Raw genomic sequence first — 1,059,556 nt, 5'->3', positions numbered from 1 at the left:
GGAATGAAGAAAGCAAAGAAAGAAAGAAAGAAGAAAGAAAGCATTAATAAGAAACTAGAAAGAGGAAAGAACGACGGGAGGAAGGAAGGGAGGAGGCAGGGAGGGAAGAAGGAAGGAGGAAGGAAGGAAGGAAGGAAGGAAGGAAGGAAGGAAGGAAGGAAGGAAGGAAGGAAGGAAGGAAGGAAGGAAGGAAGGAAGGAAGGAAACCATAATAATATGCTTAGCTAAACAAAACAAATTCCCATATTGGCCATGACCCAAAAATGTGTGTCTCATTCTTCATCTTGAGTCCATCACCTCTCTGTCATAAGGTTAGTAGCAGTTTTTATCATCAGTCCTCTGGAATCATGGTTGGATTCTTAAGATTTTTAAAATTAAAAAAGGGAGATGGTGCCAAGATGGTGGAGTAGAGACAGGAATTCATCTGAACTCTCCCAACATTCCCTTCCAAACAACTTTAAAATGATGCCTCAAATCAAATTGTGGAGTAGCAAAACCAACAAAAGATCAGGGTGAGACATTTTCCAGCCCAAGACATGAAAAATTTTACCTGTTGGATCTATGAATACGGGAAGAATTTATGACCAAACAAGAAATAGAGAGCATTAGATGTAAAATGGATAATTTTATTTATATTAAATTTAAAAGATTTTGCACAAACAAAACAAATGTAGCCAAGATTAGAAGAAAAAATTTACAGCAAATTTCTCTGATAAAGGCCTCAATTCTCAAACATATAGAGAACTGAGTCAAATTTCTAAGAATATGAGTCATTCCCCAATTGATAAATGGTCAAAGGATGTGAACAGGCACTTTTCAAAAGAAGATGTCAAAGCCAGCTATAGTCATATGGAAAAAATCCTCTAAATTACTTTTGATTAGAGAGATGCAAATTAAAACAACTCTAATGTACCACCTCACACCTATCAGATTAGATAATATGACAGAAAAGGGAAATGACAAATGTTGGAAGGGATGTGGAAAAATTGGTACACAAATGCTCTGCTGGTAGTGTTGTGAACTGGTCCAACCATTCTGAAAAAGGAACTATGCCCTAGGGAGTATAAAACCATGCATACCCTTTGATCCAAAAATACCACTACTATCTCAAAGAAACCAGAGAAAAGGGAACAGGACTCATTTATACAAAAAATACTTATAGCAGCAATTTTTGTGGTGGCAAAGAGTTGGAAATTGAGGAGATGCCAATTAATTGAAGAATGGCTAAACAAGTCGTGGTATATAATTGTGATAGAACACTATTGTATTATAAGAAATGATGAGCAGGATGCTTTTAGAAAAACCTAGAAAGACTTAAATGAACTGATATAAAATGAAGTGAATAGAACCAGGAGAATATTGTACACAGTAACAGCAATATTGTATGATGATCCACTGTGAATGGCTTAGCTATTCTGATCAATACAGTGATCCAAGATAATTTCAAAAGATTTATGGTGAAAATGTTATCCACCTCCAGAGAAAGAACTAATGGAGTCTGAATGCATATCAAGGCATACATTTTTAACTTTCTTTTTCTTTTTTTTTCCTTGGTCTTTGTGTTCTTTTGCAACATGGTTAATATGGAAATGTTTTGCATGACTTCACATGTATAATCTGTATCAAATTGCTTGCCTTCTCAAAAAAGAAGGAAGAAGAAAAAAGAAGGGAGAGAATTTGAAACTCAATTTTTTTAGAAAAATTTTTTTAAAAAGTCATATATATAATATAATGTAAATGCAAATATATTGGAAAAATAAAACTTAAAGGAGGGAAATTTCCTATATGAACAAAATATTAATAAAAACTTCTTTATGTGATTTTACATATGTATTGTATATGAGAATACACACAAATATAGATATGGAGATAGATAGATCGATAGATAGATAGATAGATAGATAGATAGATAGATAGATAGATAGATAGCTCAGTCTTCACTCTGAGTCCATTTGGAAGAAGGTAGCATGTTTTATAATGAGTCCTCTGGGACACTGATTTTCACTGTACTGATCAGAGTAAGGAGTTTACTTTCTATCAAAGGAGAAAATGGGTACATATCTATAAATATATACAAAAATTTGAAAAAAAATTGGAGAATGGACAGAAGAATCAAGGAAGGCTTCATTTAGAGAGAAACACTTGCGCTGACTTTTGCCCAAAATAAGGAATTTTAAGAAGCAGAGATGAGAAGGAAACACATTTCAAGCATGCCAAGGGCTTGTGCAAAGACACAGACAGGAGAGAGGTTGTATCATGTATGAGGAGCAGCATGAAGGCCAGTCTAGCTGGACCATGGAGTGCAAAAAAAGGATTAATATATAACTAGGTTGAAAAAGTCGGATGGGACTAGGTTGTAAAGGAAAGTTAAATAAAGAATTTTCTATTTATATTTATATTTATTTATTTATTAAATATTAAATTATTTAATAAAAATTTATTTATATTTTCGTTTATTTTTAAGTATTAAATTATTTAATAAAAATTTAATTGAATAATAAAATATTATTATTTAGATATTAAATATTCTTATTTATATTTTATATTTGATTCTAAAGGAAATAGAAAGACCCCTGGAGTTTATTGAGTATAGAAGTGAGATGGTCAGATCTTTATTCTGGGAAATCACATTAGCAGTGGTATGAAGGATGGATTATTGGAGTGGGAGTAGACTTGAGGCAGGGAGACCAGTTAGGATGTTATTGCAATAGTCCAGGTAAGAGGTAATTAGTGCCTGAACTGGGGTGGTGACCATGTGAATAGAGAGAAGAAAACAGAGTCAAGATCATATGGGAATGACAAGATGTGCAGAAATGACGAGATTTAGCAACTGATCGGATATGTAGGTAAGGGAGAGCAAGGGTAAGAATAAATAAGAATAATAAATAATATAGCTAACATAATAAATAGTAATATAAATAATAAATACCAAAATAAAGCTGAGACTGACAACCTGGACCACTTGGAAAGATAACGTAATGACAAGGAAATGACATTTATGGGACAAGTGGTAAGAATGATGGGCCTACAAAAGATACTGAGAAGTAATAGTCAAAAGTCATCTGGCAGGAGGAGAGCCAAAAAAGGGTAATGCCATGGAAACCCGGAGAAGGGAGAATAAGTGGCTAGGAGGTGGTCATCAGCTTCAAAGGCTGCAGAGAAACAAGAAGGATGTGGCCTGAGGAAAGGCCACCAGATTTGGCAGTTAAGAGACCATTCATAACTTTGGAAAGACCAGTTTTAGTTGAGTGATGAGATCAGAAGCCACATTGCAAACAGTTGAAAGGAGAGTAAAAATGTGATAGTATTTCAAGGGTCATTTGTTTGGGGATAGGATTAGACAACAGTCTAATGTTCACTGACACACTCCCCATGTTCCCCACCTCAGCATCATTTGACTGTTTGCTCTCCTTCAGCCCCGCCTTATCCAACCAGTTCCCAAGTCTTGATGGTTGCACATCCTCATCTCTCATATCTCTGCCCTTCTTTCTACCTCCACGGCCACCCCCTTCATTCAATCCCTCGTCACCTCTCACCTGTGTAACTGAAATTGTCTTTGTTTCAATTCAAAGCTGCAAAATTCATACCACTCAGAGCACGGGTCTCACCATGTAGTTCCCCTAGTCAAGAAGCTCCACTGGCCACCTATTGCTTCAAAGACAAAATACAAATTCCTCCATTTAAAGTCCTTCACCATCTTGCTTCAGCCCAACTACATTTCCAGGCTTACTCCCCTTCACCTGATCTCCATTCTCACCAAATCAACTTACTTGCTATTCCTTGTGCGTGACTCGTTATTGCTTTTGTTCAGTCATTTCCATCATGTACAACTATCCGTGGCCCCATTTTGAGGTTTTCTTGGCAAAGATGCTGGAGTGGTTTGCCTTGGGCTTCTCCAGCTCATTTTATGGATGAGGAAACTGAAACAAACAGGGTTAAGTGACTTGCCCAGAGTCACAAGCTAGTAAGTGTCTGAGGCTGGATTTGAACTCTGTGAAGATGAGTCTTCCAGATTCCAAGTCCAGTGCTCTGTGCACTATGGTGCCACCTAGCTGTAGTGACACATCATTTCCTATATCCATGCCTTTGCCCAGGCTGTTCACTTCAGGAACTTCCTCTTCACCTCTGTATCTTAGAATCCTTGGCTTCCTACAAGGTTCAGCTCACATGCCATCTCTTACACAAGGCCCTGGTTGCAATGCCAGTTGTTAGTTCCACCCCCCCCCCCGCCCCCATCTCCTGAAAATTACTTTGTATTGATTTTGTTTTTTAAACTTCCATGCTATTTCTTGCTATTTCTTCCAGTAGAATGTAGGCTCCATGAATGAAAGAATGAATGAATGAATGAATGAACGAATGAATGAATGAGTGAATGAATGAATGATAAAGCATTTATTAAGTGCATACCATTTGCTAATCACTAGGGATACAATAGGAAAAAAAACCAGTCCCTACTCTCAAGGAGTTCATTCTCTTATTGGGAGAGACAGCACAACTAGGAAGGTTGCTACAAAGCAAACGGAAAAGCCTAAAAGTCCTTAAGATGCAGCAGTGAGTCAGATGGCAAGGACCAAGGTTCATTAGGGTGTATTGGCAAATAAGATGGCAGTATCTAGTTGGGGAGCGGGGAGGGTGTCTGGAGAACACAGTGAAAGAGCAGAGGTTAAGGCTTAGTGATCTGCCATATTACCAGAAGGATTACAGTTGTTGACTGAATGCCCATTCTGCAGGACAGGAGGTGAGAAAGGCCTACCCACAATTACTGGGAAATAGGGAGTAGGCCTGAGGAACAAGTGGAGCAGGGGTTCCATCAAGAGACGTGGGGATAGGGCAGGAACCACTCTGATTTTTGTGTTCATAGACACTCCCAGTGTCTAGCATAATACCTCTCACAAAGTAGCTGCTTAATTAATGCTTGTTGAATGAATAAATGGCCTCAGAGAGGGCAGAACTAAAAGCAATGGGTAGGAGTTGCAAAGGGCCAGGTTTTGGCTCAATGTAAGAACCATCCCCTTGATAAGTTTAACAGTCCCCAAGTGGAAAGCCCTGCCTCAGGAAGTAACAAATTTCCTATCCCTGGGGTTCTTCAAGGATGACCACTTGTCAGGGAGGCTCCGGATGGTGTTCCTATTTGGATGCGGTTGGACCAGATCATCTCTGAGATTCCTACCAATTGTGCAATTCTGTGACTAGGCAATTTTCTGTCACTGGTGGGGAAGGGGGAGAGGCTGGAGGGCCAAGAGAAATCAAGTACAATCTACAATTGGGAATTGATGAACTTCATGACTTCCAACATTCTATGAAATACCATTTAAAATGGTGGTCCCCTAGTGCTTCAAGAGTTATTGAATCTTCAATATGTGATGAATTAGCTTCTAGGAAAGAACTCCTTCCACCCTAGGAGAATGTGGCTGAACAAATATGAAAAAAAAATGTCTTTCAGCTATAGTTCCTGAATATTTGATAATTTTTACCATCTAGGAATCTGGAGGCTGTTCCTCCAGGGATTGAGATTCACCAGTCTCCAACACCAGTGTCCTTGGAACAGCAGGCAGTCATTCTAGAACCAAATCAACTCATTTGATCCTTTTAGATGGATAGCCAGCCAGACGATCCGCCCAAGTCAGAAACAGGGCCTGCTGTTTGGGTAGCTTAAGGATCTGAGAAGTCCTTCGATGGCGAACAAATCGGCTTTCATCCTCCATCAAGGTCACAGGATTGATTTGTTTATTTATTTATTTATCTATGAATGTTAAGTTGTTGCACCACAAACATTTCCTGATAAATAATACACACATAACGCACACAGACCGTCCTTTGTAAGAAAGACAAACAGTTATGCAAAACATGGCACTTGTCTGCAAGCATATATAGTACTACATACCAAATCTAAGGTCTTCTCAAATGTCTGCTCGCTGGGACACTTCCAATTAATCAGAGTCCTATAGTCTTCCCGGTGTTGCTTCCCTCTATACGGTTGTAGTCATTACGTATATTGCTCTGCTTCCGCTTACTTTACTCCGTATCAGTTCATACAAATCTTCCCATGTTTCTCTGAATTCTTCACATGCATTATTCCTCACAATGCAATAGCGGTCCTTTGTATTCACATACCATAATTTGTTCAGCAATTTCCCAGCCGACAGGCACGGCACCCACTTTGTTTCTAGCAGAAACAGGGCAGGTATTGTTCTGCATTCATATTTTTATCATCAACCTAAAGTATGGATTTAATGAATGTTTACTGAGTTGAATTTTCCTCAGGAGAGAGGAAGTCTTTTACTCAAGGCCATACAGGCAGGAGGTATCTTGGAATTCGAACTCAGATCTTCAGATTCTGAAGGCCACCACCATCCATCCGGCCCAAACAGAGCCATCTAGTTGAAGGAGCATAAGACTTGACATCAGAGAATTTGGGTTCAAATTCAGTCTCCGCTACTACCTGTGAGACATTGGATAAGTTCCTTCTTTTCTCTGGGCCGCAGTTTTTTTCCTCTGTCTAATGAAGAAAAATTAGACAAGTGTTAAATCCTAGGCTTCTCTAAGCCCCAAATGCACAGTAAAGGAGAAGGGCACTCCTGACCCTCTTTATTCTTCCAAAGTCAATTGGCCCTTCTACCATGGATAGGCCTTAAAGACAGACAACTTCCTCCACTCCACTCCCACCAGAAACACAAACTTTCGCAGTAGTAATGCTGCTGAGAAAAATTATGCAAATGGAGCTTATCGCTGATCGGAATAACAAGTGAACTTGATCTCGAATGGGCAGCTTTCCTGGGTAATGAGGATTATTTACACACTATTTCCCTTGCAAATCAGGAACAGGTTCCCAGAGTCATGGGGGCAGAATGGCTGCACCCTAGGTGCAGTTAGTAGGGGGCCCAGCCCAGAGGGATTTTCACTAAGCATTTGCATGAAAGCAAAGTCCATCTAACTGGGAGGCTGACCTGCCAAATCTTCCTCTGGAAGGAAAGGGCTATTCTTTGGCCCATTTAGGAGATGATTTTTTATCTCTTCAATTCTAACAGCTCCAGCCTATCTTCAGTATATCAGATCCAGCCTATCCAGCCCTCTTCAGCATAACTAACAAGGGATCAGAAAGCCACAAATCTAACTCTTAAAAAAGGGATATTTTTAGTCATTCACAAGCTTGGCCAACAGATGGCTTTCATTATGACCTACCAAGCTTAACCTGAAATATAGATATTTCCTGTCAGTTCCACTTGAAGTCACCGATGGAAATGCCCAAACCAAAGCTGGTCAGTTGTCTTGTTACTATTCCTACCAGTGCCACAACTAAGACAAGACACCTCATTGGGTAGGTAAAGACATCAGAGTGTCACATTCTCTCCAGGAGAAAGCAGCTCCTCCCTAGGAGCATAGGCTTCCTCCCCAGGGTGACTACATCCCCATGCCTTGGTACTCAGTCCTCTGCTACCCTCACAGTCCTCACCCAGCTGCACCACTCCTCTGGGCTCTTCTTTCCACCAACTTCTATGGAGGCAACGATCTGACTGCCTCTCTCTCTGATCAAGTGAACAATCTAACTTCTTTCAGAAATGTTCCAGTGAGGAGGAATGTTTTACCTCCTAGGGCACACCAATCTGCCTTGGGACAGCTCTAATTATTAGAAACTTTTTCCTCATAGATAACTGAAATCCTCTTTTTTTTCCCACTTTCTTTTCCTCTTTTTTTTTTTCCTAACTTGTACCTACTAGTTTCTGCCTTCTCAGGAAAAATATATCATATATATAATATCATTACCACCACCATGGTCATCGCCACCATACACACACACACACACAAACACATACACACACACATACACACACATCATCCCCCACCTGAGTCTTGCTAAATGTTCCCAGTTCCTTCAACAGATTCTGGTATGGCCTCATCTTCAGTCCCCACCATCCTTGGGTTGGTCTTTTGGACATAGTCCAGCTTGTCAATGTCCTTGCTATCAATCAATCATCAAAGGATCTATTAAATACCTACTCTGTGAGAGGCATTAGTGATACAAAGATAAAATATGAAACACCTTAAGGAACTTACGTTCAGTTAGGGGAAACAACATATCTATGTGTAACAAGAACCCATTTCTGGGTCCAGAGGAGTTGTGGCTCTCTCTATTAAGTGACCCCCTTCAGCCCTGAAGCTAAGCTGGGTGTGAAAAAGAGAGGTGAAATTATTGCTAAAATTCTCTGATTCTTTATGCCCCCACCCCAGAGCCCTAAGGAAAGATCACCTAAAACTTGTGTCTGATTCATGCCTAGGGTCTCCCCAAGAGGGGAGAGTAAATAGATATTTGATGTATAAGGTAAATCAGGTATAGGTTGATTATTTCCTACACATGAAAAAAATGCTTAATTCACAAAAAAATCATAAGTGCCTGTTAACAAAGACTTTAAAAAGCAACAGTAGGAACATAAGAGCAGCTAGGTGGTACAGTGGATAGAAGGTTGCGCCTGGAGTCAGGAAGACTCATCTTCCTGAGTTCAAATCTGGCCTTAGACACTTACTAGCTGTGTGACCCTGGGCAAGTCACTTAACCTTGTTTGTCTGTTTCCTCATCTGTTAAAACGAGCTGGAGAAGGAAATGGCAAACCACTCCAGTAAACTCCAAAAAGAGACAGACACAACTGAACAACAATAAATAATATAATTACTTAAATATATACTTAAAATATCAAAACATGAGGTCATATGAGAGTATTAAATCAACATTTCACTCTCACCTCGAGTCTGTACTATCTAGGTTCCTGTCTTTTGGCAAGCCAGGCCAGAGGTTGGGCCTGGACCTCAAGGATGAATGTAGACTCCAAGGCTGGATATGTCCATCTCAGGATCACTTTTAGGCCAGATCACTATGCTCTGGAAGGAAATAAATGTGGAAGAGACCACTAAGACTTTGAGATTATCACCTCAAGCTCATCTAATGAAACCCCAGGGCCCTACCTGCTAGATGCTCACAGCCATCGTGATCCAGGTTAAAACTCAAAGAGCCAAGCCAAGTTCTGTAGATTGGAAGAGAGATGGAGAAGGGAAGGGGAGAGGGGAAGAAGAAGTTATTCCCTCTAAGGGGCATCTAGTGGCCTACCCCTTCTGGTCCAGTGACTATAGATATTCATATATAAGTAAATACAAAATATATACTAAGTGAATTCAAAGTAATTGGAAGGGAGTACTAGCAGTTGGAAGGGGGAATCACATTAGCAGTAGCATTTGAATAGAGCTTCTAAGGGGAGTTAGGAACTAGAAAGAGGCAGTTGGGTGGCTCAGTGGATAGTGCCCAGCCTGGAGTCAAAAAGACTTCAGTTCAAATCCGGCCTCAGACATTCAGTAGCTATGTGACCCTGAGTAGGTCACTTAACTTCTGTCTGACTCAGTGTCCTCTTCTATAAAATGAGCTGGAGAAGGATATGGCAAACCACTTCAGTATCTTTGCCAAGAAAACCCCAAATGGGGTTACGAAGAGCCAGACACAACTAAGTAACAACGAGGAACTCTAAAAGGCAGACCTGGTGAGGGAGTACATTCCAAGCATGGGAAACAAGCAGTCCAAAGTCAGAGAGATGGGAGACAGGATGTTGTATATGCAGAAGAACAAATAGGGTTTGGTTTGGTTTTGCTAGAATGTAGAATAAGAGAGTAAGATTCAATAAACCTGGAAATCTAGGTTATAACGAGACTGTGAAAGGATTTAAATTTCAAACACAAGAGTGTCTATTTTATCCTAGAGCCAATAAGAAGCAATGGGAGCTTTTTTTTTAAAGCAGGATAATGACAAAGCTGAGCCTGAGAATTAGGAATATCATTTGGGCAGATGTGTGTGGGACATCTTGGAAAACATTTGAGAAACTGGAAGGAGGCAGATCATTTCAGAGGTTTTGCAATACCTCACGAGAGGTGACGAGGGCCTGGACCAGAACAATGGCTGTGTGAATAGAGAAATGGGGTCGGATGCAAGAGATATTATAGAAGAAGGGACAACAATATTGGGCGCCTAATTGAGTATCTGGGATAAAGGAGCCTGAAGAGTTGAGAATTATGTTAAGGCTTCAAACCTGGATAACTAGAAAGATATCCAGTCACTGGAATTTAGGGATGATTTGATTGGATCAGGGAAGATCTGAGGCTCATCCTAGGACTTTAGACCCATAAGAAGAAGTAGATAGACCTAGCAGAGTTCAGAGATCTATAGAGATCTGAACCCAGGCATATTAGAGATCAGGATGATCAGGATCCTGATTAAGGTGGAGGAGGGCTGGGGTGGAGGGGAAAATAGAAGTCATTTTAAATGCAGCCACAGGAAGGCCTTCAGTATAAAACAGTTGGGGGGGGGGGGGCAGGGAGATACTTCTTACTAGTAATAACTTACCCCAGCTGAGGTTCTTTACTAGGTTTCAACATGCTAGTTTTTTGGGGGCGGGGTGGGGTGGGGCAGGGTGGAACAGGCTGTTTAACTTAACAGAACATAGCTGGCTAGATCTGACCTCTGTTCAGCCTGTTATAAAATTGCTTTCTTTTGTGAAAAGCCAGACCTGGCCTTGAAGATAAGCCCTTACCTAAATAGTACAATATAAGGGGGACCAAAAACAAACCTTGGATTTGTAGGTGGAAGGGAGCTTAGATATCAAGTCTAATGCCTTCATTTTTCAGATGGGAAAACTAAGGCCCAGAGAGAAGTTCCTTAAAATGGTCACAAATTTAGAGCTGGAAAGAACCTTAGAGGTCATCTCACCCAACCCCCTAATTTTATACATAAGGAAATTGAAAAAGTTAAGTGACCTGTCCAAGGTCACAAAGATAACAAGTAAGAAAAGGTAGGATTTGAACCTGGGTCCTCCAAACTCCAAACCCATTATTCTTTCTACTGCACTCAGTGTGCACTGATTCATAATATCTTGTAATTAGCAGAGCTGAGATTTGAATCTAAAACCCCTCCCCATCTCCCTTTCCCAGATATTTCTCCCCCTCTCCATCACCCAGAACGGTAATGGCTCCATCTTGGATCCTGGATAGCCTTTCAGACTTCAAAGGCTATTACACTGTAAATAGCCTTAGAAAAGGGAAATGTAGAAGGATCTAACCAGTAGTGAATACTAGCTATGTGATCTTAGGGAAACTCCCTTCCCTACTTTGAGGTTTCTCTTCCCCTCTGTACAATGAAGGCTTTTAGAAGAGATGATGTCTAAGGTTCCTTCCAGTTCTGACCTTTTTCAGTCATATAGTCTTATGATTAGTTTAATAGATGTTGGAGGGCCTCAGGACACAGGAAAGGAGCTTGGAAGAATGGGATCCCAAAGTACAAGGGGGCCAAACAGAAAGAAAACTGGAAGCAGGAAAAGTAGGCATGTTGAATCCCCGGCCCTAAAGGAAAAGACCTACCTATCCTGATGATTCGGGGGCAATTTAATTTAGGTGATTCAGTAGATAGAGTATCAGACCCGGAATCAGGAAGACTCATCTTCATGAGTTCAAATCCTGTCTCAGACACTTACTAGCTACGTGACCCTGGGCAAGTCACTTAACCCTGTTGGCCTCAGTTTCTTCATCTGTACAATGGAGAAGGAAATGGCAAACCACTCCGGTATCTTTGTCAAGAAAATGGCAGATGGGATTGCAAAGAGGCAGGCACAACTGACACAACTGAACAACAACAGCAACTGAGATTGGGGAAAGAAACTCCTTGAAGGAAAAAAAGGGAGGGTGAGCGGGGTCTAAGGTGTGTTTGAGGAACTAAATTTAACAAACATTTATTAAGGACCTGCCATGGCAAGGCACTAGACAGTGAAGAGGTGAAGACTGGAGACAGCCTAGGCTGGTAGAGTGGAATCAAGACAACCTGAGTTCAAATCCTGCCTCGGTGAGACCCTTGGCAAGTCACTTAATAGCTCTTAGCCTCAGTTTCCTTATCTAAAAAAGGGGATAGTAACAGTACCTACCTGTTGTGAGGCTTAAGGTCCTAGAAATATATAAATATATAAAATATGGAAAACGTGAAAAGCCCCCCCATATGATAACAATCATAATAAGGGCTAACATTTACAGAGCACTTACTGTGTGCCAGACACTGTGCTAACTAACTGCTTTGCAACTTTTATCTCATTGAACTCTCAAAAGAGCCCTGGGAGGTGAGGGCTGTGATTATCTCCATTTTACAGTGGAGGAAACTGAGGCAAACAGAGTTAAAGTGACTTGTCCAGGGTCACATGGCTAGTAAGTGTCTGAAGCTAGACTTGAACTCAGGTTTTCCCAATTATGAAAAGACAAAATAAAAAACAGTCCCTGCCTTCCAATAGCTTGCACTCTACGGGGGGGGGGGGGGGGGGGGGGGGGGGGGGGGGGGGACAACCTCTGCACAGATAAATACAAGGTAATTTTCAGAAGGAGCAAAGTCATTGGATAGGATTCGCAGGACAAACAAATTCCAGCCCATCACAATTCATTTCACCACTCTGACTGCTTCTTATGCTTTGCTTTAGCCAGTACTCTTCCATTCCCCAAAATTCAGGCAGAGGACAGGGGTGGGAGAGGCTGCAGAGAAAGCCCTGGTCTTCTTCGAACTCAATTCATAAACTTCCATCTGGGGCAGTTTGCAAATCGAAGGAGTGGGAGATAGCACTGCTTAGTGGGAAGAGCCCTGGATTCGGAGTCAGAGGGCCTGGATTCAAATCCTGCCTCTTTCCCTTCGCCACCTTGAACAAGTTCTTTAACTTTCCAGGCCTTGTTCTCTTCATCAATCAAATGAAGAGTTTAGACTAGAGGACACCCAAGATCCCTTCCAACTCTAGTGACCCTATGATCTTAAATCATTCCATTTCTCTGGGCTTCAGTTTTCTCTTCTGAAAAATAGAACAACTGGCCTAGAGTGAATTCCAAGCTAGCACTGGATTTTAAGAGTCCTAAGGGATCATAGAACCTGAAAGTTGGAAGGAACCTCAGACATCATTCAGTCTCCTCTGGGTTCAGGTCCCAGATTCCATTTCTTGCTATCTGTGTGACCTCTGAGGAAAGTCATTCAGCCTCTTTGGCCTCCTTTTCCTCCATTAGAAGCCCAGGTAATCTCTTGGATCCCTTCCAGTTCTAAAGTTAGATTGTAAGCTCCTTGAGGACAGGGACTGCCTTTTGCATCTTTTTGTCAAAATCCATGACACTTAACACCCAATCTGGCACATAGTAGGTGCTTAACAAATGTTTCTGGATTGATTGATTAACGTTGTAAAGAGTCTGGGCAGATAGAAGGGCATTTCCCTCCCACCCACTTGGCTCTCATTCAGCTATGGCAGAATTGCTGGAGCAAAAGGATGAATATTGCATGAACCTCCTGAAGTAGTCAGGATCCCTTGGTGCCCAAAACATGCCCATTGTTGTTCAGCTCTTTAAATATGTTATAAACTTGAACTTCATTGATTCACTTTCAAAATAAAAGTAGGCTTTGGTTACTTGACTTTCTCAGGGGATTTTATGCAAATGCTCCCTCTGTTCTGTGTTTTTCTGTTAAAAAGCCAACTGGAATGGTAATGAGAACACCAGAGAACTTCGCCTAGATTCCAGTTAAGGAAAGACAGACAGACAAACAGACACAGCTAGAGACCTGAACAGAAAGAGAGACAGACAAGAGACAGAAGAGAGACAAAGATGAGAGACAGACAAACAGGGGGGAATGAGAGGAGGGGAATGGAGGAGGTGGGGGAGAGGGGGAAAGAGAGGTGGGGAGAAGCGGGGAGAGAGGAAGAGAAGAGAGAGAGACGGAGAGAGACAGAGAGAGAGAGAGAGAGAGAGAGAGAGCAAAGGAGGAGAACAGGTGGTGAGAGAGTATGAGCGGGTGCAGAGACAAGGAAACAGCTAATCCCTCACTCCTCACTTAAATATCAAACTGCAAGTGTGAGGGGAGCTGAGTGGGGGGTAGAGCAGGAGGAGGAAGGCAACGGAGGGGGGAGGGAATGAGGTGCAGCTCCTGAAATAGACTTTTGGGGGAGGAAAGGCTCTGAACAGGCCCCTGTGCTTGTTGGGCAAGTATCTGCATTGGATGCCAGGCGGCAAAAGAACACCCATCCCACCCCTGCCCCCCTCCCTTTTGTCCCAGCTCTGGACTTTTCTTTTCCTCCCCACGCCCCCGGGAGAGAGGGGCGGGTCAGCGCCGACCCTAGCCCACCCCCACCTCCCTCTAGGGCACATTCCTGAGAAAGGAGAAAGCTCCTCTCTGCTAGCTCAATAGGGTTCACAGGCGCTCACCCAGAGCCGCGACAGCCCTCCGCCAAGGGCGACTCGGGACCCGGGCGGCTGGGATTTTAATGAAAGGAAATATTTCAGCCAGCCGCCGGCAGCTCGGATTACACTGACCGAGCCGATGAGGAAATGTCTTCGTATCTCTGAGACCTATTGCTTTTCAGCGCGATGTTTGGAATCACTTCCCAATCCAAAATCCGCCCTCGCCGAGAGGCTCAGGCTTCCAGCTCTGCCCTTGACCCCATCCTTGGAAATAGACGCATGCCCTGGGAGGGTGAGAAGGTGCCCACCCGAGGCTTCAGAAAACTTGTTGCTTCCCACTTCCCCACCACCACCACCACACACACAGTCCTGCTGTCATCCCTCACACACACAACACATCATACACATTAGTAGTGTAACCCTGGACAGATCATTTAAGCTTACACCCTCAATTCCCTCTTATCTAAAATGGAAATAATTGTACCGTTTGTGGGGTTATTGTGAGGCTCAGTGTAAAGTAATTTGCAAACCTAGAAGTACCATATTAATGCTGGACACAATACACACTATACAAACACATACACAAGCTCCAAGCACACCACACACAGGACACATCATAAACAAGCCCACATGTACAATACACCATACCCATATCACACATCACACACACATATAACATACACAAACCCCCTGCACCATTTTGGTAGATGATATCAACAGGTACAACACACACAGCATCCACACCACACACAAACCACACTCACAACATCCACATATGATCCATACTACACATACACGAATCCCAAACACACCACACACACAACACACACATACTACGTGTAACACACCCTGTGCACAAACACTATACAATTTACACACAGTTGGAGCACCTAGTGGGCAATCAATGGTTAAGTAGGAAGCAAACAATCTTTAGCTATCTTTGGGTGCTGTAATTGTAAGATGCTGAGCCCATCCATGAGATAGAAAAGCAGAGCCTGTCGCTCTAATCTGTTTTCCTCTTAATCAGGACCGACCTTCATAGACTTCCTTTTTGGAAGTGGGGTGCTCCAGGGGGAAACAGAAAGGGACTCCAGCTCTGAGCAGAGTAGTAATTTCCCCAACCCCATCCCAATAAAGTGCTGAAGAGATAGATTAGTAATTGAGGGAGGAACAAAAGGGAGGGAGAAAAAAAAGGAGAAACTGGAGGAGGACTTTTTAACAGATTTTAAGGTGGGTTGGGAAGAGGAATAGCTGGGAGAAGGGAGGGAGGAAGGAATCAGGGACAAAGAATAAGGGAGGGCCTGAGGGAGGAAGAAGTAGGAGAAGGAAGGGAGAAAGAGGGGCATAGGTGAGAGGAAGAAAGGACTGGTAAGAGAAGGGGTAAAGTAGAGAGGGATGATCAGGAGGAGGGAAGTAGCCCTGAAAAAAGGAAGAAAAGAAGGAAGAAATGTGTGAAAAGAAGAAGAGAGGGACTGGAAAAAGGGAGAAAGGAAGAGTTGAAGGGAAAGTACAAAGAAAGAGGAAAGAGAAAGTACCTCAGAATAACTGGAGAGAGAGAGAGAGAGAGAGAGAGAGAGAGAGAGAGAGAGAGAGAGAGCTGTGAAAAGGAAGAAAGGAAGAGAGAAATGGATGCATAACCAAATCTTGGCTTGGCCATGGTGCCAGAGCCAGAAATAGCAGATTTACAGATGGAAGGGATGAAGGAGGGACAGATGGAGGGGGAGGGGAGGTGGGTCAGACAGAGGGGATAGATGCTACATTTATGTAATGGAGAACAAAAGCAAGAGGTGACTTTACACATTGCCTTCCCTTTTTAACAGCTGATATGGAAAATGTCATTTTTAAGCTTCTACTTTCTTATTTCTCAGAGGAGATGTGAAAGCACAACTTTAAAATGCTAAGAGTCTTCCCCCCTCCTCCCACAACCATTTAAAGAGGTTGAAAGGATCAGCTAAATCTCAAATGGCAGAGACTTATGGGACTTAGAGTAGGCTGCTTCAAAGATTATATGAAGATGGGAAATCTGTTGTTAGAGCAAAATCTGCCTCTAGTGAATGGATTGAAACTGCCTAGATTCCCACAGCGCCTCTGTTCCATGCCTTTTAGGGGCAGACTTAAGGGGTCTTTAACATCAAGTTCCCTCCTGTCTTCAAAGCTGATGGGTTTGCTAGTTACAGACAATAGCATGAGCAGGGCCTGGGGGAGTAGCCTGAGCTTGCCAACTCCCCGCTCAAGCCTCTCCTGGAGGAGGGTGGAGTCAAGGGTAGCTCATGATTAAGTGCAGAAAGGAGACTTGTCTCCTGACGCCTGAAATGTCCTACCCGCCCCCCTCCCCTTTTAGCTTGTTGAATCCACCCTTTGAAATTCAATTCAAATGCCACTTCCTTCAGGAAGCCTTCCCAGATCCACCCACATCTCCAAGTCTAATCCTTGGGAATAACTTTCCCCGTTAGACCTCAAACATCATTTTGGCTTGTACTTCTTCTGCATTATCATTATCTATGTTTGTTTTATTTGCTTACCAGACAGTGAGCTTCTTGAAGGCAGGTGCCCTGTCATCTAAACTTTGCTTTTCACACAAGCAGCACAAGTGTTGAGGTTTTTTTTTTTTTTTTTTGGATCAGACTTATCATATCATAGGTATATGCAACCCTCCCTTCAACTTCAGGCCTCTCATCTCCTGCTTCACCTGTCCTTTGAAGGTAGAGGAGTGTCACTCTCTAATTAACAATGAACATTCTCACACCTGGTCATGCTCTTCACAACCCAGTGACTCCAAACTCCCATAGATCCTCATCCACACCCCATTTCTCACCACCCAATTTTTCATTCCCATCTTTCTCAACCTTCCCACCCCAAAATTTCATCCTAACTCCAGCAAGCCTTTTCACTGTGCCCTCTTGAATGCTTGTTCCGTAGGCAACAAACTTGCCTCCATCTTAAATCTATTCCTCTCCTATTCCTTCCATCTTCTAGCTCTGACTGAAACCTGGCTTTCCTCTAATAACAGAGCCTTCCTGTTTACCCTTCCCAGTACTGGCTGCACATTAACTAATTCCTTTTGTCTCACTGGTCAAGATGTGGGAGCTTGAATATTCCTTGCTCCCTGGTGCCACTTCCAGGTTTTCTTCCTTCCTCCATCACTCAGGAACCTCTCTTCCTTTGAGGTTCATGATATTCATATCTATCATACAATAAAAATCCAAGTAGCTTTTGTCTACTTATCCCCAAGTCATTCCTCTTTATTCTTCAATGAGTCTGATACCTGGCTTATAATTTTTCTCTCCTCTCCAATTCCTGCCCTCCAACTAAGGGACTTCAAATATTGATTCTCCTTCAAATGCCCTGTCTACTCAGTTCTTCAACCTGCTTTCCTTCCATGAGCTGCTCCTCCACTCTACCCCAGCCACAAAAATGGTCATACCATTGATCTTGCCGTCACCCACAAGCGTTCCAACAACCTCCAAGGTCAAGAACCCTGAAATCTCCTTTTCCAACCATAATCTATTGGTTTTTCATTTCTCCTTTTGCCTTCCCTCATGTAAGCCTACTCTTCATCTGCACTATGACCTACAATTTCTTAACCCCTCAATTCTCTCCCAGATCATCTTCCCTGCACTAGCCACTCTCTCATCTTCTCCTTATCTTGACTCATTGAAGAACCAATTCAACTCTACATTGCCTTCTTCTCTTGAATCTCTCGCCTCCTTATCATATCACCAAGTACTCCCAGCCAAGTCTCAGCTTTGGATCACTCCCACTTGTTACCTTTACACCTACACACATGCTGCTGAATGAAGGTGGAGAAATTTACTGGGTCCACTTCAAATTTTTGTTACATAATCACAACTGGGCCCTCAATGTTGCTAGGCAATTCTGCAATACTTTCTTTTTCAACTCACCATCCCCCTCTCTACAGAGGTTCTTCTGAACCTTTTCATGCCTCCTCAAACCTCCCATGGCTTACACACACACACACACACACACACACACACACACACACACACACAATCTTTCAGCAGAGAACCTTGCTTCATATTTTACAGAGGGAAAAAAGGTCATTTGCCATGAACTCCCCTTCTCTCCTCTTCTTCATCTCCTATAACTCAGTTGCCTCTACCATTCTCTCCTCCTTTACCCCTGTTTCACATGATGAAATGATCTTATTTCTTACCAAGGCTAACCGCTCTACATACTCAGGTGACCCCATTCCATCCCATCTCCTTTAATACATTGCCCCCTCCATCATCCCCATTATTTTACTTATTTTCAATCTGTCCCTCTCTACTAGCTCATTTCCTACTGCCACTCATTGCCAGAGCTCTCTCAGTGTTTGGGAGGCTCTGAAGGAAAGTGTGGGAGAGAAGAGGTATTGGACTAATTACCAAACTGAAGGTCTACAGAGCTATGGTGCTGATCCCATTGTTGTATGCCTGTAAAACCTGGATAGTCCACCAGTACCATGCCAGGAAACTGAATCACTACCATTTGAATTGTCTTAGGAAGATTCTGAAGATTGCCTGGCAGAATACAGTACCAGACACTGAGGTCCTTACTTGAACTAAACTGCCAAGCATTCAAACTCTGCTTCAGAGAGCACAACTCTGGTGGACTGGCCACATTGTTCGAATGCAATATGGATACTTGCCCAAAAGACTATTTGATGGAGAACTCACATAAGGCAAGCTTTCACATGGTGGTCAGAAGAAGCGATACAAGGACACTCTCAAGGTCTCTCTCAAGAACTTTGGAATTGATTGTGTGACCTGGGAGACATTGGCACAGGACCACTCAGCATGATGTGCCCACATCAGAGAAGGTGCTGTGCTCTATGAGCAAAGCAGAATAGAAACAGCTCAAAGGAAACGCAGGATGCACAAGTTTGGAGTATCCACCCCAAATGTTCACAGGGATTATTTGTGCCCGACCTTTGGTAGAGGATTCCAAGCTCATATTGGCCTGATCAGCCACAGTCGGACACATTGAATCTTGACTCAAGCATAGTGATGTCATTTTGGTCCTCTTCGAGAATGAAGGACAACAACCAATCAACCAATAAATATTCCCGTATCACTCCTGTCCTGAAAAAAAAACCTTCACTTGATCCTTCCATCCCTGCTAACTATTGTCCTATATTTCTTCTGCCTATGGTAGCTAAACTCCTCAAAAGGCCATCTACAATCCCCTTTCTCTCCTCTCCCTTGCTTCTTAACCCCTTAATGACCTTATCACTCCATCAAAACTGCTCTCCCCAAAGTTACTGATTACCTCTTAGTTGCCAAATCCACTGGCCATTTCTCAATCCTCATTCTCCTCTACTACCCTGCAGCTTTTGACACTGTGGATCACTCTCTTCAACTTGATATGCTCTAGGTTTTCAGGATACTGCTCTCTCCTGGTTGGCCTCCTACCTATGTGACCACTCCTTCTCTGTCTCCTTTGCTAGATCCTTCTCTAGATCACATCCTCTAACCATTGTTCCTCTGGTTCTGTCCTGGGTTCTCTTCTCTTTTCCCTCTATACCATTCACCTGATGATCTCATCAGCTCCCATAGATTAAATAACCATCTTTATGCTGATGATTCTAAAATCTACCTTTCCTGCCCCAAACTCTCTGTGGACCTCCAATCTTACATCCCCAACTGTGTTTCAGTCATTTTGAACTAGATGTCCAGCAGACATCTTAAACTCAATATGCAAAAACAGAAATCATTATCTTTCCCTCAAACCCTCCTCCATTCCTACCTTCCCTGTTACTGTAGAGGGCAACACCATCCTCTCCGTCCTTCAGGCTCTCAATCTAGAGGTCATCCTGGATTCCTCACTCTTTCTCATTTCCCAGATCCAAGCTGTTGCCTGGCATACACTGACTCCTCCACTCCAATTACTGACCTCCCTGCTTCCTTTGAGTGCCAACTAAAATCCCACCTTCCACAGGAGGCTTCCCCAACCCACGTTAACTCCAATGCCTTCCTACTGTTAATTATTTACTATTTATCCTATACATTGCTTGCTTTGTCTGTATTTTGCATGGTGTCTCCCCATGTAAGATCCTTGAGGACAGGGACTATTTTTTTTTTGCCTCTTTTTGTATCCCTAGCACTTACCACAGTGCATGGCACATAGTAGGCATTTAATAAATGTTTGTTGATTGATTGAATTCCCAGTGAAAAAAGTCCTTCTATCAATGTACATCTAGATCAGGGGTGGAGAACCCACCTACTCTGCTACTTAAAAGCTTAGTCAAGTCTTGAGACTTTGAGAGATTGGCTGATTTGCCTAAGGCCATGTAAGTGCCAAGTGCTACAAGGTCCTAGGGAAGAAAGGTTATTACTGATTTGGGGAGGGGGGGCGGCGGGTTGAGTTGGTAAAGGATCCCAGAAGACTTTCTGAAGGAAATGGGATTTCAGTTAGTCTTTTAAGGATTAGTGGAAATTCAACAAGAGAAGGACTAAAGGGAGCATTTTGAGCCTGGGGAAAGAATAAGCAAAGGCCCAGAGAAAGGAGAACACAAAGCATGTGGAAAGGTGACTAAGGGAGTTTGGTTGGATTAGAGTGGGTGTGGTGGCGGTGTCATGGGGCAGGGGGACAGTAGGAGATAGAGACTGAAGTGATAGAATAGCTCAAGAGTATTTGGAGCCTTGAAACTTGAGGATTTTCAGGGTAGGAGAAAGGGGAGGGAGAAATAAGGAGGAGATTTTTTCTTTATGACTCAGTCTTTAAGTCAGAGGACCTAGGTGTGAATCCTGCTTCTACCACATACTTATTACCTGTGTGACCTTCAGCAAATTGTTTAACCTCTCTGGGCCTGTGTCCTCCCCCTCATCTATAAAATGAGGGGGGTTGGGCTACATGACTTCAGAAGTCAATTCCAGCTATAAAGCTGTGCTCCTATAATAAATAGCTAACATATGGATATGTATGTATACAAGGTGTCCCAGACTTTTCATGCACATATGCATATATAAACACATATGTATATGTGTCTATATGTATGTGTACACATGTATATATACATAAGCACTCGTATACATTCATATGTGTGTATGTGTATATATTTTTCTATATATGTGTGTATGTGTATACATATTTTTCTATATGTATGTATATATGTATGTATATGTGTGTGTCTGTATATACATATATATGTGTGTGTGTATAGATATAGAAATATGTATAGAAGGAAAGAGGGAGTTAAGGAGAAACAGAGACACGAACACAGAGAGAGAGAAACTACTTTTAAGGTTTAGCAAACATAATATATGTATTATCTCTTTTGATCCTTATAACAAAGCCTGAGAATTTGTTGTAATTATATGATAGGGGTGATAATATAAATGATATGCAATATATATATAGCATAAAGTAATGTAATGTAACATAATAATGTAACATAACAGTATCATAATATTATCATCACCCTCATTTTATGGACGAGCAGCTAAGATTGATAGAAGTTCAGTGAATTGCCCAGAATCATACAGCCAGGAAGTATCTGAGGCAGGATTTTAACTAAGGTTTTCCTGTGTCCCACCCTAGCATTCCATCCACCTACCTGCTTCCACTTCCTTCTCAGGAGCCAGAATCTGAGAGAACATGGCTAGACATTTCTAAGATGCTTCCTACAAGTTCCAAACTACTGAGCTGAGTACATCCTCATGATATAGGCTATCTCGAAGAATGATCTTGTTAACCCTCCTTAATCATTTAGCAGATTATAAGTACACACACACACACACACACACACACACACACACACACGGACGCACATTCACTCACTCTTGTAAGATCACATGCACTTATGATACTGGAGACTTCTACTTGATACCCATGCTGAGTACATACATCTCTGTATCTCTTCATTAATAGTTTTTTGAAGGAGAAAAATTGCCTAGACCTTCACAAGGCCTTTTGAATATGACTTTATAAAGTTTCTTTCAGCTCTTGAAAGTAGGAGCACAGCTAATATTATTTTCCCCTGGTTTGAACTGTCAAAGCAGCTGAAGTCTTCTGGGAGAGAAATGGGGTTGCTAGGGTACCTCCCTACCTGCCTTCTTCTTCTCCTCCAGAAACGAAACCTGCTCCACCTAAATGCCTCTAAAATTAACATTCCCACCAAGGATTCAGGAGGCTGTCAGCTGTTGACACTTACCTATTCTGTGATCATACTTGACTTTCCATCGACTAAATGATTCATCTTGTGACACTTGGACTGCTGGGAAAAAATTGCAACATCAAGCCACAGATAAAAGGGGTACCCTGTTCTCCCTGTTCTCTCCTTCCCAAATCCAGCTTGAGAGGCAGTGTGGTTGGGGACAAGAATAGGGGATTAGAAGTCAGAGGGCCTGTGTTTGAATGCTGGCTCTTCTTCTTAAGTAGCTTCCCCTCTCTGAACTCCAGTTTCCTCATCTTTAAAATGAGGGAATTGAATGCTGCCTTGTAAATTGAGAAGAACTCTCAGTTTGGAGTGATAGTAACAAGAATAACAGCTAGCATTTACATAGTGCTTTAAGGTTGCAAGTCACTTCACAAAGATCTTGCTTGATCCTCACGATAACTCTGGGACACAGGTGTTATAATTATCCTTATTTTACAGATGACAAAACTAAGGCAGGCAGAGGTCAATTGACTTACCCAGGATCACACAACTAGTAAGCGTCTAAGGCCAGATTTGAACTCATCTTCTTGCCTGCAGGCCCAGTGTTCAATCCAGTGTACCCACCTGGGTGCCTGGGTTAGAATCCTGTCTCTGTCAAGTGCCACTTGTATGACTCTGGATAAGTCCCCTAACCTCAATAGGCTTCTATATTTGTAAAATAAGGGAATTGGACTAAACCACTATGTATGATCATTTCTGATTCTAAACTCTATGACCTGATTGATGATATTTGATCATCAGTACGATATGGTTACCTCTGGCTTTAATTCTTCCTAAACTACTTACAAAAGGAAAATGTTAGTCAAAAAGGAAAAGCACTGAAGAAATGTGAGTTGTTAATAATCCTGACTAATATTTATAAACATGGGAACCTCAGTTTCCTCACCCAATTCAAATTAGTAAATATTTATTAAATGTTTATTACTATTTGTAATAGTGTCTACTATTTATGAGGGCAGCTAGGTGGGGCAGTAGATAGAGTATCAGGTCTGGAGTCAGGAAGACTCATCTTCCTAAATTTCAAATCCAGCCTCAAATACTTACTAGCTGTGTGACCCTGGGCAAGTCATTTAACCCTGTTTGCCTCAGTTTCCTCATCTGTAAAATGAGCTGGGGAAGGAAATGACAAACTACTCCAGTATCTCTACTAAGAAAACCTCAAATGGAGTCACAAGGAATTGGATACAACTGAAACTACTCAACTACTACTATTTATTGGGCAGTCAGGATACAGACAAAAAAGAAACAACCCCTGCATTCATGTAGCTTATATTCTACTGGAGGGGAATACAGTACACAGTTAATTACATGTCAGATATATACCAAATAATTGTAAAATAACTTTGGGGGCAAGAAAATAGTAGCATTTAGGGACATTACAGAAGGCCTCCTATAAGAAGTGACACCTGTAACAAAGCTCGGAATTCTACAAGATGAAGTGAAGAGAAAAAACTTTCAAACATGAGGAATAGCCTATGCAAAGGTATGGAGGTGGGAAATTGAATGTTATTCATAGAGAACAGTCATTAGGTTAGTTGGACTAGAGCATTCAGTGGCAGTGGAGAATCATGCGCAATCAGTCTGGAAAGATAAATAGGAGTCAGAGTGTGAAAGGCTTTTAAATGTCGAGCAAAGAAATTTATACTTTAGCCCAGAGGCAATCTGGAACCAGTCAAACTTCTTGAGCAGGGAGGTTACATGGTTAGACTATGTCATCTATAAGATGGGGATAAGGCATGGGGGTATTGTGAGGAAAACACTTTGTAAACCTTAAATCACTATACAAATATAAGCTACTATTATTTATAATTTAGATCTCTTTAGTAGCTAAAGAAACTCTTCCAAGGTACCATTCTACAGTGCATACCATATTTCACCGTATAATCATCGCACTCTGATTTTGGGGGCAGGGTTTAGTCCAAAAATTGGTTTATAACCTATCATCGCATGGTGTAATTCTGTTCCTAACATCACTTAAAAGGTAAGCATGCAACAATGTATTCACCAGTGGCATATGGATACGCATTTATCTCTCTCACGTTGAGAGCCACTAGCATAGAATTCTCAGGGCATTGTTAGTGTATTTCCAAAAGCCCACATGCATGGTTTGTTCAGAGAATACTAACAGTATTTTCACACAACCCAACGAAGAGCCATAGGCACAAGGGGAGTGGGTGGGCAGGCAAAGCTGCGGTAAGTCACATGAAATGGTAAGACTTGCATCTCTCCATACTAGCTAAACTATACAGTTCATCTGCCAGTGATACAGTTTAGTAATAAATTATTTTTAAGTAATACTGGCACAATTTTTAAAACTTCACATAATGGTCATACCCCATTTTTGTGAAAATTTGGCATAAACTCTGCAATGATTATATGGTGCAATACAGTAGTCAACCCATTTCTGGATCCATAGTAGACTCACTTAAATTGGCTCTAGGTTAATGATAACAATATTGGTACAGACAGCATGGTCTAGAGGAGAGAACATTGGATTGGGAATCAAGAGAGGTTAGGTCTGAGAGAGTTGGCTCAGTGTCTTTTATACTTACTTTATTGAACTAATGCTCTTTGTATAGAATAATGATCCCTATATCTATTAATGTATTTTTGTTCACCCCCACTCTGCCTCTGAAACTTTTATGAGTGCATAAAAACAGGATTAGGTGGTCAAATGAAATATGGATGAGTATAAAGCTAGGGTTCTGTGTAAATGTTCAGACAGACGGTAACTGGCCTAATGGTCTTGATCACCCAAAGAAGATGAAGATAAAGTCAAGCTACATCCATTCAAGGGTCTCCAAAATCAGACTTGGAATCCCTTTATGATCTTATCTTCTGCTTTTCTTTCTCACACATTCTATATTGCTGTCAAACTGGCACTCACCATCCCCTGATTTCGCCCTGCTCTCATGTTTTTCTTATGCTTAGAATGGATCCTCCTTCCTCCATACCCTCCTGTTGAAATTCATTCCTCCTTTCTGGTGCCACCTCTTCTTTCCCTGACTCTTCATCCATCCCTCCCAGATGGAAATGATCTTTCCACCTTCCCAGTCCTTGTAGCCCCTTGCAGCTGGGCCTCCTTTGCACTCATCACCTTCTGTCTGGTATTAGAGTCATTTGTGAATGCATCATCTCCTCTGTTACACTGCAAGCCTGGCAAGGGCAGAACTGGTACCTTGTTCAACTTTGTATCTCCAGTACACAGGAAATACCTAAAAGACATTTAATGAACTGAATTGAATCCAATACCAATGGTTGTGGCTAGCACCTGACTGAGCCATTCCCAGGTGAGCCATTTCCTTACCACACATACGGAGAAATGCACTATTTTATAGAATTATAAATTTTGTCTCTATAGTTTTAAGGGAATGGTCATCAATTTCCTCCTCCTCTGTCCAATGAGTTTATTAGACTAGAGCAAGAATTCTTTTTTTATTTAATTTTATTTTTAATAATATCTTATTTTTTCCAATTACAAGTAAAGACAATTTTTAGCATTCTTTTTTTTAATTTTGAGTTCCAAATTTTCTCCCTCCCACTCTCACCAATCCTTAAGACAATAAGCAATTTTATATAATTTATGCATATGCAATCATGTAAAACATATTTCTGTTAGTCATGTTGTGAAAGAAGGCCAAAAGAAAAGAACCATAAAAAATAAAGAAAGTAAAAATAGCATGCTTCAATCTACATTCAGACTCCTTCAGTTCTTTCTCTGGATGTGGATAACATTTTCCATCATGAGTACTTTGGGCTCATGCTGAGAAGAGCTAAGTCAATCATAGCTGATCATCAAACAATGTTGCTGATACTGTGTACAATATTCTCCTGCTTTTCCTCACTTTACTTTGCATCCATTCATGTAAGTCTTTCCAGGTTTTTCTGAAATCTGCCTGTTCATCATTTCTTATAGCACAACAGTTTTCCATTACATTTATATACCACAACCTGTTCAGCCATTCCCCAGTTGATAGACATCCCTTCAATTTCCAATTCTTTGCCACCACAAAAAGAGCTGCTATAAATATTTTTGTATGTGTAGGTCCTTTTCCCTTTTCTGTGATCTTTTTGGGACACAGACCTAGTAGTGGTATTGATGAATCAAAAGGTATGCACAGTTTTATTGTCCTTTGGGCATAGTTCCAAATTGTAGAGCAGAAATTCTTAAAGGGCTCTTTCTATGTCATGAAGTCCTTTGGCAGTCTGATAATGCCTATGAATCCCCTCTCAAAATAATGTTTTTAAATACATAAGATTGGTTGATTGGTTGGTTGGTTGGTTGTCCTTCATTCTCAAAGAGGACCAAAATGACATCACTACGCTAGAATCAAGTTTCAAGGCATCCAACTGTGGCTGATCAGACCAATACGAGCTTGGAATGCTCTACCACAGGTCAGGCACAAATAGTCCATGTGAACTACATAAGACTGCAAAAAAACCCAAACATATTGAAATACAACTACTAAGATATTTTGTCAAAACCAGTTAATGGACCCTAGTTAAGTTAAGAACCCATGGACTGAGGTCTAGATTTAAGATTCTGTGTTATGGTTCTATGATCCTAAGCACATGGAGTTTATCCATAGCTAATGTGGATAATTCCAGGCTAGCTTTTTCTCACCTGGACTCCTCTCTCAAATGATCAGATCTAATATGAACAAGAAAACCAAATGTATGAGGGTTGGGTTTTGTGGGGGGAGTTTTCTAGTCAAAATGGTTGAGTTAGAGTTTTGAAGGAGGCCAGGATCATTACATGACCCCCAAAAAAACAATGAATAGGAACACCAAAGAGAATAAAAATGACTTTTGAAAACAACAAAATCAATCAAAATAGAAAATGAGCAAAACAAGTCAACATAATGACAAGATTCACATACACATACACACACACACACACACACACACACACACACACACGAATAATTGGGGAAAAAAGTTAAAATACCAAAAGCAACACAGACAGAAAAAGAAACCATATAAGAAATTCCAAGAGAGATTCTCAAAAGGATAAATGACACATCAAAACGAATCAAGTAAGCCTTGGAGACAATGTGGTAGAGTGGACAGCGAGCCTGCCTCAGAGTTATGTCCTGTTTCATACATAAACTGTTAGTGTGACTATGGTCTAGTCATTTAATCCCTAAAGCCCCCAGGCAACTCTCTAGGGCTATTAATGACAAAGTTTGTTGTTGGGTTTTGTTTTTTTTTTTAAAGGAGGAATTAACACTGAGAAAAATATCACAAGACAAACTAAGAGCTAAAAGAAATTTTTTTCTTGTCTTAAGAGGAACCAAAACTAGAATTAAAAGATGCTTAAAATGATAAGGAGGAAAGAATGAAGAATATGATTGAAGTGGAAAATAATTGAAAATATCAAAAAAATCCAAAAAATAATCAGTGGCACACTTGCTTTAAAAAAAAAACTCAGAAACCATCTAATTTAAACCAAATAAGAATCCTCAAGTGGTCATTGACTTCTTTGCTAGACCTCTAATGATGTAGAACTCACTACCTGTCAAGGTAGTACATTCAAATTTTTGCTAGCTCTAAACATTAGAAAGTTTTGCCTTACACCTGCCAATTTGCAACTTTTTACCCTTATTGTAAGTGAAAACAAAATTGCCCACAACATAGAGCTACTATATTTATAGGCTGAAAAAAGTAAAAGAATTACCCAAAGAATTGGAAAACTTGCAGATTCAAGCAACAGACTTGGAAGATAGATCACACCACAAAATAGCAATCACAGCATGACTGCTATTCCAGAGAAATTTAGAGGGGAAAAAAGAATTCAAGTACTCTATACCAGGAAATCTCTAAAGAAAATCTTCCAAAATTAAGGAAGAAAGTAACCAGGAGTATGCTGGTAAATGTTTAACAACTGACTCTTCAGGGAAAAAAAAAAACCTCAATGTACTCACAACAAATTTTTAAGTTTAATCTGCATTATTAACATCTTCTCCATCACTTTCTTGAATTTAGAGAACTAACAATACAATATATTCAGCCCAAATCTGTAACATTTGCCGATTTCTGAGATACACTCACACTGAAAATTTATCAATCTGCTCTTAAGAACTGGTATGAGCTGGCACCAACAGACATAACACAAATAGCAGGGATCCAAAGGAGCCCAACCAGGAAGAACTCAAGAATCAGTGCACCAAAGCACATTACAGTTAAACTCCAACATTACCACAATAAGCAAAAAATGCTTCAAGCTACTGAAAAAAACAGAGGAATCACTTACTAAGGAAGAATAATCAGGATTAAGCAGATTTTTCAAAGAACACTGCTATAGATACTAGAATACAACATAGACAAGATTGTGCCTGTGACCCCTACAAGCTGTGAAGAACCATTGGATTGTCTGAGCCTCATGCAATTTTCTAACTTTTAATTATGAATTCGTAATCTCCCTTGATGAAGGGAGTACCCCATAGTGTGCCATTGTCACATGGATCAGGAACCCTGCATTATCTGTCCTTGAAGTGCCCCTATATTTTTTTTAAAAATTAACACTTTTATTTTCTTTTAGAGCCCTCAGGACCTAAAGGACATACTCTCCTACAGTGCCCACAGTTTAATGTCCATATTACTCGTCGCATTAAACCACCATCAAACTTATACTCCTCAATGAACTCCAAATTGTACTGAGATAATCACTGAATAGTCTCAATACAATAACTTCAAACAGCAATTTCATTTTAAATGCTCAATACCAGGAAAAAAACCATCTACTGCGTTTAATCCTGTTAGGTCTCATCATGGCTTCCAGCAGGTGGTAAAAGATCCTGTATCTCAAAATATCAGTGTTGGATCAATAATTAACCATTTCATTTCATTTCCAGGTCACCCAGACCTGCACTTCCTTCTTTAGTGGGTTAGGAAACAAGAATGGATGAATAAATGAAGCATTTATTGAGTACTTACTATTTCTTTTAATTTAATAAGCATTTCTATATAGCAGCTACCACATGCCTGGCACTGGGCTAAATACTTTACAAATATTATCTCATATGATCTTCACAACAACTCTGAGAGATGGGTGCTATTGCTACTCTCTGTTACAGTCTACATTAGTGCAGTAACTGCCATTTAATAAATGTTTGTTGATTAACTCATCTCTAAGGAGTTTTCCAATCCTAAATCATCTAAGGATAAACAGCTAGCATTTATATAGTACTTTAAGAAAGGCAATGTGCAGCGGATTTCCAGTGCACTAAATTTTCAGTGTGAGCTAAATCTTAGAAATTAGCAAGTGTTACAAATCAGGACTTGATTTATTGTTTTGTTGATTGAAGACTAATGGATGGTGGATAGAGAGCCAGGAGCCGAACAAGGTAGATTTGGGTTCAAGTCCCACTTCTGACGCATACCTGTGACACTGGCCAAGTCCTTAAGCCTGAGTGCTTAGGCAACTTCGTTAAGAAGAAAAATTTCAGGGAAGTTGCTAACCTGTAACGGTAGAGGGAGTTTCCTTCTCCAGGAGTTCCTTATACTACTTAAATCAGAGGTCCTGTCCTATTCTTTTAAGGTTTCCAAAACACTTTACATTTGAATTTCACCCAAAAAAAAAAAACTTGGTGGGGGGGAAGTTAAGTGCTACAGATATCATTATCTCATTTCAAAGATTGAAAAAAAAGTGAGCCTTAAAGAGGTTAAGTAATTTGCCTATGGTCACATAGCTAATAAATATTGGAGGTCACATCTGAGTAGATTCAAAGTCCAGCACTCTGTCTAATACATTGCTGTGTGAACTGGTACAAGTCTTTTTCCTTCTATGGGCCCCAGTTTCTTTCTTCTTAAAATTAGAGACCTGGACTAAACGGTCTTTCATATCCCTTCCAACCCTAACAGTCTGAGATTCTGAGAAAATGCACAAAACTATCCATTTAGACCCAGAAGACAAATCAACCAAATCAACTTAAGAGTGGTGCATTACCCAAACTCATTTTTGTTCAAATAAATAATAATTAGGGGGATAATATCTGTTGCCAAAATAAATCAAATGATACATTCTAAGCCAAACAGAAATTATTTCTGGACTATCTGTTGTGTTGAATTATCTGTAACAAGAGAGGTCTTTCTTCCTTGCTCCTCCACTAAAACAGAAAATTAAGAATTGACTGCAGAAAGAAACCTTCTTTATAATATGCTTTCAAATCCTTTACAATCAGAGGTGTGCTGGTAAATGTTTAACACAGGTTCTCCAAATATGACAGGCTTTTAAATTAATCTGTATTAGTCTCCAATCAATAAAACAATAAACCAAACCCTGATTTGTAGCACTTGCTAATTTCTAAGATATGGCTCACACTGAAAATTTAACAATCGACTCCCCAGCCGTCAGACCTTGCTCCAGCATACTTCCATTTACAATCTCCATTCCTTCCCATTTCTTCTCCAGCATCCAAAGTAGATGCCTGACTGAAAACTGCAGCTAATGACAATGAATTTTTTCGTGGTCAAAGAATATGAAAAATGGCATTTTCCCCATTTCTGTATGGATCAGTGTCCCCTACAAGGGACCTAAAACCATTGTTTATAATATAACATTACACTATTGGAAGCAGTGTTGTTAAGTAGAAAAATATTTATTGGATTTGGGTTATAAAATCTGGGTTTCAATCCCAGCATTAGTCAGGAGAATCACTTAATCTGTCTAAGCCTCAGTTTCACTATCTGCAAAAGGGAGGAGGGGGGGACAATTGTAAAGATGATGGCAGATTTGTTGTTCAAAGGAATGCAGAACAAAAGAGAAGACAAAGGCTCCAAATGGAAGCTATGTAGTATTCTTCATCCAGCCTCTATAATTTGCATGGGCCATGATTAGAATTATGTGAATGAAAAGGAGTCAAAAGAAATTGTCTCATTATAAGTGAAATAAACATTTAGTTTGAGGAAACCTAAGCAAGACCGACTTAAAATGCCTAAGGGCTTTCTCTGGCTAGCTGGCTGGGGTCTGTACCACTAGAAGAGCTAGAATAGCCCCTGAGGCTATAAGCTAAGGCGTGCAGACAGACCCTTCCCCTTATTGGGGAAGAAGCTACATAGCTGAAGACTGGCAGAAATCAACAGAGCGCACAGGATAACATCAACAAAGAACGTCAGTGGCTTTGGAGCGTTGAAGACTCAAGCTTCCCCAGCAAGAGTGGTTGTGGTTCTTAGCCACACATATTACTTGTGCCTGTATAAATGCCCTCATCCACCCATTGTACAGTAACCTGAGAGGTAATATACCCCTGTGTATTGAAAGAGCTTTTTTTGCCACTTATTTTAATGTACAAGTTAATGAAATATCTTTTGCTTTGAACTAATTTGTACTGCAGTTGGCCTTGTCAAAATAAACAAATCAGTAGGGACTCATAGAAATTGTTTTAAGTGGATACTGACCCACAAAATACCTCAAACCTGGGGTAGTTTTTGAAGACCCACACATGAAAGAGTCTCTCATTGTTACATATCATTTGTATGACCTATACCACAGGGCTATAGTGAGAATATGATAGGATGATCATATAGACATAGATAAAGAAAGTGCTTTATAATACTTAGAATATTATCTAAATGTCAGCTATTATTATATTATTCTTTGACCTACTTAGAAACAGCTTCTTACAGACATTGCATTGCACAGGGCAGAGGTTTAAATAAAGAGTTGGTTTATTAAGAGAAACTGCATCAATGTATAGTTATGTATCGAGGAAAATTTAAAGACCTAAAGCCATATAGCCTACCAGGGTCAGTCCAAGGCAGAGAAATCCAACAACTTTGTGCCTATGTTAAGTATAACACACACACAAAAGGCCCAATTGAGCTCTCCTCGTGTACACTGTTTCTCAAAACAGAGACAAGATTGGCATGGTCTCTAAGAGCAGGAAGAAAGCTGTCAGAAATTAAGTTATCAGGGATAGCTTTAGAAGAGAGCTCAGAAAAGTGATCTTTATCCCCCGCAAGTCTTTGGGGTTCTAGAAAGGTGACGGCTGCATTTTAACACAGAGGAATGAATCTGCAGCAGAGCTGAATAATACACATCTTAATTAACATTGGTTTTTTTTCTTTTGCTTTTTTTCTACGACGCTTCCCCAGCAGAGAACAGATTGCTCTCTGATTCTCCTGCACATCGGATACTCAAATTGAATTCAATATTCCGGGCTCTTCCGTTCTCCGGGCCTCAGTTTCCTCATCTGTAAGATGGCAGAGGCAGTTGGCTGGATCGCATCTACGCTCCTTCCTCGAATTGTTTGTTGCGCTGCTGTTGCTAGTTGGTACCTCAGATCTGGATTTCATATATCTGATATCTGCGGGTGAATGGGTCCCCAGGCCATAATTCTTCTGAGCAGGCAATTTCTAAATAATAATGGCGTGAGCACCACAACACACAACTCTGGCAGAAGCCCAGCCCTAGAGTCTCATGTGTGCTGTGGGGAGCCCTATGAGCTCCCGCCTGCCAGCAAATCCGTTTGACTGGCTACTCTGCACCGTGCCACACCCGCCACACCCGCCCGGCCCCGGTGCAGGGTAGGGAAGCAGTCAGCCCCCAGAACTGAAAGCAGCCAGCTTCCATCTCTGTTTTCTTTCTTTGGGGGGAATGAGGGATAGGGGGTGGGGATGGAGAGGGGACGAGGACGAGGAAATAAAAGTTGTCTTGGAATTTGGTGAAAAACGCGCGCGCGCGCGCACGCACACACACACACACACACACACACACACAAACACACACACGCACACACAAAAGTTTCCCCATCTGCGCCTAAATATTTACTAACCATTCTCAACCCCCCACACACAAAAAAATTAATAAAACTATTTGTCAGACCGCTTCCAGTCCCAATTCTTTTGCCTTTGGAAAGTGAAAAATCCCACTTCGTGCATTCTTGTAGCAACCACAATGACTGCAATAGCTAAATCGACAACATAATAAATAGCGTCACAATGCCCGCATAAAGGACTTTCTGGTAGTGCATACAAAATATAAACTGTGCCCTTCCATTATTATTCTGCAGGCCTCGAGGAAACAGTGCAGTTGAAATTCCACCCCCAATGTGCATCTAATCAGCCATTCAGAGCCCCTTAATGACTTGTCAGTTCTTTGCCCTGCCATTTTCTGTCCAATTAATTCTTTTATTGTGCACCGGATAAAGGGAGACAAAGGCCTTTCCAGGCAATAATGAATCATTAAAATTCAGCAGCTCCTCTCTGGTGCACTTGGCTCCGCACCAGCGGCTCACCCTGTTTTGCATTCGTTATGTGTGCGGTGGTTAAAATTCACTCTACCTCAAACAAGACCTTTCAAAATATTTAACCCCTTCCCTGGTACAGAATTTCACCACTGTCAGGGCCAGAAACAACACACAGACACAAACAAGCACCCTCTCTTCCCTCTCTCCACCCCTTACCCCATATAAGCAAGAGAAGCCACAAAAGTTACCTCTCCAGATAACAGAAATATGAAAGATTAGAGATTCCTAGGATTCAGAGTTAGAAGGGACATCAAAGACCATCTTGTCCAATCCCTTCAATTTACAGATGAGGAAACTGAGGCCCAAAGGGAGAAAATGATTTGCCCAAAGTGATAAAGTTAGTAAGTGGTAGAGCTGAGATAAAAACCCAGGTCCTCAGACTCCAAATCCAAGAGCTCTTGTCCCAGGAAAGAATATATATATGAGAAATCCTGTGTATGAGATTTAGTCAAACCAGTCTCATTATGAATATTCACAGTGTGCACTTGCTTTTCTTTAAGACACAAACAAACAAAAATCTTCCTGGATATAGTTCAATTAGGAAGAATCTTGATGAAAGCAAACTTTTTTGAAACCATTACAAAAAAATCTCACAAATTGCTGTCTTCCTTAGGAAATCAACAGTGGTACTTCATACTGACTATGGCACAGGGCCCTGGGGCATAACTAGGGCAGGGCTAATGGGGAAAGTGGCCTGGAAGTAAGCCAGAAGGATGCACAGAGCAATGTCATTCAATTCTAAAGTTTTTCTCTCCTACTCCAACCCCACTGGAAAAATAGGTCCAGGAGGAAATGATGGCAAGCTGGGAAAGTCCACTGGTGGTATTGGGCAAATAGGAAGATGATATAGAAAACTAAATAGTGTTGCACAGAGATAAAGGTCAGGGTGGAGGAAGGGAAGTACAGCTCTTCGAAATTTTCTTGGACATGGAAATTCCAAATGATGCCTTTTCTGGAGACCAGCAGAGAAAGCCTATAGGACTGTGTCTAAATCACATGCCATACCTGGCCCATTCCCTATCTCTGCCAGATTAGAAGGAAGTCATCAGGGCCATGATAAAGAGAAATGAGGCAGAGTGGAGTAAGAATATACTATGATTCTTCCTTCTGCCCACCTCAATTTACTTCCCACCTATCCTACAATTAGTCAAGGTAGTATCTTTCAGCATGGGTGAATGCTTTCCAAATTCATGATGGCTGCCATGCCAGCAAAATGGATAAGATTATTCTACTAAAGCAGAATTTCTCAAAATATTGGTCATGGAAGAGTTCTGAAGGAATATCAGATTGGAGTCACACAGCCCCAAATATTCGTATTATGTTCTTATATGCATAGTAGGTGCCCTTTCAGGAGGAGGGGAAAGGGTTCAGCCAGCACAGTCAGATATGCAGCTCAACACCGAAAAGAGGATGCTGGGGCATCATTCACTACTTGGAAGGTCTGTGTCTGGACTTTAAAGCAACACATTAACACAGTGACAGATTCACATAGACCACCCAAGTGACACAGAAATCACTTGTGTTCCTTGGTGCTTCTCCCAGAGGAGCGAAAACCAGTCACACACATCACATCACATCACACACACACACACACACTTACAGGAGGGGAAAAAAGTTCAGAACACCAGACCACGGCAACTATGCTGCTCCTGTGAATACTCTGGAAATCCTTGAACATTTCTTACAAAGTTCTCTCTGCCATTATAATGACATAGAATCCTGTTTGGGTTCACCCTCAATAAAAGCCTAAATTCTTCCAGCTTAACTGGGCTAGTGATAGGCAGACACTGTCATCATGGAAGAAAAACTAGTAATGATCCTTATCTTTCCACCCCTGCAGTTCAGCTGCCTTGACTTCTCCACTCTGCTATCAACTTGATGCAAACAGCAACAACACACTGGTAGGTACAAGAATAGTGTGTATGGTCCACCTATGTACTTACCCAAAGACACAAAGCAATATGGTGGTGAAACCAAAGCAGAAACTGGAATCTTCTGACTCCTAATAGAGATCAAGTATTAACTGTGAATATTAAGGGGATATCTCTGAATTTTAGGGTCTGAATATACAATGTATTCAAATAAAATAAAATAATAATAATAGCTTGTATTTATAGAGGACTAAGAATCAATCTCATTTTATTTTTCTTAGACTTTCCTTTTGTTTTCCATAGGTATAAGTAAAACTGAGCTTCAAAATATACTTGTCAGGGCCAACCAGTGACAGGGGTTGGTAATATTCATATCACACTGCTGAACATCCACCAGGCAATCAGATTGTGCTGTTTTTCCCAGGGTATTTCATGTCATGAAATGCAAAATGAAAATGCCAAGTAGATTTCACCAAAGGAAAATCACTAGACTTTTCCTGTTTCTCTCTTCTTAGTTTTATGTGCCTTTGGAAATCAAGAAGCCTTTCTCAAATACAGGTTTCTTCCACTCCTTGTCCTGAGCAAAGGACACTATGCTCCAGCTGTTTAAAGAGTCTTTTTTAAGACTCGATAAAAAATGTAGATCTGTGAAGAGAGACCCAGATGCCCCAATGAAACAAAGTTATACCACTTCCAATTATAGAACCACTGGATTTTCTTGCTCTGTAAAGTTGAACCCATTCAATAAGGTCAAGTTTACCCTCTGAGTTGTTGTAAGAATAACCACCACTTAAGTAAACTAAGTGTAAAAAATGGAAAAAAATATAATTGTTAAAGTGATGAAACAGGCACTCTAAGTGCCCACTAAGAAAAAGTGAGTCCCTTTGGAAAGCTGTAGTAAGCCTCTTGTGGGCAGGGACTGCGGTGGGAGCAACATATACTACGGTCTCTGCCATGTGGGATGGGCTAGCTTTTCCTTAAAAGAAAGGAAAGCCATATCCAATATTTGATTGGTCCAAAGGACTGGTGAATGAGCCCTTGACAGCTCTTGATCACCTAAGGCAGGGCTGTCCAACCTTATGTTTTTTTTGAAACAATAGACAATGTATTTTGACTTGCCATTTTAGTGAGAGCTCTGCCATAACTGGGCTTCACTTGCTAAAGCATTTATGTAAATTTCTATGCTTGTAGGAGAGCTGAATAAATCACATTGCGGGCCTGCTGGCCACATTTTGGACAGCCCTGACCTAAGGTAAAGAAAGTCTAACTCACAGGGAGTCAGGATCTCTCAGACTTGATGGACGTCCCATTGCCCTATAAGTCCACAATCCCTTCTGACAAGATGCATTCATATAGAGAGAAAAGGGAAGTTTCATCTACCTGAAATAGTGTTGTAGACTAGCTAAATATTCTTTCTGTAGGACTGTTAAGAAAACTTCCTTTTAGAAAAAAGTTCAGTGGTCTACACGTTTCTCTTTTCGTTTCAATCCTAAGCCTGAGCAACTAGACCAGTCTGGACCAGTTCAGGAACCATGAATTATTCTTTATGTCCTACTTCTTCCCTCCTTACCCTCCCACAGCAGAGCCAAGAAAAAATCTTTGCACATAGGATGTGCTCAATAAATGTGTTGAATGAATGAACTCTTAAAGAGTTATTGCACTAAAGATATAACTATTAATAAAAATATTAAAGATATGAATGAATATTTAAAAAGAAATAATTATCCTGATGCCAGAGAAGAGGGATAGCTATTTCCAAAGGAATTTCATTTAGAATGAGTTTGTCATGGCCGCGTGCCTAATGATTGCCAAGGTCCCGTGACCTCTGACATGGAAAGAAGGAAACAAGGGAAAGAAACAATCCTTTATTAAGGGTCTATTACATGCCAAGCACAATGCTAAGCACTTCACAAATTTTATCTCATCTTATGCTCACAACAACCGTAGGAGGTAGGTGCTATTATCATCCCTATTTTACAGTTGAAGAAACTGAGGCAAAGAGGTTAAGTGACTTGCCCAGAGTCATACAGCTAATAAGTATCTGAAGCTGAATTTGAATTCCCATCTTCCTAACTTCAAGCCTCGAACTTTCTCCACTGCACTATCCAGTTGCCTCTAAGGCATCTCTAAGAGCTATGTATCTGAGGGTCAAGGCAGAGTTCAGAAGGTATTCAGTCCACAGTCTAACAGGGTAGGGCTGAGCTCTCTCTCTGCCATAACCCATTATCTCTAGATAGCCTCCTAGTAGAAGAGAGGCTGATGTTTTCATTAATGATAGCTAACATTTATATAGGACTCTAAGGTTTGCAAAGTATTTTATATATGTTAATTTGATCCTCACGACAAACCTGTGACATAGGCACAATTGTTATCATCTCCATTTAGTAGATGAGGAAACTGAGACCAAAAGAGGTTAAGTGACTTGCCCAGAGTCACCCAGCTATAGAGTATCCCAGGCAGGATTTGAACTCAGGTCTTCCTGATTCCAAGTCCAGCACTCTATCCACCATGACACCTAGCTGCCTCATTAGAAATGTTGGTAACAGTTGCTGTCTTACTGATCCCACTACTCTACTATCCTGCTTCCTTTATGTTGACAACCCAGAGCAGCTGTCCAGCTCAAATGCCACCTATTCTTAGAAATCTTCCCTTAATTTTCACCACCATCCCCCCAGTCTAAGTAATAATCTTACCCCAGTAGGACTTCAGTTCTTGGTTGGGACCTCTCTAATTCACTCACCACATGTCATTTTATATAATATCTATACATGTGTCACACTAGAAGTTAAGTTCCCAAAAGGCAGCAACCATGACCTATTTAATCTTTTCATCTCCCCAGGTGCCTAAGACAGTGCTCTGGGGAAAAAAAAAGTTTATTGACTGACTGAATGATCTTCATCAGTAATAATGGATTGAATTCAATATGATTTCCATTATTTTCCTCCAAGTTGTAAGTAGTTACAAGTAGTCGTACAATGCCATATAATAAGAAAGGACAGGACAGCTAAGGGGTGCAGTGAGTACAGCACCGGCCCTGGAGTCAGGAGGACCTGAGTTCAAATCCAGCCTCAGACACTTGACACACTTACTAGCTGTGTGACCTCGGGCAAGTCACTTAACTCCAATTGCCCTGCCTTCCCCCCTCCAAAAAATAAAGAGAAAATAAAGGACTCACAGGCTCAAGAATCTCAAGAAAGTACTTCAAGAAAAGGGGTTGTTTTATGTTCTATAAAGTAGTTATTATATTATTAAGGATAAAATAAATGTCTACCAGTAGAACAATGTAATGTAACAAATTTTGATCATTTGGGGGGGCATTGCACGATAAAAGTTTGGGAGGTTTTTAAGTCTACTATCCTTTCAAATACCTTACAGCTTTGGAAATATGTAAGTCAGATTCTCTTCTTTTTCATTCACATCTCAGAGGAGAAAATACTTAAATACCTACCAACTCCTGAGCTAGCCCATTCCTATAAGCAACCAGGCCCCCAACAAATTTAGAGAAAATGCAAAATCAATCCCAGAATAGGGATGAAAAAAATAACGCACTTACAAATTACGATGGTTTCAACCCAACCTATTTAAATAAACTTTTTTTTTGGAGGGGGGAAGGCAGGGCAATTGGGGTTAAGTGACTTGCCCAAGGTCACACAGCTACTAAATGTGTCAAGTGTCTGAGGCTGGATTTGAACTCAGATTCTCCTGACTCCAGGGCTGGTGCTGTACTCACTGGGTCACCTAGCTGCCCCTTTAAATGAATTTTTGACTCTTAAAAAATGGAAAAGAGACAAAGGTAAGGACATTGACTCTGATTCTCACCATTTCTTAAAGAAATTTAACAGGTGTAAAGCAGACAGATTAAATAATGAGAAATAATGAAGAGATAATTTCCAGCTGGGGGAATCAAGAAAGGTTTCACAGAGGAGAGGGAATTTGAGCGGGATCAATGGGAGGGTCAATAGTATATTAAGACACAGAAATGGGGTTGAAGGAATAGTATTCCTTTTTAGCTGCCCTGTTGAATTCAGGAATGAGAGGTCTTCAGCTCCAGAGACAGCCTGTCCAGAATTATTAGTATCACTTGTTTCCCTCTTAGGACTCAGTTTCCCCTCCATAAAATTATGAGGAAAGATAGATGGTTTTTAAGGTACCTTTCAAATTTGACATTCTACAATTCTGAGGTCAAACTATAGCTGAGGATTTCAGAGACTTCAGAGAATTTTCACAATTTTTGGGTAGGGAAGGAAGAGTTAGGGTTATAAATGGGAAGGATTACCCTTCCCAGAGTAGTTGCTTTGAATGAAATGTTCTCTTTTTCTTTTCCCTTCCTCGCCTCATGGATGGCAGACATTTTGGATCTGAAACTCCCCTTTCCTGGCCATAAACTTAATTCCAAACAGTAAAATCTACTCATGAAAGTTGATAACATTCCAGGAAAAATTATCATGTATTAGGAGTAGAAGGGACTTTTTCACATCTATCAGAAATTTGGGGATGGACCATAAAAGCCATTTCCTCTTTCTTTTTTAATAGGCATTCTATTCAGCTGAGATAAGTAGCAAACATATTGTCCTGGTAGAAAACAGAAATGAGGAACTTTTTCCACTGGATGGAGGAAGTCTCCCTTGTCAGCCACAAGTAGTTAAAAGTGCACTGAGTACCTGAATCACTTGTGACTTTGGACAAATGGGCACAAACTACAGCAGGAGAGATCTAGGTTAGATAAGTACTTCCTGGCACTGCAAAACATTTGAATGAATTACTAGGGGGGCCGAGGAAACTGATTCTCTAGATTGCTTTAGAAGATGGATTGATTTTCTTCCATAGGGGATAGCTTGAGGTTTGGCCTGGCTGAAGGGATCACTTTCCCTCCCCAGCCCTCAGTTTCCCCATTTGTAAAATGAGGGTATTAGGCTGAGGATGTTGGTTCTTAACCTAGTGGAATCCATGAATTTTTTAAAAAAATATTTTAGTTAATATTTCAATATGCTTAGTGTCTTTTATAATCCTGTGTATTTTATTTTATGCATTTAACAACATTAACCTAAGAAGAGTCCTATAAACTTCACTAGACTGCTCAAGGAGTCCAGAAGACAAAAAAGGTTAATAATTACTATACTATATAATTCCTAATGTCCCTTCTAGCTCTTTACACAAGGTGTCCCAGAAGTCTAAGAGCAGTTCTAAGCTTTTAATAACAGAAAATGGCAAACTTTTGGGACACCCTATATACTATGATCCTACGTTCCGATATCAAACTTATGGCCCTAAGCAGAAATTTGCTATTGTTTATGCTGAAGAAAGGGTTTACAAAAAAAATTAATGTTTTATTTCCTTAAGAGAACAATTGTGGGGTTTCTTTTTCAGACTTTAGCCCATTAACTATTGCTATAAAAATGAAAGTTGTAATTACAAATGAGTATTTTTTATTCAATAAAGCAGGCCCTGAAGAACCTTCACATCAAAGTACTTTACAAGCTGTTAATTTCAATTATTGTATGTGAAGCTATTAAAATGGCATTAGAAATCATTGAGAATCATCATTAATTTGGTCTAGCCTCCCCCAAAGTGACCCAGGATTCACAAATTATTTTTAAACTGAAGGCTGGGCAGAAAGGCCAGAGAAAAAGAGAAGTTCTCTGGTCTCTCTTCTTAGTCTCCCCAAAAGTGTCATGTCTGGACATACCCTTTGTGTAAATGAAATATCATGGGATCTGGAGAGGTTATGGTAAAGATTATTTCTTACCTATCCATAAAAGTGTAACTTAAATGCTTCCTTCTCCACAGACTCCCATGATTCCTCCCAGTTGGTAATGACCCTCTTCCTCCTTTCAGACTTTGATAAACCATTTTGTTTCTGCTTCTCTTCCATACTTTTATGTATTCCTTTACACAATGGTTATTTGTATATGTTTTATATCTTCATATGTTTTACATCATCTTTATGTATTTGTATATTTCCTATCTTTATCTTTATGCTGTAGTTATTAGTATATGTTTTATATCTTCCTTCTAGACTGCAAGCTTCAGAAGAGCAGGAATATTCTCTGATTTATCTCTGTGTATCTCCCCCACCCCATGCCACCCCGCCCTGCCCTTTCCCCACCAGTGTACAGAAGAGTGCTCTGCACGCAGCAAGTATTTCATAAATGCTTGCTGAAGTTACTGTTCCCGTCTCCCTGTCTCCAGGCTGGACAACAAAACTTCACCTTGGAGAGGGTAGCATTACTATTTTTTTTTAAATTCTCCTTATACATACAAAGTTTTCCATTCCTTAGGAAGAAGACAATCCAAGTGGGGCTGGGTAATTTCCCCCAGAAAGCAAAGTTATCATGATCCACGAGAGTTAAAAGTTAACCAGTTGGAACATGATGAAAATAGAAAGCCAGTGTTCATACATGTGCTGTGGAAAGAGCCTAGACTTTGGAGTCAAAGGACCTGGGTTCAAATCCAGCCTCTGAAATCACCATGAAACTTTGGTCAAATCACTTAACCTCCCTGGGTCTCAGTTTTCTCATCTATAAAATGATGTGGTTGGACTAGATTATCTCTCAGGTCCCTTCTAGTTCTAGAGCTATGATTTTGTCATCAATGAAGAGGGGAGATATCAGTAGTTGGAATTCTTAACACAACCCAATGGTATAGCATCATAGGGACATATTGTCCCAAGGAGGTCATTCAATCCAGAACTGCTAAGTTTAGAGGCAATTGTTTCCATTCAGTCCCTCCTCAGATGCTAGTAGGTCCCCTTATGACAAATAATCTGAATTTACCACCATGATAAAACATGAGAAGTTTGTCAAAAAAAGGTAGAAGCAGGCTACAAGACCCACACCTGAGTCTTCTGGGAAAGTTTAACAAGGATGTCTGTTGACTTAGCCTTGGGGGATGTTTAGAAGCAGAGAAAGGGAAGTCAACAGGAACCTCACCCAGTGGGAAGAATTCTTGAATCCAAATGTGACAAAGGCCTTGGGAGAGCTGGAGACAAAAGTCACCGCTGAAGTAGAGTGAATGTAGGTGAGTGGGGAAGACTTTGTTGTGTCCTGCTCTATCTGCTTTCTCCCCAGCACACACAAAATAATGTGATCATTGTCTAATGACATTGTCAGCTCATAGTAATTGAACGCTCAATAAATACTTGGAATGGAAAGATTCTCTTCCTTTCATTTCACAATTTACCCAGCTTATAACTTGGAAAAACTGCTCGAATGACAGTAGCCTGAGTTGTTGGGTTTGGGAGAGAATGGAAAAAGTGGAGGAGGTAGAGGGAGAGGAGGAAGGAGAGGGAGGAGGAGAAGGAGAGGGAGAAAAAAAGGAAGAGGAAAAGGAGGAGGAGAGAAAAAGAAGGTAGAGGAAATGGAGGAGGAAGAAGAGGTAGAGGAGGGAGAAGGGGGAGGATAAGAATGAGGAGGAGGAAAAAAAGAAGATGGAAGAAAAGGAGGAATAGGAAAAGATAGAGGAGGAGGAGGAAGGGGGAACCTGTGTGGCAGAGCTATGAAGAAAAGATTCCAAGGGGCCTCAGGCCCAATGAGTCAGGCGGACCCTGTGACTCTATCAGGAGGGCTCAGGCAGCCCCTGTGAGTTAACATTCAGGAGGACTAGCCAACTTCAAACAAAACTGGCAAGTTTTGTCCAAGTCCTTGGGAAACTGGCAAGTCCCATAACCAAATCCCAGTGCTGAAAAGGAGGAGGATTAGCAAAAGGAGGATTGGCTTTGTCAGCAAGCCCAATGCCTGGGGTTTGCCTGGTTTCGAGGTTACAATATACAAGCTTTGTGAATCGGGTTGGCTGGCCCAGGCTTTTGCTGGACTTGGGACTGGCCCAGCCCAGGCTGGGGCTGATCCGGATTCCATGTGGTGGGGGAAAGGAAAAGAGAAGGGGTTTCCAATGGACGTTGTGTCTAGCTTTTACCAACCCCATCCCAAGACACTCATACAAACCCACTTGGGAGATTTGGCATACCCCAAACCTCACGGACCATCTTAAATCAGGCATAGCTCTTCCCAAACACTGTTCTTGGCAGGAATAGGACTCCTGGGCCATCGTAATGTGCTTGTTATACAAAGTGGAGGAGAGAAGGATTCATCCTGAATAGCAGAAATGCCGGACACTGCATGCACTATTCCAGGAGATCTTTACAGGGAGGGCCAGAGAACTGAATGCCAACAACACAAAGGTACTTGATTATACTTGCAGATTTGATATTGTCCCTCACTTTTGTTCTGCTGGGAGGTGGGGGGGGTGCGTTTTTTGTTTTTTAACCATACACAGCCAATTCCATGCCCTCCTTCCCTGGTGGGTGAGTGAAATACAGGTTGTATTGCCCAAAAGGAAGATGCTTTTAAAGGCCATCTCCACACACTTCCTGAATGTAACGTGAGACATGTAGGCTTAATGGGGTGAAAGACCAAGTCTCCTCCCAACGAGAGGAACTTTGGCTTAGAACATAATAATGTCGTATTGCCAGAACTTTTTATAAATGTGAACTGGAGGAGGAGGCCTAGGGGTAGCCACTTTCCATGAGGCCCAGGCAACAAGCCAGTGCACCAAACAGCAAATTTCATTTGGGATGGGGGTCATCTGCAGTCTGGTTGGTTAGCCATATTCAGCTTCTTTGCTTTTATTGTTATCATGAACATATATTCCACCAAGCTACACAGCAACACTATGCACAAGCTCTCATACTTGGGCCAGAGCAAACTTTATTTAAAACAGCAATGGTAGCCACACACTCACAAAGACTCCTCCAAAAGGTCTTAGGAGTCTTTCCATTTAAGCCTCAGCCTAAGAAATGGCACAGCTGCCTGGAGCCTAGTCGAGATTTTTTCACACCATGCAAAGGTTGCATTTGGCATTTAGAGGGGAAAACAATGTGGCTTCTGAGTGTCGGTCACTTTTTGAGTCTGGGCAGTCCCATTTACCCAAAAGATCCCAAAGGAAAGATCCCTGGAAGGGGCCTCCAGCATTCCTCATTAGCTTCAGAAAACAGAACTGCCCTAAGACAAATTCATACCTAATTCCAGAAAAGGTCCCAATTTGGAGAGAATGTAATTTGGCATTAAGAGTTGTTGGAACCAGGAAAAAAAAAATATCTCATGATTCCTAGCCCTGGCTGGGCCCCTGGCTTGCTGTTGGGAGTTTGGGCAAGTCCCTTAGTCTCTCTAATATTCAACTTCCTCTTCGGAAAGATGAAGATAAGGTCTGTCAGTCTGTCTCCCACCTGCTTCTATGTGGTATCGTAAGGGTTAAAGAATACAAGCTTGTAGAGCCCTTTGGCAAAGGGCATATGCTGAATAATTCTTTTCTGAGGGCATTTATGAGGGCAAAAGTCCCTTTTAAAACAGGATTTCTTATCCTAAATCCCAATCCTCATTTCCAGTGCGCAGGACTTTAAAAACTACCACCAACAAAAAGACAGCACATGATAGATAAAAAGCATTTTTTTTAATTTTATCAAATTGATCTGTACAAAAGTTAGCATTGCTTGGTCAGAAACTAGTGAAACAGAGCAGGTAAGTAACAGCTAATGTCTTTCCAAACTTTACACAGAAAAATAGATTGCATAAAAATGAGTTTGCGATCATTTTCCCCCCAGAAGGAAATAGGCAAAAAAATAATCTTAGAAAAGGTAGGAAAAGTAGAAAAAGTAAAAAGAAGATAACCTCTCAAATGTATTTAGATTTACAAAGTTTTAAAGGCACACATTACCATAAAGTAGGTGGTTATTATATGCTCAGCATACAATGGAAGAAATAGAAGCATATCAATGAAATATTAGTCTAAAACTAAGTACCTACAAAAATTTAGTGGAGAAGGTTTTAGTTTCACAGTTCGACAGGTGACATCTGGTCCCTAAAAGCCCAAATTAAAGTGTATCTCCAGCCCTCGTGGGAGAACTGCTCATTAAATTCCTCATTTCTAGCCACATGCTACTGGACTTGCATCTACAAAATTCAGAGATGCCTTTGCCTTCCAATCTCGTTAAACACTTTGAAAAGTGAGTGGCATCATGACCAAATTAAAACAAAGGGCCCTCCCCAAAAGCAATACCCTTTTCTTGACCTGTCCCCTCACCATATTACTAAATTGAATTAGCCATTTTTGCAGCTGTCTGAGTGAACTTCCTTCCCATACCACTCCTGCCCCCTTGCTGACTCCCATCCAGATGTCAATTTTACACAAGCTAGACTTCACTCCACTCCTTTTGACACTACTGCTGCAGTGGTTAAAATAGACTCATAACACCGTTTTTATTGTCCCATCGCCACTATTTAAGTCTCCAGTCTTTAATTTTTTTTAATTCTACTTTTTTTGCACAAATTACTTCATTAATTAAAGACAAAATAATACAGAACATAAATACATATTTAACAGATTTCAAAAAATCAAACACTTTTAAGCCCCACCCCCCAAAATGTTAATTACAGCCAAACCTTGTTTAGAAGAACTCTGACTAAAGCAAATACCCCTGACACTGAGATGGTTGGTCCCCAGAGCTGCTCCTAGGGATTTCCACAAGACTGTTTTAAAAAAAATGGAATCGCTGGAAATTTATTCATTGGTCCCAGTAAGTTCTTGTCCTCAAGGTTGGTCCGTACCTCCAATTGCAGTAGACCCTTAAAGTCTTGTACCACTTCCTTCTGATTTGTTTGTATTTTGCACTCAATGCAACCCAAAATTAACATGTTCCTGTCAGTCCTCACAGAGGAGTCAAATGGTTGGCCTTCATTTATTTAAAAGGAATTATCAGTCATCTAAAAAAAAAACAAGAAAATAGAACTCTGTCCATTTAAAGATGCTTGGAGATTTAGAAGCAAAGGGGCATGCAGTTGGAAAAAAAAAATAGTGTTCCCCGCAGACTTCAGCAGGCACTTCAAAAACCGGCATGGAATTCCTCTACCTCAGTCCTTCAATAGTGCATGTAGTTTAGAAGACCTCAAAGATTTCTTTTTCCTTTTTTGTTTGGGATTTCTTTGTTTTTGTTTTTAACTTTTCCTCTGTAAAGTTCCCTCTTTCCATCCTGATGGCATTTCCTCTAAGGCCTTGTCAGAGTTGTATAGACAGGCTGGTCCCAGTTACTGGTGGGGCTATGAGCTGGGGGAATGGATAAGCCATTGAGGATGGGGGTGGCGTAGGGCCGGCGGGAGGAATGGAAGTACGGGTACTGGTAAATGCTAGAGGGGTAGCCAGAGTAGGGATTGTAGTAGTTGGAGCTCTGAAGATCAGTGTAATCACACTGGGAGCTTGAGAAGGAGCTGGCAGCAGTGGCTGTAGAGGCCGTGGTCACGCAGGCCTGGGCACTGTAGGACCCGTAGTCAGAGTGGGTTGGGGAGCCGTGGGACTGGTCGCTGTAGTGACTGGGGCTCAGCTGCTCGGTTTTAATGTGTGGCCTCTGCTGGCCCGGCTCATTGGGGGATGAGGAGGAAGCTGAGGAAGGGCTCTTGTGAGTCCATACTTGGGGTCCACCACTCCCAGGTGCTGAATGGGAATATGAAGCACCATATGAGCCTGCTGTTGAGTTCTGCCCAGGGTCAGCAGGGATGGCAGAGTGGCCATTGAGGGGCAGGTACTGGTCAAACTCATGGACGTCGAAGGTTTCCATATTATTGATAACCTCGCTGCTCAGCTCTGAGATGTCCACGTTGCTAAAGTCGATGTTCTGGCGGCCACTGTCCACTAGGCGGCGCCCTTCATGTTTCAGCTCTTGCTTATTGCCATGATGTAGGTCAGTTTTAGGTGTGGTAGGTGGAGTAGGTGGTCCATGTGTCTGCCCTAAAAAAAAGAAATATTTCCCATAAAAAAAATGTTTTAACAAATATGTAAAAAAAATGCAGTGGAAAGAATGCTGTATATGGAGTGAGAGGAAACAGGTTTAAATCTGCAATTTATTAATTATATTATGCTATTTGCTTATAAATCTCTTAACTTCTCTGGGTCCCATTCTCCTTATATGTAAAATAAGGACTTAGATGGTCCCTCTGGTCTCTTCTGGTTCTAAATTTATAATTGATTCTTGTAAAATTCACATTAGCAAATATTAAGTTGAAATTCTTTTCTTTAGAGTTCACAGAAATCCTAGGGATAAACTATCAACTTAATTCCTAATTGGGGTAAATCCTATTCTTTTTAATCAAGAGAAATGGTCTAGATTTTTTATTTAAACAAAAACAATTACCACTTTTCTCATGTGCTTTTTGTACATAGTATGGGCTCAGTAAATATTTGCTGCATGTGTTCATTTGGAAATTTCTGAGAGAGAGAGAGAGAGAGAGAGAGAGAGAGAGAGAGAATGTATTTTCTCCATATCCCAACAATACAAATATAAAGAGAAGAATAAAATCCTTCAGACAGGATTTAAACTAGAAAGAACAAACACGTCTGAAGTTACAGGATGTTAGCAATTCTATTGGAATCTGTCAACACTTAAAGGTTGCCAATTCTGAGCTCTACTTTAGCATCAGGAATGGTTGTGATTGGACCCATTATGAAGGCCATTCGGACTAACTTTCAGTCCACCTTAAAAGGTACAATTTAAGAATTAACCTCAATCAGGAGCCTTGATTAGTCCTATTCTGTTTCCCATCCTAGATTCTTTATGCTGGTAGTAAATTACTGAGGCTTAGCATCGCTATTTATTATATTAGATTGTATTGGAATTTCCCTTCCCTCCCTTTCCAGTTTACAAAGGGCCTCTGCCGGAGGATATACATCCTGGCTCAAATTTCTTCAGGGCTGAGCAACTCTGGGTGAGTTTCCTGGTCTCCTACCTGTATGATCATTATGATGGTGGGAATCTCCCAGGCCTCCCAGGCCAGAGTCAGCCTTATACATGGGATTCCCTGGATGGTGGCCGAGCTCAGCTCCTGAATCTGAGTCACTCTGGCCAGTTTTTACGCTTTTCCTTCTCCGAGGTTGGTACTTGTAATCCGGGTGATCCTTCTTATGCTGGACCCTTAGCCTTTCAGCTTCCTCTACAAAAGGGCGTTTCTCATTTTCACTCAATAAGCTGTAAAAATAAAAACAAAAATTCAAGTTAAATGAGAAAGATAATAAGGGTTTGGCAATACAGACAGAGAAGTATATGCATGTGTTTCCCAAATAATAGTATTTGCATACTTTTCCTTTTAACTTCATGAACTTTTAACTTTATGAAAATCATTGTCAGAATGGGTCTGCTAAAATAAATAAATCTAAATAAATGTCTTCCCTGTGTGTACTGTCTTACAAAGGTCCTCTAAATCTTGGGATTTTCAAGTATCGATGTCTTTATACAGCACTCTTCTCCACTGGCTGTAAGTTCAAACATTTACTACATGGTAAAAATGAGAACTGGGAGAGCCTACTGAAGTTTCACATTTCAGTCTAATTTGTGTTTTTGTTGATTTACTTTCCAAGAAATAAGCACTGAAATAATCACCCAAACGTTCCATTTTACTTTTCCTGCTTATATGTTTTATAAACAGCCCCACTAAAACCAATGGTGATCAGAGGAGAATGTCTTTACTTTGGGGATCTGGGGTCAAGGCATTCAGCTGTGAGACAAAAAGTATTACTTCCTGGGAACTGATGCACTAGAACTGATGGAACTGGCAGGGCTGGCTGTTCTTTGATTATAAATTAGGATTAAAAATATGAAGGTGAACATGATCAGCCATCAATTAGAAATATCACAAGAGTAAATCAGGCAACTCAATACTTTCTAGAAACTTATCCTCAACTTACAAATGTGAAGCCTGTTGAAGTGTATAGAAACTTTGGAGCTGGGAAAGAATATTAGGAGTAATAGACCAACTGCCTCTTTTGAAGGCTGGGGATGCTGGGGCCCAGAGGGTGGCTGTCAAAGGAATAAAATGGGGTATATCCTGAATACCAACATACATTGTGCATACAACACATTCAAAGCTGTCCAGACCCTACAGAAAGATGGATCGTAATCATTAACAACTTTCCCCAAACACATTGCATGATGCCCTTTACAACTGCTCTGTTTTTAAAAACCCTTCTCCTGCGACATGGAAATGCTTCCAGAATATTTCTGCAAACCCAAACTCTTGACTATTATTTTTAAAATCTAAATATATAGGCCAAGTATAAAGGCTCAAAGACAAGAGGAAAGAATAATCAGAAGTGGCAATGATCTTTAAGCTTGTATTCAGAGAGGAGAAAGAAAGCAATTCAGCCTCATTCTTATGAATTAAATGGAAGGCCAGTAATTCTATATAACAAGGCCTCCTTCCCAAAATATCCACTCCTCTTCCACCTTGGTTCATTCATTTCTACTGGTGTGAGGAAATGTTGTGAGAGATGGGGAAAAAAGACTTGAGACATTGGTGAGAACTAATTCGTAAAATACAAATCAAGCTAGAAAGACTAGGTCCACAATCTGGACTGGGCTGATAAAAGACAGATTTCGGTTGGTCACACAGAAACTCCAGAAAACTTCCCAAAAGAGAGCAAAAACTTTCTTTTTAAGACCAAACTGCTCCAGCAGTTCCAAATCTGTCTTGGAGAACTGGAGATGGACACTACTCAATCAGGCTGTGGGATAGTCAAGAAGTGATATTTACTTGGGGTGTCTGAGTATATCCCCAATGCCTCACCTCTGTCTTTGTTTCTCTAGCACCTAGCCCAGTGATTTGTACATAAGCACACCATTAATAAATGTTGAGTTTAATTTAATATAATTTAATTGGTACTGTGCTGAGTACCCTGGAGATCAGATGAAACAAAGCCAGTCTGTTTGGTGGCTTGGTGGGAAATGTAATAAATCAGTCCCCCAAATTTAGCTTCAAATTCTCTGAAGAGGTTTTTGTGCTGTATCAGCCCTGAATATGTATTCAGAGAGTTACCAGATTTAGCCCTTGAGGCTTCTCTAGGGAGCAGGGTGTTTGGATACCTGGAGATGTTGTCAAAATATACTCAGACCCCCAAAGAACATAGAACTACTTCAGGTCTTGCCAGAGGGTATTTTTCCACTCAGACCAACCCTATAAATTGTCCAGGGGAGCAGGGAACTCTGGTTCTTGGAATGGTTCCCTCACCCCCCCCCACCCCCACCCTCCTCCTCCTCTTTGGATTTCAACCACAGTATCCCTTCTGTTCAAACTCTAGGTTAATAGAGCCACTAGAGCCAAATCCTCACCCAGGCAGAGTTCACTAGGGTGGGGTGGTCCTATCCAAACAGCTTATACCTATCAAGAGGTGACTCTATGGCACTATCTGCATCCCTTTGCTCTTCTGGATCTTTTGAATTGTACTTGCTTAACCCAGGCTTGAGGAGGGCCCTTTAAAATCACCCTTCTCACTGTCCCCTCTTTCCCCATGAAGTTTTGGTTCTGAAGACTCAGCTCCTCAGAACCAGAGGATAGACATAAAGGGTTTTGTTTCTGTCCCTTCTGGACCACTTAAAAGAAAGATGCTTTCACTTACGCAGAGAGAGCACACACCCTAATATCCCCTCCCCAAAGCCCCCTTAATTATGCAAGCCCAACAACTACTCATTCTAGCACTGGTTGGGGCGGTGAGGGCCAATGTGTGTATGTAGAAGGGTCACTGTCCTTTCAGCCTCTCTTAGCTCTGGGGCACCCTGAAAGCTTTGCGGACAAGAGCGCCACAAAGTCAAGTTGGTTTGCCTTTGGGCTCCCAGATCTATCATCTACTTATCTTTCTTGGGTTCTAGTAACATTTTGGATAAGCTGGAGGAGAAAAAGAACGAACTTTTCAGATCACTCCGAGGGAGGGGGTATTCACATTGCCCTTTTTAAGCCTTGTCAGTAACTACATAAAACTGGCAAGGAGAAAGGGTTTCGAGACTTCTACCATCAAAATGTCCCCAAGGCTGTTATACTAGATGTGTGACCTTGGGCAGGTCACTTCTTTGGGCCGAATTCTCTCCATTTGTAAAACGGAGGAGTCGGTCTAGGGAAGATCTCTAAGATCCATTCTAGCTCTAAAGTTGATCACAAAAGGCGCTCCGTGATTCTAATCTCTGGACGAGTAAGAATCAGTTACTACTTATCTTTTCATCTCCCTCAGTCCAGTACCGAGGACTTTGCAGAACAATTAACTCCACCAAGTATTTGTTAAATTGAATTTCTAATTACGTTTCTACTCTGGGCGGCCTGTTTTGTCAGGAGTGTCCCTCTGTCTCCTCAAGCTTGCCTCTCCTCCCTTCTCTGGGTTGAGGAGGGTTCGAGTCTGTGGCCCTCCGATTCCCTCCCCAGTTTCCTCGAGGTCACTCACCGCCACAGTTTTCCCAGGGTCTTGCTGAGCTCGGCGTTGTGCAGATGCGGGTACTGGTCAGCCAGCTTCCTGCGAGCAGCCTGTGCCCACACCATGAAGGCGTTCATGGGCCGCTTTACGTGAGGCTTAGCCTTGAGTGAGCCGTTACCTCGCACGGGCATGGGCACCAGACTCCAGTCGTAGCCCTTGAGCACCTGTGAGACGGCATCGCGGATGCACGCGGGGAAACGATCGTCCACTTCGCCCGGGTCCACCTTGGAGCCCAGAGCTGCGCCCCCGCCAGCCTGCCGGGGACCAGTCCCAGATGAGCAGCCCAGGCCCTCAGAGCCGGCCGGAGACAGCGGTGTGTCCGAGTCCGAGTCCTCCACGTGCGACATGGAGCTGGTAGTACCCGAAGGGCTGCACGGCGGCTCCAGGGTCTTCTCGTGTTCTTCGGTCATGTTGAGCATTTGGGACGCGGTAAGAAGAGAACGGCGCGGGCAGATGAGCGAAAAGAAAAGGCAAAGTAAAACAAACAAATCCTGCAACTTAAGCGTAGAACTTTTAAGACTAAAGGGGTAAAAAAAAATCACTTCGGCGGGCGCATTTGAGCTGACTCTGAGCGGCAGGAGCAGAGTCTGGGTCTGCAAAGACCTTGTGTCCGGGAGGGTCGGGCTATGTCTCGCTGCTCGTTCTCTTTTCTCCTCCTAGCTCAATGAGGCAGGAGCCGCGGACCCCACTGGGGCGCGCCGGGCAGAGCTCTCTTCCCCAGCTCTGGGATCTGGGATCTGCTCCCTGCGCTTCTGGAGCCAGAAGAACTCGCGCCACCCGCAGCTCCTTAGCCTACGGGTCCGCCCCCCCAGATGGGTGGCAGATGTGCCCTGCAGCTGTGGCTGCCTCGACTGTCTCCACTGGCTGCGCGGAGGACCACCACCGCCCCACCCCCTTGTCCTCTCGTGTTGCGGAGCTAGGGCTGCTACCTCCGCCGCCGCCGCCGCCGCCGCCGCCGCCGCCGCTGCTGCTGCCTCGGTCACCAGTACCCCCGAGCTTCCCAGCAGCAGGCACAGCCGACACCGATACTGTTTCAAAGCGCAATCCCCACTTTGCGGACCCTGCAACAAGTTTCTTTAAGCAGCGGGCGGGGAACCACGCCCCCTGTCCGTCTCCCAATTGGCCCTCAGGGCGATGGGATCATTTGCATAAGCAGCCTGGCTTTACCCACCTACCCAACTCTTAAAGAAAGAGCGGTCCCTTTCCCAGTTCACTCACAGACACCCCCGCCCCTGCTTTCTTGTTTTAACCACGTGAGATGTGTGTGTGTGTGTGTGTGTGTGTGTGTGTGTGTGTATACGTGTGTACGCATCCGCACGTTCCAAAGTAATTTTTTTTAACAGAAACTACTTAAGCCTAGAAGGTACCAAGTTTTTACTTTTTTTTTTAAAATGCATACCGGATGCAATGTTCTTTTTCTTGAGGTGGGGGGAAATAAGGGAGACGTCAGTGGGAAGATTTGGAGGAGTCAAAATGAGTAGAGTTTTTATAGGATCACCTGCACAGCTCTCTTACCGCTCTTACAATCTCTTACAAAGACCATGGGATCGTAGACTTAGAGCTGGAATGGACTTTAGAGGCCATCTGAGGAAACTGAGGCCCAGAGAGAGGTTCAAAGCCATTTAGGATGCGGATTGTCCTGTGTTTAGTTAAAAGCCGCCAAACCAGAACTGGTAGAGCTTCCACGAGATCCTGACTGCGGTTAAGACTAGTGAATCTGAAGTTTCAGACCTTTTGCGGGGCTAACACGGTGAATTTTTTTTGCAGCCCGGGTTGTTAGCAGCGAAAAGAAGAGTGAGTGTTAGCTATCCGCCCAGGATAAAGACGTGGTCAGTTTTCTTAAAATTCACGACACCCTTGTCCTTAAAGCCAGATTTCCAGGACCAACAGGAGACAGGGGCGGGGGCTGGAGAGAAGGTTTAGTTTTCGGGGGTTTCTGCGTACTTGCAGACCGAGCGGGAGATACTGGCTCTATTTTGCTTGCTCCAAGTTACATAGAACATAAGTTACATAGAATATGCTGGCGCGTGCGAGAAGAGGAAAAAGACCAAGTAGAATTAAAAACCAATAACCCCCTCCCCACCTTAATCCCACCCACCCAGGCTGGGGGCTCCATCCAGGGCTTCTGGTTCAGGGGTTCCAGGGTTAGGGAGCAAGATTTCAGGGAAAAAGCTACCTACTGCTGAGGCGTCTAAGGAAAGAAAAGGGAGGGCGCCGGGAAAGAAGATGGAGAGATGTGTAAGTTCTGGGGGTCTAAGGGATGGCGGGTACAGAGAGGAATCTCGGAGGAAGGAAAAACCTCAGTGGGGGTGCTAGAAAAGAGCGGAGCCTAGGTGGCTGGTCCGGATTTATTTGGTTTGGCTTTTAAATCCCCCTTGTGGGAAGATGTGGGGAAGAGAAAAAGCAACTTCCAAGCTTGTCTCGCCCCCAGACGACTTAAGAGAGCTTGTGCATGCAGGGCAAGGATGGGGGCTGAGATGCGAATTAATGAATTTAGAATCCCAAATCTGGAGGCTACTAGAATCGTGTAGGTCGAAGACACCGGCACCCTGAATCAGGCTAGATGAGCCCCAACTCCCCAATAACTGAGTCCCTCTAGAGTGCAGGGCAGTGGGAGAGAAGAGGGGCGAGACTTGACTGACTTGTTGCTGTTCTTACTGTTGATGGTTTTCTTGTTTGGTTTTTGCTGGTGGCGGCGAAGGGGGCCTTGAAGGGTTGCTGAAGCGCCATTTGGCCAGGCTTTGACAGGTCCTCCCAGATTGAGTCTTACTTATTTTACTAATTTACCAGCGAACTTGAAGGTCTAATGCAGGTTGCAGGAGAGAGCCGAGGAAAATCTCCCCAGCTAAGCTTTCAAGGTGGTGAGCCTGTTACTCCCTTCACTCCCCCTGGGGTCTTTTCTGTTCACATACAGAGAAAGTCATTTCGAGAGAAATTCGTGAGGGTTGCATTTGCGATGCGTGGTGTGTGTGTGTGTGTGTGTGCGCGTGTGTGTGTGTGTCTGTGAGAGAGAGAGAGAGAGAGAGAGAGAGAGAGAGAGAGAGCTGAAGGGGGGAGGTTGTAGTTCAGGGGCAAGGATATTTTACAACGTCAGTGGTAGGGGGACAGGGAGGCAAGAGGCGGAAAAGGAAAATCTACTTAGAGAAAAAAATGCTATCTTCGTCTAAGGAAAGATACATTCCTTTTGGCGAGCAGGGACAAACACTTTCTAAACGGTAAAGTGCTATGTATTAAATGAATGGAGGAGGAAGAAGAAGACCAGAATGATGATGGTGGTGGTCAAAATCAATGACAGAAATTGATAGTAAGAGAAGAATCTTCGAACAAGAGCAAAGCTTGACTTTTAAAATCCAAGATTTGCTAAAAGCAGCAGCCCCTTCCCCATTTTCCCTCCCCGCCTCTCGGCTTAAAAATAAATGAATAAACAGCGTGGGCATGAACCTCACTATAAACCCAGCAAAAAAAAAAAAATGCTGCCCTGGGAGAAACTGAGGAATTTCTTCCAGATTCCGTTGAAAGAACTCAACTGTTTCTAAAATAGTAATAATAATAAATAATATATTAAAAATATTTTTAAAAAGCAATCCCGATAGGATTGTAAGCCTTGCCAATCCTAACCACACTATTTCCCAACTTAGTCTTAGGGACTTCTCTCTGTTCCTGAGTCGGGAAGAGGGGAGGAGTTGGGGTGACCGGGGCTGCATTTTGGAATTCTCTCCTTTCGACCCGCTTACATTTCGGAACTTAGGGAGCAATACCTTTCCCTGGTCAAGAATGGGTACCTTTAAAACTTAAAAGGTATCGAGGTGAGAGAAGTGAGACTTAGAGTGAGAAGCTTATACAATCTCCCCTTTTATCTCCTACCACGAAACACATACACACATACACACACGCGCACACACACCTGTCGCTGGTTCGCTTTGCGGATTTCCCGCGCCTTCAGAGTGTAAATATAGATGGGGGTGGGTGGGCGATGGAGAAGTATAGGATTAGGAGACCCTGCCCAGGCCTCTTCGCCGGAGGCATTCGAGTGGTTGCAAAATTTTCCAAGTAAAGAGTACTGCCTTTATACCCTCCCAAGGCAGCCTTCAAACACACTTCTGTGCTGCCATCGCCTCTGTAAGTCGCAGCGCCAGGGTTTTTGACGCCTAGTACACACTCCCTTCCCCGTAAAATAGCAGGAGTCGATTGAAGGCTGTGGGGGTAGACAGAGCGGTGCCTTGGGGCTCACCCGGTGTATGACTGGCCCTCGATTCCCCCCGGGCTGGTGGGCTCTGGGGTAAGGGGAGTTAATCCGTTGGAAAGCAAGCCGGGTAGCTTCTTTCTCTTGCTGCGTGGGTCCCAGACTTTTTGCTGTGGGAAACGGTTCACACCTTACAGGTTGATCAGAGGCCATCTAGGAACCTCTCAGATGGGCCTTTTCTCTGCCACCAATGTTAGTACTGACAGTTGCATCCATTGCCCCAAGCCGGGAGAGAGCTGGCTACGCAACTATTTGCTTTGGTTTGGATGCGAAGACGTAGGTGAAGGAGGTTTGGGGTTTTTGTTTTGTTTTGTTTTTAAACTCCGAGACAGTCTGGGTTTGGAGAGAGACCTCAAACATTAAAGGTGGGGAAGGGGAGGCAGGGGAGGCCCACCGCACAAGAAAGTGATATTTTCAGAAAACGAACTGCTATAAACTGACAGGATTAGGGATGAAAGGTTGTGGATTCCTTCTTTTGTATTTGAATATCCAGCTCCTGGCACAGTTATCTAGCAACTAGTAGGTGCTTTAATAAATGCTTGCTGATTGCATCCTACAACTTACTAACCCCCTGAGTTTTAAAATTGTATCTCACACTTCTCACCTTGCAGGGGTTTTTTGTTGTTATTATTTTTGGGTTTTTGTTTGTTTGTTTTCATGGAAGTTCAGACGCAGCAGCGGGAAACAGCAGTGTAGGGCAAACGCCGGCAATGGCGGGACTCTCCCGCGGTTCTGACAGCCCCAACCACCTGTTACTTTGGCCTCGGCTGCTTTCGAGGGCCCTGAGCCCCGTGTTCTATCCCTCTGTCGTCTCCTTTCTCCAAATCACTCCTGGTGCTGAAACCCCGCTTCGGGGAAATGCTGCACAGGACATAGGGACTGAACATCGGGACCTGCGCCTCTTGGTCATTCGAGGCACAGGCGTTTTGGGCTGTGCAGGACTGGCTGCTTAGGCTCTCAAGCACAGTCACTTCCACTCCCAGAATATGAACGCTTTTTAGGGGGAAGCCTAGACTTTATCATCAAACCACAGCTGACAAAAATCTGACCTCGGAAAATCTCTTTGGAAACCACGGAGGTTCGAGTCTTCTAGGCTTCCCTTCTGTCCGCCAACCTAAACCACATTAGGAAACTCCAGAAGGGTCAGTAAATTGATGGGGCGGGAGAGGTGGGGATCAAGGACGTCTCCAGGATCGTAGTATTCTGGGGTTATAGGCTGCAAAGATGGCCAGTAGTCTCAGTACTTAAAGTGTTTGGGAAGATGCTAATTTGTGTGCCACTGATAAAAATAAAACAATATCCTGTGAGGGAAGACGTTCGCTCCTCTTTGGAATTTTTAAGGCCACCGACAAAGCGAACCCATCAAAATACCCTTCTGTCTTACCTTATTATTTATCCAGAAAATGCAAGGGAAGCTACCCAAAAGAATCAATCAGTCTCCTTTCTCTCGCTACCCCATTCCCCAGCAATTGGCCTCCTCAGGAGACTGAAAGGCTTCCATGGAAATGGCTTTTCTAGCTGTTTCCCCCTTTCTAACGTGCTATTTCTCCATCCCCCTTTTTTCCTTATTTTTTTCTTTCTGCGGTTTGCCCTCTTTACTTCTTTCTGTTCCTTCCTTCCCCTTTTCAGGCCAGCAAGCCATCCCCGCTTCCCGTTCATTACAAGTGAGAGGACTCCTGGGGTTGCTTCTGGATGTGAGAGAGAACCCAGTCTGCCTGGGAGACAAGATAGAGATGCTCGGCTTCCCGAGGACTTCTAGGCCTTTTCAGAGGCCCTGAGGGAGAAATGTGGAATGCTGATTCATTTAACTGCCAGAGATGATGAACGAGCCAAAGGCACCCAAGGGGAACTAGATAGGCAGATCTGAACTGGAGAGTCAGACAGGCCTGCAGACCTCAGGTTTATGGGCACGTTCCCCCCATAATGGGGTCTAGAGAAGACGAGAGAGAGAGCTGAGTGAACTCTCGGAGCCTACAGGCAGGCAAAGAAACTCTCCATTCCTCTTTCCCAAAATAACTTCATGCAGTCCTTCCAATTTGTAGTACTACCCCTTATGGCTGGGAGTTAATTGGGAGTCAAAAGATCGTTCCCTACTAATGGATCCTACTTTTTGTGTTGGGTCATTTAGAGTGTTGATTTGGCTCCCAGCACCTTCAGGGTCCACATAGCAATAAGGGCAAAATCACGTGATTTCAGATGGCAGCTTTTGCTGGTCTTTGCCCGCTTCCCCTCCCTAACATACACGCACACTCGCGTGCGCGGGCACACACACACACACACACACACACACACACACACACCCCTTAGCCTACCCCAGGATTGAAGTTGAGGTTGGGCTTTCTCCTGTGCCTCCTTGCCTCTCTTTAAGCTTTCTCCCTTGCCTCCTTGCCTCTCTCTAGGTACAGGATAGGTGCACCCCCCTCCAAGACACTTTCTCCCCATCTGGCCCAATGTTGTCTCCAAGTCTTAGGCGGTATTCTAGTTCTCCCACTGTGTTTCTGTAGCAGTTTCAGTATCTCCAGCTGGCGCTGGCTGCTTGGTGCATGTGGTTCCCTGCAGGGGCTGAGCCTGCGGGTGTTCAGGCCTCTCCAAGTCCTCATGCTGCTTGAGCTGCTCAGTGTCTCTGTCTGATTCCTTGCAGAACCCAGTGTTCCTGCTTACATCTGGAAGCCTCCCCAGGAGCTCCCTGTGGACTGGAGGGGAGAGGGGAGGTTGGGGGATCAGGATGTGATCGGGAGGGGCTTACCTGCATACCCTCTACACTTTCCTCCTTTCCAGAGAGGGGCCAGAGGATAATTATTTATTTCAGGGGAAGGACCAAAGTTGTATCTGATTTCAGCATCAAAGAGCAGATCCCAACTTTACTCTGATTTGGGCTGTGCCAAGATATGCCCTGGAAGAAGTTGTACTTTTCCCAGCTATGGGTGACTGAAGGGACACTACTTTCAATGTCTTCAGAAAGCCCTAAATTGGTTTCTACCAAGGTGAAATTCTATGTAGTTTCAAACTGAAATTACAGACAGCTTTTGAAACAATTTCCTACCACCTTTTCTTTCCCTCTCCATTTTATAGGCTATGATTTCCTTGGAAATAAATCCGTTTTCACTTTCTCCTTTCTCAGTTCCTCTACTGGGCACTTTCCTTCAGCCTGGGAGTTTCAGCTGCAAACACACATTATAGGGCTTCCTTTTTTTCCAAGCACTGCATTAGCAAGAAGTAGTATGAGCACATTTTTGGAAAGTTCAGTCTCTGAGGTTCAGTTCTGAGGCTCAGAGTTTTCTGGGAACTATAAAACAGGGCAGGATAGATGGCAGTGCCAAGAAGTTCCAGCTCCCCTGTTAAGGTGATGTGGTGTTATATATCTGAATCACTTCCCAGCTTCCACAGTGGGCTATATAGCATTCATGGAAATACATGCTTGTCATCAGCTGATAGGGAAGCAGAGAATGATGAGCCAAAGGAAATTGCAGCTTTTGGAAAGTAACAATATTAGACATTATTGTTATTTTCTTTCTCTAAAGACTGTGTCAAGTAATGTGAAATTATTGGATTAAACTGGAACCAGGTAGAGACTACAGGAGAAAGATAGACTCTAGAGGCAAGACTGGGGGAGATTTCTTGAATGTGAAGTGAGGCATTAAAAGATATCTTAGATCCAAACTCTTACATAGATTGTAAGTGCTTACACACTCCCAAGAATCCAAAAGGAAAGGAAGGAATGGAACAGGGAGGTCTGCAAGGAAAATGAATAGAGACTTTGCTATGGGCAAGCTGCCCTGAGGAGTAGAAGGGGAGAGCTATTCAGACTGATGGGGTGGGTAGCTTGAGTTGGAAATTCTGAAACACTGTCCTGGAAAGAAAGAGTGAAAAATATCTGGTGCTCTTACCCTTGTCTGTTTGGACACACCACAAAATACAGGCCTAAACTGGCACTGGTCTTGATTGGCTCTGGGGTATAACTAGATCATTGAACTAAAGGTATATACTGATATAGTAAGGTAAACACCAAAGGCGGAAAGCAACCTTGAAAAGGGCAGCCTTCTTACCAGAGGTTCTAGTCCTCCTTGAACACTTCATATACCTGTCTATCTTTGTAAAAAAAAAAAAGAATGGGAAAGAGAAGAATGGATAGCATCAGATACTTTTCTCATCTGCTTATCACATTATGCCTTAAATTGTAGTTATGTGTATAAGATAAACTGTGTGTGAGCTGCTTGAAGACAGAGACTCTCAGAAGATAGTTGGATCCAAAGCTGGAAGAAACCATATAGATCATCTAATATCCAATAGTCTCATTTTACAGTTGAAAAAAAAATTCAACCTGAAGAGATTAAAGCTAAATGATTTGTTCATAGTCACTCAGTTAGTGGCAGAGTGAAGGTTAGAATCCAGGTCCTAGGGATTCCAAATCTTTCTATTACACCATAGATCTTGTCCTCATATTCCTTATAATAATAATAATAACTAACATTTACATATCACTATGTGCCAAATGCTTAACAAATATTATCTCATTTGATCCTCGCAACAACTCTGGAAGATAGGTGCTACTATTATTTCCATTTTACAGATGAGGAAACTGAGGCCAGCAGAGGTTAATGACTTGCCCAGGGCCACGTGTCTAGTAAATGCTTGAGGTAGGATTTGAGTTCAGGTCTTCCTGACTCCGGAGTCTTCATTTTATCCACCTTGCCACCTAGCGGCCAGCACCCAGCACAGAGCTCTGATTATAATCTTGGCTTGATGTCTTTGTTGAATCCATGAATGAAGAAAGCATGCTTATTCTCACTTCAGGAAGACTACAAGCATAAAAAGCTGTGGGATAAGTGGATCGAGACCATAAATGAGGCACTGCCATCTGGTGTCCAGGTGTCCTGATTACAGGCAAAACACAGGATACAAATAGAAAATTAAGAGTCCCTGCCCTCAAGAAGTTTACATTCTAATAAGAGGAGCAACAGACAAGGGAGAATCAGCTTCCGGACAGATGGCAGGGCCCTTCACATACATCTGCAAACCGATCAAAGTGACAATAGTAACATTTTAAGGGACTCTGTGCTGGAGGTTGAGGATTAAAATGCAGGAAAGGTTGGGGCTGTCAGAGAGAGTTCTGAAACAAAGTATAGTTCCATTACAGAAAACTTAGGTAAGGCCCTGTCTAGATTGGTAACTATCAATATTTTATATTTCATACCCATAGGGATAGGAAAATGCCATTTTCCATGGTTCCTAAGCCACTCTTTTTTCAGGAAGTTCAGGACAGAGCTGGAAATTAGTTTATACTCTTACTTTCCCAGAAGGAGATTGAAGAGTTCTCGCTTCTGGAGTTCTAGGGGAATCTCTGTAGGTGAAAATAAGCATATGGTGAGATTTGAGAGTTTCATCAGTCAAGCCTTTAAAAATGCAAATATGTTATCTGAAAGGGTGTCACATTGAGACATCACTCATTTACACCTTAAATTATAACAGACTTTGTTATTTGTCCCTTATTCTCAAAGAGGACCATGACATCAGGAAGGTGATGTCATGACTTGCAAGTGAATTAGATGTGAGGCAGGGCTGTGCAAAGTCACCAGCCTGCCTCTGGAGCCATCTAGTTCCAATGGCAAGACATAGATCAGGATGACTGGAGATGGTACAGGATGCAGTTAGGGACCTTGGCCTTTTTAAGCTAAGGTCTTTCCCAGGTCTCAGTTTAATAATAGACATGTCTAATAATAGACATTATTAGTATCCTGAATAGGCACAACACGGGTAATTTTGATTGGGGAAGAAGGTATAGAGAAAGCCCCAAACCTGTAGGTATACATGACCAGATAATAGTATTCAATTAAATTTCAATTAAATTTAATTAAATTTCATTTCATTCATTCATTACTACAATTCAGTTCAACAGATCAAGAGATTATAGATTGCAGCCTGGTGAGCAATAACCTGGGCCCCCTCCTTAAGTGAAGGTTTAGGAAGGAACCATCTAATCAGAATAGAATTATAGAATCTAGAATTGGAAGTTACCTTAGGGATCACCTCATCTATTTTCCTTATTTTACAGATGAGGAAACTGAGACCTAAGAAGTTAAGTGACTTGATCGAGGTAGTGTAGATAATAAATGGCAGAGGCATGATTTGAACCTAAGTTCTTTGACTTCAAATATGGTTCTCTTTTCAATATATACTCAATAAATATAACGATTACGTAGGAAATCGTAGTAGTATGGTCCTAGGATTCCAAGGGCAACAAGAAGATGCAGAGCTATTGAGATAGTCAAAGAAAAAAGGAATGAGAAATGAAACAACTCTATCTCTCCTATTCCCCAACTTTACTGAAGATTACACACACAAGAACATCCTGCTTCTGGGGAATAAGAGGCAGGAAAGACTCAGAGGTTCTGTCAGAATCTGGGTTAGAGAGTTTGCAAAGAAATGGAAATAACGGGAGCTCAGCAAAAGTCAAAGGGAAAGGGATGCATGGGAGTAGTCCGTTAAGAAGGAGGGGTGCAGGGGATGAACGAAAGGGAGAAAGAATGAGATGTCCAGAGAAGGATAGTTCTTTCTCCAAGGTTTCCTGTCTCGCATGGGAACAGCCACATACCTGGGCTCCAAATAGTACTATTAGTCATTTGTTTTTTCTGAGCTCTACACTCATCCATTGATCTTTTTTTTCCACATGGATTTCTGCCTCATCATCTTCCCCTTGACAGTCAGGCTAAGAGCTTAAAGATGACTACATCAGAGAAAAAAAAGATGGAGGAAAATAATGGGCTGATCTCTCTCACTCTCTCTCTCTCTCTCTCTCTCTCTCTCTCTCTCTCTCTCTCTCTCTCTGATACCTACAAGGAAGAGAACATTGATGGAATATGCAAAGGCAGAGTGAAGATCTGGGCTCAGAAAGCTACCATTTCAAAAGGATCTGGATGCCATTTTTGCCTCAACACCAACTCTCAGTAAATGCATATAAAAGTTTAGGAGAGTAAGCAATAAAAGAATGGATGTGAAAAATTCCTGTATGCCAGAGCTCCAGGATAGCCTGAATTTTGGCTCACTCTTGTTACCTCTGTTCTTCATTTTTGTTTTCTTTGTATATTTTCATGACTGTTACATCAATCTCAAAGGCCTGGAAAATTTGGATCTCTTGAAGACAGATGAAATTTCCCCTGATGTCCATGGGAATTCTACATATAGGAAGCAGAACCCTAATCACTAAAGTTACATGACAATGGCATAAAGTACTCCAACTATCTGATCCAAGCTATAGGATACTTGGCACCAAGTGGATGCCAGTAGTATGCAAATGGCTAAGTGTTCAAGTAGTAGTGTCTGCTCTCCTGGGAAAGTTCAGGTCATTCATCAAGAACCCCTAATGACTTGTTGCCATTCCAAATTCCACTGGCATTAACTGTTGGACAATCAGAACCACTTCTGAGATTAATTGGGGCGGTTTAATTACTGACCAATTTGGAGGAAATGAAATGTACAAAGGTAGGATGAGTAAGTATTGCTTAGAAAGAAATCATCTTTAAAAAATCAACTCCCATTCTGATCATTTCTTACTTTGTGGAGAAATTTGTTCTGTGATCTATGGCTCCCTCATGCTCAGGAATCATCCCCTTCCCCCTCCCTATCCTGTTTGATGTTTCGACAGGAATATTTTTTGATAAAGTCATTTCTGGATCCTGGCCTATTTGTGAACTGCCCTATGGAACTTACAAGGCTGAGCTGAAACTTTACGGTAACCACAGGCATACCTTGCTATCTCATTTAATGATGCTTTAAAGACAACTGCAAAAAGTCTGTGTGAGTAAGTGTGGGCTGCTCTTTCTAGAAGGTGAAAGAGAGAAGAGAGTTAAGACAATAATTTGAGTGGTCAGGGAAAGGAAATTGTTATTGTTGTTGTTTTAAGGATAGGGGAGACCTGAATGTTGGCAAGCAGAGAAGAAGGAGCAGAGGAGAGAGAGAGAGAGAGAGAGAGAGAGAGAGAGAGAGAGAGAGAGAGAGAGAGAATGGTATCAGTAAACAGCCCACATTTATAACAGTATTTCCATTGCAACAACCTTGCAAGATAAGTGGTACAAATATTATTTCCATTTTACAGATAAGGAAACTGAGGAATAGAGAAGCTAAGCTGCTTGCTCAAGCTCACACAATTAGTGACAGAATCAGAATTTGAACTCAGGTCTTCTGACTTCACATCTGGTTCTCTTTTTAATTGAAACATGCTATAAGGCATGAGAGAAGATGGGAGATGGAGTAAGATTGTGGAAGAACTAATACAAAAGGGGATGACAGATGAAAGGACTTGCCTTGGGAGGTAGGAGGTAGGGTATCATCTCCCCTGAAACAGAAGGCAAATAAGAGAGGCTACATGAGGATACCCAGAGTTTTAGAGGATAAAAGGAAGGGGATAGAACTGTAATTTAATACTTATTAGCTATTGCCATTGAACTCTTTGCTATCTCTTATCTTGTCCTTCCCCAGCTTGACTCCATATCTTCGTTCTTCTTTTTCTGTCCAAAATAGAGTAGCAAGGAGAGATAGAAGGAGAATGTTAGGTTCTGTGGTCCCAGGACTATTGTGATCTCACCTTGGAGGAACTCAAGGAGTACAGCTCCTCTCTTTGACTCTTCAGGCCTTCTGCCTGACCCCAACTGGTTTAAGCTGCTCTTATGGACATCTCCTTTCTAGACTATAAACTCCATTAAGTCAGGGAACATGTCTTATTTAGTATTTATTTGTCTCCCAATGCTAAGAACAGTGTTCTATGTGTAGTGAGAGCTCAATAAATGTTTGTTGAAAAACATCAAAAAAGGAGGAGAAAGGACCTATTTGTACAAAAAATATTTCTAGCAGCCGTTTTTGTGGTAGCAAAGAACTGGGAATCAAAGGGATACCCATCAATTGGGGAAGGGCTGAACAAGCTATGTCATATGATTGAAATGGAATATTATTGTGCTATCAGAAATGATAATCAGGATGACGTCAGAAAAAACTGGAAAGGCTTACATGAACTGATGCGAGGTGAAGTGACGAGAACCAGGAAGAAAAATGAAGAACTGTGAATGACTTGGCTATTCTCAGCAATACAATGATCCAAAAAAATCCCAAAGGACTAATGATGAAACATACTGTCCACTTCCAGAGAAAGAACTGAGATTGTCTGAATACAGACTGAAGCATGCTATTTTTCACTTTCTTCCATTCTTTTTCTTTTGAGTCTTCTTGTACAAAATTACTAATATGCAAATGTTTTACATGATTGCACATATATAACGTATATCCAATTACCTACCCATCTCAGGGAGGGGAGAGGAGATAGAGGGAGGGAAGTATAGAATTTGGAACTCAAAACTTAAAAAAAACCCAAATGTTAAAAAAAATTGTTTTAACATGTAATGAGGGAAATAAAATTTATTTTAAAATGTTTGTTGAAGTAACCATTTCTTTCTCACCCTACCCCACCCCCATTCTTTGCTTAGACTTACTAGTGAGGGGCAGCCAGGTGGGCCCAAGTCAAGAAGACCTGAGTTTAAATCTAACCTCGGATACTAGCTGTGTGACCTTGGGCAAGACACTTAACCCTGTTTCAGTTTCCTTATTTGTAAAATGAGCTGGAGAAGTAAATGACAAACCACTGCAATAGCTTTGCCAAGAAAACCCCATATGGGGTCACAGACATGACTGAATAACAACTATTGGTGAGAGCCTATAAAGGGAAACTGGAGCAGATTTTTGAGGGGTAGCCTAGTGTAATCTATGGGCAATAAACAGAAAGTTTGGGCAGGTATATTTTATGTCATCCTTGGTTACACATCCTATAACTTGAAGGTTTATACTCATTAACTTATCACAGAACCTGGGCCACCAGGCCCCAAAAGTTAAACATTTGCCAAGATCCCAGGATTTAAAGGAAAGTAGAAGCATCTGTGTGAGTGGGTTCAGAGACCATGAAGCAACAGAGGTTAGAAAGGACCTTACAAGCATCTAGATAACAAAGTGGATAGAACATTGAACTTTCAAGTCCTATCTCTGCTACTTTCTAGGTGTGTGCCACTGGGCAAGTCTTTTAACTTCTATCTGTCTCAGTTTCATCATCTGTAAAATGGGAGATGATAATAGCACCTGCCTCCCAGGGTTATTTTGGAGATCAAATGAAATAATATTTGTAAAGTACTTTGTAAACCTTAAAGTGTTATAAAGATGCTAGTTATTATTACTACCACAAGTCATCCAGCTCAACCTTCTTACTTAAAAAGAAGTATGTATAAAATAATTTTACATATGTACCTATTTGTGTTTAAAGGTAGCTATCTCTAGGGCAGGGTAGAGGGTGGAGGGAAGAGAAAAAGGTTAAAAAAAAGAAATTTATGTGATGACTTTACTATATACTTAAAAGGAATAGCGAGTTATATATAACAGATTTGCAGTTTCATATACAATCATCTTTTTAATATACTATGTTATGGAAATGCTTGTTTTATTCCATAAGTTAAAAAGAAAATAATTTTTAAAAGTTAATAATAAATTTATTTTAAAATAACTGACCAATAAGCAAACACATAAACTCCAAACAAAGAATTCTCCCTGAGAGACTTTAAGATTAGTTAAATGAAAAGTAGGCTGAATGCTTTAACTTTAAGGGAATTTTCTAATTCAACCCCCACACAGCTGCCATATCGATATTCCTAAAACAGAAATCCGACTATGTTACTTCCCTGTTCAAAAAACTTCATTGGCTTCCAGAATTACATAAAAGCTGCTTAGTTTAGTACTGAAAACTCTTCGCAATCTAGCTCCAACCTATCTTTCCAGACTGATTTCACATTTGTCCCCCTCATGCTCTATTTTCTTTTTTAAAAATTAATTTTTAAATTAAAATGTTTTATTGTGAACTTAACAATTACCAACAAAAACAAACATTTCGATATAGAAAGATCAAGAGAGAACTATACAAGAAACTGAGCTTCCGTTAAATACAGTTGTTTTTAAAGAAGCTTTAACAGCTGAAACCTACACAAAGATTTTTGGAACATGTTCTATACCAACTCTGGCAAAGTAGGAATGAAACTGATCTATTTGTGCCCCTTTCTACACTTTTTCTTTTGTTTTTCTCTCCACTTAAAGAATGTTTTATTAATGATTTTTTTCTGAATCAATCACTACTCATTATCACTACCATTTCTCCACCTTCTCTCTCTCACCCCCCTACTCCTTTCCTGGTAACAAATATGTATAGTCCATCAAAACAAATCAGCACATTGGTCTTGTCTAGGAATGAATTATCTGATTCTGCATCTCAGTTCCATTATCTCTCTTGCCTAGAAGTGTAAGCTATGTTTTATCATCAGCCTTTTGAAGTCACCTTTATTCACTGTTCTGATCTGGCTCTGAGATCTTTCAGAGTTATTTTCTGTCATTTTGTGTACATTGTTCTCTTGGTTCTGCTCATTTTACTCTCTAACACTTGGCACCAATTTTCCTAGATTCTCTGAATCTATCATATTGGTCATTTCTACTCACACAATATTCCATTACATTCCTATATCATGTTGTATTCAGAATCTCTGGTTCCCTTCAAGCATCAGTTCAGATGCCATCGCCTGTAAAGGCCCTTCATTTTTCTTGTTCTTCTAAAAATGTACTTTGCATGTATTTTGAATTTACTCATCCATGTGCATATGGTTTCTGTTAGGGTGAGGAAATTGATTCATTCAAACCCATCCCACTTACAGTAAGTGATAGGATGCCCTATCAGTCAATTCAATCATAGGCCTTAGACTAAGAAGGGGGACAGAAATAAAACTGGAATGATCAAATCAAAACAACCATGAGGTTGCATCTTACAACCTGAAAATTGGCAAAAATGACAAAAAATGGGATGAGTCAATGTTGGAGGGGTTGTGGGAAAATAAGTAGAACACCAGTACATGGTTGGTGGAGCTGTGAATTAGTACAACCATCTTGGAAAGCAATTTGGAATTATAAAGTGACTAAAATATGTATATCCTTTGACTCAAAAATTTCATTACTAGGCTTATACCCCAAGGAGGCCATTGATATACCCCACAGTATTTATAGCAGCAAATTTTGTGATGGCAAAGAAAGTCAAAGCTCATTGATTGGGGAATGAATAAACAAATTGTGGTACATTAATGTGCATGAATATTACCATAAGAAATGATGAATGTGATAAAAACAGAAAAGCATCAACATGAATTGATGTGGAATGAAGTAAAGAGAGCCAAGAAAACAGTATAGACAATGACTTTCGTAATGTTAATGAAAAACAAAAAAAAAAGTGAATGTTTCAAAATTATAAACAAGCATGGCTTGAAAGAATGTAACAAGATACTTCTACCCCACCCCTTTGGGGTGGCAGTTCTACAAGTGTGGTATACTCATATTTTCAGATTTTTTTGTATTAATCAGTTATGCTTATTTTTCCTCTTCTTTTTTTCTCTTAAAAATACTAATTGTTACATGGAGTGACTGTTTGTGGAGAGGAAGGCATGCTGGGCAAAACTACAGTGATATTTAAAAAAATATATCAATAAAAATTTATTTAACAAAACCTGGAATTGTATTGCTCAAGAAGTGTGTAGAACTGTGTTCAGATAAGCTGAAGAAATCTAAAGAGCCCCTGGGGTCATTTATAAATTATCAAATGAATTGAAAAGGGATTCATTTGAGAAGTTGGAGCAAGAGTGGCTTTCTAGCATACCTATAAGGAGAAATAGCCTGGTGGGAGGGGTTGGAGTGGGGTGGGGATTGTAAGGGAAGGAGAGGCATTTGCTTGAAGACCTTTCAGGAGTTAAAAAGTCCAGAGGATTTTGGACTTCTGGTCTTCCTATCAATGTCCAATTGGAAACCCTGGTTGAGTTGATGACTGTGTCTACATTGAGAGCCAAAGCTAGAAATTTGCAGATTCACCAAGCTTTAGGGAAACTACAGGAGCCTCTCATGAATGGAAGAAAAAGATTTCCAGTAAGTGAGCTCTGAGTTATACCTCTGTCACATCTGAACTCTCTAAGCTTGAGACCACTTTTCCCTGGATTCTGTATTTACTTGTGGGAGTGTTTGTCCCAATTAGTCTTATTATACCCTCTAAGTAAATATCTCTTTCAAAAAGCTACTTCAGGTTGGTTGACTTAATTGGTCCTCAACTGATAATCTTGTGGGGAGGGAAAAGCATACCAGTGGGAGTTCAATTTGATGGCATTAGAAAATTACTCCTGACCCCTAAGGGAACCCTGGGAGGGGGGCGCCAGAGATTTAGCCAAACTCTGGGGTCCTGACTTGTCACTGAGCGTGAGAGTTGGGATAAGCATCCTCAGAGCTTCCACTGCTTTGTCAAGATATTTGGAGACACCTTATTTCCCAGAGCTAAGGCCCAGCAAGCAGGCTGTGCCCTAAGCTTGGCATAACAATCCTTTGTGCTCTGGATGATCTTACCGTCTGGTAAAGTGTATAGATTTGATCAACACCAGGTATTCACTGCCCCTATTTCCAAGGGACCTGAAAGCCATCCATCACACCTCTTGACGTGCTCACAGTCTCTGTTTCTTGTAACAGTTAAGTGAACCAAACCAGGCACTGCACTCTTGTTTCTGCCATGCTAACTCTGGTTCTGTACCCTACTGTGAGACAATCAACTTGGACGCTGCTCCCACATGACCTAGGAATGCCTGCATTGTCCACACATGAGCCTGCTGTGCAACAGCTACTCAAGACCTAAGAATGATTATGTCATGGTCCAACCCACTTGTGGTTTTTTATATATACAAAGCACTGTCTTGCCACAGCATGTTAAGCCCTCCTACTCAAGAGAAGTAGTCTTGTAGGCATTTCCCCATAGGTTGAAGGCCTGTTCCTGTCCAGATGATACCTTGAAGGCAGAGACTGTTTCATTTATGTCTTTGTATCTTGAGAACTTAGCACAGCCCCTGACACAAAATAGACACTTAAATGACTATTGAATTGTGTTGAATTGTACTTAAACCTGATTTTTATGTTATTTAATATTATCGTCATTTATGTAGATGCAGTCGGTTTGCATATCAATCTTTTGGATATGCTTTCTACACGCTACTATATCACTTCATAAAAGTTTTTCCTAACTTTGAATTCTTCATATTTGTCGTCCCTTATGGCTCAACCTCCTATTTTTACATGTGAGGCAAACAGAGCCATAGAGGGACAGTGACTCATCCATGGTCATGCAGAGAGATATAGTGGTTGAACTTGGGACTAGGACCCAGATTTTCTGACTCCCGGGACAGAATTCTTCCCCAGGCTTTCCACTGACTCACTTATTCCCTTCTCTCTCTGGGACTTCACTTCTCCATCTACTCTATGGCATGAGGTTGTAGCAAGGACACTGATTTTTAGAGTCAGATCATTGGGTCCAGGTGCTGGCTCTGTCACTTAGTAATGGTGTGACCTTGGCAAATCTCATTTCACTCACCTGGAAAATAGCACTAATACCTGAACTACCTATCTCTCAGGGCTATTGTGAGAAAAACCTTCACTTATAAAACTTTAAAATGCCCTATATAAATGTGAGCTATTACTACTATAGTAATTTTTGTTTTATCTTTGCAACCCTAGTGCCTAGCATACTTCCTTGCATGTGGCAGGTACTTTTGATAAATTCTTGAATTGTATTGAATTAGACCCTTTATGTGGTTTATTCTTTTAAAAAAACTAGTCAAAAAAGATAGAGAAACTTTCTGTACAGCAAATCAGTTTATCTGTATCCAGTTAGGCTACTGAAAACTAAGTTCATCTCTTTAAAACTCATTTTCCCCCTCCAGGGACTCACCAAAGTCAGATGGAGCTAATAAAGGACATTGCCTGTAACATTCCCCCTTCCTTTGTCCCCAGGCACCAGAATGATGGCTCCAGAGATTCTGAGTCTTCTGAACTCTAAATACAACTTCTTCCTTTAATTATAAGAGACGGAACAATCACATTGGCTTTTTGGTTTATTTTAACTGGTTGCCAGAGATTTCCAACTTTTTGTCCTCCCAAACTGGGGATCTCAATTATTGTTTTAATTGTAACAAGGAGAAAGAAAAACAGTTGATTAATGTAAACATGTTCAAATAAGAAAATTGCTTCCCTTCCTTGTGAGTAAAGCTATTACTGCCTACAGAGCTATTTGCTCACTGAAAAGCTACTGAATTAGGAGATCCCTGTGACCAGCCCACAAAGATCATCACATATTACTGCCAGAGGTAAATTTTTAAAAAGATTACATAAGGTGATATCAGTTGCCTCTGAAATATTAATGTTTTTTCTGAATATGGCTTAAAAAGCATTTAATTAATACCATTTTCTGAAAGAAAAGGAAATGTGGCATTCCTTCTAGAAGATAATCCTATAAATAATGCCTGTGAAGTTCACTTTGTTGGGGAGCCTTGTATAGAGGGCTTACAGAGGTGAGGCAGCATTTATATGGTGTATATCTTTGGGGGCTGGGGGAAGTATTACATTTGGACATCTGTGTTTAAATCCTGTCTCTGTGACTTACTTCTTGGATTAGCTTGAGACACTGTTCTCTGGGTTTTAGTATCTTTCTCTGTAAAATGATGAGGTTGGAAAGTAGGATGGTGCCATTGGGAAAATGCTGGATTTGGTTTCCATGCTCTGGGTTCAAATGCTGTCTTTGATAATTATTACCTTTGGACAGTCACTCTGGACCTCAGCTTTCTCAAATGTAAAAGGGAAGGAGATTGGACTAGAAGACCTCTAATAGGCACTTAAGCTTTAAATTTTTCAGTCTTTAAATCCTAGGCCCCTATATCTGTTCAAATGAGCAAACCAGAAGATGGAGCTAGCCTGGCTGATCAGTTGGGCTGGGACTTGCAAAGATCTCGGACTTGTGGGCAAGGATTCCCAGCTGATCAGGGAATGGGATATTTTAGCCCTAGGGATTGGGTTGAATGAGTATTTTCCCCCATAGCTTTTGGAAATAATTTTGAAAGCAAAAGAAAGAAAACAACCCGAATTCCCTGAGGATCACTCTACTATGTAGGGATAAATGGGAAACCAAACCCAACAAAGGAGAAATGAAGCAGACAGCATAAGAAACCCAAACTAATTCCACAAGTCACATACATTGAAGTCAAGGGCACTTATATAAATTTTAAAGGAGGAGTACGCACAAAATGATAGGATACACTTTTTAAGTTAACATGATATTCTGATTTTAAGTGATTCCATCATGTTTTCCTCTCACCCAACATAAGAACGTCTTTTTCTTAGCAAAGCATCAAATGGATACAGTCATCCAACAAGGTGATTTTAACCTATACAGCCCTTAACTTGGCTGTCAATAGCACTGGCTTCTAGTTCTAATTATTCCACAGACAAGTCCCTTAACTGATTTGGTTCCTCTGCTTTTGAATAGATAGCAATTTTGTCCTCTACCACCAGATCATAGGAACATAGGATTTTGACCTCAGAAGTCATCCAGTCCAACCTCATTTTATAGCTAGAGAAACCAAAGTCTAGAGAGGTTGTATGGGATTGTATGGGAGGCATGATCTGAAACTAAGACCTCTGACTCCAAATCCAGCATTTTTTTCTGTAGCAGAATTATCTCTGGGCTTTATTTCTTCTCCTGCCCCATATCACCTAAGGCACTATGGGAAACAGAAGGACTCATCCTAGTCACATTGGATCATGAAAAATTTCCCAACAATTCAATTCCATTCAGCAAGCAATTTTAAAGTGCGTGTCAGTTTTCAGAAGAAATCAAAACTATAGTTGATTTTTCTATAGTCATGTGAAAAAATATTCTAAATCACTATTGATTGGAGAAATGCAAGTTAAAACAACTCTGAGGTACCACTTCACAACTATCAGATTGACTAACATGCCAGAAAAGGAAAATGACAGATGCTAGAGGGGATGCGAAAAAAATAGTGAATGTGAAAAAATGAAAAAAAGAAAAAAGAAAGAAAATATGAAAAAAACTAATGCACTGTTGGTGGAATTGTGAAGTGGTCCAACCATTCTAAAGAGCAATTTGGAACTCTGGCCAAAGGACTATAAAACTACGCATACCTTTTGACCCAGCAATACCATTGCTAGGTCTGTATCTCAGACAGATAAAAAAAAACCATAAAGAGAACTTACATGAACAAAAATATTTATAGCAGCTCTTTTTGTGGTGGCAGAGAATTGAGGAATGGCTGAACAAGTCGGGGTATATGACTGTGATGGAATACTATTGTGCTATAAGAAATGACAAGCAGGATGGCTTCAGAAGAACCTGAGAAGACCTATATGAACTGTTTCAGAGTGAAGTGAGCAAAACAGGAGATCATTGTACCCCGTAAAAGCAATATTCTAGTGGTGGGCAACTGTGAAAAACTTTATGTACTCTAATCAGTACAATGATCCAAGACTTTTCTAAAAGACTTATCATGAAAACTGCTATCCACTTGAAGAGACAGAGCTGATGAACTCAATGCAAATTGAAGTATAACTTTTTTCACTTTTTTTCAACGTGGAAATATGTTTTGTATGATTTCGCATATATAACTGATATCCTATTATTTGCCTTCTCAATGACTGGGGGAGGAACTACAGGGAGGAAAAGAATTTGGAACTCAAAATGATAAAATAAAGAATGTTAAAAATAAGTAAATAGTAAATAAAAATGGGAAAAAATAAAGTGACACCTTGTTAAGGTTTTGGGGATGTAAAAATGAAACAGTCACTCCTCATTCAGGGAGAACAACATGTAAACATGGAGGAACACAGATACACATGTTAATTAAGTTACAACAGGAAAATACAAAAGACATACAATGTAATTTGGGGAGGACGGGGAAAGCATCAATTCCTGGAGAGATCAGGAACAGCCTCTTTAGAAGGTGGCATGTGAAGTAATCCTTGAAGACAGCTAGATATTCCAATAAGCAGAGAAAGGGGAGGGGAGAAAGTGCATGAAATTCTTCCCCAGAACCTCAGCTTTGCTGCCAGTCTAGAAATAAATCTCCTTGAATTCTCCCTGATCTTTTGTGACCCAGAAAAACAATGTTTCCATGGTTACAACTACCAATGTACATCTCTTGGCATACTATAAAAAAGAGTAATCTTTCAGACTTCCAAGGCTTCATCTGGTTAGAGCACTGGACATATTTTAGGGGCTCAGAGAATATTTGTTAATGGATTGATTTTCTGATTGCTATTTCAATTTCTGAAGTGAATTGCCTTTTCTTACTCTAGCAACCCCCAGAAAGGCAATGAAACAATGGGTTAGCTCAGTTGGTTGGAACAAGGGGGTGAAAGAGGCCAGTTTGCAAAAATGAAACATATTTGGACAAGGAAGAAAAAAAATGATTCCTAGTCCCAGATTGTACTATTCACTTATGGTTGATGCTATTGAGGGGCAAAAGAGTGTAAGTATCTTACTACAACTCATCATCATGAGAAAGAAAAATGAACAAGTCCTACTACTGGGGGGTCATTAGCACTATGTCCGTATGCCAAAGAAAAACTCAAAGATCCCATAATTCGGTCCAAACTCTCGTTTTACAGGTGAGGAAACTGTGGGGCATCAGTATTAAATGACTTTAGTAGCTCATTGATTTAGAACTAAAAGTGCATTAGATGCAGCTGAAGAAACTGGGGCCCATGAGGTTAAGTGACCTTTTAGGAGCCATAGCTAGTCAGGGTGCCAGGCAGAATTCAAACTTCGGTCTACCTCATTCCAAATTCAGCACTCTTATCTACTCTGCTCTGTGATCAAGCAGCTGACCTTTAGTGCAGAGCTAGAATTCAGACCCAGGGCTGATGATTTTCCTAACTGCTCTTTTTAAGCACAGATTGTGTGGTATAGTAGGAGGAGGGCTGGACCTGGAGTTATGAGAGCTCTGGGTTCTAATTCTACTTCTGATATTTATGCAATGCATGACCTTGGGCAAACTACTGCTTTTTGAATTTCAGTTTCTTCATTCTTAAAATAAGGATAATAAGACATGTAGTATCTAATTCAGAGTGTTTTTGTGATAATTTTAAAAAAGAAACTTTAAAGTGCTTAGTGCAGTGCCTGGCACATAGGAAGTACTTAATAAATACGTATCAATTGATTGACTGCTACTATTACTACATATTCTAAAGAAGGAGATATCTGCTTTTCTTTAGCAAGTCAGTTTTAGGAAGAAGGTCTACAAACTTACCACACATTTAGAGAAAGAAATGAAACTGGTATTCCTTATTCTTTTTTTAGAGGCCATTTGCTTTGTTTTTATTAGAAAAAATAGTTAGGCAAGGGCTACGATCATCTGTCAATTATGAATGATAGTATTCCTTATTCTTTACACTGCCTAGAAATCATTATGTTTATTGAGTAGTTATTCCTTCCCTCTTCTCTGTATTTATCTTACATGAGTTCTTACTCCAATAGATTATAAGCTACTTGAGGCCAGGAGTTGTTTTTGCTTTTGCTTTTTCTCTCCAGCATAGTGCCTAGCACATAGTAAGCTCTTCCGGAAGGCTTGTTGATTAATTTATTGATTGATTTGCAAAGCAGTACTAGGTTTAAGGCCAGAAGGAGAGCAAAGCAAATGGAACTCTGGCCCATGGCATGAAATTGGGCTAGGGAGTGCATTCGCCCCATCTAAGGTGTTTGGTTTTCAATCCTATACCTTGGTCCTTGTTACCCATTCTGCACCATGGCTACTTGCATCTGCTATTTTTATTTGTTTAATTATTTATTTTGCCTGCCTCTGGGGTACTTGGCAGTTAAGTGGTGCAGTGGATAAAGTGCCAGGCTTGGAGTCAGGAAGATTCATCTTCTTGAGTTAAAATCCAGCTTCAAACACTTACTAGCTGTGTGATCTTGGGCAACTGTTTGCCTCAGTTGCCTTATCTGCAAAATGAACTGGAGAAGGAAGTGGCAAACTACTCCTATATCTTTTCTAAGAAAACCCTAGATGGGGTCATGAAAATTTAGATATGTCTGAAATGATTTAACAACAACTGGGGTACTACCTTTGAGGGTCCAATTATACCTACCTTTTCCCATGACTGAGCCTCTAGATTACTGTCTCTTACTACCTTAGACTGATGGAGACAGCCCAGGACCCTGAATTTTAGAGACTTAGGAATAGCAGTGTCCTTCAGTTCATTATACTTGCTTCTTGCCCAGATCTCATAGCCATAAGTGAAGGAAGAAATCAGAGTGGAGAAGGGGCTCACCTTCCTTGTTAACAACAGTAACAGCCATTAGCCAACTGGACAGATAAGTGCAAGAGCTCTAGGGGGTGGCAGAACCCCTTAGACCAGCAATTCTTCTGGTTCATCCCTCACAGTCATTGTCTAGGGAGGCAGCTGCTATGGAGGAGGGTACAGCCATCTCCACCAACTGCTGCCCAGAGGAAAAGGCAAGGCAGTCTAGTTGAAGCAACATGGTACCCTAAGGGAAAGCAGAAAGGTCAGGCTACTACCACTAATACCCAGTTACCTCTCCTCTCAGACACTGATGGAGATAGCCCAGGACCCTAAAGCCTTTGGAAAAGCAGTGCTTCCAGCCCAGTGTCAAATTGTTCAGTATCAGAAACTGATATGATTTTATCAGTGGAAAAGTAATTAAAGAATTGGCATTAGCATCTGCTTTGCTTTCCTAAGGACCTTGGGACCTTTCCATCTGACTTGCAGCTCAGACAATCCATATATTTTGTTCCTCTCATTAGAATGTGAGTTCCTTGAGAGCAGGGCCTATCTTACTTTTAAATTTATATCCCCAGCACTTAGCACAGTGCTTTACACATTGCAAGCACTTAATAAATGCTTCATTCATTCATTCATTAATTCTTCTAGCTTACTTATGCATCCTAGAGGATAGGAAGAATTTTCAATTGGGCCTTGAAAGCATGATTTCTAGACTCTAGCTGGGGCAACTGCACCCTCTTGAGATAGATGGTCTATTGTTCTCTTCCTTAAACCTATCCAAACTTCAGTTGGTTTTTGCCCCAGGTGCCAGATTTCATAGCATGGTTCTGCCTGGGCTACTTTCTTTGTAGAGTCTCACACAGGTTGTGTGGTTAGAGAAAGACAGTATAAGGATCCTATTAGAGAGCTCAGGCTAAATTTCTCTGTTGTGCCAGAAATTTCTGTGTTACTGCCAGGCAGTAACAAGAGTTGGTTACAAGGCCCAGAACAAATGGCATGTGGCTGTTGGGAGTCTGACTGTATTAAAAGGAAAAGGCCCCACCTGCCTTATCACCCCATACTAGGTCATTTGGCGGTTGGGCAGTTTTTTAAGACATTTGCCCTCAACAAAACAAATCAAGCAAACAAAAAAAATAACCACTTTTTAAGAAGGAGGGGGAAGATTTTAGCATAGATTTTTAATTATTATTTTTTCCTAGTATACATTATCCTCAAGAAATGAAAAACTGGGGGAAATGAAGGGTGTAATATTAGATTCAGGCACAAGCTGTGTCCTTTTGGGTGCCAGAGACAGCTGCAGTAGCATGCCAGGGACAATTGGTCTGGGGTGCCAAGGAGAGCTAGGTTAGGATGCCAAGGGCAGCTGGATTAGGAACTCAAGGACAGCTGGATTGGGCGCTGACAGTAAAGGTTCATTCCTCTGTGATGCCCTTTTGCAGCTGCTGGGATGGCAGCCAAAGCATGTGTGTGTGTGTGTGTGTGTGTGTGTGTGTGTGTGTGTGTGTGTATGTCCCTGTCCAGAGCTCTGGAAGAAGAGGGTCTACAAATTCTTTCTCTCTTAGAATTCAAGACCCAGTGCAAACCCCACATGTGAGTAGATTTCTTTCTGTTTCTCTCTCTTACTCCCCTAAAACAAAATAAACCAGATACCTTTTTTTTTTCCAAGCACCTCAACAAGACCAACTGACAAATTAGGTCAACAAATACAATGTCTAAAAACCTAACTTTCCTCCACAGCTAAAGCCACTGTCTTATAGTGTGATCTAATGTCTCAGCTGGAAGGCACTTTTAACAATCACTCAGAGGTGCGGAACTTTCAGCCTCAAGGCCACACATAGTCCTCTAGGTCCTCAAGTGCAGCCTTTTGATGGAATCCAAACCCCTGATAATTCTACCCCTCATTTTATAGATGTGGAAACAGGGATCCCAAAGCACTCATCAGGCTTCAAACCTTGAGTCCTTGTCTTTCTTAGAAGTCTTACAGAAGAGAAATTCTAAACCTTACATTTTATAATCATATCCATAATCTCATTTGATATTCAGAGGCACTGCTTTTTCTAGCAAATCATTTTTCTCCTGTCACTGTCACCAAATGACTCCCTAATCTTTTATTCCTCTTTCCCTGGTCCACCCTTGAAATGGAATTTCATTAACTGCAAATTTGTCCTGTTCAGAAGACTCAGGGTTAAGTCTTTTGCACTGCTGAAACAATTACAACAACAAACAACACCTCACATTTTATAGCACTTTAAGGTTTGCAAGACTCAGCTAGATGGCACAGTAGCTAGAGTGCTGTGCCTGGAGTCAGGAAGACCCATCTTTGAGAGTTCAAATCTGGCCTCAGCTGTGTGACCCTGGGCAAGTCACTTAACCCTGTTTGCCTACATCTGTAAAATGAACTGGAGAAGGAAATAGCAAACCATTCCAGTATCTTTGCCAAGAAAACCCCAAAATGGGGTCACAAAGAGTAGGAAACAACTAAAATGATCTAACAACAATGGTTTGCAAAACACATATTACCTCATTTGATTTGTTTCCTTGGCACAAGGGACTTCTGGCTTTTTGGACCAGAGAGGAAAGAGGGAGAGCTAGCCTGCTAATCAACAGTTGTATCCCATATTCTCTCTGCCAACTGAGCGATCCTGGGCTAGTCACTTAACTTTTTAGGCAGCTCTTAAAAACTAATAAGATATTGATTGTATTGGTATGGATGAGTTCCTCATCAGGAGCTCCCATTACTAAAGAATCCTATGCTGGTTTTTTTTTAATGTTTCTTTAGAGAGACTCAACCAAAGTACATATTTTTAAAGGCTCAAAGGCATACTCTGCCTTGTTGAATCCTTTACCTAAATCCCTGCTTTTTCCTTAGTAATTTTCCTAATTAACCATTTACTTTTATAGATATTGAGACTTAATGTGGAATTTGTTATATTTCATAAATATTTCACAAAGGACACGATTAGCTTGCACCCAGTGAAGTTTATCTATTAAACCCAGTGGCTAATCCAAAGGGAAGGATGGGAATATAAGGGAGCCAGGACAAATGGGCTATTTTTCTTTTTCTATACAATGCACCATTATGCACTTTTCTAAAGAGAACAATACAACCAGTGGTGATGGGAAAACCAAAGACAAAAGAGGCTTTTATTAGGATCCCAGCTACATCCTGAAAAGCATTGAATAATGTTACACCTGACCTGATAACAGAGACTTACTCACAGGTCTCCTTTTAACCCAGGGCCCCAGTCCGTTTTATTTTATACTGGGGTTAAATATGTTTTGAAAGTGCTACATTTGTAAAATGCAGTTTTCGGAGTTGCTTCTGAAGCAACTTTGCGGATCCTGTCTTGAAATGTGGATAAAGAGAGGTAGAGGTTCTGCAGTTTTTCTGTTGTTTTTATCTTTTTTTTCCTGCTTAATTAAGGTGCAGATAAAGAAGTAACCTTTAATGCCACACCCACACCCCCAAACAGGAAAGGACGAATCTATGTCAGTATTTCTGTTGGTTGACAAGTGATTATTTCTACTTGTTAACTTTTTGCAGGTTTGGTTCTTGAACTGAAATTGAGGTCACAAAATGTGGGAAAGCCTCATAGGACAAAGGCATGAAGGTCAAGTTCAACACTGAATTTGAAAATGTTTCTTTGAGTCTCTAGCTCAGCCATCAACTTGGGTAGCTGGCACCATGGCATGGAGAAACTGTTCCCTCTGAATTTGAAGTCAGAAAACTTAGGTTGAAACCCTGCCTTCACTTTCAGCATCTCTGTGCCTTGGCTCCTCTAATCTGTAAAATGTATTTAGAATAAATGTTCTTTATGGTCTTGTCCAGCTTTAAAATCCTGTAATTCTTTCCTTCCCTGGGCTTGAGGGAACTCCTCTGTGTGATGAGGGGGTTAAGCTAGATGACCTTTAAGGTCCTTTCCCAGCTGTATAATTCTGTTGTATTTTTATTCTAGTTTTCATTTAAGTTATTTCAAATTAATTCTTCACTTTCCTTGGCTCCTATTGTTCAGCTCAGGTCCTCCTTTCCTTTCTCATATGTCATAATCATTCCTAGGCCTCAAATGCTTTCCTTGCCTCATTTCTTCTTCCTTCAAGTCATTCCCCAAATCCCAAAGACCTCTGTGGTCTTTCCTGGATTCAAGTTCCTTTGGAGTGCAAAAGTCAGATTTTATAATTCTATGTACTACCCTATAGCATTTTTTAAAAAGAGAGAGATTTATTTAATACTTTTTATTCATTTATTGAACTTGAAGTTAGGAGGCCAAGCTCCAAGACTTGCTAACTGTGTGACTGTGGGAAAGCAATAGTCAATCAGTCAATAAACATTTATTAAGCATATTATTATTAATTAAACATTTATTATGTATCAAGCAGCTAAGTGGCACAATGGAGAGTGTCAGGCCTGATTCCTGGAAGACTCATCTTTGTGAGTTCAAATCCAGCTTCAGATGCTTACTAGTTGTGTGACCCTGGGCATGTCACTTTACCTTGTTTGCCTCAGTTTCCTCATCTATAAAGTGAGCTGGAGAAGGAAATGGCAAACTACTCCAGTGTCTTTGCCAAGAAAACCCTAAATGGGGTCAGGAAGTCAGATGTTACCTAAGGACTAAACAACAACTGCAACAAATATGTCAGGTACAAATGCAAAAAAGAAAGACAGTCCCTGCCCCCAAGGACATTAAGGAAAGTTATTCTTGGTTGTATTTTTTGTCTTTTGGAATATACTCTTCCAAGGTCTTCTCTTGTTTTAAGTAGAAGCTGCCAGGTCTTTTGTGATTCCGACTGTGGTTCTTAGGTACTTGAATTTCTTCTTTCTGGATGCTTGTGGTATTTTTTTTTTTGATGGGGCAATTCTGGATTTTGTTTACTACAATTCTTAGGACTTTTCCTTTTGGGGTTTCTTTCATGAGTTTATCTGTGGATTCTTTCTATCTTTACTTTGTCCTTTCAGTCTAATAAGTTTGGGCAATATCTATTTATGATTTTTTGCAATAAAGGGCCTGGGCTTTTTTTGCTATGATTTATTTTTAGTCATGGTACTCAAGGAGTACAGTGATTTTTAAATGATTTCTTCTTCAGCCATTTTTAGGTCAGTTTTTAAAAATTGTATCAGGTATCTTCTATTTTCTTTTTTTCAATCTTTTAATTTTGTCCTAATGTTTCTTGCCTCATGGAGTTACTGACTTATTTCTGGTCTTTTTTAGTTTTCAGGGAATCTTTATTGATCAAGACTAATAACTATCTCTGTTAAGTTCTTTACCCTTGAAATTCTTTCCTTGAGTTTTTATTTCATTTAAATAATCTCTTCCTTCATTTCTTCAAGTTATTTATGTAGTTCTTATGGAAATCTGTTTGTTCCTTTGAGTCTCTGCAGTTATTATGCAATTATTCTTTGCAATGCTCTTTGACACTGGTCAACATCTTCACTTTACTCATCTTTCAAGCTTTAGTTACTGAATTAGGACTTTGTGTTAAAGCCAGGCTTTACTCCCCAGAGTGTCCCCACCTCTAATCCTTTTCTAATGGCACTTTGAGGCTTCAGGGTTGTTTGCCTCTGCTGGTACTAATTTTGCTGGTGGTCTCCTTTCGTACTGTTTGACAGATAATGGGGCTGACGTTTTTTCTTTTTGCAGTTCTAGGTAGAAAAAGTCTCTTTCTATAGCTTTTCATTGGATTTCTTGATCATTATTTGGTCTAGGGTGAATTTCAGGTCTTTGTAGTTGTTGGGACCCAGGCCTCCGTTTAGGCAGCCATTTTGGTCGGAAGTCCTCTTAGCATTTTTAAAAATAATTTTTTATTGGTGCCTTTTGATTTTAAATCACAGTTATTTCCTAGGGCAGCTGGGTGGTGAAGTGCTGACCCAGGTGTCTGAAAGATCTGAATTCAAATTTGACTTCAGACACTTACTGTGTAATCCTTGGCAAGTCACTTAACTAACGCTGTTTGCCTCAGTTCCTCATCTGTAGAGAAGGAAATGGCAAACTACTTCAGTATCTTTGCCAAGAAAACCCCAAAATGAGGTCATGAAGAGTTTGGACACAACTGAAACTACTCAACAACATTTCCAAATGTCCTCAACCTAATTCTCTCCTCACCCCCATTATTGATCCATTCCTAATAACAAAAAAAAAGTTCACAAAAACTAAAGTGACCAAGTCTGATGTAGTATGAAATGTTTTGTGCTTGTCATCTCTCACTTTGTTACCAAAAGAGGAAATGCCATTCATCATCTGCTCCCTGAGCCCAAGATTGTTTCTTACTATTACTCAGAATTCATTTTCCTTTTAGTATTCTTTTCCTCTACATTATTGTAATCGTGTATATTGTTCTCTTGGTTCTGCTTATTTTCCTATGCATTACTTCATACAGGTCTTCCTTTGTTTCTCGGAATTAATCATTTTCTTCATTTTTTATAGTGTAATAGTCCATTACATTCATATACCACAGTTCAGTTATTCCTAATCAATGGGCATCTACTTTGTTTCCAACTTTTTTGCTGCATTAAAACAGTGCTCCTGTGAATATTGTGGTCTACATGGGACTTTTCTTTCTGTTATTGATCTTCTAGGAATATATGCTCAGTAGTGGGATTGCTGGGTCAAAAGGTATGAACAATTTAGTGACTTTTCTCGAATTGTTTCAAATTGGTTCCCAAAAAAGTTTGCAGCAATTTGCAGCTCTACCAAGAGTATATTAGCTCCTGCATCATTGACTACTTTAGCCTCTCAGCATCTTTCCCAATTTACTAGGTTTGAACTGAAACCTCAGAATTATTTTAATTTGCATTTTTCATAATAATGATTTGGTTGTTGATAATTTTTCAACTCTTACTTCGAAAACTATTTCTTTCCTATCCTTTGGCCAGTCATTTATTTGTGGAATCTCTAAGGATTTGAACACACTTTCCTATTTAGAGAAGCCATCTGGCAAAGTTTTGTTTGTTAAGTAGAATAACAAATTACAGGTATGTTCCGCAGACCTCGGTGGGAATTGCTGAAGGGATGATCGAAGGTTCATTAAGGCATGGCGAATACAATCACCTCACTGAGAGCCGATGCTGGCTAGTTCTCTAAGCCCCTTCATTCAGGATCAGCAATCCCATGATGGCCGTCTGTCCTCCATGCCGTCGGTCTGGGAAAGGAATGCTCAGCCCTAGTGACCTGAAAATAGAATGTATGAAAACCTCCCCATAATAGAGATAATTAGGGATATCCTCAGCTGGTTCCAGCAAAGCTCTGAAATGCTTCTCTCCTCAGAGGTGAAGGTGAGGGCGGAGGAAGGAGACAACGGAGCACAGTTTAATCTTGTAATAGGAAACAAATGTTTTCAACCAATTCTTTCACCCTCGGAGTCCCCTGAGTCTTGGCAGGTGACTTTCTGCGAGAGCAGGGGAGGGTGCAGGGGGAGTTACCCACTACAGCTAGGAAAGGAGAGTCTGGAGTCAGCCAACTAGGGTTTGGACCAGAGGAAGCCTGCAGCGGTGGACTCTGCTTGGGACTGACTGATCCCTCTTCGGCAGCTCTGAGAGGAGAGGGGATGGATGGCACGGGCTGATACAGACAGCCTCCACTCTCCACCACTCCAGGGCCTTGTTTTCTCCACTTAGGGAGTGAGCAGGTGCAAGAGGCGGGGAATGTATCTCCCCCTCCTCTACAGAACTACTGCCTTGTAGGGTGATCTTTTATTTTTATTACAAGTAATAGTTAATAAACGGAGTCATTGATTACGGAATGGGGTGGTATGTGTTGGGAGGGAAGCCCCAGAGAGGACTTTATACCTAAAAAGCAGGAAATCTTTGCTGCCCATTCCTAGGCAGTAATTGGGCTCATCTCAGAAGTATGTAGGTAATTGCGGGTGGGGAGGGGACTGTGGGACAAAGGTGCGGAGGAGGGGTGCAGGGAGAAGAGAACAGATTTAGAAAACTCTTCCAGCCCCCCTCACTTAACAGATGCTGTAACTTAGAGGTAAATTACGACTTACCCAAAAGGAATATGAGTGACAGACCTGAGAAACTGAACTTTGGTCCTCTTGACTGACTCCAAACCCAGGGCTCTGACTACTTACTGCCCCACATTTCCGTCTGGGGACTTGATGTTTCTAATCCCTAACCCTCTGTGTACTCCCCCAAGCGTTTGGACCCTGATCAAAAATGGCCTTGAATGCTAGTTATGCTTGCAATAAATCTATAGGATAATGCCGAGTTTTTTGAAATCAAAGCCCGCCTTGGAGGTGAGAGACACACAAAGATAGGACAGGGAGCAAGAAGGACTTTCGGAGGACTCTCTCGGTTTCTCTCTTTCGCCTCACGTTCCAGTATTGAGCTTTTGTACCCGGCAAGAATGCAGAGTGGGCGGAGCATCGAAGGGGCGTGTCCCCAGGGGGCGTATCCCCTGCTTCCACGGCCTCCAGAGTCGTCTTCTCGCTTCCCCGTGGGGGCCAAGCTGGCGGGCGTCCGTGCGTGCGCATGCGCCTCGAGGGTTTCCTCTTTCACTCTCCCCGCCAGTTATGGCTGCGCCCATGGAATCTCTGAGGAAGAGGAGAGGAGGGGGCGATGCTCCCCAGCCTGAGCCCTTGAAGGCCCTAGGGCGGGAGTCTCCGACCTGTCCACTCAGTCTTCTGCCGGGCACCTTTTGGCTGACCAGGATAGTGCTCCTGAGGGCCCTGGCTTTCATTTACTGTGAGTCCTAAGCCGTGCTGAGGGGGACCCGGAGCCGCCCCCCGCGTGGTCCCCGCGTCGTCCCCGCCCACTGAGGCCGCGATCCCCGCAGCCCGCCCCGCCGTTGGCTCCTCCCCCTTCCATCCCCGACCTTGCTGCTCACCCTTGCAGTGGGAAGGGGGAAGAAAACGCGCCCCACCCCCAAGTGCCCCGTGTGAGCCAGTCGACCCCCATCTTCTCCTTCCGCTGTCAAGGGTCCGAGGGCCTGGACCTTTCGCTGCCTGCCCTCGTGTCGGGGCGGCTCCCTGCCCCTCTGGGCAAGAGGCCTCACTGTTCCTACCTGTCAAATGGGAGTGTGGGAGATGGGCTTAGGTGGTGTTTTCGAAGACCCCTCCCAGCGCTAGCATTCCATCTGGGTGGAATTCAAGGTTCTAGAGCAGGGGATTCTTCACCTTTTTGGATATCCCGACCAAAGCCTTTGGCAGAAGCCTGTGGACCCCTTCCCAGAGCAGTTTTTTAAATGCGTAAAATAAAAGTGATAGGATTACAAAGGAAACCAATTATATTGAAATACTTAGTAATAACAGCCACATTAAGGTAAAGGACCGTCGTTTCGAATACTTGCCCTAATTCCAGAACAGTCTTAGAGAACATTTATTCCAATTTCTTTGCCCTGCCCCTCCTCCCTCTTGAAATTGAAGCTGATAAAGTTCCTCAGACTTCAGATATTTTGGTCTTCCTTTCCTCCCCTCCTCCTTTTATAGATGAAGCATTTGATGGTAAAGGCTTTTAAAGTGCTTAAGACTCCTAGGAGAGAAGGACATTGGAGGATATGAGAAAAATACAAATTGTAAAGGTGAGAACTTGAATGTGGTGTTGTGCTAGGAAGGGAATGAATCTCTGGAGATAAACTGGCCACATTTTTATTCCTCAACTCATTATTTCAAGCTGGAAGGGCCTAAATACCCCACTAGAGGGGATCTGTTCTCAGTTCTCAGTGCCAGTTCCTGGGCACCGCCACCCCATTACCTTCAAAAGATGGGTCTCCAAATTCGATAGGTTGGCAAATGGAAAGGGGTCTCTTACACCTGGTAATATTCTGCCCCTAACACATCTGCCTCACACCTACATCTCTTTTGCTAGCTGTTGCCACAGAAACTTAGAATGTCTGCTAGCACTTTTACCGATGTCCACATTTTCTGTTTGTAGGAGTTGGGCTGTTCGGTTTTTTTTTTTTTCAGAGATGGAAAATCTGGGAGGTTCAGGGGGTTGAAATGACTGACTCAGGACATCCAGGATGGATAGTAGTGAATCAAAGCTTCATTCTACTGGTTCCTTTCTGTTTTGTCTTACCAAAACCTGTGTATTTCATAGATAGTGTTTCTAAAGAGTTGTCTACATATGAGAGGCTTCAGGATTATGTGGGTCTGTGATGCTCTGAGGAATTGCTGCAAGTATTTAAGTTCTAATTAAAACAGTGTTAAAAACTACCTTTCAGTCCACCACAGTGATCTTTCTAGTTAAACATATTTATGTCTGGACTAAATTTTGTGGTTGTGTAACCTGGGCTTTTACGCAGGTGATTCTGAAGTCTGTGATATGTATTTAAAAACTACATAGTTATAATTTATTAAATAGAACCTATTTCACCAAAGATAATTACAAAGTCATTGTCATTACTACTAAAATCAGTTATTTGTCCTGTGGTTAAGTTGATGTGTGCCACCTGATTAGTGGCCAGAAGGTGATCTGAGGTTTTAGAATGTTTTTGATACAGCATAGTCTGAAAGGGAAAGGCAAATTGTATATAATTGTATCCAAGTTGTATTCATGATACAACATGATGAGTTAAGGAAAAAAACTAGACACTTGGAGTATGGGTGTCTTTTATGAATCAAATGATGTTGAAGTACTTCTTTTTGACTTTGTTGAGTTGTTGAAACTAGGATACAAAGTTGAAAACAGAAAGTCAGTTTGATTTTTGTCTTTCTATCTCTAGTGCCTCGCTCCATGACTGCCATATAGGTATTCAATAAATACTTGTTGATTGAATAAGTAAAAAAAAGCTTCACAAAGTAAGCTGTCTGGAACTAACCAATATACTTTGTGGAGCTATGAGCAGTGAGTAGAATCATAGAAAAGAGAATTGGAGGGGCCTTAGTCCAACTCCTTTATTATAACCAAGAGGAAATTAAGGCAGAGGGGTTAAGTAACTTGCGCAAGATCGTATAGGTTATAAGTATCAGAGTCAGGATTTGAATCCTAGTTGCCTGATGCAACCCAACATTCTTTCTATTACCCCTGTGCTGTCTCTTAAATGAGATGATGGATTGGAACTGAAGGAATCTTAGTGATCCTTCCAATTATAAATCTTTGATCTTTTTACAGTTTCAAATAGGCCTGAGTGGAAGGTCACTATTAAATAGTAGACTAGTAAGTCAGCTAGTGAATGGCAGAACCGGGACTCAAACCCAGGTTTTCTTACTTCTTCCACATTACCTAATTGTACTTGCAAAAATTGAAAATATAAAACAATCTCAATAATATTGTCTATTCCTCACGAACTCCTTTCTTTTCTATTTCCTAATCATACTATCATAGATTTATAGCTGGAAGGGACCTCAGAGATCATTTAATCCAATCCCTTCATTTTACAAATGAAGAAACTGAGATCCAGAAAGGTAGTGATCTGCCCAAAGCAGTGAAGGTTAGTAAGTTGCAAAACAGATTTCACCTGCATTCTTCTCACTTCAAATTCAATTGGTTTCTTTCTGCTTGTCCTTTTCTATACATTGTGAAGTCTTTTCTCCTTCTTTTCTTGATTGTATTCCCATTTTGCTATTTGGCTCTTATCTTTTTCATCCTTTCATTATAAGCATTTCTTTTTGTGTCTATGTATTTATATTTATATATGTGAATGGGTAATATGGGATATAGATAGTCAAGATTATCACTGAGTCTTGATTTGACTCTGCAATAATTTCTTAATTGGTCTCTGTAGTTAAGCTTTTATTCCCTATCATTATCCTCCATGGTAAACTTCAGTGGCTCCCTACTATATAATAAACTACTCTGTTTGGCATTTAAAGCCTGTCACAGCCTGGCTCCAACCTCGTTTTCCAGTCTTCTTATACGTGAGGTTTAGCCATTGAGACCTTAATGCTCCTTCCCGAGGACATACAGCTTTTTCACCTTTACATGGGTTGTTCCCCATGCCTGGAAGGCTCTTCCTTCTTCCTCATCTCTCAAGCAACGTATGAGGCTGTTCCTGGTGCTTAATTCACCCAAATGCATAGAAGTGGTGAAACTATAAAGCACCATGTAAGTGCCCATCCTTGCTATTACTCTTCTATTTTATCATCACTAGAAGTGGCCATTCTTTAGTCACACAGCAACTTCAAGAAGTACCATCCAATTCTGGAAGACTTCCTTCTGAGTCAGCCGGACCTTTTTAATTCACAAAACATTTGTTTCTCCTCTTCATTAAATTCTTCTTGGGGAATGTTAATTATGCCTTTTTCAAATTTTGCTGATGATTTTCTTGAATACTAAGCTAAGGGTAATTGATTCTGAGAGTCATTTACTACAACTTCTCCTTTAAAGTGATTTTCAAGTAACAGAAGTACCACGTATACCCTGTAATTCAGTGGTTGGACTTAATGAGTGTTCTCATTCTGTTGTGGTAGGAATTGGGAGGGGGAGAAGGAGCAGCTTCATTATTTCATCAGCTGATGAAGCCTTGACATTTCACTTTAGGGATTTGGTTGGAATCTAGATTTGATGGATTGACTAAACAACTAATAGTGCCAGTGTCGGTGCTGGGTCTAGCACAGTGACAAGCTTCTGGTAGCAGAGTGTTAGGAAAAGTCCATTACCGTCACAGAACTCCTGAAATTCTTGACTGTTTTGGTGCCATCGACCTCCTATTCTTTGCTACTCCTCCCTATTACTCGCAAATTTGTCCCAAAACTGATTTGGAAAAAAAAACTGATTTGGAAGAGGACATCTACTTACATTGAAAAAAACATTAGTAATGTTCACAGAAATTTTATATTTAATTTGTACTCGGTAAGTAACTAAAGACAGACTTGTTGACATTTTCATTTCCCCTCCCCTCAAAGAAGAAAAGAAGACAAGATATTATGCTATTGTAGTCCTAGCATATTCTCAATAATACCACCCCCAGACTGAGTTTATCTCAGATCTAGTACTGGTTTAAGTTCTGACAATAGATATTTTTTCATTCTTTCAGTTTTCTTGTACAGATTAAGTGGATCACTTATAATATATATAAAATGCTCATTCTAGGGCATGTGGGATTAGCACAGCATCATTACCAAAGCTGAGCCTCTGGAGGACCTCATCATTTATAGACAATTTTTCTTCCATGGGGAATTATAGAAAGAATATCCTTTTTTTTTTGTCTTCATGAAAGAGAGATTTTGAAGGACAGGACTGAACTGGCCAGTCTTTTCTCTTCCTTCTTCCACAAGCACCTGCAGGGATTTTTCTACTTTTCTAAAACCCTTTGAATTATGATTCTAATTTTTAAAAAGACTTATGCATACAGTGTATTGTGAATTATCTGTACTCATGAGGGAAGTGAGTGGCAGGAAAATCCAAAACAGATTACTGTGGGCAATTAAAAAACAAAACAAACCAAAAACAACTTTCTTTTCTGTCACATCTATAAAAGAAAGTTGAACATTAGTAGTCTTTTGTGCTGATTTCAAATATGGCTTTGGATTCTTACTTGCTGTTTTAGAATTTTTTTAATTAAACGAAATTTTGCTTCTTTAACTTACCTAAAATGTATTTACTGATAATTTCTGTTGTATTTCACCTATGAAAATTCCTTCCTCAAAGTCTAACAGTAGTCAGCCAGCATGTTTGCATTCCCCTTGTCCTGGTATTACTTTTCTATTGTAGAGATTTCATAATGGAAGTATTCCACAACCTCATTAGTGATAGTGCCCAAGTTTTCCATTTAGAAGTCTAAATGTGAATAAAAGAAACAAATCTTGCATGATATGTTATGTCACATAAATTTGTAGTTTTTTGAAAAGACATTGCTATTTCTTGGTAATTTTTTTTGCTCGAGTTTCTTGGTTACTTTAAAAAGTGATTTCTTTGTAGCTTCTTGAATATCAGTTAACTATTCTTCAAAATGTTTTTCCTTTATCACTCTCCATATTTGAGAACCTTCAAATATTTCATTTTTATTTTTGCCACAGTGATTCTTGCATATTTTTTTTTTTGGTAAATCTGCCCTCATTTTGATTTGTCACCTTGAAAAGTCTTTTGTTAAAACAAGTTTATTGTGTAATGATACTAAATTTTATTCTGGACCAGCTTACCACATTTTTCTTTTATGAAATCAGTTCTTTCCCTTAAAGTCAGTGGTTTTTTTTTTAATATGGTAGGGTTATTATCTGATTCTGTTGTACCATTAACAAATAAATATATTTGGTAATCCTGGTAAAAGAGCAATCACTTTCAGATCCCCATAGATAAGACAAGAACACCTCTTCTATTTAATGCTTTTCAAGAGAAGTTATGTGTTTTGAACATATTTTGGTGCCTACTTACAGGAGATTCTAGGATTTTAGGACAAAAATTGAAAGTTCAGTTTGATTTTTGGATAAGATGATAAAAACACCAGTTAGGTCCATTTGAGTTATTAAGTATCTGAAAATAGAAAAATACCTTCAAATGGGGGATTACAACCTCTTTGAACTCTTACATTGTCATGCTAACTCTATCATTACAGTGTGGTTCAGAAAGTTCAAGTTATCTAAATTTCAAGTTTCGGGTGGTTTCATTATGGACGTAAAACTTTTCATTGTATAAAGTAGATCTTATAGTTGATGGCAGATTTTGTTATTGCATAGTATATTTAAACTTTAAGATTATCTCTGATATGTTTGTTAAGGCAAAATAGCAATTCATCAAATGGTCTTTTTGTTCTCTCCAGATTATAGCAATTACAAACTACATATGATGAGGTCATATGTCCAAACAGTCATTAGTCTAAGACAAGTGATATAGTGCAAGTGAAGGGTTCAATCCTTATTCTGATCACCTATTTTGTAACCAAAATAAAGTTATAAAGTTCATTAATTAGAGGAACAAAATTTTGTCTCTGAAATTTAAGTTAGCTCACTGCATGTATTACAAAAACCATTAAGATGGTTGACATACTTACAAACCGTACTGAGAACTTAAGTAACAAATACCAATATCAACAAAGTACAAAATACTTGAGAAAACAAGATTAGAAATGATAATGATATTTACCGAGTGAAACCTGGCACACAACAGACAGAACAATCTGCTACATGCTGAGAGTTTTATTGTATAACGGAACATATGTGAACATATTATATCCTGCCCTATTATTCAGCACATAAGCTGGGAATTCACTCAGCATGTAAAAACAAGCCAAATAGTGACTTCTCACTACCTCCATCCAATCTCATCCAAACCACCTTTTTGACTACCTCATATTGTGTGATTTGTATCAAAACTCATGTACTATTCAAGGGTAGATGATTTAAAAAAAAATGCCATTTGTATTTTTGAATTCATCCAAAAAACATACTGATAAAATACCAATAAATTTCCATATAATACGTCTATGTAATTCTTTTAATTCAAGGCCCCATTTAAAGTCATACAATAATATTATTCATACATAAGTATGTAATGTATTTTTTTTCAAGAAACTAAATGTTACACAGATTATATAATTGCATACTTTCTTAGAAGTGACCATGAGAAGTATCTCCATTTTATAGAAGAGGAAATAGAAGAGCACCAGAAAATTGTGACTCAAGGCCATTCAGAGTTTAGATGGAAAACATATCAGGTTCTTATTTCTAATGCAGTGCGCTGTCACCTCTCACATAGCGCTCTATAACTTCACTAATATCGGGAACTCAGAGGCTATCTAGGCTTCTAAGCCATACCTGAGTAATAACTTCCTCTGTAACATAACCAACAAGTGGCCATCCATTCTTGGCTAATATTCTTCTGGTGGGGGGAGGAGGTGAACATACTGCATCCCCAGGCAATAACTCAACATTAGTGTAAGCATTTAAACTGGGCTGCAGGGACTTAGGACAGCTTGTATTGCAGGGATTTGCTTAAATAAGAATGTCATGAAATGCCCCATTTCGTGATTCCAAGGGATACTTTGATTTCTACCTTTCTGGAGGGTAGAAGATGGCAGTGACTGGGCCATTGCTCTTTTACATGCATGGTGCACGAGAGCGCGTGCTCACACACACACATTCTCTTTCTCTTTTTCCCTTCCCCTCTCCCTCTGCCTGTCCCTTCCCCCCTGCCTTTCTCTCCTTCTCTCTTCTCCCCTCTGCCTCTCCCTCCCTCCCTTCTTTCGGAGTTGGTATTACATCTATTGCAATCAGATATTTGCATTTTAGGAATGTGATGCTCTTTTAGGGGTTCAGGATAAAGGTTACTTTTTCCTGGCAATTGAGGCTGGAAAGTAGTCCCATCCCAGAGTGGGAAGGTAATGGTTAGCTTACTTTAACTGGCATCTTAGTTTCTGTCGCACCAGGCACTTTACACAGAAGATACTCATGGGTAGCAAACAGACACTTATCAAAGCAAGAAATACAATTGTAAAGTGGGGTTGGGAGAGGGGGAGGGAAACTTATACAGAAAAGGCAGTATGAGAGAGGGGAAGTTCTTTGACTTATTGAATGAAATGAAAGCTCAACCAAGGCAAGAACAGTATTACCTGGGAAGTTTTTTCTTAATCTTTGGGGTTGCAGGCACCGGAATCAAGGGATGTGGTGGTGGTGTGAGATTTTTCCATGTGCCTAGAGCTCTGGAAAAGTCACGTATATATCATTCAAAATCCGAGCTTTGCCTCTCCTTACCATCTCTTAGATTCTCTCAGTTCGAAATGTTTTTCTACATATACACATCATAAAGTGTGTATATGTATATGTTTGCATATGTTTACCACTTCCCCCACTTCCCCCTCTACCATAAAAGCTCTTCCTTGCTCACATCTGTTATGTGAGAAATTTTTCCCATTTTACCTTTCCTTCCCCCTTTTCCCAGTGTTTCATCTTTCTCACCTATTCATTTTCTTTGAGATCATCCCAACATAATGGACTCATACCTATCACCTTCGTCTATGTAGACTGCTTCTAAGTGCTCCAAATAATGATGAAGTTCCCAGGAATTACATGTATCATCTTTCCACATAGGAATGTAAGCAGTTTAACTTTTTTGAGTCTCTTAAGTTTTCTCTTTCACGTTTACCTTTTTTAGTGCTTCTCTTGAATCTTGTGTTTGAATGTCAGATTTTTTATTCAGCTCTGGTCTTTTAATCAGGAATGCGTGAAAGTCTTCTGTTTCATTAAATATCCATTTTTTCCCCTGAACGATTATACTCAGTTTTGCTGGGTAGGTTATTCTTGATTGTTATCCTAGCTCCTTTGCCTTCTGGAATGCCATATTCCAAGCTCTCCATTTCTTTAATGTGGAAGCTGAAAGCTGCTAAATTCTGTGTGATCCTGACAGTGGCTCCACAATATTTAAATAATTTCTTTCTGACTGCTTACAATATTTTCTCCTTCACATGGGAGCTCTGGAATCTGGCTATAATATTTCTAGGAGTTTTCATTTTGGGATCTGTTTCAGGGGGTGATCAGTAGATTCTTTTGATTTTGTTTTATCCTCTGGATCTAAGATACTGGAGCTGTTTTCCTATATAGTATCTTGAAATATTATGTCTAGGCTCCTTTTTTGATCATGGCTTTCAGGTAGTCCAATAATTCTTAATTATCTCAATCTGTTTTCCAGGTCAGTTCTTTTTCCCCTGAGATATTTCACATTTTCTGCTTCTTTTTCCCCCATTCTTTTGACTTTGTTTTATTGTTTCTTGTTTTTTCATGGAGTCATTAGCTTCTACTTGCCCAGTTCTAATTTTTAAGGAATTATTACTGGGGGTGGAGCCAAAATGGTGGCTGGAAAGCAGGGACTTGTTTAAGCTCTCCCCCAAATACCTGTAAAAATGCCTCTGAACAAATTCTAGAGCTGTGGAACCCACGAAATAGCAGAGGGAAACAGGTCTCCAGCCCTGGATAGTTGCAGCACCAGGACAGACCAGAGTGGGAGTCAGCCAGCAGAACAGGCCCTAGGGCCATGAATCATTGAGCTGTGGCAGTTACCAGACTTCTCAACCCACAAATGCCAAAGAGCAGGTTAGTGGGAAACTGCGGGATCCAGTTGAGACCTGTCCAGTGGTGCAGCAGTAGTGGTGGCAGCAGCAGGAAGTTCCTGAAGCTGCTTCCAGAGCTCCAGCATCAGTTGCTTTCCGAGTCCCTGGCTCACATGGTGAGAGGAATCTAGCAGTGGATCAGAGCGGGAGTGCAAGGAGCGCTTTGTAGCACAAAGGAAGGTTTTCTTGCTTTGCCCTGCTTGGATCTGGACTGCGATCCTGGCTGGCAGTTCTTGGGAGAGGAGAAGCACTGCTGTGACAGAGCCTGGGGTGACAGTGGAGTCCAAGTAGCTCTGCAAACAGCAGTACTTGGACCCTAAAGCTTGGGACAAAGTACTCTCTACTCTATAAGCAGTCATACACTGACAAAAAGCTCAAGGGTCATGTAGTTGGCTGGGAACATGAACAGGCAGTGAAAACAAACTCGGACTCAAACTCTAGATTCCTTTTTTGGTGACAAAGATCAAAACATACAGCCAGAAGAAGGCAACAAAGTCAAAGAGCCTACATCAAAAGCCTCCAAGAAAAACACGAATTGGACTCAGGCCATGGAAGAGCTCAAAAAAGATTTGGAAAAGCAAGTAAGAGAAGTAGAGGAAAAATTGGGAAGAGAAATGAGAGAGATGCAAGGAATCATTACTTTTTTTAGAGTGCTTTTTCTTTTTGACCAATTCTATTTTTTAAGAAGTTTTTTTCTTCAGTGAATTTTTGCACCTCTTTTACTATTTGGCCAATTCTGTTTTTTAAGGTATAATTTTCTTTAGTGTTTTTTTTTGTCCCTCTCTTACCAAGCTGTTAATTCTCTTTTTATAATTTTCTTGTATCACTCATTTCTTTTCCCAATTTTTACTCTACCATTCTTATCTCTTTCTTTAACTCTTCCAGGAATTCTTGTTGGGCTTGGGTCCAATTAGCATTTTTTTTTTTGAGACTTTGTAGGGCTTTTCACACTGTCGGTCTTCTTCTGAGTTAGTGTCTTAGTCTTTCCTGCCACCATAGTAGTTTTTTTGGTCATGTTCTTTTTTTGTTATTTGCTCATTTTACTAGCCTATTTCTTGATTTGAACTTTATGTTAAAGATGGGTTCTGCTCACCTAGGCATGGGGAGGCACTGTCTTAAGTTTGAGGCTTTTTCATATTGCTGTTTTCAGAGCTAGTTCTGTGGGTCTGCAAACGTTTAGTGCTTCCAGGGTGATGTGATCTGTGGAGAGGTGTGGTCAGTGTTTTCCATTTTTGCTCTGGTTTTTACCCAGGAAGGGCCCTAGCTCCTCTGCAGCCTTTGTTTTCTAAAGCCCTTGCTTTTGATCACCAGCAGCAATGAAAATGTCACTTGTGACCCAGAGTCTTTAGTTTCTGCCTTAGATTTGCTAATCTTTAGCAATGCCTTCTAGAGGCTGCTAGGTTGTGCAGGGAAGGAGCGCTGGACCTGTAGTCAGGAAGACTTGAGTTTAAATATGGCCTTAGACATCCATGTGATCCTGGGCAACTCAGTGAATTTCTGCCTGCCTCAGTTTCTTTATCTTTAAAATTCCAATAATAATAGCACCTACTTCCAAAGGTCATGAGGATTGTACTTTGCAGACCTTAAAGCATGGTATAAATACTAGGTGCTATTAATGTTACTATTACAGTGCAGTATCATTGATGCCAGCATGAGTCACCAGAGGTGTTACAGTAGTCCAGTTTTTGACCAATCTGAGGAGTTTATCATGTGCTAAAATATGCCTTCAGTTGACATTAAACTTTTTTAGTCAACGTGTTCTCCAGAAAAGTTGGCCACTGGGGCTACTGGCATTAATGACAAAGGAGTGAGGAGCTTGCTTCCAGAGAGTATGAAGAACAGGGGATTGTCTGTATTATTATTGTCAGAAGAAGAAATGGCTCCTTCTGTAATCCTTATCAGGGCATCACCATGAGCCTTCTCTTTTCTTCCACAGACTCTTACTGGATGGTGTTTTACCTTGTGGCACAAATGAATCTACCTTGTCACTCTTTGGAGGACAAGTAGCTGCTATTTCTTCTTCAGAAAGAGAATGTGACATTCTTCCATCCTCTCCTGACACAGGTTATAATTCTACTTAGCTTCTTGAGATCATTTTTCTTTTTTCGTCTATTACAGGGAATCCTTTCTATTTTTTAAAAAAGAACACCTCATTCTCCCTGATAACCTAGAATGCAGAGGTTGTCTTTGAGCTCCTCTAACTTCCTTTCTGAGAGAGAAGCCAGTCTTTGAGTATTAAGAACAATTGGTTAAAGAAGACAAAGGTGCTTTCTGTGCCAGCCACTGAAAAATTCTCCCCTGTTCTACTTACCCTTGGGAAGCAAACTCCTCACTCCTTTGTCATTCTTGCCAGTAGCCCTTGTGGCCAACTTTTCTGGAGAACACGTTGACTAAAACAGTTTAGTATGTTGGACAAAAATGCGTTGTTTTGTCTGTTACTGGATTTCTTTTGGTTTTTAAGGGAAAGAACTGTTCCTTTCTGTAATCTTCTACAGTACGTATTTAGAGCCTGTACACAGTAGGATTTTTTTCCTTACTAACTAGCCTAGTACCATTTGATTGAATATTATTAAAGTAGGTTATTTAGCTTTTCATAATCATTTTGATCGTTCCCTCCTTACTTTATTCCCCCTGTGCCATGCTTAACACCTTATCTCAGATGATTTCAAATTATACTCATTATGGAAAATTAGTCATTCCTTGACAATTGGGCAAATACAACTGCTCAGCTATTGAATGTGGTGGATGCTTTGGCTCTCTAGAAAGTTGAGAAAATATACCTCTTTTGGCTGATGGTTTTATTTTTCCCTTTTAGTCTATAATGAACATTGTTAAAAGAGAAGGAAGTAGAGAGAACACAGGGATATTGAAAAGTAATTTGCCTTTGTTTGCTAAGAGTAAGTACTTCACAGTCACCTGCAACTCTTCCCTGGGAACTAAAGGACTTGTCCTAGGGTATCCCTGTTTCTGTTTCCCTAAATGTTCACCTTTGCTGGTCATTGATTTTTATGCAAATGGATATTAGAAACAAAGTGCCTAAAATGGCTGGGCTCACATTGATTATTTGGACTTCAACGGGCAGAAATAGCAACACTTTAGCTAAAAATGGTAGCTGATAGTGTGCACTGTCTTTGGTATATGTTTTGAAGAATCCCCAAAAAAGGTAGAATCTGTTCTAGAGTTTAATTTTTAGCTCGAAATCCTTGCTACGTTCCTTCAAATAAAAGTTATATTGTGATGGTGGCAGAGATGACTAATAAATTACCTATTGCTACACTCCATTTTGCAAGTGGCATGTTCTTCTTTAATAGTGGTACCACGCCCTTATTTTTCCTTTTAATATCTCTCAAGGTCAGTTTGCTAGGACTGAAACAGAAAGAAAAGTAATCTCCATTATTGGAAATTTCATTTAAATTTTCATTTGAATTCTAGTGGGAGCAGAACAAAGAAAACAGACCATCAGGAATGTTTCCTCTTTACTGTTCTTCGTAAGCCATTCCTCCCTCTTTTGCTCTAGTCTGAGACAGTGGAGGCCCTTCTTTTTGCCAAGGCTTACCTTCTGTACCTGTGCCTTAGATGTTATCTCTGCTTGTCTTTACTGGGAGTTTGCCCCTATGATATGTTTAATCTCTAATCATCCACTAGTTCCTTACTCACTGGCTATTAACCTGACAAGGTCTTCCCTATTTTTTAAGTATCCTTCAATTTGTTCCTCTGTTCCCTTAAGGTATCTTATTTATATCTTTCCTCCGTTTCATAGCCAGACTCCTAGCAAAAAGTTGTATTTGCTCTTGCATCTTCTTCATCTTCCACTCCACTTCTTCACCTCTCACAGACCTCTTTCCAGCCTCACCACTGGATTAAAACAGCTGTTTCCAAGGCTAACTTCCCCTTAATTGACAAATCTAGTGGCATTTTCTCAGCCTTCTTCTTTATTGATCTCTCTGAGGCTTTTGACACTGGTGCCCATCCCGCTTCTCCTGAACATCTTCTCTTTCATTGACATCTGTAACTGTTCTGTCCTGTTTCTCCTTCCTTTCTGACTATTCTTTCTTAGTTTCCTTTGCTGTATCCATCTCTCACCTCTTAAGTGTGGGTGTTACTCAAGGGCTTGGTCATAGTCCCTCTCTTTGCTCTCTGCCCCAAAGAGCTCTTCTATATATAATCTCTGTGAAGATGACTTTCCTATCTATACACTTAGTGCTAATCTCTCTTTTAAACTCCAGGCCTGTGTGATCAGCTTCTTGTTAGGCCTCTCCACCTTGGATGATGCTCCAAGGACATCTCAAACTCAACATGTCTAAAATGGAACTCATTTTCACTTAAACCTGCTTCCCCCCACCCCCATAAATATGTCATTTGAATGAAGAGATCTTGCAAAATAGAGATAATACAAGAGTTGTTTCTCTTTAGAAATGTGAAAGTCACAATTTAGTGGTCCCAGAGGAAGAAGTTTTAAACTAAAGAAGTTTTTCTTATGCCAAACAATGTGCTTTATATTTTATAAAATAGTCTGTTAGTTATAGTCCACAAGTGGGGAACCTGCAGCCTGAAGGTCCCATGTGGCCCTCTAGGTCTTCAAATGCAGCCCTTTGACTGTATCTAAACTTTGCAGAACAAATCCTCTCAATAAATGGATTTGTTCTGTAAAACTTGGACTCAGTCAAAAAGCCACATCCAAGGATCTAGAAGGCCACATGTGGCCTTGAAGCTGCAGGTTCCTCACCCCTATCGTAGGCACTGATTGCCATAGAGGGGTGATAATGCTGGTAAGAGAGAATATTGAGTTTAGAAGTTAAAGCTAGGTTTGGATTGTTGTTGTTATGTTGTTTTCAGCCATGTCTGACTCTCTATGACCCCATTTGGGGTCTTCTTTGCAAAGATATTTGAGTGATTTGCCATTTCCTTCTTGAGCTCATTTTACAGATAAGGAACTGAGGCAAACAGGGTTAAATGACTGAAGTGTCTGAGACCAGATTTGAATCAAGAAAGAAGAGTCTTCCTGATTCCAAGCACAGCACTCTATCCACTGTGCTACCTAGCTGCCTCAGATTTAGACAGTTTAGTTATATTTAATAATATTTTAGAGTACTCCCTGTGTTTGGTACATTTATCTTACTAAGAATTAGAATTTCTTTTCATCTAGAATAATTTTTCTTCTGTTAGAACGGTGCCTATGCTTTTAAGTCAAAGCTTACTAATTATTTTAAAATAATTTGTTTCCAAGGAATAGTTAAATTGTATTAAAATAGCCATTAAATCCTATATTGTATATCATTGTCTCATTTTGGAAGTAGTTTTGATAGCATAGAGCCTTGGATTTGAAGTGAAATATCTGGTTTTGAGTACGAGCTCTGATGCTTAACTAGTTATATGATTTCCCCCATCAAGTTTCTCTATTTATAAAATGGAGACAATAATACTGTATTTCACCATGTATAAGATGCACCTTGATTTTGGGGCCTGAAATTTGAAAAGAAAATGTATCACATAAAGTTATTGAACTCAAGTTTTATTCATCTGCTCATAGCTTTCTGGCGTCTTTTGGGCAAGTCTGGTGTGTTTCATGAACCTGAAGCACTAATTGTGTCCTCCTTTGAAATCAGTAACTTCTTTTTCATCAGCAATTCTCCTTGCCTCATGCTGAACCATCTCTGTGGACACAGGAATTCTAATTGCCCTTTCCTCTTCAATCCATATCTTCAATTTCCTCTCTAAATCAGTCCATTTTGCTGACTTGCCATGGCGTTTTCAGTAGGGTTTCTTCTTCCCGTAGCCAGTTTTGGATTGTTTTCCCAGTTGGAGGAGGACCAAACTTACGTTCAGCAGCACAATTTCCATTCACTTTTGCAAACTGGGTCACTTTTAAATTGAATTCAACACTGTATGAAAATCTTTTCTGAGCCGTTTCTGGGCAGAACATGGCAAAGCATAATCTAATATACTGGTAACAAATGCGAAACAATGAGCGCAAAGACAAGCGCGAAAAAGCAGGAAATGCAAGTTAAAAAAATCTACAAGAGTGCAAAAACAAGCACTAATAAGCAGGAAATGCAAATAAAAAAATCTACAACCACTGCATACGACACACCCAGTTTTTAGACCCCAAAATTTTCAAAAAGGGGTGCTTCTTATACATGGGGAAATACGGTACTGAGACACTGGCTACCTAACAGGGTTGTTGTAGGAATCAGATGAGAAAATGTATGTAAAGCGCTGTGTAAACTGCAAAGTTCTTTATAATTATATGCTGTTATTATTTTGTGGTGTAAAAAAACTTTTTTTCTTATTTGTCTTGCCAAAATGAAATTGGAATTACTTAAAAGAAAAATTATATGATAAAACTCTGTAGTCAGAAGAGTAGTAGTAGGTTTTGAATTGATAAACCTGAAGGAATTTTTTTTTTTAACCAATCACTAATGATGGAGTTATGCTTAGATTTTATTTATTTTTTACTTCCTCAAAGTGGGCATAGATCTCTTTTGGCTCATGTGTCTCCAATGTTTTGCCCAGTCTCTTTCTGTGTCTAAAAGCATGAGGTTGCCAGTGGAGTGGTTGGGATTAAGGATGCATTTTATGCCCATGGAATGGACTGAAGCTAACTGGCCCATAGGAATTTTATTCCAGTTAGATAATGAAATTAACAGCTGTTTAAATGTAATCTTTTTCACTTTGTAGTTGCATATTGCTGCTAAGTTTGTTTTTTTTTCTTTTTGTTAGAAATATTCAAAGTTCATTGGATAATTTATCATGATGTTTCTACTCTTATAAATACTTTTCTTTCCCCTTCACAAAATCGTATTTTATTTTTAAATAGACTATCCTTTTGACATAGAAAGATTTGGAAAATACTTTTCCAGGGCATAAGGATAGTTGATGTATGACTTTGTGCCATAAAAATACACATACATCCTCAAAGCTAGTTTGGTTTTCTTGTGAATGCTTTATACCTGTACTTAATTTCTTTCTGTGGTTTGGCCTAATGTTTAAGTTGAGACATAATAGGGAAAAAATGTGACCAGAAAGTTTTATATTTCACATCTTTGAGTCTTTACAGAGCATGAAGAATGGGATTCTCTCTCCTCAATACCATGACAGGCTGTGGCTGGATTGGAAAATGGGAATAAGGTGACAGGGCAAAAAATATAGACCAAATAACTGCTGCTTTGTGATTTTGGATGGTAATGTTTCTACTACTAGGGGTTATTAGTAACATATGGAGTAAGAGATTGCATGTTCTGTTTGTTTCTATGTGATTAGAAAAAAGATGATGAGGCAATTTCACAGGTGAGAATAAATCCTGTTAATAATTTACATGACCTGCATTTAAAAGATTAGCTTCCCTGAGGTCAGGAAAGAAACTGAATCTTGATGACTTGCAAGCAGCATTGACTTTTAAAGAAGTTTATGATTTATGAGTTGCTGGGTGTTTTTGTATGTGTGCTATATAAATGTTGTTAAATCCAGTTTATAGATAGGGTAGCCAAAGACTGAGAATAGTTCAGTTTATCAGATTTTCCATTAGAAATATCTCCTCATTTTCTCATTCATTCTTTTTTTTTTTAATTTTTGGAGGGGGGAAGGCAGGGCAATTGGGGTTAAGTGACTTGCCCAAGGTCACACAGCTAGTGAATGTGTCAAGTGTCTGAGGCCAGATTTGAAATCAGGTCCTCCTGACTTCAGGGCCAGTGCTGTACTGACTGCACTGCCTAGCTGCCCCTCTCATTCATTCTTTAGGACTCAAATGGCTGGTTCTGGTTTTGCTTGACTAAAATATGAAAAGTTTCAAGACAAATTTACATGAAGTCATGATTAGCAAGTATACTTTAAGCTACTACTGTAAATATCATATGTATATAAATATATATGCCTTTGCAGCGTACATATATACTGCCTTGTACTCAAAATACTCAAATGGATCTTCAATCTCATTGATTTGGGAGTTCTTGCCAGTGATAAAGATTTAACCCATTCATGCAGGCCTATCCCATGTGTGATTCTTGTCCATGTCCTTGAATAGCTTCACAGCAGTTGTTCCCTCCAACATGGTGGAAGCCTTCCTTAATTTTTCTTGACATTGGAAGAGTACCATAGAAACACAAAATCATACATTTAGAGGTGAAAGGGATCTTAGAGGTCATTGAATCCAGTCTTATTTTACAGATGTCACACAGCTTGTTGGAAGCAGGGTTGGAGTCCAGGACTTCCTGATTCCCAGTCTAGTATTCTACAACATCATGCTACCATACTTAACCAGGGGATCACTCTTTCTGACCTTTTGACATCCCTTTTATGCCTCCCCTGTCAATCTATCTTTTTTTCCTGTCAAACAGTTTTTTGATGTATTTTACTCCTGTTTCTCAGAGTTCATCATTGGTTATATGTTGCAGCTTGCCTATATTCACTGTGTATATTTCCATCACTTGCTGGAACACTAATTTTTAATTTTTTGGAAGGAGTTGTATCTCATGTCTTGTTCATACTATAAAGATAAGCCTTTAATTTATGAGAAGCTTGGAGTGAGTAAAGGAGTTTTGCAATTTCATGAAGCAAATCTAGTCTGCTCTCCTTCATTTCAGTGGGATTCATTATATTTCATTATTTGTTCTAGATATACATACTGTTGGATAGCTTTATGGGGTGCCCCTTTAAATGTATGTTAAAGTTTTGGCAATAGACATGCTTCATCCACTTGGTGTTTCCTATATGGATGGACAGACCAGTCTCCTTTGAGTGATTAAAGATTTCTGTCAGGAGTGATTAAAAATCTCTTCCAGGAGGCTTCGCAACATCCTGGGGCTTAATGCCATATCATCCACAAACAGGAATATCTGGAAGACCTCATCATCCACTGGGAATTGTTCCTGGATTCTGTGCTAGGTCTCTTTTATCATACATCTGTCTCCTTATTTCATGGCTTGCCGGATGTTTATGATCAGGGTTATTTCTGTTGTTATATCTCCCAAAGAGATATCAAATGATTTTGAGGTATGAATGGGATATACTTTGTTGTAAAAGAGACTGTAAGTCAGGTAGTGAATCAAAGGCTTTTTTTGGTAATCAATAAGCAAAAAGTACAAAGAGATTGTATTTTCTTTATATCTTTCAGTTAATTGTAAAACAGTTAAAGTGTGGTTCATTGCTGAGTATTACTTGCAAAAGTCTACTTGTTCCCTACTAATAGCTTCATTGAGAATGTCTTCAAAACATAATTCTCATAAAGAATTTGTATAAATGGGAATGTAGGCAATTAGGTCAGAAATTGTTGATGTTCTCTTGGTTAATCTTTTTTTTTTCTTTTATTGATAAGGTCTAGGTTTTGGTTTTTGTTGTTTTTTTTTTTTATCATTCCTTTGGGAATCTTTCCTCTCTTTCAGATACCTTGTATCTTGATCCCTCAATTCCTTCATAATTTTGTCACCTCTAGCACTGATTTACTCGCTATATGTAATTGGTCCAATAGGACTGATTTTACCATCTTTATTTTCTTTAGTGTCATTTCTTCTTCCTCTATAAGTACTTGTGGGACTATAATATTTGCATACAATTGTGATGGTTCCATTGTTCTTGATGGAGAAAACAGTTTGGCATCATCTTTGCAATTCTTTTCCATTTTTCTTTTATTTGTAGCCCTCATCCCATCTTCATCCTTGAATGCCCTTGAGATGATTTTGCTTTTGCTACAAGATTTTCTTTTAATTGGTTATACTATCCTCTTTGTTTTATAAAGGAATGCCACAAGATTCCTTTATAAAGGAATGCTACAAGATTTTGCTTTTGCTACAAGATTTTCTTTTAATTGGTTATACTATCCTCTTTGTTTTATAAAGGAATGCCATTCATTGGTCCTCTTTCAGAATGAAGGACAAACAACAATCCATGAGTAGTAGTAGCTGACCCACTAGGGACCTAACTGGCCAGTTCCATTTGTGCAATGCTGCCCTCTCTCCCTCCCTCCCTCCTTCCCTTCTCCCTTCCTTCCTCTGTCCATGTGGGGAATCATGCACTTACATGTGGGTGCTCTGCCCAAAGGAAAGTGGATTTCTTCAAATAGAGCTCTGGAAAAAACAGGCTATGGTAAGGCCCATTGGGATTAAATGGAGCTTCATGAGTATGCCTTAAGCCCAAATCACTGGCTCTCAGTAATAGTCATTGATAAGTCCCAGCCCAAGCTTCTGTTGGTCATTGTTTGGGTTTTGATGGTTCAGAGTGAGGGTTAATAGCAACTGTTTCTGTTCTGGCCAGAAGCCCTGAGGGTCTTCCCCCCACAATGATTCTTTTTTTTTTTGAGTAGGTAAAAGAGGATGTCTTTTGTCTCATTTCTTACTTAGCCTAATCACTGAATGGGTGTTGCCTCAGACAAACAGATCTGGAAAAGATATGTTTAAAAAGGCCAAGGTCTCCCAGTGTATCTGGGTCCATCTCCAGTCATTCTGTCTTGCCACTGGACCCGGATGGCTCTGGAGGAGACAGTGAGGTGGGTGACTTTGTACAATTGCCTCACTTAAATCCAGTTCACTTGCAAGTCAAGACACCACCTTCCTGTTGTCATTGGTCTTCAAGAATGAAGGACAAACAACAGCAAACAATGCCATTCATAATCTCCCATCATACTTCATAAGATTTTTAGAGACAGATTTATATTCTTATCTGGTGCTACCTTTTGCAGCCATCTCTGCTTATCAAGTAATTCAGATGATTGCTGATGAAGGCAGTTTTTGGGCTTGGTCTCCTTTTTGGGCAATACATTTTCATTGGTTAACTTTTAGAGTCATGGATAATCGTTTCATTCATTGACCATAATTCTTATAGTTTTTGAGGTTGTTTGTCTTTACAGTATTTTTATTGTATAAATTATTCTCCTGGTTTTGCACCTTTCATTCTTCAACAGTTTATGAAATTCTTCAAAATTGTTTGGTTTTTAATATTGATGTTATAAATTGCTCTTCTGGTTCTGCTTACTTCATTCTGTATCAGTTTATGCAAATCTTTCTCTGTCTCTTTGAAATAATTTTTTTCCCTTCATTTCTAACAATATGATAGTATCCCATCACATTCATATACTACAATTTGTTCAGCTATATATAGAATGTTTTCTTCTTTTGCAGTGTTTTTTACTGTACATACAAAGTTTTCTGTTCTTACAGAAATATAATGGTTTAATTGTGGAAAATAAAGACTTTTAATATTTTCCTACCATCATTCCTTACCATGTAGGCATCAAATTAGGAAATCTTTGGATTGTATTGTGTTAGGATGTTTGATTTTAAAAATTGCTATTATTTCCTTCTTTTACAGAAAAATAAGTGTTTAATTGCAGCAAGTAAAGACAAAAGCTCTTTAATAATATTTCTCCACCATCACCAGTGTATGTGTATGTAAGTGTGAACATCAATTTTAAAAATTATGCACAAACAAATGTAATTTCATAAACTAAAGCTAGTATTTATTTGAGAAATTATTAGCAATATTTATATTTTGGGACAAAAATATCTTTTGGTTATGGATAAGTGGCTAAATTTAGACAGAAGAGGTCAAAATACTGATGACAATGTGGCAGAGTCTTCGCTATCAGGTTGTAGTAACCTGAATTGACAAGGAAAAGAAAATATGTTGAATCATTTTTGCAATATGGATTTACTTCTAATAATGATGATGGTATGGAAAAAACCTCCTTGCTTAATTTGTAATGAAGTTTTGGTTTCAGAGAGCATGAAACCAGCCAAACTAAAAAGACATCTTAATACCAAGCATGTAGTATGCTGCAGCATACTACAATAACTACAATAAACCAAAGGAATATTTTGAATAACTTTTAACATCTTCAAATAAAAAACAATGTTTTGAGAAATTTGTTACTTTTAGTGGGAAGTATTTACTTGTATCTTATGAAACTTATTTAATTGCAAAAACTAAAAAGCCCTGTGTAGTAGGAGAAGATTTTGTGTTACCTGTTGCTATTAAAATGTCAGAAATAGTTCATGGGAAAAAAGGATGGGGGTGAAATTAATAAAATTCCTTTATTGAATGATTTACATACCTATTTTGTATACCTATATGCCTGGGGTCATGTAAAAATTTATTGGGTGAAAAGAGCTCACGAGCTGAAAAAGTTTAAGAAACCCTGGTATAGGGAACTCTTGATAAGTAACCTCTGTCAGTGTAGGTGAGCACTTTTTCTGCAACTTATAGTTTCAGAGTTGCCTAGACTACTGAAAGGTTGTCCAGGGTTACACAATCAGCATGTGTTAAAGGTGGGAGTTAATTTTAGGTCTTTATGGCTGAGATGCCAGCTTTCTCTTTGCCATGCCATGCTACCTTTCTTAAGAGTAAAAATAGACATGGTTACATATAAGTGTACTTACACTTAAGGGTACCATAGTTAAGATCAATATGTAATATATATGTAGCAGTATAGAATCTAAATATTTAAAGAACAACTGAGTTTCTTGAAATAGAGCTCAGGATCTGCAGTTAAATATAACCTCACATACTTGAAAGCTTGTATATTCTTGGGCAAATCACTTAACCTTTTTTGGATGGGTACAGGTTTTAGATATAAATGATAGTATCAAAAAACTTGAAGATCAGGGATGGATATCCTTTCTCAACTATGAATAGGAGAAGAATTGTTGACCAAACAAGGGATAGAAGGTATCATAAAAGATAACACAGACAATTTGGATTACATAAAATTGAAAATTTTTTGTGCACACAAACCAGTGCTGTCTAAAATAGAAGGGAAATAGTTAATTGGGAAAAATCTTTGTGGCAAGTTTCTCTGACAAAGGTTTGATACCCAAGATAAATAAAGGACTGATTCAAATATATAAGAACATGAGATATTCCTTAGTAGAGGAATGGTCAAAGGATGTGATCAGGCAGTTCTCAAAAAGAAGAAAGTCTGGTTATCAACAGCCCTATAAAGAAATGCTCTAAATCACTTAGAAGAGAAATGCAAATTAAAATGACTCCAAGGTTCTGCTTCATACCCATCAGATTGACAAAAATGATAAAAATAGGAAAATGATAATTGTTGGAGAGGTTGTGTGAGAACGGGAGCATGGTGCTCTGGTGGAACTGTGAACCAGTCTCACCATTTTGGAAAACAATTTGGATGTTTTGCTCCCTACTCCCACTTCCATCGTTAAATGTGTATATCCTTTTAATCAGCAATACCACTATTAGACTTTGTATATTCTGTAGAAATTGGGAAAGAAAGGGAAATATCAATATGTATACAATTGTTTATAACAGCATTTTTTGGTTCCAGGAACAAAATGGGTACCCCTCTATTGAGAAATGGCTGAATGAGAGTGGGTAGGTGGCACAGTGAGTAGAGCACTGGCCCTGGAGTCAGGAGGACCTGAGTTCAAATCCGGCCTCAGACACTTGGCACACTTACTAGCTGTGTGACCTTGGGCAAGTCACTTAACCTCAATTGCCCTGCCTTCCCCCCTCAGGAAAAAAAAGAAAGATAAATGATGAATATAATGGAGTATTGTTATACTGTAAGAGATGATGAGACAGAGGTAATTCTGAGAAACCTGAGAGGACTTGTGTGAACTGATACCGAGTGAAGTAAGCAGAACCAGGAGAATAATTTGTACAATGACAGTACCATTGTAAAGGAAAACAACTGTGAAATACTTAAGAAATCAGATTGATGCAAAGACCAACCACTATGAGAAACTAATGAAGATACATGATACCTACCTCTTAGCAAATAAATGATGGCCAAAATGTGAAAAATTAGATGTGTGTTTTCAGATATGTCCAGTGTATGGAGTTGCTTTGCCTGACTTATTTGTTACAAGGCAGGGTTATTTTTTGTGGGGGGAGGAAGGGTGTGATGGAAATTTATAAGATGGCAGTAATGGCAATAAAAAATAAAAATATTAATACAATTTAAAATAATACAAAAAAGAGAGCAGAAAGAAGTTCAGAATGAACCACATACAAGCAGAAAAATATTGGAAATGCTATGTTGAATTTAACATGTACTATTAAAAATATTTTATGTTATAAATATTTATGATAATCATATTCAGTCCTTTTTATATGTAGAAATGTTCATCTTTGTTGCGGTTTATAAAATTCATGATAAAAATGGAGAGCTTAAAAAACTTTTATACTTTTTTGGTATGCAATGGAGAAATGAAATTTTTTTTTTAAGTAGAGGAGAGCCATATCTATAGTGGTGTAGTGGTAAGATTCCTTGGTCAGCAATGTGAAGGAAAGATTGAAACACAGAAACTGGAGGTAGAAGATGGAGGCAACTGATGGAGGCAAAAATCAAAGGGAATCAGAGGCTCTCTTGTTGCAAAGAACTTGGCATTGTGTTGGAGAGAGGCTGGACTTGGCAGAATCCCAGGTTGCATTCCTAGACCAAACACCTGGAGATGTTCAGTGTGCTATAGTATTTGAAAATACTTTACTAAAATCAGGTTTTAAGTGTGCCATTTATTTTTGTAATGCAACCAAATATAATAGCAATTCTAGCATCACTTACATTTTTGCCTTTAAGTATTAGATCTAAAATATTTGCAGTGTTCTGAAACTATGAGAAAATTGGCAGAGATTTTAGAAGTAATTTTGTAAAGGCTGCGTAGAAATAAAAATATCTTAAATGTTTTTATAAGATCATGGGACTTGGGCTTGAGGACACTGAATCAGAGAGGGTGATTAGCCAAAGGTCACAACAAAGGTAGCAGAGCTGGTACTCACATCAGGTTCTCTCTGACTCCAAATCCAGGGCTCTTGGTACTATACTATGGCCATCTCTACTAGACCAGAGATTAAAAAAAAAATCATAGACCAAAATTTCTCCTTTTTCCATTTTAAGAAATAGGAGAGGAAAAGAAATTCTTCCATCTTTCAGTCTTCTCCATAGCATGAAATGGCCTGATGGTAACAACTGAGTTAGAGAAACTTTCAAACAGATGTGTTAGGTAGGCAAAGAAGTGGGATTTAAGTGGACAGGAAAAACTTACTTGTTACAAGGCAGCAGTTGAACAAACCTATGAAGACTTTTGCCTATCATCTAAGACATGAGCCAGCACAAAAAAGGTAAATTCTGGTGTCCCTCAGACCCAAATTCTTCTAAGTAGCGACTAAACCAAAGGTACCTACCTAAACTTCAAGTCAGACTTCCAGTCCAGTTCAGTCTGGTTCTTGTCCATCCAGATAGTAGCTGCTTGTCCTAGAAGGGATCTTCCTCAGTTCCAACTGAGTGCTTTCTGCCCCTGCAGGTGCCCCCATCCCCAACCCCCCAGAAGTCTAGCTTTGACCATCTCCTCCTTACCAGAGTAAATTTAGAACTTATGGGTGGGGGGGTTTGGGACCTTGCAATTAATGTACAGAGATTTACATTAATTTACCAATATTAAGAACCTATTTATATGTATAGTGTATGAAGCTACTGGGAGAAAGTAAGGAAGGCCTTCAGCATATTGTATGGTTGCCCTTCAATGAACTTTTGGGGAGACTGTGGACGAGAGTAGACACACAGCATACACATTAATATGATTTGCATTGTTGAAGGAAACCACTGGGACAATGAGGTCACAGATCATTTTGAATATTAAGATTACAAAACACTTTATGTACATGATTTCATATGATCCTTCCAACTGCCCTGTGTGGTAGGTAGTGTTAAGTATTTTATTTACGTTTAATAAAAGCTAAAGATCAGACAAATGGTGATTTGCCCAAGGTGATATTCCTGGTGTGTTTCAAAACCTTATGATTCCATGTTGCCTTTTTACAATGGATGTAGAGTATTTGAAAAAAATATTTAAGATGCAGTCCCTGACATCAAGAATTTTACACTCCTAGGCAGTTTTGAGTGACAGAATCTGACCTGCTTTCTCTCAACTCACGTAAATGTGCCCATTTTACATTCACTATTTATTCCAATTCCTCTCCTTCATCAGTTATGTAAATAATAATAGTAGCTAACATTTATATAGTGCCTACTATGTGCCAGGCATTGTGCCAAGCATTTTATAAATAACTCATTTGATCCTTACAACAACCCTGCAAGGTAAATGGTATTATTATCCCCACTTTACAAATGGGGAAAGCAGAGGTAAAGTGACTTGTCCAGGGTCACACAGCTAGTGAGTGTCTTAGGCTAGAATTAAACTCTGGTTTTCCTGACACCAGTCCTGGTGCCATCCAGCTGTCTCAGCAATACTGTATTTATTTGTAAAAGATCTTAATTGGAATTGTGTTTGCTCATAGAATTAATGGATCTGGAAATAGAAAGTACCTGATTTGTTGGTTCAGCTTTAAATTGAAAGGTCTGTCTTGAATAACATTTTTATACCATTCCTTCCTTCTTCTGATGTTTTGGGTCATTGGCCATTGTTGTTTCTACTTTTCCATAAATTTAACAGTGTAGCAAAAAGTGTGCTGCTGTAATGCATCTTTTTTGTTAATTGAATTAATATTATAGATTTATATGTATTATTATGCTTTCTTCTGTTTTAAGGCTTTACCTGCTTTTCATATACTTGAAAGTAAGGTTTTTAAAACCATATAGCTCCATGGATGACAGAATTAAAATATGATAGATGTTTTATAGATAGATTAATAAATTAAAATGTCTAAAAGTAAATTTGTAATTATTGTTTAGATAAGCTGTTCTCTGAAATTTGTGTCAGACAAAATTAATTTATGAACAAACCATTGTTTGAATACCATCTGACAGTACATTGCTATCCATATACTAAGTACTTAATATTTACAGAATGAATGAACCAAGATCTATGTAGAATTAAAAACAATAACAACAAAGTCTTAGGCCTGGTACAGTAGCTGATGCAACAAAATTCTCATATGACCAAAGTTGTGAAAATTTGAAGCCATAGGAGGGGAGAACATAAGGTTTACCCCCATGAGGGGTGGGGGCGGAGGGTATTTAGGAGAAAATAAAAATTAAGGAAGACTTTTTAAAAATTAAATTTTAATTTTTAATTTTCATTTTTTTTCTTCTACCTTTTTTTCTTACAGAGTTGGGGAGAGGGAGAAAAACAAAACATTAAGCAATAGTGAAGCAAAATAAATTCCCATATATGTCATGTCCAAAAAATTTGTTTCTCATTCAGCATATTAGTCTATCACCTCTCTGTCTAGAGGTGAATTACATTCTTCATCATTGATCCTCTGGAATCATAACTGATCATTGTTCTTAAGTTTTTCAGAATTGTTCATTTTTGCAATATTGATGTTATAGCATAAATTATTCTGGTTCTGTTCAGTTCACTCTATATAAGTTCATACAAGTCTTCCCTTGTTTCTCTGAAAATCAGTTCTCCATTTCTTACAGCATAGTAGTATAGCCAGGTCTCTAATAGTGTGAATGGTAGATAACCCCTGCGTGAATTTGCAGCATTTGAATTTAGGATTATGTACAATATGGTAACTGGTTCCAGCCCAAATGGAAATATGTGAATTTGTATGCTACCTTTTCAGAGGATTCATTATCCACACTGATTGGAATCTAGTTGTATTCAATTATGTTCTTATACAACTTTTTAAAAAATTTCCTTTAGAGATCTAAAGTCACCTTTTCTTTTAGGAACACAAACCATATATGGGAGCACAGATGTATATGTGCATGTGCGCTCACTCCTAATCTTGGTCTCTATGAATCCTTTAGCTTTCTTCAAAGGTCATGGCAGACACCATCTCCTGTATAAGGTCTCTCCTGGTTCTGATTTGGCAATCCCTTCCCACTTTCTGATTACTGTTTTATATTTACTTGTGTCTATACGTAAGTACATGAATGAATGAAAAAATGAAAAAGTTACTTTTGAGCGTTTCAGGGAAATTTGCAAAAAGTCTTGCATAATTTTGATTTTCTCTCCAATTTATTTTAATATTCTCAAATAGGGATGAGACCTATGTCCTTCCAAGGCTTCAAAATTTCAACATTTTAGTTGTACTAGAATTTTAGTGTATTAGATATTGCACTATTCCTAGGACGCATAGTTTTTGTATTGTACAGGAATTTTGGCTGAGTCATTTAACAAATATTTAGCTCTTAGTATGTGCATATCCATATTCAGATATGCGAGCTACACAATAAATATGTAGATATTTAAAATATAGTCCTTGCTGTTAAGAAATTTACAATTTAACTGCTATATAGGCATATATATGTTTGCCTATATGTATATATGTACTTCATATTTACAGACTTCATATTTACATACACAGGTGTTTAAATAGTAATTGAAGGTAGTATCTGGTTAAATACAAGAAGAAAAATATGCACAGTAAAGGGTTTGAGAGCAAGGAGAGAACATTGTGGACTGGGATGGTCAAGGCAGGAGTACCGATGGAAGTAGGAGGATTCATATCAGGAAATAAATAGTGAGAGATAGTTTTTGATAGATTTAAGGCAGATTTTGGAGGATCTTGAATGGCCGTTTGCCATTCTTTAGATAGCCCCTTTGTATTGAAGAATTATGCTAATAGTATTTTCTCAGCCTGAGTGCAGAAAGAAAAGTATGATAGGAATGGGGCTATCTTTATGGTTCTCAGCTGAAATTATCTTGGCCAGCCATAGCTGCATTCATATTCTAACTGAATGGAAATACATTGAATAAGTGGAATGAGTTCCTGTGCTGGTGCAAATAATAATAATAAAATCTAGCACTTATATAGCTCTTTAACATTTGCGAAGTGATATATATGCATATATATGCATACACACACACATGCACACATATATACGTGAACTCATTTGATCCTCATGACAGCCCTAGGAGGTAGGCACTATTATTATCCCTGTTTTACAGGTGAAGAAACTAAGAGACTAAATTTCTTGCCTTAGCTTACACAGCTAGCAAGCTCTGAGGCAAGCTTTTAACCTGTGCTACCTACCTGCCTCATCATATAATATAATGCGGAATTATGTATATTAATAATAATATGAATAATAATAGCTAGCATTTATAGCACTTTTGTAACTATTACTAGTTAAATTTTTAAGCTTTGCAAAGTGTTTTATATATGGCAGTCAGTCAACAAATATTTATTAAGCGCTTACTAGGTACTGGGCACCGAGGATACAAAGAAAAGCAAAAACATTGTTCTTGTCCTCAAGCACCTTGGAGAGGTGCTCACGAAGAGACAACATACAGAAAAATTGTCCATGCAAAATATATACATTGTAAATAGAAGATGCTTTATCTCACCGTACTCCTGTGAGATAGGTGCTATTATTATAGCCATTTTACAGTTGGAGAAACAGATTGAGACGGGTTAAATGACTTGCCTGTGGTCATAGAGCCCTCAGTGTCTGAGGCATGATTTTAACCTCAAGGCTCACAGACACGAAGTCAAACACTTTATGTACTGTGACATCTAGCTACCTGGAAACCATGTAAGTGGTATCAAAAGTGATCATCAAATAAAGGGGCTTAAGTATAGACTCTTATGATCTTGGATCAATGAATTATCTAAACTTTCTTCCCAGTGTCCAAAAACTTTCTACTCAAATCATTTGGCAAGATACTGTCAGGAGAACCCATTACTTTTTCTTATTCTGTAAACATTTATTGAACACCTATGTCTGTGGCACTTATAGGTCCTGATATTTACTTTTTCACTGCAAAATTATTCCTTTAACCTAACTTCAAAATTATTTTTCTATTTTCCACATTACCCTCCATTCCATTTGTGTAAACAGATTGCTTTTGTTTTCCTTAATAAAACGTAAAGGCTTTTAAAAAAACTGGAATCATTACCAGTTTTTTCTTAGCAAAATTTATAAAACTGGCAGATGGATTGATTATACAATTGTTCTTTTTTTGGGGCCCTGATGTTTTTCCCATCTCTTGCTGGTTGCAGCAGTTAATACTAGATTACCCACCTGGACTTTGCATTTTCTGTCGTTCACTGACAGTTTTATCATCCAGGATTCAAGAGAAAAATACTGTTTTAATTAAACCCAAACTTGTAAATAGCAGATCTTTGAACACAGGGGAAGTTGTTGTCCTACAAAGGACACAGCTGGTAACTGAAGCTATGAGCACCTCTTTGAATAAGGCCATGTGCCCCAAAGACTGATTGAAAATCTATTAAAACAACCTGGGTAAGTGACTAAACCAAGGACAGATGTGGATAAATCATTAACCAGCACTAGCATTGAGGCAGAATATTTATTAAATAAGTTTTGTGACTCTCCTGGTAGGAACTGGATTTACTTAATCTAGGATCATAGAGTTAGGTGGGGAGGTCATCTAAGAGTATAACACCCTCATTTCACAGATGAAGAAACTGAGTCCAAGAATGGTTAAGTGACTTGACCAAGGGTACATATATAGTAGTAAATAACAGAGCCAAAATTTGAGCCAAATTTTAAAAAAAGTGGGGTGAGGGGCTTCCTGATAATACTCATCTTCACTTAGGTAATAAAGTTCTCAGGGCACTGAAAAAAGCAAACCATGTTTAAATATGATCTGTCCCTAAACACTTCGGTTATCTTGCTTACTGACAACTTGAAATAGGTAGAATCTTTACATTTCTCTAATTACTAGTGATTTGGAACATTTTTTCATGGCTTTTTCTTTCTTTTTTTCCCCCCAATGTAGTAAGGGGGTAATAGTAAAAAATTGATTTCTGTTAATTAAGAACATAGAAGGGAGTATACAATTGTGGAATGTTGCATGCACTTTCAGAGGAGGTCATTATATTAGCTTTACTTGTTATAGTTTGCTGGAGATCTCACCTTATCTGAGATTAAGAATACCACTTGATTAGATCTAGCTAAGTATTGCTCTAGAATCTAACCACATCTCTGTACCTCAAAAAATATGTTGCTTTGGCTATCTCATATAGAGGGTGCCTCTAATAAGAGTAATTGAAAAGGCTATGAACAGTGATACTAACCATTTTTGAAGAATTTTGAAGAGGTTTATATATATATGTGTGTGTGTGTGTATGCATATATATGTGCATATATATATATATGTATACACACACACACACACACACACACACGTCCCCTACTAGCATGCAACTAGACCAAAAAACAGGATTTGGTCTTAGGAAAAAAAAGACTCAGAAAAATGAACTAAATCTTGCTGATTGTGGTCTTCAGATACAGTAGAATGAGGACATTCCTAAGCTCTTGAAATTACAAGATAAGACATCACAGAAATTGTTGAATATTAATGGTACTTATAGGTGACATCTAAAAAATTTACCCATACCTCTTTTTTTTTTTTAAATGCAATTTATTTATTTAACATATTTGGTTTTCAGCATTGATTATCACAACATTTTGAATTACAAATTTTCTCCCCATTTCTACCCTCCCCCCCACTCCAAGATGGCTTATATTCTGGTTGCCCTGTTCCCCAGTCAGCCCTCCCCTCTATCACCCCCCTCCCCTCTCATCCCCTTTTCCCTTCCTTTCTTGTAGGGCAAGATAAATTTCTACGCCTCATTGCCTGTGTATCTTATTTTTTAGTTGCATACAAAAACGTTTTTTGTTTTTGAACATCTGATTTTAAAACTTTGAGTTCCAAATTCTCTTCCCTCTTCCCTTCCCACCCACCCTCCCTAAGAAGTTGAGCAATTCAACCTATGCCACACATGTATTATTATGTATAACCCTTCCACAATACTCATGTTGTGAAAGGCTAACTACATTTTGCTCCTTCCCAACCCATCCCGCTTTATTGAATTTTCTCCCTTGACCCTGTCCCCTTTCCAAAGTGTTTGTTTTGGTTACCTCCACCCCCATCTGCCCTCCCCTCCATCATCCCCCACCTTTTATTTTTTTTTTATCTTCCTCCCTCTTCTTTCCTGTGGGGTAAGATACCCAACTGAATATGTATGGTATTCCCCCTCAGGCCAAATCTGATGAGAGCAAGGTTCACTCATTCCCCCCTCACCTGCCCTCTCCCCTCCTCCCATAGAACTGCTTCCTCTTGCCACCTTTATGCGAGATAATCCTCCCCATTCTATCTCTCCCTATCTCCCTCTCTCAGTATGTTACTCTCTCATCCCTTAATTTCATTTTATTTCTTTTAGATATCTTCCCTTCATCTTCAACTCACCCTGTGTCTGCTCTCTCTCTTTTACATATATATATATATACATATACATACATACATATATAAACACATATATATATACACATACATACATATACACATAGATATATACATACATACACATTCACTTGTATATATACATAAACATATATACATATACATACATATATACATACATATGCATATTCCCTTCAACTACCCTAATACTGAGGTCTCATGAATCATACTCATCATCTTTCCATGTAGGAATGTAAACAAAACAGTTCAACTTTAGTAAGTCCCTTGCAATTTCTGTTTCTTGATTACCTTTTCATGCTTCTCTTGATTCTTGTGTTTGGAAGTCAAATTTTCTACTCAGTTCTGGTCTTTTCACTGAGAAAGCTTGAAAGTCCTCTATTTTATTGAAACTCCATATTTTGCCTTGGAACATGATACTCAGTTTTGCTGGGTAGGTGATTCTAGGTTTTAATCCTAGCTCCATTGACCTCCGGAATATCGCATTCCAAGCCCTTCGATCTCTTAATGTAGAAGCTGCCAGATCTTGGGTTATTCTGATTGGGTTTCCACAATACTCAAATTGTTTCTTTCTGGCTGCTTGCAGTATTTTCTCCTTGATCTGGGAGCTCTGGAATTTGGCAACAATATTCCTAGGAGATTTCTTTTTGGGATCTATTTGAGGAGGTGATCGATGGATTCTTTCAATTTCTATTTTGCCCTGTGGCTCTAGAATATCAGGGCAGTTCTCCTTGATAATTTCTTGAAAGATGGTATCTAGGCTCTTTTTTTGATCATGGCTTTCAGGTAGTCCAATAATTTTTAAATTCTCTCTCCTGGATCTATTTTCCAGGTCAGTGGTTTTTCCAAGGAGATATTTCACATTGTCTTCCATTTTTTCATTCCTCTGGTTCTGTTTTATAATATCCTGATTTCTCATAAAGTCACTAGCTTCCACTTGCTCCAATCTAATTTTTAAAGTAGTATTTTCTTCACAGTGGTCTTTTGGACCTCCTTTTCCATTTGGCTAATTCTGCCTTTCAAGGCATTCTTCTCCTCATTGGCTTTTTGGAGCTCTTTTGCCATTTGAGTTAGTCTGTTTTTTAAGGTGTTGTTTTCTTCAGTGTATTTTTCAGTATTTTTTTGGGTCTCCTTTAGCCAGTCATTGACTTGTTTTTCATGGTTTTCTCGCATCCTTCTCATTTCTATTCCCAATTTTTCCTCTACTTCTCTAACTTGCTTTTCCAAATCCTTTTTGAGTTCTTCTATGGCCTGGGGCCAGTTCATGTTTTTCTTGGAGGCTTTGGTTGTAGGCTCTATGACTTTGTTGTCTTCTTTAGGCTGTATGTTTTGGTCTTCTTTGTCACCAAAGAAAGAATCCAAAGTCTGAGACTGAATCTGGGCGCGTTTTCGCTGCCTGGCCATATTCCCAACCAACTAACTTGACCCTTGAGTTTTTCAGTGGGGTATGACTGCTTGTAGACTAACGAGTTCTATGTTCTACATTTGGGGGGGAGGTGCCAGCTCTGTCAGAGCCATACTCCTCCTTCCCCAAGGACCCCCAGTCCAGACTGGACTTAGATCTTCAGCAGGCTGTTGCACTCCTGCTCTGATCCGCCACTTAATTCCTCCCACCAGGTGGGCCTGGAGCCGGAAGTAACAACAGCTGTAGCTGCCCCACCTCCGCTGCCCCCGGGGCTGGAAGCCAAACCGCGAACTCCTTCCACTCCTGCAGCTTTTCCCACTAACCTTCTCCGCAGTCTTTGGTGTTTGTGGGTCGAGGGGGTCTGGTAACTGCTGCAGCTCACATATTCAGGGCGCTAGGGCCCCCTCCGCCCGGCTTCTGGTCTGGATCGTCCACTCCGCTCAGGCTGGGCTCTGCGACACTCCGTTCCCAGCTCCCAGCTCCGTGTGGAATAGACCTCACCCAGAGACGATCCAGGCTGTCCTGGGCTGGAGCCCTGCTTCCCTCTGCTGTTCTGTGGGTTCTGCCGTTCTAGAATTGGTTCAGAGCCATTTTTTATAGGTTTTTGGAGGGACTCGGGTACGGAGCTCACTCTAGTCCGTGCTTACCAGCCGCCATCTTGGCTCCGCCCCCTACCCATACCTCTTAAGAGTCTAAAGTAGAATTCTAAAACTTAAGAGACCTGTTCATATATATGAAAAAACTTTCAGAATTTCATGAGAAAACAATTTTTTTATTTTTAAGAAAATGCTTTTTAGAATTTGAAAATAAAAGTATGTGACCTATTTCTCAGGACAGAAAGGCATATTTTTAATTGCTGAATTTTGATGGCAATAACAGATGATAGCCTACTTTGTCTGAACCATTCAGGGATGTGACAAAAAGTAGTGTTTCTATCAATGCTCATCACCATCAACTCTGAAAATGCATTCCTTTGGGTTTCTTTTTTTGTGTTATTTTTTCTTTTTAAAATTTTCTTCTCTCTCCTTTCCCTCATTTTCTAATTCCTTCTATTCCTTTACTTCATATGGAAATTAAAAATGCTTCTTTTTTATATTAACTGCATGTTTAATCTTTTGTTTTTTTACTTGGTGAGTGGGAGATTATGGTGTTGTGAAAAAAGAACTTTAGACTAGGAATCAGAAAACCTGGGTTATAAATCCAGTTCTAGTTCTTATTGGCTATATAACCTTGGACAAATCAACTCACTCTTCTTTTTTTTAATTCCATACTTTATTATTTAATATTTTTTAGTTTTCAGCATTGATTTCCACAAGATTTTGAGTTACAAATTTTCTCCCCATTTCTACCCTCCCCCCACTCCAAGATGGCATATATTCTGATTGCCCCATTTCCCAGTTAGCCCATCCCTTTCCCCCTTACTTTCTTGTAGGGCAAGATAGATTTCTATGCTCCATTGCCTGTATATTCTATTTCCCAGTCGCATACAAAAACAACTTTTTTTTGAGCATCTACTTTTAAAACTTTGAGTTCCAAATTCTCTCCCCTCTTCCCTCCCCACCCACCCTCCCTAAAAAGGCAAGCAATTCAACATAGGCCACACATGTATCGTTATGCAAAACACTCCCATAAATAGTCATGTTGTGAAAGGCTAACTATATTTCCCTCCATCCTATCCTGTCCCCCTTTATTCAATTTTCTCCCTTGACCCTGTCCCTTTTCAAAAGTGTTTGCTTTTGATTACTTCTTCCCCCCATCTGCCCTCCCTTCTATCATCCCCCCTTTTTTATCCCCTTCCCCCTACTTTCATGTGGGGTAAGATACCCAATTGAGTGTGTATGTTATTCCCTCCTCAAGTCAAATCCAATGAGAACAAGATTAACTCATTCCCCCTCACCTGCCCCCTCTTCCCTTCCAATGAACTGCTTTTTCTTGCCACTTTTATGTGAGAGAATTTACCCCATTCTATCTCTCCCTTTATCCCTCTCTCAATATATTCCTCTCTCATCCCTTAATTTTATTTTCTTTTTTAGATATCATCCCTTCATATTCAACTCACCCTGTGCCCTCTGTCTATATATATGTATATTCCCTTCAACTACCCTAATACTGAGAAAGGTCTCATGAGTTACACACATCATCTTTGCATGTAGAAATGTAAACAAAACAGTTCCACTTTACTAAGTCCCTTATGATTTCTCTTTCTTGTTTACCTTTTCCTGCTTCTCTTGATCCTTGTGTTTCCAAGTCAAATTTTCTACTCAGCTCTGGTTTTTTCACTGAGAAAGCTTGAAAGTCCTCTATTTTATTGAAAATCCATATTTTGCCTTGGAGCATTATACTTAGTTTTGCTGGATAGGTGATTCTTGGTTTTAATCCTAACTCCTTTGACTTCTGGAATATCATATTCCAAGCCCTTCAATCCGTTAATGTAGAAGCTGCTAGATCTTGTGTTATCCTGATTGTGTTTCCACAACTCAAATTGTTTCTTTCTGGCTGCTTGCAATATTTTCTCCTTGAGCTGGAAACTCTGGAATTTGGTGACAATATTCCTAGGAGTTTTCTTTTTGGGATCTTTTTCAGGAGGCGATTGGTGGATTCTTTAAATTTCTATTTTACCCTCTGACTCTAGAATATCAGGGCAGTTTTCCTTGATAACTTCTTGAAAGATGATGTCTAGGCTCTTTTTCTGATCATGGCTTTCAGGTAGTCCAGGGATTTTTAAATTATCTCTCCTGGATCTGTTCTCCAGGTCACTGGTTTTTCCAATGAGATAGTTCACACTGTCTTCCATTTTTTTCATTCCTTTTTATAATATCTTGATTTCTCATCAAGTCACTAGCTTCCACTTGCTCCAATCTACTTTTTAAGGTAGTATTTTCTTCAGTGGTCTTTTGGACCTCCTTTTCCATTTTAAGGCCTTTTAAGGCCTTCTCCTCATTGGCTTTTTGGAGCTCTTTTGCCATTTGGGTTAGTCTATTTTTTAAGGTGTTATTTTCTTCAGTATTTTTTTGGGTCTCCTTTAGCAAGTCATTGACTTGTTTTTCATGATTTTCTTGCATTGTACTCATTTCTTTTCCCAATTTTTCCTCTACTTCTCTTACTTGCTTTTCCAAATCCTTTTTGAGCTCTTCCATGGCCTGAGACCAATTCATGTTTTTCTTGGAGGCTTTTGATGTAGGCTCTTTGACTTTGTTGACTTTTTCTGGTTGTATATTTTGATCTTCTTTGTCACCAAAAAAAAAAGATCCTAAAGTCTGAATCTGCCTCCTTTTTCGCTGCTTGGCCATGTTTCCAGCCTACTACTTGACCCTTGAGCTTTTTGTCAGGGTATGACTGCTTGTAGAATAGAGAGTACTTTGTCCCATGCTTTAGGGGCCTTGGGCTGCTGTTTTCAGAGCTACTTCTACACAACAAGCTCTACCACATCAGTGCTCCTCTTCCCCCCAAGAACCACCAACCAGGACCACGACCTAGATGCACTCCTGCTCTGATCCACTGCTTAATTCCTCCCACCTGGTGGGCCTGGGACCAGAAGCAACCGAGGCTGGAGCTCTGGAAGAGCCCCAGAGCTGCAGCCGCTTTGTCACCCCTGGGGCTGACTGTGTACTCCTTTCACTCTAATCCAGCAGTTTTTCCACTAACCTGCTCTGTTGTCTTTGCCCTTTGTGGTTTGAGAAGTCTGGTAACTGCCACAGCTCAACGATTCAGGGCCCTATGTCCTGTTCCACCAGGCTCTTGGTTTGGTTGGTCTTGGCACAGCCCACGCTGGGCTATGCTCTGCTCCATTCCCAGCTCCCTGTGATAGACCCTTCCCAGAGAACATCCAGGCAGGCTTTCCTGGGCTGGAACCCTGCTTCCCTAAACTGTTTTGTGGGTTCTGCAGCTCTAGAGTTTGTTCAGAGCCATTTTTCACAGGTGTTTGGAGGGACCTGGGAGACAGCTTAAGCAAGTTCCTGCTTTCCAGCTGCCATCTTGGCTTGCCCCCCCCTCCCCCACTCACTCTTCTTGACTTCATTTTTCTCCTTTGTATAATGAGTTAGACCAGATCATCTTTTAGACCCCTGGTTCAAATATTCTGATTCTCTGAGATATACATTGTTTCTTTCAGTTCAGTTTGTTTTAAAAGTAACTTTCTCCTTCTGTGTGCACCTCTTAATAGAAAAAAAAAAGTTTCCTACTTGCTAGAAAAGTCAGTTCACTAAATGGATTCTAATGGTCCAAACAAAATTTTGAACAACAACGTCATGCTTACTGAGATTTTAATTCTCTCTTCTGGCCTCAAATAAAGGGTATTAGGAGTATTTTCACTATTATGTAGGAAAGCAATGTAATGGTAATATTGTCTTGAGTTTCCACGGATCATCCTATTTGTTCCCTAATTCCTCCCTTTTCCTTTTTTTCTTGCTTTCCTTTTCTGCAGAAGGGCCCTGAAGCATCTAGATAAGACAATACAATTCACACAAACAAACAAATGTTGTTTAGACTTGTTGCCATGTCTCAGGTAATGACTTACCTGAGAACACAGGGTGAAATCCTACTCAAGAAAGAGCTGACTTGTGTGGATAATTAAGCAAACTCCTACTTAAAGGAAGAGCATTACCTGCCTGGGTCTGCAGAAGTACACACAAATCAGGAAATCAACATAACTTGGTACATAACTTGCAGATTGCTAAAATTCGGGGGACCTAAATGAGCAGGAAAATCCATTGCCAGAACAGAAATCTAGGTTGAGCAATCCAAAGGAGAAAAGGAAAAAAAAAATCAGAGAATTGTGGGTAGTTGACTGTTGGCTCATTTTCTCTATCCTTCATAGCCACTGACAAGATGGTGAGTATGGAATGGAGTCTGAATTTTTTAGGGAGTGCCTATATTGAATAGGAGTGTTTAGAGATCTAAAGTCACTTTGTTATTTTGGGAACATACATGCTCATAAAATATCTTGTATGGCAAACTACAATTAAAAGAGTAACTTATTCAAGTAGTAATTACAAATTTAATAATGAATTTTTTCTTGTGAACATTTTCTGTGTTTGTTTCAAGTGGAAGTATGAGGTGTTGAGCTTTAAGCAATTAAGCATCTCTATATGAATTTGCTGAAAAATGAAGTTAATCTAATTTCTGGATTAATTGCCTCTAGCATTGTCAGGCATATACAGAAAATGCTAATTTTCAGAAAAGCAGTAGAGAACTTCCTTCTCCCCTTCCCCTCTCACTGTCCCCTCTGTCTCTGTCTCTGTCTCTCTCTCTCTCTCTCTCTCTCTCTCTCTCTCTCACACACACACACACACACACACACACACACACACACTCCAAGATTAATGTCATAGTTTTTGCCATATGAAACTTTGTCTAATCAGGCTTATATTCTAATCTGTCACTATTAGTAGTTTCTTTTTTCTTCTTTTTATCCTATTTGTAGACTTCTGAAAATTGAAGGTTTTTCTTGGTTGAGGCTTAACATTTTTACCCATTCACAAATTATCATTTTTATTTCATTTAGTATATTTCTAAGCAAAACTATTGCTTTAACATGCTGCAGAAAACAGACAAAATTGAAGCAGGGAAGAAATAAGGAAAGTCAGAGGCTGTCTTGTTGCAAAGGCCTTGGCAGCATGTTGAGGAAGGTTACATTTGGCAGAATCCCAGACATGTGAATATAGTTTGTGTTTTGTAACACTTGAAAGTATTTTTTCCAGCATTAGTGTAGTTTTAAAAAAATAATCTGGTCAATTGCGATAGTAGTGTATTGTTTATGTAAATTTCACCTTTCCAATATTGCCTCTTGGCTGCAAGAATCGGCTGGCAACTCTTTCAGGTTTTTTTTTCCTTAAAATACATTTTAATTGATTCTTTTGTTTTTATGTCATCTATATTTCCCACTATGATTCCTCTCCCCACCCCCACCCCCCCAGTCATTGATGATAAGAAAGAAGAAAAAAGGAGGGGGAAAAAGAATTCATCAAAACTAATCAACATATTGAAAAAGTCTGGTATCACATGAAGTGTTCAAGACCTGTATTACCCCGCCTCCTCAAAGAAGAAAGGGTGGGAAGTGGGGCCAAACTTAGCCATTAGAATTTCTCAGGTATCTTACCCTGTAGGAAAGTAGGGGGGAAGGGGATAAGAGGGGGGAGATGATATAAGGGAGGGCAGATGGGGGAGGAGGTAGTAAAAAGCAAACACTTTTGAAAAGGGACAGGGTCAAGGGAGAAAATTGAATAAAGGGGGACAGGATAGGATGGAGGGAAATATAGTTAGCCTTTCACAACATGACTATTGTGGAGGGGTTTTGCATAATGATACATGTGTGGCTTATGTTGAATTGCTTGCCTTCTTAGGGAGGGTGGGTGGGAAGGGAAGAGGGGAGAGAATTTGGAACTCAAAGTTTTAAAAACAGATGTTCAAAAAAAAGTTTTTGCATGCAACTAGGAAATAAGATATACAGGCAATGAGGTATAGAAATCTATCTTGCCCTACAAGAAAGTAAGGGGAAAGGGGATGAGATGGGGGGTGGTGACAGAAGGGAGGAAAGACTGGGGAAAGGGGCAATAAGAATATATGCCATCTTGGAGTGGGGGGGAGGGTAGAAATGGGGAGAAAATTCGTAGCTCAAAGCATTGTGGAAATCAATGTTGAAAACTAAATATATTAAATAGTAAAAAATAAAAAGAATTTCTCAAAATTCATTTCACTTGTTTTGTTGTTTTTTATTGCACTCATTGTTTTTCTGGTTCTACTTACTTCACTTTACATCAGTTCATATAAATGTTTCCATGCTCTTTTGCATTTATCATATCCATTGTTACTTACTGCACAGTAATTATTCACATGCCACAATTTGTTTAGAAGTTTCTCTATTAATGAGCAACTTTGCTTCCAGTTCTTTGCTACCACAGAAAATTGCTGCTATAAATATTATGGTATATATGAGACCTTTTTGTATAGACCTTCTTGGAGTATATATTGCTGGCTGTGGAATCTCTGGGTCAGTGGATATAGGCATTTTATTCATTATGCATAATTCCAAAATACTTTCCAAAATGGCTGGCAACTCACAGGTCCAGTATACATTTAGTGTATACATTTTTTCACAGCCTCTCCAACTTTGACTACCCTCGTCTTTGCTAACTTTATAGGTGTGAGGTGAAACCTCAAGGTTGTTTTGATTTGTATTACTCTTAGTAGTAATTTGGAGGATCCTTTCATTTGTTTTGCCATTCTTTTGAGAATTTTTTTCCATATCATTTGATAACTTTCCCACAATTGACTTTTGGTTTTATGTATTACTATTAGTTGGCTGTATATGTTGGATATCCATATTTGAGGTGCATTAATTTTGTTCATGCAAAAGCTTTTCAAATTCATGTAATCAAAATTCTCCATTTTATTTTTTTGCAATTGTCTCTATTCTTTATTTGGTTAAAAACTTACCTCCTAGCATGATGGTCAAAGGTATATGAAATACTTCTCTTCTAGTTTTTTTCTGATACTTAATATTCACATTACATACTAATTTTGAATTTATTTTGGAATATGGCACAATATATTAGTCCAAAATTAATTTCTGCCGGATTATTTTTCAGTTTTCCCAGCAATTCTTGTTAAATAGGAAATTCTTTCCTATGTAATTTGTATTTTAGGATTTGAATATTGTGTTAATGAATTTGATTATTTCTTATTCTTCCTTGTTTGGTATATTCCATTTCACTACTTTTCCATTTTTTTTAACCAGCAGCAAATAGTTTTGATGATTGTTACTCTGTAATATAGCTTGATATCAGAAAGTGGTATTCCCTCTTCATTTCTATCTCTTCTCATTATTCCCCTTGACATTCTAGATCTTTTGTTCCTCCCAGTTAACTTTGCTGTTATTTTTGTCTAGCTTTGTAAAGCATTCCTTTGGTAATTTGACATAGCATTTAACCTATAAATTAATGGTCTAAGTAGTATTATTTTTATCATGTTGGCATGGCTCCACCATGAGCACTGAATATCCTTTCAGTCATTTAAATTGTTCTTGATTTTTAAAAGTTGGATAGAATTCTTCTGTAAACCCATCTGGCTCAAATTTTTTTCTTTTGGTAATTTTTTTATATCTAGTTTACTTTCCTTTTTGAAAATGTTAGTTTAATGTCTCTATTTAGATTTCTATTAGCTTATTTTATATTTTTCTGAATGATTCTTAATTTTGGATTCTCAGGGTTTTTTGCTTATTGGATTGCTTAACACATTCTTACTCGAAGTTATGAGGGTCAGGTTTGTATTTTCATCTGTTTGTGCCTTTATTATTTTTCAAAAAGATTATTTAATTCCCTTCCTCTTCCTTATAATTTGATTTGTTTAAATTACTTTGATGCAACCTTATTCTCATAGATTTTCTTCCCCTGTCCTCACTCTCCATTTTCATTTGTCAACCCTTTCTCTACCTTTGGGATTTTATTTATATTATTAAATCCTTTATCTGTTTAAATATTTATTTAGGTATTTCTTCTCCTACTTGCCCCATATTCTACTTCTTAGTAAGTGGTTGGTTCATAATCACCCCTCCTTTCTTCCTCTTCAACATTTTATTTTTTTCTGTGCCTTTTTCTAAGAAGTTTTTCTTTGCTTTGTTATCTTCATCAATTCTTTTCCTTTCGGGTATATTCTGAAATTTTATTCTTGTGGTCTATATCCTTATTGTTTCTTTAATCACTTTGTGTTCCTCATGGGGTTAAAACATTTAAAGTATTGGGTTTGAGTTTCCTTTTTGAACCAATTTCCATTATATTGCTTTTATCCCCCCCCTTTTTTTCTGTTGTGCTTTAGAACTTTTAGGAGTATCAAGTCATGAGAGAAGTAATATGTGCAGAAGCAGTGCCCCATAACAGAAATTACCCTGGGTCCTGACTAGTGTGTGAATTTGTTTTGCTTGACTATGCATATTTGCTATTAGGGTTTTTACTTTTGTTTTCTTGTTTTTTTTTCCCATTGCAGGGTGGTGTGGTAACTTGGAGGGAGAGAGTGGCTGACAAGAGGTTTGCTAAAAAGGAAAAAAAAATGAAAAGCAGGATTATTGAAGCATTTAAAAATATATGGAAGAGAATGTAATTTAAGAAATGTAATTTCTACTGATTAACATAGAGGAGAACAGAAGGAAGGCCAGAAGAAAACATAGGCAAGCAGGACAACTTTAGAGATTATATATTGAATTTATTTTATACCTAAATGGAAAAAACAAGCTCTACATAATAGAGATTCATGGTTTTATGTGTAATCCTTCCTCTTTTTCTATTTGTATAAGGAAATTTTCATTTTATTTGTTGCTTAAATTTAGAATTAAAAATAAAAATAAACAAAAAAAGGAGTTACCCTATATCTGAAATCTTGTGGTCCAGATTTTATCCCCTGCCCTCCCCTCGATTGTTTCCCATTGGCCATACCATCTCATCTCTGTATCCATGTCCCATTTACATTTCTCAGTTGTAGCTGGGTCTAGTAGATTGCATATCCCTTCTTTTAGGCCAAGATAGTGTGGTGCCCCAGTGCATCAACCTCCTCCCCAACCCCAGTAAATTCATTATGAAGTACCCATTTCATTTTGATGATATATACTTCTTCCCTTGAGGAAATGTTCTTCATTGTGACCCCTTGACCTGAATTAGGGCTCTCTTCCCTTATTTTTCCTCCAGCTGCAATCCTTCTCTTTTGCCACATCTGTCATTCACAAGCTGATTTCTTGCTGAGTGAAATCAGTTCTTCAGACTTCTTTCACTGTTCACTGACCAACTTGTAAAAGTACATCACCTATTTCCCTCTGTCTAAACCTCTCCTATGCCCATTTATGAACCTTCCAACTCTGGAATTTCCCCTCAAAAAATACATTATTTTACCTGTACGATAATTGTGCATTTTAGACCATGTCACTTTTCTTGTCTAGCATCTCTACCCCTTTTGTGCTTTCTAGTCGCTAGATGATCCCTCTTGTCTTTTTCTTTTAAAAAAAACCCAAACCTCTCTAAAAATGGGATAATTTATTATTAATTTATTATGTATTTTCCTTGGTAATTGTACTTATTTACCTTTCTTGTGTTTACATTTTGTAATTTTGCTTTTTTCCTGCAGAAATGTATCAAATGCTTTTCTTGTTGAATATTTAGCATGTTATTTCTGCTTTTCTTTTTAGAATATGTTATTCCATTCCCAGCTGTGATTAATGGAATTTATTCTGTGAATTCTTTCTATTAGTACTTTGCTAAGTTCTGGGTAGTTTTTTTCACTTACTGATTTCATCATGGCATTCAAGTTTTGTGGGTTTTTTAGTTATTATTTTCCTCTGGGAAGCTGCACTCCTTAAATTGTCTTTATGCATCACCACATCTTCAAGTTCAGTGGGCTTGGTTTATAAAGTTCCTTTGTTTACTTTTACCAGTACTGTTTTTTACTTTTCTTCTACCAAATTTTCCCCCATATCAGTATTTTTATATTATAGGATTGTTATTCTCTCTTTTAGTTCTTTGCAGAAACTCCTAACTGTGAATAAAAGTTTTTAATCTACTAATTAAAAAAAATTTCCATCAAGAGCTATAAATTATGACAAATTCATTCTTAATTTCTTATCTTGTACATTTCATTTATCCTGTAAATCTTTGTGGAATTTCTTGTTTCATGCTTTTGGGTTCTGTGTTTAATCAGTAATTGGTTCATTTTCCTTTTTCTGTAATATTTTTAAAACAAATTTTTAATGCTGTGCTTCATTTTTACATCACTTAATTCTCTCCCTGTATCCTTCTGTCTTCCCCCTCTCAGAGAACCATCCTATATAACAAAGAATATTTTAAAAGATAATAAAAAGATGAAAAAGAAAACAATCATCAAAGACCAATCAATTATTTTTTTAAAATCTGAAAATATATGTAACATTTAACATCGCCTTAATTCTGCAGAGGAGTGAAGGAATATGTCTTTTCATATCTTTTCTTTGAATCATACTTGTATTTTGTAATTTTGCAAATTCACTCTTAATTGTTTTGTACAGTTCTTTCCTATTTATATTGTGGTGGTAGTCATTGTATATGTTGTTTTCTTGTCTCTGCTTATTTCACTCTGCATCAATTCATACAAGTGTTTCCATGCTTCTTTATATTAATTATATTCATTGCTCATTATAGAATAATAATGTTCCATTATATTTATATACTGCATTTTATTTAGTTATTCCTTTACTGATGAGCATGTATTTTGTTTCTAGTTATTTGCTATCACAAAAAAGTGCTTCCACAAATATTACCCTTTCATCTCATCAGTGACCTTCTTGGGGTGTATACCTATTAGAATCTTTGGGCCAAAAGGTCATTGTTGTTTAGTCATTCAGTCGTATATGACTCTTCATGACCTCATGGATCCTTTTATCCTCCAGTGTCTCTCAAAGTTTGTCCAAGTTCATGTTCATTGTTTTCATGATACTATGTATCTCATCTTCTACTGTACTCTTTTCCTTTTGCCTTCAATTTTTCCTAGTTTTAGAGTCTTTTCCAGTGAGTCCCATCTTCTCATAATGTGGCCAAAGAATTTAATCTTCAGTGTCATTTTCGACCTTCCAGTGAATAGCCTGAATTAATTTCTGTAAGTATTGACTGATTTGATTTCCTTAATGTCCAAGGGACTCTCAAAAACCTTCTCCAGCACCACAGTTCAAAAGCCTTGATTCTGCAGTGTTTAGCCTTCCTTATAGTACAACTCTTGCAGCCACACATTGCTACTGGAAAAACCATAGCTTTGACTATGTGGACGTTTGTCAGCAAGGTGATGTCTCCGCTTTTTAGTATGTTGTCTAGATTTGCCATAGCTTTCCTTCCAAGGAGCAAACATCTTTTAATTTCCTGGCTGCAGTCACCATCTACAATGAGCCCAAAAATGTAAAATCCGATATGGCTTCCATTTCTTCTCTCCCTTATTTTCCAAGAAGTGATGTGACCAGTTGCCAAAATAATTTTTTCTTTTTGATGTTAAACTTCAAGCCAGCTTTTCCATTCTCCTCTTTTGCACTCATCAAGAGGCTTCTTAATTCCTCTTCGTTTTCTGCCATCAGAGTGGTATCACCTGCACAAAGATATTTCTCCCAGCAACGTTAATAATAACTTTTGGTTCATCCAGCTTGGCATTTTGCATGATGTACTCTGCATATAAGTTAAATAAGTGAGGTGACAATATACAGCCTTGTCATAGTCCTTTTCTAATCTTAAGTTGCTCCACGTTCAGTTCTAACTGTTGCTTCTTGGCCTAAATATAGGTTCTTCAGGACACGAGTAAGATGATCTGGTACTCCCATCTCTTTGAGGACTTGCCATATTTTGTTGTGATCCATACAGTCAAAGGATTTAGTGCAGTCAATGAAACAGAAGTAGACTTTTTCTGGAACTCCCTTGCTTTCTCCATAATCCAGAAAATGTTGAAAATTTGGTCTCTAGCTCCTCTGCTTCAAAATCTACCCTGCTCTTCTGACAATTCTTGGTTCACATGTTGCTGAAGCCTAGCTTGCAGAATATTAAGTATAACCTTGCTGGCATGTGAAATGAGTGCAGTTGTTTGGCAATTTGAACATTCCTTGCCATTGCCCTTCCATTGGACTGGGACATAAACTGATCTTTTCCAATCTAGTGGTCCCTGTTGAATTTGCCAAATTTGCTGTTGAATTGAGTGCAGTGCTTTAAGAGCATCATCTCTTAGGATTTGAAATGGCTCAGCTGGAATTCCATCAACTCCACTAGCCTTATGGTTAGCAATGCTTCCTAAGGACCACTTGACTTTGTTCTCGAGGATATCTAGCTCTAGATCAGTAACCACATCATTGTGGTTATCAGCAATATTAAGAGCTTTCTTGTATAGTTCTTCTGTGTATTCTTGCCACTTCTTAATCTGTTCTGTTCTGCTTCTGTTTAGTCCCCACCATTTTTTGTCTTTCCTCGCACCCATTTTTGCATGAAATGTTTCCTTGATGTCTCTAATCTTCTTGAAGAGATCTCTTCTTTTCCATTCTGTTGTTTTCTCCTTTCTTTGCATTGCTCATGTAAGAAAACCCTATCTCTCCTTGCTATTCTCTGGAATTCTGCATTCAGTTGAGTATAGCTTTCCCTTTCTCCTTTCCCTTTTGGTTTCCTTCTTTCCTCAGCTATTTGCAAAGCCTCATCAGGCATCCATTTTGCTTTCTTGCTCTTTGGAATATTTTTTTTGTTGCTGCCTCTTATACAATATTGTGAACCTTTGTCCACAGTTCTTCAGACATTCTGTCTACCAGATCTAATCGCTTAAATCTATCACCTCCACTTCATACTTATAAGGGAGGTTATTTAGATCATATATGATCTGATGTATTGTCTGATGATTTTCCCTGCTTTCTTCAATTTAAGTCTGAATTTCATGATCTGAGTCAGCTCCAAGTCCTGTTTTAACTGACTGTATAGAGCTTCCCCACCTTTGGCTGCAAAATATATTATTAACCTGATTTTGATATTTACCATGTGTAGTTACCTTTTGGGTTGTAGAAAAAGAGTGTTTGCTATGACCAGTGAGTTATCTTGACAAAATTCCTTTAGTCTCTGCCCTGTTTCATTTTGTACTCTAAGGCCAAACTTGCCTATTATTCTGATTATCTTTTGATTTCCTACTTTAGCATTCCAATCTCCTATTAAAAATGTGATATCTTTTTGTGTGTGTGTTATTTCTAGAAGAGTTTGTAGGTCTTTTTAGAACTGATCAACTTTGGCCTCTTTGGCATCAGTGGTTGAAGCATAGACTTGTATTACTGTGATATTGAACTGTTTGCCTTAGATTCGAATAGATATAATTCTGTTATTTTTGAGATTTTACCCCAGTACTGCTTTTCTCGTATTTATATTGACTATGAGGGCTACTTCATTTCATCTAAGGGATTCTTGCCCACACTAGTATATGTAGTGATCACCTGAATTAAATTCACCCATTCTTGTCCCTTTAAGTTCACAGACACCCAAGATGTCTATGTTAAATCTTTCCATCTCCTATTTGGCCACATCTAGCTTACCTTGGTTCATAGGTCTCACATTTCAGGTTCGTATGCAATATTGATTTTTATAGCATCAGACTTTCCTTTTGTCACCAGAGGCATCTGCAGCCAAGCTTCCTTTTGGCTTTAACCCAGGTGCTTCATTAGTACTGGAATAGTACATGGAATTGTCCTTTGCTCTTACGCAGTAGTGTATTGGACACCTTCTGACCTGAGGGACTTGTCTTCCAATATCATCTCTTTTATCATTTTAGTATTGTCTATGGAGTTTTCTTGGCAAAGATACTGGAATGGTTTGCCATTTCTTTCTCCAGTGGTCAAAGGGTATGGACATCTTACTCACTTTATTCGTATTATTCTAAATTGCTTTCCGAAATGGTTGTATTGATTCATAGTTCTATACCCTAATGTACCTATCTTCCCACAACCCCTCCAGCATTGATTATTTCCATATTTTGTCATCTTTGTCAATTTGCAGAATAGGAGGTAAAACCTTTGGTTTATTTTGATTTATTTTTCTCTGATTATTGGTAATTTGGAGCATTCTTTCATATTTTTGTTAATAGTTTGCAGTCCTTTTGAGAACTGTTAGAATCTTTTGGCCACTTATCTATTGGGGAATGGCTTTTGGTCATATATGCATGCTCATATGCATACATAATACATGCATATACACGAGTTAGTTGCCTATATATCTTGCATACTAAACACTTAGTTGAGAAATTTGATCTTTTTTCCTATTTGACTATTGCCATTCTTATCTTAGATGCACTAATTTTGTTTTTGCAGAAGCTTTTCAATTTATATAACCAGAATTATTTGTTTATTGTTTGTAACTGGCTCTATTCTTTTTTGGTTTAGGTATATGATCTGCTTCTTTTCTAATTTTTATGGTGTTATCTTTAATATTAAGTCACATTTCCATTTTTAATTCATTGTGGAATATGGTATAAGCCATTCAAGGGTGGGGAACCTGTGACCTCAAGGCCACATGTAGCTCCCTAGGTCCTCAACTGCAGCCGTTTGACTGAATCCAAACTTCACAGAACAAATCCCTTTAATAAAAGGATTTGTTCTGTAAAACTTGAACTGAGTTAAAAGGCTGCACCCAAAGACCTAGAAGGCCATATGTAGCCTCGAGGCCACAGATTCCCCACCCCTGTAAGGTGTTGGTTTAAATCTGATTTCTGCCAGATTTTTATTCGGTTTTCCCAGTAGTTGTTTTTGTTTTTTTAATCAAGTTGGGATTCCCACCCCCTCCCCCCAATTGATGAGACTGGGCAGTGAGGTATGTTGGCCAATTCTTAGGATGGGGGGAGGGGTCCTAATATGGACTCCAGGCATATGCCTTCACAGTAAGTTTGTGGACCCTTTCCTGGATTATGGTGGCTCTTGGGAAGAGGAGGTTCTGAGTGAGCACTCTAAGGACTAGCATTCTCTGCTGTTAATTCATAATTTTTTAAAACCTTAAGTCATATTTTTGGGGACTTAGTGGATTCATCTATACTTGTTCCACATCTGGTGCAAAATTACAATTTTTGTGAGTTTTTGAGAGCTAATAGGCTCTAGCTAAGGTGTCTGTGCTGTTGTCTTGTTGGTCAGATGAGCCAGAAGCTCTTCTTTCAATTTTTAAGAAAATTTTTGCTTTACCTTCCTTCATCTGTCCTTGTAAGGAGAGATACTTTTATCAGTATTTATATGGATATGTGATATCTACATGGATACTCCTTCTAACAACATAGATTGCAAGCCATTCATACCTCATCCTTTTATGATTTTTGTATACACACACACACACATATACACACCTTGTGTAAGTGAGTTAACTACTCGGGGCCTACTTTACTCATTTGTAAAATGAGGTTCTTGAACTAGATGGTCTCTGAGATCCCTTCCAGCTTTAGAGTTAGGATCCTATGTAAAGCTTCCAAACCTACGCTGGTCCATCCCTTGTATCTCATAACTTTAGACGGGCACCAATGCAGTACTTTGTGTGTCAGTTTGTTATCTTTAGGTTATGTTAACATGATCAGCCTGTGTTCTTTTCTCATCATACTTCTCTTTGATGGTATTTTGTGGGTGCCCATTTCATTCTATGTAGCTGCAGCCTATTTATGCTTCTCTTCTTATATTTCTATTACCCATTGAATGATGTACCTAAGTTCTCAGAGACTATACACACACATACACATGTACACATATATTTGGGTGTATGTGTGTGTGTGTGTGTGTATGTATTTTAAATCCAAAATGTACTGTAAAATACTTTATGTAGTAATACAGTAAGTATTAAAGAAATTCCTCTTAGAATCTTCATGTGGTTCTGTAGTCATTTCTATACTTGTGATTGTATTAAAATCCTTAGTTCTTATTGTGCTCTTTAGAGCTTTTAAAAATAAATCATTACCACTCTAGCTCATCAGATTTTACTATATCAGTGTCACTGTCCTGTTAAATGCATTTTTGGCTGTTTCTTGAAGACAGCATCTACTATATTAATATTTTTTCTATGCCTTATAATTTTGTTTGCTTTTCTCCAGGTTTGGGAGTATGTAGCTTAATGATCTCATTAAAAAGAAGGTTTTGGTCATGGGATGAATAGTCTCTCGCAGCAGTATGTTGATACTAATCATTCATTCAGTGCATTTGAGTAAATACTGTTCCAAATATTTTCATTACATTCTTCCATATTGCTTTCCTTTTGTTTGCATTGTCAGTGTGCACTGCTAATATTTAATATACTTTCAGTCTTCTTTAGAACTTTACATGTTTTACATTCAACATGCTCTTGTCATGTAGTTCTTCTTGCCTATTTGATTACTTAAGTAAAACATTGAAGTGTCACTGAGTTTGATTTTACTTTCTTCCATGTTTAACTTCTTTTTAGCATGGATCATTTGATTCTTTAAAAAAAGAAAGGAAAAGGAAAAGAGGCCTATAGAATGAAAGACTGCTGGGCATGGGATTGGATGGAATGATCTTAGTAATGGAGCTGTTTTTCACATAATGCATATTGTTCTTGTTTTCTGGGAAAGCCAATATTGCTCAAGCAAGACACTGATCAATTCTTTCTTGATCTTTTAGTGTCATCTTGTTTATAAGTAAGATTGAGAACATTAAGTCTAAAGCCACTTACAGTATTTGGCTACTTGGGAATATTGATTGGAACACACTTTTTGGTGCTCATAGAGCAATAGGATGATAAGAGATGGGATAAGAGTGTAATATACACACACATATATAGCATAGTTATATCACAAGTCTATACATAAATATTCATGTCTACACAATTATAATGTATATTATATTATAAATGAGTTAATTTGAAGATACTACCAAATGGCGTGTATAATTTAAAATGCGACTAGGATATTTTCTGTATATGAAAATGTTTCCTGCAAAATATTATATATATGCATATACATAAACATGTATATACCTTCATATATTACAAATTCATTATGTATTAAATTATATTATGAATATATATTTCATGCACATGTATATACAATATACGTGTAGCTATTTTATATACGCATACATGTATATATAATTATTTAAATTATATGTAATGCATGTGATTACATATCCTATATGAACATATAGAATATATATGTATATATGTGTATGTATATGTATATTCATGTGTATATGTACATTATCAGAGAGGAGAGACTTCTTAATTTGAATAAACCTGGCCCACTGCCCTTCTCGTTAAAAGTTCTGTCTTTGAATATTTGCCTGAAGAAACAGCTTGATATAATGGTAGGAATTCTGGACTTGGAGTCAGAACTCCTGGGTTCTGGTCCCAACTTTGTTACTTATAAGTTATGAGAGTGAACTATGTACTTTGCATTCATTTTGTGAAGAAAGTACTTTATAAATCTCAAAGAACTCTACAAATGTGTACTATTATTTTTATGCAAGATGTTTTATAACTACGGAATCTTAGAGTTGCAATTCCAAAACCATCTCAATGTCCATTTAGTTAAGCCCTTACTTGAGTAAGAATCTTCTCTACAATATTGCCAATAAATGGCCATCCTGACTGCTGGCATACTTGAAGTGAGACAGCCTGTTCTACTTCTGGCCACTTTTAATTGTTAGGAAGTTACTTTTTCTTTTTCTATTTTTAACATCAAGCCTAAATCTGTTTCTCTGCAGCTTCCACCTGCTGTTTCTCATTCTTCCTTCAGGGCATCTCAGAACAAGTCTACTCTCTCTTTCTTCTGTATGACTGCCCTCCGTATCCTTGAAGAAAGCTATTATCCCCGCCCTCCACCCCCAACTCCCACCCTGGTTCTTCTGTACTCTATGCCAACCATTAGCTTAGTTCCTTCCAACTATTCTCTAATGACATTCTCTAGTCCTCTTAGATAAGTAGAGAGAGCACTGGGCCTGGACTCAGGAAGACTTGAATTAAAATCTAGTTTTAGACATTCGCAAACTTCGTGACCTCCCAGGGCTGTCGTGAGATAATGAGTTATTTGTGAAGTGCTCAGTTTGCACCTGACACATACTATACCTTTAATAACCACTTGTTTCTCTTCTCTCCTTCCTTTCTTTTCCTTTCTCCTTCTTTCCTTCCTTCACTTCCTTCTATACAAACCATAAAGTAGTATACAAATGTAAATTAATAATTTTAATAAATAAGAAGTTTTTGTATGTAGTTCTAGAAATGTATAGAAGAGTGTCTATTATGCTTCCTTTTTAGTTGTACTGGTGATAGTGTATTTTGATGTCTACACAAAGAAGAGGATGGAAAATATGCTGACTTGGCATAGTTTAGAGATCTTCCTTCTACCATTAGAAATCAAGGATGTGATTCAATATTTGTGACCACTTTTTGAGGACTGCACAGAAAATTTGAGAAGGAACTTGGAGTACTTATCAGGGTAAAAGGCAGTTTTTAACATGTAAGAAAAATGACTTTTCTTATTGGTTCCAGAATTGTTACCTTAGTGTTCCAGCGATACAATTGCTTTTTAAAATTGTGCTTTGAAAGTATTGCTGTTTTTCTGTTTTGTTTTTTGGCCCAAATGCTGCGATTCATGGCTTTACTCTATAAGCCAGTTTATAATAATGTCTTTTCTACTTCTAAATTGCTATGCCCTGTACAATATTGTATGTCTAATGTATACTTTATGCAATTTCCATAGTGTATATTTTTTTCCAATTCACTCTTCCCTTGTTTACATTGTATATGGCACAAGGGCTGATTTAGCTTTTTCTAAACTGGTTAGCAGTTATAGATTATGTAGCATTTTGGGGGAAATTTGATTAGCACTTTTTGAAAATTGTATAGCTTATTGCCCCGTTAATTAAGGTAAATTAATGCTTACCAGTGCTTTTTTAGGTCAGGCTTCGTTTTAAAACAAAACCAAAGTACAAGATGATTGAAGCTGCAAAGCCTGTTTATCTCAGTTTACATGCATATTTGCTAACCTCTTAGTTGCTTTTTGGAGAGTTGGAGGAGAAAAATGGTACCAAAGGATACATAAAATGTTGCTTCATTTTATGTTGTTTTTGAGTGTCCATTGGTTCTTAAACTTTATGGGAAATTTGTTCTTTTCCTCTCTTCCAGTCCACCCTTGTTCTAATGAAATGGTCTGCTTGGTTTTACAAGCTTTTCTGTAAAATGCTTTTAGTTTATAAAAAAAAGAAAGGGAGAGAGAGTAGCTGTACCACTTGAGTACTGCTACAATATATACCTTTATTTTATTTTTTTACTATTTGTAAGGTTTCTTTGCCATAGTGTAGAATTTTAACTGGGTTAGACAAAAGCCACTAGAGAGAGAACAGCAATTCTCAGTACGTCCTCTTTTGGTATTATAGCATTTATCTGAAAGGAGGAAAAATTAAATCTGATTCAATTACATTTTCCATGTTGAATTAGAAAAAGGAAATACTTATAGAATATCTTGATTTATTTCTAACTGAAGTTGAAATCCCTTTACACATCTTTAGAGTAAACGCAGTATCACTTCTTTTTGGATTAGATTCAATAGAAAGGTAGAGATATTCAATAGTTACTCACAGGGTAATTTATCTGTATTCTTAGTGATTATCATTGTTTGAAATGTCCATTTATTCTGTCCATTTACAGCCATTTTTATAACATTACTATAGTGAAGGGAGGAACAACCTTTTCATTACCTGAATTGAAATTTTATCATTTTTCATATTCCCAGATTTTACTTTGAGGTGTCAAATTTCTCATTTTACTTCTTACACTTACACTTACTTTTCTCACCCAGGTACATTTAGAAATGTAAAGAATATTTTGTGCATTTCCATGAATTACATTATTAGCTTCTGAGTAAAAAAATTCCTAGAGTTAATATAGCTCTTTAAAATAATAGGGATATTTTGGGCCTTTTTAATAAAACGTTTTGTGGTCAAATATTTTTTTTTCCTTCAAATGAAGAGCAGTGTTATTTGGAAACAGTTTACAGAGATCAGTGTATCAAGGTTTGTATACAACTCCAAATATAGTTTGCACAATTCACAAATTTACTTTTGCAATACAGTTGTTGCTTTTGAAAATCTTACATTAGGTATTGTGTTATGTAGAACAATGTAAGATAGAGTTGGATCTTAAAAGTGGTAAATTCAGCTGTGTAGCTGTTACTAATTAGAGCTAGGGTTGCTAAGGTTGATGACCTTTGCAGCCTCCTGAAGACCTATGGCAGGAATCACAAATGATTTGGAATAGGGATTCAGTGTCTTACTCTCAAACTTCTTAGTATTCCCGGAACATGCCCTATCATTTCTTGCCTCTTTGCCTTTACATGTGTCATTCTTTCTCCTTATAATGTCTTCCTCACCCAGTTTTTCCCACACAGTTCCTATTAGTCTTTTGGAGTTCAGTTAATATACAATTTCTTCCAAGAAGGTTTTCCTGTTTCCTCCAGCTGATTTTAACCTCTCCCTCCTTGGCAAAAAAATTAAAACAAACCATTTTACCCTCCCAACATAGCAACTTCATATTAGATCTTATATCCTAGCTGTTTGCATCTTATCACTCCTGGACCATTAGCTCGAACAGGGGAGGATCTGAGTTGTACTTTTTTTATCCTCTATGCTGTTAAGAACAATACTGTGTCTTTAGTTGTGGCTTGATAAATGTTTGCTGAATGATTGGCAGAGAATATAATAACAAAAATAGTTGGATTTGGCAGTAGAGATTTAGGTTTAGAGATGTCATTTTATGTCTTCATTAACTGGTGTGAACTACCCTTAATTTGATGATATAGTCTGTTACATAATCATTGGTTTGTTATTTATGATAACACTCTTGTTTATAGATTAGGCAATTAATGCAAATGTTGCTACTGGAGAGATATTGAAACTTAATGTAAGCCGAAAATCTGATGACTTTGGACAGGTCATTTCCTAGTTTGGTCCTTAGTTTTCTATCTACACAATATAGGATTGGACTAGATGATCGTCAAAGTCCTTCAGAGCTTTAACACATAAGTGACTCTGACCCTGAAAAAATGGGAAAGAACCTAGGAGAGAACCAGTTTTTTCTCTGTGGCACATCAGATTCTAGCTTTGTGATGGATAATTAATTGAAGGTTGTAATGTCTTTAAGAAATTTTGGTGCTTATTTTTAGCTTATTCAGTACTTTGCTAAAGTAGAAAACTGCAGTGACTTGTTAAAATCACAATTTTGAAGACCAAATGCATTTTACGTTCTTCTGTCTCAAATATGCTTTTATATAGGTGGATGACCCTGAAGACCTTGGTGGGCTGGAGCCAGAAACAGAATGCCTTGCTTTTACTACAGAAATCTTTTCAACAACACTGGCAAAACAAATAAACAACCCCTGCCTCTCCCCCACTAAACCCCAAAATACAAAAAACCTTGCTGTATTGAACCAAGTCACCAATTTTAATATGAACTCTCCACAGCTCCTAAAAGTTGACTCACAATACAAATCTGTACTTTTTTGGGGGATTGGTTCTTTTGGGATATAATCCTCCTTAAAATTGGAAGTTTCTCTTATATTCCTGTTTGCAATGAGAATTGTTATTACATATTGTGAATTTGTGCACATAAACATGGGTTTTGATAAGTACAATAAATTAGCCTATTATTTGGCCAAAGGAAAAATTAGAAGTGTTTTTATGTGGGAGGTTTGGTCTTCTAATTGGTGTGCCTTCTGTAGGTTGTATTATCTGAATCAGGGATGAAATAAATAGTGATGAAAATTAGAATCTAAGAAAGGACTCTGGAAGCTGTTTTGTTTTTCTCTGTTCTATGAAGCTAATTAAAGACTAGATTTTGGACTCCAGAGGTCTTAGTATCACCTTCAGAAATGTAATTCTAAGTTGTCATGGTTACTGTCACACAAAGTACTATTAGGTAAGGATGGTAGTGAAAACTTGGAAAGAATGTACTCTATATGATAGTTTACATTTATGTTTTATAGTTTATAAAGTCCAAGTGTTTTTATCATTTTATGGATAAAAAACTGAAGATTAACGAAGTGAAGTAGTTTACATACAATCACACATCTAGCAGGTGTCAGAGTCAACTGCAAAATTCTTCAACAACAGCCTTTTCTGATGCCCTTTAATTTTAGTGCCTTCCTTCCTTCTGTGATTATCTCCAATTTATACTTTATACATCTTATTTGTACATAATAGTTTTTGTGTCATTTCCCCCATTAGATTGTGAGCTCCTTGAGTGAAGTGACCTTTTTTTGGTCCTTTCTTTGTATCCCCAGTAGTACTTGGCACATAGTAAGAAAAAGGGAACAAACATTTTCTAAGTACCTACTATGTGGCAGGTACTGTGCTAAGTGCTTTGCAAATATCTTATTCAATCCTCAAAACAACTCTATGAGGTAGGTGCTGTTATTATCCCCTTTTAGTTTAATAAATACTTGTTGACTGACGGAATTAGGACCAACTGGTTGCAAGAAAGCAGATTTTGTTTCCTATGCATGCTTTTTTCTTTTGTTTCCTTTTTTTTTCTTTTGGTCAGAGGTTTTGGCATCCTTACAGTAATAATAGCATATTGTGGAGATACCTTACTCCAATACACTTTACTTCAAGGTAGAGAAGTTTAGGCTAGATTACAGAATAATTAGATTCAGAACCAGCTGGGTGTCTGAACCTCCAAAGTATTGACTTGATTGATATCTAGGCATAGGCTAACTAACATGGATCCTTTTATTGATAGAGGGGCCTGTGGAGATGGTTAATTCACGTGGAAGGTCTAATGGAGATAACAGACAATCAGGACAGCTATCAGATCAGCAGGGATTGGTTGGTTACTCAATTTATTGTGCAACAGGGGTGTTCCATATGGATAACTGTAGCAACTTCATCAGTAACTCCAGGTAGAGCAGCACCACTGTTGCCTGAGACTACCTTTATTTCTTTGCCCATATTCTAGAAGTGGGAGTAGGCACTGGTCTCTCGAAGGCCAGTGGGATCTACTCTTTAAAAGACCCAGTCACAAACCTAATAAATCAATAAACATTTTTAATGTACCCACTATGAGCCAGGCACTGAACTAAGTGCTTTACAACAGATGTAGAAAGGGTGCCCCATAAGTTGGGCAGGTCTTTAGATGGAAGAGAGCCCCCTTATGGGTTTTTATTGTGGGATTACTGGTTCCTTGATTATCCCAGCCGGGCTGCTTACTATTTGTGTGTGCCTGGGAAAGTGACAGCTTCTCTGGGCTTCAGTTTCCACCTTTGTAACATGAGGGGATTGGACTAAATAATCTTTAAGATCTCTATTAGCTTTGAATCTTATGGTACTATAATTCAAACCCATGTCTTTTGATTACAAGTTCAGTGATCCTTCCTTTACATTGAGCTGCTAATGATAGTGTTTTAGGTAGAAAATGGTGCCTGTTGGCTATCTTAAACTCGTCGACTTCCTTAACCTAACATATTTAAAATGGAATTCATTATTTTTCTTCTCAAACTCTCTCTTCTTCCTAAATTCCCTATTATAGTTGAGGGTACCACCATCCTGCTAGTTACCCAGACTCATCAATCTAGGTGTCCTCCTTGATTCCTCTTACTCCCTATATTCAGTTAGTTTCCAAGTCCTTTCATTTCTACCTTCATAACATCTCTCTCATGATCACCCTTCTCTTTTCTAACACTTTGACCACGCTGGTGCAGGCCCTTTTCACCTCGTGCCTGAACTATTGCAATAGCCTGCTGGTTGGTCTGTCCCTACTGTAATTCATCTTCCACTCAACTGTCAAAATGATCTTCCTAAAATGCAAGTCTGACAACATCACTTCTCTATCTGTAGTGGCTTCCTATGTGAACAGGATCAAATATAAAATACTTTGATTTTTAATGTCCTTCATAACCTGGCACTTTCCTACTTTTCCAGTCTCTTTGCATTTCCTACAACACACTCTGTGATCCAGTGACACCGGCCTCCTTGCTGTTCCTCACACATGACATCCCATCTCCCAACTCTGGGTAGTTTCACTGGCTTTTTCATCCATGGCTGGAACTCTGTTCCTCTTCATCTCTACCTTGTGGCTTCCTTCAAGTCTTAGAAAAAGCCCCATCTTCTGCAAGATTTTCCTGTCCTCTTTAGTGCTTTCCTTCTGAGCATATCTCCAATTTATTCTGTATTTATCTTGTTTTTACAGTTATTTGCATGTTGTCTCCCCCATTAGACTGGAGCTCCTTGAAAGCAGGGACTATTTCTCACCCTCTCTCCTCCTTTTTGAATCTCCAGTGCTTAGTACAGTGCCTGCCACAGAGTAATTGCTTTATAAACTATTCTAGTGTGTATACTACAATACCTTGGGAAGATGTCATGAAATCTCAGGGTATGAAAGTGATTTCTGCTATGGATTTGCCACTTTTGTTTGGGAATTATTAGATATGGATTTAATAAAGTCAGAGTATAGTTAATTGATTTGTAAAATCTGATTTATTACCAATTTTATCTTCACAAATAAAGTCAAACGTAAAGATGTAAATAATATTGTAAGTTGTACGATCTTATAGAGCAAATTAACCTTTTTTGTGTCATAGACACCTGGAGAACTCTATGTTTTTTTTTCAGAATAATGTTTTTAATTGTATGAAATGCAAAAAATAGAATTACAAAGGAAACCAGTTATATTGACATAGTTATCAAAATATTAAAAAAAATCAATTTAATGGGCCTCAGGTTAAGAATCTCTGGTATAGAGTAACTCTATTGAATTTCAATAGTAAGGTCTTCAAAATGTCTTATGATGATGAATGAAGGGGTAAATGATGGAGACAAAGTTCTGGATTCAGGTTTTTCTGGATCACTTCACTCTTTTGAAAGAAAGGTGACAGATCTTTTGATTGGGTTGTTTTAATTGTAGTGAGAAATTTTAGGAGCTCTTTCATATCCCTCAACATACTATTTTCTGAATGGTAGATGAGTGAAAATATGGTAAGCCAAAAACTGTTGTTTATCTTCTTTGGAAAGAAGAGCTTATTCACTTTGCATTCCTTCCTGCCTTATCTCTCTTTTAAGATTTTACAACAACTTCAGAATTCCTTAAACCTATAGGCTAAACCTTTCTGTTTTCTACTCATACAAGATGGTTTCATCTATATACCTAAACAATTCTCATTGGATTCAAGTAGTTTTTTTTCTCATTTTACAGATATTTAATTGATCTTCATTGCTTTTTAGGGTAAATAATATTATATATATTACATATGTAAATTATATTAAATTACCTACACATGAAATATATTACAATATATAATAATATATACACATGTATAATATGATGTACATATCTATATGTTATAGAATAATTGTGTTATAAACGTGTGTTGCACATGTGTATATATACATATTATATGCAATACTTGTCTTCTAGTTATATATATATGTATCTTGTAATTTTATGACACTGTGTAAATATAGGATTGTAAAAGATTAGAAGTGGTAGGGAACATCTAATCATCTCACTTAACAGATGAAGAAAAAAGACTGAGAGGCAAAAATAACCCTTCTGATGTCATATAGCTAATAGTGACAGAGCCCAGAAGAAAGCTCTGATCTAAACATTGGATGTACATGTGGCCATACCTAAATCAAGTAGCTGGTTTTAATTCATTTTTTTCATATTCCTTTTTTAATTGTGCTTCCTTCGCAGTTGTGGCATTCTTGGTGGCTTATAATCAAAACAAACAGTTGATTGGAGAAAAGGGACTCCTGCCAAGCAAACTGTACCTAAAGCAAATTCAGCAGTACTTCAGAGGTAAATCTGCCTGGGATTCCTTCAGTTACTCTCCAACAATCATCTGGTTCCTGGATTGGTCGTATATGGACTTCATCTTGGATTCAATATCTCTTCTTGGTCTAGGAGTTTCAGCTTTCATATTAATAACTGGTTGTGCAAATATGATTCTCATGGCTATACTCTGGATTCTCTACTTTTCGCTGGCCCATGTAGGACAGATCTGGTAAGTGAAATAAATAGCACCCTTTCCCCACTTTTATCCCCAAATTTGTGATCTTTGAAATTGCCGTATTTCAATATTAATATGGTCTGCCACCTTTAAGCTGAACTGTATTTTCTCTCTGTAGTGAGAACCTTTCTTTCATTGTTATGAATATTAAACTATTTAATAACCAGAGTTAAATAAGAATTACCATTTTATTAAGATGAGGCATTTTCAACTTAGTGTTGAAAATGTTTTTCAATCCAGTTCCTGATGCCTTTTATTGTGGCATGAAGAATGATCCTGTAATCTTACAATCTATATTAGCAGAATGTACAAAGTTGAAAAGCCTGACCACAAACTGTATACCTGTCGTCCAAGGAGCAGTAGTCTATCCAAGTTTAGATTTAGCCACCAAGTATTGATTTTTTTCTTCATAGGAAATCATGAAGACTCTATATACCAAGATAAGGAAATTATATTCTTCATTGTTGGATTTCATAAGTACAGGATGGAGGAGGTATAGTTAGATAGTCATTTACTTAAAAATAATCTGGGAGTTTTAATGGACTACAAACCCTGTTCGAATTAGCAGGATGATGTGGCAACCAAAAAAACCCAAACCAAACTAATGTACACTTAGACTACATTAATAGGGACATAGTGTCTCTGATGAGAGAAATCAAGAATCCCCTGGATTCTCTTCTACTTGGACCACACCTGAACTACAGTGTTCTGTTCTGGGCACCTCGTTTTAGAAGAGACAAGTGATGAACTAGATAGTTTCCAAAAGAGGGTAGCCAGGATAGTGCTGTATGACGATCAGCTAAAAAAAAATCTGATGTTAGCTTGAAGAAAAGAAGACATGAGAGGGAGTGGGACATCCTAGGGGTCTAAGAACAGATGTTATGGCAAATTGTTCCACTTGACTTCAGAGGGTAGAAGTAGGAGAAATGAGTAGAAGTTGCAAAGACTTAACATTTAGGTTTTATATAAAAAAATTACTAACAATTACAGCTAGCCAGAAGTGGAATGGACTACTTAGAGGTAGAAGACCTTCTTACTTGAAGTCCTCCAGCAGTCAAAATGACCACTTGCTAATAATCAGCTTTGCAGCTGAAACCTCTTATTAGAAAGTGAAGTCCTTGAGTTCAGGAACTGCCTTATTTTTGCATTTGCAATCCCAGTGCTTAGCACAGTGTTTTACACATTTCTTTTTCTTTGTCATTCATTCATGTTAAAGTGGGACTCTTTATTCATGTAAGCATTAGATATGGTGACTCTGAGGTTCCTTTCAGTTCTAAGATTCTGTGATTACCTGACACTCTGTAAGAATCACATGGATGGAATCAAAGGTCCTTTCAAATACTGAAGAAATTGGAGAGCATAAATTCCCTCACTGGCCAAATAAGTTAATTCTTTTCAGAGTTATAAATATAGAAAACATTTCAGAGGTGTAAATATAGAAACTGATTTTTCATAAGCACTTGATGTCATGGGTACCTTTGCCAAGAAAACTCCAAATGGGGTTGTAAAGGATTGGACACAGCTGAAACGACTAAACAACCATAGCATGGTGCAGTGGTTAGAGTGCTGAATTGAGAAGACCTGAGTTTAAATCCAGCCTCAGAGACTAGCTGTGTAATCTTGGGCAAGTTACTTAGCCTGTTTGCTTTAATTTCCTCATCTGTAAAATGGGGATAATAATAGCACATACCTCCCAGAGTTGTTTTGAGGTTCAAATGAGATAATTGTAAAGCGCTTAGCACAGTATCTGGCACATAGTAAGCACTATGTAAATGTAAGCTATTGTTGTTGTTATCATTTCTTCATGATCCTTTTTCATAATTCTATTCTGTTTTCATAAATAAAATCAGCCTTTTAGTTAGATATGGTAATTAATTAAATTGTTAAAGTTCTTATCAGGTGTTTATATTTTTATAGGCCACGGGGAAGGGCAGAAAACCTTCTTAGATCTAGAACCATTTTGGTTTTTACTGTTGCCTTGTTTGAGATCATGGTTGCCAAGCCATCATGGCTGGCTTTTTTGAATTTGCCAGAGACATAATAAATTTTGCTCCAGCCCCTCATTTCCTTGTATTTTTAATACAGAGTTAGCATGAGGACCTTCCCCTCCCCCCACCTTCCTCAAATCCCCAAGTTAATTGTGTGTGGTGAGGAAGTCTGTTCTCTCTCAGTTATTGCCTTCATTTCTCATTCTTCATACCCTTCATCCGATTTCACTAATATACCACACTCTTCTCCCCCTCTACCCTCCCCTTCAACTTTCAGTAATAGGCATATTACAGCAAAGGTGTGACCTTTTATCCACAGGGGGTAGAGGTGTAACATTCTTCCAGAGTTACTGAGTTGCTGCCAAGAGGAAGAAAAAGTAGCATTTTGCAATATGTGCCAATTTAAAGGCTGTTGAATGGCTACTGTTGCTTTGGGGAGGGGGAGCAGAGAGAGAGAGAGGAGGAAGGTTGAAAGAGAGAGAGAATACAAACTTTTAATCTTTTTTTCCTTACTCAAGGTGGTTTCCATTGCTATAAGGAATTATGATGACAATTGGTGACATAATTTATGGGACTGACATTTAAGTCAAAATAGGATAAAGTTTTGACAGCTTAGAATCATAAAACTTTTACAGTCATTAAGTCAAAGAAATTTGGAACTAGAAGGAAACTTAAAGCTCATTTAGTTTAATCCCTCATTTTACATATAGGGAAACTGAGGGCCAGAGGAGGAGTGATCTGCCCAATATTACAGTGCTTATTAATTCCAGAGTCAGGGATAGAATGCAGGTCTTCTGTCTCTAAGTTCAGTGCTTTTTCTACTATGTCACACAAACTCTTTATAGTTGGGTATTGTTTACTAATTTTCAAGGTATGTGCAAATTTCCTTTTAGTCTTTATTTTTCTTGATTTCCCTGCTACCTGATATGGTGGATCCCCTCCTTCCCAACACCTTTTCCTCCTTATGTTGTCATGACACTGTTCTCTTCTCCTTTTCCTACCTGTTTGTATGCTTCTTTTCAGTTCCTTTGCAGGAACACCTTCCTTGTTCCCCCTCTTAGGTGTAGATTATCTCAGGGCTTTGTCCTGGACACTTTTCTCTTTCTTTTCTGCATTCTATTTCTTGGTGATTTCAGTAGCTCTCATGGGATCATGATGATGACCCCCATATGTATAGATCCAGCCCCATTTTCTCTTCTGACCTCCAGTCCTAAATTACCAATTGCCTATTGGATATATCCAAATGGATACTTTATAGCCACCTCAAATTCAACATGCCCAAAACAGACCTAATGTCTTTTCCCCTCAACTCTTTCCATTTTCTAACTTTCCTGTCATAGGTACCACCATACTTTGAGTCACCAGGTTCACAATCTGAGTTACTCATAATTCTTTCCTCTTCCAATTAGTTGCTAAGTCTGGTTGATTCTACCTCCATGATATGTCTCACATGCTTCTGCTTTTTTTTCCTCACTCACATGACTATCATACTGACTTAGGTACTCATCACTACTCTCTTGATGTCTTAGGTCAGGTCCATGCTGATGCTGAATGCAAATTTTGGATCCAGGGAGAATGAATCAGTGAACTGTTTAATGAAAAATATTTTTTTTAATAAATAATAATACTCAGCAAGAGTATACACTGACAGATGCACCTCTCTAGGTCCCATGATTGATAAAAGTAATAGCCCACATAGGAATAAATAGTCTGTCAGGTCTAAAGAGCTAAACCTCATCCTTGATACTGGTTTATATAGGCTTCACCAGAAAAGCAAGCTTTAGTGCATATAGTCTATCTCTGCTCTGGGTTTTAGTGACTAAGTGCTGTCTATGGATATTGAATTATTAAAGTTATATGGCCTAACTACTCCACTCCTTGGCCCCAGTCCTGTTCTGACTGCAGTGGGACCAATTAAGACCATATTTGAAGCCTGTCAGTGACTTAGACCTCAGTTCTAGGCACTAATGAATAGTACTCCCAAAAGAAACAATGATACTAAACAAAAAAGTAATCATAGCTAAAACTGCGACCATTCTAAGTCAGAATAATTCTATGCCAAGATAGTAAACCAGTCTGAATAGTACAGAAGAGCTGGAGACTAAGTGAAGAAGATAAAGCCTGGAGGACAACAATTGGGAGTATACAGCTTACTTCCAGAACTGAAAGGATTAAAAGGATGTCTCTGCTCCAAAATCATATCGAATGTATAAGCTGAGGGTTTATAGTTTCCTAGTTTGCAATTTGTCCCTAGGCCTGACTTATCTTTTCTCCTTTGGCTTTACAGTTTGTTCTGTGTAGTCTGATCCCTGAGCTACCACTTTTCCTTCATGGCAACATCTACCTATATGCAAATGAAACTGAATTTTCTGGCCTAGGGTATAATGATTCCAAGTTTTTCTGGTGGCCCCATTGCCTATCACTTGACTTTTACCCACATTCGAGGCAGAAGGATTCATTGGATGACATTTTCCCCTTCCTTTATTCCCCCTCTCCAACATGGTCAGGATCTCCTATCCATCACCTCTACTGCCAAATCCTCTTTAGTTTTTAGGCACGATTTTCCCAAACCATCCAGGGAGGAAAGTAAACATAAGGTTCAGAGGGAAATCCTACCTTTCTCCTTTTTCTACAGTTCTCAACAAAACTGGACTAGGGATAAAATTTTTTTTCCCCAGTGGCCATATTGGTGTTATATTGAGCAATACCCGTGCTGTTACCACTTACCCCTTTTACCCTATAACTGGCATTATAGAAGTTCTGAGCTGAGAAACCGCTCCTCCCACCTGCATCCCTCCACTTCCTTCTCCCCACCCCAAATTGGCAATGTTTGAGGGTAGTTACCTCCTCCACAAAGTAATCAGCCATTTGTCAAAATTGGGGGCCAAAAAATCTAGTCTGTAAGAAATCCATTCCAATTTTCAGTGAATCCTGCTGCCTCAAGGAGATAGGCCAAATGAAAGTGACAAGGGACATTAGGGGATTTATCACAAACCTGCCAAGTTCTATAGATGAATTAGGTCCCTTGATCAAAGAAAAGGATGCAGGAATGGTCATAAGGAACAAATACGTCCATGGCATTATTCCATTAGACTGAGGGAAAATATAGTCTTTGCTAAGTGCTGACATGGCCACCTAAGTATGCAAATGGTCAGTTTAGTTTTATCCTCTGTTTATTTTTAATAATGTTTAGTTATCCTCTGTTTATCCTCAGTTTATTTTTAGTCCTATCGCTGGTCCTGCCCCCACCAGAAACCAGGCTCCCAACCATAGATCCACAGAAGCAGAATAAGATTGTAGAAGAGATGATTTGATTCCTTTTCTCAGGACAGCCTTACAGTCCATCCAAGTGCCCTGAAGCTCAGACTACTGGTAACACAGCTCAATTTCTGCCCCTGAGAACAAGTGCAGGTTAACAGCAACAACCCATAGTGAAAAAGTAGCCCATCCATTCTAAAGAGCTACACATCCTCCTTGCCCCTCGTGTATAGAATTCACCCAAAAGTAGGCCATTCTTTAGTCCACTTAGCTCATTCCTGCTTCAGTCCATATGACTAAGGAGCATGCATATACTTTGAGTCCCTAATGCCAGGCAGAAGAGCTGGCTGCTTAGGGCTCCAAGGCCTGGGCATAAAGAATAAGCATAAAACACTTGGATTATCACAACAGCCTCTTAATTGGTCTCCTGCCTCTGGTTCTTTCCCTCTTCAGTACATTTTCCACACTCACCACACTGACATAGCTGAAGTTTGACCATTGTTCGGTGATTCTTGCTCCTCGAAAGAAATACAGACTCTTCTGTTTGGCTTTTAAAGCCATTTTCTGGGCTTATTGTTAATTGTTCTCCATACATTTTGTGGTCTAGTTACACTAGCCTTCCATCTCTGTGCTTTTTGCACAGGCTCTCCCTGATTCTTAGAATACACTCCATCATTGCCTTGAAAAATCCTCAACTTTCAGAGCAGCTAGGTGGTGCAGTGAGTAGAGCACCGGCCTTGGAGTCAGGAGGACCTGAGTTCAAATCCAGCCTCAGATACTTGACACACTTACTAACTGTGTGACCTCGGGCAAGTCACTTAACCCCAATTGTCCTGCCTTCTCCCCTTCAAAAAAAAAAGAAAAATCCTTAACTTTCTTCAAATTTCACTTAATATATGAAGCTTATTCTGATTCTCCTAGTTGACGGTGCCTCCTCCTGAAATTGCTAGTGTTTTCCTCCCTACAATGACACTTTTTTATATATGTTACACCCTTTCATAAATCCTTTGATCTAGCCAAAATGGCATTCTTCTTGTTCTTCATATGGGGTGATCCTTCTTATGTTTCTGTGCCTTTGCCTCATTCCTGGCCTGCATTCCTTCCTTACTGTGGCCTCTTACAATTCCTGATTTTCTAAAAAAAAAACTCAGCCTTTCAAGCCTTTCCCAATACCTCTTAACTATTAGTGTCTCCTCCATGAAATTACATAGTATGTATTTTGTATATTCTTGTATGTGCATGTAAAATTATACGTACTCCAAATAAATTGTAAGCTCTTTGAGAGCAGAGATTTTTATCTTTGTTTTTTTATCCCTACCACCTAGCACAGTGCCTGGTGTGTGTCGTTGGGTCTTTATAAATGCTTTTTTTGGCTGATTGGAACATAGTAGGTGCTTAATAATTGCTTGATGAATTGAATTGAAATTTATTTGGGGGTCAGATTAGTAAAAAAATAGTCCTGAACTCAGAGTCAAAAAGTCCTGTGCTCAGGATCTTGGAAAATACTTGGAAAATCAGCCATCATATTATGTATGGAGTTGCGTTTGCTCTCTTACCCTCCTGGTGGCATCCTGGGTCTACTGTTTATTGACATAAACATTCTAAGGGTGTACTAAAAGATATAGTATAATTAGCATTTTTAGGAAATGATCAAGGACTGCTCTAAGCCCTCACGTGAGCTGCTGAAGGAGAGCATAGCAAACCCAAATTGTTGGCCTAATGTCAATTTAGAACCTAGTAGACTAGCCCTCCAGAGTCACTTTATTGCCTTTGTTATATTAGTTATAAAGAGATCTTAGGAGAGCTTATATATTGGAAATGTTTTTTGAAGTAATTTAAGATCTTTGGAAGAGTGATGCTTTTAAAAATGCTATTATTAGTATTTTAGTGATATTCAAATACTCAGATGAATTTGCAGCTCATTTATTCATTCTGCAATGATGAAGATCAGAATCTATCCATACCTTTCAGTCTTATAAGACTTTCTCCATGTTCTCTCAAAAGTTTGCTACGGGGGCCCACTCAGCATTAACAGAGGCTTTCCTTGCTTTCTCCTAATATCAGCATTGTGGAACACTTGGTTATTTACTGTCTTCTTTTGCTCTTGCCACATGATAGCCCATCTTTTCTTCCTATGATGAAATATCATTTGCTCCGTTTTTTTCCTTAGAGTTTCTCCATAGTTATGTGTCGTTACCTGCTCCCACCCACCATGTTCCTCTCCATTGCTTTCTATGTGATATTCATCTTTAGTTCTTCAGAGAGAGGAGTGTTCTGTATTTTGCTGCCACATAGCAACATAAAGTATTAGCATTGAAAAGATGCATCTTTGCTTCCCTGGGAAGTTGCTGTCAGTAAAAGAACCTTGTGACTTCAGAAAGCAAGCCAGCTCTGGCTCCTCCTCCCGTTTAACTCATGGCCCAATCGTTGTCTATCTGTATTTTCTTCCCCAGGGATGCATACTCTTGGACATGCTGTTTGGCATGTTGAAATCTCTGCAATAGATATTTTTCATCCTTTTGATTCTTCCTGTGTGGATGGACAGGTCACTCATTGATTGCTAATGTCTTTAATGAAGTTCTGCAGTGTTCTGGGTCTTGATGTAGTCAGCATAATGTTGTATGCAAACCAAAGCATCTGAAGGGCTTCTCTATCCGCAAGAGATCTCTCTATGTCCTGGACTCTTTGATGAATACACATCTCCCTCTTTTGTGCCTTGTCTAATCAGAGGGCCATTGGACAGGATTATTTCTTTTGTTACATCTTCCAAGGAATTCTGAATGACCTTGATGTATTTCATGAGGGATCTTACTGTAAAAGGGCATACGAGGTGCCAAATCAAATGTTTTTTAAAATAATCTACAGACAGTAAGCCCAGTGAGAGCTTATATTATCAAGTTTTTCAGTTAATTGTGAGATGCTAAAGATGTGGTCTTTTGTTGAATATTGCTTATGAAAGTCTAGTCCACTTCTTCCATACTATTACCTCACCAAGGATACCTAACCTTGCTTCATGTAAAGTTTTTTGTAGAGGTAGAAGAATAGTTATATAGATTAGTAGTTATTGATGTTTTCTTGGTCACTTTTTTCTGTACTAATAAAATCAGAGATTTTTCTTCTTATGCTGAGATTTGCTATCCTTAGTGTAGCACTAAGGATATTATATACTGTAAAGATACAAACTGAATTCATCCTATTTGCAGCAGTCTACCTAAGGTAAGGAAAGTACTTCTTACATTTAGTAATCTTTACTACTAAATATGGTACTGAAAGAGTACCCTCATATCCCTATGTAGTAATAAAATTACTAAAGAGTATTTAGGCCTCTTTACTACTAAATAGTGTAACTACTGCCTTTCCCTGGATATAAACTACTGCAAATAGATATGAATTCACTTTGTATTTCTATAGTCCATAATGACTTATTCCCAATCTTCCTCCCTTAAAAAAGAAATTACCTAAGTATTCTCTAATTCAATGAAACAGCTAATAAGTACCTATTACATACAAGGTAATGCACTAAATATGAGGATGTAAATATTGATGGATACATACACAATTCACATGGAGCTTTCAATTTATTTGGGGAGGACATATCTCTATAATTATGATAAAAAGCAGAAAGATAAATATGAAGGGAGAGATCCAAGCAAAGTATTATGATTAACTTGAGGAGGGAGAGATCATTTTCCCCTAGAGTGGCCCTTGGATTGGGCCTTGAAGTAAGAGAAGTAATTCTACAAATGGAGATGGAGAGCTAGGTGGAATGAATGTGAGGAGTAGTATAATCAGAGGTATAGGGACAGAAGGGATAATGGAGTAGTTCAGTTTAGTTGGAATGTAGAATACTTTAAGGAAAGTAATGTGAGCTGGACTAGTTGATTGGAACCAGATCATGGGGGGTCTTGAATGCCAAGATGAGTATTTCATGCTTTATTTGATAGGCAATGGAGAATCAATGGAAATTATGGTGTATACATCACTAGAACAGTGCTTTCAACTATTAAACTGTGCATACACCTTCACTATACCCCAAAGGGATCAAAGAAAGAGGAACAGGGCGCATATGTACAAAAATATTTATATCAGCTCTTTTTGTAGTGGCAAAGAATTGGAAACTGAGGGTGTGCCCAACAATTGGGGAATGGCTAAACAAATTATTGTATTTGAATTTGATATAATACTGTTGTGCTATAAGAAATGATAAAGGAAAGGAGTTCAGAAAAACCTGGGAAGACTAGTATGAACTGATGCAAAGGGAGCAGAACCAGGAGAAAAATGTACACAATAACAAGAATATTGTAAATTGAAAGGCTTAGGAACTCTGATCAGCACGATGACCAGCCACAATTTCAAAGGTCTCATGATGAAACGTCTGTTCCCTTCCAGATATAAAACTGATGAAGTCAGAGTTCAGATTGAATCTTCTTCCCTTCTCTTTCCTTTTGCTTGTATTTCCTTTTCTTCTTTCCTTTTCTATCCTTTCCTTTTTTCTTCTTTGCTTTCTTTTCCTCTCTCCCTTCCTCCCTTTCTTTCCCTCTCTCCTTCCTCCATCATTTTCTTCCCTCCCTCCCTCCTCATTCCCTCCTTCCTTTCTTCATTCCTTCCTTCCTCCTTTCCTTTTTTCCTTCCTTCCTTTCCCCCCTTCCTTCCTTCCTTCCTTCCTTCCTTCCTTCCTTCTTTCCTACCTTCGTAACTCCCTTCCTTCCTACCTTACTTCCTTCCTTTATTCTTTCCATCTTTTTCTCCTTCCTGGCTAATGTGGGAATTTGTTTTGTATAACTATAGTCATATACATACTTTGTAATAAGTTTTGTTTTTCTTTCCTTCTTGATGGGGTGGGGTAGTGGGAGGAGGTAGGTAGAGAATTTGGAATTGAAAATAAATTAAGTTTTAAAAAAGGAAGGAAAAAAAGGAAGGAAAAAAAAGGAAGATGACTTGAACATCAGTGTGAAGACTGAACTGAGGAAAGAATAGAATGGAAGTGGAAAGGATAGCTAGGAGGCTAATTCAATAATCTAAGCCAGTATTTCTCAAAGTTTTCCTCAAGACCTTTTCAAAGTGTCTTTGAGGTAAAAACTATTTTCATAATAATACAAAGATTTTAAAATATCTAATATAGTAAATATTGATAGATATAACCTCTATAAACAAAGGTTCTTGAGGCCTTCAGTGATTTTTAAGAGTGTAAAGGGGTCCACAGACCAAAAACTTTGAGAAATGCCTTTTCAGACTACAAGAGCTAAATTCCTGAACCACAATGGTTGAAGTGGATATAAAAAGAGGGGGTGAGTTTGAGAGATATTGGGGAGGTAGAGTTCCCAGGGGCTTAATGAAAACATGTACCTCACCAGCTTTAATTTTGTCACTCACAAACTTTTGGGCCCTCCATAACATTATTACGACTTTGATTAATCTGATTGTGATATATTATAGCTGCGTGTCTCTATGATATATAGCCTTCATCTCTCCCCCTTGTTGTATGTATACTGTACCTCTAGGCTGTAGTGTATTTCTTGTCATTGCAGTTACGTTGCATAAGTGATCTTCTTTCATATGGCAAGGAGGAGATAGAATAATTACAGGATATATGAGTTTAGTTGTGGCAGACGTGAATGAGATAGATGATTAGAAATAGAGATTAGAAATAATAATTAAGAAAACAAGAAAGTAGAAACTGGAGGATTTCAGTGAATGGGGAGGAAATTAGAGAGAGCCCCATAGAGTGTTTGCTATAGACTGCATACTTAGGGAAAGAGAATCATTGAAGGGATTTCAGGTTGTAAGAAAAATATAGCAAACAGCTTGTTTTAGGAAACTGACCAGAATAACAGATGTGGGCTTAATCTGAGTGTTACATCTGAATGAACTGCCAGAAATAACTTTATTTGATAGATTATTAGATCTCAAAGAAATCTATGACATTATCAAGTTCAATCCTTTCATTTTAGAAGAGTGGAAACTAGGGCACAGAGAAGTTACGTGACTGGCGTGGGGTCGCACAGCTAAATAGTGGTAGAGCTGAGACTAAAACTAGGTCAGCCTTGGGTCCTGTCTCATGATTGGGGGGGTTTTGCTCTAATTTTGTGGAAGGGATATGGCAGCAAAACCTTGTAACACTCCAGAGATATCTTTTTCTTGCCTGAGAAACTACATGGATTGTAACTGGGAGACTATAAGGAATGGCAGAAAGTTGGAGAGAGGAAAACTATTCTGTCCCTCATTAAAGTAAGGCATCAGGTGGCCTGTGTTGTAACAGCCATCATATTTGGAAATACTATTCTAGAGATTTACAATTGTCTTTGGGACAACTGTCATTTAAGGGTCTCATGTTTTATTTTCGTTTTTCTTTTAATAAAACTTTCTTTTGTAATATCGTAAACTTCCTCTTCACAAATAATTGCCTTTGCATTATGGTTTCAACCTGATTTTATATTAGAAAAAAAGTAGTTTTATTTTTTCCTTTTTGTTGCTTAGTCATTTTTCAGTTATGTCTGACTGTGATCCCATTTGGGGTTTCTTTGGCAAAGATACTGGAGTGGTTTGCCATTTTTTCTCTAGCTCCTTTTACAGATGAGGAACTGAGGCCAACAGGGTCAAGCTACTTCCTGGGGGTCACACAGCTAGTTAAGTATCTGAAGTTGCATTTGAACTCAGAACTTCAGGCCCAGCACTCTACACTATGGTACCATCTAGCTTCCCATTCCCACTCACCAACATTTCTGCTTTTTGCCTTCCATGTTGTAACCAACACTGCATATCCCATGTTCATTTATTCAATAAACACTTAATAAGTGCCTACTATGTGCCACCTAGTGGGACATAAATATGAAAGTCAAGCAGCCACCATATTCCTTTTGTAAAGTTTTAACTCCATTTGAGGCCCCAGATTAACAAAAAATGATGTTCATGTAAGTAAACGCATATGATATTGAAAGTAAGCCTTATACTACTTTCTGTTGTGACATCAGTTGTTATTTTCATACAGTCAGACTAGAGACCATATGATCTAGTGGAAAAAAGGCAATTGGACTGAGAATTATCAGGGTATTTGTGTTCTAGTTCAGACTTTGCCACTAAAAGTGAATAAGGGCTAATCTGTTTTCCTTTCTGGGACACAGTAAAATGAGGTCATTGCAGTAGAAAGAGTATTGTAATCCTAGGACTTAGGTTTGACTCCTACTGCTTATGTTCTGTGTGACCCTGGGCAAATAACTTTACTTTTCAGAGCTTCAGCCTTCTCATCCATAAAATGAGAGGATTGGACTAGATAGATTATTGCTAAGATGTCTTCTGGCTCTAAATCTGTGATTCTATGATTTCTAAAGTTCTGAGATACCATGACTATGAAAAACGTTGAGAAATAAAGACATGAAAAGAAAACCATTTTGGTCCCCTAAAATCTTACCGTATCTTTGTGAGTTTATGTTGTGTTTTACAATATATATAAAGCAATTAACATCATGCTATATGGAGAATAATTTTGTAGTAATTCAATCAGACAAAAAAATGTTATGTTAATCTCAATTCATCTCATTTTGGTTTAGTTTTACATGACATATTAAACAGGAAATTAGGTTCATATTCTGTGTGCATGTGTGTGAGTGTGAGTCAGAATGACCCATTGCAACAGTTCATTCAACCATGGATGCATTTTTCATTAAATACTCTTCAATGGGTCACTGGTTGGTCAAAAACACTATTATTGTGCATGAACTATAACATTGAGTTGTATAGAAAAATGGCTATTGCCTAGTAAGAAAGAAAATTTGGGGGGGGCCTGGGGGAGGTGAAGTATGATGATGTAAATAACAGATGTTGAAAAGCAGGTTTGTATTTATAGCTTCTTTTTTTAATCAGTTCTCTTATATTTAAATGGTACTTGTGAAAGTAGCTAAAGTAGTAAGGAGAACCGTGCTCCTTTGGTACCCATTTAATCTTAATAAATGTTTTGGCATATAAGTGTTACAGAAAGGAACTTATCCTCAGGTGACGAGATTCTGTTCATTTCCATTGGGGCAGTTAATGTTCATTCTAAGTTTCCTTAGGACTTCCAGTAACTATATTGAAGTAAATAAGGGTCCCGAATATAGTTTTCTATGTGTCATGGTAGTTGATTAAGGATGCTCATTTTCTGGAACTTTGAGATGTTAATATTTCTTAATCTATAAAAGAGAGTTTAAATAACAAAAATAAACTATTTGTAACAATATGGAGTTATTTTCTGCAACTGTTGGTTTTAGAGATCAGTATTCTGTCTACACAAGCACAGAGGACTCATTTAGTTTTTCATTTAAAATAAAACTCTAGGATTATGTTATATGTAACTAGCAAAGTTTTGGACCCTGTTTGGAAAAAATAATTTTTTATTTTAAAGCTATTTCCCAACCACACCTAGATCCTACTCATCAAAAAAGTGTAGTTTAAAATAGTAAGAGCCAGTCTGTAAATTTGTGTGGCCAAAAATATTACTTTTATTTTTCATTGGAAAAATATATCATTCCCATTTGTATATATCAAAAAGTAGCCAACTCAGATTAGCTTAAACTTTCCAAAAATCTAATATTTTTCTCAGAAATGATGCTTTGGGAGTTTTGGATGAAAAGAAAAAAAGAGAAATATTGGCAACTAAAAACAGTGGATTATCATAATAGCATTTTAAAGTCTGAAAACTAATTTTATACTTGAATATATAACATTATGTATATAATACAGCAATAGTTATTGTGAATTTGGGTAAATTTTCATAGTAAAGTGTAATGAGTATTTTAATTATCTTCATCTAGCACAAAAAGATGAACTGTGTATGGTGAAATTAAATGGATTTTTCTTCATTATGTTTAATACTTAACACCCCCCCCCATTTTGATGGTTGTCTTCATATTAATAAAAATGAGAAAGAGAGAGAGAGCGAGAGAGAGGGAGAGAGAGAGAAGGTGGGAGGTAAGGAGGGAGGGAAAGAGAGAGAGAGACAGACAGAGACAGATAGAGAGAGAGAGACAGAGAGAAAGAGAGAGAGGATAACAAAGACATTTCCAGGGAGTGGTGACTGAGGAGAAAACAGATTTTTTCTTTTTCATGATACCATATAATGAAAATGAGACACATTTTATTCTTTTTATGTCCTCATTATTTTAATTTGAAGGGGGAAAATGTATTTGTTTTGGGCGTAAGGATACAGATACCAGAAACCACTGATTGAATGGTTCTTTCCACTCCTGCCCAGCTGGCTTCAACTCAGTGTAAAGAGGAAGCTTCAGTGGAATAACTCTAACCTTTGAAAGACAGGAAGGTATTTATTGCAGGCGATAGGTAGGTTTGATTTCCACATCTTTGAATCTCAGTAGCTTGGAAGTAGGGTTGGGTTTCATGAGCTATTCAGGATTCTGCTATGGCATTATGGTGGAGATAATTAAGATTCTCCTATTTGACTTACTTGATAATATTTATGGATGGGGCCCTGGTCATCAAGGTTTTAATTTTGGGTCTTCTGATGATTTGGCTGATTGAAATTAGTTTGCACTTGTATCATTCTGTACCATAGGTCATGTGACTATTAAATGATTGCCATTGGAATTTCTCCCTAACTAGCCTACGAAAGTAGATTTTTTCCCCTCATCTATGGGGGTGCTCCATCTTGCAATATAAATTGAACTTATCCATGTCTTCTTATCTTCTAGTCTCTTCTTGACTCAGTTTTCCAGGAGATTCTCCCTGGGGAGTCCACACATGTTCTGGGCCTTTCTCTAAGTTTTTTAAGGGATATTGAAGATTAGTGAGGGAGTTTGAGCTGTGTGGAAGAAATAATCTTTATAAATACAAGGCACCATTCTTATTTTGAATTTATTTTTACTTTAGTTCAATCAATGTATTTAGTGATCAGTAATGCTATTTCTATTTTAGCTTTCAGTAAGATTGGATGGAGGTAGGACTAATAAGTTAGCTTCAGATTGTATCCTGAGTTTTATTAAATGCTTCTAGGATAGTATTCAAAATGAAGTTTCAAAGTTTCCTCTTGATTAGGTATACTCTGGTCCCAGCCCCTACCAGAAATATTTCTCATGATTTGTCAACACAGGTGAAAGCTTCATAAGGTTACTTCAGTAATTATTGTGACCACAGATACCATCTCCTCTAGTAAAGTCTTCTTTGATTTTACTTCCCAAATTCTGAATAATCTTTTGCTCTCGGACTTTTCATATCATTCTTACTGTTTCTCTTGTGTTCATGATATATTTTATATTTTGGTTATTTATGCATATATTCCCACTCCCACTCCATAGTAGATTTTAGGCTCCATTAGAACAGGCATCCTTTTCCTATCTTTTTACCTCCCCAAGTACGACACAGAGGATTTTGCAAATGGTAAGCATGCTTACTGAGTTGAGTAGAGTTTAATCACAAGTGCCATGTTGTTTTAATGGTTTTCTTAGGTAGCCATGGCTTAAAACATCTATAAGGAAGCTTTATTAGCGAATGGCATGAGCTTAGAGTACATGAAGATGAGACTTGGGATCTTTAAAAGGCTCCTAAAGGTATCTGTGTAGTTCTGTTAAATTATTTACATTGATGTGGCAGGAGATACCATAGAGATTATGGACCAGACCAGGCCAAACATTTTTATACAGAGGTGAGGTTCAGGCATGTGTAAAGGATTTTTTTAGCCCTATGGCTTTGATCTAAGTATAACTTGTAAAATTAGTAATGTTCCGAGGTACATAAATAGCAGCAGAAATTTTTGTCTTTAGGTCTTCAACTTGAATTTCCTTCAAATTAGCACTGCCTTTATTGAATGACTCACTACTAACATCTCTTTTTGTGCATATTATCATTTATAGTCAATATACATATTAAAAATCTGTAGTAGGAAAAACAATGAACTGAAAATCAGGAGATCTAAGTTTTTACTCCCAATTCTGCTACCAGAATGGAATGGAAATTGTTCTGAAACCAGAACTAGCTGTGTAGCATTGGCCAAATCACTGTACGGCCCTAGTTTCTTTCTTTGAAGGTTCAACTAGATGCTTTATAAGTTTTCTCCAGGTTGAAAAGTATTTGAAAATATTAATTAGCTTAACTGCTTCCTTTGATGAATAAAAAAGCCTATGGCTGAATTTTCTATGAACAGTGAGTTATGCTTCTAAGTATAAAGAATGCCTTTTCATATTAGACTTAAAAAATGTATGATGAGAATATGGTTAATTTTCCCTTTGGCTGCACAGCGAACTGAGGATTTATTTCTGGCAATTATCTCAGTCAAGACTGAAAATTAAAACTGTATTTCCGGGTAGACAGAATATAGAAAGCATTGTATTGGCATTTAGAATGTAGACAGTGGCATAGTTTAAAACAGCATTAGTTGGTTAAATTGTTGAAGTTGTACTCTGGGATCTCTTGCCACTGCTTTGTAGGAGGAAGGGAATAGTATAGATCCTGCTGTGTTTCCCATAATTTTTTTTGAGAATAAGGATAAACTTAGTAAAATACGAATATTTCTAATTTCTGGTTGGTATCTGATGGAATTTGTATGCCTCAGAAATTGGGGACGATTTGAGAAAACACGTGCAGAATAAAATTATTTTAACTAGTCAGGTCATCCTGAGTTGGCCAATGAAAAAGGAAAATAGATTCTAAGTTTTAAACATGGCCTAGATTCTCTTCCTATTCTGTTGGGTTCTTCCTGTTTTTAGTGCTAGATATATGTGACTATTTGAATTAGAAAAAGCCAGAAACTAGATTAAACAACATAAAGATAATTGGTGGGGTGGGGGACATTTTAAATTCTGTTATGTTCCTTTTAAGATACTTTATAAAGGTTACTGAAACTCAAGGGACTGTATTATACAAGCCAATAAATATTAAAATGTTATAGTACTAAGTGGTTACAACATTTTTTCAGTGCTTCTCCCCTGTGGAAAGATTTTGAAGGAGCTACTGTTAACAGAATGTTAGAATAATATAAGACCAAACAATTCTCTTTCTTAGTGAAATGTTAAATCGAAGCTCATTTCATTCAAGAATTCCACTCTTGGATTGTTAGTCAAGTAAATACAGTTTACTTCATGCTGGAATACCCTTTCAGAGATATTATGCTCAGATGGTTTTCAAGTAGGTATAGATGCTTTAATATAGAACTAAGGTTTAGGGGAAGAAAAGGTGATCATTTGTAACCATGGCTTGGGTCTTCCCATAGCTCAGCATTTTGACATCATGAGCTGATTGAATATAATTTTAATGGTTTTTGATTTAACATTGTTACAAGGACAGAAATAATATAAGTTGCAAAAAGTATGTCTCTGGGGGTGTATGATTGGGGCAGCTAAATTATCATTCTTGATTTTTTTAAAGAATAAAGATAGATTTATTTTGACAGTTTTGTGATTTTTAAGTCTTGTTAAAATCCACTTGACCCTCTCTCGGTCTTTACTCATAGTCTGGTGCCTTCTAGCAAATAGAGTGTGGAATAGTTTCTGGAAAAACAGCAGTGAGTGACTAGATGCCAACAAGATGTGCAATGATTATTTTGCAACTAAAGGTTGGCACTGGTTTTTTCCTTTCTCATGATTGTTTTTGGAGAAACCAGAAAAACTCTCCTTTTCTTTTTCTTTCTTTTCCTCATCCCAAATTGTGTTTGTTATCTTCCTGTCTTCCAGAGGCAAGGACATGGTTGCCTGGAGGAATGGCAGAGGGTGATCTGAAATTAGTGGGAAAAGGGCTGCTTGGCAGCAGTAAGACAAACCCAAAAACTTGTTTGGAAGAAGTGAATTTGTTTCCTTATGATCATGTGCACCCCCTAGACAAAAGGAAGCTGCCAGATAAAATTTCCATGGAAAAGATACTCAGTTGTAAAGGTGGAGAGTTTGCATTGGCCCTCAAGCATGCTTCTACTTTTCAGTAGTTGAGCTATTTATTGTCTCAGTGGATCCGAGTGCTGGGATTGGTGCAGAGCAACCCTTTGCTTTCCTCTCCCTAACTGAACCCTGTTCTTTTGCTTGGAAGGCCAGTCTGGCTGTTTTTCCAAGACCTTAGGGGGCATAAATATTGTGCCTGCCAGGAGGGTAGGGAGGAGGGAAGAAGGAGAGACTGCCTAGAGAAGGAAGGAGAGTTAGATCAGGGGGTAGTCAGAGACATGTTGTAATTATGGCATTAGACTTCTAGTATTGAACTAATATTTTCTTTTCATGCTTGACTGTAGTGGGGCCAAGATCTGAAGTGATTTTTTTTTCAGAACAAGTATAAGAATCCATGAAACGTCTACCTAGTATAACCTAGTAGATTTGTCTTGAACTTTTTTCTTGATCAGGAAGGTAAATACAGCAGCAAAACAGCAAAGTAGTATTGATTCTGCTGGGTTAAAAGAGATTGTGACATTGCTTTAGTTAGACATTGCACAATTATCTTGACTTAGCAAGATGAGGTCTGATTTTAAGTGAGGGAAAAGAAAAAAGAAAAGTAGGAGACTATATAAGCATGGGAAAATATAGTATTAATAGCTGATTTTGGTGTTTCTTTCTTAAAAAAATTCTTCCCCTCTCACCCCCCCAAAAACAACAACAGAATTGCATTGGGGATTGATTTTGAGCTAAAAAGCTATAATGTATCCTTGGTATAAAGACCTTGAAAAGTACTTTAAAAAAACCCGTGTGTTGGCAAAAAATAAGGTAGTAATGACAGATCTAATTCACCCATCAAAATCGTTTTAGAAGGTAGTAAGATAATATAATGTCCTTTCTGTTTTGTAGATAGAAAAACTTTGATAATTCAAGATTTTCCTCAGATTGAAGTCCAAGTTCTGACCTATGGTTAGTGAATAAGAACATGGAGTCAACAGTGGGTTACCTTCCTCTTCCTTCCCCTGACTTTATAGGAGATTGGGGTAAATGTCTTGTTGACTTACTCTCATGCTGCAAATATTACCCTTGGTATTGTGTCATATTTGGAGGGGACAGGTAAATGTGGGGTGAAGGCTCACAGTGTACAAAGAATCACAGAATGATAGTGGTAGAATGGACTTTAGAGATGATTTAGTCCAACTTCCTTATTCCATAGATTTGTAATGAGAGGTTTTTGTGGCTTTTAAATTTTAAAATTTATTTGACCTATCTAGGCATTTTGCCATAGTCTGGTGCCTTCTAGCAAATAGACTGTAGAACAGTTTTAGGTACAGCTGGAGGAATAGAGAGATAAACATGACAGTTTTTGACTTTAATGAAATTCTGTCTTATAAGAGGAATAGAAGATATGAACATAATTAACTATAAGACCACAAATATGTTTATGAATACTACAGATATTATAGTATAAAAGTTTGTAGGAGAGGGGATGGGTCAACTCATGAGTAGATTGATCTGGGAAGACATAAGAGGAAGATTGGTATGATTTCTACAGGCAGAGATAGCCTATAGTTAAATGTTTTTGGCATCTTTTGGGTTAGTAGGCTTTTGTGGCCTGGTTTAGCAATTCATCCACTGTGTGGAGCATTGTTTCTATGAGAAATGCATTCTGCATTCCAGACAATTTGATTTAGAAACAAAAATTTGAAATGTTACCTATTCATAATTTTGGAACTTAACTATGTGGTAAAAATCCCTGCAGTTTGATAGAATCATTTACATCCTATCCCAGAAAATAAAATCATAAGAGACTGTAGGTATCATGAATTCCTAAAATGTTAGAGCTGGATAAGACTTTGAACCTACTCATTTTACAATTGAAGAAACTGAGGTGGAAAGCAGTGAAAGCATTTGCCTCTTTCAATTTAATGTTTTCCATTATATCATACTGCCATTTAGTTTATAACATGTATTACAATATTATCCCTAAATTTGTCAGGACATACAGCTGACCAAGCTATATGCATATGTATATAGGTTATTGTTTTGTTTACTCCTTCTGACAAAATTATTCTATCTTCTAACATCCTCATTTCTTTTGATGATATCACCATTCTCCCAGTCTTTCCAGTTTGAAAATTTGGAGTCATTCTTTTTTATTTAAAATATTTTTCAAAATTTATCTTATTTTTATTGATGCCTTTTATTTAGAAATTATATTAATTTAAAATATATTCTCCATCTTCTTATTCCCTACAGGCCAGTTTTTGTAAAAAAGATTAAAAAATAAAAATAGCTATTCAGCTAAACATGTTTATGCTTAGTAAGTGCCATTTGCTCCCAATTTTTTCCAAGATTTGATATGAACTCCTCTTTTATCCTTTAAAAGTTTTTTCTAACCTGGCTCCTTCCTGCCTTTCCAGTTTTCTCATACTTTGCTCTCTTCCATTTTGCTCTATAATATAGCCCCATTGGCCTGCTTAAAATTTACTGAATACAACCCTTCATCTCCTGCCTTTGTACTTGCTGACTCCCTAGGATGCTCTGCTGCCAACATTTTAGTTATCATGGATGACCAATATTTATATAGTGGCTACTCTGCTAAGTACTTTAAAAATATTTCATTTGATCCTCACAACAATCCTGGGAGGTCTGTACAATTATTATCCCAGTTTTTTACAGATGAAGAAATAGGTTAAGTGACTTGCCTAGGTTCACACAGATAATAAATGTCTGAGCCTGGATGTGAACTTAGGTCTTCCTGACTCTAGGTCCAGCACTGTATCCTCCATACTACCTAGCTGCACTGCTTTTTTGCCTTTCTTTATTTAATGCTTAGCACAGTACCTGCACATAATAGTTGTTTGTTGATTGACTTATGTCATCTTTGTTTGACAGTGTATGCAGTATTCCACACCACGGTCTTCCATCTTTCCAGTGAAGGAAAATAGGTGCAATTTTGCTGTGAACAAGTTTGTTCATTGTAATTGTACAGTCTTCAATTTCCTTTTTTACTTTTGTTCTTTCCATTTACATTATTGTAGTTGTATATATTGTTTTCTTTATTTTTGGATATGTTTCTTGATTGTAATAAATTATTGGCTTGTATTTTCTTATGTATTCTGCCACTCATTTTACTGGATTGCTTATTCCATTCACATTTAAGGTTAGGATTGTTAGGCTTGTGTTTCTTAGAGCCATTCTTGATTCTTCTTTCTTCTTCATTCCCCACATTCAGTCAGTTGCCAGGTCCTGTCTGTTCTACCTCCAAATTATTTGTAACATTTGTTTTCTTTTTCTCTTGCTTTTCTCACTTCCATCATCCTAATTTTGGTCCTTAAAAAAACCATTTTCTTGCACTATAGTCTTTATCATCACTATTTTTTTAAACATTGTTTTTTCAATTATTAAGCATCTTTTTCTTCCTCTCACTTTCCCCTACCTACTTAAAAAATAAAATACAGAACTCCTGTATCACATATGCACAGTCAAGCAAAACAAATTCACATGCTGGTCATGTCTAAAAACATATGTATTATTATGCATATTAGTCCATGATCTCTCTGTCCAGTGAGCATTTTTTTTGTCAGTCCTCTAATGGTATATGACAGACTTTTACATGATACTCTGCCTTCAGTCTCTCCCCTCAACAATTTATCCTTGACACTACTTCAAAAATAATTTTTTATTAGAAATGCTCCAAGTTATTGACCTGCTTAAAACCTTTTAGTTGATTCTCATTTTCTATCAAATTGAGTATTAACACTTTATCCATGGATTCAATGGCTTTCACAATCTGCCTTCACTACCTTACAATCCTAGCCTTATTTTGCAGTATTCCTCTTCACATGCGCTCTTCTTTAAGTAAATTGGTTTCTAGATCTTATCCTCCCTATCCCATGTCTTTGTGTATAACTTGTCCTTCCATTTCTAGAATATCTGCCTTCAAATTCCATTCTCTGCCTATTGACATTCTTAACTTTTCCTCAGGGTTCAGCTCGGATGCCGTTTTCTCTATGATGCTGACAAGAAGCAACGCACCCCCCCTTTTTTTTAAACTCTCAGGCCAATCTTTTTTTAAATTTTCCTGTATTTTATACTTAAACATATTCTAAGCAGTTATTTGTATACATGACTTATCCTTCTGAATTGGCTCACTTTTTGTCTTTGTGTCTCTATCATCTGGGATGTAGTAGATCATTCCTAAATGTTTGAATTAATGATTACAGATGTGGCCTTTAAGTCACAAAACTCAAAGTACTATAGTCTTAGCTTAGTTAGACTTCTCAGAGCCTGCTGTTCCTGGTTGTGGGGATTTCTGTGATGAATCTTGGAGGAAGTTCCAGGGGGAAACTTGAGAGTTAATTTGGGGACAACTATTGTAGACTCATTGAGTGATGATGATGCCAGTAATTGTGGTGACTGCGACGTTTGCACTCCAGAGCAGAAGTCGTGAACTTTACCTGATCTAGTTCAGTATTTAATGGTGTTCTGGTTCCCAGCAGACATATTGCCATCCTTCTCTGCGTGTAGTATCAAGGTTAACTACTTGATTTGTATAATACTGCATTGTGCTTATTACACTTACTCATTACTACACATAAATTTGGCACTTGATGGATAGTCTCCATTAGCCAATATTTATCAGTTTAGTAATTCATACTTTGTTGATTTATAAAAGGTTTGTTCAACATTCATTTAATTTTCATCTTTCTGATGAAATATTCTAAGATCCCTAGCCTGTAATATAATTGCTACCATAGTTTTAGTCCTTTAAATTATCTTAAAGTACAACCTATTTAGCCCTGGCTTATTTTAATTTAAAAAACAAACTTCAGTTTCTCAGCAGTACTACCCCCTTCACTCCCAGTTATCTTTGTTAAGGAGCAGCTTCACCAGAAGGCTGACTATTTTATTCTATTATCTGTGCTTTACTTTGGCAAGGATCCTAAGGAAATTTGTTGCTGTTTAAGATTACCATGCAACCTTCCCTTTCTCTTCTTTACTTCTCTGATTCCGCCCCCCCTCCCCAAAAAAAAGAAAAAAGAAGAAAAAAGATTATCTCTAGAAACTTAAACCCAAAGTAGAGGGATCTCAGGGGGTCATCCTTCCTGTAGAGGAAGCTGCTTTTGGCACTTCCTAGTCAGAAAGAACAGAGTATCAGTTTCAAAGAATGCTATGAGCAAAAGTGAGTTGTTGATATGACATATTAATGAAGCAAAGATTAATACCATGTGACATTGTGCTTTGCAATACAATTGTTGACTAATGATGGAAATGAAAAACACATTTAAGTTATGGAAATTAAGTTCAGTGATGACTTATGTCATAAATACACTGTTTAATGCTTTGCTTCTATGTTGATATTTTAGACATACTTGAACTGATGATTGTTAAACTTTAAAGGGGATATTTGTGTTGCTTAGTTTTCATTTAAGAATTTCTGTGAGAATATTTTTTTCCCTTAAAAAATCCTGGGCAGCATTGACCATCTTTTTTAATATAGCCTACTGCAATTTCTAGATAGTTCTCTATCTTGCAAATATGTTTTGCCTTTATTTTTTAAAAGCAAATAATAGTAATAAAATACTCTATAGAGATAAAATATTTACTAGTACAAGATTTCAAGAAAGAGTCATGTTGATACTTTCATTTTCTAGCTGGAGAGTGTTTTAAATTATTCATAATAATAATCCTTCTGTAAGTAAGCAGTAAATACTATTGCAAAGTAAATCTAAATTCTGACAGAATCATGAGAAATTAATATCAGCAGTAAATATTTAGCAGCTTGATCAAATTCTTTCAGGTACCTAGAGTCCATGGATGTTGTAATTTTGTTCAGTTTATGTTATTACCTCCTAAAATGGATTAACATAGAGAATAATTGTTACATAGAAAATGAATAATGTGATTTTCCTATAATCTAATTCATTTTAGGAATCACTTTTTACCTTTCGTATTTTCATTGGTGTTTAGTGTTGTTTCATAACTCTGTTAGTGAACTCTCTCAAGCTGTGAATTTCAGTGGTCCAGTTGCCTTTTTAACAAAGTTCATATCACTGTCATTTCCCAGTTTCTCCATCCCTAATCTTCTCTTATAAGAAAAGAACATTTAAGCAAGACAAACCAACACATTTGATCTCTTAATAGCATGTGCTTCATTGTGTACCTGTAGTTTGCAACAAGTCTACCAAAATAAAGAAGGTATACATCTCTTCAATAGTCCTTTGGAGGTAAGATGATTAATGCGCTGATCTGAATTCTCATATCTTTTGGTCTTCTTTTCCTTTACACTATCATGACCATTGTATATACTGTTCTCTTAGCTTTACTTTCTTTGCTGTGTTGGATCACATAAGTCTTCTCAAGTTTCTTTGAGTTCTTATATTCTTAAGTTTCATCGTACTTAACATTCTGTCACATTCATATACCACAATTTGTTTCACCAGTCCTCAGTGGGCACTCACCTTGTTTCCAGTTTCTTGCTCCCACAAAAAGTATTGATATAAATATGTATGTATACATGGGGACATTTTTTCTTTATCTTTGGCTTTCTTGGATGAAAAAATACACAGCAATAGCATCATTGGCTTGTAGAATATGAATAAGTGAACTCCTTTTTTCTGTTAGTAGTTGTTTTTTAAGACGCACTGACAGGGAGTCTCGAAAAAAGTATAAGAAACCCTCTTCTAGCATTACCTCTGCAATTATTTTTCTTTACTTATATACTCTGAGAGGCAGAGGTAAGATGGTATAATAAGTAGAGTGGTAGACTGAGAGTCTGACAGTCCTTAATTCAAATTCTCCCTCTGACCCCTGAGATCCTTCTACTTTGGGTTTCACTTTCTATAGATAATCTTTTCTTTCCTTATTGTTTTTGGGGGGAGAGATGGGGGAGAATCAGGGAAGTAAAGAAGAGAAAGAGAATATGTAGCAATCTTAAACAGCAACAAAGAAATTCCTTAGGATGTATGCATAATAGAACAAAATAGTCAGCTTTCTGATGAGGCTGCTACTTAACAAAGATGACTGGGGCTGCAGGGGGGTTGCTGGGAAATGGGAGTTTGTTTTTAAAATTAATATAATAGAGTATATTACCATAATTGCCCTATCTTGTTTAACTCCCTAGGACTTATGTAGTAAGTTATAAACTGGTTGCACACCAAATTATTGAAGATATTTCCACATATGGAGTTCCCTAAATTGAAGAAATCACATATCCTTTGAACATTCATACATATTTTGAAAAGGCTTAATTTACTGATCTCTACACACAAGGCAGGATGATAGGCTTTAGAAGTCAGGTCTCATAAAACTTTTATTTGTGTAATTTTTCATGGATCCATAAGTTAGCTATAGATAAAAATGTGTTAATTTTTAAATTATTAAAAATAAATGAACAATTCATTACCTGAAAGGAATCATAAGAATATGACATGTCGTCAAAGTTTATCTCTGGAGAAAATTTTTAAAACTATAGATAGGTAGTTAACTCAATTTTTATCTGTGTATAGAATTCTCTGCATGAATCTCAGATGTTTCAAAAAATGTACCTTCTCAAGCACCACTTTCAACCACTTCCCTTATTAAAAAAAAGAATGATTTATTATATAAAGGAATGATTAGAATTTGATCTGTGGTCAGACTTGTTTTATCTTACAGGTTCATAAAGTGTTCTTTATTTTTCTTTCTCCTCTGAACTCCATAGCACTTTCTTTTTATTTTCCTTACGGTCTTTATAGTATTCTCTCTTGAAGTTGAGTTATTTCTACTATGTTAATTATGCTCATTTTATTGACAATAATAGATAAACATTTAGACTCTATCAGAATCTGTTATACTATGTGTGGAAGTGGCATTTATTCTATACCATCTGGAAAAAGTTTGTGCCTGATGTGACAGTTTTGTCTACTAAAAGTTTGTGCCTGATGTGACAGTTTTGTCTACCAAAGTCCTTCTCTGCTTCAGTCTTGTGTTGGAGCACCTCTGGATTCTTGAAGGCTGTGCCAGCAGTTGGAGTGCAAGCTCTGGTAGGTCTTACCAAGCTGGTGAGGAATAGTGATGGACTTAGTTGCCTCTCATATGAATGTCAGACAAGCCAAATTCAGAGAGGTTCATCATGAGATTGGTCACACTGTGATGAAATTTTTGCCTACAACAGTTCTCAAAGATTAACTACTAAACTGTATGGATTGCAGTTGGTATTAGCAAAGGGGGAATACCCACATCAGTCAAATCACATATCCTTAAAATGTGGAGTGTACCTATCCAAAGTATAACTAAAAACCAGTTTTGTTTGTCCAAGTTCTGCCTATAGAGATTGATGCCCCACTTGTGAAAACACTATGAGTTCTTTCAATTGAGTAGAGTTAAAGCAGCCTGTAGTCACTATAAACCTAGCCCTTTAGTGCTGGAGATGGACTCAGCAGGATTTTGATGAATGGTTCTCAGGGGAGTCTTTCAATTTTTTGGAGGATTTGATTATAGCTACATGAACACATGCTTTAATTGAGGGGAGGAGAGTCCGACTAATGCCTAGATCAAAGCTGCTGGGGTACTCGCTGATTCAGAGACATATTGTGGAACAGAGTAATTTGAAAGTAGGATTCTGTGAGTTACCACATAAATTCTGGTTTTGGCACTGCAATGATTGAACCAAAGCAAATTTAATTTGAAACTGGCTACTTTTGCATCTCATAAGCCAGGTTCCATAATGACTTTTAGCTTTGGAAATGAACATAGACAGAAGACTTGGCTTAAGTTAGTCCTCAATTGCATAATTCAATTTTCAGATGATTTTTAACTAATTCCTGGTCTGTACTCTTAGGGCAAAAAATTTTAAAAAGTACAATCTAGGTGTTGACACTACAAAATAGTTCTTGTTATCCCATACCCATAACACTATAAAAATATAATATAAAAGCTTCAAGCCAGTAGTTTCATAGAATCCGCATGCAGGAAAATATTAAAAGAGCACTATTGCATTGAGGTTTATTTCTCAGCTTGCCAGAATGCTTTTGCTTTTATTTTTTCCTCCAACTTCTTCTGCCTCTCCTGCCCCTTCTCACTAAGTATTCATCAGGAGAAAAAAACTTCCTTCGAGCCCATATTTTTGTTATTCTCTTTCCCTCCTTTTAAATGTGGACGTTGTAATTACAGAGCTCAGGATCCCAGTTTTTAGAGATCTGTGACCACAAGAAAGTGAATCCAGAAAGCAGACAAGTGGTTTCGTTTACTACAATTCTAGCTTATTTCCTTCCCTTGTGACCGCTGTGGAATACTGAGGCTTGGCAACAACTAAAACCAGCTGTCAGAGATGTTACCTACCCCCATACTTTGGTCTAAAGATGCTTTGCAAATTCATTTTTCTTAAAGGAAAATGGTTCTGCTGAATCATTGGTTAAACTGCTAACCCTGCAGGTAACCATACTTAAATTTGTCAATGTAGCAATTATTTTCTTTTAAATATTATTTTTCTTTATCAGTTTACTACTAAGAAAATGCCTGACATATTACCAAAAAAGAACCATATAATTGTACAACAAGGGGAAAGTTTCAGTTAATCAAGCATTCAGATATTCTTACATGATCCTCTTACATGTGATACTGAAGTTCTTATTGGTCTACTTTGAATCTCTTCAAACCAACTATACAATTAACACTTATCAAGTAATACAAAGCAGATAATAGGCCATATGCAAGTTGCTTCTTTTATTTTTAGTAGAATAAACTCTTCTGGGCCATGTAGCATAGGGATTTTTAAGGATTTTAGGGGAGCATTAATTTTTAACACAATATCCTCTTTTGTTCCAATAGCCAATACTTTGCTACCATCTTAATACTAGTAATAACTCACATTTATTTACTGCTCTAAGGTTTATGAAATGCTTTTCTAACAACCCTATGAGCTAAGCAGTTCAAATTTTATCATCCCCATTTTGCAGGTGAAAATGACTTGCCTTAAGTCACATTGCTAATAAATGTCAGAGCTGAGATTGAGCCTCAGTTTTTTGACACCCAAAGCATACTGGCCTCTTTTACCTTCCAGTAATAGGAATGAGCTTCAGAGATTGTAATTAATCCCTTATCTCCAAAGAGTATTGTCTCACAGTTGTCTAAGAATAATGAGAAAGAGTTTTGGTCACCACTTAGATGTATGGGGCAAAATAGTAGCAAGAGATAAGGATGGATCTGAAGTTCTGAATCTTGGTGATGGGGAGAACTAAAAACATTTACCCAAATATGAAAGTCAGGTATAGTTGCTTCTGTTAAGAAGATGATGAGTTTGATATAGATAAGTTGAACTTGAGGCATTGTTAGACCTATAAATGGAAATGTCCAGCAGATGTTTGGCGGTTTGGTATTAGAGCTTGGGGTAAAGATAGAGGATGGGGACATAGATTTGGAGGTCACCGGCATAGTAGTGAACAATGAATCCTTGAAAGTATATCAGTTCTTCATGGGGTAGAAAAATAGAGAGGAGAATAGATAGTCAAGAGCAGAGTTTTGAGGATAGCTATATTTAGTAGATTGGAAGAATAAGAGAAACTAGCACATGAGACTGGAATTGTCATTGGGGTAGAAGGGAGAACCAGAATAGTGTAGTTTCAGGTAAATAAAGGGCAGAAGAGAGTTTCCAAAAGAATTGGGTTATCCATGGTTTCCAGGTCTTACAGAGAAATGAAGGGCAATGAAAGGACTGAAATGAGGACTGAAAAAAGTCTTTTGATTTTATTAGGTTATTTATGACTGCTTTTCCTTTATATTTTTCTGTCTTAAATTCTTATAAGTTGCTGTTAATTTAGCTAAGTTTCAAGTAGATGAAACATAGAGCTAAATGACTTAGTTACTATGCTATCACCAAGTTTCTTCCCTCCCTGCCCTCTGCCATTATTCTGTTCTCTTTCTTTTCACTTCTGCTTCTCTGTGTTTCTGTTAGAGATGTTGCCCTTTCCTTTCTATTATAATGAACCATTTTTTCAGAGGGGTGTGTGTGTGTGTGTGTGTGTGTGTGTGTGTGTGAAAAAGCTAGTCCTTTATGGGCATTTCTCAGGGCTTCTTTTTCTTTATTTTTTTGTTTTTGTTTTAATTTAATTTATTTAATATTTTTAGTTTTCAACACTGATTTTCACAAGAGTTTGAATTAAAAATTTTCTCCCCATTTCTACCCTCCCCCCACTCCAAGATGGCATATATTCTGGTTGCCCCATTCCCCAGTCAGCCCTCCCTTCTGTCACTCCACTACCCTCCATCCCCTTTTCCCTTACTTTCTTGTAGGGCAAGATAAATTTCTATGCCCCATTGCCTGTATATCTTATTTGCTAGTTGCATGGAAAAACTTTTTTTTTCAACATCTTCTTTTAAAACTTTGAGTTCCAAATTCTCTCCCCTCTTCCCTCCCCACTCACCCTGCCTAAGAAGGCAAGCAATTCAACATAGGCCACATGTGTATCATTATGCAAAACCCTTCCACAATACTCGTGTTGTGAAAGACTGACTATATTTTGCTCCTTCCTATCCAATCCCCCTTTATCCAATTTTCTGCCTTGACCCTGTCCCTTTTCAAAAGTGTTTGCTTTTGATTACCTCCTCCCCTATCTGCCCTCCCTTCTATCATCCCCCCTTTTTATCTCCTTCCTCCTTCTTTCCTGTGGGGTAAGATACCCAATTGAGTGTGTATGTTATTCCCTCCTTAGGTCAAATCCAATGAGAGCAAGATTCACTCATTCCCCCTTACCTGCCCCCTTTTCCCTCCCAACAGAACTGCTATTTCTTGCCACTTTTATGTAAGATAATTTACCCCATTCTATCTTTCCCTTTCTTCCTCTCTCAATATATTCCTCTCTCATCCCTTAATTTGATTTTATTTTTTTTAGATATCATCCCTTCATATGCAACTCACCCTGTGCCCCTCCCCCCCTCTATATATACACACACACACATACATATGTGTGTGTGTATGTGTATATATATATATATGTATATATATATACATATATATATATATACATGTACGTATGTATCCTTCAGCTACACTAATACTGAGGTCTTATGAATTATACACATCATCTTTCCATGTAGGAATGTAAACAAAACAGTTCAACTTTAGTAAGTCCCTTGTGATTTCTCTTTCTTGTTTACCTTTTCATGCTTCTCTTGATTCTTGTGTTTGAAAGTCAAATTTCCTATTCAGCTCTGGTCTTTTCACTGAGAAAGCTTGAAAGTCCTCTATTTTATTGAAAGTCAATATTTTGCCTTGGAGCATGATACTCAGTTTTGCTGGGTAGGTGATTCTAGGTTTTAATCTTAGCTCCTTTTACCCCCAGAATATCATATTCCAAGCTCTTCAATCCTTTAATGCAGAAGCTGCTAGATCTTGTGTTATTCTGATTGTGTTTCCACAATACGCAAATTGTTTCTTTCTGGCTACTTGCAATATTTTCTCCTTGATCTGGGAGCTCTGGAATTTGGCAACAATATTCCTAGGAGTTTTCTTTTTGGGATCTTTTTTCAGGAGGTGATCTGTGGATTCTTTCAATTTCTATTTTACCCTCTGGGTCTAGAATATCAGGGAAGTTCTCCCTGATAATTTCTTGAAAGATGATATCTAGGCTCTTTTTTTGATTATGGCTTTCAGGTAGTCCAGTAATTTTTAAATTATCTCTCCTGGATCTATTCTCGAGGTCACTGGTTTTTCTAATGAGATATTTCACATTGTCTTCCATTTTTTCATTCCTTTGATTCTGTTTTATAATATCTTGATTTCTCATAAAGTCACTAGCTTCCACTTGCTCCAATTTAATTTTTAAGGTAGTATTTTCTTCAGTGGTGTTTTGGGCCTCCTTTTCCATTTGGCTAATTCTGCCTTTCAAGGCATTCTTCTCCTCATTGGCTTTTTGGAGCTCTTTCACCATTTGAGTTAGTCTATTTTTTAAGGTGTTGTTTTCTTCAGTATATTTTTCAGTATTTTTTTGGGTCTCCTTTAAGCAAGTCATTGACTTGTTTTTCATGGTTTTCTCACATCCTTCTGATTTCTCTTCCCAATTTTTCCTCTACTTCTCTAACTTGCTTTTCCAAATCCTTTTTGAGCTCTTCCATGGCCTGAGACCAGTTCATGTTTTTCTTGGAGGTTTTTGATATAGGCTCTTTGACTTTGTTGACTTTTTCTGGCTGTACATTTTGGTCTTCTTTGTCACCAAAGAAAGATTCCAAAGTCTGAGACTGAATCTGAGTGCGTTTTCGCTGCCTGGCCATATTCCCAACCAACTAACTTGGCCCTCGAGTTTTTCATTGGGGTATGACTGCTTGTAGAGTAGAGAGTACTTTGTTCCAAGCTTGAGGGGATGCCCTGTTGTTTTCAGAGCTATTTCTCACAGCAACCTCTGCCACACCAGCGCTCTTTCTCCCTGAAGAACCACCAACAGGGACCTGACCGAGATCTTAAGCAGGCTCTGCACTCCAGCTCCGATCAGCCTCTTCATTCCTCCCACCAGGTGGGCCTGGAAGCAACTGCAGCTGAAGTTCAGTAGGTGCCTCACCTCCGCTGCCCCCTGGGTGGTGGCTGAACTGAGAACTCCTTTTACTGTGTCCCCTGAAGCTTTTCCCACTAACCTTCTCTGTTGTCTTTGTTGTTTGTGTGTTGAGAAGTCTGGTAACTGCCACAGCTCTCTGATTCAGGGCACTAGGGCCTGTTCCACCCGGCTCCCGGTCTGGTTGGTCCGAGTGCAGCCCACGCTGAGCTGTGCTCTGCTCCCAGCTTCGTGCATGATAGACCTTACCCAGAGACCATCCAGGCTGTCCTGGGCTGGAGCCCTGCTTCCCTCTGCTATTTCGAGGTTCTGTAGTTCTAGAATTTGTTCAGAGCCATTTTTATAGCTTTTTGGAGGGACCTGGGGTGGGTAGCTCATGCAAGTCCTTGCTTTCCAGCTGCCATCTTGGCTCTGCCCTCTCAGGGCTTCTTTATTTCTGTTCAGTGAGTTAGGCATTTACGTTGAATTGGGCATGATTTTCTGGTCTAGTTCTCTACTTTTTTCATCCCTGCTTACTGTTTGTTTTAATGTTCATGAAGAACCAATGTTTTTATTTTCCACTAGTCTGTAATGTGTATTCTCTGTGCTAGTTGTCATTGTAGAAATTTTAGACCAATAGTAATAGTAATAATAATAATTAGCCCAACTTATCATTCATAGAAGCTAAGGGAGGAAACAAATAGGTTATGAAATGTCCACCAAGGTTGGCACTCTATGTCCTGAGACTATATGGAGTTTTGAAGAGCTATGGAGAATGCTGAAATACTGGCCACTTGAGCCCTGGTGATACAACCGATATGATTAACACCAGGGGTGTGCTGGAGCTAGATGAAATAGACTCAAGAGCCGATTGTTAAATTTTCAGGGTAAGCATTTAAAAAAAATTTAGTTTGATTTTTTAAAAATTATTTGTTCATTTTTATTTTTCAGCATTCACTTCCATAAGATTTTGAGTTCCAGATTTTCTCTCCCTCCCCCACCCCGCACCCCAAGATGGCAGGCAATCTAATATAGACTTTACATGCACATTAATATTAAACATATTTTCACATAAGTCATGTTGTACAGAAGAATTAGAACCAACGAGAGGAACCATGAGAAAGAAGAGACAACAACAGCAAAAGAGAGAGAGCAAATAGTATGCCTCGATCTGCATTCAGACTCCATAATTCTTTCTCTAGATGTGGATAGCATTTTCTACCATGAATCTTTTGGAGTTGTCTTAGATCCTTGCATTGCTAAGAAGAGGTATGTCTATCAAAGTTAGTCATCACACAGTGTTACTGTTATTGTGTACAGTGTTCTCCTGGTTCTACTCACTTCACTCAGCATCAGTTCATGTGAGTCTTTCCAGGTTTTTCTGAAGCCCACCTGCTCATCATTTCTTATTGAAAAATAGTATTCTATCACATTCATATGCCACAACTTTTTCAGCAATTTCCCAATTGGTGGGCATCCTCTCAGTTTTCAATTTTTGGCCACCACAAAAAGAGGTGCTATAAATATTTTTCTACATCTGGGTCCTTTTCCCCTTTTTATAATCTCTTTGGGATACAGCCCTAGAAGTGGTATTGCTGAGTCAAAGGATATAGACAGTTTTGTAACCCTTTGGGCATAGTTCCAAATTGCTCTCCAGAATGGTTGGATAAATTCACAACTCCACCAGCAATGCATTAGTGTTCCAATTTTCCCACATCTTCTCCAACATTTATCATTTTCCTGTTTTGTCATGTTAGCCGATCTGATAGGTATGATGTGATACCTCAGAGTTGCTTTGATTTGTACTTCTCCAATCAGTAGTGATTTAAAGCATTTTTTCATATAACTTTATAGCTTTAATTTCTTCCTTTGAAAACTTCCTGTTCATATCCTTTGACCATTTATCAATTGGGGAATGACTTGTATTCTTATAAATTTACCTCAGTTCTCTATATATTTTAGAAATGAGGCTTTTATCAGAGACACTGATCCCAGCTTTCTGCTTCCCTTCTAATCTTGGTTGCATTGGCTTTGTTTGTATAAGAAACTTTTTAATTTAATATAATCAAAATTATCCGTTTTGCATTTCACAATGTTATCTATCTTTTGTTTGTTCATAAATTCTTCCATTCTCCATAAATCTGACAGGTAAACTATTCCTTGCTGTCCTAGTTTGCTTATAGTATCAGCCTCTATATCTAAATCATGTACAAGGGGAGCATTTTTGCCCCCAAGATTGACAAATGTTACAAATCAGGACTTGATTTATTCTTTTCTTGGTTGTCTAGATTTTAGAAAGTAGTGGAGAAAATGTTAATAATGCAAATTAAGCTAAAACTTATGTGTGAATTTTTTCTCAGAGAGCTACTTGTTAAACATTTATCACTATACTGGTTGCTAAATATTTACCAGGTTAGCATGCTGTACAGTGTGATGAAATTGGTCTTGTTGAATCTAAAAAAATAGATAAGCTGGTATAGGCATGCAAGTGGTTCTCTTAAAAACTATCATAATGATCAGCTTAACAGAGGATAGTAGCATAAGTGTGTTTTTGTTTTCTGGTACCCCTAGAATCAAGGGACATCAAAAATATGTCTCTTGATGGAATTGCTTCATTTAGAGATACACTGACCTAAGTGGATGAACCATAAGTGGATATGAAATGGAATGAAATTATGAATATTTTGCTTATATACTATAACAAAATTGGAAACAGGTCTCACTAATTGCAGGCAAGAGCTTCATAATTCTCTTAGTCTTTGGTTCCCTCATCTCCAAGCCACACAACAGTATATTGCCAACCGGTGCCAGGCAGTCATAAGCCTAAATTACATGAAATAAGAGATGAAATTGAAAAGCTGCTAAAATCAGAAAAGGGAAAAGTTGAAAACCTCAAGTTCATTGAGAAATCTTCACTTAATAAAACTCCAGAAATAATTAAATGGGTGGCAGAAATAGCACAAAGTTCTCAAATTATTTTAAAAGGGGATAAGCATACTTAGACTGCAATCATCAGAAATCCTCTTTTGAATTTGATGACATTAAACCAACTAGCAGGTGAATTATATGAAAATAGAGTAATTTTTTAAAAAGCTCTCATCTTTAATAGTTCTGAATGAATATATCCTCTAATATTATTTGACAGAAACCATACACATTTCAGGAACTTCATTCAACAAATATATGCAATATCCATTGCCACAGTAAGTTACGAAGAAAGAAAGGTGGATCTCTCAAGGAATAACGCTAAGAATAGGTATCAAACTACCACTGAAGAAGTAACTTGAGTGAATAAAAAAATTTGAAAAGTAGTGAAAATTATATCAATATCTTGCTGGTAGAAAATTGGTATACTATGTTGCACAACTGAAGGCAACAAAAAGAAATCCGGGGAAAGGAATCTGGAAAACAAAAGCACATTGGAAATTCCATATTCTCTTCATCAACACTTGATAATCTAGGTTGAAAGGTTAAAGTGGTATAAGAGGTCAAAACAACAAAGAACAAAATAAAAATTGATATCAACTAATAACTTGATCATAGAGCCTTGAGAAGTAAAGAGACTGAATAACCCCTGAGTAAGAAAAATTTCTAGTCACCTCCATGTTGTGAGAAGTTCAATGCAATGAAAATGAAATTTGAATTATGAGAAACAGAAAGCTTATATACTATTATTGTAGTTAATGACTGTACAGTTATTTCAAGGGAGGCGACTGAAATTCTAGATGCTTTGGAAGGTAGTAAACTGAATAAGATCAATAATTCTTGGCTCAAATACTTTCTAGTGGTACATAGATTACTGGCAGTATTTTATCAATTTTCCCCTTAGACCCAGTTTTGAGGTTATATTAATTAGCAGAAGGCATCACATATCTCTTATCTAAAAAGTAATGCCTTCACATATAGGTTAATTTCATGTTGATGTACAGTATACAAAGTAGTCACAGCTTGTATATCATGAAAAAAATATTTTAACACAAGAAATCAGTTTACTGAAGAGTAAAAAGGGTGTGCCAAAGGTCTAAGGGGTATAAAGAGCTACTTATCTTCTACTCATGAATTATCGAACAAACCACCTAAAAGTTCTATAACATTTATACAGTTCCTTTGTTGCTTACGACAAAGTCTTTGGCTCAGTTCTGAACTTATTGGCTTATTCATGTACTTACAAGTTTGTAAAATAGACTGAAACATAATGAGAACACTAGAGTATTTGATGTCTACATGGAAAGCCATTGTATATTTAAAACATACTCCAAACACCATAATGTTAAGGACAAGTGATATAAAATGTGGCTTTTTTTTTAGGGAGACAGTTTAAACCTATCATGGTTCTGTCTAGCTATCAACTTCAGTCTTTCTTAAGTATAATTAAACATGGCTTCCAAATTAAAGGGGTAATCAAACAAAAATGTCTTGTTAATTATTTGATGAACAAGGATGACATCAAGATTGTGAGCTCATCATAAAAAAGAGAGAAGGACCTACATGTGCAAAAATATTTATAGCAGCCCTTTTCGTGGTGGCAAAATATTGGAAATTGAGGGGATGCCTATCAATTGGGGAATGGCTGAACAAGCCATAGTATATAAATATAATGGAGTACTATTTTCCAATAAAAAATAATGACCAGGCAGATTTCAGAAAAACCTGGAAAGACTTGTATGAACCAATGCAAAGTGAAATGAGCCGAACTAGGAAAACATTGTACACAGTATCAACAGCATTGTATGATGGTCAGCTATGAATGACTTAGCTCTTCTCAGCAACACAGTGATCCAAGACAAGTACAAAAAACTCATGAAGGAAAATGCTATCCACATCCAGTTAAAGAACTGATGGACTCTGAATGCAGATTGAAGCATACTTTTTTCACTTGACTTTATTCTTTTTCATGTTTTTTTTCTTTTTGCTCTGTTTTTTTCTTTCACAACTGTGACTAATATGGAAATATGCTTTGCATGATAGTACATGTATAACCTATATCAAATTGCCCACTATTTTCAGAAGAGGGGAGGGAAGCAAGGGAGGGGGAAAAATTTGGAACTCAAAATCTTGTAAAAAATGGATGCTAAAAATTGTCTTGACATGTAATTGTGGAAAAAATACTATTAAAAAGAAAAAATGAAACTCAGTTTGGTCAGTAAGCAATAAAATAAAATAAAATAAAATTGTGAGCTCTTTGAAGTCAAGGACTGTCTTTTGCTTCTTTTTTGTATCCTCAGCAATCAACAGTGCCTGGTTTATTGACTGAGTGACAGAGATGGCCTTACTGAAAAAGATATCAAACATCTCTATTTCTTCTTATGAAATTGTTATCAATTAAATTAAAAATGTCATGTGAATTCAATAAATGTTAAATATTTACATTTTTCTAAGAAAAGAGAAACTCAGATCTTTAAGCTTGAATCTGAAAATTATATTGGAATTATTGAATGAAGGTAATGTTTACAGATATCTTGATATCCTTTAGTCAAGATTTTTCAAGCATGAAGATAATATTTAGAGACTTAACTGGAAAGACAAGTAACCAAAAGTGGTTTACCTCTAAATAGAGCCTTTGTAGTGGCTAAGATCCCAGAATGGAATCAAAAAGCCCTCCATAGGTGACAACTTCATGAACTCAGTCAATGATATGTCGACAAGTGTTAAACAAATGGCTGATTCATACAGTTGTGTTTCTGAAAATGGATGTATTAATGATAGCAATTCAATACCAGATGATTTCACCGGAAGTTACAGAAGGGTTACCCTCAAGAATTCTGGACTAAGTGATCAATATAAATTATGTCAATAAAATGATAAAAATTATGCATATTATTAATGCAGGGTGTTAAAATTTAGCACCTATGAAAATCTAGCAAGGCGTTACCTGGTGACTAGTGTTATCCACGGGCAGTTTGCTATTTTTTGTGGATTGACAAATTATACTGCAAATACAGACCTCAAAATGTGTAGGACTTGACCAATAAAACTGATTTGGAATTGGGTCATTATCACAGACTGAGTTATTGCCCATAATTGTTAAGCCACAATTAAGAAAAATTTAAGAATGATATATAAAATACATATCTGAATTGCATTTAAAAATATGAGAAAATGATAATAACAACATGTACTACAAATATATAAAATAGATGTAAGTATAAGTATAATAAGCATGGAAAACTGTTCTCTATTTAAAATATACTGTTTACACAGTAATGTCAAGAAAAATTGTGTATCTTCTAGAGAGACAGTTTAAGCATGATTCTGCCTCATGCTAAATCAATTATCCTCACTCCTGAATAGACTGGACATGATTTTCAAGGCTTAAAGAGTCATATTAAAATGTATTAATTACTTGATGGACATAAATGACTTCAATTTATATGACTTCACTGAAAGGCACATTGACTGTTACATCGCCTCATAGAAACTTTCTCCATTAACATGAAAATGTAAAATGTAAGCTGTACTAAGGAAGGATAGAGACTAAAATCTTTGACCTTGATTCTGGAAGTCAAATTGAATATTTGGATGAGGGCAAAATGTCTTCTCTAAGCAAGACACCTTGAGCATAAAGCTATCCATGAAAAAGCTGAGTATCTTATAGTAAGAGAGTAGCTTTCCAAAATGATAATTTATAAAACAAATTTTAAATAAAAATATCTTTTTTTTTGCATTTTGATTCTTTTAAAAGTTTGCTGCTCGCCTTCCATTCTAATAATTACATTCACGTACTATAATTTGTTTGGCCATTACCCAGTTGGTGGGCATCTACTTTGTTCCTGTGCTTTGCTACCACTAAAAGTGCTTGAATATTCATGAACTGAAAACAAATAAATTATTTTTAAGAAAGGAAAATGAAGACAAAAAACAAAAAAATTAACTGTTTATACAAACTTTGCTGCAAGTTTCAATAACATAGTATCTACCAGATTCTTTGAAAGACATGGTCATTTGGCTAGAATTATATATCAGAATGTCTCTCCACTTTATAAACCAACAGATGACAAATCATACTACCACAACTATAAACCCCAAGATATCTTTGAGAATTCAACTGACTGTACTGGAGCTAGTCTCTTTGGAGACTGAAATTGTTGCTCACAAGTGCTCAGACCTAACAATGATCCTTGAAGACTTAAGAACAACTTTTTTACACAGATATATGTTACTCAAGCCTTATTATTTACAAACTACATAGAATGAAAAGATTTCAAAATATAAAGACCTAGCAGAAGAAATGAAAACCATTGCAGAACAGAATTAGCACATGTATCTTATCTCCTTCTGGAGTTGTCTGAAGATCACAGTAATTTCAGTGAGTCTATAGAAGCAAGCTTATATCCCAGTACTCTTTCTAAATTACAAAAAAAAATGCAGTCATTTTATTCACTTGTGCAATACTCTGCAAAAAATTAAATAGAAAAGAATAATAGCAGTATGGTGACTTCTTCTGGGATTGTTTCTGTCTGAACACCATAAAAAAACATGAAGAATGGAAAAAGAGATAATTCACAATATAAAACTTTATGATTTGCATAACACTTCATTATTAGAACTCTGTGAGGTAGGTAATATTATCCTTCCCATCTTTTGTATGAAGAAACCCAATCTCAATAAGGTTAAGTGACTTACCCAGGATGACCTAGTTAGTAAAGATCAGAGACAGCTCTGATCCTGTAACTCATTATACTACTTACTCTGCCTCTCATGAAATGTCTCTCATACCAATTCTGTTTACCACTTTTGTTCATGTAGTTCCTCTTGCTTAAAATGAATCCTGTCTTTCCTTTATAATTGCCCAAGTCACTAACTTCTCTAGCCCATGATTATTTGAACAGTTAATGTTTAATAATAGCTAGAATTTATAGAGTGCTTTAAGGTTTGCAAAACCCTTTGCATATATTATCTCATTTGATTCTCACAGCAAGCCTGTGAGGTAGGTGCTATTATAATCTTCAATTTACAGACGAGAAAGTTGAGGATAGGAGAAGTTGTGACTTACCCAGGGTTGTATAGGCAGTAGGTAGATTTGAGGCACAATTTGAACTCAGGTCTTCTTGACTCCAGTTATGGCACTATGATATCCACCATATCACCTAATTGCCATTTTTTCTCTGAACTCTGCAGCATTTATAGTCTGTACAATAAAACCCAACATTTAATTTATTTTGCCTTATATTGCCCCCCTAACTATTTAATATGTTAGTCTTGTCTCCACATTAGATTAGAAATTAAATTTTACGTAGTCATGGAATGTTGTTAGAACTGGAAGGGACTTTAGACAAGACCTTTAAAAAGCCAGAATGAAAATACAATACAATAGTTATACTGTACTACTTCACTGTTAAGTTGTTATTAGTTTACTGGGTCTGGTATTTTGAAGTTGCTCATTGTCTGTCTTTTGCTGTTTGCTTGAATGACTGTTTCCAAGATTAAAGCTGTCTATGTAAAGCCCTCATGGACCTATGAAATTTTGAATATTAGTACAAGAACACTACTTAATTAACTCCTAACACTAGCTCTTTCACCTCACGCGTCTGTTAATATGATCCTTCTCTATCCATATTCAGAATATGACTTGAAGAAATATTGCAAAATGGAAAACTGTTTTCTCCTAGGAAAAGACATGGGATACAAAGAAGGATTTACTCTCTCCTTCATCCCAACATGCTTACAACGTTTCTTAATGAAATGTTTCTACTCAGTTCAGTTTGTGTGTGGGGAGAAAGGCAAAGGAGGTTTGAAAAAATGTTCCCCTCCCACCTTTCTTGCTGCCCCAGTTAATCCAGTAGTCTCTAGGTAAGAAACCCTACTGATTTTATTTAGTCGCTGAAAGAGCCATTTGCTTTTGTTTCTTTGGCATTTTTCATCATGAGCTTCTTCAGAGAAATAAATTCACAAGTGTTTGGCTGTCATCACATGACAAGTTCTTCAGTCTTGATTGATGTAATCAGCAACAGACACACGTCAGAAAACAATTTATTATTAATTCCTTGCTGCATGCTTCTTAAATAGGCCTCGGGGGGTTCCTTATGTCTGCCAAGAAAATAGAATAATTCTTATGAGTTTACATTTAGACTGTACCATAACTGGAAGAAGAAGTAATGACTTTGAAAATGAGAGGGAACAATTTCACATTACCCATTTCTATGTTATGCCATTTTAATGAAAATTATTTTAAACTTAATGTCCCATTCCAATCAAAGGTTTTCTATAGAACCAGTAGCCTTACATAAAAAGCTCAATCTGTAAAATAAAATACTTGAAACAGCAGAAAACCGCTTAGGTGTTTAAAAAGTGGGCTATTTTCCAGCAGGATTTCTGCCAGCCTTCAGCACATTCTCCCCCTTTCATGATTATTTTTGCCCCCTTCAGAATGGCAGAGCTTAATGAATTGCCAATCAGGTAGAGTTAAGCCAATGATATATGGAGCAAAAACATGCCTTTAAAAATAATTTGATGTAATTTATTAAAATGGACCATTTTGGTAGAAAATTTAGGCTCTTAGGAACAGAGATGGACTTAAGGAATTTAAAAAAAATCTCCATGAAAGACAATATCTTGTAAAACAAGTTCCAGCTGTTGGAAAAAATAATATAACAAAAGCTCTAAAAGTAATGAAGACCCTTTAGTTCTCCCCTCCCCCATATAATTGGAGCCACCAGACTTATTTTAAAAATCTTATATCAAGCAGTCTTGTCACTTAAAACTCAAAGCAGGTGAAGCTATAAAATAACATACAGGTAGAAAAATTACAAGCAAATCCGAAGAAAATAATATAATGTTTTGTGTCACTTAATTACTTTTCTAAGATGTTTACATTTGAGTGGAATTTGGTTAAAAAATGGTAGGGTTAGTTTCGTCACCTGAAGTGGTATCTTATAAATTTGAGTACTCTGGCAGTTTGCCCTCGTTTTTATGAGATTAAAGTTTGATGAAATACTTTTGAAACTATCTTATCTCTTTCACCATTCAATCAGCTTCCTTATTAGAAGTGGAAGTTGTTTTATGTTTTAGAAGCCACTGCATGTAGCATTATTTCATGGTCATTCAAATTATTATTATATTTTAAATCAAAAGAGTATGTTCTTTGTTAAATCCTTGAGAGGGATGACAGATACAATCCTTTGTAACAGGTGTGGTAGTCTTCTGTTCTTGGGTCACATGTAGTGTTGCTTTACTTTGTAAATTTAAAGACTTGGAGGCATTTATCTTTTTTTGGCATTTCAATTAAAAGTTTGCTGCTCACCTTTCATTCTAACAATATAAAAGTAAATTAACACAACCTTAGTTTAATCTGAGGAACCCTAGTTTTCTAATTAGATTTGACAAGATTAGGGCACAGATCTTTCTAATATCATTAGAATTGAGATGACATCAACATATCCTTTTCACTTAGATCCCTTTCTTTATCATAGTCTGAGCTAGAATAGAGGTAAAGACAAATCAGTGATGCACTCTGGAAAGTTTTTCAAATCTAATCAATATGTAATATCCTACCCCAGAGTTTTAAGTGATTTTGTAGTATAGCAGGATTCAGTTACAATATTCATTCACTTAATGATGGTGCTTCCTGCCCTCAAAGGTCCTGTAGCCTAATAGTAGATAACCTGTCTCATCATTACCCAAATTTAGATATACCACAGATCAGTAATATAGTTTGGTGTTTCAAACCAACATCTAAGTAAGTAAACAAGCCAAAGCCAGAAGAAGATTGGAGAGAGCGGAAAATCTTTTAAAAACAAAGGGGGGGGGGTGGAGAAAGGAGTTGAGTCCATGTCATTTAGAGGGAAGACCTAGGTTTGAATTTGGGCTCTGCTATTTACTAATTTTATGTTTTAGAAAAAGCAAGTTTACCTCCCTGGGCCTGACTTCTCTCATCTAATTAGATGGATTAACTAGTTGGCCTGAAGGATCTGTAAGGTCCTTTTCATTTCTAATATTTGGGATTCTTTTGTAGGAACTAAGGCTATTCGCAACTCACTCTGAGGGGTAGGAAACACAAAACACAGGCAACTGAGTTTGTTTCACGTAGAGGATAAACCGAAGCTGATATCTTTTTGTGTCATCAGTGTGTTAGCTTCACACACTGTTCCATAAGTTTTTGCCCTTATAGCTGTGGGCCTGGACAGTCATTTCCATGTGTAGTAAAAATCTAATAAAGCTTGCTCAGTTCATACAGGAATGTCACTTTATTTGCATCTTACTTAGGCATGGCAAATTTATATATCAATTTAACATGCAAAATAAAAATGATTTAAAAGTGAAGTTAAACCATATTTTAATGTATTTTTTTCTATTTCTTTTTCAGGTATGCTTTTGGTAAGTGATTATAATTCAGAAAAATGATCTCCAGGAATTTACCTGGCAATCTATTTTGGGGGTATGTACCTTGAGAGGATTTTTATATATTTTGTTTTAGTCTGTTGCCTTTCAAAGACTTTAGTGAACAACTCTTTAATATACTCTTTACTTCTAAAAGATTCAGCTATTCTAATGCCTTAATATAATATTAGGTGCTTAGTCTTGGAATAATTTAGGCAGGCACCGTGAGCCCCCTTCTCCTCCATCAGAGAATGACCAGCTAATGCAGATGTGTGAAATCATGAATTTTTCAGATCCATTATAACCCTAGAAATTCTATCTCCACCTTGCTGGAATAGAATAAGGTTTTTGTAGGCATAGTGGTGACAGTTCAATTACATTATAATGAATACATCCACAGATATTATTATTCAACTTGATTCTCTAGGGTACATGAAAAGGAGATATGCACATTTATGCATGTAAAAAGGATCACAAAGGCACATCTCATCTTTACACACCTTGGTGAGTTTTCTACAGCATACTTAAGCCTCATACAATTCTCAACATAAAGCTAAAATGTGCATGGGGCATTCAAGTCCCAAGTAGATTGGGCCAAGGGTAGCTTGATACTGTATTCAACATAGTTGAGTAAAATCTGTGTTTTCTTAACCTACTTTTTAATTTACTTTGTTTAATAAGAGACATTTATGTGCTCTGAATAAACATAGAACAGGAAGGACTGGTTCAGAGAGCATGTAGGTATATCCAGGTAGATAGACCCTGGGAAGACAAGCTGGAAGAAAGGAGAACTGTGCATAACTGTTACAAAGGGTGTTTGTGCCCTCTGTTAATGATACAAATTCAGATGGAAGACTATTTGGTCTTGGTCTTGGAAGACCAAGGAACATTTGTGTTCTTGTGAATGTTTGAAAATTATTAGGCCTCTAAAAGATACTGGAGGAAGGAAACATTCCATAGAAATGCCCGCTTCAGTGAAGAACTCCACTTTCTTTTTGGGAGTCATAGGGAGAGAAAGGGAAAGCTTGGTGTTTTATTTGGATCAATTATATTTTTTACTATGGGACTTCTATTCTGCATAGTCTTGTTAGTCTTCCTAGTATACATAGCTGTCTGCCTTGGGAGGGGGCGAAATATTGAAGAGACAGATGGACGAGCAGGTTCCTAGTAATATTGGTGGATTTTATTGCACAATCCCTGCTATACACTTCTCCTTTCTGAAAGGAGTATTAGACTTAATAATATTATGGTAGTGGTTGTTTAATATTTATGAGTCTAATTCTTCTAGTGCCTGAGGCACTTTGGATATACTGTTAACTCTTTCACGCCACTAGCATAGAGACATAGAATCTACAGTAGTTCAGTGAATTCTTAAATTGCAGTGGTCATTTCAGATAATTAGAAAAAGGCACTCCCCATGGTCCTATTTTTTCCCATTTCTTATTTAAGAAAAAAATTCCAATGCAAAATTTCTATTAAAAATATTTATAGGCTAAGATGTAGATGTACATCTAGTAGTAGAATCCCTCTCACTAGTAGTCTTCAAGAAAAGGCTAGAATACAAATCATGCATTTGTTAGGGGATTCTTATTCGGGAATGGGTTAGCTTAAATGACCTCTAGGGTTCCTTTCAACTCTGAACTTACTTGATTCTATGATTTGGTTTAGTTTAGTTTTGGAATGAGTTTAATAGTCACATGATCTCCTACTCCTTAAGCATTTATTATCTGCAACTAAATGTCTCCCTGAGGTGAAATTTTCTTTTCTATCTTTGAAAACATGATTAGAATCAGGGTTATTTTGGAGTTATTGTCAAAGTTACTCTGGAACATTTTAAACTTTGGCGGTTGGAGAGGGACTTCCTCTCCCACCACCCCAACTATCTTTCTTCACCCATTTAATATTTTAATAGCTGCTGCTATTCCAATCCCTTATTTAGGAAGAGGAACATTTATGCAGGACTCTTAACATTTACAAAACACTTTTATCCCAACATGAACACTGCAAAGGAAACAAGACCAAGTGTCTCATTAAATGATTATTTTTGTCTTTGGGTACAAGATAAAATCAACTCTGCCAGCTCTTTTGTTTGTTCTCCAAGAAAAACCTGTGATTCATCCTTCTATTTAGTTGAAACTTCATCGACAGGGAGAATGTCAATATTAATTTTAGTATGTCATTGAGCCAATATCTCACATTTAGAGCATGCAAATACAAGAAAGATCTGTGATTTCATCCGCATGGGGAGGCTCCTATGTGGGAATTCCCTCTACTAAACCCTCTGTCTTATTAGATAAATCCAGGGGAATTAATGTAGGCACATAAATTGTGATTTTTCCAGAGTCACATAGACAGGATGTTAACCTAAGTCTTTCTGAATCCAAGTCTAGTACTTTTTTCTATGATTTGTATTTAGAGTACCAGTTACTGGTATAGTAGATAGAGAGCTAGGTCCTCAAAAGCAAGAAGTCCTGGGTTCAAGTTCTGCCTGTCATTCATACTGACTTTGCGACCCTGGACAAATCATTTAACTTCTCTGTGCGCCAAGTATAAGTTTGTAGAGGGAATTTCACCATCCATGGAGTACCTTGCAGATGTCTCTCACTTGTGGCCTTCCTGGCACAAGCAGCCCACAAAACTCCTGAGGGAGGCCAGAACCAGATTAAAATGTAATTAGAAATATTTAACAAAATAAATAAGAATACATTAAAACAATGGTAACATGTAGTTTTCTAAGTCAATATTTGACCCACAAGGATTCTTTTGTATAGCTTAGTGGAACCTATTTCTATTTGAATTTGGCATCACTATCTTATTCCATAGGTAGGTCCTGTTGCTTGGAGATAGCCCATAAACCATATGCTTTTTAGTGGTCACTGCTTTTTCTCCTGCCTCTCTAATATGGACACTATATAAGCAAAATGAGATCATACAGATCTGAGGACTGTTTTTTGCCTTTCTTGATTTCATGGATTGTCATATCAAAATGATTGATTACCTACTAGCCCACTTAGTGGTTGCTAAACCCTGCTATACTTATCTACACTGGTCCTCGGACAGTTACTATAGTCAGTCACCAAAGGCTGTTAATACTTAAAATCTTTCCATCATAGTGGAATCTATCAGAAATAGTTATTTGTTGGTGTAGCATTTGAGGGGGTCACCTCCATGTCACTCTGAGAAATTGAGGTAGAAGCTTTGTGAAGGATTTTATATTCCTTTAAGCTGAATAATTAAAACATTCAGTGATTATTTATGAAACCAGAAGGAAACCCACTACCTCTCATGTACTTTGAAACATGATTCATGAGACTCTACAGAGTTCTGGAGATTTGATACAACTAGCTCAGTATTTATATATAAAAGCAACTAGTGGTATAATGGATAGAGAGCCAGACCTGGAGTCAAGAAGACCTGAGTTCAAATTTGACCTCAGACACTTACTAGCTGTGTGACCCTGGGGAAACCATTTTATTTCTGTTTACCTCAGTTTCCTTATCTGTAAAATGAGGATAATAATAGCCCCCACCTTCCAGGGTTGTTGTGAGGATCAAATGAGATGATAGCTATTAAGCACTTAACAGTGCCTGGCACATAGTAAGAGCTACATAAATGTCAGCTAATGTTATTATTATTGTTGCTATCCATGAGACAAAGCAGTGGCATGAATGTTTTAGATGGAGTTGCTCTTTGATTTCAGCAAAGTGTTAGGCAATTGCTTTCTATTCTGCATAGTCTTGTTAGTCTTCCTAGTATACATAGCTGTCTTCCTTGGGAGGGGGAAAACATTCGGTGATTATTTATGAAACCTTCTTGTGGACTCAAGGGAGGGATAAAGGCTAGATGATAGTAGGTGATAGGTAGATGTGGAACATATAAAGAATATATTTGTCTGTTGTAAATAAGTTAGCTCTGTGTTGTGGTTTTCCAAAATGCCTCTCTGTGGAATTTATGCTCTCTTGTGGCATATTGCCTCTTCTACCTCGTATACCCATGCTGCATTGTTTTCAGGAATCTCCTGGAAATGTCTACACCTCATACCTCTGCATGAACTTGCTTTCCAATTTCTAGTTTCTTTTTCCTGCGATGTCTGAGACAGGAAATAAATTAGTTTTTTGGTTTTCACCTACTTTGGTACTGCCCCAACTTGTGGAGTACCTAAGACTGTTCTGGTGCGATGTTGGCCCATTTCCTTAGTCTGGATGCATTGGCTTGCTGTGTGTGTGTGTGGTGTGAGCTGTTCTAGTTTGGAAGTTCTGTCTCAATATATTAGTGTTGGAATGGAGTTGTAAGTTGCCTTGGAATAAAGGAGTTGTGGGGCCTCAGATTGTTGTTGTTGTACAATAATATTTCTGATGAAACGGGGGTGTCAGAGAGGCAAAGTGTGTTTTTCCTTAAGGCTGTTGTTGAAATGCATACTTCTCCCTTTTGTGGCTCAAAGAACATAGTACCTGAGCTTCATAGGCTACCCTGCTTATAGGCTTCTTTTGTTGTCTCTGCTTCCCACTCCCTTGCTCCCACACACCTCTAAAGGCTTCTCTTACCTGAGTTTAAAATTGATCAAATAAAAACCCATTACTTTTAGCATTGACTGGTCAGTTTGATGGTTGTGGAATCTCCTTTAAGAGCCAAAGCTGATTCTATGAATTGAGATGTGATAAGGAATAACACATAAATGTTTCCAAGAATATGGAATCAATGTGGCTAGACAATATGAGGTCTTATCTTTTTCTATAATTCTATAGCCATGCTTTTCTTGATTTGTTAGGTGCTGAATGGAGTTAGTGTGGTGTAGTACTGGGTACTGAGTCTGAAGACCTAGTTTCAAGTCCCAGCTCTTCGAGCTTAGGGAAGTCACTTCTCTGGTTTGAAGTCTTCTTTTCCTCAATAGGAAAATGGTGAAATCAGCTCTACCTTCCTCACAGGATGGTTTAGAGGAGAATGTGTTTGCAAAAATACAGTCCCATAAAAAGTTGAGCTGCTGTTTCATTGCTTACTTATTTTTCAAGGTTAACTATAAAACTCAGTTTTCAGAATGACTGAATAAAGCATTTATTAAGTAAGTGCTTACTATGTACAAAATGCCATGCTAAACTCTGAGGATACAGGTAGAAAAGTAAGACAGTTCGGGCTCTCAGGGAGCTTACCTTTTAATTGGGGAGACAACACCTATGTAAGGTTTCAGCCTCAAGTCAAATGGAAAAGTCCTATGTTTCTTAGGATGCTGCAGCAAAACAGTTGGTCATGTCTCTTCTGGAATATCATTATGGTATTACAATGCAGCATATTTCCCTAGCTTCCCTATTGCAAACAATTTTGTTCTTACCACATTTTTTTTCATAACATTATATTCAGCGATTCACATCTTCACCATGCAGGCTTTGAGGAAAATAAATCAGTGTGCTAAGTGAGACATTCTAGTTAATGCTTTAATCTTTAAATGTAGAAGGAAGGGCTGTCGTTGTGGAAAAAAGTTTCCCTGGGATAGACTGTTAAAAAAGTTGGAGTGGGCAGAATTCTCAGAGAACTTTCATTTTTAACAGGTCTGAAGATATGGTTATGGCAGTATCTAATTTCTTTTTAACAAGTTCATAACACAATAGTTAAGAGCTTTTATTTGTATGACATCTTTCTCCTAAGAAAGTCAACATATTTAATTTTTTTATTCTCATTTGACTGTCCAGAATTATCATGAACAAACAAGAGATAGTTGTGCCTTTCATTTTAAAGATGTAGAAACAGAGTAGGGATATCAGGGGAGTTTTCCCCAAGTTCCTATAAGTGAATCAGTGGTAAAGTATAAACTATGGCCCAAGATTTCAGGTGCCATGGGAAGTACCAGCTTAATATGGATAAAATTTTTATTTAGACACTGGAGGTTATAGTATAATTATTCCATTTGTCTTAAATGACCACTATTCTTCTCAGACTGAGTAGGTTGTGATGTATCTTTTTTATCTCCTGAATCAATAAGTAACCTGCCACTGTTCTTCAAATTCTTTGTTCACAGTAGGACTCCTTTAGTCCTGTTTTTAGATAAAATGCTGTTGCTGAATAAGATGAATGAAATGTAAATTTAAAGTGACTTTGTCAGAACACAGGAAAACCACAATATTTTTGTTATAATATAGCTGAAACAACAATGCACCATCCTTTTCTGTTTTTGAAGAAGTTGCATTGAATATTGCTGGGCTTTGAAAACAGTTACAGTTTGGTAACATTTACTTCAAAGAACAATCTTAAAAAATAATTCATCGAGTAAGCTTTGTAAATGCTGACTGTTTCCTGTACCTCTGCAGGAAGTGTGCTTGTGGATATTTGTGAGGATGGCATTTGGTAGCCTTCTGAGAACTGCATGCTGTCTGGGTGAATTTTAAAAGAAGGTGAAAGGCTAGCAAGAGTAGAAATAACAGCGAGCTATTAGGCCAAATGGGATCAACTGGTAATGCCTTTGATTGCTTTTCGTTCTTTACCTTTAGGTGAAAGCTACTCAAAATTTCACGTAAGACAGTGAGTTATGAAATATAAGTGTAACAGTTTGCATGCCACAGAGCTTTGGGAATTATTTTTACTGGTTTCTCCAAAGAAACAGAGGAATATTTTATAAAGTAAATCATGTGCTTGCTTATTTTATGCTCATCCTTTAGCAAGTGCTGAGTCATATTAAATGCTACATTTAACACTCTTCAAATGTTTCTTAAAAAGTATGGATTCTTGAGGATCCGTATCAATCAATCGGCATTTATCAAGCGTGCTAAGTGCTAAGCATACAAAAAGAGGCCAAAGATGGGTTTTGCCCTCAAGGAGTTTACAGTCTAATGGGGGAGACAGCATGCAAACAAATATATACAAAGCAAGCTACATACAGGATAAATAGGAAATAATTGACAAAGGGAAGGCACTGGAATTAACAGGGAGGGGAAAGGGAAGATACTGGAATTAAGAAGAGTTGGGGAAGGCCTCCTATAGAAGGTGGGATTTTAGTTGGGACTTAAGGAAGATAAGAAAGTCATTAGGCAGAGTTGAGGAGGGAGAGCATTCCAGGCATGGGGGAACAGCCAAAGAGAATGCCTGGATCTGAAAGATGGAGTGTCTTGTTTATGGAGCAGCCAGAAGACCAGTGCCACTGGTTCGGAGGGTATGTGTCAGGGAGTAAGGTGTAAGAAGACTGGAAAGGTGGGAGGGGGCTAGGTTACAAAGGTCTCGGGGCAGTAACAATGATCTGATGTCTGACATAAGAGGACTAAGATAGGTTTAGCATTAATATCATTTCAGCCTATTTGTGCATCTTGCCAAAGTTGACTGATTTCTTTTAGTCATAGACTCTCAGAGTTGAAAGGGACACGAGGTCATTTGGTCCAATATGCACTTGAGCAAGATTCCCATCCACACCATTCCTGAAATTTGGTCACCAAGCCTCTAACTTGAAGACCTGCATTGATGGGGAGCCTCTACTACTGCCTTCGTTACTTCATTACTTTGGAAGCTATGATTATTAGGAAGTCTTGCCTTTTACTGAGTCAACATTTGTCTCCGTTTCGTATACCCACTATTCCTAGTTCTACCATCTGGAGGCAAGCAGAATAAATCTAATTCCTCTTCTATAAGCCAACCCTTTAAATACTTGAAGGCACTTGATAATATCTCTTCTCTCAGCTACAGCTCTGTTTAATTGATCTTTGTATAATATGGTTTCAAGTTTCTTACCATATTAGTTGCTTTTCTTTGAAATGCTCTAGTTCGTTTCTACCCTTCATAAAATATGTTGCCTAAAGCCAAAACTAGCATTCCAGATTTGGTCAGAATATATAAAATAGGACAAGACTATGTAGTTACTTGATTGTGAATATTATGCTTCTTCTAATTCTGTCTAAGATTGCATTAGTTTTTTGGTCACTGTGTAACACTGTAGATATATTGAGCATGCAATTCACTAAAAATCTCAAGTCTCTTTTATCTGGAAACATTTCATTTGAACTATCCATGTCTCCATCACTTGTGCATTTAGTTCTTTGAATCCAGTTACATTTCATGTCATTAAATTTGGCCCATTGTCCTAGCCTATTGAGATCCTTTTTCTTTAGATACCTCCCATTTTTCCTCCTTATTGAAGTCATTTTTTCCCATTGGAATTTTATTCTTGAGTGCCTTCCCATCCTTCTTGAATTGACTCTCCTGTAGAATGAATGCCATGGGATCCTAGCTCTTCATATCAAATGTTTCACTACTGAGTCCAGGCCATGTAGCAGAAAATGGATGTTGTGATTCCTTCTTCAGGATAGAAATATCTTTTTTGGGGGGAGGTGTTAGACAAGTATTTTATGGTAGAGGGGAATTAAAAATGCATGGGTATTGACAGCATAAGGGAAAATTTAGGACTGAAAAAGATAAACATGCATAATCCTATATAAGTATGAAGAGTCCTACTTAAGACCTATTACAAATTGTCTGCAAAGGGATTTCTTTTTTGAGGGACATCTGTGTCCCACTTTTGTGTCTGCCGTTACTTATCCTGACACATGTGCAGAAACTGAACTCCTTAATCTCTTACTTGCTGTTTCTTTCTTGCCTAAGTGGATAAGATTTTGCTTTTTACCACCATTCCAACAAATCCGTCTGATTGAATGTTTATGATTGCCTAGGAATCAAATAATTTATCACATAGGATTTTGGGTATCTTGAAATTTTCATTTGTAAAAAGAAGGATGTAGTCTGTTGCTGGACCTTACTCAAAGACTTCCCTGTTGGCTTCCCTGTATTCCCTTTAGAGCCCAAGGTTGATTCTATAACATGATGAAGTATTGGAATAGAACTTCAGTGAAAGTCTGTCTGCCTCTCCTGTGAAGACCAGTACAACCACAACACAACACACATTATACATTTATTAAGCACCTACTATTTGCCAGGCACTATGTTAAGCCCTCTGGATACAAATGAGAAAACGACAAACAGTCCCTGCCCTCAAGGAACTTGTAGTCTAATGGGGGAAGACAACACACAAAAGGAAGCCGAAAAGTGGGAAGGAGGTGGAGAGAGATGATATCTGGTACTGGGGTCATGATGATTGTAGAGACCAAGAATCCAAGGAGTAATTGTTGTTTGGTTGTTTCAGTCATGTCTGATTCTTTGTGACCCCATTTAAGGTTTTCTTGGCAAAGACCCATTTCTTTCGCCAGCTCATTTTACAGATGAGGAAACTGAAGCAAACAGGGTTAAGTGACTTGCCCAGGGTCACATAGGTAAGAGGTGTCTGAGGCCAGGTTTGATCTCAGGTCTTCCTGACCATGTAGTCCCAAATCCAAGGAGTAAAGCTGGTGGGAAATGAAGAGTTTTTTTTTTCCTTTGGGAGGAGTTTTTGTTACTCTCTCCATTCAGAAGGGCTGAAGCTACTGAGGGTAAAGATTAGATATAAATATAAAAGCTGATAAACTGGTGGAATCTCTGTGATGATGAGTTTCTTGGTGATGAGCTTTTCCTGGGAAGGAGAAAGGAGGCAGCGAAATCCAAGGAGTACATAGCGTTTTACTAGAATGTTGGCCACTAGATAATGAATATTTTTAGTTTCAGCCACAGTTGATTAGGAAGGCTGTTTGCTGAAATATAGAGAAATGGTCATCTGTGTCTGAATAGGGACTATTCACACTGATAAAACTATGGATCCTTGAGGAAAAGCAAAACAAAAGAATTAATTTCAATTTGGCTGTCAAAAATCACTCTCAAAGAAGTGAAATCTCTATTTTCTAATTTTTTCTCCTCTGTAACCTTACAAATGATGACTTTCAACTGGATGATTTAACTCTGCTATTTGTTCCATTATACGTTTTTATCAGGTTTTGAATACTGAAATTATGCTGGAGGGAAAGTACCCTACCAGTAGTATATAGGGGTGGTTTACAGTTGGAGAGAGGCTGGAAGCAGGAAGACCTGGTAGGGTATAATCAAAATAATTGAAGATACAGTAATTGAAGTCTTGAGATTATGTGAACCTATACTAGGAAAGTAGTTGAGACATTTCAGAGCAGTATTCTAACAGCATTGATACTAAAAATGATGACATTCCCTTGAATAGAAAAAGAACATTTAATCTTTTGATATACTCCTAACTAGGATGAAAATAGTATATAGTTCTTAAGAACTGAGACACACACCTCACGCTATTAGAAAAGAATATTATGATTATAGTTAGAGGTGAATGGGACCTCAGAGTTTTTCACATTCTATCCCCTAATTAAACAGATGAAGGAACTGAGAACTGGAAAAGTCTAGAGACTTATGTAAGGTCACAGGGGTTGTAAGTTGTAGAGTTGAGATTTGAACCCAGGTCCTCTCACACCAAATCCAGCACTCTTTAAAGAAATAATGAATCATTTCTGTGGCAACATTGAATTGTATAGTGGAGAAACTAATATTAATATGATAGGCCCATAATTTTAAAGTGCTGATGGTAGAAGCCAGGCGCCTCCTCTATTTTGGGGCTGAGCCTGTTAGCAACAAGTGTTGCCATACAGATCTCTAAAATAAGGACAAATTTCAGGAAAAGAGTAAAGGTAGCAGGAAAACAAGAGTGCTATTTCAGGGTCTAAATTGAGTTATGGTACGCCTGAAGTGTGTTTTCATTTAAAAAAAAAGCATTTGGGACACACTGCTTAGAAATGTCTCTAATAGTAATAAGGAGAATATAATAGACCTTGGTATGTTTAAGAAAAGTGATACACGGTGGTAGTTACTGCCCAAGATTGATTACAAAACTCTTACCAATAATAATTAGAGAGAGGGTTTTCAAATAGAAAAAAAGAATAAAATGAAAAAAACCAAGATAATATGTAATTTAGGATGCAGTTGTAATTTGCATTGATTTAATAAACTAGAAATTATATGTCCATGACATTTATGGTTTAAGAGTTGTAGGCTATCTTTGAAAACCATTTTAGGCAAGATATTGACAGTTAAGGGAATTCTGTTTAAGTGGATACCGACCATTTTTGTTTTTTAACTAGTGTTACAATCTTGTGTTTCTATTTCTCATGTAGAGTGGGAAACTTTTCCTTATGCCTTATTAAATCTATTTTTCAAACTGTCACTTAACTAGGTCTAGTGACAGAATCGGATGTTTATATGGCCCTGGACACTTGAACTCTGGTGTTTTCAATCACAACAGCACCTCTTGCCAGCCGTTGTGAATTAAATACTCCTTGCGACCTTTTACCCTTGCTGCTCTTAAATTCATGCTTTAAAAACAGCTTAATGAGGGGTTTACTGGCCCAATTGGAAGTTTTTATTAAAACCTATTAGTGCGCTAGAGTAGCTTGCCTGAAGGAAGCGATTAGCCCAGAGCAACTAAGCTTGGAGCTGGCCTCTAGCCACACCAGGTTTTCACTAAACTGTTTCCAGATTCACGTTAACCCTAACACTAGAGTTTGCATGGTATTCATATCCTCTGTTTTAATTTATAGTTCACCTAATTCTCTTCCCAGCCCCCCATGTTCTAGAAAGCAGTTTGTTTTAATTCAATTATTCTTACAGTCAGACACAGCCTCACTCATCCAGGTTTGATTTGCTCATGAACCTCAATTATGCAGACTAGTCTAAATGTTGAATATTGCTATCCCCAAAGAAGCTAAAAATAAGTCTGGGGCCTGGTTGGAATCTTCAATTTGTACTTCATGTAATCTTTCTTCTATATGAGATGCTTCATATCATTAACTGAACAGCAATAGGGAATATTCCTTTAAAATCCTGTATTGGTTTTTGAGAAACTTCATGTATACACAGAAAAACCCTTCATGCCATTGTAACTCTATGAAATAGAAAAATTGGGTTGTCAACATGTCTTGTTCTGACTTTTGTTTATGGTCAAGATGAGAATTTAGGTGAACTGCTCAGATCTTTTTTAGGGAGAGAAGGGTAAAGAAATTGTATACCCGTTGATAATCTACTTACTGCAGGGTGTTTTTCAGTTTTCCTTTTGAATGCCTGGGCCAAACTACCATATGTCTTTAAATTGAATATCATGGAAATTCTGTCACTAAAGCTACTGCTCTATAAAGTAATATCTATAGTGACTGCCCAAGTTATTCTAAGGGAAGAACAATCTTAAGCAAGCAGAGATGATTTTAGAAGACCCGGAAATTCCACAATTGAGAAAAAATGTGCCTTGAATCCTTTTCTCTGACACATTTTCTTCATTTTTATTTTTAGTTGTTTGCCATATTAGCAGGGCATTTAGGTATGGTATTTAGACTTTTGGGCTGGGGATAATGATACCTGTTTTTTTTTTTAATTAAATTATTATAGCAGCTCTTTTTGTAGTAACAAAGAATTGGAAATCAAGGGGATGCCCATCAATTGGGGAATGGCTGAAGAAATTGTGGTATATGAATGTAATGGAATACTATTGTGCTGTAAGAAATGGGGAAGATACAGACTTCATAATAACATAGAAAAGCCTACATGATATAATGCTGAGTGAGCAGAGCAGAACCAGGAGAACATTATACACAACCACAGATATAGGGATTCTGTGATGACTAACCTTGATAGACTTGACTTTTCTCAGCAATACAAGGTTCAAAGACAACTCCAAAGGACTCATGATGGAGAGAGCTATCTACATCTAGAGAAAGAACTATGGAGTCTGAATGCAGACTGAGGCAAACTGTTTGCTCTCCTTTTTTTTTTTTGTTTTTTTCTCTTTTGTTTTTGTTTTATTTTTAGTTTTGTTTCTTCTTTCTCATGATTCATTCCGTTGGTTATAATTTTTCTTTACGACTTGACTTGTGTAAATAAGCTTAATATGAAGTTATATGTAGAGGATATATCAGATTCCATGGCATCTTGGGGAGGAAGGGGGGGCGGGGGGAGGGAGAAAATCTGGAACTCAAAATCATGCGGAACTGAGTGTTGTAAACTAAAAATAAAAAATCTTAATTAAAAATGTTTTTATTTTATTTTTTTGTGTTTACAGTTATTATTTGATTTGTCTTTATATCAGCTTAATTTATGATGTTCCTTCCCTGCCCAGTGAGTTTTCCTTTGTAAAAACTTTTTTTAAAAAAGTGAAAAAGAAAATCAGTTATTAAAACTAATCAACATGTCAGCTGACCACATACTTATTTGCCTTTATTAACAATTTCTAAATCCTATTTACTCAACTAAAGTCCACTTCTGATGTCTCCTTATAGCTTAGAGTGTGACCCATTGGCCTTAAAGGCTGTGCATAAGCTCTGCTAGGGCCTACTAAGATAGAAAGGCTTCAGGTATATCTATCTTCTGAAGCACAACCTTAGCTAAATGGGGAGAGGCTTGTTATCAGGTATTTTGATTCCACTCTTGTATCTTAGCTATTTCATAGGCTTCATCCAGAGACAAACCATTTTCATGTATATTCAACAAATTTCATAATATATACCTGTTATTAGTATAGCAATATAAGAAGGATGACCCCTCTCATAAATAGGGTTACTCAGTTTATCAAAGCCACTTACTGGTTATCCTTTAGCCTGTTATTTTATTGTTCCCATGCTTTATCTTATCACCCCAAATTCTATGTTGATCTAGGGTTTTATTTATATATTCTCTTATTAATTAATAAAATGTAAACATCTCTCAATCAAGTAAGCTCAGAACTCCCACTCCAGTTAATTAAATAGTATTTATTCAATAAAATGAAGATATATTTGTTACTTATGTCTCTCTACACATATTAAATGGGAAGGAGACAGCAGTTCACTAAGGCATAGATGTGGGGGTGGAGAATCTAAGGCCTTGAGGCCACATGTGGCTCTTTGGGCCTCAAGTGTGGCCCTTTGACTGAATCTAAACTTCACAGAATGAATCACCTTAATAGAAGGTTTTGTTCTGTTAAACTTGGACTCAGTCAAAAGACCTCACCCAAGGACCTAGAAAGCCACATGTGGCCTCAAGGATGCAGGTTCCCCACCCTTGGCATAGAGAATTTTGATCTGCATAACTGCAAGAAGTACACACAGATTAAATCCTGAGTCTTAAAATTGAAGTTACAACATTTTAACCTCTTTTAAGTACAGATCGTTACTGCTAGTACTACTACTACTGCTAATGATATTACTACTATTCCTCTTGCAGTGAGGGCTTAAAGTGATTGGCTGTTTATTTTCCTCAACTCCACTGTTAAAATGATCCATTTCCCCTATGTTATAGAATTTGTTAATGAATTATATTTTCAGTAATTTATTTAATTCCAGGAGATTAAGAAATTTAGCATACATAGATATGAGTAACATATACCTCTATTTTTATTTAATAAGTACTTTTTGTTTAACTTGGGTTAGGCTTCTCAATCAATTAATCAATTAATTGAGAGATGTTTAAATTTTTTTAATGAATGTTTATAGTTTATTAATGAATAAAAGAATATATAAATACACCCTGGGTCAACATAGAATTTGGGATGATAAGATATAGTATAGGAACAAAGAAAGTAACATGCTGAGAGGTGGCCAACAAGTGTAGTTGATAACCTAAGTAGCCCTTTTATATGTGAGAGGTCAACCTTCTAATATTGCTACACTAACAACAGGTACAGGTTATTAAATTTATTGAATGTACATGAAAATTGTTTGTCTCTCGATGGAGCCTATGAACTAGTTAGAATACAAGAATGGAATCAAAGGCCCTCCATGGACAACATATCTATGAATCTAGCCAACAATATATTGATAACCAAGTGTTAAACAACAGAGAGTTGTAGAAATAGAGGGACTTATGTTGTCAATTCAGGAAAAGATATTATCCCTTAAGGTGCCTAGATTGCTAGATCAATGAAGATTATGCAAAGAAATGGTAGTAACTGTGCAAATCATTACTTCAAGGTGTTAAAACTTAGCACCTAATACCTAGCAGACTGTGATCTGGTGGCTAGAATTATACCACAGGAGATCACTATCCTTAATGAGCTAAAAGATGACTAATCCCTAAGAATCCTATACAGACTTCAAAATATCCTGTTAAACTCAATCAATTAATGGTACTAGAACTAGACCATTATCACAGAATAAACTCACAATTGCCCACTGATCCCCTAAAACTGTAAGAACAAAAATTTTAGATATATCTCTGTCCCAAATACTCACGGTTTTCAAGCTTCATGGAATGAAAAGCTTTCAATATATGAGGACCCCATCCAGGAGATTAAAATCACATGAAAACAGAATGAGGTACATTTCATCCCTGTTCTGTCTGCCAGTAGAGCTGCACTGAGAAGTTTCAGTGAACCTACCAACAGTGACGTGCATCATAATATTTTTATTCAACTACAAAATAAGTTATTTTATTCATGTGTTCAACAATCCATAGAACATTAGCTATGAAAGACTATGATCAGAATAGGGACTTGTCTGAGAGCCATTTCTATCTGAATCCTATTGGAAAAGATGATAAGAAAGAGAAAGATGATGGTAATAACATTACTGTAACAATAAAAGGAAGACAATAGGGTAGTGACTTGTTTCTATCTAAACCCCATGGAAAGAAGATGAGAATAAGATAACTGTGATAATAGTAATGATAATAATAGCTCACATTTCTGAAGGTGATTAAGCTGCTCTTTATCATGCTTTCAGATCCATAATGATTTTGGACAACTTTTCTCCAGATTTCTAAAATAATTATTGACATTTTTAATAGCTTCCCAAACATCATCAATTTAGATATTTGATTAAATTGTGCTCTCTAATTCACAGCATTGTGTAACTTTGGAGGAAATGCATAGTTTTGTACATCCAATATGTAGTTGCTCATACTTATTGCTTTCTAAAGGAGAATTGTAAATGATTACATCAGCTTGGGTTTATAGAATGCTTTTTGTACTGAAGGATTGCATAAATGCTGTGCAGATTCTATAGAAAGAAATTATTTTATTCAGTACCAAAATGTAGCTCCCTCTAATATGAAATATGGTTAAATACTTAAAATCTACACACTAACATCACAAATATTTTTGTGTATCAGGAAGTGTATCATCCCATTAAAATTATGGAGAATTGGATTAGAGGAGTGTTTATACCAGTATGCCAGAGAGAGAGAGAAAGAGAGCGGACACAGGGTAAGTTGAAGATGAAGGGAAGATATCTAAAAGAAATAAAATCCAATTAAGCGATGAGAGAGGAACATATTGAGAGAGGGAGATAGGGAGAGATAGAATGGGGTGGATTATCTCACATAAAGGTGGCAAGAGGAAGCAGTTCTGTGCGAGGAGGGGAGAGGGCAGGTGAGGTAGGAATGAGTGAATGTTGCTCACATCAGATTTGGCCTGAGGAGGGAATACCATACATACCCAATTTGATATCTTACCCCACAGGAAAGAAGAGGGAAGAAGATAAAAAGAGGGGGAGATGATGGAGGGGAGGGCAGATGGGGGTGGAGGTAATCAAAAACAAACACTTTCAAAAGGGGACAGGGTCAAGGGAGAAAACTCAATAAAGGGGGAGGGGTTGGGAAGGAGCAAAATATAGTTAGTCTTTCACAACATGAGTATTGTGGAAGGGTTATACACATGTGGCCTATGTTGAATTGCTTGACTTCTTGGGGAGGGTGGGTGGGAAGGGAGGAGGGGGGAGAATTTAGAACTCAAAGCTTTTAAAAACAGATGTTCAAAAACAAAAAAAAAAGTTTTTTGCATGCAACTAGAAAATAAGATACACAGGCAATGGGGCGTAGAAATTTAGCTTGCCCTACAAAAAAGGAAGGGAAAAGGGGATGGAAGGGGAGTGGGGTGACAGAAGGGAGGGCTGACTGAGGAACAGGGCAACCAGAATATACGCCATCTTGGAGTGGGGGGGCAGGGTAGAAATGGGGAGAAAATTTGTAATTCAAACTCTTGTGAAAACCAATGCTGAAAACTAAATATGTTAAATAAATTAAAAAAAAATCTCTGCCTCTGGATATGAACATAGTATGTCATACATGTAATGAATGAGATAAGCTTTGGTATATTTCTCTCTTATAGGTTGTAAAGCTTGTGCAACATATTGTTGACACATGGTGGGACTATTTTTCATCCCTTGTGGTAGGACTTTCAATTGTAATCTCCTGTGAGGTTCCTTGAGATTAAACAGAATCTGTGGGATGTAATGGAATAGTATAGAAATAATCTTTTAAATCTATAATCCATAAAAGCCAGTGCCTAGGTATCATGTTAGGTTGGTCCTGGTTGAAGATTTCCCATAGTTTCCATTCTATCATTAATTTTTCTCAAGTCAGTAAGCATTCTCCATTTTCCAGATTTCTTTCTTATAGTGAAAATAGGAGAATTCCAAGGACTGTTGGAGCTTTCGATGTGCTCTGCCTTTAACTGTTCATTAACAAGGGCCTGTAGTTTTTCTGATGTTAAAAGCCATTGTTCGAACCATACTGGGAGCCCATCCTTCCAGGTTGTCTTAGGCGTCCTCTTCTTAGAATTTTTGACAGTGGCCCTTCCTAAAAATCCTGGGGGCGGAGGTGAGATCGTATAGTGACCTTCATATATCCCAAGGTCTCTCCCCCATAGATTTATAGGTAGATGTGATAAAACATATGGTCTGAGTTTTCCTTTCTGTTTCTCTACCTCCCAGCTTAACCATCCTGCACTTTGTTTTGGGATGGTGACCGTCCCTACTCCTTGCAGTGACATATCACTTGTTACTAGTGGCCAGGCTTTTGGCCAGAGTTGGTCTGTGATGATTGATTTGTCTCCTCCAGTATCTATCAATCCTTCAAATTCTATGCCTTCTATTTTTTTATTTTCAAAGTTCGTCTTTTTCTGTAATATCTTGTACCCAGAAAGCCTCTCTTCCTGTGGTTCCAAATCCTTGTGAGCCCTGAACCTTCTGAAAATAATTCCCGGGGGTTTCATATTTATCTATTCTCTCCCCCTATACTATATGTAATAAGATTTTGATTTTTCCCATGTAATCTGATTCTACTAACCCAGGGACTATAATGAGCCCTCTGAGGTTGGAGCTACCACATCCTATAAGGAGTCCTGCTGGTAAGGTAAGAAGTGGGCCATATAAACTCCTCCAGATGGAGATAGTGTAGTCATTTGCGCACTGCCTGGGGTAGCATGAAGGAAGTCTTTTATGATGAGGGGTAAAGTATGTTGGAACCCTCTGAGGGGGAACCAGGGAAAGGGTGGCCCCTATTGTTTGCCGGGACAGGGCTACCCCAAGGGCAGTTTCCCGAATTCAGACAGCATTCTGAATACCCAACGGTTCCCTTTTCCACACCTAAGGCACAGTGTGGTTGGTCTGGAGGCAGAACTTTTCTGTATCCCTTTATGTGGTGCTCTACATTCCTTTTTCATGTGTCCAGGCTTTCCAACATTATAGCATTTTATCTTTTTTTTTCTTTTTTAAATTTAATTTATTTAATATATTTAGTTTTCAGCATTGTTTTTCACAGGAGTTTGAATTACAAATTTTCTCCCCATTTCTATCCTCCCCGCCACTCCAAGATGGCATATATTCTGGTTGCCCTGTTCCCCAGTCAGCCCTCCCTTCTGTCACCCCACTCCCCTTCCATCCCCTTTTCCCTTCCTTTCTTGTAGGGCAAGATAAATTTCTACGCCCCATTGCCTGTGTATCTTAATTTCTAGTTGCATGCAAAAACTTTTTTTTGTTGTTTTTGAACATCTGTTTTTAAAACTTTGAGTTCCAAATTCTCTCTCCCCTTCCCTAAGAAGTCAAGCAGTTCAACACAGGCCACATGCGTATCATTATGTATAACCCTTCCACAATACTCATGTTGTGAAAGACTAACTGTATTTTGCTCCTTCCTAATCTATCCCCCTTTATCCAGTTTTCTCCCTTGACCCTGTCCCTTTTTGGAAGTATTTGTTTTTGATTACCTCCTCACCCATCTGCCCTCCCTTCTGTCATCCCCCCCCCCCTTTTTATCTTCTTCCTCCTTCTTTCTTGTGGGGTAAGATACCCAATTGAGTGTGTATGGTATTCCCTCCTCAGGTCAAATCTGATGAGAACAAGATTCACTCATTCCACCTCACCTGCCTTCTCTTCTCTTCCTACAGAACTGCTTTTTCTTGCTACTTTTATGCGAGATAATTTACCCCATTCTATCTCTCCCTTTCTCCCTCTCTCAATATATTCCTCTCTCATCCCTTAATTTGATTTTATTTCTTTTAGATATCATCCCTTCATATTCAACTCACCCTGTACGTGCTCTCTCTCTCTCTCTATTTATATGTATATATATATACACACATACATATATACACATATAAACCCACATATATACATATACATACATACATACATATATATACATACATATATACATATATCTCTATATATTTATATACATCTTCCCTTCAGCAACCCTAATACTAAGGTCTCATGAATCATACACATAATCTTTCCATGTAGGAATGTAAACAAAACAGTTCAAATTTAGTAAGTCCCTTGCGATTTCTCTTTCTTGTTTACCTTTTCATGCTTCTCTTGATTCTTGTGTTTGAAAGTCAAATTTTCTATTCAGCTCTGGTCTTTTCACTGAGAAAGCTTGAAAGTCCTCTATTTTATTGAAAGCCCATATTTTGCCTTGGAGCATGATACTCAGTTTTGCTGGGTAGGTGATTCTTGGTTTTAATCCTAGCTCCATTGAACTGCGGAATATCATACTCCAAGCCCTTCGATCTCTTAATGTAGAAGCTGCTAGATCTTGTGTTATTCTGATTGTGTTTCCACAATACGCAAATTGTTTCTTTCTGGCTGCTTGCAGTATTTTCTCCTTGATCTGGGAGCTCTGAAATTTGGTGACAATATTCCTAGGAGATTTTTTATTGGGATTTATTTGAGGAGGTGATCTGTGGATTCTTTCAATTTCTATTTTGCCCTGTGGCTGTAGAATATCACCTCTGCTGCCCCTGGGGTGGTGGCCAAACTGCAAACTCCTTCTTTCACTCTGTCCCCAGCAGCTTTTCCCACTAACCTTCTCTGTTGTCTTTGGTGTTTGTGGGTTGAGAAGTCTGGTAACTGCTGCAGCTCACTGATTCAGGGTGCTAGGGCACGCTCCGCCCAGCTCCTCGTCTGATTGCTCCGCACTGCCCACGCTGGGCTCTGCTCTCCTCCGCTCCCAGCTCCATCCAGGATAGACCTTACCCAGAGACCATCCAGGCTGTCCTGGGCTAGAACCCTGCTTCCCTCCGCTATTTTGTGGGTTCTGCAGTTCTTCTCTGTTGTCTTTGATGTTTGTGGGTTGAGAAGTCTGGCAACTGCCACAGCTCACTGATTCAGGGCGCTAGGGCCCACTCCGCCCAGCTCCTGGTCTGGTTGGTCCACGTGGCCCACGCTGGGCTCTGCTCTGCTCCGCTCCCAGCTCTGTGTGCGAAAGACCTCATCCAGCAACCGTCCAGGCTGTCCTGTGCTGGAGCCCTGCTTCCCTCTGCTATTTTGTGGGTTCTGCAGTTCCAGATTTGGTTCAGAGCCTTTTTAATAGGTTTTTGGAGGGACTTGGCGGGGAGCTCACGCTAGTCCCTGCTTTCCAGCTGCCATCTTGGCTCCACCCCCTCCCATTATAGCATTTTAAAATGGTTTTTGGCTCCTGTTGTTTAAAAGCATGGTATACCAGTGTGCCCACTTTTTGGCATCTTTGAATCATCTCAGAGATGGTCATACAAGATCCCCCACCTAGCAGGGCTCCCTTACAATCTGCATTACAGTTTTCAACTGCCAACTTTTGTAACAATTTATTGGCAGCTTCAGCGTCCCCTATACTCCTTTGGATGGCTTGTGTGAGTCTATTAAGAAAATCTGGGAATGTTTCTGTTGTCCCCTTTCTTTTGTTATTTATATGGGAATTTTAATATTCTAAATTTTTACTCAGGTAAATTTTACTTTTGTGTTCACTCCTTAAAAGCTTTGAGAATGAGAACTTTGAATTTGCCAGTCAAAGTGAGTGGGCCCTTCTTCTTGTACTGGGAGACTCAAAGTGTCTCTTTTTGAGATCCATGCATTTTCCCAATTTGCCTTAGTGCCAAATAGTATACCAAATTCTGAACACATTTCGCTTAAATTCGAGGGAACAGTTTCCTGCTTTCTTTCTTATCTCTCTTCACATTCCAAATTGGCCAGATTTGGAATGGAAGGAGAAAGAAAGGGCATTTTTTCCAACTACTTCCTAAAAGTTTTCAAACCTTATTTCTTTTTAATTTTGACCTGATGTTTTCAAACCTTATTTCTTTCTAATTTTGACCTGATGCTTCTCCAGTTTGCCTTTTCCATAACAAAAACTAAACAAGACATTACAGGGTGTTAGATTACACACTCCACATGGAAACACAGATACAGAACACAGACACAGAGACAGGAAACAGAGGATTTTTTTGAATCTTATACACAAATGGCTTGGCCCTCAGGAATGTGACAGAGGCCAGGTGCCATGCTTTATGGGGGTCTTGAAGACCCTGCTTTTTAAGATGACCTGGGGCAGATCCCTGATTGCAGTAAAAATGTGCCTGTCTCTGAAAATTCTTGTAATTTGGGTAGTTATTAAAAGACCTCTTTCCCTTACTAGCTTCTTTAGACCTTTTATATAGTATTCTCGGTCTCTTTTTCCCAATTGCATTTGCCCCATCTCTGCAATCCTTGCATAAGCCTGGTGATTACCCCAGAATAGGAAAGTGAAAGCAAAGGAGAGGAAAGACCATCACCCTTCCATCTCCTTAATCCCCGTATAAGACTGGTGAAAAAAAAGAGAAAGTGAAAAGTGAAAATTTTTAGTACCCAAGAAAAGTTTTACTGCCTGTATACCTTGATCGATTATGTATGTCCACCGGAGTCTCCTTTTCTTTTTTTTTTTTTTTCCGTCAGGGTGTTTCTACGATGGGAGACTCAACTCTTTCAGTCTCTGTTCCTCCAAAACTCTCTGCTTCAGGTCTCTCTGCTTTGAATCCATGTTCACCTCAGGTCTTTTGGGTTTGTTTGCTCCAAGTGTCCCCCTTGGGTCCATTTTTTTAAAAATTTATTTATTTAACATATTTGGTTTTCAGCATTGATTTTCACAACAGTTTGAATTACAAATTTTCTCCCCATTTCTACCCTCCCCCCCACTCCAAGATGGCATATATTCTGGTTGCCCTGTTCCCCAGTCAGCCCTCCCCTCTATCACCCCCCTCCCCTCTCATCCCCTTTTCCCTTCCTTTCTTGTAGGGCAAGATAAATTTCTACGCCCCATTGCCTGTGTATCTTATTTTTTAGTTGCATGCAAACACTTTTTTTTTTGTTTTTGAACATCTGTTTTTAAAACTTTGAGTTTCAAATTCTCTCCCCTCTTCCCTTCCCACCCACCCTCCCTAAGAAGTTGAGCACTTCAACCTAGGCCACGCATGTATCATTATGTATAACCCTTCCACAATACTCATGTTGTGAAAGGCTAACTACATTTTGCTCCTTCTCAACCCATCCCGCTTTATTGAATTTTCTCCCTTGACCGTGTCCCCTTTCCAAAGTGTTTGTTTTGATTACCTCCACCCCCATCTGCCCTCCCCTCCATCATCCCCCCCCTTTTATTTTTTTTTATCTTCCTCCCTCTTCTTTCCTGTGGGGTAAGATACCCAACTGAGTATGTATGGCATTCCCTCCTCAGGCCGAATCTGATGAGAGCAAGGTTCACTCATTCCCCCCTCACCTGCCCTCTCCCCTCCTCCCACAGAACTGCTTCCTCTTGCCACCTTTATGCGAGATAATCCACCCCATTCTATCTCTCCCTATCTCCCTCTCTCAGTATGTTGCTCTCTCATCCCTTAATTTCATTTTATTTCTTTTACATATCTTCCCTTCATCTTCAACTCACCCTGTGTCTGTTCTCTCTCTTTTACATATATATATATATATACACATATATATATATGCATATACATACATAAAAGCACACACATATATATATACCTACATACACATGCATACATATACACATAGATACATACATACATACACATTCACCTATATATATACATAAACATACATATATGCCTATTCCATTCAACTACCCTAATACTGAGGTCTCATGAATCATACACATCATCTTTCCATGTAGGAATGTAAACAAAACAGTTCAAATTTAGTAAGTCCCTTGCAATTTCCGTTTCTTGATTACCTTTTCATGCTTCTCTTGATTCTTGTGTTTGAAAGTCAAATTTTCTATTCAGTTCTGGTCTTTTCACTGAGAAAGCTTGAAAGTCCTCTATTGTATTGAAAATCCATATTTTGCCTTGGAACATGATACTCAGTTTTGCTGGGTAGGTGATTCTAGGTTTTAATCCTAGCTCCATTGACCTCCGGAATATCGCATTCCAAGCCCTTCGATCTCTTAATGTAAAAGCTGCCAGATCTTGGGTTATTCTGATTGAGTTTCCACAATACTCAAATTGTTTCTTTTTGGCTGTTTGCAGTATTTTCTCCTTGATCTGGGAGCTCTGGAATTTGGCGACAATATTCCTAGGAGATTTCTTTTTGGGATCTATTTGAAGAGGTGATCGATGGATTCTTTCAATTTCTATTTTTCCCTGTGGCTCTAGAATATCAGGGCAGTTCTCCTTGATAATTTCTTGAAAGATGGTATCTAGGCTCTTTTTTTGATCATGGCTTTCAGATAGTCCAATAATTTTTAAATTATCTCTCCTGGATCTATTTTCCAGGTCAGTGGTTTTTCCAAGGAGATATTTGACATTGTCTTCCATTTTTTCATTCCTTTGGTTCTGTTTTATAATATCCTGATTTCTCATAAAGTCACTAGCTTCCACTTGTTCCAATCTAATTTTTAAAGTAATATTTTCTTCAGTGGTCTTTTGGACCTCCTTTTCCATTTGGCTAATTCTGCCTTTCAAGGCATTCTTCTCCTCATTGGCTTTTCGGAGCTCTTTTGCCATTTGAGTTAGTCTGTTTTTTAAGGTGTTGTTTTCTTCAGTGTATTTTTCAGTATTTTTTGTGGTCTCCTTTAGCAAGTCATTGACTTGTTTTTCATGGTTTTCTCGCATCCTTCTCATTTCTCTTCCCAATTTTTCCTCTACTTCTCTAACTTGCTTTTCCAACTCCTTTTTGAGCTCTTCCATGGCCTGGGACCAGTTCCTGTTTTTCTTGGAGGTTTCTGTTGTAGGCTCTTTGACTTTATTAATGTCTTCTGTCTGTATGTTTTGGTCTTCTTTGTCAGCAAAGAAAGAATGCAAAGTCTGAGACTGAATCTCGGTGCGTTTTCGCTGCCTGGCCATATTCCCAGCCAACTAACTTGACCCTTGAGTTTTTCAGTGGGGTATGACTGCTTGTAGATTACAGAGTTCTATGTTCCACGTTTGGGGGGGAGGTGCCAGCTCTGCCACACCAGCACTGCTCCTTCCCCAACCCCCAACCCGAACTGGGCTTAGGTCTTCGGCAGGCCGTGCACCCCTGCTCTGATCCGCCACCCAACTCCTCCCACCAGGTGGGCCCGGAGCTGGAAACAACAACAGCTGCAGCTGCCCCAACTCTGCCCCCCCCCCCCCGGGGCTGGAAGCCGAACTGCGAACTCCCTCCACTCCCGCAGCCCCTCCCACCAACCCTCTCCGCAGTCCTTGGTGTCTGTGGGTCGAGAAGTCCCGCAACTGCCACAGCTCACCGAATCAGGGCGCCAGGGCCCCCTCCGCCCGGCCTCCGGTCTGGATGGTCCACGCTGCCCAGGCCGGGCTCGCTCCACTGCGTTCCCAGCTCCCAGCTCCGAGCTCCGTGTAGGATAGACCCCACCCAGAGACCATCCAGGCTGCCCTGGGCTGGAGCCCTACCCCACTCCACTGCCCCGTGGGTTCAGCCGCTCCACAATTGGTTCAGAGCCATTCCCCATAAGTCTCTGGAGGGTCTCCGCATGGAGCTCACACTATTGCCCGCTCACCAGCTGCCATCTTGGCTCCGCCCCCCCTTGGGTCCATTTACTTTGTCTGTTTCGGGTGTCCTTGCCTCAGGGTTCCTTGCTGGCGTGCCAATTGCTGGGCCAGTTGCCTCAGGGTCCCTCCTTCGGGCGCCAGTTCCTGCTAGTGGCTGTGGCGTTGAAATGGCTGCAGATGGCCAAATGCTTCGGAGAGTGAAAAGAAAAACATCTAACATTGGCCAGGCGGGAGAGTGAAGAACAGCTCCACTTATTATGCAGAGGAACAGGGTTTATATACCGTTTAGGCAAGTAGAATCAACAAATCCATGTGTGAGGCATTTGCACAATGCATGACTTCCTTGTGCTTAGTTCCCCTCTTGCCTTAAACAATATTGTATTAATAGCCTACAGGTGGTATTTAGCACGTGTGTGCCATGGGGGTTTTAGAGAGAGCATGTGCCTACCGAGGAGGCTTGAAGAGCCTTCATCCTAAGCAGCGTGTGTATGCCGAGGGAGGGATGGAGAGCACATGTGCCGAGTTATCAGCTCAAGGGCAAGAACAGGACTCTGGCCTGTATCTTATCCCAGAATGGACTTTCTCAGAGCTGGCCCTCTACATACTTCTTTCTCTCCTACTGGACTACAAGCTCATCAAGACCTTGGACTATCTTATACATTGTGTATACCTGTGTGTTGTACTCAAATATTTGTTGAATGCATGCATGAATGAATAACTAAACTGAATACTTGTAGCTGATAGCCAAAAGAAACTGTGAGAAATTTTGATGCTAAATTGGCCTGATGTCATGCAATCAAGTTTTACTCCAATATAGGCTTTTGGGTGCATTAACAAGGAATAGTCTGATAAAAAATTGGGAATAATTTTAAGTTTTAGATTAAATCAGAATTGCCAGAAATAGTTGTTGTTGGTGGTGATGGTGTTGTATGAGAGAGAGAGAGACAGACAGGCCAACTAACCTCATCGTTGTAGAAATTGCTTTACTTTAAAAGCTTCTCCTATAAGAATTCTCTACCTAATAAGATAATGTCCAGTTTCATCCATTTTAATAAATACTTATATTTTTGCTAAAGAAAGAGTGAAAAATTCACATATCACAAAGTAAATTCCAGATGAAGCCCATGACTTCTATTTTGGACCATATAAACAGAGCAATAAATGGCAGGAAAACTACCAAAACCCAGAAAGTCTCTAAAAGGCTGAAGTTGCAAACCAAAAGTTATTAAGCGATGACAATATCAAAATTTTGCCTTACTTACATAAGCATAGTATAATGAACATAATTTAACTTTTTCCTTGTAACTGAAGAGTAGTAATTATAATTACTTCTTGTGATGTAGAATGTAGGATATTGAACTGTCTGTCCTGGTTGACATATCCTGAACTACTTTCTTTTCATGACTTATAGGTCAAATAGTCCAATCTCCTAATTTTTTTTTAAAAAAATTTCCCAGTTACATGTCAAGACAGTTTTTAAGCATTCATTTTTACAAGACTTTGAGTTCCAATTTTTTCCTCTCCTCCCTCCAACCCCACCCCTCTTCTTAAAATGGTGGGCAATTTGATATAAGTTATACATGTGCTGTCATGTAAATCATATTTCCATGTTAGTCGTAGCTGTGAAAGAAGAAAGAGGTCAAAATGAAAAAAATGAAGAAAAAATACAGTAAATGAAAAAATATGCTTCAATCTTCATTTAGAATCCATTAGTTCTTTATCTGGATGTGGATAGCATTTTCCTTCATGAATTATTTGTACTTGTCTTGGATCATTGTGTTGCTGAGAAGAGCTGAGTCATTCATAGTTGATCATCATACAGTGTTGTTGATACTGTGCACAATGTTTTTCTGGTTCTGTTCATTTTACTTTGTGTCAGTTTGTGCAAGTCTTTCTAGGTTTTTCTGAAATCTGCCTATTCATCTTTTCTTATTGCATAATAGTATTCCACTACATTCATGTGCCATAGCTTCTTCATCTATTTCCCAGTTGATGGGCATCCCCTCAATTACCAATATTTTGCCACCATGAAAAGGGTTGCTGTAAATATTTTTGCACATGTGAGTCCTTTTCCCTTTTGTTGTGATCTCTTTGGGATACAGACTGAAGTACATGGAGGTCTGGCTGCTATAGGTTGCCTGTTTGCTCAGGGTTATGCTAAAGCAGATGGTGGTTCTTGGAGCTGGACTCTGTCCATTCTTCTGGCTATTCTGAGGCACATGGGGTTCTTGGTGTTAACTTTTGCCTGCTCCACTGCACTGGGACTCAGTTTGCTGATGTAGGGCTTGCTGCCTGCTTGCTGGGACACTTTCTGTCCTGGACTGCCCTCTCTCTTTACCTGAGTGAGACAGATTTTTTTTGCTGATTATCCAAGTTTCTTGGGTTAAAAGGTTGTTTCACCCTGTTTTTTTTTGCTGGTTCTGCTGTTCCAGGATTTGTTTTGGGATGCTGTTTTATGGTTGTTGAATGATGAGGTGAATACAGGAAAATTATGGCAATTTACTGCTTATTCTGTCATCTTGGCTCCCAGAGGTGTAACAACAATTTGGCTAGCAGCTGCTATAGGGGTGTAAGACCCAACAAGACTAGCAACAAGAGCTGCCAGCACAGGTTCTTTGATCTGCTTTACTAAAGAAAGCAACTTTAAGGGGTTAACAATCCCACTTTAATCAAATGTACATATATAACTCACTTAGTTCAAGAGGAAAAGCCAGCACCCTGAACTTCAGAGCAAATACAAATAGAAATTACAAACATCCATGGACAGACCTTGTCTAATTCAAATCACTATTCATAGTTACCAGGGAAGCATCAACATCGGGGTTTACAAGCCAGAGAACTCTTAACAAAGGCTACCCAAAGTCTCTTGAAGTCACACAACAGTCTTCCAGTGAGTTAGAGCCACAAAAGAAAAACGCCAACCTCCCAGTTTATATACCCTGTTCAGGGTCAAAGGGCATCACATATGACTCAAGCTCACATGACCTAAAAGTATCACAAACATGCAACTCAAACCCATGTAAACTAGGCTTTCCCTTGAGGTAAGGAAGTCATCAAAGACTCCTAATTTAATCAAAGAAACAAAGGCTGGACTCATCAAGGGCACTTGATTAAATAAGTGCTCCAAAACAGAAAACAGTGAAAAAGTCCCACCTTAATTACTGATATAAGAAGTCAGGGCTGAAATATTATAGATAAAGAAACTGAGGTATAGGGAGGTTAAGTGGCTTACCATCATCACTTAGGAAGTAAGTATGATGAATATAGTCTTGATCTGCTTTGTATCTCAGCTGTTCTAAAGATCTGGAGTAATTTTCAAGGACATTTTGATTCTTATAAAACAACTTTGTATTCTAAGTATCTATAAAATCCCTGTGAGTGGGGCAGGACTGGTGGAAGTAAAGATAATTGATATCCCTTTCAAGGTTCCTTTGGACTGGGAGCCATAATATTCCTAGGGGCTGCTCTGGGCTTCTTGGCCCTGCCCCACACAAAGATTTGCTAGTTCCTAGAGGTGCCAAAGTTAGTCACCTTTGTCAGAATCCAATAAGGATCTTGTGAACAAATTCATCTTTTGAAAATACAGTTACCCTTGAAAGGGCCATCTTATCAGTCATCTACCCCTCAGTTGAAATAAAACAATTAGATTATTGGAGAGAAGTAATTTTCAAGATATTAAATCTGTTTTGTTTTGTTTTGGTATTTTTTTTTGATCTGGCTAGTGGAGAAGTAGGAAAAGAAGGGGAATTTAGAAGGTAGGTCACCTGGTGATGGGCAGGCCTGGATGGACTAAGGGAGTTTGGACAATTAAAAGGCAACATTAGGGTATTGGACACCTAGCAGACAATAAAAATGGTAGTAGAGGGGTTCAGAAAGGGAGATAGGAGAGTACCAATAAAACTGTGACTGTATTCCAGTTTTTTTTTGGCATAGGATGTTGGATGACTTCCTCATAGTATTTCCTGAATGAGTTATGAGGATTATTTCAGAGAACTGTAATCCTCAAACTTCCCTAGCCCATCTTTCCAGGCCAGGTTAGTCTGATTTACCTCAATATTCTTCAAAAAATTTTAGTTCAGACCTGTGCTGTTGCAACAATTCAGCTTGCACTGTTGTAAGGGTGAAAGACCAACACAAGCCCAACAACAAGGACGCTGCCAGCACAGGTTCTTTGACCTGCTTTACTAAGGAAAGTAGCTTTAGGGGGTTAACAATCTTATTTCAATCCAACATACAAATATCATTCACTTAGTTCACGAGAAAAAGCTAGCACCCTGAACTTCAGAGCAAATACAAACAAATCACAAACATACATTATAAACAGACAAAATACAATTCATAGTTACCAAGAAACAATCAACGTGTGAGTTCAGGAGCTGGGGAGCTCATAACAATGGCTGCCCCAGAGTCATGCGCTCTTCTCCTGTGGCTCAGAGTCCCCAGCAAATAGCTCTGTTCTCTCTTTTTGTACACTCTTTGGACATCATCAAACATCATCTGAGCCACCAGAACTTAGGTTCCTATTATTGGCTCTGGTCTTAGCAATTCCCCTTAGGACCCTGAGGGCTTCACACCCACATAGGCTTAGCACCTAGTAGATAGGGGTTTGGGCCTGGGGCTTTGAACCTAGTAAGGCTCAATCAAAGACAATTAATTAATCATTCTAAAACAGTAAAAAAAGTCTGAACTTAATTGATATCACATGTGCCCACCTCATTTAATGACAATAATAATAATTAACCTTTATATTTGTAATGCCTGTTTTATATAAATATATATATATATATATACATATATATATGCATATATGCATATATAGTGTTAACTTGACAATAGATACTGTAGACTGAGACTACAGATAGTGTTATTATACCTTTAAAAGTGAAATGTGATATTGTAGAAAAGGCACTTTGGGTTGGCCATTTGGAATTATAGTTGTAGCTTCTCCCTAGGGACTCAGGGACAATATTTCTGACTCTTCTTTGATAACTTTCTATTTATATCCTTTGACCATTCATCAAAATTCATGTCCCTTGGTTTTTTAAAAAAATTTAAAATATTTCATTTGTTTTAATTGGTCAAAATCTCCTTTTTTACCCACCAACTCCAGCTCCTCTCCAAATTGAGAACACAAAAATAAAACATATTACAAACATATATGGTTAATCAAATCACATTTCCATATTGACTATGTCCAAGAGTATGTCTCATCCTTCATTCTGAGTCCTTCACCTCTCTATTGGGGGGATAGCATGTTTCATCATTAGTCTCTGGAATCCTTGTTGGTTGTGACACTATAAAATTTCAGTACAATAGTATTCCATCACCTTTATGTACCATAACTTGCTCATTGATTTCCAACTTATGGATTTTCCCTCAGATTCCCATCCTTTTCCACCTCAAAAAGAGCTTGGAATATGATGTCTAGGTACTTTTTTGATCATGCCATTCGGATAGTCCAGTAATTCTTAAATATTTTCTCCTTGATCTGTTAAAAACAACAGAGGTACCACACGTTTTCTTCTATTTTTCCCACCTTTTGCCCGTGTTTAAATTTTTCTTATTATTTTATTAAACCATTGGCTCCTATTTGGTTCCTTTTAATTTTCAGGGAGTTTGTTGCTTGGGTAAGATTTTATACCTCTTGTGTCAAGCTGTTAATTCCCTTTCCAATTCTTCATTCTATATCTCTCATTTCTTTTCCATTTTTTCCTCTCCCTGGGCACTGGAGTACTCCATGCACTGAGCTCTTGCCCTACTCTGTCTCCAGTGTGCACAGACCTCCCTGTCTGTCTCCCTATGCTGAACTGGGCTGGACAAATCACATACTTCATGGGTGCACAGGGTTTCTGTAGATTTCAGACCCAACTCCATAAGAAATAAACTACTGGTCTTAAATCTGAATATTCTTTCAATGTCTTCAGGACTTTATCAGCTGACCTGCCATCGCATGATCATTTTCAGCAGTTATAATCCATTGTCATAGCAATACTTACATAGCAAATTCCAGCTTCCTTGGCAAGAACTACCTCCCACGCTGGGGTCATGCCGATAATATCTATTTCCCCAAATGTGGAAAATCAAACTTTCTGCCTGATAATTAAAATGAGGTCTCATAATTAAAGTGGTTATCATTACTCCCTTTAAGCAGCCTTTAAACAAGGTCTTTTGAAGTTTCTATGAGAATGTTTCTAATTTTAGAACTAGATGGCTCAGCTATTAGAATAAGATACAGTCCTACAGAGCAGGCATGATTGGTATCATAGAAAATCCATGGCTTTTTGGTGGTCCTATTAACTCCAGACTACTTGATTCCTGTTCTATTAGCATGCATGGTACAGTGAGAAGAGTGTTAGGTTTAGATTCAGATGACCTGGGTTCAGTTCCAGGCTCTTCCGCTTACTAGCTGGTTAATGGACTTATCATTTTGTCTCTGACTATTCAGTTACCTAATCTGTAAAGTAAGGAACTTGGATCAGATGACCTTTTAGGTCCCTTCTAGTTATAAAACTATGGCCCAATCTTCTTTCTGTTAGATCATGTATCTTGCTAAGTTAATTTTCAGATGAGGATCCAATGAGATGATGTATGTAAAGTGTTTTTATTTACTATTACATTTATTATGATTTATAATTTTAAAAGTAGCATTTATCATTTTTTCCTGATTTTTATAGATCATATAGAAATGCTAATGATTTCCATGGGTTTATCTTCTATTTTATTTTGTAGAATGTTGCTTTTATTGTTCCTCTTGGGCTTTCCTAATAAATTATTATAATCTGAAAATAGAGATATATTAACTTCCTCTCTGCACAAATTTTTCCTTTACTTTTTTTCTTGTTCTCTGCCTATAGCTAGCATTTCTAGGATCATATCAAAGAATAATAATCTATGTAGGAAGGTTTGTTTAACTACCGTTATTCAACGAGAAGGAGGGGGAAGTTTGTAAGTTTTCCCTATTACATGTAGTGCTGACTCAGATAAGAATAACTGGAAGACCTTAACATTTATAAGTAACCCCTCTTCCATTTGGACCTTGTACAGGAAAACGTCTATGCAAACGAAGCATTTTTTTCCAAGCATACATTTTTCTATTTTCTGTTTTGTATAGCTTGTCAGTATGTATAGTGGATAGAAAGTTGGCCTTGAAACCAAGAAGACCTAAGTTCAAGACCCATCTCTGAAAAATACTGACTGAGTAACCCCAGGCAACTCATTTAGTTTCTCAGTGTTCTTGGCGGCTCTCTTAAGTTGCTGACCAGCGTTGAGAGATCCATTTCCTCACCTTACAGTTCCTTATATCAACAAAGTGACATGTCTAGTCCCTGTCCATGTTTTGCATGACATTGATAATTGAAGTGGCATTGGACACAATTATTTTTGTGTTTGCATTTATCAAGAAGTGTATGGTGAAAAGAGATGATTTTTGAATTTTTACTTTTTTTCATTTGTCTTTTTGCTGTTTTTCTCACAGTTTCATCTATAAATATTCTAGGGATGATATGGCTTAATTAGGTCTCACTTGAAGCTTTCCGTAAATGTTTTTTGGTGGCAGTTCTACTGTTTTTCACCCCTTTGTGAGTTGGTATGGCTTATAATCTTTCATTGTGCTCTACAAATGAATTTGTATTCTGCATATCTATGTTGCCTTTCATTACCATCTTTCTTAGCTCTTCAGGGAGATTGTGTTTGTTGCCTAAGGTAGTTTCTGAGCATATATGATGTCTTCGCCATTGTGACTTTTATTTGAGTTAATCTTTTGTAGGAAATGATAATCTTGATCAATGTCTTTTCCTTTTTCTATTTCCATTTTTAAAAGCTCTGGCAGTTTATTTTATTTTTTAATTTTTTAAAAAATTCTTATTTTATTATTTAATACTTTTAGTTTTCAACATTGATTTCCACAAGATTTTGAGTTACAGATTTTCTCCCCATGTCTAGCCTCCCCCCCACTCCAAGATGGCATATATTCTGACTGCTCCATTCCCCATTTAAGCCCTCCCTTCTGTCACCCCACTCCCCTCCCCCATCCCCTTTCCTCTTTCTTTCTTGTAGGGCAAGATTCTGGCAGTTTATTTTAATAAGTCTGGTTGGTGCTTTTGCATTCTTCTTTTCCTTATTTCTTCTATAGAAGTTCATATTGGTTTGTAAGCTCAACATAAATAAACAGTGTGTTATGACTGCCAGAAAAAAGTAATGTACTCTTAGGCTATTTTGTGATATGGTGCCTAGGACTAGGGAGATGTTGTACTCTCCCTTTGTCAGACCACCTCTGGAGTTTTGTGTTCAGTCCTGGGTACCACATTTTAGGAGAATATAAATAAACTGGAAAAAGCATCCAGTGGAGAGCAGCCCAGATGGTGAAGAGATTTGATTTTGTGCCATGAAAGGATTGGATGTAGGAATTATGATATTTACTGTTTAATTTAGAAGAGAAAATTTAGTTGGGGTGTGATAGCTGACTTCAAGTATTTGAAGGGATTTCCTGTGGAAGAGGGATGAGGTTTGTGTTGGTTGGCTCTAGAGGGCAGAATGAGGAGCCATGAGTGGAAGCTGAGAAAAGGGAAATTTAGACTTAATTTCATGACAAACTTCCTAACAATTACGGGGTGTTCCTAAAGTCTGGACACATAGGCAAAAATGCGTATTTTGAAGAAATGAAACATTTTATTTAATTGGAATATTAACAAGTAACATGTTCAATATGATTTCCACCATTTGTAACGCAAAGGTTGATGTGCCTTGCAAGATTCACGTGACCTCAATGTAGTAACTCCACGTTGCTGTCAGTTTTAGCACATTCACTCTTTATGCATTCAATCAAGTGTGTTGCATCTGTGATTTTCATTGAGTACACCTTCTCCTTTAGCATATGCCAGAAAAGGAAGTTAAGGGGGATAAGGTCTGTTAATATTCCAATTAAATTAATAAAATGTTGTTGAAAATTTTTGCCTGTGTCCAGATTTTAGGGACACCCTGTATAACTGTCCAAATATGGAAAGGACTGCTCCAGGAAGTGATGGGTTTCCTGTCACTAGATGTCTTGAAGCAAAGGCTGGATGTCCACTTGTTAGGTGTGAGGTAGACAGAATGTGGGACAGAAGGAAGAAATAGATGAGGAGTTTCAGAAACTTAAGACAAGCCTGTCACAGATGCATGCCAAAGTGGACATCTGCTGATGCTTTCTCTTTGCCAAAAGCAGAGTAACTAATAATCCTTGGCTTTTCTTAATGATAATTTCATCTTTCAGAAGGTGGAGGAAGTAATGAGGTACAAATTGCTATTTTAGACCTGATTCTAAACAAGGAAGAACTGGTTGCTGGGGTGGAAATAATGGGTAACTTGGACAAAAGTGTCTGCATCATTTTGGACTTTGTGACAGAAAGACAGAAGTGAGCTAGGCATAATATGAACTCTAGATTTAGTGAGATCAAATTTCAAAGGGTTCATAGAAAAGATAGGTAGGATTCAATTGCCTACAGCTTTACAGTAATCACTTGAAGGATAGAGAGTATGGAATTGTGAAAACGCAAAGAGAAACATTTCCATTGAGGAGTTTGCTTAAGATATAAATGTGGATGCCTAAGGACCTTCTCAATTTTTATCTAGAAAAAATAAGTATATACAGAATGACAGAATGATGGTAGATAGTGAAGAATGAAGATAAAACTATGGCGCAGGTCTCTAATAATACTGGCAGGAGTGCAAAAGCTCAGAGAGGGCATGAGACTAGTGATGAATGCTAAAAACAACAACAATAAAATATTTTTAAAGTACTGTTGGGGAAAATGATGGAAACAAGGAAGGGATAAGAGTGATGCTTAGAGTAGATGAGACCATGATAATGAATAATAGTGTGCAGGTAGAAGCTAAACTTTTATATTGCCTCTATATTTTCTTAGTCAAGGGTCAGAACAAAAATCATTGCTGTTAACATGCTATAGAGTATTGAAACAAAAGATGGATGAGATAATGGCAATGCCTTTTTGCACCTGATAAGTTTAAGTCCTTAGGCCCAGGAGAACTGCATCTCATGTTACTGAAGGAACTAGTATATGTGATTACTGAGCTACTGGCAATGAGCTTTAAAAGATTATAGAGAATGGGAGAAGTGCTACAGGCCCAGAGAAGAGTATTTGTCCTGATTTTTCCAAAAGGGATGGGACTGGAATCTTCAAAATTCTCCAAAATGTAATATCAAAGTTTTGGTTAGTAACATCCAGAAAACTAAGTGGTGATCACAAAGAGTTACATGAGTTTAGCAAGGACAAGTCATGCCAAATATACCTCATTTATATATGTTGTTATTGTTGTTTTTAATAAGTTAACTAGATTGGTAGATCAGGTGAATGCTATTGATATATTTTACCTAGATCTCAGAAAAATCATTTGACAGAGCCTCTCATTCTATCCTTATGTATGAGATGGTTAGATCTATGTAAGATAAATTATGTAGTAAGATGAATTTGGAACTGGGAGATTTCTAATGGCATGTTCCATATCATTTATTAGTAATCTTTGCTTAGCTCTGTGTTGTTTTACTTTTTTTTAGTGACATGTAGGAAAACATAGGTGACTTGCTAATCAAATTTGCAGAAAACACAAAGCTGGGAGGAGTAGTTAACACATGGATGTTAGAATCCCAAAAGATGTCAACAGGCTTAAACATTGGATTGAATTAGTAAAATTATATTTGATACATATAAATGTAAAGTCTTTTCAAACTGTCAGCTTAAAAAGTATATGATAGGAAAGACATGCCTAGATAATAATTAAAAAGTATAAGGGTGTTAGTGTGTTACAAATTAAAAATAAAGCCACCATAAAATATGAAAATTAACAAACCTAATTCAGACAGTCAAAGCACAAGCATTTATTGAGTATCTATGTGCCAAGTACCATGCGAGGTAATATAGATATGGAGACAAAAAATGAAAGTCCTTGCCCTCAAGGAACTTTCTTTCTCTTGGAGAGACCATGTATAACAAGTAAAACTGCTCTAAGACCTTTGGAACAGCTTCTAGAAGGGCATACAAAATGTATAAAAATAAATAAGATAATTTGGAGAGTTGTCAGCAGCTAAGGGCAAAGCTTCATGTAGAAAGTGGAGGCTGAGCTAAATTTTGAAAGACACAAGGTGTTGAGAGACAGCTTGAGGAGGGCATGCATTTTAGGCATGATAGGGACAGCAGATAATGAAAGCATAGAGATGTCAGTGTAATTTGTGAAGAGCAAGAAGAACATTTTTGCTAGACTGTAGATGATGAAGTGGAGTTATTTCAGCAGAGCTGGAATGTAAAGTTGAAATGAAGTTCTGAATGGCTTTAGAAGCCAAATAGAAGAGTTTATATTAATACTAGAGGTAAAAAGGAGCCACTGGAATTTATTGAGTAGAGAAATGACATGGCTAGACCTACATTTAGGAAAATCACTTTAACAGCTAGTGAGAGGATGAAATAGATTGGGGAAATCCTCAAGATAAGGAGACCAGAGAGGAAGCTTTTTCAGTAATCCAGATGAGAGAGATTGAAATGAGGTGACGACTGTGTGAGTAGAGAGGAAACATGTAAAAGATATTGTGGAGACAGAAACAAGATTTAGCAACTAATTGGATATGTGGAGTACAGGAGAGTAAGGATAGCTCTGAGAGTGTGAACCTGGAAAACTAGAAGGATGGTAGTGGTCTTGATAGAAATATGGATGTTTGGAAGAGGGGTAGGCATTGGAGAAAATATTGGCTTCTGTTTTGGACATGTTGAGTTTGAGATGCCTCTTTGTGATCCAGTTTCAAATATTTAGTAGGCAGTTGGAAATACATGCCTAAGGCTCATGAGAAAAGACTAGGGCTAAATGTATAGGTGTGAGAATCATCTGCATAGAGATGATAAGTAAGCCCAAGGGAGCAGAAGAGGTTACTAAATGACAGATGTAGAGAGAAAAAAGAAGATGATCCAGACCAGAGTCTTGGGGTAAATCCACAGTTTGGGACATGAAGCAGCAAAGGTGACTGAAAAAGAATGGTCAGATTATGTAGGAGGAGAACAAAGAGCAGTATTATGAAAACTCAGAGAGTTGTCAGTATCTAGGAAGAGGAGGTGGTCAAGTCGTGCAATTGAGAAGGATGAGGATTACAAAAAGGCTGTTAGATGTTGGGGGAAATGTGGGAAAAGTGGGACAATGAATTGTTGGTAGAGTTGTGAACTGATCCAACCATTCTAGAAAGCAATTTGGAGTGCCCAAAGGGCTATAAAACTGTGCACACCCTTTGATTCAGCAGTACCACTGCAGAGACATAAAAAAGGGAAAAGGGCCTATTTCTATAAAATGTATATAGTAGCTCTTTCTCTGGTGGCTAAGAATTGGAAATCAAAGGGTTGCCAATCACTTGGGGGAATGGATAAATTAGCTGTGATATATGATTGTAATGGAACATTTTTATGTTATAAGAAATGACAAGTAGGATGATTTCAGAAAAACCTGGAGAAACTTACATGAACTGATGAATTGTGAAGTGAACAGAACCAGGAGAATATTGTACAGAATAACGGCAATATTGTTTGAGGAAGAACTGTGAAAGGCTTAGCTTTTCTCAGCAATACAATGATCTAAGATAATCCCAAAGGAAGATGAAGCATACTATTGGCCTTTAGAGAAAGAACTGATATTATTTGAATACAAACTGAAGCATGCTCTTTTTTCACTTTGATTTTCTTTTATTCGAGTCTTCTTGTACAAAATGACTAATATGGAAATGTTTTACATAATTGCACATATGTTACCTATATCTCATTGCTTACCATCTCAGAGAGGGTAGAAGGGAAGAAAGGAGTGATAGAATTTGGAACTCAAAACTTTAAATTAAAATGTTAAAAAGTGTATATTCTATTGTATTAAAAATATTTTCCCCCAATCACATGTAAAACCATTTTTTCCCTTAGTTTTTCAAAATTTTGAATCCCAAATTCCAACCCTTTCTCCTTCCCCTCCCCTCCTTGAGAAGGCAAACAATTTAATATACATTATACATGTATAGCCATGTAAAACATATTTCCGTATTAGTTATGTTGTAAAAGAAAATACAGACCAAGAAAAATCCCGAGGAAAATGAAGTTTAAAAAAATACGCTTTGGTCAGACTTTATCAGTTCTTTCTCTAGAGATGGATATTACTTTCCATCATAAGTCTGTCAGAATTACCTTGGATCATTGTGCTGTTGAGAATAGCTAAGTCATTCATAGTTAATCATCATATAATATTGCTGTTATTGTGTACAACGTTCTCCTGGTTCTGCTCATTTCACTTTGCATTGGTTCATTTAAGTACTTCCAGATTTTTCTGAGAGCATCTTGCTTGCCATTTTTTGTAGCACAATAGTATTCCATCACAAGCATATACCACAAGTTGTTCAGCCATTCTCCGGTTGATGGGCATCTCTTCAATTTCCAAATCTTTGCCACCACAAAAAGAGCTGCTATAAATATTTTTGTACATGTATGTCCTTTTCCTTTTTGTTTTTTAAAAATCTCTTTGGGATACAGACCTAGTAGTGATATTGCTTGGTGAAAGGGTATGCATAGTTTAAAAACCTTTGGGCATAGTTCCAAATTGTTTTCCAAAATGGTTGATAGCTCCACCAACAGTGCATTAGTTTCCCAATTTTCCCACATCCCCTTCAACATCTATCGTTTTCCTTTTTTGTCATTAGACAATCTGATGGGTGTGGGGTGGTACCTCAGAGCTGTTTTAATTTGCATTTCTCTAAGCAGTAGTGATATAGAGCATTTTTTCATTTGCCTACAGGTAGCTTTGATTTCTTCATCTGAAAACTGCCTGTTCATATCCTTTGACCATTTATCAATTGGGGAATAGCTCTCATTTTTATAAATTTGACTCAGTTCTCTATGTATTTGAGAAATAAGGCCTTTATTACAGAAATTTGCTTCAGAATTTTTTTTCAGTTCTGATTACTGTGTATTTCCCTTGGGCCTATTTTTCCCTGTTAATTACTCTATCCTTTTACCATGTCTCTCCTCAAAAGTGTTTTGCTTCTATCCACCACCTCCTCTGTTCCGCCCTCCCTTCTGTCAGCACTCCCCTTCTCTTGTTCCCTTTCATTGCTACTTTCTTGTAGGGTAAGATAGATTTCTTTACCCAACTGAGTGTGTGTTATTTCCTCTTTGAGCCAATTCTGATGAGTAAGGTTCAAGTGCTCCCTTTAATTCCCCCATCTTCCTCTCCACTGTAAAAGCTCTTTTATGCCTCTTTTATGTGAGATAATTCTACCCTTCCCTTTCTCCTTCTCCCAGTGCATTGCTCTTTCTAACCCCTTATTTTTATTTTTTTAGATATACACTTAGCGTACTGAACTCACTCCCTTGCGCTCTGTCTATATAACTCCTTCTAACTGCCCTAATAATGAGAAACTTCTTAGAAGTTACAAGTATCATCTTCCTATGTAGGAATGTAAACAGTTTAATGTTATTGAGTTCCTTATGATTTCCCTCTCCTGTTTACATTTTTAGGCTTCTCTTGAGTTTTGTATTTGAAAGTCAGATATTCTGTTCAGCTCTGGTCTTTTCATCACAAATGATTGGAAGTCTTCTATGTCCATTTTTCCCTCTGGAGGATTATACAGTTTTTCTGGGTTGTAACCCTAGCTTCTTTGCCTTCCAAAATATCATATTCCAAGCCCTCTGATTCTTTAATGTAAAAGCTGCTAAACCTGGCATTATCTTGACTGTGGCTCCATGATATTTGAATTGTTTCTTTCTAACTGCTTGCAATATTTTCTTCTTCACCTGGGAGCTCTGAAATTTGGCTGTAATATTCCTAGGAGTTTTCATTTTGAGATTTCTTTTAGGAGGTTATTGGTGGATTCTTTCAATTTCTATTTGTATGGCCAAGGCAATATTCACAATGGTTGCTATTATCATTAGTATGTTGATGTGGTTCTGAATCACAAAATATAACAGACTCGCCATATAGAAGACAGAAGCAAAACATCTATTCAGACACCAGAAAGCCCAATCCTAAAACCAGTAAGTCCAATCCATCCAAGAAGCAAAGGGTAATACACATTATCACAACAGGGAGCCACTCCATCTCAAAGCCATTCCCCTTGCTGGGGCCTTCCCACAAACACATTCACATATCCTAGCTGATTCTTCTCCTTCTACTGTTCTAACTGACTTCCTTCCTGCTCCACCCTTTCCTGTTCCACTCGTTCAGCAAGCTCCTCCAACCACATTTGACTTAGGCTTCCTGTGAATGTAAGCAGGTCACATGGGTCTATTAATGGATAAGGAACATCTTCAAATTAAGCAAAAATACATTATCAATACTTTTGGCCCCAATATCTTTCTTATCCATTACATAGGTCAATGGGGCAACAGGTGTCAACAGAACTTTATTTCAATATAACAGGGATAACAGAAAATAAGCACATAAAACAACACCATCATTCCCCCCCTCAAATGAATGGGACTCAAATATCTTGGGGTAAGGGGCAAAAATCTCATCCTCCATAGCTGCTTCTTGCTGAAATTGGACATAGAGCTTTTTCTGCTCCAAGAGGTCGAGTCTCATTTGAGAGGTCAGTTCTCTAGCTGGTATCCAGAGGTTGGTCTATGCCAGGCCCAGGGGTGACACATCACAGTTGTGGACAGAAGGTAACATCTGGCTTAAGCAATCAGGCATCTGTAGGTGGAGGATACTAGGCCTGCAGGAAACAAATTTGACAGACAAAAAGTCAAAAAGAAACAAAGAAGCAATAACCAAAAGCAGGATAGATATAGGGTCAGCTGTGCTTCCGGAGTCCTTGAATCTCTTTATCATAGTCTCATTCATGGTAGAATATATAAGTTAAGGGTACAATTTGATAATCATCTTTTCCCGAATAAACAACAGTTATGTTATTATCTTTCCTGTGTGCTATAATTTCTACAGCCTTTGGAACATCATCTGGCTTCCATTTTACCCATACTTGACGCCAATCATGGCAGCACATTTGAGGACTGTTGCTGTGAATAATTTCAAGGGTCTAATTGCATAGTATAATGAACTCTCTATTCAGATACTAAACATTGTTCAATAAACCAAAGCATAACATTCATAGCAACATCCTTAAGCAAAACATATCATCTAACATATATGTGTACATACATTTATATCTCATAGCCCTCAATATGTCATATGACACATAGCATATATCACTGCATTCAGTAGCATTCCCCAAAATACGTATTTATACAGCAGGGAGTCCTGGGCCAGGGTGTTTCCTAGCACAAAACATCCTTACAGGGTAGCAGAAAAATACCACACTGTCCACTCCTAGGTCACAGTTAGGTCACAGTAATCTCCTTAATAATTCAAAGTGTCCAAGTAAAGTTCTCTTTCATCTTGACTCCAGGTTGACTTCCAAGTCCTGTGGGTCTTCCTCTGTGGGCTGACCACTCCTGACTCTTGCCTGGATTCACAGGTAGGCAGCTGTATGCTCCTGATCCAGGTCTCAGCTCATGGAGACTGCTCCACTCTAAGCTCCTGCCCAACAGCAGGCTCCAGGGGTTCCTGCCCACAGCTTCTGTTTCTGGGAAAATGAAGCTTAACAGGGCAGCAACACACACCACCAAAACCACCATCTCAATTCACCTCCAAAGGCCAGAGGCTCTGTGTTAACAGCTCAATTCACTTTAACAGCTCTCAAAAGGGGTTTAAGCTAAGCCTTCTTTCTGGGGGCAGGTCTCTGCCCTACAACTGCACTCACCTTCAAGGTTTGGAGGCTCCTTCAGCAAGTCTCTGCCATCAGAGGTTTTCTCCCAGCTCTCAGAGGTCTCCTCTCTGCTCTCAAGAGATCTCCTCCCAGCTCTCAGAGGTCTCTTCTCAGCTCAATGCTCACACTTATTCTTCTTTGTCTCTTCTCTTCATTCTTCTTCTTCTCAATGCTGGCTCACCCTCTTGATGCTGTCTCTCTTAATGTCTGCTTTCTCTCATACTGTACTCTCATATAAATAGTACTAGTAGGTATCTGACTGACTAGAGCCCATAAGTAAGTCTCTGATTGGCTATAGCCCACATACATGTCTGATTGGCTCAGCGCAGAAGCATGTGAGACTGAGTCTGGGAAACTGAACAACACAAACAGAAAAACAGCAAAAAATCCCACTTTACTTTCCCTTATACTATTTTACTTTCTGATTCTAGGATATCATGGCAATTTTCCTTGAGAATTTCTTGAAAGATGATGTCTATACTCTTTTTTTTTTATCATGGCTTTCAGGTAGGCCAATAATTCTTAAATGATTTTTCCTCAATCTGCTTTCCAGGTCAGTTGTTTCTCCAGTGAGATATTTTGCATTTTTTCTTTTTTTTTCATTCTTTTGATTTTGTTTTATTTTTTTCTTGATGTCTTGTGGGGTCATTAGTTTCCATTTGTCCAATTCTAATATTTAAGAGACTATTTTCTTCAGTGAGCTTTTGTATTTTTGGCAAATTCAACTTCTTAAGTAGTTCTTTTCTTCAGTGATTGAGATCTTTTTCCATTTAATGAGTTCTGCTTTTAAAAACATTTTTCTTTTCATTGAATTTTAGTGCCTTATTTCACCATTTGACCTATTTTGTCTTTTTTTTTAAGTGTTATTTTCTGTAGTATTTTTGGTGCCACTTTTGCCAAGCCATTGACTCTTTTTTCATGATTTTCTTGCATCATTCTCATTTCTTTTTTTTTTTCCAATTTTTCCTCTATCTTTCTTATTTGCTTTTAAAAATCCATTTTGATCTCTTTCAGGAATTCTTGTTGGGCCTGAGACCAATTGACATTTTTACTCTTGGGCTTTGGATGTAGCAATTTTGACTTTGTTATCTTCTGTGTTTGTGTTTCGATTTTCCCTGTCATTATAGTAACTTTCTATGGTCAGGTTCTTTTTTGTTGTTTGCTCATTTTTCCAGTCGGTTTCTTGACTCTTAACTTCCTAAGGTGGAGAAGCACTGTCACGAAATTTAGGGTTTTTGTGCAGCTGTTTTCAGAGCTAGTTTTGGAGGCCTGTAGGTTTTCAGGTCTTCCATGGTATTATGATCTAAGGAGATGTATGTTTACTACTCTCTTGGCCTGTGCTCTGGTCTATGAATGATTATAAGCAGTCTTTTCCACCTTGGAACTGTGACCAGGTTCCCTGTCCCCCCTACAGCTATAAGCTCTGGTGTGTTAGTGCTCCTTTTCACCCTGGAACTGCAGCCCAGATTCTCAAGTGGTCAATGCAACAGAGTCCTGCAAACAGTTCCCACAAAGGGACCCCTGTAATCCACTTCTTTCTTTAATTTTATCATTTTTATTTAATATTTTAGTTTTCAACATTGATTTCCACCAGATTTTGAGTTACAAATTTTCTCCCCGTTTCTACCCTCCCTCCCATTCCAAGATGGCATATATTCTGATTGCCTCATTCCCCAGTCAGCCCTACCTTCTTTCACCTCACTCTGCCCCCCATCCACTTTCCCCTTACTTTCTTGTAGGGCAGAATAGATTTCTATGCCCCATTCCCTATATATCTTGTTTCCCAGCTGTATGCAAAAAACAACTTTTTAAGCATCTGCTTTTAAAACTTTGAGTTCCAAATTCTCCCCCCTCTTCTCTTCCCACTCACCCTCTCTAGGAAGGCAAGCAATTCAACAGAGATCACACATGTATCATTATGTAAAACACTTCCACAATGCTCATGTTGTGAAAGGCTAACTATATTTCCTTCCATCCTATCCTGTCCCCCTTTATTCAATTTTCTCCCTTGACCCTGTCCCTTTTCAAAAGTGTTTGCTTTTGATTACCTCCTCCCCATATCTGCCCTCCCTGCTATTATCCCCCCCCCCTTTTTAATCCCCTTCCCCTTACTTTCCTACGGAGTAAGATACCCTGTTGAGTATGTATGTTATTCCCTCCTCATGTTGAATCCAATGAGAGTAAGACTCACTCATTCCTCCTCATCTGCCCCCTCTTCCCTTCCAACAGAACTGCTTTTTCTTGCCACTTTTATGTGAGATAATTTACCCCATTCTATCTCTCCTTTTCTCTCTCTCTCAATATATTCCTCTCTCACCCCTTGAATTTATTTCATTTTTTTAGATATCATCCCTTCATATTCAACTCAAACTGTGCCCTCTGTCTATATTCCCTTCAACTCCCCTAATACTGAGAAAGGTCTCCTGAATTACACACATCATCTTTCCATGTAGGAATGTAAACAAAATAGTTCAACTTTAGTAAGTCCCTTATGAATTCTATTTCTTGTTTACCTTTTCATGCTTCTCTTGATTCTTGTATTTGAAAGTCAAAATTTTCTATTCAGCTCTGGTCTTTTCATTGAGAAAACTTTCAAGTCCTCTATTTTATTGAAAGTCTATATTTTGCATTGGACCATTTTTTGCTGGGTAGGTGATTCTTGGTTTTAATCCTAGCTCCTTTGACCTCCGGAATATCATATTCCAAGCCCTTTGATCCCTTAATGTAGAAGCTGCTAGATCTTGGATTATCCTGATTGTGTTTCTACAATATCAAATTATTTCTTTCTGGCTACTTGCAGTATTTTCTCCTTGACCTGGAAACTCTGAAATTTGGCAACAATATTCCTAGGAGTTTTCTTTTTGGGATCTATTTGAGGAAGCGATCTGTGGATTCTTTCAATTTCTATTTTACCCTCTGGCTCTAGAATATCAGGGCAGTTTTCCTTGATAATTTCTTGAAAGATGATATCCAGGCTCTTTTTTTGATTATGGCTTTCAAGTAGTCCAATAATTTTTAAATTATCTCTCCTGGATCTATTCTCCAGGTCAGTGGATTTTCCAATGAGATATTTCACAGTGTATTCCACTTTTTTCATTCCTTTGGTTCTGTTTTATCATATATTGATTTCTCATCAAGTCACTAGCTTCCACTTGGTCAAGTGTAATTTTCAAGGTGGTATTTTCTTCAGTGGTGTTTTTGGACCTCTTTTTCCATTTGGCTAATTCTTCCTTTCAGGGCATTCTTCTCCTCATTGGCTTTTTGGAGCTCTTTTGACATTTGGGTTAGTCTGTTCTTTAAGGTGTTATTTTCTCCATTTTTTGGGGGGTATCCTTTAGCAAGTTGTTGACTTGTTTTTCATGGTTTTCTTGCATCATTCCCATTTCTCTTCCCAATTTTTCCTCTACTTCTCTAACTTGCTCTTCCAAATCCTTTTGAGTTCTTCCATGGCCTGAGACCAATTCATATTTTTCTTGGAGGCTTTTGATGTGGGCCTTTTGACTTTGTTGACTTCTTTTTGTTTAATGAATTAATTTAATTTATTTAATATATTTAGTTTTCAGCACTGATTTTCATAAGAGTTTGAATTACGAATTTTCTCCCCATTTCTACGCTCCCCCCCACTCCAAGATAGCGTATATTCTGGTTGCCCCGTTCCCCAGTCAGCCCTCCCTTCTGACACCCGACTCCCCTCCCATCCCATTTTCCCTTCCTTTCTTGTAGGGCAAGATAAATTTCTACGCCCCATTGCCTGTGTATCTTATTTTGTAGTTGAATGCAAAAACTTTTTTTTTGTTTTTGAACATCTGTTTTTAAAACTTTGAGTTTCAAATTCTCTCCCCTCTTCCCTTCCCACCCACCCTCCCTAAGAAGTCAAGCAATTCAACATAGGCTACATGTGTATCATTATGTAAAACCCTTCCACAATACTCATGTCGTAAAAGACTAACTATATTTTGCTCTTTCCTAACCTATCCCCCTGTATTGAATTTTCTCGCTTGACCCTGTCCCTTTTAGAAAGTGTTTGTTTTTGATTACCTCCTCCCCCATCTCCCCATCTGCCCTCCCTTCTATCATCCCCCCCACCTTTTTCATCTTCTTCCTCCTTCTTTCTTGTGGGGTAAGATAGCCAATTGAGTGTGTATGGTACTCCCTCCTCAGGTCAAATCTGATGAGAACAAGATTCACTCATTCCTCCTCATCTGCCTCCTCTTCCCTTCCTACAGAACTGCTTTTTCTTGCTACTTTTATGCGAGATAATTTACCCCATTCTATCTCTCCCTTTCTCCCTCTCTCAATATATTCCTCTCTCATCCCTTAATTTGATTTTATTTTTTTTTAGATATCATCCCTTCATATTCAACTCACCTTGTGCCCTCTGTCTATATATATATATATATATATATATATATATATATATATACACACACACCTATATACCTATATATGCATATTCCCTTCAGCTACCCTAACACTGAGGTCTCATGAATCATACACATCATCTTTCCATGTAGGAATGTAAACAAAACAGTTCAACCTTGGTAAGTCCCTTGCGATTTCTTTTTCTTGTTCTTTTTCTTGATTACCTTTTCATGCTTCTCTTGATTCTTGTGTTTGAAAGTTAGATTTTCTATTCAGCTCTGGTCTTTTCACTGAGAAAGCTTGAAAGCCCTCTATTTTATTGAAAATCCATATTTTGCCTTGGAGCATGATACTCAGTTTTGCTGGGTAGGTGATTCTTGGTTTTAATCCTAGCTGCACTGACCTCTGGAATATTGTATTCCAAGCCCTTACATCTCTTAATGTAGAAGCTGCTAGATCTTGTGTTATTCTGATTATGTTTCCACAATACTCAAATTGTTTCTTCTTGGCTGCTTGCAGTATTTTCTCTTTGATCTGGGAGCTCTGGAATTTGGCAACAATATTCCTGGGAGTTTTCTTTTTGGGATCTATTTGAGGAAGCAATCTGTGGATTCTTTCAATTTCTGTTTTACCCTCTGGCTCTAGAATATCAGGGCAGTTCTCCTTGATAATTTCTTGAAAGATGATATCTACGTTCTTTTTTTGATCATGGCTTTCAAGTAGTCCAATAATTTTTAAATTGTCTCTCCTGGATCTATTCTCCAGGTCAGTGGTTTTTCTAATGAGATATTTCACATTGTCTTCCACTTTTTCATTCCTTTGGTTCTGTTTTATAATATCTTGATTTGCCATCAGGTCACTAGCTTCTACTTGCTCCAATCTAACTTTTGGGGTAGTATTTTCTTCAGTGGCCTTTTGAACCTCCCTTTCTATTTGGCTAATTCTGTCTTTCAAGGTATTCTTCTCCTCATTGACTTTTTGGAGCTCTTTTGCCATTTGAGTTAGTCTGTTTTTTAAGGTGTTGTTTTCTTCAGTATTTTTTTCTGTATTTTTTGGGTCTCCTTTACCAAGTCATTGACTTGTTTTTCATGGTTTTCTCGCATCCTTCTCATTTCTCTTCCCAATTTTTCCTCTACTTCTCTAACTTGCTTTTCCAAATCCTTTTTGAGCTTTTCCATGGCCTGAGAGCAGTTCATGTTTTTCTTGGAGGCTTTTGATGTAGCCTCTTTGACTTTGTTGACTTTTTCTGGCTGTATGTTTAGATCTTCTTTGTCACCAAAAAAGGAATCCAAAGTTTGAGTTTGAGTCTGCATTTGAGTCTGAGTTCATTTTCGCTGCCTGTTCATGTTCCCAGCCAACTACTTATCTCTTGAGCTTTTTGTCAGGATATAATTGCTTGTAAAGTAGAGAGTACTTTGTCCCAAGCTTTACGATCCGATCATTGCTGTTTTCGGAGGTACTTGTACTTCACCGTCACCCCAGGCTCTGTCACTGCAGTGCTCCTCCTCCCCCAAGAGCTACCAACGAGGACCGCAATACAGATCCAAGCAGGGCACAGCAAGAGAATCTGCCTTTGTGCCCATAGTGCTCCTTGCACTTCCGCTCTGATCCACTGCTAGATTCCCCCCACCTTGTGAGCCAGGGACTCAGGAAGCAGCTGATGCTGTAACTCTGGAAGCAGCCTCAGGAGTTTCCTCCTGCTGTTTCTGCAGTTTCCCTCTAATCTGCCCTTTCGTGATTGTGGGTTAAGTCTGGTAACTGCCACAGCTCACTGATTCATGGCCCCAAGGCCTGTTCCGACTGGCTGACTCTGGGTCTGGTCTGTCCTGGCGTGGCCCATGCTGGGCTGTGCTTCGCTCCCAGTACCATGTGATAGACCCTTCCCAGTGACCATCCAGGCTCTCCTGGGCTGGACACTTGTTTCCCTCTGCTACTTCATGGGTTCTGAAGCTCTAGAATTTGTTCAGAGCCATTTTTACAGGTGTTTGGAGGGACCTGGGAGAGAGTTTAAGTAAATCCCTGCTTTCCAGCTGCCATTTGGCCTGTAATCCACTTCTGATCAGTTGTCCAAACCCCTTACCATCTGTGGGCTGAGATCTCTGAAAGCTGCCCCTGCCATGGTTGATTCAGTCGCCTCCGAGGTGTGTCTGCTGCTGGTTTGCCTAGATTGTTGCAATCTTCGCTGGATTGTACTCCATTCTCATTGTGGTAGGACCTTTTCTGCTGACCTTCTTCATTGTCTTGGGCTGGAAAATTGTTTCCCCTCATCCTTGTGTGGGTTCCACCATTCCAGAATTTATTTTGAGGCATTATTTCAAATTGTTTGGAGGGGAATTTGGGAGAGCTCAGGCAAGTGTCTGTCTTTTCTCCACTGTCTTCGCTCCTCTTATTGTTCTTTTGTGTAATTAATTTCACATTGCTTTCCATAGAGATGAAACCAATTCACAGCCTCACCAGTATTAGAGTGTTAGTTTTTCCATAGCACTGACAACATTCAATTTTAGCTTTTTTCCCCATCTTATCCACTTAGAAGTATATAAGTTGAAAGCTCAAACTTATTTTAATTTACATATCTCTGATCATTATTGATTATGAATACACTTTCAGGTGGTTGTTGTTAATTTTATGCTTCCTTTAAAGAACTTTTTCATATCTCTTAATTATAGGTAGCATTTATATAGGTATTTGTAGGTAGCTATTTATAGGTAGCACTTTAAGATTTGAAAAGTACTTTACCAATTTTACCTCATTTTATTTTCATAGCAACTTTGGGAAATAGATGCTATTATTATTCCTATTTTAGTAATGAGGAAACTAAGGCAGATAAGGACTAAGTTATTTGCCCATGGTCACAAAGCTAGTAAGTATCTGAGGCCAGATTTGAAGTCAGGTCTTCCTGAGTCCAGATTCAGCACTCTTTGCATTGCATCATGTCTTTGGAGTATCTGTTGTAGTTTGGCTTTTCTTCTTATAATTTGTCATTTCTTATATAAATTGTCACTAGAATATGAACTCATTGAGGTTGTGGACTGTATCATTTTGATCTTTCTATCCCAGGAGACAGTCTAGTGCTATGCACATGGAAAGTTCATATTAAATGCTTGTCGAATTTAATGCCTTATAGATTTTTGGATGCAAGGCTCTTATTTGGGAATGTTTAACACAAAGATTTTTTTCTCCAGTCCATAACTTTTCTCTTTATTCAAGATATATCTCTTTTAGTTGTGCAAAAGCCTTTTCTTTTTCTGTTATGAAATTAGTGTATTTTTTTTTTCATTATCCAGGGCAGCCAGGAGGCCTGAGTGCCAGGGTAGGAGTCAAGATGACTCATCTTCCTGAGTTCAAATCTGGCCTCAGACATTTACTAGCTATGTGATCCTGGGCATGTCATTTAACCCAGTTTGCCTCAGTTTCCTCATCAGTAAGTTGAGCTGAAGAAGGAAATGGCAAACCACGGCAGTATCTTTGCCCAAAAAAACTGCAAAGGGGGTCATGAAGAGTTGCACATGACTGAAACAATTGAACGAAAACAATGAAATTTTTTTATTATAATTTTGTTTTATGAATTATTTTACTGGACATAGTCCTGAAAGATCTAACCCTCCATTCTAATTTTTATAATTGTATCATTTTTCTATTTGGAATGGATTATATTAGGTTATTATATTATATTTTTATAAGATTTGGTCTGTATATTCATTTTCATCTGTTTTGGGAGCTCTGAAGTAATATAACTCCTTCTACCAACTCTTCAGTCACTAAGATTTAGTGGGAAGCACCAAAAGGTGAGGTGTGTTGTCCATGGGTACACAGCCATTATGTGTCAGTGGCAAGATTTAAACTATAAGGCTAGATCTCTCTCCATTACACCCTACTGCTTCTCAGGAGCCCAATCAATTGAAAGAACAAGGGTTTAGCCTGGTGGAGATGCATAATAGCTTTCTTCAAATAGCTGGTGGTTTGTCATGTAAAAGAGACATAGATGTGCTTTACTTGGGTTCAAGGTTAGAACACTGGATTGCAGAGATGCGGATTTTGGCTTGGTCTAGGTTTAAAAAGGCTTGCTAATGCTTAGAATTCTTCAGAAATGGAATAGCCTGCCTTAGGAGGTCTTATGTTCTCCATTATTCAAATTGTTCAAGCAAAGGCAGTATTGTAGAGATGGTCTTCTATTTGGTACTATTTTTTTGATCTAACTTTCCAACTTTGAGATTCAACAAAGTGAAATTCTTCTATTACACCAATAGCCGCAGATAGCAAAATTTTGGGAGAAGTTGGTTTCTGGTGTTAGGAATTTGGTGCTGTTATCTAATTTCTTTCTCTACAACTCTGATTATCATTTAGGAATCTGTTAATCACACTTGAGGTAATGTATGGCTAGCATGCTGTGCCCTTTCATCTCACTGTCAAAGTGAATTGGTTAGAAGCGAAGAGTTATAGGCAAAGGATTTGACAATTTGCTTTTTGCAGTTCTGTATGAGCCAAGACAAAAGGAATAATTATTTGGCAGTTGAGATCTCTTTTGCTAAGAGTTGTAAAGGAAGTAATCATTCCTGTGTGGCCTCTGAAGCTACTTTAATGGAGCCAGTGCCTCATACACCCAAGAGTGACAGCCATACCAAGCCAGTAAAAGTATCCAGGAGCTCAAGGTCTCTGTGGATATTTTAGTACTGTCCATTCCTTAGCTCAGAGATTGGGTTTCTTTCAAAGTTGTATGGAGAAAGAGGTCTTGACAAAATATTGTTCCCAAGAAATTGTTGTACCATGTTTGAGGCCCATTCTTCTTTGTATCTTGAGTAAGATTGTGTACTGCTCCTGGACACTGGTTTGAAAGAGGTGTATTTTGTGTTCCCTATTGCCAGGAGATTTTCCTTTGTGGCTTATGCTTATTTATGTGTCTTAGTATGGAGCTCAAAGATTTGGGATTCAGGGGCAGTGACTTTTGATGAAAATTGACCTTTCTCTAAGCTCATGCTAGAGACTTGAGATTAACAAGTCTTGAGATTCCCATATTCAACACTGAAGGGAATAATTGGGGGAAGATCAATCTTAGTCATAAAATGAGTTCTTATTATATATTTATTCTGTTTCTCTGATTAAGACAAAATATAATTACCTATGTATTTATAATCATATTTTTAAACCCTTTCTCTTCTATCACTACATTTTTAAAAACATTTTTAGAGCAGCCTGGGAAATATCTATCTATTCAGTATGTGTAACAATCCAACCAAAGCAAGTAGAAATGAATACTGATTCATTAATTTTGCTACCAATGCCCCTTCATGGGAAAACAAATTTGCTATATTCTCTGAACTGTGACTAGTCATTTAAAGGACAGAGCAGAGCGTTCATGGTTTCATCAGAGGCCAAATTCAGCTCCTTGGCAGAGCTGGAATATCCAGTTTGGTATGCAAGTCCGGCAGCTATCAAGCATTTTGGCCCCAAATACCCCATTGTTGAATTGCAAGAAGGATAGAGTGCTGGTGAGCTTAACCTTTGCCAGTGAAAGTAACAGGAAGAGACATTGTTGGGTTAGCTCTGTAATAGCACATGTGTGCCAGTTTCTTTTATAAATGCTTTGATATTTTAAATCACAACTTTCAAGCTCAGGAACAAAACCGTATTTTTGTTGTTGGTACAGTTTGCCCTTACAATAGAGTCTCTTGTTTGTGTGGGTGCACAGAATAGATACACAAATACTGATGAATTTTTATTACAGTAAATGTTTTATAACTGTGTATAATAAATCTCTCCTCAAAAGTTTTTATCCCTTTTATCAAGGTTACTCAGGTTCTTTTAAAAGCAGAATTCTCTGTATTTATTGCAGAGATATTAACTGGTCCCTAGATTTATATTCCTTTGACAAGTCAAAGTGTCCCTGTTTTTCCATTTAGTTTTTCACCTTCATGAATTAGAATAGCTTTTCAGTATTAGGAAGATTTTGAGTAGGCAGGATATGTTATAAATATATTTTTGATAGTTTCTTTGTGAAATATTCAGTTATACTTAGGTGTTGGCTGATCAGTTTTCTTGTCTTTTTCTTGAGCTGGGACTTCTCTTTCCTTCTTCACCTGTCCTCTTTCATACCTGTTTCATACCTGATCTTGGGACTTATTTGTACATTGGAGCTAGGCCAGAGTTAGACTGTCTTGTTGAGTGTCAGAGATGGTAGTCTAATATATTGTATTCCAGTCATTTTCATTTATTCATTCACTTATTCAAGTGTGACTAAGTACCTTTTGTGTTTGAGCCCAACCTGAGACCTTTGGAAAATATGGACATGACTATGTGGTCCTTGACCTCAAGGGACTCATAATCATCTCATCTTATAATAGTATATTAAAATACTATTATACCTACCTCTGGTTAAATAAACAGTGAGGGAAAGAAACTATAGGTGATGAAAAGATCTAGGCCTTTTGACGGCAGTTTGATAGCGCCCCTGTGTACCATCTTTTTTAGTTGTTTAAGGAAAAGAAAAGCATTAAGGCAGACTTTTATCTTGAGGATTCCCCTCCTTTCCTTATTTAGAGGCACACTTAGCAGAAAATGCCAGTCGTATGGATTATTTCTTTATATTGTGTTCTGTTGGACTGGGAAAGAATGACTTATTGAAGACTTTTATTTGCTTTCCTTAAGCAGTTGTTTTGGCATAAAATTATTATTGTCACTAATAACAAAAGGATTTTGTCATAACAAACAGTTTTAAACTATATAAGGAAAGACCTGTATAAGGCTATTTAGAGCCAACTTTTAGAAAGCTTCAAACAACTGTTGATTGTAGATTTTTTTCCAGTTATCCCTAATTATTCCTAAACTACCTGGGGACCATCTTATTGGTGTCTTTCTGTTATCTTTAAAGAAACAAGTATTAATAGTATGTATTTTATTTTCACCTTTCCCTAACATTTATATTTGCTCAAACTTCTTTTAAGTATGGTCAGTTTTTTCTTTGATGGAGGTATTTCTGATGATAATTATATTCAACAAACATTTATTAAATATCTACTATGTGAAACACTTGGTTCTGGGTAAAAATTCTTTGCAGACATAATTATTTCTTCTAAACAGGACAAGAGTTATATTTTAAAACACTGAGGGCAGATTTTATTTTTGGTAGTTCTTAGTGGAAGGATTGTACCCCAGTAGACTATTATTGTATTCATGATGAAAAGTCCCACTTTTCTTTTTATTTTGTTTTGAGTATCAGTACAGTGAGGTTGACTAACTTGTAAGTAGAGTCATATTCGAGTATTGATTTGGTTCTAAAATATGAGACATCATACTTTTCATGGAAGACTAAAGAAACTTAGTTTTATTCTTTTTTAAATTGCTTTGGAAGGGGGAAGGAAGGACAATTGGGGTTAAGTGACTTGTCCAAGGTCACACAGCTAGTATGTCACGTGTCTGAGGCCAAATTTGAACTCAGGTCCTCCTGACTCCAGGGCCAGTGCTCTACTCACTGCGCCACCTGGCTGCCCCTATTTATGTTTTAAAGTTTGGTTGGTTGCTCTGTTTTAAGATTTTCTGTCCCTTTTAAGGAGAGGACTTGCTTAAGGATTTAATTGAAATTTTTTACAAAACCAGTTGCAGTAGACATATACTTTTATTCCCCATTTTGTTTCATTTTAGATAAGAGTATCATCATAATTCATGTATATCAATCTTTGAGTAGTGTACAGGATATATGTTAAATATATGAAAGATTTATAAGCAGTATTGTTGGAGCAGGATATCTGAGGGGGTGTGTAAAACTGTTCTTTATTTTTTAAAGAAGCGATATACAATTGGATCTGTAGCTTTCCTAACATGGATGAAAATGATCATTTGAACTGAATCCAAAAACCATGATTGCTATATCCTTGACTGTATCAGCATTGAGTGATTGATGCTGTCTTTGAGAGCATAGATGCTCCAAAGGAACAATAAATTTTCCACCTTTGTTTATGATGGGACTTTATCCTTTAACATCTGTATCTAGAATCTCTCTAAGCTCTCTAATAAATGTGTCATGAACAATAAACCAGGTGAGCCAGCTAGAGTTGGGTCTAATTGCATGAAAATTCAAGACAATAAGTGAAAACTAATATGTGCATGGATGGTTAGCACTTGGAAAGAACAGAAATCAAAGAATGTCATTGAATTTTGAAAACAGAGAGGAACTGGGTGAACAAGGAAGTCATCTTTTTAGAGGATGTCTTAAGATATTTTTCTAGATATAAAACATTTCTAAATTTAAGTAAAAGTAATCTCTGATGCAGAATAAAAGTGTGAGAAGGCATCATGATAAGTTGAAGTTTCTGTTCTGCTGTTAATTATGATGGTATTTGTTTATGTTGATCACATAACATGCCTTTGATTTATGAATGTCTAATGAATTATTTCACTGCTCTAATTCTGGTCTGATATGATATTATTTAAAAGCTTGTGACAGTAATTTATAGACATGTTGGATTGTGATTTTTAGAAGATTTGATCATGTACCTCCAAATGATATGGAAAACATAAGCTTTCTGAAAACTTGAGGCAGTGATTGCAGATGTCATAACTTTTGGTTTATAAAAACACCAATAAATATCGGGTAAATTTTTAAGTATTATTTTAATCAGTTTTTAAATTACATTTTATATTTAGTTCTAAACAAGCTAAATCTGAAAACTTGCTCATTATATTGCTTACAAGGAAAGGAAAAAATGTATAAAAAGAGTATTAGAATATCTCTCTACTACAAATCTGGCAAAGCCTTATTTATTCACATGGGTAAAGGTGAGAATTTCAGAAAGACTTGAGTTAAAAGGGCTGTTAACACCTTTTCACTGGGACAGAGGGGAGCTTGTTTTTAATCAGTTCTAGTTGGTGGATTGCCCTTGCCTCTTAGGTGGAGGTTTCTTGCCTGTACTAGGGTACTGTGATGTATAAAATAGTGAAATGTGGTGTACAGATGCACTTGACTTAATAAAGAGGTGCAGCTGGAAGAGAGTCAGGGCCCCAATAAGCAACTGCTCCATCATGGACAAAACTTCCTTCCCCTTTAGAAATTTGTGGGAAATATTGTACCCCTTTAGCTCCTACACCTGCGTCCCTTGGGTTTCTCTGTTCCAGATTAGTCATGGCCTATCTGGTGGTAGGTTGGGCAACACACAGGTCTCCCTGAACCAAAGATTTGCCTTTTGCTGGAGAAATGATATCTAACCACACCCATTATTCCTAGATGAAAGTTACTCATGTAAACCTAACTAAAGGATAATGAGATTTCTGTGCTTATGCAATACTTCCTGTGCTGTGTGCTGGAAATTCAAGCTTAATCTTTTTTAAAGAAAAGCAGACTTCTTCAGTGCCAGGAGGAGGAAAAATCACTACTTGATACTGGGAAAAAAGGAAATAAAGGGCTGCATGGCTCCAAGTGAACCTTCCCTTGCTAGTCTTAGTTATAGGGTTTTAGAAAAGAGTTCTAGCCATGGAAGCTTGCTCTTGATCTTCTTTATCTTCTCAACTTCCACTAAAAAGGCAAAGTTGTCTACTGCCTTCCTGATACCTGTAATCTTTTTTTATCCCTCTTACTACCTAAGCCAAGTTGGCCTCATTTACCTTGACCATATAAATATTGTTAGAAATACCATTCCACATACTGCTATAATTTTTCTTTTTTTCCTCAAGAAAAGCATTGAACTATATTGAGTAAAAGCAGAATCAAAATGGGTAGATGGTGTCTTTTCCAATTCCTGGGGGAATAAAACAGTAAATCAGGAGAGAGGGAATTATTGTGACATGACCCTCTTCACCCCATGACTCAAAAGGGAAAGGAGATTTTTGTGCAGCAAGTATGGCATACTTAGTCTTGCTATTATAGCCTCTAATTATCTTAGTACCATAAGGGAGAAAATATAGCCTCTGATTTAATGATGAGAAATTTAGAATACTTTTTCTAGAACAGATTCTATATATAAAGTGTATTTTAGCTTCCACATTCTCTCCATCACCACCTACATTTTTGTCTTATTCTAAAAAGGGTAATTATACCATAATTCATGGATATGTATTTCATTGTTTGGTAAATCATATCATCTGCTATTTTTCCCATTTCCCCCCTCCTTAACAAAAACACTTGAGCTATCATTATGTCATAGCTTGTTTCCCAATATCATGAAGCAAATAGTATATTTTCTTATAGCTGCTGTCTATTTGAGTACTGTTGAATAGCATAATAGTTATCAAAGAACAGTACTATGTATGTACTATAAAGTATTACAAAAGACTTTGTAAACCTTGAAGTGCTACAAAATGTTGGTTAATATTTTAAAAATTAGTGTAGAAGCCACAGTTCAATAAAAAATATATTGTATAATAGTCAGTCTTTATTGAGTACGTACTATATGCAGAGTTAGGTTTTTTTTGCATACAGTATAAAGGAAAGAGGTTACAATGGAAAAAAAAAAGTTAATCCTTGTAACTCTGCTATTTCCTACCTTTGTGACCTTGGTCAGTTCACTTTTCTCTGGGTCTTGGTTTCTTTCTCTATGAAGGATTATCCTTGAGGAACTTTTTAAGTTTAAATCATTGTTATCCTAGGATCCTAAGAAGTTATTGATGGACAGGCTCATTGGAAAGGACAAGCTTTGAGCCTTTTTGGGGGGCGTGAGTTAGTCAAAAGTAAATCTCTAGAGCATAGAGTCTGAATAAGGAAGTATCAAAAAATGATTAGTGAGGGAGAATGATTAAGTTTTAGACAGAGAAATTTGGAATTTATGTGATAGGGAGCTTATCTGGATTCAGTAGAATAAAGTGCTCCTGAGGCTGAAGTCGGTCAGTCAGGTTTGATTGCCTTGAGTAGGTTCTAGTAACTGTTGTCTTTCATGGATCTAAGGTGTACCCCACTATTTAGTTAATTTTGCAGGTAAATGTCATTCATTAGTCTTGGAAGTGCATTGTATGCTCTTTAATTTAGGAGCAGTAGTAGGTAGTAGGTAGGTAGTAGAAAGATCTGAATTCCTAGAATTGGAAGAAAAGCAGTTAAATTGGGAAAAAAAATCTTTGCAGCAAGTATTTCTGATCTAAAGGTCTGATATATAAAGTATGTAGAGAATTGAGAAAAACTATATAAGAATAAAAAGCATTCCCCTTTAGATAACTGGTCAAAGGATGTAAACAGAAACTTTTCAAAAAAAGAAATGTAGTTTATTAATAACTATATGAAAGAATATTCCTAATCACTAATAATTAAAGAAATAAAAATTAAAATGACTCTGAGATTTTAACTCACACCTCTAAGATTAGCAAAGATGACAGAAGATGAAAAATTAAATCTCAGAGTCACTGTGGGAGGACAGGCACATTAACGCATTGTTGGTGGAGCAAAACAGTCTGGAAATTATGCCTTAAAAGTCACTTAATTTTAACCAGGTTTTATCAGTAGGTATATGCTCCAAAGATGTCAAAGAGAATGAAAGAGGCATTTTTTATCCATATGTTTACAAAAATTTATAGTAGCATTTTTGTGATAACCAGAAACTAGAAACAAAATAAGTGCCTATCACCTGGGGTATGATTAAACAAATTATTGTATGTGAACATAATGGAATATTATTTTGCTGTAAGAGTATTGAGAAGAGGAAGAATTCAGAGAAACTGGAGAAGACTTGTATGAACTTCTTCAGAGAATAGAAAACAAAACAAGGAAGACGATTTACATGAGGACCACAAGGAAATGTCAAGGAAAACATCAATGGAATACTTCAGAATTCTTTTCAATGCTTTGACCAAATATGAGCCAACAGTCCCTACTAGCCTTCAGAAAACTGATGATGACCCACACCTCTCAAGAGGTGATAGACAGTATATCTGAGATAAATGAAACCAATGTGTTGATTCATTTTGCTTGACTTTACTTATTAATTTTAAACAACACTCCATTGGCAGTGGGAAGAGGTGGTGGTGGTGTGGGGAAAATGAAAGCAATTATAAAAAGGAACACCAATAAAATATAAAAAATGTATTTGCTTAAATGGCATCTCTGACACCTATTAGTTTTGTGACTGCAAGGGAGTCACTTAATTTCTCTGAACTTTAGTTTTCAAACATGTAAAATAGGGGATAACCAGGGTTGTTTTAAGGATCAAATGGAGAAATGTATATAAAGTATTTTGCAGTGTGCTACATAAAATGCCACATAAAGGCCAATGATTATTACTATTATTGAAGGTTTTGGGGAAAATATTGTGGCTTCTGCTGATGGTTAATTGACTCATTAAAGTAGGAGTCTCCCATTAAAGGAGGGGCTGTTGTGACTTTTGATTACGACGGTGACATCAAACGCTTGATAACTGTTTATGGAATACCTGCCAGGTGCTCAATACAGTGGTAGTGTTATCTTGATGGCAGAATCAAGAGTCAAGAATATCTCAGTTTAAATTCTTTCTCAGACACCTTCCTGAAGAAGTGGATTGGAGGTGTCCTCTTTATACCTCTTTATTTGAGTCCTACTTGACCCTTACACTTTTGTTACATTCATTTTTCAATTTTTGTGTGTGGTTGTTCTTTCCATTTCCATCATTATAATGTATATATTACATTCTTGACTCTGCTTCACTGTGCATCAATTCATATAGATCTTTCCATGCTTCTCTGTATTCATTAACATACATCATTTCTTACAACACGGTAATATTCCATTTACTTTCATGTGCCACAACTTATTTAGCAATTCTCCAATCAATTGGCATCTACTTTGTATCTAATTCTTACCTATAACAGAAAGTCTTGCTATAAGTATTTTTGTGTGTATGGGGGCTTTTTTTCTTATTGATGCCACCCTTGGAGTATAAGCTCAGTAATGGAGTCTCTAGTTCACAGGGTGGGGACATTTTAGTCTTTATTATATTATTGTTTTCCAAAATGGTTGTATTTATCACAGCTCCACCAACAATGTATTAGTGCACCCATAATTCTACAACTCCTCTAGCATTGAATATTATCATTTTTGTCATTTTTAAATCAATTTGCAGGGTGTGAGGGGAAATCTTAGGGTTGATTGATTTGCATTTCTCTATTATTAGTCATTTGGAACATTCTTTCATGTGGTTGTGAATACTTTGCAATTCTTTTGAGAACCATTCATATCCTTTGACCATTTATCTATTGCGGAATTGCTATTATTCATACATACATAAATACAATATATGTTATATATATACACGCAAATGTGTATATATATATATACATACATATATATCATATATATATATACACACACAAATATATGTGTGTGTGTGTGTGTGTGTGTGTGTGTGTGTGTGTCTTGGATAACAAATCTTTATCAGAGAAATTTGCTACTAAGATTTTTCCCCATTCGACTACTTCCCTTCTTATTCTGAGTGCATTAATGTTGTCTGTGCAGAAGCTTTTGTTTCATGTACTCAGAGTTACCTATTTTATGTTTTATAATTGCCTCTGTCTCTTCTATGGTTAAAAATATATCTCCCATCCAAAGCAATTAGAGGCACATGATCTATTTCTTTTCTAATTTTTAAAATTCTAATTTAAGGTGTGATCTTTAATATTAAAGTTGCATATCCATTTATAATGTATTGTAGAATATGATATAAGGTGTTAATCTAAGACTAATTTCTGCCAGACTGCTTTCTAGTTTTCCCAACAGTTTTTATTAGATAAGTTTTTCCTAGTTAATTTATGTTTTCTACTTTATCAAACACTGGGTTATTGAGTTCTATTGTTTCTGCTTCTCCCTTGTCTAGTCTGTTCCATTGATCCATCTCTCTCTCTTTAAACCAGTACCAGGTGGTTTTGATGACTGCAGCTTTATAATATAGTTTAAGGTCTGGAAATACTATTCCTACTTCATCTTTACTTTTTTCATAATTTCCCTTGATATTGTGGATCTTTTGTTTTTCCAAATGAATTTTGTGATTATTTTACGAAATTCTATAGTTTCCCCTTGGTAATTTGATTGGTATAGTACTAAAAGTATTAATTAATTTTGGCAGTATTATAATTCTCATTATATTAGCATGGCATAGCCATGAGCCCTGAATATTCCTCCAGCTGTTTAAGTTCTTAAATTTGTTAAAAGAATGCTTTGTAACTGAATCTGCACAACTCTTTTGTGTCCCTTGGTAGGTCAATCTCCAAATATTTTATGCATTTTAGAATTATTCAGAAAGGGACTTCCCTTTCTATTATTGCTTCTTGTGTTTTGTTATTATTATATAGAAATGCTCTTGATTTTTGAGGATTTATTTTGTAGCCTGCAACTTTGCTGAAGGCTTAATTAGTATCTTTGCTGATTCCCTAGAATTTTCCAAGTAAACCATCATATCACCAGCAAACAGGGATAATTTTATCCCCCCTTTACCTATCCTGATGCCTTTGATTTCTTTCTCTTGTCTTATTTATGTTTCTTACATTTCCAGAACTATATCAAACAATCATGGGAAGGTTCTAGTGTGTCTCTATTATATATGATGCTTGCTTTTGGTTTTAGATAGGTGCTTCTCATGATATTAAAAAGATCCCTCTGTGCCTATACTTTTCAGAGTTTTTAGCGTAAAAATGTTTTACTTTGTCAAAGGCTTTTTCTGTATCTATTGAGATGATCATGTGGTTTTGGGTGTTTTTTTTTATTATAAACATGGTTAATTATGTTGATTGTTTTCCTTGTAAGCTCATTGTTTTCTTTTCTGACATTCTATGTAACTGGGAACTCTGTAGCTATTTGGCATAGCTTGTCTGTGTCTTATGAGTTTTGCGTATCTTAACTATTTTATTTCTTCACTGATAAGGTCTGTATTTTGTGAGGAACCAGGAATACCTCTTTTCTTCTGAATTCAAACTGCTCTCTATGTCTTGAAAGAAACATTAAGAATGCTAAACCAAAACAATAATCTTCTTTTGCTTTTTTTTTTAACTCTTTGAGTCAAGCCAAAACTCAGAAACCTAAATTGTCGTCTTGCTTCTGCTACTAATTTACTGTACTATCAGGCAAGTTATTTTTTCTCTTTGAATATCAGGTTTTTTTAATGTGAAGTCAGGGAATAGTAGCTTTCTCTAAGGCCCCTTTGAGCTGTAACACTCTAGGATTCCAGAGTTGTTTCCATTATATTTCCTCCAAGGAACTTGCTGTAGAATCTTATATCAATAAATACTAAAGTTTTAATGTGGCCTCCACTCAACTGCTACCTACTGCCACTACATAGGAAGTAAGTATAGCCAAGGTACTTATTTTATATAAGACAATGAGATAAGTGTCAGATTTTCAAAATAAACATGGTTATGTAATTTGAAGTGATGAAATCTTCTCCCCATCTTACTTGCTTAGTTTTAGTGCCTTGATTCAGAAAAGTTGGCACTTTAAAAAAAAGTCTATTTTGGCAAATTTTCAAGGACTGGACAATTCTTTTGTTCCTTTTTTTTCTCTTTGGATTGAGCCAACATCAGCAGCTACAGTCATAATCTGCAATGAAAATAGCCAATGGAAAATGTCAGGGGAAATGAAGGTAGCCAACAAGCATGTGTCTGTAAACATGAGTGGAAAGACTCACGTATTTATGGTAGGATGAAGTGTAAGGTTATGAAAGGAAATGAACGTTGAAAGATACTTTGCAAATAAATATTTAGACTTTTTTTTGATATTTTTAGAAATGGATGAAAATAGTTTGCTATGTATACTTAAAGGCAGTGCTGAAAATCTAGATATAGAAAAATTCCTATTGTTTTTCCCATATTAACTTGTTTTGTGTTGTATCTCCTTTGTCAATTAATTTATTAATAAATGTCTTATTCATATTGCATTTCCTATATCAATTTATTGTTATCAAAAATGCTAGCCCTCCACTTTTCCTTTCAGGATCTTATGATTCTGCAACCATTTCAGTAGCTTAAGAGTGTCTATAATTGCCTTGTCGAGTCTATTTATTTCGTTTGTAATTTTGATCAGAGGATGTTATTGGGAACTGACGAGATATACTCCTTTATCTTCTGTTAACTTTAGGACACACGGAATCAAGTATTTCATGCATTTTATGTGGGAGTAGTAGCTAGGTAACTAAATCAATACAGTATGCCTGCCATTGCCATTTTACAAAATAGATCTGTGATTCCTAATTTAATATTCATTTTTCCCTAATTCTTAGAAGGCTGTCAACTACAAAATATACTTCTCAGGCCAAGTTTTGTTTTGTTTTATCAGTTTACAAAAATTATATTAAATAGCATAATTATTCTGAAAGACATTACATCGAATATACTGGAATTTATACTTAATGCTTCCATCTCGTTCATGGTTCTATACTTAATGTTTCCATCTTGTCTTTTTCTGATATGCAATTGGCTGTGCCCACAGCTCACTGAACCTTGGCATTCTAATTGGTTGTTTTATTCCCTAAGATTCTAATTTATTAGGTAGGATATGAGGAGTTCTGAAATTTAGAATATGTTAACATAAGATCCAGTCGGTTGCTGGGCATGTACTCCAAGCCTTTCAGTTCAATCCAGTTCTGCCAAATAAGTGTTTATCAAGTAGCATATGTGAGCTGGGGCCTTGGGGATAAAAAGACCAAAATCAAAAATTAGAAACAGTATGTGCCCTTAAGAAATTTGTAATCTTTTTGAAGATAGAAAAAATACATTTAGAAATAAATGGGATGGAGAGAACACTAACAACTAATGGAATCATGAAAGCCTTCATGGAAGTAAGATAATATAGTTAAATCAGTCAGTCAATAAGCTTGTATTAAATATCTGCTAGGTGCCAAGCATTGTGCTGAATGCTGGGGATACAAAGAAAAATGAGACAGTTCTTGCTCTCAAGGAGTTCACAGTCTAATGAGAGAGACAAAATGCAATCAACGGTGTACAAAAAAAGCTGTATATGGTATAGAATGGAAGTAATCAACAGAGGGAAAGCACTAGAATTAAGCATTAGCAAGAAAGTCTTCCTGTAGATTTACAGGGCTGCCCAAAATGCAGCCGAAGGCTGGATGTGGCTGACCCGCAGTGCAATTTATGAGGCCTGCCTACGAGCATAGAAATTTACATAAATGCATTAGTAAATGAAGCCCAGCTACCACAGAGCTCTCACTAAAATGGCAAATCAAAATATATTGTCTATTGTTTCAATAAAAACCTGAGATTGGACAGCCCTGCTATAGAAGGTGAGTTTTGGCTGGCACTTGAAGGAAGCCAGGAGGCATAGATGAGGAGGGAGAGCATTCTAGGCGTGGGGACAGCCAGTGAAAATGTTGGGAGTTGAGAGGAGTACTCTTGTTTGAGCAAGAGCAATGTAATAAAATTAGCATGTTACTTTCAGAACTGTCCTGCTTGTCTGTGACTTCTTCTGGCCCTCTGTTCTTTTCTGTTCATTTCAAAAATGTGTTTCAGTTACAAATTCAGGGGCAATTCAGTTCAAGAAGCATGGATCAAGAGTCTACCCTGAAACCTAATCTAAGCACTGGGATTACAAAAATGAGATTATAAGGGTAAACCCTTGCCTTCGAGGAACTTTACCTTCTACTGTGGTTGGTGTGGGACATGATGTTTAGTCAACTAAATACAGTGTAACTTGAGGAAGGAGAGGACACTGACAATCGGGGGATCCCCCATTTAAAGAGGGCACCCAGAAAATTTATGTCATCGTTTTCTACTCAGCTCCTTTCCTAGACTTCCTGCTATCTGGAAACTCATCATTCCACATGATGGAATCAACTAGGAAACTCTCACCTCTTCAGATCATTTCCCATCCCAGCTGTAGGCTTAATGCTCCTGCATGGGATAATTTCTTTCTTCCCTGCCATTTCAGATTCTTTTTATATGTTGTTTCCCTTATTAAACTGTGAGCTCCTTGAGGGCAGAGACTGTCTTATGTCTTTCTTTGTATCCTCAGCACTTGGCATAGTCCTTGGTTTATAGTCGACATTTGATAAATGTTTATTAAAATGTTTATTGATCAAGAAAGGATTCTTATAGAAGGAAGCAGTTGAACTGAGCCTGGAATGAAGCCTGAGATTTTAAGAGAGAGAAGTGAGGAGAGAGTGCAATGTAGACATACCTTGTTTATAGACACAGAGGTGCTGAGTTTGAAGAAAAACAGAGAGCAAGTTCAGCTAGAATGGGGCCAGCCATTCTCACCAACTTCAGTCAACTGCCACCCATTCGGTAGGTCAGCCAACCAAAATGAGGTAGCAAGGCATCTTGCAGGAGAGACAGGAGGCATCATGAGCTAGTCAAGTCAACCCAACATTACTGCCTTGACCACTACCTTCCCTCAGTCCCCAGGGGAGGGAGACCAGGACCTTGAATCCAAGAGCCTTAGGAATGGTTTTGCTTCCACTATACTGCTTGTCATCACAATCCTGGGATTAATCTCTATGGAGAAATGCAGTCTTGAAACTGCTTTGTCAGGTGTCATAACCAGAAAGTTCTTGCTATGAAAGTAAAAGGCACTGACTCCCTCCTGTTCCCTTCACTTTTCTTCTTACTTTTGTGTGTTATTTTTACCTATTAGATTGTAAGCTTCTTCACGTTATCTCTAGCACCTATTACAGTGCCTGGCCCACGGTATGCACTTAATAAATGTTTATTGTATTGTGAATAGTTCAGCATCACAAGCTGACATGATTTTTTATCGATGGAAATGACAGTAAAAAAGAGGCATTCCTTTCTACTTTGCTGCTGTACCCTAAGGACCGTGGGAAAGTTGATTCGCACCTGAAACTTTTTGTATATGTTGTCTCCTCCATTAGACCATGAGCTCTTTGAGAGAAGGAAATGCTTTACTTTTCTATTTGTATCCCTGGTGCTTAGCTAAGTGCTTTGCAGATAGTAATTATTTAATAAATTCTTTTTTTAATCCGTTCATTTAATTCATGAAGGAAAGTAATTGTTTACTCCATTCTTCCTCATACCCTGCTTCTCTTTCTCCAGACTTATTTCTCCATCCTTTGTAGTCTTCTGTGGGGACCCCAAAAGTCATCTTTGCCACCATAAACCTGCTCCTTCTCACCTGGATCTCCTTCTCCCTGCTGCCTTCTCAAACTGGAAGATCCCTCAATCCCTATGACCCCTTTCTCTGACAGATTGGTTCCTCCTGGAACTTCTGTTTTAAGAAAAGATGCTGTTTCATACACTGAACCCTCTTCCCCTGTCCCTGACCCAGCTAGCCATGTTCATGTCTTCATTCCTCTCAGTCCCTGCTCTTGACTCTCTGAACTTTTTCTGCTTCATGCCCCATGTGGGTGACTCCCTCCCCCTTTTCTGCATTGTCTCCCCACCCTCCTAGTTAGAATGTAAGCTTCTTGAAGGCAGGGAATGGCTTTATTTTTGCTTCTGTTTGTATCCTCACGATGCCTAGCAAATAATAAGTACTTAACAAATGCTTGTTGACTGTTATGGACTGAGTAATGTGAAATTGGTCCATAAATATAGACTGGAACCAGATAATAAAGAGCTTTATAGTCTAAGCTGAGAAATTCATTGTTGTTGTCCATCCTTTGTTTTTGAAGAGAACCAATGACATATCATAGATGATGTCTCTACTTGCTTATGAATTGGATTTAAGTGAAACAGAGTTGTACAAAGTTGTCAGAGAAATTTATATTTTATTTTAGAAGTAATAGACAACCATTTAAACTTTTGATTAGGGAGATGACACGGATAAACCTACATATTGAGAAGATTATTTTGTCAGTTGTGTGAAGAACAAATTGGAGAGGGGGAAATTAAAGCAAAGAGCCCAATTAGGAGGCTATTGGAGGAATCCAATGAAGAGGTAATAAGGACCTGAATTGGTGTGGTGACTATGGGACTGGAGAGAAGGAAATACACATGAGAGATGCTGTGGAGTGAGAATCGTTGAATTTCATTTTTGATAGTTTGACTTTGGGATGCCTAGAAGTGTTCAAGAGGAGAAGTTGATACAGTTGATGCAGGATTTGAGCTCAATTAGGGGTATCTAGATTTGAGAGATGTCTGCATAGAGATGGAAGCTGAAATCACCAAGAAAGGATCTTTAGAGAGAAAAGAGAATCTAGAACATAGCCTTGGCAGGATTCTTATGGTTAAAAAGGGTTAGATGTAGGTAATAATACAGGGATGGAGAATGAGAATAAGAAGTCTCTGTCCCAAAAACTGTGCAGTTTTGTTTTAATGATGGGGAAAACTGGGAGGATCAGTGGAGTTTGTGCTTTAGAGGCGTAATCTTTGGGAATGCGTGATTATCTTCACACTATGATTGGACTTTAGTGCAGTAGAAATTTCTATCATATGGTCTACCTACGTTAATAGAGCCTCATCATCAAAATGTTGGCCATCAGGTGATGAATTTTTTGGCCTTAGTAATTCATGAAAAATGTTTACTGAGGTATAGAGGATCTGGAGGGAGTACTTGGTATGGTAAAATTTATTTATGAACTAAAGTTAAGCTGTCAAATGTCACTCTCAGTAGATTTTAGGAATAGATCATCTAATTCAACCTTTTTATTTTACAAATAAGAAAATTGGGAGAAAATCAGGAAACAAACTTTTATCTAAGTCCTAAGATCACCTGAATTTTTATTTTTTATAATATTTTACTACCCTCAGTCAAATTTCTTAAAGGGTTAGTTAAAACTAGATCATAAGTATAATGTTGGGAAGACTTATTTTTAATGCTTATGTTCATATATTTTCCAAGCCAGAGTGTTTAAAATCCTTGGAGGAAACTATAGCAGCTGACTTTCTGATTATATTGTTTCTCCCCCCCAAAAAAACTGAAGCTCCTTGAAGGCAGATTTTGTCTTTGTATCTCCTGTGCCAAGCATACTGCCTGGTTCTTAGTAGGTACTGTACAAATGCTGGTTGATTGTTGTTTGTTTGAAAGTTAAATTATATTAAAGGTTTTTTCACATCAGACATGTAGAAATATTTGGAAATTTTAGGAACTTAATTGTTTTGATTGCTTGAGATTGTTTCAAAGTATAGAATTTTTTAAAAAGTCATTTTAATTAAAGGTCCTACAGAATGAAAAGAGATGTTAAGTGTTGTTGACAATTGCTCCTGAAAGTTTGATTTTCCTTAGGTTGATTTTCTATATGAAAATACTTTAATAATGAATTGAAGAATGTGGAGCCATTCAAGTAGAAGTAAAGAATGGAGAAATGTAAACAATCACTTGAATTTTATCTCCTTCCCATTAATTTGTAAACATTTCTTTTTATTTTAAATAAAGTGGTGTTCACCTAAAGTTCTTAGATAGACTTGACCTTAGGAATTAGTAAGTCATAATAATTATATGAGTAGCATCTATCAATAATATTTGGAAATGAAAAAGAACAGCGGATCTTCATATTTAGTAATTCTATGAAGGGCTATTTCAATGTGAGACATATTTGGTGAAATTGCATCCTTTTGTTTTTAGTTATCACTCAACACTTTGTAGAATGCATAAGCTTCATAATTACATTTTGTAAGACTGTGTAGTAGAGTAATTTGTTCCTTTGAAAGACAATTATTTTAGACCTTTGACAAATTTTGGAGAGTTTTGAGGGGGCAGATATAGTCTTCGGTTGATTAAAAGAATGAATCTGAGATAGTCATTGATAAAATAAAAGCTAGGGGAAAAGAACATTTAATAAAACTTGCTGAAAGCAGCACATTAATATGGAATAGTACAGTGTTGTATACACTTCAACTGGGAAGTCATGAATGTACTTGCATATAAATGAAAGAAAACTCTTTTCTTTTATATAATCTTTGTAATCTGTGTCAATCTTCTGTGGGGTAGAGGAAGAAAGTAATTCTGGACCATTAATGGAGAATTAGATAAAACAGAAGTTTTGCTTTATCAAGGTTGAAAGGAAATACTGTATTTCCACCTCCTTTACAGGATGTGGAAGTAGCAGAGCCAATAACTAGTTTAATAATGTAATGCTTGATAGGGAGGGGGAAATTGCTAGGGGAGTTTGAGGTAGAAAGAATTTCAGGGAGATTAAAACAACAAGAAAGATGAAAGGTAGAGATCAAAGGTTAAAAGATAAAAATGGTGTTTACTTATTAAATCCTTCTGATTACTAAACTAGTTTCGTTTAAATTTCTATATATTTAACATATGGCTGAAATGATTTCTTTGGAATAAAGCTTCTCAATTGTTGCACAGTGGTGGAACAGTGGAAGAAAAAATGTAATAAAGGGGTTACAATCGGTCAAGTGGAGCTTAGCAGGGAAGATGAAGAGACAGAAATAAATGCCCAGGTCACCTGGCACTTTTGGTGGACAGGATAAGAGAGAGTTAGGAATTTTGTTTGACATGGAAGACAAAAGGATACAGGGTCAATTCTACCTTCACAGCATCTCATACATCTGTTTCTGCTCCATTCACAGAGCTCTTGTCTGGCTCTGGCACTTGTCACTTCTCAGCTGGACTATTTTATTAAGTTTCTAATTTGGTATCCCTATCTCCCTTATGCATCTGCTCCCCTTCCATCCTTCATACACTTGCCAGAATGATCTTCCTAAAACACATGTCCTGTATGTCCCACCTTGTTACTACTTTGCTCAAAATCTTCAGTGGCTCCCTGTTGCCTCTGAGATAAAGCAAGCTCTTACTTTGGCACTGAAGCTCCTCTACAATATGACTCCTATCTTTCTAGCCTCATTTTGCATTACTCTCCTTTACGTGCTCAATGTTCTGTTCATATTGGACAGAGTATTCAGTGATCCTAAAGAAAGTTATATAACTAAAGACTTACTGGAATAGAGACATGACACCAACTAGAGATAAATGGAGATTCCTAGTAGGAAGCAACCATCATCTATCCAATGTCCACTAGGATATTTAGTTTTAGCTCTGCAGGGACGGTTATAGCTCTGTTAATCAGGTCTTGTAGCCACCTGTACATCCACTTGAGAGTGCTATAATTATTAATTCTGTCTTCTAAAGGGCAGGCTGTAGCTTTCTCATTTCAACCCGCTCTTTCAGCCTCCTATGGTGCTTTATAGCCCCTAACTGAAGCTCTGTGTTCAGGACTACCTACCTCTGTCCTCTATCTGCCTAAGATGCTGTGAGTAATAAGCCTATCTCATGCAGAGTATGGTTAGAAGTTCTCACTCAGTTTTCTTAGCCAATGGTTATAAAAGCTATGAAGCTTAGTATTTAATTTATATGAGACAATGACTGTGAAGCCTTGTCTCATCCAGGATGTTCCAAAAGGTAGCAGATTCCTAGAATCAGATCTTCTCTTCGAACTCTCTATTTGATTCTTCTCTAACGTACTTTAATTATTCTTTTCCTTTACTGTTTCCTGTGAGTCACTCATTTCAGTTGTCTTTTAGTGTATGGCCAAAAACTCATTTTAGTCCTTTGGTATAGTCAGGAGGTATAGTATCCCTAGGTTTTTACTCCTCAAATGGAAAAGGAACTCAGTTATCTAGCAATGAGGATACTGACTTCTTTCCCCCAGTCCTTCCTCTTATATTCTTCTGTTCTATACAAATAGAACTCTGCTGGCTAGAAAAGGTTGAAAGGGCTGTTGAACATTGTCCAATTTCATGAAACTAGCACATCACAGTTTCTTCACTTCCTGGTCTTTCTGCATAATTGTTGCAGCAGGCAAGAAAGATAACTTAGTAAGAGATTAAATGCATCAAATTACCTTTGAGGGCAGCAGGACTGATACTGTTTGAGTTTATTTCAGATTCTGATGAGAACCGTAAGGTTAAAAAAACAATTATGGAATTTTAGCTGATTTTTTAAAAAGTCTATACACCATCGTTTGGGTCATTATGGAAAAGCATGTGGAAAAAAGTCAGTATGTAATCGTATAGTTGGAAGTCACCAAAACATTCATTAGTTTAAGTATGAACTTTCTCTGTAGTATCCCTGGTATGGGGTCATCCAGACTCCACTTGAAAAGACATCCAGGGTAATTTACCATCTTCTTAGGTGCAACATTTCATTTCTAGGCAGCTCTAATTTTTCAAAAGGTCTTTACAACTTTAATGGTTGCCCTCTGAGTGCACAAAAAATAAATTTGAGTGTTTTTCCAAGTTATTGGATGGTGTCTTATGTCCATTTAAATGTTTTCCATGGTAAATATCTATAGTAAAACAATATAAACAACTGGGTTTCTTTTCTTTGAGTCCTGTCTTGCCTCAAAGTGAAGTAGAAAGAAGAAACATCTTTCTCAACACCATTAAGAAATAACAGAATCATTTCTAGGCCTTGTCTATTTGCCCTTCTATGCCCTTCTAGGCCTTCTGTGAACCCTGATGATAATAGGGCCCAGAGGGGACACATGTATCCTCTCCCCTTATTTGAATATAAGCAGTTTATCCTTGTTTAGTCCCTTATCATTGTTCATTCATGTTTACCTTTTTGTGTTTCTCTTCATTCCTGTATTTGTACTTCAAAGTTTTTTCCCCCCACAATTCTAATCTTTCAATCAGGAATTCTTGGAAGTCTTCTATTTCATTAAAAACCCATTTTTTCCCCCTATAGTTTTATACTTAGTTTTGCTGGGTAAGTTATTCTTGGCTGTAAGCCCTTATCCTTTAACTTCTGGAATATCATATTCCACGTTCTTTGCTTCTTTTCTAGTGGTGGCAGCTAAAGTGTCTGATTTTGACTGTGACTCCACAATACTTGAATTCTTTCTTTCTTGTTGCTTACAGTATTTTTTCTTTGACTTTGATGTTCTGGATTCTGGTGATGATGTTCCCAATAGTTTTCATTTTGGGTTTTTTTTTTCAGGAAGTGACTGGTAGATTCTTTGTATTACCAATTACTCTAAAAGATCTGGGCAGTTTTCTTTCTTTTTTTCAAAAGTTATTTCTGCATTTATTGATATAATCATATGATTTTTGTTGTTTTTGTTATTGATATGGTCAGTTATACTTATAGTTTCCCCAATATTGAACCTGCATTCCTGGTACAAATTTCACCTGATCATGGTAATATGATCTTTGTGATATGTTTGCTGTTAGATGTTCAGTTGTTTTCCAGTCATGTCTGACCAAAGATACTGAAGTGGTTTGTCATTTCCTTCTCTGACTCATTTTACAGATGAGAAACTAAGGCAAACAGGGTTAAATGACTTCCCCAGGGTCACACGGCTAGGAAATTCTGAGGCCAGTTTTGAACTCAGAAAGATGAGTCTTTCTGACCCAGACTTGGCACTCTATCCCTAGCTGCCTTAATCTCCTTTGCTAGTGTTTTCTTGAAAATTTTTGTTCTATATTCATTAGGGAAATTGGTGTATAGTTTTCTTTCCCTGTTTTTGCTGTTCCTGGTTTAGATATCAAGACCATATTTGTTTAATAGAAGGAATTTGGTAGGACTCCTTTACCAAATTTTTCAAATAGTATATAGTATTGTAATAATTGGGTTTTTTTATGTTTGATAGAATTCACTTATACATCCATCTGATCTTGGGGCTTTTTTTGTTTGGGAGCTTATTGATGGCTTGTTCAATTTCTTTTTCCGAGACAGGGTTATTTCCTTTTCTTTTATTCTGGGAAGTTTATATTTTTGTGAATATTTATCCATATCACTTAGATTTTTAGTTTTATTGGCATATAACTGGGCAAAATCAGCTAATAATTGCTTTGATTTCATCTTCATTGATGGTGCATTCATCTTTTTCATTTTTGATACTGATGATTTGGTTTTCTTTTTTAAAATCTAATTAAATAATGTTTGATCTATTTTATTTTTTCATAAAAACTTCTAGTTTTTCTTAGTTAAATGAGTTTTTTAAAATTTTCAGTTTTATTAATCTCTCCTTTGATTTTCAGGATTTCTATTTTGGTATTTACCTGGAGATTTTAAATGTATTCTTTTTCTAGTTTTTTTAATTGCGTGCCCAATTCATTGGTCTGTTCTTTCTCTTTTTTTTTTAATTGATGTAAGCCATTTAGAACTGTAAAGTTTCCCCTAAGTACTTGGGCAGTTTCCTTTTAAGACTTTTTTGAAATATGATGTTTAGGCTGGTTTTTTTTGTCATGGTATTCATATAGTCCAGTGATTCTTTGATTTTTTTTCCTGAATCTATTTTCCATGTCAGTTGTTTTTGCTTTGAGATGCCTTACATTTTCTTCTATTTTTTCAGTTTTTTCGAATATTTTTTAATATTTCTTGCTGTCTCATTGACTTCTATTTGGTCTGTTCTAATTTTCAGAGAGTTTATTGCATGGAAAAGATTTTGTACATCTTGGACCAAGATGTAATTCTCTTTCCATTCTTTCTTCCATACCTCTCATTTCTTTTCCATTTTTTCCCCTCAAGTGTTCTCATGCCATATATAGAAAACATTTTAAAAATTCTTTTTAAAATTATTGCTTCATTTCTTCGTATTAGTACCCCATTGTGGGTCTAGGAGTTGTCTGGTATGGATTTGAGACCTCATCTTGCAGTGGTGCATAGCTCTTCCCTGGGCCCTGGAGTGCTCAGTGCTCAGTGGGCAGTGTACCCTTCTCCAGTATATAATCCTCCCTGTCTTTTTCTCTATGCTCAAGTCGGCTGGACGAAGGGCTTTCTCTGACTTTTTCTGGATTTCCTCCTCAAGATTTGTTCTGGTGTTTTTTCTAGATTGGTTAGGAGGGGTTTATTGAGAGGAGCTCCCCACCTTGCTTCCTATCACTCTACCTCTTCTCCTATACATTTTAAAAGAGGTTTTGTGTTGATGTCTTTCATTTTTACACCATTAAAATTTCTCTGTATCCTTCTCCCCATTCCCTCTCAGAGTGCCTTCCTAATAACAAAGAATTAGAAGAGGGGGGCGAGGAAGGGAGGAAAAGAAGGAAAAATAAGCAAGATCAATAGCTACATTGAAAAAATTTGACATTATATGCTAATTTCCACACCTGCGAAACTTTCATTTCTGTGAAAGAGTGCAAGGAAGATGTTTGTATCTCTTCTTTGGATCCAGGCTTCTTTGTAATTTTGCCATATTCATTTTTGATTTTTTTGTTTTTTTCTTTCCATTGACATTGTTACAGTCATTGTGAATACTGTTTTATTGGCTCTGCTTTCTTTACTTTGAATCAATTCATATTCATTTTTCCATGCTTGTTTGTATTCGTCATATTTGTTTCTTAGTACACAATGATATTCCATCACATTCATGTGCCGCAGTTTGTTTAGCCATTCCTAAATCGGTTGGCATCTACTTTGTTTCCATTTTTTTTGCTACTACAGAAAGTGCTGCTATATATATTTTGTTGTATAGGGAGCATTATTATTATTATTGTTATAATCAATCATTGATCTCTCTAGGGTATATGGTGAGTGTCAAAGGATAGAGACATTTTAGCTACTTATTTATAGAATTTCAGAATGGTTATAGGAATTCACAGTTCCACCAACAATGTATTAATGTGCCTGCCTTTTCACAACCCTACATATCCAGTCTTTTGTCGAGACAATTTTGGCCGTTTGCTGCATATAATATGTAACCTCAGGTTTGTTTTGATTTGAACTTCTTTCATCATTAGTGATTTGTACCATTCTTTTATATGGTCTTTATAGTTTGTAGTTCTTTTGTGAACATTTGACCATTTCTCTATTGGGAAATGGATTTTGGTCCTACATATTTTTGTTAGTTGTCTATATATGTGTATATCTTATATATCTAAGAAATTCGATACCAGGATTTTATTCCTATTTGACCATTGCTTTTCTTATCCTAGACGCAATAATTGTGCAAAAGTTTTTCAATTTCATATAATCAAAATAATGTATTTTATCTTTTATAGTTTCCTCTATCTTTTATAATTTTTTAAAATTTGTAATTGTAGCTCTTCTTTCCAAGTGAGTTTTATCTTTTCCAGCTTTTGCTTAGATGCCCTTTAATCCTTCTGTGTTTTGGTTTGTGTTTTGGAGTTCTATCATATCACTAGGTAATATTTCCACTTATTTTGATAATTTCCTTTTTCAAGGATTTTTAATAGTTTTTGTTTTGTATTTGCAAACATTTTACCCAAAATGTTTATTTTTATATTTGATGGTAACACTATGGAAATAAGGATGGACCTAAACAACTGGAGAAATATTCATTATTTATGACTAGGTTGAGACAACATAATAAAAATGACTATACTACCTAAATTAATTTTCTTATTTAATGTTACCCCAGTCAGATACCAAAGGATTGCTTTATAGAGCAGGAATAAATAATAACAGAATTCATTTAGAAGAATAAAAGGTCAAGAATCTCAAGGAAAATAATAAAAAAAGGTGGGAATAAAGGGGCCAGTAGTACTAGATCTCAAACTATACTAGAAAGCAGTCATCTTTAAAATATTTGATACTGGTTAAAAAACAGATTAGTAAAACAGATCAATTGCACAATATATAGAAGGAAATGAATGTAGCCTATGTAGCATTTGATGAGTCCAGTGACCCCATAAGGATTCATTATTTGACAAAAACTGCTCAGAAAACTAGAAAAAAACTAGAAAGCTGTCTGGAAGATTGGGTTGTCATACTATGTACTAGGATAAGCTCTTCCTTCTTGCTTTTTACATATGCCAGGCCTGAAGTCAGGAAGACTCATCTTCCTGAGTTCAAATCCAGTTTCACATGCCTACTAGCTGTATGACTGTGGAGGAGTCACTTAATCCTATTTGCCTCAGTTCCTCATCTGTAAAATGGCAAACCACTCCAGTATCTTTGCCAAGAAAACCCCAAATAGTGTCATTAATAGTTGGACATGACTGAAATTCCTGAATATGTATGTGTATGTATGCACACACACATGTTTGTGTGTGTGTGTGTGTATGTAAAATATCCACCATAACTGGGGGCTGTGTTGATAATGATTGGTGACTGAAAATCCAGTAGGTTTTAAAAGGAGAAATAACTTCTACCATCATTCTCTCTCTTCCTCTCTTTGGAATATGTTGCTTGAGATTCAGGTAGCCTCTTACTTAGTCTTCCTGGGTGGGGAGAGAGTAGCACCAGCAATGGTGACTTTGAGTCCTTAAGTGAGAACATGTATTGCTTGCCCTGGGAGTGGATATTTAAGTCCCTGGCTGCCTCTTCCTTTTGTTTCTTTGTCTGAGCATACTAAATATTAATACTGAGATGTGTGATTCTGGTTTTACTGGTGACCTCCTGAGTTCAAGAGGTCAGAAATACATTGGTCTAGTTGCTGATTGCTTAGAAATAGATGATTTCTGCAACAACTTCAGTCATTACCAAGAAAACACTACAAATGAAACTACTAAGAAAGCTCAGTCCAGGAAATAATTTGCCAGGAGACTTGGACCTGCGAGTTGCCCCGGCTACTCAGGTAGAAGTGAAAAGGAAATTCAGCTGTCTCACAAGTCTCCTTGGAGACCTGGAAGAGTATAGTAGGATTGATAGGTCACTGCATCATGTCTTAAGTATTTGTTACTTCAAGCTTATGACTTTTTATGTTTTGAGCACTTTTTGTGTGTGTTGTTAAAGGAAATAAATACATGCCCTGTTCTTGTTATCTATTACTTTGTATGTTTTTTTTTCTCCTTTATTTATTTTTAGTTTACCACACATGGTTCTACATAGTTTTGAGTTCCAGTTTTTCTCCCCTCTCTCCCCCCTCCCTCCCCAAGACGGCATGAAGTCTCATATAACTGTCATGTATAACTTCGCATTGAATTAATTTATGCTCTAGTCAAGTCGTGGAGAAGAATTTTGACCAATGGAATGAATCATGAGAAAGAAGAAACAGAACCAAAAAAAAAAACCAAAAAAAAAAAACCCCAAAACCAAAAACAAAAGAGAAGCAGAAAAGGCGAGCATGTAGTGTGCCTCAGTCTGTATTCAAACTTCGCAGTTCTTTCTCTGAATGAGGATAGCATTCTCCATCGTGAGTCCCCTGGAGTTGTCCTTGCCCCTTTAGGTTGCTGAGAGAAGCACAGTATGTCAGGGTTGGTCCTCACGGAATCCACATATCTGTGGCTGTGCACAACGTTCTCCTGGCTCTGCTCCGCTCACTCAGCATTATGTCGTGTAGGTTTTTCCAGGTTGTTATGAAGTCTGCATCATCCCCATTTCTTATGGCACAATAGTATTCCATCACCTTCATATACCACAGCTTGTTCAGCCATTCCCCAATTGATGGGCATCCCTTTGCTTTCCAATTCTTGGCTACCACAAAGAGAGCTGCTATACTTTGCTATGCTATTACTTTGTATGTTAATGAATTGTCTAGAAGGAACCTTGTTATTTCCCTTTTTGGGGAGACATTAGAGATGAGCCACATCTAGTTTTATTTGAGATTTTCCCTGGACTTCTACTCTGAGGTGGGAGTATAATGAATGTGAGAAAATCCTGATCCTGTCTTTTAGAAGTCAGGCTCCCTGCCAAGATTAAATCTGGGCCTTTTAAGGGCAGAGATGGGGGCCCTTGATGATAAAAAGATGCACTCCTGGGCAGAGGGTCTCAAGTATACATAATACATGTATAATACATATATGCCTTTATATATAATATTTGTACCAAAGTAGATTGAATACACACACATACACAGATGGAGGGGAAGGAAATAAGCATTTATGTAGCACTACTATATGCCAGGCACTATCACAAATATTGTCTGATTTGGTTCTCATGGTGACCCTGTGAGGTAGGTGCTGTGAGTATCCCCATTGTATAGTTGGGTGAAACTGAAGCAAATGGGAGGAGGGAGTTGGGAGGTGGGTGTCAGAGTACTTGTCCAGGGGTGAGGAACTAGTGTTTGAGGCTGGATTTGAATTTAGGTCTTCCTGGCCCATTCTGATGATCTCTCCACAGTACCAACAGCTTGCTTATACACTTGCCTATATAAATAGATACATATAGTTTGTATTTTAGTAGTTTATTTTGGTAACAACATTGAATCACAAGATTTAGAGAACCGTTCACTATTTTACTGGAATCCATACTAGCCTAGGTGGATAGCTTCATAAAAGAATGAGATATTAAGGAAATAAATGAGTACATTTTCAGAACCTTTTTGTGGAGAAGTGCCTAGACTCAAATAAATGTGCTTGTGTGCAAAGCAGCAGATATCCAAAAGAGAAGCTATGGGCTTGTTTTCTTATGAATGAGCCGAAATAATAATATTATATTAAGAAATACTATGTTTTATGATAGATACTTGATTATTTCTCTATTTTGTGGGACAAGTTGTTAGTTCTTTTACAGTTATTTCCTTTTACTGTCACTACCAAGTAGTAGCTCCAGTGGAAATGGGAAGAGGAAATACTAATTTTTGGATTTATATTTATGATGGTGGTGCTTATGATGATGATGACGACGATGATTAAAATAAAAATGTTCTTAAAAGCACTCAGCTTCTCCTCTTGGTTAGCAAGCATTTACAGAGTTTATTAAATCCCTCTTAACACACACACACACACACACACAATAAAGTGACTCATGTTGGCACATCTTTTCTTTCTATCCTCTTTTACAGTAAGATAGAGAGGACGTCTTCTCCCCCTGCCCCCCAGCACGGCTCATCTGCTGATTTGCAAACAGATACTCCAAACAGTTAATATTCCTTTTCACACCTGGAAGTGATCTCTCTGGCTTTAGTCCTCCAATCACACTTTGCATCTGATAGCTCGTCTTGTGCTCTTCTTGTTCACTTAATGATCATAATAATGGTAGTGGTAGTGGTAGTGGTAGTAGTGTAGTAGTAGTAGTGGTGGTGGTGGTGGTGGTAGTAGTAGTAGTTGTAGCAGTAGTAGTAGTAGCAGTGGTAGCGGTAGTGGTAGTAGTGTAGTAGTAGTGGTGGTGGTGGTGGTGGTAGTAGTAGTAGTTGTAGCAGCAGCAGCAGCAGCAGCAGCAGCAGCAGTAGTAGTAGTAGTAGTAGTAGTAGTAGCAGTAGTAGTAGTAGTAGTAGTAGTAGTAGTAGTAGTAGTAGTAGTTGTAGCAGTAGTAGTAGAACTCCCTTTAAGTTTTACAAAGCATTTTCCATGTTATCTCACTTCTTCACGACACTGTGAAATAGATGCTGTTATTGTTCACATTTTACAGGTGATGAAATAGAATCTTGGGGAGGTTAAAGGAGTTGCCTAAAATGATCCAACTAATTAGAGTCTAAAGTAGAGTCTAAAGTCTTCCTGACTCCAAGTGCGGCTCTGGCCACTGTGCCAAACTTTCTTACTTATCACATTTGAATTTGTATTTATTAATTAATATGGGTATATCTGAAGAGAGAGGATGGCATAGTAGATAGAGTTGGCCTCAGAGTGAGGAAGCGCCAAGTTCAAATCCCTGCTTCTGACACATATTGACATGTGTCTGTTGGCAAATAATTTTAAACATCAATCTCCTAGGCAACTCTCTAAGGCAGTAATTTGCAAAATAGTTGTTGATCTACATAAGTAAAGGTGATTTCTCAGTAGAAGTTTCCTATGCCAATGAAATTATAGGCTAGGATAAAAAATGCCCTCCCTCCCTTTTCTTACCATATGCTAAGCTCCTTGGGGACCTGTCTTTTTTTACCCTTGTAGCTTCTCTGATGCCTAGCAAACTGATCTGAACATTGTGTTTTATGTCTGTTCAGTGGATATAATGAGAAGCAGCATGGGGTAATGGAAAATGAACACTGTTTTGAGTGAGATGAGTTGCATTTAAATCCAGGCTTTACACCTTCCTATTTGAGTGATCTAGAGTGCTTAATTATCTTCTCTCTTGACTCAGTTTCCTCATTTGTAAAATGAGGGGGTTGGAATAGGTGACCTCTCAGTTCCCTTCCTATTCTTAATCTATAATTCTTTGATAATAACCTCTACAATAACACTTAATCATGTTCTGTTTTTAATATAGTTTAATTTTATTTAATATAGTTTATTTTATTTAGGTTTATTTATTTTTAATATAGTTTGAAGGTTTGCAGAGTCTTACTGGACTCTCAGCTCCATGCTCATCTTTGTGTCCTCCATGGTACCCAGCATAGGGGTGTTGCACATATAATATGTCCTTAGTAGTTGGTTTCTGAATTAATGAAATTCAACATATTACATCTCTTTGTGTTGTAGGGAATATTATAGGTACTATGTCTTTGTCTTCAGTCAAATTGAAGCTTGTTCATTGTTCCATTTTATTCTTTAGGTATTGGTGAATCTTCTAAAGTGTCCATAAAGAAAATGGTTTCTAGATAGTTAAATAAGAAGAGTTTCTTTTGGTTTCTTGGCCCTCAGCTTAAACATTTGTTATAATTTATGGTAGTATTTTACCATCTGTTTGTTATTATTAAATATGAAGCACTTAAGTTGCACAATCTTACCTCTTTGATTTATGTCCAAAGGAAAATGGTATACATTTTTATTGGATAGCCTTTAAGTATAACCTATGGTTATAACTAACATTCTGAACTTGCCTTGATCAGTGAAAAATCTTGACACATACTGCTCATTAAGGGTCAATGATTTTTCCTCAGTTTTAAAAAACAAACACTTCCCTTGGTTCACATATCAAGGTCATTTGAATGTTTTACTTCGCCTTTAACTTAAGACTTGCAGTTAGCTTCTCCACATGTAGATAGGATTGAAAAGTTTTAAAACTTTGGTCTATATTCTCTTAATGGAAGATTTCACAGGATAAGATTCTGACCTTGGGTACATGCACATGGATTTGCCTGTACCACTTGGCTACTTTCTGAAAAATCTTATTTAGTACTGCTATAAAATAATAGTAGGCTGGAAGATATTTAGGTTGGGTTATGTTTTGCCCTCTTAATTTTAAGTTGTCTCTTTTATTACATAAAGGCTTATAAGAAAATCTTTTCCAAAAGATATTGTAGGTACTTAAATCTTCTAATTTCTTATGTGGTGGGTTGTCATGAATTGGAGATAGTTTTGTCACCAAGCTAGAGGCAGCAGAGTTTAGTGAAAAATTTTCTACTAGGAGTGAAAAGGTATGAGCTCTAGTCCTTGTATTGCCAAAAAAGTGAGGATGTTGAACTAGGTGATATCTGTTGCTGCTGCTGCTATTGTTGTTCTGTCCTTCATTTTCAGAGAGGACCAGTGACATCAGAGGGTGATGGCTTGCTTGCACATCATTTGGATTTAAGTGAGGCAGAGTTGCACAGAGTCATCAGCCTCACCCTCTTTTCCAGTGTCATGGAAATCCAGTGGCAAGACAAAAGTCCAGATAACTGTTGATGGCCCAGGATGCAGTGCTCTAAGTACCCCACAGTGTCTGTTTCAGCTGTCTTCATGGCCATTGGAACAAATTGTTCCATTCCATGCCATCGAGGTGAAGTCTTCATATGTTTGGGGAAGTCTTCACATGCTTTGGGTGGATATCCCCCTAATTTACCGACAGGTTTGAGGCCTTTTGGTTACCCTCAACCTGGTTTAGCTCATCTGCCGAGATGGGGCTGGGTGTGACTGCTATGCATGCTACAGCGTCTTGGAGCCACAGGTGAGAGCTGGGTGACTGGTTGGACATCCAAGGTGGACGAGCAGCCCTAAAAAGGGCTCAGCAAGCCCTCACACCAGAAGTGTTGGTCCTCCTGCACACCCTATGTACCTTACTAGGTGATGTCAATTCGTAAGGGCAGGAAGACTCCAGTGGAATACTCCCAGGGATCTCTAGTTGATCGTATGCTATGTAAAAGTTTGTATCAATAACTTAGATAAAAGCATCAATCTGATGTGTATCCAATTTTTAGTTACTGCAAAGCTGGGAGCAATAGTTAACATATTGGACCCTTGGCCAGACCACATTTGAAACATGTTTGGTCTTGGTTACCTACAACATTTTAGGAAGGACGATAATCTCAAGACCATCCAGAGGAGGGCAGTGAGTAAAGAGAGTCAACTTCTTGCTCTGTGAGAACTGTCTGAAATAACTGTGGTTGTTTATCTTGAAGAAGAAAAGACATAGAGGAGAACAAGTATTTGAAAGGCTGTTTAATAGGGGGATTAGATAAATATATTCTACTTTATCCAAGAGGGGAGAACTAAAAGGAACAGGGTGAAAATTGCAAAGGAGCAGCTTTAGGTAGATGGTGGAGCTAGAAAGTGCTTTAGAGATGATCTAGTTCAGCCCCTCATTTTATAAATGACAGAACTGAGCCCTAGGAAGCTCAAGTGGCTGAAGCTGGGATTTGAATCCAGTTCCCTCTGGTTCTAGACCCAATATTCTTTTCATTGTACCATGTAAGGAAAGGTTCCCTAACAATTAGAGTTATCTCATAGTTGAATTAGCTGGCTCGTAAGGTAGTGGATTCTCTTTTACTTGAGATCTTCAGGCAAAGATTAAATGACTAGACAGATATGTTGTAGAGTAGAGGTTTCAAACTCATGGCTCGCCTGGTCTCCACAAAACCTGAGTGGGAGGAACCTGATTAAAATGCAATTGGAAAATGTTTAACAAAATAAATAAAAATACAACATAGATAATGTTGTTTTATTATTTTCAGTCTACCGCCATCAGGATCTATTTCTATTTGAGGCTGACACCACTGTTGTAGAGAAGTTTCTGTTTTTGTTTCTGTTTTTAATTTAGGTATTCGTTGAACCTTGGGTAGCTTCAGAGATCCCTTCTATCTCTGACATTCTTTGAGACATAGATCCTTTTACTTCTTTTGTCCTATGCCTTTGAATAACCACTAGCCCAAAGTAAAAATATAGCCACTATGAATACCGGACTAATAGTAAAGCATATTAGTTTATTAGTTACTCTTTGTGTCCTTTTTGAGGGGACATTATACTTCTTTGTTATTTTGTTGAGCTGGTAAATGTTTGGTTATCCTTACGCATATAGCTAGTAGATGATTGGAAGTAGTTTCCCAGGAGTCTTATGAAAGACAAATGTCATGTCTCTGCACATGTATTTGTCTGATTTTTTTTCCCTCCCTGTTTCAGAGCACCTGGCAGAAATGATTATTCTAAGCATGTTCATATCTTCAGGCTGTTAAATCAATGAAGAGATTGTCTGATATCTTTCAAACAATGTGTTTTGTTTTACCTTCATCTGCTTTGTTCTGCCATTATCAATCATGATTTTGAGGACCAGTGAGTTCTCTGTATCCATAGTACTTAGTGCCTGGTGCTTAATAAGTGTTTGTTGAATGAATTGAATTAGAGAGTAAGCAGTTTTTAAAACTGAGAAGGATTCTACATATTATTTAGTCCAGTACTTTCATTCCGTGGTTGAAGAAATCCAGGAAGCTCAGAATGCTTTAGAATGTAAATTTCTTGAGGGAAGGAACTGACTCATTTTTATCTTTGTATCTCTAGTGTTTGGTATATTCACTGATGTATAATTAGCACTTAGTAAATGTTGATTCACTGCTCAATCACACAGAGGTTTAGTGACTGAAATGAGATTAGAACCCAGATCTCTTAATTTTTACATTATTCTTTCCCTGGCACTGTTTCCAGGAAAAGGATACATTTTTGTAGTTAGGGGCAGCCAACCAGACACCCCCCAAAATAACAACAATAACAAAAACACTTCTGGAATAAAAGTGAAGGGCATATAAAAAAAGCAGTAGCATTTTCTATTCTGCTTGCATCTACGTCCATGCAAATAAGTTTCTCTTCTTTCTGTCCAGTGATACCTGTTGCTTTTCTCTCACATATTAGGCAAATATATAAGTAGATTTGTGTGCCTATTTAAAGGCTTTTGAAAGCATAACCAAATTGCAGTGTTTCATGTAAACCCTATTAAAATGGAAGCCTATTGTTCCTGTTTAGAAAAAAAAATTGAATTGTGACAAAAACAAAAGCCTGATTGGCTGCAATGATGAAATATAATATTATGTTTAACAGATATTTAATAGATAATAGAAATTTGATAGAAATGTTGTACATTCAGATTCAGAAAATAAGCTTCACAAGGACAGGAGAGGGGAAACATGGTTATATAAGCAGTTAATGAGAAAAAAAGACTTCGGAGTTTCAGTGGGCTGCCTGTACAGTTTATGCGTCCAGAGCATGAGGCGACTGCTAAATAGTCATTGTAATCTTGGGCTACGTTGGTAGAAAGTATTGTATTCTCTGCCTGATTAGATCCTCTCAGAAATGTCATATTTCATTTCAATGGTCCCATTTTAGTAGACACCCTGAAAAACTGGAGCCATGTCAAAAGGAAGGTGAAGGTAGTGAAGAGACTTATGACCTTGTCATGGGAGGGTACATCAAAGGAGCTAGGAATGTTTACCCTGGAGAAGAGAAGTCTCAGGGAAATGGTTATCAAATATTAGAAAAGCTGTCATATGGAAAAGAGATTAGACTTTTTCTGGGTGTCTCTAGATCACAGGCTTTTCATTTGTTTATTTTCTCTTTTTTTTTTGGAGGGGGGAAGGCAGGGCAATTGGGGTTAAGTGACTTGCCCAAGGTCACACAGCCAGTAAATGTATCCAGTGTCTGAGGTCATATTTGAACTCAGGTCCTTCTGACTCCAGGGCTGGTGCTCTATTCACTGTGCCACCTAGCTGCCCCTCATTTATTTGTTTTCAACACACACACACACACACACACACACACACACACACACACACACAGACACACCATTTATTTATCTATTTATTTATTTGTAAGTATGCACTTAAAAAAAATTTGAGTCCCGAATTCTTTCTCTCCCTCCCACTGCCCCCTACCCATTGAGAAGGCAAGCAATGTGAAAGCATGCAAAACATTTTCATATTAGCCATCTTGCAAAAAGAAAAATAGAGAAACTGAAAAAATTATGCTTCAATCTGTACTCAGTACATCAGTTCTCTCTCGGGAGGTACATAGCCTTTTTCATCATGAGTCCTTTTGAATTGTCTTGGATCATTGTATTGGTCAGAGTCGCTAAATCTTTCACAGCTGGTCATTGTTACAATATTGCTGTTCCTGTGTACAGTGTTCTCCTGGTTCTGCTCACTTCACTTTGTATCAGTTCTGAAAGCATCACTCTCATCAGCATAACAGTATTCTATCACAATCATATATGACAGCTCGTTCAGCCATTCCCCAATTAATGAGGATCCTCTCAATTTCCGATTCTTTATTACCACAAAAAGAATTGTTGAATATATTTGTACATATAGATCCTTTTCCTTTTCCTTTGATCTCCTTGGGATACGGTCCTGAAAAGTGGTATTGCTGGGTCAAAGGGTATACGTAGTTTTACAGCCCCTTGGGCATAGTTCCAAACTGTTCTTCAGAATGGTTGGTCCACAGCTCTAACAACAGTACATTAGGATCTCAATTTTTCTACATCCTCTCCAGCATTTGTTGTTTTTCTTTTCTATCATATTAGCCAAGCTGTTAGGTGATAGGTGATACCTCAGACCTGTTTTAATTTGCATTTCTCTAATCAATAGTAAATCCCAGGCTTTTAAACTTTGTGTCTTGGACCGCTTTGATGATCTGGTAAGGCCTATGGGCCCACTTGGAATTTTAGAGATTAGCGAAAATAAAGATATTTTTCCCCATCTAAATTCATGGACCTCAGGTTATAAATCCTTGTTTTCCTTGATAAAAGGAATACCAATGGTTAGAAACTACAGAAAGGCAGAATTTAAATTATCATTAGGATAATTTTCCTAAAATTTAGAGCTGGCCATAATGGAAATAAGCTGCTCTGTAAAGTGGTGAGCTCCTCATCACTGGAAGTGTAGATTACTGGATTTCTTTTGGGGATATCATAAAAAGGATTCATTTAGAATAGGGGACCTCTGAGATTAGATAGGCAGCAAGAATTTATTTTACTACGTGCCAAGATCTCTGATAAGTGCTAGGGATGTAAAAAAAACAAAAAGCACTGTTTTTGCCCTTAGGAAGCTCAATTTTAATGGGGGAGATAAAAATGTAAAAGATTAGGTAATCTCTGAAGCAAGGCATTAATAGCAGGAGGCACCAAGAAAGGAGCTGAGTCTTGAAGTAAGTTAGGGAAGCTAAGAGGTGGAGGCGAGCTAGGGGATCATTTCCAGTACGGAGGATGGTCAGTACAAGGGCACTGACTCAGAAGATAGAGTTATGTGGCAGGAAATTGGCCACTGTAGCTGGATTGTGGAGTATGTAAGAAGACTTGAAATGTAGCAAGTTGCAAGGGCTTGAAATGATACATGGAGCATTTTGTATTTGTTTCTGAAGATAATAGGAAGCCATTTGGAGTTTATTGAGTTAGGAAAGTGACATGGTCAGTGATTCACTTTGTCAGCAGAGTAAAGGACAGTTTAGAGTGGGGAGAGACTGGAAGAAGCAGGATCAATCATATGGCTGCTGCATTTGTCAAGGCAAGAGGTGATAAAGGCCTGTGTGAAGGTGGCAGCTCTGTGAATTGAGAGGAGATATGTACTTTTATTAATATATATGTATATACATATATACGTATATGTGTATATATGTATATATGTATGTGTACACATACACACACACACACACACACACACACACACACAAACTCAAATCTTGACTCCAGGCCCAGTGCTATATCCACTTAGCTATGTAACTGCCCCCATGCTTCCACATTAGTGGCAGGCAGAATGCTCCAGGCTCGATTGGAAGTCTTGTTACCCAAACATGTAATCATACTGAGGAGCTGGGAAGTAAATAAATTTGCCATCATAGTGGGTTATCAAGGAAGGCTCCTTGAAGAAGGTTAAATTTGTCAAAGATAATTTCAGGCAGGGGATTAACAAATTCTGTACAAAGTATTTGAGAAAGGGGCAGCTAGGTGGCACAGTGAGTAGAGCACTGGCCCTGGAATCAGGAGTACCTGAGTTCAAATCCAGCCTCAGACACTTGACACGCTATCTGTGTGATCTTGGGCAAGTCACTTAAGCCCAACTGCCCTGCCTTCTCCCCTCAAAAAAAAGCCCCAAAAAGCAAAGGATTCGAGAAGATTGGCGTGTTGGAAATTAAGGGATTCTGTTGAGAAAAAAGAGGTGATTTGGGCTGGAAAGAGGGCAGGGTATTGGTCCTTTCCTCATCTTTATTTTTTCTCCCCCTCTCTCCCCTTATCTATGGATTCAGCTCCATGCACATAGTTCACAAATTGCTCTTCTAGCTCTCACTACTATCCTGGGCTCTAATCCTCTGTCTCTATATGCACTTTTAACGTTTTCATCTAAACTTAACCCTCTTCTTAACTTCCCTATTCTCTCAAGGGCACCACCATTCGTCCACTCGTCTAGAACTGCAACATGAGTCATTCTTGATTCTTCACTGTCATTTATGCCCCATATCTAATCAGTTGCCCAGTCTTGTTGATTTTACGTCCTCATAATCTCTCACATCTGTATCCTTCTCTCTATACCCCAGCCACCTTAATCCAGGTCCTTAATGCTTCTTGCCTGGACTGTTGCAATAACCTCCTAATTGGATTCCCTGCTTCCAGTTTCTTTTTTGGGGGGGTGGGGGTGGGGAAGAAAGCTTCTTAAACCACCTTTCACTTGCCTGCCAAATTGATATTCCTAAAGTGCAGGTCTGACCATGCTATTCATTTGCCCAAGAAGATTCAGGAACTCGTTGTTGTCTTTAGGTTAAAATACAAGTTCCCTCATATAATATTTAAAGCCTTTCACATTATGTCTCCAGCCTCTTTCTAAGTTGACTACACATTCCTCATCCTCATTTATTTTGTATTCCAACCAAACTTTCTTGCTGGCTGTTCCCCATACAAAATTTTCTATTTGTTTCCTCCTGGCCTTTGCACAGACCATGCCCCATTCCTTGAACACTGTCTCTCCTTATCATTGTGACTTGGAATCTCTAAGGGCGGTTCAAGGCTAGCTTAAGTACCAGTTCTTTTCATAGGTCTTTCCTGATTCCTCTAGTTGTTAGTGTTCCACTGACCATGTATTCTTGTTTGTATATTTCCTGTATTTACTGAACATGTACACTCCTTGAGGCAAAGGAGTGATTCACTTTTGAATTTTGTATCCCTACTGCCTAGCACATAGAAGGAACTTGATAAATGCTTGTTGGTTAGATGGTTGATTGAGGGGCTTATGTGATGTTGAATTATAACATATCATACAAAGTGAGATGATGAAAATAGTATTTGAGGAAGGAGTAGTGTAGCAGCTCTGTTAAGATTGATGAGAGTAGAATCACAGAAACTAATTTCAGATCTGGAAGGGACCTTAAGGTTCATCGAGTCTATCTACCTACATGAATGGAAATTACCTCTAGAACACCTCAATATTCTTCTTGGCTCTGGAAACCGGAGAAATGCCCTTTTTTCCTTTTCAGTGTAATTTCGAACTCTAACAATGACATATCTGGGAGAGTTAAAATTTAACTTTCTCTTTGTTGGGTTGCTATGGCTTCTTTTAGGCAGGGAGATCTACTAGATTTTCATAGTAAACAGGTAGCATAAATTCTCCAACATTGTGTTTCTCAGGGCCTGGATAAAATAATTCTTTTGCTTCTTTCAGTTTTCTTATTCTGTAGTCAATTTGCTTTGCAGACTCTGCAGAATAGAGAGAGCATATAATACAGATCACAAGGATGTGGGTATATGCTCTTTTAAAAACCCCAAAACAAGATGACAGCAAAAAAATCTCAACACCTGTACTTCTCTTTTGTCTTGTGGATAAGGACTAGTTTCATTCTTAAGGAAAACCACATTATTTTATCATTTCCTTTTAACAACTTATGTTATATTGGATGTGAAGGCCTTTAGGATCTTGGACTACAAGAGACATTAAAAAATTACATCCATCCTCATTTTATAGATGAGGAAACTGAGGCCCAAAGAGGGGAAATCACTTACCCGAGGTCACACAGATAGCAAATGACAGAGTCGTTATTCAAACCCTGATCCTCAAATTCCAAATCCAGTGTCCATTCCATTATACTAGCCCCTTCTTTGTTCAAGCCTATGTTTGCTAAATGTTTCTGTGATGAACTTGAAGAATTTCTGTGGGAAATTAAGATTTTGAAATGTAATATAATAGTTTTCATCCTGGTATATATATTGAATGTACATTTTCTTATGTGTTCACACTCATGTTCACTAGTGTTCCATATATGTAGCAAAATAAGATCGAGGATGCATGGATTTTAAACACTCTATGTGTACAAATACATGTATATCTGAACATTACATTATTGTTCTTTTCTCTAGTAAAACTTCAATAAATGTAGACATGAACAGTATCTGCCATGCCAAAAGTCTGGATTGACCCCGTAGAGGCATACATTGCATAATGTTGCTACTTCAATGTCATCTAACACAAAGTGGCATAATGATGTCATTTTAATGTCATCTAATAATGGTGTTAATACATTATAATGAAACTGCCCTATAAATGTCTGTAAACTGCCTTGTGATGTCATTTGGCTAATTGCCGAAAGTGAAAATCAAAGCGTTGGTGACTGTCCAAGCAAGCATGTGAGATCCAGTGTCTTTGACTCCCCTGAGTGACAGCCTGTTTGCTGTCACCATAGTGCATAGAGCCAATACATAAATATTGTTCCTATGGAACTGTCTTCACCACACCAAGGCTGTTTTACCCAGTGTTGCAACTGAGAGAAGCCTGAACTCTTTCTCTCATGGAAATGTGCACTTAGACTTAACTGAGACTAGTGGTGAAAAAAATTGTGTTGTCTTCTATTTTGCAGGCATAAAATATGAAAGATTTGTCTATTGCAATAAAAAATTCTTTGTGAATAGCTATTTTCTTCTAGAATATTCCATTTTGCAGATGTTTTGATATTGAAGTTATATAATCAGTTGTATTTTCAGTTAGTAAAGTGTGTAACCTATTCCATTAAAATATATGAATAAAACTTTTAAGTCAGTTTTCAGACAACTAAAAAATGGGATGAGTAACATTTTCAAGTTGGTGAGGAGCAATTTCTTATATCAGATGCTCTGTGTATGGAATACATTTTAAAATATTAGATGCTTTATAGAGCAATTATTTTGACAAATAACACAGATGCCCCAGAATTGCTTTCAGTTCCATGACTCTATTTGAAATAATTTTAAAATAAAGGTTTTTTACCTTCAGGGACTATTAGTGTAAACGTACTGAAACCTCAGCTGAATGATAAATCACCGGAGTAAGTTTTGCTCTTGTTCAAACTGCCTCACACATGTTTCTAGTTATCGGTGTTGCAGCCCCTCCTTAGCTTTGCTGACAACTCTTCTATTCAACACGCCTGCAGTTTTGAAAGTTCAAAACAGAATTGGGGTGCCTTTAACATAGAGTTACTTTCTTTCCCAGAATGATCAGCATGAGTAGTATATTTCTTTTCTTAGCTCTGAGAGTTTATTTCAGTAGGGAAAAAAAGGTGTTTCAATGCTTTTTGATCTGTGGTGTTTTTATACTGAACTCCCATAGTGCAGGTGTGAATGATTGATTCATGTAAAAAATATGAAGGACCCAGGTTCTGAAGAACCTTCCTAATCTCATCTCTTTCAAGAAGCCTTCCAGGCTTCTTATCCACAATGGTGGACAGGTGACACAAGAATGCACATTCATCCTTTGTTCACCTACCAGATAATCATGGAAAAAATGATGTGTATGTGTGATGATGTGTATTTATTTGTATCTATTCCTGTTACTTAGCTGTGAGCTTCATGAGGAAAAATAACCTAAACTTCTTATTTGCCACAATACTGAGCATAGTGCTCTGTACGTAGTAATATAATATTGGCCAAACCAATATTTATTAAATGGAATTTGTCATTTATGTATCTTATATGTCACTTTATTTCTTTTATGTACTATGTACATTTATATTGCTCTAGAAATCAAAATATTTAACATTAGGATGGATAGAACGAAGATGTTGACAAATAAAAATGGGAGCCTGCTCACTTAATCTGTTTTACCAACAAAATGGTGCTATTTCCCTTTTCATTAAATGATATAAATATTTGTTTATTGTTAAATTGAATGAACTGTTCAAATTGTGAAATTAGGGCTAAATTATTAGCACCTGTTCTGCTCACTGCATTACTTTTCCTCAGTTATTTAGCTTGAATCTTTATCCTACTTGCACATTCCCCCTCTAGATTGAGAAGTTGGAAATCTTTTCCTTAGTTGTGAACTTAACTCTTTCACACAAGTTTATTTGTTCAAACCTTCCAGGGCAGAATTATCACCTTCTTTCTGTCTCCTGAGACCAGGGCACATACTTTCCCTCTTCCCAAGTGCTTCAATTAGCTTATGAAAATCCCCCACTTTTTGCATCATGATTTTGCTATACAGAAGTGCTAATCACATTGGAAGCCTACTGAATATGTGACTAAAAAAAAGTGGGAGAGAAAGGGGGGTAGAGGAGAGAGAGGGCAGGGACTGTTATTTTTGTTTTCATATCCTCATATCCTGGAATATAGGGTTTAATGATTATTTGTTGAGTCAATGAATGAAGGCATGCACATTTCACCACCATGTTTCCTTGTCAATTATCATCATATAGAATATGGAAGTTGCTAGAAGGCTCTTTCCATCTCCTAGTGTTATGATAGTTGATTGTTATGAATTATTCCCTCCAATCCTGCCCCCACTCCAACCTATATTCATATTTATCTGTTAGACTGATGGTTTCATTGTCATTTCAGCATGTTGATAGATACTAGAATTCAAGTTATAACTGATGGAAAGTTGCAGTTATTACAGTAATTTCTGCAAATTATTTTTGCTTTGAATTCTGAAGCAAAAAAAAATCTTCAAAAAATGGTCAAGTAAATTCTACTATACCAGTAATTAGTAAATTAGTAAAAATCCTGCATTTTGCAATTTTTTTGGGCAGTCTTGATATTTATAAAGTCCTGGAGGGGACTTCAGTTTTCTCATCTGTAAAATGGGCATAATAATGTAATATCTGCCTCAAAAGAGAGTATTGTTGATCAATAAAACCATGTATGTTATATGTAGTATATAAGGAGATAATATATATATAATATAAAATTCTGAGTAGTTATAAAATTTTATATAAATTTAAGATGATAATGATTAAGAAAGGCTAGTATAGCTTTTAAAAATTTACAGAACTGATAAAGCAAGGATCTAATTATTATTGCATAACCTCAGGCCTTTCTAACTTTAGGAATTTTCTGGGTAGAGCACACCTATGTACTCTATGCATGTTCCTTCTGATGAAATATGATGCCACACCGTTGAATAAATAACTTTCCTTCAAGTTTCAGTTTCTTGATCTGTAGAGAGCAAATTGTACTAGATAATGCTTGTGGATTCTTTTGTCTAAATGGACCATTAAATATTATAAATATTAAATTCAAACAAGGGGGTAAAGAACAGAGTTCTGGGAGCTGCAGTTACAGAGTTAGTGTTTAGCAGAAATATTTATCATGTGATAGACCCTGTGCTAGGTGAAGGAAATGTATTCTTTGGTATCTCTCTCTCTCTCTCTCTCTCTGTATGTTGGGAGTGGAGGCAATAAAGAGAAGTATGGTTGAAGCTGGATGATAGATCTGAGATTGTAGAAAGAAAAGTGATTTTTTTGGTACGAAATGATACCCGAGGCATATTGGCTGTGTTGCAAGGTAGAATTTTTCCCTTGTGGCAGCATATGTCCAGATCTCTGCTTTAATGATTAAAGTCAGTAGGGAAAATAGGAATAACTAACTTTGCCAAAATTTACAGGAGTCTTGGTTGCAATTGATTTCATAAAATAAAGGTAACCGTATTACCATATTACACAAAATGCCATTAGCTCCCATTGTGTATATACATAATTTATCTCCATCCATACATAATGAGCTAGTAGTTGCCAACGTTCCCTCAGTTTATTTAAAACACACACACACACCATCCATAGTCCTTTTCATTCTTTTGATAGTATGTTGAGAGATCTTAAAAGTCAGTGCCTCACTGCATATAGAAACATGTTGCCCCAACACAAAGTTCTATTCATGTCTGTTAGGTCTAAAGACTATTACAAAACTTTGCTTTTTTAACTTTTGGTTAACATTAGCTTTTAGTCTTCTAAATGTGTGATTTTGTCTAATGACCAACAAGCCGACATCCTACTAAACTAGAGGGAATGTACAACATCCCTATTCAGTATAAGTGAAATCAGAAGATGCAAAATATGTTACCACCAAATGGAAAGATGACTTGCAGGTTCTTCAAAAGACAAAAGAACTGTCAGAGTTGGTTTATTGTGCTTCTGACGGCACTAAGAAACAGAATTTCTGTGGACATTTTAACATCATGACTTGTATTATATATATTGAGAGTAATGAAACAGACTTCCATTAAGATAATTACAGATAGTATGCCAACATCAATTTCACATAATGAAAAAGTAGATATCTGTGAAGGGCTTGACAAGACCTCCCAAAGTAAGTCAATATTTGACTTAGTTTTTGGTTATTTTCTTGCCAAAATAGGTAGAAGGGAGGTTGGAAAATGTGATACTGGAAAATAGGGTTTGAGATTGATCAATCATAAAGGAACTCCAAAAGTTATAGACAACCCCAAAATTCCATATCTATATATCAATAATACATTTTCCAAAAAACAAAACTGGAATATGCTAAGTATCAAACAACATCACCCAAAGGAAAACTGACTGCATCCTTACAAGTCAGTCAGTCAAGATGCATTTTTGAAGCACTTACCATATCAGGCACTGTGCTAAGTGTTGGGAATACAAAGAGAGGCAAAGATTATAGTGTCACTAACACACTGTTGTTGGAGCTATGAACTGGTCCGACCACTCTGGAGAACAACTTGGAACTATGCACAAAGGGCTATAAAACTGTGTACATCCTTTTATACAGCAATACCATTACTAGGTCTGTAGCCTTAAGGGATCAAAGAAAAAAGAAAAGAACCCATATATGCAAAAATATTTATAGCAGATCTTTTAGTGGTGGTAAAGAATTGGAAGCTGAGGGGATATCCATCAGGTGGGCTGAACATGTTGGGGTATATAATTGTGATGCAAAACTATTGTGTTATAAGAAATGATGAGCAGGGTGGTTTCAGAAAAACCTGGGAAGACTTATATTAACTGATGCAAAGTGAAGTGAACTGAACCAGGAGTACATTGTACACAGCAGCAGTAATGTTATAATGATGATCAATTGTGAAAGACTTAGCTACTCTGATCAATACAATGATCTATAAGAGTGGAGAACCTGTGGCCTTGAGGTCACATGTGGCCCTCCAGGTCCTGGGGGTTGGCCTTTTGACTAAGTCCAAGTTTTACAGAACAAATCCTTTTATTAAGGGGATTTGTTCTGTGAAGTTTGGATTCAGTCAAAGGGCTGCACTTGAGGATCTAGAGGACTACATGTAGTCCCAAGGCTGTGGGTTCCCCACCCCTAAAAGACAATTCCAAAGGACTCATGATGAAAAATACTGTCCATCTCCAGAAACAGAATTGATGAACTCTGAGTGCAAATTGAAGCATACTTTTAATTTTTCTTAATCTTAATTTTTCTTGTTGGTTTTGTGTTGTGTATGTATGTTTACATGGTTGATATGCAATATGTTTTGTATGACTTCATATGTATAATTGATATTATTTTACTTGCTTTCTCAAGGGTTTGGGGGGGTGAGAGATAGGTAGGGAATTTGGAACTCAAATTTTAAAAAATGACTTACAAATTCTTTGAACTGTAATTGAGAAATATTTAATAAAATAAAAATATATTTAAAAACAACTGTGTACAAATAAAACTGTAATTGAAAGGCAGGCAGCTAGGTGGTCTAGTGGATAGAGTGCTAGGCTTGGAGTCAGGAAGACCTGAGTTCAAATCCAGCCTCAGATACTAGATGTGTGACCCTAAGTAAGTCACTTAACCCTGTTTGCTTAAGTTTCCTCATCTGTAAAATGAGCTGGGGAATGAAATGGCAGACTATTCCTGTATCCTTGCCCAGAAAAGTCCAAATTGGGTCATGAAGAGTTGCATATGACTGAAATGACTGAACGAAGAGTGGGGGAGAAGGACTAAGAAAGGCCTCCTGCATAAGGTGGGATTTGAGCTATGTCTTATAGGAATACAAGGAAGCTAGGGTATGGAGGTGAGGTAGGATAAAATTTTAGGCTTGGGAGACAGCCCAGGCGAAGGTATGGAGTTGAGAGATCAAGTGTTGTGTCTGAGGAACTGTAAGTAGGCCATTGCAGCTGGATCATAGAGTGTGTGGAGCAGAATAAAACATAAAAAGATGAAAAAGGTAGGAAGGGGCCAGGTTATGAAGAACTCAAAATGCCAAATAGAAACTTCAGATTTCATCTTGAAGATGTGGTGATGTGGTATTTTAGGAAAATAATTTTGGCATCTGAGTAGAGCACAGATTGGAGTAGGAAAAAGCATTAGTTAGAGAGGCTAATTGAAAAGATAATGAGGGCTTGTGCAAGAGATGCACACATAATACATATATGTATGTATACATATATACACATGTATGCATATATGTGTACATATACATATACATACATACACAAGATTTGACAACAAAGTGGATTTGTAGGGTATTAGTATGGGTGGTTAGAGGATGTCACTGAGATTGCCAGCCTGGATTACTGGGAGGATGATGGTGCATGTGAGAGTACCAGGGAAGTTTGGAGGAAGAAAAGATAATGAGGCTTGTTTTAGATATGTTGAATTTGAGATACCTAGGGGGACATCTAATTTTAAATGTCCAAGAGGCAGTTAGTTGGTAATGTGGGAGTAGAGCTCAGGAGAGAGGTTAAAGCTGGGTATGTAGATTTGGAATCGTCTGATTGGAGAAGATAGTGGAATCCATTGGAGCTAATTAGATCACCAAGTGAGATGGTATAGAGGGCCCAGGACAGAGCCCTGGAGGACAGTGGTGATTAGTGGGTCTGACCTAAATGAAAATCTAGCAAAGGAGATTGATAAGTAATGGTCAAATAGATTGGAGGAGAACCAGGAGACAGCAGTGTCATGAAAACCTGGAGAGGAAAGAATATCCAAGAGGAGAGGGTGATTTATGTTATCAAAGGATGCAGAAAGGTCAAGAAAAATGAGGATTGGAAAAAGGCCACTAGATGTGGCAATGAGATCACTGCATTGGAAAATGCAGTTTTAGTTGAATTATGAGGACAGAAGACAGATTGCAGAGGGTTTAGAAGCTAGTGAAAAGAAATGCTTGGTTACAGATGCAGCAGTTACAGGGATCTGTGTGCAATCAGATAATTGGCTGGTTGGAGTAAGGGTCAAGGTAAACATCAGATTTTTAAAATGAAAAGGATTATATTTAAAGAAGCTTTCATCTCCACCTTCCCAGAAAGGGAAATGAAAATAAAGTTAGTGACTGTTGTTGCCATTTGCTAGAGAATTAACATTAATCTTCAGAGGAAGAGAGATACAGTAGCTAAGTTTATCATCAATGAAGAAATAAATGAAATCTTCCCTACCACTGCATGCTAATTAACACCGGGCTTTTCCATCCACACTGCAGCTGCATTCTCCTTTTATGCAGAGTCTTTTTTAATTAAAAGTTGTCTCTCTAAGAGAATTGTTTTGCTTTTCAGTATATATTTCCAGTAATATACTTGACACATAATAAGCATTTAATCAATGCTTTTTCTTCATTCGGTTTATAACATGAGCTCACTTGTAAAACGTGGAGAAGGATGAGTGCTTGGGTAGTGCGATAGAGAGGAAGGAGGTTGGCCGGACTTCAGTTCAGGTTCTGCGTTGTACACATGCTAGTCATGTGACTTTGGGGCTGGTCACTTAACATCTCATTGCCTCAGGTAGCTCTCTAAGAATATAAGCTATAAATGAGTTGTGGATCTGTTTTGGCAGGAGTATCCCCACTAAGAAATTACAAAACTGATGAAATTCCCTTACCCCCCAAAAGAAGGATGATTTAAGTATACAAAGCATTATAAAGCACCAAAAAGTAGCTAGAGGAGAAAATAGAAAGTTAAGCCTGAGATCCAGCCAAGTTAGATTATTCCAAAAGCTTTTATAGGTAAAGCCAGGAGGAGGATAATGGACAGAAATAACATGTAACAAGTCTACCATAAAAAAGAGTTATCATCAAACTAATAAAAGTACTTCATTAGTACTATATCACCTCTGTACTCAGTATACCTTGTAAAGAAGTAACAAAAGTTAAAAAAGCAAAGTTTTGTAATAGTCTTTAGACCTGACAAATATGAATAGAAATCTGTGTTGGGGCAACATGCTTCTATATGCAGTGAGGCATTGATTTTAAAGATCTCTCGACATATAACCAAAACAATGAAAAGGACTATGGATGGTATGTGTGTGTGTGTGTGTGTGTGTGTGTGTGTGTGTGTGTGTGTGTGTGTGTTTTAAATAAACTTAGGGAACATTGATTGGCTAGCTCACTTGCTTGGTCTCTCATCTCCATAAAATCTTTGAGAATGGTTAGCGTGAGCACTTTACCAAAAACATGAGAGAGGAGTAGGTGCAATGATTTTTTATAGCATATTATGTCTGTATGAGATGTTAATCTTACTTATGGTATATTACCTACAGAAATGAGATTGTAAAAGAAAAAAAGAAAGCTTTTCAGCTTATTACCTAGAAGGTAATGGAGGTAATCGGAGGATTTATGGGGGAACATGAAAAAGAATTACACTATATGAGAATACAAATATATACCTGAGGGAGTTAACATTCATTCACATTTAACATGAACAATTTCAAGCACAGTACTTTCCTCCTTAAAAACCTAATTGAGGCTCCTGAACTGAGGAAGTAGGATTTTTTGTTGATGTGGGAAATTCAAGCAGTATAAGAACGTGGAGCATTTTGAAGGGGAGGGCAAGATGGGTATGAAAATATTACAGTTCAGAAGCTTAGGGCAGCATGAGGGTAGAGGAGCACTTGGAAGCCATGGAGGGTTTCAGAATGGGAAGTGGGCAAATATAAATATGGTAGAACTCAAAATTTTGACACCAGTTGACCTTGCATTGAGGGGAGAAAAGGAAGGAAACATTTTTCTTTCTCTTCTTCCTTGCTCTCAGGACCAAGAGAGCTCAAACTTAGTATTATTAGTACTTGAGTTTAACTAAATTATAGGCTTTTGTGGGTTGGCCTGGGAATTTGACCACCATGTGTAACATTGTTTCTATGGGAAAATGCCTTTTGAGTTCCAAACAGCTGACTTTAAACTAAGTTTTGGAGCCTTGTGCTTTCCAAATTCTGCCTGTAGTTTAAAAATGCTTATTTTAAATTACATAATTGGATTATATAATTATTAACCATGGATATTTTTCCTGTTTATTTTTTGGAATACTATAGAGCCCTGGGGGAATTCAATATATTTCTTGATTTCGTAGGTGTGTATTTCATAGGTATGTAGCTCATAATAGGTGTTTAATAAATACTTGTTGATTGATTTATCACAACCCCTATATTTCTAGTAGTCTTTCTTTGTTTTTGTGGGTGAAAAAAAATTATTCCCTGGTGGCTGAGCTTCTGATCATGTGATTCCTTTATCTTAGCTAAGCTTGCCATTAGTTGACAGATACAGTCTATTTATGGGCCTTTGGAATTTGGATAGGACCTGTCAGGGCTTACTGTCCTTCCTATCATTTCTTATACTACCATAATGTTCTATTGTATTCATATACTGTAATTTTTTCAGTCATTCCCTAACTAATGGGCACCCATTTTGTTTCTAGTTTGGTGCTTAGAAAAACAAAACAAAAATGTTGCTATTAACATTTTTGTAAAAAAAGATTCTTTCTCTTCTATGATTTCTTTGGGGGCATAAGCCTACTAGTGAGTCACTGTACAAAGAATATTCTGTTTAGTGACTTTTGGCGAATAGTTCCAAATTGCTTTCCAGAATGATTGGACCAATAGAAAGCTCTACCAACAGTAGAACGGTGTGCCTATTCTCCGACATCCCTCCTCCCAACCAACAGTTGTCATTTTCTTTTTGTTGTCATATTTGCTAATCTATTGGTAGTAAAGTGGCACCTCAGAGTTGTTTTAAGTTTATACTTCTCTAATTATTAGTATAAAAGCATTTTAGAAGGTTTGTGATGGAATGACTTTCTTCTTCTGCAAATCCCCCATTCTTATCCTTTATCATTGATCTGTTGTGGAAGGACTCATTCCTTATATTTATACCAATTCCCTATATATCTTGGATATCAAATCTTTATCACAGAGATTTGTAGCAAAGAGGACTTGTATGAATTGATTCAGAGTAAAGTGAGCAGAATCAGGAGAATAATTTATACCATCACTATATTTGTACAATGTTTCACAACATTATAAAGGAAACTCACTGTAAGACTTAAGAACTCTGATCAATGCAATGATCAGTTACAAGTCTTAGAATACTGAGAATGGATCATGCTTCCCACTTCTTGGCAGATCTATGAAGTCTTTGGCACCAGGACTTAACCTCTGGAGTAGGTTCATTGGAGATTGTGCTGGCTTGAGGCTTGCCACCTAAAGCACCCCTGGCTTCCATTGTGCTGACCTTGGCCTAGTTTTTTTTTTTTGTGCTATCTCCTATGAGGAGGCCTTGAGTCCTAAAGCTGCCCTTACTTCAAGTCCCATCTCTTCATGCCATCTTTTTATGTGATATAGGAGTTCAGTGGAGTTTTTCTTTGATTTTGTTGTTTACCTTTCCAGTCTCTTCTTCATTTTTCATGGCTGTTACTTAGATCTATTCCTGTAAATACACAGTTATCTGTAATGCAGATCTTCATAAATGATATTCAGAAAAAATGACAATAAATTTAAGTGGCTCCATGTTATCTCCAGGATAGAATATACAACCCTCTGTTTGGTGTTCAAAGCCCCTCATAACCAGTCTCCTTTTTATTTTTCCAGATTTCTTACACCTTATTCATCTACATGTACCCTGCAGTCCAGAGTCACTGTCCTTGCTCTTCCTTGAATAAGGCACTTCTGTCTCCTGACTTCGGATATTTAACTGGCTGTACCCTAGGCCTGGGATTCTCTCTCTCCTCTGCTCTATCTCTTAGCTTCACTAGCTTCTTTCTGTTTTTTTTTAAATTTTTTTAATTTTCAACAATCATTTCCACAAGATTTTGAGTTACAAATTTTCTCTCCATCTCTACCCTCCCCCGCCACCCCAAGATGGCATGTATTCTGATTGTTCATTTCCCCAGTCTGCCCTCCCTTCTATCACCCCACCCCCTTATCCTTTTTCTCCTTACTTTCTTGTAGGGCAAGATAGATTTCTATACCCCATTGCCTGCATATCTTATTTCCCAGTTCCATGTAAAAACAATTTTTTTAACATTTGTTTTCTGAACTTTGAGTTCCAAATTCTCTCCCTTCTTCCCTCCCCACCCCACCTCCTTGAGAAGGCAAGCAATTCAATATAGGTTATACGTGTATCGTTATGCAAAACACTTCGATAATAGTTGTGTTGTAAAAGATTAACTATATTTCTCTCTATCCTGTCTCCCTTTGTTCAGTTTTCTCCTTTGACCCTGTCCCTTTTCAAAAGTGTTTCCTTTTGACTACCCCCTCCCTGAATCTGTCCTCCCTTCTTTCATTGCCCCCTCTTATCCCCTTCCCCCCTACTTTCCTGTAGGGTAATATACCCAATTGAGTGTGTATGTTATTCCCTCCTTAAGCCAAATAGGATGAGAGCAAGGCTCATTCATTGGATTCCCTTTCATTCCCTTTCACCTATGCCCTCTTTACTTCCATTATAACAGCTTTTTCTTGCCTCTTTTATGTGAGATAATTTACCCCATTCTATCTCTCCCTTTCTCCCTCTCCCAATATATTCCTCTTCCACTCATTAGTTTTCTTTTTTTAGATATCATCCCTTCATATTCAACTCACCCTGTGCCCTCTCTCTCTCTGTTTCTCTCTCTCTCTGTCTCTCTGTATGTGTGTGTATATATATATATGTGTGTGTGTGTGTGTGTGTGTGTGTGTGTGTGTGTATATACACACATACATTTCCTTCAACTTCCCTAATACTGAGAAAGGTCTCATGAATTATACACATCATCTTTCCATGTGGGAATGTAAACACTTCAACTTTAGTAAGTCCCTTATGATTTCTCTTTCCTGTTTACCTTTTCATTCTTCTCTTGATTCTTGTATTTGAAAGTCAGATTTTCTGTTCAGCTCTGATCTTTTCATCAAGAATACTTGAAAGTCCTCTATTTTGTTGAAAGTCTATGTTTTGCCCTGAAGTATTATACTCAGTTTGCTGGGTAAGTGATTCTTGTTTTTAATCCTAGTTCCTTTGACCTCCGGAATATCATATTCCAAGCCCTTTGATCCTTTAATGTAGCAGCTGCTTGATCCTGTGTTATCCTAATTGTGTTTCCACAATACTTGAATTGTTTCTTTCTGGCTGCTTGCAATATTTTCTCCTTGATCTGGGAACTATGAAATTTGGCTACAATATTCCTAGGAGCTTTCCTTTTGGGGATCTTTTTCAAGAGGTGATCAATGCATTCTTTCAATTTCTGTTTTACCCTCTGGTTCTAGAATATCAGGACAATTTTCCTTGATAATTTCTTGAAAGATGATGTCTAGGCTCTTTTTTTTTGATCATGGCTTTCAGGCAGTCCAATTATTTCTAAATTATCTCTCCTGGATATATTCTCTAGGTCAGTGGTTTTTCCAGTGAGATATTTCACACTGTCTTTCATTTTTTCATTCTCTAGCTTCTGTTTTATAATTTCTTGATTTCTCATAAAGTCATTAGCTTCCACTTGCTCCATTCTAATTTTTAAGGCATCATTTTCTTCAGTGATCTTTTGGGCCTCCTTTTCCATTTGGCTAATTCTTCCTTTTAGGACATTCTTCTCCTCATTGGTTTTTGGAGCTCTTTTGCCATTGGGGTTAGTTTGTTTTTTAAGGTGTCATTTTCTTCAGCATTTTGGGGGTCTCTTTTAGTAAGCTGTTGACTCATTTTTCATGATTTTCTTGTATTATTCTCATTTCTTTTCCCACTTTTTCCTCTACTTCTCTTACTTGCTTTTCCAAATCCTTTTTGAGCTCTTCCATGGCCTGAGACCAATTCATATTTTTCTTGGAGGCTTTTGATGTAGGCTTTTTGACTTTATTGACTTCTTCTGGCTGTATGTTTTGATCTTCTTTGTCACCAAAGATTCTACAGTCTGAGTTCTTTTATTCTGTCTGCTCATTTTCCCAGCCAATTACTTGCCTTTTGAGCTCTTTGACAGGATGTGACTGCTTTCAGAGTGGAGAGTGCTCTGCCCCAAGCTTCAGGGGTTTTACACTGCTTTTTTCAGAGCTACTTCTATTCTGAGGTGTTATGACACCCCTCTTCTGGCCTGTGCTCTGATCTCTGAGTTAAGCACTCCTTTCTGCCGTGTAACCACCAGGAGGACTCCCTCTCCACAGTCACCTGAAGCTCTGCCACAGCAGTGCTTCTCCTTCCCCAAGGACTGCCAACCAGGACTGTGACCCAAATCCAAGCAGGGCAATGCAAGAGAATCCTGCCTCAGTGCCTGCAAAGAGATCTTTACACTCCATCAGCCACTTGATGTCCCCCACCATCTGTGGGCCTGGAGCTCTGCAAGCAGACACTCCTGCTGCCACCACTGCAGCCACCTCCACCACCTCAGGGCTGGGATGGACCATGCCCTTTTTTCATCCAAGTCCAGTAGTTTTCCTACTGACCTGCTACTTTGTCTGCTGCATTTGTGGGTTGGGAAGTCTGGAAACTGCCACAGCTCAGTGATCCAGGCCCCTGAGGCCTGCTCCTCCAGATTTGCTCCAGCCTGGTCTGTCCGGGAGCAGGCCAGGCTGGGCTGCGATCTGCTCCCAGCACAGTGCAATAGACCCTTCCCAGCGACCATCCAGGCCATCTTGGGCTGGAGACTTGTTTCACTCTGTCATTTCATGGGTTCTGTAGCTCTAGAATTTGTTTAGAGTCATTTTTTACAGGTGTTTGAAGGGATTTGGTGGACAGCTGAAATGAGTCCCTGTTTTCATAATGCCATCTTGGCTCTTCTCCCCCTCCTCCCCCCACCAAGCTTCTTCCATGTCTTATCTAAAATCTTACCTTCTGCAAGAGCCTTTCTAGATCCCCCTTAATGCTACTACCATCCCTTTGTTGGTTATCACCATAGAATCCGTATCTTATTTGTACATAGTTGTTTTCATGTTGCCCCCTACCCCTTTATTTTAGACTGTGACTTCCTTGAGATTGGAGGCTTATCTTTCACCTGTCTTTCTTTGCATCCCTAATACTTAGTATAGTGCCTGGTGGTGCTTAAGTAGGCATAATGCCACACATGCCTGAGCAAGCACTTAATACATGCTTGTTGTCTTCAGAGGTGGGAGAGATTGCATCTGGTTATATGGAATCATGGAAACTTTTGTGGAGGAGGTGGCATTTTGTGGGGCTTTGAAAAATCGTTAGGATATTAATAGCTGAGAAGGAAAGACAACTCTCCCTTCTAAGGGAGCAGCATGGGTAAAAGAGGAAAAGTACATGACTTGCTCATAGAACATTATGTAGCCTATCATGGCCACAGAAGGCTGGCAGATAAGGCGGTGGAAAAATAGGTTGGATCTGCCACAGCAATGCTTCTCCTCCCCCAAGGACTGCCAACCAGGACTGTGACCCAAATCCAAGCAGGGCAAAACAAAAGAATAATACCTACGATCATGGAAAATCTAGAACAATACCAGAATTGGAAGTTTGGACATTACCAGTAGAGAGTGAGGATGCATTGAATGTTTCTGAGCAGAACAGGAGTGTGATCACATGTGGGTATTAATACAGGTTGTCCCAAAAGTCTTAGTACAGTTTTAAAGCTGATGGTTAGGCTCATAAAGCTTAAATTGGCACCAAGACTTTTGGAACACCCTTTATTATTCTGGTATCACTGTAAAAGATGGATTGGAGAGGGGAGATACTGGAGGAAAGCAAACCAGTAAAAAAAAAACTATTCCTATATTCCATGTAAAAAAGGGATACGTATGAGAAATATTTGAGGAGATGGAAATGACAGGCAACTGATTAGATGTGGGAGGTAACAAAGAGTTTTTATATTTAAGGGACTAGGGAAGTTAATAGGAGAGACAGTGGAGATGAATGTGAGATCTGTTTTGGACATGTTGAGTTAGAGGTGTTGATATTAACCTCTACAGCAGGAGATACTCACTAGGAGGTTGTGATGCATTTTGGGGACTGGTCCTGAGTTTTGGCCCTGGGAATCCCAAAATATAAAGGTACAGGGCACTGTCTGTATTCTCACACTCAAGTCTTCTTTCAGTCAAAGTAGCAAGGTTTATTGTAATGTCAATAGTGCAGAGATTTCTAGTGAATCTGTACCTTACTGGGGGTAAGAATGATACTTATATACAAAAAAAAGGACAGTGAAAAGATCTGGATGGGATTAAAGAGTGGTAAATAGCCTGGGGTGGGCCAGGTGTGACAGTGAAAGGAGTTAAGTGGTCTTGGGTGGGTCAAGAGCCACTGTGAAAAGACTTTCAAGTATCTAGGTGGGCTGGGATAGGCCAGATGCCTTGGGTGAGACATCAATGTTCTAGGCTGCAGAAATATGTCAGGGAAATTCAAGAACTGGGTTGTTTTCAAAAACATGGTCTTTTCCTTTTAGGGGTCCAGGTCCCATCACCCCATCAGCTGGAAGTATAGGACTGGTTCTTAGGAGAGAGGTCAAGGCTGAAGATATTCATCGGTACCTTTTCTGTTGTCACCTGTTCTTCACTTAGGGTATCTCCCTTTTTCTTCCTAAAACTACAGCCTTTAAGATCTACTAGATTAAATGAAAACACTACTTATATCCCCATGCCCTTTAATTGCCTACCTGTGACTTAATCAAAATGCATTCTACTAGGTTTCTTTACCAAAACAATCAACACAAGTACCCAATTGTGGGGAGTGACCAAGAGGCTAACCTTACTTCCCAGTCTCTTTGTTAGTTCTTGATTATATATGTCAGGAATATCACACCTCCCAGTTAGCCATTTCAGGTCTATATGAGACTACTACTATATTCCTAGTTAGAGACACACCAGGAATTGCTGTATATCCATTTCCCTTGATGATTCCTCATTCACCCTTACCCCACATATCCAATCTGTTGCCAAGCCTCATCATTTCTACCCTCCTTACATTTCTCCTGTACTTCTCTCTACTCATACAGCTGCCATTCTTCATGTAGGCCTTAGCACCTCATGCCTGGACTATTACAATAGCTTGCAGTTTGACCTTGTTGCTTTAAATCTCTCCCACTCTGATCCATTTTCCATTCAGCTGCCAAAGGAATTTTCCTAAATTACAGATCTGACCATCTCACCTGTCCTATTCCATAAACCCTGTTACTTCAGGTCTGTTAGACTTTCAAAGCCCTTGATAACCTGTCCCCTTCCTACCTTTCCAATCTATTTACACTTTATTCCTTTTTGTATATTCTGAGATCCAGTGACACTAGCCTTCTTATCACACAAGACATTTCATTTCTGACTCCATGCCTTTGTCCTGGCTTTCCTCCAAGAATGTTCTCCCTTCTTTACTTCTGCTTCGTTGTCTTTCCTGGCTTTCTTCAAGGTTTGTCTTAAATCCCACCTTCTGTAAGAAGCCTTTCCAGGTAACGCTTTACCTCATCCCAGACAGGGCCATCCGTCTGAGATTACTTTCCATGTACACTGTATATATCTTACATGTAATAGTTGTCTGGATGTTTTCTCCCTCATTAGGATGTAAATTGCTTGAAGGCAGGGATGGGATTTTCACTCTTTGTATCCCCAGTGCTTAGCACAGTATTAAGCATGTAGCGAAGTACTTAATAAATGCTTGTTAGTTTGCTGACTTGCCATGCTACTACTTCAAGAGTTCTACATTCATCCTTTATGGGAAGACTACACATCTTTTGTGCATCTCTAGGAATTCACTGTCTTCATGTAGTATTCTCCTGCTCTCCAACACTTCTTTGTATTCTTTTTTTTTTGTTATTCCTTTTCTTTCTGGCTCCCTTTCCTCTTTTCTCACATAGCTTTGTACTATGTAAAAAACTAGTATATAGGACCTCAAGTCCTTTCGTGACTTTAAGCAAGGAGGCTGGTTTGCATTCAGAACACATGATTAGTTAATGGCTTAGACAGGAAAGCAAATCCAGCACACACCCTGCAGAAGGTTGGAAGGATTTCCTTCATTTCTGTGCCTTTGGGGTCTCCAGTCCATCTATGATTTTTTGTGGCTTTCTATGTTGGAAATTGTTCCAACATGATGCTTGTTTGTTGTGCCTATATTTGCAACTGTGAATGTGTCCTGTCTTTTGGCAAGCTCTTACTTGGATCATGTCTAGGTTCAGGTTTATCCCTGGATCTTTGTTTTGTTTTGTTTTTGCTTCCCTCTAAGAATTTTTATTGGTGACTTTTGTCTTTATATAATAATCATTTCCCACCCTACTCTGGATTAAACCTCCTGTAGTGACAGAAAACAATTAAGAAAAACATCAGGTAAAGACATTGTATCTAACAGTGTATATAATGATCTGTCCCAGGAATCACCCACAGCTCTCCACCATGAAAGAGGTAATATGCTTCATTCTCTCCCCTCTAGGATCTTCGATAGTTAATCTATCATTCAGAGTTAAACTTCTTTTTAATGTTCTTTTAGTCATTGTGTGTTATCCTCTTGGTTCTATTTATCTTACTTTTCATTGTTTTATGTGAATTTCCCATGTTTTTCTGAATTCCTTGTATTCATCATCTTACTACATAAAAACATTCCATCAGATTTTTCTTTTAGCCATTCCCCAATCAATAGGTACATACTTAGTTTTTAGTGCTTTGCCACCAACAGCACTACTATTAATATTTTGATGTGTTATATCTATCTGCCCACCTACCTACCTAGCAGATTTTCTGTCCTTGACTTCTTTGTGATTTATGTCTATTAATTGCTGGGAATTGCTGAGTAAAGGGTTTGAACAGCTTAGTGACTTTTCTTCACATAATTGTAAATTGAAATCCAAAATAGCTGGACTAGTTCACAACTCCCTAATAGGTTTCATGGCTTTGCACATCTCCTCCCAACATTACTTCCATATTGTTCATCTTTGCTTCAGTGCCCAATTATAGATCTAAAGTGATAATGAGTTAGTTACCAAGAATTTATTAAGAGTTTATTTACTGCCAGCCATTGTGCTAAGTGCTAGAGACATTAAAAAGCAAAAATCACGGTCCCTTCCCTCAAGGAGATCACATTCTAATGGTACAGTGGGGGGGAAACAATATGCAAATAACTGTGTACATACACAATATATGTAATATAAATGGAAAGTAATTTCAGAAGGAAAGCACTAGCTTTGTGGGCCTGGGAAGGCTGGAAAGAGAATCCTGAGGAAGGGATATGAGCTGAGTCTTGAAGGAAGCCAGGGGAGACAGAAGTTGAAAGTGAAGAGGGAGGATATTCCAGGCATGGGACACAGCCAGTGAAAATGCACAGGGTAAGGAGATGCAGTAGCCCAGTATTGCTAGACTGTACAGTCTGTATGGGGGAGTAAATATAAGAAGACTGGAAAGGTGAGAAGATGCCAGGTTGTAAAGAACATTTAAATACCAAACAGTATTTATATTTGGCCATGAAAGTAACAGGGAGCCACTGGAGTTTGTTTATTAGGAGAGGTGATATAGTCAACCTGTACTTTAGGAAAATCACTTTGGCTGCTGAGTGGAGGATAGATTAGAATGGGGAGAGATTAGAAAAATGGGTACCAACTGGTAAGCTATTGCAATCTTCTGGGTGTGAGGTGATGTAGGCTTGTACCAGGGTGCATCAGGAGTATGGATGCTGCAGATGTAGAAACAAGAATAACAACAGATTGGATATATGGGGCGAGTGAGAGTAATGAGTGGAGAGTAGCAGTCCCTTCCCTCAAAGAGCTTCCATTCTAAAGTGATTACAGGCCCATAAAACTTATTCGGTTTGTTATTTCTTGAGTGTCCTTCTCTTCTCATTTTTTGGGTGATGGGTCACCAGGAAAACTGTTGCTGGTCTATTATCTAGCATGTAGGAGGTCTTAAAATATGATAGGAGAGGTCTTGCTGGCTTTTTCCTTTTTTTTCAAACTCATAAATTTATTGTGATGATTTCACTGTAGCTACAGTTGTACATTAATTAAAAAAGCTTCCAGATAACAAAGAATCATAATTGAACATACTGAACCAAATCAGGTTAGGGCATATGTCTCACAACCTCTCTGGCATGATGTATTTTTTTAATAGGCAAATCAGTTATTCTGGTGTGATAGCTGCTATTAGGTGACTTATCCAAAATATTACACAGTTTTTAATACTTTGTTTATGTTTAACCACGATGCTTAAGTAAGAGGCAAATAAGTGTTGTTCTCCAAAGCAAAATCATTCTTGTTAAAGAATAAATAGAAAAGACTTAGCATCTAAAGATTTATTCTTGTCTATCACCTTGAGACATATGGTACTTCTTTTCCCTTCAGGGTTTTTGCCAGCAGACTGATGTATCTTCAGAGAAAGAGAAAAAACTGCCTTTGATTTTACTGAGATAAATGGGATTATAATAGTCAGGTCAATTGCTGCCATTCCTATGAGAAGTAATTTTATAGAAGTTGGTAACAGTTTGTGGAAGTTGCACTTTGTAGAACCTGCTGGTTTCTAAGTGGAGGCCCCTTCTTGACTACTGTATAGACATACTGACAATTGGACTAGGATTCATGCTCGGATGGTGCTTCTGTACCAAAGACCTCAACTTTATAATCTTTTATGTGCTGTTCTTGGATAAAAACTATCAAACAAATAATGTTCAGGTGGATAAAGAGAACCACCATTTTTTGAGTTATTGATAATTTTATGCTAATTAAGGTAAACTCCCAAGATCTTTTTAGTTCTCTTGATGTAGAGCAGGGGTGACAAACTTAGATAGAAATGGGGCCATTAAATCTTACAGAAAGAACCCCAAAAGCTGCATGTTGACATAGAAGACAACATATTAACATTATCTATGTCCTCTTTCATTTTTCCTTATTTTGTTAAATATTTACCAATTACATTTTAATCTGGTTTAGCTGTAGCAGCTGTGGAGGACTGGTGTTCATTCACCACATATTGCCTCTACTATTTTATTGGCAGTCTTCTCAACTTCCTGCAGTCTAGTTTCCAGCCTTATCTTTCCAAAGTTAGCATTGATCTCTTAAATTACTAAATCTAATGACCCCTTCTTATTCCTCATTCTTAATCTCTCTTCAGTATTTGACATTTGACCTCTTCTCCTGGATGCTCTATGTCTTTGGGGTTTTGGGACACTACTCTCATTGATTCTTTTTCTTCCTGTTTTACTGATATTTCTCAGACTCCTTTATTGGATTATCATCCACGTCATGCCCTCTAACTGTAAGTACACTCCAAGACTCGTAATTTAGCTCTCTTCTCTTCCTTCCCTTTACTCTTCCATTTGATGACCTCATCAGCTCCTATGGGTTTAATTATCATCCCTTTTCTGACACCTCCAAGATCTATATATCTATCTCTAAGTTCCCTTTCAAGCTCTAGTCTCATATCACCAACTTGCTGTTGGACATTTTGAACTTGAACTCAGCATATCCAAAATAGAACTCACAAACTCCTTCCCCTTCTTCTTCCTCCCCCCAAACCTAGTCCAAACTTCCCCATTTCTTTCAAGGATATTGTTGTCCTTGCTACCTAGGTTCTCAGCCTTGGTGTCATCTTTAAGCCCTCACCTTCCCTCACCCCACATATCCAGTCAGTTGTCAAATCTTATCTTTACTCCCTTCAACTGAATCTCTTACATATATCCCTATCTCAATCAAACAATCACCACCCTTGTTCATAACTTCATTACCCCTTGCTTGGATTACTTTGATGGACTCCTCATTGGTCTCCTTGTGTCAAGTATTTCCTGTCAATCCATTTTCCATACACAAAGAAATGATTTTACTAAGGCACAAATTTGATCTTGTCAATCTTTCTTCTCCCTTGCGCTTTCCTTTGTCCCCCTCAAAAAGAAAAAAAAAAACCACAACATTGGTAGCTCCATATTACCTCTAGGAACAATTATAAATCCTACTATTTGATATTGAAAATTCTTCTTGATCTGAGCCTATCTTACCTTTCCAGCTTATACATATTATTCCCCTCCATGCATCCAATGGTCCAGCCAAACTGGCCTTCATGGTATTCCTCACACATAATATTCTGTTTCCTGTTTCTTTGCTTTCATTTCCTGTCCCCCATGTCTGGAACACACACCTTCCACCTCTACCTCCTGGAATCCCTGGTTTCTTTCAGGCTCATCTCATGTCACTTTCTGCATGAAGTCGTTTTTGTTTCCTTCCTCCTCACCCCAGTCTGCAAGGGCCTCCCTTTCTCCCACCAGGTTCAGTTCAGTTCACTTCAATTCAATTCAATAAAGACTTATTAAGTGCCTACTGTGTGTCAAACACTGAACTCTAAGTAAGGGAAAGAAAGATGATCCCTGACTTCGAGGAGCTTATCAGCTAGTAGGGGAAGACAACACACAAAAGAAAGCTGGAAGGGGGGAATGGAGGACATACACCAAGGGCTTCCTCTTTTGTGGAGTTCAAACCAAGCAGATAGAAAAGGGAGATGATACCAGGTCACCTTGTATCTCTTTTGCACATGTTTGCATATACCTGTATATATACTTTTAAGCTCTTCAGTGGCAGGGACTGTTTTACTTCTCTCCTTGGATCTTCAGGCTTAGCACAATGCCTGGCGTGTTGTAGTTGCTGAATTTAATGCACTTCCGTCTTCCAATTTAGATTTCAGACTCTCTGTGATATAGTACAAAGGTGTCCAGTTTGCAGCCTCCCTTACCAATGCAGTCTGAAACAGACTGAAATATAATTGAGAAATGTTTAACAAAATAAATAAAAATACAATGCAACATAGTTAATGTTAATTTGTTGTTTCTAAGTCACTATGCCTTCTACAGGGATCCCTTTCTATTTCAGTTTGACACCACTGTTATGGTAGATTTATTTTAGAGAGTGATCTAAGGCACGGAGAGGTTAAGTGAGTTGCTCTGGGTCCCACAGCTAATAAGTATACTAGGCAGTGCTGGAATCCTGGTCTTTCTGGGGCATCCTGAAGGAGATAGAGGAGACATCACGTGCCATGCAAGTGAACCCACTGCGACCACCTGGACCACAACCTCCAAGTAGACCCTGATAGGAATGGCAGTATCTCCCATACTACTGGCCCTGCTTCCAGGCTGGTCCCGATAGCCATCACTGAAGGAATCAATGCCTTTTGAGAAGGGGCTCATTTTAAGGTCCTCAACATCACCAATACTAACCACAGACCAGCTGCCATAGATAGTCAAGTAAGCCCGAGAGCCTGGTAATGCTAATACCCCTGGATTTCCTGTCCTGCTTCCATTGCAGTCCCCCAAGCCATTATCCAGGGAAGCAACACCAGTGAAAAGGTGGCCTAGCAACAGCTTCTGCAGGGGCTGCAGGCCCTGCTTACTCAGCAGCTTTGGCCACTGAATTCTGGGAAAAGAAAATTCTTACCACCATAGTCCTTGGCAATCCAATAGCTCAGCATCAGAAATGGATATGGATATGACCAGAAACAATCCCTGGCAGAAGGTGGGATTTGAGCCGAATCTTGAAGGAAGATAGGAATGGGAGGTAAGGAAAGAAAATTTCTGGCATGCTGGGTAGCTGGTTAAAAGGCACAGTCAAAAAATGGTATGTTCTGTGTGAAGAACAGTAAGTAGGCCAGAGTTACTACATTATAGAATAAGGGGGGAAGGGCAGGGCAGTAGTGTATTGAAGCCAGGAAAGGTTGGAAGGGATCAGGTGAAAAGCATTAAATGCCAGTGGACTTTATATTTCTTCTTGAAGATAATAGGGAGCCCCTGGAGTTTAACGAGTGGAGCTAATATGGTCAGACATGCACATTACAAAATGCACTTTGACAGCTGAGTGGAGGATGGACTGGAGTGGAGAGAGACTCAAGGCTGACAGACTCACCAGCAGGCTATTGTTGTTCAGTTCGTTCAGTCCTATCAGCCTCTTTGTGATCTCATTTAAGGTTTTGTTGGCAAAGATGCTGGAGTGGGGAGAGGATTCTGGGAAGATGGCAGAGTAGGTCAGAAAATTCCAAGCTCTCTAGATTTTCCCCCACAAAAGAGATAAAATAGTGCCTCATGGCAAACACAGAGCAGTAATAGTAAATAAAAGTGGGGGTGTAAGGTCAATGAGGAATAAGATCTTCCCCATGCATCAATAGCCCTCATGTGGAGCTCATTAAGGGAAGCTTGCTTGCTTACAAGAAGGCTTACACACTTTTTTGTTAATTTCTAATTAGGTACTGAATCAGGGGGGTTCTGGCTCAGAGCCTATTAGCCAAAAGATATATATTCTGAAAGGTAAGCTTTTGCTTTGGGGGTTCGCTTACAAGAAGGATCTTGTGATTCCCTGGTCGAGACTCTGAGTGGGTGTATGTTCAGAGCTCCCCAACTGCTCAGAGGTGAAGGTTCTCTCGAGTCAGTGGTGGATGTAAAGTATATAGCAATATTGTTTTGATTCAGGCAGTAGAGCCCTGTCTGTTGGTCTTTATTTCTCTACTCTGTATTTTCTCTGTTTATATTTTATGTAATTAGATTGTTGATCCCTGAAACAGTTATCTTTCCTAGTAAAGCAGATCTAAGAACCTGCACTAGCAGCCATCCTGGGTATGCCAGTGTGATTTCCACTACAAGGAGTGGTCCTCCTGGGACAATAGAAGAAGATCTGAAGAAAAATCTGAGGATGAGGCTTTATCCCTGTGAAGAGTAAACTCCTCCAGGATAGGTCCACTTAAAAAAACAGAGGCAAGTCCTAGAGTTAGTTGGGTTGAAAGGCTGCCTTTGTCCTAGCCACAGGAACTTTTACCCCTGAAACAGTGAGGGGAGTTAGGCATCTGAGCCAGGGAAGATGGAGGGAACCTCTGCTGACAAGAAATGCCAGATCCAGCTGTGCTGAGATGAGTGGCTGGGGCAAGAAGGAACCAGTATATGCCCAGTGAGTGAAGAAGCAATAGGGTGGGGATGCTGCTAGGTGTAGGCACTTACAGGAGCCTGGAGGTCTTGCTTTAGGTTCCAGGCCAGAGGGGAGAAATAAAGAAGGATCTGAGGCCAGGGCTAGAGGTGATTACAAAAACTAAGCTACAACAAATAAAAAAAAATGCACAGGGCAAAGGAGAAAGAATCCAACCTTACATAGTTATTATGGGAATAGAAAAGACTGGGGTTTATCTTCAGGGGAAGATAGTGAAGCAAAGAAACCCTCTTCTACCCTAGAGAGTAACATCAAATGGTCACCTGCCCAAAACAGAATTCATAGAAGAATTTTAAAAAGACTTTAAAAATAAGAACAATCCAAGAAAAACAATAAGATTGTGAAAACAAAGTCAACCAATTAGAAAAGGAGATCCAGAATCTTAAGGAAGAAAACAATTCCTTGAAAATCAGAATTGGTCAAGAGGAAGCCAACCAAGTTTATCAGAGATCAAGAAATAATAAAATGAAATATAAAGAATGAAAAAATAGAAGAAAATATGATAGAAAAACAATTGATCTGGAGAACGGATCAAGAAGAGAAAATCTTAAGATAATTGGACCACCTGGAAGCTATGGTCAAAAACAAATGATCTTGGTATAAAAACACAAGAAATATTTAAAGAAAATTGTCCTGAAGCATCAGAACAAGAGGGGAGGGCAGCTAGGTGGAGCAGTGAGTAGAGCACTGACCCTGGAATCAGGAGGACCTGAGTTCAAAACTGGCCTCAGACACTTGACACTAGCTGTGTGACCTTGGGCAAGTCACTTAACCCCAATTGCCTGGCAAAAAAGGAAAAAAAAAGAACAAGAGGGGAAAGTAGAAATAGAAAAAAATCCATTGATCACCACTTGAAAGAGATCTTATTATTATAGTCAAATTACAAAAAAATCAGCTCAAGGATAAAATATTACGAGTAACAAGAAAAAGAAATTAAATATAGTGGTGCCACAATTAGAATCACACAAGACCTAGCAGCACCAACACTAAAAGACTGTGGGTCTTGGAACATTATATATCAAAGAGCAAAAGAACTGGGGTTCTGGCTGAAAATATCATACCCAGCAAGGCTAATTAGGCATAATCCTGAATGAAAAAAAAATGGATTTTTAATGAAATGTCAGACTTTCAGGATTTTGTTAAAAAAAAAACCCACAAAACAAAGACCTAAACTTAATAGAATACTTGACATACAAGACCCAAGAGAGATATAAGGTACATACCAAAGACTTACAAGGGACTCCATAAGGACAGACTGTTTACCTTTTATGTATATAAAATATAAAACATATGTCTAAGATTGTAATTAGTAATTGGTAATTCAAAAGATTGGGGTAGACCTGTGTATGATATGACTTTAAAAATGAAAACAGCTAAAGAGAGTTATTATCTTATACAAATGGAAGTGGGCGAGGAAAAACCAACAGAGAGGAATTAGATGGGAGAGGAGAACTTTTAGTTCTGGAAACCTACTTTCATTGGAAATGGATTAAAGAGGGAACAGCACATATATATATATATATATATATATATATATACACACACACACATACATATATATATACATATATATATATGTACGAGTATAAAAATTTTCTAAATTCAGAAAGAGTAAAATGCTAAGGGGATAGGAAGAGGGGAAAGGATAAGGGAGGAATCTGTAGAGGGGAGGGTGAAAGAATAGGTCAAAGCAGGGTATAGAAAGGTGTTTAGATTTATGGGAAGGGGAGGATAAGGGAGGGATCGGGGGTGGGGTAAGTTAAATAAGAGATGGTAAGATAGTGGGTAGAGGTAAAGTAGAGGAGTCAGGAGGGATAGAAAATAGGAGATACACACAAACATAAAAACAAAGATCAGGAGTAGAATGTGTTAGGAAAGTATGCCTCTATATATGTATGTGTATATATGTATATGTGCATGTATATGTCTACATATACATATATACACACAATTGTTGCCTTTGGGGGGTGAGGGGAGGAAGAGGGAAAAAAGAACAAAATAAAATTGCACAGCAGAGAACAAAAGAAAACTTACAAGGAAGCAAAGATAGATAGCTCTCAATATAACACATAATATTTACTATATAGGCTTTCTTGAAATGGAAATTTATTGCTATATATTTTGAATTCTCTCTTATATTCTGCTATGCACATAACATGGTTTTTTCTTTTCTTATTTTATATTTAAATTTCAATATTTAAGTTTTTATTTCTTTTTCTTTTCTCTATTGTGTATTTAAGTTTAGCATTTAAGTCTAAAACTTAAAAAAAAGGTACTTGAGTGGTTTGCCATTTCTTTCTTCAGTTCATTTTATAGATGAAGAAACTAATTGACTTGCCCAGGGTCACACAGCTAGTAAGTGTCTGAGGCTAGATTTGAACTTAGGTTTTCCTGACTCCAGGCTGGATGCTGTATTCAGTGTGCTACCTAGCTACTCAAGCAGGCTATTGCAATAGTTTAAATGTGAGGTGATGAGAGCAAGGTAGTAGAATTTGTGGGATAGAGTTAAAATATTCCTCAGAGGAAACTTTATTTTTCTGAAAACATGTATTAGCAAAATAGAAGGAGAGTAATGAATTGATCATACAGTCTTTAAAAGAAAATTAATATACTAACCCAAGAATGAGAATAAAAACATTTTTAAAATCAGAGGAAAAAATAAAATTTAAAAAAAGGACTAGTGAACTGATTGAGCAAGAAGCTGGATTTTTGTTTGAAAGTAACAAAATTAATAAGCCACTAACTAATTTGACCAAAGAAAAAGAAATAAAATTTTCAAAATAAAAAATTAGCAAGATGAATTCACAAGGAATAGAAAAAGTGAAATTATTTGAAATTACATAATTATGTTCCAGAACATTGGGCAGTTTAAAGGTATCGGATGATTAAGTACAAAAGTATAAAATACCCATATTAATTAAATGAGAAATAGATGTTATTCCAATCTTGGAATGAGAAATTCATCAGGCAACAAATGAATTACTGAAGGAAGAAAATCCCTGGTCCAGGTATACTTACCAGGAAATTCTGCTAAACATTTGAAGAGCAATTACCAGTTATACAATAAAGAAATAAGATATTCTTCCAAACTCCTTTTATGAGACTGATATGGTTTTGATACCCAAATCAAGGAGGAAAAAGGAAGAGAAAGAGAACTGTAGGCTAGTATTGTTAATGAATAATAATTCTAATACTTTATTTTTTAATTTAATATTTTGTTTTCTCCAAGTATATGTAAAAACAATTTAAACATTCTTTTTTTAGATTTTGATTTCCAAATTCTTTCCCTCCCTCCCTTCCCCCACCTCATTGAGAAGGCAAGCAATTTTACATTGGTTATATTACATGTATTTAATATTTTAAATAACATTTTACAAGGCATTTTAGCTAGCTATATGTGTGTGTTGGATTTATATAAGGGATGCCAGGATAGTTTAGGTTTAGAACAATTAGCACAGTAAGTCGTATAAGAAACAAAAAATATTTTTTAAAAAACCCATATGACTATATCAATAGATACAGAAAAAAAGCCTTTGAGAAAAGACAGCATTCATTTATGTAAAAATCTCTAAAAAGTACAGATACGGAAAAACATCTTCACATCATTCCTTCTATGCCACTGGATGAGGAGGAGGAAGCCTCAGCTGCCAAAGTGATAACTAGCTGAAGTTGCGACTGAGGCCAGGTACGGTTTCCCTGGCCATTTTCTTTTTGTGACAACAGTTAAGATATGTTGCTTCTCAGTGCAGACTTTTTTTTTCTTTTTTCCTATTTATTTCTCTTTAAATAAATTTTAATGATATATTGTATTTTTACACCACATATCCTTCAAGAGAATCATCCTTCATAACCAAGCATGGAAAAAGGTCAAAAGGAAAAAAAAGTTATGCAAACTTAAACAACATATAAAAAAAATCTGACATTATATGCAATGCCCCACAATCATGGTTTCCCACTTCAGGGGTGTAGGTACACCAGCTTATATTGGCTCTTAAGAAGCAACTATTAAATATTCAGTGTGAACAGCTACATTTCAGAAATCAGAAAATGCTGTAAATCAAGGCTTGATCTATTGTTTTGTTGATTGGCTAGACTTAAGAAAGTAATGGAGAAAATGCTAATAATTCAGATTAAACATATGTCATGAATTTTTGAAGAGCTGGTTGTTAAACATTTATCAGAATGCTCCTGCTTTTCTGATGCAAAGAAGCAAATGTGGAGGAAATCTTTTCATATCTGTTCTTTGGGATCATGTTTGGTCATTATAATTTTGCAGCCTCCGGTTTTGTTTATTTTTGTTATTCTTTCCATGTCCATTGTTGTAATCAATATCTATTCTGTTTTCCTAGTTCTGTTTGCTTCACTTTTCATCAATTCATGTATCTTTATATACTGCTTTGTACTTATATTTATTTTTTCTCACACCACAGAAATATATTCCATTACATTCATATCATGATTTTTTTTAATCTTTCTCCATTTGATGAGTACTTACTTAATTTCAAGATGGCTTTCCAAAAGGTAATGCAAATTTCTAGCTCCACCAGCAACACATTAATGAGTGGATCTTTCCATAACTCCTTCAGAATGAACAGTTCTCATTTTTCATCATCTTTGCCAGTTTGTTGGGAATGAGATAGAGCTTCAAGGTTGTTTGATTTGCATTCTTATAACTATTAGTGATTTGGAGTATTTTTTCTTGGCTGTTTACAGTTTGAATTTTTTTTTTTGAGAAATATCTGTTTAGATGCTTTGACCACTTATCTATGGGGGAATGGCTTTTGGTCTTATATGCAGGATGTCTCAGAAGTCTTAGTGCAGTTTTAGAAAACTAAGACTTCTATGATACCCTGTATATCTTGCATTATCAAACTCTTAGAGATATTTGATAGAAATTTTTCATAATTGGTTACTTCCTTTCTTATCCTAGATGTATTATTTTTGTTTGTTCAAAAGCTTTTTAATAAAAATTAAATAAAAATTAACCATTTATCTTGTTTGGTTAAGAATTAACCTCCTACCATGAGCTGTGAAATATATAGGACATGCTTCTATTCTAATCATATTTATGTTATGATCTTTAATATTCAGGTTACCCCCATTTAGAATCTGTGGAATATGGTTCAAGATTTTGGCCTATGTATGCCTCATTTCTGTCAGACTGCTTTCCAGCTTACTCAATAGTTGTGGTTTTTTTTTATCACATAGCTCTTTCCTATGTAATTTGTGCTTTTGCGTTTATTGAACACTGAACTATTGAGTTCAGTTATTGTGATTTTTTTCCTAGTCTGGTTTGTTCTCTTGATATATATTTTTTTTAACAAATGGTTTTGATGATCATTGCTTAATAATATATTTTGAGGCCTGGATCCCTCTTCATTTTTTTTCTCTTTTTACTATTACATTTGATGTTCTACACCTTTTATTCTTCCAGATAGAAATTTGTAATTATTTTATCTTGCTCTGTAAAAGTATATCTTTAATGGTTTAATTGTGATAGCATTGAATCTATAAATTAACTTTGGTGGTACTGCCATTTTTATTATACTAGCCCTTTTTGGCTATGACCACCAAGTAGTCCCTCAGTTATTTATGTTTTTTTTAATTTTTTAAGGACACTTTTGTATCTATATAGGTATTGAATATGCATTGATAGATTGATTTCCAGATATTTTACAAATTTGTAGTTATTATGAATGACACTTCCTTTTTATTATTTTCTCCTTAATTTTATTATTATTATATAGAAATAATGTTGATTTTTGTGAGTTAATTTTGTAGTAGTCAGCAACTTTTCAGAAACTGTTGTCTCAATTAGATTCTATTCTGATTCTCTAGGAGTTTTTAAGTAAACTATCATCATCCGTAAATAGGTATAGTTTAATCTCTTTGCTTATCTTTATGGCTTTAATTTCTCTTTATTATTTCTTTATAATTTTTAATTTGCAATATAACAATCTTTCTGAAAAAAGGCCAACTTGCATGGGAACTGTAACAATTCATTGTTTATTTAATTAGGGTCCAATGCCCTCTGGCTGAATAAATATTTCAGTTAATACATATTTTGGTTCTAGGCCATTATCAATTGCACATGTGAAACATATGACTTGAAAGGATTCCTTTCTTTATTTTCCAAATTATTTTTCTCCTTCTCTGTATTGCCAATATGATATTCACAGCACCAACGGTGGCTATGAATATGCTGGTGCAGTTCTGAATCGCAAAATATAAGAGACTCTATATGGAAAACAGAACCAAAACATTTATTCAAACACTAGAAAGCCAAATCCATCACAGCAACAAAGAAATTTATACACATTATCACTACAGGGAGTACCACCATCCCAAAGCCTTGCCCCTGCTTGGGCCTTCCCACAAACAAACACAGCTAGCTACCTGCTTGCCTGCTTCCTCTCTCTCTCTCTCTCTCTCAGCTGTAACTGCTCTGACCAACTTCTTCTCAGCTCTGCTCCACCCTTCTTGTTCCACCCTTCCTGCTCTACCCTTTCCTGTTCCACCATTTAGCAAGCTCCTCCCACCACAGGCTTTATGTGACTTAGGCTTTCATGTGGCTTAAACAGGTCACATGGGCCTATTAATGGATGGAAAGATCTTCAGATTTACAGTACCATTATATTCTCCTGCTTTTATTTATGTACATTTTGATCTTATGTGCATCCAACACTGTTATGATATGGCTGATGAGGATATTCCATTTTAAATTTGAATATCTTACTGTTTTTGCCTGCTTTGAGAGAACACAGGCATATGCTGATTCTTACATACTCATTTTCAAGATCTAATTATAGAGTTTTGAGTTGATTTTACATAAATATATACTATGCTAAGATGAAACTAGGAATTCTTCATAACTTGAGAACTTGTAATTTCCAGGAATTTGTTTTTATATTGTGCCTGTTAATTTTGGCTCTATTAGATTCTTATTTTAATTCATATAACAGTATTTTTTACACTGAAAATTAATGCCAAATTTCTTTCCTCTTTTTTTGAAATAGAGTTTGAAGATATACATTTTTTTAGAACATACAACAAAGTTCCATTCAGTAGATCCAAGTTGAAGCCTGTAAAATCAGTGATCATACAAGTGTTTTACAAATTTAGAATATTATTTGGTAGTTAAGAATTTTCAAAAACCACATATACATAGTTAAAGTAAAGAGATGAGTGATAAAATTAAATAATTTTTAAGCCAAAGTTAAAAATAGTCATGGCATAGTGAACAGAAAGCTTGTCTCTGTCAGGAAGACTTAGATTCAAGTTCCGCATTCAAGGAATATTACTTTGAGACCTTGAACAAATCATTTTATTTCTTTGTGATTCTGGACAATTTTCTTAGATTATAAATTGTAAATCTTGTACTAATCTATATTTGTGGAAGATGTTTGTTTCCTTATGAGGATTTCCCTGCTGGATAAAATCATAGATCAGCGCCTCTCCTTCCCTGCTCCATCCTCCAGTGTCAAGTACAGTACTTTGTACAAAGTTGGTACTTTATAAATATGCCTGTTGAATTGGCACAGTGGGTAGAAGACCGAACTTGGAGTCAAATTCCAACCTCCACACTTGAGTTCAAATCCAGCTTCAGATACTTCTCAGTTGTGTGACCCTGTGCAAGTCACTTACCTGCTTTCTTCCTCAGTTTTCTTATCTGTAAAATAGAGATAATAATGATAGCACCTCCCTTCCAAGGTAACTGTTGGCGAGAGATCAGATAATATTTGTACAGCACTTTGCAAACCAAAAGTGCTTTATAAATGCTAGCTATTATCAATGTTGTGGTAGTTGTTAGCTTGGGATTTAAAGTTACAAAACTTGGTGTCTTCCCATTTGATCTTTGTTTCCACTCTGGAAGGCAGTCAGGGCAGATGTTATTAGCTTCATTTTATACTTTGAAAAAGTACAGCTAGGAGAGATTGAGTGACTTGTTCAAAGTAATAAGGGAGTAGGAAGTTGATGGGCCCAGGACTGGAACAACGTCTTTTAACCTTCAAATCTAGTGTTCTTTCCCTCATACCATAATTCATCAAATCATTAGGAAAACTTTATTTGGCTTGTACAGACTTAACATAAAATTTCCATCTGATTTGGGGGATAGAGTTTGAACCTTTGAATCTACCCTTTTTCATCACACAAAATATTTCAATATTCATGGAACAGTTTAAATCATAACTTGGATGAGTGCTACCTGTGTAACACTGGACAACCTTACGCTCTTGGGACTCAGTTTTCTCATCTGTAAAATGAAGCCATTGGACTATGCTTTCTGAGGTCCCTAGTTCTTAGTCTATGATCTTAGTCTAGTTCTGAGGTTCTGAGGTCCTTAGTCTATGATCCGTGACACCTCTGGCCTTGTTGAATACTTGCCTTTTACTCCAGAGGAGGATGATTCTGGGTCAGCAAGGAATAACTTTGTAACTCTGGAAACATTTGGAAATTTCTTGAAGTTAAAATGTTATGTGAGTGTGAAATGTTCATTTCACACTTTTAATAGTAAAATTTGCATTTGTCCTCCTGTTTCAACAATCCGGCTAGCAGCTTCTGTGGGGGTGTAAGATCCACCAATAACCAGCACCCAGAAAGCTGCCAACATGCTGCAAAAGCACAGGTTCTTTTGATCTGCTTTAGTAAGGAAAGCAATGTTAAGGGGTTGACAAGCTTACTTTAATTCAGCATACAAATGTCATTCACTTAGTTCGGGGGAAAAACCACCACCCTGATCTTCAGAGCAAAATACCAACAAAGTATAAACATGGACAGACAGACCTTGTCTGATTCAAATCCCAACACATAGTTACCAGAGTTTAACAAAGTCCCAGCATCCGGGTTACAAGCTGGAGGGCCCTTAGCTACAGCTGTCCGGCATCTCCGCATCAGCACACCAGCACGAGTGAGAGCCCTAAACACATTACAAACTTCAGCAGACAGACCAAATACAGATTCATAGTTACCAAAATCTAGATGCAGCCCAGGAGCTCATAACGAGGGCTGGCCCAGAGTCACTTGCGCCACCACTGCTGTGGGTAAGAGCTCCAAAGAAGAGAAAGCCAACCCCTGCTTTTATATCTTTTTCAGGGTCCAGGGTGAGTCACACATGCGACTCACCCACATGACCTAGAATCATCACAAAGAGGTGATTTAAACCCACGTGGTCTAAAAGCCTCTGATGTCCCAAACATGTCACTCAAATTCATGTGTAAACTAGGCCTTCCCCTTAGTTAGCCCCACCTTGGCACCCACCTTAGTTACCAATCCACACCCATATAGGTTTTACACCTAATAGGGGTTTGGGCCTGGGGCTTAGCACCTAGTATGGCTCAGTGAAATACACTGAATTACTCAAAGGAAACAAAAGCCAAACTCTTCAAGGGCACTTGGTTGAACTAAGTGCTAAGAGCCCATTTTGCTTACCAACACACCTCCATGCTTGCTATCCTCATAGTCTATTAAGTAGTAGGTTTATAGCTTTAAAGCAGGAATGGTACCCAACTCATGTGCAGGTGACCATCCTTTGAGCTTAGAATCTATAGGCCAAAGAACACTTTGGGTTCAGCAATGCCTGTATGATTATCCAGTTCCAGAAACAGAAATATATGACCTGAGTGGTGCATTACAACCTGAATCCTGAGTGGAAAGATGATTGCATCCTTCAGTTGCCTGGTAAACTGGATATTTGGGAGGATCCTAACCTTGTCTTAACAGTCAAGCATCCTTCACAGTGGTTTGCAGACCAGTTCCTAGGCTGAATATCTATTTCTCTGAAGCAGCTTTTCCAAGAGAAAAGGAAGAGGAACAATGGATGGTTCATCTTGCAATCCAAAAACAGGAAGATCAACAAGTAAATGCCTTGGGTGTCTATAACTCAGCCTTCGGTTCATGAAAATTTCAGACCAGAACAAGGGAGTTGGTTTTATCAATAGACAATCAGTCATGGTTATCTTTTGGTAAACTCCAAGCCAGATTAATGATCAAGAGAAGCATGATTTATAAAACTCCCTCGTTTCCTGTGCCTAGTATTGGTGACCACAGCCATGTTAATCAGAGAAGGCATCAATTATTGCTCCTAGTTCTTCAGAATATACATTTCCAGCTAGAGCATCACCTGTTATGAGACACCTGGAAACAGATGTTGACACACAAGATAGTACTGAAGGCTTGGGGTTCAGACTTCATTCCTACCAAGAGGCAGTCTAGGATTTAAATCAATTTAGGGATGGTATCAGGTCAATACTAAAGTGTTCAAGTAGCTTTCCAACCATGTCACCTTCCTTACTCTGACTGCCACACCAAGAGCCTCTGGACCCAGTCAGCAATGCACTTAATCCATTCAGCAAAAAGAAATCAAGCTTCCTGAAGGAAAGGGACTCTGAAGACTTGGGAGATCTTTTCAGAGAACTTAGACTGTACATCCCAGAAGAGTCTACATAGTAGTACTCTCTCTAGCAGGACGTACTGTTCCTCTGCCCCTTCTCCCCAGAGCAGTAGGTTCCAATAGAGCCTGGTTGGGAGAAGCAGCAGAGTGTGGCAAAGGGCTTCCGTAGTTGCCGTGGTTCATGTCTTAGGTTTACCCCATGTTGCATGACTATTCCTGCTGTAACAGCCTTTTTAATTACTGCCTTATGTTTAAAAGAAGGCTTGACCCATGTGTACATGCTAAACATGTCTTTAAAATGCACCATATTTCATGTAAAAATGTAATTGGGAAATATTTAGCAAAGTAATTTTTTAAAAAATCAAACAAAAATAATAATTGCATTTTAAAAACTAAGCAGTAACGTATGAATTAATGATGCCTTTTTCTGTTTGAGTTTGACACCACTGATCTAGTATAATCCCTTCATTTTACAGATGAGGAAACTGAGAAGTAGGCAGAGTTTAAGTGATTTGCCCAAGGTCATTCACAGTGGCAGAGACAAGATTCAAACTTTGGGTCTAATTACAAATTCAAACATTTTGTTATCAGTACCAATTTTTCCCTGTGTCAGAAAAGTAGATTGTAAATTAATGTTTTGTTTTTCCGTATAGTCTGAGGTTCTGCCACTTAATTTTCTGCTACTTTGAATTTTGCCCTACATTATATTTATAAACATTGGTCAGTGCTTTCTTTCTTAATAGTAGTCTCACCTAATCCCTACCCTCCTTGGCCTTCAATTTATTCCCTAGACCTAAATAATAGCTCTGATACTTTGCATTCCAAATCAAGAAACTCGTGCATTTTTTGTGAATGTAGCATTGTTGTTCATCCTGAGTGGAGGCATGCTTTTCTTATTTACCAAAGTAGCACTGAGCGCATAATGGTTGATGATGCTAGCTGAGAATGTGACTAAGATCTTAGTTTCCTGTTATGGGAATTCAGGGTCCAAAAAAAAAGGTAATTGTCAGGAAGTTGAGTCTTTTTAAAAAGATGGAGTGACAATGATAGTATTTTTAATGATACTAAAGTATACTGTAACCTCACAATAGTTTTGGTATACACACATATGTGCATATATATAAATAATCAGTTTGGATGTTATTTTGAGAATTTATTCCACTATGCAGTGAGCATTGGAACTAAACAGAACAGCTGCAGAACCATGTGATTGATAAATACCCCTCAAGATACAGGAGACTTTTGAGGATAAAATGTAGGCTTCCCAAGTTTAATGTAACTGTGTATGGTGTATGTTTTCTTATGGTGTCAAGGAGAAAAATCTCCTTGGTTGTTTTCTGTTCAACTTGAAGTTTCTGAATAATCCAGAAATTAGATTTTTTTTTTAAAAAAAAGTGTTGTGTTGAATTCAGTGGCATTGAAGCTATCTAGAAGCACTGTGTGTGTGATTGCATGAAATTTAAATTCTGACTATTGTTAGGTTTATTAGAATTTTGGCAAGTAATTTTGAGGTCCGGCAAGCTGTAACCTATTTTCAGGCACAGGAAATAAAAGACCAAGAAATGGTAATTTATCATGCCCTTCAGCCATATATATGTTAAATATTTGGAATATATTCATCCTAAATAGTCTGTGTTGCTAGGTCTAATTTCCGTTGAAGGGAAGCATTTTCATATTTATTTAAAACCAATAAAGCTAACCAAGGTCATTACTTTGGATTTTTTTTTTCAGGCCTGGCTAGTGACACCTGTATGAATTTAAGCAACAGAAGACATCTGTGAGTAGGAAGTGTGGTTGTCATGGTAACTAAGTATTAACAAGTACCATGACTAAAGTTGAGTGGACTTCGGGGTCATTGGAGTGGGTGTGTAGGTCACATAGGTCATTTCCTGTTTCCCTCAAATTCTCAATGAGACCTTTTTAAAAAATTAACAATTTGCTAAATACTTCATAACTTGAAATATGCAATTTTAAATAAATTCGCTTTAAGCGTGAATCCTTCAAATGTTTCTTTCAAAATATCTACTGTTGGGACCCTTAATCCATTCTGATCAGGTCACCTGTTCAGACTTCTTGATGTCAGATGAATTTGAGATTGTGTATCATAATGGTTTGCTTATGAATTCTTTGCTGGACAACCAGAGTTTACACAGCATTCATCTGTCCTCTATTGGCCACAAAGAAAAACAGCAGAGAATGACGAATAAAACATTTCTGAGAGAGTAAGAATTGACCAAGGCCAGGTGAGGTTGGGAATAGTTAATTAGTTTAGTATGTTGTTAGTTTTAGAACCAGGAGACATGAATTAACCAACTTCAATCAGCCCTACAAGATTTAAGGTACAAGATCACAGTCACAACCAGGAACAATGAATAGTAACCTAAATCAAAATCCATATTTTGTTTTATGAGATAGGAGAAGGCTTGAGCTGAGCAAACATGGTTAGTAAGAGTCAGCTGGCCAGGCAACACAGAAAGTCTATTGTTGAATCAAATGGGGGCGTCTTCCTCTTTGAAAGCAGAATCCTGACTAAGTATTTCTTTTATAAGGAGGATAGACTAAGAATTTACTTCTGGCTGTTGTATCTTAGCTGTAAGCAGAATTAGCCAATAAATACCAGATACCCATTCAAAGAGTTAGGAGGTAGCTTTGGACAGGTAATAGAGTAACCATAGGTTCATTAGTCCATGAGAAGATTTAAAGGATTTGGTTAAAGGCACAATGGGTGGTGAAATGTAGTTTAAAGGAACTTAGATCTCCTAAGTACTAGGTAGTTATTCTTTCCAGAGGACTATGCATGCCTCTTCTTTATGAATGATATTTTCAGCTGCTAATTTGGCTAGTTAGGCAGCTATTTGGTACTGTTGACTAAACCTGGGATTAGGAAGAGCTAATTTCAAATTTAACCTCAGACACTAGCTATATGACCCTGAGCAAGTCATTTAACCTCTCTACACCTCAGAGATCATAATAGCACCTACCTCCCAAGGTTGTTGTGAGGAGCAAGTGAAATAATATTTGTAAAAGGTTTAGAATAGTGCCTGGCATATAAAAGGAAGTTAACAAATGCTTGTTTCCTTCTTTCCTAATTTATGGTTTTCTCGCATCATTCTCCTTTCTCGTCCCAATTTTTCCTCTACTTCTCTAACTTGCTTTTCCAAGTCCTTTCTGAGCTCTTCCATGGCCTGAGACCAGTTCATGTTTTTCTTGGAGGCTTTTGATGTAGGCTCTTTGACTTTGTTGACTTCTTCTGGCTGTATGTTTTGGTCTTCTTTGTCACCAAAGAAAGAATCCAAAGTCTGAGACTGAATCTGGGTGCATTTTCGCTGCCTGGTCAGGTTCTCAGCCAACTTACCTGACCCTTGAGTTTTTTGTCGGGGTATGACTGCTTGTAGAGTAAAGAGTACTTTGTTCCAAGCTTGAAGGGATGCGCTATTGATTTCAGAGCTATTTCTGTATAGCCAGCTCTGCCACAGCAGCACTCCTCCTTCCTCAAGAACCACCAGCCTGGACCTGACTCAGATCTTAAGCCGGCTCTGCCCTCCTGCTCTGATCCACCACTTAATTCCTCCCACCAGGTGGGCCTGGGGCCAGAAGCAACTGCAGCTGTAGTTCTATAGCTGTACCACCTCCGCTGCACCTGGGGTGGTGGCTGAACTGTGAACTCTTTTTGCTCCCTGCAGCTTTTCCCACTAACCTTCTCTGTTGTCTTTGGTGTTTGTGGGTTGAGAAGTCTGGTAACTGCCACAGCTCACTGATTCAGGGCACTAGGGCCTGTTCCACCTGGCTCCTGGTCTGGTTGGTCCTGCTGCTGCCCACACTGGGCTCTGCTCCGCTCCGCTCCGTGCGCGATAGACCTCATCCAGCGACCATCCAGGCTGTCCTGGGCTGGATACCTGCTTCCCTCTGCTATTTTGTGGGTTCTGCAGTTCTAGAATTTGTTCAGAGCCATTTTTATAGGTTTTTGGAGGGACCTGGGTGGGAGCTCACGCAAGTTCCTGCTTTCCAGCTACCATTTTGGCTCCCCCTTCTTTCCTAATTTAAACAACTTTGTTGTAGTGATTCAGAAATAGCTTACAATTATAACATCACTTTGACCAATAAATGTGATTCAAATAGGACATATCTGAGAAGCAATATGATATGGTGGAAAAAATACTCTCAGAAATGGGGCTTGAGTCCTGGCACTGATACTGAATATCGAGGCAAATCATGTGTTATTTCTAACATCAGTTTCCTCATATGGAGAAAAGCATATTTGCACTATGAAACTTATGGGATTGTAAACTGTAAAGTACAATATGAAAGTGAGCTATTTTTAATAATAGTAATTTCATGTCTGTGTTTTCACTTCTCTAGTGTCATTGGGATTTGGTAGTGATATTTTGTGCATGTGGGGTAGTTATTAAAATTGTCATTTAGGTTGCCATTTCTTCATTAAATTGCTGTGTCCAGACATATCTAGATAGGTAATCAGTTCACAATGGATTGTAATTTTCTACAAAAACCCCATTTGAATAAGTTACTAATGTTGTTGCTCACTTGGTCATTTAACACAGGTTGAAAAACATGAAAAAATTGAGGGATGTTTTGTCATGATTTTTAATGAGTACAGATACTAGAGGAAGAATCAGGAGTTTTAATCCGAGTCTTGTTTTATATCTGTCATTTTTTCTGTTCTTTTAAATTACATCGTCTTTTGACTTATACTACAGAGAAAGAAACAGGTGTTTTAGTAATTAATTTGGTCAGTATATTAACTGTGTAATGACAAATGCTTCAAGCAGCAACTACTTATCTAAGGCTTTCTTAATAATAAAAATGGTGTTTGCTTTTGTTTGGTAACTTCGAATAGACAAAAGAGGGAGAACAAACTCATGGTGTATTTCCTGGGTTGGCCTTCTTCCAGCAACTGCCTTCTGGGTATTGCTCCCACCTACGTAGTCATCAAATCAGTTGGGTTTTAAGAGTAACTTTGTGATTTCCTGACTTTCATTCTGAATCCTCTTTTTGCTATTACTTGCTTTCTTCTTTGTTCCATGTGGTTAAGGCAATGGGTGGTGAGGCTCCATTAGTAGTCTTGACCATTAAGCTCTTTCTCTTAAGGGGGTAAAAACATCCAATATCCAGCAAAGCAGAAGAATGGCCTAAAATGAAGGGAGAACACCCATTTCCTTATTTTTGACCTAAATATTTTAAAAAAATCATTTGGGAATTTAGGACATTGCCAGTACCTTTCTAAAACCAGCACTGATTCCCATAGTGTGTGCCTAATTAGGTTCAGTAATTGTTTCAGTATGCCAAACTACACAAATAGAGCATCTTGTGTGCTTAGGTGTTTTTTCTTTTAGGTTTTTTTAGAGTTCCAAAACTGTGGCAAAATAATGCTTCACACACAGATCTCTGATGGAGCAACATCATATCTAATTGGGTTAAATGACCTCTGATGTCCTTTCCAACTCTGGAATACTATGTTTTCATGCTTGCTGACATTCTAAAAAATTTTTAAGGAACATCAACAATAGAAATCAATAAAATAGCAATAATAACATAGGTCAGAAATTCCAGAGAATAAATAAAGCAGCATATACAAACTCCCTTTCTCTTTAAGACTGCTTTATTTTAATATATAGGCTTATGCTGAACTTTACCTGGGTAATCTCTTGGGTACTTGTCAGTGAAGCAGACTGAATTCTCCTCCTTGATGGCTGAAGAATACATTTTACAAGAAGTTGCAAGCTGATCACAATTTTGTCAAAATAAACGATATGCACATGATTTTATGCAACATTTTGAATTTATAACCAGCCTAAAACAAATGAGAACTCAGGATGGATTTCATAGAACTGGTATATAGCAGTAAGTATTTAAACTACTGTTTTTACATAAATTTACTTTTCTAGGTAATTATCAAAGATGGCCCTACATAGAGTGTTTTACAATAAACCAAGGGTGGAATTACAGTAGCATTGGCCATGGTGCAAGGACGTATTTGCCCTCTGCAAAAAGAGTTTGCAATCCTGGGGGTGAAGACATAAAATAAGCTAGTCTTTGTTATCTCTCTCTGCCAAGGCATCAGGAACAGTGGTGGATTTAGGAAAAGGTCAGAATTTGCCTTTTCTTTTTCTTATCAACAAAGGGGAACCAGGAAAAAAGTGGAGGGGAAACTTCATTCATTTATTTAGTAATTTCTCTTTAATTTCTTAGTTGAATTGAATGTTTGTTTTTGGTGGAAGTATAATGTGGTATAATAGATAGAGGTCTGCACTTGCAGTCAGGAAGGCCTGGGTTCAAGTCCCACCAGTGAGGATAATAATAGCACCTATAGCATAGAGTTTTTTTGAAGGTCTAATGAGATAATATGGATAGTATGCATTGCAAACATTAAAGTGTACAAAATGATGTTCATTATTAATCTCGTTTTGATCTTACACAATTCTCATGTTTATTTTTCTCAGCTGTAATTTATGGAGTTCAGAGAGAAATGGTTTTGGGGCAAATGTCTAATTTAGGAATATTATGCTCTTTATAGCAATGGTCACTGCACATACTGTTGTGTGAAAGTTCTGAAATATTTTTACACTTTTGGTTAAATACTGTAGGACAATAAGTTGGTTCATGTATAGACAATGTGTATAGACAATATTAGCTTTTTTGAATTGTTCTATTTTGGTACCATGGCCTTGTAGTTAAATTCATGATGACAAATTTTAAAATGACTTTTTGAAATTCCAGTCTAAGCATGCCCATCTCCTCTTCAAACATCCTGAGACCTAGGTTGTTTTTTCCCCCTGTTTTTTGTTTGTTTGTTTCATCATGTTTTTTGTTATTAGGTAGAATTTCTTGAGTTTGCATGAAATATAGATTTCCAGTGACCTCAAGTATTTCAATTTTTCCCTCTTGAATCAATCAACAAACATTTTTTGGGTGGTATTCCAGTATTGGGAGATAATCAATAACAAAGACACAGAGCGGGTGGAGCCAAGATGGTCATGTGAAGGCAGTGCCTTACTGGAGCTCCCTCACAATTTCTGTCAGATACCTCTAAAAAAGTGAATCTGAGCAGATTTGAGAGAGTTAGAAGCTGCTAGCAGTCTGAGTGGGGCGAATTTCCAAGCTAGGAGAGTTTGAAAGGTCGACGGGATGGATCTGTAGGCTAGGGGAGCACTCGGCATGCGGAGCTGCACCAGACAGCACCAAAGCAGAAGCAACTGCAGAAACCAACCAGTGATCCAGGCACGGAGAAAGCTGGACACCTGAAACCAGCAGAGATCCCCAGGCCTCTCAACACAAGACAGGAGTCTATCAAAGCCACAAGAGGCAGCAGCACAACGCCTCTGGCCATAAGATATCTACTCCTGAGGCTTGCAGCCCAAAGGTTTGAAATGCGCCTTCTTGAACTTCCTGGAGATGTAATGGCCAGGTAAAGGGCTCTAATCCCTCCCTCCCTGACCCAGACAATTCCTTGGGAAAAACACTGAAATAGAGGGGACAGAAAAGGGGCTTCAGTGGCCGAGCAGTAGGAGTTCCTGAGTCCCAGAGGGGCAGAGCCAGCAGGGGTCAACACCAGGACTCCAGACATACCTTTGCACAGCCAGGGGAAGTGGCAGACACCAGCACAGACAACAAACAGTTGAGACCATTGCTGAAGAGCAACGGTGCTGGAGAGCAGCCCCAGGGGAAAAGGAGACTTCAGGCAGCCAGGCCCCTCTCCCACATCTCAGGAAACTGAAGGCTATAATACACAAAGCCAGTAACTAGACTCACAATCCCCAGAACAAGAAACCCGGGACAGAGAGCTCTGAGCCCCAAAATCAGAAATCCATTGTAAAGCCAGAAAAAAAGCTAACCAACATGAAGGAGAACATGAAAAAAACAAGAACCATTGATTCTTTTTATGGAGACAGGGATGATCAAAATACCAATTTGGAAGAGGATGCATTGACACTATACCCACATCTGATACCTCAAAAGGGAATGTGAACTGGTCTCAAGCCCAAAAAGCATTACTGGAAGAGCTAAAGGAGGATTTTAAAAACCAAATTAGGCAGGTAAAATAAAATATGGAAAAAATGGAAAAAAAATCAAACCACTGACGAAATCAAGTCTTTAAAAAATAAGATCAGCCAAATGGCTACAGAGATTCAGAATCTAAATAGAGAAAATGACACCCTGAAATGTAAACTCAATCAATTGGAAAAGGAGACTCAAAAGCAAAATGAAGACAGCAACTCATTAAAATTAGAATTGAGCAAGTGGAAGCTAAGGAATCTATGAGGCATCAAGAAGTAGTCAAACAAAATCTAAAGAATTAAAAAATAGAAGAAAATGTGAAATATCTGATTGGAAAAACATCTGACCTGGAAAATAGATCCAGGAGAGACAATTTAAGAATTATTGGTCTACTGGAAACCCACAATGAAAAAAAGAGCCTTGACAGTATCTTCGAAGAAATTATCAAAGATAATTCCCCCAAGTTCCTAGAACCAGAGGGCAAAAGAGTCATTGAAAGAATCCACCGATCACCCCTTGAAAGAGATCCCAAATTGAAAACTCCAAGAAATATTATAGCAAAATTTCAGAATTACAAAGTCAAGCAGAAAATACTGCAAGCAGCCGAAAAGAAACAATTCAAATATTATGGAACTACAGTCAGGATCACACAGGATCTCTCAGCTTCTACATTAAATGACAGGAGAAATTGGAGATAGTAGAGGGAAAGAAGGAAGGGAAAAAAGCAGTATTTGAGGTTTACTCTTATTGGATTTGTTTCAAGAAGGGAATAACATGCCCTGATAAGTATAGAAATCCAACTTGTCCTACAGGTAGTAGGAGGGGAAAGAGGGAAAAAGGGAGGAGGTGGTCAGAAGGGAGGGAAGAAGTAGCAAGTGGAAAATGGTAAGATAAGGGAGGGGAATCAACAGGGAGGGTAAACTGAGGAAGGCGACTGTCAAAAGCAAAACTTTGTTGAGGAGTGGAAGGGGAAAGGGAGAAATAAAAGCATTAACTGGGGAAATAGGATGGAGAAAAAGACACAGATAATAATTATAACTGTGAATGTGAATGGAATGAACTCATGAAACAGAGGTGGATAGCAGAATGGATTAAAAACCATAATCTTACAATATGCTGTTTACAAGAAACACATTTGAAACAGGGGGATACACACAGGGTAAAGGTAAAAGGCTGGAGTAAAATATATTGTTCTTTAGCTAAAGTAAAAAAAAAGCAGAGGTAGCAATCCTAATCTCAGACAAAGCAAAAGTAAAGATAGATCTAATTAAAAGAGATAAGGAAGGACAAGACATCCTGCTAAAAGGCACCATAAACAATGAAGCAATATCATTGTGTAACATATATGCACCAAATGATATGGCATGCAGATTCTTAGAGGAGAAGTTAAAGGAATTGCAGGAAGAAATAGACAGCAAAATTATAATAATGGGAGACCTCAACCTCCCCCTCTCTGAACTTGATAAATCTAACCTCAACATAAACAAGAAAGAAGTTAAGGATGTGAACAGAATTTTAGAAAAGGCAGATGTGACAGACCTCTGGAGAAAACTGAATGGGGATAAAAAGGAATATACTTTCTTCTCAGTGATACATGACCCATACTCAAAAATTGACCATGTACTAGGGCATAAAAACCTCACAATCCAGTACAGAAAGGCAGAAATAGTCAAAGCACACTTTTCAGATCACAATGCAATAAAAATTATTTGTAATAAAGAGCCATGGAGAAAGAAGCTAAAAATTAATTGGAAACTAAATAATTCTAAAGAATGAGTGGGCCAAAGGATAAATCAGAGAAACAATTAATAACTTTATTCAAGAGAATGACAATAATGAGGCAACATACCAAAACTTATGGGATGCAGCAAAAGCAGTTCTTAGGGGAAGTTTTATATCTCTAAATGCTTACATGAATAAAATAGATCAAAAGAAGATCAATGAATTGGGCATACAAGTGAAAAAGCTAGAAAAAGAACAAATTGAAAATCCCCAATTAAATACCAAATTAGAAATACTGAAAAATCAAAAGAGAGATTAATAAAATTGAAGTCAAGAAAACTATTGAATTAATAAATCAAACAAAGAGCTGGTTTTATGAAAAAACCAATAAAATTGACAAACCTTTGGTCAATTTGATTAAAAAATAAAGAAAAGAGAAAATCAAATTACTAGTATCAAAAATGAAAAGGGTGAATTCACCTCCAGTGAAGAGGAAATCAAAACAATAATTAGGCATTATTTTGCCCAATTGTATGCCCACAAATTTGACAACCTTATGGATATGGATGAATATCTACAGAAATATAAATTGCCCAGGTTAACAGAAGATGAAGTAAAATTCCTAAATAACCCCATCTCAGAAAATGAAATTGAGCAAGCCATCAATGAACTCCCTAGGAAAAAATCTCCAGGGCCAGATTGTTTTACATGTGAATTCTATCAACATTTAAAGAACAATTAATTCCTATACTTTATAGACTGTTTGGGAAAATAGGTGAAGAAGGAGTCCTACCAAATTCTTTTTATGACACAAATATGGTACTAATACCTAAACCAGGAAGAGTCAAAACAGAGAAAGAAAATTATAAACCAATTTCCCTAATGAATATTGATGCAAAAATTTTAAATTAAATTTAACAAAAAGATTGCAGCAACTTATCATGAGAATAATACACTGTGACCAGGTAGGATTTATTCCAGGGATGCAAGGGTGGTTCAATATTAGGAAAACTATCAGCATAATTGATCATATCAACAACCAAACTAGCAGAAACCATATGATTATCTCAATATATGCAGAAAAAGCCTTTGACAAAATACAACTCCCATGCCTATTAAAAACACTAGAAAACATAGGAATAAATGGAGGCTTCTTTAAAATTATAAATAGCATCTACCTAAAACCATCAACAAGCATTATTTGTAATAGGTATAAGCCAGATGCATTCCCAATAAGATCAGGGGTGAAACAAGGATGTCCATTATCACCCCCACTATTCAATTTGGTACTAGAAACGTTAGCCATAGCAATAAGAGTAGAAAAAGAAATTGAAAGAATTAAAATAGGCAAAGAAGAAACTAAATTATCACATTTTGCAGATGATATGATGATTTACTTAGTGAATCCTAGAGAATCAAGTAAAAAACTAATTGAAATAATAAACAACTTTAGCAAATTTGCAGGATATAAAATAAACCCACATAGATCCTCAGCATTCCTATACATTACTAACAAAGCCCAACAGCAAGACACAGAGAAATTCCATTCAAAGTTACTGTAGACACTATAAAATATCTGGGAGTCTATTTGCCAAGACAAATCCAGGGCCTATATGAGCATAATTATGAAACACTTTTCATGTGAATAAGTCAGATCTAAATAAATGGAGAAATATCAGTTGCTCATGGTTATGCCGAGCTAATATAATAAACAGGACAATTTTACCTAAATTAATGTATCTATTCAGTGCCATACCAATTGAACTACCAAACAATTATTTTACAGAGCTGCATAAAATAATAATAAAATTCATCTAGAAGAACAAGAGGTCTAGAATATCTAGGCAATTAATTAGAAGAAATGCTAGGGAAGGTGGCCTAGCCATACCAGATATCCAACTGTACTATAAAGCAGCAGTCATCAAAGTTGGCTAAGAAACAGAGTGGTAGATCAGCGGAATAGGATAGGTTCACAAGAGGTAGTAGTGAACGACTATAGCAATCTACTCTTTGATAAATGCAATGAATCCAGCTTCTGGGCTAAGAATTCACTATTTCAGAAAAACTGGCGGGAAAATTGGAAAATGGTAGGGCAGAAACTGGGCATAGACCAATATCTTACACCATATACCAAAATAAAGTCAAAATGGGTTCATGATTTAGGAATAAAGGCTGATACTATAAGCATTTTGGGAGAGCAAGGAATAGTTTACGTATCAGATTTATGGAAAAGTAAAGAATTCATGACACAACAAGAGCTAGAGAGCATTACAAAATGCAAAATAGATAATTTTGATTGTGTTAAATTGAAATGTTTTTGTGTAAACAAATCCAAGGCAACAAAGATTAGGATGGAAGCAGAAAATTGGGAGAAAATGTTTACAACCAATGTCTCTGATAAAGGCCTCCTATCTAAAATATACGGGGTACTGGGCCAAATTTATAGGAATACAAGTCTTTCCCCAATTAAGAATGGTCAAAGGATATGAACAGGCAGTTTTCAGATCAAGAAATTAGATATCTACAGGCATATGAAAAATGCTCGAAATCACTACTGATTAGAGAAATGCAAATCAAAACAACTCTTAGGTACCACATCTCTTCTGTCAGATTGGCTAAAATGACAAAACAGGAAAATGATAAATGCTGGAGAGGATGTGGGAAAATTGGAACATTGTTACATTGCTGGCGGAGTTGTGAACAGATCCAGCCATTCTGGAGAGCAATTTGGAACTATGCCCAAAAGGCTATAAAAATGTTCGTGCCCTTTGACCTAGCAATACCACTTCTAGGGTTGTATCCCAAAGAGATCACACAAGTGGGAAAAGGACCCATATGTACAAAAATCTTTATAGTGGCTCTTTTTGTAGTAGCAAAGATTTGGAAATCAAGGGGATGCCCATCAATTGGGGAATTGCTGAACAAGTTGTGGTATATGAATGTAATGGAATACTATTGTGCAATAAGAAATGGGGATGATACGGACTTCTAATAACCTGGAAAAACCTACATGATATTATGCTGAGCTAGCAGAGCAGAACCAGGAAAACATTATGCACAACCAAAGATATAAGGATTCTGTGATGACTAACCCTGATAAACATTACTCTTCTTAGCAGGTTCAGAGACAACTCCAAAGGACTCATGATGGAGAGAGCTATCTACATCCAAAGAAAGAACTATGCAGTCTGAATGCAGGTTGAGGCACACTATATGCTCTCCATTTTTTTTCTCCTTTTTTTTTCCTTTTTTTTTTTCTGTTGTGTTTCTTCTTTCTCATGATTCATTCCATTGGTCATAATTCTTCTTTACCACTTGACTGTTGTTTGAATAAGTTCAATGCAAAGTTATATATAGAAGATATATTGGATTCCATGCCATCTTGGGAAGGGAGAGGAGTGTAAGGGGGGAAGAAAATCTGAAACTCAAAATTATGTGGAACTGAGTGTTGTAAACTAAAAATAAAAAATCTCAAAAGAAAGACACAGAGGTGGGATGTAGAAGGTTTACTTCAGCTCCTATTTCATCTAATTTGGGCTTAGGGATGAAGTTATTTCTTACAATTACCCTGCAGCGGTTTGCCTTTCTAAATTAAGGTCAAGTAGCACCTTTTCATTTCTTTGTTAATAATGCAATGATTCCCCCCCCAGGTTTCTCTTTATTTGGATGTTTGTCTACTACCCCCAAAGACCACAGAATCTATCCGAATTGGCAATTTTTTCCTTGTAAGGGGCCCTGGGACAATAATAGTTGGAAATAACCTTGAATTGAGTTGGAATGGTAGAGCTACATCTGGGGGAAGCTTACACAAAGACTGCCAGCACTATGCCTGGCTCCAGCCACTGTTTTTCTTCACATTCATTAGCATCAAATGCACAAATGGCTAACTTGTGCCAGCAAGTCCTTACTTGTCCTTCAAAGACTACTTTCCTAGGAGGCCTGTGCATCTAGTCTGGTTTTCTGTCAACTTATCTTGCTCAACTTATCTTGATTAATGCCAAAACAACTATTCTAGCTAGATGGAGTTTGGAAAGGTAGAAAAGAAGAAAGACTATTTAAGGGAAAATTCTAACTCCCTTGGACTGTCTCTTTTGTTTGCCAGCAACAAGATTTGCTTTCCTGAGCCTGGACTTGGTTGAAAAATTCAAATGTTCATCTTTGCTAGGCCTCTCAAAAATTAGAAAACTTCAAAACTATTAGTAGCAGAAGTAGCAATTTACATTATTCCTACATGAAACAGGTTAGAAATCCATAACTTATTATGTCACCAACTTTAAAAAATGCAAATTCCGTGTGAATGACTGTAGTCATTTTTACTATGATTTGGAAAACCTAACTGTGATGGCTATGCCCCTATTTTTAATTTGGACATTTCCTAAGTAACTGAAATTTAAAAAAAACCCATCTATATTGTGTTTTGACAATATTAGCACTCTTTTGAATATCAATAATGAAGAGGTAGATGATGTTCGGAGTTGGGTTGTTTGAGAAGAATTCAGGGGGCAGAGGTTCTCCTAGACAAGAGAGCTTTATTGTCACAAAAGTGGTGTGCTAGTCCTTAGGACCACTAGCAATCTGAGATAAGACAGAAGCTTACTTTTGTACCCATGTTTTGGGCACTTGGCTAGAGATGGGGGGTATGCTCCTACGTGGGCAGTTAACTAAAGGTAAGGATGTCAAGAAAGGGGAAGCAGGTGTGCAACCGGAGGCAGGAAAGGAGACACAGGTGTATTGGTGTATTAGGAGGGCAGAGTTTATAATCTCAAAGAGGATCATAAACATGCCTGAAACGTTCGGAACCGCCGGATATAAGAAACTCTCAAAGTAGAAGGCAGAAGAATCAAAACATTTATTTAGGCTCCACAGTAACCAACCCATGAACCAGCAACCCCATTTTGATATATTGATCAAAAGCTTCCAGGCCCAATAAGTACGCCTTGAAAGAGTAACCAGGAGGCTACAGAGAAGCATGATTGCGTAAAGCAAAATCATGTTTCCCCCTCTATGGTAATAAGATTACCCACTGGCCTGAAGTCTTTGTTCAGCTTTCTCCCGTAGGTCAGCTCTGCTACTGGCAGCTCCTGCTTCAGCTGTGGCTGTGGCTGTAACTGTAGCTGTAACTGTCGCTGTAACTGTCGCTGTAACTGTCGCTGTAACTGTCTCTGGCTCCAACCGGAAAAGGAAAAGAGGATCTTCAAGCTGTCCTCTCCCCTCTTATAGAGTTTTTGACATCATCAAGCACCGCCTGAACGACCAGGGCCGATTGGTTCTTGACTTGGCCCCTCCCCCTAGCATAGCCGTTAACACCTCCCCTCAGCCAGCCCCATGACTCATCACACAGGAAGTTGTCTGCTTCCTGGAATGCTCCTTGGGCCTCCTGCCCCGGAAGAGCAAGCCACAGTGTCCAGAGGCTCAATGAGGTAAGCTGAGTCATTCAAAGAAAACAAAGGCCATTCTGGCTACACTCCACCCCTTGTTATAGGATACATAATCTAATCAGCCATGTATCCTAGAACATACATTGTGATCCAATTACAAAGGAAACTAAAACATATCATTCATTATAAAGCAAAACATATCATTTGGTGACATTCCTAAATATTGGTTTACGATTCAAATGTGATCCACCCCTAGGTCCCAGCAAGATAATCTCTTCAATCAATCATCCCCAAAATAATTATTAATAATTCAAATGTCCACCCCTAAATCCTTGTATCCATTACATAGGATCAATAATATCATAACAATAAAACAACACAGCAAGGATAACACAAAATAAGTAAACAGAACACTATCATCATTTCCACCCCCCTTGAACGATTGGGGCTCAAAATCTTGGGGTGAGGGGTGAAGGTCTCATTTTCCATAGCTTCTTCATGCTGAAATTGGATGTAGAGATGGCCCTGCCCCCAAAAAGTCCCATTCCAGAGGTCATTTCTTTAACAAGCTGGCAGGAATTCCAAGAATGCTACATGCTGAGGCAGTCACCGGAAAGTGCAAGGTGCTTAAGCCTGAAGGAAACAAAACTAGCAACAAGGTTAGCCAAAACAAAGGACAAAAAGAATAGACAAGTATGGACTATAATTCTTCAAATAAAATCATCTCAAGTTTGGTTGAGATTTCAGTTATGCAAAGATCCAACATCAGAGCCAAACTCAGGTGGGAAATGTTTCTTTTCAAAAGGAACATAATGAGGAAGCCAAGAGGATCCCACCCTAGATAGAGACTAAGATTGTCCTCCCAGCCTTTTCATCCGTTAATCACACAAGGTCACCTTCAGTCTGAGTGGCTTGTGGGCTTGCAGGAGCAGTTCTTATTTCCCTATTTCTCGTGTTATCAAGTCCTCTATACATTCTGTATAATTCATTGGTTGGAATTCCATCTATCATTTCAAAACCTACCCCTGCTCTCAATAAAGCAGTAAACATTTCTTTCCTTGTTACTCTCCTTTGGCACCAAGTTTGCTGGTTATTCACCCTTCTCTCTCGAGGAGATCTATCCCTTCCCCAGTCACCTAAGTCATGTAACTGTAAAATCTTATTTATCACTGTTGTAAGACGGCTCCCTACTTCTCCAAGTAATAAATTCAAAATTAGTTGTTTATAAGCAGGGGGAGCTGTCCTAATTATTAAATTCCTATGAGGCAGTCCCATTGGATCATTGTAATATTTGTCTGTAGTTCCTATCATAATGGCAGTCTTCATTACCTCCTCCTTTAGTCTCATGATACAATCTCTAAGTGAATACCAGGGTCTGTGCTCAGTGGGCCACATAGAATCAGTAGCATATCTCTTATTGCATCCCACAGCGGCTAATGCCAACAGAGTAGTCCTGCTATCACCATCTCCTTGCTGATGATGTTCCCTAAAAGCTTGTTGAACTAGAGGATCATGGCTGATACCTATGAATCTCATGCAGTCTGTCCTATCTACTGATATTCCACTGGCCCCTTGATCACTGAGTCTTACCATCCAAGATATCAATGGTTCTCCTATTCTTTGGCTGAATCTACTCAAAATATCTGTGACCTCTTGCGGTGAGAAATCTTCCTGAATTTCCCTTGTAACTGAATCTTCACCTCGGGTTTCTGTCTTCCTCCTTTGTATGGGTCGAGCCCTTGTCTGATCATTTAACCATCTCCTATTCTCTGTGTGAGGCACATCCTGAACCCCAGTAGTGTTTTGTGCCTCAGCCCCTAACATTGTCTCATTCTCTCCCCACTCACTTCCTCTGCCACCATGGCTAGGACGAAGCAGGCAGTCAGGCTCTTTCTGGGCTGGGTTGAAATGCACTCTGGGCTTTTTTGGTCTCCTGTTGCTCTTAGCCACATTAATAGAAAAGTTCTCATTTGAGTCAGTTTGGTCTCCTGCTATCTGAGATTCCCCTTCTTCCTGTGGGGTAGGAGTGCCCCCATGTCTTTCACTTAATCTCAATCTTTCGTATACTAGCCGGTAGGCTGATAACACTATCCAGCTTTGCCTAGATAGTGATGCCCCTGACTGAATCCCAACTTCTCGTAAACACTTTTCCAAATCCCTAGGATCTCCTCTCCGTAGCCTTGGTTCCCAGTTTTCACAGGGTCCAGCTTTTTTAGCCAATTCTTTTGCTAGGGAGGAATAAAATGGATCCTCCCATCCTGGGATATTCATCTCTTCCTCTGGAATTGTTCTGCTTCTAAATAGAGATCTTATACCTAGCGATCCCATCCTCGTCACCAAATGTATTAGGAGGGCAGAGTTTATAATCTCAAAGAGGATCATAAACATGTCTGAAACGTTCGGAACCGCCGGATATAAGAAACTCTCAAAGTAGAAGGCAGAAGAATCAAAACATTTATTTAGGCTCCACAGTAACCAACCCATGAACCAGCAACCCCATTTTGATATATTGATCAAAAGCTTCCAGGCCCAATAAGTACGCCTTGAAAGAGTAACCAGGAGGCTACAGAGAAGCATGATTGCGTAAAGCAAAATCATGTTTCCCCCTCTATGGTAATAAGATTACCCACTGGCCTGAAGTCTTTGTTCAGCTTTCTCCCGTAGGTCAGCTCTGCTACTGGCAGCTCCTGCTTCAGCTGTGGCTGTGGCTGTAACTGTAGCTGTAACTGTCGCTGTAACTGTCTCTGGCTCCAACCGGAAAAGGAAAAGAGGATCTTCAAGCTGTCCTCTCCCCTCTTATAGAGTTTTTGACATCATCAAGCACCGCCTGAACGACCAGGGCCGATTGGTTCTTGACTTGGCCCCTCCCCCTAGCATAGCCGTTAACACCTCCCCTCAGCCAGCCCCATGACTCATCACACAGGAAGTTGTCTGCTTCCTGGAATGCTCCTTGGGCCTCCTGCCCCGGAAGAGCAAGCCACAGTGTCCAGAGGCTCAATGAGGTAAGCTGAGTCATTCAAAGAAAACAAAGGCCATTCTGGCTACACTTGGGTACTTTACGAAACATTTCAGGGATATGGTTAGAAAGTAGGGAACTTTTGATTCGAGGATATGGGACTAAACCATAGGGGTTAGTCACATACACAGAAAATAACAACGTTTTCTTGTCAACAGATAGAGCCCCCTGTTACTAGGCAGATTTAGATTTAGGCAAGGTTCTCATTGTTGCTGGGCAGAAGTCAGCCACATCAATAAGACAAGTGAAAACATGATAAGTTGTATTGTGTGAGCACCAGTTGCAAGAAGGGGGGAGAAAAACAGAAATAAAAAACTGTATTTGCAGCTGACATTTAAGCAACATAAATGGATTTTAAAGTGCTATTAGAAAATAGTAAATGTTAGGGATGCTAAGATATTAGAAAAATGAATAGAAAAACTCCCAACCCAAGTAAACAATTCCAGGTGAAGAGCTGAGTTTGAGTCAAATCAATGGGCTTACTCATTTCCTTGGAATATGGGTTAAGAGAAGTGTGAGTGTGAAAATGTTTCTTAGTTTACTTCTCTGAAATGTACATAATTCAGTGGTGAACATTTCTAATGTTTGGTTTCATAACTGCTATACTATCATCTTCTAACATCATTATTTTTGTTATAAATGTTATATGTTATGTGTGGATTTTATTTTCAAAGAGTCCCTTTAAGAAGAAAATTGAAATGGAAAATCAGCACAGCTATATACATGAGATAGCAAGCTGGTCATTGTAGGGGTGAAAGTTAAAACAACACAAATTTGTTTTACTTTTATATCTAATTTTGTTAATTGGGTGACAAATTTTTATGCATTTTATTTCAGAGAGAGTTTTGTTCAGGGGCAATGTGTAGAACTGCAGAATAGTATGAATTATTGTCAGCTTTGATCTGTGCAAACATTTGTTCATGTATTTGGCTATCTAATACAATACATATATTTAATATAATCATATATAAAAGGTCAGGGATGGCAGATGTCCTTGAGATAGTTTTTCAAATGGAGAGATGCTGGGTGGGCATCTCTTACAGAGTGGATCCCATACAGATGACCAGCTAAGAACATTAACCAGACTTATTAATCTGTCCATTTTTCATTTCCCCCTCAAATCTGGGTGAACAATAGAAACAGGTTCTATAGCTTGTGCATATTGACTATCCCTCTCCTAGACTTAATCTTATTATATAGATTGAATTACACTGAAATCAGTATTACCTGGTAAAAAACCAAATGTTAAATAATAAAAAAAAACAAACATGCAGTAAAACTTCATTATTTTGGACTCTACTAATGCACACTTTGGAATAATTCACACAGTTGCAAGTCTAAAATTTATCTTTTCTTAGCAAATACCTTTTTGGAATTTATAGCATAGGTAGTTTTATAGGAAGACTATTTAAAAAAAATTAGAACAAATTATTTCTGAACAGCCACTGGAATGTTTCAAAGAGAATGAATTCCAATGACTTGCTTTCTTGTTTGGAGTGAGCTCATGTGCCTTTGGGTAAGTGGTTTTGTTGATCTGGGCCTTAATATCCCCATCTGAAAAATGAAGAACTTGACTTGAATGATCCTTAGGGTCCTTTCAGGCTCTAACTTGATATTATTTTAATACTACTAATAAAATTCACATTTATGTAGCATCTTAAGGCTTACAGAGTATCTTCTTCAAAATACCCTAGCATTAGAATTATTAGATAGGCAGGGCAGGCAAGTATTTATTTATTAAGCTGTGTTGGCAATCAAAATGGGCTCTTAGCATTTAGTTCAACCAAGTGCCCTTGAAGAGTTTGGCCTTTATTTCCTTGATTAAATTAGGAGTCCTTGATGACCTCCTTGCCTTATATGGGTTTGAGTGACATGTTTGTGACATCAGAGGCTTTTAGACTACGTGGGTTTAAGTCACCTCTTTTGTGACGATTTTAGGTCACGTGGCTGAGTAGCATGTGTGACTCACCCTTGAACCTGAGAAAGATATAAAACCAGGGGTTGGCTTTCTCTTTTTTGGAGCTCTGACCCACAGCAGTGGTGGCGTGTGACTCTGGGCCAGCTGTTGTTATGAGCTCCCGGGCTGGACTCAGATGTTGGTAACTATGAATTGTATTAGGTCTGTCTGACGATGTTTGTAACTTGTTTGTATTTGCGCTGAAGTTCAGGGTGCTGGCTTTTTCCCCTGAACTAAGTGAATGGTATTTGTATGCTGAATTAAAGTAAGATTGTTAATGCCTTAATGTTGCTTTCCTTAGTAAAGCAGATCAAAAGAACCTGGGCTTTTGCAGCATTCTGTGAGCTGGTTGTTGTTGATTTTACACCTCCACAGCGGCTGCTAGCCGGATTGTTGAAACATAAGTACTTACTATGTTCCAGGCAGCATGCTAAATGTGAGGGATAAAAATGCAAGCAAAAAAAGTCCCTGCCCTTAAGGAGTTTCTGTTTTAATGGGGAAAGATAACACACTGATGGCAGTAGAAAAATGGGGCTGTGGGGGTGGAGTATAGAAATGAGGGTATGTTGTTGAAGTATAGAAAGTCAGAAGCAAAGCTGGGAGGAGAATTAAATGGGCTGCTCTGGGCTACTCCACAAAATGGAGTCCCCAAGAGAAACTTACTAATAGGAGGAGTAGGCAGGAAGGGCAGGTGTAGGGTGGGAAGGCCACAGGTTTAGATAGATGTTCCAGGTGAGGAGACCCTACACACTGAGGGAGGTTCCAAGTGTGAGACTGCAGCTGAGGAATGGTGTTTATATTGGAAGCATAGCCATAGGGGAATATTATCCTAATTTTCTATAAGAAGAGACTAAGGCTCAAAGAATTGCTTGTGGCTCCATAGCTGCTGGTGTGGGAGTCAGGTTGTGAACCCCCAACTCTTTATTATTTCAACTATAACATTCTAGTCATCTAGAATATCTATTACCTAATCAAATAGAAATAATATAAGTGAATTATGACATTAAAATATTACTAAATACTAATTAAAAATTAAAAAAACCTTGTGAATCAAGAAAGGCCTTGTTTGATTTGAATTTCTCTATTAGTGATTTGGAATATTCTTTCTTGGCTGTTAAGTTTATACTCTCTGTCTCTTGCTCTGTCTCTCTCTGTATATATATTATATGTATGCATATATATAATAATTTTTTTTCTTTTTGAAAAATCTGTTCAGATGCTTTGACCACTTATCTGTGGGGGAATGGCTTTTGGTCATATACACAAGGTGTCTCAGAAGTCTTAGTGCAGTTTTAGAAACATTTTGCTGAGACTGCAGCTGTTAGAGCAGTTCAGATTGCTAGAAAACAGTGTACATTTCTGCTTACGACTGAAAAAAATGACAAGAGCTACCAACATCAGGTAAATTAATTCAATATATGGGGTGGCTCCTGTGCTATCATTGACCCTTGTAGGGTTGACTTTAGGGACAGGATGTCTGCTGCCTTTTGTGGAAGAGAAAGCCAGACAGTTCTTATATAACTGAGAAAAAGGAGTCCACTGATTTTGATTTGAGCATATACCAAAGGAAAATAGATTCTCTCTTTGTTAAGGAAAATGTCCCAAATTTAAGTATTTCTGTCAAAATGTAGATTTTATCTATAGCCATTAGAGAAAACTATAAAGAAGACCCTTGTTAGTAGTCAGCACAACTGTTTTGATTGGATAACCTTTAGAACATTATATGAATCATCAGATTGGGCTTCTTGTGTTTTAACCCCTGAGAGTTGAACTGGAAGCAAGGAAGTTGTAGATAAGATTTTATTTCAGTGTAAGGCAAAACCTACCAATAACTAGAGCTGTCTAAAAATCAGTAAGTAAATAAAACGGAGTGGAATGTTCTAGAGATCTTAAAGCAAAGGTAGAATATTGTAGGAGCAATTCTTTAGGTCAGGGGCTGGATTAGATGGCCTTTGAGGGCCTTTCTAGCTTTGTTATTCTGAGGTCTGTTTAGAGGACACAGTTCCTATATTTCACAGCAAAGCTGATAGCCAAACGTTAAAACTTGGGTATAGTATAAATTACCTTGATGGATACAGTAAAAACAGTGAATACCAATGATATTATGCAAACATAGATGAAATTATTTTAGTTACTTAGAGAGTAATTAAATACAATATATACTGCTCCTTCAAAATGACAGTTGCCTGCTAAGGTGGAAACAGGAAATCCATTAACTTCATAATTTTTTTTTAAAATTTAAATTCTCTCCTGATTCTTCTGTCACTTTAAGTTCTGAACACAGAAGAACTAATTTACTGCTGCATTAACTCAGTGATATCACCCTCTTGTTACCAAAGTGGTTTCTAATGACTACCCTTGAGAGCACTTGGAAGCTTTTAAAAGTTTTTATGTTAATTTTTTTCATGGCTCATACTTTAGGAAGAAAAATTAAAAATAGCATCCAAAATCTTTTAGTAATATCTTCAATGTGAAAAAGAGTAACTGTTGGTCATAGAAACTCAAATGATACCATTCTGTATCACCTTTTAGTATAAATAAGAAGCTCCTGAAATATGTATTATCTACCACATCATTGAAATTTGCAGAGTAAGCAATTCTTCATCTTCATGTAAAACATATCAACTCATTTGCCTGGTCTTGGCATTTCTATCTTTACCATTTATTGTTCATACCTGTCCCTTTCTTTTTACTCACAAAGCTTATAACCTTAGTTCAGGTCTTCATCACCTCTCACTTGCACTTTTGCAATAATCTCCTCGTTGGACTCCTTGCTTTAAGCTTTTCCTTTCCCTCCTCTTGAATTCATTCTTCACATATCTGCCAATTGTTTTTGTAGGGTATAAATCTGACTATGTCCTTTTTCTACTCAGTAAATTCCAGTGGTTCCCTATTACCTCTAGGATCAAGTAGAAATTTATCTGTGTGGCACTTAAAGCCCTTCATTACCTGGCCCCATGCTACCTTTTCAGCCTTATTATTCATGACTCCTTTTCATACCATTTACAGTTGAGCCAGACGGGCCTTCTTGCTGCTGCTCCTCACACTCTGCACTCACCTTTGCATTGGTTGTCCCTTTATGCTTGGGATGCACTTTCTTTTCCCCTTTGTCTCTCAAAATGCCTACTTTTCTATCATTCAGCTCAAGCTTTACCTTCTGTGCGAAACTTTTTCTAGTTCTATCCTTCCGTATCACCTTATATATATATATCTGTATGTACCTGTATGTGTACATGTTATCTCCCTTGGCTAGACTGGAAGGGCAGGAGCCAGCTGGCACTGTGCCCTTCATACCCTAAGTCCTTAATAAATGCTTGTTTGCTTGATAAGTGTAGGAATGGGACTTCAATGTGGATGTCATTGGGGGAGCATTTGGATCTCCTTTTACCACGTTGTAAGGAAGTATGTTGGTTTTAAAACGTGTTTCTCAGTATACAGGGTGGGTATAATTTGAATATTTCCCAATGTAGTAGGCATGCTAGAAATATATACAAAGCACCCTAGAAATAATAGCAACTGAGAAAGTCTAGAGTGTCTGTTTTCAAATTTAGAAACTGGTATTTAGATAAAAAAGAGATTATTTTAAGTGACATGCCTTTGGAGTGAAAGCTCTTTGTCTAAACAAAATGCTGACCTGAGGGTCAGCATGGAAAGGAGGAAGAGTCCTGGGTTTGGTTCAGATCCTGTCTCTTGTGTTTATTACCTTGTATGACTTTGGGTAAGTCAATTCTTCTGTTAGGGCCTGTGTTTGCTTCTTTATAACATTAGGATGTTGGACTAAAGTCTCTAAGATTCCATCCAGCTGTAAAGCCAAGTAGCAACTTTCAAATTGTCATGAGTGTTACAACAGTATATAAACTGAGAGGGCAGTATGACCCGGATTTGAAGCCCAGAAGATGCAAATTCAAGTCCCACCTTTGAACCATACCAGCTTTGTGGACCTGGAAATCACTTAACCTCTCAGTTCTCTAGGCTAGAGTTGTCAAATACACTGCAGCATTCCCAGTAGGAACCAGATTAAAATGTTATTGGGAAATATTTAACAAATTAATAAAACTACAATAGAACATAGATAATGTTGATGTCAGTCAATCAGTCAATAAACATTTAAGCATCTGCTACTTGCCAGGCACTGTACTGAGCAAGTCTGTGGTTTTCCAAATCAATATGCTGCCAGCAGGGATCCCTATGTGCAGTTTAGTGGCTCCATTTGTATTTGTTTGATGCCACTGCCCTAGGCAATTCTCTAAGGCTATAAATTATAGATCAACTGGTGACCTGCATTGGCAGAGAAAATTTCCTTACTTGGGAGTGCCCTAGACTAATGAAATCACAGGTCCAGGCCCTATGCTAGTTCCTCAATAGTTGAGAGCTAAAATGTATAGCGTCATAGAGTATCAGTTAGAAGAAACCTCAGAGGTCCCATGCCTGAACATCAAATATGTCTGCAATATTTCTGACAAGTGGTCAGCAAGCCTTTAATTGAAGACTTCCAGTTATGGAAAAACCATCACCTTCCAAGATAGCCCATTCCCCTTGGGACAGTTCTAATTATTAGGAAATTCTTATATGCAGCCAAATTCTGTCTTTTGGACCCAAACAAAACAAGTTTCATCTCCTTTCAAAACAACAGCCTTTTAAATACTTAAAGATAACCATTATGATCCCCTTATGTCTCCTTGTCTCCCTAGTTCCTTCAACTAATCCTCATGTGGCATGTTGTGAGTTCCTTGGTCATCCTGGGTACCTTCCACTGGCTGATCTCTTGCTTATCAACATTATTTCTAAAATAGAGTGTTCAGAATGGAATACAGTATTCCATGTACAACCCAACCAGAACAGAGTTTACTAGGACTAAAATCTCCCTAGTTTTGGATGCTGCCTCTATTGAATGTAAGCTAAGATTTTATTAGCTATCACTTGTTCATTTTTACCTGGAAATCTTAAGTCTTTTTAATTTTGACATGCTTTCCATCTTCACTATATTCCTCCAAAACCAGCACGTCTTTCTACAGTATTTCTGTAAATTGCCAGATGATTCTCTCAATCACCCATCCTTAAGCCTTGGGGAGCAGGGGAGATGTAATCTTATAATAATTTATATAATATTTATGTTGCTACCCTTAGTAATATTTCATCAGTTTTGTTCTCCTCCAACCATTGTAGATTTTAATTCCTTCTTATCTGCCTTTCTTGTCCATGTTTTGCCTTAAAAGAGGCTTCTGCTTTTTTTTAGATTCACTGTAGTGCCTTTCCTTTTCACTAGACAATCAACTTGCCTCCTTTTCTGACCATACATGTTCTCATAGAACCAATTCTTACATAGAACCAATTCTTATTTATCTTATGTGACAAAATTAAATAAGAAGTATGGTTAAGTATCTCCAGTATTGTGTTGGCTTATTGGTCACTGGACAGAGATCATACAGTGAGAGTAACAATATTTATATTGATATTAGTAGGATTTCCTGAAACTTTGTGTTTCTAATATTTTCTGGCCTCTTTTCTTTAATAATGAAGATATTTTATTAAGTTGCATAGCAGAAAAAGACAGGAATTTTAGATTAAGAATCCCATGTCATTTAAAAGCCAATATAAAAAAGAAATAAAGTCAAATTATGGCACTGGTAGACTTCCTGTCTTTTCTCATATTCTTCTGCTAACTCTTGAATTACCCTTGTCCTCTCTCCTTGACTACCTTTTGTTATAAACAGATTGAAAGTACAGCTCATCAGCATATTTTTTCTGTGTTGCAAGATAGTAAATCAGAAGAAAGGCTACTCTCCTTTGTGGTTTCATAATAAAACATTCTTGGTAGTCTTTAATGATTTTTAAAAGTCAAGACCCCATGTCTTTCATGAGGCGAAAGGGAATGATGGTAAAGCTTCCCACTTTTTGAACATGGAACGAATTCTGTCAAAGGACTGAAAGAATACCTTGTTTCTCTTGTCAAGGGAAAAAAAGAAGTACAGTAGCTCATAGAGATGTGAAGGGAATTGGCTTTTAAATACTTTTTCAGTGAAAACTGTGTGTGTGGCGGTCTCTGTAACCTTCTAGTAATAATTAGCAAGTTGGATGTACTTGGGACCCAGATCAACTTCAAAGGAATGTGACACTAGAGAGTACTAGATTGAAAATAAGGCTGCTTATCACTGTTACATGCTACATGTGACTATGGAAGAGTAATAGAATAAAGGTAAAGGGTAATATACCATTTGTCTATATGTCTGGTGCAAACCACTAACTTCTCAAAATGTGTATAGTACCATGGCAATACCTGGCCCTTCCTCTGATACATATCATGAATAGCATCATATTCATTAAATGAAGGGAACAAGTCAGTTTTAATTTATATTTTTGGAGGGGGGAAGGGAAGGAAATTGGGGTTAAGTGACTTGCCCAAAGTCACACAGCTAGTAAGTGTGTCAAGTGTCTGAGGCCAGATTTGAACTCAGGTTCTCCTGACTCCAGGGCCAGTGCTCTACTCACTGCGCCACTAGCTGCCCCACAAGTCAGTTTTAAAGTCCTTTCCTCCCTGAATATTTTCTAAACAGTATTTACATGGAACTTAGGAAAAATTTACATCTAAACAGTTGATGAACTTGCTTGAATATAAACGTTTATTCCTTTTCTCTTCATAGCAGCTCAAGGAAAGGCATATTGAATAATGTAATGAGCAAGGCTGCTGTGGGTAGTGTCATGATGATCTGAGTCAGAGAATATGAGAATTAGAAAGAACCTTAGCTACCATTAACTACCATCTATATATGACATATAACATACAAGTGGTGGTCTAGATTCTGCTTTAAGACCTCCAGAGAACCCACTACCTCTCAAGGAAGCCCATTCTTCTTTTGCATAGCTCAAATTATTAGGAAGTTTTTCCTGACATCAAGCCTAAATGTGACTCTTCTGCAACTTCTACCCATTGCTCCCAGTTCTGGCCCCTGAGGCTAAGAGAAAAAGTCTAATCTTTCTTTCACATGAAAATTCCTCAAATGCTAGAATATAGCTATCATGACCTCCACTGTCCCCCTATACCACCCCCATCCCCCACCTTCTCCTGGCTAAACTTCCTTATTTCCATTAATTGATCTTCGTATGACATGGACTCAAAGCCCCTTCACTGCCCTCTTACCCTCTTTCCTCCAGGTGTCCATTCTCCAATTTATTGATGCCCCTGGTGCTCAAAGTTAAAAACAACAGTCCAGATGGCATCTGACAAGGATAGAGCATAGTGAAACTTATCACTTCCACCCTGTTCCTTGAGGCTCTTTGTGTATCCTAAGATCACATTATGTTTTTTGACTGCCACATCATACAACTATTTCATATTGAGCTTGCAATCTACTAAAACCCGAAGATCTTTTTCAGAACAATTGCATCTAATCATACTCCTTAATCTTGTACTTGTGAAGTTGATTGTTTGTACCCAAATCTAAGACCTGACATTTATCGCTATTGGATTTCATTTTATTAGAAACTAGACTGTCACAATCCCTTTGGATCTTAGCTCTGTCATTTCATGTTTTTAATATTCTTATTAACTCTGTCATCTGCATGCCAGCTATCCTCTCATCTAAGTTATTGATAAATATGTTAAAAAGCACAGGACCAAACAGAAATTCCTAGGGCTACTTCACCAGAGACCCGTTGCCCCTTGGACATCGACCATTTGGCCATCCAACCAGTCTTGAATCCATATGATCATATTACTGATTAATCTGTATCTTTCTTTCTTCCCCACAAGAATGCCAAGATATGCCATGATCAAAAGCTTTGCCAAATATCTGGATAAAACTATAGTAATAGCATTCCTCTCATTTCCCTTCTCTGGTAACTTGTCAGAAAAGGAAATGTGATTAATCTGGCAAAATGGCTATTGATTAAGCTGTGCTGGCTCTTTGTAATCACTGCCTCCCATTTTAGGTGTTCAGCAACCATCTCTTTAATAAACTTTTCAAGAATTTTCTCAGTTTTAAAAAGCATTTTGTATTAATCTGCCATTCTATAGTAATCAGACTTTATTTTCTTCCCTTTTTTGAAAGTCAGGACCTCTGCTCTTTTCTCAACTTGTGACACCTCTCTCATTTGTGACGATCTTTCAATTATCACTGACAGTGAGTGGCTCAGCAGCCATATCTGCCAGACGTTTTTCCCCGTAGCAACAGCATGTGTAGTTCGTCTGAGCCAGGTGACTTGAATCATCGAGGGAGACTAGGTGCTCTCTCACTATCTTTGTTTACCTTGGATACCAACTCTGTCATTTTTGTTCTGTCCTTTTCGCTGTAAAGGTCATTTCTCCTTTGATGGTCTGTTGTTGGTGCTTAGGAGAAGCAAAAAAAATGGCACAAATTTGGAATCTTTGGTTAGAATATTGGAGAAAGGCTGAAGGCTATACGTTTGTACACATGCAGCTGCAGACATCATTTGGGAAGTTCTGTTCTATTCTCTATGATTAAAAAAAAAACACCATAAAATTTGTTAACAAAAGTTCTGTTGAGCTTTCAGCAAAACAACTTTTTTGAAAGCTGCCAACTCCAGAGATTTTATCTGGTTGCTGTGTTTAGTTTGTGCCATTAAGATTCTAAAAATGTCCTTTTTCAAAAAAAGTTAGTTATATAATAGCTGAGTGATCATGTGCTGCCTGATGTCATATTCGGCTTTGGAACATCTTGTGAGGAAAAGCTCTTTGTTAACACACAACAAACTTTTTGCTCAGGGGCCTGGTATATTCATTAGGTTTAGACAGAGATATTTAACATAGATGAAACAGACGCATCAGTGGTAAAGATGGAGGTTCAGTTGAAGTAGGAATTTTCAGTTTTACAAATAATCTGATAATGATACTTCTATACTTTTAATTCTAGGTTTCTAAAGCTCTTTACATTCAAGTCGGCCTCATTTTACTGAGGTAATGAATTAGGAATTAGGGAAAATTTCTTGTTTTAGAAGTGTGCAAATGAAGTCAGTAGCTCAGACATTCTTTTTTCTAGTCTGCTAATTTAATGATAAAAATAAAAAATTGTTATCCTGCCCTGCATGTAAGGAAATTTGATAGTGGTTTTTATTCCCTGAATTTCTTCCTCCATGTTTTGGACTATTTATGGTATGATAAAATACAATAGGGTTTGTAAAGTTCTCACACCTTTAAATTTTTATTTATAATTTAATTAAAGCAAATGTAGTTCTTTCTTCACCTTACCAGCACACGTGTCTGTTACACACTGTTACATGCTGAGCTGTTACTCAGCTCTTCAGGAAATTTGGGTTAAAAGAAGGGTGGCAAGGATAGCAGTTCTAATTGTATGTAATGTCTAAGTCTGTTTTATATCACTTCCTCCCTTTTCTGCCAGTGGCTGTGATATCAAGGATACAGAAAGAGAGAGTGAATAAGCATGAGAGCAGCAACATTTCCTTTAAAAGTTCTCTATAGTACACTTTGTAAAGGTACACATACTTCTTTAAGGCTTCCCAGGCTAACTTCTCCTCCATAGTATTAGGTTTATTTTTCAATGAACAATTAGGCCCCTGTTGTTGCTTTTCTCTTGATCAAAATCCAAAGGGGCTTGGGAGTACCCCTAGAAAGCTGTAAGGCTTGAGAACCTCTTTCTTCAATTTTGTAAGTGCTGCTTCTCCACTACAGACTACCTTTTGCAGCTGGCTATGTTGTCCCTAGTACCGGATAAGAGCCAGAGATCGGCAAAAGCTGCAGGTGCAGTAACTTAGAATTGCTCAGGATTTTCTCCCTTTTCTGCACGGCAAACATTATAAACAAATGGACACTGATACTTCCCCTGGTTTTCTCATTAGGGATTAGGGATTGTGAAACCTTGGGTTGGAATCCTTAGTGATATAATAACACCAAATAATATATGTCCTATTAGAAATAATATCCTCTACGGGGAATGTTAATATGAATAAGCCAGACCTTTCAAGAGCTCATTAATACATAACTGACTTGAACATTTTTAGCCTAACAATACTTTCTTTAGTGCATCAGAAAAGAAATATAAAATGTATATGTCCTTTCACAAAAGAACCAAATTTGTGGTCTGTAGTAGCATAGCCAAAAAGTTTAATATTTAGGAACAACCATTTAAAATTGCTGAAAATCAATAAGTTGGACAAAAGAAATTCTTTATAGCTGAGTACATTTAGGAAGTGGAACTCTTTCAAACATTTCCCTTCCTCTCCTTTCTTTTCTAAGTCTATGGTATTTTGCAAGGTACTATAGTGATTTATTGGGTTGCAGAGATTTTTGAAGATGCAACTACCATTTCAGTATGTGACAAGTGCAGCCACTGAAAGTTGTGTCATTGGCAGCTTATTTATTTATTTATTTTAAAATTTGGACCCTTCCACCACCACACTGAGAGAGATAACAATGGCGCTCATTGTGTGAGCAATGCAGCTGCTGAAATTTGACTAGATCCAACCAAAGAAAACAGAAGCAGGTGGGTCAACAACATGACCCTTTCATTCCCAGACGTATCAATGTGCAGCGAGGGCCTAAGGGATCGCCATGCTGAGATGATGTGGCAGCTTCAGCCCCAACTTGAAAAACAAGCCTACAGCAAGCCTATGTCAGCTTCACAGAGTTGAGGATTTGGATTTCATTTATAAGAGACCCTGAATGTTTCAGACTTAATAGCATTTGCTGTCACTTGTTAAACCTGAATAGGCCTAAAGAAGTCCAGATTACATTCATAAAAAGGCAGAAGTGCATAGGTATCCCTTTACCTTGTACATTTGCATTTCTCCTGGTGAAATTTTTATTTTTCTTTCTCTCCTGTATCCTCTTTTTCTGTCATTTAGATCAGTCTCCTGGTTTTTCCACTTAGTTTTTCTTTGGTGTCATTCAAATTTTGTCTTAAAAATTCTGTTCTTTGCATTTGTGAAAAGTTAGGTGGCAACTTGAAAGAGAGATGAGCTGTTGGGTAATTTATTCCTCCTTAAAGCCAAGGTGGAAACTTTGCTAAGTTTTAAGAAATGTCCCTTTGCCTATGTAATTCTATCATTGGTGATATTTACGTCCTTTTTTGAGCCTATAACATATTTTAGTTCAGAGTTTGATAGAGGCTATTAGGTTGGAAATGTGAACAACTGTTCCTAACAGTTTGCAATTATGGGAAATGGGAGCCATTTGCAAGAATTTGGTTGATGAATCATAATCTTGCTTTCTACTCTCAGTTTACAATGTCATCTTGAGATATAATACAATCCATTCCTCACCTTCAACCTTTGATCTGTACTTGGAATTTAGATATTTTACTAAAACATGATAAATTTTATTTGTCTATATGTGTCACTTTGGACAAGTCAATTCACTTCTGGGACTCAGTTTCTTCATCTATAAATGTGGAGGTTTAATAAGATAATCTTTGAGGGCCCTTTTTGTCCAAGATTTTATGATTCTGTGATTCTTTTAGCTTGAAGGCAAAGGCAAGGGACTATGCCATGATTATATTTGTCTGCACCCTCTTCTGTGCCTCACACAGTGCTCTGTATAATACATACTTAATGGTTGTTGAATGGATGAATGGCTCCAATAATTAAAGTTACTTAAGAGTCACTATCATACAAAATATTTATTTTACATTTTATATGATAACTTTTGGTCATGAAATTAAAATTTTTTTTTGCAGAGAAAATGATTGTAGGGGGCAGGTAGGTGGCACAGTGAATAGAGCACTGGACCTGGAGTCAGGAGGACCTGAGTTCAAATTTGGCCTCAGACACTTGGCACACTTACTAGCTGTGTGACCTTGGGCAAGTCACTTAACCCCAATTGCCCTGCCTTCTCCCCTCCCCCAAAAAAAGATTGTAAAGTGTTTTCAAATTTGTTAGAGGAAGAAAGTAAATATTGACCTACTTACAAATCAACAATATAGGAATTTTAATAAAGTTGTCATCCCCCCCCAGGCGATTCAGGTTAAGTGACTTGCCTAGGGTCACACAGCTAGTAAGTGTTAAGTGTCCGAGGCTGGAGTTGAACTGAGGTCCTCCTGACTCCATGGCCAGTGCTTTATCCACTGTGCCATGTAGCTGCCCCATAAATTTGTTTTTTTAAAAAAAGGCTTTGAATCTCTACATAAAAAGGTGATTAAAAGTCTCTTTGTTGAATAAGTGGTTAAAATAAACTTTCCTAAAATCTTAAGCAAAGGTGTATAGTTTCTCCTTCCCATACATTTTCCTCCCTATATGGTTGTCAGAGGGCCATGAGGAAATATGTCAGTATGCTAAGTGGGTGCTCTCTGGGCGTTTTGGAGCTGTGCATTGTTGGAGATGCATGGGATGAGAAAGTATGTATAGACAGGTTGTGATCTTTATATTTGGAGGCAGTGTCCTCATTGATGAGATCACAGACCTGTTGGAGTTTAGGGAAAAATTGGAAGAAAGGAAAGACAGTATTAAGTCATCTGTAAGTAAATATTAGGAGTAAAAATCTGACCCTCTTCAAAAGGCAGTTTTTAAGGAATGGAATTGTTTGATCAATGGGTAAAATAAGTATCCCTGAACATATTTTGAATTGATCACCTTCTTTCAGATGCAGTCATATTTGCACAAGATTGTTGTGGGAAAAGCATTTTATAACTTATCTAGCTCCATAGGAATATGAGCTATTATTCTGTGCAAAAATAGACATCTTAATAGTGTATCTAGCTAATGAATTCTCTAAGAATCTATAGTCCTTTCATTCACTAAATGCCATTTGTTTCTGCACTAGAAGGCAGTGTCTAAGATATTTCCTCTCCCACTTGTTCTGGCTTTTTCTTTTCAAGTTATAGCTTGCCATCTTTGTTTTTAATTCTTCCTTCTCCTTTTCCTTCTTTTGCAGCTTACTGTGATTGCCATCTGTTTAAAACAGCTATGAGAGCTCTCTCCCAGCAGCACTTTACCATTGTTGACTGTCTTTTTGCTTGTCAGTCAGACATTCTTCCTCCTTTGCACTTGCATCATCGAGACATCTCCTTTTCAGGCACCCTTCAGACTTGATTATACTTCTGGAATCATACCCAAGTGGTAGTGCCAGGGTTTGAACGTGTAGCTTCAGAACGAGTAGCACAGGTGCAGATCCTACTGACATTCCTTTTGAAGCAAGCTAAGCACCCAGAAGACTCAAAGACTTTAGGTTTCTTTATATTATGATCTTTAATGCTGATTGGAATATGTAAGGAAGAAACAAAACATGATTTTGTTTGGGTCACTGTGTTCTTAGGTAGTTTTTTGTTAATGACCAGATAAAGAGAAACACTAATTATTTGTGTTGCCTGTTATCACAAGTGATATTACTGACCATGGAAGGCACATTAGAAAATGTAAAGTCTTGGAGTCTCTTCACAGATCAAGCACGTATAGGATCTGTCTGAGAGGGAAGACAGTAATTTCCATATGAAAACATCCATAACAGTGGGATTCTTGTGGAGGCTGAGGCTAACAAGATATACTACCACTTTGCTGCCAGTTAGACCAATAACTACTATTTGTTGCTCCCTTTAGTAACAATTAACCTTTCACATTCGGCATTAGGCGTTGCTTTTCTGATGCAGCTGCTTTTATAACAATATTATTCACTTCTCACCAAAGCAGGACTAATTTTGAAACCAAGGCTTTCAGAAAACCAAAAGATACATGCATGGACGTAGAATGGAGATTCTTTTAGAAGTTCCTTGAGTTTAATCTGTAAAGTATAGGTCAGTTTTGTAGCTCTAATTTAAATAACTTAATTAAAAATAAATTCTACTCAAACGCAAATTTTCTAATGTGATAGTTATACACAGAAATGTTTCACCACTAGCTCCTAAAGTCTCTGTCTTTTCCAAAGTCAGAGTGAAATTATAGTAAAAATTAAATAGAAACAGATGAAAACTGCATTAAAAGAAATAAACATAGTATGCTAAGCTATTACTGAAATGGTTGTACATCCTTATTTATATCCTAAAGGAGCCTCATGTTGCTCTAAGGAAACAAGTATTACCAAGATGAAGAATATATAGTTATTGTGACCTTAAGTGGTAAATAGATCAATAATGTAGCTCTGTATTTTGTATGTAGTAATATTAAAGATGGAATATTACTTTTACCATTATCACCCACATTCTCTAGGAGCAAACACAAATATTTGCTTCTAGGAAGAAACTTCTAGGATTTACACACAAACACAAGTCTTTAATAATTAGAAAAATGTTCAGTTTCAAATTCTCTCCCTCTCTTTACCCCTCCAGCCCTCCTTACCCGTTGAAAAGGCAAGAAATAACACAAACACCAATCTTTATGAATATTTGGCCCCAAGGAAAAGATACAAAAAGGAGGGGGGAGAAGAGACAAATTTATTTAGCTTATTTAAGGTTTAGTACAGTTTATATTTTAGATCTTCTTCCTCATTTTTCTTTAGGTAATGCTGCTACAACTACATGAGGATTTTGTTCTTTTAAGGCCTTTGAACTTGATCAGGGACCAATCAATCAATTAGCAAGCATTTATGTTTATTGTGAGGCATTCTGCTAGGTGCTGAAGATACATCCCTAGAGTAACTTTCCTTCTTTTAGTTTTAGAGGGACACATTTATTTACTTACTTACTTTAGAAAACTTCCTTTCACCATTCTCCTACTTACTCAATTCATATAGTCCTTGCTCTCAAGTAGACAAAAGGCACAATTATATAATTGAATTAATTCCTTATAAGTCTGTGTTAAAGACACTTTTACCAGAATTGTCATTTGTCCTTCGTTCTCTATGGACATGGACCATGACATCATGGCGATAATGCCATGACATCAAGTAAATTGGACTACATGAGGATTTTGTTCTTTTAAGGCCTTTGAACTTGATCAGGGACCAATCAATCAATTAGCAAGCATTTATGTTTATTGTGAGGCATTCTGCTAGGTGCTGAAGATACATCCCTAGAGTAACTTTCCTTCTTTTAGTTTTAGAGGGACACATTTATTTACTTACTTACTTTAGAAAACTTCCTTTCACCATTCTCCTACTTACTCAATTCATATAGTCCTTGCTCTCAAGTAGACAAAAGGCACAATTATATAATTGAATTAATTCCTTATAAGTCTGTGTTAAAGACACTTTTACCAGAATTGTCATTTGTCCTTCGTTCTCTATGGACATGGACCATGACATCATGGCGATAATGCCATGACATCAAGTAAATTGGATTTAAATGAGGAGGGGCTGTGCAAAGTTGCCAGCCTCACTGTCTTCTTCTGAGCCATCTGGATCCAGTGGTAGGATATAGATCAGGATGACTGGAGATACCCCAGGATGCAGTGGGAGACCTGGGCCTTTTTAAGCTAAGGTCTTTAACCATCTCAGTTTGGCTGAGGCAACATCCATCCAGTGATTAAGGCCAGGTAAGAAATGAAGCAGAGAATGGCCTCTTTTACCTAGTCAAAAAAAAATCAATCTGGGAGGAGAAGACCCTCAGGGTTTCTGGCCAAAACAGAAACAATTGCTATTTACATTCACTCTGAGCCAATCATAGCCCAAATAATGACCAAGTAGGGCTTGGCCTACGACCTGTTGTTGGTCAATCAATGAAACTCAGAGTGCTTTGGATTTAAGACTGGTCCTTAAAAAAATATTCAGATATCAAAATTTATGTTCCTTTGGTCTGAGCACTGGTAGGTAAGGGTATGATACTCTATATGAATAGAGAAAAAAACAAAACGAAAACTTAAGTTGATTAATGAATGAAGTGAGGGACTCTGAGGTGGAACTGAGGAGGATACAGTTCAGGCCCATCTAGTTAAAGGGCATTGAGATGGAGTGCCTTGTATGATGACATCTTGAGGAAGGTAATGATTGAGCTACGTGTTGAAGGAATCTAGGTATTCTAAGAGATGGAAATGAAGGGGAGTGCATTATAGGCATTGGGGATAGCCCGTGCAAAGACATGGAGGTGGAAGAGGGTATAATGTGTGAGAAACAACAACAAGGCCAATTTGACTAGATTATAGAGACTGTTGTGGTCTAGGGGTGCTAGGAACCCTGAAATACAAGGGTACAGGGCAGGGGGTGGGGCTGCCTTGAAAGAATCTGACCACTCAAGCCTTCTCTCAGTCCAAGAAGCAAGTTTATTGTAATACCAGTAGAAGTGGGCCAGACTCATAGCGAGTCTCTGGTATTTGTGACGCCAATATAGGTAGGCCAGATTTTAAGAATCTGAGCATTTGATGAGTATAAGATGGATATTTTTACACAGAAAAACTGGATGGGATCTAAGAGTGTCAAGTAGCTGTCAGTAGGTAACTGAGAAAGGGGCCTGGATGGGATTAAAAGTATCACATAAGCAAATTAAGTAATCTTGATGGGCTGGGGTGGGCCAGATGCCTCAGGTGAATGCCAGAGATCTAGGCTGCTGAAAGTTCAGGGTTTTTCCTTTTAGGGATTCAGATCTCAAAGACATGGTCTTTTCCTTTTAGGGGTTCAGGTCCCATGACCCCATCAGTGTGAACAAGAATAATGTGTGATAAGGCAGGAAAGGTTGGATGGAGGTTGTGAAGGATGTGAAATGCCAAACAGGAGTTAGTATTTTCTCATGGGGTCAATGAACTTAAAAAACATTTTTATAACTATGCTCTAAATATAAAGCAGGACAGCATAAACTAATATACATTAAAGCTATGACAACTTGCTTGCTCCCAAACTGTTACTGTATGCACAGTATCTGAGGGGAATTTTTCCCTTCTTTTATTTTGAGAGACACATTTATTAACCTAATTGCTTAAGGAATGCCCTCTTCCCCTCCCACCTCCATCCACCCACTCATTCATTTCATAGTTATAGGGAACTCTTGGTGTGGAGCAATTAATTTATAATTTATAATTTTATTGGGTGTCCTGGTCCATTGAGACATTAAATGACTTAGGGTCCACTTGTCCAGCAAAGGCTGGACTTGAACGTTCTTCCTAACCCTAAGCCTGGCTCTCTGTTCCTCTCTCAGGAATCTTCATATTAATTAGCCTGGTTTGACAGAATTACAGATTACCGTCATTAGCACCTTAATTTTCTTTGAAATGCACTTTGGCTTTTAAAAAAACAAAACTTTTCCTTTATTTCTCTTTTTGTGATCATTTTAGGATGGGAATTTCAGCTCCTGGAAACAGGATTTTTGGGGATATTCTTGTGCCCTCTCTGGACTTTTTCTCGACTACCCAAACATACCCCAACATCCAGCATTGTTATATGGGGATTTCGATGGCTTATCTTCCGAATTATGATTGGCGCAGTAAGTAGAACATTTATACACTTCATTTTGGAAAACCTTTCAGTGCTACCTTCAAACAAACAATCCTCTGAACCATGAAAATTAGAATTAGCAATTTTATTCAATCCTTTGTGAAAGAGAAACTCGATTTTTCATGATCCTTTTTGGTGGTAGGGGGATCCATCATTATCCCTGTGTAGAATTTGTAGCCTGGTAATACAGAATCTTATTGACTCTATCTTCTTACTAAATTTGTATGGAAGTCTTTATTACCAAGTATTACAGTCAATCATCCTTCTTATTTTAGAGGCCACCAGCTTCACCATTAGATCGCTTATGTATTTTCATTTTGTCTTGTTTTCTTTGGGAGGGCATTTCCTGTACTTGTCAATTATGCCATTAGATGGTTGTTATTTGGTTATTATTCCATTTTTGTTCAAGCTAGGATTTGAATCTCCTCTGCCTTCCTCCCTACCCCAAATAAACCCTGTCCATTGGAATCTTGTGAGTTTCTTTCACTGTTAGGCTTTCCTTCAGTTTTTATTTCACATGGGCCCCTGCTACTTTTGAAATCCTTTAAACCAAAGTATTTATTTTTTCTTTGGAAATCTATCCATATGTGTACTCTCTGTGTAATATAAAGAGATCTTTAAGGACACATTTAAGAATATCATTTTTGTTTGTCATTCAAAACTCAGCTGAAATGCCACCAGGAGACTTTTCCTTAGTGCTCTCCATCCCCAAATGATCCAAGACAATTCATTGAATTCCTTATGTTTTCTTTTCCTTTTTTAGGCTTCTCTTCCTGATATTGGAGATCAAATTTTTCATTCAATTCTGGTCTTCTTAGGAAAACTTGAAATCCTTCTATTTCATTGAATGACCATTTCTTCTGTTGGAGTATTATGCTTAATTTTGTTAGATAGGTGATTCTTGGGTGTAGTCCTAGCTCCTTTGCTTCCTGTAATGTCATGTTCCATGAGCTCTGATCCTTTAATATTGCAGCTACTAAATCCTGTGCAATCCTCATTGTGGTTCCCTGATATTTGAATTGTTTCTTTCTGGCCACTTGGCAGTATTTTTTCCTTGGCCTGATAGTTCTATAATTTGGCTATTATGTTCCTTGGAGTTTTAATTTTGGGATCTCTTTCCTGAGGTGATCGGTGGATTCTTTCAATGCCTATTTTGCCCTCTGGTTCCAGGATATCAGCACAGTTTTCTTTGATAATTTCTTGAAAGATGCTGTCGAGGTACTTCTTTTGATTATAGCTTTCCCAATGATTGTCTCTCCTGGATCTGTTTTCCAGGTCAGTTGTTTTTCCAGTGAGGTATTTTACATTTTTTTACATTCAATTTTTTCATTCTTTTGAATTTGTTTGGTTGATTCTTGATGTCTCGTAGAGTCATTAGCTTTCCCAGATACCTTTTGTACTTCCTTTCCCGTCTGATCAGTCGTACTTTTTAAGGAGTTGTTTTCTTCAGTGAATTTTTGTATCTTCTTTTCCATTTGGCCAATTCTATTTTTTAAGCAGTTGTATTCATTTTCCAAGCTGTTGACTCTTATTTCATAATTCTCTTGCATCACTCTCATTTCTTTTTCCAATTTTTCTTCTACCTCTTTTACATGATTTTTTAAGCTCTTCTATGAGTTCTTTCTGGGTTTGAGACCACTTCTCATTTTTCTTTGGGGTTTTGCCCATTGATGTTTTGACATTTGTTGTCCTCCTTCTGAGTTTGTGTCTTGATCTTCCCTGTCACTGTAATAATTTTCTGTGGTCAGATTCTTTTTTTGTTGTTTTTTGCTCATCTATTTTTGGACTTTTTCCTTTCTTTTAAATTTAAGCTCTGTTCCTGGTATGGAAGAGGCACCATCTCAGGCTTCTTGTGCTAGAGGCTATAGGTCCTGGGTGTTTACCAGGTGCTGCACTGATGTTGCCCTGAGGCCCATGGAGGACCCTAGTGTTTGGTGCTACGCTGAGGTGGTGGGGCGGGGGTTGCTACTGGAGGCTTTAGGCATCTGGCAGCTTACATAGTGCTGAGCTGGTGACATAGGGGTGATGTCTGACATGTGCTGAGGCAAGTGAGGTATTTCTGCATTTCCCTGGGGCTACGCTGAAGCTCTGGGCGGTCTGGCCCTGGAGCCTGCCTGTTTGCCCAGGGCTGTGCTGAAACATGTGACAATGCTGAAGCATGTGGGGGATCTTCCATGTTTATTGGGCTAAAGATTATTTCACCCCATCTTTTTGCTCTGTTTGGGGGTGCTATTTTATAATTGTTTGGAGGTGAACATGGGAGAGTTAGGGCAGTTTACTATTCATTCTGTCATTGTGCCTCCTCAGCTGATGGACTTTTATTAATCCTTGTGTTTTTAAACAAGGATACTTTTTGAGCTAATTTGATCTCTTATTCATACAATTTCAGGCAGTATAATAGTGAAGTATAAGACATTTACTAAATATTTGGGAGGCTGATTGACTTTGTCAGAGGTATTCTAGGGGCATTCTTTAGGTGTGGGTTGGACACAAGATCCCTCCCAGCTCTTAAATTATAGAATTTCTTTGAAGATACTTTTGGTTAAAGGTATACCAAGGAGACTCAGTATAACAGTCTTTGGAAAATTTGTCTCCGGTGTCAGTTCTCACAATTTGTTCCTGGGTTTTTTTTTAGTTTCTTCTCTTCTATTTATGAACCCGCACATTTTCTAAAAGTTGCGTTTCCCCCCCTACAATGGCCGTGATGGTAGTGAGAGTTTCTTTGAGAGTCAGGTGTGGGAATGGTGAGCGAGCAGGTTCTATTTACATCTATGGGTTGTTAGTATACTGGGGTTCTTCTTAAATCACACATACATGCAGAAGCTGACAGTTTGAAGGAAACTCGGAAGCCATTTAGCCTAATCTGTATACCTGAACAACAATCCCTTCTGCAGCAGCCCCACCAAGGGATAGTCATCCAGTCTGTGCTCATCACTGCTGTACCTACCATTCCCATACATAACTTCCATGGGAACTCTCATTGCTTTTGTTTAAAAAAAAAATCAGCAACTTTTAAAGAATGTGTGGGTTTGGAAGCAGTAGAAAAAATTGGGGCCTGGGGGTTGGAAGGAACTAACTTCTTCCTGAGATAGCCCATTACACTTTTGGATAACTCTAACAATTAAAGTATATTTCCTTATAAGCCTAAATTTTTTCTCTCTATCTGCCCTCTATTTCTATTTCCTTAAGAGAACAAACATAGCAAGTGTAATCCTTTTCCATGTAAAAGCCCTTCAGTTACATGGATAGCTTTCATGTCCCCTCTCTCCTCTGCAAGCTAAATATCCCTAATTCCTACAATTGATTTTCATATAGCATGAGCTTAAGTCCTTTCACTATCCTGGTCACCCTCTTTCAGACATTTTCCATCTTAGTAGTGTCCTTCCTAAAATGTGGCTTCTAGAACAAGCACAATTATCTAAATGCCATCATCAGTGTGATAGTTTTACCACTTTTCCTTATTCTGGATACTCTACCTTTCCTGATATGCCCTACACTTGCATTAGTGTTTTTGGCTGCCATTAACATTCACATTCATCTTAGAGTCCAGTAAAACCCACAGTGTTGTTCAGATATACTGCTCTTTGGTCTCTTCTCCCTCATCTTGTGAAGTTAATTTTTTTGAACCCAAGTATTAAGATGTATTGTTTTTGAATTTCATCCTGTTTCGTTTGACCTACATGGGCTCATTCTTCTTGAATATTTGATTCTTCTCAAAGAATCACTCATAACACTGAATACAAGGCCTTATAGATAGTAAATATTTACTATGCCCTTTTTGAAAGAGACACAGATTTTGACCTAGTTCTTGCCCTCTTTGAGCTCTCAAATAAAGAGATCTCTCTCTCTCTCTCTCTCTCTCTCTCTCTCTTCTCTCTCTCTCTCTCTCTCTCTCACACACACACACACACACACACACACTCACACACACACACACACACTCACACACGCACACACTCAAGCATCCTTGCTTAACAAGGCAGGGTAGCATTTTAGTAGCACCCCTTCTTGAATTTTAAGTATTGACTGATTTTTTTTTGAGGTTAGAACTAATACCATTTACTGAGTATATAGTCACTAAATTTTTGTCTTTTTCCCCCACTTAATAGTATTTTATTTTTTTCCAGTTATATGTAAAGATCATTTTCAACGTGCACTTTTATAATATTTTAAGTTCCAAATTTTTCTCCCTCAGTCCCCTCCCCCTTCCCCAAGACAGCAAGCAATATGATAGAAGTTAAACATGTACAATCATATTAATCAGATTAATTTTTGAAGATAAAAATAATTAACTAGACAGACAAAATATAAATTCTCACAAGTTAGAAACAAGACTATAAAGTGAAAATCATATGTAGGCTTTAGAATTCTTCACCAAAGGAAGATTTCCATTAAAAGTGTGGCTGTGAAGGGGAGGATTCTGGGTTATACTATCCAGAACAGAATAAACAGAAATAACCACTGCAAATATTTATCTAACCTGAGATGTAAGGAAAAGTCTATATGATATATGGAAATTATAGATGGGTTGTATGTTTTAAAGTGTGAAAACAAATAATATATAGGAAGCTCATCTCAGAAGATAGGGACTAAGTTGTTGGTTATTCGTGGTCCATTTTAGAATTAAGTAATTCCATTATAGGAGAGGTTTTTTTTTAAAAGTCTTCATTCTTAAGTGACTTAAAAGTATAGCATTCTTTAAGAGGACAACATGGGAAAATGATTCTGTTTTGTCAATAAATTGCATCTTTAAAATGTTTAACTGATATTCCTTGGCATTTAAAGCCCTTCCAAACTTTCCTCTTCCTATCTTTCCAGCTAACCTATGATCCAAGAAGACTTGAGTTCAGATCTTGCCTTTGACATATAACAATGGCTTTGTAATCCTGGGTAAATCACCTTTTGGTGTTTCATGCAATTTTCAGATGGTACACTGCAGAAGAGTTGTGGAACCTGCTTTGGTAGAGGAATTTTTAGTAGAGGTCCAGTTCCTTTCCCTGTCCTATGTTCTAACTGCAACCTTCTGTTCTTTGATTTCTCCAGCTGTGTCACTCACAGCAAATCTACTCTGCCCTTATGGGGACTCCCAGTCACTTGAGCCATCTCTGTTTTTCCATTTTACAACATATACTCTAATGTAACTTGCTTCTGTTCTCAACCTAGACAACATGACCTTCCATTTGAATGTCATACTAGTTGCAGTCCTTGAATCCCTTGCCCTAGTGACTTCTCCTCAGCCTACCTCCAAACCCTCATCCTGGGTAACCCGTACCATCTGCTTTCTGTCTTCCTGTAACATGTTGATGGAAAAAATTAGGAAACTTTGTCCACTATTAGGTTTATAAGTGCCAGAGAATGTGCCAGTCTGAATTGAAAGAGAAAGTTGCTCACTGGAAGCTCTGTTCACCAGTGAAATCACAGGTCTGGCAAATAAAAATAAAAACCCAAAGACTGTGTTCTTTGTGCTATTCAATAATCTTTTTAACTACAATCATATCGACTCGATATCATTCTTCTGAACACATGTTCCCTAACTTTTTCCCTCTCTCTCCCAATGCTACCTCCACTCTGACACCAGTAGGAGGTAGATGACCTATCCTCTTCATTGAGAGGATTGAGACCATCTGACTTTGGCAATCTTAGCTCTTTTCCTCTGTTCCTTAAAACTCCTCCTTTTTCTACTTTCCCTTTAGTCACAGAAGATGGAAGGTTAACTAATCATAATCATGATTCCTCTACTTGTATCCTTGATCTCATTCCCTCCTGTTTCCCCTAGGATCTTACCCCAGGAGTAATTGCTCTTTCTCTCTTCCTGGCCTCTGGACCCTTCTCATCTGCCTAGATATACTGGGACTTCTTCAACCCCAAAAAAGCCATGCCTCGACTCTACTATCTATTTAGCCACCATCTCATTTCTCATTTTCTTCTCACTCTTAAATTTATTGAAAAAGTTGTTTATATTTGATGCTTCTGTTTTCTCTACTCCTTAGAAACTGATTTCTATCCTTATTCTGCCAATGACCTGATTTCCAAACTAGGTGTCAAGACTGTTTATTCTAATTTGGTTAGAACACAGTACTGATCATGCCAAAGTACTAGGATCATAGATTTAGAAGCGGGAGGGACCTTAGAGGCCAATTAGTCTAATTAGCTCCCTCATTTTACAGATAAGAAATCAAGGCCCAGAGAGGTTATAACTTTCCCAAAGTCCCATGGATAGTAAGTAACAGAGCCAGGTATTCAAACCCAGGTATTTAAGCTCTGACTCTAAGTCCATCATGCTTTCCACTGTACCATGCTGCCTTTCCAGTTATTTTTCTTCTTCCCAGTTCTTGCCTCCCTTAACTTTATTGCTTTGATGCAAGTTGACCCCCGTTTCAGACCAGAATCTCTTTCCCTTGATTTCGAAGAAGCCAGTCTTTTGATTCTCTTTCTGCCTTTATAACACTTCATCCCCGCCCCCCCCCTCCCGCTTTGGGTCATACAGACAGCCAGAGTCTTAGAGGCCATTTAGTTCAGCCCCCTCATTTGACAGAGTAAGCAGCTCAGTCTCAAAGAGGTTAAGTGTCACTTAGCAAGTCTCCATCAGAGGCCTAGGTCTTACTGGTTTTAAATCCAGGACTCTAAACCAAGCTGCGTCTCAGCTGTCCTTTGATGAGTCTTTGTTTTCTTCCTGATGTCTTAATATGGGGATTGCCTGAGGGTCTCTCTTTGGCTCTCCCCTCTTTTAATATTTTGTTCCTTGGAAATCTTTTCATTGCCACAGTTTCTACTCCAGCCTCTGTGCAGATGCCTTCCAGATCTATATACTCAGCCCTGTCTCCTTTTGGAGCACCAGGCTTCCCCTGAGTACCTCATTTAACGTCTGAACCCAAGTTCATCCTTCCCTCTAAACATACTCCTTTCAACTTGGTTGTTGCTGTTCATGGCCCCATTTGGAGCTCTGGAAATGGCCTCTTCTGTAACTGTTCTTATCCTTTTGGTTACTAAAGCCCTTTTGATTCTGCCTCTACAACATTTCTTGCATGCTTTCCGTTGTTATTACCACCATTAGCAATACCTTTATTACCACTGACCTGAACTACTGTAATAGCCTCCAAACATTCTTTTGTGCATCACTAATGACTGCCTTCAACTTATGCCTCCAGTTCCTGCAAGAAAAATTTTTCTTAGGCATAGTTTTGATACATCATTATGCTATTATTAAAAGATCTTCACTAGGTCCTCTTTCAAAGTCCAAACTCTTTTGCCAACCTGTCAAGGCCCTCCAAAATCTGATGCTACCCTAGCTTTCTAGCTATCTCTTATCATTGCTCACCTACATATACTCTGTGCTTCTGCCAAATTGCTGTATCCTGTGGAATGTCCTCCCCTCTCTTTGTCTTTGCTCATGTTGCTTCCTATGTCTGGAATGTCCTTCTATCCCCCTTCCTTTATGAAATTTAAAACTCAGACATTAACTTCTCTGTCCAGTTGTCTGTCAGCCTCTATCGGTAGTGGCACTCCCTCTCCAGTCTCACAGAACACTATGTTTTGTACCCCGCTAAGGCATTTATCATGTAGTTTATCTATGATATATTTCTGCATTGCTGTATTCTGCTGTAAGGACAGTTCATGAGGGCAGTGACTCTGTCATGTCTTAACTTTCTATCTCATCTAGTACCTTGCAGAGTCCTCTGGGCCAACTAGGCTTTTAAACATTTTTTAATTTATTTGTTGGTTTAAAGCTGGTCATCCTTTTCACCCCCAAATTCTCCAAGTTTATTACCTATTATGTATACTAATACTTGATTTAATTTGTCCTAAAATGACCCTTCCTCAAGCTTGTGAGAGCATAGCTCAGAGTACATCATTTTATAAGTATTACTAGTGCTGTTTTCCTCTTAGCACACTGTATCAGCCAGGCAAATAGTCACAACATCGATGATAATTATGAATATACCTGTGGTAGTTCTCTATAGTCCTGTGTAGTTCTGAAGTAAAACAAAGAGCCAAATCCCCAAACCGGTAAGTCTAACCCATCCAAGCAGCAACCAAATCCCAAAACCAGTAAACCCACTTCATCACAGCAGCAAGGAACTTAATATCACAGCATGGAGACTCACCATTCCATTGTTGGGACCTTCCCACAAACACTCACAAATCCTAGCTCACTTCTTGCCTGTGCCCTTCTCCTCCCACAGTTCTAACTTGCTTTGAGCATTTACTGCTCCACCCTTCCAGGTCCACTCATTCAGCATGCTCCTCCCACCACATGTGACTTAGGCTTCCTTAGGCAGGTCACATGGGCCTATTAATGGGTGGGAAAGATTTTCAAATTTACATTACTATTACACACATTGATTTCTACTAGGCTATAGAGGTTGATTTGCTACTTGGCTACCCACTTTTAAAGCTTTATGAGATCTTTCTAAAGTTTTGTCCTTATCAGCTGACTATTTTGCTTCTTAGAAAGGCTTCAGGATGCTGGAAGACTTGAAAATTTCCCTGTGCCTTTTTGTCTCTTAGACCTAGATCATTTGTTGAAATGTTAAATAAGCATGGGTCTAGCAGTCTTCTCAGAAAGGTCTCACTCTTTATATTTCTCCATTCAGACATCTTGGTCTTTGTACTTTCCTTAGTTTGTCTTTGGTACTATCTTCAAGGTTCCTGATGGCTCTTATCCTCTAAGGCAGGGGTGGAGAACCTACAATCTCAAGGCCACATTTGGCCTTCTAGGTCTTAGGGTGCAGCCTTTTGGCTGAGTCCAAGTTTTACAGAACAAATCCTTTTATTAAGGGGATGTGTTCTGTGATGTTTGGATTCAGTCAAAGGGCTACTTGAGCACCTAGAGGGACACATGCGGCCTAGAGGCTACGGGTTCCCCACTCCTGCTCTAAGGCATCCAGTTCCCTTATGCTATTCTCTGACTCTCCAGCAATCCTCTATTCCCCCAGCCCTGTCCAAAGCCCATAAAAATGAAAGCATTTTTCCTCATTACACTACCTTTCTACCTGCTATACCATGCTGACTCTGTCTGATCTGATCTTATCCCCTCCTTCTTGCCACCTTTGCTTCATTTAAATTGTTTTAATTTAGTTTATGTTTTTAAAAAAATTAAGCATTTATATTCACTCTTTTCTACCTCCCTCCATTAGAGAAAAAAGAAAAAGAAAAAAGAAAGATAGAATTCACTTAACAAATACATTTAAACCGAAGTGATTGAGTACTTGTCCAAGGTCCCAAAGGTACTTTTTTCCCCTCTTTTTTTCTCTTTCCTAATGATCGTCTATGCTGCTACCCAGCCACCCCTTATCATTCAGAGCCCTTTCAGAGTTCTGAAACCTTTTTTTTTAAAGATTTTTTTATTGCTAGTTTAGGATTTTACATCTCCTGCATTTCCCAATGTGTTCCTTTCCCCACTCCCTCCTAGAAAGCCATGACTCACAATAAAATATGAAAAAAAAGAAGGAAGAAAAATAAAAGATCTTCAAAACATCTGAAAAATGTGATATTGTAGGTAAAGGAATAAGGCCAATGCTAGGTAGAGGGGGTGGGAGTGAGAAGGTGTTTTCTGAAGTCTTTCAGTACTGGTTTCTGCTGAGTCTGAATTTGAACTCAAGTCTCCTGGTTTTCAGTCTAATGTTTCTTATACTGTTGTTGCATTGCCTCTTAATATAAGTGATGCTGGGTATACTCTTAACAGGGAAGGAGACTGAGCTGCAGAAGTCCACTTTTTGTTTATTTATTTTTTTAATTAGATTTTTTTTTTATTTTTAGTTTACAACACTTAGTTCTACATGTTCTTGAGTTTCAAATTTTCTTCCCTTCCTTCCCCTCCCCCCCCAAAACAGCATGCAGTCAGTCTGATATAGATTCTACATGAACCTTTGCATTAAACTTATTTACACAATAGTCAAGTTGCAAAGAAGAATTATGACCGAAGGAATTAATCATGAGAAATAAGAAACAAAACCAAAAAGAGAGGAAAAAAAAGAGAGCAAATAGTTTGCCTCAGTCTACATTCAGACTCTACAGTTCTTTCTCTGGATGTAGCCAGCTCTCTCCATCATAAGTCCTTTGGAGCTGTCTTTGAGCCTTGTATTACTGAGGAGAGCCAAGTCTATCAAAGTTAGTCATCACAGAATCAATATGTCTGTGGTTGTGTACAATGTACTCCTGGTTATGCTTCTCTCACTCAGCATCATATCATGTAGGGCTTTCCAGGTTACTATAAAGTCCATATCTTCCCCATTTCTTATAGCACAATAATATTCCATTACATTCATATACCACAACTTGTTCAGCCATTCCCCAATTGATGGGCATCCCCTTGATTTCAAATTCTTTGCCGTCACAGAAAGAGCTGCTATTAATATTTTTGTACATACAGGTCCATTTCCCACTTGTGTTACCTCTTTGGGATATAGCCGTAGGAGTGGTATTGCTGGTTCAAAGGGTATGCACGTTTTTATAGCCCTTTGGGCATAGTTCCAAATTGCTCTCCAGAATGGCTGGATCTGTTCACAACTCCACCAGCAATGTATTAATGTTCCAATTTTCCTACATCCTCTCATTTTCCTGTTTTGTCATTTTAGCCAATCTGACAGGAGAGATGTGATACCTAAGAGCTGTTTTGATTTGCATTTCTCTAATCAGTAGCGATTTAGAGCATTTTTTCATATGCCTATAGGTATCTTTAGTTTCTTGCTCTGAAAACTGCCTGTTCATATCCTTTGACCATTTCTCAATTGGGGAATGGCTTTTATTCCTATAAATTTGGCTCAGTTCCATGTATATTTTAGATAGGAGGCCTTTATCACAGACATTGGTTGTAAATATTTTCTCCCAATTTTCTCCTCCCTCCTAATCTTTGTTGCATTGGCTTTTCTTCATACAAAAACTTTTCAGTTTAACATAATCAAAATTATCCATTTTGCATTTTATAATGCTCTCTATCTCTTGTTGGGTCATGAATTCTTCCCTTTCCCATAGATCTGATAGGTAAACTATTCCATGCTCTCCCAAATTGCATATAGCATCAGCCTTTATTTCTAAATCATGAATCCATTTTGACTTTATTTTGGTATACAGTATAAGATATTGGTCTATGCCCAATTTCTCCCGTACTGTTTCCTAATTTTCCCAGCAGTTTTTGTGGAATAGTGAATTTTTAGCCCAGAAGCTGGATTCTTTGGGTTTATCAAAGAGTAGATTGCTATAGTCATTGACTTCTATGTCTTGTGTACCTAACCTATTCCACTGATCTACCACTCTGTTTCTTAGCCACTACCAGGTAGTTTTGATGACTGCTGCTTTATAGTACAGTTTGATATCTGGTAGGGCTAGGCTACCTTCCCTAGCATTCCTTTTCATGAATTCCCTTGATATTCTGCACATTCTGTTCTTTCAGATGAATTTTGTTATTATTTTATCCAGCTCTGTAAAATAATATTTTGGTAGTTCAATTGGTATGGCACTGAATAGATACATTAATTTAGGTAAAATTGTCATTTTTATTATATTCGCTTGGCATAACCAGGAGCAACTGATGTTATTCCATTTATTTAGATCTGACTTTGTGTGAGAAGTGTTTCGTAATTGTGTTCATATAGGCCCTGGGTTTGTCTTGGCAGGTAGACTCCCAAATATTTTATAGTGTCTACAGTAACTTTAAATGGCATTTATCTTTCTACCTCTTGCTGTTGGGCTTTGTTAGTAATGTATAGGAATGCTGAGGATTTATGTGGGTTTATTTTATATCCTGCAACTTTGCTAAAGTTTTTTGTTATTTCAAGTGGTTTTTTTACTTGAGTCACTAGGATTCTCTAAGCAAATCATCATATCATCTGCAAAGTGATAATTTAGTTTCTTCTTTACCTATTTTAATTCCTTCAATTTCTTTTTCTTCTCTTAATGTTAAAGCTAACGTTTCTAGTACCAAATTGAATAATAGGGGTGATAATGGACATCCTCGCTTCACTCCTGATCTTATTGGGAATATGTCTAGCTTATCCCCATTACAAATAATGCTTGTTGATGGTTTTAGGTAGATGCTATTTATAATTTTAAGGAAGGCTCCATTTATTCCTGTGCTTTCTAGTGTTTTTAATAGGAATGGGTATTGTATTTTGTCAAAGGCTTTTTCTGCATCTATTGAGATGATCATATGGTTTCTGTTAGTTTTGTTGTTGATATGATCAATTATGCTAATAGTTTTCCTAATATTGAACCACCCTTGCATCCCTGGAATAAATCCTACCTGGTCATAGTGTATTATTCTCGTGATAAGTTGCTGAAGTCTTATTGTTAATATTTCATTTAAAATTTTTTTAAGATGTTTTAATTTGAATTTATTTATTTAACATATTTAGTTTTCAGCATTGATTTTCACAATAGTTTGAATTACAAATTTTCTCCCCATTTCTACCCTCCCCCCCACTCCAAGATGGCATATATTCTGGTTGCCCTGTTCCCCAGTCAGCTCTCCCCTCTATCACCCCTCACCCCTCTCATCCCCTTTTCCCTTCCTTTCTTGTAAGGCAAGATAAATTTCTACACCCCATTGCCTGTGTATCTTATTTTCTAGTTGCATGCAAAAACTTTTTTTTTGTTGTTTTTGAACATCTGTTTTTAAAACTTTGAGTTCCAAATTCTCTCCCCTGTTCCCTTCCCACCCACCCTCCCTAAGAAGTCAAGCAATTCAACCTAGGCCATATGTGTATCATTATGTATAACCCTTCCACAATACTCATGTTGTGAAGGACTAACTATATTTTGCTCCTTCCCAACCCATCCCGCTTTATTGAATTTTCTCCCTTGACCCTGTCCCCTTTCCAAAGTGTTTGTTTTGATTACCTCCACCCTCATCTGCCCTCCCCTCCATCATCCCCCCCCCCCCTTTTAGTTTTTTTTATCTTCCTCCCTCTTCTTTCCTGTGGGGTAAGATACCCAATTGAGTATGCATGGTATTGCCTCCTCAGGCCAACTCTGATGGGAGCAAGGTTCACTCATTCCCCCCTCACCTGCCCTTTCCCCTCCTCCCACAGAACTGTTTCCTCTTGCCACCTCTATGTGAGATAATCCACCCCATTCTATGTGTCCCTATCTCTCTCAATATGTTGCTCTCTCATCCCTTAATTTGATTTTATTTCTTTTAGATATCTTCCCTTCATCTTCAACTCACCCTGTCTGCTCTCTCTCTTTTATATATATATATATATATATACACACATATATATACATATATATATACATACACACATATATATATGTATATATATACACACATATATACATATATATATATATACACACACAGAGATACATACATACATACACATTCACCTATATATACATAAACATATATATATATGCATATTCCCTTCAGCTGCCCTAATACTGACGTCTCATGTATCATACACATCATCTTTCCATGTAGGAATGTAAACAAAACAGTTCAACTTTAGTAAGTCCCTTGCAATTTCCGTTTCTTGATTACCTTTTCATGCTTCTCTTGATTCTTGTGTTTGAAAGTCAAATTTTCTATTCAGTTCTGGTCTTTTCACTGAGAAAGCTTGAAAGTCCTCTATTTTATTGAAAGTCCATATTTTGCCTTGGAGCATGATACTCAGTTTTGCTGGGTAGGTGATTCTAGGTTTTAATCCTAGCTCCATTGACCTCTGGAATATCATATTCCAAGCCCTTCGATCTCTTAATGTAGAAGCTGCCAGATCTTGGGTTATTCTAATTGGGTTTCCACAATACTCAAATTGTTTCTTTCTGGCTGCTTGCAGTATTTTCTCCTTGATCTGGGAGCTCTGGAATTTGGCGACAATATTCCTGGGAGATTTCTTTTTGGGATCTATTTGAGGAGGCGATCGATGGATTCTTTCAGTTTGTATTTTGCCCTGTGGCTCTAGAATATCAGGGCAGTTCTCCTTGATAATTTCTTGAAAGATGATACGTAGGCTCTTTTTTTGATCATGGCTTTCAGGTAGTCCAATAATTTTTAAATTATCTCTCCTGGATCTATTTTCCAGGTCAGTGGTTTTTCCAATGAGATATTTCACATTGTCTTCCATTTTTTCATTCCTTTGGTTCTGTTTTATAATATCTTGATTTCTCATAAAGTCACTAGCTTCCACTTGCTCCAATCTAATTTTTAAAGTCATGTTTTCTTCAGTGGTCTTTTGGATCTCCTTTTCCATTTGGCTAATTCTGCCTTTCAAGGCATTCTTCTCCTCATTGGCTTTTTGGAGCTCTTTTGCCATTTGAGTTAATCTATTTTTTAAGGTGTTGTTTTCTTCAGTGTATTTTTCAGTATTTTTTGGGGTCTCCTTTAGCAAGTCATTGACTTGTTTTTCATGGTTTTCTCGCATCCTTCTGATTTCTCTTCCCAATTTTTCCTCTACTTCTCTAACTTGCTTTTCCAAATCCTTTTTGAGCTCTTCCATGGCCTGGGACCAGTTCATGTTTTTCTTGGAGGCTTTGGTTGTAGGCTCTATGACTTTGTTGTTTTCTTTAGGCTGTATGTTTTGGTCTTCTTTGTCACCAAAGAAAGAATCCAAAGTCTGAGACTGAATCTGGGTGTGCTTTCGCTGCCTGGCCATATTCCCAACCAACTAACTTGACCTTTGAGTTTTTCAGTGGGGTATGACTGCTTGTAGACTAACGAGTTCTGTGTTCCATGTTTGGGGGTGAGGTGCCAGCTCTGACACACCTGCACTACTCCTTCCCCAAGAACCCCCAGTCTGGACTGGGCTTAGATCTTCAGCAGGCTGTTGCACTCCTGCTCTGATCCGCCACTTAATTCCTCCCACCAGGTGGGCCTGGGGCCAGAAGCAGCAGCAACCGTAGCTGCCCCACCTCCGCTGCCCCCGGGGCTGGAAGCCGAACCGCGAACTCCTTCCACTTCCGGAGCTTTTCCCACTAACCTTCTCCGCAGTCTTTGGTGTTTGTTGGTTGAGAAGACCGGCAACTGCCGCAGCTCACCAACACAGGGCACCAGGGCCCGCTCCGCCCAGCTCCTGGTCTGGTTGGTCCACGCCGCTCAGGCTGGGCTTTGGTCCACTCCATTCCCAGCTCCCAGCTCCCAGGTCTGTGTGGGATAGACCTCACCCAGAGACCATCCAGGCTGTCCTGGGCTGGAGCCCTGCTTCCCTCTGCTGTTTTGTGTGTTCTGCCATTCTAGAATTGGTTCAGAGCCATTTTTTATAGGTTTTTGGAGGGACTGGGCAGGGAGCTCAAGCTGGTCCCTGCTTTCCAGCCGCCATCTTGGCTCCGCCCCCTCATTTAAAATTTTTGCATCAATATTCATTAGGGAAATTGGTCTATAATTTTCTTTCTCTGTTTTGACTCTTCCTGTTTTAGGTATTAGTACCATATTTGTGTCATAAAAAGAATTTGGTAGGACTCCTTCTTCACCTATTTTCCCAAATAGTCTATAAAGTACAGGAATTAATTATTATTTAAATGTTTGATAGAATTCACATGTAAAACCATCTGGCCCTGGAGATTTTTTCCTAGGGCGTTCATTGATGGCTTGCTCAATTTCTTTTTCTGAGATGGGGTTATTTAGGTATTTTATTTCCTCTTCTGTTTACCTGGTCAATTTGTATTTCTGTAGATATTCATCCATATACCTAAGGTTATCAAATTTATGGGCATACAATTGGGCAAAATAATTCCTAATTATTGTTTTAATTTCCTCTTTATTGCAGGTGAATTCACCCTTTTCATTTCTGATACCAGTAATTTGGTTTTCTTCTTTCTGTTTATTAATCAAATTGACCAAGTATTTATCAATTTTGTTTTCATAAAACCAGCTCTTTGTTTTATTTATTAGTTCAATAGTTTTCTTGACTTCAATTTTATTAATCTCTCCTTTGATTGTCAGTATTTCTAATTTGGCATCTAATGGGGCATTTTCAATTTGTTCTTTTTCTATATTTTTTAGTTGCATGCCCATTTCATTGATCTCCTTTTTATATATTTTATCCATGTAAGCATTTAGAGATAAAAAACTTCCCCTAAGAACTGCTTTTGCTGCATCCCATAAATTTTGGTGTGTTGCCTCTTTATTGTCATTCTCTTGAATGAAGTTATTAATTGTTTCTCTGATTTGTTCTTTGGCCCACTCATTCTTTAGGATTAGATTATTTAGTTTCCAATTAATTCATAGTTTATCTTTCCATGGTGCATTATTACAAATAATTTTTATTGCATCATTATCTGAGAAGGATGCATTAACTAGCACTGGTGGCCTCAGCCATTGTCTATGCTGGTGTCTGCCACTTCCCCTGGCTGTGCAAAGGCACATCTTTATTCCTGGTGTTGACCTTCGCTCACTCCACCCTTCTGTGACTCAGGAATTCCCACTGCTTGGCTACTGAAGCCCCACTTCTGGCTCCTCTATTTCAGGGTTTTTCCCAAGGTAATTCTGTCTGGGTTGGGGAGGGAGGGATGAGAGCCATTTACCTGGACATTATGACTCCTGGATTTTCCAGAAAGCAAGTTTCAGATTTTTGGGCTGCAAGCCTCAGGAGTAGAAGTCTCACGGCCACAGGCGCTGAGGCCTCCTGTCACTTCAGTAGACTCCCATCCTGTGTTGCGAGGCCTGTGGATATGCGCTGGTTTCAGGCACCCAGTTTTCTCCCAGCCTGAATCTCTGGCTGGTTTTCCACAGCTGTTTATGCTTTGGTGTGGTCTGGTGCAGCTCTGTGCGCCTGGTGCTCTCCCACCCTACAGATCTGTCCTGTTGACCTTGTGTACTGTCCTGGCTTGGAAATTTGCCCCACTCAGTCTACTAGTGGCTTCTAATGCTCTCAAATCTGCTCAGATTCACTTTTTTAGGGGTATCTGACAGAACTTGTGAGAGAGCTCCCATAAGGTGCTGTTTTCACACGGCCATCTTGGCTCCCATCACATACTCCAGAAGTCCACTTTAATTAGGATTTACTCTGGGACTGTGATAGTGAGCTACTCATACAGAATAGTTGTCAGCTGGTATTACATAGTCATCTGCTCATAACTCAAAAACATTTTCTTTGAACATTGCTGATTACACAGCATCTTTCTCTCTCTTTTTCTCTCCTTCCTTCCTTCCTTCCTTCCTTCCTTCCTTCCTTCCTTCCTTCCTTCCTTCCTTCCATATAGAAACTTGCCACAGACTTTGCATAAATCTAAATGAACAATGTTAAATTATTTTTCCATGCCCACATACTTATTTTTGGATTTATAAAATTCTAGTTTATTACTCAGTTGTGAAATTTATCCTAACAAAACTCTGTTGGCATTAATCCAATAGACTATGCCTACTTAAATATTCAACAGTCTTATGGTTAATTATGAATTTTTAATTATCTTCACAAAAACTTGTTTTATTTACCCCCCAAAGTTGTACTACTTAAGGATTCAGTAATATTTTGCTTAATTTCAGATTTTTTCTGATTTGCTAGAATCTTCTAAAGATCCATTCTTATGCATGGTAAGGAAAGGTATTGACACCAGAAATACGTTCTATTAGCCTTTGAAGTTCAGCTGATATTAGAATTATTCTGATAATTCATTTGTAATTTAAGCTGTAGTTTGTATAATGGGAATTTGGACACTTGAAAGGGTTATACATTTCTAGGCCTCAGTTTCTTCATTTGGAAATGAAGGGTTTGGATTATTTCCAACTATGAACTTACTATTTCCAACTTATAAACCTATGATTCTGTGGCCCTAAGTGTAGTTAGTTGTTATATCTACTTTATGATGCCCCTAACTTAAAACACTCCTCATAGTGAGCTACGCATACATAATACTTTGTTTTTCTATAATGCCTTTGTGACAACTTCCTTAAAAAAAGAATAGAGGCAAGGAGAGAAGGAAAAAGTTAATCATGACCTTTTTATGAGTTATTCAAAAGTATCAAGAAAAATGCTGGGTTTTTTTTTCTGTTCCTCAAGTCTCGTAATACATTTGTTCCTAACCAATTCTACCTCCATTCTTTATTCCTATTGGTAATCAAATCAGTCATATCTTGAAGCAAGGAGATATATATGCTTGTTCTCATGGTAGGAAATTATGAGCAGTATTGCCTTGTAAAACATCAAAGCCAACGACAACCAAGTTGCAAGAAAGCCTGATGAGAAACCTAGTTAAGTCCAGTCATCCAAAGGTTATTTAAGGATGAGACTAGGAGGAGAACAACAAATGGATGAAAATGGAAACAATTTATTAATATTTGACAAAAAGAACTTCCCCCCATCCCCCACAAAATAACAACCCAACAACTATTTTTTTCTATCAATTACAATGGACTTACTCTTGTTGCATTTTAGCCTCACACTCACTGAATCTAGCCATTCCTAATTTGTGATTTACATCCTTTGCAGCCATCCCACAGGAGACCAGAGATTCCTCAGATTCGCCGTGTGCCATTCTGTCCTGATACTTTCTCCATCCCATTTCTGACTCTTGCTTGTGGTCTCATAATCCAATGAATGCTTGCTGCTGGAAAAGCTGACAACTGTTTGCCCTGATGCTCCACTCACAATCCTAGTTACTTCCAGCACCAAAACTCTGTCTCTCTGGTAGAACTTAAGTGCCTTGAAGACAGGAACTATCTCACTGTCATATTGATTTCCTCAGTGCTGAACATTGTGGCTGGGGCCCAGGAGGCACTTTGTAAAATGCTTGTTCATTCATTCATTATGTGCTTCATGAGGAAGTAGAAAGAGTTCTGAGGAAAATAAATATGGGAGGAGCAGTTAGGCTGGATGTAGTAAACAGGGAAAATGTTCATTAGAAACGAGAATATTTTAAGGATACTCAAAAATGATTCTCAAGATATCTGAAAGACAGGTAGATAACAAATTCTTGAAAAAAAAACTTAAACCTTATTAGGAAAAAAAGATCAAGAAAATGTAGGTAGATACTGACTTATATGCCCACTTTTCCACCTCTACAAATCTTTTAAAAATAATCTGTACATATATTGAGTGCTTCCTTGATGAAAGTATTGGAGGGCAGTAAGCAGACTTTTACAAATTATATTCTTTAGGAGATCATATCTTTACAGTCTTTTATATATCTTTATATTTATTTTAACCAAAAGGCTCTCAGAATACAATATCTCATTGTAATTCTAATATACTATCCAAATGCATTGTATTCAGCATAATACAATGCCTCCCATACATATATTAAAATCACACAAGAGCCCTTGAGAAATACAATACCACCCTCTAATTATTAATATCTATTGAGATATAGAACAGAGAGGCTTGTTCTTGCCAAAAGAATAATTATCTACTGTCATGGAAGATATGCAGCATGTAGTCCTTATCATCTATCATAGCAGGCTATTGATAAGCAGACAAGTCTCCTGCTTGATCAAATTATAGTATGGAAGGTTCAGCTAATAAGACAATAAGTTGTTAGGGTTTTGCTCTGTTTTAACAATCCGGCTGGCAGCTTCTGTGCGGGCGTAAGATCTCCCCACAGCCAGCACCCAGGAGGCTGCCGGCACGCCAGAAAAGCACAGGTTCTTTTTATCTGATTAAACAAGGAGAGCACGGTGAAGGGGTTGACCAGCTTACTTTAATCCGGCATTCAGTTAGTTCAGGGGAGCATACAGACAAGCATCAACAGACAGGCCAAATAGAGATTACAGTCAGTTAGTTCAGGGGAACAAACAGCCAGCACCCTGAAGTTCAGAACATTCATTTAGTTCAGGGGAAAATAAAACCAGCACCCCAAACTTCAGAATAAAATACAAACAAATTACAAATATCAACAGACAGATCCAATACAATTCATAGTTACCAACATCTGGGCTCAGCCCGAGAGCAAGGGCTGGCCCAGAGTCACACTTGCCACTGCTCCCGCACCAACCGGAAAAGGAAAGAGGAGTCTTCAAGCTGTCTTCTCCCCTACTATAGAGTTTTTGACATCATCAAGTGCCGCCTGAATGACTGGGCCGATTGGTTCTTGAGTTGGCCCCTTCCCCTAGGTTAACACCCAATAGGGCATGGCTCTGGAGTTAACACTTCCCCTCAGCCAGCCTCATGACTCATCACACAGGAAGTTCTCTGCTTCCTGGCATGGTCTCTGGGCTTCCTGTCCCGGAAGAGGAGCAGCAGACCCAGTAAACTGAGCCACCCAAATAAAACAAAGGCCATTCTAGTCACATGCTCTTATCAAACTACTTGGTGTAGTCCCATTTGTACCTTGTAAAGGGTATTAGAATTTGAGTGATTCCCACCTTAAAAAGACTTTTGGAAGATTGTTAAAGGTACGAAATTTGAGGTGATTCATTCAAAACTTATAAAGGAAGTGGAAGAAAATGTTTATGCTCATCACTCCTTTAGGAATTCCTCTATCAATTTGATATATTTATGGGGAAGATAATCGTTGATAAAAGGTCAGCTACATTGATGGTGTCCTTTAAAGAATAAGCTAGCAGTATTACTTTTACTCTAAGGGAGTCATGCCTTGTAGTTTAAGAAGAATTTGTCTCTTGAGGGAGATTGTTCTTTGTCTTTTCTTGATTTGCAAGAATATATATATATACATATATATATATATACATATATATGTATATATATACACACATATACACACACACACACACACACACACACACACACACACATATATATATATATTTATATGGAGAGAGAGAGAGAGAGAGAGAGAATATGAGAGAATCCCTTCTCCCTTCCCATAGACAATGGCGCCTTGCAGGAGACTAGTCAGAGCAAATTGCCAAGAAGGAGCTATTGTACTTAGCACAAATCAGGTCTAGTGAACCTAGTTATATATTAAGGTCATCTGTGGAGAAGACCAGGTCCAGGGATACCAGTGGAACAAAATGCCTAGCAAAAATGCCATGCCCAGAGGGTGCAGGATGAAGACACCACAAGAAGAGGGAAAAAGAGAAATCAAGGATCCTGAGTGCCAGAAGCATGAGTTGCTTTGGCCCTATATGTTTCCTTCCTATCTACTCTTTTCTGTGTGTGCTCAACTCTTCCAATTGATGCCTAGTATGTTTATGGGAGATTGCATCTCAGGTTTTAGGGGGAATATTTTGTTATGTTAATTCCATGCCATTTCGGCAAATATTTTTTTATTAAACTAATTACGTCAGGTGGCTGACTGTTAAAGGCAAACACCTGTAGGGACTTGTGAGCTAAAGTTTTAGGACTGTAGACCCACAGAATACGCTGAACCTGGACTAAGTCACACCCCTGGTGACCTGTCCTGTGAGTTCAAGTTGGGGGAAGCTCTAGAGAGAATGCTACAAATAATTTTTTTCAGCTTTTCTTCAGTCAATGGACAGCCCCTTTAATTCTAGTTTTTTTGCTCTCACAAAAAGTACTGTGATTAATATTTTCCTATATGGGACCTTTCTTTTTGCATTTGATCTCTTTGCAGTATGAGCTTACTAGAGTTAATCTGCCATTCTTATTATCTACCCTAGCTTCTTTCTTTAATTCAGACCTTTAAAAAAATCCAAATGTTGATTTCTCTATACATCTGCATTGGTCCTTTTGATAACTCTTGTTTTTCTTTATCAGAATTGTTTTTTTTTTTTTTGCCTCTTCAGATTTTAATTCTCAGAGTTTCCCTTATCTCTGGGACCGACTACTTTTATAGGATTTTAGTCCATGGGATTCTACCTATCTTTTCTTTGGACCCTATGTAACCTATTCACCCAAAATCTAAATACATGCCAAAACTGTGCTCAGCTTTTCCTTTCCTCCATTCTAAAATGGAGTGGTTGCTTCTATGTAATTTTTCTAATTTGGAATCATATATTGATCTTTATCCTTTTGCTCTTCACCAAGCCTACCCATTGTGATTCCTAGACTTCTTCACATGAGTATATTTTGTTCATATACATTGATATGTTTACTTATCCTCCACTTTTTGAGTAAGGTTTACCCTTCCAGAGTCAAATTCTAATCATCAATCCTATTCCACTAAGTCTCAGTGACACTTACATTGACAAATATTTATTCTGTCAAATTTGAGACCATAGATGGATTATAACTTCAGTGAAGTGTGTATCATTGCTGTCTTTAAAAATATTGTAAACTCATATTTCATTTCTTTAAAATTTACCCTCCCTTCCATTTCATACTGGATAACATTTCTGGAAGGCATGTGGAGGAAGATGATTTTTAAAAGGAGATAGTATAGACATTTATTCTAATCGAGTTAAATAATAAATGGTCTGGTTTTTTGGATTCTTTTCTTTCTTAATTGTAGTCTCTAACATACCAAGACATATGATATAGCTCTAGTTTACCATGTGCTATTCATATTCTGTATGCTTTTTAAAACTAGTATTGTTTGAGACAAATTGAGCTGTACAAAAGGACAAAACAAATCATGAAGTAGTTAAATTTTCTAGTCTGAGGGATTATGAACTTTTATAAATCAATTTCTGTTTGCAACGGACATATTGGTTCTGTCAAATAATTTCCCCAAAATCTGTATGTGGGCTCAGAAACATTCCTTTTTCTCATAAACCAACGTGGCCCAAAGTGGTTATTTTCTGTCGCCAGTGGCCAAGACTGCTAGGAACATGCGAGTGGCCCTCAAATCAGTTAAAGATGTGAAGAAAACTTGGAATCATTCATCTGTATAATGAGATCCTAGATGCTTGAGATGGTGGGGGTAACCAGAGAACAAACTAAGGAAACATACATATGTATGTGCCTGTTAGTTGTGATATTGAAATCCATTTCTCCATCTTGCTTTCTTTGCAGGATGTTTGTGATTTTTTTCGTATGTGTTTGGAATAATTGATCAATAATGTCAGGAGTTGAAAGTGAAACATTTAAAAAGCTCACCTGTGCTGAAACAACTATTTTGTTAAGTCCTTTTAATTGTTTCATACCATGGTATATGGCAATTCATCTTTCTTCAAGGAGTTGGTGTAGAAGCATGACTAAAATAAAACCTATCATTTAATTGCTTGATCTAAATTTGAATGAAACATTTACTACAAGTTAAAAATTTAATATAAATGTAAGAAGTGTTTATTACTCTTTGTCTTACTAGATTCTTCCTAGAATCACAGAGGGAGATTGCATGTCTTAGTGGATAGAGTGCTGGATTTGGAGTTAAAAAGCCTCAGATTCAGATCTTGCCTCTGACACTAGTACGAATATAGACAAATTGCTTAATCTTCCTAAGACTCAGGTTCCTTATTTGTAAAATAAGAATAACAATTTCTTTAATATCTGCCTCCCAAGGTTATTGTGAGGCCCAAATAGACAATGTATGTAAAAAGGTTTTACAATCTTTAAAGCAGAAATTATTATCAGTGCTAATAATAATAGTGATTATTATTAAGCAAAAGATCTCTTTGTTGTCTTTGATTCAGTCATATTTCTGTTATAATTAATTTTTTAAGGATAGTTAACTTATGAATTGTTTAGTTATAGCTTACCAATTTCAGTATGCATATCAATAATTATGGTGACCTTTCCCTCTATACCAGTAGTTGGAGAGTAAAGTCCCTTCAGCTGATCTTATAAAAATGTGTGTGTGTGTACACACACATACACAGTATGTATATATATATGCATATATACAGTCGTATATCTCCACTTGATGAACTTTAGAGTAAAAATCTTTCAATGATGAAAATGGCATTGGTAGGGTGTGGTTTGCTTGACTTTCTGCTCTCGACCTAAAGGTAAATTTATTTTCCTTATGGTTGTTAACACGGCAAAAAGTCCCTTGATCTTGGTAGATTGTTAAATTGTGCTTGTTTTTGGTTTCTAAGATAAATTATCATCTTTTTTAAATGACCACTTTTATGTACTGATGCCGTAATAGAAAAAATTTAACCAATTTTAGATCTAAGAGCAGAAATATCAACATAGTTAAACATGCTATGTATGTTGTTATGTATGTATGTGTGTGTGTGTGTGTGTGTGTGTGTGAGAGAGAGAGAGAGAGAGAGAGAGAGAGAGAGAGAGATAATGAACAGCCTTTTAGGGGAAAAAAGTTTTCATGGAGGAGGTAGGAATTGCCTGACTTCTTGGAAGATAAATTAGCTCTTAAAGAGGGAAAGAGAAAAAAATATATCTCATATAGACCTAGGGGAACTTAACTTTATATGTGGATCTGATGTTATTGGTTGCTGATCATCAACCATAATATATATTCTGCTGTAGAGGAAGAGTGGCACCTGAGCATAATGGAAAAGTTTTAGAATAGCATGTGGGGAGTATACTAGGGAATCAGTAAAATACTAATAAAGGAATTGTAGGTGACCTATGTAAGTAGATTAGCAATTCAGTTCCATATAACTTTCCCTAGCAATATTCTGAAACCTAGGAGCAGAGAGGATATATTGTAGAAGTGAAGAGGATGAGAATAATGGATGATCAAGCAGTAAAGGAGTCTGGGATGTTGCTATGAACAGCATTAAAGTAATTGAGCGTAGTACAGAGAGTGATTGGGCAGGCATTTTTTTTTTGTGGTCAGGGAACTAACTAGACTAGATAAAGTAGGGGAGTGATTACAGATCCTAGTGGAGTAGAGAACAGCAAATTTAGATATTTCAAGTTATTTTCTGATTCACAAACCTAAGTTAGTAGTCAGATTTTTAGTTTGGAGTGATTGGCTTTTCTGTATGATGCAAGGAAAGTTCTGTGACTGGACTTTTGACATAGCACATTTTTCTCTGCTATCCTTAGCAGAGCCAGCAACATCTTCTTATTCCATATTTTAGCACAAGTTTCTAGGAACTAGAAATGTCATTTGAGAACAAATAGCCTAGAATATGGAAAATGCCTGAAGAGAACCCATTCATTCAATTTGACCCCCTGCTCTAGACAAAATCCTCTGATCTGGGGCTTCAAACTCATATTATGCAGTAACTATGATTATATAAAATATTCAGAGGATTACATTACCGTCACTGTTAACATATCACTGAGATGATCTGGAGTAGCTCCTAGTTTTGCAATGAAAGATTTGTACACAGTGTGAAAAGGAGAGACAAAATGCAGTATAATTTATGGGCTTTGTAGTCCTTGAGAATATGCAAAACATTTAAAGGTTTCCTAGTTTCAAACAATCATCTTTGTTTTTCATCTAAATTAAATTTTACTTAAATCTAAGCACTTAAAATGACACCAATTGAGATAAAATTTGTAAACTGCTTAGCACAGAGCCTGGCATGTAGTAGGTGCTTAATAAATGCTGTTCTCCTCCCTTTCCTCCACTTAACATGGAATAATAACTAGTACAATTGATTTTTTTTTGGGCGGGGATGGACAGCAGTCTGCATTATTGCAGTTGAGTAAGGTAACTATCTTGGATAATAGCATATATAGGCTTTGGCTTACACTTACCTAGTGGTAGTTTATCTCTAATGACATTCTGTGTGCTGTCATTTAAGACCTTATTCTGCTAAGTTAAACATAGCATATATGCATTTCATTACCCTGCCTGCATGGCAAATGTATTCTGCTGCAGGGCAATTTTGGTGGTATTATTTTTCTGGTGTGTGGCTTTTACTCCCAAGAGGCTCATTTCCTATTAATTAAATTGGGTTTTACAGTTTGGACAACAGTCAATTATGAGGAATGGAGATCCGTCTATTAGCACATCGAAAAGATCAATACTCTTTTATAATATCTATAGAGCTCTTTGGAAACTTTTAAGGGCTGTATAAATGGGAGATATTAATATTAATGTTATTGAAATAGCAAAAGTTAAAAACTTCACAAATCTGGACTTCATACTTTTAACTTCTCCTTGTGTTGTATGAGATGATCAAAAAGTAAATATTTGGCCAAAAGGTAACATACATATACACATAAACACACTTGACGTGCTCTTTTTTAAAAATAGTGTTGATGATATGTTGATAAATATGCACACATTTAAGTAAATGGGTAGGTTTTTGCTTAAGGATCTCAAAATATTTATGTATATCCACACATAAAAGTTTTTTACCTGAGAATTTCAAAGTATACACACACATTAATTAAATGTGTTTTAGTAAAATTAAAATGCATTGTGTAGCTAGTATATACAAGAGATAAAAAGACTATCACAGATACTGCTGTAATGGAATTAATTGAAGTAAAGGAGGGTAGATGGACACAGATAGCTATGATGAAAGTGAAAATGTGCTAAGTTGAAATAATACAGGAAATTTGAGAATGGAGATTCTTCATGTTTGTGTGGGAGTGGAGAAAGGAAGGGAGAGTTGGAGTAAAGAAGACTTTATAGAGCCCGTGGCATTTAAATTGGCGTTTAGAAGAATTGAGAAACTTCAATAGGCAAAACTGAGTAAAATCCATTGAAGATGTAAAATTATGGAGACAGGAGAGAGCAGAATCAGAACATGAACCACAGAATATCCCTATTTGGCTGGAACAGAATGAGCAAAAAGAAATTGTAGTGTCAGATAAGACTGGAAATGTAGGTTAGAACCTGATTATGGTGAGTTTTGAATGTTAGGGTGACCTTACATTTTAATTAGTTGGCATTAGAGAGGCACTCAGTGTTTTTGAGTAGAGAAATGAGTTTGATTAGAACTGTAATATGAATGACAGATTGGAAAGGAGATATATTTTAGGAAAAAAGACCAGTGAGGAGGCTATTTACAATAATCTTTCCAAGAAGGAAATCAAAAATGGAATCCTGAACTTGGCTGTTTATAATAATCTGTGCAAGAAAGAATGAAATCCTGAACTTGGGTGCTTGCAATTGAGTAGAAAGGAAGGAAAAAGAGATATTATAGAGGCAGATTGTTACTCAGTAACTAAATAAATGTTCATTTTTGACAAATGTAATTACTGCATAATTATAGAACCAGCTGACTTTTCTAGAGCTCTTTATAGTTTATAAAGAGCTTTCTTTACAACAATTCTGAGGTATCTTGGAAACTGAGGCTCAGAGGAGTTGTCATTCTCCCCTGGTCACACAGCTAGTAAATGGCAAGATTAGCCTTCAAACCCAGGTATCTAATAGAATGTATGCTCTTTGATAGAGTGTTGGATGAGTATGAAAGCAAAGCCTATCTTTTTGTACGAACATTATACCAGCATTGCCATATGACAGTAAGGCAAAGAATGCTACTGACTGAAAAATTAAAAATATCTCACACGGTGGGGTGGAGCCAAGATGGTGGCTGGAAGGCAGGAACTAGCATGAGCTCCCTGCCAAGTCCCTCCAAAAACCTATAAAAAATGGCTCTGAACCAAATCTAGAACTGCAAAACCCACAAAATAGTGGAGGGAAGCATGACTCCAGCCCAGGACAGCCTGGATAGTCTCTGGGTAAGGTCTATCCCTCATGGATCTGGGAGGGGAGCGGAGCAGAGCCCAGCATGGGCGGTGTGGACCAACCAAACCAGGAGCCAGGTGGAGCGGGCTCTAGCACTCTGAATCAGTGAGCTGCGGCAGTTACCAGACTTCTCAACCCACAGACACCAAAGACAACAGAGAAGGTTAGTGGGAAAAGCTGCTGGGGACAGAGTGAAAGAAGGAGTTTGTGGTTAAGCCACCACCCCAGGAGCAGCAGAGGTGGGGCAGCTACAGAACTGCAGCTGCAGTTGCTTCCAACCTGAGGCCCACCTGGTGGGAGGAGTTAAGTGGCGGATCAGAGCTGGAGTGAAGAGCCTGCTGAAGATCTGAGTCCAGTCCGGGTTGGGGGTTCTTGGGGAAGGAGGAGTGCTGATGTGGCAGTGCATCCCCTCAAGCTTGGAACATAGTACTCTTTATTCTACAAGAAGTCATACCCCGCTGAAAAACTCAAGGATCAAGTAAGTTGGCTGGGAACATGGCCAGGCAGCAAAAACGCACCCAAATTCAGTCTCAGACTTTGGAATCTTTCTTTGGTGACAAAGATGACCAAACATACAGCCAGAAGAAGTCAACAAGTCAAGACCCTACAACAAAAACCTCCAAGAAAAACTTGAACTGGTCTCAGGCCATGGAAGAGCTCAAAAAGGATTTGGAAAAGCAAGTTAGAGAAGTAGAGGAAAAATTGGGAAGAGAAATGAGAAGGATGCGAGAAAACCATGAAAAACAAGTCAATGACTTGCTTAAAGGAGACCCAAAAAAATACTGAAAAATATACTGAAGAAAACAACACCTTAAAAAATAGACTAACTCAAACGGCAAAAGAGCTCCAAAAAGCCAATGAGGAGAAGAATGCCTTGAAAGGCAGAATTACCCAAATGGAAAAGGAGGTCCAAAAGACCACTGAAGAAAATACTACCTTAAAAATTAGACTGGAGCAAGTGGAAGCCAGTGACTTTATGAGAAATGAAGATACTATAAAACAGAACCAAAGGAATGAAAAAATGGAAGACAATGTGAAATATCTCATTGGAAAAACCAATGACCTGGAAAATAGATCCAGGAGAGATAATTTAAAAATTATTGGACTACCTGACAGCCATGATCAAAAAAAGAGCCTAGATGTCATCTTTCAAGAAATTATCAAGGAGAACTGCCCTGATATTCTAGAGCCACAGGGCAAAATACAAATTGAAAGAATCCACAGATCGCCTCCTCAAATAGATCTCAAAAAGAAATCTCCTAGGAATATTGTCGCCAAATTCCAGAGCTCCCAGATCAAGGAGAAAATACTGCAAGCAGCCAGAAAGAAACAATTTGAGTATTGTGGAAACACTGAGAATAATCCAAGATCTAGCAGCTTCTGCATTAAGGGATCGAAGGGCTTGGAATGCGATATTCCGGAGGTCAATGGAGCTAGGATTAAAACCAAGAATCACCTACCCAGAAAAACTGAGTATGATGCTCCAAGGCAAAATATGGATTTTCAATAAAATAGAGGACTTTCAAGCTTTCTTAGTGAAAAGACCAGAGCTGAATAGAAAATTTGACTTTGAAACACAAGAATCAAGAGAAGCATGAAAAGGTAATCAAGAAAAAGAACAAGAAAAAGAAATTGCAAGGGACTTGCATGAATGAATAATCTGCTTCCCATTCAGGTGAATGTTCTTTTTATCATATTGGAATTAACAACAAAAGAAACAAAGCTCCAGTATGTGTTGGGGCCCACATTTCAACAACTGTGTGAGACGGTTGGTGGAGAAGGGGAGAGAGGCAGGAAGTTGGGAGAGGAGGAGGAAGAGGAAGAGAGAGAGAGAAGGATAAAGAAAGAGGAGGGAGAAGAGAAGACAGAAGAAGAAAGGGATAGACACAGTATTATAACAGTGTGGATACCTGCCAGTTAGTCAACAAGAGACTTGCAATATAAATGCAGAAGTATAAATAGTGGAACTTGTACTTGCAAAATCAAAAATTAAAAGAAGAGTTTATGGAGATGCGTGTGTCTAATGCTATTTGTTTAAAAGAAAGGTAAATAGGAATATCCTGATTTTAACTGGGAAACTGAAACCTTAGTAGTTTCCATGGACTATTTAATTTTTAATCTTACACTGCTTCTTGCATTTGTACTGGAAATATACAGTGACTTAAAACTCTCAGTGCAGTTTGTATTGGCTTGCCTCAGAAGGAAGTTTAGGAGTTGGGAAAAATTTTTTTAAATTACATATAAGCCTGAAATGACTTGTATTAGGATTTATAATTAATTCTTACCTTTAGAGTGTTGTACCTGTATGCTTAGTCATAAATTCTGAATATTAGATGTCTTATTCTTATATCTTATATAATATATTCTTATATCATATCTTATAAGATGTCTTATTTTTATATCAACTATGTTTGATGTTTTTTTCCCAAATAGTATAGACCGTTAGCTGAAGAAACTAAAAATAAAGCTGTCTAGAGCATGTTTCAATGTGTATCCAATTCAGTCAACATGGAAGGATTTAAAGTATTTGTATAGAAATGTGTTATGCTAAACTGCAGAAAATTAAAATGTGAAAAAAACAAACTATGCAACATGGTCCAGAAGACCTAGTTTCATATTACTTCTCAATCACTTCCTAGTAATATCACCTTGGATAACTCACATAACCTCTCCAGTTGCTGATACGTAAAATGTTCAGGTTTGACTAGGTGACCTATAAGTTGGTGTCTAGCTCTGAATCTATGATCCTATAATGCCAGAATGAATAGAGAAAATAAATGCTTTCTGCAGTCTTTTCTTCATTTTTCCCAATTTCCTAAGACTTTTCTTGGGAGCAAGTAGCTTTGAAATTTTTATTAATGTTATATATTAGTGCTGACTGACTTAATTACAAAATCCTACAAAATAGAGTGTGTGTGTGTGTGTGTGTGTGTGTGTAAATTTTTTGTCTATTTTGTTTTGCTTATATTTTTAAACTAACTGTAAATGTTGCATTTTTGAAGACTTGTTAAACTTGTCACTTGAAGCTGAGGTTGCATAAAGTTAGTAATCATGAGGTATATACTATCTTAATGGCTGACATTAAAATCTGCTTCAATACAGCCTGGGTTTGAATTTTCTGAACTGCTCACAAGTTTAGTGTATGAGTTTTGTTTTTCCCCCCCTCCCCTCCTTCTATCTACTATTTTTCTTCGAGTCAATCTAATTAGATCTCACAGGGGAGATGCTACTGCTCATAACTGGAACTGACTCCAATAATTTTTTCCTTTAGTTTTAGGCCAAGAGCACAACTTAAGCATGTTTTCACAAATTGGAAGGAAAACTTTACTTTCTTTGGATGCCCACTAGCATTTTTTTAAAATTTAATTTATTTAATATATTTAGTTTTCAGCATTGATTTTCACAAGAGTTTGAATTATGAATTTTCTCCCCATTTCCACCCTCCTGCCCACTCCAAGATGTCGTATATTCTGGTTGCCCTGTTCCCCAGTCCGCCCTCCCTTCTGTCACCGCACTCCCCTCCCATCCCCTTTTCGCTTCTTCTCTTGTAGGCCAAGATAAATTTCTATGCCCCATTGCCTGTGTATCTTATTTCCTAGTTGCGTGCAAAAACTTTTTTTTGTTGTTTTTGAATGTTTGTTTTTAAAACTTTGAGTTCCAAATTCTCTCCCCTCTTCCCTCCCCCCCCAAGAAGGCAAGCAATTCAACATAGGCTACATGTGTATCATTATGTAAAGCCCTTCCACAATACTCATGTTGTGAAAGACTAACTATGTTTTGCTCCTTCCTATCCTATCCCCCTTTATTGAATTTTCTCCCTTGACCCTGTCCCTTTTTGAAAATGTTTGTTTTTGATTACCTCCTCCCCCTATCTGCCCTCCCTTCTATCATCCCCCCTTTTTTATCTTCTTCCTCCTTCTTTCCTGTGGGGTAAGATACCCAATTGAGTGTGTATGGTATTCCCTCCTCAGGTCAAATCTGATGAGAGCAAGATTCACTCATTCCCCCTCACCTGCCCCCTCTTCCCTTCCTACTGAACTGCTTTTTCTTGCTACTTTTATGCGAGATAACTTACCCCATTCTATCTCTCCCTTTCTCCCTCTCTCAATATATTCCTTTCCCAACCCTTAATTTGATTTTATTTTTTTAGATATCATCACTTCGTCTTCAACTCACCCTACGCCCTCTGTCTGTGTATATCTATATCTATATATGTATATATACATGAATATATATACATATGTATATACCTACATATATATGTGCATACACACATATGTATATATACATACACATATACAAATATATGCATATTCCTTTCAGCTACTCTAATACTGAGGTCTCATGAATTATACACATCATCTTTCCATGTAGGAATGTAAACTAAACAGTTCAACTTTAGTAAGTCCCTTGTGATTTCTCTTTCTTGTTTACCTTTTCATGCTTCTCTTGATTCTTGTATTTGAAAGTCAAATTTTCTATTCAGCTCTGGTCTTTTCACTGAGAAAGCTTGAAAGTCCTCTATTTTATTGAAAATCCATATTTTGCCTTGGAGCATCATACTTGGTTTTTCTGGGTAGGTGATTCTTGGTTTTAATCCTAGCTCCATTGACCTCTGGAATGTCATATTCCAAGCCCTTCGATCTCTTAATGTAGAAGCTGCTAGATCTTGTGTTATTCTGATTGTTTTTCCACAATACTCAAATTGTTTCTTTCTGGCTGCTTACAGTATTTTCTCCTTGATCTGGGAGCTCTGGAATTTGGTGACAATATTCCTAGAAGTTTTCTTTTTGGGATCTTTTTCAGGAGGCAATCTGTGGATTCTCTCCATTTCTGTTTTACCATCTGGCCCTAGAATATCGGGACAGTTCTCCTTGATAATTTCTTGAAAGATGATAACTAGGCTCTTTTTTTGATCATGGCTGTCAGGTAGTCCAATAATTTTTAAATTATCTTTCCTGGATCTATTTTCCAGGTTAGTGGTTTTTCCAATGAGATATTTCACATTGTCTTCCATTTTTTCATTCCTTTGGTTCTGTTTTATAGTATCTTGATTTCTCATCAAGTCACTAGCTTCCACTTGCTCCAATCTAATTTTTAAGGTAATATTTTCTTCAGTGGTCTTTTGGACCTCCTTTTCCATTTGGGTAATTCTGCCTTTCAAGGCATTCTTCTCCTCATTGGCTTTTTGGAGCTCTTACAACAGCTCTGTAGACCTTCCATTTTGTACTCAGTCTGATACCTCTTTTCTCCCATACTTTCTCCTTTGGAGTCTCCCAAATGCTAAGCTAGCTCTGGCAATACCTGCATCAACCTCATTATCAATGTGTACATCCCTACAAAGTACACTGCCAAGGTAAGTAAACTTATCCACAGCATTCAGAACTTCTCCATTTGCTGTAACCAACGGTTCTACATGTGGACGGTGTGGTGGTGGCCAATGGAGCACCTGTGTTTTCTTGGTGTTAATTGTTAGGCTGAAATTAGCACAAGCAGCAGAGAATTGATCCATCCTTTGCCTCCATTGTCCATCTCTATAAAGGTAAAGAAAAGAGATTTCCCTGTGTCAATCACAGGAGGAGGTCTCTCTCTTAGTCATTGAGTTAAATAAACAATCATTTCCCCACTCCATTAATACCAATCCCATTGGCTGTGAGTACATCCAAGGTCATCACCTTCATAATCAGGAGGAAGAATAGAACCAAATGCAAATATATAACCTATCTCTTGGATTCTAGGCATGGAGACCAAAAGCAGAAATATTCTTTCAGAGGTAGAGTTCCCTTTCCTTACTGCTTTACTTTTACAAAGGAAAAGACAAACTCCTAAGTAGGGACTAGAGCTCTCACTATGTATAAATTTTTTTTCTACTATTGCCAACATGCCACAGGCTGACTGTTTTCTTTCACCAAAGCTTTCAGTTTCCTGGGACACTTTGTTCTTGTGAAGGCATATTTGATGTAATTTTAGAAGTTAGTAAGAAAATAGAATTTGCTTCAAAGATGTGAATTATATCAGAGTTGGCTATAGAGTTAAAATTCTACAAGGTTCTATTTAAAATGCATTGAGCTCCTGGGAGGAAAGTGGTAATAATAAATGTGTATACATACTTAATATGTATAAATAGTAATATTATTAATATATTATATTTGATATGTTATATAATTAATACTTATGTTTATTAATATAATAGTGAACATACATATTTATCACCTCTTTTCTATATTACATTTGGAGTATACTATATAGCATTTAGTGAAATTGTGTGAGTTTATGCACTTTTTTATTTTCCTGCTTTAATATTATAAATATTTGGAAACTTGGGTTCACTAAGGCCCCACAGTTCTATCAGTGATGTAGAGAGAAGAGTCTTGTGCTCTTTGTGGACACATTCTAACCAAGCCACACATATATGACTCATTTTGAGATTATTTTTATTACTAAAATCTATATATTGATCATTACAGTTTTTCAGTTCTCACTGAAAACCACCATGTGGTATGTGTAAATGAATTTTGAGCTCATTTTGTTGTATGGTATAAGATATTGCCCTAAACCTAACTTTTTCCAAACTCTTTTCTAGTTTTTCCCAATAGTTCTTGTCAAATAGGGAGTTTTTTCCCAAATAGTTTATGTTCTTGAGTTGATCCAACACTATATAATTATATTTGATTACTGGACTATGTTCCTCTGATTCAGTTTACTTTTTTAAAGCAGTACTAAGTGCTGTTGATGAATACAGCTTGATAATATAAGGTCTGTAAGTGCTATTCCCTTTTTATTCCTCATTATTTTTCCCAGTATTTCCCTTAAGATTTTAGATCTTCTGTCCTTCTAAATTAATTTTATTATTTTGTGTAACTACATGAAGTATCCCCTTTGTAGTTTTATTTATATAGCACTAAGTCTATATTCTAACATAGGTGTAAAATATTCATTTTTATTATATTGGCATTACCCAAGTAAGAACAAGTATTCCTTTTTCCTCTAATTGTCATTGCTCATTTCTTTAAAGAGTGTTTTATAACTGTATTTATATAATTCTTGGGTGTTCCCTGGCATATTGACTTCCAGATATTTTATATGTTTTGTAGTTATTTGAATCCAGGTTACATGGTTCCCTATCACTTAAAATGATAGTTTTCACAACAGGGATGTTTTTTTAAAATGTGCCATTCAATATTACAATCTATCACAGAAGTTTAGAAAATTACCTCAGTTGGTTATATTAAGCTCAAAATGTATGAAATATTTGCAAAGGTCTTCATGTTGGTATACTATTAATATGGCAACTTACAAAGCAGATTTCATTTTTTCAGAGTAACTTTCTTTTTTAGTTTCTTTTCTTTCCTCTTCTATTATGTTTTATTGGTGTTCTTTTATGTTTTACATTGCTTTCTACTTCTCAGTGACTTCTCCTTTGTAACAGAGAAGTATGGTTACTAAAACAACTCATCATATTGGCCATGTCTGACGGTGTGTCCAGGATAGTTAAAGTAACTGCTTAGTAAAGAGCTGTCAGATTGTTTTATAGAAGATACAGTGTGCCAAGAATTGAAGACCTCCTCCCCTTTCCCTCCTCCTCGTCCATTGTAACTGACATAATTCAGTGAAGATTAACACATTCTCAAGGCACCTTTTTTGGCATTTTGATTGACTGTTAGTACCAGCCATATCGAAAATATAGGTGATGTTAAAAGGCATAATTACTTGATTTATTCTGCATGTTGGATATTACTTTTCTTCCATTAGTGCAAAACATAAAGGTGGAGTTAGTTTGATAATGAAGAGCAGTAGCAACAGAATCAGACGATTTATGCGATAAAAGAAGACTTTAGGTGAGGAGTAATGAAAATAGACATTTATACAGTTGACCTTTTAAAGTCCTACTGAGTGGAAGTTTGCATAATTTTAAACCAGAATACTTTTTATTTCTCTTACAGCATAATGAATATACACCATCATGTATTTTATGTTTGCTTTATGTGTTCCTTATATATATATATATATATATATATATATATATATATATATATCCTTTTATGTTTCTGTGTATATACCCTTTTCCTGTTGATGCTGTATTTGTGGGAGGCTATACCCCAGGCTTATGAAAGAAATCCTTATTTCTTAGAAAATGCCTTTGTTTTGAGCTAATTTTGTCTACTGGATGGCTATTAAAAGTAAACACACCAATAGAGGCTCATGATTGAACCCATAGAATATTTTTAAACCTAAGGTAGCTGAGACTATAAATTGGCACTATAGTCTAGAGGGATGCTATAAACAATAACATGTTTATAAAGTACATTCTAATGCAAAAAGTATTTTCCTTACAACTTCGTGAAGTAGATGGTATGAGTATTATCATGAAGAAACTGAACCTTAGGGAGGTTAATAGCTATTGAGATCAGGGCTCTCAAGTTCAGTACTCAGTGATTTTTTTTTTGAAGAGCTCAAAAAGGATTTTTTTTCACATTTTTGTTATTTAATATTTTTAGTTTTCAACAATGATTTCCCCAAGATTTTGAGTTACAAATTTTCTCCCCATTTCTACCCTCCCCCACTCTGAGATGGCATATATTCTGATTGCCCTGTTCCCCAGTCTGCCTTCCCTTCTGTCACCCCACTGACCCCCATCCCCTTTCCCCTTACTTTCTTATAGGGCAAGATAGATTTCTATACCCCATTGTCTATATATTTTATTTCCCAGTTGCACGTTAAAAAAGCAACTTTTTTTGAGCATTTGTTTTTAGAACTTAGAGTTCCAAATTCTCTTCCTTCTTCTGTCCCCACCCACCCTCTTTGAGAAGGCAAGCAATTCAACATAGGCCACACATGTATCATTATGCAAAACATTTCCATAAGAGTCATGTTGTGAAAGACTAACAACATTTCCCTCCATCCTATCCTGTCCCCCATTTTTCAGTTTTCTCCCTTGACCCTGTCCCTTTTTGAAAGTGTTTGCTTTTGATTGCCTCCTCCCCCGATTTGCCTTCCCTTCTATCATTCCCCCCTCTCTTATCCCCCTCCCCCTACTTTCCTGTGGGGTAAGATACCCAATTGAGTGTATATGTTATTCCCTCCTTAAGTCAAATCTGATGAGAGCAAAATTCACTCATTCCCTTTCACCTGCCCCCTTTTCCCTTTCAATAGAACTGCTTTTTCTTGCCACTTTTATGTGAGATAATTAACCCCATTCTATCTCTCCCTTTCTCCTTCTCCTAATATATTCCTCTTACCCCTTGGTTTTATTGTTTTTTAGATATCATCCCTTCATATTCAACTCACCCTGTGCCCTCTGTCTATAGTCCCTTCAGCTCCCCTAATACTGAGAAAGGTCTCATGAATTACACACATCATCTTTCCATGTAGGAATGTAAACATAACAGTTCAACTTTAGTAAGTCCCTCAAGAATTCTCTTTCTTGTGTATCTTTTCATGCTTCTCTTGATTCTTGTATCTGAAAGTCAAATTTTCTATGCAGCTCTGGTCTTTTCATTGAGAAAGCTTGAAAGTTCACTATTTTATTGAAAGTCTATATTTTGCTTTGGAGTATCATACTCAGTTTTGCTGGGTAGGTGATTCTTTGTTTTAATCCTAGCTCCATTGACCTCCAGAATGTCATATTCTAAGCCCTTCGATCCCTTAATGTAGAAGCTGCTAGATCTTGTATTATCCTGATTGTGTTTCCACAATATTCAAATTGTTTTTTTCTGGCTGCTTGCAGTATTTTCTACTTGATCTGGGAACTCTGGAATTTGGTGACAATATTCCTGGGAGTTTTCTTTTTGGGATCTTTTTCAAGAGGTGATCAGTGGATTCTTTCTATTTATATGTTACCCTCTGGCTCTAGGATATCAGGGCAGTTTTCCTTGATAATTTCTTTAAAGATGATGTCTAGGCTCTTTTTTTGATCATGGCTGTCAGGTAGTCCAGTAATTTTTAAATTATCTCTCCTGGATCTATTCTCTAAGTCAGTGGTTTTTCCAATGAGATATTCGACATTGTCTTCCATTTTTTGACTCTTTTGGTTCTGTTTTATAATATCTTGATTTCTCATCAAGTCACTAGCTTCCCCTTACTCCAATGTAATTTTAAGGTGGTACTTTCTTCAGTGGTCTTTTGGACCTCCTTTTCTATTTGGCTAATTCTGCCTTTCAAGGCCTTCTTCTCCTCATTGGCTTTTTGGAGCTCTTTTGCCATTTGGGTTATTTTTTAAGGTGTTATTTTCTTCAGTATTTTTTGGGTCTCCTTTGGCAAGTCATTAACTTATTTTTCATGATTTTCTTGCATCACTCTCATTTCTTTTACCATTTTTCCTCTACTTCTCTTACTTGCTTTTCCAAATCCTTTTTGAGCTCTTCCATGGCCTGAGACCAATTCATGTTTTTCTTGGAGGCTTTTGATGTGGGCTCTTTTGACTTTGTTGACTTCTTCTGGCTGTATGTTTTGATCTTTGTCTCCAAAAAAAGATTCTATAGTCTGAATCTGAGTCCTTTTATGCTGCCTGCTCATGTTCCCAGCCATCTACTTGACCCTTGAGCTTTTTGTCAGGATATGACTGCTTTTAGAGTAGAGAGCACTTTGTCCCAAGCTTTAGGGGCCTTTGCGCTGCTGTTTGCAGAGGTACTTCTGCTCCACAGTCACTGCAAGTTCTGCCACACCAGTGCCCTTCCTCCTCCAAGAACCGCCAACCAAGACCACAATCCAAGCAGAGCAAAGCAAGAAGATCCTGCCTCTGTGCCAGCAAAGCAATCCCTGCACTCCCGCTCTAATCTGTTGCCTGATTCTTCCCACTGTGTGAGCCAGGGAATCCAGAAACAGCTTACAGTGGAGCTCTGGAAGCAGCCGCAGGAGCAGGTCTGGCTGGGGCCTGACTCTGAACTTCTCTCACCCAGATCCAGCAGTTTTCTCTCACCTGCTCTGTTGTCTTTAATGTTTGTGGGTTGAGAAGTCTGAGAAGTATGGTAACTGCCACAGTTCAGTGATTCAGGGCCCTAAGGCCTGCTCTGCCCAACTCCCAATCTGGTAGGTCCTGGCATGGCCCCTGCTGGGCTAAACTCTGCTCCCAGCACAGTGCGACAGACCCTTCCCAGGGGCCATCCAGGCTGTCTTGGGCTGGAGACTTTTTTCTCTCTATTCTTTCATGGGTTCTATAGCTCTAGAATTTGTTCAGAGCCATTTTTTACAGGTATTCAGAGTTTTCCAGCCACTATCTTAGCTCTGCCCCCAGTACTCAGCGATTTTTAAACAGCATATTTGTGTGAGGTCCCTTGAAAGAAAGGCATTTAATGTCTTTTCCACACAAAGAAAATATTATACAGATAGGAGTGATTGTGATATTTCGTGAAGTCAGGTACAAGATTAAGAAAAAAGAACTAAAAGTTTTCTTTAAAGTCTGTCATTTAGACCAGCGGTGTCAAACTCAAATCCAAACAAGGCCATAACCATATATAAGGATCTCTGCAGGCCACATTTTTACTAAGAAAACCCACATGTCAACATTATCTGTGTTCTATTGAATTTTTATTTATTTTTCTCAAATATTTCCCAATTATATTTAATCTGGTTCAGGCAGCAGTAGAGAACGCTGTGGGCTAAAATGCTGCCTGACACTTCTCATCTAGACCATGCTACCATTTTTAAGTAACTTAGGGAAGAGAAGGAGAGGAAGGTCAGGAACCCAGTTTCTTGGGTTTAGTTATTTTTTGTTATTGTATATAAGTCTGGGCTCACATCTATCCTCCATCCCACTCTCAAATTACAGTTGCTTGTTATCGTCTTTCCTGGCATATGCCTCAAATCACAACAAGAATCCTTTTCTCTTTTGTCACCCATGCCTGAAAGCATTGGAACTAGCCTTGTTGGCAGCACCATTTTAAAACTGTGGATAGGCCACTCTGGGCTTGGGATGACTGGTGCTAAAACCAGCGTGGAGATGTCATCATTTCTCTGTGGCCTATAATCCACCATATGACAATGAGAAACAGACTTGGGTTGCCCAAGTGAGCCCTACTCTCTTTAAGCTTCCTGAATAGAGAATTGCCAGATTCCTTTTGAGTCTCTGCAGATCAAATTGGTCTCTCTTGATCCAGGACATGCTGAAAGTTTGCTACATTGTGTTTACACATGTCTATATTTCCTCTGTCAGCAAACAGATCACTTCCCTTTGAAGCACACAGTAGCATTTATGATACAACTTTCCTGCTTTATTTTTCCTTAGCCCACCTTGATTTCTATCCTATCTAAGTTGAGAAACTTTCTTTCCCGTTTCTGGAGAATGGCACAAGGTTTGGCTGTTAATACAGGCTGGTGATTCTATTCTTACCCAAACATGGAATTTTGTAGAAGAAGAAAGTTATCTGTATAAATAGCTGTGATAAACTAGAATCCAGGAGGTTTTAAATACTTACCAATTCTTACCCACTCTTTTGAAAATTGTTGTTTAAGCCTGCTGTGTTCTATCTTTATCATTACTGTATTCCATAAGAGATCCATGAATTGTGTAGAGAATTATGGGTCCCAATTGATCTCTTGCTAAATTTTTGGGAATTGGGCCAATGTCCTCATTGCTGGGAACTCAGACCTGGACAGTTACAAAAAGGAGTCCATTTTCTTTCTTATGCCCCCAGGAGAAATGGGGAACTGATAAACAAGTCCATCTTTGCCCCCCACATCTGGATTTTGCCACCTCTGCGTTAGATATTAGCTTTGACTGGCAGCATATGTGCAGATACTTGTAGGTACTTGCACTCTTCTTTTGTCAGAGATACTTTGGCATGAGCAGTACCCTGAAATGGTGTGAAAACATCGACAGAAGGAAGGAAATAAGCCTTTATTAAGCACCTGTTATGGGCTATGCACTGTCCTAAGTGCTTTAGAAATATTATCCCATTAAATCCCCACATCAACCCTGAGGTAGGATCTGTTATTATTTTCATTTTATAGTTGAGGAAACTGAGGCAAGGAGAGGTTAAGTGATTTGCCCAGGTTTACACAGCTGGTAAGTGTATGAGGCTCTGTTTGAACTCAAATTTTCCTGATTCAAGGCCCAGTACCTTACTTACCTGACCTATAAAGAGAAAACAGAGACTATCTAAAAATCTGGAGTGTCAAGATAAAAATATGGTAATCAAATGAATTTTAGGATTGTGAAAATGAGGGGGGAAACATGTAGCAATACGGCCATTATTGCATTGATCATCTTGAGGGTCATCCAGTAATCACACTATTTGAGTTAGAAGAGACCTCAGAGGCAATTTAAGTCAGACCACGCATTTTACAGGTGAGGAAACTGATGCATTAGTTGACAAATTGATTTGTCCAAAGTCACTTAGGGAATGGCAAAGTCAGGGCTAAAACCCAGGTGTTTTAACAACCCAGCTAGCAGCTTCTCTGGGGGAGTAAGATCCCTCCCCCACAGCCGGCACCAGGGGGCTGCTGGGACCCAGGAGGCTGCCGGGACCCAGGAAGCTGCCAGGAAAGCACAGGTTCTTTTTATCTGCTTAAACAAGGAAAGCACGGTGAAGGGGTTGACCAGCTTACTTTAATCCAGCATTCACTTAGCATACAGACAACATTCATTTAGTTTAGGGGAAAACGCCAGCATTCAGTTAGCATTTGGTGAGTTCAGGGGAGCATACAGACAAGCATCAAGAGACAGACCAAATACAGATTCATTGACTTACTTCAGGGGAAAAAACCAGCACCCTGAGGCTCAAAACATTCATTTAGTTCGGGGGAAAAACAAATCAGCACCCCGAACCTCAAAACCAAAATACAAAGAAATTACAAATATCAACAGACAGACCCAGTACAATTCATAGTTACCAACATCTGGGCTCGGCCCGAGAGCAAGGGCTGGCCCAGAGTCACGCTTGCTTGCCGCTGCTCCCACACCAACCGGAAGAGGAAAAAGAGAGCTTCAAGCTGTCCTCTCCCCTCTTATAGGGTTTTTGACATCATCAAGCGCCGCCTGAATGACCAGGGCCGATTGGTTCTTGACTTGGCCCCTCCCCCTAGCGTAGACGGTAACACCTCCCCTCAGCCAGCCCCATGACTCATCACACAGGAGGTTGTCTGCTTCCTGACATGCTCTCTGGGCTTCCTGCCCTGGAAGAGCAAGCCACAGCATCCAGAGGCTCAATGAGGTAAGCTGAGTCATTCAAAGAAAACAAAGGCCATTCTGGTTACACCAGGGCATCTGACTCTCTGGCCAATGCTCATTTTGTAGCAACATATTGCTTCATCTTTTATTAATTTACTACTACATTGTACTAAATTCACATGGTTTATGTCAGTATAGGCTTTTTCCATGTTTTCCTGTAATCCTTGTGAATCTTATCATAAGTTTACTAGAAGGTAATATTTCCTTTGTTCAGTTTCACTTTTCAGAAGTTTTTAACTTAAGCATTAAAATTTCTTTAGGGCTAGCTGTGACTAAATTCTGTTTAATTCACTTCAACTCAACAAACAAAGATGAAAGTCTTTTATGTGCATGGCATTGTATTATGCACTGGGGATGAAAAGATGGGGAATTTTTTTTCTGTCCATAAGGAAGTTATAGTTGAGTAGGGAAAATGAGCACAGATGAATGAAATATGTTATGATAAGGTGAGTATATAGGCCACATCCTAAGAGGTGTATTTTTAGATTAAAGGAGGGAAGAAATACTTCAGAATGGCCAGGATTAGGGAAGACTTCACATAAAAGGTAGAACATGAACTCTGACTTGGAGGAAGACTTAAGATTTTAACAGATAGAGATGGAGTAGGTGGGCCCCACAAAACTATTCAAGGTATAGGGAAGGTTAGAGATAGAAACTAAGGCAGAATTAAGTGGAGGAATGGTAATTAGTCCATTTGAATTAAAATATACTGTGTGGATATGGCCAGCAAGTTAGAGAATAAGATTTTCTCTAGTCCCAACAAACTTTAGAAAAAAGAAAAGAAACACAAAAGGAATTCATACGAGGGGTAGAACCATTATACTTCTCTCCACAGGATAAGAAAGCAAAAAGCCCACCAAGGTGGCAGTCTTATGAAATAACAGTTGAGAACATGAATCCCTTATGTGCTCACTCCATAGAATGATGAATTCCACAATTCTAGTGATGAATTCTGTAAATGACCAGGAGAAAGATCTTCAAATAGGCAATGAAATGTAAATAACACAAGACCAGTAAGCCTAGAAAGAAATGGAATGATGTATTACAAGGAGCAAAGAAGCACAACATACAACCACAATGACATATGCTACAAACTTGAGTCTAATCATCAATGAAAAAAATGGGCATTCAGTAAAAGACAGGCATTTAAAGCATTCTTCTAAAAAAAAGGCAGATGTAACCAGATTATTTGAATTGTGATTGGCATAACAGCAATAATATAGCAGAGGTAAGTAAATACAGCTACCAAGAAAAGCACAAATAAAATTTTAAAAATTATCCTATCTATAGAGACTAGTAAAAGAAGAAAAAACTAAAAAGAGGAAAAACTCCCAAACTATTGGGTTAAAAAACCCAGGGACTGTTAAGAGATTTGTTTTCTAGAAATGCGCAAGAAGATAAAGCTGAAAGTGGAATTGAAAGAAATTAGAAAAGTGATGGAGGAGCAGGGCTGAACCTTGCAATTCCCTAGAGATTATGCACTGTATTTTTAATTAATTTGCAGATAAAATTGCAGAATAGGATTGTTCATAAAAGGGGAGAGAGGAAGTGGAGGATGGAGGAGAGCGTGATGTCCCTTAATCAAGTTCGTGTGTAAATGGAGGAAGATAACCCTTTTCATGAAGAAGAGAGTGGACGAGGTAGCAAAGAGAGGGTTTGAAACGGGAAACGAAAAGAAAGATGTACTCGGTGAGAAGAGGACTCCCATCGGGGCAGAGATATAGTATGAGTTTTGAGATGGGGACCTTATGATGAGTCCATTCTCTAAGAAATTGTTACTCAAGGAGACCCCTTCTTTTGAAAGAATGCTCTCTGCCTCTAAGGACAACAACCCTGGCTCAAGAAAAAGGAAATCTGATCTCGAGCAATTCACACTAAGAAGTCTAGAAGAGAGGAGATTTCATGGCAAATGGGAAAAAAAATGATCATAGAGAAGAGTAATAGAACTGGACCATAGGATGTGAGACATGGGGATATTTCTGTCATGGGGCAATGCGTCTATCCTCACTGCCTCCCTAATGAATTGATACTTCTAAGAATGAGGTACAACAGGAAAACAGAGTTCAAGGAAAGATCTGTAAGGTAATAACAGAAATTCATTAAAAGATGGAACTTAAACTTGTCACTTTAAAAGCTTTAATTCTATGAGGAACATAAAAAATACTAAAGAAAGGATAAGTATAAAAACCATCAGTCACAGAAGACAAGTTTACAATAGTCGGAAAGGTATTAGAATTAATGAAGAGAATATGGTAAAGAAATGTCTTTTTAGAGAAAGGTGCAGAAAAAAATAACAAAGAATTTGGAGAGTAGGAAAAGAGGAGGAAGTTTTAATTAACTAAAAAGGATACAAGAAGAAAGAAATAGAGGAAGAATTAGATTAATAAAGAAAAGAAAGAAAAAGAAAACAGTAAGTTAAATAAAACTCCAAAACTAGATTAAGGGTTAACAAATGAGAAGTGTGGCAGGTGAAGGATGAAATGACTGAGGAAACAAGGTTCAAGCTTCTCAGAATTTCGATTTGTTAAGCAGTGCCTGCAAATTGCCTAATTGGGACGAGTCTAATCAGGCCTAATTGGGACCAGGCCTATTCTTCAGCTTAAGGCTGGACCCCAATACAGGAGGAGACAGATTTTTATGCGTTAAAACCAATCAAGTAAGGCCAATTAATCAAAAGGAAACAATTAACCAAGATACATTAAGTAATCTGGTTTCTATTTAGAGAAAAGATTAGGGACTTGCTGAGTTGGGAGGGGGAGAGTGAACAGGTGCAGATCCCTGAAATGAGAAAAACAGGTATCCTACTCCCCCCAAGTGTTTGTACAGTTAGAAGAACATGGAAACAATAACTGATTGATTAGTACAGTTTTCAGATAAGACATATGGGTTGCTTGAGATGTACAATTGGGAGAAAACCCCTGCAATCTTAGGATCTGACTGGGTTTCTGGTCACCATAACCTAGGTCCTTAGTTCAAGGTCTCTAAAAAGTGGGTAGAGATGGTCCAGCTTCGCAGCCAAGCAGGAGCAGGTTCAAACAATGCAATAAAATTTTCATCCAATTCCCACAATTGAATAAAGATTTCTCACAAGACAGAAGTTGGACTAGACCCTAATTATGGGTCTATTTTTTTTCTATTTAGTTATAGTAGAAAGGGAACTAAACTAGCTCCAAAATTGAGATGCAAGATAAAGTCAGTGTGGTTCCCTCAATTCCAATAATTAATCACTTCTTCAGTCTCAGTTCTCTCAGTTTTCACTTTTTAATTCTTGGGGGAGTAGGCAGACTACTCATCCATGTATCACTTATCTATAAGCCAAATCTATATGGTTTATTCATATATTCATAATCATAATTACATAAGTCAGGTTACAGATCAGTCTACAATGAACTGATTTTGGGAAGGGAGATTTATATATTACCAAGGTAACCAAGAAAACTTAAAACATAAACACCATGAAACAAAAGACCAAAACAATACAATCAATATTAACCAACATCATCTCCTTTTATTATAGTGACCCACTTCCAGTGTTCATTTAAGCAGTGCATTTTGAGTCCCAGACATGCCATGTAGTTGTCTGAAAATATCTTCTCTTGGGCATTCTGGAATAGGCTTCATTTTCAGGGCAACTCTGAAGAGGGTTCTGCTTCTCTGGTTCTAAATCACTTGCAGAAGTTCCTAGATAATTCTGCTGGTAACAAGACTTAATAAGATTTTTCAAACTTGCATCCTATTATAGAAATTCAAAGATGTTCCAACATCAATCTATTAATTAATAGATTTAGTATTGTGTTTATAAAACTTCTATTGCCCAGATTATGGAAATTTACTATGAAAGGAAAAGGAGGGACATAGTTCTAACAGTGTCAAAAGAGGGAAGGAGTTAAGAGTGAGGGGAACAGAGGAAATCCTGTGGGAATAGGTTTGCCTTCAGGTAGACCAAGAAAAACCAATAGTATTAAAAGAGTATGGGGAACATAAAAATTCCTAATTCAGAAAAAAATGCTAGAGGAATGAATAAAGGAAATGATAAACCTAACTGATAGCTTTTAAATGTAAAAAGTTTAAACCAACAAAATGAAAGAGAGTGAGAACTTGGAGAAAAAAAATCTTACAATCTGTTGCTTAAAAGAACACATATAAAAAGCAAAGAGATATAAAGAATAAAAAAGATACTAGAACAAAATTTACTATTTGGTGAATCTAAAAAATTAAGAGTTATAATCATTTTAATCAGACATTTTATGAGAGAGAGAGAGAGAGAGAGAGAGAAGAGAGAGAGGGGGGGGTTAGGGAGGGAGGAAGGAGAGGAGAAGAGAGATGAGATTAGATTGTTGAACTCTGGAAGCCCTGTATTCAAATCTTATTTCTTCCTTTTTCTCTTGACTTACTTATTTCTATTTCTTACTCTCTGTTTGATCAAGGGCAAATCACTTAGCCTCTCAGGCAGTTCCCTCTAATTTATCTACTAAGTTATAAATACGTTACTGGTCCATCGGTGGAATCACAGGTCCTTGAAGTACTGATGTGTTAACACCTCAACTTGAATTAAATCAAATTTTAGGAAGCCTTACGGGTTTTGAAGATTCCACTGGTCTTAGACTTTGTCTTGTTTAGGTGATATATAATAGGAGAGAACTGGGCCATGTTGATTGGTTGGAGAGTCTGAAGAATATGAAGCTGCTACAGCACCTAGTATGGTCCTACATTGAAGATCCTTGAGTACCCAGAAGAGCCACTGCGTGGGGCATCTAGATTTGCAGGCTCATGGTCACTATAGCTGAGGTGAAATTTCTTCCTAGAGGCAGAGCAACCAAGTACAAATGAGGCTAAATCAGGGGCTAGGCCAGCTGAGGGACCAGGGTTTCTCAGAAACATCAAAATCTCAGGGGCTGAGATGGAAGTGGGAATATGGAAATTGGAGCAGAGATTTTGAGCCAGGGAGGTCAGTATTGAGATAGAAGGAAACATGTAGGAGTGTTGGTGAAAAGAATGTTTAATACAATGTGCCCTCCCCAAGTTTTGTTTCCTGTCTCTGTCCTTTTCTGGTATTTTTATGTCTTCACTTCCACTTGTTTCTTTCTAATTCATCTGTGCCACTGAGGACACCTGAGCTCAGACATGAAACTACATGATACCTGTTGACTGTCACTAGGTAAAACCAGAGTCATTGAAAAGAATCAGGGAGGATCTGTGGAGAAACCTAGAATGTTAAAGCTAGTAGGGGATTTTAAAGATGATTTAGTTTAATCTCTTCATTTTGTATAGATAGAAACTGTGAGAGAAGTTTGAGAGATCTGAGACTATATATCTAGTTGGACCAGGACTCAGGTCTCCTGACTTCATGTTCTACACATTTTCTACTGTTGCTTCTCTTGAATTATTTTGTGATTTTCCCTAGGGCTGGTCCTAAAAGGACTCAATGAAATACTGATCATAATTTTCATTTCACTATGAAGTTTCTACAACATTAGAGTTGAGTGTACAATTCTTTCTATTGAGATATTTTCACTAAAAATTGTGAGACAAATTATGTGCTAAATTAAATGCAAAATAATAATATAGTCTATTGGGCTATGCCCTCTTATTTTTCCCCATTTGTTATGGGGATAATTGTTCCTATTACTGATTATGTATCTCCTTTTAGCTTTCTCCATTGTCTACCTTTTGGTCTTCATCTTATCATTGCATTTCAACACATCTACATGCAGACCAAAAAAAAAATACTAATAGACACTGTGGGATTCAGGCCAATGGGAAGTGATTTGTTAGTGGGTCAGTTGATCGCTCTTTAAACACAATGTGGTGTTGGCATTCTTATCAGCCTGAAGAAAGCTGAAACTCGTTCTCAGTGTTAACTCTAGAGATTTTCTGTGGATATGATTTCTTTATAACATTTCTTTTTGTGGAGACTTGTAAAAGTTGCTTGAAAAGGTCTATGCTTGTTGAATGAATGAATGATAATTAGAATGAATTAAAATATTAAGGTTCTGATTTATACCCTGTATGTTACTTGATATTTTAAAGATTTTATTTGCTAACTTGGATTCTTCTTAATGATAAAGGGAGAGTTTGTTTCCTATTTTAGTCATAGCATGGTAAAAACAAATTTTTTGTTAGTGTGTGACTCTTAATGACTTTTAAAGACTTCAACAACCACTATAGATAGATGCAGCAGATTTCTTAAATGCACTAACTTTGTGCGAAGCACTGTGTTAAGTTCTGGGAATACAAATGCAGACAAAAGGAGGACACTACCTGCACTGAAGGAGCAAGTCTGACCATATCACCTCACTATTCAGTAAGCTTCAGTGGCTCTCTCTTGCTTCCAGACCAAATACAAAATCCTCTGTTTGGCTTTTAAAGCCCTTCACAACCTGGTCCCTACACCTCACTCTCGCATTACTTTGTGTTCTAGTGACTCTGGTCCCCTTACACATTGACACTCCATCTGCTCTGAGCATTTTCACTGGTTTCCTTGCCATGCCTGAGATAATTTCCCTTGTAAGGCTCCTCCTTCCAGCTTCTCTGGTTTCCTTCAAGTCTCAGCTAAAGTTCCATCTTCTGCAAGAAGCCTTTCATCTCTTTCATCATCTCCCCTGTGATATGACTCCCAGTTTATTCTCTGTATATCTTGTTTGTATATTATCTTTCTCATTAGAGCGTGACGTCCTTGAGGCAAAAACTGTGTTTTTCCTTTTCATCGTATCTTATTTTTTCTTTGTAAATTGTATCTTTTGCTTTGTATTTTTATTTAGCACAAGGCCTAGCACTAGTTGACTGACTAATGGAAAAAGACAATACATAAAAAGGAGTTGGAAAGGTTGGGGAAGGTACCCATGTGGAGACAAGGTGAAAAACAAATTCGGGAGGTCCAGGGTTGATCTATATTAGATCTGTATTAGAAGTGAGTATAGCTGGAATGGGTACCTCTTCAAATGGTGATTCTGGAAGGAACCTACCAATGCAGGAGTAGAGACTTGCCAACATGAAATGGCTACTGGGGTTCAGATAGAAGTATTTTAGAGATTTGGAGGCTGAGCTGGTTAGAAGTGAGCATCATAGATTTTAGCCCCATATATTTAAATAGCATAAAATTCTTCGTTTTTTTCCATAGCTTGAATAACACTATATATTTGATCATGCTAGATTTTTATTCTCATGTTTATTTTTTGCATTCTATAGATTTAAAACTTCCCCAAGAGCAGGAACTGTGACTTATTTTATCTTTGTAACTTCTTCATTGTTTAGCAGAGGTTTTTTTTTTTATCTAGTAGGTACTTAATAAATGTTTGATGAATTGGAATGAACTTACCCTTCTTTACATAAAGAACTGGAAGAGATAATATCATTATTCCAGAGAAGCCATGGCTGTCCCAAATGAAACATGCATAATGTGAATATTCTATGAGACCATGTGAAAATTAGAAAGTAAATATTAATTAGGACAATGAATTTTTCTTACATTCTCTAATATTACAGAATACTTTCCTACTTTCAGAAGTACATTAAAAATGGAGCACTTTGGAAATCTGTTAGAAATATGGGCTAGAGCCTGGAAGGAAAAGGAGAAAAGATGTACCTAATGATAGTGTGCCAGGTAGCCTTTGTGAAGGGGATATGGCTGATCCATCATCCAAGACATTGGGAATATACTGAGCAATGAAATTATTGAAATTAGATTATATCTCTTGTTTATGGTATCACAGAATAACAATGCAAATGTGTGTCAGAGGCAGGATTTAACACAAAAATTGTGTAATTTTGAATCATTATGAGAATGAGAACTATTTTGCCTTTTGGATTTTTACCACAAATAGAAATAGCACATCCTATCATGTTGGACTGTTTACTTTTTCAAAACCTATAAAAAGAGAAAGCTACAGAACGATGGATATAAACATCTAATAACTGCCAGCTTTATTTCCCTGCTTCTTCTTTTCTTTTCCACCTGTTCTAATTACCAGTTCATTTTCCTGGTATATTGAAGTCATTATGATTTTGAATATTTGCTGAACCAGTGATGAATACTTTGCAATGTGAGCTATATTTCTTTGTACCTTAAATGAACCCAAGAACGTGGGCCATTTAAAAAAGCAAATATACAAATTCATCTCCTCGATAGCCGTTTTAACTTGGGAAAAGGCATTGTAAGAAGTCTATGTTCACAGAAATCAACTACCTATCAAGATCCAATGTTTTAAATATATAGAATACAAAATGACTAAAACACTCAGCAGAGCTAGTTAAGAAACAAAATGTTAGCTGTTGTTAATGATTCATAACTCCTGACTCGGGGGATTCCTGAGTGACATGTGCAGCAGGGGAGTTATTGAACATGTGACCTACAAGGCAGATTATAGGAGCATTAAGTGGAAGAACTCATAGGCAAAGTAATTGCTGTGTATCGAGTACTGGAATTAAGGCCTTGTAGGCAGACAGATAGTGTTCCTTTTTATTGCCTTCAATAAAAAGAGATGTTGGCACTATCAAAAGGAATGATCTTCAGGCACAAGGATAGAATTTAAATCAAGTGGAATTTTTTTAAAAAAGTTTTAAAATACAGTCAATGACAAGAAACTTTTGCTTAAGGAGGTAAACCTTCTTAACCTTCACCTTATCCAAAAATGACAAACACTTTTTTATGAAATAAGACCTTGAATAAAGTTATGTCTGCATTTCTGATCCCTCAAATGACAACATCTAGAGGGTTAAATCTTATGCTCTGTCTTGAAAGACTTCTCCTGCCAAGGAATCTTTTATACCGTATGCTTCTCTGTCCTTAGAGTCTTCCTTTTAATGATGCTGTCCTGGAAGAAATGGAATGAGTTGTGACCCCTCTCAGAATCCTCTAACTCATCTTATTTTATTTCCCTTATATCTGTCCTCTGAAAAACTCCCATAAGATTTCAAGGCCAAAGGTCAGAAGGATCACTGCTGAGACACGATCTTTTCCATAAATGATGACAAGTTCTGTGAAAAGATCAGGAGTTAAGTAATGCTTTTATGTTTGCTAGTGTAGGGTATTAACCATGAATCCACTTAGAAAAGGAGGCAATATTCAGGAAAATTTGCTAGACTGAGAGTCATGAAACTTGGATAATAGTTGAACTGTATGCTTATAATTTGGTATGTGATTCTGGACAATGAGCTTTCTCTCTTCTTGCTTACTTACCCTACTTCCCCTTCTTCAAACCTAAAATCTCACTGTATGGAAGCTGTCTGGGTAGACATCCCATCCGGTATCCTACCCTGTCTCCCCCAAACCCTCTGATAGATAGAATATTGGAAAATGTAAATGGATCAGACTGCAGTGACTTTTAAAAAATGGTAGTAGTTAAAAGTTTCCCTGATGTGTAATTTGTAGATCATGAACTTGTAAAGATAATTATTTCTGAAAGGCAGTGATGATAGAAATAGCACTGGATTGAGTGTCAGGAATCCTAGACTATAGTCCTGACTCTGTCACTAACTAGCTGTATGATCTTGAGCAAGTTATTTCCCTTCTTTGGAATTTTAGTTCATCCATTTGAAGAAGGTGACCTTCAGAGATCCCTATTAGCTCTAACTTGCTATGGCCACATAGCATAGATCTGGGTCTGGAATAGACTCTCCAAATCAGAGGACGCAACACATAAATCTTTAGTTGGAAGAATCCTTTGAGGTCCACTCTCTAAAACCAGAAACCATGTCTAGAAAGAGACAAGATGCTGGGCTCACACTCAGTGGTGTCATTTGTCCTTGTCTTCACCCTGGCCATTTCATGCCTGCCTTTCCTTCTTCACCTCTCATGATCCCCATCTAGCTTTCTACCTCTTTCACTAAGAACTGTAAGTAGTCGTCTCTGGAAATGGTATCTTAATGGACTGCTTTTTTCTTCTACTAACGTTGTGACTTCCTTGACCATACTCCTTCCTCTGTACTCCACTCTGCTTTATGTGTTGTCTTCCCCATTAGAATGGTAACTCCTTGAGGCTAGACACTGCCTTGTTTTTACATTGTAGACATAGCACTTAGCGTAATGCTGGGATAAATGCTTTTTTCATTCATTCACCTAGTATAAGCTCATTTCACAAATGAAAAAACAGCAGCCCAGAGAGATTTAGTAATTTGTCCATGGTCACATAGCTAATCAGTATCAGAAGTAGGATTTGAACTCCTCCCCGTGAATTCAGTTATAGCACTGTTTTCACTGTGCCAGGCTGTATTATCTAGAATATATATATAATGGTGACAGTGATACTTTAGTTTTATCTTACCCTAGTTAGAAATGATTTCCCTCTCAGTTAATCAAGTAGGATATTAGATCGGATAGTAAAGGTGTGGTTAGAATTTGGAGGATATTGAAGTCCAAGCAAATGAGCCTAGACTCAATGGCCCAAGAAAAAGAGAACCATTTTAAGTTCTTGAGCATGAAATAATGTGATGAAATGGCTATTTTAGGAAAGTTAATCTGGCAGCCGTGGATGATGTGCAGAATGGATTGAGGAAGGAAAGACTAGAATCAGAGAGACGAGTTGGAGGTTATTGTGGTAATCTTTTACCCTATTAAGTCAGACTAAATGAATTAATATTACTATGTTTTGGAACAATGGCATTGGCATTATAAGTAAATTGGATGGGATCTGGAATTTATTTTAGGATAGCCTCAGATAATTGAATTTTTAAATGCCGAGCTTCTAAAAATTCTTATCTATAGTGATTTGTGTTTATAAATATGCCTTAAAAGTATTTTTTCTCAACTAGATGAAAATCATGATGTTACCATCAAATTCTAGTAATGTGTGCTATGTAGTATTTAATTTTTTAAGTAACAGTGAGTTTTTTGTAAATGCTGTTAAGTGTGAGTATGAAATATCTTGCCAAGAATAAGCTATATTCTCCAAGTATACAGACTTGAGGGTAAACAGTGTTTCTCTTTTTCCGTTGAAATTTGCACACTATTTGTGTGTATAGACTGAAGACACAGGCGCCTTAATTTCAGAGTTTCAAATGGAGCATGTAGAAAGCAAAAAATCAATACAGTGACTTTGTAAACAGGGAGGTTCTAAGAAATTTTCTGGCAGAAGGAATAATGAAAGATTTCTGGTCTATGTACTATGCAAGGGAAGCATGTTTTCTATTTGTGATTGCATCAGATGAGAAATTATTTGAAACTGTAATACTCAGGGAAAAGGGGCATATTGTAAAAAGCCTGAGAATAATTGTCAGTTTCTTCCACTAAGAACTCCCAGTTTTTTTCTGACCACATTTCTCCATACCCCCAACCCCCATTTTCTGTAGTTGAGACATATTTTGGATGAAACAGGGCTTTCTGATTTCAAATAGGTAACTCCATTAGTATGCATGTTAATCATTACTCTTGTTAGATGGGATAAGTGATGACTTTTTGCCAAATAAAAGACCTTGACTTATTTTAAAAGCTGTTCCCATGTTAATGATGCTAAAATCTTGAGTGATTTCAGTTCTGTGGGACTGACTTCTGTGGGAAGTGTCATAATGTGGGTGGCATTTAAAGGTTACTGAAAAGGGTGGAGATATGATTAGTTAATAAGAGAGATGAGCAATGTAACAAAGAACAAAATCAGGAGACTTTGAAGTGATTGGAATCTTGCTTGGAGTCTGAGTGCCTGTAGGAAAATCTTATTAGATGTAATGAAATAAATGTTGGAATGCAACATATCCTTGTAAATACCCAAATCAAACGGATGTAGTTGTCATTTCATTGACAAGCGTGCCCTCATCCTGGGCATTATAGCTCTGAAATTGAGAGTAATTATTCTAATTTGTTTTATTACATTAGCGTGGGTAGAACTAAAGAAAGGAAGCTTTCTTTTATGGCTTTATCATTATTCATACAAGAGAACTCAGAAGGGACAGACTTCTGACTCTTGCACTGAGGCTTCATGGGAATTTTTGGAAAATGATGTCTACAATGTTCTGACCTTTGACCTTCCAGCTGCAGTCCTCCTCCACTCTGCAGGGATCCCATACTTGACTCCTTAGCAACCTCCTTTGTGCCTCTGATCTCTATCCATTTGTCTAGTAATAGCCCTTGGCAGGAAGACTTGTTGTTCCTCAGTGGCTTAAAAAGGCATAGAGCCGTTAATGCCAAGTACTTTTCAAAATCCCTTTCACCCACTTCTTACAGCTACTCTTCAAAGTCAATCAAATGCTGATGCGGTCTTGGTAATTTTCAAAGGATCTTTAGGATGGAAAGAAAAAGATAAACTAAAACAAAACATAAAAAGCACCATGAGTAACTTTTCTTCACAAGTTCATTTTTTAAGCCAAAGGATTTTTCTGTAGGCAGCTCTGATACTTTATAGATACTTTGATGGTGACTTTATATTTGATGGCACTTTGTCTGCAAAAAGTGTTATAAAATAGAAACTCTCCAATAGCTCTAAGTTAAAATATATATATATATATATGCACACATGCATATGTACGTATACACATGTGTGTGTATTTTTATATATGTACATGTACAAATTATATGTATACATATATAGCACACATGTATATGTATCTATAGACATATATTGTATAGGTGTGCCACTAAATTAAATCATTTTTCTTTTTTGTCAGAATTCAGTAGTTAAGTAGAAATGGGGGGGTTTCAAAATATACACTTACATATGTATATATGCTCTATATATGTATGTACACATGTTTATCTGCATAGGTATCTATACACATATCTGCGTGTCTCTATACAGAGACACACAGAATATATGACTATCCATACTTTTCTGAATTCAGTCATCATTATTCAGATTTTTGTACTGCATAGTGAAGAACTGTTAACCAATCTGTTACTTTCACATTTCGGCATGTCATTGTGTTCCTGGGATTTCCAAAGAATAATGAATCATTAAGGAATCACTGCAAACAAGGTCAATACCCATAGGGTTTGTAAGTGGTTGGTAAGTCAGCTGTCAGCCTGTCCCTGGAATTAGTCAGGCCAGTCTTCCTTGACCAGGCTTGTGCAGACAAAAGAGGCCTCCTGTGGCCAGGTCCAGATGCAATGGAAGTGGCACCTTATGATTAGAATGTGAAAAGAAACTATAGCTGAAGTCTTACCTAGGTCTTTGTCAAGGGGATCTCAAATCAGAAAAACAGCAAGTCTCTACTTAGCCTGTTTTTTAAACGGTCTTTCCTTAAAACCTTGCAGCCAACCCATGTTAAACTCGTGTCCCAAACTAAACTCATGGTCTTTCCCCTAAACTTTCTCCAAATTTCCTCATTCTTCCCATCATCCAGGGCGATGACATGGGAATTATATTTGACTTTTCACTCTTGTTTACTCTCAATATCCAAATTCATTGCCTGGTCTTCTTGATTCTCCCTGTTCAACATCCCTCACGTTGGTCTCTGCTCTCTTTATCCAGACTTATTATACATTTTCTCCCTTCTTTCAGCCAAACTGGCCTTGTGTTCCTCATCCATGTCATACTGTGTCCTTTCAGAATGCCTTTGCATGCCTGGAATACATTCCCTCCTCACTTCTGACTCGTAAAATCTCTTACTTCCTTCAAGATAGCACCATTTTCCACTACTTTTCACGATCCCCTCCCCTGATTGATAGTGCTTGTTCCTAACTGCCTTGTATTTATCCTTTGAATATTCTGAATGTACACATACATACACAGGTACACATGTGTATATATGTTGCCTCCCTGATAGAATGTAACTTCCTTGACGATAGGCATTTCTTCATTTTTTGGTATGTTTCCTCAATATCTTGTGTAATTCCTTGCACATAGTAGGTGCTTAATAAATGCTCCTTTATAGGGCCTTATTCAGGCCCTCATTACTTCTTGTCTGAACTATAATAATAGTTTTCTGAGTGATCTCCCTCCCATTCAGGTTCTTCCCTTTCCAATCCATTTTCTGCACAGTTGCCAAATTTATATTCTTAATGTTCAACTCTTGACTCTGTTACTTTCTTGCTCAAGGAACATCAGCAGCTCCCTCTTCCTGAAAAGATAAAATAGAAACTCTTCTGTGTGTTATTTAAAACCCATCACAAACTGGTTCCAGCATACCTTTCCAGACTGATTACATGTGACTCTACCTTACAGACTGTACACTTCTGCCATGTTGGCCTATTCATTTTTCTTAGTACAAAACTTTTTTTCCTTGCCTGTATCTGAACATTTGTACAGGCTGTCTCCTCACACCTAGAATACTCCCCCTGTCTCTGCCTTTTTAAATCTCTATCTCTTCAAGCTCAAGTGTGACCTCATTCAGGAGGCTTTTCCTTAATTGCCGCTTTTATTGTTGTCCTATCTCTGAAATCACTTTGTATCTAGTTTATATCTCTTTTTACTACTACTACTACTACCACTGTTACTACTACTGCTACCACTACCATCACCACCACCAGTCAGTCAGTGAACATATTAAGCACCTACTATGTTCTAGTGCATGCTGGGGATACAGAAAGAGGCAGAAGATGGTGATTGTGATGGTCATGATTAATATTTATATTGTTCTTCAAAGATTGCAAAGTATTTTATAAATATTATCTCATTTGATCCTCACAACAACCCTGAAAGATAGATGCCAGTATCCGCATTTTACAGATGTGGAAACTGAGACTGAGGATGGGTAATTAACTTGCAAATGGTCACGTCTCTGGTAAGCATGCTGGATTTGATCACAGTTCTTCCTGACGCCAAGGCCAGTGTTCTATGCAGCACTCTGTCTGTGAACATTGTTTTTCCGCTTGGTGAAATATGTTGTCAGTTCCTTGAGAGCAGGGGCTGTATTGCTTTTGTATCTGTATCCCTAGTGCTTAGCATGGTACTTGGCATGGTGGGAACTTAATAAATGCTTGTTGACTAATTTGGTTGCATTGGTTTATGAAAAAAATCTTCCATTTTTCTATCTATGGTTCACTATTTTAGCTTATACACTGTACTCTTAGGTATTATTTTCACAGAGGCTGCCCATGTTTTAATTGACAGTCAGTCCAAAACATGATCTTGTGTGGTTGGTGTCTCTCATATATCTGTTGAGCAAATACAATTTTTTCTGAAAGTAAAGGGATTTGACCCACACCAGAGAAAACAAAGAACCTCGAAAGGCTGACTTTAGAATACAGATGCTAAAACTGGTCTGTTTTCAAGACAAAGGTATTTGTTTCCTTCCTTGGTTTCTTAAGATTTAGAGCTGGAAAGTAAAAGGGATTACCTAGTTCTTCTGTTCAGTACGCCATTTTAAGTACCTACTATGTGCAGTGTGCTATGTCAAAACAAGTGTCAAAAATGTGAGTTCTGTTAAAATTAAATCAATTCATTTTTTGAAAAAAAATTTATTAAATCATTTGTTGGGCACTACAAATTCAATGGTCGATTGAATTTTTCATCTTTCAACCACTTGTTTTGATGTTGTATAGACACAACCCAATTTGTGCAGTTTTCTGCATTCTCCAACTGGCACATGTTGCTTTCATGGTAGATAATTGTTTAGTCTCAGTTTCCCAGGGTGCATCGGAACTAAAAAAAATCTCCATGTCGAGCCAACATTTAGAATATTTAGTTACCACTTCTGCTACCATGCTGTCTCTCTCATTTGCCTGTTTGAAATTTTACCCTTCATAGAGCAGAAAGGGTATGAAAAGGTTTAAATGCTATTGCTAGCAATAATTGAGGGAAGGGGTAGAGGAGCCAAACTTAGGGATACACAAGAAGTGTTATTAGGAACATTGTAGCAGCAAAAAATGATTTTCATATGAGGAGAGCAGCAGGGGGAAAACAAATCTTGAGAGATTCTTCAAGTATGTATGTTTTTGCTTATTTCTAAATGAGAAGTTAAAATAATGAATCTTCAATCCAGAGATTTCAGTGAGAATTGCTAACATTAATTCTACCTCTCAACAGCCCTTGTGAAATAGATTTAGGCCTATTCTCTTTTACAGAGAAGAAGTTGGTTCACAAAGAAGAGAAGTGGCCCACTGCCTCTGAGTGTGGCCTCCAGCTGGGCCTTAACCACTAGCCCATGCTCCCACCCTAACTTATATTGTAGTATTCTGGGCTACCAGAGCATAATTGTTCAGTTGCTGAACAGATTCAAATTGCACAGATCTTTATATGATGTGCCTGGGAGACAGGACTTCGTCTGCATGATTAACTAGGGCTTTTCCTTTTCAAAAACTTTTTTTATATAGACTAGTGAAAATGATTAATTAGAGATCATTATTCTACTGTCTACAAATCCCTTACCACTTTTTCCCCCTTTTTGGGAAAGGGAACAAAGTCTAAAGATTAATTCATCTTGCATGATAAACTGTATTTTTAGAAGAGAGAGGAAGAATTTCCAAAATGATCAAGCAAACTACAGAAAATAATAGATATAAGTAGGGCAAAATTGGACGTTTAAACTAAAATACTTAAGGAACATTTCCTTTCAATGTCAGTTTTCATTCCGAATTCTTTCAAAAATATTTCATTTATAGACATTATAGAGACCTTCATATATGCCATATATGTAAAGATTTCTTTTCCAGTGACTGAAATTTATTGGAAGTAAAAGAATAAAAAACAAGAAGATTTGCTTTGAGAGGAAGACACGGCATAGCCTGAAGAATGTGATGGTTCACAGGCTTGTCAGCATCATGCTAGGGCACTGCTTCCTTAGACCTGCTTAAAATCCAAGCACAAATTACATTTTTTCTTTTGATTTATTATAAAACGAATAGTGTATTATATTGAGAGAGAGAAACAGAGATAGACACAGAGAATAACAGATAGAGACAGACAGACAGATAGAGATTCTTTCCTTAAAGGTCTGAGATATTTGTTTACCCACTACTGTGGCATAATCTGGTATGTATTTTTTCCAATTAATTGACTTTTAAGCAATATGTTTTATGTTGACATCACTTGGAGAGAAATTGCCTGAGCTGAAAATATTGCCCTCTTTTTAACTCTTCTTCTGCACCCTCCCAACCCCCACTTCTGACCCCAGTTCAGTTAAGGCACATTAAAACATCTTTGGATGGGCTCTAAATTTATAACAATCCTGGCATGTTCCCGCTCTTACTTTCCCAAGCAGATATCAATAGCATTTTACAGACATAGCTTTAGGTCACTCAGCTTTCTTTGGGTCTGGTGTGCTATTGGCCTGTCTGTACCATTTTTTCAGAATTAATTTTGGGCTGAAAAAGGCTCAAAGACAGCTTTGTTCCTTTGACACTCACTCTGGAAGAAAAAAAATCCGTGGAAAATCTGACATCTGCATTGTAGAGAAAAATCAATAGATAGGGAGGAATATAATTATCCCCCACTTCTGAAAGAATTTTTTAGATTTTTAAGTGTCTCATATCAGCTTAGAACTTGAATGACATTTTAATTATTTAGGGTTTTTTTCTCTCCTGGTTTGAATCACCAAAGAGTATAATTCTTAGATTCTGAAAGGATACAGACGGGTTGAACACAGAAGATAACGAAAGGACTTCATCTGCGGAAATGCAACTTCTTTTTTCAGTTAAAACAGTTACATATATGTGAGTCAGAAACACAAACCAATAAGGCATTCTTAGTGGTCTGCTATATGGTTTTATTTTGACAGATGATCATCTAATGGATTGTGAGTCATTTCTTTAGACCTCATGTAAATAAGGACACAGTTGATCTTACTAAGATTTTTTTTTTGGCACAAAATATGAAACTGTAAAACATTTACAAAAATGACAAATTCTGCTTTTTGGTGTTTTGATGGTTATGTTGTGATTTAGCCATATGAAGATTTATTCCTCAAAAAAAAATCATGGATAATTATTTGCCATAGAATTTCTTTGAGTACTCCTGGCACACTGAAATATAACCAAAATGCTATTTATACACCAAATTTAAAGGAATACATCTAATATATAATGTAACATATACAACTCTAGTGATAATTGTTCTGTTATGAGACCTGGTCTTAAAAAAGGCTTCTGTGCCTTAATATGTGTTAAAATTTTCTACCCGAACATTCCTTTGTTTGTAAAGTATATGTGGCACTGGTAAGTGTTGAAAAAAATCATTCTTTACTGACTTTCAGGCTCCACATTTCTTGAAGTGAAATCTCTACATATTTTGGTAGTATCATATAAAAGGATGTTATTTTATTTTATGATAACTTGAAATGCTGAATGTTAAACATCACTTTAAATTATATTTCTTTGCAATAGGTAGTAATAATAGCAAGAACTGACAAAGTTTGTAAAGTAATTTACATATTTATTATATAAGGTTAAAAAAATTGGAGACCAAAGGGCCTTGAATGCCAGGCTAAAGATTTATATTTTATTAAATAAACAATGAGGAGGTTTTTGAATAAGGTGATGATTACTCTGTCACTGTGAAATATAATTCAAGGAAAAAGGAACCAGAGGGAGAGAGACTAGTTAGGAGGCTATTATGGTCATCTAGGTGAGATGTCCAGAGGACCTATACTTGGGTGGTTTCAGTATGAGCAGAAAAGAGGGGGCTGATGGGAAATATATTGCTGAGTTAAAATAATAGGAAAATGATTAGAATAGAAGGGAGTTTAGAAATCATCTGTTCAAACCCCCTCATTTTATAAATTAGAAAATTGAGGCCCAGAGAGGTTAAATGGGCTTGCACAGAATCAGTAAGTAGAATTACCAAAATTCAAACCCAGGGCCTCCAACTCCACATCTATCTAGCATCCACATCCAGTGCTCTTTATTTATACCATGTAAAAGGCAAAATATTGGGGCCTGGGGAGGAATGAGGCAAAGACAAGAGTCAAAGATGAATCAGTTTTTGTGCTTGAGTAACTTTAAATATATGGGTATCAGTAACAGGGGGTAAATGGGGTACAGACAGGTAAAGGAACTTTGAAGTTTCCCAAATGCAATTCAGTTTTTTCCTTCCTGTCCTGAGTTTAGGTCATTGCCATTGTCTCTCTGTAGTGCTTGTCCAAAATCTAACAACTCGATGGACTTGATATCCATCTCTTCAGTTTTTCCTATGTGGATTTTTTAAAGTAGGCTCCTTCCTTCCTTCCTTCCTTCCTTCCTTCCTTCCTTCCTTCCTTCCTTTCTTTCTTTCTTTCTTTCTTTCTTTCTTTCTTTCTTTCTTTCTTTCTTTCTTTCTTTCTTTCTTTCTTTCTTTCTTTCTTTCTTTCTTTCTTTCTTTCTTTAAATGAGTTGCCCAGGAACACATTCAGGAAGTTGTCCAGAACTTTTTATAATCCCAGACTGCTCCTTTATGCATAGAGCCACTTTAAACACAAAGATTGTATCCCCCCCCCCAAAAAATCTTAAAACTCTACAACCTCCAAAGTAGCAAAAAAAATGTGGGCGACCCAAAGGACAATGGAAAGATATATGATGGACGTGAGTAGACTGCAGTATTTTTCCAGTGATCAGTTATGTGCAATAAGTAGCATAAAGTCCATCACAAGGAAATATATAATCATAAAAGAAAATGGGCTGTCATTATGTGTTATCCCTCACTTTTGTCACATGACTAGCCCAACTGCTGCACTGGTACCTAAAAAATGTAAAAGATGCCAGAAGAGGGCTTCTGACATCCAGCCTCTGAGAGGATATATAGGAGAATGTAGACAAGAAATATACATGATAAAATTTGCCTAGAAAATCTTCACAAATGGAAAGGAAAAACCACCTTGATGAAATAATGAATCTATTGATATATTGAAGTTTAAGGTAGAGGGGCTCTTATTCTTAACTGGGGAAAAATTATCTCTCTATCATCTGTATCCATTGATAAAGATTTTTTTAAAGAATGAAATTGATTTAGCAGATTTTTAGCAGATGTATAATTTGATATATTCTCTTACATTTGATACAATTATAATTGGTTCTATTAAATTGGAAAAAGAATATATATTAAGCACTTTGTGCTATCCAAATTTAGAGGATAATTGTTGTTAGCTTTTCTTTCTAATTATCTCTTCAGATAGTTTTTAACCTTTATTGTGACCAAGCATTTTAAGAAAAGAAGAGCTGTATTAATATGGGCAAGATGGATATAGAAGAAAGTCTATTTACTTTGAACTTGTTCATGATATCATCATATGGAACACTGCTCCTTAGATTGGTTGTCAAATATATCATGCACTCAAAATCGAATAGTAATAATTCTACTTCGGTTGTGTAGAGTGATTGATGCCCCTTGGACTATTTTTTGCATGCCAAATTTCACCTATACTTTTTGTAATTGTAAATCCCACTTGTATTAATTAATTTACTTTTTCATGTTTCGGGCCTCTGGCTTTTCTACCTCATTTTCCATTTCTTTATCTATACCACTCTGGGTAATAGTGACCATAAATGAAATATTGAAAAAGAAGTTCAGAACTCTAAGTTCTCATGTTTTCTCTCTCTCTCTCTCTCTCTCTCTCTCTCTCTCTCTCTCTCACTCTCTCTCATTACATATATAATGTTCATTTGTTTCATAATAGCAACAACAATTTTTATATAGCTCCCACTGTGTGTCAGGCACTGCTCTGAACACTTGACACGTATTAGGGAGTTAGGTACTATTATTATCCCTATTTTAGAGAGGAAGAAACTGAGACAAACAGAGGTTAAATGACTTGCTCAGGGTCACATAGCTGGTAAGCAACTGAGGTCAGATTTGAACTCAGGTCTTTCTACCTCCATGCCTGGAGCACTACCTACTGTGCCATCTAGCTACCCCATTTATTGAAGGACTTTGGAGGATATAGTAATAATGCCTCATTATTGAGTCATTATGTACTTGGTCTCTTTCATTTAAAGAAGTTCAAAGTGTTTCTCATGAGAACATTAAATTGGTCATCTAGGTATATATGATGTATCTCAGTTGAAGTATTATCTTTCTGGGCTGTCATGGATACTCTTGGATTGGTTGAGTGACAACAATTTGCCATGAAACAGATGGTACAGAATTATACTTACATTCAGGGGTCCTTGGATTTATTTTTAAAGTGTTTTTATAACTATTTTAATATTACTGTTTTCTTTTGTAATTTTATGCTTTTCATTTTATGCATTTAAAAACATTCTGAAAAGAAGCAGAGGATTCACCAGTCTGCCAGAAGGGTCCATCACACACACATGTACAGAACCTTTGATATATGAAATTCCTGATGAGGAAATTCATTTTACTACAGTAGATTGGCGACTCTTCTACAGCTTAGGTTTTAGAGTTGTCTGAGGCCCTGAGAGCTTAAGTAACATGTTCAGGGTCAGTTAGTATGTTTCAGGTCAGGATTTGAACCTAGGTCTTTTTTGACTCTGAGGTACCTGTTCTCTATTCAGTACACTTCACTGCTAGACACACACACACACACACACACACACTGATTATTATTGTTAGCATCTAGGTGGCACCATTGATAGAGTACCGGATGGACCTGAAATCAGGAAGACTTGATTTCAAATCAGGTTATGTTCAGCAAACATTTATTAAGTGTCCACAATGTGCCCAGCACTGTAGATATAAAAAGAGACAAAAGACAGTCCCTGCCCTCAAGGAGCTTACAATCTAATGGAGGAGACAACATGTAAACAAATATATACAAAGCAAACTATGTACAGGATATATAGGAAAGCACTGGGATTAAGGGGGCTTAGGGAAGGCTTCTTGTAGAAGGTGGGATTTTAGCTGGGTCTTAAAAGAAACTGGGGAGGTCAGTAGTCAGAGTGAGGGAGGGACAACATTCTAGGCATGGGGGACAGGCAGAGAGCATGCCTAGAGGGGAGAGGTGGAGTGTCTTGCCTCAGTCAGGGACTCAGTACTACTACTGCCACCATTGCTGCTGCTGTTTCTGCCGCTACTTTTGTACGACTGGCAGGTAAGCCCAAGAGCCCTGAAAGTGGAACCACCTCCAGAACAGCAGTTGTGGTTCTAGCCTATATCTCACAACCATCATCTAGGAATGCAATTTCTATGGAGCATGCACCAGACATCATCACCAACTGTCACTAGTGGGGTAGGAAAGCCAGTTTAGAGGAAGCAGCAAGTCATCCTGAGGGAGAGACAGAAGGTGGCATATGCCAGGCAAGTCAAGCCACCACTCCCTCTCCTCCCACCACAATGGAGATAGCCCAGGACTCTGATCCCACTAGTCTTAGGAATAGCAGTGCCCCGAGCCCTGTCACCATCATTGAAGCGAGACACCACTATGGGGAAGGGATCCACCTTCCTTATCGCCACCCACAGAAAAGTCTAACCAACTTGGCTACAAACAAGCAGGTTAACTGGAGAATCTCCTAAGTGGAAGCACTTACCTCCCATCCCAGACCACCAGTCCTGCTTTGAGCAGAGCCTCTGCAGGCGCCACCTAGAATAGCAACTGAATCTGCAAGTGCCGTAGCCACGGGTGTTGAAGACCCAGAAAAGAAAGTTCTCTCCTCCGTAGTTCTTGTTAAATGAGAAATTAATGGTTTTTGTCAATGGAAATGACATTAAAGAACATACATTGCCACGTCTTTTGGCCCTGTACCATAGTGACCATGAGACCTTTCAATCTGACTTGTAGCTCAAACCTTCTGCATATGTTGCATCCGCCATTAGGATGTGAGCTTGTTGAGAGCAAATGCTGTCGGCTTTCTAGTTGTATCTTCAGCACTCCCAACGGTAGTTTCAGCATGATAAACACTTGGTGAATCCTTTTTCATTCATTCATTCATTCATTCATTCGTTCATTGGCTCGTGTGCTTTATTTCTCCTGTTAGACTGAAGTCCTTGGGGGTGTGGACAGCATTGCAGCATCTTTGCTGTGTTTATTGTAGCTGGCTGTTCAGGTACTAGCTGCTCAATGATCATTTGTTGAATATTAACATTGAGATATTTCTCTTAGTTGCCTTTGTTTTGTTTTTTAAATTTTCCCAGTGGTTTTTTTTATTGCTGTTGCTTTGGGTACCAGTGATTTGTCTGATTTCTCCCAAGTGCTTGGTATTCTACTTGTTATGCTACTTCAGCGATTTTGGGAATTTGACCCCTTAATGTCCCCAAAAGAAGGTCTGTGCCCTCTTTAGCATAGACCACCTCTGTGTATACTTAATTTTGCTCAGCCAGCTCTCTCATCTTTGTTTTCATTAGTAACATTTCTTCTTTAAGCAGCTCGGCAAGGACTGATGGAGTTCCAATATAGTGATATCAGTGTTATTATTGGAGAAATTAGAAACATTAATAGATTTTTTTATACTTTGGACGGCCCTGTTCATTGTCATGTGTTTCTCTGATCAGTAGTGATTTAGAGCATTTTTTTCATGTGACTATCATTAGCTTTTATTTCTTCTCCTGAAAATTGCCTTTTTGTATCCTTTGACCATTTATCATTGGAAAATGACATCTTGGCATTGGTTAGGAATTCCCAGAGAATATTGTTACATACCCATCTCTTGAAATCATTATCAGCAAATATTATGCAGAACAGATATATATATATATGTATATATATATATATGTATATATATATACCTATGTGTGTGTGTGTGTGTGTGTGTGTGTGTGTGTTTCTACACTAATCCTGAGGGGAAATGCTGTGGAAAGAGACTTTTCCTAAATTGCATGTGTTAGAAAAGCTTATGTCCACTGATTAGACAGTGACAGTGTGTGTTTTCATAATTGCTTCCTATTCTAATTCTTGCAATATAGTTGTCTAATGTAATTACAAGACAGAATTAAGCTGATAAATGCCAGTTACATTCTGTTAATGAAGCCTTAGCCATACAGAATTCAGATATTTTGAAGTAATAAGTATCATAATGTCTGGCTTCTTAAATTTTTAGCCAGAGAAGGACCATGATATTTTTATTAAGACATAAAATAAATGTCTTGAAAATTTTCAATTGAGCTTTTGATAGTTTGCATAGCATATATAAATGCTGTTCACCCAATGCATGTTTAATGAATATTATATTATTGTTGCATATGTAGCCTGGGTTGGTTTGTGACTTGGTACCGATCCCCAACTCTTTCCAGGTTCTGTCTCCCTCTGGACTGGGGCTGGCTCACTCCACTTGTACCCACTTCTGACAGGTCAGGGTGGTGGCCTCAGAAAGGCATCCTCCATGACTCAGAATCTCAGAATCCTATGGGTGATGTGTGTGTCTGTGTGTGTGAGTGTGAGATACATGACTACTATTCAGCACTCTTATCTCAAGAGGTCTCACTGGTGTGTTTCCCAATTATGCAAATCAACCAGTCACAATAACACCATTGATTTTATCTGTGAACCCATTTACCAAATAATAAAACAATGTTTTTGCCAACATTTACTCGGTATAGGGCAAGAACATGAATAATTACTTCCACTCAATGGCAAGAAAGAGGAGAAATAATCATAATATTTATTCACTAGAAGAAAAAGCAGGAATAAATCAAAATATAACCTGAGTAAAACTTTCCCACCAATATAAACAGAAACTTATCAAGGAGGCTCATGATTAGGAAACCCATGTATGCAGGACACCTTAAAAGTCTGAATGGCAGGCTGTAATGTCTATGATTTACTTAGAGATCAGTCTGTGCAAGGTGTCACTTGTTTGGCAAGACCATTCTCTATCTGCTTCCCTTCTGCCTTCACAGCTCTCTTCTTGGAAAAAGGTGCTTCACTGATATTCTTGGACCATAAAAGCAGTAAAATGCTCTTTTTACACCCAGTGACCCTTGGTAGGGTGCTGAGAAAGTGTTATGCTCTTTCAATGACAAGCTGGTCTATTAAGATAGAGAATTGCCAAGCTCCTCATATCTACTCTGTGGATTTTGGGTAGTTTATCCATCCCAAAGTATAGATAGCAATAAGACATTTCAGCTTTTCCCCAGCCAGCTCATCACATAGCATAGGATTTTGTTTTACCCAATGAGCTTTCACCAAAGTCTTGACCCTTCTCAGTACAAAGAAAATGCAAACTCTTTCCTTCCTCCCTTCTTCCTCCATCTCAAATAAAAGAAGGCAGTAATGGGCCACACAGATACCCCTGAGAGATTCTTCTCCCAACTCTAAACTCTAAATAGTGCTAGAGAGCCATCCTGCCTTCTTTCAGCCAATTAACTTTCAGTAAAGCAGTGCCTTTCTTCCAATCCACACAGTTGCCTACAAAGCCTATCTATCAGTTCAGCTTCTTTCACCTTTTGTATTGTCTTCTGTAAGTAGTTCCTCTTTTCACCTCTTCTCTTTTGTCCTCCAACTCTTCTTGTGTGGAGCTTGTTTTCTTCTTCTATCTTCATCTGGTCGTTTCTTTCTCTTCCTCCTTATCCATGCAGCTTCCATCTCTATCTTGTGTTGTAAAGCTAAAAATTCCTCCTTTATGTTACATATGATTCCAACAGTCCTTATAAAACCTTCTCAGAGTCCCCAGTTATTTGATTTATAGTTTATCTTTATTTTAGAACTCGAGGAAAAAAATTACAAGCAAATAAACTTATGGACCACAATGCCCTGCAACCACCATTACCTCAGTAATTACCTCAAAATTACCTCATTCTGCTTTTAAACAGACTCAATTCCTTTTTTTCCAAGGGGAAAGTTTCCCTTAGGTCTTCAGAACAATATGTTCCTCTCTCCAGGTTTTTATCCAAGAGGCTGTTTCTTTTCAAGCTAATGCTAACAGTTTTCCCTTACACAAATTTCCTTTTTCTATCCATTTCAGGAACCAAAATACACACATATGAAAGGAACAGTACCTTATACATAGCACAAAGACATAAAAGCAAGTGCCTTTTTTATATATGATTCCAAAAGTAAGTAGGATGGTTTTCTAGTAGAGAGCAAGGGATCACAGTTGAGCAGCCTGGTGCTTCACAGATTGGTAGAAGACTTAGATGGATTTCTGTAGTGTTTTGAGTAGATTCTGTTTGGAAGATTTATGGAAGGACATGTGGAAAAAGTGCCCAGAAGAAAGAGGCATGAATCAATCACTATATACATTGTTGTTGGAAGTACTTACCTTTATGAGATCACAGATCCATCAGACTCTTAAAGGTGTGTGTGTGTGTGTGTGTGTGTGTGTGTGTGTGTGCGTGCGTGTGCTCGTGCACATGTGCACACACACACATGTATTGTGCAGATTTGCCATGTTTTAGAAAGGCTTCTAGACAAGCTATTCTAGAACAATTTCTTGCAGAAAGAAAAAGATCTGACTTTCTTATGGAGTAAAGCACTATTATGTTTCCAAATGTTTTGTCCCAGGAGCATCCTGATCATAAAGCCATAGAAAGTTAGAATTAAAAAGTATCATAGAAGGCACTTAATATAATCTGTTCCCAAGAACTCCTTCTATAACATCTCCCAATAAGTACTAATTCAGCCTTTATTTAAAGATTTACTTCCATTTGAGAATCCACTACCTCCCCCAGGCAACTCATTCCATTCTGGACAGCTCTAATTTTGAGGAAGTTTTTTTTTTCCTGCCTTATGTAGAACCAAAATCTCTACCTCACTGCAACTTCTATATTTTACTTCTAATTATATGGCACTTCAGATATTTGGAGACTAATCTCATGGCTTCCTTCCCCCTAATCTTTTCCAATTTAAATATCCTTAGTTCCTTTAATAGCTGGTTCTTCTATTACATGGTTTTGGGTCCCCTTGCTATATTCTGATTACTTTCCTCTGATTGTGTTCTAGCTTGTTGTTGCCCTTCCTAAAATATAGTGTCGAGATTTTAGACACTATTGTTATAGCTTCCTAATTAGTCTCTTTCTGGTCACTCTCTGCTCTAATCAATGTTCCATCGCTACCAAGTTAGTATTTCTAAAATATAGATCTGACCCTTTCATGCCTTTGCTGAAGAAGCTTCAGTAACTCTAGAATAATATACACACTTCTCAGACTGGAATGTAAATCCCCTGACAGTCTGGCTTCTAACTACCTTTTTAGACTCATTTCATACCCCTTCTTGTATGAACTGAACTTATCAGGTAAAGTGGCCCACAGTCTGTTCCCTAACCTCGGGATTCCACTACTTGCTCCTTGCCTTTGCACAGGCTGCCCTCATGCCTGAAATCTGGAATATACTCTCTCTTCACTTCCACCTCTTGGAATCCCTCTCTCTCTCAAGGTTAAGCTTGGATGACACTTCCAAAATGAAGCCTTTTCTGATCTCCCCAGTTATTAGTGCTATCTCTGTCTCCAAATTACTCTGTAATTACTTATCTATGTATATCTTGTGTCACTTCTCACTACCCTAGTTTAATTCTGTATGGCCTTTTATGACTGCCACCATTTTGTTTTTGTCTTTCTTTGTGTGTCCTTAGTGCCTAGTTGAGTACCTTGCACATAGTTTGTACAGTGGTGTCCAACTTTTTGTGACCCCATTTAAGGTTTTCTTGGCAAGGATCCTGGAGTGGTTTGCCATTTCCTTCTTCAGCTCATTGTACAGATGAAGAACTGAAGCAAACAGGGTTAAGTGACTTGCCCAGGGTCTGAGTAAGTAAGTGAGTAGTAAGTGTCTGAGGATGTATCAATCAATCAATAAACATTAAGTGCCCGTTATGTGCTAGACACTGTACTAAGCCCTGGGGATCCAAAAAGCTGCAAAAGACAGTCTCTGCCTTCAAGGAACTTACAGCTTCATGGGGGAGACAACATGGAAACAAAGTGTGTATGAAGCAAGATGTATACACAATAAATAGATAATCAATAGAGGGAAGCACTGGAATTAAGAGGGATTAGGGAAGGCTTGCTGGAGAAGGTGGGATTGGTGTTTAATATGTGTCTTTACAACAGAATGAGGATTTTACCAAGTAAGAGGGCAGTGCAACTCTTAACACTTTCACCCTAGGGACAGTGCTTTTGTAAATACAGCCTGAGACTGGTAGGGGTAAGGTTCCTCTGGGAGAGGTTACAGGGACAGGATCTAGACTGGGATCATGGGTGGTCATCCCATCTGGCTCCATTCTACATGTTTAGTCAGGGCCTGAGGGAGATGATAGCAATCACTTAGCACTAGTATTTGGGGCTGCCCTCACCTTCTTCTCTGTGGCAGCAGAACTCAGATGATAGGGAAATAGGTATCTGGCCACCTTTTACAATGTACATGTCACATTTAAATATGCCATGTATCTTGATGGGGCTGTTGTGTGTTGCTTTGGACCTGCAAGATTATACCATGGCATGGTTTCTGAGCCAAAGAGCTCATAATACCTTGATGGGGTGATTTACCCTTGCATCCAGTCAGCTGCATTCTGAATGTGACTCTAGTTCAGGCTAGACCAATTAATTAATTGAAATAGTTCAAAAGCTGAAAAAGCTGCCTGAGAATATAATGAGTGCTTTCTCTCTGTAGGTCTTTAAGTAGGCCCAAGATGACCTCTAGTCAGGAACACTTCTGGGGGGATTCCTGTTTCAAGGATGGGTTAAGTTAGGTAATCACTGGGATTTATTTAAATTTATCATCTATTTCTTTGGTTCTTTGATATTTCCCATAGCCCAGATGTGCATGAATTCTAGAGCTGACATGGATAATGCTAAGGAAACCTCATGTGATACAATTTATCCCTATCTGAATGAATCATCAGGTTTTGAAAATCCTTAGGAGATTCTCTGTCCTGTCTTGAATCCATACCCTAGAAAGAAACAGAACTTAAGAAAGTTCCTGGCACCTAGTAGGTCCTCTTTGTTATTAAAGGTCAGGTCAATACCATACTACTTGGAAAAGTGTCACCAACCACCATACTCTTCTTTTCTTCTATTTTTCTTGATTCTTAAACATATTTTATTGATATATCTTGTCATCATATTACCTTTTTTCCAATATATCTCTCCCCCACTCCATCCTAGAGAATCATTCCTTATAACAAAGAATACAAAAAGCAGAAAAAGATAGTAAAGCAAAGTAAATCAACACATCAAAAAATCTGATGATTTATCCTGAAGAAGCCTTATTCTACCTCTTATCTGGGGCCAGGCTTGCTCATTACAATTTCTCATCACATAGTAAGCACTATATAAATGTTAGCTGTGATGATTATCTTATGGAATTGAGACCAACTCACTCTTTGTTCCATGATGTTGGCAGACACACAAACATAGCATATTCTTTGCAGGTCATGGGAAAATCCTTCTTTTTCTTCCTATTAGTGTGAAGTATGCTTTGTAGTCCTTTGTCTCCTTTTCCTGGCTCTTTTGACCAATGACTGTGGCAAACTGTCATTTGGCAAGATCTGAGAATTGAGAGGTGTAATGGCAAGTAAAGTGGAACTTTTTGTTGTCTTTTGTTTTGAAGTGCTTCTCAGCACTAAGGCAATCAGGTGCCTTTGACTGGGTCTTACCTATGTTTGTAGGAAGGCCCACACCTTTTGGCTAGCTAGGTCAGGAGAGGTGTGAAGCCTTTGAGATGTGTAAAGCCCTGAATACCCCCTGAAAATGGGTATATATACCCAGAGGATAGTCATTGAACTTATAATCGAAGATTGAGAATCAAGAACTCTCAAAACCACAGGATGAGAGGTTTTGTTTTGAGGGTTTCACTCATCGAAAAAGTGTTGGTGATTTGGCCAGAAGAGACCCTAGGTAGCTGTCAAGAGCCCCCCACCCCCACCCCGGCTTTGAGAACCCAGATGTTGCTGTTTATCTCTCTGGTAACTTGTGTATATATTGCTTGGACAGACATCTAGAAGCCTGTCTGCTGATTATTTTGCTCTATTTATGTAATTTCTGCTTGTGATTTCTGTTTCTATTTGCTCTGAAGTTCAGGATGCTGACTTTCCCCCCTGAACTAAGTGAATTAAATATATATATATATATATATATATATATATATATATATATATATACACATTTGTGTATATATATGTATATGTATATATATATATATGTTTAATTAAAGTAAGATTGTAAACCCCTTGAAGTTGCTTTCCTTAGAAAAGCAGATCAAAGAACCTGTGCCAGCAGCCCTCCTGCGTGCTGATGTTATTGGCCTTACACCTCCACAGCAGCTGCAAGCAGCATTGTTGATATAAAAGGGAAACAAGACATTCGTTCACCTCATTTTGACTTGCCATTTTGTTATGCACTCCTGACATCTGTTCTGAATACTAGGCATTCTGGCCCAACTTGGTAGGCCATGGGGTATCATAGATTTAGTTTACTTAGCAAATAGAAGCAGATAAGACACAAGATAGAAATGAAACAAAAGCCAATTATCTGATGAGGACTATACACCTTGGATGCTGGAGGTCTTCCTGAATTTACCCAGCACCATTATGAAATGAAGAATTTGACAAAAGCAAAATTCCCAGGTAAACTTCCCTAAGTATCATAATTTTTTAAAAAAAATCAGTCATTTTTGATGGAAATTTTTCTAAAAATGGCTAACATACTTCCCTGCCTTCTTAATAGAGTATGTGGAATATAATGAGCCTGAATCAATTAATAAAATATTAATTTATCATAGCTATTATTTATGTTTTGCATTGTAACAGTGCTTCTCCTCAGGGACTATTGTGATGAGGGCTCTTTGTACCTATTCAAATGACACCCTCTGTTGCCTCCCTACCTATGCCTGCAATTTTTTGTGTTCTTTTTCTTTGCTTTTTAGTTTTACTGTTTCTTTTGATCTCAGGCTGTTATTTCCTGCAGTGGGTTGTCAAGGTTCTAGCTTCTGTTGCTATCTTACTGTTTCTAATCCTCTTTAGAATGAGAAATCAGATACCAAAGCCTTCTAGGGACTTGGGGTACAAAACAGAAATAAGGCACAGATCCTTCCCACAAGATGCTGACAATCTACTTTTTTTTCTATTATAACTAAATATGAGGTAAATGAAAAACTGTCCCTAATATGAGTATAACTGAAAGAAGGCCAAAGTAAGGAGAGGATGTTACTAGGAAGTTAGCTACTTTGGTGAAGAGTGATTATAAGAGGGCAGGGATAATTTAATATTTCATTTTTGTTATCCCAACATCTAACACAATGCAAGTTTCCTTGGACTGGTAGCTTTCTTTTCTGGGCATAAATTTCTCCCTGTATAAAAAAGGTAGTTAAACTAATTCTGGGAGGCCTTTCTTGACTCAGACATTCTGTGCTTCTATATCACGTAAAATGCTGCTTGCAAGTGTATCCCAAAAGTCTTCCTGCAGTTTACTAAATACTATTGAGTGCCATTTTGTATATTTACTAGCAGGTTGATTTTTATTTTTAATAAGGTACTAGTTTTTACAAACCCTTTGGTTCCAACTCCTTTCCCAATCTCGTCCCTAAGAGGATAGAGCTCACTGTTGTGAATGAATACAATGAGCATAGAGTATCCATCTTTCTGAGTTTATTCTGGGAAGAGAGACTATCTGTGTTTTACTGTGACTTTTAAAAAAGATTGTAATTGGGGTGGACAGGGAGCAGCAATACCCTAGCAGTTTTCCATTTGAGGTAGGCTGCTTCTTTGTCCAGCTTAAGTCAGTAGAAATGGAGAGGGAAAGGTTTCCCTCCCCATCCACATAATTATATTATATTTTCTCTTTTGTGTTCTGAAAGGAGACAATTGAGTTCAGTCAATAAATCAGTATTTTCAGCTAATCAGTTGCAAGGTCCATAAGTATTTATTTACTTAACAGCTGGCCTTTTCCTCTGAGGAAAAGGTTCAGAAAAGTGTCCCAAGGTCATAGAAGCTATGGGAGCCTAGAAAAATGGTAGAAAATTCTCCCAGGTAGTTTTGATGTTGAGTGGAGGTTGTACTTTTGGTTGATAAATTAAAAATAGAGCAAACTCATTATAAACCTCTGTAATGGGAACTAAAAATATATTAATGCTGTTCTATCAAACTCTTCCTTTTATGATTTTTTTGCCACTCTGTCATTAAATGCATTAAATTTGGACCTAGAAGGCTATTGGCAAATTTTCTCTTTCTCTCAGGAGTTCTTAACTGGGGTCCATTAAGTTGTTTTTTAAAATATTTTGATATCTGTAGTTCAATGTAATTGGTTTCCTTTTTTCAACAGGCAATTACAGCCTTAATACCTTACAAACCTATGTATTTTATTTTATGCATTTAAAAACATTATTTTGAGAAGAGACTCATGGGTGTCTATAGACTACTAATGGGTCCATGACACAGATAAGTTCAGAATCTCCCATCTGGCTAGTCTGGAAATTTCCTAATGGACCTTTTAGGCAGGTGACTACTGCTTGTAGACCATTTCCTCCTCCTACAGTTAGAGTCGTCATAGGGTTTTGAGCTGAGAGAATCTAATTGAAACTATTCTTTTTAGTAGTAAGGAAACCAATGCCCAGAGAGGTTAAAGGGATTTGGCCAAAGTCACACACCAGTAAGTCCAGTGTTACTCTGGTGGTTCTGTCAATTATGCCACACGGTCTTCAGGGAACATATGAGGAAAAATGCTGGACCTGGATTCCAAAGCTGTCAGGGCAACAATCTACCCTAGGCAGAGACCCTTGCCTCTTGACTGGCCCAAGAGAACCTACTGATGTTTGTCCAGGTAACAGTTTTCACTGCTGCCTTTTGCAACCCTCTCACTTTCATAGGAATATGGGTCAGGAAACAAACCAAACTAGAGAATCCAGGTTCTATTTTTGATTATCAGAAACTCACATGATTGAGTCTCTTTTTGTGTATGTGTGTGTGTGTGATTTGCCATGCATGGTTGTTGTGTTTCACCTCCCAAAGGGCCAAAGGAGAGCTCTTTGTGAAGTGATTGATGCACGCCTCTGCTCTTGCTTTTTGATACAGCACTTTTTAGATGAAAGTGTTCCTCAAAGGTGGAGTAGTATTTTCCCAGAGTCTAAGTTGGTAGCACATTGTTGTAGATGAATTACTTGTGGGTATCTTAAAAATGTTAAAAAAAATCTGTATTTTATTGAATGGAAAAAAGAGTAAAACTTAAATGTGATTTTCTTTCCCTTGTGGAAAAAAAAAACCCTTGGCTAATTTAATGCATCTTAATTGTGAGGAACGAAGAGCCCTGAAGGTTGCCGTTTCCAAAGTACAAGCAGGTGCGATTGCATTTTCCCCAGTTTTCCTCAATTGTGCCCTAAAGGGGCAGTTTAGCAGGGGAGAGGGTATTGAGAACATATTTCAGCCTCAATCCTAATTCAATCCAGGGTGACCATTTGAGAGTTTACATGCAAGCAGCAGTGTCATGAGTGCTTATGTTTATAGAAGAATCTTAAGATATAGGCAACTGTAAATTAATTTGCCTGGAGTCTTGCCTCTCACTTTTTCGAGCTAAACTTCTGAACCTCCCTTCTTTGTCCTTTTTGGACTGCCAAGAGAGCAACCAAAATGATCACTTCATTGCTTTCCAGCCATCTGATTAGTATGAATTTAATAATTTTGCTTAGATCTGAATTCAAAGCAAGGTCACGCAGGTGAAAGGTCAATGACTAGTTCATGTAGCCACCTGTTTCTTTCCCCTTAACTTTGATTTAATTTCTATTCCTGAATACCTTTCCCCTTTGATAGGCACTGCTTTGAGGGTTTCTTTGTCTGGAAAGAAATAGGACTGTTCCTCCTCCATCCCATTCCCCTCCCTTCCTTCACATCATGGGGCTTGATGGGTGAGAACCTCGAACATTTCTACTGGGGAAACAATTTCAAACCTTCTGTCCAGCTCAGTTCGTTTCTACATCAGATTTGTAGAAAGAAGCATTACATTTCCCCTCCTGAAGATAAAATGGTTTTTGGAACTGATTTTGATTCTAGCTAATAGGAAGTGAAACTCTGATCTGGAAAACTTGTTTGAATTATAGATGGAAAAAGAAAAAACCCAATTCTTCTCCTAGTATCTTTTTTCACCATTCTAGTACAATGCATTTTTTTAGTTTCAGAAGAGTCTAAGTGCTTTTATTTATTTATTTGGGGGATTGGGAAAAGGCTGCTGTCTTCTAGGAATCCTGCTTTAGTTTATAGCACTCTGGATTAGGGGAAAGTTTTAATCAAGAAATAATTTAAATTATCTTGTTTTCTGAGTGGCTGAATTAGTACAACAAAGTTATAAATAAGTAAAATCAAGGTCTCGTATTCAAATCTCTGCTAACAACATAGTCCAGATAAGAATGCCCTAATGTTCTGCTCTAGCCTCAGACCACTTTAAAAAGGGGAAAAACAGTAGTCTTTAATGCCTTTAGATGTGGTACTTATAACAATGAAAACTTAACAAATCAACATTTACCTATCATTTCAGTACCTAGCAACTGCAGCTAGTTAACCAGTAAATGAAAGTTGATAAGAAATGTTTAGTGTATCAGTCAGTTAATTTATCTAGAGTCAATAATATTCAAACCTGTAAATACTCACCAACTGGTTAAGTCTAACTACAAATAAGTAGCACAGGTGTTACACCCTTGGGATTTTTTCATTTGACACCATTGCTATGGAATCATTTGAATCCATGCTATGCATGCCTTCTCTGGGCTTATCCCATTTCCCACACAATTGTGAAAAAATTATTTTTATTGTTGAATATTTAGGTTGTGCTAATAGTGTAATAGGCAACATGGAAAACTAAAGAATATCCAAGATTAAGGAATGATTCAATGTAAATATTTAAGAGCAAGGCTATCTTGCCTACTATTGTTAAATAATTCTGCAAAAACTTGGCAGTAGATGAAATGAGGCTGTAGAGAGTAGTTGGTTCTTTAGGGATGGTATTTAAACATATATAGTGAGCAACAATATGGTGACCTCAGGATCATTTCCCACCATCTAATTTGCATCTTAGACCAATGGTGTTACAATGGGGTTTTATTTAGTTATAGCGTATTAATAACAATAGTAATTTATTCATTTAGTATTTTAGGTTTACAAAGCACTTTTACTTAACGAGTCAGTAAGGGTAAATAATTTAATTTTTATTATCCTCATTTTACAGATGACAAAGTGAAGCTCAGTGAAGTTGAGTGCTTGGACCATGGTCAGAGAGCTAGTAAGGCTACAGCCAGAATTTAAACCTAAGTCTCCTGTCTCTGCCATACTGCTTCTCATCGACTCCTAGTGATGAATGGAATTTAGTTATTAGCTTTGGTAGCTATTAGTCAACATCATATGATGGGACCTCTTTTTTCCCTTTTATTATGCAAAAATACCACACACAAACGGGAAATCAAGCCACACACACAAAAAAATACATAAAAATAATACTTAGTGGTCTGACTGAAAACCGCAAAGGCAAGGAAATTGGGTTAATGTTTAAAGATCTCAGTTGACGAGATCAGCATAACTTTGTGCAGTTAGGTCTTTTAAATTATTTTCACTATTACAAACACAGAGGGAAATCTACATGTTATTTTCTTAACTCATTCATTAAACTTAGAGCTTTTGGCAAAACTAAAAATATTATTGATGAATACATTGGTACACACCTAGTACATACAAGTGGATATAATGTATTTTTGTCAGCTCGAACAAGTTTAATTTTAGTGATCTTTTTCAAAAGCTAAACCATATCATTGTTAGATACATGCTGAGCTCTTAGACAGACTATTGATGTAAGTGCCTGCATCATGGTAGTGACATGGTTTTGTCTAATGCTGTGTTTTTCCAGAGCAGATTAACAACTTTGGCAGTGTATTTGAATTGCCCTGGTCCTGTCCACTTCACCTTTGAACAGAATTAGATTAATTTCACAAAGAGTTAAAGTTTCCGCAGGTATTTGCCCCATTTCATTCACCCCACTGCTTGACACACCCCCTTTCCTGACTTCTTGGACAAAGCTTATACTCTCAGATTGGGTGAGTGACACAGCCATGTTTGGTGGGTTGGCAGTTTAGGAATCAGCATTGGTTCCCAGGCTTTGATCTTTGTTATGGCAGGGTAATGTGCTACAGCTGTGAGGGGTAGGCCAGCCCAGGATACACTAACAAGACTTGAAAATTGAAGAGGAATTGTTAGCAGATTGAGAGAAATTGGACAGGGACAACATTCAGGCAGATGGAATGATTCTTAAAGTTCTTCGCTTTTTGCACAGGAGCAAAGAGACTTCCCTCCATCCTGTTCTTGATTTTGGTAAGACTTTCCCCATTAAGAATATTTTATAAATATGTAGATGTGACTTCAAGTGTTAACAGAGTTATATGAACAGGTGTCTCAGTGAAACTACTCTGCAGGTTGTCTTATCTTCAGCTAGAAGCATTTTCAATAAGATCAGGGGTTAAACAAGGATGTCTATTATCACCACTGTTATTGAATATTGCACTAGATATATTAGCTTTAGCAATAAGAGAAGAAAAAGAAATTGAAGGAATTAGAATAGTCAACAAAGAAACAAAGCTATGACTCTTTGAAGATGATATGATGGTATACTTAGAGAATCCTAGAGAATCAATTAAAAACTAAAAACTACTTGAAATAATTAGCAACTTTAGCAAAGTTACAGGATATAAAATAAACCCACATAAATCATCGACATTCCTATATATTACTAAGAAACTCCAGTAGCAAGAGATAGAAAGAGAAATTCCATTTGAAGTAACTGTAGACAATATAAAATATTTGGGACTCTACCTGCCAAGACAAACTTGGGAACTATATGAACACATTTACAAAATATTTTCACACAAATAAAGTCAGATCTAAATAATTGGAAAAGTATCAGTTGCTCATGAGTAGGGTGAGCTAATATAATAAAAATGACAATTCTACCTAAATTAATTTACTTTTTAGTGCCATACCAATCAAACTACCAAAAATTATTTTATAGAGCTAGAAAAAATAATGACAAAATTCATCTGGAAGAACAAAAGGTCTAGAACATCAAGGGAATTAATGAAAAGAAATGCAAGAGAAGGTGGCCTAGCTGTACCAGATCTAAAACTATTACAAAGGAACAATCATCAAAATTTCTTGGTACTGGCTAAGAAATAGAGTGGTGGATTAGTGGAATAGATTAAGTACACAAAACACAGTAGTCAATAACTATAGTAATCTACTATTGGATGAACCCAAAGACTCCAACTTCTGGGATTAAGAACTCACAAATAGACAAAAACTGCTGGAAAAACTGGAGAACAGTTTGGCAGGAATGAGGCATAGACCAACATCTTAACACCATATACTAAGATAAAGTCAAAATGGGTGCACAATTTAGACATAAAGGGTGATTCTCTAAACAAATTAGGAGAGCAAAGAATAGTTTACTTGTCAGATCTATGAAGAAGGGGAGAATTTATGACCAAACAAGAGATAGAGAATATTATGAAATGCAAAATGGATAATTTTGATTACATTAAATTAAAAAGTTTTTGCACAAACAAAGCCAATGCAACCAAGATTAGAAGGGAAGCAGAAATCTGGGAAACAATTTTTACAACCAGTGTCTCTGATAAAGGCCTCATTTCTAAAATATGTAGAAAACTGAGTCAAATTTATGAAACTACAAGTCATTTACCAGTTGATAAATGGTCAGAATATGAACAGGCAGTTTCCAGATGAAGAAATTGAAGGTATCTATAGTCATATGAAAAAATGCTCTAAATCACTATTGATTAGAGAAACCCAAATTAAAATAGCCCTGAGGTACCACCTCACACCTATCAGATTGACTAACATGACAAAACAGGAAAATGATACATGTTTTAGAAGATGTGGGAAAATTGGAACACTAATGCATTGTTGGTAGAGTTGTGAATTGATTCAACCATTCTGGAGAATAAGTTGGAACTATTCCCAAAGGTCTGTAAAACTATGCATACCCTTTGATCCAGCAATAGATCTGTGTCCCAGACAGATCATAAAAAAGGGAAAAGGACCCGTGTGTACATTTGTATTGCAGTACAAAAGAAAGTAGACCGAATGGATAGAGTGCCAGGCCTAAAGTCAAGATGACTTATCTTCCTGAGTTCAAATCTGACCTCAGATACTTCTTGGCTGTGTGACCCTGGGCAAGTCACTTAATCCTGTTTGCCTCAGTTTTCTCATCTATACAATGAGCTGGAGAAGGAAATGGCAAACCACTCCAGTACCTTTGCCAGGAAAACCCCAGATAGGATCATGAAGAGTTGGACACACCTGAAAAATTACTCAATGACAACAAAAGAAAATGCATAAACATGTCTGTGGTAGACATGGTCACTAAATTCATGTCTAAATTTCTAAATGTATTTCTGCAAACATATTAGCATCAGATTTTACTGAACAGTCAACACACTTGAAGCTCTCATATGGCCTGCAAAACTCCCCAGTGCAGATTAAAATGTTATTGGGAAGTGTTTAACAGAATTAATAAAAATACAAGAGATAATGTTAATTTGTATTTGTCTAAGTCAATATGCAAGCCTCAGGGATCCATTTCTATATGAGTTTGACACCACTGCCTGAGAACCTGGGAGCACCTACGTATCAAAATAAGGCATCAAGATAAGGTGTTGGCAAGTTGTTCACTGAACCTTTAGTTCAGGATTACTACTATAGAATAAAAATAGTCCTTTCAATATTTGCCATAGCTTCTGATGCCTCTTTTCTTAGATAAAGTCCTATAGCTGCAGGTTTTCCTCAGGGACCTGAAGGGTACTCTTGGACAAACTGTAGAGCAGAGTAGGGAAATAGAGGCTTCTGAATTGGTTGGTTAACAATACAGTTTATAGCCCTTTCTGTAAATATATCACCAGGTAACAAATTAAGTAGATTTAAAAAATTTTAGTTGGCCTGAAGTTTTTTCCTTTGTTGTCTCTGTAGCGTCACTTTTAGGAAGTGAAAAAAAAATTTCTGCTTTATAATCATATTAGCAGGATTTTTGTATTTTCTAGGATAGGAATCCTGTCAGAGGACAAGGAGTTTAATATCTTACAAATGATATCTTTTATATGATTTGGGACTACAGCTTGCTACAGTGTAATCATGTCACATTCAAATAGAAATGGGGGCCCCTAAATTGTACATGAGGTTCCCTGCCAGCCACATACTGACTTAGAAAAACACATATTAAAATTATCTTTATTCTATTGTATTTTGTTTATTTTGTTAAATATTTCCCAGTTACATTTTCATCTAGTTGGGGTAGCATGGCCAAGTGTTTGACAGCTCCGCTGTAGTGCATAATTTCAGGAAGGAGAAAGCTCTTGGTATCAGGAAGATGTAGATTTCAAGTTTTGACTCAAACACATACTAAGTATGTGACCATGGGCAGATCACTTAATCTCTCAGTACTCCCAGGTGAATCTCTAATGCTCTAAGTTAGAGAAGACCTTCACTGGTAACAGGATTGCCACTCGGTAGCAGTAAAATCACAGATCTGTAGTCATCATCATCATCATCATCCTCATCATCGTCACAAGATTTAAAGCAGGTGTACACCTTGAGGTTATTTAGTTCAACTCCCCCATTTTACAAATGAGGTTTCCGAGGTCCAGAGACAGTAAGTAACTTGTCCTGGGTCACAGAGATAGTAGTCTGAGATTCAGATTCAGTAGTGATTTAAATCTAAGCCCTCTGATTCCAGATGCCTTTCCAACATATCATACTGCGTCTCCTAAAACAAATCCCTTAGAAAAGTAAAAGATGCAAAGGTAAATAATACAGACTGCTGCCTTTGCTCTTACACTCTCCTTTGGAGAACAAAATATAAACATGCAAAAAAAGTAAATAACAATGCAAGATTTAAGTGATCAGCGAAGATAACGTTAAAGAAGCTATCTCAAGATAATACATATCGATGCAGGGCATTCTTATACTAGAGTTAAAGGAACTATCTACCAGACCAAAACTCTGATGCTGCCTGCACTTGGCATCCTTTCTCCCTATTTGAAAGAATCTGTGTGGTTTCCTATGTTCTGTCTATATTATGACCTACTCATCAGGAAAACATGAGTATCCATCATGTCTGCCTTCAAAACAATGGCCTAATTGAGAGAATGTTGTATTTTGCTCTCAGCAAAATGATGGAAGGATCAGATTTCTGGTTTTCACTTTCCATTTGCCCTGGGCAAGGAGAGAGTACTTGCTTCATTTTTGGTAATGCTGGTAGTAGTTCTAGGTACCTGGCAAATTGAGATTTTAGTGGAATAGGTAGCCCAATAATTTTTAAAACATAAACTGATATTCCTATTATTTTTTAAACAGTATTATACAGTGATTCCCTTCTTCTACCCCCATTACTTCAGTAGAGAGTAGGGAGAGGGGCTTGAAGATTTAACTTGTATTTTTTTTAAACTGTGGGTACCATCATAGGGAATTGGCATGGTTTAGATGTAGACTCATTTGCATATTTTCTTCATTTAGTTGAGCTATTTGAATTGAAGGCAAACCCACATGCATTAGTTATAAAGTGCCATTGTTCACTGAGTCTGGCTTTTTGCATATACTGATAGGAGGAAAAATATCTGGCATCTTAACTATCTCTTTCACTGAGAAAGTAAAAGAAAATCATATGAGAATGACTGTAGTCGTACACTAATATATCAGTTTTCTGTCCCACTTTATTTATCTCCCCCATTAGGATGTGAGCTTCCCAGGGTAGAAACTGTTCCAATTCTCACTAATGCTGGCAACTGGGTCCCCCAGATCAAGGCTCTTGTTCCCTTTAGGAGTAACCCTCAAGGTTTTGGGAGTATCTTTCTCTAGTACTGTCACTGATAAGTCCCCATCTAGTGTATTTCCCCAAATATCTTTTGACCTGTTAAGCCTTTACCCAATACCAGTAACCTCTTGGTATTGTCCCCAATATCAATGAAACTATTGATATCAAACAGGTAGTTTTCAAAAGAAAAAACAAAGCTATCCACAACCATACAAAAATCATTTACATTTTGAAAGAAATTCAAGTTAAAAAAAGTTAGAAGTTCTATCTCATGCCCAAAGATAATAAAACAGGAAAATGACAGATGTTGGCGGGAAACAGGCAAACTGTGTACACTGTTGGTAGAGCTGTGACTTGATCCTGCCATTCTGAAAAGCAATAAATACAAGATGATGATTTCCCTTTGATTCAGCCATATCACTACTATACACATAACCAAAGAGATCAAATAAAGAGATTATATAAATAAATATATATATATATGTGCATATAGTTGTGTGTGTAGCGGCTTTTTTCATGACAGTCAAAATTTGGTAACTAGGGGGGTAATTAAAATAGAAATATCTAAACAAATTATGGTATTTGGATGTAATTGAATATTATCATGCCGTAAAGAATGGATTGATGCAGGTTGAAGTGAATGGAATGAGAACAATCTATAGAGTGATAATATTATAGGAAAAAAAAAACTTTGGAAGACTTCAGAAGTCTAATCAATGTGATAATAAATCATAATTCCAAAAGAATGAAGATGAAACATGCCACTCACCTCCAGCCAAATAGAGAATGAACTTAAAATGCAGAAAGAGATATGCATTTTAAGACATTCTGAGATTTGTCTTGCCAGATGATGCAGGTATGTAATGAGAGCTTCTTTACTTATTTATTTATCTATATGTTTATTTATTTTATTAATTTGCTCAATAGAGGTGCAGGAAGTAATGGGAGGTACAGATTAACAAAAGAAAAAAAATAACCCATTGCTATCCCTTCAATGTCAGCTAATCAGTTAACATAAATTTGTTTTACAAATGGATATTTACTGGAATGATAAAGCAAGACCCAATGTGCAAAACCTCCCAGACTGGGAGCCCACTTTCTCCTGTCATCTCAATTCATAGAGTGAGTAGACTAAAATTTAAAGTGGTGATCACCAATATTCTCCCCCACATCCCACCAAGTTCAAGTCTGGATGTGGCATCAGTGTGGGGTTACCTTGACCTTCTAAGCTTAGAAGGTTGCAATCTGACCCATTGTGTCTCTGATATCCCTTCACCTAAGACCAGGAAAGAATAAGCAAAACAGGAACAGAAAAAAAAAACCTGACAAAAAACATACTTGACATCCACCCAAGTGGGTAGATGAGGCAGTGGCCACAGTACTTGCTATTGATGCTGATAATGTTTCTCTCCCAGCTCAGTTCCTCTCTGCAGCATTTCCATTCAGAAGCCTCCAGGGAGAGAAGTGGATTTTGTCTGCTTTTCTAGGCACATCCAGTTCCTGGATCAGTAACCAATTAATCATAAGCCATTAGGAAACAGCTAGGATAACTGTGCATGTTCTGAAGTGGTGAAAGGTCCCCTCCAAAATGCATTCTCAAAAGCAAGTTCACCAAGCTCCTATGTAGCTTGGTACCAAGCAGAATATACTACATTTACTCTGAGGACTGGGATCTCCTTGGCCAGTTCCCTCCACCCCCATTACAGTCATATTCCCAATGCTGGCAAATAAACACTTAATACATGTTTATTTACTAACTTGCTTTTGTTGACTATCATTTCTTCAAGGTGATTGGCATTCAGTGAGGAAGAACAAATTGAACATAGAATCAGAAGATGTGGATGCATGTCCTGGATTTGACATTTCCTAACTCTGGAATCTTGGTTAGGGAAGTCACTTCTCTCTGGTCCTCAGTTTATTCATCTGTACAAGGAGAGGGTTGAGTAGGCTGTATCTGAGCTACATGTGCTTTGAGCCTGTGACATATGCTAATTATTAGCATATTTATGTAGTTTTCTGGCCTGCCATTTGTTTGTACCAAGACAGAATCTCCTTTAATCCTGGGTACACACAGAAACAACAGCCTTTTTTAGTTGCATGAACGATCTGTCAGTACCGGGACATTGTTTATACAAACATGTGGAAACTTTGCACTGAATAATAATGTTCAATATTATTTTAAGGATTATAAAACTTGTAATCCATGTGATATTTGTGGCTATTGGTTAAAATTTTGTTTATTTAAGACCTGAGAAAAGTAAATAGATTAAATATTTGGTAGCTGGACTTTTAATAACTTCCCACTTTAGCTCCCTTTTATATCACATTTTACAAAATCTGAACCAGATTAGAATGTATTATTTAACAAAAAATTAACAAAATAAATGAAAATAGAATACAACATAGATAATGTGGTTTTCCACGTCAATATGCAGCTACAGGGATCTGTTTCTATTTGAGTTTGACACCACTGGTTTAGTATTCTTATTAAAAGACTTTGGATTTCCCTCATTATACTTACAGATTCTAATTTCTTTTTTGCCTAAGGTGTCTTAATATGAGGTATGACCACAGGTTGTTAAGATGGTCTTTCTCCTTTCCCAAAATGACAGCCTTCTTGGATATAGTAACTTTAGCATAGTTTTTTTTCTTTTTTTATTGACAGGGTTGTCAGCCCACAACACATCCTGAGAGATGCTATTAACATATCCTATAATTTTAGCAAAGATTTAAGAGCATGGGAAGCTACTGCTGTTTAGGAAATGGAGGCATTGTTTATCTACAGTGGTCTGCTGTTTTTGCATTTGTAGACATAGTTCTTCTCCTTTCTTACCTGCCAATCTCCCAAATAGAGAAGAAAATAAATTAAAAAAAAAACAATGTATATCTGGCCTTAACTTAAAATCATAAATTTAGTTGATGCCAGAAAGGTTTTCTGTCATTTCCTTTGGTAGACTCATATACATCATATAGTGAGGTAGATGAATCTGTGATCTTCGAAATTGCAGAGACAAATTTAGGCTTGTAACATTTGGGGCTCCAAAAATAGAATGGGCTTCTTTGAGAAGTAATGGGTTCCCTCTCATTGGAGGTCTTCCAGAAAAGACTGAATTGTTCTGTTCTGTGTTGGGCTAAGTGGCTTCTGCAGTTCCTTCCAAACCTGACATTCTGTAATTTATTGATGTAGACATTCCTTTTCTTACCACATGTGACTTTTTCCTGTTCTTCCATATAGACTTCACAGGAAATTCACCCCACATTTGGGATCATCTACTAGAGTTCTTCAAAATGGCCTCACTACTTTATGCTTCATTTCCTATTTCTGTGTCTTTCTGTCTTTGTGCTATCTTCCCTTGGACCTGGAGTGCACTCACTCCTCAGTTCTGCCTCTAGGAATTTATAATTTCCTTCAAGATTCAGTTCAAATGCCCTCTTTGCCTAGCTATCCTTTTCTAGTTGCCAATGCCTCCTTCCCACTCCCACTCCCAGGTTATATTTTGTATGTATTTTCTTAAACCTATCTTTGCACATATTTTTTTTTCTTGCAATAGAATGTAAGCTAATTGTGGGCAAGAATTGTTTCATTTTTAGCTTTCTATCTCCAGCGCCTATCACAATGTTTAACACATAGTAAGCATTTAATAAATGCTCATAACTGATTATATGGATGCCAGTGGAATATATAAACTATTCTCATTTCATGACTAGGTCACCTCTGTTTCTAGTCATATATTTCTCTGATGCTTTCCTTTATGCCCCTTCTCCTACATATATGTACATTGGTAAGATGCCACTGTCTAGACATGCCTACTATATACTTCACAATTGCCCCTTGGTGGCACACCACTTAAATTTTTTGGAAATTATGGCATTCCACGACTGTATTTACATTTTCTTTTTGATATGCTTAAAATACAGAAATGTCTCTGAAATTCATTTTGTGAATGTGCGGCACATTTTCTAGTACATCGTTATGCTGATGATAACAGCTTATGTTTTCTTAATGCTTTGCCATTATAAAGTGATCTACCTGTAATGTCTCATTTTGTCCTCACATCTAGTTTGTGATTATTTAATATTATTCCAGTTTTGCAGGCAAGAAAATTGAAGGCTAGAGAGATAAAGTGATTTTCCCAAGGTTATACAGGTATTAGATGTGGGTTCTGGTAGAAGACATGACTTCTGACTTCTTTTTCCTCTTCCTTTTTTCCCCTTCATGCTATCTTTGTATTATGTTGCTCCCATAGGAGTTGATTCTTTCCCCCAGAAAAAACTAATGAGCATATTACCTTTGAAATATGATTAAGTAATTGTCTCTGGACCTGCCCTCTTTCAGTGAATTACATATTTTTGACAATAATATAAGAAAAATGATTTTTACTCTCTAAAAGTTGCCATTTTTTTGTTTTTTGTTTTCCTTGGATTGAAAGAAACAGAAGATAATTACTTGTCTTCAGGAATACTCAAAGTGTATTTATTTATTTATTTGCTAGTCTTAAATGAATACTGCAGGAAGTGATAAATGTCTTCTTCCTTTCTTGGAAATTAGCCAAAACTCTAATCTGAGCTGCAGAATCATAGATTCTTAGAAATGGAAGTGATTTCAGAGGTCTTCTAGTCTAGGAGTCAGATTCTAAAACTCATTTTAGGAATCCTGTTTAACAGTCTAATAAAAATAAATTCACTAAATGAGACAATGTATGCAAAACCATTTTATAGACCCAGAAGTGCTATATAAATGTCAGCTATCCTTTGTATTATTATGTTGTTGGTATTATTATCAATCCTGAGATATGTTTGTAACTGATTTGTATTTAGGCCGTACTTTTGCTGCCACTTCCCCCCCCCACCCCAATCTAGCTTATAAGACCTCTGGGTTTTTCTTTTCTTTTGTTTTAGTGTAAATATATTCAGTTTTTACTTTCAGAGAAATTTCATTTTAGGCATATGGCCTGTATTTAAAAGGACTGCCATACTATAGTTAACATTATAGTATTATTTATACTCATATTAAGCTTTAAATGATTTCATTAGCAGTGATATAGGGTTCTTTTTTAAAGTGGCTATTTGATTGCTTTTTAAGCTGTGCCTAAGAACAGAAGCACATACTAAATGTTAGAGAATTATGAAATGTTAGAAATTGTGTAGAGACCTTCATTCACTTTGTAGATGGGGAAGCTGAGGCTAAGAAAGAGTCAGTGACTTTCAGAGTTACACAGTTAGTTCATGGCAAAGCTGAAACTAGAGTTGGATTAAAGTTAGGTTCCCTGATTCCTAATTTCTTACTTTTTGTATGGTACCATGTTTTCTTAGCTGGATTTGTCCTATATTTAACTTACTTATGGAGCACTTTGAATAAAACAGGCCCTTAATAAGCATTTGCTAAATTGAATTGACTTTTAACAAAATATGTATGTGTATATATGTATGTATATGTGTGTGTATATGTACACACACACACACACACACACATACACACACACAGAGTTTTGTTTTGTTTTTAGGAACAGCCACTAGAGTAGTCAGAATGGCAACTCATATTTCTAAAGTATGAATTACAACACTGTAATTAGTTTGCAAAACACTTTTCCCTCAAAAAACCTATGAGATAAGAGTGCCAAAATTATTGCCCACTCCTTTACAAATAAAGAAACAGACTCTCAGAAGTAAATATATTTGCTCACGATCATACAACCTGCGAATTGTCTGGTAGGATTGAAAGCTAGTTCTCTTGACCCAACCAAGTCCCCTGCTCTTTCCACACTACCTTGGCCTGTCTCTGATATAGGAAGTTAGAGTTTAGTCAGAAGCATTCCTAATAAGTGCAATTTATCAAAATCATTTTTCTTTGAAAATTGCATGAAACATTATAGTCCAGATAGGGCTGGCAGGTGGGGAAATGTATTATAATTGTATACAGAGCAAAGGGCCTGACTTGGTCTTTTGACTAGTGGAGCTTTCTTCAGTTTGATGACTGTGATTCTAATCAGAGTCCTTTTAAGCATACTTCAAAGCCCAGCATAGGACCCAGCACATACCTTCAGGCTGCCTTTGCTTGATTACACATCTCTCTGTTAGCAGCCTCATCTTTGGCCAGGTGTCTTTCTTGCTGTGGACGACTGATTCCTTTTTTCCTCTTCATTGCTTAGACAAAGAAATGTAATACTGATAGAACTACCATCCAGAGAAGAAACCCACTGGTTTGGAAATCTCATTCTCTTGAACCTTGAAAACATAGATGCCAGTCAATCTCTGCTTCTGTTAATTTCACAGCCAATGATAGAATGCGGTTAATTAGTACCTTTTTTATTTAAAAGCACTCACCACCTGTCTTTATCTTCCCTAAATTTCACTGCACCCCTCATTTTAATTTTAAGGTGAGTTTTGTGTATGTGTGTGAAAAAACCTATCCTAACATCCTGTGATCATAAGTTTTAAAGTTGAAAGGAACTTCAAGACCATATAGCCCAGTTCTGTCGTTTTACAGATGGATTGTAGCCTCACAAAGAAATTGAGTCTTGTATATACAAGTGGTTTGCTCAAACTTTAACTATCACAAAATGAACCTAGTAACTTTATTTTCCCAGCTATGTTTATAGATTTGTCAGGGTTTATTAATATGCAACCTATGAATCGTTTTTAGGAGTAAAATAATCTTTAAATTCAGTTTTTTTATTTTATTTCATTAAGAGATTGAATCATGAAAATGTTTTATTAGAACCCTCCCCTCTCCCTTATATGAAAAAGAAAGTATGTTTACTATCTTTGGGTCTTAATTGGTTCTAGACACTGTTAGCCCTGAAGATACCATGATGGCCAAGAAGTACTTATAGCTGAATTCCGTTATATTTCCTGCATTTGTCAGAGTGTCTAGTCAGAGAAGCCCTGGCCGCTATATAGCAGACACATAATGCAGCTGGATTTTCTGATCTCAGGCAAAGCTTTTAGTGTCAGCAATGAGAACAGTCACCTTCTGACATCCAAATGGAGTCTTTGAATCTGGAATTTACCAAAAGAGAATAAACGTAATCTCTGAAGTGTCAGATTTGCAGAAAGAATGCTCAATACATTTGCCAAGAAAATGGGCAGACACCATCACAACCTCACTTGTCTTAGCATATGATGTTTTGAAGATTTTACTATCTGGTGTTCACTTGAAGCCTAAATAAGCTGATGAAAGCTGGTGAGAACCTTGAGAGATCAACTAGTTTCCTCGTCTTATCTTTCCTTTTCCACTCATAGTCCTCTGAAAGAATCCAAAAAGTGTTCCGCCACAGATAAGATATTATTTTTAGCTATACAGTAACATCTGTTTTATCCTCATCAGGTTTACCACTTCTAAAGAATAATAATCCATACTTATTTTTTTCTGACATTTAAGGTTCTATCAATGCCTTCTGTTTTGTATTGTTTTACCTGTGTAACAAAGAAAAAGTGAAGCAAAATTAACTGACAAAGTGACCACTTCTTATTGTGTCTGCCAATTCAGCACCCAGTCCCCCAACACTTTCCTGCAGAGCTCAGCTTTCTGTAGTACTTTAAAAGCACTGTCCTCCTAACACACCAGTGACGTAAGTAGTACAAGAATTAGTAACCCCATTATACATATGAGGTAACTGAGGCTCTAGTAAGTTAAGTGGCTTACCCAGAATGACAGGATTAACAAATATTAGAGCCAGGCTCTGACCCAATTATACTTTAGGTCTTTTTCCTCTGTACCACATTCCATATCTGCTTCCTTTAACTTCAGATTTGCTAGTTGAGACCTGTAAATCCAGTTCCGATTTTATACCTGGATTTTCTCTCATGCTGTTTGATTAAAGCGGGGTGGGCAGGGAGAGAGGTATATGAAAATTCAGCTTTGGCAGAGACTGTTGCATATCATTTTTTGGTAAACTGAATTCATAATGTGGTGACAATAACAAAAGGCCAAGAGTTACGCGTTCAGCAAAGGAATTAGTTGCTGTCTTGGTGGTGGTGCTCGTCACAGTCTACTATCATTGCTGTAGCATGATGAAAAGCTCCCTTGTCTTTTTAAGAATATATAGTTTACAGAAACTTAAAGAAATAACAGTAATAATCATTATTCCTAAATTTGCCAAATTGAAATATGATATACAAAATTGTGTTCAGTTCTAATAATTCTTAGACTTTTAAACAAATTATGTTTAAAGAGCTGAGCATAGTTACAATGACATCCAACTGATTTTTCAAAAATGCATTAACCTAAATGGTATTAGAGGACTTTTTCCCATAGGGAGAGTATTTCTGAATTCATTTGCTTCATCCTTTCATTTATCTTATGTCTGCCTTGTGTAAAACACTATACCAGGGAATGTACAAGGATAAATACAATAGTCATTGTCCTTAAGGAGGTTACAATCCAGCAGGGACATGCAATAAGTAACATGGTGAAGGGGAGAGAGCACTGGAATTGGAGACGTGGTCTGGGTCTAAATCTTAGCTTTGTTATTTATTCCCTGTGTGAATTTGATTGAGTGACCTAATCTCTGTTGCTCAGTTTCCTAATCTTGTAAGTGACAGGGCTGAACTAGATGACGTCTGAGGCCCCTCCAGTTTTAGGTCCTCAAACCCTTATATGGTGATGATGAGCAGCTGGACACTTAGGGAAGTAAATGTTGTTTGGGCTCAACTGCTTTGTGAGAAAGTGAAGATAAAAGATCGGGGTGGTAGGACCTGGTTAATAATAGATTAAATGTGTTCTTGTAAGGCTACTTTTTTCAGGACAACATTATGTGGAGTTATGCCTATCTCTGGTGGTTGTAGTTTCTTTATTCATTTTTTCTTAATTTCATATTTCTAGCACTTTGTTTTTTTTAGCCTTTCACTAAAGATCTTTGTGCTTTCATCTAGTTTTATCTTTATACTTTGCTTTTAGTTTGAAAGAAAAGTAATTGCTGGGAAACACATTTAAATTTATAATGACTAAGTTTGGAGAGGCATCATGGTGGATAGAAAAGGGCTGGCTTCAGGAGTCAGGAAAATATGAGTTCAAGCCCCATCTCTGAAAAATACTTGACCTTGTATGAGTCACTTAACCTCTTCATGTTCTAGCAGCTCTCTAAGTAGACAGGTTCAGAAGGTCCATGAACATGAATGGGAAAAAAGTAGATTTTTACTTTTATTAACTTCTAATGGGAAATGAGCACTTCCTTCAATTCTGAATTAAATAAAAAAGCAGTAAAACACATTATTCTAAGGTGTCCATAGACTTCACCAGCTTGCCAAAGGCATCCTAGCTACAAAAAAAACATTAAAAAGCCTTACTCTGAGTTTAACAGTTGCAGAGAAGGTGACGACATGCATTGGTAAAGGAGGTTCCTCACCTGGAATTCCCTCTGTGATGACATTTTAAGTCCAAGTCATATTTCCTTTAGTGAGGTGTATTTTAAAGCGGTAAAGATTTTTTTTTCTTTTTCTGGGTTTACTTTGGGAGAAGGGAGAAGAATCGTCCATGGGAATCCATATGTCCTTCTCTGTCATTAACACCTGCTATTTTAGTCAGATAATAGTGATTTCAAATATTTGCTCTTAATTTTGCAGGGCCTGATTAAAGTGAGGGGAGATCGATGCTGGAGAGAGCTAACCTGTATGGACTATCATTATGAGGTAAGCTAATTACAATGGATTTACTCATTTATTTGCCGTATTGATAAACCTGATTTTCAGGGTCCTGCCCTGATGATTACCTTTTTCTGTATCTGATGTATTGACTTTCTATCTATGATATATAGTTACAATAGGGGTTCTATTTGTGTTTTCTAGCATTACTTTATTAGGAATAAGCAAGGTAGCCAAAGCAAACAAAGCCAAAGAATATTCACATTTGGGGCCTTGCGAGCAACTCTCTTGAAAGATTATTGATTGCAGGGGAAATTCAAGCACAGGAGATTTTTGTTGTTCAGTCTTTTGTTTGTTTTATTCTGGGTTTTTTTTCCGTGACCCCATTTGGGGTTTTCTTGGCAAAGATACTGGAGTGGTTTGCAATTTCCTTCTCTAGCTCTTTTTGTAGATGAGGAAACTGAGGCAAACAGGGTTAAGTGACTTGCCCAGAGTCACACAGCCAGTAAGTTTCTGAGGCTACATTTGAACTCAGGTCACATTACAGGTGTGATGCTCTATGGGCTGCACCACCTAGCTCGGTGTTTATCTAGTTAGATATAATTGTTTTTATTTTGGTTTTTGATTCTGTCACCTTTTATGTAGGAAAAGAGATGTAATCAAGCAATCTTAAATACTTGCTACCACAATTACACTTTTGAATTTTATATGAGTATATAATAGCCAAAGAATTAGGTAGCTATCTTGGTGCTTCACCAAATAAATAACCTTTCCTACTTCCTTTGCAATGGGAATGAGCATACTCATAGGAGCACTAGAATTCTCATTGTTGCTAAAAACATTCTTGTGAAATCACGAATTTCAGAATTGGAAGGGATTTTATTAGCCATCTAGTTCTGCCTGAACAGGAATTCCCTGTGCAGCATATTAGACAAATGGTCATCCAGCTTTTGCCTAACTACAACTATGTTTGTTCTACTTAGCCCCAGAAGCCAAGTAAAACAAGCCCAATCTTTTCATGTGTCAGTCCTTCAAATACTTGGGAAATTAGCATCCCACTCTCCCCAAGTCTTTAAGTTACTGGTCTAAGAAACTCCATTTCCCTCAACTTATTCTCAAAGATGACAAAAATGGAAAATGACACGTTAAAGAGGTTACAGAAAGATAGGCACATTAATGCATTGTTGATAAAGTTGTAGATTGGTACAGCCATTCTAGAAAATGATTTGAAACTCTATCCAAAAAAATCATTAATAACTATGAATATATCAAAGAAAGAGGAAAAAGGGCCTGTAGATAGAAAAATATCTGAAGCATTTCAACTAATCCTCACAAAACATGATCTTGAGGCCATTGACTACCATTATTGTGTGTAAATACTTTCTAATTTATCAGTGCCCCTTCTTAATTTCGTTCTTTTTGCACATTTGGTAAACATACTATCAGTACTTTTATCTAGTTAACCCACAGAAATGTTAAACATCGTAAGGCACAGATCCCTGGGTACTCCATTTAGATATCTCCTTCCACTGACATCAAATCATTAATTACTATACTTTTGTACTGCCTATTTAATAGTCCCCAATACACCTAAATACTGTCATCTACCTCTGGATCTTGTCCATATAATGAGAATGAGAGTTTTTGTAGAATGTTTTTCCTAAAATCTAGGGAAAGTGCATCTCTACAGCATGCTCCTAATTAAGCAGTCTAGTAACACTGTCAAAAAAAGAAATGCGATCAGTCTAGCATGACCTGTTGTTAATCACTGCTCACATTTTATATGTTTAGCAATCAGCTCACTAAACAATATGTTTTAAAAAAATTTTTGCCAGGAATTGAAGTTATGCTCACTCCTCTCAACGCTGTCCCGACTCCAGTACAATCTCTACTCATCTGTCAAATTGATTTTCCTAAAGTGCAAATCTGACCACATCACACACAGACATAGACACACCCCACCCCTGTAGTTTTCTTATACCTTACTCCCCTCCAGGTACTCTGCAATCAAGTAACACCAGCCTCCTTGCTGTTTCTTGCACAAGACACTCTGTTTCCCACCTCCATTGATTTTAACCTCTTGCCTACATTGCCATGCCTAGAATGCTTTCCAATGCACACCTCCGCCTCCTGACTTCTTTCAAGTCTTAGCTAAAATCACTTCTTCCCAATCCTCTTAATGCTAGTGCCTTTCCCCTGTTGATTATTTCCAGTTCTCCATAATTGTCTGCATATTGTCTCCTCCATTAGACTGTGAGCACCTTGAGAGGAAGGGCTGTTTTCTCCCCATTCTTTGTATCCTTAGCACTTAGCATAAAGCTTAACACATAGTGGGCATTTTAATAAATGTTCATTGGCTGACCTAAAGTCATTTTGAAACTGCACTCTTGCACTTTTTTCCCTTTTCAAAAAGGGGACAACCTTTGCTCATCTCATGCTTGGAATGTTTTTTCTCTTCATCTCTACCCTTCACAATTTCTACCTTGAAGGCTGAGTTAAAATATAAAAAAAATATAAAACATTATCTGATTTCTTCAGCTAAATGTATTTTCTCACCTTCTTAAAAATCTTCCCGAGTTTTCCTTTGTCCTCATTATGCCCTACCTTGTATTATACCTATCTATATGTGTGTGTCATTCCCCCCATAAGAATGCAAACTCCTTTTCTGAGATAGTAATGTGCATTTTAACACGTATTTTTTCATTATATAGACATGTATACGTTAGATTACTGGAGTACTCCATTTTCTTCACCGTATCTTTTTGCTTTAGAGAATTATTTTTGACACTCGTGCTTGATCAGATGCAGTTTCAGATTTTTATAAGAATTTTACTGAAAAATCCTGTTTTTGAGAACTTCTTATCTGAAAAAAAATTTAGTGAGTTAAGGAAGTGCTCTTATAATGACAAGCCTTCATTGCTTTCTTTTTTAGTTTACTTTAAAATCTGATTTGTGATGAGAATGACACAGTGTGCTCAAGGCTTTTCTTCATAGAGCATTTGTTAAACACTAAAAGAAGAATAAGGTGCGAGGTCCAGGGGGAGGAGATTTAGAAGAAGATTTTCTTAGTTTACAAGCATTTCTTTTCTTGGTTCTCATCGATAAACTACAGGCACACCCTCATCTAACACCGTTGATGGAAACATGGTAGATGAAAATATAGTAATTAAAGCAACATGGGGAATGGGAGAGTTAGTTCCAGAGGAAAGATGTTACAAATTAACAAGCAATTGACCAAATGATGTGATGGAAGGTTTTAGCAAAGCATTTCTATGAAATTATTGTGGAACAGCATTGAGTGAGGCAGTCTTATGTGAGTTGTGTCTGAGACTTGTTGCTTTTAAATAGAATTTTGGATAGTCTTTATCTACAAAGGGCAAGGGGGTGGGGAGATGATTGTTTGAATTGCCGGGTATCCTGGGTAGACTTCCTCTCAGGCAGGTTTCTGATATTGCCTTGAAACTTAGGAAATCAACGTTATGTGAAATATTGTAAAGCTTGTTATATTATGAGGTCAATAATTTGCCTTCTGAACTTTTAGGACTCTACAGAGAGGACTTAGGGCAGTAACATTATAATTACACATGTCTGGCAAAGTATGAAACCTGTTTTTGCCTTTTGGTTCTAAGGTGTGATTTCAGCATAATTTTCGGTAGTTTGGTTAAATTTGATTTGTCTTTCAAAGAACTTTACTTTTAATTCTGAGGAAAAGTGGGTAAAAAAGTTTTAAAAGACTTATTTTTTTAAAAAAAAAGAAAGAAATTTGGATATCAGACTTCTTTTGAACAAAAATAATTTTGTGGCAAAATGTAAAGAAATCAGAAACATATGAGTTAAATTGCCCTTAATAAAACACAAATATGAAAGGAGAAAGAGTGATACCAAACATCTTTGGGGTTAGGTTGAATCTAAGCCATTAACAAACAATTTGACAATTTTTCCTGAACCTCCTGGCTCTTTTATTCCTGGTCATTTCACCCTTTGCAAAAAAATATGAGATAGCAGTAAGATGAGCCAAAGAAGAGATATTAATCAGAGTGGTCATCTAGAAATGATACAATCCAGGCCTTTGGCCTAGCTCTGGGCTGTAGTCAGCACCCCAAAAATTGGTCAGTCATATGCATTTGATTTTTTAAGGATTACTTATTACCCAGTCCATATCTGTGTGTGTTTATGCAAACTATAATAATAAAAAGGCATCATCTGAAAATGAGTAAAACCATTCTCCCAAATAGTTTTGATCCAAAGTTATTAAAACACCCAAGGGAATAGAATTGCTGAACTTTAAAGAGGCAAATTAGTGATAGCTCTAGTACAATAATATCTCACTTATCTAGAGGTCACCAGCACCCACTCTCTGACAATCTCACCTATCCAGCAAGTTTGAAAGGACCTCTCAACTGCCAAAAAACGTTTGTAAAGCCCTGTGTAGTTTATGAAATACTTTCATGTATATTTCATTTTATCCTTATGAGCTCTTTGAGGTCAAGAACTAGGTGTTGCTATTCTTTATAGTATCCCTAGTGCTTGGCACAGTTCATGGCAAGTAGTAGGTGCTTAATAAACACTCGTTGACTGACTGACTGACTTTGGGAAGTAAACAGTAAAAATGTCATTATTCTATTTTTATATATGAGGAAACATGTATGCCCTCAAGGTTACATGACTAGAACATGACAGAGCCTGGACTAAAACTCCTGGTCCCATTCTCTCTGTAGTTTGTAGACTTAGAAACCTTCACTTGAGGCCAGTTTATTCTTAGTTTTTGCAGCATTCTAACAAATTCACCCATCTGGTTTCCTATCCAACAGCATATTAGAAACAATGGATTGACATGGGGAGGGAGTACAGTAAAGAGGAAGGGCTATCAAAACCAGACACAATGACAGCATTGAGAGGCGATGCCTGACACCCTGACAGTGAGGAAGGGACGGAAAAACAGGAGGAGAAGCAACTTACTAAGCAGAGGAGTCTGGAAACAAAGAGCACAGCGGTAAACAGTCTTACACATCCCTATGTAGGGACTGAGTATAACATAGTAAAGTAATTTTTTCTCAATATGATGTTCCTCAGTCATCAAAAAGATTAAATTATTTGCAACCTTCTGTATGGCAAGATAGGAATTTAAACTGTATCTTAAAAATCTTTACAGATAGATTCATGTGGAAGATTTACTCAGGGAAAATGTCTCATCTTGTCATGTTGCTAGAAAACTGAGACATTATAGAGCCAAAAGGTATGAGCAGATGATGCTCAGCAGTTAGTGTAGCCAGCACTATCTTTACTCATAAAGTTCACATGCCTAAGCCTATTGCTCAAGAAAAGAAAGCCATAACTAGGAATTCTGGCACTTGGGACAAAGTCTGTTGGAGGGGGAACTGAGGCATGATCCTTCCTGTGCGTGACTGAAGTAGGCTAGAGATAGAGTTTATGAGATTTGAGGAAACTGAGGAACTGGGAGGCCAACGTTGAAAAGGTGGAGAAGACCGACCCAAACACTGAACTTACTGAGGAGAAGGAAGAGTGAGTTAGAGATTCAGATATGACAGTAAAAAGGATCTGATCTAAATGGAGTGGACTTTGAAAGGAAGAGGGAAACAGGAAGCATGGCAGCTCTGGGTCTGTGTGTGTCAGGGAAGGAGGCAGCTTACTTGGGAGAGGATGGTGACAGATGCGTCTCCAGGAAACAAGCTAGGTTTCAGTAAGCACCAGAAAATGGAAGAAATGTGAGAGGAAAAGACAATAGAGGTCACCTGATCCAAACACTTCCTCTTATAAATAAGGAAACTGAGGCCCAGAGAGATGAAACTATTTGCCTAAGATTACATAAATCTGGTCCCCTAAGTCTACATTCAGGGCTTAGCTCAAGAATTGGCACATAGTAAAGAAATGCTTTTTCATTTATTAATTCATTTACCCTATATTACAGCAGAGAGGAGATCTGCCCTCAGTGGAAAGGGATGTCAGAGGTAGATAAGAACTAGAGGTAGGGAGAGGATTTTGGTGGGGGAGAGGAATGTTGGAGGGGAAAGAAGGGCTGCAGCGGTGGGTGGTTTGGGTCCTTTGTCCTTTTTGTCACTCACTCTTTTCCCCCATCTAATTTTGGGGTAATATCAATATCCTCTGTTTCAAATTGACAGGCCAGGATGTGGGCAGTGTTTGCCACCCTAGAAGGAAAGTGTCCAAGGAGATGGGTATAATGGCTATGGAACTCTGAAGGCTATGAAGTCCAGAAAGCAGAGGAGGGAGCTGATATGGACAGCCCTGGAACCTTTTCCCTCCCCTTAACCACACCCAGTAACTAAGCTAGTTTCAATTTTAAGCAAGTATAGGATTTGACCCAAACTTGCCTTATCTCCTGTTATTGCTGTTTAGTTGATTAGTCTGTCTACCCCATTTGGGGTTTTCTTAGCAAAGATACTAGAGTGGTTTGCCATTTCCTTCTCCAGCTCATTTTACAGATGAGGAAACTGAAGGGTTAGGTGGCTTGCCCAGGATCACACAGCTAGTAAGTTTCTGAGGTGAGATTTGAACTCATGTCCTCTGACTCCAGGCCCAGTGCTTTATCAACTGCACTACCTAGCTGCCCACTGCCATCTCCTACTATTCCCTTTTATATACCCTATGTTTCAAACAAATTGTAATGCTTCCCCCTGAGCCTGATCGAAATTTCTGTTATATTCTGTTATATAAGTACCACCAAGGTACTTGCTCCTCCCTGAATTTCTGGTCCCTCTCTGTCAATGTCTCATCCACCCAGCAAAGCAGAATCAAGTGCTGCCTCCTCTGAGAGCCTTCCCTGACCTCCCTTAATCAGATGGGACCCCTCCGTCCTCTGCTACCTCTCAGAGCAATTTGTTCCTCTCACATATGACACCTAACACCTCCTCCCTTATGTTAGATTTATGTGTTAAGAACATTATGCTCTTTCCTTTAAAATCATATGGGCTTATTTCCTCCTTCAGAAATATGAAAGGCACTAGACAGAACTCTCAGACTTTCAGAAAAACCTTACTTTATTTCTTTACCAGAAATTCTACAGAAGTTGCCTGGGTTTTTTCAATCAAACCTGTTAAATGCTATTATTCTTTTTATTTGGGGACCTTTTGTCAGTGGACAATAGGATATCTGGCAGACTGAACCCCACTGAATAAATAGAAAATTTTGTAAGATAAAGGTGCCAAATGAAGAATAGCAGGCACATGGACTTAAAGGAATTCAATTCATTAAACATTTATTAAACTCTTATTATGTGCAAAGCAGTATCCTAGTCACTGGGGTTACAAAGCTAAAAGAGAAATATTTCTACTGGAGTTAGGTGGAATACAACATGAACTCAAATAGGAAATCTAAAGGAAAATTTCTGACAAAAGGTCCCCAAATAAAAAGAATAATAGCATTTAACAGGTTTGATTGAAAATTCAGTAGGGAAGGAGTGTGGGGGAAGCCTAGAGGTGGACTACGTGCTTTTCATTTTCTCTCTCAGGTTTTACCTGATTATCCAAAACACATTCAGCAGTTTCTTTCTCTGCTAGGAATTTGAGAATCTACCTAGCACTGATTAAGCACTTACTGTGTAAGTAAGCACTGTGCTAAGCACTGGAAATACAAATATAAGCAAAAGAAACCCATTTTAATGGATTTGTATATTTGTTACTGAGATAGATTTGAACTATTAATTACTTACCAATAGAAATATAAACACAATAATTACTCCATCTAAGTAACTTAGTTTCTAATGGCAGAAACAAATACACACACACACACACACACACACACAAACACAAACACACACACACACGTAGTCCACCTTTAGGCTTCCCCCACACTCCTTCCCTACTGAATAGCAGCACATCTCCCTATTTTGTCTTCTAGGAGACAATGGTTGCTCTTCTAGGAAGCAGAACCTTCAGAAGACTCTGTAAGCCCCACTCACTACTTCAGCTTGGTCGGGTTTCCAAGCTAGAGTATCCATGTCTGCTTCCCAGCTCTTCCCTTTGAGGATTGAAGGCAACATTATAAGTTTTGCATTCCAAGTTCTATATCAGGTCTGAGGGCTCCTAGAGATGCCTGACTGCCTTCCCTGCCCCCACTCCTTTTTCAAAGAATGTCAGTTTTGAATTAAAGATATTCAGCTTTGTTAACAACAGAAAGTCCCTCCTCAATCTAGTTAAAAGGCTTACTGGAGCTCATAGTTATGGTTATGACAAGGCTGCAAAGGAGACTGAAAAATGGTCAGATGGGTGGGAGAAGAACCTCGAGAGACTAGTGTCAAAAAAGTCCAGGGAAGAGACGGTATTCAAGAGAAGGTCAGCAGTGTCAGATGCAGTCCATAGATCAAGACCATCCATTTTGGCAATTAAGAGATCATTAGTAACTTTGGAGAGAGCAATTTCAGTTGAGTGATGAGGTCAGAAGCCAAACTGCAGAGGGTTGAGGAGTGAGTGAACAGAGAGGAAGCAGAGGCATTGAGTACAAATAGCTTTTTCTAGGAATTTGACTGAAGTTGGGAGGAGAGAGAGGATGACAACTTGAGGGGAAGATAGAGCTTAGTGAACTTTTTTTTAAATATAGGGGAACAAATTTTTGAGTAGTAGGGAATGAGCCGGTAGATAGGGAGAAGTTGAAGATTCAAAAGGGAAGGTATGATTGAAGTTAAATCTGCTGGAGAATGGGGGGGAATGAGGTCAGCGACATAGGTCTGGGGTTTGGCCTTGACAAAGAGAAAGGGCAATTCGTTGTCCAAAACTGGGGCAGGGGTGGGGGATGGAGAAGAGTAGGAGATTCTTTCAAAAGGTTTTGACACGAAGAGAAGAAAACAGTTTACATCAAATGGCCTCAGTTTTCTCAGTAAAGTAATGGGTCTTCAGGGGAGGGGAAGGAGGGAAAAGAAGGTCTGTAATAGATTCTGTGGGGAGTGAGATAGAAAACCAGTTAGGGAGGAATAATAAGTTATCTTGCTGCGGAGAGGGCCTAATTGACATTGGATACCATAAATTTATAATGTACCGAGTCAGCACAATTGTGTCACTTCCTTCTCTTCCATTCATCAGAATGTGAGTAGAGCAGAGGAGGCAGATGGTGAGTTATCCAGGGCTAAGGTTTGACAAGATGAATGAGACAAGAGCTCAAAGGGATTCAAAAGCTGAGGACATTGTGGAGTTGAATTGGCTAACTATAGGATAGAGATTGAATAGAGAGAGTGAGTTAGGGTGGGTATAAGAGGCTGAGAAAGTGCTGAGGGGTGAAATGAGGAGGTACATTGTCAAATATGCAAATAATTATAGTGACTTTATTTAATCTCCTCTAATTATTCTGGTTCTTCATCCAGTTCACAGAAACATGTTGTTCAGTTGTTTCATCACCTATGAGTCTTCATGATCCCATTTGGGGTTTTCTTGGCAAAGATACTGGAATGGTTTGCCATTTCCTTCTCCAGCTCATTTTGTAAATGAGGAAACTGAGGCAAACAGAGTTAAGTGACTTGCCTAGGGTCACACAGCTAGTAAATGTCTGAGGCCAGATTTAAATGCAACTGTGCCTCCTAGCTGCCCCTCACAGAAACATAAAGCCTTATAATTCAGCGCTACTCTTCAGGTAAATTAATTTAAATTCAGTAAATGTTTACTAATTGCCTACTCTGTGTAGTACACTGTGTTCAGCATTGGGGATGCCAGAGGAAAAAAAAAATCAAAATCTGCATTCCTCCAGGAACTTATAGTTTACTGGTTGGATAAAACATAAAGATAAATAAATGCAGTGTTATTGGGAGAGGAAAATAATAGTTTTTTTTTTTAAAAAAGGAAGATCAGGAAAACCTTCCCGTAGGTGCCAACTGTGAAATGAATCTTAAAGGAAGCCAAGGAGTCTAAGAGGTAGAGGTGAGGTATACAACTTCACAGAGATGGAAGATGGAGTGCTAAGCTTGGGGAACAGTTGGTAAGCCAATTTATTTGAAACACTGCGGGCATAAAAGGAATAATATGAAGTAAGTCTGTTAGAAGTAAGTTTAACTAGATTGTGTTTTAAACACTAAGCTGAAGAGATTGTATTTTATTCTAGAGATAACAACAAGAAACCTCTCAAGATTTTTGAACCAGATAATGCCCATGGTCATGCCTATGCCTTAGAAAGATCATTCTGGCAGCTGCTTAAATAGTTATTTGGGAAGAGAATATACTAGAAAGAGTCAGGATGAATTGTATGCTATTGCAATAGCCCAGGAAAGAAGTGATTAAGGTCTGAACAAGGGTAGAGTTATGTGAGCATCAAAAAAAAGGTTAGATGCAAGAGAGATGACAAATCAACAAACACTTGGTGACAAATTGGATATGGAAAATGAAAGGGACAGAAAAGTCAAGATTTACTGTGAAATTGTGAACCTGAGCAACCAGATGGATGGTTATGCCCTCCATATAAATAGTCATATTTGGAGGAGGAATAGGTTTAAAGAGAAAGGTAGATTCCATCTTGAATATATCATTTGAACATCCCAAGGGTCATTTAAGTGGAGCAGAACTGTAGTTCCAAAGAAGAGATTAGGGCTGGATACAGAAATTCTGGAATTAACTGCATAGAGACAAAATTTTTAAGTCATAGGAGCTAATGAGACAATCAAGGGAGAGAGGATAAGGGGAAAAGAGAAGTGGGAGAACCCCTGGACAAGATGGATTTACAAGTGAATTCTACCAAATATTTAAAGAACAATTTCCAATATTACATAAAATGTTTGGCAAGAAAACAATACCAGGAAAAGCAGTTGTCCTATCAAAGTCCTTTTATAATACAAATATATTCTTGCTACCTCAACTAGGGAGAGTCAAAATAGAGAAAAAAATTGTAGACCAGTATCCCTAATGAACATTGATTAAAAAAAATAAGCAAAATATAAGCAAGGATAGCATAGCAACATATCACAAAAATTATACAATATAACCAAGTTGGATTTATACTAGGAATTCAAGGCTGAATCAAAATTAGGAAAACTATCAGCATAACAGACCATATGAATACAAAAATCCAACAGGAACAGTATATTTATAGAAATAGATGTTGCCTCCCTCCTTTTAAAAAAAAGCTTTTGACAAGATATAGCACACATATTGTCAATATCTAGAAATGTGATTCTCATTTTGCATTTAGTTCATTACTTCTCTAACAGAAGGTGGATACTAGCAATGTATTTTTAATCACATCCTCTGCTCCTCACTCCTTCTCATCCCATATCCAATCAACTGACAAATCCTGTGTTTCTTCCTTTGTAACATCTTTCTCATGTGCCCCACCCTCTCCTTTGACACTTCCAACATCTGGTGTGAGCCTTCATCACCTCATACCTAGGTACTGCAATAGCCATTTTGTTCTTCCTGCCCTAAGTCTCTTCTCATTCCAGTCCATCGTCCACTTTGCTATCAAATTGATCTTCCTAAAGTTCAGATCTGATCAGGTTGCCCCCTATTAAGTAAACTCCAGATTCCCTCTTACAGAATCAAATATAAAATCTTCTGTTTGGTTTTTAAAGCTACTTTCTACCTTTTATGCCTTCTTATACCTTACTCTCCTCCACATACTCTGCAATCTAGTAACACTGGCTTTCTTGCTGTTCTTTGCACAAAATACTCCATGTCCTGATCCCATGCATCTTCATACTCTTCCTTCTCATCTGTGCCTTCTGGCTTCCCTGACTTCCTTCAAGTCTCAGCTACCTTCTGCAAGAAGTCTTTCCATCATCCTTAATTTTAGTGCCTTCCCTGTGAGATTATCTCCACTTTATCTTGCATATATCTTGTTTGTACATTTTTATTGCATGTGCCTCCCTCATAAGACTTTGAGCTCCTTGAGAGCAAGGAATGCTTTTTACCTTTCTTTGTATTCCCAACACTTAGCACAGTATCTGGCACATAGTAGGCATTTAATAAATGCTTGTTGTCTTGACTTGTCTTGACTAATTTGTAGAGTTGTGTTTTTTTTAAAGAATACATGGATATGTTGTACTTTGCCGAAGGTTTTTACTGTATGTATTAATGTAGTCATGCGATTTTGAATGTTTTTGTTTTTAATGTGATTAATGATGTTATTATTCTACTGTTGAACCATGAATTGCTAGTATAAATCTATTAATGTGATAGTGAATACTTATGTGACTATATTGCTATATGTTTTTGGCCAGGGTTGTATTTTAAATTTTCAAATCAGTATTCATAATGATATTGCTCTATAGCCATTTCCAAATTAATAAATGGTCAAAGGATATAAATAGACAATTCTCAAAGGGAGATATCCAAGCTACTTACAATCATATAGAATAATGTTTCAAATAACTAATAATTAGAGAAATATAAATTAAAGGAACTCTGGGGTTCTACCATATATCCATCAGAATGTCAACTTTGATCCCAAAAAGGGAAATTTCAGCTGTTGGAGGAGCTACAGCAAAATTAATGCATTGTTGATGAAACTTGAAACTGTACCTATAAAAATACTAAGCTATACATACCCTTTGACCCAATGATTCTACTACTAGGCTTGTACCACAATTTTTTTAAAAGAAGAAAAGGACCCATAAGTTTAAAAAAAATTTACATGTAATTGAGAAAAAAATAAAGATTAAATGCAAATAAATATGTATGGCATCTTTTTTTAATGGAAATTAAGGAAATACCCATCATTTGAGGAATGAGTGCACAAATTGTGACATGTGAATGTTAGATAAAATATTGTTGTGGTATAAGAAATTATAAAAGAGACAGTTTTAGAGAAACTTGATAAGAGTTTTATAAACAGGTATGGAGTGGTATGAGCAGAACCAGGAGAAAAATTTATACAATAACAAAACATTGTAAGAACAAAGAACTTCAAAAATCTTAAGGTCTCTGATCAACGCAATGAGCAATCACGATTCTAGGGAACTGAAGGTGATCTATGCTCTCTACCTTCGTACAGAGAAGTGAAGGATTTAGTAGGCAGAATGAGACATATTTTTGGACACTGGCAATGTGGGAATTTTTTTTGCTTGCATATGCATATTTTGTAAGATTTTTTTTAATTGGGAGTGAGAGGTAAAATAAATGACTGTTGAAAAAAATATATAAATGCCATTGTCTATAGTTTTCTTTGCCTTTTTCTTCCCTAACTTTTTCCCCCTATAGGCTCCTATCCTTCATATCCTATCTGCAGGAATTTTATTCCATGCAAAATCTTTTCAATTTCATATAATTGAAATTCTCTAGCTTATCTTTTGTGATTATGTCTATCCCTTCTTCTCATTAAGAATTCACCCTGTAGCCATAACTATGAAGGGTACGTGACCTGATTGTCTCTCTTTTTAAAAACTGTATTATGTCACATATTGTAATATATATTTTTAATATTCATATCACATATCCATTTTAGGCTGTTTTTGTATAGGGTAAAAGTTGTTGGTCTAAGCCTAATTTCTTCCCTCCTCTTTCTTTTTATTTAGATTAGTTAAGGATTTATCTATTTTCTTCATCTTTTCAAAGAACTAGCTTTTCATTTTTTATCAGATCTATCGTCTTTGGTTTTCAACTGATCTAATTTTCAAAAGTATCAAATCTATCTTTAAGAATTGATCTAATTTTCTCATTTGTGATTATTTAATTCACTTTTTCCCTTTTGTTAATCTGTGAGATGTGATATTTCCTTTAGCTCCATCCCAGAAATTTTGATATGTAGTTTGCTCATTGTCATTCTTTTTCATATACGAATGCAACTTAAGTGGGAGTGAATACATTTCATTTTCCTATTCTTTTCTAGAAAAATAAAAAGTCTTACAGAGATATGTTCCCCCAACTCTGAAAAGTACATGTTGAATTTATTATATATTTTAAAAGAAAACAATCTATACATAGTAGAGATTCACAATTTAGTGTGCAATCATATTCAACTCCTCACTCTGTTGCTCTTTTTCACCTCCCACATATCCCTCCCCCACATCCAGTCTGTTGCCATGTCTTCTCAATTGATGGTGTCTCTTCTGCATGCCCTTTTCTCTCTTCTGACACTGATACCACCTTAGTACAAGCCCTGATCACTTCTGCTTAGACTATTGCAGTAGACTTTTGATTGGTCTCCCTACCTCTTATCTTTCTCCACTCCAGTCCATCCTCCACTTAGCTATCAAATTGATCTTTCTAAAATTCAGGTCTGATCATGATACTCTCCTGGCCCCAATCAGTAAACTCCAATGGTGCCATATTACCCCCAGGATAAAATATATAATCATGTTTGCCTTTTAAAGCCCTTTATAACCTGGCCCCTTTCCTACCTTTACAATTTGTGTTTTTACACTTTACTCACCACCACTGGCTTCCTTGTACAAGACCCTCCATCTCCCAACTCCAGGCCTTTTCACTGGCTGTTGCTGTTCCTCATGCCTACAATTCTTTCTCATTCATATTCTCTCTCTCTCTCTCTCTCTCTCTCTCTCTCTCTCTCTCTCTCTCTCTCTCTCTCTGTCTTTCTCTCCCTCCCTCCCTCCCTCCCTCTCTCCCTCCCTCCCTCCCTCCCTCTCTCCTTTTCTCCCTCTCCCTCCTTCTCTCACTGTGTCCCTCCCTCTCTCTGTGTCCCTCCCTCTCTCTCTCTCCCCCTCCCTCCCTCTCTCTCTCTCTCTCTCTTCTAATTTCACATTCAGAAGCCTTTTCTTATCTCCCTTTGATGCTAGTACTGTACCTTCCCTCTGAGTTTATCTCCAGTTTATCTTGTATACAATTGTTTGTGTGTTGTCACCTCTATTAGATCAGGAGATTCTGGAAGGCAGGAACTCATTTTTTTTTTTTTGCCATTATTTGTATCCCTAGTGTTTACTTAGCACAGTGCTTACACATAGTAAGCACTTAATAAATGCTTGTTGACGTGACATTCCTTGTTTTCTCTTCTCCTATGTGTGTGCAAATGCTCATTTCATTGAGAGACTGTTAAGCTCATGATTTAAAAAATAAAATTTAAAACAAAATCAAAAGTATTTCCCTCACTGTGGAGAAAGGTGACTGACACCAGGTTGCTTCTAAATTACTAGTTATGTAAAAGTCTTGTAGGTCTTGTGAATATATAGTTTTCCAGACAAGAAGGTTTGATTGGATTTTATCAAGTGCTTTTAAGTGATAATATAACTGTTATTATGAAAATTTATTGCGAGGGGAATCAAATTAAACAGCACTTTTTAGATTCTGAAAGATTTCCACTTAGCTATAAAATTGTTTGAAGTTACCGAAACTCTGATTCCCTCAGTATGAATGAGGGTTTGTTCTTCTGATTTTTTAAAAGGGTTTTACAGTTTGATTCTATAAGCTAAAAGTACTTCACTATTATCAAGCAAAACAAAGTAATGAAGATTTAACAAAAGTAAACACTATAATGAATTATATTAGTTTATTTAAGAAATTAATCATCTATCGTCTCACTATCAACTCACAATTTACTTGTAATATGTAGGGTCATTTTGTCTCACTGCCATTGATACTTTTCTTTTGATAACGAAAGGGAGAAAAAGGCTTGGGGGGGAGGGGTGTGAGAGGAACCTAGAAAAGGATAAGTAACAAGAAATAGGGGTCAAGAGAGGGTATTTTCTCTTGAGTTCCTGTCCCTTCTCCTTGCTTTTTATGTATACTTTCTCAATGCCCGTTTCTCTGTACTGCCTGTGAATGGCTTCTGGAGATGCTGAATGTGCCCTTTTATCCCAGCTTTCCAATTATGTAAAGTCCAAAAGTTAATTTCTTCCATAAAAAACCCTGTGTTATACTACTGGTGAATTCTAAAATTTCGACTTGGCAAGCAATATCTTTTCTCAGAGTTATAGAATCTGAGTTATGGGAAAAAACCTTAGAGGTCATCTAGAGATTCTAGGCCAAGTCTACCTGAAGTTCTGGCCACAATATCCTTGCCAAGTAGTTGTCCAGCCTCTGATGGAAGACTCTGATTTTTAAAAATCTCCTAATCTATCAATTTATCCCCTCTTGACACTCTCTTAATGCTTGAATATTTACCCTCATCCCTATTGGATCACACATTTTCCAATACCTTTCTCTAAACCTTTCATTTGAATCTGAGGCTTGCTCTCTTAGACTCAGTTGCTTGATCTCTTCTCTCACCTTTCCATTGCTAACTATTAGAACTAGTAAATTCAGGGAGAAGGGCACTCAGCATATTACCAAATGATAATAATGTTCTCTGCAAATATACAGTAGAAATCATATCAGACCAGCCTTCACCATCATTGAGTGTCTAACACAGTATAGTATTTTCCTAAATTATGTAGTGTAGGAGTCAGAAAGAGAGCAGAGTACTGAACTGCAATCAGAAAAGCTGTGTAGGCACTTATTTCTCTCACATGCTGTATGAGATTCAGCATATCTCTTTGAGTCTCTGTTTCTTTGATTGTAAAATGAGGATATAATGCCTTCCCTGCCCACTTTACAGGAAGATCTTGTCTTAAGGATCCACAGAAAATGTGTATAAAGCTCTTTGTAAACATCATGAGTAGGTATATATGTGATAGCCCCCTTCCCGTCGGGTATTTTGATCTGCTTCTGTGGGGGGAATTCCCACACCAAAGAAGTCACAGTTCTCAACATGTTGATGTAATACCTAAGTGTGGAAGAAACAATGATATTCACCACAAAATATGACATGAAAACATTTGAAAAGTGAAAAACACTGACGGAAGTGCTATGGATTTTTATTATTTACTTTCCTATGCCTTTCAGCTTAATTTTCTCCAAACTCTAATTTTCCCTGGAACAAGAAAAAAACTTCTTCAGATTGGTTCACTTTATTTGTCTATTCCTCTTAAAGGATGAAAGCAGCTTGTCTGTCATTCAGTTCTGATGGAGAGCCATGCTAGTGATATTAGCATTTGCATAATGGTCTCCTTATCAATTTTTGCCTAAAGGTGCTTTTACCTTCTTGATCTGAATTTCTTTGCTACATAATTAACTTTAGTGGGGATTTTGGTAGGAGAAAAGGGCATATAGATAGAATTAAACTGAAGGGGGGAAGGTGTGGCAGCACAGTCTTAACTTTAAAATGTTTCTGGAAGAGAGAGAGGTTGAGAAAGCTGCTCGTAATTAGAATGATAGCACTGGGTATTGGACCCACTCTCAGATGGACCCTGGCCAAATTTAGCTTGCATGATGTATGTTGGCCACCCTGCCTCTCTGATTCCTATCCTATATTCCTGTCCAAAATCTACACTCATTTGCCAAGAGAATTTAATAAAAACACATGGTATACATTTCTTACATGTTCAGTTTGTACTGTACTATTTATTTGTAGTAATACAAACTGCTATGCTTTTGGAAAATAGCATTTCCTCTTCTGTCGGAAATCGTGTGTTAGATGATAAAATGTAGTATGGTTTGGGTAATTAAAAAGTGTGCCTTTTACTATTTTTAATAAAAAGGATCAAAAACCAAGGCATGATCAAGAACAACTATGTTTAGGCTTTAAACTTTTACCTTTAGACTGAAAAAGCACGTTTTAGCTTTGTAAGGAGGGAAAAGCAGAGTTTAACTTTTTTTGTTTAATTTCTATAAAACAGATTTCTCTCTCTCTCTTCTTTTAAATATATGGAACACTCTTTAGGCAAAGAATTTGAAATATAGATAGTACTGCTTGGTAGAATGAATAAAACATTTAACCAGAATATAAATAAGCCTGTAAATGTCACATATCTTGTAGTTACTCTTTCAAATAATCTTGATTTGTTTACATTCATTAAAATCTTTGAAGCCACTAAATTTACACATTTCCCTTGTATTACTTTTCCAAAAGCTTTATTGATGCTTGGATTTTTTTTACACCACTGTCATTTTCCAGTGATTCTCTCTCTCTTATCTCCAAAAGAATGCTCCTTTATAACAAAAAAGCATAGTCAAACAAAACCAATCAACACTTTGGCCATGGCTGAAAATACATGCCTGATTCTCAACCTATTGTAAATCTAGTCCACTGAGTCTCAGCCAAAAGGGAACTTCATTTCTGTTGTTAATGATGCATCAGACAGCAGGGTCTCCTGAATAGGAAATATGATATAAATAACAAAGTGTAAAACACTTTAAATTTAAATTTTGGCTTTACTTTGGTTTAATTTCTTTAAGTATGTTCTATTTTTTTGTAATCATGGTCCTAATTGTCAATGTTGTTCACAGAATGTATTTACAAATATAAAATGTAATTTTATTTAATGGAGAGCCTTTCAGTAAACCCCTAAACCCCAGCAGACATTTTCACATAATAATATTCTTTGTATAATGAAAGCAAAAGAGAATGTGCGTCCTAGAATAAGAAACTCAGTTTGAGTCCTTATTTTGATGCTTTGCCAAGTCATTTAACTTTGTGGTGCTTTGCTTTCTTGTCTGTAAAACAAAGATACTAATACAAATGATATCTACAGCATAGCTTTGGTGTAGGGCTGTTATTGTGTTGCTGTTATTTATTATTATTTTGATATTATTATTATTAATCAGTAAACATTTATTAAGCATCTATGTGCCAGGCACTGTGGGAAGTGTTTGGGATACAAAAAGAGGCAAAAGACATCCCTGCCCTCAAATATTATTTTATGCTGAGACCGAATTAGGAGAGTAATAATTTGCTTTTAGGGCAGCTAGAGCGGATAGAGTGCCAGGCCTGGAGTGAGGAAGGCTCATCTTCTTGGGTTCAAATCCAGCTCCAGACATTTACTAGCTGTAAATGGGCAAGCCACTTAACCCTGTTTGCCTTAGTTTCCTCATCTGTGCAATGAGCTGGAGAAGGAAATGGCAAGCCATTCCAGTATCTTTGCCAAGAAAACCCCACATGAGGTCATGAAGAGTCAGACACAACTGAAATGACAACAACAAAAAATTGCTTTCAGGTCACCTGGTAGATTTAGGTGCAGTAGCATCTCTACTAGTACACTATAAACTCTGAAAAGGCAGAAATTTTGTTCTGTCTTATTGATCTTTGTCTCCACTGGCACAGTGCTCTGCATATAGTGAGTATATGGTAAATGCTTATTGGATTGAACTGAATCTCTGGAAGGCTCCTGTGGCACTGCTACTCAGATGGCAACCTGTGTGTTTTGCATGTCTTCCTCATCCTTCTCACTTGTTCTGTATAAACTATGATAAATTATTGGCTTATAAAATTATATAAGGTCATAGATTTAGAGCAAGAAGGGACCCTAATGGTCATATATCCAACCTCCTTCACCTAAGAAGGAGAAAACTGAGGTCCAGAGACTTTAAGTAATGTACAAATTCTCTGTCCTATTCTCACCATTCATATCTAGTTTAGGTCCCTATCACTTTTTTCCTAGATCTTTGCAAAAGCCAGGAGGATTAGACTGTTGAGTTTCCACTCTTTCTTCTCCCCAATCCATCCTTCACACAGCTGCCAAAATAGCCTTCCTAAATCAGAAATCTGACCTTGGAACTCCCTTATGCAGAAACCTATTTCATCTAGAATCAAATATAAATTATTCATTTTGGCACTTAAATCCCTTCACAATCTGGCTGTAGATTACCTTTCCAGGCTTATTGCACATCATTCTTCTTCACACAATAGGTTCTAGCCATATGACCTCCTTGTTGATCCAGGAACTGGACATTCCATCATCTGGACTCTGCTCCTTTACACAGACTCTGATCCCTATACCTTCAGAGTGTTCCTTCTGTACTTCTACTTGTTTTAAAAAACAACAGCAGAACCGTAGTTTCCTTCAAGACTCAGCTTAGGTGCCACATTCCCTAGAAGTAGAATGTAAGCTCCTTGAAGAAAGGACTATTTTTTCTTCACTGTATCCCCCCCCAGCTTACCTTGCTTAGAATATCTAGGAGCTAAATAAATATGTATTAGAATGGATTGATTGCCCAAGATCTCACAGGTAGTAAGTAACAGAGCCTAAATTAGTACCCAGTGTCTTCCACCGCAAATACAGGGCTCTTTCCGTCACTGCACTTGCCATAAGACCTCTCCATGATGCAGAAATTAGCTTTCAGCTCTGTTCATTTGTGAATTCACAGACTTTACTTTCTTAAGAAGTTGAAATCCAGATAGTACCATTAAGCCTGTCACTTCATTTTGTCCATAAATTGGGAGAGGAGGAAGCAAAGTGGCTGCCTCCTGGGCATGGACTTTGAGATAGTTTCCTCTGCATCCAATTAGCCCTGCAGTACATACCAATGGAGGCTGCTACTTACGTCTGAACTCTTTAAGGAAAAAGTAGAACTCCAACATTTTCATTACGTGATTCTAAAGGGTTGAGCTCTGGGAAGGGTTTCTGTGACTCTGGGGTACATATGTCCAAATTCCACTCTTTTGGCAAATTATTTTGCAGCCATATGTACTAGGTCAAAAAAGATTTGTGGCAAAAATCCAAAAAATAAGCAACTGTATCTTGTGTTCTATTGAGGCCTTCTTTGGGATTTGTTCGATCTGCTTTACTTGTTGTTTATTGCTTTTCTTTGGAAGTTCATACCCCAAACTGTTTTGTAAAATGACCCTTTTGTAGGGTGATAAGAAAAAAAGAGCAGGGTTGTTTTATTGTTTGGGCTTGTTTTTAAATAGAGTAAGTCTGACCTAAAAAGAGCCTCCCTAAAGTTTGCTCATTTTTTTCTAAACAAATTCAACCAGCTTTAATTAGTTGCCTACTGTGTGCCAGGCACTGTGTGCTAGGTGCCATATAGGATCCCACATTGTATTAAAAGACAATAACATTTACATGTATAGAACCCTAATAATTAGAGGGATCTGAAAAGGATTTTTGGAGAAAGTGAAACCTCAATAGAGCCTGGAAGGAAGCTAAGGTTTCTAAGAAACAGAAGTGAAGAGAGAATGCATCCCATCCACGTTGAACAACGTGTTCACAGGCTTTAAATGTCCAACCAAGGAATTCTCATTTTATTCTAGAGGAAAGATGGAGCCCCTAAAGATTCTTGAGTTGGGGAATGAAATGAGCCAGTCTGAGCTTTAAGAAGATAATCTCTGCAGCTGCATTTAGGATCATTACTTGATCAGTAAAAGTGACTGGACACTTTCCACTGATGCAGCAGACCTTAGCAAAAAATAATTTTCTTTTCTTGCAGAAACAGTGCAGTAGCTAGAGCACTGGTCCTGGAGTCAAGAAGAAAGGAGTGCAGCTTCAGGCACTTACTAGTTGTGTAATCCTGGTCACATCACTTAACCTCTGTCTGCCTTGGTTTCCTCATATGTAAAGTGAGGATAATAATAGTGCCCACCTCTCATGATTGTTGTGAAAATCAAATGAGTTTATATTTAAGCCCTTTCCAAATCTTAAAGAGCTATATAATTTCTAGTACTATTCCTACTGCTCTTATCCCCATCCCCATCCCAACTCCCTCCCTCCACCTTCCTTTGTCTCATCCAAACAATTAAATGAATAGAGTGGATAGAAAGAATATAGTAGAGTATCTCTTCTGGGATAGTGGAGGGAATGTTAACCAGTCTACTTTGTCAAACAAGCTGTTACTGAAGCCATAAAGCTACATAATTATTATTGTGGTCAGGACCTGGTAAGAAATGACCACAGTAAGTTCAGCCTTTGCTTGCAAGCACATATAAAGGCTGTACGTACTTCCCTTAAAGGAGAAGCTCACATAGTCTAGTCCTCTTCCCTAGTCCCTGGGTGGCTGTGGATACCCATAAATGTGGGCCCCCTTTGTCTATAGTATGGCAGATTTTAGATGTTTCTAAATGTCAGCAATGAAACAGGTTGGGAAGACAAAGGTTCTAGAATCTATGTTTAAGATAAACAAATGGGGGGAGGGGGGAGCCAAGATGGCAGCTAGAAAGCAGGGACTTGCTTAAGCTCTCCCCGAAATCCCTCCAAATACCTGTAAAAATGTCCCTAAACAAATTCTAGAGCTATGGAACCCATGAAATAGCAGAGGGAAACAGGTCGCCAGCCCAGGAGAGCCTGGATGGTCACCAGGAAAGGTCTATCACAAGATGCTGAGAGTGGAGGGCAGCCCAGCGTGGGCAGAACCAGGACAGACAAGACCTGGAATCAGCCAGCCAGAACAGGCCTTGAGGCCATGAAACAGTGAGCTGTGGCAGTTACCAGACTTCTCAACCCACAGACACCAAAGAACAGGTTAGGGGGAAACTGCGGGATCAAGTTCAGAGCAGTCTGGCCACCAGCTCTGGGGGTGGAGGAGGTCGTGCAGTGGTGGCAGTAGCAGCAGCAGGAAGGTCCTGAGGCTGCTTCTAGAACTCCAGTGTCAGCTGTTTCTTGAGTACCTGGCTCACATGGTGGGAGGAATCTAGCAGCAGATCAGAGAGGGAGAGCAAGGAGCGCTTTGTGGGCCCAAAGGCAGATTCTCTTGCTGTACCCTGCCTGGATCTGTATTGTGGTCCTGGTTGGTGGTTCTTGGGGCAGGGAGAGCACTGCTGGGACAGAGCCTGGGGTGACGGTGGAGTGGAAGCAGCTCAGAAAACAGCAGTCCTTGGACCCTAAAGCTTGGGACAAAGTACTCTCTACTCTACAAGCAGTTGTATCCTGACAAAAAGCTCAAGAGTCAAGTAGTTGGCTGGGAACATGAACAGGCAGCGAAAATGAACTCAGACTCAAATTCAAACTCTAGATTACTTTTTTGGTGACAAAGAGGATCAAAACATACAGCCAGAAGAAGTCAACAAAGTCAAAGAGCCTACATCAAAAGCCTCCACATGAATTGGTCTCAGGTCATGGAAGAGCTCAAAAAGGATTCTGAAAAGCAAGTAAGAGAAGTAGAGGAAAAATTGGAAAGAGAAATGAGAGTGATGCAAGAAAACCATGAAAAACAAGTCAATGACTTGCTAAAGGAGACTCAAAAAAATACTTCAGAAAATAACACCTTAAAAAATAGACTAACCCAAATGGCAAAAGAGCTCCAAAAAGCCAATGAGGAGAAGAAGGCCTTGAAAGGCAGAATTAGCCAAATGGAAAAGGAGGTCCAAAAATACCACTGAAGAAAATATCACCTTAAAAATTAGATTGGAGCAAGTGAGTGGAAGCTAGTGACTTTATGAGAAGCCAAGATATTATAAATCAGAACCAAAGGAATGAAAAAAATGGAAGACGATGTGAAATATCTCATTGGAAAAACCAGTGACCTGGAGAATAGATCCAGGAGAGATAAGTTAAAAATTATTGGACTACCTGAAAGCCACAATCAGAAAAAGAGCCTAGATATCATCTTTCAAGAAATTATCAAGGAGAACTGCCCTGATATTCTAGAGCCAAAGGGTAAAATAGAAATTGAAAGAATCCACTGATTGCCTCTTGAAAAAGATCCCCAAAAGAAAACCCCTAGGAATATTGTTGCCAAATTCCAGAGTTTCCAGATCAAGGAGAAAATACTGCAAGTAGCCAGAAAGAAACAATTTGAATATCGTGGAAACATAATCAGGATAACACAAGATCTAACAGCTTCTACATTAAGGGATCGAAGGGCTCAGAATATGATATTCTGGAGGTTAAAGGAGATAGGATTAAAACCAAGAATCACCTACCCAGCAAAACTGAGTAAGATGCTCCAAGGCAAAATATAGACTTTCAATAAAATAGAGGACTTTCAAGCTTTCTCAGTGAAAAGACCAGAGATGAATAGAAAATTTGACTTTCAAATACAAGAATCAGGAGAAGCATGAAAAGGTACACAAGAAAGAGAATTCATAAGGGACTTACTAAAGTTGAACTGTTATGTTTACATTCCTACATGGAAAGATGATGTGTGTAATTCATGAGACCTTTCTCAGTATTAGGGGAGTTGAAGGGAGTATAGACAGAGGGCACAGGATGGGTTGCATATGAAGGGATGATATCTAAACAAATGAAATAAATTTAAGGGGTGAGAGAGGAATATATTGAGAGAAGGAGAAAGGGAGAGATAGAATGGGGTAAATTATCTCACGTAAAAGTGGCAAGAAAAAGCAATTCTGTTGGAAGGGAAGAGGGGGCAGTGTTTCAACAATCTGGCTAGCACCTGTTGTGGGGGGTGAAAGACCAACACAAACCCAACAACAAGAATGCTACCAGCACACTGCAAAAGCACAGCTTCTTTAGATCTGCTTTAGTAAGGAAAGCAACGTTAAGGGGTTGACAAGCTTACTTTAATTCAGCATACAAATATCATTCACTTAATTCAGGGGAAAAAACCAGCACCATGAACTTCAAGGCAAAATATGAACAAAGTACAAACATCGACAGACAGACCTTGTCTGATTCAAATCCCAATACATAGTTACCAGAGTTTAACAAAGTCTCAGCATCTGTGTTATGAGCTGGAGGGCTTCTTAGCTACAGCTGCCTGGAGTCTCCACATGCCACCAAGAGTGAGAGCCCTGCGCAAATGACTCTGTCTTCTCTTCTTAAAGCATTTCAGACGTCATAAAATGTCATCTGAATGACCAGAACTTAGGCTCCTATGATTGGCTCTGGAGTTAGCACCTCCCCTTAGCTCCACCTTGGGCCCTACCTTAGTTACCAAGCCACACCCACATAGGTTTTACACCTAATAGGGGTTTGGGCCTAGGGCTTAGCACCTAGTAAGACTCAATGAAATACACTGAACTACTCAAAGGAAACAAAAGCCAAACTCTTCAAGGGTACTTGGTTGAACTAAGTGCTATGAGTCCATTTTGTTTACCAACACAGGCAGGTGAGGGGGAATAAGTGAATCATATTCTCATCGGATTCAACTTGAGGAGGGAATAACATACACAATCAATTGGGTATCTTACTCCACAGGAAAGTAAGGGAAAGGAGATAAAAAAAGGGAGGGATGATAGAAGGGAGGGCAGATAGGGGGAGGAGGTAATGAAAAGCAAACACCTTTGAAAAGGGACAGGGTCAAGGGAGAAAACTGAATAAAGGGGAACAAGATAGGATGGAAGGAAATGTAGTTAGCCTTTCACAACATGAGCATTGTGGAAGTGTTTTACATAATGATAAATGTGTGATTTATGTTGAATTGTTTGCCTTCCTAGGGAGGGTGGGTGGGAAGGGAAGAGGGCAGAGAATTTAGAACTCAAAGTTTTAAAAGCAGATGCTTAAAAAAATTTAAAAGAGTTGTTTTTTGCATGCATCTGGGAAACAAGATATATAGGCAATGGGGCATAGAAATCTATCCTGCCCTGCAAGAATGTAAGGGGAGAGGGAATGGGGGTGGGGGGAATGCGGTGAAAGAGGGGAGGGCTGACTGCAGAACGAGGCAATCAGAATATATGCCATCTTGGAATGGGGGGAAGGTACAAATGGGGAGAAAATTTGTAACTCAAAATCTTGTGGAAATCAATGTTGAAAACTAAAATATTAAATAAAAAATAATATAAAAAAGATAAACAAGTAGAATAGAGAAAGAAGAGGTGGGGACAGTTTGTTATGGTGGAAAGGGCATAGGACTTGGCTGCAAAAGACTGAAGAATGAGTCTTGGCTCCCCCACTTCCTAGATGTGTAATGCTAGGTAATTCATTTGAGCTCTCTAGACTTTGGTTTCTTCATATGTCAGATTTGCTAATAATATTTGCGTTGCCTTCTTGAAAGCATTGTTGTGAGGAAGGTGCTTTGAGGTTTCTGCTCATAAACTGCTATAAATATGAAGACAGCAGTGTCAGGAAGACCCCTTTCTGACTTCAAATATAGCCTCAGTCACTTCACCCTGTTTGCCTCAGTTTCCTCATCTGTAAAATGAGCTGGAGAAGGAAATGGCAAACCACTCCAGTATCTGCCAAGAAAACCCAAATGGAGTCACAAAGAGTTGGACATGACTGAAAAATGACTGACCATGTGCCAGGCAATAGGAACACAAATACAAGGAATGAAATAATCCCTACTTTCAAGGAACTTATATTCTGTGAAGGAAATAGAGAGAGACACAAATCCAGATGTCTTGTAGTCTTCATAGTTCCACAGCTGATTTTTAACTTTCTCAATATAATATATTTTCACACCAGAAGAATAAGGTAAATCTAGTATGATCAAAGGAAGAGGGGAATGGGGAAGTAAAAGCATCTATTGAATTTGCCAAAAGAATCTTTACATAAATAAACTCTCAGTTTGGGCATGGGGAAGACACTTCTAAAAAACACTTATATAAAGACTTCTTAATTGCTTGTGTGACCTGATTCTAAACCAAATATTTTTTCCTTAAAAGCCTACTGATTTTATTTCTAAGAAAAAAAGTTTTACAATCTTAAGAAAAAAATTCAGGTTCTTTTTTGGATTCTGTTGTCTTACATACATATACATAGACACAGGGGTGGGGGGGAGAGAGAGAGAGAACACAAGCTAGGATAGTTTCCTCGCTGTTTTGAATTGTTCTGAATTCTGAGATACCTCGAGCTTTTGATAAAGTACAGTATAGTACTTCCAGAGCAGCTATTTAGGAAGCAATTCAGTTTGACCATGCTAATGTTTACAACTTTCAATTTTTTCTTTGGTATCTTTAACCCTTAATTATTTTCCGCATTCTCTAAAGAATCTTGAAGTTTTTTTCTTTACATCGTTACCATTTTGTAACCATTAGTTCTTCAGAGGGCCTTTTGCTCAATGTCTGGTACTTAGCAGATATTAAATACCAAAGACTCCCAAATAACTCACAGCCTTTATGCTGATTGTGAGATTGCTTGCTGTTTGACAAGGGAGCCAATAAAGATGGAACACAAGGTACCTATAAGTTAGAGCTTCCCTCTCCTCCAACCAGTTTTCTTGCTGTCCTGCCTGTATTGGAAAGAGATCTACCCCAGCCTACCATTGTTTGCTTTTTTTATAGTGTAATTGTAATTAAAGATTTGTGTAAGTATGTGTGGGTGTGCGCACGTGTGTGTGTGTGTGTGTGTGTGTGTGTGTGTGTGAGAGAGAGAGAGAGAGAGAGAGAGAGAGACAGAGAGACAGAGAGACAGAGAGAGAGAGACAGAGAGAATTCCATACTGAAGTTTTCACAAGCTCCTTATGTTGAAAGCAGCTTTAGTCTAGATAAAGCCCAGTAATCCAAATTCAGGTCTGAATTTGAAAAGAATTTCAATCTTAGAATTTCAATACATTTATGGAAATTCAGAGAAATCTTATGGTGCATTGTAATTTTTTTATTAAAAAACTTTTGGGGGATTATCTGTAATAGATATGAGGGGGCACAATGTTTTCATGTGAAAGTAGTTGTACATTTTCAAAGAGTGTGAATGTCCCAAATTTATTGTTATTGTTATTGAATTTAGAAAGAATATTTTTTGGGGGGAGGAAGAAGATATATATATATATAGATATATAGATATATATAGATATAGATATAGATATATAGATATATGAATTCACATGGGTGCCAAAATTACATAAGTGCAATATGATGAAACTAATGGGGCTTGTGAAGAGGGCCAGAGAAGTAACTAGAGCATGAAGCAAAACCCCAAACAAGTTTTTGTGGGAATTTGCACACAAGCCCTCACAAACAATACATGAAATATTATAAGGGATACATTCCACTATTAAGGCTCCTGATGGATCTCAATGATTATGCTGGCCAGTGGTGGTTATTGAGTGAAGTGAATTTTTGTTCTCAGGAGTAAGCATGGTATAGAGCAGGGGCCTGTGAGGGTCTGTGGATGGATTTCAAGTGATCTGTGAGATTGGTGTGGGAGAGAACTACAGTTTTATTTTCACAGACCTCTAGTTGAGATTTAGCAATTTTGTTTCAATTATTAATGTAGCAACAAACCAAGGTAGTATTAACAGTAACTGTTACTTTGCAACAAACCATATTAGCAATAACCATTACTTTGTTACCAAGAAACCACAAATATTTTGTGTCATTTTACAGTTGTAGATATTTCAAAATATCTTTTTAAGCTCATACCTACTAATAAATTATTATAGTTATTAGACATGTTTGGGTTTTTTTTTAATCTACAAACCTTATTTCCATATGATTAGTTTCTTTTGCAATCTTACATATTTTATGTAATTAAAAATATTATTCTGAGAAGGGGTCCATAGCCTTTACCAGACTGCCACAGGGGTCCGTGACACATAAAAAGATGGTAAGAACCCCTGGTATAGTGGAAAAGCACTAAGCTTGGAGTAAAAACACCACCACCACCACCACCCAGCCCCCACCCCTCCCATCCCATTTTAAGTTTTGGCTCTGTCACTTCAATCACATTCAGTTTGACAAACACTTAAATACCTACTTTGTGCCCTGGCACTATGCTAGAAACTGGGAATATAAATCCAAGAGTGAGAAAGCCCTGCCTTCAAGGAGTTTACATTCTAATGAAGGGAATAGATACAGCTGGTTCAGATAAGTGTCCATAGAAGATATATACAAAATAAGGCTACCCAATAATTTGGGGAATCACATCCCAAGGAATCAGGAAAGGCCTCTTGAAGGAGGTGGAGCTGAGCCTCCAAAAGAATTAGGGTCCCTAGGAAGCAGGGATGAGGAGGGAGAGTGTTCAGGCATGGTGGACTGCAGAGTCATGGAGGTAGAAGGTGGAGTGTTTAGACATTGGCTAGTAGGCAGATTTATTGAATGTAGAGTATGTGTTTGGAAATTATGTGAATTTAGTCTATAAAAGTAGTTTGGAGCCAGATTGTGAAAAACTTTAAATGCCAGAGGAATTTGTACTTTATTGTAGAGGCAACAGGGACCTGCTGAAGCTTCATGAGCAGGAGAGATCCATGATCAAACTTGTGCTTTTCATTTAGGAAGCTGTGTGAAAAATGAGTTGGAGAAATAAGAGACTAATGGTACATAATATCTATGTGGTTTTGGGGAAGTCAGTTCATGGCCTTGAGGCCTAGTTTCTTCACTTGTCTAGCCTACCTCACTGGGTTGTTGTGAGAAAAATACTTCAGAGTAATGTTTAAATATGAATTATTATTATTATTGACATCAGAATAAATGGATGTGATTTTGAGCATGCCAGGCAGCAGCTAATGAGCACATCTTCAGTTTACTGAGGGAACTGCTTCAAGCAAAAGATACAAAAGATGTGTTTAATTAATCAAAAACAACTTTGGTGAGAAGACTAGGTAATTATTTACATTTTTTTCTCTATTTTTAGAGGTTGGGATTTCTGAGAGGGTTTCAGAGAAGAGGAAACTAAGTGGGGAAATGAAGAAAGACAAAATGGCTGTATGTAAATATAATAATCTTAGATTACATTTCTTTAACACTTTACACAGTAGATAAAGTTTCAGCCCTAAGACAGTCCCGTAAAGTAGGTAGGTAATTCAAATTATTACCCCTATTTAAAGGTTGAGGAAAAACTGAGTTGTGGATAAGTGATAGCTAGTAAAAGACAAAACTGGGATTCAAACCCAGGCCCTTTGACTCCTAAACAAGTGCTTTCAGTGTCCCAGGCAACCTCTCAAATGAAAGAGATACCAACACTGCAATTATTGTTCTAGTTACTGGAAGTAACACCTTGTGTTGGTAACCAAAAATGGGCTCCTTAGCGCTTAGTTCAACAAGTGCCCTTGAATAGTTTGGCTTTTGTTCCGTTTGAGCAATTCATTGAGCCTTACTAGGTGCTAAGCCCCAGGCCCAAACCCCTATTAGGTGTAAAACCTTAATGGGTGTGGATTGGCAACTAAGGTGGGGCCCAAGGTAGGGCTAACTCCAGGGAGGGCCTAGTTTACATGTCTGGGAGAGCAGAGGCTTTTAGACCATGTGGGTTTAAATCCGCCTCTTTGTGACGATTCTAGATCATGTGGGTGAGTCACATGTGTGACTCACCCCTGATGCTGAAAAAGATATAAAAACCAGGGGTTGGCTGTCTGTCCTTTGGAGCTACTTCCTACAGCAGTGGTGGCGCAAGTGACTCTGGGCCAGCCCTTGTTCTGAGCTCCCAGGCTGAACCTAGATGTTGGTAACTATGAATCTGTATTGGGTCTGTCTGTTGATATTTGTAATTTGTTTGTGTTTTGTTCTGAAGTTCAGGGTGCTGGTTTTTTCCCCTGAACTAAGTGAATCCTGTCTGTATGTTGGATTAAAGTAAACTTGTCAACCCCTTTAGCCTTGCTTTCCTTAGTTAAGCAGATCAAAAGAACCTGTGCTGTTGGCAGCTTTCTGGGTGCTGGCTGTGGGTGGATCTTACACCCCCACAGAAGCTGCTAGCTGGATTGTTGAAACACACCTGTCCTTTTTCCCTTTTCTGGATAAATAGGTATAGAGTCACCTGTCTTGGGCTACATTCAGTTAAAGCCAGAGGAATGTTGATAAGAGAAGGAAAGACTCTAAAGGAATGGGTTTTATTTTGGCTCTATTGTGATAAAATCCCCATTTCTGACTTTGTACTTGAGAACCACCACAGCTTGGGGCAGTTGCAGGCAATACTGTCTGGACAATGGGGTGTAGTGGGAAGAGCACTTGATTTGAAGGCATAAGACTGGAGTTCAAAACCTTGCTTGACTTCTTTGATCATTTCTGGGCCTCAGTCTTCGTTTGTAAACTAATGGAGTAGGACTCATTATCCTCTAAAGCCCCTGACAAATCTTTCTATGAGTGGATGGCATGGAAGTTACAGCCCATTTCTCAGTAGATAATATGAGTGCTCTTAGAGATCTTAATCAGAATTTTCCGGTGAGTTTCATTTTAAAACTGTTGCTCCCAGACTGACACTGCTTAGCATTTTGTACTCTTCCTAGTTTTAACAGATAACCCTATTTGTAGTGTGAATTTTAGTTGCCAAGATGATTATTTTTCTTCTTTATGGCTGCACAGGTGCACTGTGGTGGATACACAGGTATTGACAGTTCACACACTGGAAATCTCAATAGAATAATCTCACTTTGGAAGCTCCATTTTCTGTTGGGCTGTTGTTTAATTTCCAGGGATAGTGCAGGGCCCCTATGAGGTATGTAGGTAATATAGGTTATTAACTCCATTTTAAGGATGAAGAACATTCAAGACCTACCTGTTCTGTGACTCTTCTGACTCCATCAGTTGGAATGCATTTTTGCATTATTTGACCTAATATTTTATATTTTATACTTCTTTTATACACATAGCATTCTAATCTGTAATATATTTTTTCTGTGTATACCTCTTATCCTATTGTTTTACTAGATTGTAAACTCACTGAGGGCAAGGACCTTGTCTTATTTATCTTTGTATTTTCTTTAAATTAATATATTTAATTTTAGTTTTCAACATTCACTTCCATGAGCTTTTGAGTTTTAAATTTTCTCCACCTCCCTCCTTCCCCCCCCTTCCCAAGACCACATGCACTCTGATAAAATCTCTACATAAACATTTTTTCACATTGGTTATGTTGTAAAGAAGAATTAGAATGAATGGCAGAAACCACAAGAAAGAAAAAGAGCAAATAGTATGCTTCAATCTGCATTCTTTCTCTGAATAGTTCTTTCTCTGGATGTGGATAGCATTTCCATAATGAGTCTTTTGGAGTTGTCTTAGATCCTTGCATTGCTGAGAAGAGCTAAGTCTATCAAAGTTAGTTATCACACAATGTGGCTGTTACTGTGTACAGTGTTCTCTTGCTTCTGCTCATTTCACTCAGTATCAGTTCATAAAAGTCTTTCCAGATTTTTCTGAAGTCTGCCTGATCATCGTTTCTTGTAGCACAATAGTATTCCACTACATTCATATAGCACAACTTATTCAGCCATTCCCCAACTGATGGGCACCCCCTCAATTTCCAATTCTTGGCCACCATAAGAACTGCTATAAATATTTTTGTACATGTGGGTCCTTTTCCCATTTTTATGATATCTTTGGGATACAGCCTTAGAAGTGGTATTGCCAGGTCAAAGGGTATGCATGGTTTTATAGCCCTTTGGGCATAGTTCCAAATTGCTCTCTAGAAAAGTTGGATCAGCTGACAACTCTACCAACAATGCATTAGTGTTCCAATTTTCCCACATCTTCTCTAGCATTTATAATTTTTCTGTTTTGTCATGTTAGCCAATCTGATTAAGTGTGGTGTGGTACCTTAGAGTTGGTTTGATTTGCATTTCTTTAATCAATAGTGATTTAGAACATTTTTATATGACTATAGATAGCTTTAGTTTCTTCCTCTGAAAACTACCTCTTCATATCCTTTGACCATTTATCAACTGAGGAATGACTTGTCTTCTTATAAATTTGACTCAGTTCTCTACATATTCTAGAAATGAGGCCTTTATCAGAGTTATCTTTGTATTTTCCATAGCACCTAAGTGTATTGCACGTAGTAGTAGGTCCCTAATAAATGTTCCTTAAATGAATCAATTCAACTTAAATGAACGTGGTGGCTTATTTAATGTGAGGTGTTATAAAGAGCAGGGTTTTTTTTCCCAAGCTTTGAAATGCAAGCATGAATAGATTCTTAACTCAGAATTGAAAAACCAGGGAAATGTGATGGTCTGATGATAACACAAGTCCTCGATCCAAACCAAGGCTACTCACATGAGGTTTTCGTTGCAAACTGTTGCTAGCAAATGTTGGTGGGGCCAGACTTAATGGCATTTGGGAGAATAAAGTTGTTACCACCAGTTTGTCTCTTTGAAATTTAGACATAAGCATGTCCAGAGATGCCACATTCCTCAAACCCCCATGGTGTTTTGTTGAATCTTTAAATTACTAAAATGAGCTTTCTTGCAGATGTATTGAATTTGGGTGTTAGCAGAAGCATACTTACGAATAGAACAACACTTGAAATCTATGCTTAAAGAAACAATATAGGTTAAAGACATAAGGTTTGAAGAGAGGTTGTCAGTACTAGATACAGACGTGCTTTATTCACCTATTGCCAAACCAGATAATATTCTTTCCCTTGATGATTCTGAGTATAGTGGACAAAAATTGGTGATGTTTCCATTCTTTGAAAAAAAAATCTTCAGATTAAATACACATTGACCCATCTTCTCCTAAGTGTTTTGGGTGCTTGTACTACAGCAGAAAAGAGTACTAGATTTTGCATTTTGAATTCCAGCTCTGCTATTTAATACCTTCATGATCTCCAGTGATTCACTTCTCCTTTCTGATCTTCAATTTACTCATGAGAAAAATGAGGAGGTTTGATTATATAATATCTAAGGCCCCTTTCAGCTCTAAATTGTTATGATCATATGGATCTATACAAAAGGTGGGTGAGCACAGTCAACAGGTTTTTTTTTCCTATAGAAGATTAGTTTGTACCATTCAAATTTTTATACAGAAGAAAATAAGACAGCCACATTCATGGTATATGTAAGTAAGATGACATGTGGCTAAGTAACATTGGTTTTTGTTATCTCTCGGATGAATCAATCATTTTAAAGACATTTTTCTGTCATTGTTCTATTGGAGTTTTATTTAAATAAAACTTTTAGCCAAAGATTGAACTAAAGTCTCAAAACTATAATTTTTTTTAAGGAGACAAAAGAACATTTCTTGGAGGGGGACATATTTATTTTAATTTTATTTTTTCTTCTTCACACCTCCCCCCACGAATTGGGAAAAATGGAAACAAAATCTTTATATCAAATATGCATAGTGAAGCAAAAACAAATTCTCACATTGGTCATGTTCAAAAAGCTGTCTTATTCTGCACCCTGAGTCTATCACCTCTGTGTTAGAAGATGGGTAGCATGTTTCATTATGAGAACTTTGTAATTGTCATTGTGTTAATTAGAGTTCTTTAGTTTTTTGGAGTTGTTTGTCCAAAGTGTTATTATATAAATTATTCTCCTGGTTCTATTCATTTCACTCTACATTAGATCATATAAGTTTCCCCAGGTTTCTCTAAAACTTTTGTCTTCAAACTTGTTGCTACATCCATATGCCACAATTTATTCATTCATTGCAATTGATAGACATCTCCTTAGTTTTCAATTTTTTGCTACCATAAAAGTAATGCTATACTGTACTATACTATAAATATTTTTGCATGTATTGGTCCTTTTACTCTCTCTTTAAATTATTTGCAGGTATAGATCTACTAGTGCTATTGCTGGGTCAATGGATATTTACAGTTGGTGTTATATTTACAGTAATTTTATGGGTATAGTTTCAAATTGTGTTCCAAAATGGAACCTTCATAGGTCCACTCATAGCACATTAATATATCTTTTCTCTCACAGCCCCTCTAGCCAGTCTAATAGGTTTGAGGTAAAACCTCACAGTTGCTTTAATTTAGACTTACCTAATCATTTGTGATTTGAAGAATTTTCTTGTTTAGCTAGTGATAAGTAGGATTTCTTCCTATGCAAACTGCTTCTTCTTATCCTTTGACTTTTGAGGAATGGTTCTTAAGCATGTAAATTTGAATCTCTTCCCTTTCTATCTTGAAAATAAGATCTATATTAGGGAAACTTGCTGCAAAGATCTTTTTCCCCAAAGTAACTCATTCTCCTCTAAGTTTAGCCACTTTGGTTTTGTTCAGGCAAAACCTTTTAAAGTTTAATCAAAATTGTCCATTTTATCTTCTATGATCCTATTTTTCCTTTTTTATTTATGAATTCTTCCTCTAGTAATGTATTTCAAAGGCAATTTCTTCTTTGCTCATCTAAGAGAAAAGAATATTTCTGAGAATAAAATGTTATTTTTTCATTCTACCTGGTAAAATTATGCTGTAACACACAATGCCACTGTTAGCCATGGGTATGAGACAGAGAAACAAAGCTGGAGCCACATGCCTGGAATGAACTCTGGCCATGCTGCCTGTACCATTTATGTATAAGGGAATCAGTACTTTGAGAGAGTCAATACTGGAAAATATGACTTGTGTATAAGCAACAAAATGCCTAACCTCTGTTGATATATCCCCCATGTTGAGTACAGATATGAGAAGTGTACAGTCACATGTAGTTATGGCGAATGGTGTAACAGGGAGGACGGCTTAGCTACAGTGTTCCAGTGCTCCTTCCTTGACCCTCTTCAAAATGCAGTCAAAAGCTCCTGTGAGGTGTCTTTGTTTCATGAGTGTCACTCTGTGAGTCACTTCAGGGTCCTGGGATACAATAGAGCCCGGGCACAGGATACCATAAACTGGAGATCTAAGCAATGATATGTGTCACAGATTGAGCCTAAGGCAAGATGTCTGCTCTCTGATCTTTGCTGACTGAGTTCGACCCTATGGCCTTAGCCTGTCCTTAGAGAAGGGGTGCCTGGTGGGAGATACCAGGGAAATAACCCTCATTTTTCCATCTTCCTTCCACAAAATTAGTAAAAATAAGTGGGATAAAAATAAAGTCTAAGTGATAGTAAGTAGTTGCCATGAGGGCACAAATTTTGAGGGGCCTTAAGTATAAATAAATACTGGGTGTGATACATGATTTTGAGTTAGCAATGTCAGGTATTTCACCAAAAGAAGAATCCCTTGGACAGCATTAAAAGAATTAACACATTTTTTCACTTTAAAAAATTGTCAATAAATCTGAACTTTTACCAAACGAATTTTTTCCACAGTGGACAATTTGGTGTTCTTTTCACTGCAGTTAACCATAGGGGGCACCAAGAAGCAATCATTACAAGAAGCATGCTAATAAATTAATTTCATCTCATTTAAATTCAGCAAGCATTAAGAGTCTACTGGCACCATGCTAAGCAGTGAGTGGGGATGGGAATGGGGGAAGGGGAGATACAAACCTCCAAAATTGATCCCTGCTGAGAAGGAGCTTTCGGTCTATTAGGGAATTTGACTTTCACACAGATAAATGAATACAATATAATTTGTGGAAGGGAGAGCATGTTAGTAGTATGATCAGGAAAGGCTTTCAATAGGAGTTGAGCCTTAAAGGATTCTAAGTAGAGGAAGTGAACAAGGAATACGTTCCAGGCATCAGACTCCTGTGTGCAGTATACGTCCAGTGGGAAGAATACAAAGTTCAGAGAATAGCACAGTTAACTAAATCAGAAAAGGTAGGCTGGAACCAGATCAAAAGGCTTTAAAGCCAAAGTGAAGAATTTGTGTTTTATCCTACAGGCAACATCGCTTTGAAGTGTTTTATCCTGAGTGGCAGCATGAGTTAGTAAAGAAGGATCTGGGTTCAAGTCTCATTACTGACAGATACTCATTCTCTGACCCTAGGCAAATCACTTAACTTCTAGTTCTAGGCAGTTATTAAGACTATAAGCATTAGAGAAAGGGCCAACCTGCATTTCTTGAGCAAGAGTCTGATATCTGACATGCTTTAGGAATATTGTTTTGGTTTCTTTTTGGAGGCCAAATTGGAAAAGAATCAAGGACACCAAGAACACCAAGTAGTCCAGGTAAGAGTGATGAGGACCTGAACTAGGGTAATAGCCTAAATAAAATCCATTTTAAAATTGATTCTTTAAAAAAATCAATGTAAGTTGAATATGTGAATAAGGGAAGATGTTAATAAATATTGGATACAGCTCTACTTTATTCAGCTGTTGGGAAAACCAAATAATATTCTTTCTTTTGCTGCTTCTAACTAATAAATAGATAAATGTTTTTTTTAATATTTTCAGAGGGATATTCATCAGTGCATGAAAATATTACTCCATCTTCTGCTAAGTATTCAACTGGCATAAAGAAATTCATATCACCATTGACTCAGCAAATGCCTGATCATACTTTTCTTGCCATTTGCATGATTTACCAAGTCAGTTAGTCAATAAACATTTATTAAGCACTTAGTATATACTAAGCACTGGGGATACAAAGGCAAAAATATGGTCCCTCCCTTTAAGGAACTCACATTTGAATGGTCAAGACAACATACAAACAACTTTGTACCGTAATATATTTACAGAGGAGATGGAAAGCTGGTAGCATGTTATTTCTATGTAAAATTCACTTCATTTTAGGTTTCCATACCATTACTGGCTACCTTTTTGTGTGACTTGAATTTAGAATATAATATAGCCTTGGCCAAATCTATAAAATTGAAATAAAAATTAGTTCTCAAGCTAATGCCCTGATAACTGTCTGCAAGGAAAGCACTAGTTCTCAATTCTGAAGAGTATAGTTAAGATATTAAGTTTTAAGATTTTTGTGAAAAGATTTGGATTCCCTTGCAATGCCTGTCCCTACCAAATCCAACACATTACCATACCTGTATTAGTCAGTCAGCAAACATGTGTCAAATCTCTACTGTATGCCAGGCACTGTTCTAAGCACTGAGGTTATAAAGAAAGGCAAAAACGTGGTCCCCGACCTCAAGGAACTCACAACAGGAAAATAACTATCTCCATGTCAGATACAGAAAGATAGGTAGATAGATAGATAGATAGATAGATAGATAGATAGATAGATAGATAGATAGATAGATAGATGGATAGATACATGTGTGTTTGCATATATATGGAGGGAGAGAGAGAGGGAGAGAAGATAAATGATAGGTAGGTATTCTCAGAGGGGAAGCACTGGAGGTGTGGGATGGGGAAGAGCCTTTTTAAGAAGGTGGGATTTAAGCTGAGTCTTGAAGGAAGACATGGAAAGTCTGAGAGATGGGCAGGTAGAGGTGAGCATTCCAGATATGGAAGACAACAATGGAAAAAGCCTAGAGCTAGGAGATGGAGTTTTACCTTCAAGAATAGCAAGCAGGTCAGGGTTGAATTGTTGAATACACGGAGGGGACTGACATGGTAGAGGTAGGAACGTTTTGGTTCTTCATACGTGAAAAATGTTGGCAGGGTCTTTGTAAGCTATTTAAGTCTGGATCTGCACGCCATGAAGCAGCGTAGTGTAGTAAAAATAACACTGTGCTTAGAGTCCAAAGGCCTATTTCTTGGGCAAGTCACAGAACCTTCCTGACCTTCAGCCTCCTCACCTGTAAAATGGGGATTATAATGCTTTACCCAGCTACCTTACAAGAGGCTCAGTAAGTCAGAAAATGTTCATACATCTGTGACTATTTAGTATTAATGGAGCCACCACAGTCCAGGGTGTTTCCCTCAGCTCCAAAGATTTAGTAACTCAAGTTTTCCCTGTGTACCCGGTGGTGAACTATATGAGTATTTGAGCCACATTTAACCAACTCAAAAGAGATAGATTTGTAAACTAAATACAACTTTAATAATTTCAAGCAGTGGGAAATATACTGACCATAGACTTGGTACTAAGCATCTGCCCAGATCCTTCCCTTCTACTTGGGCAAGTGTATTCAGGAAACAAATTATAAAGATCAGAGGGTCACTGACTAACTGATATTGTTGCTGTCTGCTTCAGGGATGGATAATTTTGTCTCAAGAACTAGAATTAGCTCTTGTTACTGGGCTCTGTCTTCATCTGACCAGTCTTGGAAGCTCATTGATGTAATCTTACCATCTGCCTCCTCTCTGCCTTTTTTTAGATTTCTTATCAATGAGCCAAAGCTTAGAGCTGGATGGTGTAGTGTAAGGAGTGCTGAACTTTGACCCAGCAGACCTGGGTTAGAATTCTGGTTTTAACACCTCTCAGCTGTGTTACCCTACGCAAGCTACTTCATTGCTCTGAGCTTTTCTGTAGTCAACTATAACATGGGGAGAGCAATTAATAATTCTGTTATCTACCTCATGGTAGTGATGTGTGCAGAGTACTTTGTGAAACCTTAAAGCACTATAGAAATGTGAGCTGTTAAAGTAACTCATGAAAATGTTGTTATGATTTCTCAGTGGCCAATTTTACATTCTTTTGTTGGGTGACTGCTCTCTAGTACTTTAATCCTTTCAATCAGTGTGGAAATTTAAATTGAATTTATCAATTCAATTAATGTAGAGTCATTCCCAAACAACTCATCTAAAGTCAAACTCTTTATCTTCCCCAGAAATGAGTCCCTGCTTTTAACTTCCTGGTTCTCTTTGTTACATAGCCTGAGTCTTAAAAATCACTTTTTATTCTCCTCATCACATCAATTTAATTACAAGGTCCCATTAACTATCTCTGTAATGACTCTTTTATCTGTTCCTAACTATCTGTGCCCACTGTATCCACCTTTGTTAAGGTCCTGATCCCTCACCTCTTTCCTGAACTCTCACTTGTTTTGTTATCCCTCTAATGCTCAGACTACTGACCTCCCTGGCTCCCTTAACGTCTCAAATACAATCCTACCTTCTACAGGAAGACTTCCCAAACCCCTCTTAATTACAGTGCCTTCCCTCTGTTCATTATTTCTTATTTATCCTGCATTTAGCTTGCTTTGTATATATTTATTTGCAACTTGTCTCCCTATTAGTTTGCAAGCTCCTTGAGGTCAGGGACTGTCTTTTGCTTTTTCTTGTATTCCCAGTGCTTAGCGCAGTGCTGGGTATGTGGTAGACACTTAATAAATGTTTAGTGATTGATTACACTTAGGCTGATCCTCTTCCAACAGAATCTAGTCTGTTACTAACAGACCTTCTAGAATGGCATGACCAGTCACAGATTATATTCTGAGTCGTAGGTCACTTCCACACCATGATGAATTATTGTAGAGCTTAAGGTAGACTTTTTTTTTTAGATATGGCATACAAACTTATTGTTTTTATTCCATTGTACTTCGAAATGTAGTTTTCAAAGGCAAAACACCAAAGTTAGAAAAGTAGCAAAGTTTTGACAGAACCATATTCCTCAGGGAGTTTTCTCTAGACCTCTCTTGAGTATTCTGGAGAATAAGGATATTCTCTCTTTGTTCTTTACATCAATCCCTGAACTGTCCATCAGTGGGTAGAAAAGCATTGGTGATGTGCCAATTGCATTTTCAGTAGTAATACAATTCCAGCTCCTGGGTTCTTTTTTGTTTTCTTAGGATTGGTTTTAATCTTTGTGAAAGCTTCCTGTACAACTATTAGATTTCATCTTTTCATTTTGCTGCTAGTATCCTACTTCCTTTTAGACCACCCAGGCCTCTCATCACCTGCCCTGCACATTTCCCTCTTTTTCTAGCCCCCTTTTTTGCAGGATGTCTTCAGTCCTAATAAGGTTAATCCATTAAACCCACTTCACAGCCACTTGACTGGCTTTTCACGTTGGCACTTTAAATGGATTTTATCCTTTGGCCAGCTTGTTAACCTGACACAGAACCTAGAGCCCCTGTCCCTTGGTTGTCTACTTAGGATATATGGAAATTAGCTACAAGTCATGACATAGCCAAGAGTATTTGAATTGTTTTCCGAGTTTCAGAGAGAATATGGGGAAGAATAAAAGGAATTTTCATTGTGTATAAAAGGTACAATTTTAATAATTAACTCGGCATTTTCTTTGCATTTGTGAGGATACTCCTAGTCTTGTGGTTTAATATTTTGTATGTCAATGAATGACTAAGCACAGTGAACCACATATAATATAGAACCATAAAACCTCAAAGTCAGAAGGGACTTCAGAGGTCATCCGTTCTAACCTATTCCTGAAAAATAGATCTCCACCAGAACATCCTAGAAAAATGGGCATCCTGCTTTCTCTTGAAGACATCTAGTGATGGGTAGCTCACTGCCTGCCAAGCTAATTTTTCAAAGTTCTGATTGTCAGATTTTTCCTTATAGTAAAATGATGTCTGCCTTTCTGCCACTTCCACAAATTCTGACTTTTGTCTTCTTCAGCCAAGAATAACAAGTTGGAACAAAGTGTAGAACTTGTAGAGAATTTTCCTGCATGGAAAATGACTTGAGTCTATTCTGTGCTTTCATCAGACCACATTTGAAGGACAGTGTTTAGTTGTAGGCACAGCATTTGTGGAGGACACTGATAAGCATGTCCAGAGAAGAGTGATCAGACTTGTAAAGGAATTAGAAACCATGCCACATAAGGATCTTTTGAAGAAATGAGGAGTATTTAGCATGAAAGAAACCTTAGGAGGGATGACCACCCTTCAGATATTGAAATCAGCATTCATAGGAAGGATGGAGAAAATTAGAAAAGAATTTTTACAACCAATGTCTCTGATAAAGGCTTCATCTCTAAAATATACAGGGAACTGAGTTAAATTTATAGGAATACAAGTCATTCCCCAGTTGAGAAATGGTCAAAGGATATGAACAGGCAGTTTTAAGGAAGAAATTAAAGATACCTATAGTCATATGAAAAAAATGCTCTAAATCACTATTGATTAGAGAAATACAAATCAAAACAACTTTTAGATACCACATCTCTCCTGGCAGATTGGCTAACATGACAAAACAGGAAAATGGTAAATGCTGGAGATGTGGGAAAATAGAAACACTTTTACATTGTTGGTGGAGTTGTGAGCTGATTCAGCCATTCTGGAGAGCAATTTGGAACTATGCCAAAGGGCTATAAAAATGTGCATATACTTTGACCCAGTAATACCACTTCTAGGGCTGTATCCCAAAGACATCACACAAGTGGTAAATGGACCTGTATATACAAAAATATTAATAGCAGCTCTTTTTGTGGTGGCAAAGAATTGGAAATCAAGGGAATGCCCATCAATTGGGGAATGGCTAAACAAGTTGTAGTATATGAATGTAATAGAATACTATTGTTATAAGAAATGAGGAGCAGATAGATTTCGTATTAACCAGGAAAACCTTATGTGATCTTTGCTGAGTGAGGGGAGCAGAACCAGGAGAACATTATACACAATTACAGACACACGTTATTTGTGATGACTAACTTTGATAGACTTGGCTCTTCTCATCAATGCAAGGTTCAAAGACAGTTCCAAAAGACTCATGATGGAAAAAGCTATCCACAGCCAGAGAAAGAATTACAGAGTCTGAATGCAGATTGAGGCAAACTATTTGGTCTCTTTTTTTCCCCTTCTTTTTTGGTTTTGTTTCTTCTTTCTCATGATTCATTCCATTGGTTATAATTATTCTTTACAACTTGACTATTGTGTAAATAAGTTTAATGTGAAGGTATATGTAGAACCTGTATCAGATTACATGCTGTCTTGGGGGGAAGAGGGGAGGTGGGGGGAAATTTGGAAGTTAAAAACTTGTGGAACTGAGTTTTGTAAACTAAAATTTCTTTTAAAATTTTAAAAAAGAAATCATCATTCATGGCAGAAAACAGACTAAAGTCACTAGCAGTTCTTTTCCTCTGTGCTAGAATGTCGTTACCTCTTTACTGCCCCCTCTTAGAATCTTTAGCTTCCTTCAAAGGTCCACTCAGGAGCTACCTGCTGTAGGAAAATGTTCTTGCTCTCCCTTCCTCTAGTTATTTCTTAGTTTTTTATCTTTTCAAATTCAAATTTCTATTATCTTCTCTTTTTACATGTTGTATCCCCCAGTACAATGTAAGGTCCATGAGAACAGGGACTATTTTTTTCCTTTGTATTCCCTGTTCCTTAGCATAATGCTTAGCACATAGTAGGTGCTTAATATATATTTGAATGGAATTTTGCCTGTCGTTATACCCTCTGCCTTGCCAACAAACTAAACGTATGGCCGGACTTGCTGTCAAGCTTGCCTCAGATTCGGGCTCTTGTAATGTAGCTCTCTTCCCTGGTTTGCAGATCTCCTTGATCAGTCTCTCTCTGATCTCCCAGGTATTCTGAGACACATGGTGCAGGCAGTCCTGATAATTCGTTGAATAATTAAACACAACAGTTGAAAGAGCACTTAAAGATTTTCTAGCTCAAACACTGAATTTTACAGAGGAGGAAACTGAGTCCCAGAGGAAATAAGATCACAAAGGTGATCAGTAAATATTTATTGAATGAATGGAAGAGCCAGGGAGACATTTCTTATTTCTCAAGTAAGGAAGAGAATTATTGTTTGTAAAGATATGCTCATTGCATTTTATTGGCTGAGATCTGCTCATGTTTGGAACTTAATAGATACCTACCCTTCTATTCCTTTGACTTTGTAAATGTGTCTTTCAAAGAGACATACTTAGAAAGAGACAGATGGGGCTTTAGAGAATGTAGTCTAATTCTTCATTCCTGACCTAGCCTTTGAAGATTTTTGAGCTACTCTGTAAATAAGAATTATAAAATTACTTTTTAATCTTGGCATCTTGGCAAAATAAGTAGTGGTTGCTAAAGTAACACCTGTAGCTTCTATGTTAATAATTTTTGGGATTCTTATAAAATAAAACTTAAAATAGATGGATCAGAAAGGGAAAGACCAGAATGGAAGGTAGATTGGGTGGAGAAGGAAATCGGCAACCCATATTTAGAAAGGAGAACTGGGAAATTAGTGGTGTGCCATTTAAAAATAAAGATGGGTTTACATGTGAATAAGCAAAGATTGGGGAATGTTAAACACCAGCCAGTATTGAAATTAAAATAGAGACGAGTTGATAGGGGTGACCATAATTACAGCATTTTTCACAGTAATTTTTAGCAAATTATATGTAAAGATCTCAAAGTTTCAATTAATTCTATCTTTTAAAACTTTATTAAAAAGCTCATTATCTTCTCTAATGCATAAAAAGGTTCTCAAGACACTGTTTAGGCATGTCACTTACCAAGGTCTAGAATTCAGTGAAGTATTAAATAAAACAGAGATCCATAAAGAATGTCGAAACATCTTTGGTTTAGTATAGGAAATACTCTTTATTGGAGTGCAATAAAATCAACTATTCATTGATTGCCTGTCTTCAGGGCACAATCCTCCCAAGGGTGTATACTCTGCTTGAAGAGATGAAATATAAAGACATGAAAAGTTAACTATCAGTAAAATATTATAATGACCTTTCTGATTCCAATCCATTGAAACTGTATAGTCCTGGGCAAGAAACTGAAGAACTTAGGGGGTACTAGTAGTGTGGATATCACTGATGTTAATTGAAGGATGTACTTTGACAAGTTGGGGTCCAGAGTAAGTCTTTAAAGGTTATGAGGGGAAATCAAAACCATGACCTATAAGGATCCATTAAAGGATTGAGGGATATGTAGTCTAGATAATAGAAGACTTGTTCTTCTTGATCTAGAGGGCAGAACTAGAAGCAATGGGTAGAAATTGTAGAACTATGCTGTCAGTTTTCCTATCCTTTGGGTTGCTACCTCCACTCTTGTTGACTCCAGCTGTGCCCTCCTGGAACTCATATTGTAAGCTGACTGTAAGTGAGGAAATACTGACTTTCTTCAATTCAATTCAATTTTGATTCATTCTGTTCAGTTACATACATCTAGTAGCACAAATGAGAGAATTTTATCCACCCATGGAAGGAACAGAAAATACATGATGAAAGATGAGCCATGAGACTACTAGCAGGGCATAATCATAGAACCTCAGATGCTGTCTAGTGTAGTCATACTACCATTAACACGTAGTCATATAGACTCTCCTTGAAGACCTCCTCTAGAAAATTGGGCTGTCTGAAACTAGAATGTGTTATTTGTTAGGAAATGTCAAAGAGAAATCTGCTGCTGCACAATTTCTACTCACTACATGAAAGCTCTTCAATTATTAAAGACAGACCTAATGCCCTCTCAAGTCTTTTCTAGACTACATATCCCCCATTTCAGCAACATAACAAAAACTGGCCCCATGCTCTAGAAAAGGTGCTGACGAACATACTGATGAATGGACATGCACATATTTGGTGTTGTCAGGCTGTATGTCATGGGACTTGCTTCCCCATATCTAAATACAATTGAGGGAGGTAATCCATTACTGAGGAATTGAAGTACTCAGGATATTTTTTTAATCATAATTTGGTAGAATTCTCACTAAATGGGTTTCTACTGTGCTACTGATTGGTCAGTGTTTCAGATAATAAAATAAGAAATTGGTTTATCATTACTTAATGTTGTACAGGTTTAAAAAATTAAAATATCTATATTAGAATTTGGTCTTCAGTTCACAGTAGTCAAGACTGAAGTAGCAAAGGCATTGTTCAGAGGTATGAACACCTGACTGGCAAATGTCCCCTGAAGCACATACACTTTCTCTTCTCCATGTCCTAGTGGTCCTGGGTTGAAGGCACCATCTTTTGATCCAAGTAGACTGTTTGGCCCAATGTCTCTTCCTCATTGTTTCCTTTCTTCTTTCTTATTGTAAGGCTACCACATTCTTCTTTCCTATCTTACATCCCTTATATCTTAAATTCAAACTGTATAATAAAAGGTCATAGAATTGTAGATATAGGACTAGAAGATCCTTAAAAGATCATGTAGTCTAAATCTCTATTTTTCAGCTGAAGAAACTGAGGCTTAAAGAGATGAAGTGATTTGTACAAGGTCACATATGTAGTAAATGTCAAACCTGGAATTCAGGGTCAGATCCCATGTTTCCAGATTCAGGCTCTTTACTCATAATCTTAAATAAGTTTACGTCCCCAAAGATCAGAAAACCAATCTGCCCCATCTGGATTTCACACGTAGAAATACACAGTTACATATGAGAAGTCAATATTAGAGGGGTTAGGGACGATGCATGTTAAACTTGGTGGATTCAGAGCTTGTTTGCCAATTTAGTTGAGAAGATCGCTTCATAAAAACAAGTAGTTCTTTTACTCGCTCCAGTATACCTTGGTCTCTTGGATCAGACACTCATAAGGACCTATGTATAATAAAATTTAAAGTACAGTTGGTCTTTAAGACTGCTTTAACAAGTCATTGTAGTTGTCTACAAAATACTGTCATATTGGAATAACTTAAAATTAGCAGCAGAGATTTTCCAAACTCTCATGTTGTAGATGAGGAAATTGTGTTTCAGAGAAGTTAAGTGATTTGGCCAAGGTCACACTGATAGCAAAGCCAGAATTCAAATGCAAGTCCTCTGACTCTAAATTCGGCATCATGTCCAACATATTTTTATGGTTAGGTGCATCCTCAAGTCCAAACATCCCATTTATAAGTGAACTTTTGTTATCAGCATGAAAAACATAGTGTAAAGTATCATTGAATTACCATCTGAAGAGTTGTACTCATATTACTACTAGTAAAATGATAGTGAAGCACTATAGGATATATAAACATGCTACAAGAATGCCCTTCTGGCTACTATGTATATAGTTGAACTGTTTAGATCAGTGAAACGGTGCCAAAGTTTATCATAAAGGAATAATAGCTCACATTTATATAGCTCTGGATAGCTTACAAAAGTACAACAAACTAGGAAGCAGAGAACTCAGGGATTTTATGAATAGCATTTTACAGGTGAGGAATGAGGTTCTGAGAGGCTTAGTTATTTTCCTGTAGTCCCAGGTAGTAGAACTGGGGACTTGAACCCATGTCTTCTCACAGTGCTTTATCTAGCAGTAGGAAAAAGTAGACTAAAGAAAGCTATATGTGGTAGAAAAATATATTATACTCAATTATAATTTTTACCTGAAATTTGGGCACAGTTTACTAAAAGCTAAATTAATTCAAATGAACAAAGTAATTGCTAGCGATTGTATCAGTCGTATGAAATGCTATGTATTTTATTTTTTCCTTGACATACCACCTAAAATTTGTAAGAATCAATAAATTGTAGCGTACACATTTTTTTCCCTCTTTACCCTTCAGGGGAACTTTATTTGTAAGGTTTATATAAGAAATTGTTCCTTATCCAAAGCTACGTAACAGCTTATGCTGTGTGTCTGTGCAACTGCAAGCAGGATGATAAAAAGACTTCAGAAGAATGGAAGAGACCATAACCACATTCTTAATTGAGAACAGTCTTAGGATGAGATGGCAAGGCAAGGTTTTGATTTACAAAATATATATCTTGAGTTGTAAATGAATAAAAATCTGAACAATGGTAAGACCATATGTCTTAGTCTCAAATTTCTGAGCTTTATCAATCACTTGGTATGGATGTAAGGACTCTTTAGAAATGTTATTGGGACCATTCTAAAAAACCTTCGCAATAACAAAAAAAGTAAAAACATTTTCATAGCCAATATCTAGCCACTCTAGAAAACTCTTCCTTTTGGAAAATACAAATGGTCTTGAAAATAGATTTTAGGAAAGTTTCAAGCAAGAATATTGAATCACAGAATTGCAGAGTTGGTAGTTGCTTCAGCAACTATGTAATTCAATTCACACCCCCACCCCGCCCCAAATACCTTGTATCATATACCCAAGTGGGCTTCTAGCCTTAGCTTCAAGACCTTCAATGAGGTGGGAAACATATGACTTCCTGGGCCCATCATTCTACTTTTGGATAGCTCTAATTTGGGGGACTTTTCCCTTAAATCGAACCTAAATTAATGGCTTTGCAACTTCTACTCATTGCTCGTTGTTCTGTACTTGGTGGTCAAACTGAACAAATAGACTCTTTCTTTTATATGACAGCTCATCTAATATGGGAACCAGATAGCATGTCTTCCTGAGTCTTTTCTCCAGATTAAATATCTCCCTTTCCTTCAAGGGTCATGTGGTACAAACTCAAGGTCCTTTATCATCCTCGCTTTCAGGCCTCCTAGAATGTGGTGTCCAGAAATGAATGCTGTTCTCCAAGTGTGGTTTATCTTGGGCAGAGGATAGTGAATGAGATAACCACTTCTTTATTCCTTAACAAGATGCCTTTCTTAATGCAGCCTGAGATGGCATTACCTTTTTTGGCTGCTGTGTAACACTGCTGATATTGATGTTGCTGTCCATAAAAAAATCCCAGATCTTTTTTGCAGAAAACTGCCATCTCACCATCTCCTCAGCTGCAGTGTTTTTATGAAGATCAAATGAAATAATATTTGTAAAACACTGAACACAGTGCCTGGCACATAGGAGATGTTATATAAATGAATATTCTCTCCTTTCTCTCCTCATCTTATACTTGCGAAGTCAAGATTTTTAACCCACATATAAGACTTTGTAGTTACTGTTAATGAAATTCATCTTATTAGGTTCAACCAAGTATTATATCTTCTCAATATATATTTTCATCCAGACCTTATCATCTTACCTCTTTTTTCCTGCTTTATGTTGTCTGCAGATTTGATAAGCATACATCTATTCTTTATCCAATTAGTGATATGTTTTAAATAGCATAGGGCCCAATATGGATCTCTGGGGAACTCTACTGGAGACTCTTTCCAAGATCATATTGAACCAATAAATACTATTTTGTTTTGTTTTTTAGTTTAGCCATTCAACTTAGTTTGAATCAATTTAATTTGTACTATTGTCTAGCTACAACTCTCTATCTTTTCCATAAAAAATAGCATGAGACTTTGTCAAATGCTTTACTAAATCTATGTAAATCATATCTGTAGCATTCCCCTGATAAGTCCATTAAGTAGTCCTCTAAAAAAGTGATATGAGATTCCTCTGGTGTGACCTGTTCATGAAAAAGCTCAAAGTCAAATCTCCTGAATCAAATGTTCTGGATTTTTTTCCACGAATTAAAGTTAAGCTCACTGAGCGATAGTCTAGTTCCATTGTCTCCTCCTTTAACAATATGGACATTTGCCCTTCTCTATTCTGGGTTACCTCTCCCACTTTCTGGTCTTTCAAATATCACCAGCAGTGGTTTAGAGAGTACATCTGCCAGTCCTTTCAGTACCTAAGGGTGTAGTTCATCTGGGCTGACTCACTTGAACTAATGAAAGGCAGCTAGGTGCTCTCTTATGATGGCTGGCACATGGTAGACATTTAATAAAAGCTTGCTAATTTATTATTGTATCTTACTTTTAAGTTGGGTAGCAATCCCTATTAGCCAGTTTTATTCTATTATTTTTTTCATTACAAAAGTTATTCTCCAGGGCAAAGAAAACTGAAAAAAAAATTGAAACTGAAGTTCTGTCCTATCTATAGTCAGTTATCATTCCATCCACTTTGATCAGTGACATTCCTTGTTCTTCTTTTTCTCCGCAGAGGTAAAAACCAAACAACAGCCACAACCACCATCACAACAAAAACCCTCATTATTTTACTTAGGTTTTCTCACTAGCCTTCTTACAACACTCTCCCATGCTTTTGTAATCATCCCCTATTAGCTTCCCTGACTTCCATCTCCTAAATGTCTTTTTCTTTTTTATATACATTTTATTTCTTTTCTGCACTTAAACACCAAGAAGAACATTTCCTTACATACACAACAGAACACAAAAATCCAATTACATATGATGCCATGACTCTCCATTTCACACTGCTTATTTTTTAAAAAATTATATAATTCTATACATTATTTTCAAAACTGCCCTGCTTGATTATACTTTCTTCTAAATTCCTTTATTTCTTCTGTGTCTTTTTTTCAATGTTACAATGGACCTCTTTTAGAGGGCGTCGTTATTGTTAACCCTCTCTTGGACCACTGTACTTACAGTATTGAGGGGGGAGAAAGGGAGAGAAAAACATTATAACAAAAAAGCATAGCCTATTCTCAACAATACAGTGATCTAAGACAATTCTGAAGGACTCATAACGAAAAATGCTATCCAACTCTAGAGAAAGAACTGATGTAGTCTGAGTGCAGATTGAAGCATACCGTTTTATTACTTTCTTTCTTTTCCTTAGTGTTTTTATTGGGGGGGGGTCTGTGTTTTCTTTCACAACATGACTAATATGGAAATATGTTCTGCATGACTGCACATATATAACCTATATCAAATTGCTTGCCTTCTCAGTGAGGGGGGAGGGGAGGGAGAGAAAGAGAGAATTTGGAACTCAAAATTTTAAAAAACAAATGTTAAAAATTGTTTTTTACATGTAATAGGAAAAAATATTTTTAAATAAGCATAGTCAAGAAGAATGAACTCACCCAGTGGCCATTTCCAAAAATCTATAAGTCTATACCTAGTGTCCATTGTCTGATCAATCAGGAGGTGGATAACATGCTTCATCATGAGTCTCCTCTGGAGACCCAATTGGTCATTGCTTTGATAGGAGTTCTTAAATCTTTCAAAGTTGTTTTTTTTGCAATGGTATTGTCCTTTTATAAAGTGTTCTTCTGGTCCTGCTCACTTGATTTTGCTTCATTTCATGCATTTCTTATGGTACAGTATAATTCCACTATGATTATATACTAAATTTGTTTCCCATTACCCAGTTCTTGAAAAGGTAATCTAAAGTACCTCATTATGTTCTAGTTCTTCAGTCTTCTCCCCACTCCCTTTATAATCTCCTCTTTAGGATAAGGAAGTTTGTTTTGCTTGTGATTTATTCCTTCTCTGGTATCATCCTCCCTCCGACAGATCTTGTATAATCTTGACTGTAGAGCCTTGATACTTGAACTGCTTTCTGGTTACTTACAGAATTTTTTTTTATACTTGAGAGTTCAGTATTTTAGCTCTGTCATTCCTAGCCCTTTTCCTTTTTTTTCCTTCCAGGAGATGATGAGTGGATTCTTTCTTTATTTTAGCCTCTGATTCTAATAGATGTAGTTTTCATTTGTGATTTCTTGAAGTCAAATCAGTAAGTCAAGAAGCACATATTAAGCTCTTACTATCTGCCAGCACTATGCTAAGCATCAGGACATACAAAAAAAACCAGCCTCTGCCCTCAAGGAGCTGGAAACCTAATGAGGAAGACAAATGCAAACAAATACGTACTAACAAGGTAAATTAGAGATAAACCCTGAGGGAAAACACTTTTCTCATCAAGGGACTAGAAAAGGCTTCTTACAGAAGGTGGATTTTAGGTGAGATGTGAATAAAGCTAAGGAAGCATAGGGCATAGCCAGTGAAAATGCATGGAATCTGGAAATGGAGAGTGTTATATAAATGACTGCAATGGGGCCAGAGTCATTGGATTGAAGAGTATTTGATAGGGTTAAGGTATACCAAGATTGGAAAGAAAGGAAGGAGCCAGGTCCTAAAAGCCAAACTGGATTTTATATTTGATCCTGAAGGTATTAGGGAGCCACTAGAATTTATTAAATAAGGGATGACATAGTCAAACCTGCATTCTAGGAAGATCAACTTGACAGCTTATTGGAGGATAGATTGGAGTGCAGAGAGATAAAGCAAGGAGACCAATCAGAAAGCTATTACAGTAGTCCTGGCATGAGGTGATCAGGGCCTGCACCAGGGCGGTAGCATTGTCAGAGGGGAGAGGAAGGTATATACAAGAAATGTTAGGTACAATGGACAGGACTTGGCAACTGATGGGATATGGAGAGTAAAACAGAGTGAGAAGTCAAGGATGGGTCACCTATGTACCCTTGGGGGATCATGGTGCCTGCAAATGTAATAGGGAAATTAGAAGAGGGGAGGGTTTTAGGGAAAGACAGTGAGTTTCCTATATTCTTGAAACTAGTCCAGGCTTTTTATTAGTACTGTTATTCTGGTTTTTCAGGGAATCCAGTGGTTCTTAAATTATCTTACCTTGGTCTTTTCCCCCAGGTCAGTTGTTTTTTTGATATTACATATATTAGATTTTCTTCTTTTTTTCACTCTTTTGATTTAGTTCTAATATTTCTTGCTTTCTCGTGGAGTTATAGATTCCTATTTGTCTGTTTTAGCTTTCTGGGATTCTGTTTCTTGAGGAGGGTTTACTATTTTCTTTTCTAACCTATTTCTTCCCTTAAGAACTTTTATTTTATTTTCTTCCTCTTGCTTTCTAGATAATTTCTTCTAGATATTCATGTAGTCTTTATTAAAAACATATTTTTTTTTGTTTTCAGTCCCTGCTTACAATTGTTCTAGAGTTAAATTTGCAGTATTTTTTATATTGGTTGGAGTCTTCTTTGATTAAATTATCTCTCTAGCTTTAGCTCCTGAATTTGTTCTTTGTTCCAGAACTAATCTTTGCCTTTTGCTTTTTGGGGGATGGGGTGGGGTAGGGGTGGGGGTGGTTGGCCATGCTTTTTCTTGCTCTAAAACCCTTGGGTGCTTTCTCTGAGTTCCACCTTCCATGGTCGCTCCTTACCCTCAGTCTTTGAGGTTCAAATTTCTAGGTCTTCCGGGCCCTCTCTTAAATCTCAGGAAAGTGTTAGGGACCTCAGAACCCCTGAACTTGGGATGTTCTGATCAGTGTCCTGGTCATTGCCTGCTGCCACTCCCCAAGGCTTCTAAGCTATCTACCCTGAAACTTTCTGACCACCCTGGAACTTTCTCATCAGAGCCCTCTACCCTTGCTACACCTAGCAGCTTATATACGAACTGTGTCTGGTCACCCTAGCACTCGCCTTGCTGGATAGGGTTCCTTTCCTAATCCCCATAGACTTCTGGTTGACTTATTGTGCTTTTCTGGGCCAAAAATGTCATTACTGTAGTTTTCATTGAATTTCAAGATTATTATTCAATCTGTTGTGAATGTCAGCGTTTTGCTGGTCTAACTATGTGGGAGATACATAGTCTGCCTCCCATTCTGGCAGCCATCTCTGCCTGAAATTCTCCAATACAAATCTTTTCAAACCTCAGTTGGTCAGTGAGATTCCTTTGCATTCACATCCGTCTCTTCAGATAACTCCTCTTTTTATTTTCATTTGGATTATTTCTCCTGTGACTGCTGCAGAATTTTATTATTGAAAACTTCTCATTCCTCCTGGGCTGATTTCCCTTGTTGAATTTTAATCCACTGATCCCAATTATCCTTTCTCTGAACACTTGAAATCTAGTCTTTCCAGTTCAGGGTGCATGTTAGTCTATCCCCAGCTTTCCTCCCTCAAATAGCAACAACTAGCATTAATACAGCACTTTAAAGTTTGCAAAGCATTTTACAAATATCTTCTTTTATGCTCACAACAGTTCTAGGCAAGAGAACTATTATTCAGGTAGAGATTAAAGCGACTTGTCCATGGTCACACAACAGAATTTGAACTCAGATCTTCCTGACTGCAGATCCAACAAGATATATACACTGTGCCACCTAGCTGCCGTGTTCATTTTTCTCAAAAGTGCCCATTATTTCCACCCTACCATTCAGTTCCTCCTTGTTAGTGAGGATCTTGTTCAGAATAGAATGCTCCTTGTTGATTTTGCTGCCTTTTTAAAAATTTAGTTATCACTAAGATAAGTTAAGAAAATATTAGCTGTTCAGCTATTTAGAGATTTCTGTTATTTGTGTAATGTTATTAGTTGTGATGTTTCTTTTACTCATATATTTCTTCTTTTAAAGCAGGAACCTGAAGAAAAGAAAATTGATTCTGTTTCTGCCTCCATTGATCTTTATCCAAATGTTCTCTACTATGCCCTACTACCCGCTCTGGTTTTTGCATTTCTTCGTATGATTGTATAGCTCAAACATAAAATGCAGTTCCTTTCACTTTTACCTCTTCTGTTTCTTTGAATAATAAGTTCTGCTCATTTAGAGCAATAGTCCAATCATTGTTCTCATCCCACCAAGTCTTAGTAATACTTGTACAGATTGTAATCCTTTTCGTGGAGTTTTATCTCCTGGGAACTTTTGAGTATCTCAAATGCCATTCTTCTTCCTACTTAGTGACTATGCTCTGTGGTGTGTAGTTTGATAGATTGGCAATTCTCTCTCAGTGAGGGAAGGATTGTTTTTAAATCTTTGTAAATCAGTTAATAAATATTTTATTACCTACATGTAGCATTATGCCTTATAGATAATACAGTGGATGCTTAACAATTGCTTCTTGAATTAAATTGGATATGAATGATTTTCTGTGAAAATTATACTGAAATTCTGAGTCCAACAAACTTAAGGCAGGGATCTCTGTTAAGTGGTTTCCACCCTAGTCTCTCCCCTGAGCTCTAGTATACCACATCAGCGGTTGATTAGATATTTCCAACTGGATGTCTGATAGAATGTCTTTAGATTAGATATCTTTAGAATTTAACATGTTCTATCCAGAACTAACTATCTTTCCCCAAACCCTCTCCTCTTCCTTCCTTCCCTTATTCTATTGAAGATGCTACCACTCTTCTAGTTACCTGGATTTACAGCCTCATCATTGTGATGACTACTCCTAACATGTCATCTTTGGCATCTGGGCCTCTACGCAAGCTCTCTTCTATTCCTGCAATGCATTCTCCTCCCCACTGCCTTATGGAATCCCTAGATTCCTCCAAGGCTTAGCTCAAGTGCTACCTTGAACATGAGGCCTATCCTAATCTTTCTGGTTGCAAGTACCCTCTGACCTACCTAATGTACCTAATTAGATCTTAGAATGTATAACATGGGTTATCAGCCCTGCCAAACGTTCTTAATTAGGTCTTAGAAAAGAGCATTATAAGAGAAGTATGAGAACAGTATGAAATGTCCAATTCCACAGGAAATATTTTTAAATGAGTGAGGACTTGAACAGTGTTGGGGGTGAGGGTTGTGACGTTTGTGGTAAAATTTGGTCATAATGTATTCATTGTTAAATGTTAAATTACACTGGTTGGGGCAGTTTTATATCATGTGTTACATGTGTACGTATACACATGTATTTATGTTTTATGTAAGTTATATGTTACAAAATACATATATTACTTATATAGAGAAATAGACAAGATGGCAGAGAGGAAAAACACTGTCTTTGAAGTTTGCAAGGCCGTCAATATCTCTGGGCTTCAGTTGTTGGTAAAATGAAAGGTTTGGACCTAGACAACTTCTAAGATTCCCTCTAGATCTAGATCCTACAATTTTATGAACTAACATTTCTTTAGTGCTTTAAGTTTAAAACTTTTTTTCTTACAACAATTTCATAAGCTAGGTAGCGCAAGAATTATTTCCCCCTTTTTTATAGAGAAATAGTATAATAGTTCTGACAGTTTCAGTGATTTACCCAGTTACGCAAATTCCAGTTTTGAAATCAGTTGTCGTCAAAATTCATTACTCCTTCCCTTTTATATTTATGTGTGTACACTAAAAGTTGTACTCCTTCTTCCTCCTCTTCCTCTTTTTCTTCTTCCTTCTCCTCCTAATCCTCCTCCTCCTTCATCTCCTCCTTTTCAATTCAGCTCCTACCCAACAGATTTTTTTTTTTGCAAGTGGGGATGGCATTCATAAGAATAACCCTGTGATGAAGATTCAACTCAAGCTCTCTGAACATCAAATAATGCTGGACTATATCTACTGTTTCCCAAGAACTGAAAGATATTTTTCCCCATGGTAGTAGAAAGCATGGTTTTATATCCTTCAGTTGGTTTAATTTGGTCTGGTACATATTACCCTTAATCTTAAAAGACAACATTTTTTTCCTAATAGGAACTCCTTCTATCTAAACCCTTGGATTGAAGATTGCTAGTTTATCTAATATGGGCCAAACATTACAACAGTCTTGTACTGTAACTTCAGCCACTTAACTTTTTCTTCCCTTATTTGCTTTTCTGTGAAAATTCTACTGAAACTGTGAGTCCAACAAACAAAACAAACAAGATTAAAATGAATTTCTAACTACTGAATATGAATGCTTTTGTTTAATAGATCAACATTGCATGTAGCCATTACTAAGTATTACTTGTTTAATTATAGTTTTCTTACTTATTACTTTAGAATCTCAGTGCTGTTCTAAGAGAGAATTAGCTGTGTTCTATATGCATGATTTGTCATTACCACTTTATTACAGTACATGATTGAGTAGTCAGCGAATGAGGTCATGACATTCATTTATAAACCAGCATTGTCTCTTTCCTTGAATATCTGTTTGACCTCATAGTCATTGTTTATGTAAATCTTACCATCATTACATTTTTGGCTTTAGATTTCAGCACATTCACTTGGTGACTTTCCCTGCAGTGTAGCCATGGTAAAGCAAATGCTAGCTTAGTAAATCAAATGTCAGAATTGTTACCTTGGAAATAATATACAAGAAACAGCTTTATTTAATAAACTAATGGATTCTAGTAAGAAAGATTGTTTATCATTATAGTCAGTTGATTTAAACATTCTTAAATGTCCACAGGTCCTCTGTAGTTTTCAGATTTTAAGTAGAAGAAAGAAAAATGAATGTAGTTTATCTGTTAGCAGTTTTATGGTCTGCACAATTAGCTATAAAAGATGCAATATTCCATTTTAAAATGGAAGAAAACACATACTTTCATTACAACATGAGCCTTTTTCTGCTCTTTGGGGTATAATTAAAATTTTAGTGTTGTGTCATGGAACTTTGAACTGAATTGGATTTATATTTTGTTCCCTGTATTCGTGCAAAAATAGATGCTGGTCAATAGAAAAAATCATTTGTCCTACAAATACATAAGTGATTAAAATACAATTGTATTATGTGTATGTTACTTGTCACAAAGCTGTCAAAAATGTGTTTTACGGTTTAATTTGTTTTCCTCACATTCCCCCAAGTTTTGAAGGAAGAGCAATTTTATTTGTAGCATGCATGCACTTTCCTACAAGTAAACTGGGATTGAAAACCTTGTGAATCTTCACTATTGCCCTATTTAAAAAGTAAAATAGTGGAGGGGCCACTGCCAGGCGCGTTCACGAATGAGTTCATGGAAGTTTAAGCTCACTTGTTTGGCTCCAAAGTCGTGTGCACCAAGCTGACCTTTAATCTGGGGATATAAATCACTTTCCAGTCCTATTATTTGTAAAATCCTACAGACTTGCAGTGCACAAAAGGAACCTTTGTCTCTTATTAATTTAATTTATAAGTTAGAGTTTCAAATCAGTGACAAGAAAAGCTGATTTACAGGTCACCTCAAAAAAGGAAATCTCAAAAGAGTTTGTATTTGCTACAGAACCTAAAATCTGAGGCATGTGGTTAGGAACTAGAGTAATTAAAAAGAATTGTGTATGATACTATACATATACACACATACATATGTATACATACATCTACACAAATATGTATGTGTATGTGCTCATACATACACACACAATACCCATATATACATCGCAGTATAATGTATAAAGAACTAACCTCAGAGTCAGGAAGACTTAGGTACAGATCCTGCCTCTGACCTACCGGCCGTGTGACCCTGACCAAATCTTCTAATTTCTCTGTGCTCTAGGCAGCTCTTTTAGGACTCTAACTTATAGGAAAGATATGGACCTTAATTGGGAGAGAGAGTTTCCTCATCTGAGATTTTCCTATACCAATGTAACTACAAATCGAACTCTTTACATATGTACCTTAAGGGTGGGGCGGGGGTGGGGGAGGTAAGAGAGAGAGAGAGAATTCAAATAATTTTCTGTAAGGATATGTGCTCTAAGATAAACTGTAGAAAAGAAGTATCTATAACAATTTAAAAAAAAAAAGCAGATAAACATACTATAAAAAGGAGATTGACCTTAACCTTAAGAAGGAAGTTGAGTTGATTTGATCTTTTCAACTCCCAACTCTAACAGGAAAATGGGAGAAGGGAAGGGAGGGAAGGAAAGAAAATAATCATTCTTACAACACCTGTTATGTGCCTGATACTTGCTAAGCACTTTTTTTTATAAATATTATCTCATTTGATCCTCACAACAGTCCTGTGAGGTAGTCGCTGTTGTTATCCCCACTTTTTTAAAGTTGCAGAAACAGAGGTTAAGTAATTTGCCCAAGGTCCCACAACTAATAAGTGTCTCAGACCAGACTTGAACTTAGGTCTTCCTGATTCCAGACACAGGCCTCTATCCACTGCACCACCAGCTATCTTAGAAACGTAAGGGAATACCCTTTGAAAGTTAAGTGTAGCAGAAAATCTCAGTTGTAAAAACTTAAAAAACTTAAAAACAGAGTTTAAAAACTCTGTGTAGTAAAGGTACCTTTAAAGGATGTTTAGGAGAAATTGCATAAAGAAACAACTTTTAGGACTTTGAGGAGTAATTTTCTTCAATTTTGATTGTGTTTAGAATAATAGAACAGTAGATAATCAGAATTGTAAGGTCTTCAGGTATTATCTCTTTGAATCCACTCATTTTATTAGAGAGGAAGAAATTGAGACCAAAAGAAGGGAAGGGATTTTCCATCATACAAAGAAGAGTTGAGATTTGAACCCAGATTTTTTGACCCTTAATCCCAGTGTCCTTACTATTTTACTACTTTTGAATTTTAGGCTCTTAAGCAAAAATGTCCATATCTTACATAGTTTTAACATAGCACTCTGGTAGGATTACTAGTTTTATTAGCCCCTAAGCTATTCAGAGATGATTGGGAACTAATTACCTTCTATGGATTAGCAGTTTTTAATTAACTCATAAAGAAATACTGTGGACTAGTTGATAGAGAGTCCTTTGCCTCTGGCATATATTAGCTGTAGGACCATGGATGGGCAATCACATAACCTCTTAATGCCCCAGGCAGCTCTTTAATATCCAGAGTTTATAGCTTGGTTGCCAGTTTGTGTCACTGGAGGAAGTTTCCATTTTAGAAGCTCCCTACACTGATGAAGTCACAGGTTTAGAACCAAAAATTGCCTTTAATAATAATTACAAGAATGCCCTTTATAACATCATGCTGACCACTGTGACCATTATTGTTTCATAATCCCATATCATAACATTTTGAAACCTTACTCAGTTTAGCAGCTATTGCATTGTCAGTCTAATCACTTGAAATGCAAACAGGGCACTGACCCAGGCTAGCACTTGTACTTTGGTGGTAGTAACACTCCTGAGCCTCATCGATTTTCACCACACCATTTCTAACCACTTATTTTCCAGACTAACTGCCTCATTACTTGTCACTTTGCTTGATGCCATGCTTTGGAAGAATGAATTAATAACATTAATTGAAAAACAAAAGTGTATAGCCCATAGGAAGAAAAGAGGGAAAATACAAGGTATTTTTTCAGCTCGTAACTAACATATTTATGTAACTTTTGTCATGATAGCTTGTGGATAAATGCAACTGTTTACTATTTTATTGAAAAATGCTTTCTGGGGGTGGAGCCAAGATGGTGTAATAGAGAAAGCACTCCTCTCCCAAAACTCCCCTCCAAACAATTTTAAAATAACACTTCAAATCAAATTCTGGAGTGGCAGATTGGACAAAAGGTCAGGGTGAGACATGCTTCCAACCCAAGAGGGTGGAAAACATGGAGGAGGAGGCTGATCTGGAGCTCATGTGAATGAAAACACCAGTGGTGCTACTAGGTGGTAATGACAAAAGCTTCAGGAGTAATCAAGCCAGAGATGATAAAGAACCTGGCAAGTGGTCAGAATGAGATTGCAGGGGATCCCCATGTTAGTACTGGACACAGGATCAGACACTTTTTGGCAAGTCCATTACCTATACCCACTTCTAGTTCAGGGGCAGAGAGGAGCACTTTTCAGCTAAGAGGGGGTGGAAGCCCTAAGAGACAGTATCACTCCACAACCCAAGGGATCAGGGGCTATGAGGAACACCATTATTTTTGGTCTCAAGGGAACTGGAGCCCTGAGAAACCGTATCAATTGTAATCCCAAGGGATTGGGGTCCTTGATGGGTAAGGACCAGAGTGCAGACCAGTAGAGTAGTGACTACACCTGTCCCTAGATCACATCACCTTGGAAGCACCAAAGACATCCAAACCACAGGAACTAACTCTGACAATAGCAGTGAGAAAAAGCCTGAAGCTTAAGAGGGAACTCACCACCACCACCACAGGGAACAGAGCCCAACATTAGCATAAAGTTGCAAATCAAGAAATAGGGTGGAAAAATGAGCAAACAGCAGAAAAAGAGCCTAAACATAAAAAGCTATTAAGGTGATAGGGAAGATCAAGCTACAAACTCAGAAGAAGACAGTGAAGTCAAAACAGCTAAAAGCAAAGCCTCAAAGAAAATATGTGAATTGGACTCACACAAAGTAAGAATTCCTGGAAGAGCTAAAATGATTTTTAAAATCAAATATGAGTAGTAGACGAAAACTTAGATTAAAAAATGAAAGCAAAGGAAGAAAATTATGAAAAGACAGCAATTTGGTAAAAGAGGTACCACAAAATACTGAAGAAAATAACACCTTAAAAACAGAAATTGGCCAAATTGAAAAAGCAGTAGAAAAATTCACTGATGAAAATAACTCCTTAAAAAGCAGAATTCATCAAATGGAAAAGGAGGTACAAAAGCTCATTAAAGAAAATAATTCCTTAAAAATTAGAACTGGGTAAGTGAAAGCTAATGATTCCATGAGCTATTATGAAACAATAAAACAAAGTCAAAATAATAAAAAAATAGAAAATGTAAAATATATCCTTGAAAAGACAACTGACCTGGAAAACAGATCAAGAAGAGATAATTTAAGAATTATTGTATTACCTGAAAGCCATGATCAAAGAAGAAGAGCCTAGACATATTTCAAGAAATTGTCAAGAAAAACTGCTCCAATATGCTCAAACCAGAGGGTAAAATAGAAATTGAAAGACTCTACCAATTACCACCTGAAAGGAGATTCCAAAATGAAAACTATGTGGAATATTATAGCCAAATTCCATAGCTCCCACGTCAAGGAGAAAATATTTCAAGCAGCCAGAAAGAAATAATTTAAATATCATGGAGCTACAGTCAGGATAACAGAACATTTAGCATTTTCTACATTAGAGGATCAGAAGGCTTGAAATATGATATTCCAGAAAGCAAAGGAGCTGGTGTTACAACCAAGAATAACCTACTTAGTAAAACAGAATATATTCCATCAAGGGGAAAAAAAGGATATTTAATAAAATAGAGGACTTTCAACCATTCCTGGTAAAAAGATCAGAGCTGAATAGAAAATTTGACATTTAAATACAAGACTCAAGAGAAGCATAAAAAGGTAAACATGAAAAAGAAATCGTAAGGGACTCAATAAGGTTAAGCTATTTACGTTTCTATAGGGGAAGATATGTCTTTTAATCTACATGGGACATGTATCTTTTAGTCTATATGGGATATGTATCTTTTAAGAACTTTACCATTATCAGGGCATGTAGAAGGATTCTACATAGAAAGAGAGTATAGGAACGAGTCAATTATGTTGGGATGATGGGCAAAAAATGGGTAAGTGAGAAAGATGCCCTGGGAGAAAAGGAAAGGAAGAGGCTCATAAGGAAGAGCTTTTACAGTGAATGGGAAAATGGTGGGGGATGGGGCAGGCAATACTTGAACCTCACTTACATCTAAACTGTCTCAAAGATGGAAAATTTATATGCATACTCAATTGGTAATAGAAATCTATGTTATCCAAAAGGGCAGCAGGAGGGAAAGGGCATAACAGAAATGGCTGGGGTGATAAAAAAAAAGGATGGAAGATTAAAAAGGCAGTGTCAGAAGCAAAACAGACTTCTGAGGAGGATCAAGATAAAAAGAGAGAAGGATAAACCAAAGAAAATAGGATGGAGAAAAATGTACAGTTAGTCATTATAACTGTATATGTAAATGGGATGAACTCACCCGTAAAACAGAAATGGATAGAATGGATTAGAATTCAGAATCCAACAATGTATTGTTTACAACACCTTTGAAACAAAGCGATTCACACAGTGTTAAAATAAGGGACTAGAGAAGAATCTATTATGTCTCAGCTGAAGTAAAAAAGAGAGGAGCAGCAATCGTGATCTCTGACAAAGCAAAAGCAAAAATCGATCTAATTGGAAGGGATAAGTAGGGAAATTGCATCTTGCTAAAAGGAACCATAGACAATGAAGTAATTTCAACACTAAACATATATGCACCAAATGGCATAGCATCCAAATTCTCAAAGGAAAAATTAAATGAATTACAGGAGGAAATAGAGCATAAAACTATATTATTGGGGGACCTTCCCTATCAGACCTGGATAAATCTAACCCTAAAATAAATAAGTCAAAGAGATGAATAGAATCTTAGAAAAGTTAGATATGATTGTAATAGCAACTTAGATTTGAAGATCTTTCCCACCCATTAATAAATCATGTGACCTGCTTATGTCACAGGAAGCCTAGGTCACATGTGGTAGGAGGAGCTTGCTGAGAGGAAAAGGAAGTCGTGTCACAGGAAATGCTGAGAGAGCAGTTATGGCAGTTATGACAGTTGGAGCTGAGGGAAAGAGAGTCGACCCGTGATAGCTGTCCTGTGAGTTTTTGGGAAGGCCCCAGCAAGGGCTTGGAGAGGTTTTGGAATGGTGAGTCTCCATGCTGTGATGTTATGTATTGAATTCTTTGCTGCTATGATAGATTGGGCAGATGGCTTATAGGATATGATCCTCTGGTGTCTGAATAAATGGTTTATTTCTTCTACCTCTGTGGAGAGTCTCATATATTTTGTGATACAGAACCACATAGCCATTTTGACAATTATCATCCATATTGTTCTTATTGCCTTGCTGATACAATGATATTCTTGTGGAGAAAACTGAATGGGAATAGAAAGAAGTATACCTTTTTCTCATCTGTACATAGCACCTTAAAAAATAACTATGTAGTGTAATAGGGCATAAAAACCACACAGACAAATGCAAAAATATTAAATGAACCCTTATCAGAAAACAATGCAACAAAACTACATTTAATAAAGGGCCATTGAAACATAGATTAAAAGTTAATCGGAAACTAAACAAGCTGATCCCAAAGAGTGAATGGATCAAAGAACAAATCATAGAAACAATCAATAATTTCATTAAAGAGAATGATGAGACAACATTCTGAAATTTGTGGGATGCAGTCAAAGCAGTAATTGGGGAAAATTTTACATCCAAAATGAATACATCAGTAAAAGAAAGAGCAGGTCAATGAATTGAGCATGCAACTAAAATAACTGAAAAAAGGAACAAATTTAAAACCCCCAATTAAACAGCAAAATGGAAATCCTGAAAATTAAAGGAGAGACTAGTAAAATTGAATGTTTTTAAAAAATTGAACTAATATATAAAACTAGGAGCTAGTTTTATGAAGAAATAGATACATGATTGATTAATTTGATTTTTTAAAAAAGAAAGAAGAAAACCAAATTACCAGCATCAAAAATTAAAGGGGTGAATGCACCTACCAATGAAGATGAAATTAGAGCAATTAGGAGTTATTTCACCCAATTAAATGCCAGTAAAACTGACAATGTAAGTCAGATAGATGAATATTTTCAAAGTAACAAAAGAGCAAATAGAATACCTAAATAACCCTATGTTAGAAAAAAGGAATTGAACAAACCATCAAGGAGCTGCCTAAGAAAAAATCTCCAGGACCAGATCAATTTACAAGGGAATTCTACGAAATATTTAAGGAACAATATTTAATCCCTATACTTCATAAAGTATTTGAAAAAAATAGGTAAAGGAGTCTTACTAAATTCCTTTTATGACATGTAGTTTTTTTTAAGTATTTTTTTTTGCAAGGGGGAAAGTAGGGCAATTGGGGTTAAGCGACTTGCCCAAGGTCACACAGCTAGCATGTATGTCAAGTGTCCGAGGCTGGATTTGAACTCAGGTCCTCCTGACTCCAGGGCCTGTGCTCTACTCACTGCGCCACCTAGCTGCCCCGACATGTAGTTTTGATATCTAAACAAGGGAGAGCAAAAACAAAGAAAACTAGAGACCAATTTTCCTAATTAACATTAATGCAAAAATTTTAAATAAAATAGTATATCACCAATGCAATAGCCACAGCAGCTGCTATGAATGTGCCTGTGTATTTACAGGTTTGAATCACAAGATATAACAGACTCTCTTCACTGAAGACAAAACCAAGATATTTATTCAAACATTAGAAAGCCAAATCCATCATAGTAATAAAGAAGTCTATACACATTACCAACCCAAGGGGCACTGCTATCCCCAAGCCTTTCTTCCATCAGGCCTTCCCACAAACAAGCTCTCTTAAGCAAAATCACTCTTTCACACTGGCTGGTCTGTCTGTTTCTCTCTCTCCCTCTCCCTCCCCCCCCCCTCCCCTTCCCTTAGGCAAACTCCTTCCACCAGAGGCTCATGTGACACAGGTTTCCATGTGACTCAGGGGCCTAAAACAGGTCACATGGGCCTATTAATGGATAAGAAAGATCTTCCCATTGCATTAACATTACAAATTACTGATAAGGAGATTACAGCAGTATATCACAAAGATAATAAACAATGACCAGGTGGGATTTATGCCAGGAATGCAGGACTATTTCAGTATTGGGAAAACTATCAGTATAATTGACCAAATCAATACAAAAAACAACAAAAATAATATGATTATCTCAGATACAGAAAAAGCATTTGACAAAATACAACACCCATTCCTACTAAAAAACATTAGAAAACATAGGAAACAATGTACCCTTTCTTAAAACGATAAGTACTACTTATTTAAAACTAATAGCAATCATTATTTGTAATGGGAATATTCTGGAAGACTTCTCAGTAAGATCAGTAGTGAAGGAAAGATGTACATTATTAGCACTATTATTTAATTTGTTCCTAGAAAATAGTATGCTTCAATCTGCTTTCAGATGCCATAGTTCTTTCTCTGGATGTGGATAGCATTTTCCATCATGAATCTTTTAGAATTGTCTTAGATCATTGTATTTTGGAGAAGAGCTAAGTCTATTAAAGTTGGTCATCACACAATGTTGTTGTTACTGTGTACCATATTCTCCTGGTTCTGCTCACTTCACTGAACATCAGTTCATGTAAATCTTCCCAGGTTTCCCTGAAATCCACCTGCTCATAATTTCTTAGAGAATAATGGTATTCCTATACTCATATACTACAATTTGTTCAGCCATTCCCCAGTTGATGGACATGCCCTCAATTTCTAATTCTTTGCAACCACAAGGAGAGATGCTATAAATATTTTTGAATATGCGGGTCTTTTCCCTTTTTTATGATCTCTTTGGGATACAGACCTAGTAGTGGTATTGATGGATCAAAGGGTAAGCAGTTTTATAGCTCTTTGCGCATAGTTCCAAATTTTTCTCCACAGTGTTTGGATCAGTTCACAACTCCACCAACATTCTAATTTTCCCTCATCTTCTCTGACATTTATCATTTTCCTGTTTTGTCATGTTAGCCAACCCAATAGGTGTGAAGTGTTTTAATTTGCATTTCTTTAATCAATAGTGATTTAGAACATTTTTTCATATGACTATAGATAGCATTAATTTCTTCATTCAAAACTGCCTGTTCCTATCTTGACTGTTTATCACTTGGGGAATGACTTGTATTCTTATAAATTTGACTCAATTTTCTCTACATTTTAGCAATGAAGCCATTATCAGAGAGAGGTCAAGAATTTCAAGGAAATCAGTTTTAAAAACTGTGAAGGAAAACTGCCTAGCAGTTCAGATTTCAAACTATATTACAAAGTGATAATCATGAAAACAATCTGATACTGGCTAAGAAATAAAGTAGTGAATCAGTGGAATAGATTAGGTACACAATACACAGTAATAAATGACCATAGGAGTCTAGTGTTCAATAAACCCTAAAATCTAAGCTTTGGGGATGAGAACTCAACATTTGACAACAATTGCTGGGAAAAGTGGAAAGCAGTTTGGTAAAAACTAGATATAGACCAACATCTCACACTGTATTACAAGAAAGGTCAAAATGGATAAATGATTTAGAGTTAAACATGATAACAAAAGAAATTAGAGGAACATGGAAAAATATACCTGTCAGATTTAAGGATAAAGGAAGAGTTTATGACCAAAGGAGATATAGAATGCATCACAGGATAGCTTCTGCTGTTTTTTTTTAAAAGCTTATAGATTGACTGAAAAAAAAACTTTTGCACAAATAAAACTAGTGCAGCCAAAATTAGAAGAAAATCAGAAAACCGGGAAAAATATTTACAGCAAGATTCTCTGATAAGGGCCTTATTTCTCAAATATATAATGAATTGACCCAGATTAATAAAAAATAAGCCATTTCACCGTTGATAAACAGTCAAATGGTCAAAACAAGCAGTTTTCAGAAGGAGAAACCAAAGCTGTCTGTAGTCACATAAAAAAATGCTCTAAATCACTACTGATTAGAGAAATGCAAATTAAAACAACCCTGAAATAGCACCTCACACAGATTGGCCAACATGACAGAAAAAGAAAATGACAAACATTGGAGGGGATATGGAAAAATTGGGACAGTAATGCACTGTTGGTGGAGTTGTGAACTGATCCAGCCATTCTGGAGGACAATTTGGAACTAAGCCCAAAGGACTATAAAATTGAGGGAAAGGGACCTGTTTGTTTAAAAAAAATTAGCAACTCATTTTGTGGTGGCAAAGAATTGGAAATCAAGAGGATATGCATCAATTAATGAATGGCTGAGCAACTTTTAGTATATAACTGTGATGGAATAGTATTTTACTATAAGAAATGATGAGCAGGATGATTTCAGAAAAACCTAGGAAGACTTATATTGAACTTATGCAAAGTGAAGTGAGCAGAACCAGAACACTGCATACAGTACAGCCATGTAAGGATGATCACCTGTGAAAGACTTAGATATTCTGATCAAGATAAGACCCAAGACAGTTCCAAAGGACTTATGATGAAAAATGCTATCCATCGCCAGAGAGAGAACTGATGAACTCTAAATGCAAATTGAAGCATACTTTTTTACTCTGTTTTTTGTTTTATTTTGTGTTTTCTTTTGTAATAAAGCTAATATACAAATATGTTTTGCATAGCTTCACATGTATAATTGATATCAAATTGCTTGCCTTCTCAAGGAAAGGGGAGGGGTGGAAAAATTTGGAACTTAAAATTTTTAAAAATAATTGTTAAATTTTTTTCAAGTAATTGGGAAATATTTAATGAAATAAATACAAATAATTTTTAAAATGCTTTTTGGGGCAAATGCTGAAATTTATCTCATTCTGATTCTTTTGTCATTCCCTATTGCCAGTGTCTCCTCTACTACATCAGTATATACATTTCTTAGCATTTTGAACAGGAATGGTTTTGTGACCGTGAGGGTTTCTACATAGAATGATCCAAAAGAGGCTTGACCAAATTGAATTAGATAAGTGCAATTAGACAGAGATGATCTTATATTTCTTCCTGTCTTGTTGCATCTATTTCAATTTAACCCTTAACATTAGTTTGTGAGCAGCCATGCTTACTACATACAGGTAAAATTCATCAGTGTTTGCCCCACTGTAACGAATCGCAACAAAATTCTGTTGTTTATCACTCTCTTTTTCAGTCTGAACATTATAAAGTGAGTACTTTTTGAAACTGCGGTAAAGTGTGCAAAAATAGTCATTTTACAGGACTTCAATATTTGGGTCAAAGGAATCAAATCATTAAAGGTGATATGCAATAATTCCTATTACAGTTTTATCAAGGAAAAGGAAAAATTCACTCATGTCTCAGAGGTATTGTGGGTTCAATTCCAGACTACCACAGTGAAATGAATCACATGACTTTTTTGATTTCTCAGTACAAAGAAAAGTTATGTTTACATTATATTGTAGTCTAATAAATGTGCAAAAGTATTATGTCTTAAAATATACGTACCTTAATTTAAAAATACTTTATCATTAAAAATGCTAATTATCATCTGATCTTTCAGCAAGTCATAATCTTTTTGCTGCTGGAGGATCTTGCCTCGATGTTCATGGCTGCTGACTGATCAGGGTGGTGATTGCTGAAAGTTTGGGTGGCTGTGGCAATTTCTTAAAGTAAGACAACAATGAAGTATTCCACGTCGATTGCTTCTTCCTTTTTTTTTTTTTTTTTTTTTTTACCTTAGTGAGGCAATTGATGTTAAGTGACTTGCCCAGGGTCACACAGCTAGGAAGTGTCAAGTGTCTGAGGCTGGATTTGAACTCAGGTCCTCCTGACTCCAAGACCAGTGCTCTATCTACTGTGCCACCTAGCCACCCCAATTCTTCCTTTCACTTGAGCACCTAGAAGCCATTGTAGGATTATTTATTGGCTTAATTTCAATATTCTTGTTTCTCAGGGAATAGGGAGGCCCAAAGAGAGGGAGAGAGATGGGGGAACTACCAGCCTATGGAGCAGTCAGAACATATGCAACATTTATTATGTTCTCCATCTTATATGGACATGGTTCATGGTTCCCCAAAACAATTATAATGGGAACATCAAGGATTGCTGATCGCAGATCATCAGAAACGATAATAATGAAAAGTTAGAAAAATTGTGAGAATTACCAAAATGTGACACAGAGGCACGATGTGAGCACATGCTATTGGAAAAATGACACCAATAGACTTGCTGAATACAGGGTTGCCACAAACTTTAAATTTGTACAAGATGCAGTATCTGCGAAGAGCTATAAAATGAGGTATGCCTCCAGATACCAATCCATTCCTCATAACAGTACCCTGTGACAGGCAGTTTAAGTGCTATTATCAACATTTTACTTATCCTTATTCTGTCCTCCTAATTTAATCTCTAAAGAATAGATAGATAGTCCTTCTGTCTCTACCCTTCATCCCCTCTTCTCATTTTGACTCTGACAAATTGCTTTTGTAATTATTCCACTTCCAGGCTTCATTCTTTCCCTACATATTGGTTCATCTCCTACTGCCTACAAACATAGCCAGCTCTCCTGTTCTTTAAAAAAAAAATGCCTCCTTTGATCTTACCATCCCTTCAAGCTGTCATCCTATATCTCTCTTGTCCTTGCTGCCTCCACTAGCCCTCCTTTTATTCACTTCTCGGTACCTTGCCATATGTCTTCTGACTTTCTCATTCAACTGAAACTGCTCTTTCCAAACAATAATCTCTTAATTGAAAAACCCATTGGCCTTTTGCTACTTCTCAAGTTCCTTGACCTCTTTGCAGCATTTGATACTGTTAGCCACCCTTTCCTGGATGTCATCTGCTCCTTGTCTTGGTTCTCCTTCTACATCGTTAACCATTTCTTCACTAGAATAGTCTTATCTTATGTTCCCTTACTGCAGGTGTACTGCTCAGCTTTGACCCCAGTTTCACTTTGCTGCCCAGATAGGGAATGAACCTTAGCTTTGAAGAAGTTCTCAGTTCCTTTAAAGCCTTCAGTGGAACTGAGAGCTTTGCCAGAGATATCAGCTTACTGGCCCCTTTGGCCAAGTAGGTCCCTGTTCCTGGTCATACTCTAGCTTGGGTTTGGACTACCCTCTTCCCTTGGGCAATTCTGCCCCTGCTCTATCCAGCTTCATGGAGATATACTGGATGGTCAAGACTACAGCAGCAGTGGCCAGTACTGGCTAAAACCCAGACAGATATGTGGACAGGGGCCTAGCCCTTCATAAATGCTAGCTGTCTCTAACCTGGACGTGTCCTCTCATCTTCCACAAGAAGCTTTTCCCAATACCCCTTAATGTGAGTGTCTTCCCTCAATTTATTATGTCTACTTTTCTATAGTTGTTCCATGTTGTCTCTCCCATTAAACTATAAGCTCTTTGAGAAAGAGACTGTCCTTTGCCTTTCCTTATATCCTCAGTGCTTAGCATAGTACCTGGTCCATAGTAAGTCCTTAATAAATGCTTGTTGATTAACTGGCTGACCTTTGCCCTGTCCCTTTTTCTGGAACCATCCATAATGGAATCTTCTTGCTGGAAACCTCCTTGCTTCAGGCTTGCTAATCAACCCCTAGAATCTTCCTGCCTATTAAATCAGAGATGGAAAGACAGCTTGACATAACAGAGTGAGATTTTTCCCTTCTCTTCAAAATCTGCAGTCCTGGATACTTTTGTCATTTTTCTGAGTAGGTAGCATTTCCTATGTAGGGTCTGTTCTATTACTGGCCTACTGATCTAGTTTTGGAATCCCTACCTACAGAGGTGGTCCATATACTTCTCTGAATGGGCTGGTACTAAGTTAAGAAGAGTTACTAGGAAAAGAATTACTAGGAAAGAAAGATTATTTTTGGCAGAATGAAGGATAGATTTGGGGTGGGAAAGGAGTGGAGGTGAAAAAACTTCTTAGGAAGCTATTGCAATGATCCAAATAAGTGGTAATGAGATCCTGAATTCGATTAGCAGCTCTGGGAATAGGAAGGAAGAAACAGGTGTGCGAGAAAGCAGGGACAGAATAAGGAAACTGAGGACCACTGAGACTTGTTCAAAGTCACAGTGACCATTGGTGGTAGAGTTGGAAGTGACCCCTTCATTATTTTTCTACTGTGCATTCCACTGTGCTACACTGTTTTATATTGAAAAAGGTAATATAAGTACATCAATATGCAAAGGATAGGGACCTCTAGCTGCCTCAGATTATAATTTAGCAGATAATCCTAGGGAGTTGCCTCAGGAACACAATAAATTAAATGACTTGCTCTTGGTCACACAGCTCCTAAGTATCCAAAGCAGGATCTGAACCCACATCTTTCTTAAAATTCCAGCATTCCATGCCCCGTACAAAACTACCTCTGCAGTAATAGAAATGTGTGTGTGTTCCCCCCCCCCCCAATATTCTCAACATTCCTTTAAAAATAATGTTAGAACTGGCTTCTAAAGCAAATGTGAATTCAGAAAAAACAAAGGGCCCAGTGTCTGAAAACAATAACAAATGCCATTCTGTGGAGAATATTCATTGTCTGTGCTGTATGACATTGCTCTTTCCTTTTGCAGTCTTTCACTTCTAGTTTACCTGTTTCACAATATGGAAAATATACAAGGGCTATAACACTATGATATTTAATTCTATAATATGGAATATTCAACTATCACATTATATCATGTGTATGTGTGTATACATACATATTGGGGGAGTTTTTCTTCATGGTAAATATTCATTCAAAAAAACTCATGTTTCACAAATTATACACTGTACTCAACAGCAGCAATAAGGCAAAACATGGTTTTTCTGTATTTAAAAACTAAGGTAACATATTTGTTAACCCTATCAATCTATAAATTCTAGAACGGAAACAGCTAATAACTATCTTCTGTTCCTAAAGTCATGTCATGTGGTGTCTACCACTGTGTACTTGGCATAAGTCATTTTGGAAAGGAATTTTAAAAGTCTTTATTGGCTCATGCTAGAAGTTACCAGCATCAACAGTAGGAAGCATGTAGATACCATCCAGAATGAATGAGTAGTGTGATGAAGGGCCTTGGGCAAAGAGGGAACTAGCTTTTGCATGCGTATGCTGATCACAGGAACTTACTTCCGAAAAAAGTAATTCCACTTGAACTATTATTTACAAGACTTAGAATATAAATGGGGTGAAAATGCCCATTTGAATTAAAAGGCTAGAACTGAGGGCATAGAATTGACCTCAGCTGAGGTTCAGAGGGAAGTGATGTGACCAAGGAGGACCCAGTTCTCATTGAACATCCAGTGTACTATCCTCAACTATTATCAGTTGCCCATGACATTTCCTGTATGTATTGCCTGTAGTGGTAAATGTGTAAAAGCAGGAAGTTCCCCTCATGCTAACTCATGGGGAGACAGAGCAGGAAAGGTCAAAGTGAGAGGTAGGGGAACAAATTTCACAAACAGGGAAGCATTCATTTTCACATCCAGCCATTCTTTCTCCACCCATCAGAAGTAGCCAGGACTTTGCCCTTTTCTTGGTGGCTTTTACTTGTCCCTTCCCTTTCAGCCAATCCATTCAAGGAGGAAATGGTTTGTAGTAATTTGGCAAAGGTGCCAATTTTCCATTCTCCTGCGTTCCTTTATTCGGTTTGACTGCCTTTTTAAAGTTCTTTGGATCATACAGTTAGTAAGTGTAAAATATGCCCTTTGTTTTGTTTTAGCTTTTACCCTCTTTCTTCCACCCACTTCCAAAGGCAGAGTATTCAGCTATCTTCTGCCTCATCTAGTACTTGCAGAAAGGGGAGCCAACCCAAGAGCTATGACCCACAAAAAGCCATAGTTGGGGAGTGGTCACAAGTCTGAAAGCCTCTCTTATTTTCTGTTTTTCCTCAAGGTGGCATTAAATGTACAGAAAGAAGGATAGGGAAGAAGAAAGTCCCGTGACCCTGGTTCACCCCTTTTCCCTATACCTTTCACCCATCCCTCCACATGATAATTTTAAAAATCAGATTGCCAATTTAGGGCAAAAGATTTGTGATAGGTGAATCAGGGTACCTCTGTCCCTTCAAGATTATAGAATTTTTGAAGTATGAAAAAGTGGGTATATGCCCAACCTCCACAGCACCCAATCAAAGATTTGTGCTTCACACCTTCTATGGGTACATGAGATTTCCAAGCTATTTGTTTCTTCTATTCCTCTTTCTAATTGTCTAATTCATTGCAGGGAGACACCCTTTTTGCCCTAAGCAATTTTTGATCTTTATTTTTTCAAATAAGCTGTTAAACTATGGCATGGAAGACTAATTAAAAGAAATTTGTATTAATAGATTTTAAAATGCCCAGATTACTGTTAACTACTACTGTCTTTATTAACACAAAATGTAATATTATTTGACACAAAAGGTATTTATTGACATAAAATATAGTATTTTTAGATGTTCATTCAGCAATTCAAAATTTAAGTCAGGGATTTTTAGATTTCAATTTTGTAGCTATTCTCTTTTCAATATTTCAGCCTTTATTAGGATTCTTTGCTAAATGAACTATATAGATTAAATTTGTTACATGTGATTTTATTACATAAAAAAGGCAAGGGCCAGAAAAACAGGGATTTTCTGAACTACCACTACCATAGAGCTAGCTAGCCGTGTCATCTCTTCTCAAAATTTTCCTGTGACTCCCTATTTTGCTTCTTCAGTCAAAGACTGATAGGGATCATTGATATCTTCTGTTTTCATATCAACTAAATTCCCCAATATGTTCCTATCCCTTCCACCTTCCTGAAAGCCATAACAAAGATTTAAAAAGAGAGGAACAACAGTTCAACAGTACTACTCAAGATATCACATAAGTCTGACACTGCATGTGCTGTTCCTCTGCAGAAACAGGAGGGAGGCGCATTCTCATTTCTCTCCTTTGGAACCGAGCTTGGATATTTTGATCTTACGGCATTCAGTTTGTTTTGTAGCTGTACTTTATATTTGTAATGTTTTAGTTGTTGTGCATATGAATTTTCTGCTTCTGCTCTCTTCCTTCTATATCAGTTCATCTAAATTTTCCCATACTTTCCTATAGTCTTCATGTTCGTTTTTTGTTTACAGTGCGATAATATTCTATTATATTTGTGTACCACAGTTTGTTGGTCTATTTCCCAGTGAATGGGCAACTACTTTGTTTCAGTTATTTGCTACTATAAAAAAGTGCTGCTAAAAATATTTGTTACATATGGTACCTTTCTTTCTTTGATGTTTTGATAGTGAGGGATATGTGGCCTAGCAGTTGGATCTCTAAACATTTGGGTTATTTTCTTAGCTTTCCAAATTCTTTTCCAGGATAATTCAATGGGTTTACAATTCTGCCAATAGTATTTTAGTATGATTGTTTTCCCATAAACACTCCAATGTAGACTATTCCCATCTTTTGTAATTTTTGCCAATTTGCTGGGTATGAAGAGAAGCCTTATTTTGATTTGTATATCTGCCATTAGTAATGTGAAACATTCTTTTATATGGTGGTTAATAATTTGTCTTATTTTTTGAGGACTGTCGATATTCTTTGACTACTTATCCACTTGAGGAATGGCTTTTGGTCTTATTTATTTGCATTAATCCCCCAGATATCAGACCCTTATCAGAAATATTTGATACATAGATTTGTTTTCCCCAAAAGACTGCTTCCCTTCTTATCTTAGTAGTATTGATTCTGTTCAGGCCAAAGCTTTCCAGTGTTATGCAGTCGCAATTGTTTATGTTCTCTCTTGTGATTGTTCCTATCCCTAATTTGGTTATTTTTTCCTAGCCATTGCTGTGAAAAGTACTTGATTTAATTCTGTCCTCTTCTAATATGAGACCATGTTGCTTTTGATATTTAGATTACATGCTATGTTATAGATTTAGAGTCAGAAGAAATCATGGAGGTGATTAAAACCCACACACACATTTTACAAATAAGGAAATGAAAACACAGAGACTTGCCTAGAAATTAATAGCTAATAGGAGGGTGATTTGAATACAGATTATTCTGATTCCAAATCCAGCACTTTACCCAGTATTCCATGCTGCCTTATCAAGGAGCTTGTCCTTGAATATAGGACATGCAGAGATAATTTAAAGAACATGTCTCCTAGAAAAATGATAAATTAAAAACCCGAATCCCCTTTTGCAACAAATGATACAATATAATGGCCCAGAACTTTTGAACAGAGTCAGTAAAATACTGATTGATCAACTCTTCCAAACAGAGGACAGCCATCAGCCTTGAAACTCTTAAGACATAAGAATGTTATATTTCAGAATTTAATGCAAAACACAAACTTTTTCAGGTATGAGGTAAAAAAAAAAAGCAGTCAGATATGTACTAAATTTGAACAGCCCAGGATAAACTTATAGGCTTAATAAAATAGAGGTGAGAGGGAAGGAATGGAAAAGAGTATTTTAAAAGCCAGCGAACTTAAGATGCAACTTAAAGTAATGTGTCCTGACAAATGGAGGCTAATCATCAATGAAAAAAAGAGGAGAGGCATTCCTACAAATATACATGCAAGGGAATATGAACAGGACATTTAATTTTCAAATGCTACAGACAAGAGAAATAGAAGAAAAAGAGATAAGTGTAATTATATAGTACAAAGTAGGGGATTATAACAATGTAGATATTGGATATATTGACTTTAAGAACAGTGAGTGAGTATGGTAAGGCAAGACATAAAACCAACCCTCAGGAATCAGACTACTGAAAATACCCCCATAACATATCATGACTTTCTTCATGAATTGGTAATTCCAGAAAGGAGGCATAGATAGCAGAAGAAGCCCATTCCCAGAATATGACATAAACAGAGACACAGACAGAGACACAGAGATGGACAGAGATAGAGAGAAATGAGAATAGGGGTGGCACTAATAATGCAGTAACATGAGAATAGGTTAGAGTAGGGAGCCAAAATATGGTATTAAGAACCAATACTTCCCATACAGGACCTAGAGAGTTAAGAAAGGATTTGTTCGATAGCCCATGAATGGGAGATTAGAATTAAGGTAGATGGGAAGGGAATAAAAATTAAGATCAGAACAAAGTCAGTGAAGACTTGATAGAAAAGGGTGCCAAAATGGTTGATATCCAGGGAAGCAGGATTTTGAACTACATACTTTTCTGAGAGGGTAAAGGTAAGAGTTAAAAGACTGAGGTTATTAAATTATATACCTTTTAAAGATTTACTTATAATTAATGAACTCTTGGATTAGGGGAAATGAACCAGAACTGGGAGGAGAACCTTGGGGATATACTACTTTTAAAAGTTTAAAATTGGAGGGTGGAGCCAAGATGGCAGAGTAAAGGCTGAGAATTGTCTGGGCTCTCCCTCCAAAATTCCCCTCCAAATTCCCCTCCAAAAAACATTAAAATAGTGCCTCAAAATAAATTCTGGAGCAGCAGAAACAACAAAAGGACATGCTGTTTTTCACTTTTTGTGTGTGTATGTGTTTTTCCCACAACGTGATCAATGTGGAAATATGTTTTACATGATTACACATGTATAACCTATTTCAAATTGCTTACCATCTCAAGGATAGGGGGCAGAAAGGAAGGAGGGAGGGAGAAAATTTCAAACTCAGGTTTTATTTTAAAGAATGTTAACAATTTCTTTTATATGTAATTGGAAAAAGGAAAATATTATTTTTTGATTTAAAAACTGTCAAATAATCACAAGGACTATGTACTTACTTAAAAGAGGAAAGGAATAGAATTCATAAAAAGACGAAAGAAAACACAAACTTAATAATCATAACTTTATATGTATATTATTAAATAATCTAATAAGACAAAAGAAAATGTCAGAATGTATGCATGTATGGTTATATACACATGCATACATTCTGACATTTTCTTTTTATTAGATTTTTTTAATCCATTCACACTTAAATTTGTGAATAGAAACTCCCAAAATATGTTGCATGCAAGGAGTATATTTAAAAAATAAAGAACTACCACCCCAAAATGAGACTAGAATTCAGACTTTTCAGTCTCAGAAATGAGTTTAGAAAGGGATAGAAAGAAGGAAAAGGACAAAGTAAATGGAAACTTCTTTCTTTTTCTGATATGTTTTTATTTATTCACTAAACACTTCCCAGTTACATGTAAAAAGTTTTAACATTCATTTTAAAAATTTTTAGTCCCAATTTTTTCCTCCCTCCTGTCCTTCTCCCTTCTTAAGAAGGCAAGCAATTTGATATTGATTATATATGTGAAGTTATGGAAAACATTTCCATATTAGCAATGTTGCAAAACAGATTAAAAAATCCAAGAAAAATAATGCTTTCAGAGTTCACGAGTTCTTTCTCTAGATGGATAGCATTTTTCATCATAGGTCTTTTGGAGTTGTCTTAGTTCATTATCTTGATCAGAGTAGCTAAGTCTTTCACAGTTGATCATCCTTACAATATTGCTGTTACTGTGTACAATGTACAATGTTCCCCTCATTCTGCTGCATTAGTTTTGTTTGTGTAAAATCTTTTTTAATTTCATGTAATCGAAATTATCTATTTTACTTCCTGTGACCCTTTCTATCTCTTTTTGGGTCATAACCTCTTCTCTTATCAGGTACATTTTGCCATGATCCCCTAATTCACTTATGATATCACTGTTTTATGTCTCAATCAAAATGGAAACTTCTTAGAAAAGGTTACTGAAAAAACTGTTTCTTAAGCTAAGAGTTTGGATTAGGAAATCATTTGGGGGGGGGGATGAGAAAGGATTTTGAACTACACTGCAGTGCTTGGCACAGTGCCTGGCAATAGTAAGTGCTTAATAAATGCTTGTTTATTGATCATTCTGAAAGGAGAAAGGTTACAATGACAAATAAGCATTCTTGAGTTTTCTTCAGGGGGTTATAATGTAGTATAGGGAGATGTAGGATAGGAAGTATAATTCAGAGTAAATTATAAGCGTATAAGAGGAGACCCAATGCTATAGTCGGGGGTGGAGGGAATGGAACAATTACTTCCAGCTGGACAGATTAGAGAAGGCTTCATGGAGGAAGCTTCCTTCATCCTTTTGAAAAAGAGTCTCTCTGTCTATATTGTAAAGTTGAAGATATTAACCACTCTCTTACTTAGTGTATTTTTTTAGTTATTAATTATATTTTGTTTTTAAGTTGTATTATGTCTTTTGTTTTTAAATTATTTGTTGGTTTTCTGAATATATATATCTGAATATATCTGAATATATCCCTCCTTCCCTTCCCCAACAAGCCATTCCTCAAAATAAAGAATAAAAAAGAGGGAAAAATGGAATTCCATAAAACTAACCAACACATCAACAAACTCTGATAGTATATGCAGTATTCAACAACTTTAGTTCTCTACCCTTGCAAAGTAGGGAGATAGTTTTTCCTCTGTGGCTAAGCTTGGTCATTCTAATTGCATAATTTATTTTCCTTTTTAAAAAAAAAGTTACACTGTTTAAGTCATTGTGTATGTTTTTTTCTTGGTGCTGCTCACTTTTCTCAGTATCAGTTCATTTAAGTTTTTCTTTGTGAGTTCATTTGTAGTTTTTTATGGTGAAGTAATATTCTCTTGCATTCTTATACCGTAATTTCTTTAGCTATTTCCCCAATTGAAGGTCATCTACTTTGCCTTCAGTTCTTGAGGGAATAGGGATAGGGACTGAGCTTATGATTTCAGTGGCATAAGGAATTCCCAGGTGATAAAGCTTCCTCTTTCAATGCACATTAGTGCTAACCTTCTCTATAAATTGTGGCTGTAGCAAGTTTCCTTCAGCCTTGAGAGGTTAAGTAAACTTGAACAGAGACGAAAAGCTTGTATATGTCAGAGACAGGCCTTGAATTCAGGTCTTCCTAGCTTTAAGGCCAGCTGTGTATCTATTATACCATGCTGCCTTTCCCCCCAATTCTTTAGTTTTATACAAAGTGCTGCTATAAGTATTTTGGTGTGAATAGGACTTTCTGTTTTACTTCCTTGGAATCTCTTTGTAGAACTGGGGTCTTTGAATCACAGGATACTGGTATTTTAATCACTTTCTTAATTTCAAATTATTTTTCAGAATTATTAGGCCAATTCACGACTCCACAAGCAGTTTATTAATTTGCCTTTCTTTTCACAACCCTGGCAACATTGAACATTCTCATCTTTTGTTATCTTTGCCAGTTCTCTGGGTATGACATGAAACCTCAGTTGTTTTGACTTGCATTTCTCCTATTACTAATGATTTGGAGAGATCTAAAATGTAATTCCTTATAATGATACTTTGTGAATCTTCTTTTGAGAACTCAGTTCGTCTGTTTTGACCACTTATGCATTGGTGAATGAGTCTTGGTCCTATATATATTTCTGTCATTTCCTTTTATATCTGGGATATCAGAGATAATTAATGTAATTATTTTATTTAAGGGACTGGTTTCCTTCTTATCCTATTAGTATTGATTTTGTTTGTGCAGGAGTTTTTTTTTTTAATTTCATATAATCGAAACTATATACTTTCTCTTTTGTGATCACCTCTATCTCTTATTTGGTTAAGAATTTTGCCTCTAGCCATGTCAGTAAAAGATAATTAGTTTGATTCTCTTCTATTTCTTTTTATGGTGTGACCTTTAATATCCAGTTCATGAATCCATTTTGAGCTTATTATATTAGAGCCAGTTCTGCTATTTTCAAAAACACGAACTCGTTTCAATATTATTGATATATTAGGGAACATTTTTAGCATAGCAGGAATTTCAGGTTTACTTCTGCATTATTTGTTCTGTGAGAAACAGCAAGAATGAAGAAATTGTATCACTTCACAAAGACTCACAAGCTGCAATTCTTCTGAAGCCCACTTCCACAAGCAAATTTCAAGTTTTTTCAAGGTAAATGCCATATTTATTGTATATCTCCTGGTACAGTAGGAACTGTGAGTGGTAATGGGCTAGTCAGTACCACACTCACTTCTGCCATGAACTCTTAGTAGGAGTGTGGCCCTGGCCAAATTAGCAGCCTGAGTTATTATAATATTTGCATTTCATATCCATTTAACATATATTAAAGTATGGTACTGGGTTTTTTTAAATTAGATTCCTTTTTTTAATATGTCACTGATTAAATTTTTGAGTGTTGTGTGTCTAATCTTTTAAGTGGTTTTTATTGGGATTTTTACATAGCATGGTACTTTTTGGGAACACGTATGTTGTGTAATAGCAGAACTGACTATATGTAGTATAAAGTGTTGGTCTAAATCTGATTTCTGACAAACTCTTTTCCATTTTTACCTTGTCAAATAAGAAGTTGTTCTCCAAGTAATCTGTGATCTTGGCTTTATCAATCAGTGGATTATTGAGTTTGTTTGCTTTCTGATTCTTATTTAGTATATTATGTTTATCTGCTTTTCTAATTTTTAACCAGCATTATTCAGTGCATTTTAAAGACCCACAGAATAGATTGATATTTGAGTTTAGTTCCAGGGGGAAAAATTAGTCTCTATGGTGATTTTAAATACATTCTCTTGTGTAGATATTTTATTTTGAATTTTTTTAAGTCCATAAGCTGCCTCAAGTTGTCTTGAAAGCAGACAGGGCATAAATCTTAATAGGTAGAAAATTCCCACCATGGTGAAAAAGAAATTGTCTTTCTATTAATGGTAATGAGCTGCACTGAGCTATCTATATATTCATGTTTATTCATCTTGTGGCTAATAATATGCCCTTTGCATGAGAATGGCCAGATTCATGGTGGTATCTGTAGTTATAATGTGTTGTTGTACCTTTATCTGCCATTTGTGAATAATAAATTCACATGTGTCATAGTGGTTGTAGGAATCAACCCTAGGAATATAAAATGATGCCTGACATTGAAATAGTACTTTATAGTCTGCAAAGTACTTTACATAGATGATTCCATTAGTTGTTGAAAATTACTCTACTATTTGTTACTCAAACAGTCCAAAGCTGCCAGAGACTGTATTGCTTGTTTCTTTGTATTGGGAAACAAAATATGATGCACGTAACCGTAGTCCAAATGTTTTGACTACGCTAGAAAAGGAATTGGGAAATAATCATAGGTCCCAATTTACTAAACTATGACATTAATCCACAATTAATTAATCCACAATCTACCCTTTCTAAAACAAAACTCAGAGGAGCTAAAATATTAATAATATATGGCATTTTGTTCTAGAAAAATAACCAAATTTTCAAACACTAGCTAGCTCAGTTTTTTTTTTCTGCCACAAACTGGAAATGACATTGCCAGCACCAAGAATAAGCACTACACACATGCCTGCCTTAGGAAAGCTTTCTTTTTGTTTTTGAGCTTTTTTGGGGTGGGAAGTAGGATTGGCAGGGTATTTTTCTTTCTATGTAGATTCACCATCCTGTTTCCCCTATCCTGGGAGCAGTATCACCTATTCCCTTTGCTTACATTTTTATCTATCTCATATCAAGGTTTTTTATTGACCAAGTTGTACCAAATAGGGAATGGTGTTTCCAGACCTAAAATAATATGTAGTATTATATCAAGGCAAATGAAACAGCTCTATATGGGAAAGTGTGAGAATAAAGGTTTGCAAAGTGCTTTCTCAAAACAAAAACCAAAAAATCCTATTATGGAGATAATACAACTATTAGTGTGCCAGTTTTACTGAAATCTCCTAGCTTCCAAGTCCAGAGTTATTTATTTGACACTAGATTGTCTCAAAATAGTGGGCATTGTGGTTAGTGTTGGCAAGGATTTCAAATTGTTTCTTTTGTTGGTCACTAGCACTGATTTCATGACTAGTGACTTCTCAAATACTTTTTTTCATCTTTTCTTCCACACATTGCAAGAAAAGCAGCATCAACCTCATTATTTATTATTTGCTAAGTACCTAATATGTGCCAGGCACTGTGCTAAAGAGCTGGGGATACAAAAATAGGCAAAAGGCAACCCCTGCCCTCAAGGAGCTTACAATTTAATGTAAAGAATGTATTTGAAATACTCATTATCCCAAGATTCATCAAAGTTGTACAATGCCAGCAAACGAGTAATCAACCAAGGGAAGAAAACAAATTTAACCAGAACTGCACCCTGTATAATTTTAAGCAAAAATTTCAGAAAGTATGTGGTGTAGTGGAATGTCCTAGGTATCAGGATATCTGGCTTGTAGTCCCAGGTCTGTGGTTTGCTATCATGTGACCTTAAGTGAGTCCTCTGGACTTGAAGTTCCATACATAAAATGAGAAACTGGGATTAGAAGGTACAATGGAAAGAGCACTGGTTTCACTGTCAGAGGACTCAGGTTAAAAATACCACCTCTGATGCTTACTGCCTATGTGACCTTGGGCAAATGAGATGAATGCTTTGGGCTTCAGAATTTCTGCAAAATAAGGGACTTGGAATATTCCTTCCAGCTGTGGTCCCTTGTAGTTCTGACATTCTTTGGGGCTGTACTTTATGTTAATTTGCAAAATAAACAAACATAGAAGTAGAAATTCTCTTTTATCCCCATCTATCCTAGAGTTAAGACTCCTTGAGCAATGTCTAAGGTTTGGTAGGAAACTAGTGTTAGTTTTATTCTGAAGAGTGGGAAAATGAAGAATCACAGCTCAGATACATGCCCCCTTCTTCTTTCCCCTCCCCTTTACTCTCTTGCTCCTTCCTGTTTCCTTTCAAAGGAGCAGTCACACTATGTTACTACTATTCTTCTATATATTTCTAGCCTAGACTAGAAAGAAAACTCTGAAATGAAGGGTCACATAATGAAAACAGTGTTAACTGTTTTACTTAATTTACATTATTTTTTCTAATAGTGGCAAAGAAAAACCTGACCCTTGGAAAGAACAAGGATAAAAGGGGATTGTATATGACAAGAAACAAACATGTTCTGCTGTTTTTACTGTGCTGCTTTGACAAGCATGAATCTATACAGAAGTCTGAGTTGTTATTAGTATTAACTGTCAGAATAGAGGCATAGGACAAGTTTGGGAAATGAAATGAGTGCGGCCTTAGCTGGGAACATGTCTTTAGATGAAAACACATTATGGAAACGCAAACGAATCCATTTCGTAAATCAACCAATAAATACTTATTAAGCACCTACTATGTGCCAGGAACTGTCTTAAGCACTGGGGCTACACAGAGGCAAAAGACAGTCCTTATTCTTGCCTTTAAGGAACTCACTATACACACACACACACACACACACACACATACAGAGAGAGAGAAAGAGAGAGAGAGAGAGAGAGAGAGAGTCAGAGAGTCAGAATACCTGATTTCAAATATCTACCAGCAGTATGTATCAACAATCTGCTAGCAGCTACTGTGGCTGTGTAAAACCAACAACAACCAGCACACAGGAGGGCTGCCAGCACAGATTCTTTGATCTGCTCTTCTAAGGAAAGCAACTTTAAGGGGTTAACAATCTCAGTTTAATCAAACATACATATATCAATTACTTTGTTCAGGGGAGAAAAGATCAGCCCCCTGAACTTCTAGGCAAATACAAACAGAAATTACAAACACCAACAGACAAACCTTGTCTGATTCAAATCATTACCAGAGAAGAACCAATGGGTCTGTGTTACAAAGCCGGGGTCGGGGTGGGGGGGACAGTTATGGCTTGCCCAGAGTCTCAATGCTCCTTCCATGAGTGTAACCCCAAAGTCAAAAGCTCCCCTCAATTATATCCTGTTCAGAGCCTTGAGGCCTCTGACCTCACCCCTGGTGGGTGCATGAAAGTTCCCCATCCCCAGAATCACATCAGATACAATTCAATGACTCTTGATTGTCTTAATGCTGAGAAATCCTGCAAGAAAAATCCCACTTTATCTGCCCCATTCAAACAAAGACCAGAATCATTAAAGGCACTTAAGAGAAGAACAGCAAAAAGTTCTTAATTACTTAATTACCTTAATTACTATTACACAATAGTATACTGCTATAAATTTAACAACCAGCTTTCTAGGGGAAAAAAGTTAGCTGGAGGGCTTTTAACTTTAATCTACATTATTAACATTTTCTTCACCACTTTAAGTCTAGACAGTCAACAAAACAAAAACAAAATAAGCCCTGATTTGTAGTGCTGGCAGATTTCTGAGGTATAAATATCTACACCGAAAATGTAGCAATCAGTTTTCTCCAGCTACCTGGTAAGAGTTGGCCCCTGTATGCATCTGAACTACTAGTTGTAATACTCAGTTACCTTGGGAAACGTACTTAACTTTTCAGAGTTTGTTTCCTCATCTTTAAAATGGGAATAAAAGTACATGGACTCTCTATCTTATAGAGTACTTTGTAAGTGCTTTGTAAATTGTAAAGATCATTTTAAATGTCAGTTGTTATTATCATTCCTGGGAATACTGTAGTAGTAGTTATTTTGAATTTGGAATTCATCAGCCTTTTCCCCAACAAGAACTTGAATATTATTTGTTGAGGTATTTATGATAGGACATGTTGGAAACTTTGTCATCTTTCATTTTGTACATTTTCACAAAGTAAATTGTAGCCACATTATGAATCTGTGTATAGAAGACACCAGATGTTTTTGATACAAGATAAAATGTCTTAAATTATGTCTCAAGTAAATCAAACACAAATTTTGCGAAACAATTATACTTACTTTTTTTTTTTTAGTTTGAATTTAATTCTATTGCTAGAGATTTGGGGGAAATTTAATACCGTCTTTTGGTTCAGAAGAATGGAATAACTTCTAACCCCAGCATTCTTCTGCCTATATGAAGTAGATTTTCCATTCTATGCCCAGAGGAGCAGACAAGTTGCCAAATGTCAGTAAAATTGGCATCCAGAATTTTGTGACTGGTAAAAGGCTTTTGAAGTTAGGTTCTGAATGTGCTTTAAGTTTTACTCTGTGACAGACAAGATCTCTCTTTTTTGACTTTTCTATTGAAAGTACTCTTTGGTCAAAATGCCAGCAGAAGCTAACACATTGTGACATACTAAAATCTTTAAAGATTTGAGGCTTGTGTCTATAGAAGGTATATTTATTCAGTAAGGAACCCAGGCCTTATCTTTACTGACTGAAAACAGGTCTGAGATAATGGGAGCCACTAGACATATACAGTCACTGTGGTTCAGTGTGATATATTGTCTGTAATGCCAAGAATCTTTCACTGCTAGATGCTAATGCAGACAACTTCAAATAATAGAAATTGGGACCAAATCCAAAGGCACATAATCGAGGATAGAGGCGTAGCTACAGAAAAGCCAGGATGGATTGTGGGAAACAAGCCTAATGTCTCCAAGGAAACAATGGAGGGACAATCCGAGGAAACAGTAATATTGCAGAAGTAAAATGGGATTATTCGCAAGGAATGAAATGATAATGAGTCATTCTTTAAGAGATTAGGAGGGGCCATCTCTCTGTTGGTAATTTGGGGAGAAATTGGTTTATTACAAACTGATTTCATAATTACTTTGTAAATAGACCTAACTCAAAGCTTAACTACTCTGGCTGGCTGATAATCAATGAAGAACAAAACAATGAGCACTCTTGAGCCCCCCAAGCCTTCAGGGTTACCCCTAGAACTTTGAAGGGAAGAATAGTCGGGCACATAACCTGTTAGTACAGGTTAGAGTTAGTAAAGTGATTCCCAAAAGGAGTACTACTATGGAAACTAATTCTCTTATAGATATTAACTTATTCTTCTCAATTCACTCAACAAACATTTGCTAAGGGTCTACTACGTGCAAGGCCCTAGGCTAGTAGTTGGATACCAGGCCTGCTATTTAGAGTAGCATCCTTGGGGCGAATAGTGACTCCTCTTTAAAGTAGAGTTGGTCCAACATCTGAACTTACTATAGGCATGGATAAATGACCATGATAGAACACAGGATCAGATACTGCCTCTTCCATGGTTTAACAGAGATACTTTCTAATTGACTGAACTATATATCTACCCTTAACTTCTGTTTTCTGCTTAGAAAATTGGGGTACTTCATACCCCAATTAGATCAAGGACTGAAAGCGTAGTAGTACTCATCCTTCTTACCATATGCTTACCTAATATTCACTTTTCTAATGTCCTTTTCACATAAGGGCACAAGTTGCTAATTAGCTCTTTTGTACTAACTAACCTATTACTCTTTGAACACCTCCTAATTACTGCCTTCCTGATCTTATCTGTCTTCCTTGCTTGAAAGATACCACTCAGTTTCTCAGAGCCTAGGGCTTTCTTAGTAACAAGCTGGACAAAATCCCTTTTTCTGTCAGTATTTGATCTTCTTTGAAGCAGAACTATATATGCTTCTTTGCAAAATCGACTGAGTGCTATATGGTTGCCTCCCTCTCCCAGTATCTCATCTATATTTTCCTGCATATCATTTAATACATGAGGCCCAGTTTCTCCAAGATAACAGGTCACATGGTGGAAACCCCAGCATTTTAAAGATATCAAACTAAACAAAAAGATTTTAAACTAATATATAGTTTGTTATCTATAATACCGTATTAAGAACTGTGAAAAGGTACAAAATAAAAGATCAAAGACAGTTTTTCCTTTAAATAACTCACAATCTGATTGGGGGAGAGACAGGAAAAAATGAAAATTGCTCAAGTACACTTTCAGAGAACATTCACAAGTAAGTGCCAAGTGATTATAGTTATACAAATCTAGAATATATAAATTCTTGGGGGTAACCAAATTGAATGCTGAAAATTGCTTGACTATCAACTCCGGACAAGTTATTCTCTCTGGGACTTAGTTTCCCTATCCATAATGTGAAAAGACTAAATTTATTCGTATTCTTTCCAGCTCTGATATTCTAGAACCTTACAAATGGAATGATAACAACTGAGAAGAGACAGCCGGGGAAGGTTTCCCAGAAGAGGAATTTTTTTTTGGTAGAGTTTTAAAGGAAAAGATTCATATGGCTTGATATTCTAGAGATGCACACCAGAGTTGCATATGTCAAGTAAATAAGCATTTATTAAGTGCTTGCTATGAGTGAGACACTGTGGTAAGCACTGGGGATACAGAGAAAGGCAAACACAGTCCTTACTTTCAAGAAACAATCTAATCGAGGAGATGTTATTCAAACAAATATGTATAAACAAAATATATACAGGATAAATTGGGTATAGTCTCAGAGGGAAGGCACCAGGAGTAGCAGAATAGGGAAGGGTTCTTGAAAAAGATGGGCTTTTTGCTCGAAGAAAGCAAGGGAAGCCAAGTGGCAGAGACAAAGAGGAAGAGTATTCTAGGCATGGGAACAGCTAGCCAAAATGCAGAGTTGGGAGATGGAGTGTCCTCTTCAAGGAAGAGCAAGAAGGCCAGTGTCACTGGATCTTAAACTAGATGGAATAGAGTGAGTTGAAGTAAATAGTAAAGTAAAATAGAGTAAATGGACTGGAGAGGCATGAAGGGATTAGGTTATGAAAGACTTTAAAAGCCAAAGAGAGGATTTTATATTTGATCCTGGAGATAATAAGGAGTCACTGGAATTTGTTGACTAGTGAAGTGATAATGGTCATACTTGAATTTTAGGAAGAACAATTTGATCATTGAGTGGAGGATGGATTGGAGTGGGCAGAGAATTAAGGAAGAAAGATCAAATATCAATAGTCCCAGCATGAGGTGATGAGGACCTGTGCTAGAGTAGTTGCACTTTCAGAGAAGGGGCATATATGAGACATTGCCAAGGTAGAATTGACCAGACTGGCTATACAGGATGAGAGACAGATGAGTCAGATATGGTACCTCCATTGTCCTCTACAGTAATAGGGAATGCAGTTCCAGTTTAAATCTCACCTTCTCCAAGAAGCCTTTCCAAATCTCTCTTAATGCTAGAGCCTTCCCTCTGTTGATAATCTCCAGTATATCCTGTGTATGTCTTGTTTGTACGTAGTTGTTTGAAAAGTTATCTTCCTCATTAGACTGAGCTCCATCAGAGCAGGGACTGTCTTTTACCTTTTTTTGGATCCTAACAGCTTAGTACAGTGCCTGGCACGCAGTGAGTACTTAATTCATTCTTCTTGACTTTCTTAGGAAGAGGGGAGGGTTTTGAGGAAAAATACTGAGTTCTATTTTTGATATGTTGAATTTAAGATGTCTGTGGGATATCCAGTTTGAGTTGTCTACTAGGCAGTTGGAGACATGAGATGAGATCAGGAATGAAATTAGGACTGGATAAATAGATCTGAGAATCACCTGCATAGAAGTGATAATTTAATGCATAGGAGTTTATGAGATCACCAAGCAATATAGCATAAAGGGAAAAAAAAGAAATGGGCTCCAGACAGACTACTGTTGTGTCCTAGGTGAAGATCTAGCAGAGGAGACTGAGAAGGAGTGGTCAGAACCAGGAGAGAGGCTCATTACAAAAAAACTTAGAAGACTTGATTAACAGTGTCACAGGCAATAGAGAGATCAAGAGGATGAAGATTGAGGAAAGGCCTTTAGATTTTGCAAGTAAGAGGTCATTATTAATTTTGGAGAGAGCAGGGAAGGATGTACATTTTATTCCATTGTGAGTGGCAAGTTCAAACTAGTCATGAGATAGATGATTTGTGGTAATTAGTGGAGGAAGGAAAAAATAAGGTTATCTTTCTGACAAATTCCTATCTTCAGGAGCTTTGGTAGACAAAAGAATGATCTCATAGGTTTAAATTTTGTTTATTGCCTTCACTACATTAATTTAAATGTAAAAACTTATGAAGATTTTTAGCACTTGGACTTTGTGTGCTTGAAGTAGATTTAAGGGGCTCGGGTTCCCTCTCCACACATTCTCAGTAAGCTCTGAACTAAGTTGCTCTTCTAAGATCCCACAAGTCACGTGAAAGGGTACACCATTAAACATTTCCTTCAGTTTAGTACAAAGTTGTTTCACCCTAGCCCTCAACCAAATCTCAACTAAAATATTTAATTTTTAATAATAATTCCCATTAGCATATCACTGCAGTTTACAAAGAGCTTTCCTTACAACATCCCTCAGATGATAATATGGCAAATATCCATTTTACAGAGGAATAAACTGGAGCTCAGAGAGATGAGAGAGCTTGGCATCACAATGGATAGCAGACTGGACCTAGAGTCAGACAGACCTGAGTTCAAATCCTGCTTCAGACACTTATTAAATGTATGACACTAGGCAGGTCACTTAATCTCTCTCTCCCTAAGTTTCCTCAATTGTAAAATGGGGAAAATAATAGTGTCCACCACCCAGGGTTGTTGTGTGGATAAAAGGATATAATATTTGTGAAATATTTTGCAAATCTTAAAGCACTACATAAGTTATTGTTGTTAATAAAGTGACTTGTCTAGATTCATGCTGGGATATTCCCAGGGCTCAGGCAGATGAGATGCCTTGTCCAGAGTTGTATCGTTAGTGCTTTCTACTGCAGTATGCTTTTTCTTAATGTCTACTTTTAGGTTCTCTAAGAAGACATGCTCAAATAGTTTATATTATAATTCAACTAATTTAGAGACAATTGATGTTTGCTTGGATTTCCAAGGACAAGCTTTTTCCAAGTTGTCACCATGTTAGTTTAGTAGTGTTGGAACTTTCAAATGAGCAGCCAGCCTCTTGTAACTCCATTATAGGTATAATGATTGTCATCTACTTTTCGTTGTTTTTAAAGGTACAAATAATTTAGGGTCAAAGGATCCATCCTGTATACAAGCCCCTATACCCACTAGTTATGGTGTTATGCATAGCATTTTTCCTCATTGTAAAGAAAGTTTCTTTTATCCCTCTCACCCTGAGGCAGTCAAACCAAGAGCTGCACAGGAAAGATCTTTGACCATCTGAGTTCCTCCCACCTATACTTCCCAGCTCCCACCCACCCATTGTCTGGTGCAGCCTATTATTTCTTTTGCAGTCTGCCCTGACCCCCAAGCCATGTGCTACTTTAGGTCACCAATTGGAGGCAGTGAGTAGTTTTGTGGTCTGCTAGGACCATGGGATCACTCTTGAAATCAAGAATGCTAAAAAGTGTCCTAAATAATTTGCAAGTGGAATTGGATTAAATTTAGCAAAAACTCAACAAAGCATGCATTGTCTTCAGGAGATATAACCATTTTTATAGGTATATTTAAGCCAAAATATGTAATTTGTTTCTCTCAATTATGAGCCATGAATCTGGTGCAAATTCCAGTATCAAAACAATTCTCTTCTCTCCCTTCTCCCTCCTCCCGCAGTTTACTTCATGATATACAGGTTCTTTGATCTGCTTTTCTAAGGAAAGCACCTTTAAGGCGTTTACATCTCACTTTAATAAAACATATACATATATATATACATATAATTCATTTAGTTCAAGGGGAAAAAGTCAGTACCCTGAATTTCAGAGAAAACAAACAGAAATTAGAAGCAGAAATTATGTAAACAGAGCAAATAACACAAATCAGCAGACAGGACTTCTAATTGTCTAATTGTCTGTCCACAGGAATACATATATAGTTACCAGAGAGAGAAGCACCAATATCTGGGTTTTCAAAGCCAGGGGGCTCCTTAACAGTTACCCAGAGTCTTGCCTGGCCAAATCACAGAAACACTCTTCCAACAAGTGAGCCTTCAAAGCAAAGTGCTAACCTCAGACTATGTGTGTGTGTATACACACACACACACACATACACACACACACACATATACATACACACATACATACATATATACATACACACACACATATATATATATATATAGATATAGATATTGATATAGATATACTTTTTCAGGGTCAGAGGGCATCACAATTATGTGACTCAAACTCATGTGACTGAGTAAAACTAATCATAATAACAATGTGCTGACTTAAAAGAAGGGTGGCAAAAAAATAACAAAATTTATAAGGCATCCTGATAAAGCAGAAAATAAAATCAACAAAATAACAAATAAACAAGTGTAACAACAATGCTGCTTGCAGCTGCTGTGGAGGTATAAGGCCCTCCTGTGTTATTGGCAAATTTTGTTAGCCTTTTCAATGAACTAGATTTTGCTTATGTTTATTATTTCTGTCATCTCTAGAGTGTTCAATTTACTTTTAATTTTCTTCTGATTTTTAAGATTTGTATTTTTTTCTTTTATTTAGTTATCTTATTCTTCCCCCTCCTTTCTCTTTATTTCTCTGTCCTTTAAAAATTTATTTCAAAATCCTTCCTCCTCACTTTCCCTCCAATTTCCTTTGCTAAGTTTTTTTTTGTTACCCTTTTCTTAGAAGGATTTGTTTACCTTGTTCTCTTTACTAATTCTCTTCTTTTCCGCCTCTTCTAAATTCTATTCTTTGATTCATGGTCTGTACATTTATTTTTTTCCTTCTTTAGTTTCTTTCAGTTCCTCGTGGAATTAAATCTTCTAAAGTACCAAGTTTAAGTTCTGTTATAGTCTAGGCATTTGTCCTGTTATTCATAACCTGCCCATTGCTCAAGTAGCTGGATGCACAGCTGTTAAATAAGTGAAGTCACTGCTGTGATTTAGATGATCTCTAAAAATTCTCTCTTAGCAGGATACTTCATTCTTTGGTGGCTCAAAAATTTAATCTCACTTCTCTATTATTTCATAAGTCACGAGAAACCCTGATCATGAAGGTATATGAGATAGTTTGAGTGAAAATGGTGCTATTTAAGTACTTACAAAAGATTTCCTTGAGTAGTGGGCAGGTTTTGAATAACATGATAGATTCTAGACTGTGGCATTCTTTCAAGATATGTGTTGGAGATGGGGGTATGGCCCAGAGACAATATCTGCATTGGCATTGCACTTGGTTCTATTCACAAGAAAGTTCTCAGTTTGCAAGCATTGCATTGGCTAACTCTTTCCCAGATTTTCTTTATATTCCTATGTTAAAAATACAGTGGTGATTCAGTGGGTAACCTACTTTGGAACTCTAGATAAAGTGCTAAACATATCAGGGAGGTGTGTAAAAAGAACATAATTGTTGTTGGGTCAAATAAAACTTTATTTTTCTTAAAGTCTCTTCTAACATCATCACAATTTTGTTTTTTCAATTTGAGAAATGTAAAAAGAACTAACTCCCTATAAGTTAATAAAAATCTGTGTAATCTGGAAACTTGATAATAATGTGTTCCAGTTGTAAAGTAATAATCATTCTCCACCTCCTTAATACTTTGGGGGCTGAATTCCTTACCAATGTAGCCTTTCCCACTAAGACTGCTCAGCATGTGTATAATCTTCTTTCCCTAGTAAATGTAATGTTGTCACAAGGAGACTGGGCTAATTAAGCTCCTCGGTCACTTGTGTCCTGACATTTTTGACTTAGTAACTATAGTAATTCATGTTTAAATGTAAGAGGCAGTCCAGCCTTGTTTAACATGAGACGTATTTCATGTAGCAGTAATGAACCACAATTTCAGATATATTTTCTCTTACCAGTCCTTCCCTTCCATGGTCAGGGCAGGAGCACTGTTTACACAAGGAAATGAAACCCAGGAGTGTGCGTGCACAATTTTATGTATTTTTAAAGGCACAACATGTTGAAAACAAACACCTCCTTTAACAGCTCCAGTTTGTGCATGGGTGATTTTACTCTTTAGGCTACAACAGAATCTTTTTTCCTCTTTTTTCCACTCCCAATACTACATCAGTAACCAAAGAGGAAACATTTCAGTTGGAGTTTTAGACCAGGGGAATCCAACTTTTAATTGTGAGGGCTGAATGGATGCTACTAACAGTTTTGAAATGTAATTGGATGAGGGTCACCAGTTGCCCTTATGTTTTTCACTTCACCATTCTGGGAATAATTTGTATCAACTTTGAAATTGCTAGTAAAAGTTGTAAATGTGATTTTCTAGAAGCTTTGACCAAATAATAGCAAGTAGGTTGAGAGTTGTTTTTAATTTACTTCATTCATTAATAATTTGAGTAATTTGGGGGGAAATTTTTAATTTTAAGTGACCTGTATATGCCTGCGTTCTTACATATATTTTAGGGTGAGGCAAAGCGAATTAAAAGTTTCATGTAAGGATAATCACATCATTGTTCAAATATTCCTGGGACTCAAGGATGGGGAAATGGTGGTGAGCCTCAGCTATGCTGGAGATAAGATACAAATATAGGGAACCAAATGCCTGGGAGTTGCTCATCTACTGGGGATGCTGCATGATGTGGGGCTCTGCAGTTTTGAGAATGAATTGTAGAAAGGGGTAACTGGTCATGTTAGCATAATATAGTAATGCTGGGGGCCTTAGTTATCCAAACAGATAATCTCAGTTATCCAAATAGCTCTTGGAACACTCAGCCAAAAGCAAAGCACCTAATAATTTTTTAATACTTGCCATAATGAACTCTATTCTGAATCTGATTCTTTCCAAAAGAGAGAAACTTGTTTGGGAAAAGTGACTACTCTACCTTAAAATTTGTGATAAAAGAAAGGAAATATATACTAGATTTGGAGAAAACAGGTTTCACAAGATTTAAAGAAAGGTAGATAAGGACCCTTAGACTAAAGTTGTTTTTTTGTTGTTGTTTTTTTTGTTTGTTTGTTTGTTTTTGGTTTTTTTGTGAGAGGCATTGGAAGCTCTCAAAAATGAAAGTCAGGAGAAAAAGAAACAATTACAATGAGGGAAAAAAGTGATATTGTATCCTTAGGGAACTCACCAACCAACTTAGACTTTAAGGAGCTAAGTATACCTGGACATGGCCCATGCCTGTAATCTTTGCTACTGAGGGAAGCTAAGACTGGTGGTGGATCACTTAGACAGTCAGGTATCCACCCTAAAGCTGATACCAATATGGTAAGGCCCTGGAAGCAGAACCCACCAGATTGCCTTAGAAAGGGTGAATTGGCCCAGGTCATAAAATATGGAGCAGGTCAAAGCTTCCGTGTCAGTCAGATTGAGATCAGGCTTGTAAGTGAATGCTCTATTTCCCATCTGGAGGAGATAGGGAGACCCAGTCTTTCTTTTAATTTGGAAAAAAAAAAAAGCTACATAGAGAAGCTTTCAAAGAAAGGTGGCAATGGAATGTGAATATGAAAACATGACACTGCTCTGTGAGAATAGTGTGAGACTTGATATCAGGAAAACCTTTATTCTTTCTTACATTTAGAGTTATCCGGAAGTAGAGTAGACAACTTCCAGAGGAATTAGAATACCTCTCCCTGTAGGTTTTCGAGCAAAGTCTAGAATGATGACTTGTCAGGTTTGGTATAGAGGGAATTGTTAAGATACAGTTTGAATTAAAGGTTCTTTTCAACTCTGAGTTTCTGTGATTCTGAGACTAAATGATGTAATGGGGAAAATGGGGAAAGTGCTGAACCTAGAGGCAGGAGACTTAGGTTTGAATATTACTTTTGATATTAGGTATGCAATCACGAGTAATTTTACTTATCTGAAGCTCAGTCTTTTCATCTAAAAAATGGGTTTAAATTTATACGACCTGTATCACAATGTTGTTGGAAGCCATCTATCAACAAACATTTACTGAGTATAATATGTTCCTGGGCATTGTACGAGGTACTGGGGATACAAATACAAAAAATGAATTGCTACTCGAAAGGAACTTACAAATATATAAGGATATACAGAATAAATATAAAAACAATAAATGTAAAGTAGTGAAATACAAGGTAGTTCGGAAGGGAGGACACTAGAAATTGGCACTCAGGAAAGGATTCATATAGAAGGTAACACTTGAACTGCATCTTCAAGGAAGAGAAGGATTCTGTAAAGCAGTGAGAAAGGGAATGCATTCCAGGCATGAAGGACAACCAAGGCAAAGGAATGGAGATCATAGATGGAATGTCAAGGCTAAGAAATAGAGAAGACCAGTTGGGCTGGATTGCAGTGTGTGGGATGGGGAGAAATGGCCAATGAGGCTGGAAAGTTAAATTGAGGCCAGGTTATGAAGGGTTTGTTAAAGCTAAACGGAGGAGTTTTTGTATTTACCCTAGAGACAATGAGACTCTGGAGTTGGATCTGTATTTGACAGTGTGTAACATGGTCTGTAGTAGGAGAATACTTGAGGTAAGGACATCAACTAGGGTAATTGTAGTAATTTAAGGCTGAAGTGGTAAGGGCCTAAACTAAGGCAATAACAGTGGACAAAGTTCAATAAACACAAGCTACTACTATCTTTACTACTAACATCCACATGGCAGATACAACTAGACAGTAAAAGCCAGGCAGAGAGACAAGGTCATGGAGACTTCATTTTCCATTAATATTCATCTCCTCCATTTCTCCTTTATTTCAGGAAACCCCAAAGAGCAGTGGTGATGGCCATAGCTTCTGGAAAGTCTTGGGGACAATGCTACAGTTGTCTGTATGGAACCAAATTATTTCTTTCCTTCATAAACATTTATTAAAATCCAGAAACTAGAGAATACAGAAATTTTAAATAAGACACCCTCTCTTCCCTCATAGAACTTAAAGCCTCATGGGGGTTAAAACACAGATGCACATAATTATAATATATATTACATAATAAATATACTTTAAAAGTTGTAAAATATTTGGGACAGTTTCATGGAGGAGATTTTACTATATTGTGCTATATTGAGTTGTACTATAAAGCATAGGTGTAGAGGTAAAGCTGGAAAAGTAATGTGGTAGAGATCCTTGATTATTCACCAAAGGAGTTTGAACTTGACTCAGAAAACATTGTGGAATGATTAAAGATTATTTAGTAGATGATCAAAAAATGTGACTCATTGTCATATCTAGGGAGACCATTTATAACTCTGGGGAATCAGCGAAGGCGTCAGCTGCACAAGATCTATGAAGGAAAAGGAAGGATTTTAACAGGTCAGGGATAGTAGGTTAACAACAACTCATTGAGGGCCTACTATATTCTAGATCCTATGCTAGGTGCTGGAAATACCAGTATAAAGAATGAAGCATTTCCTACTCTCAAGGAGCTCATAATCTAATGGAGGAGACAAATACATTTATGAATGTGCACAGAAAAAGCATAAAATGAATAAAAATATGTGCAAGATAGTTAAATATAGCATAACTTGGGAAGGAAGGACGCTAGTAGCCTAGGAAATGGTACACAGGGTCTGTCTCTTGTAGTGGCCTCAGAATTCGATGTGTTCACTACAGATGCCTCATCTCTAGTCTCTAACCTCCTCTCTCTGCTCACAGTGACATCACCCCAGTTCAGGTGGGTCACCACCTTTCTTCTAGTCTATCTATTATAGCGGCCTCCATAGGGTTCTCCCATCCTCAGCTGTCTCTCCCTTCCAATCTATCCTCCACACAGCTGCCAAAGTAATTTTCCTTAAGGATAAGTTTGATCATGTCATTCCCCATACTCGGTAAACTCCACCTTCCTGATATCATGGTCCTTTTCAAACACAAAGGACAAACAACTTCCTGTGAGTTGTATGAGTTGCTTGACTGGGGACCCAACTGGCCAGTTCCAGTTAGGCAACTCCTCTTCCTCTCCAGTCACTCAGGCTGTCATTGATGGCCAACAATAGTTATGAGTCCAAGCCCCTCTTGGTCATTATTTGGGCACTGATGCATCTGACGGAATGTTAATAGCAACTGTTTCTGTTTTGGCCAGAAACCTTGAGGGTCTTCCCCTCCCAGATTGACTTTTTTTGACTTGGTAAAAGAGGCCATTCTTTGCCTCATTTCTTACATAGCCTTAATCATTGAATGGATGTTGCCTCAGTCAAACTGAGACCTGTTAAAGACCTTAGCTTAAAAAGGCCAAGGTCTCCCACTGCATCTGGGACCATCTCTAGTCATCTTGATCTATATCTTGCCCCTGGACCCAGATGGCTCCGGAGAAGGTGAGGCTGGTGACTTTGCACAGCCCTCCCTCACTTAAATCCAATTCACTTGTAAGTCATGGCATCATCTTCCTGATGTCATGGTCCTTTTCGAGAATGAAGGACGAACAACAACAAACTCCCCAGGCTCCCTATTGCCTCATGAATAAAATCTAAACATTTTTGTTTTTCTTTATGGACCTTTCACAACCTGGCCTTGACCTGTCTTTCCTCCTTTGTTTCATATTTATTGCTTCTTCCCACTCTTCACAATCCAGCCAAACTGGCCTTCTCTCTCTTCCTCAGTCATAGTATTCCATCTTCTGTCTCTGTGCCTTTGTGCTGGCTGTCTCCTATGCCTGGAATGCTTTCTGTCCTTAGTACCCCCTCATGGAGTTCTTTACTTTCTTCACGATGACTCATCTGCCATCTTCTATACGAAGACTTTCCTGATCTGGCCTGCCCTTTGCCCTGCTCCCCACTTAACCCACAACTACCTGTCATTGAATTACTTTGTAGTATGTATGTACACGTTCTCTTCCTCTCTTTCTCTCCTGGACAAAATGTAAATGCTTCAAAAGCAGAGGTTATTTCTTCTTCCTTTTTTTTTGGTATGTGTATCACTAGCACTTAGCATAATATGTGAAACATTGTAGGCACCTAGTAAATAGCTGGTAGATATTTAAATTTATACCTATGAGAATTATATACTCACCAGGATTTGGAAAAGCAGTGGTATGACGTAGAGTCAAGAAGGTTATAACACATGGAACACTCTTCTCCCAGTTTCTTTTTACTCCAAATGGGGGTGGGGGGGCGGAGAGTACCTTGCCAAGAATTTAAGGTGTTAAGGTGTAGTCCACAACAAAAGAAATTGTGCAGTGAACACATATGCTAGGTGAATTGTGACATGTTTCTGAAATTGCGATCTGGGGATCTTCATGATGGGCACTTTAACACTTATAGAAAAGGGGAAAAAGTAGATGTAATACATGAACCTCCTAACCAGAAAAACAGATCTAATTTCTGAGGATCATAGGTCAAATCATTGGCCAACACTGGGATGGTACCACTGAATTACAGCTAAAGCAGTCCTCCTTTCTGTTGGAAAGCTTGTATTCATCCAGACCCTAAGTACTGTTGCTTACTTCTTTAGCAACATGACATCAGTCTGCTTCTCAAAATAATTTTCTGTGGTCTTGGAGAATCCCCTGAGCTTTGCAGTTTAAGTACAATCCAGACCTCAAATGAAAGCTTTGTAAGGCTTAGGCAATTCGAATTGATAGGTTTTTTGGTAGAGTACAAACCTTCCCCTTTCTTCCCCTTCCCCTTTCTTCCCCTTCCCCTCTCCCAAAGCAGCAGAAGCATTGCATTCTCAATTTAAAAAAAAATCCAGGACCAGTCAGTTACTGAACATTGAACCTCGCCTATCACTGACCCTATTTCCTTACCTCTCTCTCCATCATTTTCAAGTTAGGTGACCAGGGGATCTGTTGGATGAGGACAAATTTTCCTAACCTATTCATGAATGAATAAGTGATAATCCCTCATTGTCTCTTCTTTTTCTCCAGTCTCTGAAAAAGCCTCCATTTGCCAAGACCAACTCTGATTCAGTTGGTACCTCTGATCATGCTCCCTCCAATCTCCTCTGGTAGCTTTCCTTTTTGATAATTTACTGTCTTTCTCTTGCTCTGTCTCATTCTCTCCATCTCTCTCTCCCCCTGCCCCCCCTCTCTCTGTCTCTCTCTTTCTCTCTCTCTCTCTCTCTCTCTCTCTCTCTCCTCTCTCTCTCTCTCTGTGCTCTCTCTCTCTGTCTCTCTCTCTCTCTCTCTCTCTCTCTGTCTCTCTCTCCTCTCTCTCTCTCCTCTCTCTCTCTCCCTCTCTCTCTCACACCCTGAATGAGGAAATGGAAATCTCCATTTTCTTCTTATCTACTTACAGCTTCGTCCCCATCACCTATAAACATACAGAGGTCTCTAGATCCCTATAAATTGCCCACAAATATGTCCATTTCCCTATCCCTGTCACTTGACCCTGTTATCTACACCTATCATTCTATATTTCTTTTCTCTTTTACAACCAAAAAATAAAGTGGTTTAAACATACACACATGCACACACACACACACACACACACACACACACTCACATACACATATACATGATATCTTTATCACAGCCTTTACTAAGTCCTTATCATACATGACCTTTCTTTAGCTTCTGATACTTTCAACCACCTCCTGGATGCTCCTCCTGGATGTTCCCTTCAATCCTAGTTTCCACAACTTTGCTTTTTCCTAATTTTCCTCCTACATGTCTAACCATTTCTTCTTAGTTTCCTTTGCTAGGTCATTATGGCTCCTACTTCCCAAGTTGATGGTTTCCCTAGAGTCCATCTTTTTTTCCTCTATACTTTCTTGGTGATAGTACCTAGTTCCATAGTTTCAGTTTTCATTTCCCTACAGATAACTCCTAAACCTACGTATCTAGACCTAATCTTTTGTCTAAACTTCAGTCGTACATTAACAACTCCCTGCTCAACCTAGTTTTCCTATGATTTTGTGATACCCATCATGTCCAAAACAGACTTCATCATTCCATCCTAACCCATCTCTCCTCTGAACTTCCATATTTATCTTGAGGATATCACTATCCTTCTTGTCACACAGGTTTGCAGCTTCAGAGTTGTCCTAGATTCCTCCCTTTCCCTTATCCTCGTATCCAGGTGGCTGGCAAGTACTGTCAGTTCTATCTTCATAATATTTCTTATGTCTATCCCCTTTTCTCCTCATTTATGACCTTATGCTTAAACTATTACAATAGCTTCCTAATTAGTCTTTGTGCTTTTAGTCTCCCCTCTCCAGTCCATCTTCCACACAGTCTCCAAAATCATTGTCCTATATCATATACTCAATCATGTCACCCCTGCTCAAAAGTCTTTTGTGTTTGACTGTTGCCTCTAGGATAAAATGCAAACTCTTCATCCTGACATATGAAGTTCTCTATGACCTGGCTTCTTTCTATTTTTGCAGTCTTATTTTTATATTATTCCTCTTTAGGTAACCTTTGTTTCACTCAAACTAGTCTGTTATAGCTGCTGCCCCAAGTCAGGATTTTATCTCCCATCTCTGGGTCTTCACAAAAGCTTTATCCCCTATGCCTGTCGTGTTCTCCTTCTTCATCTCCACCTCTTGAGATCCTTAACATTTTTTGTCATAACAGTAACTGACATTTATATAACATTTCAGTTTTTGTTAAAGTACTTACTACTGGTATTATTATAATATCCACTTTAAGGATGCAGAAAGTTCAGAGAGATTTTTTCAGAGACTTCAGAGACCCAGCTCAAATTTTGTTTTCCCTTTGAAGACATTCGCCCTCAATTGTTAGTTTGTGCTGCTTTAAATTAAATTGTGCTTACTTAGTTATAAGTAAGTTTGTTGTCTACCCCTTCACCACCATTATTAAATATCTTCTCCTTGAGGACAGGTGCTAATTACTTTTTTCTTTTATATCCCCACCTAGCATGATATCTTATACACAACAGATTTGTAATAAGTTTTTGTTGAATAATAACTCAAATTTTTTGGTAATAATCAAATCATAACCTTCTATATAGCCAGTTATTAATATTAATAAAAATAATAACAGTGATGGAGCCCCACCTATCCTTTGAAACCCAACTTAAATTCCTGATTCCATCCCCATCAATCAATCAACAAGCATTTATTAATCTTTTACCACATGCCATTTGGGGCAGCTAGGTACCAGGCCTGGAGTTAAGAAACCTCATGTCTCTGAGTTCAAATCTCACCTCAGACACTTATTAACTATGTGACCCCGGGCAAGTCACTTAACCTTGTTTGCCTCAGTATCCTCATCCATGAAATAAGCTGGAAAAGGAAATAGCAAACCACTCCACTATCTTTGCCAAGAAAAACCCCAAATGGGGTTACAAAGAGTTAGATATGACTGAACTGTGACAAGTGCTTAGGATACAAAGAAAAAGAAAAAGGAATCTCTGCCCTTACAGAGCTTACATTCTAATGGAGGAAATATCATATAGAAATTATAAATCAGAATCTACATGGAAAATACAGAATAGGTGGAAGGTAACCTTAGTGGAGATAGCAGTAGGAGCTAAGTAGGGGGGAGGGGCAGGAAAGTGCTTCTGGAGAAAGTGCTTGTGCTGAGTCTTAAAGGAAGCCAGGGATTTTCATAGTAGGAGGTTGGAAGGGAGCGCATTATAAGCATGATGAATAGCCTCTGACAAGGCAAGGAGATAAGAAATTAAATGATATGTGTGAGGAGGAGCTTGTAGGGTATAGAGCAAATCAGAATGTGTAGAGGATATGAGAGGACTAGCAAAGTTGGAAGGGTTAGGTTGTAACCTAAATGCTAGAAAAAGAAATTTATATTTATGATCTGGGAGGTAATGAGGAGCAACAGGGGGTTATTGAGCAGGTTAGTGACATAGTTGGGCTTCTACTTTAGGTAGATCACTTTGGCAGTCAGGGTGGACGATGGATTCAAATAAGGAGAGACTTAAGGAAGGGAGACCATCTGAGAGGTGATGAAGGCCTGAACTAAGTAATTTATCAGTAAAGATCTTCCCTTTCAAACCTCAAAAGGTATTTTGTATAACAGGGTTCTAATGGACATGTGTAATATTATGCATTACGTTTATGTGTGTTTGTGTCATATACTCCTGATAGATTTAAGTTCATCAAGGGCAGAAATCGTCATGGCTTATCTAAACTTCATAACTTACCTATCATCTGGCATAATGATTTATACTTCCAGGATACAGATCACAGGATCATGGGATCAAAGATTTAGAGCTGGAAGGGACCTTAGTATGTTTTTAGTATGTGTTGTATAAATGAATAATGGTAATAATAGGGTACATATATATAAGACATAGCCATTAGAAAGCATTTTTCTTCAATCTCCCAGTGAGCATTATTATCCTTATTTTACAAATAAGAAAATTGAGGCCCAAAGAGAAGTAATTTACCTCAGGTTCACAGGGCCAGTAAACAGTAGATTTGAGTCTTGAATTCAGGTCTCTTGACTCTAGGTCCCATTGCTTTATTTACTACATAGAACTGCCTTTCAGTAAACTTGTATTAAGGATTTAGTAAGCTAGGCTCTGGGGATGACAAAAAATTTAGATAAGATAGACTGTTTCCCTTTTAAACTTATTACAGAAAATTCCAGGAAGCATTAGGATATGAAAAAAGCATACTCTATTACATTGTATTTCCGTAACATTAGGCTCCAAAGCCAATCTTTTCCTTAGAGGTAACTGGATAAAAAGTTTTCCCATGGAAGTGTTTAATGCATTTATTTCACTTAATATAAATGATCTGGAGTGGCAAAGCCAAAATGGATGAATATAGGCAGCAATCTAGCTGAACTCTCAATGTTCAAACAATTTTAAAATAATACCTTAAATCGAATTCTGTAGTGAAAGAACTAACAAAAGTCAGGGTGATACATTTCTCTAGCCTAAGACAGCTTAGAGATTGTCAGGAGAGGACTGTGACACTGGAGTGGGAGCTGCCCTGGAGCACAGCACCAGGGGGGGCCTTGGAGGTGGCAACAATAGTAGCAGCTCTCAGCCCAGAAGCAGTAAGGGGTTCAGACCACTGGTTAAAAAGAGATCCCAGGGGATTTTTGCTGACATTGGGTGCAGCTAGTACTGATTGGCAATTCGGTTGCTTATAAGCAGTTCTAGGTCAGAGTTCCAGGGCAGAGAGGAGTTTGTGACAAGCAAGCAGGGGCCCTGGTTGTAGTTCCAGGATAGTGAGGAGCACTAGCACTTGAGGCCACAGAAGAGCAAGGAACCTGGTCACAGTTCTAGAGCCAAGAGGATCTAGTGCTTGTAGCTGTAGAATATCAGGGACACTTTCTGGGTAAACACAATAGCACAAAACAAGAGAGCAGTGTCCACACCTCTCCCTAGATCACCCCACCTTGGAAGCACTCAAAACTTATAGACCTAGAATTAGTTTTTCAGAGCTAATTCTGAAAACAACAGCATGAAAAAGTCTGAAGCTTTAAACAGTGCCTCCCCACACCCAGGTAAACAGAACACAACTTTAAGATAAAGTTCAAAGTGAAGAAATAAGCTTGAAAATGAGAAAACAATAAAAAGAAGAGAACTTGACCATAAAAAGCCACTATGGTGGCAGAGAAGACAAAACAAACTCAGAAGAATACAACAATGTGAAAATAGCTACAAGCAAAGCCTCAAAGAAAAATGCTATTTGGACCCAAGCCCAACAAGAATTCCTGAAAGCATTAAAGAAATAAGCATGGCACTAGAAAAATTGAGGAAAGAAATGAAAGAGATGCAAGAAAATTATGAAAAGAAAATTAACAATTTGGTAAAAGAGGCAAAAAAAAATACTGAAGAAAATAACACCTTAAAAAGCAGAATTGGCTATATGGAGAAAAAATGATACAAAAGCTCACTGAAGAAAATAATTCTTTAAAAATTAGAATTGTGTAGGTGGAAGCTAATAATTCCATGCGATATCAAGAAACCATAAAACAAAGTCAAAAGAATGAAAAAATAGATGAAAATGTGAACTATCTCATTGGGGGAAAAAAACTGACCTGGAAAACAGATTGAGTAGAGATAATTTAAGAATTATTACTCAAGGTAACACAGTTAATGAGTCTCTGAGGCTGGATTTGAACTTAAGTCTTCCTGGCAAGTCTTCCAGGGAAGGTGGAGGCCTAAGTGATTAATGGGAAGATTTCCTTCTCATGGACTGGTATAGGGTTATAAATAGAGAAACTAATGATATGACAAATATATGATTGATAGATAGGTAGGTAGATAAATAGATAGCCATTGAGCAATCAGGGAGGACGAAGCCCTGAATACCTAATGGGAAGACTGATACATTATATGATATATGTGATATGATATGATATGATATGATATGATATGATATGATATGATAGCTAGATATATTAGGTGATAGATTCTGTAATCAGATTGCATTTATCAGTCATATATTTGTCATATCAGTCAAGCCCTGATTGCACATTGGCATACAATTATCCTTAACCCCAGTCTCCTTCTAGGCTGGTATTTCACTTCAATAGTATGTCGACTGATTGTTTGAGGTAGACAGAGATTAGGTGACTTGCTCAGGGTCACACAGCTAGTGAGTCTCTGAGGCTGGATTTGAATTCAAGTCTTCCTGACTCCAGGTCCGGCACTCTATCCAGTGTGCCACCTAGCTACCTCAATATAAAAATATATGTATGAATTATATGTACACATATTCATATGTATAAATATATATATATATACACACAGTATACATATGTGTGTTTGTGTGTGTATGTGTGCATACACGTATACAGTGTATAGCTTTCCTTCATAACTAAAGATAACTTCTTTGTTTTAGATGACTGATGTTTTTGATGACATGCTTGTATATGAGTATGCTGAAAAGATGGGTTCATGCATGCTTGCTTTTCCTTTCTACGTATACACAGGTAAAAGTACATAGTTACAGGAACTCTTTGTTAGGCTCATCTCTTATATCTACATAGAACTTTTGCTCAATTATTATCCATTTTTAATGTAGAAACTAAGAAAATTGCTTTTAGCATTCTCACCTTTTCTTTTTTGATGTTCAATATTTTTGAAATTAGGCTTCGAATGATAAATGTAAAGTTAAACTAATAAAAGAATATGGGCATCTGAGGTGATTCTTCTGTACTGAATTGGCCAAGGCAGCCATCTATGGATATTTCTCCCTTTCAGCCATAATGAATAAAAGTGAAGGGTGGATGATAGAGGTGAAATCTAGCACTTGTTATCAGTTTTGGAAGTTTAGAGTGTTCCTGAAGAATAATTAAACAAAAAATTTATTTTACTCTTCCTCACTGCAAACAATAGTAACTTCTTGCCTGCATGAATTCTGTTTCATAGAACATTTGAAACCGTACCCCAATTCTGATCTTAAAATTGGTTATTTCACAATTTCTTCTTGGAATATGAAGTTTTATAAAAATTTCTGCTGGTATTAAGGTATTATTAATGTTCTAATTAATAAATTTTAGAGTTCAGTCACAACAGGTTTCTTCATTGCTGTAAATGTCAAATTTCTAGACTCATGCCCCTAAACAGGATTGACACAGAAAAAATAGACAGATAGCTTTATTTAGGGGCTTATTGTTGGGAAGTTTTCAATACCAAATTACCCTTGGCAAGCAGAAAATCCTGGCCTATAGGAATTTTCATTTTGGGGATTGCTAGTTACTTAATACACTATAATAGAAAATAGAACACATCATTCAACTACTACCATTTTCTATTAATCCCTATTACCTATGTATCAACAATCCAGCTAGCAGTTGCTGTGAGGGTGTAAAGCCAACAACAACCAGCTCACAGAACACTGCAAGCCTTTTGATCTGCTTTACTTAAGGAAAGCAATGTTAAGGGGTTAACAATCTTACTTTAATGCAGCATACAAATAACATCCACCTAGTTCAGGGGAAAAAGCCAGCACCCTGAATTACAGACCAAATACAATTTGTAGTTATCAACATCTGGGTGTACAGCTCATCATAAAGGCTGGCCCAGAGTCACACGCCACTCCTGCTGTGGCTCAGAGCTTGGAGAGAGAGAACGCTAACCTCTGTGCTTATATATCCTGTTCAGGGCCGCGACCTCACCCAGGTTGGGCGTGGAGAAGCTCCCCACCCCCAATATCACATCAGATACAAATCAATGGCTTCCAATTGTCTCAGTGCTGAGAGATACAAGAACATCCCACTTTATCTTAATTATATTACATCTTAGCCTGGACATAGTTTGCTGTTATTCTTGTGGTTTATGGTTTATTCCATGCAGAATCTTAACATAGTGACACAGATGCTTTCTGAATACAAACTTCTCTCTAGAAATAACCTAGGGATATTGAAGGAGCTAGGATGGGAATTCAGGTTGTTTATGTTTAGTTTTACACTTCAAAATACCTGTAGTTTCATTGGTGTGGGGTGTCTTTCTACCTGTGCAAGACAGCCTTTCAGTAATTTAGTAGGCCCTCATCTTAATTTGTCAAAAAAAGTCTTCCACCTTTGTCGACCCTTTCTATGAATCTCCATGACCGTTTCCATGCCTAAGCTGGTACCGAGATGACAAACATGCAATTGATCTCTTGGACCTGACTCAGAATCTTTCGACTGAGTTGGACCTGCTGAGTCTGTGTTTTGCTAGCATAGCCATGGAGAACCTAGGATCACTGCAGTGCCATTGCAACACTATCATAGGACTTTGGTGGAAAGACTGAAAAAGTGAGATAGAATAGATAAATGAAAGGAAACAGTTAATCAATAAGCATTTAGTAAGCACCTGCAATGTGCCAAGAGCAACTAGGTAGTACAGTAGATGGACTGCCAGGCCAGAAGTCAGGAAGACTCATCTTCCTAAGTTCAGTTCCAGTCTCAGACACTTAACTAGCTGTGTGATCCTGGGCAAGTCACTTAACCCTCTTTGTCTCAGTTCCTCACCTGTAAAATGAGCTGAAGAAGGAAATGGCAAGCCACTCCAGTATCTTTGCCAAGAAAACCCCAAGTAGGGTCATAAAGAATTGGACATGACTGAAATGACTGAACAACAATTGTGTGCCAGGCACTATGCTAAGAGCTGGGGATACAAAGAAAGGCAGAAAACAATCCCTACCCCTATGGGAAGACAATATGTAGAAAAGTATATACAAACAATACCTGGAATACATTGGAGATAATTAACAGAAGGAAGGCCCCAGAATTAAGAGGGATCACAAAGGGCTTTTTGTAGAAGGTGGAGTTTTAACTGAGGATTGAGGAAAGCCAAAGAGGTGGGATTTGGAGAGAGAGCATTCCAGAAGTGGGGGACAGTCAGCGAAACTAGTCAGCGAAGAGGGTTGGTTGACTTGGCACACATGTGAAACTAAATATTCAATTTAAATGCCTACTCAATCTTGTTTGTAGTTTGGGAAATAGCTTCCTGTAATGCCCCCATTGCACACAACAGTAATAACAAGTGCCATAGGTGAGTGCACCATGAGGTGACAGAGAATGACTGAGCTATCTGCTGCAATGAGGCCAGAGAGAACACAAATGTCTCTTCTCTGTTCTGATTATCCTGATTAATAGCAAAACAATTTCATGCTTACCTTAAAACCTTATTAGCTCCAAAGGATAAGTAGTTAAAGGATATGAATAAGCAGTTCTCAAAAAATTATAAACCACTAACCTCTAAATCACTAATAATAAGAAATGCAAATCAAAACAAGTCTGAAGTTTCACCTCATACCCAGCAAATTGGAAAGATGTTGGGGCTGTAAAAAAAACAGACACAGTGCTACATAGTTGGTAGAGCTATGGATTGGTCCAGGCATTTTAGAGGCAGGACAAAATAGAAAGGAACATCCAATATGCATCAAAACAGTGGCAAAGAATTGGAAATAAAGTACATGTCATTGATTAAGAGAATGGCTTAAACAAATTGTGGTTGCATGAATATGATAGAATATTATTGTACTATGAGAAACAATGAATATGTAGAATGCAAATCTTAGCCTAATAACTTTTAGATACTTAAGTAAGCTGATGAGGACATTACATTTTTCAAGTGGTTCTAAAAAAAATCTGATGTGACACAACCGTTAGAGTTTAGGCTGATGACCCTCAGTATTCTTGTTTGTGAAATGGGATAATATTTGTATTCCCTGACTCACAGGGTGGTCATGAGGAAAGTGTCCCATGCACCTTAAATGTAATGTAAATGTGAGTTATTGTGATAATGAGGATGTTGAATCTAGTTGAGAGGTTTTAAAATTATGAATATGTTGTAAAAACCTTCTACTCTGTTCTAAACATACCACCAAAGTCCTTCTCATGTCACTAGCTAAAGTAACCCATCATTTGTGTATGTTTGGAGAGTCAAAGAGAAGTGATAAGAAGTGTATCCTCTTTTTTTCTTTTTAATAATATAACATTGAAAGCCTACTCCAAAGACCAGAATTTAACCTGAGGCTGTTCATATAGAGGGAACAGTTTAGGAAGAATATGTTTCTCTTCTTTTACAGAAGAGCTGGGTTTGGTTGTTGACATATGTTTCAGGTTAAAAGAACAGAATTCCAAATATTATAGAACAAAACTGAAATATATAAATTCCCATCTTTTACTGTTTAAGGGTTTTAAGACATGATTTTTAACATGGTTTCTACAGTATGTGGTCATTCTGTTTCTGGCATGTGTTTTTGTTTAAAAGCACACAACAAATTGAGATTAACTGGGTAAGACATAGTCTAGTTTTATCATTATTCATATATACATAGATACACACATACACATAGATATCTACGTAGAGAGAAAGATATCTATATACATAAATATATATGCATAGATATGTATCTGTTCGTATGTGTTTAAATGTTGTATAATGATGCATGGTATATTGTAAAGAACACTGGATTTACAATCAAAATACTTAGGTTCCATAAGAATAAAATATTAGGTATTTATACAATTTTAATAAGCACTTACAAATATTATCTCATTTTATCTTCAGAACAATCTTGGGAGGTAGGTGCTATTATTATCCCCTTTTTACATATGAGGAAAATGAGGCAAATAGAGGTTAAGTGATTTGTCTAGGAGTCACACACCTAATAAGTGCCTGAGACAGGATTTTTATCTCAGTTCTTCTTAAATCCTGATCTAGCCCTATCCACTGCACCATCTAATGGCCTCTGATTTTTTATGGTTACAGAGTACTCTGAATACATGATCTTAGTTGATACTTCAACATCTTATGAGATACTGTAGATACTAGTATTTTACAGATAAGGAAACTGAGGCTCAAGGAGATTAAGTTATTTTCTCAAGGTCACATAGACAGTAAGTAGCAGAGCTGGGGTTGCAGTCCAGGATTGGAATAGTCACTTGCCCTCAAGCAGCACCAGAGCCTAAAGCCACCTCTCCTCACAGCTGCTTTAATGACTACGTTCATACTTCTGTTAGCAAAGTCCCTCTTTCTGTTTGATGAGACAAGACCCTGAGCCTTCTGCCCTCTCCCCTATTGCTTTAAGAACAAGTCCCAGAAAAAAAGAACAAGTCCCAGACCTACCACTACCTACATTACTTAACCAAGTCACTTACCTTCTCTCTACTGTGTCTACATCTTATTTCCTTGAGTAGATGGCAGCCTCTCTGGTCCTCAGTGTCTTGTAGTTTTACCTCTCCTTCAGTACCTAGTGCAGGACTTTTTCATGGAGTAAGCATGTGATGAATTTTGAATGTGTGGATAAATGAAGGATTAAGTAAATGAAATGGTATAACCAGTAGTTATGAATTTTAGGAGACAGAGGGAGAATATGGGACAAAGAGGTAAACCACAGGTTTTGTTCTTCTGCTTTGACTACAGATGAGAGGGAGAACACTAAATTTAGAATCAGGAGACCTGGTTTCAAATCCAGCTTACCTTCTTACTTAGATGACCTTGGGTAAGTAACTCAGCCTTTCTGAGTCTCAGTTTCTCTATTTGCCAAAAGAGGCTGTTAAACTAGAAGATGATTTCTTAGGTTCCGTCCAGCTCTTAGACCCTGTGAAAAATGTTACCATCCTGTGGTCCATAGAAGAAAGGATATCTACCAAAGCCCCAGATATCAAAGAGACAGATGCCTTGGCAGAAGGCCTTTTAGCTTTAGGGAGCATGAATCAGGATTAGGGAAGTGTGACTTTCCTTACCCCTAGACTGGCTCTAGAACTGAACCAGGACCTTTCAGATCAGGGATACCTCAGGGGTAAGCCACCTTACCCTGAGATTATTCTAGTGTAGCTCATGTAGCCCCCAAGCCTCCCTTGTTCTCAATTATTACTATAAGGTCTAGGGCAGAAGCAGACATCCTGAAATTGGGTTGAGGAGCAAGGTGATGTTTTCCAGGGTGTCATATCTAAATGACATTGCCCTTGGATCAAATTAGGTGTTTCTGGTTAGCAGCCTTCAGAAATATTGAGGTAACTTATGTCCTTCCCTTCGGTGGAGCTCCACAGTTGCCAGCTGGAAAAGCCTGTGCCATTTTGCTCCCAGAGGCTTCTCCCTTGCCCTGCCAATTTCCTGTTTTCCCAGCCTGTGTGGACAAAATGTTGCATGATGCTGAACAGCCTTTAGGGAGGAGGTGTTATTGTTCTACTTCCCTGCTTTAGGATTCTAGACCAAGAGGTGACATGGTAGGGAGGAAGAAAATTATAATTTGTGCATGGATGCAGTTTGTACTTTTTACTGTCTAATGCGACTAAAAAACCAAAAGCAGTCAGGGTATTCAAGGTTTCATAGTCTAGTGCAGAGGTCAAAGTATGGGTGGGGACCACTGAGGACCCTGAGACCTTTTCAGGGGTTCTGTGAGATTAAAACTATCATCATCATCATCATCATCATCATCATCATCATCATCATCATCAGATGCTTTAATTTCTAACATGGTAAATGTAGATAGATACAGTGCACACAAACAAAATATCTTTAGGGTCCTCAGGGATTTTTAAGATTACAAGGGGGCCTAAGACCAAGATGCTTGAGAATTGCTGGTCTAATGAATAGAACTAATATTGGAAGTTGTTCTTGTGTAGTCTTTTTTCAGTCATGTCCAACACTTTGTGACCCTTTTGGGGTTTTTTTTGGTGAAGATACTGGAGTGGGTTGCATTTTCCTTCTCTAGCTCGTTTTACAGATGAGGAACTGAGTCAAATAATCATACGTGTATATTATTTTAATATTTCAAGGATCTTTCATCAGTGCTGGGTACTTCCTCCACTGATGCTGAATATAATATTCTATCTCCTGTCTCCATTCTTTGCATAGGCTGTCTCTAATTCTTGGAATGTACTACCCCATCATCTGAGCTGCTGAGCTTTAAGCTTTGCAAGAATTTTCTTCACAGCAATCCTGTGAAGCAGGTAATATACATATATTTCTACTGTTTTGCAGATGAGTAACCTCAAAGAGGTGAAATCACTTACCCAGGTCACACAGGTTGTAAGTATTTGAGGCAGGATTTCAAAACAGGTGTTCTGAGTCTTAATTTTCAGCATTCTCTTCTGTATATAACCAGGTTGCCTTTCATAGCAGGAATTAGAAAGATTTGCCCGGATTCTTATTGCTGCCAAAAATTACCATGAAACTATATGCAAATAGATTATACCAGGTCTGCTGAAAGTCAATATCCAAGTTCCCTATTTTGACTAAATCAACTTCAGAGGTCACCCAATCCAACATGAAATAAGAATTTCCTTTGCAACATCCCTATTAAATGACCATTCAAGCTCTGACAGAATACTTCCACTGATGGAGAACTCATCACCTGTTGAAGTAGCCCATTCCATTGTTAAACACCTTTAGTTGTTAGGAAGTTTACTTCATCATCTCCTCCTGTTCCCTGTTACTGTTGAGATATACTGCCTTCCTCCTAGTTACCCAGGTTCACAACCTCAGCATCATCCTTGACTCCTCTTTCCCACTCACTCCACATGTCCAATCTGTTGCCAAGTCCTGTTGTTTCTACCTTTGTAACATCTCTTATATGTCTCCTTCTGTCTATTCACACGGTCTCCCCCCGGTTTAGGCCTTCATCCCTCATACCTTGACTCTGGTGATAACTGTTAGGTCATTCTGCCTTGTGGTGTGAAGTCTCTTTACTCCAGTCCATCCTCTACTCAACTGTCAAAGGGATTTTCCTTAAGCATAGGTCTGACCATGTTAACCCACACCGCTCCCTGTCCAAATGAATAAACTCTTAAGAACTCCCTATTACCTCTTGGATCAAATGTAAAATGCTCTAATATAACTCTGCCCCTTCCCATTTTTCCAATCCTTTTATACTTTACTCCATTCCATATATTTTAAAATCCAGCAACACTTGCCTTTTCATTCCTTGAACACTATCTCCTTTTCATTGGCTATCTCCTATGCCTAGAATGCTCTCCCTAGTCCTTCACCTCCTAGCTTTCTAAGCTTCCTTCAAGACTCAGGTCAAATCACACCTTCTGTAGGAGACCTTTCCTGGTTTCCCACTGTCCCCTCAGCCCCTCTTGCTAGTGCCTTTCTTCTGAGATTAGCACTCATCTACTCTGTATGTATCTTATGCGAATATTGATGTTTGCATATTGTCTCTCCCATTAGAATGTGAGCTTCCTGAGGTCGAGCAACATGTTCGTGGTTTTCTTTGTATATTTCCATTGCTTAGTGGCATGCCTAGCACGGAGTCAATACTTAACAAATATTTGTTGGCTGACTGATTTATATTGAATCAAAATCTTGATGGTTTTACCCATTTTTTTGAGTTGTTCTTTATTAGAACCTTTTAAATACTTAGAAGACAGTGATTGTATCTCTTCTTTTCCAGACTAGATATTCCTGATTCCTTCAAGCAACCCTTTTCATATGTAAGATTTGAGTACTCTCACTGTCCTGGTTCTCCTATGAACCTATTCCAGTTTGCCATATTTAACTGACACCTAGAACAAAACACAGTACTCCCAAGGAAGACCACTACCTCCCTTATTCAGTACATGGTATCTATTAATGTAGCATAAGGAGAGTTTAGCTTTTTTAGCTGCTGAGTCAAACCATTGTTCATTTTGTATTGCCAGTCCATTCAGCTTTTGTGTTGCCTTTTCACATGTAGTGTTGCCTGTTTTTCTGATGCAGAGCATCAGACATGTCCTATTCAAGAAAGCAAGAAGAGATCAGAAGTTCATGTTGTTAGTGTGTAGCTGATGATATCCAAAATAGACCATATGGAACATTTCAGTGGCCTTATGCCTGTAAATAAAAGAGACATTTGTAGAGAGCATCATGGGAGACTTCACCCCTGGGAACATGTAAGGACAACATTTGATTCACATATGACCTTTCCCATTGGATGACCTAAGGAAGCTGGATGGAAATAATTCCTGCCTGTTCTATACTTAAAATTATAGTGTTATTGATTGAGTGAATGAAATCTCTCTGCCTCCCACAGTCCCAGTTGCTGCCAAGAGCCTCAGATCTGAATGTCCCAGCTCTAGCACCTATAAACTGTTCAGGAGGATTTCATCATTACAGACAAACTCATCAGAGGAAATAAAACCACCCCAAACTATTAGCCAAATCAGAGCTCTTGGATAACTACATTCAAGAGTGCTACAAACACCAAATGTTTTTAATTATTATAAATAGAAAAATGCTGGCATTATCAAAACCATCTGCATCCAACTAAGATTTCTGTTATAAAGTACCTTATTAATTACTTTTGAACTATATATTCCAATCTCCCTTTCTCTTTAGTGACTCACTAAAACCTTTATTTCATTTTGATAATTATGTTGAAGCCATTAGGAAGTGAAAATAGCAGTCCTAGCTCACCTCTTTATGTTTGATTGCAAATGGACTCTACCTGAGAAATAACTTTTATACTGGGAGTGAACTGAGAGTCTAGGAATCCTGCTTGGAAATGCATTGGGTCCATTCCTGGTAGAAGATTCTGATGAAACAACTATCAACTTGGGTTGAGGGATAAAGTTAATCTTCAAGTAGTGCTGCCTACCATTTGTTATATCAGATTTATTTCTTTCCACATATGCACATATGTCTCTTAGTCTCAGTCTGAGGTAGGAGTCCTATTTCATTTGTTCAGCAAGAATTTATGAAGCACCCACTAGCACAGCACCATAGCCCCTGAGGGAGGTTCGGAGTTAAATAAGACCATCTCTGCCCTTGTGCTTGTCATCTAGCTGTTTCAGTAGTAATAAAGGTAAAAGCTTCCACTGATACAGCAAGTTAAGGTTTCTAAGATAGTTTATATATCATATCTCATTTGGTCCTTCCAGAAGTAGGTGTTATTATTATCTCCAGTTTTACTTATTAGTGAACTAGGGTGGAGAAAAGATAGATGCCTTGTCCAGGGTAGCAGCTACTAAGTGTCTGAAGCAGGCTGTGAACCCAAATCCTCCTGCCTCCAAGCCCAGTGTATATTATATCCCCCATGCCCTGTCACCCTATGCAGGGGATAAGAAGCAAATACAATTGGGTTAGGCAGTGTGGTGAGATGAAAGCTAAGGGAAGCAGGGCATGGTGGGAAGAGCTTGGAATTTGACATTGGAGGATCTGGTTCACCCCCTAGCTCTGCCATGCAGAGCCTGTATGACCTTAGGCAAGTGATTTCACTTCTCTGGGCCTTAGTTTCCCTTCTGTGAAATGAAGAGGCCAGACTACCTGATGTCTAAGTCACTTCTAACTCTAAAGCTATGATCTATGATCCACAAATATGCTAATGCAGTGTCAGATAAATGCTTCAAGAAATCCAAAGCAAAGTGTTATATGTAGCCAGCACGTCTCATTTTTTAGTAGCCATCATATCATTGACACTCAAAATTATTAACCAGGTAATAGGTGATATTATAACCATAAAACAAATAGGACACAAACATGGAAACTTTGAGGGGGAGAAAACCTGAGCTGCTCTTAGGAAAAGTTTCATTAGAAGGGAAATTTCTTGCTGGTAGTAAAAATGCTGCCTTGTTTATAAACAAAAAAGTACCTTGCTCAGCATCCTGGAATGTTTTGTTTTACCAGTATATTGTTCTTTACTTTCTACTTCAATGAGCTCTCTGATTTAGGGTGATATTCTCATCTGCCATATTTTAGTACTTACAATTATGGTTATTTGTATTTTCCTCTGCTTCCCTGTTGTCAAAGACCTTTCTTTTTCCTTATATGAAATCACCTTGACCTTTTGGATGGGAAATTAACCAAAAATATTCTCACAGGATAAGTTCCACAAAGAAATTGCAGCTGATTGTATTCTGGATATGGGAGTAGGGTCCATAAATACACGGAAGTGGAGAAAGACAGGAAAACTGGGGCATAGATAGTCACCCAGTTTTTCCAGATGAAAGTGAACAAAGGCAAGCATTGATAAATCAAGGATGCTCCTTATCCATGAGGAGATCATGGTCGAGTGAGGCAGATTATACACAAAAAATATTTAAATTCTAGCACATCAGATGTCAGAGAAACTGCTTCTGACTGAGAGAGAATCACAAGAAATTTCCAGGATGTGGACCTTAAAGGAGGAAGAGATATTCAAGAGCCAGACACAGGTGGGGAAGACATTCTAGAGAGACACATAACTAATGTTTCACATAACTGGAGTAAGTTTCATAAAAGGAGACTAGGGCAAGCAGTTTGTCAGTCAGCTAGTTTTATTAAGCAACTGCTATGTGCCAGGCACTATGCTAAACACTAGGGAAACAAAGAAAAGTAAAAAATCCAAACAAGCAAAAAAAAAAACATCTCGTGGCCTCAGAGAGCTCACAATCTAATGGGAGAGACAACATGCAAATGATATATAACGGGGCAGAGCCTCAGAGAGAAGGCACTAAGATTAAGAAGTACTGGGGAAAACTTCTTAGAGAAGATGGGACTTTGGCTGAAGGAAAGGATACTGAGGAGGTGGAGATAAGGAAGAATACATTCCAGGAATGGGGGATAGCCAGTGAAAACCCTCACAGTTGGAAGATGGAGTGTGGTGGGTGGGGAACAGCAAGGAGGCCAGTGTCACTAGAGAGCAGAGTTCATGGGGGATAAGGTATAAGAAAACTTAGAAAGGGCCAGGTTATAAAGGGCTGTGAAAGCCAAGTAGGATATTTTACAGTTGATCCTAGAGATAACATGAAGTCACTAGAGGTTACCAAATGGGGGTAACGTGGTATTTTAGGAAGAACAGTTTGACAGCTGTGTAGAGGGTGGTTTGGAGTGGAGAGACGCTCGAACAAGGGAGATCAAGCAATAAGCTACTGCAGTAATCCAGGTGTGAAGTGACGAGGACCTGTACAGGGTGGTGGCCATGTCGAAGGAGAGAAGGGGGCTTTTACAAGAGAGGTTGCAGAGATAGAAATGGCAGGACTTGATCACTGATTATCCAACTGATGGAGGTAGTACTGAGAGTAAGGAGTCAAGAATGATGACCTACTGTAGATTGTTAGCCTGGGTGACCCTGGGAGGATGATAGTTACCAACAGTAATAGGAAGACAAGAATGAGGAGGGATGTGGGGGGTATGATAATGAGTTCAGTTTTGGGCACTGGTGTGATTCCAGAGTAAAACAGCATAGAGAAGAGAAAAGAAGAGAAGAGGCTTAGGGCAGAGCTTTGGAAGACTCCCATTTTAGCAGGCGCGATATGGATGAAGAAGATCTAGCAAAGTAGACTGAGAAGGAATGGTTTAGACAGGTAGCAGAAGAACCAGGAGAGAGCAGTGTCATGAAAAATTAGAGAGAAGAGAGCATCAAGATTACCGTAAAAAATGCCCACACATTGATGTTTAAAGACAAATTCATCTGGTCAGGAGCGGGAGGTTCAGAGAAATACTGCATCACATAGCAAGGGGTAGTGTAGTTGAGGGAGAAAAGTATCCAGCAACTAATAGAGCCCTATTTTAGCCATTCTTCTTAACTAAACTTGCTTAGCTGAACTCAGTTGTTTCTGCAATACTGACTGAATGTAGCTACTGTCGGCACTCTATAAATTTTGGCCTTTGGGCAAAACTCAAGTTGTCCTACCCTAGCTATGGTTTTGATTCCACAGTCAGAGCATCAATTATTCAGTGCACTCTCTCTGTCTCTGTCTCTCTGTCTGCCAGGTGAGGTGCTCCCTGGTTGTTCTCCTATCAGGCTCTTGTTGCTGCTATGAGGAGGAATGTTTTTAGTTTGCTCTGGGCATTTCTTCAATATCTTCTTATCAGATAGGTGAGAACAATTGGAGACATTTTTTCTCCTTGTGTGGGGTGTTCATATTAATATTACCATTGTACATAGTGGAAAGCAGAGGCTAAATGTTTTTTACATATGCTGAAAATTAGTGGCAGAGATAGAGTCCCCTGACTTCTAGGCCAGTGGGTTTTAACCACTTATCACATTATTATTCTGACAGTCTTTGACTTGTTGGCAGAAAAATGATTTCTCCCACATCTGATCTCAGTATTTTATCCCACTCCTCTTATTCTAATTTGTATTATATGTATCTGTGTATGCCTGTTAGATTATAAGCTCTTGAGGGCAAGTGCTAGATCTTAACTTGTCTCTTTGATACAGTGCCTGAAACAAAGCCGTGTACATAGTAAACATTTACTAAATGTTTGTCAAATAAATACATTGCATAAGAACTAGCAGTCAGCATTCCTAAAAGAAACTTACTTCTTCTTCCTGTTGGATCTGCTTTTGGTTTATGTGGGAATCAGCCTCAGTTGAGGGGAGAAGAAGCTTACAGAGTTATTTCACTAAAGGCAAAATTCTGAAGATTAATAGAAAGTATATATATCATAATTAGTCGATGTAGCTGAGCCCTTGCAGACTTCTCCATCCTAGGTGTATATTTTGTTGTCTAATGATCATATTGGCAAAGCAGCCAGAGTCCTATAGAAAGGAAGGAAACAAACACTTATTAAGCACCCACTATGTGCCAGGCCCTCTGCTAAGCACTTTACAAATATTATATCATTTGATCTTGCAACAATCCTGGGAGGCTGGTACTATGATTATCCTCAGTTTACAGATGGGGAAACTGAGGCAAACAGAGAGGTGATTTGCCATGAGTCACACAGTGTCTGAGGTCAGATTTGAACTAAAGTTTTCTTGACTCCAGACCCAACGCTCAATCTACTGTGTCACCAGGCTGCCTAGTTGACAGAAATTGTTTGTGGTCCCTTTGCTGATAAAATATAAACAAGCAAACTTGTATGCTCACTAAAGTGTGAAAGCTAAGAAAAAAAAATTGCTTTTCTACAGTACTTTAATAGGGGGTAGGGAGGAGGGAGAGAGAATGATAGAGAGAAATTCCTAAAACCAACAAATTGATTAATTTCCCCAAAGATCCGTTACCTTACATTTCCTTGAAGTCCTTGTCACTCTTCCTATTTTCTTCCTATTTTTCTTGGTTTGGTTATTACTTTTTTTTCTTTTTTAGAGATACTGAAATGTTAAAACATTATTACTGGGAGGTTGAAATGGGACGAATACCAAGAATTTCAGATCCTAAAGATTTTTTGATCATCTCCATACTTTGCTTTGGACACATCATTACTACTCACTAAATGAGCCATGAAATTCATGCCTAATACTCCTAGACAAACTTACTATCCTATGCTGTTTGGATAAACATTGCTAAGTAACCCAACAGAGTACATTTTGAAAACATTTAGCAGCACACCAATGTTTCAATTACGGTACTTTATAGGGTGTGATGTTCCAGTCACCACTTTCACATTTTACAACCAAATTTTATGTCATGATGTTTTTTTCCAGCTTTAGTGCAAACAAAAATAAAACTCCGTTGCTGGATCTGCAGGGGGAAAGAAAAGCACAGAGGAGCCCCTGCTTCATAACCCCAGATGTCCCCCATAAGAAAAGAACTTAAGTTCCCCCTTGACTTTTGAATATCACTTCTCAAATGCAGAGCAGCCTCGGTGGCAATTACATTTTCCACCATAAGATCAGTTCATAAATTAAGATATGAACACATTTTCAGCCAATGTGTGTTTTCAGTATAAATGTTGTATTTAGCCAAGAAGCCCAGTGACTTTGGATAAAGATGGCTCATATCCTAAAACAAGACCTTTCTGTCAAGGAGTGCCTAAGTATTTTATTGGTAGATTGATACTACTGCTCCCATTTTATGGACAAGAAAAGTGAGCCACAGAACAGGTAAAGTGCTGAAAATGGGCCAAATCTCATGGTAACTTATGACTTGAGCTAGAACACAGTTCTATTACCCAAATTACTACATGAGCCCACATAACCGTTTTTATTGTAGCCTCAAATTTTGCTCAACCTTCCAATATCTGTTCTGTTACTGAATGTGGTTATTCATATATTCATATATATATATATATATATATATGTATATATACATATATATACATATTCATTATAAAACTGTGAGTTGTTATTCCATAGATTTAAAGGAGATTTGATGAAGGGAAAAGACCCTTGGACCTAGGTAAAGTTAGAAGAAACTTGGTTTGAACCCCAGCTTTGCTCCTTCGCTCTCTGTTTGAACTCACTGTTGACCAAATTCTCCTCTCTGGTTTTTCAGGTCCCTGTTCTACTTCTCTCTGATCACACCTCCTTTGCTGACTCCTCTGTATCATGCCCACTGAATGGGTGTAAACCAAGACTCTGCCTGAGCCCTCTTCCCTTTTCTATCTGTTCTTTCTTGGTGACCTCATTAGATCCCATGGGTTCAATGAACTCTATGCAGGTGATAGACAAATCTTTCTGTCTGGTCCTATTCTTTCACCTGAGCACTAGTACTACATCAAGGGCTTCCTATTGAACATTTCCAACTGTATGTCCCAAGGTATCTCAAACTCAACATGTCCAAAACATAACTCATTCTCTTCTGCATAATACCCACCCCTCTGCCAAACTCTTTGGAATAGAAAAGTTTAGGGACCATCACACCAATCAGAGATTAAGAGCCAAAAGGAACCTTAATGGCTAGAGAAGTTGTGACACCCCCATGGTCCGACAGCTAGTAAATATCTGAGGTGAGATTGAAGGTAGGCCTTCCAACCTTCATATCTAGAATGCTGTCTATTATAGCATACTGCCCACCTTCGAGCCATCTAGGTTTGCAGTCTCAGTGTCATTCTCAATTCCACATTTATTCACCTCACATATATCCAGTCAGTTGTTAAATCTTGTTTCGATCTCCAAAACATCTCTTGTCTTCTCTTCACTAACTCAGACACCACCCTAGATCAGGCCCTCATCACCTCTTGCCTGGAACACTCAGTAGTCAGAGAACATGTATTAGTTGCCTGCTCTGTGTTAGACACTGTGCTAAGCACTGAAGTACTCCAATAACTTCCTCTTTGGAAGGCTTCTTCTTACTCCACTCTATCTCCATTGCTGCCAGAATGATTCTCCCAAAGTTCAGGTCTGTTCTTGTCAAGCTCCTACTCCACAAACTCATGTGGCTCCCTACTGCCTCAAGTATCCATTGTAAATTCCTCTCTTCCCACATTTGAAGTTCTTCACAACGTGGCCACTTCCTACCTTGCCTGTCTTCTTACCTTCTTTCTCTTCCAGGCTTTATGCAATTCGACCATACTGGCCTACTCGTTCCACACTTGATGCCCCATCTCTGTACCTTAGCGCTGGCTCTTCCTCATTCCTAGAATACACTGCCTCCCTACCTCCACCTCTTATGGTCTCCTTAAGGTTCAATTCACATGCCACCTTCTTTTGGAAGATTTTCCTGATCCTCTCAGTTACTCTGGCAACTCTTCCCCAAGCTACCTTGAGTTCATTTTGTTTGTTTGCATTCTTTATAAACTCCTTCAGAAAACATGGTCTTCCCCATTAAAATATCAGCTCCTTGGCCGGTGGGGGGGGGTACTTTCCCTTTTTGTTTTTGTATTCCTAGTGCTTAACACAATGCTTAATAAATGTTTGTTATTTATATCAGTTTCCTCATCTATAAAATGGGCATCATAACATTTTTACTGGCAACATCACAGAGGTTTTTTAGGAACACTTTGTAAACTGTAAAGCATAATAGAAATATGAGATATTATTTAATTTGTCTTTGAATTTTGTTCAGTATAGTTTATTTACATGAGCCATTCTACCTCATGGCTTTTGTGAAGAACTTGAACCAAATAATAAATGTACTTGTAATAATGTTAGATGCTATTTCATTTTCATCACTTTGGACTAGATGTCTTACTTCTCAGGTTCCTTTCTAATTCTGGGATTCATTCTATTTCCTGCGACGTGTTGGACACCATCATGATCATAGGCTGGGCTCAGTATAGCAGACATGAAGCCCCAAGCACACAGTGTCAATTCCTCTGACTCTGTTTCTGTTCAGTGATTTGCATGTTGCTGGGGCCCATGTCCTGATCTAGAAGCACCATTTCACTTTTTATTCCTTCCTTTAAAACTGCCTTTTCCCTTAATTTCCACTTTGGAATCTCTGGAGGGAATTAAAAATGATCAAAATGAGTAGTTCTAGTTGGATAAGACTTCTAAACCTTTAGACTTTTCTTGCCCCTAATTCTGCAATTAGAATGCCTCATTAGAATGCCTTTAAGAAGGCTGCATGAGAAATGGCCAGGGTTTTGATTTGTTTTGCCTGACTGTATTTCTTTGTTAGAAAGGGAAGGTTCTATGTGGACTGGGAGGGATAGTCATTGGGAAGTGTCAGTGATGTCATGCTGTTTTTAAAAAGCATCAGTAAAATATTTATATCTTTAACAACTTTTAAAAATTCTTCCTGAACGTGTTGTGCAGAGTGGAAATAACATTGGACTAGAGTCAGAAAATGTAGGTCCAAGTCTTGGCTTTGACATGTTAACTGTGGGGCCATAGATAAGTCTCTTTGCCTCTCTCTGGGCCTTATTTTCCTTGTCTGTAAAATGGGTATGGCAGGTTTAGAGCTGGAAAGAACATTAGAATTCATCTGTTTTCCAACTCTCTCATTTTCCATATGAGGAAACTGAGGCCCAGAGACTTGTTCACAATCAAACAGGCAGTAAGTAGATGAGCTAGGATTCAAAACTAGTCTGTGGAGTCCGTATTTTTAGCTCTTTCCATGGCACTATGGTAAATAATAACAATCTTGACCCATGTCTTGTCGCTAGACTCCACTGACTCTGGAGCAGAGAGTGATGCTGGTGACTTTGCACAGCTCTGCCTGACTGAAACCCAATTCACTTTCAAGTCCTGATGTCATCGGTCCTCTTTGAGAAGGAAGGACAAACAACAGCAACAATAACCTAGCTTATGGGGTGTATTCTAAACTATACAGCACAACAGGAATGTTTGCTAAAATTTTTTCTTGCAGCCGTAGAATGCATCTTCCTTTCATTGCCTGCCAGACTCCAGTCTTGATACTTTGAGGCTCAGGTTTGTTTTGTACTGAGCTGCTAACTTCTATGCATATTAAGCAAGCCATTTTCCCTCAGGCAGAGGTCAGCTCTAATTCTAGAAATGTGCTTTGCCTATAGGAACATCCAGGTATGTTTAAAAAAGAAAACTCAAGGGTCCCCACCCCCATGAGCCATGATTATATTTCCCCCAAATTGCAACCAGTTTATTATTGCATTCTCTACATGACTAACCGCAGGAAGCAACAAAGACAAGTTTCCTTATTTTTGTTTGCTGAGCATGTCATGGGAGGATGATAAATTTGGGTAGAAAGGTAAACTAACCCTGCTGACTCTGAAGTGTAGACCAAGCAACTGTGAGAATGTGCAGTTGCTATCTCACAAGACCTTTCCTTTGTTATATTTTATTTGACAGCTTTTGGTGATTGCTCAAAATTTTCACTCCACTTCAGACCCAAATTGTTTATTTCTGTTGGAAAACACTTAAAAGATTTCAAATTTGTTCTTCGTAAATAATTTTTCCCATTTTTTTGTCCTCTTCCCACTGTACAGAAAAATTTAGGAGCTTCATACCACTCTCTCCTTGCCACAAAATTAAATAAATAGTTTGGTTTCTCTCCATGAGTTCCAAGTTAGCTCTGTTTATTTTCCTTATTTTTTTAAAATATAGATTATGCAAGTAGCAGGGACTGCACATTGTGGAGATTCATTTGGTTAATTTCATCACTGATTTATTTGGAAGTCATATGATATGAAGGCCTAGAATTTGGAGACAGCTGAATGCTGTTGATTGATATGATTAGTACCATTTAAAGGCATGGTAAATTAAATTATTCTCCAACGAAAAGGATTCATAAGCACTGCCACAGCTTTTGAAGAAATGAAACTGTGATCCAACTTTGGTCGAAACAGTTACATATGGTGGAAGGATAGCATTTCTGAAAATTATCAAATATGACTAATTGGTAAAGTCCTTTTTTTCCCAAGGAATGATGGTTCTCACTTCTCAAGCATCCAGTTATCCAAAGCCCAAATCATGAGAAGAATTGCCCATATATAGGAAATTGGGTAGAAGCCCCCTGCTTTTTCTTTTTTTAATCCCAGTGATTATCTTGGTTGGGCTACCCCCCCTCCCTTTTTTACTTTCTTTCTTTTTACTGTTTGTTATTGTATAACACACCATCCTGTTTAAGATCACCATAGTGTAGTCCTGTCACTAGCTTGTAACTGTGAGCAGTAAAACTCCATATTTCTCTTTCTCTCTCTCTCTCTCTCTCTCTCTCTCTCTCTCTCTCTCACTCTCTCTCTCTCTCTCTCTCTCTCTCTCTCTCTCTCTCTCTGTTTCTCTCTCTATTTCACCACACATATACCCCAAATTGATTTTTCAGAGAGGGTCTAACCGGACATAACTTTTTATACACGTCTGGCAGACCTGAGCCAAAACAAAACCCCAAAAGTATTTTTATTGCTCAAGTCATTTCATACTCATTAACCTTAGTCCAGGCAATTCAAAAAATTTGAAGAGAAAGACATGGCAGCTCATTTTCAAAAGAAATCTTTGAACAAGAAATGCCAACCATTTCCCCAACATTTGTGACAGAGCTAAACCATAGTGGTAAAGCATTTGTATCTGTGGAATAAAACCTTTCATTAACTATAGGAGTTTTTTTCTTCACTACAGAATTCTTAAATGTAGACAGGTAGAGGGCAAGAAAGCTATCTCTACTTGTTGAAGGAGACATGGTATTTGAAAACTTGCTGGCAGTGGAGAAAAGCTATTTTAAATTATTAGCTGAAGTATTAAATACCAATGTCAGATACATGGTATTTGTTCAGGTCTAAGAAAAGTCCACACCCTAGATCATGTTGTTACTGGGTGCAGGGGTGGGGAAGCCAGTTTGAACAAACAACCACAGGAAAGATGAAGTGAGCTACAATGCTTCTCTAGCATCTCTAATAAATGTGGGAAGAGTCAGAACTTTTTTCCGTTTTTTTTTTCCAAAAAAGAGATATTGATAATGCCAAGATGTCAAATGGCCTTTTGTAACTTTTAGTATGCACACATCAGTTGCCTTGGGTCAGTGTGGTGCCCAGCTGAGGGTTGTGAGCTAGATGTATGCTAAATGTAGCATGAAGGCATATGCTAAAACATCCCCACAGGCAGCATGGGGAGAACTTGTTGCCATTAGTAATGCCATCCATTACAATTACAGGTACACCTTTCTTAAAGAGCTAATGAGAATGGGAAAATGGAGCTAGGTAATGGTCCCAATGTGTTGTTTTATTTCAATATTTCCAGCAAATAAGCTAATATCTACTGAGTGCCTGGAGTCGTATAGAATTAGATTAAAAGTTTTCGTCAGCTCGTCTTAATAGAGCCAGATAAACCAAGCTAATAGTCATGTGTTGAGTTATTGAAGGGAAGTTCAGGTAATATGCAGTCACCTTTAACCTCCAGCTTCCTCAGACCTCCTGCCTGGTAATTGTTTGTCTGTGGTGTAAACCATAGTCCAGTTCATAAATTATTATGCAGACCTACTAACCTTAATGTGGTACAGGTTTCTCAGCATTTCCTTTAGTAGTAGTACCTAGTTCTAACTATACTCATGATAAAAACTGGGTCATTAACCCTGTCTTGAACGTTGAGCTCTTCTAAAGACTTACAAATATTTGTGTGTATATTAAAATATCTTACTGTATTTTGTTATGTGGTGTTTTTATTAGTGCATGTTGCTGCTAATAGAGCTGTGTGTGTGTGTGTGTATTTGTTACTAGAAAAGTCATAGGTTGTTTTTTTAATATAGTTTTTGTTTCTGGATTCAAAAATTAATATTCTGCTTATTTCACAGTAATTCATTTCAGATATCATTCATAAACTGTAGCTTATGCTTTCTGGTATAAAAGTTGAGAGAAAAGATGAACTAGTCAACTTATTCCCAAAGTCAATTAGTAAATGAAAGGACTGAGACAAGGGAAATCTAGTAATGCTAAAGAGTAATTTTTCTGCTTGCTTTCTACAATATGAAGAGACCAAGAAAAGGTTCTAAGGACTTGTCTCAGGGTAAGAGAGAAATTGAAAGTGATTCGTAACTCAGATCTCTAATTTTTTACGAATTTCACAAATATAACCCTGTTTCATTAAAGAATAGTTAGATGTGGACTGATTAGTCACTGTTGCAGCTCATAATCCCACTTTTTCTTCCTGTCAGGAAGAATTAAAAATTATTTCATTTAAAAAATGTTACACTAAGACAATGTAGCTTTAGAATCCATGAAAATGAAAGATTTTGTTCCTTATATTTTGAACCAGAAAATATAAACTCAGTTTCTGAATCTTCAGTCTGTGAGGGTTGGTTTATTGACATTAATACCCTGACTTTTAAGATAGCTGAACCATGCAACACTGCCCTCTTTAGGTGGTTAAACTAACAAGCTAGAAATGCTCTTCTGTATCTTTGTGTTTGGAAATAATAAAGGGCTATAAATGTACTCATATGAATATGCCCATAGGTAGGAAGATGATTAATTTTTATTGATTATTTGATTAATATTTTAAATTATATCAATTCTTTCCTCTATTAGTGCAATGGGTATATTTAGAGACCATGAAGAGAGGATTGTTGAAGTCTCTATTACAGATAATTTTCTCCAGTTCTAACATCAGAAAAAGAGAAAAAATGACTTTTATCTACTGTTAAAATGTGTCAGCCCATTTAGCCATGAGGAGATATAAATTGCTACGTTTTAAATTAAGAATTTATGAACGACTAACACACACATATACATATATACACATGCATATGTGGAAAGGGGGAAAACAGTTATTTGTGTGTTTGTTTCTTTGGACTTGAAGACAAGTGTGTCTTGGCCATACTGAATATTTTGAACTTATTCTTGTTTGTGTAGCTATCTACTCCTAGAAATTCTTAATTCCAGATTGTTCGTGTTTTCAAGTGACTACTTTAGATGACTCAATGACTGAGTGGGGTAGCATCATCCAAAAGGATTTCCTTCCTTCCTATCTAGCTTTTGTGGGTTGTCTTCCCCCATTAGAATGTAAACTCCTTTAGGGTAGGAACTGGCTTTTTGTTTTGCTTGTATTTGTGTCCCCAGTACTTAGTACAGTGCCTGATCTATAGTAAATACTTCATAAGTGTTTGTTGCCTGCAGATTTTACTTGTAAATCATCATAATGTTTGGTATACTCAATGTACTTAAATACTTGTAGGTTAAATATTTTTGCCTAGTAGTATTCAAGAAATACTGCTCTCTGGATGTGGTTTGTGTCCTTCCTTTCCTAAACTGAAGCCATAATTGGAAATGTCCTACGTGTGTTCCCCATAAGATCCAGCAAGTACCATTTGAAAGATATGTTGGTGGTCTTTCTTTCTCTACTCTTGCTTATATTTAGGAATTTTGATGGTCAAGGCTCTCATGCACAATCATGATTGACATTCTTTATCTCTTCTGGCAGACAAAAAAGGATTGACTCATTATCCTTGTAGGTCAGAGTTATATCCATGAAAGGAATACAAATCTTGTGTAACTTTCCACTTATATATGTTTAATCATTTCTGGCCTGCCCAGTGACTCAGACTGTTTTTCAGTTTAGTTCAACAAGTGTTTATTAAAGTTTGTTAGTTAATATTAATTAACAAAAGGTGATAATACTTTGTTAATGCTAATACCTTTCCTCACTGATTATCTCTAGTTTATCCTTTCTATATCTTGTTTGTACATAGTTGTTTTCATGTTATCTTTTTAGTTTTTATTTTTGGTTGGTTTATTGGAGGAGGGAACCTTTTGTTTGCCCCAGCACTTAGCATAAGTGCCTGGCACATAGTGGGAATTTTAATAAATGCTTGTTGACTTAATATGACTTGACAGAGAGTCTACTATGTGCTTATATTTTTTGCAGGCTCAACCGTGGAGCATTAGGTGCATACCTGTCCTTAGCAGACAAGCACAGTAATATACCTTCAAGGTCACATACTTTAACAGACACTCACTACCTCCTAATCTCAATTGACTCCCTTCTACTCATCTGATATGACTCTTTGATCTTGTCTGTCTTCTTATAAACCAAGTTGTCCTGGGTTCCCTTGTACTTTCTCAGCCAACCATACAGGTGAGATTTTTCTGCTTCTTTTCCATGCTTGAAAAACAGCATGACATAATGGGAAGAACACTGAATTCAGAAGACCTGGGTTCTGGTTCAGGTTGTACTACTTATTTCAGCTATATGATCCTCAGAAAGTTACCTAATCTCCTTGAGCCTCAGTTTTCAGTTTCCATATTTGTCAGTTAGGAATCAATATTTGAACTACCCATTTCATCTTTTTTTATGTGACAAAAAGGTTAGTAAACTAAAATTGAAAATAAATGTAAAATGCCATTGTTCTCTCAGACACATGAAATACTTTTAGTTCCTGTTGACTTTCGGTTCTTAAAGGTCCATTTCCTTAGGTTTCAGAGGTTTAATTTTTTTTTCTAATCTTTTCAAAGAGCTTCCAAGGTCTGTAGCCCTACTAGACTAAAGGTATATATAGTTTTCTGATAGTTTCTTCTGTGAGGACTTCATCTCCCAGCTCTTTCCCCAGGCCAGCATGAAGTCTTTCTCTAGAGTACTCGAGAGGCTTTTGTTGTTTGTTATCATCCAAGTTACTCTGCTTATGCTCATTCTCTTTTGATGAGCCAATTTCATTTCTGCTTAGCAGTAGAGAAGACCTCAAGTACGAATGATAATACATGTTTTTGGAAAATAGGTGATTCTGCAGTGATTCTGGGGTTTGTGAGGTCCTGGAGACTACAGACTAGTCTAGAGTCCAGAGCAGTGTCCAGTAGCAGCTGACTACTGCAGTGGGTAGAGTACCTGGCCAGGAATCAGAAAGACATGAGTTCAAATTCAGCTTGAAGGCAGGAAGACTCATCTTCCTGAGTTCAAATCTGGCCTCAGACACTTAATAGCTGTGTGGCTCTGGGCAGGTCACTTAACCACTCCAGTATCTTTGCCGAGGAAACCCCAAATGGAGTCATGAAGAGTTGAACGACTGAATCAACTGAACGGCAACAACAATACCAAAGGAAAATGTTGCTTTCTCAAGATTTCAAGATCCTTATCATGAGCTGTGGTGGTACAGTGAAGAGAGCACCGGCCCTGGAGTCAAGGGGACCTGAGTTCAAATCTAGTCTCAGACATTTACTAGCTGTGTGACCCTGGACAAGTCACATAACCCCTACTGCCTCCGGGGGAGAAAAGCTTAAAAGAAAAAGGAAAGCTGTTACACATGGTAAGAGGGTACTTCAGAAAAGGCGTATCCAATAGCCTTATTTAAAGGTAAAGAAAAGTAAAACTAATGATCAGCGCCAGTAATTAAGATGCACAGAAGAGGGACTGGAAATAATATTCATATACCAGGGTCCTTTTGAAAGAAAAAAAAAGTTGCTTATGCGTAAAGATGATAAATACTTCACTGATTTTGAACAGAAAAAAGGCAAAGTCTTGTCCCTAATTCAGCAAAAAATTGAATCTCAAACTGTGCATTTAAAACTATAGTTTGTGTTGCTTGCAAATAATTTAAATGCTTTCAACTAACCTCCCACTTATATAAAACAAAAGTAAATGAATACTAATAAGGAAGATGAAGATTATATTATATAACCAGATGTTAAGATCATTTACAACAGGTGGCCACTCCCTGCTTTCTCAAGAACTTGGGTGTTAATCCTCCTGATATCCTCCTTTGTCTTAGTGACTTACATTTTTAGAAACTTCACTCTTCCTTCTTATCCCTTTCTCAATTTGTCTTATGATCTTAAGAGTTCCAGAAAATCAAAAGTAGGTTCCCATCTCTGGAGACTGTTGTGAATTCTCATTGGTAATACATAGATAATCCAAACCTCTTCCTCATTTTGAATATCTTCCATGTCAAAATTATCACCAATTCTAAGTCAGTGGAGTCCAAATTAGTGAAGTTTTATTTTATGGCTAATATGAAATACCCACATGCTTAATTGCTACCATAGAATTCTTCCAGTCTTAAATAAAGCTTTAGAAATACTTTTTTAAAAAGTTACATAGCATGAACATATAAACAAACTTTTTAAATAAGGTTATGAGGTTTGATTTTTTTTTTGAAATTATCATTTTATTGAAAAAATTGCAAGCTATATAGGGCACAATTTTAAAGTCATCTTTCTGTTGTAATAAAAAGTAATAAGTCAAATGGCAGGCCTAAAACATTAATGTTGTTCACCAGATACTTCACAATTCCATATAATTTTCTCCACAAATCAATGTGATATAAATGAGGCAGCATGGTATGATAGAAAAAAGACTGCTTTAGGATTTCAGGACCTTAGTCATTGTCTCAATTCATTAACTTGATAGATGATCTTGGGCAAGTCGCTTCTCCAGTGGACTTTAGGTTTCTCATCTGGATCACATAAATTAGGTTAGATAAACTATAAGATTTCTTCCATCCATTAAAAGTATATGATTCTCTCAATGAAAATAGCTAAAATCAAATGAGGATTTTGTTGTCCAGATTATCATACATACCAGATACTGAATTCTGTTGTATCAGAAATAAAGCATGAACCTATTTTACAAATTATTATAATGGCTCCCATTTTAGATACTTTCAAGTTTTTCTTCTTTAAATTCTTAATTATTTTAGTTCAGATCTTGTAACTCAACCCCCTTTGTACAAGATAAAGCAAGGCCTCAGGTCTTATCTGTTTAAATTACTTTCTGTCTTTCTTTTTTGCAGTGAAACTACAGCTACAGACCTGTGGTCCTTCATAGGAAGTGACCTTTTACAAAAACAAAAACAAAAAACAAACCCTTAGGTTGCTTCCACTGGTGACAGATCAACCCCCAAATTTCAAATTATTTTAATTTTGAAACTGAGATTCTCATGTTACTTGGGGGTTTACTTTATTTTCAGTGGCTTCAGTACTAACCGAAGCTCAGGATCCTGCCTGAGCCAAGCACTTTTTCCTCCCAGTTTCAGGTAGCATTTGTGGTAACACATTATTCTCTATGTGCTCAAGCAAGATACTTAGAATCATAAAATGTCTGAGCTGTAAGAGACCTCAGAGACTATCTAATCTAACTCTTCCTCAAAGCAGGAATCCCCCCATAGCATCACAAACTAGTGGTCACACAAGCGCTGCTTGTAATCCTATCTTGGTGGTGAATGTAGTACCTACCCAGGAAAGCCATTCCATTGTTGAACAGCTCTAATTATTAGGAAATTCCTCTTTATATTAATTTGAAATTTGAAATCTACCTCCCTAAAACTTTATCGCATTGTTCCTAGTTCTGCCCTCCAATATCTGGGGATAAGCAGATTTAATCTAACTGTTCTTCCTAGTGAAAGAGGGAAGGAAGGAAGGAAGAGAAAGTAAAAAGAAAGAAAGAAAAGGTTGATGAGAGGAAGGGTGTAAAGGAAGGAAGGAAAAAAGAAAAAATACTTATTAAGCATGTACTGAGTGCAAAGTGCTGTGCCAAGTGCTGGAAAGACAAATAAGAAAGCAAGACAGCCCTTGCTCTCAAGGAGCTCCCATTCCCCATGATAACCCTTCAAAACTATGGAGATACTGACTTTTGAAGTAGCAACATGGAACAACAGAAAGGACCAGGTGATCTAGGGTCTGGTCCTGGCTCTGCAAATAGTTAGCTGTGTGAAAATAGACAAGGCTCTTCTTGGCTTTGGACCCCTGTTTCTTCATCTGTGTGAGTGAGTCAGACTAGATGATTTCTTTTGGCTTTAAAACTGTATAATGAATTACAATGGATAATAAAACTATTATTTAATCTTTAAAACTTTTAACAGTCTAGGTTCCAACTAGAGTCATCCAGCCACAGATCCTGCACCTCCACCTCCCATTCCAGTGGGAACAAAAGTTTGATTCCCTTCCTCTCCCAATTTAATTATCACTGTGAAAAATGTGAAGGATCAATGCCCTTGGGCCTCTACTGTCCCAAGACAATGGATGCCTCTTCCTCTGCAGCCCTAATTCTAAGTATTTAGCCTGAGTTGTTTATTAATAAATTACATTAGGTCAGAGTAAATGAGCAGTCTGGTCTCACGGTATGCTAACATGGTTCTCATGGTCTCTGTTGTGACCCTATTGTATCCTAAAATCCTGACCTCCAACTCCCAGTCATGCCTGAACCATAGCAGTCCATTGTCTCACATTGGCTATGCTCTGGCTGTCATCACAATGTGATTTTAATGATTTTATTGGAAGAATTTAATAAAAATTATATCTGCACTGCTTTATCAAGAGGCACCATCATGACCAATAGGAGATAAAGTGTGTTGCTAATAAAACAAGGTTAGACAACTCACCTAAATTAAAAAATCCCAATCTCCAGTAGTTTATTGATGCTTGTGAAGGACATTAGAGATGTCCAGAGCAGAGCAGACCACCCTGAGCCACCCCTTTGGTGAAATTTCAGGCAGGTACTCCTAGGGAGGAGACTAGACCTTTGTGATGCTGTTGAAATGTCCACTTTTTTCTCTTCTCTGGATCAAGACCATGTTGGTTTTTCCATATCCACCAAGAACCACACACATTAAACCACACTCCAAAGAAGAAGGGAGTGGATGGAGCCAGTGTTTTGCAATAGCATATATTACTGTGTATTTTGTAGTTAGGATAAGTTTCAATGAATTCTCTCTTTTCAAGTACAGTTACAGTCTGATGATGCCTTTTAGGAAAATCACTAAGAAGAGAAAACTTTTTTTTCTTTTTAAAGAATCTTACTCATCTGTCTCAGGGAAAACATTACTTATTGACTTCTAATGTGTATTTCCTATGGAATGTTGGCAGGACTGAATTTGTTAAAGGATTAAAAACTGAAAGAGGCCTTAGAGATAATCTAGTCTAACTTCTTCATTTTACAGGTGAGGAAAGTAAGGCCCAGAGAAATGAAGCAGGGACTTGCCCAAGTTCATGATGGTATTAAGTAACAAAGTAGGGATTTTAATCTAAAATGTTGAATATGTGTTCAGTTATCCCTTTTCTTGAGCCATGTTTGAAATAACACAAAATCTTTTAACCCTTCTGAAATAGTGCTACTTTAGGTCACAGCCACCATGGAATGGGGCTGTAGTAGGCCTTTAAAATCCAGTAATTTTTCCTCCCTTCTTGAACCCATATTCCCTCAATAGGTATGCACTTATGTGGAAGAGGGGGGTGGTTTCAAAATATACATGCAAGAGATTCAAACTTTATTATATTATTATATTTTATATTCAAACTTATTACAAGATTTTCATTATGGCTAACCTTTATTCTTATTATTTTGTCTCAAAATGAGTTGGAGGACAGTTATCCTCACATACTTAAAAATAATTATTTTCAGATCTCAATCTTCAATGGAATTAGTAACCCTAATTATAATAGACATTCTTTGTAGCTGTGTAATATTTGTTTCTGTTAGTGTCATCTATGCCAACTCATTTCTACATCAAATTACTTCTCCATGTGTCTATTCAGTTGTGGAACACTGTACTGATCTTAGTTTTGATTAGGGCAGAAGATACTGAGATGCATTTGTGAAACCATTTAAATTTAATATGTACTATATTTCTGTCCAACAGGAGCAATATATTTTCCCCCTCCTCCATACAACTTAGGCTACTTTTTCCTTTAAAGTTATAGAGATGTTCCTCAAGACTTGGTTGAGTCAGAAGACAAATGCTTCAGTTTGTTGATATCACTTCCTCTATTAGTTCAAGTACAAAGCAGCCACAAGAATCTGGGAGAAGGATATTCATGATGTATAATAGCAAGCAAGGGAGCTTTGCTTAGGTAAATCAACTTAAGATGTCCTTGATAACCTATCCTTGTCAAATATCCTTTTTTTGGCCAAGGCAATCTCCTTTTGTTAACTGCTAAGTGACTTGAATATCTCATTTTGTTCCAATATGTAACCTAAATTATTGTGGGATTGGCCTGAGTCAGGTCCTGACTAGAATATCTTATTTTTTATAATTTTCAAAACTTGAAGAAGCTGTGATTTTTGTCAGTATGGACATTCCTCAATTGACACAAATGGTAGCCATCCATGCTTAGTAAGTGGCCTTTCAGAGTTGCTAGAGGCTAAAATGCCATCACCCTTTAGCCAGCCTAGTGATTCGTCTTTTTAATTTAGCTAGACTTGTCCTTGAATGAGAAGATATTTATTACTAGACTCATACTCAGAATCTTTCTACCTTGGGTAAGACCTATCAAAGTTTTTGTTTTTCCTGAATAGACTTATGAGAGCCTCAGGTCACCTCCACATCATGATGAGACATCAGAAGAGTTCTTTTTTGTGTAGAAACTGATACATACTTGTATCCTATGTCATTTGCTGTTGTTCTTAACTATGGCACCACATAGATGAAACTGGCACTGGTCATGGTCAATTTGGACTCGTAGATCTTGTTATTTGGTAATTATATAAAACTAGTAATTTTTGTGCAATTTAGTTTACCTTCATTCCTGCTCTTACCTCTATTGAAGTTAATTTTGGGGGGTACATTTTTGACTTTTCAGTGCCATCTATAGATTTTATGAATATGCTCCCTAATTCATTATTCAGGTAATCACTGTAACCATGAACTAGCCTCAGGACTAGCTTATATGGAACACATATCCTTATTTCCCTAAAGAGTTCTGAATTTACTTCACACACTTACCGAGCTTTAGATTTAGAAGGGTCCTCAGAGGCCATCTAATCCGACCAATAAGTGATAAAGAATCCCCTCCACAGCTGATTGTTAACTTTTAGCTTAAAGACCTACTGAAGTGAGAAAAAGCTCTCTGTCTCCCAAGGCAGTCCATTCCATATTTAAATTGTGCATAGTAGGTGTTTAATAAATACTGGTTGACTGACTATTTGCTGAGGGCCAAATAGAGGAAGTTTAACCTAAGGTCTTCAAATGTTTGAAGACAGTTCACATATTCCAGTAGTTTGTTTGTGAGTGAGATAACAGGATCAGAAGTCTTGGGAAAGTCTTTCTTTATCTAGTTTTCAATTGTTTATATTAATGATCTTTCTCCCTTGGAGATGGGAAGTCATTATTGGCAGAAAATTAGAGTCCTAGTCTCTCTCTGCTTTGTAAGATGCCTACAAATAGCCTTGAAGTCGGTAGGAGACAGATACTTTAGGGCCATGGGCTGCAGTAGCTGCCTCCCTGTTCTCACGCAACTTAATTACCTTAACAGCCTCCCTAATAAAGGCTGGGATTTGAACCTAGGATTTCTGACTCCAAGTTGGGATCATTAGAAATGCTGCACAGTTTTCCACATTCCTCTTTTTCCTATTTAACCCTAGACCTCATTCATTATCCATATGTAGCATGGTCTCAACCTTTTGGGAGGAAAAAATGGAAATTGGCAATTTACCTCAATAATTTTATTGGAATAAAATAGTATAATGAAAAGTATATACATTTAGATAATGATGGGAGATAAAATATGCTGGTATTTACTATTCCCTTTATTAATGAATTAGGATGGACAAAAGATAAATGAAAATTACATAAGTATCTCATAAGTATCATTCAGTTTTTAAAAATAATTTCTTTTGTAACATTAACATGTAACATGGTGTTTTGTAAAAATGGATAGGCTGAATTTAATAAGATGAAAGTTAATAAGGATAAATATAACATTATAATCTTGAGTTTAAAAAAAAAAACAAACTACCAGCACAGGATGTGACTAGACAACAGTTTATATGGGTGGAGAAAAAAAAAAGCTAGGGAAGAGGAAGCTTAATATGTACCAGCAAGCTTAATATGTGATATTGCAGGTCGATAGCTAATACTGACCCAAGGTTCATAGAAGTGTATGATACAGAACAAAGAAGATAATAGTCCCATTATCCTCAACCCTTTTCAGTCAACTTATAAAGTGTCCCAATTCTGGTAGCAATATTTCAGGAAGATATATATGTACAGAACCAGAGATTATGAGAAGACTTAAACTATGTCATACAGGACTTTCACTGAAGAAAAAGAGGCAATGTGGTCTAATGGTAAGAGTAATCAACTCCAGATAGATGGGTTTGAATCCTCTCTCACAGACCTACCATCTATGTGACTATGGCCTAGTGTCCTCATCAGTGCATGTGTTCCAAGTATCAAATGAGATAATGGAGGTAAAGCACGTTCTAAAGTATGTATATATAATATGTGTATGTATATGTATGTATATGTTTACATACTCTAAAGTTTAGAATCTACATCTTAAAGCTTTGCATAAACTCCAGCATTATTTGTTTACTTCCTTATTCATTGTTTAATGCCAACATAAGGAACAGTTAGCTTATCTGTACTTTATCCTACAGAATTAGTTGATGACTCAGTAGATAGAGCACTGGGCCCAGAGTCAGGAAGACCTGAGTTCAAATGCAAGCTCAGACACTTCTGGCTGTATGACCCTAGGTAAGTCACTTAAACTCTTATTCCCTGACGAAAGGATCCACAGGATCCACTGGAGAAGGAAATGGCGAACCACTCCAGTATCTTTGCAAAGAAAACCTCATAAATAGCTATGACTGTGGTTATGAAGAGTTAGACATGACTCGACAACAATAAAAGTTTATCCTATGGGCAATAGTGAGCCTTTGAAGGTTTTTGAACAATTAGTGACCCAAACACATTTGTATATTAGGAAAATTACTTTTGCTTATTTCAATTTTTCATTATAAAGATCATCCCAGAACCATTACAATGAAGAAATGATTGTATGTGTATATACATGCATATACACACATATGAAGGGCTACTAAACTGATTTAGAATGTATATATAGTAGCAGTATCAAAAATGTTTTCCATTTTCCAGGGGCACCTCAGAATATTGCAATAATGTTTTCATCTTTAATATTTCTTTATGAAGAGAATGGCTTATTATGCATCACTTCCTTCCTTTGACATGGCAACATGGTCTCCCATATAGTAATGGAAAAGCCGTGGGGGGCTGGAGGAGCTACTATGTATCTATAGTAAATGTCAGAGAGACAGCGAGATGTGTGTGTGTCGGAGGGGGTGTCATTTTCAGATTACTCTATTGCTTTCTGAAAGGATTATGGACGGTCTTGTTAAAGCTTCACTTTCCCCTTGATTTAAGTACAGCTGGAAAGGTAGCTTTGAGACTGTATTTAATAACTAGTCCTTCAGCACAGGGAGGTGTAGAAAGTAATTTGTCCCTCTGCCAAAGCCAAGAAAGAATGGGTATTTTGTTCTTTACTTCACGGTGATTTTACCTGCATGTATTATGGAAAGAGGGAGAGACGTTACTACTGTTACTCTACACGCTGGGTTGATTTATTGAAATTGGACCCTGAAAATGTAACTTACTAGGTACATTATGACATGGAATTTCTAGGGGAAATATACAATTGGTCTGGTTATTTTTTTTCTCTCTCCAGGTTTGGGCACCCTTCCAGAGTTTTGCATTAAAGAACAAACCTTTTAAATTAGTTCTGAATTTTAATATAATGCAATTTCACACCCTTTCTTTCTTTTAATTTTTTACTAGAAAAGCATCTGAGCTCTAGATTCTTGAAGCAGTGTTTCGTTTTTCATAGCTTTCCCTTCATGGCCTTATATCCATGGTCATGCTTCCCAGTCTAGGCTTTACTCTGGAAGAACACAAGATTTTTCCATTACTTAAAGAATATTTAGTTTAATGTTCTTCTTTTTTCCCCTATTAAAAACTAATTATGATGAAGTTATGCTATATTTTTTTAAGTTTTGCTCTAGTGTAGCAATATACAAGGTGTCCCAAAAGTATCAGTTCAGTTTTAAACTTGAATGAGCTTTAATACACTTAGTTGGTTTACTTTTCTGCATCCCTGTTCCTTATCTGTAAATCTGTATAAAGCAACTTGTAATTTAAAGTCAAAAGAAAACAAAACAAAAACTTACTTTGCTGCAATGCCTTAATAAACTTAAGACTGCACTAAGACTTTTAGGAAACCGTTTATGTAGTGAGGTTCTGGAGTTTCTCCTCCCCAAAACATCTTTTGGCTCTGAGTCCACATGGTAGGAGGCAAGAAGGGCAGCTTTGTGCATGTGATACTCAAACTCTCTCTGCATATGCAAAGAAATTATGTTCAGTCAGTATCATTTGCCCAAAGATCTCCATGACCTGGTGAATCTGTGTCATATCTCCACTTGTAGTGCACTAAAAGACAGGATGGCATTAGGGGAAGTGGCTTCTTTTATTAGGGATAGGAGGGAGTTGGACTAGATGATCTCTTCCAGCTATTAAACATATGAAACATAGGAATTTGATTTTTTTAAGAAAAGGGAAAATAATTGAAGAAAAGAAATAAGTTGCATGTAAACAAAATGTTTTCAACAAGGCCACATTTAATTCCTGACTTAAAGGCAACAAACGTGGAAACTAGATTTCAGGATCCTTTACTGATGTAAATATAGAAATTCAACAAGAGGGAACCCTTTATAAATCAATGATATAGTAAAAAATAATTATATTCTCCTAAGAGAGCAACCCATGTGTTTAGTGAGAAAGTAACTTACTTATTTGACCTAACCTCAGTTTCCTTTTTTTCCTCCAATCTGTTTTAAATTTGTAGTTATTTTGCCATCTGGACATTTAAATATGCAAACATGATATAGATACATCTCACACTGACTAGTCTGACCTTTCTACTCTCTGTGCATGCAGTTAAGCAACTTCAAGAAATGGTAATCAGCTAATTATCTCATTTCAACTATGTGTCATAAATATTGTGGTAGATAGGTATTCATCCTATGTTAAGTGATTTCTAAATAGAAGAACTTGAAGAAGCACCAGTGGTTTCCTGCTGTTGGAAGGAGAACTTCAGCCATGAAAAGGAGGGATTGGATTTATGTTGATGTTGAACTGACAGTAAGAATAAGAATTCAATAAGTAAGAATAAGGATTCAAATTCATTGTTTGCATATTAAAAATATACAGAGAATTTGGATCAATCAATTAAGAGATTAGAGGACATTTAGTCTATCCATTTTGTAGATAAAAAAAACTGAGGCCTGGAAAGAGGAGGTAATTTGCCTAATGTCACATAAGTAGCAAATAACAGAGTCAAGATCTGAGTCCAGGTCCTGTAACGCCAAATTCAAAGCTATTTTCAACAGTTTACCTGATGGTATAGTTATATGACTGAAGAAAAAAGCATTTAACTTATATTTACAGTGTGAAGAATGGCAGGAGGGAATTAACCTCTTCTATATTCTCTACATGCCTCTTACATCTCCTTTCTTCCAAAGATCTTTCTACATTTTTTAAGCAGACAGTTCACAACATGTTATGCTAGGACCCAAGACTATATTTGAGTCCTACCACTGCCAGTCATTATTGTGTGACCCTGAAACAGTCATTCCTCCTCCATTAGTCTCAATTTCCTCCTTTGAAAAAGAAGGGGATGGAACTAGATGAGAGTCAGGATCCCCTCTAAAAGGAGAAACCAGTCTTAGGTTTAGGTTAAAGAGTTGCCTGAAGAACATGGAGGTCAAATGATATGCTGCCACCACCACAGAACCAGTAAATGTCACAGGAGATAATAGGAGTCCATATCTTCCCAAGTACATGGCCAGAACTTTGTCCATCACATCATTCTGCCACTGAATTTGATAGATGCCCTATATTCATCCTCCTGGCCCTTTCAAAGTAGAAGCAAAGTAGAGTAGGAGATGAGCCCTTACCTGGAAACAGGGTGACTTTTTTTTAACATTTTATCACAAGTTGTTTTATACCCAGTTTACAGATGAAGAATTAGGATGCAGAAAAATCAAAGTAACTTATTTAAGGTTATAAAGGGAAACAATGGCCAGCCTGAGGGTAGGAAGTGGGAACAAGATGAGGACCAGAGACCATATTTGTTCCAGGTCCCCATTTGACTTTGGAGGGAGAATATGTTCCAAACCTTCCTTTTCATTAGGGGAAAGACACCAGGAAGGGGGTGCCTTAGTATTTTTTATTTGAGAAAGAACATCCACATAAAACCTAGGCAAATGATGCTATTCTCTGTTTGGGAATGGAATTAAAGCCCTCCCGATTCATACCTGAGGAGAATATCCTCCTCTTGCCAGCCTTCATTTATTAAATTATCTCCAAACCATTTCAGTGTCTTTGGTGTGCATAGATCTCCCTCATGGGGAGGCCTTGGATATTGGAACTTGGAGCCTTGTATAAACCACTAATATCAGACTCAGTTCAACAAATTGTTACTAACATCAAGGTCCTATTTTGGCCGTGGGATGGAAAGACAGAAGCAGCGGTCTCTTTACTTGGAATTAGGATTAGAGTACAGAATTAGGTCCTGGAATCAAGAATACCTGAGATCAAATTTGGCCGCAGACTCTACCTGTGTGACTCTGGGAAAGTCACTTATACTTCACCTCAGTTTTTTTCATCTGTAAAGTGGGGTTAATAATAACATCTCCCTCACAGGGTTGTTGTGAGGACCAAATGAGATGATATTTGTATAGTGATTAACACAGTGCCTGACATGTGGTAAGTGCTTAATAAATATTTCCTTCCCTCCTTCCTTCCTTCCTCCTTTCCTCCCTCCCTCCTTCCTTCCTTCTTTCCTCCCTCCCTCCCTCCTTCCTACTCCCTCCTTCCGTCCTTCCTTCCGTCCGTCCTTCCGGCCGTCCTTCCGTCCGTCCTTCCTTCCTTCCTTCCTTCCTCCCCTCCTCCCTCTCTCCCTCCCTCCTTCCTTCCTTCCTCCCTTTCTCCCTCCTTCCTTCCTTCCTCTCTCCCTTTCTCCCTCCTTCCTTCCTTCTTTCCTTCCTTCTTTCCTTCTTTCCTTCTTTCCTTCCTTCCTTCCTTCTTTCCTTCCTTCCTTCCTTCCTCCCTTCCCTCCTTCCCTTCCCAAGGAACTTAACATTTCACTGGTCAATAACATTATATATTCTACCAGTGTTTAATATTCTAGTTCCTCATTGGAAGTGGTTTAGAATAGCTTCCCTTTAATGCAGCCTGTTTTTTTTTTTATTAGACTCCTGAACACAGCCCAGGTTCTCAAACACAGTACCATATTCTGTTACATTGTGCTAGTGACCAAACCCTTTTTTACTTTCTCCTGGCCTGCAGAATGTTCTAGACCTGGTGCTGGTGTGGTTCCGCCATATTGACTTCAGTTGGGAACTTGACATCATCCACTGAACCCAGTAGTTTAGATCTTGTAACTAGAACAGAGAAGCCGAATGTGTCTTCTCTTCATAGACCCCATTTTTGATTGCCCTAGCAGCCAAATATTTAAAAGGTGTATTTTATTTGCCTTACAACACTTTGCTTTGGGGATTCTATGGAAAGTTTGCAAGAAGGCAGTCTATTTGATTGAGTGGAACTGTTGGTAAATCAGAATTCTTACAAAAAGAAATGTCAACCACCATTTCTTGAAACAATTGGGAAGAGCATGTGGCTTGGATGAGGGTGGGCTTTCTTGTAGCCTTGTAAATTGCTGAATAATTTAAAATTTATTTTTCCCCAAGTAAAAAGACTTGCTCTCCATTCAATCTGTATAAAATGAGTGGTGACCGTTAGAGGAGGACTATGTGGGAAGGACTTTAGAGCTGATGGAATTTTAAACATTCCTGAATTCTAGCTGTTTGAGTGGTTTTTACCTTCCAAGCAACTAAGCAAATAATTATCCAAGGAACATACTTGTAAAAATTTTGAATATCAACTCTGGAAAATGATGTGGAGAAGTCTTTATGTGATATGTTAAATATCTGAGCAAGGGCATTTGAGAAAAACACTGTTCTTTGAATCTTTGGTTTTTCCAACCTCTTCTCTAGCTCAGCAACTTAAGTTTTAAGCAGGATTGTGAGGGCACTTGTTGCATAGGGAGACAGCAGAGTCACTGACCCTGAAAGGGTTAAGTCTTGAGCAGGATTTCTAGAACAGTTCAGTTGTTTTACATTAGGACAGGGCGGCCCTGGCTGCCTTATGTGTTCTGGGACTCAGGGGCTGAGTCCCCAGTGTTAAATCTGCGTAACCAATGCCGTACAACTGGCACCAGCCTCAACCACAAGTGGCCGTTAAAATAAACATCCCAAGGCTTAACTGACAGGCAGAGTCAAGGAGAAACAGGCCTGCATGACGGGGAATATTAAATACTCTGCAAGAGCCTAACTCCCTAAGACAAACAATTCTACCTCCTCCATACTATAGCACCCCAGCCTTTTGGCCTCAATGAGTGCACTGTTTGGGGTAGGCGTGTGCCTCTCTCAGGGGGTTAGGGTCTGGTGCCAGTGGTGGGGGAGTATGCTAGAAATTCAGCCCTGAAACCAGCTCAGTGTAAACATGGGCACGAGCCACTGGAATCATTGGGCAGTTTGGCTACTGTGATTTCAGCAGCCCAAAGGAGGAGAAAAATGGCCAAGGGAAGGGGGCCCTGTTAAACATGTGCAGAATGAAGACAGCTTTCAGTGAGGAGGCCAAAATTGAAATGTCTGTGGAAGTACTGCGAGTTTATAGGAATCCAAAAGTTCAGTTCCCTTATCTCCTTTTTCATGTATTTATCATGGTATATTAGTATTTGAAAGGACCTTAAGGATCATCTAGTATTCTAGTCCATCTCTTTTTTATCCCAGAAAAAACTGAGGCCCAGCAAGGGACAATTTCTTGCCCAGGGTCACATAGCCAGTAAGTGGCAAAGCCAGGAATGAAATCCTGATCTTGTGATTCCAGCTCTAGGGCCCTTTCTTGTGCATGTCCCTGTACTCACATGCCTTTTATATACAGATAGCACTGAATGCTTGGCTATGTCAATCAGCTGGTTTCTCAGCTCACCGCTTCAGGAATTTTCCTTAAGGAAGGAGGTAAAAAGATTTTACAGGCACCACACTGTGGTGTGATACATGAGAATGGCAGGCAAGGCAGGGGGTAGCAGGAACTAAGCTAGCCCCAATACATAGCAACCTTCCTCTTTCCCAGTGACAGGTTTCTGGGAGATGGCCTAGCAAGACCAAACCAGACAAAATGCTAGGTGGGGAAAAAATGGAAATGTTCAGTGACCTGGGCAGGGAACCTGATTGTCCCAGGAATGTTCCTAAATCCTAGGATCTGGAAAAGACCTTAGACCTCAGACAGTCCAATACCTTCTTTTTATAGAAGAGGAAACAGGCTTACAATGGGTAAATTAAAAATTACCCCCAAATCAGAAATTTTTTCAGATAAACTGAAAGATATATACTGCATGCATATAGTTATGAGTGAATTGTCCTTTATATCCATCAGGTACAACACCATTGTCAGTTGTTATTTAATTTTGTAGAACTGTCTTATATGAATAAAAGTTAATGTGCCTACCGTGCCAGTTTAGCTGAAGTTTATTTAGTATTAGGGTCAAAGAGGCTATTTTAGTTGGAATAATATTGTTTAAATTATTCTTCAACAATGAGGGAGGAAAAGAGACAGAGATAGAGAGGCAAAAGAGAAAAGAAGTAGAGAATATATCTGTTTGTTCCTCAATCAGACTAGAGTCTGCAAATCCCTAGAGCTCTAGATAAACCTGAGAGTTCCTCTCATTAGACCCTTTTTGAAGCAAGAATTGTCTGTACAGAATTCCTGACAGGTTGTCATCCCCAAACACTCCACTTTCACATTATCAACCATGCTGAGCTCCCCACCATGATAGAGAAGAAAGAATCCTGAATTTGGAGGCAGAGGACGTGGATTCCAATTCTGGCTCTGTGTTGATCAGGGACAAATCATTTTAATCTTGGCAATAGCTCTGGGAGATAGGTTTCCAGTTGGGGAAACTGAGATACAGAAGCTAAGTGACTGGTTAAAGTTCTTATGGATAGTGGCTCAGCCACAGGTGAGCTGGCAAATTTAATAACAGGCTCTCCAAAAGAAAAAAAAAGTATACTCTCAACACACTTTTAAGTTTAATCTGCATTATTCACATTTTTGCCATCACTTTCTTAAGTCTCAAAAATCAACAGAGCAATAAATCAAGTCCTGAGTTGTAGTACTTGCTGATTTCTGAAGTATAAATGCTCACACTATAAATTTAACAATCAGGTCTTGTGAACTGATTCAAGCTGGCTCCAGCACTCCCGGCCTTAGCCCAAGCTTCATAGCCCACCCCACTTCTAATCCCCTATCCACTGACTGTTCTTTCTACCATATCATAAATAACTAAACCTTCTTATTGGTCTTTATCTTTTGTAAAAGAATAGGCCTGGATACTAGTAAATATTTAGTGAGATAGGGCCTGGATTTCATTATTAGAGAATTCCCAAATGAGGAAACTCCCTCTACCAATGCAGGTTGGCATTTTCTCTGGAACTTAGAGGTTCATAGAGATCCCTAGGATCCTCAGAGTTGACTTGACTTGCCCAGGATTCCACATCCAGTATGAGACAGAGCTGGTACTTGAACCCAGGTCATCTTGACCCCAGGGCCAGTTATATGTCCACTACACCTTGCTGCCTCTCAAATGCATGGTAATTGACTGCTAAATGATACTTATGAAGTATCTGAGAGTGCATTAAGGCAGTTTACATTTCATAGATTTTATACTTGAATAGGTCCTAAGGGATTGCCTAGTTCAATGCCTTCATTTTACAAAGGAGAACTTTGAGTCCTGGAAAGGCTAAGTGACTTGCATATAATTATATAAATAGGTAGTAACAAAGCCAGGATTTAAAACAAGGTCTTCTGACTCTAAACGCAGTGTTCTTTTCTAATATGCTGTGCTGCCACTCATAAATTATGGTAGTTTTTTTCCTAACTCTAGAAAATTATTTTTTTTACCCTTTCCATGCTTCTTTTCACACTTTATCTCCTAGTGGTTGCTTTGGACGTTATATTCCTTGCATTCCATCCTTGTACCACCCTCAGATACATAAACCATTTATCTGAGCTGGTTAAATTGGTACTAACACTGCTTTCCCTCAGTAGAATTTTGCATAGGCCTAATAAAACATTAGAGTATTTGAATGCCCATCTCCTCTGTGCCTTTATCAGGCAAATTTCTGAAGTGACTTAAGTCCCACCTCATTCTCTGTTACATTAATTCTATCAGACCATCCCTTGAATCAGAGCTACACTAGCCCCAATACATAATGGTTCTTCTATTTCATCATCCTCAGCTTCAGGGAGGTAAAAGGTTTGGTACAGAAGAAAGAAATTGGAAATTCACTGGACTGGGTCAGGGATCATAGTGACTACAGTTGCCTGACAGGCAAACAGGAGAACTTGGCACTGAGAGGATCTGGCTCACTGTTCATTGGTGTCCTGAGCACAGATGCCCTCAGAAAAATGGAGCACAGCCCTATTTCCTCTTGGCTTCCTGAGGCATGGCAGAGGAGAGACTCAGTACTTCAGTGGATCTATGTTCTCATTGATGTGGGCATTCGTTGTCTCTGAAGGAGTATTCCATGTATCAAAGTAGTGGACACACTGCTGAAAATATTGTAGGTTAATTTTTTTTTCATAGACAGGGTAGGTTGGTTTCTGAAAACCATTTGGGGGGGGTTCTGTTGATACTTTAACCCCAGATTAGAAGACTCTTTTCTGTATATATACCAAAAGGCAAGTAGCCATTTTTAATTATTTAGAAATTGATCAGCCAATTTATAGATTATCTAAGCCTCTTTTATTTTTCCCTTTTCCTTTCCCACTGGCCTTTTGGTGATTCTTCAGTCCTACAAAATGCAAAACTGATCCTGTCAGTTTTACCACTTGTTAGCAACTTGGGTAAAAGGCATGATGTAAGAGGGTTAAAAGGAATTTCTAAAATGATATTATGCCATTTTTCAGTTATTCATTTCTTCCCTGTGCATTGTTGAAATGAGTAAGACTGAATTGGCAATCCTTGGTCTAAAATTGTAATGAGGCTTTCATTACTGTAGCATTTTATAGTTAACAATGCACCTTCTTCACAACAAGAAACCAAGGCCCAGAGGTGAAAAGACTTATCTGCAATGACAGTGCTAAGATTTGAATCCATGGCTTCTAAAAGAAAATCTGATGACTAGTCTGGCCAACTAGGTTACATGAGGAAGAAAGATCCTTTGGGTTCCATTCGTAGCCTTGAAATACACCATTTTTCAATTCTACCTCCAAACCCATTGCAATGTATTGTCAGTGTCCAGGACAAGGAAGCCATTCTCTGTCACTTGTGCTAAGCTATTCCTCCCATTCTTATTTTCTCCTGACAACAGATAACAGGTTAGAATTTCTGCTGTCATATACTATGTTAATACTGTGGTACTGAACTATCGTATCAGGATGTTCTCTCTTCTTATTGTCTTGTCACAACGTTATAGGAAAGTTTGTCATGAAAGTAAGTATTCCTCAAAATAACAATGGTCTTGCTTCCCTAATTGTGGTAACATAAGGGGGTGATGGGGGCTTACATCACTTCTCAGCCTGGACCAACTCTATCTGTTCGTTATTGTTAGCCAGACAATACATAGATTTGGGTGTTCTTACCCTTGCCAACCTCCTTCCAAATGGCATGAAAAGCTATTTCATATTTCACACCTATTCTAGGTCTGTTTTAACTTAACACTTAATAGTTTTATGGAATGCATGGTAGGAATTCCCTCCGCCAGTGTCTCCAGCTCATGCTAGAACTGGTAATCCAACAAATAGCAGTGATGTTCGTCAGCTCACTTCACTCTTTATAATAAAACTTTGTTAAAAAAATCTAATCAGTGTGATTGCTAGTTCCTATAAACAAGGGCTGAATTTGAACCAGAGCCTCTGAGGTGAGATTCATTGTGTACTTTATCTGAAACCCCTTTTGAGTTTGTGGTTTTGGGGTGTCTGTAAATGTTACAACTTCTTGTTTTTTCTTTGCCTAACTTGGAGACCCGTTGCTGCATTTATGCACTTGTGGATATATATGACACAGCTGACCCAATGGATAATGAAGAATTTCAGCATCTACTTCCTTTAGACAGCCCAACTACTGATAAAGGACAAAATGAGATAATTTGTGTAACTGAACCATGCAGCATCCATGTTATTTAGTTTTAATGTGTTGATTTCATTCATTTGAAAAGTTAAAGCTAGACAGAGTACAACTCAAAGGGTGGTTAGAGTGGGTGGCGCTTACCCTCCTCCCTCTCTTTTTCAGTTTGATTTGGCTTAAAGCTAAGTGGTGTTCCAGTTTGGAGAATCTGAATGTTCAACAAGGTAGCAAGTTCCTAATGACACAATTTCGTCTTTATGAACACACTTTATGAAAGATCCCACTGTTCGTCTTGATTTTGTAACCCTTCTGTGTAAAAGCCAGGCCTCAAACCAGTCTAATCTAAACATAGGCGCGAGCCGTAAGCTTTCCTTAGATACACTGCCCCCTGATTTCAGGGCTGTGTTCTTTGGCCTGCTGTGTGGAGCGTCACATTTATAAGTATGTGAGAAAAATAATTATAAAGGTGATATGGTTCCAATTTTAACACTGCTGCATATTTTCTTTATTGGAAAATGCAGACTCATTCTGTGATTTTCCTTGAGCTAAAATGGCCCCAGTAGTTCTGAGTAGGTTAAATACCAGACCTACATGGGATCTTCTCCAAAATGCCCTCCCAGCATAGAAGAAATACGTTTTGTAAATCAAGATCATCACCAGTAGCTTTAAAATCAGGGTGCTAGACAACACAGTTTATTAACCTTCTTATATCCCTGGAAGATATTTGGGGATCATTTCTTCCCCCTGGGATAAGAAGAAAAAATATCCAAGAAGAAAAGGGTTTGAAGATGTCAGATCTCTTTTGATGTGTTTTATATGTACCATCTTAGGTTAACAGTGAGCTATTTTACTTTCTCAAATTATCATAATATAGTTTATACTTATAATTTGAGAGAGGCAGCATGTAGTGGAGTCTTGCTGATGTGTGTTCCGGTTCTCCTTCTGACAGGTTATTAGCTGTGGGATCACAGGCACCTTTTGTAGCCTTCCTTTACCCCAGGCAGTTCTCTAAGACTAAATGGCTGAGGACTAGTCAATCTGCACAAGTGGGGCAAGTGGCCACTGCAGCAATTCCCTAAGCAGGTGAAATCACAGATCCAAGTGAAAATCATTTAAAAAAAAACAAAAGGGGGGGGCGGAGCCAAGATGGCGGCTGGTAAGCACGGACTACAGTGAGCTCCGTACCCGAGTCCCTCCAAAAACCTATAAAAATGGCTCTAAACCAATTCTAGAACGGCAGAACCCACAGAACAGCAGAGGGAAGCAGGGCTCCAGCCCAGGACAGCCCGGATGGTCTCTGGGTGAGCTCTATTCCACACGGAGCTGGGAGCTGGGAACGGAGTGGCGCAGAGCCCAGCCTGAGCGGCGTGGACGATCCAGACCGGAAGCCGGGCGGAGGGGGCCCTAGCACCCTGAATATGTGAGCTGCGGCAGTTACCAGATCCCTCGACCCACAAACACCAAAGACTGCAGAGAAGGTTAGTGGGAAAAGCTGCGGGAGTGGAAGGAGTTCCCGGTTCGGCTTCCAGCCCCGGGGGCAGCGGAGGTGGGGCAGCTACAAATGTTGTTACTTCCGGCTCCAGGCCCACCTGGTGGGAGGAATTAAGTGGCGGATCACAGCAGGGGTGCACAGCCTGCCGAAGATCTGAGCCCAGCCTGGACTGGGGGTCCTTGGGGAAGGAGGAGTGCGGCTCTGACAGAGCTGGCACCTCCCCCCCAAACGTAGAACATAGAACTCTGTAATCTACAAGCAGTCATACCCCACTGAAAAACTCAAGAGTCAAGTTAGTTGGTTGGGAATATGGCCAGGCAGCGAAAACGCGCCCAGATTCAGTCTCAGACTTTGGATTCTTTCTTTGGTGACAAAGAAGACCAAAACACACAGCCTAAAGAAGACAACAAAGTCATAGAGCCTACAACCAAAGCCTCCAAGAAAAACAGGAACTGGCCCCAGGCCATAGAAGAACTCAAAAAGGATTTGGAAAAGCAAGTTAGAGAAGTAGAGGAAAAATTGGGAAGAGAAATGAGAAGGATGCGAGAAAACCATGAAAAACAAGTCAATGACTTGCTAAGGAGACCCAAAAAAATACTGAAAAATACACTGAAGAAAACAACACCTTAAAAAACAGACTAACTCAAATGGCAAAAGAGCTCCAAAAAGCCAATGAGGAGAAGAATGCCTTGAAAGGCAGAATTAGCCAAATGGAAAAGGAGGTCCAAAAGACCACTGAAGAAAATACTACTTTAAAAATTAGATTGGAGCAAGTGGAAGCAGGTGACTTTATGAGAAATCAGGATATTATAAAACAGAACCAGAGGAATGAAAAAATGGAAGACAATGTGAAATATCTCCTTGGAAAAACCACTGACCTGGAAAATAGATCCAGGAGAGATAATTTAAAAATTATTGGACTACCTGAAAGCCATGATCAAAAAAAGAGCCTAGATACCATCTTTCAGGAAATTATCAAGGAGAACTGCCCTGATATTCTAGAGCCACAGGGCAAAATAGAAATTGAAAGAATCCATCGATCGCCTCCTCAAATAGATCCCAAAAAGAAATCTCCTAGGAATATTGTTGCCAAATTCCAGAGCTCCCAGATCAAGGAGAAAATACTGCAAGCAGCCAGAAAGAAACAATTTGAGTATTGTGGAAACCCAATCAGAATAACCCAAGATCTGGCAGCTTCTACATTAAGAGATCGAAGGGCTTGGAATGGGATATTCCGGAGGTCAATGGAGCTAGGATTAAAACCTAGAATCACCTACCCAGCAAAACTGAGTATCATGTTCCAAGGCAAAATATGGAGTTTCAATAAAATAGAGGACTTTCAAGCTTTCTCAGTGAAAAGACCAGAACTGAATAGAAAATTTGACTTTCAAACACAGGAATCAAGAGAAGCATGAAAAGGTAATCAAGAAACGGAAATTGCAAGGGACTTACTAAAGTTGAACTGTTTTGTTTACATTCCTACATGGAAAGATGATGAGTATGATTCATGAGACCTCAGTATTAGGGTAGTTGAAGGGAATATGCATATATATATATATGCATATATATATATGTTTATGTATATATATGTGAATGTGTATGTATGTGTGTATATATGTGTATATGTATGTATGTGTATGTATGTGCATATATATATATGTAAAAGAGAGAGAGCAGACACAGGGTGAGTTGAGGATGAAGGGAAGATATCTAAAAGAAATAAAATGAAATTAAGGGATGAGAGAGTAACATACTGAGAGAGGGAGATAGGGAGAGATAGAATGGGGTGGATTATCTCGCATAAAGGTGGCAAGAGGAAGCAGTTCTATGGGAGGAGGGGAGAGGGCAGGTGAGGGGGGAATGAGTGAACCTTGCTCTCATCAGATTTGGCCTGAGGGGGAATACCATACATACTCAGTTGGGTATCTTACCCCACAGGAAAGAAGAGGGAGGAAGATAAAAAAAAATAAAAGGCGGGGGGATGATGGAGTGGAGGGCAGATGGGGGTGGAGGTAATCAAAACAAACACTTTGGAAAGGGGACAGGGTCAAGGGAGAAAATTCAATAAAGCGGGATGGGTTGGGAAGGAGCAAAATGTAGTTAGCCTTTCACAACATGAGTATTGTGGAAGGGTTATACATAATAATACATGTGTGGCCTAGGTTGAATTGCTCAACTTCTTAGGGAGGGTGGGTGGGAAGGGAAGAGGGAAGGGAATTTGGAACTCAAAGTTTTAAAATCAGATGTTCAAAAACAAAAAAGTTTTTGTATGCAACTAAAAAATAAGATACACAGGCAATGGGGCGTAGAAATTTATCTTGCCCTACAAGAAAGGAAGGGAAAAGGGGATGAGAGGGGAGGGGGGTGATAGAGGGGAGGGCTGACTGGGGAACAGGACAACCAGAATATAAGCCATCTTGGAGTGGGGGGGGAGGGCAGAAATGGGGAGAAAATTTGTAATTAAAACTGTTGTGAAAATCAATGTTGAAAACCAAATATGTTAAATAAATAAATTGCATTAAAAAAAAAAAAAACTTTAATGACCTCGGGGAAGATGTCCTCATCCGATCCCCTTATTTTAAAGATGAAGAAGTTAAGGCCAAAAGAGAGGAAGTGACTTACCCGGGGGAGTAAATGACATAGCAGAGCTGGTTTAAGTCAGCTCTGCTCACCTCATACACAGTGTGCTTGCCGCTTGGTCATTTCCTCAAATGAATGTCAAAGATGATAAGGGTTATTTTTTTTTGCTTTTTTTAAATTTCGTATTTGGGTCTCAGAGATTCAGATATTCAGCATGAAGAATATCTAAGTGCTGTGTTGTTTTTCCTGTTCCATTTTCTTCCTTGTCAGCATTTTTTAATATATCTTCTAAGACTGGCATAGACTTTGAGAACCACCCATGGTCACCTCCATGCCATAAGGAAGCATTAAAGTAGGACTTCTGTGGAGGTGATTATATAAAAATGGTCCTAGACTGTAGACCCTGGAGAAACCAGTTTGGTCACTGGTAAACTCACCTGACCCTTAACTGGGGTGTGTGTGTGTGTGTGTGTGTGTGTGTGTGAGAGAGAGAGAGAGAGACAGAGACAGAGAGACAAGGGAGGGGAGAGACAGAGACAGAGAGAGAAAAAAGAGAGAGAAAGAGAGTGAGAGGGGTGACTGCCCCCATCAGGGAAAGGTCTAACGTTGTTTTGCATGGCTACATGTTCATAAAGATGAGAAGTCATTGCTGGGATCAAAAAAACCTTAAGTAAATTACTGATTACCACTGGATCTAGAGTCAGGAAGACCTGAGTTCAAATCCAGTCTTGGACACTTACTAGTTATCACCATGGGCAAGTCGCTTAACTCCTGCCTGCCTCGGTCTCTTCATCTGTAAAATGGGGATAATAATAGCACCTACCTCACAGCGTTGTTGTAAGGATGAAATGAGATATTTGTAAAGCGCTTCCTAAACTTTAAAGTGCTGTGTAGATGCTGTTGTTATTGTTGTTACTATTAATAATAATAGCATCGTTTTATTATAATATAATAGCATAATTTAATATAACTATAATAGCATTAAAAATAATAATAATAATGGCATTTTAATGACATTATTATTGTTGTTAATAATAATGATCACTGACATTCATATAACATTTACTAGGTGCCAGCCACTATGCAAAGTGCTTTATAATTATTATCTTACTTGATCTTCGCAACAACCCTGGGAAGTAGGTGGTATTATTATCACCATTTTACAGATAAGGAAACTGAGGCAAACAGATATTTTTTTTGAAAAGGTGATTTGCCTGAGGTCACATAGCTAATAAGGCTGGATTTGAACCCAGGTCTTCCTGACCGTACCTGGCACCACCTGGCTTCCCCACTATCATCATCATCATCATCATCTCATCTCCATCTCTAAAGAGTCCAGTAAAGAGGATAAATCCCTAACAGTCAGGTTGTCTCTTCTTAAACGTTCTATTATTTCTAGGATGAACTAGAAACCAGAGTTGGAGTCAGCTTTAAAGAAGATACATGGAATCCCCCAATTCTAATTGTGAAATAGCTCATGAATGCATGTAGAACAAAATACCAAATAGAATAGACCCCACTTCTAAGAGCTTTTTCTGAGGCCTGCTGGAACAAAGCTGAGTTACACTTGGATAAATTTCATGATGGGGGTTTTCATTACTCTCAGTAACTAAATTAGAAATCTCTCCTTATGCTAGCCAAAGAATGACCAAAAGGGACATAGTGTAACGCTTGTGTATAAAATTTGAAGTTGGAAGAATGTGAAAATATAATAGAATGGACTTTAGAGGAAACACAAGAACATTTAAGCAAATTGGAAAATATTTATTGTTGTCAAGTTTGGGTAGTATCTCATGAGATGGCTATTATATAAATTAGATTGCTCAAAAGATTAATGAAGCATTTTGTATATGAATAGGATCATGGTAGGGAAAACAAAATAATTGTATGAATTATTCCCAACTTACAAGGGGTGGACTTAAAGTGACATTGCTGCATGGTAGTAGGAATTTGAATTAGATGACTAACAAAGGCCATTCCAGTTCTACGAGTGTAGGATTCTGTGATTTTAGGCACCCAGTAATGAGAGAAAAGCCCCTAAGCCAAGATGTTTTTGCTGAAGAAGGATTATAGCAAGAACTCCATTAACAAACCCCTTGGGAACAAAGCTCCTTTTAGAAAAATTGGCCTAGAATCTGGAATTATGCTAGGAAAGCAACTAAAATGCTCATATACTCTGACCCAGAAATCCTACTGTTAGGCCCATCTGCCTGTCCCAAAAAGGTCAGTGCCATAAAGTAAGGTCTCTGTACCAAACTATTTATAACAGGACTTTTTGTAACAATAAAGAGCTGAAAACAAAATATATAATCCTCAATTGGGGAATCACTAAACAAACTGTAGTATATTAATGTAATGTATTAAAGAATGATTAATATGAAGATAACTGAGAAGCCTAGGAAGACTTCAAGAACCGATGCAAAGTGAAATAAGCAGCATTAGGAAAACACCACACTGATGACAATCCAAATTGGGCAAAGGGGGTTGGGGGGAGGGGATGGAAACTAAACATTTTATAATAATAACAATCAAACTTGTCCATAAAGGGTTGAGAAAGTGTCCCTCCTTTCTTTTCAGGGGTGGGGGGGGGGCAGGCTATGGGTATGAAACATTGTATTTGCTGTCAGATTTGATTAAATGTTGGTTAGTTTTGCTGAACATTTTCCCCCTTCTCTTTTTTTTTATTCTTTGTTGCAAGGTTTGGCTTTCTATGCAGAGGGTGGGGAGCGGGGTGGTCAGGGGAAGACTATATTTGTAAGTGAAGATGATAGGAAAACAAAAGACATCAGGTTTTTTTTTCCAAGTTGACTTGAATACATGGAGTTTGGAGAGTTCTAGTCTCTTCAGTGCTGGGTTTGTGAATTATAATTCCTTTTTAAGGGGCGGGGTACATTTTCAGATGCATTCCTCAAATTCAGAGGTATCCGAGACCACATGGCTTGTCATGTGGGACATAAACCAAATGTAATTGGGAGGTATTTAACAAAATAAATAAAAATAAAATAGGACATAGATAAAATTAATATGTGGTTTTCTAAGTCACTATGTGGCCTTGTGTGTGCCTTAGTGGCTCAATTTCTATTAGAGTTTGACACTAATGCTCTAATTGATAGGCCGGGCAGGACCCAACTAAGAAAAGAACCAGTTTCTTGCTCAGCCTCAACCTGGCCAGATGAAAATGGGGAGAAATCAGAGAAAAATAGTTTTAGAGCTGGAAGGGACCTGGAGAGGTCCCACAACTCTGTATAAACTCCATGTCAGTGGGTAGAGGACTATCTCTGGGAATATGGGGGTGGCTAGCCACACCACATCACACACAGGAGCTGATAGGAGGAGTAAGCTGCAGTTTGCCTTGCTGAAGCGGAGAGAAGAAATGTAGGGAAGTCATTTTGCTTCAAGCACTCATCCTTGTATCATTTTTTATTTCTACTTCTGGTAACTACATTTCTGATATCAAAATGTGTAATCAAAACATATCTTCTTTGTCCCTGGCACATAGTATGCACTTAATAAATCCTTAGATATTCATTCATTTGTTAGTAAAAGTACCACTCTATCCATAATTTATGTATCACTAAAAGCTTTCAGAAATCCCTATATACTAAGGTCAAAATAAGTCTGTTTGGGATATACAGAGCATGCTAATGTTTATTTTGAAATCAAATTTTTGCAAGATTTTTTTCAGGTGCTAGGATCTCTACAATTACTCTCTGAAATCATAGTTGTGTCTTTCTTCCATACGTATATGTAAATACACCTTTTTTTTTTTTAAAGAAAATATTGTAGAGAAACACAGAGATGGCTGGGACCTTAAAGTTCATCTAGTTCAACTATTCATTTTGCAGAGGCAGAAACTAAGACATGCAGGGAAAGTAACTGGCTTTAAGATTACACAGCCTATAAGCAGCAGAAGTGGTGAAATGACTTGGCCCATGATCATAAAGCTAATCCGTAGTGGGACTGGGGTTCGACTCTAGGTCTTGTGACTCCAAGCTCAGAGCTTATCCCCCTACCCCTACCACCCTGCTTTTAGGAGTCACCTTTTTGCTGGGTTTAAGGGCAGCTGGAGTTACCACTTTGTTTCCAAAGGGGCCAGCAGAGCCAAATGAGTCTGGGACCATGTGGTTGGCATCTTCATCCCTCTCTCGTGCCACAGCTGAGGATAACCCCACCCCCAACCCCAGCCCTTATAACCCTGAGCCAGCAGCACTGAAACTCAAGCTTTCATGACTCTTTGCCTTGTTGTTGTTTAAACTCTCCATGAAAATGTGCAGGGGTCTTAACCATGCAGAACAGTGATGCCCGCAGTACTTGTGCCAAGTGTGCAGCTGTTGCCACATGTGCCTGTCATGCTCACCTCCTTTTATGCATGGGGGCTAGGACAAGTCAATAAAGTACCACCCTTTTTCACAGTACTTATTTATAACATGACTAGTTAGAACTCAAGGAAAAGGGCACCTCTTCTTCATTTTACTTGGGAATAAGTTCCTTTTAGTGGTGCTTAGTAACTATTACTTTATTTTTATAATTCATCTCAAATGGATGTCAACCTATAAATGTAGAATCTTCAGCGACCACATAGTACCAAAGGATTTCAAACTGGAAGGAAACTTAGAAATCATATAGCCCAATCTTCTCATCTTGTATCAGAGGTTATTAACCTGGGTGGCTCCACGAATTTGTGGGTGTTTTTTAAAAGAATATTTTGATAACTGTGTTTCAGTTTGATTGGTTTAGTTTGGAGTCCTATGTATTTTATTTTATGCATTTAAAAACAGTATTCTGAAGGTCCATAGGCTTCACTGCCAGTGGGGTCCATGACATTAAAAAGAATGAAATTGAGACCTAGAGAGAAGTGACTTGTCCAAGGCCGTAAGTAGCAGCATATTATCTAAATCTGTTTCTGGGATAGAAGTGTAATGAGGGGCTGAGGAAGTGATCTCTGCAGTCTCATCTAGCTCTGACATTCTATGATCCAAATTCTAAAGTTCTTAACTAAAAGTGGCTAGAGGAACCCACCTCTTCATTGTTTTTTCTGCCCAAACTTGGTATATCTCAGAATTATGAAATATTAGGGCTGGAAAGGATCTTAAAAATCAATGTAGGAGGCAGCTAGGTGGCTCAGTGAGTAGAGCACTGGCCCTGGAGTCAGGAGGACCTGAGTTCAAATTTGACCTCAGATACTTGACACACTTATGAGCTGTGTGACTTTGGGCAAGTCACTTAACCCCAATTGCCCTGCCTTCCCTCTTCCAAAAACAAACAAACAAAATCAATGTAGTCCAACGCCCTCATTTTATAGAGGTGGAAACTTGGAACTAGGAGTGGGGGAGAGTGACCTTGACCTTGACCAAGGTGACTTGGAGCCAGTGAGTGGCCAGGTCTAGAATACAGAACTCTTGACTCTCCTCCCACTGTTCTTCCCACTCACAAATATATTAATTTTTATCCAAAGGAGAAAAAAAAGACTAGAAAAGCTTATTACCATACCTTGTGGTGAAAACTATATGTAAGATTCTAATTCTAAAAATACCAAATTTGGCATCTAGGATCCTAGCCTCTTAGGCTTCACATTTTACAGATGAGGTCACTGAAATATAGAATGATGAAGTGTCCAGGTTCACACAGGTAATAGATAGGAAAGCCAAGATTTCCTCTCAGGGTCTCTAACTCCCAAGTTTAATGATCTAACACATTGTTCTGACCAGAGACTGAGTCTGTCTTTGACACTTAAAATAATCTTTATCAATTTATCTGTTCACCTATTTATCAGTCCTCCATTAATTCAGGCATGTCCCCATAAAACTACCTTAACTAACTATTGTTGATTTGAAACAATGTTGCTAACCCATTCTTAAAAGGAAACCTCTCTTTATTGGTCCCTCTTTCCTGCAGATGCCGTATCCTCATGTAGCTCCTTTCCTATGGAGTTATTTCACCCAAAGTTGTTTTCTTGGAATCAACCCATGGCATCAAGTAGTATGTATGCTTATAAAGTATGAGGACATACTAGCATTGTTTTCCCAAACAAACTTCTTTTTTTCTTCTTTTTACTATGGCATCTTTCTTGCTTATCTTTAGTGTTCATTTTAAAATAAACCTTAAGTAGCATCAGTGACTGTCACAGACCTTTGCTAATGTGGTGCAGTGGAAAGAGTCCTGAATTTAAACTCAGAAAATCTGGGTTCAGATTCTGACTGTTATTTCTGAAACCTGTGTTAACCTGGGTAAATCAATTAGCCTCTCCAGGCCTCCATAGCCTCATCTATAAAATGACCAGGGTAGGAATAGATGACCCTGAAGGTCCCTTCCTGCTCTGAGTTAGTAATCTTGTGATCCTAATTTAGAATCAAAAGAGAAGGATACAAAATCTAGCCAGTGTAAAGTGTCCCCCTATTTGTGTTTTGAGAAAGAACATGCCCTTAGGGTAGCATGGGAAAATGTACATGTTGAATCTATGTATAAAGAAAACGTTTGTGACCAAACAAGAGATAGAGAGGATCATGGGAAGTAAAATGAATAATTTTGAGCATATAAAACTAAAAAGCTTTTGCACCAACAAAATTAATGTAGACAAAATTAGAAGGGAAACAGGAAACTATGAAAAAATTTTACAGCAAGTATCTCTCATAAAGGCCTCATTTCTCAAATACGTAGGGAACTGAACCAAATTTATAAAAATAAGAGCTATTCCCCCATTAATAAATGGTCAAAGAATAGGAACAGGTAGTTTTCAGAACAAATCAATATCACATCAATATCACATCAAATCAACATCACTATCAATAGTCACATTAAAAAAAATCTCTAAGTTACTAATGATAAGAGAAACACAAATTAAAATAACTCTGAAGTACCACCTCACACCTATTAGATTGACTAACGTGACAGAAATGGAAAATGACAAATGCTGGAGGAGATATGGACTGTTTGTGGAGTTGTGAACTATTCTAACCATTCTGGATAACAATTTGGAACTATGTCCAAAAGACTATAAAACTGTGCATGCCTTTTGACCCAGAATTACCACTATTAGTCTCTATTGCAAAGAGATCAAATAAAAAGGAAAAGGATCTATTTGTCCAAAAATATTTATAGCAGCTCTTTTTGTGGTAGCAAAGAATTGGAAATCAAAGGAGATGCCCATCAACTGGAGAATGGCTGAACAAGTGATATGGATATGGATATATGATTGTGATATAATACTGTCACGCTATAAGAAATGACAGGCAGGATGGTTTCAGAAAAACTTGGGAAGACATGAATTCATGAAAGTGAAGTAAGCAGAAGTAGGAGAATGTTGTACACAGTAACAACAATAATGTGAAAGATTTAGCCGCTCTGATCAAAACAATAATAATATAAGACAATTACAAAGGATGCCTGATGAAAAATGCTATCTACCTCCAGAGAGAGAACTGATAAACTCGGGATGCGGATTGAAGCATGCTTTTTTTTTAAACTTTCTTGATTTTTATTCTTTTTATCTATATCTTCTTTTGCAATGTGGTTAATATGGAAATTTGTTTTGCATGACTTCACATGTATAATCGATATCAAATTGCTTGCCACTGTAAGGGGGATAGAGAATTTGAAACTTAAAAAATTGTTGTCTGCTGTTTGCAGGATCCCCACATTCAGCAGCACCTTCCAACTTAAGGAAGTTGGGGAAATTGATCACTCAAACTGTTGAACAAAAATGCAGTTTTTAAAAAGAGATCAGAATATATTTTAGCTGGAATCATAATAAGCCTGTTCGTGGAAGTACTCACTCATATCTGGAATTTAGCTATATTGTAGTGAAAAGAGTGCTGCATTTAGAGTTAGATTCATAAGCATTTTTTAAGTGCCTGCTATTTGTCAGGCATTATGTTATGCTCTGGAGACAAAGAGACAAAAATGAAAATTCTCTGCCCTCAGGAGGCTTATATTCTTTTTGTTTGTTTGTTTGTTTTGGCAGGGCAGTTGCAGCTAAGTGACTTGCTCAAGGTCACACAGCTAATACATATGTCAAGTGTCTGAGGTCGGATTTGAATTCAGGTCCTCCTGACTCCAGGACCGGTGCTGTACTCACTGCATCATCTAGCTGCCCCAAGAGGCTTATATTCTAATTAGGGAAATAACATGTTCCTGAGCTATATAAATTTAAGATAATCACATAAGTCATTTCAGGGCCTCAGCAGCTAGAGAATCAGGAAAAGCTTCATGTAGAAAGTGGGACTTGAGCTGAGCTTTGAAAAAAGCTAGAGACTCTTAAGCAGCAAAGGTAAAAAGGGAGTATATTCTAAGTATGGGGAACAGCCAGTGCAAAAGCACAGAGATGGGAGAGAGAATGCATCTTCCAGACAATAAATAGGCTCATTTGACCAAACTATAGTATAAGAAGGGGAGTAATGCAATCAGTCTGAAAAAGGAGGCTGGAACCAGATCTTTAGGGCTTTAAATGCCAAAGAGAGGAGTTTGCAGTTTATCCTGGAAGCAACAGGGAGTGCCTGGAGGTTTTGGAACAGGAGAGTGACAAGATTGGACCTGTGCTATAGGGAAAGTCTCTTTTGGCTGCTGTGTGGAAGCTGGCTTAAAAGGGAAGAGACTTAAGGCATGGAAACATAGAAGGCTGTTGCACAAGTCCAGTTGACAGCTGATGGGGGCCTGACCCAGAGTCTTGATCTTGTGAGTGTACGGAACGTGACAGAGGCAAAAGATAGAATCAACAAGGCTTGTCCTAAGCTAGGTTCATATCTTGCCTCTGTTTTTCAGTTTGCTTACCTGTAAAATGAGTTTTATGATAGTCCTGCCTAATTTACAGGGTTTTGTGAGACTCCAGCTAAATAAAGTATAAAAAGTCAATCATAAGTGACCTATTATTGTTATCACACTCGTAATGTCTATACTGTAGTATTATAATGATTTTGGCCGTCAGAATGTACAGTGTCTGACCTAGGGCTAATTACTGCCCCTCTCTGGACACTATGTTTTTCCATTTGCAAAGTAAAAGGCTGGGACTTGTTAATTGCTAAGTCAGATACTGTATGTTCTCTGAATTAGGAATCTAAATGTAAGTGCACCTGTTCTACTTTTTCTATTTCAACATTTGTCTCATAAGCCAATTTATCTGGGGGGAAATGCCACAGAGTCTGGCTTTAATCCACTTTAATCTGTAAGGGGGTGAGAAATAATGATTTCTTCAAGTTTGAAGAGAGAAAAAAATTGTAGGACAAAAAAATGTAGACTTTATTAAAGGGGTCGTGGCGGTGGTTGTGATTTTAAGTGGGGAAATAGATGATTGGCGCTGATGGCCTAGGAATCCTTTCCCTACAGCACTGTACATCCCCATCAGAGTCATTTGCATCTTGATGACCAAGAATTGGTGTCCTGACATTTTCCTTGGGTTTCTAAATAAGTATAATATTAAGAAGTCATGTTTGTAGCCCAATCATTTCTCTGATTTGTTACATTTTCTCAATTTACAAGGCAGCATTTTAAACCAGAAACTCTTAGGTTACTTGAGTTTTAGCTTCCTCCCTTGGGGAAATGTGCTCTATTCTTTCATTAAGGATCAGTGATTTCATTGGGATGAGAACTCCCTCCAGCAACACAGATGCAAACCCACCTGAAACTTGATAGATAAATTTTTGAGAACTGCCTGAAGGTCAGAAAGGTCAAATGACTTTTGTGTCACACAGCTAGAGTTTAAACCCTGGTCTTCCTGACTCCAAGTCCTATAAACTATCCACTCCAGACTACCTCTGTTTGTTCACATTAGCGGAATTTGTTCACCTAAGTATAAAATCATGTTCATTTCAACATGTATTAAGTGTATGCTATGTACCGAACCTTTTCTCCCTCTGAAGAATATATTCTGAATTTTTCGTTTTAGTCGATAGCATTTGAATGCCAATTACATACAGAGCCAACTGTTAAGACAAAGATGGGCTAGCTATTAACAATTAAAAAAACCTAGGACTCTGAATTCAAGACATTTTAATTAAGTTTGAAGAACATAAACATAAAAATCAATCGACAGCCATTAAGCATTGATCTTGTGAAAGGTCAGGTGGTGGTTGTGCTGGAGATGCAAAAATAATGAGAGTCCTTCAGTGAGCTTATGTTGTAATGGGGGAGGGCAGTGGGGTACAACATGTATAATGATAGGTAAATACAAAGAATACACTAAATAATTTCTAGAAGGAGAAAGCATTAGCAGGTAGGAGACCAGAAAAATCTCTCAGAGGAGGTAGCACCTAAGCTGTCCTTTGAAGGAAACTCGGAATTCAAAAAAGCAGAGCTGATCATGAAGTGTATTTCAGGCATGGGAGACCACCTGTACTAAGTCATAGAAGGAAGAGATGGAATGCCATGTGTAGTATCCCATCTGGAGCTATTTTCCCACTAGCAGTAACTCCCACTAGCACTGGAAAGTTGTGGCCCTAGAGTGCAGCTGATTGTTCTTCTTTTCAGGGTTAGAGGACTGACTTTGAGGGGTTGGGACTTCTACTACTTCACTTACTAGCCCTCATCCCATGTGCTTCCCATTAATAATCAGCCAAACTTAATTAGCTTTTAGCAAAGGGTATTCACTAAGTTTGTGTAGCAAGTACAGTTGGTATGAAATATTTACCTCTAAAAGCCTAAGGTACACTCTCCCATAAGGACACACAAATTCCAGGGGAAAGGAGGCTTAACCTTGGGAGTATGATGATAGATTCACAAATAAAGAATTTGTCTAGCCAGAGTAGCCAGAGGGTAAATTCACAGCACCTTGTCACTGGAAATCCTTCCTTGACTCCATAGCCAGCATTTTTTTCCTGGTTTTAGGAGGCACACACACGCACACATCCATTTTTGTGTATTGTCTGTGTCTATGCTTATCCTTGGTATGTCTTTCTCTTTTCCCAATTGGATGCATTGTCTCATGTTCCATTCTCTCTGATGGCATGTACTACTAGTCGACCAGAGAGGGTTTGCCTTTTCAAGGCATTCCTGAACCTGGAAACTCTCAGAGCTTTACTTCTTTGAAAAAAAGGAAATAAATATGGGAAAGGTAGGTGGGAATTAAGTTGTGGAGGACTTTGCATTTTCTTGGAAAGGTAATAGGAAACTATTAAAAAAATTTTAGTAGGAGACGATATGGTTACATTTGTATTTTAGAAATATGGATTGGAGAAGGGGGAGACTAAAAAAAAGTCCTAGGGACAAATTTGTAAAGGAAGATGGGGGGAAAAAGTCATTCATTGAACACCTACCACATGCCAGACACTGGGTTAAGTGCTCTAAGAATGTTATTTCATTTGATAATCATCTGTATTTATGTCATTTGATAGTATTTGTAAAAAGGCAGACTAGAATATGTTTTGGGATGGGATGACCAGAATACATTGGTCACAATTGTGGAAAATTTCTAAAAGGAAGAAAAGTTTATGTGTTAAAGGAAATGAAAGATGTAATTTAATAGAAGAGGGATCATTCTGAAAGTTCAAACTATCATGCAAGAATCTGGGCACTATCTAGTTTCTTTGAGGAATAGAGAATACAGTTGATACCAAAAGTCATGTTATATTATTAAAATGGGCTGTTTTTGAAATTCACAAATCTATTTAGATACATAGGAAGGAGAGACATTTGTACGTGTAATCAATTAATCAGATATCTACTGAGTTCTTAGTTTATAGCCAGCAGTGAAGTAAGAAAAGTATTTCATGCAAAAAATAAAAACAATCATAGGTATATATACTTAGATCCAGAAAGGGAATTAGCAATCATCTGGTTCAACACCCCCCCCCTTTTTTTTTACAAATGAGGAAACTTAGGCCTCAAGAGATTAAGTGACTTGCCAAAGGTCGACAAATAGTAATTTTACCTGAATCAGGATTTGAATGTAGGCCCACAACTCTTTAACTACTCCATGGTTACACTCCTGAAGGTGGTTAGACTTGAACTGGACATTGAAAGACAAGTAGGATTTAGAAAAGTGGAAGAGAGAAAATAGACTACAGATTGGGAGATGGGAAGAGAGTATTGTGAGGAAAAGCACTAGCAGAAACACTTTTAGTATATCCAGTGTCTAGAGAGGAAGGTGAGCTAATGAAGCTCGCCTAATGAGAAGGTACATGATGGGGAATGGGGAACACAAGATTGAATAGGTAAAGTGAAGCCAGATTAAAGAGAACATTCAGGGCCAAATAAATCTTCTGAACTTTATTCTTGTTTTTAAAATTTTATATTATTATTTATTTAATATTTTACTTTTTAACATTGATTTCCACAAGATTTTGAGTTACAAATTTTCTCCCCATTTCTACCCTCCCCCTGACTCCATGATGATATATATTCTGCTAGCCTAGCAGCAATAGATGGGATAATTTGGAGGAATGAAGCAGTAAGATGCTGTAAGACTCAGAGAATGGGGAGGGGGTGCAGAGCCAAGATAGCAGCTGGAAAGCAGGGATTTGCTTAAGCTCCCCCCCAAATCCCTCCAAACACCTGTAAAAAAGGCACTGAACAAATTCTAGAGCTGCGAAACCCACGAAATAGCAGAGGGAAACAGATCTCCAGCCCAGGAGAGGCTGGATGGTCACCAGGAAGGGTCTTTCACATGGTGCTGAAAGTGGAGGACAGCTCTGCGTGGGCCGGGTCGGAACAGACCAGACCTGGAGCCAGCCAGTCGGAAGAGGCCCTGGGGCCATGAAACAGTGAGCTGTAGGAATTACCAGACTTCTCAACCCACAAACGCCAAAGAGCAAGTCAGGGGGAAACTGTGGGATTGAGTTCAGAGCTGTCCAGCCGCCAGCTTTGGGGGTGGAGGAGGTCATGCAGTGGTGGCAGTAGCAGCAGCAGGAAGCTCCTGAGGCTGCCTCCAGAGCACCAGCATCAGTGGCTTCCCGAGTCCCTGGCTCACATGATGGGAGGAATCTAGCAGCAGATCAGAGCAGGAATGCAAGGAATGCTTTGTGGGCACAAAGGCAAATTCTCTTGCTGTGCCCTACTTGGATCTGAATTTCGGTCCTCGTTGGCGGTTCTTGGGGGAGGAGGAGCGCTGTTGTGACAGAGCCTGGGGTGATGGTGGAGTAGAAGTAGCTCTGAAAACAGCAGTACTTGGACCCTAAAGCTTGGGACAAAGTACTGTCTATAAGCAGTCGTGTCCTGACAGAAAGCTCAAGGCTCAAGTAGTTGGGTGGGAACATGAACAGGCAGCAAAAACGAACTCAGACTTCAAATCAAACTCTAGTTTCCTTTTTTTGGTGACAAAGAAGAAGTCAACAAAGTCAAAGAGCCTACATCAAAAGCCTCCAAGGAAGATATGAATTGGTCTCAGGCCATGAAAGAGCTCAAAAAAGATTTGGAAAAGCAAGTAAGAGAAGTAGAGGAAAAATTGGGAAAAGAAATGAGAGTGATGCAAGAAAAACATGAAAACCAAGTCAATGACTTGCTAAAGGAGACCCACAAAATACTGAAGAAAATAACACCTTAAAAAATAGACTAACTCAAATGGCAAAAGAGCTCCAAAAAGCCAATGAGGAGAAGAATGCCTTGAAAGGCAGAATTAGCCAAATGGAAAAGGAGGTCCAAAAGACCACTGAAGTTTATACCACCCTAAAAATTAGATTGGAGCAAGTGGAAGCTAGTGACTTTAGGAGAAATCAAAGCATTATAAAACAGAACCAGAGGAATGAAAAAAATGGAAGACAATGTGAAATGTCTCATTGGAAAATCCAGTGACCTGGAAAATAGATCCAGGAGAGATAATTTAAAAATGATTGGACTACCTGAAAGCCATGATCCAAAAAAGAGCCTAGATATTATCTTTCAAGAAATTATCAAGGAAAACTGCCCTGATATTCTAGAGCCAGAGGGTAAAATAGTAATGGAAAGAATCCACTGATCGCCTCTTGAAAAAGATCCCCAAAAGAAAACTCCTAGGAATATTGTCACCAAATTCCAGAGCTCCCAGATCAAGGAGAAAATACTGTAAGCAGCCAGAAAAAAAATTTGAGTATTGTGGAAACACAATCAGGATAACACAAGATAACAGCTTCTACATTAAGGGATCAAAGGGCTTGGAATATGATATCCCAGAGGTCAAAGGCGCTAGGATTAAAACCAAGAATCATCTACCCAGCAAAACTGAGTATAATGCTCCAAGGCAAAATATGGATTTTCAATAAAACAGAGGACTTTCAAGCTTTCTCAGTGAAAAGACTAGAGCTGAATAGAAAATTTGACTTTCAAATACAAGAATCAAGAGAAACATGAAGAGGTAAAGAAGAAAGAGAAATCATAAAGGACTTACTAAAGTTGAACTGCTTTGTTTACATTTCTGCATGGAAAAATGATGTGTGTAATTCATGAGACCTTTCTCAGTATTAGGGGAGTTGAAGGGAATATAGACAGAGGGCACAGGATGAGTTGAATATGAAGGGATGACATCTAAAAAAGTGAAATAAATTTAAGGGATGAGAGAGGAATATATTGAGAGAGGGAGAAAGGGAGAGATAGAATGGGGTAAATTATCTTCCATAAAAGTGGCAAGAAAAAGCAGTTCTGTTGGAAGGGAAGAGGGGGCAGGTGAGGGGGAATGAATGAATCTTATCCTCATCTAATTTGACTTGAGGGAATAACATACACACTCAATTGGGTATCTTACTCCACAGGAAAGTAAGGGGAAGAAGATAAAAAAAAGGGGGATGATAGAAAGAAGGGCAGATAGGGGGAGGAGGTAATGAAAAGCAAACACTTTTGAAAAGGGACAGGGTCAAGGGATAAAACTGAAGAAAGGGGGACAGGATAGGATGGAAGGAAATATAGTTAGCCTTTCACAACATGAGCATTGTGGAAGTGTTTTGCATAATGATACATGTGTGATTTGTGTCGAATTGCTTGCCTTCCTGAGTAGGGTGGGTGGGAAGGGGAGAGAGGAGAGAAGTCAGAACTTAAAGTTTTAAAAGCAGATGCTTTTCAAAATTAAATTTTTTGCATGCAGCTGGGAAACAGGATATATAGAGAAAGGGGCATAGAAATCTATCTTGCCCTACAAAAAAGTTAGGGAAAAGGGCATGGTGGAGGGGAATGGAGTGAAAGAGGGGAGGGCTGATTGGGGACCGAGGCAGTCAGAATATTTGCCGTCTTATAATGGGGGGAGGGTAAAATTTTTAACCAAAAATCTTGTGGAAATCAATGTTGAAAACTAAAATATTAAATAAAATATATACAGAAAAAAATTAAAAAAAAAAGAATCAGAGAATGAGGTAATAAAGTCCTGGTCTAGGGTTGTAGGAATAGAGAATGGAAAGAAAGAGCAAATTCAAGAGACATTTTAAAAGAAAAAATGACGTGATTTAAGAGATTAAGTTGGGGATGAAGAAGAGACATGGGTCTAAGGTTTCCTGCTTTGGGACACTAGAAGAATGGTGGCCAGACCAACATAAAAGGGGATATTGGGAAGGGTACTGATACAGGAGTGGTGATGGGAGTGTTGAAATACAAGTTTATTTTGAGTCATATTCAGTTTGGAGCGATGGTGAGACAACCAGGTGAAGATATTTGTAAGTAGATGTAGGACTGGAGGTCGAGGCTAGAGACAAAGATTTGAGAGACATCCACTTAGAGGTGAAAATTAAAACCATCAAAACAGATGAAGTCACTAAGAGACAAAAGAAAAAAACTTGTCTCTAAGGAGAGTGAATCTACTTTCCATTGAAAGTAGAAGTGATTCGTTTATTTATTCAGCCAGCCTTCTAAAGTGCAAACTTTGTTCACAGCACATTGTATTCAGTGCTAGAATATCTCCTGCAGTTCCTAGATTCTCTACCCAGAGTACCATGTCTTGGAGTAACAAATAATCCAGTGAACCCAAATTCAGGTACATAAGTAAACATTGGTGTTATATTGAATTATTGAAAATTTCTCCCATTCATTTTCCAGAAGAATGTCATGAAAAAAAAAATCAGTGTTCATAGTACAGCCTAGGGTTTAAAGTTGTTTTTCTTTCTTTGTTTTTGTCTCCCTATCATGAAGCACGGGGCTTTGCAAATTTGGGTTGGGATAGGGATGGTGAGCAGGGACCAGACCTTTAATTTCATCAGTGGTCTCAAGCTCCCTTTGAGGAACTTCCTCTACCAATGCCCATTGACACCTTCACTGCATTCCGTGGTCTGAGAGTTACCTGGGGGCACTGAGAGGTTTAGTAACTTACCTAGAGTCACACAGCCCATATATGTCACAAGCAGGATTTAAACACAAACATAAGAGTTCTTCACTCAAATGCCATCTTTCTAGTGACTTTTTCCACGCTGTCTTACAAAGATCAGGTCCTTAGTGAATGTTGCATAAATGAGCCATAAACATCTAGTTAACCCCCTTATTTTACAATTAAGGCCCAGAGAGGTATCCCAGATGGCATAGGTGACCTTGGAAGAACCAGGAGTCAAACCCAGATTCTCTAATTCCAAATCTAGTGCTTTTCTGTCTTGATTTAGGTGACCACCAAATCCATTCCGTTTCACAGTAGGCTCTAGGCCTAGTAAGAGGTATTTCTGTCATATCTGTTTGTGCTAGATCATCTTAGTGTGAAGGCTAGGAAATAGTGGAATGAATATTGTAAATGTCACCATCACACAGTAGCTGAGTTGATGGTGCCCCCCCCACATGTATGTTTGTCTGTAGGAGGCAGGAAAAGCTATGTTCTTGATCTCTGAAGAATTTCCATCTTTTCCCTCCACTTACCATATGTTGAGAACAATAAGAAATTGAAATATAATTTATCCTTTACTTTTTTCACCTAATATTAGATGGAGACCTGAAAGGTAGGGAAGCTTGGCCCACAAATCCTTCTGTCTTTTTTGTACTTTCAGAAGCTATTTTTTAAAATATCCCACCCTCCGTGTGCCAGCTGGACCTGTACCTCTTCTCCAAGCCCCTCTTTGAACCATGTGGTATAGTTTCTTGGGGTTTCACCATTATTTTCTAACCCTTTCTGGCAGCCTGGTTGGCACATATTAAGCTGGGCATAACTATTCTATGTTCTTTGTGGTCTTGATGTGTGCTGTGTATTTAATGGGAGAGGAGATTAAATATGGAGGAGAAAATACTGAAAATTGCTTATTCCTTAATGACTCAGTGGATAAGTCCACTTAATGCATCTGTTTTTAAAAGAAATATTACTGATGGTTAAGAATAGATTGAGCTCATTCACAGTTAATTAGTGCTGCTTTTTTGGCTGTCCAGTAAGCAATGGAAAATTATGCTTGAAAACATAAAATCACACATAAAATGTTCAGCTAAGTATTTCAAAGGAGGTGTTTTTATTGTTGGAGCACACCACAAACACAACAGTGTTGACTCTAAATTCAAAATCTGCTCATCTTCTCTATTGTAATGCTATTGTGTTGAACAAGGTGTGATCAGAGAGCCTCTTTTATCTGCCTGTTCCCCCACAGCACAGCCTCATGTTTCCTCTGAGAGACACAACTGCTCAGCTTGGTCATTTCTCACGTGTTGTTGTTTTGTGTGTTTGTGCATGATGGTCCTTCTGCCTGACAAGCAAACAGCTGGGGGGTGAAGTGTGTGCTCATGTACATCTTTTGATTCCTCTGGCTGACTTCAAAGCTCAATAGCTGGAGAAAGGGAGCAGAGGAGATGGTATCTTATCACACACAGCTGGAGAACCCTTCCTTGGCTCACCCACCAGAGGAGATCAATAATATGTTAAAAGGCTCTGGAAACATGATCAGAGTTTGATGAGATGCTAGATTATGCAAAATTGAATTTCGGAGCTGAGAGAGAGGGTCTTTAGAACGTAGGATGTCAGAGCTAGAAGGCACTTTTGAAATCCTCTAGGCCAACTTCCTTTCTGGGCAGAAAAGAAAACAAATGTCCATTGAAAGAGGAGCTCCACTTTGAAGTCCTTACTGCACCCACTCCCCTCTCTGCTTACTCTTACCCCAGATCATTGGTAGGAAAGAAGATTGTATAGTACTTCTTCAGCTTATCCTACCAGGGACTGTCCTGTCCATCGCTCTGGGAAGCATTTGAGGCAGAATTTGGTCTTTATGAAAGATGAGGAAAGAAGCATAGCTGCAGTACTCCTGCATGCTGTCAGGGCCAGGAGGCAGCTCATTCATTAGTAGGGTTGAAAACCCTTCTGTTCGTGTTCCAAAACAAAATTTAGTCTTGATCGTGATAAAACATCAAAAATGAGTAATGAACCTTTGGCACTAAACATATCTCTGCCATTCCCTAAAAACAGAAAATATAGGTAACATGATTTTTCTATGAACTAAGCAAAGGTATTTTCTAGCTGTCTAGTCTAGTGCTTGGTATCATTTTTCTCAAGGATTACATGGGCTTTCACCTCATAAATTTTGGCCTGGTTTGGGTCGTTAATCTTTCTTTACATGTTGCAGTGCGTTTTTAGAGTCTTGCCACCATCTGGGGTCACATTTTAAATGCAGTTTCCACTCAGTACGTTTCTTTTTTATGAAACCCACACAGGCACAGACAGTATCAGCCCTGATTGCTTTTAAATATTCAAGTCCATTTATAAAGGCTTACTGTGTGTGGAGGGAGACACTTGTTTTTCCTAAGAGGAAGTCCAAACCGTCACTGAGAGATATTGAAAACCCATTTTTAGTTCATCTACCTGACAGCTTTCAAACTGTATTTAAATGGGGAGATCAAGTCTAGCGAATATTGGTCCAGGCTATGAGTCTAGGTTAGAATTGTATGAAATGTGTAATGATCATAGTAATAGCTAATGTTCATATAGCTCTTATTATGTGCCAGACACTGTGCCAAGCACTGTGCAATTATTATCTCACTTGATCCTCACAACAACCCTGGGGGGAAGGGTTGGTGCTATTTACAGATGAAGAAACTGGAGCAAACAGAGTTAAGTGATGCTCAGGGTCACACAGCTGGGAAATGATGGAGACCAGATTTGAACTCAGGTCTTCTTGACTTCAGGCCCAGCTCTCTACCTACCAATTATATTTCCATAGCTTTATGATGTGGGTAATCCTTCCATTGATACGGATCACACAATACATCCATACCTGCTCATCCTGTGTGACTCCCGTATATATTCTGTGATTGTACCTGAGATGGTCCACATACTGTGCCACACCCCTTCCTATACCTTATTAACTATGGAGTACATGGGCTACTTGATTCAGTAAAGTGTTAACTGAATCAAACAAGCAGGCTTAGAGATAGGTATGGCATGTGAATTTTGGGGAAGAAATCAACAAAGGTATAAATCAAAATTCTGCAGGTTTTGAGGAAAGATAGCAACTTTGAATAACAAATTACTAGGCATAGTTCAGTACAAAGAAAACTGAACTGGGAATCATGAGACCAAGGTTGTAGCTCTGATGCCACCACCAGACCACTGGGTGACTTGAGGTGAGTCCCTTCCCATCTTTGCAGTTTTCCCATGTATAAAATGTGGGAAATCAGACTGGTCAATCTTCGAGCCCCTTCCAGTTCTGATATTCAGTGAATTTAAGTTGACCAGTTTATAAATCCAGAGAAAAGTTAAAAAGTATACTAAAAATGGTAGGCAAACTCAATGACTTGCTGCAACCAATGGCCCTAGTTGAAATGAATGAAAACTAGCAAGTAAGCAGTACAGTGATATTAGAGTTGGTGAGGGAAATGTCTCTGACATAAAGATATTGAGTAAAGCACATGAATTTCATTAGATGTTCTAAGAAGTTTCAAGTCTCAGAAGACTCTCAATAGAAGTACTTTATTATTCCCTACCAGATAGACTGACTTAAACTCCAACTTAAGCCCATTAACACTGTGCAGATTCCAATTGTTCTTGGTCTTTTCCTCCAGGAGATCCTTCTTCATTGTCTACCTTCACCCAAAGGTGAGGGCTAATTGAACTCCCATTGATTTAACTGAGAAATGGGAATGTAAAAAATGTGCTCCAAATGGGGAAGAAAGTTGAGTTGAACAAGCAGCATTTTTGAATGATCATAACCCCTTACCATCTTCCCACTCCTCTGTGGTTTCTCTAAATCCCTAGTCTCCTAGTTGTGAAGCACCCCCAAAGTAGCCCTGGCTTATTCTAAAAGAACTCTGCCAAAGGAAAATCAGGTGATTACATCAGTGGCTCCACATGTAATTTTAGTGCTGCATCTCTCCCAGAATATACAGAATAAATAGATTAGGTTGTAATTCACTCACAGCTCTATGTATAGCCAGTGGCTGTGGGGCTTGAGACTGCAGACGGACTGTCAATAAACGTGTTTGCTGTGGACCATGGAAATGTGGTCTTTATTAGATGGGCAGGAAAATTTTTGACCATTTTAGCAACCTGGGTAGTACTTCAGGCTGGAAAAGAAAACAGTTCTGATATACAGTTGATCAGCTTCCGCCCCTCCCATTTCAAATCTATAATTTAACTCTACCTGGGAAAATATAAACATATGGGGAAATGTCACCATATCCCAATATCAAACATGGCAGTTCTAAAGTAGAGGAAGCAAAAAGGCTAGCCCTGTAAAAGCTAAATTTCCCCCAGGAAATAGTCTGAACTCTGAGATAGAAAATGGCCCAGCCAAGCAGGGGAATTCTTTTAGAGTCGCCTTCCCTCAAGTATTTTTATCCACTTGTGTAGCCATCATTCTCCAGGAAAACAAATACCTAGACGTGAAGCATTTCTCCAATTTTGCACGCTTTTAACTCTCTGTCTCCAGGGGTCACTAGGAGAGGGGCAGGGGGGAGGGAAAGTAACCCATTACTTATTTGAAGACCTTTTTCACATTAAATGCTGGAGAAATAGGTTAAAAATGAACTAGCACATTTCTTTCTCTCTCTCCTCTCAAGTAAAAATATATGTTCTCCATCTGAAGTTTATTTAAGTCCTTTGGGAGAGTGGTGCGGCATAGAGTCTCTAGTAAATTGCCAACGTTTTATGGTTATGCTGGCACCAAGTCAAACACACATCTCCTTGGCTTATGTTGCTGTCTTGAAGGAGGCAGATTCCAGTGTGTTTTTCTATGAGCTGAATATTACTATTGACTGGGCAGGGAAAGCCCTTCCCAGCAAGAGCTGGTAGGTAACGGGTTTTTTTGGCTTTTAGAGATCTATGGGGATTTAATTATTTTGATGTCACATTACTAAAATAAGCCTCTCCTCTACCCCTTATGTGCCACCACCATTCCCCCCTACATACAGGCACACACACACAAATGCACACACACACAGGAACATCGATACTGTTTCTAAAATGTAAAAGCAGAGGAGTTTTATTTTAATGGTTATGTTTAAAATAATTTTCTTTGAATAATTCTGATCATTCCAATATTTTCAGTTTAAGGACTGTGGTATTTCCCCTGTCACTAACTAACTTCCCCTACCCTGTCACTAACTCTTTGAAAAGAGAAAGTATATTCGATTTCATTCTGGTAGCCTCATCACCTGGTACAGAATTCTGAATATAAGAGATACTCAATATATGTTAGTCTAGTTGAAATTATTGAATTAATCAGGAATTGATTGCCAAATGTGATGACCATTTGGGTTTTACTGAATTCTGGAATCTTATTTCTTGGTCAATCTTAAATTATTTCCTAATATACAAGTTCTAATTTTCAGTTTTGTTCAAGATTGAATGGCTTAAGTATCAGGGCTTCTACCATGGACTCTTCTTTTTTTTTTGAGGTTGGAAGGCAAGGCAATTGGGGTTAAGTGACTTGCCCAAGGTCACACAGCTAATAAGTGTGTCAAGTGTCTGAGGCTGGATTTGATCTCAGGTCCTCCTGACTCCAGGGCCGGTCCTCTACTCACTGTGCCACCTAGCTGATCCATACCATGGAGTTTCTTAAGGAGAATAGTGTTGGTCAGCATTTTATGATTAGCTCTACGGGTTAAGGAATATGAAATGGTTTTGGTTATAAGATATACAGTAGTTACAGAACTTATCTAAGGTGTTATATACAGTAGTTATTCTTTAATTGTATCCTATGTGTCTAATTAAAGCATGAAGATTTTTTCTTCCTCTAGACATTTATTCTTGTTTAGACTTCTGGAGAGTTGGAACAACTCTGTGTCATCTCAATCTGACTTTACATCATCAGAAAGGATAAAAGCTCTGTCACCTCTAATTTTGTCCCTGCTATTATAAAATATAATAATTTAGGTTTTTATTGCTTTAAAGTATAAAAAGCACTTAATACATAGTTCCAAGATGTAAAGTAAATATTATTTACCTCCATTTAATAAAGAAGAAACTGAAGCTCAGAAAAATCATACAGCTAGTTAGCTTCTGTGTTAAGATTTGTACCCAGACATCTTTACTCCTAGTCTAGTGGTCTTTCCATTGCACAATGCTGTCCCTAAAGCTATGTAGTACTTAGTTGTTTCCTCATAGATACTTTCTCTTCTTCTTTTCCTCTTTCTACTACCACCTGTCATTTACTATTTCTCATTATTCATTCTGTGGTTACATTTCCTGGTAATGTAGCTTATAACCCAGAAGAGAAGGCAAGAATCTGGAAAAATCTTTATCATATGTTTAGGGTCAGCAAGTTGTATTATACTTTGCAAGTGTGAAAACAGTAAAGTATATAAGTCTATAAAGTGTTTTCTGGATCAAGTTTAGGGTTTCCTTTTTCAAATTTTATAATGGGAAGTCAAGCTGTCTTCTCTCTTGTCAGCCTCATAGGGATAGTGATGCCAGACCTGGTGGCACATACCTGTAATCTCAGCTACTCTACCCCAGAGACTGAGGGTGGTGGATTTCTTGAGTCCCTAGGGAGCAGGTGATTTCCAGGTTTCCTAAGGAGGCCTGGACTAGCGCAGGTTGGAAATGTAGCAAGGCAAAACTCCAGTGCTGATAGGAATGGGACTGAGCCCGTGAGTATAGCGCCTGCTGTTCCATTTCTGGGTGAGATGGGGAGAACTAATCAGAGAGAGACAGAGACAGAGATAATTAGATGGATGAATAAATAAGCAAGGATAGTGATATGCTTCCTAGAAAAGAGCATCTATTATCCACTAATTTAGCTAAATCTTCTTTCCCACATCTTAAAGTTATATATTCTTTACATTTTCTGGGCATTTAAAAAAGCGACAGTAATTTTTATTTGTCTCAACCAGTCTCTTTCAGATTTCAAGGGATTCCATCTCATTGTAGCTTTCTAGAATTACTGCTTCTCTGCATTCTTTATGATTTTTTAGACAAATGATATCTGCTTTCCTACGGAGGAGCAACACTCAAGTGCAGGGAGAGGAGCAGTGGGTGTACCAAAGGATAGTCTAATTGTGGGTGCTTTTGCTTCAGAAGATAGGGTTGCCCATTCACTAGAGAGTCTTTCCTGCCCGTAGGATGGGGGGAAGGGAATGCGCAGGATTCACGAAAGAGGTTTTTGGGAACAATTTCTCTGATGATGACAAGGCAAGGCATGAGGACAAAAGTCACTGAAGGGAAGACTCAAGTCCCTATGATGTCAGCCCCATGGGACAAATCTTGATTTGCCCAGGATAGTAATAGCTCTGGATAGAGGTATCCTTGAGCAGGCTTTTACAATTTCTACTCAAATGAAAAAACTTTGAATAAAGATTCAGTGACCTGCTCTCTGAAACACAGCCTGGCTAATTTCAGAGGCTCATCACCAGAAGGTTGGTCACCAAGTGATTCATCTTTCTGGCCAGAGCAACCCATAAATACTTTATACTAAGTCATGGAGGTGCTACAGTCTTTGGTGGTCGAAGGAATGCTGACAATGATGAAATTATTCATTATTTGAAATATTTAAATCATTTTCCTTTTCTGGGATCCCTTTCATTTTCTTCTTCTTGTATGTCTTTCTTAGGATAATAATAATAATAATAATAATAATATCACAGTAAGCAGTGCTTTCATTTATAAAGTACCTTCCTTAAAATAACTCTGCAAAGTAGATAGTACAGGTTTTATCAACCCTTTTGTACAGAGGGGGAAACTAAGGTACAATAAGAATAAGCAACTTATACAGAGTTGTTATGCATCTATAATGTGCCACAGCCAGAATTAGAAGTTGAGTGTTCTGGATCCAAGTTAAGGCTTTAAGCACTAAATCACACTGGTTCCATGTGGTGATGTCTTCATAAGAAATGCAGAAACCAGAACTGCTTTTCTGGAGCACTCATGCTTCAGACAGATCATGGTAACGTGGTACAAGTAGAGAAGCCCTAATTCTAGTGTTAAATGACCTGGATTCTGTCTCTACCCCTGAACCCACCAGTGTGGCCTTAGGCAAGTCGTATAACTTCCCATCTGTAAAATAAAGAGGCTGAACTACGTGGCTATCTCCGGATTGACAATGCTATGGTATTGTGCAAAGATAATGTTTTTTTTTAATTTGTTTGTAATGCACTTTTTGAGGATGCCAAAAAGTTGTTTGTTGGCTGTGTGATGCATAACAGCGCATTAGGCCAGCATCATCCATATAAAGGAAAAATGATACAAGCAAACTGAATGGTGTCAAATTCCCTCAGATTTAGAGCTGAGGACTTGAGTTGGGAGGTAGTTGATATTGTCTGCACTGCCCTCTCTTGGTATTGGTTGGGACTACAGTGGCTAGTTTGGACATAGACCCGGTGGCTTTCCCTAGACCTTATTATTGTGTTGGAGAGGAGACAGAATTTTTCAATGAGATAGGCATGTTAATTAATAAGATGTAAAATTGCCTAAAGTTTCTCTATCATTCAAAGTTGTTTATTTTTCCCACGGGATGATTGAAATATGAAGTTACAAGGAGATTTTTTTCTCCTGTTCATATACTTTGCTTTTTCTTTCCCCCTTCCCGTTTCACGGGCTCTAGAAGAAGAATATCCTGATTTCCCCAAGAGAAGATTTCCCTTGTGTTAAATTCATCCTGGGCAGAACCAGAAAACACTGGATATCTACGGAAGAGCTTTGTCTATCCATATACTCACCCCATTTTTAACTACAAAGAGATTTGGGACATCAGAGATGTTTTCCCCTTTGAGGATCATAAAATTACTTCCCTCCCAATTCTGACACAAGAACAAGGAGCTTCCCAGAAACATACTTCAGGAACAATGCAAGGTCTCTAATTGGCTCGTACTAATAATATACATATGTCAGGATGTCTTGTGACTCCATTGGCCTAAGCTTTTTCCTCATTTTTATTTATACATTCTACTTCAAAACAGCAATCTGATTCTCCAGGCTATGCATTTTTAGGAGATCATTGCCCATCCCGAGTGGTTAATCTAATTTGGCATTCTGCCTGATAACATACCACCTAAGGCATGTTATAATCATCAGGAAACAAGGCCTATCCTGCCTGACCTGTTACCTTTGTTTTCAGACTCATCACACTGTTTGTAGTGGAAATATAGAATGGACTAGATTTATTTATTTTCATTTTCTTTTATTATTTTCTCCCATAGAGTAAAGCAGCCTACTTAGCTTTTTAAAAAAAAATGTATTTACAATTAAATTGATGTATGAGAAGTATCATTTTAGTAACCAATCTAAGTAATTCATTGCATCTGCTGAATTAGGAAAATTTATTTTTTCCAGATACTTAAATTGTCAAAAAGAAAATCATTTCTCAAGGCAGAAGCAGTTTCGGTGAATGAGCTGGCATAGCTGTAACTAGGGTAGGGTGACTGAGCCTTTGTGCCAGGTTGCTAACATCCAGAGGACACCCTTATTTCCCATGGTAGTCCACATACTATTGTCCTTGTGTCCTAGGTTGTGTGCAAGCCTCTACAATGCAATCCCACTTCCTTTTGCCACCCCAGGACACTACCCCCAGAATCTGTACATATAATATCACTCTCCTAGGGCCTGCCTTGCCCCTTCAATCCCTATGGTGCCATAAGTTGGATTCTCTTAAAAATGGATCACCCATTGCTGGGCACAACTACATCCATGGTTGAACTGCCCTTTTCACAGCTATAGTCACTCCCCTTCTCTATTGCCTACAAGATCTATTGTTTTTTACCTCTGTTTAAAAAAAAATCTAGTTACAGCTTTGTGACCTGGTAACATGTTTATTTATAGTCTAGGTAGAAATAAACATTCAGTGATTAAGCCTTCAAGGTGTTGAGTGCATTGGGCATAAATCAGATAAGGGCAAATGCTGACACAAAATTCTGAGACTGGTTGTAAAAGCTAAGCTGAGAATCTTGGAAATGTCTAGAGAAAGTTTCCAAATATCTAGTTTACTTTTACTTGGAATACCAAGGACATATTTACTATCTTGAGTTAGAAAGTTTCAAATCTCAAAAATGAGTGCCTTCGGAGCTTAGTACCTTCTGGGAGATTTTTCCCCCTAGGTTTCTGTTTCTTGAGCAATAATGGAAGCCTACTAGAATTGGACTCAGAGGACGTGGTTTCAAATTCCAGGGGTCTACCACTTACTGGCTGTGTGACATTGAACAAGTCCCTTCCCTTCTCTGTGCCTTGATTTCTTTATCTGTAAAATGGAGATAATGCTTATCCTACCTCATGAGGCTATTGTATGGAAACAAAGAGCTAATGAATGTATGGCACTTTGTAAACCATTAGGCGCTGCACAGATATTACCTATTGTTATTGTATTCTTAAAATGACAAAACATCTTGCCTTTTTAACATTGAAAATAATATGTCCCTAATTTGGCACTGGTGCCAAAATTGTTGTTTCAGGAAAATTGTGAACTCTTCTATTCATCTTAATGGACTCAATTTAAAGACTAACTTACCTAAGCTTCAGTAGTTAAAGATACTATTTCAGATATCCATGTGACACAAAGAACCATAGGCATCAAGAACCTTGCAAAACCAGAGCATGCCAACAATATGAGGAGTTTCAACAAACATTTATTAATATTTTAAAGGCACTTTTAATGTGCAAGGCACTATGCTAGATGCTGGGGGTACAAAGGCAAGAACAAAATAATCCCTTAAGGAACTTACATTCTATGGGAGGGCCTTAGAACTGGAAGGGGTTAATCTAGTCTAATCCCCACATTTGACAAGTAAGGAAACTGAGAGGTAATGGAGACAGGCTTGGAAACTATGCTCTCTGACTCCACAATCAGCACTCTTTTCACTCTACTATGCTGCCTTTCAAAGAAAAATGATCAGACATTAATTAGAGATAGGAGAGAACCCTAAGATCTTGGTTTGGGGTGGGGGAGATTAGGAGGGAGTAACATTGGAACTGAACTTTGAAGAAAAAAGAGATTCTGGAAGGCTGAGGTAGAGGCATGGGAGATGGAATATTGAAATTGGGAAACAGTGCAGTTTGGAGGGTATATTATGAATGGTATTCATGATAAGCCTATAGTGGTATTTTTGAACTTAGTTGTAGAGGCCTTTAAATGTCAGATTTAAAAAAATTGTATTTAATCCTAGAGAAAATAGGAAGCCACTAAAGAGTTTTGAGCAAGGGAGAAATGTGGTCAGACCTGTGCCTTGAGATTATTTTAGTTGCTATATTGAATATGATTTGGAGAAGGAAACCAAGACCAACCAATCAAGAGGAGACAAAACCCTGAAATAGGGTAATATCTGTGTGAATGGAGGGAAGGGCACATATATGAGAGATAGGGTAGAAGTAAAAGTGACAAAGCTTGGCATATTGAATATGGGTGGCGAGGGGGAGGGATAAATCAAAGATGATATGGAGATTATGAACCAGATTGGCTGGCATCGCCAGTATCATGTGAATCGTAAAAACTTTAAAGCTGTAGGAAGAAGTTCGAAGAAGAAGAGCTTTTGGCTATCATCAGCATGCTGAATCCATTCCATCATTAAGATTGGTATCCTAATAGTGATGATAATTGCTTACTTCAAAAATTTAAAATTTTGAATCTTTTTTTAAAGTAGAAGGACTCAACTTTTATTATCAAGTTTAAAGTGAACCTATGAGGAATGACCAGTGACTCCTAAGTACAATGTCTTACACATAATAGGACTCAATAAATATTTATTGGCCTGTTTTGCCACCCCAGTGTGTGGCCAATTGTCCCAAGGGGCTTACTGGAATTCCCCAAACAAAGTTATTTTAATTCACCTAGTTTCAAAAATATATCTCTGCCAAATACTACCCGTGGTTATGTGGAAAAGATGGTGTTTTTGAATCAACCCACCAACCTCAGAATGTGGCTCTTTTGAAAAAAAATTAGAATCACTGGTTTGAAATATTAAAATTCATAAAACATTCTGTATTTTTAGGAAGAAAAACTTGAATTCTCCAGAAGGCTTGTGGGGTTTCAAATACCTCTTCAACAGCATTTTTGTACTGAGGGTAAATGAAACTAAGCTTCAACTGAGCCCAGGCATTAAAAAGTAGTGGGATTTAAGAACATGTAGATAAATTCTCTTTGGGTTTTATCTGACCCTTCAAATTGTAGAAATCATCAGAAGTAGTTACCAGTTACTAATTCCTTCAATCACTTTCATAATTAAGCTATTCATTCTTTGTCATTAAACATCTTAGCTAAAGGCATATCAGCTAATAGGTCCTCAGCATCCTCAGTATCAACTACATAAAATATGGATAACTTGAACCAGGGATCTTCATGAAATTAGACAAATTTGACCTCTTAGATATGATTGAGGCTTGTTAAGTTGGGGCACGTGACTAGAAGGTAGTTCTAGAAGGGCATATACCTTATTCAGGTTAGAAAGGGGGAAGGGAAAAGAGGAGTGTGTATTAAAGAAGATACACTCAAGTGAGGAAATCCAGGAACCAGAGAAGGGAACTGAGGTGAAAAGGATCTGGGTGAAATATCAATTGAGACAGAAACAAGAAGTGATATTTTCATTTGAATATACTATGGGCTATTTGGACAGAAGGAAGAATAGATAAATAATTGGAAATAGATCATGAACCTGGCATGGAGAGCTGCTGTAGTAGCCATATCAGATTTCAGTTATTCACCCATGTGCTAAGGCAGCTAACAATTTTTTGACTTGATTTAAAGATAATTTCATCCTTCAGGAAGTGAGAAACAGTGAAGGGAAATTTTGTTCCAGATCTTATTCTTACTAATGGGGGTGTATTTGTTGGAGTAGAAATGATGGAAATCTTGGGGAGAGTTGATTTCTTAGAATTTGTGATAGAGAAGAAAAGGAAACTGAACATATTCTGGCATAAAGCTTTGATTTTAGGAGGGCCCTATCATCCTTCTGGTCATGGATGTTCAGATTCATAACTTCAGAGTAATCCATGATTTGTCACTCTCCTTCACTCCACATATCCAATCAGTAGCCAAGTCTTGCCCATTCTGTTGCCCTAATACCTCTTACATCTGACCCTTTCTCTCTATTTGCATGATGATTATTCTAGTTTATGTTTCCATGGACTATTGCAATAACTTCTTAATTGGTCTCCCTTCCTAGAGTCTCTCCCCTGTGTAATACCTCCTCCACACAAGTACCAAAGTTATATCCTGTTTCAACAATCTGGCAAGCAGCTGTTGTGGGGGTAAAAGACCAACACAAGCCCAACATCAAGAGTGCTACCAGCACACTGCAAAAGCACAGGTTCTTTTGATCTGCTTTAGTAAGGAAAGCAACATTAAGGGGTTGACAAGCTTACTTTAATTCAGCATACAAATATCATTCACTTAGTTCAGGGGAAAAAAACCAGCACCCTGACCTTCAGAGCAAAATACAAAGTACAAACATCGACAGACAGACCTTGTCTGATTCAAATCCCAATACATAGTTACCAGAGTTTAACAAAGTCTCAGCATCCAGGTTTACGAGCTGCAGGGCTTCTTAGCTACAGCTGCCCGGAGTCTCCACATGCCACCAAGAGTGAGAGCCCTAAACAAATTACAAACATCGACAGACAGACCAAATACAGATTCATAGTTACCAACATCTAGGTTCAGCCCAGGAGCTCATAACAAGGGCTGCTCCAGAGTCACTCGAGCCACCATGGCTGTGGGTAAGAGCTCTGAAAAAGAGAAAGCCAATCCCTGGTTTTATATCTTTTTCAGTGTCCAGGGTAAGTCACACATGTGACTCACCCACGTGACCTAGTATCTTCACGAAGAGACAACTTAAACCCACGTGGTCTAAAAGCTTCTGATGTCCCAAACATGTCACTCAAACTCATGTGTAAACTAGGCCCTCCCCTGAGGCAAGGAAGCCGCCAAGGACTCCCGAATCTAATCAAGGAAACAAAGGCCAAACTCTTCAAGGGCTAAGCACTTGAACTAAGTGCTGAGAGCCCATTTTGCTTACCAACACATATCCCCAAAGCAGAGGTCTGATAATGTCACTCCCTTCTTTGAGGGGAAAAATCCCCCACAATTCAAGTGACCCCCTTTTACATTTGGAATCAAATAAAAACTCTTCTGTAACACTTAAACCCTACATAAACTGGCTCCAAACTGATTTTCCAGTTTTATCATATGTTATTCCCTTCAAGGTAAGTAGATAGTGCAGTGCATAGAGTGCTGGGCCTAGAATCAGGATGCTGTAAGTGTAAATCACTTGGCACAGTACCTTACACATAGTAGGCACTTAATAAATTTTTGTTTCTTTGCCTCTCAGAATCCTTGGTTTCCTTCAGAGCCCAACTGAAGCACCATCTTCTTCAGGAGGCCATTCCTCATCCCTACCCAACTCCTGGTGTCTCCCCATAAAAATTATGTTTTGTTTATTTTGTTCATACATATTTATGTACATAATTTCTCCCCCAAGAAGATGTAAGCTCCTTGAGGGTGAAAACTGTTTCTCTCTTTGTATACTCAGTGCCTGGCATAGTACCTGGCATAATGTAAGTGCTTAATAAATTTGTTTTGATTGCTTTATCAAGACGACAGATACCAAAGGGTTTAGAGAAGGGATACGTAAGATTTTTTAGATTAAAATTCTTCATGGGAAGTGGGGGCGGAGGTAGGGAAAAGCTCTGAAAGATAAAATTCTGGAGACACAAAAGAGAAACATTCTAATGAAGGGGAAAGTTGTCTAAAAAGACCAATGTGAACAGGGCAAACAACAACCAACTTCAGTTTTTCAAAAGACATGTACAGAAGATGGAAGCAAGGATGGGTTGAATGCCAGCATGTGGCATAATTCTAAAAGAACAATGCCAAGAGCAACAACCTCAGTGAAAGCCGAGGCTGGTAAGAGGTACTAAGGAGAACAAAAAATAAAAGTTGGAGTTTTTTGCTTCTTTAGGAAAAACAGAACAATCAAAGAAAGGGTTACACCATTACTAGTGGTGAATGAATGAATGAATGGAAAAGCATTAATAAGTGCTTACTGTTTACCAAGCCTTGTACTTGACATTGGGAATAAAAAATAGAAAAGCAAAAGTTCTCTGCTTTCAAGGAGCTCATGCTCTAATTAGGAGAGAGGGCATCTATACAGGGTAGCTTGGCTGCAGGAAGGGAAGGCTCAGGAGTCCTAAGCATTCATCAGAGGGACAGATAGATGGTGAGGCCCAGGAGTCTTTAAGCACTTTAGATGGAAGAGCCTGGGGTCTAGAGGGAGTGGGGCAGGAGTTATTTTACCTGGGTCTGTGAACTTTTTTTAATAATGGTTTCCTTTAAAATCCCATATATTTTATGCATTTAAGTATAGTAACATGAGAAGGGGTTCAAAGGCTTCATGAGACTACCAAAGAGGTCCATCACACACACAAAAAGTTAACCTCTGGGGTTGAAGCAGGGCACATGGTAAGGCCTTGCTACAAGGATTGTAGTTAGTGAATCTTTGGTCATCAAATGGTATGGATAACCATGTCTACTCTTGGGAGGAGAAGGAGCCAGGAGGACACCCTTCTACCAGAGGATACTTGAGGGTCTGAGAAGAATGGGAATTCTGGGTTCTCTCACACAGTGGATGGGGGGGATGGGATGGGGTCAGTGTCCAGCTGGTATGTCGCAGAGGGAGGAGGCAGGGGGTGGGAGAATTGTCAGGAAGGTTAGGGCAAGAGGCAGCCTGTGACTGATGCCCCATCAGGTTCTCTGATACCTGGATGAATTCTGGCTGTGGGCAATCTGGAGCAAGGGGAGAGGAAAAAGGGGAACTCCCAGGTAGCAGGTCCTCCTGTCAATGGCCGATGATCTGTGAGTTGTTGGCCTTGGATAGGCACAGAACTATTTAACTGTTATTTTGCTTCTGTTTTCTCAGACAAGGAGGATAATGTTTGGACTAGAAAGGACAGAATTTAAAAATGACTAATAGAAATTTGAAACCCAAGATAAAAGGATAATAAGAGTACCTAGCTGTCCTTGGTGAGTTCAAGAATTCTAGGCCCAGATGGTTGAACTATTCTCAATGACCTCTGAAAGATCACAGAAAATGAGAGAGATGCCAAGGACTGGAAAAGGCAAATAGTATCCTGATTTTTTTTTTTACGTAAGAGAGTGGAGACTGTAAATTCTGGAGTCTTCAGGCTATTCTTATGGAAAACAAAGATGTATTATGTTCTAGACAGCACAATATAGGAAGGACATTAATAAGTTGAAGTATCCAAAGGAAGGTGACTAAGATAGTGAAGAGCTTAAAGAGCATGCCATACAGAGATCTCTCAAAAGTGCTGGGAATTTGAAGCCTGGAGAAGAGAAGAATTAGGAAAACATATAATATATGTCTTCAAGCATTTAAAGGACTTCTCTATGGAGAACCAAACTAGGAGCAATGGGTGGCAGTTTTAAAGAGGCAGATGCAGGTTAGTTTGTTTTTTTTTTTTGTGGGGGAGGGGCGGGGCAGGGAGGAACTTCTTAAGAATTAGAGAAACCCAAAAGTGAAGTATCCTGCCTCAGAAGGCAATTATGCCCCTCACTCACTAGATGCTTTCCTTCCACAGATTAGATGATCATTGAACTAGATGAACTATGAAGCTCCATCCATCTCTGAAATTTTATATTCTATCACTTTAACTAAGTGATGGATAACTCTAACCTCTGACCTTTGGAACCTTAGAATACTTAAATGACAAAGATAATGGATGTGTGTTTGAACTCAGATTTTTGTGGGTTTTTTTTGGAGGGGGGAAGGCAGGGCAATTGGGGTTAAGTGACTTGCCCGAGGTCACACAGCTAGTAAGTGTGTCAAGTGTCTCAGGCTGGATTTGAACTCAGGTCCTCCTGACTCCAGGGCTAGTACTGTACTCACTGCGCCACCTAGCTGCCCCTGAACTCAAATGTTTTAGAGCTTAACCTTCAAGACGGACAAAAACCTAATACTTTAACTATATTGCTGATGTCCTTATTAAACGGATGTAGGCTATAGTTACCACCCCATGCTCATGTGCCTAAAAGAACCAATGTTGAACACTTATTTTTTACACTGTACACATGAAGACAGTATTGTTCAGTTTGAAGATCAGGTCTCATTTTTAAAAAGATGTTATTTGCAACCACACCTCTTAGAAATACAGATTGTGTCTGTTGCTCAGGGATAGGGGATGATTGTGTTTTGTTTAGAATCATAAGACTGAGCTGAAACTTACCATTGAAAACTTCTAGTCCAATAACATGCTCTCTTTGAACCCAAAGAGGTTGGGTTTTTTGTTTCTTTGTTTTGTCGTTTTTGTTGCCTAAGACATACAAGTGATAAATAACAGAACCAGGATTCAAGCTTGGGTCTTCCAATTCCAAATACAATGTATTGTGTATATGTGTATTAGTATGTCATATGGTCTGACACTCTTGAGATCAGTCCTTTTCTGATGCTTCATTGTAACATATTCACTGTAACATGGATTCTCAAAAAGTTTTCCAGCAGAGCGCAAACTCTAGTAGGTCTTACTAATCTAGAGAGGTTTGAAGGACAGTCCTTATAATGGACTGTGTCTAATTTCTCCTAGAAAATGAATTTTGGGGGCTTGTTAAACCTACAACCAGCCCCAAATAAGCATTGTTTCTGGATATACTGGTGTAATACCAAGAAGAAAAACAACATCCATATTTTTGCAGGCTGGTTAAGTGAAGTAGCAAAAATTAGTTTACTGGCAACTCTCCCTCTGTGGTCCTTGGAAAAGCTGTGAACAAAGGGAGAGAAAGATGGAGCTGTACCATGCTTTTCCTTAACCCTACTGAGCCATTGTGGTTTCATGTTTCTTTATGAATCCCAAGAATCAAAGAATAATCAAAATGAAAACAGAGAAATAACGTAGCTGTTGGGGCAACCCCAATTCACAGAAAGGGTTCTCCAGACAAGGTTTCACCAGTTTTGAGTTCCTCTGCATGTTTAGATCTACTTAAATCCATAATTCATGAGCCTCCACCAATGCATTTACTTTTACTGATAAGTCAGAGAACACAATAAGTTGAAAGCATTAGTATTGACTGCAATAACAAGAAAAGTAGCAATAAATCCTTTCCCCCCAAAATTCCACAAGTACATATACAGTCGGTGGAAAGAGTAAGCACATATAGGGGAGCAGTGTCAAAAGGCACACATGTAGGATCACATGTAGAGAGGCACACACAGAGAGAACACATGTAGCTAGGATGCAAGTAGCAAATGTGTGGCTGGGATTGATAGGAAACTTGCCATTGATGCCACAGGGCTTCTTACATCTTCTGGCGGTGTTTTTTTTTTTTTTTTGCTACTCCCAACAGACCTGCATGATACGGGTCTTGTTTATTTTGTAATTTTGTAATTACTCCCTACTAGTTTCACGTGGTATTACTTTATTGGTGTCACATCCCAATGCAGGTCAGAGCCAAACACAATTCCACTGTGCATTCGGTTGTAGAGTTTCTTTCTGCTCCCCAGCTTCTAGACTCAGATGAATTCTTTATCTGGGGTTTTTCTTCTTCATGGAAAGATGAGTAGATCCAGCAATGTTCTTTCAGTTTTAAAGTGCCAGGGTTTTCTATAGGTCTTTTAAAAAGCAGAAACTTATAACATGTATAGCCATTATACTGAAGGAGAGATCCTTCCTGGTGTTGTTTTTTTCCCTTCTTTTTCTGTGGAGTAAATGGTTTGTATATTTCTTTCAGAATGTTGTCTAAAACTTTCTCCAGTGGGGGCAGCTAGGTGGCACAGTAAGTAGAGCACAAAGTCAAGGACCTGAGTTCAAAACCGGCCTCAGACACTTGATACACTTACTAGCTGTGTGACTTTGGGCAAGTCACTTAACCCCAATTGCCCTGCTTTCCCCCCTCAAAAAAAAAACTCTCCCCAGTGAACACAGGGAAGAGCCACTCTTAGCTAGCTGGTAACTCAGACTTTTTTTTTAATCATCATTTCCTGGACATCTGATATCTCTTTCTAGTTTAAGATTTAGCTAGCAAGTCTACGTGGCTCCCTACTTAATAGATAAAGCTATACCTAGTTATCATCCATGTAGAGGTTATCCTTTCAGCAGACTGCCGAGGGCACTAGGATTTGGAGTCTCCTAGATTCTTAGTTCTAAAACTCTTTTTCTCTCCCATGCAAATGAGTAGGGAAAAGCTGGAGCTGTGGAAACTGGAAGAAAATTGAGACCCTATTTAAGGTCTTTATCTTCTTTGGTCTAGCCACATTCTTGCCTTTCTTATGTATATTTCTTTAACTCCTTTGAGGGCTGTGTGTGAGTGTGTGTGTGTGTGTGTCTATGTGTGTGTGTGTGTGTGTGTGTGTGTGTGTGTGTGTGTGTGTGTGTGTGTGTAGCCACTTTTTCTCAGGCATCTTGCACATAACCGTGGCCCCTCTCAGCGGTTTGTTTTTGAACATTGGGACATATTTTTTTTCCTTATCCTTAGCCTGCACTTCAGAACCGGCAGCTAGGTGGCACAGTGGATAGAACACCAAGCCTGGGGGTCAGCATGACCTGAGTTCACATCCTGTCTCAGCTACTTACTAGCTATGTGACCCTGGACAGGTAACTTAACCCCATTTCCCTTAGTTTCCTCATCTGTAAAAAAAAAAAAATGGCAAACCATTCAGGTGTCTTTGCCAAGAGAACCGCAAATGGGATCATGAAGAGTCAGACACAAATGGAACAACTCAACAACAATAATGCAGTGTAGAAGAACCTAAAACTTTCTCTAGAGAGGGAGCGTTATGTAGAAGAGAGAGGTTAGGGTTATTTATAATCAGAGAGCCTGAATTCAAATCCCTGTTTATTATCTTTGTGATCCCCAGTAATTTACTTAACCTCTCTGGGCCTCAGTTTTCTCATTGGTGAAATGTATGGGTTAGGACTAGACAATCCCTAGGTTCCCTTCCTGCTGTAAAATCTTAAGCTATAACAAGAAGATGCATTATTTTAAAATCAGAATTTACACAACATAAAATGTATGGGAGACAAAGAAAAAAGACTGAGACTATTTATATTCCCAGAGAGGAAAGTTTACTTTTTCAGTACCATTTAGTTGGGCAAAGTGGCATATTTCATGGGTCATTTAAGAGCCTAGGATCATAGATTTAGAGGTAAAAGGGATCTCAGAAGTCACTGAAAAGAGCAGAACCAGTAGAACATTGTACACAACTGCAGTCATATTGCTTTTGTGATGACTAATTTTGATAGACTTGGCTCTTTTCAGCAATACAAGGTTCAAAGACAGCTCCAGAGGTATCGTGATGGAGAGAGCTATCTACATCCAGAGAAAGAACTGTGGAGTCTGAATGCAGACTGAGGCAAACTATTTGCTCTCCTTTTTTTTTTCTCTTCTTTTTTGGTTTTGTTTCTTCTTTCTCATGATTCATTCCATGCATCATAATTCTTCTTTACAACTTGACTATTATGTAAATAAGTTTAATGTGAAGGTGTATGTAGCACATATATCAGATTCCATACTGTCTTGGGGGTAAGGGGGAGAAGAGGGAGGGGAAGAAAACTTGGAACTCAAAAACTTGTGGGACTGAGTGCTGTAAACTAAAAATTAAAAATCTAATTTAAAAAGTCACTGAATACACACACATACACACACACACACACTCTCACACACTTTACAAATGGAAAAAATGACTCAGAAAGGAGAATTGACTTGCCCTGTCCGCCAAGAGTCAGTAAGTGACAAAGCCAGGATTCAAACCCAGGTCCTTTGACTTCAGATCCTATGGCCTGCTGCCTATCAGGAAACCATAAGATAAAATACTTTGTATTCTAATGTCTACTCACTTTACATGTAATTGATCCATAGACACTCTTAAGAGAAAATGATATTTTATTTTGTATATTTTTGAAATTTGTAACTAAGCCTCATGAAAGCATATGTAAATTTGAGATCAAGTTACAGTGGATAATTCTGCTCCCTACATAAAGCCAATAAACCTAGGTACATGTGAGTCTTTACAGTCATAAGAATTTCCTTTCCCACATTTAATTCCAGAAAGCTCTTGTTAGCCACCAAGAATTTGGAGCAGGAGTGCTTATGACAAGGGGGAGGAGTGTGTACCATGATGGCATTGTGTCCCGGAATAGTAGCTCATGTACTCCTAATTCTGAGTTACTATAACATCACTAAATTAATCAAGGACTCTGCTTTGTCTCTCTCATCTCCAGTCAACTGACCTACTGGCCTAGAACATATTGCTCTAGTTCCTAAAGGATGAGTGGCTGTTACTTCCCATCCTCACTGCTCCCCGCCCCCAAACTGCTTCTCTATCTCTGTCTCATGTATCTTAAAATTAAAGTGCTTTCTTGAAGACTTTCCAGAGCATTTCAGGTTAATTAGCCAGCCAGGCAATTGAGAGAGACTATAACAAACCCCCAAATTACCCATCAAAGGCAACTGGATCTTTTTCACCCCCTTCCAATGGTGGAGACAGTGAGCCCTATTCAGAGCTTTTTGCCGGAAACAAATGGAGTGGAAAAGTACACAAAGCACCACAATTATGTAATTTTGCAGTTTTCCCCTCTTAAAATAAACTCTGGTGTATGCCTTTTCCCAACCTCAGCTATGCTACTGGGAGAGCTGCAGGTCAGAGCTGGAAGAGAAGGAAGCCCTCTCCTGTGCCAACAGGCCACTGTTGACTGAACACGTTAAGGAAAACAAAAATTTTCCAGCATCACAGGTGCCTGTAGGTTGGGGATATTGGGGGGAGTCTTAATTCACTAACCAACTCAGCAAACAGAGTTTACCTCAATGTTCTTTATTGAGTAAACAGTCTATTCTCACTGGGAAAACTGCATCACACAACTCCCATGTTCTGCAGACATATGGAGCCCATTCTGAAGGAACACACACAGGCAGTGCTGTCTTTACTTTGCTTCTCCTTCCCTCCCTCTACTACTCCTCCGTTCTTAGATGATTTAGTAGGAAGCCAGTTACTTGTCGGACAACTGACTTATGTTTTCACTGAAAAGTGACTGTTTTTCATGCTGGGTCTGCAGAAGTCATGCCATAGCTATGAAAGACTGGGCAAAAGCAAGAAGGAAAAAAGCCTCTTGTAGTAGAATTGTTATTTCAGTCTAGGAGGAGCAGATTCTCTCTGTGGATTGTTTTAGAGCTTGATTACTTGGTTCTAGAGTTAAGTCCTGGCCATTCATGAACACTGTTACCATTTAGATTTGAGACTCTCCTTTCATTAAGAGTCAGCACTACACTGATGTAAATCTTCCTAATAGCTAAATTCCATTCCATCATTCTCTTGCTTAGGAACCCGCCCAGGTTCATATGACCCAACTTCACCTATCCATAGTTAGAGTAAAAGGACTTAACAGGAACCTTTCCCTTCCAGACAACCTGGTCCACTTACTGCTCCTCCCCTCCCAACTCTATTGCCTCTCCATGACAGTGCTCCTGTTATCTCTCTCTCCACCACCCAGTCTATAATGCCTGTCTGCTTCTCCCCCAATCCAAACTTTTCCCATCCTGTAAGGTTTAACACAAGTCCTACTTTCTCCCAAATTACTTCAGGATATACAATGTAATACTGCTTTCTGTCCCTCTGTACACACATTCTTATTGTCTTCTATGTACATTACACCGTGGCAAGTGTTAGATGGGAGATAAAGTTTAGAAAAGACAAGACCATTGTGTTGTTCAGTTGTTTAACCTGTATAAGTTTAGGTAGACATAGGTTCTAGTCTTATGGATTTTTAGGCTCCAGAGATGGCAGGAAGCATAGAGATCAACTAATCCAACTCCTTCGATTTCCACGTGAAGAAAACTGAGACCCCCGAGAGGCTATTTAAGTATGTTTAGAGTGTGTATGGTCACGTGCCCCCTTACCTCATGAAATTTATATCTTAGAGCATTATTCTTAAAACTTATGTACACACACACACACACACACACACACACACACACACACCTACATCTCCTTACGGACTGACCGTGTCTTAAATTTGTCTTTGGGAATCCTCTACAACACATATGACAGTGGTAGACACACAGGTGCTCAGTAAAAATTTTGTTGTTTAATTGAAAACTGTTTCAATCCTTTTGTTTCTGTTAGAGAGCCATAAAACTCTTTGATATTTGGTTCCAGAATCTAATCTCTGCCCTAAGGCCTAATCACATTTGGGGCTCTACTGCCCAGTGGAATTCTTTTTGGAGCATCGAGCATGGGAACAAGAGTAGACAGTTCTGTGTTTTCCTAGATATAGGCCTGGCTAAGCCCTCTTATTCAAAAGCATTTGGTTCCTTTAAAGTTTGCTAATTTCCTAAAAGTTCCCATCACTGGGATATCGTAATATTTATCTGAACTTGGAGATCTTTGAGAACTCTGAGAACAAACTCCGCCATTCCTGACATTGGGAAAATATTATGTTTATGCCTAGCAGAATTTTGTGTTCCTATTGGATATTCACCAAATATTCCTTGATGGGAAGAACTGAAGGCTTTTAATGAGAGGCAGGGATAGCTATTTGTAAAGAGTATTAGTTTAGAAGTCAAAGGACCTAGTAAAAACCCAGGAAGCCACAGGGCTTACTTCCTCTCTCTAAGTCTCAGTTTCCTTAATCTATCAAATGAAGGAATAAGTGATATTTATGTTTCTCTTTAGCTATAAGGTTTATGATCCTAGGAATGGTTAGTGGATCAAGCATGGAGCTAAGCATCAGGAGACCTAAAGTTCTAGTAATCAAGCCTCTTCCACCAACATCGCTGTGTGATTTGCAACAAGTCACATCCCTTCTCTAGGCTTCAGTTTCCTCATCTTTAAAATGGGGAGTTTGGATTAGATGACCCCTAAGTTCTGACATCCTATGTCAGATTCTGTGTTGAATGATTCTCCTTTTCACATGGGCACCCGGCTTGAACCAAGTGGCTGAGAATTTCCAGAATTAAGTTTATTGGTTTTGGTTTGGTTTTTAAAAACCAGCAGCATATTTTTGTACATCCAAAAAAAAAAATCCAAGCTGTTTGGGGATTTGAGTGAAAGCTTGGATTACTGTGCCTTTTATCCAAATCAGTGCCCTTTCCCCTCCTTCCCTTCTACCTTATAAAAATCATAGTTAGCCAGTGGGGATTCTTTCATACTTCTGGCAGAAAAGGCTTTGATGGCTTTGAGTGATTGATTGATTGTCTCCTCCAATCTGATCTCTTCATCCTTCACCCTCCCTGGAATAATGAACAGGCTGGTCTCCCAATTAAAAACTGCCTTTCTTGTCAATTTGCATTAACTGAGTAAGCAGGGGTCAGCGAAAAAAACAGCCCAAACTAAAGGTTTTGAGCTTGCAATTTCCTTTTAAAAAATCAAATGCCATTTTAGTGAAGATATTCTTCAATAATTGGTGGAACTAAGAAATTTTTTACATTTATCACATTTTAGGATAATAGTGAAGTGAAGGGATGAAGTGTCCTGATTTTACTTTGTCTCCTTGGTTTCAGCTGCCTGCTCTCGGTACTGAGCTATGTAAACAACTTCTTTCCTCAAAACTTAAGGAAGATCACACCTAGTTCCATTTGTAATCTTTTCTGCCTGATTCCTGATTTTCTTCCACATAAAAAAAGACAAAAAGTATCTCAAAACAGCTTTGGGATTGTCCTAGAAGAGTTTACTGAGAAAAAATGCTCCACATTCACTTGAAACAGTTTCTACCCAAGGAAAAGCCCTCCAGGGCATTTCAGACCTTTCACCTTCTTGACCCAGGAAGTATGAAGACCATGACCTCCCACCTCTTTGTTGAAATGGACTTGGCAGAACTCCTTGACCCCTTGGGTTGCTTCTTCCTGTCCCGGTGTCAGAGGAAGGAAGGATGCGGTCTCTTGTCCTTAGGGGTTACAGCAGCCTCAAACCCATAGAAAGAAACAGCTTTATTAATTCCAGCTTTGCTAATAAGGAATTACAATAGTTGTGGGATTTGGCAGCACAACCATGGTCAATTGCCATGCACAGTGAAATTTTCCCCTGTATTGTTTGTATTTTTGATTTAGCTACAAATAATTTAAAGATGTGTTGTGTCTCCTCCAATTAAAATGGATATTTTCAGTTTTTGTGCTGTCAGAGTTTTAAAACAAATATAATGAATTTGAATTTGTATTAAAGGAAAAAAGAGTGTATGTGTGTGTGTGTGTATGTGTGTGTACACATACATGTAATGCCACAGTTGGTAGCGTTATGCTACTTAAAATGCTATAAACTAATCCTATAACCCTAACAATGTATAATATATTAACTGTTACTATTTAAAGTTGTTATGCTACTTAATTAGTCACTTATTTTTTTCTTCTCTAAATTATAAATTTTGGAGGCTTATATATTAAACAGAAAGTACCTGGAGTTTAGGAGGTTCTGATTTAAATGAGGACAGACAGCACAAGCAATATATACTGTAACTCATTAGTTAGTCTAGAATTCCTGGGAAGGACTTGAACAATTCAGTTTAATTCATTGGTCACCAACTAGATTGGAAGACAAAGCTCTGAGCTCAGTTCTGTTACTAACTTGATATATGACCTTGGGTAGATCACTTTCCCATTTCTGAGCCTCAGTTTGTGCTTCTGTTAAATGACCTCTCAAGGCCTTTTCATTAGAGCCCTGTGACCCTTTTGTAAATCTAATATTCTAGGACATGTACAGCATGGTGTATAGTTAACACTGGTGACTTATATACCAAATGGCCCAAGAATCTAAGCTATATTAGCTTAAAACTTCACTGAGACTCTTGGGATACCCCGTATAACAGGTGCTCAAAAAATGAATTTGAATGCCTGCATTCAAATCTATCCCTATGTAAATAAATGTTCAAAAAGTCACTGCACCTCAAGAGTCCTCGGTTTTTGTCCTTTGTAAAATGAGGAGGTTGGGCTGGGTGGGTGCATGTTTGTAATCCCTAAACTACAGTGGGCTGAACCCATCAGATGTCCTCTTGTAGTCCAGCACCAGTATAATGAGCCCCCAAGAATGAGAGGCCACCAGGATGCCTAAGGAGGAGTTGAACCAGCCCAGATTGGAAATGGAGCAGATCAAAGCTTCCATGCTGACCAGTAGTGGGATCAGGCCTAAGAGTGGCCACAACACTTCCAACCTGGATGAGATGAGGGAAACTCAGGCTGAAAAAGAGGGGTGGGGGGCAGGGGTTGGACTCAAATGATTTTAAGACTCCTTCAGCTCTGACATCCCAATACATTTCTTTCTCTGTGAAAGACAATTTAGGATAAAAGATTTTATTATGCTTGTTCAGTCAGTTAATATAGGTGACTTATTCTCTTTTTTCCACAGACACAGCCTGTACCTAACCCTATCGCCTACTACTTGCACCAGTCACCATGGTGGTTTCACCAGTTTGAGACCTTAAGTAATCATTTCATCGAGCTGGTGGTGCCATTTTTTGTCTTTTTGGGACGCCGTATGTGTATCATTCATGGAATTGTGCAGATCCTCTTCCAGGTGAGTTCTTTTAGTATGCGTTTCTCTTTTCAGAACTTTTTCAAAGAGTATGAAAGCAGCCTGTCATTTTTACAAGCTTTCTCATTTCTTTGCTATTGGGATCAGACTGGTGGGTCAGAGGCAAGTCTTGGTTTTGCCATAGACTTGGCTTACAGACTCTTCCCTGTCTCTTTGGGCCCCCATTTTCTTTTTTGCAGTCATCTTCCTGGAGCTCTGTGAAGCATTGGGAAGGAATAGCCCACAGCTTGCTAAAAATTGGCCTTTTCCTTGGGGGATAATGAAGAAGCTGGAGTTGACAATTAACTCTTTCTGGCTATTTGTTTCCCTCAGCTTTTGGCTAAATGGTGGCCTAGCAGCACCCTCAGACACTTTCTTACCCTCCTTCTACCCAGGGAGGGGCCTATTCCCTTACAGAAAGGTCTGGCCAGAACTTTTAAAGGCCCCTGGTGCTTCTTCGGAGAACAGGTCACTACAGAGTACCTCCCTTGGGTACTTGGATGGGAATGACTTTCTCCAGAGTTGCCTTGCAGGCTGGCAGCTGCCCCGGGTGACATCACACCCCTGAAAGTCAACCTTTAGAGTTGATTTGAGCACTCTGGCTAGAGCCTTGTAAAAAGGACTTCAGAAATAAAAAATTCAAATTGATGTTAGGGAGGCCTCTAGGGATTTGCTAATGGATACAGGACCTTTCACGTCTAGGTCATCAGTTCAAATCCAGCCCAAATTGCTAGCGACTGAAAGTCATCACTGTGTGATGGTTGGAAGGGGAAGCCTGTATGAAGTGAGTTATTGATGTCAGTGGAGCTCCTACCAGTCAGTGGTCCCCCTTGTAATTGACACTAATTGGCCCCCTGGTTGGCAGACTCAGCTCAGGGATGGGGGTGGGGGTCGGGGGAAGAAAGCAGGTCTGCCTGCACCACGGGGACCATACTGCCTTTTTATCCCTCAGTGCAAGCCATTGAGTCCTGAGCTGGGAGGGAAGCTAAGGTGGAAGGCTCAGCCTTGCCTCTTCCTCCGCCATGACCTGGGGACTCAGAAATAGAGGTATTTCATTTCCAGGGCTTTTGAAACTAGCTCTTTCCACTAACCTTAAAAATGAAACAACAGGAGGTGTAGGGGGTGGGGAGGGAAGGAAGGCAGGAACAATCACTCCTTGGGCTTTTCTTTTGGAATCCCACATCCTGTCCTTTGTCAGCAGGACATATAGCATACCACATGGACAGTCCTGATCTGGCAGAAAAGCAAAGACCCTGCTGGGCACTGGGTTTGATTTTTCTTTGCACTCACCCTGGTTCATAGGGAGCTCCAGCATTTATTACCATCTCAATGTGGTTTTCTGTATGAAGCAGTTAAGACAAAGGGTAAGAGACAAATGCCAGACCTGCTGTCCCACAAAAGGCCAAATGGTATGGAATAATTTTATGGTAAATACAAACAGTGTAGACAGCCAATCTGCGTAATCCAAGCCCAGACCTTCAGGTGATCCCTATGTGGTTTGAGGGATTTGGGCTAAAGCAGATTTTAACATTTCAAGTACTCAGATAATTATGACTACAAAGCAGATTTGTCCAGTTGCTTGCATTCACATTGTACCCCCTTTCTAAAAGCATTTTTTCTCACTGATTTGTATTTTAAATGCCACGCTTGCCCCATCAGTGATTTTCAAATGAATAGAACTGTAACCAGCAATAGTCAGTGAGCTCATTTATGAGGCACACAGTCCTGTGAAGGACTGGGATAGATTAGTGTCAGGGACGTTGTTTTATTTCACTTATTCCAGTTGTTTTCATCTATTTATTGCTATTAGAGTTGTATTATTGTGCCTGGCGTCTACTGCTTGCAGTAGGTTATAAATACAGTAGAACTTGTGGGTAAAACTAAAAGGTTTTGTCAAGAAATTAACTCTGTAATCTTGATTGTAACACTCTTATTGAAGAATATGTTTCAAAATAAATTGCCAAAGCTTTTTAGATTAGGTACAAAAAAATGGATGGGTAGTTTTTCTTGCAGTGTAAGTCACAGTTGTCAATTGTAAGACATTATCAGACACCTGGAAACAGAAGCCTGGGAAAGCAACGGTTAAAATTATTGGGGGGACAAAAGGAAATTGAAGGGGAATGTGCCGTCATTTGGATTTTTTGCATTGCTGGTGGTATGGTTTTGGGTGTCATCTTCATTTCCTGCCCCTTTCATCAGAGGCCCATCCTGCAGGCAGTTAGAACCAAGGACTCTTCACCAGAAAGGTCCCTGCCAACCTGCTCTATTGCAGATGGGGCAGGAGTACAAGGGCCTAAAGGAATATCCTGGCAGCCATAGACTAGAGTACTCTTTGGTCCCCTCTGTTTCTACCCCCGGGGCTGGGAGAGGCAGAGGTGCCCAGCTGAGGTGCCATTCAATCCTCCAACTGGGAGAAGGGAAACAGCTCCATGCCTTGTCTCTACTCCTGGTCCCATGTAGGAAATGTGTCCTGAGGCAGGGATTAGGGAACTTAAGACTGTGCCTGGGAGGTACAGGAGCCCCTTAGTTATGTTTTGCATTTACCTTTGGGAAGCTGCAGAAAGAGTATTGATTTAGAGCCTAGAGAATCTGAATTTAAATCTTGGCTTGTCCTCTTAATACCTGTGGGACACTAAGCAAATCATTTGACTTCTCTGGTCCTCAGTTTCCCCATTTCTATAATGAATGAGTTAGACTCCATAAATTCAAAGGTCCCTGTGATGATTTTGATGATTTTTATTGTATTTCAAGATTTTTGTGTTTTTATAAAATGATAAAATACATTTTTCATTTTATTGAATAAAATACAAGCTAAAATCACTAACATAGGTTATTTAAACTAATAACTAGTCAATTAACTAATAATATCACCCTCTCCTGAGAGTAGTAATAAATGTTTTACTAAAGAAGAGGGTTTCACTACTTTAAAATCGTTGGAATATGCATAATTAGTTTACATTTGTAGGGCTCACGGTTTACAAAGTGCTTTTCTAACAAGTACCCCATATTGCAACCCCCATTTTATAGGGAAGAGAAACTGAGGCTGAGAGAAAAACGTAACTTGTTTACACTTAACTGAGGCAGAGAGCCAGCATCTTATGACACCAAATCCATGGCTCCTTTTACTTTCACTGAGGTGCGTTTGAACAAGCTTATTTAAACAATTGTCCTCTAAGGATATGTGCTATTATGCATCATTCAGCACTTTGAGAAACCTGGAAAAGGCTACTACGGAATTGTGGGGAAAATTCACATTTTGGTTCTATTTCCTTTTCCTGAGAATAGGGGGAGCAGAGGGGAGGAAAGTTATAGAGGGAGATTTATTCGTTTGTTGTTTCATTGATGTGATGGCATAACGGAAAGAACATTGGTTCTGGAGTAAGAGGATCTACCTTCTAGCATTTACTACCTGTGTGTCCTTGGGTAAACAACTTGACCTCCCTGGGCTTCAGCTTCCTCATCTATAAAATGAGGGCATTGAAGTAAATGGTCGGCGATGTCTGCTGCATCTCTGATGATACTTTCATTTTCCACCATTTGTTTCTCTATCTATCTATGCTCTACCCCTACTGAACTCTACTCTAATCCAACCTGACTACAAAATGACAGTACATATGACATTCCGCACCTTCAGTTCCCCATATTTTTACTTCAGGAGTACCTCACCTGGGCATCTGTGAACTTGTTTGTAGAAAGTACTTTGATAACTGTATTTCAATATAATTGGTTTTCTTTATAATCCAATGTATTTTACTTTATGTATTTTAAAACATGATTCTGAGAAGGGGTCCACAGGCTTCACCGGACTACCATAGGGGCCCATGGCACAAACTAGATTGAGAAAGAAAGTTTTTCCAGAACCAAGATCAGTTTTTGCAATTAATCTGAATTCACAATTCTGATGCTGTCTTCCTTTACATTATTATAGTAATGGTATATTGTTCTCCCATATTTGAATTCTTCATTCTATATTACACGAGACTTGCCATGTGTCTCTAAATTTCTTGTAGTAATTATTTCTTATGGTATTATTATTTCTTTGTTTCATTTCTAAATCAACAACGTGTGCAATCATTCCCATTTAATGGAGACTCACTTAATTTCTAGTTTGTTTACTCCCACAAAAAGTACAGCTATGAATATCTTGGCCCATATGGGATCTTTATTTCTGCCTTTGACCTCTTTTGGGTAGAAGCCCTTGAGTGGAATCACTTCCTGGAAGACTTCTTTAGGGACTACCAAATCTCTGCAAAGGGGTAGGAAGTGGAACCAATAGCTGAGTAGGGAATAGCATTTCACTTGGATGAAAACATTTTAAAGTCAACTTAATGTCTCCAAAGTCTAGATATAAAGAATACACGTTAAAAGCATCTTTTGAAAGCTAGGTCTTCCAAGTTAGCATGAAAAGGGGGTAGATTGAACCTGATCAGCTCAGTCTATCTCCCTATTGTTTGGCCATTGACAGATGTTTTCCTTTCTGTGTACTAGGACACAGAATGAAAGAAAAGTACTTTCCTTATGGCCTGCCAATTTTGACTTTGTTGCAGTTTTGAGGTTTTACAGCATGATATTGTTTCTGTAAGTATCCTAAACATGTCAAATTGTGGCCACAGCTTTTATCCTTCAAATTTAAGTCCTAAATCAGATATTCCCTAAGAGATGGTCAGGGGTAGTGGTCCAGGGGCTCTGTATCTTAAGTAATAAGTTCTGCACTAGACTGTCTAGCCCACAGACCTGGCTTCCAGACCCAGATCTCCCATTGCCTCCATTGCTCCATAATCATAAGTAGATATGTGAATTCAGGGTCACCAGTTTCAGTCTTACTTATCTATAAAAAAAGAGATGAGAATTGCTTTTCCTATCCTACCCTACAGAGCTCCTAAGTACAAGATTTTTTAATTGGTCCATGACTGGCCCCAAAGTGTTAACTCACCTTCCCAAGTGTGCGTCTTATGATCAGAGAAAGATTAAGGCATGCAGAGCACTAGAGCCAGCCTCTGTAAAAAAGGTCCAGTTCTGCAGAGATAGGAACCTTGCATAAACTTCTTCTGAAGTCACTATACCATAATGCCTTTAAACCTGAAAGCATACTTTATACAAAGCAGATTATAAACAAAGTAATAAGGATCCTGATGAAAAGAGGGACAACACATAACTACTTAGCCATTTTGTACTGGCTTTGCCAAGGCCAATGTAAACATTGGGTAAACATTTCCCTTTCTGGCACTGGGGGATTTGGATGATATATTATTTATTTTTTATTGATAAATGTCTTTAAACATATCATACAGATGCCCAGCATATTCCCAGTTGACTTTTACAATATAAAAGTCTCCCAAACAGTTGAACAAAATGGTTGTAAGGTAGGGTGGAACAAGCCCTGGATTTAGAGTCCAAGAACTCTGTTTAGAAGACCATCTCTACCATCTGTAGTCACGTGGCCTCAGGCAAGCATTTTTCCCTCTCTGTGCCTCTGGTACATCGTTTATAAAATAAGGAAATTAGTAGTAATGAACACTAAGGTCCCTTACAGATCCAAATCTGTGATGCTATAGATATTGAAGTGATTATAACTAATTATAATGTAATGTTATACTTTATGATTTTTCCATCAGTTAGAAGAAAGAATCTGTGCATTATAAATTAGTGTCATCCAGTTTTTGTTATCTTTTTGGCTGCTGTTAAAGTTGTTTTTATGTACAATGTTATAGTAATTGTATACATTGTTCTTTTGGATATTATTTTCTCATTCAATGTTACTTCCTATGTCTTCCTATATTTCTTTGAAATCCTTTTGGCACAGTTTACTCATATACCACAATTTGTTTTGTCATTCCTTGATCATTGGGCACACGTAATTTTTCCAATTAATTGCCATTACAATAATGTCTGCTGTAAATATTTTAAGACTGATAGGTCTTTTATTATCATCAGTACCTTCCATGGAATATAAAACTGATAGTGGGTCAAGGGTATGAATTTTTTTTTTAAATTTCCACAATTCCAAAAACCTTTCCAAAAGGATCTACAGCCTTCACCAAAGTGAATTGATCTGTTTTTCTACATCCCTGAAATTTTAATCAATTTAATGCATGCAAGGGAATAATTCATGATTGTTTCAGTTTACAATTTACTGATTTTTCATGATTTTGAGCACTTTTTAGAGGATTATTGACAGCTTGTTTTCTTCCTTTGAGAACTTTCATGTCCTTTAACCATTTATCTACTGGGGAATGGGTTCTTAGAGACTTATGTCAATTCCCTATAGATTTATTAAATAATCTAAAAGCCCTTCCAGCTCTAATGATATGGCTCTAATTCGAGAACCCTGTTAGCTCTCTGAGATTATTTCTTTTGTACATAAATGTGCCATTAGCCTTTGAGAAACCCGCCTATCTGTAGGCCAATTTCCAGTCTTGGCACTGCCTATGCCAGCTCCTGAGCACCCAGCTCCAAGCTTTGCTTTTGGCCACTCACCTGGAACCAGATTCAGATGGGGCCCAACTTCCTTTCAGGTTTTCTGACATAGCCAGCCAGACATTCTTCCCAGCAACCCCAGCGACCCTGAACTATCAATGCAACTGTTTGCTTCAGGGGGAAAGAAAAAGAGACCAATTTAAGAAGGTGTAATGGTGCTGGAGGAAAAAAAAATAGGAAATTCTGCACTTCATAAAGATGTGTAATGATATATTGATTGTAAATATGGGGATCCAACTAGCTTTTCATTGGCATTTTATTGATACTGGCCAAGTGACTGACTATTTCAGTCCGCTGGGGAAGTTTGCAGAGGAGAAAGGGATCCAGTGTAGTGTACAGCTCTGGAATATTTATGGCATTTCAACTCCAACTTGTTTATTCAGTATTTATAGCTGTTTTCTTCATTCAGAATGACTTTTATTGACAATAGGCCGGCTCTGCAAAGGAAGCAATAAAGTTTAATGTTGATATGCCACTTAATTTTTGCTTTTCAAGATTTGAATTGACATTATATGCCAAGTTTATTAGACATTTTATAATTGTTATTGGAGTCACGGTGGCTGGGCTAAGTACTTGTATTTTTCCAGATTACTATTAGTCTACAAGAGTATGGCTTTGTCTGGAGTCTCTGAAAAAGCATAACAGAAAGAACACAAGAGTGTGAACTTTCTTTTTTGACCACTGTGCCTCTGTCCTAAAGTCCTGTCCTTCTTTACACCTTCTTTGGGTTGGGGGTTGGTAGTAACCGGAGAACAAGAAACTGTAAGCACTTGGTGTTGCAGTTTTAAAGGTGATATAAGTGGGATATGATGAAACCTAAATCTGTAGCAGGCCTGCATGACATACAGTCAAAGATTTCAGGTGGCCCATGAGAATGTAGAAGATGTTAAAGAAAGTAAAGATGTCATGAGTGCCTTGTCTGTTCCCCACTTAACCTGCCTTCCACTAGTCACCATTGTTCCTGTCATGTAACTTGGAAGGCGGGTTGCCCGTGCGCACTCTCTCCTGTTTGTCACCGGACCCAAAGCAACCAACCATTGTCAGTCTGTCTTTAGTCTGAGAAGAGTGATTTCATGATAAATAAAAATCTCAAGTAATATGTAGTTAATTGATATTAATTGAAATTTCCCCTTTTTAAATGTGGTTTATTTGCAAAATAATTTAATCATTAATTATGCCTTTACTTGGAAAGTGAGCTGCTAAAACTTGTTCTGCGGCCCAAAGAAGTTTAGCCTATTTTAATTTTGGCCCCTAGGTACTGTCAACTTGTGCAGGTCTGATCTGTAGGTTTTTTTTGTCATCAGTCAGCCAGCACATGCTGAATATCTACTATAGGCAAGACATGGCACTAAGTACTATCAAAAGTAGAGGGAAGCTTAGGCTCAAACAATTTCATGTATGTGAAATTTCTTTGAAAACTGAAAAGTACTACATAAATGTGATAGAGGGCCATAAAGGTAAGAGCTAGAAGGGACTTTAGAGGTCATCTTGTCTGATCCCTCATTTAATAGAAATAAACTGAAGTCTAGAAAGAAGAAATGACATAACCATGGCCACACAGCAGATTTATAAGATGTAAATAAGTCAAAGAGCTGTGATCTGTCCAGTGTGGAAATTGTCTCCACGAAAACAGATCACAAATTGTGGCCTATCCCTTAATATGTACTCTTAGAGAACTATCTGAGGGTCACAGAAGTTATATGACTTGCCCATAGTGACAAGAGATCAGAGATGGGATTTGAACTTAAGTCTATCTGACTTCCAATTTGCTGTCCACTATGCCATGCTGCCTATGATGATGATGATGATGACATCCATGTTGTTGACTGATGAATATGATATATGCCCAGGTCTCAAAGACCTTGCTGTCTTTTTATAGTCTAATTATCAATATGGGATAGATACATGTGAAAAGATCAATACCACCAGGCAGAATATAAAAGTTCCCTATGGGATATATAAATAATGTAGCAGGATTTTAGTGATGACTACATTCATGTATATCCTACAGGGTGTGGTTCCCTCATCAGGCTGTTACTTGTTACTCATTCTTACTTTACCCAATTCTAAGGCAATCTAGGGGTTTGTTAAGATCTTTATTAATTGCTAAAATTGTAACCTTGTTAATTAATAATTTAGCTCTGAGCCCCCACCTCAGTTTATTAAGTATTTAGTTATTAAATATTAATTAACTGAAGAAACCTCTTTTTCCCATAAACAATTGCTCATCTCTCTCTATATATACATAACAAGCCCCATAGTCTCCTGATCTTATAATTATTAGCAGAGTCACAAATAATTTGCCATTAGCCATCTAGCCCAGCATTCTCTCTTATTCAGAATTACTATATAGTAAGGCAAAGATAAAACAAAAACCTCTTCCCCAATGCCACTGCCTGCTATCTTATTCTTGTCTAACCTAGCCCTACCCAGCTTGAGTGCAGGATGAAAAAGAGAATGCTCCTCCAACTTCCACGCACTCCAAACAAGCATAGATACAAAGAGATAATCACCTGAGGGAGGAAGCAGCTTCAAGGAGAATGATTGCCTGAAGAAGAGAGTTAGACTATAGAGAGGAGCAGATCTTGGAAACCCAACTGATCAACGTGCCTAGCAGAGATGTTGCATGTAAGGGGAGCTATGTGCAGACTCTAGAAAGAGAGAAAGGACTTAAAGGAATTATGAGTTAGTTGCCTTTGCCACACATATAACCTATGGGCATGTCTCACTACCATTGTTTTTTAAAATGAAGCCCACTCTTCTTATTAACATTCTATGTAGGCTAGCAGCGGCTGCGGCGGGCCGGGTCTTGGGGAGTAGGGCAGCAGGAAGGAGCACGGGGCGCAGTATATAGAGCAGAATGCAGACCACGGGGACTCTCCTCATTTCTCCAGCCCTGATCCGCTGCTGTGCCAGGGGTCTGGCCAGGCCTATATCTGCATCTGTCCTGAATAGGTCAGAGATCCATTTTGAACAGCCCACTTCTAGCAGGACCCCACTCCAGCTGGCCCGTCGGGAGTTCCAGACCAGTGCTATTTCCCGAGACATTGACACAGCTGCCAAGTTCATTGGGGCTGGGGCTGCCACGGTTGGTGTGGCTGGCTCAGGGGCAGGTATCGGGACAGTGTTTGGCAGTTTAATCATCGGCTATGCCAGGAACCCATCCCTCAAGCAGCAGCTCTTCTCCTATGCCATCCTGGGCTTTGCCCTGTCTGAAGCTATGGGGCTCTTCTGTTTGATGGTAGCCTTCCTTATCCTCTTCGCCATGTGAGGCTCTGTGGAGGGTCACCTGCCTCCGTCCCGCTGCTTTGACTCCAGCCCCAAGCCCCTTGCTGGAGTGTGCCGAGCTTTAACATTAAACACCATGTTTCTCTAAAAAAAAAGAAAAAAAAACATTCTATGTATTTGTGGAACAGTGTCCTTCAGGTTTATGGGAGGGATATTTTGAAGCAACTGTTGTCAGAGATTCATGGGGGCTCATGACTCCTAGTGTAAGAAGGGTAGGGCCATAGACTACCCTAGAACCTGTTAGAGTAGCAGCCATCATTTGACAAACCCACCTTAAAGTTCAAGTACAAGATGGAAGATTGGCCCAGAGGGGGCGCTATACATGGAAAATTAAAAACAAGATAATTTTAGGAGGAAGAGTATTTAGAACTAGGAAGATCAGGAAAGGTTTCACACAAGAAGTGGTACTTGATTCTTGAGCTGAGTCTTGAAGGAAGCCAAGAATTCTAAGAAGCAGGGATGAATAAAGGGCATATTCCAGGGATGGGAGTAGTCTTGCAGAAGCACACACAAGATGGAATGCCAAGTCTGGAGAAGAGATCAGTTTATTTTGAATATAGTATCTATTAAGAAGAGTCATGCAAAATAAGTCTTGGAAAGTCAGTTGGAGCATCGGATTATGCAGGGCTTGAAATGCCAAAGTCAGGAATTTGTGTGTTATCCTAGGGACTGCTGAAGAATTTTGAGCAGATGAATGACATGGTCAGACTCATGACTTAAGATTATTTTGGCAGTGTGTAAAAGGTTGATTGGAGAAGAAAAAACTGGATGCAGGGAAACCCATTAGGAGTTGTTGTAATAAATCCAGGTGGTAAATGATTAGGCCCCGAACTAATATGCTGGTTATGTGAGAGGAGAGTAGGGGAATATGTTAGAGATATTATGGAGATAGAAGTTACAAGATTTAACAACTGTTATTAAGATCAATCAACAAGGATTCATTAAGTACTTAGGTGTGGCACTTACTGTACTAGGTTCTGGGGATAAAAAGACAAAAGTGAAATGGCCCTTACCTTCAAGGGGGTTACATTCTTATGGGAAAGACACATACATATATAAGTATAACACAGGTTCTGGGCTCACTCTGACTTCCTACTTACTGTGGCACATTTGGTCCCCAAGGGCAGTTACTGCATCTCTCCTCAGGGTTCTAGGGATAACCCTGAGATGTTGTGACTTCCTAACATTATTAATCTACCATCTTCCATCTGATATACCCCCAGTATAGATGAACCAGTTGCTACTTCCCCAATATCATTGAACTTATTACTATCAATTAGCTAATAATAATAATAGTTAGATAGATAGCATGTATATGGGACTTTAAGGTTTGTAAAGAGATGCTTTGATCTCTTTTCCAAAGAAATATGTGCTGAATAGGTATAATAAGGACTGAAATATAAAAATATCCCTCCAAAAGTCTGTGTGTGTATATATATGTGGATAGATATAGATGGATATGTGTATATGTGTGTGTATATATATATAGAGAGAGAGAGAGAGAGGAAGAGGGAGAGGGAGGGGGGGAGAGAGAGAGAGAGAGAGAGAGAGAGAGAGAGAGAGAGAGAGAGAGAGAGAGAATGAGAGAGAGAGAGAATGAGAATGAGAATCAGGGAAATGTGGGTCCAAGCCTTAAGATAAACACATGTGGCAAAGGGGTAACTCATAGCTCCTTTTTGGATGGTGGTCCTTTTCTTTCTTATTGGACTTTATGAAGTTCCCCTGAGGTGTGGGTAGCTCTCTTCAAGGCCCATTTAGTGTCCTAAAAGTGCCTTTTATTGTCCTTGGATCCCAATGCCAAAGCTGCTGCTATTGTTTTATGAACATTCACTGTTGCTAAAGGGAATTCCAAATTTTATAACCTCCCCATAGGCAACAGTGAGCATCCCTAAAACAATAGTGGCAGCATCTACATTGGGATCCAAGCTGAGTAAGGGACATCCAGAGATGGGAGATGGAGTGTTATGTACTCAGAACAGTGAGAAAGCTTAGTATGGGTGGACCAGGGAGTGCAAGGAGGGTTGTCATGTGTAAGAATTCAGGAAAGAGAGGAGGTGCCAGGCTTTTAAGAGAGGTGTCAGAGGAGCTTATATTTGATCCTTGAGGCAACAGGGAGGCACTGGAGTTTATTAAGCAAGGGAGGTGGGGGTTGACAGGATCAGATTTGTGTTTTAGGAAAATCACTTTGGCAGCTGTGTGGAGAATGGATCAAAGTGGAGAGAAGCTTGTGGCAAGTAGATGAAATAAGAGGCTACCGCAGTCTTCCAGGAGAGAGGTTATGAGAACCAAAACTAAGGTAATAGTCATGTGAGTGGTGAGGAGGGGAGTGTCTGTGAGCGATTTTATGGGAATAGAAACAAGAAGATGTGACAACCGATTGGATATGTGGAATGAGTGTGACTGAGGAGTCAACTTGAGGATCTAGAAGGATGATAATGTTCTCAACAGTAATATTGAAGTTTAAAAGGGGAGGGGGTAGGATGAAAGGTGAGTTCTCTTTTGGACATGGTGAGTTTTAGATGCCTATAGGACATCCATTTGAAAATGTTATCGCAATTCATGATGTGGAACTAGAACTTAGGAGAAAGTCTAGGGCAGGATATATAGATCTGGAAGGGGGTAGTGTCTTATGCATAGAAGTAGTAGTTGAACCCATGGGAGTTGAATAGGCCACCAAGAATGTAGAGAGAAAAGAAAAAGGATTCAGGACAGAGCCCTGGGATACATGTTCTATTAGTGGTCATGATATGGATGATGAATCAGCAAGGGAGACTGAGAATCAGTTGGAGAGGTAGGAGGATAATCAAGAGCAAGTGGTGTTCCAGAAAGACAGGTGATTAGAAGAGGAGGTTACTCAGCTGAGTCAAATACTACAGAGAGGTCAAGGAGAATGTAGTTTGAGAGGAGACTGTGAGATTAGGTTATATGGAGTATGAGAGAGAGAAATGTTAAGTATAACTTTGGGACTGTGAATCTGTGTGCCTGCAAGAATGGTGGCTCTTTCAATAGAAATAGAAAAGTTTAGAGGAGGAATGGGTCTAGGAGGAAAAGTATAATAAGCTCCATTTTTGGACATGCTGAGTTTGAGATCCTGGTGGGACACATTAAGGTGGAGAGGTCAAATAGCCAAGTGGGGCTGTAGGACTACAGCTTAAGAAAGAGGTTAGGGCTGCAAATGCAGATTTAGAATTCAGCTTCTTAGATATGGGAGTTAATGAAATGAAATCAAGTTATCAAAACACACTTATTAAGCACCTACTGTGTGCCAGTCATTGTGTTAAAGTGCTGGGGATACAAAGAGTTGTACAAACAGTCCCTACTTTCAAGAAGGTCACAGTCTGACATACAAAAAACTGTGTACCAATAAGATATAGATGGGACAAATTGGAGATAATCTCAAGAAAGAAACTAGCATTAAGGGGCATTGGGAAGGGCTTCTTGCAGAAGGTGGGATTTAAGCTGATACTTGAAGAAAGCTGGGGAAGCCAGGAAATGTAGATAAAAAGAGAAAGTGTTAAAGGCATGGAAGATGGCCAGTGAACATATACAGATCAAGAGAAGGAGTATCTTGGTTGAGAAACAACAGCAAAGATGCCAGAGTCACTGGATAAAAGAGTATGCAGGAGGGAGTAAAATGTAAGAAAACTGGAAAGGATCAGGTAATAAAGGTCTTTAAAAGTCAAAGGATTTTATATTTGATCCTGTAGGTAATTGGGAGAGTAAAGGGGTGGAGGGGTGAGGCGCTGACATGGTCAGACCTGCAGTTTAGAAAGTTCCCTTTAAGAGCTGAGTGGAGAGTGGATTGGATTGAGGAGACTTAAGACAGGGAGACCAACCAGAAAGCTATTGCATTAGTCTAGGCATAAGGTGATAAGGATCTATACCAGAGTGTTTGAGATGTTAGAGAAGAAAAGGAGACGTACCAGAGATGGTACAAAGGTAGAATCCACAAGATTTGGCAACAAATTGGCTATGGGAAAAGAGGAGAAGATCATAAAGAAAGAGCCTTTAGAGAGATAAGAGAATAGAGCCTAGGACAGATGCTTGAGGAATACTTATGATTAGTGGGTAGAAGATAGCAAACCAGTAGAGGATGCTGAGGAATGGTTAGACATAGGAGAACCAGGAGTGATCACTGTCATGGAGGTCATGAGAAGAGGAAAAGTTGGTTAACAGTATCAGAAATTGTAGGGTGAGCAGGCGGGGCCAAGATGGCATCTGGAAAGCAGGGACTTGCTTAAGCTCCCCACCAGGTCCCTCCAAACATCGATAAAAAATGAATCTGAACAAATTCTAGAGCTGCATAACCCATGAAATAGCAGAGGGAAGCAGGGCTCCAGTCTAGGACAGCCTGGATGGTTTCTGGGAAGGGTCTATCACATGGAGCTGGGAGTGGAGCGGAACAGTGGGCCATGCCAGGATCAACCAGACTGAGAGCCAGGCGGAACAGGCCCTGGGTCCCTGAATCATTGAGCTGTGGCAGTTACCAGACTTCTCAACCCACAAACACCAGAGAGAACAGAGCAGGTTAGTGGGAAAAGCTGCTGTGACAGAGTAAAAGGAGTTCATGATAAGCCACCGCCCCAGGGGGTAGCGGAAATGGTGTAGCTCTGAGGCTGCTTCCAACAGCTACAGCTGCAGTTGCTTCTGACCCCAGGCTCACCTGGTGGGAAGAATTAAGCTGTGGATTAGAGTGGGAGTGCAAAGCCTGCTTTGCCCTGCCTGGATCTGGGGCGCAATCCTGGTTGGCGATTCTTGGGGGAGAAGGAGTGCTGGTGTGGCAGGGCTTTCTGTGTAGGAGTAGCTCTGAAAACAGCAGCGCAGCCCCCCAAGCTTGGGACAAAGTACTCTCTACTCTACAAGCAGTCATACCCTGACAAAAAGCTCAAGGGTCAAGTAGTTGGCTGGGAACATGAACAGGCAGTGAAAACAGACTCAGATTCAGGCTCAGACTTTGGAATCTTTTTTTGGTGACAAAGAAGACCAAAACATACAGCCAGAAGAAGTCAACAAAGTCAAAAGCCTACGTCAAAAGCCTCCAAGAAAAATATGAATTGGGTTCAGGCCATGGAAGAGTTCAAAAAGGATTTGGAAAAGCAAGTAAGAGAAGAAGAGGAAAAATTGGGAAGAGAAATGAGAGTGATGCAAGAAAAACGTGAAAAATAAGTCAATGACTTGCTGAAGGAGACCCAAAAAAGTACTGAAGAAACTAACACCTTAAAAAAATAGACTAACTCAAATGGCAAAAGAGCTCCAAAAAGCCAATAAGGAGAAGAATGCCTTGAAAGGCAGAATTAGCCAAATGGAAAAAGGAGGTCCAAAAGACCACTGAAGAAAATATTACCTTAAAAATTAGATTGGAGCAAGTGGAAGCTAGTGACTTTTTGAGAAATCAAGATATTATAAAACAGAACCAAAGGAATGAAAAAGTGGAAGACAATGTGAAATATCTCATTGGAAAAACCACTGACCTGGAAAATAGATTCAGGAGAGGTAAGTTAAAAATTATTGGACTACCTGAAAGTCATGATCAAAAAAAGAGCCTAGATATCATCTTTCAAGAAATTATCAAGGAGAACTGCCCTGATCTTCTAGAGCCAGAGGGTAAGATAGAAATTGAAAGAATCCACCGATCTCCTCCTGACAAAGATCCCAAAAAGAAAACTCCTAGGAATATTGTTGCCAAATTCCAGAGCTCCCAGATCAAGGAGAAAATACTGCAGGTAGCCAGAAGGAAACAATTTGAGTATTGTGGAAACACAATCAGGATAAGACAAGATCTAGAAGCTTCTACATTAAGGGATCAAAGGGCTTGGAATATGATATTCCAGAGGTCAAAGCAGCTAGGATTAAAACCAAGAATCACCTACCCAGCAAAACTGAGTATCATGCTCCAAGGCAAAATATGAATTTTCAATAAAATAGAGGACTTTCAAGCTTTCTCAGTGAAAAGACCAGAGCTGAATAGAAAATTTGACTTTCAAACACAAGAATCAAGAAAAGCATGAAAAGGTAAACAAGAAAGAGAAATCATAAGAGACTTACTAAAGTTGAACTGTTTTGGTTACATTCCTACATGGAAAGATGATGTGTATAATTCATGAGACCTCAGTATTAGGGTAGCTGAAGGGAATATACATATATGTGTGTGTGTGTGTGTGTGTGTGTGTGTGTGTACACACAGAGGGCACAGAGTGAGCTGAATATGAAGGGATGATATCTAAAAAAGTAAAATCTAATTCTGGGAGAGAGGAATATATTGAGAGAGGGACAAAGGGAGAGATAGAATGGGGTAAATTATCTCAGATAAAAGTTGCAAGAAAAAGCAGTTCATTGGAAGGGAAGAGGGGCAGGTGAAGGGGAATGAGTGACTCTTTCTCTCATCGGATTTGACTTGAGGAGGGAATAACATACACACTCAACTGGGTATCTTACCCCACAGGAAAGAAGGAGGAAGGAGATAAAAAGGGGGGAACAATACAAGGGAGGGCAGATAGGGAGAGGAGGTAATCAAAAGCAAACACTTTCAAAAAGGGACAGGGTCAAGGGTGAAATTTGAATGAAGGGGGACAGGATAGGAGGGAGCAAAATATAGTTAGTCTTTCACAATATGAGTATTGTGGAAGGTTTTTGCATAATGATACACATGTGGCCTGTGTTGAATTGCTTACCTTCTTAGAGAGGGTGGGTGGGGAGGGAAGAGGGGAGAGAATTTGGAACTCAAAGTTTTAAAAGCAGATATTCAAAAAAAAGTTGTTTTTGCATGCAACTGGGAAATAAGTTATACAGACAATGGGGCATAGAAATCTATCTTGCCCTACAAGAAAGTAAGGGAAAAGGGGATGGGGGGGAGTGGGGTGACAGAAGGGAGGGCTGACTGGGGAATGGGGCAATCAGAATATATGCCATGTTAGAGTAGGGGAGGGTAGAAATGGGGAGAAAATTTGTAATTCAAAATCTTGTGGAAATTGAAAACTAAAACATATCAAATAAATAATAAAATATTAAAAAAAGAAAAAAAGAAATTGTAGGGTGAGAGGTCAAATAAAATAAAAAACAGATTTAGCAGTTAAGAAACTAAAGGTAATCTGGAATTTTTTTTCTTTTTTTAAAAAATTTATTTGTTTACTTTTAGTTTTCAACATTCACTTCCATAAAATTTTGAGTTCCAAATTTTCTCCCCATCTCTCCCCTCCCCCCACTGCAAGAAAGCATGTAATTTGATATAGGCTCTACATATACATTCATATTGAACCATTTTCACATTAGTCATGTTGTAAGGAAGAATTAGAACCTTTGGGAGAAAGAAAGAAGAAACAAATGAAAAAGAAAAAAAAGAGAGCAAATAATATGCTTCAAGCTGTATTCAGACTCCACAGTTCTTTTTCTGGATGTGGACAGCATTTTCCATCACATGTCCTTTGTAGTTGTCTTGGACCCCTGCATTGCTAAGAAGAAATAAGTTGAAAGTTAGTCATTGCACATTGTGGCTGTTACTGTGTACAATGTTCTTCTAGTTCTGCTCACTTCACTCAGCATCAGTTCCTTCAAGTCCTTCCAGGTTTTTTTGAAGTCTGTCTGCTCATTATTTCTTATAGCACAATAGTATTCCATTACATTCATATACCACAACTTGTTCAACCATTCCCCAACTGATGGGCATCCTCTCAATTTCTAATTCTTTCCCACCACGAAAGGAGTTGCTATTAATATTTTTGTATATGTGGCAGAGAGATTTTTTCATCACGTTTAAGGTCAGAAACCAGCTTTCAAAGAGTTAAGAAGTAAGTCAGAAATGGGGCAATGAAAACAAATATAAATGATATGGCTGGAATCCCCCTTAAACTACAAAAACCTAGCCAAAGATTTCTCCTTTTAGAGTAGCCCTGAGCATTGAGAAAACTAACTTTGTTGGAGGATTTCTCAGTATAAGGCAGATCTCAGTAAGTGGTATGGTGCAGAGGAGTATGTGCCTGAACTAGTCAATCAACAAGCATTCATTAAGTGTTTACTATATCCTGGAGGTCTAGCCCTGGCTTAGTTACTCATTACTTGTGTGACCCTGGGCAAGTCACTCTCTGGGCCTTAATTTCATCATCTGTAAAATTCTGGGTTTGACTAGATATCTGAGGTCCCCGACAAAAGATTCTCTGATTCAAAAAGCTGTGAAGGACCTGGAAAACCATTCAAGATACATTAGGAAAAGTTTCCCTTATTTAAAATCAGAACAGAACAGGATTTCTAACATATGACCAAAGGTGTTGGCTTGCTGAGGCTAGTGCACATTAAGTTATCCCCAATGGGATGATAGTGCCCAGTTTATGTTGTTCAGGATCAAAGGAGGCAAGAGAAAATGTCAGAGTTCAGAGCAGCCAGCCTTCGTCAACAGTTGATCCCCATGGCCAGCTCAAACTGCTCCTGAGCCCTGAGCACAGCTGCTCACTGCTTCTGCCAAAGAGCCAGGTGGCTCTTCTAGGATCACATCTTTCCCCAACTTGGCAATGAGATCCTGCATCACCAGCCACACTGGTGTGTATATTTTGGGGGAAGGGGAGAAGAAAGGGGAAGAATCATGTCTCTTCATACTACTTTTGGCTGCTGAGAAAAGAGGTTTAAAGGGGAGTACCAATGGTCTTACTGATGGCACATTTGTGGATGTGGCCACTTGGAAACACATGGGCACCATAAGTAGTCAGCAGGAAAATAAACATTGAAAATAAAGCAGTTGGTTTTTGTTAAGTAATAATCAAAACAGGGGTTTGGGTCTTTTTCCAAGTACTTAATTTTAACTAGCATAGAGGACTATGGGGAATCACCTCTTTCAGCAGTTACCACATATGGAGCAGGATACAGCATTTCCCCATTTGTGACATTCTTCCATTGTTGCTCCAAGGAGGGAGGAAGACCTGGGCAGCTCCATATAGGGCAACTTTTTTTTTTTACTATTGTCCAGTTCAGCAGCATTAACAGATTTCACCTATCATTTGTCTCCATAGAAACAAGGCAGCCAAGTTGCTCTCTAATCACTTTTCGTTGTGTTTTTTTTTAATAAAATGAATTGAGCTGTGGTTTGCTTTTTGAGTCAATAGATTGGTTGGATTCAAGAGCCATAGTGAGTTGGGACAAGTGACTTTTAGCAAATGCAGCTCTGAGCACACCCTGAACGTTCCCATCATCCTCTGGCTCCAGACCACTTGTCCAAGGAAGCAAAGGGTAACTGCAAAGATGAAAAAAATTAATTTATACTGTGAATTTTACCCTTGGGTGTCTTGGGAGGAAAAGGTCAGGGAACCTATAGTCCCACCTCCTTTCTGTAGTGAGGTAAGGGAGGAATTAACTGTTTTTTGTGACATAAACTATTGCCTATGCCCCTCCCAAAGTGTCTTCCTTCCCACTTGGAACCCAAACTCCAACCTAGAGAACCCATGACTCTTAAGCATAAATCCAACTGAAATTGACAGTGTTGTCCCCAAAACATGGTTTGAAGCATTTACAGTATGTAGTGATGTTGACCCCAAAGCAGAAATAAAATGAAATAGTTTAATTTTTCAACATCATTAGAAATTTATTGTAAATAGATACCAGGCAGGCAAATTGTGGCTGCCAACAGTAAAAATTGAGCAGTGACTTTCAGACTTTTAACTCAGCCCCAAATCCACTCTGTTCTTCACCCAAACGCCATAAAACCAGTGGCTTCAAATGAGAAGAAAACTGTCACTGTAGGGGCACAGGGCCCGGCACCTAGCCAGGGCTTGATGACTGTTGCTTCTTTCATTCATTCACCTGTTTTAGCAGTCTTACAAATAGAGTACCTGGACATAGGGAGAGCAAGCCGGCGCCCTTCCCTTTTCTGTCTCACCATAGCTGGCCTAAGGAATGGCTGAGTCCCAGTTTGAGCTCCATGGGGGAATCGACAACAGTGAAAACCAGCCCTGCTGCTTTGTGAGTGCTGTCCTTACTATGTGTCTGACTCCCAGAATCCTGAAGCCACATGTTTCTGAGTATCTCAGCTTGTGTTAGCAAACATGGCTCTTGGCTGCCTGAACTGACCTCTAAAATTAGACCATTTGGCAAGGCTTTTGGGAAGAAAGGCAGAAGGAGAACCCAAGAGGGGAGAATGTGGCCTTGTCCTCCTAACCGCTGTGCTAGCTGCTCCAGTTACAGTCAGGGAAAATGCCATCAGGTTTCTCCCCCTCCAGTTGGGTTTCTAGCACCTCCATGGTCTCAGAACTCCCGGTTAGCAGGCACAGCAGCAACATGGTTTAGTGGGAAAAAGACTAGACTGTGCTGCATCCTGACCCTACCACTTGCCATCTGTGTAATCATGGGCTTTTCCTTTCTTCCTGTATGTCCTTATCCTCATCTTTAAAATGAGGGGTACTTGGACTAGGTGATGACTGAGTTCCCTTCCATTTCTGGCATTCTATATCCTGAGTATATTTACAGATCTTACTATTCTGTTTTCTATAAAATAAGATCCCTTCTAGCTCTGATCTCCTGTGACCTCCAAGTAGCATGGGAGAACACAGCAATAGGATTTCTCCAACGAACAGGTTTCTCTTTAGTTCCCGAATAAAACTATAGATATCCAAGCTAGGCTAGAAGGAACCTTGGAAGTCATCTAGTCCTGACCCTAACCAAATCATGATGTTATCTCTAATCTCCCCCAAAAATGGCCAAACAGCATCCATTTAAATACCCATAGTGATGGGACTAAAGACATAGTTGCCCAAACAAATATATTGAGACTTAAGAAAGAAGTGGAAGTATAAAAGAGCTTCCTCCGTAGACCCAATCCAGTTCTACATCTAGGCTTCCTTCACCCTAAAATAGGCCTCACCTTCATGGTAGGTAAGGCTCTGAAACATCAAGGAGAACTTATTACCCCCATTCCTCATCTATCTCAAAAAAAGAAAGGTTAAAGGAAGAAAAATGTCCTCCAAAGGCTAACCCTTGTGAAGCCAAAGGGAGGGGGATAGGAATAAATGAGCTAATATTGCCAGTGGAGAAGTCAGTTGGAGAAGACTTGGACGAAAAAGCAGACTCAAAACCCCAACAAGTATTGAAACATTGTCCTGAGTAGAAAGTTGGAGTAATTCTCTTTCTGTGCCCACCCAGGAAATTGGGGTCCAGATGTTTATTTAGAATGTACATTTGGGGCTTAGCTGTCACCATGGAAGAGTCATAAAATCACCAGCAAAGCCATGTGCTCACTCTTAGGAAGTGCAACTGGAGTTAAGCTGTAGGAGCTTTGGGCAGATGATGAAATGCACACCCCAACCCAGCCCGGGTTCCTCCACCCTGGTAGGAGGGATTATAGAAATAAATTGGCCGTCTAGCCACACACACACAAATTAATTCAGGCTGTTACTGTGCCACAGCTGTGGCGGATTGTGTTGCTCACTGAGAGCCAGCATCCATATGAATAGCAGCCAAGGCCGGGGGGGGGGGGGGGGGGGGGGGGGGGGGGGAGGGGGAGGGATATACTACCAAGAAAAATGTACCCACTTAAAAATACCTAGATCCAAAGAAACCTGCTAGTTAATTTCAATGCTAAATATTAGAAAGCTTGTGTGTGTTTGTGTGTGTGTCTGTGTGTGTGTGTGTGTGTTCGTTCATTATATATCTCTGAAAAGAAAACTTGCCCCATGGTTTCAAACTCTTTCCTCTTTCTTTTCTCCCCTTCATTTAGGATGAGTAACTTTTGTTGCCCCAGTTTTGGTGTACTGCAACCAATCATCCACTGCTGTTTAGTGAGGTTGCTAATCCTCCTGGACATGAAATGAGTGTCTTTCTCTGGAGTCACAGAATCAGTCACAGAACCCAGTACTAGCTCTGAAATGTACCTGAAATAAAAGGGCATATGTACTATCAGATGGGGTCACTATATCATGTCATTGTCACCAGGAAGGATTCAGTCTAGCAAGGGGTAGTGGTGGAATGACTGAGTTATAAAGGCAAAACATACCAGCAAAACATTTTAGAAATAAAGTAAAATATACTTGAGAAGATTCATACTGGTGAAGGAGAAAACAAGAAGCCCATCCACAATTCCAAATGCTGTCATTTCTTTTTTAAAAAGAGATCAGCAGAACACCAAGGAGAGAGGGCCAGCGTGTTCTACCTGTGGACATTCCCGAGAGCTGAGCTTGAGTTCTGAAGATGAACAGACCTCAAAAGCCACTGTTGTACTCATAAATCAAGAGCATCCCTCAACAGCCTACCCACTGGCATATCAAGAATCATTATCCCCTTTCTCCTAACATCCCTTCTCAAGCCATCATTCCTGACTCCTAGCCTGTTATGGACTCTGAATCTTCTTTTATGAAAAATACTGATGAGAACTTCAGTGTCACAAAAGTTACTGGGATCCAGCTTCCCAGATTAGGTTTTCTCCTCAATGGAAAAATATCAACTTGGAGAATGCCACAGGGCTTGGATAGTTAATATATTGAATGGAAGAATCAAGTACTTAAAAGACCATAAGCTGGAATGATTGGGTCATTTCAATAGGAGAAAATTTAATTGAGATAAATGTAAAATCCTGTTCTCAGGTTCCAAAATTCCACTCTGCAAGTGCAAGAATGGGGCAGGTGTGCTAGAGAGAAGTTTATGTGGAAAAGATCTGACAGTTTTCAGTGAACTACAAATTCAATGTAAGTTAACATTGTGATACGGCAGCCAGAACCAAAAAAAAAAAATATACAGTACCCAGAGTAAGGGGGAGGAGGTGGCGTTGTGAGTGATTGTTCTATTCTCTTCTGCCCTGTTGTGATCCCATCTAGGTTATTATTCTCAGTTCTAGAAGATTCCTTTCTCTTCAGATCATTTTAGGAAGTACATTGACAAACTGAATCTAGTCTAGAGGAGAATGGTAAGGGAACTTGAAACCATGCCATAGGAAATGGAGATGGTTATCCAGAAGAGTTGAGAACACACAGTCACTCCCATCAGGTGTTTGAAGGGTTCTCATTTTGATATTGTTTTAGAAGAATGTCAGTTTGTTCTCCTTGACTTCCAGAAAAAAATTATTATTCTTGTTGAAAACACCACCATTCTTTCAGTCAGCTGGATTTGCATCATAAGCGTCCTACAACGTACCCTCCATACAGTTGCCAAATTGAAATCCTTAAAGCATAGGTATGACCATGTTCACTGCTTTGCTGAAAAATTTTAGTGGCTCACATTTAATCATAGGATAAAATACAAGCTCCTCTTTTTTTGTAATTTTTTAAAGCCTTTCAAGATCATTCTCTAGCCTAATCTTTCTAGGCTGTTCACACATTACTCTGTCGAGCATGCTACCCTTTAGCTAAACTGTCCTGTTTTGCTGTTTCCCATACATGACCTTCTGTCTCCCACCTCCTTGCCTTTTCATAGACTACCCCTTCCATGTCTGGAGGGGGAAGTACACCTCCCTAACTCTAATTATAGAATTATATAACTCCCTATACCTCCCTAATTCTGCCTCTTGGAACCCCTAACTGCTTTCAAGTCTCAGTTCATATGCGACCTTCCCCCCAATACCTGCCAAATTATGGTGTTTTTATCTTGTATATGTCTTTTATTTACTTATCCATGCATACCAAATTCCTCTTTAGATATTTCTAAAGTTCCTTGAGGGCAAGAATTGTCTAGTCTTTGTATTTATAAACACCCTGGCCTCTAAAAGTTGGGGGCACTATCAAAGAGGCTTGATAAATGCTTGATTGGGTGGAAATAACTAGGAGGCAGATTTCAGCTGTAAGGAAGCTGTAATTTCAGGTGTAAGGAAGAACTATTTAACAATTAGAACTGACAAGAGGGCTGACTAGAGAAGCACTCAGCCAAGCTCTCCCAACATTCCCCTCCAAACAACTTTAAAATAATATCACCTGTTGAATTCTGGAGTGACAGAGCCAACAAAAGATCACAATGAGACATTCTTCCAGCGGAAGACAACTGAGAAGGCTGGTAAGACACTTGTGGCTCAGAGCTCATGTGGTTGAAACACAATTGGTGTTAAACAGCTAGGTGCTGGTGAAAGGAGCAGCAGAAGCTTCAGGAGCTCTCAATCCAGAGATGATTAGGAGACCTGGCAACTGATAAGAAAGATTACAGGGTATCTCTGTGCTAGCACTGGATACAGAATCAGATGCTATTTGGCAACTCCACTGCTGATATCCACTTCTGGGTCATAGTTCAAGGTCAGAAAGGAGCACTTTTGGTCTAGAGGGAGCGAAAGCCCTAAAGGTCAGTATTAGTTCTGGCCCCAAGGGATCAGGGACCCTGAGTAACAGTATCAATTGTAATCCCAAGTGATCAGGAATCTTTCCTGGGTAAGGACTAGATTGCAGAACATAAGAGCAGTGACCACACCTCCCTCTGAATCACACTACCTGGGCAACAACAAACTTAAAACTAACTCTGAAAACAGCAGTGCCAAAAAGAGTGAATCTTGAGATAAAGCCATTCCCCAGCCCCCATGCTAGGAACAGAGCCCAACATTAACATAAAATTCCAAATCAAGAAATAAGGTGGAAAAAAGAGCAAACAAGCAAAAAAGAACCTGGACATAAAAAGTTACTATCATGACAGGGAGCATCAAGACACAAACTCAGAAGACAATGAAATCAAAACAGCTACAAGCAAAGCCTCAAAGAAAAAATGAGAATTGGATGCAAGCCCATAGGAATTCCATGAAGAGCTAAAAACTTATTTTCAAAATTAAATAAGAATGGTAGAAAAAAACTAGGTAAGGAAATTAAAGCAAAACAAGAAAATTATGAAAATACAATTAATGCCTTGGTAAAAGAGGCACAAAAAATACTGAAGAAAATAATACCTTAAGAAACAGAAATTGGCCAAATGGAAAAATAGATATAAAAGTTCTCTGATGAAAATAACACCTTAAAAAGCAGAATTATCCAAATGGAAAAAGAGGTACAAAAGGTCATGGAAGAAAATAATTCCTTAAAAATTAGAATTTGGCTAGTGGAAGCTAATGACTTCATGAGATATCAAGAAATAATAAAACCAAGTCAAAAGAATAAAAAGCAGAAGAAAATGTGAAATATCTCCTTGAGAAAAAAAAAACAAAAAAAAACTGACCTGGAAAATAGATTGAGGAGAGATAATTTAAGAATTATTGGGCTACCTAAAAGCCATGATCAAAGAAGGACCCTAGAGCTAATGTTTTGAGAAATTATAAAGCAAAAGTGCCCTGATATCTTAGATCCACAGGGTAAAATAGAAATTGAAAGAATCTACTGATCACCTCCTGAAAGATCCCAAAATGAAAACTTCCAGGAATATTATAGCAAAATTCCACAGCTCCCATGTCAAAGAGAAAATGCTTCAAGCCCCAAGAAGGAAACCATTCAGATACCATGCAGCCACAGTCAGGATCACACAAGATTCAGCAGCTACCACATTAAAAGGCTTGGAATATGATATTACAGCAGGCAGAGGAGCTGGGATTATAACCATGAATAATCTACCCAGAAAAACTGAGTATAATCCTTAAAGGGGGAAAAATAGATATTTAATGAATTGGAATATGTTCAAGCTTTCTTGATTTAAAAAACCAGAGCTGAATAGAATAAGACTCAAGAGAAACATAAAAAGGTAAACATGAAAAAGAAACCATAAGGGACCCAAAAAGGTTAAACTATTTACCTTTCTAAATGGGAAGATAATGCATGGTGTCATCTATGATCTTTATCATTATTAGAGCAGTTAGAAGGATTATACCTAGAAAGAAGGTGGGAAAGTGAGTTATGTTGGGATGATGAAAAAAATGGATAGGCAAGAAAGAGGAATGCCCTGGGATCAGGGGAAAGGGAGAGAAAGAATGGGGAAATTATTTCACATATAAGAGACACACAAGGAAGAGTTTCTGTAGTTGAAGAGGAAATGGTATGGAAAGGGGTGGGCAATCCTTGAATCTTATGTCTTAATTGATTCAAAAGGAGAAAATAAATATACATACTCAATTGGTAGTAGAAATCTGTCTGACCCAACAGGGAATTAGGAAGAGAAGGGAATAAGAGAAAGGGGGAGGGGTGAAAAAGGTAAGGTCAGATTTAAAAAGTCAGGGGTCAGAAGCAAAACAGATTTTAGAGGGTGGACAGGATAAAAAGAGAAGGCTAAATAGATGAAAATAGGAAAGAGGAAAATGCATAGTTAATGATCATAACTGGGAATGGGATGAACTCACTGATAAAATGGAAGCACATAGCAGGATGGATTAGAAACTAGAATCCAACAATATGATGTTTACAAGAAATATATTTGAAACAGAAAGATACACATAGAATTAAAATAAGGGGCTGGAGTAGAATCTATTATGCTTACGGTGAAATAAAGAAAAAAAGACAGTATTCATGATCTCATACAAAACAAAAGCAAAAATCTACTTAAAAGGGATAATCAGAGAAAGTACATTTTACTAAAAGAAACCATAGACAATGAAGTAATATCAATACTAAACTTATTTGTACCAAGTAACATAGCATCCAAATTCTTAAAGAAAAAGTTACATGAATTACAGGAGAAAATAGTACAACTATACTAGTGGGGGCCTCAACTTTCCTTTCCCAGCACTAGATAAATATAACCATAAAATTAATAAGAAGTCAAGGAGATGAATAGAATGTTAGAAAAGTTAGATATGTTAGATATCTTTGAAGAAAACTGAATGGCTATATAAACAAGTATATTTTTTTTTCTCAGCTGTACATGACACCTTTATAAAACTTGACCATATATTAGAGTATACAGACCTCACAAACAGATGCAGAAAAGTAGAAATATTAAATGTGCCTTTTTCAGACCATAATACAATAAAAATAACATTTAACAGAGGGCCATGGAAGCATAGATTAAAAGTTAATCCAAATAATCTAATCCTAAAGAATGAGTGGGTCAAGAAGCAATCATGGAAACAATAAATAATTTCATTGAAGAGAATGATGACAATGGGACAACATTCCAAAATTTGTTGGATGCAGCCAAAGCAGTACTCAGTACTTACATTTCAGTACTTATATCTCTAAATGCATACATCAATAAAAGAGAAAAAAAGATCAATAAATTAGGAATACAGCAAGAACAACAACAACAAACTAGAAAAAGAACAAATTAAAAATCCCAAATTAAACACCAAAATGGATATCAAAGGAGAGATTAATAATATCAAGAGTAAAAAAAAAAACCCCAACATTGAACTAATAAATAAAACTGGGAGCAGGTTTATGGGAAAAAAAACTAATAAAATAGATAAACTGTTGGTTAGTTTGCTTTCAAAAAAAGAGAAGAAAACCCAAGATAACCTAGGCACTACACAGACATAAACATAAAATAAAACACTATGCAAATAAAGTCATATTTGAATAATTGGAGACATATTAATTGTTCATGGGTGGGCAGAACCAATGTAATAAAAATAACAAACTAATCTAGTTTTTCAATGCCATTCCAATTAAACTACCAAAAATATTATTGAGCCAGAAAAAAATAATAATAAAATTCATTTGGAGGATCAAAAGGTCAAGAATATCAAAGAAATTAATGAGGAAAAAATGTAAAAGAAGAAGGTTTAGCAGTACTAGATCTTAAACTGTATTATAATTCAGTAAATATCAAAACGATCTGGTACTGGCTAAGAAATAGAAAGGTGGATCAGTGGGACAGAGTAGACATAGAATACACAGTAATAAATGATTATAGTAAATTTGTGTTTGCAAATGTAAAGTTTTGAGCTTTGGGGATAAGAATTTGGTAAAAAATAATTGTTGGGAAAAAGTAGTCTGGCAGAAATTGTGTATAGATCAAATATTTTACACCATTTACTAAGCTAAGGTCAAAATGGATACATGATCTAGATATAAAGGAAAATGTTATAAGACAACCAGAAGAACATGGAACAGATTACTTATCAGACCTATGGATAAGAGGGGAATTTATGAATAATCAATAGATATAGAGCATTGTGAGATTGTGTAATTTTAATTACATTAAATTAAAAAGGTTTTGTACAAATAAAACGATTGTAGCCAAGATTAGAAGGAAAGCAGAAAATTGGGGGCAGGGGGAATTTTATGAGTAGTTTCTCAGATAAAGGCCTCATATCTCAAATCTACAGTGAACATTGTCAAATTTATAAGAATATGAGTCATTCCCCAATTGTTAAATGGTCAGAGGATATGAACAGGCAGTTTTTCAATGAAGAAATTAAAACTATATATAGTCATGTAAAGAAATGCTCTAAAACATTATTGATTAGAGAAATGCAAATTTAAATAACTTTGAGATGCTTTCTTTCACTTATCAGATTGGCTAAAATTATAGAAAGGGAAAATGACAAATAGAGGGAATGTGGAAAAATTTACATGTAATTAGAATATATTCAATGAAATAAATAAACATAATTTTTAAAAATTAGAGCTGTCCAAACAATGAAATGGAATACCCTGTGGGCTGATGAGGTCTTTAAATATAGGCTTGATGATAATTTTTCTAAGATGACATAGAAGATATACATGAGGTGACCTCTGAAGTCCCAGCCAACTCTGAGATTCTGTGATTTGGTCCTCAAGTAAGTTGGGAATGTGTGTAGATATGGATGTACATATATATTTATTTATTTTAGTTTCACTTAAGCCATCCAACATTAAATACCATCCTAAACCTAGGTAACACAACTTCTGTAGGTGGAATCCAGTGTCTCTCAGAATTTCCCCAAAAGAGTTCTATTTCACATGGTAGTGCCTCATGAGATCTGTTTCAAGAAAGACAACAACTAATATAGACAAGTTTGAGCTAATGTCGCCCTCAACTAGGTAAGAAACTTTGAAATCTAGTAGTGAGTAGTTACAAACTACATTCTGCAGTAGCAAGAATGGCCCAGAAACACTTAATGCTAGCCATAGGAGTGCATTTAATTAGCTTCTGATTCAGCCTGGCTTTTTAAAAAAATAATCATTAAATAAAGTGTCAGCCCTATTCAGTGCTATAAACTCTATTTTGATTGTGGCTGCAATAACCCCTTTGGGCGTCATTCAAATTGCACTAAACAGTTTCTTGAGAGTACTGCTTTCTCTCAAAATAAACTGAAGCTCAGCTTTGACAAGCTCTAATGAAAAACAAATTGTTATATTACTTAAAAAAATAATTTGAAGGAAGTTTGAATTAGTAGTAAAGGTGGAAAAGGTTCAGCTACTTGAAAATCGAATTTTGGAAGGTATTTATTTTAACCATTAAGCCAGTTGCCTTGAAATACAGCTTTGTTTGTTACAGAATGCACTTAACAAGAGACATGAATCATGCTGTTAATCAGTATGTGAACCTGATTAATTGGAATTAGGTGCCATCACAGGGTCCAAAAACCAGGGCAGCCTGGTAGTCTACTGAAACACATCTTTTAAGAGAGTGAGATTCACCATTGGTCCATCAGCGTAAGCTTTAGAGCACCATAGTTTAGACATACACACATAAGAGATTAATGCATGAATGAGATGATGGTACTTACTTTGGAAAAGATCACATTCAACCTGAGCCTCAAGTTAGCCTCATTCCCAGTCAACAACCTATTTTTGCAGCCTGATTTCCTATTATTCCCTGACTAATCAGAATGGTAGGGAACACATTCTATTTTTTTTTCCTGAAATTTATCTTCTCTGAGTATTTGATGAGCCTTCCCCTTTTACCAGTGAAACTGAGGTTATGGGACCTGCCCTAGGCCAAACAGTGAGTCAGTGACAAAGAATTATCTATAGTTGCTGATGGTAGAGAAGTATTCCCAGTTCCATGCCTGGGCTATGTTCCCCTTCACTATATTTGCAATTGATTTATGAAAATGTTTAGCATCCAGCCAGGATGCTAAATTGACCATGACAGAAAGTTGCAAAGTTCTCAATTTTAGGCTTTGCCCTGGGCAAATATAAGAAACTTTGAGGATTCTCTCAGTACTCTACCTGATCTCAGACTGTCCATTTGATTAATTTATACATTTCATTAAAAATATACAAACAACACTCACATCATGAATGATCTAGCTATATTAGATTTCATTCCAGAAACATGAATCTGAATAAATTGTGTGATCGCTTAGTATTTTTTAAACTAGGAATTTAGGTCTCCCTGGAGGTTGTGATAATTCTAAATGGGCTGAAATAACTTGATCTTTCCTCCTTATTATTGGTAGAAATACAGAACAACAATGTGCCATATTTTAAAGTAACTCGTTGCAATTACGTGGGTCAAAATGAACTCCTGAACGCTCAAATTCCCATTGAATTCAGCATATCCATAGCTCTGCTCCTTAAAATCCCATAAACCCAATTTACATGTCTCTCTAAATCTTGATAAATTCAGTCCAATCCAATAAACATTTATTAAGTGCCTGCTACATGCGCTGGGGATACCATTAATAAGAAGAAACATTCCCTACCCTCAAGGAGCTTGAAATCTAAAAATTAAACGATGTCAGCTCTAATTCACTTATGTCTTCATCTCTGTCTAGATGTCCCAACTGTTGATTCTTCTTTTGAAATGGCTTTCATATCCATTTCTTGTCTATGCCCAGTGTCACTATTCTAATCCAGATCCTTAATTCCTTGAACTTGAACTATTGCAGTATCCTTTTTTCTGGATTCCCTCCCTTCACTCTCTCTTACTTCCAATCCATCCTAAACCTTTTGCCAGATTATTCACCTTAATGGGAAGCCCTGTACCTCACTCTGTTAACCATCAGTGATTTCACTATTGCCTACATGATAAAAGTCCAGACTCTTTAACCCAGCATCCAAGGCTCTTAACAATTCGACCCCAACCTACCTTTCCAGCCCCCTGTCTCTCAGTCTCCACCCCCAATATGAAGCAGCTAGTTCTAGCCCATTTCCACACTGCCAGCATCCCTGGAATCCCTTTGCGAAGAACACTGTATTTTGTAGGCAGAATCTCCTTTAGTGAATTAACTTTTTTGGTCCTGTCCTGCTGAAGTTATACTTTTCCCTTCTATTCATTTTAGTTCCCAGTTCGGTTTCCATTTTGGAAGACCAAATCTAGAGCTGCATAAAGTCCTGAAGAGATGCATAAGTAGGTATCATGATTCTTCCTGTCCTCCTGTTCCATAGTCAGCAGATATGTAAACGAGACCTAAAAGCAAGGATCATCTGTAGAACCTGAAATTCACCAAGTCCTTCACAAGTGGCATCGAGCAAGCTACTTAACTATTCGTTCATTCAGGGGTTATTTATTATGTGCTAAGAGAGATCCAAAGATAATCAAAAGATGAGACGTGGTCCCCATGCTTATAGAACTTATAATCGGCCAAAGGAAACACAACACATAGAAAAGTATGTGATGCTATAAAATAAATATTCGGTTATTGTAGTGTAGTGCAAAGTCAGAGGAAGAAAAGATCATTTCAAACTGAGGAACTCTGGGAAGATGGGCAAGAGAAGACACCATTTGAACCGGCACATATGACAGATATATAAGATTCCAAAGAGTGGGAAGGGAAATGTAGGAATAGGGAGAAGTGGGAGAGTGGACATGGAGGTGAGGAAGTACAAGAAGCGCATGAGGGATATTTGATAATCCAGGTAGATGGGTGGTACAGTGGATAGAGCTCAGGGCCCAGAGTCAGAAAGACCTGAATTCAAATCCTGCCTCAGACACTTACTAGCTGTGCGACAAGTCACTTCACTGCTTATCGCCTCAGTTTTCTCATCTGTAGAATGGGGACAATAATAGCACCTCCCTTGCAGGGTCGTTGTGAGGATCAAGTGAGATGATAATTGTAAAGTGCTTAGCACAGTGCCTGGCACATAGTAGGCACTTTATAAATGTTAGCCATTATTATTATCCTGGTGGGCCAGAGTGTCGCTTGCAGGAAAGGGAACCATGTGAGAGACAAGACTGGAAAGTTAGGGAGGGGCTGGATTGTGGAGGATGTTCCATGTCGGGTTATTGTTCTTTAATCTCTTTACCTGTGGAACATGTGCTGTAATCCTGCTTATTTCCCAGTGGTTTCTTCCATTCCATGTAGCTCTTGGATCAAACTTTCTTCTGACTCAGAAGTCCCAAGGTATGCTTTGAGGGCTCCTGACTTCCCTGGAGCATTGCCCCCAGCGAAGAGAAACTGAGACCGACATCTGGCACTACCTCGAAGATAGCCAATAACAAAGCTGAAAACATAAACCAGCTTTATCAAGATAGGCCATTTACGAAGCATTTGTTATGAGGCACTATGCTGAGTAATGGGGATACACATCAAAGGAAGCAAGACGGTGCCTTGCTCTCAAGGAGCTTAAATTCTAATGGAGGAAGACAACACATAAAGTGGTGCTGGAAGGGGATGGCAAGGTGGAGCCAGCATGGTGTGGAGATGTCTAGAAGGGGGTGTGGAGGCTTACTTGCAGGCAAGATAGAGGTGAAAGCTCACCATGCAGAGCCCAGCATCACAGAGGAGTCCAAGATTCTGCTCAAGGAGAGATGAGGGTGATGACTAGAGTAGAGACCAAGAGTCAGAAACTATTCCTCCTTACCCTAGTGGGCAACTCTTTCATTGGAGACTTGGAAACCTCCTTGGTTCCCCAGAGTGGGACTCCTGTGAGGGGAGAAACTGGGCTGTGCTCATTGGTCCTTCCTCTTTGTTCCACATTACTCTCTTTGTGGCAGTTTTTACTAGGTCACACTTCCTGCTACTTCCTATCACCATCTGCTCTCTGTCTCCTCTTATTCTTAGCTCTGCCTCCCACAATTCACTTTATGTGTTGGATTCCACAGTTCTGCAACTCTCCAACTGATGGTGCTCCTTACCTTCCTCAGAGAACCAGCCCCCTCACAGTTGATCCATATTTAAAAAAAAAAAAAAGAAAAGAGCCTCAGAATAACTATACTCGAAGCACAAAACACAACTCTGAACTTAAGTACTAATGTTCTTTTGAAACATTCTACTGAACCTTCCAGATCCTCCCCACCCCACCCCACCACCCAATCTCTTAGCCTCAGGTTTTGTTATTGGACTGACAAAAGGTCTCCCAGAATCTACTGTGAATTCCTTTTTTTCCTGGTACTATTCAAATGAGTCTATTTTTTCTGCTTCTTGGTAGTTTAGGATGAGTCAGTCCTATTTGCTCCCTCCCCCGTATTCAAATAGTGTGTCTCCCATTATATCAGCATCTCCTGCTGAGTTTTGGGATTGGGGGCACACCCCTACTTTCTTCCTATTTGTTTTATCAATCCCCATCTTTCTCCACGTCTCCTAAATTATGTTATTTAAACCACTCTGGCTTCACAAAAGATCACCAAAAATGATGAGAAAAGAATGAGACTCTCCATCCCAGGCATGGGTACCTTTGTAGGTTAATCTGTACATTCATTTAACCACTCAGAGAAAAATTCTGTGCCCGTTCAATCCAACCAACATGTAAAAGGGACTGGTGAGTTACTCTTTTGGCTTGCTTCATATTTAAAGTCTTAAAATTTAAATTTAAATTTAAAGGCCTTATTGGGCCCCCTCAAATGCTTTTTTAAAAAAAAGAACCTTTGAAAACGAATTTGGTCTGTTCAGGCCACTACTGAAAACTAGCTTCAAACCCGCTTTGAGAAACTAATTAACAGGCATCTATTTATTTAAATGGGTGTCATCCTTCCAATAAGTGTGGTCAAAAGTGTACAGTTTGGTGTTGTTTTTTCTTAAAATCAGGTTGCTTTTCAAGGATTTATTCTGGTGCTTGTTGTTGTTTGTGCATGCGCACACGTTTTACATTTGCATTCATGTGCACAAGATGGGGGAAGGGTAGGTGGAGATAAGGATATGATCATACTGTCTCAGATACCTCCTCCCACACTAAGTTTATACAGCTGTATTCCCTCATTCCCCTGAGGCCAAAAGATACATTATCTGTTTGGTGAAGCAAACATTGGAAACTACAGGAAACCTATATCATTCACAACTTTCATCTTTCCATGGGAAGTAAGTCTGTGTAGACCCAGAAAAAGAGAATTTCTAAGAACAAGTTGGTTAGAATGGGGTGAACTTTTGATTCATTTATGACTGAGTTCTTTAATGGGGTTGCCATTTTTCCCATAGACCATGAAGCTTTCCAATATTTCTTTGTTTTATCTTGGTGGGCATGTGCCTACTAGATAAAAAGAAAAGTGAAAGTCTCAAGAGCAATGGGTGGATCTTCTGTTATGGCATGTGGAAAAAAAAGGGGGCGGGATAAGGAGGCATCATCATGGAAGAGTATCATATATATCTGTAGAGGGAATATTCCCCCCAAAATAGCAAATCATCCAAAGTATTTTGATTAAGCAGCTTTCATATGTATCTCATTGTGTTGGTAAGCAAAATGGGCCTTTGGCACTTAGTTCAACAAGTGCCCTTGAAGAGTTTGGCTTTCCTTTCCTTTGAGTAATTCAGTGTATTTCATTGAGTCTTACTAAGTGCTAAGCCCCAGGCTCTAACCCCTATTAGGTGTTAACCTAACCTGTGTGGATGTGAACCTCCCAGGGTCCTAAGGGGAGGGGCTAACTCAAGAGCCAATCATAGGAGCCTAAGTTCTGGTCATTCAGATGACATTTGATGCCATTTGAATCCCTATAAAAAGAGAGGACAGAGCCGTTTGCGCAGGGCTCTCACTCGTGGTGGTGCTGAGGTGGAGACTCCAGGCAACTGTAGCTAAGGGCCCTCTAGCTTGTAACCCAGATGCTGAGACTTTGTTAAACTCTGGTAACTATGTATTGGGATTTGAATCAGACAAGGTCTGTCTGTCCATGTTTGTAATTTGTATTTGTTCTGAAGTTCAGGGTACTGGCTTTTCCCCCTGAACTAAGTGAGTGATATTTGTATGCTGAATTAAAGTAAGCTTGTCAGCTCCTTAAACATTGCTTTTCTTAGTTAAGCAGATCAAAGGAACCTGTGCTTTTGCAGCGTGCTGGTAGCTTTCTGGGTGCTGGCTGTTGGTGGATCTTACACCCCCACAGAAGTTGCTAGCTGGATTGTTGAAACACTCATGTACTATGAGTATCTTTTTTTTGGCTAAAATAAAAGTTAGGAAATGTGAGTGTAACTCACATGAATTGATTCAGTAGATCTTATGAAGAATAATAATCCTGAATTTCACTCAAGGCATATTTTTTAATATTTCTTTTTTTAAAAATTTATTTTAAACTTAAATATAAAATAAAATAAAGCATTGCCATGTGCTCTATAGAACGTAAGAGAGGATTCAAAATATATTGCAACCAAGGCATATTTTTTAGTACCTACTACATGCCATCACTCTGCTAAGTCTTGGGAGAGAACACAAGCATCCTAAAATTTTAGAGCTAGAAGGAACCTTCAAGGAGGAAAAAAAATTACCCCTGTTCTTGAGGAGCTAATACTCAGGCAAGATTTTTGCCCAAGGAAAAATAGTACCATTTTTAGAGGGAATATTCTTACTGATAGTGAGCATCAAAGAAGACTTTCTAGATGAGGTGACATTTGACTTAGTTTTAAAGGGTAGGTAGGAATTCATCAGGTGAATTGGAAAGAGTATTCCAGGAATAGAGAATAGCAAGGGGCAGGAAATAACAGGCAGACTCAGAAGACGTAGAATAAGTCCAATTTGGCTGGAGCATAGAATGTGTAAAAGATGTTAAACAAAGACATTCACATTTTACTCAGTAGGCATGGGACGAGGAGGAATGATTTTTTGAATAGAGAAGTGCACATTGACTAGATTTGATATGCGAGGATATCCGTTCTCATCTCCTTTCTCATATTAAAATTTAGCAGAACTCTTAGCAAGTAGCCTATTATTATCTGGTTGAGTTTTACTACCTCCCCTTCTTCCCAGTGGCTTAAAGAAATAAAAGGAAAGAGAAAATATCAAAAGCCTGGATAGTCTACAAATTGTACCATGAACCCTGGAATAACAAAATGTTAGGTATATTAAAAAGACTCTAGAATTGAAGAAATCAGTGCCAAAACGTTTGTTAAATAGGGGTGCTTTGGGACTTGGTAGAAAGTGATGATAAGATGCAGACCCCCTTTTCATAACCTCTTTTCTAGTGTAAGTATTGCCCCTTTTGTATGTGAACAGTTTGATTGCTGAAAGGAGCAGAAAAAAGAAAATTTTGTGTAAGGAAGAAAGATATAATCAACTCATGAAGAAACACAGTGTCTCAGATAAAATATGAAGAGACCCAGACTTTTAGGAGGACTGGATAGAGAATTGCCACTCAGATGAATATACTGAAAGAATCTATTTATAGGCAGAGAAAGACTGTTAGCTTAGTTAGCTTAACTGTGGCTGCAGGGTTTTGTGGTCCCACTGCTCATTTGTATGTGACTGTTTTTAGAGTTTTAAAAAGTTATAAGTAAAACTTATAAATAGAATAACTGTAGATTTGGGGGATGTTAAAGATTGTTGGGTTCATAATTGACAGAAACATAGGTTTCTTGAATTTTACTTTGGAAGATAAAGATGTCACTGGCCAAAAGGAGGCTTTGTTTTGAGAAGCATTGAGAGTGGTTAAAGAAAATTGATGAAGAAGGCAGCAAGAACAGTACAGTAGTAAAAAATTGACAGTACAGTGAGCTGACAGGAAGGCTTCTGCTGCTGTGCTGTGAGTCTGTTGATGAACTGGAGAAAGGCCCAAAACTCATTCAGTTTATTGCCCTCCAAGGCTAGCTACATCTTGAGAGAGTAAAGCTCTTCACAGGTACCTGGTAGTTCTCTACTTCTTTCTGTGGTATGTGAGAAAGGAACAGAAGGAGAAAAATAGGATTTACATTTGCTTTGCCATGAGAAGAATCTTGGAGCTGATTGAACAAGGTGAAATCCTGTTGAATGAAGAGCTGGCTGTGCTTGTCTGCATTGCCCAGAAAACCAACTTGAGGAGTTTTGCTGTGAGCTCTGCTGAGCTATAAGGGCATACTTGGAGATGATTAGACAAAGCAAAATCTTGTACTGGTTGCAAAATCCTGGACTAGTTATGGGTGAACTGAGGAGTTTGGTCATTCTTTGGCTTATGGGAACTGCATGCCACTGAAAGGGTGTAACATTTTTCTCAGTACCCTGTTGAATGATACTGTGAACAAAAAGACCCTGTTGCTTCATCCATTCCCTATAATAGAAAAGGCAGTGGCTTTGCCCAGAAGGAGAATGATGAATAACAGAAAAAGATCACCTAGCCAAGGAGCAGTTTTGTGTGGAGCAGATTTTTTTTCATGAAGGGACCAAGGATGTAAAAGCTTGAAATCCAGAGTTGTGAATTTTCCTAAGCACATGCATTTCCCCACTCATGTACCTTCCTGTTAGATTTCTGTAGGTTTTACTGAAGGTTAATAGGTAGACTATGATATTTTTATTATTCTTCCATTTGCCTTATGTTGAGTAACTAAGATGTGGTGGCTCTTCTTGTTTTTTGTCATATTGTTAAATACATGTTTTAGGTTTGATAGTTAGTGGTGACTGATTTCATGTAAAGAAAAAGCACATTGGTGGGGTCTCAGGAACTAAAGTATCAAGTAGTAGGAGTGTATCTCTATGCACCCCCTATCCCTGCCACTGTCAGCAAGTTTATCTGTAGGACTGTGAATGTTTCAGTGGTAGTTGGTTGGTAGTGGCTTCTCTCTGGGAACTTTAGATCTGCCAGTCTAAGAGAAGGTTAAGGTGAGGAAACCAGCTTGTTTAGGAGAGCAGGAGAGGGGGTGGCCACATCCCATGTGAAAGCTACACTAAGACTCTCCTTAAAAGGGGTGAAGCATTTTGTTAAGATCAGAATATAGACTTTGGCTATGCTGGGCCTGGAAAACCACCCTTCAACGTCAGTGGTTAACATGAGTAAGTAGCAAAAGGAAAGAAGGAAAACAGGCAACGTGATGCCTTGGAAAAGAGTTCTGGATTTGGAGCCAGAGTCCAAATCGCAGCCCTGCTACCTGTGTAACATTTGGCAATGAACCATGCTCTGCCAGTTTCTTCACCTGTTTTTTTTTTAAGAGTGAAGTACACTCAATCACCTCTAATATTTCTTCCAGCTCTAAATTCATGAACTGAGACCTGAAAGGGAAGAAACCCTGTTGATAACTAAAGTTCTCTGGAATCCTAAGTAATGTATTTTTTAAAAGCCCTACTCCTATATAAATAAACAGGTAAATGCTAAATACCTAATGGCACTGAATAAAACATCTGAGTTGGAAGTGTCTTCCTGTCATTGTTTGCACAATGAGATTAAGGATAGGAAATGAGACTTTGGGGAAATCATAGTAGGAGGACCCTAAGACTAGGAAGTTAAACACATCTTTTCAAAGAACAGCTTGAAAATATTTACCTCTATCCCAAGGGGAAAATTGCAGAGACCTTGGTTTAGCAAAGTTCAGTCTCTCATCTGATCTATAAATCTTCAGAGTAAGGATGGGAGACTTTCAGTTGTTTGAATGTCTCCAACTGTTTTCCCAGTGGTTTGAGTTTGGGAAAATACATTTTGCCAGGCTCCTTCCTTCCCTTGTTTAACTATTATGTTTGCAATAGGGAGGAAACTGGGGCATTTCTAATTCATTTACATTTAAATGTTCAGAAGGTGACTGTGCAAAAGCTTCTCAATGTATCCAGATCTTTTGAGTTTGGGGAGTCTTTTTTTGTTTTCAAAAACAGAAGAAAAAGAGACTGAAAAAGAAAGTTTTTATGCTTGCCATATTTTCATAAAGTCAGACTAAGTTTTGCTTCTTGGCATTTCCCTTTTACTACAATATAAACCCCTCAAAATCAGAGACTATTTTTCCTTGTGCTCTTGCATCCCCAACATCTAGCACCATCGCTTCCATAAAGTTGGGGCTTACTAAATGCTTATTTGGTTGGATTACTTGAGACCCTTACTAATTAAAAAAAATTACCATTTTTATTCATTCATTTCATTCAAACAATGTTCAGAGAATTTTCGTTCTTTTCATAATAAGAATTTGCAAAGCATTCTCTGAGCAAATTCATGTGGGTGACTGTTGCATTTCATAATCTGTTTTATAGAAGCTCCAGATTATGGCCTCTGTTTCTTGAAATGTTCAAGGAAAATGTTTCAATGAAACCATTCTCTGAGTAATCATTTCACAAATATTTGTTGCATTGAATTGACTTTTGCGAAGTTCCTAGACTGATGTGCCCAACTTTTATGGCAATTAGCATCTTTTGTGCCAAAAGCAAAAGCTGTAGGAACTTGGGGTACAATTCTGTAGTAGAGAAATCAGTTCACCTTTTCCGGTTAAAAAACCCATCATTGAAGAAAAAATGTGATTAACTCCTTTCTTCTGAAAGCCCTTTTTGCTTTTAACATTGGGAGAAATGGAACTTATATAATAAAACCCCTTAGCTAGTTCATCAACTTTCAAAGATCTAATGATAGGTAAACTTCAGAATGATCTAAAATCCATGTCATTTCCCTGTTGATTATCAAGATGCCTGGCTTTACTAGACCTATTAGAGCTCATCTAGGAAAACACTGGCAGATAAAAGGATCTTTGTGAAGTACTGAAATCTTCTTTTCCTTGAATAAGTAAATGGAATATTGTCCCATCAAAATTATCTCTTCACAAATCATTGTCCCTCTTTTCCACCATTGCTATACATGCCTTCGTGCCTTTTTCAATTTCAACGTACTTACCACATCAGTGGGACTCTCACAGACACCAAGTGGGAATGATGTTTTAGCTGCGTTTTAGGTCCGCCTTTATAGGCGGAGTCTTTGAATCTCATTGCAGACTTATATTCATAAGATACAAGACAAGAATGCTTCCACAAGAGATAGTTATACATTCCAGGAAGTGGGAAAGACTTCAGTGGGTTAGGTAATAGAAGTATCAGGGATTTTACAGTACCCCATTGTACAAAGCAGGGATTGTTAGTCACATGACTGATGTACACATGAGACCTTAGACCTCCGGATAAGGGCTGTCCCATCCGTAGTCCAAGCAAGAGGATGCACATTGATTCCAATGACAATGTGATTATTCGTATAATGCCTGGATTTCTCTTTGGAAATGGCCCTAAGAGTTAATGGGACAGCCCTTTGAAGAGCCTCAGTGGTGACAAATCTTGCTCTACAGACAGGGTGTTTAATTTTAGAAAAAGCCAAATGTGGCTCGGAGGCCGAGGGTGTGGCAGTGATGGGGATGGGGGGTGAGGGAGGAGGAAGAGATCTACGGGATGATGCCCTACTAGGTGAAGGAAACAGTGAAGCATAGCTATGGTATCATGGAGCTAACTGGGGATCACAACGTGACTTTGAGAGCAGACTCCACAAGGAAGTTTCCAACATTGGCATTGTGATGATGATGATGATGGTGGTGATGAAGATGATGGTGATGAATAAGTAATAATTATATAGAACTTTTAGGCTTGTAAAGCACTTTAAAAATGTTGCCTCATTTAAATCCTCACAACCCTGGAACGAGGTACTATTATTTTATAGATGAGGGAACTGAGGCATACAGAGGTTGAGTAATTTGCCCAAGGTCATACAACTAGGAAGTGCCTGAGGCAGGATTTGAATTCTAGTCTTCCTGACTCCAGGTCCAGAGCTTTATCCATTGCATCAAACAGTTTAGAATTAAAAGAAGACTTAGGTTTTAGGGTTTAGCAAGGTGCCACAGTTGATAAAGTGCTGGGTCTGGAGTCAGGTAGACCTGAGTTCCAATTTGGCTTCAGACACTTCCTAACTGTATAACTAGGCAAGTTATGCAACCTTTTTTCTGCCTCAGTTTCCTCATCTGTAAAATGGGGATCATACAATAGGTAATATTATAAAGCACTTAGCACAGTGCCTAGCACCCAGTATATGTCTATTAAGTGTTTCCTTGCTTCCTTTCTTCCTTCTCTAATGAGGAAACAGAGCTAGGATAGGTGATATAACTTATTCAGTTTCATGGCTGCTGGGAGAGATGTGTACATGTTCTATTTGTTGTCAAATTGGTCATACCTCATTCTCAATGCTATTAATAACAGCTCTTAAGTCCACAACATTTTTCTGTTCTATCCCAGACTTCAAAAGACCAGGTATAGTGCCCTAGAAAAAGATGCATTTACCAGCCTGTTAAACAGAACTATAGTTAGGAAAGAAATGTCCCTGAGTTTGTGCCCCAGCCTTGGGTTAATGATCAGGCTGAAAGTCCACCTGCTATCACCACATGTGTCCTCTGCAAGACTGCAGTAAATTAAAGCACAACAGGGAATTCTCAGAAACACATCCTCTTCCTTCTTGGAATCATATTACCTCGACCTCAGAACATCTGGCTGGAGTGTCTCCTGGGTTCCCAAAGATTCTGCCATATTAAAGGTTCATCTTCCTCTGAAACCCTCCAGGGTCTTCCCCTTCTGCCTGCTTTCAGTTTGTGGGTACTCGATGTGGTGGCTCCAGGTTGGGTTGGGGTTTCATCCTAAACATATCAAATGCACTGTGGTCTCATTTTAGGCTCCACTTGCTGTTGGCAAACGTGGATGGATAACGTGATCCAATTCATATTTCTCATAGGAGATGAGCTGCCATGAATGTTTTGGCTAAAAAAGGACAGAAAAAACAAGATTCCCTCTGAGTTTATCAGGTGGCAGCATGCTCTGAGTTGCAATCAATTACCAACACATAAGGAAACAGTTGAATTGTAAAACACATATACTGGATGTGGATATTATGGACAAATAACAATTTATATCCACCTGGAATAATAACCTTGTCAGCCTGGATAAATTTGTGAATTAGCTCCTTGTAGACCTGTCTAATGTTAATAAAAGTTAATGAGTCAACATCACACTAGTTCAGTTGAAGTTTATTCCATGATAAGATTTCAAAGGTCAAAAAGATTTACTGTTGTTTTAATAGGAATAAGAATATTTTTGTTCATTAAAGGAGGGGAAAATGTGATCTCTTTTTGTTCAGGAACCAGATTGGAATCATAGAACCTCAGACTTGGATAGCATTCCAGAAGTCATTCAGTTCAACCCCTGCCAGAAGCAAGATTCTTTTCTACAGCTCCCCTGAGAAGTGGTTGTGCACATTCCATGTATAGTTTTCCATTGATCGTGCACTGTCATGCTTTTTTAGGAAGGGACCCAGGATTTGGAGTCAGAGGACGGGAGTTCAAATCCTAGTTCTATTACGTTAGGTATGTCATTTAATCCCCACAAACAGCTCTGTGAGGTAAGAAATGCAGGTGCTGCATAGCTACATTTTATACATTAAGAAATTGTATTTTAGCAGAATTACTTGCCTGAGGTCCTCCATCTGGTCAGTGACAGAGCCAATTTTTGAACTCAGGTCATTCAACTCTAAATTCCAGTGTTCTTTCCACTATGCTATAACTACTCTCCACCCTCTGAGGAATGAGGCTGTGTACTCTGCTTCTCCTGTAGTAGCATATAGCTGCTTAGTTTGTCATTAGTTTGATTGAGAAGTAAGGAGTCTTTGAGATTTCATCAAAGCAGTCTGTTGGTTTCCTAGGATTGATACTTGAAAGGGCACTTAAAAATCATCTAGTCCAACTCTTTCATTTTACAAAGCACGAAACTGAAGCCCAGAGAAGCTGTGATTTGCCTAAGGCCAAGACATACTAAGGATCAGAGCCAGAATTCATACTCAGGTCCTTTGCCTGTCAGTGCTGTGTGCTTAACCATAGCACCAAACTGCCTCTCATGTAGGTTAAGCCTTTTCTCTCTCATCTTGTTAATATTAATCATTAGCTAAACAAATCCTTCCTTTACAGAGAATACAAAGACAAATCAGCCCACATCCTGTTTGAATGATTGCCATATTAATAGAACCGTAACCAATTCATATTTACTATAATTTCAATTCCAGACCTGCCTGTCTTAGAGGTTCCTCTTCTATTTATCCTCCCCTTAAACAGTTCTGCTTGGATGCCTCATAATGGTATGCAAGTGACCCCACTTTCTCAAAGGCCTTGCAAAAGGAACACCAGCTTTGTGGCAAGTTGATGACTTTGAGTTCAAAACCAAGTGTGTGTATTGTCTCAGTAGCAGACTAAGCATAGGACCAAAAGGTTGACCCCCAGGTGATGGGTATTTTTATCTACAATGGTCTATGAAACATTTTTTTAAAAAGTACTCTGCAACTATGGCTAATGACCTGGAAAATGGGAATAGGGTGCTAAAGAGTAATATAGACCAGTCCAATTCTAAGCATATATTAAACTCTTACTACATTCAAGACACTAGAGATGCAAAGACATGATGACAAATGGTCCCTGCCCTCAGGAGCTAGTATTTGTAGCAGATTGACACCTTCCCCCCACATACAGAGAAGGCTTTGGTGAACATTGGATTTTCTTTTCTATCAAGGGGAAAACAGATTCCTAAATAATAACAACAGTAATAAACAATTGAGAAACAAATCATTCGCAAGGAAACATTTGCCTTAGCTGCCTATGATAGGAAATAAAATATGGTTCTTCACTAATCTCTGCCATCTCCTGGTGAAAGAGAATCAGGAAGAAATACACTACTAGCTTAATGGAGATAGAAGCTTTGAACTAATCTGCCTTTAATAGGCAAAGAAGGAGAAATGGTAAAGCCCCACAGCTGCTATATAATCTAACCACTAAACCTGATAGTCAATTCTAGGAAGAAGGACAAATAGCACACAGAGAAAGGTCACCACTCCTCAGCTTCTACACCCATCACCTGTGGCTAGAGCTCCACCACTATGGAAGCTGTGAAGTAGAAAAGTCAGCACCCAGATACTGGACATACCTCTCAACCCTGTGGGCTTTACTTCCTCCCTATATGGAATGAACCTTCAAGATATACAGTTCTTTTCCAGAATCTTTTTTGTAGAAGCCTCCAAAAATAATTTCATAAAGTCAAGTTTGAAGACATCACCAAATTGGTAAACTCTGGAGTAGAGCCTGCTTGAGTCTCTCTATCTCCATACCAGCTCTCATAATGTAGGTGCTACCCATTAAATGAGGATGCTATACCATGTAATCAGATAAGTATATGCATGATAATTTGAGGAGCTGGGAGAGAGCACTAATAAGTAGGGAAATCAGGAGAGGCTTACCTTGAAAGATGGAGGCTGAGTTGAGTGAGTTTAGAAACAGTCTAGAGACACCAACTTAATAGTTGGTTACTTGAAGTAACTGGTCCAATGACCACTAAGTAGATAAACCACTAGAACTGTGCCACAACCATGTTGACAGTCTCACTATCAGTGAAACCAGAAGACATAAAGAAATTGCAATTAAATGTAAAAATAACTTGGAGTTCTTTTTAGAATGAAGGAATTAGAAGAATTCATTTTACTATGTACCCAAAGGCAATGAGAAATATTACTTCATGGAATACAGAAATAGGACTATTGTTTTAGAGCTGGAAGGGACCTAAGAGGTCATCTAATCCAACCTCATTTTCTAGATGAAGAGATGACAGTCCAGAGAAGTGATTTGTCCAAGGTCACACAGGCAAAAAGGAGCAGAACTGGGATTCAAGCCCAGGTCATCCACCTCCAAATCTAGCTCTCTTTGAACAGCAGCAACCAATCTTCTAAGTGCTTAAGAGAAATAGGAACAACCATCATGAAAGTGACTACAGTTACTGTCCAGCAGCAGGTGAAGAGAACTTCTATGAAGAAAGTGGCAAAGGTCCCCAAACCAAGGCCACATATGCTTTAATACAGTGACTTCAGTAAGAAAGTTGACATTGGAGAGGACTGTGAAAACTATATTGGAAACTAAAATTTGGGATCAAGAAACATAAGTATTTCAAGGCTTGTGGACTGTTCAGAAACCTCACACCTATATACCAGAAAGTTCTGGATGTAGCTAGCACCAAACAGAATTGTAAAGAAAAAAAAAAGAAACTGCATCTTAAATTAAAAATAACTGGTTGGAGATGGAATGGTCCTTTAATTAGTTGTCAATATGGAGTCTTGAGCTGGTTAGAGCAGAGGTCAAAGTAAATACCAAATTAGGAGAAAGGATAAACATTCAGTCCATTGTAGCTCTAAGCTGATGTATTTAAACAAGTTGTCAGCCCCCAAAAAATAAGGAATGGAACAGGACATTGGCTATCATCATTTCCTAGAGAAGTTTAGTTAAAACAAAACAGTTGTCAAAGAGAAGGTAACAATATTCAGAAACCACCTCAGTCAGACAGACACATTCTTTCCTTGCTGAGAATAGATATGGGAATGAAGGCAATACCAGTCTAGAATACAAGTTCATATACATAACATTATGTAGAAGGTGGGGAAAAAACTATGCCTTTAAACTGCTCCCCGCCCCCGACAAGAACCAGTCGAGGAAGGAAAACTATGCAGTTTTTGGCTACCCTAAACACAGCAAAAATCAATTAAGGAGAAAATAAATCTGCAGAGAATTTGGTGTTCAGTTCAGCAAATCATCCTGGGAGCGTTTGTAAATGAAACTGGAAGGAGGACAACAAAGCTGAATAACATACCTGTCAGCAGTATCCTAATGATGTATTTTCATCTTCGATGATAGTAAAACCACCACATTTGAACTCTACCAAATCAGTGCCTAACATGCTCAGTGAGAAAATGGAATTGGCAGAATTGAGTACTTAAGATGAAATTGGTAAAAATGTCTAAACTTGATGAAGTAGATACAGAATAAATACATGTTGGACACAACCGTAAATGTAAAAAAAGTCCTTAGAAAAGGGCTCCAGTGTTGTAGGTGGACGCTGTGTCAAGGATCAATGGAAGATCACACCTGAGAATCACAGAGGATGAGAGGACATGGATGAGTATGATCTGTGCTGGTAGAGGGAGCACTGACAGGATGGATCTATAGTGGGCTTGTTGAACTGTTAGATTTGGTGTAACAAAATAAAGCATTGATGTCCCCCTTCAAACAAGGTTTTTACCACATATACATTAAAATTGTACAAGACCATGAAAGATACAACTACAAAAGTTAATTTGTTGAATGAGTGACTCAGCACTGACATCAGGCAAGATGTAAAACAGGGAGATGTATGATAGCTACCACTGCCACACCACAGATCATAGCCCACTGTACTTTAGAAGACAGTCTTCCCCAAATCAGTAACTGACTTTCTGATAATGAGCCTTTCTGTACTTATCTAGGCTGCTTATCTAGGCCTCCCACTGCATCCAGGGCCATTTCTAGTCATCCTGATCCATATCTTACCACTGGACTCAGATGACTCCAGAGGAGAAAGTGAGGCTGGTAACTTTGCACAGTCCTCCCTCACTTAAATCCAATTCATTTGCAAGTCATAGCCTCACCTTCCTGATGTCATGGTCCTCTTTGAGGACAAAGGAAAAATGACAACCACAAGTGCCTAGTTGTGTGCCAAAATACTATGCTAGCCACTAGAGAAAATTTAGATAAGACAATCCCTATCCTCATGGAACCTACAGGCTAGCTGTAGGAAAGATACACATACAAATGACTGCACAGTTTTTCAGTGAATCTATTTTCTTATTGAAGTGGGTGCTTCTTCCAAACATATAGATCACAGTACAGCTATCCCTTCCACATCCCAGGAGTTAGAGGTGCAGTGCCCCGTGATCTAGAAAATCCATGTAAAATCTTTTGGCCCTCCCTTTGTACCAAAAAAGACGTCTGAATTTTTATCTTTTTCATTTTGGGGTGTTTACAATACCTATTGTAAAATTTGGGTTGATATCATACAATACTATACATATATTTTATGCATTTCTGAGTTTCTAAACTTTTTCTGTGTTGTCTGCTGGCCTTTGTATGTCATCGGCGGCTTTCACAAATCTCCCCAAAATTTCCTATTTGATTTCTTTCTCTGACTTGTGATATATCAAAACTGCAATGGGAAAAGTGGCAATGGGAAAGGCATAACTGTAGATTCATACATTTTCATCCCATATGACCCTTGTCTGTGTCCTTTAAATATTCAGTAGGGATACCATCCAGCATGCAGGGCAGGGGGAAGGGAGCTTCCTCTAGGTCTTTTAACATAACCTGGACATCAGTGGATCATGAAGATTGTTTATTTGTTATCCTTAGATCATCTGACATTAGCATTCAGCATCCTTTTCCAGTCATACATCTTTACGGATATCTTTTACACCATTTCTTGTATGTGATTAGTTGTTGGTGATGTGACACTAATACCTGCCATGTGTATCTCCATTGCCCTTTGGGGAGACTGACTTTTCAGAGATGATAGTATTCCATGATTTGTACCCATGTATCATCATTGAAAGAATGCTGGTATTCAGAAGATGAGTTTTTGTTTTAAGGAGAAGCTTGGGGCTCTTGAAAGTGCTGCAGTTTCCCAAATGCAACCCATCCCATTTTCTCCCTTCTGTTCATTTGTGGGCCCAGTTAATTGTTGATCTATAGTGTATGCCTAAGATATATGCACTGATGGATCAACTGAGTTGGCTGGCCATCTAATCATATCTCATAGTCTGTTCCATCGACATTTTTGATTTACTTAGCTTTTCCTGTATGGATTGTAAGAATGAATTGTTTTAATAGTTGTGGGTTTCATTGAGGGGAGGGGGGCTCCACAATGTTCCAGGATTTGACATGATCAGCAAAATGTCATCTGCAAGCAGACATCTGGAGGACTTCATGATCTATAGGGAATCCTTCTTCCATTTGGACTGTGTGTTGGACATCTTCCATGACAGTAGCAAACACCTTTGGCAAGCACATCTTCCTCGGCAATCCACAGTTATCTCTGTTGTTGCTCTTCCAAGGGATCTTGTATGATTTTAACATATGCACAAGAGACATCTTGTTCAAGAAGAGCCTTTAAGTCTTTACTTTTCTCTACCAAATCCATTGCTCTTTTATAAGCAACAAACACAGTGGATTCTTATATATTCTCTGTACATTATACATACATGTATAGTCTGCTGTATATAATTTGCAAAAGCCTACCTTATTCCCTTTTCATATTTCCATTAAGGATGTCCTTTATATGTGTGGAGATTATAGTCTTAAAAACTTCCCCCTTTTTGGGGGAAGGGATAACAATATTAGTTGGGATGTTTTCCAGTCATTCCTTATCGTGAGAATCAGACCTCTCATATATGTTACCCGTAAGACAGAACTATTTTGTATATTAGACTGTTATGGTCCAACTCACTCTCTGTTTCTGTCTCTGTCTCTCTCTGTCTCTCTCTCTCTCTCTCCCTCTCTCTCTCTCTCTCTCTCTCTCTCTCTCTCTCTCTCTCTCTCTCACTCTGTCTCTATCTCTGTCTCTGTCTCTCTTTTTCTTCCCCCTCCCTACCTATCCCAATCTCTCTTATCTCTCCCTTTCACCCTTCACCTCTCCCTCCCTGCCTCCCTTATGCAATTCGTTAGGGATTATGATAGGAATCCAAATGTAGTGGCTCCATTACAATTGATGGAGAAAATAGTTTTATAAAAATATTGACATATCTTTTCCATTTTTGTTTGTTTTCTACTTTTCATTTTTCAAATGTTTTTGGGATGATCTGATTTAATTGTGCCCCATGCCAAGCTTTCTAAAAGCTTATTTTTTTTAATCTAATACTTACTGTTGTTCTTTGGAGGAATTAATATTGTTCATAATCTTCCACCATCTTCCTCCATAAGGCTTTGTAAATAAGTTTATATTCAAAAAAATCACAAAAAATAAGTTTATATTCTAAGCCTAGTTTGACCTTGGCTATAATGTCTCTCTCTGTTTAGCAAAGAGATTAAGTGTCTGCTAAGGTAGTTTCTAGACTCTTGGCTTCATGGTAATTGCTTTATATAAATTAAACATCCAAAGAAAATTTATGTTGATGGTTCATTCCTTTATCTAGTTACTATTTTTGTCATCAATTTGTTTTAATTTCATATCTTCTCATTTTAGTCTTCTTTATTTTAAATTTTTTTATTTTAACAAGTTAATGCTCTGTTAGAAATAGCTGATTCAAAATGACTTCCATGTCAGTAATCAGTTGTTCCTGGCTTTAAAATAAAATGTTTCGGGGGGGCGGGGGGGGGGGGCGGAGCCAAGATGGCGGCAGGTAAGCAGGGACTAGAGTGAGCTCCGTACTGAGTCCCTCCAAAAACCTATAAAAAATGGCTCTGAACCAATTCTAGAACGGCAGAACCCACAGAACAGCAGAGGGAAGCAGGGCTCCAGCCCTGGATGGTCTCTGGGTGAGGTCTATTCCACACGGAGCTGGGAGCTGGGAGCTGGGAACGGAGTGGAGCAGAGCCCAGCCTGAGCAGCATGGAACAACCAAACTTGGAGTCGGGCGGATGGGGCCCCTAGCGCCCTGAATATGTGAGCTGCGGCACTTACCAGACGCCTCAACCCACACACGCCAAAGACTGCGGGAAAAGCTGCGGGAGTTCGCAGTTCGGCTTCCAGCCCGGGGGGCAGCGGAGGCAGGGCAGCTACAGTTGCTGCTCCTTCTGGCCCCAGGCCCACCTGGCAGGAGGAATTAAGTGGCGGATCAGAGCAGGAGTGCACGGCCTGCTGAAGATCTAAGCCCTGCCCGGGCTGGGGGTTCTTGGGGAAGGAGTAGTGCGGGTGAGACAGAGCTGGCACCTCCCCCCCCAAACGTGGAACATAGACCTTGTTAGTCTACAAGCAGTCATACCCCACTGAAAAACTCAAGGGTCAAGTGAGTTGGTTGGGAATATGGCCAGGCAGCGAAAGCACACCCAGATTCAGTCTCAGACTTTGGATTCTTTCTTTGGTGACAAAGACCAAAACATACAGCCTAAAGAAGACAACAAAGTCATAGAGCCTACAACAAAAGCCTCCAAGAAAAACATGAACTGGACCCAGGCCATAGAAGAACTCAAAAAGGAGTTGGAAAAGCAAGTTAGAGAAGTAGAGGAAAAATTGGGAAGAGAAATGAGAAGGATGCGAGAAAACCATGAAAAACAAGTCAATGACTTGCTAAAGGAGACCCAAAAAAATACTGAAAAATACACTGAAGAAAACAACATCTTAAAAGACAGACTAACTCAAATGGCAAAAGAGCTCCTAAAAGCCAATGAGGAGAAGAATGCCTTGAAAGGCAGAATTAGCCAAATGGAAAAGGAGGTCCAAAAGACCACTGAAGAAAATACTACTTTAAAAATTAGATTGGAGCAAGTGGAAGCTAGTGACTTTATGAGAAATCAGGATATTATAAAACAGAACCAAAGGAATGAAAAAATGGAAGACAATGTGAAATATCTCCTTGGAAAAACCACTGACCTGGAAAATAGATCCAGGAGAGATAATTTAAAAATTATTGGACTACCTGAAAGCCATGATCAAAAAAAGAGCCTAGATACCATCTTTCAAGAAATTATCAAGGAGAAGTGCCCTGATATTCTAGAGCCACAGGGCAACATAGAAATTGAAAGAATCCATCGATCGCCTCCTCAAATAGATCCCAAAAAGAAATCTCCCAGGAATATTATCACCAAATTCCAGAGCTCCCAGATCAAGGAGAAAATACTGCAAGCAGCCAGAAAGAAACAATTTGAGTATTGTGGAAACCCAATCAGAATAACCCAAGATCTGGCAGCTTCTACATTAAGAGATCGAAGGGCTTGGAATGCGATATTCTGGAGGTCAATGGAGCTAGGATTAAAACCTAGAATCACCTACCCAGCAAAACTGAGTATCATGTTCCAAGGCAAAATATGGATTTTCAATAAAATAGAGGACTTTCAAGCTTTCTCAGTGAAAAGACTAGAGCTGAATAGAAAATTTGACTTTCAAACACAAGAATCAAGAGAAGCGTGAAAAGGTAATCAAGAAACGGAAATTGCAAGGGACTTACTAAAGTTGAACTGTTTTGTTTACATTCCTACATGGAAAGATGATGTGTATGATTCATGAGACCTCAGTATTAGGGTAGTTGAAGGGAATATGCATATATATATGTTTATGTATAGATATAAGTGAATGTGTATGTATGTATATATATATGTGTATATGTATGTGTATGTATGTATATATATACATGTGTGTGCTTTTATATATATGTGTGTGTGTGTGTGTGTGTGTGTGTGTGTAAAAAAGAGAGAGCAGACACAGGGTGAGTTGAAGATGAAGGGAAGATATCTAAAAGAAATAAAATGAAATTAAGGGATGAGAGAGCAACATACTGAGAGAGGGAGATAGGGAGAGATAGAATGGGGTGGATTGTCTCACATAAAGGTGGCAAGAGGAAGCAGTTCTGTGGGAGGAGGGGAGAGGGCAGGTGAGGGGGGAATGAGTGAACCTTGCTCTCATCAGATTTGGCCTGAGGAGGGAATACCATACATACTCAGTTGGGTATCTTACCCCACAGGAAAGAAGAGGGAGGAAGATAAAAAAAAAATAAAAGGTGGGGGGATGATGGAGGGGAGGGCAGATGGGGGTGGAGGTAATCAAAACAAACACTTTGGAAAGGGGACAGGGTCAAGGGAGAAAATTCAATAAAGCGGGATGGGTCGGGAAGGAGCAAAATGTAGTTAGCCTTTCACAACATGAGTATTGTGGAAGGGTTATACATAATGATACATGTGTGGCCTAGGTTGAATTGCTCAATTTCTTAGGGAGGGTGCGTGGGAAGGGAAGAGGGGAGAGAATTTGGAACTCAAAGTTTTAAAAACAGATGTTCAAAAACAAAAAAAAAAGTTTTTGCATGCAACTAAAAAATAAGATACACAGGCAATGGGGCGTAGAAATTTATCTTGCCCTACAAGAAAGGAAGGGAAAAGGGGATGAGAGGGGAGAGGAGTGATAGAGGGGAGGGCTGACTGGGGAACAGGGCAACCAGAATATATGCCATCTTGGAGTGGGGGGGAGGGTAGAAATGGGGAGAAAATTTGTAATTCAAACTATTGTGAAAATCAATGTTGAAAACCAAATATGTTAAATAAATAAATTTAAATAAAATAAAAAAAAATAAAATAAAATGTTTCATTTTGTTATAGTGTTCACCATATCCAGCATTTCCCAATCCTTTTATTGAAGAAAGTTTTCATTATACATAACTATGGCATTTCTGTGCATGCTATAGACCTTTGGCTTATTTAGTTTCTTAATCTTGAGCCATCTTTTCAATATTTTTCACCATTCTTCTCAAGTCCACCTTTACAATGAATTCACTGAGTATTAAAGTATATGGTGATCAAATTTGAAATATCCTATGGAAGTCTTCACAAAATTTTCCTACCTCCCCATTCTCTGCAGCAAATGTTAGGGCATAAGTTACATTTAGCTTCATGGCAATGCTCCTTACAAACTCTGCAAGATTTAGTGACCAAGTAACCCATGAGATGTTTCTGTTTGCCTTTGGATGTACAATAAAACCAATTCCACCAGCTTTTTCATTTGCCTCGTCAAGGTAAGCCATTCTTCCATTTAGCTGCAACTTTATTTTATCTTATGGTTTCATTTACACTGAAAATATCAACATTGATATGATTCCATTCTGCCCGTCAGCTTGTTGATCATTGGACAGATATCACGTTGAGAGTAATAATAGTTAAATTTAGGTTAACTGGTGGTCTAAAAACTATCCGATTCTCAGAACTGCCTGTCTACTTGTCATCTTCATTGCGGAAGGAAAATCAAGGAGTGGCACGGAACTCAGGACTATTTTTTATTATTCTTCTTTGTAATTTTTATACAGTAGTATGTGATAAGTACATTATTTGCATGAGAAAATGCTATGTGAGGTCAAAGGGCAAAGGTTGTTACCAACTGGAAGAATCAAAGCAGGCTTCATGGAGGAGATGGCATTTGAATTGGGTTTTAATGTATGTTTAGAGAGGTACAGAAGAGAGTCCAGTTTTGGAGGAACATATAGAATGTCTGGACAGAGATCATATGAAATAATGCTAGAAAGAATGCGACCAAATTATTGAGGGCCTTGAATACCAAGCAAAAGAATTTGAATTGTTCTCATAAGGCAGCAGTGAGCCAATGAAAATTTTGAGCGAATATTACCAGATCTCTGTGTAAGGAAGAGTATTCTGGTGGCTTGCAAGAGAATGGAGGAAGGAACATCTGTTAGATTATTGCAGTAGTCTAGGTGAATGGTAATAAGATCCTTTGTTTTGGTCATGACAGTGGCACATATGAGAGGTATTGTGGAAGTGGAATCTACAAGACTTGGGAAATGAGTAAAAGAGAAAATAGAGTGAAAGGTAGTACAACAGATGGAAAGCTCAAAATGAGAAGCAGGAGGTGAAGCAAAGTTTAGACATGTCGAGCCTATGAGTCCACCATCTATAGGTAACATATCATTAGGCAACTGGAGATGTGGATCTAGAGCTGAATGAGCTTGCCAGATTTGTGGCAGGGAAGGAATGAGGGCAGAGAGATTAAAAGGTCCAGGAAATGTAGGGGTACATTAACATTAAGAGGTTGGCATCTAATTATAGACATAGGTGATGTTGTCAGAACCATATTCAAAGCCTTAACTACTCACAAAGCTCAATTGTATCTGCCAGAGCTAGATGTACCCTTCAGGAATCCAAAGTCAACTCTATAGTATGATGAAGCATCAAAAGATGACTTTGGTTGGGACATATTGTTTTTAAATTGACTAAGGTGAAGCCTAAAATAAGTACTAAATAAATACTAAAATAAAAACCTACCCCCATCAAGACAAACTGTAATAACTAATAATCAAGACGTAGTTCTAACCATAAAACAAGGAATTTAACTTGTAAAATGAGAGAACAGAATAACTTTCAAAAACACAAAACAAGTCCCACATTTCCGTAATGATAAGTAGAGAAACAGGCCAAATTAGAGAATTCATTAGGGGCCATGACTCTTACTATTAATCATAAAGGAAAAGATTATGAAAGATCTTCTTAGAGCCAAAGGAAATAATATTCTGCACATGTACAGTGCTGTGATGAGACATTATCTCTCCTTGGCCAAGTGGTAGCTGCGCTCAGACACATTTGTGACATCCAGCAGATGGAACGGGATCTGCTGCTGAATGAATCAAAACTTCATATGGCAGTTCTGGAGCCCCTGTTTGCATGTGTCTCTCTAATCAACATTGTGGGTGAATTTGATAAATGTTAGTGCTTGCAAAAGCAAAAGGCTCCCAGCCAGGCTGACTGTGCAAAGGTGTGGTATGAGCTTCCCATAGCCTTCAGTTTTTCCAAGAATACTCAATTTCACTGCATCAGAGTATGGAGCCCAAAGCGAGATGAAATCTACGAAGTGTAAAGATGCATTCATCATCCTTGATTTCTCTTTAGCCTTTGCCACTGTGGACCAGCCTTCTTGGATATTCTTTCTGTATTCGTGTGACATTCATCTCCTGGTTCTCCTCCTACTTCTATGATTGCTCCTTCTTCTCTTTCACTGACTCATTGTCCATATCACACCCCCTGCTGAAAAATATTCCCCATAGACTTTGTTCTAGGCCCTCTTCTCCCTCTATGCTCTATCTCTCTTGGTAATCTCATCAACTCCCTTTGGTTAAACTCTCTTATCTTTGCCAATGACTCTCACATCTATATATTTAGTCTTCTAGGGTCCCTCCCCTGAGATTCAGTCCCATATCACCAGTTACCTATTGAATATTTTAAACAGGAAGTTCGAGAGATGTCTTAAATACATGTTGAAACTTAAACTCATGATCTTTCCCCTAAGATCTCTCCTCTTTTTTCTTTTCAGTTAACTTTTTATTGCCTTTCTCATCAACCCCCAATTTAAATGAAAAGAAAAAGAAAACCCTTGTAGCAAATATACTAAGTCAAGCAAAACAACTCCCCACATTGTCCAAGTCCGAAAGTGTATCTCGTTCATTTCCGTCAAAGGCATCATCATCCTTCTAGTCTCCCAGGTTCATAACCTGGCTTTATTATCAATTCCTCTTATTCCCCCCGCATATCCAACCAGTTGCCAGATCTTTCCATCTCTACATTTATGTCTGTCATAGCTGACCTCTTTTCTCCACTCACACTACTATCATGTTAGTTCAGGCTCTCATCATCTCTCATGTAGATTAGTTGTGTCTGACTCCATTTGGGGTTTTCTTGGTAACAGTACTGTAGTGATTTGCTGTTCCCTTCTCCAGCTCATTTTACAGATGAGGAAACTGAGGCAAACAGGATTAAGTGAATTGCCCAGAGTCACACAGCTAGTGTTTGAGGTCGTATTTGAACTCAGGTCTTCCTGACTCCAGGCCTGGTGCTCTATCCACAGCGCCACCTAGCTGCTGATTATTGCAACTGCCTACTAATTATTCTCCCTACCTCAAGTTTCTACCCACTCCAGTCTACGCTACACACAGCAGCTGAAGTGATTTCTTTTAAAGCACAGGCTTAACAATATTACTCCCCTAAACGTTCAACTTCAGTAGTTCCCTATTGCTTCTAGGGAAAAATATAAACTCTTCTACTTAGTATTTAAAGCCCTACATAACCTGTCCCCAACCTATTTGTTCCAGCCTTATTGCATATCACTCCCCCTCCCCCACTCTGCACTCTAGTCCGCCTGATCTGTTCTTCCCACAGGATGCCACATCTCTATGCCTTTATTCTGGCTGTGCCCATGTCTAAAGGTACTCCCTTCATAACTCTTTTTCATAGAATCCGTCTCCTCCCTGAAGACACGGCTTAACCTCTAAGTTTTACATGAAGCCTTTTTTACCCTCCCTTTATTACTAGTGCCCTCCCTTACAAAGTATTAGATACATACATACATACATACATAGATTGTTGGGATATATATGTATGTATTCACCTTATATGTATGCTATATATGTTTTATATGTGTGTGTATCTCCGTTGTGATAAGTTTCTTTTGAGTAGGAATCATGTCATTCTTTGTTTCCCCAGAGCCTAATACAATGCCTGAGTGCTGAGTAGGTGCTTAATTCTTGATGACTGACTGACTGACTGACTGATGTTCTCTCCTCCTTGACACTGTTATTTTTGTTTTTTTGCGCTGCTCATCTGTGACTCGCTGGATAAATCCTAAGGAGCTGTCTGACAGCTCTTTTGTCTTCTTCACTGACTCCTCATCCTCTTCCCCCACTAAAATGTAAATCTCTCCCAAGTTCCATCCTTGATCTATGCCTCTTTTCTTTATGTCTGCACTTTCAAGCAATCTGTAAACATTTATTAAACAGTATGTGCCAGGCTTTGAGCTAAGGACTGGGGATACAAAAAGGGGCAAAAGACAGTCTCTGGCCTCAAGGAGCTTACAATCTAAAGGAGGAAACAGCATGCAAATATATACAAAATAAGCTATGTAGAGGAGGATAAATAGGAAATAATTAAAAGAGAGAATCACCTCTTCCCATAACTCCAGTCATCATCTGTATTCAGATGACCCTCATCTCTACCCTTGGCCTGTCTCCAGAGATCTAGTCTTGTATTTCTAAATGACTGACAGATACTTCTTCCTAGATATCCCACTAGCCCCTCAAGCTCAAAATGTTGAAAACTGAATTCTTCTTTCCCCAGATCTGCTTCTCTTCAATTTCTGCTGATAGCACCCAGGCATTTGGCTTAGAACCTCATTCTTAGAACCTTCTTCATCTCTCATAACACATCCCAATTCCCATCTACTTCTACTCTCTCTTTCAATTCACTCCCTTTATTCTCTGGTACCTCCACCTTTGCTCAGATCTTCAGTCTTCTCCCTGTACGGGGAATCAAGATGGGGTCTTAGCACTTATTCAACCAAGTTCCCTTGAAGAGTTTGGCCTTTGTTGCCTTGATTAAATTAGGAGTCTTCGATGGCCTTCTTGCCTCAAGGGAAAGCCTAGTTTACATGGGTTTGAGTGACATATTTGCAACATCAGAGGCTTTTAGACCACGTGCATTTAAGTCGCATTTTTGTGATGATTTTAGATCACGTGGATGAGTCGCATGTGTGACTTGCCTTTGACCCTGAACGAGATATATAAAACCAGAGGTTGACTTTCTTTTTTCAGAGCTCTGAGATGCAGCAGTAGTGACGTGTGACTCTGAGCCAGCTGTTGTCAAGCTCCCAGCTGAACTCAGATGTTGGTGACTATGGATCACATTTGGTCTGTTTATTAATGTATATTTGTAATTTGTTTGTTTTTGCTCTGAATGAAGTTCAGGGTTCTGGCTTTTTCCCCTGAACTAAGTGAATGATATTTGTATGCTGGATTAAAGTAAGATTGTTAACCCCTTAACTGCTTTCCTTAGTAAAGCAGATCAAAAGAACCTGGGCTTGCAGTGTTCTGTGAGCTGGTTGTTGCTGGTTTTACCACGCCCACAGCAGCTGCTAGCTGGATTGTTGAAACACTCCCCTAGATTTAACAGCAGCCTCCACACTGGTATTCCTGCCTCTCCTCTATTCCTCTCTAATTCATCCTTCACCCTACTCTCTAAGTGATGTTCCTAATTTATCACTGTGCTCATGTTACTCTCCTACTTAGAAGCATCCAGTTATTCCTTATTGCTAACGAAATAAAATATAAGATCTTCAGCCTGGTGTGTTCCCAGACAACCTCTTGAGTGTTGTCTTACTCTATCTCCTTCTAGCTAAACTACATTGCTTCCTATCTTTTAATCTCATCTTACTCTCTCCCATTTTCTGTGCTTTTCCCCCATGCTTTTCCCTTGTGCCTGGGACAGACATCGTTTTCTCTCTCTTCCTTCATGGCCCATGTCAGGTATTGCTTCATCTGCTTAGTATTTAAAGCCCTACACAATGTGTCTCCAGTCTATCCATCAGGGAACCTTCCCAGAATCCTTCCCCTCTTTCCCATGCGCTTGGAAATGGCCACATCCTTCTCACTTTTTTCTAGAACTTTGCCTATCTCTCATTCACTTACATCACAGTTATTTCTTTATGTTTCCACCCTTTACACAGGAGATCCTTGAGAATAATATTTGCATGAGAATCTGACACATGTGTATACTAGGAGAGGGATCACTACTCACTGGTAACTTAACTACATACAAGTCCCAGGGAGGTTCCTGAGGCAAACAGATGGAAGTAGTATGCCTCTGGTCACACACCAGTGAGTGTCAGAGGTGGTTGTGTCTTCTTAACTCCAAGCTCCACAAAACTCAAGGCTGCATCTATATCTTAGGCATCGTAGTATTTCATAAATATGTATTTAATTGGTTTAATTGAACACTGGTGTGCAGGAGGAATAGGCTGATATTAGGGCCCAAAAAAAGTCTTTGGTTACTTGGGAGGGGCATATCCTTCTCCATGCTCCGTATATTCCTAGGTCTCTCCCTCCCCATCCCCCCAGCAAGGATAAAGGCAGAATTGGCTGCAGACATGCCACAAAGGCCTCTCTTCCCCCACCATCCTCCATACACATGCCCTCAGCCAGTTTGAACTACAATAATTCTCTCCTAGGATGTGAAGAACAAACCAGTAACTAAAAATCAAATCTCCACACAGCAGAATCAAAGAAATACCTCCTTTGACACTTCATGGCAAGTCATTTTCATCTCTGTTTGCCTCAGTTTCCACAATTATAAAATAGGAACAATAACAGCCCCCACTTCCCAGGTTGTTGTGAATGAGACAATATCTGCACAGCGCCTGGCACTGCCCTTCCCTTTGTCACACTTTGTACGTGGCTGCCTTCCTGTCCTGGTGCCTAAGATGCATAAACCTCTGAATGATAGCGTTTCTGAGGTTAGCCCCAGATGATGGTAGTTAATTTGACTTGACCTTGCAGATTCTAGAGTGGAAATAGGAAAGGGCCACACATTTCACATGATCGTTATGTGATCTTAAATAATTTTTAAAATCCATAATTTCATTGATGTTGGCACTTTATGCATTGGTATAGGTTACAACCCCTTCAACCCCTTATCACCCCAGCTACAATTTTGAGTAGGTGGCATTTATGAATTGCTGTGCCCCCTCCTCCAGATCTTCATCTGCTGGCCAACATTAAGGGAATGAACTTCTTCTAATGAACCTAGGCTTGTGCTTAGTGTACAAATACACAGTTCTTTGCCATGCCTGTACTCAAAGCCTTTTTACCTTACCCTCTAGTGGCTAGTCTTAACCTGTAATCAGTCTTTCTGGACTTAACCAAGCTTGTTCTCAGATAACAGATAAATGTTACTTTTTCAGGTCTGTTTCCAACCTCTGGTACCTGCCTGGCAGCCTTCAACAACTCCAGATCACCTCCTTACCACAATGGGGGGAGAAATCATGATTAAATTTGCCTGACCTTTATTGAGTGTTCCATCTTGAATGCACCTTTGTCCCAAAGCAGTTTTACAGTTTTCATTTAATTTACTAACACAGTTATCTTGTGAGGCCAGTTTACAGATGGGAAAAGTAAGTGACAGACAAGTTTCTTGATTTGCTCAGAGTTATGTGGTGAGTTATATGATAAAACCTAGGTCTTCTGATCTGTAACCCATAACTCTTCCCCATAATAGCTTTTCATCAAATTTCCTCATGAGTAGCTGACAGATGATGATTCTGGTCTTTTCCAGATCAACACAGAGTAATTACTGCTGAACACTCAACAATTTAAAAAAAAACCCACACATGTGGAAGGGAAGTGTAAATAATGGTGTGAAAATCTGTCAGATATTTGCTTCATGGATTAATGGTAAATACTTATAGCTTCCTAATCTACGTGATCTGAAAGGAAAGTCATAATCCATCTAATCTAACCTTTTAATTTTTTTTAGGAGAAAAAGTGGCAAACACAAGGGCACATAGCTAATAAGTCGTAGGGCCAGAATTTAAGCCCAAGTTTCTAGATGCAAAATCCACTTTCCCACCATTAATACTAGAAATTGTTTATATATTTCTACTTCCATATGCATACATATATTATATATGTATCTATATATGTGTGTTATATATGTATATATTATATGCATCATATATATGTATACACACACGCGCGTGCGTGTATGTGTGTGTGTGTGTGTGTGTGTGTGTGTGTGTGTATTGAAATGGTAAACTAAGATAGAAAGGACCTTAGAGATCACTGAGTTCAATGGCCTTATTTTACACAGAGCTAACTGAGGCCCCAAGAGGGCAAGTGACTTGCATCTTTCCCCTTCGTACACAGAGGTGGCAGGTAGGTCATTGTGCAAGGATAGCTTTGCAAGTAGGACTGACCACTTCCCACAACCACTGGCGCCTGGACAACTGTGGTACCACCACGAGACTCCAGAAAAAAGTTCCTCTGACCACAAATGCCTACGTGCTTTTGCCACGGAATACCTATGTGGCATTTTGTACAGAAAAATTCCAAGGAAGACTGTAATTTGCTGCTTCATTAAACTTTCCCTCAGTCATGTCTGAAATGTTCATGCATCTCTCATAAGGAAATATTTCAACAGAAAATCAGCCATTGGAGATGAGTGTGACGTGGCACACAGCATCATGTAATTTTGCACTAACAGAGTAATGACTGTTTCTAGGAAAAGAAAGCCATATTGAGCACCCCCTTCCCTCAGTTTTTGTCATTGATGTGTGATTTGATTTTCAGGAACATTTTAGTAATGAACTGCTCTCCTCTATTCTATCAAAGCTAGGACTAGGGTGCTCTGAATAACTTAAGAGTTCCAACAGATACCCACAGAGATTCTTCATCACCAAAGACCAGGAGGTAACGTTGCATGGTGGAAAGAATGCTTAATTGGCTCTTGGCTCTGCTACTTACTGCCTTGTAACTTTGGGCAAACCACTTACTCATTCTGGGACTCAGTTTCCTGATCCGTTAAATGAGGGCATTAACCTAGAGGGTCCCTAAGGTGCCTTCCATAGGGGGAGGTTGGTGGAGTAGAGAGGCAGGAAGATGGAAATTCAAGTCCAGGCTCTGACATGTCCCTGGCTGTGTGACCCTGGGAAAGTCACTAAGTCTCAGTCCCTCCAGGAAACTCTCTGAATCTGTAATTTGTAGAGAAAATGCTCATCTGCATTAGTAAAAGGAAGTTCCTTATAGGGAACTCCTTATATTACTGTAATTACTGGTCCAGCTTTAAAAAAACATTTCCAGCTCTAAATCCTATTAACCTTCTACACAATGAAGGTGTAGCCTCTATCTTCAGACACTCCCGGAAGGACCAGAGCACAGGATCCCAGTCAAGCTCTTTTGGACTTCCGCCCTGGCACATGGCTGACTGGGCTGGCCTGGAGTTTCCCAGATGCCTGGGTGCAGATCAGAGAACTAAAGTCCCCCGAGAGGCCTGTCTACTCTGTTTGATGTGGTTCAGCTTCCTTCAAGCCTTGTGACAGACAAGTTTGCCTTTTTCTTTCTTTCAAAGAATGGTTTTTCCCCCTCTGTTCTGGAAAGCAGAGACTCCTTTGGCAAATTTTTTTTCAGTGGTTCAGAAAGTCTCAGCAGATAATTTTAATGCCTTTGGAACAACGGGAAAATGGGTTGTAGTTGGCACTTGGTATGGGTCTGGTCTGCTGAGTTGCTTTTTTTCCCCTTCCAGATTGCATGTAATTTGAAATTCCTTCAGTCACTTGATGAAGACGAGTCATAACCCTCAGAGCTCCTCTCTGAAAAGCTTCATTCCAACATGTTTACAACAGGGAAAACATTAGATGGGCTGGGACTATCTTGTGTGGTCCAGGGCTCTTTAGCACCATGTCCTGGAAATGTCCCCTCTAGGATTTTACCAGGATTAACTCATTAAACTAAGTGATCCTCTGCAGTACTCACTAAGTTCTATTCATGTTATGCCTCATATTGTTGCCTTTACCTGTATTCTCTGAGTTTCTTTCATCTTCCTATCAATTCATTCACTGAATGTGATTGAATACTGGAGGACAATCACTACGAGTATGAACAAAATCCAGTTACGGGCATATCTGCAGCTAATGCCTTCATTGGGTCTGTGAAAGAAGTGCTGCAAAGAATGCTGGTCTCAAAGTCAGGCCCTGGGTCCTGATTCCAGGATTGATGCTTGTGGCCTCAGACCAGCCCTTTCCCCTCCCTGGGCCTCAGTTTCCTCCTCTGTATAATGAGGATGATCTCTAAGTAGATGCTTCCTAACTCTAGGTCTCCATGACTATGATTCTATGAATAAACACATAATATGTTAAGGAGGACGGTCAAGGACATGGAAACAGTGTTTATTACAGAAAACATGGAGACAATAACCAGGCTCAGACCAGAGGATCGAATGCCTCTCAGGCTTAAATGCAAGCTCAGCTTATTGTGAACTGCCCCAAATGCACTGGGTTGATAGGCCGAATGATGTTTCATGTAGCAGGGTGTTGTCCTGCTTAGGTAGGCTTGGTTATAATGACTTTCTCTATATATGATATTGATTGTGAGGTATGATATTGTATAGTGAGGTATGGCTGCGTAATGCTCATCTCATTAGCTTAAGAATAGTTTTGAAGTCTAGTTGAGAGCCTGATCAAAGCATATGAAAACTCCCTTGAAGTTCATTTTGAACAGGCCTTACCCATCTCAAGACATATTGACATCTACTCTGTAACTGTCTTTCTAGTTGAAAAAAGGAGTAAATGAGAAGTTATGGGACATGCCTCAGTGCTCCACAGGTAGTATGTATCAGAGGCAAGATTTGAACCCATATCTTTCTGTCTTAAAGGCTGGCCCTCTATCTACTATACTATGCTACCTCTTATACATCCTTAGAATATAAAATTGACTGCTCCCTATCCTATGGCTCCCATTCTAAATGAAACAGGAATAGCAGTAAGGTAAGGACCTGTGATCTCATTTGTGTAGGGAACCCCTAGAGGGTGAGGAAACTATCTACCAGTGTAGGTCTGTATCACCTTTAACTTACAGTCTTAGTTACCTAGCAGTGGGTCAAACAAACAAAAACAGACCCTGTGGTCTGAGTGACATAGTGACTTAGGAGACCACAAATTAACATTATCTATGTTGTATTGTATTTTTATTTATTTTGTTAAACATTTTCCAATTACATTTTTAAATATGTTTATTTCCCCCCAATTACATATTAAAACAATTTTTAACATTTTTTTAAAGTTTTGAGTCCCAAATTCTATCATTCCCTCCCTACTCCCTGAGACGGTAAGCAATTAGATATTGGTTAAACATGTACAATCATGTAAGACATTTCTATATGAGTCATTTTGTACAAGAAGACTCAAATAAAAGAAAAAGAAAGAAAGGTGAAAAACAGCATGCTTCAGTCTGTGTTCAAACTGTATTCAAAAGTTCAGTTCTTTGTCTAGAGGTGGATAGTAAGCTTCATCAATAGTCCTTTGGGATTATCTTAGACCATTGTATTGCTGAGAATAACTAATTCACAGTTCTTCGTGGAACAGTATTGCTGTTACTGTGTACAATCTTCTCCTGGTTCTGTTCACTTCCCTTTGCGTCAGTTCATGTAAGTCTTTCCAGGTTTTTCTGAAATCGTCCTCCTTGTCATTTCTTATAGCACAGTAATATTCTTATATATAGCACAATAATAGCAGTCATATACCACAGCTTGTTTATCCATTTCCCAGTTGATGGGCATCCCTTTAATTTCCAATTCTTAGCCACCACGAAAAAGCTGCTACAAATATTTTTGTATAAATAGGTCCTTCTCCCCGTTTTAAAAATGTATCTTTGGGATATAGACCTAGCAGTGATAGTGCTTGATCAAAGGGTATGCACAGTTTTATAACCCTTTGATCACAGTTCCAAATTGCTCTCCAGAATGATTGGATCAGTTCACAGCTCTACCAACAGTGCATTAGTGTCCCAATTTTCCCACTTCCCCTCCAACATCCATCATTTTCCTTTTTTGTAATATTAGCCAATTTGATAGGTGTGAGGTACATCAGAGTTGTTTTGATTTGCATTTCTCTAATCAATAGTGATTTAGAGCATTTTTTCATATGATTATAGCTTTGATTTCTTCTGAAAACTGTTGTTCATATACTTTGACCATTTATCAATTGGAGAATGACTTATATTTTTATAAATTTGACTCAGTTTTCTATATATTTGAGAAATAAGACCTGTATCAGAGATACTTATTGCAAAAATTTCTCCTAGTTTTCTGCTTTCCTTTTAATTTTGGTTCCATTGGTTTTGTTTGTGCAAAAACTTTTTAATTTTATATAATCAAAATTATCTATTTTACATTTTGTAATGGTCTCTATATTTTCTTTGGTACTAAATACTTCCCTTATCCCTAGATCTGACAGATAAGATCTGACAAACTCTTCCTTGCTCTCCTAATTTGCTTATTGTATCACCCTTAATGTGTAAATCATGTACCCATCTTGACCATATCATGGTATATGGTATGAAATGTTGGTCTATACTATTTTCTGCCCTATTGTTTTCCAGTTTTCCCAGAAGTTTTGTCAAATAATGAGTTTTTGTTCAAAAAGTTTGATTCTTTGGGTTTATTACATACTAGATTACTATGCTCATTTACTATGATATAATTTGTATGGCTAGACCACCTTCCTTAACATTTTTTTCATTGATTCTCTTGATGTCCTTGACCTTTTGTTCTTCCAGATGAACCAATTACATTTTAATCTGGTTCCAGCCCCACTGGAAGTTTTGTAGGCTGCTTGCTATGGGTTCAATATCTCTAACCTAGAGCACTGAAAATTACTTGCCCAGGGTCACACAGCTAATATGTGTCAGAAGCAGGAGTTTGCTGGAAAGCCTTATGTGAACCTATGCTGAGTGAAGTGAGCAGAACCAAGAGAACACTGTACACAGCACTGTAACAGCAACATTGGGTGATGATAAACTGTGACTGACAGCTCTTCTCAGCAATATAATGATCCAAGACAATTCCAAAAGACTCATGTAGGGAAATGCTATCCACATCCAGAGAAAGAGCTATGGAGTCATAATGCAGATTGAAGCATACTGTTTTCACTTTTTTGTTTGTCTATTTTGTTTGTGGCTTTTCTCTTTTGTTCTGTTTCTTCTTTCACAACATGACTAATGTGGAAATATGTTTCCATGATTGCACATGTACAACCTATATCAGATTGCTTGCCATCTTGGGGCAGGGGGATGGGATAGAGGGAGGGAGAAAAAATGGAAACAATCTTATAAAAAATGAATGTTGAAAACTATCTTTACATGTAATTGGAAAAAATAAATTACTATTTACAAAAAAAAATTAAAGCAGGTGTTTGAACCCAAATCTTCCTGTCTCTAGGGCCAGATATCAATCCAATACATTACACTAAATAAAATAGGCACAGTAAAAAATAAACCTGACAAGTTATTATTTATATTGCTTTCATTCTGATAGCTTTTGTCGAGTCCTGGTAGGTGTGGATAATCACCCATGTGTACTGGGTCAGGGTGGATGTGTACAGATTAGGTCAGGGTCCTAAGTGGGAGTAAACAATTAATCATCATCATCATCATAATAAGCACTTTACAAACATTTTGTTTTATTCTCACAATATTAAGAAGTAGGGGATATTATTATCTCCATTCTACAGATGAGGAAACTGAGGCAAATAGCAATTAAGAGACTTGTCTAGAGTCACATTGCTAATAAATTTATTAGCAATACATGCTAATAAAATGAACTCAAGTCTTCTGACTCTTGGTCAGATGCTGTATCTGTTGAACCAGTGCTATGATTAGCAAGGTTGGGATGGGGAAACCAAAACTTCAGGAGCCAAAATCTTTACACCTGGAAAGATGAGAAACAGGAGTATCCAGACAGATGGGCAGGATCAATCATACACAACTGGGAGCTGAAAACCAGAGTCCCAAATGGCAAAACCAGGGGAAATGGTACAGAAACCAGAAGTGTGTGCGTGTATGTGTGTGTGTATGTGTATGTGTGTGTGTATGTGTGTGTATGAGAGTGTGTGTGTAACAACCAAGCAAAGAGCAGATGGATAGTTGTGACCCACCTGGTAGGTGGTACCCTATTGGTGGGAGCTTAGTTATTCCATTCATTAAACGAAGGACCTTGTACTTCTGTTTGTCTTTATTTTGCATCCTCAATATGTTACTAGCTGGAGGAGACTTCAGTAATGTTGGCTGAGAATAGGTTGCTGTAATACTGAGAACATCCTTGATTTGCTATCATTTAACTGTGGATGGGATCATTAGTTACTCCAAGGTTGGAGCAGGACTTCATAACTTACTATGTCTGGTAGCATTTTGCTAGAAACTCAGTGCCCTGCCCCCACAAACAACCCTGATTACACAGCGGAGACCCCTGAGGATTCAGAGTATCGGAAGTTCATCAACAGTCATAGTGGAAAACCAGGAATATTCCAGCAGGCATTTTATTCTTGTGCTTTTGTGGCCTTTGTGGTAAGAGAGGGAGGTTGTGGGATTGAATTCCTGTTGTTACAATTTTTTTAATGTCTTTACCCACACACACATGTTTTAAGAGCTTATGTTCATGCTAAGTCATAATGTAGAAAACCTAACTGGCATTTTCACCACTGACAACTAGTAGAAAGAAAAAAAGTTTCATAAAGCACTGCTGCAGTTTAATGGGTTTTTAAAGTTTCTTTACTTGATTCTGCAGCTCAGTTTTTTCAGCTACTTTAGCCAAGCTAATTTATAGCTTTCCTTCTTTTTGCCTTTTATCATTGGGATTCACTAGGACCTCACCAAGGGAAATAGGATACTGAGGAAACATTTCAGGCAGAAGAAGGAAAAGAGAGGTATAAATAGTTGAGAAAGTCTACGTGACAAGGACAGGATGGTCCGAGGAGACTGCAGATTCAATAATAATGAACAGAGTGATACTAACTATATCATGAAGGCAGAATTCATGATTTCAAAGAAAATCATATATGTGCCTGAATGGTTCAGAACCGCAGGATTTAAGGAATTCTCTAAGTAGAAGGCAGAAGAATTAAAGCATTTATTCAAGCTCCAAAGTAGCAGACCCACAGACCAGTGTTCCCAATTCGATATCCTGGTCAAAAGCTTCCCGGCCCAATAAGTCTGCCTCACAAGAGTAACCAGGAGGTTACAGAAAAACATGATGACATTAAACCAAATCATGTTCGTGCTTCCCTCCTCTGGTAAGAAGATTACCCACTGGCCTCAAGCCCTTGCTCAGCACTCTCCAGTCCTCACTTGGGTCAGCCCTGCTCCCAGCAGTGCCTGTTGCTTCAGCTCTTTCTGCTTCACCTTCAGCTGCCACCGTTGCTGCCGCTGTTGATGCTGCTGCTGCTTTTCCTGCCGTTGCCAAGGCTCAATATCCAAGCTGTGTTCTCTCTTTTTATGCAGTTTCAGGCATCATCAAACGTCATCTGAGGGACCAGAACTTAAGCTCCTATGATTGGCTCTGGTCTTAGCACCTCCCCCTAGGACCCAGGGGCTTCACAAACCCACTTTGGCTTAGCACCTTAGTGCTTAGGGGTTTGGGGCAAACTTAGGAGCAAAGATCTAATCAGACCTCGCTTAGTTGGCCCCACCTGAGACCCCACCTTAAGCCCATTCAAATGGGTGGGAAAGATCTTCTCATTTACTGATTGCCTTAACACTAACCAAGTTAATGTAGTCATAGGCTTCATTAAGTATCCAGAAAGAGGGAGATGACAGTCCCATTGTATTTTATCCAAAGTAGACCACATCCTTGTATTGTGTTCAGTTCAAGGTACCACATCATAAGAAAGATGTTGAAGAGCTGAATCTTGTCCAAAGGAGCGTTTCCAGGATGGTAAGGTGTCAAAAAACATGCTATGTAAGGAATAAGAGCTATTGAGCCTAAAGAATAGTTAAGGAGGACATGATGATTTTCTTCAAATATTTGGCATGTAAAGAAGGATTAGAATTGTTCTTGGACTTACAGATAAGGGCTAGTAGAGGTAGTTACAGAGAAACAGACTTCAGCCTGGGAATAAAAAAGAAAAACTGTTAACTTTTAAAGCTCTCCCAAAGTAAGAGATGGTATTCTGTGATGGAAAGAAGACTGGTCTTTGAGTTGGGAGATGTGGATTAAAGTCCCACCCCAGCACCTCACTTACTCACTGTGTGACCCCACACAAGCCATTTAAGCACTCTGAGCCTCAGTTTCCCTTCTATAAAAAAGCCACAAAATAGCGGAAGGAAGCAGGGCTCCAGCCCAGGACATCCTGGATGGTTGCTGGGTGAGGTCTATCGCACAAAGCTGGAAACAGAGCGGAGGAGTGCCCAGCGTGAGCTGCGCCCAGACCAACCAGACTGGGAGCCAGGCAGAACAGGCCCTAGTGCCCTGAATCAGTGAGCTGTGGCAGTTACCAGACTTCTCAACCCACAAACACCAAAGACAACAGAGAAGGTTAGTGGGAAAAAACTGTGGGGACAGAGTGAAAGGAGTTCACGGTTTGGCCACCATCCCAGAGCCATGGAGGTGGTGCAGCTCTGAGACTGCTTCCAGAGCTACAGCTGCAGTTGCTTCCTGCCCCAGGCCCACCTGGTGGGAGGAATTAACTGGTGGATCAGAGTAGGAGTGCAGAACATGCTTAGATCTGAGTCTTGGTCTGGGTTGGCAGTTCTTTGGGGAGGAGGACTGCTGGTGTGGCAGAGCTTGCTTTGTAGAAAGTAGCTCTGAAAACAAAACCACAGCCCCTCAAGCTTGGGACAAAGTACTCTCTATTCTACAAGTAGTCATACCCTGATGAAAAGCTCAAGGGTCAAGCAGTTGGCTGGGAACATGACCAGAGAGCGAAAACAGACTCAGATTCAGACTCAGACTTTGGAATCTTTCTTTGGTGACAAAGAAGACCAAAACATACAGCCAGAAGAAGTCAACAGAGTCAAAGAGCCTACATCAAAAGCCCCCAAGAAAAACATGAACTGGTCTCAGGCCATGGAAGAGCTTAAAAAGGATTTGGAAAAGTAAGTTAGAGAAATAGAGAAAGAATTGGGAAGAGAAATGAGAGTGATGCAAGAAAAACATGAAAACAAGTCAATGACTTGCTAAAGGAGACCCAAAAAGTACTGAAGAAAATAACACTTTAAAAATAGACTAACTCAAATGGCAGAAGAGCTCCAAAAATCCAATGAGGAGAAGAATGTCTTGAAAGGCAGAATTAGCCAAATGGAAAAGGAGGTCCAAAAGACCACTGAAGAAAATACTACCTTAAAAATTAGATTGGAGCAAGTGGAAGCTAGTGACTTGATGAGAAATCAAGATATTATAAAACAGAACCAAAGGAATAAAAAAATGGAAGACAATGTGAAATATCTCGTTGGAAAAACCAGTGACCTGGAAAATAGATCCAGGAGAGATAATTTAAAAATTATTGGACTACCTGAAAGCCATGATCAAAAAAAAGAGCCTAGACATCATCTTTCAAAAAATTATCAAGGAAAACTGCCCTGATATTCTAGAGCCAGAGGGTAAAATGGAAATTGAAAGAATCCACTGATCACCTCTTGAAAAAGATCCCAAAAAGAAAACTCCTAGGAATATTGTCACCAAATTCCAGAGCTCCCAGATCAAGGAGAAAATACTGCAAGCAGCCAGAAAGAAACAATTTGAGTATTGTGGAAACACAATCAGGATAACACAATATCTAGCAGCTTCTACATTAATGGATCAAAGGGCTTAGAATATGATATTCCGGAGGTCAATGGAGCTAGGATTAAAACCAAGAATCCCCTACCCAGCAAAACTGAGTATCATGCTCCAAGGCAAAATATGGATTTTCAATAAAATAGAGGACTTTCAAGCTTTCTCAGTGAAAAGACCAGAGCTGAATAGAAAATTTGACTTTCAAACACAAGAATCAAGAGAAGCATGAAAAAGTAAACAAGAAAGAGAAATCATAAGGAACTTACTAAAGTGGAACTATTTTGTTTACATTCCCACATGGAAAGATGATGTGTGTAATTCAGGAGACCTTTCTCAGTATTAGGGGAGTTGAAGGGAATATAGACAGAGGGCACAGTTTGAGTTGAATATGAAGGGATGATATCTAAAAAAATGAAATAAATTCAAGGGGTGAGAGAGGAATATATTGAGAGAGGGAGAAGGGGAGAAATAGAATGGGGTAAATTATCTCACATAAAAGTGGCAAGAAAAAGCAGTTCTGTTGGAAGGGAAGAGGGGGCAGGTGAAGGGGAATGAGTGACTCTTTCTCTCATCGGATTTGACCTGAGAAGGGAATATCATACACACTCAGTTGGGTATCTTACCCCACAGGAAAGAAGGAGGAAGGAGATAAAAAAAGGGGGACAATAGAAGGGAGGGGAGATGGGGGAGGAGGTAATCAAAAGCAAACACTTTTGAAAAGGGACAGGGTCAAGGGAGAAAACTGAATAAAGGGGGATAGGATAGGAAGGAACAAAATATAGTTAGTCTTTCGCAACATGAGTATTGTGGAAGGGTTTTGCTTAATGATACACATGTGTCCTATGTTGAATTGCTTGCCTTCTTAGAGAGGGTGGGTGGGGAGGGAAGAGGGGAGAGAATTTGGAGCTCAAAGTTTCAAAAGCAGATGTTCAAAAAAACAAGTTTTTACATGCAACTAGGATATAAGATATACAGGCAATGGGGGCATAGAAATCTATCTTGCCCTACAAGAAAGTAAGGGAAAAGGGGATGGAGGGTAGTGGGGTGACAGAAGGGAGGGCTGAATGGGGAACAGGGCAATCAGAATATATGCCATCTTGGAGTTGGGGGAGGGTAGAAATGGGGAGCACATTTGTAATTCAAATTCTTGTGGAAATCAATGCTGAAAACTAAAATTATTAAATAAATAAACAATGATTAGGAGAAAAAGATTATTCACTATTTTCTTCATGTCATCACATGCAAACATATGTTAATACATAGAATGAACATACATTATTTTAGATGTTTTGAAAGTATATCATAAGTGTAAATAATGTTCCAGAAGGGGCTGTATCATAGATGTGTGTTTCATTGGGATTTTGTTAAAATTAATAGTCTCTAAGGTAGCAAAAAAAAAAAAGAATGTGTGGTCCTTATTAGTGGAAGAGCATATAAAGTACTTAACCCCATTTCAGAAAGTGTAATTAAACAAGCCTTCACTGAACTCCCTAAGAAAAAACCTTGAAGGCCAGATGGATTTACAAGTGAATTCTATCAAACATTTGAAGAACAATTAATTCCAATACAATATAAATTATTTAGGAAAATAGACAGAGTCCTATCAAATTCTTTTTATGATACAAATATGGTACTGATATCTAAACCAGGAAGAGCCAAAACAGAGAAGGAAAATTATGGGCCAGTTTCCCTAACGAATATAGATGCAAAAATTTTAAATAAAATATTAGCAAAGAGATTATAGCAACTTATTTCAAGGATAATACACTATGACCAGGTAAGATATATACCAGGAAATGCAGGGCTGGTTCCATTTTAGGAGAACTATCAGCATAACTGACCATATCAACAACAAAACTAACAGAAATCATATGATTATCTCAATAGATGAAAAAAAAGCATTTGATATAATACAACACCCATTCTTATTAAAAACAGTAGAGAGCATAGGAATAAATGGTGTCTTCCTTAAAACAATAGGTTCCAGCTGTCTAAAACCATCAGCAAGCATTATATGTAATGGGGATAAGCTAGACACATTTTCAATAAGACTGGAGGTGAAAGAAGGATATCCATTATCACCACTGTTATTCAGTATTGTACTAGAAATCTTAGCAGTGTTTAGCAATAAAAGAAGGAAAACAAATTGAAGTAATTAGAACAGGCAAAGAAGAAACAAAACTATTACTCTTTGTAGATGATATGATGGTATACTTAGAGAATCCTAGGAAATCAAGTGAAAATTACTTGAAATAATAAACAAATTTAGCAAAGTTGCAGGATATAAAATAAACCCACTTAAATCATTGGCATTTCTATATATTATTAGCAATGCATTACTAATAATAGAAAGAGAAATCCCATTTACAGTTACTGTAGACATTATAAAATATTTGGGAGTCTCCTGCCAAAACAAACCCAGGAACTATATGAACACAATTACAAAACACTTTTCATACAAATAAAGTCAGATCTAAATAATTGGAAAAATATCGGTTGCTCATAGGGAGGCTGAGCTACTCTATAAAAATTACAATTCTACCTAAATTAAATTACTTATTCAGTGCCATATCAGTCAAACTACCTAAAAATTATTTTATAGAGCCAGAAAATACAACGAAATTCATTTGAAAGAACAAAAGGTCCAGAATATCAAGGGAATTAATGAAAAGAAATGCAAGGAAAGTTGGTCTAGCTATCTGTACCAGATCTTAAGTTGTATTATAAAGCAGCAGTCATCAAAACTACTTGGTACTGGCTGAGAAATAGAGTGGTGGATCAGTGGAATTGGTTAGGTATGTCAGACACAATATTCATTGACTGCAGTAATCTATTATTTGATAAACCCAAAGACTCCAGCTTCTGGGATAAGAATTCACTATTTGACAAAAACTGCTGAGAAAACTAGAAAATACTATGGCAGAAAGTAGGCATAGACCAATGTCTTACCCCCTACACCAAGATAAAGTCAAAATGGATACAGGATTTAGATATAAAGGCTGATACTATAAGCAAACTAGGAGAGCAAGGAATAATTTACCTGTCAGATCTATGGAGAAGGGAAGAATTTATAACCAAACAAGAGAGAGAATATTATGAAATGAAAAATGGATGATTTTGATTACATTAAAGTGAAAAGTTTTTGCACAAATGAACCAACACAACCAAGATTAGAAGGTAAGCAGAAAGCTGGGAAACAATTTTTACAACCAGTGTCTCTGATAAAGGCCTCATTTCTAAAATATATAGGGAACCATGTAAAATTTATAAGAATAGATGTCATTCCCCAATTGATAAATGGTCAAAGGATATGAACAGGCAGTTTTCAGATAAAGAAATTAAAGCTATCTATAGTCATATGAAAAAATGCTCTAAATCACCATTGATTAGAGAAATGCAAATCAAAACAATTCTGAAGTACCACATCACACCTATCAGATTGGCTAACATGACAAAACAGGAAAATGATAAATTGGAGAAGATGTGGGAAAATTGGAGCACTAATGCATTGTTGGTAGAGCTGTGAACTGATCCAATCATTCTGGAGAGCAATTTGGAACTATGCCCAAAGGGCTATAAAATTGTGCATACCCTTTGACCTTGCAATAATACCACTTCTAGGTCTGTATCCCAAAGAGATCATAAAAAGGGGGGAAAGACCCACATGTACAAAAATATTTATAGCAGCTCTTTTTGTGGTGGCAAAGAATTAGAAATTGAGGGAATGCCCATCAATTGGGAAATGGCTGAACAAGTTGCGGTATGTGAATGTAATGGAATACTATTGTGCTATAAGAAATGATAAGCAAGCAGACTTCAGGAAAACCTGGAAAGACTTATATGAATTGATGTTGAGTGAAATGAGCAGAACCAGGAGAACATTGGACACAGTAACAGCCACATTGTATGATGACTTTGATAGACTTAGCTCTTCTCAGCAATACAAAGATCTAAGAGAACTCCAAAAGACTCAGGATGGAAAATGCTATCCACCTCCAGAGAAAGAACTTTGGGGTCTGAATGCAGATGGAAGCATCCTATTTGCTCTCCTTTTCTTTTGTTGTTGTGTTTCTTCTTTCTCATGATTCCTTCCATTTGTTCTGATTCTTTACATCATGACTAATGTGAAAATATGTTTAATATGAATGTATATGTGGAGCATATATCAGATTGCATGCCATCTTGGGGAGGGGGGAGGAGAAGGAGGGGAGAAAATTTAAAACTCAAAATCTTATGAAAGTGAATGTTGAAAACTTAAAAAAAATAATTATGTATTTTTTAAAAAGAATTTATGGTCCTTCAGGTCAGGGACTGTCTTTTTGCTTATATTCGTATCCTCACTGTTTAGCATAGTGCCAGATACATAGTAAGTGCTTAATAAATGCTTATTGCCTTGCCTCCTGGTTCTGTTCACTTTGCATCAGTTAATACAAGTCTTTCCATGTTTCTCTGAAACCATTCTTTTCATTATTCCTTACAGCACATTTGTATTCCATTATATTCATATCATCATTTGTTCAGCCAATCTCCAATAAATGGGCACCCCATTAGTTTCCAGTTCTTTGCCACCACAGAAAGCTGCTATAAATATCTTTGTACGTGTGGATTGTTTTCATCTTTCTTTGTTGTCTTTATGGTATGGTCTAGTAAGGATGTTGCTAAGTCCAAGGATATTCACAGCTTAGTAACTTTTTAAATAGTATTCCAAATTGTTTTCCAGAATGGCTGGACCAATTCATAGCTCTATCATAGCTCTGTATTAATGTGCCTATTTCCCCACATGCCATTCAACATTTGTTATTTTCTTTTTTTGTCAACTTTGCCAATACGATGGGTGTGAGGTAGAACATGATAGTTGCTTTAATTCACATTGTTCTTATTATTAATGATTTTGATTTTTTTTAATATGGTAATTGATGGCTTGGTTTTCTTCCTTGAAAACTGGCTTTTCTTATCTTTTGACTATTTCTCAATTACAGAAGGGCTCTTACTCTTCTCAATTAGAATCAGTTCCTATATATCCTGGAAATTAGACCTTTATCAGAGCATCTTGCAAAGATTTTTCCCAATTAGTTTTTTCCATCTTATTTTAGCTGTATAGGTTTTATTTTCTTCTGTTATCCTCTCATACATTGTTTTGTCATGAATTTTTCCTTTGTTATAAATCCAAATAGTAATTTTTACTTTGCTCCTCTAATTTGCTTATTATAGAACTTTTTATGTCCAAATCATTCATCTATTTAGAGCATATCTTTAGTGTATGGTGTGAAGGGTTAGTATAAACCCAGTTTCTTCCAGGCTGCTTTCTGGTTTTACCAGCAATTTGTGCCACATCATGAGGTCTTACTCCTGTAATTGTGGTCTTTAGGTTATCAAATACAAGGTTATTGTGTTTGTTTCCATCTGTATGTTGTATACCTAAACTGTTTCACTGATTAAGCTTTCAATTTTTAACTAGTACCAAATCATTTTGATGATCACTGCTTTATACTATAGTTTGAAATCTGCTACTGTTGGCTCCCTTCTTTCATATTTTTATTTTCATAATTTTCCTTGAGATTCATGACCTTTTATTCCTCCAGATAAATTTCATTTTAACTTTTTTCTAGCTCTATGAAGTAATCGTTTGGTAGTTTTATTTGTATGGCATTTAATAAGTAAATTAATTTTATTATAATTGTCATTTTATTATATTGACTTAAGCCTAACCATGAACAATGAATATTTCCCCAATTATTTATATCTGTCTTCATTGCTGTAAAGAGTGTTTCATAGTAGTATTCAGATAGTTCTTATACGTGTTTTCATAGTTAGAATCTAAAGCATTATGTAGTTACTTTAAATGGAATTTGTCTTTGTATCTCTACCTGCTTATTTATTTTATAGTTAACTCTCTAGAACTCTCTAGTTAACCATCAGATATCTGCAAAACATAATCATTTTGTTTCCTCTTTGCCTACAATACTTATTCCCTCAAATTCTTTTACTTGTATTCCTGCTATGACTAGTAATTCTATCACTATATTACATAGTAGCCGTGATAAGATAACTTTGCTTTGACTTTGATTTTATTTGAAAGACATCTAGTTTATCCACATTATATACAATGTTGGATTTTGGTTTAAGATAGGTGATGCTTGGGGATAGCTAGGTAGCACAGTGAGTAGAGCACCAGCCGTGGAGTCGGGAGGACCTGAGTTCAAATTCGGCCTCAGTACCTGAGTACCGCTTATGCCATGTGATTTACTTTGATTAAAAAAACCCAAGTCCCAGACAACTCAAATTCAGACTTAAGCTCTTTAAGGAGTTAATTTTATGCTGATTTCAGATATGAAATTCAAGTATCTTTGGGAGATGCCATTGAGAAGGTCTTTTAGTAAAATACTTAGTAAAGTAAACCAGTGGATATGTTAGAAAATGAATATGGAAACAAACACCCTGTAATCATCATTAATAGGAATGCCTTTTTCTGGATCATTTTAAGGGCATATGTAATGCCTCTATCTATTCCAATAGTATTGATTCTAAAAGACTACATGCTTAGCACTAAGGGAGAGATGAAGATAAATAAAGCTTGGGTTTTAGTAGATGATCTCTAAGATCTCTTCAAGTTCTAAAACCTAAGAAAACATATTTGAGGACAGATAAACCACTCCCAAACAGATCTTGGAAAGCTTCTGAGAGGAGATAGTGGCATTTAAAGCTGGGACTTGAAGGAAGAAACCAGCTGCAAATGAAAAAAGAGTAGTCCCTCCTACATGTGGGGAACACTACAGAAAAAGGCAGGTAGGGAGGCAAGCACGGGGCATCAATCACAAGCATGTTACCAAAAGCATATTAATTATCTTCAGAAATCTTTTTAATTTGAAAGTTAGAGGATAGATACTTCTGCCCTATTCTCTAGATGGAGGAAGTGAGCTTTGAGGAAGTAATGAGCTAACTAACCCTACTGAGCAGTAATCTGGGATGGCTCCAAGTGTGTTTATTTTCAAGTCCACTTGTTACCTGTTAAGCTACAAGTATATCCATTTTAGTTCTGAAAATTAGCATGCTCTTTTCCTCATTAATAATCATTTTAAATAAGGAGAGAGAAGAAAAGAATATTCTACTTTAAAGTATCCAAGAAAGGAAACTAGTAAACAGAGCTTATGATGGGGCTGGGTAGGAAGGCTCTCTCCCCTGCGTACCACCACTGTTTTTATGTGAATTTGTCACTCTCCTGGTCTATTTTTAGTCACTTAAGTGCTTAAGCACTTGCTCTTAGTAGAACCCTGGTTTTGATTAGTCTTCTAAGTTGTACCTCTAAACAAAAGCGTCATATGTAAGTGATCAAGATTGAGACATAAACAGGAATCTCATTCCAGTAGTGACCTTACTAGTGGGAGGAATTTTTCTTCTTCCTTTCTGGAATCTGTGACAAATGTTTTTCATGTTGTCTCACCTACCACCACCCAAATCTGAGTTATAAAAAGAACTGGAGCTCCTAGAAGTTACCACTTCTACCACCTCCTGGAACCTTGACCTCCAAATCAGAGACCTACTATCAGCACTGAGGGAAATGCTCATGGAAAATTGCATTCTTACTAAACAGAGCTTCTCTTCTTAATGGACTCATCATTTTATCTGCTCAGATAACACCAATATGAGAAACCTAACTTGACTTGGAGACCTTCTTTATAGGATCTTGTAGCACAAAATGTACTTCTGAAAAGATTCATTTGACATCTGCCAGCCAACAAACATTTATTAACCACTAGTTGTACAATGTACCGTGCTAGGCACAGGTAAGATACAAGAATAAATAAGATTTAGCCATTGCCCCCAGATAGCTCACAGCTTGTAGAAAGATAAGACATATACACAGATAAATAGGACACTGAAACATCAGATACAAGTTGTAGTTTGCTTTCACTCACAACGAACTTCTCTATTTCCTTCTGTACAATCTGTGCAACACAAATTAAAATACGATAAATGCTGTAAGGATGCAGTCATTCATTACCTGACCTTCCATGATCATCCTTTCTCTGCTTGGACCACCATTGCCACCTTTTCTCCAACCAGAACCTTGACTCCACCTCCAGTCCTCCACCTCTTAGAGGTGAGTTTTTGCTTCATCTTCCCGGAGCCCGGACCTCCACAACACTTCCTGGCTCTCTCACTATACCCCTTCCCCACTAAAGGTCTCAGCAGGCTAGAATGGTGGACTAGCTCTAGTAAGGTGACATATAATATGAATAAATGTTAAGCCTACACTTGAGTTAAAAAAATCAATGACACAAGTATGGGATGGGAGAAACAGACAACAGTTCATGTAAACATGGGTTTTAGAAGCAAGACATGGCAACCAAAAAAAGCTCATTGAATTACAGGCTACATTAACAGAAGTATAACAATTACAACCTTCTCTTGGGCCCGAGGTCCTGAAGCAAATTCCAGCTCTCTCTGTCCATTAAAAGGACCTCCTCTCAGCCTAGTCCTATGCAAATAAATCCCTAGTTCAGTTATGAGGAAGCCTGGCCTCTAAAGGAAGGGATCGAGCTCCTTTTTTCATATTCTTTATATCTTTATATCTTACCAAGGCAAAATTACTTAAAGCTTAGGTTTAGGTTCATGTCTCGATTATCTCAACTGAGGTATACATCAGTATACACTCTAGATCTGATATGGGACAGCTATTTATTTCTTCCTTGCAAAAGAATGCTGAAAACAGAAGACTCACAAGTTTGTATTGACATATATAAAAAAGGACATAGTAACTTATAACTACTGTTATTCTCCCAAATGAAATTGTCTGAGAGACTGCTGATAAGCAGTTTACATTTCACCTCAGCTCTAATAAGCCAGGCCAGAGATTAGATCATCCTCCAGCCAGTGGTTGTCTCCTCTTCCAAGGACATGGTTCCAGGGAGCTCTGGGACTCAAGAACTCACAAGTGAACTTCAAGATTGGACACTGGGTTGCTATTTACCACCTATACCAGAAGAGGCAGCTAAGGCTCTAGGATCTAGTCTCAATTTCAGCTAGGCAGGATAACCAGCTAGTTAGAGTATTTATTAAGCACTCACTATATACCAGACAGTACAAAGTTCTGAGGATACAATAAAAGCATACTTGATAGTCCCTGCCCTCAAATAGGTCACATTGCAATAGCAGATATCCAGGGAATGCTGTAGAGGCCTAGAACTGAGCAAGATAAGGTATATCAAAGCCAGAGAGGTTATAGAAGCAGAGTCCAGTTTTTTGGAGGGGAGGGAGTAGAGGTGACATCCTAAGAGGAGGCAGCACAACTGTAAATGTCCAGAGAAGACATGAGCTTTATTTAGCTGCCATGTGTTCCCATCTGCCATGCCCCTGGGGTGGGATTCACTGAGTTAGTGGCTTTTCCTGCTCAGCAGTCAATAAAAGGTTTGCCTCTTCTCAAAGTTCCAGCTTCCTTGAGCATATTCCATTGGATGGCCCCATAGGCCCATTTCCACACATGTTCCATGGCTACAACCTCTGTCAAAGAAATATAATTTCAATTAGAAGGGCTATAATTATCCTGCTCTATTCTACCTTAGTGAGACCATACCTAGAATATTGTCTGCAGTTTGAAAAGGAAGGAAGGAATGAAGGAAGGGAGGGAGGGAGGGAAAGAACAAAGGAGCAAGCAAGCATTTATTAAGCATTTAGTCAAAGCACTGGGAATACAAAGAGAAAAGTGGAGACAGCCCCTTCCCTCAAGGAGCTCACATTCCAATGGAGGACAATTTGGCTATTAAGTCAGATGGAAAGGTTTCAAGGTCCTTAGGGTACAGAAGCAAAATTTTTAATGTAATTTCCATTGATAATATCATATCCATATCTGATGTTGAATCATTTGATGGTGCCAAGAACTTTGGTGGTAAGAACTTTCTTTTCCAGGTCTTCAATAACTGTGGTCACTGAGGCTATAAAATCTGCAGAAACATTTGACAGGTCATGTCTTTACAGGGGTTACTTCTGTAAGCAAGACCAGTGATCTGGAGGTTACCACCACCCCTTGGTTCCTCGAGCTTACCTTTCTATAGGTAGCAGTTGGTTAGCAGTTGATGTTGGTGCTGGCAAGGAAGGTAGACATCTTCACAGCAAGGCTTCTGGGTCCAGGCTAGGAGCAGGATCTGGTTAGAGGGATGCTATTATTTCCAGGGGCTCTTGTCTTCAGGGTTCTGGACTATCTCCATCATGGTCTACAACAGAAGACATTGACAAGCCAGATCCTATCCAGGGGAGACTAACCAGGAGATTAAGGAGACTCAGAAGCCATGTCATACTAGCAGTAGTTGGAAGGACTGGAAATGATTCTCCTGGAACAAAGAACACTTGCCATGATAAACTATTTTGTGGATGTGAATGTGAGCAGAGTGGTTCTGCTTGACCTCAGAAGGGTAGAACCAGGAGTGGATAGTGCAAAGAGGCAGAGGTCACACTGAAGCCTGACTAGTGATTGGATAACTTACAGAGTGATTCATAATTCTTAATAGCTCATCAACAATATGGAAATAGAGATTCCTTTCATAAAGGACAAAGCTGACCTAAGAAATGTCGCTTCCTAGTCAGTTTCATAAGTACCAAACTACTTTCTATCCTGGAGATTTAGATCCTGGAATCATTTGGGAGCAAGAAAATCTCTTTGGCATAGATTCCCAGGTGTTATTATGTTCCTACATAATATAAAAGAAATAACACAATGCTTGGCATCACAAGACCCGTTTTTCAAGTCTTACCTCCTCATTTTGCTGGCTTTGTGACCTTGGGGAAAGTTGCTTCTCCCTTCTGAATCTGCTTCCTCAAGTGCAGAATGGGAATAAAATTACAATGTTTTTATGAGGTCAAATGAGAAAATTAAGGTGAAAGCTGTGTGTGAACTATAAAGCACTATACAAGAGATTATCATTATGAGTTTGTAACAGCTATAATTATTATGATAATAATTATTAATTATATATTAATTATTATTATACCTCGTCCAAGCGTTTCCATTTGTGTTACAAGCACTATAGTCACAAAGGTTCACAAGCTTGGTGTCATCTTTGACTCTCCCCTCTCACCTGCTATAGCCAGTAAGGTGCCAAATCTAGTTAATTCTCTTTCTGCAATATCTCTCACCCCTTTCTTGCCACTCAGCATCTTTAGTTCTGGCTAATATCACCTCTTACCTAGACTGTTGCAGAAGCCCCCAAACTAGTGTTGCAGCTTGTAGTCTCTTCTCTCTCCACTCCATCATCCCCCAGCTACCAAACTGATGTTCCTAAAACCACAGGTCTGATCACGCCACTGCTTCACTCTGAAATGTTTAGTAGCTTCCTATTACCTCTAGAATAAACCCAGCTAAAACCCTACCTTCTATAGAAAGCCTTTCTGGATCCCACTGTGGATTGTCTCCAGTTCTGTATGGAGCTTGTTTGTACGTGGTTGCACGTTATTTTCCCCATTAGACTCCTCTTTGAGATCAGGGACTGTCTTTTACATTTCTTTGTTTTCCCCATCACTTAACACAGTGCCTAGCACATAGTAAGTGCTTAATACAGGTATATTGACTGATTCAGTTTGGTATTTAACACCTTTCACAATTCTTACCGCCCTTTCCAGCCTTCCATTTTAAATTGCCTACTCTCTCTCTCTCTGATCCTCTGTCTCTGTCTCTCTCTCTCTAACACACACACACACACACACACACACACACACACACACACACACCCATCCAACCATCTCCCACCTCTGTGATTTTGGACAGGGAGTCCCCTGTTTCTGCAATGTTCTTTCTCTTTACCTCATAGAATCCTTGGCTTCTGCCATCTACAGAAGGCCTTTCCTAAACAACCCTAGTTGTTCTTGTGCTCTATCCATTAAATTATTTGCACATCATATTTGCACTGTTTTGCTTTATTCTGTTTCTATCCCTCCAGTAGAATTTTAATTTCTCAAGGGCAAGGACTTCATTTTTGTCTTTTGTATGTCTAGTACTTAACAGGCCTCACACATAGTAGGTGCTTAATAAATGTTTGCTAAATTGAATTGTAAATTCTTTGAACTTACAAAGCTTTTCTTTGGGCCTTACACATAAAGTAGACTTTTAATGCATTTGCATGTCGAAATAAATGGTGATTATTATCATTGCCTATAAGATTGGCTTGGAGACCGCTACACTGACTCTCCTCCCCTCCTATCTCATCTGGCCTTGTAAGAAACACCTTCCTGTAGATCACCATTAAGCTAGTGAAAGCCTTCAGCTGATCTCTACTGCTAGGTTTTTGTTGCAGATCCAGAGAAATAAGAATAGTGATAACAGAAAGTTCCTAAGAAAACCGGTTTGGTTTTGTCTGTGCAATGCAGAACACATTGCCTCCCTGACTACTCCAGTGAAAGGTCCTTTCTTCCCTTCTCCTTCTATTCTCAGGGCCCTGGCTTTTGGGACACTGGCAGGAGGGCCAGGAAAGGAGTTCCCTTTGTTTTGGTATCAGGCCTGAGAATTATAGGTGACATTAGGAAAGCAATCCCCAAGGACACATAGTGCTACCACCCCCGGCACCACTGTACTAAAGAAAGACTACATGTTGATTTTGAGAAAATTTTGTTCTTTTATTATTTTTAGTGCATTTGAAAGTGGTCCACATTTGCAGCTTGTGGTTTTTAGGGAGAAAGGAAAGGGAATTCCTTCTGTCATCAGTTAACTGCAAAGAAGACAAACTAATGAGCTCGAGGAACAGAGAGCTGAATCATAGTGTTAGTCATGGGACCTGGAGCTGTATACATGGTGTAGAAAAGACTGTGTTCAGCAAGCCTGCCCATGCTCTGAGACCCACATGAAGTCCAAAGATCCTGTGTATAATTTATTGGACCCCAGATCATCTGATGAAGGCTGGTATTAGCACAGTTGATAAATGCCAGAAGCATAGCAAGGCAGAATGCTCATGCTCTCACTTTGTTGTAGAAAACCCTCCTCTTCCATACAGCTTGATGGAGAAATGGGCCAAGAGCAGCCTGCTCCTTTGTGGAAATGCGCAGTACGTCCCATTGTCATCATTGCAAATGAGACTCTCTCTAAGATGTAGTCATAGTCACTCGTGGGCTACGTGGGATGTACATTTCATAAGAATTCCTGCTGCGTAAGCAGCTGCTTCAACAGCACTATGGTTGTCCACCGCTGGCTCAGCTCCCATCATTTGGCACCTTGGGTCAGGGTGGTGGATGTAAGAGTCAGGATTAGAGTCCCAGCTTTGCTATTCCCTCGCCATGTGAGATTGAGTTATTTTTCTTCTCTGAAACTTTTTCCTCATCTATCAAGTGGGGAATAATAGAAACCGAAAGACAGCTTTATAACATTATGAGGTATACAGAGCACTTACCTTACCCAAGCAGCTGAGGCACAGAGAGGACAAATATCATCCCCATGATATCAGTGAGGAAACTGAGGTAGACAGATGTTAAGTAATTTGCCCAAGGTCACAACATCAGTCAGTTGTAAGCAAATGAGAATTTGAACCTGTGTCTCTTGATTTGACATCTAGTGTATGTTCCACTGTACCATGATATCTCATGCTGCACACAAATGATAACTTACGTTTCTACAGAATTGTAAAGGTTACAAAATGCTCAGCTTCTGACACTCCTATGAGATAGCTAATACAACAGTTATTATCCCCATTTACATCTAGGGCACCAGAGGCATAGTGAAGGTTACCGAGGGTGATATGCTTACACTATCCACCTCACAGGGCTGTTGTGAGGAAGCACTAAGAAATGCAAGACAGCATCATCTGTATTATTATTAGCAACTGCAATTTGGTAGTTTGGGGTTGAGGCTTTTGATTGGGGTCATTGGGGGGGGGGGAATTTGGGAAATCTTAACAAGGCTTCTAGAGTAATCCCTCTCTCCATCCTTAGCACAAACTACAACACAAATTGTTAACAAATGGACCAGTCATCTGTCATAATTATAAATTTACTTTCTAAAAGAGTGGAAGGAGCTGTGACTGGCACCAGTTGAGCAATTTGTTGAAAGGCTAGAAGATTGACATGAAAATCAAGTTATCTGTGTGTAACCTGCCCTAGGCAAGTGTAAACTACCTCCTTGCCAAAAATATTTGGCAGGATTTCAGTTAAGGTGCTGAGTGACAAAATTTCCAGTTGACCCAACATCCCAAAACAAGTCCTTTACATTCTTTGTATGTTAATTTAGTCTGCCTGCTTAACAAATTAGAGCTTTCCATTTGATTCTAGGTCATTTTTTTAAAAATAGCTTAATTGATATTTTCATTATGCTAACCAGACAAAGGATATATCCCAGCTGTTTCCAAGAAAGGTGGAGAAGGTATCTTGGCAAATACAGTTGAGAACAACTATTCTTAAGTGTTGCCAATCATTCCCTAAGTCATTAGGTGATGGACTCCTGGGAAATCTGCATTGGCCCCTCCCACCCTGCCCATTTTACCTGTTACACCACCGACCCCTTGAGAGGGATTCTTGTTCAGTCCAAGTTGGACTATGCCTCCCTACAGCTCCCAAATCCTGTGACCTCTTTACTTCTGTACCCAACTCAGAAAACTCTAGCATGCTCTCTGGGCAAGCACAGAGTCTGAATCCTATCCATAATGCACTCCCATGGAAAGCAAGAAAGACCTCTTCTCTGATTTGTTTTTGGTCTGAAGCATATAATCCAAGGCTGATTGTCCTTGCCCAAATAATCCTTCCTTTCCCAGATTGGGATTGCATCAGGAAGCATTTTTCACTGTTTATATTGCTATAGTCATTTAATCATTGCATTGCTAAAAATTAATAGGAGATTTTTTTCCAAGTTTTGCTTAAAATTTTCCTTTTGTTTAATAATAATAACAGCGTCTATATAATGCTTTAAGGTTTCTAAAGTGAAAGCACTTACAGGGTCTCATTTTGTCCTCACAACCCCCTGAGAGGTAGGTGCAATTATTATCCTCATTTAGCAGATGAGAAAACTGAACCAGACAGAGGTTAGGTCATTTGCCCAGGGTGTGAGGCAGGATTTGAACTCAGGTCTTTCTGACTTCAGATCCGACATTCTATCGTTGTGCCACCCAACTACCTTATAACTATGGTTGTATTATAGTTCTTAAAGTTTTTTCACCCTTATTGAATAAGAGTAATGTGACAAAAAGATTAGCTTTGGAATCACAGGAGAGTACTTGGGTTTGAATTCCAGCTCTGCTCCTTACTACCTATATGACTTTGAACAAAGCACTTAAATTCAGTAGCCTCAGTTTTCTCATCTGTAAAATGAGGAGATTGGACTAGGTGGCTTTTAAGGTCCCTTCTGGCTCAAAATCTATGACCTCCAGGTTCATGAAACTCACAATAGCTTATAATTCCACTGTACTTTCCAGGTGGCAAAGAACTTCCCTCGCAACATCCAAATGAAGCAGTTGGTCCTGATATAATTATCTCCATTTTATGGATGAGAAAACTGAGGCTCAAAGAGATAAAGTGACTTCCTACAACTACTGAGTGACAAAGGCAGATTCAAAACCAGATCTCTTGGTTTTCCTGTATTCTAGGCTTCAGCTTTAGCTTTGATCTGCCAACCAAATGACTGCTTTAATCCCCAGGGTTCAACACATTTGGCTGTTTTACATAAAGACCAATCTCACCCACCTGATCATAGAATGTTGCTATAGTTTTTTTTCAAAGTAAAAAGCTCTGTCTAACCAGAAATTCTCACTAGAATATTAAGGGAAGGTAGGTGTAGAAATTGCTTGACACTCTGGCCAAATATGGGGACCTGCTTAGCCAAAAGCCTGGATTACAATGTGCTTTGGTACTAGGTAGCATGTTCACCAGTACAACTGAGGGTAAGAAGAGCTGGATACAAGCTAGCGAGCAAGAGCTCACTTTTTGGGCCTTCTTCCTCAAACTCTGTTGCCTTCAACTCATCAAAGGATAGTAGATTTTAAGGCTGAAATGGAACTTGGAGATTGTTTAGTTCAAGTCTCTCGCTTTGTAGATGTGACAATTTAGGCCTTGAGAAGTGGCTTGCCCAAGGTCATACAAGTATCACAGAGCCAAGCTGGAATTCAGAGAATGATTAAATCATAACAACTTACAGTTGTAAAGAAACTCAAGAGGGCATCCAATCCAACCCCCGCCCAATGCAGAAAACTCATCCATGGCATCCTTGAAAGCAGTCATACCTACACACATGTGTAGGTATGTATGTGTGTACATATATGTACATATACATGCCCTTGTGTGTATAAGTATGTATAAAATTTCCAGTGGTAGGGAAACATTAGACAGCTAAAAAGGACCTCAGTGGTCATTTAATTCAACCCCGACATGAAACAGATATAGGTCCTACAAGTAGTCTTTCCATATCTCCCAAGGAGGCACCCAGCCTTTGCTTAAAGATTTCTGTGAGAGGGAGCTCACTACCTCAAGAGTCATTCCATTGCTGGACAGCTCTGTTCATATTGTTAGATTTTCTTTACACTGACCCCATATCTATATCCCTGTAACTTCCCTCATTGGTCTTAGTTCTTTGCCTTTCAGGGCCTAGTGGAATGTCCAGTTCTTTAACCATATGATGTCCCTTCAGATATTCAGAAATAGCTAACACAACCACTCAAAATCTCTTCTTCAAGATATAACATACTCACATCCATTGATTGATCTTTGTATGACATAGTTCCCTCACCACTTTCATGACCCTACAATTGATGCCCTCTAGTTTGTCAAAAACCACTCCTAAAAGCAACACATTTATCTAGATGTGGTCTATAGTATGGAAATGTAGTACCCCTCAGCCTGCTACCACCGACCAACCTCCTACTGAATTAAATCAGCCTTTTTATTATTTTCTCTGAAATTCTGTAACATATGGAACTTCTTCTTTACAGTAACTAAACTGTACTTTATTGCCTCCTGGCCCTGAACCCAACAATCATGGTATAGTTTTTTGCTATAGCCCAAGTGAGATTTGAGTATATCAGAGACTCTATAGGTTCAATAGGATTTTGAGCTAGAAGGAAATTCATATATGAGGTTTAAAACTCTAGGGCTACTTGTTGCCCCCAAAACCAGATTAAAATGTAATTGGGAATTGCTTAATGAAAAAAATGAAAAGTACAATACAACACAGATAATGTTAATTTATGGTTTTCTAAGTCAATATACAGCCTTCAGGGATCCCTTTCTATTTGAAGTTGACCCTGCTGGTCCAGTCCAACTCCAACCTTAAAGCACTATATAAATGTTATGATTATACTAGCTATTATATGTGAGAAATTGAGGTACAGAAAGGGTAAGAGATTTGCCCAAGGTCCGAGCCAAGATTCAAACCCATTTTCTCTAATTCTAAATTCAGCACTCTCTCCTGATGTGTTTCCTTCGTGGGAGGGATGCAGAAAGAGGAGAAAGGGAATTACTTGTTTTGTTTTTTTTTTTTTAAAAATAAAGGTTTCTGGATCTTATAAATATCTACAGGCCAGTAGCTCAATCACCCATATTTGTTTTCTGAGTCTCATAAGAGTCTCCTCCAGCCACTAAAGCAAGCAACCTGTATCACCTTAGTTTTGACAGTTTTATTACCATAAATTTGCGCCTTATGGAAAACTGTGACAGCCCATGATTAATCACAGGGCTGGGATTTTCCCTCTGAAGTCTTGATATCTGAATCGGCAGTGAACCACAGTAGGAAGGAGGAGGGAAAAAGCCCTCAGCTGAATATTCATCAGCAGGGCTTGCCTGGTGTCTCAGTTCATTGGGTTCTACCTCTTTGAAGACCTTCATAAGGAACTTGTTTGGATTAACCTTTATGGTTTTGGAGCCATTTTATATTTGTCTGTTGAAATATTTTGAATGACACTCTATCTGTATGGACAGCAATGAAGGTTCTTCCATGAGGCATTTGAGTTTCTTTCATTTGACAGTCACTTTTTAAAAGCTTTCTAAATGAGTTGGCCTGGTCACATTTAGGGACACTGAGAAGGTCCAGGACCACATTGGGGCCATTCTCCTTTAATGTCACCTTGACCACATATGTACAAGACTTCTCATGCCTCCCAGGGAAACTGCTCAACTAGGGTTTGGTGCCCTTGGCATGTTTTGCCAAAAAGCCTCTCTTTTTTTTACTCTGTAAAAGGTCCTCATGTTGAATGTTTTTGCTACTCAGAGGTTGACTGCAGCTGGATTGGCTCCTGTGGCTGGTGTAGTCTCTTAGTGCTGTCAGATGAAATGGATTGGATTTGCAGGAAAACAGGGCCTCTATTGGAAGACAGACTGGGGATTCTATTTAGAAAGAGTGAATGTGCAAATGGTCCTGGTTAGGGGATGGGTGTGGGCTGAGGGTGGGGGAAGTAGAGGAAGGGAGGCTCATATCACCCATCCACCAATTTCCCCTGTTGTTCACATGGATTTTCTTTGGGAACTGAATCCATCAACAAGTCTTCTTTGAGCACTGATAACATATCCCTAAATTAGGCACTTACGGCCCTGGTGGGGTATAGGAGAGCAGAATGAGAAAAGTGTTACAAGAGAAATACAAATGTAGTCCATGTTCTCAAGGAATTTTGACGTTGGGTAAACTTGTGAAGGGCTGTGGAAACCTTGCATGATTCCTTCCTTTTCCCAGCTTCCAAGGACCTTCCCCTTTATACCTCACATAACATTTTGTGTCACTAATGGTCTCATCAAGTCATACCACTTATTGTTACTTGCTACAGCAGTTACTTGCTTTTCCAAATTATTCCCCTACTTGGCTGTAAGTTCCATGAGAATTGGGACTGTGCGTCATCTAAAAGTACCCACTCCACGCTCTCTACACATTAAGTAATTAATAAATGTCTATTAAGTGAGTGGATGGATGGATTAAATGGAAGGGGGAAGATTGGAAGTATCATTAAACTTGTCCTGTTTGCTTGTCCTGCATCCAGTGCCATTTCTTATCTTAATCCTATTAATAGAATAGCACAGAACAGTGAAACAAATTACCTCCACTATCCATAGCTACTAAGTTTTATGCCCTGTAGTGAATTTGAATGCTCTTCTTGACCAAAACCTAAAATACCCCAACAAGGAGCAAGGACTGTCAGTTAACTTCATTTATGACTTCTGCTTGAAGGAGAACTGTCAACAGAATCATTAGGATTATTCCTTGAACTCTCCTAATCAAGCCAATATATTTACTGAATTTCTACCATATAAAGAAGCCTATTGCAGTGCTCCAGAGAGGAGTATGACACCAATGGGACGTGTCACTGCCCTCAGTTGAGGATACAAAACATATACACTTAAAAATAGGTAACTCACTCTATTGACATATCCTCATTAACATTAATGTAGCTAAGTGTCCCTAATGTATCATAACTAAACTCCACAAAAAATATTGGAAACCTCACATTTAGCTGATTTTGCATTTTAAATATTTCCTATAGAACTAGCTTCATATGCTAATACTGTTTCACCAAATACTGTTTTCCCAGAACCAGTTAAGTACTTCAATCAGTCAATCAATACACATTCATTAAGTGCCTGCTGTTGGCCAGAGACACTGTGGAAACCACCACTAGGGACAGAAAGACAAACGTGGAACATTCCCTGCTCATTAGGCACTTACATTCCATTAGTGTAAACCACATGCACACATATAAGTAGGGAAGGGAAGCGAATAAGTTTATATTAAGCACCTAATAGGTGGCGGGCACTATGATAAGGGTTTTACAAACATTCATTCATTTGCTTCAAGTAGATACCAAATATATACATACAAAGTAATCTCAAGGGGGAAGAGAGAGATCGGGCAAGAGAGATGGCAAAGAGGAGATGGTAAGAGAGAAGTTTTAAAGGAAGCTATGTATTTTAAGTGGTAAAAAAAAGAGAGAGAGAGAAAAAGGAAACATCTTTGCACTAAGAAGTATGAGTGGTAGAAATAGTTCAAAGGAGGGAGAGATAATTGTGCATGGGAAGGATCCAAGAAGGCTTTGGGACTTGAACAACGTGGAAAACGGAGGGGTGGATATCATTAAATGGAGAAATGGTATGAGCAAAGACAAAGATTAGGAATGTACAGTGTTTTTTCAGGACAGACCAGTTTGATAGGAGCAGAAGTTTCATGTAGCTGGGCAGTAGGAGATAAGTCTGGAAAAACTGATTGAGCTCAAATTATGGAAGACCTAAAAATGTTGGGCTAAGGAATCTCTAATACCAGAGATTCTTCACCTAGGGTCCATGGATTCCCAAGGCATCTATGGATCAGACGATCCATGAACTTTTGATTGGAAAAAATAACACCTTTGTTTTCGCTAGCTTTTGCTTTCCTTTGTAATTCTGTGTATTTTATTTTATGCATTTAAAACATTATTCTGAGAAGGGGTCCATAAACTTCATTAGACTGCCAAAGGAGGGCCAGAAGAATCCCTGCCCTGGGCAAACATGTCTGAAAAGGCTTAGATGCCCCACACAGTGGTTAAGGACACCCTCACCCATGAAGAAGTGGGAAAAGATGATGCCAGCAGGGGAAACAGTAGAAAGATTTTTTTAGATAAGAAAAATACGAAATGTGAAACTAATGTATATATACCGTTTATAAGCCTGCAGGTCTATCAAGTTCATGTTTGCCATTCATCCGTAATAGAATATCTAGCAGTCTGGTGCCCCACAACTCTGTAGAGAATCTTCTCAGCCACCTTAATACTAGAATCCCGAAAGTAACATAGTAACTGCAGCATAATATTCTTTAATAAGTGTAATTGCTTCACTCCCCTTGAAAGCAGTTATTATTGTTAGGTAGCTTTGGATCAGTCAATAAGAACTAGATGCACAGAGATTGGAGGGGTGGGGAGGGTGGCACCGTTGGGAACATTATGAAAGCAGGAGTGAGTTAAGTATCAGGAAGAGATTTAGAAGGTTGGGGAGCAGAAAGGACAAAGGAGGGACATCCAGAGCTGAGCTGAAAAGAACTGGTAGCTTCGAGGCAACCAGTATAAGGAGAAAGAGAAAATAGAAGGGAGATATGAAAGATAGCCATTCACCTTACAGGTATCTCAGAACAGAAACTCAGATTAATGTAAGAGTTGTACCCACCTGCCCAAAGACTGAATTTTAACCTGAATTTTGCCTCAACCACAAAGAAGCCAGGAGGGAATCATATGGAACTGAGGGACCATTATACTATCGTTAGGCTTGAAATGAGCTAACTGATGTAACAATTTGTTACATATATTCAACACGTCAGTCCATAGAACATGGTATCTAATGGGGCATGGTAGTGCACACCTGCAATCTGTGCTACCAGAGAGGCTGAGGCATGTGGACTAATCGAGCTCAGGTGCTCTGAACTTCAGTAAGGCTAAAGGTGATCGAGTGTCTACACACTAAGCCATGTTGATATGGTGAGCCCCCAGGACCGGGGGGCATCACATTCTTCGAGGAGAGGTAAAGCAGCCCAGGTTAGAAGTGGAGCAGCTCAAAGCCTTGGTGCCAATCAAGATTGAGCACGACTGGTCCCTTTATGTCAGCAAGAAAGGAAGACCCATTCTCCTCTCCTCCAAAAAACAATAGTCCAAAACACTGTGTAGGAAGGACCTGAATAGTATCTAGGAATCAGCAATCAAAAATATTGATTTTTAAAAATGGCTTCTAAAAGAAAAGGTTAGAATTGGAATTAATTATTCAATAAAAGAGAATACTGAGAACTTCAATGTGGTAAACATTTAGCAAACTCCTACTATGGGCCAGGCACTATGCTAAGTGCTGTGGAATACAAAATACAAAAGGAAGCTGGGAGAGGGCGAGAAAAAATGCCAAGCAGAGATGCTGATAGAAAATAAAGTTACCAGGAAGGTTGTGAGCCTCTATAAAGGAAAGCTTTGGGAGGAATTTAGTACTCCACCCCGCAATCAGAGGGAAGAGGCAACTGAGAGTGACGTTGAGTTTCAAAACCTGAGTCAATATTCCTGGTGACATGATTTCAGGTGATCAGCTTATGCTCTATCTAGCTTCTCTCCCTACCCCAACCGTGTTGTTCCCTAGAGTAGCTATACAGAGTAGAAAATGGAGTTACCAGGAAGATTGTGAGCCCTCTATAAAGGAAGGCTTACGATGTAATAGGGTCTCAAAAATGTTTGGCAAATGAAGAAGATAATGAAGAAGATAATGACAGATTTCCATAGTTTTTTAAGATTGACAAATTTCTTTCCTCCCACCACTGTGAACTAGATAGCAAGAAGTTTTATTATCTGAATTTTACAGATGAAGAAATAAAGGTTCAGCAAGAGAAAATGCCTTGGCCAGGATCAAGTAGCTATAAAGCATCAGAACTTAAGAACTAGACCCAAGCCTTCTGATCTAAGGCTCTTCTATTCAACACATGATGCCCTCCCCCTTAACCCCTACACTGTGAGCCCTATGAAGGCAGAGACTATATCCCATTTACTTTTCCAGGTCCCCCAATATCTGACACAGAGTTTGGCTATTCAAAAGGCCTTTAATTAGGTGCTAATGAATGGGCATGTTTCTGGAAGACTACCTCTGTTAATTACTATGGTACTCATTAAGTATTTGATGCAGCTCTGAGTCAGTTTCACTCCATTCCATGGTTAAAAATTATTAACTGGGACTCTAACCTCCTCAGAGTTGCAAGCCATTGGTCACAAGGGAAGGGACCTGACCAGAATAATGTGGAAAGAGAGGTGCACATCCATCACCACAATTGTGGAAAATTAAAATATGTAGCCTAAGAACAGTAGCTCCATATTTGTGTCTTATGGAAAGCATGTGCATGGAGCATGGGGAACAGCTGTTCTCTAAAGTCCCTAAAGAGCAAATTGGGGAAGTAGGCCTGAATTGCATCAGGAAAGATCTCAGGTGTGAGACCCTGGGCTCTAGGAGTATGGGAAATGGCCAGCTGTCCATTAGGATTACAAGGATGGCCTCTTGAGGCCTTTTCCAAGTCTAATGCTCTATCATATTCTAGTTTTCTGTCTGTCTCTGCTGGTAACCTCCGAGTGTGATATCCTCAGGCTCTGCTCCCAAAAAAACATTGTGCAGTGGAAGAGTGTTGGACTCAGAGTCAGGGTACCAAGTTCAAATCCCACCTCCAATATTTATGCTGTGTCTATAAGCACCTCATGTCACTTCCCTAAGCCTCATTCTCCTCATTTTTAAAAATGGGAATGATAGTAATACTTGCATCTTCTGCCTCAGGAGTTGCTGATAGATCTTTGTATATCTTAAGGCATTGAAGAAATGAGAAGTATTGTTGTTGTTGAAAGGAACCAACTCACAGGGAGTGGGCCTCATCTCAGATTCTGAATACTTCTAGGCAAGGCATCTCCCAGCCATGTCCCAGCCACCAAGTAAGGACTATGCAAGTATATTTTGCAGTATAATTTAATATCCTAGGATAATTATTGGCTATTTTGAAGAGTTCTGAACATATTCCTCTACTGACTTTTACACTAAAAAGGCAGAGAATTCAGTTGTAATCCTAACAAAAGGCAGTAATAATAGCGTGTAATAATATGCAGCATCCTTTGATGATTCATCCTAGCATGGGAGGGTGACTCTGTGTTCTCAAAAGTTATGCCAGTGTAACAAAAGCTGTCACAATCTAATAAGCAGAAAGGATTAGAATTCAGGCCAAGTAATGAACTGTATGTCTTCTGTCTGGGGACCAGCCAGGTTTAAATCTAGAGAGGGCCATCACTAGATTAGCAATAAGGTGACACATTTTTTTGAGCTATTGTAGCTCATGGAGACCATCTACTACAGAGAAGTTAAAATCTACTTGAGTGAAGGGAATACCCACACAGAGATCACATATCCTTGACTTCAAGGATGACTTAAAATAACATTCGCAACTATACTCAGACATAGATGAGAACTTAGCCTGTCTTTGATGCTTGCAATATCTCTTCTGCAGAGAAGTCAATATGATGATTTAGTGATTATGCCATATTGTGATATTTTAAGTGTATAACTAAACTGTTTTTCAGTACTATTTAGCCCTGGCTTAGGAATCTCAGCTCTGCTACTTCATCAGCTCTATGACCTTGGACAAATCAGACAAACTGAGACAATGTTTTCCTGAATTGTAAAATGAGGAGTTTGGAATAAATGATCTTAGAGGAGCCTTAGAGTTCTAAATCCCATGTTCCTTTGACCGCTGCCATATCCATCTGCATTACTGAGCATCCTGACTTATTGAGAACACTCCTCAGACAAAGAAACAAAGACATCCAAAATAGAGATCATGAAGCCCACGCTCTAAACACTAAAACCCTTGAGTCCTCGCTTTGAGCCAACTTACTTTTATTTCATACTTAATAAATTTACTTATCAGGTCCCCAAGTCTGTCACAGATTAGAAGCAGCAAACTGAAGAAAGCCAAAGGCCTGTTCCTAAAAAGTACACTTGCCCAGGAGGAGGCAAAAAAAATTTAAGAAACAAAGATTAAAACTAAAAAAGCAGGGGCAGAGTCAAGATGGCTGCTGGAAAGCAGGGTCTTGCATGAGCTCCCCTCCAGGTCCCTCCAAACACCTATAAAAATGGCTCTGAACAAATTCTAGAACTGCAGAATCCATGAAATAGCAGAGGGAAGCAGGGCTCCAGCCCAGGACAGCCTGGATGGTCACGGGGTAAGGTCTACTGCACGGAGCTGGGAGCAGAGCGGAGGAGAGCCCAGTGTGGGCTGTGTGGACCAACCAGACCAGGAGCCAGGCAGAACAGGCCCTAGCGCCCTGAATCAGTGATCTGTGGCAATTACCAGACTTCTCAACCCACAAACACCAAAGACAACAGAGAAGGTTAGTGGGAACAGCTGCTGGGGACAGAGTTTAAGAAGGAGTTCGTGGTTCGTCCACTGCCCCAGGGGCAGCAGAGGTGGTGCAGCTACAGAACTACAGCTGCAGTTGCTTCCTGCCCCAGGCCCACCTGGTGGGAGGAATTAAGTGGGGGATCTGAGTGGGAGTGCAGAGCCAGCTTAGATCTGAGTCTGATCTGGAATGGTGGTTCTTGGGGGAGGAGTAGCACTGGTGCAGCAGTGCTTGCTGTGTAGAAATAGCTCTGAAAACAAAAGCACAGCCCCTCACGCTTAGTACAAAGTACTCTCTACTCTACAAGCAGTCATACCCCAACAAAAAAACTCAAGGGTCAAGTAGTTGGCTGGGAACATGACCAGGCAGCGGAAACAGACTCAGATTTAGACTCAGACTTTGGAGTCTTTCTTTGGTGACAAAGAAGAGTAAAACATGCAGCCAGAAGTCAACAAAGTCAAAGAGCCTACATCAAAAGCCTCCAAGAAAAACATGAACTGGTCTTAGGCCATGGAACAGCTCAAAAAGGATTTGGAAAAGCAAGTTAGAGAAGTAGAGGAAAAATTGGGAAGAAAAATGAGAAGGATGCGAGAAAACCATGAAAAACAAGTCAATGACTTGCTAAAGGAGACCCAAAAAAATACTGAAGAAAACAACACCTTAAAAAATAGACTAACTCAAATGGCAAAAGAGCTCCAAAAAGCCAATGAGGAGAAGAATGCCTTGAAAGGCAGAATTAGCCAAATGGAAAAGGAGGTCCAAAAGACCACTGAAGAAAATACTACCTTAAAAATGAGATTGGAGCAAGTGGAAGCTAGTGACTTGATGAGAAATCAAGATATTATAAAACAGAAACAAAGGAATGAAGAAATGGAAGACAATGTGAAATATCTCATTGGAAAAACCACTGACCTGTAAAATAGATCCAGGAGAGATAATTTAAAAATTATTGTACTACCTGGAAGCCATGATCAAAAAAAAGAGCCTAGACATCATCTTTCAAGAAATTATCAAGGAAAACTGCCCTGTTATTCTAGAGCCAGAGGGTAAAATAGAAATTGCAAGAATCCACAGATCACCTCCTGAAAAAGATCCCAAAAAGAAAACTCCACAGATCACCTCCTGAAAAAGATCCCAAAAAGAAAACTCCTAGGAATATTGTTGCCAAATTCCAGAGCTCCCAGATCAAGGAGAAAATACTGCAAGCAGCCAGAAAGAAACAATTTGAGTATTGTGGAAACACAACCAGAATAATACAAGATCTAGCAGCTTCTACATTAACAGATCAAAGGGCTTGGAATATGATATCCCAGAGGTCAATGGAGCTAGGATTAAAACCAAGAATCTCTTACCCAGCAAAACTGAGTATCATGCTCCAGGGCAGCTCCAGGGCAAAATATAGATTTTCAATAAAATAGAGGACTTTCAAGCTTTCTCAGTGAAAAGACCAGAACTGAATAGAAAATTTGACTTTCAAACACAAGAATCAAGAGAAGCATGGAAAGATATGTATATATTCAAATGAAGAATTTCACACATCCATGAAGGAAGTCAACTTTGCTCTGGACTGAATGTACCATATTAAGTTGCTGATATAAACATACTTTCATTGCAGGCATGGTAGTTCATCAAGCAAGTAAGTAAAATAAGTAGGGAGAAGAAGAGGAAGGACAAGAACAAGAAGAAGAACAAGAATAAGAAGAAGAAGAACAACAACAACAAGAACAACAACAACAAGAAGAACAACAACAACAACAAGAACGAGAAAAAGGAGGAGGAGGAGACAGTAGCACATCTTGCCTAGGAAGGCTTTGCCTATGGATCTTGAAGTATAAAGATCATATTTTTAAAATCTAAAAGAAAAAAACTAAAGAAGCCCAGCTGTCCATAACTATTTTTATACTAGTAGGGGCAAATAGCCCCCCACATCTCAACATCATCTGAAGGCACCCCTATACATACTCTAATGTGGGAGAATACTTGGCATTAATTACGAAGACCTTGATGCTTCAAAAACAAAATACAAACCCAAGGTTAAATGTTATTCAGTTTAGCCTAAGTAGGAGACAGTGAGGTAGAATGGAAAGTACAGGACTTTGAGTCATGAGACTTGGGTTTGAATCCCGGTTCTTACAGCCAACTGTGTGAAGTGGTCAGGAAAGTGATCATTATGTATCTAAAGCTGAAAGGGACTTCTAGGGGTTCCTTCTGTGGGAAGCTCCCACAGAACTTCAAGAGATCAATGGATAGACTTTGGAAAAATACATCCTTATTTTCACTAACCTCCAACTGTATTAAGTATTTTCTTCAGTTACAAATGTGGACAACAAACCACAATAGTATTAGAAGTACCTATAACTTTGTCACCTATAGGAATCACAGATATTTTCATTTTGTATTATTATAATAAATATCCCAAAATATGTCTTGTCATCTCTACTTGGAAATTGCTACAGTTATTAGATTATATTTATGTTAGATATAGTTATATCACAATTTTAAAAAATATTTTGATAACTAGATTTCAATATAACTGGTTTCCTTTGTAATCATATATATTTTATTTTATGCATTTTACATTATTCTGAGAAGGCGTCCATGATATAAAAAAGGAAACCCTGATATAGACCAACCTCTTAATTTTATAGATGAGGAAACCTTAGGGATGGTAAGTTACTTGCCTCAGTTCACATAGATAATAAGTGTCAGAGGAAGGATTTGAACCCAGGCCATCTACCTACAGAGCAAGTGCTTTTTCCACTATACCAAACAGTTTTCCCATCTGTAAAATGGGGAGAATGATACATGTGCTACTGATAATACAAGGTAGTTGGTAGAAAATTACTTTATAAACCTTCAGGCACGATATAAAAATGAATTGTTATTAAAGAAAGCAGAGAATTATACTTTTCCCTTTAGGAAGGTCTACACCCAGAATGGTTAAGACTAAATGAAGTTATGGTACTAAAACACTCATTTCTCCAGAAAGATTTAATCCCTGAGGGGTTCAGAAAACAAAGTGTACTTCCCCCACAATGCCAGATGGACATGGATGGCTTGAAGGTAGAAGAAGAGAACATTTTATTTCCTCGTCTGTTGACTTCATTTTGTACTGTTCTAACATTTACAAGAACAATCCTTCTGCAAAATATTTTATAGGGAGTATAACCCCAGTTTGTCATAGCTTACACCAGAAAAGTCAAGAGATGAATCTATACAGTAAATTTAGCATAGCAGTTACAAATGATCAGCTTTTAGATCATTATATCTCAGTGAGGATGTCTTAATTTCCCATTCCTGAAATTCCATATTGAAATATAGAACTTACATGATAAGAGCAGGCTGCAACAGGAATTCCTCCATCTTACCCTCTTTGTACCAATATAATTTCATAGGAACTCAGTTTTACATGACAATCAAATCCCGGTGAAAAGTTTAGAAGCACCCGGTGAAAAGTTTAGAAACAACCACGCATTTGGCTGACCACTGAAGAGGTTGTATGATGTAGTGGAAAGAGTCTTGTGCTTGCAGGACTAGTTGTATGACTATTAGCAAGTCATTTAATTTCTCTAGGCCTCAGCTTCCCACTGGTCAAATGAAGGATTTGGACTATATTGGCCCAAAGGTCCCTGTGCTGGTCTGTGATGATCTGATCTAATTTCCTTAAGCGCTAACCTGCCAACCATCAGCATGTTGCTTATTGCCTTTACGTGAACGTTGTTCATGTGGGACTACCTGCCCCTGGTAATGTTGTTTTATTTAACATCATGTTTTCACAAAACTAGTTAGAAATATTGGGTAGGAGTATTCCCCCCACATGAATAAATTTTCTTTGTACATACAAAATGTATTTAAAAGAAAGTTGTTTTCAGTTCTGTCTTGGTTGTATCCTAGTATGATCTGTAATAGGGTAAAAGCGCGAAGCAAATGTTCCTCAGACACAAAGTATGTTTTCACATTTCCTTATGAAAATCAAGGTGTTTGGAGTGAAAAATCTGAAACCAGCTACAGGTACATATGTATTGCTGAGGGGTATAGTTTCAAAGCATCGTACGAGGGATTGACCACACGATTCCTATTAACTTTAATTGGAGTCACACTTCTAAATCCTTTCACATTGCATTTGATATGGAGGAGCAAGCTCAGTGTCCATAATGTGTCTTAGGACAACTTCAGTCATTCGAGATGGGGAAGGAAATGAAAAAGATCAAAGAAAGGAAAAGAGATCATTTTTTAAAGAGAGACATTTTTTAAAGATCAATTTATTCCATAGCTGGGCCAACATGGGAAAAGCAGATTGGTAAGCGATAATACATTGGCTTTATCTGTCTCAGTCCTGACTCTCCTAGGGCAGTGAAGTGTAGCAGAAAGATAGAAAAGGAAGACATGGAGTCAAGCCCTGGGTTCAAGTCTCCAACATTCCATTTACTAGCCATGTGACTTTGCATCCATTGAGAGACCTCCCTGAGTCTTAGTTTCCTCATCTGTAAAATGGGTATGATAAGACTCGCATTACCTACCACACCACATTATTATGAAGAAAATGTTATATGAACTTTTAAACACTAGAGAAATGTTGGATATTGTTACCAACACTAAATGACAGTGATCCTATACTACATTACAAAGGTGCGGATCAGGTCCTATTATTTGCATTTCCCAAGTCTCTGCAGTTAAGGTTTCTTACATATTTGGGGTTCAAACAACAGCTGTTGACATCATTCACAGGGACCAGGTGTGGGTGGAATAGCCCTGCACCCTTGTTTAGTGTTTCAAGGATCTGTGGGTTCAGTGGGGTGGATGTTCCTTCCATTGACACAGATCACACCACCTCTAGTCCTTAGTAGATGGAGCTTCATGATCCGCAGTGAGTTTGCTGTTAGCTCACCTTACAGTGATGCACCGTTCTGTAATCAGCCAGGCTGGTTCTGGGATGACAGGCAGTCCTTCCCAGTTTTGTAGGGGCTGCCGGAGATTGTGCTCTGCTGGCACAGCCTTCAGGAACCCAAGGTCACGTCCATACCATGATGAAGCATCAAAGGAAGATGTTAGTGAACGGGCTCTGTGTAATTGTCTCCAGTTTTCCACAGTATGGAAATGATTATGAAGCCAGTCTCGAAGTCAAAAACTTTTCAAGTTCCCTTACTGACATCTCTTCATTCTATTAGAGTCAATGGTAGGGGTGGGAGGTGGTGGCCACCTAGAATCCCCCAGTGTTCCAATTATTCAGCACCTGTTTTGCAGGTAGCTCCTGAATGGACCAAACTGGCAAGAATGGCTTCTTAGAGCATGCATGAGGCAGGAGTAGGGGCATCTGAATATTTCCCCATAGAGCTTCATAGGAGGAGAGTAGTGACATATACTAACAGAGTACCACAAATTTCAAACTTAAAATAGCATTTTTTTAGTGTTCTAAAAATAGCAAGGAATATTCTGATTCTCTTGATTTGAATACCACTTCTGCTGCTCAGTAGCTGGGTAACTGAACAAATCAGCTCACCTTTCTGAGCCTCGGTTCCCCTAATCTATAAAATGGGGTTAAGAACTTCTCTCCTGATCACCTTGCTAGGCTTCACAAACTGTAAGCTCAATGAATATGGGAGCTGTTATCAGTATATAAATTTAATACAATGTGTCAGGCACTGTTTTAAGCTCTGGGAATATCAAGAAAGACAAAAGATAGTCACTGTTCTCCAGGATTTCACTGTCTAATGGGGGAGGTAACATGCAAACAACTATGCACAAACAAGCTATATAGAGAATAAATTGGAGATAGTCAACAAAGGGAAGGCACTAGAAGTAAGGGGGAATTGGGAAAGGCTTTTTGTAGAAGATGGGATTTTATCTGGGATTTGAGAGAAGCGGGGAAACAGAGATGAGGAGTGTGAGCATTCTAGGCATGGGAACCAGCCAGTGAAAATGCAGTCAGGAGATGATTATTTTGTTCCAGGAATGGCAGGGATGCCAGTGTCAGTAGATCACAGAGTACATGGGGTGGTGTAAGGCATAAGAAAACTGGAAATGTAGGAAGGCAGGTTATAAAAGGTTCTGAATATCAAATAGGTTTATATATGTGATCGTAGAGGTGACAGACAGACATGGAGGTGATTCAGTAGGGGGTATAGAGATGAGGGGCATGGCTAGACCTGTACTTTAAGAAGATCATTTTGACAGATGACTGGAGGATGGACTGGAGTGGGCAGAGAAATATGACAGGGAGATCAACCATCAGGTTATTGCAATAATTCAGGCATGAGGTGATAAGCTCCTGCACAAGGTGGTGGCAGTGTCAGAGGAGAGAAGGGGCCACATATGTGATAGATGTTATGAAGGCAAAATTGATAGGACGGGCCTTGGCAACAGATGGAGGTAGGAGGTGGTGAAACAGAGTGAGCAGTTGAGTATCACACTTAAGTTTTGAGCCTAAATTACTAAGAATTTGATAATAACAGTAATAGGGCAATTAGGAAGAGGGCAGGGTCTGGAAGGAAAAATAATGAATTCAGTTTTGGACATGTTGAGTTTAAGATATCCATCTAGTTCAAGATGTTCGGTAGGCAGTTGGAGATGTGAGACTAGAGGTCAACAGAGAGGTTAGAGTTTGATAAGTAGATTTGAGATCACCAAATGAAAGTACAGAAGGAGAAGGGAAAAAATACCAAGGCAGAGCCTTGTGGACATCCGTAGTTAGCAGGCATGACCTGGATGAAGAACCAGCAAAGGAGACTGAGAAGTAGCAATTGGATAGGTAAGAGGAGAACCAGGAGAGATTAGAGTTATGAAAACCTAGTGAGAAGAGAGTATTAAGGAGAAGGTGATCAACAGGCTGCAGAGAGATCAAGAAGGATGCAGATTGAATAAAGTTCATTATATTTGGTGGCTTAGAGACAAGTAGTAACTTTGAAGAGAACAGTTTCAATTGAATGATGAGGTCAGAAGCCAGAGTTAAGAGTGAGAGGAAAGCAAGTGGAGTCACCTATTTTAGATGGCCTTCTCAAGGTGTTTAGCCACAACACAGAAGAGAGATATAGCATAGTATCTAATAGATATTGGGTAGATCAAGGGTTTTTTGAGAAGGGGGGAGACATGGGCATGTTTGTAGGCTAAGTAGAGAAGTAGCCAGTAGATAGGGAGACATTGAAGATAAATGAGAGTGTGTGGATTTTAGAGGGAGCAATCTGTTGGAGAAGACAAGATGGAAGGGGATCACTCCTGCAGGTAGGAGGAAAGACCTTCTCCTTAGCAAGGAGAAAGCCACCTCATTATGTGAGACAAGGGTGAAGAACAAGATAGTGGCAGAAGGCACCTGAGTGATGTGAGATGAGGAGGGGAGGAGAGAGCTTTTGGTGAAATACCAAGTTATACCAAGTATTGACAAGGATATTTTATAATCTTTAAGATAAGAGAATTATGGTAGTATACTTCATGGAGATATAGATATAGACACCATATGGAGTATCTGTCATTTTGTGGAACTTGAATGAATGTACCCACACGTGCACGTGCGCACACACACACACACACACACACACACACACACACACATAGTGATCTTTGTGGAGTTTTACACTGGTTGACAATTATGCCAACCTTGACCCCTTTCTAAGGGCTACTGGTCTATTTCCTTATTAATTCTCCTCCTTGAGTCCTAATGCAGTCAAAGAGTATGTCTTGATATTTTATCATAAACTAATAGAAATTCAGTCACTGTCATTAGTTCACTCTGAACTCCCTACCCTAGTTTTAAGAAAATAATTCTCTTTACCGTAAACCTTCCCCTCCCTCCCTCCCTTTCTCTCTCTCTCAGTCTCTCATAGCCTTAAACAACCATTAATTATATTACTACGCAGTTTATCAACAACATAACAAATAATCTAGACATATTTAAATGTTTCAACAATGTATCAGCTATGTGAAAAATCACAACCAAAATCACTTCTAGCTTTCAACTGCAGCTTATTTCTCCACAGACATTAATAGCTAATAAGATGGTACTAATAAATACCATCATTCCTGTATCTCAGAATGGAAATGGAAGTCTCCTAAGAATTGTTTTTAGGTTATTTTCTCCACAGGATAAGAGTTAAAACTCATTTACCTCAAGAGATGTCTCTCTAGATTCTTTCTCCTTAACAGTTAACATACTCAGTCTTTCAGGAAAGAACTTCTCTTATCCTTCCTCTCTGTGCATCACAGTCTCTCTCAGCCATGACAGTTAACTATCTCCAGATGATAATTAAGCAGCCTGTCCCCAAGAGCATATTTCCTCTTAAAGATATAGTAACAGTAGCTGTAGTCTCTGTGAGACAGACTCCTGAAGCTGACATTACATATAATAAACAGTCAACTCTCAGTTACCAGTAATAGTGGTGGAAAATAATGACATTTGTAATCCAGAACAGCAGATAAACAAAAACTCTTTTCCATTTTGCTTTGAAATGGGTCTCATAGTTTGTTGGTTCGTTTGTTTCTTGCTTGTAGAATTAGGGAAAGCAACCTTAAGCAGCAGCCCAATGGTGGGGGCCCAATCCAGAACTAAGGCCTTACCACAAATAATATACATATGGAAAATAGAAGAAAAGTAACCGCAGCCCTGGAGTCCATTTGCTGGCATCTAGATGTGTTACATTTGTTTGTCGCCTTGGGTCTCAGTCCCTACAGGTGCCTCACCTCTAGAAAGTAAGACTCTGCCTGCATCTGTATTCATGGGAAGGTGTGGATTCCTGGCCAATTTTATAACAGATTGGGTTTAAATACATTGGAAAATATTCTCCAAACTCTGAGAGTCTTGCATTCTAAGCACATGGTTGTGCCCAAACCAGGACTGATTTTAGTCTTAGATTGTTAGCCTTACAAATAATTTGTCTGGATAATAGCATCAGAAATGGGACATGCCATGTGATGTTAATTTTGCCTGAGTAACTTTACTTAGTTATTTTGTCAATAGGGGACAATAGTGAACAATTAGAAGTGCAATGCTTTTTTTTTTAATTTGGGGATTTAAATTTTTACAAAAATAAATGACAATGATATAAACATATCTTTATAGAATAATCAGTTTTTGAAACTCCCAGCCCAAGATCAAGCCATTCTTGGTAACAAAGAAAACCAATTAAATAAAAACATCTAACAGCACTTGACAGTGCATGCGTATTCTTCACTAATAGTTTTCTACCTCCACAGTAAGGAGGGAAATAGGTTTCATTGTCTTTTCCCTGGGACCTTCACTGGTTTTTCCAGTTACTTAGGAAGGGCTTCCTTTTCATAATATTTTCATTTAAATGGTCAAAGAGCATGGAACCAGACAGAAAGGAGGTAACAGCATGCCTAATACTCAAACTGATTAATCAGCTCTTGAATGAAAAGAGGTGACCATAAGCCTATAGCTTCTTTTCAGCTGGTGTCCTGGAAGTTCTCATGACCTTCTTAGATCCACAGAATCTCACTGTTGGAAAAGCTCTCAGGCATAATCTAATCCCATTGCTACCTGGAACATGAATTCCATCTACAAAACCTCTGACAAGTTGCCCTTATTTTCTCTGGCTTGCATATGTATGTCCTCAGCTACTGCACAAGGGAAACGAATTTAAAAGAAAACATTCCTCCATGGCGCTTCTCCTTGCATGCTCCTGTGAGAGAGAGAGAGAGATTAAAGCTTCATATAAGCAGAGAGTCAAAAAATGAATGAGATTAAATGAGTAACAGAGTCGAGTTAAGTAGATTCACCGTTGTTATTTATTGGGTTTTTTTTTTTACTTTGCCTATAGTAACTCTCAGGAAATACTCCATCTATAAGTATTTTTCAAACTAAAACCAGATGGTGAAATCATAGCCAGTTTTTCATGGTGGGAGGCTGGGTTTTCATGGTACGCAAGTAACTGGAGGCACATTAAAATCAAATTGAACTTTTTCAGTTTGTCCTTCCTATCTCTCAGCAACGGTAATGTCTTGTGGTGTGGCTAACCCTTTTTGAAGTTGGGATTTCAAGTGAGTAGGATGAACTGGGGGTAATTTTTTTCCTTCAGTGGAAGTTCATTTTAGAAGAAGAAAGAGGACTGCTTTGAGGTTAACTGGCTGTGTTTGCTTCCTCCGGGTACCACAAGCTAGATCTGTGACCAAAACTTGGCATGGTGGCATTTTGGAAAGGGCCCAGCTCAGGCATCTTCTTCAACACTGAATCCCCAACCCTGCTGCTATTTTTCTTTTGCTTTGTGCTCCAGCTGATGTAACCCACCCTACCCCTCCATTAGGACAATAAGCTCAGAGTTTAAAAGGTCAGTTAGTCCAACTCCACTTATTGTGCAGGTGAGGAAACTGAGGCAAAATGACTTGCCTAAGGTCATAAAAGTAGTATTTGAATTATTGTTCTTTGATCTATGGCTTGAATCCATGCCATATGAAGGAACTGGGGATATTCCGCCTAGAGAAGAAGAGACTTGGAAGATATTATCTTCAAATACCTAACATTTATGTAGGCCTTTTAAGGTTTACAAAGTGAGATAGATAGATAGACAGACAGACAGAGATACATACACATATATACATACATCTATATATAGTGCTTTGCATATTTTATATATATATATATGTATATATGTACATATATGTGTATATACACACACATATATATATATATAAAATCTCATTTGATCCTCACAATAACCCTCTGATGAAAGTGCTTTTAAATGCCCCATTTTATAGATAAGGAAATTGAGGCTGTGTTTTTGGAAACTTGCCCAAGATTACACTCTAGCCATTTCACCACCTAATTGTCTTTAGGATCTTGTAATCTAGTAATAGAAAGATTGTTCTACTTGGTGAAGGGGCAGAACTAGAATAAATAGGTGGAAGTTGGAAAGAGGCAAGTTTAGGCCTGATATGAGGAAGAACTTTCTTGTAGTTGGAGCAAACCTCAAATGGAATGGGATGTCTAAGAAATTGGTAGATTGGAGGTCTCACTGGAGGTCCTTAAGCAAAGATTGGAAGCTGGGTGACCCCTCCTCAAGTATGGGGTTGTATATTTTTTTTGCTTGTGAATTGGCCTAAATGGCCACTTAAGGACCTTTCCAATTCTGAAAATCTGTGACTATGTGACTCCAAAGTCAGGGTTCTTTCTGTAGACACAGAAGGAAGTTTAATCATTCAGTGCTCAGCTTTCATCTTTCCATGGCCTCAACCTCATAAGTCATTGTTCCTGGCTCAGGAGATGAGGGAGAAAAGAGACAGGACTCTGTGCTGGGTTTTTCGGAATATCCTAAGCCCTGCAGAGCAATGCCATCCACCCCTACTCTGATTGATATCTCGGACTGATACTGAGAGGAAATTGAAACCATTTGAATTCCATCACCAATAATTGGGTAAGTAGAGATTCAAACCTGATTTGCCATTTTGAACTTCCAGATGGTGAACATGGTTAAAATCTGCATCCTGAAGATAGATAGTGAGAGGAAACTACTTCAACTCTTCCATCTGCAGAGACTGGTTCAGACCACAAATACAATCTCCAGCAAGGCCAAAGGTAGTACAGCTGCAGAGAGCTGAGAGAAGATGGCTCTCACATGTCTCTAAGGGGAGTGAGTCATATTATACCTCAGCCCACACCCCCAAACAGTCAGCGTTGTAGGCTTCCCTGAAAGAAAGTCGGTCAGCATGAGGCTGGTCCGGCTGAAAATGGATATCACTTGTTTTTGGATGATACCTTACATGTTTAAACTGAAGTCTTAAGTCAGTAACATACAGAGCCTGTGTTGGGCATATCACTGTACCAGCCTGCTAACCTATACCACTGACAAGCTATTGCTTCTCTTTTCACTGGAGACACGTCTGTGCCAATGAGCAGGCACCTTGAGGGCCTGCAGGTAGATACGCTGAAAGGCAAACCAACCCAAAATAAGGAATAGGGAAGAGAGTTGGGATGGGGGAGGGGCACGAGGGGAGTAGCTGTACCATTTTTCTGGCCCAGGGCTTTGGTAACAGTGCAAGAGAGAGAAATATAAGGAATAATTGTTTTTGGGCTTAGAACCAGGAAAACTAGTTTTCCAAATTAATCCAGCGAGAGCCATGAATCCACAGTATTTCATATCACACTTCATAAAACTCCCGTCATAATCCATAAAACTGACATTATTAGATTAAAAGCCTGGGCTCCTCCTATGTGGAGTTCGCTCATTAGACATGCTGTAGTTTTATAACCTTAAAATTCCTACCCAATTACCATGATTAATACTGTGCCTTAATAAAATCCAAAAAGCAGGGCAGGTACCATCTGTTTGTTATAATTGTGTGTTTAAATTTTGCCCAGCTAAAAAGAGATGGAACCTTAGCAAAGAGAAGCCAGAACAAGATTCAGGATGTCAGAACACATTGAGATGGAAATTACAGAGTGAAGACAAACGATTGTTATCCTTAGGAATCCCTCATACAAGGCTTTACCAATTGGCCATTTTCCTGTTTCTTGGTTAACATTATAGAATATTATGTGTAGGGACTATTCTATTGGCAGGCTATTTAAATATTGCAAGTTGCAGTTTGGGTGCTAGGCTGAGTGATTTTAATACATAAATTCAGCTGGAGGGGGAGGGTTCTCACTGCGAACATTGCTTTGCACTGTTAATGAGTGGAATGGATGAATGAATAAATGAATTGGTGAGACAAATTTGGCTTACTTCAAACATTTCTGACAGTGGTTTTTAATTGGATTATTTAATGCATGTTTTCTGAAGAGTAATAGGGACTGATATGGACTTCTCTTTGGGACTAGAAAGTGTGGGGGGCAGGGAGGAAATTAGGAAATTGCAGAAAGAAAGGAAGGATTAGATAAATACTCCTTGCTGGCCAATGTAAATAAGAAGCTGATTCACTACAGATCTGCTGGCTGGAGGGTGTGCTAAGCTCCAGAAGACAGTTGTTCTTCAACTAACAAAGCATTAGGCTTAGTGTTGACCACACAAATCTATGGAATAATATTAACTCTTTAAAGTGTTGACTGAAAAAGTGATTATTTGAATAGCTAGGTATTCCTTCAAAAAATAACCAATTGGATGGAAGATGAACCCAAGCTTCAAGTGCCCTGTTGATGTGAGTTGTTGTTAACGCGCTATCTGCTGGTTTAAGTAAGTCCAGATCCATTTACCATATAGCAGTGGACAATGAGTTACTTTATACAGTGGTCACCAAGAACCACCTCAAACTGATGAACCAATTTTCTTTCAGATTTTTACCATTATGACCACTGGTCCAAATGTATATTTTTTTTAATCCCCAGATATGGAGAACTAGTATAAATGAGGTAATAGACTACACAGGTAGTCATGATTTAGCTATAAAATGAGCCTATGTCATATGGGCGCAATTTAAAAAAATCACAATGAAACAGTTAATTCAATCGGAATCAAATCAAAGGAAATTCAAAATTCCATTCCAAAAGAAACCAAGCAACACAATAGCGTGGCTCTCTGCTAATGGACACAAGCTATAAGGCTTTTGATCAGAACTCCTGAACCACTGTGTTGCAGCCAGTTACATCAAATATGCATGTAATTTTGTTCTGAGAACTTATAACTATTCAATTCTATGGTTACTCAGTAATCAGCATTATTTTAGGATGAGGGTTGTTTGTTTTGAGGTAGAGGTTGTCTAGACTGGTGATTTCATCAGTGTAGGAAACTATTGTAAACTATGGTGAGGAAACTCTTACAGAGGTAGATAGGGAACCGTTCTGCCCTTAGAGAACATGAGAAGTTAAATGATTGGCCTAAAGTCACCCAGGCATTATGTCAGAGGTGGTCCTTGAACCCAGGGCTGACTTTGAAGTAGGCTTTTTATTCCCCAAGCTCTCTCTCTTTTATTTTGGTTTTGCATTGTATTACCAAGACCTTCGTAAATGGGCAAGATATCCACTGTAGGATCTCATGGCATGTCCATTTACATGTCCTGCCAACATTTTGGAAAATTTTAACTTTCAAATCATTCTTCTCAATGAAAACATGCCTGTGTTCAGAGACACATATGTGATGAGGTATTTTTTTTTAAATTGGAAAAATGAAGTCTTCTTTAACAGCATGCCAATTTAAAGACCTCAACCCAAAATTGTGTATTTCCATGGTAATTTATGCTGCTGAATAGCCCAGATTTGACTTTTTAGAGATAGCCAACAATCCTGTGGATTGAAGTCTCAATTTGAGGAGTAAATGTGTGAAATTAGAAATTTGTACTCTCTTTAAAAATTGAATTAGATGTGAACATGAAGAAAGGGACACAGTATAGGGAGAAAGAAGTAAGAAATAGAGGTGAACTTAGAGCAAAACATGTTCAGATAATTACTAATGAGATTCAGAACCTCCCAATTCTTGGCTATTAGCTTAAGGCCATCTTATGTTAAGTAGGGTGAATGCAGCTGATAGCACCTGTCTGAACCTCTGGTGAAGTTGGTTTGTGGTCTTGGTTTCCCTTATTCATGCTATCTCTGTGTCACAAAAAGTATGGAATGGCTGACAGAAATCTTAAGTCCCAAATGTGACTGTAAATATTACTGATGCCATGGATGTTTCCAACATGCTTTGCAGCTTACTCATTTGCCTTATAATATCATTGTGAAGTACATGGTGCATGTATTATTATCTCTATTTTACTGGTTATAAAATAGAAACTCAGAAACGGCTAGCATTAGAAAGGCAAAGTGACTTGCTTACAAGTCTCCAAACTGATAAGTATCATGAATACTGGAACATATATCCTCTGACTCTAAGGCTCTAAATACTCAGACTAACCTAGAAGTTGCTTTGGAAAAATCTGGCCTCCATTGATAATGGTGCATCAAACCCAAAGCTAGATTTTGTATTTCCTAATCTCTGAGTTTGTATTATGACTTCAATACAAATCATGTAGATGGACAGATTCTTGGGAAGATAAAGGCCAGCTGTGTGCATAGTAAGGCATGGTTAGAAAATAATGGAACCAATCAAAGTTATTGCTTTCAATCTGACCTGAGTGTGGAGGAAATTCTCATTAGTTGGTCTCCGTCTGGAAAATAAATGACTTGATTACATCAGGGGCATTATTTTTCAACGCGTAATCCATTAAGTAGACTTTATTACCTTAATTTTTTATGGTTAAGATGGTAAGTCCCTTTTTGGTGGCATTCAAGTAGAAAAAGAAATCAGCTAATTAATATAACTAGTCCCAAATCCTAAGAAACATGACTAACTAGGTAAGAATCCAGATCACTTTCAAAAACACAAACAGTCTTGAACAGGAATCTACTTTTTCTCTGTAGAATCCTCCACGCTGGGTTATGCCAGCATGTTAAATCATTTATAGCATGTTGGGTTTGAGTAGTAAAGTGGCTAGACTGTTCAGTGAGGCAATCCTTAATACAGAAATCCAGATGCGTCTTGGAACTCACCCTACTGGGATTGTATCCATGTCACATGTGGCTTTTGTTGCATTCTAGCAAAAGGGCAGCACCCACCCAAGATGCCTCAAGGATTACAGTCCCAAGAGAGAATACTGTATGAAGGCTCAAGTTAATCGTTCTGGATATTGGCAAGGAGTCTTTCCTGACTAATCAAAAGAGTCAATACATTTTGAGAAATTGCCTGTCTAGCCTAAAGCAGGGTAGACATAGCAGAAAGTCAAGAGAATGCACTGCAACAGGGCATCAGCAGACCTGGGTTCAAAGCTAGGCTCTGCTATGATTTTGTCACCTGAGGCAAGCACCTTCCTCTCTCTGGACTTTAGTTTCATCTATAAAGTTGGGTTCAATGATCACTTAGGTCCATAGTTTTGTGACAAATCCCTAGAATCCCATACAAAGACTCTGAGAAAGTTACCTTTCCGGTTTATTAACTGCAGACTGGCTGGGTATTAGCAGAGAGGAGTTCTTTCCTTTTGTCGTTTCCCTATAGTGCTGAGGCTACTTGGGCAATTTTACCCCAGTTAATGGAAAGAAGCTGTTTTACGAAGTCAACAGGTTAAAAGGAAAAGAAAAAAATCCTTCACAGCAAATCATTCAGAGCAAAAATGTTGAGATTCTCAGTTGCGTGACAGAAATGTGTCAGTTTCTCAGTTTCCATTTGGCTACCTGCTCAAAGGAAGGTCATCTCTAGGCAAGTATGTCAAGCCTACAGGGTTTTCTTAATTCCCTTTTTGATTCTTTTCTTCTTCCCCCAGGTGTTAATGATTATCCTTAATTCAGAGACCCAGGATTTGAACCCTTTCTTCCCTATCAAAATAGGTGGAGGGGGAGAGAGAGAGAGAAGTTAGGACCCAGTGACCAATCTGTACACATCTGCTTATTCATTGTCTAGTTATCTGATTCCTTCACACTAAAGTGTTATTTCTTTTTTTATTCTTTTATCTTTCATTTTTCTTTGAGTTCATTTTCAGTCCTCCATCAATAGTGTGAATGGACCAGAGGTTGATCACATCGGGAAAACTTCCTTTCAGTGGTCCCAACCTGTTCCCTGCTACCAGATTAACATTAGTCTCTCTGTGATGCTAAGGCTCTAAATTATGGCATGTTTTAATCTCAGTACTACTGAAAGTATCCTAAAGTGCATAAGACTATGGTAGATACAGACTGCAGAAGGTACTACCGACAACTTGCATGTTTTATAAGTCATGACTGGGGACTTATATGATTAGAAAAAAGATGGATTCATCAAATAACAATAGAAAGTTATGTATTGGTTATATAGCCTAAGTGTTGTGCTGGTAGCCACACAATATTGAAAAACCAACTAGATGAGCTATCAGTGTATTAGGTAGATAATTATGGAAGATTACCAAAGGACATGAGCAAAAATCCTGTGGGATGAGCAGTTATAGTTTAGTAGCAGGCATTTAATAAAATTTTGTTCTGTTTACTGTTATATATTATTGTTATATCTAGCTGTGCTTATAGAAAGTGTGCTCAAACTGATGTTATCATCGAACCATTAAAGTATGGAAAGCATCTTTCATTCTGGAGTAAAAACTTTGTCCTCTGTTGAAAGAATTTGAAGCATCAGCAAGCATAGGGGAGCTTGAGGGTAAGGAAAGACAATAACCCCCAAGATCCCATTAAGCAGTCAAGATGGTAATCTAAAAGTTTCTAGCCAGCACAGCAACTCTAACAAAACTTTAAAAGTGCACCAAAGGAAATAGTGGCTTAAAAAAGGGAAATGTTTTCTATCCAATCTAGAACTGGACAAGAAGGTGACCAGAAGCCTGTGGGTACCCTGAGCAAGCACATGCCAGCCCAATCTTCAGTAAACAAAGCCAGAAGCCAACATAATATTGGCCCAGGGCAGTTGAAGTCACAACAGGGGATGGAGCCAGCCCCTGATAAATCAAATGTGTAAGGAGCCAGGACTGAGCAGTGCATGTTTACCTTGAGCCTTCTAAAAGGTCTTAAGCCAGTACTTCCGTTGGAGCCACAGCAGGAGAGGGCCAGCTCTCGGTGGATGGCAACATCCAAGTAACCCATGCTGGAGGGCCCTCCAAGAGGCCCCTAGACCATCTTGACCTTCAATATGTAGACAGGGCACCAAGAGGGGATAGACCCTGGTTAAGGACCACAAAGAGAAAGACAGAGATGAGGCTAAGGCAGACATCTATATTGGGCCATCAAGAAATGAAGGCACTGGGTAGGAACTGGTCCCACCCAGCCTTCCTATCCAGAAATAGCATTCACACTACAGAGGTGACAGGACTAGGCAGAACTTTAACCTCGACTATGAGTGCAGTTCTAATCCAGGTACTGAGGCTGAAGACGTGAGTAAACAGAAAATTCTAAATGCAATGAAGAAATAGGATTGTTTAACAGAGTTAAAACCCATAAACAAAGTAATTCCACAATAAGCACAAGTAGAAGTTCAGGGGAAAATTATATATCTTGCCCCAAGAGTAGATGGAAGAACTGAAAAAAAGAGATAAAAAGAAAATAATTACTGAGGGTAAATTTTACTAATAAAGGGATGAAAATGCCTCTATTAAAAAGAAATTGAATTGAGTGAATAGAATTCAGATATTCTGTTAGACAACGAGAAATAATAGAACAAAGCTAAAAGACTAGAAAATTTAGGAGAACATTTAAGATACTCACTACCAAAAAGAACTAGCCAGGAAAACAGACTGAAGAAAAATAATTTAAGAATCATCAGACTCCGTGAAAATCATGATCAAACAAAAACTTCACAGATCTGTCAGAACTAGAGTGAAAAACAAATACAACAAAGATTCCCATAGCCAAAATCCAAAGCTTCTAAGTCAAAGAAACAATATACCAAGCAACCAGAAAGAATTCAAGTACTAATGAGCCACAGTCAGGGTTACATTACACAAGACTATGCTGCAACTACTATACAAAAAGGGAAATGCTGGAATGCAATATTTCAAAAGGTACAAAGTATAACTTATCCTGCAAACTTGGGTTTAAAAAATAGATCTTTAACAAAATAAAGTACATTCAAGCTTTTTTTTTTAAATAAAAAAGATCCAAGCTGGTTAGAATTTTTGAAATGTAAACACAAACAACAACAAAAAAAACCTAGAAAAATGAATACATTAGAGCAATGGAAAGGAGCTAAATGATGATGAAGTATTTGCATTCCAAAAAAGAGAAAAGAAACAAGTGTCCATTCAGAAGTCTAATATCCTTAAGACATAGAGGAAGTTTAAGAAGACAAACGCAGAGCCTGAGAGTGGTTTTGTTCTGTTTTGTTGATTGTAAGAGACAAAATAAAAAGGAAGGAAAAAAAGAATACTATGAGGAAGAAGAGGGAAGAATTTACTATTTCACATGATTCACATAAAATATATAAAGATGGATGAAGCAGTGGTGGGGAGTGGGCATCTCATGAGGTCAGGCGAAAGGGGGCTGTACAACATACATATATGCATGGGAGGGGGAGGGGGGCAGAGAGAGAGAACATTTATATGCTAATACAGTAAATTCCACAAGGAAATACACAGGGATAGGGAGAGGGAAATAGAGTTTAGAAGGGAATATAGAGTTGGAAAGTCACAAGCAAAACACACTATTAGTTGGGGCTGCTAATCTATATTTTTTTCCTTTGATTTCTTATGAACAAGAAGTAATCCTCTATTATTCTGATTTACTTACCTTGGAATTTGAAAGGTTTCTGTTGCTGCCCTGTGGATTCTTTTGATCTGTATTTTGTTGCCGGCTTCCTATATTTCTGGGCAATTTTCCTTTGTGATTTCCTGAAGTATATCATGCAGGTTTTCTTTTTCAGCCATTAATACATTATCACCAAACTCTACCATAACATTTGGAAACTTTGTTATAAAATAGTTCAGCTGACCAACCAAGATTCACATCATATGGTTGGTGACAATCTAGTCTAGTGCTTGAGCCCCAACAGCATTAATTCCTATGAGCATCAGTCTGTTGACTGTCCCACTTGCAACATTTATAGTTCCTAGGAGGCTCACTGTCCCAAGTAATGTTGTTTCACCTACTCTGCTTTCATGGACCCGACTTACAACATTAAGGAGGAGGGGATTGTATTTATTTGTTATAGTTCCAAGATGTATTTTTGCCATACAAACCCACAAATAATGTCGCAGGTCTCTGCCAACCCCAAAGAATCCATTTCTCCCATGAAATAGTTTAATTCATTTCAGATTTTTACTGTGCTATCTGCCAGCCCCATTGCCTGCCATGCAGAGTAACAGCAATAAAATGCAGACTTGCTGTCTCCCACCACAATTACTTCTTTTTGTTCCTTTCCTCCAGAGAACAGGTTTGCCGAATGTGGCCACAGATTCCTTCCCCTGCCCATTGATAGAAGTGCCTAGAACTGTCACCAGAACTCCTCTTTAGGATTAGGAACTAGGAGCAAATTCTGTTGGCCCAGTTCAGATAGATAGTGCTAAAATCCATCTGATTTTTATCTTCATTATTGTTTATTCCTCCTAACAAGGGCACACAGTCTGTATATGTGTGAACTCGGGAGTGGTGATAGCAATGGCTGTAACTCATGTTTACAAGGTGCTTTAAGATTTACAAAACACTTTCCTCAAAGACATCCTATAAGATAAGAAGTACAAGTTTCCTTATGTTGCAGATGAGGAAACTGAACCAGAGAGGTTAAACGAGTATCCCATGGACACAGTTAATAAGGAGCAGAGATGGGAACACAGATCTCTCTGGACTCCAAACCTGGTGTTCTTTCAATTATATTACACCACCTCTCATAAGAATGTAAGGTACAATCTAGACTGGCATAAATGCTCATGAATAGCCATACACTCACCGTAAGAATACAATGGAATGACACCCAGCCAAACACTGAGGATGTCACTGTGGCCTCACACCTCTCAAGCTCTTTAGTCTCTTCCCTCACTGTTCCTTTTTCTGGCTGACTGAAGCACAGTTTCTAGCCACTAAGGCTCATCTTTGCCTACCAGTAAACCACCTGTACAACAGCCTGCTTCCTACTTCTTTATGCCCCTTAGAACTATAGCAGAACTACAGGCTTAATCAACAGCTCCTCACATCAGCTAGTCAATTTACGTAGAATATAACCCAAGGAACTCTCTCCTTTTAACCCTACTCTCCTGGCATCTATGCCCCATCCTTTTTCTCAGTGTCTTACCCCAAAAGTCTCTGCTTTTGTTCCTGGGGAGTGAAGGAAGAGAAGAAGACACATACCGTCAATCCTCAATATTCACACATTTAACTCTCATGACTTCAAGCATTCCTGTGAGTTTATTAGTAACCTCATTTTCACTTTCCTGTTATTGGTAGCTATGCACAATACAACGAACATGAACAAGTTCCCAAGACTGTGCCTCTCATGGTTTCCAGGAACCTAACCCCTATTTTCCATAGGTTCAATGTAACAACACTTGCATTTTTTACTTTTGTGCCTTTTTCTAAGAATATTACCTTTGTGAAAGTTAAGGATTGATTGTACTAAGTCTAGCCAATAACTAAATAGTAAAAATAGTTATTATATAATATTATATAATGAAATGGGTAGGACCCATTTGGAATTGTCTGAGCCATCCCATGTAGTTAATATCAAATAATATTGGCTTACAACCACAAAAAGAGGAATGTAGTAGACCAGGTAGCCCTGGCCTGGCCTAGCCTGGGTAGAATGGGGTTATCTTCTTCTCCAACACTTTTTCTCTATTCCTGTGGCTATCATACCATGAAACCCAACAGGCCTATCAAGGTACCCCAATTTCCACTAGAGGTGGGGAGTGTTATAGATGAAAGACCACCAAAAGGTATCATGAGCTCTTAAGGGTTGGTATCTACATGGGCCTTCTCAGCAATTTCTATTTGGTGTGAATAGGGCAAAATGGAAACACTTGGAATTGCCCAAGCCATCCTGTGTAGTTAACAACAAACAGTATCAGGTCTGTGGTGACATGATATTTCTTCTCTGATAATGGAGATTTAGAAGCCTGGAATACTTTGCTTTACCAGCTCCCCTTACAAAAACCCTGCCTGTCCCATCAGGAAGGCAGATGGCACCCAGTACCTTACAGTGGACTGCACAGAGCTGAATGAATTCCAATTACTGCAACTATTCTCAGCTATACCATTGTGGTTTACCAGCTAGTCTCAGGCCCAGGATGAGTTGTATTAACTTCATCCCCACTTTTCTTCTCAACTCCTGTGGTTGAAAGTAGTAAGGTCACTTTCACCTGAGGAGTCCAGTATACCTTCACTGTCCTTTCCTAAGGCTACCTGAATTCTCCTTATACTGCCGTATTCTGTTGGGCAGAGACCCAAAAGAGGCAATGTCCTTCCTGAGGACATTGATGTATGCCACTACATGGATGACATCATATTAACTGGGCCAGACAATGCCAGGTGTCTTTTCCCCTATTTCTATGACTATCATACCAGAGAATTTCCAATAGGGTGGATCAGATGGTGGCCCATATGAGGGATGAAGTAGGTAAAAAAAAAACAAACCCTAAGACAATCCAGGGAGTCTGCTCAGCCAAGTTTAGGGAAATATGGTGGATGGAGAGAATCTAGATGATTCCAGACACAACTCAGAAGATACTGACTCTTGATTCTACATAACCTTTAAAACAAAGCCTAGAAGTTCATCAGACTCCTGGAGTTTTGGAGAATCCATGTCCCCCACCCCCACCCCAGAGTATTGTAATGACCCTTATTTATCAAATTATTTGCAAGTCTGCATCTTTTAAGTGAGGCCCAGAAGAAGATACAGCCACCCAGCAATCTCTCCCTCTAGGCCATTAAGATAATGTGAGTCCCACGTTTTGGTGATCTCCGTCCATATAAAAGTAGGCTTTAGTGGAGTCTTTAGCAAGAACATAGGGGTAGCCAGAATAAATGACCCTTAGATTTCCCCAAAGCCACTTGCTGAAACCCTTTTGAAAAGCAGTTGTTTATTTGTTGTTACTTGCCCCTAGCTTCTACTGAATAGATGTTGCAATTGCCTTTTATCAAAAGTTGCCCATTATGATTTGGGTGAGGCAAAATGCACCCACCCCCAGCAAGATAGATAGGGTACAGAAAGCTTAGATTCTTAAACAAAAATGCAGCATTCAAAATTATGCTTGCCCAAGCCCTCTGGGTGTCTGTACCCTTCACACACCAGTTACAACTCTGCTAGAAATTGGGACCTCTAATCCAATTATGTGCCTCTTCTGTTAACCCCATGGGTCCTTATCCATAAGGACCTAACTCCTGAGCAGTGTGTTTGTGCTGAGTTTACCAACAGTCCCATCACTTAGAGAGGCATATATGCAACTGGACTTAAGTACTCTTAATCTGGTAAGAGGAGATACCCTAGGGAATGGGGATACGAGTAAATTTTCTCAGAGGGCTAAGTTGTAGGCCATACGGCTGGTGTGGGAGAGAGCTTTGAAGGATGGGTCAAATAAGATCTTTCTCTACTGAAACAGAACTTTGAATTCCCCCTAGACGACCTGGCCCTCTAGCTCCAGTTGGTGAATTTTTGCCTTATTCTTCTAGGACTCTCTCCTTACCTGGCCTGTTTCTGAATCCTACCCCCCTTAACTTTCCAGCACCCACTTATGTTTTGTTTCTCACCATCAGAATGTTAGCTCCTTGAAGGCAAGAATTGCCATGCTGGTTGGTATCTGTATGCTGAACATTTTACACCACATACAGTAAGCACTTAATAAATGTCCTATCTACTTGTCTAGCTACACTGATTCCTAGGTAGTGGACATGCCTGCAGCACATCCTTATTTAAGGATTTTTAAAAGACTCACCAATGAGGTACAAGTATCAGTTGATTCAAGCAAGGCTTCAAGTATGGACTTGATGATAGACTGTATATTTCTTACCCAAGGACCAGTCTAGCTAAATTCAGAGAGGCTCATTACCCTGTTGGCCAAGGAATTCATGAAGGTCATCTACTAAAACAGAAAGAATTGCAATTTGTAACAGAATGGGAGTGTTCATGCCAAAAAAGCACAGGTATTTCCAGTACTAAAAAAGAATTATTATTATTTTTTTTCTTTTTTTTTTTTTTGCAGGGCAATTGGGGTTAAGTGACTTGCCCAAGGTCACACAGCTAGTAAGTGTGTCAAGTGTCTGAGGCCGGATTTGAACTTAGGCCCTCCTGACTCCAGGGCCGGTGCTCTACTCATGGCTGCCCCTAGAGTTATTGTTATTATCATCATTATTATTGTTATTAATTATAATAGTTAGCATTTATATAACCCCTACTCTCTGCTAGGCACTTTACTAGGCCCTGCTAAGCGCTTTACAAATATTATCTCATTTGATCCTCACAACAACCTTAGGATGTAGGTACAATTTTTATTCTGCATTTTACAGTTGAGGAAATTGAGACAAAAAGAGCTTAAGTGACTTGCCCAAGGTCACATAGCTAGTAAGTGTCTAAGGCCAGATTTAAACTCAGGTCTTCCTGACTTCAGGCCTCAGCGCTCTATCATTATCAATAACAACTAACCTAGTGCCTTAATATATACAAAGAACTTTCCTCATATAACCCATGTGTTATTTGGACCCTGGACCCTGACATGACAGACCCAGGTAAACTTGATAATGCCCCTCAAATTTTCTCTGATTTATGTACTCACCCAGGGAAATCCTGGTAACTTTAGTATCTTTGCCTTTACCTAGGTGGCACTTGAGAACCTCAGCAGCGTACGGCACTTGCACAGAAAGGGGTGACTTCAAGTCCCCTGCAAGCATTCAGGCTGACAAGGACATAAGCATATATCTAACCATTTTATCCGACCCAGTATATATAAAATACAGAGAAAATCAAGAGAGCCTCTTCCTTTTCTATAGGGACTCCATTTCTAAGGGACCTACTATAGTCTTTCTGACTTAAAATACTACCATGTATGGAAGTTTTGTTCACCCCCATACAAGCAAAGATCTCAAGATTGCTAAAATGTTGAAATTTTTTTCTTTCACAATGAGCTCTGACTTCCCCCAAAACTTATGCTGTTCTTCCAACTTATAGTACTGCCTTGGATAAGGCACACCCCTCCATGCAAAGTGAGAATTTAAGGATTCATTAGAGAATCAACACCCTGGGCCTATGCAGTCTGCATGACCTATGAGGGACAAGATCCAGGCTACCTCACCAAGTCCTTGATTCCATGCCTGGCAGAGGTCTCTATGATGATTATAGAAAGCTTTGAATTCCAAGATGATAATTCACATTTATATAACATTTTCAAGTTTACAAAGCACTTTTCTTTATCCATCCCTAAATATCCCATTTTATAATAAGGAAAGTGAGGCTCACATAAACTAGGTGACCTCCCAAGGCCAAAGAGCCAGTAAGTTTTAGAACATCTGACACTACTGACCTCCTCCAGGATACTCCCGCTCCTCTGAGTTTTACAGTGCTTTCTCTTGGTTTTCCTTCTACCTGTGTGATCAACCCTGTCTCGGTTACCTTAGCTACACCATTATTCCTGTCATGCCACTAACTATCAGCATCCTCCAATGAAACAGACAGATGGTCTCATTTAGTGATATTATCAGCTCCTATGGGTTTAATTATCATCTCTACGCACATGATTCCCAATTCTATATATCTCCATATTCCCAGATAGATATGTGTGTATGTATATACATATATATACATATATATATACATATATATATATGTATGTATGTATGTATGTGTGTGTGTGTGTATGGAATATTTCCCACTGGACATTTTGAACTAGATGTCCTATAAGCATTTCCAAACTCAACATTTCCAAAACAGAACTCATATTTCTCCTCAAACAAACTCCTCCCCTGAATTCCCCCATTTCTGTTGTTGGTAAGCCATTCTTCCAGTTAAATTTTCAGTGTGAGCATTTACTCCTCAGTAATTGGCCATCGCTACAAACCAGAGCTTGATATATTGTTTTGTTGCTTTCTAGACTTAAGAAATATTAATAATGCAGATTAATTTTAAGACTGGTTAGCTAGATGGCACAGTGGATAGAGTGCCAGCCCTGGAATCAGGAAAGCTCATTTTCACGAGTTCAAATGTGGCTTCAGACACTTACTAGCTGGGAGACCTTGGCCAAGTCACTTAACCCTCTTTGCCTCAGTTTCCTCCTCTATCAAATGAGCTGGAGAAGGAAATGACAAAGCACTCCAATATCTTTGCCAAGAAAACCCCAAAAGGGGTCACGAAGAGTCAGACATAACTGAAATGACTGAACAACAACAAACTTAAGAGTGTGTGCATGCTTTTCCCCCCTGGACAGCCTGGTAGTCAAACATTTACCAGTATGTCACTGTGTTATTCTATAAACATTCTGGAGCTTAGGAGGAGTGCAACACAGGGAACGAAGTCATCACCATACTGGAGGCCTGGTGACTGTAGGATGATGATGATGATAACAACACTAGGCATCTATATAGTACTTTAAGGTTTGCAAAATGCTTTGTATCGATTTTCTCATTTGTCTCTCACAAGACCCTTTGCTTTAGGTGATCAGGTAGCTGCATTAGAAAAACAGAGGCCAATTAAGTTCCAAGCCCACTTTATCCCTTTAGGAGAAACTATTCCGTGTTGCCAGAGGGAAGGAGGAGGGGTGGGCCTAAACCATACTGTGGGGAAAGGCCAGTAGATATCAGCTCCATCACATATCCTCCTTTGGTGGCAAGGACCTAAGGATCTTCTAGAGGATTTCCCACCATTTCAGTCCTCTTAGAGCTTTCACTGGACAGTTCTCCTGGCATAGCTGGTGATACAATAGCTAGAGCACTGGATCTGGAGCCAGGGAGACATGAGTTCAGTTCTGGCCTTTGACACTTACTAGCTGTGTGAGCCTGGGCAAGTCACTTAACTCTGCCTTAGTTTTCTCATCTTTAAAATGGGGATAATAATAAGGTTAGGGCTAGCAATCTCTCAGGGTTGTTGTGAGGATAAAATAATATTGGAAATGACATCAATATAATATAATCAATATAATATAATATGATATAATATCAATAATTTTGGAAACATTAAAGCACTAAGTAAATGCTAGCTGTTAGCTAGTATTCAAGAGCCCACAGTGACACCACCTCCTCCATACCATGTTAAGACACCAGAGCTAGATGCTAATAGAGAATTACTGTTACCTGTAGTAAGAATAAATATCTGGAAATTAGATATCAAATCTCACTGATTTTAGCTAGTTGAGGAGGACAGATAAGGCCCACCTACAAATGGTGAAAAGTCTGAATTATAAACCAGTTTGAAGGAAAACCAATTTATTGCTTATAAGTTTATTAACTCAGAGAAGTCTGAGAAATTATTATTACCCAGTAGAGGTCTTAATGGGATCAAATTTAATGCATAGATAAGAGTGATTTGTAATTACCATAGAAATTAGGAATGTGTGCTTCTAAATGCTCGAAAGCAAATACTTACTTTTTAAAGCAATCTCCCTAAAACATACTTTCAGTTTGCACTGTCTGAAGTATTCCAAATTAATGGGGTCTGAATTAATGAGTTTTTGCTGTTTCTATATCTGTCAGAGAGCCAAAAAAAATCAGTTTTTGGCTGATCTTGGTGTCTTCTGTTGCCAAGGAAATTCCCATGGGCCAAGATTAGAGTAAATTCATGGGAACCCAAAAGGGAAGTCTCTATTTAAAGAGATGAAATTTACTAGCCTCATATTTCTCTTTAGTTAGTAAAGCTGAACAAAAAGAAATCAAATCATACAGCAGTTAGATGTCTAGAAATTTTTTTTAACAAAATGTTCTTCTCTGCAGCTAACCATCTTAGAACCTTAAACACTGAGAGACTAAGTAATGTGTCCAAGGTCACACCATCAGAATGTGTCAGGGATTAGACTTGACTTCAGGTCTTCCTGGCTCTTTCCCCAAAAACCAATGTCTCTCTAATGACAAATAATAAAACAGTAATGATTTTCATTTAGAATTCTTTTCTTCATGAAGACTGAATGTCCTGATAATGCAAAAAGGCATCTTAATGTCAAGAAAAGAGTAATTAATTGTGAGATAATAATAAAATTGAAGAGTTGAAAGGATTGTAGAGATCATCTTGCATCCCTACAGCTTCCCCAATGATTTTGGTCTTCAAGAATTCATTAATTCCCAAAATTGGCTGCTGCTGTTTGAACTTCATTCTTGAAGAAGACCATGACATCATGAAGGTGATGCCATGATATGCAAGTGAATTGGATTTGATTGAGAGAGGGCTGTGCAGTCACCAGCTTCACTTTCTTCTTCAGAGGCATCTGAATCCAGTGGCCAGATATAGATAAGAACAACTGGAGATGGCCCAGGACTCAGTGGGAACCTTGGCCTTTTCAAACTAAGGTCTTTAACAGGACTCAGTTTGACTGAGGCAATGCCTATTAACTGATATTAACTCCCAAAGCTAGCTACTCCATTTCTGGAGAGCTCCAGTGATAAGGAAGTTTTCCTTGGTATTAAGCTGAAATCTGTCTCCCTGTAGCTTCTCTCTACTGGTTTTAGTTCTGATCTCCAGGACAACACAAACCAAATCTAATTCCTTCTCTAGGTAATAATATTCAAATTTCAAAACCTGACCATAAACAAATGAAAATTTGGCTTCTTGTATTCTTATTACTGAGATCAGTTTCATAGCATCAGTGGAGTCTTAATTTTCCTAATCGTCTCATACTTAACATACTACTCTGTGCCATCTAATTTGTAGAGTGTGGTCAGGAAACAAGGTCATGAAAAGCATTTGATTTTTCTTTAAGTTAATTTCACTGATATCATGGGAAAATCAGATGTATTTTAATTCCTCGAACAAGACTTTTGGCAGTTTTGAAAATTAATGGTTTCAGCTCTCTTTGATTATAATATTCACAATGTCCCATGTTTAGGAATGTTACTTAGGATACATTTTTATATGAATATTCAAAGGGCCTGTAATTTCATCAGTATGGAGAACTCCTGATTTGAACTTACAATTATGTCAGCATGGAAACTCCTGATATGTTTATAGCACCAGTGTATGACTTAGAAGATAAGTCATAGGGGAATAGCGTGAGTCACATAGAGGTTAGATGACTTGCCAAGACCCCACCATTAATACATTTCAGAGACAGAATTTGAACATATGTAATCTAACTCCAAATTTAGCTCTCTATCCACTCTGCCAAGCCACCTCACATATAGCTTCATAACTAAAATCAAATAGATTTTTCTTCAACTATAAAGCTCTTAAATACTATTATTGGTTACCTTGTATAAAGCCACTAAAATCTATGCCAGATTACTGTAGACACCACTTCCAAGAAATGTCTAAACTTTGTTTTGCTACTGTTCAGGTGTCCAAGCTGGAGATAAGTATTAACTGTGTACAGTCCAAGTCAAAGTGAACCTTGATTTTAGAAATGACCTTTGATCACAGTCATATTATCCCAGAATCAAAGAGTTTGAGCATTGGGAAAGGCCACTAGCAATGGTCTAGCCTGTCAAGATCTTTTTGGATTCTCATCATTCACAGACTTAACTATCCCTTCAGTTTTGTCTCATCTGTACATTTGATGAACATACCATTCGTGCTCTAATCAGAATCATTGATTAAAACTATTCGGTAGCTTCGAACCAAGCACAGATCCCTGAGTACTCCACTGGAGACTTTCTGTCACACTGATACTGAACCAGTAATGACTATTACATGGCATTTCTCTCATTTACTCTTTTGGTAATCCTGTCAAAAAAGCAAACGAGGTTAGCCTGAACTCTCTGTTTTTGATGAAGCCATGTTGGCTCTTTGTAATCACCTCTTCACTTTCTAGATGTTCACCAACCATCTCTTTAATGGTCCTTTCTAGAATTTCCCTAGACCCAGCTCACCAGCCTAAAATTTTCAGACTTCGTTCCCTTTACTTTTTTTGAAAACTGGAATAGCATTTGCCCTTCTCCAATCCTGTGGTGCCTCCCTTCTTTACCATGATCTTTCAAATATCACTAACAGTGACTCAGCTATCACATTTGTCAACTCTTTTAGGACTCGCAGATGTAGTTCATTTGGGTCAAGTGAAAAAAATGGAGCATGTTAAAAAGAAATACACCAGTCATAATTACCGAGTGGCTTGGTCCTGAAGAGTAGTTGAGAAAATCCATCCTTCCCTCCTTCTCTGCAAAGGTCAGGGGATTTACAGATAGGGAACATTATATACACTGTCAGATCAGGTTTATGTCTTGGATAGTGTTGCTGAACTTCCTTTTCTTTTTTTTTATTTCTAATATATAATATTTTATTTTCTCCCAATTACATGTTAAAATAATTTTTTAACATTTGGATTTTTTTAGGTTTTGAGTTCCAAATTCTATCCATCCCTCATTCCCTCCACTCTCCCTTCCCTGAGATGGTAAGCAATCATATAAAGGTTATACATGTGCAATCATGTAAAACATTTCTATATTAGCCATTTTATACAAGAAGACTCAAAGAAAGAAAGTGATGCTTCAGTTTGTATTCAGACAGTATCAGTTCTTTCTCTGGAGGTGGATAGTATGCTTCATCATTAGTCCTTTGGGATTCTCTTGGATCATTGTATTGCTGAGAATAGCTAAGTAATTCACAGTTCTTCATCCTACAATATTACTATTACTGTATACAGTGTTCTCCTGGTCCTGCTCACTTCACTTTGAATCAGTTTATGTAAGTTTTTCCACATTTTTCTGAAATCATACTGCTTGTCATTTCTTATAGCACAATAATATTCCATCACGATCATATACCACAATTTGTTTAGCCATTCCCCAATTGATGAGCGACCTCACAATTTCCAAATCTTAGCCACCACAAATAGGCCTGCTATAAATATTTTTGTACAATTAGGTCTTTTGCCTTTTTATGTCTTTGGGATATAGACCTAGCAGTGGTGTTGCTGGGTCAAAGAGTATGCACAGTTTAATAGTCTTTTGGGCTTAGTTTCAAATTGATATTTAGGATGGCTGGATCAGTTCACAACTCTACCAACAATGTATTGGTGCCCCAGTTTTCCCACATGCCTTCCAACATTTGTCATTTTCCTTTTTTGTCATATTAGCCAATCTTTTTTTTTAATTCTTTGTTACAAGGGCTAGCTCACTGGGTACAGAAAGGGGCAAGGAGAGATTCAGAAATGATGGTGATATAAAAATAAAAGATATCAATAAAAATTGCAAATAGAAAATTGAAATAGACCTACTTTTTCTGAAGCTCCTATCATAGGATCTAGAATTGAAAGGGACCTTAGGTAATCTAGCCCAAATGCCTCATTTTGCAAATGAAGAAATTGCAAAGTCAAAGGTGTAGAAGTAGCAGAGCTAGAATTCAAATTCAGCATCATCTGGCTCCAAATCCAGCCTTTTGCACAACACCACAATTCATCCACTACAATGGAAACCTTCCTTTAATTCTTTCAGTGGATATCACCGTAGAACTTGGGCTGTCCATCTGTCACCCCTTGTTCTTGCTATAGGACAGTTTCCCTTCCATTTCCTGTTCAACATGTCTTTAATGATTCCTTTTACATCACTTCTCACCCACGGGTCATCACTGTTAATATGCTATAGCTTTTTACAGCCATCGTGCATCTTTCAGTTACCCTTTGGGTCACCGGAAGTTATGATTCCTTTGAGATGTAGTGTTCCACAAATCACAGCCATTTTTAAACCATAAAGTGCCATAGAAATAGGATCTAATCATTGTTATTCTATTTTCTGTCCTGTGGAAAAAAGAACTGGTCCATCAGCTGGGAAAGCTGCTTCTGTTAGAGAAAACTACTTTCAATACATCCTTTTCTTTTCTTTTTTTTTCCCCCACCTTAGGTGATTCTCATCATTAGTGGAAACCTGAGCTTCCTAAATTGGTTGACCATCGTTCCCAGTATTGCCTGCTTCGATGATGCTGCCTTGGGCTTCCTGTTTGGCTCTCAGCAGGGAGGGGTTAAAGATCAAGTCCACAAAATGCAGCTTGAAGAGGCAAAGGAGAATAAGCCCCCTGTGAGATATGGTAAGTTATTTTCCAGGAAGAATAAATCTTCAAAACAATGGTCTCCATCAGGATTTCCCCAGGGCATATCCAGGTATAGCACAATGAAAGGGTTATGCATGATTTGCATTTGCCTACCTGGAGGGCACAGGCTGTGCTTCCTGTCAGTCAGTCTTCATGTTAGAATGTTTTCCAGCTATGTTGAATGTTGTCATTTCTTGAATTTTTTCTTCTTGATTCCTATTTGCCCAAAAACTGTCATGGCCTGTTGCATCAGTAAGAGTCCTAGGCTGGGATTCAGGAGAGAGGAACCTGTTGCTAGCTCTACAACTAATTCATAGTGTGATCTTAGGTAAGTCATTTCCCTCTCAGCCTGAGTTTCTCTTTCTATACATAGGTGAAGGAGGGGTGCATGAGAAGAACTCTGAAGCCCCTTCTGGCTCTGAGATGTAATAAAGCTTTCTTTCTAGGCTGAAGAGATGGTGGCATCCAAGAAAGAGAGAACTAGCCAGGGAAGGGAATTAGGTGATGATGGGACTTCCCAGGAACTTGCCTTAACTATAGTTTAGAAAGCATTACTCTAGAAGAACCATAATATTTGTATGTTTGCAGGTATAGCACTAGGCATTAGGGATACAAATACAATGTCCAGGGCTTTGGAGACAGGGAAAAGATGTGACCCAATCAGCTGCGTTAACTTCTCTGGGCCTCAGTGTACTTCCCTGTAAAATGAGGAAGCTGAATTAGATGATATCAAAGGTCCCTTCTAATGCTGTCAGCACCATAGTCTATGATTTCTTGAAATACAGCACAGGAAAAAACCAGGCTTTGATAAAGCCCATTCAAATGGAGCTGCCTGACCATGCCTTAAACCCAAATCACTCTGGCTGTCACTGATTGGCCAATAGTCAGTCCCAGTACAAGCTTCACCTGGTCATTGTTTGGGTTTTGCCAGCTCAGAGTGAGTAGAGATAGCAATTGTTTCTGTTCTGGCCAGAAACCCTGAGGATCTTCCCCTCCTAGATTGATTTTTTTTTTGAGTAGGTAATAGAGGCTATTTTTTTTTGCCTTATTTCTTACCTAGCTTTAATCACCGATTGGGTGTTCCCTCAGACAAACTGAGACCTGGGAAAGACCTTAGCTTAAAAAGGCCACAGTCTCCCACTGAATACAGGGCCATCTCCAGTCGTCCTGATCTGTATCTTGCCACTGGATTCAGATGGCTCTGGAGGAGAGATTGAGGTTAGTGACTTTGCACAGCCCTCCTTTACCTAAACCCAATTCACTTGTAAGTCAAGCCATCACCCTCCTGATGCCAAGAATGCCTTCATTCTTCCAGAATGAAGAACAAACAACAACAACAACAAACTCTGGTACAGAATTTGCAGTACATGTGCACTACATGCTGTATTAACACAGAAGCAGGCATCTAGGTGGAGCAGTGAATAGAGTGCCAGGCCTGGGAGTCAGAAAGATCCGAGTTCAAATGTGGCCTTAGACCTTGGACAAAGTCACTTAGCCTCTCTTTGCCTTGGCTTCCTCAACTCTAAAATGGGGATTGTAATAGCACCTACCTCACAGAGGTGTTCTGAGGATCAAATGAGGTAGTATTTCTAAAGCACTTAGCACATTGTCTAGATAGAACATAATAGGTGCTATGTGCTAGCTACTGTTATGTAAAAAATAATACCTACCCTGTCTTTGGTGACTTGAGCTTTTTTGATGATGATCTCAAAGCTGGGAGGGAATTCAGTAGCCATTTGGTCAATCAGAACTTAAAAAACAATTCCTTCTACCCCATACCTGACAAGTGGGCATTCAGTGAGGGAGGATGACTAGCCAACTCTCCAGTATCTCATGGTTATGGAATTTTCTCTTCCATCAAACCTCCGTCGACCTCTTTGCCACTTCTAGCTATTATTCCTTGTTCTGCCCTCCGGGGCCAGGCAATGCGAGTTTAAACTCTTTCCCACATAAGAGCCTTTTAAATATTTGGAGACAAATATTATGTTCTCCCGTTCTTCTCTAGGCTCAACAACCCCAGTTGTTGTGGTGGTTGTTGTTTCAAACAATTCTCATGTAGCATGGTTCCTATCCTATCATCTTGGTATGCTATTGCTGCTCCATCTGCCCAGCCTGCCATCCTCCCCCTGGATTCTAGCCCCGCTAAAATGAGGCACCCAGGATACTCCGGATGTCTTATAGGATAGAACTTCCTCCTTTGCTCTGGACATGAGCCTTTTAGTAGTGCAAAGATTGTTCTCTTGCTGCCACATTTCATGAATGACTTGTGTTAAACCCACAAGCCACTAAGACCCCCAGGTCCTTTTCACACGAATCACTTTCTAGACGTGTTAGATATCTAGATGAAGAAACAAACTCAACATGGTCACGTCTCTCGTGCAAGGTGATGTAGCCACTAGTGGATGAACAAGGACTAGGACTAGTACCCACATCTTCTCATTCTCAGTTAGGTGTTCTCAGTGCTGTAGCACAAAACCTCTGAAGACAACATTCAGCCACGACAACACTACTCACTCTGTGTAAGGCACTGTGACTGAAGCACATCGATCCAGTCATCCTCGTGGACATCCAGTGTTAATGTCTGGGGCCATGGATGGAGCGGCAGGAGTAGGAAATTGGGGTGACTGCAGGATGCGTCCTACCCATAAAAGCTCCTTTTATGTGGAAAAGGAGTCGTACTTTATGGTCAGAGAGACACGGCTCTGACATGGATTAGCTGTGCAACCTTGGGCAGGTCTCTCTACTTCTCATCTCATCTTCACAACAGTAGGGTGAGGGTCACAACATTTGACCCTCAACAACACCCGCCTTGTGGAGTTGTGATGTTATCATCCCTATTTTACAAATGAGGAAAATGAGGGTAGAGAGAGGTTCAGTGGCTTGTCCAGGCTCACTCAGCTAGTAAGTGCCTGAAGCAGGATTTGGACTCAGTTCTTCCTGACTGCAAGTCCCTCACTCAACCCACCGCACTGGTGAGCCTTGTTTCCTTCATCTATGAAATTGGGATAATGATTTCTTGTACTGCTTAACTAATAGACTTATTGTGAGGAAAGTTATTTGTAAATATTAAAACATTATAGGAATGAGTTGTTATTATTAAGTGGATACCAGCTATTTGTTAATATAGTGGTAATAAATGTATTTAAATGGAAAACTGTTTATAGTAAGTACAAGCTATTAACATACAATCACATTCACATTAATATTTAAATGCAAAATACTATGAATAAACACATGGTGTTAGCTCGTATACCTATCAAAAGTCTTTATCTTTTCCTTACAATATTAAAGGGTAGAGATGTTCCATTTTTTTAAATTTTCTGAGGCTTTATGTCTGGGACCAGCGGGTGTTTAGGATTGTTGGCACGTGGTACGAGGCTCGTTTTGGGGTTGGAGAAGTGAAGTCACAAGGTTAGATGAATCAGTCCTACAAATGCCTTCTTTTTAAAAGCTCAGTGGGGAGCCAAGTCCTCCTGTGTACCTCATTACTTGTACTTTCCCACTATTTACCACTGATCCCATGGCTCAGCTCTGATCATCTTTGGGGAATTATAATAGTTTAGACACATACATGCTGGACCCTTTGCTTCCTTAATTAAGCAAGCCATTAAATGGGCACTAACCTTAGAAACATGCTTAATCTTCATTTCTCCAGCAAATACAGAATCACAGGATTTAGGATATCACACTAAAGTCGAGAGTTGGAGGCCTATTTGGGAGTGTGAAGCTTGGCTGTGAATTTGAACTTGGCATCACTATGCCACAGATAATCATGAGAAAGGAAATAGGGGATTTTTTTTTTAACCAAGAGGAGAAGGGCCCAATTAAGGATGGGCTGATATGCACTTACCCCCTTCATCACCTAATTTCTGTCCCAGGAAGAATGTGTTTCACATGCCCAGGGATTTCACAAGGAAATAGGCCAGATATAAGAGGAGGGAGGTTCTTTATACTCTCCAGGATGCTATTTCTTACCAATTTGGTACATCAGTGTCATCTACATACATTGTCCAACAGCAAGAAGTGTAAACCAATGCAGAGTTCTATCCTAGAAGGTTCACTGCGTGTGCAATGCTAGTTTCCTCTGAAACAACATTTCAGTGTTGTAGGTAGTTACATTTCATTCTATGTCTTGCAAGGACTAGCTTTATTTCAGATTTTTAACAGGTCAAAACTCTTTAAGTGGTATTCCTTTCCAGATGCAGTAGTGAGACATCTTTGGAATAGGTATAAAACCCAGACACTTCTAAAGGGCACACTGTGGAAGGCTTTTTTTATATGTTGTGTTCTACTAACTTTGTGGTCTCAACAAGTCACTTACTCTCAGTCTTGGTTCTCTCCTCTTCAAGGGAGTTCAAATTGTATAGCAAGATAAGGTTAAAATGGGTACATGATTTAAACATAAAAGGTGAGACATTAAGCAAATTAGGGGAGCATGGAAAAAAATTACATGAGGTAGAGGGATCTCAGGATATAAAATGGATAATTTTGATTGCTTGAAATTAAAAAGATTTTTCACAAACAAAACCAATGCAGCAAAAATTAGAAGAAAATCAGGAAACTGGGGAAATTTTATAGCAAGTTTCTCTGTTAAAGACTTCATTTCTCAAATACATAGAGAACTGAGACAAATTTATAAAAATAAGAGTCATTGATAAATTGGTAAATGGTCGAAGGATATAAAAAGGAAGTTTTCAGGAAAAGAAATCAAAGCTGTCAATAGTCATATGAAAGTATGCTCTAAATCACTAATAACTATAGAAATGCAAATTTAAAAAACTCTGAGGTGCTACCTCACACCTCTCAGATTGGCTAATATGATGGAAAAATAAATTGACAAATGCTAGACAGGATGTAGAAAAACAGGTATACTTGGTGGGGCTGTAAACTGGTCCAGCCATTCTGGAGAGCAATTTGAAACTGTGCCCAACGGACTATAAAACTGCGCATACCCTTTGACCCAGCAATACCACTACTAGGTCGGTATCCCAAAGAGATAAAAGAAAAAGCATATTTGTACAAAAATATTTATAGTAGCTCTTTTTGTGGTGGCCAAGAATTGGACATTGAAGGGATGTCCATCAATTGGGGAATGGCTGAATAAGTTGTTATATGATTGTGATGGAATACTATTGTGCTATAAGAAATGACAAGCAGGCTGATTTTAGAAAAAAGCTACAAAGACCTATATGAACTGGTGCAAAATGAACCGGAACATTGTACTCAGTAACAGCAATATTGTAAGGATGATGAACTGTGAAAGACTTAGCTACTCTGATCAAGACAATGATCCATGACAGTTCCTAAGGATTTATGACAAAAAAAAAAAAAAAATGCTCTCTGCCTCTAGAAAGAGAACTGACAAACTTTGAGTGCAGATTGAAGCATATTTTTAAACTTTATTTTTCTTGCTCTTTTTTAGCAACATGGCTAATATGGAAATATGTTTTGAATGACTTCATATGTATAATGGGCATCATTACTTGCCTTCTCAAAGGGTAGCGTCAGGGTCAGAGGGAGGGAGAGAATTGAAACTCAAACAAAAAAAATTGTTAAAAAAAAATAAGCGATCCAACCTACAAAAAAAAAAAAAAGTAAGAGAGTCGGACTAAATGGTCTGAAGAAAGCTTCCGCTATTGAGAATCATTGCCCATTCTTGGAGCAACACTGATGACTGACTGAGGCACAAGTGAAGGGTGGGCTGGTGCAGTGACGGTTCAGTCTCACAGTTCCCATTAAAGCAGGATTCTTCGTGCACGCATCTAAACTCTTCTTCGCGCCATTCTCACTTTTAATAGACGAACAGAATATTTACCCAGGCCTTGGTTATCGCTAGCAGGCAGGAAAGAACGCCTGGGTTTTAAATCCCAAATCAAACACTTCCTAGCCACGCAGCTCTGAGCACATCACTGAGCCCCTCTGATTCTCATCGTCCTCTTCTGTAAAACGAGTGTAATATTTGCACAACCCACCTTACAAGGTCGTTGTAAGGAATGTGCTTTCTGAACCTTCAAGTGATATAAAAAGGTGAGTTATTACATGTACAAGGGCTACCCCAAGCACTGTCTATGATTATTATGCTAAAAATTCATTCACAAATCAATAAATAAATGGGAATCGAAAACGTGCCATATAGTGGGCCCTGTGCTGACTACTGGACATAATGCAAAAGACCCATAAGATTATCTTTGCCCTCAGGAAACCTGCCATGGAATGTGGAAGATGAGATACATCCACGATAATCTACATTTCTATGCCACTTTTTCCTTTACTAAACACTTTCCTCACAGCTTTAGGAAGTAGGAAGTATAAGTTTTATCACCCCATTTTACAAACAAGAAAACTGAGGTACAACAAAGCTAAATGTTGTAGACTTTGACCTCAGAGATCATGCTAGAGGAAAAATCCTCCCTGACAAGCAGTCATTCGGCCTCCACTTAAATACTTTCCTTGATGGGGAATTTGTTACCTTCAAAGGCAGCCCGTTTCATTCTTAAATACCTCTAATTGCTAGGATGTTTTTCTTTACATTGTGCTAAAGTAAGCCTCTCTACAGCTTCCAGCCTCTGGTCTTGGTTTTTTCTTTTGGGGTTAAGCAGAACAAGTCTAATCCTATTGATGTTATGTCCTCCCTCCAGCCCCTCCCCCCCAATTTAAGCTATCTCTTTTCCATGCCGAGCATTCCAGTTCTTCCAACAGATCCTCAGAGGGCATGGTTTCAAGTTCCCTCATCATCCTGGTTGCTATTCACTGAATGGACTCCATCCTGTCAGTGTGCTTCCTAAAATGTTGTACTTAGGCCTGAACAGAATTCTCCAGGACAGAGAGCAGGAGAACGTTAATCTCCCTCTTTCTGGATACTAATACAGGACATCTTTTTCAGCTGTGGTATCACACTGTTACCATCTATGGAACTTTCCTTCCATTAAGATCTAGATAACTTAGCCACAGATTCTACACTTGACTTTTTCATTGTTTTATTCTTAATTTAACACCAAAAAAGGAACATTTCCATGTACAAAGTAGAAAAGAAAAAGAAGAGTATATGTGAAATCGTGAATATTACATACAACTTTGGTATTTTTACATATACATATAATAAATTCAACATGTTACTGTTGAAGTTGTCTTGTATTTCCCTCTAAATTTCATTATATTCCCTCCTATTCATCTTTTTGCATGATTTAAAATTATTTTCTTCTTTTTTGGCAACATTACCACTAACTATCCTCCTTTCCCAAGTCTCCCCAACCATACAAAAATTAAAAGGGAAAAACAGAAAACTTGTAACAGATAAGCGTAGACAAACAAAACAAATCCACATATTTTCTACATCCAAAAAATGTTAGGTCTTCTTCTGCATCTTGCGTACATCATCTCTGTCAGGAGAGCATCCTTCACAATCAGTTCTCTGAAGTAGTGGTTGGACATTGCATTAATCAGTTTATACTTGATTTTTTAAACCCAGATGTAGAACATTTATCTTCCCTACAGAACTCACTTTTATTTCAGCCTATTACAGAACATGGAGAAGATTCAGCTACATAAGGAAATAGTAGAGAAAAGGTTTGAACAAAAAGTTCAGTGATAAGCAAGCACATGGTTATTCAGAGACTAAAGAGCCAGAAGGCCTGGTTGGTACCAAGTGTTTGTGTCAGTAAGAAAAGGAAGCTAAAGTTTGAAGCATAGGTTGAGACCAGACTCTGAAGAGCTTTGGATTTCAGATAAAGGAATGTAGAGTTGACCTTACTAGCAGTGAAGCCCACCATTAAATAATCTGAAAGCATTCATGGAAAAAGCCAGTTTGGAGGACACAATAGGACAGCTGTCTGTGAACAGATAGATTAGGCATATGTAGCATGTCCTCTCAGCTTCAATCCCAACTCCCACTCACTGCAGAGCTGAGTTCCCATATCCCTTCATGATTCTCAGAGTAAACCTGAGGAACTAGAGGGATTATCTTTCTACTACTATATAACTCACGAGCTGTGTACTTTCTACCTTGACCGTCAGCTGAAAATCAATTTAGTCAACCAGACTACCATAGCATAAATGGCTAAAACTTAGTGAGTGCATGAAAGTAAGTCACCTCCTGTTTCTATGTAAGAAGTTCCCCCTCGATATGGTGCAGTCTCCTTTAAGACCTGTGAATCTGCATCTGGTCTTTCCCTGGCACCCATGCAGACTGTAGCACCAGCCGCTGTCAGAGGTAACAGTGCTAATGGGAAGATGGGTAGTATAAAATCCCCCCAGACCATTTGAAACTCAGATTCCTCCTCCAGCCAAGGCATGTAGAGAGGGGAAGGAAACCGAGGCTGGAACCAAAGTGCCTCCTTCTTCCTCCAAGTGACTCATGGGGTTTAACTAAAACTCTCTCCTCATTTGCCGCTCACTTGCTAGAATCCCGATCTCTGCCAGATGCTTAAATAACTTGGTCTTCTATTTTATAGGCAACCCACAGGGCCCTCATGACTACGTTTCCTCAGCCAATCTGAACACTTCCTATCAAGCCAGTCCATTCTCTCTTAATCAAAAGCATTTGATTGTTTGGTTGACTGATAACTCTTTTCTCTTTATAAAGGCATCTGGGTATCTTATCTTATCAGACCTCTGCGCTTGGAGTCAGAAAGACCTTAGCTCAAATCTAGCCTTGGATATTTGCTACTAGATGTGTGAATGAGGGCAAGTCACCTAACCTTTATTTGTCTCAGTTTGCTCAACTGCAAAATGGCCCTAATAAACAGCACCTCACCGGGCTGTTGTGAAGATTAAGCAAGGTAACATTTGTAAAGCACTTGGCACATAGTATTTGTAAAGCAATCAGTGGTACAATGTAATTGCTTATTCTCCTTTGGGTGATTTGATTGATCTATTCAATCAGCCCCACCCTTTCACTTACATAGATTTTCGTTCAAATAGGGTTAAGGCCTCCACGTCTTTGAAAGAATGTGTGGGGCCCAACTGAGTTATTTTTCTTTTTTTCAAGTTTTATTATTGCTGTTCTTATATTTAATTACAGTTATTTATCAAAATACTTATAGCAGTGGACCTTCCCTTGTAAGCAAGAAAAAGAGTTAAGCAAACATATCTAAAACAGTGACCATGCTTGGACATGGTATGCAGCACTCCGCCGTGCCCACAGCCCTTACCTCTCTGAGGAGGGGAAGTACGCATGTTTCCTTACCTGTCCTCTCATAACGATCACTCAGAGTTTGGCTTCCTTCCAGTTTGCTTTTTATCGACTTTATTGGCATCACTGTGTCTCTTGTTCTCCTAGCTCTCCCTTTTTCGCTGTGTCAGTTCACGTTTCTTCTTTCTGTATTTCTCTGAATTTCTCCTATTTGTTATTTCTTATCCCACAATAATATTCCATTGTATTCACATGCCATAGCCACCTGGGCTATTTTCCCTGTAGTCTTTAAAACATGTCGCTTCCTTTGGCCCTTTTGCCTAATGTTTGGAGAAAATGGCAGCTTTGGGAAAATTATATCATAGACTGGTAAGAAGCAGGCTGATTTGGGCTAAGAATGTGAAAAATAGAGGCCCAGCGGCTATTCTAAGCTTGTGGAATATACCAATAAGATAGCCACATTGTTTGCAATCTGACGATTAGAAATCAATCAGCCTTGAAAGAGTTGGAGCAATAACAGCAGTGCACAGAGCATTTTGGTTTCCATAAATACTTTCTTCAGACAGTATTATTATATCCATCTTACAGATGAGGAAATAGTCTCAGGAGAGTACAGTGTGTTGAGGCTAGTAAAAGGTGAAGCCAGACTTGAACCCATGTGTTTTCAGTCCAGTGTTTTCTCTACCGTCCCAAACTAAAAGCTTCAATTCATTTCTCTTTCTCTTCATTTTCAGGTTGTTTGGTTCGAAGACTAGTAAACATCTCCTTAGGTGTCCTAATTGCCTACCTAAGCATCCCTGTGATTATGAATTTGCTTAATTCCAAGCAAGTCATGAATACCTCATTCAACCCTCTGAGAATCGTCAACACTTACGGAGCATTCGGAAGGTAAGATTCACTTCCAGGGTGTTGTTTATCCATCTTTATCTTTTCCCTGTGGTTTTGTTTTCTGGTTATCTTTCCTTCCTTCCATTCTTTTTTCATCTATTTTCTATGAACTATTCAATGAATCAACCTTTCTGAGTGGCCACTGTGGGGTAGAAACATGGGAAACAGGAGGTCACACTTTAGTAAACTAGGTAAGATAACATATACACAAATAAAGGACTGATGACTTCTCTCAGCGTATGGAGCTCTGGGTATGGGAGTTTTTTCTACCAATGCAGGGTGTAGGCATACAGAGCTTGAGTGACTTAGCTGACTTTTGCAGCAGATCATGCCTCTGACATATTATTGTCAGAGGCAGGATTTGAACTCACAACTTCCTGACTTCAAAGTCTAGATCTCTATCCAACTATGCCATGCTGGGTCAATATAAAAGTAACATACACAACTGAAAATGTCACAGACAGAACTAGTGGCCTATATACATAGCTGTACTCCAGAGTTTTAGGTTTTTATAAGGAATTTCTTATAGATTTCATCAATGTACATAAATCAAAGACCCGTTGTCTGCATGGCACTCTCCAGGGGCCTCGGGAAAGTGTGTAGGGTTAATTCAAGATCTGTAGCATTGCTGAACTGTAGTAGAAAAAACATTAGATTTAGAGTTAGAAGACGTGAATTCAAATCCTGACTCATAAAACTATTAAATTCTAATCAACCACTGGAAATCCTGTTGTGTTTGTTGTTCAGTTGTTTCTCAGTCACGTCCAACTCTTCATGGCTCCTTTTGGGGTTCTCTTGGCAGAGATACTGGAGTGCTTTGCCATTTCTTTCTCCAGCTCATTTCACAGATGAGGAAATTGAAGCAAACAGGGTTAAGTGATTTGTCCAAAGTCATACAGCTAGTAAGTGTCTGAGGCTGGATTTGAACTCGGGTCTTCCTGACTCCAGGCCTGCCACTCTATCCAGTGTGCTGCCTCACTGCCCTGCTGGAAATCCTGTGCCTAAACAAATAACTGCACTCAAGGACACATGAGGTTTATTTAATTTTTTTAATTATGTTTTTTGAAGACATGCAGAGAGAATGCATCTCTTACCCCTATGCCACCTTCAAGGAGCTGATAAATCTGCATCCTTCCTGAAGAGAAATAGAGAAGGCAAATAGGTAGAAATGGCCGTGTGATTACTGTTATTTTTCACCTTACTACAACCTAGATTTCTAAAACTTTAAGTGTATTTGCAGAATATTGTAAGAATAACAGTAATCATTAGTCATTACCTAAAAGCTTCCATTCCAAAGGGAAAACCATGGAGAATCGATAGAGCTTGGTTTGGCAGCTCCCTGGCCCAAAAAGGAACTGAACCTAGGTACTTATGAGTCTCCCCATCTTTATTAATTTACTTCCCCAGAACTGATTCTAAATCAATCAGGAAACAAGGTATCCTTTACCTAGGCAAAAAGCCTAGGATGATCCTAGAGGTCCAGAAAGAAGGCTGGAGGTCACCTATTCTCTAGTAATAGATCCACACAGAAGTTCAGAGGAGGGATGATCTAAGAAAAGAGCCTACATTAGAACCATTTGCCCAGATGTCTATACACAAATGCACAGAGTAACAAGTAAGAATGAATTAGATATCTTAGAGTAAGGAGGCAAAGTTTACCTCACAGGTACTACTGAGACTTGATGGATTATGGCTCTAGAAGGACATACTTAACCCAAAAGAAATAGGGTAGACAAACAGTGGGGCATGGGAGGAGGCAGCAAAGTACCACGGTTTATTAAGAAAACCTGCTCATGTAAAGAAATCTAGGAAACATGGTACAGAGTGTCTTGGCAAAAATTAACAGAGGTAGATAAAGAAACAATCTTGTCAGTAGGAGCATACTACAGACTATCTAGACAGAGAAAATAGATGAGATATTTCAGAAGCAGTTTATAAGCCCAGCACAGAGACACAATTGGTAGAATGGTGTTGGGGGGAAGCAGGGCTGGGCCTTCAATTATCTGGATATCTGATGGATTTGCCCTTTCACACATACCCCATAGCAGAACAGCTAATATTTTCTTGATTTGCCATAATTATAATTACCTCTTTCTAAAAATACATGAACCAAAAGAGGAAATTCTAGTGTGGATCTGATTTTAACCAACAAAGACCTGATTCCAGAGGTAGAAAAAAAATGGGAAGAAACCTTGGAGGGAAGTGACCACTCCATCTTAGAGAAGTAGAGGAAAATTATCTATAGTTGAATGTGTACCCTAGATTTTAAGGACCTGATTTTGAGGATTCTAGAGAAAGAGTAGATAGGATCTTATGGAATAAAGTTCCATATAACCAGCCCCAAAGCGGTAGGAAGTGCCCAAGGTGAAATTCTGAATATAACAAGAGAAACATATATGGCGAGGATAAAAAGGAGGGATTGGTCTAATGATACCTATGTGGATGCATAGAAAACTCACCAGTCAACTTCAGTTTTTTAAAAGACATGTCCAAAAGATGGGAGCAAGGATAAATAAGAGAGGATGACTATGAAAGCATGGCCTGGCCCTGTAAGAATAGTGTCAGAAGCACTAATGTTTAGAATGAGCTAAGTCTGGCAGGGAACATTAAGGACAACAAAATGAGGATTTTTTTTCAACTAAGTTGGATAAAAAAATTGAAGAGAATGAAAGATCGCATTGCTTAGAATGCATGGGACAATAATTAACAACAGACAAAAGATATCTTGCTTATGTTATTTTGCTTCTGTTTTCTCTCAAAAGGACAATGATGTTTGGACTGGAAAGGACAGAACAAGAGGAGTCAACAACCAAAGTACATAAAGACATAATAGTAAGAGAGCACGTAACTGTCCTTGTTGAGTGAGAGTTATGTGACCCAAATAGTCGGGTTAGCATACTTAGGAAATTTGCACATGTGATGGCTGGGCCATCATCAGTCATCTCTAAAAGTTTACAGGAAACAGCAAAGTACCAAAGGATTGGATAAAAGCAAATATTATCTAGATCTCCCCAAAAAAATGGAAGAAAATCAAATCTAAAAACTATCAAATCAGTGGGTTTGTCTTTGATTCATGGGATAATTCTAGACTGCTTTATTAAGGCAATGTCTGATTAATAGCTACAAAAGGAAGCAGTGATCACAAAAAGCCACTATACTTTCATTAAAAACAAATCGTTCCAGGTCAATTTTATTGTTTTTTTTTTGTTTGATTTTTTTTTTTTGGACAAGAGTTACTAGACCGGCAAATCAAGGAAATAACATACATCTAGTTTACCTAGATGTCAGTAAACAATGGGACAAAGTCTCTTGTGCTATTCTTGTGGAAAAGATGGAGAGGTGTACAGTGCTTGATACTACAGTTAGACAGTTTGGAGCTGGCTGAACAGGCAGGCTCACGGTAATGTAAGGTAGTAAAAAGAGAACTAAACTAAATTCTGCCACTGCTACCTGCCGTATGTGTGACATTTAACTTCTCTGGGCCTCTGTTTCCTCATCTCTAAAATTAAAGGGTTGGACTTTAAAGGCCCATCAGGCTTTGGGTCAATGATCTAAAGAATTCATTGGACCAGTTCATTAAAGGTTTGATGTCAGCTTGGAAGGCAGTCTCCAGTGGAGTTCTTTAGAAATCTGTGATTGGTCTTCCTCTATGTAACATTTTAATTAAAGATTCAGACAAAGGCATAGGTGGTTTGTTTACCAAATTTGTGGAGAACACAAAGCTATGAAGGATAACTAACACACTGAATGACAGAATTAAAATACAAAAAGATCTTCAGAAGCTTGAGATTAATAGGGAGGAATATAAATTTAGCCTTACACGAGTTCAAAAACTGAGTTTCCCAACTACAAGATGAGGGAGGCATGACCCACCAGTAGTTCATCTAAAAAAAGATCTGGCGGTTTTAGTGGACTAAAAGCTTAATATGAGTCAACAGTGTAATACTAGAGCCAAGAAAAAGCTAAAGCAGTCTTAAGTGCATTAAGAGATGCATAGTGTCTATGACTGAAGAGGGGATTAGTGCACAGGGTTCGTTATTGCTTCACTTCTAGACAAGACGTTTTAGGAAGGACTTTGGTAAATTGGAGAATATCTAAGAAAGGGCAGCCAAGATGGAGAATGGCCATAAGCCCACGCCCAGTTAGGCTATGGGAAGATCCTGGGAAAGGAAATAGGGATTTTTAGGCTGCAGAAGACTGAGGAAAGTACAGAAAATGTTAACTCACTCACAAAAGAGATCAGATTGTTCATTTGACAACAAAGTGCAAAACCAAAAGCAATGACTAAAATCACAAAGAGACAAATTTAGGCTTTTCTTTTCGTGTGATACAAAAGCATAATGTCTGGCCCAAAAGGTACCATGGGTTCTCTGGAAGTTGTCAACACAAATTGTATCATCACTTGTTAGGTGTGTTGTAGAAGGGTTTCTTGTTCAGGAATAGCTGGGACTAGATAGCCTCTGGGGTTCTTCCCATTCTAAGAATCTGTGAAAAGTACCTTCTGTGATACTCTATCATTTAAGCACCTCATTTTACTGATGGGGAAACTAAGGCCCAAAGTGGGGCAATGACTTACACAAAGTAAATCATGACCCACTTATACTTACACACCACATGTTCATGGAACAGTCAAGCCTCAAACTAATGCTCCCTGGCACTGAGGCCAGTGATCTCTCCACGACACTGAAGAGAATCAAAGGCAGAGCACTTCCAGCCAGAAAGACCAGGTTTTCATGTCCATGAACTCCCTACCATAAATCCACCCAGAGTCACCAAAATAGCAGAAACACTCATAGCCTCCCGTGTTAACAAAACAGAAAGAGCAAGCTCATATTAGCAGATAGTAAAGCATTAGACTAGCTCTGGTCAAAACCAGCCACAGAAAATACGGGGTCATTTTCAAAAGTACTTTTTAAAAAAATAGATTTTTTTATTGATTATCTTTTATTTTTGCATTGCCTGAATTTCTCCCATATGCCTTCCTTCCCCCACTCCAAAAGCTATCCCTTATAATAACCCAAAAAAATTTTTAAAGAAAAAAAATCAGCAAATTGATACATTTTAAAAATCTGATGTCATATGCAATTGTCCACAGCCATAAACCACCCCCAGCCCCACTGCCACAAGGGAAGAGGGGTAGGCATCTCCTCATATCTCTTCTTTGGGGCCAACCTTCTTCTTTGTAATTTTGCACTATTCTTCTTTGATTGTTTTGTGGTGGTAGTTCTTCCCCTCTCTATTGATGTCATCATTGGGTTTACTGTTTTCCTGGCTCTGCTGATTTCACGTCTAAGCAGTATTTTAGAAGGGGATGTCTGCATCTAGAGGAATAGCTTCTGGGCTCCTTAGAGTCAAGTCAATAGATATTTATTAAGCAGCTACTATGTGCCAGGCATCCAGCTCGGCATCATCTCCAGCTCCTCACTCTCCTTTACCCACAAGTCTGTTGTCAAATCTTGCCATTACTTCTTTCACATCTCTCACATCCAGTGCCTTGTCTCTACCTCTACTCATGTAGCTGCCACCTTAGTTAATTAAGGAACTTATCACCTCTTACCTAGGGTATTGTAGCAGCCTCCTAGTTGGTCTTCCTGCTCCAGTCCCTCTTACACATTGTAGCCAATGCAATTTTCCTTAAACACTGATCTGTGTGATGCCCCTACTCAGCCAACTCCAGTGGTTCCCTATGGCCTCTAGAATAAAATATAATGTCCTCTGTTTAGCTTTTAAAACCCTTCCCAACCTGTCTTCCCAGCCTCCTTGAACATCATCATTCCCACTTGCTCTTTCTGCCATCCAGCCTGGTCTTTCTTTTCCTCACACAGGATAATCCACCTTTTATCACCATGCCTTTTCTGATCCCACCCCCCCACCCCAACTATTAATGCCTTCACTCTCAAAACTACCTTGTATGTAACTACTTGGTATATGTTTATATTAATTCCTTTTACATTTATGCTGTCTATATTTTTATCTGTACTTCTTGTCTTTCCAGTGACATATATAAATTCCTTTCAGAGAGAGGATGTTTCATTATTTGTACTTGCATTCCCAGTGCTTGCTACAATGCCTGGCACATAATAGATACTTAATGAGTACTTGTCATTTATTGACTGATTGGTGTCTCAGTATCTTGAAAGTCTGTTTCTTTTCCTTGGGGATCCTTCTTCCCTCTGCTGTATCATTTCTGTCTGGAAAGTTAGCAGAACCCAAAGAGGATGTACTAAAATACTTCCATAATGTCTGGGTAATCCCACCCGATGTCAACCAATAAAAAAAAAATGATCCCAGCTAAGTGACTTGCCCAGGGTCACACAGCTAGTAAGTGTTTGAGGCTGGATTTGAGGTCAGGAAGATGAGTCCTTCTGACTCCAGCCCCAGTGCTCTATCCGCTGTGCCATTTAACTGCCTCTAGGAAAAGTGCACCTAAATCCCAAATAAGTCAGTGTGAGTGTGTGAGTGTGAGCGTGTGTACATGTGTATGTGCTGAATTCCATTCAGTTACTTTAACTGTATGCATAGAAATATCTGATTTTGTCACTAAAGCCCTGTCTACAAATAGGACTCTCATGGCTCTCTTCTCATGCCTACCTATTCTTGTCTCCCCCAATCTTTACTCTTTACTGTGTGCTCCAAGCAAACTGGAATCCTTGCCATCTCCCAGAGCCCCTGCACTTAAGCCCTCTGTGGGTTCAAGTTCAAGGCCTAGTTGAAATTCTACCTGGACCATAAAACATTCCCAGACCCCACCAGGCAAAAGTGATCTTTCTTTCTTCAAACCTCAGATAACACATGTACTTCTCTTACATGTTTATCCTATTCTAGTCTGCACTGAATTGTATAATTATTTCTATTATATTACATATTTTTGTTTCATATTCCCCTTGTAGGCAGGAGACCATATCTGATTTACTTTTGTAGCTCCCCCAGCACTGACCATACCATTGCAAACAGTAGGTAGTTACTCAATGTAGAATGCATACCTGAAATGCAAGTAACATGCATGTATAGAATGTATGTGTTTGCTGTGTGGCATCCTGAGAACATATATGGGGGCCTGCTTAGGGGCTGTCTTTCTAACCCTCTCTGTACACTTCCAGTTAGGTACAATGATTTTGTTTTCACTTTCTGTTTTCCTTGGCACAGTCCTCCCTCCTCCTGCCCTAACAACCTCTTATGACTTCTACTCCCACCCCAACTGCTGCTGAGCAGTGGCTTTGTGAGACCCATTTCTCAGCCAGAATGGTGCCATGCTTGGATGCCTTCAGATAGCTGTTAATGGGGCCCCATGAGTCAGCTATTAATGGGTGTTCTTTAAGTACTGTGTCTGGGATTTTCTCAGCTGACTGGAGGCCAGACACTAGAACAGGCAACCAAGCAGTAACTAAGAGAGGGGGTGTGGGCGGGAGAGCGAGAGAGAGAGAGAGAGAGAGAGAGAGAGAGAGAGAGAGAGAGAGAGAGAGGCCTTCATTATACCACAATAGAACTAAATTTACACTTCGTTGGTTCAAAGGCAGAAGGAATAAAAATTTAGGGGAAACCTTACAATCTTCTATCCATCTGATGGGAGCCACTGTTCTGCTCTGCTTGTCTCAGTTACAATTGGTTAGTCAGGTATTTCTTGCCTGCTGTGGGCTACTCTTATTACTGACACCTACTAGATACACCTTTTTTTCACATAGATGGTTTCACTTTCTAAAGTCCTGATGCTGACACACTCCCCCAGCACCAAGATGGTCTGGTTACCACAGTAACTACCTCAACTCACCAGCTACCCACCTCTGAGTTCTTATTCCAGTATTCTTTCTACTTATGTTATGCTGCCTTTTGATAAATACAGCATCATAATTTGTAACTAAAGAACTAGAAACAACTTTAACATCAAAAGCTGTCAAATATCTGAATAAAGTAACTTCCACTGCCTCTGGTAGAGGCTACAGCTTCTTGTCATTTTCCCAGGGAGGTGGAGCAGCGATAATGAGACCCTGGGGAATTCTGTCCAGCTATGGTACCATAGAGCTTTACTAGGCTCGCGCCGTGGCTACTGTCTCACTCCAGAGAGAGCATTGCGCTAAAAATTAGAGGGTTCTGAACCTGGCTTTATCAATAGTACACTAGAACTTCGGCAAATTGTCAAAGTTCTGAAAGCCTTACTTTCCCATGATAATCCTTTCCCTTGGTGACTCCCAAGTCCAGGGAGGCCCAAGGTCTTAATTTAGGGGGCTATGCTTAGAGTGTCCTTTTGAATGAGGCCAGAGTAGTATTACTGACAACAATGGGAGTGGCAGGCCGGCAGACTCCATGCATACAGAGACAGTCTGCGGAGCCCTGACCTTGGAGTCCAGAAGCTGGTCCAGATCTTGGCTTTGCCAAGTAACTCGTGTGTGACTTAAAGCAAGTCATTCCCCACCCCACCCCCCACCCCTGAGCTTTGGTTTCCTCCTCTGTAAAATGGAAAGTAGTAGTCCTTGTACTGCCTCCTCACAGGGTTGTCGTGAGGAAAGTGCTTTGTAGACTTTAACAGACTATAGAAAGGTGAGAAGGAGGCAAGTCTCTTGAAAAATAGGGGCTCTGTCCTCTGGCGGGAGAGGGACAGGGAGCCCAAGTGGACACCATGTGGGGAGTGGATGAGAGCTGGAGCCACAGATACGTGGAGGGAGTTGCTGCCCCAGCAGCCCATGCCTCCTACCTGTCCAATGGCTCCTGACTCCTAGGCTGGCTCCCTGTGACTTTTCAAGGACCCCTGCATGGCGCCCAGCAAGGGCTTCTGCTTGGCTAGAGTCCAGACCAAAGTCGGGCTGACCAGCCCCACCTGGATTGGGGACCAAGGCATTCTCATGGCCTCCAAATTGGGTGCTATGGAACTGTGGGAACTGGACAAGGATGAGACGCTCATTGACAGCAAGTTTGGCAAAGATGAGCTTGATGGCAGTGACCACTGTCAGTGTCCTGGTCCTCAGCATACAGACTATCAGTGGCAGCAAAGACTTCTGCATAAACGTTTGGGACCTTGTGCAAGAGAAAGTGCTCAGCTCCTATAGAGCTCACTCTGGCCAAGTCTACTGTGTTGTTGCTTCTCCCCACAAGGACCCTGTGTTCCGATCATGCTGTGAGGACAAGAGAATTTTACTTCAGGATCCCCAGTTTCCTAAGCCAGCAACACATATTGGCATGATGGGAAGTGCCTCCCATCACCTACCTACCTGACTGACCTGGCATTCTCAGAAAAGTGAAGTTTTTGCTTTTGGGGATGAGAATGGCACCATCTCCCTTGTGGACATCAAGAAGCCTGATTGTATCCTCTGCTCCTCTGTGTATTCCCAGAGCCTCTCAAGGCTGGTGTTCTCACTGCACAGTTCTCCCTTCCTGGCATCCTTCAGTCCACTCAACTACTTCCTGCTCACAACCATGGGCTGGGACCATTGAGTCTTCTACTACACTGTGCCCATGAAGCCAGTTACAATTCCTGATCCCAAGAGTGCCAGCAAGTATATTGGATTTGAGACAAAAAAGGCAAAGCTCCTACCCACAAATCTATACCCACCTCTCCCTTGGTTTATGAGAAGACAAGTCCTATTTGTAAAAAAAAAAAAATTGTGCAGTAGTGATTATTATTACTGGTCCAGAGCCCCAGCACCATTGGGCTTGCTGTAGAAGATGTAATTGGTAGCTCAAGATGACATAACAGAGGAAGTTTGCCTTGGAGTGTAGACTGAGCTGAATTCCAGACAAATCTCATTAGTCAACAAAGAGAAGGAAACAGGAAAGAAATACTAGACAGAGCATCAAGCCCCTACTCAAGCATGCATAGGTATGAATTCAAATCCTGGCCCCACATTTAAATGTCTGTAATACAAGAAAACAGTATGAATTTCAATTACCTATGTTTGCTTTGGAAGAGGGGAGGAAAATAGGGTAACCAAGGATTCCAATCCAAAAGACAGTGAACTCAGGAGGCTAGATCTAGCAAGAGGCCAAGAACCTTAGCTTTGCCAAAAAAACCCTCTCTCAAAAGCCAGAGGAAGCTTACATCCCTGGAAAAAGCCAAAGGGACTCAAGTCTCCCACCAGTAGCAAAATGAATCAGTGAGGAATTTAATGACCTATCACGCCTCAGCCTGCCCTAACTCTCTGCTCTGTTTCCCCACAGCATCACCAAAGAGAGGACTGAGGTCATTATCCAGGGAACTTCCAGCCTTGAAGCCAATGATTCCACTGCAGTATGGGAGGAATATGAGTTCAAATGTAAACCTGGGAACCTGAAGAGGAGACCATGCCTGATCTCTCCATATCACTATCGGCTAGACTGGCTCATGTGGTTTGCTGCTTTCCAGGTAAGGCGTCTCAGGAAAAATTGGGGTTATCCTAAAGACAAATCCAATGACACATAATGAGTGCTTTTTTCTCCCCAGAATGAATGGATGAAAAAGCATTTATTAAGCACCTACTATGTGGCAACCTCTTAGGATACAAATACAAAAGCAAGATAGTCCCCGACCTCAAGGAGCTTATATTCTACTGGGATAAACAAAACTTGTCCTAAAGTGGCAAAGGAGGGAGGGATGTTTTGATTTGGGAAGCCACAGGGATGGTAACAGAGCCATAGGAGAGTTGATTGATAGGCCTTTTCCAGTAGCAATGACAATATTAGTTTGTCTATAGTTCCAAAACTAGAAAACGGGTAGAGAGGAGGGTGGGGATGTGCCAAAAGAAGTGCAAAGAAGTATATGACCACAAGGCTGACAAAGTGCAAAGGAGAGAACACTGGGCATGGAGTCCGGAAGACCTGGATTCATATGCAGATGCAAACATTTACTGGTTGTTGAGACTGTGTACAAGTCAATTAACCTCTTTCTGCCTCAGTTTCCTTCATTATAAAATGGGGATAATAAAAGCACCTACCTCCCAGGTTTGTTTTGAGGATCAAATGAGATAATATTTGTTTAAAAAAAAAAGCTTAGCTCAGTTCTTGGCACATAGTAAATGCTATTCCCTTATTCCCAAGAAGGTGGCTGAGTAGATATAGAATGGACCATGTAAAATACTCTCAAGACAATATGGGCTTGAGGGCAATAGTTCCAGATAAGATTGAGACACCACCACCACCAGGGCAAGGTTTCTGGTGACTCAGTGGTTAGGAATGTGTAAGGTCAGGCAAGGCGGAAGATAAGAGGTGGCCAGGGCGGGATATAAGAGAAGCATAGGTGGGAAGCACTAGGCCCTTAATCCAAATTCTCTCCCTTTATCCTTGGGGGGCAGCATGGCATAGTAGAACTGAATTTTGAGTCAGAGAGCCAGTGTTCAAATCCTCTATCTGCTACCTATTACTTGTGTGACCTTAGGAGAGAAATAATTTCTTTTGGCTTCTCTTTTTTTCATCAGTAAAAGAATAAGTTTGGACAAGCTGATCTCTAAGGGCCTTGAAAATCTATAATTCTGTGATCTTCCATTTCAAAGATAATATCATGACAATAATAGCTAACATTTCTATTATGGTAGAATATGTGGTGGAACACATTTTCTCTAAATTCTGGCATCTCTACTTTATCCCCTTGTTGAAGTGCATTAATACATACTTCATATCACTTTATACTTCCTTTATTAATATACAGGAGGTTCAATTATGGTTTGAAATTTTCTCATGGAAAATAATGTCCAGGTGGTCTAATTTTACAAGCTAGGAATAGATTTAGGTTGGATTAGTCCTGCCATATTTTCTGTTATATATGTCCAGGGAGTGCTGTGTTGCAATGTCACTGTTTTTATTCCTTTTTAATTCCTGTACTTTTATATTGTAATAGAATTAACTTAACCCAAGGTAGCTTTTTTTTTTTAAGCAATGAAGGACTGTTGTGTTGATGTCTGTCTATTGCTTACCTATTTTTACTTTTACTCAATATACCACTTTTTGGCCATGTGAGCAGGTTATTATTAAGTAATAGTAATAATAGCAATAGCTCATTCATAGAAGAATCCTAAGAGGTAGTTAATATAAGAATGATTATTCTCCACTTCCCAAATTTGAAAACTAAGCTCAGAGCAGTTAAGTGACTAGGTATGGCATGGTAGCACATGCTGATAATCTTTGTTACTGGGCAGGCTGAGAATCATGGATCACTTGAGCTACTCTAGGTCTAAGGCCAGTTAGGTGTCTAAGCCTTATGAATGGGACCAGGGTATGGGGGTGGGGGGGTGCTACCAAGAGCCTAGAGAGGGATGAATCTACCAAGCTTCCTTGCCTTCAGTAGTGGGATGGGGCCTATGAATGGCCACTGAACTTATAGCCTGGGTGTGAGGAAAAGAGGAAGGAGCAGAGTTGTTAAATGACTTGCCCATGGTTATACTGTTAGTAAATGCCAATGCCAGGATTTGAACCCACATCTTCTGATTTAGTTTAGTGCTTTTTGCCCCACTGTACTAAGGATGACTTTATATTCAAGAATGCAATTGCATTGACCCATACTATAAAACCTGAGCAAATTCTGTATGTGTACTTGCTTCATAGAGTCTAGTTTGATTGGCCTGTTTCATGGGATTTGTATGCAGAAAAACTCTTCTGTCAAAGTAAAATTAATATAGGGACTTGAACATTAGCATACTTTGCCCTGACTGACAATGGAGCCCAAACAAATGCTATAATAAGATCCCCCACTAACCCTGCCTCATCTAAAGAAATGTTATAAACTTGTGGGATACTGAGAGCGTAGTTCTCAAACTTATTAAATGTTTGCTGAATGAATGTCTTACCTCAGCATGTTATAAGGGGAAATACATTAGAAAAGGAGTCAGGTTCTGCCACTGTAACCTTGGGCAAGTCACTTAATCTCTGAAAGTTTCAGTTTCCTCACCTATAATGTAAGGATAATAATATTTGCACCCTCTACCAATCATGGTGATTGTGAGAATTAGAATAGATGATGTGTGTGAAAGCTCTTTGTCAGTCTTAAAGTTTGAGAGAAATGTAAGCTATAATCATTATCTGACATTCAGAATTTTAAATTTCATAGACAGAATCAACAGATGGATAAGGACATTTCTGCTCACATTGTGGACCATCTGTCTTAACACTGTAATTCAGGGGATTTTTTTTAGATAACATGTTATATCACTGTGCATGTGGAGTTAATGACTAAGCTCTCTAAGGGTGTCACTTGACTGAGCCAAATTTGACATTTAAAATCAGTGCCTTAATTGTGTGAGCCCTTCCAAGACAATGACCTGGCCACTGAGGTTGTAACAGCATGTCACAAAAAAATGAAAAGAATAAATTTTCAAATAAATATTTTTACTAAAACATGACAGGTTTTTCCAGCAATGAATTTGGAAATATGAATCTTCATATCCAAAAAAGAGGTGAATGGATTGACATCAACTTTTTAGTGACTTGACTAAAGATATTGATTCTCTGCCTAGAACGACAAAAGTTGGTAGAAATGACTAGTATATTAGGGATAACAGAAAGAGGATCCAGAAAGATCTCATCAGGCTAGAACAATGAGCCAAATCTAATATAAATGTAATGAGGATAGATACAAAGTTCTGTATTTAGTTTGAAAAAAAATCAACTGTACAGGTACAGCATGAGGAAGATAAGACTAGACAGCAGTTCATGTGTAAAAGGCTTGGGAGTCTTAGTTGAATAAAGATAAATGAGTCAGTAATATGAAAGGAATTCCCCCAAGAGGCTAATAGGATAATATAATAATAATACATGAGATATTATAATATACAATATGATTGATGTATAGTGTTCAATGAGTAATATTTGTCTAATGATCCCACCTCATACTTTCTTATGGAAGTGTGCCTAGATCTCCCCTTTACCTTTCTCACATTCTACCTTGTATCCCATTTTTATTTCTGGAATTTTTTTCCAATTTTCCACATGGATTTTGCATATTTTTAGTTTCTTCATCTCTTTTTATCTTTTTACATTGCCTTGCAATGTAAATTCAAATTTGCTAAATATTTGTTAAGTTAATTTAATCACTAGACAAGCAGTCCTACAGTGCTTACTAATGGGTAATGTCTTAAAACTTGCTTCAACTATCTCCAGATTTGGATGAGGTTGTATAAGCCAAACAAAAGTGTATTCTAAATACTACTCTGTACCTACTCTTTTAAAAAAATTGTTCAACTTTATTATATTTTCAGTTCCAAATTCCACCCTTTTCCTCATCCCTTCCACCATTGAGAAAGCAAGAAATACAGAACTCATTACCAAGTTGAAGTCACAAAAAACAAATTTCCACATGTACTTACTCTTTGTTCTTTTTTACCACAAAAGTTGTCCTTTGACAGCAACCATGTAATTAGGGGCCAAGATGAGCTCCAGCTACTATAACTGAGGCCTCTGTAAAAGGCCTGAAACATAGGTGGGTTGGTGTCACCTCAACATGTGGATCACCTACCTGCGAAAGTGGCCTATATGTGTGTGTGTATGTATATAAGAATAGTGACTTAACAACAGAACCTTTAAGAGCACTCTCTCTCTAGCATTTATCTTTCAACTGCCCATCCTAATGCCTCAGCAGAACCATAAAGTAAGGGAAGCAATAGTTTTCTGGCCACCCCAACTGCTAAACTTGATGTTATCAACCTACTAGTCTAACATAGAGAAGGCCTCTGATGAGAGTTCCCCCTTGCTGATTAAAATATCATTTTAGCTAAAAATGGGAAGAAATGTCATATATGACAGAGGGTACTATGAAGCAATATTGACTGTGATTATTGCTTTTGAGGTTCCATTACTATATTACTACAGTGATTGTTATAGTAGAGTTAGTCAAAAATTATTTTACAGCAATGTAATATTATTGTTTTGAAGGTCTAGCCATCCTATACCTATTTTTAATACCACAGGCCGTATTTTCTCAAGACATCAAAAGTAGCCAAAATTTCAATTTGAAATTCTATTTTGTCAAAGTGATCACAAGGTTATGAATGTTTAAGAATGGTTAGAACTTTGACAAAATAGAATTTCTAGCTGCTTGCATTATTTTCTCCTTGACCTGGAAACTCTAGAATTTGGAGACAATATTCCTAGGAGTCTTCTTTTTGGGATCCTTTTCGGGAGATGATCTGTGGATTCTTTCAGTTTCCATTTTACCCTCTGGTTCTAGACTAGCAGGGCAGTTTTCCTTGATAATTTCTTGAAATATGATGTCTAGGCTCTTTTTTTGATCATAGCTTTCAGGTAGTCCAATAATTTTAAAATTAGCTCTCCTGGGTCTATTCTCCAGGTCAGTGGTTTTTCAAGTGAGATATTTCACATTGTCTTGATTTTTTCATTCTTTTGGTTCTGTTTTATAATTTCTTGATTTCTCATAAAGTCACTAGTTTCTACTTGCTCTAATCTGATTTTTAAGGTGGTATTTTCTTCAGTGGTCTTTTGGACTTCCTTTTCCATTTGACTAATTCTGTCTTTTAAGGCATTCTTCTCCTCATTGGCTTTTTGGAGCTCTTTTGCCATTTGAGTTATTCTGTTTTTTAAGGTGTTATTTTCTTCAGTATTTTTGGGGTCTCCTTTAGCAAGCCGTTGACTTGTTTTTCATGATTTTTTGCATTACTCTCATTTCTCTTCCCAATTTTTCTTCTATTTCTCTAACTTGCTTTTCCAAATACTTTTGGAGCTCTTCCATGGCCTGAGCCCAATTCAGATTTTTCTTGGAGGCTTTTGATGTAGGCTCTTTGACTTTGTTGACTTCTTCTGGCTGTATGTTTTGATTTTCTTTGTCACCAAAAAAAGATTCTGTAGTCTGAGTCCTTTTACACTGCCTGTTCATTTTCCCAGCCAACTACTTGACCCTTGAGCTTTTTGTCAGGGTATGACTGATTGTAGAGTAGAGAGTACTTTATCCCAAACTTTAGGGGCTGCACTGCTGTTCTATTCCACAGTCACCACAAGTTCTGCCACACTAGTTGCTCATCCTCCCCCAAGAACCGCCAACTAGGACTGCTACCCAGATCCAAGCAGGGCAAAGAGAGAGAACCCTGCCCCTGCGCCAGGAAAGTACTCCTTGCATCCTCCGCTTTACTCCTCCCACCATGTGGGGCAGGGGCGCGAGAAGCAGGTGATACTGGAGCTCTGGAAGCAGCCACAGGAGCTTCCTGCTGCTGCCACCACACCACCTCCACCACCCCCGGGGGCTAGGGCTGGACTACGCACTTCTCCCACCCAGATCCAGAAGTTTTCCCACTAACCTGCTCCATTGTCTTTGGCGTTTGTAGGTTGAAAAGTCTGGTAACTGCCACAGATCAGTGATTCAGGGCCCAAAGGCCTGCTCTGCCCAACTCCCCATCTGGTTGGTCCTGGCACAGCCCACACTGGGCTGCACTTCGCTCCCAGCACAGTGCAATAGACCCTTCCCAGGGTACCATCCAGGATGTCTTGGGCTAGAGACTTGATTCCCTCCATTATTTCATGGGTTCTGTAGCTCTAGAATTTGTTCAGAGCCATTTTTAAAGGTGTTTGGAGGGATTTGGGGGAGAGCTTAATTAAGCAAGTCCCTGTTTTCCATCCACTATCTTGGCTCTGCCCCCGGATAGGATTTTTATTAGTGAAAATGACATTAAAGAAAAGGCATCATTATCATCTACTTTACCACTGCATCCTAAAGACCTGGAGACCTTTCCATGTGACGTGTAGCTGAAACCTTTTATATTTGTGGTCTCCCCCATTAGAATGTGAGTTCCTTGAGCACAGGGACTATCTTAATTTTCTGTTTGTACCTCCAGGTCTAAAAATAATGTTTTGCACATAGTAAGTGCTTAATAATTGCCTTTTCATTTATTCATGTAGAGATACAGGAATCATCTGCATAGAAATAACAATTGAACCCATAGGAATGGATCAGATCACCAATCAATACAGTATAGAGAGAAAAGAGAAGAGGGCCCAAGACAGAGTCTTGGGAGCAATCACAATTAGTGGGCATGGATCTTAGTAAAAAGAGAATAAGAGGAGTGGTCAGACAAATAGAAGGAGAACCAAAAAAGAACGGCGTGTGTGTGTGTGTGTGTGTGTGTATCTGTCTCTGTGTCTGGGTCTGTGTCTATGCCTGTTTCTCTCTCTCTCTCTCTCTCTCTCTCTCTCTCTCTTTCTCTCTCTCTCACACACACACACACACACACACACACACACACACAGACAGACACAGACACAGACACGCACAAAATAGAGAGCAGAAGCTATCCAAGAGAAAAAGGTGAGGAAAGATGAGCAATAAGAAAAAGGCAATTCCATTTGTCAAATATAGAATCATTGGTAACTTTGGGAAAAGTAGTTTTATTTGAACAATGGTACCAGAAACCAGACTGCAGAGAATTCAGAAGAGAAGCAGGGGAGAATAATGATAGATATTGAATACAGTGTCTCTTTTTCACAAGTTTAATAAGGAGAGGAGAGATATAGGTAGAATATGAGCAAAGGATGTTTGGGGGTTTTTTGTTTGTTTTTTAAGGATGGGAGAGACTTGGGCAAGTTTGTAGCAGCAAAGAAGGAGCCAGCAGAAATAGAGAGAACAGAGAAAATAGTGAACATAATCTTCTGGAGAAAAATTAGATGACAGAATCAGAATTCAGAAAAGACCCTTGCCCAAAGGATCAGAACAATGGGCCTGAAATATAATAGAGATAAATGCATAGTCCTGTACTTTGGCTTTAAAAATCAGTTATACAAGTACAGAATGGGGAAAGTATGGCTAGAGCACAATTCATGAACCAAAAATTTGATGTGGCACCAGAAATTATAAAAGCTTAGACAGCATTGCTGAAGGCAGGAGGCAGAATGAGAGAGGGGATTGGTATTTCTGCTGCCACAGTCTGTCCTGGTCAGGCCATATCTTGAGTATTACTGTATTTAGTTCTGAATACCTCATTGAAGGAAGGACATGGACTTCTAAAGAAAGATTACCAACACTGATTGTGAGGGGCCTTGAATTGTGCCATACAAGAATCCATTAAAGGAACTGGGAATGTTGCCTTTGGAGAAGAGAAGACTTGGGGAGAACTTGATAGATGTGTTAAGGTATTTAAAGGGCTATATTATATGGGATTACATTTGTTTTGCTTGGCCCCAGAGGACAGAATTGAGAGGTGTGCCAAAGTTTGCAGAGAGATCAGTTTCAGTATAAGGAAAAATTTCCCAATGGTCAGAGCTGTCCCAAAGGGGAATGGACTGTCCTAGGAAGCTATGAGTTGACCATCACTGAAGGTCTTCAGTTAGAAGCTGGTTAGCTATTTGGAAAGGTAGAAGGGTAAGAATTAGATTAAAGGCCTCTGGGATCCCTTACAATTCTGAGATTCTATGAAATTGATAAATCAGTCAGTGGCAGGGATGGGAGGAAATGGTCATCCTGCTTAGAATGAGTAAAATGCTATTATATACAATGGTATGGAAGAAACCTGTGACCTGTGGCAGTCAGGTATCAGTTCTGAAAATTATATTTGATTGGTACAACCAAATAAATAGTAGACTCCCCTTGAGCCCCATTTTGGACTAAGTATTTACTTTCCCTGAAATATAGCTTCATTTTTCCTTCATTTCACGTTTCCTATCAGATATTTTCTGAATGCAAGCCAAGGTACAGAAAGCTAGTGACCTAAACCACAGGCATAAGACATCCTTCAGTAATGTAGTAAGGGTTCAAAAGTTGCTATGATTCTAAGCTCTGCTTTTCTCCCTGGCTTTTTCCTAGTGGCATTTTCTGTCAGTTGTTTTTGAGATTCTTCTGCAGTGACATAACAGGCTCCCTTGGGCCATGGTTTTTTATTTATCCCTCAATGGAATTTCATTTAATCTGCATTAGGTATGCTTATCCCTCTCCTAGCAGGCAGCAAAGATTGTGGCTGTAGCCAGCTCTTCACATACTTTGAAATAAAAGAGACAGTAGGTCTGAATGAAGCCACTCACACCAAGATCACTGATTCTCCCTGGGTCAGAAGGTCAGGAGCTGCTTCAAAAAAAATCTGCATCACCCAAGAAAATGGATTTTTCTGGTGCAGATTGCTCTCTGCACCAGTCTTATCTATATATATGCCTATACTATATGGCCAGTGTTCTTGCTCTGTTTCCTTGTCAGCTGCCTCTGGTGCCTAATTCAGAGCAGATTTGGAAGATTATGTTCTACCTGGGTTCCATATTTTAGAAAGGATGTTGGGCAACCTGGACCATATCCAGAGAAAGGTAACTAGCACATGCTACGGGTTGATCGGTGGAAGGAACTGTGGGTGTGTAGTCTGAAGAAGAGAAGATGTAGGAGGTGATATGAGAGCTGTCTTCAAATGTTGGAACGATTGTCATGTGAAAGCTATTAGTCCTACTTTACAAAGCCCACAGGGCAGAAATTGGAGGAGTTGGTGGAAGTTGGGAAGACAGATTTCAAGCCTTCCTAACTATTAGATCTATCCAAAAGTGGAATAGGCTGCCTGGGGAGGTAATGAGTATCTCATCATTAGAAATCTTTAGGCAGAGGCTGCATGACATTTTGGGAGTGGTGTAGAGGAGTTTCCTTCTCAAGCATGGGCAGGATTCAGTGACCTCTGCAGGTCCTTTAAGCTCTGACCTAAACCTTATGATGCAAATGTCTAGAGCCTGGAGACATTTAGAACAAGAGGTATATAGCTTAAGGGAAAGGGGTTCAACCCCCACATTTTACAAAGGAAGAAATCTTGGCTAACCTGTGCTAGGATTGCTTAATGAAGGTTGTGCCGTAAAGATGAAAACTAGATTCTTCTTAGTATAAGGTATCCAAAAAAATCTTACAGCACTTTTGAGCCTTAATAGTTTAAAGTTGTAGACATGCTCTTTATGTTTAAGATTCACTGACCATGTTTAAAAGGCCTTTGTTTCAGTCAGAGTAGTGATTGAGAGGAAGGGTGATCCCTTGAAGCTTTGCCTTAGCCAGCTGCTGACAAGCTACTGTCAGCTTACACGATTTGGGGGAAGATGGCTGCCATCCTTTTTGGCTCCTGACAGGTGACTTTGACATTTTATCACCTGACACCAAATGCCCAGCATTTAGTCAGAAATTTTTCTAAAAATTCTACCCTATGAGAGAGTTGGAGTAAACTCACAGGATTATGCCCTTGAGAGATGCATGCCTGTTGAAATCAGTAGGCCCATAGCCTGTCATGGCTGTCATGGGTATCTTTGGATCCCAATTTTTAATTACTCAGGAATTTTCTTCTTGAATGTGACTGGTTTGTGAGAGCCACTTGATTATTTACCGGTAATCAGTGGCATTTGAGATCATAACAGTCCAGAAATTGGCTGTTATTATATTCTCCTTTTTCTTTTCTAAGGATTTAATATATTTTCTTTTTCTCCTTTGCACGCGCGCACACACACACACACACACACACACACACACACCTTTATTCTGTCTATATCTGATTTCCATTAGGAATGCAACTCTGAAGTAGGGTGCTATTCAGAAGTGCTGGCAGAGCTGGAGAGCTAGGTAATATAATGCATGTCTCCCTTAATAAGAGGAATGATAACCCACATTTCTAGAGTTCTTTATGCTTTATAAAGTACTTTAGTCATAACAATTTTTCATATTAGGTAGTACAGACAAGCAACTACTATCCGCATTTATGGATGAGCCTGAAGTTCAGAGAGGCAGCGACTCAGCCATAGTCACCTAGCTGGAAAATGTTAGAAACAGTCAGTACTCAAACCTAGATGGTCCTACTTTAGGTCCAAAGTCCTGCACACTACATTACTCTGCCTGTGTCCTGGGGGAAGGGAAACATTGGACAACAAGGTCTTTTCACAGGCATCCAAAAAGGCCCCATCTGGTTTTTTCCAGTGAACGATTTCTTCCAGCTAAGTACAAGTGTGTCATGTATATAAGGCTGAGGATACAAAAACAAAAATTATTCTTCCCTTCTGATTGTTGGGAAAAGTCCCAGAGGTATCATACAACTCTGTACTTGTTCTCTGTGAAAGGAGGCAGTAACTGGAATGAGTCCCCAAACCTGAAGTAGTCGTGGCTGTAGTTTCAAGGTACTACAATGGCTTTTGATAGAAAGGTAGCTTAAAGCACAGAAGCTTTGTACATACACTAGAAAAATTCAGAACCTAAGAGAAGGGAAGCCATTTACAAAGGAACATTATAATCAAGGTCCATGAATAATACTGATGAGAGTTAAACACTCATGAGAGAGGTGGTACTTTAATTGAGACTACTTTCCTTAAAAACTTGTCCTCCATTCTATACGTAGTTTACTGATAAAATGATAACAAGAATCAATCAGTAAACATTTATTAAGCATCTACCATGTGCCAGGTACTATGCTAAGAGCTAGGGATACAAAAAGAGGCAAAGACAGTCCCTGCCAGCAAGGAGCTTGCAATCTATATGAGTATTAGAGCTTTAAGATTTTCACAGCACTGCTTTGGTGATGGCCTTCTGGGATTGGTCTCATTTTACAGATGAAGAAACTGAGGTCAGAGGTTAAATGACTTAGCCATGATCACGCAGCTACTTCAGTGTTGGGGCAAGGACTCAAACCGAGGGCTTCTACCTCCAAATCCTGTTTTCTCTCTCCTGTTATGTGGGCTTCTTTATGAGAGGGTTTATGATGGCATTCAGGACCAGGTCATCCCCACCAGAAATTACAGAAGGTTTATCCTTAAGGAGTCCAGAGAGGGACCAATACCAATTATGCAAGGAAATGGTAGCAGCTGTGTAGATGTCACAGCAGGTTGCAAATAATTAGCTCTTACAGAGTACCTAGCATGGCATACCTTGAGAGCTAGAATTATACAGCAGAAGCTCACTGTCTTTCAAGGACTGACAGGCAAGAAATTTCCACATGGCAAATGTAGACTTCAAAGTATCTTTGATAACTTCAGCCAATAAACCATCCTGGATTCACAGCATTATCATAGAATAAAGTGTTGACCACAATCATCCAGACATAATTTTGATTTAAATAAAAACTTGAGAACAACTTTTTAAATAGACTGGTATGGTTATTACATCAAATATTCATAATCTCCAGCTGTATAAAATCAAAAGCTTTTTTAAATACAGAGGACTAGCAGAAGAAATCAAAATCGTGTACCAGGATACCACATTAAGTACCAGGTTGAGGTCCTCATTATCCTATCTGCTTACTGGAACTGGACCAACAATGCTTTCAGTGAGCCTACAGAAGATAAGCATGTACCCTAATACTTTTATTCAGATATAAGTAACAGTTACTTTATCACCTACGTGATAACTTGGGGAACATAAAATGTAAAAGAATAACAGGATAACATCTTGTCCCAGAGAAACAGCTAAGTGGCTCAATGGATGGAGCACTGGGTCTCTATATATGTGTATGAGTCAGGAAGACCTGAATTCAAATCCAACCTCAGACACTTACTAGCTGTGTGACCTTGGGCAAATTACTTAACCTCTGCCTGCCTTAATCCACTGGAGAAGGAAATGGCAAACCACTCCAGAATCCTTGCCAAGAAAACCCCACAGATGGTATTGGTGTGATAAGGTCTGTAGGGTCACAAAGAGTCAGGAAAGACTGAATAACAACAACAAAATCTTGTCCCAGAACCATTTTTATCTGAATTTAATGAATTCATTTAAAAGTATTTATTAAGCACTTACTATGTGCCAACCACTGTAGATACAAATACCAAAGCTAAAAGGTCCCTGCCTTCAGGTGACTTCCATTTTAATGGAAGAGAAGACAAATATAGAGGAATGTGACCAGGGAACAATGTTTTGGTCTAGGAAGTCACAGGGATGAAGATTGGAATAATATGGAAGTCAATTGATATGGCTTTCTAGAGGGAATAAAAATGCTGACCAGATCAAAATCCAGAAAAAGGAAGAGGGTGTAGTAAGAAGGTCAAGGGAGCAGTGGAACCCAAGATGAGGAGGCATAGTCCTAGGGAATACAGTGGCTGAGCTCTTCCTTGACATGCTGTTACAACAATCTGGCTAGCAGCTGTTGTGGGGGTGAAAAACCAACACAAGCCCCACAACGAGAACACTGCAAGCCCAAGTTCTTTTGATCTGCTTTACTAAGGAAAGCAACATTAAGGGAGTTAACAATCCTATTTCAGTCCAACATACAAATAACATTCACTTAGTTCAGGGGAAAAAGCCAGCACCCTGAACTTCAGAGCAAATACAAATTACAAACTTCAACAGACAGACCTTGTCTGATTCAAATCTCAATGCATAGTTACCAGAGTTTAACAAAGTCCAAACATCCAGGTTTACAAGCTGGAGGGCCCTTAGCTACAGCTGCCCAGGGTCTCCACATCAGCATGCCACCAAGAGTGAGAGCCATAAGGAAATAGCTCTGTTCCTTCTTTTCATACACTCTTTAGCCATCATCAAACCTCATCTGAGCTACTCAAGCTCCTACTATTGGCTCTGGTCTTAGCAACTCCCCTTAGGACCCTAAAGGCTTCATGCCCACATAGGCTTAGCACCTAGTAGATGAGGGTTTGTGCCTGGGGTGTAGCACCTAGTAAGGCTCAATCAAAGACACCCAACTTAATTGATTTTATACATGCCAATCTTGGGTGTAGCAGCAATAGGAGCAGCATTGACTAAGATGACAATTTTCAATAATGAAAACAATCAGTAAGCCTTTATTTAGTGTCTACTATGTGCCAGGTTCAATGGTAAGCACTGGATAACAAAGCCAAAAGGGCACAGTCCCTGCCCTCAAGGATCTTAAATTCTAACGAGAGACAAAAAAGACGACAAGGTAGGGGGAGGAGAGGGAGAGAGGGGTGAGGAGCGGGTGGGAGAATCAGGAAAGGCTTCCTTTAGAGGGCAGCGCTTGGACTGAGTCTTTAAAGAAACCAGTGATTCCAAAAGGCATGTCAACAACGTTAACAGCAAACTCATATTTATATATTTACAAAGCACCACTGTCAATAGCTTTAAGAGACCAGTAATGCAAGGAGTATTTTATAGACAGAAAAGGTAAGGTTCAGGAGGCTTGATGACTTGTCCTCAGTCACAGAATTTAGTCAGCTGGACTTTTAGCCCTGATCTCCTGACATGTTCCCCCTGTATCAAGAGCTCTTCATTTCTGAGGAGTCATGGACCCCTTTGGCAGTCTAGTGAAGCCTATGGATGGATTCTCAGAATAATTTTTTTAAATTAATAATTTGAGGCAATGCTAAATTTCAGTTAGAGGCTAGTGAAAACACATAACTTGTTTCTCATCCAAGTTCCCTCTCTACCTCCCAAAGTCTATCCACAGAACCCCTATGCTGTACCGTGCCACTGTGGTTTACCAATTATCTCTTCACACCCAAAGATTCTGGGATTATTTTACAAGGTGCCAAGGAGGGGATTTGTTCACATTGACCTGTTAACAGGGCCAGAAATCAGGAACTTCTACATCTACTTCTGTATCTTATTATTATCCCTTATTATTTATTATCTCCCATTAGAATATAAGCTCCTTGAGAGTAGGGATTCTGTCATTCTTTGTATTTGTATTGCCAGTGCTTGGCACATAGATGTACTTAATAAATGTGTTGATGGATTCAGTGATTCAGCTATGACATTTGATCCCCTCTTTGCTCTTAAGATATAGTTAGAATTTAAGGAAATAAATGGATTATGCTTTACCAGTCCTTAAGCCACAGAATGTCTAAACTGGAAGGGAACTTAAAGGTCATCTAGTCTAACTTTCTCCTTTTACAGAAAAGGAAACTGAGGAAGCTCAGAATGGGGAAGGTCACATAGAAAGTAATAGTACTTGAACTCAGGCTACTCAGCCTAGGCACAAAGAAGGCTCAGTTCCTGAGCAGAAAACAGGGCACCGACTCCTGTCTTTCTGTGATCCTGGGACTCTTGTAGCCTGAGCTCAAGTAAGAAGAAATCTCAAGAGTCTCCATTAGTTGACCCCAAGACTTCCTCCTATAGAAGCGCACACACTTTTCTCCAGCTGGATGCCAAGTTCCTTGCACATCACAGGAGATGATTCAGACCTCAGCCTAAAGGCATACATACATCATTTTCAGTAATGGTTTGATTGATCCCTGCTTTTCATTCATTCATTTCTCTGGCGAGTTTTGTTCTTTTGTATGCAAGACTCTTAAAAAATAATAACGAGGCATTCTCATAGAAGCTTGATGACTTCTCTCCCTCATCCAGGTACAAATCGTAGAGCGTCATAGTTAGGAAAGACTTCAAATATCTAATCCAGATCCCCCATTTCGCAGAGAAGGAATGGGAGCCCAGAAAGGGGAATGATTTCTTCAAGGTCCATACTGCCATTATGGAGCAGAGCCAAGATTAGAACTTGGGTTTTGAGCACTAAGCCTAGTTTCCTTTCTCTCTACCGAGGACTGCTTCCAGGGGTATCCTTTTGCTGGACCTTAAGGACTACTAGAGTGGTCATCTTGTTTGTTGTCCAAGGGCTAACTCAATTGAATGAGTCACTCGGTTAGCGTCTTCATCCCTCTCATGCCACTGCTGAGTATAAACCACTCCCTGTCTCTGAGCTAGCAGCCCTGAAGCTCAAGCCTCTGCTGCTCCTTGCCTTTGTGTTATTTAAACCCCCATGAAAATGTGCAGAGTTTGCTCAACCATGCATAACAGTCATGCTTGCAGTGTTTGTGCCAGGCAGCCATCGATCACACAAGTGCCTATCATCCCCACTGATCAATAAAGTGGCATCTAATTCACATTACTTACTTATTGCATGGCCTACTAGAAGTGCTTTTTTCCTCCTGGGAACAAGGACCCTTTAGTGGTCCTTACTGACTATTTCTTTATTTTTATAATTCAGATCTTTTTGGTGTTGTACGAGGTCCACTGGCCACATGGGATCATGGATCGTAGGATCTCAAGCCTGAAGGCATCTTAGAGATCCGCTAGCCCAAACCCTTTGGCAGAGCAAAATGAGGCCCAGAGAGGAGAATGGAACCTCAAACACTAATCTAGTCCCCAGACTAAAGCCTAGAGAGAAGAGATTTGCCCAAAGTCATATACTGGTAAAGTCTGGACTTAAGCCCGTGTCTTCTGCCTATAAGTTCACTGCTGTCTCCATTCTACCATGTAGAAGAAAACCTTCTTGACGCAGTCCTTCTGTATAGTTGGGGCAGAGGGAGTAGTGATGATGGAGAGAGGCATTAATGTCACCATGGTTTTCTCAAGGGTTTTAGTGGAAGGCCTTAGGCTTGAAGTAAAAGACCTTGGTTCAAGTGCTGGTTCTCCCACCTACTAGTTATGTGATCATGGGCAAGTTACTTTCCCTATCTGGGTCTCAGATTGCTCATCTATAAAATGAGGGGCGTTATACTTGTACCACCTCCTTCACAGGACTTATAAACTACAGAGTGCCGTGGAACAGTGCATCATCTTTGTTGTTACTATCACTGTTATCAGCAGCGCAGCTTTCTTCCACATTCCACCAAAGTCCCAGTTCAAACAAAAGGAGAAATTTCCCTCCCCGGCCTATGCTGTTGGGGCAGGCACAGTCACTAACCAGCAGCTAAACACATCCACCTGACCCGGTAGAAACTCTGAAGTAGCAGATTGAGCGAGAGCTACTTTGAAAACCCCAAACTTGGCAGGAAGGAACATGTCCAATCTCAGGCAGAATGTAGGCCAAAGCTGGGCAGATCTGCTGTTGTGGGAGCTGCTCTCTCCTCAGCATTTGGCAGCTTCCACTCACTTCTCTTTGTTTCCCATAGCAACAAAGAAAAACAAACTCTACCGTTATGAAAAGATTTGCCGAATAAACCCTTGTTGTAATTGACGTTCTAGATTAGTTACAGCCTGCAGGTACAGCCGCGGGGTTTAGCTCTCCCACAGTGTCCCCTGCTGTTTACTTGCAAAAATAATTTGGGAAAAGGAGGCCATTTTGTGGGGAAATTGCAATGTCTGGGGCTTTTATCTGAAGTGCATTTCAATGCAACAATGATTTGTACATCATAGGTGCTTAATAAATGCTTACTGAATGAGCAAATAAATCATCACTCAGCTTCAGGGGATGACCAGAGGTCTAGGGGTCTCTATGATCAATGAGATTTTGGGGGCAGCATTTTCTCAGTGTGTAGGAGGAGCAGTATAGTCCTACTGAGAATGCTGTCCGGTGGCCTGACGCTGGAGATCTGTCTGTCCACCCTAAACACATCCAGAGGTTGTCCTGCCTTGCTTAACATGATGGGATCTCTGGAGTGATTCTCTTGGCAGAGACTAGAACTTAATGAATGTCAGAGGGGGAGGAGGTCATGGAGACCATCTAATCATTTCACAGAGGAGAACATTGACGTGCAGAGAGGGAAGGGGATGTGCTTGCAGTCACAAAGTGTGGCAGCGGCAGATTGCAGTCTAGAATTTGGGTTTCCTGTCTCTCAGTCTGGTACTGCCCCCACCACATCACGCTATCTCTTATTCTTACATCCTTGATCCACAGAATCATCATAATATGTATTTCTTATATCCCTCGTTTCCTCTGAAGAGCCCCAGTTCCCTTTGTAAATGTCATCCCATTTTTCCTTATCTAATTCTTTGAGGTACAGAAAGGGTGGTCTTCTTATTTGACTGATAGAGAAAATGAACCCCAGAGAGTCTGAATGAAGTACCCATAATCAGGAGTCAGGACCAGAAGCCAGCTCTTCTGACCACAGTTTAGTCCATTTGCTTCTGTCTGGGAGACAGCTACTGAAAGTAACAGATGAGTCTTAACCACATCCTGAAGGAAATTAAGCCTGGGATATGTCAACCTGCAGGGCTACCACACTGCCAGCACATACCTTCATGGTGCCAGATGGTATTATGTGAAAAGGTTAGATCATTCCTGTGCCTCATCTACGATAGAGCTGGAGTTATGGAGTACTATGATGAGGATTTTGAGATGACTTAAGTTTCTCCAACCTAGAGCACCCTGTTCATCAAGGACATGGGTTCTGTGGAGTCCTCTGCTGGGTCCTTAGAGCAGGAGATATCAAAGTGATACAAGACCCAGAGTCCCTGCCCTTGTAGAATGGACTTACCCACACAGTTCTCCAATACTAGACATTGCAGAACAGCTGCTTATCTGCATGGGTAGGGAGATCCCCACGTCAGTGAAATCATAGGTCTGGACACTGCCCCTCCCCATGGAAGATAGGATGTGTGTAGATAAATGAATACAAAGTAGATAAATGCAAATATAGGTAAATACAAATAATACAAACTAGAATCCTTTCTCTTAAATCATAGCACCTTGAGGTCAGAGACTATGTCTTCTTTGTCCTTAGATCTCCCTAGCCACAGCACAAGGCATTATGTGATAGGTCTTTAAATGGTTCCTGAAATAAAGCAAGGGAAATAGATGGAGTCTGTGTGATCAGAGGAGGGGAGGGATCCCAGGGGACTCAGGGAAGGTTTGGTGCTGGGTCTGGAATCACGAAGACCTGAGTTCAAATTGGGCCTCAGACACTGACTCGCTGTGTGACCCTGGGCAAGTCACTTAACCTGCCTGCCTCAGTTTCTTCAATTGTAAAATGAGTATCATAAGAGTAGGGTTATTTCTGAGGATTAAATGAGATAGTATTTATAAATTGCTTAGCCCAGTGCCTGGCATATAGTAGGTAGGTGCTACATAAATGATTATTGCCTTCCCCTTGCCTCCTTTTTATAGAGTTGGTACCTGAGCTGAGCACCATCTGGGTACCCAGATGGGACTTTCTGGGAAATCTTGCTGATGAATTGAAGGCACCTTGAATTTTGCTAGTACAAGCACTGACAGTGAGGCTGGTGATTGTGTAGTAAAAATGATGGCTTTTGTATGTTTCCTTCCTGACAGACCTATGAGCAAAATGAATGGATATTCCACCTGGCAGGCAAGCTCTTAGCCAACGACCCAGAAGCCCTGTCCCTGATTGCATTCAATCCATTCGAGGGCAAGGACCCCCCCAGGTAAGACACTTCTCAGCAAGACAGGTGAGGACCTTCCATGTTTCACATTAGATTCTCCAAGTGGATTGACCAGGGTTTATTTTCCAGAGGTCCTCATTGTTCACACCAGTGAATGCATTTCTATCTATATTGTCTGTTCAGAGGCCAGAAAGATGCCTTTTCCCATCCTTTCCCCAACTCTGAGTACATGGTGCTGAATAGCGGATGCTGCTGAGGGTACTGGGTCACCTCTCATAATGGGAGACAGAGAGTGCAGAAAATTGCGATCTATAGATAACCTCTACATAGATTATAATCAAATTTCAGCCTCTTTGAGCTAAAACCTGTGAGTAGAGATGCTGAGAAAGAGAATGAACACAGAAGAGTTCTCCTTTTTTTCCTTCCTTTATTGAGCTGTTTGGGGAGTGGGACCATCTCTGTTTGTAGAGAAACACTGGGAAGGCTACAGAGCAGGAGACAATGGCCAATTCAGAGTTGGTGAGACTTAGGAAGAACTCGCTGTCCATAGGAAGGTTTTCCTGACTTCAAACTGAAATCTGTCTCTTTACAACATCTACCCGTTGCTCCTGGTTCTCCCCTGTTGGGGCCAAATAGAACGAGTCTCATCCTCCTGTATGACAGGCCTTCAAAACTTGAAGAGAGAATTTTGCCAGAAAACTCATGTCTGCATCATAATTCAACAACTCTACCATCAGTCCCGGAGTAATTTAAGTGATTTAGAGCACCTCTTGTTGAAAACACTCAAGAGTATGAGCTCATTGCCCATCCACCTTAATGAAATAAATCTTATCGCTTCATAGGCTGTAGAACTGGAATGGATACTAGAGATCACATAGTCCCAGACCTTCCATTTTACATATGAGGAAAAAGGAACCCAGAGAGTAGAGGATACTCACCCAAAGTCACACATTTAAGTGCCAGAACTCAAAGCCAAGTCCAAACCCATCATTTTTATATCAGCATTTTTCTCATTTCACCCTCACAACAACCGTGTGAGGTAGGAGCTATTATTAATTATCCTCATGTTGTAGATGGGAAAGCTGAGGCTGACTTGCCCAGGGTCCCATGGCCAGTAAGTGTCTGAGATTTGGATTCCAACTGGGGTCTTCCTGACTCCAAGTGCAGCACTCCGTCAGCTGCCTCTGTCCGTCTTCTCTCTCCCTAGCTGCCTCTTACTTTGCCTCTACTGCAGTGACCAGAGAGTCTGACTCCTTTATCATGGGACTGGCAGACAGCAGAGTATCAGCTCATCGAGGGGGAAGGATTGTCTCACTATTGTCTTTTCCTCCCAGCATCAAGGAAAGTGTTTGGCACACAAGTACTCAATAAATGCTCATTGAGTTGAAATGTTTGTTGAGTTGGATCTCTTCCCTTGGACAGGAGACTTTAAAGATAAAAACTGAAGAAGGCAGTATAGTAGAGTGGTCTCTACCTACCCAGTAATGAGGTCCAGGAGGCTCACCATATAGTGACTTTTTGGCAGGACCTGAGGTAATGAAGCCAACCATTTGATACCAACACACTCTGAACTAGGACTCACGAGACTCGAGTTCAAGTTTAGATCCTGCCATTAAACACTGTGTACATCGTACAATGGAAAGGGCCTGGGTTTGGTGTCAGAGGGATGTAGGTTCAAATCCTAGGATACCCCTGTGGCCTTGGCCCAACTTCTCTGGCTCTCACTTTCCTCATCTGTAAAATAAGGACGGCCTTGGATTTGATGCCTCTGAGGCCACGTCCAGCTCTAAATCTGTGCTTCTATGACTTTGAGCAAGTTTCTCTCCCTGAGCCTTGGAGTCTTCAGAACCCCTTCTGGTTCTAACATTCTGTTGGCCTTTGATTCTCTCTGATCACTTGCCTCGTAGTTAAGGGTCATTTGATCCCGATGTCAGGAAAAAATACGCAGCCAAGGGTACTGGTGCCAGTGTTTATTCCAGTTGTATATGTCCTCAGGCTCTCCTTTCCCATGAGATTAGCAGAGTTCAGTGGTTTATTAGTCCTACAGGAAATAAGTTTGATAATGACAATTAACATCAATTACCCACACAGGAAGCAATGTCTAGGAGGTGGGATTGCTGCTATGTGGTGATTAATGCTTTCTATCTTATCCTTTACTTCCCAGCAGAAAAAGATGTCAAAGGAAAGGTGGACTGTTAAAAGCACAGTAAAGAAAGAACAATTAGCAGATTCACAAATTGTTTTGGTATGCAGTTTCTATTCCAAAGAGTAATACTTAAGTACAGGATTTGGTCACTTTTACTTACTGCTAGTAAATGAAAATGTGTTTGGGTTTCACCAATCTTGTGTTTCATATCAAGAAACCCAGTTCAGCACATATATTTTCCTGTGCTAACAGCTCTGAAAGAGGCAAAATTCTTTATTTTAACAAATAATTTGTCTTGGGAATAGCCAACCAGAAGCACAATTAATTATTTTACAAATTATTCTTTCCTTACTGCCCATATTAACCAACATTTGGACTTCAGCCATATTGTAGGTACCATAACTTCACAATGAGAGTTTGTTTGGGTCAGCCTGGAATAATCACCCCGCCCCGGTCCTCTCCTCCCATTGCAATCCTGCCAGTCATTCAAAGCCTAATTCAAATCCCACTTCCTCCATGAAGCCTTCCATGTTCTTCCTAGTAGAAAATTAGAAAAGTCCAGCGCCTTGGACTTCACATACCACTTTTTATGCATTTATCTATTTTGTGTTATAATTATTGGTTTATGTGTCACAAGCCTCCTAGTAGAGTTTGAGTTCCATGAGCATAGGAAATGTGTTTTATTCTATGCTAGCATGTGGTACAGGGCCCTTCAAGTAGTAAGTGCTGAGTAAATCAAATTAATGAATGATCTGTGAAGTCAAAATGATCAGTGAGACACATAAAGTCATTCCATATCATTACTTTACCTCCTCATTGATGAACCAACTATGGCTTTGTTCTGTTGAATTCTTGAATGTGTATCAGTCAGTCACTAAGCATTTATTAAGTGCCTACTATGTGCCAGGAACCAGGTTAGGGATACAAAGACAGGCAAAAGACCATCCCTGCCCTCAAGGAAACCAGCAATCAAAAATGTACAAACAGGCTCTCTTCCCCTGTGTTTCATAAAGAAAATGACAACCGTTTCACACAACATGCCCTTCTCTTCCCTCCTTTGCCAGGCAGTCAGGTCCTACAGCCCACAGGCCTGTGATACATAGTGTATAATCCATTGCCAAGAGACTCACAAACAAAACCAAAGCCCATAAATTCCCGTTTATTGTTGAAACTGCATTATTGGCTAATATTGTACTTTGTTGAGTTCTCCAATCAGGAGATCTGTTACACCTGGATAATGACATGCTGGCTGAAATCCAAGTGGATTCTTGCAGGCCTTCTATTAATTATTTCTAGAAAAGCCACTCTGGGATATGTCAGCAATGTCCCTTGCCGATGAAGGATACAACTTTAATAATGTTTACCTGATTAGCTTGGCCTGCGTTATTTAGACAAATAGGGCATTGAGGATTGATGCTGGTCTCCCAGAACACCAATGTGCTGTAGGGAATAGGCTTCCCTGGCAGTTCTGTGAACTGAATGATATCATAAAAAGATTTCAGCTACGTCCATAGCATCCTAGAGCTCAGTACCTCTATCCTTATGTCGTAACTAGAAGGGACCATAGAACTCATCTAATCCAATTCCTTCCCTTTATAGATAAGGAAACCAAGTGCAGGGAAAAGAAGGGACTTGCCCACAGAGGTAAAAAAGGTAAATAGCATAGTCAGGATTCAAACTCAGGTTTTTCCACTGCGAATCCACTACTCTTTCCACTGCTTATGCTGGCTTCTCTGGAATCTGCAAAGCATACAACAGTCCTGTGACCTCAAGGCAACAGCAGCCATCTGATGTCACTTTCTGGCACCCTTTTGATTTTTGTGGCCTTGTTTCCTGAGGTTCTTATCTTGGAGGGGTAGAATTTAAGTGTCCCTGACCCCTTTTCCCAGTGGGTGGTACTACTCACCAGGCTTCAGAGTCCTCACCTCAGGCTCATTATCTGATAGATGTTGGTAGAAACTGAAAGACTGAATGCAAACCAGGCTTAATCCTGACACTACATCTTAGACACCTGAAAGAACCAAGGGGCTCTATATTCATAGAAATCCTTAAAAGTAGCTTATCAGCAAAGACATTCCCAGGGCATCCCCTGGAAGGTTTGGGAGCTGGAGGCTAAGCACCATAGTTTGGAAGCTGTAATGGGAACCTTCCATTTACTCATGTGCTAGGAGATATCTCCAGGAAATCCTCAGCATTTCCTCAAGGACCATCAAATCTCACTGTGTCCATAATACTCTCTTCCGCATTATGTCTATACATGTTGATGCAGAAGATCCACTTCAGCTAAACCCTTGATTGGGAGGAAATACCAACTCTTCCTGAAGATCATTAATACCTAACACCACCCATGTCTGTGCTTTTCATAGGGGAAACTATACAGAACTCCTTTTCTTCCCTCCATATATAGGTGCAAGTATCTTCTAAGTGTTACAGAGCAAGAACTAGAAATCTCTTTGTTTCTTAATTAATAAAGAGCAAGGTGGCCCCTCCCAAAACTTTAGTTAGAAAACCCAGAGTTAAAGCCATGGTGTAAGGTTTTTATTCACATACCAAATATTTGGTGAGTGGCTACAGTCTGTGGTATGCCATGATAGGTTATACCAAGGAAAATACAACAATGTATAAGACATAATCTCTATATTTAGGTGACCCACAGTCTAATAGAGGGAATAAAATGAGTATATAAATAATACAAAGGAGATGATGATGAATATCATAAGAAAGGGACGGTGTGTTTTATTTACTATTGTAGGGAAAGGAAGAATCACTTCCAGCTGTAGAAATCAGAGAAAGCTTCCTTGACAGGGGGCATCTGAGTGGGTCTTCAAGGATGGGTAGGATTTTTTTCAGGTAGATATATGAATGGAGAAGAAGGCATACAGGAGGAGGGAACTGTCTGAGCAAAGGCAAGACAAAGCAAATAGTCCATTGTGGCTGGAGGGAATGTGGGAGATGAGGCCAGAAAAGAAGAATGGGACCAAACCGTGGATGGGTATAGAGGGTGATACTGAGAGAGACTTTGAATACTTGGGTTTGATTCAGTGATGAAGATGATGATAAATGGTGAAGGTACCTCACGTCTGTTAAATACTTTTTCAATTTGTAAATTCCTAAGCATATATCATGTCTTTTGATCCCCACAACAGCTGTGTAATGTAAATAGAGCAAATATAATTGTACCTACTTTATGTAGATAAGGAAACTGAGTCTCAAAGGGATAAGTTGCCATGTCAAGTCTCAGAACTATGACACAAACATACCTCTTGTAATTCCAAATTTGTTGCTCTTTGCCTGTGACCATGCTCCCATAGGTAGGGAATCATTGCATGTTTTTGAGAAATGGAATTAATAGTGTGGTGAGTCCTGTGCATTGGGAAGATGCCTATTAGTTGGGATGTGTTATGTGGAAGGTTCTTTACTATCTTAGTCTGCTTTTCCAGCCTAATCTCCCATCATTCTCCTATATATTTTCCATTGTTATTTACTAATATTATTAATAATGTAGCTTGAATAAAGGTATAGATACACAAGCTCATTGTGCTTTGAAAATGACACAAAAATAATAGAGATAGCTGAGACAATGGAGGATTATCTGGATCCGAAAAGATCTTGACAGCCTGGAATATAGGGCTGAATCTAATAAGGTGAAACTCAAAAGGGATAAAAGCAAAATCTTACATTTGGGATCAAATAATCAACTTCAGATGTCCAGTATGTAGATAGCAGTTGTTCTGAAAAAGACCTGGGGGTTTTAGTGGTCTGCAAGCTCTATATGAGTCAGCAGTGTGGTATGGCAGCCAAAAAGGCAAATATAACCTTGGGCTACATGCATAAGAATGGCACAATTGCAAAGCATAGGGAGCTAGTCATCCCATTGTATTCTGCCCTTGTCAAACATCATCTGGAGTGCTGTGTAGAGTTCTGGTGCTGTGGTGTAAGAACATTAATAAGCTAGAGCCTCCAGAAGAGGGTAACCAAAATGGTGAAGGACCTTGAGACCATGTCATATAGGGATCTGTTGAGAGACCTAAGTTTGATTAGCATAGAGAAGACTCAAAGGGTCAGGGGTGAAAGGGATGAGAATACAGCTGTCTAAAAGCATTTGGAGGAGTTATTAAACTTGGGGTGAGGAAGGTTGGTCCCAAGGGACAGAACCAGGGATAAAGAAGCCAATTTAGGCTTGATGTCAGGGAAAACTTCCCAACAATTAGAGCTACAAAAATGTAGTAGAATGCCTCAAGAAGAGGTGGTCCTACTCAGCGAAAGTCTTCTAGCAGAGGTTGGATGATCACTTCTCAGGTATGTGACAGGAGAGACTCTTGTCAATGGGTCAGACTAAATGCAGATGGAGGTTCCTTCCAGCTCTAGAATTTTATACTTCTGCAAGTCTTTGGAATAATGAATATAGGTCCAGCCTTGGGTTCAAATTTTTGCTTCTGACATATACTAGCTATGAGACCATGGGCACATTACTTAACTTCTAAGTGTCTCTTAGATCACTCTCTAAGGGGTGTGTGTGTGTGTGTGTGTGTGTGTGTGTAAATTTATATTTATATGTAAATGAGTTGCCAGTCTATGTTGATAGAGAGAGTATTCTCACCAGAAGTTGTATACACTGATAAAATCATAGGTCTAGACCAAAGAAAATATTATTAATAATAATCCAGTAATGTACAAAGGACATATTATTGGGGGAAAAACTAGTAGGAGGTCTCATGACATACTAGAAAAAGCACTGGATTTAGAGTCACTCCGCTATCTACTTTGTATGTGATCTGGGGCAAGTTACTTAATAAGGGGATGAGAGAGAGGAGGAAGAGAAAGGCTGGTGATAAGAGCCAGGTCTGAAGACCCAGGATTCTTAGAGTTAGCTCCTTTTTAATATTTTAATATTGTGACCACTGCTGAGTTCCCTGAAACCCTGAGCAATACCTGAAAAGGGTCAAGACTTCCAAGAAAGATTCTATAAAGGCAATGTCAACCATATGACCCACCCGTGGAGGCCATGTTTGTGACTCCATTCTTAGCCACCCTCCAGGTGAAGGTAGCAAATGTAGGTTTACTAAAGCATTAAGTTGGGAGGTAGTACAAGCAGAAAGTAAATTGCTTGAGAACCGGAACTGTTTTTCATTTTGTCTTTATAACCCCAACACCTAACACAGTGCCTCACTCATAAATACTTATTGGATTGGTTTAGATGAATGTGTGTGTGTGTGTGTGTGTGTGTGTGTGTGTGTGTGCAATGTGCGCATGTATGCGTGCAAAATGAAAAGAAAGGAATGCCATAACTGGTTACATAGGGCAGTGACTTCATGTTTAGCTTCATAATGATACTAGCATCAATGTTCTGTGTCTTAAGGCCCATGACTTAAGGCCCTTGTCCTATGAACACATTAGTCTGAGCTATCACAAAAGCATAAACTTAGGTCTGAAAGAAATGTTCAAGGTTGTCCAATCCAGTGTGGCCAAGGTGAAATTAAAACCCAGGTCCTTTGACTCCAAACTGGCTCATTCCACTTTCCCATGTTCAGTGTCATTTATCTCTAGCCCTGTCTTATCCAACTTTTCCTCCTGAACGCTAAGGCCAATGATGTGACCCTGTGATGAATTTCTCTGGCCTCACCTTGTACATTTGCTGAGGTGAGTCATCAAACATAACCTCTCCAAGAGCACATAGGTATATCTCAGGGAAAGCTGAGAATGAGGCCATTTGTGCAACCTAACTCTTAAAAATAACTTGTTGTTTTAAAAAAATAGATGATCTCACTGGTGTTGGGAACATTGGTGGTGCTCCTCCATCAATGAAAACTATAATCTATCTATGAGTCATGATTTGCCATGGCCAAAACTGATGGCCAAATATCTGATGATGGGCATCCCTGAACTTAGGGCTGCTCTTTGTATGGCAGGAGTCCAGGATGCCCTCCATATCACCCTGAGGCAGCAAAGGAAGATTTTAGTGGGGGACCTCCCAAGATAAGATAAAATCATCTAGAAGGGGCCTTATAACATCATTCAATCTGAGCCCCTCATTTTACAGAGAGAAAACTGAGGTACAAAAATAGGAGTTAGCTTTTCCAAAGTCAAGTAATGAGTCAAGCACACAGCTAGGACTAGAACCCTGACATATCTAGTCCAGCACAATTTCCACGTGACTATTTCTTGTAGCAGATAACTTTTCTTCAGGATTTTATCTCTAGCTAGGAATTACTATGGCCCACAGAGGATTGAGGTAAGATCCAGCCTTAACAAGATCATGAATTCTAGCCTTCCTGTACTCCCGATACCTTTTCATTAAGTGCTTTGTCAGCATCCCCAAGTCCCTGTCAGTATGCAATAGGACAGTAAGACCTATTTGAAATTATGACTCATGTGAGAAAGACATTTGTGATTTCACTGATAACAGATCTTACCTCTCTGTGACTTGGTAGATAAACATGTGGTTCTTGCTTGAAACCCATAAAAGTAGCTTTCCCAGAGTTGCACGGCTAGTGTCAAAGGTCACACGTGACCCAGGTCTTCCTGATTTCATTCTGTCATATGTGCCATGATGCCTCTCCTGCCTCTGATTTCAATGTGTAAAGCATGGTTTCTAATTTTGAAGCGAATTCTTAACAACTACAATTATCACACATAATACACTTAGTTTGTAAAACCACTACTGTTGTTTTTCAACAGACACTATATAAAACAAATCAGGAAATTGAGGGGAAAGCCTCTATTGAGCCTCACAATTCATACCACCGGCCTTCTATCCAGATAGTTAAGTACTGTTATTAACAGCAGTAGCTCCCACTTCTGTAGAACATGAGGATTTATAAAGCACTCCCCTCATTCCCAGCCTGTCAAGTAGATAAAGCAGATTTTCCCATTTTACTGTTAAGGAAACTGAGACTTAGAAAGCTTGTGTAGGTGGCCCAGGTCACGCAGCTGGTAAGGCCGGAGGTAAGGCCGGAGGTGTAATTCCAGCCAAGTCTGTGTGACTCTGCCTAGTGTGATCTTTCCATGATACCTTACTGCGATTACTTGGTTCAGGATGGTCCTCTTTCAGTAGCTAGCTAGAAAAATCTTTATTTCCCCCTCTTGATGTTCCTTTCTAAAAGGGGATTTTGGGACTTAATTATTTTCATTCCTTGCTAGACTAAATAATTAGGGGAAGGGACTGTTTTCCATAAGGATGTGAAGTTCCGACTTCATGGATTTTGTTCTGCTAATGGAAACTCTACACCTCAAATAGTCAAGGGACTTTCAAAATGAGTTAATGCCTCAAAATGAAATTTCTTAGGCTGATGTTTGTAGCTTTCTTTACATCTAAAAAAAAGTTAGTTTTTTTTCCAAGTGTGATAAACTTAAAATGAAAAACAGGTGACTGATTAAAAATGAGAACATTGTTGAATGTGCAGCTTAATTGGGTGTGATATTTATAGATGCTAAATGTGGCCAACACGGCTGTCCAGTGGATAATTCATAAAGCTATTACCCGTCACAGATTAAAACTATTACCATCTCCGCTTAAGAAGTGAGGCTATGCTTTAGAGTGTTGAGCCAGCAACAAAGAAAAACAAAGTTTATTTGATTTTTTTAAAGCCTTTACTTCCACCTAGACAATTATTGTGCATATGCATGTACACAGCATTTCTGCCCTTGTAAAAAGAGGATGCTAGAGGTGCTCAAGCTGTTGAAAGCTGGGACACTGATGACCAAAGCATTAGATTTGGAGTAAAAAGACCTGAGTTCAAATCTCAGTGCCTTAGAGATCTGTGCTTGGCCTTGTGCTGTTTAACATTGTTTTCAATGATGGGGTTAAAGGGAAAGGGTGCATTATCATTGGATTCTCAGATGATATGAAATTGAGAGGGACAGCTAACATACTGGAGGATAGAATAAGCATCCAAAAATATTTTGACAGGCTCTAGTACTGGGTTGGATTGAGTAAGACATAACTTAATGGGAGTAAATGTAAAATATGCATGGGTTCAAATAATCAACTTTATAACCATAGATGCAGACAACATGGTGAGACAGCAGTTTTTCTGAAAAAGATACGGAGGTTGTATCGGACTACAGCTCAATATGAATCAGCATTGTGACGGCTTCCAAGATTGAGATGGGGAGAGTCCTTCTGTTCCCTGCCCTGGACAGACCACATCAGGAGGGCTGTGTTCAGTTTGGGCAACAAAGTTTGAGGACATCGAAAACAGCAGAAAAGCATTCAGAGGGGAGTAACTAGCGTGGCAATGGCACCTGCGTCTTCGTCATGAGAAGATAAATGGAAGGAGATGAGGAAGGTTAGCTTGGAGAAGTCTCAGGAGGACCATGATGGCTGTCGTTAAGTATTTCAAAGGCCGCCATGTGGAAGAGACCTTGTTTTGTTTGTCCCCAAAGGGCCAAATGAAGAGAAATGAGTAGAAGCTGAAAAGTGGCAGTTTTAAGCTTGATATCATGGAAAACCCCCTAACCACTCGGGTTATCCAAAAGTGGAACGAGCTGCCTCAAGAAGTGGTCAGTTCCTCCTCAATGGAGGCCTTCCACAAGAGGCTGGATTACTGCCCTCTGGTGCCTGGTAGTTGGCGGTTCCTTTTTGGTGTGGGCAGGGCTGGCCAACATACCCCTGAGCTCCCTCCAGACTCAGAAAGTTGCTGTGGTTCTGTGATCTCTACTCTTCTGACTCGTCACTTCTGTGGCTTTGGGCCTGTCATTTAATGTCCCTGAGCCTTGTTTTCTCCATCTATCAATGAGGAGGGTAGAGGAGATGACCTCTAAGATCTCTGGCAGCTTGAAAGCCCTTGATCCCAAAAGCACGTGTGCAATGTATGCCACTTCCCAAGAGAATGTTAGCTTCTTCCAATTGACCCACGTCACAAATCCCTGCCCATTCCGCCCTGCATGGGCTGCTGGTCAGATTTCATGAAGCTCTTTGAAGTACCGAGCTGTGAGCTTCATGAGAGGGCAACAGTCTCTTAGCTAAATACTTCATCTCTTAAGAACAGATATCATCTAGAAAGCAATTTCTATTCATTCCTATGTCTTCCAATGAAAAGAGCTTCAAAATAAATGTCCTGTAGCATTCTGCTGATTCTAGTAGGGAGGGTGGAAGGGGAACTACAGGATTTTTATAGTTCTCTAGTACCTTATGGTTTGCAAAATGCTTTATTTCCAACACCCTGTGAGGCAGATGGAGGCAATGAATATCACCATTCTATGAATTTCACAGAAGAGAAGAGACTTGCCCACAAGTCACACGGCAGTATCAGAGCTAAGATTCAAATACAAGTCTCTTAACTGCCAGACCAACATCTTCCTCTATGATACTGTGCTGTCACGTCGGGAAGATTGTGGAAAACAGAAGAAAGCAGGGAGAGGTGGTTGGCTCAACACACAGGTGTGACCTCAGGCCCTGGGACTAGCTTCTGAGAGCTTTCTTATCTTCAAATCAGCCAAAATTTCTCTGGGAACAGATTCAGAAAAAAGAATCCTAAGATCATAGACGTAGAGCTAGACAGAATTCTAGAGGTCATCTAGTCCAGCCCCTCCATTTTAGGAGAAAACTGAGGTCCAGAGAAGGTAGGTGATTTTCCTAAGGTCACACAGGAAGTAGGCAGCAAACTCCATATTTGAATTTGAGTTTTCTGACTCGAAATGTAATGATCTTTGCAATAAGCCATGTTCAACTTACCATGTTAATAAATTCACACTTGTGTTTGCCATTCCCTAGGTTTAATGTGAGACCTGGGTTCTAATCCCCTTTCTGTTACTGATTGTTATTCTTCAGTGGTTTCAGTCACGTCCAACTCGACATAGCAGCAATACTAGAGTGGTTTGCCATTCCCCTCTCCAGCTCACCTTACAGATGAAGAAACGAGGCAAATGGGGTTAAGTAACTTGCCCAAGAGCATACAGTTAGTAAGTGTCTGAGGCTAGATTAGAACTCAAGTCTTCCTAACTCCAGGCCCAACCTCTATTAATAATCCTTGTATAAATCACAACCTTCTGAGTTTCTTCAATGAAAGGGATAGAAGAAGCGATGCCTGGAGTCTTTTATGGTTATTTGACTGCCTGACCTCATCAGGTTGCTGTGAGGCAGATACTAGATAAAGAGGCTCAGACAAGTGATTTTATTGGTGTAGGGAACTCCTGGGAGAAAAAACTCCCTGTACCAATGCAGACCAGCCCCTTCTCTGAAACTTCTAATCCTGGGGAGTTGACTGAGATACTAGGTGACTGCCTAGGGTCCCAGAACCAGTATGAGTCAGAGATGGGACTTGAACCCAGGTCTTCTGACTCTATCCATTATACCACACTGCCTCTCATAAGGAAAATGTTTTTTAAACCTTGAAGTACTATAGAAATGTGAGCTCTGTCATTCAGAATCTCTATTGGGGCAGCTAAGTGGTGCAGTGAGTAGAGCACCGGCCCTGGAGTCAGGAAGACTTGAGTTTAGATCCACCCTCAGACACTTGACACACTAGCTGTGTGACCTTGGGTGATTCACTTAACCCCAATTGCCTTGCCTCCCCCGCCTCCAAAAAAAGAGACAAAAACTGCTTAAAAAAATAAAAAAGAGTCTCTATTAATTATCTTCAGGATAAAATACAAATTCCTTGCCTGATACTGTTTGGATCCACACTGCCTTCATACCCTTATTTCATGTTATTCTCCTTCGAGCAGTCTGTATTCCAACCAAATGGACTCCTAGCTGGCCCCTGAGCTCTTTCTGCTTTCTCCTACCTGGAATGAACTACCTCTTCATCTCCATCTGTTAAAATCCTTTTTTTCCTTGAAGGCCCACCCAAGGAGCTTAGGGGTCTGCTGCCCCCGTCACTGTCATCCTTCTGCCTCTGAAGTTTTTTTTTTTTAATGGTGATTTGTTTGGATCTCTCCTTTACCCATCTTACCTTATACCATACTTGTGACTATGTTTCATCCTTTATTAACTTATAAGCTCCTTGGGCCCAGTGATAGTGTCTGATTTACCTTTGTATTTCCTACAGCTTTGCATGTGATAAGCACTGTTAAACGGGAAAACGTGGTGCCCTGAAGTGTTTTACATATACAAGTATGTACAATACATGGTAGAACATGAGAAGGGCAACAAAGGAATCAGGGGAGGCTCTTTAGGTGGACCTATTGTTTAAAGTGAATGTGCTAAGCCCTCAAGAAGATAACGTGGTTTAGATAACTTGAAGTCTGGGAGGGTGATAGGACACAGGTTGCAATAATAAACATTATGTGATAAGTGCACTAGTTAAGAGACAGATGCATTAGATAGAGCCTTGAAGTCATGAAGACCTGGGTTCAAGTTTGAGTCATGCTAGCTGTGCTTGTTGATTTTTTAAAATTATTGATATTTTTATCAATAATTATTATTTGTTTTTTATTCTGACTTTAATAAACACTTTAAAAATGAGCATTTCCATATATAAAGTTAAATAGAAAATTAAAGGATTGGGCATGAAACTGAATCTCTCTTAACATACAGTTTGCTTTTCCTTTTTGAGTATATAATAAATTCAGCATGTAACTTTCAAGGCTTTCCTGTTTATCCGTTTCCTCCTGGCCTTCCTTCTGTTCTCTTCTCTGCATTTTTTTTTAAATGACCCTCTTTCTTTTCTTTTTATTTTTCATTTTATTTTAATCAGTCCTATCACAATTCCCCCTTCCCCTCCCACTGCACCCCCCATTGAAAAAACAAAAAATGAAATACAAAACCCTTATAATAAATATGCATAGGCAAGCAAAATAAATTACTGCCTTGGCCATTCTAACAAGTTACACCTCATTGTATTCCTTGAGGCCATCACCTTTTGGACAGGAGGTAGGATTCTTCTAGAACAGAGGTTCCCAAACTTATTTGGCCTACCATCCCCTTTAAAAAAAAATTACTCAGCACCCCGCCCTGGAAACTTACTTTCTTTAACCCTTTAACGGGTTGGGTTTTTTTTTTTAATTTGTATCATTTCAAAAAAAAATAAAATATTTTTAAATGATACATCTTAAATGTAATAGTTTATTGTAAATTTGTGGATTTTTCCTGCATTGACATTTTGATGACACAATATTGTGTCATGTAACCGTATATGATCTTATTGTACACAAGTCATTACACGCGCATATTCTTGCTGATGCATGCTGAACTTCCTGACAATGCGTGATGCTTGCCTGCCAACACTTGTTTGTTAAGACCTGTCAGCGGACTTGACCCTTGATCAGTTTTAACTCGCATTTTGTGTGTTTATTTTGAAAATAATATAACCACTACTACTTTAACTCTGTTACGCAACAGATGAAACATGTATGAACGGTTTTTCAAAATTTTCTCCTCTTATTTCCTTATGCTTCCACTGCCACCTTAGTTTTATTCAACACCCCTCAATTGCACCTAAGGCTACTACTGCCGCCTAGGTCATTCCACACCCTCCACGGGGCAATATCACCCACTTTGGGAGCTTGTGTATCTAGAATCACGATTGGTCATTGAAGATGTTAGAGTTCTTTCTTTGATTGTCTTCACAATGTTTTGGTTATTGTATATACTATTCTCTTGGTTCTGCTCACTTCCTTCTGTACTAGTTCCTTCATATTGGCCTACAAGTACAAGCTGCTTGAATACTGCACCACCTGGGCATGGGCTGGGGTTCAAGCAGGGTTGCCTAGACATTGAGCTGACTAGGCACTGGTCGAGCCCTGTTTCCCACTCTGGCCCCAGCTAGCCAACACCAGGCATCTCTGTGGTCTTATCTCCTCTTCTAGGTGCTTGTTTATATACTGTTCCTCCTGCCTACCCTGACTTGTTTCTGCTCAGAGCCTTTGCAGGTTTCTGAAGGTCTCCTTGTGAAGTCTTGTACTAAATGGAGGAGCTCATACTAATTTCTCTGTGGTTTTCTTTATCATTGTTTCTTCTGGTACAATATTAGAGCTTTATGAGTGAAATAGTTTCTTCTAGGTCCTGACACCTCACCATCTTAGCCAGAAGTTCTCTTGTTGACATGAATAAGACACTTAATCTTTCAGTGACCCAAGTCAAATCTCTAAAATTATAAATTGACAATCAGTGAGAGAACACCTGCAAAGGAATTTCTTTATACTAATAAAATCATAGATCTTAGCCAAAAAAAATGCTAAAGCAGTCTGAGGAGAAAGCTCTATATTGAATGAGATCAAGGAAAGCTTCCCTAAGGAGGTAGCGTTTAGGTTGGGTTTTGAAGAACAGGTAGGGAAAAAAAATGACACACAACTTATTAAGTGATTCTTGTATATTTTTATTTATAAGGACTTTGTAGTCTCTTCTTATAAAGACACATATGTCTTTGTACATCAAACACTCCATCTCACACTTCAAAATTCATCCCGGTGATTGAGATTGGCCAAGTCATTTCTATTAAAGGCCCTTTCCTTACCTAGACTGGATAACTAGCACCACCAAGAATTCTCAAGGGAAATCAGGGAAATCTATCATCTATATTGACCTCACTAGCCTCCAGTACCTTATGCAAAATTTCTTGGCTGCAGCCTGGGCAATATTGGATTATCTGGATAACAGTTGTATCTTATGAAATTCTAGGTAAGTATATAAGCAGTGGCTGGTTACGAGTTATTTCAGTAACTATAGAACTGTAATTCAAGACCAAAGGCATACCACAAAGGAACTTCCAGTGTTATTTCAGCTCTAGTTGCCAAGTTTCCTCTTTTCCTATATACATTCCCTCAATTTTCCCTCTTGTCTTGCTGTTATAGATAGCATTTCTAGCATTGTGTTAAAAAGAATAGTTGGAAATCTTTATGGACATTATGGACATCTTTACTTTATCCCTGATCTTATTGAAATAGCCTCTAATTTATCAATATTACAATATTTCTGGCTCTTGGCTTTAGAATGATATTATTTACAATATTAAAGACAGCTTCATTTATTCCCATGCTTTTTAGGGTTTTTTTTTTTACAGAAATGAGTGTTGTATTATGTCAAAAGCTTTCTCTCCAATCATTGATAGAACATGGTTTTGATAATTTTTGTTATTAATATGGTCTATTATAGTTTTCCTTATACTGAACCAACCTTGCTGTAAATCCTACCTGTTCATGAAACTCAGAAACTAAGATAATGGGGAGACTCTGGCAACTGGGGTGCTTGGAAGAAAACCAAGGATTCTGAGAGGTGGAAGTGAGGAAGAAGAACATTCTGGGTATGGGAGACAGCCAATTTCAGGGCACAGAGACAGGAGATGGTGACCATTGTGAAGAACAAGAAGGCAAGTCTAATTCAACTGTGGTGAAGGGCAACGTATAAAGGTGGGTTAGTGAAGGGCTTCAAATGCCAAACAGAAGAGTCTGTACTTGATTCAAGAGGCAATCGGAATGACATGGCCAAACCTGAGCTTTAGGACAATCACTTTGGTAGCTATTTGGAGGCATTGAAGAGGGGAGGAGATTGAGACAAGGAGAACAAAGGAGAAAGCAATTCCGCTACTGGGGAGGCTGTGGATGACTTCATGGAGGCAGTGACATTTAGATTTTTGTAATGCCTTTTACATGGCCTTAGTAAAGTCTTCTAAAATAAAGCATCTGTGTACCTATTCTATACACTAACCCATGGACTTTCACAGTCCCATGAAGATTATAGTCTGTTGGGACAGGTAGCCTTCACACCTGCTGCTGCTGCTGGTGTAGAGGACTATTGTACCACCAGACCATGCAATGCTGTTTACAGAAGCAGGACATGTCTACATACTCTAGTTTTCAATGGGTTACTGATGGAACTTCAAAGACATTCCTAGAGTGGCTAGGAATGGCCCTCATCTCTAAGCCTCCCATCAAATGGAAGGAAATTAAATAGTCATAGCTCTTCATCTTAGATACCCATGAAAGAAAGAAAAAGGAAGGTGGGGGTGTGGGCAGTATTTTAATGACCCATCAAACCTCCATGCTTCTTAGACCAGCCTGGAACTGGGATCTTCTTCGAACACAGAGCCATAGAGAAGGCTCTTTTTTCACATTTGCTTCTTTAATGAACTGTTGCTTTCTAGTGATCTCTCAAGTCTTTGAATTACAATTAAGTAGAAAACCCAGAAATAGAAAGAAAGAAAGAAAAGAGGAAAGAAAGAGAGAGAGAAAGAGAGAGAGCCCATGTTTTGGCTTATACCCTCCCCTGTCACCCTGTCAACCATTAATTCTGACAGAAAACACGGTTCCTGTTTTTTCCCTCCAAAAAGCTTTCAGCTGTTAGCAGGAGACAGCTGCGCCCTCTGGAACTAATTACAGCTGTCTGAGAGATTTAGGCTCCAATCGTAACAACTCGAATATTGCTGCTAATTTTTAACACGTACAGTTGGAAGACGTCATAATAGTCTGATATATGAGAGAATCACAAAAGTTCAGTGGCACAGCTGCTACTGGGCATCTGGCAGCATGAATTGGGGGATATTGATTGAAGAAATGGTGCTTATTATTCTTAGAGTTTTCTTTCCCAGTGACCACATGATTTCATGGAGCTGACAGGGCAGGAATGATGGAGTGTGTGTGCCCCTACACCCAGGGAACAGCTTGCATTATGCAGATGGTATTTTTCTGCCCCTGGCACTCATGTTCAAGGCCCAGCCCCTTTCCTCAGCCTCTAGGCTGCCCCTGTACTCCCAACTCAGCAGCCAGAGCTGAAATAACACTGGGGGTTCCCCTGTGGCATGCTTTTGGCTTTGAATTCCAGTACTAGAGTTACCAAAATAATCCACAATCAGCCACTGCTTGCATACCCACCCTGCATTTCATTAGATAATACCATTATCCAGATAACCCAACCTTGCCCAGGGTGCAGCCAGGAAATTTTGCATCTTCTCCTAAAGCAGGAGAGGATGAATCATTAGGGCCATGAGGCCTGTTGTTTGAAGCCACGTTTCATCTTTGCGGCGGTACTTTGCTAAATTACTCAAAATTATTTATCATTTGTATTTCCTAGTGATCTTCCCCCGGGAGATGCATGGCTATCATTCAGTCTGCTCCCTCCCTGGTCTGAGAATCCTTGGCTTCAAGAAGAAGCCATATGGTGAGGGTCAACAAGGAGGCAGAGCCCATGTGTAAAGGTTTCTGGAGTCATCTGGTTAAGCACAGAATCCGGTCATTTAGAACAGGTGAGGAGTCTGCTCCTCTGGTGAACCTGGGTGAGTTAAAACCACATGAGATTCATTAACTCTCCCAGAGCCCCCTAGGACCTTCGGGCAGCTGTGACCTATCCTGAGCTAATGGCCTTCTCATGTTATCAGTAAAGTACTGTTTGTCCACCTAAAGATCTATACTTTCCACTTATTCTTTTCAGTTCAGCAAACATTTACGAAGCTTCTGTTGTGTGTTTAACACTGTGTTGGGCCAATGGGCAAGCTGTAGAATAGAAAGAAGTTGCAGTCCCTGCCTTCAAGAAGCTTATACTCTATTAGGAGAATATGTCACTTACAGAAATAACAGCAGGTAAAAATGTTAAGAGGTAAGAAAGCAAAGTACCATGCAAAATCCACAAGGAAAACAGTCAGTGACAACTGTGGCAATAAGGGAAGGCTTCCTGGAGGCAGTGTTGGTGATGGGGTTTAAAGGATGGGTAAGAATTCTACAAGGGACATGACAGCATTGTAGGCTAAGGGGATGGTTTGAGCAAACACAGGGAAGCCTCTGTTGATTTTTCTTAATTTTGTTGATTAGCTAATATCAGGATCATCATTTGTGGAAGCAAAGGTCAAATTACCCAGCCGGGCCCCATTGCAAAATCAGCCTGTGTTTGTAGTGCGTTTGCTTACTGCAGAATTCTCAGAGCTTCACTGGATGTCAGTGTCATGTTGAGAAGAATTAGTCAGAAGGAAGCAGTTGGAAGGAAGATTTATAGCAAGCTTCTTGGTGAGACATCTAGATATGGATCCACACATTTATACACCTGTACAAATGTACAGAAATCTATAACATATGTAACACATAGTAAGAGTACCACAGAAGAACAAGCAAAGTCAGACGTGAAGTCCAGAGGAGGAAGAAGAATCCTTTTCAAAGAGAGACGGAGGAGGAAGAGGAAGACTCCCAGAGAAGGCGGCATTTGAGACAGGCTTTAAAAGATAGGAATTAAAGGAACAGGTGGGAGGGCGAAGGAATTCTGGCCGAAGGTAACCTGGGAACACAGACAGAACAAAAGGCAGCTGGGTGACTCGGGACAGAGGGCAGAAGACCTGTCTCAGATGCTGCCCGCATGACTCTGGGCAAGTCACTTCACCTCCTTGTTTGCCTCAGCTTCCTCATCTGTAAGTTGGGGATTACAAGAGCGCCTATCTCACAGCGTTATCGTGAGGGTCAAATGAAATGACACGATGATATTATTCAGAAAACCGCAAACAACGGCGGGTAGATGGTACCCACCGGCAGGTAAGAGCTTCCAATAGGAGCAGGCCCCAAGCAGTGACAAACACATCCATACATACAGAGCCTGTGTCTTTGCAGCAGTGTGAAGTCCAGCTTAGGATGTCAGAAACACATCTTCTGTTGCTTCCAGAGCTTCAGGCAGATTGGCAACTGCCCCTTTTGCCACCCCATCCTCATTCCCGACCTGTTAGGAAGTGGGATGGGGAATTCTCCCGGCTCTGAGCCATCACCGTGGAGGGGAAACTGGAGAAGATAACGGCAGAGCAGACGCCCAAGGCCTCCTCCCAGCGCATCCCAAGAGATGCTTATCAGTGGAAGACAGCTTCGTAGTACGTCCTTACTCCTCCCTTGGGGGCTCCAGATATCAGCTAATTTAATTCAACAAGCATTTGTTTCCCCAACTTTGCGTGGGGCACTAGAGATAAAAAAAAAAAAAAAACCAAAAACAAGGCCTCTGCCTTCTAGGAGTCCACATTGGAGGGGACAAGGGGGAGAATATGGACCTAAGTAAATCAACGAGTGTCTGATTTGGATAAGACTTTAGAAGTCATGTAGTCTAAGACGAGGAAACTGAGGCCCACAGAAACTGAGTCATTTTTGAGAGGTTGTACAGTAAAGGCTAGAGCCAAGATCATATCCCCTCCATCACGCCAGCTTCTTCTTGCCCTAATCTGGATCACGGTTTGTCTTTCTCAGGCCTACCCCAAAACAAAACCATCTTGCAGCAAGATCTCCTCAGAGTTTTTACCATGAACACCGATGGGAGGCACACAAAGGCTCTCTCCTCTGCCTCCCTTTCTGCTTAGTCCTCTAGAGGGAAAAACAAAGGCATATGCAGAGGACGACAGCAGGTCTCTGGGTACATCGAGCATTGAAATGAGATTCATCCATGTACATCTCAGAGCAAATTCTAGACTCAGTGAGTGAGTCAGTGAAGCATTTCTTTGAGAGGAAGCACAGGGTAGTAGAAGGAGAATTGAACCCAAAATCAAGTGAGACCCGGGTTAAAATCCCTCCCCTGATATTCACTATCTGTTTAACTGTGAGCAAGTCACGTAACGTCTGACTTTGCCTCAGTTTCCTCATTTGTAGAACTGGGATAACAATCACACCTACCTCACAGCGCCGTACAATGTCCACTTTTATCACTGCTCTTACCCAGAGATAGGAAGCAAGAATTAGGGTGGCGTTTTTGAGCAATCAGGGGTTGGGCTGAAGGTGAGGGGTGGCACTGAGGCTGAGATTCTACCAGTTCCACCTGTACTGAGTCTAGGGTGGAAGCAAGCATTGGGGATGAGGGAGGAAGCAGCTGAACGGCATGGTGACTATCAGCCCTGCCTCTATAAATGCAATAGCAGTGAGATCTGTCACTACCAGGTAGAATGGAGGGGTGGGGGCAGGGAAAGATCCCAAAGGCACTACTCCCACTGAGCTCTACACGAGGTGCAAGTTCCAGGATGTGTGTGTGTATATAAATTAAACCCTGCCTGGACTGTTAATGTATCTATGAGGTTACAGTATCCCATACCTTGAGACAGCTCTCTAATGTGCTGGACATTTGCATCTCTCTTTGGGGTGGACCTTGTAAACAAACGATAATGTAGTCTCCCTCCAAAAGAGAAGCCTTGTTGCCAAGGGTGACTGCAGCTAAGTTGGAGATGCCCCAGGAGGCTTCAGAGAGGCCCTCTTCGGGGACTCCATGGCCACAGTCTTTCTCTCCCCCACCTCGATGGGGTTCACTGGGCCTCCTCACTTTGAAAACATGCTAGTTTGAGACTTGCCTTACTCATTCTCAGGCCAGATCAAAAATCTCTTGTAGGAGTGAGCATAGATCAATTTATCTGTTTCCCAGTTAGAAGGTGTTGAAAAAAATGATAGTGTTTAAACAGTTTCAGGTGCAATTTTGGGTTACCAAACTTATGGGGAGAAAAAATGTTAATATTGTGAAAGCTGAGATGTGAAAGTCAGTTAATCTTCAGTGTGAATTGGTGATGAATTGTTATTATTGGGGCGAATATTTTAAAACAGATGAAATATTTAAAGTTTATAAAATCGTTCCAGAACATGTGTCCTCCTGTCATTTCTTTTCACATGTGTGTTTTACTTGGCAGCCAGAAAACAATTGCGTAGTAAAATGGAATGTGCTCTTGACGGCATTATCTTTTTGGACTCGGTATTGGTTTCATCCCTGGCTCTCAAAGTCTTCTCCAGGCATGGATGAATTCTCCCAGGACCTCTGTGTAACAATGAGGTCATAGGGCCCTCTGTTTAAGGAGAAGGAAGTGATGTTTAGAGCAGGGCAGTACAGTGGGAAACGCTGCACTGGGAATCAAAGCAAAGGGAGGCACCACACCAGGAGCTCCCTACACAAAATCACAAATGCTTCCATGTTTTATGTTTCCTTGGGGTTTGCGTTATCCATCTCACAAATAATAATGATGATGATAGAAGCATGATAATAAATGACAGCTAACATAATAGCTAATAATGTGCTGACCACTGCACAAATATTATTTCATTTGATCCTCACAGCAATGGGCCGTGAGGTAGTTGCTATTAATATAGCCCACTTACAGATGAAGAAGCTGAGGCAAGCAGAGTTTAAGCAACTTACCCAGCTAGCAAGTGTCTGAAGCTGGATTTGAACTTGGGTCTCCTTGACTCCAGGCCTAGCACTCTATCTACTGTACCACCTAAACTGCCCCTGAGCTGAGTTCATGTTAGTTGGGTTCCAGATGATGCTTTTGCATTTGATTTTGTCCCAACCTGTGATTTTATCCATGGAGGAACTCCCAGTGTGGAAACTCCTTTCTAAGATACAAATTAGCAACTCATCCCCAACTGAAGTTCTCTGTGTTCAAAAGTAGCCTGGGGGCATTGGGAGATTAAGGGACTTTTCCCCAGGTCACACAGAATTTAGGTTTACTGGACTACATATCTTTTTTTGACACAGTAGTTTTCCTGAAGAAGTACATGTATGAATAAAATTTCAGTTTTTAAAAAAAAAAACTGCTGCATTGTCCTAGACTTAAGTCATAGGATGTCAGAGCTGGAAGGAGCCTAGAGGTCATACAGGCCACTTTTCCCCCAATATACAGGTGAGGAAATGAAAGTCCAAGGAGGCCAAGAGACTTAACATAGTTTAAATAAAGCTCATGCTATGTAGCAAAGACTCACTAAATAACTAAGATGTTTTTAATTCTAGGAGCATATGAGCCAAGAGTTTCACTATGAATCCCTTTGTTTCTGACTTCTTACTCTTCCGCCCTCTGTGGCTTTCACTTAAAAAGCTGCTGTCATCGATTTCAGTTTGACTCGGTATAGATAGGGTGGTACCCGCTGATTCAGCATTGCCACATTGAGGCCACTCGTCATTTGATGATCACAACATCCTCTTGCCAAGAGATCATAGGCTTAGCCCCCAGGGCAAAAATCTGGGGCCCCCTCTGCTCCAGAGACTATGAGACTCTTCCTGGGGCTGTCACCAGACTGGATGGCCACAATGACAACTCCTCACCTGGCGTGCCACCTTGCTGCCAGAGCCAGTCCTCAAAGGCAAGGACTATGTTATTTTTGTCTTTGTATCATCATCATCAGCCCTTAGCACAGTACCTAATACATATATATGGTAGGTGCTCTGATATATGCTTATATAATGGGGAGAATAGTGACTTTGGTTCGAATTTCCTGTTAGAAATCAGTTTCTTGGCTTGGGTGGAGAATTCAGAAGGGAAACTGTCTCTCAGAGACAAGTTTGAGAATAATCCTGCCATCCCTCCATCCAGTGGTCTGGTTGTCCCTACTTGGCTGAACTCAAGTTCTCTATCTGAGCCCTGGGACCTTATCTCCAGTGAGGGTCACAGACCATTAGGTCGGGCCAAAATGAGACAGTATCACCACCCACCCCCATCTCAGATCGCTGGCCTTGTCTCACTGAGATTGAAGGTCATCTTTCAAAATTCACTAGGGTGGAGTTGGGGAGGGCGCAGAGCCCAAGCCATAATGAGCCCCACGTGTGTGCAGCTTCACACCAACCCCGCTGGAATTTTTAGAGACAGGAATGGAGAGAGCAGAATGATAATCGCATGTTGATAAATCACTTTTCTATAGCAGTCAAAGCTACCTCCTTGGCCAGGCTTTCGAGGCCTTCCACATTCTGGCATCACCTTACATGGGCCTTATCTCATATCACGCCCCTCTACAGTTTGAACATGCCTGCCTCCCTGCCTCTACACACACACTCACACACACACTCACCCTCTTACTCTACCCCTCTCCTCCCACCCTGTCTCTCTGCCTCCCTCCCTCCCCTGTGCCTAAAATGCCCTTCTCCCTCATATCCTTTAAAGCGCTATTCAAATGCCACCTCCTCCAAGAAGCCTTCCCTGATTCCTCGTCACACTTCACATGAAAGTTTGTTTTATGCTTCATATAATATTTTGCATTATTGTTATTTGTACTTGTGTCTTTTTCTTCTTTTGAGGGACCATGTTTTATCTAATTTGTTTACTTCCTCCAGTGCCTAACTCAATGTCCTCAAGATGATAGACCCTTGATAACGGTGAATAATAATTATGATAATAAAAGACATTCCAATAAGCAATTTAAATTTTATAAAGTCCCTTTTACTTTTGATCCTCACAACAATTCTGTGGAGACAGTAATGCACATATTATTATCTCTGTTCTACAAATGAAGTGACTGTTTCCCTGAAGTTACACAGGTATTAAGTAGAAAAGGTTAAGTCTAGGGCCTTCTGACTTCCCATTGCATAAATTCAGATTTAGAGGTGGAAGGAGCCTTAGGAGGATCTAACTCAAACCTCTCACTTTCAATGACTTGTCCAAGGTCAGATAGGTGGAAAGTGGCACAGCCAGGATTAGCACCCAGGTCCTCTGACTCCAAATCAAGGGCTCTCCACCAAGCCATCACATATCCTGCTCAAAGCAATAGCCTTCTCTCCACAAAGTCCGATCTCTCTGCCTTCCTACCCCTGCGTTCCAGAGGAGGCAGATATGTTGACCCCCAAGCCTGAGTCCCTCCACACATACTTAGCTCACATCTGACAAGAACAACATGCCCTCCCTTCACATTCCCCATCTGAATCATCTGGGTGTTAAGAAAGGGTGTCAATGCAACACCAGAGTAGAGGGGAAATGGGAACACTTTACTTAACTGTCTGCCCCCACCCTCACCCTAATATGTACACACTGAAGATAAAGAAAACAGCCCAAGGCTAGACTCAGTTGTGATTTAAGCACATGCAGAATTATTATTTAAAATTTGAAATTAGCAACTTTCCCCTTATAAACAGAGCTTTTGTCTGATTATTTTAAAGCTTACAGGATTTAGCTTTATACAACATAACTTTTTGATGATAAATATTTAGTCAGAAAAAGTGGGAAATCACAGCAGGCAAACCATAGACAAGCACATTCAAAAGAGAGTAATGCAGTTTTCCTTTTAAGGGCTGATCATTATGTGTTTCACCGTCTGTTTGCCAATATATTTTGTGATCCTGATTCTCAAACCCAAGTAGGACATTAAAGGGGCCTTAAGAATGGATTAGCTAGCCCAGTAATTCTCAAAGAGCGGTCTGGATATCCCCGGGGTTCCCTGAGGTATGGTCTGGGAGGTCAAAACTATTTTCATAGTAATAAGGTATTTTAACTTTTAAGTCAGTAACAGTAACACCAACAATAATAATAAACACTTTACAAATATTTCATTTCATTTTCATAACAGCTCTGGGAGGCAGGCACTATTATTATCCCCGTCTTACAAATGAGGAAATTGAAGCAAGGTTAAGTGATTTATCCAAGGTCACACAACTAACTATTCCATGTCTGAGGCTGGACTTGAAAGCAGATTTCCTCGACTCCAGAGCCAGTGCTTTAGCTACTGCACAGCCCTCATAAATGAAAGTTCTTTGGGGAAAGGAGACAGGATCCTCATCGTTTTTAAAAGTATAAGGGGTCCTGAGACTAAAAAGTTTGAGAACCACTAATCTGGTGGAAACAGTCCCGAACTGGGGAAAGACTGCCCAAGGTTATACCCATGGGCCATGGAAGAAGCAGCCCTACCAGCCTTGGCCTGGCATTTCCTTGAAAAGCTGCCACTCTGTTGGCTGGGCAGAGGTGACATGGGGAGAGCCCATCTTCCCACCACCCTATGGGAGACCCCAGAATATAATGGAAAGCTTGCTAGACTTGGAAGCAGAACATTTGGGTTTTGAGTGACACAAAGTGTTTTGTGACTCTGCCTCTGGATGCCTCAGACTTCCTCATCTGTGAAACAGGAATGCTCATGCTTGCATGATCTCTTTTTAAATCTGAAATTGCAGCATAAATGAGAATGGTTGCTATTTCTCTGATGTGAGAAGGTGAGAAGGGGCAGCCTGAGCTTCTCAAATGCCAGGACCTCCACAGCCTTCTCCACCACCCAGTTATCTCAGGAAAGAGCCTGTAGGCCACCTGAACTCACAGCAACTGAGCTATGTAGTAACACTTTAATTATTAACAGGAAACGCTCTGGGAATAACACTTCACCCCCCAGTTGACTTTTATCAACACAAAAACTCCTGAATATAATTAAACCACAGCTGCAGAAGGATCTCCTTTAGAGTGATAGAATCCAGGTTTTCTGAACTAATCCACTCAGATTGGTTGGTAGTGGTGGGCAGAAGGGCCAGGGAGATATTAAATGTATTTAGAGTAGTTAACCAGCAAGCTCCTAGGGAGAAAGAAGGTATAGTCGAGCAGATCACGGCCAAGGCATCACTCACACACAGATTACCCCCCCCCCCCCGCCCCGCCCCACTCTGCAGCTTTGTGCAACCCCAGAGGTGAAGTTTGCAAGGAGCTGTGGAAAAAGAAAAACCGAGAGGGAATTCTGTGAGGAAAGAAAAGAAATCAACTTAAAAAGGGGGGAAAAAGATAGAGGGAGGCCTAAGAGGGGGGTATAAGACAACTGTCCTAAAGAAAGTGAACGAGGTTAGAAAGAATGCAAGAGTATGTGAACAGAAGGGTCCTAGGAAAAGAGAAGAGAAGAAATGAAGGTACAAAACCTCTCGCTGGGTCTACAATAAGTAAGGTTTTGGGGGCACAAGACACGAGACCACGAAGGACTTTCCTTGGAATAGACGTTATTTTTCTATATTCAATCAGTTGCCAAATCTTGCCATTTCTGTCTCTCTAGCATCTCTTCTACATGTTCCCTTCTCTCCATGCACACCGAACCTCCCCACCTTTTCTGGAGTATTGCAATGGTCTCCTCATTGGTCCCGGTGCCTCCAGTCCTTCCTCCACCCAAGGGGATTATCCTGAAGTGTAGGTTTTACTTTATCAAACTCCAGCAGCTCCCTATTACCTTCAGGATCGAATATAAACTCCTTTCTTTGCCACTTAAAGCTCTTAACAGCCTGGTCCCTCCCTATCCTTCCAAGCTTCCTACACACTACTCCACTCCATGCACTCTATGATCTGGTCACACTGGCCTACTGGCCCGATACTCATATGTGATACTCTCTCTCCCTTCTCCTTACGTTTGCATTGGCTGCTCCCCCTGCCTGGAATGTTCTCCCTCCTCACTTCTGTAGGAGGCCATTCCCTCTAGATGACCTTCCCTCTATTCTGTTTCTATCATGCATGTAACTGTTTATGTATGTGTTGACTCCCCCACGAGAAGACAGATTCATTTTGGGCATGGTCTGTTTTCACCTTTTATTGATATCCCCAGAACTTAACACAGTGCCTAACAGATAGTAAGCAATTAGTAAGTGCTTGTTTATTAATCTATCTTGAAAGGAGTTCACACAGCATAAAGTTTTAAGAAAGGTAGTTTGATGTTGCAGAAAGAACACTGGACTTAGAGTCAAAAGGCCCAAGCTTAAGTCCTGCCTCTGGCTCATACTAGCCCTAGAACATTGCTTAAGTCACCATCCCTCTCTGAGCTACAGTTTCCTCCCTCCCCACTGGCTTAGCCTCTGAGAATCCTGGCCTGATGGCTTCAGCAGCGGAGGAGGACTTCAGAGGGCCAATGCAAGCCTTTGGAGAAGCTTTGGTGCCATTTGAGACCATGAATTTAGCCCAATGCCCATTGCTTTGATTTGAATTGGTAACATTTCTGCTATCTTGCCTACAGCTGGATGATATCTACACCCCGGAGCAGGCATATCACTATTAGAGCAGGACAGCCTGCAGACACTGTCTGTGCTGATTAATGCATTGCTTTGTCTGGACTGGTGGAGCAGCCCAGGTTAAAGCCCAATTCTGCTGGAATTGTGTGTGTAATGTTTAGTAGCCGAACAGAGCAATTGTGAATGGATTGTGCAGTGATATAACTCTGACATTTTTACATTGCTCTTGACCTTATTAACTTACCCAGCCAGTAACGCAGAGTGCTCCAAAGTAGTCCAACTCCAATGCAGAACACAAGGTTGTATTTCTGGCACTTGTCGGCAGTACCATACATCAAGGAGGAAAGCGTAGGACAGGGCTGGCTAATGCTACGCCATGCGTGCCTTGGAGAGTGTTTCATGTGACTGATGAATACTTCTTTCTGCACTTTGGAAAATCTACATTTCTGTCAGCTCTCCAATCAGGCCAGGAACAGATGCTCTCTGAGGAGGCCAACCAACATCCACTTGTTAGTAGAGAGGAGCCGGGAGGTGCAGAGGTGGACAACATGGCACAGAAAAGAACACTTGAGAAGAGCATAAAGGATGGGCCATTTAAAGCCAGTTTGACATGAGTTTGAGATTACAGAGAGGCTGAATTTTCTTTCCACCTTCTGGGAAATGGGAACACTCACTGCACCTTTGCCACTGACTGGCTGTATGATCTGGGCAAGGCCTTCAACTCCTCGTGGCCTTACTTCCCTCCTCAGTGCCCCTCAAATTCAGGGATGTTATGATTCAGTGTAACATCCAGGATCCCTTGGAGCATGGTGGCCCCAGCCTGGTTCAGAGAATCATTTAGCTGCCAAAGACCTCATTAATAATAGTTCCTTATTGGGAACTATCTCAGCAGCAAGGCTGAGAATGAGGCAGGCATTGGAATAGGAGGCAGGGATTTCTCCTGAAGAAATGAGGATGGAATTTGCACGGTCACTTATTCTGCTGGATTTTTTCTAAGGACAGATGTCATTCTCCTAACAAGGTTCCCCTTTAGTAGCTTTCAGAAGCAGGTAAAAAGAGAACTTTTTGTTTTTTCTTTCAGGTGGATCAGAGGAGAACACTATAAATACAAGTTCAGCCGCTCAGGGGGAAAGCATGCTGCCGAGGGAAAATGGTGGATCCGAAAGAGAATTGGCCCCTATTTCCCTGCAGTCAATCTCAAGGGGCTGAAGGATTTCTTTAAGTCAAGGGACTGGCCTCACCCAGGACATGGATAAAAGACAACCTTCCAGGTCTTCCCATTATATTTGAAGTCTTGCTTTTTAATAAAGCCCAGAAGCCACACTGCATTTGACTCTTCATTTTGTAGGATCAGAACACAATGTTGAAGCTGGAAGGAACCTTAGCAACCACCTAACTCAACCCTCATATTTTACAGATAAGAGTCCTTGTCTCGGAGCCCAAGATGCCTTCCCCTGAACCATACACTGTCTCTTAATCACTCTATGCCAAAATAGGCTTTGCAGATTGTTTTCCAGCACTATTAGCTGCTACCACAACCACCCTATCCATAGAATCCCCAGTGTTGGAAGCACATGCAGACTCTTTGATTCTTATGGCCTCTATTCCTGATCCTCTATGGCCTCCTACCCCTACATTTCCACAGAGATCAGTACGATCCACTCAGATTTTCTCGACCATGTGCACATTACAGATTTCTATGAAACATTAGACTTGTTCAAGTCCTTGCATCACAGCAGGATGGACAAGTTTTTTATTATGCTGATTAGAGTTCTTGTTGAGTTCAGGTTGGTTTTATTCAGAACCCACTAAACTTCTTATGGAGCCTTGATCTCTTCCCAGGCCCTACTTGCCGAAGTTGGTCTAGATTTCCTATCTTTAGCCTCTGTATGTAGTCCCTGTAACCCAACAGCTAACAGCCCTCCATCTGACTTAAAACACCAGATGGAGGTTCTAAGTTGGCCTCCGGGCAAAGTCTCTTAGCCCTACACATTAATTTTAGGGTTGTCTTTCCCACATGGCTCATGGTAGGCAGCCCTAGTAGAAAGAATCCTGGACTGGACATGAGAAAAACTGGGCTCAAGTCTTTGCTCTGCCACTAGCTTATTGTGCTGAACTTCTCCACTCTCAGTCTTAGTTTCCCCATTTGTAAAATAAGAGGGGATTAGATCAAGTGATCTCTCAAGACTTCTAGCTCTTACACTTGGTTCACAGCTTTATTTTTTCCTTACCAGACTTGTAATTTCATTGGCTTAGGGAATTCTCTAAGAAACTCCAACTACCAATGCTTATAAGTTACTTGGGCCTGGGACGCTGAGTTTAAATGGTTTGTCCAGGGTCACACAGTACATACAGATCTAAACCTCAGAATCGGAATTGGACCTGGAGTCGGAAAGACCTAGATTCAAATCCCACTTCTGACATTTGGACATGTACTCATTGGCAAATCACTTAATCTCTCAGAAACTCAGTTTCCTTATATACAAAATGGGGGTAGTAAGTAGTACCTGTATTACCCACTATTTCACAGAGTTGCTATGAGGCAATAAATGAAATAATCTAGAGTTCCAAAGGCCTTAATGGAGTTTTAAGCTTTACTAACTTAAAACTCCACTAAGACTTTTGAGCCACCCTGTGCGAGACACATCACAAACCCTAAAGTGCTTTGTAAACTTAACTCTGATTATTTTACTAATTATAATTACTTCCCCAAGAATAGGTAAAATTGGAGTTAAAACTGCCTTCCCAACTCCCCTTACAAACTTCTCTTCCCTGTATCACAGATGCAGCCAACCCCTCCCAGAGGTAAGGGAAGGGATTAACTTTGACAGAGTGAAGACAGCATTCGTTTTCTAGTTGGATTTTTCTGGGAAGTTCATTCCCACAGCTCCCCAAAGCCCTTCTCATTGACACTTTCTTCCTTGTATTTATGCCAACTTTTATGCCCCTGTGTCCCTCTCCAGATGGAGCCAAAAGGACTCCTTTCTAGGGCTCCCCATGGACATTCCTCACATCGCAGCTTCTTTCTCAGTGACTGTGGAGACGGAGAGCTACAATGAAAGGCAATTACAGCCAACTCCTAATTATCTGGACTAATAGGGACCGGAGGATCCTGGGTAACTGAAATTCACTGAGAATTCTTAAACCTCACTTCAGCTCAGTTACCTCCTCCCCCACTCAACCATTTACCAGAGCTTTGATTCACAAAGAACAACAGAGCTGGGTTTGGAATCCATATTTTTCTTTCTCTAGCCTAACCTCTGGAGTGCAAGGTCAGGGGTGAAGGGTGGGAGATCAGGCAGGAGGAAGAAGGGAAGTAAGATGCTTGATGAACTCGCAAGCTAGACTGTCAGTCCTTGAATAATGGAGAGTTTCTTCTCTCTGGGAATAAACAAATGATACTTTTCTTAATCCATTTTTAGCCAATTGTGCCCTGCTTTTTATAAGCAACAAATCAGCTGGATCACAGCTCGCTCCCCCTTCACTTCCACTCCCCTTGAATAGGGGGTGGGGGACCTGACTCAAAGCTGGGAACATCCTACCTTTTCTTCACTCTTGTCTATATTGTCCTGGCAGTACCTAAAAGTATAGAATTTAGGGCTGGAAGGGACCTTAGAGACTGTCTAACCCAACCTCCTTCATTTTCCAGATGAAGAAGAGAGAGGTTAAATGATTCTTCCTTTCTGTCCTCCACATGGGTCATTTGTGTTTATTGTCAGAACTCCTTTCTTGCCAGAAGTCTGCTACTATTCCTCTTGGGCTCAGAATGAGCCAGTTGTCAACCATGCAAAAGCAACAAAAAGCACTTTGCCACAGGCAAGAGGAAGATCAGAAAAGAGATAGGCCCAGCAATGGGGACAGAACACCAAGATGATAACTGATGTTTGTGAAAAAGGAAATTAACTCTTAAGATACTTCTGTGTTTTCTTCAAAAGAGAATGCATCTTTGGACTGAGAAGGATAAGACGAACATGGTTAAGAGGGAGGGGAAACCCAGGACAGGCAAGGAGGGGGTGAGAGATCATTTGTCTGTCCTCAATAGGTTAAAGTCACCATGACTAGATGAGCTGCCTCTGAAAGTAGTGTAAAAACAGAGGTGTGAATGGTAGTGTGTAGTCGGTGGTCATTTTGGAAAGACTGCAGAGGCCAGAAGAGGTGCCTCAGGGCTAGAGAAATACCAGTAATGTCCCAATTTCCAAAAAAGGAAGGAAATAAACTTTGCAAACTACAGACCAATAAGATTAGAAAATGTACTTGGGAGCATTTAGAAAGGGATCATTAAGGGCCAACTTGGCTTCATAAGGGCCATGCCTTGCACACAGTAGGTGTTTAATAATGTTTGTTGAATCTAAGCATTCTTGATATCAAATAACAAATTCTAAATAATGATAGCTGTGATCAATGAAGTAATTGATAAACATGAAGTGCTAGGCACAGTGCTAAGTGCTGGGGACAGAAAAAGAGACAAAAGATAGTCCCTGACCTCAAGGAACTTACAATTTAATGGTCCTATTTGGCATGTGTTTTGTTAAATAGAAAAGCTCTTTCTTTTTAAAGGTCGCATAGTGACCTTAGACCCTGATGGGCCCACACCATTCACCGGTTCCCAATTGGGACTATTTCAACTTCAGCTTGGTTCACAACTGGCTATATTCAGTAACACTAGTGAGTCAATAAGTAGCAATCTTGTTTGCCTATGTATTTAAATCCAAGGAGTGGTGGAGCATAGAAAGTATAAAATGACCAACCATCCTTTAAAATCCTGTACTATTCTAGATGTAAGTATAAAACAAGAATGGAATTCCATATGGACAGCCAAGATTTTTACCCTCATCTTTGATTGAATATGGTACTCCTTGATTACCACATTGTTACACATCTGGCTTATTCTGCTCAGAGAATAATATGTAGAAATACTTCTGTTGACTAATGTGAATTGGAAATGGTATTCTCCAATTAACTAAATTTTCTGACTTGCTGAGAGTTTAAAAACACCTTTATGTTAATAGTTGCAAACATGCAACATGCCAAAAATGTTCTTTAGCAATACTCTTTTAAGAGAAGTCCATGTCATGGAGTTGCTTCCCTATGAAAAGACCCACACCTGGTCCTTTCCAGAATAAGGCCATTTGCCTTAGGAGAAAATGATACAAAATTTCACAAATGCCTATGATTGCAATCCACAATTAGGTTTTTAAGCACCCTATGTAACAAATTTTATGCTTAACTTTCTACTGTTTTGGAAGAAGTCTACTGGAGTCCAGTTCAAAAAGCAATTTCCATTTGGAAAGGTTCTTGTTTGCATATAATATTCTCATTGCAAAAACACTGCAGAATATCCGCAATGAGATCTTTAATCACTCAAATTAAATATTCACACAAGAAAAACCAAGTGGAAGTGTGGAAGAAGCTACCTGTCAGATGTATGGATAAGGGAATATTTCATGACCAAACAAGAGACAGGGAGGTTTACAGGAGGCAAAATGGGCAAATTTGATTATATAATGCAGCATTTAAAAAATTTACACAGGGGGGGCGGAGCCAAGATGGCGGCTGGTAAGCACGGACTAGAGTGAGCTCCGTACCCAAGTCCCTCCAAAAACCTATAAAAATGGCTCTGAACCAATTCTAGAACGGCAGAACCCACAGAACAGCAGAGGGAAGCAGGGCTCCAGCCCAGGACAGCCCGGATGGTCTCTGGGTGAGCTCTATTCCACACGGAGCTGGGAGCTGGGAGCTGGGAACGGAGTGGAGCAGAGCCCAGCCTGAGCGGCGTGGACGATCCAGACCAGAAGCCTGGCGGAGGGGGCCCTAGCGCCCTGAATATGTGAGCTGCGGCAGTTACCAGACCCCTCGACCCACAAACACCAAAGACTGCGGAGAAGGTTAGTGGGAAAAGCTGCGGGAGTGGAAGGAGTTCGGGGTTCGGCTTCCAGCCCCGGGGGCAGCGGAGGTGGGGCAGTTACAGCTGTTGTTACTTCCGGCTCCAGGCCCACCTGGTGGGAGGAATTAAGTGGCAGATCACAGCAGGGGTGCACAGCCTGCCGAAGATCTGAGCCCAGTCTGGACTGGGGGTCCTTGGGGAAGGAGGAGTGCGGCTCTGATAGAGCTGGCACCTCCCCCCCAAACGTAGAACATAGAACTCTGTAATCTACAAGCAGTCATACCCCACTGAAAAACTCAAGGGTCAAGTTAGTTGGTTGGGAATATGGCCAGGACGCGAAAACGCGCCCAGATTCAGTCTCAGACTTTGGATTCTTTCTTTGGTGACAAAGAAGACCAAAACATACAGCCTAAAGAAGACAACAAAGTCATAGAGCCTACAACCAAAGCCTCCAAGAAAAACATGAACTGGCCCCAGACCATAGAAGAACTCAAAAAGGATTTGGAAAAGCAAGTTAGAGAAGTAGAGGAAAAATTGGGAAGAGAAATAAGAAGGATGCGAGAAAACCATGAAAAACAAGTCAATGACTTGCTAAAGGAGACCCAAAGAAATACTGAAAAATACACTGAAGAAAACAACACCTTAAAAAATAGACTAACTCAAATGGCAAAAGAGCTCCAAAAAGCCAATGAGGAGAAGAATGCCTTGAAAGGCAGAATTAGCCAAATGGAAAAGGAGGTCCAAAAGACCACTGAAGAAAATACTACTTTAAAAATTAGATTGGAGCAAGTGGAAGCTAGTGACTTTATGAGAAATCAGGATATTATAAAACAGAACCAGAGGAATGAAAAAATGGAAGATAATGTGAAATATCTCCTTGGAAAAACCACTGACCTGGAAAATAGATCCAGGAGAAATAATTTAAAAATTATTGGACTACCTGAAAGCCATGATCAAAAAAAGAGCCTAGATACCATCTTTCAGGAAATTATCAAGGAGAACTGCCCTGATATTCTAGAGCCACAGGGCAAAATAGAAATTGAAAGAATCCATCGATCGCCTCCGCAAATAGATCCCAAAAAGAAATCTCCTAGGAATATTGTTGCCAAATTCCAGAGCTCCCAGATCAAGGAGAAAATACTGCAAGCAGCCAGAAAGAAACAATTTGAGTATTGTGGAAACCCAATCAGAATAACCCAAGATCTGGCAGCTTCTACATTAAGAGATCGAAGGGCTTGGAATGCGATATTCCGGAGGTCAATGGAGCTAGGATTAAAACCTAGAATCACCTACCCAGCAAAACTGAGTATCATGTTCCAAGGCAAAATATGGACTTTCAATAAAATAGAGGACTTTCAAGCTTTCTCAGTGAAAAGACCAGAACTGAATAGAAAATTTGACTTTCAAACACAAGAATCAAGAGAAGCATGAAAAGGTAATCAAGAAACGGAAATTGCAAGGGACTTACTAAAGTTGAACTGTTTTGTTTACATTCCTACATGGAAAGATGATGAGTATGATTCATGAGACCTCAGTATTAGGGTAGTTGAAGGGAATATGCATATATATATATATATGCATATATATATATATATGTTTAAGTATATATATAAGTGAATGTGAATGTATGTATGTATCTATGTGTATATGTATGTATGTGTATATATATATATATATATGTAAAAGAGAGAGAGCAGACACAGGGTGAGTTGAGGATGAAGAGAAGATATCTAAAAGAAATAAAATGAAATTAAGGGATGAGAGAGTAACATACTGAGAGAGGGAGATAGGGAGAGATAGAATGGGGTGGATTATCTCCCATAAAGGTGGCAAGAGGAAGCAGTTCTATGGGAGGAGGGGAGAGGACAGGTGAGGGGGGAATGAGTGAACCTTGCTCTCATCAGATTTGGCCTGAGGGGGAATACCATACATACTCAGCTGGGTATCTTACCCCGCAGGAAAGAAGAGGGAGGAAGATAAAAAAAAATAAAAGGCGGGGGGATGATGGAGTGGAGGGCAGATGGGGGTGGAGGTAATCAAAACAAACACTTTGGAAAGGGGACAGGGTCAAGGGAGAAAATTCAATAAAGCGGGATGGGTTGGGAAGGAGCAAAATGTAGTTAGCCTTTCACAACATGAGTATTGTGGAAGGGTTATACATAATAATACATGTGTGGCCTAGGTTGAATTGCTCAACTTCTTAGGGAGGGTGGGTGGGAAGGGAAGAGGGAAGGGAATTTGGAACTCAAAGTTTTAAAATCAGATGTTCAAAAACAAAAAAACTTTTTGTATGCAACTAAAAAATAAGATACACAGGCAATGGGGCGTAGAAATTTATCTTGCCCTACAAGAAAGGAAAGGAAAAGGGGATAAGAGGGGAGGGGGGTGATAGAGGGGAGGGCTGACTGGGGAACAGGGCAACCAGAATATACACCATCTTGGAGTGGGGGGGGAGGGCAGAAATGGGGAGAAAATTTGTAATTCAAACTGTTGTGAAAATCAATGCTGAAAACCAAATATGTTAAATAAATAAATTGCATTAAAAAAAAAACTAAAAAAAAATAAAAAATAAAAAAAAAATAAATAAAAAATTTACACAAACAAAATCAATGTAGGTAAAATTAGAAAAGGAGTAAGAAACTGGGAAAAATCTTTGCAGCAAATTTCTCTGATAAAGGTCTCATTTTTAAAATATATAGAGAACTGAGTCAAATGTATAAAAATAACAATCATTCCCCAATATATAAATGGTAAAAGTATATGAACAGGGAATTTTCAGAGGAAGAAATCCAAGCAATATTCATATAGAAAAAAATCACCAATAACTATAAAAATTAAAATTAAAACAACTCTTAGATACCACCTTATATCCATCAGATTGGCTAAGCTGACAAAAAAAGGAAAATAACAAGTGTTAGAGGGGCTATAGGAAAATTTACTTTAATGTACTGTTGGTAGAGCTGTGAACTAGTTCAGTATTCTGGAAAGCAATTTGGAACTATGTCCAAAAGTCTGTTAAACTGTGCATACCTTTGACTCAGAGATACTGCTATTAGGCTGATACCTCAAAGATTCAATTCCACAAACATTTATATTATGTGCCAGGCACTGTGCCAAGCACTGGAGATACAGAAAGAGGCAAAAGACAGTCTCTGCCATCACAGAGCTTACAATCTAATGGGGGAGACAATGTGCAAAAAAATATATACAAAGCAAGCTGTATAAAGGATAAAAAGGAAATATTGACAGAGGGAAGACACTGGAATGAAGAGGCGTTGGGGAAGGCTTCCTGTAGGAGATGGGATTGAAGCCAGGGAGGTCAGTGATCAGAGTGAAGGGTGGAGAGCATTCCAGCATGAGGGACAGCCACAGAGAATGCCCAGAGCTGAGAGATGGAGTGTCTTGTTCATAGAACAGTCAGGAGGCCAGTTTTGGGGGACTTAGGTGTAAGAAGCTTGGAATGCTAGGAGGGGGCAATGTTATAAAGGACCTTGAATGCCAAATAGCATTTTGTATTTGCTCCTGGAGGCAGTAAGAAACCACCAAAGTTTACTGAGTAGAGGAGTAACATGATCAGACCTGCATTTTAAGAAGCTTACTTTAGCAACTGAAGGAGGATGCTTTGGAGTGGGGAGGAACTTGAGACAAGCAGATCCAATAACAGGCTCTTGTAATAAACCAGATGTGAGGTGATAAGGGCCTGCAATAGAGTAATGTCAGTGTCAGAGGAGAGAAGGGAATAGGGAGAAGTGTATTCAGGAGATATTGCAAAGGTGAAATCAGCAGGCTGTGGCAACATCTTGGATATGGAGGGTGAAAGATAGTGAGGAATCCAGGATAACTCCTGGACTGTGAGCCTGAGGGACTGGGAAGACAGCTGCCCTCTACAATAATGGGGGTGGGGGTGAGGGTGGTCAAGGGGAAAGATAATGAGTTCTGTTTTGAATATGTTGAGTTTAAAATGTTATATTATGAAGGCAGAATTCATGATTTCAAAGAAAATCATATATATGCCTGAATGGTTCAGAATCGCAGGATGTAAGGAATTCTCTAAGTAGAAGGCAGAAGAATTAAAGCATTTATTCAAGCTCCGAAGTAGCAGACCCACAAACCAGTGTCCCCAATTCTATATCCTGGCCAAAAGCTTCCAGGCCCAATAAGTCCGCCTCACAAGAGTAACCAGGGGGTTACAGAATAACATGATGACATTAAACCAAATCATATTAGTGCTTCTCCCCTCTGGTAAGAAGATTACCCACTGGCCTCAAGCCCTTGCTCAGCACTCTCTGGTCCGCACTCGGGTCAGCCCTGCTCCCAGCAGCACCCGCTGCTTCAGCTCCTTTGGCTTCGGTGCTGTCACTGGCTCCAACATGTCTCAGTCTTCAAGCTGTGTTCTCTCCTTTTACACAGTTTCAGATGTCATCAAGCGTAGTCTGAGCGACCGGAACTTAAGCTCCTATGATTGGCTCTGGTCTTAGCGCCTCCCCTTAGGACCCTGGGAGCTTCATGCCCACATGGGCTTAGCACCTAATAATCAGGGGTTTGGGTCAAATTTAGGAGCAAAGATCTAATCAGACCTTCTTAGCTGGCCCTGCCCCTCCCTTAGTCAGCCACACCTGGGGCCCCACCTTAAGCCTATTCAAATGGACGGGAAAGAGCTTCTCACGTACTGATTGCCTTAACAGATGTCTACTGGACATCCAAATTGAGACATCTAAAAGGCAGTTTGAGATGTGAGATTAGAGGTCAAGGAAGAGATTGGGACAAGGAAGGTAGATTTGAGAATCATTAGCATAAAGATGGTGATTAAATCCTTGGGAGCTGTTAAGATCACTGAGTGAAGTAGTATAGAGGGAGAAGAGAAGAGAACCCGGAAGGAACACTGAAGGACACCTACACTTAAAGGGTATGATCTGGAGGAGGATCCAGCAAAGGAGACAGAAGAGTGGTCAGATAGGTCAGAGGAAAGCCAGGAGGGAGTGGTGTCCTGAAAACCTGGAGAGAAGAATCAAGGGACAGTGATCAACAACGTCAAAGACTATAGTGAGGTCAAGGAAAATAAAGACTGAGAGAAGGCTGTTGGATTTGGCAACTAAGACACCCTTAGTAACATTAGACATAGTAGTTTTGGTGGAATGAGAAGGTCAAAAGCCAGGTTGTAAGGGGTCAGTTAAGAAGAAAATGAGAAGAAAATGGAGGCACCTTGTGTAGATGGCCTTTCAGAGGAGTTCAGCTACCAAGAGCAGAAGAGATATTGGATGATAGCAGGAATGGAATGACAGGATAGGGGAGACATATGCATGTTTGTAGTCAGGAGATCAAAGAAAGAGGAATACAAAAATATTTACAGCAACTCCCTTCATGGTGAGAAAGAATTGGAAACTGAGGAGGTACCCATCAATTGGTGAATGGCTGAACAAGTAATAATATATGAAGGTGATGAGATGCTATTGTGCTATAAGAAATGAAGGGGATGGTTTCAGAAACACCTGGGAAGACTTGTATGAAATGATGCAAAGTGAAGTGGGTAGAACCAATACAACTATTTGTACAATAACAACAGTATTATAAAATAAACAACTTTGAAAGATTTAGGAGCTCTGACCAACCCAATGACCAGCCACAATCCTAAAGGACTTGTGATTAAACATGCTATCCAGCTCCGGATAGAAAGCTAATGGACTCAAAATGCAAATTAAAGCATATTTTCTTGTCTTTCTTTTTTTTAGGGGGCAGGGTGGAGGACATGGCCAAAATGGCAATTTGTTTTGCATGACTATACATATTTGTAATGAGTTTTGCTTTATCTTTCTTCAATAAGTGAGGGTGGGAATGGAGGGAAGAAGAAAATTCAGATTTGAAAATAAAATGAAATTGCATCTTAAAATAAGAAAGAAAAACCAAGTAGATCAAGAATGATTTTGTCCAAATTACGATATGCAGTTATCTGGACATTTCCCTATCAGTTCATATATCTGGGACAATTACTGAAAATGGAATTTAAAAATGGAAGAGAATGGGCTGGATTGACTTCAGGAAATGGTCCAGTGCTTTTGAGGACCCCAAACCTCTCCTTGAAAAAATGACCACCTTTTTAACACCAATATTCTTTCAGGAATTTTGTAAGTTTAAATGTCATACAACTTGATAAAAAAAAAACCCACAACCTCCAAAAAAAGGAAAGGCTCATGGTGGATGTGAATAGACTTGAACATACTACAAATGATAAATTACATAGAAGAAGCTGCATAAATGTAATCAAAGACATGTATGACAAGAAAAATGGGCCTGTCATGCAGCTAGAGTAAGGAACAACTGATACATAACCTACATGCTCTGAGGAGCCAAAAGAGAGGAGTAGGAAGTCGAAGGACAGCTTAACTCTACCCCACAACACTTCCACACAGATTAGGAAAATGTACCAGACCAGTCCTGATCAGGAAATCTAAGGGAAAAAAATCACAAGGATTTATTTTTCCAATCCAGGTCATCAGAGAAATAAACAGAAAGGTCTCTGGATGCTGAAGACAAACTCTAGCCAGAAATGGCCATGCGGAACACTCCAGTGTTGGGAGAGGTTATGCACCAGCAAAAGAAAAGGCCCCAGATCAGACACAGGGGGGCTACCTTGAGAAAGGTGAAAACATAGGTACTCTGTCACTCACTACCCAGTTCCTGGTCACATATCCAGAGCAGACTGAGGAGACATGCACCTTGGGATGATGTTCTGGCCCAGTTTTGGCTGGATACTGATCATAGATCAAGTTCAGAAGAAGCTTTGTTGCTCAGATACCAGGAACAGAAAAGAGTCTTAGTTCCAGCTTCCAGACAAGTCTGAAGCCTACAGCAGAATAATGAGGGCAGGAATCCCAGACCATAGAGGAGGCTGCAGTTCTGTCACTGAACTAGTAAAACTTTCTTGTTGGCTGACAATGGCTAAATCTCTCAGCAGTCTACTAGAACATCAGCTAGGGAAAGTCCACAGGTATGTTGCTTAGACCCAAAACAAGGTCAGGAACTTGTAGAGCTCAAAATGGGGAAGGAGGTAGTCATCAGACTTTTCCCTAGATCAGAAAATTTGCAGGTCCCAAGCATAAGCTATGCTTGAGAGTTGAGAATAACATAACAACACCTCCAAGAAAGCAGCAACAGGACCCTAGAGTATACAAGCTCAGCCTAAACATTCCCAACAAAAGCAGATGCTGGCTATAATATAAAATCTGACTCAATAAGAAGTTTAGAAGAATAAGCAAAAAACAAAAAATCCCACCATAAAAAACTATTATGGTGGCAGGGATGCTGCAGACATAAATCCAGAAGAAAAGGATGACTCCAAAACATTCACAAGCAAAGTCTCATAGAAAAGCACAACCTGGGCATGAGTTCAACTAAAATTCCTGGAAGAGATGAAATGGGAGTCGAAAAATATTTTTAAATGTTTTATAAATGAAATGAGAACATTACAGAAAAAAAGAAATGAGAACTATGGATGAAAGAATTAAAAAGGAAATTAACAGCTTGGAACAAGAGGTTCAAAACCTTACCCAAGCAACAAACTATCTGAAAATGAGAGTGCACTAAATAAAAGATAATGAATCCATGAGACAACAAAAAAAAAATTCCAAAAAAATCAAAAGACTGAAAAATATAGAAGGAAATACAGGCTATTTCATAGTCCCCTTCCCCCCCCCACCCCCCGCCAAAAATGACCTGGAAAAGATATGGGAGAGATGATTTAAGAACCATTGGACCATCTGAAAGCCATGACCAAAAAAGAACCTGGATATCACATTATAAGAACCCTTAAAAAAAACTGCCCAGATCTCTTAGAACCAGGGTATAAAGTGATGAAAGGCAGAATCTACCAATTACTTTCTGAAAGAAATCCCCAAATGAAAATTTCTGGGAACCTTATAGCCAAAATCTAGAGTTTCCAAGTCAAAGAAAAAATACTGCAAATAATCAAAAAGAAAGAATTCAAGTACCAAGGAGCCACAGTCAGGATTACACAAGATTTAGTAATCGCCAAAGGACCTGAGAGATTACAACACGATATTCCAAAAAGCTAAGAGATGTAGGCTTACAATCAAGAATAACTTACTTAGAAAAACTGAATTTAATCCTGTAGAAGGAAAAATTGACTGTAATGAAAGATTATTTCTTGATGAAAAGACCAGAGCTGAGTAGAAACTTTGAAATACTAACACGAGTAAAGAAAAAACATAAAAAGGAAAACATGAGCAAACAATCATGAGACCAAACAAGGTTAAATTATTTTGTTCTAATATGGAGAAATGATGTATGTGTTTCTGAGAATCTTATTAGAGTTAAAAAGGAAGTCTAATTAGTTACAGGGCTGGAAGTGGTTCTGTTGGGCTTTGATGATCTTAAAAGAAGGATACAAAGGGAGAAAAAGAGGACTACATTTCAGGGAAAGAGAGGAAGGATGGGAAAATTATCTTACATAATCAGGGAGCACAAGTAAACATCTATACCCAACAAGGAGCAAGGTGGAGAGTGGGCAGCAACTGAGCCTTACTCTCATCTCAACTAGTCAAAGGAAAAGAAGGAAGAAGAGAGCGACAGACAGACAGACAGAGAGTTGGCTGCATTTCACCCAAAGGCAAACAAGAGGAAAAGGGCAGGATGGAGAGGGAGAAATGAGGGGGAAAAAGATATTAAGGAAGGCATTAGTCCTAAGCAAAACAAACTCTAAAAGTGTACAAAAATATTTACAGCTTATCTTTTCATGGTACCAAAGAATTGGAGGGGGTGCACATCAATTGGGGGATGGCTGAACAAGTTATGACATATGAATATGAATGTAGAACATGATGGGAAGCTATCACGCTCTAAGAAATTCTGAAGGTAATTGTTTCAGAGAAACCGAAGAAAACTCATATTGCAGAGTGAAGTAAGTCTAACCAAAAGAAGAATTTATAGGATAACAACAATACTGTAAAGACAAACAACTTTGAAAGGCTTTGGAACTCTGATCATTGCACAGACCAACAGGATTCCAGAGGACTTGTTATGAAACATGTTACCTATTTTTTGATAGGTGATAGACTCAGGGTGCCATTTACGTATAGCTATACCTATATTTTGGACATGGCTATGACAGGGAATTTGTTTCACTTGACTATACATGTTTGTAACAGAAGTTTTGCGTTTCTTTCTCAATGAGAAGAGTGGGGATTTGGAGGTAGGGAGAAAAGGCAAATTTTCATTGATTAAAAAAAGAAAACATGAAGATCCCCATTATAATTGGGTGAGCCCCCATGATGGATTTATGAGAGGACATGGATGAGAATCAAAAGGAATGGGCGAGCATGGATGTGTTGTAATCTGTATGTTTGGAGGGAAGACTTATACCAATGAGAGCACAGATTCATTGGAGTATTTATTCCTTGGCTAGAAGTGTACATTTTTCATTAAGAAAAGAGAATCAATAAATAAACTCAACTTTTGCTCCAGATAGCTTTCAAATTCAGCAAGGTAGTCTCTGACAAGATATGATATTTCAAGTTTCCCCAACCCTTGAAAATTGACATGAACATGTCATCTCTAGAGTGATTTCTGAAATGTTTTTCCTTTGTCTAAAGCAAAGACATGTCATGGACCCTTTGGTGGTCCTCTGGCAAAACCTCAAGACCTCAGAAAAATGTACTTAAATGCCTAACATATGATATATAGACTGTAGGAAGCCAGTGACATTAAATACAATTATAAAAAATAATTTTAAAAACAAATTAATGGGCCCTAGCTTAAAACTTCAGTCAAAAGCTTCAGACAACAGCTTTTGAGTATCGATCTTATTTTGCGGTCAGCTCAAAGGCATTACTATTCCCAAATGAAACTTTGGCCCTCAAAACATTCCAAGTACTTAAGTTCCAGTTTAACCATACTCTTTAGATAAGAAAAGTCACCCCTTTTTAAGACTGTGAAGCATGGACGTTACTGTAATAAATGTGAATAGAGCAGAGTTCTGGGTTTTGTGTTTCTATTTTTTTTTTTGCAACAATTCTATTTCAATGGATGCTAGACAACTGAATGAGAGAGCCTTCAAGACAATACAATCAATTCAGTTCTAAATAGTAAAGAAAATACCCCTTGGAGGAAGGTTGGCCAAGACCCTTCATCGTTCTCCCAGTATTGAGAGAATTGTTGGGGAACAGAAGGAAGAAACATTGAGGGGTAGAGAAAAGAATACAATTCATTTGAAACTCTGGCTTTAGTATTAACTACCTGTGAGACTTCAGAGAAGTAGCTTCTCTTTCTGTAGACCTTAGTTTCCCCATTGGTAAAATTAGAGGATTGGGCTAGATGATCTCCAAGATTCTCTCCTTTCCTAAATTCTGTGACCCCATAAGGAGCATTGTGCCCAATCCTGGCATCCCTGCCCGGTAGGCGAGTCCAGGGAGTAATCTCCAATAGGTATGCTCTCTCAAACAGTTGCCATGTTACAGCAGGCTTCAAGGTAGAGCTGGCTAATTATCTTTACACCATCCAGTCTGCCTCAGTAGCCAACTTGTTTTCCTTGGCTGGCACGGGCCAAGAAAAATTGACTCCAATCCTCACCAAGCTTTCTGACAACTCCAAGAAGTCTCCTGACCCCAGGACTTGATGAAGGTGCCTGGATTGTGGGCACAGCAAAATTCATTCTGGTGCCTGGCACAGGAACAGCCCAAGGTAGGGGCAAATAAAACCCTGTGCTGCGGAGCCCGCCTCACTTCCTGTGCTGGCAGAGATGATGTAAGAGGCCTTTGTCTGAGAGGGACCGACTGGCCGCCAGTAGAGGCTTCCAGAGACATGGGGGTTTGGGGTTCCTAGGAAGACTTGAGTATTTGTGTGGAACAAACAGGAGTTTTTTTTAAAAGTAGCTGGAGTCAACAAGTCTGACTCCAACCTCATCAAGTTAAATAAATTTGGCATGCCCAGAGTCCTGGTCCCGCCAGAGTGACCTCACTGGGCTTCTCCTTTCTTATTGATTTAACCTGGATTTTATTAGTAGTCTGTTTAAGGGTAGAAAGATGGGGAGTGTGGAATGAGCAAAATGGGGAGCATTTCTACATTTTTAGGTTCAATCCACTGTCCCTTCTCCAAATTCAATGCATCCACATATGGCAGCTTACTTAGAACTAACATTTACATAGAACTTTAAGGTTTACAAAACACCTCACTGGTATTTTCTCATTTATCCTCACAACAACCCTGGGAGGTGTTATCATTATCTTCATTTTATAGATGGGAAGAGTGAGGCTTGGCAGTCAAGTATTCCATGCATAAATCAGTGAAACCCCTTTGTTGGTCTTTTCAAACATCATTCAATTTAAGCAATCAGGGAAGTGTGATCAGTTTTCCTTCTAGAATAGACTCACACCACTTCCTTCAAGCAAGGATGGGAATCCTCCACTACTGCTGTCCAAGCATGACAGATAACAGAGAGCAGTCCAGAACAAGCAGGAAACATTTCTGGAGGAGAGCCTACATTGTCCTCTGCTGGTTCAAGTGCTTTTTATAATCATCGAAAAAAGGCAAGATGTTTTTACATTTCTTATACCTTTCAGTCAATGATGTGACTGTGAAGATAAGGTCTGCTATAAAAAACTGCTTATAAAAGCCTACTTGTTCCTTCCTCATGTTATTATCAAGGATCCCCTCTATACGGGTGTAGACAATTCATATAAAGACTTTTTTAGAGATGGAAATGTAAGCATGTGGGTCAGTTGGTCACCATTTAAAAAAGACAAACAAACAGTAATGGAAAATTCAGTTCAAATGAGATTTCTTAAGCCACATGTAAAGACCCTGTGTTTGGTACTGGGAACATAAAGACAAAAACAAAAAACAGTTCCTGCCCTCAGGGAGTTTATAATCTATTGATATCTATGATGGTTTTTAATCATCTCGCATCTTTATCCTGAGACACCTTGAAAACTGATCCCTTGGAAATCAATTGGTAACTTGAAAATGAACTGAAAATTAAAATTGCAGATTGAGCTAAAAGTCAATGGAGAGGACTTCTGAGTCACATTACTAACAGGATGGAGGACTAGAGATTTTCTCCGATCCTCACCACCTCTCCAAAATAGGAAATATGTGCCAAAGATAAAGCAATGTTAGCTTTCTCCATGGTCTAGGACACCAAGAACCCAAACAAGGTAAAAACCCAATGAACTAACAGCAGAGAATACCAATATTCTCTAAACCATAATGATTGTTCAGTCACCATATCTTCACCCACTGCCCACCACACTCCTCTGGCAGCTGGGTGGCACACGCTGACTCGTGAGCTTATAACAGATGTCATCTCACCAATCTGACACCACCTCCCTTTCCTGGGAGCAGGTGACATTCAGAAAAGTGGGAAGACATGGACCCAGGTAAGATATTTTGGATGCAAATGTGAAAAAAAAATGACCAAGGGGAGGGTAAAGGTCAACAATGAATTAGACAAGTAAAGGCATAGGATGGATGCTACCGTAGGAAATATCTTCTATAAACATCAATAGAGAAATGCATGGTAAAAAGTAGGCTATAACATATCCCCCAGGTGACACAAGCACACAAGAGGTGGCTTACTGTGTAATATCCAGAAAACATATAGTTGAAGAAAGAGGTATAAGAAACACTCAGCAAGATCCAAGGATCACAGATGGATAAAGCGCTGCACTGGCATTGATGAGATGTTAAAAGACCTTGAGAAAGTCTTCAGGTGCATTGGGTAGATCTTTTATGAAGGATCCATGGGATGATATGAAGAAAAATCATACAGGGGGAGGTTATTCTCTATATCATTAATGAGAGTGACTAGATACTGGTGAGTTCATCCATGATCAATCCATGAAAATGTTGAAGTACTAGAGTGAATAAGACTATAATGTGGTGGAAAGATTGATGGGTTTGGAGTCAGAGGACCTGGGTTTGAATCCTGGCTCTGCTGCTTAGTAGCTCTCCCTCAGAAGGTACTGCATCCCTGGTCACTTTCTCCAGTACTAAATGTACCTTCTCACATGCCTGACACACTGGAGAGGAAATAGGTATGTTCTTCACTGCCACTTCCATCCAGTACATCCTTCATCCTTCACTCAGCAGCCTTCTCTCCTTGTAAGGTTCACTCCATTCTGATATATCACACTATTTGGATCCCATTGACTGTTATCTACCACCACCACCACCACCACCAGCAGCAGCAGCAGGTCATCATCCTTTTTGAAGGAGTTTCAGACCTAACTCATAGTCTTCCTCTATTACCCCAAACCCTGCCTCTGTGTTTAGGAACTTCACCTTAAATGCTTATGTCATTCCAAGGCTCCATGCTTCCCAGTTCATCAACCTCCTTGATTCTTATGATGCTCCTCAGTCACAGAGATGGTCGTACCTTTGAGCTTGTCCTCACCCAGAACCGCTCTACCTCTATAACCCATAGCTCTGAAATTCCACTATCTGACCATAATCTCTTCTGTGTCCTCCATCCTCACAGCTTTTAGGTCATCATACCTCCTCTGCCTTCAAATACACCCAGATCACATCTATCCTTAAAAAAACTTCACTTGATCCTACCATCTCCTCAAGCTACCATTATGAATTCCTTCTCCTTTTCATAGCCAACCTAGGGGGAAAAACCATCTACAGTGATTGCCTCTACTTTCTCACATCGCACCCTTTCCCCAACTCCTTGCAGTCTAGTGTTTTCCATCTTTACCAGTCAATGGAAACTGCTTTCACCAAGACCACCAATGATCTTTCTTAATATATTCCATGGCTTTTTCTCAGTCCTCATCTTTCTTGACGTCTCTGTAGCCTTTGATACTGCTACCCACCCCTCCCCTTCCCAATTCTCTCTCCTCACCCTGCGTTTTCATAACACTGTTTTGATATGGTTCTCTGCTTGCCTGTCTGATTAATATATCTTAGTCTTCTTTGCTTCTTGTCCTACCCTTTCTTCATGGATAGACCCAAGAATTCAGTCCTGGACTTCCTCCTCTCTTTTCTCTATAGTCTCATTCTTAATAATCTCATCAGTTTCCATGGATTCAAGCACTATCTCTGAATAGATGATTCCCAAATCTCCATATTCAGCCCTCAGCCCTTCATGGAATTCCAGTCCCATATTCCCAACTACCTGCTGGGTAGCTGTCTCCTCCTGGGTGTCCCACAGGTATTTCAAACTCAACATGTCCAAAATAGGATTCATTAACTTTTCCCCCAAATATACCCTTTTTCCTAAATTCATTTTTATGGTCAAGAGAATTCATCAGTCACCTAAGTCACCCTTAACTCATTTACCCCACTTCTTTATCCAGTTGGTTGCCAAGTCATACCAGTTTGACCTCAACATCATCACATCTATACCTTTTTCTCTATTCATACCACAAATCCTCTGAGTGAGGCCCTCCTCATCTCTCACCGAGACTATTGCAACAGCTTCCTGCATCTGGACTCCCTGAACCCAGTCTCAACAAGCCTCCACGGAGCTGCCAAGGTGATATTCCTTAAAGCACAGGTCTGCCCATGCCACATACATTCAAGAATCTTTAATGACTCCCCAGTGCTTTTAGGATAAAATTCAGATCCCTTGGTTGGTCATTTAAAGTCCTTCACAATCCGGGTCCAGCCTGTCTTTTGCTTCCTCTCATGCACTCTACAATCTAGCTAAATAGGCTTACTAGCTGTTCACTGCATATGTCATTCAATCTTCCATTTTCCTGACTTTGTACAGAATGTCCCCCATGCTTCTCTGCTCTCTGTCCTTATGTATATGCCTCATAGCTCAAATCTCAGACCATACATCATCTCCCTCAAAAGTTCTTTGCTGATTCCCCCAGTTGTTGGGGGTCCCCTCCATCATATATTTATTTTACCTATATCTTGTTTTTACTTATTTGTGAACATGCTGCATCTTCCTAATAGAATATGAGCTTCTTGAGTCCAAATTGTCTTGCTTTTGTATTCCTATCCCCAGCATCTTTCACAGTTCCTGTCATAACATTAATACTATTAATGTTGATTAATTGCGTTGGTTGTATGACCATGGTAAATCATTTAATCTCCCTGTTTGTTGCTGTTTCAGGCATTTTTCAGTCATGTCTGACTCTTTGTGATCCCATTTGAGGTTTTCTTGGCAAAGATAATGGAGTGGTTTGCAATTTCCTTCTCCAGTTCATTTTACAAATTAGGAAACTGAGGCAAACAGGGTTAAGCAGGGTCACAAAGCTAGTAAGTGTCTGAGGCCAGATTTGAATTCAGGAAGATGAGTCTCGCTGATCCCAAGCCCATTGCTCCTGTACCACCTAGGTGCCCTTTTAATTTCCCTGGCTCTTAGGTAAATTATGTAGCCTCTGTGTGGCAGGATCTCTACAGCCATCTCTCATTTTCTCTGTCTCTCTGTCTCTCTCTCTCTACTCTTTCTATTCCTTTTTCTCTCTCCCTCCTTCTCTTTCCTTTCCCTATTCTTTCCTCCTCCTCTTCCTCCTCCTCCTCCTCTTTCTTCTTCTTCTTCTTCTTCTTCTTCTTCTTCTTCTTCTTCTTCTTCTTCTTCTTCTTCTTCTTCTTCTTCTTCTTCTTCTTCTTCTTCTTCTTCTTCTTCTTCTTCTTCTTCTTCTCTTCTTCTTCTCTTCTCTCTCCCTCTCTCTCTCTCCCTCTCTCTCTCTCTGTCTCTCTCTCTCTCTCTCTCTCTCTCTGTCTCTCTCTCTCTCTCTCTCTGTCTCTCTCTCTCTCTCTCTCTCTCTCTCTCTCTCTCTCTCTCTCTCTCTCTCTCTCCTCCCCACCCAGACACCAAGGGAAGTTAGCTCCCTTCTATTTCATAAATGGGAGGGGTGTCACTGGGTAATCTAAATAACTCAGCTGCCCCCAGGAAAAGTGGAGAATGAAGAGACAGACAATCAAGGAGAGAGTAGAATGCTCACCCAAACCCCTAGGCTCTACAAGAAGTGCTGACATAAGAGACAAGCAGAGGCACTGAGGGGGTAAGTGTACAAATGGAGGCCTCAGTGATTATACATAGAGTTAGAAAGGGAAACATTTGACTTGCAAGGGGAGAGTGCTCCAATAGTCCCTGAAAGTCCCCTCATGTGACACAGGGACCAATGGGCAAAAGAATCCTTAAGGATAAGGGAAGATGTGTGTAAATCCAAAGTATCCATTCAATATAGGCCAGTTGTTAGAGAGCTGGTCCCCTGAGAAATGGAATCAGCACCACCCACTGGAGACTGTGGAGAACAACAGAATTAAAGAAGGCAACAAATGGATCCATCAATAAAAAGACCATGTCCTGGAAGCTAGAGAAAATAACAAGATGGCAAATGGAAGCAGCAGTAGAAAGGACCACCTCCTCAAAAAGGAAACCAGTGAAAAATTGTAGGGGGTGGTAAACTAGGAAAGAGATTCACAAGCTGGTGAGAATGGAGGAAGGAAGTGATAAGGAGCTGCAACAGGAAACAGAAACCTGCTGAAAGCACCTGGAGATGAGAGCTGCTAAAGCAAAAATAAAAACTAAAATACTATACAAACAGAAGGGCCAGAGGAGAAAGCAGCAATGTGGAGGCACAAACCTAATCCCCACCCTCACCAGCCCAAGGACAGTATTACCCAGGGCACTTACTGAAACATCTAACTTTCTTGAGGTAGGATTTCTCATTGGTGGATTTTGTTACTTTCTTCAGGTTTAGAGTGGAGTTTTGTTTCCGTGAGCTTCCACATAAATTGTTCATATGTTGAGGCTATTGAAAATTAAGAACTCTTATATTAGGTGATTACCAAAATTCCTTCAAACTCCTAATGCTGTAATAATCCAGGCCCCAAACTGCTTTCTGTCTCTGCAGAGGACAGTGAGGTGAGCATGGTGAGGCTGGTGAGATATAATGGAAAGCAGAATAGATTGGAACAGAGATTAAAATCCCAAGCCTGCTCTACCTGGGTGACCTTGGGCAAGTCATTTACCTTTCCAAATCTCAGTTTTACACTAATCATTTCAGGGCTGGAATACCAGACGGCCTCTAAGGTCCCTTTCTATCTCTAAACCTATGATCCTATGGCAAGGCATTCACGTGTCCTCTTCAAGGTTTCAAAATTGCACCCCTGGTAAACTAAGTATCACAGAGAATCTGAATCTGAGTTGCAAGGGACCATCTAGCCCAGCCAACACCTGAACAGAAATCTCTTCTACCATATCCATCAAGAAGTGTTTATCTAGCTTCTTCTGCTTGAAAACTTTCAGTGAGATGGAGCCTACTACCAAATGAGCCCACTACCAAGCCCCCATGGCCTGTGAACAGCTCTGTTAGGAAGCTTCTCCTTACAGAAAGCTAAAATCTGCCTCTTTTCACTTTTTATCCTGTGTTCCTACGTCTGCTCTCTGGAGCCAAACAGAGCAAGACTTCAAGTATTAGGTGGCACAGAGGATAGAGCACTGAGCCTAGAATCAGGAAGACCTGAATTCAAATCCAGTCTCAGATGCTTACTGGCTGTATGACCCCGGCAAGTCACTTAACCCTGTTTTCCTCAATTTCCCCATCTGTAAAATGAGCTAGAGAAGTGAATGCAAACCATTCCAGTATCTTTCCCAAGAAAACCCCAAATGGGATCATGAAAAACTGGACACAATTCAAATGATTCAGTAACAGCAACCACATTTCCCTTGAATCTTCTTTGCCTTGAGCTTAACACAAGCCTGTTCCTTCGACCAGTGTGGCATGGACTAGGATCTTCTCACCATCTGCACTGACATTCTTTTAATTCACTCCCGTTTGTTTGGCCTAATCCTAAAATGTGGCACTCAAAGAATTTAAGTCCCCACTGCATCACACAGGATTTTGACCTGTCACAAAATAAACAAGGGACAGGCCATATATAGAAAGTGAAATTTCTATCCCTTGGTGACCTTTTCTGTCTATTGTGCCCTATACCCAGGCCTATCATTTACTTCATGTGACACTGGACGAGTTATTTAAACTTTCTGTGCCTCAGTTTTCATCGTTCAACTGGGAAAGGGAGTACTTTGAATGTAGATGAAGCATTGCCTCACGCAGCAGTAAATCCAAATCAACAAGATTACTTAATTACGTTTCATTTTAAGCTCCCTTTGGCATTCAGGTTTCAGCTGTGTGCCTTCCTTGGGTATACCCGTCACTGCACTCCCTCGTAATTCTCCCATCTCAGCTAATGTCTGGGACTTGAATACATGGGCATTGAGTATATAGGATACATGGACCTTAACTGGTAAGATGTTAATCCTGTACCTCTCCCATAGAGTCCTTGTATAGGAACAAAGAAAAGATGGGACGACGTCCCCAAGAGAGTAATGGAAAGTACACGGACATGCCATTAGAAGTCCTGGGTTCAGCAATTACTGGTTTCCAGGACTGGCAAATCTTGGTTCCAACAGTTACTAGCTGTGTGACCTCAGGCAAGTGATTCAACCTCTCTGAGTTTTTGTTTTTGTTTTTTTTCCCTCCTCTATAAAATGGAATTAATGATGCTAGTTAATGGCAGAGTCAGGACTCAAACTCACTACCTACTTCACAGGTAAAGCACTTTGAACCTATGAAGTACTACAGAAATATGAGCTATCATTATTTTATTATATTCGGCGGGAAATTGGACAAATTCAACGATCTCTTGAGTTTGGTGCCATACCTGGTTTTACTTAGAACTTGGTTGAATGGTGCTGCCACCTGATGGCAGTTAAGGGATAAGCACCCGAGGAAAAGCCTGTGGACAGACTGCTGGCTCCCACCTTCGCCTCCTTAAAGAAAATGGAGAGTGGAGTGGGAAGACATGAAAGCCGAATCCTCTGCTCCCTAGGGGAGCCATCCCTGGGCCAACATCAGGGATGCTGGCGGGACCACGGGGGAACACTGTCCAGAGAGGAAGTGCTCTGTTGGGGGAGGCCCTAAGTCTGCAGAAGCCCTAGGCCAGCACCAAATCAACTTCATTCTAGAGACTACAGATTTAAACATCCAGACTGTCCTGAGAAAATAGAACAGACATGGATCTCAACATAAACTCGGCCTTGCCCCTGGCCCTTCCCATGAGCTGGGGCAAAAAGGCCAGAGGAGAGTACATTTTTACATAAGCCAGGTATATTTTAATAAAACCAAAGCAAATCACTTTCTTTCGCTTGAGAAAATAGGGATTGGTTTCCAGAAAAAGATTAGAGGAAATGCATTAAGTAGACGATTTTTTCCCCTTTAAAAAAATAGAAATAGAAATCTATAAGCCGTACTTGCATTCCCTGGGGCTGGCGAAAAATAAGTGCCACAAAGGTTCCTAATTTCTAGGTTCTATCACGCAGAAGTAACTGATAAGACATTTTTAAATCTCTGAGTTTTACAGAGCTTATTTGTATAAAAAAGGAATGTACAGCATCAAATTTCTATGATGGAGCAGCATAGCCTTCCAGGCCTTTCACTTCTAATACAGAAAGCTGATGCCTTTACTCTCCTCCATTTTTCCTTTTTTTTTTTTTTGTCTCCTGCCCTTATCCTCTTTCCTTCTCTTTCAGTTTCACTAATTTTCTTCTTCTTTTCTCTTTTCTTCTTCAAATCCTCTTTTTTTCTACCTCACTAATTTTACCTTCCTTTTTCATTCTTGTCTTTTATTCTCTTTCCTTTCGTCTTCTCTCCTACATGGTGTTTCCTTTTAGAGAAACAGACTTTGCTTCTTCTGCAAAACCCATTATCATCTCAAGTGAACAGAGGGTCCTGAAGAAAGACGTCTGGCAGCTGCGGAGTGTTGTGCTCTGTGCTGCCCTCAGTCCCCACTGGCTGGGGAGACGAGAGAGAAATAGCCAACTGCGGGCAGTGTCTAGTTGGGAAACGGAAGCAAGCCAGACAAACAGTGATCATTCTCTGAGTCTCAGTGCAGAGGCTTTTAAAACATCCTCATCTCCCTTCCCTTAAATTGGAGAGGACACAGAAAGTTTCTTTCCCTCTCCTTGTTTTGTTTTTAGACTGGTAAGTGAAGTAATAGAGACCCTCTCCTATGACTGAGGGAATGAACAAGTTGCATGAGAAGAGAGAGCTGGAATGCTCTCAGTGGGGAGAGAACTGACTGTTTAACATCTCAGGAAACTGTACAGGGCTTTTTTTTTCTGTGTGTCATGCTGTATTATTGGGAGTGGGGGAGGTTCTTGCTCTGTAAAGCTGACAACATTGTATGAATGTAATTTATTATTATTCTAATCCAACACTCAGACCCATAGTTCATATGGACCTGGTTCAGTTATGGTGGCATCTATTCCAAAACACTGTGACTTATGCCCATCCATGTGAATTTGGTTCATTTCTAGATCTCATCAAATTCCCTTACAACAAACAAATAAAGATAGACCATAGAACAAGTTTATACAACAAAGACTATTGTTTTAAAAGACTCATACCTAAAAGTAGTCAAGAAAGCTTTTTCTTTTGTTGATGCCCCATTTCTCCAGGGTTCTATATCTACTCCAGATTTATCTCTTGTTTTTCAGTCATTTTCAGCCATGTCCCACTCTTTGTGACCCCATTAGGGATTTTCTTGGCAGAGATGCTGGAGTGGTTTGCCATTTCCTTCTGCAGGATTAACAGGCAAACAGGGTTAAGTGACTTGCCCAGGGTTACCCAGCTAGTAAATGTCTGAGGCCATATTTGAACTCAGGAAGATGAGTCTTCCTGATTCCAGAATTATGTAGCACCACCCAAAACTTGAAGTTTCCCCAGGAAGGTAAAAATTCTGGATTGCTGGAAAGTCAACTTATCTCCCCAAGACTTACACAGTCCACATAACACATGGTACTAGTGAAGGGGAAAGCTCAGATTTACTCTTCCACAACATGGCCATGCCTCATGGATCCCCAGTTTGGGCTCTGACAATGTCTGGCTCAAATACTTAGGGTCTCCTTACTTTGGTGTGGGGACTCCTCTGCTGCTCCATCACTTGCATTCCTGGCTTAGCCACACTCTCTGCTTCTGCCGCTTCTCTGCCCAGCTTCTGTTGCATATATTTCCCATCACTAATTTCCTGGCAAAATGTAACAGCTCATTTAGAATGAGGTGGCCCAGGCCAACATGCCTCAGAGCTAGTCAATGTAGTTCCAGTTTGGTTCTTAGTAAGGCCTACAGCCCCATCTGCCTGGCACACAAAGGGGCCACTTATGCAACTAGCAAGATCTCTTGATTCACTCTTCTATGAGCTGAAGGCCTCCAGCAAGTTCCATCAGCCTCAGAGTCTCCTTTGCAAAATGACTATGAAAATATTTGCACTGTCTACGTCATAGGGCTGGCCTAAGGATGGTATAAGAAAAAGTACATAATGAACTTTGTGAATTGCTATTTATATAGCAATTATATAATTATTTACACATCAGCTATTGAACCGAAATGGGGAAGGAGAGAGAAGTGTATACAGAGTCAGAAAATGGAGGCAGAAGTAGCAGTGGTTAATAGGGAGATTTTCAAAGGGGTAATGCAAGGTGATCAGGAGAAAAATGCTTTTAAAAACAAAGGATTCAATTTGAAAAACATATGAGGTGGTATCTGCAGGATACTGTGCTAGGTTCTGGGGTCTCAAAGAAAAATAAAACAGAGGTTCAGCTCTCAGAGAGCTTATGTAATGGAGGGATGGGCAAGTACACAAAGAATTATGATATAAGGGAGGATGACTTAAAACATAGGAGAGGTCTGGGCAAAGGGCCCTACATAGGAGCTGAACCTAACACCCTAATAATAAATTGTACAAATTCATTAGGCAGTTGTCCTGTTGGAGTTAAACTAATGGCTTAATAAAAGAGGAATGAACATAGCTAAATTGTCCCTGTGTCTGAAGAATTAATAGATATGGATACTTCTTGCACTGACAAAGATGGCATCCCATCCATGCCTTAGTTGACAGTCTTCATTTATTGCCATTCCTCACCCCCCACCTCACCACAACTAAAATTAATCACCTGGTAGCCAACCTGATAAAGATCTGCTTCTCATCATTTATGTAAACTGATCCTTGGATGGCAGGCATATAATCTATCTCTGAGTCTACACTCAAAGTCTTTCCAGCTCACTAGGATCGTAGGATTAGATCTTGAAGAGACCTTAGTGATCCTCTCCAATCCCCTAATTTTATAGATGGAGAGACCAAGAATCAGAGGAGTTAAGCAATTCACTCAAGGTCACACCGTTTCTTTGTTAGTACTGACTTCAAGCACTTAGGGCCATATGCATTTTTAGACAGCCAATGTAAGGATTTGTTTTGTTTGTGGATATTTGTTGTAAGAGTTTTTCGTTTGGGCTGGGACGGAGTTCAGTTGAGAGAGAAACAGAAGATGGTGAAGGAGAAACAGACTTAGGATCAGAAAAATAATATGTAACCAGCCCTGAGGCAATGTTGAATAGACTTTGTAGGAAATATTGAATAGGACTTACTATCCAGCCTCTCCCTGACCCTTTTGGCCTTAAATAGCTTAGAAGTTGTTAATAGGATGGATGGATGTGTGTTTGGGGGAGATGATGGTCTGAAGGATGATGTAGACAAGGCAAATCAAGTGATTCCATTTTGTTTTTAAAAGGCCAGCTCTGTCATGTTGCATTGGACCACTAATCAAAGCTGGAAGAGTCCCATGGAATGTAAGGTCAGAAATTAATCACGATGAATGCTTTGCTGATTGCATTCACTCTAAAGGCAACTACAAAATCTAGATCTCCTGCCCTGACCTTTATTTTGAGCTCCAGGGTTATATCTCCAATTACCTACAGGACATCTCTGTCTCAAACATATCCCTGAACCTTTTGTAACATAAAAAAAATTGATCTGAGGGAGTGGTCCTTAAGAGCAGCTAGGTGGTGAAGTGGATAGAGTGCTGTGCCTGAAGTCAGGAAGACTCATCTTCCCAAGTTCAAATCTGGCCCCTGACACTTCCTAGCTGTATGACCCTGGGTAAGTCTCTTAATCCTGTTTGCCTCAGTTTCCTCATCTGTAAAAAGTGCCGGAGAAGGTAATGGCAAACCACTTCAGTATCTTTGCCAAGAAAACCCCAATGGGGTCATGAAGAGTTGAACATGACTGAAATGACTCAACGACAACAAGATGGTCCTTGAAAGTCCAGCACCCAAACACAGTGCATGGGGCTGAAGATGAGGCATTAAAGAGACACTTGCCCTCCCCCATCTGACTTCTCTATTTCTATCACTGTTACCACCATTGTCCAAGGTCCTCAAGTGCAGCCCTTTGACTGAATCCAAACTCGAGGCCCTAGAGGGCCACATGTGGCCTCGAGGTTAAAGATTCCCCACCCCTGGTCCAAGCTTTCTTATTCACAACTGTGGCATTGTCTTTGACGCTTGCTTCTCATCCTCATCTCTCATATAATCCTTGCCTATGTCCCATTGATTCTGCCTCCACAATACATCTTGCATCCACTCCTCTCCAAAACAAGCTCTCATTACCACCTCACAGAGAAGTGTAATATCCTTCTTAAAAGGTTTTCATACCTCCTTACCCTCCTCACTCCAATCCATCCTTTATAACATTACCAGACTAATCTTCCAATGTCACAAATTTCTTCTGTTCAAAAAACTTCAGTGTCCCTCTGTCTCCTAAATGGAAATCCCAATGTGTTTGCTTGGCATTCCGGGCCCTCTATAACCTGGCATGGCCTTACTTATACAGGCTACTCTGTGCCATACACTGTGTGCTCCAGCTAGATTTGCCTATTGTCTCTCAAATATGCCTGTTCTTTCCCACCTCCATTTCTTTACTCTCTGGAATCCTGCAATGTCCTTCCTAACCCTTTCTGCCTACCCACCATCCTTTTTAGTTCAACTGCAACCCCTCTTCCTCCATGAAACCTTCCCTGATTGACTCTAATCTGGAATGCATTCCCATAATACTTTACTTTGCACCTCTCTGAGGCATAACATTTTGTAATACTGTTACTTGTGTCTGTGGCTTATTCCACTACCAGCCTACAAATTCCATGAGGGCAAAGAACCCTGTCTTATCTGAACTTTATATTCTCCCCTTATACTTAGCTTGGCAGATGGTACGTGCTTAAGATATTTTTGTTATTATTTGGATGGTGAGCATAATCTCATTCAAACCAAAAGCTTAGTTTATGACAAATTGTGTTATCCGATGTATTCAACATATTGCTAAACCAATGCTATCTACAACTTATTACAGCCATAGGTCCCTTCCACAATTCTGAGACTCAGTGAATGAAAAGAAATTTTTCTTTGCTTTTCTTTTTTTTTTGGTCATCTTAATAAAGCCAGGGCTGAGAGGAAGAGGAAGAGAGACAGGGTCAGTGGATGACACCAAAATAAAGATTTGATTCTTTTTTTCCTAACTCACTCAGTGGATGAGTTTTTATTTCTCCATAGCTTGGAAGCCATCACGACTGCTCATTTGTAACATGGTATAGCCTTCCCTCTTTCCTCCAGCCAGCTACCTCCTGGCATTCAAAACCTGAGCTTGGCCTAGCAGATTCACACCCTGGATCAGCCTAAGTCATGACCAGCCTTCTCCAGCTAACTAAGTGTTCCTCCACCCGCCTTTGGCATCTCATGGACCCAGTATGTTTCACAGACATTCCAGCTCATGAAATAATGCCAGCTCCCTTCGTGCACACCTGGGTACCTCTACTCTGGCTGTTGAGAAACATGGCCTGTGAAAGGTTTCTTTTCTTGTGGAACTGGGAGCTGAGAAAGAAATGGCTTTGTGTCCCTCCCCCTCTTCAGGCTCCTGCCGCCCTCGCTCTGCTCCTACCTCCCATATTCTCAGCAGGTCTAATGCGAACAAGATGTCCCTCAGATAGGTGCCCCGCCATCATCCCATTCTCCATCTGTCTCTTTGATTGACAGTGAGACATCTAAGAGAGAGTTACAGCAGCAGATGTGTTAGAGGGATCTGGTTCACTGCGCATCAAGAAAACTCTTCCTACTGGCAGAAAGGAGCTCTATCTGGGAATGTCATTTTTATAAAATCCGAAAACGCTCCTGCCCTTTGTTCTGTGTGACTGACAAGTCCCACGGGCAGAGCGTGCGTTCACAGCCTCATTACAAGCATTCTCCATTTTTATTATGGGTGTTTTTTTAAATTAACTTCTTTTGGTTGCCAACCTCTGGGTCAGGGATAATGGGACCCAGACTGTCATTTTAATTCCAGTTTGCTGCGCATTGTCCTTGCTAAGCTCCCTAAACCATTCGGGTTATACTCCAGTATAACGGCTGCAAGATAAGCTATATTCAAAGGCTGTAGCAATAAGCAAGCTGGAAAAACTTTCCCTGAGACTTAAGAGAACATTTTTAAAAAGGAAACCACTTTTGGTAAAGATTTTAGGAAATATGAACCATACTTTATTATCTGTCAAATCTCAGGATTACAAATCACCACCATCATCATAGAGCTCACTGGTATAGCACTGTAGGGATTTACAAAGCACTTACTTCACAAGAACCCTGAGAGGTAAAGTAGAGTAAGATTTACTATCCCTTTTTTAACAGATAAGGAAACCAAGTCTCTGAGAGGTACACTCAAGGTCATATAGTAAGTGTTGGAGTTATGATTTGAATCAGAGTTTCCTGGCTGTTTTCAGAGAACTTCACACCGTTTTTTAAATACTGTGGAATGAATCCACTTGAACAAATCACAAATTTACCTTTAGAAAAATTAATGAGACTTTTTTGAAAAAGATATTCTCAAAATGCCCAGAAACACAAGACACCCAGGTCATAAGGGTGGTAGGATCAGAGATTTACAGCTGGAAAAGATCTTAGATGACATCTAGGCCTATCCCATTATACAGGGTGTTCCTAAAGTCTGGACACATAGGAAATGTAGAGTTATTGCATTGAGTTCATGTGAATCTTGCAAAGTGTATCAATCTTTGCATCACAAATGATGGAAATCATATTGAAGATGTTATTTGTTAATATTCCAATTAAATAAAATGTTGTTGAAAATTTCATTCACTTCATTTCTTGAAAATATGCTTTTTTGCTTATGTGTCCAGACTTTACGAACACCCTGTATAGATGGGGAACTTGAGATGTTCTTCTAAGGACCAGATACTGTAAGTGACTTGGCCATATTCACAACAAGCCAAGATTTGAACCCACATCCTTAAACTAGGCTGCACAGTGGATAGAGGCACAGGCTGCACAGTCCCAGAGTCAGAAATACCCCAGTTCAAATTTGGCCTCAAACACTTACTTAGCTGCATGACCCTGGACAACCCTGTTTGCCTCAGTTTCCTCATCTATAAAATGAGCTGGAGAAGGAAGTAGCAAACCACTTCAATATCTTTGCCAAGAAAAACCCCAAATGGGGTCGTGAAGAGTTGGACATGACTGAAACAACACACCTTAAACTAGAATCTAGTCCTCTCCGCAGCACCATGAGGACTGAACTACTGAAATGAAATTAAGGCTTTCAGCCATTGGCATATCTAACTAATTAAAAATCATATTACTGGGGGTGCTATTGTCTGAGGGCCTGAAATGGCTAAGCACTGTTCGAATCCATTAGGTAGATACATCTCCTATTTGGCCTTAAAGCCAGGACCGGAACATAAATGATTTGCAAGGGAACAAACAAATTACAAGATTCCTCTTGCTCTAGGTCCCTGAGCTCAGCAATTAGAATTGTTCCAAAGGACTATGCTTTGGTTCCTTTGGCATACTGCCATCCTTGGCCAGTGAGGTTTTCCTTCCTTGGAAGGCAATTGTGTAATGAAAGAAAGCATGATGATGGTATTTTTTCCTGCTTAACAACCTCTACCTCTTGTTAGTCCTCGTACACCCCAGAAACCCTCAGCCTAACACAATGGAGACCCTGTCACAAACATGTGTGTATGGAGAAAGGTATGAGAAGGGCTTGAAATCGGAATACACTATGTGTTAATAATGGAAAAAATACTGGTCTTGGGTTTAGGAATCCTGGGTTCAGATTGCAAGTGACAACTGAGTAACTATTGTTACTTGACACCCAGAGCGCATAATTTTTAATACCCTGTGTCATCTGGTGAAAATTATTTTTACTGATAATTGTAAAGTAACAATAATATCCATAAAAGAAAAACAGATAGGAATATTTTTCATTTATTGAACTTCATATATATAATTATGCCACTAAAAATAAAAATTACAATAAAAAAGGAAAAAAGTTACATGTTAATACTTCTAAATTATATTAATATAATGCCCCAGGGCATTGTCTGTCCCCGACAAAGAAAGCCCTCTTAAGTTGTGGGAATGTGATGCCTAGCATCGGGTCTTAGACATTATTGAGTCTGGATCGGTGTGATTCCTTCTAGGGAAGCGCCACTGCCTCCTTCCTCCCGGTGCCCAGGTAGATTCTGGCCTTTCCTGGCTCCTGGAATTTTGCTATAGCTCCCGGAGTAGAGGCATTTTGTGTCTTGAGTTCCTCTTCTGAGCCCAGTGTTTCAACAATCCGGCTAGCAGCTGCTGTGGGGGTGTAAGATCCACCAACAACTAGCACCCAGAAAGCTGCCAACACACTACAAAAGCACAGGTTCTTTTGATCTGCTTTAGTAAGGAAAGCAACGTTAAGGGGTTGACAAGCTTACTTTAATTCAGCATACAAATATCATTCACTTAGTTCAGGGGAAAAGCCAGCACCCTGAACTTCAGAGAAAATGCAAACAAATTACAAACATCAACAGACAGACCTTGTCTGATTCAAATCCCAATACATAGTTACCAGAGTTTAACAAAGTGTCAGCATCCGGGTTACAAGCTGGAGGGCCCTTAGCGACAGCTGCCCGGAGTCTCTGCCTCAGCACCACAAGTGAGAGCCCTGCGCAAATGGCTCTGTCTTCTCTTCTTAGACGTCACCCAACGTCATCTGAATAACCAGAACTTAGGCTCCTATGATTGGCTCCTGAGTTAGCCCCTCCCCTTAGGACCCTGGGAGGTTCACATCCACATAGGTTAGGTTAGCACCTAATAGGGGTTAGAGCCTGGGGCTTAGCACTTAGTAAGACTCAATGAAATACACTGAATTACTCAAAGGAAACAAAAGCCAAACTCTTCAAGGGCACTTGTTGAGCTAAGTGCTAAGAGCCCATTTTGTTTACCAACACACCCAGGCACTCAGGGGCTGCCTCTGCCACAGTCTCTAAAGTGTATTCCTGCTGCTTTCACTAGAGACCTGCTGGGAAGGTGATTCCTTCACTGCTGACTCCCCACTTTCCTGAGGTGCCCTACCCGATGCATCCCCTTATTGCCTGCATCTAGTGCAGTGCACCTGCCTCCCCATCGGCATGCTACAGAATGCGAGATCTCACCTAGGGTCCATTGTTATTCAGTCTTTAGTTGCGTCCAACTCTTCATGACTCCATGGACCACAGCATGCCAATATTGTCTATGTGATTTTCTTGACAAGGATACTAGAATTCTGGCTATTTCCTTCTTCGGTGTATTCAGGCAAACAAAGATTAAATGGCTCGCCCAGAGTCACACAGTAAGTGTCTGAGGCTGGATTTGAACACAGATCATCCTGACTCCAGGCCCAGCAGTGAGCCATCTAGCTGCTCCACGAGTCATTAGGGTGTGTTTCTACTCTAGTTTTTCTGTGGGGTGCCCATAGAAACATTACAGGGAGAAGTTCTCCTGAAAAGGGCCACTTTAGACCTCAAGAAGTCTTATTGGACGTGGAAACCTTGAGCCTGGCTATTCTTAAAATGCCAAAGTGCAAAGAACTCAAGAAAATCCTTCTGGTTCTTTGAAAATAAAGCATCTCTTTATCTTACTCTTTTTGAGGAAATGCTGATATGTGTCATTAAAAGGATGGACCCATTGCAATGATTCCAAATGGGAAATGAAGCTTTGTATCAGAGGTCCCTGCTTTTAGGCCCAGTTATGTCCAGGACATGGCACCCTAAAGCTGTCATCCAAGGAAAATGCCACCTTTGGGCACCCTCTTGTCTTCCTCTCTTCAGAAAGCCACAGGTTATATATTCAGCTATTTATCCCAACTCAAGTTGAGGCCAATATTCAATATTCAACTCAAGAGGCAGCAGGCGGCACAATGGATGGAGTTCTGGGCCTGCAGTAAGGAAGACTCAAATTCAAATCTGGCCTCAGATATTTACTAGTCGTATGACCCTGGGCAAGTCATTTAACCTGTTTGCCTCAGATTCCCCAACTGTAAAATGGGACGATAATAGCACCTACCTTGTAGGGTTGTTGTGAGGATCCAATGAGATAATGTTTAGCACGGTGCCTAGCACATAACAGGTGATATGTAACACTCATTCTCTTCCCCTTCCCAATATAAGAAAAAATTCTCTAACAACTGATCACACCCAAGCTTGCTGCCTCATGAGATACTGAGTTCCCCATCTCTGAAACTCTTTAAGCAAAAGCTGGATGGCCACTTGGAAAAGCTGCAGAGGAGATTCCTGATTCAAGCAGAGGTCAGACTGGATAAACTCTGAGGTCTCTTCCAGCTCTAAATGTCTGTGAAACAGGGGAATGAATGGGCCACAGTGGGGAGAAATGAAGTTGAGGCCTTTACAATGCAACATCCAAAGATATTTTAGGCATCTGCCAATGGATTGTGGGCTGCCCACAGGGTGCAGCGATATGGGAACAGCAACTAGCAGAGTTCTACACATTCCTGAGTCTTGTCTCTTGTGCTCTTAGCACAGATCCTGGCAAACAGTAGGCACTAAATAGATGCTAGAGAGTGTGTGATTCTACACTAGCTACTCTGCAGGGTGCCCATGGAAACATTGCAGCCAGAGTAGAGTAATGACTGGTTCTCTAAGCAGTCCTTGGACGTGCTGGCTGCCAGGCAGCCCCGGTGCTGCTCTGTCATCCTCTGTCTGTGTTTCCAAGGAGTGAAGGATAATTGTGTCACGTAGCCCTTCCAAATGTATTCTGCACATGGTCTTCCCTGGGGCCTAGGACATGACGTTCTTCCTAGCTGAAACCTGAGTGGATCAGCAACCTCTGTCCTCATTAGGAGATGGCCTCCTGCACAGTCTGAAAGAAAGGCCAGAGCTCTGGAAGTTGTCCTTGTACTGGTCACCTCTCAACCCTTCAGACAGAATAGGATGGCCAACCACATGTTTGTTCCCTCCTAGCTCTGGGACAGTTGTTTGGGAAGGCAAGAGCTAAGATGTGTTTCTCAGGGTTCTTTCTGACTGTACAATGAGGAGGTCAGGATCTTCCACAAATCTTAGTTTATTTCTTAAGCCCAGACATTTGATAGGGGAACTCAGAAACTGGAAAAGTGAGTGAGAGACAGACAAGACAGACAGAGAGACTTAGGTCATTTTGTGGAATCTGAGAAGAAATGCACATAGTCCACTTCTGACCTCTCTGGGTCTGTCTCCCCCACCAGAAAGAAGAAGGAGGAGGAAGAAGCAGGAGGAAGAGGAGAAGGAGGAAGAGGAGGAGCAGAAGGGGGAGTGGGAGCAGCAGCAGCAGCACAGGGATTCTAGCCCCTACCCTTCCTCACTGGATGCTCCGGCTGCCTGTCTGGCCTAAATGACCTCTTGAGGCCTTTTCCAGACCTAAAATACTATGGCAATCAGAAGAAGGTGGAAGGGTGCTACATCAAAGTGTCCCTATAGAAGAGTGTTGAAATTCAGGAAGGCAATGACCAACAATGACTCCAAAAGACTGATGAAGAATGCTACCCACTACCTGACAAAAAGCGATTCTAAATATACAGAGAGACACATTTTTTTTAAACATGGCCAGTGTAAGAATTTGTTTTGCTTGAGTAAATGCACGTTACAAAGGTTTGTTTTTTCCCCATCTTCCCACCTCCTACCCTCCCTCAGGACAACAGGGGAGAAAATGCTTGTTGATCAAAAAAAAAAAACTGAAAAAGTTTCACCATTACCCTTCCCCACACTCACCCCAATAAAGAATTGCAGAGAGGCCCACATTTATGGAGCAGTGGACTTAGTGCCAGATCTGCAAGTCTCAAAGTAAAATCCTGCCTTCTAGAGGAAGTTTTTCCTGATCCCCTTTAATGCTAGGACTGTCCCTCTTCCAATCCCCCCAATTTGTCCTATACATAGCTTATTTGTGCACAGTCCTCTCACTATCTCCCCCACTAGACTGTGACCTCCTTGAGAGAAGGGACTGTCTTCGGCTCTTGTACCCCTAGTGCTTAGCACAGTATCTGGCACATTCTCCTTGTCGTTCAGTTGTTTTCAGTCCTGTCCAACTCTCCATGACCCCATTTAGGGTTTTCTTGGCAAAGATACTGGAGTGGTTTGCCATTTACCTCTCCAAGCACACATAGTAGGCACTTAGCAAATTTTAATTAAATGGCTACTGTCTGTTTTCAGCCTTAATCACATCACGGTGAAGAAAAGAACCCTTCCCACCCATAATTTCCCTGTGATGACTTAAACTCACAAAGAAAAAAAAAAGTCATTCAACCTAAGAGACCAAACATTTAGTAAGCAGCTGTTATGTGCTTAGCACTGTGCTATGTGGTAGAGGAAATACAGAGTTTAGATACGGGTATGGTCCTGCCCTCATGGGGCCAAGTAGGGTGATATATTTTATCCTAGAACCACAGATTAGTTCGAAGGGGTCTTTAGTCCTCTAGTCCAGTGCTTCTTAAACTGTGAGTCACAACCCACAGTTTAAGAAGCCCTGAAGGATTTGTGAGTGGAAAAAGTTTACCCCCTCATTCTTTAGACAAGTAAACTGAGGACTCAAGAAATTAAGTGACTTTGCTAAGGTCATCCGGGTACCACTAAGTAGCAGGAACAGGATTTGAACCCAGGTCCTCTCATGCCAAATTTAATCTTCACTTCACCACCCTCGATGTATAGACAAATAGTTATCTATACAAAATAATATGTGTAAGAGAAGTACAACGTGATATGTGAACCTGCTGTACAGTCAAATGTTGTGACTTTCATGATTCAAATGATTTAAATAATGATCACAGGAAGAAATGAAAAATCTCATTATTCCTACCAGGGAGAATGTTGAACATCTCTCTTCTGGCCCATCCTCCTTCTGTACTCTCTCTCTGCAAAGAGGCTATTAGCTAAATGAGGAGAATACACTTATGCCTGTTCCCCTGGTTAAAATCTTGGTAGCATCTCCTCGAAAATCGTAGTATGCAGTTCATGGAGAATCACAGAATGATAAAATACAGTACTGCACATCGGCTGTCCTGTTCTCCACCCCCTTTGTTTTACAAATAAAGATACGGTGGCCCAGAAAAGAGAAATCATTTGCCCCATGTGTCTCATGGCAAGTTATTGGAACTATACTTGCTACCTCCTTTGAGGTGTCTGAATTAACACCTTGGCAGAAAGACGATGGCTTCGTAGCAACCCAAACAGCCCCCTACCACGTAAAGCTTCCAAAATAAAATGGAGCGTGCAAGGGATCTAATAGAAACCAAGCAGTGCTTAATGAGAATGCGCTTTTGAGGCTAACATAAATTCAATGTATGCTGAACATAATGGTAAACGTTGGTTACTCTCTTAAGCCAAGCAAGACTGGAATGAAGGAATTACACCTGGAGGTGAGGAAGGGAAAGACTAGGAAATATGGGTGAGGCCAAATTGTAGTCGGAGTATTTTGGGGTAAGATTTTCAGAGCATCCCCAGGTGAGAAATTCAGAAAGCAGAATGCCCTAGAATACCCCCAGAAGGCAGGTGGGGCCTGGAGGAACTCACTCCTTGGACTGGACTATAGAGGTTTGTTCAGTGGCCACTAATATCGCTGTGGCCAGGGACCCGATGGTGGATCCCTGATAACACCCCCTCCCCCGCTTGTGTCACAAAGCTTCTGTGGAAGACGCTGAAGAGCACACTGTGTGATTCTGGCCCTGCTCCCTCCCCGCCAGCCCCTGTAGGAAATCTCTTTCTTCTTGCTGGCAGTCTCCCGGGTCTGAAGTGGACTGGCAAGCTCCTTGGTGCAGGTGTTGGCTCAGCCCTCCCCCCACCCTGGCTCCTACCACCAGCTGTCACTGCCACTGGGGAGCATCTGCCTCACCTTCCCTAGAGTGCAGCTGCGTTCACACAGCAGGCTCCCAGGATGGGAAGAGGCGCCACCACTAAGCTGCTGGTCCCTGGGAAGAGGCTCATCCACTTCTCCCTTCCCTCTCCACTGGAACAGCTGGACTGAGTCCAATGCCCTCAGAACCCACTTTGAGCTAACCAACAGCAAAGTCCCAGGAAATATGACTCCCTAGGCACCCTGTGAAGTCAGGATAATGGGAGGGAGGGACTGAGAGAAATTCCCAGAAGGCAAGCTTGCTGTAGCCTCGGCAATCTGGTCTCACATTCGATTCAATCAGTTCTTACTGAGGACCTACTATGAGCCCAGGGCAGCTAGGAAGAGCATCAGATACAGTGCTAGGCTGGAGGCAGGAAGACTCATCTCTGAGTTCGGATCCAACCTCAGACACTTACTAGCTGTGTGACCCTGGGCAAGTCACTTCACCCTATTTGCCTCCATTTCCTCATCTATAAAGTGATCTGCAGAAGGAAGTGGCAAACCACTCCAGTACCTTTGCCAAGAAAATCCTAAATGGTGTCACAAAGAGTTGGACACAACTGAAATGACTAAACAACAAAGACCTTAAAATTACTTTGTATTTGCTTCTCTGTGTACGTGCTATTATCACCAAATAGAGTATAAGCTCCCTGAGAGCAGGGACTGTTTTGTTGTTGTTCATTTGTCTTTGTATCTCCAGTGCCTTATACATGGTAGATCCTTAATGTGTTTGTTGAATTTCATCTCCAAAAACAGTTTGTCTACAAACCATGCCAAGCTCCCCTGGCAGATATATCAGCATTACTCCAGTAGCTCCTAGATGAAAGGCAAGGCTTTTCAACCGAAATTCAAGGCTCCATATGTGCTCCAGGTTTAGCAATTTGGAGCCTAACTCACTTCCCAGCCTTAGTTTGCCTAATTAAGTAATGCCACACACAAATAGGCTGCAGGGATTTCTTTTCACAGGGGAAATCACTCTTAAACACTGACTAGGTGCTCATGTAAGAAGAAAGACCAAACTTCCACAAGTCCTGACCTTGAAGTAATGAGCAAAGAAAGAACTTAAAGAACTCCCCAAAGTACCAGTGAAAGTAAAATTTCTTGAATTTTCTCCAACTATCAATCACTGCAGTCTCCCGGGACTTAGAATCAAACTAAGAAATAGAATAAGACAGTGTTGACAACAAAAATAGAACTGCCCTTCTCATCATCAGCCATGGAGGTTGTCCAGTGGGAACCTGAGCTCAAAGAATACGGTTGAAATCAACCTTGGAGGCCATATAATGCCACCTGTGCCTGGGCAGGGATACTATCTGTAACATCCCTAACAAACCTTTAGGTCTCCACTGAAGGCCGTCCAGGGGAGGTAACAGCCCATTCTCCATTGGCAGTTATCATCAGAAAGCTGACCACTGCTTCCATCAAACCCAAACCTGCCTTTCTGCAGCTTTTGCCCATGGCTCCTGGTTATGCCATCTGAGACTTCACCTGCACGACTGAAGACTTCCATTGTACCCCTCTCCCAAGTCTTCCATTCTCCAAGGTAAACATCCCCAGTCCCTTCCACTGACCCTTAGTCTCCAGTCCTCTTACCGTCTCTATGACCCTCCTCTCAACATGCTCTATTTCATCAATGGCCTTCCTATAATATGTTGCCCAGAGCAAACACAATGTTCCCTTAGTAAAGTGACCTTGATTCTGGCACATTTGTCTTTCTTTCTCTTTCTTTCTTCCTCCTCCTCCTCCTCCTCCTCCTCCCTTCTTCTTCTTCTTCTTCTTCTTCTTCTTCTTCTTCTTCTTCTTCTTCTTCTTCTTCTTCTTCTTCTTCTTCTTCTTCTTCTTTTCCTTCTCCTTCTCCTTCTCCTTCTCTTCCTCCTCCTTCTTTTTCCTCTTCTTCCTCCTCTGTCTTCTTCCTAATCAATCAGTCTAGGATGTCATTAGCTTTGTTGTTATTGCTCAGTCTTTTTCGGTCATGTCCAACTCTTCATGTCTCCATTTGGAGCTTTCTTGGCAAAGATACTGGAATGATCTGCCATTTCCTTCTCCAGCTCATTTTTTACAGATGAGGAAACTGAGGCAAACATGGCTAAAGTGACTTTCCCAGGGTCACACAGCTAGGAAGAGTCTGAGGACCGATCTGAACTCAGGGAGATGAGTCTTCCTGACTCCAGGCCCAGGGCTACTGTATCTACTGAACCACCTAGATGCCCATAATCAGCTTTAGGTACTGCTATGTTATGACTCTCCTAGTCCACAATTGAACTTCAAGGTACAGAGACAGGGCCCTTATCCTTAAGATCTGTTTCTATTTATGAATAATATGCACATTGTCCTCCCGGCCCCTGGCTATTGTGTAGGCACCTTCCTCTTCCTAAAGTGTATGTTTGTCCAACCCTACCACCACAGGACATAGGGGGAAAGATTGATTAAAAACAGAAAACAACAAAAACATTACTCCAGGATATCTGGTGTTGGAATGTTCTGAGGACTGAGGAACGTTGTGAATGACCTCAAGCTCTCAACTTCTGATAAATAATACAGATGTCATTGGTCACAAAATTGTATTTTTGTTAAATCTATAAAGCCATTTTTCCCACTTACTCCATCCCCATGTTGTCTTAGCGCCCACCACAAGAAGTTCAAGTTCAACCTGGGTGAACAGAGCCTGGCAAGAAAATTCAGTGGTTAAGCCCTCTTCCCATTGTTCAGGTTTTAATTTTACCGCCCTCCTAAAGAGTCTTTTCTGGTGCTAAGTTCATAGATATGAAAAATTTAAGGGATCTCTGTCTGTATTCCCGAAACGCAATATTAGGCAAAACAACATTCCAGGGAGCATGTGACTCCCTTGAAAGGTTGGTTACACATATACAGTGAACAATGTGGCACATACCTGGCATTTATATTGGGCTTCAGAGTTTTCTATGTACTTTACATAAATTATCTCCTTTCACATAAAGGTATTCAGCTATTAGCTTGGATTATTAATGATCTGATATGAATCTCAGGCAATTAGCGAAGTGACTTTACCATGAGGTTATAATGAGACCTGATTATAACGGATGATGAATGCTACAGGGTTTAAAAACTGGAAGGGAGCTTGAAGACTGTCTGGTTGACCTCCTCACCTTACAGATGAAGAAACTGAGGCCTAGAAAAATGAAGCAGGGGGGCAGCTAGGTGGCCCAGTGAATAGAGCACTGGCCCTGGAGTCAGGAGGACCTGAGTTCAAATCCGGCCTCAGACACTTGACACACTTACTAGCTGTGTGACCTCGGGTAAGTCACTTAACCCCAATTGCCCTGCCATCCCCCTCCAAAGGAAAAAAAAAACAAAAAATCAAAAAGAAAAAAAAAAGAAAAACGAAGTGACTTGCCCAAAGCCCACAGACAGGAAGTTCCAGAGCTGAGATTCAAAAGCGGATTCTTTGACATGCAACCGACTGCTCTTTGGCACTGAAGTTCAGTGGAGAGGAACAGTTTCTTTTGTGTTCTAGGCCTGGTAGCTCAGCTTCTCTGCAAGTAGTTGGGGAATTACAGCTTGGATGTGTCAGGGTTCTTGGTTGGAGAGAACAGATTATAGAGAAACTAAAACCACAGGCCTGCAAACAGCCTATTAACTAAGAGACAAGATCACATTTTATGTTCTGTGTCTCCAAGGCCTGGGAGCTAAGCTTTCTGTGATCGGTGAACTAACTAGTCTTTGAATAAAATAAACCAGAAGAAAGCAGAAGAATTGGACACTGGCATAAAGCAGGCAAGTGATTCCAATATTCTACAAAATTAGGGGCCACTGTGGCCAATATCTTGCTGCCTTTTTAAAAAATTTCAATCATTCACACAATTCATACACCAGCAGATATTTTTACGCATCGGCTGTGTGATCTTTGTATAGTCTGTCCCCAAACAGCCTACAGATGATGAACATTAATTCAGGAGCAGACATCCAAATTAAAATCTGGGATGACAACTGGAAAGTCTTTCTCAGTCAACCAACTGAGGGATGATTGAACACCTTCTGTATGTCTTTCATAGTAGATAGAGGTAGGCCTAGAGTAAGAAACACTCATCTTCCTGACTTCAAATCCAGCCTCAGACAGTCAACTAGCTGTGTAACCCTGGACAAGTCACTAACCCTGTTTGCCTCAGTTTCCCCATCTGTAAAATAGCTGGAGGAGCAAATGACAAACCACTCCAGCATCTCTGCCAAGAAAAACCCCAAATGGGGTCACAAAGAGTCAGACGCCACTGAAAAAGACTGTCCATGCTTATACTTGGTGCCAGAGGTTCCCAAAGTGAGCAATATACTGCCCCCTGAGGGGCACTGGAATGATCAAGGGGGCAGTAGTAGTCTCAGGTACAATTGGGGGGGGGTGGGGCATTGAATAAAAATAAGGGGGCTGTGGAAGCACAAGGAAAGCAGATAAGAAAATTTTGAAAAACCATTCATGCATGTTGCATCTGTTGTGTAACAGAGTTAGAGTTGTAACGATTACATTATTTTCAAAATAAACAAACAAAATGCAAGTTATAACAGATCAGTGGTCAAGTCTGCTGTCAGGTCTTAATAAGCAAGTGTTGGCAGGCAAGCATGGTGCACATTGTTCAGAAATCCAGCATGCATCAGCAGGAATATGTGCGTATGATGACTTGTTTACAATAAAATACTATCAGGTTATATGACACAATATTGTGTAATCAAAATTTCAATGCAGGAAAAAACTCACAAATTTACAATAAATTATTAAATATAAGATGTTTTATTTTTTAAAAATATTTTTGAAATGATGCAAATTTCAAAAAAAAACTGCTAATGGGTTAAAGAAAGTAGATTTCCAGGGTTTGCTAAGCAATGTTTTTTTTTTTTTTAAAAAAAGGGAGGGAGGTAGGCCAAATAAATTTGGGAACGTCTGCTTGGTGCTATGGGGGATATAGCCAAAGAAGTATACCTCTTAAACTCTAGTTGGAGATACAAGGTGTACACATAAAACAAAAAGCCAAGAATACATCAAACCATGTGATGAAGTCTATAAAAACTAGAGAAATTCTGAAGGGAGGGAATCAATCACGGTGGGGGTTGTCACACAAGTTTACTTAAAGAGAGAGACTTGAGCTGGCCCTAGAAGAACAGAAAGGATTTTTAATAGAGAGGAAGCAGAGAAGGCATTCCAAGTGAATGCAAGCAACAGGAACAAAGACATAGATATAAGAATAAGATGTTTGGAGGACAGTAAGGAGACTGATCTCATGGAAGGAGAAGGGAGTAATGGGTGATAAGACTAAAAAGGTAGAGAGGAGACAGATTGTGTAAAATCTTAAAGATCAAAAAAGAAGCTTAGATTTTTGCATGGTAGGCAAGAAGGAGCCATGGAAAGTTGCTTTAGTTAAAAAAAAGCTGTTTTATTGATATTCTTTACTTTTAATATAACTGGAGGTTATGGTTTCAAGAGACATTTTATAGGGCAAATGACAGAATGTGTTGAATGACTAGAGATATGGAGGGTGAAACAGATGAGAGAAATTTCAACCTGAAGAACATTCAGAAAGCCAGAGGACTCTGGGATTGAAAGCAGCAGACATGTGGAGGAATGTGTGGATTGGAGGTCTCTCCCTCCCTCCTGCTTTGGCTATAATCATGCCTGGAGGCAAGGAAGAGGTCCTATAAAATTCTTTCTAGCTTGGAATCACCAAGAAAATGTATAACCGGTGTTTCTTGAAGATTCAGCCCTTCTGGGTGCAGTCCTATCCCAGGTTACAAAGCAAGCTCTTTCACTATGGGCCTTTGGTAAGATGTTTCTCTCCGTGTTTCACTTCCCTGCTCCATAAAATGCAGCAGTTAGATTAGATTACCTCCAAGGTCCTTTCCAGCTCTGATGTTATGCAAACATTGATTGTGATGTTTGTTCAAAGGAAGTTTTTGAAGTAAGCTTCTGTTTTAGTGAAAGGAGAATGGTTTGGGCTCTGTCATAAATATCCTAAACTAGTTAACGATATGTTACCGCTGTCCTGCCCCCTCCTCTAGGTACCCACTCACTTCTGTGCCCAAAGGGAGGATGTTGGAAGTGGTCTGGCTACAAGCATAGATGTATGGTGCTATTTCCACCCAAGCCTGGGGCAGTTTTGTAAAGGGATCATAGTGCGCAGCATGCTGTTACCAGAGGGAGACTGACTGACTGACTGAGAGAATGGCACTGACTGCATACCTGTGTAAGAGATTTACAGCAATTATTTGCAGAAACTTTGGAGATACACGTAGGGAAAAGAAATGAAGCCACGTGTGGGAGCTGGTCCTATCTTGTTTCTAGACCTCCGGGGACCACCACGGGTGAGATGAGTTTGAGCAGAGATCTTATCTCACTCCCAAAGAGCTTCATCCTCCTGTATTCCTTGGCTGAAGAATTTCTTTAATTTCTATTTGGTCTTTTGTTTACTTGCTATGCATTATTTCTGATGATCTTTCATGTAACTGGTGTTCAGTGGGAAGGGATGAAGCTGATGCTCACAAACTGAAAGTTACCCTACCCCCTTAAGGGCAATCAGGGAAGTGGTTTTCCTCCTGAACCCAGACTTGTACCCCTAGAGATGCTTGAGGCACAGCAGATCGATTCTCCCTGAGTCCGGGAGTCTGCAGCCCAGACTCTGGAAGTTCTAGACTTTGCCTGCTTCTCCCCCACATTGAGCTGCCAGCACAGCCTTTTGCCTACCCCTCACAAGGCAGGAAGGGCAGTTCCCTTGGAGACAGAGCAGATCCCATATATGTCACCTGTCTATATATTTAGACACTTACATACACAGACCTTACAAATGGAAATATTACAAGGCATGAGGAAGAACTCCTGCCTCTTTCCCAAAGAAAAATAATAGCAGAGGGTGCTCAGGTCCCTAAAGAGCATGATGCTAAATCATTAGGGAGATCTTCAAGGTCATAAGGCAGAACTGTGGCAGGGATTTTCTAGCTTTCATCATATTACATGTAATGTCACTAGTTCATGGGGCTATGGTCTCTCTGGGCAGCTCTAGACCAAAAGCCCCCCATGTAAAAAAGCCAAACTTCTGACCTAGCCTAACCTGTCTCCACCTTTGTATTCCTTCCTTTTCCTGCTTTCCTCTTCTTTCTTTTGTTCCCTGAATTACTCCCCTGCCTTGATCAAATCTTCTAGTCCCAGCTGATAGCATGGGGCAGCTGCTTCTCCCAAACATGCATTCTTGGGTATAAGCCTTCCTGAAAAATCTTCTTTGCTTTAAATCCACACAACTATAATTACTGTTATTTCTGGCCAGGCCTGCCTGTATCCCATGACAATGTATAAACCAGTTGAATAAAAAGTTGTAATCTCTGGATTTAGTTATAAGAGAACTCAGACAGTAGATAAAGGAAAGATATCTGCTGTTTATGGAGATGCAAATGTTGATTAGCCAAGTAAAACATGATCATCTGAAAAAGCAGTTCATGGATATATAAAGTTCATGATTCTTGAAATATTTACCATCTGGACTTCCATTTGCCATAAAAATACATCTGCTACAACCCACTCCAAGCCAAACTAGGGACATGCCATCAGGACTTAGCCTGTCTCAGAAATACCACTGTAGAATGTCAGATTTGGCTAAAATGTTTTAGCATTTATTAAGTGTTAGTCTAGTGTAAAGACTTGCCTCATTTGGGTCCTCCACATATGAGCAGGAGGTGAAAGTTCTTAGGCTGGTTTCCCCAATACTTCCACAAATATTGGGAAAGCTGCTGAGACTACTAGATGTTCAGACAACATAAAATGGCAACAAAGATACATATTCTAAGGTGAAATTGCACCATCAAGCTTGTGATTTTTTAAATAGGAGGCACTTATTTTCCAATATTTCTGTAGCATCTTTGCAATCCTGCTCAAAGGGCTCTGAAGCCATGTGCAACTCTTGATGCCTGCTATAGAAAAGAATTCTACCTTTAAGGGTATTGTATGCCCAACCTATGATAATACCTACTGGACAAAGGATTAAACAAAGCTACAACCTGTATAGTGAGGTGAGTTTCTCTACAAAATTCCTTTGGAGCTATAATTAAATAAAGTTCTATGGGGGTAGGGGCTGTCTTTTGTCTCTTTTTCTATCCCCAGCACTTAGCACAGTGTATGGTACACAGCATGCAATTAATAAATATTGGCTGATTGATTAAATGTCCTAAGATTACTTAAGATAGGTACATGTTTTCCCCAGAAAATAGATAAATAACAGTTAAGCATAGCAAGGACCTAAGATGATTTTCCTGACAGCTATTTTTTCAATTTTGTGGCTCAAGCCCCAACTCAGAAATATTGGAACGTCTTCATACTAGAAGGATGCCATTAACACGATCAAAGAAACTACATTTCCCTATGTTGCAATCATTGCAGGAGATGAATTCTATACCCAATACATAACACCCTAAACCCCAATGCTCCCTGACGAACACTTCCCCAAGTCATAATTTCAGTAACAACAGTGTTGGTGCAATAATCTTAAAGATTCTTCCTTGGCACTGTTTTTGTTAATCTCCTTGAATTATTAAAACCTTCCCACACCACCAAAAAGCTCACATTTAGAGATGTAGGGAGCACAGAGCTTTTTTGTGTAGGTATAGAAATGTACCTGTGTGGGGATACACTAGATATTTTTTCCAATAATTGCAAGAAGGAAGCAAAGATGCCCACTCTCCCCACAATTATTTGATATAATTCTAGATATGCTAGCAACAGCAAGAGAAAGAAATTAAAGGCATAAAGAAAGATAAAGAGGAGTTAAAACTCTTTCTCTTTGATGGTAATATGATGGTTTACTTGGAAATCCTAGGGAATCAGTAAAGACACCAATTAAGACAATTAATAGCATTGGCAAAGTTGCAGGCTATAAATTAATTCCTCAAAATTCGACAGCATTTCTATATAATAATAACAAAACACAAGAAGCAATAATAGAAAGGGAATAACTGCAAAATGCATAAAATATCTGGGAAGATACCTACCAAAACATTCAAAAGATTTGTATGGATTCATTTACAAACTGTTCCTTAAAGAAATAAAGAACTAATAAAATGGCTGGAGAAATATGCAGTGTTCATGGCTAGGCTGTGCCAATATAACAAAAATGACAATTAATTTACAACTTTCATGCTATACCAATCAAATTACTGAGGGATTACTTTACAGAACTTAACAATAAAAATTCATTTAGAAAAACAAAAGATCTAGAATGTCAAGGGAAATCATGAAAAGTAGGGACAAAAGGGAAAGTACAATTCCAGACCTCAAACTATATTATATAGCAATGGTCATCAAAATCATTTGGTACAGGGTAATAAATAGAGATAGATCAAAGGAATAGACTAGACAAGGGAGAATCAGAAACAACAGAATTAAATAATCCAGTGTTTGATAATGTGGAAAACATAAATTATGTAGGGGAAAACTCCTCATTTGATAAAAACTTCTGGAAAAACCGAAAAGCAGTCTGGCAGAAGTTAGGCTTAGACTAACACCTTATACCATATCTCACAATACATTCTAAAGAGATATACAACCTTAATCTCAAAGATCATACTACAAAAAATTTAAAAGAAAAACAGATCATATACCTATCACGGCTATTGGTAGGAGATATATTCTTAACCAGACAAGGGTGGGTAGAGAAAATTACAAAAGATAAAACTAATACCTTTGAGTACTTGATACTAAAAAGCTTCTTCACAGACAAAATTAATGCACCTAGGATAAGAAGGTAAGTGGTCAAATGGGGGGAAATGCCTTTGTATCAAACTTCTCTCATAAGGTTTAGTATCTTAGATATCTAGGATAGCATTCAAGATCCAACATATTATACATATAATATATGTGTGTATATATGTACATACATATATATATGTATATATAACAAATAGCCATTCCCTAATAAGTAGTCAAAAAACATGAACAAATAGTTCTCAAAAGAAGAATTGCAAAATAGTCACAACCACATAAAAGAATGCTCCAAATAACTAATAAGAGACATGCAAATAGGAACAAACTTGAGGTTTCACCTCACACCCTGTAATTTAGCAAAAATGACCCCAAAACAGCAATAGTCAATGCTGGCACGGTTGTAGAATGATAGGCACATTAATGTATTATTGATCGAGATATGAAATGGTACAACCATTTTGGAAAGCAATTTGTAATTATGCAAATAAAGTGACTAAAATGTCCAGACCCTTTGAACTAGGGACTCCATTACTGGGCTTATACTCCAAGAAAGGCATCAATAAGAAGAAAACCTCCATATACACTAAAATATTTATAGCAGTACTTTTTTTGTAATAGCTAAGAACCGGAAACAAAGTAGATGTCCATCAAATGGGAAATGGTTAAAAAAACTGGCACATGAATGAAATTGAATATTACTGGGCTATAAGAAATGATGTATATGATAAATACAGAGAAGCATGGAAAGATATATGTGAACTGATGCGTAGTGAAGGAAGCAGAGACAGGAAAACAACAACACAGTAACTACAATAATGTAAATGGAAACAACTATACCCCAGAAAATCAAAAGTGAATGTAACAAATTTATATAGATCAAGTAGGACTTGATTGAAGACATATGAGAAGACACTCCTAACCCACCCCTTCTTGGAGGTAAAAGGGCCACAGGCATTACACATTGTACATGCTTTCAGACTTTTTCAATGTACTGATCAGTTGTGTTGATTTTTCTTTTCCTCTCTTAAAAAAATACTATTTTTAAATGGGATGGCTCTCTAGGAGCTAAAGAAGGAGGTTTGCTTAGAATAACTATTTGATATAAAAAACAGAAAAAAATCAATAAAAGCTTACTTTAAAAAGGAAGGAAGGAAGGAAAATACAGCTGTGCCCCACCACTCTAGTCTTGCTAAAGTGAAGCACCAAAGAAATCTGCATGTTCCAGTGCAGGCTGCCAGGACTTTGATGGGAGGTGAAAGGTATTTTCTTACCCCCCTCAAATAGAAGGCAAGCTGAGATTAGTCACTGAGGTAAGGGCCAAGCAGTTCAAGAGACAGAATGACCTAAAACACTTTTCTATTTAGCTGGATGTAACTGTAAGTCTGACTCACAAAAAAGCTGATATAGTTTGGTTATAGGCTTTCTCATTAAAGAGCTTTGACCATTCTGCTATGGTGAAGAGGATACATAGCTACTGCATTTAACAAAACACCAGTAGGTCACGGTACAGAAGGGCTTCTAATGAGCCATCTTTTCCACTGTACTAAATAATTTAATGCTTCTGAATTGCAGCCAATAGTCAACCCTGGATTGTGGGTGGGAAAGCTACTTCTTGCCTAAATGGAAATACCGAGTGTACAATTTTTTGGGTTAACTACAATTGGTCAGGAGACCAGGGCTTCGTTCGGCCCCATGAACAAATCTTACATCACCAGTCATCTTGAAAATAGGTACCCTGGGTCAGAAGGAAGTCTGAGAGTGAAAGTTTAGTTGGTTCAATGTCACATCCCCACTAACGTTGAGTCAGAAACATCCTATTTATATATGATAGAGAGTACTCTTGAAAGTCATGTCATTATCCTGCCCAGCTTCTCATAACCAGTATGAGGATTACGTAGGCCCATCTACTCCTCTCTCTTCTCCCTCCTGCTTTCCATTTTTTGGCTCTTAGGACCTCTACAAAACAACAAGAATGTAAGTTTGAGCAACTAGCACAAATAAGCGACTATTAACTCCAAAGAACAAAACACCCAGTCAGCACTTCACAGAGAGGGAGGATTCTGTTTCTTCCAATCAGCTTCAGCTCTCCTCCAATGAGAATAATAGCTGCAGAGTTTGTCTGGCTTCAATCAATCAATAAAGATTTATTAAGGGCCTACTATGTGCCAGGCATTGTGCTAAGTGATTCAATTAGTTCTCTCAGATGACTCAGTCCAAAGAAGCTTCTCTTCCTGAGGCTATTGTGTCTTCTCATTCTTCTGATCACAAGTTTCTCATCTTCTTATTTCCTATTTCCATCTCAATTCTTCTGACTTCTCCTGGTCTGGGATTATGCCTGATTTTCCTACCTCAAAGCAAGGCCTTTTTGTGCTTAATGACTCATCTCTATGTTATGATTAAAAACTTTAAAAAAAATAAACCTGTCAGGTATGACCCTCCCCTTACTCCCATCCCCCACCAAAAACATCTTTATATACTCATCCCATAGTCCCTAAACAGTCATTTGATTTATAGCTTCTCAACCGTACTCTTCAAAACTCTGAAAACAGCCTTATGTAAATGAGCTGATAGACCACAATGCCCTGCAGTCATCCTCACCTGGGTTATTGTTCTGTTTTCCATCAGGTTATCTCAGCAAATTGACCTAAGGAGCCATTTTTCTCTCAGACCCTCAAAATTATCTCAAGATAGAAATCGTCTCAGACATCATAGTCTCCAACTCCTGCCTAAAACACAAATTTCCTTCTCTCACTGAAATGTCCTTTTTCTGACCCTCTCAGCAAATAAAATGTCCACATCTGTAAGGGGCAGTAAGTCACTTACACGTAGGATCAATCATAGAATAATGGTTTTAAACTTGAAGGGGACTTTGGAGATCAGCTACTCCAACCCCCATACTTTATAGTCGAAGTAGCTGAAACCTCATCTACTTATTAAGAGTCAGCGCATTCCAACGATGCTAAGTGATATGGGAAAGCCATAGCCAGACAGAGAAGTGTTGAGGGTACCTAATACCACTCCTCCAATAGGAAATCTGGGGAAAAATTCTTGAAGGGAAATGTAAGAAGTTGGTGGAGGAAGTTCCATGTAGTTTGTGAGAGTGCAGAAGGAATGACCTAATGATGAGCTTAATGAATAAATTGGAGAGTAAAGGATACAAAAAGCCAGCTGGGGTAAAGGAAGAGAGAAAGAAAACCCTGAGGAGTCCTTCTGAAAGGCTTTTGTATCTCAGCCTGAAGGACTCAGATCTCATCCGTTGTGTGATGGAAAGCTGTCAGTCAAGTTTGTATTTTATCTAGGCTACCACAAAAGTGAGAAGAGGAGTGTTGGGAAAACAATAAAACTCATGTGGGAAAATGGCACCTCATTTGCATTGTTCACTAAACTTCCCTTTGGGTGAGGTCCTGAGAAAAGCCAGGGGAATAGCTCCTTAGGCTCCTTCCAGAGCTAGCAGCCCCGGGCTTTCTGGGAGAGCTGCCTTCCCCAGTCCATGACGTGCTGCCTGATCTGAATGCTTATATATCTTTCACAAACCATTACATTTATGACCAGGATATAAAGAACACACAGCACATGCCCAGCTGCTTGCAGAATATACATCACGAGCTGGCTGGACATGCCTTTTCCGCCCATGTGGATTGAGCACAGAATGATCTGTTTATAGCACAGACCTGCATTGCTCAGGCAAGAAGGTGAGTAGATGGATGTATCTAAGCATTCATTCTATACCCTGCCTTACCTCCCCTGCTCTGTTTACAATTCATATCCCAATAACAGGGTAGTGAAGGTGAAGCTGCTTGCTCATTCAGTCTATTGTACTTAGGGAGGTATGGAAAACATATTAAACTAGTTTTCTCCACCACCTCTCTGTGACCTGCTCATCTGGAGCTTACTTAGGGTCTAGGTATTCTACCCAATTCTTTCCTGATCTAAGCCCTAAGTAGCCATTCTCACAGGGGTGAGTGAAATTTGGTCACTAGAGTCTCCCAAATACCTACAATATGTGTTCCAAAAGTAATCCAAAAGCCTTTGTTTCTCCAAGCAGAGAGCTATTTAGTTCAGAAGTAGGAAGGGAGAAGAGAGGAGTGGCCACAAATATTTCTGGCAATTCCTTTTCTATACAGAATAATTTTCCATATTTATTTCATTTACAATTCGCTAAAGAAAATCGGCTCCAGTTGGTATTGTGTGAATGGCTAATCCCCTATTGATACTCAAGTCTGGTCCATACTTAACATTCGTGGTCTTCTATATTAATTCACTAATGAGTAATGTGTTGATCAGAGAGAAGAGATGCTTATGTCCCAACTCTTTCCAATGTATATAGGCAGTAGGCTAATTTTAAAATGAGCTAAAGGTATCCTTTTTTTAACATATTCGCTGCGGTAGACTCTTTTGTATTACTTTTTGTTTAAGATGTACTGACATATTTTCTTACACCGCAATCATTTGCAGTCATTTTGTCACTTTCCTTACCTCCAATGCCATAGTGAACCCTCCCTTGTGACAAAGAAGGCGCTTCAGCAAAATCCACCAGTACAGTGAACATATCTCATAGCATATGTAACATTCCATGTGTGTGGTCTCCCACCTATCTGCTGACAGAGATGTATCATTTCTTCTCTGGAATTGAGATTGGGCCTTATGATTAATCAGAGTCTGGCTGCTTTTAATTTTTTTCATTTACATATTATAGTCATTGTGTGTATTGTTCTCCTGGTGCTGCTTACTTCACCCTGTAGTAGTTTACACAAGTCTTCTCATTACTTCTCTGAATTCTTCACTGGCATCATTTCTTACAGTATAATAGTGTTTCATTACTTTCATATATCTAATTTGCTCAGCCATTCGCCAATCAGTGAGTTCTCACTTTGTTTCCAGTTTTTTACTATCACAAAAGTGAATCTGCATTGTTATCATTTCTCTAGGTACAGTAAAGACTAAAGAAATTATAAAGTACATCCAACTGATATAGGATCATCTGAGACAAGATGACCCCCCCCTCCACCAGATAATTTAGTTTTCCTCTAAGATAATGTCCATCTTTTCTTCTACTGCAAATGGTGTGTGTTTGGGTGAGACAGTGTGGTATACCATACTGCCAGGGGGCAACTAGACTTCTGGCCATTCACCTGCCATTAGCTAGTTGTTATGGCTGTGGGCAAATCAATACCAATCCTGGACCTCAATTTCTTCACCTGTAAAAAGAGGAGGCAGTCTCTGAGGTCCTTTCTCAATTCTGACAGTTTATTTTCTATGAGTTCTATGTCCATCAGGGGAAATGGATCTTAGTGAAATCACACCCAGTGCCCCCTGTGACCAAATGGCTAATTAATCCAGCCACAATAATTCTTCTATCTTGCTCATAAAGTCTGCATTGCTTTTGCCCCACATTTCCAAGGGCTTGACCAACACTCTCTGCTATCTTCACCTTCTCCCATTTCCCCTGCCCACAGCAAAATGAACCACCAATGACCTACTGCAGCCACAATCACATTCAGCCTTCCCCCAGGAAGTGAACCACAGGATACCAAAAGCTTCTTGGTGTTGACATCACCCTGATTGTTCACGGGCCATTGAAAGTTCACCTGAGGAAACAATCCTACTGTATCAATTCATCACCGAATTATATGCCTGTCTAGACTTAACACTGTGCTAAGCATTGAACAAAGCAAGTTAAACAGATAATCTTCACCCACGGGAAGTTTAAAAGGAAAGTATATTCTCTCCTCTAGGCAGAGAGGTGGAGGAATATGGGAGCACAATGCCGTATACATTGTCAGACACAGTCACTATATCAATTATTTTTACTTAACTCTTTTTCTTGTTTAACAGGATTCAGATGAGAGGGGGAGGGAGAAGGGAAAAGCACTATATCTAGAAATAAATGTGATATAAAAATAAAAGTATTAGTGAAATATGCACACATTAAGACCTATATTGAACCAATGCATAAATTCAATATATTAGGGCTACTTTACACAAGATCTGTGCTCAATATATGCTTGTGGAATGAATAGAAATAAAGAGGTTCATGTAATAGGCTAAATAATTAAAGTTATAGAAGATGCATTCCAATACTCTCTTATTTAAAATATACATAGAGCTGGAAATGGCCTTAGAGATCATAGCTTGACCCTCTCATTTTACAAATGAGGAAACTGAGGCCCAGAGAGGTAAAGGCAGTTTGCCAATGTCACACAGGTAGTAAGCAGAAGAAGCATGATTTGAATCCAGCTCTTCTGACTTCCGGTCCAATGTTTTTTCCACTCTTCTCTTCACACTAACCCCAAATTAGGGCTTCCTGGAGAAGGGAAGAGTCTGGGAGCTCTCTGAATCATGGGAAACTAGCTTGCCTAGTTGCTTGGGAGAATGAGTAAATTGCAGATACTCTGGGAGACAATTCTAGAAAAGAAAAGATCCCAAGTCTATACAGTCCTGGCAACCTTGGTGTTAGGTGTTCCTACTTGTTATGCTGTTTCCAAAAGTACTTCAGTTTGTCAACCCAAGATGACAGTTCTGTCCCAGACACAACCTTAGAAGTGTCCCATTCGGAGAGAGTCCAGAAAGCAAATTTCCAGTGCTAAAACATTATGCTTAATTCTGGAAAAGTTGAGGAGAAAGAAAAGGGAAAGGGTGATCTTTGGGTGCCGGGGTGTCAGTGTCTGGAAAGGAGCTCCATCCATCATTTGTCCCTGAGAACTTTATCAGGAACCAATGCTGGGAAGAGGTACATTGAATAAAACATCAGAATTCGTAGACCATCAAGTCAACCTCAACCAAGCAACACCACCAGGCACGATTTCCCAACTAAGACACAATTGGATTTCCTCTCCAAGCATCTTTCCTGTTTCCTAAATTGAAGTCAGGTGGATCCTTTCCTCTCCCTGATTGGTTGGCACTGCTCTTTCTTGTCAATAAACTTGATTGCAAATGGCTGGACATCAGGGCTAAAAGCCAAAGGAGCTGCTACAGGACAGAGTAAACAAAACAATTATAAGATTAACACCCTTTCTCTCTCTTTTTCTTTCCCCTTTTCCCAATCGGTCAGAAACCATCAAGAGGGTAAATGATTTAATTTGTCCTCCTAGGAGGTTGCCCACAAATTACCTTATTAGGATAGATCCTGCTCTCAGGCCCCCCGCACCTGGACTCTGAAATATTTCCATTAGCTTTGGAGAGGGAGCTCACATTCTGCCTAGGCTGGCTTCATGGTCTGCAGCTGCAGAAGCATTATTTGGCTTTAATGTATTTGCATATCAATGACCCCCTGATTAATATTTAAAGAGCCAGCTGTCTGAGCCACATTAAAAAAAAAAGAAAAAAAAGCCTTGTGTGTGTGTTTTTTAAGGGTCACACTTAATGTTCTTCATCAAGTATGCTTCATTTCCCCCTCCCCCCCACCCATGCACACACGGTCCTTTTAAAGGAAGAAAAATATGAAACGCCATTAATGAGTTATCAGTGAACTGACTGTGTCCCTTTCAATGCTTCTCAGTTTCTTTGTGCCATCGCTGCAGCTGCATGAGACTGTTAGCAAGACAGGAAAATGAGACAGGGCTCAGCTCTCCCCACTCCCCATCACTTCCAGAAGACAAGGGGCAGTGACTGGGATGCACCATCAGAGATCTCTTGTGCGCCTGGGATTTTTCTAATGCCTTTCTTTAAGGAGCTCAAAGCGCTGTAGAGACAAGTAACTGAAAGCCACCTTGTGCCCATAGCCAGTTTCTCCATTTGGTGGACAAAGAAACTAAAGCCCAGAACAGGTGGGCAGTTTACCCTGGGTCACCAGAAACTTCCAATGGGATCATAGGATCGTAGATTTCAAATCAGAACCTTAGAAATCACTGACTCCATTGCCCTTAATTTGCAGGTAAGGAGGCAATGAGATCCAGAAATTGGAATTTGCCCAAGGTCATACAACCAGTAAACAGCAAAACTGTAATTAGAATTCAGGTTTTCAGGCCTAAATCCAGTAATTAGTTCTTTCTGTTTCTCTTTATATCATGTAATATGTTTATAATACCTAGAATTTCTCCCCAGGGATATGCAAAGTCACTAGGATAAATAAAATAAGTGGTATTTAGTTACACAGACTAAAAACTGAAGATGGACTGCTCATCATCTATATTTATTAGAACATGAGATCTAAAAAGTGACTTGTGCTGCACACTTCAATGAAACTTCCGTTGGCCCAATAGTGCACCTTAGAGCTACTGAAAGTCCAGACATAGCTCTTTCAGCCAAAATGGCAACCTGCGTGAAGGCACAGATCTACTCTAGGAAAGACCTAAAAGTCTTACCAGACCAAATAATGATCATAAAATCCATTAAAAAAAAAGCTTTTCCATCCTAGCACTTCACAGAAAGTCAGTCAGAAGGCCATAGTAATAGGAAAAGGGTGCCACTAGCAAAACCAGTGCCATCACAGGCAAATAAGATAGTAGCCTTTCAGCCGGACCACAGACAGGCTGGAAACACAAGCAGCATGCAAGATTATGGATCTGGAGGCAAGCAGAATGGAGGGTACTCCTCACAAGAAAGCCCAAGGGACATCAGAAAACCAAATTGTGGCACTGTGATAGTGACCAGGAGCGGCAATGATCAGTGCAGTCATGGCAATGATCAGCCCAAGATACCCCAGGGCTCCAATGTCCCCACTGCTCTGTCCTGAGATACCACACAGAGGCCTGAAGATCTGGCACTCTGCACCTCTGATCTAAAGCTGGGAGGAGGAGATCAGCACTGGAATCCTAATGTCTCTAGTAGAGACCAAACAGGGCCAACCACCACACTCAAAAGTGTAGTGGGGGAAAAGCCTGGCTTTGGCACACACCCTGTTCAGGAAAAGATGAGCAAATCAAAGAATACATTGACTACAAGAACAGAAAGGATGTGAAGGTGGACATACATGTCCAGAAAAGGAACTAGGCCAGCTTTGGAAGCTAAAGGGGGTCTAGGTGACACATTGGTTCTCCAAAAATACTGAAAGAAAAAGAGGAAAGCCTCTGGTATGTTGGATGAGTCCTCTATGGATGATTTATAGGGTGGAGGGAACCATGAATAAGAATCACACAGCATAAAAAGCCATGGAAGCCTTCTGCTTTGGCAAGGGGGTTATCTTACACCAATAAAACTCCATTAAACATAACATTCCTTAAGAATCTAAAAAGTGCAAGAGTAAGTAGCCACTATGTGCGAGTTGCCAGAAATAAAAAGATGAAGAGTGATAATTCCTTCCCTCAACTAAGTTATATTCTAATATGAAGGAAGGAGTTAAGACATGTACACAAATATAATTTAAGGCAGACTGTGATAATGGCAAAGGTGAAGTCCAGACAAAAGACTGAAGTGGGATACATCACTTTCAGCTAGGAAAACTATGCAATTTCATTCAATTCAGCAAATATTTTAAGATCTGTATGCTAGGCATTGTGGATACAAGATAAAGGCAAAACTTAGGGTTGGAAGAAACTACGAATATCATCTTGTTCAGGAAAAGGAGGCATCTGATTTAGGTCTTGAGGAAGAGAAAGGTTATAACACATGGAGATGTCAGTTGTTTTTATAATAAAATGAGCCAAACCAAGATAACCCTGAACTAAACCAATATCAGTGGAAGCAAAGAAGGAAAGGAAGACAAATATTTTCAAAGTAGAGTCAATAGGACTTGACAATGGATTAGATGTGAAGGTCAAGAGAGAGGGGAGAATCAAAAATTGGCTATGAGGTTACCAATCTGGGGGATTCCAATCAACAGAAACAGGGAAGCTGGGAGGAGGCAGGCTTTGAGGCCAAGACGTTAAATTCAGTTTGGGTCATGCTGAATTCTAGGAATTGACAGGATATCTAGGGAAAAATGCCCAGCAGACAAGTGGCACTGTGGGACTGTCATTCAAGGCTGAGATTAGATAGGTAGATAGATAGATAGATAGATAGATTTGGAAGTCAACTACAAGGAAGTGATAAGTGAAGCAATGGAAGGGGATGAGCTCACCAAAGGAAAGAATGTAGAGACATAAGAGAAGAGGAAAAGAAAATAGTATTGGGAGACACAAATTTAAAGCGTAAAAAGAAGAATCAATTTAATTCTTATCTGTGGAGACTAATAAGTAAGTGTTGATGGTGGGATTTGAATCCATCTTCCTGACTCTAAGGCCAAAACTCTATTCACCATATACTCTACCTCTCCTCTAACCCTTTACTATGCAGAAAATTTCCTCTGCCTTCCTCCTGTCTGCCTCTCTTTCTCTTTCTTCTTCTCTCTCCCTCTTTTTTCTCTTTCCTTTCCCTTCTTTTTCTCTGTCCCTCTTCCTCTCTTTTTCTCTCCCTCCCCCTCTGCTGCCCCTCCCTCCCATCTTTTCTTTTCCAGCTAAAAACCCCAACAGAGGATTTTCAGTGGTATCATTTTACGTTGTAGTATTAGTGGGCTTGCATTTGTATAAATAGGAACTGCCTAACACACTTAAATGCCTTTACATTTATTTATCAGACATCGAACAACAGTCTCAAATATCTGGAAATATTTTGGATCTTACCCATCATGTTCACTGAAGTCCTTTTCAAAGGCATTGCTGTGTAATTAGTGGGAAAGGCACCAGCATCCCCATACATATGTAGATTGAATAAGTGTGGGACAGGGATAGACTTCCTTCTGGCAAGTATGTTTTGGGTGGTAGTGATAGGAGAATAAACTGAGGGTTTTAATCAGCTGTCATTTCAGCCAAACTTGGGCTTTGACACATATTGCAATGATTGTCACTGATCTTATATCCATAAAACAGTGGGGCTTTAGTTGTTCTAACTAATTGGTATCAAGTGGCACTTGGAAAATTGATTTGTTCAGATAATTGGGCTCTGGGGAAAAATGCAAATGACTTCTGGTCTTAATTTTCAATAAAACATGCAGATGTATGCAAAGCAGCTGAGGGAATGTGTCTTAGAGGCAATTTGGGTAATAGAGATGTTTAGATGATTTCAGTACCAATAAATGCTCCATTAGAACAACAGCTAGATGAATGGTAAGCAAATTATTTACATTCCTTCTAGATTTCCGCAGCCCAGGGATACAGCAGAACCACTTCCTGGTTAGCCAAACACCTAGAATAACTGAGAGAAAGAGAAAAAAAGACTCATATTGATCCGGGACTTCCCCAGAACAGCATGTCACATCCAGATTAGGATTATCTGGCTATTGTGATGATAGAAATCAAGGTCTTATTTGAAAAAATCCACTTACAGATCAATGCCTCCAAAGGGATCTAGCCCTTCCTGATGCTAACAGCACTCTGGCATCCTGGACAGTACCCATTAGGGGGCAGTACTCTACCCTCTCCCCCTTCTCTAAGCAGTCAGAACATATTCCCAGGATTCCAGGTCAGACCAGGGTTTGGATAACTGATGTTGCCTCATTCCTAGAAAACTGTAGGTTATACTTTCAAATCTAAGTCGTGAGCCCTTTTGTCTCTAAGAGGGTCTCTCCCTATGCCCCAAATCAGAGTCCGTCAACTGAATTCCAGAAGATATTACCTGGGTTCTAGGCTAGAACAACCCTATAAAGGCAGGCTTGATAGAAGAGTCTCATCTTGGGAGAGGAGAGAACAGTTCTTTTATCTTCTCTGGATTCATCTCTGGGGTTACAAACAGGAATACTTTTTCCCCTGCCATTTTTTTCCACTAGGGGGTGAACATCTGTTCTACTTTAATGGGAAAAACTAGTCCTAAGGACCTTTCTAAAATGGTGGGGGGTGGGAGTGGAGTAAGGAAGAGGGGTAAGAGAACCTCTCCTTCCTGATTAAAAGTCTGAAAAAATATTAACTTGAAATTGACTGACTAGAATGCCTATAGGGAAATATGTGAGGGCAGGATTATGAGTTTCTAATGGGGGAGAGAGTGGAATATGGACAAGAATGTGTTAATACCACAATATGGGGAAAGGGTCTAAAAAGCGTTCTAAGTTTTCCTCCACAGTGGGCTTATGCCATTTGAGAATGAGGAAGTAAAAGTGCCCAGACTCTCTTGGTGTTCCAAGAAATAGAGAAAGTAAACAAATACACAGTGAGATTTCTCTCCAAAAACTGGTGTTTCCTTTACCTTTGGATAATCTATGGCTTTCTTATCCATGGCTTCATTTTCAGTAACAAGTATAAATCTGCTGTTGCTCATGCCTTTAAAAACCGAAATAGTCATGCTGAAATGTCTAATGGGAGTAAATTTAGCCATAAATGCCGACAGGTCCAGTAACCTAAGATGCTTCCGGAGTTTCAGCACTGAGGGAGAATGAGAGTGCTGGTTGCCAGCCTTGGAGTTTTCCCAGCCTGTATCAATCACTTCCTGGTGTCCCCAGGACAATAGGGAAGAGAAAGCGAGGTTTTGGCTCTCCAGTCTTCAGTGCAGGGCAGGCAGGAAAGGTACTCTTGACTGGGAGAGCATTTGGAGGGCTCAGATAATAGAAATTCACAAATAATCCCAACCTTCTGACATCAAACCCTTTATCAGAGATTTTAGTGAGTAAGTGTGATTTCACAAAACCATTATATTATTAGAACTGAAAAGGACCTTAGGACACAGAATTTCAGAAATCATAGAGACCATAACCCCCTCGTATTTGCACTGAGCTTGCAGTCCACTAAAACCCCCAGATCTTTTTCACGTGAGAATCTATTTTTTAACCCAAGCATAAAACTCTACTTTTATTACTAATAAATTTTATTTAATTAGTTTGGGCCTACCGTTCTGGCCTGATGATTTATTTATTTACTGCTCCTGTCATCCAATGTTATTATCGCTCTCATTTAACTGTCTTTTATGAGTTTTATAAGTATGCCATCTATCCCTTCATCCAAGTTGTTAGTTTGATAAAAGAGTACATGTTAAACAGCACAGTATGAAGGACAAATCATTCTACCAGAGACTTCCCTCCTTGTTGACACCAGCTTTTTAATGAATGCTCCTGTTCAATTCTGGTCACTCAACTATTTCCAAATGTTCCTAACTTTTGATCATTGAACTTCACCACAAGGACAGAATCGAGTACTTTGCTGAAATAGATATATTATATCTACAGCATTTCCCTAATCTACCAGCCCAATAATCCTTTTAAAAAATGAAATGAGGTCAGTCTTAATGAACTGGTCTTAATGAAGCTATACTGGCTTTTAGTGATCACTGCTTCTTTTTAAATGCTCAAACCAAAATAAGAAAAAACACTCTTCCTTTCAATAGAATGAATGTGTCCTACAATTTAACAAAGAATCAAAGGCAAACTCACAGTCCACAGTCTGCAGATTCTATCCTTTTCCCTTTCTTGAAAATGCAAACAATGTTTGCCAGTCTCCAGCCCTGTGACATCTCTCTTATCCTCTCTAATTTTTCCAAGATCACTAATATTGCTCGGAACTCATCCCTGACAGTTCCCAGGATGCCGGATTAGAGGGAGAAAGCTCATTGGAAGCCATCTAGTTCAACCCTCTCATTTTACAGATGAAGAAACTTAAAGCCAGAGAAATTAAATGATTTCTCCAAGATCCCATAGTAAATGTCAGAGCCAAATCGGAACCCTGGTCTTCTGGCTTTACATGTAGTGTTCTTCCTATGCATCTCCCTTGTCCAGGATATGAACGCAGGGAAGAGCAGGTAGGTACTGTCCTATCATCTCCTCACTTTTCTTACATGTCAACTCAAAAGAGGATCCTGGTCTCAAGGAACTCATGGTCTAACGGAGTAGAAAACAGGAAAATAAGTCCGAGAAGGTGGGATTTGTAATTGTTATTTTGTGAGAATGTTCCAAGACAAAGTATCTCTGGGACTAATTAAGTATATTTTGGGGGTTTTTTGCTAATCAAATTCACAGTTGTGTAGATGATAAAAATAACTTAGGGATAGATCCCATTGAGTAAGGACATAGTAAATAAATACATATCCATTGAGAATTCTTAGCAGTATATTTTGAGAGGCAGATATCAATTGGTATCAGTACATAACGTATTAGGCAAGGATTTGTAGAAAGAACACTGGATTGGATGTCAGAAGCCCTGGGTTCTTAGCTTGGATCCACCACAAACATACCACGGGAACTTTGAGCCTGTTTCTTTCCATAAAAATGAGGAGACTGTTTCTAGTACCCCTTTAATTCAGAGGGGTATTGTCATACGGAGGAGATATGTGTAAAACGTACCCAGAATCCTCCCTAAGAAAGGTGTTATATGACTTAGAGCAATGATTATTTATTATGAGTTATTTGCTATGTCTCTTCTCAGCCCAGCTGTTGTAACATACGCTGGAGTGGAGGGAGTCTTTCTGTCCGGTTCTGCCTCAGGACCTCCAAACCCAGATGGCCTCAGTGATGAGGAGTAATGAGAGTCTGTGACTTGTGATCAAGAACTGCTGTAGAAATGAAGAGGCAGCTTCACTTCCCAGTCTTAGAGGCTCTGCACATTCATTAGGATGACAGATCCCTAGAGAGCTATTCCTCTGCCTCTCTGATCATCCCCAGTGCAGTCTCCTCCCTTCTGTCTCAGGACCTAGGAACATGCACAAAAGTCATCCATCTTGCCTCTCTTTGAAAAAGCCCAGATTCCCCCCAGGATCTAGGATGCTTCCTAGGCTCCTGGAGGGAGAAGAATAGAGAAGGATGTTCCATGCTTGACCTGTCTTTCCTCTTCTGAGGTCCCCATCATCCTCTCCCCTTCCCCACCCCCCACCACAGACCACCTGCACATGAAGGCTAGGATATTCAAATTCCTTTCCAAACTTTTGTTCCCTTCCCCCTAGTAGGAAACTTAATAAATCTTGACTATTTACAACCATATTCCACAGGGTAAAATTATCCCTTAAGGACCATTGTCCATCATGAACAAGCCCAAGTCCCTGGGAATAGTGAAGGATGCCCTTAAGCAGGGGCAGCTATACATCCATGCTCTAGTCCAGTATTGTCAAACTCAAGTAGAAATAGGATCCTGTAAGCTGCATATTGACTAAAAACCACAAATTAACATCATCTATTGTTTTGTATTTTTATTTGTTTTGTAGCTGCTTTCTGCCAGTGGGCCATAAGTTTGACACCTCTATCAATGTATACATAGAAAGTGTCCACTGAGAAAGAGGAATGAATTTCAGAGAGAGAACACAAGCTTAGAAATCTGGGCTCATAACCCAGAACCATCTACTTCTGGCATAAGGGACCTAGATCAGTGACATTAAAGGAGCAAGACTAAAATTTCAATCCGAAAACTGATTAAAATGAAACTTTTCAAGCTAGCTTGGCATGTACAAATCACGTGTAAATGCAATTCAGATTTTTTTTAATGCAACTTTCTCATTTCCTAAATGACATTCCTGTTATGTTCTATCTCTATCTCTGAGTCTTACAATTTGCCTTTCTTCAACCTAGGAACTATTAGGACTAGGAAGGGAGACTTAATACTTTACTAAGTATATACCTGATTTTGTTTCAACGAACATTTATTAACCTCCTACTATCACAGCTTTGCCACTTACTACCTGTACAACTTTGGGCAAGCCACTTGTGCTCTGTAGACCTTAGTTTTCTCACCTATGAAATAAGAAGGTGGATTTTTGATCAAGGCTTCTTAAACTTTTTCCACTCACCACCCCTTTCAGCAGTGTTCATTGGTGTTGCATGGCCTGAGGGCATACATAGTGTAAAGTGCACCTGCTTTGTGTTCAGAACCAAGGCTGCAGTGAAGTTGCTCTATGCAACACAGAGAAGTGCTGCCAGAAACACCTCAGATGCAGCACACGTTTGATTTTTAGTAGTTTTTGGTCGTTGCGTGTTCAGAAACCTTTTAGTGTTGCCAAATCTTTTGAGACCCCATATGGGGTCAAGACCCACAGTTTAAGAAACACTGCTCTAGATGACTTGTCAAGTCTGTTCTACTTCTAAATCCATGGTCTTAGGATCTTAGGTTCAAGCAAGTGTGAAGGCAGAGCAAGCAGAGCAAGACCTCTTATCTCCCACATGACTACACATGCTCAAATCTCTGAATCTTCCCGAATTTGTAGAGGCAGCTTTGTAAAAGATAGAATGTTGAGCTTGGAATTAGCAAGAGCTGAGCTCCAGGGCTGCCTCCGACTCCCTTTAATTATGTGACCCTGGGAAAATCAGTGCATTTCTATATACCCTAGAAAACTATTAGAACTTATCGATAAAGTCATGGAAGGGCAGGACCCCCCCCTCCCCATGTTCATCCTTATGTATTTTTATACAGGCAAGGCACAGTGCTTGATGCTAGGGAGTCAAAGATGAAAAATGACATTGAAGTCTCTTAACCCTTCAGTGTCCCCAGGCTACTCTCTAAGATCAGAAGTTGTACAACAGTTGCAAGTGGGCATTGATGGAGGGAATTTCCTCATTAAGGAATTCCCTATCCAGTATGTCAACCTCAAATAGAAACAGGCCTTGTATTGACTGAGAAAACCACAAAAGAACATTATCTACACTGAATTGTATTTTTATTTATTTTAATTAACATTTCCCAATTACATTTTAATCTGTCTGGAGTTTTACTGGCAGCTTACTCCAGCTGGAGGCAGCTAATTTGATACCTCTGCTCCTTTTATTGGTATAAAATCATAGCTATGATCAAAAAAAATCACATTGCAACTTAGCAAGGATTTTGGGTGACCTCTATCACCTCCCACTCACTGTTCTTCTGATTTTAATATGCATAGCTGCCAATCTGTATTAGCAAAGGGAGTTCCCTCACCAGTAGCTCCAAACACTGGTGAAATCACAGGTCTAGACCAAAACAAATTGTTAAAAAAAAACCTGTATACAGATGTATCTGTATATTTATGTATATGTATACAAACAAGCATAATGCTAGGAAGTGTGGGGTAAGGACAGAGAAAAGATTCAGACAAAGTATTCTAGGAAAATTTGACAGCAAACAGAACTTTCAGCTGGGGGAGTCTAGGGATGAGTCTTAGAAAAAATGGCACCTGAATTGATTCTGGGAAGGAGAGCATGATTTCAAGAGGAGAAGAGTAAGGAGCATATTCCAAGCATGGAGGTGAGCCTTCACCAATGAAGAGAGAGAAGACACAGCAGATTGAGATCAGGGAACAGCCAGTAGCACAATTTGTCTGGAATAGAGAGTTTCTGAAGGATAACAGAGTAAAACGAGACTGGAAGTCTCCTACCCAGCCTCTCCTGTCAGCTGTTAGACCCACTGAGGAGGGAACAGATCTTGAACTCAGAAGGTGAGAGTCAGGGCTCTGCTTTGATGGGCAAATAAGCATGCTGGGATGGGGCCGGAATCAGATGCCAATCCCATTCCAGCAGCTAGGACTAGGGGTCATGTTTCAGGGCCCAAGGCTAGTCGATGTGCCAGCCCACCCTAACCCATCAGTTCAAGGTCACCAGGGGCATTTTCCTTCAGTTTGCTGGGCTCCAGCTGGCTCAACCAGTGCAAGAAAAGTAGCCTGAGGCACAGACGGATACATTTCCCCTCCTTAATAGAAAAGTATGATCACTTGGAGTAATTGAATTTCTCTTCAGGATGTGAAGAAGAAAACTAGTTAGAGAGAAAAAAAAATCTCTACCCACTCTCCCTCTTGGGGCTTAGATACTTGTGCTCCTGCTGCTGACTCTCCCATGCTATTTCAGGCAGCAGTCCCATGAATTACTTACAGACAATCAGTTTCCCCATCATCAAAATAGAGATAACAATAGGCCCTGCCTCCCAGGGTTGTCGTAAGGATCCAATGAGATAGTTTACATTTATAAAACATTTTAAAGTGTAACTATCTCAGTGATGAAGGGCCAAGAAAATGAGATAACAGACTTATGACCTCTGGAAATAGACCCAATGAGCTCAGAGACAAAGGCCTCAGGGGCCATTTTTCTTTTGTGATTGGAAGTCCAGGTGGCTAAATTCTAATTCCAATTTCCAACTCCCTCTGCCCTCTACCCCCTTCCTCCATGCAGGATGCCCTCATCCAGGCCCCTTCCTATGTCTAACCCTTTGTTTCTAAATGGGGATGGGGTGGGGAGAGGAAGCAAAGTGGAGATAGTCCAGCTACTCGAAGTTTCACAAGGCTGAGGGAAGAATTAGTAAGGACATAGACTGGAAGTACCTAAGCCCTCCAAGGGAAAGAAGAAGCTGAGACAAAGTGAAAATGGCATCCCTTGGAAATCCGTGATAAATGCCTAGACTCATACCCCCAGGTGCAGTAAGCAGGAACGCGATGCCACTGGCTGGGGCTGGAAAAGCAGGCCCAGGGTCTCAGCAGTCCTGTTCAGCTCCCCAAGGAAACGAGTGTAAAAGTGATTCTTTAGAGATTCAATAATCAAGACATCTCCTCCTTCTGTTCATTGCCCAGGAACACAAGGGACTCAGGGCATCTACCATTACCAGCCAGGAGCCGAGAAGGTGGGCTTTGGAAATTTGGGCAAAGATGAAGCCATCATATTTAGAAAAACTACCTTGTACCTTCTAAAAACAAAAAGCAAACCAGACATTGACAGGCCTTTTCTGGCCACGATTGCACTGAATGTGTTAACTTCCCTTATTTGAATGGCAGTCCCTGAAGGCAGGAATTCTCAATTTTATATATGTATCCCCCGCCCTTAGTACAATGCTTGGCATATAGTAAACATCTAATTTTTTTTTCATTCTTTCAATTCATTTGCTCATTCCCATGTCACAAACCAGTTCCACAGTTCCATCTCTTTTTTAACTAAAGCAAATGAAACTTAAGTGGTTTCTATGTTTTCATTCCACAGAATGGCATAATAGAAAGTCTGAATACCTGGGCCCTGAGTCCCAGGTCTTTTACTCACAACCTGAGTGACCATAAGCAAGTCACTTCACTGCTTCTATAAAATAGAAATCACATTTGCTCTCTCTGCCTGACAAGGCTTTTGTGAACAAAGCCCCTCACCATTTCTGAAGTGCTATATTCATTTCAATGCAATGGCACAAATATTTATTAAGTATCTACTGTGTGCTTGGCACTGGGGATAAAAAGGAGAACAGCAACACAGTCCTTGCCATCACTACTATAAGGAATACGATAGATAAACAAAATAATGCAATACAAATGATGGGGCAAAGAAGAAGCCCAAATATAGCACCCTATGAAACTAAGTAGGGAGACAACCCTTTCACTTGGATGACCCAGGGAAGACTCTATGCTGGCAGTCATACCTGGGCTGAGCCTGAAGGACAGTTTATAAATATAAACTATTTATCATTATGCTAGAACTGCCACTTTGACTTTGCTCTCTAAGCCATAGTTTTCCTCTAAAATGGGGGGTAGTAATATTTACCCCACTTGGCTCACAAAGGCTATTGCAAAAGGAGCACTTTGCAAACTGTAAAGTGTCATGAAAATGTCAGTGATTCAAAGATCTAGAAGCTAAGTAAATGTCCATAAACTGAAGAGTGACTATTTAAATTGCGGGACATAAATGTAATGGAATGTCACTGCACCATAAGAAACAATGAATAGAAAAAATACAGAGAAGCATGGGAAGGCTGAGATGAACTGATGCAAAGTTTAAAAAATACAGCAGAGCCAGGGAAACAATATATAAAATGAATACAAAAATGTAAATGTAAAAAAAAGATTAAACTGAACACTATATAATTACAACAACCAAGCTTGGCACCAAAAAAGAAACTGTCTTAAGCTGCCTCTGGAGCTGAGCGAATTTGGATTTCTTGAGAGAGCAACAGCACACCCTGGGGTGAGAGAGAATGAAGGACTAGCCCGGGCTGTGAGAAAGTGAAATTGTCTACGGGAAGATGGGCACGCTAAACATCTGCAGACTGGAAGAGAATCGCTGGATCCCATAACGATTGCATTTCCCAAGAGGTCACACCAAAGGAACAGGTGCATCAGCCACTTTCTTATTCAAAAAGAAAATGTTAGCCAAGGTCATGGACCTTTAATCGAAACCACCTTTTTGAAGAGGTCAAAGAGCTTTTGGTTTTAAGTTCATCAAGGCACAGCTACTAACATTCCACCAGATGCTCCCTAGATCCCCTGGAATGTAGTTTCTTACAAATTTAATCTTCCACCAGAGTGGGGAAGTGAGGAAATCAGAGCTGTGCCCCTCCTGAAGAGGATATGGAGAAGGCTGACCCGCCATGTTCTAGGACATGTCCCACAGACGGAAGGCCCGCTGAGCCTCAGGTACCCAACCTCAGTAAGGGTTAACCACCCTTATGGTGAGCGCAGTGTAAAGGCTTCCTTTCTTGGAACTACTCTTTTGAAAAGACAGCTGGGCCCGTCACCTGTTGGAGTTCAGACAGCCACAGCTGTGCCTAGCACAAGCCCCAAGACTTTGAACCATGCCGGATTAGGGAAACAACAGTGCCCTACATTTGTGTTCAGAATTCCAATCTGTGGCCAGACTGGTTCCTGGCAGGGGCTGAAGACAGTCCTTGATAAGGACTGAGGTGCAAGGGTGCTTGTGTTCACACGTGGGCCTTGGCTTCCAGACAGATTCTGGTCCCTGGAAATCTGTGTATGCTCAAAGTTGTCCCTTTTTTTTACTCAGGATGCCCCCATCAACAGCAGCTGGGGCAGGTGCTAAGCCCTGGAGCCTCTCCAAGGAGATTGCCAGAGGGTATGCTTGGATAACACAGGACATAACTTCCACAGCTAAATCAGAGTGGAATCTGCCTTAACTGTCCCTTCTAAGATAAGACCTGATTGAAAACAACAAACCTCACTAGCTAAGAGTCTAGCCCCTCGTTCTGATTATCATTTCTATCAGGATTCTCGATGCCCATGAGTTGAGCAGAACTCTTCATCGCTAATCACAGTAAGGATTAATAAGAATCACGCTCATTTAATAGATTTTAAGATTTATAAAATGCATTGTTTCTGTATTACCTCACTTCATCTTCACAAAACCTTTGAGGCAGACAATGTAAATATTTTTTATCAACATTCTACAGTGGATAAAATTGACGGTCAGAAATTTTGTGATTTGTCCAAAGTCGCATGATTAGTGACTGAAAAGCTGGGACTTGAAACCAAGTCTTCTGACTTCAAGCTCTTTCCAAGACCTCTTGACAGGGCACTGACTAAGAGGGAGGGGAAAGACCATGCTTAGAAGCTTCACATATTCAGCAAACAACTGAGGCTAAAGTCACTCATCTCATTGGCCAGGTCCCCTTGTGTCTGTTCAGGCCCACTTTCTTTAGTGGTACCAGAAAAACAAAAGGTGTTTTTGCAGCCACTCCCCAGGAGATCCTCTAAAACTAAGGGACTTGCAGTCTCTGACATAGGCACTCCTGAAAGGATAGAGAAAAATTCTTAAAAGGTTCTAAAAGATGCAGTTATTGCTATCTTTATGGCATAGACTAATTACCCAGCCCTCACCCATAAAGAATCCCTACTATACAAGATAGCTCTGCCCGAAACAGTGGGAAAATTAGTCACAGTGGAGGGCTGTGGAGAAATGGAAATCTCTCTCCCTTCCATATTCAGTTTGAGTTGGCACAGAATATCAAGTTCATCAGAGCTGACTTGCAGACTTCCAGGAACTTTCATCTGAACCCCTCCCTTCTATAAACATTTCCATGTTTGTTTGTTTTTTAATGAATCCTATAAAGACTGGCTTCTAGTCACAGACTGACAAGATGCAGGCTATACACAAAGAAGAAGAGATACATTCTTTGACTACTTGCTGATGGTCCTTTTGTGTTATCAAGAAAGCCACATCTAATTCTTATCTGATATTTTCCTCTGCTTGACCTATGGCTCAATCTAGATCTTTCATAAAGGACTCATCCAAAGAGGAAAGAACCTAAATTCCCCTGAAGTACCATTTTTTACATGTTGTTTACATGTTAATCTGATAGACTGCTCTTGTCCATATGTGGGTTGGGGGGGGTACCATCAGGAGTAACAGCATCCTCAAGCATTGAGAATCATGATATCACTTTAGAACCCCAAGAATTATTTGGCGAAGTGAAGGGGAAGTTCCAAGATAGAGCAATGAAAAATATGTATGTAATTTGGTCATCTGAGTATGGTAAGTAAACACAGAAGGCAGCTGCAAAGAAAATGATGCCTAGCCTCCTCTCCACCTAATCTCGATGCTCAGATACCTCTGCCTGGGTTCTTCCATTTGCTCTCATGTTCTTCCAACAAGAAAGTGCTTCTCTGCACTTTGGCAGCTCCCCAGCTTCTCCTCCATCATCTGCAGCCTTAATCTCTCTAAGCCCTTAATTTGCATTTGCAACGGCTGAGGGGAGCCAAACTGCCTCTTGGTGTTCCTGCTATTTGAGCTTCTTCAAAACCTTACCAACAAGCCACAGCTGGGTCTGGAATGTGAGTCTGGACCCCCGGCCAGCCTCCTATTCAGGAAGGAGACTGAGAGAACTCTGGATAGAGAAGGGAACATCCTGGGGCCCTAAAGAATCATGCCACAGAGGTATAAAGTTGGAGATTGGTTCATCTATGTCACTGAAGTGGTTGAGGGCTAGAATGGACTCTTTTACACAGATTAAGAACCAATTCAAGATGATTTTTTGAAGATTTAAATCCACAGAACTTGTCACAAGATACTGGAGGGGCAAGACAAGAACACAAAGATAGTCTTTGTCCTCAGGGGGATTACAATATAACCTGGAGTTGTAAGGGACTTGAGATTTCACCCCATCTACTGCCTCCTACCTAAATAGTACCACTCTTGACAATGTTCCCAGTAAATGGTCATCCATCCTTGGGCCTGAAGACCTTCAGCGATGAGGAATTCACTGCCCCCTAAGACAATTCATTTCATACTTTTGGATGTCACTAATTATTAGGAAGTTTTTCCATACAGAGAGCCAAAATCTACCTCACTGCATCCTCCACCATTCCTCCGACTTCTCCCCTGTGAGGCTAAGAACAAATCTAATCTCTCTATCACATGACTTACTACCATCTAACCAAATACTGGAAGACATGGATAATGCCTCCAACCTAAATCATCTCTTCTCTAGGCTATCCTCAGTTCCTTCAAATTAGAACAAAGCCAGATAAATGCCTAGGAATATATCCCCACAAATACCTGGGCAAGACCCCATCAGCACCAAAGGAAATGAGAAGGCTTCATGTGAGGATAGGACCCAGGCAATGATGCATCTAGGGGCATGCATCCTATGAACAAGCTAGCAAAACTGTCCACAGCCCACCCCATTTGGTCACAACCAGTCTAGCACAGTGACTTGGCAAAGAGCTTCCCCATGGTTCAAAAAAACCTCCACCTTCCCTACTCTGCTTATGACAGTTGTACTTCTCCCCTAGCTCCGTGTTCCCAACTTCCATCACACCCTAACCTGTGTGAAGCAAAGAGACCTGTAGATTGGGTACTATATAACTAAAGATGCCAAATATACTTTTTTTTTCCTTCTCCCACCCCTCAAACTTCAACCTGAATCAATATGAATTAATTAAATGGAAGCCATATCTGAAGCAGCTCCAAATCCCAATGGCAGTTTCACCAAAGCCCAGGTCAAATTCTTTGTTATTAAGGCACACTGAGAGTGAATGAGAGGGAAAGACGGGTAGTGCCAGATTAGAAAGGGCCTCGCATCACCCTCCTTCTCTTCCCTTCTCTCCCCTTCTTCAGTGACTTCCCTCCGGTGCCATTATTTCGAAAGCTCCTCATGACGACTTCCTGTCTGTACTCTCAGTGTGGGAGTCTTTGAAGAGTGGGATTGTAATATCCAAATGATTTACTGGGGTCTGTCACATATGAGGGTCTGGGGTCCTCAGGTGAAAGGACCTAGGATGTTAAATCATGAGATGTTACAACAGCTGCTGTTTCAGGGTGTGATTTAAGGGCTAAAGTGCTCCAAGACGGGCTGCGTTTTCCCATAAGTTTTATTATACCAGTTACATTTTTGTGGCTGTTTTAGTGCCTGTGAAAGGTGAGAACTTGACAAGGCTCTGGAAACAAAAGCCACTCTGCTGGGCAGGTATAGTCAGAGCCATTCAACCTCAGACAGAGGTGCGAACTTGGGTAGGACAAGGGACAGAGACATGAATTTTCCTGGACCTTTTCTAACTGGAGAAAGATCCCTGGTCCTAAAATGCACTAGTCTGTGGCTTTCCTATGGTGATTATCCTTCATTTACAGTTAAATACCGTCTACCCTCAGTTACCACTCAAGGGACCAGAATTGGATTGAAAACAGAAGTCCCCTATTTCCCTAATGAGTTCTATGCCTACACGACCTTGTATGCAGTAGTCACTTAGTAAATGTTTGTTGAACTGGATTGAATTACGTGACAGACCTTCTCTGTAACATTATACAAAGTCCCCACCCCCACCCCAAAAAGACAAACCGGCATCTTTTATTAGGAGGGATGGGATTAAAAGAAAAGCTAATTCACCATCTTTCTATTCAGTTTCAAGAAAACCTCATCAAATCACTGGAAGCTGGTAACTGGATATAATTGGTTCTAAGAGGCCAAGCATTACTTCTCCCTGCTCTTTTCTGTCATTCTGGTGATGGCCTGGGGTGCCAGATTCTTGCTAATCTTGAGTTGTCTTTAAAAAGATTCAAAGTATGATTCCAAATCCTGCTTCAAAATACCCAATCATCAGTGTTCAAGTCTGATTGGTGTTGTTCAGCTTTCACAAAAAATAAATCTAGAGATCTTACAGCTAAAATGCCATTTTGAAAAGATCACTATATTTTGACAAAAGTTCATAAGAATCATATTTAACAGAGAATATTCTGTCCCTGCCCTAGTTATTCAAGGGGGCAAAAAACCCTCCTCAAACCTTCAATATCACTGGTGTACTTTTTCCATGTACCCTATTAATTAATTAAGCTTACACAAGGAATTCTAGCACAACAGATAGAAGTTACCAACCAAAGTCATTGAGCCTCCATGGGGCAAAACCACCTATGAAATCTAAGAAGCAAAAGACCACACCACTTTAACACTGTCAACTGTCCACCTCGTAAAAACATTACCATTCTATCCCCTGGTAACACAACTGTGAGAACCAGAATCCCTGCAAAGTGCTGTGGGAGAACACTTCCCCACAGTACTTCCACCAATTCAGTCTGTTATATTTGTCCTTGAAGTTCTGTCTCTGTCACCCATTCATTCTCTCTACAGTTGCGTGGAGCCCCAAACATGCACAAACACACACACACACACATACACATACACATACACACACACACACACACACTCCCCATTTCATGCATTTTGTACTCTCCTTCCCTCCATCTCTGACAAATACATCTTCCAGTCACAAATATAGACTTTCGACCATGTTATAATAAAGAAGCATGTTCTTACTTTCACAAGTCTCTTTTGTACATTTTTTAACCATATGCACTCTCCTTTCACTTTTTCTCTAACTGTCCCCATATTTCCTTTTCTTTTTTATCTCTATTATTTCATCCTCCCATTCACAGAATCAGAATTTCAGAGTATCAGAATTGAAAGGACCCCAGTGATCCAATCTGCCCTGATAAAGAATGCCCTTGACAACAAATAAATTCCATCTTTGTTGGAAGACCTGTAATAAGGGGAAACCACCTTCCCTCACTCTCTCCCCTGCCTCCTCACTCCAAAGGAAGCCCATTTCCCTTTTGTTAGGAACAGCTCTAACTGCTGGGAAGTTTTTCTTTAGATCTAAGTGAATTTGCCCCCTTAACTTTTAACTAACCCCTTTTCCACATGACAGCCTTTCAAATACTTGAAGACAACTAATTAAGTACGTTCTAGATCTTCCCTTCTCCAAGCCAACCTTCCCTAGTTCCTTTGACCAAGCCACATACAACATGAATTTGAGGTTCTTCGCTGTCCTACATCTGAGAACCCCCTCTGCACACCCCCTTATCAATGTCTCCTATTTTGTTTCTTTGGCATTCATTTTCTTTTGTCTATTTTGTCTTTATTTCTCCCTCCCCCTTTACATTAAATAGTCACAAATGCCATAGAGCTGTTACCAGACCCAGGACTGGGAAGCTGATTTAGGCAAGCAGTAGGACTAGGTCAAGGCAGGTGATGTTTAGGGACTATTAAGTAAAACAATTAGGTAGAAGTATGGGGCAGGGGATAAAGCTGAAGAGGCAGAATGGGGCAGATATCAGGGGAGTGGTTAAATGCCAGACAGAAGAGTTTGGGCTTTAGGAGGCAATGGAGAACCATTGGAGACCTCTGAACAGAAGGAATGCATGATCAATGTGTTGCAGTGATAATATTAATCTGAGTCCTGTGGGTATAATAGCTTGGAATAAAGAAAAACTGAGAACAGTGAGGGGATGGGGACAACAGTGCATGGCCACATTCAGACTATACAATATTGCCTCCTATGTGTTGTCATAAACAAGGAAGTAGGACAATTGTGAATGCAGGAAGGCATCCTCTGCTCCTAATAACCCTAATAAAGGTATCTGCCTCTCTCTCCCTCTGAGGTTGCCTGTAGGCAGCTTATAAATGCAGGGAAAGGCCAGTGTATCCTAAACCAGCCCTTATACCATGTTGACAGAGCTCAGTATGCTACGTATAGATCTGATCATGTCACTTCCCTGCATAAAAATCTTCAGTCACTCCCAATTGTCTTAAGAATAAAATCCACACTCCTTTGCCAGGCTCATAATAACCTTAAAAATTCAGTGCCGGCCCCCCTCCCTTTCCAGGCTTGTCTCAGATTGTTCCTTTCCACATGCTATCTTACATCCAAACCATACTGCCTTCAGCTCCACCCTGCCCTGTGAATGTCTACTGTACTTTCCTCACTTTCTCATGCTCTTCCTTATTCTTCCCTACTTCATCCACTGAATTCCTACCCATCCTTTAAAGCCCAACTCACATGCTACCTTCTCTGTGCTCTCCTTGGCCAACAATGACCTTCCCTCTCAAACCTGAGAAAGTACTTTATTTTGTTTCTCTCTGATGCACTTCATCCTCAGAGTTAACTGTGTAACCTCTTTGAAGCAGCTTTCTTCTTCACCGTGGTCACTGTCTTTCGCCTGCCTCTTTCACATCTGGAGGATCCAAAAAGCAAGAGTGAGGAGCTAAAGCAACTCCAACCAGGCATCTGCTCTCAATGGGGCGGCTGTGAGAAGTCATGTTGCTCTGGGGTTCTCATTCTCTCTTGTTTCTGGTGGGCATCCGTTCCACATCAGTAAGAAGCACAAAGGAGGAGACTGTGCTGGCAGGTGTTTCAGGGGCTTCCCAAAGGGCCATGCTATCAAGATACCAAACCACCAGATTCTCCTGGTGGGCAGCCAGGAGTTGAGTTGAACAGTCTGTATAGGAGCAACATGAATTGAAGTTGATGATCGCCCTGGAAATGAGATCCCTTGAGCTTATTGTGGTGAGCTGTAGTACCCAGCATCCCCATCACTAGTCTCTGAGACCAAGAATGCTTGAGAATAGTAAACTATTTAAAAACAAATAATAATACCTACCTCCCAGGGTTGTTGTGAGGACCAAATGACATGATAATTGTAAAGTGCTTAGCACAGTGTCTGGCACATAGTAAGCACTATATAAATGTTAGCTATCAAAGCCTTTAGGATCGCCTATCCCCACTGGAAAAGCAGAAGGCAGAGTGCTGAAGAGAGCGCACTGTTTGGAAGCTCATACTCTTACCACAAGTGGCTAAAGTGATTACCATGTTTCCCCATGTATAAGATGCATCTTTTTTCCAAAAAAATTGGGGGTCTAAAAACTGGGCGCATCTTATACATTGGTTGTAGATTTTTTTACTTGAATTTCCTGCTTTTTCGAGCTTGTTGTCTTTGCACTCATTGTTTTGCATTTGTTACCTGGTATATTAGGTTATGTTTTGCCATGTTCTGCCCAGAAATGGCTCAGAAAAGATTTTCACACAGTGCTGAATTCAAGTTAAAAATGATCCAGTTTGCAAAAGTGAATGGAAATCGTGCTGCTGAACGTAATTTGGTACTCCTCCAACTGAGAAAACAATCCAAGACTGGCTACTGGAAGAAGAAACCCTACTGAAAACGCCACAGCTGAAGAAGGTCATGAGTGGCAAGTCAGCAAAATGGCCTGATTTAGAAAGGGAATTGAAGATATGGATTGAAGAGCAAAGGGCAATTGGAATTCCTGTGCCCAGAAAGATGGTTCAGCACGAGGCAAGAAGAATTGCTGATGAAAAAGAAGTTGCTGATTCCAAAGGAGGACACAACTGGTGCTTCAGGTTCATGAAATGGAATGGACTAAGCATGCGTACACATACCAGACTTGCCCAAAAGATGCTTGAAAGCTATGAGCAGATGAATAAAACTTGAGTTCAATAACTTTATGTAATGCATTTTTTTTCAAATTTCAGGCCCCAAAATTGAGGTGCATCTTATACATGGGGAAATACAGTGGATTTCAAAGCATCAAATTTCACTTTCAGTTTTCTCTTGGCAGTTTCCATTTAGTCTAAAGTTTAAGTGAGTGGACTCTTTGGGGCTACTCTGAGAAGGGAAAGCAAGATCACGGACCCCAAGTGGGAACAGGAGTTAGGAGTCATTTAATAATTATAGCTTTGAAACAATTAATTCCAATACCTAGACACGAATTTGAACCCAGAGCATTGGGAAGCATATAGACCTTGGAGATAGGGAGGTACATCTGGGCATGCTCAGTTTGTAGTGAACTGGTATAACTCAAGTTTCAAGCACCACCTAGTGGCCTTCATATATACATAGCACCTTGGAGTAGATGTTCCCTTAGTGCCAAACACAGCTAGGTGTCACATACGGCAAGCATTTCATCTATATTCGTTTTCCAATTATTAAAACTTTAAATACCATAAGAATAGGGACAGTCTCTCAAAATTTGAACTTATCTTGAATGAAAAGCAAGGTGAGACCTCTTTGTGGCATACGTAGCTTTGGTGGCTCTCTGAGTCTGATTACCTGAGTGCCTTTCTCTTTGTTCTCTTTCACTGCCCTTCCCCGAGGAAAGTCTGATGCATTGGTCTGTTCTATATGCTACTTAAGGTCTTAGGCACTGAAAGTAACAAAAGGTGATACAGCAAGGACACTACCTTTGACCTAATTTTCTCAGCCTTTCCCTCTTCTCTGGAGTGTGCCAGCATCATAGATCATAGACCTCTTGGAGTCAGTGGTTAAAGGACCCTGATACTATGCCAGAGGGAAAGCAGTCTAGTCAGTACTGCTTTCTATCCCTTGTTAATTTTATGCCCTGGTTCTCTGTTGCTTATCCCAAAGGCATGGATGGTATTTGAGGCTGAGAAAAACCAATTTGCACCTGGCTTAAGGATTTTTTATTTTTATCTTATAAAAATATCTGTTTAGAGGCACATTGAACAAAACATGTAGAGGTAAAATGGCAAATATAATTTTGATAATTATATTTTATATAATGTAATAATATATTACGTATAATATATGATAGTATATATAGAATATACTATTGTATATTATATATAATATAATAAGTGTAATTTAATTTGATAACCAAAATAAATGAAGACAATTATTGGGCAGATTTGTCTGATTTTGTGTTATTTGTAATCAAACTTAAGTCCAGATCCTAAATGAAGACCTGTCCACCTTACCATCTGATTTCTGGGCCTAAAATACCAGGGACAAGTACTCCCTTTTCTTTCTTAAGAATGTATTTTGTGTAATGGTTTGTTTAACTATAAAATGACAAATCTCTGTGAGATAACTTGTAAGCACAGTATATCTCTAAATCAAATATTCTTTTTATGACGACTTCTTTAACTAAATGAAGGATTCGGAGGAATGAGCATTTAGTTGAAATTTCATTTTCGGAGTTTCCTTCCCTGTAAATTTGTCTTCTGTTATAGCAACTGAAATGTATTTATTCCACTGGAGCCAGTCTAGGCCTAGGGCACAAGGGAGAACAATGAAAGGTCCAACTCCCCAAAGTCAACTTTAACTCACCAATGTTTAGTAGAAAGAACACTGCAATTGAAGTCTGAAGATCTGGGTCCAAATCCTGACTCTGATTATTTACTACCTGTGATGTTGGCTGAGTCACTTCCTCTCCATGGACATCAGTTTCCCCATGCATAAAATGAAGTGCTTGGACTAGATGGTCTCTAAGGTCCCTTCCTACTATAAAACAACAGAAGTGGTGAGTGATGAAGAGATAGGATCAATAGGTCTTAGAGATTCTTCCTTCCAAAATTTTTTCCCCACCTATCCGCTTCTATGTACTGCCACTGCCTCCACTTTAGTTCAGGTTCTCATTAAGCTTTGCCTCAACTATATCATAAGTCCCCTTATAGTATAGTCTCTTCCTATACACATATTTCCCATCTATCCCACTTGGGATTGATTTTCTTATAGTACTGCTTTGATTATGACACTCCCCTGCTCAAAACTTTTCAATGGTTCCCCATTACCTATTGACTAAAGTGCAAACTCCTTAGCATTATGATTCATAGCCCTCCATAATCTGGTGCCACTCTACTCTTCTATTCCCTACAATTAACCATACATTTTTGCTGCACTCAGACCAAAACAAATAATATCAAGGGCAGAGATCTATTCATTAACTCTCTTTAGGTGGGTTACTTATTAAGTCTTGAATTTGCACAACTGTATTATTAACAGTTTAATCCATTCCTTCATCTTGTCCACAGGGATATCATAAGAGACATTCAATCTCTTGCAAAAATCCAAGTAGACAGTAGCTAATACTTTGTCCTAATAGACCAAGCCTTCCTAGTAGTCACCTTAGGAGGGTGTGAACTTCCTGCAATATGTGTGTTATAGCACTGTGGAGAATATTTTAGGGATTCAGTTTTGGAACTGCCTTTTACCAGTTAGGAGGTTAAGGTTAAGAACCAGCATAAGGGTAGAGTCAAGATGGTGGAGGAGAGGCAGCAACCCAGCTGAACTCTCCCAACATTCCCCACCAAACAACTTTAAAATAACACCTCAAATCAAATTTGGGAACAGCAGAGCCAACAAAAAATTGGGGTGAGACATTTTTCCAGTCTAAGACAACTTAGGAAAGTTCTGTGAAACCAGAGTGGGGGCTGGCCCAAAGCACACAGTCAGCAACAGCAACAGTTTTGGGAGCTCTCAACTCAGAGATGGTAAAGGGGTTAGACAACTGATCAGAAAGAGATTACAGGGGACTCTTTGCCAGCACTGGGTAACTAACGCTGATCGACAACTCTATCACCCATACACAATTCTGGGTCACAGTTCCGGGGCAGAAAGTAGTGCTTATGGATGCTCACAAGGGAACAGGGGCCCTGACTGCAATTTCAGGGCAGAGAGGAGCATTAGCACTTGTGACTGCAGGGGGCCACGGACCCTTCATGGGTAAAGACCAGAGCATAGACCAGGAGACCAGTGATGATTATACCTCTTCCTGAATTACACCATCTTGGAAGTACCAAAAACTTGCAGACCCCCAGAACTAGCTCTGAAAATTGCAGCCTAAAAAAGCCTAAAGCTTTGGACAGTGCTTCTCTAACCCCAGGTAAGCAGAGTTCAACTTTAAAATAAAGTTCAAAGTCAAGAAATAAGCTAGAAAAAATGAGCAAACAACAGCTACAAATAACTTGACTGTTAAAAGCTACCATGATGACAAGGAAGGCCAAGACACAAATTCAGAAAACAACAAAGCCTCAAATTAAAAAAATTCTAATTGGATCCAAGGCCAACAAGAATTCTTGAAAGAATTAAAGAAAGAGATAAGAATGGTAGAGGAAAAATGGGAAAAGAAATGAGAGTCATGCAAGAAAAATTATGAAAAGAGAAATAATGGCTTGGTAAAAGAGGCACAAAAAATACTGAAAAAAATAATACCTTAAAAAACAGAATTGGCCTCATGGTAAGAGAGATACAAAAATTCACTGAAGAAAAGAACTTATTAAAAAGCAGGATTGTAGTGTTTATACTTCGTTCTCAAAGAGGACCATGACATCTAGGAAGTGATGGCATGACTCGTAGTTGACTTTGATTTGAGTGAGGGAAGGCTGTGCAAAGTCACCGGCTTCACTTTCTCCTCCAGAGCCAGCTGGGTCCAGCGGCAAGATATCCACCAGGATGACTGGAGATGGCCCAGGATGCATTGGAGACCCTGGCCTTTTCAGGCTAAGGTCTTTTCAGGTGCTCACTGTGAATGAGGTAATGCCCATTCCGTGAATAGGCACCTTTAAGAAGTTAATCAAGGGATGGCCCCTCTAATCAAAAACTCAAAAAAAAATCAAATTGGGAGGGGAAGACCCTCAGGGTTCCTGGCCAAAAGCGAAACAGTTACTATTTAATATTTACATTCACTCTGTGCTAGGAGGGCAGGGACCTATTGTCCAATCTATGAGCTCCAGAGTGAGGTACATTTAAGGCTTGGTTTTTTTTTAGAAAGAAATCTAGCCAGTAAACCCAAAGTTAAGTGGGCAGCCTTCAGGCATCGAAATGTACCTTCAGAGGAGGGGAGAGGAGGGGAGGGCAGGAGAGGGGAGGGGAGGAGAGACTACTCACAGATTGTGTTTGTCCTTCATTCTCAAAGAGGACCATGATATCAGGGGAATGATGACATGACTTGATGTTGAATTTGGTTTGAGTGAGGGAGGACTGTACAAGGTCACCAGCCTCACTTTCTCCTCCAGGGCCATCTGAGTCCAGTGGCCTGATCTTCACCAGGACGACTGGAGATAGCCCAGAAAAAAGCAGGATAGGCCAAATGGAAAAGGATGTACTTTTAAAATGTCACTGAAGAAAAGAACTCCTAAAAAGCAGAATTGGCCAAATGGAAAAAAGTATAAAAACTCACTGAAGAAAATAATTGCTTAAAAATAAGATTTGGGCAAGTAGAAACTAATAACTCCATGAGACATCAAGAAGCAACAAAGTCGAAAGAATGAAAAATTTGAAGAAAATGTGAAATATCTCAGAGGAAAAACAACTCATCTGGAAAAATAGATTGAGGAGAGATAATTTAAGAATTATTAGACTACCTGAAAGACATGATCAGAAAAAGAACATAGGAATCATCAAGAAACTGTCAAGGAAAAATAGAAATGGAAAGAATCCACCAATCACCTCCTGAAAGAAATCCCAAAACAAAAACTCCCAGGAATAATATAACCAAATTCCAGAGCTACCATGTCAAGAAGAAAGTATTGCAAGCATCCAGAAAGAAACCATTCAAACACCATGAAGCCACAGTGGCTTAAAGGAGGGAAGAGATGGCAAAGGAACTAGAATTACAACCAAGAATAATCTGTCCAGCAAAACTGAGTATAATTCTTCAGGGGAAAAAGACATTTAATGAAATAGAAGACTTTCAAGCATTCCTGATGAACAGACCAGAGCTGAACAGAAAATGACAATCAAACACAAGACTCCAAAAAAAAGCATAAAAAGATAGACAAGAAAGAGAAGTCATAAGGGACTCAATAAGGTTAAACTATTTACATTCCTACATAGGAAGATGATACATGTAACTCCTAAACTCTTTATCATTATTAGGGCAGTTGGGAGTGTACATAGACAGAGGACATTGGTATAATCCAATTACATTGGGATGATCTCCAAAAAAGTGAAGGGGTGAAAAAGAGGGATGCCCCGGGAAAATGGAAAATTTTCTCATTTAAAAGAGGTGCACAAGAAAGAACTTTTATAGCAGAGGGGAAAATGAAGGTGGTAATGCTTGAATCTCACTGTAATCAGAATTGGTTCGAAGAAGAAAGAATATATATACACACTCAGTTGGATATAAAATCTATCTTACCCAACAAGAAAATAGGAAATAGCAGAGAAGAAGAAGGTGGGGAGGGGGAGTGATAAAAGGAAGGGTGAAGCAAGGGACACAGTGATCAGAAGCAAAACAGACTTTTGAGGAGGACAGGATAAAAAGAGAGAAAGAGAAGAAGAAGAAACAGAAGAAAATGCGATGGAGGGAAGTACACCGTAATCGTAACTGTGAGTATGAATGGGATAGCTCACCCATAAAACAAAAGCAGATAACATAATAGATGAGAAACAAGAATCTAACAATATTTTGTTTAAAAAAGAAACACTTGAAACAAAAAGACACACAGAGTTAAAATATTATGCTTCAGCTGGAGTTAAAAAAAGAGACAGAGGTGGCAATAATTATCTCAGGCAAAGCAAAAACAAAATAGATCTAATTAAAAGGGATAATCAGGGAAACTATATTTTGCTTAAAAGGTACCATAGACAGTTAAGTAATATAAAAACTTTTACATCAGGTTTCTCTGATAAAGACCTCATCTCTCAAATATATAGGGTACTTAGTTAAATTTATAAAAAATTAGAGCCATTCCCCAAATGATAAATGATCAGGGGATATGAACAAGCAGTTTTCAGAAGAAGAAAACAAAATTTTCTATAGTCATATGGAAAAATGTTCTAAATCACTAATGATTAGTGAAATCTAAATTGAAACAACTTTGAAATACCACCTCATACCTATCAAAAATGATAAATGCTGCAGATGAGAGAAAATAGAAACACTAATGAACTATTGGTAAAGTTGTGAAATGGTCCAATCATTCTGGAGAACAATTTGGAACTATATATATACAAAACTGTGTATACCCTTTAACTTAGCAATACCTCTACTACATTTATACCCCAAAGAGATCAAAGGAAAAGGAAAAGAACCTTTATGTACAAGAACATTTATAGCAGGTCTCTAAGGTGGTGGTGAAGAGTTGGAAATTGTAGAGATGCTCATCATTTGGGGAATGGCTGAACAAGATGTAGCATGTGATTGTGATGGAATACTTTTGTGCTACAGGAAATGACAAGGGCAATGGTATTAGAAAAACATGAGAAGATCTATATGAACTGATGCAAAGTGAAGTGAGCATAACCAGAAGATCATTGTACACAGTAATAACAATAATGTAACGATGATCAATTGTGAAAGACTCAGCTGTTTTGATCAATACAACGATCCAAGATAATTCTAAGGGACTCATGATAAAAAAATTCCATCCACCTCCAGAGAGAGAACTGATGAACTCTGAATACAAATTGAAATAAAATTTTTCATTTTATTTTTCTTGGTTCTTTTTCAATACAGCTACCACAGAAATATGTTTTGGGTGATTTCACATGCATAATTGATATCACATTGCTTGCCTTCTCAGTGGCTGGGGGAAGACTGGGATAGGAGAGAATTTGGAACTCAAAAAAAAGAATGTTAAAAATAAATAATAATTAGAAAAAAGATCCAGGGAGGCAGCTAGGTGGCCCTGGAGTCAGAAGGAAATGAGTTCAAATCTGGTCTCAGACACTTGACAAACTTACTAGCTGTGTGACCTTGGGCAAGTCACTTAACCCCAATTGCCCTGCCTTCCTCCCTCTAGAAAAAAAAAGATTGCAAAAAAAAAATATCCAGGTTCAGAGCTACACCAGAAAACCAATCTTGCTACTTTATAACAACTCTTTTTTTTTAAACAAAAAATAGCATTTCCCAGCTGGATCTCTCTGGATTTTATTCAACAGACTTGGTTCCAAATGGCTGGGCTGATACTGAAAAATCAACCCACTCTGAAATGACAAAGACTCGTTATGGCTGAAGATATTCAAAGGATAGAATCCAAAGGCTCCGAAGGCCATTTCCAAAGACGACTCTAGCAGCATTGAGCAATGACAGCTTTGTTGTAATAAGTTTATGGCCTTCCAAGGGGACTATTGTAAAAGAAACAACACTCACTCCAGATTTATAAACTCTGATGTGTTTGTTTAAAATCAGTCATGTGACTTTAGAGTTACAACTTCTAAGATGACCAGTGCCTTAGAATACTGTCAAATAACCAATCGGCATGTGGCCATCTCTATCACATACCCATTACTTTGGTGGCTATCCTAGTTTGGAACAACAGCTGCCACTACATATGCCCTCCCATCAGGAAGGAAGGGCCAAAAAAAGAAACAAAAAAAATTGCAGGACTGGAAAGTAAAAAAGGCTAAAATGATTTGGAAAGACAGCTGTCTTCTATTCAAAATGCCATAACCCTAAGGCAAAGGATTTAAAACTCAAGGCTTAACGTACTCCCAGGGTGGCCAGTGATAGCACAGTGACATAAGTTCAAATCTCCAAATGTGTAAATTCGGTATATTGTAGAGGGAAGAACATTGAAAGGGGACTCAGAAAACCTGGATTCTAGTCCTTGTGGAATTAAATTGAATGACATTCTCCAGGGCCCCAGGTTTAGCTGCAGCTAGCTCCTAACACTGTGTGGGCTAAGCTCAAGGGTAATTCAATAGCATTTCCTAGCTGTGTGACACTGGGTGAATTGCTTCATGTCCCTGTGCCTCTGCTTTCATATCAACAAAACAAAATAGTAACGTCTGAGCTGCCTAAGTCATAGTGCTGTTGAGAGCACTTTATCATATTCAGGTATGGTATTATGATTGTCACATGGTAATAAATATAACCCTTGCATTAGAGATTCACTGTCTAAAAGGCCCAGGTAAGATTTTGGAAGGGCAGCGAGGTGGTAAGACTTCTACTAGCTATGTGACTCTGGGCAAGTCACTTAACCCTCTTTGCCTCAGCTTCCTCATCTGTAAAATGAGCTGGAAAAGGAAATGGCAAACTGCTCCAGGATCTCTGCCAAGAAAACACCAAATGGGGTCACAAGGAGTAAGACACGACTGAAATGACTCAACCACATAAAAAACTTTTGGAGACTTGTTTTTCCTTACCTTTGTAAGTTCCCACTCATGGAAAATTCTATGCATCATCATCTCCCATATTGTGGCTCCCTACTCCTCTAGGATAAAATACAAACTCCTCAGCTGGGCGTTTAAAGCCCTCCACGATCTGGCTCCCGCCTGCCTTTCTAGCCTTTTTTCATATTGTTCCCTTTCATATGCCTTCCGTTATAAGGAAAGCTGTTTGCTAGCTGTCCTGTGTACATAATAGTGCCTTTGTGCCAGTGGTTGTCTGGAATACACTCCCTCCTCACCCCTGTCTCCCAGAATCCCCAGCTTCCTTCAAGACACAGCTCAGGTGCCACATCCTTTATTAAGCCCCTCAATGGATAATTATCCCTCCCTCTTGAAATTACTTTATATTATCTTGTACACATTTTATATTTAACTGTGTGCATGTGCTGTGTTTTCTCTTCTCCCCACCACCCCTAACAGGAGAATAAAAGCTCCTTGAGGGGGAGAGCTGTTTCCTTTTTTTGTCTCATCATTCAAAGTGCCTTGCACGGAGTAGATATCTGACAAATGCTTGTTGAATTGAATAGCCTAAGACCGATTTCCCATATGCAAAAACGAAGTTCATATCATTACAAAGTTTTATAAGAAGGAGGAAAAGAAATAGAGACACTCAAGTGAGAAACTATTAATCGCAAAGATCTCTGAGTGCAAATTCCCAGTGACAGTTCTAAATATAAAGACTTCTCTGGCAGACACACCCCCTCTAAGTCCTGCTCTCTTCTGGGAGAAGGGAAATGGGTGAAGAGTTCTCTCTTCTCCCTTCAGGTTCTGTCACCACTCCTCACAGCTCTCTCCCGTGGTTCCATCTTTTCAGGCAAGAAGACAAGTCTAGTGTTTTCCAGCTTTCTGTGTAGTTTCCTCCCCTGAAAGATGAGAGCCAAACCTTCAAGTCTCCTCATCCCCTAGTTGCCCTTCCCTCTTTTCTTTTTTTTTCCTCCTTCCATTGTCCATCACCTACCAGTCTCATTCTTTGCCATTTATGCCTTCATGTGGACACCAGGTATCTTCATTTGAGGGAGGAGGGAAAGGGAAAAAGCCAAAGTACAACTCTTTAAACTACAATATCTGCTTTGTCATCACTGAAAGTATCCATCTGCACACGGAGATATCCTGGGCACCATATAAAAGGGTCAAAACAGACTCATTCTCTGTCCTCAAGGAGAAGCCACATATACAATAGGTGCTTAACAAATAAATCTTGAGTGAATGATGAATAGGCAGAATAAAAACTTCTCTTCAACAGTTTCACAAGTAAACAAAAGAATGTGTTTATCTCCACAGAGTCCCACACTACCTCCCCAACTATAGAATTAAGTGTAGCTTCCAAAGGGACTAACAGGCTAAGATAGTTTCGGTCCTGAGAGATTCTGGTAGGATGTTAAACTAACTGTCTTCCTTAAGAGACCAATAACAGACCCCTAGGGAGACAAATCTGAGGATATGGGTTAAAAAAAATGAGCAGGCCCCCTCCATCTCTCCTCAACAATCAGTTCTTTCCTGAGCCATTTCACTGCCATTTCTTTTGTCCTTGACCAGATGGCTGACCTGATCTTTGCCCATCAGCCACTTTCATGCAACAGCTTATGCCTCCCTAACTAAATTTTAAAACAGCGATTAGGAGAGATTTCATATCGTAGTGTTCCTGAGGGAGGTATTTCACCTCCAATCCCACCTGTTGAGACTCAGGTCTTACTATTTTGTGTTCCTGGCTGACTAGCTGACTTCAAAGAGGCAGAAGGGGCCAGGCAATACTCTGGAGCACTGGAACAGGAAAACCTTAAAAGCCCTAGCAGCAGAGTCATGGCAAAGGACGACTGGAACAGGGAGAATTCTCATCTTGAGCCAAATTCTATCCGACATTAAACCCACCAGATTCTCCGTTGCCTAGCTTTGGCCAATGTGACTTACTCTAACTGTTCTAACCTCATGGGCATCAGTTACTTGAACCACAGAGGCTTCCTCATGAGTCTGTCTGTTTGGTCTCTCTCACCCCTCTATGTCTTTGTTCAGGACATTTCCTATTCCTGGAATAGCCTTCTTCTGCCCCCGTCAGCAAACTGTATCTCTCTTGTCCTTTCATTTCCACTCCATGCCCACTCCTCCACAAAACCTGCCCCTCTCAAAACTTCCCTTTTTCCGTTAGTGATATATATTCATGTAGCCTTAGAACTTCTGAGTCTTCTTTGACACTTCCTTCTTCCTCACCCCATTACATTCAATCAGTTGCCATTTTGCAAAATCCAAGACATACAGTGTTTAAATTTAACAATTCAATTGACAAACAACAAATTCTTCAAGGAGAAAGCCCTTCAATTATAAAGGAAAGGAAATTTGAATAACATAAGACTTTTCTGCACCCACCAGAAACCACCAGAGGAAATGGGTTTAAAGTAGCAGAGAGGAACCTTTGAGCATTGGTTTCCTCATTTACAAAATTAGGGAGCTGAACAAAATAATGTTTTCATTTTATCCTAGAGGCAAAAAGGAGTCACCGGAGATTCCATAGAAGGGGACTGACATGGTTAGACCTGTGATCCCACAGATGTTCCTGCAGTTCCCTGGCATAGGGAATCAGAATCCAAATATAGTTCATTCTCATACCTAGGAGCTGTGAGTCTTATAAATTTCTAGTTTGGGTGTGCCTTTTAGTGACCCACACAGTGTACAGAGGACCATTTATTTCCCCTGGCATCGCACACAGACTCAAACCTTGAAATAATTTCTATGCATCACTAGAATCCTGGCTACCATAACCAAGTGGCCAAGTGCACATCAGTTCACAAGATTACTGAGTTAGACCCTAACACAGAGCTAGAGCTGAAAGGGATCTTAGAATCTTAGTTTAAGGAGCACTGAAGTCCAGCCCCCTTGTTGTTGCTCAGTCATTTTCAGTAGTATCTATTCTTCATGACCCCATTTGGGGTTTTCTTGGCATAGATACTGGAGTAGTTTGCTATTTCCTTCTCCAGCTCATTTTACAGATTGAGGCAAAGAGGGTTAAATGGCTTGCCCATGGTCACATAGCTATTAAGTGTCTGAGGCCAATTTGAACTCAGAAAGATGAGTCTTCCTGACTCTAGGCTGGACACTTGATCCATTGTGCCATCCAACTGCTCCTCAGCAACCCCCTTAAAGATGAGAAATAATTTACTTAAGGAAGTAGCAAGTGGTAAAGTCAGAACTGGAACCCAAGTCTTTAAGCTCTGAGGCCAGTGTTCTTTCTCCATGCTAGTTCAGTGGTCCTGGGAAAGCAGTCAGGCATGCCAGTATTTAACACTCTTTGTGTGTTATTCACAGCTAATTGTAATTGCAACCAAACAGAGAAATAACCCAGAGAACAGTAACTGAGAGCTATAGAAGAACACGTTTTACTATACTATTAAGACTCCCTATGGGCACGACAGGAATTTCACCACCCGAGAAGTGCATTAATAGTTCTGTAAAATGTGCCCCAGAGTGTCTTAAAGCTGTGCTAACAGGGTTCTTTAAGATTCAAGAGTTGCATTTTTCCCCTCTCTCTCTACAAACCTCACGGAGTTCTGGCCAGGTCTCTGGACTGGAGCTGAATGAATTCTCAGTGAAGTGTGTAATTACAAAGGATGGTCCCTTGGCATGTGTCCTCAGGTAAACCAAAGAGACAGAGAATAGAGATGTGACTCTCTAAGATTCAATCTACTGGTTGTTTAGGCAATGATATAGATCCTTTCAATTATCTCTCCTGGTGCTACTTTCAGAGGTGTGAGGAAGAGTTGGGAGTTAGTACAAACAATTCCCCAAGACTCTTTTCCTTCTGCCAAAGAAGTGTTCTGTTGGCGTGGGTCTTTGGGGCAACAGTGCCATCAAGTGACTTGCCATAGATTCAACTTTACCTTTAATTGTGCTAAACCACCATTGTTACACAGAAGTTAAAAACTAAGTCAGAGTGGCAACCAAGCCTGTAGAAGCCGCTCTTTCATCTTTAAGTAGAGGGGAGAAAATAGAACTCATCATCTACTCTCCTAAATCTACCTCTCCTCCAAACAGTATCTCTGCTAACTGAATCTGAATTATCTTAGGAAGATTCTGAAGATCACCTGACGGGATAAGGTATTGGACCCCAAGGTCCTTTCTCAAACTAAACTGCCAAACATTCAAACTCTACTGCAGAGAGTGCAGTTCCAATGGGCTGGCCACATTGTTTGAATGCCAAATGTATGCTTGCCCAAAAGACTATTTTATGGAGAACTCATACAAGGCAAGAGCTGACATGGTGATCAGAAGAAGCAATATAAGGACACTCTCAAGGTCCCTCTGAAGAACTTTGGAATAGATTGCATGATGTGGGAGACACTGGAACAGGACCACCCAGTATGGGCGTGCCCTCATCAAAGCTGCTGTGCTCTATAAGCAAAGCAGAACTGAAGTACTGAAAAGAAACACAAGATGCATAAATTTGGAGAATCCACCCCAAATGTTCACATGGACTGTTTGTGCCCGACCCGTGGTAGAGCATTCCAAGCTCACGTTGGTTTAAACAGCCACAGTCAGGCACACTGTAACTTGAACTAACATAGTGATGTCATTTTGGTCCTCTTGGAGAATGAAAGACAACAATCAGCCAATTTCTGCTGAATGATCATCTTCCTGGTCATGAAAGTATGACACCTTCAAGTCATCTTTGATTCTTCCCTCTTGCATATCTCCTCCATTCAACCAAATGTCAAGTATTGCCCTTTCCACCCACTGCTGCCATCCTAATTTGGGCACCTAATTTCACACCTCTTCCATCCCTATGTCTCTCTGCCTCCCCTCTCTCCCCTCCATGGGCATCCTTCACAAAGCTGCCAAAACAAGATGCTTAGGTCCCACCATGTCATTTCCCTGTTTAAAAGTCTTTTGTGTCTCCCCAATATCTACAGAAAAAAACAGAAACTCTTTAGGATGGCATTTAAGAACCTCCATAATCTGACTCCAACATAATTTTCCAGCCTTATTTCACATTATTCCTCTTAGAGTATGCTAAGTTTCAGGCTAACTGGGATACTAACTCACCCTGCTATTTCCTACCGCCAGGCAATCACAAAAGGGAATCCCTCATACTTGTAAAATACTCCCTCCCTTTGTTAAAAATAATTTTTCTCCAATCAAAATGGAGCTCTTCCTACTCTGTGAATCCTTTCTTAGAGGAGTTCACACAGAGGCTAAAACACTATTTGCCATTAGTTAGGTATGTTGTGGGGATTATCTTTCTGTATGGGCTCAAGAAGATGGCCTCCAACGTTCCTTCAAACCCTAAAATGCTATGATTCCTGATCCCTTTGGCTGAAAGGAATCTCCCCCTTCTTATTTTTTTCTGATCATTTTGTCTGAATTTCTACTATCACATCTTTCCTTGGATCATCCTCATTTGTGTATGTGTCTCATTGATCCCAACAGACTCACCTCCTTGAGTGCATGCCTAGGTACTGTGTTGTTTTTCATCTATAGGCAGCCATGTGGCAAAGGAGAGAGCTGGATCTGGAGTCAGGAAAACCTAAGTTCAAATCCAGTCTTATACACTTTCTGTGTGACCCTGGGAAAGTCTCTTCCCTTCCATCTGCCTCACCTGTTTCCTTCTCTTTAAAATTATCTCCCAAGGTTGCTGTGAGAATAAAATGAGACAATGTTTGTAAAGCATTTCTCAAACCTTAGAGAGCTATATAAATACTAGTTATTATTTTCGTTGTATCTCTAGCACCTACCACTAGTGTTTTCCTTAGAGAAGATACTTAATAAATGTGAACTGAATTTCTACACAAGTCATCAATGGACCATTGATAATTTGGTTTCATGTTGAATCATGTTAGTAAAACTAGACTCTATCATAGCCCTAATATTCAGAGAAACATGAGACGATTTTTATGAACTGATGCAGAGTGAAGAAACCAGAACATACATGATAACTACAATAATGAGTTCAGCTGCCTCTTAATGCTGTTTTGTAAAAATAGGATTAAGAGGCAGCTAAACTCATTAAATCCCATGACCAATCTTGGTACCAAGGGATAGATGTTAGAACATAGATCCTTCCTCTCCATACAGCAGACCATGAATGCTGAATGTTCCACACACTGACAGATGTGATCACTGCGTCAGTTTGTCTGGCTTGACTGTTTTCCTTTGTTACAAGGGGTAGTTCTATGGTTTTGGCAATATGAACATGTGTATATATCAGGAAATAATTTAGGAACAAAAAATAAAAGTTACAAATAAAACTTTTAAAATAAGGCAAAAAAGAAAAGATGCTTTAAATTCACATATTTTACCATATGTCTATAGGATGGATAAAGGGAAAGGTACATGTTCTGGTCAGAGACTGTACATATTTACAAGGCTAATCTAAAAAGACAGACATATTGGGAAGGATGAGACTACTGAGAGGTGACGTTTGGCAGAAATGTGTCCATGTCACAACGCTCTTCAGCCCTTCCATGGTCTTGCTAGAAGATAGAGATCTGGCTAATGGTCAGGTGGGGATTAACCAAGAGAAACAGGCAAAGGCAAACAGTTGGATTACTGATCAGAGAACTGCAGCTGAGAGGCAGCCAATAAAATTTTCAGTCCAATCCTTCACAGACATGCATGCTCCACCTTCTGAAACAATCAAACCACATTGGAATTGGCAAGGTTCCTCAGGATTGGCAACTCCTAACCACAATGGAATCAAAACTGATCTGACAACAGTATGGAATAACCTTTAATCCAGTGGAAAGGAGAGCAGGAAAGGAGCTGGGGAACAGTTGCTTTGAGCTGATGTCATATATAGTCTGCATTGCAAACAGAGGTCTAAAGAAGAGGTCTCTCTTCTGTAGTAAGGGTAGCAATAGTTCCAAGTCCTGAAAAGTAGTAACATGCCAAGAAAAAAGGCTCCATGTGGGTAAACGACTTTCGGGCACTGCAAGAAGATGATTTAGAGCTAAACTCACACATCCATTCTCTTCAGTGTTTGCCTTGGCAGTGTTTTCTTGGGAGCCCACTTTGCCCAAATGTGGTGAACAGAAGCTAGGATGAGTATTTGAGCTAACATAAGAGGTAAAGGAACTGTGGGTGTCTGGCCTACAGAAGGGAAGATGTGGGGAAGGGAGACATGATAGCTATTCTCAAGCATCTAAAGAGTCATTTTGTGGATCAGTTTTGCGTGGTCTCAGAGGACAGAGCTCAGAGCAACAGAAGTAAGTCACAGAGAAGCAAATTACGGTGTGATATAAAAAGGAAAAAGCAAAACAGAAAAATCAACAAAAAACTTCTTCACAATTAGAGCTAATTCAAAAATGAAAGGGCTGAATTCAAGAAGTGCTGGGTTCCCTCTTATTAGACAATCTTCCACTGAAGATTGGATGACTACTTGCTGGAGGTGTTGAAGAGGAGCCATTGGTGCAGAGGAGATTACGTACAGGTCAGACTAGTTGATTTCTGAGGCTCCTTCCCACCCCTGGATTCTATGATTCTGACAGGGAGTGAATTCCACATGTATTCCTTTCCCCTCTTACCCATGCTGTTCATTTTCATCCAGCTCAGAGAGCGCCAGCCCCTTCCCTTCAGCAAACATATTCCAAATCTCCTCCAGACAGATTCCTATGGAAAACTAGAAACAAGTTTCCTAATGGAAAAGGAAACAAGGAAAGAAGCATGTTTTCAATTTCTTTTAGGCTCTCTGTCCAATTTTCATGAAGCCCTCTCTGAGGGTTTTTAGATGCTGAAGACACATGCTAGGATATTCAATAATAATTGTCTTCCACAAATGTTTATTAAGCATCTACCATGCACCAGGCCCTGAGGGGGAAGAGGTACAAAGTTAGGTAAGACAAAGTCACTGCCCTCAAGCAGCTTAAAGTCCAGTAAGTAGGAATAAGACATGTGCATCAATAGTTACAACACAAGTCAGAATTTGATCAACACAAGGGAAAGGACCGAAGTGCTGTGAGGAGTGAGGAATTTGAGGAATGAGAGATCAGTTCCAGGGGAGAGAATTAAGAAAGGTTTCAAGCTCTAACTGAGGTGTCACTTTTTATCATGAATGAAGGGAAGGAATTCGACGGGTAGAGTGGAGGGATAGGAGTGTCCTCCAGGTATGGAGAAAGTTGGGAGGGAAACAAAATAGAGTGAGCTAAGTTTTGCTTTAATATAGAAAAGCTAGGTGGTCCAGGGGGTAGAATGCCTGGGCCTGAACTCAGGAAGACTCATCCAGCCTTAGATACTTACTAGCTGTGTGACCCTGGGCAAGTCACTTAACCCTGTTTACCCCTGTTTCCTCATCTGTAAAATGAACCGGAGAAGGAAATGGCAAACCATTCTAGTATCTCTGCCAAGAAAACCCCAACTGGGGTCACAAGAATCAGACACAACTGAAAACAACAAAACAACGAAAACCCAGTACTAAGCGAGGCTGGAAATGTAAATTTGAGTCAGATTGGAAGTCTTGAATGCCAGGCTAATGAGTTTCCATTTTGTTTGGTAAGCAATGAAGAAAGAAGCAAAGCAAGAGGTCTGATGAATTCACTTCCTCAATTTATGAGCTACCAAATTATTCTTTATCCCTCAGCCATTATGGGCTAATGTTCAGCAGGAGAAGATCAATGGGAAGAGCTGCAGATTTGGAGTCAGAGGACTTGAGTTCAAGTCCACCTGCCACTGCCTTCTTACCAACTATTTGGTTTGGCAAGCCACTTACCCTCTATCTGTCTTTCAGGAAGCAGTCAGTAATATGAGGGAATTAGATTAGGGGATCTCTGAGGTCCCTTCCAGCTCTAAATATTTTATCCTATGATCCATGTATCTCTAAAGAAGTCTTTTTAACTATTCAAACTTTTTAAATATGTAGTTGTTGCCTGACTGTCATTCATCCTTCGTTTTCAGAGAGGACCAAAGACATCTTCGGGTGATATCTTGACTTGCGTGTGGATCGGATTAAAGTGAGGCAGGGTTGCATGAAGTCATCAAGCCTCCCTCTCTTCCAGAATCATCAAAGTCCAGTGGCAGGACAAAACCAAGACGACCAGCAATGGCCCTAGATGCAGCGGATGACCTTGGTATCTCCGATATCTAACCAAGCTCTAAGTGCTCCACGGCGCCTGCTTCAGCCGCCTTCGTGTCTTTGGAACAAATTGTTCTCATCTGCCCATTCTGCCCGGGGGGAGTCTTCACATGCTTGGGGGTAAACATCCCCTTAATTTACCCATAAGCCTGCAGGTTACCCCCAATAGGTACAGTGATATAGTAAATGAGAGAGGGAGGGGGGAGGAAACAGGCATTTATTAAGCATCTACTGTGTGCCAGGCACTGTGCTAACCACCTTACCTATTAAAGTCACTTAACCTCTCAACTGTAAAAGGGGGATATCAATACCATCTATCTCACAGGGTTGTAGTGAGGCTCAAAAGAAATAACAGACGTGCAAAGTACTTTGCAAACCTGAAAGTTCTGTATAGTTGGCTACGATTCTTATTCTGCTTCCTCTTTCTTCACCCAAACACCAAGATATATACGCAGTGTCTTACACATATGGTGCATTTGATGTTTTAGGGTATGGAGATGACATGCGGGGGCCTCAGATAGGAAAGAGGAAACAAAGATATAGGATTAATAAGGACAAAAATCTGCAAACTTTTCCACAAGGGACATATAAATGAAACACATAGATATAGCAAAGCTTCAGCTCTCCAAAACCCTCAGAGAATAAGTCTTTCTAAAGAGCAAGTTTTCCAAATAGATTTAAGGTTTACTCCCTTAACCCTGCCCCCTTTTAACCACCAAGACTTTGTTTTAGCTATTTCTGATAGAAATCTATTTAAAATATTTGATGCACCTGAAACAAGCCTGTGCCTCTATTATTAAGCAGGAGTTAATTAGATGACATTAACATTTATTTTTTTTCATTGATTCATGGTCACTGAGATGAACATGATCTCAGAGCCTATTGAAGTGCGTAGGGCTGTTTAGCCCTAAATAATCCTAGAATATTGCACTCTTTGTCTTCTTATGTCTACCTTTTATGGTTTTTTGGTCTCTTCCTTTTTTGGAAGACTGACAGCTGTTACCTCTTGCTACTGAAGGGATGCTTGCCTATAGAAGGCTCACTTCTTCCCTTTAATTTGCTAGTTCTGATAAACTGTGAGCTTGGACTTCAAATCACCATGATTTTTAGTGACTTATGAAGTAAGAGTAAATAGGCTCTTAGTAAGAGCTTGGAAATTATATACATATATATATATATGTATATATATATATATATATATATATATATATATATATGCTTATTAGAATGATGTGTAAAGTAAGAATAAATAGGATGTGAGCGAGGGCCTAAGGAACTCTGCATGGATTTTGTGACATCTATTTGGGCAGCTCAGAGGTCTTTGCTGCTTTCTTCCTTGTCCTTGGCTATGTCTTAGATCGGTTAGATATTGCTTAGCCGAGGTTGAGGAGAATGGTGAGTGACATTTTTAGGAATAAGCATGTATGTGCTGGCTCTGGGGGAGGGCTGCCTGAAAATCCCCCAGACTTGTGGACTTAAAGGTAGGCTTCCCTTGGACAGGTTCTGTGTTTCCATCTGCTGTTTCAGAATGATAATAGCCAATCTATATATTATATATCTATATCTATATATTATTTATTTATATTTATATAATATAGTTATATATTATATATTTATTTGTTATTTTTATTTATATTTATATAATATGTATTTATATATAAATATATATTTATACATTTATTACTTTATTTATATTTCTTTATATAATATATATTATATATATTATATAGAGAGAGATTGGCTATGACATTCTGAAACAGCAGATGGAAACAGCACAAGTCCAAGGGGGACAAAAAGAGGCCTCCATTATAAGGAAGCCTACTGCACAGTGGTCCTTTGGGGTCTTGTTCCTGTGCAGCAGTCCTCTTTCTATAGCATTCTTTGGTTCAAAGGGATGCTCCAAGGACATGGCTGAAGTTTATTTGTCTGTGTGTGAGTGTTCTGGGGGAGACTGCCCACAGATGTATCATTTGTGTTGTCTATCTGAAACTATGGAGGCCAACCAGCCCAAAGACCAGGCCAAACAGACACCACTGGGGAATCAGTAAAAGGCAAAACAAGTACCCTTAGCTCCAGCGGTCTTCAGGATGTGTGGAGTTTCTGACTAATGCCCTCCCCTTTCTCCCAAGGGTATATGCCTAATCCAAGGGACTTGGCATCTGGCAGCTATTTAAGGGAATCTTGCGATGAACCATTTTGTAAAGCAAAGAATTTTTCACTGTGGATGCCAGTGTGTGTGCACATGTGGTCAAGTTCTCCTCACTAAAGATAGCATAGCTGATCATGTCCTTTTCTTATGTGGCATCTAGAGGTTTCTCCTCAGTCCCTTAGAGCTAAGAACCCTGCAAGCTGACTTGTAAAATTTCTGGAATATGAGGCTTCCAGTAAGTCTGAAAAGACAGAAAGGAATGTCTCTAGGGGTCTCTGTTTGAGTCTCTTATGCCAGCCAAATCAGGGAGTTGAAAAAGTTGTTGACGTAGTGATTTTTTTTTTTAATAACCAAAGGTTTGGAGCCTTGGAAAAACACCGGGAATCTGGCAAAATGTATGGAAATGACATGGGCATCAAGCCACTTTCCCTTGCTTGTGATAACAGAAGTGCCTTATATGCTGGAAACTGGAGCAATTGACTTTGGAAGCTGAGAGACTATGTTCTACTCTGCATATACACTCATTAGAGGAAGGAGGGATGGTGGCATCCAAACAAAATATAGATATGTGTGAACTTTAAGTACAGGGGAACAAATCATTCTGTCTCCTTATGATTTCTTCTGCATAGAAGTAGAGAAAACAGAGTAAGCTTTGTGAAATGTGGAATGAAGAGAGGCCTTTAATGCTATTAAGAATGCAGCAAGGGGCAGCTAGGCAGTGGATAGAGCACTGGCCCTGGAATCAGGAGGACCTTAGTTCAAATCAGTCTCAGATACTTACTAGCTGTGTGACCCTGGGCAAGTCAGTTAAGCCTGCTTGCCAGGAAGGAAGGAAGGAAGGAAGGAAGGAAGGAAGGAAGGAAGGAAGGAAGGAAGGAAGGAAGAGAGAGAAAGGAAGGTGAGAAAGAAGGAAGAAGGAAAGCAGTAGAAGGCATAGGCTGGACATACCCAATGGGGTAGCCTTGAGCAAGGCACTTTCCTTAACTAGGCCTCAGTTTCTTCATCTGTAAAAAAAAAAAAATGAAAGAGTTGAACTAGATGACCATTCCTCCTAGTTCTGATAGGACCTTTCGAAAAAGAGGCCCCCAAAACTTATTTCTTCCTCCTGTGCTAGCTGAATGATGTGATTTTTAATATTTTGACTGTGACAAATCTGTGATTTTCCCCTAATTTAACTATGACCAATCTACATCCCTGATGATGACTGAAAAGAGCCATCCGTGAGTTAGATCACAGTCTCTCTGGACAGGTTTGAAGGAAGGCGATATTTTGTATTCTGGGCAGCAGGAGGGGGGCGTAGCTAATTACTATTCCATAAAGTTCGTCATCTAGAATTCTAGTCTATATGCTTAGGAAAAGGATTGCTAAAGGTTGATGGTGAAGTGATGATTCATAAATTCATTCTGCTCAGGAGGTTTCACAGTAACTCCAGGGATTTCATCATGAATTGTTTGGAGTTTTAAAGCAGGTTAATCAGAACTATATCTTATTCATCACTGTACCCTTCACAACACCCAGCACAGGGCCTATGAACAAAGTAGGCTCTCAGAAAATAGTTTGAATGAATGAATTGATTCATGTAGCCAGAAAAAAAAAAGTTCCCAAAGTCGGTTAAAATTTCTCGAATATGTTGCTTTCCTGAACTTGACAATCCACCTTCATGCATTTGCACAAGCTCCATGCCTGGAAGGCACCTTTCCCAATTCCTCCTGCCCCAGTTGTTAAATGTGCTCATCTGCCTCATATCATCTATTTACTTACCTGTACACATTCTTTCCAACTCCCCAGTAGGATGTAAGTTCCCTAAAAACAAGGACTTTTCTTTTTTTGTCTTGCGATAGTAGATGCTTAGTAAATATTTGTTTAATTAAATTGAATACAGTCCATTCCCCTAACTCTGACGGACAAAATAACTGAAATCAATGGGTGTCTGTACCATCATTGGACAGTTCTAGTGAAGGAAGACTACATATGACCTAGTAATTTATTTTATGCCCTTGACAGTATTAAAGCTCTTTTTTATGTCTAACCTTAAATGTTTCCAGCTGCAATTAAAGTCTTAAATAAAGCAGACTATGACAGTAGTCTCTGGCCTACGCTTCTTATTCCAGACTACCAGCACTACTCTGCTGCAAAAATCCAATGTTTCAGCCAATGAGGACTACACCTTGGCTTCCTCAAATGTGTCTGTCCTCAACTACCTTCTTATCTCTGTTCAAAGTGGTCTTTTCACCCAAAATGCACTCCTCCAACCTTCACCTATGGAAATTCTATCAAGGGTTCAACCCATATACCACCATTTCCTCATTGAGCCTTCTTTGATCACCCTAACCACAAGTGGGCCTCTTTCCTCTGCACTCAGGGGGTAAGCATTTATTCAATACTTATTCTGTGCTGAGCACTGCACTAAGCTCTAGGGATACAAAGAAAGGCAAAAAAAAACCTCCCAAAAATACAGTCCTTGGCCTCCAGGAGCTTACACTCTAATCAAGGAGAGAACATGCAAACAACTAAATACATACAGGATATGTACAGAATAGATGGAAGGCCCTCAAAGAGAAAGCACCGACAGTGAGAGGGGAGTAGGGGAGGGAGAGAAAGGCCTCCCGAGATTTGGGTAGAGTCCTGAAGGAAGCCAGAAAAGGCAGAAGGAAGAGGACAGAGAGCATTCCAGACAAGGAGGACATGACAAGGTAGAGGGTAGGAAGATGGATTATCAATTGCTAGATTATAGTAGATGAAGAGGAATCAAGTGTAAGAAGGCTGAAAAGATGGGGAAGAGGCCAAGTTGTGAAGGGTTTTAAATGCCAAACAGGATTTTATGTTTGATCCTGAAGGAGCCACTGGAGATGGGATAGGGGGGAGGGCCAAGATGGACATGGTCAGACTTAAGCTTTGGGGAAGTCACTTTGGCAATCGAGCGGAGGATAGATTGGAGTGGGGGGCGGGGGGGACCTTTAGGCAAGGAATCCAACCAGAAGGCTAGGATTCCTAGAGAATTTGATTTGTACCACCCTCACGTGGCACTCATCATATGCTGCTCTCTAATTATTCATGTATGTAGTACTTGGATTGTGACAATTGTGAAATGTCAGAGTCTGGACACAGCTACGAAATCAAGCAAAGTCTGAGAATTTACCAATTTTAGTGACATGGAAGTTGCAGAATAATAATAATAATAATGGCTATAATAATACCTAACATTTATACACCACTTACCATGTGCCAGGCACTGTGCTAAGTGCTTTATAATTGTTATTTCTTTTGGCCCTCCCAACAACTCTGAAAGGCAGGTGCTGTTATTATGCCAATTTTACAGATGAGGAAAAGTGAGGGAGACAGAGGTTAAATGACTTGCCCAGGGTCACACAGCTAGAAGCATCTAAGGTCTTCCTGACTTTGGGCCCTGGACTCTATGTACTGTGCCACCTGGTTGGCCAGCTAAAAAAGAGAAAGAGAGAAAGCTGAGCCACCCAGAAGCTCTGGAAAAGTTGAGGTATGAGAAGACTAGGCATTGAGATGAGGGAGCTGCCCCTCCACCCAGCAGCCCCCAAGTACCAGGACTCTTGCAGGTTGCCACTGAGGGGCTGAGAACCAACTCTCCCTCCTTCTAAGAATGGATGGGAACTGCCAGTAAGGCAATGGAAGCAGCCAATTGTACAGTGGGCTTGTTGCTATTGGTCTTTTGTTCTGGAAGAGGACCACGACATCAGGGGAGTGATACTGTGACTTGTAAGTGGATTGGATTTAAGTGAGGAAGGGCTGTGCAGAGTCACCAGCCTCACTCTCTCTCTCCAGAGCCATCTGGGTCCAGTGACAAGATATAGATCAGGACGACTGGAGGTGGCCCTGTGGCATGGGCTAGTGAGTTTCTGACATGCTGAGTCCCTGAGTCCTTTCTTTTAAGGGACAGAGAGGGAGAAAATTAGCACCAACAAACTGATAAGCCTGCTCCCTTAGGTGGTCCCCCTTTGGCTCCTTGCCAGAAGGTAAGGACTTTGAGGAAGACAGTGTAGACCTGAGGTGAAAGGGAAATGCCTATTCAGCAATCTCATTAAATACTTTATATTTTGGTGTTTTAAGCATCAGCCTCTTGCAAGAGCATACTAATAGTTACAAGTTACTGCTACATCTTTGTCAGTATGCACTTGTGAAGTTTTGTATTTTAACCATTTCTTTCATGTGAAGGAAATAAACAGCTGACCCATACCTGATGTACACTGTATATCAAGTGGCTTTCTATTCCTTTTTGGGGAAATCCTAGATGTGACCCAAACCTAAGTTTTAAGTGATTTTCCCTAGGGCCCAGGGGTAGGAGTATAAAGAGCTACAGGGTTGAAGATAAAAGTCCTGGATCCCTGTCTTGAGAGACCAAGCTCCCCCAGAACTCCTCTTGATCTACCAACATGGGTCTAGAGCTAAGGGTTCCTTGAGAAAGAGACAACAGTGCACTAGCCTCTAAGACCCAGACTTGGCTGTATGTTATGTTATCCATACAACGATGCACTAACCACTACCATTATGCATATATATGCATAAGGAATATATGTATGTGTGCATATGCATAGATACACATATAAAAAGTATATACATGGTATCATTTGAACAAGGTCTTCACTCCTCTGAACATCTTTTGGTACTCTTACACATTTTTCTTCCCAATGAAAATAAAAATAGTAATAGCTAACACTTACATAAGGTTTTTAAAGCACTTTATGAAAATCATTCTTTATGTTTCTTGGGAGGAGAACGCTAGCTAAAAGGCAGAGTTTTGCCAATCTTTCTCTCCCTCTCTACATGACCAGTGTGCTTCAGATGGCAATGGGGACCGTGTGTCCCTCTGTCCCAGAATAGCACCCCCAAAGCAGTATCATGACTCCATGCCAGGATGGCAGCTGATGGATGACCCATTACTAGAGAAAGTGGGCAGATGGTTGATGCATATAGAGAAGGGCAAAGGAGTGATGGATGGTCTGGGTGCAGCCAAACTTGTGAGTACTGTCACCCATGGAGTCAGCAGAGGGTCTGGAGAGCTCCCAGTACCCTCTTTCAGCTTTGACTTTCATGTTGGAAATCTTTTGTGGTCAGGATCAAACATAAACTTTCTCCTTCGTCACCATCATAAAAGGTGATATGAAAGGCTTTCTAGAGTCAGGCAAAATATTTTCTCTGAGGGACTCTAAACTTAGAAGTGTCCTCTCTGCCCCCTATCCCTGCCCCAATGGTCTGAAAAATACCAAGTTACTTATTACAACCAAAGTAAAAAAAATCAGTGTACGTTATTTTTTAAAAATATTTTTAATATATTAGCTGTGACAATAAGTTACAGGAACTTAAGCACTGTGAGCTTAAAGTAAATCTCAGTGTCTTGAAAACCAAGTATAGGTTTAAAAACAAAACCTGTGTATATGCTATTTCTCCTTTCCATTCTGTTCAATTTTTTCTTTCAGCACCTTCATGGAAAAAAAACTTTTAATATAATAAAGGTAAAGATTTTTATGACCTCATGAGAAGTAGAGCATATGAAATAGCTTATGTATCTCTTTGTAAGAGAGGTCTGAAAGGGAGAGAATTGGACATTAAAATTATGAACTAATTTTGGAATATCTGGTTTATCATTATCCATATGCTTTCCAGCCCCCTCCCTTCAATCCAGTAAGATCAAGGCTAGTTGCAAACAATTAGTCATACTGAATTCTAGAACAAAACGTTCTTTATTGTAATTTGTCTTTGAGAGTCCTTCCAGTTTTAGCACGTGTGCCATATCTGGGATTGTTTGGATAATTTCTATATTTTCTCTTCCTCCTTTCCCTTTTCTTCCTCCTAGCTTTTTCCCTCCCTCCTTTCCTCCTTCTGTCTCTCTCTTCCTTCCACACCCAACAAATGAAAAGAAGTATGGTAGAGTTTGAAAAAAAAAAAAAACCCTGGCTTTGGAGTCCCAGAACCAGAGTTCGAAATCTGGGCTCTGCTACTTATTAGCTTAATTAAAGAACATTAGGAAAGTCACAACCTCTTTGATTTTTAGTTGCATCCTTTGTAAAATGGAAGGTTGAATTAAAAGATCTCTAAAGTCTCTTTCAGCTCTAATTTCTATGATCCTATGATTTCCAGTGTTCACTGTGCATTAGTCCCTTTGTTAAACATAATGGGAAATATAAAGATGAATGAGACACCAGGACCTCCAGAAGCTTACAGCTTGGCGAAGAGGAATCCTACTCATGCTTAAAGAACTAGTGTAGAACATAAGCATCTTGTCTCTGCCCTGTACCTTCAAATGTGGGTTTCTGGAGAGCAAAGAACGCCCCCACTATATTACTATGAAACATGGTATAATGCAGTCTCTGGATAACTAAAATTGGGGATCACCTAAATGATCGATGGAGTTACATAGTCGGTATGAAAAGGTCACAACTTGTCACCAACTAAGAGCTATCTGGGAGAAGTGATATAAAAAGATACACAGTGATGTACAGAGCTGTATCACTGGGGAGAAAAGGTGAAGGGCAATGTAAAGAGTCTAGGACAGGGATAGGGCACCTGAGGCCTCAAGGCCACATGTGGCCCTCTAAGTCCTTGGGTGAGGCCGTTTGGCTGAATCCAAACTTCACAGAACAAATCCCCTTAATAAAAGGATTTATTCTGTAAAACTCAGAGTCAGTCGAAGGCTGTACCCAAGGATCTAGAAGGCCACAGGTTCCCCACCCTGACCTAAGGGATAACGGATAGCCAAAGTGTTCCATTGATACCTGGGCGATGTCAAGAGATCTAAGAGGAAGGCCCCAAGGGTAAAGGGTAGACTCCCTATGAAAGATTTATGGTGGAACATGAACAAGAATAGTACAATTAATCAACAAGCTTTTATTAATTGCTTAGTGTGCGACAAGTACCGTGACAGGTGCTGGGATACTGAAGAAAAGCAAAAACAGCCCCTGCCCTCATAAAGCTTATGTTCTAATGGGGGACACAGCAAGGACAGGATGAAAAGGTGTGAATGGGTTGCAATCTGCACTGATAGATCCATAAAGCATTGAAGTATCTGGTACTGATCAAAGATCTACAGCAAGCTGCTACTAAACCTCACCTGTTTGCAGGCAGCTCCCTTCAGAATTTAAGCCCTCGGGCAAAGATCGTCTTTAACTTGATGTATATAGTATTGAGCACAACATTCTATAAAACTAACAACAGCAATCTGTGGGCAACTTATATGACAACTCTGTTCCCTGTCTACTATCAACAGCACAGGGACATGGAGTTGTTTTTTTTTTATGAACGGAGTAATTTACTCTCATTCATATACATTCTTACCTTCGTGCCCAACAGTGTACATTTTTTTATATGACTAGATGAATTTAGATGGATGGCTGAAGTTATGGAGTACAGTTTTTCCCCACAACAAATTAATCCTATGCAGATTGAATTTGGAACCCTGGCCTCATTAGCACAATGTTCTAATCAAAGGAAGTAACTAGTAATAGATGACACAATAATTTTTTTTTTTATTTTGATTGCCTTGTTCCAGAATCCTCTTCTTAACCTGGGGCCCATGAAATTCAACATAATTGGTTTCCTTTGTAATCCTATGTATTTTATTTTATGCATTTAAAAACATGATTCTGAATGGAGTGTATAGGCTTTACCAGACCAGCAAATGGGTCCAGAACCCACAAAAAGATAAGAAAAGATAAGGTGAATTACAAGTCATATCTTCATGACGTCATGGTCCTCTTTGAGAATGAAGAACAAACACAACCGAAAAACAAAGAAATACAACAGATAGACAGTGGACAATAGGGCTTGTTCATCTTCAGAAAAGTACAAACTTCTCCTAGAAACAAAGGCTTGTATTTTAATAGCATTATTCCACTGGTATTGTATAGCTGCAAGTCATGGAATGCTATTATCAACAAAGAATTAACAATGAGTAGACCCTTCGGTGCTGTTGTTGTGTTTGTCCTTCATTCTCAAAGAGGACCATGTCAGGGAAATGATGACATGACCTGCAGTTGACTTTGATTTGAGTGAGGGAGGGCTGTGCAAGGTCACTAGCCTCACTTTCTCCTCCAGAGCCATCTTGGTGCGGTGGCCAGATATTCACCAGGATGAATGGAGATGGCCCAGGATGCGTTGGGAGACCCTGGCCCTTTCAGGCTAAGGTCTTTTCAAATTCTCACTCTGAGTGAGGCAATGCACATTCAGTGAATAGGACTCTTTAAGAAGTTAATCAAGGGATGGCCCCTTTAATCAAAACAAAAAAAAAAAATCAAACTGGGAGGGGAAGACCCTCAGGGTTCCTGGCCAAAAGAGAAGCAATTATTATTTAGTGTTTACATTCACTCAGTGCAAGGAGGGCAGGAACCTATTGTCCAATCTATGAGCTCCAGAATGAAGTGGGTGAACTAATGGGAGAGTATCAGCAAGAGTTCTATAGAATGGGTGAGTATAGATGGGCAGTGATCTGCTTTGTTGGAAGAAATATCTGAATTGATACTCGTGACTACAGATCATTTTGAATATCTGGGTACTAGGATTAACCCTTAAAGACTGCCCTTTCTTTCCTTTTCGAATGAGATGTAGTTACTAGGTTATCTATTGGGTCTGAGCTTCTCACATCTTGTCATAGGTTCAGGTCCTAGCAAGAAGTTTGTAAGAGGCTCCCAAACAAGGCAGAAGCTTTCCTCTTACTCAGATTCATCTTCTGAGAGTCTATTTGTCAGTATGCCATACTTATTCTACATGTCCTAGATTCCAGACTTATTCATTGACTATCTTAATCTCTGCTTCTTGCTTCCCCCATGTTCTTTTCTGTTTTTACTGCTAATGACTATGTGGAAAGGCTGTTAAAGAAAGAAAATGTGTGTGATTTACTATACAAGAGGGAGGTAGTTTCAGAGTGGTAAGTCATGGGTTTGAAGAGAGAATGTGGTTTCTGTGGTTGACCAAAGGCCAAGAAACTACTCAACCAACCCTCACACAAGATTCACCACCCTTCCCAGATGAACAAGAAGCACAATTTTCCACAATGTAATGGGATTTAAATCCTGAGAGATGTTTTGGCCCATCCTCCAGTGAAGCCGCGACTCCTCTCTATTCCTTGAATTAAATTAATTTTCAAAGGTTATATACTTCCCAAAGAACCCAGCTCACAATCAAACTGTTGGTCTTCCTTGGCCTTAAATGATGTTTTGAGAATCACAGAAAATATCTATTTCTTTCCTCTCACAAACTCACTTCTGTCATGTGGGTCTGTCATTTCCCTACTTGCCTAGAGGTCAGTCATCATCACCTACAAACCACCTGCCTCTCTCTTGCCTTAGGTTATGACCATCCTACTCCATGCCAAGTAACAGGAACTGAATAAATATTTGTTATAGATGCACCCTATGACGAAATGATGAAATATTGTCTTTATAAAGCTACTCCATTGATAAGAAAATCAAAGAAAATTTGAACCACCCAAAAATATTGTGTTCCCAACCCATGACCTTCTTTCCTATTCCCAAGCACAGATACTAATGCCAGAAGAGGAAACCAACACAGAATTAGTTGAAGACAACAAATAAGGAACTACCTAAACATGTCTATTCTCTATTATAGATAGTATGATCCACAAAAACACTTTCCCCCCACTCCATCTCCTCCTCCTTTTCCCCTTCTCTCCATTTTCCTCTTTCCCCATACCAAATACATACATACACACACGCACACACACACACACACACACACACCCCAGACATTTTTATCCACTAGAAATACATTCTTTTCTCTGCTTTTGTCCACATATAAACATCTTCTACTTTTCATTTATCTTTTGCATAAATGTACATCCTGGGTAAAGGCCCACTCTGATTCTCTTCCCCACACAGTGTTGCTCATACTTGCATAGTTATTCTGATAGAGGAAAAGGTGGTGTGCCCTCCCTCCCAACCCGGGTGGGGGGTGGTGGTGGTGGAGAAATCTCAGCCCAATTCCAGTTAATTCAATTCGCTTCCCCCTGAATGCCTTTCCATAGTTTAACCATTAACAAATGGACTTGGACAGAGGTCTTGGACCTATTTGCATGATAAACCTTGTGCTGCTGTTTCTGAGCCAGGGCCCTTGGGGAGCAGGGAGCAGACGGGGATGGGGCCTGCCAGGCTCTCTTCTTTTGACTGGGGGCTGGGAAATGCCAAATCAGGGAGGGTTGGTGCCAATTCTAAGAGAAAGAGCAGAGAGAGCCACACACAAAGGGAGGCTTATAGGAGGCCCTGGCACCTGACATTTGGGCAAAACGTGATTAGCTCCATTAATATCCATCTTGAGTTTAATAATTTTTTTTTAAGAAAGGATTGTAACAGCTGGGTCTGAGCCTTTCCAGGAGATGAACTCATGAACAACTGTTCAAAATAACTTTATTCATATAGCCATTAGATCAGCCCACTAGGGAGCAACCAATTATCTTTGATTACTGGAGGCATATAAGGCTATGGAATGGAATTAGGGGTGGGGGGCCTGGGCAAGGATGTTGAGTGGATGTGCTGGATCCATGGTTGGGCCTCAGCTGCTCTCTAGCCAGGGCTATGGACTGCCTAAGCCCCATCCTGCAGCAAACATGAGCTGAGTTACATACAGTACTAATGGCAGATTGGCCTGGGTTGGCAGGAATTCCAGCAGAGAACTGGAAAATGGGCACTCACAGATAAAGCCTGCTTGTGTTAGGGGAAAGGGAAAGGCTGAGAAGCCTGCAGGTATGTTAAAAGATATGGCTATACAAAATGTACCTTGTGTGTTCTGTGATTCTATATCATGTATCCAAAATATTAGACCCTTTAAGAAATAGTAATTAAAAGGCTTGACAACATCCAAATGTCAGTCAGGTCCTCCCCTGCACCCTGGCTCTTCTGTCCTCATAACCCAAGCTCTCTAAGCCTCATTTCCTAATTAATTTGGACTAGGCCAAATCATGGGCTTAAGCAGAATCTCCAGCCTCAGGGTAAAAGTCAATAAATTCTTTCAAAATAACTAGAGAATGGAAAAAGAACCCCAAGAAAACTTTTCAGGTTCTTCTCTTTCATCCTTTGAAATATTTCTCACCCAGTAGAAACATGAATTAGTCTAGCTATTCTGGAAAGCAATTTGGAATTATGTCCCAAAAGTCACCAAATTCTTTATACCCTGTAACTCACTGACAGCCCCACTAGGTTTATACCCCTAAAGGGATCAGAGAAATAAGAAAAAGGACCCATGTGTACAAAAATATTTATAGAAGCTTAAGGTGGTGCCTGTCAGTTAGGGAATGGCTAGAATGTTACATAGGAAGGTAACAGAATGCTATGGTGCCATAGGAAATAATAAAAGGGAGGGGATCAGAGAAACCTGGGAAGACTTGTATGACCTGACACAGCGTGAATTTAGCAAAAAGAAACAATTGTTACATCACCATAAAAACAAACAACTTTAAAAGTCTAAAAACTGATCAATTAACCATAATTCCATACAGCTGATGACGAACTATGGTACCCAACTCCTGACAGAGAAAGGATGGGCTCAAGATGAAGAATGAGATAAATATTTTTGGATGTAGCCAACGTGGGAATTTGCTTTCCTTGATTATACTTATCTGTTATAAGAGTTTTGCTTTTCCCTTAAAGGAGTGGGAGGATGTGGAAAGGAAGATAAAATAAATGCTTATTAATTGAAAAATAAAATAAAAAGTTCTCAAGTCAGTATTGCTGTCAGTATTAACGTGATTTTCAAGTTTGTCTTCATCTTTTGCTTAAATAACACTCAGGAGCATTTAAGTCTAATTCTTCAGTTCTTTGAAGGGTAGGTTTGCACTGACTATGTTTATTCTAAAGTACATGCAAAACCAGGCACCCACCATGCTTATACCTTTAAGACCCACACAAGGGCAGGGACAATGAATGGCTTGTTAAAAGATAACTGGTAGCCTCTTTCTAAGCATGGAAATGCCTATCCAGCCCCATAGAAGTTCCTGTGTCATGTTCCTACAGACTCTGGCTTGGTTTTTCTGATTAGAGTTGCCTTGACTCATACCTGGACACCTTCATTGGGTTCTCTCTCCGATGCATGCCTCAGTCCTACCAAACCGACAACTCCTCAGTCTCCTTTACTGGTTCTTTGTCTTGTCACACCCACTAACCATGGATGTCCCCAAGGTTCTGTCCCTGGGCTCTCTTCTCTTTTTATTCGACATTATCTCTCTTGGTGATTTCATCAGCTCCCATAGATTCAATTATCAACCTTTTTTGCAGATGAATCTAGGGGTAGGGGTGTGTGTGTGTGTGTGTGTGTGTGTATGTGTGTGTGTGTGTATCCTGAGCTAGCTATTGTCCTCCACCAGGGAGAACATAAACTACCTCCTGTCAAACTCAAACTGGATGTCCCAGAGGCATCGTCTCAAACTCATCATGACCAAAACTATCTTTTCTCCAAAACCTTCCCCTCTTCCAGACTTCCCTATTACTGTCAAGGGCAGGACCAGACTCCTGTTTATGTGGGCTTGCGACCTTGGTGTCATCTTCTGTTCCTCACTCTCATTCACCCCATAAATCTAATCTACAGCCAAATCATGTTGTTTCAGCCTATACATGTCTCAAACATTCTGTTTCCTTCGATCCCATAGTTACCACCCTAGTTCAGGCCCTTATCACTTCTTACTTGGACTTTTATAATAGTCTTCTAATTGGTCTTCCTACCTCAAGTCTCTCCCCACTCCAATCTACCTTCCACTCAGCTCCCAAAGTGATTTCTGTAAAGCACAGATCTGACCACATCACTACTCTATTCAACTAGCCCCATGGCTCCCTATTACTGACAGGATCGAGTATAAAGTCCTCTGGCATTTAAAGAGCTCCATAATCCTGACCTTTTGGCCCCTGACCTTTCCAGTCTTTTTTTTTACACTTTATTCCACTCCACATGTGCTGTATGATGCAGCTACCTCGAGCTATTTGCTATTCGTCACATATGATATTCCATCTTTCATTTCATAGAAGACAGCCATTTTCACTGATTGTCCCCTGTGCCCCGATTGTCCTCCTTCTTCATCTCTTCCGTTTAGTTTCCTTGTCTTCTTTGAGGGAAGATTCAGCTTAAGTGTCACCTTCTGCAGAAGCCCTTTCTCATTCTTCTCAGCTGCTAGTGCCTTCCTTTCTAAGCTTCCATCTACTATATGTATGTATATGTGTGTGTACATATATATATATATGTACATACACACATATAAACATATATATACCATATGTCTTGTATGAAACATTAATGAAATACCTAATTATTTTCCTGTTGTCTTCTCCCATTAGAATGTGAATTTCTTGATGGCAAGGACTGTTTTTGTCTTTTTTTGTATCCCTAGCATTTAGCACAATGCCTCACACACAGTAAGCACCAAATGAATGCTTATGGATCGATAAACTTAACTGCTGCCCAAGATTCTCCTTGGCAAGCCCCAAGATCTCCTCTATCGCCCCAAAGACTTGACATGAACAATGAAAAGAAAAATTCTAATATTTAATAATGACTTCCTTTTCAACTGTATTTCTGATATTTACCCCATGGCAAGTGGCTATTTTTTTCCTAAACTGGAGAATAATGAAGCTTCTAACATAAGAAAGGTTACTATGTAGAACAGTCAGTGTTGTTACTGGCTAACATTTACCAATGATTAATATACACCTTAAATTAATACCAATATTTGGTGGATGCTGTTCCAAACCTAAGATCTGACACCAAACTAGAGTACAGTGACTGGGGCTTTATCCCTGAGTACCAAAATTTAGAAGGTCCTGACAGCATTTGCAATTCTCTAACGTCATAGACATAACTGAGCTTAGCAGAGAGATAGCAAGAATGGTTCATTAAAATAGGCAGCTACCAGATGGGATGCTGCTGTTGGTACTACTGCCACTACTACCACCACTACTACCTCCTCCAGTGGATTAAGGCAAACATGGGTTAAGTAACTTGCCCAACATCACACAGCTAGTAAGTGTCTGAGGCCACATTTGAACTCAAGTCTTCCTGACTCTTCACTGAGCCACTTATCTGCCTCACTTGCCTTCTATTTGTCTAATTATTCCTTACCAGTCTTCTTTGCTGGCTTATCATTCATGTCATACTCCAATTGTGGGTGTTACCCAAGGCTCTGACCTGACCCCCTTCTTGTCTCTCACTGTACACTCTCTGGGTAACCTCTTCAGGTCCCATTGATTTAATTATTATGTCTATTCAAATGACTCAGATATATGAATATATATATACCTTTATGTATATATACATATGTGTGTATCTATTTGTATAAATACAGAGAGAGAGAGAGACGGGGGGGGTGGAGAGAGAGAGAGAGGCAGAGGGGGAGAAAGGGGGGAGGAGAGAGAGAGAGAGAGGCAGAGGGGGAGAAGGGGGGAGGAGAGAGAGAGAGAGGGAGAGAGAGAAGGTGGGAGGGAAGGAGGGAGGGAAAGAGAGACAGAGAGAGAGAGAGAGAGAGAGAGAGAGAGAGAGAGAGAGAGAGAGAGAGAGAGAGAGAGAGAAAAAAGGTGAGAAGGAGAGAGTCCAGTCCCAGTCCCACCTGTGAGCTTCAGGCCCACAAACTGGTTGACCCAGAGATATCTTAAGCTCAGTATAGTTAAAATTGAATTCATCATCTTTTCTCTAGAACCCAGCATCTTTCCCAACTTCTCCCCATTTGTAGAGGGCACCAACATCCTTCCAGTCTCCTAGTTTGTTACATCGGCACTCTCCTTTACTGGTCATCCTGCCTCACCCCACGAACCCAATCAGTTGCTCACTTTTGCCATTTCTGCCTCTCCAACATTTCTCACTTCTGATTCCTCTACACCATAGTTTCGGCCTCTACCCCTTCTCACCTAGATTACTGCACTGGTCTCCTAAGTGGTCTTCCTGTCTCAAGTCTTCCCCCACCTTGGTCCACCCTACACACAGTTCCCAAAGCAATTTTAATTAAGCACAGAACTGACTATGTCATTCCCTCCCCGCCCAATTTCAATTGCTTCCTATTGCCCCAAGGATAAAATATAAACTCCTCTGTTTAGCTCAAAGCCCTTCTCAATCTGGCCTCCACCTATCTTTCAGCCTCCCTGGACATGACTCCCTCTCCTGCCTTCTCTCTGTTCCTCATACATGGCACTCTATCTCCTATTCCCAGGCCTTTGCACTGGCTGTTCCCCATGCCTAAAATACCCTCCTTCCTCATCCACCTCACAAAATCTCCACTCCCTGTCTCAGGTCTCTTGTCTAGTCCAAGCTATATGCTGCTGCCAAAGTAATTTTACTTAAGCACAGGTCTGACCATATACTCCCCTGTTTCATTGCCCTCATAATGCTTCCAGGATCAAATGTAAACTCTTCTGATTAGCTTCTAAAACCCTTTGCAACAATAAATAAAGTAATCCCTGCTCCCTAGGAGCAGGCATTCTAACATGAGATGGGAGAGGGGGGCAACGAGTGCATACAAAGATTTTATGTCTATCTATGATATTACATAAAATATGTGTGTAGCCTGAAAACAAAGGGAGTATATTAGCAGTTGGGGAGGATCAAGAAAGATTTTCTATAGGAAATACAGAAGCTCCATCTTAAAGAAAGAGAGGAACTTTTCTATAGCAGAAGTAAGGAGGGACTGCATCACAGGCATATGGGACAGCCATTGCAAATGCATGGAGAAAGGGGATGTGGCCTCATGTGAAAGGAATAGAGAGAAGGCATTGAGCAGAAGCACAAAGTGTAGGAAGGGTCGTAATTTGCAGTATCTCTCCAATATGCCCCCTTCTCTCCTCTGATACTGCCACCATTCTGGTGTAGGGCCTCATCACTTCATGCCTGAACTATTGCAATAACCAACTGGTAAGTCGGCCTGCCTCCAGTCGGTCTCTCCCCATTCCAATTCATACTCTATTTAGCTATCAAAGTGATTTTCCTGAAGCACTTGTCTGACCAAGTCACCTCCCCCAGTTCCACCCCCATTCAAACTCCAGTTTCTCCCTATCAGCTCCAGGATCAAATACAAAATCCTCTGTTTAGCATTCAAAGCCCTTCATAACCCACTCCAGCCCCAACCTTTCCAGTCTTATCTCTTACTCCTCAGTACATACTCTGATACAATGACACTGGCCTCCATGCTCTTTCTCAAACATGATGGTCCATCTCTTGACTCCAGGTATTTTCTCTGCCTGTCTGCCATGCCTGAGATGCTCTTCTTCCTCAGCCCCACCTCTTGGCTTCCCTGGCTTCTTTCAAGTCCCAACTAAAATCCTATCTTCTATAAAAAGCCTTTGCCAGCCCCTCATAATTCATTAGAATTCTTCCCTCTGTTAATTATTTCCCTATTTATCCTGTATACAACTTGTTCCTACATATTTATTTGCTTGTTGCATCCTCCATTAGATCGTGGGCTCCTGGACAGCAAAGACTATCTTTTGCCTCTTTTTGTGTCCCAGCACTTGGCACAGAGTAGGTGCATAGGAAGTGCTTAACAAATGCTTATTGGCTTAATTGACTAATGCCTAATGAGCCTGGAAAGATAGATTCGGGCTAGGCTAAACAGAGGAATTTATATTTTAGCCTACAGGAAATAGTGTGTGTGGTCACATAGTCAAAATTGTGTTTTAAGGAAAAATTACTTTCGCAGCAATGTGTAGGATGGAATGGAGTAGGAGAGACTTGAGGCAGGGCAACCAATTAGCTATTTAATTTTCTAGGTCAGAGGTAGTGCAAGCCTGAACTAAGGTGGTAGCTGTGCAAATGGAGAGAAAGGTTCAAGAAAGATGTATAGGTAGAAATGGCAAGATTCAGCAACTGATTGGACATTTAGGGTGAGGGAAAGAGAGTGAGAGAGAGTAAAGAGTCAAGATCATGCTGAGATTACGGAACCAGAGGAGGGCGAGAACAGTGGTGCCTTTGACAGAAATAGGAAAGTCTGAGAGAGCATTGGGTCTGGAGATGGAAATTAGAAGATTGGTTTTAGAGGTGTTAACTTTAAGATATCTCTGGGACATCCAGCTTGAAATGTCTAATTAGTGAGGTGGGAAAGACTGAAGCTAGAGAGAGATATAGGTGGACAGCCCAGTGGGTAGAGTACTATGCCTGAAGCCAGGAAGACTCATCTTTATGATTCAAATCTGACCTCGGAAGTTACTAGCTGCATGACCCTGGGCAAATCATTCCACCCTGTTTGACTCAGTTTCCTCATCTGTGAAATAAGCTAGAGAAAATGGCGAACCGCTCCAGTATCTTTGCTAAGAAAACCCCAAATAGAGTCAAAAAGAGCTGGATGTGACTGAAACTACCGAACAACGACAACTTCCGGAGAAGATGAGAATGGATAGCATTAAGTAAAGTGGTGGCATTCATTCATGCATATGCCTGAAGGTAGAAGAGTGATGAGGAGGATTCCAATGGGATCTCAGAGGCCATCTCATCCAACCCCCTCATTTTATAAATGAAGAAACTGAGCTCCAGGGAGGTTAAATGAAATTACTGAAATACTTAGACTAATGAGATCACAGACCCATCCTTTCAAATAAGGCAGATCACAAGTCCATCCTGTGTAATTCCTATTTATCTAAAGGATGGAAATATAGCAACGACATTGCAGATCAGAGAATCTGTAGACTTACTACTACTCAAAAAAGGGCTACCAAGAGAACACTGTTAAAAATTCTGACTGATGTGTTTACTTTACCAGTTGTATAAAAATTTTATAACAATAATCCATACATACATCAGTGACATGAGTGTATTGGTAAGATATAGGTATAGGCTTTTGCAATTGATATTTCATGGTAGATAACATCTTCACCATCATACAAATGGCTGAAAGATATTGGGAATAAAAGAGCACATTGTCTTTGTTGTTTGTCGGTTATTTAAAAGACTTCGATTTAATAAAGGGAAAAAAAACAACCCTGAAGTTTCTTTTCCAATGTAGAAGCACACAGCACTGATACCTCAGTTGTTATAAAAATTAAGTCAATACTAGAAAAATATCTTGATCTGAAGTCCAGGGATTCTCTTAATTAATCAATTTTAACCTAATCAATCTTAACTTAATCACAAAAGCAAATTTATTGCCCAAAGAAGTCAGAAACGAGAACTAGATCATTAGGGTGAGTTATGATGGCCAAACAAAGAGTATAAATGTCTTTTTGTTAACCAAATGATCAGAGTTAACCCTTTCATTTATCATTAACCAGACTTGAAATAGGGAGTCATTATAGGGAGTAGTTTCTAGAAGATGTGTTACTTATATAATCTTTGGCATCCCTTAACCTCCCTGGGTATTTTCTTCATCTATAAAATAAAGGGATTGAGCTAGATAGCTCTGAGGTCCCATCTAGCTCTAGATCTATGAACCTATAATCTTCTCCAAGGGTATAAGAAGATAGCACCTCCTCTGCAATACTTTAGCAACTTACACTCATATGGTGTGGGTCTCCGAGAGGGAAGCTGCTACCTTGAGTTCTAGGAGTAACTAAGTGGCTATACTTTTTAAAAATACTTAAATATTAAACTTGAATAAAAAAGAAAAAAGCATATCATGTGCACAGCAGAACATAGGAGAGGATTCAGAATATATAGCAATAGCTTATTTCAAGAAAGCCTATATATTAAATACTGTACGTTATGTTGAAAGCTGTCCATCTTTTCTTTGCTTCCTTGTAGGCTTTCTTTTGTTCTCTGCTGTACACTTTTTACTTTGTTCTTTTTCCCCCTTCCTCCTTGCTACTCACCACCCCAAGGCTACAATTGAGCAACGATATATTTATATATAGGTATTGATATATACATATAGGCATACATAAATACATACATACATACATGTATGAACATATACTTTCCCTAAGAGATCCTACTCTTAATCTTGTTTTGTTTGTGCATATCTCTATTTTCCTCTCTCTCCTAACTGCTCTTCTTTATTTCTACCTGCTACCTTGCCCTTCTGTTACTTAACCTACCCCCACTCCAGCAATCCCTCCCTTATTCTCCCATTCCCCTAAATCTAAACACCCTTTTATAACCCCTTGACCTATTCTGTCCCCCTCCCCTCTAAAGCTCCCCTCCTTATCCTCTCTAAATCCTCTAAATCTAAAGACCCTTCTAGAATCCCCCTTTTACCCTATTCCCTCACCCTCCCCTCTAAAGATCCCTCCTTTATCTTCTCCCCTCTCCTTATCCCCTTAGAGTTTTACTTCTTTCTAAATTTAGAAGGCTTTTATACCCTTTTAGACGTATAGGTCCCCTCTTAAACCCATTCCCGATGAAAGTAGGTTTCCAGAACTACCAGCCCTCCTCCCCCATCTAATTCCTCTGTATTGGTTCTTCCTCTTGCACCTCATTTGTATAAGATAATTACTCTTTTAGCTGTTCTTGAATGTTTTTACTTTTTCAAGTCATATCATACACAGGTCTACCCCAATCTTTTTTATAAACTACCTACTTACTAGTAACAATCTTAGACATAGGTTTTACATTTTCCATGCATAAAACGTAAACATTTTATCCTTATGTAGTCCCTTGTAAGTGATCATTGGTATGTACTTTATATTTCTCTTGCCTCTTGTATGTCAGATCTTCTACTGAGTTCAGGGTTTTTTTTTAAGTGAGTCCTGAAAGTCTGACAGTTGAGCAAATGTGCATTTTTTTCATTCAGAATTATGCTGAGCTTTGTTGGGTAGGGTATTTTCTGCCCGAGGCCCAGTTCTTTCACTCTTCGATATATAGCGTTCCAAGACCTGTGATCTTTTAGTGTTGCCAATGCCAGGTCTATTGTGATTCTAATTGTGGCACCATTATATGTAAAGTGTTTTTTCTTGAGTAATATTTTATCCTTGATCTGGGAGTTTCTGGATTTAACTATAATATTTCTGTGAGTTTTCCTCGTAGGATCGCTTTCAGATGGTGGGAAGATAGGGAGTCATTATAGGGAGTAGATTAGATTTTTTCTATTTCTACTTTCCCCTCTTGTTCTAATCCTTCAGGACAATTTTCTTTAATTATTTCTCGTATTATTTTATCAAGACTCTTTTTTTGACCAGAACTTTTAGGTAGTCCAATTATTCTTATGTTGTCTCTTCTTGATCTGTTCTCTAAATCTGTTATCTTTTTTATGAGATGTTTCACATTCTCTTCAATTTTTTCATTCTTTATATTTTTTTTTTTACTTCTTCATCTCTTATATCTTTGCTGGTTTCTCCTTTGCCCAATTCTGATTTTCAAGGGGCCATTTTCCTCCTTAAGATTCTGGAGCTCCTCTTCTAATTGGTTGACTTTCTTGTCATAATCTTCTTGTTTTTCTTTTATTATTCTTATTTTTCTTTTTAATTTTTCCTCCACCTCTCTCATTTGATCTTTAAAGTCTTTTTTAAGTTTTTCAGTGAATTCTTTTTGGGCAGGTGACCATTTGACAATACTCTTTGGAGTAGAAGAGTATTTCTTTGCTTCAGTATTGCTTCACAGATAACACACAAGAGGCACTGGAGTTTTCAGACTCCAGCCTCTAACAGGTTCACTCTTAATCTGGTCAGACAAGAAGGACAGCTTTGGAGGGATTAATAATCTTACTTTATTCTAGTCTAGTCTTCTCGGAAGGTTGCTGATAATGGGAGAACTAGCTCCTACAGCATTGCCTAACAGCTCTTCTCACAGGGGCAAGCAAGAAGGGGAGGCAACTACCCCTATGTCTTGATGGAGTCAATGGAGACAAACACAGCTTGTGCACTCCCCTAAATCTCTTCAAGCCTCGATGGGGGCCGGTCAAGGCACACACAGATGTGGGTGCTGTGGGTTCCCCATGGATTCCCCCACTCACTGATGAGTGCCCACTTTCTTTATAGAGCAACAGACAAAGAAGGTATCTTGCCAACATTAAGCTCACAGGTTAACTTTAGCAATATCATTATTCTGTGCAAGTGTAGTAAATATCCATTATGTCACCCCCATATCTCACGGTACAGCCTCAGTAGGACTGCCTATTACTATGATTCTAGTAATTATTATCTAGGATCCTTGGGGCTATTCTGGGAGTTAATATCTAATACCTGAAAACTAGACATTGCCATCCTGAGAAACTGGACAACAAAATCCTCCTTAGATACAAGTATCCTCCTCTGAAAATGAACCCCAGTCTTCTTGATTCGCATAGTAGCTCTTTATGGTTGGATTCTTTCTCCTTTGCCTGTGCATTTTTTTTTGGTAATAATTTAGTTTTTATAATCACCTCTAGTCCTGGGGTATGGTACCTCTGGCCTCTGATCCTCTTCAGTTCCCCCTCTGATCTTGAACTCAAATCAAGACCTCCAGCCTCCTGTAAGTGCCCATAGCCAGGGGCTTTCTGCCCCACTGTTTCTGCACTCGCCAGGCATATGTTGGTTCCTTCTTGCCCCCTACCCCCACCCAGCACAACTGGATCAGAAGAAGCCCAATTCTCCTCACTGTCCCAGGGGTAAAAGTTCCGGTGGCTGGGGTGGAGGCAGCCTCTCAAACCAACTAACCCCAGGGCTTGCCACTTGTGGTTTACACAGATTGCTGCTAGTTGTTAAAACAACATAGTCTGGAGGTGTTTACTCTTCACAGGGAGGAAATCTTGTCCTGGGATTTTTCTTCAGGTCTTCCTGGATTGTCCCAAGAGAATCCCTGTTCTGCCCCTAGTCTTATTTGTTTCACCTTCTATGTTTGCCCAGAGATGCTATTTTATCTGTTTTGTGGAGGAAAATCTTGAGAGCTTGAAATTTTGTGAGTTACTCTGCCATCTTCCCAGAATCCTCTCCTATACTTCTTATACTATAGATCACAAGTCCCCATTAGTGTACTTCCCATTACAGTTAGGTTTTGGCAAAGACATTTGCCAGTCTGGTATAGTAAAAACTATTTAAAACAAAATATTTTCCCCAAAAGCCTGGGGCTTACTCTCCCAAATACATACATACATACGTATATATATATACACACACATATGTGTGTGTGTACATATGTATATGTATATATATATAATCTAATGGAAGGGGGGTTTCAAATTTAGAGTACAACTATAGTGAGGTATGCACGGGGAAAACATGTGACTAAGAGATAACTCACAACTTCTAGTCCTGGAACTCCTATATCCCTTTGTAGAATCCTCACAGCTCCCTTTAGCTGGGCTCCCAAGATCAACATTTTTCTTGAGTCTATAGTCAGCACTTCTCACTACTATGAAGTTGCCTCCTTCCTTCAATGACTGTCTTTCTGCATTCATCTGTCCTTGGCATGTCACTCTATTTCTGGTTAGATATATTATCTTCTACCGGTTCACTCTCTGATAACATGGTCACTAGCAGGGTAGAGTAACCCTCTCTTCTGGTATAGATATAGAGGTCTGCATCTACGCAGTACTTGTGAGCCTGGAATCATCTATTGCTGGGCTATCATGCTGTTGAAATTCTTCCAGCTATTTGGTTAATAGTGATTATTGATAATCATGATTATCTTCTTAATTAAAGAAGCTCACACCTCACTAAAGTACCCTGGGGCATATAACTTCATCTTGTTTACATATTTAAAATTTCGACGTAACTATATTTTGTAATTATATTATCTGAGCTGAGGGGATGGAGGTCAGGGAGCCATCATATCAAACCACTCTCCCTCCCTTAGGAAAACATCAACATTGATCTCATTGTTAAGAAACTCCAAAAAATACTAACTGAAGCTGAGTATTTTTCTGTTGCTATGGAATGTCATTTTTCACTTCACAAATACTATAAAATTTGTGTTTAATTCCTTGAAGGACAAGGTCTTTTTTGATTTAATAAGAAGAATTCTGCTGGTCAAAACCAGTCTCCAAGCAGATGTTTGTTCATTTAATAAATAATGTGTGTCTAACAGATGTGGCTAAATGTAAGAGTGTATTGTTTTTTCTTCTATCCCCAAATGGTGTCTCCCATGCATTACTCAAGATGCCTTGAATTATTCAAGGTCAAAATTACTTACGATACCTTCAAAGACATAAGATGAAATTAAAGAAGTATATAGGTAAAGTCCTACATTTAGGCTCAAAAAACCAATTGAATATGCACTGTGTGGCAAGGCCTGTTTTGGCAGCATCTCTGGTGAAAAAGATCTGACATTTCTATTGGATCATAAATTCACTATAACAAAAATCTGCTTTAAAAAAAATAGCATAATCCTAGGCTACATCAATAGAAGATTAAGGGAGGTAGAATCCCACCATTCTTCGTTGGTCTGACCATATCTGAAATATTGTGGCCAGTTCTGATTGCTACTAGATAGTATCCAAAGGAGGATCATCAGGAAGATGAGGGGCCTAGAAACCACATCCTTTAAAGGGATAGTTCATTAGTTGAGGAAACATGAAGCATGTAGGTTGAAGAAGAGAATAAAGGAGGGTTGATAGCTGTCTTGAATACCTGAAGCACTGTTATATGGAAGATGGCAGGACCAATAAGGAGAAAGAACAGGGAGATAGATTTTTAGCTCTATAATTAAGAACTTTCTACTGGTTAGATCTGCCCAACTATGAAAGAGGTTGCCTTTGGAAGTAGTGAATTCCCTACCACTGAAAGTGTTGTTGTTTTAGTGAATAAAAGCCTGTTATCACAATTTGAAAGATTGGTTGATCCTTGAGGCAGGAAGGCAACAGTTGCTGTGAGAAGCTCTAACAAAGGCACCATCCTCTCTTCTGTTGGAAAGCCACCTGTAGGCAGGAGATAAATGCGGAAAGAGTCTGGACCTCTTGACATATCGACCGGCTCATTATGCTATAGTGGTTGTACCAGAGAATACTGGTCCAGAATTAGAAAGTGGAATACCTCTAGAGTCAATAGGTATGTATATAGTAGTGACTAGGTAGGATTATCTCAGGAAAAATGGAGGAGTTTTCTTGAGAGCTTTTTTTTCCTTCTATTTTTCAACATGACACCAAAAGGAACTGTGTACTATGGTTGCTAAATGTTTCCTAGAAGATATGTTGGAATGATCCCAGGAGATATTTCCACTCTCAGATGCCATTCTAAAACACTCTTCAGAATACATTTTGGAGTAAAACTGAACCACACCAATGACCTAGAGGTAGGGGGAATCGCCAAGGACTTGGGGACAAGATAGGAAAAAAATGTTTAAAGACAGAGTAAGGAGAACTATTCTGGCCACTAGAGGAATTGTAGAAGGCAAAGAAGATTTTATTTCTCTTTTTCAGCCCCCTTTCTAAGAGTTTACGGTCTAAATACCAATGGGCATGGTTTCTCTGAGACTTTTAGAATTGTGGGTATAGACAGTGATTAATATTATTCTTAGAACTGATAACTCTAATTTTACAACAAGCAATCCATTTTTCCTTCCCACCTCTCCCATCAAGTAACCAACCTGAAGAATAAGGATCATTTAAAATCTACTTCGGGTTCCTGAATGTTTGTTTCGACACAGTGACAAACTTTGACACTGGGACGCTGTTGGTGAGAAGCAGATTTGTCCCAAGTGTGCTAGCCTTGCCTTGCCATTTGACTCCAACCTTCTTAGCTGTGGGGGAAGTAAACCAGATGTCACAGCTTACATTCCTAAAGGAAAGGAGGACAATTGTATGGGGAAGGTAGAGTCATGTTTTTGTTTGGGAGAGTGGAGGATACACATATGGGATCTTGTGTTAACATAATATAGAATTCCAAAGGTATTAGTGAAATTAGTTGAGGAGTCTGGGTGTAGAACTGTCATATTTACCCAGAGATTAAAACTTGATCCAGAGCTCCAAGAAGCTAAGAATTAAGGTTCTGCAATGAATCACAGCCCCAGTGTTTTGCTCCCTTTGCCCCATTCCTAGATAGGGCAGATTGTCTGCCATATTAGAAGAACTTACAGCTTCAAGTGGGGAACTTGTTCTGTTATCAAATGCACACAATCACTGAAAAATATAAAAATAAAATTCATACAACTAGCTAGGTTCAAATTTAGAGCACTGATGTAAACAGATTTAATCACTACAGGAGCCAGATAACTTTACTTTATTCCACGGTTGTATATTATGCCCTTAAATATGGCCAGACATCTCACAGATATGCTCCGATGGCCACAAGAAGAACTGGTCAAAGTGCGAATGGCTCAAGCTAGCCCATCCCCCATTGCTGTAGAAACTACAAGAGATGCAGATGTCCCGCTTTTTAGTTTATTAGAAGTGTTACCTTTGTTAATGAAGGATGGCAGCATGTAAAATATACATATGTTTTAAAATATACTCAGGGATGTGCTAATTTAACAACTAGCTTTTCTATAAAACAGGTTTTTTTATTTTATCTACATTATTAATATTTTCTCCATCACTTTCTTAAGTCTAGACAATCAATAAAACAATAAATCAAGCCCTGATTTATAGTGCCTGTCTATCTCTGAGGTATAAATGTTCACCCTGAAATTTGAACAATTGGGTCCTGATATAGCCTTTTCTGAAAACCACTCTTAACCCCAACTTCTAAACTCTAACCCACCCTCATATCTACATGTCATATCTACTGCTACAAATTCAAGTCAGAATTGGTCGGGAAATGGAGAATAAATAATAAGAAATAGCAATGAGCAGGTAAATACCACTTCACACTTGGTTCATTTAGGTTCAGAAAATAGACTAATAGCCCTGGCTTTTCCTGTGCAGCCTTCCCCCCCCACCCCCCCAATATATGCTCCTTAAGAGCAGGAATTTCTTGATTTTTGTCTTTGTTCCCCAGTACCTAGGGGTAGGGGAAGGGCAGATGGCGGGGGGGGGGGGGGGGGCGGGGAAAGGGCAGACTGTGTCCTTTTAATTAGCCAAGTGGGAGGAAGGATGGAACAAGCATGGGATTGGAAGTCCAGAGACCTGGATTCTAGTCTAAACTCTTCAATTAACTGTGAACTTAGCCATTTTGCTTCTCTTCTGTGGACCCCAGTTTCTCCATCTATAAAAACCAGGAAGTTTGACTAGATGCTTTAAATATTCCCTTCCAGCTTGTGCTGGCAATCAAAATGGGCTCTTAGCACTTAATTCAACCAAGTCCGTTGAAGAGTTTGGCCTTTATTTCCTTGATTAAATTAGGAGTCCTTGATGACCTCCTTGCCTCAAGAAAAAGCCTAGTTTACATGGATTTGAGTGACATGTTTGTGACATCAGAGGCTTTTAGACCATGTGGGTTTAAGTCCCATTTTTGTGACAATTTTAGGTCATGTGGGGGAGTTGCATGTGTGACTCGCCCTTGACCCTGAAAAAGATATAAAATCAAAGGTTGGCTTTCTCTTTTTCGGAGCTCTGACCCACAGTAGGAGTACTGCGTGACTCTGGGCCAGCCCTTGTCGAGCTCCCAGCTGAACCCAGATGTTGGTAACTATGAATTGTATTTGGTCTGTCTGTTGATGTTTGTAATTTGTTTGTATCTGCTCTGAAGTTCAGGGTGCTGGCTTTTTCCCCTGAACTAAGTGAATGGTATTTGTATGCTGGATTAAAGTAAGATTGTCAACCCCTTAACATTGCTTTCCTTAGTAAAGCATATCAAAAGAACCTGGGCTTGCAGCATTCTGTGAGCTGGTTGTTGTTGGTTTTACACCCCCACAGCAGCTGGTAGCTGAATTGTTGCAACACAGCTCTAACAATTCTATGATCTAGGATTCAGGGAAGCATAAATGACTAGAAAACAGAAAAGAGCCTTGGGAAATGTGGCTAAAGCCAATGCACACTTTTCAACCAATGAAATGTTTTCAGGCTGATGAAAGTATTTGTCTTCAAAGATTTTTAAAGTTACTTTTATTAATCTATCCCTATTGCTATCATTTTTTCCATTAAAGGATAAAAAAACCCACCCCAATGCAAATCTATATATTCTGGTAAAAAAACAAATTCCCACTTTGAAATCTCCAAAAATGTATGTCTCTTTCTGTACTTCAAGCTCATCTCCTCTCTGGTAAGAGATGAGTGGCATGAAATAAAAGTATTTGTAAGGATACCTAACACCAGAAAGCTGTATCTTGTTGTCCCTCACATGATAATCCTGTTACACTATGCTCAGCCTGTAATCTTCCCCAAAGATTTGCCTAATGAGCTCTGAGAACTCAGTGATGATTATAAGAATCAAAGACTAAGAGGAAAAAACTAGCTTTTTCTTTTTCTTTCTTTCTTTTTTTTGGTTAAATACCAGTTTGGAGCACATTGATAATTGGAAAACTTCCTTAGTGTCAGAGTAGGTATTATCTCAAAGCAGATCCTGGTAAGCCTTACTTTTCTTCCCTTAGAGAAAAGTAAAACCTTTAAAAACATGGCCAAGATTTGACTGCACAAAACCTACAACCCTTTGAAATGCTGCAAAGAAGAGGGAAGTATAGACTAGACATCAAGAAGCCTGAGTTCTTGTATCCCTCCCCTTTCTACTGTCACTTACTAGCTATGTGACATTGGGAAAGTAATTTAATCTCACTGAGATTCAGTTTCCCTACCTGCAAAATGGAAAATATCTTACAGGGTTATCATAAGACTCAAATAACAGAATGGGGATGACAATGTTTTGTATGCTACAGTGTGTTATACAATGTAGGGCAGTACTCATCAAGAACCTTAAGAGAGCTGGTTTTTTTTAAATGATGGACACACAAGATTCTTGGAACTGGAAGAGACTTCAGAACATATTCTAGCTCATCCCTTTGCCTCTGAGGACAATTATCACAGCAAGACTGTTATCAGTCCTTTAGTTAAAAGTTCCTAATAAACTGGCATTTGTAAAGGGCTTTAATGTTTTTGAAGTGCTTTCCCCTGAGCCTCATCTCAATCCTGGGAGCTATTATTATCCGCATTTTACAGATGAGGAAAGTGAAGTTCAGAGCAGTGAAGTCATTTATCTATGTTCGCACAGCCAGTAAGTGTCACTAGTATAATTTGAACCCAGATCTTCCTCACCCCAGGGGTGCTATCTACTACCTACTATACCAGTGGTGTCAAATTCAATAAGAAAATGATAGATGTCATACAGACTTGGAAAATCCACAAAGTAACATCTATTTCATATTGTATTTTCTTAAATTTTTGTTAAATATTTACATATTATATTTTAGCTGATCCTGGCTTCACCCAAGGAACTTTTAACTAAAGGGCTGATAACAGTCTTGCTGCGATAATTGTCCTTCCCAGGGGCAGAGGGATTAGCTAGACAATGTTCTGAAGTCTCTTCCAGTTCCAAGAATCTTGTATGTCCATAGCCCTGGGGAGAGTTTGATACCTCTGCTCTACACCCCAAAAAAGTACAGCTGCCTTAGCAGCAGGATCCATATCTTTGTGCTCTTCTCCTGCGGCTCCATAAGCTTTTATCTTCTTTTAAAATTTTTATTTATTTACTTGATTTATTCTTTAATTATTATTATTTCTTTTAAATTATTTATTTTTAAGTCTTTAGTTTTGAGTTTTAAATTCTCTCCCTCTTCTGAAGCACCTCCCCTTTGAGAAGGCAAGCACTATATCAATTATGCATGTGAAATCATGCAAAGCATTTACATATTAACCACGTCATGAAAAAAAGCCAGAAAAATAAAGAAAAAAATATACTTCGATTTGCACCCAGAGTTCGTCAATTCTCTCTCTCTGGAGGTGGAAAGCATTTTTTCGTCACAAGTCCTTTGGAAGCCATCATGTTCTTAACAATGGACTTTTAGAACATCTCTTCAACATTGTTTTTGATTAGAGCCCTTGGAAATCACTTTTTTCCCCTTCCGAGCTGGTAGCACCTTACATAGTCTCATTATTCTCTTCATGGTAAATAAAATGTCATTGATAAGAGAAGAAATAATCCCAAGAGGTGTTTGTGGGGATTGGGAGGAAAACTGAATTCGTGAAATACTGTCAAGTGTGTCTTCCTGGGCCCCAGCGCTTAAACAATTTACAGGCAGCAGTGCCCTCTAGTGCTTGTATCTCTAAGTCCCCAGATCCAGGCCTCAGACTGACCTAGGGTCAGCACCAATCCAACGCTGGAATTTCACAGCTTTTTTCATATTTGTGTTCTCCACCCCAGCCCATCTTATCTCTCTCCTGCATGCATGAAGCCATCACCCGATATTTCCTGCCGGCTGTGTCCATACCAGCTTCATTTAGCAGCATGAAATTGGGCTCAGAACAGGCAGGGACATGTGCAAAGCTCATCCCCACCTCACCAACAAGCACATGGGCCATCACCTGCTGTCTGAAGACTCTCTTCCTTTTAGAGAAACAATATGCCCTTTTCCTCCCTTCACCCCTCTTCCCTGAAAGCCTCTTCCAAGGTCAAACAGAGGTCTACCCTACTTAATATTCCTTAAGAGGTGATACCCAGTTCTCTCCAAAGATTTAGATGCAGGGTTGCTTAGAGGTAGGGGGATAGATTTGCACTTCTTTTACCCTTTAAGAATCCTAGCATTTCAAATAACTTTTTAATTTGGAATTCAGACACGTAACAAACATTTGTTGAGTGGCTATAATATGCAAGGCCATCTGCCAAGCTCTGGACTAGCTTTGATATCCCAATGACTCTCTGCATTTCTCAGATGAGAGAAATAAAGCAACAATAGATGGCATGGTTATTCTAGGCCTAAATAGACCTGTATCGGACACTCCACTCCACACATTCAAATCTACCAACAGGTTCTGCCTATTTGTGCTCACAGCACCTACATCCTAAACACTAGGGACAGAATACTATTCAAGGCACATGAAACCAGGCAACAAATTAGATTTCACCTTAAACCTTCTTTTTTACTCCTTTCTTCTCACACTGACTGAAACCCGGCTGTTTCCTGATGCCATAGCCTCATCCCTTCATCCTCTCCAACACTGGCTGCACTTTTACCCATGCCACCAGACTCACTAGTCAAGGAAAGGGAGTTGAAAGACTCTTTGCTCCCCGTTGCCACTTCCACCTCCCCTCCACTGAGGTCCATTCTATCCACATTTATCACCTCCTCAAGTTTCTGGTAGCTATTGCCTATAGACCTCCAGGACATTCTCCCTCTTTCTTCAATGACTTTAGTGCACAGTGTTTCTCTCTTCCCCAACTCCTGACCTTCTACTAGGGGAATTCAATATACATATTGATACTCACTCTAACCTTCCAGTACCTCAACTTACTCATTTCCCTTTACCTCATCCTCCATTCCACCTCAGATACATAGATGGTCATATTCTTGATCTTGCCATCACCCACAAAAGCACCACTTCCACGCTGATGAATTCTGAAATTCCTTTATCTAAACATAGTCTATTGTCATTCCGCTTCCCCTTCTACTTTAAACTCCAGAACCTGTTCTTCATCCTCACTGAGACTTCCAATCCCTCCACCCCTCAGTTCTTATTTAGGTCATCACTCCTGCATAGGCTATACTCTCTTCCCTTCCCCTTACTGAACCATTGGTAAACCAGTCCAATGTTACATCATCCTCTCTTCTCAAGTCCTGCATCCCTTCATCCTGTCAAAGATCTTGCCAGGCCAAATTTCACTCTTACCCACATGTTGCTGCTGAACAAAGATGAAGAAAATCATGCTACTATACTGAATAGATCCACTACAAATTTATGTTAAACAATCACAAATGGGCTATCATAGGAGAAAGGCTATCCTTTTATACCTCTTTAATTGACTCACTATCCTACTTACCCACAGCAGCTTTTACAAAACTTCTTATCTTTCCTCAAACTTCCACAGTTTGCTTCTCATCCTTTCAGCCTAGAACCATGCCTCATACGTCATGGAAAAAATTAAAGTTATTCAAGAAAAGCTACCTCTTCTGACTGGTCCCTTCACATTGCCTCCTGCAACCATCTCCTCTACCCATTTTACATGAAGAGGTAACACTTCTTGCCAAGGCATATCCCTCTGCATGCATAAGTGATCTCCTTTCATGTGGTCTTCTCCAGTAGATTATCCCCTCTGTCATCTCTATTCTCTTGTTAATCTTCAATCACACTATTGGCTGCTTCTTTACCACCTACAAAGTTTCTCCCAACCTCAAAAAAACCTCAGCTTGATGCGTATATCCTCATTTGTTATGGACCTCTGTCCCTCCTCTCTTGTGGATGAACTCCTTGAAGAAGGATATCTACAAATTCCTCCCCTTCTTTTCTTCTTGCTGTCTTCTTAACTCTGCAATTTGGTTTCTGACTTCACCATTTAACCAAAACTGCTCTCTCCAAAGTTACCAATGATCTCTTAATTGCCAAATCTGATGGCCTTTTCTCAATCCTCATCTTTCTTGACCTCTCTGCAGCCTTTGACACTGCTGATGCCCCTATTCTCTTTGATATTCTCTTCTGGTTTTCATGCTTCTCCTCCTACCTGTCTGATTACCTCTCTGCCTCCCTTACTGAAGTGGTTCCTTATGACGTGTAATTTATTCCAAAGTACAATGAAGGAATCCAAGTACCACTTCAAAGTGTCTTTGGACATTAATGAAAGCTCAAGATGGATTAAAAGGTGTGAGGAATGGAGAGGAGAAGGCATTAATGCTGACAATATGCTAGGAGAAAATAAAATTAAGTTGTCTCAAATATTTTGGTTTGATTCCACGCATTTGTGTATGTCTGCTTGTGTGTGTGTGTATGTGCACACATAATAAAATATATACTATATACAGGGGTATGCTGGCAAATGATCAACAACCAACTCTCCCAAAAGTATTGTCAGCACACTTTTAAGTTTAATCTGCATTATTCAGATTTTCTCCCTCATTTTCTTAAGTCTAAGGAATCAATAAAATAGTAAACGAAGCCCTAATTTGTAGCATTTGCCTATTTCCAAGGTGCAAATCCTCACACTGAAAATTTAACAATCAGAGCAGGTAAGAGCTGTCTCCAGGACATCCCCAACTACATGTAGTATTTGAGAAGCAGAACAGTGAACAGAAAGAACATTAGATTGAGGGTCATGAAGCCTGGATTCTAGTCCTAACTTTGCCACAAACTCACTGTGTGACTCTGGAAAAAGAATCAGTGAACTTCCCTTAGTCTCAATTTCTTTCTTCCCCTAAATACGGTAGACATAGCTAGACAAAAGTTTGTGTAAAAAAAGATTTGGGGATTTTGGTGGTTTATAGGCTCAATATACACCAAGAGGATCACAGTCAAGAAAAGCAAATGCTCTTTGAGACTACATTAAGAGAGGCATATTATCTGGAAATAAGGAGTTGATGGTCCCACTTACTCCACTCTGTGGTCAGACCACCTGTGGGATGTTGTGTTCAGTTCTGGGTGCCCCATTTTAGGAAGAACATTGGTTATCTGGATATCATCCAAAGAAGAACAAGCCAGATGGTAAAGGGATTCAGAGTTCGTGTAATATGAGCATTGGTTGACAGAGAACAGAGGATTTTAACCTAGAGAAAAGCATGAGGCCAGGATAGCTGTCTTCAGTACTTGAAGGTGGAAGAGGGATCAGGGAAGAATTGGGAACAATGGGTAAATGTTTCAAAGAGGCAAATTTAGGCTTGATATAAGGAAAAACAATTAGGGCTATCCAAAAGTGGGGTGGGTTGTCTCAGGATATAGTGGATTTCCCTCTCATTGGAGGTCTTCAAAAACAGGCTGGATGACTATTTGTTGGGTATGTTATCAAGACGATTCTTTTTCGGGTATTGGTTGGGTTAGATGACCTCCAAGAAGCCTCCAAATTTCAAGATTCTGTGATTCTCTAATTTCATGTGTAAAATCAGAAGACATCTATTGTTCCTTCTGGCTCTAACATACTGATTCTATGATTCTCTGGGCCTCAGTTTCCACATCTATACAATAAGAGGTTTAGCTAAATGAGCTCTAAGTAACTTTCTAGTTCCAACTTTCTATGGCTCTGCAATTCCATTTGTGAGTGTAAGAATGTGAATGAGAGTTCTGAGAGTGTGAAACACATCTCAGACTATAGGGATAAGGATATGAATTAACAATTACACATTCTTTGTCAAGGATCTGTGCCAGACCTACTAACTCGTCAGGCAAATTTCTGCATTTAATTCTTTCTTCACCTCCATGGATCTGTGGTCATGATGGCTTTAAGCAGTCACATTCTATACAAACTCTAAGTAAGACATTTGAATCTATGTGACTACCAGTGTCCTTAAGGTCACCAAAGGAAGTTCCTTCCACCACATGCCAACTGTTACAGAAGAAAAAGCACTAGATTGGGAAGTAGGAAACAGGTCTAGTTCTTGCTCTGCCTTTGAGTAGCAAATTTATTTTACATCCAATGCCTGATTCCTTTTAGGCTGTAGGCAAATAGTCAACACAAATTTTTAAACTATTCCAGAAATTTCATCTGGAAGTGTCAAACACACAATAGACGTGATGTTAAACTAATCCCCTCTATTCACTAGGCTTCAGTTTTTTCCCCATAAGTGAGAAAGTTCGACTACACAGGCATATACATTTGTCCCAGTTTCATGATTTATTTCAGTGGGAAATGTGGCCTTGAGCTTGGTTTGAGGGAAAAAGCAAAGAAGCATCTTGAAGTTCTACACTGAAACAACTGAAAATTCAATGTTTTAACATGGTACAAGTGAAGGGTATGCATGTAATGGTCTTCATCCTTAAGGACCTTACCCAAAATACACATAACATATGAGATGCTAAAGATGAAGAGAAGGGAATGCCTCACAGAAAGATAAGCATACAGTAAACACTTATTAAATGTTCTAGATAGGCTTAGATGGAAAAAGTAGAAGGCCAGCAAAGAAGAGTTGAAGGCTAGCAAAGAAGAGTTTATGCCCACCAGAGATATCATAAAATTAACATGGAGCACTAGAAGCCTGACAGTCAAAGTAAATATTTAAGAAGGAGGTTGATAAGTTCCTTGAACAGAATGGGAGAAGAGAGGGGAGAAACATTATAAGTCTGGGATAGAACTGTTAGTTCATCCTATGGTTCCATTATACCAGAAGAGGGGCCAACACACTACTTGAAAACTATAGGCTTGCTGAGTATCCCTCTTAGGGACTTCAGCCACTACTGTGTAACCTCAGGTGGAATAAAGTAAGGCCCCAATGCTTGTTTCCTCCCTCTTTGTTCCCTTGTATTTATATACACATACCCCCAAAAAAAGCTGTAAAAAGTTTAATGCCCTTTTCCCTCCCCCACCAGTCTTCCTCTCTATCTCCTTAGGGCATAGAACAAAGTAGACTAGATAATTATACAATGAGGTACATTTGGAACTGGTTGCATATAACTAGTGGTGATTCATGAATCAATATCATTGAGGAGGAAGACCTTTCAGGGAATCCCCTACAGGCTCGCCTGATGATCCTGTTTAGCTCAACATTTTTATCTTTGATTTAGATAAAGGGAAAGATAGCATCACCTCCATTTGGGGTTGCTGGGAACCCTGAAATGTCAGGGTACAGGGTGGGGCATCCACCTGGAATAAATTCACACACTCAAACCATCTTCCAGTCCAGCGGCAAGCTTTACTGTAATGTCAATAGAAGCAGCAGGGTTCCTAGTGAACCTGCAACTTAATGGAGTTGAGACAGATGCTTATATACAAAAGGGACAATGAAAGAACCTGGATGGGATTAAGGAGTGGGAAGTAGTCTGGGGTGGGCCAGGTGCCACAGTGGAAGGAGTATCAAGTAGGCTAATTAGCTGATCTAGGTGGGCTGGGGTGGGCCAGGTGCCTTGGGCAGAGGCCAGTGATCTGGGTTGCTGAAATGTATGGGAAAATTCAGGGACTGGGTTGCTTTCAAAGACATGCTCTTTTCCTTCTAGGGGTTCAAGTCCCATCACCCCATCAGCATGCTCATCAAATCTGTAAGCAACACAAAGCTGTCAGGGATAGCTAATATACTAGATGGAACTAGTCAGAAACCAAAGAGGTTTCAGCAGGATGAAAAAATAGGTCAAGTCTAATAGTACAAAGTTGGATAGGAATAATTGTAAAGTTCTGTTGAGGTCAGGGAACCATATGTTGAGGTTTTAGGGGTGCTCAGGACCCCAGAATACCAACACACTGGATCCTGCCAAATGAATTCGACCCAAGCCTTCTTACAGCCAAAGGAAAACATAGCTTATTATAGATTCACCATATTGGGTAGAGTCTTAAGAAATCGCACCATTTTGTGATGCTTGTATTTGACAAGCAGGCCAGAACAATCTGAGCTGAACTAGATTGAATCTGAGCACCTTCATGGAGACAAGATGGATCTTATATACAGAAAGTTTGTGGGAGGGTTCTAGGGTGGTCAAGTAGTTTGGGGTGATGGGAGGAGGGGTTTAGGGAGGATCTGGATGGGACTGGGGGGACTGGGGTGAGGTCAGACTCTAGGAATGGGATTAAGGGTGGGGAAAGGGTGGAAGACTACCTGGAGATGACAGACAATTGAGGGCTAGGCTAAGTTAACAGATCTGGGCCTAGCTATAATGAAAGGCTTATGGCCTCAAGCAAATACCTCATCAAGTGGGAAGATTCAAGGAGAGTTCAAGGGGGTTCCCATGCCTGTACCCCATCACTTCTAAAACTGAGTGTCTTTTTTTTAATTAGCTTACAAGTACTGAATTGGATGCTTGGGCTGAGGTGGGAGGTAGAGGGATGTGGTAGACAATAATTCATAGAGAAAAAAAGAGGGAGTTATCATCGAACTAGTAAATCAACTAAGTATTTTGACTTGCTAACGGAATCTTGGGCTGAATTAAGAGAAATATAGTGCCCAAAACAAGAGGTGACCACGTTCCATTCTCATTAGATCACGTCCAGAATACTTTGTTAAGTTCTAGGCTTGCTGATGCTCATCCCCCACTATTGAAGAGGACCAATGACATCTCAAGGGTGATGGCTTCACTTACCCATGAATTGGATTTCAGTGAGGCAGAACTGCACAAAGTCATCACAAAGACTCTCCTCCAGAGTCAGAGCCCAGTGGCAAGACAAAGGTCAAGACATCTGGTGTTGGCCCACGATGTGGTGGGTGGCCCAGGCCATTCTAAAGTAAGGTCTTTCCCAGGTCTCATTTTGTCTGAGGCCATGCCCATTCAATGACTAAGGGTTAGGTAAGACAAAAGATGGCCCACTTTACCATCACAAAGATATCAATCTAGGAGGGGAAAACCCTAAGAGTTTCTGGCCCTTACAGAAAGCAATTGCTACTTACACTCAGTCTAAGCCATCAAAAGCTAAACAATGAGCCTCAGAGGCCTGGGCTAGGCCTATTATTGGCCATTCAGTGAAAACTAGATTTGAGGTTTAAAGGCTAGTCAAGTAGCTCCATTTAAAACACAATGAATTTTTAAAGCCTGTTTTTCAGAGTTATATTTCAAGAAATCAAAAACTGGGCAAGACAAAAGTTAACTGTCCCAGCTCTTTGAAAAAGAAAGAAGGAGGAGGAGGAGAAGTGGAAGAAAAGAAATAATAGCATTTCCTAACTTCTGTTCTAATTGGCAGCTTGGGTCCCCAAAGGGCAGCTACTACTACTCTCAGATAACATGGTAAAAGACAGTTAATACAAAACCTCCTAAGAGGTTCACTTATTCCCACAAATACGTACAGCATCCATGGGAGGAACAGGCTTAAACTTAGACCATAATAGTAGTGAGGCACACACGTAAGAAATATGTGTGACAAAGTTTAAGTCACCTCACCTTCTCTGGAAGTCCTTCTCTCTGTAGAGACCTCATGCAAAACCTTGTGTGGTTCTAGGCACTTCATTTTAGGAATGACTTTGATTGCTATACCATGTCCAGTACAGATCTAATACTAATGGGAAGAGGCTACATGAAGACAGACTTTTGGCTCAACATGAAGAAAAGCATCCTGAAAACTAAGACTGACTAAAAGTAGAGATTTAGGAGATAGTAATTTCACATTAGCCTTCGAGCAAAAGCTGAAAAATCATACCTGTTGGGGATGTTATACATGTTCAATTAGAGGTTCAGGTGACCCCTGAAGCTTCCTCTTCCAACTCTGAGATTCTCTGATTCAATAAAATCATCATTTGGTAATGGAATATTATTGTGTTATAAGGAATGACAAGCAGAATGATTTCAGAAAAATCTGGAAAGGCATATATTAACTGATAAAAGTGAAGTTAGCAGAACCAGGAGAACATTAGACAGTAACAGCAATATTGTATGATACACAACTGTGAATGACTTAGCAATTCTCATCAATACAATGATCCGAGACAACAAACCCAAAGGACTCATGATGAAAAATGCTATCTGTCTCCAGAGAAAGAACCGGTATCATCTGAATACAGACTGAAGTATACCGTTCTTCATTTTCTTTCTTGTTTGAGTCCTCTTGCACAAAATGACTAATATGGAAATGCTTGACATGATTGAACATATATAACCTATATCAGATCGTTTATTATCTCAGGGAGGGAGGAAAGGGAAGAATAGAACTTGGAGCTCAAAACCTAAAAAAAAAAAAAAAGGAATTATTTTACATATAATTGAAGGAAAATAAAATATTATTTTAAAACAATAAATTCATCATTTTTTATTTATTCATCTAACAGAAATTATTATGTATCCTGGGCAACTTAGTGAATGAATATTTCATAGAAACGTTTGCAAATTTGTTTTGTCCCAAGAACCCCAGTGCATTTAATAAACATTTATTCTTTTTTCCTAGATTCAGTTATCCAGAAAATAACACAAATTTAGAAAAAGAAATATGAAGCACAGAAAAGTTGCATTTAGAATCATTAGCAGTTTTAGAACTAAAATTTTTATTGTATGTCTCTAAGAACCCATACAGTATATGTGGAAGACCTGAGAGAGCAGGCCAAGTGCACAAACATTAGAAATAGCAATGACATGTGGTAATGTCAAAGACGGGAAGAGTACATGGGACCCCCAAAAGCTAGCTTCAATCCTGAGGTATGAATCTAGATCACAGAAGGCTCCAAAAAGAAGATACGCATCTGCCCAGGAATCAAATTAGTTTTTGGAGTAGACAGGAACTGTACACTCTTTGCCTATTGGGGTTTGTTCCCAAATCCTATCACGGCCTCAATGAAAATTTTATTAAATTCATACAAGTCAGAATAAGTCAACTGCAAAATAAGCATTTAGCAGCCCATTTTAACGTGAACTTGGCGCTGCATCCAGCCTCCAGCTTGGCTCCAGGACAGAACATCTTTGATGAACATCCATGCACTACAATTGTCATCGAGCATCATAAACTACATGTGACAGTTGCTTCTGCTGCTGCTACTGCCACCTCTGATTCCAAAAGGGAATTTGGGATTTGGAGGGGCAGGGGGCCAAAAGTCCATGGTTCCTGCAAAGTGCTGTCTCAACCCACTGAAATGATGATTTAGTTGTCCCAACGTGAGGGAATAAACCAGCCTCACTCACATAAAGTCAAGGTCTGGAGAGTGCTAAAGCAAGACAATCAGGTGGAGAGCTGCCTGAATAATCTCAGGTGCAACCAGTTCCTGTTGACAAGAACTAAATCTTCTTGAGAGACAGGAATAGGAGACAGTTATTTATAGTCCAATGGCATCGGGTTGGTAATTCTACAGACAGAAATCGTTAATGGGTTCCCATTTAACAGGGCTTGGATGAATTTGCTATGGTGCTTTTTCCAGACACAGACAGGGAAATGGGAGGTGGAGTTTTTTGTTGTATTTTTCCCCCATAATTGCTGTGCAGCTGAGTGTGGGCTATGTCTGACTTCACCTCATTCCAGAAGGGGATAAAGCATAAACTTGGTCTTAGAGGAGGAAACACCTTGACCAGGGCTTTGGGGCATAGACCTAATAGATAACGGCATTCAACTGTCCAGACATCCTACTACTGCTCTTTTTCTGCCTTATTTCTGCTACTTAAGATAAGGCTCTGCATCATTCCAATCCTCTGTGAATTTATATTTTAGAGACTCTTCTCTGGGTGGTCACATGGGTATTTTTCCATTCTGAGGAAGACAGGACAAAAAAAGGAAAGGACTTAAAATAATACAAGAGGCATTTAGGTAAAACCTTAATAAGAACTCCTTGGTTTTGGGGAATAAAAAGAAGTTGTGAAGTCAGATTCCAGACTGTTTGAGGAAAGGTCATCTTCTGAGATGGCGGTGCTTAGAAATGAATAAGATGCCTTCTCATAGAAAATATGGCTAGAAGAAATCTTTGAGATCATCTCATCAAATGCTTTCCTTTTACATATGAGGAAACTGTGACCCAGAAATGTTGCTTGCCCAAGGTTATATATGCACTAAGTATCAGATCTCAGAATGGTACTCAAGTCCTTGACTCCAAATTCTATATTCTTTCCACTGTACCACACAAATTCCCTTTTTGTCCAAGGTACAAAATAGAATTGTACAGGTTCAAGTCTGAATTGGAGTGGGGGAGAGGAATCAAAGTTTCAGGGTCTAAGAAAGGGTTTCTAGACTGGAAACTCTAGGATAATATTTTATAGGGCTGTGACCTTAGACCTTAATAATGGTAATAAAAAGGAACTGTTAGCTGCTTCAATTGAAATTTATTTTTTTTACAGTTTTAACAGAAAGAAAGGCCTTCATGTTCCTTCATTCATTGGGCTCAGAAATACTTAATTCAGTCCTGTGTTGGCTTTGCTCACAACTAGTCTCTTCTCCATTATTTGATCTGTTTGGCCGTAAATGAGAGATCTCTATGCCACAGTCCCTAACTAAAACCAGAAGATCTCTCACAAGGGATGCTGTCTTAAAAGACCATGGTTAACCTGAAGAAGGCCTATATGGTCAGACACCATAACCTCTGGTAATTTTTCTCTGATCCTTATATTCTTTCCTTTGCCTAGCTTGTTTCCACAAGAACTTCGTGGTATAAAAACCAAAAGACATCAATAAAACTTATTTTTAAAATACAAAAAATGAATAATTCTGTTTAATGGCTTTGCAGAAATCTAAAATAAAGATAACATACCAACAAGAAAGCCCTTAATCTCCCCAGCCGACTCCTTTGTCTCTCACCCTGAAAAGCAGTGACTAGAAAGCTGGCCAGATATTGCTCGGGCCCCTGGAGAGCAATCCTTGTTGGAGCAAAGTGCCATGAGAGAAAATGTCACCTACCAGTGGAAACAATACCATCCATAGAGGCCACATGGCAACCTTGCCATTTGGAAGCAATTACCTGCATGTTATGTAAAACTTTTATTAAATGACTGGAGAAATTCGGTAACGTGTTAATCACAGTTTGAATGACATCTGCCTAATACCTGAGATTTCTGGGGATGGCAGAATGAGAGTTCAACAGTTCAAAGTGATTACCAAAACATATTGCTCCCTCTCTCATTCTCCTACGTGTTAATTTTTCAGATTTATTATCTTAGGCTCCTGTGCCTAGTATTTTCATGACATGTCAATGTCTATTATATCACTGTATTTGGCAGCTCTTTAGTCTTTGCCCTTGAAACCTTCAGCATTCTCTGGAGCAGAGCAGCAATGACTTGAAATGGTTGCATTTGCACAAAACTATAGTAGTAAAGTGGAGTGGGAGAGGCATTGTATAAGAATAACTGTCCCCCTAAAAAATACCCCCAACCCACCAAGGTGATTTCAAACATCAGCATGAACCGGGGATGGGATCTCCTAAGGCTTTTTCCAGTCTGGCTCTTTTTACAATGATCTGATAATATATCCTATTTTGAGCCATTCATCCATCTGCTTATACCATCTCTATCCAACTGTCACCCCCTTGGAGAAATTACCCAAGGATCCAGTCATCTGCTTCACACATGATCATGGGCACTGGCTCTTCTTACCACAAGATTTGATCATTTATTTCATTTCATTTGGAATCCCATCTTCTTGTATGCCACTCAGTTAATTAAACATTTATTAAGCACTTACTATGGCCCAGGCACCATGCTAAATTCTGGAGATACAAATAAAAACAAAAACAAAAACAAAGACAGCCACTGGCCTAGACTGAGCCCCCTCCCTCAGATGCAACAAGCCAATTGTATACACACTTACTAAAACACCCCTCCCTAGATTATTTTTTTTTATCTGATTTAATTGGTACAGAGAGCTCTCTGTGAGAAACTCCCACTAGGCAATGTGTTAAGTGGTGGGTAATACTAATGTATTGGCCTTGCTCTCAAGGACCTCACATTTTAAAGGAGGAGGGAGAGGGAGTGGTGAGGAGACTCGGGAGGAGCCCCAGCATGACAAGACAAGAAGCTCACCTATCAGTGCTGGGGTAAGGATGGAACCAGAAGCAAATTCCAAGCTTGGGCTGTGGGTGGAAAGGTTAAGTGCCTTACCCAAGTATGTTTCAGAGGTAGACCTTGAACTCTGGGCTTGTTGACTCTAAGGCCAGCTTTCTACCCGCTTCGCCACGTTGCCTCTCGTCCCTGGATCACCATTGTGAATTATGGCAGTCTAATATTAGGAGAAGGCAATAGGAAAATGAAAAAAAAAGTCGTAGGGGTAGTGAGAAAAAAAGATGATCAGAAAGAAAGAGTGAGTTTGACGGCAGCATCAGGACGTCAAGAGGAGGGAGAAGTCTAATACTTCTTGTTTTTGTAGGTTTGTTTTACTTACTAAGACGGAAAATGCACATTAAATGATTTTAATGAATTCCTTAAACACATACATTTTTTAACACAAAAGAATCATGGAATCTTGGTGTTGGACAAGACCTTAACGATTATCAGGTCCAACTCTATCTTTTACAAAGGAGAAAACCACCTGAGGCCCAGAGAGCTCAGTCATTGGCCCAAGACACGCAGCTTGTCAGGGGTGCAGCCAAGACCAGAATGTAGGTAGTCTGGTGAGCTTTACATAGTATTGTGTTAATATTATTATTAATGATAATAATAGTAATTTATATAGTGACCACTGTAGACCAGGCACTGTGCTAAGTGCTTCACAATTATTACCTCATTTGAACCTCACAACAACCCTGAGAGATAGGTGCTAATATTACTCTCATTTTACAGGGAAGGAAACTGAGGCAAACAGAAGCTAAGTGACTTGTTCAAGGTCACACAGCTAATAAGTATCTGAATTCAGATTTGAATTCAGATCTTTCTGACTCCAGGCCCCATGCTCTACTCACTGAGCCACATCTGTGAATGCAGGAATAAACGAATGAATGAATGAATATTTATTAAATGCTTACTATGTGCCAAGCACTGGGTGGAGGGCAGCGGAATAAAAACAGGAAAGCTTTCAAAGGGCTCAGCTTTTAATTGAGAGAGACAATATTTCTAGGAGGGTTTAACTTCAGGGAGGGTGGAATACCCTGGTCTTTGGAGTGCAGCATCGCTATGGGTGGCAAGGTCCAGGGGTATAGAGATTGAAATGAAAAAGCAGATGCTAAAACCCACTGAACAGATGTTGCAGTACAGTGGCAAGCAAGATGATCCAGTCTGATGTTCTTCCATCTTACTAAAATGATTATAGTGGATGACCTCCTGCTCATCCAAGCAGTGTCAGTAGCAATGTCCACCCCTCTGGGGAGAGGGAGGAAAAGAACTTAGCCCACAACCATTGAAAATGAGGGAGTTAGGGGCAGCTAGGTGGCGCAGTGAGTACAGCAGTGGTCCTGGAGTCAGGAGGAACTGAGTTCAAATCCAGCCTCAGACACTTGACACATGTACTAGCTGTGTGACCTTGGGCAAGTCACTTAACCCCAATTGCCCTGCCAAAAGGCAAAAAAAAGAAAAAAGAAAATGAGGGAGTTGGCCAAAGGGTTGGAGCAGGAGTGGGGAACCTGTGGCCTTGAGGCCACATGTGGCCTTCTAGGTCCTTGGGTGCAGCTTTTTGACTGAGTCTGAGTTTTACAAAACAACTCCTTTTATTAAGGAAATTTGTTCTATGAAATTTGGATTCACTCAAAGGGCCACACTTGAGGACCTAGAGGGCCACACATGGCCTTGAGACTGCAGGTTCCCTACTCCTGGATTGAAGTGTAAAGGCCATAATTGAAGCTGTAGGAATGGGTAAGATCACTAAGAGAGAAAGTTCAAAGACAAGTTATTCTCTGTCCCTAATGAAGATTTAACAAGACTTGAAAAATCCTCAAGAGAGTAAGATAAATGGTCTGTGCAAAATATCATGACTTCCGGTAATGTCAAAAATAAGGTGGTAAATTCAGAAATCAGAAAACAAAGTGTATCTTGCATGGAGAAGAACTAAGTATAAGTGTAGTAGGAAAAGAATTCAAGAATCAGGTGCATATGAATAATCCATTTTGACACAGGAAACTAGAATGCCTCAACAGAAGCATTGAGAAAGAAGAACGGAGGGGGCAAGGGGGGCGGGGAGGGAATACTGTTTCGTTCAGCATTAATCATACTCTCAAAACTCTCTATAACTATAGGAGCCTCCAACTCCTAAATATCAACCTGCTATTACATCTCCGAACCTTACTTGGTAGATCTACAATTCAGTTACCTTTACTGTGTTCCCCTCCTCCACTTTTGCAGGGAAGAAAGCATAACTGGCAGCTGTTCTACCCAAGCCACCTTCTCCCCTTACTCGCATCGTCACAACCTCCACCAGCCCCTAGTCAGTAAGGCTTTGAGGAGACCCCAAAATAGCTTCTCATCAGGAAAGTGTTTAGGATCCCGCTCCGTAGGGTATCGTTTGGTATGATGTAGTTCTATTTTGGTTTCCCTGAGGAAGAGTGTTCTAAGCTATGGATACACTCCCTGGGATGGTGAAACCCTCTCAAAGAGGGCATGGAGCAACGGCAAAACTGACGAGACATTTTCAAGTGCAACACTCACATAAGGACATCTATTTTTTTCAATGAAAAAAAATTAATCAACATTAGACAAGGTAAAACTAATATGGCAACTCTGTCCCAACTGACAGTGAACGTAGTACAGGGATTATTTAGTATGGTATGTACAAACAAAGTCAGACTTGAGTAGGAATGGGTTGAATCTTGAGGTGGGGTCAATCGGCCATCATTTTAGTCAGTTGATGGGGGTAGCTGGGTGGCATAGCAGATAGAGTGCCAGGCCTGGAGTCGGGCAGACTCATCTTCCTGAATTCAAATCTGGCCTCAGACATTTAGTAGCTGTGTGACCCTGGGCAGGTCACTTAACTTTGTTTGCCTCGGTTTCTCATCTATAAAATGAGAAGGAAATGGCAAACTATCACAATAGTTTTGTCAAGAAAACCCTAAATGGGATCATGAAGAGTCAGATATGAGTGCATAACGATGCATATGAGTTGTGTCCTGTTTATTGCACTTGGATATAGAATATATAAATTCAAAGTTAAACAATCTTTGTGGTGAAGTTAAAAGTGACATAAAATCTGTTATATTTCTCAATCATTTTAGTAAATACAATATAATAGGCTGGTTACAATATAATAGGTCTTACAATACTATAAAAACAAAAGATTCAAAAAATCAATTATAATTACTTAAACTTTTTGACAAGTAAATACAAATATAATCTTCTTACTTTTTATTGTCTTATTTAAGGAAATAATATTCTTTGGTGATAAATAAATATATATGGTTTATTTTTTTAAATGTGAAAATCTTATTCATGTGAAATGGTATTCTCTGCTGAAGTTGTTACAAAAACAAATTCCAATTTTGATTAGTGGCTGAAAAAGAATCACAGGTAGCAATATCATCATTACACTATGTTTTGATTAACTTCATGCTCCCAAACAAGCCTGCCTTTCATATTAATAATGCTATGATTTTTATGTTATAAATATGAAATTATAAATTATTTTATCAATAAATAATGTGTTACATTATTTTTAACATATTTCAAGATCTGTTTTGCCTTGTCAAAAATTACAATAAATTCTTAATTGAAAAAAATTATAGCTATATTGATTGGGTACATCATAAATATATGTTATCCGACATCAACTGGGCCCTCCCTGCAACAAAGCAATCCTTTTATTTCTCCCTGATTCTCTATTTTACTCCCCACAAAAGCTTTGCCAAACTTTGTTTTCTCTCCTCAAGCCTCCCTCACCCCACCTCATCCCCTCTCTCTCAGCAGAGGACCTCTCCTATTACTTCACTAGGAAAAAAATAATAATTGAGACCATTCTATTTGAGCTCCCTCTTTTCCCATTCTCTTCTCAAAACTCCTTATATCACCCACCTCCTTTCCCTGTCGTCCGACCATGAGGTGGCTTTTCTCTTTACCAAGACCAGCTCCTCTCTATATGTGTTTGATCTATCCTTTCCCATCTTAATTTCAAACATTCATATTCTCTCTCTCATTCTTACTCTCTTGTTCCTCCTCCCCTTCCTTCTCTACTGTCTTCACACCTTCTCAAGTCACATCCCTAAAAAATCTTCACTGGACCTTACCAATCCTTTAAGCTGTTGTCCTATATCCCTTCTTTTCTCAGACAAACCTCTGGAAAAAAGACCTCTAACTATGTCCATTTCCTCCCCTCTCATTCATTTCTCAACACTATGCAATCTGGCTTCAAAACTGATCACTGACATTGCTCTCTCCAAAATTACCAACAATCTCTCTTTTTTTAAGTATAATTTTCTTATTTTGTCTTGCTTTTTTGCCATATAGCTAATATAGAAATATGATCTGCATGATTTTACATGTACACATCACATTGCCTGCCCTCTCAGTGAGTGTGGGAGGGATGGGGGAGAATTTGGAACTCAAAATTTAAAATGAAAAGAATACTAAAAATAAATAAATAATAATTTTTTTAAGCAGAGACTTTTTCCACAAAGCCCTGATATGTGTGCAATCCAGTAAAACAATTTTACTCATTGGTTATGTACTAAAACATAAGAAACTTTCTGTATATTAAGTTACTCACTTCTCTGACAGAAGAACTTAGCACAGTGCCTGGCACATAGTAGATAATTAATAAATACTGACTGGTTGATTGTTGACTGAGTCTTTTATTGAGGTGAGATTTCATCTTCGTTCTTTTAGACTCATAGTTTATCACTGTCCAACAATCTCTTAATTACCAAATCTGATAATTTTTTTTCAGTCCTCATCCTTCTAGACTTATCTGTTGCAAATGATACTGTTGACCAACCTCTTTTTCTGAATTCTCTCTCCTCTCCAACTTTGTGAACTGCTCTTCTCTGGTTCTCCTCTTACCTATCTAACCATTCCTCCCTAATTTGCTGGCTTATCAGCCATATTAAGCCAGCTAATTAAGGATGTCACCCAGGTTCTCTTCCCAGGCCTTCTTTTGTTCTCATTTTAAACTCTCGGTGACTTCATCAACTTTCATAAGCTGAACTATCCTCTCTATGCAGATGACCCACAGATCTATAGAGCCAGCCCTGGTCTTTCCCAAACTTGAGTCCTACATTGCCAGTTGATGATTGGACATTTCAAAATGAATGAAATAAAGACATCTTAAACTCAACATGTCCAAAACAATGTATTATCATTTTCCCCCCAAATCCTCCTCTCTTCCAAACTTCCCTATGCCTCTCCTTCTAGTCTCCTAAGTTCATTACTTCAGCATTATTCTTGAACTCTTCACTCTCACCCCATATATCCAATCAGTTGCCAAATCTTGATGCTTTAACCTTTGCAACAACTCTTGCATCTACCCTCTTCTCACTACTCACCCCACTACCACTTTATTCAGAACCTCATCACCTCTCACCTAGTTTACTGCAAAAGCCTCCTGATTGGTCTCCCTGCCTCAAGTCTCGCTATTCCAGACAATCCTCCAAACAGCTGTCAAAGTGATTTTTCCTTAAACACAGAGCTGACTATATCACTCTCCTATTTGATTAACTCTAGTGAATCTCTGTTGCTTCTAGGATAAAATGTAACCCCACTCCATTTAGTTTTCAAAGTCCTTCAAAACCTGCCCCCATCTGATCTTCCATGACTCCCCTTCCTACACTCTTCAGTCCAACTGAATTAGCCTTCTCTCTCTTTCTCAAAGATGACCCTCCATCTCCCATCTATGAGCCTTTGCACTGGCAATTCCGCCTGCCAAGAAAGCACTCTCTTTTCACCTCTGCCTCACAGAAACACCCTCTTCCTTCAAGAGGCTCCCTTCTAAACAAATCCCCCCCTCAAATGCTAGTACACTCCCTCCCAATTCACATGGTATTTATTCTTCATTATTATTCTGTACACACACACACACACACACACACATACACACACACACACACACACACCAGTCAGTCAACATTTATTAAGTATCTATTTGTACCAGACACTGTGCTAAGTGCTGGGGATACAAAGAAAGGTTAAAATAAAAAAAAGTCCCTTCTCCCAAGAAGCTCACAGTCTAATGGGTGAGACAACATACAATCAACCATGTACATACAAGATAAATACAAGAAAATTGAAGATAATTTCATGAGGGAAGCAAAATACGGCAGATTGGAAAAGGCTAATAGAAGGTAGGAGTTTAGTTGAGTCTTGAAGAAAGCCAGAGAAACCAGGAGTCAAGAGAATTCCAGAAATGGAGTGAAAATGTCAAGAGCCAAGAGTCAGTGAAAATATCAAGAGATGGAATATCACATGTGGGGAACCGTAAGGAGGCCCTTGTCACTAGATTGTTTATGGAGAAGAGTAAGGTATAACAAGATTAGAACGTAGGAGGTGGCTTTAAAAGCCAAAGAAAACCTTTTGTATTTGGTCTTGGAGATAAGAGGGAGCAGCTGGAGGTTATTGAATAGGGAGGAAGACTTTGTTCAGACCTGGGCTTTAGGAAGATCATTTTGACAGCCAAGTAGAGGATGGATTGAGGTGGGGAGAGACGTGAGTCAGGGAGACCAACCAGCAGGCTATTGCAATACTCCAGCCAGATTATAAGGGCCTGTACCAGGTGGTAGCAGAAGAGAAAGAGGCATGTGAGAGAGATATTACCAAGCAGAATTAACAGGACTTGGCAGCTAATTGTATATGGCAAGAGGGTTGGAGCATGTGAGCGAGAGCAAAGACTAGAGGAAGACATCAACATTAGGCGACTGTGTGACAGGAAGGATGGCAGTGCCTGTAATTGTAATAGAGAAATTAGTAGGGTGGAAGGTTTGGCAGGGAAATGAGTTCAGTTGTTTCCCATATCAGAATGTAAACTCCTCTTGCAATTAATGATTGTTTTATTCTTTGTATTTGTATCCTCCCTGCTTAGCATAGAACTTGGAACATAGTAAATAAATGCTGTTGATTAATTGCTTGAAGGCAACGGGTGTCATTTTTTTCTTTTTAAAAGAGGGGGAAATGCTACCTGAAGCTTGGAAACCCTTAATTCTAGGATAAGAGGCATATCTGAATTAAAATGACATTGAATTCTGATTTCCCTGATTATCTCTAGTTGTTAATATTTTAGACCTTACATCACTCTTTCTGTTTCAACTCTTTTTTTCTATAATGTTGTATTTTATAGAATCCTTGTTCATTCTCTCCCCTAGACCAGACTACAGCCTCCATCTTGAGCTTGAGCTAAGCCTTGTCTCTGTTTTATATAACATCTAGCTCCTAACCCCGTGCTCTGTACATTTGTTGGTGAGTCGTTTCTGTCATGTCTGACTCTCTGTGACCCCATCTGGGGTTTTCTTGGCAAAGACACTGGAGTGGTTTGGCATTTCTTTCTCCAGCTCATTTTACAGATGAGGAAACTGAGATAAACAGAGTTAATTGACTTGCCCAGGGTCACACAGCTAGCATATAAGTCTTCCTGACCTCAGGCCTGGAACTACATCCACTGCACTACCTGGCTGTTCCTGGAATTTAATAAATGTTTGGTGAATGAATAAATGAATAAAATTCTACTTGGATCCTCAATAGTATCTAACAACATGCTGAGTACATAATAGGTGCCATTAATCCTTATTAAATTGAATTCCACATTACTGAAAGTATCAGAAAGACCTTGTTTTCAAATTGCTTTATCTCCAATATGATGCCATTGGAGAGAACTGTATAGGGCAAATAAAACAAACTTGTTTGCAATGGAAAATGCTTAACAAATTCTTTCTTATGTTGCTACACTTGCAACATTCAAATATCAGTTTGACCTGCAGGGGAATCCCACCCATGAATTTCTCCCTCCTCTCCCTTTCTCCTTCCAACTTATGGGCAAAGGCTAGTCTATCACTGGGAAATCATCCAGCTGTAAACTACCCCAAAAAAGATATTCAAGCATACCGTGAATTATATCAACAAATGGATGAAGTACAACATTCAAAAAGATAATCTGAATGTTGCCATAGTCCCTTGGAAGACTTTAAGACCTTGGCTCCACATGGCCAACAAAATTGGTCATCCAGAGATCACAGGCCTGTGTGACACCTGGCCTTCAACACATGCAAAGATAAATGTACATCTAGAGACAGGCAGATTGGGGTCCAAGATGGCAGTACAGGAATCTCAGATGTGGAATATCTAAGGCACAAAAAGCTCAGATACCAGACCACCCACCTTACAACCCATGTGATATTTTTAATGCTGAATTAAAGGTTCATGGCTTTTCGATGACACATGAATCATATTCTTATTATAGTACTACAGCCCATCCTTCCACCGATAGCCTTCCAAGCCCACATAAGTGCTATGTGTACATATGTTTGGGTGTGTGTGTAAGGGAGACTACGATGCCTCACTGTGGAGTGGAAACAACCATAGATTCTTGAAGGCTGTTCTAGTGGACTATAAGCTCTGGCAGGTTCTACCATGTAAGACAAGCTTTCAATGTAGTCTCAGCAACAGCCCAAGTATGCTTTGGGAGGATTAACCTAGATAAATAGAGGGAGATTTATTACCAATAGGCTATTTACTTAGGAATTAATTCTTTGAGCATGACAACCCATGAAATAAAAATACAAACTGGTCTTCATTCCTGTGAAGCCCTCTTTGTTTCTTTGGTGATGGCAGAAAAATAGTAGGAAAGAAGCAAAGGATACTAAAAATCACACATTTTTAGACCAACTTTAACTTAGATAAATGGGAGGCCCTAGTTCAATAACCAAGATATACTATTGGAGAAACTGAATCATATCAATCTTTGCATTTTACCTTTCTTTCACAAGGTGTCTCCTATTTAATATCAAAACCATTCAAAATTCCTTGAAAGTTATAACAGAAATAACCATATTCAATAACCCTCTAATCATAAATCAAAAAAGGCATAAAACAGAAAGATGTAAGCTTACCAAAATTGTTCTCCTCTGTGATGGAGGAGATCCAGCATGGAGCCCAATCTGAAGATGCATCCACTATGGATGGTAAAGTTGTCCAGAGGACCTGTTTGCAGATTGTGCTGGTTCTAGCGAGCCTTTAGAAACATTGCAGAGCCTCCTGGAAAGAGATTTGTAACCATTTAAAAGAGTTTGGCCTGACCACCCGCCAAGGAGAGACCAAGTGGAAGAAGAATATCTATTGCCCAGATTATAATATAGACTTGAATGGGCAACCTATAGAGCTTATTAGTTCATGTATCTCAGACTATACAAATTGGTGAGTCAGGCTCAGAATTAAGTAGGGGGAAAAGAGGGGCTTAGATTATGTCCAGAAAATTGCAAAAAATCCCTTAACCGTAAGTTTCTCCTAGAAACAAAGACCTATATTTTTAAAACCAATATTCTACTGGTATTATAAGACATGGAACATAAGCCTCTAATAATTTAAAAATGCTTACCACACAGGGGGTAACAGAGAGGTTCATGGTGGATATGACCAAGATACAACATTTAAATCAAATGAGTAACTTTGAAAAAGAACTGAAGGAAAATATATTATCAGAAAAATATGTGATAAAAAGAAAAGAAAGTCTAGTAGCCTAGTGAGGGCAAGGAAGACAGCCTGAATGCTCCACTGGTATTCTTGCCATGTCAAAAGAAAGCAAATAAGGACTCTGAGCTGTTGAGTGTCTTGTGCTGTGGCAAACTTGTAGGAAGAAATGGAGAAGTGTTTCATCAGATGAACTGGTATGGATGGGTTATGATCTGCAACATTGGAAGGAATATACAGATCAATGAGATCACAGATGCAATTGAATCCAGTTGACTTTCATATATATATATGTGTGTGTGTGTGTGTGTGTGTGTGTGTGTGTATACATACTCATATATGAATAGAAAATCAAAAAGATATCTACTTCTATGGTCTCACTATGTATAATATATATACACATATATACACACACATATGTACATATATACATATATATCATAGTATATATTTATATACTATTTGTGACTATAATTATAAATGCTATTATTAATAATATTTATAAATATTATTTAATGCTATGTACTCTATAATACAAATATATATACTATTTATGTAAGAGAGAGATTATAGCGATACATATCTTTTTGATTCCTTAATAAATGCTTTAAGAATTTCAAGGTTGGTCTGCTCTTTACCTTTTATAAAGAAAACTAATTAACAGCAAAGGTGCTAAAGTAGGAACCCAAGGATCTAATCACAGCAAAACTTTAAGTTTCTACCTTCACATTTTAGTAAAGTCTAGAGAAGGACAAAAAAAAGAACAATTATTTCATTACCTGACAGAAATTAGCTTTAACATCATCTTTATAGAGATAGTTGTATAAAGTTTGGCTACACAAAAACGTTCTTGGAATTAGACAGAGGATAGAATGTGGAGGAAGTTGAAAAGATCAGAAGTTATGAGCACTGAACTCGTTAGGAAAACTGGATTTGAGGTAGAGATCTAACAGTTGATAACTGTTGATAACTTGTGACCTTTGTCAAATCATTTCCCCTTCTCTGAACCTCACCTGCCTCATCTACACAAAAGAAGACATTAGAAGGATAATCTCCAAGTTTCCTTCCAGGTCTGTGATTCTCTTCGGTCTAGAGAAAAGAAGGCTTTGAGGTGAGTTGGTAAGTTAACTTGTTATTGACATCATAAGTAAATTACTGATTGATTGTTGGATGTCCACACAAAGGAAAACTGAAGCAATTGAGATGTAGGCTAGTCACAAGCAGTGGTGGGATTCAGCCGGTTCGCACCCATTCGGTAGAGAACCGGTACCTAATTTTAGGAACCGGCTGTTAACAGGGAGGCGCCTTGGCTTGGTTCCTCAGAGAACCGGTTGTTAATTCATTTGAATCCCACTACTGGCTACAAGAGAGAATACCAGTCCCTGAGCACCGGATAAGGCTAATAAAGGGAAGCTGTAGCATGTTCATTCCTAGAAATATTCTCAGTTAATACTAACAACTGTGGGCCTTGGGCAGTTTGGGTATAGTCACACCTAAAAGCAGATGTCTCTTCCTCTGGTTTTCTTTGATTCTAACAAGAATATTTAGCTTCTTTCTTTGAGGTGTTCAGAGCATATAAAACGTTCCCATCACAACCGAAAATTACAGTCATAGCACACTGCCGCTGAACAGACACAAAGAAACGAGCTCAGGGAAAGCTCTTGCAGGGAACTGTTTGTCTCTGAATGGATTGTTCAAGTGACAACAGCATGCCGCATATGGTGGTTTGAAATGAATTCTTTACCTGTACAGGAGTTTTCCAGGTTATCATAATGACAACCAGAAAGTTTGAGAAAATAGTCAACAATCTTCAGAATGTTTGCTGGATTTGTGGTTTCTTTCTCTTCCCTAGGAGCAATTTTCTGAATAAATCATGCTCCCTCTTTGTTGAATTGTTTATTTTTTGTTTTGCTTTGTTTTGTTTTGCTGGCAGACAAGAGGAAAGATTTTCAGAGAATGAAGTCCCTAGCTAATCTAAATCGTATTAGCTCTCCGTTTGAAGTTGGGCTGCAATGTTGAAATTCCGCTACAATTACCATCATAAGAAAGAACCTACATTAACTCTGAGAAGGGCACAGAGGGCACAGCACCAGTCACCAATCAATAAGCATTTATTAGGTCCCTATTCTATATCATGTACCGTGCTATGAGTTGGTGATACAAAGAGAAAATGAAACAATTCTTGCTTCAAGGAGCTTACATTCTGGAAAGGCAGGGAACAACAGCCACATAAATATGTATAAAAAATACAAAATAAATATAAGGTAATTTTTCTGGGAGGCACCAGCAACCAGAAGAATCAAGAAAGGCTTCATGTAGGACATAGGATTTGCACTGAACATGGTAGCATTTTAGTAGAACAAGAAGACAACTGTCTATGTGTAGGGCAGGAGACATCTGTGTAACACTTTGCTCCACACAGCAACTACTGAAGGACATAGGTGAACCAGTCCCCTTTCCAAGTCATTGTCCTTTCAAATGGGATCTCCTCAGTAGGGAAGATGAAAATTTAAATATAAGCTTTGATTTGCAAAAAGAATTTATACATCTGGGTCCTGGTTTCATTCCCTCACTTACTTTGAAAAAAGAATAGTAAATTCTCCCTTGCTGCAGTTTAGAAATCCTTAAATGCCCCTAGTGAATCCAAATCTCAACTCTTCTCCCTCCAAAACTTAGTATTCTCTCTGGGGCTCAAGAGTAATAGCTCCATAGTCTCCATGCAGCCTCCTGACCACACCCTGAGGAACCCTAAGGAGCAGAGGAACCTAAAGGTGTGTGGGGTTGGGGGGGTGAGGGAGACATTGTTAGATCAGTAGTTCTGGGGAAAGGAGTGAATGGAATGACACAAATTCCCCCTAAACTGTCCTCAAGTTATCTCACTTTTCTGAGCCTAGGTTTCTTATTCTGTAAAATGGGAATGCTAATGCTTGGACTTTCTACTTCATGAGATAACAATGAATATCAAATTAAATATTCTTTGTAAAGCAATACGTAAATGAGAGAATTTTTAAAAATTAAGATTCCCCTCTTCAAGAATAAACCTTTCCCCATATGTACTATTTGAGGTGTTCTCTTATATTTTAAACATAGATCTCCTCTTGGGTGTTAAATGCAAATATAGATTCTTATAAATGCTAATCTATGATTAAACAGACAGGAAACAGGTTAACAGAACAGCTGGCTAGTTGGTGTCCAACAGGAGCTAGAGTTGTTAAGTGTGAAAAATAAGAGAAATGCTGTAAAATGAAATGAAAATTTAAGAGAAGGCTGGAGAAGGAGCTGAAAAAGTTAAGAAACAAGAGGTGGGGTTGATCAGAAGAAAGTTGCTTGTGAAAATGCAGTACGTAGGACTAGCAGAATATAATTCTGAGGCATGCAAGGTATAAGAGAGGGACCATGGAAAGATGGAGAACTATGGGCATGGAATATTGTGTATGTCATCAATCAGTGCCAGTTGGTTTGCTGAACCATATTGTCTTTGGTACAAGGGAAAGCTTAATAGGTATGGAATGTGACATAAAAGCAAAAGACATCAATAAAATTAAAATAGATAAATAACTGAAAAAGAAATAAAAGGCATGTTGGACTTGAAACCAGGAGATCCAAATTTGGCTACTAGCTTTGTAACTTGGGGAAAATCATCTCACTTCTCAGAACCTCAGTTTCCTCTTTTTTCAAATAGAGATAATTCCATGTCTAGAATGTACCTTCTCTTCACCTCCAACTCTTAGAATCCTTCCAAGCACGGCTCTGATATAATTTCCTACACAAGGCCTTTCCTGATCACCTTCCCCCCTCTTGATAAAATTACTATTAACTTATAGTATACTTGTTGTATCCCCTTAATAAATTACTTAAGGACAGGGATTGTTTCCTTTTTCTTTGCTTGCCCAAGGCCTAGACGGATGCCTTCGTTGCACGGAGTAGGTGCCAAAGTAATGCTTGTCAAATAAAATTGAATTGAGTAATACTTATGCAACATACTTCAGAGTCATTGTAAGAAAAGTGCTTTGAAAACTTTAAAATGTTGCAGAAATGGAAGTTATTATGGAAATAAATGGAATACTACAAAAAAAATGACAGAGGGTTTTCTCATTATCCCGGTGAATCTAAGACAGTATAGCTCTGATTATAGGACAGAATGACAGGGTAGAACCAGAAAGGGAAATCAGAGTTTGGGGGCATCCCTGTGGGAAAGGTTGAGCAAATTTAATTCCATTGAAATCAGTAAACGTTTTTAAAGCACCCAATATGTGCTGGACAGCTAGGCGGCCCAAGGGATAGTCTGAAGACTCATCTGACTGAGTTCAAATCTGGGCTCAGACATTTACTAGCTGTATGACCCTGGGCAATTCACTTAACCCTGCTTCAGTTTCCTCATCTGTAAAATGAGCCAGAGAAGGAAATGGCAAACCACTCCAGTATCTTGGCAAGAAAATCCCTAAATGGGGTCACGAAGAATTGGACATGACCAAACAGCAACAACGTGTTCTAGGCACTGGAGATGCAAAAATGAATTAGTCACAGTTCTTGCCTTCAAAGAATTTATAAACAAGAAAGAGAAATTAGGAAAGGAAAAAATGATTTGAATCTTCACTAGGTACAACACTTATCATTGACTTCGGGGACTGGTGGTGATGAGTATGAGTATGGGTCACGTGCATGTTTACTCTACCTTCACAATATATATCATACCCATCACTTTCTCTCCACTCACATAGTTACGACTCCAGTTGAAGGGCCCTCATTAGCTACTAGAGAAGAAAGCGGCAGACTGCTCCAGTATTTTTGCCAAGAAAACCCCAAACAGGGTCACAGAGAGTCAGACACAACTGAAACGACTGAATAACATTAGCTATCACCTAGACCAATTGTCTCCAAAGTTGGGATTGGGACCCGATTCCAAGGACCTTGTCCTGACCTCAATGCTCACAAACACTTCTATTAGCTTCAGAAACAACATAACTATATAGGTCACTTCATCAGAATGAATTCCTGGCCTGGTATAATCTTGACCTCAAAAGAAATGGCATAAAGAAATCTATTAGGCTCCCCTGGTCCAAAGTTTGGAAACTTGATGACTGAACATGACAATTTTAAGGGAGAATTTAGCTCATGTATTGGGATAACGAGTTATGTGCAGTCACTAGAGTATTAGTGTTAAATACCATTATCAATCAAGCATCAAGTACCCACCATGTCCCAGGTACTATTTGAGGGCTGGGAATTCAAAGTCAAAAACAAAATAAGTAGGTACATTCTATCATGGAAGATAAGATATGCATATATAAATAAATACAAAATAAACACGAGGTAGCTTAAGAAAGGAAGGCCCTAGTCTTTGAGGACATCAGGAAACATCTCATTCGGAAAGCAGTGCTTAAGCTGAATCCTGAAGGAAGTAAGGAATACTAAGAGGTGGAGATGACTGGGGAAAGTCAGTGTCAGCCTGACTGCTCACTCACAGCCATCCCACATAGCCATTAGCCACAAAGTCTCATTATTTTTACTTTCCTCTTTTCTCCATTTACACAGTGACCACCTAAGCCATCATCACCCCATGCTTGGACTATTGCAGTAGCGTGCTAACTGGTCTCCTCACCTCAAGTTTATCCCACTCCAGTCTATCCTCCACTAAGCTGCCAAAATGGTCTTCCTCAAGTACAGGTCTGCCCATGTCACCAGTGGTTCCCTATTGCTTCCACGATCAGATATAAAATCCTCTGTTTGACATTTAACGCCCTTCACAACCTGCTCCCTTCCCATATTTCCAATCCACATTTTACTCCCCTACAATCCAGTGACTCTGGATATTGTTCTGTTCCTCCATGTGTTCATTGGCCATTCTCTGTACAAGGAATGCTCTCTCTCCTCCTCTCCACCTGCTGGTTTCTCTGGCTTCTTTTAAGTCTCAGCTCAGATCCCATCTCCAGCATGCCTAGTGACCATATCTGAGTAAAACTGAGTAAAACTGACTCAACAGAGGAGCTAAAACTCTTGGAGCTACGGGTGAGAGTTGGGTGGCAGGTTGACACCAAAGGTGAATGAGCAGCCCTGAAAAGGGCCCATTGAGTCCTCCTGCTAGACATGCATACGGTGAGGTATGTGGGATGTTCAAGGAGGACTCGCACCTCTCATGTGAGGGCCTATTTTTGTAGTATGATATAGTACAGAGCTTTTGTCTTTGTGCTAGTTTGCCCCCAATCCAGAAATGCATTCTTCCTCACTTTCATGTTTTAGAATCAATAGTTTCTTTCAAAGCCTGGCTAAAGGGATACCTTGTACATGAGACTTTGTTTGATACTCCAATGTGTTTAATTACCTTATCTCTTTTTGTGTATATTGTGCATATATAAAAGAGTGGCTAGAGAGCTGGTTTCAGCAATAAAGCTGAGGGTCAAGAACTACCTCAAATACCTAGTGGCTGGGCCAATGGCCAGTGATCTTGACCTTTGTCTTACCACTGGATGCCAATGGCAATTCATGCACAAGTCAGGACAGCATCCTTGTGATGTCACTGGTCCTCTTCAAGAACAAAGGATGGACAAGAACAATAACAACAAGGGTTCTACGTGAGGTCTTGACATAGAGAAAATGACTTCCAGAGCAGGCGAGGCAGCAAACTCTTTCACACATATTTCTTTTCTTTCTTTGGAAGGGAGAAGGCAGGCAATTGGGATTAAGTGACTTACCCAAGGGCACACAGCTAGTAAGTGTGTGAAGTATCTGAGGCCAGATTTGAACTCAGGTCCTCCTGAGTCCAGGGCCTGTGCTCTACTCACTGAGCCACCTCGCTCCCCTTTTCACACATATTTCTTACACGTGTACCTCACTACTATTATGGTCTAAGTTTAAGCCTACCCTTTCCATGGATGTGTATGCATTTATGGGAAGAAATGAACCAGTTTCTTATGAGAAGGTTTTGTATTAACTGTCTTTACCATGTTATCTGAGAGTAGCAGTAGTAACTTCCCTCTGGGGACCCAACCTGCCAATTAGAACAAAAGTTGGGAAATGCTGCTATTACTTCTTTTCTTCTCCTTCTCCTTCATTTTTCTTTCAAAGAGCTGGGACAATTAACTTTTGTCCTGCACAATTTTCATTTTTAACTCTCGAAATAGAGCTCTGAAAAACAGGCTTTGAAAAAGCCCACTGTGTTTTAAATGGAGCTACCTGACCAGCCTTTAAACCCCAAATCATTCTGGCCACTAGTAGGCCTAGCCCAAGCTTCTGAGGCTCACTGTTTAGCTCTAGGTGGCTTAGAATGAGTGTAAATGGCAGTTGCTTTCTGTTCTGGCCTGCTCTGTTCTGGATGGTCTGGACATCTACTTATTCCCTGCCTTGAGGAGGCTATAAAACTACCAATCAGTACTTCAGTTTTGTTCAGCTTAAACTCTGAGAGTCTTACCCTTCCAGATGGTTACCTTTGTGATGATAAATTGGACCATCTTTTGTCTCAATCTTTACTTTGCCCTTAGTCATTGAATGAGCATGGCCTCAGACCAACTGAGACCTGGGAAAGACCTTACTTTAGAAAGACCAAAGTCACCCACTACACCCTGAGCTGTCACCAGTTGTCTTGACCTGTGTTGTGCCTCTGGACTCTGATGACTCTGGAGGAGAGAGCGACGCTGATGACTTTGTGCAGCTCTGCCCCACTGAAATCAAATTCATGAGTAAGTCAAGACATCATCTTTGTGATGCCATTGGTCCTCTTTGATAACAAAATCACTTCTCCTGCGAGAGGCGTCTCATGCCCTCCCCTAATACACACACTACTAGTGCCTTCTCTGAGATTTCCTCCCATGTACACTGCATCACTTACACACACACACACACACACACACAGCTGTTTGTATGTTGTCTCCTCCATTGCAACGTGAGTTCTTTGAGGGCCAGAGCCATATTTTTGCCTTTCTTTATATCCCAAGAGCTTAGCATAGTCCCTGGCTCATAGTTAGCACTTAGTAAGTGTTTATTGACTGACTAAACTATAATACAATTAGATGGATTTGGAAATAGTTGAATGGCCTTCCGGAAGAGTAGTCTTAAGGTTCAATGTCAATATGACAACATTTCTCCAAAAGAGTAACTCAGGGATGTGTGTTTGGTTCAATGCTGTTTAACATTCTTATCACTCACTTATCTAGCAGCTGTTAGAGGTACCTTCTGAGGCACTGAAAAGGGGAGGACTAATTATTCTCTCTTTGTGGCCTTCACCTTCATGTGGGTAGTGCCAGTTTTTCTTAGCTCCTCCTTTCAGACTTGATTTTCTCTCTCTAGGTGACACCCTAGTACTACCCCTCAGGGGTGATGGCTTTCCTTTCAAACATGCCTCAGAATAGAAAGAAAATGGGAAGAAGAGATACCTGAGGTGACTGCTTTAGCTCAGCTCACAATAGTTTCCCCCCACCATAAATTGCTAACTCACCTGTTATGTCTAGGATGGTCTGGACACCCACTTATTCCCTGCCTTGAGGAGGCTATAAAACTACGAATGAATACTTCAATTTTGTTCAATGTAAACCCCCCCCCCCCAGCTGGGAAGGTCCCAACAATTAGAAAGAATATCTCTGCAGATTCAATGACTTACTACTCATTTTTCTGCAGTTTTCCACATGACATCTCTCTCTCAGTTGCATTTGACAAATGAAACACAAAGATCAGCAGTACAATGGTAAACCATTTTATCTTAGTTATGATTAAAAAGACTAGATGAACAGGAATTTTTAAAAAACTCTATTAAATAGAGATAAGTTTTGGAATAAACACACGCTATCCCGGAAAGTGGGAGGGGAAAAGGACAAATAGAACTGCCATCTTGGATCTGCCCCCACTGGATGAATCCAGCAATGCTAGACATGCTCAGGCATGTCTCCTGGCTTCAGAGTCTGATGCTGGCAAGCTCGTTGCTGCAACTCTACCACAGCTTCCATGACAACTGATTTCCATGGCTTCAGCTCTACCAGTCTCCTTGCTCAGTAGCTTGTTAGGACTGTTTCCCTGGGTGCCTCTTGCTCCCCTATTCACTTCTCATGTGTTTACCAGCTTCCAGGACAGAGGGTGGTGGTGTCTTCACCTTCCTCCTACCCAGGCAATGCCTATTTCCATTCTTGAGAACCCAGCAAAGCAGGCAATGCCAATTTAGTGGCTATAGCAACAGGCTACAGTAGCAGCCCTGCTGTCTTCACTTTTAAGAATGCTAGCAATCGTGGTGGCCCCAGCTTTCCCTAAATCCCAGAATGAGTGGGCCTATTTCCTATGCTTCCTCCTCTCTAGGATTCCAGTTCTTACTACACTCAAAAGGCTTTTTTCCTCCTCCCACAGGATTGCAGAAGGACTAGCCTTTCATGGATACCTAGGGGCTTAAACAGATAAAAACTGGGGAATCTGTGCCCACCAGCGGTGGCAACCTCCATGTCCTGTTTCACTTCTGTAAGGACATACCATGTTCCTCAAACCTGCATAGGACACAAAGCTGGAAGAGATAGCTAACACATTGTCTAATAAAGTCAAGAACCAAAAATAAGCTGCATAAACTACAATACAGTGGTGAATCTAGTAAGATGTAATTCTATGGGGATAAACAAAATCTTAAATTGGGTTTTAAAATATTGATTTTAATTAACCCTCTGTTTTTAGCCATTCTCTCTTCATTTGGTACCAGTGATGGCATTCAGCAAGAAACAGTGCTGGAAGGGGGAGAGGCTTTGGGCTTCTCTCCCCTCTTAAGTCCTTCAGATGACACTATGAAAAAAGGCCTTAGTCCTTTTGCCTAACAGTTAGTTCTTTTCCATTTTAGCTCAAGAAGATTAATCTATGGGCTTTGATCTTATGAGTTTTGAAAGGTCCAGAAAACCAGCCTCTGGGAGGCCAAACATGCACTAGGTTTTACAGCCAACCTAGCATTGATGCCCTAAGGAGTAAGAAGTCCCCTTCCTGAGTGACATTGAGGACACAGACCAGTAGTAACTGAGACAAGGGCTCATCCAGCAGCTATGCCACATTTGGAGTTAAACTTAGTGGAATCAGTGCAATGTAGCAACTGAGCTAAATCTGAGCCCATGCTCCCCAAAGACTGAGATGATATAGAGAAGATTGTGCCCCCAAGCTATTAGGGAAAATGTTTGTTCTTATTGATATCACAATAACAGCAGCTAGGTGGTGAAATCGATAAACTGCTTGGCCTGGAATCAGGAAGACTCATCCTCCTGAGTTCAGATCTGGCCTCAGATAAACATATTAGCTCTATGACCCTGGGCAAGTCACTTCACCCTATTTGCCTCAGTTTTCTCATTCGTAAAATGAGAAGGAAATGGCAAACCACTCCAGCATCTCTGCCAAGAAAAACCCACACGGGGTCACAAAAAGTCAGACACAACTGAAACTATGGAACACGTTGTCATCACTATATCTTCAAATAAATATCCCTTTGTAAAAGGTTTTTTTTAAAAAAAATCAACTTTCTGAGTACAAAATGGTAGACATGGTTAAGCTATAGTTTGTTTGAAAGAGGAATACTGACTCACTATGAGTCAGCAAAATTAGTTGTTAGCCAAAGGAAACCCAAGACAATCTTGGGCTGCACTAAGGGAGACATAGTCTTCTACTCTGTCCTGATCAGACCATGTCTAAAGAACTGTGTTTAGTTCTGTGTCCCATGGTCAGGAACAACATGATAAGGAGAGTATCCAAAGGAAGGACAATTTGAATGGGGAAGGGCCTTGAACGTTGATTGAAGAAACCATAAATTTTTAGCCTAGAGAAAAGAAGATTCAGAGGGAAATGTTATATCTGTATTCAAACATCTAAAGGGCTGTCTCAGGAAAGGCGGGTTAGATTTACTCTCTTTTTCCCTAGAGGGCAGAACTCGGAACCATGGGTGGAAAGAGGCATGCTATGAGGATAGACTGCCTAACATTCCAATTCCAAAGGAGAAATAGGCTACCTCTAGAATTAATGGGCTTCCCCCAATGTATGTTTTCAAGCAGAGGACAGACGACTACCTGTCAGGTATGTTATAGTGGGAATTCATCTTTGGATATGAATTGGACTAGTCAGTTGCCAAAGCCTCTTTCAACTCTAAAACTCCTTGTTTCTTTGGCATTTCAAAATATCTATTGTCAAAGTGGATTTGGGTGAGAACATAACTGATTCCGTTTTGTACTTTATTAGCCGTTATTATATTTCTTTCTATTTCTGCATGACACTGAATGCATGCAATGTCTCCTTCAGTACCTCTCTTTGCCCAATCACTTCACAGTTATAAGAGAAATTCACTGGACATGAGTAACTCTAAGAGCGTTTCCATTTCTCTTTATTCTATCTAAGAGGGCATTGTGAGGTATATGGGGTGTTCAGGGAGGACTAGAATGTCTGGCACGAGAGGCTGTTGACCCCTTTTCAGGACTGTTCATCTACCTTTCGTGTCCACCTCTACTCAACTCTCACCTGTAGCTCCAAGATGATGTTGCATGGTGCAGCAGCCATACCTTGGTAAAACCATCTTGGCGGATGGACTATGAGAGTATTGCTCTTTATATTATTCAACCACTAATATGAGCATGTTTGGAATTTCCTGTTTTATCCTCTCCAAAATATTGACTAATTCAATTTTAGTTTGAATTTTTTGAAAAATTCAATTTACTTTTCATTTTGCCTGTAAAGATTTTTTTGTTTGTTTAGTTTGGTTTTTTTTTTAATCTATGAGAAGGCAGTTAGGTCATGCTAACTAATGGAACTGAGCAGTGGAACTGAATTAAAATTTAAGAGTTAATTAATTTAAGAGTTGGTTTTAAGAGCTAGCAATTCTCCAATCATTCCGAGTAAGTAGGGTACATGTGTGTGTGTGCATGTGCATGTGCGCACACGCACATATAATCTGTGAGATGTGATGTCCATCATCTACTAATGGTATAGATCACACTCATGAGCGGGTAAACAAACTGCAGTATACCTGTCTGTAACCTGTACTGGTTTATTCTTTCAATGGCTAGCAAGGACCCTGAACATTCTTGTACCACTGGCATAATACTAGCCAATTTCTACTCCATATATAATTATATACATATATGTCAAATGCACATCACCCAAATTGTCAAAACAAATGAAACTTCCTTTTTGTGATTTCATTTTTGCAATGAAAATTACAACATCCATCTGCCAATGGAAGGAAAGAAAAATTTTCATTTATTTGTTCAGGCCCCATCTCTACTACATAACCTGTTTAATGTAACCTGATCTTTCTTCTTCTCTTTCTGTGTGTTGTTTCTGTAACCCTATCCATGCTCTTTTCCGCATCCTCTTTGGAAGAAAAATCAAAAACAAATCTTTAAAGGCCATCTCCAAAACCACAGAATGGTCGGTATTAAATGAAAATAAAGCTTGCGGTTTTCTCCCAGGGAACTTCCTGCCTCTCTTAAAATGCTCTGAATAATTAGCAGCAGCTTGAAACCCAAGTCTGCTGACACGGGCTACCCTCTGAACCTGGAACAGGGGAGGTCAGGTTTGAAGGTCTACGGTAAACTTCAGTTGGAAGTAATCTGTCATTTTTCTCTATAGATGTGAGATGTTGTATATGTAAAGTTAGGTTATTAATTAGGTTAAATTAATTTCACTTTCTGGTTTAATGCTGCAATACATTAAATGTTCTTTTTCTTTTTAAATTCTTGTTGTTATTGTTTAGTGGATTGTATAGAATACCTGTAAAAAGCTACATCTTTCAATTGATTTCAAAATGTGTACCTGAAGGCCAGTGAATATTCAAGTATTTGAACTTGACTAATAACTTTAACTATCACCTATGTCATTTCATGGGAAGCCTCTTTTAGGAATAAATTTGCTTTTGGCAAGTGCCCTAACTTCCTTCTATCCAGCCAGCCAAAATGGCTATGAAAATTAACATTAGCACTTGGTCACATGCACATTACTTTTCATTGTGACTTTAGACTGAGATTTTTTTTTTAATCCATGAGAAGGCAGTTCATTAACATGGGTGTTAGGCCATGCTGACTAATGATACTGGGCAGTGGAACCAAATTAAAATTTAAGAGTTAGTCTTTTGTTTAGCCCAAGAAAACGTCTAAAGTTCTGCCAAGTTAGTTACTTGAATGGTCAGAAGAATAATCATAGCTGGGACCTCATGCAGTAAAACGTAGTTTTCATCCACTCTCACAAATTCTTACTTAATGAAAAGTCCTCTGGGAGTATATCTCTGCATCAAAGCCAAAAGAAATAAAACTCGATGAGCAGCTGAACAAGATAACTGGAGAGAAGACTTCCACACCTAATATTCTAAATATTGTTAGCCATTCAGGTTTAGATTTCTCCTTTTTTTAATATTAGAGATTCCCTGCCTCTACCTCTTTGAAATATATCACAAAGGTTATAATGAAGCTTGTGTTGTTTCCCACATATTTTCACACATAGTATTAAAGATGTATAGTTCTTAGTGATATGAACCCAGTTGTCTTAAGCTGTCATGTGACTGGGTGAATAATAGTATTGATCTTTGGTATTGCTCAAAAGATGACTTACTAGATTTTTTTTTAAATGATGAAAAGATCAAAGATCAGTCTTGGGACACTGGTTTAATTTGAAATCTTGCTATATGATCTTTGAGGGAATTCTAATTATGTTAACTTAGTGGCTCAAACTCTAAGGCAATATCCGAGCATCTTTCATGACATGTCTTACTGAGATTCCTCTCTGTTCTTGACCTATAGAAGTTTACCTGCCCATTCTTCTTGGTACTAACAGATCTCTGTATTTATAATCTGAATTAAGACGTCAAATACTATTGTATATAGTCAGGTTATTTGATCTTAGAACAACATAATAATATAAATGCTAATACAGAACAGTAAAATTATTATTATTGGGATAGAAATTTCCTACTGAAATGATATATCTTGAAATACAACCTGAATAATCCCCACTCCTATAGGATGTACAACTAGCAGAGATGAGTACAACTTTCATTTTTAGAGTACCTTAAAGTTTACAGAGTGTTTTCCTCACAATACCCCTGTGAAGTAGGTAGTGCGAATATCAAACAAAGGATTTTGAACTTAATGGGGCCTGAAAAAACTATTTAGTCTAACCTCACATTTTATATATGAGGATAAGGAAGCTCAGAGAGAATAAGGACCACTTATTGTGGTCATGAAGCATGTTGGAAGGAACAGAGCTGCTGCCACTCCAGCAACTAGCAGCACTCCCAGAAAACCATGCAAGGTGGGGCACAAGGAGTGTCAGACTGTAGCCTAGACTCCAGGAGAGCAACAGTATGGTTAGGTCATGCACCAGAATGAAGGAGCAAGTTTTGGTTTGCTAGAACTGTTCAAACTGCTGAGATCTAGGCTGGCAATTCTGCATGTTCCTTCTCTCTCTCCTTGATGGAAGAGATTGTATGACTCTTCTAACTGCTATTTGTTAACAGTTCATTTGCTTTATGCTTCCTTTTGTCTCTTTAGGGATGATAAGTGTGATTAACCACTGCATTACTGATCTGTGTGTTTCACTAATCCATTGCAGCAGAACAGGCAATGAAAGAAATGTCTAGGAAAGAAAGAAAAAAGATTTCACAACTGTAATACATATTTACTAAGGTAATTTTTCCCAGGTAAGGGCCCAAGGTGACCAAATTAGAATTCTTGATTATTTTTATAACTTCCAAGAAAAACGCTAATCCAGATCTTTCTGGGCCATGAGTGAGCAGTTTTGGTTGAAGGCACTTTTGATAAGCTAGACCTCGTATAAGATATGGCCTCTTGGCCATTTTCCCTTTCCATTGTCTTCCCATGGCCAGTCTGGAAGGAAAGGATTTCCTTCAAAGAGGCATAACTAAGGGAGTGGCTAAATAAAGCCATATCAGAGGGTAAGATTTGGGAAGGCAATCACACAGATGAGTCGAGGCCAATGAAAGAGTTACTAGCACCTTCATCACCAATATCACAACATTGATCCATACTCGTTTAACAGAATTCATGTAGGATCAATTTATATTTTTGTATCAAAATAGGAATTTTTCTTGATATCCAGTCTATCTTGGACCCTCAAGGCCAATAAGACTAGTAGATTAGAAAGTATCTGTCTCTCCTACCCTTAAACAGAATAAACTTCTCCTCAAGGCCAGAAACTGACTATTTGCAAACCCAACATGCTTATGTGTTTTCTGTGTACTGCAAGTACACAAGGGTAGCTACGTGTCACAGTTGATAAAGTACCAGGCCTGGAGTCAGGAAAACCTGAGTTCAAATCCAGCCTCAGACACTTACCAGCTGTGTGATCCTGAGCAAGTTGCTTAACCCTGTTTGCCTCAGTTTCCTTATCTATAAAATGAGCTAGAGAAGGAAATAGCAAACCACTCTAGTATCTTTGCCAAGAAAACCCCAAACAGTGTCACTAAGAGTCAGACACAACTGAAAACAACTAAACAACAACCATAAATACCCTCAGGAAATGACTTGAATTCAGAACCTCACTCACTGTAAACTGACACCCTTTTCTATGCACTAATTCAATTTTCTCTCTCCCTTGGCCTCTAGGCCAAACGATTAACTTGGACTTCTAATCTAAATTGTAAACAGTGGGTTTTCTTTTGACAACATATATGACCTTGATTTTAACAAGTCCTTTGACAAAGTTTCTCATTATATTCTTGTGGACAAGTTAAAGAGATTTAGATGAGATTAAAGTACAGTTGGGTGGATTCAAGAGTAGTTTAATAGCAAGACCCTTATAGAAGCAAAGATTTCTTTTAGCTCTTTTGGGGATAAGATGAGGAAAAAAAGAAGTAACAGAATTATTGCTGAAATAGACGTAACAATGATAACCGAAGGCAGCTACATGGCACAGTGGATACAGTACTAGGCCAGAAGTCAGGAAGAGCTGAGTTCAAATTCAGCCTCAGGCACTTCCTAGTGCTGTGACCCTGAGCAAGTCACTTCAATGGTTTACCTCAGTTTCCTCATCTATAAAATGGGGATTAATAATAGCACCTACCTCCCAGGGTTGTTGTGAGAATCAAGTGAGATAATAATTGTAAAGTGCCTAGCACGGTGCCTGACACATTGTAAGCACTATATAAATGTTAGCTATTTTTATTGTTACTATTTTCCCCAATTTTTGTTTTGCTTCTGATTTCTCTGCCAAGAAAAATGACTTTTGGACTAGAAGAAACAAAAATGGTCCATAAGGAGTTATTTACTCAAGATAACAAAGGAGATAATTAGGGAGCACCATAGCTGCTCCTGATGAATTTAAGTCACTTGGCCCAAAAGAATTATATGCAGAGTGCTGGGAAAAAAGTCTTTGCAGCCAAAATTTTCAAATATCCAAGAAACAGGGAAATTATATAAATGTCAGAACAGAATCATTCCCCAATAGATAAATGGTCAAAGGACGTTAACGGGCAGCTCTTTAAAGAAACAATAAAATTTCAATAAAATTTAGGCAAAGCCAAAACACAAGGGAACCCAAATCTTGGGGCAACCCAAAATTCCTCATAGCTATCTCTGGCATTCCTGGAGAGTTACTAATCAGGGTGACATTCTGGGTTCAAACATTTTCTAGTTAGATTTAAATGGTATGATAATTAATAAGTTTTCTTAACAATACAATAAAGTGGGGGCAGATCTAAGATGGCCGTGTGAAAACAGCGTCTTAACGGAGCTCTCTCACAAGCTGTCAGATACGTATAAAAAAGTGAATCTGAGCAGATTTGAGAGAGTTAGAAGCCACTAACAGTCTGAGTGGGGCAAATTTCCAAGCCAGGAGAGTCTGAAAGGTCGATGGGATGGATCTGTAGGCTGGGAGATGGCTCGGTGTGCAGAGCTGCACCCGACAGCACCAAAGTGGAAGCAGCTGTGGAAACCAGCCAGCGACCCAGGCTGGGAGAAAGCTGGGCACACAAAACTGGCAGAGATGCCCAGGCCTCCCAACATAGGATGGGAGTTTATAGAAATGATGAGAGGCAGCAGCACAACACCATGGGCCGTGAGATAGCAACTCCTGAGGCTTGCAGTCCAAAGGTTTGAAACATGTCTTCTTGAACTTCTGGGAGACATAGTGGCCAGGTAAATGGCTCTAATCCCTCCCCTGCTGACCCAGAGAATTCCTCAGGAGAAAAACGCTGGAATAGAGGAGACATAAGTGGGGCTTCAGTGGCCGAGCAGTGGGAGTTCCTGAGTCCCAGAGGGGCAGAGCCAGTAGGGGTCAATACCAGAAGCCCAGACATACCTTTGCACAGCCAGGGGAAGTGGCAGACACCAGCACAGACAACAAACAACTGAGACCATTGCTGAAGAGCAACAGTGCTGGAGAGCAGCCCCAGGGGAAAAGGAGACTTCAGGCAGCCAGACCCCCCACACACACACCTCAGAAAACTGAAGGCTATAATGCACAAAGCAAGTAACTAGACTCACAATCCCCAGAACAAGAAACCTGAGACAGAGAGCCCTGAGGCCCCAAAAGCAGAAATTCACTGTAAAGCCAGGAAAAAGCTAATCAACATGAAGAAGAAGACAAAACACCAAGGACCATTGATTCTTTTTATGGAGATAGGGATGATCAAAATACCAATTCAGAAGAGGATAGACACTAAACCCACATCTGATACCTCAAAAGAGAATGGGAACTGGTCTCAAGCCCAAAAAGCATTCCTGGAAGAGCTCAAGGAGGATTTTAAAAACCAAATTAGGGAGGTAAAAAAAAATAATGGAAAAAAAAAACCACTGATGAAATCAAGTCCTTAAAAAATAAGATTGGCAAAATGGCCACAGAGTTTCAGAATCTAAATAGAGAAAATGACACCCTGAGAGGTAAAATCAACCAATTGGAAAAGGAGACTCAAAAACAAAATGAACAGAGTAACTCATTAAAAATCAGAATTGAGCAAGTGGAAGCTAATGACTCTATGAGGCATCAAGAAGTAGTAAAACAAAATGTAAAGAATGAAAAAATAGAAGAAAATGTGAAATATCTGATTGGAAAAACAACTGACCTGAAAAATATATCCAGAAGATGCAATTTAAGAATTATTGGTCTACCAGAAATCCACAATGAAAAAAAGAGCCTTGACAGTATCTTCGAAGAAATTATCAAAGATAACTGCCCATAAGTCCTAGAACCAGAGGGTAAAATAGTCATTGAAAGAATCCACCGATCACCCCCTAAAAGAGATCAGAAATGGAAAACCCCAAAAACTATTAGAGCCAAATTTCAGAATTACAAAGTCAAGGAGAAAATGCTGCAAGCAGCCAAAAAGAAACAATTCAAATATTGTGGAACTATAGTCAGGATCATGCGGGATCTTTCAGCTTCTACATTAAATGACAGGAGAAATTGGAATATGATATTCTGAAGGGCAAAGGAGCTGGGACTACAACCAAGGATCAACTACCCAGCAAAATTGAGCACAATTTTTCAGGCAAGGAGATGGACATTCAACAAAATAAGGGAATTCCAGACCTTCCTGATGAAAAGGCCAGAACTCAATGGAAAATTTGATCTTCAAATACAAAACTCAAGAGAGACATAAAAAGGTAAACAGGGGGAAAAAACCCCACAAACGTTATTAATAAATAAGGGCAAATTGTTTACATTTTTATATAAGATTGTATCATGTATGTTTTATATATATATATATATGCATATATACATATATGTATATATATCCTGAGAATAGTACAGTTATTATGACAATTGAAAGGGATACACATAGACTGTGGATGTCTGTATAAAATAACTGATATAAGGATAAAAAACACAATTAAGAGATGTAAAGGGAGAGTTCTGGGAGAAGAGGTAGGGAGGTAGTAGAAAAGGGTAAATTACATCAGATGAAGAGGCACAAAAACACATTATAGTAGAGGGAAAGAAGGGAGGGAGAAGAGCAGTATTTGAACTTTACTCTCATCATATTTGGTTCAAGAAGGGAATACCCTGATAAGTATAGAAATCTAACTTGTCCTACAGGCAGTAGGAGGGGAAAGGGGGAAAAAAAGGGAGGGGCGTGGTCAGAAGGGAGGGAAGAAGTAGCAAGTAGAAAACAGTAAGATAAGGGAGGGGAATCAAGAGGGAGGGTAAACTGAGGGAGGCAATGGTCAAAAGCAAAACGTTGTTGAGGAGTGGAAGGGGAAAAGAAGAAATAAAAACATAAACGGGGGGAAATAGGATGGAGATAAAGACACAGATAGTAATCATAACCGTGAATATGAATGGGATGAACTCTCCCTTAAAATGGAAGCAGAAAGCAGAATGGATTAAAAACCATAATCCTACAATATGCTGTTTACAAGAAACACATTTGAAACAGGGTGATACACACAGGGTAAAGGGAAAAGGTTGGAGTAGAATATATTGTGCTTCAGCTAAAGTAAAAAAAAGCAGGTGTAACAATCCTAATCTCAGACAAAGCAAAAGTAAAGATAGATTTAATTAAAAGACATGAGGAACGACACTACATCCTGCTAAAAGGCACCATAAGCAATGAAGCAATATCATTGTTTAACATATATGCACCAAGTGGTATGGCATGCATATTCTTAGAGGAGAGGTTGAGGGAGTTATAGGAAGAAATAGACAGCAAAACTATAATAATGGGAGACCTCAACCTACCCCTCTCTGAACTTGATAAATCTAACCTCAAAATAAATAAGAAAGAAGTTAAGGAGGTGAACAGAATTTTAGAAAAGGCAGATATGATAGACCTCTGGAGAAAACTGAATGGGGATAAAAATGAATATACTTTCTTCTCAGTGGTACACAGCACATACTCAAAAATTGACCATGTACTAGGGCATAAAAACTTCACAATCCAGTGCAGAAAGGCAGAAATAGTCAAAGCATCCTTTTCAGATCATGATGCAATAAAAATTATTTATAATAAAGAACCATGGGAAAATAAACTAAAAATTAATTGGAAACTAAATAATCTAATTCTAAAGAATGAGTGGGCCAAAGAAGAAATCAGAGAAACATTTAATACTTTCATTCAAAAGAATGACGATAATGAGACAAGATATCAAAACTTATGGGATGCAGCAAAATCAGTTCTTAGGGGAAGTTTCATATCTCTAAATGCTTACATGAATAAAATAGAGAAAAAGGAGATCAATGAATTGGGCATGCAACTGAAAAAGCTAGAAAAAGAACAAAGTGAAAATCCCCAATCAAATACCAAATTAGAAATACTGAAAATCAAAGGAGAGATTAATAAAATTGAAACCAAGAAAACTATTGAATTAATAAATAAAACCAAGAGCTGCTTTTTATGAAAAAAAAACCAATAAAATTGATAAACCTTTGGTCAATTTGATTTAAAAAAAAAGAAAGAAGAAAATCAAATTACCAGTATCAAAAATGAAAAGGGTGAATTCACCTCTAATGAAGTGGAAATCAAAACAATAATTAGGAATTATTTTGCCCAATTGTATGCCCATAAATTTGACAATCTTAGGGATGTGGATGAATATCTACAAAAATATAAATTGCCCAGCTTAACAGAAAAGGAAGTAAAATTTTTAATTAACCCCATCTCAGAAAAAGAAATTGAGCAAGACATCAATGAACTCCCTAGGAAAAAAATCTCCAGGGCCAGATGGTTTTACAGGTGAATTTTATCAAACATTTAAAGAACAATTAATTCCTATACTTTATAGACTATTGGGGAAAATAGGTGAAGAAGAAGTCCTACCAAATTCTTTCTATGACACAAATATGGTACTAATACCCAAACCAGGAAGAGTCAAAACAGAGAATGAAAATCATAGACCAATTTCCCTAATGAATATCGATGCAAAAAAATTTAAATAAAACATTAGCAAAAAGATTGCCGCAACTTATCACAAGAATAATACACTGTGATCAGGTAGGATTTATTCCAGGAATGCAAGGCTGGTTCAATATTAGGAAAACTATCAGCATAATTGATCATATCAACAACAAAACTAGCAGAAACCATATGATCATCTCAATAGATGCAGAAAAAGCCTTTGACAAAATACAACACTCATTCCTATTAAAAACACTAGAAAGCATAGGAATAAATGGAGCCTTCCATATTATAAATAGCATCTACCCAAAAACCATTAATGAGCATTATTTGTAATGGGGATAAGTTAGGTGCATTCCCAATAAGTTCAGGGGTGAAACAAGGATGTCCATTATCACTTCTGCTATTCAATTTGGTACTAGAAATGTTAGCTATAGCAATACGAGAAGAAAAAGAAATCGAAGGAATTAAAATAGGCAAAGAAGAAACTAAATTATCACTTTTTGCAGATGAGATGATGATTTACTTAGGGAATCAATTAAAAAACTACTTGAAATAATAAACAACTGTAGCAGAGTTGCAGGATATCAAATAAACCCAAATAAATCCTTGGCATTCTTATAAATTACTAACAAAGCCCAACAGCAAAAGATAGAAAGAGAAATTCCATTCAAAGTTATTGTAGACACTATAAAATATTTGGGAGTCTACCTGCCAAGGCAAACCCAGGGTCTATATGAACATAATTATGGAACACTTTTCACGCGAATAAAGTCAGATCTAAATAAATGGAAAAATATCAGTTGCTCATGGTTAGGCCAAGCGATTATAATAACAATGACAATTTTACCTAAATTAATCTATCTATTCAGTGCCACACCAATCGAACTACCAAAAAATTATTTTACAGAGCTGGATAAAATAATAACAAAATTCATCTGGAAGAATAAGAGGTCTAGAATATCTAGGGTATTTGCCACCAGTGGCTGTGGTGCCGAAATGGCCAGAGATGGTCGAATGCTGTGGAGAGTGAAAAGAAAAACACAAAACACAGGCCAGGCAGAAGAGTAAAGAGCAGCTTAAATAAATAGTTATTTAACTGAGGGACAGGGCTTATATACCTTTTAGGCAAGCAGAATCAACAAATCCATGTGTGAGGCATTTGCATAATGCACAACTTCCACGTGCTTTTGTTCCCCTTTTACCTTTACCATAAACAATATTGTATTAATAGCCCACGGGTGGTATTTAGCAACTGTGTGCCATGGGGGTTTTGGAGAGAACACGTGTACCAACGAGACTTGAAGAGCCTTCATCCTGCACAGCACATGTATGCTGAGGGAGGGATGGAGAGCCCAGGTGTTGAGTTATCAGCCCAAGGGCAAGAACAGGCCTGTGACCTGTATCTATATCCCAGAATGGACTTTCCCAGAGCTAGCTCTCTATGGGTATTAATGAAAAGAAATGCTAGGGAAGGTGGCCTAGTCATACCAGATATTAAACTGTACTATAGAGTAGCAGTCATCAAAACTACCTGGTACTGGCTAAGACACAGAGTCATGGATCAGTGGAATAGGATAGGTACACAAGACGCAGAAGTCAATGACTATAGCAATCTACTCTTGGATAAACCCAAAGAATCCAGCTTCTGGGCTAAGAATTCACTGTTTCACAAAAACTGCTGGAAAAATTGGAAAATGGTAGGGCAGAAACTGGGCATAGACCAATATCTTACACCATATACCAAAATACAGTCAAAATGGGCTCACAATTTAGGAATAAAGTCTGATTCTATAAGCAATTTGGGAGAGCAATGAATAGTTTACCTATCAGATTTATGGAAAAGAAAAGAATTCATGACACAGTGAGATAGAGAGCATTATAAAATGCAAAATGGATAATTTTGATTATGTTAAATCGAAATGTTTTTGCATAAAAAAGGCCAATGCAACAAAGATTAGGAGGGAAGCAGAAAATTGGGAGAAAATCTTTACAACTAGTGTCCCTGATAAAAACCTCATCTCTAAAATATACAGGGAACTGAACCAAATTTATAGGAATACAAGTCATTCCCCAATTGAGAAATGGTCAAAGGATATGAACAGGCAGTTTTCAGAGAAAGAAATTAAAGATATTTATAGGCATATGAAAAAATGCTCAAAATCACTACTGTTTAGAGAAATGCAAATCAAAACAACTCTTAGGTACCACATCTCTCCTGTCACATTGGCTAAAATGACAAAACAGGAAAATGATAAATGCTGGAGAGGATGTGGGAAGATTAAAGATTGTTACATTGCTGGTGGAATTGTGAACTGATCCAGCCATTCTGGAGAGCAATTTGGAACTATGCCCAAAGGGCTATAGAAAATGTTCATACCCTTTGAGCCAGCAATATCACTTCTAGGGTTGTATCCCAAAGAGATCACACAAGTGGGAAAAGGACTCATATGTACAAAAATATTAACAGCAGCCCTTTTTGTGGTAGCTAAGAATTGGAAATCGAGGGGATGCCCATCAATTGGGGAATGACTGAACAAGCTGTGGTATATGCATGTAATGGAATACTATTGTACTATAAGAAATGGGGATGATACGGACTTCATAACAACCTGGAAAAACCTACACGATATAGCGCTGAGTGAGTGGAGCAGAACCAGGAGAACATCATACACAACCACAGATATATGGATTCTGTGACGACTAACCCTGACAGACTTTGCTTTTCTCAGCAATACAAGGTGCAAAGACAACTCCAAAGGACTCACGATGGAGAGAGCTATCTACATCCAGAGAAAGAACTATGCAGTCTGAATACAAATTGAGGCACACCTTATGCTCGCCTTTTTTTTCCCTTTGTTTTTTTTTCTCTTTTGTTTTTGTTTCTGGGGTTTTTTTTTTTGGTTTTGTTTCTTCTTTCTCATGATTCATTCCATTGGTCATAGTTCTTCTTTACAACCTGACCATTGTGTAAATAAGTTCAATGTGAAGTTATATGTAGAAGATGTATCAGATTCCATGCCATCTTGGGGATGGAGGGGGGAGAGGAGGGGAAGAAAATCTGGAACTCAAAATTATGTAGAACCGAGTGTTGCAAACTAAAAACAAAAAATCTCAAAAAAACAATATAATAAAGTATTTCTTACAGTGTCAAACTCCTAGTTAAGAAATCCAAGGGAAAATTAAAGAGAGTCTTTTTTTCTAGTCCAGGTCAATATAGGAAGATGAAGGTCTATGAACAGTGAGGATGGACTCTCTCCAGGAAAGAAGGAGTGGGCAGTGAGTGTTCAGAAGAGGCATTTGTTCTCTAGCAATATGGCATTCACTATAAGAGACTGAGGGAGCAAAATAGGGTAGGAGTATACTAACCACTGAGAAATGAATATGTGTAGAATAACAGTGAGGTCCATTCATGAAGGTAGGTATTTTAAGGTTCAAGGTTGACCCTGTAGTTTCTAGTACAGATTTCAGCTTCTTTATCTGTCAAGTAGTTATGTCCTAGGAAATGTCTGGAAACCCATACTGAAACAGGCAGAAGTAGATGCAAGAAGTAGTGTGTTCCCAGACAGAAATCTGCTGTGTCTCAGAGTCTGATTTGGGGCAAGCTTGGCAGTGTTTTTGCCTTCACTGAGTCTGGAAATGTAAAGCAATAAGACAGGAGGTGGTATGTTCACTCTGCACACAGTAGGGCTTCCTTGTAATCCTCAGTGGGTGCAGAAACCCAGTAAGGAGATGAAGATATGCCCCAGCCCACCTCATGACCACTTGTTCAATGTCTTGAGAAGAATTCTTCCTGTACATAAATTACATATTATATTCTTTCACTAGATAATAAATAAAATGATACCCTGCCTTTCCGCCCGCTTAAGCTAGGAAGCTTATGAAACCAAGTGAGATGTTTGCATTATTGCAGTATAAGTATCAAATAGAATACTTATGAAGTACATCATCCCTGCCTCTTGGCTTCCTTCAAGTCCCAGCTAAAATCCTATCTTCTATAAGATGCCTTTCCCCAAACCCCTGTAATGTTAATGGCTTCCCTCTATTGATTTTCTCCAGTTTATCCTGTAAAGACCTTGTTTAAAAAAAAGTTGTTTGCATGGTATCTCCCCCGTTAGACCAGAAGTTCCTTGAGGGACTATCTTCTTCCCTTTATTGTATCCCCAGTGCCTAGCAAACAGTATTATTGAATAACTGACACTGTCTATATCTATGCCACAAGAGTAAGATCTTTGAAGAGATTATTCTGTCTCTGCCTTTATATCCCTACCACCTGATGGGAGATGGGGAGCTTTTGGTAAGGAATCACCTCTACTAATGTAGGTAAGCACTGCATATAAAAGGCACTTAATATATCCTTGTTGAGTGAATGGATACTTATAACAGCTCTTTACTCAAGAAAAGACCTATACTAATAGCTCCAATTCTATCAAGTAATGAGAGTATTTGGTTAAGGATGGTTAAGATGTGTTGATATCTTAGCTCTATCCTAATTCAACTTTTATCTATTTTATAGTCCCTTGCCTATTTCCTCAGCCTGGAAGCAGTGGGCCCTTTCCCTTGCTCCCTGAAGCCATGACTCATGGGCCCAAGAAGCACCCAAAGCATGTGGCCATCCCCAAGCACTTGATGCTGGACAAGCTGACCTGTGTATTTGCTCCCAGACCATCCATATCCTCCTACAAACTGAGGTGGTACCTCCCACTCATCATCTTTCTCCACAATTGACTCAAGTACATCTTAATGGATGATAAGGTTAAGAAGATCTGCATGCAGCAGTTTATCAAGATTGATGGCAAGATCCATACAGGGAATGACCTACTCTGCTGGTTTCATGGCTGTTATCAGCAGTAAGAAGACCAGCAAGTATTTCCATCTGGTATATGGCACCAAGGCCCACCTTGCTGTTCACTGTATTAGAACTGAAGAGGCAAAGTACGAACTGTGCAAAGTGAAAAAGACCTTTGTGGACACAAAGGTAATGATTCACAATGCACCAACTGCATCCAAATCTGCTCAAAGTGAATGACACCATTCAGATTGATCTGGAGACTGGTAAGATCACGGATTTCATCAAATTTGATACTGGTAATCTATGTATGGTAATTGGTGGAACCAACTTTGGTCAAACTAATAGGATCACCAACAGGGAGAAAGATCCAGCCTCCTTTGATGTGGTCCACATGAATATACCAATGGCAATAGCTTTGCCACCATGCTTTCCAACATTTTTGTTATTGGCAAGGGGAACAAACCTTGGATTTCTCTGCCTCAAGGCGAGGGCATCCATCCCAAAGAAAAGAGACAAGAGGTTGACAGCCAAATGTACCACGGTGGTGTGTTCCAAGACAGGAACCTGCTATGTCTCAGGGTCTTATTTGGGGCAAACTTGGCACTATTTTTGCCCTCACTGAGTCTGGAAATGTAGAGCAATAAGATAGGAGGTGCTATGTTTACCCTTCTCACTGCCCCCAGTAGGGCCCAGCTTTTATGGCCAAATGAGGACTTTACATTTTGTATCTGTTCTATAAAATATTTTTAGGAATTTGTTAGAAATATCTACAAAATCCTACTCTAATCCCTCATGTAGGTTGTTTCACATATGCATGTAAACACAAAGGCAATATAAGCAGCATGTAAATTCTGGCAAGTTCTGCTAGAAAGGCTTTGAGTTCAGTCCAGGTAATAGATGTTTTTCTCAGGGACCAACCTAATAAATTACAGAGTTTCCACACCAAAAAGGGTAGTCACTGGGTGATGAATTCTTTGTCCATGTTAACCTATGAATGAAGAAAAGTTTAAAATGGCCCTCAGTCCTACATGGCTCACTCTGTTTCTTCAGCAGTGGTGAGGGAAAAAATAGGGCAATGGAAACTAAGAATCACACTATTTTTTAGAAAATTTATAAGCATTAAGAGGTGTTGGCATTTTATGTGTGAGGTAACTTTCCAGCAACCTATGAGTAGAAGTACTTCTGGAGGAAGTGAATCATATTAATCTTGACATAATCAATATAAATAAAAGTAGAAGACAAAAGGAAGCTGCAACTGAGCGGAAGAATGGTTCATGGATCCTCTTTGGAGAGGAGACTTAAAAGAAAGGTGTAATTTATTTTATCATGCAGCCAAAGTCAAAAAAGAAATACAATTGCAAGGAACACTTGATCATTTTGCACAGCAGAATTCATAATGAGAATTTTCCAGAAGACCACCATCAAGCTAACTGCAGTTTATGCACCTAACTCAGTTATGAAAGATAAATAGGTAAAGAAATTCTACAAAATTTGACAAGTCCCTTCAAGTGAATACTCAGTGACATCAATGCAAAGATGAGGATAGGGTTGGACAACAAAAATCTGTTGGAAATTATGGCTCAGGGTTTAAAAAAAAAAAGAGGCCAAAAGCTTGTGGATTACACAGAAGTCTCACACACCTATATGAATCATGAATATTTTCCTCAAGAAGAGTGTGAGGAGAGCCAAGATGACAGAGAAAAGGGGTTTTACTTGAGTTCCCCCAAATTCCCTTCTAAATAATTTTTAATAATGCCTCAAAACAAATTCTGGAGTGGCAGAACTCACAAAAGGACAGGATGAAACCATTTCGCAGACTAAGACAACTTAGAAGTTTGGTAGGAAAGTTCTGTCATACCAGGGTGAGAGTGGAGCCCAGTCCAGCACAGGCTGCCCCCCAGCAAATGAACAGCAGGCCTTGGCTGCCACTGAATCAACAGTGGCAGCAGCAGTGTCTGGAGCTCTTAGCCCATGGATGTTTAAGAGGATTGGACAACTGGTCAGAAAAAGACTACAGGGGTCCCTTTGCTGGCCTTTGCTACACAGCCTATATACAGATCTGGGTTGCAGTCCTAGGGCAAAGAGGAGCACTAGAATACCAGATCTTGTAGCCACAGAGGAGTGGGAATCCTGATCACAGTCCCAGGGCAAAAAAGAGCACTTGTGGTCTCTCATAGACCAGAGTACAGGCCAGGAAGGTAGTAAACACAATTTCTTTAGATCATACCACCTTGGAAGAACTGAAAACTTATAGATCTATAGAACTAGTTTTGAAAAAGATGCACAAAAAACCTGAAGCTGGAACAATGCTCCCTCCTCCCAAGGAACAGACCCAACTTTACCATAAAGTCACAAGTCTGGAAATAGGCTGGAAAATGGGCAAACAAGAAAAAAAGAACCTGATCATTAAAAGTTAATATGCTGACAGGGAAGATCAAAGCACAAACTCAAAAAACAAAGTCAAAACTGCTACAACCAAAGACTCAAAGAAAAATATGAATTAGTCTTAGGCCCAAAAAGAATTCCTGGAAGCGATCAAAAAGGATTTTAAAAATCAAATAAGAGAGACAGAAGAAAAATTGGGAAAAGAAATAAGAGTAATGAAAGAAAATTATAGGAAAAAAAAACCAGACAGCTTGGTAAAGGATTCACACACACACACACACACACACACACACACACACACACACCCCTGAGGAAAATAACACCTTAAAAAACCAAAATAAGTCAAAATGGTAAAAGAGGCACAAAAATCCACCAAAGAGAAGAACTCCTTAAAAAGCAGAATTGGCCAAGAAAAAAGGTATAAAAAGGTATAAAAATTCACCAAAGAAAAGAATTCCTTGAAAAGCAAAATTGGCCAAATGGAAAAGGAAATAGAAAAGTTCACTGAAGAAAATAATTCCTGAAAAATTAGAAATGGGCAAGCGGAAGTTAATGACTCCATGAGACATTAAGTAATAATAAAGCAAAGTAAAAAGAATGAAAGAATAAAACAAAATGTGAAATATCTCATTGGAAAAAATAACTGACCTGGAAAATAGACTGAGGAAAGATAATTTAAGAATTATTGGGCTACCTAAAAGACATGATTTTAAAAAAAGAGCCTAGACATCATATTTCAAGAAATTATCAAGAAAAACTGCCCTGATATCCTAGAAACAGAGAGTAAAATACAAACTGTAAGAATCTGCTGATCAAAACTCCTAGGAATATTATAGCCAAATTCCAGAGCTTCCAGTTCAAGGAAAAAATATTGCAAGTAGCCAGAAAGAAATAATTCAAATATTATGGAGCCATAGTCAGGATCACGCAAGATTTAGCAGCTTCTACATTAAAGGATCAGAGGGCTCACAATATGACATTCTGGAGGACAAAAGAACTAGGATTACAACCAAGAATCACTTACCCAGCAAAACTGAGTATACCGTATTTCCCCAGGTACAAGACACACCCTTTTATGAAAAATTTGGGGTCTAAAAACTGGGTGCATCTTACACAGTGGTTGTAGATGTTTTTACTTGCATTTCCCACTTTTTCACGCTCATTGTTGGAGATTTTTTTACTTGCATTTCCCACTTTTTCGCGCTTGTTGTCTTTGCGCTTATTGTTTTGCATTTGTTACCAGTATATTAGGTTACATTTTGCCATGTTCTGCCCAGAAATGGCTTAGAAAAGATTTTCACACAGTGCTGAATTCAAGTTAAAAGTGATCCAGTTTGCAAAAGTGAATGGAAATCGTGCTGCTGAACGTAATTTGGCCTTTCTCCAACTGAGAAAACAATCCAAGACTGGCTATGGGAAGAAGAAACCCTACTGAAAACACTACAGCAGAAGGCCATGAGTGGCAAGTCAGCAAAATGGCCTGATTTAGAGAGGGAATTGAAGATATGGATTGAAGAGCAAAGGGCAATTGGAATTCCTGTGTCCGCAAAGATGGTTCAGCATGAGGCAAGAAGAATTGCTGATGAAAAAGAAGTTACTGATTTCAAAGGACACAGTTGGTGCTTCAGGTTCATGAAATGGAATGGACTAAGCATGTGTACATGCACCAGACTTGCCCAAAAAGATGCCTGAAAGCTATGAGCAGATGAATAAAACTTGAGTTCAATAACTTTATGTAATACATTTTTTTTTCAAATTTTGGGCCCCAAAACTAAGTTGTGTCTTATACATGGGGAAATATGGTAATCCTTCAGGGGGAAAATGGATATTTACTGAAATTGAGGACTTTCAAGTATTCCTGGTAAAAGGACCAGAGCTGAATAGAAAATTTGACTTGCAAATAAAAGACTCAAGAAGAGTATAAAAGGTATAAAGGAGATACAAAAGGTAAACAGGAAAGAAAAATCATAAGCAGTTGAATAAGGTTAAACTATTAACATTCCTGCACAGGAAGGTGATACTTGTAATTCCTAAGAACCTTCTCACTATCAGGGCAGTTAGGAGTATACATAGCCAGAGGGCATAGATGTGAGTGGAATATGATGGGTTGATATCTAAAAATGTTAAAATTAAGGGGTAAGAAAGAGGAACACACTGAAAGAAGGGGATACAATGAGGTAAATTATCTCACATAAAAGAGATATGAGTGAGCTTTTACAGTGAAAAGGAAGATAGGGGAGGTGGGGGTGGGAGGGGGTAGCGCTTGAACCTTACTATTTGAATTGGTTCAAAGAGGGAATAACATATATACTCAGTCAGGTATAGAAATCTATCTTACCCTACAGGAAAGTAGAAGGGAAAAGGTATAAGAGAAGGGGGTGCTGACAAAAGAGAGGGAGAATTGGGAAAGGCAGTAGTTAGAAGTAAAACACTTTTGAGGATACACAGATTGAAAGGAGACAAAGAGAGGAGGATGATAAATGGGGAACAGGATGAAGGGAAATAGTAATCATAACTGAACAAATTTTTTATAGCAAGTTTCTCTGATAAAGGTCTCATTTCTCAAATATGTAGAGAACTGAGTCAAATTTCTAAAAATAAGAGCCATTCCCCACTTGATGAATGGTCAAAGGATATGAACAGGCAGTTTTCAGATGAGGTAATCAAAGCTATCTATCGCCATATGAAAAAATGCTTTAAGTCACTATTGATCAGAGGAATGCAAATTAAAACAACTCTGAGCTACCCCCCATAGCTATCAGATTGGCTAATGTCACAGAAAAGGAAAATGACAAATGGTGGAGGGGATGTGGGAAAATTGAGACACTATTATACTGTCGGTGGAGTTATGAATGGATTTAGCCATTCTGGAGAGCAATTTGGAACTATACCCAAAGGGATATAAAACCATGCATACCCTTTGACCCAGCAATACCACTACTAGTTCTGAATCCCAAAGAGATTTTAAAAAAGGAAAAGGACCTATAGGTCCAAAAATATTTATAGAAGCTCTTTTAGCAGTAGGAAAGAATTGGAAATTGAGAAGATGCCCATTAATTGGGGGATGGTTGAACAAGTTGTGGTATATAATCATGATGGAATACTATTCTACTCTAAGAAATGATGAACAGGATGCTCTTAGAAAAACCTGGAAAGACTTACATGAACTGATGCAAAATGAAATAAGCAGAACCAGAAGAACATTGTACACAGTAACAGTAATATTGCATGATGATCAATTGTGAATGACTTAGTTATGCTTAGCAATATAATGACCCAAGACAATTCCAAAGGATAGAACAATGAAAAATCTTATCCATCTTCAGAGAAAAAAATGGAGTCTGAATGTAGATCAAAGCGTACTTTTTTTTAATCTCAGTATTCTTGGAGTTTTTTGGTCAGTGTTTTCTTTTACAACATGACTAATATGGAAATGTTTTGCATAATTGCATATGTATACCCTATGTCAAATTGCTTGTCTTCTAGGGGAGGCAATATTTCACATTGTCTTCCATTTTTTCATTCCTTTGATTCTGTTTTATAATATCTTGATTTCTCATAAAGTCACTATTTTTAAAAAAAAATTTTAAAACAAATGTTAAAAATTGTTTTTAAATATAATTGGGGGAAGGGAATAAAATATTAAATAAATATTTTAAAAATACTGAAAAAAAGAAGAATGTAAGGAGGAGCTGAACATGGCAAGCATCAAATAACATTACAAAAAAATGAAATTGATTATACTTCAATAGAAAGTTATATAACTATATATTTATATAAATTTTATGTATTATTTATTTATTGCACATATTACATATTTATTTATATATTATTATATATTTATATGTTAATATAATGTTATAATGTTAATATAATATGTTAGAATATTAAATATTATAACAATCATAACTTTCAATAGAAAGAAATAGATTGGTTGCCAATGTAGCAATTATCTCCAAATCAGATGTTTATGTACACTCAGACAAGATAACCAACTAATTAGAGCAAAGATCAAAATCAATACTAAACTAAACAAAAATAAAGAATTAAAAAAAAAGAGGAAAAAATACTAAATGAAATCGAGGCATTCTAACCTGACCTTTTTAACAAGCTGCTCAAGCTGAAAAATATCTAAAAGAACAGACATCAATACAGGCTATCATAATTTTTAAAAATTAATTAATTTATTTTCAGTTTTCAACATTCACTTCCATATGTTTTAAATTTTCTACCCCCCCTCTCCTCTCCCTCCCTAAAACAGCATGTAATCTGATATGGCCTCTACACATACATTCCTATTAAGCATATTTTCACATTAGTCATGTTGCATAGAAGAATTATAACAAATGGGAGAAACCATGAGAAAGAAAACAAAACAAGACAAAACAGAAGAGAAAATACAGACTATCATAATTTGGTAATGAAGTTTAACCTAAGCAAAATGATTACTGTAATGAAAAAAAAATCATCTAAAAACTGCCTAAACTGGCAAACACTTGATTTCCTTGCCAAATGGAAAGAGGCAATATTGGCTTAAACTATGATCTGATTTGTGAAATCTTATGCAAGAAGTTGGTGGAAGATAACCCTAATAGAATGTAAGTTTTTTGAGGGCAGGAGCTTCACAGCACACAGTACAGTACCATGTCCACAGTAAGTACTTAATAAATACTTTGTGAATCATAGTAGATTGCATTGATGAGCAGCTAAGCAGTGCAGAGGATAGAGCACTGGGCTTGGAGTCAGGACGACTCATCTTCCCAAGTTCAAATCTGGCGTCGAACACTTACTCTGGGAAAGTTATTTAACCTTGTTTGCCTTGGTTTCCTCATCTGTAAAATGAGATGGAGAAGGAAATGGCAAACCACTCCAGTATCTTTGCCAAGAAAATTCCAAATGGGGTCAAGAAGAGTTGGACATGACATAAACAACTGAATAACAACTACTTATGGAAAAGCTGAGCTAAAATAACAAAATGACAATACTACCTATATCAATTACCTTATTTAGAGCTGTAACAAACTACCAAAGAATTACTTTATGGAGCTAGAAAATAGTAATAAAATCATTTGGGGGAACAAAAGGTCAAGAATCTCAAGGGAAATATTGAAAAAACTAGATAGAGAGATCTCAAACTAAACTACAAAGTGGTAATCAAAATAATATGGCACTGGTTAAAAAAATAGAGAAGTTGATCAGTGGAACAGATTAGGCACATAACATACCTATGACAAACCTAGTAGCCTATTGTTTGATAAACCCAAAGACCCCTGCTACTTGTATAAGAACTCAGTATTTGACAAAAACTTCTGGGAACATTGGAAAGTAATCTAGCAGAAAGTAGACGTAGACTAATACCTCGCATCATATAACAAGATTAGCTCCAAATGGATAGACTCCTTAGATGTAAAAGATAATATCATAAACAAATTAAAGAATCAAGGAAGAAATTACCTTTTGGATTTGTGGATAGAGAAACAGTTCATGACCAAATAAGGAATGGAGAGCAACACAGAAGATAAAATGGAGAGTTCTAATTATAAAAATTAAAAAGTTTTTGCACAAACAAAACCAATGCAGCTAAAATTAGAAGGAAAACAGTTAACTAGGGAAAAAATTTTGCTGCAAGCTTATCTGAAAAATATCTCATTTCTGAGATACATAAGGACCAAAAGATATGGTCAGGCAGTTTTCAAAGAAAGAAATCCAAGTTATCAACAGCCATGTGAAAAAGTGTACCAAATCACTAATAATTACAAAATGTGAATTAAAGCAACTACGAGGTTTCACTTCACACTCATCATATTGGCAAAGATGACAGATTAGGAAAATGAAAAATGGTGGAATTAAGGAAAAAGAGGCACACTAATGTACTGCCATGAATTGGTCCAGCCATTCTGGAAAGCAGTTGGGAACTCTGCCCAAAAGGTCACTAAACAGTACATACATTTTGATTCCATGATACTACTAGTAAGCCTTTACCCTCAAAGAGATCAAAGAAAGGGTGGGAAAAAATAACCTTTAAGAACTAAATGTTATTTCCATGCCAAGAGGAGATATCATCATAGATAGGGCTTTAATGTGGCCAGACATTTTGTAAGTTCTGGGGAATATGATGATTTTAAACAGCAAGGAACCTTCCACGGTGTTTTTAAAAGACAACTTCCTAATTGCAACATCTTGAAAGATAGCTCTTCTGGCTCCTTTCTTCATGATTACTTATAACAAAAAACCATGTCCTTGTCTTCCCTTATGCCTGCTAGCAATAGAATAGTGAACAGAATCTAAATGGCTGAACCTCAAGCCCTGAAAAACTGAAAATGCTGTTGATAAGAGGTAGAGGGGAAGAATTTGAACAAAGGCCTATGTTGTGTAACTCTGTCTCCACTTGAGGTAGCCAACCGGATGTCTGTTAACTGGAATGTTGTTTTGGGGTGATATTGGGCCCATATTGTCCCTGGATTTGTACAGAGATATAGTGGCCAAAATGTTTTTTTCCACTGCCAATTGCTGCCTTTCTTCCTGGATAAAAACACAGCCAATGTGATTCATATATGAGTTTACATCTAGGTCAGATTATTCCAATATGTTCTGCTTCTTACACAGGAAAGCACATGAGAATTATAGCTGGCAAAAAGGAAAGCTACTTGCTTTCTGAACAGAGAAACCCATCATGTTCTCTTGACTCTCCTCCAGAGCTTCCCACCCTTGTTACTCATGCAGTTTAAAACTGAAACACTCATCTTAGAAGGCCCTGAACCTGGCAAGAGGGGGAACTCTTTAATTTGTCCTCAAAACAATCCTCTTGGGGAACTCAGTTTGATAGATCAATGGGGCTGTTTATAGTGGTCCATATCAGAGTGGGGAAGAATTCAATATGCTTCCATATTCCCAAATGTCATCTCCAGAATTTGCCCTGATCACTTTCATTCTGAGAAATATTCTTCACCCAATTCTTCCTCTAGTTTGGACATAGGAGGCCCAAGCATCACTTACTGGAAATATCTCTATAGTGATATGAAAATAAGTATAGCCCCAACTGCCCAAAGCTTTAAAGAAATCAGGGCAGGCCTATTGAACATCAAGTAGTCAACCAATTATGAACATATTCCAGTCTTCCTGTCCTTTAGCTAGGAGAAAGAGATGCTGCTGGTGAATTTTGGTGGAGACCATGAAAATTTTGCAGGTCAAATTAGGCAGCTAAATTATTTTGGAAAGTTAGATTTTAAATGGTCATCACCAGCCCCCCATAATTTATTCACTAAAAGCTCTCTGGCCTAGAAGTGGTTGAGGAGATGTGCTAAACAGAGTATTCCACCCTTGTCTTAGAAAGATTATAGCTCTGAGCTGCTCGGTTCACTTGGCCAGATGTTCATTTAATGGCAAATTAATCTGCTGGGAAATTAATTCTCTTAATGCTCCAAGCCTCCTTGACTCATTAATAAAGGGACATTGGATGCAGTGAATAGAGTGCTGGGCCTGGAGTCAGGACGATCTGAATTCAAATCTAGCTTCAGACATTTACCAGCTGCGTGACCCTTAAACAAGGGCAAGTCACTTAACCTCTTTGCCTCAGTTTCCTCAACTGTGAAATGAGGATAATAACAGCACCTGCCACGCAGATGCTTGTGCTAAGTATCAAATGAGATAATATTTGTAGAGTGCTTAGCACAGTTCCTGGAATACTGTAAGTATTATAAAAATACTAGGTACTAGCATTTTAAGAAACAATAAATATGAGTAATTCAGAGAAACCTGGAAACACTTGTACAAAATTATACAAAACTGAATAGGCAGAACAAGGAGAACAACCTACCACTTCAATTTTGTAAACAAAAACAATGCTAAGGCAGTAAAATTGATTAACTCTAATGCACAAGCATTAAAATGAAACCTACTTCTTTATGTACAGAGATGGAGGACGATAGCTATGAAATGTCACATATGCTATCAGAACCAACACATTTAGTTACTTTGTCAGTCGTTTCTCTTTAAATTATTATTTTCTTTTTAAAATTTTTTTGTTTTGTTTTTATGTTTTATTATATAATATTTTAATTTTCAACATTGATTTCCACAAGATTTTGAGTTACAAATTTTCTCCCCATTTCTACCTACCCTCCCCCCCACTTCAAGATGGCATATATTCTGATTGCCCCATTCCCCAGTCAGCCCTCCCCTCTGTCACCCCACTCCCTGTACCCCATCCCCTTTCCTCTCACTTTCTTGTAGAGCAGGATAGATTTCTATGCCCCACTCCCTATATATCTTATTTCCCAGTTGCTTGCAAAAACAACTTTTTTCGAACATCTGCTTTTAAAACTTTGAGTTCCAAATTCTTTCCCCTCTTCCCTTCCCACCCACCCTAAGAAGGCAAGCAATTCAACATAGGCCACACATGCATCATTATGCAAAACACTCCCACAATAATCATGTTGTATAAGACTAACTCTATTTCCCTCCATCCTATCCTGTCCCCTTTTATTCAATTTTCTCCCTTGACCCTGTCCCTTTTCAAAACTGTTTGCTTTTGATTACCTCCTATCTGGCCTCCCTTCTATCATCCTTTCTTTTTTATCCCCTTCCCCCTACTTTCCTGAGGGGTAAGATACTCAATTGAGTGTGTATGTTATTCCCCCCTCAAGTCAAATCTGATGAGAGCAAGATTCCCCCTCACCTGCCCCATCTTCCCTTCCAACAAAACTGCTTTTTCTTTCCAGTTTTATGTGAAATAATTTAATCCATTCTATCTCTCCCTTTTTCCCTCTCTCAATATATTCCGCTCTAACCTCTTAATTTAATTTAATTTTTTTAGATATCATTCCTTCATATTCAACTTACACTGTGCCCTCTGTCTATATATATGTATATTCCCTTCAGCTACCCTAATACAGAGAAAGGTCTCATGAATTATACACATCATCCTTCCATGTAGGAATGTAAACATAACAGTTCAACTTTAGTAAGTCCCTTAGGATTTCTCTTTCCTGTTTACCTTTTCATGCTTTTCTTGATTCTTGTATTTGAAAGTCAAATTTTCTATTCAGCTCTGGTCTTTTCATTGAGAAAGCTTGAAAATCCTCTATTTTATTGAAAATCCATATGTTTCCTTGGAGCATTATACTCAGTTTTGCTGGGTAGGTGATTCTTGGTTTTAATCCTAGCTCCTTTGACCTCCAGAATATCATATTCCAAGCCCTTTGGTCCCTTAATGTAGAAGCTGCTAGATCTTGTATTATCCTGATTATGTTTCCACAATACTCAAGTTGTTTCTTTCTGGTTGCTTTCAGTATTTTCTCCTTGAACTGGAAACTCTGGAATTTAGCTACAATATTCCTAGGAGTTTTCTTTTTGGGATCTTTTTCAAGAGGTGATCAGTGGATTCTTTCAGATGATGTCTAGGCTCTTTTTTTGATCATGACTTTCAGGTCCAATCATTTTTAAATTATCTCTCCTGGATCTATTCTACAGGTCAGTGGTTTTTCCAATGAGATATTTCACATTGTCTTCCATTTTTTCATTCCTTTGGTTCTGTTTTATAATATCTTGATTTCTCATAAAGTCACTTGCTTCCACTTGCTTGAATCTAATTTTTAAAGTGATATTTTCTTCAGTGGTCTTTTGGACCTCCTTTTCCATTTGGCTAATTCTACCTTTCAGGGCATTCTCCTCATTGGCTTTTTGGAGCTCTTTTGACATTTGAGTTAGTCTATTTTTTAAGGTGTTATTTTCTTCAGTATTTTTTGGGTCTCCTTTAGCAAGTCGTTGACTTGTTTTTCATGGTCTTCTTGCATCACTCTCATTTCTCTTCCCAATTTCTCCTCTACTTCTCTTACTTGCTTTTCCAAATCCTTTTTGAGCTCTTCCATGGCCTGAGACCAAGTCATATTTTTCTTGGAGGCTTTTGATATAAGCTCTTTGACTTTGTTAACTTCTTCTGGTTGTATGTTTTGATCTTCTTTGTCACCAAAAAGATTCTAAAATCTGAGTCTGAGTCCCTTTTCACTGCTTGTTCATGTTCCCAGACAACTACTTGACCTTTGAACTTTTTGTCAGGGTATGACTGCTTATAGAGTAAAGAGTACATTGTCCCAAGCTTTAGGGTCTGTGCTGCTGTTTTCAGAGCTACTTCTACTCCAGTGTCACCACAAGCTCTGCCACAGCAATGTTCCTCCTCCCCCAAGAACTGCCAACCAAGACCACAACCCAGATCCAAGCAGGGCACAGCAAGAGAACCTGCCTTTGCACTAGCAAAGCTCTCCTTGCACTCCCACTCTGATCCACTGCTAGATTCCTCCCACCGTGTAAGCCAGGGACTCTGGAAGCAGCTGATGCTGTAACTCTGGAAGCAGCCACAGGAGCTTCCTGCTGCTATCACTGCCACTGCTGCATCACCTAAGCCACCCCAGGGCTGGGGCCTGACCACTGTCACCCCTATCTAGCAGTTTTCCCACTAACCTGCTCTATGGTGGCCTTTGGCATTTGTGGGTTGAAAAGTCTGGTAACTGCCACAGCTCAGTGATTCATGGCCCTCAGGCCTGTTCTGCCCAACTCCCAGTCTGGTTGGTTCTCATGTAGCCCAGGCTGGGCTGCGCTCCACTCCCAGCACGGTGTGATACACCCTTCCCAGAGACCATCCAGGCTGTCCTGGGCTGGAGACCTGCTTCCCTCTGCTATTTCATGGGTTCTGCAGCTCTAGAATTTGTTCAGAACCATTTTTTACAGGTTTTTTGGAGGGATTTGGGAGAGAGCTTAAGCAAGACCCTGCTTTCCAGCCACCATCTTGGCTCCACCTCCCCTAAATGATTATTTTCAATATACTGCAGGGCTTGGGCAGGGAGGTATTATAAGAGAAAAGGTCTATGGTGTAAAAACATGGTAAAATAAAACAAAATTAAAAAATAAAACCTTTAAAAATCAACAAACAGTAGATCATACAACATAGGTTCTTATATTCTCTATGTTTGTTGGTATTATATTTCTTTAAGGGAAAAAAAACAAATTGACAGTAGAGCAGCCTCTACATACAATTTAATGGCTATTTCTTTCCAAATCCACCATAGAAAAAACTTTGTAGTAGATTAAATAGGCAGACAGGTGATTTCTGCTGCATCAGAAATCATTGCAGGCCATTGGTTTAAAGATCAAAGGACATCTAAAACAAGAGTTGTGTTTCTAAGACAGGAGGGAAGCAGATTCCAGTTCACAGATGCTCTGCTCTTGGCAGGCAACTGACTGGTGAGCTGGAATTACTAGTTATAATATTTTATATTATTCATCACCTTCTCCTCTGGGATACCTTCTCTTTTCTATGGGACTTGGTGACTACTCTCTTGGTTCTCCTCCCATCCATGTAATTAATCCTCAATCTCCCTTTCTGGATCATCACCTATCTGTAGAATGTCCCTTTCAAGGTTCTGTCCCACCACCCCATCCCTTCTCTTCTCTCTATACATTCTCACTAGATGACATCATAACATCCTATGGATTTAATTATCATCTCTATGAAGATGATTCCCAGCTCCATATTTCCCACCCCCACCCCCCATCACTAACTGAACATTTCAAACTAGTTGTCCCTCAGGTGATTCAAACTCCTTATGTCCAAAACAGAACTTATTACCTTTCTCCTCAAATCCAACCTTCTTCCAAACTTCCTTGTTTTGTTGAGAGGAACAACATCTTTCCAGTTATCCAGGTCTGTAACTCCTCCTTCACTACACAGTCTCCCACACATCTAATCAATTGCCAAAGGGCAATCAGTTGCCGTTTCTATTGCCACAGCAACTCTCACATGTGTCTCCAATCCACCGACACAACCACCAACCCCCCATTCCCTTTCACCTGAGACGATTTTGAAACTTGACAAAAGCTAAACAGGTGACTAAAATCTGATAGCTATGTTGAGGCCCCCTGGTTAGGTTTGGATTGGAACTGCTGTATTTTGACTTTGGGGATTTGGTTGGTATTGATATAGATGAGAAAGCTCAATAATCTGACTAATTTATGTCCTTTTCTATCTCCATCCTTTCTCTTTCCTCCACCCACCACCCTCTACTAACAACACAGGCTGGGGGTACAAATATGCTTTTCATAATATGCCTGTACCTTCAAGAACTGATGTCACAAACAGTGTTGCAAAAAAAGGTGCAGTAAGATCTTGGTTTGGCACTGGCTGATATCAACTCAGCATTCTGGGAGTATCTCTCCTCATCACACAAGGAGTATACAATTTGTCACCATATTTGACATAAAAAATACAGCAAAGAAGGATGCAAAATAGATGTTAAAGAATTGAAAGAAACAGAAGTAACCCTTGTACTAGAAGGTGATTAATGGTTTTTGCTTTGTTTTAGCTCCCATTAGTAATTTTTCACTCAAGTCATATACACTTGATTCTTCTCTAGCTTACCTCCCTTGAATCACTGCCTGTACTCCACCATCTTGGCTCTGCCCACACTCAATATTCTTGAAATAGAATTCATCATCTTTTCCCACAAATTGGTTTCCCCCTCCAAATCTTCATTACTTTTTGACTAGATTATTATAAAAACCTTCAAAATTATCTCCTAGCCTCTTGTCTGGCTCAGTTTCCACATCTGTAAAACAGGGATTATAATAGCACCTCAAAGGGTCATTCAGAGGATCAAATGAGAATAACTGACTTGCTTAGGAGTTCACAGCTAGTTAAGGGTTACAGGCAGGATTTGAACCTGGGTCTTTCTCTTTTTTTGGAGGGGGGAAGGCAGGGCAATTGGGGTTAAGTGACTTGCCCAAGGACACACAGCTAGTAAGTATATCAAGTATCTGAGGCCAGATTTGAACTCAGGTCCTCCTGATTCCAGGGCCGTGTTTTACTCACTACACCACCTAGCTGCCCCAAACCTGGGTCTTTCTAATTCCAAGTCCACTCTATCCACTCCAGTATATTGCAATCAATCAATTAACAAGCAGTTATTCGGTGTCTATTGTGGGCCAGGCATTGTGCTAGGTCCACAGGATACAAAGACCAATTTGCTTTGCAAATCTTAAAGCTCTATATAAATGCTAGCTATTATCGTTAGTCTTTGCCTCCTCCAACCTATCCAGCCAGATGACTCTTCCTACAATATCACTTTCACAACATTATTCTCCTACTCATAAACCTCTAATGGTTCCCTAATTCTAACAGGATGAGATTCAAACTTTTTAACCTGGCATTCTAGGCCTTCTACCATGGCTTTAAATAACCATAACAACACATGGTTGCTGGTACTACACTGCAAATTTTTAGTGCCTAAGCTATTATTAATACAGTTCAAAGGCAGGACATCTATGTTATAAGAGCAGGAAGGCAGCAGCTGCTGCCAATATCTGCATCAAGAGAATCCCCCACTCGAGATTGCTGAGAGACAACTTATAAAAAGGGATACCTCAGGCCTTTGAGTTGGTGTTGCTTAAACTAACCCCAAATAGTGCAAAGCTAAGCGTGTTGAAAAGAGGAAAACGCCAAGAGAGGCATGTAAGACCTAGTTGTGGTTTATCTGTGCAACTCTGGTTAGTCTGGTTAAAGGGTAGCTTTCTCTATAAATTTATATTTCTAAATTAGAAGAACATGGAGCATATTTCCTATCAGACTTATGGGTAAGAGAAGAATTTGTGAATAAACAAGAGATAGAGAGTATTGTAAGATATAAAATTGATAATTTTGATCGCATTAAATTCAAGTGCAATAAAACCAATGTAGCCAAGATTAGAAGGAAAGCAGAAAACTGAAAAAAAAATTATATAGTTTCTCAGATAAAGGTCTTATATCTCCAGTATATAGATAACTGAGTCAAATTTATAAGAATATAAGTCATTCCCCAATTGATAAATGGTCAAAGGATATGAGCGGGCAGTTTTTTTGATGAAGCAATCAAAGCTATATATAGTCATATGAAAAATGTTCTAAATCATTATTGATTGGAGAGATGCAAATTAAAACAACTTTGAGATCATCTCACACCTATTAGATTGGCTAAAATGATAAAAGGGGAAAACATAAAATGTTGGAGAGGATGTAGAAAAATTGGGACACTAATACACTGTTGGCAGAACTGTGAACTGATCCAAACATTTTGGAGATCAATCTGGAATGATGGCCAGTTATAAAACTATGTATGCCCTTTCACCCAGCAAGGTGATTTGGGAAAAATGGAAAAGAACCTAAATGTTCTAAAATATTCATAGTAGCTCTCTTTGTGGTGGCAAAGAACTAGAAGTTGAGGGGATGCCCTCAATTGGGGAATGGCTGAGCTAGTTGTGGTATAGGATTGTGATGGAATACTACTGTACTTGAAGAAATGATGAGCAGGTTGGGTTTAGAAAAAACTGAAATAATGGAGAGTGAAATGAGGAGAACCAAGAAAACATTGTATACAGTAACAGCAATATTGTTTGGAGAATAACTGTGAACAACTAGTTATTCTGAGTATTACAAATATTCAAATCAAGTACAAAGGAACAATGAAGGAAGATGCTATCCACCTCCAAAGAAAGAATTGATAAATAGAAATATGCATAGGATAGTTTTACGTGTGTGTGCATGTGTGTGTGTGTGTGTGTGTGTGTGTGTATCTGTGTCATGGTGGCCTTCTCTAGTACAGATTGAGGAGGGAAGGAGGGAAACAGTGCAAAACTTAAAATGTAACAAAAAAATTAAAATTTTTAAAAACAATTTAAAAACATTAATTGAGCATATTTTCCTCAAAAAAGTTTACATTTTCGCTCTTCTACATTGTATTCCTGGAGCTCTCAAACACTAGGCAATATTGTAAAATGCTTAAAGTTTTGGCTACTGTGGGCAGTGATGACTTGACATGGTCAAGTAGAGTTATGTCCTGACCATATCCTTGGAGCCCCTATTCTCTCAGATGTGCTTATGTGAGAGGCTGTAGAAACTTGATAGTGGTATGGTGACAGATATATAGATCTTTGTAGGCTGGAATGGACAATGGCCTCAATTCCCACACAAAGCCTTTTTCCTGCTCCCAATTGCTTGTTATCCCCGCTATCACCACCACCACCAAAAAAAAACAACCCCAAAAAGCTGCATTGTGTTTAACATTTTGTACTTACTTGTATTTATTCTCTTTGCATTCATTTTGTTGTTGAGTCCATTAGTTGTGCCTGACTCTTCATGACCTCGTTTAGGGTTTTCTTGGCAGATACTGGAGTAGTTTGCCATGTCCTTCTCCAGCTCATTTTACAGATAAGGAAATTGGGGCAAACAGGGTTATGTGACTTGCCCAGAATCACAGAGCTGCTAAGTATCTGAGGCCAGATTTCAGCTCAGGTCTTTCCAATTCTAGGGCTGGTGCTCTATCCACTGCACCACCTGGCTGCCCATATTCATTTTGTATATTCTTATACAGGGTGTTCCTAAAATCTGGACACATGGGCAAAAATGCATACTTTTCAAGAAATGAAATGAATGAAATTTTCAACAACATTTTATTTAATTGGAATATTAACAAATAACATCTTCAATATGATTTCCATCATTTGTGATGCAAAGGTTGGTGCTCTTTGCAAGATTCACGTGAACTCAATGCAATAACTCCACATTGCTGTCAATTTTAGCACATTCACTCTTTGTGCGTTCAATCAAGTGTGTTGCATCTGTGATTTTCATTGAGTACACCTTCTCCTTTAGCCTACCTCAGAAAAAGAAGTCAAGGGGGCTAAGGTCAGTTAATATTCCAAATATTTCAAAATATGCACTTTTGCCTATGTGTCCAGACTTTAGGGACACCCTGAATATGTACTTGTCTTTTCCATGAGAATCTAAGCTCCTTGAGAGTAGGAACTGTTTCATTCTTTATATTTGTATCTCTGGCACCTAGCACAATGTCTAGCTACAGGGGTGGGGAACCTGCGGCCTTGAGGCCACATGTGGCCTTCCAGGTCCTTGGGTACGGCCTTTTTACTGAGTCCAAGTTTTACAGAACAAATGCCCTTTAATAAAGGAGATTTGTTCTGCGAAGTTTGGATTCAGTCAAAGGGCTGCACTTGAGGACCTAGAGGTCCTATAGCTAGTACATAATAGACCCTTAATAAATGCTTGTTAATTGAGTTGATTGTTTATCTCAGTTACAGATGAAGGTTAACTGACTTGCTCAGGAGTTCACAGCTAGTTAAGGGTTAGAGGAAGGATTTGAACCTGGGTCTTTCTAATTCCAAGTCCACTCTATCCACTCCAGTATACTGCGATTAATCAATCAACAAGGAGTTATTGCGTGTCTATTGTGAGCCAATTATTGTGCTAGGTCCAGAGGATACAAAGACCAAATGAAATAACCCCTGTTCTCAAGAACACCAACTAAAGAGAGACTCCATTATGAGGTGGCATTATCTAAGAAGACTTTCTTGATGGCAGTGAATCTTTAGCTAGGTTGAGAAAGAACATGAACTGGCACAAAGCAAGGGGGAAGGGATTTGAGATAGGTAGGTTGGAATTGAGACATCTTGGTCTAATTCTGGTCATACTATTGAGTTTTTGTCATCTTGAGCAAATCACTGGGATTAAGATAGACATATGAGATATGATAGTGCATAGGAATACTCTCTTGATTTGTTTGAAGGAAAGGAGTTACAGGTCTCTAAAGAACTTTATTTCTATTTCCTATTGAATAGTGCTATCCACTATAAGTTGAGCTTCCTGGTAAAAATGATCTCTAGTAATAAGGCATAAAGCATATGTGTCTCAAATTTCTCAGGGGGACATATTAAAATATCTAGGAAAAGCTAACCTTCCCCTCTAATTCAATATTAACCTCCATTAGGGGACTATCTCCAATTATCCTGATCTATATCTTGCCACTGGACCCAGATGGTTCCAGAGCAGAAAGTGAGGCTTGTGACTTTTCACAGCCCTGCCTCACTTAAATCCAATTCACCTGCAAGTCATGGCATCACTTTCCTGATGTCAACAACCTCTTCAAGAACAAAAGACAGACAACAACCTCCATTCAAATTCTTTTACAATTACTTTTTTCAGTGGTTATTTGATTGAACATGTCAAAAATTCTATGACAAAGTTATTTCGTGACAAATTTCCTAACATTGTGTCAGAGGACACAAAACTCAAGTCAATGATAGAAATCTTCACCTAGTCACATATACCGTTATAAAATACACTATAATACATGAATTCAAGAGGCAAAAGCTAGTCCATAGGACCAGTGTTTTTAAGTCCAACCAGTCACCAAACACATCTCCTCCCAAACTCTCAATATCCCTTTTTGCTCTGTGAGTCTATATATTGTGCTCCTTAGAGAACAGAACAATTTGAGTACAACTGAATCTTCAAGGAATTTTTAGGTTCAGAAAAGGTGTTACATTATTTTATGTATACACAGCAAAGTACTTGATAATTATCTTTAATAGTTATTCCTCACTTGTGACAGTAGCTAACTCTTATCATCTGGATTGTCTGTTTTCTTCATTTTACAGGTTAAAAAAAAACTAGCATCTATCCAGGAAGTTTAATTAACTGGCCAAAAACACAATGAAAAAATGGCAATGTGGCCATCAGAATTCCCCAGACCTCTCTATGCCTGCATCTATGCTATCACAGAATATTGGAATCTCAAAGTTGAAAGAGACCTTAAAGCTTATCTAACTTAGTACCACCTCACTATTATCCGAATATTGATTATGCCAGCCAAAAATATTTGCCCATTACCGCACATTAATGCTGTCAAAATTGATTTGACCCTTAATCATATTCATGCTGAATAACTTAAAGCAAACTTGGATGTATAACGAATGAGAAGATTTGGCAAGAAGTCTTCACATTACTGGATGTCTTCTGAGAAACCTTAACCTGCTGAGATGAAAAAAACTTGTCTGTTTTCTTCTTTCTCCCAGGAAGACAGAGATAGTTCTATTCACCCAGACATACAAGCATGTTTCAATGTTGGATTTCCCTTCCCTTTGTTTTATCTAACTCTATGAAGCCTTTGCATCTTTTTTACCTTAAATTACACTTGTATGGAAGGTTTTTTTACTTAGTTTTTCTCTTTCAGCTCTTCTATTGCTGTACCGTCCCCACAAAAGACACACTATCTCCCTATGAAAAACTTCCAATTGAAATCAAAAGAAAAGTCAATAGATGACAGACTTTCGGCTCTTGCCCAGATTTCCTTTTCAGGTTTCAGTGGAACTTTTACCTGGGCAGCTGGGATGTGTGCATCATAGCCTTCCTATGCAGCTTAAACCATGGGGATGTGGGGATTACAGAAAAGGATCTCAGAGACCATCTACTATAAGCCACACCTGAATAAAAATCCCTTTTACAACAAACCTGAAAAGGGTCTATCCAGCTTTGGCTTAAGAGAAAATATCCTACATCTCACTGCATGTTTTGAATAGCTCTAATTGTTTGGAAATGTTTCCTTACTTCAAACCTGAGACTGCATCTTTGCAACTCAATTATTGCTCCTAGTTCTGCTCTCCTCCACATGACAGCTATTCAAATACTTTCAAAATGTTTTTAAGATTGTATTCCCTGTTCAGTCTTCTCTTCTCCAAACTAAATATCCCCTGTTCCCTCAACTAATTCTTAAATTGTCATGATCTTAACATTCTTCAACATCCTGGTCACCATCCTTTGGAAAATTTCCAATTTATCATCTCCTTCCTAAAATGCAGTATCCAGAAATGAATACAATATTCTAACTGTGATCTGATCAGGGAAAAGAACAGCACAACTCTCTTCCTAGTCCTGAACACTATCCCTTTCAATAATTATAATAACCATAATAATAACTAGCATTTACATAGTACTTTAAATTTACCAAACATTTCACAATATTATTTCATTTTATCCTTACAGAAATCCTAGAAGATGTGTGCTATATGAGTCCTATTAAACAAATACCCCAATGTAAAGTTTTCACAATTCAGTGGCTTCCAGAGCTATCCAGAGTGATATGTAAAATAGAGATTTTCTTTAGCCTTCACTAATCTTCCTTATTTCTTTAGGAGAGCTTTAACTAGAGTGGGGCAATTGATGTTTTGTCCAAGACAAGAAAGTGAGAGGGTACTGATAATCCTTGTACTCCTTCAGCAAGGAGAAATAACCGAGCTTATCACCTAATTACATATACTTAGTCCTGATGCTTAGCTCCTCCCAAGTCTTGCCCCACATTCTTTTCTCCCCCAGAGATAGCCTGGCCAGCAGTCACTGAGTTTAGGGTTTCTGTCTCCACATCTTCACATACACATTTTCTTACACACACACACACACACACACACACACATACACACATACACACACACACACACACCTGGGGGTCTTGGGTCCAGAGGCCAGAGGTCTCAGTCTCTCCTCAAGGTCATCCTCAGTCCCACTGAATTTGTCTTTGCCCCTTGTGGTTTAAAGAACTGTTGTTTTTCTCTATGTAAACATAACTTATGCTCTGGTTTTTATTCTCTATCTGTACATCTTTCTGCAATGTCACTTCATCACGGTCAGGTAAGAAGTTACAAAGTTTGAACTAAAATAATACAAATGGAATAAAACACCCTTAGTGGCCTACTCAGTTACCCTAAGACAGTCTCTCAGTCAATGGTTGCATCCACATCTGGAAATCTCACTAGTTATTCCTCTAAGTTTGCAGCATGATGGATGAACAGGTATACCAGAACTACAGCACCACAAGCAAGTTACTGGATCCTGAAAAATCACTTTTGCTTAAGATCAATAGCTTCCTCTTTATATTATAAAGTAGCATAGTAATAATTGCAAGATGGGTAGAACTTCCTTGAACCAAATTTGATTTTTACTTGATTCTTTGGGAATGTCTGTGACTGTTTAGGGGCAGGAGTATGGATGGTGATAGGAAAGGACAGCATGGCCAGATCTGAAAAAGATCTGGCAGATTGAGTGGACTGCAAACTCATTTAACCGTATAGTACAGCAGCCACAAAAGTTTTTAAGGTAGATTTGTATTAATAGGTTTTGTTTTTATAATGCCTGAATTTCTCCCTGTGTCTCACTCCCACCTCTTAAAGAGCAATCCCTTCCAACAAATAATTTTTAAAAAGAAAAAAAAAGAGGAAGAAAAAATAAATTTAGCAAAATAAATATGTGGGAAAAAAATCTGATATTGTGTGCATTGTTCTACACTCATGGGTATCCCTGCCTCTACACAGCAGTGAGGGGAGGTGTTATAATGGCAATGTAAATTTGAAGATCTTTCCCACTCATTAATAGGCCCATGCGACTTGCTTATGTCACAGGAAGCCTAATTCACATGTGGTCGGAGAAGCTTCCTGAACAAGAGGAACAGGAAAGGGTGGAGCAGGAAATGCTCAGAGCAGTTAGAGCTGAGGGAGAGAGCAGATGCAGGCTTGGTAGCTGTGCTGTGAGTGTGTTTGTGAGAAGGCCCCAGCAGAGGAGCAGAAGGCTAATGGGATGGTGAGCCTCTAGGCTGTGATATTGTGTTTTAAATTCCTTGCTGTTATGATCAAATGGACTTACTGGTTTGGGGAGTTGGTTGCTGCTTGGATGGATTGGACTTATTGGTTATGGGATTCGGTCCTCTGGTGTCTGAATAAATGTTTTACTTCTTCTACCTTCTATATGGAGAGTCTCTCATATTTTGTGATACGGAACTACATAGACATATTCACAATTATTGTCAATGTTGTTTTTATTGCCTTGCTGATACAGGTGTCTTCACACATTTTTATCTGTGGGGATCAGGCTTGTTCTTTATAATTTTGTTTTGTGATGTTTGTTATTTCCATTTATATGGTTGTATTAATTGTGTGTATTATTTTCCAGGCCCTGCTTACTTCACTTTGCATCAGTTCATCTAAGTCTTTCCATGCTTCTCTATACTTGTTACATTCATTTCTTACAGCACAACAATACTCTCCAATCAATGGGCATCTATTTTGTTTCCAGTTCTTAGCTACAACAAAAAGAGCAACTACAAATATTTTGATGTGTATGGAGGCTTTCTTTTGGACAATGGCACAAAAATTTAAGCACTCTTAGATGACTTTCTAAGAGGCAGTGTCCAGAACTATAAAGATGCTGGTCCCACTGTAATCTGCCCTAGTCAGACCACACCCAGAATATTTTTGTTCAATCCTGGCACTGTTTGAGAAGAACATGGGGAATTAATGGTGAATTAGATGATGGGGGCATTATGTTACACTATATGAGAATGAGTTGAAGGAACTTGGTATGTTTATCCCAGTTAAAAGAAGGCTGTTGGAATAGAGAAGATGTGAAATGACAGCTATCTCCAAGTATTTGAAGGACTGTCATATGAAAGAAGGCTTAGACTTGAACTGATTGACCCTAGGACCTGCAGGTCAGTCAGTGGCACAGTGGATAGAATGCTGGGACTGGAGTTAGGAAGACCTGAATTCAAATCTAGTATCTAACATTTACTATGAGACCCTGTGCAAGTCATTTCATTGCTATTTGCCCCAGTTTCCTCATCTATAAAACTGAAATAATAATAATAGCATCTACTTCAAAGTGTCGTTTGGAGGATCAAATGAGACAACATCTGTAAAGTGCTTAGCACAGTGCTTGGCTTATAATAGGTGCTATATAAATGCCAGCTATTTATTACTACTGCTGCTGCTGCTGCTGCTGCTACTACTACTACTACTAGTCGGAACAGCAGTTAGAAGCCACAGTGGTTAGAAGCTATATGGAGGCAGAATTGGACTTTACATAATGGAGAAACTTCATAGCAACTAGAGTTATCTTAAGGTGGAATAAATTATTCTTAGTCCCTGTTGCAACAATTAGGCTAGCAGCTATTGTGGGGGTGAAAGACCAACACAGGTCCAACAACAAGAACACTGCCAGTGCAGGTTCTTTTGATCTGCTTTACTAAGGAAAGCAATGTTAAGGGGTTAACAATCCTACCTTAATCCAACATATACATATAAACTCACTTAGTTCAGGGGAAAAGGCCAGCGCCCTGAACTTCAGAGCAAATACAAACAAATCACAAACATACATTATGAACAGACCAAATACAATTCATAGTTGCCAAGAAACCATCAACATCTGGATTGACAAGTTGGGAGGCTCTTAGAGCAGCTGCCCAGAGTCCCACACCAACACTCCTCCAGGAGTGAAAGCCTCAAGCAAATAGCTCTGTTCTCTCTTTTTATACAGTCTTTGGCCATCATCAAACGTCATCTGAGTGACCAGAACTTAGGATCCTACTATTGGCTCTGGTCTTAGCAACTCCCCTTAGGGCCCTGAGGGCTTCACACCCACATTGGCTTAGCACCTAGTAATTAGGGGTTTGGGCCTGGCGCTTTGCACCTAGTAAGGCTCAAATACACTTAATTAATTTAGCATTCTAAAACAGTAAAAAAAAAAAGTCCTGATTTAATTAATATTACAGTCCCTGTTTCCTTATCTGTAAAATGAATTGTTTGGATTACATGTCTTCTGATGTCCCTTCCTGATCTAAATCTGTGATCCTCTGAATGTAGTCATTTCTCTATACTTGGGGTCTTCAAATGAGGACTGGATAACCATTTCTTGGAGATGTTTTAGGGAGGATTCTTGTTCAGATACAAGTTGGACTAAATGGCAACTGGTCTCTTTCAACTCTGAAATTCTGTGAAGCTATGAAATTTGGGGAAAGTGCAATTTTCTATAATTCCAAATAACATTTCTTATGTAAGAGTGGGATTCTGTTGATTATCTCGCCCACTTAAAAGTCATTATTTTTGTTAGGTAAGAATACTTTTTATTTGAATCAATCAAAACTCAAGTGTGAACTGGATCTTTACACCCTGAATAAATGAAAGCCATTGTGTTGGAGATTTGGTCATTTACTTAAGGAATGTGTACAAAAAAGGAAGAATATATTTCAGAAGGAGAGAGAGATTCTCTGGGTCTAGATTTGAGAAGTTGGAGCAAGCATGGCCTTTTAGCACACTTCTAAGGAGCAAAGGTAAAATGAACTGTGGCAGAGAAGGGAGCTCTAGGAGATTCATTGACTCTAAAAGCCCGTAAGGGTACAAGACTCTGCCTGGGAGAACTACTGAGAAAAGTTTGGCTCCTTCCCCAAGGTCTCCTCCCTGTGCCTGTCCGTCCACAGATATTATAATGTTATCTGCTATTTCATTATGTAAACGTTTCCAGTAAACTAAATTTTTCCTTAACCACAAGCAGGCCAGGGGTTAACTTGAGATAGATTTAACTGTAAAATTAGGCAGAGTCTAGCCTCTGCCCAAATGTTGGGAATTTTCCTAACTTGAAGCTCAGAGCAATTGTGACTGTACTCGTAGCTTTTTGTCCTAAACTCCCAAAAGCTGAAGAGGAAACTTGTAGACTTCAGAGGTCATTATTATTTTTCCTGTAGTCCTTAAATGAGCAAATCATTAAAACAGGGTGCTACACCAAGACACTGAAAATGTAAAAGCTATGGATGGCTATTCCATTTCTATTGGTGATGTATGTGACTCTGATAAATAACTTGAACTCTATTTTCTCATCTGCAAAATGGAATTGTATTCACCAGCAATCTCACCTCATCCCCTCATCCTCCTCTCCCCTCTCCTCCCCTCTTGACCTGAACTTATTACTAGAACACTCCTTGGATTCAGGACAAAGTTTCCCTGGATTGAATTAGGACATGTGTTATGGACTTTCTCCCATAATGTCCATCAAGTTTTTCAGAGCCTCACGTTGGTGACCACAAGAGGCAGAATCATAGAACAGATGTGTGTGATCCTAGAGATCGACCTTTCCAAAACTGTGCTCCAAATGATGTAAATAGGACTGATAGAAGAATTTCAATGCTGGCAATATTTTCCTTTCTAAAATATGAACTACAAAATTATGTACATATCAACATACTCATTATGCATGGCAACTTTTCAATATGTAAGTAAGCTTAATTTCCCCTATTTTGTTCCCAAATTGCCCCGACTCTAACTTTATTCTTGGCACATCCAAAGATAAGCATTTATCAGCTCCGCCAAACTATTTCTAACCTGAATGTGTTCCACGAACAAATTAGTTTGGGAAATACCACTATAGAGTAATCTCTATTGTTAGCATCATTATCGTTGCCTTTGTTGAGTACTAATAAAAAGAGATCCCAATATATTTAAATCCAGAATTTGCCTTTTTATAAGCTAAAGCCATACTGAACCCTGCGGAGCACACAAAGCGATTAAAATCCCCTCACATGTAGACAACAATTCTATCCTGGGGCTCAGGTTACAAACTGTATTGGGGTCTCTACTAGAATGTTGCTGGGAGATGAATAAAATGGTGAGGACTATACTTGTTTCAGCATGTAATTCTCATATTTTGACTCAAATTGTGAGGATTTTATAAGTTTTTACGTTCAGATATCATTACTGCTACCCTGAATCTTGGCCACCTCTTAATTTTCCCTTCTTTTTACTCCCCAAACACCCAGTCTTACTAGAATGGAGGCCCTACTTTAGAAGTGTGTGTGGAAAGGGATAAGAGCATATAAGGGCTATGATGCTTGTGGAGGTAATTCAATGGCCATGAAAAGCCTTTGCTAGGCCACAAATGGTCCCTGGGAAATAGCCTGGCTGCACTGACTGAGATAATCCCATAAACTTTATAGATAAGACAAATTTCATTAATTTCCTTATGGGTAAAATCCTTTCCTTTCATAAAAAGTACATTCTACTTTTGAATGTTTAAAAACAAATCAAGTTCTGGGGGACATATGAAAGAGGTAGACATCCAGGCCCCATCTTCCTTCTCTCTCTTTTTAAAAAATCCAATAAAACCAAAGCCATCCCTTCTACCAGTATTCCCAAATTTAGTCTCATTGAAATGACAGGACTAGGATTGGGGAAACCATCAAATGAAATCATTAGGCAAGTTCAAACTATGGCTCTTTGCCAGCATGTGGCTTTTTAACATGTCACTGATAAAAAATTGGAGGCAGGAAGCATTTCCTTTACTCTATGCCAGTACCCAGGAGAGAGGTGCTCACAACATGAGTCAAAAGTTGAAGAAAAAGAAAGATGAAAATATACTTTTCCTTATAAAATTCTCAAGAGTCAAAATATTTTAAAGTCATTTTTCTTGATTTATAAGTTCTACGTCGGCCATACACATAATGAATTTTCTGGGGGCAAATTCAGCACAGAATTGTGAGTCAACATCATTCATTGAATATCCACCTTGTGAAAAACCCATTACGAGATATTTTGAAGGAATAATAAAAAATCTTAAAAGTCCTTGCTTTCAAACAGTTTGTACCCTAGCTAGGGATATACACATATATAAAATTTAATAACACTGTAAAAGAAATATGCAAAACTTAAATTACTGTCCTTCCCCGATCCTCACTAGATAAATGATCTTTTCCTCCCCCCCACCTCTGCCAAACTTCTATAGAATTTTATTGGTACCTACCTCTTTCTAACCTGTATTTGAGTTACTAGATTATTTCTCTTATCAGTCATAACTATTAGTTTTTCCACCTGGGGTAAAAACAGTTGTAGAAGTGGTGGGTTGGCAACACAGAAAACAGTCTGACCGTGGGCATAGTGACGTTAGGACACTGGACAGCCAGTCCCCCAGACCCTCGACCCTAAGCGGGTTAGGTGGGAATATGGGTTCTGAGAGAGGGGCACCCAACAGACAAGATCCTGGGAATGGCAGTAATGTACCACATAGTGGCATGGATCAGCGGGGAACAATGAGGGAAAGAGTACCACCCCCAGATGTCAGTGCCCTGGGACAAAGCCTTGTTCACCCTGCCCTAGTTACAATTCTATGTCTTATTCTCTCTACTAGACCCTAAGTTCTTGAGAGCAAGACCCACATCTTAGTCATCTTCCTTGTATCAGTCCCACTGTTTAGCCCAAGGCTTTTAGCATAAAATTTGTTGAACAGGACAATGATAACAAAAAACTCTGTGGTGAGAATAAGAGACAGGTGGTACACCTGGATTCTCAATATCAGATAGATTTTCTATGAAAAGTTTTTAGAAAAACATGGACAAGAGTGAGAAGGATAAATGTGATCCACATTGATGGAGGAAGACGTATCCACACTGTTGTTCGAAGTAAGTAGAAAAACAAACGGTCGTGGCAGGGTGGAATTAAACGGGAAAAGCTTCTGGAGGGAGGAGAGTTTCCGAAGAAGTGCACTGTGTTTCTCATGTACTTACTGTGCAGAATGGGAATTACAGGGGAGAATTTGAGAGACCAGGAAACAGAAGGCTGTTCACCTTGGAAACAGCTGTTTACTCTCATTAATTATTATCCCACGTTACCCCCTGCTGTAAAAGAGCAGGTCAGGACTTCTCTTGACTGCTTATTATCAAGTGGTGGAGTACATATATGAGGTTAGGCCCCTGGGAGGCTGCAGCTGAGTTATTATTGTTGAGAGAATGGAGTGGTTAGCGAGTGACGTATGAGATCTAGAGAGTGAGAACTATGCGGGCATGGGACTGCCATAGTCCGTTGGTTGTTTTTCTCTGAACCAGGTGAGTATGTGTAAAAGGAAAAGTCTCTGGGCATGGACACCTCGCCTCTCCATACCCATGTCTTGGCATAGCCAAGACAACCCTTAACACAGATTTTTGTTGCTGATTCTGTCTTGGGCACACAAGGAATGTTTTCCAGGTCTGGCTGAGACAGGTGCTTCCTGGTACTGGTGCTCTGGTACTCACAGAAAATGGGTGGTAGGAGTCCTGAGTCCTAGCACAACCCCTATGAGGGCAGTCCCAACTGGAAGGACTTTGAAGAGTAGCAGGATGGGGCTCATAGGCCTCTAGGGTAGCAGTCTTCAGGTTACAGCAGAAGGGCAGGGACTAATGGTACTGAGATGAGCTGCCCTTGGACTGGAGCTCCCAGGTTCCACCAGGTTCTCGTCAGTCCTCATAGTCCATGTGCCTTGGTTCTTCATAAGCTCCCTGCCATGCAATCTTGAAGAAACTAAAAGAATATGGATATGATAGGGAGGAAGGCAGGTTCTTTGATGGGTTTCCCAGCTCTCATGTCACAGTCAGGGAGATGCTAGGGATTGACCAGCAAGACCATAACTGTATAACCATTGGGTATGGAATTTTCCATAAAAAGGAAAAAGAGTGATGGCAAAGGACATGTCTGGAACAGAATCATTCTGCTCCAAATGTTCAGAGGGACCAAAACAAAAAGAGAGAAGTATTCTGGACCATCACAGGGCAGGTGATAAAAGAAATGTAGGGAGACAAGTTCTGGCCAGCCAAAATATAGCACCAAGGCAATCAGGCTTTGCTGCTAACAGATAAGCATAATGAAGGCAAAAATTCAGCCTAGGTGGGTGGAGAACACTCACCTTATCTCTTTAGTCTGCCCTTGGTTCTAGCTCAAGTTCATTTGCATTTCAGCTGAAGAATATTTTAGGAGTACATAAGAGTGTCAGAACCTTAAATTAGACAGAGAAGACTTTGATCTCTTCCCAGATGTAGGAACTGTAAGGATATAAGACATCCTCTTACCCTAGTGGCATTCTGCTACTTGTTGTGATGTCTATGCCTATAAGAACTCATAGCCCACCATGATCAGAGACAGGTTCTAGCTTGCTATACTCTAGCAGACTGAAGGGGAACTGGATTAACTGACTCTGAAGAGAATGAACCTATAAAACAGCAGCAGGGAACAACACTCAGAAGAGTAAAGGGCCAAAAGAACCCAGTGGAGCCACATGGCCCAGTAGAGACACTGCTACAAGTGAGAAGTAGGATTTGGAAGAGCAGTGCTGTGACATGACAAGAAGACATCAGACATCCTACAGCATCAGGCACAGGTTACTCTTCTCTACACCGTCACCAGATGTGGACCCCTCAGGTAAACCCCTATGCACATGTAGTCTCCCCACTAATGGCACATATATTTGGGAAAGACTGGGCCCTAGGTTTGTTAGGGAAATGTTCTATTGAAAATCTTACTATTTTATGTCATTAAATGCCTTTGTTGTTGTTCAGTCGTGTCTGCCTCTTCATGACCCCATTGGGGATTTTCTTGGAAAGACACCAGAGTGGTTTGCCATCTCCTTCTTCAGCTCGTTTTACAGATGAGAAACTAAGGCAAACAGGGTTAAGTATAGCTAGTAAATGTCTGAGGCCAGATTTGAACTCAGTAAAGACCAGCATTCTATCCACTGCATCACCTAGCTGCCCTTTGCCTTTGCTTTGAATTAATTGTCTTCTTGTACTGATAAGGCCCCCCAAAAAAGGTAAAAACATCAGCTGAAGGATCATGAACTATCATTTTGAGTGAATTCAGACCCACAGAGTAGTGCAAAGCTGGGGTAACAAGTCTTAGTTACTAGACTAGTCACAGATATACACAAACACACCTTGTGAGAGGAGGGTATGCTACAGAAAAAAAACAATCTCCTCAGATGTCAGTATTGTCTGATACTGCTAAGGATATATACTGAGTTTTCTCTGAATTGTTTTGAAAATTAAGTTGGGGGAGGGATAGAATGGGGAGTATTGATCAGGGGAGTCCCCTAATCAATTACAGGCCTTAAGCCTTTGTCTGAGGTCATCTTGGAAGCATGATCTCAGAATCTAGCCTTCTACCAAAAAAAGAGAGATTTCCTGGGCAGTATCAGCCTTGAGGACTGCTTCATGGGCAAGAGTTCCCAAGTTCAAAAGGTGGGAGTCTGGCCTTCTAGAGTGAAGAATGGTGATTTCTCTAAGTATATTTTTTTCCTGATGAAAGAAAAGGGTCAGGTGCCCAGCCCTGAAACTAACAGAGCCTCTGTACTCCTTTGGCTGGCCTCTGACAAGTCCCTTTTGTTGCTCAAGCTCCCTGAGCAGCCAAATCCTCCAGTACCATGAAAGTCCAGACAAAAGAGTTCTGCTGGGGGGGGAAGTCCAGACAAGAGGATTCTGCCGCCCAGCAGACTCCTTCTCATGGAGGGCCATCTGTTAGTCTCTGGATCTGTGTGCTGACCTAGTGTGGCTCTTGATGGCCTCAGCCCATAAAGCAGTCCGGTACATTGTGGGTGCTGCTGTTGTTCTGTTGTTCTGTGGTTCGTCCTTCAACCTTGAAGAGGACCAATGACATCACAGGGGCCATGTCTTGACTTGAGTGAGAATTAGATTTCAGTGAGGCAGAGCTGCACAAAGTCATCAGCCTCACTCTCTCCTCCAGAGTCATCGAAGTCCGGTGGCAAAAGATAAGTCAAGATGACTGGCAATGGCCCAGGATACAGCAGGTGTTCTTGGCCTTTTTCAATTAAAGTCTTCATTTCCTCACTGAATCTGGAGGAGGTAGAGGGGAAGGTGGGCCTCCTGATTTGGGAAGACTCACACAGAATGACAGTTCTCAACATTCACATTGCATTCAGTTTCTGACATTTCCTCTAAGCATCTGTTTCTGTGTCTGTCATTCAAGGTCAGTTTATCTACATGTAGAGAGTTTCGTGCCCAGAAGGTTAACTAAAAAGGGATGAATCTTTTCGGTCACAGCAACTCATAAAGTTCCACTAAGGCACAGAGAGGTTGCAATTGTCAATTTGTGGAATATCTGCACTGACAAAATTAGAAATGGTTGAAATATGTAAGTAAATTGAATATCAGAAAACTAAGACTAGAACAGGCTATTCACCAAAAGGAAGTGCTGCGACCATTTGGGTCGAGGGTTTCTTCGTCTAAGCTGAAGGTCTAATGGGCAGAGATGATTAATTTCTTACCAAAGTACCATATCTTCTTCTTTTAGCTAATAAAAATTCCTCACTTGAGAAGTTCTATCAGACCTGACTTCATAGTAAAAACCCTTTGTTCTGGCTGTGTGTGTTTCATTCTTGGACTTGAAAGAAAATTTTATAGCAGGGAACTAAAAATGGGCAAAGAGGATATTTTCTTATGAGGCAAATTCATAGAAGTTGACAAGATCAGGTTTAGAGACCCTGGGAATTAGTGACCACAAACCCTACTGAAGGAACTGTCAGCATTTCAAACAGGTGCTCATCTGAAAGATGTTTATATATTTAAATAAAGGCAAATCAAGCTGATCAGGATTAGGCTAAATTCACAGAAAGGGAAACTCAAAGACTCAAATGGAAGCACTTTGACCACATCGAAAAGCATGGCAACAACCCTAAGCCTGGAGCATAAACCAAGCCCTGGTTCGCCCACCAAAGTCCCAGAAACTGGTATTAGAACAGAAGCATCCACAGTCTGCTTTAATGAGGACTTGTATCCCAGATCACTGGCAGTGGAGACTTAATGTAGGTCAACAGCCCTGAAATATGCTCCATGCTCCAACTCAGCCAGCACTAGGCTTCTGGTCCAGGCGTTACCTTGAAGCCATACCAGGACCAGTGGTGAGGAAAGGACAGGATTGGGGCGTGAAGGGGGAAGGAAGGAGAAGCAGATGTAGGCCCTACTATAAATCCTCTACAGGGACTTTCGTTTCTAGCTCTTAGCATTATGTGAATACCAGAGGAATGTGTGGACTGTCTATCACTAAGCCCTTACTCTGGCTACATGACAAACCCCCTTCTCTTCTGGTCATGTATCTCTTTAATGATGACCTTTGCACGGCTTCTTCTATACAACGAACTGTGAGCCTCTCCACCACTCTCTGGGCAGCCTACAACTTTAACTCTTCAAAACTATAGTATCCTACGACTCAGAGCAAGAGCGAGGCCAGAAGAATATTGTTAAAAACATAGTCCTTTGTTTCAGGGAGAAGCTTAAAGCTATTAAAAGCACTGTGTAATACCCTGAAGGCAATTCAGACAATTCTCTTCCTATTTAATTTTGTGTCCCGTTTGTTACCCAGGATTCATGTACTGACGATTAACCAGCTTCATGAATTATCCAACCAGCTACATACCATAGTTTGGGAAATAATCATATAATGCTATAAATTTTTAATGCCAAGAAATTCTTCTCTCCAAGGAATGTGGATGTTACCAGTGTTACAACGAAGGACCAAATGCTTAGTGAACAGTGCACACAAGGGCACAACTTTCACCCTCTTCCCAGAGCACCCAAAAGACTGGTCCTAGCCCTAACCTGAAGACATTAGTTAAACATTACATGATCCTTACCTAAAGCTGATAGCTGATAGCTAAATACATCTTTGGGACCAGTCTTCTTAATTGCTTTCAGCTATCCCCAATCACCAGTGAAATGAATTCATGGTCAAGGTTTGTAACCCAGGACAGAAAATGTAAAACTATTTTTAATCCAGTGGCCATAATAGGTATCCTGGGCAAGAATTTTTACAGTGTACCACTATAGTTGCTATTCATCCTTTTTGCAGGGCTAGTGATAGCTGCATAGTTGTTTTACTGGGATTTCCCGCTATTTCAGACTGAATATACTTGGAGTATTTTCTGTTTCCTGGAATTAAAAAAAAACCCAACAACTGTTTAGCTAATAAACTCATTAATGTCTACTTGTCTTAACTTATGTCTTCATATAGTATGTTAAAGTTTACAAAGCACTGTCCCCACAGTAGCCCTGTAAGATGGGGTTATATAGCCTCATCTTACAGATTGGGAAACTGAGGTTCAGAGAAGCAACTTGTGCATAATCGCATTGCCAGTAAGTGTTAGAATAGGATTTTCAATCCAGATTTCCTGACTCCAAGTTATACTGTGCCATGTTGCTCCTCTAATTTATTCACAGTAATGTTTTGCTAGGGTCTGCAGGCCTTTTCTATGCTCAAGAGAAATAGGACCCATGCCACCAATACTGCTAACACCTGACCATCATGGATTGTGCCTCATGTGAAAAGTTTGTATGTAACATTTTTTAGAAAATCAAAAAGAAGAAAACAGTATTGGCTCAGAACTGATCACAGTTTCAGGAAGAAATGAAACTTGTTAGTAGATGTATGGGGGTGGTGATGGAAAGGGGGCCATGACTTCTATTTTTTTTACTATAGATAGGTCTCTAAATGTCATGCACATAAAATCTGCCCAGCCCAGTTCCATTCTGGGCTCTTTCAGTCACACCCTTTCCATCTGTTCAAGGATCAAAAAAAAAAAAAATTGGGTCTCCATTAAGTTGAGATTCAGCCTGATTTTACTCTTTCCTTTGGGAACTATTCTACTTAAGTATCCAAAATCCTTTCCATAAAAAAGACAATATTTCCATCACCACTTATTACTGCTGAACATCATATGAGTCAAATAAAATTTTCCAAATTCAACTTCTTGGCATTTTACTTATGTCCTTAGCGATTTAGGTTCATTTTCCAATTCTCTTTCAAAAAGGGAGAATTCTATCTTTTTATCTAGCCCTTGATCCCCTCATTCGCTTTTCTATTTAGCTTATGATCTCTATCATTAGGCACTTTGATCAAGGTCATTTCCAACATGAAACATCACCCTGAGAGTTCCTCAGAAGAGCTAGACTCTGTCCTACAATCAGCAGACACAAACGCCTGTATACTCCTAGTCAACCCCAATATTGCAGAGCTAGGATTCAGACTCTATACAGTGCTTCCTCTTACAAGCAGGTGGTGCTGTGGAGAGAGTGCTAGGCCTGGAGTTCATCACAACCTGAATTCAAATTCAGCCTCAGACACATTCTACCTGTGTGACCTTGGGCAACTCACTTAACCTCTGAAGCCCTCAGTTTCCTGATCCGTAAAATGGGGGTAAAAATAGCATCCAATCCTAGGGTTGTTGTGTGAGCATCAAATGAGATAATATTTGTAAAGTGCTTACCGCAGTGCCTAGCACATAATAGGAGCTATTTAAATGCTAGTTATTATCATTATCATCATCAACATCATTATAATAATTGATCTGTTTATAATAAGAATGATTTTTGTGGTCAGATGATAACCAGCCCGTCCTAGGACCATTAGGTATAGTCCAAACAGGGATGCTGTATGGGCATGCCTTAGGATCTCCTGTTTCCACTAGTTTTCTCCTGCCTGATTTGAACTCTGTACGCCTAGCCCTACCTAGGAAGCAATCTGCCAGACAAGGAGCCGAATGATATGCCCTCCTACTCAGTCTGAATCTTTGACAACTGACTGAGGCCCACCTACACTGACTGTAACTTTGACTTGGTCCTCTGGATTCACAGTACTTAACCCCTTTTTGTATATAAACTGATGCCCCATCTCTGTGACCCCCTTGGCTGTAACCTCATTATACTGTGCACTGCACCGTCAGTCATACTAAACTATCCCAGTTCCTAGACCCTTTTAGTCTCTTCTGTCCCACTACCACCCATAACCTAGCACTGACAACAAAGGAAGAGGACAAAAGTCTTTCCTTGGAGCTCCTTTGAACTTCAAACTGAGACTTCGATTAGAGAAGCCTTTATGTTTTAAAAGACCATCCATTTGCTTGGTGATCATTTCTTAGGGAGCCGTTTTGCCACAGGGCCTCCCAGAATTCTAAATGAAATACGACCAAAGCTGAGTAGGCTTGGAAGGAAAGAGGAAGGAAAGATTATGTTTGACTATTGCATAGCCCACCTAATGCTAGTCGTTGGTTCCACAGAAACACGATGCTGGGCCAAAAAGATGTTACAGGATGCAGCAGGTTCTAGTACAAATGTTATAAACAGGTGACTAGTCAAACAATATTATCTCAGGGCTTTAGAACTGTATAGGGGTTTGGTTCTAATGCAGTGATGATTACTAAGCCCCAAATCAAATGATCCTATGATTCTATATTCGAGTTCACAGCACTCCTGGCAGAAATGAGTTAGGAGTGGGCACAATCCCTAGGGGCATCTGGTTTCATGGGAGAATAATAGATAATAATAATATCTAATATTTATAGATCACTTTTTAGAGGCAATTAGGGTTAAGTGACTTGCCCAGAGTAACACAGCTAGTAAGTATCTGAGGTTGGATTTGAATTCAGGTCTTCCTGACTCCAAGGCTATGCTCTATCCACTGTGCCACCTAGCTGCCCCTAGATCACTTTTGATCACATCTCATTTGATCCCACAAGAACCCTGTGAGGTAAGTGCAATTATCCCCATTTTTACAAATGAGGAAACTGAGGCTGAGAAAAGTTAGTAATTTGCCCTGGGTCACAAAGCTAGAAACTGTCTGAGGCAGCATTTGAACTTATATCTTGACTCCAGGTCCAACACTTTAATCCATTATGCCACTTAGATTGGATCTGATAAACAGTAAGAGGATTCAAGCTGAAGAAGAAGGAAAAGAAAGAAAAGGAATTGGGAAAAAGGAGTTTGGGGGTTTTAAATCACAAAGAAGGCCAAAAGCTGAATTTAAAGAGGGAAAATTTGAGAAAACTCAAAGAGAAATAAAAGAATACAGACCAGAAGCTGGGGAAAGGTGGTTGAGTGTGATTGTCAAGCTACCAACAAAGCGAGGTGATATGAGTGAGAACAAAGGACTGAGGAGCTTTGTATAGAGGTTAAAGAGCTTGGCAGTGACCTATATAGTGCACAATGCTGGGCTTTCTGACCTAAGGAATTCTTTTCTGTGCTCAAAGTGCAATCTAGTCTTCCTCCTAGCAAAGAAGGCACAGAGATTTGAAGACCTCCTCTTCACTCTCTAGGTTATTCGGAAAAATGATGTGTTCCTTATGTAGCATCAGACTCACAGTCCCCAGGGGGGAGACTATTGCTGCTTTCAGAGTTCTAGGGGTAACCTCAAGAGGCTGCTGGGTTTTCATTACTCATGAGTGCCCACTGATATGCTTCCCCCTAACAATTAGCCATCGATACGTAATTAGCTTTTACAAAAGGTATTTACTCAGAACCAGAACATTATACACGATTACAGACACATGGTATCTGTGATGATTAACTTTGACAGACTTGGCTCTTCTCAGCAATGCAAGGTTCTAAGACAACTCCAAAAGACTCATGATGGAAAAATCTATCCACATCCAGAGAAAGAACTAAGAAGTCTGAATGCAGATTGAGGCAAACTATTTGCTCTCTCTTTTTTTTTTCTTTTTTGGTTTTGTTTCTCTTTCTCATGATTCATTCCATTGGTTATAATTCTTCTTTACAACTTGACTATTGTGAAAATAAATTTAATGTGAAGGTAGATGTAGAACCTATATCGGATTATATGCTGTCTTGGTGTATTAGGAGGGCAGAGTTTATAATCTCAAAGAGGATCATAAACATGTCTGAAAGGTTCGGAACCGCCGGATATAAGAAACTCTCAAAGTAGAAGGCAGAAGAATCAAAACATATATTTAGGCTCCATAGTAACCAACCCATGAACCAGCAACCCCATTTTGATATATTGATCCAAAGCTTCCAGGCCCAATAAGTACACCTTGAAAGAGTAACCAGGAGGCTACAGAGAAGCATGATTGCATAAAGCAAAATCATGCTTCCCCCTCTATGGTAAAAAGATTACCCACTGGCTTCAAGTCCTTGTTCAGCTTCCTCCCGTAGGTCAGCTCTGCTACTGGCAGCTCCTGCTTCAGCTGTGGCTGCGGCTGTGGCTATAGCAGCCTCTGGCTCCAACGGGAGCTGCTTTTAACCATCCGGCTTCTGCGGGGGTGTAAGGTACGCCGGGGAAAGCACAGGTTCTTTCAATCTGCTTAAGCAAGGTGAAGGGGTTGACCAGGAAAGCACAGGTTCTTTCCATCAGCTTAAGCAAGGTGAAGGGGTTGACCGGGAAAGCACAGGTTCTTTCCATCAGCTTAAGCAAGGGAAGCAAGGTGAAGGAGCCGACAAGCTTACTCCAATCCAACATACAAACAGCATTCAGTTCAGGGGAAAAAGCCAAACTAGTCAAGGGCACTTGTTGACTAAGTGCTAAGGAGCCCATTTTTGGTTGCCAACACACTTGGATGGGGAGGGGGGAGGAGAGGGAGGAGAAGAAAATTTGGAACTCAAAATCTTGTGGAACTGAGTGTTATAAACTAAAAATAAAAAATAGATTTTTTAAAAATTGTAAAAAAAAAAAAGGTATTTACTAAACAGGTAAATAAGAATAGTTGGTACAAAACATTCCCCCCAGAATCTGTAGTACACCCTTCAACAAATACACATGAGGTTCATAATGAAAGCAGCTCAAACATAAAACAATAGTGAAAAACATATGTAGGGAACACATGTGGCAAAAGGGCAGCCTTCACTCCTGACCTTTAGTGGATTCCATATGGAGTTCTCCTTAGGTTTAACTCTCTGCTGAGCTTCAAAGGTTCATGTCTTTCTAGAGTCCACAGTTGGCATTTCTCTCTGTCCTAGTGGGGCTCACCCTCCCTGAAACTACCACTGTCTTCTAGTGACTATTTTTCTGTATCTGTCTGAAGCCACTTCTGCTGCCACTGGCCACCATTTAGCTCAAACCATTAATGGGACCTCTGGATCTTCCAAACTCACAAGGTTGTGTAGACTCTTCCATCTTAGAAAACTCATCTCCCCAAGAGCAGGAGATAAATACAGAAACAGAAGCAGCCATGTGCTCACAAGTTGCCTAGGCCAAGTGGAAGGCAGGGCTGCTGTCCGTCTCCCGTCTGACTCTCGGGACCCACTCTAAGTAGTCCTGTTTCTTCTTAGCCTCAAAGGAAAACAGAACAATATAATGAAGAGGCAAGTTGCCTTTTTTGTGTGCTGATTAAGTTCCAGTTCAACAAGCCTTGAATCATCATTTCTGCCAGCTCTACATCCAAGTCAAAGACTTTTCCTCGTTTAACAATACTGCGCCTTGAGTCATCATAGCCAAAAGTAGGATAGCACCAAGCTTCCATGTGGTCACTTGTACAGGACCCTAGAAGGAAATATCTATGCATGTGCCGTGGACTGGTGCCCCCTTGGGCCAGCTGACATCTATTATAGCTTTTTTTTTTCATGGAAGAAGGGCTTCATTGTAAAAACAAAGAGGACTCAAAAAATCAATAAGTAATAATTAAGCACCTACTATGTGCCAGGTGCTGTGGGAAGCACAGAGGATACAAAGAGAAAAATACAACAGTCCCTAGACTCAAGGAACTTATATTCTATCAGGTGAAGTAATATTTCCATAAATAAGTGTATAGAGAATATACACAAAACAAATCATGGTGAGTCATCTCTCCAACCCAACTCAGCATAGAGATAAAAATTATTTTATAAAGAAATGAGACTACTAGAGGAAATAACTAGGGAAAAAATGAGAGGACTAGGGGTGAAATAGGTGAAAATAAATGAGAGCAATAGAAGTACAAATTGGAAAGATAATTAACTGCTTGGGTACCAAACCTAACCCAAGCAACAGACTCCTTGAAAATTAGCATGGTCCAAGTAGAAGTTAACGACTCTAAGGGACAAAAAGAAATATTAAACCACTGTCAAAAGACTGAAAAAAAATAGAAGTGCAAGGAATCTCATAGAAAAAACAACTCACCTGAAAAACAGAACAAGTAGAAATAATTTAAGAGTCATTAGGCTACCTGATAGCCATGACCTTCCTGCCCACCCCCAAAAAAGCTTAGACATTATGTTTTAAGAAATTATGAAAGAAAACTATTAAAATCTCTTAGAAACAGAAAGCAATATGACAATAGAAAGAATCCACTGACCACCTCCTGAAAGTAACCTCCTAGGTACATTATAGCTAAAATTTAGAGCTTTCAGGTCAAATTTTAAAAATACAGTAAGCAGTCAGAAAGAAAAAAAAATTCTAGTACCAGGGAGCCACAATCAGGATCCTTTAAGATCTATTCGACACCACTATAAAAAAGTAAAGACCTCTATTGGGGGCAATACTCCAAAAAGCAAAGGCTTGAAACCAAGAAAACTTCACCCAGCAAAACCAAGTATACTTCTACGGCAAGGGTGGGCTGGGAGATGGGGGGGGGTGAGGGGGGAGGAATGGACCTTTAATGAAATAGAGCCATTCCAAGCATTCATGGTGACAAGACCAGAGGTACATAGAAACTGAAATACAAACACAGGAGTCAAGAGCAACATAAAAAGGTAGATATGAGTGAGCAAACAAAAGAAACTAAAAAAGGATGAACTGTTTATATTCTAATACGGTATGTTAAAATTGTATCTTGTTCTGGTGCCCTTGACCACTCCCACCACCTTCTAGTTAGTATAGTAAATAAGCTTGTAAGTAGCCAGTATAACGTAACAATAGCAAGAAGATTGTAAAGGGGAACCTAGACATCACTTACTGACTGTCCCATGGATCAAAGGAGCATAACTTGGAAATTAAATGACAAATTAACTAAAAATCACATCCTGAGACTATGTGTTAAATCAGGAGGAGCCATCTCTGCCTTGCTGTCAGGGCCTTTTGGTTCTGCTTACTGTCATGGTCTATAAGCCCTAGACAAACTCTGGACTTTTGAAGGAAGACAAACAGAAAACAAAATGTTGCTAAAAACTTTGAGTTGATGTGGATAAGTTAATGAACTAACCCTAAGGCAACAAGGATGAGAGTTAGTCTGTCCCTCACCAAAACCTTACAAAAAGGAGATCCTAAACTCCTGTCCCTCAAGTATTCTTTCATCTCCTAAAGGTCCAAAATCCTATCTGTGGTTATATAAGTGACTCTGTCCCTTCCCATTCTCTTACCACCCCATCCCACTCCCCATGCCTTCTGCCTCTGTACCCCACCCTTTGTACTGTTTGTCTCTGTACTTTCTGTGCCCTTTGCCCCTGCATTCTCCTTACTTTATTAAAGTGTGGTTACAGCGCTGTTCCCTGCTGCCATCATGGTCTTTTCTGACAGGTACCCAAAAGAACTGAGTGAGCCTGCCTGCCTTTCATAATTCCATAAATTAATTAGCAATTCCTGTGGGAAGATTATACATGTGTCTCCCTAGAACCTTATCATTATCAGGATGTAATAGAAAGAGTCTAATAAGACAGAGGCCCTAGGAATAGGTTTTGTTATGTTTTTGTGATCTTAAAAGAAAGGAAAGGGAAGAGGGAGAAATATGCTAAGGAGGAGGAAAAGTGAGGAAAATTATCTCACAATTGGGGTACATAAGAAGACTTTACAGAGAATGGGTAAGGGTTGGATGAAGCAGGTAACGCTTGAACCTCGCTTTCATGTGAACTAGTCAAAAGAGGAAAGAAAAACCACACATACAGAGTTGGGTGCAAAAAATACATTTGTTCAACACAAAAACAGGAGAAAAAGCAAAGAGAAAGCAGGGAATAAGAGAGAGAGTAGATTAAGGGAGGGTTTAGTCCTAAACAAAACAAACTCTAACCATGGAAGATAAATAGCAAAGAGGTGTATAAAAGGAAAGAAAGAAAGGATAAGAATCTGTGATTAGGCTCTTCTGTGAGGGAAAAAAAAGAGGGACAGGAAAGAGAAGTAGATGACATTAAACTCTTATAGTCTTTCAGGAAAAAGACAGCCTACAGGAAAATGGTCGAGGTGGCAAAGGTAGAAATTGAAATAAAAGGAGAAAGAGAACAATATATTAAATTGTGAGAGGTTGTTCCAATGAAGATCACTCTTGGGAGGCAGAGAAATAGTCTATTCTGAGAGACGAGCACTTACAATGGGTCTGTTGTTTGCTGTTGTTCAGTCATTTTCAGTATTGTCTGATGCTTTGTGACCCCATTTGGAGTTTTCTTGACAAAGATGCTGGAATGGTTTGCCATTTCCTTCTCCATCTCATTGTATAGATGAGGAAACTGAGGCATTTGCCTGTTTAAGGTTAAATGACTTGCCAAGGGCCAGACAACTAGTAACTGTCTAAGGCCAGATTTAAATTCAGAAAGATGAGTCTTCCTAAATCCAGGCCTGGCATTCTACCCACTGAGCTGCCTAGGTGCCCTTACGATGGGTATAATCTGCAGTGATTTGTTGCTTAAAAAGACCAACACCACCTCTGAAAATGTGTTGCACCTCTATCAACAGCATCTCACCACAGGAGAAAGGGACTCCTAGGGCCAACTCACACCCAAAAGAGCAGAAATTTCATAACAAATGGGGAAAAACGAACAGGAGAGGACAAGGGGTTGAGAGTGATAAACTGTATAATCAGGTCACAGTAAAATTCCTACTATGGAGCAATACTTATATCTTTCGTCTCTTGCTAGAAATTATATTTCTAAGAATGAGAAAGGGGTGGGGCAGGAGACAAGATCTATAAGGTAATCACATAGAAAATGTATAGAAGGGAGAACTCAAAATGGGTATCTTACAAAATTTAATTCGAAAAAGAAAACAGAGACTAAAGAAGGAATAGGTAAGTACTATAGACCAATATCATTAATGAATATCAATTAAAAATTTTTAAATCCTGTCAAAAAACAACACAAATTCATTCATTATGACCACATTAGATTTATACCATGGATACAAGAATGGTTCAACATTAAAAAAATCATAATTAATCACATTAAAAATAAAAATATTTCCCACAGCAGTGGACTGAATTCTGGGACCACCTCCATGGTTGAGGACCCAGTCAGATAGTAGGACATCAAAAGGTTTCTGATAAATTTCACTCACTCCTGCAGGGACTCTGGGCATGGCATTGCCAGGATGCCAAGTAGAGAGGAAAGGTCACCTCCAGGAACAGGTTCACAGTTATTCCAAGGCCACTCCCTCTTTCCTTACTTGGGTTTCACTCCTTCCACCAAAGAGCTGACTTGTTCCACAGGCTTTGTCATTCTGTATCATCCCGGGGTGTGTCTAGAGGGTCTCAGACAAACACTATGAGATAGACACTCCATCATGAGTTAGTTGGGCCCTTGAAGCTTCTTATGATCCTGTTGGTACCTTGAGCCTTCCAGCTGTTGTGGAATAGCCTGGTGCTGTCTAATTCTTAGAGTGGGAGCCATAAAAAGTCGTTCTGATAATCTTAGGAGAAAGAAAGAAAGAAAGGAAAGAAAGAAAGAAAGAAAGAAAGAAAATGAAAATATTCAAAACCACATGATTATCTCAATAAATATAGAAAAGACTTCTGACAAAGAACAACACTTATATGAAAACTCCTATAAAGGATTGGCATGAGGAATTTTTGAGTATCATAAAAACTATCCATCTAAAATTAAAAGCAAGCATAATATTCAATGGAGATATACAAGAAACTTTTCCAATAAATACAGAAGTAAAGTAAGAACACCTACTTTCCCCAAAGATATAGTTTTGGAAATGCTAGCAAAGATACTAATTGGGACAATTATTAGCCTCAGCAAAGTTGCAAGCTGCAACATAAGCCCTGAAAATCAACCACATTTTAATATAATAATAACAAAATACAAGAGACAATAATAGAAAGAGAAATTTCATTCTAAATAACTACAAAATGCATAAAATATGAGGATCAGTCTACCAAAACACACAAAATTCTTATATAGATTCTATGACAGAGTACTCTTTTAAAAAATAAAGTACAAATAGCTGGAAGAATATGCCGTGCTCATGTCTGGGTCATGCCAATATAATAAAAAGATAATTTTTTAAAGTTAAAAAATTATAGTTTTAATGCTCTGCTAATCAAACTATCAAAGGGATTCTTCACAGAAATTTAGAAAATAATAAAATCCATTTTGAGAAATAAACTAAAATATTAAAAGAAATAATGAAAAGAGCTAGAAATTAAGTGGGTATATCACTTCTAGACAAGAAGTATATTTTTATAAAGCAGCAGTGATCAAAATCAGTTGGCATTACTTTTAAAAAGAGAGAGGTAGATCAAGTGAACAGATTAGACAAAGGAGAATTGCTCTCCCAAATTGCTTATAGTATCAGCCTTTATTCCTAAATCATGAACCCATTTTGACGTTATTTTGGTATATGGTGTAAGATATTGGTCTATGCCCAGTTTCTGCCCTACCATTTTCCAATTTTCCCAACAGTTTTTGTGAAATAGTGAATTCTTAGCCCAGAAGCTGGCCTCTTTGGGTTTATCAAAGTGTAGATTGCTATAGTCATTGACTGCTGCATCTTGTGTACCTATCCTATTCCACTGATCCATGACTCTGTTTTTTAGCCAGTACCAAGTAGTTTTGATGACTGCTGCTTTATAGTACAATTTAATATCTGGTATGGCTAGGCCACCTTCCCTAGCATTTCTTTTCATTAATTCCCTAGATATTCTAGACCTCTTGTTCCTCCAGATGAATTTTGTTATTATTTTATCCAGCTCTGTAAAATAATTTCTTGGTAGTTGGATTGGTATGGCACTGAATAAGTCAATTAATTTAGGTAAAATTGTCATTTTTATTATATTAGCTCGGCCTAACCATGAGCAACTGATATTTTTCCATTTATTTAGATCTGACTTTATTCACGTGAAAAGTGTTTCATAATTATGTTCATATAAGCCTTGGGTTTGCCTTGGCAGATAGACCCCCAAATATTTTATGGTGTCTACAGTAACTTTAAGTGGAATTTCTCTTACTGTCTCTTACTGTTGGGCTTTGTTAGTCATGTATAGGAATGCTTAGGATTTATGTTGGCTTATTTTATATCCTGCAACTTTGCTAAAGTTGTTTTTTATTTCAAGTAGTTTTTTATTTGATTCTCTAGGATTCTCTAGGAAAATCATCACACTGTCTGCAAAAAGTGATAATTTAGTTTCTTCTTTGCCTATTCTAATTCCTTCAATTTCTTTTTCTTCTCTTATCGCTATAGCTAACATTTCTAGTACCAAATTGAATAATAGGGGTGATAATGGACATCCTTGTTTCACCCCGGATCTTATTGGGGATGCATCTAGCTCATCCCCATTACAAATAATGCTCATTGATGGTTTTAGGTAGGTGCTATTTATAATTTTAAGGAAGGTTCCATTTATTCCTATGCTTTCTAGTGTTTTTAATAGGAATAGGTGTCAAAGGCTTTTTCTGCATCTATTGAGATGATCATATGGTTTCTGTTAGTTTTGCTGTTGATATGATCAATTATGTTGATAATTTTGCTAATATTGAACCAACCTTGCAGTCCTGGAATAAATCCTACCTGGTCATAGTGTATTATTCTCCTGATAAGTTGCTACAATCTTTTTGCTAATATTTTATTTAAAATTTTTGCATCAATATTCATTAGGGAAATTGGTCTATAATCTTCTTTCTCTGTTTTGACTCTTCCTGGTTTGGGTATTAGTACTATATTTGTGTCATAAAAAGAATTTGGTAGGACTCCTTCTTCACCTATTTTCCCAAATAGTCTATAAAGTATAGGAATTAATTGTTCTTTAAATGTTTGATAGAATTCACTTGTAAAACATCTGGCCCTGGGGATTTTTTCCTAGGGAGTTCATTGATGGCCTGCTCAATTTCTTTTTCTGAGATGGGGTTATTTAAAAACTTTACTTCCTCTTCTGTTAACCTGGGCAATTTATATTTTTGTAGATATTCATCCATATCCCTAAAGTTGTCAAATTTATGGGCATACAATGGGGCAAAATAATTCCTAATTATTGTTTTAATTTTCTCTTCATCAGAGGTGAATTCACCCTTTTCATTTTTGATACTGGTAATTTGAATTTCTTCTTTCTTTTTTTTATTCAAATTGACCAAACGTTTATCAATTTTATTGGTTTTTTCGTAAAAACCAGCTCTTTGTTTTATTTACTAATTCAATAGTTTTCTTGGTTTCAATTTTATTAATCTCTCCTTTGATTTTCAGTATTTCTAATTTGGTATTTAATTGGGGATTTTCACTTTGTTCTTTTTCTAGCTTTTTCAGTTGCATGCCCAATTCATTGATCTCCTTTTTCCCTATTTTATTCATGTAAGCATTTAGAGATATAAAACTTCCCCTAAGAACTGATTTTGCTGCATCCCATAAGTTTTGGTATGTTGTCTCATTATTGTCATTCTCTTGAATGAAGTTATTAATTGTTTCTCTGATTTCTTCTTTGGCCTACTCATTCTTTAGAATTAGATTATTTAGTTTCCAATTAATTTTTAGTTTATTTTTCCATGGTTCTTTATTACAAATAATTTTTGTTGCATCATGATCTGAAAAGGATGCTTTGACTATTTCTGCCTTTCTGCACTGGATTGTGAGGTTTTTATGCCCTAGTACATGGTCAATTTTTGAGTATGTGCCATGTACCACTGAGAAGAAAGTATATTCCTTTTTATCCCCATCCAATTTTCTCCAGAGGTCTATCATATCTGCCTTTTCTAAAATTCTACTCACCTCCTTAACTTCTTTCTTTTTTATTTTGAGGTTAGATTTATCAAGTTCAGAGAGGGGGAGGTTGAGGTTCCCCATTATTATAGTTTTGCTGTCTATTTCTTCCTGTAACTCCTTTAACCGCTCCTCTAAGAACCTGCATGCTATACCACTTGGTGCACATATGTTAAATAATGATATTGCTTCATTATTTACGGTGTCTTTTAGCAGGATATAGTGTCCTTCCTTATCTTTTTTAATTAGATGTCTTTGCTTTTGCTTTGTCTGAGATTAGGATTGCTACCCCTGCTTTTTTTTTTTTTTTACTTTAGCTGAAGCTCAATATATTCTACTCGAGCATTTTCCCTTTTCCCTGTATCCCCCTGCTTCAAATGTGTTTCTTGTAAACAGCATATTGTAGGATTATGGTTTTTAATCCATTCTGCTATCTGCTTCTGTTTTACGGGAGAGTTCATCCCATTCACATTCATAGTTATGATTACTATCTGTGTCTTTTTCTCCATCCTATTTCCCCCCTGTTTATGCTTTTATTTCTCCCTTCCACTCCTCAAAACAGTTTTGCTTTTGACCACTGCCTTCCTCAGTTTACACTCCCTCTTGATTCCCCTCTCTTATCCTACCTTTTCCCCCTTGCTACTTCTCCCCTCCCTTCTGACCACCCCCTTCCCTTTTCTTTCCCCTTTCCCCTCCTACTACCTGTAGGATAAGTTTGATTTCTATACTTATCAGGGTATGTTATTCCTTCTTGAACCAAATCCAATGAGAGTAAAGCTCAAATACTGCTCTTCTCCCTCCCTTCTTTCCTTATACTATAATATGTTTTTGTGCCTCGTCATATGAAATAATTTACCCTTTTCTACTACCTCCTTACCTCTTCTCCCAGAACCATCCCTTTATGTCTCTTAATTGTATTTTTATCATCACATCAGTTATTTTATACTGACACCCACAGTCTATGAATATCCCTTTCAATCGTCATAACTGTACTATTCTCAAGATTGACATATATATATATATATATATATATATATATATATATATATAAAACATATCTAAAACAAAATAATCCTATGTAAGGATGTAACTAATTAGCCTGATTGATTAACTAGGGTTCCCCCCCCCCCATTTACTGTTTTATGTCTTTCTTGAGTTTTGTATTTGAAGATCAAATTTTCCATTGAGCTCTGGCCTTTTCCCCAGGAAGGTCTGGAATTCCCTTATTTCATTGAATGTCCATCTCCTTGCCTGGAAAATTATGCTCAATTTTGCTGGGTAGTTGATCCTTGGTTGTAGTCCAAGCTCCTTTGCCTCTCAGAATATCGTATTCCAATATTTCCTGTCATTTAATGTAGAAGCTGAAACATCCTGCATGATCCTGACTATAGTTCTGTGATATTTGAATTGTTTCTTTCTAGCCACTTACAGTATTTTCTCCTTGACCTGGTAGTTCTGGAATTTGGCTATAATATTTCTTGGAGTTTTCAATTTGGGATCTCTTTCAAGGGGGGTTTGGTGGATTCTTTCAATGACGATTTTACTCTCTGGTTTTAGGACCTTGCAGCAATTTTCCTTAAGGATTTCTTGGAAGATACTGTCGAGGCTCTTTTTTTCATTGTGGATTTCCGGTAGTCCAATAATTCTTAAATTGTCTCTCCTGGATCTATTTTCCAGGTCAGTTATTTTTCCAATCAGATATTTCATGTTTTCTTCTATTTTTTCATTCTCTAGATTTTGTTTGACTGATTCTTGATGTCTCATAAAGTCATTAGTTTCTACTTGCCCAATTCTAATTTTTAATATATTGTTTTCTTCCTTTAGCTTCTCTATCTCATTTTCCATTTGGTTGATTTTACTTTTCAATGAGACATTTTCTCAATTTATATTCTGATTCTCCTTAACCATTTTGCCAATTTTACTTTTTAAAGACTTGTTTTCATCAGTGAATTTTTTTTTCCATTTTTTCTTTTACCTCCCTAATTTGGTTTTTAAAGTCCCCCTTGAGTTCTTCCAGGAATGCTTTTTGGTTTGGAGACCAGTTCACTTTCCCTTTTGAGGTTTCAGATGTGGGTATAGTGTCCATGCTGTCCTCTTCTGAATTGGTATTTCGATCTTCCCTTTCTCCATAATAGAATTCAATAGTCTTTGGCTTTTTAGTGTGTTTTTTTCATGATTTTTTCCCTCCTGGCTTCTAAAGTGGATCTCTGTTTCTGGGGCTCAGGGGGCTCTGTCCCAAGTTTCTTGTGTTGGAATCTGTGGGCATGCTCACTGGCTTTATGTGCTATGGCCTCTGGTTTAATGAGGTGTGGGGGAGGTGTGGTCTGGCTGCTGGAAGTCTCCTCTTCCCCAGGACTGCTCTACAGCATGGGTGGTTTCAGCTGTTGTCTGTGCCAGTGTCTGCCATTTCCCCTGGCTATACAAAGGGACGTCTGGGGGTCCTGATGTTGATGTTTGTTAGCTCCACCCCCCGGGGCTCAGTTACTCTCATTGTTCTGCTGAGGTGAGGGCTGGGGGAACCTTTCTTCCTGCACTAGTCTCCTTCCACTACCACAGGAAGGGCCCTCTCCCCAACTTCTCTCACTACTGAAGCCCTGCCCCTTCTGTCTCCTCTGTTTCTCCTGAGGTAGTATTCTCTGGGTTTATTCAAGGGAAGGATGAGAGTCATTTTTACCTGGCCATCCTGGCTCCCGAAAGTTCAAGAAGGCAAGTTTCAAACCTTTAGACTATGGGTGGGAGGCCTCCGGGCTAGCTGCTCCCACAGCCACAGGATCAGCACTGGTGTCTCCCATAGCTCTGACAGACTCCCATCCTGGGCTGAGAGGTCTGAGGCTTGATCGCAGCTGTAGCTGGTACTTCTGTCCTGGGCCTGTTCCTGCTCCAGCATTTTGCTCGCCCAGAACTCTCCCAGATAGGCATGCTGGCTGGGTTCCTCTGCTTTTCCTGGTTGGTTTGGTCTGCTGCTGTTCCGCATGCCCAGCGTTCCTGCCCCTCTCCGTCTACTAGTGTCTTCTAACTCTCTTAAATCTGTTCAGATTCACTTTTTTAGATGTATCTGACAGAATTTGTGAGAGAGCTTCAGTGGTTCCTTCCTTTCACAGTGCCATCTTGGCTCTACCCCCATGGAAAAAATTTTTGATAGGAGCAATTTTAACTTTTTAACTGAAATTTGAAGGAAGCCAGGAAAGCCAGAAGGCAGAGATGAGAATTCCTTACATGGAGGACAGCCAATGAAAATGAACAATCAGGAGGAGATGGGAGTTTTCTGTGTGAGAAACAGCATGGAGGCCAATGTTATTAGATCATAGGATACATAATAGGAGGGGAGTATAAGAAGTCAGGAAAGGTGGAAGAAGCCAGGTTGGAAGGGGCTTTGAAAGATAAACAGAGGATTTTATATTTGATCTTGGAGGTAATAAGGAACCACTGGATTTTATTGACTAGGAGCAGGGGATAGGGGATATGGTCAAACCTGTGCTTTAGGAATATCACTTGGATAGCTGATTGGAGGGTGAATTGGAGTGATGAAAGACTTTTGGCAGGGAGACTAACCAGAAAATTATTGCAATAGTCCAGGTATGAGGTGATAAGGGCCTATATCAGGGTTGTGGCAATGTCAGAAAAGAAGGCATTGTATAGCAGAAATGTTGTGAAGGTAGAATGGACAGGACCTGGCAATAAATTGGATATAGGAAGATGACAGAAACTGAAGTTGAGGAAGACACCTAGATTGTAAGACTAAGTGATTAGGAAAGTGGTGGTACTCGTCACAGTAATATGAAAGTTTAGAAAAAGGGAGGATTTTGGTGGCTAGATAATAATTTCAGTTTTAGACATTGAGTTTGAGGTGTTTGTGGGATGTCTGATAGGCATTTGGAGATGTGAGAATGGAGGTTAGGAGAGAGGTTAAGAATGAATAAATACATCTACAAATCACCAGCATAGAGATGATAATTGAATTCATGGTATGTGATGGCATAACCAGGTGAAATAATATAAAGAAAGAAAAGAAGATGGCCAAGTTGGAGTATAGGGTGACATCCATATTTAGCAGGCATGACCTGGACGAAAATCCAGTAAAGAAGCAATCAGATAGATGGGAGGAGAACCAGGAGAGAATGGTATCGTAAAAAACTAGACAGAAAAAAGATCAAGGGGAAAAAATGATTGAGAGAAAGCATCAAGTCTGTAGAGAGGTCAAGAAGGATGAAAAGTGAGGAAAAAGTCATTAGATTTGGCAATTAAGGGATCACTGGTAATTTTAGACCGAGCTCTTGCAGTTGAATGAAGAGATCAAAAGCCAAACAGAAAGTTAAGAAGAGAATGAGAGGAAAGGAAATGGAGGCACTGATTTTAAACAGTCTTCTCAAGGGGTTTACCAACTTGAGGGAGGTAAGAAATATGAATACAGCCAAATAGGGAGAGATTAATCAAATGACAATTTTTTTTTAGAATGGGAGAAACATGAGTGTGTAGGCATTAGAGAAGCAAAGAGCAGATAGGGAGAAATTGAAGATGAGTAAAAGAGAGGATGATAAAATGGGCAATTTCCTGGAGAAGACAGAATGGAATGAGATCACTTGCACATTTAATGGTTTGACTTGTCAAGGAGTTGGGCCATCTCTTCATGTGAGATGAGGTGAAGCGAAACATCTGAGTGATGTGAGATGAAGAGGAGGGAAGAAGAGGAAGTTCTCAGCAAACAGCCTCAATTTTTTTAGTGAAGTATGAAATGAGTTACTCAGCTGAGAGATTTAGGGAAAGGGGAGCAATGGAAAGTTTAAGGAGGAAGGAAAAGGTTTGCAAAAAAAATTTTCTGTGGTGAGTGGAATATTGAATCAATTAGGAAGGAATAAAAGGATTAACTTGCTTCAGTAAGGATACAGCTGAAATTATGTAACAAATATGTAGTGGGCCCAGTCAGTAATGTTGTGTGATAGGAGAAAAGACAGCAGATGATGGGAGTAATTAGCAATAGTGGTGCTGATAAAAGGCAGCCATTGAAACATTTTTTAGATGCACAGAAGAAAACAGAAGGAAGTTCAGAAGTAAACACAGACAAACAGGGAACTTGGAAAGTAATGCGTGGGATTTATTATATCCTCTTTTTTTTAAAGCAAGCATGAAATGGAGATTCATGGTTTCATATGCAATCATCTTGTGTTCTCCTGCCTATATAGAAATGTTCTTTTATGGTACTTAAGTTTATAATAAAAAAGTAAAATTGTTTAAAAACTCAACTGAGGAAACAGGGTTAGTTATGGCAGCTAGAAACTTGTACAAGCCATAAGTGATACAAATTCTGAGGCTTGCTGATTGAGGAAAAATGTTGTACAAAGAGACTTCAGACAAGGAGCAACAGAACATGGCACCACAAAATGGAAATTGTTTGCAAGTAAAGAATGCTGACCAGATATATGGTGTGTGTACCTCAAGAGAAAGCATATATTCCCTATGAAACGAGCAACATGGAGACCGTGTTCCTATTACAAGTAATTTAGAATATTTGAGCTGACACTGACATGCCACACTCTGTTGTTTTAGGCAAGTCATTTTTTCCAACAGCAGGGTTGTTGTTGTTGTTTTCCACATCATTTGGGTTGCCCCAACAGGGGCAAGTGTGGGTTAACTGAGTAGTAGGAACCTGTGGAAGACTGAAAATGAAGGAGACAGAAGAATGACTGATAGAGCAAAAACCCAGATGAATGGAGAGATGATAGGATCAAAAGCACAGGTAGAGCGATTAACTTTAGCTAGGAACAACGCCAACTCTTTATTTATTATTGGAAAGTAAGGAAGATGGATGAAGATACAAAGACAAATGCTTGAGTGATTAATATAATTGTGTGTGTAAAAAGTCAGACCACACCCATCCACAAAGAGAAATGGGAAGAAAACTTAAAATATATGAGGTCAAAGAAAGTCTAAATTATCAGGTATGGAATGGGAGAAAAGAAGAAGCTTCAGTTACTCAATCCCAGGAGATTTGTCTAGGAGAATATAAAGTGTCATAATAAAGTTGACATTTCTCCCTCCTTGTCAAGGTGGTACCTGATGATAATCAGCAATCACACGTTGGCCTGGCTCATTAATAATAACACTAACAAGAGACCAGCTTGCCCTTTTCCCTAATTACCCATTTGTGTGAGTCAATGTATTGGTCCAGAGTTCAGAGAGCAGAGTGTCATAGATTGTTTTCCAAGAGATCAGGGATAGCTAATAGGTAACCTTTGTCTATGTCTATCTGTGGACAACAAAAGTAAACTGAGGCACTAGCTTCAATGGATCCAGTTATAAGGGATATCTGCTGGGGGTGAAACCTGTCTCCAGAATAGGCTAAAGAGATTTCTGTCTGAGCACGTTGCTTTAGGGTGTCCCCATTCACAACTTCATGGATACTACACATGGGGGAGGGGAATTCAGAACTTCCAAATGACCTCCAACATCTCAATAAAGCAGGAGACAAAGTCTTCTACTGAGTGAAAGGAGAGAGAAATGATCTGAAAAGAATCTGGGGATATATGCAACATTCAAGAAGAAACTTGCGTCTCATCAATACCCTCAGCAGCCTCTGCCCCTCTGATTGGAGGGTTAGAGAATGGAGCAAAACAACGAACACACCAAAAAGTCCTCCCATAGTCTCCATTTAAAGAGGGCTTAGAAATACAACCAATTCTTCATTTCCCACCAGTTGATCTCTTTAGATTCAACCAACACCTTCTCTTCCCTGCCCCCTTTTTCAGTTTCTTTTTGTGTGTTGCCTTCCCCCATGACACCATAAGCAACTTGAGATAAAAGCACAGTGTCTTGCACATAGTAAATGCTTAATAAATTCTTATTGTATTATATTTTTCTTAACCCAGGGAAAGGATGAATGGCAGAAAAAATGTGGAGATATTTTAAGGGAGGTGAGAGAGGGCTAATCCAAATTTGATAGGCTACATTACTCTTGTAGAACCTTATTAAAAGATTTAAAGGCTGTTTACCCTTACTTTTATTAGCTATTTTTTGAGATGAGGAAATCTAAGACACAAATCAGGAAAGGCAAATGATTTGAACAGTGTTATATAGGGATAAGAATCCAGCACGGGGGTGGGGGGTGGGGAGTGGGGGGCTGGGGTCAAGATGGTAGCTGGAAAGTAGGGACTTGCTTAAGCTCTCCCCCAAATCCCTCCAAACACCTGTAGAAAAAGGCTCTGAACAAATTCTAGAGCTGCAGAACCCACAAAATAGCAGAGAGAAGCAGGTCTCCAGCCCAGGAGAGCCTGGATGGTTGCTGGAAAGGGTCTATCCCACCATGCTGGAAGCAGGCCTGAGGGTCATGAATCACTGGGCTATGGCAGTTACCAGACTTCTCAACCCACAAATGCCAAAGACCACAGAGCAGGATAGTGGGAAAACTGCTAGACAGGGGTGAGAGTGGTCAGGCCCCAGCCCTGGGGGTAGCTTAGGTGGTGTAGAGCTGGCGGTGGCAGTAGCAGGAAGCTCCTGTGGCTGCTTCCAGAGCTCCAGCGTCAGCTGCTTCCAGCTCACACATTGGGAGGAATCAAGCAGCAGAACTGAGTGGGAGTGCAAGGAGCACTTTGCTAGCACAAAGGCAGTTTCTCTTGCTGTGCCCTGCTTGGATCTGGGTCGCATTCCTAGTTGGCGGTTCTTGGGGGATGAGGAGCACTGCTGTGGCAGAGCTCATGATGATGGTGGAGTAGAAAGAGCTCTGAAAACAACAGCACAGTCCCTAAAGCTTGGGACAAAGCACTCTCTACTCTACAAGCAGTCATCCCCTGACAGAAAAGCTCGAAGATCAAGCAGTTGGCTGGGAAAATGACCAGGCAGTACAAAAGGGCTCAGACTCAGACTCAGACTATAAAATCTTTTTTTTTTTGGTGACAGAGAAGATCAAAACATACAGCCAGAAGAAGTTAACAAAGTCAAAGAGCCTATATTAAAAGCCTCCAAGAAAAATATTAATTGGTCTCAGGCAATAGAAAAGCTCAAAAAGGATTTGGAAAAGCAAGTAAGAGAAGTAGAGGAGAAATTGGGAAGAGAAATGAGAGTGATGCAAGAAAACCATGAAAAACAAGTCAACGACTTGCTAAAGGAGACCCAAAAAAGTACTGAAGAAAATAACACCTTAAAAAATAGACTAACCCAAATGTCAAAAGAGCTCCAAAAAGCCAATGAGGAGAAAAATGCCTTGAAAGTCAGAATTAGCCAAATGAAAATGAGGTCCCAAAGACCCCTGAAGAAAATACCACCTTAAAAATTAGATTGGAGCAAGTAGAAGCTAGTGACTTTATGACAAATCAAGATATTATAAAACAGAACAAAAAGAATGAAAAAATGGAACACAGTGTGAAATATCTCATCGGAAAAACCACTGACCTGGAGAATAGATTCAGGAGAGATAATTAAAAAATTATTGGACTACCTGAAAGCCATGATCAAAAAAAGAGCCTAGACATCATCTTTCAAGAAATTATCAAGGAAAACTGCCCTGATATTCTAGAACAAGAGGGTAAAATAGAAATTGAAAGAATCCACTGATCACCTCTTGAAAAAGATCCCAAAAGAAAACTCCTAGGAATATTGTAGCTAAATTCCAGAGTTCCCAGGTCAAGATAAAATACTGCAAGCAGCCAGAAAGAAACAATTTGAATATTGTGGAAACACAATCAGGATAACACAAGAGCTAGCAGCTTCTACATTAAGGGATCAAAGCACTTGGAATATGATATTCCAGAGGTCAAAGGAGCTAGGATTAAAACCAAGAATCACCTACCCAGCAAAACTGAGTATAATTCTCCAAGGAAAAATATGGATTTTCAATAAAATACAGGACTTCCAAGCATTCTTGAAAAAGAAAAGACCAGAGCTGAATAGAAAATTTGACTTTCAAACACAAGAATCAAGAGAAGCATGAAAAGGTAAACAAAAAAGAGAAATCCTAAGGGACTTACTGAAGTTGAACTGTTTTGTTTACATTCCTACATGAAAAGATGACGTGTGTAATTCATGAGACTTTTCTCAGTATTAGGGTATTTGAAGGGAATATACATGTATATAGACAGAGGGTACAGGGTGAGTTGAATATGAAGAGATATCTAAAAAAAATAAAATAAAATTAAGGGGTGAGAGAGGAATATATTGAGAGAGAGAGAGAGAAAGGGAGAGATAGAATGGGGTAAATTATCTACATAAAAGTGGCAAGACAAAGCAGTTCTTTTGGAAGGGAAGAGGGGGCAGGTGAGGGGGAATGAGTGAATCTTTCTCTCATCGGATTTGACTTGATGAGGGAATAACATACACACTCAATTGGGTATCTTACCCCACAGGAAAGTAGGAAGAAGGGATTAAGAAAGGGGGGATTATAGAAGGGAGGGCAGATAGGGGAGGAGGTAATCAAAAGCAAACACTTTTGAAAAGGGACAGGGTCAAGGGAGAAAAGTGAATATAGGGGGACAGAATAGGACAGAGGGAAATATAGTTATTATTTCACAACATGATTATTGTGGAAGTGTTTTACATAATAATACATGTGTGGCCTATGTTGAATTGCTTGCCTTCTTAGGGATGGTGGGTGGGAAGGGAAGAGGGGAGAGAATCTGGAACTCAAAGTTTTAAAAGCAGATGCTCAAAAAAAGAGTTGTTTTTGCATGCAACTGGGAAATAAGATATATAGGGAATGGGGCACAGAAATCTATCTTGCCCTACAAGAAAGTAAAGGGAATGGGGATAAGGAGGGGGGGAGTGGGGTGACAGAAGGGAGGACTGACTAGGGAACAGGGCAATCAGAATATATGCCATCTTGGAGTGAGGGAGAGTAGAAATGGAGAGAAAATTTGTAACTCAAAATCTTGTGGAAATCAACATTGAAAACTAAAATATTAAATAATAAAATATGAAAAAACAAAAGGATTTGTTCTGTAAAAAAAAAGAATCTAGCACCAGAATACTATATACTTCATAAATTTTTAGTTTGTCGATAAGTATATCGACCACTCTGACTTTCTAGTAGTCTTTCCTCTTTCCTTTTCTAGTGTATTTCTCAAAATTGACCTGGAGGAGCCATGTCCAAATAGAGATCAGACAGCCTGAACTGCCACCAGCACAATCAATGGTCTTCTTCCACTGAGTCAATCATGGGGGCACAACTGAGCCTGAGAGTGGCTTGCAGTAAAGAAACTCAATGGTAAGCTTGAAGTCAGCTCTCAAGGGTGTTCCTGAAACACTCAATCATAATGTTAGACTTATGTACTTGTTTACTTTTAAAAAATTTACTACCAGGTTAATCTGTTAAAGCATATAGATAGCCTCCGCCCCCACTTTGGGAATAAATTTCATTTCCAGAGATGATTCAAGACTTTTAATGGACTGAATTCCAGGAACTTGGCTTATGGGAACCATTGCTCCCCTATTAATGATCTCATTACATAAGAAATCTGACTGGATAGAAATCTGGCTTAAGTCATACAAATGAAAATGAATTTTGTGGTTTTATCTATCTCCCCTTGAAGCACATTAGCCCATGCCAAAACATGAAATAAATCCACCTATGTTATGCCTTAGAACAAGGTTAGGTAATGAACATTCACTGTACCAGGACAGCGGAAAAGCAAGGTACTTATTGAATGTAGACTTAGCCATAGTGGGGAAAACTATTCCTGCAGCAACAGAGAGCTGTAAGTCAAATCTGAGGACCACAGCCTGTGGGACTGGGGTAGGGGTGGAGGGCATGGGGGTGGGGAAACATAGCAACAACCAAATATATCTCTGGGAGGGCCGACATTCGCCAAGGAGAGCTCTAGTTAGATGACTCCGTGGCTCAAGACAAAACTGGATTGCTCCCAAGCAGGGGGCTGTTTGCTGTTCACTGCTTTAAAATGCTATGAGGCTTTTGATAAATGCTTAAAATTTGATCTGATAATGTGGTTGAATGGTCTGATTGTATGACATTTATTAAATCTTTTCTAATCTTATACTTGAATCCTGAAATAACTCCTGTGAAAAACATGAAGATATCTATAAAATAGTCAGTGAATAAACTAAGTAGAAGGGCAAAGGGTAAAAGTTTGTAAAGCAATTTAGTTTGTTGAGTTTGGCTTCAGCCAGGACAATCACATTCTCATTGATAGCTGGCATTAGTTTCATTAACCCGAATCCTTTCCAGAAACCCAGCTAGTCCTCTTAGTTTGTACTGTCCACCAAGTTGGGGTCGGAAAGTGGGGGTGTGGAGGGAAGAGAAACAGAAACAGAGACAGAGAAAGAGAGAGTTCCAATTGTGTTTGCAACGAATTGGCTTCTAGAGAAAAAAGTTTGCACATCTTCATTTGGTCTCTGGTTTCTCATTGAACCTTTAACAACTGTCAGGTAAAGATGACATTTTCTTTAGCCAACCAAATACCCAAGTTGTCTCCACAAGTCCATCAGATCCATATAGAGATGGCGAAAGTTGAAGAGACAGCTGGCCACATGTTCCCATCTCAGGAGAAAAAAACACAACTGGCAACGGTTGCTCTAAAAAGCCCCCTGTCTTTTCCACTCTTCCTTCCTACTGCATACATCTCCATCATTCAAAGAGCTTTTGTGGCACAGTTTGAAAAATGAACTTTGTATCCATTTTTATCAAAAAAGATCTCAGGTTTTTTAAGCCCTGCTTTATGAACAGTGTTGAAAGGTCCTGTGACGGGCAAGAGGTCTGCTTTTGAAATTGGACAAATTGTCGGTTTATAGTTCCCGGAGGTACAGGGTGCTGTAAATCTTACAGCATTTAACCCATCTGTTCTTTTCCAGCTATGCTACCAACTTCTTGAGGAGGAGGAGGAGGAGAAGGAGAAATGCCTGACATTTCCTGATGTCGGCTGGAATCTAGGCTCTAGGGAGCCTCTCCAAAAAGTTTTTAAAGTAATATTTATGGATGATCGCCATGAATCAGGGTCCTAAAAGGTACAGAGAGAGGGGCTGGTGTTCATTAGTGTTTGGAAACTGTGCACTGAGGATTTCCCTATGGAGGGACAAAAGAAGTGGAAGGAAAGTGAAAGAGTTTTAGAGTTAAGCCAGATACTTTCTTTCTTAAAATATATGTGTCTACACACACACACACACACACACACACACACACACACACACACACGTTTGTAAAATCAGATTCCAGTCTGGGAAGCACAAAAGCAGCACAGTGATTTAAGGTAGGGGCAGAGGAGGGTGGGAAAGGAGCCGAGTATTTCCGTTCTTGAAGACAGGGGAGATTATTTTATCTCAAATTATTCTGATTATCATTGACCAAAGAAACATCTTCCTGTTGATTCTGAGAAGGTGAGCTTTTATCTGTGGGCTCTGTGTTTTATGTTTTTGATAAATTAAGTATTCCAAAAGCTAAATCTTAACTAAAGTTAAGCTCCTATTAAGCTCCTGCAGGATCTAGCTAAACCTTGCGACATTAAAAACAATGACAGAGCTTTGGTGACTATGCTCATCAGTGGTTATTAACACACACAATAACAGGACTATACCCTAATAACTCATTTGCTGTGAGCTTACCACAGGCAAAGGCACACATCTGAACCATAATTCACCTCCACACCAAGATGGGCCACAAATCATGTTACCACCCCATTCAGAAGCCACTGTATATAGAGAGTAGGCTTAGAGTAGCAAGATTCAATAAGTACTCTTGCTTTTCCACTGTCCTGGTGCAGTGAATATTCATTACCTAACCTTGTTCTAAGGTATAACATAGGTGGATTTATTTCATGTTTTGGCATGGACTAATGTGCTTCAAAGGGGAGACAGATAAAACCACAAAATTCAATAAAGAATATAGCTGTTCAGGCTGGCTAGACCAATAGCTGTAATGAGTTTTTAATCTATACTACTAGCTAATATTTCTAAGGCCAACTGTGGATGAAGACAAAGAAGATGAATTATCACCCAGTGAGTTAAAGATGCAGGTAGAAATCTTTCAGTAGCTGTATGAGTTAACTGTGACCTATGGATTACACATATAGAACTGTATGCATAATGCGAAAACAAGACTCATTGGGAAAGCCTCTGATGTTGGGAAAGATTGAAAGGAAAAGGAAAGGGGGATGGCAGAAGACAAGATGGATAGATAGTGTCATGGAAACACTGAACATGAACTTGGACAGATTTTGAGAGATAGTGAAGGATAGAAGGGCCTGGTATGCTGGGGTCCATGGGGTCATGAAGAGTCAGACATGACTGAGTGACTGAACAACAACAAAATAGCATTTATTTACTGTCACGGATGGCCCAGAGTCATAAATGTCTCCTTTATTTGTGCTATTGATGCTGCCCTCTTACTACCAAGTCATTGAGTCACAGGTCTTTGTATATGGAGTGCACAACAGACTGAGTCATGGCCAACCTAGCCACTTCACCCTTCTTCATCACTGATGCCAGTCCTTGGGGCCAGTCTATTTAAGTATCAGTCTGCAGTGAACATTACAATGGCTGAAATGGATACCATGCTACAGTCCATTAATATGGGAAAAGAATAAAGTTGTGGGTAAGTGAATGTAAGTAACAACACCAGTTATGATTACCACAAGCAATGTAAGCATGGCTCAGCTTGCTAAAGAAAGTCACTTATCCTTGGGCAATCATTAAAAATGAAGGATAATTGTAGACTATCCCTAAACGCCCTTCCAACTCAAATTCTGCTAGACAACAAGATCCATTAGTGGAAAGAGTATCTTTTCACCACTCCTAGTGCCCAAGTGCTCTGTACTTGTCACAACATCTCAAGAATCCACAATTTAATTTTGGGGGATACTCCCTCCAAACAATGCAGATGCAACCCCTCCATGCCTTAGTAAACAATTTATTGAGTTCACATAGCCAAAAAATAAAAACAACTGGTGGCTAAATATTATGATAAGGTTCTATGTGCTTTGAATGTAATATGAAGCAAATTCTGAATTATAAAGTTTACAATCCCTTTCCCCATATTGCTTTTTCAGTCTGTTTCTCTACATTGTTATAGTAGCATCAATGCCAAAATTTTAATGCCAAAAAGTCCTGCTTCTAATGAAAATTTTTTTTCTTATTTTCTTCTTCTGTATACATATTCAGGTATAGGTGAAAAAAGAAACATAAGTTGCCTGGAACATACCATACAAGTCCTAACTTAAAAATATATCCATAATTCCTTAGGACTTGACTGGGAAAATGCACATTATGTACTAGAAATGCCTTCCAAATTGAGGGTCAGTTATGGAACATAAGAAGATATGAAACTGACCTTAGAGAAAGTCATTAAGAGAGCCAAAATCCAATCATCATCCCCTAAGCACGGTGCTTTGCATATGATAATCATTTAATAAATTTTTTGCATTCATTCATCATTTAGAGGTGAGAAAATCAATGGCCTATGTATATAGGACCTTCTATGGTGAAGGGGGAGAGTGGTTCATTAGGTTAAAGTTTTGAAACAGTCTAAATTTTCATTGTGATATCTGTTCAGACTCAACAGTTACAAATACAGATTCAGGAAGACAGTTTAGTACAGAGAAGACAAAGGAAGAATGATCTGTCTTTTTCTCTTAAACAACCAGCTACTTCATCTGAAGCACCATCCTCTCCTGTGAGGTTGATAGAATTAGCAGTGAAGAGGTTAAATTGGAATCTCATGGCCATTAAGATAGCAGCTTTTTAAAGAACTGAACAACCTAATCCACATCATAGACTGATGGCCTGTGATGTTTCATTAATAATAAAAAGTGGGGGTGGGGGGAAGAAAACCACAAGAAAGCAAGACTCCAGCTGTCCAACCAAAAAAAAAAACACCCACAATAAACCAGATGTGGCCCTTTATAATATGGTGTTATCCCCAAGCCTTGGAAAGCTCCTGAGTAAAGAAGATAAAGTAAGGAAGGTGTGGGGTGTTTTGTGATATGCAGTGGAGATGATTGCTCATACAGTGAAGAAAAGGAGACATTTCTCAAGAAGATATACAGAGCACAATCAATTCTTAATCACCAATCCTATGATCCTATTTGCCCCAGTAAGAGTAGCAATGTCAGAAAGGGGTGCATAATACAAAAAAAATTGAATGTATTTGGTGTTGGAATGTATTAAAGGATTGGGTCTCCTAATTATGCTCTTAGGAGGACATTAAAATTAGTTTTCATTCCTTGGTGACCCAACAAGTAATGACAAGGAGAGGCAACCTAGAAACATTCTGTATCAGGAGAAAAAGAGAGTATGGTACAGTAGAAAGACTACAAGATTAAGGGTCCTGGCTATATCATCAAGTAGGTGTGGTTTCTCTATTTACAACTAGGTGTTTAATTTCTCCATTTCCTTATCTATAAAACAGGCATAATAATGCTTGCCCTATCACTGAGGATTAAAGGAATATACATATATATTCTTTGTATGTATATGTACATGATAGATGTGTGTGTGTGTGTATGATAGTAGTAAGTAGTTGGTGAAAGGCTGAAGCTCTGTCTCTGACTCAGCACAGCTGGGTGGCTATGTGCAATCATTTAACTTCTCTTTACTTCAAGCAACTCTCTAAGACTATTCTTTACAGAAGGGTTACTAATCTCCATTCTGAGGTTAAGTGACTTGTCCAAGGTTACACAGCTAGTAAGTATCTGAGGCTGAATTTGAATTCAGGTCTTCCTGACTCCAGGACAACAGAGGTTGTCCACCAGCCAGCACCACACCACTCATCTGTGGAACCACTGGTTACAGCAAATGAAGAAATTTTTAATGCTGTGGGTGTCCACTTGCTTTGAAGCATACTTTCCAGTCATGTCCACGTAGATGAGGAGGTTGATGCATGCATTATCAGAGCTAGCTCAGCATTTGAGAGGCTCCAAAAGAAAGTGTGGGACAAAAAAGGTATTAGGCTGTCTACCAAACTGAAGGTCTGCAGAGCCATTGTACCAACTTCATTGTTGTATGCTTGTGAAACCTGTACAGTCTACCAGTGTCATGCCAGAAAATTTAACCACTTCCATTTGAATTGTCTTAGGAAGTTTCTGAAGATCACCTGGCAAGACAGAGTACCAGACACTGAGGTCTTCTTTTGAGCTCAACTACCGAACATTCAAACTCTACTGCCAAGAGTGCAACTCTGATGGGCTGGCCACATAGTCCAAATGACAAACTTACATTTACCTAAGACTATTTTATGGAGAAGTCCACACAAAGTAAGCTCACACAGAGGTCAGAAGAAGCGGTATGCAGACACTCTCAAGGTCTGTCTGAAGAACATTAGTATTGATTGCGAGACATGGGAGACACTGGCACAGGTTCATCCAGCATGGTGTACCCACATCACTCTATAAGCAAAGCAGAATCCAAATACACAAAGGAAATGTAAGATGCAAAAATCTAGAAACATCTCTGGCCCAAATATTCAAAGGGACTATTTGTGCCCAATCTGTAATAGAGCCTTCCAAGGTCATATTGGGCAGATCTGCCACAGTCAAAGACACTGTGCCTTGACCCCAACATGGTGATGTCATTGGTCCCTTCCAGTATGAAGAATGAACAACGACTTTCTAAAGATAGATGGCCACTATCAGAGAGGCATTTTCAAACACATAAAATGCTTTATTACCGATACTGAAATACTCAAAGAACTAAGTACAGATAACAAGCAATAAGATAAATAATTGATTACCTTTGAACTAAAGAAGCAGGGATTGATAATGGCAGAGCAGGGTGTAGAAGTTAAAGAGCTAAATCCGTAGAGTGAGTTCATCTAGACAAAACGAATAGACCATTGAGTAGGTCAACTGACTACAAAAAATCAGTTTTGCTATAGAGCAATCAGTCTGGAATGAGGGTCTGCCAGATGAGACTGCAAGGCTGCTCACAAATCATATTTATTTGGGAAAACATGGCTATTTTAAATAATTACCCAACCTTTCACTTTGCTTTGGCTGTGTAGAGTAGGTGGAACCAGTAACAAGCCTTAGTGAAATAGATCTCAAAGGCCTTGAAAAGTATAGTTAAGGTGGGATAGCAGTTTTAGGACCCTATTAAGAAAGTTCAGTTTTTCAAAAGCGAGCATCAAAAGGAACAAAGTTTAGTAATTTCTTTAAGTGGATTCCTTTGAACCTGTGGACTTGTTGGATATAATGAAAGAGGTGCTTAAATCTCCATGGGGCTCCATTATGTCTGACTTCTCTGGAGTGGCCCCTGGAAACTGAAGATACGTTTAACTGGTTCCCATGTTCCCTCTTGAATCCTCAAGTCATAGCAAAGAAATCTAGGTAGTATTCCAAATATAGAATTTGGGAAATTTCACAAATCATAGGGAATTCAAAGTGACATTCTGAGGTAGGGGGAGAAGGAGAAGGAGGTAGAATATGGGGATTTTATGTGCAGTTATTAAGGGAGTTGGGGAGGAAAATAAATCTTACTTAACTCTGGAGTGTGAAGTTTACCTCTCTTGCCAAATGGGTACAATACCAGGGGCAGAATCCTGGATGACTACTTCATAGACATGTGAACTTTAAACATGAAAAACAGCTCACAATCTCTACCTCTAAACTATAAAAGATTATTCCCAAAAGAGTATTTTTCTCTACCATGTTCGGTGGAGTTTGAAATGGCTTTTACATTTATTTAAAAGACAGATACACTCCCCTAGCTCCATATACACACACCCTTTTGCTCTACAATCTGGTAGGTATATATGTCCACACACAGGTGTTCAAGGGTGGCTGGTGAGGTATGCTGCAGGGTGGGCTCTCCTCACCTCCATAGATTAAACATGTAGTTCATCCCTGAGCATGGATTAGCTCTGTGATATAGTTTACCGCTTAGGGGATGGAGAAAGAGACAGAGAGACAGAGAGAGATAGAGACAGACAGAGAGACAGAGAGACAGAGAGACAGAGAGAGAGACAGAGAGAGACAGAGACAGAGAGATAGAGAGAGAGAGAGACAGAGAGAGAGAGACAGAGACAGAGACACAGAGAGACAGACAGAGACAGAGAGATAGAGACAGAGAGACAGACGGAGAGAGAGAGAGAGAGAGAGAGAGAGACAGAGAGAGACAGAGACAGAGAGATGGATGCCAGGAGGCAAGCAAGCTCTGCATTCAGAATATGATCAAGCCATAACAACACATCTCTCTTCTCTTACTGGAGGAACTGGGGCTCTAATTCAGCTCAGTTTAGTGGGCATGGGATGGGTGGAAGAGTCATACAAAGTAGACATGGGATTTGATTTGTTACAACACTTTGTAACTTTGCTGGTTTAAAGTGATCTATTTTATTCACGGCAGACACTTGTATTTGTTTAAGGCCATCTCTTACTTAATTTGGGATTATTAAGAGGACCCAGACTCACCCTTAATTTCTTCTGGGAGTTTACCAATGTCCTCTAAATCCTTAGTCTCAAAAAAGTTCCAATGGTTTTTCTGGCACCATCACCCTGAAAATGTGATACCAAAAAACCAATAAAAGTATCCATTAAACTTTATTTATTTTCAGCTGCCAAGACAGCATCTCTTCCTTTGGGACAACATTAAAATTCAAGAGGAAAAGCCTGGAAGGCTGGGAAGGAAGATATTTTTAGTGGAATCATTTTTCTATGGGCGTAAACCTTATTATGACATTGGGAGGGGGAAGAGAATAGATTTAGAGAATAGGCCAAAAAGAATTCCTATTTTAGCAAAGCTAATTAATTTAAAACTAAATTCTGATCATGATCCTGACCTTGACCTTGATCTTTAGCGCCTAATAGCATTGTTTTCATTTCCAAATCTTACATGGTTGTCATATCATCCAATGGCTGAATATAAAAGAATATCAGAGCTCTGCTTGCTATTTAAATAAAGCAGAGAAATCTCACTTTCTGCAAACCCAGAACAGCAGCTACTGGCTGCCTGAGTAATGCTGATCTTTCTGCACAATATTAATTTAAGATGCTGTGAAGTGAGAGGTGTGGGGGTGGGGGCTGTCTAAAATTTGTTCAAAGTCTTTGCTGACTAAATCCACATGGAATTTAATTTAAAGAAACTGACACTCACATGAATAATGCCAACATTATTAGCTTTTGAACGCTTCTTACCCATTGCCTACACTTTAACAATTCCTTACTTTATGCTTTTAAAACGATGAGCTAAAAGCATCTCGAAATGCATTTAAGCCCCAGTTTTAGGGGAGTGTGATCTTTTCTTTCTTTCTTCAGTGAAATAAGAAGTAACATCTGTTTTTAAAATGTACCATCCGGGAATGGTAAGAATGGACAGCAACTTATCAAAATTTGACAATTCCAAACAGTGGCTGGTTTTGAAATAAACATTCAGTTCAAAATTTGTGGTTTGGGTTTGTATTGTATGATCAAGTGTACTAAAATGAGAGAAATAGTGAAAGAACTTGTAGGAGGAAAAAGGGGAAAAATTCACAAAGAAATAGAGAAAGGTAATGAAATGTGATCAATATTTTTAACACAAGTTTACAAAGTTATATAAATTCTAACAAGCTTTACCCAAGAAGAAAAAAAAGCAAGCTTGCGTCTAAGTTCAATACCCAGAGTGGTGCTGTCTAGACTAGTCCAAGACTCTTAGAAAGCTATAGTAAAAAGAAAGCAAATGAAGCTAAGAGTAAGCATGGCACTTGCATAATTTTTTTTAATTTCAAAAGAATAAACATTACTCGATACCTATTTGTAAGGAAAAATGGAAGGGGAGACTAAAGGTTTCA

At 38.9% G+C, this 1,059,556-nt stretch overlaps 3 protein-coding genes and 2 pseudogenes across 3 annotated transcripts; 4 read left to right on the top strand and 1 right to left on the bottom strand.

The window, feature by feature from the left end:
* Window positions 1-44,918: 44,918 nt before the first annotated feature.
* Window positions 44,919-52,835, bottom strand: SOX8 (SRY-box transcription factor 8). The gene is made up of 3 exons (XM_036737398.1): window positions 51,738-52,835; window positions 48,263-48,501; window positions 44,919-47,267 (listed from the first exon to the last, which is right to left on the bottom strand). Exons 1-3 carry the CDS (start codon window positions 52,184-52,186, stop codon window positions 46,531-46,533), a joined length of 1,425 nt encoding a protein of 474 aa, XP_036593293.1. The 5' UTR covers window positions 52,187-52,835; the 3' UTR covers window positions 44,919-46,530.
* Window positions 52,836-84,684: 31,849 nt separating this feature from the next.
* Window positions 84,685-822,125, top strand: LMF1 (lipase maturation factor 1). Its single transcript, XM_036739038.1, has 11 exons — window positions 84,685-84,871; window positions 143,771-144,080; window positions 186,976-186,986; window positions 346,501-346,649; window positions 438,132-438,197; window positions 628,686-628,853; window positions 754,069-754,252; window positions 764,120-764,273; window positions 774,423-774,606; window positions 793,058-793,170; window positions 821,881-822,125. Exons 1-11 carry the CDS (start codon window positions 84,700-84,702, stop codon window positions 822,053-822,055), a joined length of 1,686 nt encoding a protein of 561 aa, XP_036594933.1. The 5' UTR covers window positions 84,685-84,699; the 3' UTR covers window positions 822,056-822,125.
* Window positions 638,125-638,704, top strand: LOC118831637 (ATP synthase F(0) complex subunit C1, mitochondrial). The gene has a single exon (XM_036739039.1). It carries the CDS (start codon window positions 638,188-638,190, stop codon window positions 638,596-638,598), a length of 411 nt encoding a protein of 136 aa, XP_036594934.1. The 5' UTR covers window positions 638,125-638,187; the 3' UTR covers window positions 638,599-638,704.
* LOC118831062 lies at window positions 764,513-774,346 on the top strand (annotated as a pseudogene).
* Window positions 822,126-993,224: 171,099 nt separating the features above from the next.
* Window positions 993,225-994,063, top strand: LOC118832150 (annotated as a pseudogene).
* Window positions 994,064-1,059,556: the final 65,493 nt, after the last annotated feature.

This window comes from Trichosurus vulpecula, chromosome 9 (genome assembly GCF_011100635.1).
Source record: "Trichosurus vulpecula isolate mTriVul1 chromosome 9, mTriVul1.pri, whole genome shotgun sequence".
In the NCBI taxonomy this organism is placed as follows: domain Eukaryota; kingdom Metazoa; phylum Chordata; class Mammalia; order Diprotodontia; family Phalangeridae; genus Trichosurus; species Trichosurus vulpecula.
The sequence above is the reverse complement of the archived record's forward strand: the minus strand, read 5'-3'. Positions and strand labels throughout refer to the sequence as shown.

What these genes read in the sequence shown, in the direction of transcription:
- SOX8 (XM_036737398.1), bottom strand. Translation starts at nt 52,186, where the DNA reads ATGCTCAACATGACCGAAGAACACGAGAAGACCCTGGAGCCGCCGTGC. An exon ending in ACCCTGGGAAAACTGTGGCG is followed by an intron (nt 48,502 to 51,737) that starts GTGAGTGACCTC and finishes TTATTTTTACAG; the next exon opens with CTTATTGAGTGAAAATGAGA. An exon ending in CCATCATAATGATCATACAG is followed by an intron (nt 47,268 to 48,262) that starts GTAGGAGACCAG and finishes TCTTTTTTTTAG; the next exon opens with GGCAGACACATGGACCACCT.
- LMF1 (XM_036739038.1), top strand. Translation starts at nt 84,700, where the DNA reads ATGGCTGCGCCCATGGAATCTCTGAGGAAGAGGAGAGGAGGGGGCGAT. An exon ending in GGCCCTGGCTTTCATTTACT is followed by an intron (nt 84,872 to 143,770) that starts GTGAGTCCTAAG and finishes CTTCCTTCGCAG; the next exon opens with TTGTGGCATTCTTGGTGGCT. An exon ending in GAGGGCAAGGACCCCCCCAG is followed by an intron (nt 793,171 to 821,880) that starts GTAAGACACTTC and finishes TTTTTCTTTCAG; the next exon opens with GTGGATCAGAGGAGAACACT.
- LOC118831637 (XM_036739039.1), top strand. Translation starts at nt 638,188, where the DNA reads ATGCAGACCACGGGGACTCTCCTCATTTCTCCAGCCCTGATCCGCTGC.